We start from the raw sequence: 1,153,433 nt of genomic DNA on the forward strand, positions 1-1,153,433 counted from the left end.
AGATTCATCAGTACCATTTTTCTATATTTCACATATACACATTGATATCTTGGCTTTATTTTTAAAAATGAACTATGCATCAAAGATTATGAGCCTTAATTTTATATAATTTAACATTAATAATTAACCTTGACTTTTTGTTTGTGTGAAATTATTTGATGTTTCAGACAATGTATTTCTCACTGTTGAACTGTATGTATTGGCTTCATCAGTGTTGATGTAGGCACTAAAATTGTCCCATATTCACAGTACCTCACTTTAAAAGGGAACTATTTAGACAGCAATTCTCCAACTATTGACAGATCTCAACAGACATAAAATAGTTGGATATTTTAGAGGAATGTAGGATAATATAATACTTAGGGCCATAGTAGAACATTTCATATCTAATATATGTGTGTTTGTGTAGGAAGTATTATGTAGGCATGCAAATTTCAAAAATATTGAAGGAGAAGTTCTGAGTGAGCCTAAAAAGTTTTACTTTGGTTTTATGATAATTAACTTGACTACATAAATACTAGGAAAATAATTAGAATCACAGATTATGTTCAATGCCTAAAGATATATGTTTGACAACTTTTAATTTTCTTTCTTTCCACACACCACTTCCTCGTTTGTTTCTGGCACACCAGATGTGTCTCAACATAGTGGCTGATCCGGTAGAGTTGTATGAAAACCCGTTATTGTGGCATAACAAATTTTCTCATTTTGGTTACATTAATGAAATTTTAAGTAGAAGAGGATTATTTTGCAGATATTGTTATACAGATATAAGGGGTAGCCTGCCTTTTATCCAAATCTCTGCATCAGTGTTCCTTTTTTAAAGCTAATGTTAAAGTTTGTGTCCACGTGGTGAATATACACAAAAGCTGATTGTAATCTTGTTTTTCTTAGACACCAAAGGGCTACTTTGAGGCACAGGAATGAAGAGGGACGATTGGTGGGGAAAAGTGGGGGGAAAAAAACAACAAAGCTAGTCACAAGGAAAGGTTTCTAAATAATATTCTTTTTTCTGTTTTCCAGTTTTTTTGAATAAGCCAATTAACTTACCGTTTTTTAGCTTAAAATTAGCTTTAATTTTTGATCTCCATGGAGAAAATAGTTTCCATTATTTAATGTACTAATTTCCATATTATTCTTAGCCTTTTCTCAATTTAAATACCTGGATAAGTACTACATCCCAGAAACTGTAATTTCTTTCAAAAGAATTAATTTTGTTTTTCGCTTTGGCCTCATATGTGGTCCTTCTGTATATCCCTAATTGTGAAAATCTACTAATAATTTATTTAATAACTTTTCTCTCAGTTTTTAATTATAGAATAAAAAATACTACAATTAGAAACTGTGCCTTAACATACTAACTTGTTTATTTTGTCTGTTTTCTTTTAGTTTCAGATCTTATTCTGTTTCAGTTTATATTGCCCTTTACATGTATTATACTCTTTAATGAGTGATTTTTCAAGAGCAGTTGTTTAATCATTTAGTTTACTTAATCATTCCCCTGATGTTAAAGATTTAGACTTACAACATTTGCTACTATAAATTACATCACCACAAAAATCTTTTTGAAAATGTCCTTCTTTCCTTCCTTCCTCCTTCCCTCCCTCTCTTCCTTCCTTCCTTTTTGGAGTTATTTACTCATTTTAAGCTTTCTGGCCTGGTATTGTTAGGTTAAAGATTTTGAATTTTTTATGGATCAAAGAATGTGATTATTAAAATACGGCTTTTGAAGTGCTTTGTCAAATGGCTTTCTAGTGTAAATTGCCAACAGTAATGTATGGGTTTATCTGTTTTACTTGTCTAAGAACCTGACAATATTGGAGATTATTTCTTAGAGTTTTTGTATTTATTAGTTAAATGAAAAGTAGCACTTCAGTGTTGGTTTAATTTGCATTTCTTTGATAAATAAAATGCTTGAATGTTCTTTTTTTGTTAAGTGTGCTTATTAATTTGATTTCCCTTTGTACATGTTTGTGTTATTGACTTGTTTTTCTTCTGGATTTTATGTTTCTCTGTCACATTGTTCACCGTGCCCCCACCCTGGCCTTTGTAACATAAACAACAACCTTTTATCTCTTGTACTTGTTAAACATATTTCTGCAATATGTTGTTTTCCTTTTACCATGACTACTGCTTGGTTAGTATTAAAGATTAAACAGCTACACAAACTTAACATATTTTTTCTTTTATTGACTCAAAGTTTAGAAAGCTATCATACTTTCAAAAATATTCAATTCTGTTTCATGCTAATATTTTATGAACTACATTATATATAATATATAGATATAACTGTATACAAGTACATATATATAGAGAGACAGAATGAGAACAGATTAGTTTTATAATTATACTGTATAGTATAAATTTTGACTCATTTTCTTCTCAAAACAATGATCTCAATGTCATTTATTAAATAGCTTTCTTCTCCTACCCCCATTGTTTTTAATTTCCTTTTTTGTCATACTATTATATTCTTACATATAGATACTTTCCTGGACTTTCTATTCATGTTTGTTGGACTATTTAAAGTTTGATGTCAAAACCACATTTAAATTATTATTGCTTTATAATATGTCTTAAAATATAATAGAATCAGCTCTTCTTTTAAAATATCTTTGAGCTTCTCCTGTGTTTCAAAGGAAGTATGGACATTGAATTTAAAATTGTCCAATTTCCCTACCCCTGATAATCAGATTTTCCATGTAAAAGGCATTTGTACTATAATGTGATCAAAACTAAAAGAAGGTGAATGCAGGACTGTGGGATTAATAGCACTGAAAATAGTATATTTTCATGTGTTTATATTTTTTAGTTCTAGTGGCAGTTTTATTTTAATTATAATTGCTGCTTTATTATGTTTACAAAATGACTTTTACTTTTTTAAATTTTGTAATCTCCTTACTCAGAATTAATATCTGTGTTATTTATTTCCCAGTTAAGTTCTGTAGTTTAATATGAAATTTTTGTTAGAGAAGTTTTAAGTTAAATATGTACATGTTATTAATATTGTTTATGACAATCTCTCAGCAATTATTTTATTTACTTCTTTTAAAAAAGCCTTTATTTTGGATTTAACACACAGAAAATTGGAACACATACTTCTTCATCTCTTGTTGTTTTTATTGGGAAGTGTTCCCACATTCACTGAAAATACTTATGGGATTTGGTGGGGTTTAGCATATACATATGATACAAGCATAGAAGTGTCATTGATATTTACTAAATAGTTAAGTTTTGAAGCCAGCAATAGGCCAATGAGAAATTCTTGTGCCAAGAAAGCCGTATTCTTAGGAAAATAAGAATGAAATTGTAGGAAACAATGTGTATTCTATAGCCATGGAACCTTCAGATTAATCATTTTTGGCATATGAATTATAGTTTCTGTCATTGCAGCTGTTAATTGGTGACAAGGAGGGGATAAAGGTGTTAAGAAGTTTTGGAAAATAAATGTACGTAAAATGGTAATCGTTTCTGGAATTCTGCTTATATTGGTTATTTAAACCCTACTATTCAGATACGGAGTAAAGTTTACTTCATTATTTTAGTTTTCTAAACTGGGCTTTACTTAGAAATATTTTCATATTTTCAAATTAGGTCAGAAATAAGTAGGACCTCAGTGATGTAAGTAAACAAATCCCAGTGGAAGCCTGTCTTTGGACTTTCTTTCTGGGTAATTCTTTTTGTATACAAGAACACTTCTCTTGGCCAGGATCCCATTATAAAAAAGAAAAGAAAGGTGGTGACGTAGGGGGATAAATATTCCCAGAGAGACTCTTGGGAATCTCAGCCTTTCAATTACTTGAGTATTCTTGTGGCTGTGGAAGATGAAAGAATATGGAGAAGTTAATTTCCTATATGAATCACACAAAACAGTTTTGGTATACACAGGGCCATTGACTTGAATAAATCTATGGCCTTTAAGCAGTTCTCTTTTGCAGGAGCACAAATTAGGAGGGAATTTGGTAAAATTATTTCAGTGGTTTAAATACTATGACTTCAGAGGAAGTTCAAGTGCAGGGAGTGGAGTGTCAGGCATTTGATAATACATTTAAGTCCAAGTGTTTATTTTATTTAATATAAGCATTGCTTCATTCAAAAAAATCATTTAAGACCTTATATAAGAACATATTCAACTTAATAAAGGAGAAAAGTAAAGAGAAGAAAGGATTCATTATTAGGAAAATATAAATAAGTAGGAAGCTGTAATAAAAAATAGTAAAACATTTTTTAAATTTTAAAAATATTTTTTCATGTCTCAGCATACACACACACATACATTTATTTATTATAATTGTTTGTTTTAAGTATATTAAATCTATATATTTGTGGATTTTTTAAAAAGCAAATTGCATTCATTCATGAATGAAGCAAATTACATTCATTGCATTCATTCAGGAAAAACTCTGTAATGTAAATCTCTAATTTCTAGAAGATATTCTAAACGATATTCCTTTATAAAGTGTGTGCCAAGTGATATGCTTAGTAATAAAAGTTCCATTTAGAATAACTGATTTTCCTGTGAATGATTTCAGATCAACCTTTTTGGTAACTAATTTAAGTGTGGAGAAAACATAAATGTTTGGGAGAGAAGAGTAGACATGATAAATGTGATGTAGAAAAGTTACTGAATCTTCTTTGGAGAGACAGTTTCCAATGTTTCTTATTAGTTACCCAGATCACAACCTTTCACATTTTCTATCTCAACATCTAGCTCCCTCTTCTACCCTAACATTAGCTGCAGCACACAAAACAAAAATAACTCCCCCAATCTGAAACCGTTTTTAACTTGTGGGTTGGGCTTAGTCACTTGCATCCAAAGGGTCCTGCTGTCCATTCTAAATTACAACAAAGTTGTCCTTGGTAGCATAGAGTACAGGAAGAAAATTTAGCAACAACAAAACAATGCATCTAGCTGTCAGTGAGAAAGGAAAGAAAGCTGAACAATAAAAATTAAACAAGCATGAAGAAATGAAAAACAATGAGAGACTGGAAGATGCTATATCAATTATGTGGCATGTAAATCCTGAGAAGTAGTTTTGAAATGATATTTGAGTCAGAAAAGGACCCCTGCCTTACTCAGGTGTGCTTCTTTGCATTTGGTTTTTATTATATACCACTTAATACCCCTTGGTTAAATTCTAATCCACTGAATAAACAAAGCTAACTGCCAACATACCTTATTTAGCAGCTCTCCTTTTCCTTAAATCTTACTTTCTTTATTTATTATGTCATTATTTTTAAGCTCTTTTAGTACTTTTGGTCTGTTACCACCCATATACTGTTGCAGGTATGGATATTTTAATGGAAAGAGCTAGTAATTTTTCTGGTTTTGTGCCCTTTTACATTCTGATTAAACAAAACTTTATTGATCAACTACTTATATGAGAGCACAATGATAGGAGCTTTTTCATATCTTATTGTACGTTACTTCTCCTGATAGCTCCATGAGGTAAGAATCTTATGGTCCTCATTTAATATGGGAGACTGGTAATTTTGGGAAAGATTGGCTCAAGATCACATTACTAATAAGTGCTGAATTTTGGCTTAAACCCAAGTCTTTGACCTTGAAATTCCACAGGTATGTTTCTTGCTAAGCACTTACGACTTTTACTTAAGATACACTTTGCTCTGTATTAATTATGTTTGTGTTAAATATAATCAGTTAAGTAAATTGAATCTAAGGCTGCTGTTATCTTCTGGGTCAGATTGTTTAATTGAAACACTGAGGTGCAGATTTGATTGTTGATGACAGTACAACCATCAGAAGAGTGAGATTAGATTTTCCTTGGTTGAAATCAGAGTAGTTGGAGCTTAAGGAAAAAGAGTATGTAATTTTTTGACAATGATATTGGAGCTCTTCTTGGCTATTAAGGGCCCCTAGTACAAACAATGTATACCATAAACTTGTTATCCAATATGATGAGGAAACCGAGACACATAATAGGAATTTTTTCACATTTAGTCGTGTTCATCAGAAATTTATTGAACACCTAGTATAACCCACCAGGCTTCCCTGGTGGCTCAGACAGTAAAGAATCTGCCTATAATGTGGGAAACAGAGTTTGATCCCTGAGTCAGGAAGATCCCCTGGAGAAGGGAATGGCTACCCACTCTAGTATTCTTGCCTGGAGAATCCCATGGGCAGAGGAGCCTAGAGGGCTGCAGTCTATGGGGTCGCAAAGAGACAGGACTGAGCCACTAATGCTTTCACTTTCATTCACTTTCCACTTTCCAGTATAATCCAGATAGTCTGCTGCATTCAGTGATACAGCCTTAAAAACACTTAGATCTGACTATCAGGACACTTACAGTCTAGTGGAGAAACTTCGAATTAAAAAAAAAAATTCAAATTTAGTAAATTGCTTACTAGAATCATCAGCTTTAGAAGTCTTTATCTAATTGAAGAACCACAAGTTTCAGCTATGGAGAAGGCAATGACACCCCACTTCAGTACTCTTGCCTGGAAAATCCCATGGACGGAGGAGCGTGGTAGGCCACAGTCCATGGGGTCGCGAAGAGTCGGACGTGACTGAGCGACTTCACTTTCACTTTCACTTTCATGCATTGGAGAAGGACATGGGAACCCACTCCAGTGTTCTTGCCTGGAGAATCCCAAGGACGGGGGAGCCTGGTGGGCTGCCGTCTATGGGGTCGCACAGAGTCGGACACGACTGAAGTGACTTAGCAGCAGCAGCAGCAAGTTTTAGCTAGGAGAGTTTCTTATTTTAGACAATGTAAGGTAAATCAGCTTGTACCATGATTTTACACCTTTTTCAAGAAAACTCACATTTTACCTTTAGAACTAAAGGATATTGAAAGCAGTTCATTATATTTTAGTCATTTTGTTGTTATTGTTGTTTAGTTGCTAAGTCCTATCCAGTGATTTTGCAACTCCATGGACTGTAGCCTGCCAGCCTCCTCTGTACATGAAATTTTCCAGGCAAGAATACTGAAGTGGGTTGCCATTTCCTCTTCCAGGGGATCTTCTTGACCCTGGGATCAAGCCCATGTCTTCTGCATTGGCAGGCGGATTCTCTACCACTGAGCCACCAGGGAAGCCCAATTGAGTCACTTACCAGGCCTATTTTAAACCAATGGCTCCCTTTTCTCTCTTTGTACCCTGTGGCATACAGACTACTGGAATCAGGAGGCTATTGTTTTTCTTTTTAAGGAGTTGCTACTTTTATGTGGACCCAAAACTAAGTTAATATGAGTAATGCTCAGCTAATGTTAGTGAATTAAATTTAAATTTTCTTCTTTTCCCCTTCTGAATTGGAGTATGAAATAGTTTCTCTAGTTATCAGTTGACAATTTTTATTTATTCATATTGAAGTAATCCTTTTTACTTATAGCCAGATTCATCATTTTAACACTTAACCCTCCATGACAGCCTAGAGGAGAGGAAACTTGGCAGCCATTCATTATTTTCTGTTTTTATCATCAGAAGGTATTTATTTGTAAGGAGAGCATGGCAATGATGTCAAGAATAGGGATGAAATACTCCCTGACATTTTTATACAGGGCATCCTTTCCTTTGGAGTTGTGAAGGTAAATATGGCCATAATTACTTCAAATGCATGCAGAGTCCCCTGGAAATACAGTAATGTGTAATTATACCTGTGGAAGGAGAATATCTAACAGTGAAAGAAAAAAATGTCAATCTTTGATATGTGATTTGAGACTCCCATCAGTGACCATCTATGAAACTGGTTTCATCTACCTTTTAAAAAGCAGCTTCCAAAGCTCTTGTTGGACTGTGCTTTTGCATCTTTGTGCTTGTGTGAAAATTCACTGATAGAAGCCCACTAACTCACAGTCCCAACACTTAAGTCTAAGGGATTTAAAAAATTTAGAATTCCAGGCCCTGATATAATATCTTAAATACAGATTTAACATTGAGTTTCTGATGTTTTCAGCCTGACAGCACTGTGGTATATTGAGGGAAGTCTAGTATCAGGGACATCTGAAATGATTTGACATTTGCCTTTGCCAGTGAGAATGATGAGCTTCTATGAAAGTGTTCAGATTCTCTTGATTTTTTTTTTCTTATTCAGTCATAGTATTCTGTGGCTGTCATTTGACTTGGTCCTTGAGACAAGTTATGTAGGTGGTATCTCCTAAACTGGTGATGAACAGGAAGAAAGCTCTAATCTGGAGAGAACTAGGGAGACTTGGTATTCTAAATCTGTGCCTGGAAAAAGTGATTTTTGTGGCCATCAATTTAGTAAGCACTGGGGATGAAAAATGTACATTGAAGACCTGGCCCCTGTAATGATGGACATTGCAGTCTAGCTGGGAAAATAAATGTTTAAAGTAATATATAGCATAGGTTTATTAATGTAAATTATGGCCAGTGTGATAATTTTCTATTATGTTGAGTACAGAGTGTTAATAGGGAAAGATTGAGAAATGTTAAGGCAGGCTCGTTGAGATGCAGAGGAGGAGGAGACTTGGAAGGGTGTAAGAAATTATGGAGGGAAGGGAGGAGAGTGGGTGTTTGAGGCACACAATTCCCTTGGGTGAGAACTATTTAGTTACTAAAGAATCAAGCTGTTCACCCAGTTTACTGATTCATTGACTGTTTCCTTGGGCAGAGGTCTATAATAGTCAGTGTGGCCCTGTCTATTAGTACTCTGTGTTTTGCAGGTTTCCATCTAGCTCTTGACTTCATCTTAATTTGATGAGTAGGGTGATGATGAATAGGAAGTAGTACCACTATGGAGATTTAAATTAGAAGAAAAAACTTTATTATTCATCATCTTTATTATTGTAAGATTTAGATATAGAGTGTTCTGTTTCTTACATCAAAATGTTTGATTACTTCTTTGAATGATATTATTAAATTTTATTATGATAAACTGAATTATTAAAGTTCATTATTAACCTTGTCACTGGTAAAAGATCATAATTTTGTGGTTAAGAGCTCAGGCTATAGAGCTAGAGGATAAGGGTGTTTTATCCTTATCCTCTGGTGATGCACTGGGTGCATCATTCACTGCCTTTTCCAGTTGAACATGTTATTTAGCCTCTCCTCACCATTGTTAGCTCGACGGCACAATGGGAGAATAGTTGTTCCAGCCTCCTAGGGTGGATAAAATGATACAGTCAAGTTTCTTGCTCAGCTGTCTTCTTTTATTTCATTAGAGGGTAAGACGAGGCTTTTCTGTGTCCCTCCTTTGGAACACTTGAAACAGAGGGCCAGGTTCTCAAAATTAGGTTTCAGGCTGACCTATTCAGCATGCAGTCCATCTTGTACAGCTGAAGACCAAACCACAGTTTCACAGAAACCTTTTCCTTAAGGAAGGTAGTTGTTCACTTACTAATGTAAACGCCTTGTGCCTTGGATGTGTGAGCCCTAAAAATACACTTCCAGGGATAAAAATAGATCTCTTCAGAGTTCTGAGATGGTGCTTAATCAGAACCAGCTGCAAGCTGTCTAGAAAATGCAAGTTATATGAGCCAGATGGCTTTTGCCCTTTTTGCTTTAGACAGCATGTAATTTGGATAACTGCAGCTACAGTAATACATTTTGCCAGTCACACTGTTTGATAAACATATTTGTTGAGAACAGCCACTTCCAATTAGAGACACAGTAAAATGTTAATTTAGTTTAATAATTTTTCCCTCTAGGGTGGGACAAAGAATACTTTTAACAGGTTACAGAAATATGTTTAGAGGAGAAAGCACTGTTCCATTTACTGTAGGCCAGTGGTTAACTTCTAGGTTTGACATTTAAATTACAATGAGTATTCATTACCTACCCCCTCTGTTTTCCGTCTTAAAATCTAGTTTATTGATGAGAGACCACTGTTTTCCATATTTTATAATTATGTCTGCTTTACCTGTAGAAGGATGGTTTGGCTAGTTTTCAGCTTTCTACACAGATCTAATTGTTATAAATCTGATAATAGTTATCGAATTATTGTTTGTCCACAGACCATTATTTATGTGGTATTTCTGGGGGTTTTGCTTTCATTGCCATTGGTATTTTATTTATTAGCTGTATGTTACCATGACTGATTTTCATCTACTGAAGATGATTGCAGACATGGTTATTGATATTAGCTTTTAAATTTTATCCAGCTCTCAATTGGCTCAGATAAAATAGCAAAGTTAAGTGTTTGTGGTTGTTCACACTCAAGACCTAAGCTTGGATTCAGCATGCTTTGTGAAACTGAAGGGTAATGTTATTACCCTTATAACATTAAGGGTAATAGTTCATCACCCTTACATATGATGAACTATTCTCTACTTTATTTCTTGAGACATCTATCAGGCAGGAAATAATAGATTGCTAAGTACCTCTGACAAAGATACTTTGCCAACAAAGGTCTGTCTAGTCAAAGCTATGGTTTTTCAAGTAGTCATGTATGGATGTGAGAGTTGGACTATAAAGAAAGCTGAGCACTGAAAAATTGATGCTTTTGAGCTGTGGTGTTGGAGAAGATTCTTGAGAGTCTCTTGGACTGCAAGGAGATCAAACCAGTCAATTGTTAAGGAAATCAGTCCTGAATATTCATTTGAAGGACTGATGTTGAAGCTGAAGCTCCAGTACTTTGGCCACCTGATGCGAAGAGCTGACTCATTTGAAAAGACTCTGATGCTGGGAAAGATTGAAGGCAGGAGGAGAAGGGGACGACAGAGGATGAGATGGTTGGATGGCATCACTGACTCAATGGACATGAGTTTGAGCAAGCTTTGGGAGATGGTGATGGACAGAGAAGCATGGCGTTGTGCAGTCCATGGGGTCGCAAAGAGTCAGACACGACTGAACGACTGAACTGAACTGAATGACCTCTGAAAGATCTATTATGTCATAAATTTTCTATAGTTAGTTCCAAGATTTCCAGCATTGTAAGATTAGTTGTCTCTCAGCAGTGTTTTTTTTTTTTTTTTTTTGCTTACCCAGTTTAAAAAGGAGAGGATATTTCATGTACTGGGTTAGTGGTGTTAGAACATAAACTTCACTATAATAATAGCTACAGGTTTATTTACTCTTCCTGTAGTATTAGGAACTCTGTTAATCACTTCATACATTATTGCATCTAAACTCAGAACAATATAACGACATTACAAGACACATATTTTTATCCTGTTTTACAGATAAAGGAGCAGTGGCTCTGCAGTATAATTATTCAACATCATACAGAAAGTGTCAGAGTCAGAATTTGAAGCTTCTGTTGTTTCAGTGGTCTGTCTGACTCAAGATTTTTCATTCTACCCATTAAGCTATGAAAAGTGGCATTTGACTTAGCCAGAGCTTTTAATTTTTCCCCAGAGATAAATACATGCCTCTGCCCAACCTTGTATCACAGTGATACATCTTGCAATTTATTTTAAACTCAGATTAATATGTGAAATGTTCTAATCTCTTTCACTCCACTTCATTAGATATATTATAACTGATGCAACTTAAAATTAAAAGTCATCATTGAGGAAAATCTCATTTTGGTACTTTTCTAGTATGTAGATAAGAATTACACTGATATGTTGTGCTTGGAGAAACTTGTAAGCACTTGTATGACATGAAATAGCATAGGAAGTGAATGTTTGTGACATATACCAAAGTTAAATCCTACTTTTATGACTTTATCTAATAAACTAAATAATAAGATAAGGAAATTCAGTAATGAATGCATCAGGTCATACCTACACACCATGTCACATTCAGCAGGAAATAAAGCATTATTTATAAAAACATTTTAGTTGTGGCTCTGTCTACCCAAAACAAACTGATGGATCATGGAAAAGATTTTATTATTCCTGACCTTTGGGTGAGATTATATTGTTGTGATTATTTACATAAGAAATTATAAAATGCTACTCCTGAAAGGATAATATAAAATAGTAGAAAAGCTTATGCTTAAGTCACTGTGGTTTAGTAATGGGCTTATGCTGTTTCTCAGTGAATATTTGATGTTCTTTGTTGTTTTCTTGAAATGAAATGGATAAATGGATCAAAATATTATTTTCTAAAAAACTTCTTATTTCTCTTCTATTTATTATACAACATTATGTTTAAATGGTTACTTATCTCCCTTTTCATATCTGATACAGTTGTAGTCACGAATTTAAGTATAAACTCTGATATTTGTTTGTGATAAACTCTGACACTTTTTTCCAATTGAAAAAGCATTTCAACATCATTAGATGAAAGACATCATAAAGAACCAGGGGAAAGTCTCAGTTTTTTCTTTATGTAGAGATGTATAACTTGAAATGACCCAACAAGGCTGATTTAGTCAACGTATATCAGTTTTCTGTTAATTTGTGAGGTGCTGTCATTGATGCAATGGAAGGAAAAGGATACATGAAAATCAATTGCTGCCAGCTTTGTCCACATTTATGCTAATGTGTGTGAATTATTCCTTTTTTCACTAGATGAAGATTGGTAGCTTAAGAATTAGTGCACTTTGTTTAAAACTGGAGCCTATTATACAGAGTGAAGTAAGCCTGAAAGAAAAGCACCAATACAGTATACTAACGCATATATATGGAATTTAGAAAGATGGTAATGATAACCCTGTATGTGAGACAGCAAAAGAGACACAGACGTATAGAACAGTCTTTTGGACTCTGGGAGAGGGAGAGGGTGGGATGATTTGGGAGAATGGCATTGAAACATGTATAATATCATATATGAAACGAATCGCCAGTCCAGATTCGATGCATGATACTGGATGCTTGGGGCTGGTGCACTGGGACGACCCAGAGGGATGGTACAGGGAGGGAGGAGGGAGGGGGCTTCAGGATGGGGAACACGTGTATACCTGTGGCGGATGCATGTTGATGTATGGCAAAACCAATACAATATTGTAAAGTAATTAACCTCCAATTAAAATAAATAAATTTATATTAAAAAAGAATTAGTGCACTTTGTTTAAATGACTTAATAAAGAAATATCCAGCATCTAATGAAGTAACTATGTTCTTGTCCTCTAAGAGCTTTTGGCATTGGCAACAAAAGAAAGCCTTGTTCTTACGTGACTTAAAACCTGCTCCCAGAATATTGTGACTTTTGGAGGTTAGTGGTTCCAAAGAAAATAGGCAGATGAAGGGAAACCTTTTTTTTTTTCCATCTTATGGGAGACTTGTTACCTTTGTTTTCCTGAAGAAAAGACAAGTACTGGAATGTATGTTATATACCCTTGGGTTCCTTTAATGTATTCCAAACTGTTATTGTCAATCATGTATATACATATTTAGACAATTTCTGAAACACTTCTTGTTCCTTGAGGAGAAATGTGTCATTCATCTTGGTACATCAGATTAATATATACGATGGCTTTCAGAGTTGTCGTTTCTTCACTATGACTTCTCCTGTCCTGCATTTCTTCCAAAGGCCTACTTCTGCCTTTCTTTTTTCATTAGATTACCATAATTCTGTTTCTAGGTTGTAGCAGTATGATATGTGTGTGTGTGTGTTCGGGGTGGGGGTTGGTGAGTGGGTGGAGGGTGGTGGTCTCTGAGAGAGAAAGAGAGAGGGAAGAGAAGAGGAGAAAGAAAGAAGATCGATTGAATGATTGATTAGTTGTATGTGAATGGGGCTTTTTCCTGAAAACTTTACAACTGTTACTGGTAAGTTGAAAGGGTTACCAAAAATCTCAGTACTTTTAATGGATTTCAGTTAAATCTCCTGTTTTTAAAAGATAAGCAGTAATATTATATGCACATGTAGTCTACCATTCCAGTATTCATAAATCTTAGTTCTTTTTCTGTTGTATTGGTAAGATTGGTAAGATTTTGGTAAAACTGGTAAGGATTTCATCCTAATGCTAGTTAAGGGCATATGTCCGTCTGGGTGTATTGAAAATGACTTTGCTAAATGTTTAATAGGATGCTGACTAAGTTGAAGACAGAGTCTGTATTATATTATTGAACTATTCTGGCTTACTAGTCTATAGACATATATCTGGATGACTACATATATTTTTGAGAAGGTGGTTCTGTTTTCATTGCTCTTGACCTATTGATGTCATCAGTTTATTAGGAGATTTCCCAATAGTCAATCATTCTGAAGTTACTGAAATAAATTCAACTGGACATGTTTTATTATTATTTTAACATACGTCTGAGTTTGATGTGTATTTCATCTAATGTTTTTGTCTCTGTCTTGATAAATAATACTGACCTGTAGTTTTCTGTTTTGTCAGCTTTTTTTTCAAGTTTTAGTGTATGTGTTATTAGACCATCGCTTCTGATCATATAGCTTTCACATTGTCACCTACTATATCATAATTTGTATAGCTATGACAGTTTTCCTGATGAAAGCAGTATAAAGTATCTTGAGGAAGGGACTTTTTCCATATTAACTAGCAGAAGAGTGAGGGTTATTTTAACATCCTAAAATAGATTTTGAAGAGATATTTCCAAAGTTCTCTATTCCTTCAGTGTTTAAAAGAACTAACTTAAAATCATTGTGTTCTAGAAAGTTTATTTGGCAATAGTTGTTTATTTGGCAATAGTTGTTTATTTCAGTTTCTTCAGAACTCTTAGTCTGTTTAGGTATATATTCTACTCTTCTGGAAAAATCTAATTTCATTGAAATTGACATTTTTTTTTACCAACCAGTTATACATAGCATTTAAAAAAATTTTAAAGTCTCTTCAGTGTTAGTGACTTTATCTATTTCTAATTTCCTCATTTTATTTTTTAGTCTTTTTCTAAAATATGGAGGATTGTCTTTTCTTTTCTTCTTTCCTTATCCAAATACCTTTGGCTTTCAGTTCAGTTCAGTCGTGTCCGACTCTTTGCGACTGCATGAATTGCAGCACGCCAGGCCTCCCTATCCATCACCAACTCCCGGAGTTCACTCAGACTCACGTCCATCGAGTCAGTGATGCCATCCAGCCATCTCATCCTCTGTTGTCCCCTTCTCCTCCTGCCCCCAATCCCTCCCAGCATCAGTTTTTTCCAATGAGTCAACTCTTCGCATGAGGTGGCCAAAGTACTGGAGTTTCAGCTTTAGCATCATTCCTTACAAAGAACACTCAGGGCTGATCTCCTTCTGAATGGACTGGTTGGATCTCCTTGCAGTCCAAGGGACTCTCAAGAGTCTTCTCCAACACCACAGTTCAGAAGCATCAGTTCTTCGGTGCTCAGCCTTCTTCACAGTCCAACTCTCACATCCATACATGACCACTGGGAAAACCATAGCCTTGACTAGATGGACCTTAGTTGGCAAAGTAATGTCTATGCTTTTGAATATGCTATCTAGATTGGTCATAACTTTTCTTCCAAGGAGTAAGCATCTTTTAATTTCATGGCTGCAATCACCATCTGCAGTGATTTTGGAGCCCCCCAAAAATAAAGTCTGACACTGTTTCCACTGTTTCCCCATCTATTTCCCATGAAGTGATGGGACCTTTGACTTTATTTACTAGTAAATACATGTTTTACTGTTTTAAAAAATTAGTAATTATTGTTATCTTTAGTAGCTCTTTCTTCCTGCTTTCATTAGATATAGTTTAATCTCTTTTAAAAAAAGACTATTTGAATATATGCATTGAATATTTAGTTAATTTTCTTTCTTATTGGTTGTTCTGGATCTTTATTGAAGCACATGGGCTTTCTCTAGTTGTGGCAAATAGGGTCTTCTCTTCATTGTGGTGCATCCTCATTGAGGTGACTTGCCTTGTTGTAGAGCACAGGTTTTAGGCACAGGGGCTTCATAATTGTGGCACCTGGGTTTGGTAGTTGTGGCTCATGGGCCCTAAAGCATGGGCTCAGTGGTTGTGGCACACAGGCTTTAGTTGCTTTGTGGCATGTGGAATTTTCCCAGACCAGGAATCAAACCCATGTCCCCAGCATTAGCAGGCAGATGCTTATCCACTGCACCACCAGGGAAGTCTTTATTTTTATTCTTTATTTGCAGATGGCCATTCCAGGCACCTTATGGGTTTTCTAATTTAAATGAAGAATTTATTTTATTGCCGACATAGGACCTCTCTGGTCCTTGACTAGCATACGTATGTTGCCTGTGTTAGAATCCTTTGGAAGAATTTAGCTTGAAAAATTGACAGCAGATTTAATTTTAAATGTCTGCATCAGGATTATAGTGACAAGCAATGTTTAGTGTTTTAAAATAATATTTTTTTCTCTCTATAATTTTAAAAGCAGTATGTATTATCCATAGAAACTTGGAATATACAGAGAAAGATACTTTGTAAGTTGTCATGGCTGTGTAACAAATTGCCCTAAAATTAATAACTTAAAAAACCAAACATTTATTTTCCTATACAGTTTCTGAAAGTTAGGATTCTGGGAGTGGCTTTGTTAGGCTCTTCTGGCTCTGTGTCTCATTAAGTTGCATTTAAGCCATTGGCTGGGGTCATCTGAAGGCCTCAGCAGAGTTGGAAGACCTATTTTCCAATGCAGTCCACTCATAGTTATTTGTTGGAAGACTTAGTTCCTCACTGGCTCTTAGCAGAAAGTCTTAGATCCTTGCCATGTGGGCCTCATCACAGGGCTGCTTTCTTCCTCCAGAGTGAGTGATCCAAGAGAGTGAGGTAGAATGTGAGACAGAGAGCATCTTTAATGTACTACACTGAGGAGTGATGTATTATCCCTTCTTCTGTATTCTGTTGATCACACTTACCAAACTTTGATACAGTGTGGGAGGTTATGATACACAAAAGTAAATGCCAGAAAGAGGAGAGCTTTGGGTCACCTTGAAAATTAGTTACCACACATACCTAAGGATATTAAATTACCTTATGGAACTCTTTAGAGAAACTGCAATCATAGACGGTGATGTAGGAGAATCCTGAACTCAACTGCTCCCATGGACACAACACATCTACAACTGCATATGGAAAAATTCTCTTTGAAAACTGGATGAACATAGAGTCTCCACAACAAAGGATAAAAGGACAGCATTGAGACAGGTAAAAGAAACTGATAGGACTGGTCATGGAAAAAACACATCCTAGCTATAGTAATCCACAGTCAGGAAGGATCATGAAGATACATTTTGCCTGCACATTGAGGAGTTTGAGCTCCACATCATGCACCCTGTTTCATAGGTCCTGGAGCAGAGATGAGCCCCCAGAATATCTGACTTTGAAAACCAACAGAGGATATCTCCAGAAAACTACAACTACAGAGAACAGAACATCTATTCTTAAAAGGCTCAAAATGCAGACTCATTAAGCCTGAAAACCACAAAAACATCAGATTGATAAGTGCGTGGGCTTTTGGTAAAGAGGACTCACTAATCCTGAATTGTCTACTGGAGATACAGGAGCCAGTTTGCATGTTCTTTGAGGTCTGAGACACTGGTGGGAGCCATTTTTGTGATCTTAAGCTATCTTGCCAATACCAGCACTGGCAGGCACCATTTTGGAATTCTCTCTTTAACCTGGTAATGCCAGTAGGCACACCTTACTAAGAACCCTGCTCATCCCTGTGCCTTTGCAGGGCCAGCAAGGCCTTAAACCCATCCACTGGTACCTGGCAGCAGCCTCAGACAAGCCCCACAGCCATTTAGGGGCCAGCCCCCAGTACTGGCACTCAATAGTCACCATGACTGGACTCTGCAGTTATTTCTGGGGGCCAGCTTCACCGACGAGAGTCTGGCAGCAGTCATGCCTCACCATAACAGGAGGGCTCACATAGTCCATATAGGGGACAGCCCTTGAATGCCTGGCTCTGGTGGCCAAGTAAGATTGAGCTTTTGAGCTCCGTGGGACATCTACATAAACCATTCCTTCAACATTGGGAGGGGTAGCTGACTACCTAATACATAGACATAAACATAGAGAATAAGGCAGAATGATGAGACAGAGTAATATGTTCCAGCCAAAAGAATAAGACAAAGGATATCATATGTGAAGCTCACAGCAACAAGCTAAAAAGTTCTGATAAATGCACAGAAGAAAATGAGAAAGGAATCTAAACATAACATTGAAGAAAACCACCAAAATGCAAAGGAAGAAAGAGAAGAAAGGAACAGAGAGGAACCACAAAATAGCCAGAAAACTGTGAACAAAATGGCAATAAGTATATACCTATCAATAATGAATTTAAATGACAATTGTTTAAATTCACCAATCAAAAAAGATAAAGTGGCTGAATATATAAAAAATAAGAGCCAACAAACAAAAACCCATGACCAGATGGTTTTACTGGCAAATGCTACAAAACATTCAAAGAAGATTTATTATCTTTTCTCAAACTCTTCCAAAAATTTGAAGAGGAAGGAAATCTTCCAAATGCATTTTACAAAGCCAGCATTACGCTGATACCAGAACCAGACAAGAACATTGCAAAAAAAGAAAATTACAGGCCAATACCCCTGAAGAAAATTGTTGCAAAAATCCTCAACAAAATATTAAGTCAAACCCAAGAATATGAAAAATGATTGTATGTCATGATCAAGTAGGATTTAATCAATGGATGCAAAGATTGTTCAGATCTGCAAATCAATTGTGATATATTGCATTAAGAGAATGAAGGGTAAAAATCATATGATCATTCAATAGATGCATAAAAAGTATTTGGCAAGATTCAACATCCATTTATGATTAAAAACTCTCAACAAAGTATGGAGAGAATGTACCTCAGGATAACAAAGGGTGTATATGATAACTCACAGCTGACATTATACTCAATGGTGAAAAGCTGAAAGCTTTTCCTCTAAGATCAGGAACAAGACAAGGATGCCTTCCCTTACTACTTTTATCCAACATAGTATTAAAAGTTTTAGACATAGCAATTAGGTAAGGGAAAGAAATTAAAAACATCTAAATCAGAAATGAAGACATTAAACTGCCTTATTTGCAAATAATATGACACTGTATGTATAAAACCCTAAAGACTCCACCAAAAAACTATTAGAACTGATAATTGAATTTAACAAAGTTGCAGGTAATAAAATTGGTATATAGAAATCTATTGCATTTCTATACATTCATAATAAACTATCAGAAAGAAATTAAGAAGACAATCTTATTTGCATAAAAAAAAGAAAATACAAAGGAATAAATTTAACAGAGAAGGTAAAGACCTTTACATTGAAAACTCTGGCACTGGTGTAAGAAATTGAAGAAGACAGAAAAAAGTGGAATGATATTTCATGCTCATGAATTGGAAGAATTAATGTTAAACGGTCCATACTAACCAAAAGCCATCTACAGATTCAACGCAGGCCCTATCAAAATGCTGGTGGCATATTTAACACAACTAGAACAAGTCATTCTATAATCTGTATAGAACCACAAAAGAACTTGAATAGCCAAAACAATCTTGAGAACAAACAAAGTTGAAACTTCCCTAGTGGCTCAGACCATAAAGAATCCACCTGCAATGGGGGAGACCTGGGTTTGATCCCTGGGTTGGGAAGATACCCTGGAGGAGGGCATGGCAACCCACTCCAGTATTCTTGCCTAGAGAATCCCCATGGACTGAGAAGCCTGGCGGGTTGTAGTCCGTGGGGTTGTAAAGAGTTGGACATGACTGAGTGACTAAGCACAGCACCATGCTCCCTGATTTCAAATTATACTACAAAGCTGTAGTAATCAAAAATAATACAGCACTGGCACAAAAACACACACATGGATCAGTGGAATATAATTAAGAGCCTAGAAATTAACCCACACACATATGGATACTCTGGACAATTAACCTAGGACAAAGATGCAGAGAACATACAGTAGAGAAAGGACAGGCTTTTCAATAAATAAATTCCTTTACAATAAATGGAATGAAAAACGTTAGAGAGGATGTGGAGAAAAGGGAATTGTTGTAAAATGTTGATGGGACTGTAAATTAGTGTAGCCATTACAGAAAACAGTATGGATATTTCTCAAAAAATTAAGATTACTAGAAATAAAAGCAAAAATAAACAAACGGGACCTAATTAAAATTAAAAGCTTCTGCACAACAAAGGAAACTATAACCAGGTGAAAAGACAGCCTTCGGAATGGGAGAAAATAATAGCAAATGAAGCAACTGACAGACAACTAATCTCAAAAATATACAAGCAACTCCTGCAGCTCAATTCCAGAAAAATAAACGACCCAATCAAAAAATGGGCCAAAGAACTAAATAGACATTTCTCCAAAGAAGACATACAGATGACTAACAAACACATGAAAAGATGCTCAACATCACTCATTATCAGAGAAATGCAAATCAAAACCACAATGAGGTACCATTTCACACCAGTCAGAATGGCTGCGATCCAAAAGTCTACAAGCAATAAATGCTGGAGAGGGTGTGGAGCAAAGGGAACCCTCTTACACTGTTGGTGGAAATGCAAACTAGTACAGCCACTAAGGAGAACAGTGTGGAGATTCCTTAAAAAAGTAGAAATAGAACTGCCTTATGACCCAGCAATCCCACTGCTGGGCATATGCACCGAGAAAACCAGAATTGAAAGAGACACGTGTACCCCAGTGTTCATCGCAGCACTGTTTAAAATAGCCAGGACATGGAAGCAACCTAGATGTCCATCAGCAGATGAATGGATAAGAAAGCTGTGGTACGTATACACAATGGAGTATTATTCAGCCATTAAAAAGAATACATTTGAATCAGTTCTAATGAGGTGGATGAAACTGGAGTCGATTATACAGAGTGAAGTAAGCCTGAAAGAAAAACACCAATACAGTATACTAACGCATATGTATGGAATTTAGAAAGATGGTAACAATAAACCTGTATGTGAGACAGCAAAAGAGACACAGATGTATAGAACAGTCTTTTGGACTCTGTGGGAGAGGGAGAGGGTGGGATGATTTGGGAGAATGGAATTGAAACATGTACAATATCATATATGAAATGAATCCCTAGTCTAGGTTCAATGCAGAATACAGGATGCTTGGGGCTGGTGCATGGGGATGACCCAGAGGGATGGTATGGGGAGGGAGGTAGAAGGGAGGTTCAGGTTTGGGAACACGTGTACACCCGTGGTGGATTCATGTTGATGTATAGCAAAACCAATGCAATATTGTAAAGTAATTAGCTTCCAATTAAAATAAATAAATTTAAATTTAAAAATAATGAAGATTAGAACTACCATATGAGCCAGCTACTCCTTCTGGGTATTTATTCAAAAATGCAAAAGTGCTAATTAGAAAAGAGCTATTCACCTGTATTCATTGCAGCATTATCTAGAATAGACAAGATATGGAAACAACCTAAGTGCCTCAATGGATATATGGATAAAGAAGATGTGGTACACACACACACACACACACACACACACACACACACACACACAGATAGACACACAGAAGAATACTACTAAGTTATAAAAAAGAATGAAACCCTGTCATTTGTACAATATGAATGGACCCTGAGGGAATTAAGCTAAGTGAAATAAGTCAGAAGGAGAAAGACAAATACTGTGTGTCTTTACTCATATATAGAATCTAAAAAAACAAAAGGAAGAAACAAGCAAAATACAACAAAAACAAACTCATAGAAACCAGGAACAGATTAGTGGTTACCAGAGGAGCAGAGGGTTGGGGGTGGGCAAAATTAGTAATGAGGGCCCACTGTGTGATGATGTAAGGAAACTAGACTTGTGGTTGTGATCTCTCAGCAGTGTGTGCAGTTGTTAAACTGCGCTACACTTGAAACTTAATAATAAAGAGTGTCACCTTACGTCCACCATCCACACATAGTGGATCCTTTAGGTTTTCTTCCCCTTCCCAAATGCAGATATGATCTTGAGCATTAAAAAAAAACCTTATAAGGACATATAATCTTTTTTCATAAAACAACAGATCATAAACATTTTTCATGTTATGAAATAGTGTTCTAAAATAGAATCTTCATATGTTTGCTTAGCATTCATTGTGTGGCATGCCATGATTTAGTTTTTACCAATCTACTAATGCTGTTTTATAGTTACCTTTTTTGTATATGACTATTATAAATTGTTTATTAAATGTCTCTGTCTGTAAATCCTTGAACACATCTACCATTTACCTAAAATAAACTCTTAGAAATGTTACTGCTCGGTCAAGGCATATAAATGTTTTAATACTTTTTACACATACTACCAAAATACTCTCTGGAAATTTGTACCAAATCTATTTTCCCAATGATAAAATGAAGAGTACCTGGCTTCTTGTATCATTATCAATACTAGGTATTATATTTGAAAAATAATAACCTGATAGGGTGCATAGTGTCTAATTGCAGTTGTAATTTTTAATTTTGGATTACTAACAAGGTAAGGGAATCATTTTAAGTCTTATTCCTGAGTCTATATCATATTTTTTCTTGATTTTTAAAGCTGTATCTTCTTTATAATTACTTTAAAGGATATAATAGTTCTCTTTGAAAAATGTTGTTTTGTTTTCTTTGAAAATATATATCATTGAATTTTTCCATTTGGGCTACACAATAAGAGTGTTTTTCAGTGAACCTGGAAACGTTGGAAAATAATTGGATAACTGAAGCACCTTTAAAGTTCTCATCAATTAGTTTGATGGTTACTAAAGTTTCCCTAATTTATATTTTGTTGTTAGAACATTTTCTAGAATAATGGTTTAAAAGGGTGGAGATGCTTTTTTGTTGTTTTCATCAGTCTGTCAAAATTTGGTGAGTGTTGAAGAACATTCATCCAGGGTTAACACGTGATTGAGAGTTGCCCACTCAGGGAAAAAAAAAAAAATCACTTTCAGTATTTCCGTGTGATAGAAAAGAAAAATCTCTTTCAGTATTTCCATGTGTGTTAGTGCTTGAAATTTCCTGACCAGTACTTTCATATCACTGGTGCTCCTAGTGTTGTACCAATAAATTATCTTGCTCAACAGTTTTCTGGACCTCAAAAAATGTTAATTTGATATCTTGATGAAAATTGATTTTAAACTTAGATGTCTTTAAGAGGCTTAGGCACCATTAGAACACATTGGCAGACAGGAGGGAGTAGAGCACCGCAGAGGTACCTTGGAATCTGAAGGTCTTTAGTTGACACTCAACTCTTGCTCACTTGCCTTGTTGTTTTGGCTCTTTCTGCCTCTGTTTTCTTACTAGTGAAAAAGGAGTAAAAATGCCTACTTTGCTACATTGTTTTCAAAATTATATAATATACACATAGTGTCTGGCACACACAAGTACACGGTATGTGTATGAAGCAACAAGACTAAATACGGAAATATATATTATTCTTGGAAAGCAATATCTTCACAAGACCTAACGAAAATGAAAAATTCAGTGTTTTGTATGTAAATATTAAATTTATGCCATAATTCTGACCAAGAATTTGTGTGATGAAGGAGGGCATTGAGAAATGTTTATTTTTGTACTAGTGAAGAATTCTGCTGTTGTTATACTTATTATAAAGTTTTTTAAGCTATTCAAAATAGAATCATAGTTGCCATGATCTCTACTCTGAGTTGAGGACGATACCAGTCAAAGCAAACTGAAGGCTATGAGTATGAACATAAAAATGAAACTGCTATATATGATCAATTCTGTGGCACTAACTCTAAGGTATAAATATATCTACATTCATGATTTTGCTGAGGGGAGGGGAGGTCTCAGACTGGATTTGAAGAATAGGTGAACTTGCACAAGAGTAAGGAAGAAGTGTCCTAAATGTGAGGATGGCCTGGACACCCACAGAAACTGATATCCATGTCATGTTCTGCCACGAGTACATTGACCTAACTTAAATAGAGAATCTGTGTTTGGGATTCAGTATGGATAGAGAAGGTGTAATCAGAATACTGAGAATCTTGATCATAAGACAGAAGAGATTAAACAGACATAGATCAGCACTTGAAGCTTCTGTAACAGAAGAAGTAGTGCTGCTAGGGTTTGGCAGACGTGGGGAGAAGTGATGCAGTGTCTTTGACATAATCCAGATACAAAGTTGCATGCTGAAAGCTCAGCAATACAGGGATGCAGTGATCAGTTTCTATACACTGGAACCGTTATTTCTCTTCTGCTCAAGAGGTTTCCCATGGTGTTTCTTGTTATTCCTTTAGGAATATATTGTTTAAAAGGGGGGAAAAAAAGGAAATTAAAATGTGAGACTGTTGGTTAATGGTTACTTACCTTTGGTTGACTGTATTTCTTTTTAAGCACTTTATTTTTCAAGTAGGCCAATAAAAAGTGTGCTTTGACAATTATATAATTATACATTTATAATTAGTGTAGTATTTCACAATCTGCGAATTATCCTGACTGCAGAAAGCTGGAAAGGAAGTAGTATTTTTTTAAGCCCCTCTGTTGTATTGTGCATGTTAGCCTCAGCATGCCATTTAGTCTCCAAATATCCTTATAAAGCTCATAATATTATTCCTGTTTCACTGATGGTGTACAGTAACCTTTCTCAGAATCAGACATCTGGTTGAGTGTTTGTGTGGAATGCTCTGTTTTCTAACATGATGCTTCCTAAGAGAATATGGAGACGCACAACTTTTGGCAGAGAAATGAACCCTAAACTAAGAACCATATTGTTCATTTTTTATGACATAGAGATAAGGAAGTCAGTCTCCCTTGGAGGACTCCAACTTAATTCTTACTGTGGGTATAATATCTGGTCATAGGGCTGTTCCTCTGTTTCCTGAGGAAGTGAAATTTTTCACTAAATTTGGTGGTGGCCTTTCATATTTAAATATAGTAATAGCTTGCTTTAGTAAAATGTTGAAAACTGTGGAAAATGCAAAATATTTGATTTTAAGAAGATTATTCTAGTGCTCATCACTGTTGAAAAAGAAAATCAAGTTTTGTTTCTACTTTATAATCATGAATTTTCCACATAACTATAGTTTCTGAAAAAAAAAATGGATTAATTTATTATTAATGATAAGAAATGATTCTCCTTAAAATTATGATGAAAAGGTAAGCTTTAGGAAATTTCTTAATTTTGAAAGTATAAAATACATTTTAAAAGTTGAATTAAATTGAACATATTTTTGTTACTAAGATTTCTGTAAATCCTCTTCCTGCTATGGGTTATAATTCTTGGTTTCAAATATTAATGGAGATATTACTTGCGTATTAAACTCTGAACTGAGAAACATGCTTGTGAGTTTCTTTTAATTGCAGTTCTTTTTAAAAAGGAAATTAACACTTAAGTATATATTAATTCTTGACAAGGACCTTATTGAACCTAAGTAAAAAGTATTTTTAAAAAGCAGGTAACTGTTAGCGGTATGTGAGAAACTGTAAGTAGGAGAGTAATTATTATATGAAATTCTTAATCTTTTATTTTTTCCAAAATGGAAATGTACAACTTTTATTATTATAAAAGCAATTCTTAAACATTAGAAAGTATTTAGGCAGTACTAAATGGAACAAAGCCTTTGACTGTGTGGATCATAATAAACTGGAAAATTCTGAGAGAGATGAGAATACCAGACCATCTGACCTGCTTCTTGAGAAATCTGTATGCAGGTCAGGAAGCAGCAGTTAGAACTGGACATGGAACAACAGACTGGTTCCAAATTGGGAAAGTAGTAGGTCAAGGCTGTATATTGTCACCCTGCTTATTTAACTTATATGCAGAGTACATCATGAGAAACGCCGGACTGGAAGAAACACAAGCTGGAGTCAAGATTGCCGGGAGAAATATCAATAACCTCAGATATGCAGATGACACCACCCTTATGGCAGAAAGTGAAGAGGAACTAAAAAGCCTCTTGATGAAAGTGAGAGAGGAGAGTGAAAAAGTTGGCTTAAAGCTCAACATTCAGAAAATGAAGATGATGGCATCTGGTCCCATCACTTCATGGGAAATAGATGGAGAAACAGTAGAAACAGTGTCAGACTTTATTTTTGCACTGCAAAAATCACTGCAGATGGTGACTGCAGCCATGAAATTCAAAGATGCTTACTCCTTGGAAGAAAATTTATGACCAACCTAGATAGCGTATTGAAAAGCAGAGACATTACTTTGCCGACTAAGGTCCATCTAGTCAAGGCTATGGTTTTTCCAGTGGTCATGTATGGATGTGAGAGTTGGACTGTGAAGAAGGCTGAGTGCTGAAGAATTGATGCTTTTGAACTGTGGTGTTGGAGAAGACTTTTGAGAGTCCCTTGGACTGCAAGGAGATCCAACCAGTCCATTCTGAAGGAGATCAGCCCTGGGATTTCTTTGGAAGGAATGATGCTAAAGCTGAAACTCCAGTACTTTGGCCACCTCATGTGAGGAGTTGACTCATTGGAAAAGACTCTGATGCTGGGAGGGATTGGGGGCAGGAGGAGAAGGGGACGACAGAGGATGAGATGGCTGGATGGCATCACTGACTTGATGGACGTGAATCCGAGTGAACTCCAGGAGTTGGTGATGGACAGGGAGTCCTGGCGTGCTGCAATTCATGGGGTCACGAAGAGTCGGACACGACTGAGTGACTGAACTGAACTGAACTGAATGGAATAAATTAAAAAGTGAAATCTTTCTAAATTCTTACCCTACTGAGATGACCACTGATTACACTTTAATATATATTTTTTCAGAACTTTTTCTTTGCAAATTATAAACCTATATTGCTATCTACATATTTTAAATAGAATTGATTATACATACTACATATACTTGAAGAAGGAAATGGCAATCACTCCAGTAATCTTGCGTGGAGAATTCCAGGGACAGAGAAGCCTCGCAGGCTAGACTCCATGGGGTTGCAAAGAGTTAGGCATGACTGAGCAACTGTCACTCACTACATATACTATTCTTTAATTTGCTTTTTCTTATTGAATATTGATCTACTTTCTGCTTCAGGAATTACATATTTACCTCTTTGGTTATTGATTTGTTTTGCTGTCTTAACAACAGTGTGAAGAAATACCTGTTTTTGCACATTTGTTTATTTCTCTAGGCTAAATTCATGCCAAAAGGATTGTTAAGGGAAAGGTAATGTATACTTAGATTTCCATATTCCTTCATAAACTGCTCCTCTAAAAGGTTTCACCAATTTATTCTCTCATCAGTATTAAACGAGAAAGTTTTTTTGACTTACTCTTTCATAATAGTGTGAATAATCAATTTTTGCTAATCACAGAAGAAAAAAGAAATATATTCTTTGATTACTAGTGAAATTGAAAAACTGTCATTGTAAGCCTTTAGAGTTCTTTTCAGTTCAGTTCAGGTCAGTCACTCAGTCGTGTCTGACTCTTTGCGACCCCATGGACTGCAGCACACCAGAAATCCCTGTCCATCACCAACTCCCGGAGTTTACTCAGACTTATATCCATTGAGTCAGTGATGCCATCCAGCCATCTCAACCTCTCTCATCCCCTTCTCCTCCTGCCCTCAATCTTTCCCATCATCAGGGTCTTTTCCAATGAGTCAGCTCCTCGCATAATGTGGCCAAAGAATTGGAGTTTCAGCTTCAACATCAGTCTTTCCAGTGAATATTCAGGATTGATTTCCTTTAGGGACTCTCAAGAGTCTTCTCCAACACCACAGTTCAAAAGCATCAATTCTTCGGTGCTCAGCTTTCTTTATAGTCCAGCTCTCCCATCCATACATGACTACTGGAAAAACCATAGCTGTGACTAGATGGACCTTTGTTGGCAACGTAATGTCTCTGCTTTTGAATATGCTGTCTAGTTTGGTCATAGCTTTTCTTCCAAGGAGTAGGCGTCTTTTAATTTCATGGCTGCAGTCACCATCTGCAGTGATTTTGGAGCCCCCCAAAATAAAGATAGCCACTGTTTCCACTGTTTCCCCATCTATCTGCCGGGAAGTGATGGGACCAGATGCTATGATCTTAGTTTTCTGAATGTTGAGCTTTAAGCCAACTTTTTCACTCTCCTCTCTCACTTTGATCAAGAGGCTCTTTAGTTCTTCTTCACTTTCTGCCGTAAGGGTGGTGTTATCTGCATATCTGAGGTTATGAATATTTCTCCCGGCAATCTTGATTCCAGCTTGTGTTTCTTCCAGCCCAGTGTTTCTCATGATGTACTCTGCATATAAGTTAAATAAGCAGGGTGACAATATATAGCCTTGACGTACTCCCTTTCCTATTTGGAACCAGTCTGTTGTTCCATGTCCAGTTCTAACTGTTGCTTCCTGACCTACATACGGGTTTCTCAAGAGGAAGGTCAGGTGGTCTGATATTCCCATCTCTTGAAGATATTCCAGAGTTGGTTGTGGTCCACATAGTCAAAGGCTTTGGCATAGTCAATAAAGCAGAAATAGATATTTTTCTGGAACTCTCTTGCTTTTTTGATGGTCCAGTGGACATTGGCGATTTGACTTCTGGTTCCTCTGCTTTTTCTAAATTTAGCTTGAACCCCTGGAAGTTCACGGTTCATGTATTGCTGAAGCCTGGCTTGGAGAATTTTGAGCATTACTTTACTAGCATGTGAGATGAGTGCAGTTGTGTGGTAGTTAGAGCATTCTTTGGCATTGCCTTTCTTTGGGATTGGAATGAAAACTGACCTTTTCCAGTCCTGTGGCCACTGCTGAGTTTTCCAAATTTGCTGACATATTGAGTGGAGCACTTTCACAGCATGATCTTTTAGGATTTGAAATAGCTCAAGTGGAATTCTGTCACCTCCACTAGCTTTCTTTGTAGTGATGCTTCCTAAGGCCCACTTGAGTTCACCTTCCATGTTGTCTGGCTCTTGGTTGGTGATCACACCGTTGTGATTAACTGGGTTGTGAAGATCTTTTTGTATAGTTCTTATGTGTATTCTTGTCACCTGTTTTTAATATCTTCTGCTTCTGTTAGGTCCATACCATCTCTGTCCTTTATTGTGACCATCTTTGCATTAAATGTTCCCTTGGTATCTCTAATTTCTTGAAGAGATCTCTGGGCTTTCCCATCCTATTGTTTTCCTCTACTTCTTTGCATTGATCACTGAGAAAGGCTGTCATATCTCTCTTTGCTATTCTTTGGAACTGTGCATTCAAATGGATATGTCTTTCCTTTTCTCCTTTGCCTTTTGCTTCTCTTCTTTTCACAGCTATTTGTAATGCCTCCTCAGCCTACCATTTTGCCTTTTTGCATTTCTGTTGCTTGGGGATGGTCTTGATCACTGCCTCCTGTATAGTATCAGGAACCTCCATCCATAGTTTTCAGGCACTTTGTCTATCAGATCTAATCCCTTGACTCTATTTGTCACTTCCACTGTATAATCGTCAGGGGTTTGATTTAGGTCATACCTGAATGGTCTAGTGGTTTTCCCTACTTTGTTCAATTTAAGTCTGAATTTGACAACGGGCAGCTCCTTGGGAATAACTTATGTCATATGTCATACCTTTCCTAACATACTTATTTTTCATATTGATTTAAAGGACTTTTAGTATATCCTGACATGTGCTGTAAATATGATTGTGTCTTGGTATCCACAGTGGCTTGGCTCCAGGAGTCCATGGATACTCAAATCCAGGAATGCTCAAGTTCCTTATGTAAATTGGCCTGGTACCCTGGGCCCTTTGTATCTGCAAAATCTGCATCCATGGATATAGAGGGCTGACTGTGTTTATATACATTTTCCCTCTACTTTTATTGTGATATTTGTTGCAGAAATATATTTTAAAACTTGGCATACACACGTATGTCATTCTTTTTGTTTATGGTTTCTGGATTTTGTTTCCATGCTAAGAATAAAAATCACAGCTAACTTTATTGGGCACCTAAGCATTTCATGTACACATTCTCATTGAATCCTCACAACAACTCTATGAATAGGATCTATTAATTTTCTTTTCATAGATGATGGGTAGGTAACTTGGGTTATTAACTTATTCAAGATTATAGAGTTTTGACTGATAGTGCCACAATTCAAGTACAAGCAGGCATTGCCTCCCTAAACCTCAAGATTAATGAAACAAACCACAAAAGTTCCCTTGTTGTTTCTACTTTTTGTTTATAAAAATTTAAATAATTACAGTGGAGTTAATATTTTCAACACTGTGAGGTAAGAATTTATTTAATTTCATTTTCATCTTATAATAAATACATGTTTAAAGTAAAAGTGTTAGTCACTCAGTTGTGTCCAACTCTTTGTGACCCCCTGCACTGTATGTAGCCTCCCAGGCTCCTCTGTCCATAGAATTCTCCAGGCAAGAATACTGGAGTGGGTTGCCATTCTCTTCTCCAGATTTTCCCAATCCAAAGATCAAACTTGCATTCCAGGCAGAATCTTTACCATCTGAGTCACCAAGGAGCTTCTATATATATATGTAATATATATATATACACATGTGTTTGTAGACTTTTTATTGTAATAATAATAATATTTCCTTGCTAATATTATACTGTTTAAATTACTATAGTTTAAAGTAATTTTCATATGTAAAAGGAAAGTCTCCATTTCTATTTTTCTCTTTAAAATTTTTCTTGACTATTCTTATACACTTTTTTTCCAGAATCAGTACATTAAATTCAGTTTGCAGATTCTCCTTTTAAAATAGTTTATCAGTAAAGCAATTATCCTCCAACTGAAAAATATAAAAGAAATAGTTTGTAATTGCAGTACTTCTAATTGAACAGTCAACATCTTTACAATATTGATCATTCTGCTGATGAAAATAGTATGTCTTTTAATGAACATTTTTAGCAAAGTTGAACAGTTGTCTTCATTTACGTTTTGGACATTTTAAGTGTATTCCTGGGTTAGATCTTGATTGTGCTGGTTCTCTTTCAAATTTATAATTGTGTATCATTGTGACAGGGCTTCCCTGGTGGCTCAGTGGTAAAGAATCTGCCTGCCAATGTAGGAGACTTGTAGAAGATCCTCTGGAAAAGGAAATCGCAACCCACTCCAGTATTCTTGCTTGGGAAATCCCATGAACAGAGAAGCCTGGCAGGTTATAGTCCATGGGGCTGCAAAAATGCTGGACATCACTGAGCGACTAAACAACAGCAGCATTGGGACAAGGGTGCATGTTACTTATCATGAATGTTTATTAATCTGATTTGCGTTTTGTGATTATTATAGTAGTTCATATCCTCTTTTTGTACACTCAGTGTCAGAGAGTGAGAAATAGTTTTGGTATCTTGATAGCCCAGGACTATTTAATGCGGTAGTATCATGTTAAAATCCAGTTTTCTTGTAGCTTGTATGAGTCATTCATATGCTCATGATTATTGGTTGATTTGGGTTCTGGCCATCCATTTATAATTTTATTTGAAACTACAGTGTTTTTCAGGGACATAAATTCTTCAAAATCAAACAGTAAGTCATGTAGGCCTATTCAGGTAGCCAGAACTTCACATTTAAATGGTCAGAACAAGTATTTTTAGTTCTAAGTGAACAGGTTTTACTTTTTTCCCCAATTTTTGCATGCTTTTGCCATATATATAGGTTATTGAAAGAGTTCTGTATTCCCTTGAGATTGAGGAACACAGTAACATCACACCCATTCACATGCAGAAATTCTTTGTTGCTCTTTCCATTGCCGCGGTGTCTCAGAAAACCAAGAGGAGGGAGGCCTTAGTTTACATTTTCTCTACAGAGCATTACCAAAGACTGTAGAATTAGAAGTGAATGGAGAGTGTCTTAGAAATTCAATTTCAAAAAGAAATATGAGGCTGGAAAGTAATTATAGTAGTGAAAGAAGGCCAGAGGGAGCCAGAAAAAGGAGAAAGGATAATGAAGAAGAAATGCAATGGAAAAAGATAAAGGTCTTTGATGTCCACACTGACATCCACAGAATACATGAGAGGAAGTGGAGGCTATAGGGGATAGAAGAGGAAGAAAGGGGCATGACAGCATGAAAAAAATGGAACAAAGTAAAGATGATGAAAATTTAGTAAACTGACTTATCCTTGGAGATATAAGTGGCTTAAAAAAAAAAAAAAACAACTAAACTAAACTAAAAAACAAATCCCCCACCAGTCCTTTCCTTTAAAATGCTTACTATCTAAAAAAGGAAGTTGTTGATTTCTTTTTAGCAGGCTATTTTGGTATTGCATTTTGAAGATTTCTTCATGGAACATTAGGATGTTTTACTACCTGACTGAAAATGAATAAACAGAACTGGAGGATTTCTGCTTTGCACATTTCTGCAGCTTTATTATATCCTTATATAGGTAAAGAGAGAAGTTATACACAGTGTATGCCAAAATGACCACATGCTTCACACTTGCACTACCTCTTTTTATGAAGCTAAATTTGGAGTTTTCAAAACCTCCTGTTTAAAAATACATCCCAAAAGACTTCTGCTTATTGCACATTTTGTTCCTGTCCTGTATGAGTTAGATCTTCATTTACCATTCTTTGTGGAATGTTTTTCCTTTTCAAAAGAAAGATATTGACATATAATCCTTTACTATGTTTTACTCAGTAACACCATAATTCTGAAATTTTGAGAATACATGTATATATTTTCTTCAAGTATAGAGATAAATCTTACAAGAATGTTTAATTATATATTCATGCATATACATGGACTTTTAAATATAATTGAATGAATAAAAATGAAGTTGCCACAAATTAGTTTATGCAGGCATTCTCCACTTAAAAATAACACATACTTTATAAGAAAAAACATTTTCTGACAGATATTTTTATTATATGATTTATATTTTCCTGTTAGAAATCATCATAAAATTATAGGTTTGGTTTTTTAAATTGAAGTATACTTAATTTACAATGTGTTATTTTCAGGTGTGCAACAGTGATTCAGTTATACATATATATGTATAACTGGAGATGTATATATATATGTGTGTGTGTGTTCTTTTCAGAGTTTCCATTATAGATTATTATAAGATATTGAATATAGTTCCCTGTACTATACAGTAGGTCTGGATTTGTTTAATCAAAGGGAAAGTCTGTCCACTGATTTTAAATAAGTCATACTCAGGAATGTATCAGTCTTGTTGAAGGACTTAAAGATAAAATAGTAATTTTATAAATTAATTAGGAAACATATCTAGAATACAAACAGCTGTTCTTGTGCTCAATAAAAAGTTTAAAGTTGAGAATTCCAGAAACTCTCACAATATAATGATTAATCTCTTTTAACTTTAGTCATAATGTAATTCATTAGCATGTTATTCTACTTTCCAAAAAGCTAACTTGCCTCTTTTCATTCCTTAAACTGTACTTAACATTTCTATGGTTTATTGTATGTTCCTGGATAATGCAAATGTAGAATATGTAGAAGTTTAAGGTTGAAGTATTGGTGAAATTGCCCTTTGAACTGTTTTCTAAATGTGTGATTTTTTCTGCAGTCAACTAATGGATGAAAATGAAAATCTTCAAATTAGTGAGTTCTTAATGTGCTAGCTCATTGGCTTCCAATTTGTGGGTTATTTTAAATAGAGTGCTATTATTAGGAATTTTGAAAGTATATCAACTTGATGTCAAGAGTTGAAAATTTATTAGAAAAAGTTGGATAGGGTTTGGAAGTAAAAAGTGTATTAAGAGTAGCTACAACTTAATTGGTGGTAATAGCAGTGCCAGAATAGTGGATAATTTGGAAAGATGGCATCTGTTTATTTCTTTATTCAATAAACAACAATTTATGCAGCACCTACTATTGACCAGGCACTTGCTGGATTGCAAGGAGTATAACAGAAGACCAGACATATAATCCTTGTCTTTCTAGAATGTGTAGACTATCACCAAAGATAGCACATAATTAATTATAATTTGGGGAGCTTGAGTGTTCCCAGTAAAAATGACTCATTGTCCCTGCCTGATTTCTAAATAAAATGAGAAATGAAAGAATAGAGTCTAGAGGATGAGAAACAAAAATATTTCCTTTATACTGAGACAGCTGGTGTTAAGAGTGTTCAGGAGAAGTGGGCTTTCTAACATTAGGAGGTTTACTCATAGTGTTTCTCTAGGGGTGAGCAACAGCAAACTTGTCTACAAAGAGAAGCCCCTGGCCCCTGTAAGACTCATAGCATTGAGAAGCAAAGCACATGTTCCCTGTGGGTAAAATGGCTCCTGGGAAGCAAAAGGAGAGAGACTCTGTGCTGCCCTTTTAAAATTCACCAGCTCAGTCTTTCCTCTTTCTATGAGGGAAGAGTTGTAGTGTTCCCCTCCAGTAATGCTCCTTCCCTGTGAGAGAAACTTCAGGAGTGAAGAAGAAGCATTTCTGCCTCTCTTCCCAACAAAAGAACAGTAATAATGTTTGATAAGTTAGGGTTGTTGAGAAAGGAAGTATGGACTATTGTGGGAACCTAAACTAGTCTGGTACCTCAGTGCAAGTGAGATTTAAGCTGAAGGAATAAGGGGTTGTATTCGGAAAGATTTTTTGGACAAGATGAGAGATATCTAGATACATCTATGGAATTCAATGCGATTTAGCTTGGCTGGTCACAGCCTAAACTGTGGGACAAGGAATGGAATGGGTGTGTAAGCTCTGCCCAAACCTCAAAGTTCATTGTGAGCCAAATACAGGTGAATAAAGGGCAACTGGAAACATTTGGAGAGTTTCAAATAGAGCAAACATAATTCAGGTGGTGTTTAAAGGGAAGTTCATTCTGGCTTGAAGGGAAGTAAAGGTGGAAGGAAAGAGACCTATTAGTGACATACAAGGAAAGGAGGTTCGTGGCAGGAGATGTGCAGGAGATCAGGATAATTTTGTACATTTTGCGTTTGAAGGGCAAGTCATTTAAGTAGAGAGGAGAGACAGTTAGTGGGCTGCATACGTAGAAATTTGTTTTGAATGCTATATTTGAAATATTGATTTGTGAATTTATGTCAAGCTAGTATAGCCATGAATTTAATTAGACTTCTCATCTTCTGATAGAAACGTTCTAATGTTAATACTTTTGAATCTTTTGTTTTCTTTAAAATCCAGTTAATTGAATGAAACTTAAGATAGTTTTTGACGGAACACGTGCCGTTTTGCTGTTTACTGCCACTGTTTACTACAAGGTGCTGTTGATGTTTTGTAAGAGTTCTGATTTATGGGAGAACAAAGGAAAGTTAAGTTTGGTTTTGAGAAAGCACATTTCCATTGAAACTGAACTTGGTAAAAGTGCATAGATTACCTGAAATGTGTAGTCCAGCCAGTTTCTCTTAAATGCTACAAAAATACAGCTATTTAAAGGCTGCTCTATTTTAAAAGATAATAATTTATTATTAGCATTCCTCTTAGGTACAGATAAAGAGCCTAGAACTATATCTGATGAAACTTTCAAATTTAAATGAGAAAGATAATCTTAATGCTACCTGGCTGAAGGTGCCTCAGCATCAGCTAACAGTGCAGCCTGCTGACTGTTGTCATTTTTCCTCTGTGAGAATATTATCATTTTATTATCTTTACAGCTTTTGTATCATGTCATAAAAGCTTCCAAATAATATTTTTCCCTAGTACTTTCGGAAATTTGTGTTCTTGATTTGGAACAGTATGACCTGTTAGTAGTTACCAGATGAATTGTACGCTTTGAGTGTGGCTTTTTCTAAACCATTGTTTTATACCTTTAAAAAATTTATCTCCCCTTTTGTTATAATAATTATATTTAAGTCTCATAGCAGTCTTCTTTAGTCTATATATGATCAAAAGATTTGTGTGTCTGTACAGAATAAAGCAAAATAAATTTTGCTGGACATGACATCTTGTGAATTGAATTTCTGTAGCCTGCAGTTCCAATCACTGTGCTTTACCTGGTGGAAATATTAATGTTTGATGTCAAAAGAATTGCAGACACCTTTAAACTTTTAGTTCCAGGCACTTTCATAAAATAAAAGTGGTTGCTGAATGCTCTAAGAATTTACTATTCCTATTCTAATTTTCATTATTTTTATTGTTGCCAAGTGTTTTTTAATAAAGAAAAATTATGCTTACAAATAACCTCATTGTTATTTATAGCTAACTTTATCAGTAAATAAAACAGATGAGTTTACTGAAAATGAGGATTAAAACAATTTTTGTCATCAGTATGTACTCCTTTGATTAAAAAGCATTTTATAATACCACATCCTGTAAAACACAGTTTCACCCATAAGGCAATCCCTTTGTTCTCTGTCATTGTTATAAAGAAAACCTGTGACATTAGAGGGAAATATTTCTAGAGAAAAATAGGCAAATTATATTTCCTTCCCTCTGAGGAGGTTGCCTTGAAAGCTCAAGCAGACTGTGGGATGGGACCAAGAAGTGAAAAATTCAAGAAAGGAGCTGCAGTCTAATGACTTTTTCTTTCCCTGCACACCTTTTCTCCTTTTACGCTTTCTCTCTCTTTGGTTCTAGGATCAACATGAAAATGCATAAGCCCTCCTGCTCTTATTTTTATGCTTTCAGTAGGAGAAAGGCTGGAATTAGCACTGTGACTTCAAGCTCAAGAAGAGGGTTTAGTCTGAGAAAATTTAGCTGAACAGGAAAATGTTTGCAGCCTTCTGAACTAGTCCTATTATCTTTATGAGTCCATGAGGTAGTAAAGTGGAACTACCATTAGCTTTCAGCTTACAGCCAGGTGAGCCTGTCATTCTGAAGGGACACTGTGGGGAGGTCAAAAGTCAGTATGACCCATGCAGAGGAGGACACAAGGCTTTGTGGATTATGGCTTTTATACAGTTTGGGGGCCCTCTTTAAGAAAAGGATACAAAATTACAAATAAAAAATTAGTGAAAAAGTCTTGGAAGGCACCTATATGCAAGTAAAGGGCCCTGCACTTAAGCTTCATTAATTCACAGTGATTTAACCTCTAGCTTCACACATATTAAGTTCAGTTCTGAATTGATAGTAAAACTTCACCTGTTCAGTTAAACTCTGAGTTGTTAATAAAGCTAAATATTTTAGAATAAGTTAATAATATCACATATTTAGTAATATCACATTAATAATAACCTCTGATTCCTTCCTTTGTAATTCTACTATGTCACATATACACAGTGTAGTAATTATACACTTATTTTTCTCTGTTTCCCATGAGATTCTAAGCCACAGGCAGGCTGAGATGTCTTTCCCAGTGATATATCTCTTGTACATAGTACTGAGTTTGGAAGATTGTAGTTGGTTAAGCTAGGAGGGAAGGATGCCGGGATCATGGTAGCTTCAGGCACCTTTGAACAACAGCTCTGGTGGTGTACTTGATGTGCTAATAGGGGCGTCTAATGCGGAAACAGTTTTCATCAATCATATGGACAGCAACTGCCAAGTTCTGTTTTATCTGATGTGTTATATATGGGAAAGATATCTTTCAGTTATGTGCAAAAATGTATAAAGAACAAAGTAGGAGTCTGTCCCTCTGGTAGGAAGGAGTAATTATAACAGATTTGAAGGCAGAATAAGGTACAAAATGGCCTCTGAGGATATTTTACTTCTCTTCAAATACATTTAAAAATTTATCTCTTAAAACAATCAGTTCAAGGGGAAAACATGGAAGGCGTAATCCAGAGATTGAATTCTTCAGTTTGATGAAGCTGCATTTCATCTAGCTGGGCAACTGATTTTAAATCAGAAGCCTGTTTACAGATTTTATTGCTAAGACATCTAACTATATCTAAAACATTATGATAAATATGTTATTTCTGATGAAAGATGTCTTGAACTTAAATATATGAAGGGAGAAAAATAATGACTTTTCTTCCTTTTTGAAAATAAAAGAATGCTATTGCTTACGTTTAGTATTTACAGGATTTAAGATTGGTGGGTTTGGTGGGGGGATGTTATATATCCATGGTGAATTATTTTTTATAATAAAAATTTGGATGAATTCTGAAAATACTGTACTTTATATTGCCAAAGGAGAAATATCCTTTAGGGGCTGGCATAACAATTAGCTGTATGAAAGGTGACAGGACTGGTCATGTGGTTTGCTGTGCCCAGTATGAAATGAATGTGGGAACCCTTACTAAAAAATATTTAAGAATTTTGAGATGACAGAACAGAGTGTAAACCAAGTTTGGGGCTCTTCTAAAGTCGAGGTGCTGTGTTGGGCAGCTGCACGTGTCTCACAACGCATGAAAACCTGATCGTGCAAGATGCCTTTGAGTGGTTTGTGAAAGCTGCTGTTAAGGTCCTTACTCATTATGTTGCCTGGTCAATTATACAGAAAGGTTCATATGATAAATTCCTCTTTGATCACAGCATCAGAACAGGTTTTGTTATCCTATATGATCTGTGAAGTTCTTTTGAATAAGAGTTCAGCTTTATACTCAAAGGGAGTTCTTCTCTCTGGGTTTTCTGATGTCATTTCTTCTTTATTATTTGACTTTGGTTTTATATTCAGTATTAATGGGTTTTGATCTTTTGTGCTAGAAGCCATCTCAAATCCTCTTGGAAGTAGGTGAAAAGCATAAATAAATAACATTTTAAAAAGTGATTTTAAAACTTGATTTAAAAAGTCTGTCATCATCTAGGTAGGGAGTTTGGGCTCAGCATGTACACATTGCTATATTTAAAATGGATAACCAACAAGGTCCTAATGTATGGCACAGGAAACTCTACTCAGTGTTATGTGGCAGCCTAGATGGGAGGGGAATTTGGAGGAGAATGTATACATGTATATGTATGGCTGAGTCCCTTTGCTGTCTACCTGAAACTATCACAACATTGTTAATCGGCTATACTCCAATATAAAATAAAAGTTTAAAAGGAAAAAAAAAAGTAGTAAAGAAAAAAAGTAAAAAAAAAAAAAGAAAAGAAAAAGCCTGTCATCATCAACATTATTTACTGGCTGCAGTAATAGCTCTATTAATTAAATTAATGTTTTCTAGTACTATAATTGTTTATTAGAGACTTCATAATCTCAGGCAGAAATAATCTGGGAAGCAGAGGATGCATTTCAAATAAGTAAGAGTACACATCGGCAATTTTAAATAGCAATAGAAATATCTTAATTTTAAGTAAAAGCTTAAGCTGTGAAGATTCAAGGAGGTGAAGATTGGGGCTTGGTTTATACATGGAGGAGGCCAATCCACTGGGGACAAGCTTAGAGGAAGGGACTTGCTGGCAGACAGCCCTTTGCTGGGATGATACAGGTTCCCTTCATATGTAATATATGTTCTCTATTCCCTAAAGTTTCTTGTATAGCCTTAGCCAGGATCTCAGGAGAGCAAGGCACCAGTTATAGAGACTGCGCTGTAGACCTTCCTCCCCAAGTCATATCACAAGGATTAAACTGAATTGTCCTTCAAGGGGAAGGGCCACTATGTTCAGTTGTGCAAGTTTTTTCAGTACACAGATCCACTGGGTCATAGGCAAGTGGCGTCTGAATTCCTCCCTGTTTTATGATGATCAAGCTGTATCCCCTCACATGGGGCTATGCCCAATACAGGAATAGACACCTTATGGGCTGGTGTTTAGGATAACCTAAGAATCAGCTTCCCAGGTGGCACTAGTGGTAAAGAACCTGCCTGCCAGTGCAGAAGACACAGGAGATGTGGGTTCTATCTCTGGATCAGGAAATCCCCCGAGGGAAGGCATGGCAATCCACTCCAGTATTCTTGCCTGGAGAATCCCATGGACAGAGGAGCCTGGTGGGCTGCAGTTTATGGGGTTGCAAAGAGTCAGACATAACTGAAGCAACTTAGCTCGCACACAAGAACCAGCTAAGTAGGCTTAATAGAGAGAAGTACTCAGGTGTCCTTTAAAGCGAGAAAATGCCTTTTCTTATTTAGGAAAAAAATTATTTCCAATAGAGAGCTCTAAAAATAAAAATATTTAGAGTTAATTTCAATGTGAATGGGTACTGGTTAAAACAGAATGGTAAGAGTAGTGATTTTTGGTATGTGAAGAGCCAGAGGCTTTATATGAGTTGCAGCCCAGGGTGTAGAATGAAATAGATACAATATTTTTCACCACTTTGGTTTTGACTTAGGTATCATCTTCCAGGGGTGTTCGTTACTCGAAATACTACTTGTAGGGAATTCATGGCAGCCCAGCGGTTAGGATTCCATGCTTTCACTGCCAAGGACCCAGGGTTTGATCCCTGGTCAGCTGGTCAGGGAATTAGGGATCCCACAAGCTGTGTGGTGCAGCCAAAAAAAAAAAAAAAAGAAAGAAATATTACTTGTATATGTTAATTGAAGTACTATTTGATTTAAGAGTAATGTTCTCTAAGCTTTTCTTATCCTTTTGGTATCAAAGAAAATATATTTGTATTTCCTTGTTAAAACTGATGAAAACATGTAAAATCATATATGAACATGTGGAAAATGCACACTGATATATTAGGTAACAGTTTTGTAATAGCAGAATGAGAGCAAGTTAATTTCCACTGAAGTTAAAATGAGTACATTCGTGCTTTGTGTTGCTTGATCATCATAATTATGAGGCATGACATTTAAGCACATATAAAATGAGACATAGCCTGCACTTTCACATTGGCGACACTAGTTATCATCTAGGTAGACTCTCACACTTTCATGGCTGTACTAGCAGTAGTAGTCCTCCTCCTTGATAACTATTGGGCTTGACTGCCTGTCCACCGAATATGTCCAGGGCTTGCTCTGTGCCAAGCACATGCTAGAGGATCGGCAACCAAAAGCCCAGGGTTGCAGTATAATCATTGCATGCTATGATTTAAGCCTCTCCTCATTTTTCTCCCTTTGTTGCTATAGTTCCCAATACTTTCTGAGATGCACCTTTCAACCACTGTTACAAGGCTCCACATCTCAGGAAAATTATGGACTTCTTTCTTTTGCCATCTTCTGTGTAAAATCTTCATCCATTCCACTATTTGGAACTAATCATTTCCTCCCTAATGCTTTCCAAGGCACTTCATATTTTACTTTTTTGTCATAGCTATTTCTTTTCATGTGCTTATTCTCCACTAGATTTCAAGTTGCCTGATGTCATGGATTCAAATGAATCCTTGACTCTCTGTTCCTCATGATGTTAGCAAAGTGCCTTTCTCATAGTTGGTGCTCAAAAATAGTTTAAAGCATGAAGTCAGATTGGATTAAAATAATGTTTTATTTACTGACTGTTCAGGGATGCAGATTGGTCACATGCTGTAGAGCTAAGTTGAATTATTATCAGCATGCTTAATTTGTATTGTGCAGTGGGAAATTTAATGCCCAATCTTCTATTCCTAAACAAATAAATTATTATTATCATTTTCTGTTGCCTTTTCCAATCTGGTATGTTTGTAAACATAATTTCTATGAATCTATGAGCATTAGACTCATAACATATATTCACTTTTGAGTTGCGTATTCTTTCAGATATGTAGGAAACTTAGTTAAACTAAAGAAACAAACCATTCTGATATAAAACTTTTGAGATAGTTTCCCCAAAGCAGCCTTTTAATTCTAAGAGAAGCATATCTAGAGGCTTATCAAGCTTCAGAAAGTACCCCGTTTCAAACATTTCGAATGGCAGTGCCATAAATTATACTCACATTTATCAGGGCATCACCCCAGACTTGGATTTTTCTCCAATGAAACAGCAGTGTCTAATAATTTGAGATGAAATTCTAATTATTTTAATAGGGTTATTTTGCTTCTTGGCATGTCAAGCAATTTGTTTTACTCATTTTCTCATTATTTTTCATTTTTGAAGACTTAAATAGAGAAGACATGACAGAACAGGAGTCCTGTTTCATCTCTTGGACCATTAATTGTGTGATGTCGGTTTCAGTACTGATGAGCCACCGAGACAAATGAATCTTGTTGGGTCTTCCTCCAATAACAGATTTCATTCTTTATACTTCAAACAAGTTTTCTTAGAAAACCATTAATCACTAAACTATGGATTAAATGGTGACAATAATGGAAATATAACCAATAACAAATTGTTCATGGTTGGCTTCTCCAAGGGTTTGACAGTTCATTTATAAAACAAGTTATTTTTATATAGTAAGACTTCTGTGACTAAAGTAAAATTGCTTCAACAAAAATGATCAGCGTTATTCTGTATTCTGTGGGGAAATGCATACATAGACTTTCCTCCTTCTCTCTTGATCCCCTTTTCTTGCCACTTTTTGCAAGATTTCACTTGTTTTTGACTCATTGCCAGCATGTGCCCTTGAAACAGTTACTAAGTTTGCTAGCTTAAAGGCTATGAAACCTATTTTATCTTCTCAACCCAGGGTCCACATTAGCAAGCTCTCAAGCCATACTGTAGGAAACTTGGCAAATAAGTAAATAAAATTCCAAGGATTCTGTTGCAGTTGAGTGATGGTATCTTTTCAATTCAGGACAGGTATACACTGCAGAGCAGTTGGAGATGGGGAGAAGGGATTTTGTGATCAGTTGGTAAAGGACTTAAAAGCCAAATTATGGGTTTTATGTTTCATTATCAGCTCCACATGTCACCTTAAGACCACCAACCAGTTTGGGATACCTCCAGAGCTTGTAAAAATGCCCCTTTAAGATCCTTCCTCAGACTCTTGTTCAGATTCTTAGGGGTAGGACCCTGAAATTTGCATTTTAATCAAGGCCTCCTAGATGATTCTTATCCCACTTTAGGTTGAAAATTACTGCTGAAGGTAGAGAATTTGGTAACATGCCATATTTGTATCTATTTTAATATGTCTTGTTTAGATGATAAAATTTTGTGTGGTATAAAGGAGAGAAAAGTATATTTTTATCACCTTATCAAAAACTAACACTGGAAATACAACTATCAAATCTCAGTTTGTCCTGCAAGCAGCGATATGTGGATAAATGAAATCGAACCCGGGTCTCCTGTATTGCAGGTAGATTCTTTACCATCTGAGCTACCAGGGAAGCCCATTTAAGAACTGGCTCTCTGAAAATAAACAACCCAGTGACACACAAGTCCTGATTTGTAGCATTTGCTGATTTTAAAGCTACCAAATTAATGTCATTAAATGTGGAGTTGGAAAGAATTTCTATTCATGGTTGATTGAATGCACAATTGAAGAGCCCATGGATATGAGGGTGGACTGAAACATTTTATAAGGGACCTGGGCATCTGCAGATTTTGGTATGGGGAGAAGGGTCCTGGTACCAATTCCTTATGGATACGGAGGGATGACTATCCAGCTTTTGTAAAGGTAACTATATAGGCTGATGGGAAGTTATATGCATAGTAACAGATATTTTACCTTAAATGTAACCATTAATTATTTTCAAAGCATATTCTCAGACATTACCTTTGAGTCCTATAAATCTTCTGTGAGATTGCCATGACAGGGGAGATACCAGTTTTATTCTATAGATTAGAAACTGAGAGATGGTAAATGTAAAGAATTTGTCCAACGTTGTGTTTGTTGTTTGGTTGCTAAGTTGTGTCCGACTCTTCGACGCTATGGACTGTAGCCCACCAGGCCCCTCTGTTCATGGGATTCTCTAGGCAAGAATACTGGAATGGGTTGCCATTTCCTTTTCTAGGTCATCTTCCTGACCCAGGGATCTAACCTGTGTCTCCTGCATTGCAGCAGATTCTTTACCATTAAGCCACCAGGGAAGCCCTGACCAAGGTTACGTGGCTATTAAGGTGCAAAGCCTGATTTAGAAGTTTCTGGACTACTGCTCAAATCATTCTTCTTTACTACTTAACAAGCTACAGGATGCATCCAAGGGGAGCTACATGTAAATGCTGAGGGGATGATACTATGGATGTAGTGAAAGTTAAGTGAAAGTGAAGGTTGCTCACTCATGTCCAACTCTTTGCGACCCCATGGACTATACAGTCAATGGAATTCTCTAGGCCAGAATACTGGAGTGGGTAGCCTTTCCCTTCTCCAGTGGATCTTCCCAACTCAGGGATTGAACCCAGTCTCACGCATTACAGGCGGATTCTTTACCAGCTGAGCCACCAGGGATGTAACAGGACGATAATTCTGAGATTAGTTGAAGTACTTCTACAGCCCCAAGTGTTGCCAAGTATAGACAGGTAAAGCATTCATTCCACCCTCACTAGCAGTTATTTTCTAGCCATAGGGAGTGATCAAAAGCTCAAGGAAGACAGTTCAGACAGTGAAAGAAAACTAATGAGGCACTGGACACGACCGAGCGACTTCACTTCACTTCAAAGTCACCTAGAAGAGCTCTAATCGTAGTAGTAGTTTAATCGCTAAGTTGTGTCCTACTCTTGGCGACCCCATGGACTGTAGCCCGCCAGGCTCCTCTGTCCATGGGATTCTCCAGGTAAGAATACTGGAGTGGGTTGCCATTTCCTTCTCCAGGGGATCTTCCCGACCCAGGAAAGAATCGAACCCGGGTCTCTTGCATTGCAGGCAGATTCTTTACTGACTGAGCTATGAGGGAAGCCCAGAAGAGCTCTAACATGGCATTAGCTTTCAAAGTGTGATCCCTAAGACAGCATCACTGGGGAACTTGTTAGAAATGCAAATTCTTGGGCCTCCCACCCCAGACCTGCTGAATCTGAAACTGGTGCTGATATCAGTGATCTTTAATTAACAAGCCCTCCTGATGATTCTGATACTTGCTGAAATTTGACAGGAGCCCTAGATCTTCCCCCTCCCCATACCCAGGAACTGTAGAAAGGTTGGGGGAATCTTAAAGAAGAGAAGACTTGGGTGTCTCATTCTAAGCTGACAGTATTTAAATCAGAAATAACTGAGTAATCACTAATTTGATTGCATTTACTGAGTGACTCAATTAAGTTGTCTGCTATTAGCTGGAATTGGGGATTTAAGGTAGAAATTAAGTTTGGGTTAAGGGAAATTAAGATAGATACACTGCATACACACCTGGGTTTGTGGCTTACAAGATTGAATTTTCTGTGTACACTTTGGATGCGCTTGAAATTTTGTTCTGAAATGAACCAAATGATGAAGTGAACGTATAGACCTTAATACCTCCTGTAGTGTCAGATGGCAGTTTAGTTAACTAAATTGACTCTTTATGCACAGCTGTGGGGTGGGGATGTAGAACATATGAAATAGTAAACTGTGGCAAAATGATCTATGTCACCTTCCCTTAGCCTTTGCATGGTAACCCTGCCCCCGGCTCCATGGCTTTGACCTCACTGACCTGATAGTGCTTTGTGGTTCTCCTTCAGCATGGTGTTTCTCACCAGTCTTAACTAGTGACCAGCTTATCCCAGAGTGTGTGAGATTTTTCTCTGTTTTGAAATGAAAAGTCCCATATTCCTGGAACCTCCGAGTCCTGGGCAAACTGGAACAGTTGATCACCCTAATCTTGACCCATCTAATTTAAGACCACGACTGGGCATTTCCTCTGCTTCTTTCACTGATGTTGATTGATCCCACATCTCTGACAGGGTGGTGATTCCAGGTTTTGATGCACTTGGGGGACTCCAGGGCAACTGGCTACTGAGAATCCCTGAGAAAACTGAGAATCCCTGAGTCACTTCTTGAGCTCATAACAGTGTTTGTAGAGGGCATGAGTTGTAGTTTTAGCAGCGTGTGAAATATATCCTTAGTGATTTGAAAATGCCTAGTCGTATATTACTGACACAGCCAGATTACTAACCACAATATATTAAAACTTAGAATCATCTTTTTGCTGTTGAGTGGCTTCAATTAAGGAAAATCACTAAGATGGAATTTAAAAGCTTGGCCTGGCCCTGGGGTAATGGTTGTTTGGGTAATACCTGAAAGTGGAATTTTAAGAAGATGAATCCTGCTATTTGTGGAAACAATACAGAGGTTCTGAGGTGAAAGAGGCATATAAGGCATATAACATCCCATGTTACTTTATTTTATTATTTTTTTGGCCATGCCACATGGCATGTGGGATTTTAAGTTCCCTAACCAGAAGTTGAACCTGTGCCCTGCAGTGGAAGCCTGGAGTCTTAACCATTAGACTGCCAGGGAAGTCCCCCTTTCATGTTATTTTAGCAGTAGAAATTTTAGTGAAGCAGTTAGCACAGTGAACTTGATTGCACATGCTAACGAAGGTCTTTTTAATTAACTTTTTAATAATAGAAGCATCATCAAGTTCTCAAGAACTATTTATTGCCACAATAATAAGGACATTAGAGTTTGTGAATACCAATAATAGTTTAATCACTTAATTTCTATAGTATTCATAATTGGCAAAGCATTTTACCACTCATTTCATTTATCTCTGACCAAACCGTATTGAGATAGGTGGTTTAATTCCTGATTTACGGGTGAGTAAACTGATGCTCAGAGTGATGGCACTGCGTGCAAAGACATGTGGTGAAATAAACTGCAACCAAGACAAGTCTTATGGTTCCTTGTGCTCAGTTGCTCAGTTGTGTCTGACTCTTTGTGACCCCATGGACTATAGCGTGCCAGTCTCCTCTGGCAGTGGAACTTTCCAGGCAAGAATACTAGAGTGGGTTGCCATATCATACTCCACTTGTGGTTCCTTAGCCAGTGTGCTTTCTACAGTGCCAGACATACGTGCTGTGGATCACAACTACATAACTCTAGTGTAGTGAGTGGTTCCTTCAGTTTTTCACCAGCACAGTGTAGACTTCAGAAGCTTGCAAAAATGTGCTTTCATTAATCACAGAAAGACAGATTCTCTCAGTGTAGAAGTTTTAGATGAGTATTTGTATCTAACATGCCTGTAAGACTTTGGCACCATAATTTTCAGATTCAGTCATCTTCACTGGGAAACCATGAATAAAATCAGGCTGACTGAGGGCCAAAGAAGGCTGAACCAATTAAAGAAAAACCCTGGGAAGCCAGGATTAAGGAGCACAAAGACGCAGATGAGTGAGTTGATGAAATTGCACCCCTCACTGAAAAGCAGTACACTTGCAGTAAAACCATAGAATGTTAAGCAGTGGGAGTTACATAATCTAATAATTAATTGTCTGTAACTTCCAGGCCTATTAGCGAGGAGGGGTGGAAGACTCCAGAGGCAAATCACCAGCTTTTGAGGTGGTCAGGAACATTGCCTTAGGCATTCAGCTTTGTAATGGTAATGCTTACAAGTAGTTTTTCCTGGTAGTTTTTAACCCTAGGTATAATAATGGGTGTTTTAAGTTTATCTTAAAGAATTTTTTGGCGGGGGTGGGGGGGCCGTGGGGGGGTGGGTTTCACACATGGTTGGAAATTGCCTAGTTTACCAAGATACTTTGAAGTGTCAAATTTGGCACCTTTTTTGTATTTTTTTCCCCCCTGAAAGCAAACCCGAAATAAAAGGTGACAGAATATCCCCAGCAAGCTAGAGAAAAATTAGGATCATGTGCAGGCAGAAAGACACATCCCTTTAAAACAGTTTAAACTGTCATGAGAAATAGAAGGAACCCCATTTTATGTGGGTTGCTTTGAATAACCCTATACTCACAAAGGAGGAATATGAATTCTGTCTTGGAAAGGAAGAGGCCCGGCAACCACACAGTGTGAAGGGGAGGTTCCAGAGAGGCTGCCAGCAGATGAAGGCTTTCAGTCACCAGGGGCTGTAGGTTTCATTTTGATGTACATAAAAGCTGACCAAGGACTTTGTGAAAACTTTGAGCTGCCTTTCTGACCACCTTGGTTTCTTTCCTTCACCCATAGATCAGCGTCATTGACAACCCTGTTCTTTTCAAGTGGTGAAAGAAGTTAAAAATAAAGTTCTATTTTAGATGTACCTTTGATATTCTTCAAATACATTTCAGATGATAGGAAAGAGAAACAGAGTGATAAATTTTAGCAGAGACCTGGCAAAGTCTTCCTATAGTTTAATAAAAAATGGGCTCAGATTCAAATATATTAAGTTGCCACAGGAGAATGGGAGTGCCTTTTGGGAACAGTTAATAGTTCCCGGAATTTTAATCTACTTTTATCATAATACAGGGTAAAAGTTCCAAGATAAATAAAGACCAATAACATTTAAAGAAATATTGCATGAGATGTATGAGGCAACACATTTTAAAGGATGTAATCCTTGTACAGCTTGCCTCCTCTGTGACATGTACTGCATATTTTCTCTTGATAATTTGGGCTTCATCCAGGACAGCAGAGTCCAGTGTTCCTTATGTCCATGTGGTCATTCTCATCTCCCTGGCAATGTCAGAAATGATCTTTTAACTTGGAAATTTACAAAGGTAAATACTGCTTAGTATCTAAATGGCTTCCCAGATGGTGCTGGTGGTAAAGAACTGCCTGCCATTGCAGGATACCTAAGAGACTCTCATCCGATCCCTAGGTGGAGAAGATCCTCTGGAAGAGGGCATGGCAACCCACTTTAGTATTCTTGCCAGGAGAGTCCCATGGACAGAGGAGCCTGGTGGGCTATGGTCCATAGGGTCGCAAAGAGCCAGACACGACTGAAACGACTTAACACACACATACTTGCAAACACTATCCTATTAAAACTGCCATGATATTCCTCATGATTCTTCCTACTTGGATATTGATGAAAGCCTTAACCAGAAGTTGTCGGTTGCACTGTTAGATTTCAGCTTTGATTTGGGCCTTTTGTTGTGCTGGACTTGCATTGTCTAATGATTTCCTGTGCTATACTGCCCCTTCCCCTACTGAAAAAGTACCTTTCTTATATGGGAACTTATTTAAAAATTGCACTTATTTGTAATTCACCAGTTATTCAAGTTTCTATTTTTACTGTAAAAATATGAAGAATATTTTATTCTAGTTTCTGAACAGTTGGTGGGAGAATTCCTCTGAGAAAAACTATTTCCTGGACTCTCGAAGTAGCCTAAATTAACTTTCTGCTTCCATCTTCCCCCCATGTGGTTAATTTCTCACACAATAGCCAGAAAGATCTTACCAAAAGTCATATCATGTTACTCCTCTGCTTGTAACTATCCAGTGAATTCTCATCTAGAACAAAATCTAGAATACTCACCTTCTTCCATAGCGCTGTAAGTGATATACACTCCACATATGCCCTTCTGCATTCATCTGCAAACCCTCTCCCTTGCTTGTTTTACTCCACACTGGCCTCTTTGCTGGTTCTTGCTGCTGCTGCTGCTAAGTCACTTCAGTCATGTCCGACTCTGCGCGACCCCATGGACAGCAGCCCACCAGGCTCCCCCGTTCCTGGGATTCTCCAGGCAGGAACACTGGAGTGGGTTGCCATTTCCTTCTCCAATGCATGAAAGTGAAAAGTGAAAGTGAAGTTGCTCAGTCATGTCTGACTCTTAGTGACCCGGTGGACTGCAGACTACCAGGCTCCTCCGCCCGTGAGATTATCCAGGCAACAGTACTGGAGTGGGGTGCTATTGACATACAGCAAATACAGACCTGCTCCAGGGCCTTTGCATTTCCCTTTCCCTCTTTCCCTTAGGTATTTACAATGCTTGCTACTCCTCTTTCCCTTTAATCTTGGCTCATTTGCCATCTTATCATTGAGAACTTCCTTGACTATATGGAATTTAATAGCATCACTACTACCCTAGATATAGTCAGGATTCAAACTATGAAAGCTTTACTATAGAAATTAGGAGATGTCTTTAGGAAATTGAGGGCTTCCCAGGCCCTCAAATTGAAAAGTCCTGTCTAGTGTCAAGGAGACCCTTAGCCAGGACACAAAATGTTAAGTTCAAGGTACCAATACTTTCTTCTCAAGCTTTACTGTTTATCAATTATGCTTCTTTAGCTAATTAGTTTGTTAATTGCTACTTTATGAAACTAAGTGTATACTGAAAATTCAGAGAGCATATCCCTTCTCAAATGAAAATGTAGGGTCTGTTAATGTTCTCTTTGGGAATTCCTTCTGGGAAATGCCCCATTGTTGCCATAGTTGGGTTTATAGTCTTCCTTGATATTAAACAGAGAAAAGGAATCTTCACTTTGCTGGCTTATTTTCTTTTTTTCTTTCCTGCATTATTTCTGTTCTCCTTGACTCTTAGCTGTTTCAGGAACTTTTCATAGATGTTTCTGAGAGTTAGACTGTAGCCTCTTACTTATTGCCTCTTTGTGTTTTCCACTATATGTATGCCAAAGTGTCATAGTAAGACAAACAATAAAGAAAAATTGTTTTCTATTAAATTAATGATTTAAAACGCAACACCATCATTCAATTAAAATTCTAGGCCGACAACACTTTAGTGTAATTTAGCTAGAAGTTTTCTGGTCACTTGGCTCACCCACGGTTACATGCCAAGTTTTGCAATTCCCCAATACTGAATTGCCTGAATATCATAGTGGTTATGACAGGTTAGTGACAGGATGCTGTTGCTAGTTGCAGTGTAAGTCTCAACACACATGACGAATAGAACAGTGGAACTTGCTTCTCGGTCCATGAAATGCAGTTATTGTTGTTCAGCCACTCAGTTGTGTCCGACTCTTTGCAACCCCATGGTCTGCAGCACACCAGGCTTCTCTGTCCTTCACCATCTCCCAGAGCTTGCTCAAACTCATGTCCATTGAGCTGGCGATTCCATCCAACCATCTCATCCTCTGTCGTCCCCTTCTCTTCCTGCCTTCAATCTTTCCCAGCATCAGGGTCTTTTCTAATTTGCTGACTCTTGGCAACAGGTGGCCAGAGTATTGGAGCTTCAACATCAGTCCTTCCAATGAACATTCAGGACTGATTTCCATTATGATTGACTGGTTTGATCTCCTTGCTGTCCAAAGGACTCTAAAGAGTCTTCTCCAACACCACAGTTCAAAAACATCAATTCTTAGGTACTCTAGCTTTTAAATATATGCCATAAGGAGATGCCATGATATGAGCAGGGGATAAGGTGGAGTATGGGTCTATCTGGAAATTGCTATGCTTCTATCATATAACCAACCTCTGTTATATAACACCAACTCAGTTCTGGGACTTCTGCAAAATTTTGAGAACAGTATGAATTGAGCTTTAGTTTATGACCTGTGAAGACCTTGCATTCAACCACTAGGATGCTCTACCTATTTCAGACTCTTCTGAGTCATGTGTTTTTTCTCAGTCCATGATAAGGGATCCATTGGGGTGTCTGTTTGTCTTTTCTCAGTACAATGCTCTGTCACATTCTCTGACTTAAAATTTCGTTATTATTGTTTTCCTTTGAGGGGATCTCTGAATATATAGTCCAGAGTCTAGTATATGTAAGGATTTGATATATCTTGATGAAGAATTGAAATTGTAAGATTTATAATTATTTTTTTCTTATCATAATCCATGCACTATTTTTGAGGAGAGTTTTCTCAGATACTTATAAGCCCTAAGTTATAGGCAGAAGCAGAAGTCTAACTGATTTGTTTTGAGAAAAAAATTGCTGGATAGGAATTTTAGGGATATAAAGTTGAATTTAAATCCCTGGGATGATCTAATTTGATAAGATATTACCATTAATCTATGATATTTTCTCAATTTTCTTGTGTTCTTCCTCATTTTCTTCCTTAGAGAGGAATTTATGGCATATGTTTATACCATTGTCTTGTCTTTAGGAAGGACAATAATTATTTTCTCGTTATTCTGTGTTTCAGAGTGACATGGTGCAGGATGAAGTTTGTGTGCTAATCGTGGCCTTTTACGTTTCTTTTTTGCCTTCTACTTTCCCCCCCATATCTTCACTTCAGATTCTTTCTTCAGATTTTCCTTTAATGTTTCTATTGACTCCAAAGTCTATGTAGTACAGTTCTTATGAATCTCTTCATCTATTATGTACCTTTAGAATATGAGTCTTATTAGAAAAAATAAATTTATCTGTTTCACATTTTGTTGACCAAGAAGACCTTCATGCTCTATTGTTAAACGGAATAAAGGAGCATGGAACAGTATATGTTGGGTGATACAGTTTTTTGGAAAATAAATATTTTGTTTTAACTGCTTATTTATGAAAAGATATGGAATGTTAATATCAAAATATTGACTGTGATTATTTGAGAGTGGTTGGAATTTTAGTGTTTATAATTTTCTCTCTTTTTTTCAGTATTTCATTCATTCACCCTTTATATTTTAATTTTTGAATTTTTTATATTATTAGTGTTAAAAACAAACATTAAGTGGCAAACATAAAAAAAGGAAAGCTCTATGGACATGAATAAATGTGAACTCTGATTATTTTATTTAACTGATGGGGCTATAAAATTCTCTTAACTTTGTTTTTATTGATTGTAAGGACTGGAAATCTATGCCTGCTTCTTTTAAGCTTTGGAGGCATGAATTATGTCTTTTTGATAAAGTTAGAAAGCCACTTTTTTTGTCAAAGTGATCAAAGAAGGAATTTACTTTGGATATCCATTGCGACTTTCCGTGGACCAGGGAAAGACACAATTAAACAGTGATTATTTCCAGCCTCTGAGTAAATCTTAGTAGAATGGCATTTCTTCTTCCAGACTTTACTCAGGGTGGAAATAATTCTGTTGCTAACTGAGTAGTTCCCACTTGGGAGTGTTATGTTGAATCTGTCCTAAATGATATGACAAAAGCCAGAAAAATGAGATTGGGTAGGCTAGGCTAAGATCTAGGCTAGGCTAAGATCAACTCATACTGCTACCCACACTTTTGTTCTGTTTACTTGAATGAAATATGGAGCTATTTTAAATTCCTGTATGACTCAGTGGTATCAATAAGATGCAGCCTAGTTAAAAAATATATTTTATTTTTCCATTTGTGATTGCATTAAGCTTCTGTGAAAATGGAACACACGAGTTTCACAGCAGGAGAGGATAGATATAGCAAGATTAGAAAGGCAAGATGTTCAGGATTAGAAGGATCTGTATGGCTGAAAGTGAGGTAATGATAATGATTATGTGATAATAGTACTGTTGTGCTGTTTTATGAGGCAGTAATCCAGCTCCCAAAGCAGATAAACTGTGGGGGTGAAGGCTGAGTTTATCCCATGGAGGGCAATAGATTGTTGCTGAATAACCCAGCATGACAGGAAGGCTTTTTCTTTTTTGAGGCAAGGGCTTAAAAGTAAGTTTTAAAATAAAATGAGTAACTTCCCAAATATGAGCAAGTGAACAGCCGAGCAACAGTAAAAGAAAAGCAAATTTTGCAGGAGGGCTGGGGCTCAGGGGGTGGAGATGCGATTCTTTTTATGCAACAGAAATTGGAGTTCTAGTAATAAGAGACAAAATTTCCAGGACCCAAAATAAAAACAAAACAAAACCTCACTACCATACTTATTGGCAGCTGAATTGAAGTGGTATTTTTCTAGAAAAGTATTAAACTTCTGCAAAAGGCAAACAGATTCCCATTCATCTTATTTTAAGTCATTGTTCATTCAAGGCTTGACAGTTACTATGTGGAAGGGGCTACATTAGTTACAAAAGCAGTTGCAGACAAATGGCATGTTATCCTCGGTTTCTGCGAGCTCACAGATCAGTACTGCTTAATAAAATGTTGAAAGAGCTCAGTCTTCAGTATTTTCTCTTGTAACCAAAATTGACAATAAGACAAATCTCACTCAGTCTTGATTCCTCCTTCTTCCCACATGTATATAAACATGTTAAGGCTTATTTGATTCTAGAGGGGGGATGGGATTTAATTTTCAAGCTATGTTGGTCATTCCTCCTGGGCTCTTCACTTAGGCATATGGTGTCAGTTCAATTTGTGTGGCTTCACTGGCAGCTGGTTTCACTCTGGGACAGCTGGGAAAATGTTGCTTTAGCTCCCAAAGCTTTAGTGCTTTCCCCATCATAGGCTGCCAGCAGGCGTCCTCTTGCGGTATTGTCCCCTCAGAAGTCGTGCTATCAGATGCGTCTTATATCCTGTAAAATTGTCATCCTTATCTTCTCTAAACATCTGGAAACTATTAGACCACCCCCCACCCCACCTCGCCCCTGCCCACCCCCCGCCCCCTCTGTACCCCCTCAAAGGATAGCCCTATTTCTAACACTGAGCTTTCATTCGCTCCTCCATTTTCACACACAACTCTAGCTCAGTACATTTAGTCTCCCACTGTGAAGGCCCCATTAGGATTTGTCTTTGGGGCACTCAACTATCTGGACCTTCTTTTTTAAGACTAATTCAGAATTACCAACTTCAAGGATGCTGAGCTTGCTTTTAAGGCCATCGTCTACAGGATGTGAAGATGAAAAAAAAATATTCACAGAGTGCATATGTGTAGCAGGCACTATCTGGGCACCTGGAATCCATCACTGAACCCAGCAGACAACGAGTGCCCCCTTGGAGCTTTCGTTTGCGCAAAGGAGACAATAAACGATACATGTATTCAAAAGTAAATTATCAGTGTGTTAGAAAATAAATGGTGTGGAGGGTGGAAAAGGTTGAGTGGGATGAAGGAGATACAGAGTAAGGAGAAGTTTGCTGTATTAAATAGAATGATCAGAGTTAACCTCACTGAGCATGTAGTATTGAACAAACACTTAAAGGTGGAAGAGAGTTAATCAAGTGGGTATTTAAAGCAAGAACACGACTCTGAGCAGAGGAAAACAGTTAGAGCAAAGGTTGGAAGTGTGTTTGGTATTTTAAAAAATTGTGGCAAAATGCAAATGACATAAAGTTCACCATTTTAAGTGTATAATTCAGTGGCATTTAGTACATTCACAATGTGGAAACATCACTATTATCTAATTCAAGAATGATTGCATCACCCGCAAAGGAGACTTCATACACATCAAGCAGTTACCACCCCCCATCCTTCCCTCTGTTCCCCTGTCCCAGTCTCCGCCAACCACTGCTTCTGTCCATGTGTGTGTTAGCATTTTGAGGAAGACCAAGAAGCTACCGTGGGCTAGAGCACAATAAGTGAAAGGAAGCTTACTGGGGAGAAAAGTCAGTGAAGTAACAGAGAGCTGAATCCCTTTTCAGCCGTTTTAAGTACTATGACATTTACTCTGAATGAAAGAAAGAACCATTCCAGAATTTTAAACCAAGGGATTAGAATCTACTGGAAGAGTAGATTGTGGGGAGTGTGTGGGTGCGCGCGCGCATGCGTGCGTGTGTGTGAAGGTAGGAGGAAGAAGATTGACTAAGAAGATGATGGCTGAGGCAAGGTTGGCCATTGTGAAGTACTTAGAAGGGGGTGAATTCTAGAAATATTCTGAAGCTAGGGCCAACAGGACTTTCCAATGATTTGGATTTGGGGTGTGATAGAAAAGTGACATCAAGGATTGCTCCAGGGATTCTGACCTTAGTGATTAGAAGGATGAAGTTGCCATCGACTGAGATGAGCAGGCTGTAGCTGAGGCAGGTTTTAGGGGTCAGGGAGTATCAAGTAAATGGTTTAGTTGGGGTGAGTCTGAGATGTCTGTTCACCCAAATGAAAAAGGTCAAGCAGATGGTTAGATATTTGTGTGTGTAGTTCTGGAAAGTGGCCTGGCCTGGAGTAGAGATAAAAATTGGGGAGTTATTAGCATAGACATGGTATATAATGCCATGAGAGTGGAAAAAGTCTCTAGGGAATGGAATGTGAACAGATAATGAGAAGAGGCCAAGTGTTAATTAAGCACTGGGGTATCTCCTCAGTGATGAGGGGAACAGAAGTACCAGAAGGAAGGAACCAAGGTAGGAGGAAATTCATGACTGCGTCATGTTTTGGGAACCAAGTGAAGAAAGTGAACCATGTGGGAGAGTGTCATCACTTGCATGAAATGCTGTTGAATTGACTGAATCTAGCATTGTATGAGGCAGTTTTGGTTGTGTGATTAGCTTGTAAGTCAGATTGGAATGGGTTTAAGGGAGAATGGGAAAAGTGGAACTGAAACAGTGAGTAGAGGCATATATTTGAAGGATTTTCTTGGAAAAGACGGAGAAGGCAATGGCAGCCCACTCCAGTACTCTTGCCTGGAAAATCCCATGGATGGAGGAGCCTGGTTGGCTGTGGTCCATGTGGTTGCTAAGAGTCAGACACAACTGAGCGACTTCACCTTCACTTTTCACTTTCATGCATTGGAGAAGGAAATGGCAACCCACTCCAGTGTTCTTGCCTGGAGAATCCCAGGGACCAGGGAGCCTGGTGGGCTGCCGTCTATGGGGTCACACAGAGTCGGACACAACTGAAGTGACTTAGCAGCAGCAGCTTGGAAAGGAGATGAAAGAAATGGAGTTGTACCCCCTTCTTCAGCTCCTCTCTTTTACTAGAAATCTTATCATCTCTTATTTTATGATTATAGCATTACATAGTTAATTCATGGGAGTGATACTTTTCTCTGCAAAGTATTGTTTCATTTTATTCCCCACAGATTCTTAGGACATTTAAAAAGAAACATTAGTTTATGAGCAAGATAGTGAGGGGTGAGAAACAAATCTGAGGGAAGAGAAGATTCTCCTTCTGTTGCTGCTTAATCACTCAGCTGTGTCCAACTCTTTGGGACTGCATAGACTGTGACCCACCAGGGTCCTCTGTCCATCGATTCTCCAGGCAAGAGTACTGGAGTGGGTTGTCGTTTCCCTCTCTAGGGGATCTTCTCGACCCAGGGAACAAACCGTATCTCTTGTGTCTCCTGCACTGGCAGACAGATTAATCACTAATAATAAACGTAGTGTTTTACAGAATAAAATGCTTTTAAAAACTATCCAGTAAAGGGTTTGTTTATGTACTTCTTATAGGTTAGTATATAACTATTTCAACTAAGAATATTTGGAAAATCTAAAAGTCATGGTGAGAATCTGAATAGTCTTTCTTCTCAGTCCCGTGGAAAAACAGGACATTATATGCAATGCTTATTTTAAGGCCTTTACTATGCTTATTTAGGTTCATAAAATTGCATTATGTATAACTTAGCTAATAAAGTTTTGTCTGGGATAATTAAAATTTTAAAATACAGAGTTGGAATGTGAAGAAGGCTGAGCGCTGAAGAATTGATGCGTTTGAACTGTGGTGTTGGAGAAGACTCTTGAGAGTCCCTTGCACTGCAAGGAGATCCAACCAGTCCATTCTGAAGGAGATCAGCCCTGGGATTTCTTTGGAAGGAATGATGCTAAAGCTGAAGCTCCAGTACTTTGGCCACCTCATGTGAAGAGTTGACTCATTGGAAAAGACTCTGATGCTGGGAGAGATTGGGGGCAGGAGGAGAAGGGGACGACCGAGGATGAGATGGCTGGATGGCATCACGGACTCAATGGACATGAGTCTGAGTGAACTCTGGGAGATGGTGATGGACAGGGAGGCCTGGCGTGCTGCGATTCATGGGGTTGCAAAGAGTCGGACACAACTGAGCGACTGAACTGAACTGATATTAAGGAAGCAACTGCAAATTTACTAATTGATGTTTCTAATGTTTTTTAATCATAAATAGGGTTCTAAAGTTGGTGAGGTGAAAATAATTTAACTTTTCTTACATGTTCTAATAATTGAAAGGCAGATGAACCCTGGATGACCATTAACAGTAGTAGTATAAAAAACCATACTGTTTGAACTAGTTTTGTGCTCTAATGAAATTCAGAAGCTTCAGCTTTCTAAAAAGTAGCTGTATGATAAAGGGGAGGAAACCCTTACATTCGCTGGACTTGCTGTTTTGACATGTAGCTTGGCTGAATTGGTTTTTCAGCTTTTGAGTTATCACCTCTCACAGTATTTTCTGGTGCACGGTTTCTTGGTGAGCTTGTTCCTTTACCCACTTAAGTGCCCAGTGAGTGTTAATATGATAACAGATAATTTTACGGGTGCCTGGGAACTGAGGATTTCACTGGATTGAGGCATGCTACTCTACTCTTTCATTTGATAATTGCTTTGCAACCTGAATATTTCAAATTAAGATCAGTTTCTTGAATCCACTACATGAGATGCAGGAGGCCACAATATGAGATTCAAGAGAAGTCTTAGATAAATGGTTCTGTAAAAGCTTTCTCACTAGGTCATGGGAAGGAGAGTCCATCTTATTGAATATGTAGTATGTGCCAAGCATTGTATTAAATGTGATGCAAAGATGAGGATTCCTTCATTCAGCCAATGTATATTCAGCATGGTTTATGTTATTCAAACATCTATCTAAAGACAGTCATTCTGCAACATTTCTTGCATTGTAATTTAATCAAATACACAATGCTGTGCTACCAAATTTCACTTTCCTTTCTAGCTTTGAATCTAAGATTCAGACTTACTGCAGCTGAAATCTTAGTGATACAATTGGGGGAAAAGCTGTTGCATCTGTTATCATAACATTCAGCAGAAAAAAAGCAAAAGACAACCCTTAGAATGGGAGAAAATCTTTGCAGACAAAGGAATCAATAAGGGATTAACCTCCAAAATATACAAAAACAGCTCATGTATCTCAATATATACTAAAAAGTAACCCAATCAAAAAATGGGCAGAAGATCTAAACAGACATTTCTCCAAAGAAGACGTGCATATGTGCTCAGTTATGTCCGACTCTTGACAACCCAATGGACTGTTGCATGCCAGGCTCTGGAGTGGGTTGCCATTTCCTCCTCCAGGAGATCTTCCCTACCCAGGAATTGAACCCATGTCTCCTACCTCTCCTGCATTGGCAGGCAGATTCTTTACCACTGAACCACCTGGGAAGCCCAAATAGAGATGGTCAAAAAGCACAAGAAAAGATCCTAAACATTACTGATTATTAGAGAAAAGCAAATCAAAATGCAATGAGGTGTCACCTCACACCAGTCAGAATGGCCATCAACAAAAAATCTACAAATGATAAATGCTGGAGAGGATGTGAAGAGAAGGGACTTCTCCTACACTGTTGGTGGGACTGTAAATTGGTACAGCCACTATGAATAACAATATGGAAATTCCTTAAAAGACTAAATAATAGAGTTACCATATGATTTAACAGTCCTACTTCTGGGCATATACCTGGAGAAAACCATAATTTCAAAAGATACGTGCACCCCAGTGTTCACTGAAGCACTGTTGACAGTAGCCAGGACATGGAAGCAATCTAAATGTCTATCAACAGGGGAATGTATAAAGAAGATGTGGTATATATATGCAGTGGAATATTACTCAGTCATAAAAAGAACAAAATAATGCCATTTGCAGCAACATGTATGACCTAGAGATTTTCATACTGAGTGAAGTAAGTCAAACACAGAAAGATAAATATCATATGATAGTTGATTATAAGTGGAATCTTAAAAAAAGGGTGGTGAATTTATTTACAAAGTAGAAGTAGAGTCATGAATGTGGAAAACGAATGTACAGTTACTAGGGGATAAAGGAGAAGAAGGGATAAATTGGGAGCTTGGGACTGACATATATACACTCATATATATACAATAGATAACTAGTAACTTTCTGTATAGCAAGGGGGACTCTACTGAATACTCTGTAGTGACCTATATGGGAATAGAATCTAAAAAAAGAGTGGATATATGTATATGTATAACTGATTCACTTTGCTGTACACCTGAACCTAATACAACATTGTAAATTAAGTATACTCCAATAAAAATCTTTTAAAAACTCAGAACAATCTTAATTTTTTTTAATATTTCATATTCTTCACACTTCCCTATTTTAGGATGTATTTTTAAAAAATAGGCAAAAACTTAATGGCTTTTAAATAGAAAACAGACTATTTTCATAAAACCTTTCTAATGTATCTTATTTTTTGAGTGGATAGTTGTACATGTGAGGGGTTATTTCTTAAAGTTCCTTCAAGTGGGTAAACATCTTAGTGTTTGCTGTTGCTTACAGCTATCTACCCTCCCACCCCCAAATTGTCCTTATCAATGAATAATCATTCTATTTTTCTGAGAGAAAACATCAATTAAGTAACTCAATAATTAGGTACTAGTGTCATTAAGATTTCTTTTTAGTCAGGCAATCTTCCTTGAAAAAAAAAGGTTATGCTCTCTCTGCAGGTAGAAAACTATAAGAGCTTGTACATATAAGGATTTAATTCATTATTAATAGGCCCACTAATTTTAGGCAAAATTCTCCAAGAATTGATGAAATCCAATGAAAACTAATGTTTTTCCAGCTCTGAAGTAGGTGATAATCTAGTGAGAACATAAAAGCACACATTGTTTAGATAGAATTGTCAGTAAGATCTTAATAATGGGAGCAGTGATGGACTATTGAAATAGCAAGGAACATGCGTTCTGTATTTAGATATGATACTTCTGTAAAGTTGTGAAAATGCTTTTATCTCTTTGAATTATCACATTATTGAAGTTGGGATGTACCTATTTAAGAAAAAGTAGAAAGATTAGAAGAGAAAACAGCACTGAGTTTAGAGGCAGAATCTAGAAGGAAGTAATTATTTGCCTCCAACTAGGATGTTAGTATCAATAAAACAGAATACATTTCCTGGGTAACCAAAAACACACCTTGTTTGTTCTTGGAAGAATGGTCTGAATGGTCTGAATCTTCAGCAAAAGGCAAAGAGGATGCTTCTTAATCAATAGCCTCTCAGCTATTATGTGCCTGAAAACCATCAGTTGCTACTGGTGGTTAACGCTTGTCTTTCCATCATCTCTTTGTTCTCACTCCTAATAATGGGCTTAATGTGCACTTTCTTTGATAATTTATCTCCAATAGGAAGGCAAGATTACTACTCTGTACCTTTAACACATAGCTGAGGGCATGACATATAGTCAGTGCTCAATAAATATTTTTCAGTGAATGAATTACTGCCCAGATATCAAAGCCTTTACTATATTAAGTTCCAGGGTAGAATTTAGGGTATGTAGAGGGCAGAAGGTTCTAAGAGCAAATTTTTGTGATACTAGTGAAAGCAAATGGAAGCTACATTGGCAGTTGGTCCCTCGAACCTTTTAAGATAGGCCTTTACCTGCAGTTAAAAAAAATGATGGACATCTTGTAATGTGTCAAGGTGATGCTGTCACCTTCATTCATAAAATTTCCATTTAATATATAAGCTTTTAAAATTTGAGTGGTAACAGGTGAATGACTTTGTACATGTGTTTGCCTTGCAAATTTAGATATCTACCAATTCTGCAAACTACTATGAAGTTACCATCAGAAACATTTTATTATAAATGCAGTATGAATTAAAGGAAATTATGTACCGTATTGCCTTCCCTAGTAGCTCAGTTGGTAAAGAATCTGCCTCCAATGAAGGAGACCCCGGTTTGATCCATGGGTAGGGAAGATGCCCTGGAAAGGGAAATGGCAACCCACTCCAGTACTCTTGCCTGGAGAATTCCATGGTCAGAGGAGCCTGGTGGGCTACAGTCCATGGGATCACAGAGTCGGACACAACTGTGTGACTAGCTTTTACTTCCACTTTTTTCATGTACCCTATACACATTTATGTCCCTTGCAAGTACAGTTTCCAAAAATGATTCATTAAATTTTTATATCCCTTTAGATTTTCACTTTTATCACTGTCATCTAAGAAAATATCTACACACATTTTTACATGTCAGTAAGTTGGTCTTGAGAACATTCAGCATTTATCAGCACAGAGCAGTACCAACTAAATAAAAGCTAGTCTGCTTTCATGAGGTTGACATTTCAATAAGGAAGTTGGACCAAAAAATTGTGAAATATGTGAGGTCATCAACAAGAGAAATGTGTAACTACAAACAGTTGCAGCGATCCTCAAATCCAGAGTGCTGGTTCGAGGCAGTGCAGTCACTGTTTCTGGAGCTGTCTGGAGAGCCATATATCAGGTGTCTGATAGCTGAGGACTGTGTAAACCTCTCCTGTCTTCATAGATGATAAACACCATTTGCTGTACCATTAACATGTGAACATTATATATCCATATATTAGACTCAGTATAACAATACAAGAGTAGTTTAACTATATGTCCTATAAAATGAACTTACCCTATCCCATGAATCAGTTCAGTTCAGTCGCTCAGTCATGTCTGACTCTTTGTGACCCCATGAATCGCAGCACGCCAGGTCTCCCTGTCCATCACTATCTCCCGGAGTTCACTCAGACTCACGTCCAAAGAGTCCTTGATGCCATCCAGCCATCTCATCCTCTGTCGTCCCCTTCTCCTCCTGCCCCCAATCCCTCCCAGCATCAGAGTCTTTTCCAATGAGTCAACTCTTCGCATGAGGTGGCCAAAGGACTGGAGCTTCAGCTTCAGCATCATTCCTTCCAGAGAAATCCCAGGGCTGATCTCCTTCAGAATGGACTGGTTGGATCTCAAGAGTCTTCTCCAACACCACAGATCAAATGCATCAATTCTTCGGCGCTCAGCCTTCTTCACAGTCCAACTCTCACATCCATACATGACCACAGGAAAAACCATAGCCTTGACTAGATGGACCTTAGTCGGCAAAGTAATGGCTCTGCTTTTGAATATGCTATCTAGGTTGGTCATAACTTTTCTTCCATGGAGTAAGCGTCTTTTAATTTCATGGCTGCAGTCACCATCTGCAGTGATTTTGGAGCCCCCCAAAATAAAGTCTGACACTGTTTCTACTGTTTCCCCATCTATTTCCCATGAAGTGATGGGACCGGATGCCATGATCTTCGTTTTCTGAATGTTGAGCTTTAAGTCAACTTTTTCGCTCTCCTCTTTCACTTTCATCAAGAGCCTTTTTAGCTCCTCTTCACTTTCTGCCATAAGGGTGGTGTCATCTGCATATCTGAGGTTGTTGATATTTCTCCCGGCAATCTTGACTCCAGCTTGTGTTTCTTCCAGTCCAACGTTTCTCATGATGTACTCTGCATAGAAGTTAAATAAGCAGGATGACAATATATAGCCTTGACGTACTCCTTTTCCTATTTGGAACCAGTCGGTTGTTCCATGTCCAGTTCTAACTGTTGCTCCCTGACCTGCATACAGATTTCTCAAGAGGCAGGTCAGGTGGTCTGGTATTCCAATCTCTTTCAGAATTTTCCACAGTTTATTGTGATCCATACAGTCAAAGGCTTTGGCATAGTCCATAAAGCAGAAAAGATGTTTTTCTGGAACTCTCTTGCTTTTTCCATAATCCAGCGGATGTTGGCAATTTGATCTCTGGTTCCTCTGCCTTTTCTAAAACCAGCTTGAACATCAGGGAGTTCATGATTCACATCTTGCTGAAGCCTGGCTTGGAGAATTTTGAGCATTACCTTACTAGCATGTGAGATGAGTGCAATTGTGCAGTAGTTTGAGCATTCTTTGGCATTTCCTTTCTTTGGAATTGGAATGAAAACCGACCTTTTCCAGTCCTGTGGCCACTGCTGAGTTTTCCAAATTTGCTGGCATATTGAGTGCAGCACTTTCACAGCATGATATTTCAGGATTTGAAATAGCTCAACTGGAATTCCATCATCTCCACTAGCTTTGTTCGTAGTGATGCTTTCTAAGGCCCACTTGACTTCACATTCCAGGATGTATGGCTCTAGATGAGTGATCACATCATCATGATTATCTGGGTCGTGAAGATCTTTTTTGTACAGTTCTTCTGTGTATTCTTGCCATCTCTTATTAATATCTTCTGCTTCTGTTAGGTCCATACCATTTCTGTCCTTGATCGAGCCCATCTTTGCATGAAATGTTCCCTTGGTATCTCTAATTTTCTTGAAGAGATCTCTAGTCTTTCCCATTCGGTTGTTTTCTTCTATTTCTTTGCATTGATCACTGAAGAAGGCTTTCTTGTCTTGCTATTCTTTGGAACTCTGCATTCAAATGGGTATATCTTTCCTTTTCTCCTTTGCTTTTCTCCTCTCTTCTTTTCACAGCTATTTGTAAGGCCTCCCCTGACAGCCATTTTGCTTTTTTGCATTTCTTTTCCATGGGGATGGTCTTGATCCCTGTCTCCTGTACAGTGTCACAAACCTCTGTCCATAGTTCATCAGGCACTCTATCTATCAGATCTAGGCCCTTAAATATATTTCTCACTTCCACTGTATAATCATAAGGGATTTGATTTAGGTCATTCACGAATGGTCTAGTGATTTTCCCTATTTTCTTCAATTTGAGTCTGAATTTGGTAATAAGGAGTTCATGATCTGAGCCACAGTCAGCTCCTGGTCTTTTTTTTTGTTGACTGTATAGAGCTTCTCCATCTTTGGCTGCAAAGAATATAATCAATCTGATTTTGGTGTTGACCATCTGGTGATGTCCATGTGTAGAGTCTTCTCTTGTGTTGTTGGGAGAGGGTGTTTGCTATGACCAGTGCATTTGCTTGACAAAACTCTGCCTACACTGCTTTTAGAACTAACACCCCAAAAAGATGTCCTTTTCATTATAGGGGACTGGAATGCAAAAGTAGGAAGTCAAGAAACACCTGGAGTAACAGGCAAATTTGGCCTTGGAATCCCATGTATAGGACATTTATTTATGTGTATATGCAGTGTGTTAAAAAGCAAAAACATCATTTTGCCAACAAAAGTCCATATAGTCAAAGCTATGGTTTTTCCAGTAGTCATGTTCTAATGTGAGAGTTGGACCATAAGGAAGGCTGAGTGCTGAAGAATTGATGCTTTTGAACTGTGGTTCTGGAGAGAAGACTCCTGAGAGTCATTGGACAGCAAGGCGACCCGACCAGTCCATCCTAAAGGAAATCAGTCCTAAATATTCATTGAAAGGACTGATACTGAAGCTGAAACTTCAATGCTTTGGCCACCTGATATGAAGAGCCAACTCACTGGAAAAGACCCTGATGCTGGGAAAGAATGAAGGCAAGAGGAGAAGGGGTGACAGAAGATGAGATGGTTGGATGGCATCACCAATTAAATTGACATGAACTTGGGCAAACTCCAGGAGATGGTGAGGGACAGGGAGACCTGGCATGCCACAGTCTATGGGATCACAAAGAGTTGGACACAACTTGGTGACTGAACAACATTAACAACAAAAATATGTCCTGTATAGGCTTCCCAGATGGCTCATGGGTAAAAAGAATCCACTTGCAGTGCAGGAGAAACAGAAGACCTGGATTTGATCCCTGGATCTGGAAGATCCCCTGGAGAAATGCATGGCAACCCACTCTAGTATTCTTGCCTGGAGAATCCCATGGACAGAGGAACTTGGCAGGTTATAGTCCATAGGGTCCCAAATAATTGGACATGACTGAAGCGACTGAGCACACACATATATCCTGTGGTACATGAAACATAATTAAGAATGACTTTAAAAATACCAAAATTAAGAATATTATTGTCATGTTTGGAAGGCACCATATAGCCCACTATTTAACACTTTAAAACTTATTTCTTTGTTTCCTTAACTAGCCTGCTTAACACCAAAACACACTCATAGAGACACAGATTATGAAAGGCAATTATATATGGGAAATTAGTACCAGAAATCACAAGCTTTGTTTGTAAAACATTTATTAAAAAAGAATCATTCATGTTTAAATTAGGATTTGCGACTGAACTGAACTGAATAAGCCCCAAATCTTGGTCAGTTCAGTTGCTCAGTTGTGTCTGACTCTTTGCGACCCCATGAATTGCAGCACACCAGGCTTCTCTGTCCATCACCAACTCCCAGAGGATGTTCAAACTCCTGTCCATTGAGTCAGTGATACCATCCAACCATCTCATCCTCTGTTGTCCCCTTCTCCTCCTGCCTTCAATCTTTCCCAGCATCAGGGTCTTTTCCAGTGAGTCAGTTCTTCTCATCAGGTGGCCAAAGTATTGGAGTTTCAGTTTCAGCATCAGTCCTTCCAAAGAATATTCAGGGCTGATTTCCTTTAGGATGGACTGGTTTGATCTCCTTGCAATCTAAGGAACTCTCAAGAGTCTTCTCCAACATCACAGTTCAAAAGCATCGATTCTTCGGCACTCGGGTTTCTTTATAGTCCAACTCTCACATCCATACATGACTGCTGGGCAAACCATAGCTTTGAGTAGACGGACCTTTGTCAGCAAAGTAATGTCTCTGCTTTTTATTATACTGTCTAGGTTTGTCATGGGATCGTTTGCCATGATCTTCAGTTTTTGAATGTTGAGTTTTAAGCCAGCTTTTTCACTCTCCTCTTTCACCCTCCTTAAGAGAATCTTCAGTTTCTTTCATTTTCATCAAGGGGCTCTTTAGTTCATTTTTACTTTCTGCCTTAAGGGTGGTGTCACTGCTTTTCTGAGATTATTTATATTTCTCCTGACAATCTTGATTCCAGCTTGTGCTTCATCCAGCCGGGTATTTCTCATGATGTACTCTGCATATAAGTTAAATAAGCAGGGTGACAATATACAGCCTTGACATACTCCTTTCCCAATTTGGAACCAGTCTGTTGTTCCCTGTCTTGTTCTAACTGTTGCTTCTGGTCTGGTATTCCCATCTCTTGAAAAATTTTCCACAGTTTGTTGTGATCCATCCAGTCAGAGACTTTGGCATAATCAATAAAGCAGTAGATGTTTTTCTGGAACTCTCTTGTTTTTTCTAGCTATCAAATTGCCAAAATCAAATCCTTATAGTTTAATATAATAGAGGATTATTTCTCTCCATATCACCATATAATTCAAGTTAGTGTTGGTGGTAGTGGGGCAGGTTTGGGGAGCTTTTGCTGTCCTCAGTCATTTAGGAATCCTGGCTTCTTCCACTGAGTGGCTTTGGTGTCAAGGAAGGCTTGGAGCTCCCAGTGGATCCTTTGCACCTGGCCTGTAAACAAGAGAGGGCAATAAGGAGTACATTAAAGGGTGTTACTGTAATCCAGACCTGGAAATGTTAGCCATCACTTTGACCACCTTTTCTGGCCATAATTTAAGCACATGATTTCACCAAACAATCCTGGGAAATGTAATCTAGTCCTTTGCCCTAGCAGAAAAGGAAACAGGACTCGGAAACACAGCATGGCCTCTGATGCAGTGTTTAAACATTCTGCATTGATTTAAAACTTACTGATCATTTGAAATACTTCAGAGGTTTACAACTTAAAGTCTGTGAAACATATGAAAAATGACCAAAAAGCAACAAGGAGGAAGACATAACAAATTAACTGGCCAATTTGGAAGCAGCTATATTTTTAAAAATGACTATCCAAAGAGTTCAAATGGAAATGAAAAGTGACAAATTCAGAGCTTCAAATCTTAATCTAAATGTGATAGTATAAAGAGGTACATCTACATTTGGGTATCTCCATTCACTTAATTACCCTCAGATTTGATTGCAGCCTCTGAAAAATTAAGATGAGACTAACATTTGTTTGCATCCTTGTTTTGAAGCAAACAAAATAATGTATATGAGAGTTTTAGAAAATATTAATTGCTAAACAAGTTTTATTTCAGGCTACTTGCATTAAGGAAAAATTACCTCCAAGACTGCTCCTGTCATTCACCTATGACTCATGAACTTTCATTTGGCCTAGAGTAGCAGAGAAAAGTCTTTCAAATATTGTAAAATCTAGGTTTATCTGAGGTAACCTTTGCTGCTTGTAGGAAGTATGTGGCTGAGTAATAGTTCAAAAATAGCAAGTTATTTTGAGGAAGAACATATGTTCTTCAACAAATAAAATAAGTGTTCTGGAGAATAATTTTACAGCATATTTAATCACACATCTAGAATAATTTGAATCTTATAGTTCAGAGCACTCTGTACTTTGATACGAATTTTGAAGTGCTTTATTAAGTGCAGTAGTACCAAGTCGAGTACTATTATGTAGAGTTGAATTTTATGAGTAGCTCTTATCAGCCTCTGTGAAGGAGACTATGCCATGAATAATCAAAACTGGAATACACAGACTAAGCAATTTATGCATTTAACATGTGTTTTGCAAACCTTTGAATGTAAGCTGATACACACAGACACATATAAGTGGCAGTTGCGATTAAAAGAGACTGATTTCATAAGTCAAGCAAATAGTCTTTTCTGCTTTATGGTGACCTGCCAATGCACATGTACCAGGAATTCATTGATAGGTTCATTCAATAGACATTTGAAGTTGTAGGGACTAGGTAGGTGTTTTAAGGTATTAATAAAAAGTACTATCATGTAAGAATTGAATCGCTAGTCTATGTCTGACGCAGGATACAGCATGCTTGGGGCTGGTGCATGGGGATGACCCACAGAGATGTTATGGGGAGGGAGGTGGGAGGGGGCGGTTCATGTTTGGGAACACATGTAAGAATTAAAGATTTTAAAATTTAAAAAAAAAAATGAAAAAAAAAAAAGAATATGAACTGGGGGAGGGAGGTGGGAGGGGGGTTCATGTTTGGGAACGCATGTAAGAATTAAAGATTTTAAAATTAAAAAAATAAAAAAATAAAAAATAAAAAAAAATAAAAATAAAAAGTAACTAACTTTCTTCATGAAGTGAATCAGTTGGCAGATAATTTATACAGAAAAAATGTGACCAAAGATTTTCCTTACAAAATCAAGTATTATGTAAGGAGTCAGTAACAGATTATAAGTAGTATGAATGTGACAGAGTGAGATTCCTTTCAGTTTGGAGAACAGGGAAAGACCCTGCCCGGAGGAAGGAACATTTTCATTGAACTTGAAGTATAGCTAGGATTTAGTGTGTGATAGACATGAGTAGTACTTCAGGCAGGGAGGATGGCATGAGCAAGACAAGGGTATGATAGAGGAGCTATTGGCAATGAGTAAAAGGATTGATTTATCTGGAGAATGAGATTCTTAAAAGAATTTGAGAAATCACTCAGCTTGAAAACATATCGTGGCCATGAGCTAGATAGCTTTAAAAGTTAACATATTACAAAAAAGCCAGGCAGCTTTATGGACAGCTTTGATGAGACACTGGTGAGTGTCTACAATGAAGCAAAGCTGTTAAGAGAGCTTTAAAAGCATTATTTAAAAAAATTTTAATTGCCGAGGTTGACTTCTCAATTTTACTTGACTCTTAAGAATCCTTGTCATCTTAGCAAATCAAGGGCTTTTCTTCTCTTAATGACTTAGAGGGCTATTTTTTTTTTTTTTTTTGCCCCAGATTTTTATTTCTTACTACTGTGTTATGTCCAAGATTATTGTGCAATGACCCCTATTTTAAGGTTCCTATATAGAAATAGTCATGAGTTACTTACTAAGCAGAATTCAGTTCAGTTCAGTCGCTCAGTCATGTCCGACTCTTTGTGACCCCATGAATCGCAGCATGACAGGCCTCCCTGTCCATCACCATCTCCCAGAGTTCGCTCAGACTCACATCCATCGAGTCAGTGATGCTATCCAGCCATCTCATCCTCTGTCGTCCCGTTCTCCTCCTGCCCCCAATCCCTCCCAGCATCAGAGTCTTTTCCAATGAGTCAACTCTTCGCATGAGGTGGCCAAAGGACTGAAGCTTCAGCTTCAGCATCATTCCTTCCAGAGAAATCCCAGGGCTGATCTCCTTCAGAATGGACTGGTTGGATCTCCTTGCAGTCCAAGGGACTCTCAAGAGTCTTCTCCAACACCACAGATCAAATGCATCAATTCTTCGGCGCTCAGCCTTCTTCACAGTCCAACTCTCACATCCATACATGACCACAGGAAAAACCATTGCCTTGACTAGATGGACCTTAGTCGGCAAAGTAATGGCTCTGCTTTTGAATATGCTATCTAGGTTGGTCATAACTTTTCTTCCATGGAGTAAGCGTCTTTTAATTTCATGGCTGCAGTCACCATCTGCAGTGATTTTGGAGCCCCCCAAAATAAAGTCTGACACTGTTTCTACTGTTTCCCCATCTATTTCCCATGAAGTGATGGGACCGGATGCCATGATCTTCGTTTTCTGAATGTTGAGCTTTAAGTCAACTTTTTCGCTCTCCTCTTTCACTTTCATCAAGAGCCTTTTTAGCTCCTCTTCACTTTCTGCCATAAGGGTGGTGTCATCTGCATATCTGAGGTTGTTGATATTTCTCCCGGCAATCTTGACTCCAGCTTGTGTTTCTTCCAATCCGGCGTTTCTCATGATGTACTCTGCAAAGAAGTTAAATAAGCAGGATGACAATATATAGCCTTGACGTACTCCTTTTCCTATTTGGAACCAGTCGGTTGTTCCATGTCCAGTTCTAACTGTTGCTTCCTGACCTGCATACAGATTTCTCAAGAGGCAGGTCAGGTGGTCTGGTATTCCCATCTCTTGAAGAATTTTCCACAGTTTATTTTGATCCACACAGTCAAAGGCTTTGGCATAGTCCATAAAGCAGAAAAGATGTTTTTCTGGAACTCTCTTGCTTTTTCCATAATCCAGCGGATGTTGGCAATTTGATCTCTGGTTCCTTTGCCTTTTCTAAAACCAGCTTGAACATCTGGAAGTTCACAGTTCACATCTTGCTGAAGCCTGGCTTGGAGAACTTTGAGCATTACCTTACTAGCATGTGAGATGAGTGCAATTGTGTGGTAGCTTGAGCACTCTTTGGCATTGCCTCTCTTTGGGATTGGAATGAAAACCGACCTTTTCCAGTCCTGTGGCCACTGCTGAGTTTTCCAAATTTGCTGGCATATTGAGTGCAGCACTTTCACAGCATGATATTTCAGGATTTGAAATAGCTCAACTGGAATTCCATCACCTCCACTAGCTTTGTTCGTAGTGATGCTTTCTAAGGCCCACTTGACTTCACATTCCAGGATGTCTGGCTCTAGATGAGTGATCACACCATCGTGATTATCTGGGTCGTGAAGATCTTTTTTATATAGTTCTTCTGTGTATTCTTGCCACCTCTTTTTAATATCTTCTGCTTCTATTAGGTCCATACCATTTCTGTCCTTGATCGAGCCCATCTTTGCATGAAATGTTCCCTTGGTATCTCTAATTTTCTTGAAGAGATCCCTAGTCTTTCCCATTCTGTTGTTTTCCTCTATTTCTTTGCATTGATCACTGAAGAAGGCTTTCTTATCTCTTCTTGCTATTCTTTGGAACTCTGCATTCAGATGCTTACATCTTTCCTTGTCTCCTTTGCTTTTCACCTCTCTTCTTTTCACAGCTATTTGTAAGGCCTCCCCAGACAGCCATTTTGCTTTTTTGCATTTCTTTTCCATGGGGATGGTCTTGATCCCTGTCTCCTGTACAATGTCACGAACCTCATCCCATAGTTCATCAGGCACTCTATCTATCAAATCTAGGCCCTTAAATCTATTTCTCACTTCCACTGTATAATCATAAGGGATTTGATTTAGGTCATACCTGAATGGTCCTGCAGTTTTCCCTACTTTTTTCATTTTGAGTCTGAATTTGGTAATAAGGAGTTCATGATCTGAGCCACAGTCAGCTCTTGATCTTGTAGAAAGTAACATTAATTCTGACTACATGGAAAGTAGGATGCTAGGTAGACTTTACTCAAAAACACAAAAATATAACGTTATAGTAACAACACTGAATAGCATTTGGGAGATAGAAAAAGGTAGTGTAGAAAATAAATTCTGTCAGAGTTCAGAGTTGTGATTAGATTTCAGAGAAAATAGGTGGGAGAATTGCAGGGTCTCTTAACCTCCAGACTGAGTGATGAGATTAACAGCATGTCATCAGAGAATTTCAAGCATTTCAGGTAGCCGGTGACAAGCCATTGCTGTCTCTCCAATCAGTGTTCTGTCTTACTGCTCTAAGATAATCCATTTCCATCAATAATGGAAATGATGGTGATGATATGGAGACCTGATTTTCTTAAAAGTAATTTGAAGTCAACAAATAAAAATGTTAGTCAGTTTTATAGTTTTTATAATAGATAATGGCAGAATGTTTAAGAACTATGATGCATGTGTTTTCTGCTTCTTAAAAGATGTCATTTCCCCCCCTTTATACTTCCATTTCTCTCTTATTTTGTGTTGTTATATTTTAAGTCTGTTTAAAATATATAAATGTAACAACCCAAAGGACAAAATTTAGGGAAATAAATGTCAGTAAAAATAAGGGAAGAAAAGAATGGATAAATTATTGAAGATAAGGTTGTGCATAAGATCCTGGAGGTACTCCTCATTTTCTGTAAATAAAGATTCCACATAACTGTCTCTGAGTTCCCTAGCAGCCACAAAAATAAGGGCAGACTATAGATTTATAAGATTGATATAGTCTGCAGTATAAGATCAAGCCAGTTTTTCAGAAGGAGCACCACTCCTCTAATACCAAGTGCAGGGAGAAATCTCTGTGGCTGATCCTAGGAGAGAAGCCCTACAGCAAACAGTAAATAATGAATATCTTCAAACATATCCTAATAAGTAAATAGGACAAGGTTGGTTTAAGACTTTTAATGATTTTGGCTCATTGTTTAATGCCTAAGTAGTGTCTGGGAAAACACTTCTATGGAAGCCAAAAAATGAACACCAGGCACAAACTATGAGTGATTTTGAGATCAGGCAATGAGAGTGTGATTTGCTAACCAGACATTTCAGCATCACCTGGGCACTTGTTAGATATTTGGACTTTTGGATCCCATCTCAGGTCTACTGAGTCAGAATCTTCAGGGATTATTGAGGAATACTGATGTAAGTATCTCAGATGATGCTTACTGGACATTTAGATAATCTTTAAAAATCAAAGGGTATAAACTTTCACCTATAAGATGAATAAATTCTGGAGATCTTATGAACAACTATGATGGTGACTATAGTAAGTAATAATGTAGTGTGTACTTGAAATTATTTCTCGACACACACATACAAAATGGCAACTCTGGAAGGTGATAGCTATGTTAATTAGTTTGATCGTGGTAATTATTTTACACTGTATATGTATATAAAACAAGCATGCACACTTTAAATAAACACAATTTTTGTCAAAAATAAAAAAATTCCAAAGTATTATTTCTCGTAACTGAGTTATACCTTATATATTGTCTCCCTGGCAAAATATATGAAATAAAAATGTGTTATTTTATTGGTTAAGGGTGAATGTGATGTTTTTTGCATCATCCAAGTAGGAGGAAAGGTTTTAGACATTTGAATAATTAGTTATTGCCTAATATGTCTGAAGTACTATGTTTAAGTACTTGGGTTGTAAAGATGAACAAGACATGGGAGCTGTTTTCTAGAAGCAATGTAGCAGGGAGACTTTATTGTAATCAAGTTGACCTGATGAAATAAGAATTACAAGATATAAACAAGGTGCTGTGATAGTTATTCCTATTATTCAGATTTTTACAGATGAGTAAACTTGGCTCAGAGAGATAATTTGTCTTAGCTCACAATTGAACTGAAGATCTGTGTGATCTTAAATCCAGTTTATACTCTTAAAACATAGCTTCTTAAAAGAAAAAAGGAAGAGAAAGACATTTTAAAAGTGAGAAAGTAGGTCTTAACATCAGTAGGATTCTCCATTCCAATTCCCTATTCTGACAATGTAATAATTTTGATTCACATCTTTGAAAGCAAGTGCTGTTTTTAGTTAATGTAAAGTAGAGTGAATCTTACAGTTTTCCTCAAGAAATACTCAAGTAGGAATTAAAAGTTTGCCAAAATCGAGTGTAATGATTGAAGGAGTTTTTTTGTTTTTTCTAAAATGAACACGATTTTATTGATATAGAACGACAGCCTATTTTCATCCCTGAGTGCTGTATGAGATTTAGTGAAATATTTAGTAGTTTGTAGGTCCTCAATAAATATTGATTGAATAAAAAAATTTAATATTTACTCTTGAAATCTACCTTGGAGCCCAATTTTACCATGCATGTGGAATCAAAGGAATATATTCATAATTTTAAAAATCTTTAGAATTATTTCTTAGCTCAGTAATCCTTTTTACCAGATATCAGCTCCCCACCTTTAAGCACTTTATACTTCAGTTAACATAATTTCCCCCACGTTATACTGATGTATGTATTTGTCCTATGTTTCTGCAGTAATGTAACCTTTAAGAGAAATTGTCTTATTTTTCTTCCCTGCATAGAATCTGGTTAGCACTCAGGAGGCACTCAGTAAATATTTGAATGAACAATGACTGATAATCACTACAGTAATTATAAGTCAAACCTATTCTAGCAACGTATGCCTCTTATCAGTTTAAATGGCTACTGTTTAAACCTGGTCACAGCCTTGCTAATCAAAGGTGTTTTTTAACAATGTTTTTGAGTATTTATGGTAGGGCTGTTGAGAAGGCTGGCATTTATTGGGTGCTTATTCTTTGTCAGGTACTATTTTCAGAGCTTTTTAAAAAAGTTTATGGCATATAGATGATTTACAATATTGTGTTAGTTTTAGGTGCACAGCTACATGATTCAGTTACACATATAAATATTTCATTCTTTTTTTAAGATTCACAGAATTTTTTTTCAAATAGGTTATCATAGACTATTGAGTAGAGTTCCCTGTGATAAACAGTAGGGTCCTTGTTGGTTATCACTTATATATAGTAGTGTGTATGTTAGAATTTTTAAAATGTTATATCTCATTTAGTCGGTGTGACAAATCAGGAGAAATTCCTATTTTCTCTTCTTTGGTGATAACAAAACTGAAATTTATCAGGAACTAACAATTTATGCAAAGTCATGGAGATAATAAGTGGTGGAGTTGGAATTTGGATTAGCTTTTTAAACTCTGTTTAGTGTACAAGAGTAGGAATAAAGGAGTGACTAGGAGGTAATGATGACCATTATATCTACTACTGTGGGCCAGAATCCTTTAGAAGAAATGGAGTAGCCATGATAGTCAACAAAAGTCCGAAATGCAGTACTTCGATGCAATCTCAAAAACAACAGAATGATCTCTGTTCCTTTCCAAGGCAAACCATTCAATATCATAGTAATCCAAGTCTATGCCCTGACCAGTAATGCTGCAGAAGCTGAATTTGAATGGTTCTATGAAGACCTCCAAGACCTTTTAGAACTAACACCCAAAAAAGATGACCTTTTCATTATTATAGGAGGCTGGAATGCAAAAGTAGGAAGTCAAGAAACACCTGGAGTAAGAGGCAAATTTGACCTTGGAGTACAGAATGAAGCCAGGCAAAGGCTAATAGAGTTTTGCCAAGAGAACACACTGGTCATAGCAAACACCCTCTTCCAACACAAGAGAAGACTTCCAGGTGGTGCTAGTGGTAAAGAACCTGGTTGCCTGTACAGGAGACATGAGATGTGGGTTTGATCCCTGGGTTGGGAAGATTTCCTGGAGGAGGGTACAGCAACATACTCCATTGTTCTTGCCTGGAGAATCCCATGTTCAGAGGAGCTTGGCAGGCTACAGTCCATGGCGTTGCAAAGAGTCAGACACGACCAAAGCAACTGAGCACACAGCATAAATGATTATTTCTTTTGAGTCCCTTTAACATAGTGATTTGCTGCTTATTAATACAATCTGATAAAAGCAGATTTGCCTTAGCAAAGATATAAACACACACTCTAATATATTCCCTTTACTAAGGTATTATTTTTGAAACCAAAAAGGATTGTTTAAACATGAAAAATATTACATTCTGTCAGTTGCTTTATTCTTTTCTTTTTAAAATAAAACAAAGCAATTAACTGCAAAGGGCTATATTAACCCAACTCAAAGGTTGCATTTTTAAACATGGGAGAGTAAAAAGTGTAGAAATTAAGTTCTCATAGAAGCATTAACTCCTCTGCATTTCACCTGTGGCACGTTAAAATACACATTTAATAGCCTAATTAACATGTGCTAAGTTTAACACAACTGAATGGTTGTTAACCCAAGGACTTTAACTTTTGCCTATCTTGGTTCTTTTGTGTATAAATTTGCACTATACATTTCATTACTAGATTTTCTCACTTATGAAACTTTTTTCCTTTCCAAAGAGTTAAAAATAGAATAGTATTGTAATGATCCCTTACTAAAACTATGTATCATTTGATAAGTCAGTTTTCTTATTTCAGAAGATTAAACCTGTTGAGGTTTAATAAAATTTAGAAAGACCTGTTGTATCCAACTTTGATCATTAGTAAGCTAAGTTTAAGCCAGCTATTATTTATTAATTAAGAGCTTTCATATTAAAAATATCACACATGGGGTGGGAGGTGGGAGGGGGATTCAGGATTGGGAGCTTGTATACACCCATGGTGGATTCATGTCAATGTATGGCAAAACCAATACAGTATTGTAAAGTAAAATAAAGTAAAATAAATAAATAAATAATAAATAATAAATAAAAATAAAAATATCACACATTAATTTTCAATAGCGTAACATGAAATCCAGTGACTCATCTTAAAAGCAGGTTCTCATTTTATAGGAATTTAGTAAAGTGGAACTTCTGAAATGTGTGAATTGATTTTGATATGTTAAGTTGTGAGCACAATAAGTCTCTTATTTGGCTAGCTCCTTCTTACCTAGCTATATCTGGGGACAAAAAGATGAGGGATTCATCCCAGAAATATCCTTGTTCAGAGTCAGATGACTTTTAGCAAAAGATTTAGATGCGTTTGGTGTACTACTGTGCTCGTTCTCATCCTCATGTGGAATACTCTTAAGGTGGTATCTGAATAAGAAAGTAGCACTGGAAATACTAAACTATTATTTCAGAGGAAGGTCCCTGAAGAAGCCTGTGAAGTCAAAGACCTCGGTAGTCAAGTCCCTTTCTAAATTAGCCATGTGTGCTGTGCATGTGTGAAAACCACAAAACTTCTGGTGAGGGAGCTGACTGTACAAGGAGATGCTGATGTTGGGAGTTTTAGAATTTTAATTTGAAGAACACCAAAAAAAAAAAAAGATGTCATTTTCTTTGTAGGGGACTGGAATGCAAAAGTAGGAAGTCAAGAAACACCCGGAGTAACAGGCAAATTTGGCCTTGGAGTACAGAAAGTAGGGTAAAGGCTAATAGAGTTTTGCCAAGACAACACACTGGTCATAGCAAACACCCTCTTCCAACACAAGAGAAGACTCCAAATGGACATCACCAGATGGTCAACACTGAAATCAGATTGATTATATTCTTTGCAGCCAAAGGTGGAGAAGCTCTGTACAGTCAGCGAAAACAAGACTGGGAAGTGACTGTGACTCAGATCATGAACTGCTTACTGCCAAATTCAGACTTAAATTGAAGAAAGTAGGCAAAATCAGTAGACCATTCAGGTATGATCTAAATCAAATCCATTACGATTATACAGTAGAAGTGACAAATAGATCGAAGGGAATAGATCTGATAGACAGAATGCCTGAAGAGCTATGGAATGAGGTTCATGACATTGTACAGGAGACAGGGATCAAGACCATCCCCAAGGAAAAGAAATGCAAAATGGCAAAATGGCTGTCTAGGAGGCCTTATAAATAGCTGTGAAAAGAGGAGAAGTGAAAAGCAAAGAAGAAAAGGAAAGATATACCCATTTGAATGCAGAGTTCCAAAGAATAGCAAGGAGAGATAAGAAAGCCTTCCTCAGTGATCAGTGCAAAGAAATAGAGGAAAACAATAGAATGGGAAAGACTAGAAATCTCTTCAAGCAAATTAGAGATACCAAAGGAACATTTCATGCAAAGATGGGCCCAATAAAGGACAGAAATGGTATGGACCTAACAGAAGCAGAACATTAAGAAGAGGTGGCAAGAATACACAGAAGAACTGTACAAAAAACATCTTCACAACCCAGATGATCACAATGGTGTGATCACTCACCTAGAGCCATACATCCTGGAATGTGAAGTCAAGTGGGCCTTAGGAAGCATCACTAGAACAAAGCTAGAGGAGCTATTTCAAATCCTAAAAGATGATGCTGTGAAAATGCTGCATTCAATATGTCAGCATATTTGGAAAACTCAGCAGTGGCCACAGGACTGAAAAAGGTCAGTTTTCATTCCAATCCCAAAGAAGGGCAATGCCAAAGAATACTCAAACTACCGCATAATTGCACTCATCTCACATGCCAGTAAAGTGATGCTCAAAATTCTCCAAGCCAGGCTTCAACAATACATGAGCTATGAATGTCCAGATGTTTAAGTCTGATTGAAAAAAAGCACAGGACCCAGAGATCAAATGGCAAACATCCGTTGGATCATCGAAAAAGCAAGAGAGTTCCAGAAAAACATCTATTTCTGCTTTATTGACTATGCCAAAGCATTTGACCGTGTGGATTACAACAGACTGTGGAAAATTCTGAAAGAGATAGGAATACCAGACCACCTGACCTGCCTCTTGAGAAATCTGTATGCAGGTCAGGAAGCAACAATTAGAACTGGACATGGAACAACAGACTGGTTCCAAATGGAAAAGGAGTATGTCAAGGCTGTATATTGTCACCCTGCTTATTTAACTTCTATGCAGAGTACATCATGAGAAATGCTGGGCTGGTTGAAGCACAAACTGGAATCAAGATTGCCAGGTGAAATATCAGTAACCTCAGATATGCAGACGATACCACCCTTATGGCAGAAAGCAAAGAAGAACTAAAGAGCCTCTTGATGAAGATGAAAGAGGAGAGTGAAAAAGTTGGCATAAAACTCAACATTCAGAAAACTAAGGTCATGGCATCTGGTCCCATCAGTTCATGGCAAATAGATGGGGTAAACAGTGAAAACAGACTTTATGTTTTTGGGCTCCAAAATCACTGCAGATGGTGACTGCAGTCATAAAATTAAAAGATGCCTACTCCTTTGAAGAAAAGTTATGACCTACCTAGATAGCATATTAAAAAGCAGAGGCATTACTTTGCCAACAAAGGTCCATCCGGTCAAAGCTGTGGTTTTTCCAGTAGTCAAGTATGGATGTGAGAGTTGGCCTGTGAAGAAAGCTGAGCGCCAAAGAATTAATGCTGTTGAACTGTGGTGTTGGAGAAGACCCTTGAGAGTCCCTTGGACTCCAAGGATATCCAACCAGTCCATCCTAAAGGAAATCATTCCTGAGTGTTCATTGGAAGGACTGATGTTGATGCTGAAATTCCAATACTTTGGCCACCTGTTCCAAAGAACTGACTCATTTGAAAAGACCCTGGGAAAGATTGAAGGCAGGAGGAGAAGTGGACGACTGAGGATGAGATGGTTGGATGGCATCACCGATTTAATGGACATGAGTTTAAGTGAACTCTGGGAATTGGTGATGGACAGGAAGGCCTGATGTGCTGCAGTCCATTGGGTCACAAATAGACACTACTGAGTGACTGAACTGAATTGAACTGAACTGAATTTGAAGAAAGAAGCACTTTGGCATTTTCTGGACACTATTATCCTCAAGGTTTTATTTAATATATAAACTATTTAACCTTCTGACTTTTAATGCTTAGACTGGGTTCTGTATTTTTTTAAAATCATCTATAAAATAGGTAGAGAGAAATTTGTTCTGATGAGTATGGAACCATGATCCTTAGGACTAACCAGAGAAATATTAGCTACTGGAAAAAGGACAGATCCATGATAGATTTAGTTCTATGTTATTAAATAAGAATTTAAGGATACTTCAATGTCTTGCTTTATAATAAAATGGAACTTTTGTTAGCACCTACTTTGCTGATGCTAAGTCGCTTCAGTTGGATCCGATTCTGTGCGACCCCCTAGACGGCAGCCCATCAGGCTCCACCATCCCTGGGATTCTTCAGGCAGGAACACTGGAGCAGGTTGCCATTTCCTTCTCCAATGCATGAAAGTGAAAAGTGAAAGTGAAGTCGCCCAGTCGTGTCCGACTCTTAGCGACCTCATGGACTGCAGCCTACCAGGCTCCTCCGTCCATGGGATTTTCCAGGCAAGAGTACTGGAGTGGGGTGCCATTGCCTTCTCTAAGCACCTACTTTAGGGGAATGTGTAAAGACATACACATGTCCAGGAAAGGCCTAAGAAGGAATTAGTCTCTCACATCTGCCTGACATCAAGCTTCTATACAGGCAAAAACTGAAAGGAAAGCCAAAGTTGTAGACTGTCTGCCAAAGCAGGGAATCTGTGCCCCCAAATGCACACAGAGCTTCTTGGCTAATGCTATGAGACATATTGGTTCAAGTCATTTAAATAAATCTTTGTCTAATCATTAGTTGATCAGAAGTCTAAATAGTGACTTCAGTGACCATACATGACAAAATACAAGCTTTAGAGAATTCAAGAAAGTAACATGGCAAACAACAGCAGAAGTAGCAGCAGCAGTAACAAACAAACAAAACAACAAATCCTGGAGGTGAGAGAAAAATTTGGTTTTCAGAGTTAGCACATTCTATTGTCTAAGATGTCTAGTTCTCAACAAAAAGTATCAGATATGCAAAAACCTAAAAAGTAAATGGAAAATTATGACCAATATAAAGGAGAGAAAAGTCAATGAAAACTGTCTCTGAGGTAGCCCAGACATCAGAGTTGCTAGACAAAGAAATTACATGAAATATTTATAAATATGTTAAAAAAATAATGGAAGCCATGTTTAAAGAATTAAAGAAAGATATGACAATAATGTGTCACCAAACAGGCAATATCAATAAAGAGTTAGACATTATTAAAAAAATAGAAATTCTAGAGTTGGAAAGTATAATAACAGAAATGAAGAATTTACTTAGAGGAGGTTAACATCAGATTGAGCTGGCAGAAGGAAAAAATAGTGAACTTAAAGCTATGTCAATTGAGATTATTCATTCTGAAGAACAGAGAAGTAAAAGAATGAGGAAAAATGAACAGAGCCTCAGAGATCTGTGGGACTCCAATAGCTAAATAACAATATGCGCTTGATGGAAGTTCCAAAAGGATAGGAGAGGAAGGAGCAGAAAGAGTATTTAAAGAAATAATGGCTGAAAATTCCCCTAGATTTGATAACACATGTTAATATGCACATCCAAGAAGCTCAGCAAAACCAAGTAGTACCTACTGGAAGAGAACAATTCTTAAATACCTCATAGTCAAACTGATGAAGCAAAACACAGAATCTTGTAAGGAGGAAAAGATAAGTGACTCATGAAATGAAAGAATTCTTGGTAAAATTGACAAGTAATTTCTCTTCAGAAACCATGAAGACTAGAAGGTTACATATTTAATGTGCTGAAAGACAAATAAGCCAAAAATTTTATATCCAGCAAAACTGTCCTTCAAAAGTGAAGGAGAAATTAAGACATTCCAAGATAAACAAAAATTGACAAAAATTTTTCACTAGCAGACCTGCCCTATAAGAAATACTAAAAAAAAAAAATTTGTTCAGGCTGAAATAAAAACATACTACGCAATTCAAATCCATATGATACAATAAAAGAACACTAATAAAGGTAACTAAGTAAATTATATGAGTTTAAATTTATTTTTGTTCATAACTTTTTTCTCTTGATTTTAAATCAACTGCATAAACTGTAAAACCGTGTTAATGGGCTTATAGTGTATAAAGAAATAATTTCTATGATAAAGAACAGGGGAAGGAACAAAGCTAAAGTAGCAAAAGTTTTGTATGATATTGAAGTGAAGATAATATTAATCTGAATTAGATTGTGAAAGTGAAAGTCACTCAGTTGAGTCTGACTCTTTGTGACCCCATGGACTACACAGTCCATGGAATTCTCCAGGCCAGAATACTGGAGTGATTAGCCTTTCCCTTCTCCAAGGGATCTTCCCAATCCAGGGATTGAACCCAAGTCTCCCACATTGCAGGCGGATCCTTTACCAACTGAGCCACAAGGGAAGCCCAAGAATACTGGATTGGGTAGCCTATCCCTTCTCCAGTGGATCTCCCCTACCCAGGAATCGAACCTAGGTCTCCTGCATTGCAGGTGGATTCTTTACCAACTGAGCTATCAGGGAATTAGATTGTAAAATAAGATAATTTTAATCCCCAGAGATTAAGGAAACGACTAAAAATATATTAAAAGAAACAAGAATGAAATTAAAATGGTACACCATAAAATAACTAACATAAATAAGCCAGTAGTGGAATCAAAGAGGGATAAAACAGACATGACATAGAAAATGAATAGCAAAATAGAAGAGGTAAATCTTATCAGTAATTTATGCAGTGTAAATGGATTACATAATCCAAGCAAAAGGGAGATACTGGTAGAATGGATAATAAAACATCATCTATCTGTAGCCTATATATAAGAAATACGGTAGATACAAAGACAAATTGATTGAAAATGAAAGATGAAAGAGATATACCATGCAAAAAACTAACCAAAAGAGAGTGAGTATAGTGATACTAGTATCAGACACAATAGTTTTTAAAACAAAAATTGTTCCTAGAGATAAAGAAGGATCTTTTGTAATGACAAATGGTCAATCCACGAAGAAGGCATAGTAGTTATAAACATTTATGCACAAAGTAATGAGTCCCAAAATACATGAAGCCAAAACTAACAGAATTAAATGAGGAATAGAAAGTTCAACAATAATAGTTGGAGACTTCATCACTCCATTTTTAATAAAGGATAGAAGAACTAGACAAATGAAAACAGAAGATTTTAATAATATTTCCATAAAACATTCCAACTAAGAGCAGCCGGGTGCACTTTTTTTCAGGTGCACAAGTTGTGTGCACAGGTGTGTTCTCTAGCACATATATGCTAGGCCATAAAACAAGTATCAATAAATTTCAAAAAGACAGAAATGAAAGATGCAGTCTCCAACAACAGTAGAATAAAATTAGAAATCAAAAACAGAAAGAAATTTGGTAAATTCATAAATATGTGGGAATTAACATGCTCCTAAATAACCAGTTGGTAAAAGAAGAAAAGGGAATAAATATACATATGTAAATATTAATAAGTTAATTTTAAAGAAGTTTTAGATGTACTATGGTTTAAAAAAATTTTTTTGTTATTGTACTACCAAAGTGCTTTGTTTACAGGCATGGTAAAATTAGGGATGAGAAATTTTAGTTTGCTAAATTTAGCAAACTAAGTTTAGTTTGCTAATGACTGTATATATACTAACATTTTACATTCATGTAAAAGGGACACGAATGTAGAGGCCAGGAATTCATTTTGAAGGATTAACACATTTCTGTTTTAGAAAAGATGATTTCTGTTGAGACAGTCTTACCCATGTATGCCTGATATGTGACTTAGTTCTTATGGGGAAAGATAATTTACTGTTTTAATGATGCCCCAAAGCCCCTGCTTCAATTTTAGGTTTTAATTAGACAAAATTTTAAAATTAAAAAGTTTTTTTGGTTATGTACCCTTAAAAAATGTTGACTCCCATGGACTGTAGCCTACCAGGCTCCTCCGTCCATGGGATTTTCCAGGCAAAAGTACTGGAGTGGGTTGCCATTTCCTTCTCCAGAATAGTGTTAGTAGATCACATCTTTCACATTTACTTTTTGCCATATACTTTAGTGCCATTAAGGGAAAACTACTTAGTTACTCTAGAGATATTCAGACATTGTGCACAGAAGTATCTATATATGTCCATTACAATGCTTTGTTCAGTTCAGAGGATATGTGTTTAAGTCTTGATGCTTATTGAAGAACAGCAAGAACATTTTATTATAGTGAGTGTGATTTAATTTCAGTCCGTGTTAGGTGGTGAAAAATGTATCTTGCAATTATTACTCTTTAGAACAAGGAGAAATCAACATTGGGTGTTTGAGTTGAATGGTGTTTTACTTTCAGTTATAATAATCTATATGATTATTGAAAGAGGAAGCCAAAGCAAAAATCACACTACACAAAAAAATGTTGTTGGGAGCAATATTTTATGAGCTATCTGCCGATGCTGTTTTCTTTCGAAGAATTAAGTTTGTTTTTTTTTTAATATCTAAATACCGAAAAGGAATATTTTATTCATTTACAAATAGTTTGGTTTTTTTTTTTTTTGATCAAACTATTGTGGTGTGGCTGATGAACACCCAGAAGTTAGAGCCAAGTCAGAAAGGGAGTCTATGCATATTTCTCTAGTCTGAGGACTTGTTTCCCTCATAATACCCAGCATATTTTTATTAAAGGCCCTATTGTCATTTGTTTCCTCAAATGAAAATATTTTGTGCTTCAAAAATACTCTGATTTTACATTGCTATGTCCATGGTAGATCATAAGTATTAGTTGGATGTTGTTGTTTAGTTGCTAAGTCATGTCCAACTCTTTTCCGACTCCATAGACTGTAGCCCTCCAGGCTCTTCTGTCCTTGGGATTCTCCAGGCAAGAATACTCGAGTGGGTTGCCGTTTCCTTCTCCAGGGTATCTTCCCAACCCTGGGATGGAACCTGTGTCTCTTACGTCACCTGCATTTGCAGGAGGGTTCTTCACTGCTGAACCACCGGAGAAGCCCATTAAGTGGATACATATATACTATGAAAATCTCAACCAAAAATATAAACACTATGAAAAATTCAACAAAAATACTCTGAAGTCATTCTAATAGTATATTTCCAATTTTACTGTTCTCTTAGAATTTGATAGAATGCTGAGCACCAAGAATGAACTCAGTCAATTTTAAGTAGCACCAACTAATTTGATGTTGGTGCTACTCACGGCTACTGGAGTAATTGAAAATAGATATTTTTTGATCAATTAATATTTCATGAAAACTTGGATATTTAATAGACCTAATAAAAGCACTAAGCTTGTTAAAATATTCAGAAATCAGAGAACAGTAGAAAAATTTTCAAACATGCTTACAAAATATCAATTATATTGTGTACTTTATAGTTATTTTTCAAGAACTAATCAATTTCCGTGTTTTGTTAACAAGCATAATTGATGTATAAGTTGCTTGGACTAATTTCTTTGACTCTATGTCTCATTTGTCATGTACCTGTAGTATTCAGCATATTGAGTTTTTTCCACAGAAATTTTTTAATACCATGAATTTTTTATCTGCTTTTATGGATGTTTGAGTTTTAAGAACTGTGTTTCTGACCGAGTTGCAGAATTTTCAGATATCAGAGAGGTTGTCAGAACCAAAGTTAATTTTGTTGTTGTTGTTGCTGAAAATCCTTTTTTAGGCTTAGACTTCAATTTTCAAATATGTTTGATTTTAATTAAAGTTTAAAGAGAAAATGAAATCATTGGAAAGATATTAGAAGTAAATAATTCACTTCTGTTGAGTAGGGAGTTTGCACTTTGAGTTAATGATATTCATTACACTGATTAAAAGCAGTGAGCCATTTTGCCCTTGTTTGTTTTCCAAGCCAGTGTTTTCAGTAATGGGAGTGGCTGACATTTGATGTTTTATGTGATGAGGTATTTACTGATGGGCTGCTTTGACTTCTTCCTTAAATTGATAACCATTTGAAAGGAATTTATCAGAAAGAAGGACAACTTCTTTTCTAGAGCTGGACCATTTATTCCAAGGTCAGGCAGTGAGAAGACAATTGAGAAGCTTTTATTTCCTCCAGCTGTGCTATGGTTATTTAAACAGATGGAAGACTAAAGGAATTGTACAATCTCATTGTTTATAGCACTACACAATATCAGGATTTTTTATTTTGCCTAATATATATTGCATTTGTAGTTGAAGAGCTTATAAATATTTAGATTTCCATTGCTGCAAAGAGTTAGTTGTCCTTTGAAAGCTCATATAGATCTATCAAAATTGAGTATTGAATTCAGAGAAGATGCTGCTGTAAATGCGTACATGCTCATTCACTCAGTTGTGTCCAACTCTTTGCAACCCCATGGACTGTACCCTGCCAAGCTCCTCTGTCCATGAGATTCTTCAGGCAAGAATATTGGAGTGGGTTGCCATTCTCTTCTACAGGTGCTGCTGTAGGGTTTGCAGCAAATTAATGATTACTTGTGTTGTAGATGGACATCTGTATCTATAGCTGTATCTGTCCCAGAATACAGAGCTTGAAAAACAAAACAAATTGTCCTAACATACTTTGAAAATGGCATTTCCTCATCAAGGAATTCCAGTGATTAATATCACTTGGCTACTCTAGGGCATTGGAAAAAATGAGAAGTGGGTGTTCAGATGTTTTAAGAGGTAATTTTCCAAGCAATTGAGCAGGTAGTTAAAAATACCTTGTTTTCATTTCCTTGCCTGACAAAATCCTAAAGTTTAAAGGTTTAAAAGAGAGTGGAAGATGTTATACTGAATAGAGCCTGAAGTGTGTGTTCCGCATGTGAAATCCCCACACCTACCAGTCCCCATAGTTCATTGATCAGTATATGGAGTCACTGGCTTCAAAGTCTGAGTACGGAAATCACACCGTTCTGTTAACTTAAAAATGTAGTTTCATGGAGATTATTGGTGTACTCATTGATTTTTTATAACTTACTAAATGTAAATGTTGGGGTGAGAGGACATCGTAAGTTTGATAGAGGCAGGCAGACTCCAGGAAAGGGCTCGATCAGGGTTTCCCAACCTCAGCATGTTTTTATTGGCCTTTTGGACTGGATAATTCTTTGCTGTGGTTGCCCAGCCTGTGCATTATGGATGTTTAACAACATCTCTGCCATCTATGCACTAAATGCTGGTAGTTCCCTCCCTACATGTTGTGACAACCAAAACTGTCTCCAGGCATTGCTAGATGACCCCTGTGGAACAAAGTCATCTTGGTTGAGAACCTCTGTACTAGACAGAGGGCTTCTGGCAAGTGTATTGGTTCCTACTCATCTCTGTATCCTCAGTAGTTAACAAGGTGCCTGGCATAAGACTGGACCTCAATAAATGTTTGCACACATGTTTTCAAAAGGTGACAGAGAAGAAGGTAACTTATTTTACTATCACTTTCTCTGCCACTGACTCCCCATGCTATTAGTAGAATGAAAAGTGAAATTGAAGTCGCTCAGTCATATCTGACTCTTCACGACTCCATGGACTGTAGCCCACCAGGCCCCTCCATCCATGGGATTTTCTAGGCAAGAACACTGGAGTGGGTTGCCATTTCCTTCTCCAAGGGATCTTCCCGACCCAGGGATCGAACCCAAGTCTCCCGCATTGTGGGCAGACGCTTTAGTTTCTGAGCCATTAGTAGAATAGCATAAAATAAAAAAGCTCAATGCTGCATTATTTATAAAGAGGAAAAAATGAGAAAAATACCTGAATGCCTAGTAATGTAGAAAATGACCAAGGTAACATGCTGCATTTATGCTATGAAATATTGCACATTTATAAAATAGGTTATCTAGCAAACCTTTTAAGTGACACTGTTTTTGTAAAAAGTAGGTTATAAGCCAAAAGAATGATTTTTTAATATATGTGTTTCTGTTGTTGTTTAGTCACTAAGTCATGTCCGACTCTTTGTATCTTACTATTACATGAAAAAACAACAACAGGAGGGTAAATGCTAAATTATTAGTCCTGGTTGCTTCTGGCATTATGATTAGATTTTCTGTGCACCTTCTGAATTGTTATTAACAAGATGCCTTCTTTTTCTTTGGTCTTTAGAAAATCCAAATAAAGGATACAGAAAACCAGCTAAATCTGAGTGGATTTTATATAGTCATTTGAAGTGGCATTTTGTTCATTTTTTTAATGAAAAGCCAAGAGTGAATTATAAGCTCTACTTACTACTTTTGAAATTAAGTTACCCAAATGTTTCTATAATTATATTATTTGATTTTTGTTGTAACTTTGTTACCTGGCAAGAACACATGCAGCATTATAATTGATTTGGCATACTATACATAATTGGGGAAAATACCCAGTGTATTTAATAACTATTGTGTAGAAATTCCTTAAAATGTAGAAGAGACCATCTCTACATAGTTTTCTGAATTGCAGACATCCGTATGTAACATTGATCACTTCTTACCATTATTCCTGGTCATTATTTTACAGTAAAATATTCTTTCAGGAACTGTAATTAGGAGAGGAAATACAGATGCTACAAATATACAGTGTGTGATTTTTTTAAAAAAGAATTACACTTTCTCAGTTATCAGAGAGATTCACTTGTGTGGCTATCTAGCTGCATATATGTATGCTGCTGCTAAGTCGCTTCAGTTGTGTCTGACTCTGTGCGACCCAGAGACAACAGCCCACCAGGCTCCCCCATCCCTGGGATTCTCCAGGCAAGAACACTGGAGTGGGTTGCCATCTCCTTCTCCAGCATGTATATATAGATGTGTACATTTAAGTGAGATTTTATTTGAGCTATTTGTGAATTAATCTAAGCTCTTTTGCCTAAGGACATTTTAGGTACTTACATATTTCTTGGAAAGATTCACAGTTTAGAACATTCGGAGTTCCCCTTTCTGCCTCCTCATCATCATGTAGAACCTGAAAGTTCATGTATTTCAGGTTGCCATATGCTTGAGTAAGAAGTCAGAGATCAAACATTTGGCAGTAGTCTCCCTCCTGCTTTCCTCTATCCAACTGCATAGACTAAGTTTAGATCCTAGAGTTACTGTGATCTTGCATTTCATGCACCCCATGACTTTCCCTCAGCCTGAATACTTTTTTGTTCCTAATTCCTAAGTTTACTTCAAGACTTGGTTAGAATGGTACTTCCTCAAGGTGGGCATTCCACAGTGCCTTCTCCATTGGGACCCCAATTGTGGACATAGCATCCTGTACTTCCCTTGCCACAGCACTTTAATACAAAGTGATGTCTCTTTTTTTAATGTCTGTCTTTTCCAGGAGCCTGTAAGCTTCTGTGAAAGCAGAAATCATCTCTAGCATCTAAGAAATGCCCAGCACATAGGTAAAATTTAATAAATGTTTGATGAATCAGTGCATGCTAGAATGAAGAAATCTTAATTCTAGCCTCTTTAAGAATAAGGAGTTATAATAAGATGCATCAGAGGTAATTCTGAAACAATGTTGAGTTGTACAATGTTTGTGCAACAAGGACAAGGCATCTAATGCTGTTTCTCTTTTACTATCAAGAGTTTTGAATTGGATTATATGGAACTTTGGGAATGTGTAGATTTTAGTTGCGCAGTAAATTGTTATGGAAGAGAAATCTCAATTGTTTATTTATTTATTTATTTTTTGTAGGGTGAATGCTCACTATATTAAGAACTGTAGTTTTTGCATTCTGATCATTTTCTGCTAAGAGAAACATTATTTTAAAATCTTAACAATGTTGAATGAGTGCTTTTTCTCATCTGAAAAGTAACGCGTTTTTGAGTCTCCTAATTATATTTTTAGCCATGTAAGCATATTCTTTCTTGACAGGGACCTAGTTAAGATTAAATGCATACATACATACACACACATATATACAAATATACATACATTATGTGTCTTTGAATGTTATAGTAAAACCTTCAAGGAATCAGTAGAATGTAGGAGTAATTTTTTCCCTGATAAATAATACTAGACCCTTTGAGTCTAATTTTTAACACTGTTTAAATTTTTTCTCTTTTGGTTTTAGCTTTCTCTTCTTGATACTGTCTGAAAGGCAGCCATCTGCAACATTTTCTTCTCATTCTTAGACAGCTTGTTTGGAAATCATCTCAAATTTTGGGTCATTCTTGGCTGAAGTTTTTTCAAATGTTAATCTTAGCTCCATTGAAATTAAAACAAAATTATACTCAGTTGTATGTTTATACTCACCATCATTATAGAATTTTACTTTTCATTGAAATGTCACAAGATTTTATAGAAAAAGGGTTTAGTTTGTCATTCATTTATTCATAATCAATATACACATAAGGAGCACTAAATATATAATGAGAAATGGACACTAATATCAGGAAGACATATTTCCATAATCAGAAAATACAATTTAAGCTACATCTAATGTTAGCCACAAAAATAAAAGAAACCTAGGGTTGGGAAGATTTCCTAGAGAAGGAAGTGGCAACCCATTCCAGTATTCTTGGCTGGGAAATCCCAGAGAAGCCTGGTGGGCTATAGTCCATGCAGTTGCATTATAGTAAGAGATGACTTAGTGACTAAACAACAGCAAAAACAGGAATAAATGTGATAAAAGATACCAAATATCTTTATTTACTAAAATTATCTTTAATGAAAATCATTTGAGAAGATTCAGTTAAACAGAAAGAGATGCTGTTCTCATGAATTAGAATACTCAGTGTTATTAAGTTGTTAATTCTTTGCAAATTGAGCTATGGGTTTGGTCAAATTGTAATTAAGACTGTAACAGAAGTTTTACTGGAATTCAACAATTTAATTCTCAAATTTACATGGAAGTGTAAAGGGATAGGAAAGAAAAAATAATATTGAACGAATCATCTTTTAGGATTTGGAATAGCTCAGCTGGGATTCCATCACCTCCATCAGCTTTTTTCGCAGCGAAAGTGAAGTTGCTCAGTCGTGTCCAACTCTTTGCGACCCCATGGACTGTAGCCCATCAGGTTCCTCCATCCATGGAATTCTCCAGGCAAGAATACTGGAGTGGGTTGCCATTTCCTTCTCCAGGGGAATCTTCCTGACCCAGGGATCGAACCCAGGTCTCCTGCATTGCGGGCAGATGCTTTAACCTCTGAGCCACCAGGGAAGCCCACTTGACTTCACATTCCAGATGTCTGACTCTATGTGAATGACCACACCATCATGGTTATCCCGATCATTAACATTTCTTTGTATAGTTTTTTGTGTGTGTATTCTTGCTACCTCTTCTTAATCTCTTATGCTTCTGTTAGGTCCTTATCATTTCTGTCCTTTATTGTGCCCATCTTTACATGAAATATTCCCTTAGTATTCCTGATTTTCTTGAAGATAACTCTAGTATTTCCAATTCTGTTATTTTCTTCTGTTTCTTTGCATTGTTCACCTAAGATTGATTTCTTATCTCTCCTTGCTATTCTTTGGAATTCTGCATTCAGTTGGGTATATCTTTCCATTCTCCTTTGCCTTTTTAAAAATATATACATTTATTTATTTTCACTGGAGGTTAATTACTTTACAATATTGTATTGGTTTTGCCATACATCAACATGAATCCGCCACAGGTATACACGTGTTCCCCATCCTGAACCCCACTCCCTCCTCCCACCCGTACCATCCCTCTGGGTCGTCCCAGTGCACCAGCCCCAAGCATCCAGTATCATGCATCAAACCTGGACTGGTGATTCGTTTTACATATGATATTATACATGTTTCATTGCCATTCTCCCAAGTCATCCCACCCTCTCCCTCTCCCACAGAGTCCAAAAGACTGTTCTATACATCTGTGTCTCTTTTGCTGTTTTGCATACAGGAAACAGCATCTTTCTAAATTCCATATATATGTGTTAGTATCCTGAATTGGTGTTTTTCTTTCAGGCTTACTTCACTCTGTATAATAGGCTCCAGTTTCATCCACCTCATTAGAACTGATTCAAATGTATTCTTCTTAATGGCTGAGTAATACTCCATTGTGTATATGTACCACAGCTTTCTTATCCATTCATCTGCTGATGGACATCTAGGTTGTTTCCATGTCCTGGCTATTATAAGCAGTGCTGTGATGAACGTTGAGGTACGTGTCTCTTCCAATTCTGGTTTCCTCAGTGTGTATGCCCAGCAGTGGGATTGCTGGGTCATAAGGTAGTTGTATTTGCAATTTTTTAAGGAATCTCCACACTGTTCTCCATAGTGGCTGTACTAGTTTGCATTCCCACCAACAGTGTAAGAGGGTTCCTTTTGCTCCACACTCTCTCTAGCATTTATTGCTGGTAGACTTTTGGATCGCAGCCATTCTGACTGGTGTGAAGTGGTACCTCATTGTGGTTTTGATTTGCATTTCTCTGATAATGAGTGATGTTGAGCATCTTTTCATGTGTTTGTTAGCCATCTGTATGTCTTCTTTGGAGAAATGTCTATTTAGTTCTTTGGCCCATTTTTTGATTGGGTCATTTATTTTTCTGGAATTGAGCTGCAGGAGTTGCTTGTATATTTTTGAGAATAGTTGTTTGTCAGTTGCTTCATTTGCTATTATTTTCTCCCATTCCGAAGGCTGTCTTTTCACCTTGCTTATAGTTTCCTTTGTTGTGCAGAAGCTCCTTTGCCTTTTGTTTCTTTTCTCAGATACTTGTAAGGTTTCCTCAGACAACCATTTGCCTTTTTGCATTTCTTTTTATTGACAATGGTTTTGGTCACTGCCTCCTGTAGAATGTTATGAACCTCTGTCCAAAGTTCTTCAGGCCCTCTGTCTTAGGGTACCAAAAAGAAAGGCAAAACCCAGTGGAAAACAGGACAAATAAGAATAGCCAATTCTGATCAAGAGAAGTTCAAATGACCAATAAAATCTAAAATATTGATCACGAAAATGCAAATTAAAAATAAATATTTTTCAATTTCATTCACCCATCAGACTGACAAAATACAAAGTTCTGCAACACCAAGTGTTGCTGAAGATATGGAACAGTATAAACTTTTGTAATACTGGAGAGGATAAGTTAGGTCCACTTAAGAGAGTCATTTATTCATACATACAAAAAAAGTTGTGTATATTCTAATGCCTGGCAATACCATTTTGAAGTATAATCCCCAAAAGATACTTTCTCATTTTGTGTACAAAGAGACATGTACAGGAATGTCTATTTCATCATTGTGTATATTAATGAAGAACTAGAATCAGTCTATATATCCATAAATAGTAAATTGAATAAATACTTTGAGGGTTTTTCATGCAATGGAGTTAGGTGGCTTTAATAATGAATGAACTAGACATGTTATATATGTGCATATATGTATACATAATCACAGATGAATCTGAAAAATAGGTTTGGACTGCTATGTATAGTTAAGGGTAACATACATATAAAATAAAAGGCATAAAAAAAAATCAAAGGCATGCTTAGGAGTTCGATTCAGTTCAGTCACTCAGTTATGTCCAACTCTTTGTGACCCCATGGACTGCAGCACGCTAGGCTTCCCCATCCATCACTGACTCCCAGAGCTTGCTCAAACTCATGACTATCGAGTCAGTGATGCCATCCAACCATCTCGTCATCCGTTGTCCCCTTTCTCCTCCTGCCTTCAATCTTTCCCAGCATTCAGGGTCTTTTCAAATGAGTCAGTTCTTCGCATCAGGTGGCCAAAGTATTGGAGTTACAGCATCAGTCCTTCCAGTGAATATTCAGGACTGATTTCATTTAGGATTAACTCGTTGGATCTCCTTGCAGTCTAAGGAACTCTCAAGAGTCTTCTCCAACACCACAGTTCAAAAACATCAATTCTTCAGTGCTCATCTTTCTTTATAGTCCAACTCTCACATCAGTACATGACTACTGGACAAACTGTAGCTTTGACTAGATGGACCTTTGTCATCAAAGTAATGTCTCTGCTTTTTAATATGCTGTCTTAGTTGGTCATAGCTTTTCCTCCAAGAAGCAAGTGTCTTTTAACTTCGTGGCTGCAGTCACCATCTGCACTGATTCTAGAGCCCCACAAAATAAAGTCTCTCACTGTTTCCATATCTATTTGCCATGAAGTGATGGGACCAAATGACATGATACTAAGTTTTTTGAATGTTGAGTTTTAAGCCAACTTTTTCACTCTCCTTTTTCACTTTCATCAAAAGGCTCTTTAGTTCTTTGCTTTCTGCCATAATGGTGGTGTCATTTGCATATCTGAGGTTATTGAAATTTCTTCTGGCAGTCCTGATTCCAGCTTGTGCTTCATCCAACCCAGCATTTCACATGATGTTCTCTGCATGTAAATTAAATAAGCAGCATGACAATATACAGCTTTGATGTGCTCCTTTCCTAATTTGGAACTAGTTGTTGTTTCATGTTGGTTCTAATTGTTGCTTCTTGATCTGCATACAGATTTCTCAGGAGGCAAGTAGGGTGGTCTGGTATTCCCACCTCTTGAAGAATTTTCCACAGTTTGTTGTGAGCCACACAGTCAAAGGCTTTGGCATAGTCAATAAAGCAGAAGTAGATCCTTTTCTGGAACTCTCTTGCTTTTTTCGATGATCCAGTGAATGTTGGCAATTTGACCTCTGTTTCCTCGACCTTTTCTAAATCCAGCATGAACATATGGAAGTTCTTGGTTCATGGACTGTTGAAGCCTGGCTTGGAGAATTTTGAGCATTACTTTGCTATCATATAAGATGATTGCAATTGTGTGGTAGTTTGAGCATTCTTTGGTATTACCTTTTGAATGAAAACTGACCTTTTCCAGTCCTGTGGTTACTGATGAGTTTTCCAAACTTGCTGGTGTATTGAGTGCAGCACTTTAACAGCATCATCTTTTAAGATTTGAAATAACACAACTGGAATTCCATCAACTCCACTATCTTTGTTCATAGAGTGTTGCCTAAGGCCCACTTAACTTTGTATTCCAGTATGTCTGGCTCTAGGTGATTGTTCATACCATCATGGTTATCTGGATCATGAAGATCTTTTTTATAGTTCTGTGTGTTCTTGCCACCTCTTCTTAATATTTTCTGCTTCTGTTAGGTCCATACCATTTCTGTCCTTTATTGTGCCCATCTTTGCATGAAATGTTCTCTTGGTATCTCTACTTTTCTTGAAGAGATCTCTAGTCTTTTGCATTCTATTGTCTTCCTCTATTTCTTTGCATTGATCACTGAGGAAGGCTTTCTTATCTTTCCTTGCTATTCTTTGGAACTCTGCATTCAGATGGGTATCTTATTCATTTTTTTTCTTTGTGAAACTAGAAATGGAATTAATGATAGGCAAGGAAAAGGTGATGGCATCCCACTCCAGTACTCTTGCCTGGAAAATCCCATGGACGGAGGAGCCTGGTAGGCTGCAGTCCTTGGGGTCACGAAGAGTCAAACAAGACTGAGCGACCTCCCTTTCAGTTTTCACTTTCATGCATTGGAGAAGGAAATGGCAACCCACTCCAGTGTTCTTGCTTGGAGAATCCCAGGGATGGGGGAGCCTGGTGGGCTGCCGTTTATGGGGTCACACAGAGTCAGACACGACTGAAGTGACTTAGCAGCAGTAGCAGCAAGTTATGTGTATCAGTTGGATAGCTCCAAGCAAAGTAGGAAAAGGCAAAGGAGAGCTCACCCAATAGCGATTATGGACCTTGGTGCAGTAATTCCCCTAACAATGCATTTAAAAATTTTGTATGGATCCTTAGCAAAACACAAAATCCACACATGTTCTGCAAATACTCTTGCAGTTCTTGGGTAATGCATTCATCCTGTATCAATTTCTTGATATTATTTTAGCATGTCTTTCTGTAATTGTGTTTTAACTGTGGCACTTTGGTTTTCAGGAATGCTCTGAGTTGTGATTGATCATTGCATTTGCATTTTGAATAGGGACATCTGTCTCTGTAGCATATTATGCTACAGTAGACATAATATGCTACTGACATGCTATTTCTCAGCTTGACAGAGCACCTCTAGAGGGCATAGGTTTTAATAAGGGAGGATACATGATATTTTTCTTCATAGAAAGTGGGTGGTGGTACATTTTATAATGAAATCATAAATAGTTGAAATGACAGCTTATTGAACTTACTTTTTTAAACAAGCCAAATATAAAACTAGAAATAATGCTTATTATTTTAGCTTTTATAATATTCACTTCAAAATAAAATTTAATTGGTGAATATTTTCTCAATAATTAAGTTTGTTTGCAGCCATGGTAAACAGTAACAGGAGTGGCTTCTTTGTTCTTTTCCTAAATTTTTCTTTTTGTATCCCTCCCAGTTTTCTTCATACTCTTAATTTCTTCTTGCATTCGATTATGAGCAAACTTACATTTTGAAACGTCATTTTTGAAAACATGTTATAGTTTTTTATTACTCATTTTAAATTCACTTTGATACCATGACTCCCAATAATTCAGTAATTATAGCACAGTTCTAAAATAATTGGAGGTACAAAGATGAACGAGTGAATCTTCTGTGAATTCTGCTTTAGAGGAGGCCCCAGTGTAGTATGAGAAGTAGACAAAACACTTTCATGATGATAAGATGTGAGTACTCAGGAAGAAGTAGGAATGATGGCCTGTGATGTTGAAGAAACAGTTGCAAGTTCTGCGTGAGTGAGGGACAGTTGGCAGGGGATGGAGAAGATAGCTGTTTCAAAAAGGTGCATGTGAGCTTGCTAGCAAAAAAGGATGGGAGGTAGGGCTGACAAGTGGAACATCAAGTGCAGATCAGTAGAAGATGGGAAGTGTTGGCTAGAAATGAAAAATGCCTGGTACCTGGAATAGTGGTTGTGGGGGATGACTGAAGAAACTGGAGAAGTGGAATTATCATTTATACATAAGATTTATAATCCTCTTTTTTTCCATTTTAATCATTTCTGCCTGCTTCTAATATCTTACCTTACATCACCCCTCACTCCAAACATTTCTCAGACATTTAAACAGACTCACTGATGGTTAATTTTCCTACTTCATTTTCTCCTTTCCTAAGAACTCCTTTCAAATGTCTTGGTCATTTCCAAATATGAAGATTAATTTGAGTTACTGTGTTCAAGAGATTTTATTAAAACATCTTACCTTTGATTAAGCTTGATGTTTAGCCAATTCATACATTGGAGAAGGAAATGGCAGCCCACTCCAGTTTTCTTGCCTGGAGAATCCCAGGGACAGGGGAGCCTGGTGGGCTGCCGTCTATGGGGTCACATAGAGTCGGACACGACTGAAGTGACTTAGCAGTAGCAGCAGTAGCAGTTAGCCAATTTACCAATTACAAGGAAACTTTTTATATAGTTCCACATGTTAAATCAAGTTGATCAATTCAGTTTGCTTGGTTAATTTAACTATTCCAGAGGGAAGTAATAAAGAAAATTTTGTGATGTGTATCTTCATGCAACTAGTTGACTTTAGTCCTATTCCAGGTCTATGTCACTGTGCTGACTTCATCCTACAATCACAAAGGAACATCATCTTGAACTTTCTTTGAAAAGTTCTCCTTTGAGGTATTTTAATTATCAGTTAACCAGCCATTTCCCATTTCTGGAAAGTTTGGTAAATTTTCAGAGCATTCAGAATCCAGATGTCACTTCTTTCAGGAAACGATCCTTTTATTTCAGAATTCTGTGATCTGTGAAATGGGTATTCAGTTACTTAAAATAATTCAAGATATTAGTTTTATGTCCAGAATGTTTGCCTAAAGAGTTCAAAGCTAAGTTTTGTTTGTTCACATTTAGCAACAATTAAAAAAAAAACAACAACTTTGAATGGACTGCTTAATGGAAGAACTTGGTAGAGGAAGAACTCCCAGTGAAGAGGTTAAATAGTATAAATAGCTCTGCTGAGAGTGCAGCAAAGTTCTCTATTGTGCTGTTGCCACAGCAGCACCAATAATTCAAAACAAGGAAATGGAGTCTCATGTTTAATATAATACAGACTTTTCCCTAGAACCTCTGTGGTCTAGGGTTTTTCAGGGATTGGAATGTTTATCTACATATGTCTAAATTTAGATGTGCCTTTAATGTAACGTGGTAAAAGAGAAGTACTTGCATTCTATATGATACAGTTATTTCTTTAGCATATTTAAAAAAATTAACTTTAAAACATCAGAAATTTTCCCTGCTGAAGTAATGCCCTAGGACATTGTGAACATGTGCTTGTATAGAGAGACAAAATCTTTTGTACATTTCACATGCTGTTTTAAAAGGTTACTTTGAAAAGCATGAAAGAAGTGTTTGGTAATTCAAGAAAGAATAATGATTTTTTTTTTTCTGTTGAAATTTAACCACCATAACAAGAACTGCCTCTGCTATGGAAGCAGCTATCCTGTTCTGGAACTGAGAAACATGGATGTGGAAGTTTGGGAGTTTTAAAGTAAACTTTGTCATTTTAGAAATAAATTTGAAAAAATTTGAACTCCAGTCTCAAGCATGTATCAAACTCAATTCACCATTCAATAAAGTGAAACTAAATTGCAAAAATAAAAAAAGAGAAATTGTTAATGTAAAAACAGCACAATTTTTTCCTAAAGGTATTTGATCCAACGTTGTCTAGATAGAGGAGCCCCCCAGGTGGGGCTAGTGGTAAAGAACCGTCCTGCCAGTCCAGGAGATGTAAGAGACATGGGCTTGATCCCTTGGTAGGGGCGATCCCTTGGAGGAGGCATGACAAGCCATCCAGTATTCTTGTCTGGAGCATTGTGTGGACAGAGGAGCCTGGTAGACCACTAGTCCATGGCTCGCAAAGAGTCAGAGGCAACTGAGGCAACTTAGCACAGACAGTCTATATATACTTTCTTTGGAGTTTAAAATTGTGCTCTCCTTTGTTAGTTGTTTTGTCTTACTCTCTTCCTGCCTAGATTTCACACCACCAATTTTACCCATGTTCTTACTAAAAAGTAAGTGTATAGGCAATTCTGATTATTACAATTATAAAATAAATGATTAGGAAAATTTTCATGCTCTGATCTTTTCTACCCAGTGACTTCATGATGAAGTTGATGCCAAACGTATTTCCAGTATGTGTTTATGTTCGCATTTTACCCATTTAATAAGGACAGTTGTTGCCTAGAAACTGGTTTTCTCAAAGGCTTAATTCATGTGCTATGTGTAAATTGGCCAAATATTATTTCTTGCATGAAAATTGTATTAAGGAATTATGACTTCCATTTTTCACTTATCTCTTCTGTTTAGTGTTGAAAGGGGAATTCTGAGTGTTGAAAGGGGAGTTCTCAGAGGTTTAGGAGAATAATTGTGAATCACCCTTAAAAATGATTGAAAGATTAGAAGGGTGATAAAAATAAAATGAAAATGTATTCATCCTTTCAGCAAATATTTGTTAAGGAACTATCTCTATCAGATATGTTTCTATGACCTGAAGATTAAAGTATTAAAAAAGACAGGTGAGCCTCATGAAAATTACTTATAGTAAATATTTAAAGAGGGGATTCAGATAATAAAATAACCTATTGAGATTTTCTAATATCACTAAGACCATTTCTGTTCATTCATTCATTTATGCAGTAATTGCTCATGAGCACATCAAAAATTTTATGTATCCTAGTCTCCCTTTGTTCATCTAATTTTATCTTTTCCAGTTTCTGAAAAGGAGTAACATTTTAAAAATTAAGTGGACTTCACATAACGTTTGACAACAGTGTCAGCATTATCCATTTCAGGGTTTTGTTTTATCCTGCTGTTCCCATCTGGACCTTCTTGATCTTTTACTTTCGGGAAGATATACCTGAGGAAGACCAAATATGAGCTTCTAGATGGAGAAGGAAATGGCAACCCACTCCAGTGTTCTTGCCTGGAGAATCCCAGGGACGGGGAAGCCTGGTGGGCTGCCGTCTATGGGGTCGCACAGAGTCGGACACGACTGAAGCGTTAGCAGCAGCAGCAGCAGATGGAATAGAGCTTTGTCTGTGAGTCTGAGACAGGATCAGGCAATAATATGTGTTTCTTGAAGGATAATAAACTTTTCTGATGGTGACTATGTGTTTTGTGTTATTAGTAAGTATCATAACTATTCGTTGACATCTACTAACAGATTTCTCTTGCGATTAGAAAGATATTTCATGGGCTTTGTAACCATACTTCTTGTTCAGACTTACTCTTTGTGGAGCATGCTTTTATTGGTACTCTATTTGAGAGAGAGGCTGACAAAGACTTCCATGACTTGCAGTTTCATGTGAAGAAAATTGAGAATCTGGTGAAGGACTTCAGGAAACCCTTACTTAATTCACTTTCTTTTCAAGAAAAATGTATTTCAAAGGATAATTTGACTCCAAAGCTTCAGTGGAGATGAGAAATTTTTCTGGCTGAACTGTATAGCTAATGTTCACTTAGCTTCTTCTATTGAACGCTATTGTAAACACCTTCCTTTGTAACCATCACCTTGTGCAAAGTCTATATTTTTAGCCTTAAACAGAGCTCAAGCACTGTATTTAGACATCTGACTTGAAGACTAAAATTTGCTCAGTGAGCAGAACAAATGTTCAGAAGATAACATTTCAAGGTTAGAGTTAGTGTCCTGAATAAAATTCTTTTTCTTCTTTTTCTCCCTATTGAATATAACATAAATAATGTACCCTGACTGGCTTTCAAGATTAAAAACCAGAGAACAGTGAACTTGGAGAGGGAAGAAGGAGTAATTAAAAATTGAAGGGACTTCTCTTGAATAGTTATTTGCCTGAATCTCACTCAGTACATGTTTTATTGCTGATTCAATGGGATTATAGATCCTGAAAGGATTTTAAAAACTCTATAGTAAGGCTCTAGAAGAAGGGCCAAATGAGCCTAGAGTCACCTTAAAAAATATTGAAAGAACATACACATACAATGAAAAGACATTATAACATCCCTCTCAGAATGGGTAGGAGAAAACTATTTAAATATTGTTTTTGTCTAGTTATAGTAATTGCAGGTTTCTACTTTGGCCATTTACAATGTACTAGTCCCTGTATTGATGAAGCCTGCCTTGGAGAATTTTGAGCATTACTTTACTAGCATGTGAGATGAGTGCAATTGTGCGGTATTTGAGCATTCTTTGGCATTGCCTTTCTTTGGGATTAGAATGAAAACTGACCTTTTCCAGTCCTGTGGCCACTGCTGAGTTTTCCAAATTTGCTGGCATATTGAGTGCAGCACTTTCACAGCATCATCTTTCAGGATTTGAAATAGCTCTACTGGAATTCCATCACCTCCACTAGCTTTGTTCGTAGTGATGCTTTCTAAGGCCCACTTGACTTCACATTCCAGGATGTCTGGCTCTAGATGAGTGACCACACCATCGTGATTATCTGGGTCGTGAAGATCCTTTTTGTATAGTTCTTCTGTGTATTCTTGCCACCTCTTCTTAATATCTTCTGCTTCTGTTAGGTCCATACCATTTCTGTCCTTGATCGAGCCCATCTTTGCATGAAATGTTCCCTTGGTATCTCTTAATTTTCTTGAAGAGATCTCTAGTCTTTCCCATTCTGTTGTCTTCCTCTATTTCTTTTCATTGATCGCTGAAGAAGGCTTTCTTATCTCTTCTTGCTATTCTTTGGAACTCTGCCTTCAGATGCTTATATCTTTCCTTTTCTCCCTTGCTTTTTGCTTCTCTCCTTTTCACAGCTATTTGTATGGCCTCCCCAGACAGCCATTTTGCTTTTTTGCATTTCTTTTCCATGGGGATGATCTTGATCCCTGTCTCCTGTACAGTGTCACGAACCTCATTCCATAGTTCATCAGGCACTCTATCAAATCTAGGCCCTTAAATCTATTTCTCACTTCCACTGTATAATCATAAGGGATTTGATTGAAGCAAGAGAGTTCCAGAAAAACATCTATTTCTGCTTTATTGACTATGCCAAAGCCTTTGACTGCGTGGATCACAATAAACTGTGGAAAATTCTGAAAGAGATGGGAATACCAGACCACCTGACATGCCTTTTGAGAAATCTGTATGCAGGCCAGGAAGCAACAGTTAGAACTGGACATGGAACAACAGACTGGCTTCAAATAGGAAAAGGAGTATGTCAAAGCTGTATATTGTCACCCTGCTTATTTAACTTATATGCAGAATACATCATGAGAAATGCTGGACTGGAAGAAACACAGGCTGGACTCAAGATTGCCAGGAGAAATATCAATAACCTCAGATATGCAGATGACACCACCCTTGTGGCAGAAAGTGAAGAGGTGCTAAAAAGCCTCTTGATGAAAGTAAAAGAGGAGAGTGAAAAAGTTGGCTTAAAGCTCAACATTCAGATAACGAAGATCATGGCATCCAGTCCCATCACTTCATGGGAAATAGATGGGGAAACAGTGGAAACAGTGGCAGACTTTATTTTTTGGGGCTCCAAAATCACTGCAGATGGTGATTGCAGCCATGAAATTAAAAGACACTTACTCCATGGAAGAAAAGTTATGACCAACCTAGATAGCATATTCAAAAGCAGAGACAGTACTTTGCTGACTAAGGTCCATCTAATCGAGGCTATGTTTTTTCCTGTGGTCATGTATGTATGTGAGAGTTGGACTGTGAAGAAGGGTGAGTGCTGAAGAATTGATGCTTTTGAACTGTGGTGTTGGAGAAGACTCTTGAGAGTCCCTTGGACTGCAAGGAGATCCAACTAGTCCATTCTAAAGGAGATCAACCCTGGGATTTCTTTGGAAGGAATGATGCTAAAGCTGAAACTCCAGTACTTTGGCCATCTCATGCGAAGAGTTGACTCATTGGAGAAGACTCTGATGCTGGGAGGGATTGGGGGCAGGAGGAGAAGGGGACGACCGAGGATGAGATGGCTGGATAGCATCACTGACTCGATGGATGTGAGTCTGAATGAACTCTGGGAGTTGGTGATGGACAGTGAGTCCTGGAGTGCTGCGATTCATGGGGTCACAAAGAGTTGGACACGACTGAGCGACTGAACTGAACTAAACTGAAGTCCCTGTATGAAAGTGAAAGTGAGGTCTCTCAGTTGTGCCCGACTCTTTGAGACCCCATGGACACCAGGCTCCTCCGTCCATGGGATTTTCTAGGCAAGAGTGCTGGAGTCGGTTGCCTTTTCCTTCTCCAGGGAACTTCCTGACCCAGGAATCGAACCCAGGTCTCCCGCATTGTAGACAGACGCTTTACTGTCTGAGCCACCAGGCCCTGTATGAAGGCTGTTTATATAATTGACCTTACTGAATATTCACAAAAATTGTATGAAATAGGCATTACAAGCCCACTTTATGTAAATGAGAAAATAACGGCAGAGTGTTTAATAACATTTCTAAGACAGTATAGCTAGTGACTCATTGTATGTTATAGATATTTCTCAGGAAAATCCTGAAATGGTGGCCAAGGCTCTTTAATATTGAGAAATGAAAATATTTCACTTCTTAGAGGAATAGATGAGAGTGATACACCATGATTATTCATCTTAAACAAGACATTGCAAGGTCCCAGAACCTCTTCCAAAAAGGGACGTTGTATTTACACTGGGGGAAAGCAATTATCACTTGGTGAAAACTTCAACAGTTCAGTTCACTTGATTGTATGTGAGTTTATGAGGAACTTACGCCTGTATATCCCACAAGGCAAAAGGATTGTAACTGCATTGCAGAGTGAGTCTATAGCTAAATGGACTGTGCATTCCCTCTTCTTTGTTGCCTGGTTGAAGGCCTGTCTTCACGTAGTATAGTCTCCTCGTGAACAGCATTAGCAACGTTTGAATGATAAAATTTTCTCACTGTTGGAATTAAAGTTGAAAGAATTGTTGGAAATTCTGGATAATTTTTAGGCACTACTTTTCAAAAGGAATAAGAGCATGTGAAAACTTTTGACCCTTTTCTGATCCTTGGTATACTAACACTCAAAATACACTTCAAAATGTATAGGGGGACATTTCATAGTAGAGCTTAGTAGAGCTTAGTAATAATATAAGGAGAGAGAGAGAGTAAATCAAAGGTGAGTAAGATTTATTTTTAAAGTTGGTTAAACACCAAGTTTATGAGCAGAAATTGTAACAACTGACCATAATTTGGTGAACTGATTATCATTCCTCTTTGCAGAATGGGTTGTCAGTACACGTGGCCCAAATGGTATCTTAATTCTTTATTTACAGTTCCAAAGGATATTGCTGAATTTTTATGTTAAGTATGTTGTGTTGCTCTAAAACAGAGATTTTTAAGTTCTAAGATATTCCATTTAGTCACTGAGTCATTGACTTTTCCAGAACTTTTGGAAGTTATCATCGTTACTTATTGATGGGAATCTTCAGCCTTAGGAATTAAATGATTTGTTCAAAGGGAAACAGTAGTGAATGTCAGGATCAACCAATTTAATACTTTAAATTTTGGAAAAATATTAAAAACAAATAAAAACAAACCTCCTGTCAGTTCCTGTGTTTGTGAAGTATTCTACCTACCCCTTCACAGCATGGGGCAAAATTAAGAGGTAGAAAAACCATTACTGGGGAGTTAGACAGATAGCTGTTCAAACCCTGCCTCATGTCACTAAGTATACAGTTTGGCCAGTTTACCCAAACTTCATTTTCTGTAGTGCTACTATGATCAGAAAGAAGTCTGGGATGTCGCCACTTAGCAATGGCTTTTCAGTATAAGATTATGATACAGTAGTACTTTTGTCCTCATATATTTTTTATTATTTCATTTTGTGATAAAATACATTTATAAAATAATTAAAACTTCTCCCTTTAAAATCAATGAAAATAATTATGAGTTTTATTTAGTATTTACAAAAATATGCAAGATGTCAGTTTAAACACACATACTTATATGTATCTAGTACTCCTATTTCTTATGTTTAGATCTGTGTCCTAACTTGGTTTGGAGAAGATGTCCTCAGTTACATATTCAAATGTATGCTTTTTCCTATTCTTTGTTAGCTCTTATTTAATCTTTGAGAAAAGTTAGTTTATTTCCCATTTTTAATCTCCTTAAATTCATGATCCTCAAAGATTTTGTTCTTTAAGTTGTCAGTAATTTTAAGACTACCACAGGTATACTATCTAGATTCCAAAAGAAACCTCTCTGTATAGTGCTGGACATTGGTTTTATAGTCAGAATTATCTGTAGTTGGTTCTGGTTCTCCGTTTACAAAATATGAGAACTTAGTCTATTTACTTAGCCTTTGGATAAATTAGTCTCTTCATCTGTAAAATAAATGTAAGAATACTGAACCCTCAGGATGGTTGTGATAATTAAATGAGTTAAAAAAAAACTTTCAAGCATCTGGTATTATGAAGACCAAATAAAGATAAATTCTTTTCTCTTTCACTTGGTTTAAATCTAGTACTCAGTATGGCTTTTGTCCCAGGTAAAATTTTGCCTATTAATTATACAATAAATTGGATGTCAATTTTAGCAGTCTACTTTTAAGAATAAATGGATCTCCTGTGAAGTAACTAAAAAGATGTCTAGCTGACAATCTTTTCTTTGTTAACACGGGGCTGATTTCAGCCTAAATATCCTGGGTTGCCAGGTGGGCTTCACTTTATCAAGGAATAAAATAAAAATCCACAAAGCTAAAGTAATAACAAGACAAAATTGGTTCAAAAATATCAAGTAAAAGACACTGTGATACATAAAATTTTAGCACTCATGAAAAGTACAAATATTTTTGCTAATATTTTTGAATAATCAAATTTTATTTTTGCCCTGGTGTTCAAAGTAGAAAACTTGCTTTTAAAAGAGATAAAAAGAATATAAAATTTATCTATAACCATACCATTCAGAAATAATCCCTCTTCATGTTTTGGACATTTTAAAAAATTCTGTTTTCTATCAAATGTGTGTAATACATTTTGCATGTGAAGTGTGAAGGTGTGAATGGAGTATGTGTTTGTGTTCCAAGATTATGGGATAATAATACATACATATTTTTGTGTCTTTTCTCCTTACTCAGCATTGTGTTATGAATGTTTTTAGTGTCATTAAATATTTTTAATGTCATGACTTATAGAAGTTATATTATAATCTGTCCTATCATTATATCATAGTTTCCTTGATTATTCCCCTTATATTCAGGATATAGATGGTTTAAAGTTGTTTAGATTTTAAAGTAGCAGTGGGATAGACATTTACTTACAGAAATCAAAATCTACATCTTTGATTATCTTTTCTTTAGAAATGATTCCTAGAAATAGAGTCATTCTCAAAAAGTGTGAACTTTAAAAAAAAAATTCTTGATATAAGGTGATATTTTTTTTTTCCAGGAAAGGTGTACTAATTTATACTCCTATCAGTAACATGAGAGACCTTCTCAATCGTCATGTATTAGCATGAATTGATAGGTAAAAATGTTAATCTTTAATAATTTGCATTTATTTGATTACTAGTGAAGTTGAATACTATATGTTAATTTATTGAGGAAGACACACACACAGATGCACAAACAAACCCCAGGATGGTGTCCCTTTCTCTTCAGCAAGTAGTAGATATGTTGTATTCATATGACAGTTGTAAAAATTCTTTGAATATATGTTAATAAGCAAGATCTTGGCCAAAAATAATCACTTTAGAAGCAAGTTTAATCAAATGCTTACAGCATTTTAAAGAGACCACTTTTGGGATACTTTCCTCAGAAAGATGTTTTGGGTGATACTCAGCTTATGAAATAGTTTTTCATGTCTCCTTTTATGCTGGGCAGTTGGTAATTTTGTTTTGTTTACCTTGGATTCCCCAATAATGTCAAACTAGCAGCTTTCAAACCTGCAAATATCTGGTTTTGGCATCAAAATTGAAAGATACAACTGAAAGAAAAGATTTATTTCATAAACTCTATAGTCTTTGGATTCTGCACAATGGAAATGAATAAACTTAAAAAATATTTAAGGATTGAAGCATCAATAAACCTAGAGCTTAAGACTGGAGAAAGAGTGAATTTCTTTTCAAAGTAAGCAGCAGCAAGACTGTACTCCCTAACAAAAAATAAGATAACATCTCCAAAATTATATTATCAGTTCCACACCTTTTACCATGGGGTCGCTGAGAGTTGGACGCGACTCAGTGACTTCACTTTCACTTTTCCCTTTCGTGCATTGGAGAAGGAAATGGCAACCCACTCCAGTGTTCTTGCCTGGAGAATCCCAGGGACGGTGGAGCCTGGTGGGCTGCCGTCTATGGGGTCGCACAGAGTCAGACACGACTGAAGCAACTTAGCAGTAGCAGTAGCAGCAACAATTACTTTATACACAGTCACTGATGCATTTCATAATTTGCAAAAATGCAGTAGTAACTGCAGAATTTTTAGTGTGTATAGAGTACACTTTAAATGGTATGATTATTAGGTATGATTTTTAAAATGACATGAGCATGTTTTTCTGGGATGGCATGCTTGATACCTAGGAGGATCAGCTTTGAAACATTTCTAATTAAATATTTCTAATTTGGGGCAGGGGATAAGTTTTTAAAGGAGTAAAATGTGATCTAGGTCTTCAGCAGACTGAAGGATTAGACTGGCTTATAAAAGGGATTTCATAAAGTGTTTCTTAAGCCTTAGAGGAAATTAATAAAATAATTTTATTGAAATGAAACATGACTCAGCTTCTAATATTAATTTTGTAAATAGGAAAATGTAGTTAAATTGGTAGAGACCTTCTTTTTAAAGGTTACATTTATTATTATTTAGCTCATCAGTTCAGTTCATTTCAGTTGCTCAGCTGTGTCTGACTCTTTGCTGCCCCACGGACTACAGCATACCAGGCCTCCCTGTTCATCACCAACTCCTGGAGCTTGCTCAAACTCATGTCCATTTAGCTCATAGGGAAATTTATTTTTTACCTCTTTTCAAGCCCTGGATTGGCACACAGTTATTTCAATGCTTTCTGTGTTATGCATTCAGTCTTAAATCTTGCCTGTATGAGCTCTGGCTACGTAATAAAGGAGATAAAGTAACGACTTATATATCTGAGACACACAGTAATGAATCTTATTACTTGGGTACATCCCTCTTCTGACTTTCAGACATCTTAATTTTTACTTCTGATCTTTAGCCAATGCTCAAGACAGAGCAGAGTTGAGCATTTGAGAGATTCTTCATTTGTCAATCCATTTCATCTCTGGTCTTTTCTGAGTATCTTCAGAGAGTTTTTCATAGTTACTTTCCTTTGATTTTTTGTAAAAAACTAAATATTTCCTACTATAAAACCTTATGTTCATTTTGGGAAAATTAGAAAATGGTAAATAGAAAATAAAAACCCATATCCATGGAAATGTGAAGTCAGGTGGGCCTTACGAAGCATCACTATGAACAAAGCTAGTGGAGGTGATGGAATTCCAGTTGAGCTATTTCAAATCCTGGAAGATGATGCTGTGAAAGTGCTGCACTCAATATGCCAGCAAATTTGGAAAACTCAGCAGTGGCCACAGGACTGGAAAAGGTCAGTTTTCATTCCAGTCCCAAAGAAGTGCCAAAGTAATGCCAAAGAATGCTCAACTACCACACAGTTGTACTCATCTCACACGCTAGTAAAGTAATCCTCAAAATTCTCCAAGCCAGGCTTGAGCAATACATGAACCATGAACTTCCAGATATTCAAGCTGGTTTTAGAAAAGGCAGAGGAACCAGAGATCAAATTGCCAACATCTGCTGGATCATTGAAAAAACAAGAGTTCCAGAAAAACATCTATTTCTGCTTTATGGACTATGCCAAAGCCTTTGACTGTGTGGATCACTACAAACTGTGGAAAATTCTGAAGGAGAGGGGCATACCAGACCACCTGACCTGCCTCTTAAGAAATCTGTATGCAGGTCAGGAAGCAACAGTTAGAACTGGACATAGAACAACAGACTGGTTCCAAATAGGAAAAGGAGTATGTCAAGGCTGTATATTGTCACCCTCCTTATATAACTTCTATGCAGAGTACATCGTGAGAAACTCTGGGCTGGAGGAAGCACAAGCTGGACTCAAGATTGCTGGGAGAAATATCAATAACCTCAGATTTGTAGATGACACCACCCTTATGGCAGAAAGTGAAGAAGAACTAAAGAGCCTCTTGATGAAAGTGAAAGAAGAGAGTGAGAAAGTTGGCTTAAAGCTCAACATTCAGAAAACTAAGATTATGGCATCCAGTCCCATCACTTCATGGCAAATGGATGGGGAAACAGTGGAAACAGTGGCTGACTTAATTTTTCTGGATTCCAAACCCACTGCAGATGGTGATTGCAGCCATGAAATTAAAAGACGCTTACTCCTTGGAAGGAAAGTTATGACCAACCTAGACGGCATGTTAAAAAGCAGAGACATTATTTTGCCAACAAAGTCCGTCTAGTCAAGGCTATGATTTTTCCAGTAGTCATGTATGGATGTGAGAGTTGGACTATAAAGAAAGCTGAGTGCAGAAGAATTGGTGCTTTTGTACTGCAATGTTGGAGAAGACTCTTGAGAGTCCCTTGGACTGCAAGGAGATCCAACCAGTCCATCCTAAATGAGATCAGTCCTGGGTGTTCATTGGAGGGACTGATGTTCAAGGTGAAGCTGAAACTCCAGTACTTTGGCCACCTGATGCGGAGAGCTGACTCATTTGAAAAGACCCTAATGGTAGGAAAGATTGAGGACAGGAGGAGAAGGGGACGACAGAGAATGAGATGGTTGGATGGCATCACCAACACAATGGACATGGGTTTGGGTGGACTCTGGGCATTGGTGATGGATAGGGAGGCCTGGCTTACTGCAGTTCATGGGGTCGCAAAGAGTTGGATGCAACTGAGTACTGAACTGAGCTGATCCATGGAAAATTCCTGTTAACACATTGGTAGCTACTCCAGAGTCTATTCTATATCATTCATCTATAAATGTGTTTTACCAGGTGAGAGCAAAGTCTTGTCACCTGAACGTTATATTGAATATCGTATCTTTGATATATTATATTTTGTAAATGTCATTACAGTATTTTTTATTGAGCAACTAATACCTAGGGCAGAGATCACGTCAGCCTGCAGACAAATTTTATGTAATCTGAAAGGGTTTTGCCAGTATTTTGATAAAGAAGATTTACATAAAAATCTGGTGATTTATTTTCTCTTGAAAGATGGGAAGCCCTGCAGTGCTCAGTCTGCTTGCCCACAGTTAGTGGGAGCCAGTGATGGCTCTGATGATTCTCGGGTGACAGTGTTTTTATATGTTGCAATCTTCTGAAGTTGGATCAACATATAAAAGTATTTTATTTCATTAAAAATGTCATAAGTCCTGCATTTTCTGCTCACTTATTGCAGATATTTCACCTGGAAAACTGTTTATAGCTTCCTCAGAGTACATTTTATTTTCCCTCATCCATAGGCATATATCTACTGCTTTGTCCTATGCTTTAACTGCTAAACTCCAGAGGAAGAGAATCACCCAGGCCAGGGCCCCACACTGTGAAAGTATCTATATCTGGTAAACTGGCTCCATTCCAGGATAGAATAATTTATGAACAAATGAAACACCAGTTACTTCCCACTTGTCCTCTGATTGCATTAAAATCACTCCCTTTCCCACCCAACTGATGGAGTTTGCATAGATATGCAGCTGACACACATTCTATCTCCACCTCCTCCTCTTCATTTTGTTGAATTGCCGGTTTTTGTAGTCTGTTAGGCTTCTTATTAACTAATGAAATGTTCATTCATTAACTTTCTCATGCCTACAAACTAGATAGAACTAGATACCTTCACTGTCTTTCCCCTGTTTTTATAAAGTCATGCTGTAGCAAGGAAGTAAGCTAGAAAACTGGTTTTGTGTCTGTAGCATCAGGTACTATTTAACCAGTGGGAGGGACTGATAAAATTAGCAAGTTGACTAACCACTTCCCTTCCTTGTGGCTCTTAAATATTATAACCGATACAGAAAAGTTCAGAAGAACTGGGCTAGTTTTTGAAACCACAGTACATTTTGGCAAAGAGGGAATGCACAACAGAACGGGTAAGTTTCTTTCCTTTAATCATGTACGACAGCTGTGAAAAGGATATTGGGGCAGAAGTTTTAAAGTTTTATTATGCAAATAGTCTTCAGTAATTTGTGGACTGTGGAAAGATAAACTTCTTACAAGGAGGGAAGCAAAAGCTTTTCCCATCAGCAACTGTAGCTCTAACAACAGCAAACATCTGAGTGAGCAACTGATTCAATTCTGGGAATGTTTTTATTGTTCTTGATAGACAGACTAAAATATACTGAGGGGAGGATTCTTGTATTCATAAAATTCTTGACAAGTAAGTTCCTGCACTCTCAGTTCTTGAAATCCTGACTTTGAAACTGTCAGCGGAGGCATTGACTTACTGAACTCAAATGTCCTTCTGGATCCTGAAACAGCTTAAGTTTTTAGGTTATCCTCTCTGTGATTGAACTGTTTATTGCTTTTAACATTTAGTATGGTGAATCTCAAACACAAACAAAAGTAGCGTGAACAGTGTATAGATTCCCCGGGCAGCTCTCATGTAGCTTTGAGAGTTATGAAGTCAGAACCCACGGAGTTTCATCCATACTTCTGTGTCACTTTAGTCTGGTTGAATTGCAGTATTTGAAATGTGCCTATTGTGAACGTTAAATGAAAGAGGCCGAGAATCTCCTAAAGGCTCATACCAGCTGAGTAATGTAATTTTTAGAGAAATATTATCATAGAAATTCAGTTATGAATCAGAGAAAGCAAACTAACTTCCCAATGGCTGCTTTACCAGTGAAAGTGGGAGTAGAGGATAATAGTTCAGATCATCGACTGTGGAGCCAGGGTAGGGTCAAATTTTGATTCCATTGCAATTCAGTGTCCTTGTGGAAGTTTCACAGTGTTTCTATGCTTCAGTTTCCTCACTTGACAAATGAAGATAATAGGATAATAGTAGTACTGATTTTTCCAGGTTAGGAGACAATGAGGCAATGCCTATTAAGCTTTGCAAATTGCTGAGAGCAGAGAGTACTCGATGTAGGTTAGTAGCTGTACCCCACAGCTAGTTGCTGAAAAGCTCCAAGAGTTGGTGATGGACAGGGAAGCCTGGCATGCTGCAGTCCATGGGGTGGCAAAGGGTCGGACACAACTGAGTGACTTAACTGAGTAGGAATGAGATTCATTCAAATAGGAAGCAAACATGTTTGAATATACTTGGTTGTCTTCTGACTGTTGTTTTTCTCCTGGTTATTTTGTGATGTGAGTCTAAGAAAAATCTCCACTAAGATCTCTTTCTTGCTCCTGGGTCCAGAAAAACCTTCAATACCAACTCATGAGTTAGTTATCTCCGAAATGAGTGTCAGAGCTGGTCTTGTCCGTCCTCTCACTTTGTAAATGTGGGAGTAGAAATTTGTCTAAGCTCACAGAGCAAGGAGTTGTCCATCTGAGGGAAGAGCCATAGTCTCCTCTACTCCCTGCAAGGGAGTGTGTTGTAGTTGGGTTTAGGCAGCCCTGCTGGGCCTGGGAGGCCACCTCACATCCAGGCTTATGTTCTTTCCTCTCAGTGACCCAGCTCTCCAGGCTTACCTCTGCCTTCTAGGGCCACCAGTTGTCCCGATATTTTTTTCATTAGTAATGAGGATGGAAAAAGTCTAATGGCAACAAATGGGGTGGTGAGGACCTTCCTTACTCTCTTACTTCTCCATAGTATTCATACAGATACTGATGGCTGCTATCTACTGACCATTCACTATGTGCCTGATACTGCGCTGGGTGGTATTTTCAAAGATAACATATATAATATAGATAAGGGACATGAGGCACAGCGGGATTAAGAAATTTACTTTGATTACCCAGGGAATAGGCAACAATCAGGATTTTGTTCAGTTCTGTCTGACTTAACCAAGTCTTAGAGCATTTGTCCATAAGGAATCAGTTTATTTATACATGTGCAGTCAAAATGCATCCACAGTTTGGATTGTAGCTTTCCTGAAGGTGAAAGTCATCAATAATCCTTTAAAACAAATTGAATATAAAAGCTTTTGCATAGCAATAATTTTCTTTTTCCCACAGTGAATTTTCATAATGCCTAATCATAAGCTGGAAATTTGTCAGAAATCTTGACAAATACAGAGGCTAGTGGGGGTGGAGTTACCACTGTAATGAAGTAAATATTGAACTGAGAAGGTAAAAAAGAAATGATCTTTTAGTAAATCAACCATGCCTCAGTGGTGGATTTTGTTTTTAAGGCCATTTGTCTCTCTTGAGTTTTTGTAAACGATGGGTGAAATTCATCTAAGTCAATTTTTGAGAACATGCAGTGCTGTTGTAAAACAAATGATAAACATTGATGCGCTACAGAAATAGAAATTGGCCAAATCTTCTGGGAGGTGCTGTAGAGAACTGGAACACGCACAGTCAGACATTTTAGAAACCTGGAATTAACTTTCAGTGCTTTTTCTTTTAGATTACTGGTACAACTGTAAAAATAGAACCAAACGTGTGAATGAAGGGAGAGGTTAATTTCACAGCTTGGGAGAATATTTTTTCCCTTCAGTGGAGTAATAGTGTTGAAACAAAATTTCCTTCACTGAAAGGGACGCTGTCTGGAATTTCCAACTAAAAAGGAAAACATCAGATATAGAATGATTGGCTTATCAGGCAATTGGATACATTCAGCAATCTTTCATCTTTACTTTTATCTTTCCTTCATTGACTACAGTACTTTTGTCATCTTGATAGAATTAGCAAAGAATTCCTTTAGAAGCTTTGGAAGAGATTTGAAATCTTGCCATCTTTTTGCAGAGAAGTGGGAGGATAAATGGAGTTGAGTCTGCCAGTGGTGGAGGGAGTGAAGTGGGAAGCATCATCGTTATAAAGCATCCTTGGATTCTTAAGCCTTTGAGAAAGCAAAGATATAATTTAGTATGGTGATTGCTAATCATTTTTTCCATTAACTGCTTGTGTACATTTTCCCTGTAATGTCTTTATCTTATCTTATAAGAACACAGGATTTACAGCTAGAAAAGTAAAATTCAGCATTTGAAATTTCCGTATCCATCTATGGTTAAAAACAGGTTCAGAATTGCCATTTAGTTTGATGCACTAATGTAATTTCTTTTTCTTTTGTTTTAAAAATTTATTTTGTATTGGGGTATAGGCTGATTAACAACCAATGTTGTGATAGTTTTAGGTGAACAGCAAAGGAACTCAACCATACATATACATGTATCCATTCTCCCCAAAACTGCCTTCCCATCCAGGCTGCCACATAACATTGAGCAGAGTTCCATGTGCTGTATGGTAGGTCATTGTTGGTTACCCAGTTTAAATATAGCAGTGTACGTGTCCATCCCAAACCCCCTGACTGTGCCTTAGAAAGATACTCACAGACTTAGCGAATGCTTTGATGTAACTTCTGATGGGCTTAGTCACTGCCACCAGGTCACTGACTAGCAATGCTTCCATGCTGCCAGATTCTCCATGTCTATCTTAATATTTAACATTTGTCCTGTTTTTATGTCACCAATGTTTGGGGATTAAATGCTTTATTAAAAGTCTTAAATAACTAAAGCATTACTTTTCCTTGAAATCAGTTCTCTCCTTTTTGTTCTTTTAGTCATTTAGTCACAATTTTTTAGTGTCACTTGCCTTGAAGTTTCAGAAAACAATAATCACAACTCCTACCCTCAGAAGGTTTATAGACCAGTGGGTGAAACACAGTTGTAGGATGTGAGTGAAGCTATAGCTCATAAAATATATTTTGTCTTCCTTGAACCAGCTACATCAGGGAAGGCAGTGTGTGTGTGGATAAGAGAGAAGAAAGTCATGGTTTGAACCCTGTTACTCTCTGATATGGGGGTATCTTGCTGACTTTTGTAAGCCTCAATTTCTTTACCTGCAAAATGATACAAGCTCATAGGAGTGGCCTATAAATCATTTGTTATGATACATGTTAAATACTTATATAACATGTTGTAATATAATTTGGAAGATCATGGGAAGCCTCTCAAAAACAGGTTCACTTTAAGATGAGCCTGAATGACAGATCCTTCTCATCACAGGTGAGCTACATTTGCCAGAGTGGTAAAGAGTTTGGCCTCTCTGAGAAAGAGATTAAAGGCCAGTATGGTTGAAATATGTAAAAAGGGGAAAGTTGCTTGGAAGTGTAACCAGAAGAGTCTAGAACATGCAGGGCCCAATAGATCATGGTAGGGAGGTTGCATATTATTCTAAGTGCGATTAGAAGTGATTGAAAGTTTACACAGGAAGTTACATGATCTGAGGCAATGGCACCCCACTCTGGTACTCTTGCCTGGGAAACCCCATGGACAGAGGAGCCTGGTAGGCTGTAGTCCATGGGGTCGCTAAGAGTAGGACACAACTGAGCGACTTCACTTTCACTTTTCAGTTTCATGCATTGGAGAAGGAAATGGCAACCGCACTCCAGTTTTTGCCTGGAGAATCCCAGGGACGGGGGAGCCTGGTGGGCTGCCGTATGGGGTCGTGCAGTCGGACATGACTGAAGCAACTTAGCAGCAACAGCAGCAGAGAACAGATTCTCAAGAAACAAGATTAGTACACATGAAAAGAAATTAGAAGACCATTAGATTAGCCTAGTCTGGAAATGATGGTAGCCTGGAAGAAGTAGTGCCAGTGGACAGAGTTGAGAGATCCAATATAATCAATAGGATTTGTAAAGGATTGGATTTGAAAGTAGGAGTGAGGAAAATAGCAATCATAATTCTGTGGCATGAGCAGCTGGATCAAGGGAGCTATCATGTATGAAGGTGGGGCAGATTGGAAGAGAGCAGTCTTGGACATCTCAATTGAAATGCTTTTGAAAGATTCGAGGCAGCATGTCAAGTAGGCAGTTGATGGCATGAAGATGGTATGTGATGCCATAGAAATAGATATGATCACCTAAGAAGATGGTAAGAAGTGAGAAAAGCTGAGGGCTCAGAACTTAACCATGGGAAACTCCAAAATTTAAAAGACAGAGGGAAAATAGTAAAGGAGATGAATACATAGTAGTTAGACAAAACAGAAAACCAGAAGGCATAGAATATTCAGGAGGAATGAATTGTTACCCACATGAGTGAAAATTTCTCAATTGTGTTCGACTCTTTGCAACCCCATGGACTGTAGCCTTCCAGGTTCCTCTGTCCATGGAATTCTCAGGCAAGAATACTATAGTAGATAGCCATTCCTTTCTCTCTGGGCTGGCAAGATATCTGGGTTGGGGATCTTCCCAACCTAGGGATTGAACCCAGGTCTCCCCCATTGCAGGCAGATTCTTTACTATCCAAGACACCAGGGAAGCCCCCATATCCAATGCTAATTAAAAGCTAATAAATTATCAAAAAATATCATGGAATTTAGTAATGTCAAGCTGATTGACATACAATACATTGAATATTTAATTTCTTTAAGATGTTATTGCATTTTGACATGTTGGCTAATCAATTTTACTATTGACTAATTCAATAAGTACATAAGATTTAAGATTAAAAGTCATGTTATTTTCCTAAGTGGCAGTAAATAAATTTATTCTTAATTATATTTAACTATTTACGCCAGTCTGAATTTATCTTCCCTAAAGTGTAAATTGCTTGAAGTCTGCACTTTCTTCATATTTTTATTTTCAGTGTCAAGGCGGCTAGGTATTGTTGATGAGGGCATCTCTCATGGGTGTCATTCACAGAGGTGGTTCTCAACTATGGACAATTTTATACTGAGGGAATATCTGGCAATGTCTGGAGACATTTTTGAATGTCACATTTGGGGCAAAATATGCTACTAGCTTCTGGTGGGAAGAGGCCAAGGATACTGCTATCTTCCAACTTACAGGGCACCTCACAAAACAAAGAACTATTTGGCCAAAAATGTCAATAGTGCAGAGGCTGAGAAACCTGACATATTGACTATGATGTAATTGGCAGTGCCCACCCTGAGGGGTTGGCAGTCATAGTTTTTAAGTTTTGGGGGGTTTTTTGCAAACAAGTGGGGATCTCACATTGTGTTTTTCATGGTATACCAGTAAGTTAGTATAGTAAGTGATCTTTGAATTTCATATTGATCCTGAGACTGGGTAGAAAGAAAAGAATCAATAAAAGTAAAGCACATTTGTATGAAATGCCTCTGCAGAATTAATTTCTAACAGAATTTATCTATATGGTTAGAAGTAGAAGACAGTGCTCCACCCAATGGGCGTTAAGACTTTTTACATCAGAGTCTGAACCTTTAAGTAGAGTTAGTTCCTATGTGAAAGTATATATTAGGGAAGTTTTAATGTTAAAAAGTAACCTTGAAAGTTATTAGATATATTTTTAAAAAAAACCTAAAAGGTCTCATCTCTTTCTTTAAAATGAAACATTTTGGCTTTCAGTATATTATATTATAATTCATATATCTAAAATTGTGTTGAAGTATGTTCAAAGAGTCAGACACGACTGAGCGAATGAACTGAACTGAACTGATAAAAAAATATAATAAACTACTAGGTACACATAATCAATTTAGGAAATTGAATATGACCGTTATCAATGAATCCTCCTGTGTGACTCCCCACCCCTTTTACCCACCTGAAAATTAACACAGTTATGAAGTTTTGTTTATTGTTTCTTTAATTTGAATTAAAGTTTGATATCTATGCGTCTAAAATGATATGAAATTAGAGTTTTTTAAATGCTTATGTCTATAAAATTAGACCACTATCTTACAGCAGACTCAAAAATCAACTCAAAATGGATTAAAGACTTAGAGCATAATACCTAAAGCCACAAAGCTCCTAGGAAATAATACAGGGAGAAAGCTCTATATTATTAGCCTTAGCAATGGTTTCTTGGATATGACACCAGAAGCACAGGCAACAAAAGCAAAAATAGACAAGTGGATCCACATCAAACTGAACAGCTTCTGCACAGCAAAGAAAACCGCCAACAGAGTAAAAAGACAGCTTATAGAATGGGAGAAAATATTTGCAAGCTCTGATAAGGAGTTAATAGTCAACAAATATAAGGACCTCCTACAACTCAATAGCAAAAAACAAGTGATCTGATTTTAAAGGACTTAGATATTTCTCCAAAGAAGAAATACAAAGGCTAGTGGGTATACGGAAACATGCTCACTGTTGCTAATTATCAAGAAAACCCAATTTAAAACAATGATACATCACTTCACAACTGTTAGACAGACATTACAAATGAAATAAAATAACAAGGGCTGATGGTGTTGTGGAGAGATTGGAATCCTTATGCATTATTGGTGGGAATGTAAAATGGTTCAGTTCAGTTCAGTTCAGTCGCTCAGTGGTGTCCAACTCTTTGCGACCCCATGAATCACAACACACCAGGCCTCCCTGTCCATCACCAACTCTTGGAGTTCACCCAAACTCATGTCCTTCGAGTTGGTAATGCCATCCAGCCATCTCATCCACTGTTGTCCTCTTCTCCTCCTGCCCCCAATCCCGCCCAGCATCAGAGTCTTTTCTGATGAGTCAATTCTTTGCAAAAGGTGACCAAAGTACTGGAGTTTCAGCTTTAGCATCAATCCTTCCAATGAACACCCAGGACTGATCTCCTTTAGAATGGACTAGTTGGATCTCCTTGCAGTCCAAGGGACTCTCAAGAGTCTTCTCCAACACCACAGTTCAAAAGCATCAATTCTTCAGTGCTCAATTTTCTTCACAGTCCAACTCTCACAGCCATATATGACCACTGGAAAAACCATAGCCTTGACTAGATGGACCTTTGTTGGCAAAGTAATGTCTCTGCTTTTGAATATGCTGTCTTGGTTGGTCATAACTTTTCTTCCAAGGAGTAAGTGTCTTTTAATTTCATGGCTGCAATCACCATCTGCAGTGATTTTGGAGCCCCCCAAAATAAAGTCTGCCACTGTTTCCACTGTTTCCCCAACTATTTCCCATGAAGTGATGGGACCAGATGCCATGATCTTCGTTTTTTGAATGTTGAGCTTTAAGCCAACTTTTCCACTCTCCTCTTTAACTTTCATCAAGAGGATTTTTAGTTCCTCTTTCTGCCATAAGGATGGTGTCCTCTGCATATCTGAGGTTATTGATATTTCTCCCAGCAGTCTTGATTCCAGCTTGTGCTTCTTCCAGCCCAGCGTTTCTCATGATGTATATAAATTAAATAATCAGGGTGACAATATACAGCCTTGACGTACTCCTTTTCCATATAAGTTAAATAAGCAGGGTGACAATATACAGCCTGGATGTACTCCTTTTCCTATTTGGAACCAGTCTGTCATTGCATGTCCAGTTCTAGCTGTTGCTTCCTGACCTGCATATAGGTTTCTCAAGAGGCAGGTCAAGTACTCTGGTATTCCCATCTCTTGAAGAATTTTCCGCAGTTTATTGTGATCCACACAGTCAAAGGCTTTGGCATAGTCAATAAAGCAGAAATAGATGTTTTTCGGAAACTCTCTTGCTTTTTCCATGATCCAGCAGATGTTAGCAATTTGATCTCTGGTTCCTCTGCCTTTTCTAAAACCAGCTTGAACATCAGGAAGTTCACAGTTCACGTATTGCTCAAGCCTGGCCTGGAGAATTTTGAGCATTACTTTACTAGCATGTGAGATGCATGCAATTGTGCGGTATTTGAGCATTCTTTGGCATTGCCTTTCTTTGGGATTGGAATGAAAACTGACCTTTTCCAGTCCTGTGGCCACTGCTGAGTTTTCCAAACTTGCTGGCATATTGAGTGCAGTACTTTCACAGCATCATCTTCCAGGATTTGAAATAGCTCAACTGGAATTCCATCACCTCCACTAGCTTTGTTTGTAGTGATGCTTCCTAAGGCCCACTTGACTTCACCTTCCAGGATGTCTGACACTAGGTGAAAATGGTTCAGAGGTATCTAAAACAATATGGATGTTTCTCAAAAATTAAAAACTAGAACTAATATATGATTCAAGAATCCCATTTCTGAGTAGTTAACCAAAAATTTTGAAATGATAACTCAATGATATATTAGCACTCCTGCGTTCTTTGAATATTCAGTTCACAATAACCAAAAGGTGGAAACAACCTATATGTCCATTAACAGATGAGTGGATAATGTATATAACATATATGTGATTGAATATCATTTAGCCAGAAAAAGAAGAAAATCCTGTTATATGTTACAACATGAATTAGCCATGAGCACATTATGCTTAGTGAAATAAACTAGTCACAGAAGGACAAGTACTGCATGATTCCACTTCTGTGAGTTATCTAAATTAGTCAAACTCACAGTAAAAGAAAGCAAGAAAAGGTGGTGGCCAGGGACTGGGGGAAGGGGAAATGAGAAGTTGCTGTACAATGGATACTGAGTTTCAGTCATATAAGATGAAAAACTTCTAGTGATCTGATGTACAACACTATGCTTATAGTGAACAATACTGTACCGTACTGTTATACTTAAAAAATTAAGAGAGTAGATCTCATGTTATATGTTTTTTTCCACAATTAAAAACATGTCTATGCCTATAGGATGTATTGGCAAGGGAAAGAGTGGAAAGAATAAAACAAAGTGAAGGCCTGAGAAATGTAGGTATATGGCCCTGGGGCCTTGCACCGAGGTTGAGAACAGTGGCCCTGTTAGAAAAGGGTAGACATCGTTTGTGATTTGTCTGCATTCATGGATAAAGGATGAGCCTAAGATCAAAACGACTGTTTTAAACATGGTGGTAGAATGGAGGTTTTATTAACAGAAGCACAGAAAGAGACAGGGGACAAGAAGCATACAGAGTGAGATTGATTTTGTACTCTGTGTCTTCCTTCAAGAAGATCGAAGTACTGTGTTCATTATCTGGACCTCTCTTTGCCATGGCAACAGGACATCTAAGAGTTTGCTCTTTCAGAGCAGTTCCAGATAGGGATGTAGTCTTTGTTGAGATGGCTGAACTGGAGATGAATATTTTAGAGCCTTCAGTGGAAGCCACATGAAATGAAGAAAAGTAGGGACAAAAGAGATTCTATGCTTGGGGAATGCCCATAGGTAATGGTGGGATTAAAAAAATATATATGAACTTTTTCTTTTGCTTTTAGCTTACTTTTGTTTTAAAATCCTTTATCAACTTATTTCTATTCCATATGCTTTTTCTTTCTATCTTTGCAATATGCACTATTGTAGTAGATTAGCACTCAAAGCTAAGTTGGATTCTTGTGACAATACATATGACATCGTTTGATTTGGAATTTTTATATTACATCAAACAAGTTTTTGACCCTGTTTAAAAAGGAGTGTGATTTATTGGAAGAAGTGCCGGGTAAAATTGTGACATCACCAATGTTTGTTTTAAGGCTGGCATTCCCCTTTTTATGAGTTTCTTTGGTCCTAAATGTTCACCTCTTCAAAATAAGAGGTTGATCTAGATGATGAGTAAAATTATTTAAAGACATTTTTCTACCTTTTGGCTTTTCTCTTTTCATAAACCTTCTTTCCTACCTGTTAGGGCCTAGGCCTAAGGGATTTCACTCTGCTCTTTCCTCTCTTACACCAATTTAAATGTTGTCAGTTCTACATTCCCTTTCCTCAGAGGCCTGCTAGTTACTAATGCTGATGTGTCAAGTCTGTATTATTCACAGTAATTCACAATACACTATTATTGGCCTAATGTATTCACTCCCAGATGGCATCTTCACTGGGGGCTTCATGTCTGCACCTAAAGTGGTGCTTACTGTAGGACTGTTCAGGTACTGTGGCAGATGTAAGTCAAACAGGCCTATATTAATATTATTTATTTGTACAAGTACTTTTTTGGTCCATATTTATCTAACCTTTATCTACACAATGATAGAATATTTAAGAAAGACCTAAATTTTTACAACTTTCTTACCTGAGATAATTTTTAGAAGAAAGTTTTACTTTTATAGTGGTTAACTTTCTTTTATCAACTTGCACTTGAATCAATAAGCTTGATTCTTAAATTAATTTTTATATTATCATATTCCTGCATAAGACATGCTTAGGCATATGCTACAGCTTCTGGGTGTCTTAACTATTTCCATATGAGAAGTTATACAGACAGATAGTAAACCTGTTCTTTTAGATTCACCTATGTGAAAACTAAAGGACTTCCGAGGTGGCACAGTGGTAAAGAATCTGCTGGCAACACAGGAGATGAGGGAGACTTCACCTGGTGGGCTACAGTCCATGGGAGTTGCAAGGAGTCGGACATGACTGAACACACACACATATAAGAAAACTAAAATTTTCTTTTTTGTGTTTATTTTTATTTGGAGGATAATTGCTTCACAGTGTGTTGACTTCTGCCATACAACAACATGAATCAGCCACAAGTGTACATATGTCCCTTCCCTCATGAACTTACTCCTCCCACCTGATTCCACCCCTCTAGTTTGTCACAGAGTACTGGATTGAGCTCCCTGTGCCCAAATAGTGGGCACAGAAAACTAAAATTTATTCAACCAGAAAACCAAAATTTTGTTAAAAATATTATAACAAGACTTTTGTGGTTTTGTAACAGCATCATGAATGAAAACCCAGCAGGTAGGAGAAATAGTATTTTATATTTAGTTAAGACTGAATCTGTTCGGTTCAAAATGATGAGATTTGTAAACTTTTTTAGAGCCCTACTTTTCTTAAGTTTCCAAATGAATAAAGATATTTATATAATTAAAATTCAGTTTATTATTAAAAACTGAATTAAGATGACAGTGAAAGATCAGCCTCAGGTATGTGACTCTGCATTTTAAAGTGGTATGTTTAATGTTTATGCAAAAGTAAGACTTAAAAAAAAAGTTATTAGCACCTTGGCTGTACAGCTCCTAAGATTTATTTTTTAACACTGCATAAAATTTGAAGCATTTTTTTGCTTCTAATTTGACCTACTTAGAAAGGTTCTGATAATTCCAGTGTAATATATTCCCTCAGTTTTGTAACAGCCTTTGAGTAATGTATTGGAGAGGCAAATAATCTCATCAAGAAGCGTAATGGACCCTATCACATTTCAAGATATATTTTTTCCTACTACTTCTGCTTCAGATTTAGTTCTGTGTTTAATGATACCACACTCTACTGGCAAGGATACTTTTCCAAGTAGTTTAACTCTGTTTGCATACAAATGGTGTATTTGGTCTGGCTGGCATTGCAGATCTTTTCCTTGAAATGAGGTGACATAATTTGATTTTTTACAATCTGGGAGAAAAAAAGTATTTGTTCATCTTGAGAGGTTAGAGAAAAAAAGATTGTCACTTAATAAAATGCATGGCTTGACACAATTCAGAAATTGGGTTGGTGCCATCTAGAGAAAGCTGGGAGGAATTCTACCTGGTTGAAAAGTACAATTGATCTGATAGTAAAGGAAAATCTCTTCAGGTGGCTCACTGGGAAAGAATTTGCCTGCCAATGCAGGAGACATAAGAGATGCAGGTTCGATCCCTGGGTCGGGAATATCCCCTGGAGGAAGAAATGACAACCCAACCCAGTATTCTTGCCTGGGAAATCCCATGGACAGGGAGTCTGGGGGGCTAGTCCATGGGGTCACAAAGAGTCCAACACAATTGAGCGACTGAACATGCATACAAAGAAAATCTCTAGGATCAGTCATGTGGGGCTTTGTAATGGACAGGGAGGCTTCACAGCGGAAAGGATCCCAGTTCACCTTCACCTTAGCAAACACTTCCCCTTCTGAATTCCAGTGAACTACATGTTTTAGTCATAGATGTTAAAATTTGAAGGCTTCTCCAGAGACTCTCTTGACAAGATATTCTTTAGTATGTAAACTTTTACAGATAAAATACCTCAGGTCCTGGGAGATATTAAGGAACTTTCCCAGGAACTCACATATCACCACCCTAATATTTGATTCTTTTCTTCTTCCTGGTGCTGTCTGTCTCTAGATGCTATGCTGACTTTTCCAAGGAATATAAAGAATAGGATCTGATTTTAATAGGTAGAAGGCATCCTTCTATAAATATCAGGTTTACTTTGACTTATCTATACCTTAGTGAAGAAACACAATGGAATCAAGGATGTTTTAAAAGTAAGTTGAGTAAATCACTACAAAAATATATTGAGTAATATATAAAATATTTTCTGTGCTGAGTAGAAGAAATCAGATTATAAAGCCATACATTATTTATGTGTGAAGGTTTTTTATTTTCAAAATAAAATTAACATATGACAAGAAGAAATTGATTCTGTTTTTAGTTTGAAAACAGAATTACCTTAAGTAATAAATGCACGTATATATCTTAATAAGTATATGTTTTCAAGTTCTTGAACTACATACAACTCAAAACTATTCCAAGTAAACGTTTTTTGTTGTTTAGTCACTAAGTCATGTCTGACTCTTTGTGTAGGCTGTATTAAAGCTAGGCAAAGCCTTTTCTTATTTATATGTGCCCAAAAAATTCCTGAATATTTAGGAAAACAAGCATAATTTCATATATTTAAGTGACAAAAAATTACTTTTAGGAGAAACACAATCATTTTACTAATGGTTACTAGGTTAAAAGTTTAGTTTCTCAGCTGTATCTGACTCTTGTGAACACATGGACTGTAGCCCACCAGGCTCCCCTGTCCATGGGATTCTCCAGGCAAGGATACTGGAGTGGGTTGCCATTTCCTTCTCCAATGGTTACAAAACAGCAGTTTAAAACTCTGAAATCATGGATTCTTTAGTTCAGTTTAGTTTAGTTCAGTCGCTCAGTCATGTCCAACTCTTTGTGACCCCATGAATCGCAGCACGCCAGGCCTCCCTGTCCATCACCAACTCCCGGAGTTCACTCAGAATCACGTCTATCGAGTGAGTGATGCCATCCAGCCATCTCATCCTCTGTCGTCCCCTTCTCCTCCTGCCCCCAATCCCTCCCAGCATCAGAGTCTTCTCCAATGAGTCAACTCTACACATGAGGTGGCCAAAGTACTGGAGCTTCAGCTTGAGCATCATTCCTTCCAAAGAAATCCCAGGGCTTATCTCCTTCAGAATGGACTGGTTGGATCTCCTTGGAGTCCAAGGGACTCTCAAGAGTCTTCTCCAACACCACAGTTCAAAAGCATCAATTCTTCGGCACTCGCCCTTCTTCACAGTCCAACTCTCACATCCATACATGACCACTGGAAAAACCATAGCCTTGACTAGATGGACCTTAGTCAGCAAAGTAACGTCTCTGCTTTTGAATATGCTATCTAGGTTGGTCATAACTTTTCTTCTAAGGAGTAAGCGTCTTTTAATTTCATGGCTGCAGTCACCATGTGCAGTGATTTTGGAGCCCAAAAAAATAAAGTCTGACACTGTTTCCCCAACTATTTGCCATGAAGTGATGGGACCGGATGCATTGATGTTAGTTTTCTGAATATTGAGCTTTAAGTCAACTTTTTCGCTATCCTCATTCACTTTCATCAAGAGACTTTTTAGTTCCTCTTCACTTTCTGCCATAAGGGTGGTGTCATCTGCATATCTGAGGTTATTGATATTTCTCCCAGCAATCTTGATTCTAGCTTGTGTTTCTTCCAGTCCAGCGTTTCTCCTGATGTACTCTGCATATAAGTTAAATAAGCAGGGTGACAATATACAGCCTTGACATACTCCTTTTCCTATTTGGAACCAGTCTGTTGTTCCATGTCCAGTTCTAACTGTTGCTCCCTGACCTGCATACCGATTTCTCAAGAGGCAGGTCAGGTGGTCTGGTATTCCCAACTCTCAGAATTTTCCACAGTTTATTGTGATCCACACAGTCAAAGGCTTTGGCATAGTCCATAAAGCAGAAATAGATATTTTTCTGGAACTCTCTTGCTTTTTCCATGATCCAGCAGATACTGGCAATTTGATCGCTGGTTCCTCTGCCTTTTCTAAAACCAGCTTGAACATCTGGAAGTTCACGGTTTATGTATTGCTGAATCCTGGCTTGGAGAACTTTGAGAATTACTTTACTAGCATGTGAGATGAGTGCAATTGTGCGGTATTTGAGCATTCTTTGGCATTGCCTCTCTTTGGGATTGGAATGAAAACTGACCTTTTCCAGTCCTGTGGCCACTGCTGAGTTTTCCAAACTTGCTGCCATATTGAGTGCAGCACTTTCACAGCATCATCTTCCAGAATTTGAAATAGCTCAACTGGAATTCCATCACCTCCACTAGCTTTGTTTGTAGTGATGCTTCCTAAGGCCCACTTGACTTCACATTCCAGGATGTCTGGCTCTAGATGAGTGATCACACCATCATGATTATCTTGGTCGTGAAGATCTTTTTTGTACAGTTCTTCTGTGTATTCTTGCCACCTCTTCTTAATATCTTCTGCTTCTGTTAGGTCCATACCTTATCTGTCCTTTATCGAGCCCATCTTTGCATGAAATATTCCTTTGATATCTCTAATTTTCTTGAAGAGATCCCTAGTCTTTCCCATTCTGTTCTTTTCCTCTATTTCTTTGCATTGATCACTGAGGAAGGCTTTCTCATCTCTTCTTGCTATTCTTTGGAACTCTGCATTCAGATGCTTATATCTTTCCTTTTCTCCTTTGCTTTTTGCCTCTCTTCACAGCTATTTGTAAGACCTCCCCAGACAGCCATTTTGCTGTTTTGCGTTTCTTTTCCATGGAGATGGTCTTGATCCCTGTCTCCTGTACAGTGTCACAAACCTCATTCCATAGTTCATCAGGCACTCTATCTATCAGATCTAGGCCCTTAAATCTATTTCTCACTTCCACTGTATAATCATAAGTGATTTGATTTAGGTCATACCTGAATGGTCCTGTGGTTTTCCCTACTTTCTTCAATTTGAGTCTGAATTTGGTAATAAGGAGTTCATGATCTGAGCCACAGTCAGCTCCAGGTCTTGTTTTTGTTGTCTGTATAGAGATTCTCCATCTTTGGCTGCAAAGAATATAATCAATCTGATTTTGGTGTTGACCATCTGGTGATGTCCATGTGTAGAGTCTTCTCTTGTGTTGTTGGGAGAGGGTGTTTGCTATGACCAGTGCATGTTCTTGGCAAAACTCTATTAGTCTTTGCCCTGCTTCGTTCCGTATTCCAAGGCCCAATTTGCCTGTTACTCCAGGTGTTTCTTGACTTCCTACTTTTGCATTCCAGTCCCCTATAATGAAAAGGACATCTTTTTTGGGTGTTAGTTCTAAAAGGTCTTGTAAGTCTTCATAGAACCGTTCAATTTCAGCTTCTTCAGCGTTATTGGTTGGGGCATAGACTTGGATTACCGTGATATTGAATGGTTTGCTTTGGAGACGAACAGAGATCATTCTATTGTTATTGAGATTGCATCCAAGTACTGCATTTTGGACTCTTTTGTTGACCATGATGGCTACTCCATTTCTTCTCAGGGCTTCCTGCCCACAGTAGTAGATATAATGTTCATCTGAGTTAACTTCACCCATTCCAGTCCATTTTAGTTCGCTGATTCCTAGAATGTCGACGTTCACTTTTGCCATCTCTTGTTTGACCACTTCGAATTTGTCTTGATTCATCGACCTGACATTCCAGATTCCTATGCAGTATTGCTCTTTACAGCATCGGACCTTGCTTCTATCACCAGTCACATCCACAGCTGGGTATTGTTTTTGCTTTGGCTCCATCCCTTCATTCTTTCTGGAGTTATTTCTCCACTGACCTCCAGTAGCATATTGCGCACCTACTGACCTGGGAAGTTCCTCTTTCAGTATCCTATCATTTTGCCTTTTCATACTGTTCATGGGGTTCTCAAGGCAAGAATACTGAAGTGGTTTGCCATTCCCTTCTTAAGTGGACCACCTTTCTGTCAGACCTCTCCACCATGACCCGCCTGTCTTTGGCTGTCCCGTGGGCATAGCTTAGTTTCATTGAGTTAGGCAAGGCTGTGGTCCTAGTGTGATTAGATTGACTAGTTTTCTGTGAGTATGGTTTCAGTGTATCTGCCCTCTGATGTCCTCTTGCAACATCTACCATCTTGCTTGGGTTTCTCTTACCTTGGGCGTGGGGTATCTTTTCATGGCTGGTCCAGCAAAGCGCAGCCACTGCTCCTTACCTTGGATGAGATGTATCTCCTCACCACCGCCTTTCCTGACCTTCAACATGGGATGGCTCCCAGGAACTGCTTGCAAAATTCTTTTCATGCCATGGTGAGAAAAATACTGTCAAGTAAAGAATTAAGCACAGTTAAATAATTTAATTTGGTCTTTTAGAGCAAGTTAAGAAGTTCAAACATTTTTTTCCTTTAGTTAAAAACACTTTTTCCTGCAATATAGTTTTTAAAAAATGAACTGTTTATTGCATATACATCCAAAGGTCATATCATACTCATTTTGTGTAAAATTGCTTAAAGAAATATTCTCTCACACTAAATGTTCAGATGAAACTTTCTAGATTCTCAACATAAGTATTAGAATAATTTAAGGTCATATTATCATGAACTGTTATCTAAGTGGATAGATATAATGTCTATATATTCAAATGGATCAAGTTAATTTAAGAATGGTAGCCGAAATTGCATTTTCTGATAGAACATGAAATTGTCTTTAAGTTTACAGTGAATATAATTATAGGAAAAAACAATCTAGACACATTAGATTTTTGTGTGTGTGTGTGAAGTGATTTATTGTTCTATTTTATTCCAGAGATTTTAGTTTTCATCTAGTATCCCACTGAGGAAGTAGCTTAATTCTTTCTTTCATGTAACTAAGTATTTAAATGTAGCAAGAGACCAAAGCTTTGACCTCTGGATTTGAATTTATGTATAAGTATATAAATAAGTATACAACAATAAACATGACTATAGAATATACCACCACATTATCTTTATTTGTAACTCATGAAATACAAATTAAATCATAATAAATCTGCCCTCAGTGAGGAGTACCATTCCTTTCTCCTACTTCTCCACCAGGTACTTTTGTTCCATAATGAGTGTAAAAGAATGATGCAATAGAAAAAAGTCTACTTTGTTATTTAAATGTTCTCAGATGATAGGGTCTTAGCACATCTATGTTTTCCTTTTCCTTCTCAACTGCCACAGAATTCAGTACTTGGGAAGATGGATTTTGTACAAATCTCCTTTAGTATTTTTATGCATGTGCATTTGACGAAGTGATTCAGTTTAATGTTTTGATGACTCTGAAGTCATATATGCAGGTCTCTGAAATCTACAATATTCAGATGTTAAGGACAGAGGTGTCACCATCAGTCAACAGTTTCTGTAAGTGGAAATTTCTCTTCTAACTTTAAGAGTCAAGTTGCAATTAAGTAGACAATGTGCATGTGATTAATAATATTCCCTGGCCTGCTTGTTTGTTTACACTCTTGGGTCAGGGCTGCTGATTTTATACACTTAATTGCCACTTGTGACGTATGCCCATGTGCACAGTTCCCTAATAATGGTTCCGATGGGGACTTACTTGGCATATGTAATTTTTATGCATCATTTCAGTCAGCAAATGAGAAAAAGTCCAGATGCAGATGATGATACCAAGTATGTGATTTTTTTTTGGTTAAGTCATTGCTAATGTGTGGTATGGTTGGAGCTGAGGGTCTGGATATCATGGAAAGGGCATTGTTCTTGCAGCCAAGATATCTGGGTTTTAACATCAACAATACCATTGACTAGCTTGGTGACATTTGGAAATGGAGTTTACCTTTCTGAGTCTTCATTTCTTATCTATAATGTCTACTTTATAAAGTAATAATGAAGGTAAAATGAAATACTTTACATAAAACTTTAGCCTAACCTTCCAGAAGACGTAGACAAATTGACTTTATGAGTCTCCGTGTCCTCATCTACACTGTCCACTCTACAGGGTGTTAGTAAAGTTAAAATCAAATAATTATAACTAGAAACTAACCTTCTGAAAGGCAAGACAGTGTCTAGTCTCTGGTACAGTGTTCAGGACATAATGAGTACTCATTAATTCTTTGTTTGAATTAATTAAGGCACTTACAATGGTAGATGTCCAATAAATATTAGTTCCATGCTTTTCTATTTGCAGGCTTCTATATCTTAATTTACTAGATAACAATAGTTAAGGCTTCACTTAGTTAACCTTTTTGGGGTGGGTCCTAATTTCCACATATACAATAATAGTAAGTGTGATTTTGTCAGTTGGTCTTTTCATGGCTTTTCCTAAAAGCATATGATTTCAGCAGATGCAGTAGAAAAATGAGCCACTAAGAGAGTGTTAGTTTTTCACGAAAAGGACAGAACACGAGTTAATTTAATTAAGTGTGTGGTAATCTCATCCCTACTGTAACACAGTCAAGTAACTAGCATAATAAGCTGTTAAGTTTTCAGAAATGGAAGAAGGGTAGCTGTAGAGTGAGACCTAGATTCTTTTTGTTGAAAAGCATAGGCGTTGGAGTCTCTAGCAGAGGCAGCTTTTTAAATCCTTGCTTTTCAAACTCCTTTCCCCTTTGCTCCATGGAAATAAAATTGTAGCTGAGCATATGACTGACCATCTAGGCACTACACTCCTCATTCCCCATATATGTAGATGTGAAAGTGAAAGTAAAGTAGCTCAGTCGTGTCCGACTCTTTGCGACCCCATGGACTGCAGCCCACCAGGCTCCTCCATCCATGGGATTTTCCAGGCAAGAGTACTGGAGTGGGGTGCCATTTCCTTCTCCAGGGGATCTTCCAAACCCAGGGATCGAACTCGGGTCTCCCTTGCTGCAGGCAGACGCTTTACTGTCTGAGCCACCAGGGAAACCTATGTAGGTGTAACCATGTGATAAAATTCTTATGAACAGAATGTGAGTGATGTGTGTCACTTCTGGATCAGTGCTTTAGGATTTTTGTTTGTCACTCTCCATGTTCTTTCTCTCTCTTGCTGGCTGGAACCTCAAATGGTTTTGATCCAGCCTCACTCACGTGTTGACAAAAGTACTCTTACTCTTCCAAACCATGTATTTTTGAAGAACTATATCTAAACTCTAAGCTCAAAAAAGTGTGATTCCCCTTTTATTTTCATAGGTTTTCTGACCTGTAAGCCAACAGAAAGACCTATAAGCCAACGATAGTTATCAACAGCCATTTGAATGACATAAAGCTCTGCTCTATCACATAAAGGGTGAAGAGAAGCAAAGTTGCTGATCTTTAGTTGGGCATTTAACTGATGAGAAGATAAGACATACATATAACACACTATGTGATATAGAACAAATACAAAGCAATGGCAATAATTGTTTTAAAGGTTCAGGAATGGAGGAGCCTGGTGGGCTGCAGTCCATGGGGTCGCAAAGAGCTGGCACAATGGACTGGGATGATTAGGGAGGGTTGAAACTGGGGTGGAGGAAGGTACTTTCTGGGTTTTGAGAGACTGTTAGAGAAAGGAAAGTAATTTGAGCCAAGGTGAGTGGACTGAAAGACCATGATGTGTTTTAGTTTGGATCCACCTCAAGCCTGCTCAGGCCCTGAGGAAAGGAATCAAGTTTAAGCCCTTTATTTGAGAGAAGATTCTAGGAAACCTCCATAAGGGAAATGAATAAGGTAATAGGAAGTAACCCCTAAGATAATATGATATAAAGTAAGTTACTATTGTGAATAACTAAGGCTTAAATCTACCTGGAGAACTGAGGGAGACAGTGCACAGCATTCTCTTGAGAGATACTCCATCCAGAGGGGAGGGAGCAGAGGTATTTATATGCCAACTTGTGAACTTAACCATTGACTTAGGGCTGCTGGACAGAACTTAAAGTGGATGTCGGAGTGTTATGGCCACTGGAAAAGAAATACAGGTACAAGCAGTTGGAAATCAAAGTCTTGCCAATAGATATCTCATGGTAAAGGCAAATAGGCATGGAGGCTTGTCAATAGCATCTGCTACAGCACGTTTTCAGATGCAAATCTGAGTGACGCAGCTTTAGACATGTTCCCAAACTGTGTTTATGTGGTCTGAGGTAGCAGCATTTGTAAGACAATAAAAGATGATAGTGAGACAATGAAGTTGACCAGTAGATTCAGTACTTCCACACGCAGCTTTGGTCTCCATACACCGTTCTGTTCATGCTACTGCTGAATACTTGTCTCAAATGCCTCTGATTGAGGCACTTCTGCTCACAACCCTTGGATGGATACCAATGCTGGTATGATTAAGTCTTACCTCTAGACTTAAATTCGAGACTTTTACAATCTTTTCAACTGTTTTTCTAGCCTCACCAATATTTTTCCGTATAAATTCTTCAATCAGATTATTTACTCACAGTCCTTCTGATATTATGGACATATGAAATACCTCCCACTTACTAGTCTTCATTTTCTCCATATCCACTTTAGCAGTCCTTTTGTTAGCCATCTCTTGTGGTGGTATGAGCCTGGAGTGGCCTCATTCCTTATACCCACTGCACAGTTCACATTGTGACATGTCTTTTATTTAATTTGCATTGTTATTTCTCACCTTTATAATTAAATCTATCATGTGCTAATGTCTTGGCTCATAGCTGGATTGTATACTGTTTGAGGAAGATAGTTCTATCCTTTTTTTAATTTTAATTTTTATTTTTACTTCATTTTACTTTACAATACTGTAATTTTGCTTTGAAACCGTAGTTTCTGAGTTCATATCTGGGTTCCACCATTTATGAGTTTTGTGTCCGTGGGAAAGTAACAGATGCTTCAGTCTGCATGGACGTTTACACTTATCAATCCATGAGAATAAAAAGAACGCACATTAGTGAAATTTCTGCCTGATACATATTAGGAAAGTCTCTTACGGTGAGAATCATCTTGAACATTTTTTAAGAAAATAATGATTACTGTTTAGGACCATTAAAAAAAGCCAAAATCCTTATTGTTATACTGTTATTTTCTCATATTAAGTCCTTAGCCATTCTTAGACTCTAAAAAAATTTGTAATGTTACAACATCATAACACAATCATAGTGATATTTTAAAAACAGTAATCACATATGTAAAAGCAGCTTACTTATATCCTTTATGAGGGCTTCCCTTGTGGTTCAGCTGGTAAAGAATCAGCTGGTAAAGAACCTGGGTTCGATCCCTGGGTTGGGAAGATCCCCTAGAGAAGGGAACGGCTACCCACTCCAGTATTCTGGCCTCAAGAATTCAGTGGACTGTATAGTCCATGGGGTCTCAAAGAGTTGGAGATGACTGAGCAACTTTCACATCACTACATCACTGATGAACACCAAAGATCATTGTGGGAAAAGAATGCATCTAAGATTCTTCATTTCACCAGGTATACTCTCTTGGTAATGAAAATACTTGAAGTCCAGCAAAAAGCAGAAGAGAAATATTTCAGAGACTAGCAAGATACATATATATGAAAATTTTACAAATAAGTTAGATTCTTTGTAAAAGCTTATCTCATGATTTTGAAAAGTGATAAATATTCTTTATGTATGAATTAACAGTTTCTCCAATTTAAATGAAAACTGCAGCACATTTTCTTAGTTTATTTTTACATTCCTGACCAGTTTAACATTTTAACAGTATTGTGAACCAAATTTGATTGTTTAAGACTTCTGATGAACTTGGTTTTGGTCAACTAGATTCCTTAGATAGAGAAATTTGTAAAACCAGGCCTTCATAGAATACTGTAAACATCAAAGATGATGAAAGTCCCTATTTTAGCTCTGTTTCCTTCATATTCATGTGGGTTTGTTTGACCATGTACAAAAAAGGAAAATTTTTCCTGTAAGGAAAACTCTTAAACTCTGATCTGTAATTATTTGACCTGTGGAAAGTTTGCAGTCTTATTGTTGGCCATGAATACAACGTACTTCTCCCTGAAGTGATATTTGATTTGAATTTGGTACATGACAGTAGATTAAAAAGTTTTTGAAGGTATAAAAGTTTTGGTAGCCTATGTAGATGATTGAAGATATACTGCTTTGTGGAGAAAGCATGTTAGGTCTGACCTGGAGAGATGTTCTCTTAATCTTTTGCTTGTGCTATATTATAACAGAAAGAAGTAGAGACTGTATAAAGTGAAAATATATTACATATATTGTCAATATGAAAGATTGCTAGCCATTATTTTCCTTTTATTCATACTGTTTCCCCAAACAGTGTGGGGAGAATGGAAGTGTGTCATTTCTAGGACAATGAAATGTTCAGCCCTTAATGCAGTATTCATTTTCCTCTACCCACTGGACATTTATCCTTGGTTTAAACACCCATTTCCTTCAAGATCTTTCTAATGAGACTTTGCAGATTTTCCAAAAAAATATATTGTGTCGGTGACAGTTTATTCACCTTACTTACCATAGTTCGAGGAACTGCTTGTTTAAATTTAGATACTGTTTCTGATGAAATGTTTTGACAAAGTAATACCAGCTTGATACTATTTAAAATATTTTGACAGATGGGAAAATTGTTTCAGACTGAGTTGAGCAATACTTTATTGCAGTATTTTGCCAGTTAGAAAAAAATGGTAAAGGTAGCCTCACTGTTCCCGAAAATAACATCCTTCCATTCTCCCTGAGAAAGGAAAGGGCTCCATTCAGTCATAGATTACAATATGTGTACCGCGTATGTTAAGAATTCAGGCAGTTAAAACAAGAGGGAACATTTGGGGATTATTTCCAAACAGGGAACATTTATTGTTCTGTAAGCAAACAGAACCTAAAGAACTTTTAGGAACATTTGTTGCTGTAGCACTTTATCAGAGCCTTTTTTTCATGCTCTGGTGAGTGTGCTCTCAGTTAATGTTGCTGAATCATTAGGATTTAAAACTGGTTGGAAAAACATTATCAAATCCAATTACTTTTATATCTTGAATTTTTAGAATGCTAAAATAATAAAAATATTTAAATTTCTCACATAGTTGCAAAGGAATAAAATACAAGTGATCCCTGTGTTTTTGTTATTTTAAGCAAGTGTGTTCAAGAAATATGATAGGGCAGTGGCTCTCAAAATTGTTGGCTCTCCAAAAGTTGCTGGACCAGGAGCATCCATGTCACCTGAAAACTTGTAAGAAATGCACGTTGTTAGGCTTCACACCAGGCCTTTTAAATCAGACACTGGTGGAGTCCAGCCATCTGGGTTCTAAAAGCCTTCCTGATGGTTCTGATGAATACCATCAATTGCGAACTACAGAGACAGAATAGAGACTTTCAAAGTCTGCGATGTGGAAAGAGAAGGAATTGGTGGGGAATGATGAAGGAAATATTCCGGGTTCCTTCCACCCTTGACCTTGACCTGTGTCAACTCAAGAAGTCTTGGTTTTCTATCACAAGGTTTTAGATTGAGTTCTGCCACTGGAGGAGAAGGGGACGACAGAGAATGAGATGGCTGGATGGCATCACTGACTTGATGGACATGAGTTTGGGTGAAGTCCGGGAGTTGGTGATGGACAGGGAGGCCTGGCGTGATGCAATTCATGGGGTCACAAAGAGTTGGACACAAATGAACGACTGAACTGAACTGAACAGTAGTCTTAAAAACCACTGGGATGTGCGTATTTCTTTGGTGGCCAGTGTTTGGTGGCCCAGAAAGCCTTCTCAGGGTGATAATATCTCTTAGTGTGCTCATATTATTCTAGCCATGTGGTCTTGAAACTTGATTTGGCTAGTAATGAAGAAATTGCTCTGTGTCTAAGCAATCGCTTCATGCTCACCAGACTCCTAGGGAACATATGTGCAAATCAGAATGCCAGTTTTATATTTCAAATTCAATGAGGAGCATAAAAATAAAAATTATACAATACTCATGTTTAACTCCTCTAGTTTATTCTTACTGTGCACAAGTTAATATTCAGAGTTGGGGATGTCCTTGTCCAGGGGTTGGTGAATCTCATTCGGTCCCCTGCCATCTGCATATTGCTGCAGGTGAGATGTAGTGTTAATAATGTATTGTTCCCTTGAAAGCGTAGAATCAAAGGCAAGAGAAGTTGATATTTCTTCCAGGTCATCATGAACCTGTATGAATTCCCTTCACACACACACACACACACACACACACACACACTTATTATTTATCAGATTGCTGAGGGTTCCTAAATTCAGTATCTCTCTTACCTGAAATCATGTTGAATAAACTTATTATTTCTATTTTCTGGTTAAGTTTTCCAAGTTACCACTGACAGTTATTTATATAGCTATTTTAATATTGTTATTTAAAGTTTAGTAACATTTGTATCTTAATCTTCATAAGATACAAATAATCACAGAAAACTAGCCAATCTGATCACATGGACCACAGCCTTGTCTAACTCAATGAAACTAAGCAATGCCCTGTGGGGCCACCCAAGATGGACAGGTCATGGTGAAGAGGTCTGATAGAATGTGGTCCACTGGAGAAAGGGATGGCAAACCACTTCAGTATTTTTGCCTTGAGAACCCCATGAACAGTATGAAAAGGCAAAATGATAGGATACTGAAAGAGGAACTCCCCAGGTCAGCAGGTGCGCAATATGCTACTGGAGGTCAGTGGAGAAATAACTCCAGAAAGAATGAAGGGATGGAGCCAAAGCAAAAACAATACCCAGCTGTGGATGTGACTAGTGATAGAAGCAAGGTCCAATGCTGTAAAGAGCAATATTGCATAGGAACATGGAATGTCAGGTCCATGAATCAAGGCAAATTGGAAGTGGTCAAACAAGAGATGGCAAGAGTGAACGTTGACATTCTAGGAATCAGCGAACTAAAATGGACTGGAATGGGTGAATTTAACTCAGATGACCATTATATCTACTACTGTGTGCACGAAACCCTTAGAAGAAATGAAGTGGCCATGATGGTCAACAAGAGTCCGAAATGCAGTACTTGGATGCAATCTCAAAAACAACAGGATGATCTCTGTTCGTCTCCAAAGAAAACCATTCAATATCATGGTAATCCAAGTCTATGCCCCAACCAATAACGCTGAAGAAGCTGAAGTTGAACGGTTCTATGAAGACCTACAAGATCTTTTAGAACTAACGCCCAAAAAAGATGTCCTTTTCATTATAGGGAGCTAGAATGCAAAAGTAGGAAGTCAAGAAACACCTGGAGTAACAGGCAAATTGGGCCTTGGAATGCGGAACGAAGCAGGGCAAAGACTAATAGAGTTTTGCCAAGAAAATGCACTGGTCATAGCAAACACCCTCTTCCAAGAACACAGGAGAAGACTCTACACATGGACATCACCAGATAGTCAACACCGAAATCAGATTGATTATATTCTTTGCAGCCAAAGATGGAGAAGCTCTATACAGTCAGCAAAAACAAGACCAGGAGCTGACTGTGGCTCAGATCATGAATTCCTTATTGCCAAATTCAGACTTAAATTGAAGGAAGTGGGGAAAACCACTAGACCATTCCAGTATGCCCTAAATCAAATCCCTTATGATTATACAGTGGAAGTGAGAAATAGATTTAAGGGACTAGATCTGTTAGACAGAGTGCCTGATGAACTATGGATGGAGGTTGCTGACGTTGTACAGGAGACAGGGATCAAGACCATCCCCATGGAAAAGAAATGCAGAAAGGCAAAATGGCTGTCTGAGGAGACCTTACAAATAGTTGTGAAAAGAAGAGAAGTGAAAAGCAAAGGAGAAAACGAAAGATATAAGCATCTGAATGCAGAGTTCCAAAGAATAGCAAGAAGAGATAAGAAAGCCTTCTTCAGCGATCAATGAAAAGAAATAGAGGAAAACAACAGAACGGGGAAGACTAGAGATCTGTCCAGGAAAATTAGAGATACCAAGGAAGCATTTCATTCAAAGATGGGCTCAATAAAGGATAGAAATGGTATAGACCTAACAGAAGCAGAAGATATTAAGAAGAAGTGGCAAGAATACACAGAATAACTGTATAAAGATCTTCACAACCCAGATAATCATGATGATGTGATCACTCACCTAGAGCCAGACATCCTGTATTGTGAAGTCAAGTGGGCCTTAGGAAGCATCACTATGAACAAAGCTAGTGGAGGTGATGGAATTCCAGTTGAGCTATTTCAAATCCTGGAAGATGGTGCTGTGAAAGTGCTGCACTCAATATGCCAGCAAATTTGGAAAACTCAGCAGTGGCCACAGGACTGGAAAAGGTCAGTTTTCATTCCAATCCCAAGGAAGGCAATGCCAAAGCTCAAACTACCGCACAGTTGCACTCATCTCACACTCTAATAAAGTAATGCTCAAAATTCTCCAAGCCAGGCTTCAGCAATACGTGAACCGTGAATTTCCAGACGTTCAAGCTGGCTTTAGAAAAGGCAGAGGAACCGGAGATCAAAATGCCAACATCCGCTGGATCATCGAAAAAGCAAGAGAGTTCTAGAAAACCATCTATTTCTGCTTTATTGACTATGCCAAAACCTTTGACTGTGTGAATCACAGCAAACAGTGGAAAATTCTTCAAGAGATGGGAATACCAGAGTACCTGACATGCCTCTTGAGAAACCTATATACAGGTCAGGAAGCAACAGTTAGAACTAGACATGGAACAACAGACTAGTTCCAAATAGGAAAAGGAGTACATCAAGGCTGTATATTGTCACCCTGCTTATTTAACTTATATGCAGAGTACATCATGAGAAACACTGGGCTGGAAGAAGCACAAGCTGGAATCAAGATTGCTGGGAGAAATATCAATAACCTCAGATATGCAGATGACACCACCCTTATGGCAGAAAGTGAAGAGGAGCTAAAAAGGCTCTTGATGAAAGTGAATGAGGAGAGTGAAAAAGTTGGCTTAAAGCTCAACATTCAGAAAACGAAGATCATGGCATCCGGTCCCATCACTTCGTGGGAAATAGGTGGGGGAACAGTGGAAACAGGGTCAGACTTTATTTTTTGGGCTCCAAAATCACTGCAGATGGTGACTGCAGCCATGAAATTAAAAGACGCTTACTCCTTGGGTGGAAAGTTAAGACAAACTAGGTAGCATATTCAAAAGCAGAGACATTACTTTGCCAACAAAGGTCTGTCTAGTCAAGGCTGTGGTTTTTCCAGTGGTCATGTATGGATGTGAGAGTTGGACCGTGAAGAAAGCTGAATGCTGAAGAACTGATGCTTTTGAACTGTGGTGTTGGAGAAGACTCTTGAGAGTCCCTTGGACTGCAAGGAGATCCAACTAGTCCATTCTCAAGGAGGTCAGCCCTGGGTGTTCTTTGGAAGGACTCATGCTGAAGCTGAAACTCCAATACTTTGGCCACCTCATGCAAAGAGTTGATTAATTGGAAAAGACCCTGATGCTGGGAGGGATTCGGAGCATGAGGAGAAGGGACAACAGAGGTTGAGATGGCTGGATGGCATCACCAACTCGATGGACATTAGTTTCGGTAAACTCCGGTAGTTGGTGATGGACATGGAGGCCTGGTGTGCTGCAATTCATGCGGTCGGAAGGAGTCGGACACGACTGAGCAGCTGAACTGAACTGAACTGAACTAAAGTTTTGTATAATCTGAATTCTGCAGATGATGGTGATGACAAAGATAAGTCATCATTATTATAACAAAGATCACAGAAGGTAACTGAGTGCTTAAGTGCCAGGAATTGTACTAACTACTTGTATTAATACTTGTATTAATGCTATTTGTATTAATATGAGGACATTTTTCCCTCATAGTCAACCCTCATAAGGAAGAGGCTTTTAATCTTTTGAACATTACCCCCAAAGAGAAATTGAGACTTAATGGTATGTAATCCCTCTGTGTATATATGGTATATGAATAGTAAAATTTATGATACACTTTTACTATGTTTAAAACTCATTTTTCTATATTATTTTGTTTAATTCATTTAAATAAATGCCAGTTGTGAACCAGAAAATTCATTTTATCACTCATCATAATGGGTTGCATCCTGCAGAATCAAAAACTGTGCTATAAGATTAGACAGTATTATTAATCCATATTTTACAGATGAGAGAGACATACAGAGTCCTGTAAGTTGACCAAATTTACAAAGTGGAAAATCCAGAGTTCAGACTTGGGCAGACTCTCCTCAAAGCCCCCTCATACCACATCTATCTTGCCTATTCGAAACCTTTAGATTGTCATACAATCTAGGAGGACTGTACCAAATGGGAAATTTTTCTCTCAAGTGTGGTAACAGTGTACTCTGGCCTTAGACTTTCTAATTAAAAAGACTTAGAGATGAAGGGTAGGGACTGGCTTTGGAGCTGTCTTTCTACTGAAGGCACCTTTTTAAAACTTAGAATATGTGCTTATTTGGGGAAGCTTTTGTAAAGAGGCTGATGGAGATTAATTTGGAAGGGAAGTGACTATTGCCACCAAACCACCTTCTTTGTGCTGCCATGGGAAATTTACTTTAAATAATCCAATAAATAGTTGGTAGAAAAGATGTTTATTCGAAGTTAAAACAGTCTTTAATATGTGGAGTTTCCCAGTGAGTGAAGAGAAGATGAAATGGGAATTATTTGCATCTTGTCCTAACTCTGTGTAGGGCATGCAGTTAAATGCGGAAGACTGCTAGCTTGGCTGAGCATTATTGGACACAGACAATAGTCTTTCCCTAGTGCTACTAGAGGAGAAGGCAATGGCAACTCACTCCAGTACTCTTGCCTGGCAAATCCCACGGATGGAGGAGCCTGGTGGGCTGCAGTCCATGGGGTCGCTAAGAGTCGGATACGACTGAGCGACTTCACTTTCACTTTTCACTTTCATGCATTGGAGAAGGAAATGGCAACCCACTCCAGCGACTTAGCAACAGCAGCAGCAGCAGCAGTGCTACTAGATATGATTCTAAAATATGTATTAGATGTAAAGGTACAAAATTCAAAGATAGAAAAGCCCCAGAGTGAAAAGTCTATATATATCCCCCCTTTTCCTTGGTGTTTTTGTCTCTCCTGAATTAGTCACTGATACCTGTTTCTTATATGGTCCTTCAGAATCTTCTGCAGTGCTGTGTGTGTGTGTGTTAAATATAAACATAACATATTTTCTATGCCTTGCTTTTATTCCCCTGATAGTACTTCACAGAGTTTTTTCCATATGTAGAAATACCAACCTGCCTCCTCCTATTTTCACAGCTACATAGTATTTCCTTGTGTGGATTTTTCTAAAATTTAACAGGCTTTCTATTAGCAGACATTAGGTAATTTCGAATCTTTTGCAAGCTTCATTATTTTAAATGCAATTGCCCTTAGGACTCTGTGTCTTCTGTGTGGTCTTTTACTCTTAGAAGATTCACAGCCCCTTAGATCTTCATGAGGTTCTAATAAAGATCAGTCTGTTGAATAAGGTCAGGTTTGTGCCAGGAAGTTGCTTGGTCTCAATTTTCTTGGCTATCTATTTTTAGCTTCTGAACAGTAATCATGTTAAGAAATCTTCATATCTTACCTTCTTCAGTCTTGTAAGATAAAGTGGTCCCTGTGAAAAGGTTCAAGGAATACAATTTCTAACAGTTTAGTGGGCTGATTAAGGATGTTGAATGTTTATTTCTAAAAGAACAAAATGTTTGTGCACTGAAAGTTCTATCTGCTTTATTCTTCACAACCATTAAAACTTTTTCAGATTTATTTTCTTATTATTCATAGAGATTTGGAAAATTACATGGAAGATGTCTATTTTCTTAAATGCATGATTACCCATTGCTTTATCCTGTTCTTTGAAAACAGTTCTGTTAACTGTTCAAGTTTACAAAGAAAACATAACTTCACTATCTGAGTGTTCTGCCATCCATGCATTTTAAGAATGTTTTAGCCAGTTTCAGACAAAGAATATTCAATATTAGTGATAATTACATGAGAAACAGGCCAGCAGGGCAATCAAGTGGAAAGTTACTAGAAATGTATGGATGAGTGATTTGGTCCATCCTATGTTTTTCTGACTCAGTTATATTCACACTAACTCAGAGATAACAAAACTGGTGCTATGTAGCACATATGCTGAAGAAAACAATGCTGCAGATTCTTTGAGAAGTGATTTCAGAATTTAATATTTTCCTGTCAAGAGATTTATGACCTGACTGAAAATTATTAAGACTCAGATCCAAATAGTAACTTCATTTCCTCTTGCTCAGCATTTAGTAAAGATATGGAATATACTAACCAGATATTGTTTAGCCAAACATAGGATTCAAGATTTGATATCCTTGTCACCATGTGTGAACTTTGGAATATTTAGATTTTAATATATGTAAATGATTTTATAATGTGTTATGTCTTAGGTGAAAAATTATTACACATGCCAACAATTTAATTTAAAATACTACTCCTGAATATTTTACAAATCTCTGGAATAATTAAATACCCTTAATGAGCATTAGAAAGTTTCTGCTTGCTTTGTTTGCAAAATCATGTGGCCTCCACTATGCTTAATACACCTCAGTTTATCCTTTTTGTGCTAGAAACTCATGTTAAAATAGAAAATAGCAATCTAGATTGGACTGCAAACACATTCACGTGCAAAATTTCATTTAGAGATATTTGATACATTTTTGGAGGTGTTTCAGTGGCCTGTATTGGTTAATTTGAATCTATAATTTGGTTGTATATAAAAGTAAAGTTAATCTAAGTGGACGGAATCAATACCCTTCTGAATTTAATTAGATGGCCAACATCCCAGCAAGAGATTATTCTTTTTAGTATCTTCCTATCCTCTCTTCTTACAGAGTGAAATAATTCCTTGGCCAAATTATGTTGGACAGTTCCCTGGTGACAGGTACTATAGAAACTGGTAGCTGTGCTGTTAGTGAGTGAAACAGAGAGGAAGGAAATGTGAGCAGGGAAGCCATTGTACTCTGGAGACAGTGATATGCCTGCCCTGTCTCCACATCACAGCCAAGCAAGGGAACAATGTCCCATTTGCAGTGGATCTGCAGTGACTGTTTCTAAACTAAACTTGTGAAACGTGATGCTGCTTCTCTGAGAGACTGAAGCATTCCAGGACAGAGAGACAGGAGAAGTGGGGAAATAAATCATAAATTAGACTGGACTGTAGTTTGAAGATACTGTTTATAGTTAGGTTTGATAAGGAATGGCTGGAAATATGACAGCAGATTGAAGCTGAGGTTTTGTTTCAGGTAATAGCTTTCTTTTTTATCTCTGTTGGAGCATCAGTACAACAACCTAAAGAAGTTTTAGAGGGCTAGATGGTATAACCTTCATCAGCCTTTATATGCAATGCCATAAACAGGCTTTATGTCCTTGAAAAATAGGTTTTTTACAATGTTTAAAGAAGGTGATTTGTCTCTAGCTCCATGAAACAACTGAGTTGAGTTGTTATGGTTGATACTCTAGAAATTACTTGATGGGTATATGCCTTTTTAGCAATATATTTAATAAATTTAAAATAAGTTTAGTACTACTTAGTTACATTAATATATTTCTAATTTTGTGGCTATCTTTTTAAAAACAAATGAATCACAACTTTTGCATTTTATAATTATTATTTTTGCTGCTCATGTTTGCATCATTACAGATAAATGTGTGTTAAGCAGCTGTTATGAAGATGGCACAGTGGAGGATTCAAGGAAACATAAGAAAGGCCTTTGTCCTCAGTTGTTCTCAGAGATCTGGTTGAAAAAACAAAACCTGACAAAAGTACATGAAGCGAGTGATTAGGTAACAGTAACCACATAAACATTGCAGTCTTGTTGTAGATGTCACTGAGTATCCAAACATGAGGCATTTTTCTTTTTATAAGACCAACAATAAAGAAACCAACATTTTTTTCCTGTTTCATGTATCTTCTTGAAAACGAACATTTATTGAGCCTTTACTAGCCATCAGGCACTGTTCTATGTGTTCTACATGTATGAATTCCCTTAATCTTTGACGTCTTATGAGTACTACTACTATTTTCCCCTTGGAGTAGATAAAGACTGGGCCAAATGATGTTTCGTTAGTTGCTCAAGGTCACAGAGCTTGTAACTGAGGGAGCTGGGTTAGGAAAATGTGCAGCAAGGGTTCACAATCACCTCTATGCTTTATACTGTCTCTCACTGTACTTATTAATTGACACCTCTCTTCTTTAAGCCTAAATAGATGTTTAGTTTGCCCTAGTAAAGTACAGGCCTTAGGCTAGGAACAGATGCTTGAAATTTATTTCTGTAGAAAATGATGATAGTTATTTTGATGCAAATGTTCACAGTGCTACATAATTTAGTGATTAAATTAATCCCATCTAGTGAGGTGTGGGGGGGTTCTAGGAGGATTATAACCTAACTCTAGGAAGTTGAGAGCTGCATATTTATGCAAATATGCATTTTTCTCTGCCTCCACAGTCTCATCTCTTCCTGGGAAGATCTTTATGATTACATATGTCACAGATCACAAGAGATTTAATGACAGCCTTGGGTGTCCACAAACTAAAGAGGGACGTTTAGAGACTGCGTGGGGGTGTATTTGCTTTCAGAGATGGTCTTTGACCAGTGAATCTCCAGCTTCAACATACATCGGAATCGGCTGGAGGTCTTGTAAAATAACACAGATTACTGGTCCTGCCTCCAGAGTTTTGGTTTAGTAGGTATGAAGAGAGACTAGAGAACTGACTTTCTAAGAAGCACCCAGTCAAGGTGTAAATGTTGGTTTGGAGACCACACTTTGTGAACCACCAATTCACCCTAAAATTGTAACTAAAAGGAGTTTAGGTTCCCCCTCTTCTTTTTTCCCTTTACTTTTAAGCCAGTGCTCACTCCTCAGATGCCCAACCTTTTATTTGCAAAGATTTTAAAGCTTGATTAATAGCTTTTGTGGACCCTGGAAAAATTCTGTAAGTCACTTATTAATATAATAATTATTGGTAAGATAATAGCACTTTTAAAATAACTGACTGTAGTTACTGAGTGCTTATTATATTGCCAGGCACTTCACTAGGCCCACTGTCCATGTTATCTTACACAGTAAAGCAACAAACGTAGGAATCAGTACTATTCTTTTCTTCAATTTACATTTGGAAACTAAGATTTAGAAAAACACATGACTTTCTAAAGATTATATATACAACATAAGGTAGAGCTAATATTACAACCCAGATAATACTAATAGATGAATTCCCAAAGCTAAATTTTTTACCACTCTGCTTTTTGAAATCTGTAGTGATGAGCTGAATTTAGTTAGGCTTAGTTTCAGCACAAAGAGTCCTTTGTTTTCATTTCTCCTTTTATTTAAAAGTTCTTAAGCATCCTTAACTCAGCAGGGGGAAAATGCATGATCACAGATTTTTCAAAGGACATATAAAAATGAAAATTGCTGCTTGGAATATGACTTTATCATTTGTAGTGGTCCTCTTCAAATTTCAAGGACTAAGGGATTAATGCGAAGAAAATAAATTTTTGTGGTTTGCTTTTCAATTGTTTGTTTGTTCCTGTGCCTATAAATAAGAATTTCAAGAAGAGAGCATTAAACTTCGGGAGGATATAGACTCCTTTGAAGGTCGGTTGAGAACTCTGAGGCATCTCCTGAAAAATGTGTTCTAAACTTTGCATACTATTCAACATCTATTTGTAGCCTCTGTATAAGATATTCACCCTAAGGGGACAGCACAGCAGAGAAACAAGTTGGACTTTTGTATCTGGTGTCCCTGGGTCTGCATTGGTCCCCTCCTATTTATATGACTTTTGGAAAGTTATTATTGAATCTTATTTCTTCATCCATAAAATGGTAATGATGAAAAGAATAAAATCTAGCTAATGTGAAATACCTAGCTGGATGACTGCTACATTTGTGTTTCTCAAGCTTTAAGGTGTCCGTGAGTCACTTGGGGATCTTGTTAAAATGCAGAGACTGATTGAGTAGATCAGAGATGAACTCTGAGCTTTTGCATTTCTAACAAGCTCTTGGGTGATGCTGCTGCTCCTGGTCTAGGGGCCACATTATGAATATTTTCTCTATAAAATATGCAGAGAAGAGATGTTTCTATTAATAAATACTCTTAAGTGTTGTATTAACAGAATATTTTCAGTGATAATTTGAGCTCAGTTTGGGGTTATTTGCTAAAATATGCACACGTAATAATACTGAGAATTATGACATTTGGAATCTTTTCATTGTGAGGTAGTGCATTGTGTACTGGTATTGTGTTGCACTGCTATTGTTGCTTAAAGTGTGTCCAACTCTTGAGAGCCCATGGACTGTAGCCTGCCAGGCTACTCTGTCCATGGGATTTCCAAGATAAGAATACTGGAGTGGGTTGCCATTTCCTCCTCCAGGGGATCTTCCCAACCCAGGGATTGAACTTGTGTTTCCTGCATAAGCAGGCGGATTCTTTACCACTGAGCCACCAGAGAAGCCCATTGTGCTGCATTGTACCCACCAGAATCAATATGCAGTTCTCTTTAGAATAAGAGTCCCTTTAAAAATTACCCACGTTAAAATATTTCTGTGTGTGTAATAGTGAATTTAAGATGTGGTTGAGGACCTCTCTGTCATGTACTCCTTCTGAGAGCCAGATCTTTTTTGAGTACAGCAGTAATTGGCCATGAATTTCTGATTATTCTAGAAAACAACTTATTATCTTCTCTATTTATTTGGCTTAGTTGCAGCATGATGGATCTTTTAGTTGCAGCCTGCAGGATCTAGTTCCCTAAAAAAGAGATCAAACCCAGGCCCCATGCACTGGGAGGCAGAGTCTTAGCCACTGGACGACTAGGGAAGTCCCTATAATCTTCTCTTGAAGCCATTGCTCTTTATATACTTTGAAGAAGGAACTGCTAACATTGAGTATGCTTGACTTCTGTCTGGTAAACTTGAGTTTTAAAACAGAGTTTTGAAGACATGAAAAGAAAGATTATATATGAATATCTAATTACATTAACAAAAATAGTAGAATTTCTGACTTTCATGTATCTTTTCCAAGCATGGGTTTACTGACTGGTTTCAGTTTATCACTGACGACATGCTACCTTGGTTATGAGTCTGTTTTCTCTGGTGATTACTAAATCAACTACTGTCTAAAAGTAATGCTGAGACAGCTGAAAAGCTTCTGGCAACCTGTGGAAATCTTGTGAAGGCTGGTAGAACTTTTTTTTCCTTTTAATTTTTATTTTGTATTGGAGCATAGTTGATTAACAATGATGTGTTAGTTAAGAGCTTTCTACTTTGGGAAAAATTAATGGTGTAAGGCCCCTCTCTGTATTTCATTTATTTTTATTAAGCACTACTTTTGCGTTACTGAGGTTTCTTCATAAACATCATTGTTCTACCTTGCCCAAATCGTTCAGTGTAAAAATCCTTTATAATGGTTGGTTCTACTGGAAAATTTGCCGGTAAAAGTGGAATTGTAGAGAGGACTGCCCTATTTAACGCTGCTGCTAAGTTGCTTCAGTCGCGTCTGACTCTGTGCAACCCCATAGACGGAAGCCCACGAGGCTCCGTGGGATTCTCCTGGCAAGAACACTGGAGTGGGTTGCCATTTCCTTCTTCAATGTATGAAAGTGAAAAGTGAAAGTGAAGTCGCTCAGTCATGGCCAACTCTTCGCGACCCCATGGACTGCAGCCCACTAGGCTCCTCCATCCATGGGATTTTCCAGGCAAGAGTACTGGAGTGGGGTGCCATTGCCTTCTCCGTATTTAACGCTAGAAAACATGATAATGATCATGAGGAGGGACTGTCACTAATCATATATTTTGTGACCACAAGTGCTTGCCTTCAAAACAGCGTGGAAGTAGACAGGAAAAGAATCCTATCAGAGCCAGCCTCATCCAATGGTTTGGCCTCCTAGGGAGTTTTTAGAATAGAATGGTGGTCTGCATTACAACGCAGATATGCCAGCATGTTTTGGATCAGAGGCTTTCATGAAATAAGGGAGAATTCGAAAGGACTATAGTGCAGGCCTAAGGGTTAATTGAAAGGTTACATTTTGTGTGTCATCCAATATAAAATACTAAATAAACATCTAACCTTTTCTAAAGGTGACGTGTTTTCCCTCAGGCCAGCATACTTGATCTGCATCCATACCATATACTTGCCATTTTTAGTAACAAATGGAATGTAGATGGCATTTATTGCAGTGAGTTTTTTATTCAGATAGAATAATGAATAACTTTAGTGATTCCAAGAGTCACCTGTGGAGATGCAAAGATAGTTAGAATTCTCAATTCCTAGCACATTTATTGAAAAAGAAGTATACTGCAGTGGAACCTAATAGTGAACTTTTAAAACTGCTCTGCCATTGATTTGAATTGATTCATTCAGGATTAGATTGTTGTTTGTAGATAACATTAATTACTAGTAATTAGAAATTCTTTTCTTGAGAAATGAAGGCAGTGAAATATTATAGACCTAGGGCCTTTGACTTCAAAGAGGCAAGAGTTCATATTTTGCTTCTGTCACTTGCTGATTATTTGAAATCTCTCTTTTACTCAGTTTCCTCCACTGATGGGTAGAAATAATGCCACCTGTATCAATTAGGGTGGTTAAGAAAGTTCGGTGTAAAAACATAGGCCTTACATAGTGCTTAGTACATAATAGACTTTGATCCTCAAAGTCTGGCCTTTGAATCAGAAGCAAGAGCATCACACCCATGAGGTGCTGGAAATGCAGAATCTCAGGTCCCTTCCAGACCTTCTCAATTAGGAAGAAGAGGAAGGATTCCTTTGTTCAGTTATGACAAATGCTCATAATCAACGAACATTAAATGTTGTTAGTAATGGTGGTTGTGATTGTTGGGTGCTTTACAGCTCTAGTAACCTTAAGAAAGACTTGATGGTGATTTTATTATTATTATTATTATTTTGATAATCATTCTGTCTCTGTTTCTGTTGCTGGTGAAGATTAAGCTTGGGGTTCAGTAAAACTTTCAAAATTGCATCTCAGATCTTGAAATATCTTTTAGTTATCTCCTTTTTATGTTTGTGCATTTAAACATAAACTCAAAAGCCAAAGAAGCAACTTAAACATAGACATAATGCATTTACAAATAAAAGCTCATTTAGCAACCAATAAAATGGAAGCCTGTGAATGTTTTAAGCAAATTGCTAGGCATATTTTTAAAAATTGGATCAAATAAAATATTTGCAAACTATGATATTTGTTGATGCCCATCAGTTCATTTCAGTTCAGTCGCTCAGTCGTGTCTGACTCTTTGTGACCCCATGAATCGCAGCACACCAGGCCTCCCTGTCCATCACCAACTCCCGGAGTGCACTCAGAATCACGTCCATCGAGTCAGTGATGCCATCCAGCCATCTCATCCTCTGTCTTCCCCTTCTCCTCCTGCCCCCAATCCCTCCCAGCATCAGAGTCTTTTCCAGTGAGTCAACTCTTCACATGAGATGGCCAAAGTATTGGAGTTTCAGCTTTAGCATCATTCCTTCCAAAGAAATCCCAGGGCTTATCTCCTTCAGAATGGACTGGTTGGATCTCCTTGATGCCTATAAATTTAAAAATAAGTCTAACAAATCTGCCATATTTGCACACCTTAAATTTTATGAGCTCCCAATATTATTAGAATGAGAAATCACCATTGTAACTACTGTGTTAAAATTAATTTCTTTATTTGACTTTTACAACTCACTGATATAGTGCTTGCAATTTAGCCCTGGCAAAAATATAGAAAAGGCTAAATTTAAGAGGCACTTCATTATGTTTCTCCAACTATTAGCCATCCAAATTTGAAAAAAAAAAGTAAAGATGTATTTGCAATCCAGAGCTAGGGTTAAAAATTACTGAAACCATTATTGAAGGCTTTTGAAAAGTCTTTGCATTTACTTAAAATAATAGTGTTGCCTTTTAGCATTACCATTAACTGCAGATAGTTGCAACACCCACCCAGTATTTCCTGTGTGTTTTTTTTTTCCCCTTGGAGCACAAACTGAGTGAGAAAAAGTAATTTTCTTTTTCACATATAGAATCTATTTTGGTTAGTGCAGCAGGTTTTTGTTATTGTTGACTGATTTTCAGCTCCAAGTTTTATAACCTTAACAACTCATGATGGTGGGAACAAAAGATTTTCTCTCACTCTACAGCCCAAGTTATCTTAGCACCTGCTGCTCACCATACGCAGCCTGGCTTTTCATAGATTTTTAACAGGCTCATCAGAAAATCTCAGGCAAAAAAGTCTTGAGGACATTCAACCACATTGAGATGCCTACTGATCATCAAGGATGCTTACAGTAATAGCCTCTTGGACTGCATTAGCAAGTTTGAGTCTATTAAAGAGATTTGTGAAAAATTTTCAAGTCAGCTTTCAGCATACTCCCACCCCAACCCTGGCCAATATTATGTGCTTCTGTGAGTAGTTTGGGTTGATCAGATACTTAACTATATTCTTTACAGTTACCATTTATAGTTAAGTATCTATAGTTTTTTGTTCTTCCTCCACTTGCTCCATGGTTGATCTCTCATTAAATTTGCTAATGACGCTCCCGTGAAACTTGGAAATCTGTCTTTACCTCCCAGCTGAAAAGAAGAGCTGTACTGTGAATGGTACGAACTGATTTTTTCAGGACAGTAATAATGGCACTGGTTCTCCTGTCCAACCCTGAAAGAAGTGTCATAGCAGGACCGTAACTCTTTTAAGTATCCCTTATTGTCAATCTCCTTGACTAATCACCAGCAGACTCTTGAATTTGGCAAACTTGGAATTTACTCTAAAAAATGCCACTAACTCATGGAAATTAAGGGAATTGTCATTCTTTCTGCTGACTCACTTTTATTCCCTTGTTCTCTGGTGCATGAGGAAGAAAGGCACTCTATTTTGGTAGATACAATTTTGTCCCTCAGTGAAATCCTGAGTGGCAGCTAAGTGTGACATTTGCTCTTCTTTTCACTTTGTTTCTTCTTTGGACCATCTCACTGTCAAAATGGTGTTATAGAAGGAGGATTGGGCTAGAGGTAAACCCTGACTGCTGACTCCTGCTCCACCTGTGACTAGCAGTGTGATCTCAAGCAGTCCTATAGCATCTTTAGATGAACTTATCAATTGTCCAATTCCTGGCATATTTATCCAAGTCACAGTTGGGAGGAGGAGAGTAAATAGTTAATTAGCATTGACTATAAAAATACTTACCTTCAGCTGAACCATATGCAATGGCCATTTTTGTAGATCAGGCAGTTTCATATGGTTTAAACTATATTTGACCCTTGAGCAAAATGCAGGGTTGAGGGGCACAGTTGAAAATCCACCTGTAAATTTACAGTAGGCCCCTTGTATCTACAGTTCCACATCCTAGGATTCAACCAGGTTAGGATCGTATGGTACTATATAGGATATATTTACTGGAAAAAATCCACATATAAGTGGCCCTGTGCAGTTCAGACCCATGTTGTTCAAGAATCAACTGTAAAAGATTCTACTCTCCACACTTCAAGGCCTAGGGATATATACACAAGTCAGATCTGGCTTGCATCTACATTGTGAACCTGATGAAATTGTTCTTTATATCTACAACTATTTTTTTTTCTGTTTCTTCCATTTCCTGTTATTCTCTTTCCTCCCAGGTTAAATTCAGGCCTTCAGAACCGTCTTGATCTCCTCATTTTATCCATTCATTATCTGTCCATTCGTTTCATTCATGTTCTTACCTGTCTCATGTGTGTTTTCAACATTTATTGTACTCCATGCACTGTGTGAGATACAGCAAAAAGTGCTTGAAACTGATGATATTCTCAATATCTACATAAATAGACTCCTACTTTAACCACAGAACCACTTTATAAGTTTTTAAAGAATATATATATGTGTGATTGTGGAATTACAATAATAAGAAAATTAACTGAAAAGTGGTTGCTTAATTTGGTTCAGAGAGCGCTCTTAAAATTGTAGGTATTGGTGAGTTCCAGAAAGATGAGTCTGTCTGAGAATAACTTCATATCTTGTGTTTTTTTTTTTCCAAGGTTCACATTCCTATCTGATTTTTGGTAGTACACATGAATAATCACCTTCCAAACTTTTCTTTCCTGAACTAAGCCAAGTTCCAATCAAACTGAGTAGTGAGCCTCAGGTGAGGTGCACCCTGATTACAACAGAGCCATAGAAACATTGGTGTCCTTTTTTTTTTTTTAATTGGAGAGCTGTAACCTTTTTGAAGCTCTGAATGTTTCATTTAGAATTTATATCAAAAGTAGGGCAAAAATGTAAGTATTTCTGCATTCTATTATGTATCAGCCTCAATTTCAAAGAGATACTTAACATTTCAAACTAGTTAAATTTATTTCACTCTTATTTTAGGTGAGAATTCCTTTGAGATTTCTAGTGGAAGAAATGTATAGCTTCCACATCACTAAGCCTCCCAAGGTCCTTTCTCTTTCATTTGAAATATCTTCTAACAATGGCATGTAGGGAAAAAAAAAAACTCATCTATAAGTAAATCATCTGTAACATAAAATCATCTCATCCTTTCTGTAGATTTAGCAGCTTTAATCACTGTTCACCTGTAAATTTGTGGCATAATCAGAGAATTATTTTTTTTGTATTCCAGTTCTTCAGGATTTGAATATAAGCATTTTAATTTGGACTACTTAGCTCGTTTCTTTACCATAATCACAGGCTTGGGGTGTAGGAAAAAGTGTTTTTGGATATTGAGGAGATGGTATGGAGTGTAATTTTCATGAACATAAACTATCACAGAGTAGCTAATTTTTGTGGATTACCGCATCAGATACCAGAGAGTCCAATTTCCTTTCAGGAGTATAGTTAAAAACATCTTTGTTTGTCAGGGAAAATAATTTACAGGGTTTACTTAACAGAGCATATCACTTTGGATACACAGCAGCTCTTATCTTCTACTTAACAAGAGATTATATTTTCATATTGAAAAGGTTTAATTCTGCAGATAGAGGCAGAGTGCTTTTTGTTTGTTTGTTTTTATCTTGACAGTATGCTGGTGTGAAGGCTGCTGAATGCTGATTTCACAGGGTGACACTGCTTTTCCAGTTAGGGGCACAAGAAGAGAAAACAGACAGATATGGATAGAGCATACCTTGGAGAGATTGTTGGTTCAGTTCCAGACCACCACTATTAAGCAAATATGGAAAGAAAATGAATCACAGAAATTGTTTTGTTTTCCAGTGCCTATAAAAGTCCTGTTTACATTACACTGTAGTCTATTAAGAGTGCAGTAGCATTATGTCTAATAAACAATGAACATACCTTAAGTTAAATTTACTATATTGCTAAAAAATATGAGCCTTTAGCTAACTGTAATTTTTGCTGGTAGAGAGTCTTGCCTCCTTGTTATTAGCTGCTGACATCTGGGTGGTGGTTGCTGAAAGTTGGGTCGTCTGTGGCAATTTCTTGAAATAAGATGACAGAGGTTTGCTGAATTGATAGACTCTTTCATGAACAATTTCTCTGTAGCATGCAGTGCTGTTTCATAGCAGCTACCCACTGTTGAAGTTCTTTCAAACTTGGAGTCAGTCTTTGGTGCTGCTGCTGCTTTATCAACTAGGTTTATGTAATTTTCTAAATTCTTTTCCGTTATTTCAACAATCTTCATAGCATCTTTCCCAGTGATAGATTCCATTTTAAGGAACCACTTTCCTGGCTCATCCACAGGAAGGAGCTCCTCATCTGTAAAAGTTTTATCATGAGATTGCAGCAATTCAGGAACATCTTCAGGCTCCACTTCTAATTCTAATTTTCTTGCTATTTCCACTATATCTGCAATTATTCCTCCACTGAAGTTTGTACCCTCAAAAGTCATCCATGTGGGTTGGAATCCACATGGATTTCCAATATTCTTGGAGGTGGATTCTGTTAATATTGCTATTTTGACCTATTGCCAGGAGTCACAAATGTTCTTTTTTAAAAAAAATTTATTTATTTTAATTGGAGACTAATTACTTTACAATATTGTATTGGTTTTGCCATACATCAACATGAATCTGCCACGGGTGTACACGTGTTGCCAATCCTGACCCCCCCTCCACCTCCCTCCCCATACCATCCCTCTGGGTCATCCCTGTGCACCAGCCCCAAGCATCCTGTATCATGCATTGAACCTGGACTGGCAATTCGTTTCACATATGATATTATACGTGTTTCAATGCCATCCTTCCAAGTCATCCCACCCTCACCCTCTCCCACAGAGTCCAAAAAACTGTTCTATATGTCTGTGTCTCTTTTGCTGTCTCGCATACAGGGTTATCATTATCATCTTTCTAAATTTCATATATATGCATTAGTATACTGTATTGGTATTTTTCTTTCTGGCTTACTTCAGTCTGTATAATTGGCTCCAGTTTCATCCACCTCATTAGAACTGATTCAAATGTATTCTTTTTAATGGCTGAGTAATACTCCATTGTGTATATGTACCACAGCTTTCTTATCCATTTGTCTGCTGGACATCTAGGTTGCTTCCATCTCCTGGCTATTATAAACAGTGCTGCAGTGAACATTGGGGTACACATGTCTCTTTCAATTCTGGTTTCCTTGGTGTGTATGCCCAGCAGTGGGATTGCTGGGTCATATGGCAGTTCTGTTTCCACTTTTTAAAGGAATCTCCACACTGTTCTCCATAGTGGCTGTACTAGTTTGCATTCCCACCAACAGTGTAAGAGGGTTCCCTTTTCTCCACACCCTCTCCAGCATTTATTGCTGCTAGACTTTTGGATCGCAGCCATTCTGACTGGCGTGAAATGGTACCTCATTGTGATTTTGATTTGCATTTCTCTGATAATGAGTGATGTTGAGCATCTTTTCATGTGTTTGTTAGCCATCTGTATGTCTTCTTTGGAGAAATGTCTATTTAGTTCTTGGGCCCATTTTTTGATTGGGTCATTTATTTTTCTGGAGTTGAGCTACAGGAGTTGCTTGTGTATTTTTGAGATTAATTCTTTGTCAGTTGCTTCATTTGCTATTATTTTCTCCCATTCTGAAGGCTGTCTTTTCACCTTGCTTATAGTTTCCTTTGTTGTGCAGAAGCTTTTAATTTTAATTAGATCCCATTTGTTTATTTTTGCTTTTATTTCCAATATTCTGGGAGGTGGGTCATAGAGGATCCTGCTGTGATTTATGTTGGAGAGTGTTTTGCCTACGTTCTCCTCTAAGAGTTTTATAGTTTCTGGTTTTACATTTAGATCTTTAATCCATTTTGTGTTTGTTTTTGTGTATGGTGTTAGAAAGTGTTCTAGTTTCATTCTTTTACAAGCAGTTGACCAGTTTTTCCAGCACCACTTGTTAAAGAGATTAACTTTTCTCCATTGTATATTCTACTTTCCTTTGTCAAAGATAAGGTGTCCATGGGTGCGTGGATTTTTCTCTGGGCTTTCTGTTTTGTTCCATTGATATATATTTCTGTCTTTGTGCCAGTACCATATTGTCTTGATGACTGTGGCTTTGTAGTAGAGCCTGAAGTTAGGCAGGTTGATTCCTCCAGTTCCATTCTTCTTTCTCAAGATTGCTTTGGCTATTCGAGGTTTTTTGTATTTCCATACAAATTGTGAAATTATTTGTTCTAGCTCTGTGAAAAATATCGCTGGTAGCTTGATAGGGATTGCATTGAATCTATAGATTGCTTTGGGGTAGTATACTCATTTTCACTATATTGATTCTTCCAATCCATGAACATGGTATATTTCTCCATCTATTAGTATCCTCTTTGATTTCTTTCACCAGTGTTTCATAGTTTTCTATATATAGGTCTTTTGTTTCTTTATATATATATATTCCTAAGTATTTTATTCTTTTCATTGCAATGGTGAATGGAATTGTTTCCTTAATTTCTTTTTCTATTTTCTCTTTATTAGTGTGTAGGAATGCAAGGGATTTCTGTGTGTTGATTTTATATCCTGCAACTTTATTGTATTCATTGATTAGCTCTAGTAATTTTCTGGTGAAGTCTTTAGGGTCTTCTATGTAGAGGATCATGTCATCTGCAAACAGTGAGAGTTTTACTTCTTCTTTTGCAATTCGGATTTCTTTTATTTCTCTTTCTGCTCTGATTGCTGTGACCAAAACTTCAAAAACTATGTTGAATAGTAGTGGTTAAAGTGGGCACCCTTGTCTTATTCCTGACTTTAGGGGTAATGCTTTCAATTTTTCACCATTAAGGATAATGTTTGCTGTGGGTTTGTTATATATAACTTTTATTATGTTGAGATATCTTCCTTCTATTCCTGCTTTCTGGAGAGTTTTTATCATAAATGGATGTTGAATTTTGTGAAAGGCTTTCTCTGCATATATGGAGATAATCAAAAGGCTTTTATTTTTCAATTTGTTAATGTGGTGTATTACAAAGATTGATTTGTGGATATTGAAGAATCCTTGCATCCCTGGGATAAAGCCCACTTGGTCATGATGTATGATCTTTTTAAAGTGTTGTTGGATTCTGATTGCTAGAATTTTGTTAAGGATTTTTGCGTCTATGTTCATCAGTGATATTGGCCTGCAGTTTTCTTTTTTTGTGTGGCATCTTTGTCAGGTTTTGGTATTAGGGTGATGGTGGCCTCATAGAATGAGTTTGGAAGTTTACCTTCCTCTGCAGTTTTCTGGAAGAGTTTGAGTAGGATAGGTGTTGGCTCTTCTCTAAATTTTTGGTGGAATTCAGCTGTGAAGCCGTTTGGACCTGGGCTTTTGTCTGCTGGAAGATTTCTGATTATAGTTTCAATTTCTGTGCTTGTGATGGGTCTGTTAAGATTTTCTATTTCTTCCTGGTTCAGTTTTGGAAAGTTGTACTTTTCTAAGAATTTGTCCATTTCTTCCAAGTTGTCCATTTTATTGGCATATAATTGCTGATAGCAGTCTCCTATGATCCTTTGTATTTCTGTGTTGTCTGTTGTGATCTCTCTATTTTCATTCTAATTTTATTGATTTGATTTTTCTCCCTTTGTTTCTTGATGAGTCTGGCTAATGGTTTGTCAATTTTATTTATCCTCTCAAAGAACCAGCTTTTGGCTTTGTTGATTTTTGCTATGGTCTCTTGTTTTTCTTTTGCATTTATTTCTGCCCTAATTTTTAACATTTCTTCCCTTCTACTAGCCCTGGGGTTCTTCATTTCTTCCTTTTCTAGTTGCTTTAGGTGTAGAGATAGGTTATTTATTTGACTGTTTTCTTGTTTCTTGAGGTATGCCTGTATTGCTATGAACTTTCCCCTTAGCAATGCTTTTAAGTGTCCCATAGGTTTTGGGCTGTTGTGTTTTCATTTTCATTTGTTTCTATGCATATTTTGATTTCTTTTTTGATTTCTTCTGTGATTTGTTGGTTATTCAGCAGCGTGTTGTTCAGCCTCCATATGTTGGAATTTTTAATAGTTTGTCTCCTGTAATTGAGATATAATCCTACTGCATTGTGGTCAGAAAAGATGCTTGCAATGATTTCAATTTTTTTTTAATTTACCAAGGCTAGATTTATGGCCCAGGATGTGATCTATCCTGGAGAAGGTTCTGTGTGCACTTGAGAAAAAGGTGAAATTCATTGTTTTGAGGTGAAATGTCCTATAGATATCAATTAAGTCTAACTTAATTAATTAACTCAATTGAGTCTATTGGATCATTTAAATTTTGTGTTTCCTTGTTAATTTTCTATTTAGTTGATCTATCCATAGGTGTGAGTAGGGTATTAAAGTCTCCCACTATTATTGTATTATTGTTAATTTCCCCTTTCATACTTGTTAGCATTTGTCTTACATATTGCGGTGCTCCTATGTTGGGTGCATATATATTTATAATTGTTATATCTTCTTCTTGGAGTGATCCTTTGATCATTATGTAATGTCCTTCTTTGTCTCTTTTCACAGCCTTTGTTTTAAAGTCTATTTTATCTGATATGAGTGTTGCTACTCCTGCTTTCTTTTGGTCTCTATTTGTGTGGAATATCTTTTTCCAGCCCTTCATTTTCAGTCTGTATGTGTCCTTTGTTTTGAGCTGTGTCTATTGTAGACAGCATATACAGGGGTCTTGTTTTTGTATCCATTCAGCCAGTCTTTGTCTTTTGATTGGGGCATTCAACCCATTTACGTTTAAGGTAATTATTGATAAGTATGATCCCATTGCCATTTACTTTATTGTTTTGGGTTCGAGTTTATACACCCTTTTTGTGTTTCATGTCTAGAGAAGATTCTTTAGCATTTGTTGGAGAGCTGGTTTGGTGGTGCTGAATTCCCTCAGCTTTTGCTTGTCTGTAAAGCTTTTGATTTCTCCTTCATATTTGAATGAGATCCTTCCTGGGTACAGTAATCTGGGCTGTAGGTTCTTTTCTTTCATCACTTAAGTATGCCCTGCCATTCCCTCCTGGCCTGAAGAGTTTCTATAGAAAGATCAGCTGTTATCCTTATTGGAATCCCCTTGTGTGTTATTTGTTGTTTTTCCCTTGCTGCTTTAATATTTGTTCTTTGTGTTTGATCTTTGTTAATTTGATTAATATGTGTCTTGGGGTGTTTTGCCTTGGGTTTATCCTGTTTGGGACTCTCTGGGTTTCTTGGACTTGGTTGATTATTCCCTTCCCCATTTTAGGGAAGTTTTCAACTATTATCTCCTCAAGTATTTTCTCATGGTCTTTCTTTTTGTCTTCTTCTTCTGGGACTCCTATGATTCAAATGTTGGGGCATTTAACATTGACCCACAGGTCTCTGAGATTGTGCTTATTTCTTTTAATTCGTTTTTCTTTTTTCCTCTCTGATTCATTTATTTCTACTACTCTATCTTCTGCCTCACTAATTCTGTCTTCTGCCTCCATATTCTACTATTTGTTCCCTCAAGAATGTTTTTTGATCTCATATATTGCATTATTCATTATATATTGACTCGTTTTTATTTCTTATAGGTCATTGTTAAACCTTTCTTGCATCTTCTCAATCCTTGTCTCCAGGCTATTTATCTGTGATTCCATTTTGTTTTCAAGATTTTTGGATCATTTTCACTATCATTATTTGGGATTCTTTATCAGGTAGATTCCCTATCTCTTCCTCTTTTGTTTGGTTTGGTGAGCATCTATCCTGTTCCTTTACCTGCTGGGTATTCCTCTGTCTCTTCATCTTGTTTATATTGCTGTGTTTGGGGTGGTCTTTCTGTATTCTGGCAGTTTGTGGAGTTCTCTTTATTGTGGAGTTTCCTTGCTGTGGGTGAGGTTGTAGGGATGGCTTGTCAAGGTTTCCTCGTTAGGGAAGCTTGTGTCGGTGTTCTGGTGGGTGGATCTGGATTTCTTCTCTCTGGAGTGCAATGAAGTGTCCAGTAATGAGTTATGAGATGTCAATGGATTTGGAGTGACTTGGACAGCCTGTATACTGAAGCTCAGGGCTGTGTTCCTGTGTTGCTGGAGAATTTGTGTGGTATGTCTTGCTCTGAAACTTGTTGGCCCTTGGTTGGTGCTTGGTTTCAGTGTAGATATGGAGGGGTTTGATAAGCTCCTGTTGATTAATGTTCCCTGGAGTCAGGAGTTCTCTGGTGTTCTCAGGATTTGGACTTAAGCCTCCTGCTTCTGATTTTCAGTCTTATTTTTACAGTAGCCTCAAGACTTCTCCATCTATACAGCACCATTGATAAAACATCTAGGTTAAAGATGAAAAATTTATCCACAGTGAGGGACACCCAGAGAGGTTCAGAGTTACATGGAGAAGAGAAGAGGGAGGAGGGAGATAGAGGTGACCCGATGAGGTGGAATCAAAAAAGGAGAGAGCAAGCTAGCCAGTAATCACTTCCTTACGTGCGCTCCACAGTCTGGACCACTCAAAGATGTTGATGGAGTTATACAGAGAAGAGAAGAAGGAGGAAGGAGACAGAGGTGACCGGAAGGATAAAGGGAGGAATCAAAAGGAGAGAGACAGATCCAGCCAGTAATCAGTTCCCTAAGTGTTCTCCACCATCCGGAACACACAAAGAGATTCACAGAGTTGTATAGAGAAGAGAAGGGGGAGGGAGGAGATAGAGGCGACCTGGTGGAAAAAAAGGAGAGTCCAAAGGGGGAGAGTGGTCAAGCCAGTAATCTCGCTCCCATGTGAAATTTGGTACTGAAGATTGGGTTCTTAAAGGTACAAAATTGATAATAAATACCAAAAAGGAAAGATTGAAAATCTAGAGTAGAGGTTGGATTTTCAAAAATACAATATTAAAGAAAAAAAGTCACAAAAATTATAAAATATATATATATAAAGTTTGCTTTAAAAAATAGGGTCCCTTTTTTTGCAAAGTAATAGTAGGTTATAAAAATGAAAATTAAAGGAGTAATAAAGGACTTACAATTTTTTTAATTAAAAAAAATAAAGAATGATAGTAAAAATATACTAAGACTTTCTCTGGTGTTGTGGGCAGTGTGGGGTCAGTTCATTTTCCGATAGTTCCTTGATCGGCTTATATTTCTCAAGATCTATAGGTCCCTTCCTCTGTAGTCGGTATTAACTACAGGGTTTTAATCTATACCACCTGTCACTTCCAAGGAGGTTCCCTCTGTTGTAGCTTCTTCTGTTTGCTGGTCTCTTCAGTGTCTAATTTCTGCCCTGGCCCAAGGGGGCGGTGGTGGACACTTTTTTAGGCTCACTTGTTCAGTCGTGCTGTGGGGAGGGAAGGACGCTGCAAACAAATAACACTGGCATGTGTTTGCAGTGTCTCGGCCACACTGGGTTTGCCCCCGCTCACGGCGTGTGTGCTTTCCCTGTCTACACTGCTTAGGCTCTAGGTTGCTCTGCCGGGAACTGTCTAAGGTTGGCCCTGGGTTGTATGCACTTCCCAGGTCTAAGCTGCTCAGGTTCAGGTACTCGGGTAGTCCTCAGAGGGGCAGACTCAGTTGGGCCTGCGTTTTGTGCCCTTCCCAGATCCGAACAGCTCAGGTGACCAGGCGTTTGGTAAGCGTGGTCGCTGCGACTTATCACCTCCCCCATCCATGCTGCTCAGTTTTCTGGGTGTACAATCGGCGTACCTTCTCAGGCGGATGTTGACCGTCCAGAATCCCAAGAAGTCTTAGTTAGCAAGGAAGCCTGCTTGCAGTTTGGTAGATAATGCCTCTCTGGGGCTGCGACTGCTGCCTTCTGGCTCTAGCTGTCTGTCACTGGAGGGGGTGGTCTGCAGCCGGCTGGCTCTGCCCAGTCGTTTGTTCTGTGAGCGGGCCTGATGGTGTCTTAGGTTAGGGCTTTTCGCGTGCTATCCCACAGTCTGGTTTGCTAGCCCAAGTTAGTTCCTTCAGATTGCCCTCGGGGCATTCAGGCCCGGTTCTTAGTCTAAGCAATGCAGCCCGCGCTTCCCTGCCCAGCCCCCCGTTTGCTAGTGGCAGATGCAGGCATCTGCACTGCTTCTCCACTGGGGGAGTTACCGTTGGGCACATAATCTGTGGGGTTTAATTATTTATTTATTTTTCCTCCCAGTTATGTTGCCCTCTGTGGTTCCAAGGCTCACCACAGACTCGGCAGTGAGAGTGTTTCCTGGTGTTTGGAAACTTCTCTCTTTTTTAAGACTCCCTTCCTGGGACGGAGCTCCATCCCTACCTCTTTTGTCTCTCTTTTTGTCTTTTATATTGTTTTCCTACCTCCTTTTGAAGACAATGGGCTGCTTTTCTAGATACCTGACCTCCTCTGCCAGCATTCAGAAGTTGCTTTGTGGAATTTATTCAGCATTCAAATGTTCTTTTGATGAATTTGTGGGGGAGAAAGTTATCTCCCCGTCCTATTCCTCTGCCATCTTAGGACCACCCCCACAAATGTTCTTAATGACATCTAAAATGGTGAATCATTTCCAGAATATTTTCAATGGACTTTGCCCAGATTCATCAGAGAAATCACTGCCTATGGCAGGTGTTGCCTTATGAAATTTATTTCTAAAAAAAATAAGACTTGAAAGTCATAATTACCCTTTGATTCATGGGTGATGAATGGATGTTGTGTTATTAGATATGAAAAGAATGTTAATCTCATTGTACATTTTTAGCAGAGCTGTTGGGTGACCAGGTACATTATCGATGAGCAGTAATATTTTTAAAGGATTCTTTTCTACTGAGTGGTGGGCTTAAAATATTTAATAAGCTATGTTGTAAACAGATGTGCTGACATTCAGGCTTTGTTTTTCCATTTATAGAGCACAGACAGAGTAGGTGTAGCAAAATTCTTGAGAACACTAGAATTTTCAGAATGGTGAATGTGCAATGGCCTCAATTTAAAGTCACCAACTGCATTAGCCCATAACAGGAGAATAATCCTATCCTTTGAAACTTATAAGCCAAGCATTGACTTCTCCTCTCTAGCTATGAAAATCATAGATGACATCTTCTTCCAATATAAGGCCATTTTGCCTACATTGAAATACTATTACTTGGCATGCATGTGTACATGCTCAGTAGCACTCTTTGTGACCCAATGGACTCTAGCCCATCAGGCTCCTCTGTCATGGGATTTCTCAGGCAAGGATACTGGGTTGCCATTTCCTCCTCCAGGGGATCGTCCCGACTCAGGGATCGAACTCACATCTCCTGTGTCTCCTACATTGGCAGGCAGATTCTTTACCATTCTGAGCCAACTGGGAAACCCATTACTTAGCATAGATAACTGCTTTAATTATCTTAGTTAAGTCTTTTGCTGTTTCACCTTGTGTTTTTATGTTATGGAGATGGCTTCTTTCCTTATATCTTATAAAGCAACTTCTGCTATGTTTGGACTTTTTTTCTGCAGTTTCCTCACCTCTCTCAGCCTTCATAGAATCAAAGAGAGTTAGGGCCTTTCTCTGGAATAGGCTTTGGTTAAGGGAATGTTGTGGCTGGTTTGATCTTCAACCCAGACCACTAAAACATTCTCTATATCAGCAATGAAGCTGTTTTGATTTCTTATCACTTGTGTTCACTGGAGTAGGACTTTTAATTTTCTTCAAGGACTTATTTTTGCATTCACGACCTGGCTAACTCTGGTGCAAGAGGCTTAGCTTTTGGCCCGTCTCACTCAGATTGATTATAGTTTCTAGCTTTTGACTTAAATGGAGAGATGTACAACTCTTCCTTTTGCTTGAATGTTTAGAAGCCATGGTAGAGTTATAAAGTGGCCTAATTTCAATATTGTTGTGTCTCAAGGATTGGGGAGCCAGAGAGGGAGAAAGAGGAACAGACTATAAATGAAGCAGCCAGAACACTCACATTTGGATTTGATGACTTATGAGGGTATGGTTCGTGGTGCCCCAGAGCAAATACAGTAGTCCCCAGAGCAATTACAGTAGTAATATCACAGATCATTGATCACAAGGGCACTGTAACAAATATAATAATGAAAACATTGGAAATACTACAAAAATTACCAAAATGCTGATGCCTAGATTCTAACCCAAACCAGACTAATTTGAGTCCCTGGGAGTGGTACCTGGGCCATGTTTCTTTCAAAAGCGCCCCTGCACCAAGTTTTGGGGTATCAACAATGAGTAAGATCAAGTTTCAACTCTCAAACTTTTGACACCTGGCAGGGAAGACCAGAGGACCCCACCTAGATAGCTGTAATGCTGTCAGGTAAGTGCTGCGCTTATATAGGATAAAAAGTTTCTGGGGAAGCTTAGGGGAAGCCGGGAAATTATGCACAGTGGAAGGAAGTCAAAGAAGTGTCATCTTGCTGGGCCTAGAGGGATGGAAGATTTTCCCTGAGAGAAAAGGGGAGAAAATATGTCCAGGACAACCTTCTTTGTTATGACTCTGAGATGCTATGAGGAATTGTGTTGTTATGATTAAAACACCAAGGCCTTTGAATCAGGCAAAACTATGTTCATTAGTTAGGCATATTACTTCACTTCTTAATGCTGAATTTTGTATCTGTAAAATGGAGATAGTAATAGTATCCACTTCATAAGGATGTGAGAACTACCAACTGTATTTGGTACATTTGGTGCTCAGTAATGTTAAATTTCTACCAAAATTAACCCTTAATTGGTTGATGGTTTGTGTAAGGTGCTGTATGCCCTTGCTACTCACAGGATGGTTTTCAGACCAGGAGGATTAGCATAACCTTGCAGTGGGTCAGAATTGCAAGGCTTCAGGACTCATTCCAGAAATATTGTCTTAAGAGTTTGCATTCTAGTAAGAATCCCAGGTGATTTGTGTGCACCTCAAATCTGAGGAGCATTTTTGTAAAGCATAAAAAGATGAATAAGAAATAGCTCTTGCCCTTATGGAGCTTAGAGGTCCCTAAAACGACTTTAGTATTTACAGAAATAATTATAATGCAGGGTATAATGTGATAAGTGACATGAGACATCCATGCCAAATGCTAAAATACCACAGATTGTTGCAGCTCAAATTGAAAATAGTATAAAGTTCCTTTTCTGACTGATAAAGTCTGAAAGTTCTTAAAGTTACAATGAGCCCTTTTCCTTTTCTGCCATTCTCCAAATGCTATAAACTGCAAAGCTTAGCATAAATGTAAGTAGAAAGCTACATTTTTTTCATGCTTGCTAGGGACAATTGACCTACAAGTTTTATCATTGTCTGAGAGGAAAGGAACAAATACCAAGAGGTAATAAAAATGACCCACTAATGTTAAGTCTCAGAGATGAAATAAACTCTTGTCAAGGTTAAGACAAAGCATGTAAATGAAGAAAATATTACAGTTACCTTAATTTTTGATGCTCAGTGATTTTGAAATAAAACCCTGATTTTTAGGTTTTTAGAGATGACAAAAAACAACAAAAATGGTCTGTTTTTCCCTATTGACATCAAGAAAAAATGGTGATTTTTAATTATTCTCTTTTGATAGTACTGATTTCCTCGTCAAGTTGACTATTGCGAGTTACCAGAACAATTGGAAGTAAAGCAATTTAGTGAAAGAACATGATTAAACTCTGTATAATCACTGCATGTACTTATTATTGAAAGTATTAGCAAAATGAGTTAGATTATTAAAATATAGGAGACAGGCAACTATTTAGTATGTCTGATGCAGAGATGTATATGTGTGGAATTTAAGAAAACTACCATCACTCTTTTACTCTTGTCATCTCTAAAAACCTAAAGAAGAGACAGGTTAAGACAGAAAAAATAATTTCCATCACTTGCAATGATTCAGTCTCTTTCCCTGATGAAATGGAGACTTAGTTTATGCAGAAGCAGGTAGACCTTTGAATATGAAGGATATTTCAATAATATTAAGTAAATTATTACATTTTATTAGAATTATAGTTCATGTATTTTGCTTCTTTAAGTAAGCATATAAAAATTTCAAGTCTGAGTATATTTCACTTCAGTTCGGTTCAGTTCAGTTCAGCTCAGTCACTCAGTCACGTCTGACTCTTCGCGACCCCATGAATCGCAGCACGCCAGGCCTTCCTGTCCATCACCAACTCCTGGAGTTCACTCAGACTCACATCCATCAACTCAGTGATGCCATCCAGCTATCTCATCCTCTGTCGTCCCCTTCTCCTCCTGCCCCCAATCCCTCCCAGCATCAGAGTCTTTTCCAATGAGTCAACTCTTCGCATGAGGTGGCCAAAGTACTGGAGCTTCAGCTTTAGCATCATTCCTTCCAAAGAAATCCCAGGGCTGATCTTCATAATGGACTAGTTGGATCTCCTGCAGTCCAAGGGACTCTCAAGAGTCTTCTCCAGCACCACAGTCCAAAAGCATCAATTCTTCGGCACTCAGCCTTCTTCACAGTCCAACTTTCACATCCATACATGACCACTGGAAAAACCATACCCATGACTAGACAGACCTTTGTTGGCAAAGTTATGTCTCTGCTTTTCGATATGCTGTCTAGGTTGGTCATAACTTTTCTTCCAGAGTAAGCGTCATGTAAAACCACATGAAAGTGAAAGTGATGTCTCTCAGTCGTGTCCGACTCTTTGCGACCCCATGGACTACATGGCCTAGTATAATATAGGCAGAAATAATCCTTTGAAATAACTGTTTAACTTTGTCACTGGCTATGCAGTTGACCCTTGACTCCCCCCTACAGTGGAAAATCTGCACATAATTTACAGTTGGCCCTCAAATAGGTGATTCCGCCCATATCTGCAGTTCTCTGTTGATTGCAGCAAGCATGGATTGTGTGGTACTACTGTACTTACTATCAAAAAAAAAAAAAAAATCTGAGTATAAGTGGACCCATGTAGTTCAAGGTCACTGATGTTCAACAGTCAACTGTAATTAATGGTGTTTGACAAAGTAGATAAATTCAGCTGGGTTTTTTGTTCTCAGTACAAAGATGTTGTAAATAGTGAAAGTAATTTTCAGCTGACACACTGAGCCAGTGGACTTCTGATATAGCAGAAGTGAAATTGTTCATGGTTAATTTATTTAATATTATTTCTTATAGTCAATGTAAAGACCTGTTATTGTCTTATTTCAAATTACATTTTTGTCTGGTAATGGTTTTACTTTCCTGAACGTATTTTAAATTGAAATTTCCTACTTGCATTCTTCAAATAAGGTGTATGTGTAGAAAATTTTCTAAAATAATATATTTGTCTTAGAGCTGACAGCACTCTGAGGATTTTATATTTTTTACAAATTATTTTGGTTAAGGGAGGCTTAAAGGAAGTGTAAATTTGTAATAGACATTTAAAAGTATATTATTTTCTTGGCTATTTTATGCAAATTCAGTGGATGCTTCACTTTCTCTTTAGAAACTGCAGGTTGTCAATTCCTCTTCACCACTTACTTATTTCTGATTTTGTATCAAACAACAAAGCATGCTGTCATGTTTTTGGTACCTGGAACACAGGGTCTGTTTAGGAAGAGGAGCATGTTCACAATGCATGTGGTCCATCTGTCACCAAAATGAATTATATGTTTTGGATTTTTCAGGCCTTTTAAATTGTTCAGAATTTTTAAAAGTTCTGTAAGAAGGGATAATTAAAAATTGTACAAGTGTAGACCATGTTTTTTGATGGAAACATCTTTGCAAGCCATTTCTTTCTAAACATTTGTAGAACATGGACATTTTGTGGAAACTTGAGGTCTTTACCATTGGAATCTAGAGGAGAGCTGATGTTAGGTAGTTAATTGAATGATTAAGTCATACAGGATATTCAGATATACATAGATCTTCCCTTCAGTGTCCTATTTTTCATCATTTCACCATATTCTTATGATTTTGCATACCTCAGTGCATCTGTAAAAACAATTAAGAGTTGAGGAACTTTTCTTCCCTTGTGTTGATGACTCATTCATATTGATATGTCACAGCATATTTATGTTTATTTGAAATCATTTACATCTGACTTGCTATTTACTGGACTGACTTCAGTAAAGAAACATCTGTTTTTCACTTTTGATTAATACATGGAGCTCATATATGATTACAAATAGTTGATTTTAGGAAAATAAACGTATTTCTTAGGATAACAGTTATTTGCTATAAATTAAATGTAGTAACTAAAATCTTGCTATTTTATATATGAGAACTTAGATATACTGGTCAAATATTATGCTATCATAAAATCTCCAATGGAAAACTTTATTTTAAAGTAAATATTAGTTTGCACCATATTAAATGTCTGATATTTGACCATTTTTGACCTACAGAAAAGGGAGTTTCCTATGGTTAAACCTAATACTAAAAGCCAAAACTTGACCTACACATTTTTATGCTTAGAAACACACATTTCTGAGGAACTTGCTGTTTTTATTATCATCATGTAAATGTGAAAAGGCTAATTAAAACTATTAATAAACCAGAAAATTGAAGGTAAAGTTGAAAAGCCTATACCAACAAAAGTTGGATACATATAAAAAATATGTATGAGTTTCTCTCAAATAGATTTTTGTTTTCTAACATCAAACTAACAACTTCCTGATTTTAATTAGTACAGAATAACTTAGTGGTTATTTTAATCTACTTTTGGTAGTTACTTCCTTTTTTTAATTGCTGTGGGATTAGATGAAATAATAACAACAATTTGCTGCTTTGTAAAAGACGAGGTTGTGTTAGAAGAATTCTAAGGTCCCTTTCAGCAATAGGCTGTCATACAAATAGGAAAAAAATCTAACATGGTTTAAGGAATATTTATTTAAGCAGTAATTATGACTGGAAAACATCAGAGTGGAAATGAGGTATGGTTTAGAAGCTGCTTTGCCTTTTTTTTTTTTTTTTGTAGTTCATTAAAATAAAATGAAATTGTAAAAACTTAAAACCATGACTATTTTTCACTTTGAACTTTAGTTCCTGTTGAAATTGGAGAGAAAACCACATAGCAATTTACATGTTCTACTAGGAGGGGTCAGCTACCCTCAAGGGCTTTCACAGTGTGTCACTGACTTTACTCATTCATTTATTAAGTGCTTGTTATGTGTCATGGCTGGTCTCACAGGTTCTAGATGTGAGCTTTTGCAGTGGAGATTGAGACAGTTATTTGGTTAGTGTATTTGGATTAGAGCACTCATGCAAGGACAGGCTTGTATTAACCAAACTCGCAAGATATTAAATGTAAAAACCAAAATGCAGATATATTGGTTTACAACTAGAGTGTTTTTGCTACATATGATCTAGAATGCACATGTGAACCTACTTAGTGCTATCTCAATGGAAGTTACTCTACAGGGAAAATCAACCTATGACCAGAAGGCCACTTGGTGGTAAGGTCTTTAGAAGAAATGGAATGAATTGCATGATTCAGTGTTCATGCACTGAATGAATATTGGTCTCTGGTATTCTGACACCTCCAAGTGTTCACAGCTCAGTGACATTTTTGTGATGCTAGTGAATATGTGTATTTTGTAGAGGTTGGTAGGGAGAATATACATGTGAACTCTAGTAAGTCACTTCAGATTCTTAGTCATTTTTCAGGAACCTGAAACTTACTGTTGATCCTACTTTAATCTTCATTAAATGGGTGTTTCTTTTTTTCTCCTGAAGCTGCTGTCCCATTATTGAAATTAATGGAAGATATCTCACATGCAAATAGAATTGATAATTTTAGTATTATGCCATAATCTCTCAAGGCATGTGTTGGCAGTGTAGACTAATGGGTTGAAAAGGATATCTGCTTCAGAAAAACCCAAGAGAATTAATCTTTCTGAATTCTTCTGAAACCATCAACTTCTGTTTTCTATTTTATATTTCTGTACCTCAAGAAAAGCCAACCAAAAAACTATTTCCCCTCCACTCTCTCCCCACTTTCTAAATATAATTCACTTTGGGTTTGTTAGCCTATAACACATGCCAAAATTCAGCCCAGAGTGAATTTTTATAGCCAACTTAGAATCCCAAAATAGAAACTGCTGACAGTTCCTTAAATACAGTAACATTGGCAGGTGCCTTGGTAATAAATTCACAAGCTTAGAATCCACAAAACAATAAAGTTATGCAAATTGGAGCATGTAGGAAGAATAATCTGAAATAAAAGGGAGAAGAGTTCATTTAGCGCTGTAGCATCCTGTTTTTACTAATGTAGGTGGCAAATTACTCTGATGAGAAACAGGGAAATTTAAAATCAAGAAGGAAGAGACACAGACGTAAGAGGTAAATGAGTACAGTTGCACTGACCAATTAACAATTAATTTTCCTGTTACCACACCATAAAGAGAGATGAGAAACTGATCATAAGGTTTCACATTGCAGGTATAAATAACAAAATGCAAATGGAAAATAAAAAGAAACCTAACCTATTTGAAGTTATCAAAGTTACTTTCTTTTAATTGTTCCTTCAGCATCTTTCCCGTCAGTCATATTCAGATTAGTTACTTAATTTTAATCAGATAATCAATCATGTGATACATTTTGAATCTCATTTATTTTAAATGTCCCTGCTTAATTATCTTTTACTGTTAGTCTCTGGATACTTTTGGCATAAAGGAAAGTTGGGGTTTTTTATAAAATAAAAGACAATATGTTCAGTTAACTTATTTTTAGGAAACACACATTTTCAGTTAAAATTTAAAGTAACTCTAATAACCAGAGACATAAGTGGAGCTGAGGACTATACTTTTTGTTAGGTGTACAGTAAGATATGATCTTTTGGCCATGTACTATGGCTTGTAGGATGTAAATAAACATTTGATTTTCTTCTTTTTCTTTTTATTACTTTTAAGTAATTCCCAAATAAGAACAAAATGGCTATCGTGTAAACAAGAAAAGCACATAAGAATAATTATTCTAAATTAATCAGCCTATTCAAGGTGAAAAAATGATGAACTATTTGCTACAAGTTCATTGGAGATGGTACCATAACTACTCTTTTTCATGCTGTATTCTACTACCTAACTCTGTTGTCTGACACTTGACTGTTAATAAGTAGCACCTGAAATAAAGAACAATATCATTTGCAAATTTAGGTAAACTCACAAAAACTGAGTTTAGTGCCATGGTGAGCATTGTCATTGCAAAGTCTCTCAGGAAAGAGAGGTATAGAAAAACAGCTAAAGTTAGATGTTAATGAAGGTATTAGAACCAGGACTGAAACACACATAACAGAGTTCTGTCAGCCTCAATATACCTTTCATGACCACATTTTCCAGGCATTCAAAAATTTAAGCTTATTTAAAGACAATGTCATTGATTTTCTTTGAAGTTCTCATTAACATTCTTTCTAGGAGAGGAGTAATGGCTTTATACAGATACTAAATAATTTTCCCGATTATTCTCTTACTTAGACATTTTCAAACTAACAACCACAATATTATGGTGAAAACAAAACTGACCAGCAAATATTTTAACATGTTCTGAGTCTTATTTCCAGCTCAAGGATATTTCATTTCTTTCAGAAGTATATGATTTGTAGCTCTGTGTGTGTGTGTGTGATCTTTCTAAAAATACCTCTTCCCAAGTCACTTAAATTTGAATGTTGCTTTTCTTCTGGCATATAATTTTTCTAATCAAATTAATGAAGAATACTTTAAGTTAGTACATTCTATACCTGGGCCAGTTAAATGAGAGAGAATGTTGGAAGGGTAATATGGCAGCAGAATCACACTCGCACACACATAAACCAGTTCCTGGCTCCCTTGCCCCAGATATGAGACAGTAGGAAAATTGTTGAATATATGTAGATATCAATGAATTAATCTGTAAACTGCCTTTTAAACATTTAAGATGGTGGTTGTTTAAGTGGTTGAAAAAATATCACTTCTCATTATGGCTGCTTTTTATGTTGAAGGTAAAGGAAGTTATCCCTTTTCATGCATAGTAGACTGTGAGCTATTAATTTTCTTCAGTTCAGTTCAGTGGCTCACTCGTGCCCAACTCTTTGCGACCCCATGGACTGCAGCATGCCAGGCCTCCCTGTCTATCACCAGCTCTTGGAGTTTACCCAAACTCACGTCTGTTGAGCCGGTGATGCCATCCAACCATCTCATGCTCTGTTGTCCCCTCCTCTTCCTGCCCTCAATCTTTCCCAGCATCAGGGTCTTTTCAAATGAGTCAGCTCTTCGCATCAGGTGGCCAAAGTATTGGAGTTTCAGCTTCAACATAAATCTATCCAATGAACACTCAGGACTAATCTCCTTTAGGATGGACTGGTTGGATCTCCTTGCAGTCCAAGGGACTCTCAAGAATCTTCTCCAACACCACAGTTCGAAAACATCAATTCTTCAGCACTCAGCTTTCTTCACAGTCCAACTCTCACATCCATACATGACTACTGTAAAAATCATAGCCTTGACTAGATGGACCTTTGTTGGCAAAACATTGTCTCTGCTTTTAATATGCTGTCTAGGTTGGTTGTAACTTTCCTTCCAAGGAGTAAGCCTCTTTTAATTTCATGGCTACAGTCACCATCTGCAGTGATTTTGTTATGGGTATAGAAATCAACATGTACCTTATGCCACTGAGAAAATAGAGACCTGCTCTTTATTTTGGAAGTAGAGGCCACTTTATCAAACATCAAATATGAGGAAATAAACTACACAAAGATCCTAATGAAGTATTTACTATAGAGTGAGGAATCTGTTTATCATGTCAAATTTAATTGCTTATATTGTCAGGTATTAAGTTATGTGCCAAAAGATACCACAGTTTTCTCTGATCACAGTGTGATAAAACAAAAAATTATTAACAACAAAATATAACACAGAAATAAACAGTTCCTACGAAGAAATAAGCCATTAAAACCTATTGGGTTAGAGATAATTAAAACTGTAATTGAGAGTGATTTAGAAAATAATACTATTCAGGGGGAAACAACCCTCCTAAAATACAGGAAAACTATACTGACAGGCAAATTTGTAGTGTTAAGTTTCAATTTAAATTATAAAAATAAATATTTTAGGAAATTTTTAAAAAATATGAAATTAAACCAACACAGTATTGTAAAGTAAAATAAAGTAAAAAAAAATAAAATAAAAACTAAAAAAAAATACGAAATTTAACATAGCATGAAATAAAAGGGAATTGGATGAAATTAGAAAACAAAATTTGAGAAAACAATGAAAGGTTGAATTCATATAGCTAATAACTTGTTCTTAAAAATAATCACTTTAAAACCTTTGGAAATAAAACTATGGGAAAATGTGAACCATGGTTATTTTTAAAATGAGTGAAGAAATTGAAATGAAACAGAAATTATAAGCATGTTTCTGTGGAATCTGATAGCAGGAAAAAATTCAGTAGCGGAATACTTATAATTTTGGAGTGAAAAGGAAAATATCTGAAATGGAAGAAAAATTTTAAAACCTTATTTAAGAATTACTCCTCAAAGTGTTTGACCAGTAAGTTTTCAAATTTTAAAGAAGTACACTGTTGTTTGCGTGAATAGAAATTCATGGGAAGTACTCCAGTTAAAAATTTTGAATATCACATAATCCTGATCTTAAAAATGCAACAGAAATTATTACAAGAATATATCTACAGAGCAGTATCTTTGTTTTGAATAAATATATAGTCCAAAAATCTAAGTACAGATTAAATTAGCAATATCCTAAGAGAATAATTCACCTCAACCAGGGGTGGCTTAATGTCAAGAATTCATTAATAATTACAGAAATATATCAAAAGAAAAAAATGCCACTATAGATGGGTAAAAAGCATGGAAAAAGCTAATAATTATTCCTAGGTGAAAATATCAATAAACTGGAAATAAAATAACCATCCTTATGTAAGAAAATGTGTTTAAGTCAGACAGTATCATAGAGGGAAACACCAGAGTCATTCTTGCCTAAATCAGGGTATTTTTATACTTGATGAAATATTAAAGATTATTGGTATAGTTACTTTTTCAAAATATCAAATTGTTTTTTCCAATGTATTAATGAAAATATCTGCTTATCTCCAATATTTCCAGAAACCCAATTCAAGTAACAATAAAAATGTATAAGTATAAACCTACAAGAGAGAGAATGAATAATCATAGCTAGGCCACATCTCAGGGGAAGATAAAATGAGGAGACTGAAGTGTTTATAATACTACTAATAACATTTTATCCTGATACCATGTATGCTATGTGCCATTATTATTTCAGTTGTACAGGTGAGGAAACTGAGGCACAAGAGTTTAAAACACTATCAAAGTCCAATAGTTAGCAAGTTGTGGAGTGAAAATGTCATCCCAGGCATTCTTACTAGAGAAGATAAATACCCAACTTTCCTAAGGAAAGCTTAAATTTGTTGTTTTGAGCTAGATATTTTTAAAATTCTATCATTTATATCATTTGTATGATATCATTCAGTTCAGTTCAGTCGCTCAGTCGTGTCTGACTCTTTGCGACCCCATGAATTGCAGCACGCCAGGCCACCCTGTCCATCACCAACTCCCTGAGTTCACTCAAACTCATGTCCATCGAGTCGGTGATGCCATCCAGCCATCTCATCCTCTGTCGTCCCCTTCTCTTCCTGCCCTCAATCCCTCCAGGCATCAGAGTATTTTCCAATGAGTCAGCTCTTTGCATGAAGTGGCCAAAGTACTGGAGTTTCAGCTTTAGCATCATTCCATCCAGAGAACACCCAGGACCAGTCTCCTTAGGAATGGACTGGTTGGACCTCTTTGCAGTCCAAGGGACTCTCAAGAGTCTTCTCCAACACCACAGTTCAAAAGCATCAATTCTTCAGCACTCAGCTTTCTTCACAGTCCAACTCTCACATCCATACATGACCACTGAAAAAACCATAGCCTTGACTAGACGGACCTTTGTTGGCAAAGTAATGTCTCTGCTTTTGAATATGCTATCTAGGTTGGTCATAACTTTCCTTCCAAGGAGTAGGCGTCTTTTAATTTCATGGCTGCAATCACCATCTGCAGTGATTTTGGAGCTCCGAAAAATAAAGTCTGACACTGTTTCCACTGTTTCCCCATCTATTTCCCATAAAGTGATGGGACCTAGCAATACAATAAAAACTGAAAAATTATAAGCTTTTTGAATTATAGTAATTCATGACTGACTTAAACTTGCCCCTTAACATTTGGATTAAAAATTGAAACTAGAAGACGCTTACTTCTTGGAAGGAAAGTTATGACCAACCTAGACAGCATATTAAAAAGCAGAGATATTTCTTTGCCAACAAAGGTCCATCTAGTCAAGGCTATTATTTTTCCAGTAGTCATGAATGGATGTGAGAGTTGGACTATAAGGAAAGCTGAGCACCGAAGAATTGATGCTTTTGAACTGTGGTGTTGGAGAAGACTCTTGAGAGTCCCTTGGATGGCAAAGAGATCCAACCAGTCCATCCTAAAGAAGATCAGTCCTGAGTATTCATTGGAAGGACTGATGTTGAAGCTGAAACTCCAATACTTTGGCCACCTGATGCGAAGAGCTGACTCATTTGAAAAGACCCTGATGCTGGGAAAGGTTGAAAGCAGGAGGAGAAGGGGATGACAGAGCATGAGATGGTTGGATGGCATCACCGACTCAATGGACATGAGTTTGGGTAAACTCCAAGAGCTGGTAATAGACAGGGAGGCCTGGCATGCTGCAGTCCATGGGGTTGCAAAGAGTCAGACACGTCTGTGTGACTAACTTTCACTTTCCCAAACATAAAACCCCTCTCCCTATCATTGCATCTGCCCTGATACCTTCCCCAACTTCACCACTTCTGCTGATAGATGGGGCACATGGTGAATGGGATCATTCTATATACAGCGTGGCTCATAGTCCAGCCCTTCTTAACCTCCTTTCTTGAGAAGGACGTTCTAAGCATTCATAGAAAGATAAACAGCTCAGCATTTATCCCCACTCCTTACCTGAGAATAAGTCTGCTTTCCCCATTAATCCCTTTTGTAATGTTTTCTCTTCATTTTTGAAATTAGAAATGTTTCATTTTCACCTTTTTCCTCTCCCAGTCTCCAGTAATATCTTAATCTTATGCTAAATATGTCTAAAAAGTCACTCTCCTTGTCGAGGGCGGTATGGATGTAGATGGTAAGGCTGATGATGAATGAAATCTGAAATTTTGCCATGATAATTTCATGTTTCATAAGCTGGCAAACTACTGCCACTATTTATTCCTCATCTATTTTCTTTTGAGAAGCCAACTGAACATTAAGTTCTTATGGATGTATTTCTTTAAAAAGTAGTGGTGCCATACCACGTACTGTCATTATTTAAAAACTGTGACATTCTGACAGTGTGTCGGAAAAGTGGTGGCTGTATGAAATTTACATGCCTCAGTTAGTAACTCAAAACTAATTTGTCAGAGAATATTTTATAATTACCAAATTAAAGAACTGTATAATTAAAGTAAAATGAGCTCTGCATGTGCCCAGAAACATAATCTCTTAATGCTTTTGTTAGTTTCTCTCCAGTGATATTATTTTATAATATATATATTATTTATTGAAGAAATAGTGACAGAATAAGGTTGTTTTCCAGAGATTTGCAGTCATTTGAAGAAATTCATGAACAACTTACTATATTGAATTATTTTTGCATATAATTTAGTGACTTTTAAAAGAGGAACAGCAAATCAACCAACTTCAAATGCCCCTCTCCTTCTCATACTTCTGTATTTTATTTATAGCAGAGGAAAACCTTTCTTCATTTCTTCCTGTCAGCTGTGCACAGGCAGTTTCACTGAAAGTGGGTAAAAGAATATCCAGAACATGTTTTAGCACTTTGAGTTAGTCTCTGCTAAATAAATAAAGATGATTATTTTTCTAGCTGAGTTGATGTGGAACAGCTTATTTTTAAAAAACACTTCTAAATAAAACTTTAAAAATTCCTTCAGTAAAGGAAATTTATTTTAATAGGTTAACTTTGTAGAAATCCAATGAATATTATTTGTATTTTTGATTCTAATGTTATATACTATGAATTCTCAGTTCACTGATCTAGATTTTTCCTCAACATGGGCTCTTGCTCACTGTTTAGCTGGTCTGATGACATAGCAGTATGACTCAGGAATGTGTACATTCTATGATGGATGGACTTTACCACTGAGCAGAAGGCTTAGTAACCATATTGCAAGTGTTTCATTACTGGGTGCATTTGAAGGAGACTATTTAGGAAATTACTGGGCATGTGCAACTACTTTCAAGAAAGGCGGTGTATATTTATGAAACCATCTCTCTTTCTGAAATTTAAAGGAGATGGAAAAATACTATCTGTGTTTGTATAGAAATTATATAGCTCTGAGTGATGGACAAATCATTTAATCTCTCTGGATCTCAGTTTTCTAATCTATAAAATGAAGATTTTGTTACCTTCTTTAGTGAGCTCAGTTTTGCAAATCAGATCTTGATAAAATCAATGTGAAATTCTTTGAAAGGTGTAAAGAACTTTGCAAGTATCATCGATTATGATTTTTCATTATTGTTTTGTTATCTAGAACTACACTAGAGTTAATAATTTTTTTTATTTTGCTAAAGAAGAAGGAGAATAAAAGATTATTGTGTTTAAAGTAGTTCAGGTTTAAAAATTTAGAAATGCAATGTGCACAGGCCTACAGTGAGACAAGGTAAGTTATATATATTCAACTGGATATGCAGCTTCTTATGTGCAAGTCAAAATGGGTCATAGAGTGTCACTGCTATTCAAGGAAAGATCTCCCAACATTGTAAAAGTAATGATAATGATATTGCAGTGATAATGACAACAATAAAGATATAACCAACAATAAAGTTATAAGGGAAAGGTTTTTCCTATTTTTTTCCTGTTGTTTTCTGAGCCAAGAAATAGGTACCTAGTAGGTACTTAATGAATATTTGATGATATTATTGAACGAATAACATTTTACTATTAGATACATCGGAAACTTGTACTTGTTTCCATGTAGCTCATCAAGAATTTATTTAGTATTTTTCTCCTTCTATTGAGATGATCATGGTTATTTTGTCATTTATTCTGTTAATATGTTGTCTTTCGTAATTGATATTCAGATGGTAAACCAGTCTAGCATTACTGGGATAAACTCCACTTGGTCGAGGTATATAATACTTTTTATATATTGATGGATTCTGTCTCAGGAACATTGGTCTGTAATTTTTCTCCTTGTAATGTCAGATTTTGGCATCTGAGTAATGTTGATCTCATGTAATGCATTGAAACGGAGTCACTTGCCTTCAGGTTTCTGAAAGAATTTGCATTATTTTTTTACGTAAATATTCAGTAGACTTTTAAAAAATTTTACTTAAATATTCAGCAGGATTTTCTTTTTCTTAGTACTGAGTAATACTCCAGATATACACACATACTCACAAACACACATTCTCACTCACTCACACACACATGTAACATTTTAGTGATCCTTTCATCGGTTGGCAGACAGGTTGTTTCCATACCTTGACTATTACAAATGATGCTTTAGTGAACATGGGAGTACAGATATCGCTTCATGATAATGGTTTCTTGGATTATATATATCCAGAAAACAGATTGCTGGATCCTGTGCTCGTTCCATTATTTGAAGAGCCTCCATTCTGTTTTTCATAGTAGCTATAACAGTTTACATTCCCACCAACAGTGTATAAAACTTGTGTTTTCTGTATTTCCTTTCCTTTTTTTTTTTTTATAGAATGCGTTTTCTCTTGTCTTTTTGATAGTAGCTATCCTAAGAGATGTGAGGTGATGTCTCATTGTGGTTTTGATTTTAATTTCTCTGATGTTAGTGATGTTGAGCACCTTTTTATCTACCTGTTGGCCATTTGTATGACTTCTTTGGAAAAATGTCTGTTAAAGTTCTTTGCCCATTTTTTTAATTAGGTAGTTTATGTTTGTTTATGTTGCTATTGAGTTGTATGAGTTCCTTATAGATTTTGCATATTAACCCTTTATCACATATGTGGTTTGCAGATTTTTATCTTCCATTTGATAGATTATGTTTTCATTTTCTTAATGATTTCTCTTGCTGAGCAGATGCTTTTCAGTTTGATGTAGTCCCACTGGTTTATTTCTTATTGAAAGAATATTGTGGTCTCCTACTCTTAACTGTGGATTTGTCTATTTCTCCTTGTAATTTTATCACTTTTTGGTTCATGTATTGGAAAGCTCTTTTATTAGGTGTGTAAACCCTTAGGATTGGTATCTCTACTGATAAATTTATCCCTTTATCATTATGAAATGCCAGTCTTTTTCTTTAATAATATTCTTTGCTCTGGAATATATTTTTTCAAGCTTTCTTTCTGTTAGTGTTAGCATGGTATGTAGTTTTCAGTTCTTTTACATCTAACCTATTTGTGTCATTATGTTTATAGTAAGTATATTGAAGGCAGCATATAGTTGAATCTTGCTTTGATATCAAATCTGGCTCTCTTTCCCTTTTAATTGGAGTGTTAAACTTTTTGCATTTATTGTGGCTATTGATGTGGTTAGGGTTAAATCTATTATTTTGCTGTTTATTTTCCTACTTTTCCTATCTGTTCTTTTTCTTCTTTCCTTTTGTGCCTTTTTGATTAATTGATTTTTAAAAAATTATTCCATTTGATATCATTTTGTTAGCTTACCATATACAACTTTTGTTTTGTTATTTTAGTTGCTATGTTAGAGTTTATAGTGTGTGCCAGTGTGCTAAATCACTTTAGTCATGTCCAACTCTTTGAGACCCTGTGGACTATAGCCTGACAGGCTTCTCTGTCCATGGGATTCTCCAGGCAAGAATAATGGAGTGGGTTTATAGTATCCATCTTTAATTTATCATAGTCTGTCTTCAAATGATATTTCAAAGCTTCATTTATATACTATGAGAAGGTTACCAAAAGTAGACTTGCAATTTCACCTTCCTGACCATTGATTGTTATTATCATAGATATTTTTTGCATTAGTTATAGTAAGTCCTACACTGTATTGTGATGAGTTCTGTTTAAACATTAGATTATTTTTAAGAGATTTAAATAATAATGTTTTTCTATTTTTCTACAGAGTTATTTCAGGTACTTTTCATTTTTGTGTGTAGATTCATCAGGTTTTCCCAGCTCATATTATTTTCTTTCTGGATTTTCTTTATCATTTCTTGAAGTACAAATCTGCCGGTGACGAATTCTTCCAGCTTCTCTGTGACTGAAGAAATTATTACTTTCACTTACATTATTGAAATATATTTTGGCTGGGTATAGTATTCCATTATGACTTTTTTTTCTATCAGTACTTTGAGGGTGTTACTCCACTATCTGTTTCTGACATAAAATATGCTGTCATTCTTTTATCTGTGTCTCTTTATCCCTGGGTGGGGAAGATCTCCTGGAGAACAAAATGGCAACCAACTCCAGTATTCTTGCCTGGAAAATCCCATGGATGGAGGAGCCTAGTAGGCTACAGTCCACAGAGTTGAAAAGAGTCGGATACGACTGAGTGACTTCACTTCACTTCACTATACTGAAAGTTTTCTTCCCCCACTCTCTCACCATGGACTGCTTTTAATAGCTGCATCTCCCCTTATTTCTGTTCTGTTCAACTTGTTGGATATGTGAGCATATTCTTTTTATTTGAAATATTGGAGCTATTATTTTTTCAAATATCCCTCACCCTCTTGAGGGTTCAAATATATGTACTTTAGGCCACTTGAAATGGTCCCATATCTTGACAATGCTCTGATTTTTTTTAAAAAATTTCTTTTTTCTCTGTGTGTTTTATTTTGGTAGTTTCTGTTGCTATTTCTTCAAGTCCACTAATCTCTTTTTCTGAAATGTCTAATGGGCTGTTAGTCTCATACTAATGTACTTTTCATCTGACACATTGTAGTTTCTATCTCTAAAACTTTCATTTGGTTTTTAAAAATACTATGTTTCATGTCACTGCTTAACTTTTTGAACATATGTGATACAATTTCATAACTGTTTTACTTTTCCTTCCTTGTTAATTGTAAAGTCTATCAGATTTGAATCTGGTTTGATTGATTGATTTTTCCCCTTAGTTGGGGTTGTATTTTCCTCCTTTGCATGTCTGGTAATTTTTGTTATGTGCCAAACATTGAAAATTTTACTTTCTTGAGTGCTGAATTTTTTTGTTTGTTTGTTTTTCTATATTCTTGAGCTTTTATTCAAGGACACAGTTAAGTTAGTGAAAACAATTTTATTCTTTTGGAAACAGTTTTATTCTAAGCAGTTAGGAAAGACTGGAATAGTGCAACCTAGGACTTATTATTTCTCACTGCTGTGAAGAGTCCCTTCAATTTGCTGTGTCCAGTGTCTCTGATGATTCATGAGGTATACATCTCTGGTTGGTGGAAATAATCAGTGTTTGTAGCCCTTGGAGTCTTCCCTGGTGGCTCAGATGGTAAGGAATCTCCCTGCAATGTGGGAGACCAGGGTTCGATCCCTGGGTTGGGAAGATCCCCTGGAGGAGGGAATGGCAGTCCACTCCTGTATTCTTGCCTGGAGAATCCCCATGGACAGGGGAGCCTGGTGGGGTACAGACCATGGGGTCACAAAGAGTCAGACATGACTGAGCAGCTAAACACAGGTCAGCACAGCCCTTTGACCATGGCATACCATTAGCCCTAACATAATGGTTTCCTTGCATACACCCCGATGAGCACAAGCTGTTTGAGGTAAGCCCTTCTGTATGACTCTGAAGTTCACTCTGTCCCTTGGTGCTGCATTGTTCTCTCTAGCACTCTCTCCCGTGAATACTTTGGAGTTCCCCAGATTTCCAGTTTCTCTCGTCAACTGTGCAAACTGGCTGAGTTATTCCTGGGTTTTCACTCGTTGTACTATCATTAGAAGATCTTTCAAATAAAAGCTAGACCTATTTTTATGCTCACCTTGTATATTTCACATCTCTCAAAGATCGCTGTGCATTGTTGCTTTATGTCCAGTGTCTTAAAACCGTTGCACCAAATACTTTGTCCACTTTTGGTTGTGTCAGATGAGAGAGTAAATCGAGTCCATTATTGTATCTTGACAGGAAATGGAAATTTCTAATCCATAGTCATTTTTATATCATAACAATAATGTTTTAAATTCTTATTTCCCTCTTTTTTACTGACTAGTTTCTTAACTTCTACATGCCTCACTTTCCTCATCTGTGAAATTAGAATTATTTGCTTTTGTCTACCTTCAGGATTATTGAGAAATTTAAATGAGATGGCATTGTAAAACATTTGATAAACACATGGAAAGCCTCCAATAAATTACTTATTTTATTGTTATCAGTATCTGTTACAAATCACATGAAGCAATCGCACACTTTCAAATGCATGTCTACTTAATTTGATTTTTCAACTTCTGTTAAACAAGCTTAATATCTATGTTAGATGCAAGAAAAGGGTTAAATGAGTTTACTGAACAAGAGAGAAGAATCATATGTCAGGAAAGACAGGTAGAAACTGTTAATATAATCAGTTGGGTCATGTTTCATGAGAGAAGTGTTGTCAAGACTACTTAATATGGTGCTCAGATTATTCTTAGGAGAATGAAAGTCTCTAGCCAGACAAAAGGTTCTCAGTAATAATTTACCAAGTCATTTATGTGTGATATGGATCATCTCTGTACCCTGCTTAAATAAAATCTCCGCCTGTGAAGATGTACATTTAATCCTATCTTTCTCAATTAAAGCTAGGCTCTTTAACCACAATAAACTCAGCATCATGGGATTTTGAACATCTCCATGGTATCTTGCTCATCGGTTTTTTTTAAGCTTAGATCACTAAAGTTGCTTCCTTGGTGCCTCTGTGGTAAAGAATCCTCCTGCTCATGCAAGGAGACACAGAAGATGCGGGTTTGATCCCTGGGTTGGGAAGATCTCCTGGGAGAGGAAATGGCAACCCATTCCAATGTTTTTGCCTGGGAAATCCCACAGACAGAGGAGGCTGTGAACTACAGTCCATAGGATTGAAAAGATTTGAACACAATTGAGCAACTCAGCACGTAGGCATGCTATATAATAAAGTTACCCATTGGGAAACATTTCAGCATTCCCAAAGGTGAAATGTAGAAGCTATTTAATAGTACATACTTCATGTCTCATGAAATTTTGGCAAAAGAGGTAATTAGTAAGTTGTTATTTAAAACCTCCAAGGGAATTTATGGTATATAAATTCTTAATAAATAGTTATATTAGACATAATCTAGTGGGAACACTATTAGGCACAGTTAAAATCATTATAGCATTCAGATTATCTACAGAAAAGGTTGTCTTATGTGTATGGTGTGTGCAGCTCAGATGTATCTGTTTGGGAGATATGGAGAGTGAGGAAAAGAGGTATTCCCTATATCAAAATTTAAAAAAATCCAAATTCAATTTTCATATTAAATAAAATATAGCTTAAAAGATAGAAAAATATGAAATGTAAAATATGAATTTCTATCTTGGTCCTAGCTAGAAGACCTTCGTTTTCTTCTCTTTTTTAGATGCAATGATTTTAGCATAGATACTAATCTGTGTTTCCTCAAAACAGTTATTTCCATTTTAGTAAATTCCCCCTTACATATGTATTTATTTACACCAAAAAGAATCATAATATTCTTTTATCAAAAGGTAGGAACATATACTATTTATCACTAACATAATAATTTCATATAATCTCAAAATAGTTTAGGGAAACAGTTTTTTCAGTAGCTTACTTCTATTGGATCCTGACCAAATTATATCTTCTTTTAACTAGAAGTTCTTCTATAGTGGGCAATTCAGTAAGAAGATCCTTCAGCAGGGTCTTCATGAGTAATTGTTTAAGGGGGAAGAAATGGTATATTTGACAGAAAATGCTCACGTGGCTTCCCAGGTGGTAAAGAACCCACCTGCCAGTGCAGGAGAAGTAAGAGATTCAGGTTCAGTCCCTGAGTTGGAAAGATCCCCAGAGGGCATGGCAACCCATTCCAGTGTTCTTGCCTGGAGAATCTCATGGACAGAAGATCCTGGTGGACTACAGTCCTAGGGTTGCAAATAGTAGGATATGACTGAAGCAACAGCGCAAACACATTCAGATTTTTTCTTTTTTTACAGAGTTCTGTCATTAAGACACCATCTAAAATAAGGGCATTTCAGATTATAAGTGAAAACTAGAAACACCTTTTAAAAAATCTTTTTTTTTGACAAACCCATGAATAGTGTCTTGAATCCAGTAGATGCAAATGCCTAATAGGTTATTGAGACATTACTTTGCCAACAAAGATCTGTCTAGTCAAGGCTATGGTTTTTCCTGTGGTCATGTATGGATGTGAGAGTTGGACTGTGAAGAAAGCTGAGTGCTGAAGAATTGATGCTTTTGAACTGTGGTGTTGGAGAAGACTCTTGAGAGTCCCTTGGACTGCAAGGAGATCCAATCAGTCCATTCTGAAGGAGATCAGCCCTGGGTGTTCTTTGGCAGGAATGATGCTAAAGCTGAAACTCCAGTACTTTGGCCACCTCATGCGAAGAGTTGACTCATTGGAAAAGACTCTGATGCTGGGAGGGATTGGGGGCAGGAGGAAAAGGGGATGACAGAGGATGAGATGGCTGGATGGCATCACTGACTCGATGGATGTGAGTTTGAGTGAACTCCGGGAGTTGGTGATGGACAGGGTGGCCTGGCGTGCTACGATTCATGGGGTTGCAGAGTCGGACATGACTGAGCGACTGAACTGAACTGAACTGAACTGAATAGGTTATCAGAGTAGGGGTGTCATTTATCGATTAGGTACCATATGGTAGGAACTAGGTTAGGCACTTTACAATTATTATGTCATTGAGACTCCTCCCAAGAAAACTGTGAAGTATTAGTGTCCCCATTTGACAGATAAAGAAATTGAGGCTGGCAGGTTAAGGATATTGGCTAAATAGCAAAGAATTCTAGTAAAGTTGTCCAGTTTCAAGCCAGATGATGATAGTAACAAGTTTAGGAAAGCTGTGTTCACATGTGACCTCCAGAAATAGTTCAGGTAATTTTAGTACTAAAATAGAAAGTCAAATTAATCTATCATTCTGTTGGTCTTACAAGCATTTTTCTTTGCATCCAAAATTACCATTGTAAAGTTTTCAAGGAAGATAGAATCTGCATATTTTGAGCTTTTGTTTTGGCAGAAAAAAATAGGAGTTAAAAATGTGCAATTTGTTCAAAGTGCAAAGATGCTGTGGCATTTTGGCATTGTTCCAAGGGCACAGATTTAACTTGGAATTTTGGTGGCTGTTACTGGGAATGTACTGTTTATCAAATTCAGTGTTAACTGCACAGTTGACGATTTTCTAGCAAAATTCTTTCTCTTTTTAACTTAAAAAATTCTTTCACCAACTTCTGAGGGTTGATAAGTAAAATCCTTAAAAAGATATGGTATTTGATGAACAAAGTCTTCTATTAGAGGATAATCAGTGAGGTTATTCCACAGAGAATTTGTATAATCAAAGTGTGGATGATCTGGCATCTCTTCTAAAACTGCATGGTCTCACATCTTAACAGAAATAAGAGAGAATGGACTTTATAGCCCTTCACTGCCTTAGTGAATGAAATAACCAGCCAGCAAACACCTGTCAGATGGTAGTAGGTGCTCCTGAGAGGTTTGACAGGTAATATTTTAATCAGATCCACTGGTAATTCTGTGACCTGAAAGGGTTATTGTGTTTCTAAAGGCCAGGACTTTCTTCTCTCTAGATGCTGTTGTGTCCCTATGCATAAAATGACTTCAAATGAAACATTATGAAAAATGGAAAGTATTTTAACCTATTGCTGAAAATTTTCTTCTGGCTTATTTCTTCATAGATTTTAGAAATTTCTCCCTCCTCTGTGCTTCTGGAGTTATTAATTCATACAGATCATGTTAAGCATAATTTTGACTCATGTGCTAGAATGTCTGATTAGAAGATAGGAATCATGCTCCTAGCTGATCACACAGTATAATTCAATACATTGTTAATAAATTATTCTTTAATAAAAGTTCATGAGGACTTCCCTGATGGTCCAGTGGTTAAGAACTTGCCTTTCAATACAAGGGACAAGGGTTCCATCGCTGGTTGGGGGACTGAGATTCCACATGGCAAGGAGGAACTAAGGCCGAGAGCCACTCTTAGAGAAGTCCACGCGCTGCACTGAAGACCCAGTGCAGCCACAAAAAACGCGCATGATAGGTGAACCTAAAACCGCTCTAAATTATTCTTAATTTAAAAAGTATATGGTTGTCCTATAGTAGATTATTATCTTTATTAGTTAACTGAAGGTGAAAAAAAAGGACTATTCTTTATTACTGGACTAATGAAGAAATTCCAGTTAGCTTATTTTCCTCCCCATACTATAAAGTTGAGGTATAAGTCTCTAGGCTAAGGCCCTAAATAACCTGTTTATTATCCTTGCTTGATTGGGTTACTGAGTCTTTCCAGGTTGCTGCTGGCTCCACCTTCGTTCAGCATTTTTTTTTTACCTGTATTTTGGGGATTTCACTCCCCCTGCTGGCCCCTGGCATGCATTAATTTTGAATCTTTTCCATGGAATCTAGCTAAATTGTTTCTGTCTGTTTCTCTTCATGTATAGTAATATTTATGTTCCAAACACAGCAGCAAACATATAAGTTTAAGGGTAGATTTTTTTTTAAGTTCTTAGGCATTGTTTTTACTTAAAAATTTCCCGAGACTGGAGTACATCGGGGCTAATTTAGACAATATAGAAAAGACATTCTGAATTTCCTATTGCAAGATGCAATTGGTTTAATTAAAAGTCTTTTGCTAAAGAAAAGTTATGTTTTTGCTCATAATGAAGAAAGTTTCTTTCTTCTTTTTAAGATAGCAGTAATTGTGCTGCAAAAAAAGTTTGCATTTTAAAAGATTCATAAAACCTTTGCAGTAGATAGCTTTATGTTACAAGTAAATGAAACTAGATGATTTCAAAGTACATTTACTTTGACAATGCTTTGAAACAAGTACTACCCACTGTCATTAAAGCTTTACGACTATTTCTTCATGAGAGAATTTGGATGATTTAAATCTCAAACATCATTAGACACTATTGTAGAGTGTGCATTTTTGTTTTTGTTGGATGCTTCGACCTCCATTACACAACTTACTTTTTTCCTTTTATTTTTGTTGGACTAAAACATGAATATGAATATTTTCTGAGAGCTATTTGTTTTATGTTGAAGAGAAGAACTGCAGTTTTCACGTTGTTCTTTTGTTGTCATTAAAAGAAAAAAATCATCTGAACTCATTTTTTCAGGAAAAATACTCTCTGAATGTTCTTTCCATCTTAAAATCTGTAGGATGTTGCCATTTTTGATAGCTAGTGATCATCAGGATCAGAAGATACTTTTATTTTGTGCATTTGTCATAGACATTCATATGTTTGATTAGTGGTTCTCTTCATTAATAGTCACTGAAATCTCAAAGCAGGAGAAGATGGAAGGGTCCCATTCTCTGCTCAGGAGCCGGAAGATGACAGTTCATATCATTTATCTTGGTCCAGGGAGAATAGAATAGCCATTCTGTCGCTTTACTTTATTTCCTATGTCTGAAGTTTTTCCTAATTTATGGGTAAAGCATTCACAGGAGGGTCTGGTGGCACAAAGATAATATGGTACAGTACATTTTTATGGTACAGTCAATTTTTTTACATCATACAATGGAATGAGAGTTTTAAAAACTTCTCTTGTTTGTTCTCTGCATCATGCCAAATGAATATTTTGTAGCACCTCTTTTTAAAACATGAAACTTTGTGAAAAAATATACTAATTCACCATTTTAATATAATGCCATCCAATCCTGGTTACCAGCACTGCAAAGTACATACCACTCAGCAGTTGCCAGAATATACAGCAATGTGTATTTTTAAAACATATTAAAAACTTTCCAAATGAAGTCTGTTTTCCCACTCTTACCGGAAAGTGGAAAGGAAAATGAGCACTTCATCACCAGCACTCTTAATTATGTTACCAAGAAATGAAACACGAAGAAAAGTTTATAAAAGCTGTGAGACTTTAATCACAGTCCCCTGCAGGGGGTTAGGAGGAAATGCTTTTTATAATGAAGTCTATGTAAAAACTTTCAATATTAGAAAATCCTTCCTTAAACGTTTGCTTGCATTTGTACCTTTTAAAGTGAAAACAAAACTAAAAATAAATCCCACGTACATTGTGTTTAGTGCCATTCAGTTAAAATCAACCATGGAATTTTTGACATGGTTGATATACTGCAGCATTTAAAAAATCTGTATATTAGAGCCATATATTTTTGCAAAGTAAGAAGATAAGTATTGGGTTTTGAAATGGGTAGAGGGTTGAAAGGGGCATACATTCTTTCTTTCTGTTTTTAAAAGAGAGAAGATCAGTATGGAAGGGACTCCACTGAAGAGCCTTTCAATGTAGTAGAAAGGAGCATGGCACAGGATCTATCTAGTGATTCTCAAAATTCTTTAATCATACAAATCCTCTGGATGGCTTGTTTAAAGTATCTGTTTCTGAGAAATTCTTTAATCATACAAATCCTCTGGATGGCTTGTTTAAAGTATCTGTTTCTGAGATCTTCCACACAAGATTCTGAGTCCTACAGTGGGGCACAGGGAAAAAATGCAAGCACCCTGGAGGAATCTTATAATAAGGAGAATTTGGGAAACTTTTATCTAGTTTAATGAATTTTAGAGGCAGTACCAGCAATTTAGACCTGAGATTTGGAGTAAAGATCTATGCATTCACTTAAGGAACATTCATTGAGCACTTACTATGCCTGAATTTGAGTAAACTTTACTAGATGTGTAATTTTTCTAATTCTCACTCGGGTGCAGTAATCAAGACAGAGTCTTACAGCTATGACACTGAAAAAGACAAATTGTTTTAACCCAGATATGTCTGTCTTCAATCCCATGTCCTGGCTACTAAGTGGCATAAACTATTCCTATAAGTTGAGTACAATTATTTTCCCCCAAGACTGGAAAATACATTTCTTAAGTTGGCTTCTCAATGGCTTTCTTCTCGCTCAAAATGAAATTCATCATTCCTATGGAGGCCCACAAAGCACTGAAGGATATGCCATATGTGTTCAAGAACCTCTACACTTCCTGTTTCCTCTCGCCTTCCCAGAGATACCTTCCCAGATCACCTTGGGTAGAGAACTTCCCTTGATATATACACGTAGCTATTGCCTGTCTTTCTTGCTGGCTGATTTTTGCTCTGTAGATCTTCCTAATCCACAGATCAAACCTGCGTCTCCTGCATTGCAGTTGGATTCTTTACTGCTGAACCACCAGGGAAGGCCTACGTAGACTATGTGCTTTAAAATTTAGTTGATATTTTTCCTCAGTTTAAGTCCTCAAGAACGGTGGGTTTATGTTCAGTGCTGTATCCCCAGTGTCTAGCATATAGCAGGGAAATATTTGAATATTGAATGTTTTCTAGATAGAGTATCTAGAATGAAAGAGTTTTCTTATGATACTTCCTACTCTAGTAACTTAGTAGCTCTGCAGTATGAATACTCATTACATTTTCCTTACTGTTTTCTTCAGAACTAGAGCATTTGAATGTATGTGAGGATTAAGCGTTATCGCAGTATTAGACTCTACCTGCTGAGAGAAACTATCTGCTAGCTCTGGTCCTTATTCATTGTTAGTAGTAGTTATGGTATATGAGTGTTAATGCTAATTCAAGGGGTTTCTAGGGTTTGTTTGTTTGTTTTTTTTTAACCTGTCATTATTTTATCTTTTACTCTGAGGTTTGCCATATGACAAACTGGATTTATTAGGTGTCCGGAATTATTGTACATGTATGTAGCTTAGTGATTTAAGGGTAATTAGCCATTTAATCTTTCCTCGGGTTCTAACAGCATCATTTCATTGATATCCCAAGTAGTCTTAATGCTACCTTTTGGACGAGGCAGTAGTTTTGAGTATTTGAATTCCATGGAGCAAACGAAAGAGAATTCAGGAGCTGATTGTGTACCAGGTTCACTGGCATTTTGTGCAAAGCAATGTTGAGCAGCAGTGCAGCATTCATCTGGCTCCCCTTTACCTGGCGTGTCTTCATCAATGCTGCTATTTCTTCTTTCAGGTATCTTTCTGTTTTTCCCTCCTCTCACTCTCCCTTTTCTCCTCACTTTAAGCTAGTTAAAAAAAAAAACAATAATTTAGTGACACTTAAGATGCAAATCACTTTGCAAGTGAGAAAGTGTAAATTTATACATGTGTTGGGTGACAGTCTGTCCCACTGGGGATGGTTAGTGCATTCCATAGCTATAAAGGAAAAATCCAAGTTTCCCAGAAATAAAGGTCAAAAGACATGGAACAACTCTTTTATTATTTGCTTTCAAAACAGAGGGGATATGATTTATGTAGGATATAAGCTTATGTCATAGCCGCGCAGGTGCTGCAGCGAAGCCGTGACCCTGGTCTAATCCCCGTAACGACACTGGGCATTGACCACATTTGCTTTGTTGTTACCGAGCTGCTTTCCCAGAGGCCTTTAAGTTTCTGAACCCAGCTGCTGGGTAGCTGGCCAGCTCGGGCTTGGTGTAAGGACATTGTTTTTAAGTGCAACCTAAAGCTTATTTATAATCCCTGTCTGCATTAAATGACTGTCGGTTTGTGATGTTGCCTCTGTGATTAATTCTAAAGTCTCATATTAATACTCTCTTTAAAAAAATAAATTTAGTATTTTCTTATTTCTGTGTTTTCTTTCTTGTTATAATGCAGAAAATAATCACATTTATTTTGAAAAATAGCAGTTTTATAGGATAAAAAGTATTTTTATATTTTTTTGATGTCAGTGGCTGATCCACTTATATAATTTATTTTTACTCTGAGAAGATAGTATTTTTTCCATAATATTTTTTCAATATTTCCTTCATTTTTTACCTTTTCTCAAAGATTAATGGCTTAGTAAATATTTGAAACTCATCACAAAAAGTGATTTACAATTTCATTCTAACTTCCAGTATTCCATGTACCAGGGTTTTGACATTTTAAAAGCCTTCTATGTGCCTTAAATTTTAAAAAATCTACCTGAAAAGCATTACCTTATTTTAAGACTTATTAATGGTTTTATGATGTGAATGAAAAATCTATATATATGTTACCATTTACATGGGTGCTAAGTAACTTCAGCTGATGGGATTCCCCAGGCAAGAGATCAAACTCGAGTCTCCTATATCTCCTACACTGGCAGGTGGGTTCTTTACCACTATCATCACTTGAAAAGTCCACCTAAGTTGGGTTAAATTCAGGGAGTTAAGACTCAGGACTCTGATAGCAAAGTACTACTTGAGTTTGAATCTCAGCTCCATCACATCTCAGCTCATGATCTTGAACAGTTAGTTAACCTTACTGTGTCTCATTCATGCAAGGTAGGTGGTAATAATAATACCAATCTCATAGTTGTTATGATAACTAAAAAAGTTAGTATTTTCAATGCTCTACATAAATATTTGTTATATAAAGAGATAAGGTTTAAATTTCCCAATTAAATGTTTATGATTTAATACTTTTCATTAATGCATTTTGAGTCATTCATACTGGTTATCACAATTTTATCATGAAATTGTTAGCTTTGTCTTAAATCTTGAAAATTTTGTATTTATAGGGAATAAAGGGAAAGTGACAGTCCACAAAATTGTTCGTTATTTGAGGTGGTATATGGAGCAGAAATAGTTTACATGGCTTCGGAGAAGAAAAGCTCAAGAAGAAAAGAGTTCAGAATAAATTTATATTTTTCTTACAGTAGCTGTGGGTACCTTTCAAATTTTAGTTAAGTGATGACAATATAATTAGACTGTAAAATATTCAGTTAAGCATACTTTTTTCATCTTTGAGGCTTCTCAGTTTTGCTAAAGTTTCCTTAGGCTACGTATTTAGTCTGATTTCTCTGAAAATACATACATGAATAAATAAGCTCTGCTAAACAACAAAAAAATTAATATTTAACATTTAGCAAAAGCTAAGGCAAATAATACTTTGAACAGGACAAATGGAAATGAGTAAGGTGGAAGAGCCAAGAAAATGTAATATTCTTCTTAGGGGAAAACATTAAGTTGATTTTTGGATGTATATTTAATAAGTATTTGAGATAGCAAGAATAAAATTGCAATGAGGATTACCTCAGCATTTGGTCCTCAGCATGAAGGATTAAAAGTATTTGCTGAAGAGTCACCTCTGGAGGGCAGTGCAGTCTTATATTTGTTGCAGGAGCTTCAGGTAGTTTGAAACTTTTCCTGAGGTTCTTTTCAGATTCCTGGCCTTGTAATATGCGAATCGCCCTGTGTTTCAAACACTCACAGGAGACATAAACAGGAAAGTAAAGTTTTTCTGCTAAGTTGGTTAGCCTGTTAGATTGGGGTGGAGGAGTTATCTGAAGAAGGATTTTAAAATCCCATATGAAAATTTGTCAGCATTGTATATACATCCATGAAGCTGGATGTATACATAACAGGCCTGCAGATATTTGTCCTTTTGTCTCCTTGGTTCAAATACCTGTGTACCTCAACTTAATTATTCTTTCTGGGGCTCTTCCTTACTCCAAAATACAAATCTGAACCTTCTATAGTCATCTGTTGGCAGCCTAGAGAGAAGATACTGCTTAACTGTCAAATCTGTTGACACTGTGTAGCATCCTAGAGAAAGTCAGCCCCACAGCCAGCAAAATATTTCCCAGTACCTTAACAAATCAGCAGAATATTTTGAGAAATGCTTTACTTTTATGAACAAAATACCCTGATAGTTATTGGATTTGTCACAGCATCTAAGGTTTCTCTCATAACCATACTGACCTTCACATGCTATTATATTACAAAACCAACTCTTCATGTAATCAAACCAAAGGAAAAATGCTTAATTAGCTATACGTGACCCTATGTTACAATACAGGCAGACAAAAGTTATTTTCTTCAGCACTGTCTAACTGTTGTATAAAGAAGTGTTTTTATACAATAAACCCCGGGCTATTTGAAGTCTCAAGAGTAAAGTAATATCAGGATTTTCCTTTTCCTCTGAAGGCGATTTGAGAGCTTTCAGCAGGGGGATACCACATTTAAAGGTTGCCTAAGATCTCATAATTGCAAGTGTCACAAAAAATGTGTAGATTATGAAAAGCTTTCCTCATGAGCACAACAACTGTGCTTTTCAACCCTAAATCATGACACAGTCTTGTTATACCACGAAGAATTAAAGAATGTTAAGTAAACGACTTTTTTCCCTCCCTCTGTGCCTCTGAGGATAGTTATTAATGTCGAGTCTTGCTGCTGAGTGATCCTGAAGCTACTGTCACAACCTTTTTATTCCCCTAGTGCAAACGAATCCTTTATGAGGTAATTCAAGGAAATTGATGACATTATTTGCTGTATCTTGGGTATCAACAGCATATAAATGAAAAACACAGTTATCACACTGACCAACCCATTTGGATAGAAAGGTTTTGAGTTGTTTCCTGCCTAAGCAGACTTTGCACTTTTGCATTTTATATGAAGTAACAGGTATACAACTTTTAAATTACTAATGCCTAGCATTAGTTTACCATCACCCAATGCAAGGGATAAACTTTTTAGAAACATAGAGACTGGAATTACTCTTTTTATTTTGTTCCTCTTTATTTTACTGTGTTCTTCACATTTGGAACAGTGAACAGTTTCATATTATTTTATTTTGAAAGTTAGTATATGCATATTCTAAACCAATGACAGCTTTAACCTTTAAGTTAAATTTCACCATTTGAGCAAATTCTGGATTGTGTATTTTAAGGGGCAAAGGGAAAGCATTAAAAATAAAATTTTAAGGCATTTTATTAAAATACAAATAGATGAATGATTTAAATAGAAAACCTATATTAAATCAGCATCACTGAATGAGTGACCCTAAAAGAATGCTCATTTACCTAACTAGGGAAAAAAATCATCTTAAATATGGTCTCTAGTTATTTTTCTTCTCAGTTATTGCATTTGCCACTTCATCATGACCTTACCATGACCTTGTAGTTTACGGGCTAAGGGTAACCACTATGCAATAATGAAAATATGCAGACCAAACTTTACCACCTAGAAGAATTATTTTTTTAAATATTTGTTTAAGTTAATACACTTTTCTGTTTATAAAACTCTCCTCCATGGTCCTTGAAGGAGGAGAGAAGCATTAATTGTAATTAATGTGCAACTTTGGGCTTTTAGGAGCTATGTTCAGTGGAGGTGAGTCAGCAGACCTTATTGTATTAATTACAGTGGTTTGCTTCTCCCCTGGTCTTGATTCACAAAGATATCTACTGTTCCTAACTTAATGCTTTAAAATATAAATGCGTCGAAATAAAGGAAACTAAAATCAAACTATTAATTCCCACCTTTGCTTTCTTATTTGGTTTGACTGGTTTTGCTTTTCTCATCTAGACCTGAATTTATATTACTTCTACCTTGCTATGATCCCATAATCTGACCTTCATAAAGTAGGCAATTTACCATTTGGATGAGGCGAGTGAAAAGCTCTTAAGAAGGCAATAAAAAGCAGAGAATACAAAAAGTATTAGAGAAAGTAAGCACATTTTTGACACATTGTCCCTGAAGTGAATGGTTACCTTCTTTGAATTTCTGCTGGTTTGGTCCTCAGTCTTGGAAATATTAATAAACTGAAACCACAGCTTGGCCTTGGAAATCCACAAAGCTTGTGATACAAGTAATTTTAAATTAATCCTTAAAAATCCTCAGTCTTCCTGTTGCCAGCCATATTACCAATCAGAAGTGTTTTCTTTACTCTTAAATAGAAATGATGATAGTTATCGTTGATAAAGGCTTCCCTGATAGCTCACTTGGTAAAGAATCCGCCTGCCATACAGGAGACCCTGGTTCGATTCCTGGGTCAGGAAGATCTGCTGGAGAAGAGATAGGCTACCCACTCCAGTATTTTGGCCTAGAGAATTCCATGGACTGTACGGTCCATGGGGTCACTAAGAGTCGGACATGACTGAGCAACATTCATTTTCACTTCACTATCTTTGATAAAATAACTCAGATAATACTGATTACAGTCACTGGGAACTGTGTTCCAGATGCACATCTCAGCACTTTAACATCTGAAATAAACTCTTATTATTGCCATTGTATGGGTGAGGAAGACTGAGTTTCAGAAAAGTAATTGCCTTTCCCAGTGAAAATTCCAGAGCCAGCATGCCTGCACCAGCTGACAGCCTGGAGCTCTAGGGTCTAATCTCCAGAGAATCTGAGTTCTTGAGAGAATCTTCATTTTAAGCATGGGGTCTGGGTTGCATCTCTAGGATTAAAATGTTCTCGACGAACTCAAAATGGAGGTTTTTTAGTAAAGCCTCCTCTTTAGTGAAGTGAAAGTGAAGTCAGTTATGTCCGACTCTTTGCGATCCCATGGTCTGTAGTCTACCAGGCTTCTCTGTCTATGGGGTTTTCCAGACAAGAGTACTGAAGTGGGTTGCCATTTCCTTCTCCAAGGGATCTTCCTGACCCAAGGATCGAACCCAGGTCTCCTGAATTGCAGGCAGACGCTTTACCCTCTGAGCCACCAGGGAAGCCCTGCCCCACCCCACCCCCCACCCCCAAATCTAAATTATTCCCTATTGATTGCTCTTCCAGTAAGGCAAATCTAAAAAATATTTTGATGTTTTCAATCTCTAAGTCATGTCCGACTCTTTGTGACCCCATGAACTGCACCATGCCAGGCTTCCCTGTCCTTCACTATCTCCTGGAAGTTTGTTCAAACTTATGTCCTTTGGGTCAGTGATGCCCTCCAATTATCCCATCTTCTGTCACCCCCTTCTCTTCTTGCCCTCAATCTTTCCCAGCATCCAAATCTTTTCCAGTGAATCAGCTGTTCACATCAGGTGGCCAAAGTACTGGAGCTTCTGCTTCAGCATAATTCCTTACAATGAATATTCCCGGTTGATTCCCTTTAGGATTGAGTGGTTTGATCTCCTTGCTGTCCAAGGAACTCTCAAGAGTCTTCTATAGCACCACAGTTTGAAAGTATCAGTTCATCAGCACTTAGCCTTCTTTGTGGTACAACTCTTACATCCATGCATGACTACTGGTTAAAACCATAGCTTTAAGTATGTGGACTTCTGTTGGCAAAGTGATGTCTTGCTTTTTAATGCACTGTCTAGGTTTGTCATAGCTTTTCTTCCAAGGAGCAAGCATCTTTTAATTTTGTGGTTGCAGTCACTGTCCGCATTGATTTTGGAGACCAAGAACATGGAATCTGACAGTTTCCACATTTTCCCCGTCTATTTGCTATGAAGTGATGGGACCGCATGCCATGATCTTAGTTTTTTGAATGTTGTGTTTTAAGCCAGCTTTTTCACTTTCCTCTTTCACCTTCGTCAAGAGGCTCTTTAGTACCTCTTTGCTTTCTGCCATTAAAGTTGTATCATCTGCATATCTGAGGTTATTGATATTTCTCCCAGCAATCTTGATTCCAGCTTGTCATTCATCTAGCCCAGCATTTTGCATGATATAGTCTACATATAAGTTAAATAAGCAGTTTGACAATATAAGTTAAATAAGCAGGTTGATAGTATGATAAGGTGAAAAAAAAAAAACTATTAACCCTTTATAAAACTTTGGGATGTGGAACCTTATTTTGAAAGGGACTGTTGACTTGTGTATTAAAGGTATATCCCTGATCAGTTTTTCCATAAGTATTAGATACAGATTTAACATCATTCTGAAAACTGTGGAAGGTTAAGTATACACTGTGTGAGACATTTAAAAGTAGATATTTACTAAGAGATTTAACCCTTTTTGACACTGGTTGAAGCAGGAGGGCTTAAAGGAAAAGCATTACAAAAAGGAAGACTTGTCTTGATAACTATGTTATGGAGTATTTAATTCCAGACTTTCATATTTCAAAAATGAAATAAAAAGCAAATTGATAGAGATACAAATTTGATTAGTGGTTTCCAAGAACTGGGTAGGGAACGGGTATTAGCTGTTAACTGACAGGAAGGATACTACTGGGGATGATGGAAATGTTTTGAGACTGAATTACAGTGATAGTTGCACAAATTGGTTTAAATTTACTGAAAAAGAATCATTGAATTGTACTCTTAAAATGGGTAAATTTATCGTATATTACCTTGATAAAATCCTTTAAAAATGAATGCAGAAATCTAAGAAAGAAGATCCAGAATTGTTTCCAGTAAGTACTATTATTTGCACCAGATTTCGAATTTTCTCCATAATATTAATTTACTTATAAATTTGAAATCTGACACTAAATTTAATACATCAAGTTAAAGGAAAAAAAAACAGTAAAAATAAACATCAGTGCCTTCTGCCTTCTTTTACTTTGTCCGTTTTGATATTTTCAAGATGAATCATTTTTTTTGTAGCCTCTAGAGGGCAGAACATGTTTTTATTTGAAAGAACAGCGTCCTCTCAGAAGTCTTAACTTCCTCAAAGAAACTACAGTAACTTGCAAGAAATAGGAGAGCCAGACTGCTTTAGAGGAACCTTCTGATTCCAGAAGTTTATCCTGAGGATCTGGACAGTTGAGTGTCTTCCTTCAGAGTCTTGTTGGAATGAGTCATTCCTTCCTCCTTGTCAGCTGTCTTTCCATGTCTCTGTATTTACGCCCCAGAAAATCTTTTGGTCCAATCTACTGGGGCATGTCAGAGTGAGTTCACTTGAGACTTTCACAACATTCTTCCATTGGAACACTTAGTTTCTAAGTAAAGAAAAGAGTCAAAGGACAGAATCAGTATTTGAACGTAGGGGGAATAGGAGGATTCAGGAAATTGTGATAAAAATCCTTGAACCTCATAAATTTATAAAGTTACATTGGAGGAATGGGCTATAACAAAAGGCAAAAAGAATGCCAGTATTTTCATCAACATATGAATGGTTGGGAATGAAGGACTTAAACAACTGTAAGACATTTTTGAATTGTGAGACATAAGCATTCTGGGTTTATTCCCTATTCTTTTTATTTAACAACTATTAGTCTTAAGTACAGTAGAAACCGTGCTTCCCTGGTGGCTCAGGCGGTAAAGTGTCTGTCTACAATGCGGGAGACCTGGGTTCGATCCCTGGGTTGGGAAGATCCCCTGGAGAAGGAAATGGCAACCCACCCCAGTACTAGTGCCTGGAAATTCCTATGGACAGAGGAGCCTGGTAGGCTACAGTCCATGGGGTCACAAAGAGTCGGACACGACTGAGTCACTTCACTTCACAGTAGAAACCAGCAAATATGATTGAAAGGTTAAATTAATTAGCATTAAGTTATAAACTTCAGATCATTTTAAGAAATAATTGGGCTTGTCTTTTGCCCCTTGATGACATTTTCTCTATGGTCATCTAATTTAAAAAATATCTACAGAGTTATACCATTCTAGGGTCCCATCAACACACAGGATTTATAGGCATTGATTTTGGTGTAGGGATTTCAAACAGTTTTAGGCTCCCCTCACTTCATTGCTAGTGGTAAAGAACACACCTGCCAATGCAGGAGACATAAGAGAAGCAGATTTGATCCCCGGGTTGGGAAGATCCCCTGGAGGAGGGCATGGCAACCCACTCCAGTATTCTTGCCTGGAGAATCCCATGGACAGAGGAGCCTGGTGGGCTACAGTCCACAAGGTTGCAAAGAGACACAACTGAAGTGACCAGTACATGTGCGGTGTCTTTACTTTGGTTCTGAAATTCTTCTTATGTATCCAACCCAGTTTATATGTGGAAAAATAGAGAAAAAAAATAAGAGATAACTTGAGAGTTGTCTGAACAGACATTCACATTGTCTGAATAGACCTCACGGGCTCAGTTGCTAGGTCGTGCCAACTCTTTGCCAACCCATGGACTATAACCCATCAGGTTCTTCGGTCCATGGGATTTCCCAGACAGGAATATTGGAGCAGGTTGCCATCTCCTTCTCCAAGACCTCACACTCTGTTATAAAAAACTCAATTATTGTGAAGCTAGTGTTTAAATTAATCTTTTCTTCTTCCATTCCTCCTTTTCTGTTTCCTTTTTTCCTCTCCCTCCTCCTATCTTTATTTCTCTCAGTAAAGTTTGATTGCATGCTAATTGTGTGCTTCTGTTAGGCCCTATGTGCTAACTATGGCTTTCTGTTAGATTCCCCGGTACAATGGAGAAAGCACAAGCATAGTTCCTGCCTTTATGGAATTATAGCCAGTGGAAAAGGCAGACAAAAGAATGTACAAACAAAAAGTAAAGGCATCATTATGGATTGAAATCAGTTTTGAGAAGGAAAAGTAATAGTGAGAGTAAGTCTTGGGATCAACTTTAGGATAAGTAGTCAGGAGGGAAAGCTGTGTCTGAGGAAATGAGTCTAGATATCCCAGCTACATGGGAATTGGGAGAAGGGTTGTTCAGGAAGGTGATCAGAGGATGAGAGGCCTTGAGTCAGGAAAGAACTCGGCTTGTTACAGGAACTGAATGGGTGTCTAGGTATCTCACTGTGAACAAAGAACACAGCTGAGATGCTGCTGGAGGGGTGATGGGTCAGGTCAGAAAGATCTCTGTGAAGAGCTTGCATTTGTTTCTAGGTGCAGTGATAATTTTTAAAGGGTGATAGAAAAAAACCAGTGGCACCATCATCTTATTGAGCCTTTGAAAGACTTATTCTGGCTGCTCGGTGGAGAAAGGTTTGGAGAGGGTCTCAAGTGAATGTGGGAGAGGTTAGTAGGCAGTTGCAGAAATTTAGACAAAAATGATTTTGTAGTTGGCTTTCACTTGCATATTGGAGTAGAGGAGAAAGTTCTTTTTTGTTCCTTTAAAGGTGTAAATAGTATTCAGCTTGTTAAGCATGGCTGCATTGAGGAGGAAATGATTAGTGGGACATTTAAATGTACTCTTTTAAAAGGCAATATCTTGTGTTCTAGTTTTATGCAAAATGACATTGATTGTAAAAAGCCAAGGCAATCCAAACACCCTCAAATGAGTGTTTCTCTCTGAGGGCTAGAATTTTTAAAAATTGCTGATGAAATATGGGAGCAGATGAGAACACTAAGAACTTGATAAGTATGTTTACATACCCCTTCTTATTATTTTGTCAGGAACTTCTCTTTTAATCAAATATAGAAATAGATGGCTGAGACTTAACATGTCAAAATAAAACACACAAAAAATCCTGTGGATAATATTAAAACCTCCAAGAAGGCTTTGTGCATGTGTATCCATAGATATGTATATACTTACATTCTTGAATGCCTAAAGCACATTTGTGAATAGTGCTTTGCTGTTGTTTAAATACATAGTGGTGATCTTGGTATGAACATAAATGATACAGGAAACAACATTTGGGATGTTTTCTACTTGCCACATAAGATTACTTTCCCCTGTGGTGGTTAATGTGATGTGTAATGCTAAAACTAAAAGTATCAGCTATCTCCACTGCAGCACCTCTGAGGACCAGAGGACAGACGGACTGCATCCATCATCACCTGCCACCGCCCCTGTTCAAAATCGGGAATATGGCGCTAACAGAGCTGAAGGTCTTAGATTCTGGAGGTGGGGTGCTTAGGTCTAAGTCCTGCCTCTGAAGCATACTAGTTTTGTGACCTTGAGCAAGTTATTTAACCTGTGTCTCAGTTTTCTGCCCTGTTCAATGGGAATAATAAATTCACATATCTCATATAGTCCTTGGGATGATGAAAAGCTTTTTTAAAAGCACTTAGAACAGTATTTGGCACATATTAAGCACCATATGTTGGTATATATTAGTATATAGTATTTGATATTTAGTAGTAGTGGTTCTGTAAGCTTGTTGTTGTTGTTCAGTTGCTAAGTCACGTCCAACTCTTTGTTACCCCATGGGCTGCAGCACACCAGGCTTCCCCGTCCTTCACCATCTCCCGGAGTTTGCTCAAACTCATGTCCATTGGGTAGGTGATGCTATCTTACCATCTCATCCTATATACTGATAGTATTCCCAGTAGCATTACTCAGAGCTATTTGTTAAGCTGATTATTACCCAAAATGTGTCAGTAGGTGCTACTGGATATTTCTTAGGGAACATATGATTTACTGTTTCAGGCACCATCCTTGGACATGTCCTTTTGTGGACATCTTTTTCATTTGCCACAAACTGCAAGTATTGAGTAGTATTGCTTTGTTAGTGACTACTAGAGTAAAAGTGGACCTTTGCCTGGTCATGCTGAGGTTGTGATGTAGTCCTAAGAACTTGCATATTGCTTACTGTATACACTAGTTTTGAACACACTGAATTTGTTGTCAGAGTGAAAAATCCTCATTTCCATACCCTTTTGAAAAATTTAAGATCTGTATACAAACCACTGTATATAAAATAGATAAACAAGGTTCTACTGTATAGCACAGAAAACTACAGTCAGTATTATGTAATGGAAAAGAATCTGAAAAGGAATATGTGTACATATACATAACATAATCACTTTGCTGTATGCCAGAAACTAAAACAGCATTGTAAATCAACTATACTTCAATTAAAAAACAAAAATAAAAAAAATTGAAGATCTGTAAATATGGACCCATTTTTCCACATGGTTACATTGACTGGTGCTGAGCAGTGACTATGCCTCAGATACTACCTCATAGTTGGAGTGAGCTCTCCAGCCTCCTCTACTGACATGTTAACTACCTGGCTCTTGCAGGCACGTGTCTTCAACTGTGGGACTACTGTGGGTTTAGTGCATGTTAATAAAGCCATAGATGCCAACATCTGGAAGGTGCTCACCTCTTAGGTGTGGTACTGATGCTCAAGAACCCAACACAGAGCACCGTGTTGTACATTCTACTCTCAGTTGTTCCCTCTCTGGATTATTTAGTAGCTTAAAACCCAGCCTCTAGGACCAACAGAGCCAGGTTTGCTAGCTATTATTCTACTTCTCTTCTTTCACTTTCATTTCCTTGACTCTTATTCACATTTTCTAAAACTTAAATTACCAACAAGTAGAGGATAGTGCAATGACCCTCCATGTAGCCATAACAACCACTACCTGCCTTCTATTTTAGTGGTTTACCTAGGTAGATTTGGTGGTTTCCTAGCCAGAACAAGAGCATGTTCTGAATCTCATTTTCTTCTCCAGTTAGAGAGTCTTTCCCTCATCACTGTTATTACCCTGTCACCTGCCTCAGTCGTCAGATCCTCTTCTGTCAACTCCTTGTTTACTTTGTCTCTCTGCTCTTCTTTTCTAGATTTTTCTAAGGAAGTTCTACTTTCTTGGACTCAACTGTAGATGGGGCTACTCTTTTAGATGGGGACTAAAAGACTACTCTTTTCTCCCGTCCTGCCCTCTGTTGCTGAATGTATTCCTACATTCTCAATTACTTTTAAATATTTCTGAACAAACTCACCAACTCTTAGCACCTCGTGGACTTCCTTTGTGTTATTATTGTCCGCATTTTATGCATGTGAAAGTTTTGAGTTCTTTCTCTTTGCTTTCTTATTCCATCAGTCATCCAGCTCCAGTCTTTATTGGTAACAGTTCTTAGCATCTTTTCGATATTTCTTTCCCTGCTCTAGAAACATCATGGCATCTCGTCCCATCACTTCATGTCAAATAGATGGGGAAACAGTGCAAACAGTGACAGACTTTATTTTCTTGGGCTCCAAAATCACTGCAGATGGTGACTGCAACCATGAAATTAAAAGACGCTTGCTCCTTGGAAGAAAAGTTAGACCAACCTGGACAGCATATTAAAAAGCAGAGATATTGCTTTACCAACAAAGTCCATCTAGTCAAGGCTATGGTTTTTCCAGTGGTCATGCATGGATGTCAGAGTTGGACTGTGAAGAAAGCTGAGTGCTGAAGAATTGATGCTTTTGAACTGTGGTGTTGGAGAAGAATCTTGAGAGTCCCTTGGACTACAAGGAGATCCAACCAGTCCATCCTAAAGGAGATCAGTCCTGAATATTCATTGGAAGGACTGATGTTGAAGCTGAAACTCCAGTACTTTGGCTACCTGATACAAAGAACTGACTCATTTGAAAAGACCCTGATACTGGGAAAGATTGAAGGCAGGAGGAGAAGGGGATGACAGGGGATGAGATGGTTGGATGGCATCACCGACTCAACGGACATGAGTTTGGGTAAACTTTGGGAGTTGACGATGGACAGGGAGGCCTGGCATGATGCAGTCCATGAGGTTGCAAAGAGTTGGACACAACTGAGCAACTGAACGGAGCTGAACTGAACTAGAAACATGTATGACCCTCATGACCAGACTGTTAAGCTATTGCATTTCTATCAAATCCCTGTTTGTTAGCCTTACTTTAATCATTTTCCCTACAATTCCTAAAGCATCTTGTTAGCCAGAAGTTACCAGAACCTCTCCATTTGCTTTGGAAAAAGGAAAACTATCAGAATCACCATTTCCTTCTCTGTGCCCTCTGTCCAGTGCCCTTCTTCTCATCCTCACTGCAATGTGCTAGATTCTGCACTTCTTCCAAGGTCCACTTTAATCTCATCTCCTTCTTGAAGATTTCCATGTTCTTCTCTCAGAGAATACTTCTTGGTCCAACTCATTTCAAAGTTATTACACACTACATTTTTTATTTATTTGTCTTGTTTTACCAATGAAAGCATATAGTTTCCAAGGCCAGGATGATTGCTTTCTACTTGCTTGTTTACTTTCACAATGTCTAGCACATTTCTTTGTACATAATTCTTGATTGATTGATTGACTGTCATACCTGGAACATGGCCCATGTGAATTTGTCTTATATCAGTTTTGTAACATGCCATGGTTTCAAGCAATTGCTCAGTTCTTTATTTTAGGCTTATTCTCAAACAACGTGATTGCTAGGACTAGAGTGATGTTTCTTCTCTTCTGAGAGTTATAAGAAAGTGTCTTAGTTAGTAAAGTTGTTCTGTTGCTGCTGCTGCTAAGTTGCTTCAGTCGTGTCTGACTCTGTGCGACCCCACAGACAGCAGCCCACCAAGCTCCTCCATCCATGGGATTTTCCAGGCAAGAGTACTGGAGTGGGGTGTCATTGCCTTTTCTGCAAAGTTGTGTCTACCCACAGCTGATTCTTTATCTCTGTATCTTCCAACTATTAACAGTAGTGTAATTTATAGATAATACTAATGTTTCTAAAAGCTGGAGAGATTCATTCTTTTCTCTGGTCAAGAGAAACAAGGAGAGAACCAGGTTTACTTCTCCTAAAGTATTAAATTACTAAAATTATAAGTGCTCTTGAAAATCTCAAACAGTGCATAGGCAAGTGAAAGTAGACAATGGTTGATCTCCTTTACCCTATCTACGCCTCTCTCCTGAAGTTATTCAGACCAGGGCTTTCTATCCCTTAAAAACATCTAGTCTATTGCATGCTGATTTCTTGTTTTCCCCCCAAGAAAGACTTAAACCTTTAAATTAAATTTCAATTTAAACATTTTCATTCTGTATACTTGCTAAATAATTACATTCAGTTATATTACACCAGGGAAACCAAAAGAAACATTCATTTCTCTATTTTGGAAACACTTTAACTGCCTCAATAGGCATTAAATTTTACTGAGGGTTAGATTTCTGTTGAATATATAGTTCATACTACTTCTGCTTTAAGGAAAAGAGCTGAACTTTAATTCATAGAGCAATACTGCTGCAAATGTGTAATTTTCCAAATTGTCCATAGTCTACAAAACACTTTAACGTACTGTTTCCTTTATTGCAGAGAGAGGGAGAGAGAACAACATTTTGGCAGAAAGCCAGTTTATTACTGATACACTCAGGAGACCCATTGTCAGTACATGAGATGCTCTTTTCCTCCAAGTCCTCCTTATTTCTTCACTACTCTGCCTGCCAGCTCCCCACCTCCTGGAATTTCTTGGTTCAAGGACAAGTGCTGACTCAGCATGGGCCACCGTATTGAACTCAGTGCTTTGTGCTGCTCCTGAGGCATCGCTTTGCAGGGAGCAGATGGAGCGCCAGCAAATTCCCCAATTCTCTTAGGAGTCGTAGCTCTCTTCACTGATTATGAATTGTTTCTGGGAGAGCAAAATGAGCTGTTAGGCTGCAAATGATCTAACCTTTAATACTTGGCCATGTGGACTCTCAGTATTTATGATGTTCAGACCCCCTTTCCAAATTTCACTACAGAATTGCAGAAATTAGATTCTGTTGTCACAGAATAGAAATCTGTGATGCTTATGTGTTGAACCCTAGTTTCTCTGTATATCTATGTTAGAGGCAAGTGGAATGTGTTTACACTATGTATAGACAAGAACCTTGGTTTTTAAAAATATGAATCTTTAGTAACTTAGGAACAATATATCCTAGTCATCAAAATCATGATATAGATTCCAAACTGATGAATTTGGAGATATATATATATGCATATGACTTGAAATTACTGAGTACAATTATTAGCTGTAAAAGCAAGGATATTTCTTCATAAATGAGTAAAAATAACCAATGAATGGTGAAATTTGTGTTCACAACTCTCTTTCACTTCATACGTTAACTTATGCTCATTTTAAATTTCATATACTCTTTTGATGCTGCATTTATCTCTTAGGAAAAATTATTTATGAGTCTCATATCTGAAAGTAGAGCAATCCTAAATGGTGAGAGCTCTGGCTTATTTTTTAAATGTCAGAAAATATGCATTGTTATGTTTAGTTTATATCTTTCTTTTAGTAAAAATTTATGCCTGATGATTATTAAAAGTGTTGAATTTATGGGGAAAGAATGTATCCTATATTGATTAAAGTACCTAAAACTGCCAGTTTTAGACATGTGTTGATAGTGTATTAAAATAGTTAGCTCACTAATAAGCATTTTTGCATTTTGGATTGATTAAAGAATGTTTATGTCAAGAAAAGCACATTATGAAAGTAATTACAACTATTAATTATACTAATTCTATTTATCTTTCTTAAGGAAGGATAGGATTTAATAAGGTGGTTTTTCATAAAGCCTTTAATCCATGGCTTTTATTTTAGCCACAGTGGATTTTCATATAATTTCCTTAGTTTTTCTTAATGTCAAATGAGGTACATATATCTTTTGTAACTTCCTTGTGTCTGATCTCAGATACTTCTAAAGCTAATTGTAAGGATTAATGGGCAAGACTTCTGTCTAGTAATTTTGTGTTTTAGAAGAAGCATATTAATCCTAGAGAAAGAATTAGTATATTTTTCCTGTTTTGCTGGTTTTGGTCTAGATTAGTGAGAAAAAGGGAATTTTTGGAGACTCCTGGTTGTTCAGTATCTTAAGAAAGAAAGCACTATTTTCTGTTTTTGTTTTTTAAAGTTTACATTTGGTGCTATGCTATGTAGATAAATCAGTGGAATCTAAGTTAGGCTTGATTTTGAAGTTCTGTTATTGATTCACTAAGTACCACTAAGTCACTGCATCTGCTTTCTATTTACAAAATGGAGATGTTTTCTGCTTCTAATTTGCCCCTCAGAAGTGCAGTGTTATGAGGATTAATTAGAGAAGGCCAGTAGACTGAGCATTGAGGAAGGGATAAATACAAAGGCCACATCCCCAGGTGTCTCCTCTTTTTTTGTACATGGTTGATCTCAATTTTGAGAGTCTTGCTCTTGCATTTTTATATAAAGGACATCACATTGTGTCAGTAAGTTCAACAATTTGCCTTGTAAGGATATGAACTGCCTGAGTATATTCGATTTTCATGGTGAAATGCTTTATTGTTCTTTTGTTCAGAGTCCTACTTTTCCTAAAGATTCTGAAGGTTCAGAAATTTAATTCAGAGTGGATGGGCTCTATCAGATTACTCTGCAGTAGCAATCTGTTCAACCTCTTGTGTTGTTCTATCAGATTTCCTGCAAGAGTATATAATCCCTCTTTTGGGCAGCCTTTTTCTCTTCTTTATCACACCTTTCAGTCACTTATTTTCAAGATGCAAGACTGGCTTGCTCATGGCCTGTTGAACAACACTGGTGTGAGGCAGGATTGCCAAAGTGAAGATCCCAGGCTTTCAAGTTAAATTGCTTGGAGTGAATTCCTGTTCCAAGCTGGCTGTACGGTGTTGGTGATGGTTCTTCAATTTACCATCTTTAAATGGAAAAAATCTCTCATTGATTCTTCTGAGGATTAAGATAATTAGTAAGGTTTGTCACATAATAAGTGATACATAATAAATCCTCAAAATAATATTACTATTTGTATAGATATTAGATTTTAAAAATTGGTCACAAGGAAGAATAAAAAAGTCATTAAGAGGACAGAAAGAGTAATCGGAAAATGGAGAGACCCAACCTGGAGTGTGTCTTGAAAGTTAAAAAAAAAGAAAAAATGACCCCAAAATGAGAGAGTTGTGTATGGTCTTGCCACTCAGTGTGTGGTCCATGGACCAGCAACATTGACTTTGCCTGGAAGCTTGCTAGAAATTCAGAATTTCAAGACCTAGCAAGGCCCATGGAATCTAAATTTGCATTTTAACAAGATTACCCAGAGAACTCTTGAAAAACAGCATTTGGGTTTGAGCAGGATGAAGGCTAAACAAACTAATGAATTTGTCTGCTAGACCTTAAGTGGAAAAGAGTAAGGAATGAATAGGTAGCAAATAAAAGAGAATTATTGATAATTATTTCAAGTTTAAAAATTAAGCAGGATTGGTAAAAAGTTAAATGAAACTTTTAAAATGCAGCAGAGTTGAGGGGAAATTTATTTTTATGAACAAGAAAAGGTCAATCAGTGTTTACAATGGTAATAGAGTATCATGTGGGTGAAAGGTTTGAAAAGAATGAATGAATAAAGGCAAGGATGTCTAAGAGCTGGGACAAGGAGGGTAAACATCGTTGGCTGGTAAATTTGAGAAAAATACCTCTTCCTGGGTACATGAAAAGATGGAGAGTGTTTGAGGTCAAGAAGAGGAAAGATATATGTGTTCTAATGAGGTATCATCTGGGCTGCAAGACTGTTTGGTAAGATTAAGTAGGGCAGGAATATGATTGTTAGATCTGAAACCATTGTGGTCAGTGAGATAGGACTAGAGTGTTACATAAATTTTAGATTCAGTGCTAACTCTGATTGATTGGTAGTAGCAGCTTGGAATATCGTGTTGAGAAGTATTCTAAAGCCAAACAGTACAAAGAGTTAAGAAAGCAGTGCTTGCTGAGTGGTTCTGTTGCAGGAAGGGGGACCCCTTCCAGGGTCCGAAACTGGGCTGTTGTCTAACACTCGGAAATGAATTGTCCGAGGAGACATATGTGCTGACAAAGCAAGAGATTTTATTAGGAATGGGCACCCGGGTGGAGAGCAGTAGGGTAAGGGAACCCAGAAGAACTGCTCTGTCAAATGGCTTGCAGTCTCTGGTTTTATGGTGATGAGATTAGCTTCTGGGTTGTCCTTAGCCAATCATTCTGACTCAGAGTCCTTTCTGGTGGTGCACGCCTTGTTCAGCCAAGATGGATGCCAGAGAGAAGGATTCTGGGAGGTGGTCGTACAGGTGGTGTCTCCTTTTGACCTTTCCTGAGCTCTTCTGGTTGGTGGAGGCTTATTAGTTCCCTGTTCCTTACCAGGACCTCCTGTCCTAAAACAACTCATGCAAATGGTTACTATGGAGCCTGGCCAAGGTGGGCAGTTTCAATCAGTGTGCTTCCCCTAACAGTTCCTGACATTGGTAATCAGGGGGAAGTAAGTAGCAGTGCATGCTCCACACATTTGGCAGCCTTGGTATAGAGGATATCCTGGCATTGTATGAAAATTATTAGGTAGAGATGAAGAAATAATTTTAACATGAATTTATGGTAAATCATTTGTGCCATATTATTTGATCTTTCTCCAATAATACTTAGCTTAGAAATAGGAAATGCAGTCAAAGGAATAAAGCAATAATGAGTTTATTTTTGAAATACCTGACTGTGAGTTCCATATTTCATGCAGAGGCAAGTAAAGTCTGAATTTGCACAATTCCATACTCAAGAAAGCATGGCCTAATGGGAAAAGCACATATTATGGGATTTGACCACCAGATCTACTACTTCTTAGCTGTGTCATTGGGTAAATTATAGTTAACCAATTGCTAAAATGAAAACCAGAGTTTCCTCAATTTTAGCATAGGAATAATAATATTAATTTTCACAAAGAGTTCAAGAGAAGTCAAATGAATGTAATATAATGCCTGATGCATTAACTCATGTTTGTTCTTTTTCCTCTTTTGTGTCTTCAATTGTTTGTTTTTTTCTGTCAGTTTCTCCTCCATTTCTTCTGATTTTCCATGAGCATCCCAAGCAACCAAGAATCATAAATTAGGATTGAATAACAAAATGGTAGACTGGCTTCCCATGATAATTCCTCATTACTGTAATTTAAATTTTAATCTCCTTAACTTTCATTGCTTCATGTGTTATATGAAGATAAATTGGATGAAAATTGATCATGGGTGACATTGCTTTGCAGAATAGTTGTGAGCAAGGCTCCTTCAGAAACAGACAAATTCTTTCCTAAGTAACTCTTGGAGGTAGAGGTTCCATCACAGAACACTGGGTAGATTTCTTCTTAATGTTGAAAAGAAAATAATGGCTGACACAGCCTCTGACCTTGAGAATAAAGTGTTCTAGATCATGGCAGCTGGCTTGGATGTAAAATCTTGAATTTGCTCCAGTTGAAAGTCTCACAACTGAGCGACTTCACTTTCACTTTTCACTTTCATGCATTGGAGAAGGAAATGGCAACCCACTCCAGTGTTCTTGCCTGGAGAATCCCAGGGACGGGGGAGCCTCATGGGCTGCCGTCTATGGGGTTGCACAGAGTCGGGCACGACTGAAGCGACTTAGCAGCAGCCCACAGATAACTTGCTACAGTGCCAATCAAGACTTGTATTAGTACTTACTCTTCCATGGGCTCTGATCTTTCAGTGATGCTTGGCCAAGGACCTCCTTGGCTGATGAACTTTCACATGAATACACTTCAAAAAAGCAGGGCCAAGAGCTAAAGGGTAAGATGCGTAAATTCCACAACCACCTTTTTCTTTTTATTCTTCAAGAAAATTTAAGAACATATGAAACTGACAGATGATGACATTTTTTGGCAGGGCTGTTAGGCCCTTTCTACAAGGCAGCTTTCCATCTTAGCAGTACCGAAGTTATAACTTGGTTTCCAAAAGAAATGCTCATAGCTATTCACCTAGCTCATACACCATTCTTGGTTTGAAATTCCAATGAATTGACTCTCCTATTTTTATGTAAAGGTAATACTTTTACATTAAAAGACGCTTAATCCTTGGAAAGAAAGTTATGACCAACCTAGATAGCATATTTAAAAGCAGAGACGTTACTTTGCCAACAAAGGTCAGTCTAGTCAAGGCTATGGTTTTTCCAGTGGTCATGTATGGATGTGAGAGTTGGACTGTGAAGAAAGCTGAGCACCAAAGAATTGATGCTTTTGAACTGTGGTGTTGGAGAAGACTCTTGAGAGTCCCTTGGACTACAAGGAGATCCAACCAGTCCATCCTAAAGGAGACCAGTCCTGGGTGTTCACTGCAAGGACTGCTGTTGAAGCTGAAACTCCAATACTTTGGCCACCTCATGCGAAAAGTTGACTCATAGGAAAAGACCCTAATGCTGGGAAGGATTGAAGGCAGGAGGAGAAGGGGACAACAGAGGATGAGATGGCTGGATGGCATCACCAACTCGATGGACATGGGTTTGGGTAGACTCTGGGAGTTGGTGATGGACAGGGAGGCCTGGCATGCTGTGATTCACGGGGTCACAAAGAGTCGGACACAACTGAGCGACTGAACTGAACTGAACTGAATGCTTTTACATATGTGTATCTTCTTTTGCACTCTTTTACAATGTATATCTTCTATACATTGTTTACTTAGTTTAAGAAGAAAAAACTATAGAAAATGTTTTGGATTAAAGATATTTATTAGAATATCATACGCTTGGCTAGTTTTATTAACATACAATTCTTAATATGTAGCATTGACTAACTTTTCTAGACAACTTGTTTCACATTCTCTTCCTATCGTATGAGATTCCTTCATTTTTCTCTTGGAATATCCATCCAAATAATGGCTTGTGTTTCATTTTCATAAGTAAGAAGTATTTACTGCAGACAAATAAAAAGCACAAATAAGCAAAGAGAAGTAAAACCACACTTAATCTCATCATTTTGAGAGAGCTATTGTTAACTATCATGCATTCTAAGGGATTGCAAACATAGATACTTGGGCCAGGATGATAACAAAGGAATGAATCAAGCTGGATAGGGACCCCGGTTCTAGATGGGGTAGTTTTTGTTTATAGCTCCATTGCTTTTGCAGCATATGGGAACATGGGCCTAGGGTAACCAGTTCTTCCCATGTTTTGAGAGAAGAGTACTAGATTTTTTAAAATAATATTTCTCATTTTGAAGTTTGAATGACAAAAAAATTAGTAAAGATAGTATATAAACCAGATAGAACAGGTGTGCAGACATTTTTTATTCTTTGTTATGTATGTATAAAATCGAATGTTAGAAATTGGCAGTTGTGTTTTTCGTTTTTAGTGTAAGGTTTTACGTATCTTATAAATGACTGTACAACATGTAATTTATAATATGAATACCACCACCCAACTTAAGAACATTATCAATGCATGCACTACTCTTGTGTCGTACACCAATCCAATTTCATGTTAACCGCTAACCACCATTCTAATTTCTCATTTTCATTTAATTTTTGTATAAAGGTACTATATCTGCATATATGCCAGGACAATCTTTAGGTTTTTCTGAAAGCTTTGTAAACATAACATAATAATGAATGCAGTCTTCTGTAACTTGCTATTTTCACTGAATATTATGTTTTAAAATTCATTCTAAGATTATTAGCTATTAGCTGGAATTTATTCAATTTGTACTGTATTTTAAGTTTTTGTTACTTGAATACACCACATTTGCTTATATATTCCTCTTAATAAGCATCTATATTATTGTAGGCTTTTGCAAGTATAATCAGTACTTTTCTATACATGCTGCCAATGCATGTTTTCTGGTACACATGTAGCTTTTTTTAGGGTATATCCAGAAGTGCAATTGCTGAGTCATTTGATGGGTATGTCAGGTTTTTATAATATGATTCCAAATTATTTTTGAAAATGGTTAGAACCAGTTTATACACTCATCATTAGTGATGGAGAGTTCCTATTCATACCTTCACCAACACTTATATATTCAGATTTCTTAACTTTTGTCATCTGGAGTATATTAATGTGATTTTAATTTACACCTTCCTGATTAGTATGGTATTGAACATCTTTGTATATGTTTATGTATCATAATATTGCATTTCATGAAAACTGCCTCTTTTGTCTACTTTTCTTTTGGGTTGTTTCCATCTCTCATTGACTTATTGAAGATTTTACAACAGTCGGATATTAATCCTTTGTCAGTTTTATGCTACCAGTACCTCTTCCCAGATGGTAAATTGTCTTTTCCTTTTATTAATCATTTCCTTTGATAAACAGAAGCTTTCAATTGTTATGGATTCAAACAGAACTGTTTATTTAATAGTTGATACTCTTTTATGTATTCTTTAAATATTATTTAATTTGAGTGCTCTTGAAGATATCTTCCTGTAGTTTACTCTAAAATTTAAGTTACCTTTGGTGGCTCAGACGATAAAGCGTCTGCCTACAATGCAGGAGAACCGGGTTTGATCCCTGGGTCGGGAAGATCCCCTGGAGAAGGAAATGGCAACCCACTCCAGTACTCTTGCCTGGAAAATCCCATGGACAGAAGAGCATGGTAGGATACAGTCCATGGGGTAGCAAAGAATTGGACACGACTGAGCGACTTCACTGTATCATATTGCACCTTTAAATCCACCTGAGATTTTTTTGTTTAGTATGAAGTAGAGATCCCATTTCATTTTTATGTTTCATATGGTTACTTGAGCATCTCAGGCTAGTTACCTGCAGTGTTACCATTGCCATATATCAGATTTGTCACCTATCAATCATCCTGTTCTATTTATGAGCTCCGTTTGGTTTCATTGATGAGCTTTCCTTATAAAGCATAAATGAGCTCTTTTGTTAAAGTGTGCTTTATTGTCTGAAAAAAATTTTTTTAATTAATTTTAGGGAAAAAAGGCCTTCAGTTTAATTTCATGCCTGTTCTCTTCTACCCACTTTGTGTTGGTTATAAGGACTCACTGTTTCCACTGTTTGAGCTTCATGATGATACACTTGAGTTCTGTTGAGAAGAAAGAGCATATTCAGGTTTCAGGCATGTATTCAAGGCAAGAAAGTTGAATATGGAAGCCCTTACATAATCAGTGCCCACGGCCCGGAGAGACATACCTGTCTATGGTGCCCGTGAGCAGGAACAGGGCTTCCAATTGTTGAATTCACTCTCCAGGCACATCCTTATGTTGAATATTGCTGACACAAATCCTTATAAATACCGGGACACAGTGACTATAACTTATCTTCTTTTCCATCTCCTTTGAGTTAAAAATCTACTAGACCCATTTTTCAGCTACTGAAAATCTACCACTTGGCTAAGTGTTTTCATTACTTATACGGGGGATATTTAGAGTTTTCTTTATTTTTTTGCTTTGTTCTACTTTAGTATCCTTTATGTGTTCAAAATGAAAAGTACTCTAATATTTATTCTCAGTTCAGTTCAGTTCAGTTGCTCACGAACTGAGCGAACTGAACTCTTTGCAACCCCACTGGACAACAGCACGCTAGACCTCCCTGTCCATCACCAATCCCCGGAGTTTACTCAAACTCATGTCCGTTGAGTCCGTGATGCCATCCAACCATCTCATCCCCTGTCATCCCCTTCTCCTCCTGCTTTCAATCTTTCCCAGCATCAGGGTTTTTTTAAATGAGTCAGCTCTTTGCACGAGGAGGCCAAAATATTGGAATTTCAGCCTTAGCATCAGTGCTTCCAATGAACACTCAGGACTAATCTCCTCTAGGATGGACTGGTTGGATCTCCTTGCAGTCCAGGGACCTCTCAAGAGTCTTCTCTAACACCGCAGTTCAAAACCATCAATTCTTCAGCACTCAGCTTTCTTCACAGTCCAACTCTCACATCCATACATGACCACTGGAAAAACCATACCCTTGACTAGATGGACCTTTGTTGGCAAAGTAATATCTCTGCTTTTTAATATACTGTCCAGGTTGGTCATAACTTTTCTTTCAAGGAGCAAGTGTCTTTTAATTTCATGGCTGCAGTCACCATCTGCAATTATTTTGGAGCCCCCAAAAATAAAGTCTGACACTGTTTCCACTGTTCCCCCATCTATTTGCCATGAAGCGATGGGACTGAATGCCATGATTTTAGTTTTCTGAATGTTGAGTTTTAAGCTAGCTTTTTCACTCTCCTATTTCACTTTCATCAAGAGGCTCTTTAGTTCTTCTTCACTTTCTTCCATAAGGGTGGTGTCATCTGCATACCTGAGGTTATTGATATTTCTCCCAGCAATCTTGATTCCAGCTTGTGTTTCTTCCAGCCCAGCGTTTCTCATGATGTACTCTGCATATAAGTTAAATAAGCAGGGTGACAATATACAGCCTTGATGTGTTCCTTTCCGTACTAGGAACCAATCTGTTGTTCCATGTCCAGTTCTAACTGTTGCTTCCTGACTTGCATACAGATTTCTCAGGAGGCAGGTCAGGTGGTCTCATATTCCTGTCTCTTGAAGAATTTTCCACAGTTTATTGTGATCCACATAGTCAAAGGCTTTGGCATAGTCAATAAAGCAGAAGTAGATGTTTTTCTGGAATTCTCTTGGTTCTCGATAATCCAGCAGATGTCAGCAATTTGATCTCTGGTTCCTCTGCCTTTTCTAAAACCAGCTTGAACATCAGGGAGTTCACGGTTCACATATTGCTGAAGCCTGGCTTGGAGAATTTTGAGCATTACTTTACTAGTGTGTGAGATGAGTGCAATTGTATGGTAGTTTGACATTCTTTGGCATTGCCTTTCTTTGGGATTCGAATGAAAACTGACCTTTTCCAGTCCTGTGGCCACTGCTGAGTTTTCCAAATTTGCTGGCATATTGAGTGCAGCACTTTCACAGCATGATATTTCAGGATTTGAAATAGCTCAACTGGAATTCCATCACCTCCACTAGCTTTGTTTGTAGTGATGTTTCCTAAGGCCTACTTAACTTTGTATTCCAGGATGTTTGGCTCTAGGTGAGTGATCATATCATGGTGATTATCTGGGTCATGAAAATCTTTTTTGTACAGTTCTTCTGTGTATTCTTGCCACCTCTTAATATCTTCTGCTTCTGTTAGGTCCATACCATTTCTGTCCTTATTGAGCCCATCTTTGCATGAAATGTTCCCTTGGTAGCTCTAATTTTCTTGAAGAGATCTCTAATCTTTCCCATTTTGTTGTTCTCCTCTGTTTCTTTGCACTGATCACTGAGGAAGAAGGCTTTTTTATTTCTCCTTGCTATTCTTTGGAACTCTGCATTCAAATGGGTATATCTTTCCTTTTCTCCTTTGCTTTTCACTTCTCTTGTTTTCACAGCTATTTGTAAGGCCTCTTCAGACAGCTATTTTGCTTCTTTCATTTCTTTTCCATGGGGATGGTCTTGATCCCTGTCTTCTGTACAATGTCACGAACCTCCGTCCATAGTTCATCAGCTTCCTGCCTAGCTCAGTCGGGAAAGCCTCTGCCTGAAATGCAGGGAACCTAGGTTCACCTGGGTTGGGAAGTTCCCCTGAAGAAGGAAATGGCAACCCACTCCAGTATTCTTGCTTGGAGAATCCCATGGACAGAGGAGCCTGGTGGGCTCCAGTCCATGAGTCACAAGATTCGGACACGACTTATTGCTATTTTTCCCATATCTCAGACTATAAAAATTTGACTAGATTATGATACATGTCCTCTACTTTCTGAATGAAAAAAGAAGTAAAATCCTGGATTGTTGTTAATAAATTATTTAAAGAGTTTGTTTTGTCTCATTGAGCAGTAGAATATTAAGACGCTTACATAAACTATTTTTTGCCCTTTAAAAATTTACCTTTTAAGAGCTTGAATTCAGGAAAAGAATACTTAAGAACCTATGACATTTCATCCTGTCAATACAATATTATTTAGACTTTTGTAATGATATGCTTATCATGTTATTTGAAAATTGGCCAAGAGGGTTTGTTTATAGACCTAGTCTCTCTCGTTCCTTTCCCTTTTCTCTTTACTTTCTATTTTTATTTTTAAAATATCTTTGAGTTTGTGTCCTTGCCTTGAATCTTGAGAATACTTTATCTTGAGTTTCCTATATAGTCTTTATTGGTTTAATGACTCCTTCAGTGGAATTTCTAATTATGTGTGGAATAAATATCCTCTAAATGCTGTGGACATTGCTCTAGAGGAAGCTGTACACTATACTGATTAACTCAAGATAGCTAGTATTATTTTTCTAAAGAATTTTTTTTTAATAGTACAGAACAGGTCTTGAGAAGTGTTTCATGTTTGATCAAGGAGAGATTCAAAGAGATGGCTGAGGAAGTTGCCTCTTGCTGAGTCTGTCCCTCCATCTTCCCAAAATGAAATTGTTTACATCACCATAACTGCTGCTCTGAGGGGAGAAAAAAATTTATAGAGAATCTTTAAATCATTCTAGGGTAGGAAGGAATTATAAGGTCAACTTTCCTACCACCTGCCAATGCAATAATTTTTTTTTTGTAGGCTCAAAGCATATTCAAGAGAAGTTTTTTCTTTTTTTTTTTTAAGATCAAGACTTGCTTTATCAGTTCCCTTTTTTGTATTGACAATATAATATGTCCACAGAAATAATGATATTGAAATAGGAAAAAAGCATAAATTTTAGTAGACTGGAGCACAAGCTATTAAGGAAATAATTTAGTCCTGCAAATCATTGTAGATATAGTCCTATAGGTTCTTCAGGCGTCAAGTGGGTTACCTTCATGCTGGACTCAATAGCAAGCCAGTCAGTGTGGTTCTAGTTAGAATCCCATAAATCTGCAATATAATTAATTACATATCCTTTCAAGCTAGCAGTGAAAGGAGTAACATTGGCCAGGATTTTGATGTGTTGCCATATTCTGAAACCAGCATGGTGGTATACGACACTGCTGAAAACATTAATTTAGAGGGTGGCTAGAAATTGCTGAAAATACTGAACTCCAGCTAGTGAACCCAAACATTCTCCTCTTTTTCTCTTCCTAGATCAGAGAAGTCTATGTAGTTAAAACTTCACTCCTAATTTAATTCTCTATTTCAGGTATATATGCATTAAACCATATTTTTGTTTAGCAAGCTCAACGCTGTTTTTTATAAGTCTGTAAATCATAAGTGTGAGGAAGTTGGATCATTGTGATCTATAAGAAGCATATTCCTCAATAGTTGGTTTATTTTATTTGACTTTTCTCTAGCCCTTGCTGGCAATATACTAAATTTTGTGTGATGCATTTTGCATAAGGGTTCTGTTTGGTCCATAATGGTTGGTGTAATGAACTATTTGTCCTCTTCTAGATGACATCCAGTTGCTTAAAACCTATAATGAGTTGTCAGGTGAATTGCACTGATTGGCATTGATAGATGAGCTTGTTGAAATATTGCAGGGTTTCCTGTAGGGGCATAGAGGAAAATTGCTGTTTAGAGCTTTGGGTCTTCTAAGCGTTGAAACTGTAATCACATAAACAGAGCCACTTCTCCAGGTCCAAGGTGTCACCGTGAATTTTCTGGTTAATCCATCCATACATCTCAATGGTCCAGAACTTGCGCTTCATGTCACTCTTTGCCTTTGTTCTGCACTTTGATCTTTCAAAATGTCTGTCAGAAGAAAAGTGTTTATATTGAATTATGTGTGGAAAGGGGTAGGGTGCATACTTCAGAAGCTTGGCATGAAATTTGCTAAATAAACCTTGCCAGTTGTTCTGCAGCAATAATCGAGGCATGGATTTCAGTTTAACAATATGAAGGTATACATTTTTAACCTTCAAATACAACTTTAATGTGGATGCTCAGGTGCAGAAGATTTTGTTTTATTTATTTATTCTGTAGAACATATCTAGCACCTTTATTAACTGGTAAAGTTAGTGTTAAGAAGGAAGATTAATGAATTTTTTAAATATAATTTTTTTCCTAAAATTCTGATGAAAGGAGTTATCTTTTTGCATATACAGTTTATTTCATTGACTCCAGTTTTCTAATATAAGATAGTAAGTATATTTTAGTATCTATTTATGTCTATTATAATAAATGTGTTAAAACACACTAGGAATTCTACACCAGAATCACAGACAAAATTAGGAACTAATTACATTGACTACAGGCACAAAAGCAGAATAAATGGGTGAATTATTAGTTGCTATACTTTCACAGTGATCCTTACTCTCTTCTCTCATAAATTTTTAATAATATTGGAATAAAAGGTTTTTTTCCTCTTTATTGTATATCAGTTGATTTAAAGACTCTCAATCAGTTCCTACTGAAATGATGCTAAGGTCAAGAAACTAAGTATTGGTTCCATTTCCCAGAATAACTTACATTGTGATGAGCAAAACAATTCAGAGATCTTTTGACAGTGGTCATTTGTCTTTGTTTAATTTGGACACTGAAGTATTGGTGCTATTGTTATGAGATCCTTGAAGCAGGAGCAGAACTTATGTCAACTTTGGGAAACTTTTGAATTGAATCAGACCTTCCAGTGACACTGATCTCCTTGAATCTATTTTCTCATGGCAGATAAAGCATTCTTAGAATCTGAATGAGCTCAGCCAGCCCAAATGAACACCCCTCTAACAAACTCAGGTTTGGTCCTCATTGAGGCTCAAACAGTACTTCTGAAAGCTCTCCTGGTGATTCCAATATTCAGAAATATCTGAGAAACACTGGGCTAGGGAGATTCAACATAGTGGTTCCAACTGTGGGAAATCAGACTGTCCAGGAAGAATGAATTACATGTACAGCAGTGAGTCACACAGAGCCCTAGCTTGCCTTGCTGATCTTAAAAGAGAGCTTTTCAATCCTGAGAACCAGGACAGGCATGACATAGCAGTGGCTTAACCTACAGCAGGTTAGCTTATGAGGCAAGAATAATTTTTTACTATTTGCCTGGTCTGGATTTTGATTTAGCTCAAAATCACTTCAAAGGTTAAATAATCATTTTGATCTGTTTAAGAGTTTGATTAGTATAGACACCCTTTCCTACTGTTAGGGTCTTTCTTGATTGGTTGAAAACATTTTTATAGACGAGTAAGAGGGACAGAGCTATAATTATTTCCTGCAGAATTTTAAAGATGAGACCAACCTGATCAGACCAGACCTAGTCTAACCCATGACTTACCAGCACTAGTAGAAAGCTTTTTCTGGAAGATTTTTCTTTCTTTTTTTTCTGAACAGCTTCTGGCAGACTTGGTTTTGTTGGATGATATTGGTAGTTATATTGGAAATTCTATCATAGTGGCTAAATATTATGGATTATAAGACAGACAACACATTTTGTACAAGTAGCCATATAACTAATCCAAAACAGTGGATTTTAACAAACTAGAGATTTTATGTCTACATAGTTGTTTGTTTACTTTCCATTCAAAGCATAAATAAACTGGAGCCAAAAGACTTAAGTTTTTGTTTTTTTAATCTGCAGTTGTAGCTGAACTCTATTGAGTATTTTTTTTTATAGTGAGAGGAGGTGGGTATGTTTGTTTACTTATTTAAAGTTATCATTTATGCAAAGTCCATCTTATTTCAGAAAATTTTAATAAGGACCTATAGTGAATTTTTTCTAACATGAGAAAGATAATAAAAGCATCACTTAAGTGTGTCTCCTCAGTTTATTCTTCTCACTTCTAAAATGGAAATAAGAACAGTTGTGAGGTTATTATGATACATGAATATGTATATTTGGAAAGTCATAATGTTGATATTAACAACTATTTGGTTGAGTTTAGAATTCAAGTAATTCAGAAATTCTGATGCACTTTCCCTTCGTCGAAGATATTTTTCTACTTTAATGGTATTCCATAGTTGGTTAGGGATTCCATGCAGGAAATGAGGTGTAAGTGCAACGTTTGCAGTGCTGCTTTCCTTGAAATCCAGGTGAAACTGATGTGGCTTTGAAAGGAACACACCAAAACCTGAACTCTTGAGGTAACCCTTCTTTAGTAATCATTGACATGTTCAGCTCTGCCTTGAAATTTCATTTGTTTTGGGAAAAAATTTATAATGTATTTTTTCTGGCATTTAAGACATGCTAAATATTAAAGAGAATAGAAGATTCATACTTGTGACCTTTTGAATTACTTTTATGTGGCTGATACTTGATATTTTTAGAAATATGAAAAGCACTCTATAATTAGGTATTTGACCTGAGTACTTCTAAAAATAATGGCAAGTATTAAATTATTGGTGCTGTAAAAATTTTTAGAAAATAAACATTATTGAAGTCATAAAATAGAGTCAGATTGTGATTAATTCTGTTAGATATGTTTCTTTTAGTTTGAATGAATGTTTATTCAGTAATCTATACTCTATCTACCTCTACCCATCTATATATATATTACATATATATATAATATACTAAATCACTATATATATATGTAAAACTTGCCCCTGTGGCATATGTAGTAGGAGGGAGCAGTGTTCCAAAGAAAGAGGATGACCATCAAAGTTAAATGGTCTGGTTTATCTGGTTTTGAGTTTTACTTTTCACTTAACCATTTTGAGTGTATTTTCCTCCTCTGTAAAATGAGTATGATAATACCTACCATGTAAGGTTGTTTGTGAGAATAAAGTAGACAATTTATATAACACACTTGTTATATGGTAGTCTCTTTTTCCCCGTTAGTTGAGCCACCACACAGGTGGTACAGACAGAACCCTGCAACTTGGCACCTGACCAAGGGGTGAGTGGATGGTAAAATCTAGCCTGTCCTCCTTTTAATCAGCCTCAAACCCTGTGTGAAACTATGTTCACACCAGCATGGGCTGGGGGCCTGCCCCTTAGAGCCTTGAGATCAGCTTCTGATGTCCAGATGTGAATCCTGCTTGGTTCTAACCAAACAGATGGCCCTGGTCATGTCACTTCAAAACTTTGTATTCATTTCTTCAATATACAGAGAAGGCGTTAGTATCTGTCCTCTAATGCTAATCCTGATGTCATTTTTTGAAGATGAAATAGCATAATTTCTATGAAAAAGTTACAAAGCAATGTTTTATGTGAATTCCTGTGTAGCACAGATTATTTTGTTTTTATGGAGAATAGGCAAGATCATATAAATGCTTTGATTGTTGACATGGAGAACTATTCTTTAGTTAGGTGGGTAGTTTTTAAAAAGACTCTTCTAGGCCAGAACTGCTGTCTGTGAAGATTAACTCAGGATTGGGAACGAACCTAAGGAGGAGGTGGTCTGAGAAGTTAAGCACTGGAGGGAGAGAGAAACATGAGAGGTCAATATGAGAGACGATGTTTAGGGCATGTAACACTGATGTTGCTTGGGCCAAAATCACTGTGAAGGAAGAGGTCCTCTGCTCAATTACAAGCTTTATCAATATATAATATATTTAGTCTAGAAGTAGAATTGGTTTCTCTTCTAAATATGATGTCAAATGTATACATTTGTAATAATTCTGTATCTGAGACATAAATATAAAAAATAAGACTAAACTTGCTTTCATGCTATGATGTTGATTCTCTGAATAAATGCATATTTTCCCTCATCCTTCACATGAAGAATGCTTTGCTTCATCATCTTTGCCATATTGCACACTCCGTCCCCCTAAATTGACACATATTTCCATTTTTACCATTAAATTATCAAACAAATTATTGTATGTTTCTATTGCTGTGGGATCCTGGAAATCATGAAATAACTCTGGCACCACTGACAGTAGCTTCTGGCATTAACTGTAATGCTAATGTGACTGGTGATAGAAGCAAGGTCTGATGCTGTAAAGAGCAATATTGCATAGGAACCTGGAATGTTAGGTCCATAAATCAAGGCAAATTGGACGTGGTCAAACAGGAGATGGTAAGAGTGAACATCGACATTCTGGGGATCAGTGAACTAAAATGGACTGGAATGGGTGAATTTAACTCAGATGACCATTACATCTACTACTGTAGGCAAGAATCCCATAGAAGAAATGGAGTAGCCATCATGGTCAACAAAAGAGTCCAAAATGCGGTACTTGGATGCAATCTCAAAAACAGAATGATCAATGTTTGTTTCCAAGGCAAAGCATTCAATATCACAGTAATCCAAGACTATGTCCCGACCAGCAATGCTAAAGAAGCTGAAGTTGAATGGTTCTATGAAGACTACAAGATCTCCTAGAGCTAACACCCAAAAAAGATGTCCTTTCATTATAGGGGACTGGAATGCAAAAGTAGGAAGTCAAGAAACACCTGGAGTAACAGGCAAATTGGGCCTTGTCTACAGAATGAAGCAGGGCAAAGGCTAGTAGAGTTTTGCCAAGAGAATGCACTGGTCAGAGCAAATACCTTTTCCAACAACACAAGAGAAGACTCTACACATGGACATCACCAGATGGCCAACACTGAAATCAGACTGATTATATTCTTTGCAACCAAAGATTGAGAAGGTCTATACAGTCAGCAAAAACAAGACTGGAAGCTGACTGTGGCTCAGATCATGAACTGCTTACTGCCAAATTCAGACTTAAATTTAGGAAAGGAGGGAAAACCACTAGACCATTCAAGTATGCCCTAAATCAAATCCCTTATAATTATACTGGGAGTGAGAAATAGATTCAAGGGAATAGATATGATACACAAGTGCCTGAAGAACTATGGAATGAGGTTCGTGACATTGTACAGGAGACAAGGATTAAGACCATCCCCAGGAAAAAGAAATGCAAAAAAGCAAAATGGCTGTCTGAGGAGGCATTACAAATAGCTGTGAAAAGAAGAGACGCTAAAAGCAAAGGAGAAAAGGAAAGATATACCCATTTGAATGCAGAGTTCCAAAGAATAGCAAGGAGAGATAAAAAAAGCCTTCCTCAGTGATCAGTGCAAAGAAATAGAGGTAAACAATAGGATGGGAAAAACCAGAGATCTCTTCAAGAAGATTAGAGATACCAAGGGAATATTTCATGGAAAGATGTGCTCAATACGGACAGAAATGGTATGGACCTAACCAAAGCAGAAGATATTAAGAAGAGGTGGCAAGAATGCACAGAAGAACTATACAAAAAAGATCTTCATGACCCAGATAATCACGATGGTGTGATCACTCACCTAGAGCCAGACATCTTGGAATGTGAAGTCAAGTGGGCATTAGGAAGTGTCACTACGAACAAAGCTAGTGGAGGTGATGGAATTCTAGTTGAGCTATTTCAAATCTTAAAAGATGATGCTGTGAAAATGCTGTATTCAATATGCCAGCAAATTTGGAAAACCCAGCAGTGGCCACAGGACTGGAAAAGATCAGTTTTCATTCCAATCCCAAAGAAAGGCAATGAATGCCAAACAATGCTCAAACTACCGCACAATTGCACTCATCACACACTAGTAAAGTAATGCTCAAACTTCTCCGAGCCAGGCTTCAGCAATACATGAACCTTGAAATTCCAGCTGTTCAAGCTGGTTATAGAAAAGGCAGAGGCACCAGAGATCAAATTGCCAACATCTGCTGGATCATCGAAAAAGCAAGAGAATTCCAGAAAAACATCTATTTCTGCTTTATTTACTGTGCCAAAGCCTTTGACTGTGTGGATCACAATAAACTGTGGAAAATTCTGAAAGAGATGGGAATAGCAGACCACCTGACCTGCCTCTTGAGAAACTTGTATGCAGGTCAGGAAGCAACATTAGAACTGGACATGGACCAACAGACTGATTCCAAATAGGTAAAGAAGTACCTCAAGCCTGTATATTGTGACCATGCAAAGTACATCATAGAAATGCTGGGCTGGATGAATTATAGGCTGGAATCAAGATTGCTGTTAGAAATATCAATAACCTCAGATATGCAGATGACACCACCCTTATGGCAGAAAGTGAAGATGAACTAAAGAGGTTCTTGATGAAAGTGAAAGAGGAGAGTGACAAAGTTGGCTTAAACCTCAGCATTCAGAAAACGAAGATCATGGTATGTGGTCCCATCACTTCATGGCAAATAGATGGGGAAATACTGGAAACAGTGGCTGATTTTTATTTTTTTAGGCTCCAAAATCACTGCAGATATGGTGACTGCAGCCATGAAATTAAAAGACGCTTACTCCTTTGAAGGAAAGTTACGATCAACCTAGACAGCATATTAAAAAGCAGAGACATTACTTTGCCAACAAGGGTCCATTAGTCAAGGCTATGGTTTTTCCAGTAGTCATGTATGGACGTGAGAGTTGGTCTATAAAGAAGGCTGAGCGCCGAAGAATTGATGCTTTTGAACTGTGGTGTTGGAGAAGACTCTTGAGAGGCCCTTGGACTGCAAGGAGATCCAACCAGTCCATCCTAAGGGAAATCAGTCCTGGGTGTTCATTGGAAAGACTGATGTTGAAGCTGAAATTCCAATACTTTGGCCACCTCGTGCGAAGAGCTGACTCATTTGAAAAGACCATGATGCTGGGAAAGTTTGAGGGCAGCCAGAGAAGGGCTGACAGAGGATGAAATGGTTGGATGGCATCACTGCTCAATGGACATGAGTTTGAGTAAACTCTCGGAATTGGTGATGGACAGGGAAGCCTGGTGTGCTGGAGTCCATGGGGTCGCAAAGAGTCGGACATGACTCAGCGACTAAATTGAATTGAATGTAATGTTCCCTTTCCTTTGCTTGAATTAAGAGCTATCAGAGATGCTGAGGCTAAGATTTAATCAATAGCCTTGAAACTTATTATGGGCCAACACTTTGGTTATCTTTAGCCTAGAACACCTACTTTTTAGGCCCTCTAATTCATCAATAATGCTTTCCCTCTTTAAAACATTGATATCTTGGTTTGCGGGAGGTTTTCTTTACAGTGAAATAGTTTTTACTTACAAAATGCTGCAGTTGTTTTACTTGTCTGTAATATTTATTAATTATATTAATTCTTTATTTACTTAGGAAAATTTCTTTTTTTTCCTTTAAGAATGGAAAATATGCTCCTTGTCTAGTCCAAAAATGCACATGATAATTGTTGATGCTTAAGTATAGTAAAGATAATTTCTTATCTTAAATCAGAGTGAATGTGGTTAAGGTGTTTGATTTGGAATTTAAATATTATCCTCCAGATTTCAGGCATATTATATTTCAGTAAATCAGACAGGCGTGGTTATATATTTGAACAGCTATTCTGATCAATCTTTTATGCTTCATCTTCCACGGATGATAATAATGTAATAATGGTTCATTGTTAAAGATGTGATTACATTTAAGCATTTTAAAATCTACAGTTATTCACATAAAGATAAGGATTTTGTTTTCTATCATTTCTCCTCTTGTTCTTCATATTTAAAGTAGAAACTTCATACTTTAAATAGACATGGAAGTCATTTAATTTTATGCATTGAAAAATAATTAGCTTTCATTCCAGAAGAGTGAAAGGAGATCTCAGATTCCTCAGGACGTAGAACACACTAGTAAGTCTAGAGACTTGAAAAATCAGAGGGACATAATAGATAAATTAGGTGCCACTTTTCGTCTACTGAGCCCATTCTGATAGTTCTTCGGGACTGGCAAATATGACTGGATGATTTAATACAGGTTTAGGAAAATATAAAAGGGATTATTAAGGTAGCTAGCAGGTGACAATCAAAGGAGTTTCAACTGTATGAATGTCAAATCATATATAAATACCCTTTTTAGTTTAAACAAATGCCAGAGCCAAATTTCTGAGAGTAAATCATTTAGTGTGTAAATAGATATATATTTATATATTTGTATATACATATTCTGTATTTATATTATATAATCATTTTACATATGTTTAGAAAATTTACTTTATTTCATTGTTCCTCATATTACAGTATTTTTATAATAATGTTTTCATAATAATGCCAGATAAAAATATATAGGAATGGATTATATTGATAATAATAATAATTAGGGAGGAAAGGAGACAAATCATAAATAGTCAAATTTTAATTTTTTCCCTGTGGATGTTTACTGGAATAAAGTGAATTTTATATGTATATATATATATATATATATATATATATAATATATCTCCATATGTAATGTAGATGTATATTTATTTATGCACATGTGTTTAGATACATATATAATATGTTTATGTCAGTGTATAGTCTGTTGTGGAGTAAGCATAAATTTTATAAAAGCAGAACGCATATGAAAACAAAACGAAATACTTTCACTTCAATATGTCTGAGCAATTGAAGCAATAAAGCAGATAGCAAAGAGGGCTTGTTTTTATTAAATGACATCTGTATTGTTTTTAGTAGAACTAAATATGAATCAGTTCAGTTCAGTTCAGTTCAGTTCAGTCGCTCAGTCATGTCCGATATTTGCAACCCCATGAATCACAGCACACCAGGCCTCCCTGTCCATCACCAACTCCCGGAGTTCACCCAGATTCACGTCCATTGAGTCCGTGATGCCATCCAGCCATCTCATCCTCGGTCGTCCCCTTCTCCTCCTGCCCCCAATCCCTCCCAGCATCAGAGTCTTTTCCAATGAGTTAACTCTTCGCATCAAGTGACTAAAGTACTGGAGTTTCAGCTTTAGCATCATTCCTTCCAAAGAAATCCCAGGGCTGATCTCCTTTAGAATGGACTGGTTGGATCTCCTTGCAGTCCAAGGGACTCTCAAGAGTCTTCTCCAACACCACAGTTCAAAAGAATAAATTCTTCAGCGCTCAGCCTTCTTCACAATCCAACTCTCACATCCATACATGACCACAGGAAAAACCATAGCCTTGACTAGATGGACCTTAGTTGGCAAAGTAATGTCTCTGCTTTTGAATATGCTGTCTAGGTTGGTCATAACTTTTCTTCCAAGGAGAATAACTTTCTCTTAATTCAATTTTATCTAAAGTTATAATTGGTTATTTGAACTATGGGCACATTAGTTTTATTCAAATACCAAAGTAAAACCAAAGATTTTTTTGAAAAATTTACATCAAAAATCATTATTCTTACCACACATAGGGATCTATGTTTTTATTTGAGGTAGAGTTATTGAAATTTATAATTTCATAACTTATAAATGACTTCTCTTTTTCATATTTTTGAAAATCACCACTCAGAAATTTAACTCTCTTAGTAATAGAAGATGCACTTTAAGGGAAAGAATATAAGAGCTATGTTGTTTTTAGTAGGTCATCAATCAGTTTATATTGATTCTTAGATAAGTATAGATTGAAATTGTCACTATATTATCTTCTGTTAGTAGTTGGTATTTGTTTCATAATATTACTTAAAGTTAAGGAAACATTTACATTTGCCAATATAGTTAGACGGTCCCAAAGTCACATACTGGAGAAATAACTGTTCTGCCTTGCAACAAGAGACCTGTTTATTTTGTAAAAATCTTCTTAGGGAAATCAGTACTAGCTTTTCATGGATCCTTGAACAAATGGCACTCTCCTAGCCTTCTGTTCTGTATCAGAAATTGAACCAAATTAGGTAGGGAATTGAATACCCCAGCAGTTATGTTTTGTTGGAACTCTCTCATTCTCTCTCCCTCTCTCTCTCTCACACACACGTAACACATACATACACACACATCTAACTTCACAATCAATTAAAAAATTTTAAGATTAACCTGAAGTATGCATCCGTTTTTTGTTTTGAGTTTCAGGATCTGCCAAAAGGTTACTGATTCTTTTTCAATAATTATTCTCTTAATTTCTGGGAAGATTGTTGCATTTTCTGCTTTGTCTTAGTAGTTGTTTTGACTTTGAGGCTCATAGTGCATTCAGTTCAGTTCAGTTGCTCAGTCGTGTCCGACTCTTTGCAACCCCATGAATCCCAGCACGCCAGGGCTCGCTGTCCATCACCAGCTCCGGAGTTCATTCAGACTCACATCCATCGAGTCAGTGATGCCATCCAGCTATCTCATCCTCTGTCGTCCCCTTCTCCTCCTGCCCCCAGTCCCTCCCAGCATTCAGAGTCTTTTCCAATGAGTCAACTCTTCGCATGAGGTGGCCAAAGTACTGGAGTTTCAGCTTTAGCATCATTCCTTCCAAAGAAATCCCAGGGCTGATCTCCTTCAGAATGGACTGGTTGGATCTCCTTGCAGTCCAAGGGACTCTCAAGAGTCTTCTCCAACACCACAGTTCAAAAGCATCAATTCTTCGGCGCTCAGCCTTCTTCACAGTCCAACTCTCACATCCATACATGACTACTCTAAAAACCAGAGCCTTGACTAGACGGACCTTAGTTGGCAAAGTAATGTCTCTGCTTTTGAATATACTATCTAGGTTGGTCATAACTTTCCTTCCAAGGAGTAAGCGTCTTTTAATTTCATGGCTGCAGTCACCATCTGCAGTGATTTTGGAGCCCCAAAAAATAAAGTCTGACACTGCTTCCACTGTTTCTCCATCTATTTGCCATGAAGTAATGGGACCAGATGCCATGATCTTCGTTTTCTGAATGTTGAGCTTTAAGCCAACTTTTTCACTCTCCACTTTCACTTTCATCACGAGGCTTTTGAGTTCCTCTTCACTTTCTGCCATAAGGGTGGTGTCATCGGCATATCTGAGGTTATTGATATTTCTCCCGGCAGTCTTGATTCCAGCTTGTGTTTCTTCCAGTCCAACGTTTCTCATGATGTACTCTGCATAGAAGTTAAATAAGCAGGGTAACAATATACAGCCTTGACGTACTCCTTTTCCTATTTGGAACCAGTCTGTTGTTCCATGTCCAGTTCTAACTGTTGCTTCCTGACCTGCATACAGATTTCTCAAGAGGCAGGTCAGGTGGTCTGGTATTCCCATCTCTTTCAGAATTTTGCACATTTTATTGTGATCTACACAGTCAAAAGCAGAAATAGATGTTTTTCTGGACCGTTTTTGCTTTATCCATGATCCAGGGGATGTTGGCAATTTGATCTCTGGTTCCTCTGCCTTTTCTAAAACCAGCTTGAACATCAGGGAGTTCACGGTTCACATATTGTTGAAGCCTGGCTTGGAGAATTTTGAGCATTACTTTACTAGCATGTGAGATGAGTGCAATTGTGCGGTAGTTTGAGCATTCTTTGGCATTGCCTTTCTTAGGATTGGAATGAAAACTGACCTTTTCCAGTCCTGAGGCCACTGCTGAGTTTACCAAATTTGCTGGCATATTGAGTGCAGCACTTTAACAGCATCATCTGTCAGGATTTGAAGTAGCTCAACTGGAATTCCATCACCTCCACTAGCTTTGTTCGTAATGATGCTTTCTAAGACCCACTTGACTTCACATTCCAGGATGTCTGGCTCTAGATGAGTGATCACACCTTCGTGATTATCTGGGTCGTGAAGATCTTTTTTGTACAGATCTTCTGTGTTTTCTTGCCACCTCTTCTTAATATCTTCTGCTCCTGTTAGGTCCATACCATTTCTGTCCTTTTTTGAGCCCATCTTTGCATGAAATGTTCCCTTGGTGTCTCTAATTTTCTTGAAGAGATCTCTAGTCTTTCCCATTCTGTTCTTTTCCTCTATTTCTTTGCATTGATCACTGAAGAAGGCTTTCTTTTCTCTTCTTGCTATTCTTTGGAACTCTGCATTCAGATGCTTATATTTTTCCTTTTCATCTTTGCTTTTCACTTCTCTCCTTTTCACAGCTATTTGTAAGGCCTCCCCAGACAGCCATTTTGCTCTGTTGCATTTCTTTTCCGTGGGGATGGTCTTGATCCTGTCTCCTGTACAATGTCACGAACCTCATTCCATAGTTCATCAGACACTCTATCTATCAGATCTAGGCCCTTAAATCTATTTCTCACTTCCACTGTATAATCATAAGGGATTTGATTTAGATCATAGCTGAATGGTCTAGCGGTTTTCCCTACTTTCTTCAATTTGAGTCTGAATTTGGTAATAAGGAGTTCATGATCTGAGCCACAGTCAGCTCCTGGTCTTGTTTTTGCTGACTGTATAGAGCTTCTCCGTCTTTGACTGCAAAGAATATAATCAGTCTGATTTTGGTGTTCACCATCTGGTGATGTCCATGTGTAGAGTCTTCTCTTGCGTTGTTGGAAGAGGGTGTTTGCTATGACCAGTGCATTTTCTTGGCAAAACTCTAATAGTCTTTGCCCTGCTTCATTCCGCATTCCAAGGCCAAATTTGCCTGTTACTCCAGGTGTTTCTTGACTTCCTACTTTTGCATTCCAGTCCCCTATAATGAAAACCACATCTTTTTTGGGTGTTAGTTCTAAAAGATCTTATAGGTCTTCATAGAACCATTCAACTTCAGATTCTTCAGCGTTATTGGTTGGGGCATAGACTTGGATTACCGTGATATTGAATGGTTTGGCTTGGAAACGAACAGAGATCATTCTGTTGTTTTTGAGATTGCATCCAAGTACTGTATTTCAGACTCTTTTGTTGACCATGATGGCTACTCCATTTCTTCTGAGGGATTCCTGCCCACAGTAGTAGATATAATGGTCATCTGAGTTAACTTCACCCATTCCAGTCCATTTTAGTTCGCTGGTTCCTAGAATGTCAACGTTCACTTTTGCCATCTCTTGTTTGACCACTTCCAATTTGCCTTGATTCATGGACCTGACATTCCATGTTCCTATGCAATATTACTCTTTACAGCATCAGACCTTGCTTCTATCACCAGTCACATCCAAAGCTGGGTATTGTTTTTGCTTTGGCTCCATCCCTTCATTCTTTCTGGAGTTATTTCTCCTCTGATCTCCAGTAGCGTGTTGGGCACCTACTGACCTGGGGATTTCCTCTTTCAGTATCCTATCATTTTGCCTTTTCATACTGTTCATGGGGTTCTCAAGGCAAGAATACTGAAATGGTTTGCCATTCCCTTCTCCAGTGGACCACCTTCTGTCAGACCGCTCCACCATGACCCGCCCGTCTTGGGTTGCCCCACAGGCATGGCTTAGTTTCACTGAGTTAGACAAGGCTGTGGTCCTAGTGTGATTAGATTGACTAGTTTTCTGTGAGTATGGTTTCAGTGTGTCTGCCGTCTGATGCCCTCTTGCAACACCTACCATCTTACTTGGGTTTTTCTTACCTTGGGCGTGGGGTATCTCTTCACGGCTGCTCCAGCAAAACGCATTATTGATAAACAATTAGAGTATCTCTGTTTCCTCTCACCTGTGGCTTTTTGGACAGATCTAAGGGATCTACCTCTATTCCATATAGACTCTGGATAATAGAGAGGACTGGTTTGAACTACCTGGACACCCTTGGGTTTGTATCTTGTGACTAACTCTCGTGCTGTGCTGTGCTGTGCTTAGTTGCTCAGTCATACCTGACTCTTTGTGACTCAGTGGACTGTAGCCAACCAATCTCCTTTGTCCATATGATTCTCCAGGCAAGAATAGTGGAGTGGCTTTCCATTCTCTTCTCCAGAACTCTTCTCCAAGAAAGTCACCAAAAAGTAGGAGTGATATCTTTCATGCTTTTCGCTACTTGGCGTGAAATGAGTGAAGTAACTCATTTTTATTGTTCTCAAACCAGTTGAGTTCCTAAAATAAAATATTTTATCCCCAGGTAAAATGAGACATATAATTATGCCAATTAATATAAATGCATCAATTTTCACTTAAAAAGACAAAGAGGCTCTCTCAGATTAGGTTTTAAAATAGCTTGTTTCCTAAAGGCCTAAATAAAATAACACAACAAGTTTAAAATCAAATAATAGGTTAAAATATGTAAGCTAAGTGTAAATTGGAAAAATGATATAATAAGTCATAGAATATAACCCAAAAGCGTTAAATAAGAAAAAATGAACTTGTTTTGCATAATTTAAAGAAATATCCACAGTGAAAACATAATTGTGACACTTTATAAACTACAAATACAAAGAGCAACAAATTGAATTGCACTGATTAAGTTGCAGTGTTACAATTTGAGGATTTAGAAAGGCTAGGTAGAGACCAAAATGCTGGTTAAGTTTGCTAAGGGTTCCTGATTAAACAGAAGAGAGTTGGCTGAACAGAGAGGAGGGATGCAACAAATTACTACCTGGTTTCTCCTTTGCTCCAGATGCTGTCGTCCTTGCGTCTCCTGGAGTAGATACAGTTCTTGCAGAGACCATGGGGAGGCTGAATTCTTGCTATGCTGGACTCTGTTTAGGGTTTCCCTGATAGCTCAAATGGTGAAGAATCTGCCTGCAATGCAGGAGACACCGGTTCAAGTCCTAGGTAGGGAACATCTGCTGGAGAAGGGATAGGCTACCCACTCCAGTATTTGGCCTGGCGAATTCCATGGATTGTATAGTCCATGGGGTTACAAAAGGTCGGACATGACTGAGTGACTTTCACTTTCACTTTGGACTCTGCATATGGGCTTACATCAATGTTCCAGAAGAACACACACTAACACTCTGTAAGCGTCTCTTATAGGAACTTTTGGTTTTTTAAAAAGGGCATTGTTTGCAAAGCTGCATGCTCATCTGGGGAGGGGGGAAAAACACATAGTTTCCTGGGGTCCCCCTAAGTATCTTTAATTTTAGCTCTCTGGAATTCTAAAAAACTCTCTCTTCATATTTACAAAGTTAAAACTTTTGAAAAAGAGTATCAATTGTGTTGGAAACACAATGATTTTGGGTTTCCGACAAATGGTTTAGGGAGAAGCTTCAAAGATGAAATTAATGTGATTGAATAAATATTTTAAGCGAGAAAGAGCACAGTTTACATTATCTTAACACAAAGCAATAAAGTAGAAATTAAAATGAAGGCTTAAATAAAAATTAAAAATACTGGACACATGAAAAGAAAACTTCTAAATTTTGATCCATTTTTTGGATCAAAAGGGAAATCAGAAGTGTACTTACTGGCAATGAAGAAAATTGATGAGGTCATATGTCAAAATGTTGGGATGGGATAAAACTACAATTAATAGGCACATTTCAGACCTGTGCTTAACAAGTAAGAAAGACTTATAGTACACACTAAGTACTAAAATTTAGATAAATAATGCTATGAGAAGAATGTGAAGGAAATTATTTTCAAAATAAAATGTTGATTAGAGACAAATATGATAGACAAGTTGGAGAGTGCATTTTAGGAAAAATTCATCCTAATATTAGGTATCTCATTTCAGGATTTGGGTATATTTAATACTAGAAAATATTTTCATGTTTTTGTGCTTTTAGGTTGCTTGTTTCATTGTTTTGACTCTGGTATGTGGACTCTAGTATAGTTTGTGAAAATATTTAATGCTTTTTTGTTAAAAGACATTAAACTTATTTTTATACAAATTTTATACAGACTTGTGGATCACTGAGGTTAAATACAAATTTGTGTGTGAGTGATGTTCTTCTGGGTAGAATCAATATTAACATCTCAAGGTGATCTGGAAATCCCTTCGCCCCCCAGATTGTTTTCACTGAAACAGTAAATCATCTTGGTAGTCCAAAGGAGAAAATTTACATGGTAATCTTTCAGGAAATCTCTGAAATGGAGTCCATGTTAATCCTTTATTCAAACAAACAAACAAACAAACTAGAAACAATTTAGTTAGTTATGGAAAGATGCTTTGTTAACAGTAACAAGTTATTCCTAAGCCAATATTTAAGCATCAGTCCTACATAATAGAGAACTACCGCTGAAATTCTTAGTAAAGAAAAATAAAATATCTCCCTCCAACATGGTATTCATAAGGTTCTAGTCTCTGTCCTAAATCAGGAATCAAAAATTTCAGATATAACTCTTAGAAATATGAAGGAGAATTTGCTGTTATTTTTGAAAGATTATTTTATTTCAAGTGACAGAGTCATTCACCAGATATTTATTGAACCTTTACTCTGTGGCAAGTACCGTTCTAGGCACTGAAGAGCAAGCTGTGCCCAGAACATGCCGGGTCCCCTCCAATGGAGAGAATAGAGTGGGTAAGTGGAGGGATGGTGGTAAAAGGAAACAAGTGAATATGACGTTCATCTGTAATAATAAATCTTAAAGACCAGCCACAAATAGTTTGATTAAGAAGGGGCATAAAAGGGCACCTGGGCTACAAGATATTAAAATATATCATAAAACCACAGGGGAATTCAGCTGGAAAATGCAGAAACCAATTAACTAGTTCAAGGATGGCACATTTGTGACACTGTTACCATCTCCTCCCATCTTCCTCCATGGTAATCATTCATGTGAGTTACCTGGGCACCTTCCCTGCTGGGTTGTAGCCTTTGTCTCAAAATACTCCAGGCAGGCAGTTAGGTTATCAAAGTTGATACATAGGTTAAAACATATCTGCACCCTGTATAGGTATGTGACCAAGATGGCATTTAAATTAGTAAACAAGGGAAGGATTATTTCAAAAATAATCCTGGAAAAACTGGCTAAGTCTTTGGAAAGAATATTTAGGACTTTACCTCATATTATAAATTAAAGATGGATCAAAGGATTGGATGTTAAAAAAGAAAGCAGCAAAGAGGTTGACTGTATTTATCTAACATCAAAGTAATGTAGATCTTCTTAGCATGAAAGCGAAGAAATCAATAAAATAAAGGATGGATAGATGAAAGTAATCCAAAAGTTTCATTTCTATAAGTCTTAAAAGTACCGTTTACAAAACATACTTGGAATATTTTACCATATTTTGTAAAATACTTTGAAAATCAGTGTATATACTCAAACCACATACATCCTGAAGAGATTAGATTGAAACATGCCAAAATATTTTCAGCCGTTCATTTAGGGTAACAAAATTATGGATAGTTTTATTTTTAAAAATTTCTACAGAAAGTTATGTTATCCTAGAAAAAAAGTATCAAATTTTTGAAGGGAAATGTAGGAAATTATTACTTTAAGGTATCTAATATTCAAAAATTTTACATACATCATTTCTGAATTCCCTTAACAACCTCTGTAAGTATGAAATAACATTCCACTTTTAAGACTCAGGGACTTGAGGTTCAGTGAGATTAAATGCCCCAAGGTAACTCAGGTAGAAAGAGACATAATTACAGTCTGAAGCAAATTTGTATCTGATCCCATAAGCCATTACCCAGCGTCAGTTATGGATCTTTGTTCTGCTTGGTTTCAAAATTAGAAGGAAAAAAAGATTAAGTTGAAATTCAGATGCAGTCTTTTTCAACTGCAGAAAGGTGATTATTTTATCCTGTTTTCAGTGCCTGTTCCTGATTCCTTACGCACACCTCCGTTTAGTCCTGCAAGGGGATGTAAAGTAGATGCTTGTCTTTTATAGAGTATCTTAGACTTTTGAAAATGAAATATCACAGTTGGGTAAAATGTGAGCTCTTCCTATTCTTGCCTACTATTTACAGATAAAAGTCTATGCTTAAAGATGGGGCTTCTCTGGTGGCTCAGATGGTAAAGAATCCACCTGCAATGCTGGTGACCTGGGTTTGACCCATGGGCTGGGAAGATCCCTTCAGAGAAGGGCAGTGCAACCCACTCCAGTATTCTTGCCTGGAGAATTCCATGGACAGAGGAGCCTGGAGGGCTACAGTCCATGGAGTCGCAAAGAGCCAGACAGGACTGAACGACTTTCACTTTCATTCTTGAAGATGATCCTTCAATTCTTTTTCTGTCTCATGATCTTGTATTTGAGTGCTTGTGGTTGCAAGAGTGTTAATACTGAAAAAGAAAAAGTTTACTTCCTTATTACAGATATCCTGGAGTGTATTTCTTTGTTATGGGCACCTTGCTGTGAAAAGCAGCAAAGGGATGGAATCAAATGTATGTATGGTTTACAGCTCCAAGAGAGAAATAAGGACTTTCAAATGCAGAAATATTATATATAGTTAATTTTATTAGACAGGTGTTTCTTCAGTAAACCTTTCTTCTCTCAGCATTTGTACTTCTCAAAACCCATCATTTTCTTTTTTGGAAAATAAATAAGTGAACATATTTATCTTATGCTAGTGAATGTAGCCAGTTTACAACTTGAGTCTAGGATATGTGTTAGTCTACTAACATAATTTTGCATAGATTTTGGAATATATGCAAAATAATTTTGTGTATGTCATGATTGATATGTTTTATTTTTTTCTAACCTGAGTTTGGGGCCTTTTCTCTGCTTCTTCTGTTGATGGGAACATTATTTGAAAAACATCTAACCAGATATTACAAATTTCAGATTGATTTAAAAAAAGATCATGGTTATATTTAAGATACTGTTTTTCTAGAACTATTGCTAATGGTAGTTTTCTTCTAAACTGGCTTTAGAAAACATTTCTAAACAACATGATTGGGACCACTGTGTTTTGCTGCCTCCCAGCCTTCACAAACAAGCCAAATGCACTGAAGCTTCTGATCCTTTTATTTTTCATTCCAGTTTATAACATTGCAGCCATTATTGACATTCTTGAAGAGCTGCAGGAAAGAATTTCCCAGCATAGAGCCTTTTGCTAAGCTGTTATGTCCTTCCAAATTTTTAGCTTCTCCACTGCTTTTCAAAAAAGGTCACAGTCCTTGTAGCCTAAGACTACCTTTCAAGCCATTTTTATTATTTAATGTGCCCTTTGTTCCAGCAAAATTGTAATGTTCAATATTCAGCTGATGAGATGTACTCATTTTCTAGTGCCTTTGGTTGTCATGATTTTGATTTGCTGGTGTATTTTCTTTCTCCATTTCTCTTTGGTGAAATCCTACCTGCCTTTATGGTCCAGCTTAAGCTCATTACGAACCTTCCTCTCATCCCCAGTTCTCGATTCTCATGCGTGGCTTATTTGTACCTCTGATACCATATGCAACGTGCACCCTCTTTGTAAAGTTCTCTTTCTGGCCCATGTAAGCTTGTAGCAGCCTGATGTGCTGCACCCTGGGCACCTGCATCGAATATCTGCAGTTATCTCACTTCTTTCTCTTTTTCATTTCATAAGATAATTCCTCCTTCCTTACCTTATTTGGTTTCTATTTTCCATTCACAGCGGTTTTATATCTTTAAGTGGGGTCTTATATTCATTGGAAATATCATTTTGTAAATTTTTATTTTGAAATGTCCTCTCCAGGACAAGTTATGGCCCTGTGCATGACACTTATCCCTTTTGAGCCCAGAAGGACCTTGAGACCAAACTGTAAGTTGAGACCCAGGTAGCTCTCACCTTGAATCTGCCCAGCACTTTAAACACCTACAGGAATACCCCACGTAGCACTGCAATGTTTGAGGCAGTTACCAGGTCCCTTTTGTGGAGCTTCATGAGGATAAATGGAAAGTGCCCCATCCTAATAAAGTCCTAGATGAAAGGGAGAGTGTTCAGTCTCTTTAGCTTCAAGCAATCTGTTCCCACTCCTGCTCAGTCCCTAGGGTGAAGAATCTCTAGACTTCCTTCTTTAGCCTTTTAGCTCCTTTACTGAGTTCTACTCCTGGAATTTAGTTCTGGTCTCTTGAGACACACCATGTGGTCAAATCCATTCTCTGCTTTTGGCAGAGATATCCCTCTTGGGTCCTCTTCATTTAGGTCTCTCTCTCTCCATTGCCTCCCTTCCCCCAACCCAGCAGCCTTCAGTCTTTTTATGTCTCTGTACCCTTCTTGTGTCTGGTCTTTTATGGAGATTGCTAGTCTCAGATCTGTCTCTGCAGAGAGATAAGGAGTGATGACCTTCAGCTTCTGAGGATAGAAAGAGACCTTAAGAGGAAGAGTATCTCCGGTTCAAGAGTGCCTGTCTCCTCCCTTTTTTTTCTTTTTTTTTTTTTTTTGAAAAAAGCTCCCTTTTTGTAACCTTAACCTTTTCTATGTTTCAGCATGGGTGAGGGGCTCAAGGGGAAACCTGCCTTGTCACGATGTTTCTGTTCATAACTAATCTTGCTGTATTCATGTTTATATTGCCAGCTGGTACCCAGTGAAAAGTCTTGTACATAGAAGGTGCTCAATTAAATGCTGGATTCATAATCTTGTCCTTTTTTTTTTTTTTCATTCCCACGTCTTATTCTTTCCTTCTATTATAGAATCTGACTATAATTAAACTCCTCGCAAAAGTGTCTGTGTTGTATTTCTCAGTCAGAAGCTTACAGAGAATATTTTAAACAGTTGTCTTGTGGGCTTTTCCTGAAATGCCATGTCACTCCAAAAGTGATACTCTGCTATTTTGACTAATCATAGAAAATGAGGAAGGAGGTAGGCTGAACAGAGAGAAATTCCAACTGAGATTAGCACTTCTAGCCAAATCAGTGATATAGGAACATTGCTTCTCTTCAGAATTTTAGAAATAACTAAGGCAGTATGCAATGGCACCCCACTCCAGTACTCTTGCCTGGAAAATCCTATGGACGGAGGAGCCTGGTGGGCTACAGTCCATGGGGTCGCTAAGAGTCGGACATGACTGAGCGACTTCCCTTTCACTTTTCACTTTTATGCACTGGAGAAGGAAATGGCAACCCACTCCAGTGTTCTTGCCTGGAGAATCCCAGGGACGGAGGAGCCTGGTGGGCTGCCGTCTATGGGGTCGCACAGAGTTGGACACGATTGAAGCAGCTTAGCAGCAGCAAAGCAGTATGAATTTTTAAAAATGTTTTCTATCAATGGCAAAAGTGATGAAATGATATTAATGGTAGTCAGTATAGTGACAAATTATTGATAAAAAGCATCTCTTGTCTTGGCAATTTTCGATACTAATTCCAATAATGTTATGTAGTTACATGGTTTGTTGGGGATTTTGTGTATATGAGTAAAATAAATTATATCAAGTCATTATTTGAAAAAATAGTTTGTGTGTTTGAAATTAGGTTACAGGGGAAAAAGAAAAAAAAAAAGCTTTCCATTCACATTTGGATCGCAGTAACTCAGTGATTTCCTGTACTTTAAAAGGTTACTGAAATTTTAGTTAAATTCTGGTAATAATATTTTAAATTATACCTGTGATGTCTGGGAGTTCATCTTGTCCAAAAGAGAAGAATCTATTTCTCTTAATCAGCTTAACCAGGTGGGATTGTTTTATGAAAACAGTATAAATGTTCTGACAAAAAACACCCTGGTATGTTTGTCTATGTGGCTAAGATAATCAAATGATATAACAGCCCAAACTGTCCCCAGCACATTTTACTTATCTTCTTGGAAGCCCCTGCCACAATCATCTGGAAAGTTCTCCCTGTTCATGAGCCTCCATGAACACATCTAAAGTGGGTAGTGGGACACCTCCTCAGTGTCAGGGCTGCATAATTTTACCAGCCCACTTCCCATTATTGTAAGGCCAGAGTTCCAGCATTGTTTGTTTCATACAGCTTCTGAGGATAGAAGACAAATGAAGGAAGAAAAGTAGTTGTTGACTAGTTTCAGGATGCCTTGTAGAAATTCAGATAGCTGCTTCATTTACCAGAGGCTCCTAGTTTTATTTAACAGTTACCTCAGAAATGTAGTCAACTTCTGATATATTGCTTCCAGTCCATTTCATGGCTACTCTCAACATTTTTCTAAACATAGTTCTTCGCTCTGCTTTTTGTTCTTTCCTTCCATCTTCAGTCCTTCTTTCTCGATTCGATAACGGCCATCCCGAATCCACCTGAAACATAGGCTGGGGGAAGTGGCAGGAGTGACAGTTCAGTTGAGTTCAGTCACTCAGTCGTGTCCGACACTTTGCAACCCCGTGAATCGCAGCACGCCAGGCCTCCCTGTCCATCACCAACTCCCGGAGTTCACTCAAACTCATGTTCATTGAGTGATGCCATCCAGCCATCTCATTCTCTGCTGTCCCCTTCTCCTCCCACCTTCAATCTTTCCCAGCATCAGGGTCTTTTCAAATGAGTCAGTTCTTTGCATTACTAGCTACAGTCTTATTTTTGGTCGCAGAGTTAAGTATCTTTGTCTAATTGAAATTTTTTAATGGATTTTTTTGTTTAAAGCCTTTTATGAAAGTGAAAGTGAGAAGTGAAAGTGAAGTCACTCAGTCGTGTACGACTCTTTGTGACCCCGTGGACTGTAACCTATCAGGCTCCTCCGTCCATGGGATTTTCCAGGCAAGAATACTGGAGTGGGTTGTCATTTCCTTCTCCAGGGGATCTTCCCGACCCAGGGACTGAACCCGAGTCTCCCGCCTTGCAGGCAAACACTTTAACCTCTGAGCCACCATATATTTATTTTTTGCTCTTTGGGGATGAGAAGCAGTCTTATTTTTCAGTCCTATAAAGTCCTAAATTTCTGAACTCTTTACTTACTTTCATTTCTATTCCCAGACTTAAGTTTTGGCTCTGCTTATCTCTTTCTTGTCATACCTTGCATTAAGCAGTGGTGAGCAATAGTACACACTGATGTCATGGCCTTTTGCAGCTTCTTCCCTTAGAGTGGCAAGTTCACTAGGTACTTGGATTGCCTTTTGAGAAAATTGTAGGCTTCAGTCTTACTAAATGTTTTCTGGGTGGCATGAATCACCAGTTTTCCAGTTATATCTGTTTTCCTGCTACTTGATTCTGACCACTAAGTCAATCTTAAATTTTGGGCCTCTGTTGTAGTCCCATTCCATTTCAAATGGTCAATTTCTCTCTCAAGCTAGACTGGGTGTGGTAACAGAGAGACCCCAAAATGTCAGTGATTTTTTGCAACATGATTTTATTTCTTCTTTATTACATCAGAGTCCTTGTAGTTTTAGGGTTATGTATCAGTACATCTTTCCTCTCGTATGGACCCATAGAGATGGTAGTTTTGAAATCTTCCACACCTAGCTTTCAGTGTTGTGCAGGCACTGGGAGCAAGACAGCATCTGGAGGATGCTGGATTTGGAGTGGCACAGGTCACTTCTGTTCACATGCCGTTAGAGAGAACGTTGTTCATGTTCATATAACTGTGCAGGAGTCTAGGGATGTGTATTTTAGAAAGAGAGAGGCTTTAAGCAATTAGCTGGTAGTCTCCGCCACAAGATTGTGGGGAAAATTTTAAATGTGTCAAGGATATGTGTAAGAAAAAAGAATATGACTACCTGAATGGCAGTCAGACTTATGACTAGATGATAAAGGACCAAATGGTAAAAAGGAACTGTGAACTAATGACTACTATCATGTGATATTCTGAAAGATATAAATAGTCTCACTTTTTTTAATCTGGCAAAGAAGAGTGTGGTTAATAAAAGTTAGTCTCTACAGCTGTATGTGTTAAAGAGTGTGTGACTTCCTGAGGATATATTTTATTTATTTTGACATTTTGTAAATATGAATAACGTGTTCTCTACACACATCAATTAGTGCACTTGTTTTGAAAAAATAAGATATTTTTAGATCTCAATTGTGCTTGCCCCTGGAGAAGGAGACAGCACTACACACACACACACACACACACACACACACACACATACACATGATTGAGAAGGGAGTTGGGGGGTGAGGCAAGCATGAGAATAAAAAAATTTGTTCAGAAGTTTAAGCGTGACTTTCTTGACTTTTTGGGAGGAAAGAATATAGCTATATTTAAAAGTAATTCTTAAATAATGATGAGATGATGTTCATGCGGCTCTTGGCAGCTGACTACTTCCTGGAATAAGCTGATAGAACTGGAGAGGATGTTTCGGTGCCAGCCCTTAGGTTTTTGTAGAATTTTATCTTTGATCCTAGTGGGTCAGCAAGTTCTGTTTCTCACATGAACCACCAGTTCATAGAAACTCTGTAGGGTTACTTTGTTCTTGAATGTTTGATTTTATTCTTGCTTTCTGCTCTTTCTTTCTGTCACCTCCTAGAGTAGGCAACTTGGTATGTCATTTCTGAATTCCTGTAGTAGTTTTGTACTAGCAGTTAATGTGTCTCTGCTTCAGTATATTCTGTACCCTATTTTTTCCCACTCATAAAAGCTAAAATTACTATACATTTTCCACAGGTTACATTTCAATATTTTTGACTGTTTGTGCCTAGACAAGGCCTGGCCTGGCAACCACGGCTCAGTTGTGACTTCAGGTTCATGGCGATCAGCTGCATGATCATGGAGAAGTCACTTGAGAGACTCTTAAGTGTCACCAGCTGCTCTGTGAAGCAATGACTGTCTTTTAGTCAAAGAAATTAGAAAAACATTGTGTACCATCTTTTTCTTAGCAATATGAGATTAGATGCTACTCTTTTTTTAAGGGTTCTAAGTTCTGCCACAAAGTGACCTGTTTACCTGGATTTAACCCTGCACACTCCTCACTGTTTGACCATCAGATGCATTCCCCAACAGACATTGTAGTGAACTAGACTTGATGGTGTTAAGGACCTTCCAAAAATTGCTCCACTTTGTAAAATGAGGGGACCAGTAAAATGAGGGGACCAGTAGTTTTCAGAGTTATGAGTTTATCCCAAGTTATGAGTTTAATTTTCAGAGCCAAGCCCAGAATGAAGTAAAACGCTTGTAAATGTTGCCTATTATTTATTATTGGTCACTGTCTTCTCCATGTAACTTTTCCTTTCCCATACTTTTAGCTTTACTTACATATTTTCCCTTACATTAAATGATTTTCTCATACCTATCCTGGATGAGAGATAAAATGTAGAATCGGTGAATATTAGAATTAGGAGAAAAAAGAGTTTTGAAGAAGAGATCTTTTTGATAGGAAATGATTAGAGATGTTTCCATAAGATGGATTAGATTTCCTGGATGGTAAATAAGAAGGGAGGATAAAGAGATTTGAGTCAAATAGGGCAAAAATTAACCTGTTTTAAATCAGGAATTTTGCTCATATCATTTTTGTTACTTTTCTGGATATTTGAAATATTTCTAAGTTGAAGCTTTTAAATGAATGGATGAAGTGAGGTGAGAATCAGAAGCAGAACATTTCATCTGGAGTAAATTTTTTAGAGAGGAAAAGGAGAGTAAGTTAAAATTAAAGCCACCGACTGAATCTTTGAATATTGTGTGAGCCTTCCATTTCCCATTCCTGCTACTCTGACAGAGCTGCTTTCAATACCCTAGATCTGAAAGCTTGCAAAGTTTTTTTTTTTAAGTGAAATCATTTTGGCCTTCCTTTCCTTGGTTATGGGAAATTGTTTCAGTGAAAATTTCCTACAGGCTGCTTAAAAGCAATGCATGGAACAATGGGCCTTGTGGCAAGTGAAATGCGTGTGGGGAAGTACTTAGAATTTAATGTGAGTTATTTTTATTTCCATTCATAGACATGTCTCAGTGAAGTTCAAATTATCCCTTGGACAGTAGAAGGCAGTCTGTTAATTTAAAGCTAGACTTTTTTGGTTCCATAAAGCCAAATTTAGGATAGATTTCAAAAGCTAAATAAACAACAGTCTACCTCCCCATTAAAAATGAGTGTGTCAGGTTTCTGTGTACTTAAGTCTTTAAATAATCTCCACTTAGCTTGCAAGGGGCCTTAAATATTTAGGAAGAGGCTATCCTTTACAATCATACCTTGTTTGTGAAAGAGATGTCTTAATTTTATTACTAAAATTATGCAGGTGTCTTGTTGATTTTAACAAATTAAAATGAAAGCGGTGCGTATTGGATGTGGTGTGATTGTGAAATGCTGAGAGGTGGCAAATGCTGAAATCCTGAAAGATACTGCAAATTTTCTGTAATGCCATAAAATTTTATTTTGGTAAGTTGTCAGAGGAAATTATTGTCATAATAATTGTTTCGCATCCTTGATTCATAATCAGAATCCTCTGTGAAGGTCTTAAAAATATGTATATTGGGGGTGTGTTTTGGCAATTCCAATTTGCTGATTTAAGGGAATAGAGCCTGGGTGTGTGTGTGTGTCTATCTGTGTCTGTGTGTGGAAAGTTACACAACTTATTCTGAAATAGATCCAAGGATCAAAAGCTTGCCAATATACTAAAATCCTTCTCTGTGAAAATTCGCTGTTTCAGAGCTACACTCTGTAGATTTCATCTCTGCCAAGTTATAGCAGGACCACTACTTATGAGATTGAAAAGTAGGGATTTAGCATAACTGTTGAATGTATAAGTGTGTTGTTTCTTATATTAAAGGAAGCTTTACAAATCAATAAATGACATTTATATATTTTTAAATACTTATATGCTTTAGTTTTTAAAATTTTATTTACCATAATTTAACAAAATTTAAAAAAATCTTTACTGAGTTAAATATACAAATATCAGAACATTTAATAATGTTTTTATTAACATGAGAAGTTGATATATAATTTACAAGACAATTTCCATAAAAATGATATTAATATTACAATGTGGATTTCAATGGATGATTGCACTATGTATGATGTCCTAACAAAAGAGGATTATTTTTGTTAAACTACTGTGGTGAATAGAGGCAGTTAAACTAGATAGATATGATAGTTGAAATAAGTTCAGGCTTTGAATCATGGCTCTACCACTAGCTCTTGTGAGCTTCAAGTAATTTAACCTCCTAATAGGGCTAATTTTATCAACTTTACAAAGTTATTTTAAAGATTAAATAAGATAATGTATGAAATGCTAGATAAAAATAAAGCAGCATTAATTATTTGTATTGACACTCATTTGCATGTTTTCTGTATTGGAAAACGATGTACCTATGTAATGGGTATATTATGTATGTTCAGTTCAGTTCAGTCGCTCAGTCATGTCTGACTCTTTGCTACTCCATGAACTGCAGCATGCCAGGCCTCCCATGTATGTACATTGTGGAATTGCAAAATAGATGAATTACATTAGACATTTTCACATTTACATTTTTAGCAACCTAAGCCTTCCAAAAGGGGATTGATGTAAATATCTCTGTACTCCTTTGGGAAGGAGAGCATTCTTTCTTAGAGTGTTCTCAGGAGTGGTTGTTCTCTCAGAGATTGTATTTCTTTGATATTACTTATGATTGCATAAGAGATATGTTTTTTGTTTTGGGAAACTTGACATTACAAACACATATCAGACTTTTAAACATGAAATTTTCAACCACTGCTTACCCAAGGCAATGACAATATTTCAGAAAATCCTGAAGCTTTTAATTTTGCTTCAGAATTCTAGAGTTGTAGAATTTTGTGTTGACACCATAATATTTAATTTAAAAAAAATTTAGTGAGAAAACCTTGGGAGAAACGTTCTTTTGAAAATTTGTATTTTGGTTTAGTAGTTGATTCTACCTTTAGATTATGTTTTTTCACATGATGAATTACAATATTTGGAATTATGCCTTTTCCTAAAACAGTAAATAAAGTGAACAATCCATCTGCCAAAACTATACCTAGAGAATAATTTCTATTTAGAAAGGATGTAGGGAAAAGGTAATCTTTTAATACTATTGCTAGTTAAGTAGATTGTCCTGACAATGACTGTCAAATTGTCATTTCCTCCAAACTCCCTCTCATTCTCCTCCCTCCTTTCCTTCCAAAAATATTTTTTGAGGGACATTATATTTCAGGCACTGTACTAAGAGTAGATACAAACAAAAACGTAAAGTTCCTGCTCATATAGAACTTACAATTTTCAGGAGGGAGAAAAACAATAGATAGGTTAAAAAATATAGTTAAGATGATTGCAGAAATGGTCAGGACTAGGCAGGAACTAACAGGTGCTGTTGTAGAGGGAACAGGAATATTGTAGGTGAGCTCATGTCATTGCATGAATCACAAGATATGCACATAGGTTATCAATATCCCCAACAGTTTAGAAACAAAAAGGATTCAATATTCCCCTGTCTCATACCCTCCTGCTACATTCTCCTATGTAGTTTTATTTACACATTTAGACTTTCCTTGCCTTTCTTTTGAACTTCATTCTAAAAATAGGAAGTCAAGAAACACCTGGAGTAACAGGCAAATTTGGCCTTGGAGTACAGAATGAAGTAAGGCAAAGGCTAATAGAGTTTTGCCAAGAGAATGCACTTCTCATAGCAAACACCCTCTTCCAACAACACAAGAGAAGACTACACATGAACGTCACCAGATGGTCAACACAAAAATCAGATTGATTATATTCTTTGCAGTCAAAGACGGAGAAGCTAGATACAGTCAGCAAAAGCAAGACCAGGAGCTGACTGTGGCTCAGATTATGAACTGCTTATTGCCAAATTCAGACTTAAATTGAAGAGAGTAGGGATAACCACTAGACCATTCAGGTATGACTTAAATCAGATCCCTCACAATTATACAGTGGAAGTGAGAAATAGATTTAAGGGGTTAGATATGAGATCAGTCCTGGGTGTTCTTTGGAAGGAATGATGCTAAAGCTGAAACTCCAGTACTTTGGCCACCTCATGCGAAGAGTTGACTCATTGGAAAAGACTCTGATGCTGGGAGGGATTGGGGTCAGGAGGAGAAGAGGACGACAAAGGATGAGATGGCTGCATGACATCACCAACTCGATGGATGTGAGTTTGAGTGAACTCTGGGAGTTGGTGATGGACAGGGAGGCCTGGCGTGCTGCAATTCATGCAGTAGCAAAGAGTCGGACACAACTGAGTGACTGAACTGAACTGAACTGAACTGATGATAGACAGAGTGCCTGATGAACTATGAACTGTGATGTTGTACAGGAGACAGGAATCATGACTATCCCCAAGAAAAAGAAATGCAAAAAAGCAAAATGGCTGTCTGAGGAGGCCTTACAAATAACTGTGAGAAAAAGAGATGTGAAAAGCAAAGGAGAAAAGGAAAGATATACCCAGTTGAATGCAGAGTTCCAAAGAATTGCAAGGAGGGATAAAAAAAGGCTTTCTCAGTTATCAGTGCAAAGAAATAGAGGTAAACAATAGAATGGGAAAGACTAGAGATCTCTTCAAGAAAATTAGAGATACCAAGGGAACATTTCATGCAAAGATGGGCACAATAAAGAACCAAAACGGTATGGGCCTAAGAGAAGCAGAAGATATTAAGATGAGGTGGCAGGAATACACAGAAAACTGTACAAAAAAGATCTTCACGACCCAGATGATCACAGTGGTGTGATCACTCACTTAGAGCTAGACATCCTGGAATGCAAAATCAAGTGGGCCTTAGGAAGCATCACTACAAACAAAGTTAGTGGAGGCGATGGAACTCCAGTTGAGCTATTTCAAATCCTGGAAGATGATGTTGTGAAAGTGCTGCACTCAATATGCCAGCAAATTTGGAAAATTCAGTAGTGGCCACAGGAGTGGAAAAGGTCAGTTTTCATTCCAATCCCTAAGAAAGGCAATGCCAAAGAATACTCAGACTACCGCACAATTGCACTCATCTCACACACTAGTAAAGAAATGCTCAAAATTCTCCAACCCAGGCTTCAACAGTATGTGAACTGTGAACGTCCAGCTGTTCAAGCTGGTTTTAGAAAAGGAGAAGAACCAGAGATCAAATTGCCAACATCCACTAGATCATCTAAAAAGCAAGAGTTCCAGAAAAACATCTATTTCTGCTTTATTGACTATGCCAAAGCCTTTGACTGTGTGGATCACAGGAAACTGTGGAAAATTCTGAAAGAGACGGGAATACCAGACCACCTGACCTGCCTCTTGAGAAATCTCTATGCAGATCAGCAAGCAATAGTTAGAAATCGACATGGAATAATAGACTGGTTACAAATAGGGAAAGGAGTACGTCAAGGCTATATATTGACACTGTGCTTATTTAATTTATATGCAGAAATGCTGCATATAAGAGAGAGAGAAATTTCTCCCATCATGAGAAATGCTGGGCTGGATGAAGCACAAGCTGAAATCAAGATTGCTGGGAGAAATATGAATAACCTCAGATATGCAGATGACACCACCCTTATGGCAGAAAGTGAAGAAGATCTAAGAAGCCTCTTGATGAAATTGAAAGAGGAGAGTGACAAAGTTGGCTTAAAGCTCAACATTCAGAAAACTAAGATCATGGCATCCGGTCCCATCACTTTATGGGAAATAGATGGGGAAACAGTGGAAACAGTGTCAGACTTTATTTTTTGGGCTCCAAAATCACTGCAGATGGTGACTGCAGCCATGAAATTAAAAGACACTTATTTTTTGCAGGAAAGTTATGTCCAACCCAGATAGCATATTAAAAAGCAGAGACATTACTTTGCCAACAATGGTCTGTCTAGTCAAGGCTATGGTTTTTCAGTAGTCATGTATGGATGTGAGAGGTGGACTATAAAGAAAGCTGAGCACTGAAGAATTGATACTTTTGAACTGGGTGCTGGAGAGAAGACCTGAGAGTCCCTTGGACTGCAAGGAGATTCCAACCAGTCCATCCTAAAGAAAATCAGTCCTTGAATATTCATTGGAAGGACTGATGTTGAAGCTGAAACTCCAATACTTGGCCACCTGATAAGAACTGGCTAATTAGAAAAGACCCTGATTTGGGGAAAGATTGAAGGTGAGAGAAGAAGGGGATGACAGAGGATGTGATGGTTGGATGGCATCACCGTCTCAATGGACATAAGTTTGGGTAAACTCCAGGAGTTGAGGATGGACAGGGAGACCTGGCATTCTGCGGTCCATGGAGTTACAAAGAGTCAGACACGACTGAGCGACTGAACTGAACTCTACTATCCCTGTAAGTAATTTCAATGGATGGAGGTCAAAGTGTTAATATTTACCCTCAACTGGCACTGTTAAAAGAATCATCATTCTTTTAACTTTCACACTCCTTTTTGGAAATCGGGCTTAAAAATTTCAGATGTCTGATTTATGGTTTTAATTGTGTTCAACTAATGCAGGAAAGACAGCTAAATACTGGATTTTACTTGGGAAAAATTCTTCAGTTAGCATGTTCTCTTTGGAAATACAAGCTCTCCTGATTCGTTTGTTCTCAACTTTGATGGTAGAATTAATGTGGGCTGATGGATTGTCATCTTGTCCTAAAACAAGTTCCTTTGGTTTATTTATTTTTTTCTTTTTTTGACCTATGATGTAATGCTTTCCCTCCCTCTCTGGCCTATTCCCTTTTTAAGGACAGAAGTCTATGTTATGTTGGGAACGAAAGCATTTTTTGTTTCCTATCTTTGGGCAGAACCAAGAAGGGAACGGAGGGAATAGATCTGGAATGCAGGAAAACAGGCAATAAAGGGAGATAATGGATAAGAATTGAAATAGAAGCATCCAGATATATATGGTTAAAGGTGTTTTCAAGAAAATAAGGGTGGAAAGGGTGGTCATTTTATGTTAGTGTTCATATAGTTTTCATTTCTCAAGAAAGGAAACTGATATTGACAAATTAGCACTTAAGCTGATTGAGAAATTTGGTGTTAAAATACCAGTGCATTTTCAACTCAGTGCACTGAGAGGCAAGCAAATGCTTGTTTATTACAGACAGAAAAACATGTCACGGAATCTGGAAGTGGCAGTCTGAAATCAGTGAAGCTCCTCACTAAGTATGATCAACATAAAAATTATTCCCTGGGTGGGGTTTTGGCCAGTGGAATCGTTTGGAATCGTTTGGATCGTTGATTTTATTTACTGTTTTAGGAAAATTTAAATACCATCCCCTCCTGAAAATACATCCAGTTTCCCCTCTTCACTATGTTAATAGACACCTTTGAGAATGCAAGATTCTTTCAGTTTAACCTAATCCAGGCCTTGTTAGGAAATGCATTAGTCTTTTAAAAATTCATGTAATACATGGAAAAATTAAAATAGAAGTGATTTTAAACATTCTGCTGTATAGACATGCAGTTCTCTATGACATTCCCCCTTTATTGCTTGGTGACAAAACATTGAGGTTTACATAGGAAAAAAAGAGACAAAAAAAAATTCCGTGTGCCCAATTATTATTGATTCGATTTATAGTCCTAAATCAATCAGGAGGGCCAGAAAGGGAGCTTCTTGGGTTGTAAGAAGGGAGCTTCTTGGGTTGTATTTAAAAGTCATAATATAACAAGCCTCCATACCAGGTATAGTATAAAATGCTTCATCAGGGCTAAGGGAATTGGAAGGGATTCTGGTAATAATGAATCTAGCTCTATCATCTTATAGGTGAGGAATCTGAAACCTACTGAGGATTAAGTGATTGTCCAAGGCTACAATACAGAAGCTTAAATCCCAAGTTTACTACAAAGTGAATTTATGTTTCTAAACCCTAATAACTAGAAGATATACCTTGTGACTTCAATTTATGACTGTTCTTCACAACTGCTTCAAAGTACCGCCCCTCTTCAACTAACAGTATTTTAAAATAAACAAAACTATTCATAACACTATTCAAAAAAGACATATCACAGATGAGCATTGTTTATTAAAGAACTCATCAGTTTTTTGATTGAGTCAGTATTTTCACATATTTTAATTAATGCCTTCTAATTGTCCCTGTATAAAAGAAGGTATTTTCAATTCAAAATTTGATGAAACAAAACAGGACTTTGTTCTTAGAAAATGCCTACTTTCAACCTAAGAAAGTGAAACACTGCTTTAGAGTTAAATTTATTTTTCTTATTTTTTTCTTTTGTCTGTTAGCAACTTAAAATATTTGCCAGATTCCCTGCTTAGAAGCACTGTGGTGGACTTTATGTATCCTTACATTTGACAAGTGGAAAGACATAAGATTGAGGCTGTGATCCTTTGCTCAACTTAAGAGTTGAGCCCACTGGATTCTTTGGGATATATTTCAGTCATAATTTAATCATTTAAGTGTGACTACACTGATTAGCCAATTCTGATACATTTTTTAAAAATAATGTGCTTCTGAGTTAAGACTCTATATGCCATATTTCAGCCTCAAGCAGATTTTTATGACAAAGTAATGAACCCCTAGAAACAGGTTTATAATGGAAAATGCAACTTGACTTTAACTAGAGGAGCTCAAGTGCACCTTACAATAGCACATTTTTGAAACAACAAAATCCTTTTCTCCCAAGGGTGGTGTCATAGGAGGAAGGTGTATAATAATACTTGTATTTACCATAAATGCCTAACATATTTTATGATGATTTGATTCTATTAAAAAATTTCACCTTATAGATTTTAATAAAGCCACCTATAGGCAAAGTAATTGCAGTTGGATTTCTTTTCCTTTGCCTACTGGTCTCAGTGGAAAGAATCAAGAAACCCTTATAAAAGGCTTTAGTTTTTAGTACCTGGTTAATAAAAAATAATTTCCTCTCCTTTGGACTTGTTCATGAAGCTGAAAAATGACTCTGCAGGTCAGTGGTGTGTGGCAAAGCTAATTTCTATAAGCTTTTTATCAGGTGGCACTGAGTAAAACAATATGGGAAAACTGAAAAAACCCACCCCTCTGCACTAAATTTACAAGGGTGAGAGTTATTCCCAAGTGTCACAAAAAGGGGAAAAAAATGATACTCTTTTCTTCCAGATTTCTACTACAACAACAACAAAATTCTGAGATATAAAATCAAGTACAGAAGGAAAAACTAAAGTGTATGGAAATTTTCAGTTAAATACAGATTTTTAAAATCTGACACATGGCATTCATTGTTTGAGACACAGTAAAGCTCAGCTTTCACTTGTTTTGTTGACAAGGGAACTTCATAGTAGTAAACGTTGAGTGAGTAATCCAGAAAGTGATTGCCATTCAAGTCACAACTCTGCAAGGCTCCTTCTCCCCAAGCATCACATTGTCTCGGAGGAGCATCAGGAGAACATTCTAATCAACAAAAGTTGGGCTTCTTCCCTTGAGATTCAGCAGAGTGTTTGCTGTGTGTCTTGCAGAGTATGACAACGAGGTACCTCACACTCCTTCTGTCTCTCCAGAATATTCACAGGCCACTTTTCAGGAAAGAACCTCAGAACAGGGCTGTGTAACACACCCAGGGACCTGTGTAGCAGGCAGCTCTGACCCCAGTAAGTTTGAAGTCATGTCTCTACTCTGCTTCTTCAGGCTGGAGAGTCATAAAAATGTGCAGCAGCAGTGTAGCTTAGAGCACAATGGGTCCCCTTTTTACCATCCTCATGTAAAAGCACCCAGGGCATCCTTGCACTGGCTTGTTCCCCTCAGAACCCAAAGGAAGACTCACAGACTGCAGAGATTTGGAGTGGTTGTGGGTGAGTCTGTGTTGGATTATTTTATTTCAGTGGCTACTCTGGATATTTGGAGGTTGACAGTATTAGATAGAAGAAGTTGCATGCTACTTTGGAGCCATGTCTTCAGTGAAAATGAAAAAAACAAAAAGAGTTATAAGGCCTTTGGTGGAATGTGACCAAAGAACTGATTTCCCTTTTTAAAATTCAATTTTACAACAAAAAAGAAGGCATTTAGTGTGTAATTGTGAGAGAAACTTTTGGATCATCATGTTAGAAATGTACATTTCTGATACACTGGTGTGTCACAGCTATAGAATTGATTGGGATAGCGATTGGCAGGGTGAAGGACACGTTTGCCTACTGACACGTGAGATGAGTGTAAAGGATAGGTGTGGAGTCAGACAAGTGTTTTGTTGTCAGAGCCCAAGGCTAGTAGTGTTCTCTCCCATCAGATGACTTCTCAATTTCTCTGTGAAGTGGACATGTGTCTGTTCACTGAGAGGCTGTCCAAGAGGTGTGAATGAGAGCTTGAAGCGAGTGGATGAGTTTAATGGGCAGTATCCGCCAAGAAGGAGGATGCTGACCAATGAGACATAGAAAAATTGAGAGCTGTGTGTCAGTGTATACATGGAATGATGTGAGCCAGGTACAAGAGGATGGAGATGAATTAGGGCTCTGCTGGATAGGAGAGGCAGCAGAAGGAGAACTTAGAAATGTGAAGGCCTGGTGAAGGAAAATAATCATCAAAGATCATCTCTTCCAAGGACTGGAGATTGTGTCATGTAAATCAAGGCTGCATTTTGCAAGAATAACTTTCCCCTTAGGTTTTCTTTCCCTAATGGAGTGGGGCCTGAGTGTTTAGTTTAAACAATCAGTTGTTAAATAAACACAGCAGTCCAATTTGTGCAAGCTAGACTGGGAAACCTTAGTTGTGGTATGAAAATGATTGGAAATGCTTAAATCTAAGCTTCATTTTTAGGCTATTTGTGGCTGTTCTGGAGGAAGTAAGTTTTCCTGTATTTTGCCCAACTTTTGTTACTTTTATCCTTTCAGTTGTGGCATGTTGAATATTTGCTGTTTGAAAACTACTTGGGGTTGGAATTTTTATGAAATACTGTACACTTAGTCAGAGTGTGACACAGTTCTGATCTCATGGGCTAATAGGAAATGACCTGATGATCTCTTTAGGGGTGAATCTCTGAAGGGATTTGTACTCATAGAAAGGGCAGCTCCTCCCTGATCTACTGGGCATGGCTTTTTACCTTTGCATAGTTGCTTTGCAGGATTCTATAGCTGTTTGGCTCAGATGGTAAAGAGTCTGCGTGTAGTGTGGGAGATCTGGGTTCAATCCCTGGTCAGGAAGATATCCTGGAGAAAGAAATGTCAACCCACTGCAGTATTCTTGCCTAGAAAATCCCATGGATGGAGGAGCCTGATGGGCTGCAGCCCATAGGGTTGCAAAGAGTCAGACACAACTGAGTCACACACACACACACACACACACACACACACACACACACATACACACTGCTGTTTACCTCGACTGAAGATGTAGGTGGAGAGGAGAAGTGGGAGCAGATTGCTGGGGGTTTGGATGGCCTTTTTCTCCTGTAAAAGACCCAGCTCTTCTGGACCTTCTCTAACCTGGAATCTTTGGGCTTTGCATAATAATACTTAGTGTTTCCCATTTGGGCTTCCCTAGTGGCTGAGTGGTAAAGAATCTGCATGCAATGCAGGAGACCCAGATTGGATCCCTGGGTCAGGAAGATCCCCTGGAAAAGAGAATGGAAACCCACTCTAGTAATCTTGCCTGGAGAATTCCATATTTAAAGTGACAGAGCTGAAGTGGTGGTGATGGTGACCGGAAATAGCTCTAATGCCTCAGCAGCGTGACATAGGCATGAACAATGTTCTATTGTCTTGTCAAAACTTTGCTCAACAATCTGCAGTGGTTTTTGCCTTATTTGTGTCTAAGAAACTAAACTCATTAAACACATGAGCATTCAAAGAACCTTGTTTCTCTAACCTATCCTATCCTCACACTATCCAGCTCCCTGTACTTCTCTTGGCCAGAGTTACTCCTCAGAGTTCACAATCTGTCATTACCTGCTTCTGGGACTTATTTATACAGGTGTTTCCTCTGACTCTCTTTCCATTTTGCATCCTGTCAAGATTTTACCCAATTCACATAGAACTTTTGTGTAGGAAGACTTCCTTGATGATTGTCTCAATCAGTTTCTTCTTTCAACTCTTATCAATCTTTACACATACACTCCTTTGTGGCACTTCTCATATTTATTTCCCCATTCATGAGTGTTTATGTATAATACGTGTTTGATTCCTCTCCTGCCAATCTATTATGTAAATTCTTAAGTATCTTTTTGAGAAAGTAATGACTAATATTTATGAAACACCAATTTTGTGTTAAACACTGTGGTTGCTGGAAAATAACTTGAGTTGGAAGATACAAAACAAGGACATGTTTTCCTGTTCTTGAGTTCTCAAGGATCTTGTAGGCTAGCCAGAAATATGATAGGTAAGCAGATCATATCAGTATAATATAATAAATATAACAACATAGATGTCTCAAATTGTCATGAGAAACTAAGTCACCTAACCTGAGGTGGTAAACTCAGAAAAGGCCTCCTAGAGTGAAGAATTCTTGAAGTAAATCTTAAAGGCTAAGTAGTGATACCAGTCAGGACAGGAGCCAGCTCTGTGCTGAGGAAAGAGCATTAGACATGAGACATTATAGTGTGTAAGAGCTACCATGAACTTTTCAGGATCAGCAGAGTATAAAATGCAAGATTGGGTGAAGTGTGGGATAAACCTGAGTGGAAGACAGGGTCCAGTTCATGGAGGCTTTTGTTTGCTAAGCCAAGGAACTTGAAGTTTATCCTGAATGTGTTGGAGGACCATCAGAAGGTTTAAGACAGATGAGAGGCATGATAAGGCTGTTGGTTTAGAGAACTCTTGCAGCAGTGTAGAAATGGATCTGGAAATTGAGAGACTGGTTAGTATTTGGGATTGTTGACAATCAGAATGCATTTTGTAGGTATAACAGCTTCTAATAGAGCTGAATGGAAACTCGTTTTCCTCCTCTTCTTTATTGGTTAGGCATCTCTTTCAAGAAAAAAACTCAATAAAGCACCATATACATTATGTTACCCTTCAGAGAGAAAATTTAGGATGGCATAGCAAGTCTAAAAATCCACAGGAAATTTGATGTTCTAAACAGAGTGATTATATAAAACGCTGGCTGTGGCTTAAGCAAACGCAATCATAGAATTGCACAGCTATGAGTCAGAGTCAGCTTGGTCCTTAAAGTCCTTGCTTGATAGCAAATTAGTGGCTTAGAGAAATATGTTTATATTTCATTTCTTATTGTACATCTGATTGCATGTTTTGAGAATTGGATACAAAATTTCTTTATTTACAGATTTGGAGTAGGGAATTACATTGACTGTGTGTGCATACAGACTTAAGTTTCCTGGTTAAGTATATAAATTCTGTGAGGTATATTCTTACATGGTAAGATATTGCTAATTTGCCATTTAATTTCAGTAGAAACACATACGAAATACAATAACAAAATTTAGTCACTCTTATGGTTAAATTCACTCTTATGGTTAAATTATTATTACTATAGAATGGCATATTAGGTCTTATGATTGATTGGTAATCATTTATTGGTGGGAGGAATAGACAACTATTTTTAACTACTTCTTTTTATAAGTTCCCATGTTTCTTTCTGTAATAAAGCTTAAGCACCTTATTGCGTGTATTATTTTCCTGTATCTTTCATCTGGATTGTGTGTATTTGTTAAAGCAAGTTCTGCTGTGTATTTGCTTGTAACCCTAGAGTTTAGCACAATGTCTTATCAAGTAATTTCTCTGTATATACTTACTAGAATTGAATGGCAGAATTAATTGATTAAATGCATATAAATAAATGAATGAATTGAACAAATAAATGAATTGTTGATGAGTTGGCCACCCTCATAAACATTTTTTGAGTATCTACTATGTCTCAGTCTCTGAGTTGATAACGCCAGTGGTTGTTACCTTTAGAGTTTTCGCTTTCATGAGCAAAACATGATAATCAAATAATTATATAAGAAAATATGTAATTAAGGCATCCCATAAGTGTTGTGAAGGAAAAGAAGAACTTGTTATGAGAGTATTCAACAGAGATTTGACCCACCTTCAGGAGGTCAGGTAAGCTTCTGTTAAGAATAGCCTTCAAGCTAAAACCTGAAAAATGAGTCAGTGTTGTTGGTTAATGAAGAAGGGAGAGACCTTGCAGGTGCAGGAAAACTTTTTTGAAGGTTGAGGATTGTAGGCAAGAAGCATATTAGGGATATGGAAAACTAGATTTAAAAAACCAAAAGGGAATGTTGTTTGATCAGAAAATAAAAAATAACAAGAATGAGCAAAATATGTAGTTAAACTTTTCTTTGCCTCTCACTCATTCTATCTCAGCCTCTTTCTCTGGCTATTAGAAATCATACAGCAAGAATGACTATCTTCATATACACAAGTATGAATTGTTTCAAATTATTCAACAGGATAAGCTCCCAGAAATAATACATAAATCTTCTTCAGTTCAGTTCAGTTCAGTCGCTCAGTCATTTCCGACTCTTTGTGACCCCATGAATCGCAGCACGCCAGGCCTCCCTGTCCATCACCAACTCCCGGACTTCACTCAGATTCACGTCCATCAAGTCAGTGATGCCATCCAGCCATCTCAACCTCTGTCGTCCCCTTCTCCTCCTGCCCCCAATCCCTCCCAGCATCAGAGTTTTTTCCAATGAGTCAACTCTTCACATGAGGTGGCCAAAGTACTGGAGTTTCAGCTTGAGCATCATTCCTTCCAAAGGAATCCCAGGGCTGATCTCCTTCAGAATGGACTGGTTGGATCTCCTTGCAGTCCAAGGGACTCTCAAGAGTCTTCTCCAGCACCACAGTTCAAAAGCATCAATTCTTCAGCACTCAGCTTTCTTCACAGTCCAACTCTCACATCCATACATGACTACTGGAAAAACCATAGCCTTGACTAGACGGACCTTAGTTGGCAAAGTAATGTCTGTGCTTTTCAATATGCTATCTAGGTTGGTCATAACTTTTCTTCCAAGGAGGAAGCGTCTTTTAATTTCATGGCTGCAATCACCATCTGCAGTGATTTTAGAGCCCCCCAAAATAAAGTCTGACCCTGTTTCCACTGTTTCCCCATCTATTTCCCATGAAGTGATGGGACCGGATGCCACGATCTTCGTTTTCTGAATGTTGAGCTTTAAGCCAACTTTTTCACTGTCCTCTTTCACTTTCATCAAGAGGCTTTTTAGTTCCTCTTCACTTTCTGCCATAAGGGTGGTGTCATCTGCATATCTGAGGTTATTGATATTTTTCCCATCAATCTTGATTCCAGCTTGTGTTTCTTCCAGTCCGGCATTTCTCCTGATGTACTCTGCATATAAGTTAAATAAGCAGGGTGACAATATACAGCCTTGACACACTCCTTTTCCTATTTGGAACCAGTCTGTTGTTCCATGTCCAGTTCTAACTTTTTGCTTCCTGACCTGCATACAGATTTCTCAAGAGGCAGGTCAGGTGGTCTGGTATTCCCATCTCTTGAAGAATTTTCCACAGTTTATTGTGATCCACACAGTCAAAGGCTTTGGCATAGTCAATGAAGCAGAAATAGATGTTTTTCTGGAACTCTCTTGCTTTTTCCATGATCCAGAGGATGTTGGCAATTTGATCTCTGGTTCCTCTGCCTTTTCTAAAACCAGCTTGAACATCAGGAATTTCAAGGTTCACGTATTGCTGAAGCCTGGCTAGGAGAATTTTGAGCGTTACTTTACTAGCATGTGAGATGCGTGCAATTGTGCGGTAGTTTGAGCATTCTTTCGCATTGCCTTGAATTGTTTCAAATTATTCAACAGGATAAGCTCCCAGAAATAATTCATAAATCTTCTTAGGTGAATCAAAAGAAATAGCTTGATTACATGCCTTGAAAATAGTTATGCAACTATATAAGCTATATGTCTGTAATGAATTAAAGGTATATCACTAAGTATAGGACCTACCTTAGGTAATCTCCTATTGAAATCTCTGATCACTGTATATATTTATGTTTAAATATACCAGATTCCAAGATGTGATTTTTTAAAAATTTTACTATAGATCTCACTTTCATCTCAATCTGTTAGAGAAGACCCAGCTTTCCTAATCTTCAGATTTTATTGACCTATATATTGAGTTTCTTTGCTCTATGTCTAGAATAACCTCTGAGTTTCACTTAATCATCTCTTCTATGTGACTGAAGAATTTCTTCTCTGCAGAAGGAAAGTGTGTTTTGTATGTCCCCTGCAGAAGGTCTTCCTTGTTTACAGAGACAAATAACATTATATGTTAAAATTTTGTTTTTCTGTTGATTCCATTCTGAGGTGTTACGGTACTGTACCAAATCTCAAAGGGTGACATACATTGAGGCAAACAAAAAAAAAAAGCAAAAATATGTGAACAATCAAACATGAACAGGAGATGCAAAGTCAGTGCCCAGCCTTCTATATCTGGTCAGTTCAAGGAACAAGAGCTCTGATCCAAAAACCAGCCCCACTGCCCACACAGCACCTAGCACAGTGTGTCTAGGCAATTAGGCAATTACATGGGGTTCAATTTCTTGAGACACAATGAAGTGGTTTTGAGTTAAATGTAAAAACATCAGGGATGCATCAATTCCATAGAACAATAGTAAAACTGGTGAAGTGTTTTTTTAGATTTCACTTGGGACTGTGCTCTGGAGATAGTTAAGAAAGAGGATATTACTGTCCTCAGTCATTAAAGGAAATCTGATTGTGTTTCCTTTTGTTTACATATATAAATTCTGCAGAAGATTTCTGTATTTCGTAGACTGAGATCCTCTAAGATTAGAGTCTAAAATATTTTTCAGACAGAGATAGTGAAGTAATAAGAACAAATGCTCAGGAGTCAGATGTAGAGTTGAATTCTGCCATATTTAGTTGTGTATCAATGGTCAAGTTACTTAACTTCGTAATTACCTAGTATTTGCAATATGAAATTAATGGGAGAATTAAATGAATATAATATATTTATATTTGTGTGTGTGCTGTGCTGTGCTTAGTCTCTCAGTCATGTCTGACTCTTTGCAACCCCATGGACTGTAGCCCAGCAGGCTCCTCTGTCCATGGAATTCTTCTGGCAAGAATACTGGAGTGGGTTGTAATGCCCTCCTCCAGGGGATCTTCCCAACCCAGGGATCAAACTCATGTCTACCACATTGCAGGTGGATTCTTTACCATCTGAACTACCAGGGAATATATTCACATACAGAATGTGCTTGCCATTATACTGCCACAAAGTTGGTACTCAATAAGTATTATTATTTCATGTGTGTGTTTGTGAATTTGATGCTAGGAAGAAATGAATCCTGTTAAAATCAGTAAATGTTGAAGAACCAGCCTAATGGTTTGTCCTCACTAGACTATCAGTTATGTGAGGGCAGAGTCTTGTCTTTTTTATTGTTGTACCTACAGTACCTCGGAGAAGGCAATGGCACCCCACTCCCGCACTCTTGCCTGGAAAATCCCATGGATGGAGGAGCCTGGTGGGCCGCAGTCCAAGGGGTCGCTAAGAGTCGGACACGACTGAGTGACTTCACTTTCGCTTTTTACTTTCATGCATTGGTTAAGGAAATGGCAACCCACTCCAGTGTTCTTGCCTGAAGAATCCCAGGGACGGCGGAAACTGGTGGGCTGCCGTCTATGGGGTCGCACAGAGTCGGACAGGACTGAAGCGACTTAGCAGCAGCAGCAGCACAGTACCTAGTTCTTGAGTTATAGAAGGCACTCGATAAAGTAAGAGTGAATGAATGAGCTACTACCTAACTTGGATCTGTCTGTTGACTTTCACATAAGCAGATATTCTCTCAGCCGTAGAAAAATCAGACATCATCTAATACCTCCTGTAGATTTCTGGCATAAATATTTTAATTACCCTCTTAGGAGGCTAGTTCACATAAATAAAACATCAGGAAAAGAAAATGGCTCTGCCTGGTATTGTAAGTTCAGAAAAATAACCAATCTCTTAATATGGTAGTAATTGCTAGTACAACTAACTGGGCTGGGACTGAGACCAAGGGCCTTGACACTAATGGGCCCTATATAAAACTTACATAGCCTGAAGTCATCTCATCGGAATGTCGTTAGTAGCCATCACCATTGTTACAGGCAAGAATTGGGAGACTTTTTCTTTCCTGCAACCCTTTCTTTAAATTTCTGTGATTTGTGGGCCCCACATTTGAGATCATGTTTTGGATATTTATATAAGAACAAACAGCCCTAATAAATATATATCTATTTATATTACAGCCTCTAGGTAAAGAGAATGAGACAAGGCACAGACCTATATTGCAACAACACTGGGAAAGGTTCAGATTGAATCTGAAACAAGAGTGACCTAATCCAAGTAAAATTCTCCTGGTAGCAGATTTTCAGAGATAATCACATCTGTTTTCAGACCTCTACATTTTCACTAACTTTTTCACTTTCCTAAGGACATGATTTTATATATATATATATGTACACACACACACACACACACACACACACACACATATATATATATATATGTATATATAGTATGCTTTTACTTCTTAATGACCTGGGTAAGGAATCGAGCCTGGAACATAGTTGCCTTGGAAAACAATCCAAAAGAATACTTTCTTGGTCATGCCGATTATGCATGGAAGCAAACGAATTATGGTACAGGGCTGGAACTTTACCTACTTGTTAATTAGCAGGTTAAACTTTTATGAGTTTCTGGTACCCTGTTGATACATGACTATTAAAATTTGCAGGTGGTTCAAGGGGAGAGAGATGTAAGTTCCTGTGCTAGTAATATATCATAAAAGTGTGTATTTCATGTGCCTGTTGTGAAAATGGAGACCTTAATACTCTTTCACAATATAAGCTGATTAAGGAATCTTTATGGTTCTCATTAACTTTGGGTCTTTTTTCACAGAAGAGTGAAAAGTATAATGCTTATCTACAGAAGCATAGAAAATAATTAGCCACAGTGGTACCTCTTTGAGACTTAACCAAAGGCTTAGTGACACCCTCTGCATTCACCTCTCAACCCTTGGAAACTGCCCTTTTTTCTGAAGTTACTTCTACTACATGAAATGCTGTAAATCTCATGTTTTGAGTTTTCCATTCAGAAGACGGTGTTAGCTTAATTACACTTGTGTTATATTTAAATGTTAGCCTACTTCCTATTTTGACTCCACCTTTTCATCAGGAGCTGTGGTGAGCGACATGATTCCATACAGTAAACTAAATTTTGGAAGAGGTAATGTGACTGTAGTTTTTTGAAAGCGGTACTGTCTTATGTTTTACATGTGGTTTTAGAGGAAAAGCCTTCAAATATTTGCTAAATTAACCATTTCCCCCCAATAGTTCTTTGTAATTAGGATTATAGCTTGCTTTAGCATGGGGAAATAGTGAAATGAATTAATTTTAATTAAGAAAAGGGTAGAAAATAAACAATAAAATGTATTTGTTTAATTTTTAATTTGATATTTGTCTTTATCCATTGTGGCAGAGGGCAGATTATATTTGTTTCTTGTAGGGTTAAATTATCATCTAAAAATAGTTCTTTTGGAACTTTAGATAATGATTGAGTTTTTTTTGTTCTACTGGTGAATGTAAGTGTTTTAGTTTGAAGGCACTGCATCCATTTGTATGTGTTGCTGAGAAAGAAAAATAGACCCTTTCTTCAAATTCATTTTTTTGGAAAATGATTATTTCTAATTTGGTTTACCTGTGGTCAGAGTATTGGCAAGGACAGTAGACCTGGGCAGGGGTAGGGGATGAAGATGCTATAAGACAGGGTGGGCATGCCATGGGGACGCAAAGACCAGGGCTGCTTAGGGCAATGGGCAGTATTAATGATGAAAGAAAATTTTGCTGGATGGACACTCCTCTTGGGACTTTTAGTTCTGGTATCAGTCATAAGAACTTTCTTTACAAAACTCTGTGCCAAAGCTTTAGAAGTTTGTTTTGACAAAGAATGCTTTCGGATTATGGCAGTTATAGACATACACAGAGGCACACACACCTAACATTGTAAAGATAATATATTTTTATAAGGACTTGAAAATCAATTTTATGGATTTCTTTAGTCTTTAAAATCTCATTTTTAAATGTGTGACAATAGAGTATACAATAATACTGAAAGGAATATAACTTTTAAATACTTGCTCCTCTCACTTGACTTACTTTTATTTTCATATAAGTATGTTTTGCTTCAAGAAGGAAGAATTACAAGTTCTTTTGACCTGTTGAATTGCAAGAGAATGAGAATAGGAATGCATTTCAGGACTTCTGTCTAAAAATTTTTTTAATGAAAAAGTACTCCAAATATTCTTATCAAGCAGATAATCTTGCTAACAGTGAAATATAAGCTTTACAAAAAGTGCCCTATTTTGGTGAGAGGTACAGGAAGCAAACTCCATTTTGTGGCAAAGATTTTAAAAAAAGTCAGGTTTAGGGAATTATAATTTAGTCAAGGACGTATTTGTGAATGAAAGCCTAGTTTTGGAAATCCATCTCTTGCCAAGTGAAAAGGTGCTAAGCTGCTCAACTAGAAACAGTTTGCAGCGGAGGCTTGTCTGTCAGTGTTTGGGAAGTGCTAATAAGCCAATAAACCAAGAGTTCCAGCTCAGGGTATTTGGTGTATCCAGAGTACTGGTGGGTTATCTCACCTTCAGGAAAGATCCAGGTCAGTCCACAAAAGTTACTGAGGACCTCCTTTCAATATATGTGTGTTTTTCAATTGGTGCTTGTCTTGGAGGAAAATTTATTTTAAAATAGCTGATAGGGATATGTCTCTACTTACATTATATATTCTTTATTTCCTAGCTAGGAAAACTAACAAACAAAAATAGCTCAATGGGAAAACTGCAGTAAATATAAAAGAAATGCAGGTGGCGTACACTAGTAAGAGGGGGAGGCTGAGGTAAGGGCTTCAGTGAAAGATGGCTGCCCCAGGGCTGTAAAGGATAGTGGTGGCAATTGCCTGCAGTTTCGTTGGCAGGCTTTATGCTTTGTGCCTTATAACTGCTTATTTTCATCACTCAGTCTTATAGGAAACCTATGATGGGGAAATGCTTGTCCTGTTGGATGAGGACCCTGAAGTTCATATGAGTGAAGTAACTTGCTGGGCATTATATCCTTAAGAGACTCATTCTCATGGCTGACTTACTCCAGGGCCTGAACTCTTTACTATGTGGCAGAAAGCAAAGATAATATTAGGCAAAATAAAAACTGTATGCCACATATGATAGGGACACATATTCCATGTTTTCACAGCTCAACTATGAGATTAAAATTACATATAAATTATACGAAATGGCAGATAAAAAAGACTTCATTTAATGAAAACTTAACAAAGCAATAGAGTGATATGGATAATTTTTCTTTTTATTTGAAATAGTATTGATTTGGAAAACTTTAGAAACTAAAGCATAGTATGAAACAGTTTAAACCACATCAGTAACAAATGTCACCTGAAGATTTTAGAACATTGTTGTTCTAAAATTGTTGTTGTCCCTTTGCTACGTCGTGTCCGCCTCCTTGTGACCCCATGGACTAGCCCACAAGACTCCTTGATCCTTCACTATCTCCCAGAGTTTGCTCAAATTCACGTCTGTTGAGTCCATGATGCTATCTAAGCATCTTATCCTCTGCTGATCCTTTTTTCCCCTGCCCTCAATATTGCCCTGTATCAGGGTCTTTTCCAGTAAGTCAGCTCTTTGTATCAGGTGGCCAAAGTACTGGAGCTTCACCTTCAGCAACAGTCCTTATCTAGTTCCAAATAGGACTTAGCTTAAGAAGCAAATTGTAAAATTTATGAATCAATAATATATATCTACTACTGTATCTATTTGAAAGCATTTATTAGGTTTAACTGTCAACTAAATAGGTGCTTCCCAGGTGGCGCAGTGATAAAGAATCTGCTTGCCAATGCAGGAAACTCAGGGGACATTGGTTTGATCCATGGAGCAGAAAGATCCCCTGGAGTAGAAAATGGCAAGTCACTCTAGTATTCTTGCCTGGGAAATCTTATGGACAGAGGAGCCTGGCGGGCTACAGTCCATGGGGTCTCAAAGAGTAGGACATGACTAAGCATGCATGCCTCCTTTCATCAACTAATAAGGAAAGTATCACCATAATTTGAAGGACATGCAAAATAATAATACCTGATTTTCTACAAAGATTTTTCAATATGAATTGATATTTCGTGCAGTGATATCATAATAGGAGAGTGGAGCAGGAGAAAGTATAAGCAAATCAAACTTAACTTGAAGAAAAAGCATGTGATAAGTACAATATACTACTAGTTTTCTAGATTTAATTTAAAAAACTATAAGAAAAAAAGGGCAGAATTCCTGAAACTAATGATTGCTACCTGGAGTCCATCTCTGGATTCCTAAGGATCTACCAACTTAAGATTTGTGTGTTCTTATTAACACTTAAAAGTCCTAACATTAATTGTGTTTCTCCAGTAAGGGCTACAGAGGACTTAACCAGTTGAGCTTTTTCACTCTTTATTACATTGACAGACCATGGCAGCCTCTCTCATATATGGTAAATGATCTGATTGACTGTTACATGTGTCTTTATTTATAAAAGATATGAAACTATATTATTTCTTACTCTACAAAATCTGACTGCCGGGCAAAATCTTCAAAATAAATGTATGCACAGAACAGGTGATACTAAAGGGCATATTGAAAAGGTTGGGGAATTGCTGTTCTGTACACTTAGACTTTAGATGAGAAAAACAACATCTCATATCTCTGTAGAACTGAGGCTGCTGCTTCTGCAGCTTCAAAGTCCAGATATTTAGCATTTGAGTTATCAGTTAATAATGATTAACTCTGTGGTAGATGCTGTGTCTTAGCATTAAGCTAAGCATACTTTAATATTCCACACTTTTTCTTGAATATTGTATAAGCCAGTTGTGATGAGATTTTTAAGCGACAGTGTTAAAAAACTCACCTCAGACTAAGACCACACATGAGAAATTTCAGCTCAAATGAAATTAGAAGCCCAGAGGGAAGAAATTATAAGTAAATTAGTGATGTTTTAAAACAGAGGTACCATAACTAGAATGCTGCTAAGATATTAAAATACTTAGGCATTTTAAAAACAGTTATTTGCCTTTATTTTTTAAATGTATTGAAATGAAAACTTTGAAAATATTGGAACTAAGCAGAGCTGTCATATTTCCTAATTTGTTAAAGAAATTTAATTTCATTGCATTTTTGTAAAGATGAAGCAAAGATATATACCATTGATGTCCCTTGTGTAATACTCACAGGATAAACTCTAAAATTTAGGATGGGAGGATTTGTTCTATTCAAGGAACTTTTTAAAAAGGAAAGAAAGAAATAACTTTTGATTTTTTTATCACATAATGGGAAATATGTATTCTTCTCCACACTCCATATTTTTGTATTGGCCAAAAATGGATTGTGTAAATTACTTAAGACTTGATTGTTTAAGCTACCTAAAGTATCTTTTATATGTGTGTAAGGAATAAATTGTAAGTAAATAAATGATCTTGGAGGTATCACAGTATTTTGCATCTTTTTCCCACTGAGTTAAATAGTTTAGTCGTAATGAGTAAACCAGTTATATGGACAGTCTAGTAACAATATCAACTTTTGTTTTTATATATAGAAAAACATTATTACAGTGGCTACAAACATTTCTTAGAAGAAATCAAGAAAAATATAACAAATGAGGAAGAAAGACTTTTTTTCTTAATTTCTGGAGACCATCTTGTTTGAATTTATACTTAATGGAGACATAGAGGATAATTGATGTTAATGTTTTTATCTAAACTTGTTTGCTGTATCATTTTATAGAATAATCTTATTTGAATCCTTTTATATTTTATTCTAAACCTATGTTTTTCATGTCCTTCTACCTTGTCTCTTCATTCTGTGACCTTTGTGCCTTTCTTTACTCCTTACTTTGTAGTTTCCCATCCTTCTCTTTGTTTTCTCAACTCTTTCCTCTTATTTAACAGATGAGAAAACTGATGCTTAGAGGCATTAAGTAGCTTGACAAAGTTTACACAGCTGCTAATTGGTCCAAGATGGGGCAAGAACTCTGATCTCTTGTCTCCTGGTACTGCTCTTCCTGACTTTCTAATAGAGTTATTTCTTAGATCACAAGATGATGCTGATAGATTGCTTAATGTGTATGAGTTTTCCTGTCCACACTAGAATTCCACAGAGCTAATTTCAGCTAGTTCACATGAGCATAGTTGTACCAGTTGTTAAAATATTGAAATATTTTCACACTGGCTAATCAGTAGCTGCTGCTAGTAGACTTTTGACTTACCTCCTTTTGCTTCAGCAGCCCTAGCATATCCTTTAGGAACCATTCCGCAGTCTGTGAGACCCTCATATTTTGGCCCAGTAGCAGTCAAAGTGAGGCATTAAGTTGCTGACAGTTAAAATGATTAGTAAGGCACTTCAGGTACACAGAGCTACAGTCACTAATATATTTGTCATTTCGGTTTGTTTCATTCTTAAAATGATGAGAGGAAAAATTGAATCTGCTAAGAAACTGTTTTGCTTGTTTTGATTCCTCTTCCTCCTCCTCCTCCTCCTTTTTTTTGTGGTGAGAAATGTGAAAGCAGTGTCCACAGATTTATCATGCTAGATATTTCTAGCAGCTATATCTACTTAGTTTTGCAATTGTGTTCCCTTCAAAGATCATTTAAATATTTTGATTCCGAAGTAACTCTGAAGTAAAGTGTATGTATATATGCAAATGTATATGATTCTCAGTATCTAATATAGAGATATTGTTGTGTCTTTAATGTGTTATTAAATGTGGATTTTTTTTGCTTTGTTTTTATTTAGTTTGTTAGCATGGGGAATTATATTGATTGGTTAACAAATATTAAACCACCCTTGCACTTTAATATAAACTTGACTTAGCCAGTATTCTTGCCTGGAGAATCCTGTGGACAGAGGAGCCTGGTGGGCTGCTGTCCATGGGGTCACACAGAGTTGGACACGACTGAAGCGACTTAGCATGCATGCATGCATAGTCATGATATATTATTCTTTTTATATATTGTTTAATTCAATTTGTAAAGTATTATTTAGAATATTTTCCCTTAAATTCATAAGGGATATTAATCTATACTTTTCTTGTAGCGTCCTACTAAGCTTTAGTATCAAAGGAATGCTGGCTTCATAAAAGGAATTGGAATGTATTATCTCTTCTTCAATTTTCTGGAGGAGTTGTATAGAATTGGTATTACATTTTCTTTAAATGATTGATAGAATTCACAAGTGAAGCCCTTTACACCTGGAGTTTTCTTTCTGGTAATGTTTTAAACTAAATATTCAATTTCTGTAATAGACATAGGTTACTCATTTCTTTTTGAGTGACTTTTGTTAGTGTTTCAAGGAATTTGTCTTTTTTTTTAAGGTGTCTAATTTATTTGAAAAAGGCTGCTCAAAATATTGCCTTCCTGTCTTTGTAATAGTTATCGAATCTATAGTGATGCCACCTTTGTGTCTTCTCTTTTTCCAAATTTAAACAAGGTGTTTCAATATCTTCTTGTTCGTATTGTTTCCAATGAGCTATCTGCTTTCATTCCTATCCTAGTTACTCTGTACATTGCATATCTTTTCCTCTGGACTTAGAAAATATTTTCTCTTTAAAACTGATTTTGAGTAATTTGAATATGATGTACCAAAGTGTAATTTCCTTTGTGCTTCTTGTACTTGAAGCTCACCGAGCTTGGCTCTGTGGGCTTACAGAGTTTATCCAATTTGGATCATTTCCTTCACATATTTTTCTCTTCCTCTCCCATTTCTTTGGGGATTACAATTACATATATATTAGACTGCTTAAAGTTGTCCCATTGATAATTGATGCTTTATTATTATTATTTTATTTCTTTTCTCTCTGTGTTTCCTTTTGGATAATTTCAATTGCTGTGCCTTTACATTTATGAATCTTTTCTTTTGTACTGTTTGCCGTTTATTTCATCCAGTGTATTTTTCATCTTACACACTGTAATTTTCACCTTCAGGTTCAGTTTTTATCTTTATAATATCTTCCATATTTCCACTTATTTTTTTTTTAACACGTACATTAGTTTTAGTGACTGTCTAAGTCACTAGTCTGCCTTTTTAAACATCTGGTTCTATGCTTGGGTTAGTTTCAATTGATTAGGTTTTCTCCTCATTATAGATCAAATTTTTCTGCCTTTTTTTTTTGAATGCCTGAAATTTTTTTATTGGAAGACAGTCATTGTGAATTTTAACTTGTTGGATTTTGAATATTTTTGTATTCCTGTAAGTCTTGCTTTGTGCTAGGATACAAGAAACTGTTATACATAAATATTTTATACTTTCAAATCTTAATTACATTTAAGAACTTTTTGATAGAAATAGATCAGTATTTAGTTTTGGATTAATTACTTCCCAATACAGGGGCTTCCCAGGTGGCCCAGTGGTAGAGAACCCACCTACCAATGCAGGAGATGCAAGAGACATGAGTTCGATCCCTAGGTTGGGAAGATCCCTGGGTTGGGAAGATCCCTGGAGAAGGAAATGGCAATTCTCTTCCATATTCTTACCTAGAAAATTCTATGGACAGAAGACCGTGGTGGGCTATGGTCCATGGGGTCGCAAAAGAGTCAGACATGACTTAGCAGAACGCATGCACTGATACGCACCGTTTTGAGTACTCTTCCCAATGCTTTTTATATTATAAGGTTGTTTGGCCTGGATGATGGAAGCAGGTACTAGTCCTGGCCTGTGTGTGCTAGTCAGTCTTTTCTCTAGATTTTTCATGTGTTCTTTCCCGCTCAAGTGGTTTCTCCACGCATGTGTAATAATTGGTACTCTGCTAAATAATTAATAGAAACCCTTTGTTGATTTTTAGAGTTCCATCTCTGTGCAGCTCTCCTTCTCCCTCCAGTACTCTGTAATGAAAAATCTAGCTGCCTTATTCTCTGTGGAATCTCCAATCTGTCTTCTCATGTCTGGTAGTCCATCAGGCTCCTCCGGGACTTTCCTTCTCTGTTCTGTTGCCTAGAAACTCTCTGAAGGCAACAAATGTGGACAAATTGTAGGGCTCACCTCATCTGTTTTTCATCTCTTAGGATTAGTAGTCTTCGTTGCCATGAGCTCAGGATCTTGAAAGCCGTTTTTTCAGGTTTTGGTTTTGCTTCAGGGTTTTAGTTGTTTTAGGCAAAAGGGTAAATTGAGTTATGTTACTTCATCCAAGTTGAAAGCAAAAGTTCCTTGACGCTTGGCTACAGAGTGAAGTGGGAAAACTTTGAGATTGGATACCAAAGTTTCAGCTTCAGAAAGTAAAACTAAGGAGAATAAATCCTAGTAGTTTGGCTGCTGAATTGTCTCTGTACTTATTTTTTTCAGAAAACAAAAAGCTGTTCATTAAAACTATAAAAACATATAAACCAAAAACTATATCCACACAAACTTCTAAATTTTTCTTCAATAAATTAATGAAATAAAATGATTGTGGACAATCTCAAAAATGATGTAGGTGGTTCACAAAGTTATATCCATAGATGAGTCCTTATCTTTTAGGATTTTTAGGATGTTTGTACCAGAATGCAGAAGAATAAGAAAAAAAAAGTTTTTCATAAAACTGAACTTATTCCATTAAAAAACCTACTTTTGACTAGTCTTTTCTACCTTTTTAATGATAAAGCTCCATGCTTTATTGAATTCATTAAGATAGCAGATGGATGGTAAGGTGTTATGTTTTATTTTTAAAGTAAATACTTGGCAAAAGTACAAGTGGGTCATCCTATGTTCATTCCCCATAAAATTTTCATTTTACTGCTCTGGGTACTCCAGTAGTCTAGAAACACCTCTTTGGCTATGTTCAAATACTTTAGTTCTACTCATTTTTATATGAATAGTGATTACCATAAAACATTATTCAGGAAAGCTGGTTAAGTTTCTCTTTTGGAGCATCATTTTACTTGAAGATAGTATGCTTTGCTATTACAGCTCATAGAATCTTTATGGACAAGGTGATGTATTTGACTGATCAACCTGGGTCATCTTTGTAGTTCCTTTTTATTCTTTATTCCATAATGACTATGCAACTCAATTTTTACCTCAGTACTTATAAGCAGTATTTAGAGACTGATGATTGATTTTTATTGTTTCCCAATATTGTTTATCTTTACTGTATGACAAGAAACCAGGAACTAACTTGGTCTCTTCCCTCTCTGTCATGAACATATGGCCAGTATATTAGAAAAATAGGCTATTTGTAGTATGAGCCTGGGTTTGAAGGCCTGAGAAACAGGATGTCTGAAGGCAGCAAATGGATGCACTAGATGAAGCTTAAAAGAAAAAATTTACCTGTTCTTTACCTTTTTGCTCTAGTTAAGCTCTCAACAAATTGAATTATATCCACTAGTACTTTATTCAGTCTACTGATTAAAATGCTAATTTCTTCCTGAAATAGCCTCATAGGCACACCCAGAAATAATGTTTTACCAGTTATCTGGACATCCCTTAGCCCAGTGGAGTTGACACATAAAATTAAGCATCACAGCCAGGGAGAAAAATGTCCTTTCAATGACAACTTTAACAATAATAGTTCAATGATGATACAATATAATAAAATAACTTTGTGACATATTCATCATTATTCTTACTTTAAACATAAAGAAATTAAGGAAAGTAACTGCCCAAGGTGCCACAGCTAAGGTAAAGTATAGATAAGACTGTAGCTCTGTGTCAGGGAAACACCCAGTGCCCCACTGCCTCCTAAAGAGAAGATGAGCTTCAGTGTTTTCCAAATTGTGGCAGTATGTTCCTCTCCAGACACTATTCAGAATCTCCGAAGGGGAGCAAATGACTCTATTCTATGCACTATTTATTGCTCCTATTATTATACAGAGTTTTTTTATTTAAAGAAGAGAATGTTGCTAATGATAAATTATACTGTTATTGAAATAAGCGTATTAGAACTTTGAAAAGTCTTGAAAAGCAAAGGACACAGATATTCCAGAAGAAGCATGACCATGACCTATTTTTGTTTTTAAATAAATCTTTTCTTTTGCTAAGATCTCCTAAAATTATTTCCAGTTTTATAAAAGCTCTCTGGCTTCTTTGTGAAAATAGCTGCAAGAACATGTCACTGAGTAGGTTCATTAGAAATTACAAGCATTCACCGTTATTGTGAAAAGTTCCTGCAGCCTGCTTCCTGCGCTCAGGGAAGGGTACAGCTCTCAGTGGTGGCTGTCCATGAATCTCTGAGGCCTGCACCTGCAGATTCCAGCCACAGGCACAGCCAGGCACTGTGAGTGGAAAGGAAAAGCTCTGCTGTTTTCCAGAAATGTTTAGAACAGAGAAGCGGACTTCAATGAGATAAACAAAATTCATAAACCACTGAGATTAGATAAATTGCTGGAGTTGTTTAGAAGGCCAGGCAGGAACAAACATTCTCTTCCTAAATGTAGTTTCCCCGCACTTGGGACAAGCATAGTATCTAATTATGCAGGATGATTTGTTTATCTTTCTAGACTGTTGACATGAAGTCTGAATTCAGGCCCAGGAATAGGTGTACTCTCTGAGGTTATTTTGTTTGCAGAAATCACTGACTTCTCTCCTGTTACTTTTTGTGATTGCCAGAGCTAACAGTATCGAAGTTTACTGTGCTCACATCATCTGTAACAGTGGAATGTTAGTAAATCACTCTGGATTTGAAGTTTAGGTCATGGCATAATAATCTGCAATAAACAGAGTTCCCGCTTTATTTATGGTTTTGTCTACAGCCTTGTATCAGTGATACTTCAGTTTCTTATCAATATAGATTTTTCATTCTTATAACTTGTAAAATTTATGCCGCAGAATAAGTAAACTCTTTGGAGTACTCATTCATTTATTTGTTTATTCTTTGCCTCCACAAATTTTTGTAATATATCTAATCTCTCTCAGACATTTTTATGGATCATGGGGGCTCAGAGGGAAAAAGAAAGAGTTCTGCTCTTATAGAGCTCATGTTTTAATTGAGGGGTAGAGTGAGGGGAATAAAATGATTGCAGAAAATACCAGGTAGGAATGTTGCTCAGGAGAAATTATAGTGAAGAAGTCAATCAAGTGTACCTGGACACCTACTTTCAATCAGGCAATCAAGGATGGCTTCTCCAAGGAGGTGGCATTTAAATTGATATCTGAATAAGAAAAAGGCTGATGTGCAAAGATCTGATGAAGGAGCATCCTAGGCAGATGTAACAGGGAATGTAAACGTACGGTTGTATTGTGGACATGGCGAGACGCACACCGTGACACCTTGACTTCTTGCCTTGATTTGCTTTCACTCTAAGTTTTAAATATTCCTTTTGTACTGTGTCCCTTCCCTCTCCCCTTCAAATTTGTGTATTCTTAGTAAAAACTATACTATTAGAGGACTAGAAAAAATACTGCTTTAGCTGATTGATTCTGTAGTGTTTTCAAGAAAGTATTCCATATTTAGAATAATTTTACAAAATAATTTAAAAGTGACTACATAAGAAACAAGTAAATTTCAAAACAATTCCCCCCAAATCTTGATCTTCAAACTTGCAGTAAAATTGGTAAATGTAATGTCTCTTAAAAACACAAAGAAACATAGAAAAAAAAATACAGTGCTTTTTCTGTCTGGAAAGATACAGGAACTTTTCCCCAAATGAGTTAACTTGGAAGCTCAGAGACAGATTCACACATTCATAACATGAAACTTCCAGGGCATAATTTCCTAAATTATTTCTTTCACTGCCCTCTTGGTAGCTCAGTGTCACGGATGAGTGAGTTTACCTCACAAGTAAGCAGTTAGCTCCCCAAGAACAGACTCTTAACCTTAGCTCGCCACGTGATTAGACTCAAAGTGAATGCAAAAGATTAATGAGGGCCCTGAGTGAAAACAGTCTCTTGTAAGGACGGCACTAAATCTTAAAAGTCTGGTTGTTATTGTTTGTGGAGGCTAAGCCCTGGACCGACCCCAGAAGGGATCACTGTGGTGGAGACTCCTGGTTTGGGTATATCTTTAATGCCTTGACCTTGTTTTCCTGTGGCTGGCATAATGTAATTTTCTTCTTTGCAATCTATTTTTAGGATTCTATATTCTTGCATTTTTTCACTGTGTCTAAATGTAGATCTTATCATTCTACTTTTACTCCACTTATTTCCCCAGATGATAGAAAGAGGACACATTCTCACATCTGGAAATGTATGCTTTAGTTCAGGTTTATTCTCCCTACAAGTACACTAAAGACTTTTTCTTCCCTAGTGTCCATCTTCTAATGGACAATAAGTGGTGAGAAAAGAGTCTGTGAACTCTTCCCATTCTCCTTACTTTCCCCCTATCTTGTTGCTTTTTTCAATCCTGTGTATTTTAGTAAAGAAAATGTGCAGAGTAATTGTTGTGGAGAAAGGATCATAAGGAGAAGACATTGGCAATTAACAAGCAACCAGGCAATCACAACAGGAGATTTAATATTGGCAGGTAAGAGAGCCTGGTTGGAGAATGCATATGCAAAGTGTAAATAGATTATAAACCAATGCTCATACGCATGAGGAAAATCTGAATCTACTCCACTTCACCCAGTTTCCATCCATTGACTACTAATGGTGGTCTCCAAAGAGCATTCTAATTGGCAAGAGTGAGGCACTGATTTTGTAAAACAAAATCTTCAAAGCGGAGGGAAACCAAGCCTGTGGGGAAGGAAAGCAGAAGTCTGGCAAGAGGTCATGGGAAAGGAAGGAATCACCATGGGGTTTGGAAGGAGTAGCAGCAGGCCACAACCCAACCTGTCATTAGCACACACACACACACACAAAAATAACCCCAAACTGCCACTAACCTTGGAATGGACTGAGTTGAAGGTTATTTTTTCCCCTCTCTAGACTCATTTCCTATTGGAGTTTACGTTAATAATTTCACTGCTTCTCTACAGTCCTGAGTTTGAGGAGGGAGAGGCTAGGTTTTAAAACTTCCAATCTAATGGTGCTGTATATGCCCCAAAGTGTAATTGGAAAGATCTCTACTGAGCTAAAAGCTACGATTACATCAGTTTTCTAACAAAGTTACTCTATAGCAGACTGCTCTTGGGTTACTGAGACACATTATATCTAACATTATAACAGGTTTAAAATAGTGGATTTTATTAATACTTGTTTTTTACAATCCAATTACCCAGAACACTATAGTTTAGTCAGAAAATGTAACTTTTTATTTAAAAAAAGTGTTGATTATTTTTATGAATGTTTAAAATTTAATGCCTTCGTAGGGTTTTGCTGAGTGAAAATTTCAACAGTGTTTTTTCTTTTTTTTTTTTCTTTTTTGGGTATTTGTGTTGTGCTTAGTTGCTCAGTCATGTCCAACTCTGTACAATCCCATGGACTGTAGCCCGCCAGGCTCCTCTGTCTATGGGGATTCTCCAGGCAAGAATACTGGAGTGGGTTGCCATGCCTGACTCCAGGGGGTCTTCCCAACCCAGGGATCAAACCCAGGTCTCCCACATTGCAGGCAGATTCTTTACCATCTGAGCCACCAGGGAAGCCCTTTTGGGTATTTTCTGTGCTTCATTTGAAATATTTTATTCTATGTATTTCTCTCTATATATTTATATAGTCCTCTATATATTCTATATATTTTTATATACTCTATTATTTATATATAAATATCTATGTATGTATTTATATTTATCTCTATATCAAGAGTTTTAGAAAATCAATAATCTTAATTTATTTCATTTCTGACAGTACTGAGAGAGTTTACTTTCTAGGTACTAGATGTCCCATTAGGAGAGGGACATTTCATATTCATGAAATATTACCAGATGCTTAAAGCAGCTCCTTAAAAGAACAGACCTCATTGACCACTATCTTCATTCTCGTATTACTGGGACACTGTGCTGGGATATGGTAGGATTTCCCTTTCCTTACTTTCCTTCAAGGTCATAATTAAATTTCACATGTGAAAAATTTTTTTTGATATTTTGGAGAAGTAGAGTCTTCCTCCATTTTGGATTTGGTCTCTCTAGTTATATTTTATAAGGCACACAAGTAATAATTTTTCTTTAAATATTTTCTTTTTTCTCATTTATAAATGTATTTATTTTTATTAAAGTTTTCATTTTATTTACAATATTAGTTTAAGGTGTACAGCAGAATGATTCAGTTTTTTTATAGACTATACTCCCTTAAAAGTTATTAAAAAACAATCTCTATAATTTCTTGTGCTGTACAATATATCCTTATTCTTATCTATTTTATATATAATAGTTTATATCTCTTAATCTTATTTTGCTCCTCCCTCTCCTCCCTCCCCACTGATAACTTGTTTGTTTTCTATATCTGTGAGTCTGTTTATGTTTTCCTCAATAGTTGGAAAACAAAATAAGTAGGGAAAATGTAAAGTTTGCTATAAATGCTAGAGATTTTGGTTTTTTATGCTGCCTGATAGATAGTGTTTATATGGTTTAATTTTTGGTAATTATGGTTTATGTGGTTTAATTTTTCAGAATTCTTTTTTTTTAATTCCTTTATAATGACAACATCCCTCAGAAGAGGAAGACATTTAGCATTATTTCTGTTTTACCTTTATAGACGTTATATGATTATATGACTTTTACAGAAAGATCATCAAAAAATTAAATTTCTAATTTCCCTCCCATTAGCCATTAATAGTTGAATGAAACAATAGCAATGATAGTAAACTGTGATGTGATTTTCCAGTTAAGAATGTTTTATTCTTCATTCAGAATGCTCATATGTCTTGTGACAAAGTTATCTGCAGTTTACTTAGGAAAAGCTTATGAAAATATTATTATAAACTTTAGTTTCTAAGGATAGCAAACCCACTCTTTTCTTGTCATATATAGCTTTCAGAAAGTTGAACCTTTTTGGTTTAAATAAAATTAATTGAGCAGGAATTTGTAGACAGCCTGCAGGATTGTGTCCAGATAGATTTAAAAATTTTAGAAACAGGCAAAATCAAAATTATTATTTTAAAAATTATTTTTGCAGAAAATTTTGTTCAAGCAGATATAGAATTGGTTGTAAAATGGCAGTTTGCATCTGAGACATATCACACAAACTCTATTTTGAAATTGGATAGGAGCTAAGATTACCCAGCAAGTCCTCATCTCATCATGAAAGAGAAAAATGCTGAGTTGAAGGTGGCATGACACACTTCCCATTCACAGCTGAGTGGGCAGGTTACATGTGTTAGAGCTTTCTGATTTTCCTCTGCTAAAGCTTATCAACTAAATTGGATTTTAAATTTTGAAAATATCAAAGTGGATGACCTCTTTGGCACATTTTAACATCTAAGTAAGTCCTACACATGGCTCAAGAAGAGGCTCTTCCTTTTCCAGTTAATATTAAAATATCAGTGCTTTGGTAGGAAGAATAAAGTGCTATGCAGATTGTGATTCTGAAGAGTTAACAGTTGAATACTCATTATGCATTATATTTATAAAAAACATTGAGAGGAAGTTTCTTCCTGGCAAGCTCCATCCAAGGTTTGGGCTCTTTCAAGAATCCAACTGCAAAAATCTTTAACACCATCCTTGTGATCTATGTATGTAGGTTGAATCATCATATGTCTTGTGATGGTCCTTTTTATACATTAGTAATCATACCCATTGAAATGAATTGATGTTAACTTGCCTTCTACAAGCCAGTAGATATTTTTCAATTTTGGGAAGAGATAGCAGAAGAGATACTTTATCACTTTGAACATGACTGCATAGTTGCTGCCTCTCAGTGGATAATAGACTCTGTATTGTAGCACGGTGATATGTGGATACACAGGCTTTCCAGGTGACTCAGTAGGTAAAGAATCTGCCTGCAGTGCAGGAGACATGGGTTCAACCCCTGGGTTCAGAAGATCCCCTTGAGGAGGGCATGGCAACCCATTACCCATCTTGCCTGGAGAATCCTATGAACAGAGGAGCACAGTCCATAGCGTCGCAAAGAATAGGACACAATTGAAGAAGAGAAGGTGGGAGGAGAAGGGGACGTCAGAGGATGAGATGGTTGGATGGCATCACTGACTCAGTGGACATGAGTTTGAATAAATTCTGGGAGTTGGTGATGGACAGGGCGTGCTGCAGTCTGTGGGATCACAGAGAGTCGGACATGACTGAGCAACTGAACTGAACTGAACTGAAGCAACTTAGCATGCATGCATGTGGATATACAACTGCTGACATACAGACTCAGTTTTTGCATTTTATTTTTGGTATTAAAACGTGTAATATTTCTTCTGAATAAGTCAGGCATAATTAAGAACCTCATGCAACTGTTTCAGGTAGGGTGAGTCCAGAGAATTGATTGGCATATACATCAAGAGTTTTAGAAAAGAATTGTCAGTGGTTTATATTTATTATCTTTTGTTCATGGGAACGTCTGAAGGCAGCTCGTGTGCCAAAGGCATTTGTCATTTTTGCTAAGCGCCAATTTGCCAAGTGAGTTTCCATATCAGGGGCAGCATTTACACAAATTCTAATACAGTTTCTATAATCTTAGTGAGAAGTATAGAATCTGAATATTTTACTAAAGTACAATGACAATGGTGCTTGATATCAAGCAACAGCTTTTATCCAAGGATACCTATGTAATTTACAATTGAATTGGCCCAAATTATTTATAAACATTAGGGGCATTGGGTTACCATATTTAGACCATAATTTATTTGACATCTGAACACCCTGAAAGGAAATGTGAATTTTTCATTCTATATCTTCAAAGAGTATAAAATGCCTACCTCAGGCCTATAATAGCCAAACAGTTTAGTCACACTCATATACACAATCTTGGAATTACTTTTATTTACCACTCTCATCTTTATTTCAAGTCTAGTTGTATACTTTATGAATCCACAAATGATTGCCTTTATTGAAAGGCTTGTGTTACTCAAGATGACTTGTAAAGTTTACTCAATCTTCCCTAGCAAGGGAAACAGGAAATTCCAGAGAACACTAGACTCAGCAAACCTATAAAATCTGAGAAAGCAGACCATTATTTTTGGAGACATTTCACATAACACTTTGTGAAGCAATGACTAATTAGTTTTTGGTTTTAACAATAGCACTTTCAGGGACTTTCCCTCCCCCTTTTATAGCTTTCATATTAGAAAAAGAAGAAAAGTAGCTCTGAAAGATGAAATATTGGCAGTGTATGCACTTGCTTCTCTGTAGGAGCCCAACTCTTTGATCCTTAGTACAATTACCTTCATTGCCTGGCTGGTATTAGCTGGCTGGAGAGTAACAACCAATTGTTGCAGGCACCACAATATCCTAACATGCTTTCCCTTTAGTCACTGACTGATTATTTCAAATTGAAGACTCTGTTCTATTTGTAAATTCCTGTTGTAGTGGGTCAGACTTTTAAAGCAATAGAGGTCCTGTTCTTGCCTGGAGTCTCATCTTTTCCTAGACACCTTGGAAAAGGTACCTGCCCACAACTGCCAGTGAGTACTCAGTCAGCAGGGGTAGGATTTATTCTGAGTTCTCTCAATGTAAATATTTTCAGGCTAAATCTTTCTTCTTCTTGCCTTTCTTATCTACTTAATCATTTACTCATTCATTCCTTCATTTTAGAATTTTACTTTCCTATATCTACCTTAACTGGGACAGTCTTCCCATTCCACAACCCATCTGTCTTGGAATCCTGTTGGCTCCCCTTCTGCTGTAATCCTGACCTTGATCCTGGTCTCCACCCTGTCTCTCACATTACTGCACCACTCTAAGTGATCTCTTTGCTTCTACTCTAAATTCCTCAGCCTTCCACTTTGCCCTTGTTTAATTCTAAATCTAGCAGCCCAAGTGATACCATGTGTGTCCTCTGCTCAGAACCCTCTAGTAGCTTCTCACCTCTCTCAGAGTGAAAAGCAGAAGTGTACCCCAGAGCATGTAAGAGTCTGTGCTTCCCCTCATTCTGATTCATCTCCTGCCAGTCTTTCTTACCACACTGGTTTCCTTGCCTTATGGTCAACATGCCAAGCATATCCCAGTTTGGTGCCTTTGTACACGCTGTTCCTACTAGCCAGATAGATAGACTTCATATTGCAGATCTCTATATGGCTCTCTGCATGAATCTTAGAGCTTTTAGAGCTATGTTCAATTGTCACCTTCTTAGACTTGTCCTGACCACCCCGTATACAATAGCAGTGCTGCCCCTCTGCAGGCTATCCTACCCCACACTCCCTTTCCCCAGACCCTGGTTTCTCCCCAGTGCTATGCTTATCACCAAGCAGCAGGATGTGTGTTTATTTGGTTGTTTATAGTCTATCACCCTGAGTAGAACATAAACTTCATAGAGGCAGAGACTTTGTTTTGGAACTACTGTATCACCTATGCCTAGGAAGACATCTGCCATCAAAAATAAATAATAAATTAATAAGAATTAATTTGTCTACTTTCTTCTCATGATCTTTCCTTATCTTACACCTCCCACCACCACCTTCCTTAGTTCAGCCAAGTGCTCATGTCTCAAGAAAGTGGTATTTGGTTTCTCTTTGGTTACAAATGTGTAACCCGTCCTTCCACATCTGTAGAAAGATACTTTTCATTGGATACTGGTATTTCTTTTCATGTTCTCAATTACACATGGCCAGTCGGAGAAGGCAATGGCAACCCGCTCCAGTACTCTTGCCTGGAAAATCCCATGGACGGGGGAGCCTGATAGGCTACAGTCCATGGGGTCGCTGAGAGTTGGATGCGACTGAACGACTTCACTTTCACTTTTCACTTTCATGCATTGGAGATGCACATGGCAACCCACTCCAGTGTTCTTGCCTGAAGAATCCCACGGATGGGTGAGCCTTGTGGGCTGCCGTCTATGGGGTCACACAGAGTCGGACATGACTGAAGCAACTTAGCAGCAGCAGCAGCAGCAGTAGAAGTTTAAGTATGTGTGTGTTTTAAACCTGACTTTACACTTGTGTTTGTAATAAAAACAAAGACAAATATAGATTATATGTCTTTGATATAACTTCCCCATACTGTTGCAAATAATGCAAGAATAAATGTAAGACATGTAATTTAAACTTGGAGAGGCAAAAATTCAAAAAATTTTTAAAACAAATAATGGAATTCCTTGCTGTTTAGATACATTTCCAATTGAGTCTGACAGCTGACATCAAATATAAACTCTCTTCAATACAGTAGATTCTTCTTTATATTATGTTTTTCAGTATTTAAGTAAAATATTTGAAGAACTCATTTAAGTTGTATTCATGTAAAATTTCCTAAGAGATTATACTGTAAAATAATATTGATAATTTATGACTGCTTCTGGGGTGTTAGGAATTCTTATAGGCATTTCACACATTAGTTCATTTAAATTTTAAAAGTTATAACAGTTATATAATGTAAAGAATATCATCTTTGTTTCACATTAGGAAACTGAAGCTTCTGAGCAGTCAGTTTGTCAAAGTCCAAGAGGCAGAAATGCAAAAACTGAAAGTTGCCTGAGTCTGAATTTAAAGCTTATTCTCCTAAACTCATGTTTTTCAAACTTGTGACTACAACAAATAGTAATAAAGGAATTTTAAAATATGTTTGTTTATATTCGTACATCTAACTGAGGGAGCTCCCCTGGTGGCTCAGACAGTAAAGAACTGCCTGCAATGTAGGAGACCAGGGTTCTGTCCCTGGGTCAGAAAGATCCTCTGGAGAAGGAAATGGCAACCCACTCCAGTATTCTTGCCTGGAGAATTCTATGGACAGAGAAGCCTGGTTGTCTACAGTCCATGGAGTGGCAAAGAGTTGGACATGACTGAGTGACTAACACTTCATATAACTACTACTTCATATAACTGAAGTGTAGATTTCATTAATGCAATTAATATAATACCGTCACCGTATGTGATGAACTCTGAGATTTTCTATTCTAGCCTTGCCTGACCTTGCCTCCCCAAGCCATGCCATGTCTTGCCTCTCCTTCTCTCTCCTCTCCTCTTCCCATCCCTTGCCTCTCCTCCCTCTTCCTTTCCTACCATACCTTCTCACCATATCCCACCCCATTTCATCTTGTCCCACATCCGACTGTATTGGCATTATGATGTACACACTAGAAACTGCTTCTGTAACCGTGTGGATTCAAAATGCAACAATGAAACCTTAAGGAACCTCTAAGAGAATGGAAGGAAGTTAATGGTTAGATATTAGTGATCATATAAAATAATATATTAAATTTCAAAGGCCTTTGACCATTTTACTTCTCTGATCATAAAAAGTGAGAGAGATTCATTGGATTTCTCCTCTCATATTTTTAATGTTACAGCCTGATAAAGTCAGGAGAGTTGAGACAATGACTCCCGTAATATGGTCATACCATGGCTGTGCAGCTTTGCCATTTATTGCTTCCTAGTCCATGACAGTCATTTTGATACCTAATCAAAAGTTGTTATCTTCAATTTTGTGGGTATTTTTAATACCTGTTCATTATACTTCCAATAACACTGTGAACTCCAAAACAAGAAAGAACCAAATGAGATACTAGTTGCGAATGGACTTTGAAAAAAAGACTAAATATATGTAATGAAGCCTTGCTAATATATACTTATTGCTGCTATTATTATTATTATTCTTTTACTCCTATGATGTCTTAAAAGTAAACCTTAAATCACTTCTTGCTGTATTATGAATGAGGGAATTATATACTGATTTCAATACTGTATGATACATTTGATGGTGCGTATGCTGTGAATTACATATAAATTTTTCCATATTCAACATTAATTTCTTTATCTATTGCAAGAAAATCATTCAGTTTATTCAGTAAGGATTTACTGAGAAATTGGTATGTATAGAAATAACCCTGTGCTGAATACGATCTCCATTGCCTACATCGTAAAATCAGAATTCCTCAGTGTGTCTTTTCCACATCTTCAGTCTTATCTCCTGTGCATTTCTCCCCACTTTTCCCCTGGACAAGTGCTATTTGAAGGGTTCTGAATAAAACATGCATCCAGGCTTTTGTGCCTTAGCCCAAATGTTTAGCCCTATCTGTCTGACAAATCTAATTCTGTCTTTTAATATCTGTATCTATCCATTGTTGCTTTCCTTCTCCAAGGGAAAGTCCAGCTTCATCCATCTATCCAGCCAGCCACTTAACAAAGGCTTATTGATCACCTACTAGACTCTAGTCTAGACTAGAGCTTCTCAGCTCAAACAGTAAAGAATCTGCCTGCAATGCAGGAGACCTGGGTTCAATCTCTGGGTCGGGAAGACCTCCTGGAGAAGGGCAAGGCAATCCACTCCAGTACTCTTGCCCGGAGAATCCCGTGGAGTGAGGAGGCTGGGGGCTACAGTCCATAGTTTCTCAAAGAGTCGACACAACTGAATGACTAACATTTTCAAGACTTTTGCTAGACTCCAACTCTAAGCTAGGCAGTATAGCAGGGACTGCAGCAGATTATCTACCCTTGGGAAGCCTCCCTTTGCTCTGTGTTCTCACTGCCAGCTCCCTTTTTCATTCCTCTGTTGAGCACGTTGTTTTGTAACCATTATGCTTATCTGTTTGTTCTGATACATAATGAACTCTCATAAGGACATAAACTTATTTTGGGGGAGGGACTTCCAGTGCCTAGTAAGGGGTCTTGCTCATGATCGACAACCAATAAATCCTAAATTAATGAATGGAAAAGCATTTGCAGAAATTGGCGTAAATTTCTTACAAAAAACCTGGTGATGCATGCTATTCCCAACCTCTCAGATTTGGGGCTTTTGTTGAAGAATTCTGCTGTACTTCTGTTTGTATCTTCACCTGGAGTTGAGAATAATGCTTGCTACTTTTCACATTCTGAACTGTATATTACGTTGGAAATGTGAATGTTCATTGTTTGTGCTTAAACCATCTAGAAAGTGTTCAGCACAGGAAGATCAAAGTCTGGTTATATGGACTATGTCAAGATTGAAATAAATAACACTTGTGCTTTACTCATAGTACTACAACTAATAAATAAATACTTATTTTGATGGTTGTTACCTATTTTCTTTGAATATATTGAAGTAGTATGTGAGAAAAAGTACATTTAAAAAAATCTGTTACTGCTAAAGTCCATATCACTTACAATATGATTGAAATATTTTAGGAGGCTTCTACTCCAAATAAAATTGCGCAAAGGTTATTTTTGGGTCACCTATCACAAATGTTCAGGTAGTAATTTTAATGATAAAAGTCTGCAGTTGTTGAAAGTTGGTGTAAATCTATCAGAAACTCTTGTGAATAATGGTACAGCAAATTGGAAAATATTCCTCAATTCCATTCATTTTTCATTAAAAAATTCAAATGTACCTGTTTTGTTTTTATACTAATTTCAAGGTAGACTGATCTTTAGAAATCCATCTGTCTTAATTTTAAGTTGTGGAATTATCATGAGGGACTGTTTGATGTTTCACATATGCAATAAATATTTCATTTAACTTCTTTGCAAAGAAAAGGGTATAAAACATTTAACATCTGTTACAAATGGTTGTACCTTGTAAATCGTAAATTCGATACATTATGTTTTCATAAAAATTCACATTGCTAAATGAGGCTTTATTTTTATATACAATTTATAGTTCCAGCTCATCCATGTGTTGGCAGTAGCCAGATAATGAAATGTAGATGGTGGTTTTGCATTGTTTATTCATTGAGAGAAGTAGATGGATAAGGAATCGATTTGATGTGATGGAAATAATAGGATTGAGGGTCCTGAAATCCAGACTCTGTGCTTATCATTTACTGATGAATAAATCTAGCTATACTAATATCACTTACATACATACTATTAACTGATGATTCTCTTTAAGATAGGCTAATGTGAGCAAGAGAGATTTCTAAGGCTCTCTTCCAAAAGGACCGAAAGTTTTATTTACTAGTTAAAACTCTAAATCTCTTTCTTAGCACTGACAATTCAGTCTCAGGTTTTTTGAGCTGATTTTAATTAAAGTGGATTTTAAGCTCAATTTCACTTCATCTGAAGCTGAAATGGTCTGTGGAAAGTAGTCTTTTATGTATGAGGGTGAAAGAATTTTAAAATAGTACGTGGGTGTGTGTGTGTGTGGTATGTGTGCATGTTTATATATGTATAATATATTCAAGAACACTAAGATAAAGCCTGCCAAAAATATCATACAGCTTTTTTGTTTCTGTAATTTGTGTGAGCTCCAGCCAGAGGAACTCCAGCCAACTGAAGTCAGACCCTCTGACTCACCAGTGTATACCTGTGTGACTATGGGCAAATCACTTAAACCCTTGAGTTCCTATGTGCTCATCTGTAGTCTGTTTTGCTTTTTTTTAAATTCCTACCATCAAGATATATACTTCAGAAGCCAAATAGAAAAAGATTACAGATTTGACATGTTGTAGACTAAGAGAAAATGTATGTTACATATATGTCGGATGGGGTGAATATGTGAGTATATACCATAAATCTATATATAATATGTCGTGGCATTCTGTGCTAAGTAGCTTCAGTTGTGTCCGACTTTTTGCAACCCTGTGGACTGTACCCCACCCGGCTCCTCTGTTCATGTGATTCTCCAGGCAAGAATACTGGAGTGGGTTGCAGTACCCTTCTCCAGGGATTGAACCTGGGTCTCTTATGTGTCTCCTGCTTTGGCAGCAGGGATCTTAATTGTGAGTGCCACCTGGGAAGCCCTTAATATATAATGTTACATATATGTTAGATGCTGAGTAAATATATACCATAAATCTATAAGTAATATAGAGTGTTCCTACAGATCACTAGACAAACTCAGTACAAACATGCAGAAAGGATACGCAAACAAAATACACCAAAAGAGATATACAAATGACCATGCGACATATGCTTAAGAAGAAAACATTACTATGAGATATCTTTCTTCACCCTGAACATTTTCAAAAGCTTTTCAAAAGATTAGCATTGCCCAGTGTTGGTAATGGTATGGGGAAACTGGACAGTCTGATATATTATTGGAAACATTTTGCAGGTCAATTTGTCATTTAAATTTTTTAATATAGTACTTGGCAAGCAGTTTGACCTTTTATATTCTACTTATGACTTCCCTGGTGGCTCAGACGGTAAAGCATCTGCCTACAATGTGGAAGACCCAGGTTCAATCCCTGGGTTGGGAAAATCTCCTGGAGAAGGAAATGGCAACTGACTCGAGTATGCTTGCCTGGAAAAACCCATGCACAGAGAAGCCTGGTAGACTATAGACCATGGGGTAGCAAAGAGTCGGACACGACTGAGCTACTTCACTTTTATATTCTACTTATATATCTGCATATCATATATATACATTCATGCAATATCATGCACATAGGCTTCTTGTTTACAATCACAAGATGATTGGAGAAAGGTTGAATTATGATATTTCTGTAAATTAGGATGGGATAGAGACATGTATCTAAACATGGAACGGTCCAAGACATTACAGAAGTGAATAGAAATTATGCTATGTCTAAGATATCTATCTGTCTATCATCTACCTAGCATGTGTGGATGCACTTGAATACCTAGTAGAAATGCTTCATAAAAAAGGGCGTCTAGAAGAATACACAGCACACTTAATAGTTGTTAATTGTAGGAGAGGGGTAATTTTTCTTTATATTCTCTAAACTTCTCAATTGTTTTAACATTATAGGGCTAAACTTTTAATACTATTTTTAAAATCAATAGAAGTTCTGAATTATCCCGGCCTATATTGTGGTGCTGTTAACCTCTAATGAATTAGTAAATGTAAAAATTATTTTTGAACACTGCAGACACCAAATAGTAGATAAAAACTGTATGCATGTCATGATATGACATCATCTTTAGTGTCTGGGTTAAATATGCATCATGTAACTGAATTAACTTGTATAGCCCCTACTTGACAAGCACTTTATACTGCATATCTCTTTCATTTTACACTGCATAGCTCATTACTTACTGGATCTACTGGTTTTGAATACTGCTAAATATTTCTCTTCTAGTAATCCCAGAGAATTAAAATTGGAAGATCGCCACATGTAGGTTTCAGTCAGTGTATCTGTGTTTTTAATTCTCTCTCTGTCCCACTTTTTCTGTAACTCTGGGAACTCTCCATTCTGCTTCTTTGTCTCTTTTCTCATTCTCTTAAATTCTAAGAATAGTTTTATATAAATCCTTGAAGAAAATTGTAATTCTGACTTCCTAATAGTAATGTTAAACCTGTGTTTAAAATTGGTTAAAGCAAGGCAACAAATTAAACCCTGACTGGCTGTCAATGTTACCATAGTCACTCACTTATGTAAAGACTCAAATCTTTGCCCATCTCGTTTCTACTTCATCAGGTTCCTGATAGCCTCTGCACTGAAGAAGCTAAAATGCCCACTATCACTGTTACCTCTTCAGTCCTCTAAGAAACCCCGGTCTTTTCTTGCTCCAACAACCTTAGTGGTCTGGGCTTCATTACAATTGTCTCCTCAGTGATGAGGTGACTATTAGTAGTTTGAGAAATCAATTTAGCAGGTTGAGACGATCATTTTTTAAACATTTTTTTGATGTGAGCCATTTTTAAAGTCTTCACTAAAGGTATCACAGTATTGCTTCTATTTTTGTGCTTTATTTTTTTGGCCACAAGGCATGTGGCATCTTGGCTCCCTGACCAGGGATTGAACACGCAGCCCCTTCATTGGAAAGCGAAGTCTTTTTTTTTTTTTAATTATTTATTTATTTTAACTGCAGGATAATTACTTTACAATATTGTGGTGGCTTTTCCATACGTAAACATGAATCGGTCATATGTATACATGTGTCGCCCCATCCTGAACCCTCGCCCACCTCCCTCCTCACCCCCTCCCTCCAGGTTGTCACACAGCACCAGTCTTGGGTGGGAAGGCGAAGTCTTCACCACTGGACTGCCAAGGAAGTTCCCTGAGACCATGATTTTTAAACACCAGATCAAAAATATTTGAGTGCACACAACATGTAGTAAGGGAAGTATTATCTATAAAGCTTTAGTTTTCCTCCCACTCTCTCTCCAATGCTGATGATTCTCAAAAGCCATAACAACTCTTGATAAGTTTGCCACAATAAACAGATGTGATAACAAATGTAAAGCTAGAATCTACTTGATTATTTTTCTTACTCATATGTATCTTTTATGAGGCCTGATACTCATATTTAAATTAAGTACTATCTTTTCTGAAAACTACTTAACCTTTGGGCATATTTATGAATGTTTTGGAAGCCAGTTCCATAATAAAAGTTAATGATAAAGGTAGTGCCTTAGAAGAAAGATCTGACTTCTAGTTCCAACTTTACCTCTTTTTGCTCTTGGAAACTTTGACAATACAGTGAACTTTTCTGGACCTTGTCCTTCATATGCATAGAGTGATATCAAAGTTCATAAAAGCTGAAGGAATAACCCAGATCATGACTCAAAAGCCCTTTCTAGGTCTAACATTCGTATATCTAAGACCACATCATTCTCTGACAACATCATAAGCAGTGCTATATAGACATTTGGCTAGTTTTCTTAAAGTATTACATCAGATCACTTCACACATATCATCTGTCACCTCTTATGTCAGTATTTTACTTGGACATTGGTCATTTTTATTTCTCTCCATCTTGAATTTACTCTTATCTTTTGTGAGTTTTTAAAAAATAATTTAGCACTTGTGTGGCAATGAAAAATGTTAAATTCTTAAATAATTATATTTAGAAGAGTTTAAAATATATATAAGTATATACACATATGCACATATACAGTCTATTTTTAAACACAGATATATGGCACTTGCTCAGAAATAATATGCTATGATTTATTTCAGCTTTTACTTTCACACATGCTTAGTATAGGTTATCTTACATTCCAAAGGCAGTTTTCATTATTCACCTGTTTTAAGATGAGGCCCTCAGGAAACTTACATTTCAGAAATCTAAAACAATGCAAACAAACTGTATAACAGCCTCCCTCTTTTATCCATCTTCTATCCAAAGAGGCATTTACAAGTTTGAAAGGGCTTCAGAGTTATCCAGGAAAAGTTAATTTTCACACAAGCTTTCGATTCCCAAAGCAAGGACTCTTCAAAGTGAGAACAAATTAAAGATAACAGATGACTGATGACTGTGCTCATGTACATTGATATTATGTACAGGATTTCTTTCATATCAACATTTAGCATTTTCTACCTTTGTATTAGTTGTGATCGGGTGAAAAGAACTATTTCTTTTTCTCTAGCATACTCATTTCCCTTACAGGATACATTGTTTCATTCAGATTAAGATTCACATTGATGCTTAGAAGTAAGAAATGTGAAACAATGGAAAAGGCAAGATATACCCCCATACACACACGTACACACATATACACATCCCTCACCAATTGCTAGACTCACTTTCCTGCAAAGCTGAGACTTGTACTCAAGGAATCATGGTGCATCTTCCTCTCTGTCCTCCCCCCAACTTCCACTAATATATTCCTTTATCTTCATTAGGAGAACCACAATCAGTTGAATACCTTGGATTGTCAGTGGATTTGTAACAGCCTGAATTATCTGAAATATTGTAATTCTCAGAGTAATAGAACTAAAAACTGTGTCTATAATAGGCTTTATCCATTTGAGTGGAAGCTTACACCATACTGCTACTTTGAAATATCTGTCATTTTTTTATGCTGTAACACCATGGGAAATCTGTATTTTTCCTTCTCTCTGGGGTTTTCAGTGGTCGGATAGAGCCTGGTTAATTAGCAGCTGGTTTGTCCACATCCCAAGAGGGCTCATTCAGCCCCAGCCCAGATACAAATGTACAGCTTCAAACCAGGGACAGTAACTTTGATGAGGGCTGATAAAATTCTCAAGGGAGCATATTTGAGGATTCAGCTACAGAGTATGCCCCAGGCTCCCAAGCTGATGGCTGATTGACTCCTAATATCTGAATTATTCTCCTGAAGCAGTATAACTCAGTAGGAGACCCTGATTTGCTAAAGTACCACAGATAATAGAATTCACAATAGTCCCTGACCTGATGCAAACTTATCACTGACTAACCAGAGATGATAAAGCCCTGTTTCACGTAAGGTGGTTTGTTGACTTGAGGGTTTTTTTGAAGGAAACTCTCTCATTGCTTTTGATTATAATTTCCACAAGGATAAGATGTTATACTTTAGCATTAATTTTGTGTACTATGATATCAGGGGAAGTTACTTAGTAATTTAATGTAACTGTATTTTCTCTAATAGAAATTTAAAATAAAGAAGACCAATGGGTAGATAGTTTCATTTTTTTCATAAAGCCAGGTTGGAAACTGATAGGGAGCACAAATATATATCTCACAGAAGGAAATAGAGAGAGTTAAATAAACAGGAAATAAGCACTAGCTATACCACTGAGGATGCCTTTTTGTTTTGGTTTGGTTTTTTAGTCTTGGTTTTTCAGATGTTAATTATGGTCCATTCTAAAAAATGTGTTATGCTTTACTAATAATATTAACCCTGAGTTAAATATTACCAAAACACTCAAGATGTATAGGTGTATATATATGTATGTATGTATGTATGTATTTGTATACACACACACACACACACACATATACACACACATACATGGGCTTCCCAGGTGGTGCTACTGGTTAAGAACCCACCTGCCAGTGCAGAAGACTTATAAAAGACTTGGTTCAGTCCCTGGGTCGGGAAGATTCCCTGGAGGAAGGCATGGCAACCTACTCCAATATTCTTGCCTGGAGAATCTCATGGACAGAGGAGCCTGGCAGGCTTTAGTCCATGGGATCACAAAGAATCAGACATGACTGAAGCATGTATACACCCCCACACACATATATATGCAAATGTATGTGTGTATGTATGTGTATATGTATGTATCTAGCAGGAGAAGAAAAGCTTCTTTCTGGCTACAGCAGTCACTAATGAAGGGATGTACTATCAACATCAATAAAGAAATAGGTCTCTGAATAGACATCTCAGTATATATTTTCCACATACTAAGTTGCACATCTTGTAAATAAAAGGGGGAAACTAGATCACTGTGTTTCTATCCTTCAAGCACTGTATATCCCATTCTTATTTTAGTATTTAAACTGCTATTTCCAAGTATATTTATTTTTTAAGCATATGGGATGAGATGATGGTATCCTAGATACAACAGAATCTAGTTATTTGACTTTGCCAGAACTTTTTTCCCTTGCATGTTAATAGTTCTTCATTCTATGCCATACCCAAAGGAAGCACTAGTGAATAAATAAAATAGTGCCAACTGTGATTTTAAGATAAATGTTTGGTTCCAAAATATAAGTTGTGAATGACACCACAATTCTACTGTCATTGTTCAGAAAGTGGGGTTTTGCTAACCCCTCCTGTTGCTCATTAACATCAAGTACTTTTTATAATCTTTGTCATAATAACACTTTCATCCATTTAAATTTGTATGTACTAAAAATAGAACATATTATCTTTTTCCATCTCTTTCATTTAATGACTAAATTTCCCTAGAATATACAATGAATGTAAGATTCAGGACTGGAAATGTTAGTTAAAAGTGAGCTTCTCAAATTATCAAGAGGCTAAATCCTTATATAACTTAAGAAGGTTATGTCCCCATTGCCGATACAATACCCGACTTTTCAGAATTTCACTTTATTCCACTTCGCTTTTTCAAAAAAACTTACATCAGTTCCTGTTTTCACTAACCAAAAGAAATCTGAAGAGGATTTTCACGTTTATGAAAAAAAGAGAAAAAGTATCCAGCATTTGTTTTGTAGTGAGCCTAAATAGTGCGGGAGCAGTGAGAGTGGCGCCCCCAAGTGCTTTCCCTGGGAACTACACCCAGTGTCTCAGCATTAATCCATTATAGCTTTGAACTGTGTCTGTAAGCATGGTCTCTTGTGTGTGTTAGTTAGCAAGATGTATTCTAAGGAGATTGCTTTTTCGCTTTACACCATTACAGCTTAATAAATATTTCGTAGAAATGTTCCACTTTCAGGTAGTTGGGAAAAGCTGTATTTGTATTATAGAAAATCAGGGGGTTGCATTAGTCATATCAACCATATAAGAATTAACAGCTGCAGAAAAATGAATTATGCATTTTCTTAAGACAATAATCATATCATGGCAACAGATTACATACTTAACCAACTATAAATCAGCTTTCACCAATCTTGGAAGGTAAAATTAATTCTATTAATTCAAGTCACAACTTTCTTTAAGTAGTTATATAAATCAAATTACACTGAGTTGCTTTAACTTTTTTTGGTGATTATCCATTGTTATGACCAACCTAGACAGCATATTAAAAAGCAGAGACATCACTTTTCCAACAAAGGTCCGTCTAGTTAAGGCTATGGTTTTTCCAGTGGTCATGTATGGATGTGAGAGTTGGACTATAAAGAAAGCTGAGCGCCGAAGAATTGATGCTTTTGATCTATGGTGTTGGAGAAGACTCTTGAGAGTCCCTTGGACTGCAAGGAGATTCAACCAGTCCATCCTAAAGGAGATCAGTCCTGGGTGTTCATTGGAAGGACTGATGTTGATGCTGAAACTCCAATACTTTGGCCACCTGATGCAAAGAGCTGACTCATTTGAAAAGACCCTGATGCTGGGAAAACTGAGGGCAGGAGGAGAAGGGGACGACAGAGGATGAGATGGTTAGATGGCATCACCAACTCGATGGACATGGGTTTGGGTGAACTCTGGGAGTTGGTGATGGACAGGGAGGTCTGGCATGCTGTGGTTCATGGGGTTGCAAAGACACGGACACGACTGAGCGACTGAACTGACTAACTGACTGACATTGTTTTCATTGCAAGCTATTTTGAATGAGTTATGTAATTTGCTTATATATTGCATTATGTTCTATATGATGGTGTTAATCAGCTTTACATTTTTGACATTTTCTGCTCACTAAATGATTCCCTGACTATGTTATTATGGTTATTTGTTGCTGTTATTGTTTGAGTCACTAAGCTGTGTCTGACTCTTTTGTGACCCCATGGACTGTAGCCATCAGGCTCCTCTGTCCTTGAGATTCTCCAAGTAAGAAGACTGGAATGGGTTGCTGTTTCCTTCTCCAGGGCATCTTCCCGATCCAGGGATCTAATTCGTGTCTTCTGCATTGGTGGAGGAATTCTTAACCACTGAGCCTCTAGGCAAGCCCTGTTATGAATATAATTAATGCTAACATATATGATGCTGGGTGGTCTCTATAATTGTGTTGAGATTGAGTATTAACATTATTAAAAAAAAAAAGAAGTACCTGTGATAATGAGTTGGTGTTCACAGAGTCTTTTTCTAATGAAAATTTAAACTCAGCACTGTTCCTCAGTGCCAGCAATTGTTTGTGTGTGTGTGTGTGTGTTCTAGCCAGGCCTATCTCTTTCCAAATGCCTGGAGGCAGAGCTGTTTATAGAGAGTTAGAAGTAAAGGCATTGTTATGAAACATCAGCTTTCCTGAGTCAAATACTCCTTTTATGCATGGATAGTTAAATGGGTAAAAACTAGTTGACAGCAATATATGGAAATACCCGGAAAGTGATTTGACCTTTTCACTAGGTGCTGGAAATAAATGGAGAGCATAAAAAGAAGACTTTTATTTAACCTTTTGAACAAAAACCTGCTTCTAAGTCAGACACATCTTGACTTTATGCATGAGCTACTGATGGCATAAAGGCTCATTTGCCCTTAAAGAACAAAATTTGAGCACAAGGAAAGAGAACCTTTCCTGGTACAAGAAAGCTCTATTTAAAAAGCTTAGCTCTCTGTTTAAAGAGTAGGACTGGCAAGGGCCTGTCATCAGGCCAGCCAAGAGGATAATATGCAGAGACATTGAAATTCAGTGGGACAAACACCACCCTTTGTTGGCTTCCGCACTCCGACACATACACAGAGCTTCCACTAAAGTTAGAGAACTCTATCTAATTTGGAATTCAGAAGATGGCCAAAAATAGTTCATTGTTATATTCAGATTTAATCATGGCTTTCTAGGTTGGTGTAGATAACGTCACTGCTCTAAAGCCAGCCATTCATCAACATCGGTCACTATTCTATCACATGCCAAGGTGTGTGTGTTTGGGGGGGTGTTAATAAACAGATTTTAAAAATGTGTTTAACACAGATTTTACAGGGCTTGAAAAAGCAAAAAGTTTAGGGATACATTTTGGAGTCGGATCTTCTCCTTTAATCCTGCTCTTCGTGTTCATTATTTCAATATTTTGGTTTTTTAAATTACAAAAATAATAGATGTTTATTATAAAAATCATGTTAAGAGTAAAAATTTAAACTGAAGCTTTGTTTCTGTCTGTACTACTTCCTTGAGGAAGGCACTGTTAATATGTTGCTTTCAAACTTTTTGCTATCCATTTACAAATACACAGATGTGCTTTTCCGTGTGTGCATGTATGTTTTCCTGCAAGATACTTTTTTTAAAACTCGGTTAAATATCGAACAACTGTATATGTTAGAAGCCATAAATACTCTCAATTTATTTAAACAGTTAGATGCACGTTATAAATGTGATTCTTTTTCCTAATCTTGGGTATTTAGTTTGTCTCCAATTTTTCTCTATTACAAAAAAAATTTTTTCTCAATGAATATCAATGAGTGAATGCTTATGACCATGTGAGTTTTATATTAAAATATAGTTCCAAACAGTTGAATAAATGTTAAATTCCCATGTTGATAGATTCTTTCTTGCAACCTTAAAAATAACAGGGGATTATTGATGTATTTAAAATAATGAAAAATGTTTATTGACAGTGTATCTGTGGCATTGTTGACCTTTTAACAATCCAAATCTAGATATGAGTCAGTGGTATAAATAAAAATAGGAAAGAGTTTAAAAAGATTTATGGTGAAATATATTGACACCTAAAATAACCTTATGTGAAGAAATACTTCCATCATGCTGATTTATTTCAATATTATTCTTATATTTCACAGAAACATTTATATACTTCTTGCCAAATCATCTTCTGTAATATTACCCTATTTTTTGAATGAGATTTTTGCTTTGGGAAGTAAAAATAAATATTGATAAATTTATGATCTTTGTAAAACAGAAGAGAATAATATGTATTGAACTTAAAAATTGTAGAACCATTTGTGTTATTAGTCCATTTGAGGGAAAAGCAAATGTGGCAGGGTCCATCAGTCCTTTTATTCATGTATAACATATAATTTGAAATATATTAAAGCAAACATCAAAGTAATAACTTTATCAACCTTGCAAATTTAAACTATAAAGTTCAAATTATTTTCATAAATAGGAGAAATGTTTACATTTGCAGTGAGTATAAACTATATTTTATAATCCAGACAATATTGTAGCAAGAATTTTTTTGTTAATCACCATATACATCTAAAAAGACTACCACAAGCTTTACTAAATCTGTAAGTTTGGTTGTTTAAAAGTCTGCATTGGCTTCTGTTATGTGCACATTTCAATTACAATATGTAATTGGAAAAACCCAGCCAGAGTATGTCCGAAGGAGAGTAGTTAAATTGCAAAGGACCCTGAAACTTTCATAGGAATAACCATAGAATGATGTGGAGATATTTATCCTATGAAGATGAAACAGCCATAACTGTTATAAACTATTTCAAGAGCTCTCATGTGGAAAATAAGCTAAATTTATTCTGTGTGGCTGCATAAAGCAGAAAAAAAGACCAATGAGTAGATGTTGCCAAAGAAGCAAATTTTACTTTTGGTCTAATCATTATGGATATTTTCCACTTTTAAAAATAAATTGTATTTATTATACAAAATGAAAGGAAGTACTAAAATAGTTATCACTTTTGATCCCACCATCAAGAAATAGTTTGGTATATCTTTTCTTTCAAGATTTTATGTAAGTACAATATTCAAATTAAGTGGTCATTATTAGACTTTTAACAGTTACTTGGTTGCAAACAGAACAAGAGGAAACGATTTCTTGAAGAATTAAATATTTGTAACATTTATTTCTACTAAAAAATTCCTATTTATCATCACTTTTTTAAAACTCACCCATTCAGTTTCCTTCATAGTGTCCTGCTGATTTTTGGATACAAGTTAGAAAGGACTCTTTTAAAAAATATAATGCAAATTAGATGCAAAGACAATTTTTTAAAAAAATTAAGAATTTTATTAACTTGCTGAGAATGTTAGAAAACAGTTTGAACATCAAAGCTTCTGAAATTCTTGTTGAAATTGATAGACTATTCTGTTGATTAACCAGTAAGAGGACACCTGCAATATTTGTGGCATGCTAGATGCTTACGAAGAAAAATGAAGGATGGGGGGAATAATTTGCATGTAAGAGGAGTAAGAAAACTCTTGGGAAAGTTGATAGAGCTCTAGAATATTTTGACAAAACTGACGACTCTTTTTATAAAACTCACTTTAAAAAAAAATTCCGTTGAGCTCAAAACTGTTTAAACTAAATCTGAATATGTGCATACCTTCTGATCCAGCATTACACATTTAGCTGCATTCCCATTAGAATTGTGTGCACCAAGATGTGTTTATGGAAACTGTATGTACAGAATATTTATATTACTTATAATTAATTATATTACTAATAGCCAAGAAACAGAAACAAACCAATGCTCCTCAAAATTAGAATGGGTAAATTGTGACATTCATGCAGTAGTGAAATATCATACATTAGTGACAATGAATGAGCTGTTATTATATTTAATAATATTTGACAACCTCACAAAGATAACGTTAAAGAAAGAAGTAAAACACAAAAGTGCCTAGTGTAGGATTTAATTTTTACCGTGTTAAAAAGCAGTCAAACACAATCTATGGTGTTAAAAGTCCAGCTAGTAGTTACTTAGAGTTAGCAAAAGAGAGGGCCATGAGGAGGGCTACCGTGATTTTCAGACTGTTTTATTTCTTGATTTGGGTGGTTTCTTGGGTGTATTTACTTTGTGTCAAATCACTGAAATATACAGCTCTGGTTTTCTGACTTTTCTGTATGTATGTAGCATTAAAATAAATGAGTTTATATTTAAAAAGCATCACTGCATGCCCCCCAAAACTGTAACATTTAATCACTTTTTGGTCCTTATAATATAGTGTCCAGAGTTGTATTACTGAATTTTACTAACCATATAATAAAATCAACTTATTTGTATATTTGTTTAATTTTGAGAAAATGTCCTTACCCCTTCACCCTTTCACTAATGACCTCTGGTATCTCAGATAATTAAAATCTTCAGTTTATTCTGCCAATATAATAAATACCACACCTTTGTATGTAAGTTTTACCAATCATCCTGTTCTTGCCATTTTCCATGATGTTACATATTTTCAGTTGGAAATATTTTATTGGTTTGAAGTACCAAAAACTATTTACCATTTCCTTATTTTGGAAACAAACTTTCCAATTGAGGAAATACTTTTTAACAAAGATGTTAATAAATGAAACAAGTATCTCAAAGAGTGTGGTCTATTTATTAGAGACATTCAAGCTGAAGCTAGTGGCCACTTACTAGAGAAGTAAAGGGAATCAGACTGACACTCCAGTCCCCAACAGATACGAAGTTTTACAAAAATGTCTGTGGAATGAATTAATGTTTTTGGAAGTCCTTCAAACTCTGGTCACCTAGGTTATGTGAGCAGGCAAAATCAACAAAAATATTGTGAAATATTCACTAATGGAGAGTAATTGGAGTATGTTGGTGCCTGATTCTAATTATGACATCCACATCTTTGATTTCTGATTCAACTCCAGGGCTTTGATATTTATTCTTCAACCTTGCCTTTGTTTTAGAGACAGAAGATCAGCACCATTAATACTGCTGGAAGCCTTTACTTCTGGCAAATGGTAGATAAGTTGTCTCCAAAAATAGCTTTATCTTAGTAGCAAAGTGTTTAACAGAGGTTGCACACTTTATTTTTATTCTCTGTCAGTTCTGCATAACTAGTTATAAGGTAGATACTTTTAGTAACATTCCTTGTATGACCTAAGTATTTTTTAAGAGTAACCCATGATTCTATCCTTATTGTTATTCTTTAGTTAGCCATGCATTAATAAATTTGAGACTTTAAGAAGTGCTTATTTCAAGACTGCTTTTTTCTTCTGTTTTACTGAACATGGAGGTCCAACATTGAACTGTGCTTTCATTGTTTGTTCATATCTACAACTAATATTATTTAATATAGAATGTTTAATTCTATGCTTCTTATCTTTATGTTTTTGAGAAGAGGCAAAGCTTCTTCCTCTTCTATAACCCAGAGACTATATTCCAACTGGTCATAAAGAAAGGAGGATTTTGCTTATATATCCCTTTTAGTGAAGTGCAATGAGACATACACAATTAAGGGGAAAATATCAAGAAAAAGAAAGAAAGCAGTAGAGGTTAAATTTAGTATGTGATTCCCTGTTGTTCAGTCGCTAAGTCATGTCCAGCCTTTTGCAACCCCATGGCTTGCAACACTCCAGGCTTCTCTGTCCTTCACTGTCTCCTGGAATTTGCTAAACCTCATGTCCATTGAGTCGGTGATGCCACCCAACCATCTCATCCTGTCACCTCCTTCTCCTTCTGTCTTCAATCCTTCCCACCATCAGGGTCTTTTCCAATGAGTCAATTCTTCACATCAAGTATTGGTGCTTCAGTTTCAGCCTCAGCCTTTCAAATGAATATTCAAGGTTGATTTCCTTTAGGATAGACTGGTTTGATCTCCTTGCCATCCAAGGAACTCTCAAGAGTCTTCTACAGCACCACAATTAGAAAGCATCAATTCTTCGGCACTCAGCCTTCTTTATGGTCCAGCTCTCACATCCATACATGACTATTGGGAAAACCATAGCTTTGACTATTTGGACCTTTGTCAGTATAGTAATGTCTCTGCTTTTTAAACTCTGTCTAGGTTTGTCATAGCTTTTCTTCCAAGCAGCAAGCATCTGTTAATTTCATGACTAAAGTCACTGTCTGCAGTGATTTTGGAGTCCATGAAAAATCTGCCACTGTCTCCATTTTTTCCCCATCTATTTGCCATGAAGTGATGGGACTGGATGCCATGATCTTAGTTTGTTGAATGTTGAGGTTAAAGCCAACTTTTTCACTCTCCTGTTTCTCCTTCATCAAGAGACTCTTTACTTCTTGCTTTCTGCCATAAGGGTGATATCACCTGCATATCTGAGGTTATTGATATTTCTTCCGGCAATCTTGATTCCAGCTTCATCATACCTGCATTTTGCATGATATATTCTGCGTAAAAGTTAAATAAGCAGGGTGACAATATGCAGTCTCAATGTACTCCATTCCCAATTTTGAACCAGTCTGTTGTTCCATGTTCTGTTCTAACTGTTACTTCTTGACCTGCATACAGGTTTCTCAGGAAGCAGGTGAGGTGGTCTGGTATTCCCATCTCTTCGAGAATTTTCCAGTTTGTTGTGATCCACACAGTCAAAGGCTTTAGCATAGTCAGTGAAGCAGAAGTAGATGTTTTTCTGGAACTCTCTTGCTTTTTCTGTGATCCAACAGATGCTGGCAGTTTGGTCTTTGTTTCCTCTGCTTTTTCTAAGACTAGCTTGTACATCTGGAAGTTCTCAGTTCATGTACTGCTTAAACCTAGCTTGAAGGATTTTGAACATTATTTTGCTAGCATGTGAAATGAGTGCAACCTGGATAACCACGTTGGTGTGGTCACTCATCTACAGCCATATGGAGTGTGAGGTCGAGTGGGCCTTAGGAAGCATTACTGCAAACCAGGTTAGTGGAGGTGATGGGATTTCAGCTAAGCTATTTAAAATCCTAAAAGATGATGCTGTTAAAGTGCTGCACTAAGTATGCCAGCAAATTTTTCCCTGTGCATTTATGTTGATATATAGGTTAGGTATACATATATATGTATAAATAATAGGGAATTTCAGCTGACCAGGAGTAGAGATTGTACACATCGCATATACGGAATTCCCAGGCAGAACACATTGGCTCTTTCCACGTTCTCTGTAACCACTGATTTATCTGGACATGAGATACTTCTTAGGAATAAAAGCATGTCTGCCATTCAGCCCTGGTGACATATTTGGGGAACTGTGTGATATGGGGTGGCTTGGAGAACATATGGCAAATTTTATGATGGACTTTGTGGCCTTAAGAAAGACTTTATCCAGAAGAAGAAATCCGGATCAGTAACCTTGGCTCAGGAGGGAGCTGGGCAGCCGCAAGGATGTTTGGAAACAGTGTGGTGGTTTTACTGATTCTGGCCCAGTCCAGCAATCCTTATTATTGATGCATATCCGAAGATAATGTCTGTGTGGAACCTGAAAGTAACAAGCATGAAAGTAGCATGTCTCAGGTAGTTTGTCTGTGGGATCCACCTGCAGTATGGAGGCATCATCTGCTGTAGCAAACAGCAGACTTGAGATGATGGTTAGGGTGGTGTGGGTGGCTTGGGAGCAGCTCATCAAATTACAGGAGACAGGCCAGCAGCAAAGTGAGGAGTGGGGTGGCCAGGGCATCGAGCAGTGATTTGAGTCTTGACCAAGCCATGGTAGGAACACGATTATTGACTGAGCATCATGCAGCAGTGTTTCAGGAACAGGAAGAACAGGCTGAAATGAACAGTAAAAGTATGGATGGCCTAAGTATAAAGTAGAAGTGCCAGTAGAAACACTGGCCAGGTTAGATGTATAGAAAAAAGGATACTCTTAGAAAACAACCAGAAGTAACAGAACTGAATCTCAGAAGCTGAGGCTGGGGCCCATGTGATACAGTTGCAGCTAATAATCTATGTAGAATCTGGACCTGATTTGTCAAGGGAACTTTGTTTGAAGCCACATGTGGGTACTACACATATAGAGAGAGCATGTGAGTAGCCATGAGACTTATAAGCTGCATCAGTATAAAATCTAAATTTGGACATACATAATGTAAACTTTGCCACTCCAGCAGAGAAAGCCAGTAAGAGGTTATCTGAGTGTCTTAGTGCAAGTTAACATGATTTTACATTTTTTCTTGCTACTATGATTTTTCTTCACAAAATTAATTATTAATTATTAAAAATATTAATACTCTGAGTAATTTATATCTTCTCATCAGAATTTTCTTTAGGAATATCTCTGTTCTTCAGGTCAGGGTAAAAATTGCTTTTTATTTAACTACTGTTTCAAAAGACTGAAATCTGAAATTTACCATTTTACTTATTCAGGATAGTCATCTAGGTCTTATTTGTTGTGCCTTTTTCACGCTGTATTATTTCTAATACTGTTAACCCATTTCTAGACAAAACCATGATAAAGTCAGCATCTGCCTTGCTATAAATAGGAATGCGTATTCATTCTGGAGGTAAAAATTCATTTGGTTAAACAGATCAAGAGCATACCTAACAGGTTGTTATTAATACAAGCACAAAATGATTTATTAATACAAGCACAAAATAGGTAAGTATTTTTCTCCTTGATTGTCAAATGCACAGACTTGGTAGCAGTTGCCTGGAATAAGGCTTCCCAGGTAGCACTAATATTAAAGAATCCACCTGCCAATGAGGAGGCATAAGAGATGCGGGTTTGATTCCTGGGTGGGGAAGATCGCCTGGAGGAGGAAATGGTAACCCCCTCTAGTGTTCTTGCTGGAGAATCCCATGGACAGAGGAGCCTGGAGAGCTACAGTCCATAGGGTTGTAAAGAGTTGGACACAACTGAAGCAACTTAGCAAGCACAAACATACCTGAAGTGATATGTTCTGCAAGAGACTGAGGCTTGGTGGAAAGAAATTGGTAATGCTTATGTTGGAGTTCTAAACTAGTGGCTGTGAGGTTGTGAAGGTCTAAATATTTAGACTAGATATTTGCCATCCTGGTCTAAAATCTTTCCTTAACTGATTGTTTTAACTGCTTCACTATCAGCCTGTAGAGTAATTATTATATGTTTTATTTTCTGTAATTTTTTCTACAGATATGTTGAGTAAATGTCAGTTATTGTGTGCAGCTATCAGGGAGTAAACTATCAACATTTATGAATAAGATCTAGTTCAAACTATATAGTTGCCCAAGCAACCTATAGATGAGAAACAAAGTCCCATTTAGACTTTCTTGTAAACAAAAGGTAAGGGACACATAAACCTGGAATACATGGGGAAATTGTTACTTTTTACTTCAGGTCCAGAAATACTGACTTAACCCACACATAAGGTATCCTCAGAATTAGATTATGCTGAGAATATCATAATCTAATATTAAAATAGATATATTATTAAAAAATTATAATTGCTTAAATTAATAATTGTAGAATTGCTAAATTTTTATGAAGTGTTAAAGACTTATTAAAAGCAGTTTAGATATAGCAAAAAAATCTAGAACTTCTCTGATGTATTTATTAATTTTTTGAATATGCCAGAGATTTACAAAATAAGGGATTAAAATTACATTTTGAGCTGGAAGAAACCTTTGAATTAGTAATTTGATGAAATGCAGTTTTTTCTTGGGCAATGTAATTACCCTCCTAGTTTAGGAAGGTCACTGTAATTTTGAGATTAATGCTTTTGAAAATTTTATAATAACATTATTCTATATTTGCATAGTGTTATGTTTTCAGATCTTTTACTTGGTAAATAATGTAAATAGGTCAAGTGCAGTCTCCACTTTGCATTTTAGGCAACTGTGACTCAGAAAGTTTAAATCATTTAGTCAAGTTCATAATGCTGGTAGAGCTGGAAGTCAGATCCAAATATATGCACTTTTAGTTTAAAATTCTTTATATTAAGTCCAACATAATAGATTCTTGAAAACAGTTAAATATATACACCTTGGATAGCAGGAAACTTGCTTAATTTCCTAATTAAGCAAAATTGTCATCCATCTTATTATGCAAATATTATTTTCAACATTTATCCTAAAAAGTGCCATTTAAGAACTGATTATACAAGTTTTATTCAATAATTCTGTTGATTTCATTACCAGGTTAAATATAGTTATTTTTCTTTAACTGTATGAGGTAGAACACTTTAAGTTAGTTTTCCTTGTGGAGCTTGGTTCTTGCTGACAACAAATATTCAAAATAAAATTTTTCTTTAACCTATAGATGGCAGAGGATGGCATCATAATTTACTTTTCTTTGTAACTAAGTGCTAATTAGTTGTCCCTGAGCACACAGGTTATGCATAATTCACGGCCTTTTGTTGTCTGAGGTTTTCCTCTTTTTTTTCTTGTAAATCTGAGTGTCTGTTTCTTTCAGAGCCCAATATTTGGATAATAATATGGATTCAGGGATGTGAAAGTGAGTGTAGGATAAGGATCAATACTTTGTTGTAAAAAAATAATATTCTGTAGCTCAAGTATAGTCTTGTAAAGAAAATAAAGACAAAATAACTCCTGCTTTTTCATTTTAAGTTCAAGTTAATATTTAAAATATTTTTTAAAATATTAAATCTAACTCAATGAGTCCACCAAATCTTGAACTAGAAATACTTATGACTGTGATGTCCTGGGTTCTTTTTCCCTTTTAGTGTGAAATTTTAGCCAGGTCATTGATTTCGTTGCACAATCAAAAAGTCTTGGTCTATTAAAACATGTAAATGAAAAAAAATTTCGGATTGGTGTTTATCTCTTCTTCTCTAAACTCTGAAGGAAAAATCCTCACAATGAGAATCTGCCAGCCAGCTCTGTGCTTTGGCAATAATCTGAATAAAAAATATACTGTAAATATTTTCATTTTCTCTTTTTCCAAGGGATGGATCTGAGCACAGAATCTATGCAGACTCAAAAGAGAGTGAAAAAAGAAAGGGCCAGGTTGGGGATGTAGCCAGCCGCCTAATTACACTAATAGGTTCACAGCACAGTTGGGTCACAAATTGTGTTTCTAAACTTAGGAGATGAATCTCCACCATAAATTATTGAAAAGCACTCTGTGGTGCTCCGCTCTCCATTTCCCACAAATTAGATTATGGAGAGCTACAAAGCATCTTTAGAAAGTGTTTTCCTTGGTGTTTTAAAATTTTCCTTTATCATCAATCAGTGTCAACTTTGAAAACATTGGCTATAACCAGAAAGCATGAAACCAAAATATAAAATAAAGAAACTATTTCTTTAAGGAAATTATTCCTAAAAGAAGCAAAAGCATATATTTTTACCTGCTAGTGAGATTTAACTTATTAATGAAATATTTGTGTTCCTATATACCAAACTTTCTTAGGATAGAAATGTAATAACATATAAATATAGTTCCCACATTTCACCTCTACATTGAAATCTATTGTGAAATAAACATAGTTGAACTAGAATAAGTTTTGAAAAGATAATTAATTCTATAACATAAATTAACCTACTTGCTTTATCAGTCCATATTTAGCTTTTGAGCTAACATATACTCACCACTTTTACTAATAATGTTCATGAAACTGAAATGGAGTTGGTAGAATATATTAGAAAATAAGGTTATGAATGATACTACACTAAGCTTAAAAAGATTTGTCTACTCTGCTTAGCTTTTGATTTTCTTCATGTGCATGTATATTGGAAATAACAACCCCTTTTTGCTACTTACTTTAAATGAGATCTTCAATATGCTGAAATCAGTCAAAATTGTTTTTCAGATTCTAAATTGAGTATAGAGCAATGTGCCATTTAAAGTCTCTTTTACTGCAAGTTTTTAAATGTCCAGTGATGTACTGGGCTCATGAATTGGAACAATTAATATTGTTAAAATGACCATACTACACAAGGCAAGCTATATATTCTGTGCAATCTCTATCAAAAAACTAATGGGATTTTCCACAGAACTAGAACAAAAATTCTAAAATTTGTACGGAAATAAAAGACTCTGAGTAGCCAAAACAATCTTGAGAAAGAAGAACAAAACTGGAAGTATTAAGATCCCTGATTTCAAACTATGCAACAGTGCTACAGCCATCAGTATGGTCTAATGCTGACACAAATAAACACATTGCTTTTAATGTATGTACATGCTCAGTCATGTCTAACTCTTTGCAACCCTATGGACTGTAGCCCACCAGGCTCCTCTGTCCATGGGGTTTTTGGAATAGAAATAAGCATATACAGTTAATTAATCTATGATAAAAGAGATAAGAATATGAAATGGGGAAAAATAGTTAATAGTTTCTTTAATAAATGGTGTTGGGAAAACTAGACAGCTACTTTTTGGGATTTGATTCTAGTCCAGAATCAAACTGGACTACTTTCTCACTCCATATACAAAAATCAATTCAAAATGGATTAAAGACTTAAGACCTGAAACCATCCATAAAATTTCTAAAAGAAAACATAGGCAATATGCTCTTTGATATTGATCTTAGCAATATTTTTTCAAATCTGTCTCCTCAGGAAAGGGAAACAAAAGCAAAACTAAACAAGTAGGAAAACTAACTAGAAACTACATCAAACTAAGAAGCTTTTATACAGCAAAGAAAAACATTAACAAAATGAAAATTAGCCTGCTAAATGGGAGAACCTATTTGTAAACTTTATATCTGATAAAGGCTAATACCCAAAATATACAAAAAAATCATACAACTCAACAACAAAATACAAAGTCTTGCCATTTGTGACAATATGAATGGACCTAAAGAGTATTATGCTAGGTGAAACATGTCAGAAGGGGAAAGACAATACCACATGTTTTCATTTATATGTGGGATCTAGAAAGCAAACAAAAATGAAAACAAAAGCAGACTCAGAGAGAGAGCAAACTGGTGCTTGCCAGAGGGGCAGGAGAAAGAGGGATGAGTGAAATAGGTAGGGGAGATTAAAGTACAAATTTCCAGCTATAAAATAAATAAGTCACAAGGATGTCATGTACAGCATAGGAAATATAGTCAATAATACTGTAATGATTTTATCTGGTGACAGATGGTACCTAGACTTCGTTTTGTAACTTGCAAAATATTGAGTACTATGCTATATACATCAAACTAATATAATAAGTCAATTATATTTTGATTTAAAATAAGAAAAAACAAGAAGTGTCCAAATCAAACTGGCTGAAGTTAAAAGGATATTTATTGGGTCACATGACTGAAAGCCCGGGACATGGAACCTGCTTCACATATAGCTATATCCAAGGGTCACAAAATGGTTGTTTCCATGCTCAGTTTTGCTACCTGTGGTGCTGGCTTCACATTCAAGTTTTATGTTTTAGTGAGGAGGCAATACAGCTCAAGTGCCTACACTTTCTGAGATCTAAGCTAGTAGGAATAGTAAGAATCCCTTTCCCAGTATTCCTTGCAGATGCTCCTTGAGGCTCAGTGTTTCTGATCAATTCACATGTCCATTCCTCAACCTTTTTTAATGAGCAAGAAAAAAATAGTTGTTTTTTTCAGATCTTGGAAAATGTGTGTGAAGTTCTGCATTCATTTTTTTCATACTGTTTTGAGTGAATTGTTTAATGTTCATCCCATCAATTTCTGCCTTACTGTTTTAATTTAGAGTAAAATAACAAGAATTGTCCCTGAATGACAGAGAAATGGCTTCTCAGAGAATGTATGAGTTAAGAAATGAAATTTATGAGACATTAGAAAGGCATTTGCCTTTTAATTGTTAGCTTAACTTTTCAAATTATTTGTGAAGGATGGTTTTAAAAAGAATAATCTCACTTTTCTTTGGCTTTTAATTGTTTCTTTCTTATTAGTTACTACCTGCCTCTGGGTGGGTGACCTATCATATTTATGAACTGGTTGACTTTTACATTTGGACCTTAACGGTCTCATAAGAGACTGTAAGATAAAATCTCATTTATGGGATAAAAATCTGCTCTAATTAATTTTCATTTTTTAAAAAAACTTTATACCAACTGAATTTGATATCCTTGTTAAGACATTAATGAGGTCTAAATAATATTAAATTTTCAAAGAAAACCATTTTGTATGATTGGTCAAGAGTTTTATTAGACTGACTTCACTGTGTTTGATCTCACAAATTATAAGGTGATAAGAATATTTAAATTGTTTTTCTCCTTGCCCCTGGATGGGTCTTATTCTGCCACATAGGAGCTAGATCTCTGCTATTGAAAGAGATCCTGCATGTGCTGCTAAACAGAACACACATGCGTATGCAGGTACTAACTCTGAGGAATAAGTACATGTGTTCTATGTTTTGCTTCGAGGTTGTGTACGGGCTTGTATGTCTCAAATTGAGTTGGGTTTTATAAAAATGTTAAGGATGAATCACATTTGTTTTGTTGTGACATTTGCTGCCTCGCCTTCAAAGAGTAGGTGCAGTTGCACTGATGACTCCTTGGCATTTTGCCCCAGGTACAAAATGTTACATTATCAAAAGTGTTACGTTATCAAAAGAAGCAGTGCCAGTGTGCTGGTAATTAAAATGTGGACATTTGACCATGATTTGCAGGAGAAAATGATCAAAAGAATACACCCAAGTGAAAACCTTAACTAGGCAGAGTTATCTCTAATGAACAAGTGAATAGCTTTTTTAGGCTTGGTAACTTAAATGAACATATGTGAATTATGGCTAATGTTTCTGAAAGAAAATGGTTACTAGGAAACTATGAAAAACCCCCTAATTATATGATCTCCAAGCTATACCAATAAATAGAGAATTCAGATCACTTTGCACTAAAACCAGTACTAACTGACCTGCTAATATTCTTAATACCCTTAAGGTTTGTTTCCAGAGTGAGTGAGATTTACTGTCCTTTAACAATTAGATATCAATTTGAAAAAACTGAATTTAATTCAAAGTTCATCACCAGTGTTACTGACTGAGTTTTGGTTTCCTATCGCAATCTTCTGAACATAACTAAAGACTATCTTGACATAAAAATACACGTTCATTGTTTAGTTGCCCAAGACTTTGAATTAATATATGTTAAGCTCTTAACCTCTCTATTTGAAGCAGTAACAAAGAAAGAACTAAAGATGTTGGCTCTGGGCTGCCACTCCCATGGAAGGATTTCCTTATTAAACCTGACTGTCCTACCCCAGCAAACCGCAAATCATTGAAAAAAATTGAACCCATAATTTAAAATCTTTCCACAAAGAAAATTCCAGGCTTCATTGGTAACCTTACCATAACTTTAAGGAAGAAATAACATTGTATTATTCTAGGATCTAGTTCCTATCTAGCAGAGTAAGACTCCTTCAGTGGAAAGAAAAATCAACTTAAAAATTCTTATCACCTGAAAATCTGTGAGTTCAAATATAGTGAAGCCAGTTTGAGAGAATTTTTGATCCATTTTGATGGCACCATTAAAGTGGTATTCTAGTATGAAGATTCATTAAACTATAAATAAATCTGCCATATGACCCAGCAATTCCACTACTGGGCATATACCCTGAGAAAGCCACAATTTTAAAAGACACATTTTTGCACCCCGATGTTCATTGCAGCATTATTTACAATAGCCAGGACATGAAAGCAACTTAGATGTCCATCTACAGATGAATAAAGATGTGGTTACATATAGACAATGGAATATTCAGTGCAGTTCAGTTCAGTCGCTCAGTTGTGTCCGACTCTTTGCGACCCCATGAATCACAGCACGCCAGGTCTCCCTTTCCATCACCAACTCCCAGAGTTCACTCAGACTCACATCCATCAAATCAGTGATGCCATCCAGCCATCTCATCCTCTGTCGTCCCCTTCTCCTCCCACCCCCAATCCCTCCCAGCATCAGAGTCTTTTCCAGTGAGTCAACACTTCACATGAGGTGGCCAAAGTATTGGAGTTTCAGCTTCAGCATCATTCCCTCCAAAGAACACCCAGGGCTGATCTCCTTCAGAATGGACTGATTGGATCTCCTTGCAGTCCAAGGGACTCTCAAGAGTCTTCTCCAACACCACAGTTTAAAAGCATCAATTCTTCGGTGCTCAGCTTTCTTCACAGTCCAACTCTCACATCCATACATGACCACTGGAAAAACCAGAGCCTTGACTAGACGGACCTTAGTTGGCCAAGTAATGTCTCTGTTTTTGAATATACTATCTAGGTTGGTCATAACTTTTCTTCCAAGGAGTAAGCGTCTTCTAATTTCATGGCTGCAGTCACCATCTGCAGTGATTTTGGAGCCCCCAAAAATAAAGTCTGACACTGTTTCCACTGTTTCCCCATCTATTTGCCATGAAGTGGTGGGTCCACTCAGCCATAAAAAAAGAACAAAATTGAGTCAGCTCTAGTGAGGTCTATAAACCTAAATACAGCCTGTTATACAAAGTGAAATGTCATAAAGAGAGAAACAAATATGATATATTAACACATATATATGGCATCTAGAAAAATGGTACTGATGAACTCATATGCAAGGAAGGAATGGAGACACAGATACAGAGGATAGACGGTGGACCCAGTGAGGGAGGGAGAGAGTGGGGTGAATGGAGAAAGTAGCATTGGCATATATACACTATCGTGTGTAAAATAAATAGCTAGTGAGAAGTTGCTATATAACACAGGGAGCGCAACCTGGTTCCCCAGAAGAGTGGAATGGGTGGAGGGGCGGGAGACCCAACAGGGAGAGAATATATGTATAATTATGACTGATTTGCATTGTTGTACAGCAGAAACCAACACAATATTGTAAAGCAGTTTTCCTCCACTTAAAAGTTTTTTTAATGTGTTCTACGTAAACTTAAAAAGAAAAAGAAAAAACACTTACTATCTGTTCTCTTCTCTTTCCTGTGATATCTTTCCTGGTAGATGCAGACCTTACCCTCTTTCATTGGTTTGTTTGGATTTGAACTGAGCATGAGTGGATGATTTTATTTCCCAGGCTATTGGTCAAAACTGTGGTCAGTACCAGATTTGGCCAAGACATGCCTGACCCTATTCTGCCATGGGTAAATGACAAAGGGATCACTGTTGGAAATTGCATGAGTCCGAGAAGCAGGTTATCAGCAGGGTTACAGGGTTCTCAGCAGGGAACCAACCTGAGGCTCAAACTCTCAGGTTGGTTAGGTGTATTTTGGGTTTTTCCATCTCTTTCCTCCTTTACCTCTTAGATTCCCTCTTCCCCTTAGTCTTAAGTGCCTGAAATCTGTTACTTCCTACTAAATTTTAACAAGTCAGTCAAACAAAGGTTAAAATGCTAAGAATTAACTCTTCTCTCAGATTTTAAAAAGATGCTGTAGAAGAGTAGAAATTGGTTAGGAAAGTAAAAAGTTACATTAAAAGAGTAAGAGTGAGATCAATTTTCTAGGAAAATGATAAATAAAAATTACCTTTTGGTGATACACTGTTCAAATGTTTGAGCTCAAATATTTCTTTTTTTTTTTAATGGGCCTGTTCTGTGGAGAGGCAGTTATTTAATAGGTAAAATAACCTTCTTTACTGACTATAATCAGCTAATGGTAACCATAGAAAATGGCCCTTGGTCTCCAACTTTTGCTCCCTTGCCAGTGAATCAGTCTGCCTCGGGTGATGATTTAATTTTCATGGTGTTCAAATTACAAATTAATATTTGCAAGTGTAGATTTGGGGGATTGTGCTGAAGCCTAATAAAGTTGTCTGAGAATGCTGTGCCCCATTGCATTACATCTTATAACTTCCTTATTAAAGTGAAAGGAAATGGCCTTTTGGTTTTCCTACAGCGTATCAAGTTCTCATATTTGAGAAAGGCATCTATCTAACTTCTAGAATCTTCAAACTTCATAGATTTTCCTGTATCAAAATATTTCAGATCTTCAGTTTGCACAATGCTTATGGATGATGTTAAAATGATTGAAAAAGGGGTTTGTTTGCCTCTGATAATTGCAGTTGTTTGTGAGTACAATGTATCAACCTAGCCCATCGCCATAGAGATGATACTTTATAGTAATACTTGCACTTGTGCTTATAGTTTAAATTTTAATAAATGTTAAAAAACAGAAAGAAAAAAAAAACTTTTGGCAGTGTCCAGACTTGGTTTCAGGGGAGAATTAGCAATTATTTCTTCTATTACATAAACTTTTGTGGAATTATGTTATATAACAACTATTCTTGGAGGGTAAAATTCATTGGTTTCTCTATTATGGTTTTCAACTATGATATAAAGAGTGGATTTTCCTGAACCTTAACAGAAAATAGAGAGAAACACTACTATCTTTTCCGATAATGGAGATTCAGCAGAAAATTTATAAAAACAGCCCAATGCTCTACTGTGACTAACATTTGCAACTCAAAATGTTTAATAGACCTTGGAAAATAAACAATGGTTTCTAGAGAAGAATGGAAAAAGCCAAAAAGTAAATCTAATTAGTGGCACTCTGTCTGTCGGTAACCCTATTAACTGTGGAAAAGAATAACAAAATCAGACAAAGTCTAGCAAAAATTCTTGTGTGTGTGTATGTCAGTGTGTGTGTGTGTGTGTGTGTGTGTGTGTGTGTGTGTGTACATATACATGCAGGCTTCTCTCAGACATACGTAGACTTTGAAGTCAGAATAAATTGGAGTCCTAAGTATTTGGTTAATTGCTGGAAACTAATATCAAATTGATTTCTAGTATGTAAATTAACTTTTTTTTGGACACAGATTGATCCTATAAAAATATTATAAAATTCAAGTAGTTGAAAAATAAAAATGTGCTATGCAATGCTGAAGTGGATATTCATAATTTTAGACAAGTTTAAGTAATAAAAAGACACCTTTGAAAATGTTTCTTGTAAAATTGAAGGAATTAAAAAGTGTTCTGTTTATAAGTTTTTATAAAGACCAAAAAAGTCAAAAAGTTTTAAATTTGATATTTCCTAATGTGTTTACAAAATTGCAACCTAGTAATATAACATTTGCACATGGTTTTGTTAACAATAGTCTTATGTTTTATTTGTTTTTTAGTCACTAAGTTGTGTCCAACTCTTTATGACCCCCTGGACTGTAGCCCACCAGGCCCCTCTGTCCATGGGATTTCCAGGCAAGAATAATGGAGTGGGTTGCCATTTCCTTCTCCAGATCTTCCCGACATTGGGATCAAACCCTCCTCTTTTCATTAACAGGTGGGTTCTTTACCGTTAAGCCAAAGGAAGCCCAATATTATGCTGCTGCTGCTAAGTCGCTTCAGTCGTGTCCGACTCTGTGCGACCCCATAGACGGCAGCCCACCAGGCTCCACCGTCCCTGGGATTCTCCAGGCAAGAACACTGGAGTGGGTTGCCATTTCCTTCTCCAATGCATGAAAGTGAAAAGTGAGAGTGTAGTCGCTCAGTCATGTCCGACTCTTCACGACCCCATGGACTGCAGCCCACCAGGCTCCTCCATCCGTGGGATTTGCCAGGCAAGAGTACTGGAGTGGGGGCCATTGCCAGGATACTTTTAATAGAACAAGTTTTCTATATGATAATCTGACACTTATTCAAAAGTAGACACTGTCTAGAATTTTACATCATTAACTGTTGGATTCTTCACAATAATTACTGGGGTGGGGTGCCATTGCCTTCTCCAACATCTAATAATAGGAGTCCTATTTTTTTATTGGGCTTTCCTGGTGGCTCAGGGGAAAAAAGAAATGCTGGAGATGTGGATTCGATCCCTGGGTTGGGAAGATCCCCTGGAGACTGAAACAGTCCACTCCAGTATTCTTGCCTGGGAAATCCCACAGAAAGAGGAGCCTGGTGGCCTACAGTCCATGGGGTCACAAAAGAGTTGGACATGAATTAGTGACTAAACAACAACACAACAATTTTTTTATTATATAAAAATAACACAGTAATTAGTACTAAGCAAAGCAGTTGCTTTTTCTATTGCTTTATTTTTTTATTAGCAGATTTGTAATGAAGTTTTTTTGTCACTTTGTATCTTCAGGGCAGCATCTGAAGAACTCTCCCAATTATTTTAATATCAGTTTCACTGCATTACTGTTAAGATTTTTTTCATACACTTTTAGAAGAAATATATTTTCTTATTTGATTTTTGTTCTCCAATCAAGTCAAAGTCAAGTCCTCTGTGATTTTGTTTTTGTATTATTTGGGGGAGCTTATCAGTACTGTCTAACCATAGAATTAAGTGGAATATCAGCAATTTTATCAAGAGCAGTTCTTTTGGGGGGAAAACGGGTCCTCCTTACCTATTTATTATTTATAAAGTGTATATGGCTGGGTGAAGGGTTTATGCACCTGTGGCTAGGATGCAGAGGACGTTTTTGTTTTGTGTAAGAAACAAAATAATAAATTATGAATACATTAAGTTGTTTGGTTAAAAATATTTGATACTAAAATATGTTTAAAATGACCTTAGCCAGTTTTATATGATGATGGTGATGATGGCTCACAATGTTATGCTTATTATATGCCAGGCATTATGCTAACATCTTACATAGATTATCTCACTTATTCCTCACAAGTGTTATTAATATTATATTGGGATGAGAAAACTGAGGCCTGGAGAAGTTGAGTAATGTGCTTACAGTCACTGTATTAGCACGTGGTCATGCTTGACTAAATACTTATTATCATTTGATACTATCTCTCTCCTGTTACTGAATCAGAAACCTCAGAATTTGAGACCTCTAGTCTTAACATTAAAGAAAAGAATGAGATGGAAATTATAAACCTGTCATGTAAAGATATATCTTAACCTTTGAAGTAATGGTGTTATAGAAATGCCATTTGCACAGTCGTCCTGCAGTATTTAATCTCTGATATCTTCTTTCTTATATCTAGACTTCCTGTTCTCATCCACTGCTTAATAATAGTATCCTGATATAGTAGTCTCCCTTTATCTACCATTTTGCCTTCCACAGTTTCAGTTACCTGTAGTCAACCCTAGTCCAAAAATATTAAATGGAAAATTACATAAATGAACAATTTATAAGTCTTAAATTGCAAATCTTTCTGAGTAGCCTGATGAAATCTCTCCCCTACCTAATTTGTCCCACTCTGGAAATAAATTGTCCCTTTGGCCTATCCATGGAGTTGGTTCCAAGACCCCCATCAGATGCCAAAATCTGTAGATGCTTGTATCTTTTTATTTATGTTTAGATTTTACTTCTTATTATTTATAGTGTTTTTGCTATTATGTTCATGAATGAGGTTAGTTTATAATTTTCTTGTCTTGAAAGCCTCTTGTTAGATTTAGTGTCAGGATATATCTGCATAATGAGTTGGTCAGTATTTCCAAAATGTTCTATTTCTGGAAGAGTTTAATGTTATTTCTTCCTTAATATTTTGGTACAGTAAATTGGTGAAGCCTGGAATTTTCTCTGTGGGAAGATTTTAAATTGCAGGTTCATTTTTTTTTAGGTAGTTATATGACTGTTTAGATTTTCTTAGTTATTCATGTGTCAGTTTTCAGTGTTTTGCTTTTCAAGTAATTTGCCCATTTTATTTAAGTATTCCATTTTTTCCCTTTTACCAGAAAATCCTTTTGCAATTGTTTGAATATTTAGGTGTGTCTTCTTTCTCATTCCTATTTTATCCTTTGTGTTAAACCCAATACTACATTACTTATTTTCTTGTTGAAATTATTATAGCTTTAGACATTGGGAAGTGTAAATTTTTAACTATCTCTTCCTGGTTTGAAATGTAAACTTGATGAGGATAGATATGATGTTTGTTTTATCTGAAAGGTTACCAAAGAGCCTGGCACCTAGAAAAAGTTGGTATTTATTTCTTACAAATCAGTTCATGACTAATGAATGAATGGAACCTATAAAAATGAGATAATTTCAATAAACTTATTCAGTATTCAGTGATTTCTGAGTTATCTTCATTTTCTAAGTGCTTGATTATTTTTCAGTTCCTCTGAGCTTCCAGAGGTATAGGGGAAAATGAGACGATATGAAATTTAAAACACAAGTAAATCTGTATTGTCAGACTATACATGTTTAGAAGAATAAGATCATTATCTTGGGTATCTGTCTCATTCTGACTTTTATATGTGTTTTTATTTGTCTTGTTATTCCTGCAGGTTTTATAATGGACCCAAGTGTAATTGTGGTGGCCTCAGTGTTCTTCTGTAGTTGGTTTGGTAACTTTTAGTTTTACTTAATTGGCCTGTGTGACTAAATTGGTCACTTCATTGGCTGGTGACTTTGAGAAGAAGCTGAGAAGATATTTCTTTGTGGGGCTATATATATACATAGCTGGCTATGTGTTGACAGAGGAATAGTCTTAGCTTATTTATAATGTTCTGCCACTTTCCCTTTGGGGAAGAGCAGTACATTTTCATGTTCAAATTTGGAAAACTTCTCACTATTATTCACCATCAAGTGCAGATCACATAAATCAAAGAGCAGTTTTAAATGTCATATTTGTATATGCTATTTCTGGGAAACACCAGATAGAGTGTTATTTTGGGAAACTGTGGGTTGACCTTGCAAAACTCAAATTAACAAGGAAATAAGCACGTTTTCAACAGTGACACATCTAACAGTGAGCTTAAAAGAGCAAGAGAAAGTGTGTAGGTGTTCAATAGTAACAACCTAATGGTAATACATTGTATTTCATGAATGAGAGCAATTCTCAAAGTTCTCAGAAGTAGGACCTAATTCAGGAACATAGCTGTCTAGTAGCTTTCTTTCTCAAATTCATTCTACCGACATTTTACGAGTCCCTACTAAGTACCAGGTAGGATCCTGTTTGCTGTGAAGAGAAAAATGAGTATGGTACAATCCCTTCCTGCATGAGGCTGAGTTTAATGGGGACGACTCAGCTCTTATAGGTGTATCACTCATATATATTTTAAAACTACTGAACTGTAGGTAAGATCAACTTTGAGAATAAAGTCATGTCCCCTAGATAATGTGTCTTCTTGCATTTAATAAACCAATTACCAAGAGGATTGTAAGGAGACATGTCAAAAGTTTAGTAGAGCTAATCTTGTGTCTTGCTAATTAGTAGTGACTTTATAAATGTTTTATGATTTCTAGAAGAAGTGTATATTTCTCTCAATTTGAGAAATAAAAAGTGCAAGTCACTTATCTTAAGCTACTATTTTGCAAGGATATCCTTATGTTTTCCTGAATTTACTTTCACTGTTCTTAGACAATTATGGCATTTTCTGTTTTTTAGTATTACATTTAAATTAATGTTTTTTGAAAAAACCATTGAAGTGCAGAGGTAAAAGAAACTTTTACAACAGACATTAGATAGCCTGCATTAGAATCTCTTGACAGAGGAGTTGACCAGCTTTTTCTATAAAGGGCCAGAGAGAGCATATTTCAGCCTCTGATTGTACAGTCTCGGTCACAACTATTTAACTCTGCTTTTTAGCAGTAAAACAACTCCCAATATGTAAATGAATTAGTGTAATTGTGTTTCAATAACACTTTTACTTAGAAAAACTGGCAGAGGGGATAGTGAGCCATATTTTCCTATTCCCTGACTTACAACATTTGTTAAAAATGCAAAGACTTAGTTCTCATACCTCCCTGAATCAGAATCCAGGGACATAAGCCCTTGGAATCTGTGTGTTTAGCCAGTTGCCAATATTATTGGTTGATTCATGGCCCTAACATTCCAGGTTCCTTTACAATATTGCTCTTTACAGCATCGGACTTTGCTTCTATCACCAGTCACATCCACAACTGAGTGTTGTTTTTGCTTTGGCTCCATCTCTTCATTCTTTCTGGAGTTATTTCTTCACTGATCTCCAGTAGCATATTGGGCACCTACTGACCTGGGGAGTTCATCTTTCAGTGTCCTATCTTTTTGCTTTTTCATACTGTTCATGGGGTTCTCAAGGCAAGAATACTGAAGTGGTTTGCCATTCCCTTCTCCAGTGGACCACATTCTGTCAGACCTCTCCACCACGACCCGTCTGTGTTGGGTGGCCCTACAAGGCATGGCTCATAGTTTCATTGAGTTGGACAAGGCTGTGGTCCATGTGATCAGAGTGGTTAGTTTTCTGTGACTGTGGTTTTCATTCTGTCTGCCCTCTGATGGAGAAGGACAAGAGGCTTATGGAAGCTTCCTGATGGGAGAGACTGATTCAGGGGGAAACTGGATCTTGTTCTGATGGGCAGGGCCATGCTCAGTAAATCTTTAATCCAATTTTCTGTTGATGAGTGGAGCTGGGTTCCCTCCCTGCTATTTACCCGTATTGAATATTGTCATTTGTTATGCTTATAAGGTCAGTAATGATGGTAACATAAAGGTATGTTTTAATATTTAAGTTATTCTGTTTTGGGAATATAAGCTATATGTGCAGTTTACCAATATTACCAGTTTATTGTATAAACAAGAGATTTGGCATGACATGTTCTGTATATTTCAGAAAAAAAAATCTTTAATGTTTTTTTCTAGAACTAATTTAATATAGTGATTCCCATGCTGGATTTTCAGAGAAGGCGATGGCACCCCACTCAGTACTCTTGCCTGACAAATCCCATGGACGGAGGAGCCTGGTAGGCTACAGTCCATGGGGTCACGAAGAGTCAGACAGGACTGAGCGACTTCCCCTTCCCTTTCCCAAACTATGGTGGAGGTAGTGAAGAGAATGGTGACCTCCTTCAAAAGATCCCATGGGCGTACTGCTACATTTAGTGCCCCCAACCCTGCAGTAGGCCACCACCAACCCACACCTCCACTGGAGATTCCTGGATGCTCCTGGGCAAGTCTGGGTCAGTCTCTCGTGGGGTCACTGCTCCTTTCTCCTGGGTCCTAGTGCACACAGTGTTCTGTTTGTGCCCTCCAAGAGTCTATTTCCCAATCCTGTGTAAGTTCTTGGAGCTCTATGGTGGGGTTAATGGCGACCTCCTTTAAGAGGGCTTATGCCCTACCCAAGCCAGCTGCACCCAGAGCCCCTGTCCCTGTGGCAGTCCACTGCTGACCTGTACCTCCACAGGAGATGCTCAAACACAGTTCTGTCTCAGTTTCTGTGGGATCTCTGGGTCCTGTGCACACAAGGTTTGTTTGAGCCCTCTGAGCCTCTCTGGCAGGAATGGGGTTAGATTCTAAAGACAAATTCGCCCCTCCTACCATCTTGCTGGGGTTTCTCCTTTGCCCTTCGGCATGGGGTATCACCTCACAGCCGCTCCAGCTCCAGCACCTGCCGTCTCGCTGGGGTTTCTCTGACCTTGGACATGGAGTACCTCCTCACAGCTGCTCCAGTGAAGCGCAGCGGCAGCTCTTGAGTTGAACATGGGGTATCTCTCACTGCCACTCCAGCGTGCCGAGCACCCGACGCTCCAAGCCTCACAGACACTGCTCCATTTCTCCATGGATCAAGGCAAATAAGAAGACGTCAGACAGGAGATGGCAAGAGAGAACAGCGACATGTTAGGAATCAGCAAACTAAAATGGACTGGAATGGGCGAATTTAACTCAGATGACCATTATATCTACTACTGTAGGCAAGAATCCCTTAGAAGAAATGGAGTAGCCATCACAGTCAACAAAAGAATCCAAAATGCAGTACTCAGATGCAGTCTCAAAAACAACAGAATGAACTCTGTTCATTTCCAAGGCAAACCGTTCAATATCACGGTAATCCAAGTCTATGCCCTGACCAGTAATGCTGAAGGAGCTGAAGTTAAATGGTTCTGTGAAGACCTACAAGACCTTCTAGACTAACGCCCAAAAAGATATCCTTTTTATTATAGGGGACTGGAATGCAAAAATAGGAGGTCAAGAAACACCTGGAGTAACAGGCAAATTTGACCTTGGAATGCGGAATGAAGCAGGGCAAAGGCTAATAGAGATTTGCCAAGAGAACAGACTGGTCATAACAAACACCCTCTTCCAACAACACAAGAGAAGACTCTACATATGGACATCACCAGATGGTCAATACCAAAATCAGATAGATATATTCTTTGCAGCCAAAGATGGAGAAGCTCTATACAGTCAGCAAAAACAAGATGGGGAGCTGACTGTGGCTCAGATTATGAACTCCTTATTGCCAAATTCAGACTTAAATTGAAGAAAGTAGGGAAAACCACTAGACCATTCAGCTATGACTAAATCAAATCCCTTACAATTATACAGTCGATGTGAGATATAGATTCAAGGAATTGGATCTGATAAAGTGCCTGATGAAGTATGGGACGGAGGTTCCTGACATTGTACAGGAGATAGGGATCAAGACCATCTCCATGGAAAAGAAATGCAAAAAAGCAAAATGGCTGTTTGAGGAGACCTTACAAATAGCTGTGAAAAGGAGAGAAGCGAAAAGCAAAGAAGAAAAGGAAAGATTTACTCATTTGAATACAGAGTTCCAAAGAATAGTGAGGAGAGATAAAAAAGCCTTCCTCAGTGATCAGTGCAAAGAAATAAAGGAAAATAACAGAATGGGAAAGACTAGAAATCTCTTCAAGAAAATTAAGAGATACCAAGGGAACATTTCATGCAAAGATGGGCTCAATAAAGGACAGAAATGGTATGGACCTAACAGAAGCAGAAGATATTGAGAACAGGTGTCAAGATAACACAGAAGAGCTATACAAAAAAGATCTTCATGACCAAGATAATCAAGATGGTGTGATCACTCATCTAGAGCCAGACATCCTGGAATGTGAAGTCAAGTGGGCCTTAGGAAGCATCACTACGAACAAAGCTAGTGGAGGTGATGGAATTCCAGTTGAGCTATTTCAAATCCTGAAAGATGATGCTGTGAAAGTGCTGCACTCAATATGCCAACAAATTTGGAAAACTCAGCAGTGGCCACAGGACTGGAAAAGGTCAGTTTTCATTCCAATCCCAAAGAAAAGCAATGCCAAAGAGTGCTCAAACTACTGCACAATTGCACTCATCTTACACGCTAGTAAAGTAATGCTCAAAATTCTCCAAGCTAGGCTTCAACCGTACGTGAACTGTGAACTTCCAGATGTTCAAGCTGGTTTTAGAAAAGGCAGAGGAACCAGAGATCAAATTGCCAACATCTGTTGGATCATTCAAAAAGCGAGAGAGTTCCAGAAAAACATCTATTTTTGCTTTATTGATTATGCCAAAGCCTTTGACTGTTTGGATTACAATAAACTATGGAAAATTCTGAAAGAGATGGGGATACCAGACAACCTGACCTGCCTCTTAAGAAATCTGTATGCAGGTAAAGCAGCAACAGTTAGAACTGGACATGGAACAACAAACTGGTTCCAAATCGGGAAAGGAGTACATCAAGGCTTATATTGTCACCCTGCTTATTTAACTTATATGCGGAGTACATCACGAAAAATGCTGGGCTGGATGAAGCACAGGTGGGAATCAAGACTGCCAAGAGAAATATCAATAACCTCAGATATGCAGATGACACCACCCTTATGGCAGAAAGCAAAGAAGACCTAAAGAGCCTCTTGATGAAAGTGAAAGAGGAGAGTGACAAAGTTGGCTTAAAGCTCAACATTCAGAAAATGAAGATCATGGCATCTGGTCCCATCACTTCATGGCAAATAGATGGTGAAAAAGTGGAAACAGTGGCTGACTTTATTTTTCTGGGCTCCAAAATCTCTGCAGATGGTTGACGGCAGCCATGAACTTAAAAGACGATTACTCCTTGGCAGGAAAGTTATGACCAACCTAGACAGCATATTAAAAAGGAGAGACATTACTTTGCCAACAGAGGTCCATCTAGTCAAAGGTATTGTTTTTCCAGTAGTCGTGTATGGATGTGAGAGTTGGACTATAAAGAAAGCTGATCACCGAAGAATTGATGCTTTTGAACTGTGGTGTTGGAGAAGACTCTTGAGAGTCCCTTGGACTGCAAGGAGATCCAACCAATCCATCCAAAAGGAAATCAGTCCTGAATTTTCTTTGGAAGGACTGATGCTGAAGCTGAAACTCCAATACTTTGGCCACCTGATGTGAAAAACTGACTAATTGGAAAAGACCCTGATGCTGTGAAGGATTGAAGGCAGAGGAGAAGGGGAACGACAGAGGGATGAGATGGTTGAATGGCATCCCTGACTCAATGGACATGAATTTGAGTAAACTCTGGGAGTTGGTGATGGATAGGGAGGCTTGGCGTGCTACAATCCATGGGATTGCAAAGAGCTGGAGACAACTGAGCCACTGAACTGAACTGAACTGAATATTAATGTTCTTTCCTGAAGTTTGAGAACTTTCATCTCCTTTATCCCCCTGGATTCCTGAGGCATCACTGTATCTCTACAGTATCCCTGAAGGACTTCCATTCAGTTTGACTACTTGAAGTTTGTGGATAATACATTTATCATATATAAACTCTGTTTTAAATAATTAGCAGAGAAAATATGAAGGGAAAGCTTTCACTTGCGTTAAAGCCCCAAAATGGAAACTAAGAGAATAAGGATCTCCCATTTTCCTGCTAAAGGGTTCGTGCCCGGTGTAGGGTGTATGTTGGTAAATATTTGTAGATTGAACTGAATACATTTTCCCATTGCTTCACTCTCAGCACACAGTAATGCCCTCCATACAAGTTACTTGACTGTCCTTGTGTTTTATATCCAGGCAATCAAATTCTAACCACACCTTTCCTGCTTTTTAACACCATACTTTTAGTTCTTATCCAGTGTCTCATCTCTTTTGGATAATTTGGGGGTTATGAATCCAGCCTTCAAATATATTGTTTCTCAAACATTCATGGTTCCAAAGCAGGTTACATTTATAAGCAGTAATAATTATATTAGTTAAAGATCTTTTGGCTTTGTCAACAGAAATCAGTATGGCCAACTTAAACAAAAACACATCTATTAGGAACATGAGTTCGGTGAGATCTCAGCAACAGAAGTCTGTGAACCTTCTCTGTGGAATGTCACCAACATTAATTTAGCTCCCAACTTTTTCCCACCTCTGGGTCTTTGCACACACTGTGCTCTAAGCCAGTTTTAAATTCCTGGAGAGAGGTCAGGATTGACCCAGCCAAGATCAGGTACCTATTATTTAGTATAATTACTCAGTCACTAATTCAGGGATACCATTAAGTAACCACCTCTGTGGAGAGAAAATCAGAGACTGTTACCAGAAGGATGTGGGCGTGGGATAAAGGGTTGCTAGGAAGACTCGGCTGGTTTAGACAGGCTAATTTTGGTGCCGTTTTAGAAAAAACTAAATGACTATCTGGACTCCGGTTTTCTAAAGCCTATTCCTGTGTTTTAAATTCTGTTGCTAGCACAAACCAGGTTCAATCCCTGGGTCGGGAAGATCCCTGAGAAGGAAATGGCAAGCCACTGCAGTATTCTTGCCTGAGAAATCCCATGGACAGAGGAGCCTGGTGGGCTATGTAGTCCATGTGGTCATGGAAGAGTCGGACACAATCTACCGACTAACCCACAACAACTAACACGCACGAGGCAGCAGACAGCCCTCTTGGAGGCCCATGCCGATATTCTCTGTATACTGCTGTTTTGTCATGGATTTTGTTGTTCTGTAATTGCTATGGACTTCCTCTAGACCTGAAGGTTTGATTTGGAGCCCTGCTTTAGCTGCCTTTAGCTGGAAAATTTAATTATCAGTCCTGTTTTTGCTTTTAGATTAGAATTTATTTACATCTATCCCTTTCTACTTAACAGCAACAACAACAACAAAAGATTATTACTGGCAGATCTCAAATCAAATTCCGTGGTAAGAAATGGCTCAGATAAATATTCACTGCTCCCTCTGTTCTATTCACCTCAGGTTCTGTCCCTGACTAACTGCCGCCAAGACAGGCACCGTTCCATCATGGTACTGGACTTCTCTGTGGCATGAGAGCTCTTAGAATGAAGTTCTTTCTTTCTTTATAGTCCCTCTGCTCCATACCCAACCTTTTAACTCTCTCTATTGCATCGTTGCAACCTGCAAGGATTAATGGATTCTGACTGCTCTCCCCCTCCAGAAGTGTTTTCTTTACCTCTCCCAACTCCTTTCTGTGCTGCAGTTCCCCTGGCCTGCTTTCTGTTGCAGACACATAGATACCTGTCCCCTCTGCCTGGAAAGTGTCTTTCTTGCATATTTATAAGGCTGGCTCCTTCACGTTTTTCTCATCTCGGCTCACGTGTCACCTACTTAGAGAGAGAGAGATGCCTTCTCTACCATCCTTTCTGAACAGTCCATGTCTCTGTCTTCCAGCTATTTTATTCCAGTGTTTCAGTGATCACTATCTGGAAACCCACTTCTTTGTGAACATGTTCATTGTTTGCTTTCCCCACTACAATATATGCCCCATGAGAGTATGGATTTCATCTCTAGTCTATGTCAGGTATTTAGAACAGTGCCGGGTATATAGTAAGTGGGCATTAAGCAAATAATTTAAGGCCAATTTGCAATTTCCAAATAATCTTTGATACAAAATCATCCATATGCACAGTAATCCAGACAGGCTCACCCATATGGAGTATATTAAAGCCAGGAAGAGCAAAATTAAGCAAGCAGCACCTGGTAGATTGTGGGGAGCTGAGATCACTGGACTGACTGAATCTCTGATTTCAAAAACAAACACCCATTCAAAGAAAGATGTTTTGCAGCTTTTATACCTATGGTCTTGGATTGTCTTTCTCATCATTTGAGCCACTCTGTGCTTGTAGAGCTCACCAAAGAATTTTACCAGGCTGAGAAAAATTAAGATGTGGTCGATGTGATGGAAACTTAGCCCAGGACACACTTCTGATGAACTCAGAGCACTTATTTTCGATGCCTCCTTTCATAAGACCCAGTCACTTCTATTTTCTGCCCAGTTGACAGTACCTGTATACACATCAGCCTCACGACTCTCTATGGGACAGTTCTAATGCACATGTGTATGTACACAGAGACCAGGAACTGCATCTGTTGCACAAACCAAGCCATGATTTAAGCCTCTAAAATGATCTCTGATCTTAAAAAGGGGGATTCTTTTAGAGAATTTTGAACTAAAGGTAAAGACAAAAGATATGTTGACTTTTCTTTAGCAACTGTGATTTTCCTCCCCCAAGAGCTATTCTTGGACAACATGCTTGATTATTCATATCTATTTTGATGTATAATTCGTTTACTTCTCACTGACTGGAGCCTTGTTAAAATGTTTTCCTTAGAGCGTGTTGATGGATCAACCTGTTGGTGAAAGTATTTTAAATAGCTTTAAATGATCTTAAAACACTTCAGAAATCAAACTCTTTGATCTCTTTGGATAGAGTGTAAGAGACCTTATGCTGTACTAGCTGCACAGTAAGTGATGTAGAGTAAATAATAAGGCTCCTCTATGAGTTTATGGTCTTCCATTCTAATCACTTAAAATGCAGGTATAAACCAACTCAGCCTTAACTTGCCAGGCCCTAGTGATTCTCAGCTTCTTATCCTGTGTTATTTTAGACCTTCTGATGGCATCCCAGTATTTGCCCTAAGAAGACCATTTCTATCTTTTTAGCCTAACACTATATGAGGCTTGGTTATATCTCACGTTTTTGTGTATGTTGTTGTTGCTAACTCAGGTCTAATTCTTTGCAACCCCATGGATGGCAGCACACCAGGCTTCCCTATTCTTCACTATCTCCTGGAGTTTGCTCAAACTCATGTCTATTGAGTCAGTGATGCCATCCAACCATCTCGTCCTCTGTCTCCCTCTTTTCCTCCTGCCCTCAATCTTTCCCTGATGCTGCTTGTGTGGAAATAGTCTAGGTAAGCTGAAATAAATGAAAAAAAAAAAAACCAGCAAAAAACGCGGCACCATGTTAAAAAGTGGTGTATCTTCATATAAGATATATGAAGTTTTTTGCACCTTTTCTATAAGTTTTAAATGATCTAAATTAGATGTCACACAAAATGCCAGCAATCTTCAGGACAGTCAAGGTTGAGCTTTCCCATCTCAGGTATCCACCGGTAGCACCCCCCACAGCACTTGTTTTCCCTTGGAGGATTCCAGCCACAATAATATGTAGGGAAGGTTTTGCTAGGCTGATGAAATCAGAGACCTGAGGAAATGAAATTTGAAGAAATAAAAGTTTATATTCTAATTTTTAGAATGCATCAAAATGACACAGAGGAGGTAAAAATTTATAATAAGAATTTTAATATATTCTTCTATTTGTATACATTTTATTATCTTTGACCCACAATTTTTCTTTGGGGAGAGGTAGACAGATTTATTACCAAATTCTAATAAGCATTTACCTTCTCAAATAATTTAAAAGCAAGTTTAAAATAGGTAATGATTTTTTATGTTTATCTTGAGCTGAAATTTCTATTTTCTAGTTTCAGGATATTAGAAAACTACTTCTTAATAAAGGCAGCACTGGAAACCTGAAAGTCAGAGATACAGTAATAATGAGATATGAAATGATCCATAACAAGAATCTGAAATATCCAAAGGAAGACAAGTGAATGAGAACACTGATGGAAGGAAAGGAGGAGGGAGAGAGGAGAGGGGAAGTATGGAGATAGGAGGGGAAGAGAGGGCAGGAAGGAAGCGAGGAGAGTGGGAGGGAGGGAAAAGGGAAAAACGGAAGTGACCACAAGAAACAGAAATCCACAAAGACACATTGTACAAATATTATTATCTTCACTTAGTAGGAAGTATATAATGTAATTGAAATGCAATCAAAAAAGTGTTAATCAAATTTTTAAATAATGTTCCTCATGTGATACGAATTAACCCTGCAGGTTTTTTGGAAACTGAGGCTGCTAGCAAAGCCAGGGGCAGTATCAGGATCAGTTAGAGCCCTTTGCCTAACCAAGCTTGGAAGGTTGTACTATGGTTAATAGCCAGACCTTGATCTTCCCACTCAAGCAAGCTGCTACCTTAGTAACAAATATCTGAAAATGGACTAAGAGCCCTTTCCTCTTCTAGAAGTACCCCTGAACCCCCACGAAGTATCATGTCACCAAATTTCTGCTTTTAGAACTAGTGTAGAGCAGTTCCGTCTTTGGATTGAGGGAGTTAAATTATCTTAGTCATATTTTTAATGGAGAAGTAAGAGTTAATTTTGGGCTTCCCTGGTGGCTCAGAGGTTAAAACATCTGCCTGCAATGTGGGGGACCTTGGTTTGATCCCTAGGTCAGGAAGATCCCCTGGAGAAGGAAATGGCAACCCACTCCAGTATTCTTGCCTGGAGAATCCCATGGATGGAGGAGCCTGGTGGGCTACAGTCCATGGGGTCGCAAAGAGTCGGACATGACTGAGCAACTTCACTTTCACTTTCAAGAGTTAATTTTACAGAAGGTACCATGCTTCTTAGAAGGAAGGCTCTGGATAAATATTTTTAACTTCTATCCCCTCTGTCCCTGAAGATGTCTCCTATCCTTATAAGAAACTTTTTGGATTATTTTAGAAAGAGCTCTGTTTTGTACCTCCACACAAGGCAAAGGTGGCAATTGGACATTAAATCAAGCCTTAGCTGTCAGCATGGGGATGCATTTTTTTTCCTAATCTTTACTAACACTCTTGCCAGTCACCATGCCTCCCCAGTCCATGCAGCTGCATAATTATACATCAAATCTTCAAAATGAATTAGTTTATTTTTAAAACAGCTAATTGCCTTAGTGGAGTCATGTTTTACCAGCAGCACAAAAGGGCTTTGTTCAGTGCAGGGAAATTTTCTTCTGGGATAACTGTGTTATGCTCTAGTGTCTGTGAATGTCAGTCATAAACAGCAAAATATCAGCAAAATCCATAAGATCACTAATATTCCAGAGCATCTCATTGTGATTTCAGTCCTATTTACTCTACATATGGCTCTGTGTGACCTTAAAATGGAAATATGCTACTTAAGAATGTTTTAGTACAATGACATGCAACAGAGCCCTGTTACATGAGTGTTTTCTGTAGCGCAGTATAGTTCTTATCTCTTGAAACTCAACTATGTATTTATAAGGCAAACTCTGATTGATTGTTTGGTCCTGATGAATGGATTGATAGGTAAATTCTTTGAAATCAAGAATTCTCTCTATTGTAGTCCCAAGATTAACCTTTAAAAAATTTAATTTTGAATGCTGTTTCATTTAAATAAAGCAGGTACATTTAAATTATGTCACTCTGTAGAGATAATGTTTTTAGAAAACACTGATTAAAGATTGCTTGCTATGGTAGCACTATCAACTACAAGTGTCTGCTGCAGTGTCCCCACAGAGTATCATAACCTTGGCAGATTAACATCAGCATTGCCCTTCAAGACAGATAGATTCAAGCAGAATTTCAAATAAATAATCCCAGTATAAAGTATTACACTGGGAAACAGTACCCTCATGACCTCTGACTAGCAAATTCTGGGAAACCAGATTATAATTAGACAGATGATGGAAGAATTTTGACTGAAACCCATGCCTGTTAGTTATATGGTTTGAATGTTAAATAGCATGAGGCTAAAATGATGGAATGGATTTACCCTCTGCAGAACCCAGATGTGGCAAGACCACCACAGGGAGCCTCAGGTCTGGCCCCAAACCCAGTGTGACTGTTTCCAGACTTCCCTGCGTTCCCCAAAAGGCATATTAAACTTCTTCTTAAAGTACTAGCGAGTTTTTTAAACTACTGCAGAGTGTGAGAGAAGAGCCTAAATGAATACCACCACACAATAAAACTTCATTTTAAAAAACTTATTAAATATCTTGTTTTTTCTCCCTAATATCCTTCCCTAATATTAGCAGATAATACCTTATCTCTTTTTTTGTGTGGGTCTTTTTCTTTTTTTCTTTCATTCTCTGTCTGTACACTGCCCCTGGAATATATTGTATTGTCCTAAGCACCTAAGCTCTGGATCCAGTTTTGTATTCCTATCAGAAAAGCAAAGCCTGCACTATCCTAAACCCTCCTTTTGTTTTCAAAGTTTTACTGTTTAAGTTTGCCACCTGGAGAGCTCATCTTCCATACAAAATAGGATTTCAAAATAGTCACCTAATAATTCCTAGGAAAACATTCTACTGCTAAGAAATGGCTTCCTATTCCTAACTATAGGGATTTACCAACCTCTGGGACTGAACACCCCTCCCTGTAGCTGAGTTTAGGCAGGCCCTGACCATGTTTACCTCTGTGTTCCATGTATTTTTCTGACTCCAAAGATAACTTCCCATCTAATGGATCTTTCATTCAATAGATTGAAGTAATTAATTGTATTGCAATCAGCTCTTACTAACCTGAATGAATATACTATGTATTATCATACTTGAGTTAGCACCTTAATAACTTGAATATCATTTCAGTTCAGTCACTCAGTCATGTCCAACTCTTTGTGAGCCCATGGACTGCAGCACGCCAGGCTTCCCTGTCCATCACCAACTCCTGGAGCCTACTCAAAGTCATGTCCATCGTGTCGGTGATGCCATCCAACAGTCTCATCCTCTGTCGTCCCCTTCTCCTTCTGCCTTCAATCTTTCACAGCATCAGGGTCTTTTCCAATGAGTCAGTTCTTTGCATCAGGTGGCCAAAGTATTGGAGTTTCAGCTTCAGCATCAGTCCTTGCAATGAATATTCAGGACTGATTTCCTTTAGGATGGACTGGTTGGATCTCCTTGCAGTCCAAGGGACTCTCAAGAGTCTTTCTTACACCACAGTTCAAAAGCATCAGTTCTTTGACTCTCAGCTTTCTTTATAGTCCAACTCTCACATTCATACATGACTACTGGAAAAACTATAACTTTGACTAGATGGACCTTTGTTGGTGAAGTAACTTGGATATAAGAGAGATAATAGCAGCCTCAGAGAACTTGGCTCTCATGACTTGAGAGTTTAACAATGGACACTAGGTCCAAGGAAGCCTATATTCAATGTCAAAATTTCTAAATCAAGTCTGGCAGAGTAGTTAATTAGTTCTCTATGCATATAAATAAGCAAACAAACACATACACATTTATATCAGGAACCAGATGATTATATTTTCAAATAGAGTTGAAATAGAGTTTTAATTAAGGCCAAACTGTGTACATATGGAGAAAATACTTTTTTACTAGTAAAATACATTTTAATAACTTAAAAGCTTTTAGATGGTCTCAAAATTCTTTTCTGGTTACACTTTCTAACAGTCATGAATCTTAGAGAACTGGTGAAGAGCTTATCATTTAACAGATTACAGAAGTGAGATTTCCAGAATTTCATGTAATGTTGATTCTTAATGTTTGCCATTATTTTCTAATTGTTTATCTCAGACGTGTGAAAATCAAGGACTTTAGAATAATTATAAAAATTATTTGATCCATTAATAACCTTTTACAGCATGTGGCTACCTTCTGATCTTTCTGCCAGTGGTATGTTTATTCAGATATTTTAAATATTAGTTCCTGTTGTTTTTATTTCATTAAGTTAAAATGTGTTTGCCTATTGCGATTATATCTGCATTTAACAATTCTTGCTTTTACACTAGAGACAAAGATCAGTCAATACTTTAATTGCCATAGGGCTATCAACAGACATGAAGTTTTCCTTAAAGTAGTAATCATCTTTGGAAAAGAAATTGCACTTTTAAGTGAAATTTATGCATTTACTGATTCCGTGATATACTCGCAAGATGATGGGCTGCACATTAGCTCTTTCCTTTTATGTTACATTATTTAATATGTGAATCAACTTTCATTTCAGGTGCCATAGTAATTTCTCATTGTTGATAGAATTACAATAAGAAAATCTTGCAAGGAACACAGTTAGTTTAAATTAAAAAAGAAAAGAGAAAGGGAGGTTTAGACAGGATTCAATTTAGGATTTTACCCAGAATATTTAGTTGCCTTAGAAAATGCATAGTTTTGCCATTTTGAAAGGAAATTTCTTTGAAAAATCTAGCCTCCATTAAATGAAATGTTTGTAACAAATATAAACTTTGCTTTCAGTGTTTCAAAGTTCTTATTATTCAGCATTCTTACCAATACTTGGTATTCTTAGACTTATTTTTTTTACCTGTCTGCCAGATTTATGATTCTATCACATTGTGGATTAATTCATTATTTGGTTATTAGTAATCTTGAATGCATTTCATATTTAGATTGGGCATCAGAGTTTCCTTTTCAGTGAATGCATCTTTATATATTATGCCTACTTTATTATTGGTTGTGTGTTGTAAGTGTTATATTATGAATACTAATCACTGATTGCTTTAACGCACTGTAAATGCTTTCTCCCAATTTTTTTCTTTTTTAGTAGTGTGTTTGCATAACAATTATATTCTTGCGTCATATTTATCAATCTTTTGTGATTTGTGTTTTCCTGATTCTTTTTCAACAAGTGTATTCCTAATCTGAGGATGTGAGCTTACTCTTTGTATTTTTTCTTCTAAACCTTTTAAAGTTTGCTCTTTGTACATAGATTTTTGATCTTCTTGGAGTTGATTTTGTGAGCGTGTATGCGTGTGTGTGTAGTTTAATGTAAGGTTCTAATTTTGAGGGATCTGATAGTTTTAACATAGAGACCAAGTTATCTAGGCACTATTTATTGAGGTCTTCACTTATCTATGGTACTAGCACTGACCCATGTAAAGTTATCATATATGTGCAGGCCTGATCTTTGTTGGTTTGTTCTTTTCTCTTACCTATTTGTATTTGAAGCAATAATATAGTCTTTTTATCATAACTTAACAGATAAGTCTTGAATGGTGATAAGGCACATGTTCTCATTTTGATCTCCTTCAAAATTTTCATAACTCTCCTGGGAGCTTTGCTATTTCATGTAAATTTTAGAACTAGCTTGTTGAGTTAAGGATGAGATTAATATTAAATATTATTTTTGTCTATTCTTGGACATACTCTATCTCAGTTAATTTTTTTTCTTGTCTTTCATCCACAACTTAATAAATTAATTGCATTTTATTTAATTTAACCATAAGTAAGGAGTACTTATTAACATTATATTAATATTTTACTGTTATATCATATGCTACTGATTTATTATATAACATAATCTTGAGTTGGGTGAGTAGGCCTGTATATGTGCCAACACTCAGTTATACTGAGTTGCATGGCTTAGAAAAGTTTTAAATCTTCTGGTTATAAGTCTCCATTATATTTTTAAGATATTTCTTATCCTATGTTTTATGAATTTATGTCTTGACTTTTTAAAATTGGAAATTATCTGTTTCCAGCAGCACCCTTTTCCTCTTTTTTTTCTTTTGATCTTTCCAATCAACTTGTTAGCATTTTGTCTTAAATTGATTATTTTTTTTTACATGTATCCATTCTCCCCGAAACTAAATTGATTTTAGTAAGCATTTAGGACATAATTATTAATCAGTTACTATTTATTGATTATTATGTACCAGTGTTTGTGTTGGCCATTTCATATGTCATCACAGCAACACTCCTACTAGGGATATATGGTAATAGCCAGTATGTAGATAAAACTGGGAACAACTTGCCCCAGGTCACAAAGTCAGAATGCCCTGTAATCAGGATTGAAGCGGTGTCTTTGCTTTCTCCCTATGCCATCCTGTCTCTAATACATAACAAGGTGTTGAAGTTAGATCAGAGACAGTTGTGATGAAATATTTCTAACACCAGACAAGCTGCTCCTGAGGAGAGATCAGTACCTTCCCCTGTCCTGTGACCATGAAGTTCCTGTTTCGCGGATAGTTTGTGAGAAGAGTGGTGAGTAGGGCTGGAGCTGTAGGAGTATTTCACAGGTGGTTGCAGCAGGCTGGGGACAGCACCCTGTCGGAGTAGCGGACTGAGGGACAGAAAATAGCGGGAGTTTTCAAGACGCTCAGTCTGTTCTGCTGCAACTCATATTCCTGTAAAAAAAATTAAATCAAATGTGATTGGTAAATAGGGGATAATAAGAATATAAAGTGGATGTTGGTTCATATGTGATTCTTTTCTAGACCTGGGGAACTAGAAGAATAGAAATATAATAATAACTTTCACTATGAAAAGGAGAGGAAAAAGCTACTGATTGGGCTGCTGTGTTGCCTAAAGGAGCCATCAGGATTGTATTTAAGAAACTAAAAACTAGTGCTTGCATCCATTGCATCCTTCACCATAGATGCACGTGCTCAGATTCGTTCAGCTGACAGACCCTGGTGGGACACACTTCCCCAGGCCCCCCCCTTGAAATGCAGTCCCTGCCTTGTGCTGTGCTGCCCTCAGCGCTGGCTCAGCTCCCACCACCCCTCCGTGCACGTCCTGTCTGTTGTTTTGTGCACTTGTCCACACTGTGGCAGGTTCTGACCAAGCCGAGCTGTGGTTTTTGTTTTTTTTAAGGGGTGGGGTGAGAGGGCTATCGGGGGTGCCTGTTTAACAGAATATGAATTTTCTCTGGAATGTGAATTATGTTATAGCTGATGTGTGCATTGTTATGGGTCTATTGTTTCCATCATGGTGTTAAAAAATTATAAATACAAGGCTTGGTTTACTTGGATATTGTTGTTTAGTTGCTAAGTCGTGTCTGACTGTGACCCCATGGACTGAAGAACTCCAAGCTCCTCTGTCCTCTACTATCTCCCGGAGCTTGCTCAAATTCATGTCCGTCGACTCAGTGATGCTATAACCATCTTTTCCTCTGCCACCCTCTTCTCCTTTTGCTGTCAGTCTTTCCCATCATCAGGGCTTTTCCAATGAGTCAGCTCTTCGCATCAGGTGGCCAAAGTATTGGAGTTTCAGCTTCAGCATCAGTCCTTCCAATGAATATTCAGGGTTGATATCCTTGCAGTCCAAGGGACTCTCAAGATATTACTCTAGGATTAATCAGATGCCTTGTTGTTGTTACTTGCTGATTTGTGTCTGATTCTTCATGACCCCATGGACCCCATGGCAGCCTGCTAGGCTCCTCTGTCCATGGAATTTCCTAGGCAAGAATACTGGACTGTGTTATCATTTCCTTCTCCAAATCAAATGCATATCCTTAAGCAAACATGGCTGTAAACTACTAAACTCTATGAACAGTTTCATAAGGTTTGTACTTGGTTCTGTTTACTTTGAGTATCAGAGTTGTCTCAAGTAATCAGGTTTTACTCCCAGCATCCATTACAAAACATAGAAAATCTCTTTTTAATTCAAGGCTTTAGAAAGATCATAAAATTCCTGAATGTGAGTTGATAAATTGCCTAGCAATTTACTTTACTGCACAGAGTAAGCAAAATCATATAGGACAAATGATGATTCCTGAAAGGAATCTTCAGTTCCTATCTCACCTGTACCTGGTAGTGCCAAATTGAGGCTAGATTTCTTGCCTGGCATAGTCTGAAGGTTGGAGTTTCTCGTCTGGGTGGGCCACATTATGACATGATGATTTTTGTCTGGTTGTTGCTTCCCTACGTCAAGACCCTTGCTATTATTTGCAGAAAATTATTATTCTCTTTGTCTGTAATCGCTTGTGGCTCACTATAAGTACCAACTCTCCACCACTAGTTTTCTAAAAGGGTTTTGTTTTCCTCTAATATGTTCATCAAATGCCTGATTGCATGTTGGGTATTCCTGAGTCATGATCACACAGCCAGGAGCGTGTCTAGTTCTGATTGCACTCTGCATTTTCTCTGTTAAGTTGAGGCAGTGAAAAAGATCAGATTCTCTCACTTCTGATGAGAAGACAAAGGGTCTGAACTGAAAACAGAGGCAGAACCGTGGCCCCTGATCTTCTGTAACAAATGTCAGCATGCCCAATCACACTGTTAAAGGGTCTCCCTGGCTGACACTTTTCAGGGGTATATTTTCAACTATGGCCCCTCTGCATGGATATTGCTTGTATTTTTATATTGATCTTAGTTATCTTCCAGCACTAAATATTTAAGATGTTACTCTAGTATTCAAATTTTGAAAGTTAATGTGATAAGATAAAAATATTATTAGGGGATTAAAAATATGAATTATGAAGGAATACTCTTCCTTCATAATTATGAAGGAATACTCTTCCTCTATAGTTATGAAGGGATTCTCTTCCTTCATAGTTAGGAAGGGATACTGTGAAGGAATAGTATCCTTTCATAATTCATATTGAACCCTTATTTATTTTATCTTATTTTTTCTGGGGCTACATGACACATTTGTTAGGACATAGTTTGAGGATCCAGAGGACATGATTTCTGTTCCCCCCGGAACACAAGATCAGAGCAGTCCAGAGGGAACACTGACACCAAGGCCTGCTTGGCTCTACAGCTCATGCACTTTCCCTGTGCTCAGTTGTGGCCACTCTCACTTCACTTGAACACCTAAGGGCCTTCTTCCCAGAAGCCACTGAAAGAATGACTATTTGTCAAAGGGAAAAATTTGTTGTATAAATATGGTGAAAGTGAAGTTGCTCAGTCATGTCCAACTCTTTGCGACCTCATGGACTGTAGCCTACTATGTTCTACCGTCCATGGGATTTTCCAGGTAAGAATACCGGAGTGGGTTGCCATTTCCTTCTCCAGGGGATATTCCCAACCCCGGGATTGAACCCGAGTCTCCTGCATTGTAGGCAGACGCTTTACCGTCTGAGTCACCAGGGAAGTCCCTGTATAAATATAGGAAACTCTTAAAATTAAAAACAGAACACAGCCTAATATATTTTCCAAGTATTGATCAGAACTGTTACTTTTGCTGCTGCTGCAGTTTTCCAAGTAAGAAAATTATCCAAAGAAAAAGAAACTGAATTATGTGTTTGATATATGCTACAAAGAAAGAAGGGGGAAAGTGTATGGATGCTAATGGGTAAGAAATAGGTGCTTAGGTTTGAAGCAAGGAAAAAAAAATTGACTTCTGATTTCTGTGTGGGAAAACAAAGGCATCAAAGGGTGGTGTGTGAATGAATGTCTCAGAAAGCAGGCCATGATTCCTAAAGTGAGGCAGAGATCATTTCATGTAACTAGAAAGTACATTATAAGAAGCATTGATATAATCACTCTTGGGATACAGGGGTTTTGAAAAAAATAATGAAAAATGAGGCAAGTTTAAAAAAAAACAGGAAAGTGAATGTTAAAAGGATATCTATTTGATAGTGTGTTCTGATTTATGAAATGTGTCAGTAGACATCATCATTGTCATGATCGTAGGAAGATACTGGGAAGCATGTGCTTAGAGGGAAGTGTGGCCACATTATCTAATGTGTCATTCAACTTACCCCCATGTTAAGAAGCTTTATTCTGGAAAACAAGAACTGCTTCTGGATGTATATAGTGGCTTCTGGGAGATTTTATTTTTATGGAAATAAAATTTAAAATTTTTACAAATCAAGTACTTTGTCTTTTCCATCAGATATTCTAAGATTGACACTACATTACTAACTCTGTTAAAATTCAATGTTAATAGATTTTATTATTAGAAAAGATGATATCATGGCTGCCTATACATTAAACTCAAGGTCACAGATTCAAATTTTTGAATATCATCTTAATCTTGCTCTTTCTTTTCAGTTGATTTGATCATATACATATGGATGTCTGAAAGCCAATATACTCTTCTATTTATTGATTCTACTAGTTAAACATTTCTGAGATGTATGATAATACATAATTCAGTTAAAATAACAAAAAGACTACTTGAGATTTATCGTACTGGATATTAAAATATGTGATGATAGGTGTTGCCCCATAAGATACAAAGGCAGCCATATTAGCATAGTTTCTGAGAGTAATTGTGAGTTCTCATGCCTTGTACTGGTTTAAGTTTTCTTTTCTTTTTTTCTTTTTTAATGTAACATGCTCTGTATGGTTGATCCTGTTTTGCGTAAGGTACATGTTTTAAGTGAAATGCCTGAGGTTCTTAAATGATATTTCCTGCTAATGTTTTCTCCTAGCTTATAAAGGGAAACACTAAATTATGTTTGAGAGTTGTCTGCCATTTATTCCTCAGAACACTATTGTTCTTAGACTTTAGTTTACTTTAACTATAGGAAGACTTGCATCTACCTTGGGAAGAGTAGGAATCTTGATAGACTGGGTTCTATCAAGATAATACTTATTTATTAATAATTCAAATAATCAAAAAGTTATAAATTTCAATCTAAGTAAGGTGTTGACTTTAAAATATGTGAATTTGACTTCCAAATGGTCCCTTCTGCTTACCGGAAGTTCTATTGAAAGTTTCCTTCAGAAAAATGCCAAAATAAAAAGACAGCAGTCCCCATTTCATTATAAAAAACAGGTTGCTATAGCTTCAAGTTAAATTACTAATATTAGCTTATTGGTTTTTAAATAGACACTCACAGCCATCTGGAATGAAAACATTAGCTGGTGGGGGTAGGGGAATGCACTGTGGTTTGAAGATGTTCCTAGGTTTTGATTAAATGACAAACAAAAAAGTAGCTCTGTGTATCCAGTGAAGTTTTTGTGTTTCATGTGAGTGTCATTATTAATCTCTCTTCCTTATATTAAAATATCTAAATTGGTCTTACAAAGTATACATAGAAAATAGCCTGGAATATATCAATCACCCTCTTGTTCATTATTTACATTTCTTATTTTGCAGTTATCAATGAGTTTTCTAATACACATGGTTTATCTATCACTCTGAAGAGTTATATATTAATATGAAAAGAATTCATTCTAATTTTTATCTAGCTTATATAACACTCAATTTTTCTCCTTTATGAAACAGCATAAATTAATAATCTTTATATTTTTTTTCTTTAACTTTTTATTTTGTATTGATGTATAGTCAGTTAACAATTCTGTGGTAGTTTCACATGGACAGGAAAGGGACTCAGCCATACATATGTATGCATGTATCCATTCCTCCCAAACTTATCTGCCATCCAGCTTGCCACATAACATTGAGCAGAGTTCCCTGTGCTATACAGTAGGTCCTTGTTGGTTATCCATTTTAAATACAGCAGTGTGTACCTGTCCATCCCAACTCCCTATCTATCCCTACTATCCATCCTTTTCCCCCAGCAACCATAAGTTCATTCTCAAAGTCTGTGAGTTTACTTCTGTTTTGTAAATAAGTTCACTTGTATCGTGCCTTTTTAGATTCCACATAAAAGGATATCATATGATGTTTCTGTTTCTCTGTCTGACTTCCTACACTCAGGATGCCAGTCTTTGGGTCCATCCATGTTGCAGCAAATGGCATTATTTCACTTTTGATGGCCGAGTAATATTCCATTGTATATATGTGCCACATTGTCTCTATCCATTCCTCTGTTGATGGACATTTAACTTGCGTCTGTGTCTTGGCTCTTGAAAACAGTGCTTCAGTGAACATTGGGGTGCATGTATCCTTTCGGGTTATGTTTTCCTCCAGATGTGTGCCAGGAGTGGGATTGCAGGGTCATATGGTATCTCTGTATTTAGATTTTTAAGGAACCTCCATGCTGTTTTCCATAGTGGCTGTACGAGTTTACATTCCCACCAACAATGTAGGAGGGTTCCCTTCTCTTCACATCCTCTCCAGCATTTATTGTCTTAATGATCTTTATATTCTGATTTATAGTGTTATAGCTCATCCTGAGAAATAGGAATTATCTTAGATCAGAAAATAGAAGTCTAAGTAGGCCTCCAATTATGTATTTATTGATTTATATATTAATAATGTGCTCTAATAATAATAAATACAGTATACTGGGTACATATTATATTCTTGGCATAATGATATGAATTTTATATTCATATTTCTAAATATTAAGGCAATATTGCAAGGCCAATGTTAATATTCCCAGTTTTAAGTTGAGGGGATTTGAATATGCATAGTTTGTCTAAAAAATTACATTAATATGATAAGAATTCATTGAAATATTTTTATCTAGCTTATATATACATTAATTTACATGTGATTCAGGAAAGTTAAGTAACTTATCCAAACTATACAGCTTATGAGTACCAAATAACTGACAGCTAAAAGTCAAGTCAAATTCTGTTTGAATGTAGAGCTTCTTCTCCATCCAACAAGTTAGATGATTTAGAATGTTATGTAGTTGCCCTTCATGTAAAAGTGATTCTGTGGTTCTCATGAATCAAATAGAAATTATTATCTGAAGCGTGTTTCTAGTTCACATAATATATCTCTCTTTTCTTTAGAAAATATGTAAACATAACGTCCCCTCCTTCTGAAGATTTTAACCACGTAGGATCTCTTTAAAACTGAAAAGGAACTCTTTGGGTCAATGAGAATGTAAAGTGGAACTTATTTTGACTGGAGCTTTGATGTTTTAGAAGAGTCCTTTCACTATATCCTGTGCAGTTGTTGCAACAGGAGCCAGGCTGGCCCTTAGAGCCAAGGAGAACCTTAAGAGCGTAGGCAAAATCTGGAAATTTCCTGAGTTTCATTCTGCATTTATCCATTTAAGCAACTCACATAGAGTGCTTATCATTTGGCTCCGCAGTGGCTTGGGCACGAGGATGAATGACATCTCTGTTCTTGACTTGCTGAGGTCTAGTGTGGGGAATAGATGTGTAAGCAGTGTTAAAATATCCAATGATTTATGTTATGGTAGAAGGAAGGACAAAATTCAGTTCAGTTCAGTTGCTCAGTCGTGTCTGACTCTGCGACCACATGGACAGCAGCACTCCAGGCTTCCCTGTACATCACCAATTCCTGTAGCTTATTACTTAAACTCATGTCCATTGAGTCGCTGATGCCATCCAACCATCTCATCCTCTGTCATCCCCTTTTACTCACACCTTCAATCTTTCCCAGCATCAGGGTCTTTTTCAATGAGTCAGTTCTTCCCATCAGATGGCCAAAGTATTGGAGCTTCAGCTTTAGCATCAGCCCTTCCAATGAACATTTCCTTTAGAATTGACTGGTTTGTTCTCCCTGCGTTCTAAGGGACACTCAAGAGTCTTCTCCAACACCACATTTCAAAAGCATCAGTTCTTCAGTGCTTAGCTTTCTTTATGGTCCAACTCTCACATCCATACATGACTACTGGAAAAACCATAGCTTTGACTAGACAGACCTTTGTAGGCCAAGTAATGTCTCTGCTTTTTAATATGCTGTCTAGGTTGGTCATAGCTTTTCTTCCAAGGAGCAAGTGTCTTTTCATTTCATGGCTTCAGTCACCATCTGCAGTGATTTGGGAGTCCAAGAAAATAAAGTCTGTCACTGTTTGCACTGTTTCCCCATCTATTTGACATGAAGTGATGGGACCGGATGCCATGATCTTCGTTTTCTGAATGTTGAGTTTTAAACCAGCATTTTCACTCTCCTGTGTCACTTTCATCAAGAGGCCCTTCAGTTCCTCTTAACTTTCTGCCATAAGGGTGGTGTCATCTGCATATCTGAGGTTATCGATATTTCTTCCGGCAATCTTGATTCCCACTTGTGCTTCATCCAGCCTGGCATTTTGTATGATGTACTCTGCATATAAGTTAAACGGAGGGACAGTATACAGCCTTGACGTACTCCTTTCCCAATTTGCAACCAGTCCGTTGTTCCATGTCCAGTTCTAACTGTTGCTTCTTGACCTGCATACAGATTTCTTAGAAAGCAGGTAAGGTGGTCTGGTATTAGGATCTCTTGAAGAATTTTCCACAGTTTGTGGTGATCCACACAGGCAAAGACTTTGGGGTAGTCAATAAAACGAAGTAGATGGGTTTTATTTATTTTTTTTTTTGGAACAGCCTTGCCTTTTCAATGATCCAATGGATGTTGGCAATTTGATCTCTGATTCCTCTGCCTTTTCTAAATCCACCTTGAACATCTGAAAGTTCTCAGTTCACCCACTGTTGAAACCTCACTTTGAGAATTTTGAGCATTCCTGTGCTAGTGTGTGAGATGAGTGCAGTTGTGCAGTAGTTTGAGCATTCTTTGTCATTGCCTTTCTTTGGGATTGGAATGAAAACTGACCTTTTCCAGTCCTGTGGCCACTGCTGAGTTTTCCAAATTTTCTGATATATTGAGTGCAGCACTTAACAGCATCATCTTTTAGACATAGCTCACCTCCACTAGCTTTGTTTGTAATTAGGTCCTTTCATTCACAGCAGTTCAGGTCAGGGAAGGCTTTTCTGGGGAGATAAGCTTTGGGCAGAGTTCTGAAGGGTACTTTTTTGCTCTTGATAAATGGTGAACCAGCAAGAGCCACTATCTCCCTTCCATGAACTTAGCAAATATGAGACTTTTTTATGAGGTGAGTGGGAAAAAATCCAGAAATATGCTATCTGTAAAAGCCATACTTAAAAGGAAACAAAGGGTATTACTAAGGGAATAGGTCACTGTCTATCAGAGTAGTTGAGGAGATTAATAAGGGAATCAGGAAGAATCAGACAATTAGAACAGATTGATCACTGGTAGTGAAAGTGAATTTGTAATTTAAAAAACTCCAAACAGACAAAACTCTAGGATTGGACAGCTTCACAGGTGAATTCTAACAAACATATAAAGACAACCTAATATTGTTCCTTCTCAAACTATTTCAAAAAATTGAAAAAGACAAAACATTCCCAATTTAATTCTATAAGACCACTAAAATCTGATATCAAAACCAAAGACACTTCTAAACATAACTATAGGAAAATATATTTGATGAATATAGATGCAAAAATCCTCAACAAATATTATCAAACTGAATCTAACAATACATAAAAACAGTCCTATACGTTTTTATCAAAGTACAGGATGATCAAGTTGGATTTATCTCAAGAGACTCAAAGATGGTTTAATATTTTCGAACCAATAAGTGTGATACATCATATTAACAAAAGGAAGGATATAAATCACATGATCATTCCAATACACACGGAAAAAGCATTTGACAAAATTCAACATCCATTAATGATAAAAATTTTCATTCTATAAGAAATTGCTGTAGAGGGAACATATCTCAATATAATAAAGAATATTATGGAAAACCCACAGATAGCATCATGCTCTACAGTGAAAAATTGGAAGCTTTTACTCTAAAATTAGGAACAAGACAGGGATCCTCCCTTTACTACTTCAACTTAAATGCAGTATTGGAACTCCCAGACAATCAGACAAGAAAAGAAAGTCATCCAAATAGGAAGGGAGGAAGTAAAGCAGTCACTATTTGCAGGTGACATGATACTGTACATAGAAAACCCTAAAGTCTCCACAAAAGAATAATAGCAAAATAAGAAATAATAGCAAAACTAAACAAAGATAGTGACATCTGGTCCCGTCACTTCATGGCAGATGGAAAAACAGTGGAAACAGTGACAGACGTTATTTTCTTGGGCTCCAAAATCACTGCAGATGGTGACTGCAGCCATGAAATTAAAAGGCACTTGCTCCTTGGAAGAAAAGCTATGACAAGCCTAGACTGAGTATTAAAAAGCAGAGACATTACTATGCCAACAAAGGTCCATCTAGTCAAAGGTATTCAGTTTTTCCAGTAGTCGTATGGATGTGAGAGTTGGACCATAAAGAAGGCTTAGCACCGAAAAATTTATGTTTTTGAACTGTGGTGCTGGAGAAGACGCTTGAGAGTCCCTTGCTCTGCAAGGAGGTCAAAACAACTCAATCCTAAAGGAAATAAATTCTGAATATTCATTGGAAGGACTGATGTTGAAGCTGAAGCTCCAATACTTTGGCCACCAGATGGGAAGGACTGACTCACTGGAAAAGACCCTGATGCTGGGAAAAATTGAAGGTAGGAAGAGAAGGGGGTAACTGAGGACGAGATGGTTGGATGGCATCACTGACTCAATGGACATGAGTTTGAGTAAGCTCCAGAGATAGTGATGGACTGGGAAACCTGGTGTGCTGCAGTCCATGGGGTCGCAAAGAGTTGGACACGATTGAGCAACCCAGCACATAGCCCTCAACTATAGTATCTATCCAGATCATAATTATGAATATTAATTTTTGGCAATCAGAATCACATCTATTTCCAAGAGGATAAATATTAAAGGTGCTGCTACATAAGAATGAAACACAGTTTGTAGTATAATATAAAATTAAAAATTTGAAGTTTACCAAATAGCAAAGTTTAGAATACTGATTTTACTTAATTGGACTTCTCCCTAAATTTTTATTTTCATAGACTTATAGCCAAAAATAGCATTTTTTTCTTGCAACTAAGATTTCTACTAAAAGTTTCTATTGTTATAAATACCTTGTATATGCATAGTTTGGTAAACATAGTATAGGTTAGCCAAGGATATACAATTTGAAATACAAAATCAGTATTAAATGGTCTTCTTCAGTCTATTATCAAGTTTATTTTCATTTTGAAAAACTGTACTGTAATAATAATGCTTAATTTGAAATTAGACCCAAAATAGATAATTTATTCTTATCTTTAGCCATCTAATCATTACTTTGGAAAGGATGATCTTATCTGCAGCGGCTGCTGCTGCTGTCGCTTCAGTCATGTCTGACTCTGTGTGACCCCATAGACGGCAGCCCACCAGGCTCCCCCATCCCTGGGATTCTCCAGGCAAGACCACTGGAGTGGGTTGCCATTTCCTTCTCAAACTTCATTGTGCATCAGAATCACTGGAAGGGCTTTTATAATTCAGATTTCCCCCACAGATTTTCATTTAATAGTTCTGACCTAATAAATTGTATTTCTAACAAGTTCCTGGATGATCCTGATGCTCTATAATCCTCTAAAAATAGAATAAATCATGGATCAATCCATCCAGTTTGAAGGGAAGAGATAGAGAAGAAATGATTTTCAGTCAAAACAAAGCCAACAATTCTAGGGTTTTTATGGAAGTTGTTTTGTTTTCATTTGGAACAGTCTCCCTGGAATTTCACTGCTCATGTGTTTTTGCAGACCCTTTGCATCCAGGGAATTTTTCCTTATCTGAAGATCATCTGGTAATCAATTAGGTTGTTATAGAGGAATGACCTGTAAATTGATTATCTACTGTTTAGTAAGAGGGCTTCCCTGGTGGCTTAGTGTAAAGGAGCTGCCTGCCAGGGCAGAAGACACGAGTTCGATCCCTAGGTCAGGAAAATTTCTTGGAACAGGAAAGGGCGACCACTTCAGTATTCTTGCCTGGGAAATCCCATGAACAGAGGAGCCTAGCAGGCTACAGTCCATAGGGTTGCAAAAGAGTCAGACATGACTTAGCAACTAAACAACAGCAACAAATTTAATAAGAATTTTTCATGTTTTTCCAAGAGACAGAAATTTCAGAAAAATAAGCTACTTAGTTCAAAATAAAAATTAGTACATTGTACTCTCCCTCTCCTTGCTGACAATACTTTGAGAAATGTGAGGATGGGAGAAGCAGCAAGATGAGTGAGTAAGAGTACATGGAGGAGTTAAAGCTCTGGATAAGTAATTTATAGCTTCTTATAAAGCACTATTTACTATTTCAGGCAAATGAGTTTTAAATCTTATTGCATCTAGATTCTAAAACCATAGGATTTGATAGTACATGAAAAGTCTCTGCTTGATTATAGATGAACAGAGGATGTATTATGGTGGAGGAATAGATCAGATTATAGCACCTTCTTTGCTTTTTTTCCAGTGGAGTTTTCTGTATTCATTTTATTTGTGGAAATATTTTGATGCCCTGTAGAGTTTTTAAGCTATAATTTAAAATTTTAAGTAAAATTGAATTTAAATGTTTAATTAAATTTTTTCATCTTCCTATATATCCTTAAAAAGAATTGGAATTACCATAATTACTTTTGAATAATGGTTTGCATTAGGATTCAATGCCTATTTTAAATATTTTGCCCTATTCTTTTTTACTTATTAAGTAAATGTAATATTTAGATCAGTTTCAAAATGTTTATTAAATTGAATTGAAATTCATTATATTAAAATTGTAAAACTACCCATCTATTCTAGCCTCACATTTGTATTAACTTGTTATGGTTCTTATAAAATGAAAGGTAGTATCTTTTTTTCCTAGTCAGTAAAATTGGTTTTGCAAATACCCAGAAGGAAACTTAGTCACATTTCTTTACAGACTTCATTGAGAGGGTGTGAGAAGAATTACTTCAATATTCTTGATATTTAAGTTCTTAGATAATAGAGGTAATCAATATACTTGGTAATTTTAATGATGCTGTTTTCCCCCCAGAAACAAGTGGCATCTATTTTATGTAAGTATCTTGTGTCTTTTTGCTGTAAACTAAGTTTTCACTATCAAGAGTTGAAAGACAAGTCTGCTAATGACAAAATGGGCTGAAAGAATGCACGGATGAAATATAAATAAACCTGAAATTATATAACTTGATCAGAGTGAAGAAAATCCATTATTCGTACCATTCTATGTGGATTGCCCTATCTGGGGACCTCTGAGAATGGATAATTACTCTTTTGAGTTTCACTTTATTTTATTTTGTATGACTATAAAAGCTTGGTGAATATTTTTATAAATTGTAGTTTGAGGGGAAAATGTAAATGTAAAATGACAAGAGATTTATATTATGTCAATACAGATGGTCCCCAATGTCAGTGGTTCAGTTACCGAACCAGGTTCATCCTGCTGACACACAGCAAGCCAAAACGCTGAACCTCTGGATATTTTCAGCAGAGAGAGGCCTTATTGGAAAGGTAGCCCGGTGAGAAGACAAAAGAACAAATCTCACAGACCAAGGGCTAGGGGTATTGATGGGATAAATAATAAGAAAAGCAGGGGCATCTGAAGCATGGGGAGTTTTGGAAGCCTGGGGAAAGGTGATTGGAAAAAGTGCAATAATTATCTTTAGGTGCAGGTGCAGCTAAGCTACAGGCTCCTACACGTTCAAAAGGTCACTTTGTGAACACTGGGCATGACCATTTGACGAGTCTGTGATCCTATCCGGTCTTAACCAACTCAGCTCAAATTATATGCAGCTGACTCCAGGTTTTTGGAAAACTTCTTGGGGAAGCATTTTACTGTTTAGGCCATGTGCTCTTGGAGGACATGCAAATATTAAAACAACCTTGATTAGTCCAGGCAGGTGAAATAGATTTGACTAATCACTATGCATGGTTTCAGTTCCATTTACCAGTTTTCAACTTTACCACAGTGTGAAAAAGATAAGCATTTAGTAGAAACCATAGTTTGCGTTTTGATCTTTTCTGTGCTAGCGATAGGCCTTTTGATATTTTCTGAAGATGCTGGGCAGCAGCCATGAGCCACAGTTCCTAGTCAGCCACAGTGACCACTGGGTAAATAACCAATATGCTTAAAAACATTTAGTTTTCACTTTCAGCATAGTATTCAGTCAGTTACACGAGATATTCAATACTCCATGTAAGATACGCTTTGTATTAGATGCTTTTGACCAACTGTAGATTTCCATAAGTGTTCTGAGCCTGTTTAAAGTAGGCTAGGATAAGCTATGATGTTTGGTGGGTTAAGTGTACATTAAACACATTTTGACTTAATGATATTTTTCATGAAGGGGTTTATTGGGAAGTAACCACAACTTTAGTCAGGGAAATTCTGTACTAGAATTTTTTTTTAAAGAGAAAGTATGTGTTTTTTAAAGATATATATTTTTATTTATTTATTTGGCTGCACCAGGTCTTAGTTGCGGCATGTGGGATCTAGTTCCCTGACCAAGGGTTAAACCCAGGTCCTCTACATTGGGAGTGCGGATTCTTAACCACTGGGCTTCCAGGGAAGTCCCTGTACTGGAATTTTTGTCATCTCTCTTATATGTTTATGACTAGTTTTATGTATTCTGTTTAAAATCACTGACACAATTGAATGATTCTATTTTTCAAAAGGAGATAATATCAAAGTTTATTCTGAATGTCTCAGATACTTATTTGCATTATAAGGGATGAAATGGTAGGCTTGAGAACATGAATGCTGATTCTGCTAGGCTTGACTACCTGTTAGAAACTAAGCAAGTCTCTTTTGTTAGAACTCCATTAATGAATGCTTTTTGCATCCTTCATAACCCTAAAATGTTTCTTTACTTTCTTCTTGTGTATATTAGGGAGACCATTTGTATTAGATCAATTTTTTTTCCTTCCAGTTTTACTGAGATATAATTGACATACAGCACTGTATGTTTAAGGCGTAGGACATAATGTCTTGACTTACATACAGCGTTAATGATTACCACAAGAAGTTTAGTAAGTATTCATCTGATACATCATCATCTACTATAGATACAAGATAAAATGAAAAACATTTTTTTCTTGTGATGAGAACTCTTGGAATTTACTCTCTTCACAACTTTTTAAAATAATAGAAAACAGTGTTAATTATATTAATCGTATATTAATTAACTAATTATGTTTTATATAATGATTATGTTGTACATTACATCCATATTCTTTCTCTTATAACTAGAAGTTCATACCTTTGACCACCTTCATCCAATTCCTTTTCCCTTACCCTGGTAATTACTCTGGTAATCACAAATCTGATTTTTTTTTTAATGAGTTTATCTTCAAAGTATGATTGATCAACAACACTGTGTTAGTTCCTGGTGCACAGCATAATGTTTTGAGATATTTCCATACATTACAGAATGATAGTGATGATAAGTCTAGTTATCAGCTGTCACCATACACCATACTTTTTTCCTTAATTTTTGTTTTAACACAAGAAGTCATTATTCAAAAGATATCATTATTCAAAGTAAGCAGATGAAAATTAGGCTGCTCTGGTTCAGGGAAGAACCTCTTCTGGTACCCTGGCATCCTGTGGGAGAGAGAGTTTGGACATCATTATAGATGTCCTCCCAGATCTAAAATGCTGTGATTGGTTATATAATCTCTAAGTTGCCAGATCCACAGAATTTCCACTTCTGGAATTTTAAACACCAATTTCTTAATAGAGTGAAGGTTTACTTATAATAGCAGATGAAATTAGTTTTTCCCATTGACAGGAGCATAAGGTTTTCTTGTTTTGCTTAAGTCAAATGTAATTTGGAATAACTCTTTTTAAAAAACTTGTAATTTATCTGTTCAATGTGTGTGTGCTAAGTCGCTTCAGCCATGTCCGACTCCTTGCGACCCCATGAACTGTAGCCCACCAGGCTCCTCTGTCAATGGGATTCTCCAGATAAGAATATTGGAGTGGGTTACCATGCTCTCCTCCAGGGGATCTTCATGACCCAGAGATCAGACCCAGGTCTCTTAAGTCTCCTGGACTGGCAGGTGGGTTCTTTACCTCTGTCGCCACCTGGGAATTGTGCAATAAATAGAAGTTAATATATGAGGGAAGGAAAATTTAGTGCCATTTTTTAACAGTGCCTATTTAACCTGCCTATTGACTTAACATGCTTCCTCCTTTTCACCAAAACACTGTCTCCTTGTTCTTTTTCTTCTGCCTCACACTCTGGTTGATGAACATTCCTGCTTCATCTGATTGTCCTGGAAACCTTGAAACACTCTGCTGTTTCCCTTTCTTTGTGTGTTAGCAGTGCCTTAGGGATTTTATTTTTCTTTTCCTTTAGAAAAAGGAGACAATCTCCTAGACCATTGGATTTTCACTTTGGGATTTGCCCTTGGAATTTGCTGGAAGCTAGCAAGTCAATTTATGATGTAGAATTTATTCCTCACATATAAAAGATGTTGTAAGGATATACCAGAAACTATAGAATTTTTAATACTAAATTCTGTAGCTTATTTACTTTATAGGTGAGTTCCACAATATGTGTTGGTCTGGGTATATATCAACTATTATAAATACTATTTCTACAGAAAAGTGAGGTCTGTATTTCAGGCAATTAGTGTAGAGATGAATACTGAACATTTAGAGCTGGGGACTGACTGTATATATTTATTGAACCACAGGTGCTTACATGCAGTAGTTCTGCACTATCCGTAAGAAAAGTACCAACATAAGTACCAACATGTTCTTTTCCTTTTGCAGGTGAATTGAATTTAGCCTGAAAGGCTGAAATGGAACATTTTTAGGTCTAAGTTGTGTATATATGTGTGTGTGTGTACGCACACACATATATATTCATATGTACACACATTAAAAAATTTAGATACATTAGAAACTGAATAGGATATAATAGATAGGTGGTACTAAGATTGCATTAAGATTTGTGAAGCGGACAGTTGCCTTACATGAAACAGCAAGTAAAAAAATCAAGCCAGTCCTTCATAAACATTTTGTTCTGGGATGTGCTTGTTTTCTGAAACTACCTCTACTAAATCTCCTGTCAGTCTTGAAACTAGAAGGCAGAAAAGCTTCTAGTGCTACAGCCAACTGCAGTGTAGCCAGAGAAACAGGCAACAAAAATAGAACACCAGGATTGCTGTGCGTGGGTGAGGCAGAAACCACATTATGAGCAAAAGCTTCCAGTATTATTTTAGAACCAATACAGAGCTCTGCACTTCTCTCCTCTCTCTTCCAAAAACACATACTACAAAAATAAAATGAAATGAAATGTATGTGCATTTGCCCTCTTAGAATTATGATTCTTGATTCTCTCCGCGCCCCCCCCCCCCCCCTTCCTTTCTTTGGAAGCAAATCGCCTGTATGGAAACAGTGTGTAAAACAAGGTTGAAGGGAGGAAAGAGTTAATGGCTTTTAAGGCCCTGCAATAGAGAATTATGGTTTGAAAGATAGAGGCTGGACAGCTGGGTTTGCTGGGGTATTTTTAAATGCATTAATGCAGGCTCCAATCACTCGGCCATGCTTGACCTATTTTTGGCTCAGGCCGACCATTGTTCTATTTCTGTGCCTTTGGGCCATGCTGTTGTTGATTCATATGCAAATGGATTATCACTAGCTTTAGCCAACTTGAGCTGAGAGAGACCAGAGAGGAGGAAGAGACACACACACACAGATAGCAGAAGGGCACCGGCTGAAGCCACTGGCAGGACTGACTGACGCTTCCTACAAGGAAACTCTAGCAGCCTGAGGAACTATAAGCCAGGTTTAATTGGTTTCTTTTTCTTGTGGGTAGAGTTAATATTTTTCTACTTACTCTGACAAAGCAATAACCCTGAAGCACACTCCTAGTTCCCACCTGCTTTTAGTTTCCGGGATAGCCTAAACTCCAGAGAGCCCTAGCATCCACCGGGTCCTTTCTGCTTTGTACACAGGTTGGTAACATAGGAAGGTGCCCAGGTCTTCTGAAAAGTGCGTGTCCCCTGAATAGAAAGGAAAGCATTGTTGAAGTTGATCCTCTGCTGCTTTTCCTTGGGGAGGAGGGAGGACCAGCCAGGGTAGCTCCTGGGGCCCGTGCACTGAGCAGCGATGAATCTTTCGTGTAGCTGAAGTAAGAGTGATTGGAATATGCTGCAGACAATTTACGAGACTGACTCGTGTTTTTCTTCAGATGGGGTGGCTGGACGAGAGCAGCTCTTGGCTCAGCAGAGAATGCACAGTATGATCAGCTCAGGTAAGATCTTTCTTCATCACTGAGCCGTTGTCTGTGTGAAAAGGGGGCTGACTTGGGAAATGCAGCTCAAGAAAGCGCCTCTCTTAAGGGTTTGCTGCTTTTTGGTGTTGATGTTGCTATTTTCTTGTGCATCTGGAAGGTTTAACTTAGATCCCTTCCATTGCTGTTTCCGTGCATATTCAGTGTGCTCAGGGACAGGCTGCTTCTGAATGAAATCGCCAAGCTTCTGATGAAGGATGGGACTGAGATAAGTAAAATATAGTTGGGGGTGTTTTGCAACTGACTGACCGTGCAACTAGAAAGAGGAGATGTGTACTGACTGTATGTGTGTTCTAGTGGGACTTTAAAAATCAGGTAAGTTCATATTGGGGCTGCAGTTTCCCTTGCAGCCGTCTCTAGCCAGATGATTTTGTATTTACAGTGTGCCTACAGAATCACATCTATTTATAGACCTACCTTTTGAAATGTGTTTGCTACAAGAGTTGCGAAGGTAGTTTTAATTTGGCTTTTTTTTCCTCCCGCAGCCCAAAATGAAACTTCTTAAGGATGAAATAAAATTAGTATTAGTAGATGGTTATTTTAATCATCTTCAAAGCTTTTGGGGAGTCTAGCATTGTCAGGCAGATGCAATGGCATAACACACATATAAAGGTGTTATATGCAGGTGCAACATTTTAAAGAATAACAGAAACAGACTCCAATTTCTAATTTCTCTATTGTATATGCTTGTGCCTTCAAGAAGCTGAGCTGATGGGAGATCAAGCTTGTCAGCTTTATCAGTTTCTGTTTGTTAAAAGCGCAGACTCTCAGGTCAATAGCACAGTACTTGGGTACTTGTAATTGTTGCTTTTCATATTTATCTCTTAACAGCTAGTTCCTAAAGCTTGAGGGACTTTTTGTCTTGGTTCTCTTCCGAATGCTTCAGTCTAAATTGGCTTTAAGTTCTCCCTCACATCTTCTGTGTTTCTGTGTGGGTTTAATCATAATTATAGATCACCACCTAGATTTCCATATTAAGAATGTGGCATAAAGCAGCATTTACTTGGTAGAGCTAGATGGGAAAGAAAGATTCCACAGGTTGGCTTGATATCTGTTTTAGCATTGAATGCCTTCTCATCTCTGTATCTGTGTTTGAAGCAAGTTCTCTTTGAAGCTCAGTTATTTGGAATGATTTTAGGATCCTTCTGTTCCAGAGTGAAATATCAGTTTTGGGTCATTTTGGTATGTTCACACTTAAGTGACAGGACTTACATTAATTTGTAGTGCCTGCTTATTGAAAGCAAACATACCAGGATTTCAGTATAGTTTATCACCTTTGCGGCTGCAAAGCTTACAGAAGCATGAGGAGGGGTCAGCCTGTATGTCTCTGATGGAACTGGGCACTTAGCATTTTATTTGTAAATATCTACCAGCTCTATTTAAATTACTATTTTGGATGTCTGTTCAGTACTACACTTTGTCCTTTTAGTCCTTATCTCTGTGTTGCAAGTTTACTGTTTCTTTCATATGGTAGAAAACAAGCTGTGCCTTTCAAGCAGAGACTCTCTGCTAGCACTGTACCTTGCTACAGGTGTTTGCAAGCTTCACTTTTTCTTAGTATCTGATAATTATACACAAATTTACTCCAATTTCAGTTGAGATTGTCATTTTCCTGACATTTCGTGATTTTTTTTTTTATACAAAGCAACAATATTTTCCAGCAGGGACCCGCTTGAGACTGTGTGCTGTTGTCAGTTTTACAGGAAGAAACATGTAAGCACCAATAAATGAAACGTGATGTCAATTGACATCCACTCCCAAACCTGTCTGGTAGAAATAAGGAAACTCCAAGTTCTATTTATTTTTAAATTTGAAACATAAAAACATTTGCGTTCTTCCTACCATGTCCTGTAACTTTTGGTTTTGTTTATTAGCATATTATTATATGCCCTTAAATTTAATTCTCCCAGTCTTGTATACTGCTGAGGCAGTGACTCTCAAAGGCGGTGTCACTAAGAGTCTTTTACAAAATGCTGGTGTCTGGGGTCCACCTTTACTGTTTCTATTTAAATGGTATGAGAAACAGCCTGGACACTGGGGTTTTTAAAATCCTGAGTAATTCTAATATGCAGCAAACTTTGGTTATCACTGATATAGGGGAAAGGGGAAGTGATAGTGATGCTGGTGACCCATATTGGTAGGGTTTGCCTTTTAACTGCTAAATTAAGGGTATTTTGTTTATATTTAGCTACAAATCTTGTTCACTTCCTCTTTGGACCAGTGGCATAGTGGTGACTGAAAGGGTTAGAAATTGATGGAGTTTTTGGATCTGAAAGAGAAAAAAACACTGTAGCAGTGCAAGGTGGAGGGAATACTATTCTAGGAGCTGAGAGCTCTGTGTTCTAGCCAGAGCTCTGCTGCTAAGTTGTGAAACTGGTTTACTCACTTGTAAACTAAAGAATAAAGATGTACTCCTGCTTACCTCTTGGCATTCCTGTGGAGGTCAAAGGTAACATGTTATTAATGTGTATTCTCACTATTTTTCATTAATACTTTTAGCGAATGAACTTGGGTTTCTGGTTCTTCAGTACCAAGATCTATCTCGCTGAATGAGCCAGATAAGCTATAGATTGTACATCACATGGGCAAATGACTTTTTATTTTGATAAATTTTCCTTAGTTACCTTGTAAATCAGGGTTTGGCTTTGTTTTCCTGGTCTGATAAGAATTAAATTCTCTCCTGGAGCAAATGGTGACTTTTAATCAGAGTAGCGCGTGCGTGTGTGTGTGTAAGCTATGAAATGTTTTATTACATAATATTCAAAGGCAAAGAAGTTGCAGAATTAACAGTGAAATCCCAGCAGATTTCTTGAGATTAGTTGTTTGAAAAGCTATGTTTTCTTGTTAGTTGTTGCTTTACAGTTCCTATTTGTTTTTCTAGTTATATTGGATACTGTGCATTAATATCGATGACTTTACTTCAGAGCTGTTTATACATTATTGAATTACAAGTGCTTTTTATGGTTCCGTTTTTTCCTAATTCTGACCCAGCCACGCTAAACGTCTAAGGTAGAATTAGGTTCTACAATGTAGTCTGCTAGTGTTTCTTTCTTTTCTTTTCTTTTAGTAAAAATGCTTTATAGTATTGAATCTTGAGTTCGGCATGAGTGACACATCTTGCCAGGTCAGTCTCCACTTTTGTGGCCGTGTGGGCCAGTATAAGCGGTAAGCAGCAGAAGCTGAAGCATGTACAAGCACTGACTCAGGTCACTCCGCAGTGGCTGGCAGAATACGGGGTGTTCTCCTGTTGCCAGGCTTGTTGCTTAATATGTTGGACAGCAGAACCATCCAGATGATATTGGAATGATTATTATGAAAGAATTCCTAGAGTTTATACGGCATCATTGTAAAACACTTTTACAATAAGGAAAACCCCTGTTTTCACTATGTATTCTTATTTTAGGGTATAAAAGAAAAACATTGAAATCTTAATTCTTAATTTCTTTTAAGGACAATATCTCTTCCCCCTTTCAGAATCCTTTTATCTCCTTGGTGTGTATTATCAAGGGAAAATGAACATTTTAGATTCAGTAGTCATTTATGTCTACTTGGAAAGCAGAATCTAATTATGAAAATGTAAGTCTGTGAAATGCCCCTGTCATGTCAAGAATCACTTCTGGCATTCCCCATAATGACTATTTTTGCCATTCTCTAACTCAGGTTATCTTTACTTACAAGGGTGTTATCAATTGAAATATTTGATAAGTAGCAATCAAAAAGCTGGTTATGAGTAGGCCCATTGAGAATGGGGACAAGAATGAGTATTTTATTTTTCTGTGGGGAACACAGGTGGCGTAATTGTTGTTATGTCCTTTAAGTAAGGAAATTCAATAAATCCCTCAGAAGACTATAATAAGCCCAAACTCTGAATTTAAAAAGGTGATTTTTGAGATGAGAAATTTGAAAATGTACTATATTATGTCTCACCACTGATCAATAATGAAGTAATCCTAAAATAGTATAAACTGTCTACCCGCCCCACCCCGCCCCCAACCCCCCATACGCGACACTTAGCATTAACTGGGCAAAGAAAATGATTTGACCTAATGCAACATATCTCAGAAACTGGCAGTCAAAGGAAAAATGGAAGCAGGGATCTTTGATCAGAACTGAGAGACTTAACAGGACCTGAATTCTCTTCCTCTTTAGAATTTTACTGACAAGTTGATAACTTCCTGAAAATTCTCACTAACATTCCCATAACTGGAGAGAAGCAAACCGAGTGGATATCCTCAGCTTTTGGTGGTGGTGGTGTTTTTTTCTTTCGACTGAGGAATAGTATATAAAGGATTCTGGAAGAGAAACTGGTGAGATGGAGGAAGGTGAACAAATGCTCCCTCCAGAGAAATGAAGACTTCAGAGCAACACTGTCAATTGGAAACAAAAAGACCCATAGCTTTTTGCAGTGAAATATTCTTCCCCGATAACTAATATGATAGATCCCACTAAGAAAAAAACATCGACTTCACTGAGACCATGAAATTGTGTAATAATTTATTCCTGCAAGTAGAGCACCTTAGTAAGAACATAAATTCCATAAAGCAGAAGCTCAAAGATAAGATGCTAAACCAATAATATGGGATGAAAAAGGATATTTTAAGTCTAGGAAAACAAATTTGAATGAAAAAAAGCATGATAATTATAGAACAAAAATATTCATTAGAAATAGCAGGAAACATAATAGATACCAGTGAAAATTTTTACCAACAAAGAGGAAAGGCTGGAGACAGTCAGAGGGACTGAAAAAGGAAAATGGATTAAAGCAATTGGAGAGAAGTCAGTAATAAGACAGAGAAAGACAGTGTACCACAAGGGTTATTATGTCCCTGCAGTTGATATTCCAAAACATTGAAACAGAAGATTATTTTGTAAAAATAAAGAAAGATTATTTCACTGACAAGGGGAAAAAAAAAGAAATCTGCATATTGAAAGAATTCTCCTCTTTTAGGAAAATTTGCTGCAAGTGCTCAGCACAGAGTCATATCCTAACTGGGCTATTGAATTTCAAATGCTAAATAATTCTTCAGGGGTTCAGGAAAGTAAAGCAAAGATCTGCAATGGGAGCGAGTGGGGGTGGGGAGAGAATGTGTGAAACTCAAGAAGGCTTATGAAACTTACCCAGCTCTCCATGCCAGAAGATAATGGAGGAAAAGCTCAGAAGCTGTAAAAGAAGTGCAACCTAATGTTCCACTCCAGGGAGATGTTATTAAAATATAGAGAAAATATGTAGGCAAGTTAGACATTCTCAACCACAACCCAGACGGCTTGACAGGGAAGCCCACACAATGGGGAAAAACAAAAATGAAAGAACTTTAAACAAAAGCAAAAAGTGAAATGTAGTCAGAGGAGGAGGAGAAAGCATAGTTAGGTTAATGGGGCAAAAATTGAATCCTTTTAAACAAATGTGAGACTGTGGTTGTAGGACAAAAAGCAAATTTTATGAAGTAGGGCAATGTAAAAATATTCCTAAAGCTCTCATCAATGTGAGGCATTGGGGAGAGGTGAGATGTGGGGATGTGTGAAAGCACTAATATTGGCTTCTTTCTGAGCAGGGACAGACTCCCTGCTGTTTAAAATAGAAACACATGGTTTAAAAAAGAGACTCCAAACACTGATTTCTTTTAAATAGTATTTTCATTTAATCTTAGACATATCTTTTTGGAAATAGTACCTCATATACAAAGGAAGCATTTAGTATGTTTATTGTCTTTTCAAATGAGTTTTTCATTATTAAATTCATTTGAGTTTATTTTTTAAAAATAAAAATAACCTTGGTGATATCTCATTTTATAAAAGTTTATTTTATCTATCTATCTCCCAGAATAATTCATATATAAATAGAAGAAAATCAGGAAGAAATTGTGCATAGTGGTGGTAGGGGGACTTTTGTTTTCATTGTCATGATTTTTGCCGTGTATGAATTTTTATAAAATGCCCATATTTTCTAAAGTGTTTTTTACACACCCACACGTGAAGCTACTATGCCGAAATACTAACCCTGATTAACTGTAAGTATTAGATATGGAAGCTTGGTTAGTCTCCCACTGTAAGTAACAGAAAATCCTATTTGAAGTAACAGTGACAAGATAATTTATCATTTAGTAAAATAGCGTGGTAGCCATATCAATGGCAGTCAGGTTCTTCATAGTTCTACCGGTACTGCTGGTCTTAGAGTTGGTATCATCATAAGTCTCTTTCCTCAGTAGTCTAAAGTTGATTGTAGCAATTCCAGACATTGTCTACATACACAATAAATTCCAGAGACATAGATGAGAAAACTTTGCTTCCTTAGATGTTTTCTTAAGGAAGGAAGTTTTTCAGAGAAGTTCTCTAGCAAGTTTTCTTTAATAACTCATTGACCAAAAGAGCATCACCTGCCCATATAGCAGTAAGTCATTGAAAAGAAGAATGAGACCACTATGATAGCTCCTTCAGACCATGACTGAGCCGGGGAAGGTGGAGCCTACAACTAATACTCTGGCTTCCAGAAGAAAGAAGAAAGGGTAAGCAGAATGGATGATGTTAGCTGGACTCCACAGTGTTTGCTGCTACAGTGTTGGTTGGTGGTTGGAATTTTCTCCTTTGTAATTTTCTTTAGTTTGTAATTTCTCAAAATACAAATAAGTGAAGGAAGTGGAGTGTGTAATTTCTCTTTCAGTTGAATTGTGTTACTTCATTTTCATGAAGATATATATCCATTTAAACATTGATTTTTTTTTTCACTATTATAGAATAGAAATACTTTCTTAGTACTCTCTGTTGTTAGGAGTCCCTAATACTAAAGAGACTGAAGTAATTGTGGAAGAAGACTGGATCCCTGTAAGCTGCAAGTTGTCATTTTTTCTTTTTTAGGAAGGAGGAAATCAACATTATGGACTGATGCATTAAAGCTTTCATTGGAAATTTGAGTAAAAAACTCATTTATTGTTGGCTTTGAGAGATACAGAAAGTATTGCAAGAAATTTTTAAAGAATGTGTAAACTTTTTCAGTACATTAAGGGAGGATTTTCTTTAAAATATTCAGAAAGCAATTTCTTTGCCAGTATGTTGCTATAGTCATTACATTTTCAGAGTAATGAACAATTTTAACAATCTGGGATGGTAACTTCGTTTTAACATTTTTTTTTCCTGAATTAGAATACTTTGAAAACAATTTAATTGCAGTAAAAGTCCATGGAATGACTTTTAAAACAAGCCTTCTTTAGATGAAATTCAAAGATATTTTGGCATGTGTTTCAAAACAGTGTGTCAGTACTGTGGTCTATCCAGTTCTTAAAAGGAAGTTGCAGTACTAGTGGTTATTAGGTTGGGATGTGAAATGCCCTTACAATGGGCAGTTCTGATCTTGGGAGACCGACAATTGGGATATGAAAGGACAAGAAAATACCTTGTTCCCACTAATTCCATTCTTCTTCCACTAAGTTGCACAAAACAAATGTAATTAAAACAATTTGTTTTTAACAATACTAAACAATTTGTACTTTTAAATGTTATCAGAGAACTTTATGTTCAGTGCTTGATGAATACAAAACTAAGTCAGTCTTAACGTTTTATAAAAGTATCAATTCCATTCATTATATCCATGATAAATTTTCTGTAGTAAAAATAAGTGATGGGCCTTTTATATATGATGTTTTAAAAATATCCAATAATTAAATCCAAGCAAACTACATTTAAGGAAGAAGGAAATTTACCAAACCACAAAGTGTAATTAGTCATTTACTTATGATTAAGCTCTTTGCATGTTGATAAGTCTGGAAATACCCCAGAGCTTCACTTTCTTGTGCCTTCCCCTCATGTCTTCCCCTTCTTCCTCTATCACTTGTATTTGAAATGTTCAATTTGTAATTTATATTCAGCATTGACACAGCTGTAGCCATGTGAATGTCATTTTCAATTATTCAATGTAAGTTTTGGTAGGTATCTAAGGCATGGCATTTCCAAGCTCAGTTAAAATATGATACTGTCATGTATTTTTTTTTTTTGAAATTTGGAATTAAAAACAAACCAAACAACAACAACAGAAAAAAAAAAAAAAAAAAAACCCTGAGAAAATTTCTCTGCATTTTCATTAAATTACCCTGTGGGCTGGGAGTTCTTGCTATTGTAGAAGTATGTTTACTCAGAAAGTTTTCAGGGAACCCCACATAGGGTGAGCTAGAAAAGTTATTCATGAATTGAACTTGATTTAAGTTGTATTTGTGATGTTGGTTTATGAATCTGCTTATGGAGAGAATTCAAGTATGTATTTTGAGTCTGTGATTTTACATCAGGAGCTACTCATTTTTTATTCGTAATAAATATTATCACTGTCAGCATCTTTATTGTTTCTTTCTGCCCCATTCTACTCGAATGTAGTTGTTTAGTCTCAGATTAGAAGGTCAGTGATTGGACCTATATATGCTCATCTTTTTTTTTTTTTTAAATCACTGTCATCCTTATTATTGATATAAGAAGCTAATGTTTCAGAGATTTTCTATACCAGGTGTTATTTTACCATTTAATCCTCTCCACAGCTTGAGGAGGGATACAATAGTTGCAGCATATTTTACTGATGAGAACATTATTTCAGTGAAATTTACTGATGGTCATCATGGCTAGGGGCTGACATAGTCAGCTATGAACTTGTTCTTGTTTACCATGTCCCTGTCACTTTTTCTCAAAGAGGAAAGCATTTAGCATGGTAGAATGGTTTTCATATCATTTTGGTGCTAAAGATGTGGAATCAGCTATACTTGTAAACACACATCTAGATACTCCTTTTGGTCCTGAGAAGTTTAGAGCACACATATGCAACTTTGTTGAAATACTTTCTGGAAGAGCCTTACTTTACAACCCCAGAGCTTGATAATTAAATTGGAGTAAATTAATAAGATCTCAGAGAAGGAAGTGGCACCCCACTCCAGTACTCTTGCCTGGAAAATCCCATGGGCGGAGGAGCCTGGTAGGCTGCAGCCCATGGGGTCGCTAAGAGTTGGACACGACTGGACGACTTCACTTTCGCTTTTCATTTTCATGCATTGGAGAAGGAAATGGCAACCCACTCCAGTGTTCTTGCCTGGAGAATCCCAGGGACGGGGGAGCCCGGTGGGCTGCCGTCTATGGGGTCACACAGAGTCGGACATGACTGAAGTGACTTAGCAGCAGCAGCAGCAACAACAAGATCTAGGGTTGAGACCAACTTAAGGCAACCCCCAGTATTCCTTGAGATTGATGATACATGGAGTAATGAGCAGACACCATGGACAGAACCAGTTATCCCAGTGTACTTGGCTTATGATTTCCAATGCTGATAGTAACAGTGACATCTCACAAACCTTAAATGTTAAGGGTTATACCACTTCAAAAGAACACGATTATTAATGCATTTTAGCTGGAGAAAGGTTTTTTTTTCCCAAATGTTCACACCATGGGGCTCAAGTTTCTTTCAGCCAAAGTATTTGAATTATACCCATCCTGGTCTTTACCTAGAAATAGAGGCAAGGAGAGGTTAATAAAGTTTGCATCTCCACTCAAGCCCTGATGCAGTGTCAGATGTTTGAGCCAAGGGATGATCTAACTAACAGAATTAGATTCTGCCTGTTTTGAATATATATTGGTTCAATTTGGGTCCAGTTTGGGCATTTTGGGTGAAAATTATATTTTTTCTTATCTTGACTCAAATTTTATTTCACTGTGTGAATATTGTATGTTCTATAGATAGCTTATTCATAAAATTCACCAATTAAATGCTAATCCAGTTATTCAAGACTCAACTCTTGGGTTTCCATCCACTGAATTTTATAATTCTATTCACTCTGAGAATCTCAAGCCATTTTTAGGAATCACTACATTGTAAAAGAATTATTGATTTTCATGTTATTAACCGACATAATTTATTGCCTTTGTGGGAGAAAGAAGCTTTCAGAAGATCATTAAATGCATTAAAATCTGCAGATGCCCACATGTCTGTGGCTCTGTTTAGCAGGCTGACTCCTTTGGGTCAGTTATTCTTAGCTTCCGTATTTCTATCTTATGGCATTGCAGTCTAAGATTAGCTTGTTAGGCGTTATCATGCCATCTGAGTTACCTCCTAATATAACTCTACACTGGAATGATTATTTATAGAAAGAGCATTCTGTCATTTTTGGGTTATTTCTAGTAGTTTAAATAAAGAAGAATAACATTCAAGTGAAACCACAGATTCCTTCCTGCTGCCAAAACAACATGATAACTGTCTGCTTAAGGGGCAATAATGTTTAAATGTGTGTTTAGGGTGATTGAGGAATTCTTTTTATCTCTCCTACTCTGACAGAAAAGGGAGGCCTTTGGATGGTGATGTATAATGCTTATGGAAAGGCAAACAGGCAGCCTTGATGCTTTTTGTCACAGAGCACAGAAGACTCTGGTTGATGATGACAACATGAGACACACAGGGTTTATTTTTAGAAACAGACATTGCTAAGCTCTCTGGTGTTAATATGGCTCATAAACAGGGCTTCTCGCTGTTGACCCTTACAGTGAAAGTGGCATTTTATGCATATACGTAAACAAACTTTTTTCTTTTTTCACTTGCAAGAATGACTCTGTTATTAAGAAAACTGTTACAACCTTTTAAAGCTAATAAGTCTAAATTCTATTAGATTTCACCAGTAGATACTGGAGATAGATTATTTTTAAAATCCCATGAAGATTGGGTTTAGAAATGGTTTCTGAAAGACAACTGAATGTTATAAGTACAGTGGATATACAGGTTGCTTATAAGGTGTGGAAAAATAGGTGAATATACATCATAAATGATTTTTAATAATATGTTACTATGCCTTTAAAATAGATCTTCTGTGCTTTTGGCTTTATTGCAGCAGTATATAAAATATTGCTACAATATAATAGGGTTTGATGTGTTAATATAAGTTGCTGATTTTAAACAGATGAGATAAAATTCTTAGTATATTAAAAATGTAGATACACGTCTCTGCTAGTTGTTTTGGTATAACTAACTCTTGATGAACCAAGCAAATTTCATGTATAATAAAACATGCAATTTCACATTTGAGAACTGTTCACTTAGCTTATTTAAATTGTGTACTTAATTCAGAACTTAGCAATCAATATTTTGCTTTAAAATTAGAATTGTGATTATAATCTGTTAAATTTATTTTTTGTATTTCCTCACTATTAACTCATTGTTAGATGATGAAAATGTGGAGGTGGTATGTTAATACATTTCCTATTGCACCTTAGTCAAAATGCTTTGGAATGGATAACTTAGAGCTCAATCAGAATATTCATAATTTTGTTATTATTTACTGAAAAAACATATTATCTTTTTAAAAGATAAATATTTTTGTGCTTGTACTCAATGTAAGGAATCCACTGACCCCTAAGAATTTGCAGAATGATGGACAAAAACAGGAAACACACAGAAATTCAACTGTATTCTCAAAGAAGCCAAGATGTAATAAATAAATTCAGAGGGTGTAAGTAGAAGCAATTATAGGAACCGGTTACATCCTAACCAGTCTTAATTAGCAGGTTGAAGGTTTGGGGATGGTGATGTAATTGCCTGAAGCTTTCAAAGCTGAGGTGAAATAGTCATTCATCTGCTCATCTTTTCACTCAAAAATATTTGAGAGTCATCCACAAAGCCAGGTATTGTTCTAGGGCTAGAGGATCTAACTCTGAAACAGGACAAGGAAACACATGTGGACTTGATTGTTCAGCTGAAGGATGGATGGATGATAAGGCTACTTTATATAGTAGTAAGAACTAAGGGAAAACAAAATGGAAAATGGGATGGAAAGTGACTGGTACCAGGGGCCATATTAACTATGGTTATCAAATAAAGCCTTTTGAGAATGCTAAAATATGAAGAAAATCTTCTCAATGAGAGTAGGTTTTCCATCAACATTGCATTTGGGCTAAGTCAAATAAAATAAAAACAAAAAAGAGCAGAAAATGTTACAGAGCTATTTTAGTTTCCACTTAACCTCTGCCTCGTATGAGGAATGAGGAAACTTTTATCAGCATGTGGATGGGAAAGCCCAGGGAAGACTGTTGACTATGACTGTCTCTATTTTCCAAAGAGAGACGGTAGAATCAGCTGAGCTCTTCCTAGGATTAATGCTGTTGTCTAGAAATTAAGGACCTTGTAGAGCTCCTTACCTTTGCTTTTTCCTGAAGATTTTTCTTTGTCCCTATTCAAACTCTTGGCTCAACTGTGCTGAAACATCTTACTCTAGCAATGGGAACCTAGAGAAGTGAATGCTTTCTCTTTCCTGGGGGCCAAAATGAAGGGAACAGTATGTGCCCATAGGCTGAAGAAGAGAAGTCTGAGAAGGTTTTCTCATGAACACAATATTGCACACTTTTTAAAGGGGGTATAAATTATGATATAAACCACAGTGTTTATTGAGCATCTACAGTGTGCTAGGTACTTAATTCAGGGAAATCATGGGTCAAATCTTGTTAGGTGTTGGCTGTAGAACTGTAACTTCCAAACAAAATGTTTAGGATACATAATCTTCCTCATGTTGACCAGTGAATAGATTTGTGACAAGTTATTGCACTAGTTGAGCAAGGAAGTACTTCATGGAGGTAATAGATCTATTTAAAAAAAAGAGAAGAAACAGCAATGTGCTAGGAGCTGTTTTCTCCTCATGTTCTGCTCTCTCATGAATAGGGAACAGTGATGGATACACATAGTAGAATGCACAAACATTTTTGAGGGACTGACACATTATCTCACATGCTTGATGCCTCATGGGGTTTTCCCTCAACATTCCAATTGGTCTAAGTCAAATGGAATGAAAGCACAATTAGAATAGAGCAGGAAGTGTTCTGAGGCTATTTTAAACTCCACTGACTTATGCCTTGTGGAAGGGATGGGGAAGCCTTTATTAGTTAGTAGGTTAGGAGCCAGGGGAAGACTGTCAGCTACAGTTTTTCCCCTAGCCTCAAGAAGACTGGGACTGAGCCAGACTTCTGGCCAAGATGTTTTGTGGGATTCACAGTGTAGCTTGAGAAAAGTAGTTAACAGTTACCTTCTTTTTTGCCCGCCCTCCCAAGGATTGTCTTATTCAATCAGTATTTACTGAGTACTCGATAGCTGTATTTTAAAGCTAGATTTATTTATGTTATTATTTATATATTTAATGAGCTCTTTCCTTTTTCTGAAATACACTTCTACTTTACTTCAACAAGTAATCACTAGAGAAATTCTAATTCTTACAAAATACAGTTCAAATGTCTCCATATCTCTTAAATTTTCCCCAGTCTCCTGAAGTACCTCCTCAGTCATGATATTAACCTCTCTCCCATCTTCTCTCTTCTCTCCATCCTCAATAATCCTTTATTGTACTCCCTTATAACATTCCCATTTTCTGTCTTATACTGTGGTTATTTATGTACATATGTCCCCATCCCCCCAATTATTTATATGCTCCAAGAGGAAAAGGATCATGTTTTATTTCTATTTTTATTCCCTGCAGTGCCTAGCATATAATTGATTCCTGAAACTATTTTTAAATGAATGAATGAGTGATTAAAGAGTACAGTGATATCGTACACATTTATTTTTAGATTTTTTAGAAATCTTTCCTTTTATATAGAAAATCTACAGTCATTTGTTAATTTGAAAAATACAGACTTTTGAGGATGTTAGAACCTATGACTCAAACATTTAGACTATTTGTTGTAGAATGTAAGTCAAGAGTGATGTCCAGTGCTTTGTAATATGTATATGAACCTTTAAATGTTTCAGTTATCCTTAACAAAGTGAATTTTGGAGTGTTTTTATTTGGAGTTGGTCTTTCAATGAGTAATCAATAGAAATTTTGTAAGATATAGGTCTGCATTCAAAATGTTGTGTGAAATAGCTAATTTAAGACGGCCTGAATATAAATACACATTTTTTTTTCCTAAGGATAAGAATAAATGTGGTCATACAAATGATTACCGGTGTACTTTTATATTATTCAAATACCACTTCACATTTAATTCTGTTTTTCTCTTTGTGATGCTTCTTATATAGATAGTTTTCTTAGATAAAGGACAAAAATGAATGGATTTTTTTGGTTAACAATAATATTGATTGAAACAGTTCTGTACCTTGGAGCCACTTAGAACTCATCTTCATTTCTTCAGGCGTTATTTAATTGGCTATATTCTTTGAGAAGGTGGCAATGAAAGATTTTTCTTTTGGTAGACATTTTATTGATCAGATTTTGAATACCAGAGGTACAGTAGTTTAAAAAATTATCTGAAGTAAAATGTCAGAACAGGGAATTCACAGAGTGAGATATTAAGGAAAAACAGATGGAAGGAATGAATCAATCTTTGTACAGAGCTATTCAAGGAAAAGAATGAAATATATATATATATATATATATATATATATATATATCTAAGTGGGAGAGAAATGATGAAGAGAATAGATTTAACATATGTAGGGAAAAGACACATAATTTTTTCTGGTAGTCTTTTTCCTCTGGTTTAGACTTAAACTCAGCACAAGTTAGGATAAATTAAAGGCATTAAGGCTTGGAAAATTAATTGAGTTAGTTAAAAATATAAGTATGAGCCAAAAAGGAATTGGATAATAAAACAAAATTTTAACGTAGCTGTTGGACTTAGCTGAGTAGATCACAGAGAATAAATGGATATCTGTGTTCTTTCAGTTATTTTGCAAATGCTACCTATTATGTTTTCTCATCTTTATGAATCCAAGTTAAGTGTGTAAGTTTTGTAATAATCATGTTGAGATAGAACAAATCAAGGTTAGTTGACATTAGATTTAGAAGTTTCCCATTATTATATTAACCATTGTCAAAAAATAAGGATTAGTTCAAGCAAATTTCCAAAGGAATATGATTTTAGAGCTATAAACACAATTAATTGAAAACACTTATTGGTTTTCTGAAGATGAACAAAATTTAAAAAAATTATATTGGTATGAACTTAACCCAACTTTTATATTTAAAGGAAAATAATGTAAACAGTCTCAGGCAACTGATGATTAAACATAATAAAAACAATGCCCCAAGTTTAAAATCACTTCCTTCAGATTTTAATCAAGAGTCAACTCTCACTATTCATTATCCCAATAATTAAATGGAAATTACCCCACATCATTAACCTGGAAACAATAATGATTCTTTTTTAAAAATTTTTTAGCAAGATAGTCCTAAATCTGAATAAAAATATAATTCTAGAAAACCTTGTATGAGTTCATTTTGAGATGACTATAAAATATATATAGGGCTTCCCTGGTGGCTCAGAGGGTAAAGAGTCTGCCTGTAATGCAGGAAACCTGGGTTCAGTTCCTGGGACAGGCAGATCCCTTGGAGAAGGAAATGGCAACCCACTCCAATATTCTTGCCTGGAGAATTCCAGGGGCAGAGAAGCCTGGTGGGCTACAGTCCATGGGGTTGCAGAGTCGGTCGCGACCAAGCCACTAACGCTATCACTTTCACAAAATATATTAAATTGCTTTGTAGACAAGTGAGAGGACATCTTTCTGTTTCATTATTTACTCTGGTCATGTTCCTTGGGTACTGAACCAAAATGTGGTAGAGATTATCTTTATGCTTCATTAATCATATATGTGAGAACCATTTTTCCCACATGCCTGCCATCACTGAATATTGTCAGATTTTAGATATTTATGCCAAACTGAGAGATGAAAAATGGCACATTACTTTTTTTGTGAATTTCACTTATTTCTGGTGGACCTGAATGGTTTTCATATGTTTTAGTTATTTGAATATTCTTTTATGAAGAAATAATTTCACCAGAATGTTTAAAGGATAAAAAAATCTATTAGTGAATGTGACCTGTTAACAGACTAAAGGAAAAACTAATATGATCATTTCACTAGATGAAAAAAAACAAAAAAATCAATAAAAGTCAGTACCTTTTCGGGATAGAAACTCTTAAACTAAGAACAGAAAGAAAAAACAAGTATTATAAACCAAAACCCTACCTGAGACTTTGTATTTAATGGTAAAATTAAAACACATTCTCTTTGATTTTAGGAACCTTGTCTTTGGAGGTCCTAGTTGATGTGGTAAAACATAAGCATTCAACAAGAGATGCAGATTTTTAAAGGAAAAGAAACTAATTGAACTAATAAACAGCTCAGTTTAGATTGCTCAGTACAACAGAGAAAATTGAAAATATTGCTTTACCAGAAATAACCAAGTACAAATGTAGTAAAATGATAGCATTTATAAGTACCAGCTGAACCTTTTATGGAGAAATTGATAAAATTATTGAGGGCATACAAGAAAACCAGAAAAAAAATTGAATCATTCTGTGCCATGAATAGGAAGACTACTTTTAAAAATTACTTATTCCAAAATTCATGTATAAATCTATTTTTAAAACAGCTAACTTTCTTTTAAAAGTAGACCATCTCTAATTCAAAAAGTCAAATGTACTTAATGGTATTATATAGTAAGTAAACTGCATGTTATTTTGTAGTTAGTAACAGTCGCCATTTCATAGTCTTCATTTCCAGCACCCATTAGTACCCTGCTTCTGATAGCCTGATATCAATTGGTTCTGTTTTTTGAATGTTAGTATACACATTCAGATAAAATCCCAACAGGATCTATCAGAAAACTTGACATACTAAGTTCTACAATTAGAATACTGAACTATTTTTTAATATCTTGGTGTATGGCAGAGTTTGCATCACAGATCAGTGTCATAGGACAAACAATTAATTAAATGGCTTGGGAACAATTAATATACTAACTAAAAATTATTGTCATATTATATTCAGTTGTCTATTTTTATAATACTGTTGTTATCCTGTTTTACTGAACAGGTTACTACTTAAACTTTTGTAAAGCCAGTGTATGCTATAATGTGTATTGTTGTTCAGTTGCTAAGTCCCATTCCACTCTTTGCAACCCTACAGACTTATAGCATGCCGGGCTCCCCTGTCTTTCACTATCTCCAGGTGTTTGCTCTGATTCATGTCCATAAGTTGGTGATGCTATCTAACCATCTCATCCTCTGCTGCCCCCTTCTTCTTTTGCTTCAGTCTTTCCCAGCATCAGGGGTCTTGCATTTTATGGAGAGAGGAAAAGTAATTTTGGTCTTCCCAGGTGGCTTGGTGGATAAAGAATTTGCGCACAATGCAGGTGACTCAGGAGACGCAGCTTTGATCCCTGAGTCTGGAAGATCCCTTGAAGCATGGCAACTCACTCTAGTATTCTTGTCTGAAGGATCCCATGGACAGAGGAGCCTGGGCTACAGTCAGTAGGGTCACAAAGAGTCGGATATGACTGAAGCGACTGAGAACTCACATGCAAGAAGTAATTTTATGAAGATATGGGAAGAATTTTAGTTAATTTAAGTAAGTTAGATGAGAGTAGTAGTCAATGTTTATATAGCTCACCAATTTTCATAAGATAATTAAGATTAAATTAAAAATTCAGATTTAAGAGTACCATTGAGTGAAATAGAAAGATGATAATGCAGTCAAGGAAGAAAGATAACAACACTGTCCTGAGGTCTCATCAAATAGTAGCTGCTGAGTAGTGACTAAGAAGATCAATGAGGAAATTATTTTTTCCTAGTCTTATTGAGAAATAATTGATATACATCACTGTATAAGTTTAAGGCATATAGCAGGACAGTTTGATTTTACATATGTTGTGACATGGCTACCAAGGTAGTTTCAGCTAATATTCATCTTCTCATATAGATACCAGAAAAGAAAAAAGAACAAAAGAAACCATATTTTTCTCACTGTGATGAGGACCCTCAGGGTTTACTCTCTTCAGAACATTCTTGTGTATAAAATAGCAGTGGTAGCTGAAGTTATCTTGTTGAACATTACACCCCTAATACTTACCTATAACTGAAATTTGTACCTTTTAACTACCTTCCTGCATTTCCCTCCTCCCCTGCCAGAACATTCCCTACCTCCTCACCACCCCCAACCCCCCTGTTGCCACCACCATCTCTGGTAATGTCAGGTCTGATCTCTTTTTCTATGAGTTTTTACAAATTCCACATAAAAGTACTGCCATCAAGATCTTGCAAATTGTAGAGTTGTCTTGTTTTTTAATAGCTGGACAATATTTTATTGTGTATGTATATACATGGAGAAGGCAATGGCACCCCACTCCAGTACTCTTGCCTGGAAAATCCCATGGATGGAGGAGCCTGGTAGGCTGCAGTCCATGGGATCACAAAGAGTCAGACACGACTGAGCGACTTTACTTTCACTTTTCACTTTCATGCATTGGAGAAGGAAATGGCAACCCACTCCAGTGTTCTTGCCTGGAGAATACGGGGGAGCCTGGTGGGCTGCTGTCTCTGGGGTCGCACAGAGTCGGACATGACTGAAGCGATTTAGTAGCAGCAGCAGCAGCAGCATGTATATACAACTTATTTGTCTGTTCATCGTCTGTGGACACTTAGGTTGTTTTCATGTCTTGTCCATTGTAAATAATGCTGTTCTGAATATGAGGGTGCTCATACATTTTTGAGTTAGTGTTTTCATTACCTTTGACTGTATTCCCAGAAGTGGAATTGTTGGACATGTGGTTGTTCTATTTATAATTTTTTGAAGCTGTTCTACACTGTATTCTGTAATTTGTAACACAACAACGGCACAGGAGGGCTTTCTTTTCTCCACATCCTCACTGGCATTTATTATTGCCTGCCTTTTGACAATAACTATCCAGGTGTGAGGTGATATGCCATGGTGGTTTTAATTTGCATTTCCTAATGACTAGTGATGTTGGATATCTTTTCATGTACCTTTTGTGTTTTCATATATTTCTTTTGGAGAAATGTCTGTTCATGTTCTTTGCCCGTTTTTTCTATTGTTATTTGTGTTATATGCTGTTGAGTTGAGTTGTTTTTATGTTTTTAGTACTAACCCCTTATCAGATACATAGTTTGCAAACATATTTTCTCCTTTTTTAGGTGTCTTTTCTCTTTTATGATGGTTTCTTTCATTGTGCAGAAGCTTTTTAGTTTTATGTAGTCTGACTAGTCTATTTTGTTGCCTATGCTTTAGGTATCGTATCCAAAAACTTATTACTAAAACCCATATCAAGGAACTTTGTTTCTATGTTTTCTTCCAGGAGTTTCATGGATTCAGGTCTTACATTTAAGTCTTTAATTCATTTCAAGTTAATTTTTGTGAATGATATACGATACAGGTACATTTTCATTCTTTTCATATGAATATCCAGTTATACCAGCACCATTTATTGGAGAGACTTTTCATCATCAAGTATATTCTTTGCCTCTGTGTCACATGTTAGTTGACTGTGGCGTTTATTTCTGGCCTCTGAATTCTGTTCCATTGGCTTATTTGTCTTTTTGTTTTTTAGTGCTGGTACCGTACCTTTAGTAGTCTTAGATTACAGCTTGAAATCAGAAGTGTGATACCTCCTGTTGTTCTTTCTCAAGATTTCCTTGGCTAGTTTGGGCTTTTCATGGTTCCATATAAAGTTTAAAACTTTTTTTCTACTTCTGTAAAAATAATGCCATTGGCATCTTTATAAAGATTTCATTGAATCTGTATATGGTTTTCAGTAGTATTGCCATTTTAAAAATACTAATTTCAGACCATAAACATGGGATGCCTTTCAATTTATTTGTGTCTTTTACAGTTTCTTTCATCAGTGTCTTGTAGTTTCAGCACGAACATCTTTTACCTCCTTAGTTAAATGTATTCCTAAGTATTTTATTGTTTTTGATGCAATTTCTTTATATTCTTTAAAAAAATTTTGTTAGTATTTAGAAATGATAGTGATTTTTGTATATTAATTTTATATCCAGGAACTTTACTGAATTCAATGATCTAACAGTTTTTTAGTTGAGTTTAAGTTTATATAAGGGGGCTTCCCTGGTGGGTCAGAGGTTAAAGCGTCCGCCTGCAATGCGGGAGACCTGGGTTCCATCCCTGGGTTGGGAAGATTACCTGGAGAAGGAAATGGCAACCCACTCCAGTATTCTTGCCTGGAGAATCCCATGGACGGAGGAGCCTGGTGGACTATATATAGTCCATGGGGTCACAAGGAGTCGGACACGACTTCACTTTCACTTTGAAGTTTACATAAAATCATTTGATCTGCAAATAGAGACAGTTATATTTCTTTCTTTCCAATCAATTCTTATACCTTTTATTTTTCTTGCCTGATTGTTTTAGTAGGACTTCCAGTACTGTGTTGAATGGAAGTTATGAGTGGGCACCCTTTTCTTGTTTCTGATATTGAGGAAAAGCATTTAATCTTTCATCATCTGAGTATGATGTTACCTGTGGGTTTGTCATATATGGCCTTTATTATGTTGGGTATGTTCCTTCTATGCCTGATTTAAGTGTTTTTATGATCCAAATGGATGTTGGATTTTATTGAGTGATTTCTTGCATTTATTGAGCTGATCACAATACTTTCTCTATTCAGTCAGTGTGATACATCAGCATTGCATATGTTAACCTATCTTTGCATTCCAGAGACAGAGCCCATTTAATCATGGGGAATGATCCTTTTAATGTGCTGCTGGATTCAGTTTGCTAGTATTTTACTGAGAATATTTGCATCTGTATTCATAAGAAGATTGGCCTGTAGTTTTAATTTTTGGTAGTATACTTTTCTGGTTTTGGTGTCAAGATAGTCCTGGCCTCTAAAAATGAATTTGGGAATATTGCCTTCTGATTCTTTGTCTGACTGATCTTTCCATTGTTTGGGGTCAGGTATTAAAGTCCCCAGCTATTATTGTCTTGCTGTGTATTTCTCCTTTTATGTCTGTTTTCACTCTATATTTGTAGATGCTCAGATGTTGGGCACATAAATATTTATGATTGGTTTATCTTCTTGATGTACTGATTCCTTTGTCATTAAAATAATGACCTTTTTCTCTTTTTATCATGTTTGGCTTGAAGTCTATTTTTTTCTGATAATGTGTGTGGCTACCTCTGAATTTTTTTGGTTAGCATTGCCAACAAAGGTCCGTCTAATCAAAGGTTTGGTTTTTCCAGTGGTCATGTATAGATGTGAGAGTTAGACTATAAAGGAAACTGAGTGCCAAAGAATTGATGCTTTTGAAGTGTGGTGTTGGAGAAGACTCTTGAGAGTCCCTTGGACTGCAAGGAGATCCAACCAGTCCATCCTAAAGGAAATCAGTCCTGAATATTCACTGGAAGGACTGATGCTGAAGCTGAAACTCTGATACTTTAGCTACCTGATGCGAAGAACTGACTCATTTGAAAAGACCCTGATGCTGGGAAGGATTGAAGGCGGGAGAAGGGAACGATAGAGAATGAGATGGTTGGACATCATCACCGCCTCAATGGACATGACTTTGAGTAGTCTCCGGGAGTTGGTGATAGACAGGGAGACCTGGTGTGCTGCAGTCCATGGGATCACAGAGTCAGACACAACTGAGTAACTGAACTGAACTGAACCTCTGAATTTTTTTGGTTAGCGTTTGATTGAAATATCTTTTTGCATGTTTTCACACTCAGTCTATATGTGCCTTCAAAGCTAAATTAAATCTCTTATGGACAGCATATTCTTGGATCATGTGGTTTTATCTGTTCAGCCATTTTCTGTCTTTTGATTGAATAATTTAATCTTTTACCTTTGAAGTAATTATTTATAGACAAAAGCTTATCATTTCTGTTTTATTGTTTTCTCATTGTTTGTTTTATAGATCTGTTGTTCCATTTTTCTCATCCTGCTGTCATTTTTGTGTTTTGATGTCTTTTGGTGTCAGTATGCTTGGCTTTTTTATTATGTTTTTTTGTGTGTAATTACTACCATATTTTCGCTTGTGTTCACCGTGAGGCTTACATTAAACACCTTAAATGTTAGCACGTACTTTTAAGCTTATAACTTTTAAGCTTAACTTTAATATAATTCATATGCTTTATACTTTTACTTAATCTTTTCCTCACATTTTATGTTATGGCTCTTAAAATTTACATGCTTTTATTGTCTAAATATAGCCTATTGGGTTTATGGTTATTTTTGTAACATTCTTTTTTAAACTTTTAAACTAGAGTTGTGAGTTATGCACCATTTTTACCACATTACAAATTTAACTATGACTATATTTACCATTACCAGTAAAATTTAGTCTATCCTTTTTTTGGTATCATGTTAATTAACATTCTTTTACTTCTTCTCAAAGAACTCCCTTAAACATTCATATAAGCAAGCTCTGGTGTTAATGAACTCCCTCAGCTTTTGTTTGTTCAAGAAAATGTATCCCTCATTTGTTACTGAAAGGCACCTTTGCTGGGTATAGAATTCCTATATGAGAGTTATTTTCTTTCAATATTTTTAATATGTCATTCTATTCTCTCCTGGCCTGAAAAGATTCTGTTGAGAAATCTTATGATAGTCCTATGGGGATTTTCTTGTATTTATCTTCTTTTCTTCTCTGCTGTTCTTAAAATTCTTTCTTTGTCATAGAGTTTCAAAATTTTAGTTAAAATATGGCTTGGTATAGCCCTATTCAGGTTCAGTTTATTTGGGGTACTTTGGGACTCATGGATCTGTATGTCCATTTTGCTCCCCAGGTTCAGGAAATTTTCAGCCATTATTGTTTTATATGTGATGTGAATATTGTTTCTTTTCATTGTGTTGCATAATTCCTATAAACTTTCTTTATTCTTTTTCATTCTTTTTGCTTCTCTGACTGGGTAATTTCCAATGTCCTGTTCTCCAGGTCGCTGATTCTTCTGAGTGGTCAAATCTACTTTTAAAACTATTCAGTTCTTTAGTTATTGTATTTTTCACCTCCAGGATTCCTGGAGGATTTGTTTTTTCTAAATCAAACTACTCACTTTGTTCATGCATTATTTTCATAATTTCATTTAGTTGTTGACTTGTGCTTTCTGATAGGTCAGAAAACTTAAGAGAATTATTTTGATTTCTTTGTCTGACAGTTCATAGATCTGCATTTCTTTTATTCAGTTTTTGGAGCTTTATTAGTTTCCTTTGGTGGTGTCATATTACCTGAGTTCTTATAATCCTTGATTCCTTGTGTTGTTACCTGCACCTTTGAGTAATAGGGCTCATCCTCCAGATTTTATGAGTTTGCTTTTTCAGTCAGTTTTTCACCAGTCAGCTCAGTTTGGATTCTAGGTATGTCTTCCGGTGGTGTCTTTGGGCAGATGGGGCCTACTATTAACCAGACATCAAATTGCCAACATCTGCTGGATCATGGAAAAAGCAAGAGAGTTCCAGAAAAACATCTATTTATGCTTTATTGACTATGCCAAAGCCTTTGACTGTGTGGATCACTATAAACTGTGGAAAATTCTGAAAGAGATGGGAATACCAGACTATCTGACCTGCCTCTTGAGAAATCTGTATGCAGGCCAGGAAGCAGCAGTTAGAACTGGACTTGGAACAACAGACTGGTTCCAAATAGGAAAAGGAGTACGTCAAGGCTGTATATTGTCACTCTGCTTATTTAACTTCTATGCAGAGTACATCATGAGAAACGCTGGGCTGGAAGAAACACAAGCTGGAATCAAGATTGCCGGGAGAAATATCAATAACCTCAGATATGCAGATGATACCACCCTTATGGCAGAAAGTGAAGAGGAACTAAAAAGCCTCTTGATGAAAGTGAAAGTGAAGAGTGAAAAAGTTGGCTTAAAGCTCAACATTCAGAAAATGAAGATCAATGCATCCGGTCCCATCACTTCATGGCAAACAGATGGGGAAACAGTGGAAACAGTGTCAGACTTTATTTTTTGGGGCTCCAAAATCACTGCAGATGGTGATTGCAGCCATGAAATTAAAAGACACTTACTCCTTGGAAGAAAAGTTATGACCAACCTAGACAGTGTATTCAAAAGTAGAGACATTACTTTGCCGACTAAGGTCCGTCTAGTCAAGGCTCTGGTTTTTCCTGTGGTCATGTATGGATGTGAGAGTTGGACTGTGAAGAAGGCTGAGCACTGAAGAATTGATGCTTTTGAACTGCAGTGTTGGAGAAGACTCTTGAGAGTCCCTTGGACTGCAAGGAGATCCAACCAGTCCATTTTGAAGGAGATCAGCCCTGAGATTTCTTTGGAAGTAATGATGCTAAAGCTGAAACTCCAGTACTTTGGCCACCTCATGCGGAGAGTTGACTCATTGGAAAAGACTCTGATGCTGGGAGGGATTGGGGGCAGGAGGAGAAGGGGACGACAGAGGATGAGATAGCTGGATGGCATCACTGACTCGATGGATGTGAGTCTGAGTGAACTCCGGGAGTTGGTGATGGACAGGGAGGCCTGGCGTGCTGCGATTCATGGGGTCGCAAAGAGTCGGACACGACTGAGTGACTGAACTGACCTGATTATGGTCAGGGGCAATTAATTGTTCCCTCTCTGAAGATGGGGCTGGGACTGAGAACAGTTTGATAGGACTACTGACTTGGATTCCTAACCAGTTAAGTTTGTAGGGTGAGCTACAAGGTGGCATGGATTCTCATCATGCTTGCTAGATGTTTGAGTTTGAATTCTATATTCAGTAGTAGATGGGACTATGAATTAGCTTTCCTTTCCTATAGGACACAGTCCAGGGTCTAAGGGCTGTACAGCTTGTTGTTTGAGGGGCCTGTATCATACTGTTCAAGTGAGACCACTAGTTTGGCTCTGCCACAGACCAGGCTGTCTGTTCAAGTGCCACTGTATGTAGGGCTCTTGGATGGACTAGGAAGTTTCCCAGGTGATTTTATTGGATATACTGAAGGATATATTCAGCAATACATAGCTATGCATTAGAATAGATGCATGAATTAGAATTTCCACCTGGGTACAGTGGCAGAAGCAGCTCTAACACCAGGAAAGCTGTTTGCAAGTTGACCATCATCCCAAGTTCCCTTGCTCAATAGATCCACTGGCTTTGCTATGCGGACTGTCTTCTTTATGCATCTTCCTCTTGGTTTGAGTGCCACTGGACTGCACAGCTTTCAGATGTTTTCACCAGCTTTTCTGATCAGATGGAGTCAGAAGACTGACTTACCAGCAGGTAGGGCTGTGTCTCAGTCCACTTGCCTCTCTTGGGGTGGGAGGGGTACACTCCTGGCTACTTTCAGGTTCCCGAATGGGCTCTCCAGTTGAGAGAATCTAGGAGCTATGCTCAGCCTTGGTGTGGACTACTCTCCCTGCCTGTGCTTAGCACACAGGAACCCTCCACCCCTAGTATTGCCTTTTCTCTGGCGGCAATCAACTCTGCTTGCCTGCCTCTTGACTGGAGCACCACTGGAGCCTAAACAGTGGTTGTTACCAGCCTTCTGCTCAGATGGAGCCGGAAGACACTCTCCACAGTAGGTGGAACAGTGACTTAGCACCTTACCTGGAGGTTGGCAAACCAAGCTCTAGGGCTCACAAATCTCCTTGTTTAAGGACCTGAATCAGGCAGATCTGAACCCTACCAAATACCCTGGTCAGACTACACCCTTGAGTTGGTTTTGCAGATGAACTGCTGGTTGAGATTACCATTAGGGCACTGCAGGTATGAACTCTTCACCATCACATTGAGATTCCCAGTGGTTGAGCCCCATATCCCCTGTAGTCATCATGGCATGAGACCAGAGTAGGGGCTCCTACAAAGTGACCCATAGTGTTAGGGGAGACTCATCCCCTGAGCTCTCTTTTTCCACTGGAGGCCGGGGAAGACGCCTCTGAGTGGTGCCTTGCTGGCCTAAGGGAGGGGCAATGCGGTTAATGTGTAGCTGCTTCTCTTACTGTCTTGTGCAGTCTGTCTTGGTGTCTGAGGTGCAGAGGGTGTTTCAGCTTCACACCTGGGCTCTAGGAGTCTCTCAGTGCTGTCTTCTTCTTGAATAGGTGTTTAGGTTTTTTCTTCTGATGGGGAGAAAGTCAGGAATGACCTATGACACCATCTTGGTGACTGTCACTCTCCTCAAGAAGTGACTTTTAAGGTTAGGCATGGCAACCCACTCCAGTACTGTTGCCTGGAAAACCCCATCGACAGAGGCGCCTGGAAGGTTACAGTCCTTAGGGTTGCAGAGAGCTGGACACAACTGAAGCAAATTAGCATAGCATAGCATGAGTAACTAGAAGAGCCCAACCATACAAAGATCTAAGAAAAGACATTCCAAGCAGAAGGAAAGCAATGCAAAGGGCCCGAGTTTAAAATATGTATTTGGCTCTTTTCAGAATAAAGTCTACCATAGTCACTGCCTTTTCAACAAAACAGAGAGGAAAGGTAAATGGTTAGACAGGGACTCCTTGAATAGTCCATCCAGACTGTCTTTTGCAATAGCCATAAAATGATCTATTTTTCATATTTTTAACTTAGAGTTTCATAAGCGCTTCAGTGTCCTACACCAATATCTGATAGTTTGTCTTTAGAAAGCACCATTTGTATGCTGAAAGAACAGACGGTTCTTTCTCTTTTTATTTTTCCATGCATACTAGAAATGTACTGAATCTAATTCTAATGCCAGTGCTTGCAGAAACAATTTAAGTATTGCATGACATAGTAGATATGAAATCAGGAAAATTGGTTGATCTGTTCATTCATATTTTTAATGAACCCAATCAACATACTGAAAGATTTCCAGAATATTAAAATTGATGAAGAAACACCAGTATCTGGTCTATTGGAGCTTATTCTTATTTTAAGCTCAGGGTCTGCCAGTGTTTGTGTGAAGGTAGGTAGTTTAATTGACCACTCTTGGCATCTATAAACCATGAGGTAAGTTGCTTAGATAGAGAAGGAAATGGCAACCCACTCCAGTACTCTTGCCTGGAAAATCCCATGGATGGAGGAGCCTGGTAGGCTACAGTCCATGGGGTCGCCAAGAGTTGGACACGACTGAGCGACTTCACTTTCACTTTTCACTTTCATACATTGGAGGAGCAACACACTCCAGTGTTCTTGCCTGGAGAATCCCAGGGACAGCGGAGCCTGGTGGGCTGCCTTCTGTGGGGTCTCACAGAGTCGGACACAACTGGAGTGACTTAGCAGCAGCAGCAGCAGCAAGTTGCTTAGATAACTCTTAGGGTCTCCACTAGCTCTAAAAATTTCAGAGATTTGCCTTTTTAATTCCCTAAATAGATCAGATCATAGTACTCTGTCTTTCTTGTATACCAAAAGTAATTTTAATTCAGCAGGCAATTTGCCAAAGTAACGTGTTGGTCTGATACTGTTGATTTATACTTTATATTTTAGGTTTAGAAGCTCATTCTGTTCTAGCTTATTTTAAAGTGAAAGTTGCTCAATCGTGTCCAACTCTTTGTGACCCTATGGACAGTAGCCTGTCAGGCTCCTCCGTCCATGGAATTCTCCAGGCCAGAATCCTGGAGTGGTTAGCCCTTCCCTTCTCCAGGAGATCTTCCCAACCCAGGGATCGAATCCAGGTCTCCCGCATTGCAGGTCTGAGCCACCAGGGAAGCTTATTTTAACTTTATCCTAAATCTTGTGCTGTGTCTGACAGGTTTTGAATACATTACCTTGTCACAAAAGCATTATGATCCTATTTACAAAGAGTTATCCAGTAATTGTTATGATTTATCTAGCTTAATTTGATACTTTTAAATGTTTAAATTATTTATCTTCCTTTAGAGAGAGCCATGGGGCTTCCCTAATGGCTTAGACAGTAAAGCATCTGCCCGCAATGTGGGTGACCCAGCTTTGATCCCTGGGTTGGGAACATCCCCTGGAGAAGGAAATGACAACCCACTCCACTATTCTTGCCTGGAGAATCCCATGAAAGAGGAGCCTGATGGGCTATAATCCATAGGGTCTGTGAAGAGCTGGACACAACTGTGTGACTAACACTTTCAGTGACAGTCAAACAGAAGAGAAGGAAGATATGACTCTGTACTAAACTCTTTGTAGCTTAGAACCAGTTATTTACTTAGTAATAAAGATTATCACTTTACTGTTAGTGAGAAATACAAGGTTTTATCATCAGTATTGTTTCTTCTTTCTATATCCACCCAGTGACTACATTTGAATTTTCTAGATCTCATTTAGAATTGGATTTCACTTTTCAAAATTAGATCATACTTTGGCATAATAAATAGAGCAGAAACTTCACTTTAAATAGCACTGTAACAAAACTTACTATAAATAAGCAGAAAATTTGTCAAATATCTCAATTCATATTACCAATTAATATAATAAACTGCTGCACATCAGCTGCTAAATAGATAAGGAATCATTTCCAGCTATCTTCTTTTTGCACAATTTAAATAAATCCAAACAATTTTATTAGTAAAAAGTATTTTGGAATAAGTGCTCCAGAGTCCTTAGGAATTGTTTTAGATTTTAGAATTTTTTTCTAATCCCAGTTTATAGTGGTTAGAACTTAAAAAAAGATTAGATTTGTTATTGGTTCTAAAGTCATATTTTATTGAGTTTTACACCTACTCTGTGTGATATTTGAATGATGCCAAAGCTACATGTTGCATTCGAGATAACAACAGTATTTTTTCCTTCTTTCTCATTCCAATCTTTTGAAATGTAATGCATGGAATTTTTTTCATATGTTAAGTGTATCTCATTGCTGAATATAGTGTGCCTCACTGAAGTATTCACTTCTTTGCCAAAAACATATCAGTCATTCACAAATATTCAGTACTCTGAGAATGAAATTTTTTTTAGCTACTTGTGTAGTTGGTGAAAGCGTTTGCAAAGATTTCTAACTCCACAGTGTTAGATATATTATGTGGAATCTAGGACTAAGTATTAGCACCCAGCATCTGAGGTAGCATTTTAGATATGTTAGATCTTTTAGGCTATGATATTCTAGACCAAAATTTGTAACTAGTTAATAAAAGGATGCTAATTGGTCTTCTGTTTTGTGGATGAGATAAAAATTCATTATAATTTTGGAGAACAAAATCGGTTTCAACCCTGGACACATTCATTAACATTTAAATAAAATATCTATAAAATAAAAAGAAAATCCCTGAGTTAAGATATGGAAATTCAAATAAAATCTAAAACCTAGAAGAATGGCTCGTGAATAAAATTTACTCAGTGAATGTTTGTGGAATGAGTAAATGAATGAATGAATAGAAAACTGTCCATTTACAGCAGCTGATATTTAAAGTGCACACATAATTTTACTTTATATGTTTCTCGGTCCATTATGCTGAGTTAGCTAAGTATAAAGATCTACAATGATTATTTTTTAAGAGTCAGCTTTTAATTTAAGTGAAGTAAGGAAGAGCGTCTCTTCTTTTTCCATGATCTTTTCGTAGTATGTGTGCTCAGTTGCTCAGCATGTCCAACTTTTTGCGACCCCATGCAGCCTGCCAGGCTCCTCTGTGGGATTTCCTAGGCAAGAATACTGGAGTGGGTTGCCATTTCCTCCTCCGGAGGATGTTCCCAACCCAGGGACTGAAAAAGTGGCATTCTTTGCTGTGCTTTAAAATCTTCATCCTCCTGCCCATCAACTGGTGGGCCACATTATATTATCCTAGTTTACTATTTGTAGTATATTTAGTGAATTAAAAATCAGATGATCAAACTTGTTGCTTTAGCTTATAAAGTATGTGTTAAAAGATCCTTTGAAAGAATTTCTTTTGTGTGAGATATATTTAGTCAAGTTCATATCCATGGAGCCCCTGCTGGCTCAGATGGTAAAGAGTCTGCCTACAGTGCAGGAGACCCAGGATCTATCCCTGTGTTGGGAAGATCCCCTGGAAAACGAAATGGCAACCCACTCCAGTATTCTTGCCTAGAGAACCCCATGGACGAAGTAGCCTAGCAGGCTACAGTCCATGGAGTTGCAAAAAGTCGGACACGACTGAACAACTTCACTTTCATTTTACACTATATCCATAGAAAATATAGTTTTACTTGTAAGAGGCCGAATGATTGAGTCTTTAGAATGTTCTAGGTAGCTGAAGTTATTCAAGTAGTATCTTTCCAGAAAAGAAAACATTACCTCACAATCCTACTCAGTAACCTACTTACCTGAAAACACTAACAGGAAAAGCCCAACCCATCCTTCCTCTACCCTCTTCAGAAAAGAACCCTAGAAAGTGTTTTGTGTGCCAAGTTCAAATTCTAGGAGAATAGTAAATTGAGCCTCTGATCTGGCATAGCTGAAAAATCAAACATCTTTTGGCGTAAGAGTAAAAAATTATATAGAAAGATTATTTTAAAAGACCAACATCAGATTTTAGGCTTCTTTCTCTGAAAAAAATTCAGCCAGCATTCTCTGTAATTTTGATTTCTCTTTAAATAAACACGAATATATAGTTTGATTCCTAATTTCTTGGCTCAAAATTGATGACTTCACACATCCAAAATTTTACTTTCTAGTGTTTAAAGACAAACATTTGGAAAGGTTATGATGTACCAAGAGTACCAAGTGCTTGTGAGCATTGATAAGCTTTGCCTTCATGACTCCCTCATTTCACTGCTTTCTGACTTTCTTCCTTCCTTCTGCCCACCCTCTCTTTCTTTCCTTTGTCCTTCTTTCCTCCTCCTTCCTTCCTTCCCTTCATTTCCCCTCCCTTCCCTCGCCTCCCCTCCCTCTTTATTCTTCCCTCCCCTCCTCCCTTCCTTTTTCCTTCCTTCCATCTACTGTATCTATTTACTATCCTTTAGGTCGGAAGTCTAAGCACAGGTTAGCTGCATCCTCAAGGCTCCCAAGGCTGAAATCAGCATGTTGGCTGGGGCTGCATTATCACCTGGAGTTTGAGACCCTCTTCAAGCTCATTCAGGCTCCTTTCACTCAATTTCAGCTAACAGCTTTATGCTCACAACTCTCAAACCTCTAGCTCAAACACCAGCCTCACTCTTTAGCCTTTAGAGTTTGTCGACCACTCGCACTATCCATTTGGTGGCCCCACATATACAGTATTTTAAAGACTGGAAAAAGAGTCACCTGCCTTTGTTTCTATGAATGATAACAATTCAAATAATGCATTTTGATAATGAGTTCTGGGAATTTTTATTTCCTTGTTTACTCTCTACTTATAGGTTCATGGAAAAACATGATCACTTGAATTTGGTAGTAACCCAGAACTTTGGAAATGAATGAAACGTTCAGCTCTGTAGATTCAGAGACTGCTTTGAGAGATTTCTTCCCCTCCATCCCTCCTCTCTGCCACTTGCAGAGTCTAGCCCAACTGCTCTCAGTTTTTCTGGACATTTGTTCTAAAGAATTAGCTGTTATCCATTAGGCATCATATCCTGCCTTTGGTGTTCTCCTGTTGTCAACCAGGCTTTTCTCACTGCTAATTTAATCATTTGTCAGTCTTTAGGGATAAGATTTTGCAGGTTGAGGAGTATGGGTAAAGCCAGGGCTAATTAAAGAAAAGGCCCTGTATTCTTCTTTTCTTCCATTTCCACCCATCTGTTTCCTGCCAGGATTATGACAGCAGGGTGGAAAGTGGGCTTTTAACGCCGATTTGACAAGAAGCAGGGCAGTAAGGACAAGAATTTTCTTTCGTATGCTAAGGAACTCCTGACTATACTTCTGAAGTAGTCATTGAAATGATAGCTTTTCTGGCTGAAGTGCAATTTTTTATTTTAAAACTACAAATAATTCTTTCTATTTTCTTTTCTCAGTCCTCACATTTACAGTGTTATACAGTTTATTTTCCATTATGTTATACATATATTTTCTATCATTTTCCCTTTTGAAATAACATGAGAAAATTTCACCATAGACAAATAGTCACATAATTTTCAAATTTTAACTGAGCATTTAAAAGGGCACTATTCATTGTAATTTCAGATAATCTCTCTTTTATTGGAATCTGTCTCTTCTAATTCACTCTGACTTTTATTAATGACTCAATTATTTGGTAACTTTTCTATCTGAACCAAAATCAGGGGTTTGAGGTGAATCTAAAAAGGACCTGGAGAGCCCAAGTTCCATGAATGGGCTTTAGACAGTTCCTGAATCCTATGAAGTTGTACACACAATAATATATTTGTGTGTGTGAATTTTTCTTGGAGACTGTCAATTCTGTGTCTAATTCTCAAAGAAACTTGTGACCCCAGTAAATGCTGTTGGTGTTGTTCAGTTGTTAAGTCATGTCTGACTCTCTGCGACCCCATGGACTGCAGCATGCCACGCTTCCTTGTCCTTCACTATCTCCTGGAGTTTGCTCAAACTCATGTCCATTGAGTCCGTGATGTAAGTAATCATTTTTAGAAGGGATGATAATAAATTTGGCTATTTGGATTCTCAAACCCGAGATCAGAAGATACAGATTAAAGGCAGAGGAGCGTACTAGAGCCAGGGGACTTATCACAGCTACAACGCACAGTTGCAAGCAAGAAGGACCTGCCCCACCCCAAGTAGTGAGAAGGCAGAGGTAGAACTAAAGCCTAATTCCGTGAGGGCCGACCATCACGCCTTACGTCCCTAACGCAGCCAACGCGTCACAGCACCGTAACCTCTGGTCTCACAGACGGCCCTGTGTCCTCCAAACTATGGGCAACTTCAACAGGAATATTTCTAGTCTGTCTTGAAAAGAGTCCCTTAAAACTGGAAAATGGAATTTTGAAAAATATTTTGAGAGAAGCTTTCACGCCATCTGGAATGTTATTGCTATTTGAATTGAGATAGGTATGTGAGGTTGAGGAATGTGTCACCTGCCACCTGATGGAAGCCCAGCCCCTGGTTTGTAAGTTTTGTGCACATCTGTGGGCTCTGTTGAGCGACTGAGAAACACTTTGTGTGGAATGAACCTCAAGCTTAGATTTGAGGCCCTAACTCACAGATCAAAATGAAAAAGGCGTTAACAGAAACTATAGTTTAGATATTATGCTTTGGAGAAAATATTTCTGCTTATATTAATGAGCTTATGAGTGAGGTTATCACAGCTTATTTTAGGAAATATATCTGTCAGTGTAATCCTGTCTAAAGAGAGTTAAAAAAAAGAGTGATGTTTGACTTGGCATTAAGTTAGGAACAAATTATGTTAGAAATGATGCCACTGTTTTTCACTAAATAACAGACAGATGGAAAACAGTTATCATGTATCTAAAACTCAAGACATTAAATTTGTAAGGTACAAATATTAAGTATAAATAAACTTAAAAATGTCAGTAGCTCAGTGGAAAGATGGTCAAATATGTGAAGAACACATTCACAGAAAAAGAATAAAAGATGGCCAAAAATAATGAGTAGATGATTAATCTAAGTCTTGATTAATAAATCAGTGAAGTGCTAGTGAAAATGAAAAGACTCATAATATCCAGTATTAATTAGGGTTTAGAGGAAAAGGGCACCCTTATATATTAGTGGAAGAGCATACTGGTGAAATTTTGAAGGTGCATAAATTATAGTACTGTCAACCTAAAAAATGTACATACTCTGCAATGCAATAATTCCACTTAAGTACTGTACTGAAATACTTGTCCAAGTGTACAAAAATTTGTGTACTGGGATATTTATGTACAGTGTTATTTATAGTAATGAAAAATTGAAGGTGGTTTAAGTATTGGGCAATACAAAAATCAATTGCTATAATCCATACTCTGAAATGTTATGCAAGTCATTATAGTTAATAAGTAGTGTCTGAATATATTAAGAATGGAAGAGTTGGAAGACTGAACTACATATATTGCTGAGTGGGAGAAATTCCAAAATGTACGACTACATACATATAGGACTGTAAACTCAACTAATCTATGTTGTTGTTGTAACAGTAGAAGAGTAGTCAGAATATTTTAATCTGAATAAAAAATACTAGAATAAAAATAACAGTAGAAGAGAAATTTGTTAAATCCATGATATTTAAATTTAAAATAAGAAAGTATTTTTATGTCAGTATATTAATTTAGAATTGAAATTATTAATAAATGTACCTCAGTAAAAAGATTTATACTATGAGAGCCCTTTTGACATACATCAAAATACTAAATAATGATACTATGTTTTAATTTTCATTCTGCAGACCACCTCTCACAGATTTTTACTTATACTTTATTATATTATACTATCTTATTCTTCCTTCTTTTCTTTGTGTAGCACTCACAGTTATAGAAGTGGGTTACCTGTTACTTGCAGAAATGTCACTCACTATTAATATCACTTTGCAGCACAGAAAAAATTCTAGCATAATTAGAGGCAACCAGCCTGCTTAAATAGAGTCAGTTAATTAAGTTATAAAATTCTAAGGGATTATGATGAACTAAGTAGACATATGTAGTTAGAGCTTTCTGTTCTGCTTTTTGATCAAATGTTTCTGGCACCTGGGTTTTCTCAACTGTCCTGTTGAATATGGTTTGTAAAACTGATGCTAGGAAGAGTAAGTAGTACTCTTATGGACAAGTAAGATCTTTATTTGTAGAGTGATAATATGTAAACACACATTTTCCAAAATAACAGTCCTACTACCCTCAATGTCTTGGAAAGTGTTACTTGATACCCAGAGAGTAGAGTTCAACTAGCCTAGAGCTTTGGTCGGACACCAAGCACTAGGGGGTTTATGAAAGAAGATAGCCCGGATAGCTGGAGCCCTGCTCTGCTGTGTTGACATGTCTAGAGCTCAGAATAAAATTGAGTTTCCTGCTTTAGCCATAGCTGGGTCTTAAAATAACCTTAAGAAATTATAGTTCTGATTACATAGAAAGTGAAGGACTTAGAACATTCTCCTAATAAAGCCATGAGAATGACACAAAGCTTAGTCATCGGCAGTCCTTCTCTAACAGGCATTTTGGAGAGAAAAATAGAGCTTTGAAATTGGATAATTTGATTTGAAATCTTGCCTAATTATTTTAAGAATGCAGAAAACCTTTCATTTTGGCCAAAAAAATAATGATCTGGAATCCAAGTATGAGAGAACAGGCTTGTAAAATGTTTGATATCTCCAGTAATGAAAAAAAATCATATATTTAAAATTACATTCTGCTAGAAATCTCATTCTTGGATGTCTTGCTTTTTGCATTTTGAATGGAGGAATTTAATGTAATTTCCTTTTGGAAACATGGCATTAGATGGAAACATGGAAAAGTTAGATGGGGTGTTTGATTCCGTGTTGGATCCTATCTGCTGGGGCACAGATTTTAGGAGCAAAACACTTCTTGTTTCATTTTAATTCTCAAAGGGAGATATCTGACTTAACCAGAAGCCTTGAGATTTGTCGCAACATAAGATTTTTTTATATGGATTCAGTGCCCAGTCAGTCATCCATCTATTTGATTAGCATACCATGAATAAAATAATGAAAGTGGATAAAGCCTTCCCAGGTTTTTAAAAAAGTATTACTGTTACTTTTCACTCTTCAGTTTCTGTCTCTAGTGGTATTTATCACCACACTGCCTCACCATGTATATTTGTATGCTGTTGCTTTCTCAGGGTACTTTTGATTCACGTAGTGTTTGAGTTGTAGCTATATCAATAATATGAATGACCATGAACATATTCTATGATTTCCAATTTTTAAAAAAGGACAATAAAACAATCTTTAAAAGTACATATTAAAATATTTTTTCTTAATAAATTAAAAGAAAAACATTAGATTAATAAAATTTTTTGATTAATGTTTTGAAATGCTTCCCATTATTTTTACTACAAAGTTAGCTGGACCACCAGAGAATTTTTCTGTTTTGCACAAGATTTAGATTCAGCTAAGCCTTAGCAAAGTGCCTTGAAACAGGAGGTTGAATAAACATTTGTTGAAAGGAAAAAATCAGTTATTGAAATATTGTGTCTTCTGTTATCATTCTTGAGAAATGGTGGTGCGACAACTTAGTAGAAGTGACTAACAACTACATATATACAGAAGACAGGATGTAAGTCTCCAAGGTAATCAAGACCATCAGGAGGATTTTAGACCAAAATTAACACCGAGAGAAATGTGTTATGCATATATTACAGCCCACGTGTGGAAATCTGTTCGTTTATAGAGAGACTGCTTCTCTGTGAATGGCTAAGTTGGCTCCTCCAAACGCAATGAAACACTTAGGGCCATTCAGAAGTAACAGCCACACACTTACAGATTTTAAAACATTGAGTATCTGACCAGTTAAATCCATCTTTAAATACAGAGAGGGAAATTTTAGCAAAGAAATGGGAGGAAGGTAAAAAACTTCAGGGGTAAAACTCTAGGCTGAGAAATTCTGAGGAACCAGAACCTTCTAACAATACATTCAGAGCTCACTCCCAGCCGTCTGGCCACATTTTCATTTCTTCTCTTGATCCTGAGGACTCATTACCTGCTCCTAGTGAGATTCTTCCCAGACCTACAGCAGGATAGGACATAGTATCTTAGTTTTCATTCAGACAGATCATCAACTTTGTTTGCTCATACTGAAAGAAGAAATGGACAGGTTACATACAAATAAAAAAAACATGTCTCTTATTTGTTTCCCCATCTAGTTTTTATTTAGACCTTCTAGGTGAAGCAGTTGAAATGAGGGCAAGGACGTGTGTTAAAAAGTAACAATAACATTCCATGACTATCATTAAGTGCTTTGAACTTTAAATATGTGGTATTTCTTTTGTTTTCTCCCTAGTATCCTTTTTGTAAGTGGTTAAAAAAAAAGTGAGAAAACTTAAGTTCATACAGGATGAACAACTTAAATTAAGAATGGATTTATCAGGTTAGGGGATGCAGGGAATTGGAGGAATATAGTTAAAGGGTAGAAATTTCCCTTTATAAGATAAATAAGTACTATAGATGTGATGTATATAACATGGTGACTGTATTTAACACAGATGCGTGGTATATGGGAAAGCTGTTAAGAGAGACTAGATCCCGAGAGTTCTCATTACAAGGATAAAATTTTTCCTTTTCTTTTGTTGTATTTATATGAGATGATGGATATTAACTAAATCTATTGTGGTAATCATTTCACGATATATGTAGATTAAGCCATCATGCTATACACCTTGAACTTATGTATGTTAATTATTTCTTAACTAAACCATAAGAAGAAAGAAAGAACTTATGGATGCTCACTGAATTTATTAAAAGTGAGTGACGTAATGTTGTGCTTCTGGAGTACACTGTCTACAATGGAGAAAAAAGGCAAAGTAAACAGAATGCAGTAGGTGCCCAAACTAGAATATTCAAGGTTGAAGCAGGCCTACAAAACCTTACAAATATCACTGAAGGGAAGTTCTCTATGTTTGAGAATGGCTGGAGGTTTTGATGTATGTTGTTGCTGTGGTAGGAGATGAAGTTGTAAAACAAGCAGGAAAAAGATAAGGACTTTTGCATGTGTGTGTGCTAAGTTGCTTCAGTCCTGTCCAACTCTTTGTGACCCTATGGACTATAGCCAGTCAGGTTCCTCTGTTCATAGGATTCTCCAGCCAAGAATACTGAAGTGGTAGCAATTGCCTTCTCCAGGGGATCTTCCTCACCCAGGAATTGAACCCAAGTCTCCTGCATTACAGAAAGATTCTTTACCATCTGAGCCACTAGGGAAGCCCCAATTCAGTTCAGTTCAGTCACTCAGTCGTGTCTGACTCTTTGCGACCTCATGGACTGCAGCACGCCAGGCTTCCCTGTCCATCACCAACTCCCCTCATGTCCCTTGAAGTCGGAGATGCCATCCAACCATCTCATCCTCTGTCTTCCCCTTCTCCTCCTGCCTTCAATCTTTCTCAGCCTCAGGGCTTTTCCAATGAGTCAATTCTTCATGTCAGGTCAATCTTTCTCAGCCTCAGGGCTTTTCCAATGAGTCAATTCTTCACGTCAGGTGGCCAAAGTATTGGAGTCTCAGCTTCAGCATCAGTCCTTCCAATGAATATTCAGGACTTACTTCCTTTAGGATGGACTGGTTTGATCTCCTTGCAGTCCAAGGGACTCTCAGAGTCTTCTCCAATGCCATAGTTCAAAAGCATCAATTCTACGGTACTCAGCTTTCTTTAGTCCAACTCCCTGATTAAGGACCTTTAATTCCATGCAAAGATGGTAACAGAATCTCTGAAGTATTTAAGCAGTAGAGCTGCATGATCAGAAATGCTTCCTAGAAATGTGACTTTGGCTGCAATATATAAAGTGTAGGACATCCTTTAGAATGGGTTGTGTGGCTTTTATTCAGCCTGTGAACTAATAACAATAAGTGTCTGGGCAGAAATAAAGAATTAATAATAAAAGGGAACTGGAAGCAACAGAAATCAAGAAACTGGGAATTGAGGCAAAGGGTCAGGGAACAAATCTAAGAATGACTCTTAGATTTCTAACATGTATGACTGGGTGGAGGTGAAGCCGTTATTCATTTATTTGATGAGTATTTTTTGAGTGCCTCTTACATGCCAGACATTGCTTTGGTGCCTGAGGTAGATTAGGGAGCAAAACAGATTTGTAGTACACTTGCCCCCATGGAACTTGAAATTTGTGGTGTGTGTGTGTTTATATATGTTTCTTCTTGTTGCTTGTCTCGCAACCCGTCTGGACTGACAGATGACAGTGGAGGCTCGTGGGGAACACTGACCAGTTTTCACTGAATGAAAGCTGGGAAAGAATGAGAACAGAAAAATCTTAAGCAGCGAGCATAGAGGGGAAAGGAGTCCTGTGGAAACTACAGCATATGGCTGGGTTTAGCTGTTCTCAGAGTAATCAAGTATGAAAGCTGTGTGGAAATCAGGCTTTGGCATACACACATACATCTACCTGTGTACATATATTTACATGTGTTGTGAATATGAGAAGGATAATATGTGTATAATTAACTGCTGTATCTCTTTGAGGACTGAAAGTTAACTTTTTTTACTTGGAGAAAACTAACTATAGTCTTAGAACTGCACGGATTTCTAACTCAGAGTTATCAGTCAGTTGTAAATTTCAGATGCAGTCTATTGCTTTTCTCATTTGAAGGAATTCAAATTGCTTCAGTCATTCATCTACTTTATGATGGGGCCTGCTATCAGACCTGTAGTTGAGCTCATTCTCTGCTATAATTAGTATTTTGTCTGAGTTAAGGTAGGTACACAACTTGTACAAGGTTGGATTTAAGACAGCAGTGTATTGTGTTTTGTGACTTCAAGGTAGATCGGTCTCAAGCTAAAAGGACACAATTTTTTTTTTAAGTATTAATACAATTGAAGATAAAGCTTGGGGGAGGAGGAAGAGAGTAGGCATCTGTATTCTCTCTGAGTGTCTCTAGAGATTGAGAGAGACAGCAGGAGAGATTTAGAGAGTGAATTGGAGGGAGTAGACATGAATTACAGCACTGCTTCAATGGCAGTCCACTAGCGCTACCAGAATATAGGGCTTCCCAGGTGATGAAGAACTGACCTGCCAATGCAGGAAACACGAGATGCACATTTCATCCCTGAGTTAGGAAGATCCCCTGGAGAAGGCAACCCACCCAAGTGTTCTTGCCTGGAGAATCTCATGGACAGAGAAACCTGGTGGGCTACAGTCCATAGAGTTGCAAAGAGTCAGACATGACTGAAGTGACTTAACACAAGGCATGCACAATAGAATTTTATCACCTCAACACTTGGCTTCAAGTAGGCATGAAGAGTTCTCATAAAAGATTTTGAATAAAAGGAGATTGTGATAAAATAAAGGTTTAAATATATATGTAATAAAGATAGAAAATATGTATACAGAAGGAAGGTTGCTTTTTAAAATATTATGGAAAGCTTTTAATATGTTACCCAAGAAATCTTAGTTACTCCAAATCATCTTGAGATTTAATGATAGTGACACATATATGTTTTAATATGTCATACATTACAAACTAGAAAAGCTTAATAAATCAGCCTGAATCAATAAAGACTCATAGGTTTGCATGCCATAGTATACTTCCTCAATTTTTCTTACAGCACAAAAATTGCTAATTATTTGAGAAGTTTATACCCATAGCAAAGGTGTTGACAGCTGAAAGGACATGTAATGACTTGAACCGAGACTAAATGTAACACTATAGCAGATAATATTGGGACTTAAAAAGCAGTGATGAAAAAAATGTCATTGAAGTAGGCATTTTAAAAGGACAAAAATACTAAAGACTTTGTTTCTTCAGTCCTTCCCCTACTTGAAGTTTCTTAATCACTTTGGTGATCAGAGAAGATTAATCTTTTAAATTACTGACTTAAAGCCTTTAGAAAATAAATCTATTTCTGTCCAAAAAACTATTTCCTTTAATTCATCTGCAGTCTTTGGTAAAATAACTTCTCTCAGTTCAGAGTTCAGTTCAGTCACTCAGTCATGTCTGACTCTTTGCAACCCCATGGACTGCAGCACGCCAGGCTTCCCTGTCCATCACCAACTCCCAGAGCTTACGCAAACTCATGTCCATTGAGTTGGTGATGCCATACAACCATCTCATCCTCTGTAGTCCACTTCTCCCGCCTCAATCTTGCCCAGCATCAGGGTCTTTTCCAATGAGTCAGTTCTTTGTATCAGGTGGCCAAAGTATTGGAGCTTCAGCATCAGTCCTGCCAATGAATATTCAGGACTGATCTCCTTTAGGATGGACTGGTTGGATCTCCTTGCACTCCAAGGGACTCTCAAGAGTCTTCTCCAACACCATAGTTCAAAAGCATCAGTTCTTTGGAGCTCAGCTTTCTTTGTAGTCCAATTCTCTCATCCACACATAATTACTGGAAAAACAATAGCTTTGACTAGATGGACCTTTGTAGGCCAAGTAATGTCTCTGCTCTTTAATATGCTGTCTAGGATGGTCATAGCTTTTCTTCCAAGGAGCAAGTGTCTTTTAATTGCATGGCTGAAGTCACCATCTGCAGTGATTTTGGAGCCCAAGAAAATAAAGTCTGTCACTGTTTCCATTGTTTCCCCATCTATTTGCCATGAAGTGATGGGACCAGATGCCATCGTCTTCGTTTTTTTGAATGTTGAGTTTTAAGCCAACATTTTCACTCTCCTCTTTCACTTTCATCAAGAGGCTATTTAGTTCTTCTTCTCTTTCTGCCATAAGGGTGGTATCATCTGCATATCTTGAGGTTATTAATATTTCTCCCTGCAAATTTGATTCCAGCTTGTGCTTCATCCAGCCTGGCATTTTGCATGATGTGCTCTGCATGTAACTTAAATAAGCAGAGTGACAATATACAGCCTTGACATACTCCTTTCCCAATTTGGAATCAGTCTGTTGTTCCATGTCCAGTTCTAACTGTTGCTTCTTGACCTGCATACAGATTTCTCAGGAGGCAGGTAAGGTCGTCTGGTATTCCCATCTCTTGAAGAATTTCCTGCAGTTTGTTGTGATCCACACAGTCAAAGGCTTGAAATAATGGATATGAAATAATATTCTGTCTAAGCCATTTTGCTCAGTTGATATTTTTGTGAACACTGATCATTTTGCAGAATATATTAATGACTTGATGAAAATAGGATTGCTCTTTGAATAGAGGACTTCCCCCCCCCCCCCCCCATAAACAGAGTCTGGCCTTAGAGAGCAGAGTTGGATGCCAACTGCTCATTCTCTACAGTGTGGATTTTTTGGTCTTGGTTCCATATCATTTTGAGAAGGCATAGCTCTTGGACTGTTTTTCAGCAGGTATCTTCCAAATATGATACCTGCAGCTCACTTGACTATCAAGTCCTAACTGGCAGTCCTGCCTCTCCTGTAGTTGTTCATTTTCCCTTGCCACCTAAGACTTAATGTTCATTGGTTGCTCCATTTTGTCTCTTTGTGTATCACTCAAAATTGTTCTGTACCAGATGAAACTCATTTTTAGCACCATTCAAAAGGCACATGAAGAATCACTTCCCTCAAGAAGCCTGCAGCCTTCATGGGAAAGGGTCACAAAGTATTAAATGGATTATTATATGAACTTTGTGATATATAAAATTTTGTTGAATTTATATAGCAATATTTTAAAATCACTATTCAGGAATTATTATGTCCTGAATCATCTTTCTCCTAAAAGATGCATATTGTGAACACTGCAAAGTGAATAAACTATTAGAGTTCATTGACCATCACATAAGGTAATGAAATATTAAAAAGATTGGATTTTATGAACAGTGTAACATTGTGTCATAGAAATGTCAACTGACACTGTCTTTATGACTTCTCTGTGTCTACATCCAAAGACTAGACTCTAGTAGTTGTAATACAGCAGGTGTAAAAGGTGGGGGAAAGCCAATTCTTGTCAGTGTGTCACCAAACATATTATCAAAGCCAGTCTCTTAAGGTTGTCAGAGAAATTAAAGTTGCCTTTGGCTCCATGTTTTAAGAACTGACTGAAATTTCAAACTACCTTCAGTAGCTGACTACATACAGCAACAGGAAGCCTTCAATTAACTGCAACAGTTCTATTTGTAGTACAAAGGATCTGTGACTTAGGATAGCCTACATAACTTTAAAAGAAAAAAAACCTCTACTAGATCTTAACAGTATCCCTGAAAGTACAGCCTGAGAAAAAAAGATATAGGGGGTCAGACAGGAGCATGGATATAGTAACTGATTCAAAGGCAAACGGGTCTTAGGTGGAGCTTTAAAAATGTTCTATCTAGTCAATAGAAAATTCAGTGAACATTTCTTTGAAAAAAGATAAGCCAGAATGTAGAGTAGCATTTTCCATTTTAGAGAATATAATCATAAAAGTCAGCAATATCAATATATGATGATTTAAGAGAGAAAAAGATGAGCTTTTAGAACAATGGGGAGTAGAAGAATTCTTGAAGTTATCCATAGAAATTCACGTGGATTTGCTATTGAGAGATCATTTGCTTATAATTCTGAGTCTGACTGTTTCTAGGACTACAACTTTAAAAATGGAGGAACATTAAGAGGAAGAATTAGCATATGGTAGTGGTTCTGATTTTTTTTTTTACTCTTTGAAACTATAGCTTACACTAATTTTTCAGAAAAATTTGCTGGAGACTTGCCTGTCTTTTGCATAATTTTAGTTAAAGCTGAATGATCTAAGTTTTGTCACTTTTTTCTTCCGTTTTTCTTTCCTCTACTGCTTTACAGACTGTAAATTAAGTAAATTAACATTTTTGAAAAAAATTATATGCATTGAGAAAATTTGGGGGCATCTCTGGGTAGTGTCATAAGATTAGATTTAAAAGTCACTGAAAAATATTGTGGCTCAATAAAGGAAGTTGTTAGGTTTATGATAATACTGAAATAAATCTCTATTTCAGTTTTCTCTTAGGGTTCACAATACAAAAGTCATTCTGAGAATTATAATTGGTATTTAAAAGTCTGATATTTTGCACAGAATTTGGTAATTATTTTTGGTAAATTTTTACAGAAAATGTTTCATCAATTTAAAATAAAAATCATTAGCAAGCCAATCTATGGTTTTCTGTATTAATATATTTAGGTAGTATTTAAATGGTAAAAATGTATTATGATACCATTTTTTATGAGTTCTGAACTTCCTGGGATATTTATCTTATATATGTCTCTATGTAGAAGATAATAAAAATAATTTTGATTTAAAAAGATAACCTGATAATACTTCATGGAAACTGTCTTCTATACAGATTATAGCTTTAATGACAATCTCTAAATTTTAGGTCAAAATTAATTCTTTACAGAAAGTAAATTTTTTGATCAGATAAGTAAAAATGATAAATACTAGCATAGCAGATTAGAAGAAGCATAGTGTAGCATATTAGTATAGCATCTTATATGTAAGTGGAAACAAAAATAATTAAGGTAGACCAATATATTCATAAACCTAATGATAACTTATATGCAGAGTACATCAGGAGAAATGCTGGGCTGGAAGAAGCACAAGCTGGAATCAAGATTGCTGGGAGAAATATCAATAACCTTAGATATGCAGATGACCCCACCTTTATGGCAGAAAGTGAAGAGGAACTAAAAAGCCTCCTGATGAAAGTGAAAGAGGAGAGTGAAAAAGTTGACTTAAAGCTCAACATTCAGAAAACGAAGATCATGGCATCTGGTCCCATCACTTTATGGGAAATCGATGGGGAAACAGTGGAAACAGTGTCAGACTTTATTTTGGGGGACTCCAAAATCACTGCAGATGTTGATTGCAGCCATGAAATTAAAAGACACTTACTTCTTGGAAGGAAAGTTATGACCAACCTAGATAGCATGTTGAAAAACAGAGACATTTCTTTGCCAACAAAGGTCCGTCTAGTCAAGGCTCTGGTTTTTCCAGTGGTCATGTATGGATGTGAGAGTTGGACTGTGAAGAAGGCTGAGTGCTGAAGAATTGATGCTTTTGAACTATGGTGTTGGAGAAGACTCTTGAGAGTCCCTTGGACTGCAAGGAGATCCAACCAGTCCATTCTGAAGGAGATCAGCCCTTGGATTTCTTTGGAAGGACTGATGCTGTAGCTGAATCTCCGATACTTTGGCCACCTGATGCGAAGAGTTGACTCGTTGGAAAAGACTCTGATGCTGGGAGGGATTGGGGGCAGGAGGAGAAGGGGACGACAGAGGATGAGATAGCTGGATGGCATCACGGACTCGATGGACATGAGTTTGAGTGAACTCCGGGAGTTGGTGATGGACAGGGAGGCCTGGCATGCTGTAATCATGGGGTCACAAAGAGTCGGACACGACTGAGTGACTGAACTGAACTGAATGATGGAAATAGAATAAATTCTCTTCTGGGTCTTCAGACTATATGGAAATTGTGGTTTTTACTTAAAATTCTGAGACATGACCTGTAAGGTTAACATATATTCTTCTTTGGCCCTTTACTTTTCAATAGTTTCTAACTGAACATTATAGATGACTTATCAAACTCATAATTATACACTGAGAACATTCTCTTTGGTAGTTGTTCTAGGAAGTCACCTTTAAAAGTGGTATAGGTTGCCAATATATAAGTAATTTTTCACTAATAATATTAATATAACAGTAAATTTTATAGTAGTGATAGATACAGACGCTATGGACTGTAGCCCACCAGTCTCCTCTGTCCTTAGGATTCTCTAGTCAGGAATACTGGAGTGGGTTGCCATTTCCTTCTCCATGGGATCTTCCCCACCCAGGGATTGAACCCACGTCCCCTGTGTCACTTCTATTGCAGGAGGATTCTTTACCAGATGAACCATCAGGGAAGCTCAATAATAATAATAATAAAAGTAAAAATTTTTTGGTAGTGATAGATACACAATAAGATAGGAAGCAGTTTATTCGGGGATTTATATGGAATACTGCTTATCATCTTTCAGCATATGAAGCATTAGAAGGGAATATTTTTCCATCTCCTCTGCTCTTCCCTCAATTTCAATTTTCTGCTCAGTCTAGAGCATGTATGTTTGGAATGATAGATACTGTCAGAGGAACCATATAAGTAAAAAACCTAAGGTAAAGTAGCTACTTCAGCCATCAGAGTTTTTCTAGGGTACTTGTATTACTTTTCAGTTTTCTTGTTTGATGTCTTTTGTTCTTCTGTTCTCTGAATCTCTTGAATCCCAAACATTTGTCTAGCTGTAAAACCTTTTTCCTTATATGACTCAATATAAGAGGGTGTTAAACAGCTAAACAAAATGACAATGACTGGAAAATGTCTGTAGCCAAGAAGAACATTAATAATAGGAGACAGTAAACAGAGAGGGAAAAATAACATTTAAGTAGTGGTGAAATGTCTTTGAGATAACCTTGCAGGCAGAGATACCTCTCACCTCCTGCCTTGCCTTTACTTTCATCACTCTTCAAAGGCTGGTGTAGGACATAAAAGCAAAGTAGAAGGTGGTAGGAAATCAGCCAGTAAAGAAGGGGAAGGAGGGTACAGATCAGAATGAAAACAGAGATACTACTTTAGCTGATTCTGAGCTTAGTTTTCATCGAATACTTAGTTTAGAGAAATTGGTGGTTAACATGTAAATGCTCCTCTAGATTTCAAATATAAAAACCAAAGCAGATTGAGAAATTTAGTGGACTAGGATTTGTTAAAGGGATTCGAGGATCTTCCATTGATGCCTTTAACTTAACAAAAAAGGAACTGATGATTGTATATTTTTGCTCATACCCATCACGTAGTTTCTTTCATAAATAGGCCTTTTTTTCTCAGATATTTTTAAGTTGTTTTTAGAATTAGGAAGCCTATTCATATATTTTTTGAGAAAAGGGACATATGACTTGCCATGACATCTGTCCTTTAATATGAATTACAAATTCAGCATTTTGCTAAATTGATCACATTACATATCCATAAATTTCAATCTAACTCCTAATTACTTTTTAAAATATATCTACTTAGTGCTTTGAGTGAATGAGTGAGTGAAGTCGCTCAGTCGTGTCTGACTCTTTATGACCCCATGGACTGTAGCCTACCAGGTTCCTCCATCCATCGGATTTTCCAGGCAAGAATACTGGAGTGGGTTGCCATTCCCTTCTCCAGGAGATCTTCCCCACCCAGGGATTGAACCTGGGTCTCCCGCATTGTAGAGAGATGATTTACCATCTGAACAACCAGGGGACAACTCTCGAATAATATACATATTCTACCTGAAAACAACGTTGCTAAATTAACATCCTATGGAAGCTGCTCCTGGAATTGAGAGAGAGTGACTGCAGTCATGAAATGCAAAGACGGTTGCTCCTTGGAAGTAAAGGTATGACAAACAAGACAGCATATTAAAAAGCAGAGACATTCCTTTGCCAACAAAGGTCCATCTAGTCAAAGCTATAGTTTTTCCAGTAGTCATGTAAGGGTGTGAGAGTTGCACCGTAAAGAAAGCTGAGCACCAAAGAATCAATGCTTTTGACCTGTGGTGTTGGAGAAGACTCTTGAGAGTCCCTTGGACTGCACAGAGATCAAACCAGTCAATCCTAAAGGAAATCAGTCCTGAATATTCACTGGAAGGACTGATGCTGAAGCTTAAGCTCCAATACTTTGACAACATGAGGCAAGAGCCAACTCATTGGAAAAGACCTTAATTCTGGGAAAGATTGAAGGCAGGGGGAGAAGGGGACAACAGAGGATGAGATGGTAGGATGGCATCATTGACTAATGGACATGAGTTTTAGCAACTCCAGGAGATAGTGAAGGACAAAGAAGCCTGGCATGTTTCAGTCCATGGGGTCACAAAGGGTTAGACACGACTTAGTCACTGAACAACAACAGCACATGTGAAGGTAGCCAACACCATGACTGGTTTAGAACATAAATAACATTTTACATACTAGTAGTGTTGAACAAAAAGTGATAACCCTACCAAAAAACTATGTCTATTGCTGTGTGGCTACAACAAATGATTTATACATTAAGTGAGATGCAGAGATTTTTTTTTTCAGGTAATGCAAAATTTTGAAAAAAAAAGAGAAACTTTTGTTGAGAAGACACTGAAAGGGTGTGTAGTTTCTTATTTTACTTTCAACTTTTTATTTTATTCAAAGTTCAGAAATAGGCCATCGGTCATGCATTATAAAGTCACCATCTGGATTCACCCAGCTTTCTGAGGGATTTTCCCTAAAGTCACAGACTTCTGAAAAAGTATTTCATATTTGTGAAAGTATTGGGTGCTTAATTAAATATATGTGTATACATACATATAATGTGCATTTTTGTGTGGGTATGTGTATGTAAAATAAATATGTATATAATACTTGCATAAACATTGAGAGTTTAAGATGGCTTAAAGCTCAACATTCGGAAAACTAAGATCATGACATCTGGTCCCATCACTTCATGGGAAATAGATGGAGAAACAGTGGAAACAGTGTCAGACTTTATTTTGGGAGGCTCCAAAATCACTGCAGTTGGTGTGTGCACCCATGAAATTAAAAGACGCTTACTCCTTGGAAGAAAGTTATGACCAACCTAGGTAGCATATTCAAAAGCAGAGACATTACTTTGCCAACAAAGGTCCACCTAGTCAAGGCTACAGTTTTTCCAGTAGTCTCGTATGGATATGAGAGTTGGACTGTAAAGAAAGCTGAGTGCTGAAGAATTGATGCTTTTGAACTGTGGTGTTGGAGAAGACTCTTGAGAGTTCCTTGGACTGCAAGGAGATCCAACGAATCCATCCTAAAGGAGATCAGTTCTGGGTGTTCATTGGAAGGAATGATGCTGAAGCTGAAACTCCAATACTTTGGCCACCTCATGCGAAGAGTTGACTCATCGGAAAAGACCCTGATACTGGGAAGGATTGGGGGCAGGAGGAGAAAGGGACGACAGAGGATGAGATGGCTGGATGGCATCACCAACTCGATGGACATGAGTTTGGGTAAACTCCGAGAGTTGGTGGTGGACAGGGAGGCCTGGCGTGCTGCAATTCATGGGGTTGCAAAGAGTTGGACACGACTGAGCGACTGAACTGAAGATGAATATATGTGTGTGTGTGTGTGTATATATATGTTATATATATGTATATGTATGTTTATACACAGTTTTAAGAAATAAATCAATCAGTGTTGAAAGGCTTATAATGAAAAGAAACTGTTCTCTGTCCAGTTTCACCTTGCTCCTAGTCCGTATTAGCCAATTTCAACAATTTTTGACTCTTATGCTGTGCGTGACTGGTATATTCTTAAATAATCTACTTGATGTATTTACTTTAAAGGGGGAGGGAGGAGGGTGGGGTGTTCAGGATGGGGAACACATATATACCTGTGGTGGATTCATGTTGATGTATGGCAAAACCAATACAATATTGTAAAGTAAAAATAAAAAACAAACAAACAAACATGTCAGTTAACTTATTGTTGAGAATCATAAGAGAATAACTCACTCATTTTCCACTTCCCTCCCCTATTTTGTAACATAGTTGTATCAGTGTTCTTAGTTTTAACACTTACTGTTTAAAGTTTTTAATTGCTGCTCAGTAAACCTCCTGGTTCTTCTCAGGCCTTCAGTTGGTTGAAGTATATACATAATTAATGATTTGGAATGTAAGAAGACTGCAGTGTGGTAGACTAGCAAACTGTAAACACCATATAAATGTACTTTTTCTTAAGGAATGTGGTTTCACTCAAATTTACCATTTTAGTTAAGAAAATAAGAATTTAAGCCACTTAACATAAACTGGAAGAAATTATTAAATAATTAATCTAACTTTCTTCAAATGCGTTTCTCTGATGTGCATATAATTAATAACCAAATGATAAATGGACTATTTAAAAACAAACTTTAAAAACTTAAAAGAAAGTAAAGTTTTTTCTATGGTTGAAAAAAAAAGACACCTCAAAAGTTAATGCATGGTCAGTGTGTTGCTTTTTGACAGTCTTTAGTAGCCAAATTGATGTGTTTCTCTTAAATAAGAAAATGGGAAGGAGAATAATATAATCTTTTGTTCCCTTCATACTTTTCTTCCTGATTCATCAACTATACAAATGTAATTCTGTCTTTATGTGCCTGTGTAAGCAAAACTCAATGTCTTTAATCTCCTAGAAACACAGTTTTGCTCTCTGAATTATATTGAACTCAATTTCAATATAAACAAATAAAGGAAATATTTAAAGAAGTTGATTCATGATGAAGAATGAACTCTCTGGTTTGTCAAAATGTTGAAAATGGGTTTCTTTTGGTTCAAAGCATTTTGTTTGCTGTTGTGTTTTTATATTTGAAGAGTTAAGGTACTTCCATGCTAAATCACCATATTTCAGCTACTGTATCAGAAATTGTCTACAGTGATATCACGAGTTCTTCTAAATATTTATTTCTAAAGCTAGATTAACTTTTTTCTTTTTATTATTTCAGAATACAAGGATGGGAAGAGAAATTGTTTAATTATATAAACTACACTAATTCTCAAAATTAATTTGTATTTTTAAGTTAAACAATACAGTTTTCATGGAATATCATAAGCATTCATTTTATCCCTTCTTTCTCTAATCTCTGATTTTAACCATAGTGAGATCTGTCCAGGCCTTAAACACTCTCTTGAATTTCAACTTCTCCATGAATTGAGTAAAATTATTAAAATGCAATATATGAATTCTATATATATAGTTTTTAAAAATCAAAATAAGGCATGCATTTAGTTTAAAAGAAAAAAAAACCTCTTATGATGAAAATAGCTGTCCTCTTCTCTGCCTCTCTTCAATTTCTTTTTCCAGTTTACAGAGCTAATTACCTTCAGCAGTCATTCCGTCTTCTAGTCCTTTACCTTAAAATTTCTAAATAACATGCTCACATAGAAAATTCTTAGTGTATAAATTGTGAGCATTGTGTATTGCTTCCTTGCTTAGGCAAATGAGAAAATTCTTCCCAATGACCCATTTATATATATACCCACGAGTATCTCTATGCCATGTGTACATGCACATATGCACACACACGTGCACACACAGGTACATTTCTTCTTCACCCTTCCCCGCAGTTGTATCAGAGTGTTAAATAAAATCAAGCAGTATTTCAATGGCTAGTCAAAAGTTGCTTATTGCTGAGCCAACGGTAACCCTTTTCTTCTTCAGTTGTACCTTTTTTCTGGAGTTCACTGTAAATTTACCCCCTATTTGTCTGATTTTCTGTGCTTGAATATCTCTGGTATGTGCTTGTGAAAGATATGTGCTATCCCTGCAACATTTCCACTTTATCTCTTCCTGGAGCTTCCTTCATTCTGTAACTGTTGTGAATTATTTGTTCTCTAGCAGCCTCACCTATCCTGGGTCTTTTCCTTTGCTGTTCTCTTTAGTGGATCTTGATGACTTCTTTATTAGTTTTCCTATTGCTTTTATTTTCTGAAGAACATCTGAAGATATATTTATTGAATTCTTATTTGTCTGAAAATGTCATTTTTATCTCCTTACCAATGATAGATTTGTGTGGCTGAGCAGAGAATACTGGTTGAAAATCACTGTGAATTCTGATCTTAATTTGATTCTGTTTCCTTTATATGTGGCTTTTTCATCCCCTTCAGAGGCGTTTTACAATCTTCTCCTTATCTTTATTCTAAAACTGCACATTTATGTGCCTTAGTCTCATATTATTCATTTTGCTGGGTAATTCTGTGGACTCTTTCAATTAGGATGCTCATTTTCTTCAGAGTTCTTTATTTTTTAGAATCATCCTTTTTCAAAGTGTACTGTTCTTCTTTTAATGCATTAATAACTTCCTTTATTAGATAGAAGGTATTTTAGACAATCAAATTTTTGTTTTTCTACCTGTACTTGGTGCTTTTTCTCTGATCCCCCACACTCCCCCATACCCAACTTCACATTTGCTTTGACCGCTCCTGCATACTAGGAACTTCATACTTATGAGGGAGCATGTGTTTACTGGAAACTCATGATTTGTGTGACATTTGTAAACTAGAAAGCTTTCCGTATAGGAGGCCTGAGTGGTGAGTAGTCCTTAGGGTGTATGTGTGTTTGCATGTATACACTTAGGGGGAATATTTGGAACAGCATCTTTAGTTTTCTTCTCCTGAATTGTTCAAAGTCCCCAGGAAGGAGTCTTCCCACCTTCTACTTCAAGGGGAATATGCTTGGCTGCCAGAGCTCAGAAAGAAGACTGGCAGGTAGGCTAGGCAGGCTTGCACGCAGTCTGTAGCTTTTCAGCTCTGCATATGTCCCTTGTTTTCTGCTAGGACTCTGGGGCCCCAGCTCGGTTCATTTCATCCAGAGAACTCTCTAGTTGTGAAGCAGTAATGGTCCTGGTGCATGTCAGAGGTGAAAGGGTCATGAAGAGGAGACGTCTCCTGACTGCGAGAGAGGACATGGCAGTTTAAGTGTCCTGTAATCTGAGGAGAAGGGGGCAACAGAGGATGGGATGGTTGGATAGCATTACCGATTCAATAGATTTGAGTTTGAGCAAAACCCCAGGAGATGGTGAAGATCAGGGAAGCCTGGCGTGCTGCAGTTCATGGGATCACAAAGAGTTGGACATAACTGAGTGACTGAACAACAACAACAAATCAGACCTTAAACCAGTCCCTCTGTTTTTGACCTTGCACCTGACCACTCAGCTTCCTTGGTGCCTGTGCCTGGAAGTGCTGAGCCTCTTGGAAATTGTCTGACCTGGCGGCTCCCTTATTGCACTTCCAGCAGAGGTGCTGTCTCCATTGAACAGAGCTCTTTATCGCTATTCAATTCACTTTCCCTTTGAACATTTCATTGAACTTGCTTGCTCATTTTTGTTATTGCTATCATTTTCTTTTCCTTTATAGGTTTGTAGAATTTTTATTCTGTTACTGCCATTTTGTGGCATTTCTGAAAGGAACAGAAATAAATGTATTTGGTCAATCTGTCACTTTTATTCAGAAGCCATGTAGTTTTAAATCATCCAGAGTTAACTTTATCAATGTTATATAGTTGATGTTCTTCCTCTTATGATTATTTGAGACATTTTAAGATAATAATACTGGAATATTCCCAGGAAATCTTCTAAAATAGACTACTGAAGAAGCCTGTGATTGCCATGGACTTGTCAATATCTATAATTTTAATGAGAATGCCATAAGATTAAAATTTGTGATGAACATCAGTGATCTCTGTCAGCGGTATATTCATATCTCCATACATTAATTTTGTTATAAAAGTCATCCACCCAGAACTTAGCTGTCCAGCAATTTCGTTTTATTAATAGCAAATGCCAGAGCAAAGAAAGTATTAGAAATGGGTTTTGAATAACACAATTTTGCATTTGAGTCTGCACTTGTTCTTCTAGTGCTTTCCAGGTGGTGCTGGTGGTAAAGAACCTGCCTGTCAGTGCAGGAGGTATAAGAGATAGGGCTTCATTCCCTGGGTTGGAAAGATCCCCTGGAGGAGGACATGGCAACCCAATCCAGTATTCTTGCCTGGAGAATTCCATGGACAGAGGAGCCTGGTGGTCTACAGTCTAGCGTCACAGAAAGGTGGACACAACTGAAGTGACTTAGCACGCATACCCGCATGTTCCTCTAGAGCTAGTCTGTAAGGGCCTTAAGCAAAAAAGCATTTACTTCTATTTCATAACCAATTATAATAGCTTTTGAAATGTACACTCCAAATATGCAGAAGTTAGAAAACAAAATATAAGAAAATAGGAGGAAAACATTTAGAATTCAAGAAATAATGTATGAAATGCCCAACCACAAAGAACTAGAAGTGGTAAAGAGATGAACCCAAATTCTTGTTCAGTTCAGGTCAGTCACTCAGTTGTGTCCAACTCTTTGCAACTCCGTGAATCGCAGCAGCTATTTAACTTACATGCAGAGTACATCATAAGAAACGCTGGGCTGGAAAGAGCACAAGCTGGAATCAAGACTGCCGGAAGAAATATCAATAACCTCAGGTATGCAGATGACACCACCCTTATGGCAGAAAATGAAGAGGAACTAAAAAGCCTCTTGATGAAAGTGAAAGAGGAGAGTGAAAAAGTTGGCTTAAAGCTCAACATTCAGAAAACGAAGATCATGGCATCTGGTCCCATCACTTCATGGGAAATAGATGGGGAAACAGTGGAAACAGTGTCAGACTTTATTTTTTGGGGCTCCAAGATCACTGCAGATGGTGACTGCAGCCATGAAATTAAAAGACGCTTACTCCTGGAAGGAAAGTTATGACCAACCTAGATAGCATATTCAAAAGCAGAGATATTACTTTGCCAACGAAGGTCCATCTACTCAAGGCTGTGGTTTTTCCCGTGGTCATGTATGGATGTGAGAGTTGGACTGTGAAGAAGGCTGAGCACCGAAGAATTGATGCGTTTGAACTACGGTGTTGGAGAAGACTCTTGAGAGTCCCTTCGACTGCAAGGAGATCCAACCATTCCATCCTGAAGGAAATCAGTTCTGGGTGTTCATTGGAGGGACTGATGCTAAAGCTGAAACTCCATATTTGGCCACCTCATGTGAAGAGTTGACTCATTGGAAAAGACCCTGATGCTGGGAGGGATTGAGGGCAGGAGGAGAAGGGCATGACAGAGGATGAGATGGCTGGATGGCATCATCGTCTCGGTGGACATGAGTTTGGGTAAACTCTGACAGTTGGTGATGGACAGGGAGGCCTGGGTTAGGAGCTGGTAATTGAAACTGTCAGTGCCCCATTGAAATCTCCCAGGGCTTTACCGTTTTTGTTCCCTGGTGAGGCTCTTGCTAGCATCTCTAGCTCCACTTGAGGTCTTTCTCTGTTACTCAGGCCTGCATCAGATGTCTATTACAGATGCATGACAGGACAAAAGTGAGACAATTAATGCCACCAGGAACTAGCTCACAAACAATAACTGACAGGAGTTAATGTGTAAATATCCTGGCTTCATTGCCCCTTGTTTGAAATAGTCAAAAGAATGTGTTGTGCTACCAGAGGCCCCCAGAGAGGTGAAGTACCAGTTCTCCAATATGGTGATTTACTTATTTCTTGACTGCCTGCTTTTGCTGTCTCAATCCTCTACTCTTCTACTGGTGTTTTGTGGATTCATCTCCCAAATAAACTACTTGCACTACAAATTTTACCTTAGTTTCAGTTCAGTTAAGTTCAGTTACTCAGTCATAACCAACTCTTTGCTACACCATGAACTGCAGCATGCCAAGGCTCCCTGTCCATCACCAACTCCCGGAGTTTATACAAACTCGTGTCCATTAAGTCAGTGATGCCATCCAACCATCTCATCCTTTGTCATCCCCTTCTCCTCCTGCCTTCAATCTTTCCCAGCATCAGGGTTTTTTCAAATGAAGTCAGCTCTTTGCATCAGGTGGCCAAAGTATTGGAGTTTCAGCTTCAACATCAGTCCTTCGATGAACACTCAGGACTGATCTCCTTTTGGATGGACTGATTTATCTCCTTGCAGTCCAAGGAACTCTCAAGAGTCTTCTCCAACAGCACAGTTCAAAAACATCAATTCTTCGGTGCTCAGCTTTCTTTATAATCCAACTCTGACATCCATGCATGACTACTGGAAAAACCATAGCCTTGACTAGATGGACCTTTGTTGGCAAGGTAATGTCTCTGCTTTTCAATATACTATCTAGGTCGGTCATAACTTTCCTTCCAAGGAGTAAGCATCTTTTAATTTCATGGCTGCAGTCACCATCTGCAGTGATTTTAGAGCCCCCCAAAATAAATTCAGCCACTGTTGCCAGTGTTTCCCCATCTGTTTGCCATGAAGTGATGGGACTGAATGCCGTGATCTTCATTATCTGAAAGTTGAGCTTTAAGCCAACATTTTCACTCTCCTCTTTCACTTTCATCAAGAGGCTTTTTAGTTCTTCCTCACTTTCTGCCGTAAGAGTGGTGTCATCTGCATATCTGAGGTTATTGATATTTCTCCCAGCAATCTTGATTCCAGCTTGTGCTTCCTCCAGCCCAGCATTTTGCATGATGTACTCTGCATATAAGTTAAATAAGCAGGGTGACAGTATACAGCTTTGATGTACTCCTTTTCCTATTTAGAACCAGTCTGTTGTTCCATGTCCAGTTCTAACTGTTGCTTCCTGACCTGCATACAGAGTTCTCAAGAGGCAGGTCAGGTGGTCTGGTATTCCCATCTCTTTCAGAATTTTCCACTGTTTATTGTGATCCACACAGTCAAAGGCTTTGGCATAGTCAATAAAGCATAAATAGATGTTTTTCTGGAACTCTCTTGCTTTTTCCATGATCCAGCGGATGTTGGCAATTTGATCTCTGGTTCCTCCTCCTTTTCTAAAACCAGCTTGAACATCTGGAAGTTCACGGTTCACGTATTGCTGAAGCCTGGCTTGGAGAAATTTGATCTAGTCCCTTAAATCTATTTCTCACTTCCACTGTATAATTGTAAGGGATTTGATTTAGGTCATACCTGAATGGTATAGTGGTTTTCCCTGCTTTCTTCAGTTTAAGTCTGAATTTGGCAATAAGGAGTCCATGATCTGAGCCACAGTCAGCTCCCGGTCTTGTTTTTGCTCACTGTATAGAGCTTCTCCATCTTTGGCTGCAAGGAATATGATCAATCTGATTTCGGTGTTGGCCATCTGGTGATGTCCATGTGTAGAGTTAAATCAGATTGATTATATTCTTTGCAGCCAAAGATGGAGACGCTCTATACAGTCAATAAAAACAAGACCGGAAGCTGACTGTGGCTCAGGTCATAGACTCCTTATTGCCAAATTCAAACTTAAATTGAAGAAAGTAGGGAAAACTGCTAGACCATTCAGGTATGACCTAGATCAAATCCCTTACAATTATATAGTGGAAGTGAAAAATAGATTTAAGGGACTGATAGACAGAGTGCCTGATGAGCTATGGATGAAGGTTCGTGAGATAGTACAGGAGACAGGGATTAAGACCATCCCCAAGAAAAAGAAATGCAAAATAGCAAAATGGGTGTCTGAGGAAGCCTTACAAATAGCTGTGAAAAGAAGAGACGTGAAAAGCAAAGGAGAAAAGGAAAGATATAAGCATCTGAATGCAGGGTTCCAAAGAATAGCAAGAAGAGATAAGAAAGCCTTCTTCAGTGATCAATGCAAAGAAATAGAGGAAAAGAACAGAATGGGAAAGACTAGAGATCTCTTCAAGAAAATTAGAGATACCAAGGGAACATTTTATGCAAAGATGGGCTCGATAAGGAACAGAAATGGTATGGACCTAACAGAAGCAGAAGATATTAAGAAGAGGTGGCAAGAATACACAGAAGAACTATACAAAAAAGATCTTCATGACCCAGATAATCATGATGGTATGATCACCAAGCTAGAGCCAGACATCCTGGAATGTGAAGTCAAGTGGGCCTTAAGAAGCATCACTACGAACAAAGCTAGTGAAGGTGATGGAATTCCAGTTGAGCTGTTTCAAATCCTAAAAGATGATGCTGTGAAAGTGCTGCACTCAATATGACAACAAATCTGGAAAACTCAGCAGTGGCCACAGGATTGGAAAAGGTCAGTTTTCATTCTAATCCCAAAGAAAGGCAATGCCAAAGAATGCTCAAACTACTGCACAATTGCACTCATCTGACACACTAGTATATTAATGCCTTAGTTTAGGAGAACCCAAACTAAGTAAGGACCATTTAGATTTTGGGGAGCAATGTTATTCCTCATTAATACATTGTGATATGTATGAAAAGTATTTAATTTTCAGATGACGCACAGTCACTGAGAGAATAGTTATACTGAATATATTTTAAGAACATGTGAATTATGTGTATATTTAAAAATGATTTCCCATTTAAAATAACTAATCTATTTCAGTTCCAGTGTTTGACCTTTATCTATACAGAAATTTAAATCATCCTGAATGATTCATTTGATTAGAATTCTAGATATACAAGATGTTATTGTGCTAACTAATACATGTGTGAATGTTAAAGTATTTTAAGAAAATGGGGATTGTTAACTTAATAGTGCTCAATAAGAAGCCTACCTGAGCCTCCTTATATTCACAGAAATATGCATGTGAAAGTATTAAGGAAGTTCATCATATAGTTGCTGCTTTCTGTTTAAGCTTCAAAAAATTTTTTTAAAAGTTGTACACATATTATGAAATAAATGCTGGCATGTAATACTGTGAATGTATCTGTGTACACTCTTTATCAGCTTCTCCTGGAAATTAGTATCCTAAAATATTATTGCTAACATGTTTCAACATTCTCCTAACCATCCCAGGATTATCTGAAACAGGACAAAACATACTTTCACTCAACCACAAAAACTTAATTAACAGGAAAAAAGTTTTACAGCAGACATTTCAAGTATAAACTGAATAAATTTGCCTCTGTGTTCCTTTTCCTGACAGCTGATCTTCAAACTGAAAGAGGTCAGAAGAGATTGAGGGTTAGACTTGTGGGACAAGTATAGGAGAGAGCCGAGTCTCTCTGCCAAGAGATTGGAGGACTTTTATTTGTTGTTGTTTCTATTTGAATGGAGCTGAATGAAAAGGAGTGAAACAGACAGAGAAGGTATGGAGAAGTAATGAGAGAGTGAAGCCAGTGACCTAAAAATAGACTTGTTGCATATTCATATTTTACAGTGTTTTTGCTTCACTCTTTATCCCCAACTCTACAATAAAATCAGATGCCCACAAAAAGGCCTCAAATGAGTGGGTTTATTTTTAAAGGGATCGAAAGGATAAATAGTTTTTTAAAAATTTATGTTAATGACAGGATCAATGCCAAGGCATGGGTAAAAGTGAAAAATGCATCAGAAAACAGTAATTTAGTGGCGACAGGATGTAGAAGCCACAAGTAGCCTTAATATTGTAAGGCCCTGGGAATCCTTTAAGTATGAGGAGTGTCATTGGACTTTGCATTTAGTGGAGAATACATGTCTAATCTAGTCCGAATTAAACGTTAAAGGGGGAAAGCTTAAGGGTTTGGGAGATGTGGCTAATATCTTAGTGTTTAACCGTTCATTGCCCACAGACTTTGCAAGTCTTGAAAATGCCTAAATCCTGAATTTGAGCATTTCACTTTTAGCCATAGGTTGAAGAGGTGGGCTGTCATCCTTCCTAAGGCCTCAGTTGAGTGAGCGACACCGCTGGTCCCTCTGTAATTCTCAGGCTATGCTTTCAGTGCCTGGAATGATCTCTGCTCTATTCTGTGTTTTGCAAGTTGCCAGTCTGCTCATTTCCCTCTGACCCTGAGAAGAGAAGAAAGCTATAGTAACGTTTCGCCTGACAATTCTCTGCCATTATTTGCTGTGCTTCTCTGGCATTCACACTCTGAATTTCTTTTCTGTTCTTCCATTCATTCATTTCATTCTCATCTGGGATCTCGCTTTCCCTGTAGTCCTTGTCTTTCCAGGCTTAGGTGATGTTTATCTTTGTTGTTTCGTATCCCCAGTGATGACAGATCCTATCAGTTTGCTAATCACCACACAGCTCAGCCACAGCCTTATGAAATAAACACACTCGTTCAAGTGTGTTGGTATGTTGAGTTGGAAAGGAAAAATATGAGTGGCATACTCAATTAAAAGAATGAATTGCTTCACTTTTGTTGATGCTTATTTTGGGGATAGATGGAAGGAAAGTCTGGTAAGAACCAAGCATTTGTTTTGGAATCAGATATTCATGGACTTGAATTTTACTTCTGCCTTTTACTAAATAGTAGCTCTATTTAATTCCCACAAGCTTCAGTTCTCTTATAAAATATGGATGATAGTACTTATCTCATGTATGTGGTGAAGCGTAAGTGGAAAGCACCTTTCATGTGACAGGGCTGTGGATGAATTAGACTTGCAATAGTTACTCATAATAAGAATTTTAAATTAGTGACTCAATGACTGACTCAATGAATGAGTACAGAAAGGGGAAAAGAGTAATGTTACAGTGGAGAAACCACACAGAAACATCCTTAACCAAGTGATCAAGGTGAACCTCATCAATGATAAGGGTCATGTATACTTAGGTGGGTGTGGTTAAAAAGGGTATTTCCCTTCTTTGTGTTCTTCCCCCAAATTCATATCTTCAGTCTAATGATGCAAAAAAACAAAAAACGATGAGGCAAACACAATTTGAGGAACAGTCTACAGAATGTTTGAGAAGTGATCTTTAAAAAGCATGAAAGTCACAAAAAAACAGGGGAGACTGGACACTATCACATATCAGGGGAGATTAAGGAGACCCAGCATTAAATATAATTTGGGACCTAAAATGAATCCTAGAATAGTTAAAAGGATGCTAGGGAGAAACTGATGAAATTCAAGTAAACTCTGCAGTTAAGTTCATAGTATTTTGGTAAAGTTAATTTCTCAGTTTTGACAAATGTCCTGTGGTTATGTAAGATGTTAACATTGGGGTAAGTTGAGTGAGGCATACACGGAAACTCAGTGTATTGACAGCTTTCCTGCACACCTGAAATTATTCCAAAAATTTTTTTTAAATTTTTTTGTTTAACATTAAAAAGTAGAACTTACAGTGACAGAGAATGTATCAATTATTACCTGTGGTTGGGGTAAGTGGAACATACGGCATTTTGCGGGGAGGTATAATGGACCTATTTTGTATCCTGATTGTGATTATAGTTATAATAATCTATACATTTGTTAAAATATGTAGAACTGTATATTTTACTGCATGTCAATTTAAAAAATAAAACAGAAGGAAATAAAAGAAAAATAAATGAGGATAATATAAATTACAAGAAACAAATTATAAAGCTAGAGCCTTGTTTTTTATCATATATAACACTATCATCATCAAATTGACATCTTATTAAATATTTTTGTTCTTTTGTTTGACAAATATTCACTGAATCCCATTGATGTGATAGATGGACACTGTGCTGATGCTTGGAGGTACATAAGAACTGGACATGTTCTAGACGTTAAAACAAGTTCTTATTTCAAGATAGGCCAACACATATGATTTTTAAAAAATATCTTGTAAGGAATCAGGGCATACACATATGAGGAAATAAATGGCATAGATATACATAGAGTATTTCATAATAATATCAGCACTATATTAAACAAAATATGTTATCATGACATAAGTTCAGAGGAGATACAAGCATCCTTAGATGGATAGGGAATTTTTGACAAAGGAAATACATAGCACTTGAAAAGAGATTCCTTTTCTTTCTGTGACTTCAGACTGTTTAGGAAAGGAAGGTTTAAACACCATAACATTTCTTTTGTTTCAAATATTTGTACTACATATTTTTGTTTCCCTAAATTCATATGTTGAAGGCCTAAAAACCCCTAAAGTAATTTTACTAGGAGGTGGAGCTTTGTGAGGTAATTAGGTTTAGAAGAGGTCAGTAGGGGTGGGTCCTTATGAAAGGATTAGTGCCCTTGTAAAAGGAGAGGGGAAAATGTGCTTTCTCTCTCTAGACTTCCCTGGTAGCCCAGAAGGTAAAGCGTCTGCCTGCAATGTGGGAGACCTGGGTTCAATCCCTGGGTCAGGAAGATCCCCTGGAGAAGGAAATGGCAACCCACTCCAGTACTCTTGCCTGGAAAATTCCATAGACAGAGGAGCCTTGCAGGCTATAGTCCATGCGGTCGCAAAGAGTCAGACATGACTGAGTGACTTTGCTTCACTTCACTTCACCATGTGAGGGTAAAACTAGAAGGCAGCCATCTGCAAGCTAGTTAGAGAGCTCTCACTAGACACCAGGACCCTGATCTTGGAATTCTCAGTTTTGAGAACTATGAGAAATAAATGTTTGTTGTTACAGCAGTCCACGCAGACTAAAGCAAAAATTATATTAAAATAACCAATATTAATAAGCATTTAGCATAGTGAAACTCTAAATAAGGATTTTACATGTGTTAACCAGCATGTCCTTATAAGAACTGTAGGAGAAATTCCCCTTGTTCTAGAGAGGAAAAAACTGAGTTGTCAAACAGTGAAATAACATGCCTGATAATACAACTGGTAAGTGGCAGGACCAGGATTCAAATTCAAATGTCTCACTCCAGAACACACACACTCCACCACAGTAAAACACGTGGTGTTGATAGTCATGCTATTTTTTAAAAAAAGCTGGAAATGAGCATGAAAGGGTTCAGGTATCCAAGAAACCCTGATTTTTCTGAAAAATCTACTAGTTATCTACTATTTTTCTGAAAAATACAACTAGTTATATAACACACTTTTTTTTTGCTAAAAGCAAATAGCCCTTGCCATGCTCTCCAGTTGGAACTCTGCCCCTTGCTAACCTGCCTGGATGAGAGCCTATTACTTTGCCTCCTGCCAGCAGATTGTGACCTTGGCAGCCTGGCATGCCAGCTAAGATTCCACAAAGCGAAAGTAACAGTTACATTCCTGAAGAAACTCCTTGAACCACCAAGTATGTCTTGCCATGTCCATATACAGGACCATAGTCCTTTTGCGAGGTGGCTCATTAACTAGTGGTTCTAGTTAAGTTCAGTTCAGTCGCTCAGTCGTGTCTGACTCTTTGCGACCCCATGAATTGCAGCACGCCAGGCCTCCCTATCCATCACCAACTCCCGGAGTTCACTCAGACTCACGTCCATTGAGTCCGTGATGCCATCCAGCTATCTCATCCTCTGTCGTCCCCTTCTCCTCCTGCCCCCAATCCCTCCCAGCATCAGAGTCTTTTCCAATGAGTCAACTCTCTGCATGAGGTGGCCAAAGTACTGGAGTTTCAGCTTTAGCATCATTCCTTCCAAAGAAATCCCAGGACTGATCTTCAGCATGAACTGGTTGGATCTCCTTGCAGTCCAAGAGTCTCTCAAGAGTCTTCTCCAACACCATAGTTCAAAAGCATCAATTCTTCAGCACTCAGCCTTCTTCACAGTCCAACTCTCACATCCATACATGACCACAGGAAAAACCAGAGCCTTGACTAGACGGACCTTAGTTGGCAAAGTAATGTCTCTGCTTTTGAATATGCTGTCTAGGTTGGTCATAACTTTTCTTCCAAGGAGCAAGTGTCTTTTAATTTCATGGCTGCAATCACCATCTGCAGTGATTTTGGAGCCAAGAAAATAAAGTCTGACACTGTTTCCACTGTTTCCCCATCTATTTCCCATGAAGTGATGGGACTGGATGCCATAATCTTTGTTTTCTGAATGTTGAGCTTTAAGCCAACTTTTTCACTCTCCACTTTCACTTTCATGAAGAGGCTTTTTAGTTCCTCTTCACTTTCTGCCATAAGGGTGGTGTCATCTGCATATCTGAAGTTATTGATATTTCTCCCGGCAATCTTGATTCCAGCTTGTGCTTCTTCCAGCCCAGCGTTTCTCATGATGTACTCTGCATAGAAGTTAAATAAGCAGGGTGACAATATACAGCCTTGACTTACTCCTTTTCCTATTTGGAACCAGTCTGTTGTTCCATGTCCAGTTCTAACTGTTGCTTCCTGACCTGCATACAGATTTCTCAAGAGGCAGGTCAGGTGGTCTGGTATTCCCATCTCTTTCAGAATTTTCCACAGTTTATTGTGATCCACACAGTCAAAGGCTTTGGCATAGTCCATAAAGCATAAATAGATGTTTTTCTGGAACTCTCTTGCTTTTTCCATGATCCAGTGGATGTTGGCAATTTGATCTCTGGTTCCTCTGCCTTTTCTAAAACCAGCTTGAACATCAGGAATTTCATGGTTCACGTATTCCTGAAGCCTGGCTTGGAGAATTTTGAGAATTACTTTACTAGCATGTGAGACGAGTGCAATTGTGCGGTAGTTTGAGCACTCTTTGGCATTGCCTCTCTTTGGGATTGGAATGAAAACTGACCTTTTCCAGTCCTGTAGCCACTGCTGAGTTTTCCAAATTTGCTGGCATATTGAGTGCAGCACTTTCACAGCATCATCTTTCAGGATTTGAAATAGCTCAACTGGAATTCCATCACCTCTACTAGCTTTGTTCGTAGTGATACTTTCTAAGGCCCACTTGACTTCACATTCCAGGATGTCTGGCTCTAGATGAGTGATCACACCATCGTGATTATCTGGGTTGTGAAGATCTTTTTTGTACAGTTTTTCTGTGTATTCTTGCCACCTCTTCTTAATATCTTCTGCTTCTGTTAGGTCCATACCATTTCTGTCCTTGATCGAGCCCATCTTTGCATGAAATGTTCCCTTGGTATCTCTCATTTTCTTGAAGAGATCTCTAGTCTTTCCCATTCTTTTCTTTTCCTCTATTTCTTTGCATTGATTGCTGAAGAAGGCTTTCTTATGTCTTCTTGCTATTCTTTGGAACTCTGCATTCAGATGCTTGTATCTTTCCTTTTCTCCTTTGCTTTTTGCCTCTCTTCTTTTCGCAGCTATTTGTAAGGCCTCTTCAGACAGCCATTTTTCTTTTTTGCATTTCTTTTCCATGGGGATCGTCTTGATCCCTGTCTCCTGCACAATGTCATGAACCTCATTCCATAATTCATCAGGCACTCTATCTATCAGATCTAGGCCCTTAAATCTATTTCTCACTTTCACTATATAATCAGAAGGGATTTGATTTAGATCATACCTGAATGGCCTAGTGGTTTTCCCTAGTTTTTTCAATGTAAGTCTGAGTTTGGTAATAAGGAGTTCATGATCTGAGCCACAGTCACCTCCTGGTCTTGTTTTTGTTGACTGTATAGAGCTTCTCCATCTTTGGCTGCAAAGAATATATCAGTCTGATTTCGGTGTTGACCATCTGGTGATGTCCATGTGTAGAGTATTCTCTTGTGTTGTTGGAAGAGAGTGTTTGCTATGACCAGTGCATTTTCTTGTCAAAACTCTATTAGTCCTTACCCTGCTTCATTCCGCATTCCAAGGCCAAATTTGCCTGTTACTCCAGGTGTTTCTTGACTTCCTACTTTTGCATTCCAGTCCCCTATAATGAAAAGGACATCTTTTTTGGGTGTTAGTTCTAAAAGGTCTTGTAGGTCTTCATAGAACCGTTCAACTTCAGCTTCTTCAGCATTACTGGTTGGGGCATAGACTTGGATTACTGAGATATTGAATGGTTTGCCTTGGAAACGAACAGAGATCATTCTGTCATTTTTGAGATTGCATCCAAGTACTGCATTTTGGACTCTTTTGTTGACCATGATGGCTATTCCTTTTCTTCTGAGGGATTCCTGCCCGCAGTAGTAGATATAATGGTCATCTGAGTTAACTTCACCCATTCCAGTCCATTTTAGTTCGCTGATTCCTAGAATGTCGACATGCACTCTTGCCATCTCTTGTTTGACCACTTCCAATTTGCCTTGATTCATGGACCTGACATTCCAGGTTCCTATGCAATGTTACTCTTTATAGCATCGGACCTTGCTTCTATCACCAGTCTATCCACAGTTGGATGTTGTGTTTGCTTTGGCTCCATCCCTTCATTCTTTTTGGAGTTATTTCTCCACTGATCTCCAGGCATATTGGGCACCTACTGACCTGGGGAGTTCCTCTTTCATTATCCTATCATTTTGCCTTTTCATACTGTTCATAGGGTTCTCAAGGCAAGAATACTGAAGTGGCTTGCCATTCCCTTCTCCAGTGGACCACATGCTGTCAGACCTCTCCAGCACAACCTGTTTGTCTGGGGTTGCCCCACGGGCATGGCTTAGTTTCATTGAGTTAGACAAGGCTGTGGTCCTAGTGTGATTAGATTGACTAGTTTTCTGTGAGTATGGTTTCAGGGTGTCTGTCCTCTGAAGCCCTCTTGCAACACCTACCATCTTACTTGGGTTCCTCTTACCTTGGGCGTGGGATATCTCTTCATGGCTGGTCCAGCAAAGCGCAGCCGCTGCTCCTTACCTTGGACCAGGGGTATTTCCTCACTACCCCTGTTCCTGACCTTCAGCTTGGGATAGCTCCTCTAGGCCTTCCTGTGCCCGCACAGCCACTGCTCCTTGGACGTGGGGTTGTGGCTTAGTTGTCTCTTCCTTGCTCACGGTGTGCTTATAATTCTCATATATTATTTCCTTTATTTTGTGTCTCTTATTGCTGGAGTTGCCTAATTTGTATACAGTAATTCCATTTTGTGTTACTCAGCAATGACCCATTTACTTGCAGTCATTTTGGTGACATTCATAACAATTATATGGCATTTTGTTTTGCGTTATTTTTGTTGGAACAAAAACAGGAGTTCTATTTTCTCTGTACAATTACTAAAAAACAAGGGTGGCTCTATAAATGAGTTATTTGTGGCCAAATGTTCAATTTTTGTAGTCTATTTAATTCCAAAAACTTAAATAATACATTTGATGCAAGCTGCCAGTGAGCAGAGATGTAGATAACAGTATATGTTCAGTGATCCATGAAAATATAGTCCTTTTATGATGTGCCTCTATGTTGTTCATACCAAACCTTTCTCTGACCTAGACCGCTTTTCTGAATTTCAGCTTCGTATTAAATACACCCGTTTCGTTGGAGGTTCCCAGCCTCAGTACTGTTGATGTGTTGGTTTGGCCAGTGTTTGCTGCCAGGGATGTCCTCCACATGGTAGGATGCTTAACAGCATCCCTAGCCTCTCAAGTATCAACCACCCCCTCCTCAACTGTGAGCGTCAAAAATGTCTCCAGAAATGGTCAAATGTCTCTAGGGAACAATATTATCCTCAGTTGAGAACCACTAACTTAAATATTCTATAGATTTATGGAAGTCAACATGTACGAAATCAAACTCATTTCCCCCCTCAAATCTTCTCCTTCAGAAAAGTTAATAGCATGTGTGAGGCAAATCTTAGCTCTCTCCTTTAAAACTTGTGTTAACTTGATCAAGTTACTCACTTCTCTATCTCTTAATGTCTTTCATCTGTAAATATATTCCTAAAACCTCCTTCATATTACTGTTGTGATGATTAAATGAACTAATATGTATAAAACATTTAGAATGCTTCCTGACACATGGTATGCTCAAGTTAATGTGTTTGCAATAATGAATACTGGTTAATGTAGGCAGATTTGTTCAATATGGGAAACTTATAAGATTCTTCTTTTCAAAGGATATGTGCAGACAATTTTAAAAGAGAGATATTCAGATGATAGTAAATATATGAAATAATGTTTGACATCATTAGTAATCAAGAAAAAATTTAAGAGGTATCATAATGTACTATTTAAATCTATTAAATTTGGAAAGATTTTAAAACTACTCTTTATTGATAACACTGTGGTGAAAAGACACTGATACACTGTTGGGAGAGTGTGTGGTTATATCCTTCCTGGAGGATCACTTTGCAGCATATATTAGAACTTTAAAATATTTAAAGCCTTTAACAGTACATCTCTAGAAATTTACCCTAAGGGAGTAATATGCTCAAAAATTAGAAGGAAGTATGTTGATTATTCTGTTACTTAAGATGGCAAAAATTATAAGCAACTTTAGAAACTCAATAATAGGGAAATGATGAAATAACTCATGGTGTATTTGTCATGTATTATGTAGGTATCACATTTTCAAATAGTATTTATAAAATTGAAGAAATGCTCTATTGCAATTCTTGGTTCAAAATCCCTCTCTCATTTTCCAGATAATATGAAGAATCTTTGATGTGCAGTAGCACGCATACATTAGACTCTCATCTTTTGGCAACCCCTCTGCCTGTTTATCTAGCCGTTTATTCTTCCTGGGTTTCCTTCCCTGTTTCCTGATATCCACATGTTATGAGATCCTGTCATATCGTAAATAGCGGGGCATCGTCTATACTTGAGAACCACAGGGAAGATTTTCTGCTGGACGTATGAACGGTGGATTTGCATGAGTGGAGACACAAAGGGGCTGAGGACTGCTGCCCAGTACCCCAGCTCTGCTGGCCTGCTTAGATTTCCTGAGCAAACCTTGCTGCTTCATTCACCCTTCTGAGCTTTGACGCACTCACCCATTTTCTTAGAGTGTAGTGGAGGCAAACCTTGACATTTTTAAAAAGTTTTCAGCTTTAGCAAAGAGACAAGTTAGCAAGAGAAAAGCAGTTTATTAGTGCATGCAGTACACATTATGCACGAGAAACCTTTACGAAGAGTAACTCAGAGCAGAGTAGAGTTCCACCTACATAAGATTTCCAACAAAGATCAGTAAATGTGTAGAGAGATGACAGGACAAAGTAAAATAGTTTTAGGCTTCCAAGGGTAGCAAACTGTGGGAAGGTAAATGTATGGGAGTAAACCAGTGGAGAAAGGTTTGTTTGCAGATTTCTCTTGTGCTATCTCAGGGCAGTTAAGAGTAAAAGGAGAATTTATACCATGCCTTTTTCCAGAAAAGGCAGGATGCAGAGATTTTCCTGCATTTGCTTCAGGTCAAAATAATGTTTATATTAAAGAGGCATTTTCGTGTTTTTCGGATTTCCTATGAATATTCTGGTTTCCTTCACAAGCAACAAAAATATCAATGAAAAAGCATTCTGGGTTTAGGGAGCCACACGTGTAAAAGCCCTGGGCTTGTTTAGTATAATTCAGAGACAAAAAATGGGTCTATGAGTCTTGGGCAGAGAGAAGATAAGCAAGAAATGAGATCAGAGGAGCATCCAGATGTCAGATCCACAGTATCCTCAAGCCATAGTAAGCTCTTTGGATTTTATTCTAAGTGAGACTTTAAATGTAGGAATAACATGATCTTATTTAAGTTTTAAAGAACCATCTTGCTGCTGTATCAACAAGAGCTTGCTAGAAGTAAAGGGGGAAGTAGGGCAGTCAGTTGTCGTGGTTGAGTCAATAAATGATGATGCCTTGGACCTAGGTGACAGTAGTAAAAAGGGGTAGAAATGATCAGATTTTAAAGTAGAGTTGACAAGATTCATTGAACTTGATATAGAGTGAAGAGAAAGAGAAGCCTCAGCTCTATAACTCTTGAGATGTTTGGCTTGAGTAATTGGATGGATTTGGGTGGTATTTACTGATCTGGTAAACCCTAGGTGAAGGATATGTTTAGGCTGTTTTGGGTTTTGGCTGTTAGGTGTTAAATGCCAATGTGACACCAACTTGGAGATGTAGAGGGAGCAGCTGGACAGGGGTGTTTAGAAAGGCTGACAGAGACATGATTTGGGGCATCATAGATTATACTTAAAGCGATAATACTGATAAGTCTCCAGTTATGGCCATGAGTGTAGACTATGGAGAAACAAGGTCTGAGGTCTAAGCTCCGAGCCACTCCACCAGTTAAAGAGCAGAAAGAGGATCTAACAAAAAGATTGAGAAGGAGTAGGTAGTGAGATAAAAGAAAAACAAGAAAGTGTAAAATATTAGAAACTCAGGGAAAGAAAATATTTTAAGAAAGGGGAGGATAATCATCTAAGCTAAGAATTTACCACCTGAATTTGCATTATGGAGGTCATTTCCCCACGATTACCTCTACTATTGCAGTTATGCTATCTCTTGGCAAATGTTGATTAACTTATTTATTGTTGTTCGGTAGTTCAGTGGTGTCAGACTCTTTGCAACCCCATGGACTGCAGCACACCAGGCTTGCTTGTCCTTCACCATCTCCTGGAATTTGCACAAACCCATGTCCGTTGAGTTGATGATGCCATCCAACCATCTCATTCTCTGTTGCCCTCTTCTCCTCCTGCCTTCACTCTTTCTCAGCATCAGGGTCTTTCCAAATGAGTCAGTTCTTCACATCAGGTGGCCAGAGTATTGGAGTTTCAGCTTCAGCATCAGTCCTTCCAATGAACACCCAGGACTGATCTCCTTTAGGATGGACTGGTTGGATCTCAAGTTGAAGTCAAGTTCAAGGGACTCTCAAGAGTCTTCTCCAACACCGTAGTTCAAACGCGTCAATTCTTCATTGCTCAGCTCTCTTTACAGTGCAACTCTCACATCCATACACGACCACTGGAAAAACCATAGCCTTGACTAGACGGGCCTTTGTTGGCAAAGTAATGTCTCTGCTTTTTAATATGTTGTCTGCTGCTGCATCTGCTAAGTCGATTCAGTTGTGTCCGACTCTGTGCGACCCCATAGACGGCAGCCCACCAGGCTCTCCCGTCCCTGGATTTTTCCAGGCAAGAACACTGGAGTGGGTTGCCATTTACTTCTCCAAAGCATGAAAGTAAAAAGTGAAAGTGAAGTTGCTCAGTCGTGTCCGACTCCTAGTGACCCCATGGAGTGCAGCCTACCAGGCTCCTCAGTCCATGGGATTTGCCAGGCAAGAGTACTGGAGTAGGGTGCCATTGCCTTCTCTGCTGTCTAGGTTGGTCATAACTTTCCTTCCAAGGAGTAAGCATCTTTTAATTTCATGGCTGCAATCACTACCTGCTGTGATTTGGGAGTCCAGAAAAATAAAGTCAGCCACTGTTTCCACTGTTTCCCCATCTATTTGCCATGAAGTGACTGGACCGGATACCATGATCTTCATTTTCTGAATGTTGAGCTTTAAGCCAACTTTTTCACTCTTCACTTTCACTTTCATCAAGAGGCTTTTTAGTTCCTCTTCACTTTCTGCCATAAGGGTAGTGTCATCTGCATATCTGAAGTTATTGATATTTCTCCCGGCAATCTTGATTCCAGCTTGTGCTTCCTCCAGCCCAGCGTTTCTCATGATGTACTCTGCATAGAAGTTAAATAAGCAGGGTGACAATATACAGCCTTGATGCACTCCTTTTCCTGTTTGGAACCAGTCTGTTGTTCCATGTCCAGTTCTAACTGTTGCTTCCTGACCTGCGTACAGGTTTCTCAAGAGGCAGGTCAGGTGGTCTGGTATTCCCATCTCTTTCAGAATTTTCCACTGTTTATTGTGATCCACACAGTCAAAGGCTTTGGCATAGTCCATAAAGCAGAAATAGATGTTTTTCTAGAACTCTGTTGCTTTTTCCATGATCCAGCAGATGTTGGCAATTTGATCTCTGGTTCCTCTGCCTTTTCTAAAACCAGCTTGAACATCTGCAAATTCATGGTTCATGTATTGCTGAAGACTTGCTTGGAGAATTTTAAGCATGTTTGAATATTAAGTGTCTTTATTCTTTTTAATACCATCATATGTTTCAAAATTTTGGATTTTTGATACTGCCCATGATAAAAAAGAAACTACTACTTTCTGAGAATACTCTGGAACAAAAAGTAATAGTGATGTTTTCTAATCTGATTATAAGGTTTGAGATGTTATGCAATGCCCAAAAAGTGTTAGGTTCTTAGGACATAAATAGTTATTAGTTGTTTGGACCTGGAAACTTAGTAAACTCAATTGATAGGCTTAGGAGTATAGTAAAAATAAAAAGTTATTGGGATGATTAAGAACATCATGAAGGAGAAAGTTGGGAACGGCTGTGCAAGACTGAAAGTTCCTCAGGGAGATAACATACATTAGTACTTTATAGTCCTAGGATGTAGCGTGGTCATTGTTCAGGTATGAGTTATGAGATGCCATATTGACATCACCTGGAGATTGTGGAAAATTTAATAAATGTAAATTCGTGGGCAAGGAATAAATGAATAAATGGGGGCATGTTTAGACAATGTAATGTCGAGGTAATGATATGGTCTTTAGTAAAATTCTACCTACTGGTTCACTGTATGCTAAGATATAGATATCTAAATATCCTTTATTTGTATTTGCTTAAAAACATACAGGGGGAAAAAAGCTTGGCTTACTTACTGTTTGGCCTGTGAATCTCTAGATTATAATTTCTTGACTTTAGTACACCCATTTCCTTCCTCAGATTACATTGAATTTTTTTTTTTTTACCACTACAGATTTCTATTCTCACTTTCATTATGCATATTGACACAACTGTGATCTTATTCTGTAGGAATATGTAAGAGGGAACAATTTGAATATCTCTTAAATTTTTGGCTGCTTTTCTTCCTGTCCCTTTTTGCCAAGCACTACATGCCCTTGTCTAGTGATTACACAGATGCTGGAAAAAGATGTTCTCCTTAGAATTAGTAATTTTATTTTGTTTCAAGGAAATACAAATCTTTTAGTATAAGTAAATGATTAAGGAATATAAAATTACAGAAACATCCTTGGTATATCAGATAGAAGTTGACCTTTGGAATGGGGTATCAACAGTCTTCTGCATCTCACCCTCACTGTGGGGCACCTAAAGATGCTCAGCCTCTTTGGTTCATGGTTTTGTCATCTGTAAACTTGGAACAAACATTCTGACCTCTCAAAGTTGTTGTGAAGATTAAATGAGTTAGCCAGTGGCAAGTACCCAACCCCAAGTCTTGACAGTGGAGGCGAAACCGAGTAGACAGTAACTTCTCTTTCTCCTTCATCCTGACCCATCCTGGCACCTTCCTTCTCCATTCTTTTGTTTCACTTAAACAATTTAAGATGGAGCCATTAGAACACGTTACCATGTTAAAATGGACAGGATTTTCGTTTTTTCTGTATTTGGTGGTGTTTGATGGTATGTTTCCCCTTAACAGAGTGTAATGGTAGTGCTTTGGAAAATATAAACACATCCACACAAAGTCCTCCAGCAGGAGCCAAGTTGGAGAATTGATGTATCGACCAGGGACCCATTCCAGTTTTCCCCACTGGAGAGCGTTTGCAGTAAAACTGCTGCCTATTTGTGTGTTCCTTGATCTTGCTCAGTTATAGCTAGTCTAAAAGAATTTGAGATCAGAGACCCCATGGATAATCATACTCCAAGATCATCTGGAAAACTAAATTCATAGTTATTCTAACTTCTACCAGATCGTTTTACAGAGTTGCTACAATTCAGGCTGAGTGTGATATCTGGCTTACTTAACTTCTTCTGCAGTTTACCATGTATTCGCCCTGGTGACAGTTCTATTGCCCTTCCCTTGCTCTGCTGGTCTACACTGGGCTGATGTTGACAAACATCACCTCCCAGGCTCTTTTGCCACCTGTTTCCTTCTTAGGTTCATCCAGTAGGAAGCACTGGGTGGAGATGAGGGACAGATGAAAGAGCTCCCACAACTTGCCTCCTTCTCTTGTGCCCCCATCTCTTCAAGAAACTCTTCCCTCCACGACTCTATATCTGTCCAAATGGCTGCATTTTCTCCATGGTCCCAGATCTAATCCCACATCTCTGACCTTGTCTCCTCTGAGGGTGGCACCTTAGTGGCTATCTGGGTTTCTGGTTCCCTCATGCCAAACCCAGTTCCTGGGCTCTAGCATAATACAAAGATGATGATGATGTTTCTGTATCTCCTTATAACGTGAAGTATAATAGGAAAATCAGAAGACCTAACATTTAAAAGACATTTAAGGGAAACACAGAGACTGGAACCTCACTCATAAACACAGGTTTAGCTTGCTAAAATAGACAGGTTTTAATTTTGTGACATAGGATCCATGTAAATAAGAAGCTTTTAAATTGTCGGAATGTGAGTTGTTTGTCACAGTGAGAGAGTAATTTTGATCTTCTGTAAAATAGAAACTACTGTTAAAACTTGTACAGAGAACCCGTTTATCAATGTTCTGCTGCTGCTGCTAAGTCACTTCAGTCGTGTCTGACTCTGTGTGACTCCATAGATGGCAGCCCACCAGGCTCCCCCGTCCCTGGGATTCTCCAGGCAACAACACTGGAGTGGGTTGCCATTTCCTTCTCCAATGCATGAAAGTGAAAAGTGAAAGTGAAGTCGCTCAGTCGTGTCCGACTCTTCGCAACCCCATGGACTGCAGCCCACCAGGCTCCTCCGTCCATGGGATTTTCCAGGCAAGAGTACTGGAGGGGGGTGCCATTGCCTTCTCCGTGTCAATGTTCTACCAAAGGACAAAAGGAGGTTTGCCCCTAAAATTTTTGTTCCTTGAATCTAAAAGTGGAGAATTATGTCTGGGGTATGTGTGTGTGTGGTTTAGGGGTGGGTATGTATTATTTTATATTAATATGTACTACATGCATCTACAGAGTAAATGTGCATGAATGAAAGTAGGGTGTACATTTATGTATATATTTTATTAAAAAATTTTTTACTTAAATGTTTTTCTGACAAAGCAGAGAAAAGTTAAAGATAACATAAATGCATGATAAACTAAAGGCAAAACAACAAAAAGAGGAATTTGTATTAGTCATTTCAGTATAGTTGTATCTGTTGTGTAGTGAGATTTTGGGTTTATTGTATTAATAAACATATAATTTGAGAGTGTGGGTGAAACCCTGACGATATAAATGGCAACATTTTTGCAGCTACACGTATGACAAAAGAGTCTAGATAGAATGTATAAGTAATTCTCAAAACTCTACACTGAAAAAAAAGAGTTTAATTAGAAAATGGGCAAAAGACGTGATGGCACATTTCACTGAGGAGGATATACAAATAGCAAATAAGCATATGAAAAGATGCTAAACATTAGCCGTTGGCACAATTATATTGAAACCACAATGAAATACGGATATACACTTATTTCAGAGGTATCTCATTATTCTTTTGATCCTCATATGGGTTTTTTTGTTTGTTTTCTCACAGGTTACAAACAAAAGCAGAGTCAGTGATATTAACTGGAATAGGTAGCAAAACAGAATAGCTAATTGCCAAAACAGCCTATTCTGTTTCATTCCATTCTCTGATCTCCAAGCCTATGCTATTCCATTCATCCTATCCTATAAATGTTTATTCAGTATCTAGTATGTGCCGGGTGTTATTCTCAGTGGCTTGGCATGCAGCAGTGAACAAAGTGGACGAAAAAATATTGCTTTCGTACATCTTATATCCTAAAAGGAGTCAGAAATAAAATACACATAGTGCATAAATAAATTTTTTAATGTGTTATAAGTTAGTAGGTGGTATGGAGGAAAAAAGCTAAGCAGATGGGAGGTATGGTGTCGGGATGTAGAGAAAGTTATAATTTTCAAACAAGATAAAGTGTGAAAAACTGTGAGAGGTAAAGGATTTAGCCATAAATTGATCTGAGGAAAAAGTTTTCTGGTAACTCGGGTGGAAAGTGTCTGGAATGTTTATGGAGCAGCAGGGAGGCGGTTGTGTCTAAAGCAGAGTGAGAGGCAATAAGTTGGAGGTGGAGTCAGTAAGGGAAAGTAAGGTGTGATCCCATAGGGCTTGTGAGAGTCATGACTTTTACTCCAAACAAAATGGCCAGCCAATGTAGAGTTTTCAGCAGAGGATCATGTGATCTGGAGTTTAGGACCATGGTAATCTCATTGAGAAAGACATTGGCTTATACTCTGCTGCTAGCAGTGGAAGTTACAGAAGTGGTCATATTATTGATACCCTCACCCACCCCCATTAAAAAATCCCGGTATTTTGAAGATGGAGCCAATAGAATTGCCATATGAATGTGATGTAGAGAGTGTGAAAAAAATGTAAAGAAGGAACTAATCTTTCTTTCATCTGGTCTGAGGGGACTATCAGGAGTTCACTTATAAATATGGTAACTTTGTTGTTGTTCAGTTGTGCCCAACTCTTTGCCACCTCATGGACTGCAGCACGCCAGACTTCCTTGTCCTTTGCTGTCTCCTGGAGTTTGTTCAAAGTCATGTCTTTGAGTCACTGATGCCATCCAACCATCTCATCCTCTGTCATCCCCTTTTCCTCTGGTCTTCAAACTTTCCAGGCATCAGGGTCTTTTCCAGTGAGTCAACTGTTTGCATCAGGTGGCCAAAAGCACTGGAGATTCCCTTCAGTATCAGTCCTTCCAATGAATATTCAAGTTTGATTTCTTTTAGGATTGACTGCTATGATCTCTTTGCAGTTCAAGGGACTCTCAAAAGTCTTCTCCAGCAACACGGTTCTAAGGCATCAATTGTTTGGTGTTCAGCCTTCTTTATGGTCCAGCTGTCACATCCATACATGACTACTGGAAAAACCATAGCTTTGACAAGACATACCTTTGTTGTCAAGGTAATGTCTCTGCTTTTTAATACTCTGTCTAGGCTTGTCATAGCTTTTCTTCCAAGGAGCAAGTGCCTTTAATTTCATGGCTGCAGTCACCATCTGCAGTGATTTTGGAGCCCAAGAAAATAAAGTCTGTCACCGTTTCCACTGTTTCCCCATCTATTTGCTATGAGGTGATGGGACTGGATGCCATGATCTTTGTTTTTATTTTTTGTTTTTTTAAAATTAATGAAATAATTTATTTTACTTTACAATTGTGTTGGTTTTGCCATACATTGACTTGAATCCGCTGTGGGTGTACATGTGTTCCCCATCCTGAACCCCCCTTCCACCTCCCTCCCCATACTATCCCTCTGGGTCATCCCAGTGCACCAGCCCCGAGCACCCTGTTTCGTGCATTGAACCTGGACTGGTGATTTGTTTCACATATGATAATTTACATGTTTCAATGCCAATCTCCCATATCATCCCACCCTCGCCCTCTTCCACAGAGTCCAAAAGACTGTTCAATACATCTGTGTCTCTTTTGCTGTCTGTCATACAGGGTTATCGTTACCTTCTTTCTAAATTCCATATATATGCGTTAGTATACTGTATTGGTGTTTTTCTTTCTAGCTTACTTCACTCTGTATAATCAGCTCCAGTTTCATCCACCTCATTAGAACTGATTCAAAAGTATTCTTTTTAATGGCTGAGTATTATCAATAACCTCAGATATGCAGATGACACCACCCTTATGGCAGAAAGTGAAGAGGCGCTAAAAAGCCTCTTGATGAAAGTGAAAGAGGAGAGTGAAAAAGTTGGCTTAAAGCTCAACATTCAGAAAACGAAGATCATAGCATCTGGTCCCGTCACTTCATGGGAAATTGATGGGGAAACAGTAGAAACAGTGTCAGACTTTATGTTTTGGGGCTCCAAAATCACTGCAGATGGTGACTGCAGCCATGAAATTAAAAGACGGTTACTCCTTGGAAGGAAAGTTATGACCAACCTAGATAGCATTTTCAAAAGCAGAGACATTACTTGGCTGACTAAGGTCCATCTAGTCAAGGCTATGGTTTTTCCTGTGGTCATGTATGGATGTGAAAGTTGGACTGTGAAGAAGGCTGATCAGGGAAGAATTGATACTTTTGAACTGTGGTGTTGGAGAAGACTCTTGAGAGTCCCTTGGACTGCAAGGAGATCCAACCAGTCCATTCTGAAGGAGATCAACCCTGGGATTTCTTTGGAAGGAATGATGCTAAAGCTGAAGCTCCAGTACTTTGGCCACCTCATGCGAAGAGTGGACTCATTGGAAAAGACTCTGAGGCTGGGAGGGATTGGGGGCAGGAGGAGAAGGGGATGACAGAGGATGAGATGGCTGGATGGCATCACTGACTCGATGGATGTGAGTCTGAGTGAACTCCGGGAGATGGTGATGGACAGGGAGGCCTGGCGTGCTGCGATTCATGGGGTCGCAAAGAGTTGGACACGACTGAGCGACTGAAATGAAACGAATGAAATGAATACTCCATTGTGTATATGTACCACAGCTTTCTTATCCATTCATCTGCTGATGGACATCTAGATTGCTTCCATGTCCTGGCTATTATAAACAGTGCTGCGATGAACATTGGGGTACACGTGTCTCTTTCAATTCTGGTTTCGTCAGTGTGTATGGCCAGCAGTGGAATTGCTGTGTCATATGGCAGTTCTATTTCCAGTTTTTTAAGGAATCTACCCACTGTTCTTCATAATGGCTGTACTATTTTGCATTCTCACCAACAGTGTAAGAGGGTTCCCTTTTCTCCAGCATTTATTGCTTGTAGACTTTTTGGATAGCAGCCATTCTGACTGACATGAAATGGTACCTCATTGTGGTTTTGATTTGCATTTCTCTGATAATGAGTGATGTTGAGCATCTTTTCATGTGTTTGTTAACCATCTGTATGTGTTGTTTGAAGAAATGTCTGTTTAGCTCTTTGGTCCACTTTTTGATTGGGTCTATTATTTTTCTGGAATTGAGCTACAGGAGTTGCTTGTATATTTTTGAGATTAATTCTTTGTCTGTTGCTTTGTTTGCTGTTATTTTCTCCCATTCTGAAGGCTGTCTTTTCACCTTGCTTAGAGTTTCCTTTGTTGTGCAGAAGCTTTTAATTTTAATTAGGTCCCATTTGTTTATTTTTGCTTTTATTTCCAATATTCTGGGAGGTGGAAGCATTTCCCCTAAAGTCAGGAACAAGACAAGGGTGCCCACTCTCGTCACTACTATTCAACATAGTTTTGGAAGTTTTGGTCACAGCAATCAGAGAAGAAAAAGAAATAAAAGGAATCCAGATTGGAAAAGAAGAAGTAAAACTCTCACTGTTTGCAGATGACATGATCCTCTACATAGAAATCCCTAAAGACTCCACCAGAAAATTACTAGAGCTAATCAGTGAATATAGTAAAGTTGCAGGATATAAAATTAACACAAAGAAATCCCTTGCATTCCTATACACTAACAATGAGAAAGCAGAAAGAGAAATTAAGGAAACAATTCCATTCACCATTACAACAAAAAGAATAAAATACTTAGGAATATATCTACCTAAAGAAACAAAAGACCTATATATAGAAAACTATAAAACACTTATGAAAGAAATCAAAGAGGACACAAATAGATGGAGAAATATACCGTGTTCATGGATCAGAAGAATCAATATAGTGAAAATGAGTATACTGCCCAAAGCAATCTATAGATTTAATGCAATCCCTATCAAGCTACCAACGGTATTTTTCAGAGAACTAGAACAAATAATTTCACAATTCATATGGAAATACAAAAAACCTCGAATAGCCAAAGCAATCTTGAGAAAGAAGAATGGAACTGTAGGAATCAACCTGCCTGACTTCAGGCTCTACTACAAAGCCACAGTCATCAAGACAGTATGGTACTGGCACAAAGACAGAAATATAGATCAATGGAACAAAATAGACAGCCTAGAGATAAATCCACACACCTATGGACACCTCTTTAACAAGTGGTGCTGGGAAAACTGGTCAACCACTTGTAAAAGAATGAAACTAGAACACTTTCTGACACCATACACAAAAATAAACTCAAAATGGATTAAAGATCTAAACATAAGACCAGAAACTATTAAACTCCCAGAGGAAAACATAGGCAAAACACTCTCTGACATAAACCACAGCAGGATCCTCTGTGATCTTCATTTTTTGAATGTTGAGTTTTAAGCTAGCTTTTTTACTCTCCTCTTTCACCTTCATCAAGAGGCTCTTTAGTTCCTCTTCTCTTTCTGCCATAAGGATAGTGTTATCTGCATATCTGAGATTATTGATATTTTTCCTGCCAATTTTGATTCCAGCTTGGGTTTCATCCAGCCTGGCATTTCTCATGATGTACTCTACATATAAGTTAAGAAGCAGGGCGATGATACACAGACTTTACATACTTCTTTTGCAAGTTTGAACCAGTCCGTTGTTCTATATCCGGTGCTAACTGTTGCTTCTTGACCTGCATACAGGTTTCTCTGGAGGCAGGTAAGGTGGTCTGCTATTCCCATCTTTTTCAGAATTTTCCACAGTTTATTGTGATCCATACAGTCAAAGGCTTCAGTTGTAGTCAATGAAGCAGAAGTAGATACTTACGGTAAATGATAGAGGTGATGTTTTGATAAGAAGCCTACTATACTTATTTTAGGAGGCTAAATTGAAATATACTTTTTGTGTAATATTTGAGGAGAAACGAAGCTTCTTATCTTTATTAGGGTCATTTTGTTATTGTCAGTATCTTTTATAAATAATACCTTTTTGTGTTTCATTTTGTCTTGTGTGTGTGTACATGTTAAAAGATTCATTATTTGACCTGGAATTATCGAATAATACTTTGTAATAACTGTGATTTAAAATTATACAGGAATTTATTTCAAGCAGTGACTAATGCATGGAAGTTTGCATCCTACTTATTGGATTTCCCATATATTTTATTCAAGAATATCAAGTATTTATATACCAAGTGCATGAAGGATGATAGGTGAAAATAGAAATTATCAGTAATGCAATTTTGCTCTCTAGGAAAACAGCTAGATTTTCAGGTTTAAAAAAATTTTTTAAGCCGGCAGAATATTTTAAAATTAATTTGCATGTATTTTGTGTATATTTATGTTGCCTTTGGCGTCTAGTCTGCAGTGCAGGCTTCTGAGTTGCCACCTCATGAGTAGGCTTTACACACCCCACAGATTACTGTAACAAAGTTAATTTAAAAAAAAAAATCCTACAAACCTAATGAACCGGACTGCTGAGTAGAACAGAGCTGAGTAAACACAAGCTTCCCTTTTCGCTGTGACTGTTCCAAACTAAGCAGAAGCTGCTTCTTTATTTCAGGGAAGGAAAAATAATGACCTGGTTTTCTTTATTTTTCTGGTGAGCAATTTAACTGCTACCTCCATTTGGCATGTTCTCCTACTTCTTTTATTGGAATGTGGCTGTAACTGTAGGTATGGCACTCTTTCCCACAGTGTGTATTTTCTTTACCACAGTATATATTCTAAGCCATATTTACCGATGCAAGATATTTAACTTTTCTCTGAGATGTAATCTTGAAGCAAGTGTTCACAGAGAAATTTGACACTAAAGCTGAAGGTACAACCATTTCCAGGCATGTAAGTGTGTGTGTGTGTGTGTGTGTGTGTGTATGTGTTAGTAGAATTATCATCAAGGAGAGAAGATTATTCTCCCAGATGGCATTACCTTAATAGAAACTGCTAATATGCACATGCTTGAAAACCATTTCTCATCCAAATGTACTGGCAGCATATTATTTTCAGACATAGTTGAATTAACTGTTTGAACCTTTTGTTTTATTGTCTTCTACTTTTGAACTGGGCTTTTGGAAGGATAATAGCTATCCCAAACAAGTTATTCTTTGAGTATTGTATATGTGTGTGTCCCTTTGTGTGTATTTGTGTTGTGTGTAGACCCTTGTGTATTTTGGCATGTCCCAAGTCAGCAGGAAGGCTCTGGGGTTGAGGCTGCTTTCATCCTATGTTACACCCTCACAACCTTCCTGTTTTACGATAATTCTGAAACCTAATGCTCCTGCCACTTTTAACTCAGAACTGTGTTTATTTGCCTGTGGCTTGTTTTATTGTAAAATAAAAATCTTAAGAACCCTATGTTTTAGGGTGTTTTTCTCAAGAACAGTATGGTTGTCTTAAAGGGTAAATGACTGTTTTAATGGTGTGTAAAGATTCAGTAAAAAATAAATCATGGCAATTTTGTTTTAAGAAACTTTTAAAGGTCATACATGCTGCAGACTTCAAAAAGTCCAATAAAACAATTAAGAACAAACTGTACTTGTGTGAACATATTGTTTTATTCTGCACTTTCCATAATGCGTTAAGTCTTAAGCTTCAGAAGATTATGCTTCAATTTCAGGTGACCATTGGTAGAGGATTAGAGCCACAATTATTTCAAAATAAGTTTTCACAGATCTTGAATGTCTCTAAAGAATTTTCCCCCTGTGGCACATGATAGAATTATACCTGATTTGCTTTCTCTGCCAATGTAAACAGTTAGGTGGCTGCCATTGATTTTTTCACAGACTGGCAGCTTACAGACTCATCATTGGTAACGCCTCTCATGGTGGTGCATGATAAGTAATAAATTATGAGATAGTTGGTGAAGTATTTTGACCATTTTAATTATTTTTGAAATGTTGCTGTTTTTGATGTTAATCTATGAAAAAGTATTTACATTGCTTACATATCTAGCATCCATGTGTTCTAGGTGTGATGAAGGTAAAGTATGTAAAATACTATTTTTGTTCTCAAGGAACTTCAGGTCTGGCTCAGCATGTCTTAAGAAAGGAGGGTTTTTCCATTTTAGGTGGAACAATGCTTTCTCATATGGGACTGTCCCTCACAAGTTAAACTTCCCTGTCTCCCAACAAGTGAACATCAGTGGTTCCATTATTTATGATATGTTTATCAAATGCCCCCTAATAACTGCTTCCTCCTGAGAACAGTTGGAGGCACTAAAGTATACCCTATGTGGATAGAACGTGATTATAGAACTCCCTTGTTGAAACTGTGTTAAAAGATACATACAATAAAACTTTACAAAAGACAGGAGAAAATGCTGGAGCTGTCACACCTATTTATACCAATTTATTTCCAGGCAAGAGTACTGGAGTGGGGTGCCATCGCCTTCTCCAATATTATAAATTACTCTTAAAAAGTCCATGATGATCCTTCTGCTGTGACTATCCTCATTTTTTTCAGGGGGGGTCCCTACTTTTTATTCTCCTGGCTAATTCCTACTTAATCATCATGATAAACTACATTGTTATGGCTTCCAAGAAGCTTTTGGTAACTTGCTCTTTTCTCAGATGGGGTTGGGTGAGTCCTATCTTGATTATTACAAATCCTTGGGCATATCTCTACCATTGTCTTTGTTATCATCTTGACATCATCTCCTATGGATCAGTTCTGGAGGCTCATTAGCTTATATGCTTATTGTTGTCAGGAATTATGCTATCCATACTTCCTACTGAGTTAAATTCTGAGGTGAGTACATGTTTAATGAGCTGACTTGAACTTAACAGGTAAATGATGGAAGCACATAAAGTTGAATAGTTTCATTGTTTCTTGACATCAAATTTAAATCATGTTTCAATGTCTCCTTAATGTTTAACTACACTCATTTTAAGAAAATTTTCTTGCCTTGCTGTTGGAAATGTAATTTGGTACAATGCTTTTGGAAAGTCATTTGGCAGTAGGTATCATGAGATTTACAAGTTCATGGCATTTGATTTATTAATTCCATTTCTGGGAACCTCTCCTAAGGAAACAACTCTAATTATAGAAAAAGCCTATGCACAAAAGTCTCCATTTCAGCACTGTTACTAATAGCAAGAAGTCTTCAGCAAGTCTGGGTAGTAAAAAAGGGACTTTGCTAATTTTCAAAAGACCAGTTCTAATGGACAGTTTGGAGGAATTATGTGTGAATATGATCTGGCTTTTAGATGAGATGAAATTATTCTGAAAATGAAAAATGGAGATTGTTAACCCAGAAAAATAATATAGCTACAAAATAATATGCAATCTCATTATAGTATACATATACATACACAAATAGATACACACAGATATGTATATACATAAAAGATTTAATAGGATATATTAAAACCTAAAACAATAGTAACCTCTGGTTGTTAGGAATTGATGTTTATATTTTCTGATTTTTCTTTGTGTTTCCTAATTTTTTACTATACCCATTTCTCACATATAGTAATAAAAGGATACTTTTAAGAAACAAAGAACTGAAAACAAATAATAGTGCAGTAACTTCACAATGGTTAAATTATTTATTATATCTCTGCATTTTGGATTATTTCATTACATTTTCAGACAGCATTTATGACTGTATTGATATAAAAATAACAATTAATGCTATAACTATATTTAGAAGGAAATATTATTGGGTTGGCCAGAAAGTTCATTCAGGTTTTTCTCTAACCTTTTATGAACGAACTTTTGGGCCAATCTGATGTCTTTTATAAGAATAGGGTAAGAATCTACAAACTTCTTATAGGCAAAGATGGTTACAAAGATTTGTATATAAGTTCAGCATAAAGGTAGGTTCCTTAGTATTACCTTTAATTAAGTCATTCATTGACTCATTCATCCAACAATTATTCATAGAACATGGACTTTAGTGCTAAGAATTCAGAAGGAAGAAATGTAAGAGGAGACTTAAAATTGACTATTGTCTTACCTTTTGCCACAAGACTGAAAGGCTAAATTTTCTTAGGACAGCAATATTGTATGTGATCAAAAGTGTAAAGCCTCATTATTATCTAAGTAATATTTACTGAATTTCCAGATGTTCTCCTAGCTCTTTAATTAGGTTCCCTTATTTCTGTCTCATTCTAGTGTTGAAGTCAGCAGCCAAATGCCACATATGGAAAAATGTTCCTCTGAAAATAAATTGAATGTTTCAAATTTACTGTCACTTATCTTAATATTTAACTCAATAAAACTTCTGTTTCTCAGTGTTTCTCCACACATTTTCATGTGTCTGTTAAATTGTTGGTAATGCTACATAATTCAGCAGAAAACTAAATGGATTCTACCTCATTTAGAATAGTATTAAGGGTAATGCTATAGATCATTCTTTGAAATAATTAAATAAATCTAATAAGTATCATTTGTTTTTTTAATTGGTTTAACCACCTTTATTTACATTCTATATGGTAAATTCAGAAAGCTATTAATATTACTATTTATTCAGAGGGCTTCTAAATATCTTTTAATGAGGAAAAAAAATATATCTAGTAATAGTAGAAAACTATGGAATCCAAAAGATTCAGGAGGAATTTTTAATGGATCTCATTAACATTTGAGTTTAGTTGAGAGAATGTTCTGTGCTCACATTCCCAGCTACTTTAGGAATAGTATGATTATGGTTATTTTTAAACCCTGAAGAAACCCTATTTTAGAGTCCTTGTTAGTTCAACATTCTAGATCTATTCTCCATGTGATATTGACTTAAAATTTAAAAAGCAGATGTAGGTCAAAGGAGATTCTGCAAACACTTTCAGTGTTTTATCCTGGGCCTTTGATGACTTTAAAGCAGTGGCACGATGGTGAGTTGTTTTTTTTTTTAATATCTAACTTACATACTCCTGGTAAAATTTTAAGTCATCTCTCTGTAAATTTTCTGTATTAACAAGTGAAATAATAGATATATTTATTATGCTTGTTTTTTATTCCAGCAATGGTATCTGTTTTGTCCATAATACATAGAGAATGAAATTTAACATTTCATGAAACATAGACAGACCTTATGAAGAACAGACGAGAAACTGCTAATGGGGATTTCTTCTAGCAGTGGGAGCGGGAGGTAAGGAGTGAGAAGGAGGAATTGGATCTTCTACTTTTTCTCTGTACTGTTGATGTAGTTTGACAGGAATATACTATTAATTTTATAATTTAAAACAAGAAGACAAAATTTATTTAAAACAAATGATAAGTTTATGTTTAACTTTTGGCACATTATGATCTTCATAAGTATTTAATTAAATTTCAGCATTTACTTGCTTTTATTTTTATTTTTACAAGTGTGCCTACCACCTGCTATACTTGAAAGGATCCAGTGTTAAGATTTTTTAACAATGTATGAGACCTGGAATAAATAAGCACAAACACTTTAGACATTTAAAAAAGCTTTTTGAAGAATACTCTTATATTTGTTCAACTTTGGCCCCCAGATACAGAAGGCATTTCTTTTCATAATAAACCAAAATTACTGGATATAATTTTGCCATGTAGAATTTCATATAATCAGTCGTTATAAGACTGATCAGTTTCTGACCAAGAAAACTGGGTCAGATCAGTTTTTTGACCCAGTCATTAATGGTTATTCTTCTCATGTTTTATGTATTTTATTTTCAGAATCCTCAGAAAACATACTTATTTTCCTACTACTAAAAATTAACAGACATAACAGTTTATTCCTAAGTATAGTGTATTTCCAGTTATTGGTATTTCTTTCCACAAGCCTTGGCAAGTAAAGGAACTGGAGAGATAGATAATAGATGACAAGAATTTTGCCAGTGGCACCTAAAAGCTATCATGGCTCATTTCAAGACTGTATTTCAGGATCAGTCCTCTGAATTTATACGCCATACTCTACAGACGTGGAAACTGAGGTTTGTGTTTTACCTAACACACTGCTGCTGCTGCTAAGTCGCTTCAGTCGTGTCTGACTCTGTGCGACCCCATAGACGGCAGCCCACCAGGCTACCCCGTCTCTGGAATTCTCCAGGCAAGAACACTGGAGTGGGTTGCCATTTCCTTCTCCAATGCATGAAAGTGAAAAGTGAAAGTGAAGTTGTTCAGTCATGTCCGACTCTTAGTGACCCCATGGACTGGAGCCCACCAGGCTCCTCCGTCCATGGGATTTTCCAGGCAGGAGTACTGGAGTGGGGTGCCGTTGCCTTCTTCAATAGCCTTGACTAGACGGACCTTTTTTGGCAAAGTAACGTCTCTGCTTTTTAATACAATGTCTAGGTTGGTCATAGCTTTTCTTCAAAGGAGTAAGTCTTTTAATTTCATGGCTGCAGTCACCATCTGCAGTGATTTTGCAGCTAAGTCGCTTCAGTCGTGTCCGACTCTGTGCTACCCCATGGACAGCAGCCCACCAGGTTCCACCGTCCCTGGGATTCTCCAAGCAAGAACACTGGAGTGGGTTGCCATTTCTTTCTCCAATGCGTGAAAGTGAAAGGTGAAAGTGAAGTCGCTCAGTCACAACCTCATGGACTGCAGCCCACCAGGCTCCTCCGTCCATGGGATTTTCCAGGCAAGAGTACTGGAGTGGGGTGCCATTGCCTTCTCTACCTAACACACTAGTACTATCTAATAATGCTAAGATCACATGTAGATTCAGTCTCTGTTTGGGCTAATGTTTTTTTTTCTCACAACTATTTTAACTCTTACATTAAATGCGTGAGATTTGTAGGGTACCAGCAGAAAAACAACTTAAATTTCTTCTCCTTCTGCCCATTCAAACTAGAACTGGAGGAGTAGTCTGACCCAATACTGAGTATGAACTATGGGCCCTGTGACTTTTCTGGTCATTTTCAGAATATTAAATGTACTCAAGGCATTTTGTGTGCATGCCAAGTCGCTTCAGTTGTGTTGGACTCTTTGCGACCCTATGGACGATAGTTCCTCTGTCCTTGGAATTCTCCAGGCATGAATACTGGAGTGGGTTGCCATTTCCTCCTTGTTTCAGTTCAGTAAGTATCAATGTATGATAACAATCAAGCTTTATTCACAGTAAAAGTTTCTCACCTCAGCTTAGGTCAGCTGCATGGATAAACCTGAAATAAAAAAGAAAGTCATGGTCACCTTCCCTGTTTTCTTCAGCTTGTGGCCTTTATCCTGCATCTGTCAGCTTGATATGGGAAGCTGCAGGGAAAGGCAAAGAGGCAGGAATGATCTTCCGTGTTGGATTATCCTGTGCGCTGAAATCTCTACTTCAGACAAATGATTAAAACTGACTCTTTCCCTTATGGGTGCTTATTAGGGCTCACTCATCCACAATTTCCTGAACTTAGTGGAACAACCCCAGTTGGCTGATTACATGTGCCCTCATACTGTGGGTACCAGCCTGAACACCTCTGGAGTATTCCTGCTGAAGTCACCTCAAGCAATAAGGTGTCCTTCATGGACAGATTCTAAGACAGTCCCAGGCCAGTCTGTCATTGTCTTTCTCTCCTGGCTTACATCTACTTGATATGATATACCAGTACCTTAGACATGCTCATCAGGTATGCCTTCTTTCCCCAAGTTGTCTGTTACCATCTTATTCTTTCGATTTCACAGTCTTGAGTCAGAATCCAGTTCACCCTGTCTCCAAATCTTCAGCAAACTTATTAAGTTCTCAAAGTGTGTTCTTTGAAGCCCTTCTCATTAATCTTAAGATGGGGGACAGACAAGCCCTGCATCACTAAAAAGTAAGGGATGGGATGGGGATACATACCTTGACACTCTCACTCAAGAAATTCTCCATCTCTTTTCTCCGACATCTTGAACAGTTTTGCGGCAGCTCTTTTATACCTTTGAGTATTGAGGAGCCGAGTGTTTCCACACTGGTTAAAGTTGATATCCTTGCCTTCCTGCATGGATGATGTAGATGTCAGAGTCGTTGATACCTATTTTTCTGGAATCTCAGCCAAAGTAGAGACAACTGTTTAGTAACAGCTTTGGGAATATAACTTTTAAAATCTTTAATGCAGTCTTTGAGATACCTTTTCATTGAAACTGCACATTGTAAAGGCTGTTTGTTTTGTATGTGCTTGTTAGAGTCAGTAATGCTGGCTGACCTATTTAAATATAAGCTTGGATACAAAAGATCAACAGAGATGATACAAATTGTATTGACCTATTTTTATTTTGATTGATTTGTTCATTCTCTTGAGTAGATAATACATAACATGTCAAATCTGAAATATGCAGAATATATAATGACGAGATAATTTTCCTTGTGCTTGAGTATCCCAATCACTCTGCCTTACTGAGTCAAATATTTATTAGTTACTTATAAGTTAGTTTGCCTAACATTTCTAGAAATCTTAAAGTTCATGTGGATAGTTTATAGAAAATAATGCCCTTATTGTGCTCAGACTGATTTGACTTAGCTTTCCTTGTATATTAGCTCTCAGCTGAGAAATGTTGAGTATGGAACAGAACTGTGCTAAGCTTTGACATTCCATCTGTGAAGTGAAAATCATAATACTAAAGCCCTTACCGAGTTGTGAGAATTAACTGAGCAAGATAGATTTAAAGGCAGTAGTACAGTTTCTGTAACAGAATATTCATTCAATAAATACTAACTTTTGAGTCTCAAAGTCTTTTTCATGTAACACTAGCTTCCACTTCCTCCCCTCAGCACTTGCCACTCTGCCATCTACCTGCTTTCTGTGCCTCTGTGACAGTACTTACTGGAAGTTTCCTGCGTGTACCCAGCTCCAAAACTTTGTCATGTAAAGAATGTCCACGGTGCCACATGCATGTCTTTGACATATCACTTCCTCACTGTAGTGTAATTGAATACTGTTTATTTTTCTCCACAACCTAGTGCTTTGTTCAACAGTTTGTCACTCAGTGCAATGATTGGCACTTAATAAATATAGTGTATTTGTGGAATGAATGGATGCACAAAGTAAGCAACCTCACTGAAGGCCAGTTCTGTTTTGATGGTAGAGAAGTGAACAAAGGTGAAATACGTTGTTGGCATGAGTATTGTGGGGACCATGGGACTTAAACTTCCCTAGTATCACAGAGGAAACATCAAGTGGGTAGGAAGAAAGGGGTTGTTAAAGAGAAGGCAGGGGTAAGGGGGAAGGTCATGGAAGTCTGATTTTACATTTAGAGGTTTTGCTTAGACCTTAACCTTCGTTGATCCTCTTATCCAGGTATTAGAAAGAAAGTGGCTTTTCAGTTAAGAAATTGGAGCCTTGAAGCAGATCACATATGTTCCTTCATACGTTATCGGTTAGCTTCAGAAAGCCTAAAGTGTCAAGAAACTGAATCTTTTTTTTTTTTTTTTTTTGGATGACTTAAAAGGTCTGATGCGTTGATTAAAAGGATGGAATCAGTATTGTGATGGCATTTTAAGTCCATGTTTTCATGCATTCTTCTCCAAAGAAGCTGGTGATAGTATGTACTGAATTAAAAATATAATCTTAATAGCTAAAGGGAAAATATTAATAAGGCATTGGAAGCTTTCACTTTGCATAGTTAAAAATGTCTGTAGGAAATACAACAGTTCCCAAGTGATTGTCTTTTATATTTCTGAAATTTCTGAAATGTACTAACTTGTTGTTATTCCTAGATCTCAGTAAATTTAAGCAATTTTATTTGACTATTTTAGCAGCATAATTGAGACAGATCATAAAATTCATTCACTCAGCATGTATAATACAGTGTTTTTTAGTATATTCACAGGGTTATATAACCCTAACCACAGTCTAATTTTGAATACTTTGTCCACCCTAAAGAACTCATACCCACTAGCAATCATTTCTGATTCCCACTTTCCTTGTTCCAGGTGTAAACAATCATTAATCTATTTTTTTTCTCTGTAAATTTGCCTATTCTGGACATGTGGTCCAGAATAGAATCATACAATGTCTAGTTGTCTGTGACTGGCTTACTTTGTTTAGCATAATTTGTTAAGGTTCATCTACATTGGTATGTATCAGTACTTCACTTATTTCTGCTGTTTAATATTGCTGAATAATATTCTCTTGTACAGATATGCCACAATTTATCAGTTCATCAGTTAGTCGACGTTTGGGTTCTGTCTTTTGGTTATTATGAATAATATTGCTGTGAACATTTCTGTAGAAGTTTTTCTGTTGGATGTGTTTTTCACTTCTCTTGTTGTATTAACATATACCTAGGAGTGCTTTGTGGCTCGGATGGTAAAGAATCTGCCTGCAATGTGGGAGACCCAGGTTCTATCTCTGGGTCAGGAAGAGCCCATGGAAAAAGTCATGGCAATCCATGCCAGTATTTTGCCTAGAGAATTCTACGGCCAGAGGAACCTGGCAGGCTACAGTCCATGGGGTCACAAAGACTCGGACATGACTGAGCGACTACGCTTTTACTTTCAGGAATGAAATAGCTGGGTCATAAGTGTTTATCAATACTTGGTATAATCTGTCTTTTTTATTACAGCCATTCTAGTGGGTGTGAAGTAGTATCTCATTGTGATTTTGATTTGCATTGCCCTGGTGACTAATGATGTTGAGAATCTTTTCAAGTGCTTATTGGTCATTTGTGTATCTTTGAAGAAATATCTTTTCAAGTTCTTTGCCCATTTTTAAATCAGGTTGTGTGTATTTCTGTCATTCAGTTTAACTCTTACAAATTTATTTTATTTATTCTGGATACTAGGTCCTTATCAGATTTATAATTTGTAAATATTTTCATCCATTCTTTACACAGATGTTATCTTTATTTTTTCCATCACTTGTGCTTTTGATTTTGTTATTTAAGAAACCATTGCCAAGATCCAAGGCCACAAAGATTTATTCCTGTGTTGTCTCTCCTAAGAATTTTGTAGTTTTAGCTCTACATTTAGATCACTGGTCAGGGGCTTCCCTGATAGCTCAGTTGGTAAAGAATCTGCCTGCAATGTAGGAGACCCCAGTTCAATTCCTGGGTTGGGAAGATCCACTGGAAAAGGGATAAGCTACCCACTCCAGTATTCTTGGGCTTCCCTTGTGGCTCAGCTGGTAAAGAATCCACCTGCAATGGAAAACCTGGGTGTGATCCCTGGGTTGAGAAGATCCCCTGGAGAAGGGAAGGCTACCCCCTCCAGTATTCTGACCTAGAGAAGTCCATGGAGTATACAGTCCATGGGATTGCAAAGAGTCAGACATTACTGAGTGACCATCACTTTCGATTTTGTGTAAATTTTTTATGTGTGGTGGGAGGCAGGATTCCAGCTTCGCTTTTCTGCTTCTCAAAATCTAGGTGCCCCAGCATCATTTGTTGAAAATGCTATTCTTTTTCCATTGAATTATCTTAACACTCTTGTCAAAAACAGTTAACCATAAATGTAAGGCTTTGTTTTTAGACTTAGTTATGTTTCACTGATGTATACATCTGTTCTATATCAGTACTACACAGTCTTTATTATTACAGTTCTGTAGTAAGTTTTGATACCAGTAAGTGTGTCCTCCATATTATTTTTCCTTTTCAAAATAGTTTGGTGATTCTTTGTCCCTTCTATTTTCATATGAACTTTTAAAATCAGCTTGTCAATGTCTACAAACAAACTAAGCAAATTTAAGTGTCTGATAGGGAATCTGTGAATAAATTTGGAGAATATTGCTATCTTAGTAATATTTATTATCTGATCTATGAACATGGAATGTATTTCCATTTGTTTAGATCTCATTTAATTTCTTTTCAAAATGACTTATAATTTCACTGTACAAATGTTGCAGTTATTTTGTTTAATTATGCCTGAAATTTTTATTCTTTCTTGATATGTAGGTCATTTTTACTTAGTTTGATTTTATTTACTGAAAAAGATGTCCCAGAATGTCTAAATATATTATAATATGGTTTTTTATAGTTAGAAAACTTATTGATGTCTAAAAATTAGTTTATTCCATTTATGTGCACCCCACTTTTGCCATCAAAAATTTTTGCCTCTTTAAGAAAATAAAATTATATGTTCTTTTGCCCTATACTTTAAAAAAGTTAATAAAAAATAATTATTGCCATAACAGTGCTACTATAATCTGAATATTTCAGTGATTTTTTTTTTTTTTAAAGAATTCCTACTTGTTTCATCCATTTGGTGTTCCAGTCTTGCTGACTATACCTTGAAGATGTATCTTTAATTCATCTCTTTCTATTTTGTTTGTTCGGTACCCAAGTTGCTTAATGGTTATCTTCTTCTTGTCTGCTTTTGTTGTTGCTGTCAGCTTTTTGTTATTTCTTTATCAACAACCATCCTCTTAACAGCTTGTACTCAGAATGACCCCTGTAGAAATAATTGTTTCTATCACTGTGATTTCATAACTTATTTAAGGTGGTTAGCAAAGTACCTTTCATAGAGAAAACTCTCAAAAACTTGCACCTATCAACATCTCTAATTATCTATTCAGATTGTTCAGTGTAGCCTTTATCATATTCTGTATCTTTTGTATGTTTTCTCACCATCTTCCGTCAGATACCCACCTCATTTAGATTTTAAATATTTTGGTAACAACAACTAATTATTACTCTTCACCTTTCTATTTTCAGGACCTTTTTATTTTTAGAGATAAGAATACTGAGTTAAGTTTTAAGAGTAAAACTGAAAAAAAATTGTCCATGATTATAAATTAGTTAATCTGTCTTGCTTTCATATGTATCAAATAATAGATAGTATTAACCTGGTGAGAGCTGTGGTGATAAATAAAGGAGATATTAAATTTTTCTTAAGTTTGTGGTGGTTCCTTTTTTGAGTTGCTTATTCGTCTTAGGGTTCCAAATATATATGTATTTTTAGAGAAGAATTATATTTTTGACTTTATTTTACAGTTTAGTTTTATCTGTTCTATTTGCATAATGAGAGGAAGCTGGCGCACATAGCTATCTAAGCTAAGTGAAAAATAAGTGCTCGATTCTCATGTACAAAAACAGAATCTGAGATGCCAGTATTTAAAAATACTTTTTCATTCTGAATAACAATTATGTGCACTACAATATTTGTATTCCTTCCAATTATTTTATACCACATGCTTATGATGTTCATTGGGTCCCTATTCTTAAATCTTTCAGTTTAAGGCACTAGCTTGGTACTGATATTTTACTAATATAATATTAAAATGCAATTCACAGTACTCATGATTTCAATTTTATACCTGTTTGTCTGCAGGACATGAAAGTGCCATTCTCTAGAAAGTTATTTTTAAACCCATCTTTGGACTCTACTGTTGCCTGTGCTTTCCCTCATCCTTTTAAACTATAAAATCTGTGAATATACGAATCATGTTTTAGTTTTCTATTTTTTCTTAAATGCCTAGGCCAGCACTGAATGAATGTATTTTCAAAGTATCCCATGGTTTGTTTATCATATAATTTGAAATTGAGAATCCAAATATTTTTCAAAGGGAGGAGAATTTCTGAAAGTAGTTTTTTTTCTTAGCATCTTAACATCCAAACTCTGCTTGCTCACAAGATGACTTAATCAGCACCATATCAGAGACAGCTTGCTGTGTTTACCATTGTTAGTTGGGCCAGCATATGTCCAAAACAGTTGGAATGAGAAAAACAGCATTGACTTGAAGCCAAATTAGAGAGAAGAAGGAAAAAAAAAGAGTTCTTTAGCTATTGAACAGAACCAAATGCTTTGGATAGTTAGGGTACTTCTGTACAGGAAGAAAAACAAAAGCAAAGCGTGACTATTCTTTTAGACAAAAAAAAAAAGATAAAAAAAACACAGGACTTAGTTCATATCTAAATACCCTGAAATAATAAAAATTAGTAGATTGATGATGTGGCTGTAATTTTACTTGTATAGGTCTTTGCAAGTTATGTTATTTTTATACATTAACCAAAAAGAAAAAAAAAAGGCATTTCCTCTGAGAAACTTACATGCAGATCAGGAAGCAACAGTTGGAACTGGACATGGAACAACAGACTGGTTCCAAATAGGAAAAGGAGTACGTCAAGGCTGTATATTGTCAACCTGCTTATTTAACTTATATGCAGGGTCTATCATGAGAAACACTGGGATGGAAGAAGCACAACCTGGAATCAAGATGCTGGCAGAAATATCAATAACCTCATTTATGGAGATGATATCACCCTTATGGCAGAAAGTGAAGAAGAACTAAAAAAACCTCTTGATGAAAGTGAAAGAGGAGAGCGAAAAAGTTGGCTTAAAGCTCAACATTCAGAAAATGAAGATCATGACATCTGGTCCCATCACTTCATGGGAAATAGATGGGGAAACAGTGGAAACAGTGTCAGACTTTATTTTGAGGGGCTCCAAAATCACTGCAGATGGTGACTGCAGCCAGGAAATTAAAAGACACTTACTCCTTGGAAGGAAAGTTATGACCAACCTAGATAGCATATTCAAAAGCAGAGACATTACTTTGCCAACAAAGGTCCATCTAGTCAAGGCTATGGTTTTTCCAGTGGTCATGTATGGATGTGAGTTGGACTGTGAAGAAAGCTGAGTGCTGAAGAATTGATGCTCTTGAACTATGGTGTTGGAGAAGACTCTTGAGAGTCCCTTGGACTGCAGGAGATCCAACCAGTCCATTCTAAAGGAAATCAGTCCTGGGTGTTCTTTGGAAGGACTGATGTTAAAGCTGAAACTCCAATACTTTGGCCACCTCATGCAAAGAGTTGACTCATTGGAAAAGACTCTGATGCTGGGAGGGATTGAGGGCAGGAGGAGAAGGGGACAACAGAGGATGAGATGTCTGGATGGCATCACCGACTCGATGGACATGAGTTTGAGTGAACTCCGGGAGTTGGTGATGGACAGGGAGGCCTGGCGTGCTGTGATTCATGGGGTGGCAAAGAGTTGGACACAACTGAGCAACTGAACTGAACTGAACTGAAATTGTGGGTAATTTTTTTTCAGTTTTACTTTTCAACTTTAGTTGATTTTGTTCTTCCTAATTACTGGCAATTTTCTATTACCTTGTTAAGCAAAGTCAGTGCTTTTGACTATCCATTACATTTCATGGGATCAGAATAATATTTCTTATTTTTGTCAAATTGAGTATTGTGTTGCTCTGTGGTAGCACTTTGTGAGGAAAATGTTTATTCTTATTTTCATAAGAAATTAATAACAATGTAAATGCTTGTGTTCACTATATATACCTCAGTGAAGAAAAACACATAGAAAAATTAAATATGTTCTTTGAAATGGAAAATGGACTATGTGCTTTGCTGTTTATAATGGAAGGTTTGAGAAAAATTTTTCATACACCACAATCAGGGAATAGACTAATAGTTGAGTTTTCTGTCTCAGACAAAGCCTGCCCTAGGATAATTTTTAATTAGATAAACCTTATCTAAAAGACTTCCTGCTTTCCATTCTCTGTCATTCTCTTCTGTTTGGTAGGTATTCCTCTCTTTCCTCCTAGGTCCCCTGGCTTTCTCTATGGTCAGAGCCTGCCCTGCTGCTTATTGATTTTTCCAAAAAGATCAATGAAGGCATCCAGAATTGTCTTTCTCATGAGATGGACTTTCTAATGGAGACTAATATATATCATATATATATATATATATATATATATCCAGCATCAGAGTCTTTTCCAGTGAGTCAACTCTTCGCATGAGGTGGCCAAAGTCCTGGAGCTTCAGCTTTAGCATCATTACTTCCAAAGAAATCCTAGGGCTGATCTCCTTCAGAATGGACTGGTTGGATCTCCTTGCAGTCCAAGGGACTCTCAAGAGTCTTCTCCAACACCACACTTCCAAAGCATCAATTCTTCGGCACTCAGCCTTCTTCACAGTCCAACTGTCACATCCATATATGACCACTGGAAAAACCATAGCCTTGACTAGACAGACCTTAGTCGGCAAAGTAATGTCTCTGCTTTTGAATATACTATCTAGGTTGGTCATAACTTTCCTTCCAAGGAGTAAGCGTCTTTTAATTTCATGGCTGCAATCACCATCTGCAGTGATTTTGGAGCCCCCAAAAATAAAGTCTGACACTGTTTCCACTGTTTCCCCATCTGTTTCCCATGAAGTGATGGGACCAGATGCCATGATCCTTGTTTTCTGAATGTTGAGTTTTAAGCCAACTTTTTCGCTCTCCTCTTTCACTTTCATCAAGAGGCTTTTTAGCGCCTCTTCACTTTCTGCCATAAGGGTCGTGTCATCTGCATATCTGAGGTTATTGATATTTCTCCCGGCAGTCTTGATTCCAGCTTGTGCTTCTTCCAGTCCGGCGTTTCTCCTGATGTATTCTGCATAGAAGTTAAATAAGCAGGGTGACAATATACAGCCTTGACGTACTCCTTTTCCTATTTGGAACCAGTCTGTTGTTCCACGTCCAGTTCTAACTGTTGCTTCCTGACCTGCATACAGATTTCTCAAGAGACTGAGCAATTGAACTGAACTGAACTGAGATATATATGTATATATATAGTGGGGTTGGGAGAATATAGCCCTGACACTAAAACAAGCCTTGAGAATCATTACTTAGGCTTCATACATGAACCCAAGGCCCATGGAAGTGGAGTGAAGATTTGAACCAGGCACTCAGTGTTCTTTCTGCCATGTTCTACTTCTCTCCTTTGGCAAGATCTTGTGTGTTAGCCAGTGATTGAAAGAAGATGGACTGATAGATTGATTCATTTATTTATTCTCTGCAACAACTGTGTCCCATGATTGTGAGACTCAAGTAAGACCAAGACTTGATTTTATAAATTTGATGTTCCTGATGAGTTTGGTGAAAGCATTATCAGAGCAGCATAGAAGAAGGTAACTAGGTTTGTACCCTGAGACTTGGAGGTGAGAGTGGACAGCAGAGGGATGCACCTTGTGTTGAGAATCAGAATCCCTCAGGCCCGAGACTTGGTTATCAGGTCAAGTGTGTCAGGCCTGGCTTCCTCTTTGCTGAAAATGAGATTTTCTTAGGAGGTACCTTAGTCATTTATGCAAATGGACACCTGTTGTGCCAGCCCCACCTGTTTTCCAGACATGCCTAGAAATTTCTAAACCTTGGCTTGACTAAATCTTGCATCCTGCCAAATTTACCTTGAGAGGAATAAACCCAACTGAATGGCCTACAGAAATCTTAGAGAGGTGTACTTAACATGGCAGGTTGAATTTCCTCACTGACCTAAGGCCTCACAGGAGGTTCTGTCTCCTTTTCTCTCGCTCTTTCCCAGCAGGTAGAGGAAACCTGAGTAACTTCTATAAAAGTGCTTTTCTCTTAGGATAAAGAAAATTTTCTTCTGTTTTTTTTGTTCTCTCTTGTTTCTTTTTGCTTAACCAAGGTAATATTTAGTTTTGTTTTTAATTTGAAGGATTACAGATACCAAATCATTGACTTACAGAATCTAAAAAAAAAGTAGAACTTAAAATTTTGTATAATAAATGAGTTGTCAAGCTGCTGAATCTAAGCAGCTCATTTGATCTAAGTGATATTATGAATCCTGTGGAAAATAAAATTGAAACCATTGGATTTAGAATGGCTTTGCAAAACTCTATAATTAGCAGTGTATTTCCTATACTCTTGTGTTAGATTAATTTAAAATTACATTAATATCTGGAAGGACATTTGGATAACTTTTTCCATAAGTTATTTTTTTTCTTACAATGCCCAACTACTGGGTCTATTTTGTTTGAGGCACCAAATTTCTTTAGTGGTTTGGCTAAAGATCTATCACTAGGATATTATAGCCAACCTTGTAGTAGTATTATCATAGCTTGGAGGTACGTGTGATGTTCCTTTAAAACCTCAAGGTTTTAAAATATTCAATACAAGTTAAATCAACCCACACATTATTAACAAAAATTTAAATGTCAAATAAACACAATATCCTATAATTTCTAAACACTCTTTTCCTAAACTCATTCAAATGTTCACATGTTGATTTCTGTAAGATGTACTGGCCGTGTGTGTGTGTGTGTGATATGAGGAGTCACATATCAGCTGCTACACAGATGGAAGCAGTCTGTGTCCTTTTCTTAGTTTAGTAAAAGTAATTTCAATTGAGCAAATATTTGTTCTAGATTTGCCTTCTAACATGCAGAATATGTTACCTCTGCTCATGGGAAAGCGGTAAGTTACAAAGAGAAACCATCTAAATCATTAATATGGAATATGATAAAATGACTCATTTAGCATCATTCAAAGTTAATATTTACCATGATTTTAAGTAAGTTAGAGTTTTCATTTTCACCTCTCTCGTGTTCATTATCCTCGCCTGTAAAGTGGGGATAATAAGGCTGCTGTTTTAAATTTTTAAATCCATCCAAAAATTATAGCTAGTGCTCAGCATCTATTCCTGACTTTAAAATGCCATTGTTCTTATTTATATTTTTGTTCTCTAGATTACTTTTTAATGCAAAGAGCAAGCAACAAAGCCTGAAACTAATATATTAGTCCAATAAAAATACTTAAAGCTACTTTTACGTGGAATGTTCCTTGTCAGTATCATCTGCTTCCTAATTATGTTTTATTTTAGATAAACTGCACTTCCCTGGTGGCTCAGATGGTAAAGAATCTGCCCACAATGCAGGATACCTGGGATTAATCCCTGGGTTGGGAAGATCCCCTGGAGAAGGAAATGGCAACCCACTCCGATATTCTTGCCTGGAAAATCCCATGGGTGGAGGAGCCTTGTGGGCTACAGTCCAGGGGGTCACAAAAATCGGACATGACTGAGTGACTGACACTTAGATAAACTAAATTATGGTTATTTCTAACCTTATACGTTAGACCAGTAGAGTAGAGAGAAGAGATGGCTTAGGCATTTGATTGTTGATGGGAGAGATCACTGTATATGAATAAAAAATAGAAAATAGATGTAGATTCTTTGCCATGAGGTTTGGCAGACTTTTTCAATCAGGGCAGATAGTAATTATTTGAGGCTTCACATCCTGTACTGCCTCTGTTACACTCTGCTCTGCCTTTGTGGTGTGAAAGTAGCCACAGACAATACATAAATGAATGGAAGTGACAGTGTTCCAATAAAACTTTGTGAAAACTGAAATTGAAATTTCATGTAATTTTCACGTCATGAAATGTTTTTCCTTTTTAAAAAACATTTAAGAATGTGAAAATCACTCATATGTAATAAATAGCAAGCAAAAGACAGGAGGCAGGCTGGATTTGGTCCATGGGCCAAGGTTTGCAGACCCCAGCTCTATAGGGTTCTGTTCCTTTTTAATGCTTTAAATTATTTCTTATACTTTTGTTTGTGTAAATTATTCTACTTTAAATTGTAGACTGTGCTTAAAATATTGAGAAGTATTCTGTAATACTGACAGTTCTCTGAATACAGCCTATTTCTATAAACAGATACTATGAGTTCTACCAGAAATAGAAATTTTAATGACAGTCTAATTAAACAGAAGAGAAAAATTATTACATTTTCTTATGCCAAATTACGAATGTCTTTAATTAAGGCACATATACTGTCACATTGATTTCTCTTTATATATGCTTAAGAAATTAGATTATTCTGACAACTTGAGGCCCTTCTCTGAGGTAGTAGACACTTTCACTTACCTAATAAATTGTGCCTTAATGGCTAGTGACCATATTTTACAATTCACAGGGAATCATGAACCAGAAAAGCTCTGAAATAAGGAAAAATAAACCACCACAGTCTATCCTGTCAAATCTTTTCTCATACTGTCAAAAAACAGCTGCCTCTTCCTTTTTGTTACTACTTTCCTTCTTCAATTAAAAAAGTAATCTAAAAATTTATGAATAGTACATTCAAGTCTCATTAACAGTTTACAGTTACTATGATTCACTATCTCTTCATGAAACAATCCAATGGGATTTAGCTAATCAAGTACTCATGATAACTTCCTTATTAGGCAGTCTTTACCTGTGAGTTAGTAGATTTCAGATTCGAGAATAAGATGAATTTTTAAAAACTGTTTTAACTCAAAAGAAATTTCTATAGATAAAAGGGCGAAATACTAAATTTGAAGTTCCTAAATACAGAATCGTTTTGAAAGAGAGCATTGAAACACCTAAGAATTAACCAGTGTGTCAAAATAGGTGGAAATGTGTTTCATAGCACATCTCTCTGTGGTATATGTTGGCAGTTACAAGCAAGTGCTTTCCTTTTACCTCAGAGAAATATGTTATATTATTTTAACAAAAACTTTTCATTCTTATTTACATCAAGGCACACTTCAAGGTGAACTGTGTAGAAATTAAGTTGGATACCCATTTTGTAGAACTCAAGAAGAATAATAGTGGAGTGGCTAAGGCCATAGACTCCACAGCTAGATGGTGTATGTTCTAATTCCTGTTACACCACCAAGTAGCCTTGTGACCTTGGCCAATTTCCTTGGTGGCCTACATTTTCCTCATCTGTGAAATGAGGCTCATAATTATGTCTACCCTTAGGTTACCAGGTAGCACAACCTCATAGTGTAAAGGAGGATAGATGAATTCACATTTCTTTAAAAGCAATCAGATCAATGAAGGCACACAGTAAGTGTTATATTGATATTGGCTCCATAATTTAAATTAGAACAACTCTGCAGACCAATCAATGGTATGTACTAATCTTTGTTCTTACCCAAGTTTAGAAAACCAAATTTGGAATCAGCATAGGGAAGTCACGTGTTTTTAAAATGCTCAAGCCCAGAGAACTTTGCATAGTTGCAAGTTTGGATAATTATTTAAAAACTCATATCCAAAGCACTTCCTGACAAAGAATAGTGGGTATTTCTACTTATGAGCAAAAGTGGTGCCACCATGTGGCAATAACATATACACAGGTGCCAATGCATTTGCCTGGCTAGGGTTGAAATTGTGCAACATAAGATGAATTTTTATTTTTTAGTATTGACTTTTACCCCCAAATTGTATGTATAAAGTGAAAGTTTATTATTTCCAAATCATACTTTCCAGATTCTCATAGTACCATGAAACAGTAATGCATTTTTCTTTGAAAGAGAACTAATGTAATTTGGCTCTGATTTGAGTTTAGCAAGTACAGAAATAATGCCATTAGAACAGTGTTTTCCAAACTGAATTTCGTGGAGTCTGGATTCCCAGGGAAAGGGACTGAGGAGGAAGTGAGTGGGTGGGACACGGGTTCTTCCTTAACAGTTGCACTAGTTTTATACGTTAGGACTATTCATAAGTTTTTATTTGAAGAAAGTGTTCAGCTGTTTAAAGAAATGTTTCCATATTTTAAAAGTGAGTGCAATCCTATATTAGAAGGGTTTAATGGGACTTTAAGACTTTGGATTTGCAATAAAGATTTCACAAGAACTTAGGAAACAACTGAGATCTGAAAAAGATGGGGCGGGGTGGTGGGGGTGGTGCAGAAAGTGCGTTGGTTGAAGTTCTAGTCCCATTATGCAAGATCAAAAATTAGACAGTAGAAAAGGAAAAGACATGATTTAAATCAAAGAGGAAAATGAGAAGCATCACGCATGGCACTTCTGCTCTTTTTCTCTTCACATTTTCCTGCATTGTTTAATATATGCTGTTGTCTTAAATATATTAAGCATTGAAACCTTCAGAAAATATTGGAGTTTTTATTTTTAGGTTAAAGGCAAATTGTTTCTTGTTGGCAGGACACAAGGACCAGTGAAAGCTCTATTTTTCTTTTGGAACAGAACACGGTTACATACTTCTGCAAACAATAGTTCCTGATAGAAGGAAGGGAACATATTATTTGAAAAAAGTTTATTTGCTGAATAAACAAATGTACTTTGTTCAAAAAGGGCGTTTGAGAGGGGTTAGAGAGGGGTATCTGCTGAGAGAATCATTTATGCAACTACTATTTATTAAGCTTGTATTACATGTCAGATGATGAACTGACTTCTGGAGTTAGAGGGTAATGCCCTACCTCAAATATTAAGCTCTCATACTGAGAAGGAAGTTGTGTTAGCCATTTGCAAATAATAATAATTTAGTACTTGTCTCTAACCTAGAAGAAAATGCAAGTTGTAGAAAAAAATATGGAGGAGACCGTTTATCTCACCTTCATTGTAGTTCTTAAAGAAATCAGTTCGCTGTACATCCCAGGTGATGAGTGGTATGAATGTGTGTGTGTGTGTGTCAAGTCACTTCAGTCATGTTCAACTCTTTGTGACCCCATGGACTGTTGCCTGCCTGGCTCCTCTGTCTATGGGATTTTCCAGGCAGTAATACTGGAGTGGGTTGCTATGCCCTCCTCCAGGGGGTCTTTCCTACCCAGGGATAGACCCTATGTCTCTTATGTCTCCTGCATTGACAGGAGGGTTCATTATCACTTCACCTGGAAAGCCCATATGGCTGAATAAGTAACACTTTTTAGTTCAATACCTGTATAACCTATTTTAAAACACTAAGATTTCTCATCTACTGAAAGTCTTATTTACAGGTATCACTAATCTTTTATCTCAATAACATGGATTAGGCTCTTAGCTCCTATTACCTTGAAGTCATATAAATTGGTTTGATTTTGTTTCCATACTTCAAGAAGCTCAATGAACCTTTTACTTGGTTCTCAAATAGTGAAGAACTAGCAAACACTGTTGATACTTTAGAATTAAGTGGGTATTACAAATGAGTTGGCAATTCATGTTGGTGTTATGGTTTGTTATGACTGCTTAATTCAAAGGCATATTTGCAGAGAGGGAATTTGAATTAAGTAAATCAAAATAGTAAGGCTTTGATTAAAAAATTTGCTTTCTTTAGCTTAAATGTTGATATTTCAAGGCCTACTGATATTTTAGTCATTTGTGGTTATTTTTGTTTCCTCTTCAGACCCTTGGGAAATAAGAGAATAGTAAATCAAAGCTCAGATTACTTCTTGCATTTATTTTCTTTTCATTTATGCCATGTATTAGTGCACCTTAAAGAAACTGTAGACATGTGTAACTTGAATAGAATCACTATGAGGGAGAATTATATTTCTGGTCTAATCAATTTAAATAATTCATGTTATAAAAATTATTTTTTTCAAATTTGATTACTAATTCTAGTCATTTGTTATGATGTAGTCATAAATATCACCAGTGGAAAATAAACTAAGAATATTTATTTTATCACTAAAGTGAAATTTAGGAAAAATTGTCATCAACTGAAGTTGTATTACTTGTTTTCTCATTTCCCATTTTTTATGTTAGCCACTTTCAAATTTATTAATTTATTTTTTTTTTCAGAAAAGTAATATTCTTTCCAAGACAGAAATGATTCTATACATATCAATAGTTTATCAGTTCCGGTATAATTTTCTCATAACATGGGATGATCATTCATGAATTAGGCATTACTGTTTAGATAATTCAAGATTGTAGCCTACTGATGCTAACAGCATGAACGGGTGAGTTTTATTTTACTCAGTGCTTCCTTAGCCCACTTGGGTGGTTCTAATCTGTCAGCACACTGAATGTTAAGAGATACTTTGGGGTCTGAGAAATGTGAAATGACACCTTAGGTGGAAACTGTTTTGAGACTGATTTTTTCAAATACTTAATCACTTTTGCCAGAAACACATTCACTTGTCAATAATTTAAGCAGTCAATATTTATCAGAATTCAGATAGTCAAGAAGACCTAATAAATAATTGCTCTAGGATTTTAATTGGATACATGTATATGTGTATGTGCGTGTGTATTTCTAATTTTGTCACCATATGATTCATCACCATCACTCATTCGTTTATTCCTTGATTCATTTCAGGTATGCACTGAGGCATTACCATGCTTTTATGCAATACCAGGCACTGAAACTTTAGTTCCTCTTCTTATGGAACTTAGAATAATGGTGAAGGGAGTCAAACAAATGTTATGAAATGAGTTGCAAAATTTAATGAGAAAATGCAATAAGATGCAGAAAGAGATCCTACATCAAATCATTTTTAGCTACGATATGAAGGATAAGTAAGGATCTGTGTAGAAAAATGGGATGGGGTGGGACTGGAATTCAGAAAGAGGTAATGTTTGTATGAGAAATCTCTGAGACATCAGAGAGCCTGATGTCTTTAAGGACTGAAAGAATATTGTTGTGACTCAGATGAAGGGAGGAAAGCATATCATAGACATCATGTTAAAGATTCGGGTTACACTGATAGGTATTATCCAGGAAAGTGACAGAAGACTGCTTTCATAAGATAGGCAGTGATAGTAAAGAGCACTTGATGAAAAAAAAATATTTAAGAGTAGAAAAAATTATTTATGTTGATTGTGTATGGATAATCTGAAGGGAAAAGAGGAGTCAGATATCACTTTTGTGTTTTCTGGGTGCACAAACTGAGACCAGAGTTACTGGAGAAAAAACAGCCTGAGACAGCTAAATGGAGTAATACTTCTGCCTTATTGACTACACCAAAGCCTTTGACTGTCTGGATCACCACAAACTGTGGAAAATTCTTCAAGAGATGGTAATACCAGACCATCTCCTGAGAAATCTGTATGCATGTCAAGAAGCAACAGTTAGAACTGAACATGGAGCACCAGACTGATTCCAAATCGGGAAAGGAATACGTCAGGACTGTATATTGTCACCTTGCTTATTTAACTTATATGCAGAGTACATCATGTGAAATGCTGGGCTGAATGAAGCACGAGCTGGAATCAAGATTGCCGTGAGAAATATCAATAACCTCAGAAACACAGATGATGCCACCCTTATGGCAGAAAGCAAAGAAGAACTAAAGAGCCTCTTGATAAAAGTGAGAGAGGAGAGTGAAAAAGTTGACTTAAAACTCAACATACAGAAAACTAAGATTATGGCATCCATTCCCATCACTTCATGGCAAACAGATGGGGAAACAATGGAAACAGTGGTAGACTTTATTTTGGGGGGCTCCAAAATCACTGCAGATGATTGACTGCAGCCATGAATTTAAAAGACACCTCCTCCGTGGAAGAAAAGCTATGACAAACCTAGACAGCATATTAAAAAGCAGAGAGACACTTTGCCAACAAGGTCCATCAATCAAAGCTATGGTTTTTCCAGTAGTCATGTATGGATGTGAGAGTTGGACTATAAAGAAAGCTGAGCGCCAAAGAATTGATGCTTTTGAACTGTGACATACATATATCAGTGGCAATTTTAAAATAGATGTTAGGCTGGAGACAAAATGTCACCATATAGGAAGCAAATAAAGCCCTGAAAAGGAAAATATTAATATCTCCATTGAGAGTCCTGGAGAGAAAATAGAAGAGGGTCCAGGTGGGATTCTGGAGCATCAATATCATTGCACTTAATGCATCATGTTTTCTACATTGGTTTATGGGTTGATGTGCATAAGCACATGAGTTCTTGAAAGGCAGTCCCTTCTCTTGTTGATTAAAATCTGTTTTGGCATTTCATATTGCTTTACAAATATTCACTGAATAAAGGTATAAATGAAAAGTCATATGTCAACCTGATAATACTGTAAGAATAGTGATTTTAATGTTATTTTAGATACATATAGCCCTAAACAGTCTGATACTCTCTTTAGATAGTATTAACTACATTATACTTAAGAATTTATGCTGGAATATAATTATTTAGGCAAAGAACTAGAGGAACAAGATATAAACAGGCATCAGGCTTGGACCAGCTCTCTTGGACCTGCTATGATATAATCAAGCCCTTCGTGGATCACAGTCTTGTTGTTGCAAAGGGGCTTGCATAACTCAGTGAAGTTATGAGCCATGCTGTGCAGGGCCACCCAAGACAGATGGATCATAGTGAAGAGTTCTGACAAAATGTGGTCCATTGAGCAGGGGATGGCAAACTCCTTCAACATTCTTGCCACAAGAATCCATGAACAGTATGAAAGGAAAAAGATATGGCACTGAAAGATGAGCGCCCCCAGGTCGGAAAGTGTCAGTTCGAAAAAGTGGAGGGTAATTACTGATAAGTGCAGGAAGAATGAAGAGGCTGGGCAGCCAAAGCAGGAATGATGCTCAGCTGTGGATGTGTCTGGTGGTGAAAGTAAAGTCCGATGCTGTAAAGAACAATATTACATAGAACCCTGGAATATTAGGTCCATTTATCTAGGTAACCTGGAGATGGCCCAGTAGGAGATGTCAAGAGTAAACATTGACATCTTAGGAACTAGTGAACTAAAATGACAAAAATGGGCAAATTTAATTCAGATGACCATTATATCTACTACTATGGGCAGGAATCCCTTAAAAGAAAGGGAGCAGCCCTCATAGTCAACAAAAAAATCCGAAATGCAGTACTTCGGTGAAGTCTCAAAATGATAGAATGGTCTCAGCTCATTTCCAAGAAAAATCTTTCAACATCACAGTAATCCAAGCCTATGATATGCCCCAACCACTGATGTTGAAGAAGCTGAAGCTGACTGGTTTTATGAAGACCTACAAGACCTTCTAGACAACTCCAAAAAAAGATGTCAGCAAATTTAAAAAACTCAGTAGTGGCACAGGACTGGAAAAAGTCAGTTTTCATTCTAGTCCCAAAGGACAATGCCAAAGAATGTACAAACTACCTTACGATTATGCTACCATAGGTTATGCTACCAAGGTTATGCTCAAAATCCTTCAAACTGGGCTTTAGCACTACATGAACTGAGAACTTCCAGATGTACAAGCTGGATTTCAAAGAGGCAGAGGAACCAGAAATCAAATTGCCAACATTTTTTGGATCATGGAGAAAGAAAGGGAGTTCCAGAAAAACATCTATTGTAGTCTTTGACAATGTGGATCAAAACAAACTGTGGAAAATTCTTAAAGAGACAGAAGTACCAGACCACCTTACCTGTCTCCTGAGAAATGGGTATGCAGGTTAAGAACAATAGTTAGAGCCAGACATGGAACAACTGACTGATTCAAATTGGGAAAGGAGTATGATAAGGTTGTGTATTGTCACCTTGCTTATTTAACTTCTATCCAGAGTACATCATGTGAAATGCCAGGATGGAGTCACAAGCTGGAATCAAGATTGCCACGAGAAATATCAGCAACCTCAGATATGCAGATGATACCACTCTAATGGCAGAAAGTGGAGAAGAACTAAGAGCCTCTCATTGAAGGTGAAAAAGCTGGCTTCAAACTCAACATTCAAAAAACAGCCCATGGCATTTGGTCACATCATTTCATGGCATATAGATGGGGGAAAAGTGGAAGCAGTTGCAGATTTTCTTTTCTTGGGCTCCAAAGTCTCTGTGACTGGTGACTACAGCCATGAAATTAAAAGATGCTTGCTCCTTCAAAGAAAAGTTATTACAAACCTAGACAGTGTATTAAAAAGCAGAGACATCACTGCCAACAAAGGTCCATATAGTCAAATCTGTGGATTTTCCAGTAGTCATGTATAGATGTGAGTGTTGGACCATGAAACAAGTTGAGTACTGAAGAATTGATGCCTTCAAATTGTGGTGCTGGAGAAGATTTTTGAGAGTCCTTTGGACTGCAAGGAGATCAAACCAGTCAATACTAAAGGAAATCAGTCCTGGGTGTTCATTGGAAGGACTGATGTTGAAGCTGAAGCTCCCAGTACTTTGGCCACCTAATGCGAAGAGCTGACTCACTGGAAAAGACCTTGATGCTGGGAAAAACTGAAGGCCAAAAGAGAAGGGAGTGATAGAGAATGAACAACAATAGCAAAAATAACTAACAATATATAAAGCATAAAATGGTTCATAAAATTACAAAGTTGAATTGCTTTGGTTCCAAATCAGTGTTAAAAGAAATGGGTTATGAAGGGTTAGTGGGATTTCTGAAAGGGAAATATCAAGGTGGTTTTGTTGCTGTTGTTCAGTCGCTCAGTCATGTCTGACTCTGCGACCCTATGGATTGCAGCACGCCAGGCTTCCGACTCTGAAGAGTCTTCTCCGACACCACAGTTCAAAAACATCAGTTCTTCAGCACTCAGTCTTCTTTAAGGTTCAGGGTGGTTTAAATGAATTTAAATCAGCTTTATGAAGTCGAAGGAAGGAAAAATTTAAGTTCTTCTATTTGTTTCCCAAAGCCCATGGATTCTACCAGAAAAACTGTCTTTGGTGATCAATGTAACCAATAATGAGAAAGGGGCAGTGAAGCTAGAGTCACAAAAGCCAGGTATCCCCCATTGCTGTGCCAGAGCAAAGTTTAACATTCTTCAGGGTGGGATTGACATCCTACATATCCTACATGTGAAGTTGCATAAATATGACAAAGACTGTAAGTGCTACTTACAGACCTTCTTCCATCCATTTTCCAAGACCTCTCAGATTTCTTTTCAAGAACACTCACGGTGAAAATTGTATTTTAATTCTTGAGTTAGCTGACCAAGTGATCTATAGAATTGTATATGTGCATACAAAGAGTTTAAGACACAGTAAACCAGATAAGTTCCTAATCGGCAGTGGGTGTCAGTGTTATTCCTTATTAATTTTGGTTTGGCCAGACAGGACAGAAATGGCAGGTCATGGCAGTACATACTGTACAGAAAGTGAAAATGAAGTCACTCAGTTGTGTCCAACTCTTTGCGACCCCGTGGACCGTAGCCCACCAGTCTCCTCCGTCCATGGGATTCTCCAGGCAGGAATACTGGAGTGGGTTGCCATTTCCTTCTCTAGGGGATCTTCCCGATCACGGATCGAACCCAGGTCTCCCGCATTGCAGGCAGATGCTTTAACCTCTGAGCCACCAGGGAAGCCTGACATACTGTACAGAGCAAGTAGCAATCTTTCTGGCACTACCTGACAAACGAGCGTCAGTGAACGTCTTGGTATTGAGCAGTTTCATAAATGACCTGGTATCATCAGGATACATGTAGACATATGTTAATAGGACCATCCTTCCTTAGTGAAGCCTGCAAAAAAGAAGCAAATAGGAAAATATTAGTGAAAGATATCTATTCCTAATGAAGTTTCATATAATTCCTGCAGAGTTTCCCATATAATTAAACTGTTATTATAGGCTGTACTTTGGAAAGAGCCAGGTCACACATATCTGAGAGAGCTATTCCACATTCTTTTTTGAACCCTGAGCTACTAAGAACCCGACATATTTGACTGGATGATTTTAAAGCACAAAATGGTACAGCCGGCAGCCTTTTCCCATGGGTGGAGTCTGCAGGCCCAAACTCTCACAGATTTCTGTGCAGGAAAGAAGGAACAAAAGAAGCTGAACAGATGATCAAAGCAACATTTGTTTCCCCAGATCTGGCAATTGTTGTTCATATGTTCACCTGCGAGTGGTTTTGGTCAACCATTTCTTGGTATGAGAACTTAATTTCCACATAAACTGTCTCTGGGTAGCAGTGGAATGGGGTTGTCCTGAATATTAGCATAGCTGCTGTAACTGTGAGTATTAACTGAGGTATGTAGATAAACATGGTTCCATTTTTGTCGCAGTTTTTCAAGTCTCAACTTTTAACTAAATTGACACATATGAATTGGTGGGAGATTGTCCCTATGCCATTTTCTTTTTGTGAAAGCCTGTGCTTTGCACTACACTGCTTCGAAATCTCATTCAGAGGAACAGCAGGAACAGGCTTCAACCATTGTTGTGATAGTTGTAAATGGTCAAAATTTGCATTCTTATAATTTTTCCATTCGTGAGGTTTGCAAGTTATTCACTTAAAACATTCTTAAAATGGATGGCTTCTTGTTTGTAAGCCAGATGATAAAGAAGCAACCAGAGAGTCCTGTTATTGAACATAAGAAGATTCTTCCTATTTACCAGTGCCATAAGTAATATAATCTAAAGTGAAGATTCAAGCAACATGCCAAAGTACTGAGTTTTCTCAGTACTTTGATTGAACTCTTTAATGGTCTTGGTATTTAAAAAAAAAGTATTTGTTAAAGAAATTTAATTACCACTGAACAGGAATATGTATTGCTTAAATAAATACAGTTATCGTACACATTTATATGAGCTGGGATTTATATTTTGAAATGGAAGCTTTTCTGTGTCCATGTTTCTTAATAAACTAAAAACTATTTCTAAAAACTTCATGGGTTGATAAATGCTAAACACGAGAAGGAATAACTGTCAAAGAATAATTGAGAAAGACACTGAGGAAAGAATGAGTAGAACTTTGTAAAGTGATAATGCTGCTGCTACTGCTAAGTCGCTTCAGTCGTGTCCGACTCTGTGCAACCCCATAGATGGCAGCCCACCAGGCTCCCCTGTCCCTGGGATTCTCCAGGCAAGAATACTGGAGTGGGTTGCCATTTCCTTCTCCAATGTGTGAAAGTGATAATAAGACTGGTTAATTTAGATGTGGAAAAGTTCAGACTGGGCATTTGGTATTAGAATAATAATGATTGTGTGTGTGTGTGTGTGTGTGTGTGTGTGTGTGTATCTTGGCATGTATTTGAAATCTCAGACAAATAGTGGGTGAGTCCAAGTAAAGTTATATCTGTTAAGAAAATAGGATTTGATGGGACTTGCCTGGCAGTCCAGTGGTTAATAAGACTGTACTTCCAATGCAGGAGATGAGGGAGTTTGATACCTGGTCAGGAAACTAAGATACCACATGCTCCATGGCACAGCCAAAAAAAAAAAAAAAAAATTGGATTTGTTCCCCTGGTGGCTCAGTTGGTAAAGAATCTGCCTGCAATGCGGCAGACCTGGGTTTGATCCCTGGGTCAGGAATATCCCCTGGAGAAGGGAATGGCAACCTACTCCAGTATTCTTGCCTAGAAAATCCCATGGACAGAGGAGCCTGGCAGGCTACGGTTCATGACACACTCACTCATAAGTAATGCTAACAGTCAAAGAGTCGGACACGACTGAGCAACAACAAATGCTAATGCTACTATTTGTTATCATCAACTTCCTTCTAACTTATGTATTCCTGGCCACCTGTTCTAAGTAATCTGTAAGGACTTTGAATGTTCCTAGACAAGAAATGTTGTGAACAGTGATGATTCCATTTCCTCATTGTTAAAGCTGGCTGTTATTTTTTCCTTGTAAGTTGATTATTTCTAATTATGATAATATAACAGCTGTTGACAGTGACCTTTCTTTCACATTTTGTGATATGTAGGTGACTGTAACTTGTTGAAACTCAGCCCTGGTATTGTGTTACTATTATTGTTCCTGGGGAGGCTTATTAGCCTGTCACCGAAGATGTAAGAAAAATCCATCTTCCCTTTTGGAATATGATGAGCCTTTGTCACCCTCAATGCAATTAATGTTAAAAATAGAAAGAATGGTTATGATATGATTATGATTAGACAGAGATGAGCTATTGTCCAAGTAACAGGAACTGATCCAGCAGGCCAGAGATGACCTACACAGAACCATCAGTTTGCTGATTGCCATTTCTCTCTGAGTTTGATGAAATATTCATGTCTTTGCTCTCCTCTCTGCAAGCACTATTGATTTCTTGTATAAACGCTGCTATATTTAGTCTAGACAAATGGAATGTGGATTGCTGCTGAATAAATTGGATGAAAGACTGGGATCTTGCCTGCCGCTTTCTCTCAGTCTTGGGCAATTATTTATAATCAAGGGCAGTTTTTGTAAGTTGAGGGTGATTTTTCACAATTTAGTGATTAGTCTCTGAACAAAGGCAAGCAGTTAGACACAATCATTTCTGTTGGGATAGCAGGTTAAGAAGTCAAATTACCCTTTGAGTCTTAGACTAGCTGTATCAGAGAGTTCTGGGACTGTTTTCTCCTTATCATTTTGTTTTCTTTTGGTGGGGGGGAGTGGAAATTGATGATTATAGTTTACAGATAATAAGAATGCCAGCAAGAAGAGATCCCAGGTCTCTTGAAATTTTACATTTTGCGTTCATAGGGTTAATATGTTTATTGAGATGTCCATGTAAATACTGAGGCTTTATTTTGGCCTTTTCAGTGTAGAAATGAAGTATATCATTAACAGCCATTGCTTTTGATTGGAATAATGCCACCTCCATAAATTAATACTCAAAATCTCATGTTACTCCAGAGCCTTAATTGACAGTTCTACCTTGGACAGTGTAACCAAAGATCTTACAGGCCCTCATTCTCACTTAGTTTCAAACTTGTCAAAGTTAATATTTTTTCTTCTGCACATATCATGTTTTAGAAGATATTGTCCACCAAACTATGGTTTATTAATAAATCATTTTTCCATTTTCATTAAAATGACATGTCAGTACCATTACTGCAAACTCTTCTGATCTGTACGTTGAAAAATCACCAGTGTTGTCAACCAAGATTGATATAGGTTGCCCATGTACCAGTGCACAGTCATGCCTCTTTACGCAAACCTCTATGTACACACAATTCACATGGTAAGCAAGATATTAATATTTCATTTAGTGTTTGAATTCTTAATTTCTACAAACAATTTCTGTTAGCCTTTCTTGACTTGCTGAAAATAGCTCTTAAATTCACATGGAATATTAACTTCATAGTTTCCAACTGGCAATCTGCAAATTTAAGTTACTCAGGGTAGGAGCCAGGGCATTAGATGCAATTGTAAAAATATGAAAAAATAGAAAGGGGGAAATTGCTCATGTTTCCACCTAAAATACAACTTTCTTTTGTTCTCTATCTCACCAGTCTTAGCTAGTAGAATTCAGAGATTAATACCATTAAATCTCCAGTAGAATATATGCTCAATGAAAGCTAGAGTTTTTATGTCTTTTTGTTTTAGGGAATTTAAGGTTCTCAGTAAATGTATATTGACTAAGTTAAATTACAGTTAAAGAGTTATCATAGGGTATATGTCACTTTTATTATTGTTCTTTCACTTAATATTGTAACAGCATTTTTCCTGTTTCCATAAACATTATTTTCAATGATTACGTATTTTCCATGAAATAGATGTGACATATTTTACTAGACATCTCCTTGTAGTTGTTGATTTCAGTTAAAATAATAATACTTTAGTTAACAATATGACATTGAACTGTTTCTTCCTGTGTTAATTTTATTTCCTTAAGATATATTCCAAGAGTTGGCAAACCTGAATCGAATGGTAGAAATATTTAATTCCTCTTGCTACCTATCACCAAATTGTGATATCGCATATTACTTTTTCAGTAGTTTTAAACTGATTGGCAGTGCCACTTGCAATATACAGTTGTCTGCTTGGTCGTATGTTTACACATGTATGCATATATGTGAATCACATATATGTTCCCTTGTCTATGGAATTCTCCAGGCAAGAATACTGGAGTGAGTAGCCATTCCCTTCTCCAGGGGAATATGATACTTAATAATTAGAAAATGGTGCCTTATTTTTATTTAAAATTTGCATTTCTTTACTTTAGTGAAGGTGGATTTTTTATTTGTTTAGCTATATTTGTTTTCTTGCCTTAGATATTTTCTAGAAGTTTTAGTGTTTTTATTCTCTAATATTTAATAGAAGTCATACACAACTTTATTTTCATATTTACTCCTCATATTTTTGTTTGGTTATTCTCACAGTGTTCATGATTTATTCTAATACACAGTAAATTCCACTTTTACATAATTTAAAAGAGCATTTATTGAGAGGTATGCTGTATGTTGTCAGTCTTTGAATTATCTTATTTAATCCTTTTAACAACTCTGTGTTGTTACTGTTAATGGTAATTATCTCCATTTTAAATGTGAGGAAACTGAGACCCAGAGAACTTAAACAACACACTCAGGATAACACAGTTACCCAGAAGGTAGCACATCCTTTTATATGTTATGGGAACAGGCATTTAGATTTAAAGCAGAGTTTGAAAATTGGCAACCTGTATGTCAAGGTCCATTTACAGAAGCATGTTTTTCCAATTCCCATAATTTAAAAAAATATTCCAATTATTTAACTGAAAATTAGGTGACTTCTGTCTATAGTGGGTCTGTATTTGCTTTCTACTCACCATTTCCCACATTTTAGTAAGCAGATTTGTACTTTTTCTTTGCTATTTTGTAGTTTTGCTAATTTGTAGTTCCATAGCCCTACAAATACATTATTTTATAAGCTTTACTTCTTAAGGAATGTATCTTTTGATTACAAAAATGTTTGTAAGTGTACAAATTTGTTTGTGTTAGAAGTTTTCTAATATCACATGACATCTTTTCTTCAATAAATGATGCATTTTTTATCTTAAGTCAACTTGAATTTGACCAGTGGTCCAGTAGAATAAGTGTTAAAAATGAACAACTTTTATACCTGTGAATCTTTGGAGTCATCTCTTTGAAAAAGGGGAATGTGAAAGATTTCATGGCAAAGTACAAAGTGCTAGCTGAAAATCAGCATTTTATCAAATCTAATATACAGAAGACCTTTTTATTATCTTTGTAAAAAAACAGAACTAAATTTATTGGTGCATTGAAAGAAATCTAGTAGGGTATAATGTCTTTCACTTCTAATTTGTTTCCAAATCAATGTGCTAATCTTCTGTCCTCTGTCACCCTTCCTTTTTTTTGGTTTCTCCAGTCGATGTGAAGTCAGAGGTTCCTGTGGGCCTGGAGCCCATCTCGCCTTTAGACCTAAGGACAGACCTCAGGATGATGATGCCCGTGGTGGACCCTGTTGTCCGTGAGAAGCAACTGCAGCAGGAGTTACTCCTCATCCAGCAACAGCAGCAGATCCAGAAGCAGCTTTTGATCGCGGAGTTTCAGAAGCAGCATGAGAACTTGACACGGCAGCACCAGGCTCAGCTTCAGGAGCACATCAAGGTAGCAAGCGTTTCTTTGTCTCTGACTGTTGACTCTGGGAGTCGCGCCATAACTGGGCATAAGAGGGAGCAAAGGGGGGATGTTTCATTCTGAAAAGATATGGATTCATGGCTGGGAGGAAACTGGGGTTGTGCTAGTGAAAACCTAGAGTAAGTAAAAAGAATCCTGGCAAAAATCCTGCTTTGCTCCTTGAAGAGGAACCTCTACAACTCCTTTATCTGTTAGTTTGTAGCATCAATATCTGGGAATAGTAACTTCTTACCCTTTTTAAGATTCTCTTCTACGTGGTTTTGTCCATTTGCCACATCTGCTCTCCATCAAGAAGAACCATGAACCTGAGGAGACACATTTTATGTGTCTAAAGAATCTACATATACTATTTACCAGAGAGGAGAAATTAATCACTTTATGTGAAGAGAGAGCCTTTACTTTTTATTTTTTTTAATTTTGTCTTTGATCTATAAGTAGATGTCCTGGATATGCCCTAATCTTCTTTATGGAAAAAACTTCATAATGTATACATTCAAAATAATAACATAATGAAAAGCTGGATAGAATTATATATGTGTGTGTGTTTGTGTGTGTGTGTATAAAGAAACTGATACAGATATTTTCAGTGTTTTTATTTAAGTCTAATAGATTAGATAATAATTTATTGAAAGAATTTTTGGAGCAGTTGATAATTTGAGACCCAAGTCGTTTAATTAAGTTATTCTAGGAGAATTATGTCCATATCCCAGGATTTTTTGTGATTTACTATTTTAAGATCATTCTAGATGTGTTTGTATCTATTTAGTCTCTTGTATCGTCCGATATAAGTATTACTTCAGTTTTATTTGTAAATGTCTTTCAACTTCTTGACAAAGATATTTAAAACAAAGCTATTTTGGTCTGACTTAGTATATGCTTACTTTGAATTTGTTGTAACAGTAATATAAGCAGCAAATATTTATAATAAAGATTTTTATGTCCAACTACTTCAAAAAATGACTTAACTATGTTAATTATTATTATAATAAGGTAATGTGGTATTATTTCATATTTTATTATATTACATTATAGGCACTTGATCTTTTACTCACTTCCATATCAAGTACAAACACATTTACATGGTGTTATAATAGATAATTAATCTACATTAGTATTATAAACTTTTACCATACTGATTATTATAGTGTCTGAGAAGGTTAAGATGCTTTTTCCTCCCTGTGTTCCTTGTTTCATAACTCCTTAGCCAGCAGGCCTTTTTATCTTATTTTTCAAAAAAAGCTCTTTGATATCGGATATGAAGGGTAATATTTTATTTCCTTTAACTAAAAGAACTCTTCCAGTTATTGATCTGTAAGATGCCCTAAAAATAAGAATGAGAATTTTAAGTCCCATATGGAATCATGGCTATATTTTACAGTGTAGGAAACATTCATTTAGTTTATAGACCTTTTTTTTTAATGATTCTTAAACATTATTTCAGTTTGACCTTTGAAACAGTAATAGTAACAGTGATGTCTAGATTCCTTTCTTCAATCATTCTAGACATCTTAAGATGGCAGTGATGAATGAGTAAAATTTATATTCTTCACCATACTTTAAGATTTACATAACTATCTGGTTCATTTTGCCATGTTACGCAAGCCATGTTGCCCTGAATATTGGACAGTACTAATAAGTTACAGCTTCATATGCATCTTTTCATTTATGTTTGATGCCTTTTATAGTTGTAAAGATCAATATTAAAAATTTAAAGTAATTTGATTTTACTCAAAAGTTAATAGTAGCAAGTAGGTAATTGTTACTTTGCCCCCAACAAAGTAGTATATAGCAGGTTTATTGACATCTGGAAAATATTGGAAAATGGGGGAGAAAAATGACTCTGAGATAGCTAAATGGAAAATTTAGTTTTGGGAATGATTTTCTAGAGTAATAAGCTGCTTTTTCAGAAACTAAAGATATCCTTAAAATTTCCTTTTAAGTTTAAAAAGTGTTTTTGCTTTATTTTTAACTTTATTGTTTTGTATTATATATTATAAGGCTAAAAGTTGATGCTTTTAACATTCATTTAGTTTCTTTTTTTTAAATAAGAAAGACACAGCATGGTGCTTTACTTATTTATATTAGTGTTTTGAATCTTTGGCTTTTATGATCAACATCTGTTGGATTAGATGCTATTGTCCCATTTTTCCACCTAGTAATCTGAGGCTCAGAGAAATACTGTAATTTGCCCAGGGTCACATAGCCAGTAAAGATTTGTAATCTTGCCTTGTCTGCCTCCAAAGCTGCTACTTTATTCTGCCTCTGTGTTGGACTAGAACATCTGAAATTGGAGGAGTGAATTTTTTTTAAACCTCATTCCTGCAATCCTCAGCAATGAATAGTAACTGTGGAAATTAAATTCTGGGCTTTTTCTAGATGCCTAAGAGAGATTAATATTAATTTCCTTTTGGGCTTTGGGTGGCACACTAAATCAATTTGACCAACCCCAGTATCTGTATGAAACTAACATTTAAGGCAAAGTTTAAGCAGAATTATGAAATTTTTTGTTAGAAAAGAGAATTATTATTATTAAGAGACTAGGCAATGGCACCCCACTCCAGTACTCTTGCCTGGAAAATCCCATGGACAGAGGAGCCTGGTGGGCTGCAGTCCATGGGGTCGCTAAGAGTCGGACACAACTGAGTGACTTCACTTTCCCTTTTCACTTTCATGCATTGGAGAAGGAAATGGCAACCCACTCCAGTGTTCTTGCCTGGAGAATCCCAGGGACGGGGAAGCCTGGTGGGCTGCCATCTATGGGGTTGCACAGAGTCGGACACGACTGAAGCGACTTAGCAGCAGAAGAGCACATCCAGAATGCCAGAGATTGTAATATGGGAGGAAACCAGAAATGCTTCTAACCACGTCCTGGGACAAGAGAAGCTATCATGTTTGATGTGCAGAGTTGGCTTCCTGATGCTCCACAATAATTCTTATGCCATTCCACATAATTTTTTCTCTGTTACTTTTCAATGTAAATTTCAGAGTCTTAGGCACCTATCTCATATAAACAGCAAATTATACTAACTTCATTAGTATCAAAGCAAAATTAATATTGTTCAAACCTGCAACCTAAATTTCATGTGCATTTTGAACATAATGCATGAGGGAGATTATTTCTCTTTCTTATATCTGAGGAACCCATGCTCTGAGTAGCTTAGTAAGTTGTCTAGATATTGTATCTAGCAATGTCAGAGCCTATTAGAACTCAGTCTTGAGTTATTCCTCAGTGGGCATATTTACGATTATTCCTCGATGTCTGTTTCACAGTCTGAGAAAATTGACAACTCAAATGGTTTTTAAGAATGCTTTATATTCATGTTGTACATTATTTAGAAGTGACTTCAAAGGATTCAAACAGCCAAACAGTAGTGCATCAAAGTGTAGTCTTCTGGAAGTGATTTCTTCTTGACCAGTCTGTAACTGAGGAGTTTTGTGTGCTGAGTGAACTAATTAATTAGACTTTGCTATTTTGAGAAAATAGCTTGTGGTAGATTTAGGGATTGTCTTCATCTATTGAAAACCTTCTCTGTAAGGTTTTGAAACTTTTAGCCTTCATTTTATTTCAGATGTATTTTTCCCAAATTAATTCATATCTCACTATTCTGCTCAGTTTAATTATGTTCATACTGTTTCTTAGGATAAGAAGTTAAGATTTCAGTTGTTTATGTTGTGAGGGACTTGGTAAAACAGACTTCTGGGAAATTCCTGGTTTTCTTTGCTGTATCATATATTTCAGATGCACAAAGAAAAGTCACTCAAGGAACTGAAGATCTGTGTGAATTTGGTAATATTCTGATAGGACGGCATAGGTAATGAAGCTACCTAAAAACTTGCTTGTTAATGACAGTGAAACAATTAATGGTGTTAGTTGCTTGTCTTTAGATTTCAATAATATACAAAAAAAGGGTAAAATGTAAAGTAAATAGAAGTAAGTTCCAAAAGCTCATAACATTTCGATTTTGGTCATTGATGACTATGAAGCCTAAAGAAATTGCACACTCTCATGTCTTTCTCTTCTCGCAAGTTGCAACAGGAACTTCTAGCCATAAAACAGCAGCAAGAACTGCTAGAAAAGGAGCAGAAACTGGAGCAGCAGAGGCAAGAACAGGAAGTAGAGAGGCATCGCAGAGAACAGCAGCTTCCTCCTCTCAGAGGCAAAGATAGAGGACGAGAAAGTAAGAGGCACCAGGGTAAAAGATGGGTCTCTTCCCTCATCTTTAGCTGATTGTCATTCAGAAAGGAGCCTGATAAAGAGTGGAATTAAACTTGCCAAATTTGTCTGTGTTTAAGTAAAAGAATAAATTATGGGCCCAAATGTAAAGCTTTGACATTCAGATGTCAGCTCTCTGCATTCAGTCTACATGCATCTTTGGAAGTAAATTTAACCTTACTTGGCAAAGATGATAATATCTTGTATTTTGCACCTTAAAAATAACGTTATGCTAAGACAATATGGCTATGCCATTGTGTTTCATAATAAACTTACTTCCACATTACTCTACCTTCTTCCCATTCAAGTAGTGATTGCTGTTTAATAAGTCAAGCCTTGTCTTATTTACTTTTTAAGTACCCAGACTTTGGAAAGATTTAAGGTAGAACTGGTGTTTAAAAAAAAAAAAACACGAAAACTATCCACAAGAGGGAGACAGATCCAAATAATTCCCCTGCATGAGGTCAGTTCAAAATCAGGTCGTAGCAAGGTTTAAAATGTGATGACTTGAACTGAAATTGTCAGCATTATTTATTTGTTTAACGCTCAAAAGTTTTCTTTTTTTTAAGTTGGTTTTTGAAAACTAGAAATTCAGAAGAGCTCATTTAAATGTGTTTAATCACTTATCATCCCCCAAGATTCCTGACTAAAAAACAGTGCTTCGTTCCTCAGCAGTATTTTTTAAAGCTTAGGAAAAAACTACTATTAATTCTGGGAATCCCCGTTCTGTAAAAGCAATTAAATCATCGGAGGTCTTTTGAAAATTGGCAGTTGAAGCAGTAGTTATGAAACATTACTATGTCATTTTCTAAAGCCTGTTTAGACTCTCGTTTTTTCTTTTAATAGGAAAACTCATATGCTGTGACCAGTAATATTCCAGAGGCAGGAAAAGACAGAACCCCAAATCACCATCTGTTTCTGTGTGTGTGTGTGTTTCAGGGGCAGTGGCAAGTACAGAAGTAAAGCAGAAGCTTCAAGAATTCCTGTTGAGTAAATCAGCAACAAAAGACACTCCAACTAATGGAAAAAATCATTCCGTGAGCCGCCATCCCAAGCTCTGGTACACGTATGTTCAACGTTTGGCTTTCTTCATCCCCAGGGGTAAAGATCACAGGTTCTCAATTCAGCTGACCTGGGCACAGATCCCTGGCCTGCCAAGTTCTGAGCTATATGGCCGAGGGCAAGTTCCTTGAATTCTCTAATGCTTGGAATATTTCTCTGTAAAAAAGAGGATTTCTGGAAAGGTCCTGTAAAATAATGTGCTAAAATGTGTAACAGAGATTAGCTCTTAAATAAGTGTTAGCAAGTACCACCTTGAGGGCTAGAAAGTATTATGCATGTTCTTTGCCAGATGAATAACTGATAAATGTAAGGTGGGGCATAGAAATTAATTCATATTTTGCATTTTTCTATTCTCAGATGGTACATCTGTTATCTTTACAATAATTTCTGAAGATTTGGCTAGTTGAGATTTTATTTTACTTGGCTTTATATAAGATGGATATCTGAGTTATTTTTTTAAAGTCCAGAAGATTTTTGACATAATTAAAAAAATGAAAAGGAAGACAAAGGAAGGAAGAGAAGGGAAGACAAGAAAAGTAGCTGACTGATACATCTAAGTTTTAGTGACCAGTTTAGCCCTGCCCACCCTGAAAAATGAGAGTATATTGGTTTTTAACATATAAATTGTTACATAATACACTGTGGTATTATGGTTTTTTTATGCAACCTTGTTTCTCCAAGTCCAGTGAAGAGATACTGTGCAACACACAGTTTTTTCTGTAAAGTATGAGGGAAGTGGTATTTTTAAAAATCAGGAGAAAAACTGATAGGCAAAGCATATTTCAATATAGACTAATAGATTATACTTTCATCTCTCTCATATCTCTTCCCTGATGGCTCAGATGGTAAAAGCATCTGCCTACAATGCAGGAGACCAGGGTTCAATCCCTGGGTTGGGAAAATCCCCTGGAGAAGGATGTGGCAGCCCACTCTAGTACTCTTGCCTGGAAAATCCCATGGATGAAGAAGCCTGGTAGCCTACAATCCATGGGGTCATAAAGAGTCAGACACAACCGAGTGACTTCGCTTTCACCTCTCATATTTATAAAATATGTTTAGGATTTTATACTTACATATTTTTAATTACTCACATCATAAGGATAAGGGAGTAAATGCTTGATTATTGGAATTATTTGATATTCTGTTATCTTGACATTTCAAGTATGCCAGGAGTTCTGTTTAAAGAGTTATTGTTTTTCTAATTCTGTCCTATAAGTATCTTCCCATTTCTGCATCCAAAAACAAAAAGGTAAATAAGGCAGATTCCAGAATGCTATATAAATAATTTTTAATAATTTACATAATTTTTATCATGCATGTCAATTGACTTGAAAAACCAATCCCTGAAGAAAATTTCCACATGTTCAATCAACATCAAAAATATTGAAAAAGAAATTTTGTTTTATTACCTAAAATTACATATATAATTTATAACTAATTCATATCCCTTCTAAGTTAAAGCCTCTTTTAAGAAAAGATAATTCCTTTTTTTAAAAGTGGGAAGCAGCTACATGCAAACAACTTGTCAGCTGAAAATTCTTTAGCTGTTCCCTTGGGTATATTCGACATGGCTCTCCAATGTTACTTAGCAATCTTTTTTTTTTTTTTGTACTGAACAGTAGGATCCAACTCCTGGATAGCTAGCCATAAGTCATTAATTTATGAAATCTGAACTTAATACTTTTTTTTGCCAATCGTGATCAGATGAAATATCCTCACACTAGTTATCTTGAGATTGTTGATTCAAAGAAATAATACTAGTATCATCATGGTGTTGATACTATGTCCTATCTAATGTTTTCTTCATATATAATGATTATAAATGTTTATATTGGCTAGGTAGTCTATGTTCAGTCCTGAACTATTCTCCACTGACACAGCTGTATCTCTTTCACTTGTGTTAATGCAGGGAAAGATAACAAATTTTGAGAGTTCAGTTTCATACAAAGAAGAATGTGTCTTCAGTCTTTTCCTTGAAACTGCTGTTGAAGTCAGGAAACCTGGGTCTCTTGGCATAGTACTCTCTCTCCCTGTACTTTCATGGACTACCTAGCAATTTCTAAAAACTGAAGTCCTTCTCTATGTTTACTTTTACCTTGGTTGTTCTGCATAGTTGACCAAAAAGGATTCAGATGATGACTTTTCCATTAATATGGCTCTTAAGAAAACACACATAGTAATCTCAGATACCAAAACTCAAGCTCTTTGGAAATTCTGTCTTTTAATGAAGAAAACTTTTCTATGTGGCCCCATGACCAAATACACAGTGGGCATTCTTGGGCATCCTCCATCATTCTATAACATACTTCTAAAATGAACTTGGTTACATGAGGCTGTGGTTGGTACACACTAAAAAGGAAGAGCATAAACACAGCTGAGATACATGTTGCAGCACATGCAACTGATTATTGCTGACTAGTGTGCAGTAAAACCTCCAGGACAAATGGTGAGCCCTCTTTTTCTTTTTAGGGCTGCCCACCACACGTCATTGGATCAAAGCTCTCCACCCCTGAGTGGAACACCTCCATCCTACAAATACACATTACCCGGAGCACAAGATGCAAAGGATGATTTCCCCCTTCGAAAAACTGGTAAGTCAGTTTCACAAGAAGACTTCACTTGCTGTTCCATTGCATTCCTGTAGTTTTATTTTGCCATATGTCTAGAGGAATGTCAAAGGATTTGTAATCATAGCTATTAGACTCTCCGACCTCTGCCCTCAGCAGAAGCAAATATGTACGCACGCATACACACACACTCCTATTTCTGTTAATATATCAATTCCTTTGATATATAATCAAAGTAACTGTTTGATTAATCACATTTAGATTTTAGACAAATTATTTTCTTATTAGCAGTGAAGAGGAGAATCAAATAAAATAGAAGCTTGATTTCTCAGAAAATTTAAATCTTCTCCATTAATGAGGACCTCTGTAGTTTCCTCCATTATCTGGATTTATATTGAGCCTTACTCATTTACCAGAAAAATGGAAATAATATTCTTATTTTGCTTCACACTTTTAAAAACCTTAAACTGTAATTGTTTACTAAAACAGACAAGGCCAAGGCTTACCTTCTGAGTAAGTGTCTTGCCGAACGTCTCACAGATTATAGGAAAAGTCATCGTGAAGCTTTGTAGCTAATAATCTCATGTGATTGTATTAAAATTTGCTTAGGGAAACTGGGATGATGAGTCTGGAATAAATTTGGAATGTAGTCAACAACTCTATGGCTTTAGGGCCTGTATTTGTTTTCCCATATTCCTTTTTCGCCCTCTGACATGTGCATATCTAATATGTTATATGCTCTGTTCCTCTATAATGTATTTAAACTTTAGCTAGGCATAAGCATAAATAGCATTTGTATACATGATGTCGTATAGCTTTTGATATTTTCTAAATATAGTTCTTTAGAGAAAGTTTTAAATTAAAAAATGTAACCAAAATTCATGTGAAAGATATTCAAAGCAGATAGTTTGGTTCATTGTATTTTACTCAGATCTACTTGAATAAGTATAGGTCGGTGTAATTTGTATATAAAATACATAGAACAAAAATGGTTTTCAATAATTATATTCATTTTCCCAAGCAATTTTGAATAATTGAAGTGAAAATAGATTGTAAAAACACATGTTGAAGTTGTTTTCTGTCATATAATTTACTTCCAGCATAATGAATATTTAAAAATAAAATCAATCATTAGTAAGAATTTGCTCTATCATCTAGCCCATATTGTACCAGGCACTGGGGAAAGATGGCCAAGTATTGCAAAGCATTTCATGCCTTTTTATTTTAATGGACCAAAGGATTTTGTCTTTCTACTTTAAGATACTAGATAGAGTAAAATACTTCAATAAAAGGAAATACAAAGGAAAGAATGTTTTATGTAATGCATGAGAATTTCACACTCTTATCTACCAATCAGATCACTTTTCATATAAATAAACTTCTCTGGGATAAAAGGAATAAAGCAAATAGTGAGCCTCCACATATTTCTAAAACATGGCATATAGTTTATGAAAATTGATCCATAAAGGACATGGGTTTTAGAATGTGGGGACTTTGATCTGCAGCCTTGACATTTAGTTGCACCAATGGCATGTGTAGGAACTATTGACAGAGATTATGTGAATATTGCCCCAGGTCTCAGGGCAGTGACTGGCATTCAAGAGCCTGAGGAGTCACTAAAGGGAAAGAAAACACAAGTCCCCTTATGGCAGGAGGTTACTGATGAGTGATACAGTTACATTCAGAGGGAAAGACGTCTACCCCGCTGTGCACATAGCCTTTGAATTTATTCTTACCACTGGGAGATTGAAAACTGACTGCAGAACTGACACTGACTTTGAAAAGTAGTGGCATTTGGAGCCAGTAAGTATCCAGAAAGCACATTTGATCTTTGTCAATACCTAAAGACGAGTACTAAAAACCCATTCCTTGTGTCCCACTGTTCCCATGAGAACAATTTAGTATTTTTCTTCTGAAGATGGAGTAGGAATTTATTCTTGTAGAATTTCTCAACCCACAACAAAATTCAAAGAGAAATCCTGCTTATATGTTACAAAATGTTATTCCACTCATCTTCTGTATCTCTTTATGTGATATCTAATAATAGTGGGAAGTTACAGCCCCCATCTTTTCTAGTGATGTATTTTCTGTATTTTCCCAGTATTTTAAGTTTCTTCCCTTTATATGGAATATCTGTTATTTACAAAGTGTCAAGGCTGCTGACCTACAAAACCAAACATTTCCAACATTATATCAATAAAGTTCTTGAAAAGCCATTAATACATTTACATCTCTACAGGAGTTTCAAAATATTCCTTAGTTCAATTCCCATTGTCTGAGAAAAGTATAATATAATTAAATACAGATGTTTTCTACAGATTCTCTAAAATACTTAGAGATACCATTCATTAATTACAAATAGGCGGAAGTCTTCCAACTTTTGTAAGTATAATCTATTTGGTATATTTCCAGTTCACTGTGAGAAAGTTTAGATGTATATTTCCACTAAATAGAAAAGCACTGAAGTACTGTAAAATAACAGTTTTTACTTCAGCATTTGTTGTATTTCAATGACTCAACAGTTATTACAAAAAAGTAAGCAATAAAATATCATAATTAAACATATGTGGTGATTGAGGAAACTGTTTGGGATAATTTTCACATAAAGCTACATCATATTAAATGAAATCTGGAGAAGTGTCATTGATCATATAGTATAAATACCAGGACAGCTGTAATAGTCTCACTTTTCTGTGGATGCCTGGTTATCACTCTCTGAGGTCTACTTGATTTAAAAGAAGTTGGTAAGAGGATTCTGTCTTTTTGATCTGCATATAATACTAAATGCTTTCATTTTCTTTTTAACCTACATTGGTGCTGAATTGCTAGTATACACTAGGAAGATTTTAAGGAACTAAAGCTGGAACCGGAGTAAGGAAAGTCTTAATGACCTTAAAATGAATCAAGTGGCCCCAGGGGTGTTCCCAAAGCAGTGAGCTAAATTCAGAACCTCTCCTGACCTCTTAGGACTCAGCCAGACAGGGGGAGCCTAGGAACAGTCAACTACAGAAGTCTCATTTGCCTGCAGAAATCTGACCTTTGTCATGCAAAGTGGACCTTTACTTCCTTCCCCTAAGGAGAAGCACAGTTGCTCTTACCTTTTGGGTTTTTTGGAAACCTCAGAATTCTGTGAATGTTAGCTCTACTCAGTTCCTATTTCAGTTTTCTTTGAAATACAGGAATTGAGAGTCTTTAACTCTTTTCCTAACAATGAATGTCAAAGGCTTTCAAATGAAGTTGAGAATAAAATAATTGTTTTTAATTTTTATGTTTATTGCCCACACTTAAATAAGTGTTCCCTCTTAGAATTACCCTCTGATGGCCTGTGTTTAACATAAGAATTAGTTGATTCTGAAATTTGTATTATTTTGCTGAACTTTAGGTTTTTTTGGCTGCAAATTATATCATATGGTAGTAGGTGGGTTTTTTTGTTGTTTTGTTTTGTTTTGTTTTGTTTTTGCCAGTATAATACACTGCTGGACTGATAACAAACTGTAAAATAGGGAAAGGAAGCTTCTGGGTCCAGCTACTTCTAAAATAGAACATATTTCCCACAGAGATACTACATATGCAGTGACTTTGAACTGACCTTCAAAACCATTTGAACTGGATTCTTTTCCAATGACTGTGTGCATATGTTTCATAAAATATTATGATAAAAAATTCTAGAGGTTTTATGCTCCATTATATTATTGGGGTCTGACCCAGTGAACTTTGCCTCACTTTGAATGTTACAGTCTTTCCATTTAATACTTCTGAACAAAGTGAGCTGGCTGGCTAGATTAAACCTCTTAAAGAGCACAAGCCATATAAAGCTAAAGCTTGGCTTGGGCTAGTAAGGCTGTTCCAGCCCCACTGAAATATTCTTTTAATGGTCAGCAACAGTAGAATAAGACTCAAAGATGGAAGGGGTCCAAACATAAGTTAAGGTTTTGGAAGGCCAGTGTCATTTTCCACACTGAGTAATTGGAAAGAAGGCAGAGATGAGACATATAACTTTATAAATCTCCCTCAGTATAGCAGTTAGAAGTTATGTAGTGGTACCTTGGTGACCTTTTCAAGTTATTGTAATCCAGAATTAGTGCAAGGAGATTTTTAAACAATGTTTTAAAATCTCTCTTGCTCTGTTTTTCTCTCTTCCTTTTTCTAGTTCTATGTTTTTCTCATAATACACAAACACACGTGCATGTGCACCCATGGACATGCACACACATTTCTGCACAGATTTCACTAAGATAGCACTTATGTTCATACAGATATTCACTCAGAATCTTATTCTAGATTGACTAAGACTGGGTATTTTTATATATTTTAGTACTCTAGCTTAGTTCTATTGTAGTGGCTCTTGCTTACAGTGATTGAAATATTCTCTTTCTGATCAGTCTTATAACAGTTTCTCCAGAATTGAGAAGCACTGGGGCTTCCCAGGTGGCGCTAGTGGTAAAGAACCCATCTGCCAATACCTTAGACTTAAGAGACATGGGTTTGATCTCTGGGTCAGGGAAATCCCCTGGAGGAGGGCATGACAACCCACTCCAGTATTCTTGCCTGGAGAACCCCATGGACAGAGGAGCCTGGCAGTCGGACACAACTGAAGTGACTTAGCACACGTGCACGTGGCACAGTAACACAGGCTTTGAATCCACTGCTGCTAAGTCACTTCAGTCGTGTCCGACTCTGTGCGACCCCATAGACGGCAGCCCACCGGGCTCCCCCATCTCTGGGATTCTCCAGGCAAGAATACTACTGGATTGAAATACAGATTCTCAATCTTGGGAAATTTTTAATCTCTTTAGGTCATCTTTCTGTCACCCGTAAGATAGGTATAATTATTGCTGTTGGTTCATACAGTTATTTTGAGGATTCAATTAAGTAATACATGTCGTGCACTTAGAATCATACCTAAGATTAAGGAAATGCTTAGATGGATGGAACGTTCTTTACTACTGTTTCTAGTTGATAAAAGACTGAATTTCATTTATTTTCATCAGTGAAAACTGAATTGCTTATTGTTGTGTAAAGTCTTTTTAAAGACTTGTATTCTGCCACCTTATTGATAAAATGAGAAAACTGAGGAGAAAGAGAGAAAAGTATTCACTGTAAGCTCTCTGCCTCTTGCAATGCTAAATGTCAAGATGGGAATAAAGGTTTTCGTTAACTTTGCACATTATCTGGCATTTGGGAGCCTAGTATGGTGTACAAAAATAGCAGTGGACTTGTTTCTTTCCTTCACCATAGGAAGAGCTCTTACTGATGCTCTGTACTCATTAGGGTCACAAAGAGTTTTAATTTCTGCCATTGACTTCATTTTAAAATCAATACACTTTTAATTTTTGGAACAGTTTTAGATTTACAGAAAAATTGATCCATAGTACAGACGATTCCCATATTACTTTCTCCACTGTCCCATTGTCTCCTCTCTTGTTAACATCTTGCGAACTGTGGTATTTTTGGTGCAATTAATGAATGCCTATCAGTACATTATTGTTAATGTTCCCCATAATTTATATTAAGGTTTGCTCTGTGCTTCCCTGGTGGTTATTTTGACAAATGCAAAATGTCATGCCATGTATCCACTATTACAATATAATGCAAACTAGTTTCACTACCCTAAAAGTCCTCTGCTCTCCACATATTTACCTCTCCATCCTCCAACCCCCGATAACCACTTATATTTTCACTGTCTCTATGGATTTGCAACCTGTAGAATGTCATATATTTGAAATCATAGAGTCTGTAGCCATTTCAGACAAACTTCTTTCACTTGGCAATGTGTATTTATGATCCCTCCATGTTTTGTGGCTTGAAAGCCCTTTTTAGTACTGAATAATAATGCATTACATGGGAGGAGCCACATCTTGTTTAACCATTTACCTGTTGAAAGGTGTTCTGGTTCCTTCCAAGTTTTAGCAATTATGAATCAGGTGGCCCTAAACATTCACACGTAGGTTTTTCTGTGGATGTATATTTTCAGCTAGTTAAATGAAAGCCTAAGCATGCAATAGGTGGATTTTATAGTAAGACTATGTGTAGTTTTGTAAGACACTGTCAAATTGTATTCTGAAGGGGCTGTACTGTTTTGAATTCTGACCAGCAATGGATCAGATCTACCAGTAGTGGATCAGAGTTTGCCAGCACTTGGTATTTTCAATTTAGTGTTTTGAATTTTAACCATTCTAATAGGTATATATTGCCAACATCCGCTGGATCATGGAAAAAGCAAGAGAGTTCCAGAAAAATATGTATTTCTGCTTTATTGACTATGCCAAAGCCTTTGACTAGGCAGATCACAATAAACTGTGGAAAATTCTTCAAGAGATGGGAATACCAGACCACCTGACTGGCCTGTTCAGAAACCTGTATGCAGGTCAGGAAGCAACAGTTAGAACTGGACATGGAACAACAGACTGCTTCCAAATAGGAAAAGGAGTACATCAAGGCTGTATATTGTCACCCTGTTTATTTAACTTCTATGCAGAGTACATCATGAGAAATGCTGGGCTGGAGGAAGCACAAGCTGGAACCAAGATTGCCAGGAGAAGTATCAATAACCTTAGATATGCAGATGACACCACTCTTATGGCAGAAAGTAAAGAGGAACTAAAAAGCCTCTTGATGAAAGTGAAAGAAGAGAGTGAAAAAGTTGGCTTAAAGCTCAACGTTCAGAAAACGAAGATCATGGCATCTGGTCCCGTCACTTCATGGGAAATAGATAGGGAAACAGTGGAAACAGTGTCAGAGTTCATTTTGGGGGGCTCCAAAATCACTGCAGATGGTGATTGCAGTCATGAAATTAAAAGACGCTTAGTCCTTGAAAGGAAAGTTATGACCAACCTAGATAGCATATTGAAAAGCAGAAACATTACTTTGCCAACAAAGGTCCATGTAGTCAAGGTTTTTCCAGGAGTCGTGTATGGATGTGAGAGTTGGACTGTGAAGAAAGCTGAGCACCAAAGAATTGATGCTTTTGAACTGTGATGTTAGAGAAGACTCTTGAGAGTCCCTTGAACTGCAAGGAGATCCAACCAGTCCATTCTAAAGGAGATCAGTCCTGGGTGTTCGTTGTAAGGACTGATGTTAAAGCTAAAACTCCAATACACTGGCCACCTCATGTGAAGAGTTGACTCATTGGAAAAGACTCTGATGCTGGGAGGGATTGGGGGCAGGAGGAGAAGGGGACAACAGAGGATGAGATGCCTGGATGGCGTCACTGACTCGATGGACATGAGTTTGAATGAACTTGGGGAGCTGGTGATGGACAGGGAGGTCTGGTGTGCTGAAATTCATGTGGTCACAGTCGGACACAATGAGCGACTGAACTGGATAGGTATATAATGGTTTTTCATTGTGGTTTTATTTCCTAGTTTTAGTGTGGTATAATCTTTCTCATCCGTTTACTATTAATCTCTCTGTGTCTCACTTTTTAAAATGGTTTTCTGATAGTATATGCTGGTGGTTTAGTCACTAAGACCTGTCCAACTCTTGTGACACTATGGACTGTAGCCCGCCAGGCTCCGCTATCCATGGGGATTTTCTAGGCAGAAGTACTGGAGTGGTTTGCCATTTTCTTCTCCAATATACAGTGTATAGTAGGGTCTTTTTTTTTCCCTTAATCCACTCTGAAAGTCTCCTTTAATTAGTATGTTAGATCAGTCCCATTTAAAGTGCTTATAGATATTATTGGATCAATACCTGCCCTGTTTATAACTGTATTCTAATCATTATAGTTAATCATTTTTTTTAAATCTTCCCCTCTTTATTCTCTGGTTTTAACTGAGCATGGTATATGATTCCATGTTCTCTACTGTCTTAGCATATCAATTGTACCTCTTTTAAATTTTTTCTTTGATGGTTTCCTTAGAGTTTGAAGTACACATTTGTAGCAAATCTATAGCGATTTTCAAATAACACTATACTTGTTCTGTGGCTATAGGTACCTTAAAACAGAGTATTCCCAATTCCTCTCTCCCATCTTCTATAATTTTGCTGTCATTAATTTCACTTTCACAGGTCACTGAATACATTGTTGGTATTATTATTTTGAATAGTCAGATCAATTAAAAATAAGAAGACTAGAGGCAGGTTCAAAAGGGAAGGAATATATGTCTAGTTACTGTTAGTCACTCAGTCGTGTCCAGATCTTTGTGACCCCATAGACTGTACCCACCAGGCTCCTCTGTCCATGGAATTCTCCAGGCAAGAATACTGGAGTGGGTAGCCATTTCCTTTTCCGGGGAATCTTCCCTTCCCAGGGATGGAGCACAGGTTTCCTGCATTGAAGGCAAATTCTTTACCTTCGGAGCCACCAGAGAAGCCCAAACATATATATACCTATGTCTGATTCATGTTGATGTATGGCAGGAACCAAGACAATATGAAAGCAATTATCCTCCAATTTAAAAGAATTTTTTTAAATGAGAAAAAGAAACATTTTGTTTTATCTTCATTTATTTTTTCCTTTATATAGCTTTGTGTTTCTGACTTATATCCTTTTCTTTCTTGCTAAAGTACTTTTAATCTTTCTTGCAAGTCAGCTCTACTGCTAACAAATTTCCTTAATTCTTGTTTGTCTAAGAAAGTTTTTATTTCTCCTTTATATTTAACAGATAATTGCACTGAATGCAGAATTCTTGGTTGCTGATTATTTTTTCCTTGCAATACTGTAAATGCTTCACTCTCTTCTTGCTTGCATGGTTTCTGACCAGAAATTTGATTCAGTTCTTATTGTTGTTGATCCAGAGGCAAGATGCTTTCTAACATCCTCTGGTTTAATGGAAGATATTCTTTGTTTTTGGTTTTCTACTGTTTGAATATGATGTGCCCAGGAGTCTGATGTTTGGTATTTATACTGTTTCATGTTCCCTGAGACTCCTAGCTTGAGAGCTTGTCTGTGTATTCCAGCTATTGCTCAAACAGTCTTCTGCTTTTTTCTTTAATGTTATCGGTTCCCCATTATGCATGTGTTATGTCTTTTGCAATTGTCCCAGACTGGCAAGTATTTTGTTCATTCTTTTTTTTTTTTTTTTTTTTTGCCCATCGACTTCAGAAGTTTCTATTGACATGTCTTTAAGGTCGTTGATTCTTTTCTCAGTTGTGTCCAGTTTCTTGTTGAGCCTTATTAAAAGGCATTCTTCATTCTATACTTTTGATCTCAGGCATTTATTTCCTTTTGGTACTTTCTTAGTGTTTCTACCTCTCTGCTTACAGTTACTAATATATTCTTATGGATTGTCAACCTTTTCTATTAGAGCCCTTAACATATTACTCACAGATATTTTAAGTTCTCTGTTTGATAATTCCAAAATCTTTGTCATAACTGAGGCTGGTGTGATGCTTGCCTTATCTCTTCAGACTGTTTTCTCTTCATTTTTAGCATGTTTTCCAACTTTTTGTTGAAAGCTGGACATGATATATTAGAAATTGACTAGTTAGGCTTTCTGTGTGAGATTTTATGTTAATATGGCTACATTTAATGTTTGCAGTGGATGTAGGTGCCATGGCTTGGGTTTCTTCTAGTTTCCTTGGTGGCAGTTTGTTTGTTGTTTTTGTTTTTTTTTCTTTCTCCATTTTGGGGTTTCCCTAAGAACTCTTTCATAAATAGAATGTGTCTTGGTGCTCTCTCATTGGCAGTCCACTGTTGTTATACTGGAACCCTGTTAATGTGACGATAGACATTGGAGGCTACCCAGATGGCTCAAGGGTAAAGCATCCGTCTGCCATTGTAGGAGACATAGGAGACGCTGGTTCGATTCCTGGGTTGAGAATATCCCGTGGAGGAGGAAATGACAACGTACTACAGTATTCTTGCCAGGAGAATCCCATGGACAGAGGAGCTTAGCAGGCTACAGTTCATGGGGTCACAAAGAGTTGGACATGACGGAGCAATTACACACAATCACAACCAAGGCATTGGGGAAGGACAGTGTTCTGTAATTTTATAATTAAATCTCAGTTTTTTAGTGGTCCCTGAGTTTGTGGTCTTTGAACTCTAGAGCTGTTTCTTAGCTTTTTAAAAAGTCTTCCATGTAAGTGAGATAGGAAAGCTAGAAGAGGCTAGAGTTGCCTAATTGCCTTTCTCTTTTCTGGGGCTCCAAAATCACTGCAGATGGTGACTGCAGCCATGAAATCAAAAGACGCTTACTCCTTGGAAGAAAAGTTATGACCAACCTAGATAGTATATTCAAAAGCAGAGACATTTCTTTGCCGACTAAGGTCCGTCTAGTCAAGGCTATGGTTTTTCCAGTGGTCATGTATGGATGTGAGAGTTGGACTGTGAAGAAGGCTGAGCGCCGAAGAATTGATGCTTTTGAACTGTGGTGTTGGAGAAAACTCTTGAGAGTCCCTTGGACTGCAAGGAGATCCAACCAATCCATTCTGAAGGAGATCAACCCTGGGATTTCTTTGGAAGGAATGATGCTAAAGCTGAAGCTCCAGTACTTTGGCCACCTCATGTGAAGAGTTGACTCATTGGAAAAGACTCTGATGCTGGGAGGGATTGGGGGCAGGAGGAGAAGGGGATGACAGAGGATGAGATGGCTGGATGGCATCACTGACTCGATGGACGTGAGTCTGAGTGAACTCTGGGAGTTGGTGATGGACAGGGAGGCCTGGCGTGCTGTGATTCATGGGGTCGCAAAGAGTCAGACATGACTGAGCAACTGAACTGAACTGAACTGAAGGTCAAATATGGAGAAGGCAATGGCAACCCACTCCAGTACTCTTGCCTAGAAAATCCCATGGATGGAGGAGCCTGGCGGCTGCAGATCATGAGATCACAAAGAGTCAGACACAACTGAGCAACTTCACTTTCACTTTTCACTTTCATGCATTGGAGCAGGAAATGGCAACCCATTCCAATGTTCTTGCCTGGAGAATCCCGGGGATGGGGGAGCCTGGTGGGCTGCCGTCTATGGGGTCACACAGAGTCGGACACAACTGAAGCGACTTAGCAGCAGCAGCAGCGAGGTCAAATAAAGTTCTAGTAAATAGTTTCCCTTGGAGGGCAGGTTTTGTTATGTAGAATACTCTGGGTATATTTTATATCTGTACTTTTTTACTGGACATATTTCAAAATGGCTGCTTTTCTTTCCCCCTTCACCTCTGTTCCCTATAATCACATAGACAAGAGGGGATTCTTCACTATCTTCACTTAGAGAACATGGTTGGGTTCTTGTAAATAAAACCTCTGAATATGTACTCTTCCCTGCTGAGACTGGGCCCCTGGGATTTTTAACTCTCAAGCTAGTCCACACTCACCCTCCAGTAACTCATCAAAATTAACATCTGGGTGTTCCTACCAGTTCCTGGCTCTGGTAGCTTCTCTTCTCCATTAACTGATCTCAGCTATGATTTTTGTTATTTTTCAGTCTCTCCTGATTTTGAAATGACAGTTTGCTCTGAGACCAAGTTCTCTGATGAATCTAAGAAAATTGCTTTGGTTTTAATCTGCTCAGCTTTCTTCTTGTGGTGAGGATGGCAGTGAAGGTTTCCAAGCTTTTGACATGTTGTAGTTGATACCAAAAGGCAGCCACCCATTCACTATTAAAAAAAAAAACAAAACTTCATTCCAGCATAACTATACTTACAGAAATACACTCATATTGGTTAATAGAATACAATTTAACTTATCCTACAAAATTTGAACCAGAAACTTGGTACATGGTTTGCTTTAAAAAGAAAGAAAAAGGATTTGTAATCTGGTTTATTTTTATCTGTTACAAATGTATATAAAAGATTCTCCATAACTTTTAAATCAGTAAAGCATTTTCAAAAAATTTTAAAAATACAACTTTGCAGTTTTTAAGGTGACAGATTCATATTTAAACAATATATTTTTTACCAATTAATTATAATAATTTTTTTATAAGATTATAAGTTATCAGTGTTTGACTCCCCTTCTCAGTGTGGTCATGACTAACAAATCCATGTACTGAAAAAACTGACAAAGAGAATAGACTAAAATAATTTTTAAATCACATTTTGAAAGGAAGGTTGTACTTTATGCTAAAATCTTTGCCCAGTGTTTAATTCTATTGTATTTTATTCTGTACCCTCTTCTATATGTCATCTTTCTCTTCTCCTTAATAGGAATCAAACACTCCATTGGTTTTTACTACTTTGAGAATGAATTTGATGAAATATTGTAATGGAACAGAGCATAAGCTACTCTGTGAGCAAGACTTGAGAATAATAAGGACTTTTCCCCCTGTGTTTTTCTTACCTTTCTTTTCATATCAAATGCTAGAGGTTTGAGAAGGTAAGACAAACCAATTTTTGGCCCTCCAAAAATTAGAAAAATCAATTCTTTCTAAAAATAGGATTTATTTTTTTACATAGCAATATTATATTTTAAAAGGACCCTTTTTGATAGATTTGATCCTTTAGATTATGAAAAGTTAGCAATTTGCAGCTACTATATTTCTTTGATATGCACTCTTTCTTCCAGTTTTGTTAAAATGTAACTCACAGCACTGTGTAAATTTGAAGTGTTCAGTTGAGTTCAGTTTAGTCGCTCAACTGTGTCTGACTCTTTGCGACCCCATGAATCGCAGCACGCCAGGCCTCCCTGTCCATCACCAACTCCCGGAGTTCACTCAGACTCACGTCCATCGAGTCAGTGATGCCATCCAGCCATCTCATCCTCTGTCGTCCCCTTCTCCTCCTGCCCTCAAACCCTCCCAGCATAAGAGTCTTTTCCAGTGAGTCAACTCTTCACATGAGGTGGCCGAAGTATTGGAGTTTCAGCTTTAGCATCATACCTTCCAAAGAAATCCCAGGGTTGATCTCCTTCAGAATGGATTGGTTGGATCTCCTTGCAGTCCAAGGGACTCTCAAGAGTCTTCTCCAACACTGCAGTTCAAAAGCATCAATTCTTCGGCACTCAGCTTTCTTCACAGTCCAAATCTCACATCCATACATGACCACAGGAAAAACCATAGCCTTGACTACATGGACCTTAATCGGCAAAGTAATGGCTCTGCTTTTGAATATGCTGTCTAGGTTGGTCATAACTTTCTTTTCAAGGAGTAAGCGTGTTTTAATTTCATGGCTGCAGTAACCATCTGCAGTGATTTTGGAGCCCAGAAAAATGAACTCTGACACTGTTTCCACTGTTTCCCCATCTATTTCCCATGAAGTGATGGGACGAGATGTCATGATCTTCATTTTCTGAACGTTGAGCTTTAAGCCAACTTTTTCACTCTCCTCTTTCACTTTCAAGAGGCTTTTTAGTTCCTTTTTACTTTCTGCCATAAGAGTGGTGTCATCTGCATATCTGAGGTTATTTTGATATTTCTTCTGTCAATCTTGATTCCAGGTTGTGCTTCTTCCAGCCCAGCGTTCCTCATGATATACTCTGCATAAAAGTTAAATAAGCAGGGTGACAATATACAGCCTTGACGTACTCCTTTTCCTATTTGGAAGCAGTCTGTTGTTCCATGTCCAGTTCTAACTGTTGCTTCCTGACTTGCATACAGGTTTCTCAAGAGGCAGGTCAGGTGGTCTGGTATTCCCATCTCTTTCAGAATTTTCCACTGTTTATTGTGGTCCACACAGTGAAAGGCTTTGGCATAGTCCATAAAGCAGAAATAGATGCTTTTCTGGAACTCTCTTTCTTTTTTATGATCCAGCGGATGTTGGCAACTTGATCTCTGGTTCCTCTGCCTTTTCTAAAACCAGCTTGAACATCTGGAAGTTCACGGTTCATGTACTGCTAAAGCCTGGCTTAGAGAATTTTGAACATTACTTTACTAGCGTAAAGTAATAGAGTTTTGCCAAGAGAACGCACTGGTCATAGCAGACACTCTATTGCAACAACACAAGAGAAGACTCTACACATGGACATCACCAGATGGTCAACACCGAAATCAGATTGATTATATTCTTTGCGGCCAAAGATGGAGAAGCTCTATACAGTCAATAAAAACAAGACCAGGAGCTGACTGTGGCTCAGATCATGAACTCCTTATTGCCAAATTCAGACTCAAATTGAAGAAAGTAGGGAAAACCACTAAACCATTCAGGTATGACCGAAATCAAATCCCTTATGATTATACAGTAGAAGTAAGAAATAGATTTAAGGGACTAGAACTGATAGATAGAGTGCCTGATGAACTGTGGATGGAGGTTTGTGACATTGTACAGGAGACAGGGATCAAGACCTTCCCCATGGAAAAGAAATGCAAAAAAGAAAAATGGCTGTGTGCAGAGGCCTTACAAATAGTTGTGAAAAGAAGAGAAGTGAAAAGCAAAGGAGAAAAGAAAGATATAAGCATCTGAATGCAGAGTTCCAAAGAATAGCAAGAAGAGATAAGAAAGCCTTCCTCAGCGATCAATGCAAAGAAATAGAGGAAAACAGCAGAATGGGAAAGACTAGAGATCTCTTCAAGAAAATTAAAGACACCAAGGGAACATTTCATGCAAAGATGGGCTTGATCAAGGACAGAAATGGTATGGACCTAACAGAAGCAGAAGATATTAAGAAGAGGTGGCAAGAATACACAGAAGAACTGTACAAAAAAGATCTTCACGACCAAGATAATCACGATGGTGTGATCACTCAACTAGAGACAGACATCCTGGAATGTAAAGTCAAGTGGGCCTTAGAAATCATCACTACAAACAAAGCTAGTGGAGGTACTGGAATTCCAGTTGAGCTATTTCAAATCCTGAAAGATGATGCTGTGAAAGTGCTGCACTCAATATGCCAACAAATTTGGAAAACTCAGCAGTGGCTACAGGACTGGAAAAGGTCAGTTTTCATTCCAATCGCAAAGAAAGGCAATGCCAAAGAGTGCTCAAACTACTGCACAATTGCACCCATCTCACATGCTAGCAAAGTAATGTTCACAATATTAGTAATGCTTCAAAATTTGAAGTGTACAGCATAATAATTTGACTTGTTTGCTCATTTTTTAAGCAAACATATCTGAATGGATCTAACAGATAATATTTTATAGTTTAACCAGCAATATTTTTTTACTTTTGCATTTTTTTTCCTTAGTGGTGTACAAGGTGATCTGTTACACAGGATAAAGTGCTATAGTGTTTACCCAAGAATAAAATGGTGTAGAGTAGTAAGAATCTTTTAATATAAAAAGAGTACAAATTTATAACATGTGGTTTTTCACTGAAAAGCATAATAGAAATTAATGTCCCTAAGAATTTTTTATTAAAAAGTTAAATGTATGGTTATGTTAAAACAAAAGACAAGTAGTTTAAGTTTCACAATTCAATACATGGAAAACTAGTCTCACAGATTGATTGTGCTTGTGGTATGTATGATAACTAGTTGGAGGTAAGACCAAGTGTCAATTGAAAATTGTTTGATAATTAATCCGCTTAGTGGGAACTTTGAACATCTATCTAAAATTATTTGCCATTAGAAACTAGTGTGGTTGCTAGGGGTGGGGGGAACTAGTGTGAAAAAGCTAATATAGCTTAGAAATACAGAGCTTGGAAAATAATCTCACGGTTTGGAGTTAGAAATATTTGGCTTAGAATTCTAGAATGGCACTACCAGCTAGAGCTGTGTGACTACAGGCAAGTCACAGGACTTCTCTGAGCCTCAATTTTTAAAGTGTCAGGAATGGAAAATATTTGGCTTTCAGGATTATGATAAGCAAAAACATATTTCGTGAAGGTGCCCAGCACAGTGCCTGACATATAACAGAGTCTCTGTACGTATTGCCTGTTTGAGTTATTGGGAATAATGGTGTGACATTAGTAATAGGAATTATTAGTAGCAGCTGCATACTAAAGAGCCTCTTAATGAAAGGAAAAGAGGAGAGTGAAAAAGTTGGCTTATAACTCAACATTTGGAAAACTAAGATCATGATATCTGGTCCCATCACTTCATGGCAAATAGATGGAGAAACAATGGAAACAGTGACAGACTTTATTATTTTGGGGCTCCAAAATCACTGCAGATGGTGACTGCAGCCATGATACTAAAAGACGCTTACTCCTTGGAAGGAAAGTTATGACCAATCTAGACAGCATATTAAAAAGCAGAGACATTACTTTGCTGACAAAGGTCTATCTAGTCAAAGCTATAGTTTTTCCAGAAGTCATGTATGGATGTGAGAGTTGGATAATAAAGAAAGCTGAGTGCCGAAGAATTGATGCTTTTGACCTGTGGTGTTGGAGGAGACTCTTGAGAGTCCCTTGGGCTGCAAGGAGATCCAACCAGTCCATCCGAAAGGAAATCAGTCCTGAATATTCATTGGAAGGACTGATGCTGAAGCTGAAACTCCAGTACTTCAGCTGTCTGATGTGAAGAGTTGACTCATTTGAAAAGACCCTGATGCTGGGAAAGATTGAAGGCAGGAGGAGAAGGGGACAACAGAGATGGTTGGATGGCATCACCAACTTGATGGACATGAGTCTGAGCAAGCTCTGGAAGTTGGTGATAGACAGAGAAGCCTGGCATGCTGCAGTCCAAGGGGTCACAAAGAGTTGGACATGACTGAACTGAGCATAGTATAAGTGTAAAATAATTGGAATGGCAAAAACAGTCTAGAGTTGTGATCTTAACCCTCTCACTAATGTATGACCTTGAACATATATTACATCATGATTTTGTAGCTCAGATTTCTCGGATAAATGACGAATTTGGACCAACTGATTCTTAATATTGTATACTATTTTAAACAGGAACCATATCATAATGTTTCATGAAGATTAAGATAAGAAAATGTTAATGAAGAACATATAAATAAGAAATAAATGATGGTGCTTTTGCAGAATTATATCTCAAATTTGTTGTAATTAACTGTAGCAAAGTCTAATGACATATTTTTCACTCCCCATAAAATGCTCATTTAGAAACATGCAGGATGTTTTAGATAAGATTGGAATGAGAAATTGGCAAAAAATAATAATTAAGACTTTAAAAGCATTTAGCCATCTGTTGTATAATCATGAGAATGATTGAAAAGTGACTCCTAATCTGTAATATTCACAGTTATATAACTTGAAGTACTGGGAAAATATTCCATACAAATATATGAATTTATGTATCTTTAGACATATCTAATGAAATAAATTAAAAGATGAAAAAATAAATTATGAAATATTGGTAAGTTTAGCCACCTACTGAGTTTCTTTGGAATAGAAGTATTCCTTGATGGCAAAGAAATCTGCCGGAAACCATTATCTGTTTGCTCAAAACTCTTATTAGTATTTAAGGTAGCACAAAATAATAGTTTTTCCCTGGCATGCTAGATTTTACATTGAGTGACCTTAATTTACCAATCTCTTATTTTATAAAATTATTAACATTTGATTTTGAACATTTATCATTATTTTAATACTTATACTGATTCCCTCCATTCTTTACTACCTACCCATATACAAGATAAATATTTTTCATAAGCTATAAATTCTGACATTATCTTTACCTCTTCCATTTTCAGTTTAATTTTTGCTGTAAAAACTAACAATCATATGTCAGTTATTAGGTATCATATTTCATACTCCCATTCTTATCTTGTTCTTCCCAATTGGATGGTAAAAAATGTTCCTGAAGAGTGTTTGTCACATCTTCATTCCTTATCTGACAAACCACACTTTGTGCTGGCCCTTTGGGTGTATATAAATAAATTAATATGAGTAACAAAGGATTTTTTGCCATTAAGAAGCTCACAGTCCTCATAGTGAGACCCATGTTGATTGACAATTCATTTAATTTATATTTTTGAACCACCTTACTTCTTGCGAAACTACTGTTTCATATTTACACATTCTAAACATTCTTAGTGAGATGGTTGGATGGCATCACTGACTCAATAGACGTGAGTTTCAGTAAGCTCCAGGAGTTTGTGATGGGCAGGGAAGCCTGGCATGCTGCAGTCCATGGCATCACAAAGGATTGGACACAACTGAGCAACTGAATTGAAGTGAGTGAAAGCAAAGATCCAGACCATCTGAAGAATGTAGATAAGAGAAGACATTGATATATTAATTATTTTTTAGTTAAGCTTTCAGTGTATTTAATTGAAATTTTCTATATTAATTTTATTATATTTGTTTTGAAGTAGGTAACACAAAAGAAATTCTCAGAAATAATTTATTAGCCTGCTATCTGGAGATGGTGGAGGACAGAGGAGCCTGGTGTGCTGCAGTCCATGGGGTCTCAAAAAGTTGGACATGACTTCAGCGGCAGATGTGCATATGTGGTTTTTAAAAAATAGTTTAGACTAGTCCTGCTAAAAATATTTTTCTATAATACTGGGAAAAGTTCTGTGTCTGCACTGTGCAATTCAGTAACCACTAAGCAAATGTAGCCACCTGAAGTTGAACATACGATATAGCTGGTGTGGCTGAGGAGATGAATATTCATTGACAAATTTTAAATTTAGATTAAATATTCACATGCAGCTAGCTAGTAACTATCGTATAGGACAGCACAAGTATAGACCACAGTGGACACACATGTGGCCTGAACGGCACTACAAATTCCCTTCATTGCCCAGGTCAGACATCACAGTCACAGCAAACTCTTCCCTTGGAGTTTGGACATAGAAGCATTCTAAATCAAATCACCCAAAGGAAATACAATGTCTGAGCAGAACTGTATTTTCAGGACTCTTAATTTTTAAGAAACAAGTACCAAGAAGCTTAGTTTTTGAAAAAAAGAGGATTTGGAGGTTTCATTTATCTGAATTTTTTTAATGTCTAGGTGCTTACATGATGTTAATTCAGTGTGTTCACATGTTGTTAATAAAAGTGCGAGTTTCTAGCCTGGTTCTGCTGGACTTTACATACAGTAATGCTCCCTTGTAATAATGACAGGGATAGCTCAGTATAACCCTAGCCTTAACCTCTTATCTGCTTAAAAAGAACAGTGAAAAGAAACACTTTCCCCTCAAGTAATTCCTGTTTTTTTTTTTAATTTATGTTATTGAAGTATAGTTGATTTACAATGTTGTGTTCATTTCTACTATACAACAAGGTGGTTCAGTTATACATATATATGTGTATATATATATATGTACATCCTTTTCATCTTTTTCATTATGGTTTATCAAATATAGTTCTTTGTGCTATACAGTAGGACCATATTGTTTATCATTCTGTATAGAATAGTTTGCACCTGCTAATTCCAAACTCCCAATCCATCCCTTTCCCAGCCCCTCTCCCACTTGGCAAATCACACTCTGTTCTTATGTCTGTGAGTCTGTTTTTGTTTCATGGATAAGTTCATTTGTGTCATATTTTAGATTCCACATATAAGTACTGTCATATGGTATTGCTCTTTCTGACTTAGTATGTTGATCTCTAGGTCCCTCCATGTTGCTATATATGGTGTTATTTCATTCTTTTTAATGGCTGACTACTATTCCATTGTATGTGTGTTTATACACTACATGTTCTTTTTCCATTTATTTATCTATGGACATTTAGGTTGTTTCCATGTCTTGGCTATTGTGAATAGTGCTGCTATGAACATTTTCCCCCAAGTAATTCTGATAATTCCCGTTACTGACTCACCTGAACAGCTTGGGTCTTGTACCAACCCTGAATCAGTCACTCTGAGAGAGAGATAAATTGTGCCAGGGAGCGCAGGTGGGGATCCTGCCTCACTTGTCCACCCTGGAAGTTGGGATGGAGTTTATAGAAGCTCTCAGAGGACCTGCACTGAGAATGAAACTCTAACCAGTGTTCATCCTAAAGCACAGCTCTGAGCCTATCGACTCTTCTCGAGAAGCATTTGTGAATTTTCACACATGCCCTAGGCCATTCCTCAGTGTGATCTTCAGATCTGAATTACCTACCCATTCTTAAAAAGTGATTTTAAACACTGCAGTTTATAGGAAGTTTTTGCAAATCCTCTGCTTTTTCTGGTCTGAAACCCCAATGCTGAACTCTTTCACAGTTCATCTCTCTTAAAATGTCCTTGCTACTTATGTCATACAAACACTGCCCTTCTGGAATATTTTATAATTAAATTTATATGGTAGTAAGCTGGGCTGGAAGAAGCACAAGCTGGAATCAAGATTGCTGGGAGAAATATCAATAACCTCAGATATGCAGATGACACCATCCTTATGGCAGGAAGTGAAGAGGAACTAAAAAGCCTCTTGGTGAAAGTGAAAGTGGAGAGTGAAAAAGCTGGCTTAAAGCTCAACATTCAGAAAACGAAGATCATGACATCTGTTCCCACTTCATGGGAAATAGATGGGGAAACAGTAGAAACAGTGTCAGACTTTATTTTGAGGGGCTCCAAAAGCACTGCAGATGGTGACTGTAGCCATGAAATTAAAAGATGCTTACTCCTTGGAAGAAAAGTTATGACCAACCTAGATAGCATATTTAAAAGCAGAGACATTGCTTTGCCAACAAAGGTCTATCTAGTCAAGGCTATGGTTTTTCCAGTGGTCATGTAGGGATGTGAGAGTTGGACTGTGAAGAAAGCTGAGTGCCGAAGAATTGATGCTTTTGAACTGTGGTGTTGGAGAAGACTTTTGAGAGTCCCTTGGACTCCAAGGAGATCCAACTAGTCCATTCTGAAGGAGATCAGCCTTGGGATTTCTTTGGAAGGAATGATGCTGAAGTTGAAACTCCAGTACTTTGGCTACCTCACGCGAAGAGTTGACTCACTGGAAAAAACTCTGATGCTGGGAGGGATTGGGGGCAGGAGGAGAAGGGGACGATAGAGAATGAGATGGCTGGATGGCATCACTGACTCGATGCTTGTGAGTCTGAGTGAACTCCGGGAGTTGGTGATGGACAGGGTGGCCTGGCGTGCTGCGATTCATGGGGTCGCAAGGAGTCGGACACGACTGAGTGATTGAACTGAACTGAACTGAATAGTAACATTGGTTACATGTGCTAGATAACATTTTAAGTGTCTTATCTATATATCACTTGTTTCCATACAATAACTCTTGGAATACATCTTGCTATTTGTCACTAGTTTTTATAGACAAGGAAACAGTCACAGAGCATTTAATAATTTTCTTCAGTTATCATTTTACTAATATGAACAGTAAGTGTAATGCAAGGCTTGAAGACAAAAAGTCTTATTTCAGAACCTGGTCTTTCAGCCTCTGTGATTTGTACATAAGTAAGTGGTAAGTGGTATTAGTATCACTGAAAAAGGCAGTTTTGCTGAAGTTTAAGCACCATGATAATTCATCAAATATAAGTAGTGAATTATAACAGTTTATGGTGTACCATTTGTAATTTAACTGCGGTCCAATGATGCTGCTCCTCCTGCTAAGTTGCTTCAGTTGTGGGTGAATCTGTGCGACCCCATAGATGGCAGCCCACCAGGCTCCTCCGTCCACAGGATTTTCCAGGCAAGAGTGCTGGAGTGGGTTGCCATTGCCTTCTCTGAGTCCAATGATAAATAATGTTCAAAATATTTTAGGAATAATATTTTGATTATCCTTCATAATTTCAACTACTACAGACATTTTTCATTGAAAGCAAATTATTTAAAGCCACAAATTGATGTATTCTTTGTGCATCTAAATATTTAAACATTTGTAAAAGTTAAACTACTCATGAAGTTAAATATCAGTTTTAAGTTAGATCTTCCAGTTGTTTTTGCCATAAATAAAAGAGCTAATTAATTGATCAGTGACAGAATTCTGAGAAGCTGGAAATATAAAGTTAACCAAAGTATACTTTGTAGTCACAATGCAAGAAAATATTTTTCAAATCTCCTAGATGTCTTTAGGAGAATCAATAAGCTTGTGGCTACAGAACTAATAAAAATACTTTATATGTTTAAATATAACACATAGTAGAAACTTTTCTTATTAAATTTGTCATGCTATTTATTTATACTATAGTTATAAGAAAGCACATATGAAACTATTTCTCCACCTTTTAGAATGCTTCTCAGTGGTAAAGAATCTCCCTGCAATGCAAGAGAGGCAGGAGATGTCGGTTCTATCCGTGGGTCAGAAAGATCCGCTGGAGTAGGAAATGGCAACCTACTCCATTATTCTTTCCTAGAAAAACGCCATGGACAGAGGAGCCTAGTGGGCTACACAGAACTTAGTGACTGAACAACAGTAAAACACATCCATTATGTTTTCCATTTCTATTCAGTTCAGTTCATTCGCTCATTCCTGTCTGACTCTTTGCGACCCATGGACTGCAGCATGCCAGGTCTCCCTGTCCATCACCAACCCCCAGAGTTGACTCAAACTCACATCCATCGAGTCGGTGATGCCATCCAACCATGTCTGTTGTCGCCTTCTCCTCCTGCCTTCAATCTTTCCCAGCGTCAGGGTCTTTTCCAGTGAGTCAGTTCTTCTCATCAGGTGGCCAAGGTATTGGAGTTTCAGCTTCAGCATCAGTCCTTCCGATGAATATTCAGGACTGATTTCCTTTCAGATGGACTGGTTGGATCTCCTAGCAGTCCAAGGGACTCTCAAGAGTCTCCTCCAACACCGCAGTTAAAAAGCATCAATTCTTCGGCACTCAGCTTTCTTTATAATCCAACACTCACATCCATACATGACTACTGGAAAAACCATAGCTTTGACTAGATGGACCTTTGTCAGCAAAGTAATGTTTCTGCTTTTGAATATGCTGTCTAGGTTGGTCATAGCTTTTCTTTCAAGGAGCAAGCATCTTTTAATTTCATGGCTGCAGTCACCATCTGCAGTGATTTTGGAGCCCCCCAAAATAAAGTCTGTCACTGTTTCCATTGTTTCCCCATCTATTTGCCATGAAGTGATGGGACCAGTTGCCATGATCTTCGTTTTTTGAATGCAGAGTTTTAAGCCAGCTTTTTCACTCTCCTCTTTCACTTTCATCAAGAGGCTCTTTAGTCTTTGTCACTTTTTGCCATAAGGGTGGTGTCATTTGTGTATCTGAGGTTATTGATATTTATCCCAGCAATCTTGATTCCAGCTTGTGCTTCATCCAGCCCAGTATTTTGCATGATGTATTTTGCATATAAGTTAAATAAGCAGGGTGACAATAGATAGCCTTGACATACTCCTTTCCTGATTTGGAAGCAATCTGTTGTTCCATATCCAGTTCTAACTGCTGCTTCTTGACCTGCATAAAATTTCTTGGGAAGTGGGTAATGTGGTCTGGTATTCCCATCTCTTGAAGAATTTTCCACAGTTTGTGGTGATTCACACAGTCAAAGGCTTTGGCATAGTCAATAAAGCAGAAGTAGATGTTTTTCTGGAACTCTCTTGCTTTTTTGATGACCCAGCAGATGTTGGCAATTTGATCTCTGGTTCCTCTGCATTTCCTAAAACCAGGTTGAACATCTGGAAGTTCCCTGTTCGCATATTGTTGAAGCCTGGTTTGGAGAATTTTGAGCATTACTTTGCTAGCGTGTGAGAGGAGTGCAATTGTGCGGTAGTTTGAGCATTCTTTGGCATTGCCTTTTTTTGGGATTGGGATAAAAACTGACCTTTTCCAGTCCTGTGGCCACTGCTGAGTTTTCCAAATTTGCTGGCATATTCAGTGCAGCACTTGGACAGCACTGTCTTTTAGGATTTGAAATATCTCAACTGGAATTCTATTGCCTCCACTAGATTTGTTCGTAGTGATGCTTCCTAAGGCCCACTTAACTTTGCCTTCTAGGATGTTTGGCTCAAGGTGAATGATCACACCATCATGATGATCTGGGTCATGGTCATTTTTGTACAGTTCTGTGTATTCTTGCCACCTCTTCTTAATATCTTTTGCTTCTGTTAGGTCCATACCATTTCTGTCCTTTATTGTGCCCTTCTTTGCATGAAATGTTCCCTTGGTGTCTCTAATTTTCTTGAAGAGGTCTCTAGTCTTTCCAATTCTATTGTTTCCTCTATTTTTTGGATTGATCACTGAGGAAGGCTTTCTTATCTCTCCTTGCTATTCTTTGGAACTCTTCATTCAAATGGGTGTATCTTTCCTTTTCTCCTTTGTCTTTAGCGTCTCTTCTTTTCTCAGCTATTTGTAAGGCCTTCTCAGACAGCCATTTTGCATTTCTTTTTCTTGGTGATTGTCTTGATCACTACCACCTGTACAATGTCACAAACCTCCATCCATAGTTCTTCAGGTACTCTGTCTATCAGATATAATCCCTTCAATCTATTTCTCACTTCCACTGTATAATCATAAGGGATTTGATTTAGGTCATACCTGAATGGTCTAGTGGTTTTCCCTACGTATACATATATGTGTAAATGACATCCATTATGTTTTCCATTACCATTGCATGTACATCTATGTGCGTAATAACTTTCTTTTGGGTCTTTTACCAGGATCATGTGTGTCTTTCTTGAAGAATTAATGTACTTACTGCAACTATACAATTCTTTGTATTTCTCCTTTTTCTCTATCAGAAACTAAGCTATTCAGTTTGTTCAGTTGAAGTTGCTATGCTTAGCCTATGCAGAGATTTCCCCTACCTGTGTATTTATAATATATAAATATTATAATATACACTTATATGCTTATTATAATATACACTTTACTTTATATTACAAAGAACTCTATATTAATTGTAGAAATATAATACAAATCAACAAAATAGAAGCACCTGTAATTTCTATGTTGGTACCATAACATTCCTTTTGATGTCTTTTAATTTCAAGAAGAGATAAGAAAGCCTTCTTCAGCAATCAATGCAAAGGAATAGAGGAAAAGAACAGAATGGGAAAGACTAGAGATCTCTTCAAGAAAATTGGAGATACCAAGGGAACATTTCATGCAAAGATGGGCTTGATAAAGGACAGAAATGGTATGGACCTAACAGAAGCAGAAGATATTAAGAAGAGGTGGCAAGAATACACAGAAGAATGTACAAAAAAGATCTTCATGACCCAGATAATCATGATGGTGTGATCATTCATCTAGAGCCAGACATCCTGGAAAGTGAAGTCAAGTGGGCCTTAGAAAACATCACTACAAACAAAGCTAGTGGAGGTAATGGAATTCTAGTTGAGCTATTTCAAATCCTGAAAGATGATGCTGTGAAAGTGCTGCACTCAATATGCCAGCAAATTTGGAAAACTCAGCAGTGGCTACAGGACTGGAAAAGGTCAGTTTTCATTCCAATCCCAAAGAGAGGCAATGCCAAAGAGTGCTCAAACTACCGCACAATTGCACTCGTCTCACATGCTAGTAAAGTAATTCTCAAAATTCTCCAAGCCAGGCTTCAGGAATACGTGAACCATGAAATTCCTGATGTTCAAGCTGGTTTTAGAAAAGGCAGAGGAACCAGAGATCAAATTGCCAACATCCACTGGATCATGGAAAAAGCAAGAGAGTTCCAGAAAAACATCTATTTATGCTTTATGGACTATGCCAAAGCCTTTGACTGTGTGGATCACAATAAACTGTGGAAACTTCTGAAAGAGATGGGAATACCAGACCACCTGACCTGCCTCTTGAGAACTCTGTATGCAGGTCAGGAAGCAACAGTTAGAACTGGACATGGAACAACAGACTGGTTTCAAATAGGAAAAGGAGTCCGTCAAGGCTGTATATTGTCACCCTGCTTACTTAACTTATATGCAGAGTATATCATGAGAAACGCTGGGCTGGAAGAAACACACACTGGAATCAAGATTGCTGGGAGAAATAGCAATAACCCCAGATATGCAGATGACATCACTCTTATGGCAGAAAGTGAAGAGGAACTAAAAAGCCTCTTGATGAAAGTGAAAGTGGAGAGTAAAAAAGCTGGCTTAAAGCTCAACATCCAGAAAACGAAGATCGTGGCAGCCAGTCCCATCACTTCATGGCAAATAGATGGGGAAACAGTGTCAGACTTTATTTTCTTGGCTCCAAAATCACTGCAGATGGTGATTGCAGTCATGAAATTAAAAGACACTTACTCCTTGGAAGAAAAGTTACGACCAACCTGGATAGCATATCAAAAGCAGAGACATTACTTTGCCGACTAAGGTCCATCTAGTCAAGGCTATGGTTTTTCCAGTGGTCATGTATGAATGTGAGAGTTGGACTGTGAAGAAGGCTGAGCGCTGGAGAATTGATGCTTTTGAACTGTGGTGTTGGAGAGGACTTTTGAGAGTCCCTTGGACTGCAAGGAGATCCAACCAGTCCATTCTGAAGGAGATCAGCCCTGGGATTTCTTTGGAAGGAATGATGCTAAAGCTGAAACTCCAGTACTTTGGACACCTCATGCGAAGAGTGGACTCATTGGAAAAGACTCTGTTGCTGGGAGGGATTGGGGGCAGGAGGAGAAGGAGGCGACAGAGGATGAGATGGCTGGATGGCATCACTGACTCAATGGATGTGAGTCTGAGTGAACTCCGGGAGTTGGTGATGGACAGGGAGGCCTGGAGTGCTGCGATTCATGGAGTCGCAAAGAGTGGGACACGACTGAGCGACTGAACTGAACTGAACTGAACTGAAAATTTATACTTAAAAAACTCCAGAAATGTTTTCTCCATTTCCTTTATAGCTCATTATTATGCTTCTTTTGATTCAGCTGATAAGTTATACTGTTTTCTGCCTTTAAGATAACTGGACTATTTGTGAAAACACATAGGATAATTACAAATGGAAGGCATTTTTTTAATGTATTTGTTTTATAATCATTAGCAATTTTCTTCTCCAAATTATTTCATTATACTGAATATTATATCATTAAGATCATGATGTGTTTAATGTTATAAAATTATTTATCGAGTTTTAGAAGCAGATATGGAAATATTAGTGCAGAGATGGTTCCACAATATAACCTCAACAATGTTTAGGTGGAGAGTTAGGGAAGAACAGAGAAGGCATAGTGCTGAGGAGTGAGCATCTTATGGTGAAGGATCTATTTTAGACAGCTCAAAGAGAGACTTCTAATCATGTCGTGCCAGATCCTGGAAGCCCATGTGAGACACAGTTTGCAGTAATTCACTGTCCCTTGAAGCCCAGGGGAAGAAGAGGAGCCAAAAAGTCAGTGCAGTGCATTTTTATGTATGAGATTAACATGAAACAATAAAACCTTTAGAGAGAGAGATGAGCTGGCTATTGTGTGCTGATCTGAATAAAAGGAGAGAATAAAAGCACAGAGGTTAACCAACTAACTTTTGTAAAAAATACAACTCAGCTTATAAATGTATCCAGGTTCACAGAGCAAGGAAACAACAAAGGTAGAATTCTAATTCCAGTCTTTCTGACACCAAAATATGTAGGTATTAGCAAGCACTGTAGATTTCACTAGAGATGGAAAGGATGATAAAGACAATCAGTATAAAGATGTTGCGGAAGGTCATTCCTTCTGGCTTGAGAAGAAAGTTGATGATTTTTTTTATTATATTGATGAAAGGTTGGAATATAACATATGAAATGAAATTAAAGTTCACTGATTGAAAATTGGAGTTTTCTTGGATCACTTACTAGAAAACTTAGTAAGATTTTGAAGTTTGGACTCCTTTAGAAGAAAAAGGTTTGTGTGTGTGTGTTTGACAGAGAGAGGGAAGCAGAGAAGAAGCAGAGAGGGAGGGAGGATATGACTATGAATGTTCAGCGAATTGGGGGGAAGCCTCAGGGAGAGCTGCAGGGTAGGAAAAAGTTAAGGAGGTAGGGAATTCAAAGATGAAGAGCTCTGCTAAGAAGGTAAGAAGAGCAATGACATTTTGGTTATTGCAGTGATAGGTATTGGAAACATCATCTTACCTTTCATTTGGTTAGAAACAAGGTATTAAGTGAATTATACAATTCAGACTCAGTAGGGTTAATCCTAGTGTTGAATGACGTGCGAACGCAGGAAAATACTCCATCAGAGAAAGGAAAGGAGATATTGCCACATAAGGCAAGACCATGGTTATTAAGGTTTCCTCTCTGTTAAGGAAAATTTAAAAAATAAAAAATCAGGAAATTTATGATTACAGTGAACTTTTGAATTTAAAAAAATTTCAGTATTAAAGGTTGAAATTTTAGGTTGATAAGAAGGAAGTCATTTTGAAACGTGTTGGTAGAAATTATATTAAATATATAGTTTAAAAGGTTACTGTATGCTAAATGTATCATTAGAAGGAAATTAAAGATGGGTAGAGTTGAATAGGAATTTAGTGATTGAGGTGGATGGTCAAGGAGACATCTTCCTCTGACACTGAATATAGTCTGCTTTTCTGCTACATCACAGAAAGAAGATTGCATAGGATGCAGAATACTGGGAAGATCAGTTCTTAAATTTTGTCATTCTCAGTTTCAGTAGCAATCTTCTAGTTTATATATTCCAAAGAAAAGATAGTTTTTAAAGACGTCCCTTTCAGTTTTTCTGAATGAGATGGGAGAGGAGAGCAGACTTTTATTCAGCACTAATTCTGGGCCAAAAACTGTGCTCACTCTGATTATGAGACTGTGGTTGCTTTCAAGGAGCCAAGAGACTTAGTGATTATCCCCCTAAGGCAAGCAACTTCTGTCTTCTGATTAACAAGCCCCTTCTATAATGTTCCAACACTCAAATCAATCCTTTGTCTAAAAAAGTAAAAATTTAAATAAATTATTCTTGTTTTTTCCATCCTTCTTTTGTTGTCAAAATTTGAACTTATTTCATCATCATCTATGTATATGAGGTCAGAATAATGATATTATTAGTTATTCTTTTAGGTTATGATGTTATAGAAATGAATACATCATCTGATTCAGCTCTATTTCTCATCTGTATCAGGCTTCCCTTGTGGCTCAGCTGGTAAAGAATCCCCCTGCAATGTGGGTAGACCTGGGTTCAGTCCCTGGGTTGGGAAGATTCCCTGAAGAAAGGAAAGGCTACCCACTCCAGTATAAGAGTTCGATGTGTCTGAGTGATTTTCACTTTCACTTCACTTTCACTTCTGTATCAGTATTCTTAAACACCAATGATTACAAATCTCCAAGTCAATGGATTTTTCTCAGGTTTCCTTTTTATTTTTGTGACTTTAAGCCTCATTGACCAACTGTTCCTCCTTTAAATGTTAATTTTATATGCTGTACTTCCGTTCATCGACACTCTCTCTATTTTCATGACTATATCCTTCATACCTTAATGCCAGAAACCTTGGAATTTCTATAGTCTAGTTGTCTCTTCTCTGCATGTTGTTCCATTGTTTTAATTTCCCCATGCTTTAATTATCATCACTCCCCTAAAGGCTTTAATTCTAGTTCTCATTCATTCTAATCAATAGGTATCTCCAAGAGTAGAGCTTACCCCACCTTTCTCATTCCTACAGTAAACAGACTGATCAGAGCCATCTTGACATTTTTTTGCTTAAGTTCTTTATTTGTGATCTAAACCCACATCTGTAACTCTGAACCCTTTAGTGGATTCCAGGCTGACATTTCCAAGATGTGCTGCAGTTAGTTTAACCTACCAGGCAAAGAGTCGGGCATGACTGAGCGACTGAACTGAACTGAACTGAACCGAACCAGGTTTAAAAGTTGACCTCCCATCTTCCACATATAATCAAAACTATGTTTTTTCCAGTAGTCATATATGGATGTGAGAGTTGAACCTTAAAGAAGGTTTAGCAACAAAGAATGGATTCTTTCCAACTGTAGTGCTGAAGAAGACTCTGTTGAGAGTCCCTTGGACAGCGAGGAGATAAAACCAGTCAATCCTAAAGGAAATCAACTCTGAATATTCATTGGAAGAAGTGATGCTGAAGCTGAAGCTCCAATACTTTGGCCATCTGATGCGAAGAGTTGACTCAGTTTCCCTGGTGCTGGGAAACATTGAGGGCAGGAGGAGAAGGGGGCAACGGAGGATGAGATGGTTGGATGGCATCATCAACTCAATGGACATGAGTTTGAGCAATCTCTGGGAGATAGTGAAGGACACAGAAGCCTGGCCTGCTGCAGTCCATGAGATCCCAAAGAATTAAACACAACTGAGCGACTGAACAACATCCTCCACCTCAAAACATGCTCATCATGATTTTTCTCAGTTCTGCTAATACCTCTCCCCTAATTATGCAGGTTTGACTTTTGTTTTCCTCTTTGGCTCCATCATCTTCTCTCTCCTCTTGTCCAATATATCCCTGAGTTAAAAGCTTTCCCCCACCAGTTCTTTCTCTTTTTTAGTGTAGGAATCATCTTTTCTGATATGTATTCTTTCTTTTCATAGTATCTAGCATATACAGCCTTGCACACAGCAAATGCTGAAGACATTTTTGTTAGAATGAGCATCTCATTCTCTTTCTTGTGTATCTGTTGTTAGTACTTGTTCAGAAATGTTGAATCATAATTAAAGTCAATAAAATGAGAATCAGAGCAATATTCTCTTTTTTTCCACCCGTAGCTCAAGTACAACATTTAAATGACCTGAATTCGAATCTGCTGGTTAGAAAAACAGTGCTGTTCTTTGAGTCCTTATAGAACATAAATTCAGTGAAAATCTGCTCAAACCACAACTCTAATTAAAGGTTTTAGCTGCCAAATAATATATTCTGGTTAAAGCCAAGTTAGTATTAAGGAGTGTTTCATGAATAACAGCACAAGCTTTATACTTTGCTTTTGATTTTCTCATGGGAAACTCATGTAAAGGAGAATGATACCTCCCTGTTGACTTTAACTTTTAGAAATGCAAAGCATGCTGAAATTGTACATAATTCTCTTCTAAAGAAAAGGAAATAGCATTTCAATGGTTTTCCTCAGTGTCTTATTGAGTTATGGTAGGGCACAATTATGTCTGTTAAATTGATTTACCAGATGGAAGGTTACATTTTATATTTAGCTGATTAAGTTGTAGGAGAATAGAATTGTATCTCATACCATAAAGATCATATATAAAGGTAAAAAATATTTTAATTAAGTACATTTTGAAAGTGGCTAATTGGAGATTTAAACTGTTTTTCCCCCCTTCTATTACTTACATTGCAGCAAAAAGGGGAAATTGTTCTTAGCAATAGGCTTTATACAGTTGTTATTGGGCTTAATAACTTAATATCTCAAAAGGAATCTGCTTTGAAAAAATAAAATGTTCCCACTTGAATGAGTTTTAGCTTCGTTTGAAGCTATTTAGAATGTACAAAGTACTCAGCATTTGGGGGTTAAAATAAATGATCCTTAACTTACACCCTTACAGAACATTAACAGAAAAATTTTAAAGAAATAAGCTACATTTTTGTCTTTTACTTTCTTTGTTGGATTATTTTACAAATAAGTAAATATACTAATTAAAATCTTACCTTTGTATAAAAATGATATCTGATATAGTATTAAATATTAATTTTAAGCAAATTATTGTCTTGGTATTTCTGCTAAATGATGGCCATGTATCATTAATAGTTTTCTTTAATATTCTACTTTCTTACCTGAAACAAACAAACTATGTACATGTATATATAGCACAGTGAAATCTGATCTAGTCAGAACCAGTATTTCGGACTATTCAGACTTCCAAAGCAGTGCCAGGTTTGGGATCCTTTAGACTGCTCTGTTGACTTCTTATGGCTCCTGTAATAAATTCACACAAACTTAGTTACTTAAAACAACACATATTTATTGTCTTACTGTACTTGGAGCAGGAGAAGGCAATGGCGACCCACTCCAGTACTCTTGCCTGGAAAATCCCATGGGTGGAGGAGCCTGATAGGCTGCAGTCCATGGGGTCGCTAAGAGTCGGACACGACTGAGCAACTTCACTTTCACTCTTCACTTTCATGCATTGGAGAAGGACATGGCAACCCACTGCAGTGTTCTTGCCTGGAGAATCCCAGGGACAGAGGAGCCTGGTGGGCTGCCGTCTATGGGGTCGCACAGAGTCGGACACGACTGAAGCGACTTAGCAGTAGCAGCAGCAGTACTTGAAGCAAGTCTGTCTCCTTACTTTTTCCAGTTTCTGGAGGTTGCCCACGCTCTCTGGCTTCCGGCCCCCTCTCCATCTTCAAACCCATCTATGACTAATTGGTCTTTGGTCTTTGTTGCGCTGTATCACTCTGATACTTCTGCCTTTTCCATATTTTCAAAGAACCCTTGTGATTATATTAGCCCACCTGAATAATCCAGGATAATCTCCTCATCTTTAAACCTGCTGATTAGCAATCTTAAATCCATTTGCAACCTTAATATCTTTTTACCTTCTAATGTGACAGTCACAAGTTCTGGGGAATAGGACATAGACTTCTTTGCCCTGGGAACATTATTCTGCCTAACACAACTCCAGCATTTATTGTTTGTAAATTTTCTGATGATGGCCATTTTGACTGGTATAAGGTGTTATCTCTTGGCAGTTCTGATTTGCATTTCTCTAATAATTAGCAGTGTTGGGCATCTTTTCATAGGCCTGTCAGCCATCTGTATGTCTTCTTTGGAGAAATGTCTATTTAGGTCTTCTGCCCAGTTTTTGATTGGGCTATTTGTTTTTATGATATTGAGCTACATGAGCTGCTTGTTGGTTGCATCATTTGCAAATATTTTCTCCTGTTCTGTGGGTTGTCTTTTTTGTTTGTTTGTTTTACTTTTGGTTTCCTTTGCTATGCAAAAGCTTTTGAGTTTAATTAGGTCTCCTTGGTTTATTTTTGTTTTTATTTCTATTACTCTGGGAGATCGATTGACAAAGATGCTGTTGTGATTTATTTTCAGAGAGTGTTCTGCTTGTGTTTTACTCTAAGAATTTGATGATATCCAGTCTTATGTTTCGGAGAAGGCAATGGCAACCCACTCCCGTACTCTTGCCTGGAAAATCCCATGGATGGAGAAGCCTGGCAGGCTGCAGTCCATGGGGTCGTGAAGAGTCAGACATGACTGAGCGACTTCACTTTCACTTTTCACTTTAATGCATTGGAGAAGGAAATGGCAGCCCACTCCAGTGTTCTTGCCTGGAGAATCCCAGGGATGGCGGAGCCTGGTGGGGTGTTGTCAATGGGGTCTCACAGAGTCAGACACAGCTGAAGCAACTTAGCAGCAGCAGCATCAGTCTTACGTTTAGGTCTTAATCCATTTTGATTTTATTTTTGTGTATGATGTTAAACAGTGTTCTAAATTCATTTTTTACGTGTTTACACATCCAGTTTTCCCAGCACCATTTTTTGAAACGATTGTGTTTCCTCCATTGTATAGTCTTGCCTTGTTTGTCATAGATTAATTCACCATAGGTGTGTGACTTTATTTCTGGACTTTCTATCCTATTTCATTGATCTATATTTCTATTTTTTTTCTAGTACCATACTAGTTTCATGACTGGAACTTTGTAGTATAGCATGAAATTAGGGAGCCTGATTCCTCCAGTTCTGCTTTCTTTCTCAAAATTACTTTGGCTGTTCGGGGTCTTTTGTGTCACTGTGCAAATTTTAAGATTTTCTTATTCTAGTTCTGTGAAAAATGCCATGAGTAATTTGGTAGGAATTGTGTTGAGTCTGTAGATTGCTTTGGTTAATATAGTCATTTTCATAGTATTGATTCTTCCAATGCAAGAACATCATATATCTTTCCATTAGTGTTGTCTCCAATTTCTTTCATTACTGTCTTAGAGTTTTCAAAGTACAGGTCTTTTGGGTGATTGCTTTTACATGGTTATAACTGGACAAGTCAGAAGAAAATGAAGTAAGCGAATGAAATAAAAGCTAGAGAATGATGTTACAGTTTTATGGGAGTGAGCTAAAAATTTTCAGATAAACATCAGAGATGAAAATTTCAAAGTAATATATTTGAAGAAAGTACGTTGTACAGCGTCTAAAATTTGATGGTGATTTACTCTGATTACTGTTCTAATCAATACTCTTGAACTCTTTAAAGTCAGAAGAATGGATATTATTGTCCATATTTTCAAGCAGGAAAATTAAGGCACAGAGACATTGGATAATAATAAAACTTGACACAAGTCACATAGTTATTATCACAGTCAAGACTGGAAAATAGCTCCAGACTCTTATGAGTACAAACAAGGTAAGTTCGTGCTGATAGCACAAATGTGCACAATAAAGTTTAGATTTATGGTGATACTCAAGTAGTTATCAGAAGATTGGTATTAGTTTTCCAGCCATACCATCCTGACTCTCAGGTTTTCTGGAAAGAATTATGTGCTGTTCTACCATGTGCCCCCACCAAATATAGGGTCACCCCAGTGCAGATCTATAGGAGATAAATAAAACCATGAAATATGCATGAAAAATTACACTGCATGCTTCATAGTTTTATTTATCTCCTATACTAGATGTATTATTTTTTAATTATGTGTTTATTTATTTAGGGCAGTGCTGGGTCTTCTATTGTTTATTTATTTATTTATTTGGGGTTGTACTGTGTGAGCTTTCCTCTAGTTGTGACAAGCTTCTAATTAAACTAATTAGTTTATTACTGAAAGAAGATTAATAGCATAAGTAATTAATTTTGAATTTTATTTTTAAGTATGAAATTTTAGAACTCAAGGACTTTTAGAAAGATGCCCCTAGTCTAGTTTGTTTTATTGAAGTGATAATTCAAAATTTTGCTTTATTTTCAGAATACAGATTTTCAAAATTTATTTCTGCTTTTATGTAAATAAAATACCTTACATTTGAAAAAAATAAAGCATATAAGGGAATTAACATAGAAAGGTATTTTGTATGTGATGTGGATTTCCTCGACTCCAAACATGGTATTTTTGATGTTTGCCAGACAAATGAAATTCTTCTGGCATTCCACAGCTGATCTATAAGGCCTCTTGCCATGAAGTTCAACATCAAGAAATTCTTACAAATTAGAAAAGCTGAAGTTCAGCTAGTTCTCTTCTTAACAACATTTGAAACTCAATCTTTTACTCTAAGTTTCCTTTTATGCTTGAATATATGAGAACATTTTTTTTTCATTCAATAGCTCTAAAGACACACCATGAGTCTATGTCGTTAAGTGCTGAGAAAAGACACAAAATTAATTAATGCATTTGCTGCCCCAAGTGATATGTGTGGTAGAGTAGTTTCAGTGAAACAATGAGAGTTAGAGCCGTATTGCAGTGGCTTGAAGTTAGAAAATGGCGGTGGCAAGTGTAAGGCTACTTAAAAAAAAACAAAAACTTTACTGTGAATTAAAGTATAAATGCAGAGAGTAGCTAATAATATCTGTATCTCAAGGGGGCTTATTTTTATTTGAATAGGAAAGATCTTAGCATGTCTACATGCCAAGAAGAAAGCCAACATAAGGAGTGTAAAGACACAGATTGAATAACCTCTGTTAGCATATTGAGTTATATTGGTATAATTGCCTAATTTAGCTAAATTTTGCTTGACATTTATTTTTGAAGCCTTATCTTCATTTAGTATTGCTTCCTCCTCCCCTCCCCCGCAACCAGGCTAGTGTATTTAATCTCCATCCCTTGAATTTGCCAATATCTTCCTCTGGACAGGGTTGCTTCCTCTGCCTGGAACTGAGCTTCCCTCCCACCCCTACCTGTCAGAATCTCTCTCAGTCCCCAGGACTTACCCTCTAGTGAAAGGAATCTCTACCTCCCAGCTCCAAGGCTCCTCTTATACCTGTCATGTGGCAGTGATCACATTTAGTGTGTTATTTGTTCTTGCTAGGCCATGAAGGCCCAGGAGGAAAAATCTCTCTAGTCTATCTTTTGAGAAGTTGCCTCAGCACTTCATCACACTGCTTTTCCCATTCATTGATTCATTCATTTAGTAAATAACTAATGAATTTGACCTATGTAGTAGGCACTGTATAAGTGCTGAGTAAACAATGGAAACATAGCTAGATATGTACCCACTCCTCACAGAACTTTATAACTTTGGTTCTCTGTATTATTTAATAACTCTTAACTAAATAAACAATGAAACCAACTGAACAGAATGTTGAATTTAACTATAAAAGTGATGAATTATCTCATCACTTATTATTATTTGTTTCTATTCAGAACCACAGTATTTGATTAAAATATTTTATCTGTTAAAAATGGTAATTTGTGCTTTAAGTGTCATAAAATTTTTTGAAATAATTATTTGTTCTTCTGTCCTAGTATTAAGCACAAAAACAAACCCCAGCATTGAGTAAGCAGTTTGTGTATTCCATCACTCAGTAGAGTTTTTCAGGGTGCTGCCTAAGCCAGCTGAGCATCAGGCACTGGAGAAAACACTGCGAGGAAAAGAAAACAGGGTTCAACACAAAGTGCTGCTCTTGGATTGAGGAAGCCCAGGGCTCTGTCATGGGCTTTCAGCTTTGGAGGTGCCTGCTCTGAGGAGTTGAAGCATTCATAGATGCTACGGGAAATACCACCAAGAGCTAATAACCCTTCTGTTCTAGGCTGAGCTTCTGTTTCCCAGAAAAAGTGAAAAGTGAAAGTGTTAGTTTCTCAGTTGTGTCTGACTCTTTGCGACCCCATGGACTGTAGCCCACAAGCCTCCTCAGTCCATGGAATTCTCCAGGCAGGAATACTGGAGTTGGGAGCCATTCTCTTCTGCAGGAGATCTTCTTGACCCAGGGATTCAACCTGGTTCCCCTGCATCATGGGCAGATTCTTTACCATCTGAGCCACCAGGGAAGCTCAGCCTCCATATTGTTCTCACATACTTCTCTGAGGCCTGCTTCCCGGGTCTCTGTAATACTCCTTGCCCTTTATGGTGATTGATTTTTTTCCCCCTAATCATAAGAAATTGTCATTGTTGTTTTCATATGTGAGGAACCAAAGAATATTTCCATTGATGGGAGGAAATACTCAGAAATATACACATGGCTTCACAGTGATGTGTCCCACTGTTCTGTCTTTGAAAGTAAAACATTGTAGATCACCTAAGTGACCAATGTTATCAAAGGCTTAAATAAAATGGTGTATACTCACATGTATAGGTGACTAAGTAATACATGGCATATCCTCATAATGTATTTTTAGAAGAGTATATAATTGGAAAAGATTCATAATAAAATTTTAAATGAAAGCAGAATAAATAATCATTTTAAAGACTATATAATTACTGGAGAAAAACTCATAATGCATTAAGTGAAGAAACAGGATCTCATTTTCAAATACTTTTATATATACAACGCAAAAGAAACATTATAGTAGGGTATACTCATTTCCCATTTCCAAAATGCATCCCATTTCCAAAAATTTCAAACATGTATGAAATTTTGAGGTGTATGTATGATTCACATAAGTAGAAGAAAGCAGTAAATGTCATTATAAAATAAATATACTATAAATTGATTAATATTTACCAGTGTGCTTTTTGAAAAAGAATAATTCTCTTTGAACAAATAGTGTCATAATTGATATGTTGTCACTAAGAGGATGGATGATATCTACATTAGTATTTCTGAATACTATTATAGTTTTTCCAGGAAATTGCATTTATATATTGCCATAAATGTGGCTAGCTATTAAAAGCTAAAATTTCCCAATAAATGAATTTTTAAAAAACTTTTACATATGAAATACATATCATTAACTGGTTGTAATTAAAAAGAGACTAGAAATTTTGTCCCTTGATATCAAAATGCATAAAATCTGATTCATAACATTAAATATTCATGTTATCCAAGCCCCTCAAAAAGTATAAGTTGTGTTAGATATACTCTTTTCTTCTGAATGCTAATTTTAAAAATCCATAGGTTTGGTCTAATTATAAAATTTTTAAATTAAAGTAACCTATATTTTTAGATCAACTTTAGAGAATTTACACATGTCCCCAGAGTGTCAGTTCATAATTGTAACGACTGTTTGGTTGAACAGTTCACATGTGGCTAGGCATGCTACAGTGTTAGCATAAAATAGAGAAATGACTTGGGCAGGAACTATTCCAGGAAAGCTAATCTTCAGAAAGGATATTCCAAATAGAGTGAATGAGTGATAGATGATGCCTGCTTGGTTCCAAGTGACAGAATGTATTAATACAGAAATGCCAAGATAGGCCTCTGGGTGGGAAACAGCAGGTGAAATCTGGGTAGAGGAGGGGCTAGGTGGATAAACTGACAGATATCTATGTAGTCCTGCAAAGAAGAATAGACAATGTCAGAGAAGGAATGTGACACTCACAATGAAGCCCCAAATGTCACTTATGATTGTGGTGCTAAATGTGCAGGTGAAATAGTTGAATATCCCCAATATTCATAAAGATGCATTTCTTAATCTAGTACTTAATCTTGATAAATCATTAGTAATTTTAATTAATAATATCATTATCCATTACTCAATGATAAGTCTTTTCTCCTGTGATCACCTCTTCTATGAGAATTAAGAACTTCTTTATACCATGATATGTGGTTATTGAATTTTTGTCTAAACTGTTGGTGTAAAGAATATTCACAAATTAGGATTAAAAATGAACAAAGACAAGATGCACAAAGTAGGTAATCATTCTTAGTAAATGGTAGTATATTTAAGACACACAGTCAATTGAGTAGAAATTATAAACAGGGAAATAAAAAAAGTGAGGAAAATGTGAAAAGTCAATCAGTAAACATAAAGTATTTTAAATATACTGAGTGAAAGATCAGAAAAGGACCACTGTTACTTTTGTTGTTATTATAGATAATACTGCCCTAGGCAAAAGGAATAAACCACTTGTAGCCTTCTGTCTTTGTGTGTGCATGCTAAGCTGCTTACCTTTTAATTTTATTCATTCTTCGTCTTATATATGGACATAATTATACATTCATTTATTCAACATCTATCTATTGACCAACTTTTTTGTGATGGCCAGTCAGTTGAACTAGGAACTTCATTCAACCCCTTTAATCTTCCACCATAGTGTATCTATATATATCATCTCCAATAGATGACAAAATAGCTCATGGAAATCCCAAAACTCACCCAGGATTGCCGGTGTTAGTACATGAAATAGTTAGCACTGAAATCTGAGTCTACCGTCTGTCTGTGCCAGAGACCTGTTTGCCTCTACAAAAGATAGCTTCTGTGTTTGTATGTTTGTACATATGCAAAGTGACACTCCCACACTCACATATGCACTCCACACATCAGTCTCTTGGTGAAATGACAAGTCTGGACCTTATGACTTACTGTGCTTTAGAATCTTAATTTTTTAACCTTTGTGTCTGCTACCTAACTTTACTGCTCTTCTCATTGTTTATTTTCACACCGTTTGACACCCAAGTTCATTTTGAACTAGGGAGATTCGTATGAGAAGAAAAGATTTCAAATACATTTAACTCGTGAGGCAGTTTTCACATGTTTTCTGTTTCCTTTGTTCACTTGTTTTTTAAGCAAAAAGAGAAAAAAGTTTTAGTTCTCTCATCTTTAATATTTTTTTCATTTAAATAATGATAATCAATTTTTCATGCAGTGTTTTCATCTCAGCAAACAAATACATTCAGTGGGCACACACACTAAAAGTTTGCCTTCTGTTTTTGTGATTGATTGAGATGTAGAGAGTGATGGGTGTGGGGTAAAAATAGAAAGGCAATTAGTGCAACTAGGCATGAATTACATTCAAATATAAGCAAAATGTCTCCCCAGTTAGTGATCTCTTTCTGGGCTCTTGAGGATTTTCATCCCATTAGTAAGTCACTGGAATAGAAATCTTCAGTCTTTGGGGAGACCAGAGCATTGAAAATGGAATTAACTCTTAACTGCAAACTGAGTCAGCACAATAGGTTATTAATTCTACTGCCTGGGTATATGTCATGCTGAGTTCGATGTGTGGGCTTCTGAAATGTTAGGAGTGAGTTTATAAAGCCTTATGAGGACTAAATGATGGTTATTTATCATTCCAACCTTGGCCTTCACCACCAAGATACTAATACTTCTGGTGACTCAAAATCAGAAATGAAGTACAGGCGAAAGTTTTTGCTTAAACCAATAGACTTAGCCTTTTACTTAGAAAAGTTGTGATTTTTTCATAGCCAATGGAAGTTGACTAGGTTTGATCTGAATGTTTTAAAATAAAATTCTAAACTTAAAATATATTGAAATATTTACTATTTTAAGCTACCTGTAGCACTCCCTGGTTTCTGATAATCTTTTTTTTCTTCTGATACTCTTCTACATCCTCTTTGAGAATCCCCAAGATATCATTATCCCCTTTATTTCTCTCTGTGTAGAACAATTAGTAACATCTTCCATTTCCTGATTACTTACCCCAGAGTTTTCACACTTGGCCATACCATTTGGGTCCAGATAATTCTTTGTTGTGTGGCTGTCCTGTGCATAGTAGGATGTTTAGCAACATCCCTGGGCTCTACCCACTACATTCCAGTAGCAACTCCCCATACTGACAATCAGAGTATCTCCAGACGTTCCCAGATGTCCCTGGTGTCAAAAATCTTTGCCAACTGAGAACCACTGGTTTATCTTCTACTAGATATTATTTTGTTTGACTGCATGATAACTTTGCAAAACATGTACAACTGTGTTAATCAGAGCTTTGGCAAGTAACAGAACCCACATAATGTGGGTCATAGGCTTTTATGAAGGGACTGCTTACAACAGCTTGGGAATGTTGAGGTATCCAGAAAATAGCTACAGCAGGAAACCATTCCCACCCCTAGTGCTGAAGAAGCACAGAGAAGAAATAAGGTTGCTAGAGTGCTGGGAAAGCTGGAACCATGGAACGGAGCCTTCAAGAGGGAGATGAAATCAGGAAGAGACAAAGCTATACCTCACAATGCAGCGCTATAGCAGAGAGAGCATAGGATACCTGACCTCGAGCTCCTTAATTCTTCGATCCCTGGCCAGTCTTACCAATAAATAGGCTGAGTCCAAACAAGACCCAACCAGCAAAGGAATGGGGTGATGCAACCCCAGGATTTGGTCTTGTGATCTCAGAGGAAGAAGGAAAATGCAGTCTATTGGGACATATGGAGGAAAAAAATGGAAAAACAAACTATCTCCATTTTAACATGAGAAACTGAGATTTAAAGATATAAAGTAATTCATCCAAAGCCAAATACTGAATGCATAAACAGGCACTGAAAGCACATCTATTTCACTCCATAAACTACAACAGTATCTTCATAGCCGACTTTCATGAATGAGCAGACTGATAGTAGATGATAGATGTGAAAACAAAATCCCGTTGTCATACCTACTCTGATGTCCACTTTTTTTTTAATGTTGACTATAGAAAGCTACTTAAAAGATGAATATCTAGCTCATTCTCAAATAGATATGTAGGAACAAAAGCTTTCTGCTGACCTGTGAAGTCATTTTCTGAAAAGCTTATGGAGTTCTAGGTTTCCTGTAGAATGTTTAAGTGGCACATGATGATTTTCCAAGCTGTTGTCACATTTTCATCTTTACTGCAGATATTTTGCCCTGGCTAGTGCAATGTGTGAGGAGAAGGAGGACTAGACTGGGTATCAGGGGATTTGGGGCTCAGTCCCAGCTCTGTCATTCCTAGCATAACCTGGCAGTAGCAGCAATAATAAAAATTACCTAAACCAAAATCACTGCAGATGGTGACTGCAGCCATGAGATTAAAAGACGCTTGCTCCTTGGAAAAGAAGCTATGACCTACCTAGATGGCATATTAAAAAGCAGAGGCAATACTTTGCCAACAAAGGTCCATCTAGTCAAGGCTATGGTTTTTCCAGTAGTCATGTATGGATGCGAGAATTGGACTGTAAAGAAAGCTGAGCGCCAAAGAATTGATGCTTTTGAACTGTGGTGTTGGAAAAGACTTTTGAGAGTCTCTTGGACTGCAAGGAGATCCAACCAGTCCATCCTAAAGGAAATCAGTCTTGAATATTCATTGAAAGGACTGATGCTAAAGCTGAAACTCCAGTACTTTGGCTACCTGATGCGAAGAACTGACTCATTGGAAAAGACCCTGATGCTGGGAAAGATTGAAGGCAGGTGGAGAAGGGGACGACAGAGGATGAGATGATTGGATGGCATCATCGACTCGATGGACATGAGTTTGAGCAAGCTCTGGGAGTTGGTGATGGACAGGGCAGCCTGGCGTGCTGCAGTCCATGGGGTCGCAAAGAATTGGACACGACTGAGCTACTGAATTGAACCAAAACCTTTTTCTTCCCTTTTGCATTCACCCAGATCTTCATAGTTATTCTTAGTTATCTAGTCCTGTGGCCAAAGTTCTGTGAAATAAGGAAGATGTTAAGAGTTTCATATTTGAATTCACAAATGTAGAGCCAGACTCAGAAAGCAATAAAATCGCACTGAAAATCTCATGGGTGGGATGTGTGGTACCAATTCCACATATTCCTGCTGAAACATGGTGCCTTTTCTACTGCATCTTTCAAGTGATGGATCAATTGGTTTACTCCCTCTGGAGAGCCAGTCTGTAACATCTGAATCCATTAGAATTCATCCTAAAGTCTTGTCTAGATCAAGATCTAAAAATCTGTGATTTTTATCCTAGGCTTATAAGCAAGACGACAGCAGATGCCAATATATTAATAGTTAGCATATAGGGATTCATTTTTTAAATTTGAAATGGAATATATTTATTAACCTACAACTTATCAGACACAAAGTTGGTGTTTTTAAAGGCATTTAAAAATAAATATATGGGGATGGGTGTGTGTATGTTAGTCACTCAATCGTGTCTGACTCTTTGCGACCTCATGGTCTGTAGCCTGCCCGGCTCCTCTGTCCATGCCAGGCAAGGATACTGGAGTGGGTAGCCATTCCCTACTCCGGGGGAATCTTCCCAACCTAGGAATCAAACCTGGGTCTCCTGTGTTGCAGGCAGATTCTTTTCCATCTGAGCCACCAGGGAAGCCCATGTATGGGGGGTGAGGGTGGGGATCTAAGTGAAATAGTATATAGTTCCATCTTTTCCCCTTTATTCGCAGGTATGTTGGATGCTAGTAGTTCAGATTCAGTCTTCTCTGCTAAAATCAAGTGGGTTAAGGAAAATCTGCACTCCTGCAAAGTCTGGCAAGAACTTTAATCCTTCCCCCAAACTATTACCCTTCTTTGCTTCAAAGTGGAAGGCCCAGGAAGTAAGACCTTTGTGGTCTCTAGTCACTGGGCTTCTTGTACTCATTTCTGGTTTCTACCCTTATCTCCTGCCCATTTTCTACTTTTACAATATTTCCAGGTCCCCCCCCCCTTTTTTTTTACATTTTTAGTGTTTGGGGGCATAAAATCAGCTGTAAACCCGCCCCCCCCCCCATCACAATTTAACTTTTTAATTTTCTCTGGCCAGTTCCAAGAAAATCTAGGATTCTCAGTCCAAGGTAGATCTAAAATAAGAGGTGAGTGAGAGAAGAACAAAGAGGAAACTAAAGTATTTTATATCAAAAATAAATAAATGAGTAATAGAAGATTGTAAATTTTACTTCTGATATCCTCTGTAGTTGGGCAGAACTATAAAATTCCTTCAAAGAAATCATTTTATCTGCTCGAGAATTCTAGCTACATGATAACATTGTATCTGATATATGTGATTAGTAATGCTTTGGAAAAGCAGTTCTAAATTTGTTCTGCTGTTCCTACATAAAGAAAGGTTGAAGAGCAGTATTTTCAGTGTTAGAATATTAGATGTGAGCTAGGTTATCTGGGTACAGATGCTGGCTTCATCATCCCTTTTTACTTTGATGACTTTGGGCAAGTTACTTACATCTCCGTGTTTTGGTTTCCTCACTGATACAATCAAAGTGTAAGTAGACTCTGTCCCATTAGATTTTCTGTGGTTAGAGAAGTTAATATTGACAAAGATTTCAGGACAGTAGTGGAACATAGTGATCACTGTATAAATGTTAATTGTCTTCAGAAGCATTGTTTTCCTAATTATCATCATCACCACCGCCTCCATCATCATTGATTTCTACGGCAGAATCAATCCAATGTTTCCATTCTTCTAAAGTACAGTCACTTCAAAACTTAATGCATGAAGATAAATTATAGAGCATCACTCTTTAGAATAGTGTAACCAAAGTAACACATATGTATGAATAATATGCTTTTGTATTTTGGAATATATAACCTAACTCAGAACTTTACCTATAAGATTTGGCCACCCTTCCTTTCTAATTGACTGTGTATTCGCTGTATACAAAGCTTTACTCATAGTGATTCTGCTTGGTTTGTGTTATTATACCAAGTGTATTTTCCCAGGATTTCAGGTTAGAAACTACTGACATTTAAATATTTCAGGAGTCAGAATTAGATATAAATTATTTTCTGCAGAGGTGTCTTCCTATTACCAGAAGTCGGCCAAGAGTCTCTAAAATCACATTAGGGTACCGTTTTTAGTGGTTCTTGAGTTTCACCCTTGAGAGAATTAAAAGAACTGACAGTAAAGTATAATAAATCTTATTCTGACCCAAACACTCTCAGTCATTTAACTTCCTGTTAACAATCCCAATTCTACTAGATAAAATAGGTAGAAAGCATATTTTTTACTCTCTTTTCACTTTACATTTAGAGATGTAGCATAATATTTCATGTTTCATAAAAATAATTATGACATTTATCTGTTTAATTAATTTATAATAATGCCTTATTTACATGCTTGGGTTTTAATTTGACATGAGAAAGGACCAAGAAAAGGGTGAGCCTTTATTATTAGTAGTATTATTACACAGGAGCAATTGGCTCTCCATTTTTTAATTTTTATCTATTTTCTTTGTCTCAATTCCCAGCCTCTGAGCCCAACTTGAAGGTGCGGTCCAGGTTAAAACAGAAAGTGGCAGAGAGGAGAAGCAGCCCCTTACTCAGGCGGAAGGATGGAAATGTTGTCACTTCATTCAAGAAGCGAATGTTTGAGGTGACAGGTAATTGAGGACTGGGTAGATACACACTGGAGGAAAAAAAAAAAAACTGCTGCCAGTAGGAATGAAACAAAATTAGCTTAGAATAAATGTACCTGCTGTATATTAAAATTTATTTTGAAGAGAAACATTTCTTGAAAGGAAGTTATATTGAAAACTCACAAGTAGTTCAGTAAACCTTGCCATGCATTCACCAGCTATGTTAAACAGGAAATGAATGAAAAACAGAACTATATGTCAATAGGCATAACTAGGGAATGCCAGAGCGCACCTTAATCTTTTCAGAAACAAGCAGTCCATTTTGGGAATGCCAAGCCGGAGAATATAACTTTTAATGAAATTTGATCAGAAATGAGCAGAGGGAGGTTCAAGAAGAATACTTCCCCCATACTCAGACGTTAATGTACAGAATACATCTGGGAAAATTAAACTATGTGAAACAGCAAAACCTTGACTTTTCAACAAATTTACAGAACTCATAAATGACATTATGTGTTTACTAGTGAACTGGGACTTGTGGCAGGAGGGGGATATATTGCCTGTTATGAAGGGAAAGAAACTGTCATTTTCACTAGTCTCAAATGGAAGAGTTCTTAGTATTTTAGCTGCCTGGTTAGTAGTGGGGTGAACAGGTTAGGAAATTCAGCCTGATGTCTTACAAAGCCTTCTAGTCCCATTTGTACCTGGTCTGAGAAGACATAGGGATAGAAGAAGCAAAAAGGCTAGCCAAAATAACAAAACCAACTATTGTTTATTGAGTAACTACTTAGAGCTATGCATTGTATGTGACCATTTCCTTTGGTTGCATCAATACAGAAATGGAAATCTAGAGCCATGTTTGTCCTTTCCCAAGGAAAATTGTGCTTCTATCAAAGTAGTCAGTTGGCATTATTTCTCTAGGATCGAATCTTATTCTTAGAAAGTTTTTTTAAAAATTGTTTCTTTTCTTTCTCTACTTTCGTCATGGTAATGTCTAGTTTAGGAAGACAATATAAAGATTGTGGCGGCAGAGGTAGAAAAGTGTAGACTACTGATGAGGCAGTATTTTGACAAATCACTAGGGAGAAGAAAAATGTTTAGTCTCCTATTCAGTCCTGACAGATTAATATGTTTATCTGAGGAAAAGTATTGGTGAATTTTTTTTTTCTTAAGGGATAAGTATTAAATAAGTAATTATTTTACTAGAGTTTATTTTCCAGAATCAGATATAATCACTAGTTTAGACCAATTCAGTAATGACTTTAGAGTTGCAGACTTTTTCCCCCAATAAACCTATTTGTATTTCATTAAGTGAAAATCTTAAGTTTTCATAATAGAAGTCCTTGATGGGGGTGGGGATGAATCTGTAGAGTGAATCTGTATTAATGAAAGTAAAGAATAATGAACGTATCAATTGTCTAATGTAATGACCTATAGGTCATTTTTCTGATGGGAGATAGTAGGTTCTCTCATAACAGAAAAACTTAAAGAAAATAGAAACACATGTATATTTCTTTTTTTGTTTCTTTAAAATCTTATTAAGGTTTTATTTATTTATTTATTATTATTTTTTTAACTTTTTATTTTTACTTTACTTTACTTTATAACACTGTATTGGTTTTGCTATACATTGACATGAATCCACCACGGGTGTACATGCAATCCCAAACATGAACCCCCCTCCCACCTCCCTCCCCACAACATCCCTCTGGGTCATCCCCGTGCACCAGCCCCAAGCATGCTGTATCCTGCATCGGACATAGACTGGTGATTCGATTCTTACATGATAGTATGCATGTTTCAATGCCATTCTCCCAAATCATCCCACCCTCTCCCTCTCCCTCTGAGTCCAAAAGTCCGCTATACACATCTGTGTCTTTTTTGCTGTCTTGCATACAGGGTCATCATTGCCATCTTTCTAAATTCCATATATATGTGTTAGTATACTGTATTGGTGTTTTTCTTTCTGGCTTACTTCACTCTGTATAATCGGCTCCAGTTTCATCCATCTCATCAGAACTGATTCAAATGTATTCTTTTTAATGGCTGAGTAATACTCCATTGTGTATATGTACCACAGCTTTCTTACCCATTCATCTGCTGATGGACATCTAGGTTGTTTCCATGTCCTGGCTATTATAAACAGTGCTGTGATGAACATTGGGGTACATGTGTCTCTTCCAATTCTGGTTTCCTCAGTGTGTATGCCCAGCAGTGGGATTGCTGGGTCATATTGCAATGTCCTTTTCTATTTTCCTATTAGTCTTTTTCATGATTATAACTTTTCCCCACATGGTCACGTTTTCTTTCTTACCAAATTTCAGTGGAATTTAGCTCAGTACTTAATTGAGTAATAATTAACTCTCATTTATAGGGGTTATGATTTGCTAGAGTTCTACTCAGGTTCTTTACTTATGAAATATCATAATTTTCTCTCATTTTGTGAGATAATAACTCTCCTTTTCAACTGAGGGAAAAAAACTTGTATTTGAAGAGACTAGACACTTATTTCTGATCAGTGAGATGAGACTTATGGATGCTTTGGTTGATATTTTTAACTGTATGTAAAACTAGTATGTTTTAATTGATATTTTAACTTTATGTTGCAGTTAATCTAAATGTTTTTGGAGAATTTGAGCTACTTGACACACAGTTTTCTGCACCTCTGCATCTTCTTTCTGTGTCAGCGTTCATGTGATTAGGATGAGCTCTGTTTGTATCTTAATACTAATTATTTTTGCTGTCCAGTCAGAGACCACCATAGCATCATAGCAGTTGAATTGCCACTGCTGTTATGTCTCACCTCTATCCTCTCTCTTCCCTGTTTCATAGGTTCAACTGTTTTCTTTTTTCCAAACCCATGCCACCTGTCTCCTCCCAGTAGTTAACATGAGAGCCACATGTCATCATTCCCTTTTTCAGATTCAAGGGTCTTCTGCTCTTCCCTCTACAAAGCCATGCTATTTAAAAATTCTAGGTCCTGGCACATTCCTGTGCCTATAATGTCTTCTCCTCTGCTCTCCCTTTCTCCACTGCCACCTTTTCATGAGTTTCTCATCTTCAAGCCCCAGTTGTGACATTACTTCTACTTAGAGATTTTTTTCAGTGTTCCCAAAAAATCAGTTGCTACCTCTTCTCCCAGACCATGTCCAGTGTGATCTTGTAGAATCCTGTGGTAGAGTCTATCGTCTTACATTCTAGTGTCTGCCATAGTGATTTCTATTCAATATATAAGGCAACACTTCTGTATGAATATCACATAAAATAATATAAATAATATACTTTTAAATTGACAAGACATTTTAAAATAGTTTTCTTTTTCTTTTTTTTTTAATTAAAGACAGGATGCAGAATGGGACTTTAATGAGAAATCAGTGTGTAGTCATACAAGAAAGACAGGGGAAACAAATTCCTGATGGATTTTTTTAATGTTCATTTTCTTTCTTAAAAGAAAAATAAACAAGAAAGAGGCACATATAAAAAGTAGATTAATCAAAATGTAAGCAAGATATATAGACTGAAAGACAGTGAGCGAAATATATTTAGGAACTTTATGATACCAGTGACTTGAAATCCCATAGTAAGTAGGTGGCATGATCAGAATTCTGTCACCAGTCTCACATTCTTTCCATTGGTGATACACTTCTGAGTAGAGAAATATTTATAATAGAAAGTTGAAAGTTGTAAGGGTTCCAAGGGAGGGCAAGCAGCTATAGCCTGCAACTTGGGCACTCCCATTTACAGGGAACAGATGGTATATGAGCCAGGCTTTGAACATAGAGGTGGGATTGACCCTGTGATGAAGGAGGTGGAGAAATAAGAGCATAAAAAAGCCTGAAATGGGAAAGTGGCACATACGGGAAGTAGGCAATTTAAATTTGACTGAGTGCAGAGTTCAGAAAGGGCAATAGTAGGAAATAATGTCAGGCTCCATTTTGGGGCAGAGGAATATAGTGAAAGTTGTCTCACTCTGATCCATCTGGCAGCAGTTTAAGGAAAGTTTGGAAGGACTACTATAGCAACTCAGAAATGTTAGGAGATATTTTCTATAGTCCATGAGAGGATAATGAGGGCTGAGAGATGAAACTGAAATCTTTGTAGTCAGAAGAAGATGAAAAATAATGGAAAGAACAAAACAAACTGACCTAGTAATTGATTAGATTTGGCATAAGGAAGGGAATGAGAATGACTCTCAGTCAGTTCAGTTCAGTCGCGTCCAACTCTTTGCAACCCCATGAATCGCAGCATGCCAGGCCTCCCTGTCCATCACCAACTCCCAGAGTTCACTCAGACTCGCGTCCATCGAGTCAGTGATGCCATCTAGCCATCTCATCCTCTGTCGTCCCCTTTTCCTCCTGCCCCCAATCCCTCCCAGCATCAGAGTCTTTTCCAATGAGTCAACTCTTCGCATGAGGTGGCCAAAGTACTGGAGTTTCAGCTTTAGCATCAGTCCTTCCAAAGAACACCCAAAGCTGATCTCCTTTAGAATGGACTGGTTGGATCTCCTTGCAGTCCAAGGGACTCTCAAGAGTCTTCTCCAACACCACACTTCAAAAGCATCAATTCTTCGGCACTCAGCCTTCTTCATAGTCCAACTCTCACATCCATACATGACCACAGGAAAAACCATAGCCTTGGCTAAACGGACGTTTGTTGGCAAAGTAATGCCTCTGCTTTTCAATATGCTTCTAGGTTGGTCATAACTTTTCTTCCAAGGAGTAAGCATCTTTTAATTTCATGGCTGCAGTCACCATCTACAGTGATTTTGCAGCCCCAAAAAATAAAGTCTGACACTGTTTCCACTGTTTCCCCATCTATTTCCCATGATGTGATGGAACCAGATGCCATGATCTTCGTTTTCTGAATGTTGAGCTTTAAGCCAACTTTTTCACTCTCCTCTTTCACTTTCATCAAGAGGCTTTTTCGTTCCTCTTCACTTTCTGCCATAAGGGTGGTGTCATCTGCATATCTGAGGTTATTGATATTTCTCCCAGCAATCTTGATTCCAGCTTGTGCTTCTTCCAGCCCAGCGTTTCTCATGATGTACTCTGCATAGAAGTGAAATCTAAAGATGCCTATAAACAGAGTTAAGCAGGGCATGTTTAATATTAAAATACACTGAATTCAATATACATTAAAGAGAGATAAACAATGTCCAACATTCCAAAGGGATTCAGACTGGAGATTCTGAGAGGAAACCACAAGAAATGCAGCTTTTATGGGAGGAAATATTGAGGGCAGAAGGAGACGACAGAGGATGAGATGTTTGGATGGCATCACCAACTCAATGGACATGAATTTGGGTAAACTCCGGGGGTTGCTGATGGGCAGGGAAGCAGTGATGGGCAGAGAGGCCTGGTGTGCTGCGGTCCATGGGGTCACAAAGAGTCAGACATGGCTGAGCGACTGAACTGAACTGAATGCAAAGGTTCTGCCTAAAAATGATACTTGGTGTCATCACTTTGAATTGTTTTGACAAGGAAAAGAGAAATAGGATAAGGCTACAAACTTCGGTGAATACCTACATTTAGGAATTGATTGAAGGAGGAAAAGCCAGAGAGAAGGAAAAACAAATCTGGAGGTAAAGAATTTTATTGTAGAAGGGATGAGGAGAATGAGAACTGCTTTGTCAAAACTTTTCAAATTTTGTATTTTGAGAGAACAATTCCCGTCCACAATGAGTAAGCTAGATGGCCAGCTCTTAAAGGAATGAGCGCATCACTTCTTACAAGTTACTAGCATGCTTTCAGACTAGATGTACAATTCCAGTGGAAAAGGACAACATGAAGGTTCAAAATAATTGATGGAGCAAAATCTTAAAGCAGATGTTCAGGGGTGGGGCCATGGGTGAAAGTGTATGTGACAGTATTGGAGCAGGGAGCAGAAGAGAAATGTTTTCACTTTGATGTGGGCAAGGAGAGTGTATATAACAAAATCATGAGGTAGAAAGAAAAATTACTGATGGAAATCATTTAGAAGTTGTCAGTCTCCAAGAAGCGTGAATCAAGATCATTTGTGCAGAGCTGAGTAGACAAAGGATGAGACACCTAGAAAAATGTTGAAATGAAAGAACTATGGAAAGTAATAGGGAATTGATTAGAGCTCAACAGATTACTTGCCAAAGCTTGATAAGGTGGCCTCTCTTAGCTATATTTCTAGTATCTGGAAGTTTATATTTCATTAATTAGATATTTTAGTAAGTGAACTACCTCTGTCATAAATTGAAATGCATTTGAACTTTATGTCTGAAATTGACAGAGATGATCTGTATTGTTTTTATTTAACTTTTGGTAAATGAATTTCTTGTTATATTGGTCTTTAAAATTGAACATATTAAATTTAGACATCTTATCTTCTGGAAAATAAGTTGGGTAGAGTTAAGATTAAACAATGTTGTACTAGGCGATCAGTGTAACACTGAGATTTTATCTTCCACTGTATTTTCTCCACATAACTTTGACTAAGATGCTCTGTAATAAGGTATAGCCTTAGTATATTAAATAAAGAGCTATTTATAACATAGAATATAAGCAGTTTTTCCACATACCATGGAAATGGTTCCAGGCCTCATGTGCTGATGGCATGGTTTTATGAACTATGCAAGTCTATTACACTTATTTTTTTTTATGATAGCCCAAGAGGAAGTAATAGAAGATTACTTGCTTTATTTTTTTCCTGATCAAAAGCTTCTATAATCCTCTCCAACTGAATATCTTTAAAATTATTGAATACTATGTTGTATTTTTAGCAGTTAAAAGAAGGGGAGAAAAGTGATACGAAAATTCAGAAATGTTCCAAGTTTTTTTAGGGTTCTTTTTATTTAGTGACATGGTGCTTGTCATTCATGCTGGGGGGAGAAACAGTGTCTGTTGCTGTATATTACTTAGAGTATAACTACAGTTCATCTCTGTATGTTTTTCATGAGTGTATTTGTACTTCCCATTGTTTTTCAGAATCTTCAGTCAGTAGCAGTTCCCCAGGATCTGGTCCCAGTTCACCAAACAATGGTCCAACTGGAAATATTACTGAAAATGAGACTTCAGTTTTGCCACCTACTCCTCATGCTGAGGTACGGCTCTTATTATTTTGGTTGTTTTGAAAGTTAAATCTTTGATTAGCCCCCTAAAACTCAGTGATATTTCTGAACTGAAGTTTAAAGCCACCTGACCTTAGTTACTTTTCTGATAGGTTTATAATGTGTGGAACTGAGTAAATGTGATTTTATATACAAAGTTTGGATGATAATCACAAGTTTGAAAATGCTGAAATGTAATCTTCCAAAAAAAAAAAACAAAACCCACACACTCTTATTTATGCTGAGTATACACTCACTGCCCAGTAGCTGTACAACCCTGAAGTCCTTCTTCATGGCTCTTGGTTATTCTGCTGTGAGTAGACACATCAGTAAGTGAGAACAACTTCATGCACACCTTTCGGAACAGTTGCCCAGCAAAGTAGGTTTTATCTGTTTGACCTGAAGAGTAATGAAAAATAGTTGTAGTATCATAATTGAGGAACACAGTTCCACTAAGCAGTGTGTTGAGGACCTTCTATATGCTATTCATTTTGCCTGGCAATGAGGATAGCCAGACAAATGACATATGAACTCTGTCCTTGAAAAACAAAAGATTCAAGAAAATGGGTCTGAAATAACACATGATTTTTTGAAGCCAGTGATACAAGAATATAAAACAGTAAATTTGGGAGTCAACAAGAAATTGTGTGTATAGACAGTAGAATGGGAAAGACTAGAGATCTCTTCAATAAAATTGGAGATACCAAGGGAACATTTCATGCAAAGATGGGCACAATAAAGGACAGAAAGGACAGAAATGGCAAGAATCTAACAGAAGCAGAAGAGATTAAGAAGAGGTAGCAAGAATACACAGAAGAACAAAACAAAAAGGTCTTAATGATCCAGACAACCACGATAGTGGGGTCACTCACCTAGCACCAGACATCCTGGAGTGGGAAGTCAAGTGAGCCTTAGGAAGCATTACGACAAATAAAGCTAGTGGAGATGATGGAATTCCAGCTGAGCTATTTCAAATCTTTAATAATGATGCTGTTAAAGTGCTGCACTCAATGTGCCAGCAAATTTGAAAAACTCGGCAGTGTCCACAGGACCAGAAAAGGTCAGTTTTCATTCCAGTCCCAGAGAAGGGTGATGACAAAGAATGTTCAAACTACCATACTATAGCACTCATTTCAAATGCTAGCAAGGTAATGCTCAAAATCCTTCAAGCTAGACTTCAACAGTATGTGAACTGAGAACTTCCAGATGTACAATCTGGCTTTAGAAAAGGCAGAGGAACCAGAGCTCTAATTGTCAGCACCCGTTGTATCATAGAAAAAAGCAAAGGAATACCAGAAAAGCATCTGCTTCATTGACTATGCTAAAGCCTTTGATTGTGTGGATCACAATAAACTATGGAAAATTCTTCGAGAGATAGAAATACCAGACCACCTTACCCGCCTCCTGAGAAACCTGTATGCAGGACAAGAAGCAACAGTTAGAATTGGACATGGAACAGGCTGTTTCCAAATCGGGAAAGGAGAACGTCAAGACTATCTATATATTATCACCCTGCTTATTTAACTTATATGCAGAGTACATCATGCAAAGTGCCATTTTGGATGAATCCCAAGCAGGAATCAAGACTGCCAGGAGAAATATCAACAACCTCAGATGTGCAGATGCTACCACTCTGATAGCAAAAAGCCAAGAGAGGGTAAAGAGCCTCTTGAGGTAAAAGAGGAGGGTAAAAAGCTAGCTTAAAACTCAACATTCAGAAAACTAGGATCATGGCAACTGGTGCAATCACTTCATGGCAGATAGAAAGGGGGAAAGTGGAAACAGTGACAAATTTTATTTTCTGGGCTCCGAAATCACTGCGAACAGTGACCGCAGCCATGAAATTAAAAGACGCTTACTCCTTGGAAGAACAGCTATGGGAAACCTAGACAGTGTATTAAAAAGCAGAGACATCACTTTGCCAACAAAGGTCCATCTAGTCAAAGCTATAGTTTTTCCAGGAGTCATGTACGAATGTGACAGTTGAACCACAAAGGAGGCTGAGCACCGAAAAATTGGTGCTTTCAAACTCTGGTGTTGGAAAAGACTCTTGAGAGTCCCTTGGAGAGCAAGGAGACCAAACCAGTCAATCCTAAAGGAAATTCATCCTGAATATTCATTGAAAGGACTGATGCTGAAGCTGAAACTCCAATAGTTTGGCCGGCTGATGCGAAGAGCTGACTCGTTGGAAGAGACCCTGATGCTGGGAAAGATTGAAGGCAAAAGGTGAAGAGGGCGGCAGAGGATGAGATGGTTAGATAGCATCACCAACTCAATGGACATGAGTTTGAGCAGAGATAGTGGAGGATAGAGGAGCTTGTCCATGGGGTCGCAAAGAGTTGGACACATCTTAGCGACTGAACAACCCAATAGACTATGTATATAGTTCCTGTATCAAGCTAAGCAAAGGCAACAGCCACTCCTATGGAATCAGCTGTTTTCAAGTCACCATCATTGACTGAAATTTTGAGTTTTCCTTCTCTGTCATTATAATGCCTCCTTATCAGGCATTGCTCGCTACAGGAAAAAGCTGGTGTAATAACTTCTCATGTATAACTGTGACATGCTTCTTCCATTGTATTGTATAGAGTCATGATGGTTTGGAGCTGAAAGAGATTGATCGAATCTCTGATTCTTGAATCATCTGCTTTTCTGATATGTGATTATCAGATTTCCACTGGGGCACTCTTATTCAAAGGGAACTCACTTCACTGTTTCTTCACGCAATCTAGTTGATTTTGGACAGTCAGCTTGACTGATAAAAAGTATCTTCTGTATGTTATGCCAAAATATATGTCTATAATTTCATACATACTAACATAAATGTATAATAAATTATTTATAAGTCATAAATTATCTGGCTAATTGAAAGCAGACACCCAGAGGTTATCCGTGATAGGGAAAGAACTGGAATCAGTGAAGTCACTTCTTCTGTGAGGACATTTGTATACTTGAGTCTTGAGTTTTGGTTTTCAGAAGAGAGAAGGCCAAGCCCTGTGCTGACCAAAGAAGGTGATCTAACAGGAGACCATCCAACCCATGACACATATTTATGCTACATCGGTGGGTCCCTCATCCCCACCCCCAGAGATATCTTGATGTAGACCAGGGCAGGGGCACACTCTCTCCTTGAGGAGTTATAACCAGAATATATAAAGCTGTAGCCCAGATTTTTATAACTTCAAATGGTTAATTTAATTTAAAGTGCCCCAGATTTTTAGTTCCCTCAGTTCAGTTCAGCCACTCAGTCATGTCCGACTGTTTGCGACCCCATGAATCGCAGCATGCCAGGCCTCCCTGTCCATCACCAACTCCCGGAGTTCACTCAAACTCATGTCCATCAAATTGGTGATGCAATCCAGCCATCTCATCCTCTGTCGTCCCCTTCTCCTCCTGCCCCCAATCCCTCCCAGCATCAGAGTCTTTTCCAATGAGGCAACTCTTCCCATGAGGTGGCCAAAGTACTGGAGTTTCAGCTTTAGCATCATTCCCTCCAAAGAAATCCCAGGGCTGATCTCCTTCAGAATGGACTGGTTGGATCTCCTTGCAGTCCAAGGGACTCTCAAGAGTCTTCTCCAGCACCACAGTTCAAAAGCATCAATTCTTTGGCGCTCAGCTTTCTTCATAGTCCAACTCTCACATCCATACTTCTGGAAAAAACAAATGTAAATCCTTTCTAGATGAATACACATTCATTTTATTTTACTTATTTTTTAAAGATTTATTTATTTGTTATTTCTTTTATTTTTGGCTAAGGTGGGTCTTCATTGCTGCACGTGGGCTTTCTCTAGTTGTGGCGAATAGAGGCTACTCTCTAGTTGTTACGTGTGGGCTTCTCCTTGTGGTGGCCTCTCCTGTTGTGGAGCATAGGCTCTAGGTGCGCCGACTTCAGTAATTGCAGCACATGGGCTCAGTAGTTATGTCTCGTGGGCTCTTGAGCACAAGCTCAGTAGTTCTAACACACAGGCTTAGTTGCTCCGAGGCATGTGAGATCTTCCTGGGCCAGGTATCAAACTGGTGTCTCTTGCATTGCAAGGTGGATTCCTAACCACTGGACAACCAGGGAAACCTCTCACATTCATTTTAGACTTTAAAATTTTCTCTCAGTTTTCCAAGGGAAATGAGCAGCATAGATAGGAAACCCTCTTACTTGTGACCATCTTTCAGGCATGTGAAGAATACAATTCAAGCCACTACATTTTTCTCCAGTCCTCCATTTATTGTTTCTTACCATCCATTGTCCCTTTGCTTTTCATTTTTCTTTCTAAACATGACACCAGAGGAAATAAATATTTCACATATATTTGTGACCATTGATGCAAGATTCTTAAGACTATTGGTTATAGGTATTGTATTTCTATTAGTGCAATTATAAATTATATCTCAACATCAGTCAGTTTTCTGCAACCCTTTAATGAATTTTCAGAGAAGGTACAAGTTGGTCACAAATATTTCTAAAAAACTTTAGATTTCCATTTCCTCTCAGCTTAAAGAATGATTCCATAGCACGGACACTAAAGGATCTGGATTCTAAAATGTTTATGGATGAATTCTATGTTCTTAGGAAATGAAAACACACTAAACTACATTCATTCAACAGCATTTATGATTTTTCAAAATGCATTGTTAAAAGGTACAGAAGACCACTTATAGCTTGATGGTATTTTGTGAAGATTAGAAACAGCAGTTCAAAGTTTTGTTCAGGAAAACATAGGTAGGTAACAGTATATTTTTTTAAAAATCAAAAGAATGTAAAAAATCAAAGGGATAATGAATGCAAAATTTAGCATGATGGTTACCTCTCAAGAAGGAGAAAGACAGTGGAGGGGACATGGTAAGCTACAAAAAATGAAGATACATATATACCTTCATTATAAATACAAATATATGCATGCAGTACTTAGTATAACAAAGAAATACATATTCATAAGACTCAAAATAAATGGAAAAGATGAGATTTTCTCTTTACTTCAAGATTTTTAAAACCTGTTAAGTAGCTCACATTGTGTGACCCTATAATTAAATTTCAAAAATATGTACCATGGAGACTGTAAATTAAAGGAATTAGCTTGTATTATTTTAATCGGTTTTATACTTCTAAAACCTTTACTGATACATAAACACAAATACCTATTTAGATGCCCAACAATTAGCTAATTGTTGAACATATTCTTTCCTTCTACCTCCACCAGTTTAAAAAAAAAAAAACAGAAGGAAATGTGATTTAATGGAGTTTGAAAGAGTAGAGGTATTTCTTCAGGTCAGTGACAGGACATTCACCTCCAAAGCTGGGAAGACTAGTTCAAAAGCAAGCAGTGACTCACTTCATAATGAATTAATTGTGTGCCTGAACTATGATCCAAAAGGCCAGGTGGGCAGACCTTTATTCACTGATGGGTAGCCTCTCCATGGCCCAGAACAAAAAATTCAACCCTGATGACTAACATGTGCTTTTCCACTGCATTGCATTTACAGAGGTCTGTAGCATAATTCATACTGGGGAGGTGAGAAGACAGCAGAATTCAGACTGAAACTGTCAGCAAATTAATATCCTAGCTTTGTATCACCAAATCCTGCCACCTAAACTAAAGTGGAAAAAAAAATGTTTTTCAACCAGTTTTTGATTAATGATCTTTTTGAATTGTGTGATATTTATAGACACCCTCTAAGATTAATAATAGCATATAACTTCATATCAAAAGAAATATTTGGGGGTATGAAAAAATTACATCATTACAACTTCAAAAATTATATTAGTTGCATACTTTACCATTTATAAAATAGACTTATTCTACCATCTTTGCTTAAGTAGCAAAGTTTTGCAAAACAGGTGAGTTTTCATTTTTAAAATAGTATAACAGTGTACATTTGAGTCAACTCTCTATTCTGTGACCTGAAATTAGAAAAGCAAATCACATAATTCTTTCAGAACCCATGTAGATGAATGGGATTCTACTCCCTTTTTGCTGTTTAGGAAATAGGAAAGTAAAACTGTATTTGAGGCTGTTCTTAAGGCTTAGGTGAAAAGAAAGTTTTCTCTCTTATAATTCATCTGTTCTGTATAATTTAGATGAAAGTTAAGACAGAAGCAAGAGGAGAATTTACTTTTTAAGTCCAGGCCAAAGAAAAAGTACCATGATTTCAGGTATTCTAGTCTTGCATTCAGAGGGCTACCAAGTAACATGGCTGCAAAACCAACTACTTGGTTGCCATTGGTTAAGTTACTAAACTTGTCCTGGATCTTAGATTATTTATCTAATAACGATAGTATTAATAATACCTACCCCAGCAGCTTTGTTGTAGAGAATCAGTATTTGGAAGGCAGGTGGTAAATTGTGGAACAAGTTTATTTTTTGTTGTTATTAATACTGACTCCTGGTAGGGAAAACTCATTAGTACATTTGTCTGCAAGCCAGCAAATCTCATGTGAGAATGAGCTTCCATATGCTCTGGCCACTTCTGTTCTATTTCTCTAGTTCCTTACACATGCCCTGTCCCAAACTCAGCATCCCTGAAGCTACTTGGTTTCCCCATTTGTAAACTTGGTTGGGATGCTGAAACCTCAGGAGTTTCTATTTCCAACTCTAGTCAGAGATGTCTTTACCTATCTAGTTACTTTATTGTTAATACTGTAGGCCTGTGGGTTCAAATATGTTTCCATGAATATCAGCACCATTATTTTAGGCTCAGTAGATTTATTTGATAGCTATTTTAACAGTAGCCAAGCAGCTGGTTTATTTCTAGTTGAACATTAGTGGCTGGCTCTACTCTGCGATTTTTAAAATAATTTTTTCCAGCAGATACAAACGATTTTAAAAATGGATTCTAATAACAAGGTTAAGTACTCTAAAATCATTTGAACTGTCACTTGTTTTGCCTCAATCTCACATGACTCATCTGCCGATTGTTTCATAATAGTTGTTGTGACATTTGCTGTAAATGTTATGCTCCCTTCTGAGTGGGTGTAGAGCTTCGGTTTTAGATGACTGCAAATAAGGCACTCCTCATCCAATCCCCCATGGGAAAAGAGGTTGCTATGACAAAAGACTCATTTACTAGGAATAACATGAGTCAATATTGTAAACCAAGACTTTTAACAAAACATCAGTGACTTTTAAATACAAAGGAAGCCCCTGTCAAGTAATTTTTTTGTCTCCAAAACATTTTATAGTAATACATTCTTGAAAACCAAGTGAAAGTGAGTGTTAGTTGCTCAGTTGCCTCCAATTCGTTGAGACCCTATAGACTGTAACCCACCAGGCTCCACTCTCCTTGGGATTCTTCGGGCAAGAATACTGGAGTGGGTTACCATTCCCTTGAGTGTCCAGTAAAAATGAAAACTTAGAGGTTTTTACTGCCTAAAAAAATGTGTCACATGGCGATTTTAATTTTCTATCCACTATCTGAAATGAGGAGAGAAAATAAATACCATCTTGAAAAATACCACGAAAGCCATAGGCAAACATTAAATGATTAAGAACTTTAAAATTTTTTCATTGTTTACTTGTTTGTTTTTTAATGTGGCTCTTCTTTTTATTTAGCTAGACTAGATTTAGGGATTTGGAACCTTTTATTAAAGACAAAACAGTTTGAGGCTTTACAAGCGTGTCTTCCCAGATGCCACTCTAAGAGAACAGACATTACCTGGTAGATCTAGTCAGCTGCTCCCATCTTAGGAGCTGCCCTGAGTCATAAGCCACGGAGCAGTGGAGCTTGAGCGTAGGATACTTCGACCACGCTGTTTTACACCAGTCCAGACTGCTGCTCACCAAAGCCTTGTATTTATATTCCTTTTGTAAGGCTTATGCATATTGTATATAATTTTGAACATGCAGCAACTTAAAATTTTTGCATCCACTTTTTCTATGAGCTTCTTAAAAAGTAGGTGATGACATAATTAGTGTTCTGTCAAGGGTCATCTGTTGACTTCTTTGTCTTAAGAGTTAGAAAAGTAGTCCCTTCCCTCCCTCTCTCCCACCCTTCCTTTCTACTCCCTCCCTTCCTCCCTTCCTCCCTCCCTCCTTACCTCCTATCCCTACTTCCATTTTCCTTGCCCCTATAGGAAGTCATTTTCTCCTGTTTTCTTGTTTGTTTGTATGGCTTCTTACATGAAACATGTATCTTTTGCTTTTTGCTCATGAATTTTAATGGGTATAAATGGTTTGGTGTCATCAGTCTCTTTTCATTTCTTATTTTTATGACTAAGCATGTCTTGTTACACTCAGTCGTATAATGGATACATATACCTAATAGTTTGCTTTTAATCACTGTAGTAATCCTTGGCAAGCACTGCTCCATTTTACCTACCTATTCTCCAATTGGATGACCCAGTGACCTCCAATTCTCATACCACCAAAAAATGCTCCAGTGTGTATGTATACGCATCACCTTGTAACTAAATGAGAATTTCTTGAAGAGCAGAAGAATCTCTGGGTCATAGTGTACAGTGCTGAAATGTTCTCCAGAATAGCTATGCCAGTCCACAGTCTCACGAGTAATGTGTGATGGTTTTTACTTTCTTAGATCCCTTGAACATTTAACATTGTCTACTTTTCTAATTTTTGCCAGTGTCCATTTCATAAGAGAAGTTGAATCTTTTGATTGAAACCGATGTCTTCTTGATTTCATTGGCTAAATAAATAGATCTAGTGAGATACATGTAATTTTTCAGTATATGGTATTTTATTATTAATAAAATATTAATTTTATTTTAATATTATCCATAAGATAGTGTTCCAGTTGCCATGATGTTGAGAAAAGTAATTAAAACTTGAAGGTCATTATTAAAATATGGATAGGCCTCCCCTGCCCCAACACCCGGTTCTGTCATACCCCTCTTTCCAATATCATGCTCTTTCTGGTGAAATGCTAGTTATCCATCAGAGCCTAGTTTAAAACTGACAACCTGTGGTAATTACTACAGGTCATTAGAGCCAGTTCTCTACTTTCCTTTGCACTTGTGTGGTCTAGGGCATCTTTGTACCCTTCCCACCCTATACCACCCTGTTGTGTTGTTTGTGTTGCTCAGTAGTGTCCGACTCTTTGTGACCCCATGGACTGTAGCCCGCTAGGCTCCTCTGTCCATAGGATCTCCAGGCAAGAATACTGGAGTGGGTTGCCATGCCCTTCTCCAACACTACCCTGTTAATCTAACTTAATTGTAATTCATTTTTTTGTGCATGTTAGGCGATAGCTGTTGTACATTAAATATTTCCATTTTATCTGACCACAGCAATAGTTTCTGACTCTGAAAAATTTTTAGATTAAAACCATCTTCCCTGTGTTCTAAGATGTGAAATGTTGGTATCTTAGCATAGCCCTGTTTGAAGGGCTGGATCAGTTTTGAAACTACTTCCTGGAATGCTGGTCAGGATCCTTCACTGACTCAGTGAAATGGCTCCTCTCACCATCTGTTCCCCTGACTTTCAAGTGTGTCTGCGCCCTTTTAGCAGTATACCATACTGCTCCAGTTTCCTGTTAAGAAATATTAACCTGAAACAGATATGCTTCTATCAAAAAGTCAAATCAAGGAAAGGTATTAAAGAAAATAATTTGAGAAAAACATTATTTCAGTTCTGTTGAATCATTTGTGGTTTTATCCACTGGAAGTTTATGTACATGCTGTGCTTGTTTCTTGTCAGTAAATTGAAGGAAACAAATTATGTCCAAGTCTCTGAAGTTCCATGATGTGATATATACCAGTTAATCTCTGTGAGAAGAGCCAACTCTACCTAGTGAATTTAGGGACTTTGGACTTTATTTATTCCTCAGGAATTGTCTCCATGACTTGGAAATCCTTACATCTATCAAGTCACCAGGGCTTCTGCTTTCTTCTCACATGAGGCTCACTGCCTCCCAGTTGGACACTTTTATTCTTTACCATAAGCCCCAAGACTAACTGTGCTTCCTCTTTTTTCTCTCAAGCTTCCTCCTCCATACTGTTTTGTGGTTCCCTTGTCTGGCAATAATGGCTCCAGAGCAGTGCATATCTTCTTGAGCAGTACCTGACAACAAATCACCCAGCCTTGATCACTTTAAAAGTATTATTGCTGATCCCACTGGGAACCAGAATTAGGGCAATCACTCAGTTCATTCATCCATAACGAGAATATAAGGTGTGCTGGAGAGTGAATGTGAGGACTATGGTCGATGCCCTAGAACTCCCTGGCATAGGCCTTGAAACATGGTAGGTGCTGTCCTAGGAAATAGCATGAAATCACAGGGGTCTGAAATTTCACAGTATGGACATTTCCCTAGTCCCTTCACTTTAGTCAAAAGCTCCTGTGAGCAGCCAATGTGCTACTGCAGTTATTACACGTGAGAAGAAACCTTTCTCTCACTTTAGTATAGATTTGCTTCCTATGATGACGTGGGAAGATGTCACACAAATTCTGTCTGGGAAACAAAGATAACTTGTTTTGTGAGGTTGTGGTAACTTTTGGTGTCATTCCCATAGTGCATGTCAAGTCTCTGCTGTGGCACACAGATATAACATTGAATGAGTATTGTACATGATTTAAAGTAGTTGTTTTCCCACATTTATTTCTCTTCCATGAATACAGATAGGAGATGAAATACCCTTTTATTATAAATGACTGCTTGCTGCCAATAAGTTTGTTAAAGTATTTTTGCTTCCTCATATACTTTTTTATTTGCATTCAGGTATATATTCTATACTTTAAATTCATGGTAAAAGCATATAGTATAAGCAAAATCAGACTTATGAATCTTGGCTTTTTAAATTAGAGCAAATATACAACCATTGTTTGTATCTCCTTAAAATTGCAATATCATACATTGTAATGATAAAATCTTTTCCAACAATCTTCATGGGTTTTCAACAACGTTAATTTTGTAAAGGCTTGCGTATAAACTCAAAGTAATGTTAAAAGCTTCAGTGCATTTCTTGCTTTTCATGAGCAAATATCTGACTTGTTCTTTTAAGAAAAAACAAACTCTGCGTTAGTTTGGAATTCCAAGTTGCAATGAGAAGAGTCCACCTTTAGCCTTCTGCTCTTATTATGTTAAGACTACGACTCATCTCCAAACAAACGTATGATTGAGGTGATGTTTTGGAATAACATCCTGTGTTTTGGTGGTGCATCACTCTTCAGTGACATTCTGAGGTTGCATTGTATTAGCACATGATATTTTCCCCAGTTAATTGATATCCCAGGTTTGTCCAGGGGAAAATCTACAGCTCCCCCAAACATACTTGACAAGTTATTATATTTACTTTAGTCAAAGCCCGTGTGTGCAATATCCCTCTTGGAGGTGGTCTCTTATTGGAGTCCCATATGCTTTTTGTTTGGGAAGAAAGCAGTCACTGTGTCATACTGTTACATGGAGTATTCTTTTTCAAGGATGTTGTTCCCTTGGGGACCATATCAGGCCAGAGTTCCTTAGTCGAATAAGACCTTTGTAACTCTTATTGTATAAAAGTTCTGGGAGGGAAGCAAGAGTTAAACAGAAAATGTAATTCAAGCAACCATATTAGGCCACATGTGGGAAAACATGACTCTTGGTATTGGATTAAAAAAAAAAAGGTTATTTGTTGTAAAAAGGACCATGATGCCAAAATGTTCAAGGTATTCCAGTGTAAATGAAGACTAGTGAGGCCCAGGGAACTCATAACATTTTCACATTTACTTTAGTTTCTGAATGTGACTGAATTAAAAGACAGCACAGAGTTGTCTATTCACAAATGACAATGATTTTAAACAATGATTAGTTAGTATAGAAGTCCTATAAGGCAATATTTAATCTAAGATTTTCTTCTGTGTGTTTTCCTATCAGTAAAATGATATTTAATCCATATGAGAATAATGATTATAATGGCATTACATACATATTCATCACTCAGGAACACAAAAATCTATTTATACTCATAAAGATTACTCAATTTAATTGTTGTATATTACCAATTGATGACAAACATACTGATTATATTCCATGAAAGCAGAAATTTTAAAATTAATTTTTTTCAAAATGAAATGGAAAGTCTTCTTCAGATATTACAATTATATCTGATGAAGAAATTTTTAATTTAATTATTGCATTTAACTTTTTTGGATACAGAAGTCATAAAATACTTGTGAATTCTTCATTAAAATACTTAAATGTTTTGACAGATTATAATTAAAACCTATTTTCTGAAATGTGAACATTACAGTAAACTTTGTGATATAATATTGTGGGACTCCCCTTTCACTTTTTTTTTTTTTTAATAGAAAATGGTTTCACAGCAGCGCATTCTAATTCACGAAGATTCCATGAACCTGCTCAGTCTTTATACCTCTCCGTCTTTGCCCAACATCACCCTGGGTCTTCCAGCAGTGTCAACCCAGCTCAGTGTAAGTCATTACCCTGCATTGGCCTAAACCAGCCCGAGGACTGTTTTCCTAGGGGACCTCTCATTCTTTACTTGTATATTTAGACTTCAGGGAACCTTGGTAGTCTACTTCTTCACTATTTACTGAGTTGTTGAAAGATACTCAGTTTGACCTCACATTAAAGAATCATATTGATTCACAATAATATATAAAAATAATAACTAATATTAGTATAATACTTTCTAGTTTTTAAAAAAGAAAGCAGTCTCCAGCTTTATTATTTTGCTAGCTCCACACAACCATCCCATGACACAGATTACAGACCACGTTTTAACAGAAGAAGCAGCCCGAGACTTGGATCCAGGATCACAAGCCCAGCAACTAGCAGACCTGGACCTCAACTCAGGCCAGTGCTGTGAGGGCAGTGTCTGAAGCACAGCAGCATGTTTAAAGTGTTTATTTTGTGAATGACTTTATTCTGAGAATTTAGGTCCCTGACTCTCTGGTACTGAAGAATATATATCTGGAAAACCTCTGTAAGAACAATATTAAACTCTTCCTTGGAAATTCAGAGTGAATCAATTACTTTGAAAGTCTCAACAACTGAAATAGGATTTTTTGGAAGTAATTGTCCAGCTAGCAGAAGACAGCAATAATTATATTTCACACATATACTCTAAAATAATATAAATGTTAGTCATAGTAAAAGATTTTTAAACTTGAATAATTTATCTGTGAAAGATTATTAAATTAGGTAGAGGTCATATGATACATTCAGTTTAAAGAGAAATCTGTTCCAACCCTTGGCACCAATTTTACCAATTTTTAAATGGCTTCAAGAGTTTGGCAAGTCTTCCACTGAGTCCATCTTGTCAAATTAATATCTTTTACAATATGCCCACATCAGGAAATTATAAAGAGTTGACCATTTTGTGACTGTTTGCAGAATATGAACCCTATCTTATGGTATGCTAGTTTATGCACGATCATGCTTATGGTGACATTTTTAAATGGTAAATTTTATGACTATGTTCAATACATATTACAAATATATCTATAAGATAACTTATTATATTTGATCTTTGTAATAGAGTAGAATGTTATCTTAGGTGATACAGTAATCTTATGCCAGTGAGGAAAAAGCAAAGTTTGGATGTTGTTTTATATCTGGGGATTAAAGAAGACAGACAAAAAAAACTCAGCTATGCCCTTGAAATTATACATGAAGCATTTGTAAACAACTGACTAGTGAAAAAGAAAAAGAAATTAGGGATTAAATAAAACAAATATTTATGGATGATATTTTCTAATCTTATTAAAAATTATTTTCAAAAAACATTATATTCTTCTGTTCCTATATTTTCTGTTTCTTCTGGTGATGAGCAAATACTAACACAAAAACTTACAACACAGAAGTTTTCTACTTTTTTTTGCATGTTCTAAGTCACTCCTACCAGCTAACACAAACGCACTACTTTTAATGTGGTCAGGGAGAATTTTTCCCCAAAGGACCAAATACTAAAAGCCAGACTATTAAATGTTTCAATGATAATACCATTTGGTACCATTGGATGAGTAAACCAGTGTGGTTTGGATTGAAGTTTCATTTTTCTTTGCTTCTATTTTGCTGTGTATGAAGCTATCATAATTAATTTTTCAAGCTTGGCATTGCTTTGGCAAAGGGATCTCTAATATTCTATTTCCCCATTGAGTAGTAGGAAATTTTAAGGAGAAGAAGCCAGGAGAAGGAATCACTTCTAGATTAAACATTGCATCGACTTGTTGTGTGACTAAGACAAACCATTTACCTCTTTGTCCTTCAATTTCCCCGTCACTGAAAATTGCTTTGCTTCCCTGGCGCACAGCAATTTTGAAAGATGAAACATGAGTTTTGAAAAGAAACATGCCACATAATTTTGAGGTATTAAGCCTCTGCTTTTGTAATACCAAAATGACCACCATTCATTAAGTTCTTTGACTAGGAGAATTCATTATTACTATTGATGATATAATTATTATTGCCTTATTACTATGTTATCATATATTTCAAGTTCCTAACAGCAATTTTAGGTGATATCTAATTTCACTTGTAGTTTATTTTATTAAACAAAAGTATCTGGAGTGTCATTTTCAATATTTAGAGATTTGAGACTCTGTTATAAATTAATATAAAATATACATTTAAATAAAATTTCTTCATATTTTATATAATCTTTCATTGACTTATCTCAGTAATTTTATTTTAAAAATTAAATATTGGACACCCACAGCTCTATGAATGTATTAGAGGACATATAAAGAGTGAATTGTTTATTCTGCTTGAAACTCCCAAATTACAGACCATTTTATATCCAGCTTCTAATCACTATTGTATAGTCATGAGTTTAGCAATCTGAATAAATTTTACTTTTATAATATACCTTTTACTTAAGCAATATGTTAAAATATTTTAGAAATAAACTTCCCAGTTATTAAGCCTAAAATAAACATAATTTTTTTAATGTTTTAGGAAAAGTTTCATTTGGGCTTCAGTACAATGATACGCAATACTAAACTGTCTCCAGTGCACCAGCTTTGTGTTTTTTTCTCCTATGTTCATTCACTTAGTTCAAAAGACATACTGTTGTCCATTTTCCCTACTCAGCCATTGGGTAAGATAAGGCTTTTTGGTGGCAGGGGAAATTATGGAATGAGAAACCAGTCTAATGACTTACAGACCTAATGACCCATATGGATGAAAGTGGATTAACATCTTTATTATTTCTTGACACAGGCTTCAAATTCACTCAAGGAAAAACAGAAGTGTGAGACCCAGACACTCAGGCAAGGTGTTCCTCTGCCTGGGCAATACGGGGGCAGCCTCCCGGCGTCTTCAAGCCATCCCCACGTTACTTTGGAGGGAAAGCCCAATAGCAGCCACCAAGCTCTCCTGCAGCATCTACTATTGAAAGAACAAATGCGACAGCAAAAACTTCTTGTGGCTGGTAATTTATAATGGCGTCTTTTGTAGGTTGTGTTAGGGCTTTTGTTTTTATCAGCAAGCCAACGTGATGTCTCTTTGCCTCAAGACCTAGTAAAAATTCACATTGTCGTGCAGAGGTTTCCCTGATACCTAGTACTGTGGAAAAGACTCTTACCCGTATTTATTCCTCTAAATCTGTGGAGAAAAACTCACCTTATTTAACCTTCAGATATACCAGAGTGGACTATAGATGAGTCATTGATCAGATGTGTATCTGCCCAATGCATTGGCATTTTTGCCTCCACCCTACCCAATCTGGGCATCCCTAGTGGCTCAGATGGTAAAGAGACTGCCTGCCATGCAGGAAACCCAGGTTCGATCCCTGGGTCTGGAAGATCCCCTGGAGAAAGGCATGGCAACCCACTCCAGTATTCTTGTCTAGAGAATCCCATGGACAGAGGAGGCTGGTTGGCTACATTCCATGCGGTCGCAGAGTCGGACAAGACTGAGTGACGAACACACCCAACCTAGCCTTTTTCTGATATATGCCCAATAGTATACTGCTTTTCATAAAACTTATCCCATAGCTATCTTCTATAGTTTCTTGTCTTTTCTTAAATTGTGTATGTGTCTCTGTAAGTACCTATGTATATATATATATTTTTTTTCAGGTGGAGTTCCCTTACATCCTCAGTCTCCCTTGGCAACAAAAGAGAGAATTTCACCCGGCATTAGAGGTACCCACAAATTACCCCGACACAGACCCCTGAATCGAACCCAGTCTGCACCTTTGCCACAGAGCACCTTGGCTCAGCTGGTCATTCAGCAGCAGCACCAGCAGTTCTTGGAGAAGCAGAAGCAATACCAGCAGCAGATCCACATGAACAAGGTAAGTTCCCAAGCCATGTCAACACAGCAAAGCCACCTGTGTGGAATCTGGGGTTCTCGTCACTGATATGGGCATACAAGAGAGAATGTTGGTGTCCATCACAATGACCTGGATACTGCCCTCCTGGCCTTGCTGTCAGGGCTCAAGGACACCATCACAATACCACTGTCTTCTCCATCACTGCATGCATAGGACATTTGTAGCAAAATTGAGGTCCTAGCTTGGAAAGTGTTTTCTGACTGAGGACATATCTGAATGCAGCAGCACATACAGAAAAGTGTGTGCAGAGCCCAGGGTTTTGTTACTGCAGTAAAGGTCTGAGGCAGAGTTGAAGTTTGCACAGGTGTTGGCAGCTATGGCAAGGTTAGCCAGTTAGGCGTTTCTCTGCAACTTGTATGTAAACATGTTACATTTGTTTTTTAATATGTCCAACTCTTAGTCCAGTCAGTGCTGAAGCAGTTTCTCGGCAGTTTGTGGTAGTCTCTCTGTGTCAGAAATGGACAGCAGAGGCCTGAGTCACAGCACATCCTCCGGAGCTCTCCTGCTGAGGCAGCCACAGACAGTCATTCTAATATAATGTGTCACACAGGCCAGGAGAGCATTTTCAATGAATCTGTAAGCAAAACTGGTCCGTACAGTGTTTAAACATTGCTCTCTGCCATGGTAGCCTTACAAAGGAAAATCCTTTCATTCCTGGAAAATGAAAGGTCCTGAATATCAAAATTCTGTCCTTTCTCCTTTGTTTCTATATTACTTACAAATATCTGATAGAGGCATTATACTGAGAAACAGTGTCCTGTTTACTGATAAATGGATAGCTAAAAATTGGCTTAGTATGTAAGTGTGCTATCATATTATGCCATAAACAAAACAGGGCTTCCCGGGTGGTACTAGTGGTAAAGAACCCGCTTGCCATTGCAGGAGACACAAGAGATGCGAGTTTGATCCCTGGGTCAGGAAGATCCCCTGGAGGATGAGATGACAACCCACTCCAGTATTCTTGCCTGGAGAATCCCATGGACAGAGGAGCCTGGTGGGCTACAATCCCTGGGGTTGCAAAAAGTCAGACACAACTGAAGCGACTGAGCATAAATGAAACAAAACCTCATGGGCAAAAGTCTAATCATCTTTCTGATAGTAAGAGAAAGGGGATCTTTATCATGTGCTCACCTTATTGCAGGTGGGATTAGAGATGTTTTCTCATCTTTGGCCTCCATCTTAACAAGGCAGATACATGAAGGTAGCATGACTGAAGAGCACAATACTGAACACAAATTCCCCCAGCCCAACCCTTTGCAGTGTTCACAAATGACGTGTATGTGTGTATATTGGGGTGGGAGTGGCTGGGAGTGCCAGCTGCCTCTCCAGTCATCATTTGCTGCACTGCAGATTGTATTCCACTATATTTCAGACTCTTTCTATTAGTATATCATCAGGTTAATGCCTATCTTATTGCTTCAGTATTTCTCTAAATTTATCTAATTATCTTAGATAAAATCAGTCTTGTCAGCGGAGAACTGATTTTTCTCCTTGTATAATGGCATATTACTCCTTGTCCTCAATGTCATTCTGTACATTTACTGTGTTATGGTAGAGTTATGTTGATTTGTTTCTTTTGTGGTATATTAGCACAGCTTAAAATTACCAGGTATTCTTGAAATATTATCCAGTATGAAAGGAATGGCTGGGAATTCTTACATTTCACCTCACAATATTTTGATCTGGAATTAGATTCATTTAGAAAAGTAGTAGTTGTTGTTATTTAATTGCTAAGTCATGTCTGATTCTTTTGCAACCTCACAGATTCTTTTGCAACCTCGCAGACTATAGCCTGCCAGGCTTCTCTGTCCCTGGGAAGAAAAGTAACATCTGATTGTGAATACACTTTCTGCTACTAGGTTCTATTTCCTAGAACTATATGGAGGTGTATTCTCTTACAGGTATATGAGGTAAATTGATCCCTTTGAAATCACCATCTACAGATGATTTCTATGAATACCTTTAAGAATATTTTGGAATGCATTTTTTTATGATCTAGAGTTCCCACTGCTTCAAACTCAAGTGGTATGTTAATATTGGATGGTATTATTGTATTTTAGTATCACACTTGAGATTTTGACAGACAGATGCTAAGCTCAGTCACATGAAAGAAACTAAGATGGAAAGCAGGCATTTGCATTTCAGAAATGAGAAAAGCAAATCTTATCAGAGACCTTCTTCCATGTGGAGCTGATTCTTTGGACTCTGTTAAGAATTCCTTCCAAAATTAGAAACAAACCTGTACTACATGTTTGTACAGTGGTTTGATTATTAAATCTTGTCTTAATTAGGCAAAATGAAGCCCAGAAAACTTCAAAGTACAAAGCTGATCTTTATATATTAACCTCTCTCAACTTGGGTGTTTAGATTACTCAAGCAGGTCTCTCCTTGGCTTTTCTCCTTGTATGTATTCCATATGTTTAATCAAGAATCAAGATGGCATATGCACACTGGGTATTCTCCAGATTTTGAAAATATTTCACCTGTCCTCAATTGTCTAAGGGAATAGAGAGGAATTTTCTTAAATAAATATTGAACTCCATCCCATTCTATGGTATTCACAAATAGAACCACTAATGAGTGAATCGCTACTGTTCACCTTTTCCATGAGGTAATGAAAACATTTATTTCATGTCAGGAGAAGGCAAACTTAGATGCCGGAAGAAAACAGGTTTCTGCATAATAATATATTTATGAGTATCATGTAGAATAACCATTAATGAGAAATAACCACAGAAACTTTAATTTATATCTTTTCTCCCTTCTGTTATCATGGACAAATCTTCAGTGACTCATCAAACAGCCAAATAGTTGGCATCATAAACACATAGTCCTTACTCTCTTGTGATATTTATTACAGCAGGAAATACTGGCACATATGCATATATAAGTGTATAGATGATGTATTTTATGTCTTTTCCTTTTATTCCCTCTAACTGGCTTTATGGTTCTTTTTGAGGAATTTAGGGACTTTGAGGAAAAATGGAGTGAGAAGAAAGAAAAAATAAGCAGATTTATCTCTAAATTTGCATCATATTAAATATGATTAGCCTTCCTGGTATGAAAATTTTAATGACTGATTTGAATTGCTAATAATCTTTAGGAGAATTAGAAGCAAAAGTATACTTTTTCAGAGCAGTTTGTACATTGACCGACTGACTAAATTTTAAAGACTTTCTCATATCTTGCTGTTATTTGAATGCATTTATGAAAGCAGTCAGTCATATTTGTTATTTCCATACAATGTAAATGTTATTAAGTATACTAAACAATTTGCCTACCTGCTACCTACTACTTAAATGACATTTACATGGGAAATTTGTGTGTCATAAGATGCTAAAGCTCATGTAAGTATGTTTTAAGTGCTTAACAGCTTAGCAGAAATATCCCTAGAATGGGTTTGTGTAGTATTTGTATTGCTATATCTACCGGAAAAGAATGAGACAAACTTAAAAAAAAGATGTGTGGAAAATGTCAGATTGTTTTATCTTTGCTTATAAGTTTGCATATTTTGTTTTCACTGAAAGCATTTTGAGAAGCTTAATCATAAGAAAATCATGGCTTACAACATTTGTTCTCTTGGGTTTTTTTTTTTTTGAAACATTTGAAAAATTCAGAAATGCATCTAAACAATTTTATCACTAATATATAGTACCTTCATGTTTAAAAAAATGTTATTAAAGAAAGGTTTTCAATATGAGGATCAAAGAAGACTGTTACTTTTGCCAGTATCTTTTAATGTTTTTTATTGGAAAAAAGTGGTTTTCTAAAATAAAATTTTCCTTATAAATACAAAATAGCAAACAAAAATATAGGAGAGTACTGATAGTTTTCTTCTGAACCCTTTTCAAGTTTAAATATTGCCACAGATTTTCTGGTAAAAACTGTGACTGATGAAAACAAAATACCACAGTTGCTTGGGAATTTTTATGATTTTTGAAGGAGTACTGTGACCACTGCCTGATTAATAGTAGGGCAAATGTCAAGTCACATCACTCTCTGACACACGGAAATTTTCCAAAGTATATTCAGGCATCTTTATTGTGAGAAAATTTGACAATAGATCTCTGTCCCCATTCCAAATGACAACATTGTTCTTTGAATTATTTCTTAGTTATAGTATTAATAGCACTGATTGCTGCCTAATTGTTTCTATTTTAACTAAAATTTTATATCTTTTCTAATACCTATGTTTTTCATATTCATTTTGTCAAACCTGTATGAGAAGAAATTTTAAGAAAATTATTTCTTATTTCAATACTTATTTGAATGACATAATCTATGCAAGGGGCTTCCCTGGTAGCTCAGCTGGTAAAGAATCTGCCTGAAATGCAGGAGACCCCGGTTTGATTCCTGGGTCTGGAAGATGCCCTAGAGAAGAAATAGGCTACCCACTCCAGTATTCATGGACTTCCCTAGTGGCTCAGATGGTAAAGAGTCCTCCTGCAATGTGGGAGGCCTGGGTTCTATCTCTGGGTTGGGACGATGCCCTCTAGGAGTGAATGGCAACCCACTCCGGTATTCTTGCCTGGAGAATTCCCATGGACAGAGGAGCCTGGTGGGCTATAGTCCGTGGGGTCACAAAGAGCCTGACACGACTGCACAACTAAGCACAACACGAATCTTTGTAAGTATCCACTTAGCAAATCATTACTGGATTCTTACTTGATTAGTACCAGACACTATTTTAGGCAGTCAGAAAACAGCATTCAGCATCCTCATGGAACTTAACATATGGGCAGCAGGGGACTGAAATATTCCAGTAAATAGCAATACAATATATTAAGTATTGGGATAGAGGACTGAGGAAGGAAACTGTTTTCTTTGAGGAAACAAGTTTCAGACTTGTTTAGTTTCTCTCAGGATTATTGTGTACTGTTTATATATTTTCCTCTCCGTTCTCTCTGTCTCTGTCTCTCTTTCTGTCTCTTTCTCTCTGTCTTTCCCTCGCTGTCTCTTTCATTCCCTCCCTTACTCCCTCTCTCTTTCTTTCTTTGTAAAATGCTCTGTGATAAATATCTTATGCATTCCTATGACTGGATATCAGCCAACACTTAAAAAAAAAGCTCACACAAATCATGAGATGATATCTTATACATGTCAAGGTTCACTCTAGATATAAGTATTTATTATATATTTGTTACTATGATACTTAGGCATTTTGACATGAGTGCTATTTTATCATAATAAAAATATATCTAAGACAAGAGCAGTAAAGGGGAGGCTGAGCAGATGTCCTGCGTTGCCCTTATTAAAACAGGTAGATTTTATGTCTGACATGCGAGGCATGAATATAATTAAGCTCAAATGCTGGTACAGAGCTAATGGGGAGCATTCATCAGGTTTGGAAGAGAATTTGACCCTTTATTTGAGTAGTATCTATTGTATTCCTTTTCTTGACATAATTTTCTAGCATAAATGTTACATTTTCTCCTTAACTCCTCATGATTCATACTCATTTCTTGTCCCCAGTAATCTATCCAGAACAGCCGAGAGGAGAATATTCTTTCATGCCTGTAGTCACATACAGACATAGCATGGTTTTATGTGTGTGCATATATTTCTTCTTATAAAGTGTCCCTAAAGCCATGTCTAAATTTTGAGCAAAGTGTATATTTTCCCAAGGAGATTAATTTGGACAACAATTACATACACATTTATAATCCCAAAAGTTTACGTATTTTGAAGTCACACTTCATATTAGTTTATTTTAATAAGGTGAATTCTATCCATGCCTTACTTGTAAGATGAAAATTTTGCAAATAATTACATAAGGCCTATGTACCAATTTTTGCTTTTTTGCTACATCTGTTTCTCCTAGTGTGTCTTTTCCTCCCAATCTTTTACACAACTTGCATCTCTCTAGAATGTTTCCCAAAGGAACCTTAGGGATAGGTTCCTTTAAGTAGTGCCAGCTCTCTTCTCTGTATAGGCTCTTCCATGAGCTGGAACACCATGCCAGCGTTCTTATGTGTATCATCTCCTCAAACTGTAATACACTTTTTTTTTTATGATGAAGAAAGTTAATTTTCTTCTTAGTTCTTTTGTAACTAAGTTGACCAAGATGACCAGGTTAGTAGTGGACAGAGCTGGGATGCCAGCATAGGTTGTCTGACAAAAAATCCTGTCCTTAACCTAAACTTGGGCCAGTGATTTTCAGTGTTGTTTATTATCACCAAGGAGACAAGATTTTCCTAATTTTATTTTTGCCCAAAGTAGGAAACTTACAATGAAAAGCACGGCAAACAAACCAACAAAAAAGGAAGGTCATCTTATTTTTTAGGTATTGGTTTGGATTTGCCAGGATGAAGAAATCTCATTTCCTGACCTTAATTCCTAGTTCTCTACGCATTGCCTCCATCCAGTTTCTCCCTTGGAAGTGTCTTTATATGGACCCAGTGGTGGTACTTCCAGATACTCTCTTGGCTTTCCAGTGGTGGGGTGTCAATGCAGTAGAGAACCAGCTACAGTAGAGAAATACTACAGCCAGGCATGCTTCACTCCTTTCTCCTGTGTTGTAACATTGCTATGTTTTTTAGATTGGGCAGACATTTTCTGACAGGAGTTCTGAGCAAGCCTAAAGCTGAAAATCAACTGACTTCATCAGGTTCAACTGAAATGCAAATGTTGGCATCTCATCTATGAGTGGTTGGAAAATGCCTTTTTTTAAGTTTTGAAAAATGGATGAGTAGAAACTTGAACTGGGCTTTCATTTAGGAAAGTCAGCATTACTGTTGTCAGGTTTAATTTCTCTCTATCCACATGACAGCTTGTTTTTATGCAGAGTCTTTAATCACCAATTTAGGATTACATTTTGCCCATTAGATGGATAGTATGTCCAAAAACTTTAGCAGGCACTGAAAAGCAGTCTTAATTTTATAACTATAAAAAGCCTCCTAGATTATTTATCTATCTATAGAGGTTTATAAAAGAAACTTTGACTTTACCCTCAAATAGATGCTATTTCGACATGATTAGCCCAATGTAAATAGATCCTTGTAGGTATGTATTGAGCTTCAAAAAAACCCACTTATGCTGCAGTACCAGCTTACATCATCACAGAGAATTCATATAGAAGCTTTTCGTATAATTACAAGTCTATGGTTTAAAATATACAGAAAATGGCTTGTTGCTTTATTATTAGATGTGATGAAATCCTGTGTTTGGAAAAGAAACTAAATGACCATTTCAGTGGATTAATGTGTAACATTCATAAATGTTCCCAGTATTGCTTTCATAACTTGAAGACCAAGGGAAGGACCTCGACCTTTCCTTTTCACTCTGCACTGTTAATCTAGTCAGAGATGCTTTTATTGAGGGAGAAAAACAATAGTTGGACATAACTATGAGGTAAGAAAATAGGGGAAAGAAAACTACCTGGGGAATTGGACCTTGTGAGTGCTTTGACTGATGCTGATTCCAGGAGTTCAAAAGGAGAGGGAAACTAAATAATTTGGTTGTTTCCCAACCTTGACAAATAGTTTCATTTGACAGAATGAAATAATTAAGTCTTACTAAGGAATTTTTAATATAACTAAGTGATTTGTGGACGTGAAAACCACGAATGTGTAGCAGTCTCTTTGTTACAGATTTTGGATGCCTGTAAGTTCTTGATTTTAGGGTTTTTTTCCCCTCCGTATCTTTTTTCTCTTTCTTTAAATATTTATGAAAACTAAGGGATTATAGTGACCCTGAAATGTCATACCGTCTGGAGTGTTCCCATCCTTCAGGCAGAATTGACTCCAGGGTTATGCTCTCATATCCTAAATATACCACTGCTCTCTTGCTATCAGCTTAGTTATATCAACCAGCAATAAAAACTCACTTCTAAAAAATAATTTCCTGGCATGGAATAATTGATGTTCCAAAAAGATTTATTAGCAACCATTATGCTGCATCCTAGAAATGAAAATAAAGGCTGTTTTTCCCCTTGAATGGCAAGTAGATAATTCTAATCAAAGATAGGTTTACAGAATACATAGTTCCTAAGAAGTGCAAAATCTAGAATTCTGGGTAGCCTTTTCAACAGGAGTTTCTGATGCCCTGCACAATTATTTGTTTGTTTTGCCATTATGGCCAAACTGTAACCTCTTCGTCCTCCAATGCTCTGATCTATACATTTTAGAGGTTTTTAGTGAGAATTACATGAGAGGATGTTCTGAAAGTTCTTTGTAAACATAGTAAGAAATCCTTATATTTAATGCAGTATTTATATTCTTATATAGCACCAGTTTCTATTTTCCTCATTCTGTTAATGAAAATAGCTGTCTGGAAGTGGTAGAATATTTCTAAGACACGCATTTTTCACTTCCCTCAGTATTACATCAAGCTACTTTGTTGTAAACCAGTTCACTAAATTTTGTTCCAGCTATCTCTTGTATCTTTGTATTCATCATGAAGCTGACCTTGTTTTTCTCTTTGGAACAATATTATGTTACTTATTGAATTTTTAAAATTTATTTTAATTAGAGGCTAATTACTTTACAATATTGTGGTGGTTTTTGCCGTACAGCCATGGGTGTACATGTGTTCCCCATCCTGAACTTCCCTCCCACCTCCCTCCCCATCCCATCCCTCAAGGTTGTCCCAGTGCACCAGTCCTGAGCACCCTGTATCCTGCATCACACCTGGACTGGCGATCTATTTCACATATGATAATATACATGTTTCAGTGCTGTTCTCTCAAATCATCCCACCCTTGCTTTCTCCCACAGAGTCCAAAAGTCTGTTCTTTACATCTGTATTATTGAATTTTTTATTGAGGTATAATTCACACACTGTAATTTATTTTCCTTTTGCTGTGCAATTGAATGATTTTCGACAAATGCATATCATCACATAATCACCATGATCAAGATATAGAACTATTCCCTCAACTTCCAAAATTGCCCTGTGTTCTCCTTTGTAGTCAGTCCATACTCTTACTTCCAACCCCTGGCAAAGTAAAATTTTTGACCATTTAAGGAACGTAAAGCAAATCACAAGTATGAAGGATGGTGTATTGTTTTTTCTTTGTTATACCTTAATTTTTTTTTTTATTGGAGGATAATTGCTTTACAATGTTGTATTGGTTTCTGCCATACCTCAACTTGAATCAGCCACAGGAATATGTATGTCCCCTCCCTCTTGAACACCCCTCCCATCTCCCTCCTCACCCCACCCCTCTGTCTGGGTTTTCACACAGCACTGGGTTGAGCTCCGTATGTCACACAGCAAATGTCCAATATATGCAAGCAGCTCATACAGCTCAATACTAGAAAAAAAACAACCCAATCAAAAAATGGGCCAAAGACCTAAACAGACATTTCTCCAAAGAATTTGTAAAGACATACAGATGGCCAACAAATACACATAAACGTGCTAAACATCACTCATTATTAGAGAAATGCAAATCAAAACTACAATGAGGTATCACCTCACACAGGTCAGAATGGCCGTCATTAAAAAAATCTACAAACAATAAATGCTGGAAAGGATATGGAGAAGGGAACCCTCTTGCACTGTTGGTGGGAATGCAAGTTAATACAGCTCCTATGGAGAACAGTATGTAGATTCTTTAAAAAACTAGGAATAGAATTATGACCCAACCATCCCACTACTGGGCATATACCCTGAGAAAACCATAGTCAAAAGATGCGTGTGCCTCAGTGTTTGCTGCAGCACTGTTTACAACAGCTAGGACATGGAAGCAACCTAGATGCCCATTGACTGATGAATGAATACAGAAATTGTGGTACATATACACAATGGAATATTGCTCAGATTAAACACACACACACATATTTGAGTAGTCCTAACCTCATGCGAAGAGTTGACTCATTGGAAAAGACTCTGATGCTGGGAGGGATTGGGGGCAGGAGGAGAAGGGGACAACAGAAGATGAGATGGCTGGATGGCATCACCGACTCAATGCACATGAGTTTGGGTGAACTCCAGGAGTTAGTGATGGACAGGGAGGCCTGGCATGCTGCGGTTCATGGGGTCGCAAAGAGTCGGACACGACTGAGCGACTGAACTGAACTGAATGAAGTGGATAAACCTAGAGCCTAATATACGGAGTGAAGTAAGTTAGAAAGAGAAAGGATGGTGTACTTTAAGAGCATGTAGACATCAGCCCTAAATGATCTAAACCATAGAATGTTCAAGCAAGAGGAGACGTAAGTGATTCTTTGCTGAGGTCAGAAGCTGACTTGGATCCATTCCATTCCATTGAACTGATGTCTTTGGGCTGCCTAGTGTCTTAAAAAGCACTCAATCTTTAAAGACAGAAAGATTTCAAATACAAATCTAGATTTCTGGCATTGTCTGAAAAATTGAAAAGTCTGGCTGCACTGAGCCCATGGCGTTTTTCACATGGCATTTATTGTCTGGGTTTCTTCTTGGTTGTCCTTTTTAAAGAGGACTTGTACTGTTTTCCAGTTTACCAGAGCGAGGGACAGATGAATAGGGAGACAGTGAGCTGTTTACTAGTCAAGTGATCAGAAGCTCCCTGGCTCTGAGACTTTGTCTATTCTGAGACACAGTCCAAAAACACTAATCAAAGGGTGAGCGAAGGAACCTAACATGCCTCTCCTCACTGTGCCACTATTCATTACCCTTAAAGAAGGGAAAAGAGAAAAGAAAACTTTCAAAGTGTACTGTCAAGATCAGGAAGGAGGTTATCAGGGGAAAAATCCTATTATGTAATACAAAAGGGCATAAAGTTATCCAGTGATGTAACAAAAGGAAAAATAGCTCATCTGTGTTGTAGTTATGAAATGCCCCCAGTAGTCTGGCTGGGGATTTTATGTTCTCAAAAGTCAGTCTTCCTGTTTCCACTTTTGCCCACCTAAATCCAACATTAGGTAGCTTCCAGAGCAATCCTTTACAAATGCAAATCACGTTGTGTCAAGCACTTGCTTAAAAGTCTCCAGTTTTGTTCCTTATAGTTTGTAGGATAAAATCCAGATATCTTTGCAGGGGCCCACAAGGCTCTTTCCCCCTCCTTGACCTTATCTCCCAACTCCCTTCCTGTACCCGCTGAGCTCCCACCGTACATTGGCCTCCTGTCTGGTGTGTGGGCAGTCAGTCTCCTTCCATCTCATGAAATGAACTGCTAGTCACAGTTCTGGTGGAATGTTCAACCTCCAGGTATTCTTAATACTCAGCTCCAACCTCACCTCTTCAGAAGGTCCTTCCTTGCTCATGCAGATTAGGCAAACTCACTCCTTCCCCACTGTTCACTGTCACATTAAGTTCCACTCTTCAGTTGTTTATTTTTATTTCTCCTTAAGACAGTTCAGTTCAGTTCAGTCACTCAGCCATGTCCAACTCTTTGTGACCCCATGAACCGCAGCATGCCAGACCTCCCTGTCCATCACCTACTCCTGGAGTTGATGATGCCATCCAACCTAATCATCCTCTGTCGTCCCCTTCTCCTCCTGCCTTTAATCTTTCCCAGCATCAGGGTCTTTTCCAATGAGTCAGCTCTTCGCTTCAGGTGGCCAAAGTATTGGATTTTCAGCCTCAGCATCAGTCCTTCCAGTGAACACCCAGGACTGATCTCCTTTAGGATGGACTGGTTGGATTTCCTTGCAGTCCAAGGTACTCTCAAGAGTCTTCTTCAAGGCTACAGTTCAAAAGCATCAACTGTTCTACGCTCAGCTTTCTTTATAGTCCAACTCTTACATCCATACATGACCACTGGAAAAACCACAGCCTTGACTAGATGGACCTTTGTTGACAAAGTAACGTCTCTGCTTTTTAATATGCTGCCTATGTTGGTCATAACTTTCCCTCCAAGGAGTAAGCGTCTTCTAATGTCATTGCTGCAATCGCCATCTGCAATGATTTTGGAGCCCAGAAAAATAAAGTCAGCCACTGTTTCCACTGTTTCCTCATCTATCTCCCATGAAGTGATGGGACTGGATGCCATGATCTTAGTTTTCTGAATGTTGAGCTTTAAGCCAACTTTTTCACTCTCTTCTTTCACTTTCATCAAGAGACTCTTTAGTTCTTCTTCACTTAAACCTGTATGCAGGCCAGGAACAACAGTTAGAACTGGACGTGAAACAACAGATTGGTTCCAAATAGGAAAAGGAGTACATCAAGGCTGTATATTGTCACCCTGCTTATTTAACTTATATGCAGAGTACATCATGAGAAACTTTGGGCTGGAGGAGGCACAAGCTGGAATCAAGATTGCTGGGAGAAATATCAATAACCTCAGATATGCAATGGCAACCCACTCCAGTACACTTGCCTGGAAAATCCCATGGATGGAGGAGCCTGGTAGGCTGCAGTCCATGGGGTCACTAAGAGTCGGGCACGACTGAGCGACTTCACTTTCACTTTCAGATATGCAGATGACACTACCGTTATGGCAGAAAGTGAAGAAGAACTAAAGAGCCTCCTTGAGACAGGATCTTGCCTACCTGACCACTCTCTTCCCAGGTCCTGGCATATATAGCAAGTGCTCAATAAAGATTTGTTGAAAGAGTAAATAAATGGGTAACTTTAACTAGCTGGGAGGAGGAAATTTTTTAGTCTCCTTTCCGGAAGTGAACACTTCAGTTATTGGAATATTAGGATGTTTTAGGAGCCAAAGAAAAGGTATTTTAATTGCAGGCATTGTTTTGGACAGTCATTTAGAGTTATAAAAATGAACACACTTTCATTAAGAATTCATTTGGACCCTAGATTAATTTTATATCTCTTCGGTATTGGCAAGAAAGGATGTTTTTCAGTTTAGACTTTTAATTAATGTGAATAATGGACCAGAACTTAGAAAGTTTTTCTCTCTTGTTATTTAACTTTGGTTCTTCTGATTTCTTCCCTAAAGTGCACAGAATGACATGGAGTATGTTGTCTTAAGTCAGAGTTCTTCTCTAAGTAGACCTCTCGATTTGAAACCCCTCCAAACTCTGCATGTTGTTTCTGAGAACAGTTGGTACATACCTAATCTATTTGTGAGTTGAGACAGAATTTTATCATTATTTTTAAATCTAGTTTCCTTGGAGCTTAAGGGAAAAGTTTTATTTTCCAAGAGAAGTATTTTACATGTATTTAAAAGAAAAAAAAAATGCTTGTCCTTTTGCCATTCCCCAAGAAAATCTGTCTTAAAATCTGAGGCAAAATAAGAAAGTGATGAGTAGGGTCAAAGGTCATTTTGCATAGTTTAATTCAAACACTTGTGCTGAATGATTTGTTGACAATTTCAGAAAATCAGATGTCTATCCGAAACAGATTTACTCCTTATATACTTCTGTGCTTAGTTTGATATTCATTTCTGAAAATATTTGTGGGGACATGTGGGATTTCTGTGGCTAAAGTTAAAAATATAAAATTTTTAAAGATATTTTATTCAAAAGCGCTGTGCTTATGTTAGCTTCTAGACTTATATCAAACAATGTAACTTACACGTTGAATTAATGGGTTAAGGTGTAAAGATTAGCTGCTGCTGCTAAGTCGCTTCAGTCGTGTCCGACTCTGTGCGACCCCATAGACGGCAGCCCACCAGGCTCCCTCGTCCCTAGGATTCTCCAGGCAAGAACACTAGAGTGGGTTGCCATTTCCTCCTCCAATGCATGAAAGTGAAAAGTGAAAGTGAAGTTGTTCAGTCGTGTCCGACTCATAGCGACCCCATGGACTGTAGCCTACCAGGCTCCTCTGTCCATGGGATTTTCCAGGCAAGAGTACTGGAGTGGGGCACAATTTTTTTATTTAACGAATTTTACACCATTTGCTAATAGAATATATAGTGTTCAACATGAAATATAAAATATTGAAATTATGGACTTGCTATACTTATTACCCTGGCAGGGATTGATAGGAATTGAAGAGTCGAGTTGTAATACTAGAAGACATTAGAGATCTGGATAAATGATCGTGCTATCTGGTCTGTAAAATCTCCAGTGTGAGCCTGTATGTGAGTACTATAATGAGGAATGGTCATGGACCGTCTGCAGCCTTCTTAGTGTTCAGTACACTTGCTATACTGAAATGACTCATTTGAAAAGACCCTGATGCTGGGAAAGATTGAAGGCGGGAGGAGAAGGGGATGACAGAGGATGAGATGGTTGGATGGCATCATCAACTCGATGGACATGAGTTTGAGTAAACTCCAGGAGTTGGTGATGGACAGGGAGGCCTGGCGTGCTGCAGTCCATGGGGTCGCAAAGAGTCAGACACACCTAGCGACTGAACTGAACTGACACTGCTGTATAGTAGCATGGAAGATCCGCTAGAGGAGGGCATGACAGCCCACTCCAGTATTCTTGCCTGGAGAATCCCATGGAAAGAGGAGCCTGACAGGCTACAGTCCATAGTGTTGTAAAGAGCTGGACACAACTGAAGCGACTGAGCACACACACACAGCGTGGAGAACACAGAGCCACACTGACAGATGGGAATGAGCAAAGATAAAAGGGGCAGAAGCAGCAGCTCAGCCATCGTCTTCTTCATCTCAGCTGGGCTCCCCACCAGAGTAACTCACCTGGCGTCAGACGAATGACACAGGGTGTGTTTTACAGATGGAGCCTCAGCCGAGATTACACAGGCGTACACATTTATCTGTCACACAGATGTTTCTTCTTGTGTTTTCTAGCCAGCAAGGCAACAGCCGGCTTTGCTGGGGGATCACCTCCAGATGTTCAACCAAAAAGAGACCCTGCTACCCCACTGAGAGTCAGCAGACAGCTCCTCTCTGTAGCTGGGGCCCCTGAGCGACAGTACAAATTAGAGAAGGGTTAACCCATACCTTCTTGGTAATGGTCATAGTTGTAGTTCAAAAACACATAGAGCACAGCATAGTCCAAACACTGGATTAAATCGTAAATAGTCAGAAACTTGCAAATCATACCAAGTTAACTCTTTATTTTTAAAATCCAAAATAAGTCAAACCTGGCAGGTGGATCTTCTGAGACTTTTGTTTGCATATTTTCTTGATGTTAATTGCTAATTTTCCACTCCAACAAATTTGACTGTTTAAGCAAAATCAGCTTGAGTCAGATACCTCAAATAAGAAGTTTAGATTAACTCCCTCTATGCGTTTATAGTTTGCAAAATTGTCTCCAGGAGATCCCATTTATTTCTTTTGTATTTTTAGAAACGTCACAAAGAGCACATTTTATTGCAGAAATAGTGAAAAAGACATAGTTATTATTCATGTGGATGTTGGCATTCACTTTATAACCTGGCGGGGGGAAACATGTCAAAGCTTTATTGCTAAGTACAAACTAAGTTTTCAGATATTTATGAAAAGAAGTGAGAGTGAAACAAGGATAAATTCCAGATTTTTGGTTTGTGCAACCGGGGTATGTTGTTTACTCAGAGAAAGAAAATTAGGTGATCAATACATTTGGGTACAAATGGAATAAAGGTTATCTTTGAGCTACTTAAAGTTTTTGATACCTATTGGAGATTCTAGATCTAAGGGATAACATTAGGCAAGCAGCTGAATTATGTAAGTTTGGAGTTGAGGGGAGACATTGGAATTGTTTATATGAATTCAGTTGTTGTTGGAATATAGCTGTTTCAGAATGGAAGGTATAAAACGTTCTAGGTGTCTTTTCTGGAGATGATTTGGCTTTTGGAGGGCATGAAATCCCTTCTGTATAAAATAAGAATTTGAAGAATGTTGTTAGAAAATTTTCAACTCCAACATTTTATATCTATATGATCTCCACTCATAAGTCACTGTTTTGTATCAAGAAATGTTTCTTTTACAAACCAGTAAGGAATTCTGCCCTTAGAAGATAATTGTTTTGCCATCTGGCCTTCTCATCCAGTTATCACAGCATTATCCATTCTGGCACTTATTTCTCTCATATTTCAAGTCCAGCAGAAGTGTAGATGAAGCCAGAGGCACGGGAACAAACAGCACTGTTTCTGCATTGCACACTGGAAATCGTTATACACACTTTCGTGTGTGCCTCTATGTCAACGAGGTGGTAAATACTGATCAAATTTGATCCATGGGCTACATGATGCGATTTCTAGGTATTCCAGTGACTTCAGGAGTACATTAACAGACCAGAGTTTCTGTTAAAGGTTTTCGGTTTAAATGAACATATGAAATATCCTGTGAACACTCAGCATTTTGTCAGTATTAAAGATTTTTTTTGACATATTTTCTATCAATGGGAAATTATATTTCAGTAAATTCACATATATCTTGTCTATTCTTTGGCTGCACTACCATTAGTAATATAAATCTCTTACTTTCAAAGATGCTTTGATTTTGTCATGTTTTCTTTCCAAAAATGCTTCATCCTGACTGCTCCTGTTAATATCTGATTTCAAGTGCCACTGGATTTGGTATTTATGCAGTCATTACTCTGGTGGCTCAGACAGTAAAATGTCTGCCTGCAATGCAGGAGACCCAGGTTCAATCCCTGGGTTGGGAAGATCCCCTGGAGAAGGAAATGGCAACCCACTCCAGTACTCTTGCCTGGAAAATTCCATGGACCGAGGAGCTTGGTAGGCTACAATCCATGGGGTCGCAAAGAGTTGGACATGACTGACCAACTTCACTTTCACTTACTGACTTTAACAAGAGAGATTTCAGTCAATTAGGGTTTCCCCAGTGGCTCAGCAGTAAAAAATCTGCCTGTAATGCAGGAATCACAGGCAACACAGATTCGATCCCTGGGTTGGGAAGATCCCCTGGAGGAGGGCATGACAACCACTCCAGTATTCTTGCCTGGAGAATCCCGTGGACAGAGGAGCCTGTCAGGCCACAGTCCATAGGGTCGCAAAGAGTCAGGCATGACTGAAACAGCACACATGCAGTGTGGGTAAAAGCCTAGTTTGAGTGAATTCTAAAGAGACTGTGAGAAGAAAAAATGAAGACAATGAAGAGAAATAACTCAGGGAAATTTACTGTGAAGGAAGGTACATAATGTTTTTGTTTTTTGTTTTTTTTCTGAGAGGGTGAGGGTGGGACCCAGGGAGGTTACATTTAAGACAGATAGTAAGACTGAAGGTGACCAAGTGGAAGCACTCCAGCAGAGATGGGATATGAGTGATGGAGAGCAGGGTGGAAAATTGTAGGGACGGACAGGACCCAGAGCATTAAGCTGAGGGCTGGACTAAGATAGGGATGCAGACCTTTCTTCCACTGTTGTGTGAGTAAGGGTGAGTGGGACAGCTTGGTAGCAGAATGTTGAATTTCTCTATTTTTAAATGTCTGTTTTCTCACTGAAATAAGCAAAAATAGCAGGAGTGAGGAAAAGGTCTAGATAGTAGGAGTTTGTGGAGAAAGGAGGTACTTTGAAGTTGTCATTGAGAGTGAGAGAAAATTAGCTAGAGAAGTGTAGTTATTTCCCGTCAGCACTGAGGGTCCATTTGAGGGTTATGATCACGGATATGAAGCAAAACACTCAGCATGATTGTAATTTGTTTATTTGTTTCCTAGCTTATTCAGCTGCTTGGGTTTGGCAGAGATTTAATATTAACCAAGGTTGGAAGTCTTACTCATACAGGAAAATCCATATTGAAAAGGCAAGGGAGTTGACGATAGTAATAAGGGAGTGATTTTTAATGATGGAGAATGGAACCTAGTCCAGCAAGGAGGGAAGCTGAGGAACAAGGGTGGTGGAGGTGACAGGCAGGGAAAATGTAGGTTCAATAGCTTGGAGAACCCTCCAGAGGTGAGGAGTGGTCTGGGTCAAAATATTCTGAGGATGAACCCGAGGAAACAAATGTCTGAAACTGAGGTTTCAGAGCATGTACAGCCACCAACAAAGGCCAGGTCACTGGGAGCTGAAGTAGAATGGAGGATAAGACCATTGGCGGTTATGAGGTCAGGACCCTGAGAGGCCATGCTGGAACTGAAGCTGAGGAGAGAAATAGCAACAGAAAAGTCTTTTTACTTAGCGGGTGGTATCTGTGACTTCCTCTTGGTTATTAAATACTCCCTGTGGTCAGACATCCAGAAGCTAGACAAGATGCAGAGTCACCCCTAGGAAGCAGGAACTTTTGACGTGGCATTTCCTGGACACTGGTCACACGTGCTCCCTGGCTGACCTTCATGAATGGCCCCTAGTTCCTGTCCTATTGCCACACACCCATAGAGTTTTGCTGTTTTTATCCTCTTGCCCTCACAGAGGCTCTTACGGGGAGAATCTTTTGACCACCTTGTGAAGGCATCTGTTTGACCCACCAGTATCGTTGGCTCATCAGCCCTGATGCACTAGCTCCCGTGAACTTTTCCAGCTAAACTTGGGTGTCGAGAGGGGGAATTTCCACAGCTCAGCAAGCATACATCCAGAAGACGAATTGCAACAATCTGGAAGATAGTGTCTCGAAGGGACTCTTGCAGTCTCCTTCACCTGACTGATATGTTTTCTAATTTAATGTCTTCTCCCTAAAAAATCCTCTAACCTGCTCTTATATGTTGTCTTAGGTGAGTGATGAGGTTAAGGTAGCAAGCCTGGCTGGTGATCTCTTTCTCTGTAACTGTCCACCTCTCTCTTGAAGAACGAGTGGATGTTTGTCACCGAACGTTCTTATCCCTGGTGTTCCAGCTAAACCTGGAGCTTTTCAATTAAAACCCTGCTTCTTTTCTATGGTGTTACATGTTCTTTTTCTAGCCAATTAAGTGGAGTTTTACAATTGTATAGTCAGACTTCAGGAATAATATATTGTCTCTTTTCTCCAAAATCTGTGTCTTATGTATGCTTTATCCTAAGTTATATTTTATTTCTCTAGAATCTTATTCACAACTCAAATATATTATAAACTGGGTCACTCTTTCCAGAATCATCTTCCAGCATTCTCTCCCTGTCTTCCTGTGCTCAAACTGCACTGACCTTTCAGTTGCTCAGACACACTGGGCTCTCCTCCAGTCACACACTGTGCCTTCTGCCAGAAGTGCTCCCTCCCCTGATTTCCACTCCTCACACACATCCACATCCTCCTGTCCATCCTTCATCTCTGATGTCTCAGCCTCCTCAGTGAAACTTTCCTAAATCGCCTCTCTCCTGTTTCAGCTAGTGTGTATTCTTATAACATGCTGTATTGCTCCCTGTATCATTTACCATACTTGAAAATAAGAATAAATTTGTGCATCTGTTTGGTGCCTTTCTAACACTCGAAACTGAAAGCTCCCTGAGGGCAGGACAATGGCTGTTTCCCCAGTGCCTAGCAGAGTGTCTGAAACATAGTTGGCACTCAGTAAATACTCGCTGAATGAATGAATGAAAACTCCCAGTATAATTCTTACTACAGTGAAATTGAAGGGCTTTGTCAGCATACGCAAGGCCATTTGAGGTTGTGAGCACTGGAGAAAAGTCTGAGGTTAAGACACCCTTCAAAATTTGAGTCCTTATATATTCTAAACTGCAGGATGTGTCTAGTTTTGCAAAACATAGGTGTGAGTGGGAGATAAATTTGAATTTTTTCATAGAAAAGTCTGTATTCATGATTTTTGTGTTGGTATTCTAACCGTGCTGCTCATCACAATAGTTGGTATGTTGCGTAAATGGGCACTGACTCAGCAGGAAATTCTAACCACTCTTTGAAACACAGTTCAGGATCTGCAGATAACCAGTCAGTAGGCTCCTTGTCAAATGAACCAAAAGGCCTATGTGAGATGAAATCATCTTGAGAATTTTTCCCCATATAACAAGTTTTTATACCATGGCATTTTGCTATTGTTCAATTTAGGTGTATTGCCAATTATCTTTTTAAATTATAATTCATATACTTCGAGAGATTAAATATGATTTAATTTACAAAATAAAAGGTCTAAATAATTTTCAAATTCAAAATTGATTCCTTGTTATGTTCCTATTCTTTAATTTATATTTGGATATTAATAAAAAATTTGTGCTATCACTAAATTCTGCATCTTTTTGAAGTTCAAGATTTCAAAGTCAATATTTCCATTTTTCAGAAGTATACATAGGTCTTTTATCATTTGACCATTTAGGTATAGGAAAATTAACAGACAAGAAACACTCTTAGAATTTGTGCTACTGTCTTATACTGTGGTTGCCATTTATTGGAAAATGAGATTGGGGAAGTTTTTCATTACCTCTCTATTAATATTATTTCTGTTATACTTTATTCTTTTAGGGAAAAAAATTCTCAGGTTTGCCTGGATTAAATTGATTCATTACAACCTGTCCTTTGTGACAGTTTCATGGTTTCCAAAGGAAAAGTTCATTATTTGCCCTTTTCCCACCATTTTTTAAGTCGGTTAAACAGTGAACCATTTTTTTAAAAAAGACATTAAAAGACCTCATTCCCTGCCTAGGACACCAATACAGTATGGAATTGGTGGGACTGCTTCAGATTTAGTATTACTGAAGAATTTCACTGCATACAAATTCATTCAGAAAATGATCCTCAGAGATTAGAAATCAGGGTGTACTGAGGTAGAATTATAGGAAATCCAGGGATATATTACTGCTCTGTTACCGCCAAGAACCACTGAATATTGAACCCCTGAACACTCTCTTCTAGCTGCTTTCGAAATCTATTGAACAACTGAAGCAACCAGGCAGTCACCTCGAGGAAGCAGAGGAAGAGCTTCAGGGGGACCAAGCGATGCAGGAAGACAGAGCGCCCTCTAGTGGCAACAGCACTAGGCGTGACAGCAGTGCTTGTGTGGATGACACATTGGGACAAGCTGGTGCTGTGAAGGTCAAGGAGGAACCCGTGGACAGTGATGAAGATGCTCAGATCCAGGAAATGGAATCTGGGGAGCAGGCTGCTTTTATGCAACAGGTAATAGGCAAAGATTTAGCTCCAGGATTTGTAATTAAAGTCATTATCTGAATATGAAATGCATTGCTGGTTTTGGTAAATGGATATTATTTCCTATCCATTTATATCTCTGAATGATTTGACTTTAGTGTTTAAGGATTCTGATTAATGCAGATATATCTATATATAGATCTTTCTATATACTGATCTCTATATGGATAGCAAGGTTTCTTGAAACTCTACTGTTAAGGAAATACCTGTTACACTAAAATTATACTACATCAGTATCCAAGTGATTAATAGGCTTTTAATTCATCCCAAAGCCTGACCCACCAATTACTTCTAAGGAAAACGAACTCACTGTTGGTTTTAGTTTATCTGTTGAGGTCAGTGACTGCTGGATAGTTTTCCAGTCTGATCAATGAAACATTTTATTAGTTATTGATTTTTTTTGATATGTAGAATTCAATTTTCACATTGTTGTACATAATGTATCATACTACAGTCTTGAACCCTATTAAAGTTAGTCAGCCCCTTCCTTCCTCTCTCTTTTTTTGTTAAGTGAAATGTTCTGGTTACTATGCCAGTAGTCCTAGGTTATTGTATAGATTGCAGTTGAAAATATTAGGAATAGAGGTGGTTCTAAATATATAGATGCGAAGTATTTTAAATATCACACTATGTCTCACCGAGTACTGCTCATTTCATTTTTATCCTGTGTTATTTGATGACATTGTTTATTGGAAAAGATCAAATGAAGCAGATGCAAATGTTGGCAAGAACTAACGTGCCGCTTTATGGTCCAATCAGATACAATATTGTATCTCCAGCTGTGGAAAAAATAGTAACAGTATGATTATTATCTGATCTGAAGTCAAAAATCATGTTTAAAAGAAGAAGATGTGTCACGTTTGATAATCATTATCACTAGGATCTCTTCAGTATAATTCCATAATGACACAATGTGTACCATACTATTTTGGCAAATAAAAAATTAGGAAAGTTAGGTTTAACAAAAGAATCCACTTGTACATAATGCACCTTCAGAAGGACTATGTCCTTTGATGCTATGAAATGCAAACAACTTTGAAGGCAACAGAAGACTGTTTATTTAAGTCAGTTCTTTGTCAGGTTCCTGCTGTTCTACAGAAAACTGTTTCTATGAGGCTGAACAGGAAATGCCTTGTGGAAACAGGAAGTCCAAGTGATTCATGTACTGAGGAATGTAGGGAAAAAAAACGGAGGATAGTGTTTTACTCTGTCTGTTTTTAAAGGGCACTCTATGAATTGATTTATTGTCTAAGAAAATAACACCGCGAGTAGGGAAATTATTAAGGAAGCTTTTCACTGGAACATTTCCTTCATACTCTCTTTTGATATGTTTACCTTGTTTTATAGGTTTACTTTTGTTAAGCTAGTTAAAGATTCGTTGTATTAAGACCCCTTTAATATGGATAATCCAAATTGACCTAGAATCTTTGTGAGGTTTTTTTCTATTAAAATATTTATATTTCTAAATCCGAGGTATTTTAAGGTGTAGTATCTTGTTTCAAAGGAGATATAGCAGTTTTGCCAAATGTAGACCTTGTATAACTGTATGTTACTGGCACGTGTTGTTTACATTTTGCTGTGACATTTAAAAATATTTCTTAAAAAAGGTTACTGCTAAAGATACATTATCCTTTTTTAAAAAGTCTCCATTCAAAGTAAAGTAACATAACTAGAAGTTAGAATGTTTAAAACTTTTCCATATAATGAAAGTCCTTCGATAATTTGACAAATAGTTATAATAGGCAACACTTCCTACTACCAACATATTTTGGTTAATATATTCCTTCAGATTAAAATGACTTTTTGTCAGTTGTTTTGCATTAAAAATATGGCATTCCTAAGATAAAATTTTATATTTTTTCCATCTCATAAATATACATTTTATTTAAAATCTTTTTGCAATCTCATAAAAAAGGGATAGTGCATCTTTTAAAATACATTTTATTTGGGGAGGAACATGTGGCTGAGCAGGCTTTTGTATAATATTACTGCAAAGATATGTAATCACAAACAAAAAAAAACTATTTTTTATAGTGTCATTTGAGAGAGCTTCATCAGTACAGTTGGTGGACATTAATTGTTTGAATTTGATAGTCTTTGAATTTAATCAAGAAACTACCTGGAACCAGTAAAAAGGAAAGCTGGACTTAAATAATCTTAGAACTAATTGGTAATTGTCTCTTTTAAAATCTACTGTATTTATTATAATTAACACCCTTGAAGGTGATCTCTTGTTTTGTGTTGTAAATATATTGTTTGTATGTTTCTCTTCTTGCCTTCTGTTATAAGTCTCTTCCTTTCTCAAATAAAGTTTTTTTTAAAAGATCCCCTTTCATACATATGGCTTTGTGTAAACTTGATATATTTAATTGAATTTGAAACTCATGCACTAGGTCTCATATACCAAAATATATTGCCATTCTTTGTTGAAACAAGAAAATAAAGATACTTTGAGCAGTTACTTCTAATGCCGTTAAAAATAATAAATCCAACAATAGTCACTTTAACCAATTTACAGCAGCCATTATCAGATAACAGACACATGTAAAATTTGTTGCAGTTTTATTTTCCCTGTGTGGCCTATTTCATATGTTATCATCTTTGATGTCAACTTCTAAATATAAAATTTTATATAAATAGATATCAGTCACTTTAAAAATTCTTTTTAAAAAGGTTAATATAATCCCTTGATATAACAAACACTCAATAAATATTAAAATGAATAATTTTCTGTATCATAATAGTTATATCTATTACTATAAGAACCTGACCTACAAGTACAAAGCGACAGTATATAAAGAAAAGAGTAATTAAATGACCTCCCTTTATATGGAAACAATTATTATAATAGTAATATGAAGCCTGAGCCTGAGCCTGAGTCAGGTGAAGGGGCCTGGACCATACAGGAGCCATGCTCATTGCTCGTTTTCTGCTCAGTTGCAAGCAAAACATTACTTCATAATCTGTTATTATGTGTATTTGGTTCACTAAGTTAAAAATATTTGTCTTATATTCTTCAGTTCCCTTAATCTAAACTTCAGTAGTGTCACATGAGTTAAAACTACTCTAATTCTGTAGCTAATATCATTTACTATTACAAAATGGATTATCATTCTGTAAGCCTGTAAATTTGATAATTTGGTCAGACTTGTGGGAAATATCACTGATGCTAGTCATAATTTCCTGAAAACTGCCTTTGGACTATAAAATTGTAAGATTACTTGCTTCTAGAGATCCTTAAAAAGCTGGAGAAATCAATTAGATAATGATTTTATACTATACATTTGATTTCACAAGTGTAAAGGGACTGTTTCAGTACGTATCAATGTTAGAAGCTCTTCTATTTTCTGAAGAAAATAGTTTTTGCCAACAATGAATAACCATTTACGCTTCTTCCTCTATTCGTCAAGGCCTGCCTGCTTGGTGAAGGGGGCTGCTGAAATGGAGACTGCTACTTTATATAGTTTTAAGAAAGACAGCTTTAAAAAAAAAATTGTTTCTTCATACTTATTTTTTTTCTAAAATATGTCAAAAAGGAATTAAGATACTAAACATTTTTTTGAAACCAACTCTTCAACAGATATATAGGTGGACAAGAGTATTTTTTTTTAATTTGGCATTCCTTTGTGACTTTTTCCACTAACAGAAATATACAATTGTGCATATATAATGATGGGTTAACAATGATAAATAATCCAGGTTTACAAATTATAACCGATTATATTATAACCAATTAGAATTTCATACACACACACACACACACACACACACACAAGATAAAGAGTTTGAGAGGTAGATTACCATTCCCTTTATTATTTATCATTCCTCCAACTGGGTTTTAAAGGGAAAGTATGGGTGGGGGGCAATCAAAGAACTCAGACAAATGAAACAGGATATGAGAAATGTGACTCTTCAGAATTTATTTATGTTTTAAAAGTTGTCTATTCTCACTTTATAATAATTTCTTTAAGGCTTGTAGATGGTAGGCTTTAGACAATGCAACTTTGGAAGACCATTTGATTTACAAGAAGACTTTTATTTTTAACTGTTGCAAATATATTATGTACTCGGTATTGTTATAAACACTTTACATCTGTTAACACATTAGTCCTCACAACAGCCTTACAGGGTCAGTATTATTGTCCCATTGTAGAGATGAGGGCCTTGGGACACAGAATAAGTCAAATCAAATCAAGGTCACCCAGTCAGTGGCAGTCTGGCTCCAGTTTGAACCTCGGCAATCCCATACCAGTCCTTGTTCTCAGCCTCTACCACTGAGCTGTATTTGTGCAACAACTCTCCTTTCATGTCCAAGTTCATGAAATCGTTAGCGCTTTCTTCTCTCTCTCTTTGCCCATCAGCATTTCCAAACTGTTTTGAATCAGTTTCCTCTTTCGGTCACTGCTGTAAGTAAAGAGATTGTTGTTGTTTAGTTGCTAAGTCATGTCTGGCTCTTTTTGTGACCCCATGGACTGTAGACCACCAGGCTTTTCTGTCTTTGGGATTTTCCAGGCAAGAATACTGGAGTGGGTTACCATTTACGTCACCAGGGGATCTTTCCAACCCAGGGATCAAACAAGCATCTCCTGTATTGGCAGGTGGATTCTTTACTGCTGAGCCACCAGGGAAGCCCACAGAAGTCAATATAGATGTTGTAAAAAGGAAAAACAAGGATGTTTGTCTTGAGTTGTAGACCTCCTAAGTGGTTTTCCTATTGAAAGATGCATAGAGATTGTCTTGAGGGAATCTGTTGACAGTTGGTATTCTGACCGCACCCCACAGAGGTTCTGGTCTTGTCCTAAGAGTGCAGGAATCTATGTTTTTCAAGCCCTTTGTGCTCTGGAGGCTGCCAGGGCCCTAAACCACTTCCTAAAATGTGTCTTGATTTTTCATAGCTTTTACCTATAATCCTTGGATTTCCCGATTCATTGTTTTCATAGTCGACTGTCTTGTATTTCTTGTATATTGTTCTGTTTCACCTGCATGTTAACTCAACTATAGGCTGAGTATAGTTGTAGTATAACTATAGGTTTCTGTATTTACTGCAGTTACTTCTTCGATTTTTGTCCTTTTAGTTTCTCTCTTCTGATTGAATAATTTCTTTGCCTGTTGTGTGTGTGCGTGCTGCGTTGTTTCAGTTGTGTCCAACTCTGCAACCCTATGGACTGCAGCTTGCCAGGCTCCTCTGTCCATGGGATTCTCCAGGCAGGAATACTTGAGTAGGTTGCAATGCTCTCCTCCAGGGGATCTTCCTGACCAAGGGTCTCTTATTATCTCCTGCATTGGCAGGAAGGTTCTTTACCACTAGCGCCACCAGGGAACCCCTCTTAACCTATTATAGAGTATTAATTCACCAAGACTTTGCAAATTATTTTTCCTCAGAATTTCTGAGCTATTTGTGGTATGTTCTTTGTGTGTGTGTGTGTGTGTGTGTGTGTGTGTGTGTTTTATTGAGATGAAATTCATATAACATAAAATGCACCCTCTTAACCATTTTAAAGTGTAGAATTCAGTGGTTTTTAGTATATTTGTGGGCTTCCCTGGTGGCTTAGATGGTAAAGAATCTGCCTGCAATGAAGGAGACCCAGGTTCGATCTCTTGGTCAGGAAGATCCCCTGGAGAATGGAATCCACTCCAGTATTCTTGCCTGGGGAATCCTATAGACAGAGGAGCTTGGCAGGCTCTAGTCTATGGGGTCTCAGAGTCAGACACAACTGAGTGACTAAGCAAAAAAATAATAATAATATATGCACGATGATATACAGTGATCACTACTTACTAATTCCAGAACCTTTTCATCACCTCAAAGAAATGCTGTACAGTTAAGTGATCGCTCTTCATACGCTCTCTTCCAACTCCTAGGAATCACTCATCTAACTTATGTGCCTATAGATTTGCCTTTTGTGGACATTTCATATAAATGAAATCATATACTGTGTGGCTTTTTGTGAGTCTATGTCTAGCTTCTTTCACTTTTCATATCATTTTCAGGTTCATCCATGTTGCATCAGGTATCAGCACTTTATTTTTCTTACGTTTGAATAATAGTCGGTTGTATGAATACACTACATTTTGCTTACCTCTTCATCAGTTGATGGATATTTGGATTGCTTTCATTTTTTGGCTTTTATGAGTAATGCTGCTGTGAACATTTGTGTACAAATTTTTGTTCTAACATGTTTTCAGGGTTTGATGGTATGTAGACCTAAGTGTGAAATTACTGGGTCATCTGGTAACTCTGTTTAAGTTTTAAGGAACTGCTGAATTGTTTTCCACCGTGGCTAAACTATTTTATATTCCCACTAGCAATGCATGGGGAGTTCCAATTTCTCCACATCCTCTCTAACATTTGTTATTTTCTTTTTTTCTTTTTTTTTATTGTTATCACCCTAGTGGAGGTGAAATGTTTGTTCATTGTTGTTTTGATTTCTATTTCACTAATGACTAATGAAGTTGAACATTTTTTTCGTTTAGTTACTATTTGCTTATCTTCTTTGGAGAAATGCCTAGTTAGGTCTTTTGCCCATTTTTTTTTTTAAACATTTAAACCTCTCTCAGCATCTTTATTACAATCTCACCACGTGAACTAGGGCAGGCAGAAAAGCCTTTCTGGCATTATGATTTTTTAACATTTATTTTTAATTGGAGGACAGTTGCTTTACAATATTGTGTTGACTTCTGCCGTACAACAACGTGAATCAGCCGTAAGTATACATGTGTCCCCTCCCTGTTGAACCTCCCCTGCAACTCCGCCTCCCCCCCCATCCTCCCCCCGCCAGGTTGTCAGAGAGCACTGAGCTGAGCTCCTCCTGTTGTACAGCAACTTCCCATTAGCTATCTATTGTACATAGTGTAATATATGTTTTAAAGCTACTCTCTCGGTTTGTCCCATGCTCTCCTTCCCCTGCTTTTGCCCACTTTTTAATTGCCCTGTCTTTTTACTGTTGAGTCATAAGAGATTTTAAATATATTCTGGTTGTGCATGCTAAGTTGCTTCAGTTGTGTCTGACTCTTTGTAACCTGGGGACTGTAGCCTGCCAGGCTCCTCTGTCCATGGGATTCTCCAGGCAAGAATACTGGAGTGGGTTGCCAGGCCCTCCCTCCTCCAGGGAATCTTCCCTACACAGGGACGGAACCCACTCTCTTCTGTCTCCTGTGTTGGCAGGCAGGTTTTTACCACTAGTGCCACCTGGATGCTAGACCATTATCATGTATATGAGTTGCAAATATTTTCTCCCATTCCGTGGGTTGTCCTCTCATCTTCCTGATAGTGTCTTTTGATGCACAAACATTTTTAACTTTATTGAAGTCTATTCATCTATTTTTTTATCTTGTTATGAATATGTTGCTTAATGTGGCAAAGATTTGTACCTACGTTTCCTTCTAAGCATTGTATAATTTTATAACTTACTTTTAGGTATTTGATCTTTTTTGAGTTATATACATTGTTTTTATTTCTCCCTGCTTTGTGTATTTTTTTTTAAGAGATGAGAATTTACTGATTGTTGAGCTCCACTTGCTCTTGCATCATCTCCATTTACCTCATTTCTGGTTGATCTGGTCTTGCTTTTCCACTATCCTGGTGTTCCCTGTTGCTTCCAAGATTTCCATGGTACTTCCTTTTTTTTTTTTTCTTGTCAATTAAATGCTATAATCTTGATGTTTATTACATCTAATATAAACTGGAAAATGTTCTATATTTTTCCTTTAAGAAATGTTTTTTTCCTTGTGATCTTTAGAAACTAAATCAAATTTATTGTTCTTCATTTATATAACTTGAAAATTCTATCTTGGTGTTATCATTTTTACTTATGTCTGCATTGCATTTAAATTTTGTGATGAAGTTATTATGTTCAAGTCTTTGCCTTTTGTTCTCCTGTTGAAGGAAGTTCTGCAAAGAATCCTGTATTTGTATTTCCAAACTGGTAGCCACGTGTAGCTATGAAAATTTAAAATGTGACTGATATGAATTGAGATATGATTTAATAAAACATCAGATTTCAAAGACATAGTATAAAAATATATTTATTAATACCTAAGTAATGATGTCATACTGCCTTCCCTGGTGGCTCAGTGGTAAAGAACCACCTGACAATGCAGGAAACCTGTGTTCAGCCTCTGGGTCAGGAAGATCCCCTGGAGAAGGAAATGACAACCCACTCCAGTACTCTTGCCTAGAGAATCCCATGGACAGAGGAGCCGAGTGGGCTACAATCCCTGGGGTCACAAAAGAGTCAGACTAAAACAACAACACCGAAAACATATATTGGTTCCACATAAAAAATAGTATTGTTAATGTATTAGGTTATATAACATTATTAAAATTTATGTCTCTTGCCTTATTTTCCTCCTTTAATGTGGCTGTTAGAGTATTTAAGATTGTATATGTAGCTTGCATTTGTGATCTGCATTCTGTTAGTATACAACACTGCTTTTAGATCATCTTCCTCTCATGTTAATAGATGGATCTCACTACCTCATTTTGGAACTAGTTGGATATGAAATCTGAACAAATGAATATTTGCTCTTGCCAATATCTTTCTATTGCTGTTATTTAGTCTAATAAATAGGTATAAAATGTGTTAATGAGATCTGTGGCACCTTAAGGGTTTAAGGATCTCTTTACTGTTTGCCTTAAAGACAACTCAAAGTCTATCAATGTGTTGTATTAATACTGTCAGTCTTAAAGACAGTTCACTCACTACTCTACTCATCTCAGCTGATAAGTTTATCTTCTGAAAGTGCACTGCTGCCTCTCACTCTTCCATTTCTGTCTCTCAAACCACCATTGAGACACAAAGGTGGGATCAAGCCACCTTTGATCATCTCCTTTATCTCTTTATTTTTTTCTGAAAATATATATTATATTGAAGTATAGTTGACTTACAGTGTTTCAGGTACATAGCAAGGTGATTCCGTTTTATGTATACACAAATTATTCTTGAGATTATTTTCCATTATAGATTATTACAAGATATTGACTATAGTTCCCTGTGCTAACAGCTAACCTTCTTTATCTCTTATAAGCAGTTGGCACTCCTATTTCTGCTTTCCTTGCCATCATATTTCTTTACTCTGTCTTTGGCTCTGTTTTTCCCAGTCACTACCATCATTAATACTAAAATTCCTTTCTAAAAACAAATCATTGCAAGAGCTTCCTTTCATTATCAGTATCCTCTTTTACTAATTCAGTTAACTTACTGTCAAGTTACAATGCCGCTTTTCCATTCTCTAAGGCATAACCTACAGTAATGTCTTCCTAATCTCTTTATCGAAAGGCTATCATCCAGTTTCAGTCCTCATAATTCAACCTTTATATTCTGAGTGGTAACTTATCCTTTCCAAAAATCACTTTCCATGCGAAGCAAATTTCCAATTTGGAGTTCCAATTGCGTGAGTTTCAGCAAACTTTTTCACTCCCCAAAAAGTCCTTAACTTCCTTTTTCAAAATTTTCTTTCTCTGATTTCTCTAACCCACCCATACTATTCTGTCAACTTAGAATCAATTCCATAGGACTTACCACATAGTTTTTTCTTTTATTATTACCTTTCTGTCATCATACCATTTTGCCTTTTAAAGCAAGGGAAAATACACAGTGCTCCTGGAACCACAGAAGGAATTTCTGAAGTACTCAATTAAATCCTGTTTGAATGATTTTTGTTTTACATTTCTCTTATTCAGATTTCTTAATGGTTAAAGGATATTTTCTTCCATGTCATGATTACAGGTTCACTTTTGTTTTCTAATGTGAAATGTAGATTCAGTTTTCACTTGTTGGACTACTTATTGTGTTGAATGTCTGCATTAGTAACATTTTCCTTAAGCTGGCTCTAGTAATAATAGTTACTGTTTCATTTTCAGCTAGGTGTAAATGATGAAAATTTTTTCTTGATGAATTTGTTATTTGCTACTGCCCAGAACTTACGAGTTTATTTTCTTAATTTGTGTTCTGTATTAATCATTATTCAATTATAGTATCTGATGGAAATTTTTAGATAAAAATACAATATCTTAATTTTCATAGCCTGTTTATAGTACAGGTATCTCAGAAATATTGTGAATTTAGTTCCAGAGCACTGCTATAAAGTGAGTCACACTAACTTTTTAGCTTCCCAGTGCATGTAAAAGTTATGTTTACACTATAGTCTATTAAGTGTGCAATAGCAGTATGTCAAAAAATGTACACATATCTTAATTTGAAAATAAAGCTGTTGGGAAAATGGCACCGATAGATACTTGAGGCAGGTTTGCCAAAAACTTTCAATTTGTAAAAAAACGTAATATCTTCAAAGTGCAGTAAAGTGAAGCACAATAAAATGAGGTATGTCTGAATTAATTTTTCTATGTCCATATAGTCTATATAATTTTTGGAACTTGGGGCTTGGAAAGAAGACAAAATTATTAATACTAAGAGAATGAATCAACCTTACTTTTATGCATATTTAATTAAGGAAAACTATTTCTGAACCTAGAAATTATGTGTTGTTTTGACTGTGTATACCACAAACTTGAACAGTGGCACTGTCCTTGAGATTCATGTGTGGAACTGTGTTATAGGTGTAGCTGCCTAGTGATGACAATGCTAATTCTTTAGTTGGACTGAAGTTCCAACTCTTAACTTTGTCTGCCAGCAACTCTACCTCCAAATTACTTATTTCTGCTGAGCCTCAGTTTGCTGGCTTATAAAATGTGATTAACAATTTTTATCTTTATTGGGGATTTATAAAACATAAATGGATTTATTTGAGTAATACCAGTGCATGCTAGCAAAATTGATGCTGAGTAAAAATTTTCAAATGTTATTAATATTATTAGGAACTTCTTGAAACTTTAGTAACTTTCTTTTTTCTTCTTGGCTGGAGCCTAGCTCACACTCAGTTTCACTTTATAATAATGAATAACTTTCTCTTCAGTAACTAAAGAAACCTTAGAACAGTGCTTCCCCATCTTTTCGATGTTCCAGCTCACTCAGAAAATGGCAGTAGATACACAGCATGGGTCCCTGCAGGAGGCAGCTTCGGCTCTTCCTCCCTGTCCCAAGGACTGCGAGTGGGCAGTCTAGAATCAATTGAACTGCAGCCCTTTCGTGACTCGAGGGGCAGTACCCTAGTTGGATTGTTCTCTGGGAGACCCTGTGAGTACCTGTCTCCTCTCTTCCTCTCATTCCCTTTCTATCTGTCTCCTTTCACCTCCCATAAAAAGAACCCCAGATTTATTTCATCATTTTTCAACCAAGGATTCACCAAATTTAAGTCAACTCTAGGTATAAATGATGCACATGATCTTAGTTCCAAAGAGTAGATTAGGAAAATAATTGATTTTAGGGGGGTCTTCATATAAGCTGTTGATACTCAGTTCTTCCCACCCTATTACAGGATCAAGAAGCAAAACTCTGAAAATCTGCCTTGCCTAGGAGCCTGCGTGACAGATTTTCTTCTCATATTTGCATTGGGCTCTTTTTCAAAACAGAGTGAAATAAATGAGTACTGAAATTTCTATCTTTGTTTCTTTAGAAAATGCTCTGAGGGGTATTCATCTGGGATGGTGTGCAAAGTGGGGGCTCTGTTATCTCTGGTTTGGTTTGCTAAGTCTTTCCATCTTGAAACAAGAAATCTTGCAATGATTTCTTGATCTTAAGTGAATTGCTTCCTAAGTTTGAATAGTCATCAGTCTTCTCTATTGCTTTCACTTAACGTGATAAAGAAACTTATTTCACACTGTATTTTTAGTATTTTAAATATGTCCTGGTCATGGTATAGTGGTGCTATCAAATTCCTTTTTCTGCTTTATACTTTATGAATTAAATTTAGCACTTAGTTTTCTGGTATACATTTTAAATGATTTGATTTTTACTTCATTGCTTGAATTACCTGACAAACTTGTGAAAATATCCAACTTTATTCTTTTATTTTTTTATCTTCCTTACCTGATACATATTTTAAGTATTTCTATATATCCTATAGCTTTATGTATGTGCAATAGTTAGTTGTACCTCAACATAATTAAATAGAGAAGCAGATTTAAAAAGCTGGGATATTTTTCCCTAGAAAATGTTCAATTTTTAAAGTTCTGGATTTTTTTTTCCCCATCATAATTAGGATTAAATTTTTGAAATGAGATTTTACTTTGGTTACTTTAACAGCCTAAACCATATTGGTTTTTTAATCTACTTTTTTAAAAGTATAATTTACATACAAAAATCTGCTTATATCTATGTATACTTGGTGAATTTTGACAAATATATACATCACAATCTAGATGTGGAATGTTTACATACTGTAAAGAGTTCTCTCCTGCTCCTTTTTAATCAATCCCCCACCCCCAGTCTCTACTGGGCCACTGGCAAACCATCTGTTTCCTGTCACTGCACATTAATTTTGATTTTTCTAGAATTTCATATAAATAAATCACATAAAAAGTCTGTGATATTTTCAGTCTTTTCTTTTAGTCAAAAATGCTTCTGACATCCATCCATGTGCATACCAGTAAAATGGTCTTTTTTAAATTGCCAAATAGTATTCCATTATATCAGTATGCCACGATTTGCTTGTGCATTCATCCATTGATGGGCATGTAAATTGTTTCCAAGTATGGACAGTTGTGAATAAATCTGCAGTGAATATTGTATTCAAGTATTAGTAGACAATTGCCTGTATTTCTTTGAGTAAATACCTAGGGTTAGTAGTACTGATTTGTATGTTAAGTGTATATTTAGCTTTATTTTAAAAAGCTGCCAAAATATTTGTGGTTGGATATTTTACACTGTCATCAGCTATGTATAAGAATTTCTATTGCCAGCACTTGGTATTTTCAGATTTTTTTTTTTACTTTATATATTCTAGTGGATGTGTAGTGGATTCTCGTGGCTTTGTGTTTCCCTGGCGTCTTATGATTTGACTTACTTTTCTTGTGCTTATTGGCCATTTGTAGATCTTCTTTGGTAAACTGTCAATTCAGCTATATTGCATGATTTTTTATTGAAACATTTGTCTTTATTATTGGGTATAGGAATAACATATATTCAGGACACAGTTCATTTCTAGATGTATGTATACATTGCAAATATTTTCACCTAAACCTATAGCTTGTCTTTTATTTTGAAGAGTAGAATGTTTGAATTTTAGTATGTCCCAATCTGTCACTTTTTTCTTCTAAGATTAGTGCTTTAGTGTCCTGTCCAAGAAAGATTTGCTTTTATATTCTCTCCTTTTAGTTTATTTTTTAAGTTTAAGGCAAAGAGCCATTTTGAGTCATATAATTTTGTGTATGAAGGAAGGCTGAAGATCATTTTCTTACCTAGGGTAGCCAAAGTTTTCAGCACCAGTTTTTGTAAGAATTGTACTTGTTCCTTTGAAATATCCTGGTGTTGTTGTTAGGAATCAATTGAACTTATGTGTGTGAGTAAATTTATGAACTCTTTCCTTTATTCCATTGATCTATATGTCTACATGTGTGCATGCTAAGTCACTTCAGTCGTGTCCAACTCTTTGCGAACTATGGACTGTGGCCCTCTAGGTTCCTCTGTCCATGGGATTCTCCAGGCAAGAATACTGGAGTGGGTTTCCAATGCCCACCTCCAGGGGATCTTCCTGACCCAGGGATCTAATCCGAGTTTCCTTACATCACTTGCATTAGCAGGCGAGTTCTTGACCACTAGCACCACCTGGGAAGCACATCTACACCAAAGCCACAGAATCTGGATTAACATTGCTTTATAGCAAGTCTTGAAATCAGATAATGTATTTTTATTCTGCTTGTTTTTAAGCCTTTACACATACAACTTGATTCGAATTTACCTCTATGCCATTTTCTTTGTTTGCATTCTGCTTTTGTTTACTGAGCTTCTTGTATCTGTGGCTTTGCACTTTTTAAAATTTGGGGAAATGTCAAGCATTGTTCATTCTAATATTTTCACTTTCTTTCTTTGGAGACTCCAGTTACACCTAGTATCAGACCGCTTGATACTGTCTCACAAGTCTGTAAGTCTCTGGGCATTTTTTATTACACTTAATTCTATTTCAGTTTGTGTAGTTTATATTACTGTACTCATCTTTTCTTCCTAGTGAAAACTTTTAGTCACACCCATCGAATTGTTCATTTTAAGGTGTTATATTTTTCAGATCTACAAGTTCCATTTGGTTCTTATATATAATTTCCATTTATGTCTTCATTATATTCATATTTTCCTTTAAATCCTTGAGCATATTTATATTTAAGTCTATTTCTGCTTTTGTATTCTCTGCCATTTTTGTGTCGGCTACTACTGCTTAATTTTTCTCTTAGATATTGTTCTTGTCTTACTACTCCTTTCACTGTGTAGTAAATTTTCATTAGATGTCAGATAATTTAAATCAATTGTCTTTCTTTAAAGAATATTGATCACTTTAGCTTTTTCGAGACTTGTCTTTAAATTTTGTTAGAGCAAGTCTATAGAATTATTGACTCTAACTCTGGTTTTTCTCTCTCACCAAGTGGTGAACTCTCTGGGCCTCTACTGAACAGCCTGAGATGATCCTAAGGAGTTAACAATCTTAACCTTGCGCCCTGGGACAGGGTTGAGGATGGAAACCGGAAGATGGGATTCAGTAAAGTATAAAGAGACAAATACAATATTTTGGGGAGGAGAAAGGAGCTGGTTTAGCTCACTGTTAGGCCTGGCTTCACTTTCAAAGCTGATCACTAACAGGCTTCTACCAAGTCAGTTCTTCCTTATGGCTTGACTATTTTCTCCTAGGCTTTAAATTTCTTGGAATTTTAGTTATCTTTACATTCAGCTTCCCTGGTGGCTCAGATGGTAAAGAATCTGCCTGCAATGCAGGAGACCAGGGTTTGATTCCAGGGTCAGGAAGATCCCCTGGAGACAGAAAAAGCAACCCACTCCAGTACTCTTGCCTGGAGAAGTCCATGGACAGAGGAGCCTGGTGGGCTACAGTCCATAGAGTCGCAAAGAGTCGGACACAGTTGAAGCCACCTAGCACACTCATGCATTAATTCTGAAGGCATACGTGAAGGGAACAAAGGTTAATAGTTTCTTATCGATTTCTGGTGTGTACACACATAGCCTGAATGGGCATCGCTAACCTGTCTGTATTAGATGACCTTTTGGCATCCTACAATTATATAGAATAAACTAAGTTAAAAACAGCAATGCCAGCAAATTTTCAAAAACATTTCAAACCAATTTGAAGAGTTAGATTCCACCACTCTCTCCCTCTCTGATTTCCTCCCTCCCTCCTTCCTTTCTTTCTTTCTCTGTCCTTCCCTCTCCCCAGCTAATCCCCCCCTTTTATTTTCTGAGTAATATTGAATCCCAGTAAATTGAGCATGTTTTTGTAGTTAAAGATTATACCATAATCTTATTAGATTATTGTTCATCAATTCAGTAAACTCTTTCATATATTTATAGTAAAAAATCATAAATCTAATGAAAATTCTTAAGTTCAAGTATGAAAAGCATAAATAATGAAATACTTAGAACATCTGAATACTGGCTACCATAAAAGAAAATTTTACCAAAAAAATACTGAGTACCACTTACTTTTGTATATTATGCTGCTGCTGCTAAGTCGCTTCAGTCGTGTCCGACTCTGTGTGACCTCATAGATGGCAGCCCACCAGGCTCCCCATCCCTGGGATTCTCCAGGCAAGAACACTGGAGTGGGTTGCCATTTCCTCCTCCAATGCATGAAAGTGAAAAGTGAAAGTGAAGTCGCTCAGTCGTGTCTGACTCTTCGCAACCCCATGGACTGCAGCCCACCAGGCTCCTCCATCCATGGGATTTTCTAGGCAAAAGTACTGGAGTGGAGTGCCATTGCCTTCTCCATATATTATACCACGTATTTAATATTTCTGTTTAAACAGAGACATGATCTTCACTGATTGTTAATTTTCTGTGTCTTTAAGTTAAAATTATCTTACCATCTTCTAATTTAGGATTCCTATGAAGCAGTTTTCTTGCCTCTAGTTTTCCATCACCATACTTCTTTATGTAAGACACAATTACTTCTTTATGTAAGACACAATTACTATTTCATAGTTTGTGTTCTTTGCATTAGAAATCAATGCTAATAAAAATCATGATTGAGAAAAAAGGATAACACCTACCAGAAAAATTCTTCTAGAAAGTTGAAAGTATAGATATGTTTAAAATCATGGTGTCTTAATCAAAAGCCTAGAACTTATTGGCTGACTTAGAGAAGATTATGTAATTGGATGAGAATTAGAGAGAGCATGGAAGAAGAATTTTCTCAAGAGATTCCATAAGCTCTATTCCTTTTTTCAATAGATCTCTATATTTTCAATCGATTATGGGGAGGGAGGATGTAAAATTGATGGTAAATGAGCAATAGATTTAATTTTAACTCTGTTTCAGAAGTATTGAGGTTTTGATTTAATTTTGTGTAGAAATAAATCCTTAAAACAGAATTTTGGCTTAAGTTAAAGTGTTGATAAACCTTAGGGGAGTTTCTTTTTCATTCTGTTTAATTATCATGGGCTTTTCAGTAGCTCCTAAAGTGAATTAGGAAGTTTTTAGGCAGTTAAAGTCCAAGCCCAGGGAGTTTAGGTGGATATGCAACTTATGATTCTTGGATGGTGTGTTGCTACTGTATATTGTTTAATGGTTACATTTTCCTTGACTAGTATAAAAGATTTACTGTTACAGTTTGTGTGTGGCCAGGCAGTCGCATATGGAAAAGCTGTTTCCTGCTATTTAATTTAATTAGCCAAATCACGTGCCAGCCTTCGGGCATGTCACTCTGGACCTCTGAGGCTCTTTGTCTATCAAAGAGATGGACAATATCTTGGCTTTGTTTGGTTGCTCTGCATGCTGCAGATAAAAATACTGAAATTCTGACTGTTTGTTTAACCAAATCTTCGCATTTTTATCATTTGGCTTTGATTTTCTTAAAAAACAAATGATGACATTTTGGCCTTAGGAAGAAGAAAAAGAAATGTAGAGGCTATGAAGAAGAGCTGCTGTTCTTCATGGTTTAATATTGGGTTGAAAATGTTATCATTTTCTGATCAGAAAATTTTAGTTACTACTTTGTTAGTAGAAACTCAAAACAGTTATTATTGAGTTATTTTAATCCTAACTTAGGTGACAAACTGTCATTTTAAATCAAGCCTTTTTTTCTTTTTTGTTCATGAATGTGTTTAATGTGATTTTCTTCATCTTGCCAAATCACTAAATCTTACAATGTGAATTTATTGCCAAAGAAGAAAATATTTCACTTGATACTGTGTACAAGAATATTTTAGTTTACTTTTGGTTTCACAGGAAGTACAATGGTTAAAACATTCAATCACTTCAAGACTTGTTCCCAATATTTTAGCCTTTCTTTCAGTGTCAAAGATATTTTTTAGATTTTTAAATTAATGTGTTCAAATTTTAACAATTGTCTTTAATTATACTTTAGTCTCAATTATATTCCTAATTTCTTCAAACTTTAAAGTTAGTGAAGAATACTTGAAAAAACAGAAGATTTAAAATTATATTCTGAAACTGATTTGCAATGAGGACTTTTGCCTAAGTTTCCAGCTAAATTAAGCAACTTCCAAGAGTCAAAATGACTTGCCCAAGGTAATAAACACATCTGAATATCCACATTTTAAAATTAGGTGTCCAAGATTTGAGTCTTAATTAATTTAGATACATTCACAATTCAGTTAAACCACATGGAGCACCTACTCAGGGTGTACTCCTATCCCAGATACTACAGCCCCCACCTTCTGACATCACTTGGCCTTTGGAGCAAAGCAAAGGACCTGTATTAAATACATGACCATCAGTCTCAAAGGAAATACCTTTGTTCTAAAGCTAATAATAAGTCTATTTCATTTGAGTAGACTGGGAATTTTTGACAAAATTTTTTGCAGATTTTATTTTGATAGAATTTGCAAACAAGATCCTTATCTTTAAATCATTTTTTAATTAAAATACAAGTGGTAAAGAAAAGAGAATTAAAACCTAAATATGTAAATCCTCTTAACCAATTCAGTTCTTACAATGTACATTTATAATACAGATTTGTATGATGGCCTGATTGTTAATATGGGTCCCACCACTCATGCAAGGTGGTAGGGACCTTTGAGCTACAAGGATTTTGAGTTTTGTTTAAGAGCAAGCAAACTTCCACAGTAAAATGAAAGCTGCATGTTTTTTTTATCTCTTGTAGCTTTTCATAAGCAGTTCTTCAGTGTAATTGTACTTAAATATTCAAAATTGTGTCTGTTTTCAGATTCATTATTGTATTCTATTGTTCTTTATAATGGCTAATTTTTCACCTAATTTTTTTTTTTTTAATCTATGTTTGTGTGTGCTAACTCATTTCAGTCATGTCCGACTCTGTGCAGCCCTATGCACTGTATGGCCTGCCAGGCTCCTTTGTCCTTGGGGATTCTCCAGGCAAGAATACTGGAGTGGATTGCCATGCCCTCTTTCCAGACCCAGGGATCAAACCTGCATCTCTTAAATCTCCTGCGTTGGTAAGCAGGTTCTTTACCACTGCTGCTGCTGCTGCTGCTAGGTCGCTTCAGTCATGTCCGACTCTGTGCGACCCCATAGATGGCAGCCCACCAGGCTCCCCCGTCCTTGGGATTCTCTAGGCAAGAACACTTTACCACTAGCACCACCTAAATATGATTTTCTGAGGGCACACACATACCACCACACACTGATTGGAGAATGAAGCAATATCCATTCAAGAGAATTCACATTGTTGGTAACTTTTTAACAATGAATATATTTTTATTATTGAGAAACACTCATATTCTCTACAGAAAAATACACTTAGGACAGAAATACAGTTATTCTTCATGAAGCTCTGTTTTTCAATATTGATGTTTTTTAAAAAAACTGTTATTGAGTAAAACATGACTGAGGTTTGAAATGAAATTAGCAAGGAAGTGACAGTTAACTCAGATATATAGATCTGTTTAATATTTTCTAAGGAAACTGTATTTGTTATTAACTTAAACAAAGACTTGAATATAGGTACAATCTGTACAAGTTGGTTTCATCTAGAAAATGTAACCCATGAAAAATTCTAATATTTTTTTTTTAATGAATAACCATGGTGAGGGTAATTATGCAATTTCATATAGATATTTATGAAAAAATCAAGCTGTGTCAGAGGTTTTTAATTAAACTTATGAGTTAATTGCACTTGTAGCAAACATTAATCCAAATTTTCTTTGCACATCAGCCTAAAGTTTTATTTCATGCACACTTTCAAGTGTGTGATATGTGTAAATTGCCTAATGTCCTTCATCTCTTTTTTTATTTTTAAATTGCCGTTCAGCCTAATAAGGGCTTCCCTGGTGGCTCAGATGGTAAAGCATCTGCCTGCAATGCAGGAGACCCGGGTTCGATCCCTGGATCGGGAAGATCCCTTGGAGAAGGAAATGGCAACCCACTCCAGTACTCTTGCCTGGAAAATTTCATGGACAGAGGAGCCTCGTAGGCTACAGTCCATGGGATCGCAAAGAGTCGGAGACGACTGAGCAACTTCACTTCACTTCAGCCTTATAAACTGTAGTAGTTCAGACCAATTCAGTAAATGTGTACTGGGACTTGAGCCAGGTTCTGAGAAGATGAGTATAGAATATCAAGATAGGTACCCATAAAGACTTCTAAATTTACCATTCCATAGAGAAATGGACAGATAAACAAATAAGTTACATTGTCATTTGTGCCACCATTGTAAAAATAGAGATAAAGTACAAAATCTGCATATGTGCTCAATCATGTCCAACTCTTTGAGACTCCATGGACTGTAGCCTGCCAGGCTCTTCTTCCCATGGGATTTCCCAGTCAAGAATACTGGAGTGGGTTGCCATTTCCTTCTCCAGAGGATCTTCTCTACCCAGGGATCAAACCCACATCTCCTGCATTGGCAGGTGGGTTCTTTACTGCTGAGCCACCAGGGAAGCCCCAAAATTCCTTATAGGTCTTGACGAAAGTCTTATACCTCTAACTTGCTGAACTATGACCAAAATCCACATCAACTGTTCTTGTTCTTTCCAACAACCATTGCTACCTGTGAATAGAACTCAGAGCTCAGCAAAGGGTTTGGCATCTTGTCCCTTGGACATCCTTAAGACCATAGGGAGAAGCTTGAGGTTCCCATGCTATTCTGTACACCGAATTACTCCAAAAAATAGCTTCCACTGATAATTATGAGTTGATACTTTTGTTTGTTATATGACAGTGGAGAAGATTTATCAAAGAGATTACCTATTTCCTTTAAGATTGAGGGGACTTTTGTATTTTTTCACTGGTTCATTAAAATAAGAGAATATTTCAGGCAGAAATTACATTTTTAACAGTTATATTTCAACTCTACTTGTTACAAGCTATAGTTATCAAAATCTGAGCCAATATATGGGGGTTGAGTTTTCTAAGTGCAATTAAGTATGAGCATATGTAAGTATGCTTCCATTTATGGAACATTTTTATTGTCAAAAAAACATAAAATTTAACCTGTTAACCATTTTTGAGTGTGCAGTACAGTAGTGTTAATGATATGCACATTGTTATACAACAACTCTCTAGAGTTATTTTATGCTTCAGAATCGAAACTCTATACCCACTGAAGAACTCTTCAATTCCCCATATCCTCCAGTCCCTGATAACCACACTCTACTTTGTTTCTGTGATCTTGACTACTGTTTCACATACTGCATATATGTATTTATCTCTTGTGACTAGTTAATTCCACTTAGCATCATGCCATCAAGGTTCATCCACCCTGACAGGATTTCCATCCGTATGGCAGGATTTCATTTCCATCTTTTTTCGAGTTGGATAATATTACATCACATTTTTCTTTATCCATTCATTCATTGATGGGTATTTAGCTTGCTCCCACCCCTTGGCTATTATGAACAATGCTTCAGTGATCATGGGTGTACAGTTATATCTTTGAGATTCTATTTCCAATGTTTTGGGATGTATACTAAGAAGTAGAATTGCTGGATCATGTCATAATTCTTTTTTTTTTCTTTTGAGGAAGCTTCATATTATTTTCCATAGTGGATGTGCCATTTTACACTCATCCTTATAGTGCACAAGAGTTCCAATTTCTCCATATCTTTGCCAGAATTTGTTACTTTATGTTTGTTTGTTTGTTTGATTTTATAGTAGCCATTTTGTTGGGTATGATGTGATGTCTCATGTGGCTTTGATCTGCATTTCCCTAATAATAAATAATGTGAACATCTTTTCGTATGCTTTCTGGCCATATTTCTTGGGAGATATGTCTAGTCAAGTCATTTGCCAATGTTTTAATCAGGTTGTTTTATTATTGTTGAGTTATAAGAATTCTTCATATATTTATATGTTAAGTCTCTTGTTGGATGTATGATTTGCAAATATTTTCCCCCACAGATTGCCTTTTCACCCTGTTGATTATTTCCTTTTCTGCATAGAAGTTTTTAAGTTTGATGTAGTCCAGTATGAGTATTTTTTACATCTATTGCCTGCAATTGTAGAACTTAAAAAAAAAAAACTTTTCAAGTTTTGTTTACTCTAAAATAGGAGAGTAAGCAGTATTCTCTTGCGAAGATCAAAAAATCAATTTTGATAAATTTTAGTGCCAACCAAGAACTTTTATGAAAGCTACAATGAGTTATTGAAATCACCTTGATTAACTCAGCAGTTGATACTTTTTAGGTGATTTAAAGGCATCTTTTGAACTATGTACTAGTAATTGTGCTTTTCATTTGATTAAGTTATCCAGTTTTTAAATAATGTCATTCTTAAGGTCCTAAAAGTGATTGGATTGGTTATTCTTCATTGGTCTTTGGAATCTTATTTCCTTCCCAGAGGACAGTTGGTGTATAAAATAATCTGATACATAAACACATATATTTGTACACTTTAACATAGTTATGTATGTCTGTGTGTCTATATATATATGTGTGTATATATGTAACCCAGTCTGACAAATAAAGATGAAAAATACTTACATGTTTATTGACAACTATCAGGCAGGTAGACCATATTGAATGTCCATTATATATATATATTTTTAGATATTTTCTGTCTCTTTTTTTTTCTTTTTTAAAAGTACATTTATTTTATTGAAGTATAGTTGACTTACCATGTTTCAGGTACACAGCATGGCAATTCACTTCATTATATGTGTTTTAAATATCTTTTCTTTTTCTCTTTTACTTCATATTATTTCCTTTTCTTCTTTTTTCTAAAAGCTTGTTGAATATTTTAAAGAAAAGGCAAATGAATTCTGATTTACTGTTTTTGAACCAGAATTGACAAATAGACTAAAGGAGAGACAATGGAAGAAGCACCTTCTATGCTGACAGAGTTTTTATATTCCTCATGAATGAAAATAGCCCAAATTAGTCCTAAAATGCATGCAAAAATAGTATATGCCAGTATTTAAAGTTTTATAGAAAGCAATATAAAATACTTATATTTTATATAATATAATATATATACAGAATAATAAAATATTGGCAAGGATGTTAGATAATGAAAGTAACAGCAATGAAAGGTAGTATGTTTGAGAATTAATTAAATGCCTGTCACCTGGCCTAGCAGTTTACATATATCATTTAATCATCATCTCTTATTTATAGATGATGAAATGTAGGCTTCAGAGCAGTGAAATAGTTGCCTAAACTCGTACATCTAGAAAATGATAGAGCTCAGATTTCAACCCCAGTCCAAATCCAGGGAGGTTGAGTGATGGTATAATGTCTCACAGCTACTTTGTGGTAACTTAACAGAGACTGAGATCTGATTCACAGATCATTGAATAAATTCAACCCATAATTTCTTCATCTGCATAATCAGAAAGCTAGTTACTACTACACTGAATTTTCAGCCAAGTGTTTCTAATTGCTCCCAGTCATTTTAATGAGAATATGCTAGCACTTGTAGAAAGAAAAGTTGAAGGTGAAAAATGGAAATTAATTATAGTCAGGATGTCATTGTATGAGTGGCTTCACAGTTGTAGCCCCGCTTTTCTTCTTCATGGTTAATACATTGCTTATTATCTTATCATTTTTCTATTAATATTGAACTCTACTTCATAAGTCCTAGTAGTCATGGCTTAGAAGACACTGCAAAATGTCATTCTGGGAATTCTGAAATCTTTAGTGCTTACTTTTCATACTCAGTGTGAGATTCACATTACTTACTAATTTGTTTTTGATTCACCATATATGTTTAGCCCTTTGCCTCTTAATATAAATACAAAAGAAAAACTTAAATACTTAACTTGGCATAAGTTATTCGTAGTTGGCTCAAATATCCTTAACCTGTCCAGGAGATTATGCAGTTCAACTCTGCCTGCCAATATTTATACAAAATCATTCCCTCTCTCTTGTTTATAATTTTGAAACGTTAGGTTTAAAGGAAAAGTTGGATCTTCTCTCTTTTACACGTAAAAATGCCCATAAAACAATGTTAACTAAGCTAGTTTAAATCTTCATTCCTTTATTTGTTAATTCCTGATCATGCATCCATTATGTGTAGGACATTGTTTTAAGCGTTGTATATGATCCTCCCTGGCTCCAATAAGCTTATAATCTGGTTGGAGGCAGATACATGTCATACACAAATATTATTAGATGAAAGGAGTTGGGTGTAGACGGTAGGTACAGATATGGTAGAACTCTGGGAGTTCATCTGTTTATAATGTAACTGTTAGAGACTGACTTTTCCAAATGCCCTCTAATTTAATATAAATATTTAACATACGTTTATGCTTTCCAGTCCCATCAAAATTCTTAATTTAGCTCTGTCAGTGTTGTTTGTATGTGTACGCATTTCCTAGGTCAACACACTTTCTAGCACAGGCAGTAAGCTCTTCAGTGTTGGAGCTAGTAAGTAGTCTTAGCTTAATTGCTTTAAGTAGGTATAATTTACATAAACCTATAAACCTTCCAAACTCAAGTCACCAGTCATGCTAGTTCCCTTAGTGTATTCAGAGCCGCAAACTAGTTTAAGATTCTTGAAACAACAGATATTCAAAGATGTAAGAATTAATTATGACAGTATTTTTAAGGCATAATTGACACTATCTAGATAGTGTTCTCCCCATTGATGAGAAAGAAATTTCTATATTGAGGTAAATATACCTGTGCTATTCAAAATTACTTTAATGAATTGTGTGTTTTTTAATTTTTACAGCTCAAGGCATTTTAGCAGACGTAATAAATCATTATTTTGGCAGCCTAGACCATATTTCAGGTATCTTTAATATTCACTGAGAAATAAAACTTTTCAGTATATATAGAATGGATCCAAAGAGGTGACCTCAAGGGCCCAAGGTTAATTAGTGGCTTAAGATAGCCTGACTCAAAATAAAAAGGAATTCAAAAAGGGAGGAAGAGGGGAAGCTGTGTATTTCTTCAGGGTTTCACAGCTAGTTAGATGGATGTATTTTATTATGTTTTCTCACAAGGGAGACATTTTGCTCCATGGCATGTTGAGGTGTGGTCTCTTGTAATAAACATCATTTTAGTTTTTACCCAATAAATTTCCCCTGTTATCTACTATAAAATCTGTCTAGATACTCTTGACTTTATAGAGTTTTTCCATAATGTAATGTGTGAAGGAGTGAGGTAGTTATCAGATTTCCCTTTAAGCTAACCACAGCCAGGGAAACTCCACAAACAGCCTAATATAACCTGAAAATTGAATAAAAATGACTATGTATACAACATCCATATGCACACACATTATCTGTAGATATGTGTGTGTACTATTTAGAATAATTTTCTTTTTCTAATCCCTGCTTTGATATTACTTTATTATTATTTCCTTAAGTTTGTTATCAAAAAGGGGAATAAATGGTAGAATTTCAAAAGCAATACCAAAGGGTATCATATCCTCAGAGAGCAAAAAATGATTGAGGGAAAATGCTATTGTATAAAGCTACCAGTGACACAGGAAATGCTATCCTGTGACCTTCTAAATAATAAATGCCCCATTTCTAGTGTATTTACAGACAGATTGTGTGAATACAATGTGAGTGCACAAAAGATGATTTGCTTAACTCCAATTCCAGTCACACATTTAAATCATTTTAGAAATATTATCACACACCTACATATACTGATGATAAAAGCTAAGCCCTGAAAGATTTCTAGTTTATTATCTCTTATGGTTTTCCTTTTTTCTTATTTTGGTATTGGATTTGGGCTCACTTCTTAGACTTGGCACATCCTATTTTTTCCTGTTTACTTCATTCTTAATTTTCTTCTCCCAATACACAGATACACACCCCACAAATCTTTTCAAATAGGAGGTGATTGGTTAAGACAACTGGATCCAACTGCTTCCACCAAAAAACTAGAAGTGCACACCCAGGGGAAAATGTCTTTTCGTTTATCTTTAAATTGGAGTGGGGCAGAGGTCACTAGCTGAAAGGAAGTCAAATGACAAGGACCCTAACAGTTGCAAGGAAAAGTTAAGACAAGAAAATATCTTTCCATGAGACACTTGGACTTTTGTTAGCTACCTGGCACGTACCATTTTCCATTGAAACAAATTAAAACATCTTCAACTTACAAAAAATTAGGGGAAGGTAGTTTAAGGGACGTCTCAATTACAGACTACTTTAAAAGTGATTTCATTTTATTGCTTCTAAATCTGCATTCTCTCTCATATTTTAAAACTAATATGTAGGAACAGCTAAATAAAAAGTAGGGTTTAATGCAAACTATGTTTTACACTGAGAAATAACTTACGTACATAAATACCATTAATGCATAAACATTTGTTGCTAGAGCCTGCTTGACCATCAAGGAAGGAATCCTTAATTTTGATTTGGGGAATTTTCTAACACTGTAGCAAGTTCCCATTAAACATATTTTCCTCTTTCACTCTGGAATAAATAATGAGGTGAACTAAGATATGGTGGTGGGGGCAGCTGAGAGATTCCAGAGACCATGGCCTCATCACTGTGTTCAAAATCCCCAAATTTTGAGGTCGCGAGTAGGCTTTTTTCTAATAGGGTATGACTGAAAAGGTGTTTCACAAGGGTCAGTGGTAATTGTTGCAGAAAATCTAAATGGTCAGGGTAGAATGATTGAAATTTAGAAAGGAAGAAAAACAAGAGTTGACGAATCCCATCAGAAGTGTTTTAGAAATGTATTGAAAATGTTTAACCAGGCAATAATGCCTGATATTCTTGGAGAGGTTTTCACACTGAGAGTAAAGCTTTTGTTGGTTTATGGGTTTACTGCAGTGATGGTTCTAGCCAATTGTGTGCAACCATGGCAGCAGTAAAGACTGGTGCTTAGCATGATGGATTTATGGTCAGTATTTTGTTTATGGTCGTTAGAATCATGAGCAGCCTAGTTTCCTTTGATTTAAACAGGATATCGCTGGTTTGGTGAGTGGTGTGTTTTTCTGTGGCTATGGCTGACTTCGAATAAGCATTTTTCACATACTTGCCAACTATATCTAGGGAGAGGGAATAATCCAAATTGTGCAAATGTTATTAAGAAAAGGAATTACATTCTTGCATATATTGCAGAAAGGAGGATGCAAATTCCATCATGATGTGTTTAAGGCATTCTTCCGTGGGTCATTTTATCACCTTAAATCAAGATTTATTGACATCAAACAGTAGTATTTTATCAAACAGCCTGAACATCCTTGAGAAAAGCATAGAGGCAGTAACTGGAATGAGGCACCACTTGACAAGGAATCCTGTCAGTTCGTTTCCAGAGCCTGGCTGTTTCTCATCTCCTTCTGCAAGAGCCTCCTTATCTGATGGTAAAGGAGGAATTTTTATTCATACTTCATATTCAGGGTGGCTAGATGTGAACTGAAGTGCATTTTAGCTTTTGGGTAAATGTAGCACAGAGAGAGACATCACTAAAAATAATACGCCAAGATGCACTGGCTTCAGTTTGCAATTTTATGAAACTCAGACATTTGCAAATCATATCCCGCAACTGCTCCTAGATTGTACAATGGGACTACCAGGACCTTTTCTTTTCACTTTGAAGGCTATGTCCTTGCGCTCTTTCTCACTCAGAGGTCATTATGGGGTGTTGCTGCTATTCGGAAAGCAAGGAGCCCTCTTTCTGTTTTCACCAGAATCAAATCACTGAAGTATCAGTTATGCAAAAAAAAAAATGTTGCTATAATATATATTATGCATTAATTTCATCCTGGAGAAAAGACAGTTGTAATTATTCAGAGAGAAATTGGCCTTTTAAGTTGCACAAAGGTTGGGGTAATACAAATAATTTTGCAGATAAGACCTAGTGTATGCAACGAGACTATTTTGACATCTTTTCCTAGTAAAAGATATATCAGCTTTGATAATAAAGTTGTTTAATGTCCTTTAGGAAATTTGCATGTTCTCACTCACAAAAAAGGGCGTATTTCTACACTATTTGGTACTATGTGATTATAGTTTTCCACTAAGGAATTATAGGGGATATTTTAAAAATTAATTATATTACCAGAATTTGTTTAATCCATATTTATTTATGAATGACACAAAATTCTCCTGTTGGAGAATCTTGAAAAAATATGCTAATTTTATTTGGTTTACAATACCTACACAAGTGTAGAAAGTCTTTTCTTATCTGTGAGTAGGACCTACATAATAAATGGTGGAGAATAAGTGACTAAGTAGAATTTGAGAAATGGCAAACTGTTCAGATCAATTTGTAGACTCAAACTCATTTTCTGTATATGAGGGTTATCGTTTATGTCCTTGTAGGAAAAAAAAATATCTGCAACATAAGAATTTGACATGTCCCCAAACTTTCCTGAGGGGTTTGTTAATCACTTTGTATTGTTCTTTCTGATTTTATATCCATTTTAGCATCAAAGAGTAGAGACATGAACAGACATGAACAGAAACTAAATTATACGTTGATTTCTCCACGAGATATTAATATGTTGTTACTTTGACAAAGAATGAGTTACTTGGTGGTCTCTCGCTTGGTAGTATTTCATTTGTAGGTAAAGGAGAGGAAAACATCAACCACCGCTGACATGAATGCTAACTTCCAACTGCTCTCTAACACAAATTTATTTTAGTTATTTCTGAAGTTCTCTTTGATGGGTATTTTGACATGTATGCATTCTACATCTTAGTCTGTGGAAATTATACATTGCAGTCTTTGAGAAAGTTGGAAGTAAAATTATTATCACATATGCTAATGTTTCCATGCTGGAGAGGATTCAAGTTAGCACAGTCTGAGGTGGTAAAAGATCAAACCATTAGAATAGCCAATGCAGAGGAAACCATCTCCATCATAATGAGGTTACACGACTTAACCTCACCGGAGAAGCCACTGAAGAGTTTCCCCCAAAGCGAACAGTTTTTGCAACTGTTAAAGGAAGTGTAAAGGAAGGAGGGAAACCTTTGCAGTGAGCATATCTTGTGTGTGAGTCCTGGCCTTATCACTCCATTGTCCTCAGAACTAGTAAACTTTCCATGAGAGTTCCTCCTCTCTGAGATGGAGTTGATAGCATCTATTCCCTATAAGCTTTAGATGAGATAGCATATTTCAGGCTCATTCACAAAATATGAACTCAGGTTACCACACTTACCTCAACTTACCACACAGATTTATCACACTGGTGCTCAGGTAGTAAAGTCCAGTTTGGAAATAAATGAAGTATCACATTCCTTAAGAGCGCATGGAAGTGGGAAGGCTGGATGACTTCAGAGATAATTTTCCAAACTGTGTTTTTTGAAATATCAGTCCAAGGAGAATTTTTGAAACTCTGCATTTGATGTAAGTTTTTTGGAGACACTCAATATACTTCAGAAAATTAATGCCTCTGATAAGTCCTGCAACAAAGCAGTTTATTCATGTATTTTAATCTGACATTGATAACTATGACCATGATATTTTTCGAAGTTACTGTTCAACTGAAAATACTTTTTGAAACACTGACCTGGGGCATTAGCTCCTCCCATCCCAGTTTTTAGGTAACCTATTACTGAAGTGAAGTGTAACCTCTAAGAAAACACCTCTCTTAACTTTCTAGTGGCATGTGGGAAAAATATCTGGATCTGAGTCCATTTATCTTGGGGCTTCCCAGGTGATGGTAGTGATAAAGAACTCCCCTGCCAATGCAGGAGACATAAGACATGCAGGTTCGATCCCTAGGTCAAGAGATCCCCTGGAGGAGGGCATGGCAACCCACTCCAGTATTCTCGCCTGGAGAATCCCATGGCCAGAGGAGCCTGGCAGGCTACAATCTATATTGTCGGAAACAGTCAGACAAGACTGAGGTGACTTAGCATGCATGCACACCATTTATCTTAGACCACTTTTGGCATTCTTTTTTAATCTCTTTAAAGAGACTTTGTGGGACACAAGAAAACAAATGGAGATCTGGTTACTATATAATACTTTCTCAGCAGGGTGTGACTAAGTTTGGTTGTTTGCTGATTCTCTTTATAAAAAGGGCACTTAAAGCATCCAGAGCTGACACTCTGGTATCTTTTGCAAGCGGTTTATAAACGTACCTATTTATATTTTATCTTTAAAAAGGAAGTGCCTCATTTGAGTACTCATGTTAGTTACCCAGTCCTGTCCGACTCTGTGCAACCCCATGGACTGTAGCCCGCCAGGCTTCTCTATCCATGGAATTCCCCAGACAAGAATACTAGAGTGGGTTGCCATTCCCTTCTCCAGGGAAACTTCCCAACCCAGCCATCATTTGAGTACTAGTACATAATTATTTTTGTCCTACCATGTTATGGAGGAAAAAATTTCTATTTTATAGTTAACTGTTTACAGTGAAAGAAAATAGCTATGTTCACTAGCTGGTGATAAATATATATTCAGTGTGATATCTTGTCTGCTAATTTTTTTGGCTTTTTAATTTGTTATTGTGGCAAAATATATAAAGTAATTTATTTTTAAATGGTGGAAGGTAAACTAGATCAACTTAGGTATTATTTAAGCCTTGGAATCTACAAGAAACAATAAATTGTTATAAAGGTCATATCTAAGACTTATCTGTTGAAAGGAGAGACAACCAGACAACCAAATTAGACAAAAATATCTTTATTTTTCGATTTACTCCATTGCAGCATTTTCCTAATGTTATTAGAATTCCGAGCTGCCTGTATAAAAACCTACCACATTCCTTGATTATTGTGTACAGAAAATACCCTTGAGCAGGAGAATAGATTTAAGACTTTTAATTGAACTATTAGGTAAATATGATACTATTTATATCAAGAAGGTCAACATGTTTTCATAGGATTATGTGATGCATTTGTCTAAATTTCTAATTAGAAAAGAAGGTGACATAATTTATTTTCAAAGGGAAAAGTGAAAAAATGCCTCTCCCTCACCCCCACTGGAAGGAGAGAGGGGGACAGAAAGGGGAAAGAATAGATGCTCTTAGCCTCGCAGCAGCTCAAATCGATCCATTGTCCAGCAGGGGCTGCTCACAGAGCAGGAAGGCTGATGCTTCTGGCTACATGCTTCAGGGCTTCAGGGAGGATGGGATTTCAAGGCCATGCCAATGTCTGTATTTGAAATAACCTCTTCACATACTCCTGCAGTGACCCTCTGATAACTGCTCAAATGAAATAGTATGTGTAAAATTAGAGAGTCATTAAATAAGCCACTTGCATCTTGTCATCTGCCCTAAAATGTCATTTTACACACCACGTTTAAAATGTCGTTGTGCGTTAGTGAGGAAACTCATGACTGCATTTCCAAAAAGAATCAGAGTGTTGTTAAATTGTTTTTAAACAGATTTAGAGTATGAAATGGAGGGTAGTAAACCAGTAGCCAATGAAAGCAAAACAGGCTGGAATGTTGGTAACCGATTGTGGACGTGGGTTCCAAGCAAAACATCTTGAATTGCTAGAACCATAATAAATTACAGTTTTCACATTTGTATTTTGCAAGTGAAAACAGCACTAAGTCAAACTTGTGAAATAAAGACCCCGCAATGACATTTTAAATTCCTCCACAACTATGACGAGTGGGGAGACCTGAGGTATCATGGAATCAATTGGATAAACAAGGAGGAGTAAAGAAAAGGGCAAGGGACAGACCCTTCATGGCCAAAATGCAACTATAAGTGAAAGGAAATGGCTGAGGTGTGCAAAGGGTTAATTGTCACATATGATCTAATCAATGTGATGAGTTCTCCTCCTCACCAGAAAACCCAAACCACTTCACTTAATACCCAAGGGACTGTTATCTCACTTTCTTCGGACTTAATTTTCTCTCTTTAACATAGTGAGATAAAAGGCCAAACAGGGTTAGTGTCCAGAGGGCAAGAAGTGGTCAAGAACTGGTTTATCTCCAAAGTTCATTAGTCCGTTAGATAACCAATGCAGGGGACCCAATTAACGAGAGGAATGGGAGACTTCTAAGGGACAAGGGTCAGTCCTCACAATAATGGAACTTGGCCTCCTGCTTCTGAAAGGAGATTGGCAAATCCCCTTGGAGGAGAGGGACTCTCCTGGTGGAGAGGATGGGCTGATTTATTTCTCCCTGGTGTCCTGGAGTGTATCTGCCCTGATGACTCCCTTGATCTTGACATCAGTCACTTTGGAGTCAAGATAATGAAAACTGCATTAAAGAGGCCCATCCAGTTTATGCAAATGGAACTTTATCTTCAAAGAGGCCATACCTTTGGGAGAGTCTCTTTGCTATTTAAGAGTATTAATAAAATGTGTTTGATATTTCCTCCCTTCTTGTACTCCTTGTTTTCACTAATTTACATAGGCATGGGGGTGACATTTTGCTTTTATTTTTCTTTTAAATCCAAAGTTTTCTTGATGTTTTATCTAAGATAGTCAAATTGTATTTAGATTGAAGATTGCTATATTGGATTAGCTTATGGGGTTTCCTTGTTGGCTCAGACAGTAAAAATCTCCCTGCAATGTGGATAGACCTGGGTTCCATCACTGGCTTGGGAAGATTCCCTGGAGAAGGGAGTGGCTACCCACTTCCAGTATTCTTGCATGGAGAATTTCATGGACAGAGAAGCCTGGCAAGCTACAGTCCATGAGGTAGCAGAGGCGGACACACTGAGTGGCTAACACTTTAACTTTCCAAATGAGGCGTAAGGATTATTCTAAACGAAAGAATTCACACGCTTTAGTGTCATGAGTCTGGGTCTCTTAAACCAAGATGACTGGAGGAAATTTAGTTTTGCAGCCTAACAAGTGTTCTTAGGGTGAGAGAGAAAAAATGATGGCAGCATCAGCAACGACATCTGCAGATATACCTTGGGCCACCACTCTAGGCAGAAATGAATTATGTCTGTACACGGACTCCTTGGGGAAGGAACATAAGGTAATAGACAAGGAGGAAATATTGGAATCATGGGGGAGGTTTGTATTTCCATATCTTTTCTGCCATGCCATTTCCCAAATAATATCAACATAAAAATTTCAATAGATGAGGATTGTGTTTGCATGACTCCGTCTGTGTTTACTCGACGTTTTAGCAGATTGATTTTGAAAGAGTGTATGTTTCCCTTGAGATGCACAGAAAGAGCTTGTTACACAGTCCAGTGACACTTTCAATAACCAGAATGGGACTTTGAGAGCAATGGCGAAAGAATGAATAGTGTTTGCTCGATACTCTGGTGTTTTCAATATGTTGCCAACCTCAGAGATACAGGATTTATTTTTACCTTGATGTCAGATCCCTGTTCCTTAGTGTTCTGAATTTGGAATGAATGGGTGGTTTATGACTGTGTAAAAGAAGCTTGTCCTCACCTGAACTTTGACAACAACCAAAAGCAAAAGAAAACAAAAAACCACCCCACAACCTTAAGAATTGTTCCTTTTCTTGAGAAAAATAGCTTTATCTAAAAAATAACATCTCAGTTTTCTCTCACATTTGTATCTATTTTCTGGCTAGTGTTTCACATATGTTGTACCTAGGTGTGAAATGTTTCTGTGAATATTTCAGATGACTATTTTGCTGAGTGGACTCAAACTGTTACTTTATTTTTGAAAGTTAGAATCTTTAATCTCTTTTCTCCCAACACGACACTGCTTTGAAAGTGTTATGTGCTCAGTCATGTCCCACTCTTTGCTACCCCGTGGACTGTAGCCCACCAGGCTTCTCAGTCCATGGGGATTCTCCTCCAGGCAAGAATACTGGAGTGGGTTGCCTTTTCTTTCTCCAGGGGATCTTCCTGATCCAGGGATCAAACCCAGATCCTCTGCATTGTAGGCAGATTCTTTACCGCCTGAGCCACCAGGAAAGCCCACATACTGCTTTAAAAAATAACGTAGTTAAATTGTAACAAGATGCTTTCGCTTTTACATCACTTTTGTCTGTTCAACCAGGTAGTGACCATTCCTTGGATGTATTTACACAATATTCCAAAATGATAACTTCTTTCAGGCAAACAGACTTTTATTTCAAAGTAATCATTGAAATAGATTGGCTATGGAATTATAATTTAATTATTTTAAACCATCCCGAAATATAGCACTGTATAATAGTTGTGTATTTATATAACTATATTATGATTATGCATTGTAATTATTACATAGCAGAATAAAACATATTATATGTTATGTAGTTATTTTATAATTATATAACCACTATGATGATTAACCTGAGGTCTTTCTTATTACTATCCGAATGAGGGTTGTATAATTCTAGGTGGTATTCACAACACTTAACAACCGTTTGTCATGGGCGGTGATCAAACCAAATGGATAGGAGCAGTAATTGCACACGTTCACTGAACATCTCCAGTCTTGGGCAGATATGACTACAAAATATTGCTGGAGTTGTTATTCTTCCCACAAACAAACAAAAACAACTTTTTGGAAGTTGGGAGAGTTCTTTTGCTAATAAAGACACAAATGCAAGATCTTTGGGCTTCCCAGATGGCACTAGTGGTAAAAAAAAAACAAAAAACAAAAACCCACCTGTCAATGCAGGAGAAGGTAAGAGATGCAGATTTAATCCCTGGTTTGGGGACATACTCTGGAGGAGGGCACTGCAACCAACTCCAGTGTGCTTGCCTGGAGAATCCCATGGACAGAGGAGCCTGGTGGGCTACAGTCCATGGGGTCACAAAGGGTCAAACATGACTGAAGCAACTTAATGCGCATGCAGAGACGTACTAAAAGACTGCCTGAGGTAGGTGTTCATTCAAATCCCAAATACTGAACATGGAACAATATCCTTCTCAGAATGGCCTGGCAATCTGACTTCAGCAGCCAGAAAGTCCTGAAGCAACTTCTCTGAGATTATGTCAAGTACATCAAGGCCAAGTGTAGCCTAAGAGAGATTGGATCACTGGCAGGCCTTTTACATTAAAAGGGCCTATGTGCTTTACTAATCAATTGTGTATTTTCCTCCTCTTTCATTTCTTTATTCAGAAGGAGCACATAGTCTTTGCAAAAAAATTGGCAAAAACAGGCAAGTATAAAAAGCAGGTGAAAAATCACCTCTAATCCCGCTATTCAGAGGCAGGCAACTTTAATATTTGTTCGTGTGTCTCTCTCTTTCTCTCTCTGTTTACCTCATTGTTTGGCAAAGATGGCATATATTTATTTCTTTGGGTCACATCCAGGGTTTTAGGTAAAAAATATTGTACCTTTCTGGAGCTTCCCAGGTGGTGCTAATCTTAAAGAACCCGCCTGCCAGTGCAGGAGACGTGATGTGAGTTTGATCCCTGAGTCAGGAAGATCCCTTGAAGGAGGACATGGCAACCCACTCTAGTATTCTTGCCTGAAGAATCCCATGGACAGAAGAGCCTGGCGGGCTATGGTCCATAGGGTTACAAAGAGTCTGACATGACTGAAGCAACTCAGCACACATGCGTGCATTGTCCCCTTCTAACCCTTTTCATTTGCAATGTCACCCACGGTGAGACTGTTTATAAAGTGGCTTTTAGACACTGATATCCCTAAAATGTTCAGTTGTCTGTTTTCTGTCCCTGAGTCAGAATTACAGAAGTTTTGCTCAATCTTCATAAGACCTGTGAGGAAATTCCTCTTGGGGATCTTGGCATAAGCCAAGGTTCAGAGTTTAAGCATTCCTTTCTCTGGTTCAAGATGGAAGTAAACAGATTTTTGGTATATGCTCATCACTGCCAACGTTTTCATTTTATGATTGGATAGCACATGGCGAGTGTGGCTGGTATTAAAGCTTTGTCTTAAAAAAAGAAAGAATCTTAATGGTAGTCATGGAAATGGATGAACCCTAAACACCTTGTGAGCCTCATGAATAATGCTAAAATTAGAGTCACTAGGAAAAGACACAAAATTTTTGTGATAATTAAATCATGGAAGCAAGAGAGAAGCTCATCCATTTTCATAAATACAGGTTATAACCCTGGGAACATTTCAGTAAATACATCAAAAGTATTTTTTGATCAGAAGTTAATATATGCTCAATGGGTTGATAATGTAAGCCCTATGTTCCCCCTCTTCCCCTCCAGTGAATGCCTAAATAAACTTTATTTTGCAAGTTGAAAGGACCTTCTAAAATTCCTCATTCTTAATGCTCTAAAGCGCCCGGGTTCAGAAAATTAAATTACGCCATTTTTATCTGTTGGAGATCAGCTCTGTTTCCTCCTTTGCTTTGTGTTTACTTTCCTGCAGTAGCTGACATCAAAATGTTTTCTGGAATGCTGGGACTAAATAAGTTATGCTTAACTCAATATCTAATACAAATAGCCCTGGGGAGCTTCAGCGACACAATCATAAAAGCTATAGTTTCTTTTAATAGCTTGCCACACTTTGCTGATATAGTATTTCTCTAATCACCAATCTTTACGTGCCTTCCTGACCTTGGAGCTCTCAGACCAAATGGCTTGGCGGTATCAAAGGCCTATGTCATTGCAAGAGTGAATGGCTTTCATTTTTCCCCTTGAAACTTCCGGTTCCTGGCATCTGTAAAGAATTACTCTGAGTGGTGTTTTGCTGCCTTGCGGCCACTGCCCTGCCCAATGGAAGTTACTTTTCCCAGAAAGGTCACAGTGGTCAGTAATAGGTGGATATTGCATTTAAGGAGGAGGCCACTCTGACTTCTCTGTTTTTTGTGTTACAGTATTCATTATTCTTGTATCACTTTAGTTGTTAAAAATCCAAGTCACTTTTCATTTGCAAAATATTTCAGCAAGAAAATGTCTACCCTGTCATGTAGTGAGGCTGAAAAGATTAGCAACAGGTCTCATAAAGTCATCCGAGCTGTTGGCAAAAAGTAAACTTCCCATTTGCACCTTTGGGGAAGGTTACTTTTTGATAATGCATGTGAATTCATCTTAAAATCTGTACTCTACGGAATCTAAGAAGCATACAAAAATGCGTCGTATTGAGAAATTGAGGAATCACAAACCTGCAGATTCTGTCAGGTAACTGTGTGAACTGGGGAAGCCATTGAAACCCAGGACTTCTGATTCATGCCCTATCTTAAAACTGTGTTTCTCAACATCATTATGTTTTGTCTTTTGTGTCTATCGGCACTGGGGCACTGCATTAATGTATTTCTAGGGTACTGGCTTAGACTGGAAGCCTGGGAAATGGATAACATTTCCAAACATTCCAATAATTGAGTGAGTTATTCTCAAATAATTTCTTACCTTTTATGTACATGATAATCTTGAGAGAGAAATGCGGTAGGAGAGGGATAGAAATAGTACAGGATACTAATAACTATGAAGGGGTTTGACAGGCTTCCAGTATGGAATTCTTAACACAAGAAAGAAATGTGTATCTTTTAAAAATGTATAGAAGAACATGATTACAAAGTACTAATTACAAATTTAGACATACTTATATGGCATGCAATTTCATCTACAAGTCTATTTTTTATACAAAACCTGCACGTGCTTTGACTACTATAATGAACATCAACTCATCCCTTGAAATATCCATGATCTAGAATTTGATTTAAATTTCTCAATTTTTTTTCCCACTAAATGGTCCTTAGAAGATTTATTTTGTACATATGGATAGCCCCTCATTGATTTCCACTTTATGCTAATTTACTTTCTATTTTATATATTTTTTAATATTACTGAGGATTAAAACTAGAAAAAAATAACCTATAATTCCATGAAGTCCTTTACTATCTGGTTGTATTTTCTTTAAAATCTTTTTTTTTCTTATTTTATATATTTAAAAAAATCTATATATAATGTATAATTAAATTCATATTAAATGTACAATCTTATAAAGTGGGTTTTTTTCTGTATCCACTTTTGTATTGTTTCATGTTACTAAATATTCTTCAAAATAGTGTTTTTCTGGAATACCTGTTTAAGAAAATATTTATAAGTCTCACAGATAATGGTGATAGAGTGAAAGCAAGCTTGTCTTGGCATTAGAAGCTACAAGAGAAGCAAAAGTGCCTCCTTTTTGAAGAAGTAACAGTTCTGAACATTTGAGACCTTGCAGCAATTAGGGGATTTGGATTTCCTTTACTCGCACAGCCATGTGTGTATGTGAGAGAGAGACGGATAACAGGCAGGAGACAGACATACACAGAGAGTATTTGTAAAGTCTTTGGGTTTGTGTGAAACACGCAGTATCTTATGAATGAACTGCCTTATCCTTATTGTTTTAACTTGACACACTCTGAAGCCTCTCCCTGTCCCCTGTAGCCTTTGGTGACAGTAGGATGGTCTTTCTAGAATTTCGTTTCCTGAAATGAACTGAGATAGCTAATCTGTTCATCAAGATGAGGAGTGAGGCTGTCTCTTAACTCTGTGACTTAGGAACAGTTTTCAATCACACCAGCACTATCTCCCTAAAAACTGAAATTCATTTCAATTAGACAAATAGGGACCTAATTTTAAATTATTAATATTTGTTACATTTATGTTTCTGCAAAGTCACATTAGGGTCAATATGCTTGAATATATAGCAACTTGTTTTTGAAAAAGGAGATAAATGACATGGTGTTTTTTCTCTTTAAGCAAAAACAAAGCAAAGCGAAACAAAACAAAAAACCTGACCCTGTGAGAGAATTAGACTTTCTCCTAGGTTTGCCCTGTCATTCGAGTCATTTGAGATATTTAGGAGAATAATAAATGCCTGTGTTTTAACACAACTGTGATCTGGCATAGCAGGAAGACATTTTTACATCTCTTAAATAAACAGAAATTTATCCTGTTATGCCATCTGTTTAAAAAATAAAGATTTACTATACGCTACTACTATGAAACTCCACTGATTAGTATTTACATAGTTTTAGATGAAGGCAGTTTCTTAAGGATAACTTATTTTATTACCATCTCACATTGTGTGTGTGTATGTGTGTGAGAGAGAGAGAATGAGAGAGAGAGCGCGCCTGTGTATGTTTGCTAATAGAAAATGCGGTGCTCTTTCAAAATTATAATTTTTCTTTATTAGAATCAATTACAAACAATCTCCTCATCTTGGGAAGACAGTGTGTATGTGTGTAGTCTAAGACTCTTTGCCATAGAGTGGTAGCCCACCAGGCTTCTCTGTCCATGGCATTCTCTAGGCAGGAATACTGGAGTGAATTGCCATTCCCTTCTCCAGGGGATCTTCCTGACCCAGGGATGGAGCCTAGGTCTCCTGCATTGCAGGCAGATTCTTTACCATCTGAGCCACCAGGGAAGACAGAACCCTGGGTAGTTTGTAGATAAAGGCATCTTTCAATAACATGCCTAGTTCATATATGCAATCGGTAGGGAACATCCATTAGATGTCCAGAAACATTCTAGATCCCCACAGATCTGTGATAGCCTGTTGATACAATTTCCCTGCACCCACGTGGAAAGAGTGCAGAAGAAGGAGCATGTGTACTGGCAAGAGATTTGAGTTAGAATTCTGGCTCTGTTAGTTACCGCTCTAACCTTGAGCAAAATCTTTTAATTTTCTGTGTTTCCACTGGGATGATGTGGAGTTAAATAGGTGGCAATTCAAAGGGTTCATAGAAATATTCAATGTTAGTTGCCTTTCTCCCTCCTTTTTTTCACCTTTTCTTTCTTTTTACTGTTCATTGACTCCAACTACTGAAAACAGCTGAAACCTTCCTGTTGAGCTGCATGTTAGGCTTTTGGGGAGCAAAGGAGGATACTAGGAGCATGATTCTGTGTTAGTCTGAATCATTCTGGCCTGAGTCAAGGGATGGGCTGTCCACACCAGGGCCAGACCCATCTTTCCATGGCTGCTTCCTCCTCCTTCTACTTTTCCCATGTCTGCTTTTTCAGGGATCTGCTAAAATTTGTTGCATACTGATAACCGGCTAGCTCTGCCTGCCCTAGTGCTATTATTGCTGCAGGAAGAGGCACTCTGGGGCTAAAATGAAAACTGAAAACACATCAGCCAAAGACTTAAGGGAGTTAATGGATACAGGGGTACTGGCCACACCTCCAGAAAGTGGACTGGGCTGGGGAGGGCGGGGGAAGGAGGGGGTGGTGAACAGGATGAGAGTCAGTGACAGTCTGAGATGCTGCCTGCAAGGCTTTACCATTTCTGGGACTTAAATTTGTGTTTTCGCTAAACATTGGATGGCTTAATTTGTCAGTGGGTCAGAATCAAAAACACTCAGGAAAACCATAGTGCTACCCTGAGAGAACCCAGGGACAAGCTAATTAGGAATAAAGAGGTGAGATGGAGAAGGGGGTGTATCTGGGGAACTTCAGGAGGTGAAATTCCTGCCTGGGCAGTGGCAGCTCGGAAATCTGCGTCCTAACAGACCTGTCACAGATCAAGGACAGCTCTGCATAACAATCAGAATTAACATTTCACTCTGACATTTATCGAAAAGCTCTGCCCGCATTTTGCTCTTTGCAACAACAAACGTGGTTTTGTCCAGGCATTTAGTAAACTGTTGCCTAACTTTAAAGGTCGATTTGTAAGATATGCACTTCCTACTTCAAGAGTAAAGTTACATCCTTTGAAATCCTCACCTCCCGTTTGAATCCCAAAATAATTCCATTTGAATGACAATCCCATATTTTGAAATCCACACATCCTATATGAATCCTGCACTTATCCCATTTGAATCACAAATGCTTTAAGAATTCAAGAAATCACTACATGTTTTATGGTAGATAACATCTGTTTCAATAACCTCTTCTTCAAAACCTTTTAAATTTTTTCTTAAAACTCTCTAAACTAAATCAAAGAAAACCATATACCCTGAATATATTAGATTTTTTTCCTTAATTAAAACACCACAATTCTGATTTTCTAGTGTTCACTCACCATAAAACAAACTTGAGATTATTTTGTGGGAACAGAAGCTCCAAGAGAACCAACAATTAAAGGAATTATGATATTTTGTAAGCTTTAATGTAATAACATCCCTGACTTCCTGTTTGCATCACATTGCTATGGGTATTCATATATCAGGATGCACAGCTTCCCCAAGTAATTAATTTTGAAATTAAATAAAATACATCAACAGTTACAATAAGGGTAAAAGAACATTGTTAGTTGTCCAGCTGTGCAAATTAATTAATAAGAGCTTTTTAAGAAGACAAAAAAATATGGTAGACCAAGTCTATGCTGCCGTTTATTTGTCTGAATTTCTTGCCCACTTCTCTACATAGCGGCACACACTGGTATGTGCCGAATTCCATCTTTTTAGTATTATCCATTTTTTTCAAGTCACACTGAGCTAATGCATGAAATGTGCTTGCCAAGTCGCTTCAGTTGTGTCCAACTCTTTGCGACTCCATAGACTATAGCCCGCCAGGCTCCTCTGTTCATGGGAATCTTCCAGGCAAGGGTACTGGAGTTGGTTGCCATTTCCTTCTCCAGGGCATCTTCCCGACCCAGGGATCAAACCCACATCTCTTGTGTCGCCTGCACTGGCAGATGGGTTCTTCACCACTAGCGCCACCTGGGAAACCCAATGTATGAAATACTTTAGTACATTTACAAAGGATTCCGGAGTGGAAGAGTTGAAGAGAAAACAACGCAATGAGATTAGTAGACCATTCTGAAAACAAAACACGGGAACACAGTGATGTCCACCCCCTACCCACTTCCCCTCCCCTTGGGCAGAGTTATATTCCTACTTCTTCTTCCACTCAGAACAATTTAGATGTGACTGGGGTTGCACCTCCACTGTCTCCCCTTTCTCCACAACATAGGCACTCATTCAATCCATTACTAATTTTAGCCACTTACAGACTCCACCAAGCAGACCCCAGGCCATGCCCTGACAAATGTGGCAAACCTTCTACTCCTGGGCTAGGGGAGGAGGGGTGGGCCCGTATCAACAACAGCCCTTTAAACCTAGAAGCATACCATGTTACCATGCACCTATCACCAGTTACATCTTCTCCAGGGCCAGAGGTGTTCTTGCTTCAACTAGACCCGTGGCTCCTGGGAGCTCTGCTTAGCCTGCCTGCAAACACTGCCTTAGCAAGACTGAACTCACCACACATAGCCAAAGAGAGTCTTAGGTGCACAAAGGCATGCTCTTATGCTGCCCCTACTTTGCTCATACTCTCTTCCACCATGACTTGTTGACTTTGGAAGATTTGGGACTTCCTCTGTTTAAAAATACTAGGAGTCACAACTTTACCTTTTGTGACTTTAAAGATTTAGCATTTTCCCATCTACTATATGCAAGCCTTATTGCAGTCTATTTTTGATCCAAAAATTTTAAGAAGACAGTCTAACTACTTAATTCTGTTTGTAGGTCCAGATTCTCCTTGAATGACTGACACATTCTCAATGACAGCCACATCCTTGGGTGACAGTTGGACAGTCTCAAATGACTTTCCCATCTGCTTCGACCATGGTATTCTATTCCTTCTAGCTACTCAAAAATAATACCAAAAATCAGAATTTGGAACAGATAGAAAGTTAAAAATTTGCTTAAAGTCTAAACATCTCAGTGATTTGAATAGCTGCTGAAACACTCTGACTTTATATATCTCAGCAATGGGAAGCATTTTCTCTTGCATATATAAGACTAGATAATAATTTTTAATACTACATACACCTACCTATGACTGGCAGTTAATGGCACTAGTGGTAAAGAACCTGCCTGCCAGTGCAGAAGACATAAGAGACAGAGGTTCAATCCCCAGGTCGAGAAGATCCCCTAGAAGAAGGCACAGCAACACACTCCAGTATTCTTGCCTGAAGAATCTCTTGGATAGAGGAGCCTGGCAGGCTATAGTCCATGGGGTCACAAAAAGTCAGACATGACTGAAACAACTTAGCATACATACCTACCTATGACTAGCAATTAATTACTAAATACAGTGTAAAAAGATAAAGGGCTAGAAAGAAGCAAAATATCAATTTCCATTGGTGTAAAAAGGCTTTCAACATTTTATAGATAATGGAATGCTTTTTAATTAATATGAAGAAATGGACATACCAGTCCCATGCAATAGAAATATAATGGAAGCCACAAATGTGATTTTATATTTTCTAGTAGTCACAGTAAAAAGAAAAAGGTAAAATTATTTTTAAGAATGTATATGTATTTTACGCCTGCAATGCAGGAGACTTGGGTTTGATCCCTGGGTTGGGAAGATCCCTTGGAGAAGGGAAAGGCTACCCACTCCAGTATTCTGGCCTGGAGAATTCCAAAGACTGTATAGTTCTTGGGGTCGCAGAGTTGGACATGACTGAGTGACTTTCACTTTCAGTGTATTTTACCCAGTATATTTAATATACTGTCCAATTTCGTGATAGAATAACTTAGTGTGATCCTGTGTTTCAGACATAAATCAATATTTACTGTTTACCTATTGATCCATCTACCTACCTACCTACCTCCCTTCCTACCTGTCTGTCTGTTTATTTATCTAACTGCAGGAGTCCAGGAATCCAGTTCCTTTAACATGCTGATTGGTGTAGTGGATCCATAAGTATAGGGTAGAACAGAGATTCACAACCTAAGCACTACTGATATTCCAAAATGTCAATCCAGTAATTCTTTGTTGTGGGGAGCTCTCCTATGCATTATAGTATTTTAGCAGTATCTCTCACTTCTACCAACTGGATGCCAGAAGCACCTCTTCCTTATCCCCTCACCAGCCAGGACAGCCAAAATTATTTCTAGACATTGTTAAATGTTCTTTGGGTTGCAAAATTCACTCCCCTGTCACAAACAACTGAACTATGTGGTGTATGATTCTTCTCATTTGCTCACATCTGCTTGTCTAAATAGGTCTGCTGCTTGTAGTCCAATGATTAACTGAACATACATATCCACACTTAGTAACTGAATTAATTTAAAGGATTTTAGACCTCTAGGCATTATAATGTATTTCACTGGAGCACAATGTGAGCCCACACTCATTACTTAAAATGAATGCTGCAATTGAAAGGAACAATCTCATTAATGTCTGGGCAGCCTTGTATCTTTGAGGACCTCATTCCTAATCCCTCTGTTGAAACCATTCCCCAGTCTTTCCCATATGATTGGAAATGACCCCATCCCTCTTGCCTTTGTGCCAACCAGGTCTTTTGTTCACATGTGGTAAAAGGTCTAGCTCCTCTGAAAGTTTTCCCTTCTTCTCCCTGTGTTTCAGTTTTCCTTTCCTCTCCCTAAGTAGCTTCAGTTGTGTCTGGCTCTTTGTGACCCCATGGACTATAGCCCACCAGGCTCCTCTGTCCATGGGATTCTCCAGGCAAGATTACTGGAGTGGGTCGCCATTCCCTCCTCCAAGGGATTTTCCCAGCACAAGGCTATAATCCATGTGTAATAAAAATCTCCAAATCACCACAGCAAACCTAAGCATTTTATTTGTATAGTTTCATTTCCATATACATGCTGATTGCATGTTAGACTTATTTGTTTCCTCCAAAATTATAAGCTTCTTGAGGTTAAGGACTCCATGAACTAAGGAAACTGTTAATAACATAATTTCAGCTTGATAGGTGAATAAAAAATTGAATCATTTCTATGCTGGACACTGGCCTGAGGGATGACAAAAATGATGAATACACAGGTTCTACCCTTGCAAAACTCACAGTCTAACAATGGTTCTCAACCTGAGGGCATTATATACCAGGGTAATTCAGACAATTTTCATTTTCACAACAGGGGGTAGGTGGCTACTGACATCGAAGTGAGAGAGGTGAAGGACCCAGGACAGAGGCCCATGACAGAGGATAATTTGGCCCTAAAATGTCAGTAGTGCTGAGGGAGAGAAACGCTGAAAAGAAAAGGGCAAGTTACCAACAGTTTACAAGTGATGTATGCCGTGCTCCAGTTAGGTGTGGGATGCTGTAAGAGCCTGGAAGAGGAAACCAGTGCAGAGTGCGTGGCTGAGACATAGAAGGGCTTCTCAGAGCAGACGAGCAAGGCTGGATGTGAGCAACATACAGGAGCCAAGGGTGACACACTGGTTACCCCCAGGAAGAAAGTGTGGTGGTAGAGTCAAGACGTAGGGGTGGAGCTCCAAGGAAGCAAACTTTCAAAGGCAAGGCCAGGAAGAAACACATGCAAAGGGGAGGGACAGAGGAGCTAGGAGGGTGGAAAGCAAAGAAGGTGGTTTCCTTCCAAGAGAAATGAAAGCCAGATAGAAGATGGTTTTGAGAAGAGAACCACTGACAATGTCAAGTACCTCAGAGTGGCTGAGTGAGATAAACCAGAAAAGTCTCTTTAACATTGGTAAAAAGTCATTGGTAAGTTTAATGAGCAAAATCTCAAGGGAAGGAAGTAGAAGACAGATTATCTTAGGCAGAGAAGTGAATGGGAGGAGAGTAAGTATGGATTTGTCTCAGGAAGCATGTTTATGATTATTTAAAGAAGAGAAGAATTGAAACCAGTCTAACAGTCCGATAAAGAAGGCATTTAAATTGCTACAAATATAATGCAATAATATACAGCCACAAACAGACACATTGGTGAGGCGTATTTAGGACTATGGAAAAATGGTCACAGGAGTGAAAAATAAAAAAAAGGTGCAAACCTTTCTGCAGTATGATGCCCATTTTATTTTTATAGGCAGGGAAAAATGAAACTAAAGAAACAACAGTATTAACAGTTGTCATCCCTGGGTGGTGAATATTATGGGTAATTATTATTTTCTTTGAAAATCTTTATTTTCCAAATATTCTAAAATGAGTGTGATTCCTTTTCAAATCAGAGGAAGACATTTTTTAAGAAGCTTGGCTGAGAAAGAAGAGAAAGTCTTGACAGAAACTTGAAGAGCGTACCGGGAGTGTGAAGGAGTGTGTGTGCGTGTGTGTGTGTTTGAGTTGGAAGCAAGAGTGTTTTTGTCTGTTGAGGGGAGAGAGGCAGCGCACCTCGAGAGGCTGAAGATCCAGGAGCATGGATGATTGATGGAGCGCGTCCCTGAGGGAGCAGGAGGGGATAGAAGCCAGATCACAGGTGGTGGGATTAGTCTTTGCTAGGAGGAGAGACATCGCCTCAACTGAAAAATGAGGAAAAGAGGTAAGGATGGATGTGGGTGCTGATAAGAATGTAGAGGAGGGGGGCAGGAAGTTGAGGGAGTTGCTGTCTGTTGGCTTCTATTTCCTTTGTGAAGGAGAAGGTGAGGTCATTTGCTGAGTGGGGTCAAGGGTTTATGGAGAATGATGGGGATTTGGAAGGGCTGCTTGGTGTGGGGGGAACAAGAGGGAGGCAAGGGACTTGGGACACACGGACAGATTGACTTGAAAGACCAGCTGAGGCTGAGGCTGAGTTTGGAATGAAGGATGCCTATTTCTGTAACCATATGGCATTCTCCAGCCGCGCTCGGCAACATTCATCTAAAAATTAAGAAAACAAATAGTGAGGCTGATCAGATGGTTGTAGATGTAAGGGGAGGCCCTGCAGAAACACCATTATTTTGAGTGCTTGGCAGAATAAACAATAGAATTTATGCTGGAAATATAGAGACAGAAATCAAGTCAGAAGAGAGCTGTAGGGAATGGAGGTCACAATGAAGCCTATAAATGAAAGAAGGGGAGACAGAGAGTGAGAGAACTTCAATAATAGGAGGTTGGGCTATGAATGGGATGTCAGGAGATTTTCGGGATGAAAGATTACTAAGTGGAGGTGAGAGTGAAGGTCGACTGGTGTCTCTATGGACTCTCCCAGCTACAATGCTTACTGGACAGTAACAACTTCTGGTCATATGTGAACTACAGAAATGCATACACAATCAAACAAAAACTTCATGTAGATTAAAATTCTCTCTCTCCTTTCTCTCTCGGCCCATCTCTCTACACATACACACAGGCACACACATGTGTGCATATAATTTGAAATATTATTGAGAAAATAGCACAGATGTTAAAACAGAACTACACACCACGCAAAAAGAATACCGGATCTTGTTTCAGTTCTACATGCTTAATTGCTCTATATCATAACAAGTCAATTTCACATTAGAAAACAATTCTCTCATTGGTAAAATGGGTTAAGGTGGGTTAGATCTATTCAACAAGTTTTGTTTTGTTTTTTTAAGAATTAGGTAAACATTTTTAAATATACCTCAGTTTTGGAAATTCCAAATACTATGGTTTAATTCACATTATACTTCTTGAGCACTACAATATGTTTATATCTGTGATTGGAGAATCTATGAGGGAGCGAAACAGATGGGCTCTTTTCTCCCTCGCAGGTTTAGAAGCAAATGGGGGAATTTAAGGGTTTATCATACACATAACAGGGCACCTGCCTTGTTCTGTGATTCTGTTCCTTACCACGTCCCAAGACTTATGTCAGGGTCCCGCCAGGGCCTTGCTAGACGCAGATGTCTCCTCAGAACTATTAGGGATAAAGGATTTTGGATGTTTGTGATCACAGTTTCTTAATGTTACCTCTTATTTTACTTGTATATATTTGATCATTTGAAATCTTGAATGCAAGTTTATAATCTCACTTCTAATCTGCTGTTTTCACAAGTCTATACAAACAGGCATGTGCAAAAACATATACAAACAAACATATCAACATGTATATGTGTACACACATACACATATACACATACATGCATATTCTTGGAGGAAAAGCTTCATGTATAATTGAAACCTAAAAGAGGTTAGATATTCAGAATACTAACCCATCAGTAGTCAGCATATTGGGTTTCCCTGGTGGTTCAGTGGTAAAGAATCCTCCGCAATGCAGGACACGCAGGTTTAATCTCTAGGTCAGGAAGATCCCCTGGAAAAGTAAATGGCAACTCACTCCAGTATTGTTGCCTGGGAAATCCCATGGACAGAGGAGCCTGGTGGGCTACAGTCCGTGGGGTCACAAAAGTCAGACATGACTTAGCGACTAAACCGCCACCACCATCAGTCAGCATGTTAGAGAGATTGTCTAAATACATTTATTCATCTGACAGGTGACTAGATTCATACCTAGGAGTTGGAAGTACATCAAATGCTCTTTGATGAGCTAAGTAAAGTGAAAAATTATAAGGCATGCCTCTAACAAGGAAAGCCACTGAGTTTAATCAGCAACAAAAAGAACAGAGAAAAAAGTCCGTGTAGCACATTTTATTGCTGAACTATTCAGCGGTAAATTAGCCAGTTATACATATGTAAGTACATGTGTTATATATATATTTATTCATACAAATAAATAGGAATTTTAAACTAACACTTGTAAATAACATTGTTGTTGTTCAGTCACTCAGTCATGTCTGACTGTTTATGATCCCATGGACGCGAGGCTTCCCTGTCCTTCTCCATCTCCCAGAGTTTGCTCAAACTCATGTCCATTGAATCAGTGATGCCATCCAACCATCTCATCCTCTGTCATTCTCTTCTCCTCCTGCCTCAGTCTTTCCAGGCATCAAGGTCTTTAATGAGTCAGATCTTCGCATCAAAACGTACATTTCACATTTGTATACACATAAACTTCCTGAAATGAACAGTTTTATTTACTTGTAATTTGATTCATCTCAAAGATACAGTAATAGTTGCTAGTATGTTCTGAGTGCCCAGAATGTGCCAAGCACTGTGCTGAATATTTTTAGTGGATCATTCATTTTACTGTGACAAACATCTCTATGAAGTAGCTACTGTTATTATTCAAAATTTACAAGTTCAGAAAATGAGATAATTGAGGTTTCAAAAATGTTAGTAAGTTACCTAACATCACACATCTGGTGAGTGATAAACCCAAAGCAGTCTCATTTCAGAGCTCATGCTCTTCATCCCTGCTCCCTATCACCCACCCTCCGCCAAGTAGGGATCATCTTCCCAATTTATCAAGTTAAGTGGATTCTGTCATCTGAATATTTCATGTGTCTGTCATCTTCTTTTCAACTGAGTGCTGCAATCCTGGCTCTGACCACATTCAAAAAGATGACAGCCTATCTCTGGTAGTCTGATTCCTTGGGTTCATTTGTAACCCATGTGGCTGCCAGTGGTTACAAATTAGGTCGTGTTAGCATCAATTACCCACCTTCTGCAGGCTTCCCAGGTGGTAAAGAATCCTCATGCCAATGGAGCCGCAGGAGACGTGGGTTCAATCCCTGGGTAGGGAAGATCCCCTGGCGAAGGGACTGGATACCCACTCGAGTATTTTTGCATGAAAAATTCCATGGACAGAAGAGCCTGGCCCACTACAGTCCATGGGATTGCAAAGAGTCAGACAGGACTAAGCAAATGAGTACACATGCACACAGCTTCTGCTTTCATGATAGTTCCTAGCACTGTAATTCTGGGAAGAGCCCGACTCATTGCTTCTCAAGCACTTCTGGGTATTCTTTGAGTTAAGTCTCACATTGTTCGGGAATGAGTCTTTGCTCACTTGAGAACCACTAACGTCTGCCATGCTTACCACTGTCGCCCACACATTGGTTGCTACCTCTCAGGTCCTCCTTGGTGGCTCAGACGATAAGGAATCTGCCTGCAATGCAGGAGACCACGGTTCTGGTCTGGGGAACATGCCCTGGAGAAGGGAATGGCAACCTGCTCCAGTATTCTTGCCTGGAGAATCCCATGGATAGAGGAGCCTGGCACGCTACTGTCCATGGGGTTGCAAAGAGTCAGACATGACTGAGGGATGGACACTTTCACTCTTCTTTTTCACTTTCTCAGCTCCTCAAAGCTTTATAATCCTCAGAGTGCAAAATTGCTCTTCCTTGCCATTAGCCCTCAATGATATCTTTGGTCAGGAAAGAGGACAATGCCCTTCTTCTTGACCCGCTTTGCCACAGAAAGCCCCAAAGAATAACGTTTGTGCCCTAAATATCATAGAGAAACAGCACATTCAGTTTTACCTGAAAGCCTGACCTGGAGCTGTAGTAACCACCCACTAGGGCCAGACACCAGAGAAGGCAATGGCACCCCACTCCAGTACTCTTGCTTGGAAAATCCCATGGACAGAGGAGCCTGGTAGGCTGCAGTCCATGGGTTGCAAAGAGTTGGACACGACTGAGCGACTTCACTTTCACTTTTCACTTTCATGCATTGGAGAAGGAAATGGCAACCCACTCCAGTGTTGTTGCCTGGAAAATCCCAGGGACGGGGGAGCCTGGTGGGCTGCCGTCTATGGGGTCACACAGAGTCGGACACGACTGAAGCGACTTAGCAGCAGCAGCAGCAGCAGCAGCAGCAGCAGCAGCAGCAGGGCCAGACACAGAGCAGACTGGTTTGCGTCTCTTTGTTCCTAAACTTTTCCCATCTTTTCTCTCAGATCTCACCAGAATTCCTCACCAAACAAACACAAAGCAACCCCATATCAACTAGGGCCAACGTCCAATGAGTACATGGGACAATGGTAGGTGGAGGCCATGTGGTTTACCCAGTGACCCACTGGTCATGGCTCATCAGTTCAGCCAATGGCCAGTTTTTGAATCCCCATTCAACTAAACAGAAACATTCAGTTCAGTTCAGTTCAGTCGCTCAGTCGTGTCCGACTCTGCGACCCCATGGATTGCAGCACGCCAGGCCTCCCTGTCCATCACCAACTCCCGGAGTTCACTCAGACTCGTGTCCATCGAGTCATTGATGCATCCAGCCATCTCATCCTCGATCTTCCCCTTCTCCTCCTGTCCCCAATCCCTCCCAGCATCAAAGTCTTTTCCAATGAGTCAACTCTTCGCATGAGGTGGCCAAAGTACTGGAGTTTCAGCTTTAGCATCATTCCCTCCAAAGAACACCCAGGGCTGATCTCCTTCAGAATGGACTGGTTGGATCTCCTTGCAGTCCCAGGGACTCTCAAGAGTCTTCTCCAACAGAAACATTAAGTTCTCCTTAGATGCAGGTATTATGCTCTTCTGCTGATTAAAATATATCAGTGAATGATTATTGTCTTCAGAATGAAGTTAAAGTTCCTTAAAATGGCTAGCAGTGTTTTTCATTAACCAGACACTTTCAGTATTCTTCTTCTCCCTCAGCTGTTGCAACCTCCTAGAACAACCTTACTTCAAAACCCATGTTCTAGAGAAAGACTGGATTATGGCAGGGGGAATCATTTCAGAAAAGGGTAATAGTCCATGAAGCTATTGCAGAATGCCATATTTACCTATTCTGCAAATTTAAAATGATGCCTCTTTCTTTGTCCATTTAAAAATAGATACTATTATATTTACTAAAAGCAGGATTTTAAACCTTCAGGTACAACTAATAATAAATTTACCATCTAATAATAATGAAAACTGTTTTAACTTTGTGAACAAATAGTAATATTATTAATTTTTTGGCTGAAGAATCAAGCTGATGAAAAATAACACTGGTAAACATTGGGTATTGCAGGTTAATTGACATAAATCAAGTATAATAAATTTGGTGATAATTAACTATAACTGCATTTAATATCTCACATTTATTGCATATTTTAAAGTTTATAATATAAATACAGTTTTTAAGTAGCAATTACCATACTTTGAATATATGTGTATAAATACATGTTAGTCCTCTAATCATGTCCAACTCTTTGTGACCCGAAGGACTGTATCCCACCTGGCCCCTCCATCCATGGAATTCTCCAGGCAAGAATACTGGAGTGGGTTGCCATTCCCTTCTCCAGGGGAAGTTCCCCACCCAGGGATCGAACCCTGGTCTCCTGCATTGCAGGCAGATTCTTTACCATCTGAGCCACCAGGGACAACCTGTATAAATGTGAATAATCATAATATAATTTTATTTTTTCAGAAAGCTAAAATAACTTTTAAATCAAAGAGTTTATTCATGTAAGCCAAGAATGTATATTAATGCAGTATGCTTTGCCTCTGCTCATTCTATGTAGAACTGATTCCGTTAAACTAAAGCCAAATTAACAGGCAAGATTTTAAACTAAATTGTTAACCATTGTCTAATGTTATAGTATCCACTTGTTCTTTGTAGGTGTTTTAAGGTTCTTTTGCTCATAGTTATAGCTGTATCCCCTTTTGAATTTTAAAATGGAATCTATTGTTCTGTATTCATAGAAGTAGGAATGGATAAATGCAGATCAATTAGCATTTAAAATGTAGTAAAGAGAGACAAATGAAAAAAAAACTCAGGGAACAGAGAATCACTGAAGATCTAGCGTAAAAAGAAAACTGGGAAAACTTTTTGGAATTTAGAAGCATTATCATTTTGCTTTTAAATTTTATGAAAATCATCATTCTCATATAAACAAAAAAAAAATCCTTAAAAAAAATTTTTTTAAATGGAGGATAATTGCCTAACAATGTACAATGTTGTGTTGGTTTCTATCATATGTCAACCTAAATCAGCCATAGGTATACATACGTCCCCTCCCTCTTGAACCTCCCTCCCACCTCCCACTCCATCCCACTCCTCTAGGTTGTCACAGAGCTCCAGGTTGAGCTCCTTGTGTTATACAGCAACTTCCCGTTACTGCTTTGCATTTGGTAGTGTATATATTTCACGACTACTCTCTCAGTTCACCCCACCCTCTCCTTCCCCAACTGTGTCCACGAGTCTATTTTCTGTGTCTGAGTCCTATATTCCTGCCCTGCAAATAAGTTCTTCAGTGCCAATTTTTCTAGATTTCATGTACATGTGTTAATATATGATATTTGTCATATAAACAGAAAATTCTTACACAGGCAATGAGAACATTGTACCCAAGTACTAATTTGTTATTTCTTATATATAAGAAGGTAGGTCTTCTTATATACCATTAGAATGTTATTTAACAAGCACTGCCCTACTTATTAATTTTACATTATAAGGTTCAAGAATTAATCCCGAATAATATCTGATACTGCTGATATGCTCTGGTGAAACTGATTAAACCATGTTAATGTAAGCTACAGCTAACACTGGGGCTTCCCGGATGGCTCGGATGGTAAAGAATCTGCTTGCAACACAGGAGACCAGGTTAATCCCTGGTTGGGAAGATTCCCCTGGAGAAGGGAATGGCAGCCCACTCTAGTATTCTTTCTTGGAGAAACCATTGGACAGAGGAGCCTGGTGGGCTTCAGTCCCTGGGGTCACAAATGGTCATACATGACTGACCAACTTACATACACACATACACACACACACACACAAACACACACCCCTAACGTTATAGAGTGTTCAGTATATGCTGGACACCGTTATAAAATCTGTACATTTACTCTGAATCCCAGGCTCTTTTTATGAACTTTACTTTGCTAAGGAAGGTGCTTAAAAATTATCTATCCTGAATAAAATACAGGTAATTATTCTGCTAGAATTATCATTCCAAAATATGATTCTCTTCTTAGCAACTATCTCCACTAAGTGCCCAGTCTCCAGGCCTAAATCCTTGGGAGCTTATAACTATTCATTGGCTTGCTATTGCTCTTAGGATTAAGATTCAGCCTTTTTAGATAAAAGGCATTTTCTGCAAGGTCTCGCCCTACGGACTCCTTCCACTTCAGCAGCCTCTAATTACTAATAACCACGTGCTTGTGTGTTTAGTTGCTCAATTATGTCTGACTCTTTGCGACCCCAAGGACTGTAGCCCATGAGTCTCCTCTGTCCATGGGGATTCTCCAGACAAGAATATTGGAGGGGGTTGCCATGCCCTCCTCCAGGGGATCCCCCCGACCCTGGGATCAGATCCAGGTATCCTGCATTTTAGGCAGATTCTTTACTGTCTGAGCCACCAGGGAAGCCCACTAATAGCCATGCTGCCCTGTATCTATTCCATAGTATTTACCAGGTACCCGCCCTCCAGGACCACTCTGAACAGGGTGTCCCCTCCATATGGAGAACATTCTTCTTCCTCTCTTTGCCCACTTAAAGCCTTCTCACCCTTCCTCTTTTGGCACAAATACTCCTGCCTTGGCACTTTTCTTAACTCTTAAATTAGGACCCTATACTGTATTTTATTGGAGAAGGAAATGGCAACCCACTCCAGTATTCTTGCCTGGAGAATACCATAGACAGAGGAGCCTGGCAAGCTACAGTCCATGGGGTCTCAAAGAGCCAGACATCACTAAGGGACTAAGACTTTCCCTTTCAATCACTACATTTTATGGGTTTCCCTGGTGGCTCAGTGGTAAAGATTTCACTAGCCAAGCAGGAGGCGCAGTTTCGATCCCTAGGTTGGGAAGATCCCCTAGAGAAGGAAATGATGACCTACTCCAGTATTCTTGCCTGGGAAATCCCATGGACAGAGGAGCCTGGTGGGCTACAGTCCATGGGGTTGGAAGAGTCAGATAGGACTTGGCAACTAAACAACAACCACCATCTTTCATAGGCCTCACCTTGTTGCTCTTTTGATTTCTTTGTGCAGAACTTGGATGACTATTTGTCTCCCTGACTAGACTATAAACTCCACAGGGGAGTGACTGTATCTGCTTTGTTCACCATTGTATCTTCTAATATCTGGCACAGTGCCTAACAGTCTATTGGTGGTAGACTTCTATTATAGTGGATGAATGAATTAATTAATTCATTAAAGTGAAGTGAAGTGAAGTGAAGTTGCTCAGTCGTGTCCGACTCTTTGCGACCCTAAATTCCACCAAAATCAAGAAATGGTTAAAGAATTTTGTTTTTAATTCCAATGCCCTTTTTGTGATATTTGTTTTTAGGTTTGAGGAAATATTTCCAAAGGCATTCCTTTCAAAAATTAGACATCAAATTTGGAGGTATACTGTGTTTTATTCATCTTAGAAAATTTACCCTATGATTGTTGTTAAATGTGTGGCTGTGAAAGAAACAGCAATTTTCAACTGTAGCCTACAGTGACAAGTATTTATTCTATTTGAGAGGCTTTTTTTACATGCGGGCTGAGCTGTGTGCTTCCCTCAACATTTGTCTATTTTAAGCAGAAAATTGTCTGCTTTAAGAGGATGTATGTAGTTAAATGCCAAAAGGAATACACACTAAAGAGTATTCCTTCTCCTTCTCTTTTCGTTAGCCAAATGTTAGCCAACCATTTTAGCAGGGAACTGCCACTAACTGGCTTCTAGTTCAGTGACTTGAGATTGGAATACCTTGCCTTTGACCCATGCTTGCTTTGGGAGAAAGATTGAAATGTACATAAAGCTACACGATTTCTGGGATTTGACACGTTTGGTAATTTGCACACAAGTAACTGAATCTCGAGACTGGTGGTGAAATAGGGTGATTCTCTTAATGTTGAGTTCAGTAAGATGCTTTCTTGGGCTGAGAGGTGAGGAAATAAAACTTGATTCTGCCTGCCCTACTCACTTGAATCAACTTGAATCCAAGGGTTTAAAAAAAATCCATTCAGAACATAGTGTTGAAACTGGTTTATTAATAGAGACACCTAAAAGTTGTAATTAGTAAGATATTATTTTGGCACTTACTGTATTTTTTTTCTTAGAGCTGTGATTCGCTACTTTTTTTTTTTTTTAAATTAAGAACCTCTTTGATGAAAGCTATGGCCATGTCTCCAGAAAATTCACACATGCACATACTCATACAGCTTTGCACACAATTTCAGGGGTTTATTTCTGCTAAAATTCTTCCAGAGATTCTAGACTAAGAACACCTATTCAAGATAAATCCGTCTAATTCATGTGTCTTAAGTAGCTATATTTATACTGCTTGTCAGCTCTCCTTAAGATTTGTTTTATATCTGGACTCTAAGTATAAAAGGGGGGGAATAAAGGAAATTCTCAAGAGATTCATCGTGGTCAAAAGAAACCTCCCTCTGCCTTTTCTTTATCTTCAGGCTATTATTTCTAGAGCAGAGCTCTATTGTTCATGCTGTCCGATTCACTGGCTGCCAACCAGACAGAGGATACTAGTCTAGGTCATTGCACAATTTCATCTTCCTCTGGGCTGTTATGTAATTAAAATAATTTCAACCTACTCTCTTGAGCATTTTTTTTTACAGGCAATTGTAAAAATATAAAAGCTGGAAAGCAATATAAGAAAAATATAACTTGTTTACTTTTTTATTGTGAAAGATTACTCATTATGAACTAGTTACTTATTTAATTTCAAAATTCAAATGTGGTTTCTTTTGTATTCTGTAGTGGAGTAAAACCCCCACTGATTTGCAATGGCTACTTTCCAAGATTGCTCCAAAGTGGCTGGGTCTTAAACATATCTAAAGCAACCACCCTTCCACAGATATGAATGCATATGCAACCGAATTAGCAATTTATTTTCTGGTGAAATTCTTCTACCTGAGGATATCTATAGATGCATCTGAAGCTGTTTATATACTCTGTACACAGGTAGTCACTTTTACCAACATTCTACGCAGGTGATAAAAAGTGTTAAATAGGTTCGACTTCACAACAGGTCAATGGCAGTATTTGAATAAACCTTTAAGCCCCGATCCAGAATCACGGTTAACTACACACCACACACACTCCTACTGTGCCTGTATATAAAGTGTGGTTACACTTGAAATCCCCTCCCTGGTTCTGCTGCTGATGCATTAGCTGAAAGCTTTGTAGCAGTACTTAGCTACCCTCAGCCCTGCCTTGTGAATCATATTGTTATCTATCAACTCAAGTTTGAAAATGAGGATATTATTTAACATGTAAAATTTTACCTTTCCTTCGTGATTTTTTGTATCATTGTTTGCTGGCGTGGAATACATACTAGACAAAGACTCTTGTTTGGACAAAGAACCTCAGAAGAAGGGAGTGGGATTGGTCTGACTTCAGTGGAAGAAACCAGTGAGTACATGGGAACAGTGATTCATCTACTTCGAGCCTGACCTCTGCTACAGGGGCCACCACTTAGCACTGGAAGCAAGGTTGGTAGAGATATACTGAGCAGTAACCTATTAATCCGGGAGAAGGCAATGGCACTCCACTCCAGTACTCTTGCCTGGAAAATCCCATGGATGGAGGAGCCTGGTGCGCTGCAGTCCATGGGGTTGCTAGGAGTTGGACACAACTGAGCGACTTCACTTTCACTTTTCACTTTCATGCACTGGAGAAGGACATGGCAACCCACTTCAGTGTTCTTGCCTGGAGAATCCCAGGGATGGGGGAGCCTGGTGGGCTGCCGTCTATGGGGTCACACAGAGTCGGACACGACTCACGCGACCTAGCAGCAGCAGCAACCTATTAATCCAGCTTCTCCTGGACTGTGTGCCACTCCTGCCTACCAGATTTCAGAAATACTGCCCATTGTCACAGGAGAGGGGCAATAATAAAAGGTCTCATGTATTTTTTTAAAGGCTTCCTATATCTCATCAAATTTTTCAGTACAAAAAAGGAACTCTTTACCTTCCAACCTGTATGTATAGGTCTATAAACATTTTTATCATGAGTGATTAAAAATATTTTAGCATGTACTTATAATTATATACATACACAAATGAATACAGAATATTAATGAATTATACATATATATATATACCACTACATCACTGTATTATATATTACAAGGCATACACAAAAATAGAAATTAAAAAAGTGTAATTAAAAATTAAATAAACATGATTTGTAAATACATGTCATTTTATGAGGTAAGGTTTTATACTATGATGAAAAAAGTGTTATTTTTAACAACTTTATTGAGATAACTCACAGACTACATGGTTGACTCATTTCACACAATTGTGCAACCATCAGTACAGTTAATTTTAGAACAGTTTCATCATCCCCCCACCACGCCTCACCCCGCAAAGATACTCTGTGCCCATTAGCAATAATTTGCCACTGGCCCCTGCCTCAACTCTAGGGACCCAGAAATCTACTCTCTCCATAAATTTGTCTATTCTGGGCACTTACACAAGTGGAATTGTATAATACGCAGTCTTCTGTGACTGTCTTCTTTCACTTAGCGTAATGTTTTCAAGGTGCATCCATGCTGCAGCATACATCAGTGCAGTTCAGTTCAGTCGCTCAGTCATGTCCGACTCTTTGCGACCCCATGGATCACAGCACGCCAGGCCTCCCTGTCCATCACCAACTCCCGGAGTTCACCTAAACTCATGTGCATTGAATTGGTGATGCCATCCAGCCATCTCATCCTCTGTCATCCCCTTCTCCTCCTTCCCCCAATCCCTCCTAGCATCAGGGTCTTTTCCAGTGAGTCAACTCTTCGCATGAGGTGGCCAAAGTATTGGAGTTTCAGCCTCAGCCTCAGTCCTTCCAGAACACCCAGGACTGATCTCCGTTAGGATGGACTGGTTGGATCTCCTTGCAGTCCAAGGGACTCTCAAGACTCTTCTCCAACACCACAGTTCAAAAGCATCAATTCTTCGGCACTCAGCTTTCTTCACAGTCCAACTCTCACATCCATACATGACCACTGGAAAAACCACAGCCTTGACTAGACGGACCTTTGTTGGCAAAGTAATGTCTCTGCTTTTGAATATGCTATCTAGGTTGGTCATAACTTTCCTTCCCAGGAGTAAGCGTCTTTTAATTTCATGGCTGCAATCACCATCTGCAGTGATTTTGGAGCCCAAAACAATAAAGTCTGACACTGTTTCCACTGTTTCCCCATCTACTTGCCATGGAGTGATGGGACCGGATGCCATGATCTTCATTTTCTGGATGCTGAGCTTTAAGCCAACTTTTTCACTCTCCACTTTCACTTCCATCAAGAGGCTCTTTAGTTCCTCTTCTTTTTCTGCCATAAGGGTGGTGTCATCTGCATATCTGAGGTTATTGATGTTTCTCCTGGCAATCTTGATTCCAGCTTGTGCTTCTTCCAGTCCAGCGTTTCTCATGATGTACTCTGCATAGAAGTTAAATAAGCAGGGTGACAATATACAGCCTTGACGGACTCCTTTTCCTATTTGGAACCAGTCTGTTGTTCCATGTCCAGTTCTAACTGTTGCTTCATGACCTGCATATAGGTTTCTCAAGAGGCAGGTCAGGTGGTCTGGTATTCCCATCTCTTTCAGAATTTTCCACAGTTTATTGTGATCCACACAGTCAAAGGCTTTGGCATAGTCCATAAAGCATAAATAGATGTTTTTCTGGAACTCTCTTGCTTTTTTGATGATCCAGAGGATGTTGGCAATATGATCTCTGGATTCATCTGCCTTTCCTAAAACCAGCTTGAACATCTGGAAGTTCACAGTTCACGTATTGCTGAAGCCTGGCTTGGAGGATTTTGAGCATTACTTTGCTAGCCTGTGAGATGGGTGCAATTGTGCAGTAGTGTGAGCGTTCTTTGGCATTGCCTTTCTTTGGGATTGGAATGAAAACTGACTTTTTCCATTCCTGTAGCCACTGCTGAGTTTTCCAAATTTGCTGGCATATTGAGTGCAGCACTTTCACAGCATCATCTTTCAGGATTTGAAATAGCTCAACTGGAATTCCATCACCTCCACTAGCTTTGTTCGTAGTGATGCTTTCTAAGGCCCACTTGACTTCACTTTCCAGGATGTCTGGCTCTAGGTGAGTGATCACAGTACTTTTTTCTTTTTTTCCTTCATTAGGCAATACAGTATCATTAACTGTAGTCACCATGCCATATAGTAATTATATCCCCAGGACTTATTTATATTATACCTGGAAGCTTATGCCTTTTGACCACTTTTGCCTCCCCGTTGCCAACCACCAACGTGTATTGGTGGCTGGGCAGAGCTCGCTAGTAAGAGGATCCTGAAGGAAAATTACTCCCAGCTGCCGCGCAGGCTGGGAAAGGCCTACTGGGAGCCCAGGTCGGGGGATGTGCGCAGTCACAGCAGCACCGGCTCCGGTTTTATCCCACCGTCCGGCAGCCCATCCATATCAGCAGGCACATTACTTCCGTGCCATCCAGCATAAGGTCGACGGAGCCTGCAGTTCTTCCTGTACCTTTCGTACAAGGACTCAGACAAGGATACATCTGGAGAGGGGGGCGGTGCCTGCTTAATCCAAAGCGAGTGCACCTGTTTGGGGCGCCTCTGAACAAATCTGAGACGCCGAAAGCTGGTCATTAACAAAGGCCTAGCAGAAGAAGGAGAGAAGGAAATGGCTCCCCACTCCAGTATTCTTGCCTGGAGGATCTGTCTGTTACAAGGGGTTACAAGGGTCGGACATGACTTAGCGACTAAACCAGCAGCAGCAGCAGCAGCAGAAGGATAGGAAGGACGGGGAATTTAACCTCACTAGTGAAACCTTCAATTGAACAAAGTCAGGGAACAAGGCGGCAAAAGGTCACAGGTGCGGTGCGATGCGTCCTGCGCACTTTAGCGGCGGCGAAGGGGCGCTCTGGCAGGTGGCGTCCGCTAGGTGAGAGGGCTGGAAGGTGGGGCAACAAGGGGCATGGAGACCAGGCCGAGTTTTTGCATGCTTCGGAACTGTATGACAGACTCTCCGGAGAGAAACGCAGGATTTTGGAAGAAGGGCTCCAAAGATGGAAGCAGCGCAGAGCTAACAGCCAGAGAAGTATTGTATGTTTTAGCAAGATGCAGCGAACCACCATGTCAGGAAGCTTGGCCACGGGAAGAAGCCAGCATTTGATGATTAAGCTAGAGACCCAGGTGTGAGTCCTTTCCTGCCTCTGAAAAGCAGGTGAAGCTGCGGGACCAGCCGCCCGAGGCCGCATACGTCTGGCCTGCGGGCGGGGCGTCCGCGTGGGGGCCTCCGCTTAGCTTTTCGCAGCGAAGCCCGGCCCGAAGCTCGTTCAGGGACTACGTCTGGGTGCTGCTTACACACTGCCCCGCAGCCTGGGTCACCCTGGGAGGCAGTGGCCGCATCCCCCTGCCCCTGGCCCAGGGTCCCGGTCGGCGGCCAGGCTCCCCAGTTTCTCTCCAGGCGGCTCCTCTCTGCGGCGGCCTCCGCCTTTCTACTCCGGGCTTCTGCTCTGAGGTCTGGCCTCCTTCACAACCAGCCTCCTCCACCCCAGGCTTGCAGCAAGAGTCAAGGCTTCTCAATTTGTATTTTCCAGGCAGGAGACGTTTGTATTCTTCTTTCCCAGTGTCCATAGATCACCCAATGTTTTAACTTTTTAGAAAAGTTCACAAGTGTGCTCCCTTTTGGAAAGACCTGTTACATCCTGGAAAGGGAGGCAGAAGTTTGGCGGCATCTCTCCTGCCCCTCGGGCTCCTGTGCCTCTCTCCAGCCTCTGATGGAAGTCTAGGCCTGCTGCCTGGCTTTTGGACTCCTTGAAAAACTTGTGTCCGCATGCTTCCAGAACAGACTGCCTACCTGGTCGTATGGCCTGGCCGGGATGAGGGGCTCTTCTCTTCTTCCTGATCGCCCCAGTGGCCTGCAGGTCGGTTAGAGGTTCTTGCCCAACTCATTTCAAATGCTTCTGGAGACTTGTGTCCGCGCCCTCTTTTCTCTACTGATTCACCAAGTTCTCCAGACCAAGGACTCACATCCGCTTCTCCCTAAGGTCTGTTGTATGTTAAGGGTTTGGCTTTAACATTTTATAACAGGCTTTTCTATAGGACACATTTTAACCACCAGCAGACCAGTTATTCTCAGTGGAGCTCCTGGAGGACAGTGGCCTGCTTTGGCCTTGAGGTGTTCTCTGTGGGGAGCTGCTGGCCACTTTGCCCTTGTTTGATCTACGACTCCACCGTAATACATAGGCTTGTCTTTTTTTTTTTTAAAGATTTAATTTAAAAAATGTATTCCGGGAGAATATCCTTTTTAAGGTATTTGTATTTTATGAGCTTGCATTTAATACAGTTTGCCCTTAAAAATAGCAAATATGATTGTGAATTTGTGAATGAGAGAAAAAAGAAAACAAAAGCCTTTTTTTATGGCTGGATAGAATTTCATTGCATAGATATGCCACATTTTATTTATCCATTCTTCACTTGATTGGTGTTTGGGTTATTTCTTTGGGCTGTTGTGAATGGTGCTGATATCAACATGTATAAATTTTTGTTGGACAACTCGTGTCCGTTGAAGCACAACAGTTTTTACTTATGAATATATCTGTTTTGGGGAGGATCACTTCTTATATCTAAGAAGATTTACTTCTGTATTTCCTCTAATAATTTTATAGTTTAAGCTCTTATATCCTGTGAACCATTTGGACATTCTGTGTTTGGTGTGAGGAAGGGATTCAGATGCATTCTTTTACTAGTAGATTCATAGTTGTCCCAGCCCCATTTGTTGAAAGATTCTACTTTCCCTTTTGAATTTTCTTGGCACCCTTGGTGAAAATCAGTTGACCATAAATATAAGAGTTTATTTCAGGATTTTCAATTCAATTCCAATTCTAGATGTCTATCCCTATGCATACGACTTTGATTACTATAACTGTGTATTAAAGTTTGAAATTAGACTCTCCTCCCTGCCTTTGGATATCTGAGACAGTTTGTGCTATATGATCCTTGATGCAGGGACTAGGTGTAAATGCTACAGTCTATCCATTCATCCAGTATTATTATATCTAATTTGCTTTCTTGTGTTTTTATTTAAAAATTAAATATGAGTAAAAGCTTCTTCACTCGCTGGATTCATGTTTACTCCAAACTTTGGAGATTACTGCTCTCAGGTAACATATTTGGGTTCTGTTCTGCAGTATACCAGTTTTTAGCCAAATGTCATCAGCCAGTAGCTCACCCCTACTTCAAGCCCCAAGGTAATATTGAATTATTTGTACATACTCAATAACATCTCCAGTAGAGTAGATTTTCTCTGAAACTTCATCTCAATCACCCTGTTCTAACTATGATTCTGATAGGATATTTTACTAGTGGGTTAAAAACAAAACACTTGAGAAAAATCTTAGTGACCTAGAGTTCTTGATGGATTTGGGTTTGCTGCTAAGTCACTTCAGTCGTGTCCGACTCTGTGTAACCCCATAGACGGCAGCCCATCAGGCTCCACCGTCCCTGGGATTCTCCAGGCAAGAACACTGGAGTGGGTGGCCATTTCCTTCTCCAGTGCACGAGAGTGAAAAGTGAAAGTGAAGTCGCTCAGTTGTGTCTTGACTTTTAGCGACTCCATGGACTGCAGCCTAGGCTCCTCCATCCATGGGATTTCCCAGGCAAGAGTACTGGAGTGGGGTGCCATTGCCTTCTCTGGGATTTGGGTTTACCAAAGTGTATTCTGATCCAATGTGAAGAAGAAAGAAAAATTACATTGAAAAAAAAAAAGATTTGGATGGCATCACCAACTCGATGGACGTGAGTTTGGGTAAACTCCGGGAGTTGGTGATGGACAGGGAGGCCTGGCGTGCTGCAGTTCATGGGATCGCAAAGAATCAGACACGACTGAGTGATTAAACTGATCTATCTGCTCAGTCAAATGACTTAGAGAGTCAGATTTTCCTTCTAATCTTAGACTAGAAGCGGTTATATGATACATATATTCTCAACATTTAATGAGCCCTGTGTGCTGGGCTCTAGGGTTTGGGACTAAGAGTGTGAAAGTGCAGGCAGGTTTCTGCTCACAGGTAGCTTGCTTGGATTTTTTTCCAAACCCAAATTAATATCCTTTCTTATCCCTGTAGCATATTTAACCACTTAAAATGTTGATATCAAAGTAAAGCATAGCATTTCAAAATAACTTTAAAAATAAAGATAAAAATTTGGAAAATACCAGTTAGCCCAAATAAGAAAATAACAGTAAATCAATTGTATTATCAGTAGTTAGAAATAATTGTTTCTAAGTGTCTTTATGTTTCTTTAGTTTCTTTGTTTGCCTATTTAAGTTTGTTTCTTCTTCTGTTCCAGAATTGTCATCTCGTTTCCAGTTTACATTATTTTGCGTGTAAAAGGACTAATTTCTCAGCCCTTTCAGTGTCATTGTTTTCTCATTGAGGTGAATTTAATGATAATATGTTGAAATTCTAAAGACAAAATATACTTAAAATGTACACATTTTATATTAATATTGTCAGTGCACTATAGTACAGATTGATAGCTTATAAATATATGATCTTGAAGTAAATTAGTGTACTTAGTAAAAAACATATTTTTCATATTTATTTTCTCATCTAGTTTTACTTTTTATTTCTTTTTTTCTCACTTTTTTGTATTTTCCAATAAATCTTTGTTCTTTCCCTAAAACATCTTAGTCTTTCCAATAAAAACCAATTTTATGTTATAATAATATTGTTGTTTTATATGTGCCCATTTATTAAGCATTTTAAGTTTATTTTTGATATATTATTAATACAGGGAAAATAATGAAGATTATAATAACACCCAGTTTCAGAGATAAGTAAAAATAATATATGTATAAAGTTCTATCTCCTCCCTGTTTCATCCTCCTCCCATTTCTTTTCTGAATTTGCTTTTTGTTTTTCCTGTGCATTTCTTTATATTTTTATTACACTTACATGTATTTAAACAATATATATTAATTTGTATGTTTTTAAATTTACATAATTGACTTCATATACATTTTTTGCTTTTTCACTCACCAATTTATACTGTAGGTTTGTGGTCCATCTTCAGTGTTACTGAATATTAGCCCATTGTTCTTTAAGGTGTTTATAACAATTTATTTGTCTACAAGCAGTCTGTGAGTTTTCTCTTGCTCTGTATTTTCACTGATGTTTGGTTATCATCAGAGTTTTAAATTTCTGATCAGTCTGATGAGCATAAAATGGTTATTGTTGTATACATAATATAGATGTTAAACATTGCTTTATTCTATGTTTTGCAAAGATTTTTATCCAATTTTTGGCTTGTGTTTTTCTGGCTCATGAAAAACAGAGGTATTTGAATTTCTTTCCTCCTATAAGTTTAGAATGGTATTCTCCATCTTTTTTCAAAAAACTTTAAAAATTGGGCATCTTGCATTTCAATTTTTAATCCACTTTTAGTTCTTTGCATGTAGTGTTAGGTAATTATCTAAATTCATTGTTCCATTAATGGGTAACCTGTGTCCCCAACATCATTTATTGATTGACATTCTTTGTTTGCCTGCTACTCTGTAGATCATCTCTGTTGTATATCATGAGTTTCTATGTACTCATGGGTCTGCTTATAGGCTCTCTGTTCTGTTCCATTAATCTGTTCTTGTGCAAAAGTCTTAATAATTTAGCTTTTAGTATGTATAGACACCTGGCTAAGTCTGTCTCCCCAACTTATTCTTTATTTTCAAAATTTGCTGGCTTTTCTCTGCCTTTATTCTTGTATGCAAAATTTAGGATCATCCGAAACATACCAGAAATTATAAATTCATTTGGGAAGAACTGTTATGTTTATGATAATGATTTTATCACAGAACATAGTGTATCTTTTCATCTACCTAGTTTACATCTCTGACTAATACGGTCAACATATATGATCTGAATAATATTAATTCCTTTTTTCAGTAAAATATAATAAATTACTCACATTTAATCATTTTTTAGTGTAAGATTCAGTGGCATCAAGTAAGTTCACATGGTTGTTCAGCCATCATCACCAGCCACCTCTAGAATCCTAGAATGTTTTCATCTTCCCAAATTGAAACTGTACCCATTAAATAGTAACTCTCTTCTTCCAAGCTCCTGGCAGCAACTATCCTGCTTTCTGTCTGTATGGATTTAATTACTCTAGTGTATTGTATAAGTGAAACTGAAAGTGTATTTGTCCTATGTAACTGGCTTATTTCCCTTTGCATGGTATATTCAAGGTTTATCCATGTAATAGTATATGTCAGAATTTCTTTCCTCTAAAAGCTGAATATTATTCCATTGTAAATATTAATACTTTTAAGTTTGTTGACACCTGCTTTATTGTATTGGTCAATTTTGCATGTGTGCTTGAAAGAATGTATGTTTACTGGCTTCAGATTTCAACATTTCACAATTCAGTATTTCACCATTTCAGCAAGGAAACCCCACTCATTTTGCTACATGTTTGCTATAATCTTCCATGATGTTGATTTTTCTTTACACTTTTGCCAATTTATACTTTTTATGTTTGGATCCATGTTACTAGTTTAGAATTATTTTTTGGTTAATTGACCTTTTGTATTATTTTTTACACCCTATGTGATCTCTAGTATTTTCCCCATAAAAATCTATTTTGTCTGGTTCTAACATGGTGGCTCAAGGCTTTTACTACTTTTTGTTGTTATTGTTATTATTTTCTCATGTCTTCGTGACTCCATGGACCAGTCCATGGAATTCTCCAGGCCAGAATACTTGAGTGGGTAGCCTTTCCCTTCTCCAGGGGATCTTCCCCACCTAGGGATCGAACCCAGGTCCGCCACATTGCAGGCAAATTCTTTACCAGCTGAACCACCAGGGAAGCCCAAGAATACTGAGTGGGTAGCCTATCTTTTCACCAGCGGATCTTCCCGACCCAGGAATCAAACCCGGGTCTCCTGCATTGCAGGCGGATTCTTTACCAACTGAACTACTAGGGAAGCCCCTATGACTTCATAGAATCTTTTAATTTGATCTTGGTCTGCCAGAGAATTTAGCCTTTCCATTTTTGGAATCCAGTTTGGCTGTCTTCATGTTTTATTAATAATTGGTAAATTGAGTATTCACATCAACTGCATTTAGTGATGTGTGGAAATTTATTTCTAGCATCTTATATTGTGAATTATATTTGTACAGCCTTTTCAATGCTTCATTTTTTCCTCCACTTGTTTTTAGACTGATTACTTCTTGGTTTTGTCCCTTGCTCAAAAATGTTTGTCTACTTTAAAGTTATGCATATTATTTCTATTTATTTAATAGCTACTTTAAAATTATTAACATGCATGTTTAGTTTTTAAAAGTCTAAAGTTAACCAGTATTTCTACACCCATACTGAATAATACAAAGAGTTTAGAACATGTAAATTCCCACTTGCCCTTGCCATCTTACAAGATAAGCTCTAGGGATATTTATGATTCTAATTTTCTGTAAAAGCAAGACTTCTTAAATTCAAAGCACTGAAAACCAAAAAGAAAATTGAATTTTCTCGTCATGCCAAACAAGGAATAACATATAGGCTTTAAAGAAAATTCTTTAGAACAGAATTTTAATGTTTTTTAAAATTATTTTCCCATGATCTTTTTCTTTTGTTTTTAGGTCATATCTTTTATTAAACCAACTCAAATAATTTTGATCATTTCAAAGATTAAACACTGTAATATATGATTTTTGTATTTGCTTTTCTAAAATGGCATGATGATATTGATTATAGCAAACAAAGAGCAGTATGTCTGGAAGCAAATGTAACCATCCAGAACAAAGTGAAAACCCAGAAGCCATAAAATAGGTCCCTGAGTGGTGGCAGCAAGAAAGCAAAATAAACCAAACAGAAACAAAATTTAAAAATCACTGCTGTTACCAAAAATTAGAGCCTTGAATCTCCTCAACCCAGGGCTTTATCACCTCATAATCTCCATTAGCAAGCCACTCCCAGAGACTCAGCTCTAAGCAAGAACAGCGTGCTTGCCATACAGACTTCTATACAGGTACCCTCTTTCCAAATAGATCGCCATGTTTATTTACCACAGCTTACAAAGGCCTAGGCCCTAATGACATTGATGTCTTGCTACATCACTGAAGAATTTATAAAACAGGCACGTAATAACTCTTCTGTGAAATTGGAAGCCTTTATCAGTGATGGGAGACAGGTGATGCTCACGTAAAGTGGCCTTACATACTTCATAGAGGAAAGATTGTGTAACACATCTCGGTAGCCTGAGAGAATGTCCCTGAATAACAGTTTGGCAAAGTAACCAATCAAAACAAAGCTCATAGTTAAATCATCTGAAAGAACAAAAGTCTGTGTATGCATAAGAAACAGTCTGAAAATAATACGTGTATTTAAAAAATATTTTAAAGAAGAATGCTTTTTAGGTGGATGAGAGCGTATTTATTATTCACTCATTGAGCATGACACATTTTCCAGGGGCACTCAATAGATGAAAGATTGATTTCAATATCAATGGAATTTTTAGTGGCACTCTGTTTTAAACTGTTAGACATTTTATTTTTCTGATGATGCAAGAGAAAAACGTGCATTTTTATCCTTACTTGGAAGTATGGAAAATAACCATGAACAAAATTATCTCTCATTAAAAAATGTTTAATGAAATACTTCAATTTTAGCTATGAAAATGCTATCTCAGTTTTCGGTCTCATGGAGAAGGGAAGTTTTCTCTGGGTGAGAAGTAACACGCATCTGAAATCAAAGCGCCTACTGTTTTGTGATGCTTTGGTCACTAATATGTACCGTAGTAATCTGTACCTTGTCAAAATTCGTCCTGTACATTAAAAGCTATACTTTATTTGTAAGGGCATATAATTATAGTCCACTGTTTTGAAAATGAATTAATGTTTCTGTTTTATAGTCCTTTTTTGACAGACGGTTCAAAAATACTTGACCAAGGTCTGCTCTTAGAACCAGTGATTATGAATCTGTCCTAATGAAGTGTTTGACTGGCTCAGCTATTTATTTTAAATTAACATTTGCCATTTTTCTTAATTAAAGTTTTAATATAGGTGATAGGCATAACGTTTGGAAACCATATGAAAGTTCAGAGAAAAAAAATAATTCTCAAATCAGTCCCTTCCCACAGCTCTTGGCTCCATTGCTGAGTAACTTCAGAGAATTGTACCTTTTTGTCTGTTCTCTATTTTCTTATGTTTCCATTAACGACTCTGGCTTTTTATATTATGATTGCTTATAATATGCTTTCTTGTTTGATCCTTGTGGTGAGATTTTAAGGATAGCTATGTATCTCCTTTCTATTCACGTGTTTATTCAACATATATTTATTAACACCTATTATATATGTGTGGTATTGGAGAAGGAAATGGCAACCCACTCCAGTGTTCTTGCCTGGAAAATCCCAGGGACGGTGGAGCCTGATGGGCTGCCATCCATGGGGTTGCACAGAGTCGGACACGACTGAAGCGACTTAGCAGCAGCAGGAATAATTTAGGAGAAGGCAGTGGCACCCCATTCCAGTAACTCTTGCCTGGAAAATCCCATGGACAGAGGAGCCTGGTGGGCTGCAATCCATGGGGTCGCTAAGAATCTGACATGACTGAGCGACTTCACTTTCACTTTTCACTTTCATGCATTGGAGAAGGAGATGGCAATCCATTCCAGTGTTTTTGCCTGGAGAATCCCAGGGGTGGGGGAGCCTGGTGGCTACCGTCTATGGGGTCTCACAGAGTCGGACACGACTGAAGCGACTTAGCAGTAGCAGTAGCAGCATATACGTGGAAATACGTGAGTCAGTGGGTGAAACTCACATCCTTATGATATATTAATCATGGATAAAGTACTTGAATTTGGGATGTCAGCCCATAAGATGAGCCATGTTTAATTCACTTTCCTGACTATTCACCCCTATTGGGATCTGTTTCCCATCTGCATGCGTAATAGATATTGGATGAACTCTTATATGTGATGAATACTATTGAACAAGTTTGTTTCTTACTTATGTTGCCATTTGCCTAATAGTAGAGGTTGGATAACTAGGATTTTGCTTGCCTGGTTGTGAAGTTCTATACTGAGATGTAACATTTGTATCATGGTTATGAGTTATCAAATTATTATTCCATTATCTCAAAGGTTCCTGTGAAGTCCAAGTAAAGCAATGAATATGCTTTATGAAGAAAGAAACAAAGAAGGTGGTGGTATTTACATGAACTCTTAGAGTATTGAGCTATTCTTTAAGAGATAAAATATTTAGTAACTCCAGTGATCTAAAACATGGTTATGTTATTGAAAAAATAGCACAGCCTCTAACTGCCAAGTTTGTGTTACTATTTTTAATGCACAAATACATATTTAGCATTCTAAATAGAAGAAATATAAGAAAAGACATAAAATGGAGCAGAAAATAAGTTCACAGATGGATTAGATCCAATCTCTGGTTGATTTCTTTTCCCCCTCCCCCGCAAAACACATCTAGATCCTTGGCCCCATTCATCTGGCCAATTCAGTTTATCCTTTACATCTCAAATTAAATGTGACTTGCTTAAAGTTCCCTCAACCTCTAAATCATATTCTTCTTTAAAATGTTCATGGTACTCTTTTTTTCCCATATAGCGTTCATATTTATAATTACATTATACTTAGAAACATTTAGTATCTGTCTCCTCACTAGATGATAAACATTAAAAAGGCTCAACACACCAGCAACGTGTCTGGCTCAGGGTATGAGCTCAATATCTAGTTACTGCGTGCAGTAACCCTAAAACATAAAAGATGATGGCAGGGAAATAGAGAAATAGAGTGAAGAGGAAAAGTGTGTATAACATGTGAGTTTAAAAGGTTTGCTCTAAGATTTGACATGGACTTTAGAGGATGTGAATGGTTGCTGAATGTGAAGCCTCATGGATACACCCAGAGCAGGTGACCCAGAAAAGACTGGAAGCACGGATGATCGGGGCCAATATGTCCGTTAGACACAGCAGACACTGTGCCCAGAACCCATGATACTCTAAGGGGCCCACAAAATATTTTAAATGTTAGTTTTTAATCAGAAGACAAAATAGATATTATAATAATGATTCCAATGTATGCTCATCTTAGCATAAAAGGTAATGTTCAGTATTTTTTTATAGAGGAAAGAGCCCATGAAAGAATACAACCCTGGGGACGGTATTGTTTTACGGAAGATAGGAATTTGAGCTAGAACTTAAAGAAGGAATAGAAGAGCTAACATTGAAATTCAGACTGGTTTCAGGTCAGGGAGAACCTGGGCTTCCCAGGGGGCGGAGGCATAAGAGACACGGGTTCGACCCCTGGGTCAGAAAGATCCCCTAGAGGAGGACATGGCAACTCACTCCAGTATTCTTGCCTGGGGAATCCCATGGTCAGAGGAGCCTGCGGGCTATGGTCTGTGGGATCATAAAGAGTCAGATAAGACTGAAGTGAGTGAACACATACATGCAGCGAGAACCCAGATGACAGCCTGGGGAGGCTCTTCAAACTTTGCTTTACCTTCTGAGACTTTCTGTCACCTTTTTGCTTATTAGTAGAGCTTTAGGAAGAGAGTTCTTGCAGGAAAGAATAGGATGGGTTGCTTTTTGAATTAGGATAGTTAATCAAGCGCCTTTTGCATTAGTTTGAATTGTACAGTAATAGAAGGGATGGACATTACAAACATCTAGGTGTACATTTACCCAGGCACTTTAGATCCTATGTGGAAGAGCTCATTTTCCCACAGAAAACTCCCAAAGTCCGAATTGCACATTTGCATTTCCTCCGTAAGTTCCATGAGAGGAGAGACTGTGCCAACCCTAACTGCTGTTTCCTTAGGGAATTGCACATGGAGATACTCAAGAAAGCAAGAGACTTAGATGCTTGTAGAAGTGTTATGACTATTGTTAACTAGGACTAGATCTTGGCCAAATCATTCTAGACATCAAAGCAAACGCCCAGGGCTTGATGATGTGACAGATTCCTTCCAGCTGATTGATGCTTCAGTTATTTTTCAGAGCAAAACAGAAATAGCACCATATATACGTCATTACTTAGAACTTATTTTAAAGTTAGTTCTTAATGATTCTTTTTTCCAAATTGGGAAATCTGTCTCTGGTCTATAACTAAATTATATATTCATATTTATAACTCACATGTATCTACAGCATTAACTCATACAGAGAAAATCACAATGACATAAAGCTATGTAACATGCATTGAATACAGTTGTACTGTTGTTAGACTTGTTAGCATTCTCATTAAATGAATACTCTGCATTCAAAGGATGTGCCTTGTACTAGGAGGAGCAACCATCCTAAGGTTAGGCTGGGGCTTGACTAAGGAGAGGTGACGTTTGCTTCCAGTCTTGAAACCGTACATGCTTGAAGAAGCAGAAGAGCCCGTAGATTTTTAAAATGCTAGAAATTGGTCTTGTGTTTAGAAGGCTTTGTTAACCTTTTGGAGCATTAGTTTCCTTATCCGTGGCATGAGAGGTGAACATCTTTTGTATCACTGTTGAGCTGCTTTTCATGTTTATTTGGAATATAGAAAAGGCAGGAAACATAAAAATCAATACAAAGGTTATGAATTCCCTGATGCTGCAGGGAGAGGACCTATTCAGGGTGTACTATTGATAGTTAAACTGTAGTTTAATTTAGTTAAGTTAAACAGAGATAGTGCCTGTCTCTGTTTTAGAGATTGTCTCTTTTTTGGAGACAGAGGAATAGGTCAGGTGAATCTTTCAGGAGCTTCCAATTCTGGCTCTTTGATAAGCTGAGACATATGAAGTATGATAATATCATTACATACTGAGCTTGTATTTAATGTTGTTTAAGGAAACAGTTTTTTATAGTATTGGGATTGTATCATCAGCATATGAAAAAGCCATCATTCTGTACGATTATACGAAGACTGTGTGTGTGTGTTAGCCGCTCGATCCTGTCCAACTCTTTGTGACCCCATGGAATGCAGCTCACCAGCATCCCCTGTCCATGGGATTTCCTAGGCGAGAAGACTGGAGCGGGTCCCCATTCCATTCTCCAGGAGATCTTCCCAACCCTGTGATTGAACTCCGGTCTTCTGCCTCGAGGGCAGATTCTTTACCATCTGCGCCGCTGGGGAAGCCGGTCTGAAGACTGAAAGTGGTCAAATCTAGGCATTTAATTGGCAACATTTAGGCTCCTGTAAATTTCACTGACAATATTACTTGAAGTGAATTCAGGATAGGGTGAATTGAATTTTGAATTTTGAATTTTGAAGTGAATTCAAAATTGAGTCTTGGTGGTGGTTTGAAAACAGTTGACTAGTTCTACCACTTTGCCATTGTAACAGTTCCAGGGCTGTATTCAAAACATTGGTATCAAGGTAGGAAATGAGTCTACGTTGATGTTCCTCTTGAGGTTAGAGGTCTGTTTCTTTCAATCAGTTCAAACTGACAGGCCTCCTGCCATCACCTCCTCCTCAGCCAGGCAGGCAGGCCCTGGCCGTCAGTGTGAAAACATCTGTTGAATGGATTTATTGACTAGATCGTGTTTTTTTTTCTCCCTTTCTCTATTTTTTTTCCTTCACACCGTTTATTATGTCTCTGACCTGATGAACTTAATTTGTTGACATGTCGCTCTCAGTGTCTCCCTGCGTGCTGGCCTCATGTTTCTCTCTCTGTGCTCTTTTCTTGGCAGCAGTCCTTCCTGGAGCCCCAGCACACACGTGCAGTCTCCGTGCGCCAGGCTCAGCTGGCTGCTGTGGGCATGGAGGGATTAGAGAAAGAGCGGCTGCTCTCCAAGACCCACTCCTCCCCCGCAGCCTCCACGTTACCTCACCCAGCAATGGACCGCCCCCTCCGGCCGGGCTCTGCAACTGGTGAGAATCCCAAAAGACTCTCCCTAATAGGCAGGCTGAATGCACCGTTCTTGCAGGATTAAGCGATTTAAATGCTCAGAATAACTCCAAGGGCAGAACGCTCCGTTTTAACCCAATGCAACCCAAATTTTATGAGGTTGTTTTGGCCACAAGACAAAGCAGCACATCGGATAAATCTTGGGCTTAGTATTAATAGCCTCATAAACTGTTATCATTCAGGGGCCTGGGAAACACAGCAACAGGTGCATGGGTCCCTTTTGGAACCAAAAATCCCTTCAACATTCTTTACCATCTCTTCCTTCTAGTGGTTGTGGCCCCTAGGAAATTTACGATATTGACTTCATTCAACTCAAAAGGGTGCCCCCTTCCAGTTTGTTTTTCTTGCTGTTGTGTTTGTTTCACTGTTTTGTTCTGGCTTTTCATACAAATGACTCATAGGAGACAGTGGTGCCAAGGCAAACCTTGTTTAATTCTACATACATCAGTTCCAATTCCATTTATTATGGCACCGATGGGTGGGCTATCTGACCACCCTCTTCCTTTGCCTACAGCTGTGTTTGATATTTCAGAACCTGGCTACAGAAGAAAACAAACCAGATAATTCCAAGGCCAAAGGAAGGTCAAGTCTGGAACACACACAGAAAAGGGCACTATTCTCTCACAAAGGAGCTGTACCCTAAATATGCATGTGGATAAATATTCCTTTATGTCTGCTGAGCCCCATTCTTGTTCTATGCTCTCAACTGTGGCCCATGAAATGAAAGATCTTCTAACCCTAAGGGCTCATAACATGGATGCCTCAAGGGGAGAATTCACATGTACCTTCTGCTAGAGTCTCTCACAGGTTATCTGATTTATTTTTGATTCAATTTTTAGGATTCAGGGTTTGTTTTTGTGGCTTCTGTGACCTCAAGCAACCCTTTGTACTTGGAAAAGTTAAAATGCTTTTTCTGAAATCACATTCCCAAGCCTTGATATCATCTTTTATTTAAAAGTCAATGAACGGAACAACCAGGTTATTTAACTTTGACAGACATCTTTGATAAGTATGTTTAGAAGCTACATTTTATAATGTGTTACACCACGAGCCAGCATTCCATACTAGGAGCTACAGACTGGATATATCTGGATATATTTCTCTCACCACATTAGCCACTGTTTCTGATCCCTCTATTTCTTGGACAAACAGACCTGTCCTGGTATCCCAGGCAACCCAGAACTGCAGCCAGGGTCAGCGGAAGCTGCTTGGATCAGTCATGCCTCGTTCAATCCCTGGTCTTAAGAGAATTTTTGCTCATAGTCAGATACATGATGTAAAGAAATACTTTTTGTAGGTAGTCAGAGCAGTAGCCTTTAAGAATTCGTTATTTCTCAGTTCTTTTTACTGAGAGTGTTTTGTATTCAGCCATAAGCTGTCAGAGACACAGACATCCTATTCAAATGCCAGTTACATTCACTCCAAATCATTTCCTTACTTTAAAAGCAAGCTTGATTATCAAGTTTTGTGATGCTGTTTCCATGTGCATGGCTGTCTACTATTGTAACCCTACTGATAATTTCTTTCCTTGGTTAAGAGAGGTGACCTTTCCCTGACATGTTGTGGTTTCCTCTACTTTTATATGTTCCCTCCATATGAATGAAACAAGTTCTCTGAATATTAGAATGATCCTACCAGTTTGAGAAAAACATGTTTTTGCAAATGAACAGGATTTGTAGGTCTTAAAGGGATCAGGCCAGGGACTTCCCTAGCAGTCCAGTGGTAAAGACACTGTGCCTCCACTTCTGGGGGGATCGATTCAGTTTCTGGTTAGGGAACTAATATCCCACTGCCATGCAGCACAGACAAAAATTAGGGAAAAAAAATCAGGTGAAAGAGTGGATTGCAAACTAAGTATGCAAGCATGACATAAACATAATCAAATCCTTCAAACTGGAAACTGGGTCATTTCACATGTTTAGCTTCTTTGCCATAATGTCAACACCCTAGTATTTATCAGAAGTTATATTCCAAGCACAAATAGGGGAATCAAGGTGAGTTTATTTTCATGTTTAATGTATGTGATGAGACACGTGCATGTGCAGGCATGCTCAGTAGTGTCCCAGTCTTTGTGACTTCAAGGATGGTAGCCCGCTCCTTGAAGGAGGCTCCTCTGTCTGTGGGATTCTCCAGGCAAAATACTGGAGTGGGTTGCCATGCCCTGCTCCAGGGGATCTTGCAGACACAGGGATCAAACCCACATCTCCTGCATCTCTGGGACTGGCAGTTGGGTTCCTTACCACTGAGCTACCTGTTGAGGCACATTTCTGGCCTAAATGAGAGTTTATGTAAACTTACATTTTTAAAAACACAGAATTTTATGCTTAGTAATTTTTCAATAAATCTTAGTTGAATTGACAAATATTAATTTGTAGTATATATACATAATGTGGAGAAGGCAATGGCAACCTACTCCAGTATTCTTGCCTAGAGAATTCCACGAACAGAGGAGCCTGGTGGGCTACAGTCCATGGGGTCACAAAGAGTTGGATACGACTTTGCCTGTGTGTACTGAACTGTGACTTCCTCCAATTTTAAAGGAAAACTGGAGAAGGAAATGGCAACCCACTCCAGTGTTCTTGCCTGGAGAATCCCAGGACAGGGGAGCCTGGTGGGCTGCCGTCTATGGGGTCGCACAGAGTCGGACACGACTGAAGCGACTTAGTAGTAGTAGTAGTAGTAGTAGTAGTAGTAGTAGTATACATAATGTGTACATGTAACTCATAAACACTTATGAATTTACCAGGTCAAATTTGAAAATACTGAAAGTGAAATTTACTTTGCAATTATTGCTCTGTAAGGATTGACTAAGTGATTCCAAAGTTACATACTTCAGTAGGAAAACACCTTATTGTCTTATTTACCTTAAGGATGTTGCATCCTGACACTTCAATTCTCAAGATAAAAATACTAAATATTCTTTTAAAAATGTGCAAAGTATGTAATTTATGTGTCTGTTAATAGCTCCTCCACTGTCACTGGGACTAAAAATATATATTTGGTTAGTGACTTTCATTTAGTGCTTTTCCAAATCCAAAGGAAATGAAATGCACTATCTTCACTCTGCTCTTCCAAATATTATTCTGGCTTTAATACAAACTGAAATTTCCCCTGTAACATGCATACTCTTACAGTCCACATGATCTCAAAATTCATCTTTGTATTTCTAATGATCTCTTTAGAGGAGAACTCTTAAGGCTTTCACTTGTGATATGTTTGAAAACAGTTTTTTATGTTTTAAGGGCCTTTCTTTTGGCTTTTTAATATTGATTTGTTGTAGATACATCAAAAAATAAAAATAAAATGTAACATTTAAGTCACTTTGAAGTCACATGTTCTTTGAGAATGTTTAGCTTTTGTTTCCCAAAGAAAGTTATAAATCTTTACTCAGTGGTTGTTCCACTAGAAAGTAAGGGAGAGAGAGTAGGTTATACAGTTAGGCAAGTTTGCTTAAATTCCTTCTGTAACGGCTATACATTTTGAAACAACTATGAAGTTATTCTGTACTAAACTCACGCAATTTTTAAGGCACACCATTCAAACCTTTACCTTCCATGTAATCCTCAACAGCCAAAGGGATAGTCATACCACCCTAATATTTCTAAAGAACAAAGCAGTGGTCCAAGGGGGAAATGTCTAAGCTCAGACAGTTGTTGAAAGATGAAGTCTCTAGTCTGCTTCCTGTGAGAACTTGAATGGACCAAGAAACAGACTAAGAAGGCGCCCCTCCGTGCTGGCCCTCCGGAGACCCTGGCTGAGGATATTTCTGGATGGCCAGGGAGGTCACTTAGCTTCTGTAGTGCCAAGGAAGAATGTGTGTCGTAGAGCCAGGTGACCACATATTCACATGCATTTTGTCATTTTGGAATATAAGTAATAACGCATGCATGCTCAGTCACTTCGGTTGTGTTCGACTCTGCGACCCCATGGACTGTAGTCCACCAGGCTCCACTGTCATGGGGATTCTCCAGGCAAGATCTGGAGTGGGTTGCCATGCCCTCTTCCAGGGGATCTTCCTGGCCCAGGGATAGAACCCATGTGTCTCATGTCTCCTGCATTGGCAGGCAGGTTCTATACCACTAGCGCCACCTTGGAAGCCCCATAAGTAATAATATTCAATGTTTATTATATACTGAATTTAAGGAGTACTTTTTTCATTCTGTCTAAGGCCAGGGCATGGTGTTTGTATGAATTGTGATGGCTAAGGAAAGGGCAATGCCTGTCATTTTCTCTGCCATAGTCTTCCTTTCTGTTCAGCTGTTCCTGAGAGAAATGAGGCTTGGCCACCGCTCCCAACAGGATTTTGAGGGTAGATGATACAATTGTGCTCTGTGTGTGTGTGTACGCATGCCCAGTTGTGTCTGACTCTTTGCGATGCATGAACTGCAGCCCACCAGGCTCCTCTGTCCATGGGATTCTCCAGGCAAGACTACCAGAGTGGGTTGCCATTCATTCCCTCTCCAGGGGATCTTCCTGACCCAGGGATCGAACTTATATCTGTTTTGTCTCCTGCACTGACAGGTGGATTCTTTGCCAACTGTGCCACTTTGCTAGTTTATGCCACGTGGAATTCGATGATACTGAATTTAATAGCAGATACATTTGGTTGACTTTTATCTTCCCCATCACCCAGTACCATTTAAGCTCTTCTTTCTCCCAGCACTAGGTTCCTTTACATAATCTGTGAAAATTCTTTCTTTATGCCATCAGGTTTTTTTAGTCAGTGTCTAATGAGAAGTAGAATTGTAGTGCTCGAACTAAAGCAGTGTTTGTGAAAGCCATTACTAATAGTTAAAAGAATTTTTAAATGGACATTTAGAGGGTGGCGCATCACAACGGAAAGTGAAATGCATTTGAATGTTTAAGTGTGAGAATAGCAGAAGTGGCCTTTCCCCTGTCTTTTTGTTTGTGTGTTTCTGCTTTTAATGAAGCTATGTTCCCAAGTTAGGCAAACTCTTGTTAATCCTTCAGGTTTTAGTTTACAGCTTACTTCCTTCAGGAAGCCTTGTTTGGCCAGCTAAATCCAAATTAAATCAATTATGGTCCCTCATAACTGGATTTTTTTTTCCCTCAAAGGTTGTAATTGATTTATTTTGGGGATTGTGTTAAAATGGGCTGTCCGTGTGGGAAGAGATTTTGTTTCCTCTTCTCTCTGACCCTAGCACTGTGGTACCTGACTAGCCCAAGGAGGGTGCTCGGTGTATATGCTTACTGTATAATAAATGAATATGCAAGTGAGATGAGAGTAAAGACACATGAATTACATGCAACTATACAAAAAACGATTAATTGTATGTTAGATGAAATTTGGAGGTGACATTTATATTTTTTAAGTAAAAAATGTTCGTTGGAAGCAATTTCGTAAGTCTGGAAAACTGTAAGGGGAGAATCACCTGTTACTCTATCACCAGAGAAAACTATAAGTAAAATATGCATTTATTTCCAGTATTTTTCCTCTTCTGTGCCTCTCTCTGACAGTGAAGGAAAGTTAAATGTTTGTGTTCATGTCTGCATGTGTGTGTACATCTGTAAATACATATGTGTGTTTGTGTGTGCGTGTGTTTGTGTGTGCATGTGTTTGTGTGTACGTGTGTTTGTGTGTGTTTTAAGACGTCTCAGAGTAGCTAATGTTACCACCTGTATTAGAATGCAGAGATTAATTTCATTTGGGTAGATAAAAGTTACTGTCCTCATATATGTGCTTGAAATTTCTCTTGAAAAGTTACCCCAATGTTTGCCTATCTAATTCTCACTGAAGATGATAAGATAGCTATCTTTTTTTAATTTAGGAGACTAAATCAACTTGGTCACATATATATTGTATTATAAATTATTTCTTATATAATAACATTTTAAAATATATATTAATATATGTTATGCATAAATGTATATATCTTTTTTGAAGAAAAAAATTTTTTGGCTTTTTCATACCCGAGAAAGTCATGCTACAACCTTCACATATACTTGGACACAGATTTACTGGGACACATTTTTTTGTCTGAAAAATCTGGAAATGTGGTTAAATGCTCAAGCATTTAATATTCAAAAGGAGAGGTCTAAGTTTAGCAATGAAGAGAAGTCTGGACCACCTTAGTATGTGTTCCTCTGTGGGCCGCCTGTTCATTCTTTTCTGGTGCCTCATGGTATATTTTCTTCATCCTACTAATCCAAAATAAATCTAAAATAAAATCATTCTTATGAGCATTTGCAGTTACATACTCATGTACATGTCTCTTTCGATTATGGATAAATTTTTCAGTTATTCCAGTTATTCTATTAATCTGATCTGCTCCTTGAGAACAGTCACTGTCTATTCTTTGATCTCCATAGTTTCTGAACATATCTAAATTTTTATTTAATGGCATTGATCTGGTTTTTTATGAAATTTGAATTCTTCTTTTGTTGCCTCCAAAGTAGACTTTAATTTTGCCACTGTTTTTATTTCTCTTGCCATCCTCATTTACCTTATGCATCTTTTTACTCGTTAATTTACCTTGGTCTCTCCTTTCAGCTCTTGGCTCCTATTTTATTTATTTATTTATTTTTGGCTCCTATTTTATAGGACCAATGTCTTCTGACATTTGAGGATTCCCCCAGATTTCTAAAATCTTATTTTGCTTCCTATAGTGAATCAAGTTCACTGAGCTTAGTAGTAGGAATTATGTTTCCTTTATATTTCTGTAGCATATTCTCACAGGCCCAGTTTTTTGTTTTTTTCCTGCTCACTCAAACTTTACGAAAGAGTTTTTTGAAGTATAGTTGATTTACAGTATTATGTTAGTTTATGGTGTAGAGCCAAGTGACTCAGTTATATGTTTTCTGACTTGTTTGTTAGAGTTTATTGTAAGATATGGAATTTTAGTTTTCTCTACTGTACAGTAGGACTTCATCTGTTTTAAAGATAGTAATTTGTATCCGATAATCCCAGACTCCTAATTTATCCCTCCTCCTGTCTTTCCCCTTTGGTAATGATAAATTTGGTTTCTATTTCTGTGACTATGTCTGTTTTGTAAATAAGTTCATTTGTATCATTTTTTAGATTCCACATATAAGTGACACATATGATACTTGTCTTTGTCTGACTTCAGTTAGTATGACAGTCTCTCAGTTCATCCATGTTGCTACAAACGGCATTATCTCCTTCCCCTTTTTTATGGCTGGGCAATAATTCCATGGTGTATATATACACTGTCTCTGTGTGTGAGCTCTGTTGTGTCCCCGACTCTTTGTAGTCCATGGGCTGGCAGCCTGCCAGGCTTCTCTGTCCATGGAATTTCCCAGGCAAAAATTCTGGAGTTGGTTGCCATTTCCTACTCCAGGGGATCTTCCTGACCCAGGGATTGAACCTGCATCTCTTGCATTTCCTGCATAGGTAGGTCGATTCTTTACCACTGGGCCACCTGGTAAGTCTCTATATACAGTACATCTTCTTTATCCATTTGTCTCTTGATGAACATCTAGATTGCTTCTGTGTCTTGGCGATTGTAAATAGCATGGCTATGAACATTGGAGTGCATGCATGCTCAGTCACTCAGTTGTGCCCAACTCTTTGAAACCCCATGGACTGTAGCCCACCAGGCTCCTCTGTCCATGGGATTTCCCCGAGCAAGAATACTGGAGTGGGTTGCCATTTCCTTTTCCATTTGGGGTGCATGTATCTTTTCAAAGTAAAGTTTTATCCAGATACATGCCTAGGACTGGAATTACTGGATCCTATGGTGACTCTTTTTGTTTTTCTAAGGAACCTCCATACTGTTTTTTCATAGTAGCTGCAACAACTTACCTCCTCGTTAATAGTATAGTAAGATTCGCTTTTCTCTCCACCCTCTCCAGGATCTATTGTTTGTAGGGTTTTGATGATGGCCATTCTGAACGATAGAAGGTAATACCTCTCTGTAGTTTTGGTTTGCTTTTTTTGTTAGTTAGTGGTGTTGAGAATCTTTTCATATGCCTTTTGGCCATCTGGATGTCTCCTTTATAGAAATGTCTGTTTAGGGGTTTAGCCCATTTTTTATTGTTTTTGTTGTTATTGAGCTGTATGTATATTTTGGAAATTATTCCCTTGTTGGTTGTATGGTTTGTAAATATTTTCTGCTAGTCTGTAGGTTTTTTTTTTTTTTTATGGTTTCCCTTGTGTTCACTCATTCTTGAAAGCTTGAATATAGAAACATCTTTCCAGATATTTACCAGCAAATATGTAGTGAATTGTGTTTGACTACACTTTTTGCCAACTTGCATACCACCTGAACCTTCTTCTCTGTTATATAGTGAATGGCAACACCTAATTTAATTCCCAGGTTCTAATAGACTTTCATATAGTGTAGTTAGAAGCCCTAGGGTGAAATTTCTTCCACCCCCTTCCTTTTCTTAGCTGCTGGTGAAATGATTTACATCAACAAACAAATCTCTAAGTCTAGAAATGCTCCTTGTGTACTCAGAGGTACAATTTAGCAAGTTTTAAACAATTATTTTTGTATACTTCATTTGCTTGCTGAACAAATCAAGTTTTACGCATAATTAAAAATGTAGTATCTGGCACTTTCAGTGTTCCTGTTAAAAGATATTATAACAAATAATTCAGGTGTTATAATATAAAGAGTATAGTTACAGGTAAAAATTAGGCAAGATAAACCTATAAATAGAATAGAACTATAAACCTTATGGAGAGATTTCTCTTATAGATGGAAAGTATAATAGCTGTTCTGGACGTGATTTAGAGGTTATTAGAAATGACTCCTGCTTCAAGGTAACTCCTTCTATCCATTTTAGTAATCCTACCAGTTGCAATCCATTTTTTAAAGTTTTGTTTTTTTTTAAATTCTCAAGAGGTCATCTTTGACTTCTCAGCCCCATATTTTTTTTTATTTCCTTACCTACCATGCAGGGTTTTAAACATACATGTCATATAACTGTCTTTGTGAATGCCTTACCTTTACTGCTAGGTCATAAGTTAAATGTAATAAATTAAAGTTTCTGATACCTGGATCATTGAGAGCATTCAGTGACTGTTTACTGAACCTGCATCCTTTAGGAAAGTTATTATATATATATATGTGTGTGTGTGTGTGTGTGTGTGTATATTTACTGTGCTTTAGTTCTTGGTTCAGTCCTTTGGCCCTGCAAGATGTTTAGTATGTGTCATTGAGCAAATCCTTGGAAAGGTGTGGAACCTCAGGCATTAACCAGAAAAGCAATATGAAGTTGAATTTTAAGAAGCTGGGATCAGGAGTTTTAGGTTGAAGGATTCTGAACTCAGCTTTCCTAATAGACCAATGTGGACTCAGCCCCACAGTCATTTAGACTGAGCATAAACCTAAAGAAATGAATGCTTTCTATAACTAAAGAAACTATATGCAATGATTAAGGAAAGGCAAAGATGCTACACTGTGTACTTTACATACTTACCTCATTTAATAAAACGGAAAGCCATAGAAAGCACAAAGTCCAAGCTTATAAAAAAAATCAAAAAATTTTAAGAGATTTTTTTTTTTTTAGCAGAAAATAAACAACTAGGGTTTAAAATTCAGGTAAAGGTTTATGTTAAGACTCCTTTGTGTATTTTATTTATTTTCTCAAAACCTAGCTTTAACTCTTGTCCCATTGATTAAGGGACAGGTTGATCTCTGTCTTTAGACAAACTAAAGGGTCAAAGAAAAGTGGAATTCTATGTGAATCCCAAAGAGAAGAGCAGACTTGTTTCTCACCCTAGAAGTTTCTGTTTCTGAGGGGAAAAAAAGATGAAAGAAATGGAGATGAAGGATGAGGTTAAGTCTCACCTTGCAGTCTACCTGTTAACACTTCATTGCTACATCATTAAGATGAGTAGGTGGAGGTTTTGGGTTCCAGACTTTATTTATTTTTTCTTCAATTTGAATGTCTTTCCAAGAGCTCCTGGACTTTGTATTATAATCTCCAGATACTTGGCAATAATTTTCAGCTACCATAACCTGTTTCATATATATATATATATATATATATATATATATATATATATATATATATATTTTGGCAGTGGCTGATGGAGACATTGTTGCTGTAAGAGAAATGATTACTATGGAGATGAAGTCAGATATGTCAAGAGATGAAATAGTGAAAAAAATAAGCAACCTAATGATTAGAATCTCTATTCTTAAAGAATATGTTTTCAAAATGAGGGAAATGCTGTATTTTATGTTTCCATGTTAATCATTAATATATCTTCTAGGCAGTACAAAACTGGTAGAAAATATGTCCAGCAGTTCCTGTTATGTAATAGCAACTCATAAATACTTGATATATCTGAGTTGTGCAGACTTGTCTAATGTATCATCATATTGTGAATGTTGCTTTTTATGCCTGCTTACTTTTTTTTCCCCTGCCTTCCTCTTTTCTCTCTTTTGGCTTTATTTAAACATATTTATTCATCTCTTTTTAGTGTAAAATTCCATGTATAAATATAATGAGCATAATAAATGCTTGTGTTAGAGGCACCTACTGGTAGGAAGATAAGATAAGATGTCCTTGTGGCTCAGATGGTAAAGAATTTGCCTGCAATGCAGGAGGTCCAGGTTTGATCCCTGGGTGGAGAAGATCCCCTAGAGAAGGCATGGGCAACCCACTCCAGTATTCTTGCGTGGAGAATTCCATGGACAGAGGAGCATGGCGGGCTACAGTCCATGGGGTCACAAAGAATAGGACACAACTGAGTGGCTAACACTTTCACTTCATTTTCACCAGGAGGAAGATGAGGCATGTAGTACAAAGAAATCAGTCTATAAAAACTTAAGTAGTCCAATGAGGTCCACCAAGTAGGTTCATCAAGAAAGGTTTTTTATAATGGATGGAGATATCTGACCTAGTTATTCCATCAATTCATTTGTTCATGTTTTTCACTCATTTATTAAAATTATACTTGAGAATCTACTGTTTTCCCAACATATTTATAGACACTAAGAGTTCAGAGGTAAACAATGTAACTCTAGTCTGTGTTGTACAGATAGTAAAGAAAATATCCAATTAACAAGATTATACACCAATTATAGAACTGTACTAAATGTTACAAAGAAGATGCTATGAGAACATATAGTTGGAGATGTAATTTAGAGATCACAAGTCATGTGAAGAGTTGACTCATTGGAAAAGACCCTGATGCTGGGAGGGATTGAGGGCAGGAGGAGAAGGGGATGACAGAGGATGAGATGGCTGGATGGCATCACCAACTCGATGGATGTGAGTTTGGGTAGACTCCAGGAGTTGGTGGTGGACAGGGAGGGCTCGCGTGCTGTGATTCATGGGGTCACAAAGAGTCCGACATGACTGAGTGACTGAACTGAACTGAGGAATGCTTTATTGAGGAAGTGACATTGAAACAGTCTTGAAGAATGAGTAGGTATTAGCTGAGTTAAGAGGGCCAGAAAACAGAATTTTTGGCATTGATGGAACAGCATGTATGAAGATCCCAAGGCACATGTGATTTTGAGTCTTTTGAAAACTAGAAGGTAAAGTAAACCTTTGTGGGAGAAATAAAGATCAAGGCAGGGAAGTATGAGATGAAGCTGGAGAGGTGGAGACAGGCGTGTCTGCGCTGCCTTGAGAAATTTAACCTCATCTTTGAAGTCACCAAAGGACTGAAGCAAAGGTAGCAACTCTCGTAAGTGGCAAATAGAGTAGAATGAAAGTCAGATAGCCATTACAGGGCTATCTCGAGTTCAGATTAAAGATAAGAGTACCCTGGATTGTATGGTTTCAGCATTGGAGATAAGAGAGTGAGTTTGCATCTTCCAGGGGAAAATAGACCTTACTTATTGGTTTATTGGAGAGGGAGTGTCAAGAGGACAGTAAAATTTCTTACATGAGCAGTGGTGGTGATATCTTTCACTGAAATGAGAAATGGTATGTGAAGCTTAAGATTATGAGCTCAAATATGATATTCCTATTTTATGAAAACTAGGAGACATCCAAATGGAGATTTTAGATTGGCAATTTAGATGAGTGTTCAAGAGATCGGCCCTGAAGATGAAAATGCGAGAGTTGGGGGCATGTGGAGGGATTCTGAAGCCATTTGTGTCTTGAGAATCACTATTAAACATCTACAGGGCATCATGAGTCAGACAAAGATAAATACTGTATAAACTAAAGTCTGTATAGCCAGATCTGGAATCTAAGAAACAAAACAAAACTAAGTGACAGCATACTCAATTGTGTAGTTGCCAGAGGGAAGGGGGTTGGAGAGCTGGGCCAAATCAGTGAAGGGGATTAAGAGATACAGACCTCCAGTTATAAAATAAATAAACCATGGCGACGTAATAATAAGGTACAAGGGATATAGTAAAATAATTGTAATAGAGACTTCCTTGGCGGTCCAGTGGTTAGGACTATGCTTGCCCTCTGCGGGGCACAGGTTTGATCCCTGATTGGAGAAGTAGGGTCCCACATGCCGTGTGGTTTGGTCAAACAAAAAAAATTGTAATAGCTTTGTATGGGCACAGATATTTACTAGACTTATTGTGGTGATCATTTTGCAGTATATGAAAATGTCAAATCACTATGTAGTACACCTGGAATTAATGTAATATTGTATATGTCAGCTATATTTCAATTAATAGGAAGAAGTGGATGTTATTTGGACCAGCGAAATAGTTTTTTCTTAGACATAATTTTTGCCACATGGTTTCAAAATACACATGTCATTCTGCATGATTTTAATACACTCAGGGACACATTTTCCCCTCTTGAATAACATCCCTCTAACACAATAATGTAAGGGAGAATAAAATGCATTAATTGAACCTACTTTATAACACTAATTGCTTGTACTTATCTGTTCTTGAATAGATATTTAGAAAGTTATTATAATGGACTCTTCTGCATTCTGTGCCCCCAGAGAATGTATTTTGATGGTAATTTATTGGAATATTTCATTGATTAAATAATTTCTTACATCAGGCAATTTTGTAAATAACATATTTTCCCCCCAAGGAATTGGGTTAAGGATGGAAATTTTTTTATAATAATTATCATCTAATTTGTTGCTTTAAAGAGCCCTACTTTGTATATGCCTAACAGTTCATTTCATCAAATGTGTATGAAATCTTTCACATCAAAGACTCTGAAACATGAAATGTGTTAACTCATGATAAACACAGAATTTGTTGTGTCTGTGTGATTTCTACTAAAGATATTGCTACTGACTTATTTTTTTAAAGAAACATTTCAAATGTTCCACAATATTATAAAAACTATCGGTTCAGTTCAGTCTCTCAGTCGTGTCCAACTCTTTGCAACCCCATGAATTGCAGCACACCAGGCCTCCCTGTCTATCCGGAGTTCACTCAAACTCATGTCCATCGAGTCAGTGATGCCATCCAGCCATCTCATCCTCTGTCGTCCCCTTCTCCTCCTGCCCCCAATCCCTCCCAGCATCAGAGTCTTTTCCAATGAGTCAACTCTTGGCAATGAGGTGGCCAAAGTACTGGAGTTTCAGCTTTAGCATCATTAAAAACTATAATATCTGTATTACTTACAGATTGACATAAATTGTGAAGAAACACAGTAAGCAGAAAAGAAACTCTGCACAACTTTGAAGGAATTAATAAGCATATGAATAGGCAAGTAGTTGGAAACTTTCAGTTTGTTACAGATGTAACATGACCTAAACTATGGAGAGACTTACTCGTGAAATAAAGTCACACTTTAAAGAGCTCATTTTGTGGATTCACTGATAAAATTGAGACCTCTGCTGAATTGAATTATCTGTCTAAAAATACTCCATAGTAATTTAAGATACTGGTAAAATTGCAGTTTTGGTTTTTTTTTAACCTGCAGTTTCTCAAATATCATCACCTTTTTTACTTTACAGATTTACTTAGTAAGCCTAGGGTCTGATACTAATTCATGAGTTGAGTATTTTTTGCATATATATCCAGACCCATAGAACTAAATAGTTCTTATGTGCTTTCAGGAAATTTGTGGATATGTATTATTTCTCTATTTGTATTATTTCTCCATTATTTCTAAATTTATTTGGAAAAGAATACCTTTTTTGAGTGATCTTATTGTCATGTATCTTGTGCCATTACTCATCTTCTGTTGTGTTTTCTTTGTCCTAAAGGAATTGCCTATGATCCTTTGATGCTGAAACACCAGTGCATTTGTGGCAATTCCACCACCCACCCTGAGCATGCTGGACGAATACAGAGCATCTGGTCACGGCTGCAAGAAACTGGGCTGCTAAATAAATGTGAGGTAATCCTGAATTGGCCACACTCTTTTACTTACTTAAATAAATCATGTAAAGAGGCCAGTATTCATTTGGGTAGTTGTAGAAAAATGTTAACTCTGTAGCACAAACACCATGATTGATGAACCGTCATGGACACCAGTAACATATAACCTGACCCTGGGCTGGGCACACAGTGGGGACTCAGTCTGTGCTGACGGGCTGAGCAGCTGCCTGATGTGTGTGCCATTACTGTAGGGTGTTTTTTTTCTTTTTGGGTACACACGGAACTATTCTTGTTTCCAGTAGGTATCGTTTATTGAGTTAATTTTCTGAGAAGCTCTTCACAAATGGTTAGGGGCTACATAGTTGTTATTTCTTACTGTAAGCAATTCTCTGAACTCACATATATGCCAATTTCGCCTCATGGAAATGGAATAGTTTTAAAAGATTAACTGTCTCTTAAAAGTTTTAAAAGATTACCAGAAAGAATCACTTCTTTTTATTGGTATTTAGATTCATTTCTATAGATTCTTGTATTATTTTTTATTTAGAAAATTCTGGCTTATTGAGGCTTTTAAAAGTTAAAAGTAAAAATGATATCAGGTCAGAAAGGCTCCCTTTGTCAAATTTGTAAAATATGTAACAACAGCAGTTGGTTGATTTAGCTGCTATAAATGTCCGTTGTTGCTTAAGATCTAGTAACAGTCTATATTTGAGTCTAAACTTTTTTAAAAGAAAAGTATCCTCTATATGTTATTTTACATTACCTTAGCATTTATTGATCAAAAGCACTTTTTCCTGCATGTATATTACGTTCCAGATGTGTTCGAGGGACTAGAATCATGGAATTTCACTAGACAAACATGGTCCCTATTCTTGTAGTCTGAACAGTTGACATATTACTATTTGGTTCCTAGCTATTATTATTTGGTTCCCTTGCCCTTCTCTATAAGAGCAATGAAGGAACTCTAGTTCTCACCAATTTGGGAAACATGTAAGTGGATAATATTTTGACCATAGGTATGTCATGAGGAAACTAATAACATTGAAACCATGTTAAATCCACTATTCTTAAAATAGTGAATAGTGATAAAGACAGTCTCTTGTGACTACTTTTGAATTAATTGATTTTAATACCCGAAAATGTGGTCAAGAAAATTCTATTCAAAGCCAATTTACTTTAAAGTGAACCTGTAAAAAATTTCAGTGGAAATAAAGATGTCAAAGTCAAGTACACTTGACTCTACTTGATAATGAGTGTTAGTTCTGTCTGATCTTTTTTCTCTTCAGAGTGGCAAAAATAACTAACTTTGAAAGATGCAAAGTCATTCATTCATTCAATGTGTTTGCTTCTAAGAATAAATTCTTTTCTTTATTGATTTTTTCTCTTTTGGAGATGAACTATGTATCTTCTCTTACAGGGAAATTAAATGGTCATTTTCTTTACATCAACACAGATAATGTTGATGGGTCATTAAGCAGTCTCGATATTGTGAATGAATACGCCAGAGAAGTGTATACAGATTTAGTTTCACAACTTTTATTATATGTTGGTAACAGAATTATCAAATACCCTTCATATTTAGAGTTCTGCTTTTGAGTAAGTGTATCCTTTACCTAGAAACTCAGACGTGAAATAATTTCAGCTAGATTTATTTCTATGGTTCTTTCTTTTTTTTTTTTTTCATATAATTTTATTTTATTTTTTTTGATGTTTTATTTATTTATTTTTTTATGTCAATATTCTTTATTTTTTTTTTAATTTTAAAATCTTTAATTCTTACATGTGTTCCCAAACATGAACCCCCCTCCCACCTCCCTCCCCATAACATCTCTGTGGGTCATCCCCATGCACCAGCCCCAAGCATGCTGTATCCTGCGTCAGACATAGATTAGCGATTCAATTCTTACATGATAGTATACATGATAATGACGACCCTGTATGCAAGACAGGAAAAAAGACGCAGCTGTCTATAACGGACTTTTGGACTCAGAGGGAGAGGGAGAGGGTGGGATGATATGGGAGAATGGCTTTCTATGGTTCTTTCTTGAGTGAAAGTCTATTATTCATATTTTGCCAGTAGCACCCATGTTATGTGGCAGAAAGCTTCATATTCTTTGGTAAATTTTAGAGTTATATCATTGTTTTTGATAATGCAGGTTGGAAGCCAGATCACTCTATTAGAGTCTGCACACTCCGATATGAAGCCGGTGAAGTAAACCATCAAGGAGACTCCTTTGTAGTAGATTGGCCTTAACGGATATTTATTCATGAGAGCGTTCCTGTCTCACCTTTGCATCTCTTGCAGATGTCTTCTAGCTTGGCAGTCTCTCTGTGCTTTTGTAAGCTGAGGCATTGCTGTCATTTTGTCACTTTCCAGTCTTTGTTATATCCTGAAGCCTAGCCTCAACCACTCCAAATGAGTGGTGCCTAATCACAGCTTCAGTGTACTGTTAGGCTGTGGCGTTCCTTCAATCTTTTACCTGAAGGAACACTGTTTATAAAAGCAGCAAAGTACAGAAGTAAATGGGATGTAATATGATTCATACTGGTCTTAAAATTTTAGAAGTTTGTTATCTGTTTCTGATGAGTCTTTCTTTTTTTTTTTTTTTTTCCAGTTCCTGGTATATCACATTCTTTTGGTCTTGTGTTATTTGAAACCATGAAGTTCAACTTATACAGCAGCACTAACTGATATGTGTCAGACCCAAGATGAAATATTAGAAGGACTGTGACTCTTTGTGACCCCATGGACTGTACAGTCCATGGAATTCTCCAGGCCAGAATACTGGAGTGGGTAGCCTTGCCCTTCTCCAAGTAATCTTCCCAACCCAGGGATCAAACCTAGGTCTCCCACATTGCAGGGAGATTCTTTACCAGCTGAGCTATAAGGGAAGTCCAGAGACTGTATGGTTGACAAAAATGAGTGGGTCTATTCCAGTTCAGTCAGCTAAATAAGTGTCTCTCTAGCAAATAATCAATGGCTTTCCTGGGGGCTCAGTGGTAAAGAATCTGCCTGCCAATACAGGACGCAGGTTCAGTCCCTGAGTTCAATCCCTTTCTGGGTCGAGAAGACCCCCTGGAAGTTGCCTAGGAAATCCTGTGGACAGAGGAGACTGGCAGGCTACAGTCCATGCTGTCCCAAGGAGTCAGATACTCCAAGCATGCGGGCACACAGCATACTAGCAAACAATCATGCAATAAACAAATAATGTACTTGAAAGCCCAGATCAGCAGACTGGCTTTTCATGAAGACCAAGCACAAAAGTCGGATCCAAAACTTCAATAATGCAAACAGAAGCCCCTTTTCCTAACATAGCTGAAGAGCAGTTTGTCAGGTGTTCGCTTTCTGAAGTGATGCAGTTGTTGCCCATGTGTGTTTATTTGCTCCTGTGTTATGAAAATATCTATGACTTGAACTGATCCAAACCAAAATGTGCAGTGGAATTTCTAAAGCCATTAAAAACCCATTACTAGCTTTAAGACACCTAGGAATTTAATATTCCTTTGGCTTGTGTGAATAACAAGAAGTATTCAAAGTGGAATTTTAAAAACGATTATTAAGTAAAATAATGTAGCCTTTCTCTAGAGACTTTCCTGTATAGCAGTAACAAAAGGGATAATACATACAACCAAAAGAAACGTGACTTATTTTTTCTTCCTCATTGTTTCTATCAGAAGTTGGGGGGAGGAAAAAGGGAACATACAGAGGTTGTTCTAGGCTATTTTAGCTCACCTGGAAATAGTAGAATCTATTTCCTTAGGCAGTACTCTCCCTAGTAAACGCAGCTGACATGATTGATGCATGTTTGTTGTGGATTTTCTTTTGAAAATTTTGATTTGACAAGTCGATTATAATATACACATTTTTAAATATATTACTTGCAAAGATGCTAGCCTTTCCCTCTAAATTATTTTGAAAATGTCAATGCTGTGTGCTGGGCAACCCCAAGCAGACATACAACAAACCTTTTAGCGATTCAGCAAAACTTAGTACACTCGGTTTCTGAAAAACCAAGAGAAAAGCACACTGTAATTGGCAAGTGCTTGCATCCATGTGCGCATGCTAAGTCGCTTCAGTCATGTCTGACTCTTTGCAACCCCATGGACTGTGGCCTGCCAGATTCCTCTGTCCCTGGGATTCTCTAGGCAGGAATACTGGAGTGGGTTGCCATTTCCTCCTCCAGGGGATCTTCATGACTTAGGGATCGAACCCATGTCTCTTACGTCTCCTTCATTGGTAGGCCAGTTTTTTTTACCACTTGCGCCACCCCGGAAGCCTGGTTGGATCTGTTGTGGGTACAGTATCTGGTTGAAGAGGCAGGAAGTTTCCTATATTAACAAGCTTCCTAGTTTGTGTTTATGAGGCTTCTAAAGCGATCAAGGCCAATGACAATGTCTTTCTTTTTTAACATATGTTTGTTTATTTGTCTGCACTGACTCTTAATTGCAGTATGTAGGATCTTTAGTTGTGGCACGTGGAATCTAGTTCTCTGACTAGGGATTAAACCTGGGACCCTTGCATTGAGTGTGTGGCATCTTAGCCACTAAGCTACCAGGGAAGTCCCAACAATTAGAAGTGTCTTCTAATTAGACGTTACTTATTAACTCCAATAAATTAACCGTAAAACCTGACATTGTGAGCCATGTGGCAGAGCAGTTCTCCTGGGTTCCCTTACCCTACTGCTCTCCACTCAGGTGCCCTTTCCCAATAAAATCTCTTGCTTTGTCAGCACATGTGTCTCCTCAGACAATTCACTTCCGAGTGTTAGACAAGAGCCCAGTTTCGGGTCCTGGAAAGGGTCCCCCTTCCGGCAACAAATGGCGACTCTGATGGGACTCTTCTTCGCTGAGACTGACATCCTGACCACTCGGGGTACTCAGGGGCCAGCTTGCCTGCCAATGGACCAGACCCAGCGGCCGCAACTGGGACCCTTTTGTTCCCGGTCTCCTCCTGACACAGACAATTGGCCAGAGTGCCCCGACTGGTAAGGAACAAGAGACTTTATTGACCCCTCTCCTCTTCCCTCTCTTTCCTTTCCTTAACCATTCCTATCCTTCCCTGTTTTTCTAGTCCCCGGTCCTGGATGCAGGAATCTGGTCGAAGGGCTCTTAGCCTGAGCTGAGGATTGGAGACTGATCACCTCCTCTTGGCAGAGAACTCAAATTCTGGTTCTGGTCTGATCTGATTTCTGGTAGGGCCGAGTTCCAGTCCTCCCTTCTCTGGAGGCCCAGGTGGGCCGGAGACGTCTGTAAGGCCACCCCTTTCACGCCCCCCTCTCCCGCCTCCTCCCCCTTCTTCTTTCAACCTGGCTTCCTTTCCTCCCCTGAAATATTTGATGTTAGTACTTCAATCTGAAGTTCTGTGTCTCTATAGGAGGTTTTCTGAGAGACTGTATTATTCTATTTAAGGGCTTCCCTGGTGGCACAGAGGTTAAAGCGTCTGCCTCCAATGTGGGAGACCTGGGTTCGATCTCTGGGTCGGGAAGATCCCCTGGAGAAGTAAATGGCAACCCACTCCAGTATTCTTGCCTGGAGAATCCCATGGAAGGAGGAGCTTGGTGGGCTACAGTCCACAGGTCGCAAAGAGTCGGACCCAACTAAGAGACTTCACTTTCACTTATTAACTCCAAGAGAAGTTAGGTTCTATCTTGAGTGTTAACGAATATTTATAGCCCAAGGACATAAGGAGAATCAGGCCTTTCTAAGTTGTTTAAGTAGGACTAAGAGGAATTTAAAATCCGGATCTATTCCTTGGTTGTGTCTAAACTGTGCATTCCTGAGAGAGAAAACTGTTGTGTCCGGGATGCCAGGGGTTTGAGAACTGGCCCTGATGTGTAGGTCACTGCTCTCTCCATAGCAGTGTGGACAAACTCATCTCTTAGTAGTAAAAAACAAGAACTTAGTTGTCTCAAAAGAGAGAAAGTGTCTTAGATTTTATAGAAAAAGATACAGTAGAATAGAAATATAACACACTAGCTGGGTCAGTATATTGTTTCTCAGTATCCTGATAGCAGTTTGCCATCTTTCAGCATTTTCCTGCCAGGTTTGTGTAGCCACCCATAGTTATTGGGTGAAATTGACAGAGCTCTGGGGACATAGAGCTGAGCATGAGGAGAATCCTGTGGCTAGGTAAGTGGCATTTGTTGATTGATTTTAGGGATGCTTAAATGTTAGCTTATATCAGAATCACCTGAGAGAATGTTGAGATACGGACTGTTGGGCTCCAGCCCCAGAGTTTCAGAATCAGCAGGAGTGAGGTGCTACTGGAGTGGGCAGTCCAGAATTTGTATTTCTTCAGTGTGTCTGTGCAATCCTGATATTGCTGATCTGGGTACCACACTTTGAGAACAGTGATCTATCCCTTCAGCCATCTTTATCAAGAATTTTTATTTCCCAGTCTCCTGTGTTTGGATCTGGAGATAGAATACTGAGTAAATATAACCCATGTCTCAAGGCTGTTACAGTCTGGTGAGATCATCAGACGATAATCAAATGATCACACAAATAAATATGTCACTGCACACTCTCAAGGGGTTTTGAGTCACTAGTTGTATGCTACAGTGATTTTAAAGACTCGTCAATTGAGCTTTGGGAAGGAATAAAAGGAGAAAGGCTGTGGTCAGCTGTCTCTATGACCCTGACAACATCAGAGAGGCCCTTTGAGCGAGAGATAGAGGAGGAAACGTTATATATTAGAGAACAAAGGAGCAAGTCTATCAGACCTTAAGATGAGCTTGCCCTCCATCAAACTGTATTCAAGTTCCTTTGTCAACTAGGGTTAAAATTTCACTGGGGCAGAAGGTAGGGAGTCTCAATTGCTCTGACGTACAGAGCAAACACCCTTTCCCAAGCCAATGAAGTAGTCAATTTTGCAATTAAACAGTGTACATGATAGAATAGTTGGCAATCTGAAAACGTTAAAAGAGCTTCTGTATTTTTAAGTGATAGTCTGATCCACAAATCAAACTTATGTATTGTTTCATTTATCAAGGTAAAAAATTAATCAGAATGGATTCCTTCAAAGCTATTGTTCAGCATTAGAGTTGACCTTAGTCCTGCCATTAATTATGTGTACTTTTGTCAAATCAGTTAACCTTAGTGGTCTTTGGTTTTCCCATGTGTAAGATGAGGATGTTAGGCAGGATATTAGCTAGGATCTCTTCCAGTCCTAATAACACTTGAAACTAGATGGCTGAGAAATTAATTTGGAACATAGTACTTTCTTTGGTTGAGGGTAGAAAAAAATTTTAGTAAACTTTTTGCTTTTAGTTTGTAAGCTATCATGTAAATTGACTGTGCTTACAGTACTGATTGGCAGCCAGAGAAAACATGAGTCCTCATTATATTAGATTGCAGTGGTTACATGGGTTTACTTCTTTTGGCATGACGTGGCACTGTTTTTTAAAAATTGAGGTAGTGAGTAGTCCCTCATACCAATACCATTTAATTTATTTCCCCTGTTGAATCATTCATACTGAGTTTAGTGATTCTGTTGGAAGTGAAAATCCAAACCAGCAGCTTTCTTGTCACCATAAGAAACATATCTGGAGGGGTCATTTGGTATCTTCTTTGGGTTTAAGCTCTTTGACTAGGTAGCCAGCTCTCTGGAGCATGTGTGCCCCTGAAGAAAAGGATGCTCTCTGTGCTGAAGAAATTGCAGGAGTTGATCCATCATCTGTTGGAAATGCACTTGCAGTTGTTTTTCCAGAAGTGCTCATGACTCTCAGCCCCACCAAGCCACCCACAGACATTTGCTTGCTCTCACATTTGTTCTGAGAATAATAACATTTTATAATGCTTTTGTTGGATTGCACATTATGTGGAATTTGCATTGCCTCTTTGTGATTCCTATTGAATAACTCTGTTTTGCTTAATTCATAAGTAAAAACCATAAGCAACATACTGTGCTGAAATGTTTAACTCCTTTATTCAAGTGCCAACACAAAGTAATTACAAAACAATTCTGGGACACAGAACCACGCTACTGTTGCCCCTTCTGGGACTTCTCAGCAGTTCTAATGAGAAAAGTGGAGAGCAGGTTTAGTGTAAAATCTTAATATGCCAAGGAGCTCAGGGATAAAGTCTCCAGCACATTTTCCTGCACACAGAAGTGATTTTTTAAATACCTTTTGTAAATCACAATGAAGAAATTGAATACTCTTTTGAGAAACAATTTTGAAATGTGCATATTTTCTGACTTCAAGGTTACAAAGCACTAAACCCTGCAAGTTAATGGAAATTCAATTAAACATTTGTTTTATAGAGTAATCTAACTAGATGGCAGCATATAACAGCTTACTGTTTTGTTTAGTTTGCAAAAAAAAAAAAAAAAAGTGTGTATTTGTGTCTTAGAATCTAACCACAAAGCAATAAGAAACTCAAACAGGGAATCTTGTGAATAGTCTCTAAAGGATATGGTGGTTATGGAAAGAAGTACATGTGATTTAGATGTGGTAAGTAAACCAAGGTGTCATGACTCAGAAATATTTACAGAACCCAGTAGAGTATAGACCCTGGCAGATAAATAACATTAAAAAATACTTGTGCAAACCATAATCAGAATAAAGATGATTTGGAATTTTGATTCTGCAAAAAATGGGGAAGAATTAGTGTGGAAAACAACCAATAAAAAGAAGTAAGACAGGCTGCCTTCTGAGTCCATTTGGAAAGTGATAAGGATTTTTTTAAAACCAGGAGCATTAAAATTTATTAGCAAAAACTGACTAGTTAGTTACATGGTTTTGAACCATCTAAAAATTGGAGTACTAAAGTAACAAAATATTTATGGTGACAGATTTAGTTCATACATAATTATTGTTTAAAAAAATCAATGCTTTAACATAATAAAATGTTCAGTGTTTGAAAAATAATTACAACATAGATTCAATTGCATAAAAATTGTGAAAATTGAGCCAGTTACACTGAGGCATAATGTTCTTTCTTATTTTCTAATGAAAATAAGTGGACATATTTCATAATAATAAAATGAGTGGTCATAAAACTGAAAAAAAATACATAGTACATATGCTTTTTACCACCCAGACATTTGTTATTGAATAGGCTTGCTGTTTTCTAAAGTATGTTTGAAATTGTTCTATGCCATGGAATAATTTTAAATAGATTGTAAAGAGTGAATCAAGCAGTATTACATGGAAGTAGATGGCACTTGTCATTTTGAAGGTCATGTTAACTTTTTTTTAACTTCCCAATCTTCTCTCTGCCAACCATTAATTTTAACTACTCTATAGTCCCAAATGTTGGTTAGTATAGGGTCAGTATCTTGAATTTGCTTATAAGCAGGAAGAATGGACAGCTCCCTCTAACATGAGATTCTTGACTTAGGTTGCCCATTAAAATCCCCTGGGTGGTTCTAAGTTCCTAAATGCCTAGGTTGTAACCTGACAAGAGTTAACCAGGAACTCTGAAGGTATGATCCCAGACATTCAGTTCAATTCAGTTCAGTTCAGTTGCTCAGTCGTGTCTGACATTTTACAACCCCATGAATCGCAGCACACCAGGCCTCCCTGTCCATCACCAACTCCCGGAGTTCACTCAGACTCGCATCCATCGAGTCAGTGATGCCATCTCATCCTCTATCGTCCCCTTCTTCTCCTGCCCCCAATCCCTCCCAGCATCAAAGTCTTTTCCAGTGAGTCAACTCTTCGCATGAGGTGGCCAAAGTACTGGAGTTTCAGCTTTAGCATCAGTCCTTCCAAAGAACACCCAGGACTGATCTCCTTTAGGATGGACTGGTTGGATCTCCTTGCAGTCCAAGGGACTCTCAAGAGTCTTCTCCAACACCACAATTCAAAAGCATCAGTTCTTCGGCACTCAGCTTTCTTCACATTTCAACTCTCACATCCATACATGACCACAGGAAAAGCCATAGCCTTGACTAAACGGACCTTTGTTGGCAATGTTAACAAATGTCTCTGCTTTTTAATATGCTATCTAGGTTGGTCATAACTTTTCTTCCAAGGAGTAAGCGTCTTTTAATTTCATGGCTGCAATCACCATCTGCAGTGATTTTGGAGCCCCCAAAAATAAAGTCTGACACTGTTTCCACTGTTTCTGCATCTATTTGCCATGAAATGATGGGACCAGATGCCATGATCTTCGTTTTCTGGATGTTGAGCTTTAAGCCAGCTTTTTCACTCTCCACTTTCATTTTCATCAAGAGGCTTTTTAGTTCCTCTTCACTTTCTGCCATAAGGGTGGTGTCATCTGCATATCTGAGGTTATTGATATTTCTCCTGGCAATCTTGATTCCAGCTTGTGCTTCTTCCAGCCCAGCGTTTCTCATGATGTACTCTGCATAGAAGTTAAATAAGCAGGGTGACAATATACAGCCTTGACGGACTCCTTTCCCTATTTGGAACCAGTCTGTTGTTCCATGTCCAGTTCTAACTGTTGCTTCCTGATCTGCATATAGGTTTCTCAAGGGGCAGGTCAGGTGGTCTGGTATTCCCATCTCTTTCAGAATTTTCCACGGTTTATTGTGATCCACACATTAATCACCTTTAAATTTATACAGCCAATTTCCAAGGTTCAACCCATATTAGAAAACAATTTAACATAAGCTTAATGAGGTAGAGACAGAGAAGTGAACAGAGTCCTATATTTGGAGGTGAGAGAGTAACAAAAGTAAACATTTACCTGAGAAACAAAGGTGGCATTAATCAAAAGCATTATGAACAAAATGAAATTTTTAATTGGGAAAAATGTCCATTATTTTGATGTTACCATGGGGTAGGAATATGAGTTCTAAAAAAAAACTCTTATTTTTCAAATATAAGCATTTTTAAAAATGGACTTCAAGGAATACATGTAGCATCTTTTTGAAAACCTTCATAATGAGATCTCCTCTCTTGCTTCAACCATGGTAATTTATCACTTCAGTTATTATATTTGCTTGCCTGAGGCAAAGCTATACATCAAAATAAAGGATGTTTATTGAATTTTTGTTGTTTATGAGGTAATTCACATAGCCATTTTAGGGCTTACCATTTTTACTCACAGTCTTAGGGCTAAACATAATTTGGTTAAATCTCCGTATGTTTATGAATGAGAAAACAAAGCTCCAGAAACGTAGCTGATAGCAGACTATGGGCATGTTAAGGACACCAGGTTCATGTTAGAACCCAGAACTTATGGCTTCTAACTTGAAATTCACTCTATTTTCAAATGACTGACAGGACCAAGAGCCTGTTGGGCTTCCTGCTTGCTTATTAGTAGCCTCCTTCCTACTTCTCATTCTTTCACTCTTCTTCCTTCCTTCCCTTGCCTTCCCCCTCCCCCCAATTCTTTCTTCACTTCTTGGTTTGTGGGATCTTAGTTCTCCAACCAGGGGCTGAACCCATGCCCTTAATAGTGGAAGTTGCAGAGTCCTAACCACGGGACCTTTTCACACTTTTCATGGGGTTCTCAAGGCAAGAATACTGAAGTGGTTTGCCATCTCCTTCTCCAATGGACCACATTCTGTCAGACCTCTCCACCATGACCCATCCATCTTGGGTGGCCCCACATGGCATGGCTTAGTTTCATTGAGTTAGACAAGGCTGTGGTCCATGTGATTAGATTGGCTAGTTTTCTGTGATTATGGTTTCAGTGTGTCTGCCCTCTGATTCCCTCTCGCAACACCTACCATCTTACTTGAGTTTCTCTTAGCTTGGACGTTGGGTATCTCTTCACAGATGCTTCAGCAAAATGCAGCCACTCCTCCTTACCTGGACGAGGTCGCCCCTCTTGACCTTGAACGTGGAATAGCTACTCTCTGCCCTCCTGTGCCTGGGCAACTGCCGCTCCTTGGACGTGGGGTTGCTCCTCTTAGCTGCCTCCCCTGAGGCGTGGGACATGGAACAACAGACTGGTTCCAAATAGGAAAAGGAGTCCGTCAAGGCTGTATATTGTCACCCTGCTTATTTAACTTCTATGCAGAGTACATCATGAGAAACGCTGGGCTAGAAGAAGCACAGGCTGGAATCAAGATTGCCAGGAGAAATATCAATAACCTCAGATATGCAGATGACACCACCCTTATGGCAGAAAGTGAAGAGGAACTAAAAAGCCTCTTGATGAGAGTGAAAGAGGAGAGGGAAAAAGTTGGCTTAAAGCTCAACATTCAGAAAACAAAGATCATGGCATCTGGTCCCATCACTTCATGGGAAATAGATGGGGAAACAGTGGAAACAGTGTCAGATTTTATTTTTTGGGGCTCCAAAATCACTGCAGATGGTGACTGCAGCCATGAAATTAAAAGACGCTTACTCCTTGGAAGGACAGTTATGAGCAACCTAGACAGCATATTAAAAAGTAGAGACATTACTTTGCCAACAAAGGTCCGTTTAGTCAAGGCTATGGTTTTTCCAGTGGTCACGTGTGGATGTGAGAGCTGGACTGTGAAGAAAGCTGAGTACTGAAGAATTGATGCTTTTGAACTGTGGTGTTGGAGAAGACTCTTGCGAGTCCCTTGGACTGCAAGGAGATCTAACCAGTCCATTCTAAAGAAGACCAGCCCTGGGTGTTCATTGGAAGGACTGATGCTGAAGCTGAAACTCCAATACTTTGGCCACCTCATGCAAAGAGTTGACTCACTGGAAAAGACTTTGATGCTGGGAGGGATTGGGGGCAGGAGGAGAAGGGGACAACGGAGAATGAGATGGCTGGATGGCATCACCAGCTCGTTGCAGATGAGTTTGGGTAAACTCCAGGAGTTGGTGATGGACAGGGAGGCCTGGCGTGTTGAAATTCATGGGGTTGCAAAGAGTCGGACACGACTGAGAGACTAAACTGAACTGAACTGAACCATGGGACCACTAGGGAATTCCCTAACTCTTCTTTCCCTACTCCTTTTCTTTCTGGATAAGAAAAATTCGAGGAGAACAGGTTATTAGATGATGAGGGAGCTATGGAAGGAGATAATATAGGGGGGGAGGGCATATAAACTCTTTTTTGGTAACATTTAAAGAAGCAGTTGGTTGTAGCATGTGAAAACTGCATTGCTAAGCTTGGCATGAGCAGTGAGATCAGATTTTTTGCTTTGCTTAAGAGAGAAGTATATACACAATAATGAATAGGTGTGAACTGATTCATTAAATATGAAGTATAGGCTTTGTAACAGAAGGTAACTTTTCCAATCATAAGTCATTTATTATTCTTTAAGTCTGCAGCCCTACAGATCTTTGTAGAAAAAAATAAGAATGCATCCCTATATTTAGGGACAGTGGATAAAATATTTTCAGAAAATGAGATATATCAATGAAAATTCTTGCCTAATATGTCACCGCTTTGAAAATGATGAAAGAAAATGGGGTCTCCCCCAGCAGAGGCAGGTACTTTGACTTGTCAAATTTAAGTTAGACATTTTCTCTTAGTTTGGAACTGCCACAAAATGAGCCCTTTCATGTCCTCAGTAATACCAAACCAATGCAATCCATCTGTTCTGCTAAATTATTTCTAGTTCCCTAACCAAAGGCACTGCTTTTTCATGCATTTTATCATGATTTTATGCCCTTTATTATATTTTACAAAAGGTTCTGATTCCTCCAGGGCCAATGAGAACTGATTAGGACACTGGCCTCAATCCAGGCTTTGAACACAGGAGGGGAAGGAATAGAACTGTTTCCTTTTCTCCCTGCTCCTTGGCAAAAAAAAAAAAAAAAGAATCTATACCGTGTGTGTGCTCTGTGTGTGGGTGGGTATGGGTAGGCTGCGTTTTATCCTGTTGCAGTATGACTTTGTAGGTCATGTTCAGAACATTCCTTCTATAATCAGGTTGCATTAACAGGCTTTAATTCAGAAAGACCACTTCTTTAGGAGCAAGCCATGGTGTGTTGTGAGACTCAATGATACGGTCATTTTGAACAACGTTCATCAGACTTCAAACCTGAATGTACACTGTTTGGGGTGCTGATCTAATGAAGAAGACCTTAGTCCTCAGGTGCTTAGCACAGAATAGACACTTAGCACAGGAGTTCCTTTCCTACTCTATAGGAAGAAACTACTTGAGTGCAGGTCACAGAGAGTGGAAATAGAGTAATGATATCCTACATCCTATATCGCAGGGTGTCTTTACTAGGAAATAGAAGGGAGAGCTGTAAGTTTCCTTTCTTAGACACATACTGGCAAGATATTTAAGATGTACGTTAGGCTCTCTAGTGAGAAATACCTGGATGGATACCTGTGCCATCCCGTATATGCATTGAGTGTCCATATACTCAGAATTCTCAAAAATTCTTTTGGTCAGAATCATAGATGACTTTAGGTAGACGTACTGCCAGCTAAATATCTCTGAGAACGGAAATCAGTATCTCCCTACATTACGATGATCAGAGCACTTTATCCTATTTTGTGACTCATTATACTCTTGACCTTTGGCTCAAGAGCACATCATGAGAGAGAGCTGAAGGAATAAAGGGTACACAGGAAATTGAAAATATGGGAAGGGATTAAACGGGACAGTCTATATTTAAGCATAAACATGTCACTTAATAAATTTCTGATGATGATACCAGAAAATGAAAACCGTTGGAGACTTCAGTTTGAGAGGAAAAGTAGAATGTGATGAATTTAAGATATCTGATGATAGTGAGGCAAAACGAACTACTCCAAGAGATACTCAGTGTTAAGGAAAGGGGAGAGCTGTTGCTATTTCAGCATTTTTAGCTTAGTCATTCACGGAGTTCCCATAGCAGTGCCTCTTAGAGATATACATCTTAGAACGCGTTTTCTCCAGATACTTTCTCCAGGTAGAAGCCGTTTTTCATATTGAAATGGTTTCCACTGCTCTCTTTCTGTAGAAACATGTACACCTTGTTTGTGGGTCTGATTCTCCAGTGGGCATAGAAGCAGAAAGGATTGTAAAGAATTAGTGCTTATATCTTGGGACTTCCCTGGTGGTCCACTGGTTAAAATTCCATGCTTCCACTGAAAGGGGCATGAATTCGATCCTTGTTGGGGAACTAAGATCCCACATGCCACAGGAGGAAAAAAAAATCTAGAACAATCAACAACAACAAAAAAGAATTGCTATTTATATATAGTGTAAGGATTTTTTTTTAAACACATTCTGTAGTAATAAAATGAGCGAATGTAAGATATTTCCCAGGAGTCAAAAAGAAGTGTGGAGAGGCAGGAGAAAGAAATCAAAGGGCAAACTTGTGCCCTTTGTTACATTTTAGTGATGAAGGGGAGACTAGGGTATAAACCAGGGAGGAATACTCTTAGAGTAAGTGGACTGCCAGGAGATCCAACCAGTCTATCCTAAAGGAAATCAGTCCTGAATATTCATTGGAAGGACTGATGCTCAATCTGAAACGCTAATACTTTGGCCAACTGATGCGAAGAACCGACTCATTGGAAAAGATCCCGATGCTGGGGAAGATTGAAGGTGGGAGTAGAAGGGGACGACAGAGGATGAGATGGTTGGATGGCATCACCAGTGCGATGGACATGAGATTAAGTAGGCTCTGAGAGTTGGTGCTGGACAGAGAAGCCTGGCGTGCTGCAGTCCTTGGGGTCACAAAGAGTCGGACATGACTGAACTGACTGACTGACTGATGTGGGCTGGGCCAGATGCTCTGCCCTTACTGTTAGTTAACTGATATTCCACAAGGGAATGACTGAGGTGCAGCAGGTGTCCTCTTAAGATTTATCAGCACTTGAGCTACTGTCAATAATTGAATCTTGTTAGCAGATTATTTTTCAAGTGTGTGATTGAGCGTTCAGCCTAGTGAGGTTGTGGGAGAATGAGAAGGGAGTTGGGAGATGCATGGAATGTATGGTATGTGAATACATATGACTAGTTTGTGAAAACATAGAGCTGTACTTATTGCTCATGGTATTTAACATTATACCAGAAGCAAACATTCATTGTAGAGTAGAAAAATGTCCTTATGGGAAAGGGGATGGAGCTTTATGATAGTAGTCCAAATGTGGGTCTGATTGTTAGCTAGAGCTGGCTTTGTTTAAGATATGGATGTCTGACCGTATCAGTGTGTAGATGTTAGTGGCTATGGGTTTCATAGATTCATAGAAATGAGAGCGGGAAGCCCTGATATTTCATGGTGTTCATTATTCTGCCAGACTGGGACTGGTTGCCACAGTCTGGTTTTCAGCATGCTGCTCGTTCTAATTTCAGATGACTCAGACGGTGGAGTTACCACTGCTTATCTTGGGGGATTTTCCACCCGCTGAAATCTCACATTTAAAATGTTTCCCTTTAATAGAGACTTTGAACTTTCCTTTTCTCATTACTTGTCATTTTGTTTCTTTGATCGTTCTGGTCTTCCAGAAACATTTCCAAATGTATTTTACCAGCGAGCCATCTAGGTCAGTAACGTGTTTGTTTATTGATGAGAGCAGTGGCTGACCAGATGGCCATCATAACTTTGCCCTAGTCTTCAGCATTACCTGCCTGGTTTAATTTCAGCATTTAAACCTCCCCAGGAATAATTTCTCTAGAGCATATTTTTTTTTATTTTTCTAGAAATGTAAATGGGGTGTCAAACATAGGGAACTTCAGTGCTTTGGCAATGAAAATGCCATAAGCATTTGTTTATTTATTCAGCACATAATGGCACAGTGTCAAGAAGTTTCTGTTTTACATCATTCCTGTTACCTTCCTGTTAGCCCTCAAGTCCCCTGCTATTCCTCTCGCACTGAGAAATGATTTATTTTCAGTGACAAGCACCACTAGCCAATAAACTTCTAGGAAGTATCAGTGTATCAAGGTTCTTTTCCCTGAACCTTTCGCCCCCTTGGAGAATCAGACAGCAGCAGCATCACCTGAAACTAGGGAGACTGAGTGTGGAATTTTCTTGGTCCTGAGAGCAGTTGTTGTCACCTGATGATTGTAGGTCAACTGGTAATTCATGGTCAGGAACATGAGAAGTCAGCATTCCCTGAACAGACTGTCTTCGAATTTTACTGTAGTTCTCTGCTAATATATTGCCTTACAAGTGTCTTGTTGTGATACATATTTTAAATAAAATATAAACTCTATCTGGGTAATTTTAGGAAGTATAGCAAGTTAAAAAATAAGGCTAATTAACTTCATACACCAGCACAGTGTTTACTGGTTCAAAAGATTCGTCAACTGAGAGATGTGACCAAGAAGAACACTTTGTCCATTGCCTGAGACTTAACTTATGTGCAGTTTTGTCTGTGTCGAAGAATCATTCTTTGTTAGCTAAGACGCAAGTTTCTGCCTAACATGGATGTAGAAATATTGAATATAGAGTATCTCAAATTATCTCTGATTAAATAAGAGTTATTGTTTTTGTTCAATTTCCATTCTGTCACAGACTAATGCTTCTATAAAATACATTCAAAATGAGATACTACAATAATGAAATAAAAATTGAAGACATGCATGATTGTATCTGATTCAACAGACATTTAAAATACTCTGTCAGGGGTTGCCATAAAAGTTTCTCCATATTTACTCTCAAGTCTATGTAGACCTCATCACAGACCATTCTGTTCCTGAACTGTGATCAATTCCCATGTTACATATTTTGAATGACATTGATCTAGATGAACACGACTGTGAGGTGACACACATGACATGATCAGCATATGGGGAATCATCAAATATATTAATGTATTGGGATTTATGTTCTTTTAAGAAACAGTAAGGAATCTGTTTCAACAGCTTCTTTGGGTGAGTGTAAAGTAAGAGTTTAATGAATTTACTTCTCAGCTAAGCAGTAGTTCCTGTTTTTAACTACATGCTTTTACAAAGGAGTTAACTATTAATTATTACCAAATTTTTATTAGTTATTAACTTTCTATAGATATCTTTTTATGCCAAAGAATATGTTTTATGTCAATTGCCCATTTAGGCTTAAGCAATCCATTGGATCTGAACTTTGTATACACTCATTTTTCATGTATTATTATGGTCCTTTGTTATGCAAATCAATGCCACATTACTCCATGATGAAACTCAGCCCATTATTAATCATCTTAAATGTGACTTAGGGTCTTATTTTCTCCTAAATGTTGTCAGTGAAGTACGGTAGACTTCTGCTGTTTTCTTTCAGCGAATTCAAGGTCGAAAAGCCAGCCTGGAGGAAATACAGCTTGTTCATTCCGAACATCACTCACTGTTGTATGGCACCAACCCCCTGGACGGACAGAAGCTGGACCCCAGAACACTCCTAGGTCTGTATGGGCCTCCATTCTACTGAGAAAGCACATTCCAGCACTGTCATTAGTCAGTACTGCTGTCAGTTCAGAGTACTTGGCCAGCAGTGTGATAAAGAGCTCTTCCAACAGCAGTGCTCTGTGGAATGAGTGGTTTACAATCTAGCCAATGTAGATTAAGAAAATCCTACTTTAGGAAAAATGGCAGTGCAGGTTTTATGATGTTGACTTTTATTTGAATAGCATTTGTGTCACCGTGTTGCAGCTGATGGGAGTAAATGCATTGTGAAGTTTGTTTACATTTTTAATCTAAATTTTTTTCACATTTTTATGTGAATTTATCTTCACCTTTCAAATTTATTTTGTGTCTTTCAGTTCTTTTCTTATATGATCTCAACACACAAGGGCACAAAATAACTCATTTTAAGTGAAAAACTCCTTATTACTATACCTAAAACCCTGTATTTTATAGTAAGATTGCATTTTAAATCTTAATAGACTCTATGTAGTACATGTTTTAGTTATGGAATCAAATAGTAGTTGGCAGAAGTAGAAAACTAATAAACCTAACCTTTAAAGTATGATTTTTCCAAACTTTATTATCAGATTTTGAAGTAAAATTTATGTTTCACTGCTTTATATAAACTTTGTATGAATGATAGAATCAACAGTATTGAAGAAAGTTCATGACAGAAACATTTTAGTTGAAACGATTCTGTTAATTAAGTTTATTAGTAATCTTTTATAATAGAATAATAATGCATGACATGGTGATGTATGCCCAAAAGATTATGTTTTAACTAAAAATGCATTTTAGGGCTTTTTCTTGAAAGTCACTTTCTTTCCAGTAAGCCTGTTATGTCAGTTCCAAATTATTGGACTCTTTCACCCAATTCAGTATTACTTCAAGATGATTTTATGTTAACTGGTCTTAAACAATTTGAAAGCAAGCGGATGACATGTAGTAGACAGGCATCTTAGAAAGCAGTTATGAGGGGAAATTAACAGTCACCAATTTTAACATTAAAAATCTACCCTTTTAAAACAAGTGGCAGGCATCCCTAAATTTATGAAGTAAGTGTATATAGGTGTGTGTGTGTGTGTGTGTGTGTGTGTGTGTGTGTGTGTATTTATGTGCATGCCGGGTGGGGAGAAATTGACATAAAAGAGAACACAGGAAGATTACTCAGGTTTTAGAAAACATTATGAAAATTTGATGAAAGACAATCTGTGTAGTAGAATTAAACTTATATATTAACATAAAGCAAGTGAGTCCATCTAGATATTTACACTCTGTGTGTTATTTTTCTTTTTTCTGTTGCTGGAGTCAGTCTCTGCACATGGAGATTTTTACATAAAGCAATTTTTGCTTTGTATATTGTGCAATAAATTTCCTTATTTTAGCATGAATTAATAATTCCACCCAGTTTACCAAAATGGTGAAGTAAATCAGACAATAACTTGCACAGTCTTCTGTGGTCGAAATACTCATGCATTTTAAGGATAGGAAACTATGTTCATTTTTATTGTTTGTTAATTTAGTTAGGAGAAAACAAGTAGAAAACTTTCCCCATTTCTTTTTTTTTTTTAACTAGATCTCAAACTTTGGATTTAATTAAGATAAATTTACATGTAGGTGTTTCAGAGATGTTCCACGATAACCATATTCCACATATTAAGAGAAAGGCTATATTTGTAAAAGTTTCAACTTTGGCAGCTTTGAACTGTTTGGAAGTTTCGACTTTGGCAGCTTTGAACTGTTCTACTTATAAAACATGGCAATACCACTTTTTAATTTTTTTAATGAAATTTGACACTTTTGAGAAAAGCTGACTTTCTCAAAACATGAATATCATTTAAAGATTTGAATATTTTAAAATTATAATTAATTATATATTTATATATTATATTTATAATTAATTATATATTCATATATTTATAATTAATTATATATTTATAATAATTATAGTTAATTATATATTTATAATTTATAATTTAGAACTTGGATAATAGTCCTTTTCAAATATATATGCGATAAAAGCACCAACAATCAATTATTTATTTTTTTACAATTTTGTACAAATAATTTGGCCATTTATCTCATTAGTTTTGAATATTCATTGTGAAATAAAATTCATACAGTGGATGATTTCAGAGTTAACTGTAGATACACATGTGGAGTTCTATAGGCATCTCTCAGGGATCAGTGCAACAATGTCAGCCTTATGTGCAGGCTACAGGGGTAAAAGGAAACAAGGATATTGTATTGCTTGGTCTTGATGTCTAGCACTAAATTCAGATTTGATGATGCTTCTGAACTACATCACATTCTCCCATCAATTCAGAAACAACTTCTTCAATTCAGGGTCTAAATTTAAAATCTTGTTCTTTTAAAAGTTTAACTTCTCATATTTTTTTGTTCTTTATGAAATTTGAATTCTTGGGGCTTGTTTTTTTAATTTAAATCTCGAAAGCCAGATTGAAGCTGCGATGAATGTGTAGAAATTCACAGTCATCAAGATATTTTCTCTTTATCCCTTTCTTTTACTCCCACACTTCCTCTTCTTCCTCTAATCCCTCCCGCCACAGATGGTGCGGGAGGGTTTGTCAGTGTACACACGCAGAGTTTAATTGATATTACTACTTTCAACAATTATGTTCTGGTGTTAGGAGAAAGGATTTACATAAAAATTCACTATGACCAGATTCATCAGTCTTTGTATCATGAAAGACATCAATAAAGTATAAAATAATTAGATTTGAAAATGGGCACCATTTATCTCTTTAAATACTCTAGACCCTGTAAGATGACACTTTTAAAACATTCTCTCCAATCATTTCTGGTGAGAGGTTTTCCTTAGCATTAATTTTCCTGTCATTCTCACTACCAGTTTTCATTATCTTGTGGCTAACTGGAGCTCAGTCCATGGATAAGGTGATGTAACATTATTAAAAAATAAGTCAACTCAATGAAATAAGCTTTTCTTACACACTACTAAGTTTAAACTATTGATTAATTTGGTTGTTTAGTATTATTTAAATGGTGCTGAAGTAGATTCTCAAGTATTATTTGTCTTCTGTATTTACTTAGAGTTTAATCATTTTTTTCAAATTACTTTAAAAATTACTTTATTCCATTGTAATATTACCTTTAGCCCTTTTCACTGACTATGGAAGAAGGAGTTCAGACATTAAAATATACATAATTTTTATTTTAATTTCACATAGGAATACATCCTTGCAAAATATTCACTGACACAGAATTATCTTTGTTATAAGGAACAACTTAAGAAAACTTTTTATTATGCCCCAAGCTATCCATAAAAATGCTTATGTATCTTTTACTGATATCAGTATTCCAATTTTAATATTTTTTCATGATTTTTTTTCTGTTGACTTTTCGTCTTTTTTCCATTCGAAGTCCTTATATATATATATATAAAATGAGATATCTTACTTTTTCATTTGCACTTAGACATTTCTTTATAGTTTTCCATCTTAGCAATTGCATTTGAAAACTCAACTTATACAGTTTATTGTTGTCAAAATAAACTTTCTTCTGTGACAGAAGAATCTATTTAGACTTTTACTGACATGACACATAAGATTCATCACAAGCCTGTTTTCAATTTTTATTATTTATTTCATTGATTATCAACAGTTAGGATAAGTGAAGTGGAGATTTGTACCTGGTTCTACCACTGATCTCCTCAGTGACCCATATGAATCACTTCAGAGATAGTTAACTATGATATAGAAATGCCCACTTGCCTTTCCTTTAGTTACTTTGTAAGACAAGTCTTGGAGCTTTAGGAGTGTTAATTCTGGTTTTCTCCATACATGCAGTAGATAATATAGAAAAATGAAGTGCTTGTAAACAAAAATGATTAAAACTTCCATGAAATCTCAATTTCAACAGATAGTCATAAGTAAGATTTTGACATTTACTTCAGAGCATCTGCCTGCAATGCGGGAGACCCGGGTTCGATTCCTGGGTCGGGAAGATCCCCTGGAGAAGGAAATGGCAATCCACTCCAGCACTCTTGCCTGGAAAATCCCATGGACGGAGGAGCCTGATAGGCTACAGTCCATGGGGTTGCAAAGAGTCTGACATGACTGAGCGACTTTACTTTAGATCCCGAAAAGGTTATCCTTTTTGTGGTTTTGTGACTTATTTGTTTAAAATACTGTGAATAATGGAGAGGCTTATCATATACTTGGCCTCAGCTATATCTGAAATGTTTAGAATTTAGGGATAAGTCTGTATACTTAGATAAAAATTTTCATATTTGGAGCATGTGAAAATTGAGAGTGTATTTCATAAACCTTGTGGCTCAGAGCATCACATTAGAGGGATACACTTAAGGAACGGCTGAGTGATATACGATAAGGTATAAATAGAAAGGATATTATGATATATTATAAATAGTGTAGGGCAGTTGACAAAAAATCTTGAGAATTAAATTCATAGGTATGTGTTTGTTCATGTGGGGCAATAAACTCTACAGGTAATAATATATGTGTATATATGTGTATCAATTTGCTTTGAGTTCTTAACAATATAAAGTTTGATCAGTTTCCCTCTGAGTCAAATGATAAATACCATGTGACATAATATTATATATTAATAAAACCCTAGATTTTAAAAACTATAATTATATTCAAATTTATATGTTTTTCATGTCTTTTTACTATGTAGGTGACTCCTCTCAAAAGTTTTTTTCTTCATTACCATGTGGTGGACTTGGGGTAAGTATCAGTTGACTGGTTTAAAAAAATGTTTTTATTAGAGTATAGTTGATACACAATGTTGTGTTACTTTCAGGTGTACAGTAAAGTAAATCAGTTACACATATACATACAGCCTCTTTTCTTAGACTTTTTTTTCCCATATAGGTCATTACAAAATATTGAGTAGAGTTCCCTATGCTATATAGTAGGTTCTTGTTAGTTATCTGTTTTATATATAGTAGTATGTATATGTCAATGCTCATATCTCAATTTATTACCTTCCTTTCCTTTGTTTCCTTTCCATAAGTTTGTTTTCTACATCGGTGACTTTCTGTTTTATAAATAAGCTTATTTGTACCTTTTTGTTTTTTAGAGTCCATGTATAAATGATATCATATGATAGATGGCTTTGTCTGGCTCACTTCACTCAGTACAACAATCTGTAGGTCCATTCATGTTGCTGCAAAAGACATTACTTCATTGTGAGGCTTCCCTGGTTGCTCAGTAGTAAAGAATCCACCTACCAATGCAGGAGACATGGGTTTGATCCCTGGGTCAGGAAGATCCCCTGTAGAAGGAAATGGCAACCCACTCCAATATTCTTGCCTGGAAAATCCCATGGACAGAGGAGCCTAGCTAGCTACAGTCCATGGGGTTGCAAGAGTCAGACAAGACTTGGCTACTAAACAACAACAATAGTCCATTGTATATATGTACTATACTTTTTAAAATCCATTCCTCTCTTGATGGACATCTAAGTTGCTTCCATGTCTGGGATATGGTAAATAGTGCTGCAGTGAACATTAGGGTGCATGTATCTTTAAGAATAATGGTTGTACCAATTTACATTCCCACCAGTGGTACACTTGGTTCCCTTTTCTCCGCTCCTCTCCAGCATTTATTGTTTGTAGATCTTTTTGATGATAGCCATTCTGACCGGTGTAAGGGAATACCTCATTGTAGTTTTGATTTGCATTTCTCTAATAATTAGCGATGTTGAGCATCTTTCCATGTGCTTTTTGGCCGTCGGTATGTCTTTGGAGAAATGTCTATTTAGGTGTTCTGCCCATTTTTTGATTGGGTTGTTTTTTTTTTTTAAATATTGATCTGCATGAGCTATTTTGGAAATTAATCCCTGTTGCTTTTGCTTTGTTTGCTATTATTTTGTGCCATTTTAGGGCTGTTTGTTTTGTTTATGGTATCCTTTGCTGTGCAAAAGCTTTTAAATTTAATTAGATACCATTTGTTTAATTTTGTTTGTATTTTCATTTCTTTAGGAGGTGGATCAAAAAACATGTGTTGTAGTTTATGTCAGAAAGTATTCTACCTCTGTTTTCCTCTAAGACTTTTATAGTATCCAGCCTTACATTTAGGTCTTCAATCCACTTTGAGTTTATTTTTGTGTTTGGTGGTACCTGCTGCTGCTGCTGCTGCTGCTAAGTCGCTTCAGTCGTGTCCGACTCTGTGCGACCCCATAGACGGCAGCCCACCAGGCTCCCCCGTCCCTGGGATTCTCCAGGCAAGAACACTGGAGTGGGTTGCCATTTCCTTCTCCAGTGCATGAAAGTGAAAAGTGAAAGTGAGGTCGCTCAGTCCTGTCCGACTCCTAGCAACCCCATGGACTGCAGCGCACCAGGCCCCTCCATCCATGGGATTTTCCAGGCAAGAGTGCTAGAGTGGTTTGCCATTGCCTTCTCTGGTTTGGTGTTAGGGGATGTTCTAATTTCATTCTTTTACATGTAGCTGTCCAGTGTTTCCAGCACCACTTACTGCAGAGACAGTCTTTTCTCCATTTTATGTTCTTGCCTTTGTCAAAGACTAGGTGACCATAGGTGCCTGGGTTTATCTCTGGACTTTGTGTACTGTTCTGTTGATATTTATTTCTTTTTTCCTGTCAGTACTTAACTGCTTTGCTACTGTAGCTTTGTGGTATAGTCAGAAATCAGGGAGCCTGATTCCTCCAGCTCCATTTTTCTTTCTCAGGATTGCTTTGGCTATTTGTGGTCTTTTGTGCAAATTTTTTCTATAGTTTTTTAGATCTAATTCTGTGAAAAATAGCTTTGATAATTTAATAGATATTGCATTGAATCTGTAGGTTGCTTTGGGTTGTACAGTCATTTTCACAATGTTGATCACTCCAGTGTAAGAACATGGTCTAATCTCTCCATCTGTGTCATCTTGTTTCTTTCCAAATACTCATCTTGTGAGTATAGGTCCTTCACCTCCTTTGCTCGGTTTATTCCTAGATATTTTATTCTTTTTGATGCAGTGGTAAATGGGATTGTTTCTGTTGACTGCTTTTAAATAACATAAATTTCAGAAATATATTCTTTGATTTATTTGGTCAGTTGTGCTTAAGCCTGTTTCTCAGTATAAAAGTTATTCTGGACTTCAGGATTGGCCAGATGATTTGTAGGGCTCAGTGCCACGTGAAAATACAAATACCCATGTCCAGGAATTATTAAGAGTCTCAAGATTGTGAAAATACCTAAGTAATCCAAATGTCGGACCCTGAGCACTGCAGGTCCTTGTGTGAAGCTGATTTGCTAGACATTTATATTGCTGGAGAAAAGGTAATACAAGAAGGTTTAACTTAGTGTTATAGCAGATTTCAGTTTTCAATAGTTACTCTGAGTATGCAGATACATTATATTCCTGGAGAAAACGGTATAAACTTCACAAAGCACTTTGCATTGTGGGATATTTTGTTTGTGAACCTCCTGAGGTCTTTTTGTCTTCAGTAATTAATGAAGCCTTTTTGATCCAGGATATTTATACCATATTTCAAAGACAAATTTGTTCAAATCCAACAGTGTATGAGGAAAAATGTCGATATTTTTGTGGGTCATTAAAACATATCCTATAACTTATAGTCTACTTAAAGTTAACCCTTACCAGTAACAAGCCATAATCCTATAGAAAGTGAAAAGGAAAAGTCGTTCATTTGTGTCTGACTCTTTGTGACCCTGTGGACTGTATAGTCCATGGAATTCTCCAGGCCAGAGTATTGGAGTGGGTTACAGTTCCCTTCTCCAAGAGATCTTCCCAACCCAGGGATCAAACCCAGGTCTCCTGCGTTGCAGGCGGATTCTTTAATGTTTGAGCCACCGGGAAAGCCCTCATCCTATAGAACTGAGTGCTAAATCAAGATAGAACAAAATAATTCTAGATCAGGTTTCCAAGGACTTAGGAATTTAAGTCTGTTAAGTTTCTTAGGTAATTGAAGGAAAAAAGAACACAGCTAGTCCTGTGTATATATTAGGCAATTATTTTTCTATAACTAAATTTTACGCAGGGAAATCCCCTATCTTTTTAGCTAATTCTATCATTTCAGTGATGTTCAATAAAGCAAGGATAATCTTGCTATTCCTTCATCTGGGACCCTGCCTTGTAGAAGTAAGAACGGCAGCTACAGCCAATGTCCATTTGGACATTACAGTTTGCTGGCATACAGCTGGGGTTTATAACAACTTTATAAAACAGTCATTAATACCGTTTTGCAGATAAGAACCTGAAAGCTCAAAGAAGTAGTTTCTCCTTTGATAAATAGAATAATAAAGATAAATTTATTATTTAAAACTTAATATATAAAGAAGTTATTTTCCTGAAGTCACCTGTAAAAAGGCTTGCAGTATGAGGTTAACATGCAGCTTAGGTCCTTTCAAAGCTTTCATCTTCAGCAGACCAGCCGTGGTCCCTGGAGCCCAGCAGCACAGCTATGCGGCTAATGCAGTGTGGTCCCCTTTGTGGCAGCTCACCATGAGCTTCACACTTTGACTCCCAGCACAGGACAGTCACCATCCCACAGTAATCCTTGCTCATTTTTCTCAACCCTCCTGTGGAGCCAGGAGCTTGCAAAGCCATTCTAGAAAGCAGAGAATTAGCTGACTTTTTGAATGGGTCTCATTGGCTTTTATTGTTGTTGCTTTTCTTTTTCTTTTTTAATTTAAAGTTATTTATTTTAATTGGAGGCTAATTACTTTACAGTATTGTATTGGTTATGCCACACGTCAACATGAATCCGCCACAGGTGTACACGTGTTCCCCATCCTGAACCCCCCTCCCACCTCCCTCCCTGTACCATCCTTCTAGGTCGTCCCAGTACACCAGCTCCAAGCATCCTGTATCCTGCACTGAACCTGCACTGGTGATTCGTTTATTATATGATATTATACACGTTTCAATGCCATTCTCCCAAATCATTCCACCCTCTCCCTCTCCCACAGAGTCCAAAAGACTTTATACATCTGTGTCTCTTTTGCTGTCTCGCATACAGGGTTATCGTTACCTTCTTTCTAAATTCCATATATGTGCATTAATATACTGTATTGGTGTTTTTCTTTCTGGCTTACTTCACTCTGTATAATCGGCTCCAGTTTCATCCACCTCATTAGAACTGATTCAAATGTATTCTTTTTAATGGCTGAGTAATATTCCATTGTGTATATGTACCACAGCTTACTTATCCATTCATCTGCTGATGGACATCTAGGTTGTTTCCATGTCCTGGCTATTATAAACAGTGCTGCGATGAACATTGGGGTACACGTGTCTCTTTCAATTCTGGTTTCCTCGGTGTGTATGCCCAGCAGTGGGATTATTGGGTCATAATGCACTTCTATTTCCAGTTTTTTAAGGAATCTCCACACTGTTCTCCATAGTGGCTGTACTAGTTTGCATTCCCACCAACAGTGTAAGGGGGTTCCCATTTCTCCACACCCTCTCCAGCATTTATTGTTGGTAGACTTTTGGATCGCACCCATTCTGACTGGCATGAAATGGTACCTCATTGTGGTTTTGATTTGCATTTCTCTGATAATGAGTGATGTTGAGCATCTTTTCATGTGTTTGTTAGCCATCCGTATGTCTTCTTTGGAGAAATGCCTATTTAGTTCTTTGGCCCATTTTTTGATTGGCTTTTGCACTTATTTTCTGACATCCCAAGTGGCTGTTTGAGGAGAATGGCTGATTATCTGCAAACAAGGCAGAGAGTGAAACAAAGCTAATGACTGCTCTGTGGATTTGGTGATCGGGAGGAAAGCAAAGCTGTTAGAGAGTGGTGGTCATCAAACCCCGACTCATTTACAAGTACATTTAATTCATGACCCAGAGTTGAAATGAGGATAGCTCTCTAGGACCCACATCCCAAGCTTGTCCTCTGCTGTGCCTGCGGCTCACTGTCCCTTGAACACAAAGTACATCTACTCAGCTATGCTAAACCCATGCCACCGACACTTCTTATTCTTTAGCAAGAACTGCTCTAGTAAACTCTTAAGGTGCCCAAGGAATGAACAGAGACTGCTGCTTTGGCACAGTGGGTGTCATAGATTAGCACTGATGTAATCAGTATAGTGGCAGTGAGGGTGGTAGAGAAACCTAGCTTGGACAAGCAGAAGCAGGAAAAGTAAGCGTCGATTAGTTTGACTCCATTGTTACTGGAAAGGGCTTGAGAGAAGCACCTCTTTTTATAAAGTTGGCCTATAGGTCTTCTGGTGGTATTTATGTAGGTCTAAGTGAGTGTGCATACGTGTATGTGTTGTGTTGTGTATATCTACACTTGTTGATGCTAGAGAACTAGCTTGATTCAGTGTTTTTGTTTCTTTTAGGAACCTTATTGTCTTCTTAGAACATCTTAGACTCTTGAGATCTTTGGTTTTGATAGAAGTCCTAAGAGAAACTGGGTCCTATGGATTTGTATTAATTTTTACCTCCAGGACGGTCCGAGACATCTTAAGTATACAAAAGATATCCAGTATGAACTTGGAGTGGGCCAGCTTGGCAGCAACATGGGGGCACCCTAGCACTGAAATTGCTTTTGTCTTAAGGCACCCTTCTGGTTCATATTATCTAAGATGAACCCATTGATTTAAATCCTAAAACACTTTATACTCCCCAATTGTTATGATAAACTGCAGTTACCTAGAAAATATACTTTCCTACTAGATGGGTTTTATTTGTACCTACTGAATGCTGATGGATTAATTGGCTTTTGAGTGGTCTACCTGGGGCATTATGAAGTTAAAAAATCTCTACTACTTATTTGATTTTCCTATAAAATGGCATGTGATTATTTGCTCGGGTAGCTCAATGCATGAGTGGTATCTAAGGCGCTTTAAAGTGTACTCTCCAGAATGGTGTTTTGAACAACGATCTCAAGGTCTCAGAATTCCTTTGTGTTTGGTTCTCATTTTGTTTCGTTACTACAGCATGACTCACTTCTGATTACTGTGTGATTGCACTACAGGAAAATGTACCAATTGAAAAGAGCATTTTACCAAACCCCAGGCCTTGGTCATCATACAGTGAAACAGATAATTAAGGGACTCTGGAAACAAAAGCCAGTGCTGAACCACTTTAGTTCTCACTCCTCAGGGTATATCACTAAAAATAGTGATCATTTTCCTGGCCATCTGACCTGCTGCTGTGTGAAGAAATCTTGAAGTCATTTCTCAGCCTTATTTTTCCCTCTTCACTTGATAGGCCAAAAAAAAAAAAAAACCACAAAAGCAAGGACGAGCAGGCTTTTATGATAATGTCGTCATCAGCTCCCAGCTTCAAACACTTCTGCGGCTTTTGAGTTGTCATTTATAACTTGGAACTGAATCGACCCGTAATTCCCCTGATACACTTAGAGAAATTGATAACAGACTCGGCACTTCTTTTATGGCTCGGAGGAGGCAACTCCAATCACATCACTATTGGCAGGCAATATTATTTTTTGACATGGTTGTAAAAGTATAAAGGGGCTTATGGCATTTGTTTAGATGAGGAATGGGCTCTCAAGCTGTGCTGGGGTTTATAGGACTAGATTAGTGAGAAGCAAAGGGAATATGATGTTTGCAAACAGGATATGATTTTATATATAAGTTTGGGTTTCATGCTCTGCTCCCTGGGGAAAGCCCTGCAGACAGCAGAGAATTCCACTTTTATCCTACAGCAGACCAGCTCCTAGTGCCAAAAGCCAGAAAAATAAACGTGGTCAATGGGCAGTGTCAGACCCTTGATGGGAGGAGGAGGAGCCAGGGAAGAGGCAGAACAATTCCCCTGGAGGAATGAGGAATTGCAGAGCACGGGGCCTGCCTAACTGGTCAAAGATGTGCCCGAGGGTTCTGGGAGGTTTCATCTAAGCACCTTCTCCAGCGCAGCTCAGTTAGTCCTCGAATGCAACGCTGGCTTTTTATTACAAACTTTTTCCATCCATATTCTATTTGATTACACCTAGATCTGACACCTTGTGAGGTTTATGGATGTCAATATTTTCGTGATTTGGGGAGGAGGACATAGGGAGAAGGATTAGGTGATGGTGTGGAGGTAATTTTAGGCTCCTTTCAGTTGCTCAGGTTTTCAGCAGACGTGTTAGTTATATACTAACTATGTTCCCTGTAGAGGAAGCAAGTTTGGATGAATCGTGTCAGATTTTCTTTCACTCTCTCAGATTAAAAATGTAAGCGATCCCCTCTGATATATAAAACTTGCATGTATGAAAATAATATATATGCGCACATATTTTAAGAAGAAAATTCTTTTATTTTTACCACATTCATAACTTCATATTATTTCCCCGTTTATTATACCTCATTGCTTCTCCACATTTATCCACCTAATGACAATAAAAAAAATTACAGTGGCACATCTTTCAAAGACAGCAATGACTTTCTTTGTTGTATTATAATATCAAAGGATGATTTATTTTATGAGCAAATCTGTGGACGTATAGTTAAATTCAGTGTAGTAGAAAGACATGTTGATTTTTCTCCTGCTGTTTACAGTTGTCTTCTTTGAAACAAACCAACAAGAGAAAAACAGTATTTTAAAAGGCACGAAGTGTGCCATCATGAGAGAAGTGAAGGGCAGGAAAAATAAGATAAGGCTCGCAATCAGTGATTAGACAAGGAGCAGGAATGCAGACTAAGAAGACAAGACTGCTTTTCCCATTGCTCTTAGCCTTTCCATTGGACTGGTTTGGATAAATGTGCTGTGGGAACACAGAGGAGGGAACTTTCAGAACTGAAAAGAAAGAAGAGGGGTGTGGGGGGTCACTCGAGCAGTTGTAAGACAAACATTCAAGAGCAGTGAGGAATGAACATGTTTTGGGTGAGTCTGTGTGTCTGTTGGGGTGGGTTATGAGTGTGGAGCTTGGAGAGGCATCCAGGCCTTACCTGTTGAGGCTCTCCTAACACATCATATTTTTGACAAATGCACTAAGTAGTTGTTGATTAGTAAGGAATTTTTTTCTTCAGGGAAAAAAAAAAAAACTAATGCTGATGCCAAAATTTGGATATTCCTGGAATTTTGATAATGATGCAGGAGCCCCCTTCCTCTTAAACTTGCACATCATGTGTTATTCCCACCTAGGTGTCCCCAGCATGTACCGTGCCTTTTGTTACATTTGCAGAAAGAGGCAAGAATAGCATCTGTTTCTCACATGCAATAATCAGGATAATGTTGATTTTCCTCATATTAATGGTCAGGTCTACCCTGGCTTGCAATCAGTGTTTCATTTCCTCCTCTGCTGCTATCAAAGATGCATCACAATCCTCTTCCCTCCAGCACCAGGAGAGGATCCACCCTGATTCGAAATCTCTCTTTCCCCATCTCTCTTTCTAATTGTATTTGGATTTTCATTAGTTTTAAACTTGATGCAAATGATACTAGCAGGAACACCCCAAGGCACCTGGGAAAAGTAAAACAGATAAGAGGCCTTCATGAAATTGTTTTGAGAATTTTGTTTCATGTTGTGGATTCCACAAAGAGATCATGTTGCCCTAGACTTGGAAAATATAGTCCAAGATGTTATGCAAGCCAAGGAATTCTTTGTAAATAATAAAGAAAGTTTGCAGTATTGCATAGATCATGCTAATTATGTATACCCAAGGACAGTTGCAAGGAAGTAGACAACAACCCCTTCCCCGCCAGATAGATATATACATTACTCTCTGTTGACTGCAAACTGTAAAATTCTATAGGATCTTTAATTGCCTGATGTCCATTGCAGGGAAGAGGAAAATTGGAAATGAAAACCTTAACTTCCTCCTTAATTCACTTAACTGTAGCATTCCCTCTGTGATTAAATTCTTTTGATTGCTTTGACATTATGAAATGCATTTTGAAATTTCATTTTCATTTTCTTTTTTAAAGTAAAAATGACTGTAACAAAACTATTAAAGTTCTTCTGTTGTCAAAATGAGAGTTAAAAAATGCTATCATCAAAGCTTTACACGTGTGTTTTTTACCCTTGAAACTACACCACCTGTGTGTGGGGGGTGTGTGTGTGTATATCTATATATATATGTGCAACTGTGTCAACCAAAGTTGTATCAGTAGTGGGGAAGAAGAAAACACACTCATTTCTGGAATTTCTTTTCCTTTCATTTTCTCTGTTCATTTTCTTGCCTGTGGTTCTTGATTATCAACATTCACACAAGAAAAATTGCTCCTTAGGTTCTGTAGTTGCTGAAGGTAAATGAATTTGATGAACTTCAAGCTTCAACCTAACAGGAAATCTATGATTCTAAGAAACAAAAATTCAGAAATTAAAAAATTCAGAAATTCCAACTCACTATAGTGAGTTTGAATATACATCACTGATTGTCACTGATTGTCAAGAAAACATAAACCCTTAAGTCCAGCAAAAACTTAGTTGGCAAAGGAAATAAGACTACCTAGAAAAAAGCACCTTTGGGACAGTTTCTACGTTGTACAGCCTGAAATGCAGATAGATCCAGGCCCACTTCAACCTTTCTTTTTGATGTCAAAAAACTCATATTTCCCCTTTGCCATATTTTTCACCCTGGTCAGTTCCAGATCAAGATATGCATCCAGTAACAAACCAATATCCAATACATAGTATTGACATGTCATTATTGAATTTGCCTTTGTGAAGTATTTTGCCAGAAAGTTTAGTAAAAAAGTGTTTGTTAAGATTCTCAAATAATACATAGTTTTTCTTTCAGAATTCGAAACTAAAATAAATTATCTTACTGAATGCTTAAGCCATAGTAGGCAGTTCACAGCAGAGTCCTTAGGACTTAATCATTCTAACCCCCCAAGTAGAATCCATAGCTCCTAACTCCTAGGCCAGCAGCATCATTATCACTGTGTCATGGTTTATTTTAAAATATAAAATAATAAGTAAAATAAAGTTCTTAAAATGCAAAGTGACGACTCACCTCAGCAATGAAGCAAACATTGCATCACCATTTTTATCAATGCTAATAAGGCTATTGAAAGACTAATACGTTTGTGAATGATACGCATACAAAAATCATTTGGTTTATGTATAATGTTATCCCTCTGTATGACAGTCTGTAGGTCCATCCACATTTCTACAAGTGACCCACTTCACTCCGTTTTATGACTGAGTGATATCCCTCTGTGCATACGCACCACATCTTCTTCATCCAGCCCTCTGCTGATGGATGTTTAGGTTGTCTCCATGTCCTGGTAACTGTAAATAGTGCTGCAGGGAACCTTGGGTGCATGTGTCGTCTTGAATTATGTTTTTTTCTGGGTGTATGTCTAGTAGTGGGATCGCTGGGTCACACGGTAGTTCTGTTTTTAGTTTTTTAAGGCACCTCCATACTATTCTCAATAGTATCTCTCACAATTTACATTCCCACTGCCAGTGTAAGAGGATTCCCTTTTCTCCACACCCTCTCCAAAATTTATTCTTTGTGGATTCTGGGCTAATGACCACCCTTACCAGTATGAGGTGATATCTCATTGTAGTTCTGATTTGCATTTCTTTAGTAATTAGTAACATTAAGCATCCTTTCATGTGCTGGTCTGTATGTCATCCGTTCATCTCTATGTCTCCTTGGAGAAATGTCTGTTTAGATCTTCTGCTCATTGTTTTAATTGTTTTGTTTTCTTGATATTGAGCTGTATGATCTATTTGTATATTTTAGAGATTATTCCTTTGTCAGTTGCTTCATTTGAAAGTATTTTCTCCCATCCTGACAGTTGTCTTTTCATTTTGCATGTGATTTCCTTTGCTGTGCAAAACCTTTTAAGTTTAATTAGGGTTAGCTAAATAATACGATTTTTATGGTCTCTAATTAATATTTACTGTGGATACATTGTTATCTTTTATAATAATCTGTAAACACTTCTCAGAGTGATTCTATACCATTCTGAAGTGTGATCCTTCAGCCTCAGGAGACTTAATACTGTGTACCTGCGGCATTTTTGTATTCTATAGAGAAGGAAACCGAAGCCCAGAGAGGGGGGGTAACCTTTTCAGGTCACGCTGTTAGTAGGTGGTAAAGTACAAATCTCCTGATTCCAAGCTCTTAACCACAGTTCTGTGTGCACACACCTCACCGTAATTCCAAACTCCTATGATTGTCAACACTCCTTTCCCAAATGAGAATATCCCTAACCATAAGAAAAGCAAAATTGTTTCTTTTGCCAAGAACATTCTATTTCTTATTGAAGCTCCTATAAAGTATTAAACCCATGAACTCAAACGTCATTAATTTGGGGTAAAAAGTTATGTAGCTGTATACAGCATTTCACCCCTAACTAGAACACTGGAGAATCTCTGCAGTCGGAGCAGACTGCTGTGGAGCAGTTTAGAGAGAATCTCATTTTACATACTGGTCTGAGTCAGGGTTCGTTTTATGAAGTTGCTTACATTCATTGTTTGGTGAAAAAAAGGCCAGCTGATTATTTAATACCCTTTACACATATGTACATCAGATTAAATGAAAGGCAGTAGGAAAATACAGAAATGATGTTATTCAACTCTCAGTCTTGGTAGGACTGACCAGCAGGTTGCTGAAATTGTGCATAGCAACAATGGGAACTCTCACATTCCTTCACTGACCACATAACCCACAGAAATCCATATATTATTTATCACATCCTTTAGTCCATCAGTATCTTAACTGAAGATCCTGAGTCTCAAGATGTAGCACTTTGCCACAACAAACATGTTACCCTGCTTATTATGGGCATGTAAATAGCAAAGAGAGATTTTTTTTCTGATGATAAAGAGTGACTAAAAATTGCACCTCTAAGGTCATTAGAGCTGTCAGAAAGCAGTTGTTATGTTGGGAGGGGGTTTGTAGCAGAGCATTAATGTTCACAGCCTGCCCCGGGATCTCCTTCAGCTGCTGCATTGATAGTTCACGCCTTCTTTCCATATGGAATGTTGGTCACAGTATTCATTCATCATATCCATGGTTTTCCTTGGAATCTGAAGGTCCTCCCCATAGCTGTTCTATTTCTTTTTCATCTCACCATGACTAAAGAAGCTACGGTGTGGGCATTATAATCTATAAGGGATCCCAAGGGAATGGGCTGTCATTCATGTGTTCCTCCCAGTGTTGAACAAAAGATATAAAGCATGTGGGGTCAACCACCCACTGTTATCATAAATCCATCTCAGCTCCATTTCAAAGGTCTCAAGGTTTCAGCAGAACATGTAACAAGAAATTAATATGTACATTTGAAGAGCTGGCATGTTGTATCACATAGGAGAAGGGAAAACACCCATTACTACAGGCTGCAGAGCCAAATGAGGAAGAATCCAATAAAGAATGTGGTTGTTCTTTAACCCGGAAATATGTCCCTTGTCATGATCCTATAGGAGGAAAAAAGCAGTGGTCACCAAAATTTATCATGGACTTTTAAGAGGTTCTGAAATGTTGCTATCTAAGTGACTGTAGAACTATCCCTGAGAGGGTGTATGATTTTAAGGAATGTGTCCTTATGCCCAGTCCTAGAGTCAGAGAAACCAACAATAGAAGTCTCTGCTAATAATTACTTCATTCATGTGAGTCTCGGTTTGTTCATCTGTAAAATAGGAATAACGAAGCCTCTCTCATCGTGTTATTGAAAGGATGAAATATAATAGTGAAGATTATCAGTGACAGCTGTGACTAGAGGGTGGCCACTTCCCCGCTTTGACGGGGAATTATTTGACAGCCCTAATTAGTTCTAGTTTTGCAGGGAATAAATAGGCTATTGGCTGTGTCAAGGGTGTGATATAAATGCTTCTTCAAAGCTCTGAAACCCTGACGTCTCATAGGATACACCTACCCGACTGATGGTCTACCATTAGATTCCTGGCTCTGTAGGAAGACTAGTAAGGGAGGGGAGGCCATTGTTTGTTTGTTTTTAATTAATTTATTTTAATTGGAGGTGAATTACTTTATAATATTGTGCTGGTTTATGCCATACATTGACATGAATCCATTGTCTTTTAGGAGCCCCTCTGACAAAGCACATAGGCAGATAACCTTGGTGTAGAAATTGGAATTTTTGGATTCAAATCTCCACACCATCCCAACTTGAAAGTGTTTCTCTGACTCTGAGATATAGATTCTGGTTCAGCAGAACTGAATGTAGCCGAGATTCTGCATCTTTCACAAACACCCAGGTGATGTCAATACTGCTGACCCATGGACCACAGTTTAAGTGATAAGATCCATGACTGGATGAATCATTTTATTTTTCTGTGCTTCAGTTTATTTACTTTTTTTTTAAGTAGAGGCAGTTAATGAAGTTTGCTTTATCTTTTTCCTTGGGGACAAATATGGCATACTTGGCGATTGGCTTCAAGAAGCAGTGTGTCTCCTTGGGGCTTCCCAGGTGGCTCAGTGGTAAATAATCTGCGTCCCAGTGCAGAAGGCACAAGAGATGCGGGTTTAGTCCCTGTTTGGGGAAGATCCCCTGGAGGAGGAAATGGCAATGCACTCTAGTATTCTTACTGGGGAAATCCCATGGACAGAGGAGCCTGATGGGTTATGTTCCATGGGGTCTCAAAGAATTGGATACAACTTAGCGACCAAATAGCAACAAGCCCTGTATTAATGGCACTTAATACTAGCTTTTCTGGTGTATCCTTAAGAGAGCTACAGGAGAGACAATAAAGACAATCTTTTGGAGTTTATATCAGTCCACTGGGGAATAAACTGAGTTATGTTGTAAAATGTTTAACAAGGTGCCCAACACTTACCTGGTGCCTCTACTGCCCCATGTGTCTTTCTTTAGATGCTGACCAAAGATACTTATTTTTTGCTTTCTTTGAAGAATAAATTTAATTTTACTATGTCTTGCACCGAATCTACTATGAAATTAGTTTTTTCTCTCTCTGAATCTTTCCTTCTCCCACCCCTGCTATCAGTATTCCCAGAAACAAAATATCTACTGAAATTTTCAGTTCTAGTTATAAGTGTGGAGGCTTAATGATGGAAAAATGGGAAATTTTTCAAATATCTCTTCGATAAAACTAATTATTCTATTCCCAAAATGAATAAATAAGAAATTTAGCTTGCAGATGCTATTGTATGTTAGGTAGAGTTTTAAACTCATTAAACTATGTATTAAAAGATAAAGCTAAAATGTCTTGAAAACTAAATCATGCCTGAAAACAATTTCAGTGACTTTAAAATATTTGATAATTTCTAACTTTCCAAGGTGCTATAAGCAGAACTGTCTGGTTCCACAATAGATTCATTTAAAAAGTTCACTTTACCTGATGTGGTGCAAAAGTTGGATGGATGTTTAATTTCTTTTACAGTTAAGCTCTAATACGACATGCCTAAAGTGGCACAGAATGAGTACGGTGATGAAAATAATCCCAGTTTCTTTGTTGAGTCTGGTGTCTGTCAGGAGGTTTCTAGGGGCATCTGATCATTATTTAAGTTAAACTCAATTATTCAGAAATGCCCTGTGGCCTAGCAGCAGCATAGCATAGCAGCAAGCGCTTACTAAACTGCTTAGTATTGTCTGAGGAGCTTTGATTTCCAACTTGCAAGGGGAAGTATTCAAGGCATCCACGGAGGAACCATGCACCACATTAACTATGCACAGTGCATATGAAACCCGTTGTTAATGGGCACAAAGGTATTACATTTAACTCTGGAAATATTTCCGAAAGGAATCAGCAGGCTGCATTTAGATTATATACAGGAGACTGTTTCTAAATTCCTCTTCTTCTAGGTTATTCTCTTTCCCTTTTAAATACTTTCACATCCACTTTCAGTACAGGTAGCTTAATTTCTGTCATGTGCAGCTTTTCAGAGCCTGAGCTTTGTTTCGGTTGCCAGTGACTGAACTATGCTGAATGTGCTTGGATAAGACCCACATTCATTCAGGAAACTCAAGTTGAACCAGATCCATATGTAGCTATATATATATATATATATATATATATATATATATATGTATGTATATAGTTTTTGATGTGCTGCAGAATAGAAAGTAATTTTGGAACAAAACTCTGGATTTTTTTTTCTTTGTTAATATTTCCTAAGAGCTTACTGCTTTCATTAGTGTGTTGCACTGTGGTAAGCACTTTACATGCATTGGTAAAATTAATGCTAATAAAGGTGGAAGGTGGTATTATAACCATTTTTCTTAAGGTTTGGAATGGTTAAGGAAGTTGCCTGGGTTTGAATAACTTGTAAGTGGAAATGATGGTTTTCAACATCTCTAACTTTAAAGTCAACAAAAATAGATGAAGTGTTATTGTACTAAACATTGATGACACCTAAGCCAAAGCTACCACCTAAAAAAAAAAAAAGGAACATAAGGTAGATCAGCTTTGTCCAAAACCTGGTTCCTTGGAGTCTCTGTTAAAAGGCTTATCAGAAGTTCTGACAATTTTCCAAATCCTGAGGTTGTGGAAACCTCTAGGTACAAGCTACGGTGTAATGCTTAGACAATTATTGGTAGTCATTCTCTCTTAAGACAACTTCTCTTGATATGGCTAATTTATAAATAAAACCTCTAAACATTCCTCATTTCACGTCCAGCTTCACCTTTTCTTTCTTCCTCTCTTACCCAGATAGCACTCCTTCTTTGTACAGTTTGGAAGGAAAAGTCCTTTCTCTTTGAAATCAGTGCTTCTCAAATTGCCATATGGTGAGGAAAGATTTTGTTTGCTTATGCTTTGTAGAATGCATTATAAAAGAATTACTAAAATTGAGACACAAAAAATATGCAAAATAAAAAATTATTTTTTATTAGATTGCCACAAAAGTTTCTAAATGTTTGCTTGTGTTTATCTTGTGGACTGTGAACACTCTGTGGACCACCGTGGTTCCATGGGCCATACTTTCAGTAGCAATATTCTAGACCAGTGGTTCTTGATATTGTTGAATTTACATCTACTATCTTGTTAGTTGTTTTATATTTGTCCCGTCTTGGTTTTTTAAAATTCTTTGTTCACGTTTGGCTGCACCGGGTCTCCATTACCGCGTGGTCTTTCCTCTTTGTTGGGGTGCACAGATTTCTCACTGAGGTGGCTTCTCCTATGGAGCACTGGCTCCAGGGCACCTGGGCGTCAGCAGTTGCAGCCCTCAGGCTCTCGAGCACAGGCTCAGCAGCTGCGCAGAGGCTCAGCTACCCCACAGATGGTGGGACCTCTGAGGGGTGCTCATTTGCTCAGCCGCTCCCGACTCTTTGCAACCTCGTAGACTGTAGTCCTCCAGCTTCCTCTGTCCCTGGGATTTCCCAGGCAAGGATAGTGGAGTGGGTTGCCAATTCCTTCTGCAGGAGATCTTCCTGATCCAGGAATCCAACGTGCATCTACTGCGTCTCTTGCATTGGCAGGTGGACTCTTTACCACTGAGCCACCAGGGAAGCCCCCACCTTGGTTTTAGTTCTTTGTTTTCGGAAGTTTTTTTATTTTTATTTTTTTTTTCATTTTCTTTTTCTGCCTTCTTTTGTTGTTGGTCAGTCACTCAGTCATGTCTGACTCTTCATGACCCCACAGACTGCAGCACGCCAGGCCTCCCCGTCCATCACCAGCTCCTGGAGTTTACTCAAACTCATGTCCATTGTGTCAGTGATGTCATCGACGCATGAGATGCCAACCATTTCATCCTCTGTTGTCCCTTTCTCCTTCTGCCTTCAGTCTTTCCCAGCATCAGGGTCTTTTCCAATGAGTCAGTGCTTTGCATCAGGTGGCCGAAGTACTGGAGTTTCAACTTCAGCATCAGTCCTTCCAGTGAATGTTCAGGACTGGTTTCCTTTAGGATGGACTGGTTGGATCTCCTTGCAGTCCATGGGACTCTCAAGAATCTTCTCCAACACAACAGTTCAAAAGCATCAATTCTTCTTCTGCTTTGACATTTTTTTTCTTTGAAGTCTTTGATGCCATTCCATTGTTTTCTATCTAAAATACTTTCTGCTAAGAAATCTATTTTAATTTATACCTTTGTTCAATTTTATATAATGTGTTTATTTTCTCTGGCTGCAATTAAGAATTCTTTTGTTGAGTTTTTAACAGTTTGACTGTGTTGTGTCTAGGTATGGATTTTTCATTTGTTTGTGTAATTGATTTTATTTTTTTCTAGTTATGCTTTGAATTTTTTTGATCTGTAGTTTCATTATTTGAGAATTTCTCAGTCATAATCTCTTCAGTATTTCTTCTGTCTTGTTTTCTGCCTCTTTCCTCCTTCCAAGAATCCAGTTACACCTGTATTAGACACCTGCAGTTACTTCTTTTGTGACCTCAGCTCTCAGATACCCCCCAAATTAATATTTATCAGCATTTTTCTTCTCCTCAGGTTGAGTGCATCATTTTTGCCACTCTATTCTAAATGATATATTAAATGTAGGTCAGCTGTTCTTGTGTTCAGAACTGCTGGATGGCCATGAGTTATTCATTACAAGAAGGCTGTGAGTTTATATGTACACATAATATTGTCCATCGACAGAATAAATATTAGGTGTCAAAAATATGAGAATACATTTTCAAATGTATGTAGGCGTTACTGCAATTAATATGCCTCAAATTATCTTAAAATCACTGCTGAATTATTTATATCTTTCACCACGAAATATTTACTCAACAGAAGCTTAACAGTGCAATAAAACATTCTGTACTGCTGTGAATATTTTGAATGTGTACTTCAAATGTTAACCTGAGCATCTTTGCTCTAGTCTTTGTCTCAAGCAGAAGTAAGATTCCTTTATAAACACACCTGGTGTAGTTATCCTCTCCCAGTGCCCCACCCTAAGAAATAGCCTTGAGTTACAGCATGATCACTGCACAGAAGGAATCAATCCAGCAAGTTCCCTGGAAATACATTTTTGACTTTTCTGCCTTAGAAATTTAAAACTATGTAAAATGTAAGTCACTCTGGATAGCAGGAGTTATGCACTGGCAGCCCAGTAGCCAAGTTCAGCACACAAATAGGTGTTTTTTTGGGGGGGTGGGGCGGGGGTCTGGGTGTGAATTTTTTTAAGTGAGCTCTTATTAGTATTTAAGATTGAGAAATTGTTCATAACTTCCCCCTTTCCCCACTTACCTTACATTAGGTTTTATGTACATTACCAGTCTGGAGTCATTAGAACATAGGGGTACTGGTTTAGTCCGACTCTGTATCACTTTTATATACAAGTTTATTGGGGCTCATTTCTGGCGCTTTGTCCCTATTCTTGGACTTTGTCTGTCTCTAGTGGTCATCAATCCCATTAATACCGAGAAAAGCATTTTAGGGAAAAGAGTGGTATTGTTATTGCTGTTTTTTAAATCATAGATTACATGACAGTGTATATTATCCAATGACAGACCTATCTGTGGACAGTCCTTTACCTGGGACTCGCATTATTTGGTGCACCATGTGTCACTTTTCTTATGTCCATTTTTATATGGCCATTCTCAGAGCAAACAGTAAAAATGAAAAAAAGAAGACGAAAACACTGAAGGCCACTAGGTGCTTACCAAAAGATTTGCAGAAGCCCAGCAATTGCTCAGTAAGGCATTGAGGAAACATCTTCATGCAAAATCTTGACCATGGATTTTTGGTCATTTTAACTCATGTTTCTAATTAATAGCGAAATAAGCTGTGAAAACAGTGTTTTTGAAAACAGTGGTTATACCCAGTTCCCAGATGTCAGAAGCTATTCCAAAGGAAGTGAACATTTGGAAGGGTGGGTATACTCAAAACAGCACTTCGTAGGTGTACTCAACAAAATGAATCCTGGCCTCTCAGAGGCCTCAGGCTTTCCGTGTACTCCCAGCCTGCCGTATGTACGGGGACATATGAGCATCCTCATGGATCTGGCTTACGACAGGTCAAAATTGTCTGTTTTTTCTTCTTTTAAAAGTTTTCGTATAGATGCCAATAATCATATACTGTCCCTTGATCTTTTATTTTGCCACTGATACTGCATAATTATTTGTTTTTCAAAATCCTTAAAAGAAATTGTGGTCCCTTTCTTTGATATATTAAGGAAAGATAAGTTGAAATGAAAACACAAGAATGGGAAGAACTGTGAAAAGTTTTTCTTGGCTCTGTCACTAACATTCGTGAAACTTAAGAAACTAAGAAGAGCAGAACAGTCCTTAAAAATAAGTTTATATTAGTGTTGATTCTGTTTGGTGGACAGAGTTATTTGGATAAATTCAGGAAAAGAATAACATTGATAAAAATTACTCTTGGTTGTAGTCCAAATAAAAAAGCCACAGACAAAGAACAGCTTTACCAGAGGAAAAATGAAAATATAAAGTGTTTACCTCCCTGTTCCCTCTCTCACCTCTCCTACACTGTCTCAGAGCTCTGTTGCTGCTTTCTCATTTTGCCTGTCCTTCTTGCTTTCTCAAAGCCAAATGTGTGGTCCTTCTCCAGTAAAAGCAGTAGATACTAGATACTAAAGCACACACTTTATATGGCTAACCTCATTCCTAGTTCATTGTATTTTCAGTTTGAATGATTACCATACCTACTTTGAAACACACACACAGAGTTCATATTTGTTTGCTTTAAAAGCTGCTTCAAATCCTTGGGTTGGGAAGATCCCCTGGAGAAGGGGAAGGCTACCCACTCCACTGTTCTGGGCCCAGAGAATTCCTAGGACTGTGTATAGTCCACGAGGTCACAACGAGTCAGACATGACTGAATTACTTTTGGGCTTCCCTGATAGATCAATTGGTAAAGTCCGCCTGCGATGCAGGAGACCTGCTTTGATTCCTGGGTCGGGAAGATCCGCTGGAGAAGGGATAGGCTACCCACTCCAGTATTCTTGAGCTTTCCTTGTGGCTCAGCTGTAAAGAATCCACCTGCAATGCGGGAGACCTGGGTTCAATCCCTGGATTAGGAAGATGCCCTGGAGAAGGTCTGGCCTGGAACTATACAGTCCATGGGGTTGCAAAGAATCAGACAGGACTCAGCTACTTTCCCTTTCCCTTTCAAATCCTTTGGCTTTGGGATTTCTAGAAGCCATATAAAGAAAACAGCCCTGTGATTTATAAGGTTCTCAATGTTTCTAGGACTTCTCAACCTTGACAGTATTGATGTTTTGGCAGATAATTTTTGTTGTACTGTCCTGTTGAACTATAAGACATCTGGCAGAATTCCTGACTTCTACCCAACAGACACCAGACGTACACCTGTCCCCTCAGTCTTTTATTTCTAATTGAAAGATACTTGCTTGATGGTATTGTGTTGGTTTCTGCCAAACATAAACATGGAGCAGCCAAAAGTATACTTATGCCCCCTCCCTCTTAAACCTCCATCCCACCTCCCTCCCCATCCCACCCCTCTAGGTTGTTACAGAGCCCCAGTTTGAGTTCCCTGAGTCATAGAGCAAATTCCATTGGCTATCTGTTTTACATATGGTAATGTATGTTTCCATGTTACTCTCTGCATACATCCCGCCCTCTCCTTCCTCCTCCAACTCCATATCCATAGGTCTGTTCTCTATGTGTCTCCACTGCTCCCCTGCAAATAATTTTATCAGTACCATCTTTTAGATTCCATGTATATGGCAAAGGCACCCCCACTGGGGAACCACTTCTTCAGAATGTGCTCAGTCACATCTGACTCTTTGCCACCCCATGGACTTCAGCCTGCCAGGCTACGCTGCTATGGGATTTTCCAGAACCCGTGTCTCTGGTGTCTCCTGCATTGGCAGGCGAAGTCTTGACCATTGCACCACCTGGGAGGCCCCTGTTAATGGCAGGGAAATTACAACACTCAAGAAAGCCTCAGCTACTCCAGATGCAACTTGGGGTATTTGAATTTCTCGAATATTTTAGCAACTTTATATGATAGAAGTTATACCTTTAAAGATAAAACATTCATGTAGGTCTTAGCTGATTTAGTTCATTAGGAAAAATCTTTGATTCTGTAAATATGATAGCTGCTTTCTTTAAAAAAAATAACAATTTAGTTTTTAGATTTTGATGTGACTGGCATAAACATTAGTGTGAGTTAAGAGCTCATACTCTTTTTTTTGTTTGTTTTCTTTCTGGCTTCTCATTCCAGTTCCACTAATGGCTCACCGTATAACCTCTCTGAATTTCATATACAACACTGCTTAATAATAGCATCTATGTCAGTGGTTGTTGTAAGGCTAGTATGAGTTAATATAGGCAAAGAGCTTTGCACAGTGGCCAGTTCTTAATAACTATTCTATAGTCATGTGATGACAACTCTTACTGTTGTTGTCATTATTATTTGTAAACAATAAAGACTAGAACTTTATAGATGGGCTTCCCTGGTGGCTCAGAGGCTAAAGCGTCTGCCTGCAAGGCGGGAGACCTGGGTTCGATCCCTGGGTCGGGAAGATCCCCTGGAGAAGGAAATGGCAACCCACTCCAGTACTCTTGCCTGGAGAATCCCATGGACGGAGGAGCCTGGTGGGCTACAGTTCACGGGGTCGCAAAGAGTTGGACACGACTGAGTGACTTATAGAGTAAGGGAATAAATAATAATAGTAAAACTAAAAACCTGAAATGTCTGTATTAGCTTTGTGTTACTATCTGTATGTTTCCTGAATTTTATTCTAGTTTGACTTGAAGTGAATGAGATCATATTCCTACCATTCATGTTCTGTAAGTCATGTCTGAGGCAGTAGTTCCTATTATCCCTCATTCTTTTTCACTACTAATGAGAGAGATTGCAACATGATGCTCTTCTTTCAGATCTGGATACTATTATCTTGTGGCTACATTTTTATAAGTAGGTGTGTATCTAGTGCTCATGTCTCCTTAGAGGGACCACCTTCCTAATTATTTTAGAAGTCTCAAAAATGACTAATAGAAATAATTGTTATCTGCTTCTGAATTGCTGGATTTCCCCACCATGTGCTGTTTTTTTCTTTCTTTTTTTTTAAATCAGTGAGGTCTGTTGGCCTCTGCTGATTTTTCTGAGGTTTTCACTATCCTGGTTGTTTTGGATTTTCTGAGATCTATAATTAAGTGGAGAATGTATGCGTTACCTCCTTTGAACATTATGATTTTTCAAGTTAATACCAGAGTGTTTACTTCAATCTCACTTTTTTTTTTAAACAGAATATAAAATGCATTTCCTATTTCTGTTTTTCCTTATAGCTTTCTCTACCACTTTACCCCTTTTTACTCTGTTAAATAGTTGTGAGTCCCTGGGAGTAAGAGGTAGGAGGATCTCAGGGCTGTGCTGTCTTCAGAACTGTGCTTCCTCCTCCAAAAACCGAATCTTCCTAAGGGCCAGGCTAGTAGTGTTCTCTCCCCTAAAGCATGTGTCCATCCTGCCTCACCACATTTGCTCAGCTTCTCACACAGAAAAACATTTTGTGGGTCAGCCTCACCTAACATTTCTGAATCTCAGTTTTGCCTGCTGGTTAAGTCCAGACCCTCCTACATATTTATAAAGTGATTTGACCTTTTGGGAGACTATTTCCAGATTGGAAGAGTTTAATTCTGGCAGTCAAACAAGACCTCTGTGGACAGATACTCAGCAGACTACTACAGCTGCCTTCATGTTTTGTACATTAGTTACACGGTCAGAAATATAAGTTGAAAGCATATTACTGCCTTTTAGAATAGAAAGTAAGCAAGTCTTGTTGCACATTCTTGGTAACTTCTGAGGCGGGGACAGGAGGTTGCACATTGCCACGTTAATTCTGAAATACTGTGATAGCCACTTGCCATGCAAGCAGCGTATCCATGGAGAATTCCGCCAGGATCCTGGCTAGACTCTTCCCAGTCATCTAGCAAAATAAATTCCTGACCTTGAAAACTGGACACAGAATTAGCCATGCTCACTTGTTTATGTGGTAAATAGACTCTTTTTTCTCCTAATTATGCTGATCTTCTCCATCATTGATAATATGTCAATCTCTTTGAGTTTGAACAGCCTCCTTTCAGTTTTAAAATTCTGTCTCTTCATGATCAACTTCTTGGTGGATTCAGTCTCTTTAGTAATTGCTCTATCAGCTGCCTCCCACAGTGGCATTTGGGTGCATGAGGGAGAGAGAGGGACTTGATGGGGTCCTTGGATACTCACTGTCCTCTGAATAGTCAGGTTTCCATGACAATCTCCCTAGTCTACCTGGTGGTTCCTGGTTTCCCAGCATTTGAAACTGAGGTCAGAAGCCAAATTCCTCCTGGTTTCTGATTTCAGTGCAAAATGGAACGTGGTAGGGTTTGCAGGCACCATCAGCTTCGCCTCGGCTCTCCTTGTGCAGGCATCTTCTTGAGCTTCTGCTGTGGACTTCATTTCACCCCAACCATGCTTAACTCCATTTCAGGGCCTCTCCTGTAGCACGCCCCTGGAGGATTGTGTGTGTGGAGAATTCCACCCAAGACCCAAGCACATCTTAGGAATGCTGCATTATGAACTTGCATTTACTTTTCACACGTCTCCATAGAATTTTTAATGTGGTGCCCACAGTTTGGTGTAGACGTGGACTGACTGCAAAAGTCCTAAGTGTGAGTGATAACAAAGACATGCTTGCAATTTGCCTAACACACTTGCCTCTCTCTCGAGATGGGCTCACTCACCATTCCTTATCTCCCTGCTCTGATATACCTCTTCAGTTGGTGTTTCTCCAGCTTCTCATGATGGCTTCTGGATATTTCTTTCTGTCACCATATTCTAACTATAACTAGCTCAGCAAGCCGTATGCCTGGATGTCTTAGAAAGAAAGAGTCTCTTCTCTGAACTCTCATCTAGAGAAGCAATGATAGCATTGTCTTGATGCTATCACTCATTTCAGTTAGTTCAGTTGCTCAGTCGTGTCCAACTCTTTTCAACATCATGGACTACAGTGCGCCAGGCTTCCTTGTCCATCACCAACTCCCAGAGCTTGCTCAAACTCATGTCCATCGAGTCAGTGATGCCATCCAACCGTCTCATCCTCTGTTGTCCCCTTCTCCTCCTGCCTTAAATCTTTCCCAGCATCAGGGTCTTTTCCAGTGAGTCAGGTCTTTACATCAGGTGGCCAAAGTATTAGAGTCTCAGCCTCAGCATCAGTCCTTCCAATGAATATTCAGGACTGATTGCCTTTAGGATGGACTGGTTGGATCTCCTTGCAGTCCAAGGGACTGTCAAGAGTCTCCTCCAACACCACAGTTCAAAAGAATCAATTCTACGGGATTCAGCTTTCCTTATATTCCAACTCTCATAGCCATACATGACTGCTGGAAAAACCATACCTTTGACTAGATGGAACTTTGTTGGCAAAGTAATGTCTGTGTATTTTAATATGCTCTCTAGGTTCATCATAACTTTTCTTCCAAGGAGCAAGTGTCTTTTAATTTCATGGCTGCAGTCACCATCTGTAGTGATTTTGGAGCCCCCCAAAACAAAGTCTCTCATCATTTCCACTGTATCCCCATCTATTTGCCATGAAATGATGGGATCGGATGCCATGATCTTAGTTTTCTGAATGTTGAGTTTTAAGCCAACTTTTTCACTCTCCTCTTTTACTTTCATCAAGAGGCTCTTTCGTTCTTCACTTTCTGCCATAAGGGTGGTGTCATCTGCATATTTGAGGTGATTGATATTTCTCCTGGTAATCTTGATTCCAGGAGAGTCAAGTTCTCTGTGCTTCATCCAGTCCAGCGTTTCTCCTGATGTACTCTACATATAAGTTAAATAAGCAGGGTGACAATACACAGCCTTGACGTACTCCTTTCCTGATTTGGAACCAGTGTTTTGTTCCATGTTGCTTCTTGACCTGCATACAGATTTCTAGAGAGGCAGATCAGGTGGTCTGGGATTCCCGTCTCTTGAAGAATTTTCCACAGTTTGTGGTGATCCACACAGTCAAAGGCTTTGGCATAGTCAGTAAAGCAGAAGTAGATGTCTTTCTGGAACTCTCTTGGTTTTTTGATGATCCAACAGATGTTGGCAATTTGATCTCTGGTTTCTCTGCCTTTTCTAAAACCAGCTTGACCAACTGGAAGTTCATGGTTCACATACTGTTGAAGTCTGGCTTGGAGAATTTTGAGAATTACTTTGCTAGCGTGGGAGATGAGTGCACTTGTGCAGTAGTTTGAACATCCTTGGATTTGCCTTTCTTTGATGTTGGAATGAAAACTGACCTTTTCCAGTCCTCTGGCCACTGCTGAGTTTTCCAATTTTGCTGGCATATTGGGTGCAGCACTTTCACAGCATCATCTTTTAGGATTTGAAGTAGCTCAACTGAAATTCCATCACCTCCACTAGCTTTGTTCTTAGTGATACTTCCTAAGGCCACTTGTCTTCACATTCCAGGATGTCTGGCTCTAGCTGAGTGAATCCACCTTCGTGGTTATCTGGGTCGTGAAGATCTTTTTTGTATAGTTCTTTTGTGTATTCTTGCCACCTCTCCTTAATATCTTCTGCTTCTGTTAGGTCCATACCATTTCTGTCCTTTATTGAGCCCATCTTTGCATAAAATGTTGCCTTGGTATCTCTAATTTTCTTGAAGAGATCTCTAGTCTTTCCCATTCTATTGTTTTTTCTGTTTCTTTGCATTGATCACTGAGGAAGGCTTTCTTATCTCTCCTTGCTATTGTTTGGAACTCTGCATTCAAATAGGTGTATGAACAGTATGCTTTCACTAACATAGGATTATAATCTGAGACCACCATGATTAGTTTTTTAAATTTTTCTCTAAGTTTTAGCACTATAGAATTCTGTTACTTTTGTGTTGTCCAATCATGATATAATGGTATTGTTACATAATCACAATAGTAAAAGATGTTTATCAGTTTTCACAATCAGTAGCCAGACAAAAAATAAAAGATAATTACAATTGCAAGACATAATGGGAACAGGACTAACCTAACATATAAAATAATTACATACAATTTAGGGGGTCAAACACAGTGTTGTGGTGAGTGGAAGTGCATACATGCACATGTTTTCATGTGCCCGACCAGTCTATGTCTTTTGGTTGGTGCATTTAGTCCATTTACGTTTAAGGTAATTATTGATATGGAGGATCCTATTACCATTTTCTTAATTGTTCTGGGTTTATTTTCGGTAGGTCTTTTCCTTCTCTTCTGTTTCCTGCCTAGAGAAGTTCCTTTAGCATTTGTTGTGAAGCTAGTTTGATGATGCTAAATTCTCTTCACTTTTACTTGTCTGGAAAGTGTGTGATTTCTCCATCAGATCTGAAGGAGAGTCTTGCTGGGTAGAGTATTCTTCGTTGTAGTGTCTTCCTTTTCATCACTTTTAATATATCATGCCATTCCCTTCTGGCTTGTAGTGTTTCTGTTGAAGAAATAAGCTGATAACCTGATGGGAGTTCCCTTGTATTTGTCATTCTTCCCTTCTTGCTTTTAATAGTTTATCTCTGGCTTTAATTTTTGTCAGTTTGATTACTATGTGTCTTGGTGTGTTCCTCCCTGGGTTTATCCTGCCTGGGACTCTCTATGCTTCCTGGACTTGGTTGACTATTTCCTTTCCCATGCTAGGGAAATTTTCAGCCAAATTTCTTCATATATTTTCTCAGGTGTCTTCTCTCTTTCTTCTCCTTCTGGGCCCCCTGTAATGCAAATGTTGGTGCGTTTAATGTCCCAGAGGTCTCTTAGGCTGTCTTCATTTCTCTTCATTCTTTTTTTCTGTATTCTGTTCTGCAGCAGTGATTTCCACCTTTCTGTCCTCCAGGTCATAGCCTCATTATTCTGCTGTTGATTCCTTTCAGTGTATTATTCATCTCTGTTTGTTCTTTAGTTCTTGTAGGTCTCTGGTAAACATTTCTTGCATGTTGCCCATTGTTTTTCCTGAGCTCCTGGATCATCTTCACTATCATTATTCTGAATTCTTTTTCTGGAACGTTGCTTATCTCCACTTCATTTAGTTGTCTTTCTGGGGGTTTATCTTGTCCCTTCATCTGGGATGTAACTTTCTGCTTTTTCATCCTAATTAACTTTCTGTAATGTGGTTTTGTTCTGGCCTCTGTGGGACAGTGGTTCTTCTTGGTGCTTCTGTGTGCCCTCTGATGGAGGAGGCTAAGAGGCTTGTTTAATCTTCCTGATGAAAGGGACTAGTGGTGGGAAAAACTGGATCTTGCTCTGGTGGGCAAGGCCCTGCTCAGTAAAGCTTTACTCCAATTATCTGCTGTTGGATGGGGTTGTGCTCCCTCCCTGGTAGTTCGGCCTGAAGTGACCCAGCCTGGGGTCTACTGGACCTATGGTAGGGTTAATGGTGACCTCCAAGAGGGCTTACACCAAGGGGGCCTGGACTTCCCAGACAGCTGCTGCCAGTGCCCACGTCCCTGTGGGGAGCCCCTGCCAACCCGCCCCTCCACAGGAGACCCTCCAGCACTTGCAGGTCGTTTTAGTTCAGTCTCCTGTGGGATCACTGCTCCTTTCCTCTGAGTCTTGGTGCACTCAAGAATTTGTTTGTGCCCTCCAAGACTGTGGAAGTCTTGTAATCAAATCCCACTGGTCTTCAAGGTCAGATTCCCTGGGGATTCCTAGTCCCTTTGTCAGATCCCCAGGCTGGAAAGCCTGACGCGGGGCTCAGAACTTTCACAACAGTGGGAGAAGTTCTTTTGTTTTATTGTTCTTCAGTTTGTGGGTCACGCACACAGCATGTATGGAATTTGATTTTATTGTGATAGCCCCTCCTACCGTCTCACTGCAGCTTCTTCTTCATCTTGGGATGTAGAGTATCTCTTTTTGGTGCCTTCCAGCATCTTCCTGCCTATGGTTGTTCAACAGTTGCAGCTTTGCTGCTCTCACAGGAGAAGATGAGTACACATTCTTCTTCTCTGCCATCCTGAACTGGAAGCACTTATCTTTTAATATGTAAAAGAACTTGGGAAAAAATCCTCTTTTGCCACAAAAATCTGAATTTTTATATGTGTTTCTGCAAAATCTTACTTTGAGTGTCAGCTTCTTTGCATTTCTTTTACATCAGTCCTAATCTCCCTTTGGGCTCATGTGCCGCCACCTCATAATGATGCACATGTACGTGTGTGTGTCTGTGTGTGTGTGTACAGATACTTCAGGCAGGACAGTGAATTGGGGGGCAGACCAAGGGGAAGTAGTGAATGTGGTACATGGAAAAAACAAAGATAAAAGCACATTGATTTTTTTCAAATTATGATACTTCTGGTTTTAAGAATTTGCCTTGCATCCCGTAAGAATTTTAGCAAGATCATAATAACCAGCTAGTGTGGTCAGCAGAGTTGCTCTCTCCTCCACTGATATTGATTTCCCTTTTCCTGTGCTAATCTATTATAATTTACATGATTTACATATCCAGAGCCAACGCTATCCCACTTTGCTAATAGCTCTACCTTCAGCTTCCAAATCCTAGAGCATCTGTCTTCCTACAGTTCCTTCTCTGGTCGCTACTTCTACTATTATTGTATCACCATCTCTGCTCCTTTATCCTGTTGATGTATATCCACCTGAGGTGAATTTTTCTTGTTCTTTTCCTTCACTTTCCAGCCCCTCAGTATCCCATTCCATGCCAAGTGTCCCATTCCTTGTTAAGAACCACAAGCAATGGATGGAATCAACCATCCTTTCTTACCTAGAGTTTTTCATACTGTCAGGAAGTCTTGTCCAGTTGATAGCAGCTCTCTTATGAAGGTGACCTTCTTAACACAGTCACAAATATAGGGAATGGTTTTTGGCAATTTCTCCAACCAATAAGAGGGACATAGGGGGAAAAGAAATGCTTTTTGCCATTGAGAATGGCAGGAAGTGGATTTGGGCATCTGTTCTAATGACAGGGATTATAGTAGGGAGAATTCATGGGCCAGGTATCCTTTTTACCATTGGAAATTTTATTAAACTGTCATATGCCAAATACATGTGGCTAGATTTGGGTAGCTAATTTTAGCAGCTGATGGCCCTGAACCACTGTTTGGAACACAGTGTCTTATAAATTGTCTTATAAACAAACTTTTGGGATCTGTCCTTGCTAAGAACCGAATTGTGATCTCCCTGAGTTAATATGTTAAATCCCTAACCCCCAGTGTGATTGAATTTGATGGCCCTTTTAGGAGGCGAGTAAGGTTAAATGAGGTCATAAATGTGGGGTTCTAATTTAATAGGGTGGGTGGTCTTATAAGAAGAGGAAGAGAGTGATCTGTCTCTTTCTATGTGCACTCACTAAGGAAAGGCTATCTCAGGACATAGAGAGAAGGCCACCGTCTGCAAGCTGGGAAGAGAAACCAGAAATTGGACTTGCTGGCACCACGATCTTGGATTTTTAGTCAACAGAACTATAAGAAATAAGTTTCTGTTGTTTAAGTCACCCAGTCTGTATATTCTGTTGTGGCAGCTCAAGCTAACACAAATCTGTTCATGCATTCACAAATATAATTACTCATTTATGAATAGGTTATAGCTATAAAACTTACCATTATTATCACTAAATTATAAATTAAATGTACATAAAACAAAGATTGAAGGAGTATTTAGAGAAATGTTTCAGTTCAGTTCAGTCACTCAGTTGTGTCCGACTCTGCGACCCCATGAATCGCAGCATGCTAGGCCTCCCTGTCCATCATGAACTCCTGGAGTTCATCCAAACTCATGTGCATCGAGTTGATGATGCCATCCAGCCATTTCATCCTCTGTCATCTCCTTCTCCTCCTGCCTTCAATCTTTCCCAGCCTCAGAGTCTTTTCCAAGGAGTCAGTTCGCATCAGATGACCAAAGTATTGGAGCTTCAGCATCAGTCCTCCCAATTAATATTTAGGACTGATTTCCTTTCAGATGGACTGGATGGATCATCTTGCAATCCAGGGGTTCTCAAGAGTCTTCTCCAACACCACAGTTCAAAAGCATCAATTCTTTAGTGTTTAGCTTTCGTCCAAATTTCACATTCATACATGACTACTGGAAAACCATAGCTTTCTCAGCAAACTAATGTCTCTGCTTTTTAATATGCTGTCTAGGTTCGTCATAGCTTTTCTTCAAAGGACCAAGTGTCTTTTAATTTCATGGCTGCAGTCACCATCTGTAGTGATTTTGGGGGCCCCCAAAATAAAGTCTGTCACTGTTTTAATTGTTTCCCCATCTATTTGCCATGAAGTGATGGGACCAGATGCCATGATCTTCATTTTTTGAATGCTGAGTTTTAAGCCAGCTTTTTCACTCTCCTCTTTCACTTTCACCAAGAAGCTCTTTGTTCCTCTTCCCTTTCTGCCATAAGGGTGGTGTCATCTGCATATTTGAGGTGATTGATATTTCTCCTGGCAGTCTTGATGCCAGCTTTTCTTTCATCCAGCCTGGAATTTTGCATAATATCCTCTATATATAAGGTAAAGTTCAGGCTGACAATATACAGCCTTGATGTCCTCCTTTTGCAATTTGGAACCAGTCTGTTCCATGTCCAGTTGTGACTGTTGCTTCTTGACCTGAGTACAGACTTCTCAGAAGTCAGGTAAAGTGGTCTGGTATTCTCATCTGTTTAAGAATTTTCCATAGTTTGTCGTGATGCACACAGTCAAAGGCTTTGGCGTAGTCAATAAAGCAGAAGTAAATGTTTTTCTGAAACTCTTTTGCTCTTTGGATGATCCAACAGATGTTGCCAATTTGATCTCTGGTTCCTCTGCCTTTTCTAAATCCAGCTTGAATGTCTGGAAGCTTTTGGTTCATGTACTGTTAAAGCTTTGCTTAAGAATTTTGAGCATTACTTTGCTAGCATGTGAGATGAGTGTAATTGTGCAGTAATTTGAACATTCCTTGGCATTACCTTTCTTTGGGATTGGGATGAAAACTGACCTTTTCCAGTCCTGTGGCCACTGCTGAGTTTTCCAATTTTGCTGGCATATGGAGTGCAGCACTTTCACAGCATCATCTTTTAGGATTTGAAATAGCTCAACTGGAATTCCATCACCTTCACTAGCTTTGTTTCCAGTGATGCTTCCTAGGACCCACTTGACTTCATATTCCAGGATGTCTGGCTCTAGCTGAGTGAATCCACCATTGTGGTTATCTGGGTCATGAAGATCTTTTTTGTATAGTTTTCTGTATATCCTTTGCTGGTGGCTCAGACGGTAAAGCGTCTGTCTACAATGTGAGAGACCTGGGGTCGATCCCTGGGTTGGGAAGATTCCCTGGAGAAGGAAATGGCAACCCACTCCAGTACTCTTGCCTTGAAAGTCCCATGGACGGAGGAGCTTGGTGCAGGCTACTATCCATGGGGTCGCAAAGAGTCGGGCACGACTGAGTGAATTTTTGTATTCTTGCCACCTCTTCTTAATGTCTTCTGCTTCTGTTAGGTCCATACCGTTTCTGTCCTTTATTGTGCCCATCTTTGCATGAAATATTCCCTTGGTATCTCTAATTTTCTTGAAGAGATCTCTAGTCTTTCCCATTCTATTATTTTCCTCTGTTTCTTTGCCTTGATCACTTAGGAAGGCTTTCTTGTCTCTTCTTGCTATTCTTTGGAACTCTGCATTCAGATGGGTATATCTTTCCTTTGCTCCTTTGCCTTCAACTTCTCTTCTTTTCTCAGCTATTTGTAAGGCCTCCTCAGACAACCATTTTTTGTCTTTTTGCATCCCTTTTTCTTGGGGATGGTCTTGATCCCTGCCTGCTGTACAATGTCACAAACCTCTGTCCATAGTTCTTCAGGCACTCTGTCGATCAGATTGAATCCTTTGAATATATTTGCCACTTCTACTGTATAATCATAAGGGATTTGATTTAGGTCATACTTGCATGGTCTAGTGGTTTTCCCTACTTTTGTCGATTTAAGTCTAAATTTTGCAATAAGGAGTTCATGATCTGAGCCAGTGTCCGTTTCCAGTCTTGCTTTTGTGGACTGTATAGAGCTTCACCGTATCTTGATTAGTAGCGATTTATACATCAAAATTAATAGCATAGACACAGAGTGTTCACTCTAGAGAAGAATCTTTTTAGGGAGATAAAAATATATAGATAAGAAAGTGTATACCAGACAAAGTTATTTGTGCTTATCTAATGCTCCTTAGTAATATGGTGAAATAGACTTTGTTATATTTCACCAGATGTTTGAATATTTTTCTAATCAAGTTGAATATTTATAGCTGTTTAGAAGAAAATGTTCTACTGTTGTTTATTAATTAAAAATCTTTCTTACACTTTCAGAAAACTTATAGTAATTTCCAAACGCAAATAAAAGGATATAGGGAACTACATATGGCTCTGAGTCACCTGTTAAAGTCTTTGGGGATTTTTTTAACATTGGAGTAGAGTTGATTTACAGTGTTGTGCTAGTTTCAGCTGTGCAGCAGAGTGGATCACCTATACATACAGATGTGAGAGTGAAGTCACTCAGTCGTGCCCGACTCTGTGCGACCCCATGGACTGTAGCGAACCAGGCTCCTCCCTCCATGGGATTCTCCAAGCAAGAGTACTGGAGTGGGTTGCCATTTCCTTCTCCAAGGGATCTTCCCAACCCAGGGATCGAACCCGGGTCTCCCACATTCCAGGCAGATGCTTTAACCTCTGAGCCACTAGGGAAGCCCACATATAGATACATCCACTCTTTTTTAGATTCTTTTCCCATATGAGGCATTACAGAGTATTGAGTAGAGTTCCCTGTGAGGTACAGTAGGTCCTTACTAGTTATCTATGTATTTTACACATAGTGGCTATGCTATGCTAAGTTGCTTCAGTCGTGTCCGACTCTGTTCGACCCCATAGACGGCAGCCCATTAGGCTCCTCTGTCCCTGGGATTCTCCAGGCAAGAATATTGGAGTGGGTTGCCACTTCCTTCTCCAATGCATGAAAGTGAAAAGTGAAAGTGAAGTCACTCAGTTGTGCCTGACTCCTAGTGACCCCATGGACTGCAGCCTATCAGGCTCCTCTATCCATGGGATTTTCCTGGCAAGAGTACTGGAGTGGGGTGCCATTGCTTTCTCTGTACACATAGTGGTGTATATGTCAATACCAATCTCCCAATTTATCCCTACCACCCCTTCCCCCACAGTAACCAAAAGTTTTTTTTTTAATATATGTGACTGTATTTGTTTTGTAAATAAGCTCATTTGTACCAGTTTTTAGATTCCTATATATGCAATATCATATGATATTTATATTTTCTGTCTGAGTTATTTCACTCAGTATGACAGTCTCTAGGTCCATTCATGTCCCTACAAATGGCATTATTTTGTTGCTTATGGCTGATAATATTCCATTGTGTGTTTCCCTGCTGGCTCAGTGGTAAAGAACCCACCTGCCAATGCAGGAGATGTGAGTTCAATCCTGGGTCCTGAAGATCCGTTGGAGAAGGAAATGGCAACCCACTCCAGTATTCTTGCCTGGAGAAATCCAGGGAGAGAAGGAGGCTAGTGGGAGTCCATGGGGTTGCAAAAGAGTCAGACGTGACTTAGCAACTAAACGGCAACAGCGATATGCTGTTGTGTATGGGTACCACATCTTCTTTATCTGTTCATCTGTGAGTGGATATTTAGGTTGCCTCCAAGGCTTGGCTGTTGTAAATAATGCTGCAGTGAACACTGGGGTGCATATATCTTGTTGAATTCAGGTTTTCTCCAGGTATATGCCTAGGAGTGAGATTACTGGGTCATATTACAGTTCTATGTTTACCTTTTTAAGGACCCTCCATACTGTTCTCCTTAGTGGCTATATCATTTTACATTCCATTCCAGCAGTCCAAGAGGGTGCCCTTTTCTCCACACCCTGTCCAGCATTTATTGTTTGTACATTTTTTTATAACGGCCATCTGACAGGTATGAGGGGGTATCTCACTGTAGTCTTGATTTGCATTTCTCTCATAATTAGTAATGTTGAGTGTCTTTTCATATGCTCTTTGGCCCTCTGTATGTCTCTTCTTTGGAGAAATACCTATTTAGGTCTTCTATGCATTTGTTAATTGGGTTTTTTAAAAATTTTATATCTATTAGATACATAAGCTGTTTGTATGTTTTGGAGATTAATCCTTTCTCTGTCACTTCATTTGCAAATATTTTCTTTAAGTCTGAGGACTGTCCTTTTGTTTATAGTTTCCTTTGCTGTGCAAAAGCTTTTAATTTTAATTAGATCCCGTTTGTTTATTTTTATTTTATCACTGTAAAAGGTGGATCAGAAAAGATACATTGCAATTTATGTCACAGATTGCTCTGCTTATGTTTTCCTCTGAAGGGTTTCATAATATCTGATCTCACATTTAGGTCTTTAATCCATTTTGAGTTTATCTTTGTGTGTAGTGTTAGGGTATTATATCCTGCAACTTTACTTTATTCATTGATGAACTCTAATAGTTTTCTGGTGGCATCTTTAGGATTATCTTTATATAGTATCATCTCATCTGCAAGCAGTGAGAGTTTTACTTCTTTCCCAGTTTGGATTCCTTTTATCTCTTCTCCAGGTCATGGCTAGGCCTTCCAAAACTGTGTTGAATGATAGTGGTGATAGTGGGCATGCTGCTTGTGTTCCTGATCTTAGAGGAAATGCTTTAAGTTTTTCATCATTGAGCGTGATGTTTGCTATGGGCTTGTTGTATATGACTTCTATTATGTTGTGGTAGGTTCCCACTAAGCCCAATCTCTGGAGGTTTTTTTTTTTTAACCAAAAATGAGTATTGAATTTTGTCAGAAGCTTTTTTTGCATGTATTGAGATAACTATGGTTTTTATTTTTCAGTTTGTTAATATGGTGTATCACACTGATTGAATTGTGAATGTTGAAGAATCCTTGTATCCCTGGGATAAATCACACTTGATTGTGTTATATAATCCTTTTAATGTGTTTTTAGATTCAGTTTGCTAGTATTTTGTTGAAGATTTTTACATCTGTGTTCATCAGTGTTATTGGCTTTTAGTTTTCTTTTTCTTTTTCTTTCTTTTTTTTTTTTGCGTGTGATGTCTTTGTGTGGTTTTGGTATCCAGGTGATAGTGGCCTTGTAGAATGGCCTGGGAGTATTCCTTCCTCTGCAGTTTTCAGAAGAGTTTCAGAAGGATAGATGTTAAGTGTTTGATAGAATTCACCTGTGAAGCCATCTGGTCCTGGATTTTTGTTTGTTGGAAGTTTTTAGATGACAGTTTCCATTTTAGTAGTTGTGATTCGCTTTTTCCTTTTTTAAAATATTTCTTCCTGTTTCTGTCTTGGAAGGGTGTACCCTTCTAAGAATTTGTCCATTTTTTCTAGGTTGTCCATTTTGTAAGTGGTTAGTTGCTTGTAGTAGCCTCTTATTTATGGTGAGTGTCAGTTTCACTTCTTTTTCATTTCTAATTTGATTGATTTGAATCTTCCTACTTTTCTTCTTGATTCTGGGTAAAAATTTATCAATTTTGTTTGTCTTCTCAAAGAACCAGCTTCTAGTTTTCTTTGAGGATTTATTAATTTATGTTTTCCCAGTAATTTTAAGTCTGATTAATGAGGACTGTCTATGGCACCTATAGCTATGTAATGGTTGAAAATTGGTTTAAAAGTATCCAACACAATGTGAATGTTGGTTTTTATTTTTTAGCTTAAGCAACCATTTTCCTCAAGGCTATATCTTCATGAAGCTCAAATAACTACTTATAGTGGTTTAATAAAAGAAGTAAATAAATAAAGCTCTCAGTCAGTTTAGCTGGTAAATGATTAGGTTGCAGGGTTCATTTGGTGGCTTCTCTACTTTTCAGTTGATAGTGTTGAGATGATGGTGCTGACTGTGACATGGGCTGAACATTCTTAAGAAAACAAGTTTTATTTAAGGAGTAAGGTAGAAAGGCATGTGTTTTCTGGCTTAGAATTCTCTAAGGGTTCTCAGATCTGCTGAGTAGCCGCTCTAAGCCATAGTGTCTTAGGCCTCAACTAAGTGATATTTATTAAAAAAAAAAAATGAGTTTAACAGCAGCCAAAATAGTCATAGCTAACAGTTGCCTATCACTTATTCATTTAATCCCCTCCATCGTCATATTCAGATGGCAATTTAAAAATCTGCTGTTTCATTGGTAAGTGAGTCACAGAACAGAGATGTTAATTAATTGGTGGCCTATGTCATTCACCTTTTAGTGGTGAAGTTGTAATTTCATCTGGACAGTTTGATTCCAGAATCTTCTCTCTTTACCACTTTGCTGTTCTTGAGAGGATCTTAATAGTCTATTTATTTATTGTTCTAATATATATATGCTCATTGTTCCTGACAGAATTTAAATTGTTACGGGTTTCATGAGGAAAAGCATGTGAAAATGCTTAGGAAACTTAGTGCATTGTGAATGTGTGTTATCCTTTATTGTGTTTGCTCCCTGTCATTAGGCCTCTTTAATTTAGCTCTTCTTAAAAAAAAAATTGTTATTTTGTGTCAAATTTCCTTCTTTGAACCATTTAAGAAGTCTTGATATTTGCATAGTCACAATTTTTTTTTGCATTTCTAAGAGCTCCCGGTGTGTTAAAATTAAGACTTCTACCATCCGATATTATTTTTAATGTTATAAAATATTATATACATGGCTTCCTTGGTGGCTCATTCAGTGAAGTATCTGCCTGCAGTGCAGGAGACCCAGCTTTGATCCCTGGGTCGGGAAGATCCCTTGGAGAAGGACTTGGCAACCCACTCCAGTATTCTTGCCTGGAGAATCCCATGGGCAGAGAAGCCTGGCAGGCTACAGTCCATGGGGTCACAAGAGTCAGGTACAACTTAGTGACGAAGTCACTACCATTATATACATAAAAATATGTAACATATACCACTATATTGCACTTTTCTTGTGCTTTTTGTATAAATTCTCAATGAACGCACAAAAAAAGAGTAAATAGCATTTTATAAAAGTAAATCCAAAATACTGCTTCATGCTTTATTTTGATAATAATGTTCTCTAGCAACGGAGCAACCATATATTTTAATGACCTGTCTAGTTTTAATAATACCAGTTTGCACTAAGACTAACTGCCAAACTGTACTGTCAGAAATTTGAAGCTTCTACTTTGGAAGTCAAAGCACTCCATGCAGTTGAGTGTTGTGAATCTTGTAAGTGTGAGGACCACACACTCCTTCCGTTTAGTTGGAGAACCTGAACTGTGGTCGCTACTTCCTACTCACTGACGGCTACTGCTGCCTGCCTAATAATTGTTTTTGGCTCCCTGTAAACCTGCAGCCAGGAAGGTATTTGAATTCTCCCCCTCTAGCACTTGCAAATCCGATTTTTATGTATAGCTAAGTGCTCTTAGCTTTTACTCTATCTACTACTGGGGCCTGGTTTCTAGCAAGCCTGTAACTACGCCAGATCCGGCCTATGTAATACCGTTTGTAATGAGAAATCTAAACAAGGAATGGCAGTGAGGCATGGCAGGAATGTGTTTCCATTGGAGAAGTCAGTGTAGAGAAAAAGTATAAGCAAAGCCGTGTCCAGAAGGCCCATTCAGCTGGCCAAGACGGAAGACTGATGTTATTGTACATAGGCTGTTACTGTGCCAGCCCTCCCTCACGAATCTGCTTGCTCTCTCGCTCCCCTCTCCTGAACTCCCCTCCTCCCCTCTTGCCTCTACTCCTTCTCCTCCTCTCCCTCTCTTCCGAGGGCTCTGCTGACTGTTTGCTCAGGTGGACAGTGACACCATTTGGAATGAGCTGCACTCGTCCGGCGCTGCACGCATGGCTGTTGGCTGTGTCATCGAGCTGGCTTCCAGAGTGGCCTCCGGAGAGCTGAAGGTGAGGTCTGGGTTGCATTAAGTGTGGGAAATCCAGGGAAGACGCTGAAACAGAGATGTTGTTGTTTGGGAATTGTGGGGAGTGTGGTGCGGTAATAAAAGGCAAGGGGCGGAGGGAAGGGGCAGAGGGATGGCCACTGAGGTGTGATAATAACTGGTCTGTAGGTAGCTGGTAGCTGATCCGGCTCTCAGGGCCTTCCTCTCTTTGGGGGCACTCTGTGGTTAGGGCACTCTGGTGTATTTTTAAGAACACAGAAATGGTAAGTAAAGCTATGGTCCAGGTCAAAAACACCCAGTCTATACATTTCTGTCATGCCCTCCTGGGATTTTCTTTTGAAGCAACATAAAAGAAAAATCTGACTACTGAGTACTGTGTATAAGCTCAGAATACCACCCAGAGAGAAGAGTGGTGGGGGCAGGGAGAAAGGTAAATATCAGAGGGGAAGGATTGAGAGGAAGAAGGAAATTGTTGATTAGAAGGGTAATGATCCAGAGTGTGTTTTGCCATGAAAGAACTTCAAAAATGAACTACGCTTTATTGTTCTTTTCTTTTTACGGTCTCTTCTCTTCTCCATCATGTGAAAAGAACAATGTCCAAACCCCAGCGTTTCCCAGTCTAAACAATTTATAAAAGCCAGAGACCTGACAGACGTTGACCTTTTATTTGATATTTTCACAGTGCTATTTAAAGGTATGCCATGTGCGTCTCGAACGCAGTTGCCCCAATAAACTTTGTTGGTGCTAACATAGCTTTTTAATGCACTAGTTCACACACTTCATAATGAAATCTGGCCGGTGATGGATTTGGTGTTTTTAGCGATTGTGGGGCTTAAGGGAAATATATTGTAACCAACAATACTGGCACTGTGAGTTTTGTTAATCTAAAATAAAATCTAATTAGGATTATGTTTCTTTATGCCTAATGGATTTTTATTCAATTACACCTGACTGTTTCAGTAGTGATTAAAAATACAGGATAGGAATGTGCACTTTACCGTGAATTGTCCGTCCCAGAAGTCTTTGTTCTAGCCCTTTAAGTCAGAACCTTCAGAAATAGCATTTTGATAAGAGAGTCTATAGTAAATATATGTGTGTGTGTGTGTACACACATTCATGTATATATGTCTGATGTTAAGTTGACATGACCTGATCAGCTTTAGGACATTAGTCACTCATCTCAGGAGATCTACGAGGCCATTAATGTGGTGCTTAGTAGTCACTCTTTCTCTTTGGTAAGGAGCTGTTGAAGAGAAGGAAGGAATCAGCCTTATGGAGAAGTTTTGGCTCTCTCCCAGTAGCACTTGAGAAATAATTCTTCCTGTTCGAGTTATGTTACTTGTAGCTCTAAAATAAATGGACACTTTAAAAGAAATCTTTAAGAGTCTTACTTTCAAAAGAATTCAGATCACAGGAATATATTGTCTGGCCACAATATTAGAGTTTTTAAAAGATTATGCTGGTACAGACCCACTTGATAACAAAAAAAAAATGATTAAGGTAGCATTTCACAGTTTCTAATTGTGTTTGATTTTGTTGAACTTTAATCAGTGATTCAGAAACCTTCCCAAGTAGAGTACCTACATAGTACACTCAAAAAATCATCATTGTTATGAACCACATGGAGTGCAGAATTGCCAAATGTCTGTATGAGGCGTGTTGAACAAAAACCTAATTCTGTTTTTTAGGAGGTAGTCATTTAACCTATCAGTTACAAACAAAGTGTCAACAATATATAGTATGGACATGCTGACCACCAGCTGTACTAACTAACATTGGTTGTTTATGTTAAGAACAAGGATTCAAACAAATACTTTTTCTTCCCTTGGTTGAGAAATCAGCAGGTATGGTTAAAAAAGGAAAGAGAATAATAGAGAGAGAGCCAGCATAAAAATCAAGGAACATTGATCCAGGCTCTGCCACTTAAATGCTGTGTCACTTGTAGCAAATCACGTAATTACTTTGGACCTCAGTTTCCTGTTCTGCAAAATCAGCAGGGTAGAACTGATAACGCTGAAGGTTGTACATGGTCTTGACGTCCTGATCTACTTGCAGACGAAAAGTGGATCTGATTCTCAATTATATACACTGTGACATACAAAGAGTAAATATTCCAAAACTAATTTCAGCTTACTTTGGGAAATATTGTAGGCCTTCTAGCTGGTTTCTTTTTCTGATTGTTAGGCCCAAAGTGAAGTCCAAGACAGCAGTACCGTAACACACACACTAGTGCTGACAGACTAAGAGAATGAATCCTTTTGTTGCTAATAAGTTGGAGAGGCCTATGGAAATGCCACTGTAGACGGCCAAGAACTGTGGTAGATAGCTGTGTTCAGGGACTCCATTTAACCAACAGTGTTCCCTCAGTGTCTCTGTGCATGCTAAGTTGCTTCAGCTGTGTCTGACTTTGTGCGACCTTGTGGGCTGTAGCCTACCAGGTTCCTCTATCCGTGGCATTTTCCAGGCAAGAACACTGGAGTGGGTTGCCCTTTCCGTCTCCAGGGGATCTTCCCAACCCAGGTATTGAACCTGCATCTCTTAATGTCCCCTGCATTTGAAGGTGGGTTCTTTACCACTAGCACCACCTGGGAAGTCCTCAGTGTCTACCTGTTTCAGATTGACTGTAACTAGGCAAGTACACCTGCTGGCCAGGAGCATTAACACTCATGACTGTGGAGTCACTTCATTCAGATCTAGAAGGAAAACAGAGACTCTTATCTGAGGACCCTGGTAAGTTATCCTTTGATAAGAGATGTGAAAAAAACACTTTAGTTTTGTTTCTTTCATTTTCTGCATCTACATTCAGTTCTCATATGTTCTACCCCATCCTCCCAGTATATCTGTAACTTAAGGAAACCACATTGGCATAAAGACTGTGTTTTGTGAAGACTGCACTCATTTTGCTTGGAAATCAGAAAAGAATTAAGAACTCTGGGCTTCCCTAATAGCTCAGGTGGTAAAGAATCGCCTGCAATGCAGGAGACCCTGGTTCGATTCCTGGGTTGGGAAAATCGCCTGGAGAAGGGAAAGGCTACCCACTCCAGTATTCTGGCCTGGAGAATTCCATGGACTGTTTAGTCCACGGGGTTACAAAGAGTAGGACACGACTGAGTGACTTTCACTTTACGAGCTCTGTTTCAAATAGGGTGGGCTGGATGGGGTGCTGAACTGAGAATTTGGAGACAGCTGGAGGGAGGTCACCAGACTTGTAGGGGACAGGGACCTAGGAGATAAATGCACCCAGAGAAGGAAAACGCCAAAAACAGATTTTGTTACCTGGCATTTCTGTTTCATGTTGAGCTTGATCATGATCGCTGTCCTACAGAGTCTGTCTTACCTTCGTCTAGGGCTACTGATGGGTTAAAAGAATTAGAAATATAATCCAGGCACCGGGAGTAGGTCTCATGTGGATGCTTAAACTGATCATGTGCAGCAAACTGCAGCAGTAAATGTGTATATTCTTGGCACAGCATGGGCAGACTCAGTGGAGTGGAGTGGAAATTACGGGGACTTTCAAATTTTCCAGGTTTTTAATAGGATATGGAAAAAAAAACACACAAGAAGAAAGTTTTCAAGTTTACAAATAAATTGACTATTTCTCAGATTCTGAAACTGATGAACATAAATACTCTGAAATGCTAAAATATTTGTTGTATTAGAAAGTATAATTGGAAGAATAGTTATCTCAAAATGGTTTTATTGTTCTAAAAATCATTTAAGGAAGTATGTCTAAAAATAGAAATATCTCTAAAAGATTATTTTTTTCAAATTACAAATAGTTCAATACTTGATTCAAAAATGGTGTCAAATATGTTGTATACCTTAAAATATACAATTTTTAAAATCAGTTATGCTTCAATATAGGTTGAAAAAAATGATTCAACCCATATCAAGGTTTGCTATAAGAATTCCCTGTAATGATATTTTGGCAATGCTACAATTTCATCATAAGAAAGTAAAAATTGCCTTAGTTGTCTCAAAATTTTTGTCAAGAAAATTCCCACCTGATTATCCAAATAGTGGATGGACTTCTTTAATAGTTTGAATGAATATTATGATATCATATTGCTAATCATTCCTGCCATTTGTTGCCTATCTACTATAGACTCAGCAGTTTACATGTAATTTGCCATTATTCTCAAAATGACCACCACAAGTGGATACCACTAGTAGGATACAAACTCAGACACATCAAGTAACTTTTAAAGATACTGCACACAGTTTAATAAATGGCACAGCTTACAATTCTCACAGTCCTCTCTTATCTCTCAACTACTTTATAAGGCATTTCTTGTTGAGGTAGCACAAATATAAAGGAAAAAAAGGAGTTAAATCTGTCTTTTTCATGTAGTCTAGTAAAATCAAATAGTCTAGATTCTCTCCTTTTTATTACTATGTAACATTTCAAACATACCAAAAGATAAGAATTTGCATTAATAACTTACAAAGCATAATAATATGGTTGCATGTGAGCTCTTTATCCAACTAAAGAAATAGGACTTCTGACACTATTGAAGTTCTCTCAGTACTTATCTCATTCCTATCTTTTGACCCAAGAGTAATCATTATTTATCTATTGTATTTTTTAAATAGCATTAACTGTATGTTGTAGATCTTTATAAAAATGGAATCTTACGAGTGTTATTACTCAAATTCTCTCCCTCAACTTAAAATGTTTGAAGATTTATGTATATGGATTATGTAGCCTTGATTTATTTGTTTTCCCTCTATATCATAATTTGTTTATTGATTATTGGACAGTTTACTTATTTCTAGGTTTGTGCTCTTTTGATCAGTGCTACTTTGAACACTTGAACTATGATATAACTAGCAGTAAAATGGTAGGCTCCTAGGATAGAAACATAATCCATTTCAGTAAGTAATGCAAAGTAGAATTCCAAAGTCATTTTGCTCAATGACATCAGCAAAAATGGCAGTTTAAACATCTGAATTTTTTTCTCTCCATAAAATCAGTGGCTAAACTGGAAAAATTTATCAGGATGAGTTTTTTAAAAACCTGGGAAATTAACCAAAAGCTTGTAACAACTCAGAAAGCATGTATTCCAAACAAAACTGGCTAAACCTTCAGGAGAACAGTGAGCTTTTGTGGTATTTGAATTCATCCTATTCTTATCTAAGCCTTTTGAGTTTCCCAGTAGCCTTGGCAGTCTCCAGACAGGGCAAAATGGGACTGCAGTTTCTTCAAAGGCTCATTCCCAGAGAATTTTCACTATTGGACCTGCATGGTGCTTCAATACAAGTCTCTACTTGCAAAGTTGTCTTAATTTTGACTGGACTTAGAGTGAAAAGCCGTTTTCTCAAAAGACCCTGATGCTGGGAAATATTGAGGGCAGGAGGAGAAGGGGACAACAGAGGATGAGATGACTGAATGGCATCACCGACTTGATGGACATGAGTTTGGGTAGACTCCGGGAGGCCTGGCGTGCTGCAGTTTATGGGGTCGCAGAGTCGGACATGACTGAGCGACTGAACTGAACAGAAGCATCTTTTGAAAAAAATTAAAGGTGATTGATTAACTTCATGGCTGCCAGAAGTAGTGGACAACAGTAGAGAAAAGAATAAACTAACCTAGTGATTCCAGGAAAAACTGGGGAATGAGATGTGCCTATGGGCCATGAAAAGGCCCTTTGGATTCCTAGGTATCTAGAAGGTCACACGCGTGGTAGGGTTGTGTGCATCCTCAGGGCTGTGTTGACACTCAGGAAATACCTGAAAGGCCCTAAGCTGTCATCTCAAACTGTGAGGCTGTGCTCAGACAGGGAGTGAAGGCCAAAGTGGAGCTGTCAGTATTGAAAGTGCATCCGACACAATGTGCAGGGCCCCGTGTAGACGCTGAAGACTGTTGGTTTAGGCAGTTACGGAAATCTTTGTGCAGTCATTTAACTGACCAGCTGCTAAATTAACCAAGCAGAGAGTTCAGTGCCACACTCAACGTAGAATACAGTCTTCACAGAATTAGTTCAGAAGAAGCAGTAAGTGAACAAAACAAGGATGACTAAGGAGCAGTGAAAATCTGATTTCCAGAATGGCCTTGTTATATTGCTTAAAATGCCCGGTTTGCAGCATAAAATTACGAGACATGCAAGGAAACATAAATTCACATGAAGAAATAACGAGTAAAAGAAACTACATAAATAATATGATAGTATAATTGTATTTTTGCAACTTTATTCTCAGATTTAAAAGACAATTGCATTAAAAAGAACCATAAATCATGTATAAAGATATAGTTTGTGTAACAGCAGCAGCATGAAGGAGTGCTCTGGGAATGGAGCTATATAACAGCAAAACAAAGCTTTTGGTTACTATTGAAATGTGGTTCCCATCTGACCTAGAGTGTTAAAAGTTAAGATGCTAATTATAATCCACTGGGCAACAGGCAAGAAAATAACCCAAAATACATTAAAAGAAATGACAGGAAAATTAAAGTGGTACACTAGAGAATATCTGTTTAATGAAGACAGTGTAATACAGGAGTTGAGAAACAAAATAAGGTGACATATAGACAATGAATACCTAAGTCATTGTGCTAATTTAAAAGCAACACACAAGAATTTCCAGGGCTCTCCCATATGTTTATATTTGGCATTTTCAGATTTTTAAATGTTTGTAGATCTTACATGAGAAGATGCTGAATATTACAAATCTTCAGGAAAATGCAAATTAAAACCACAATGAGATGTCACCTCAGACCTGTCAGAATGGCAACAAATAATGTCGGTGAGGATATGGAGAAACAGGAACCCTTGTATACTATTGTGTACAGTTTACATTGTACAATGTAAATTGGTACATTCACATGGCAAACAGTATGAAGGTTTCTCAAAAGAATTGAAAACAGAACTACCATAGAATCCAGAAATTCTATTCCTGGGTATATTTTGAAAATCAAAACACTAAATTGAAAAGATACATGGACCCCTATATTCATAGCAACATTGTTGACAATAGCCAAGATACAGAGATAATCTAAGTGTCCAACCTAGTTATGACCAACCTAGATAGCATATTCAAAAGCAGAGACATTACTTTGCTGACTAAGGTCCATCTAATCAGGCTATGGTTTTTCCTGTGGTCATGTATGGATGTGAGAGTTGGACTGTGAAGAAGGCTGAGTGCCGAAGAATTGATGCTTTTGAACGGTGGTGTTGGAGAAGACTCTTGAGAGTCTCTTGGACTGCAAGGAGATCCAACCAATCCATTCTGAAGAAGATCAGCCCTGGGATTTCTTTGGAGGGAATGATGCTGAAGCTGAAACTCCAGTACTTTGGCCACCTCATGCGAAGAGTTGACTCATTGGAAAAGACTCTGATGCTGGGAGGGATTGGGGGCAGGAGGAGAAGGGATAACAGAGGATAAGATGGCTGGATGGCATCACTGACTCGATGGACAAGAGTCTGAGTGAACTCCAGGAGTTGGTGATGGACAGGGAGGCCTGGCGTCCTTCGATTCATGGGGTCGCAAAGAGTTGGACACGACTGAGCGACTGAACTGACTGAATTGAAGTGTCCATCAACAGATAAATGGATAAAGATGTGGTATATATACACAATGGAATATTCAGTTCAGTTCAGTTCAGTCGCTCAGTCGTGTCTGACTCTTTGCGACCCCATGAATCGCAGCACGCCAGGCCTCCCTGTTCATCACCAACTCCCAGAGTTCACTCAGACTCACGTCCATCAAGTCAGTGATGACTCAGCTGTAAAAAGGAATGAAAATTTTCTGTTTGCAACAACATGGATTGGCCTGGAGGGTATCATGCTGAGCAAAGTAAGTCAGAGAAGATAAATGCTGTATATTTTCATTTATATGTGAAATCTAAAAAATAAACAGGTAAATATAACTAAACAGAAATGGTCTCACAGATACAGAAAATAAACAAGTAGAGGGACAGAAATGAGATAGGGGAATGAGGTTAAGAGGTATAAAATCATTGGTATAAAATAAGTATAAAGTACAGCATAGGGCTTATAGCCATTAATTTATGATAACATTAAAGAGAATATCTATAAAATATTGAACCACTGTGTTGTATACCTGAAATTGATATAATATTGTGAATCAAATATACTTCAAAAATAAAGTATTTTAAATATTTTATATAATTATAAATTCAAAATACATTATTAATATAATTCAGATAATAAGTATTTTGAAATAAATATTTGCCAATCTTGTGGCTATAAAATGTCATCTTATAATGAAGCTCTGTTATTAGATATGGCCAATATAAAATTGTTATATCCTTCTTAAACCTTTTATTAATATTGAATGCTTATTGCAATAATAGCCTATTGTCCTCAGTTATATTTTGTATTATATTGATATAGCATTATTAGGTTTTCTTTCTTTCCTAGTAGTTTCTAGTCTATTATTTACCATCCCATTACTTGTGGAGTGTCTCTTTGCTGTATACTAACTGTATCTCATGTAAAAGCTTAAGGCTGGGTTTTGCTTTCTGATCTGATTATGTATTTTAACTGAGGAGTTGAATTTGATATTGTTCATTATGAGCAATAGTATACATAAATGTATTTCTATCATTGTTTCTCTTTGTTTTACTATTGTGTTCACCCTATCTTTCATTCATCCCTTGCTTTGTTTTTAATTGAAATGTTATCTCATTCTGTGTTTACTTCAGTTCAGTTCAGTTGCTCAGTCATGTCCGACTCTTTGCGACCCCATGAATTGCAGCACGCCAGGCCTCCTTGTCCATCACCAACTCCCGGAGTTCACTCAGACTCATGTCCATCGAGTCGGTGATGCCATCCAGCCATCTCATCCTCAGTCGTCCCCTTCTTCTGCCCCCAATCCCTCCCAGCATCAGAGTCTGTTCCAATGAGTCAACTCTTCACATGAGGTGGCCAAAGTATTGGAGTTTCAGCTTCAGCATCATTCCTTCCAAAGAAATCCCAGGGCTGATCTCCTTCAGAATGGACTGGTTGGATCTCTTTGCAGTCCAAGGGACTCGCAAGAGTCTCCTCCAACACCACAGTTCAAAAGCATCAATTCTTCGACACTTAACTTTCTTCACAGTCCAACTCTCACATTCATACATAACCACTGGAAAAACCATAGCCTTGACTAGACAGACCTTTGTTGGCAAAGTAATGTATCTGCTTTTTAATATGCTGTCTAGGTTCGTCATAACTTTTCTTCCAAGGAGTAAGCTTCTTTTAATTTCATGGCTGCAGTCATCATCTGCAGTGATTTTGGAGTCCCCAAAAATAAAGTCTGCCACTGTTTCCACTGTTTCCCCATCTATTTGCCATGAAGTGATGGGACCAGATGCCATGATCTTCATTTTCTGAATGTTGAGTTTTAAGCCAATGTTTTCACTCTCCTCTTTCACTTTCATCAAGAGGCTTTTAGTTCCTCTTCACTTTCTGCCATAAAGGTGGTGTCATCTCTGTATCTGAGGTTATTGATACTTCTCCCGGCAATCTTGATTCTAGCTTGTGCTTCTTCCAGCCCAGCATTTCTCATGATGGACTCTACATATAAATTAAATAAGCAGGCTGAAATATACAGCCTTGATGTACTCCTTTTCCTATTTGAAACCAGTCTTTTGTTCTATGTCCAGTTCTAACTGTTGCTTCCTGACCTGCATATAGGTTTCTCAAGAGACAGTGTTACCTCTCATTTAAAAAAATACACAAGTTATTTCTATTTGTGAACGCATAGATGGCAGCCCACCAGGCTCCCCCATCCCTGGGATTCTCCAGGCAAGAACACTTGAGTGGGTTGCTATTTCCTTCTCCAAAGCATGAAAGTGAAAAGTCAAGTGAAGTTGCTCATTCGTGTCTGACTCTTTGCAACTCCAGGGACTGTTGCCTACCAGGCTCTTCCATCCATGGGATCTTTCAGGCAAGAGTACTAGAGTGGGGTGCCATTGCCTTCTCCGATTATTTTATTCAATATCAGTTTAAAATGTAACCATTTAATAAATCTTAAACATAATTGCTTTCTTTATCTTGCTGTAACAACACAAGAACTTTAGAATGTTTTGAAGGCAATTATCCTATCCTGATTTTGTGCTACTATGATATAGTACTTTGGTTTTATCTCTTTTGTAAAAATAGTATCACCAGTGAGACATTATTGTACTTTGAAATATCATGAATGTTCCTTTATATTTTCCCACATATTTACCATTTTCCTTATTCACTATTCATCTTTGTATCTGAAACTTCCATTTCTTGTTTTCTTTCTTCCAGCACATTTTTTGAAGTTTCTTTAGTGATGGTTTTTCAATTTTTTTTTACATCTATGATGTCTTTTTGCCCACATTCTTGAAAAATAGTTCTGTTAAGTACACTAAGTTGACAATTTCTCTCAGCACAGTGAAGATCCTCCAGCCTATTCTGGCTTCCTATTTGTGTAAAATAGCAGTTGCCAATCCAACCATCATTTCTTATAGATAATATGTCTTTGTTCTCTAGTTGTTTCTAATTTCTTCTTTTGAATTTTATATTTGTACCATGCTTTCCATGTGTCTAGCAGTGGATTTTATTGATTCAAAATTGTTTAAAATAAATATCAGCAAAACTTAAGTTTAATATAAGCCTGTGATGACACTTTGTGATGTCACCTGCATCAGACTGTAAATAACCTTGCTGATTTCAATGATTAATATTCCATTTATAAAACAAATATATAGAGAGCCTATTTTCAGGTAAAAGTGGATACTATGGGGAAGGAACAAAGTATAAAAGAATTAGAGTGAGACTGAGGGGGAAGGCTGGCTCTATTAGCTTTCATTGTCTGGAAGGCTTTACAGATTAATAAGGAGAGATTTGGGCTGAATGAAGTAATAGAATAATCACATAGAGAAGTGAGGAAATAGCACAGACAAGGAAAAGCCAAACATAGAATCTCTCTTGTAAGTTGGAGTAAATAAGTCTTGGCGTGTTTAAGGGACTGCAAGGAGACCTGTGTGTCTGGAGTTATCTGTAGAGTGGCTAGCAAGAGATGATGTTAGAGCCAGACAATGGAATGCACACACACAAACACATACACAGTTATTTAGCATACATATGTATGTGCATAGAAAGTAAAGTTGCTCAGTCGTGTCCAACTCTTTGCAACCCCATGGACTGTAGCATACCAGGCTCCTCTGCCCATGGGATTTTCCAGGTAAGAGTACTGGAGTGGGTTGCCATTTCTTTCTCCAATATATGTGCATAGAGGTACCATTTTAAATTAAGATTATATTTCTGATAGTTTAGAGAATAAGAATGTGCTGTGCTAAGTCATTTCAGTCATGTCCAACTCTTTGTGACCCCACAGACTGTAACCCACCAGTCTCCTCTGTCCATGGGATTCTCCACTCAAGAATACTGGAGTGGGTTGCCATTTCCTTCATACCAATTACATTTTAAAACTACTGCTTACAGATAAAGGTGAATTGATATTTCAAATACATTTTGCCATCAGTTTGGCCCATCTTAAAATCTTTTAGGCTGTTTTCCAGTCTAATGGTGCATCAAATAAAGATGACATGGAATATTTGTGTTGACTCCTATTTTGACAAAAGTCCCAAGCTGAGGACAATGGATATTAATTATGTATGATCAGTTCAGTGAGTTCAGTCGCTCAGTCATGTCCAACTCTTTGCGACCCCATGAATCACAGCATGCCAGGCCTCCCTGTCCATCACCAACTCCCGGAGTTCACTCAGACTCTCATCCATCGAGTCAGTGATGCCATCCAGCCATCTCATCCTCGGTCGTCCCCTTCTCCTCCTGCCCCTAATCCCTCCCAGCATCAGAGTCTTTTCCAGTGAGTCAACTGTTCGCATGAGGTGGCCAAAGTACTGGAGTTTCAGCTTCAGCATCATTCCCTCCAAAGAAATCCCAGGGCTGATCTCCTTCAGAATGGACTGGTTGGATCTCCTTGCAGTCCAAGGGACTCGCAAGAGTCTTCTCCAACACCACAGCTCAAAAGCATCAATTATTTGGCGCTCAGCTTCCTTCACAGTCCAACTCTCACATCCACACATGACCACTGGAAAAGCCATAGTCTTGACTAGATGGACCTTTGTTGGCAAAGTAATGTCTTTGCTTTTTAATATGCTACCTAGGTTGGTCATAACTTTCCTTCTGGTTCAGTTCAGTTCAGTCGCTCAGTCGTGTCCGATTCTTTGCGACCCCATGAATTGCAGCACGCCAGTCCTCCCTGTTCATCACCAACTCCCGGAGTTCACTCAGACTCATGTCCATCGAGTCCGTGATGCCATCCAGCCATCTCATCCTCTGTCGTCCCCTTCTCCTCCTGCCCCCAATCCCTCCCAGCATCAGAGTCTTTTCCAGTGAGTCAACTCTTCGCATGAGGTGGCCAAAGTACTGGAGTTTCAGCTTTAGCATCATTCCTTCCAAAGAAATCCCAGGGCTGATCTCCTTCAGAATGGGCTGGTTGGATGGATCTCCTTGCAGTCCAAGGGACTCGCAAGAGTCTTCTCCAACACCACAGTTCAAAAGCATGAATTCTTCGGCGCTCAGCCTTCTTCACAGTCCAACTCTCAAATCCATACATGACTACAGGAAAAACCATAGCCTTGACTAGAAGGACCGTAGTCGGCAAAAAGCATATTTTGATTTCATGGCTGCAGACACCTTTTAAATGGATTCAGTAAAAGATAGTCAAATAGGCCTGCAATTATCTTACTTAATCCAGTTTATATACTGGAAACCAGACAAGAGAGATGTGATTGATGGAACATTCTATAAAAGGAATTTCAGTGTTTTGGCCATTTTGCTCTGTTTCTTTCTTTACTTTCCCTATCATAAGCCAAATGTGTAAGAGATGGGGAAGGGTTCAAGGAAATTGCTTATGTCTGAAAGTGGGAAGAACAGCTTTTTAGTCCTTAGCTCAATGAACGTTGAGTTACAGAAATTTGTAGGATCATTCTAGTCTGCTACCAGGCTAGGACATGAAAGAGTTCACTAAGGGGCCTGACATATGTATAGAAGGCGGCCCAGGCTTGTCACATCTAGAGGACAGAGTGGAGAGCTGGCTGAAACTGCCATGTGGGCAGGTTGAGACAGCAGGTGAGCAGCTGAAGTGGAACTGACACTGTGGACAGGACAAGGATTTTTTTTTCTCTTATGGGCCAGTGGACACTTTGGATGGAAGCCAGATGTGGTTCATCCTGGAAGTATCTCTCCAAACAGATCTACCTTTCAAGACAAAAGCCTCTCAGGAGGCTATGACTGGAGATGTTTGAAAAAGCTGATGAGGGCTTATGAAGTCAGCCAGTGAGTGCATTGCCCATAACAGTGATACCTTTGCAAACTGAAAGTCATTGACAGTGTCTCTGAAGAACTTGTGAGTGTTCCCATTTGAAGAGGGACAAAGTTTGGATCTGCCATCACAGAGGGCATTTGAATAATCCAAAGAGATCTCCAGATTGCATTGCTAATCCAAAACCTTCATCCTTTTTTATTCTTCCCACCCAAAGCTGGAAGATCCATAAGTGTTGCATGAAGGTAGTGGAGCAAGAAAGAAAGAAAGAAAACAAAACAAAACAAAAAGCGTGTAAATTAGGGAGCTTCTCAGGTGGCTCAGTGGTAAAGAATCTGCGTGCCAATGCAGAAGACACAGGTTTGATCCCTGGGTTGGGAAGATCCCCTGGAGAAGGAAATGACAACCCACTCCAGTATTCTTGCCTGGGAAATCCTATGGATAGAGGAGACTGGTGGGCTATAGTCCATGGGGTCACAAAGAGTCAGCACACATAGCTTTTCACCCATTATTGGTCCCTGATTCACAAGGTCAGTGGGGAAACACTCTAATTTAGGTGTGACATTAAAGAGTTTACCTGTATCAAACTGGACTTTTTAATATCTAAAGATGAGACTGTTCATATAGCTGAAAGTGATCTGAAAAGCTGTGGAATATATCAGATAAACACTAAAGGAAGGTTAGTGCTGGGAGAGAAATAATGCTGTTTCCTTTTTATCCGTTCCTAATTCAACCCTAATATATGGGTTAATTAATTTTTTATTGCTTATGTAACAAATTGCCACACATTTATTGGATAGAGACCAAGTTAATTTATTATTTTCAGTTCTAGAAGTCAGAAGAACTACACAGGTCTTATTGCAGCCCTGCTGACACCTTGATTTTAACCCAGTGAGGCTTGTACAGTTCTCCAGCTTAATTAGGTTTTGGCAGAATTCATTTGAATATGATCGTGGAGACCATCTGGTCCCTATTTTCTGACTAGCTATCAGCTGTGGGGCTGCTAGCAGCCTTTGGAGGCCTCCCTCTGTTCCTTGCACAGCATAGAAGAGATGCCCTCCATCTCAAAGCTAGCAAGAGGGCCTAGATATCTTCTCAGGCTGGCATTTTTGTGAAATTTTTCCATCATTGCAACTCACTCAGACCTTTTAAGAATGCATATAACTTGAGGGACTTCCCTGATAGTCCAGTGGTTGAGACTCCGCAATGCCACTGCAGTGGGTGTGAGTTCTCTCTAATCAGGTAACTAAGTTTCTACACGCAGGGCACCGTGGCCCAGAAAAAGAAAATGCATATAATTTGAACAGGACCGCCTTTATAAGGCTATGGTTTTTCCAGTGGTCAGGTATGGATGTGAGAGTTGGACTGTGAAGAAAGCTGAGTGCCAAAGAACTGATGCTTTTGAACTGTGGTGTTGGAGAAGACTCTTGAGAGTCCCTTGGACTGCAAGGAGATCCATCCAACCAGTCCATTCTGAAGGAGATCAGCCCTGGGATTTCTTTGGAAGGAATGATGCTAAAGCTGAAACTCCAGTACTTTGGCCACCTCATGTGAAGAGTTGACTCATTGGAAAAGACTTTGATGCTGGGAGGGGTTGGGGGCAGGAGGAGAAGGGGACGACAGAGGATGAGATGGCTGGATGGCATCACGGACTCGATGGACGTGAGTCTGAGTGAACTCCGGGAGTTGGTGATGGACAGGGAGGCCTGGCGTGCTGCGATTCATGGGGTCGCAAAGAGTCGGACACGACTGAGCGACTGAACTGAACCTATATAATGCTGAATACCTTTTCCATCTCAAGGTCTGTCATAGTAATCATATCTGCTATCATATCTTTTGTCACTGAAGGCAATATTCATAGATTCTAGTAATTAGTAAATTGACATTTTGGGGAGACTTACACTAAATTATGGTTTTTCTAGTAGTCATGTATGGATCTAAGAGTTGGACTATAAAGAAAGCTGAGTGCCAAAGAATTGATGCTTTTGAACTGTGGTGTTGAAGACTCGAGACTCCCTTGGACTGCAGGGAGATCCAACCAGTCAATCCTGGGGGAAATCAGTCCTGAATATTCATTGGAAGGACTGATGCTGAAACTGAAGGTTCAATACTTTGGCCACCTGATGGGAAGAACTGACTCACTGGAAAAGACCCTGATACCAGGAAAGACTGAAGACAGGAGGAGAAGGGGACGACAGAGGATGAGTTGGTTGGAATGGCATCACCGACTCAATGGACATGAGTTTGAGTAAGCTTTGGGAACTGGTGATGGACGTGCTGCAGTCCATGGGGTTGCAAAGAGTCAGACATGACTGAGTGACTGAACTGAACTGAACACCTTCCATTACTAATCAGTCAAAATTCAAAGTAGATTCCTTCTTAATATTCTTACTGTGTATGGCTGTAAGCTATTTAGCAATCACTTGAGATTTTTCAAAACTAGATAATATAATTTATTTTTTGATCAAGGTATAGTTTATGTTGAATGTTCACATTTTTAAGGATGAAGTCATTTGACAAATATCTGTAACCTGACTACCACAAGTTACTTGGTGTATAAATTATCCCCCATACCCTTTGGTAGTCACTTTCCAGTCACTGTTCATCAATAATTTTCCTGATAGTCACCTAATTTTTCCTATAATGGAATTTTATATCTTTATAAGTTTATATGATGGTACATGATATAAAGAAAATTTTCTGAGGCTTCTTTCACTTAATATAATGTTTTTGAGATAATTCTGTTCTATTTATCTTCTCCTTACCTCTACATTATTTTATCATATATTTTTCATAAATTAGCTCTCCATAGTAAAGTAGCATTACTGTTGCTTTAGTAGTGGACAGTTTTTAAACAGATTTAAAGAGTTTATGTGTCTTTATGTGTGTGTGAGAGAGAGAGAGATTATGTGTATACATATATAATATAAAGATGATTTATAAAAGGTCTTTTATGTTTGCGCACATATTTCGTATTTCTGGTGTTCTGTATTCATTTGGGCAGATCCAGGCTTCCATCTGGTATCATTTCCTTTCAGGCTGAAGAATTTCCTTCAGCATTCCTCGTATTTCGATTCTACTGGCAGCTAAATCTCTCATCTTTTGTTTATAAGAAAATGTTTTTCTTTTCCTTTAATCTTGGGGTGATATTACCATTTGATATAAAGTTCATGTTGACAATTATGTCACACTTTAAAGATATCTTTCTAGTATTTTTTCCCTTTTCTGATGATGAGAAATGTCATTCTTGTCATTGACCTCAACAATGTAATGATTTAATGCATATTTTTCCTCTGTGTTTTCACAACCTTTATTTACTTTTGTTTTTTAGTAGTTTGGTGATTAGATATAGATTTATCTGTCTTTATCCTTGATGGAATTGATTGAGCTTCCTGTATTAGTGGCTTGTTGTTTTTGATAAAATTTGGAAAACTTTTAGTTAATATTTCTTAAAATATTCTATTCTACCCCATTCTCTATATCCTCTGTTTCCTAGAGTTCTGTTATATGTTTACTCGATGACACCATCCCACTAGATATTGAGGCTATTCATTTGCTTCAGTCTTTTTTTTTCTTCTCTGTATATCTATCTGGATAATTTTTCTTGAACTATTTCAAAGTCCTTGTCTTCTGATGTGTCTGAGCTGCCATTAATCTCATTCAAATACTTTTTCATTTTCCATTTAGTTCTTTTTCACAGCTTCTAGATGTCTTGAAATGCTCTTCACCATTGTGTCCCTCTTCATCATCTACCTCTGTAGATTCTTTAATATATCTGTCATAATTATTTTAAAATGTTTTTCAAGTAGTTCTAATTTATGAGTCACTTTTGAGTATGTTTCTATTACCCTATTTTTCACTTGATTATAAATCTTGTTTGTTTGCATCTTTGTCTTGTAATGTTTGATTATATGCTAGACATTGTGTTTAAAATTCCAGTATAGGCTGCAAAAGCCTTGTTTCACTGACATTTGATTCTTTTAAAAACTTATTTGTGCCCAAAGCTCTTCAGTGATTTAAAGAAAAGTTTATGTTTTTGTTTATTTGGTGATTTACTTTTACTTTTGCTGGACTGAAGTTTTGTGCATCATTTTCCTTCTAATCAGATGTGGATCTCCAAAACAAATATATTTTTGAGAGGATGTTGAAGTTCTTTCCTGTTGCAAGAAAATCCTTTTCTCTCACACTTATAAGGGGTAAATGCAAATAGTTAGGATGAGGCTGTATTGATTTCTTTCTCTATTTGATGTTTCAGTGTTAATGAAGGACAAATATGTTACTAATATACTCTTGTGCATAGACTGTGGATGGAATCTAAACATCAGAGGAAGGGAGAAACCTTGGTAGTTATTTGTTTACTATTGACCTTTTCACTTCTTGTTATAACAAGTGCTCCCACTTTTTCTGAAAGTTCTTAAATTATCCAGCTTTGGGCTTACTTACACCTCTGAATCTGGAGTAAGAAGTGGCAACCCACTCTATATTCTTTCCTGGAAAATTCCATAGATAGAGGAGCCTGGTGGGCTGCAGTCCATGGGGTCACAAAGAGTTGGACATGACTGATCATGCAGGCCCACATGCCATACCTCTGAATATGGACAAATGTGTGTGTGTTAGTCGCTCAGTCATGCCCAACTCTTTGCGACCCCATGGACTGCAGTCCACCAGGTTCCTCTGCCCATGAGATTTTCTAGGCAAGGATACTGGAGTGGGTTGCCATTTCCTTCTCCAGGGGATCTTCCCAACCCAGGGATCGAACCTGGGTCTCCTGCACTGCAGGCAAATTCTTTACCTACTGAGCTACAAGGGAAGCCCATGGACAAACATACAAATACTTAAAAGCTCTTGGATTAAGTGAAAGGTGAGCCTACTTATTACTAATATTCTTTGCTCAGGAATCAAGACTTCTGCCTAGTTGGCCTGCCTGTGGTGTTCCCACTGCACAATTTGCTTCTTTTTAGGCTTTCATGCTGTCCATCTGCCTTTCTGATGGATAATATTTCAATTTCTAGTTTGTAGTTTTAATTGCCTGCCCCAGGGTAATTGAATCTGCCTATTTCCAGTCTTTCCATCTGGTTCTTGGTTTTGGATTGTCCAGACTCCATTACTTGTATGTGATTTAGCTCATACTGACTAAAATTGCTACATATTCCTTCAGACTTTGTCTACAACTCTCTCTCCTCTAAACCACGCTGAACTCTTCGTCCCTGATACTACTATATACTTTTAGTCAAAGTCCTGATGATATTTTAAAAATAACTTAGAAAGAATGCTTCCTGAAACAAATTCCAGTCTCAAATGTAGCATTTACTTGTAAAGTGTTTTATTGCTGTATAATCACCTCAATATTTAAAGTATAGAACAAATGATATGTAATGGAAATAAATCTTCCTACTAATTTATGTTTGTTTTTTATCTTTTGATAGTACTAAATTTGATACCTGCTGATTTACATGTAATGCAGATGTTTCTTTTGTTTCAATTTCTGCAAAAGACATTGTTTTGCTTTTTGAAAGCAATGTTCAAGTCACACATATCATACATACTTGGAGAACGTAAGTATTTTACACCTCCATAATTTTATATAGCAGTAAATTTCATACACACACACATACATACACAAACTCATGAAGTGAGAAGTCCAGGCAGTTGAGCTGGTGTTCTTTCTACGTAATACTATATAATTTAATTTCTGTGCTTGAAGTTTTGATTCATTTGCCTAGTTTTGACTGACTTGACCAGTTTAATTGTTGGTAGCTATTCTTGTTAGAGTGTATGGCCATGGAGAATTAGAATTTAATATAAAAATAAAATTTACAATTAAAAGAATAATATGGTCAAAGTTAAAAATCATCTATGTGAAGAACCTAGGCATTTTAATAATAGTTATTATATGTACATTGCTACTCCTAAGTTTTTGAAACTTCATATACATAATTGAATAAATGTATGTATACACCAAAAGATACTGGGACTATTAGATTCACTATTGACTGAATGAGAATCTGCTGTAGTAAGATATGAGCATAATGACAAAAGTGGTATTATCATGGGGCATTTGTTGATAACAATCTTTTTCTTCCAGTATTATCTATGCTCAGGTCTTGGTCACTACTATTATCTCACTGTTACTATAATATCATACTGTTTAAGTTACTATTATTATAATCTCATACTATTATTTTGTGCTAGTATCTTAGAATGGGCTTCCCAGATGGCTCAGTGGTAAAGAATTTGCCTGCCAGTACAGGAGATGCGGGTTCAATCCCTGGATCAGGAAGATCCCCTGGAGGAGGAAATGGCAACCCACTCTAGTATTCGAGCCTGGGAAATCCCATGGACAGAGGAGCCTGGCAGGCTACAGTCCATGGAGTCACAAAAGAGTTGGACATGACTTGATGACTAAACAACAAAAATCTTCTTTGAAGGCTCTAATCATTTGTCTTAAAAAGTTTTTTTTATTTTTTTATTCTTAACCTATTGGCAGGACAGCAGTGGAGATGCAGACGTTGAGAACACACTTGTGGACACGGGGCAGGAAGGAGAGGGTGGGATGAATGGAGAGAGTAGCATGGAAACATATACATTACCAAATGTAAAATAGATTGCCAGTGGGAATTTGCTGTGTGACTCAGGGAGCTCAAACCAGTGCTCTGTGACAACCTAGAGGAGTGGTCTGGGGTGAGAGATGGGAGGGAGGTTCAAGAGGAAGGGAACGTAAGTGCACCTATGGCTGATTCATGTTGATGCACAGCCAAAACCAATACAATATTGTAAAGCAATTATCTTTCAATTAAAAATAAATTTTTTAAATGGGTTTTTGTTAAGGTTCTTAAAACAGCAACAAGCTTTCTTTTGCCCTGATTCTTTTTTTTTTTCCCCCCAGAAAATTTTCAAACTGAGATTCTATTTACATGATGAAAAAAATACCTGATTTTTTTTTTTTTTTTGGTCACTATGGTCCAAAAACCAGTCATGTTTCAAAGAGTGCAGAGAATTGAATTGTTGGGCCTTGTATCAACTGAAACTGCTGATTGATAAACAAATTGCTTTCGGTAGGTTATTAGTGCCTTACCAAACCCACATCTTGATGATTCCTATCCCCATACCCCAACAAAAATTTCTTCATAGTGGATCCATTGTTGTTATTTTCATACAGGGCTCAACTTAAATTATGTGTAATATAAGTACCATCAAGTGCTCCGTCTCCTTTCCACCAGGAGACTGTTTTTTTCATGACTGTGTTTATTCCTATCTATAGCCACATCTTTGCCAGGCTCATGGCTGTGGGCAGTATGGGCCACAGATGCCAGACTTCCTGTGAACTGGTTTCCAGTGCTGTCATCAAGCTCTTCCCCTCTGGATTCTTCAGGGAGCAGTGGCTGGCAGCTGTGCATATGCTTTGGGGTCTACCAGTCAGTTAAATTGCTCATGCTGGACTCCTGTTTTCCTGGCTCCCTTGAGTTCACTCAAAGAAACAAAATGGTATTCCCATATGTCCCTTGTTGTTTTTTTGGCAAATCTCCCTACCTCCTTTAACCTCTCAGATTCTAGAATGTAAGAGACAAACTTTCTTTGTGAAGCTGCCTTCCCTCAGAGGCTGTAGACGAATAGCACTGATTTTAAAGCAAACTCATTTTAGAATGTCTTTTCTGAGGCTTAAGTTGACTAGTTCTAAGGACTATAATAGTGTATTCCAAAATATGCATCCCAGTAAACTGAAGTTAAAGGCAACCTGAAATGATTTACTAATTTGAATGTCAAATTTTAGAATTAGTTCTGGGGGATCAGTGGGTAAAGTGTCTGCCTGCTGTGAGCATAGGCCTGGGTTTGATCCCCAGGTTGGAAAGTTTCCCTGGCGAATGAAACCCATTCCAGTACTCTTGCCTGGAAAATTCCATGGATGGAGGAGCCTGGTAAACTACAGTCCATGGGATTGTAAAGAGTCACAAATGACTGAGTACCTTTACTTCTCAGTTATTATAGAAGCGACCCGTTAATGAGTTCAGGCATTCTGCAGTATAGTGTTTTATCCTCATGTTCCTGTTAATTCCTTCTTGTCAAAAAGAATCAGAAAACTGGATTTTGAATTTTTATCTAGAAAATTAACAGTAAAGCTGTTATATAGTACTTATTAGAGATTTGTGAGATTAAGTGGAAGTGGATAAAGTCTAGCATTTGTTAATAATACATTCCTACTGCAGCCATGAAATTAAAAGATGCTTACTCCTTGGAAGAAAAGTTATGACCAACCTAGATAGTATATTCAAAAGCAGAGACGTTACTTTGCCAACTAAGGTCCATCTAGTCAAGGCTATGGTTTTTCCTGTGGTCATGTATGGATGTGAGAGTTGGACTGTGAAGAAGACAGAGTGCTGAAGAATTGATGCCTTTGAACTGTGGTGTTGGAGAAGACTCTTGAGAGTCCCTTGGACTGCAAGGAGATCCAACCAGTCCATTCTGAAGGAGATCAACCCTGGGATTTCTTTGGAAGGAATGATGCTAAAGCTGAAACTCCAGTACTTTGGCCACCTCATGAGAAGAGTTGACTCATTGGAAAAATCTCTGATGCTGGGAGGGATTGGGGGCAGGAGGAGAAGGGGATGACCAAGGATGAGATGGCTGGATGGCATCATGGACTCGATGGACGTGTCTGAGTGAACTCCGGGAGTTGGTGATGGACAGCGAGACCTGGCGTGCTGCGATTCGTGGGGTCGCAAAGAGTCGGACATGACTGAGTGACTGAAGTGAACTGAACTGAAGATGATATAATTTGATGCCCTCTCTCTTTCTGATAAAGACAGAATAGGGAAAACTAATTATTTATGACATTTAGTAAACATGATGCATTTCTTTTTACTTCTAATAAGATTATATTCCAAAAATTTAAAGCCATGCTACAATTCATGTGGAACTGTTTCATTGCAGATACTAGTGTAGCTGAAGGAAAGGACCTCAGAATACACCAAAGATAGGTGACTCACAAGGTGATAGAGAATTCTGGTGGACGCTTTTGCATTATTCAGCTCTACCTTACAGAATTCGGAGATGTCTTTGGGGAAATCCTTATAGATGAAATGCTTAACAAGATGAGCAGTATTATTTATATTTTAAATCCTGTTACAACAAATATGATTACCCAGCTCCCCCTGCCAAAACAACAACAACAACAAAAACCCAACCAGATATAACAGACAACCCAATTAATTCAAGTAATGATTTTTAGAAACAATTTTAGTATAAAGGAGAATATTAGGATCTTCTATCCAATTAAATCTTTTAAAAACATATGTCTTTACCATGTTTTCTGATTTCCTGATCCTTCTACAACTTAATATATAGAACCAGAAGTTTACTACTATATATAATTTTTAAATGTGTGAAGCCAACTAATACATACTTATTTTCATTACTCTTTTGATCTATCATCAGGTAAAAAGACTTACATTTGGCAGGCACATTTACTGAGATGTTAGAACAGGCACTTATAAGCAAAGAGATTTGTTGGGAGATAAATTATGCTATCCTAGTAATGTCATGCAAATTACAGGCTCTGGCTGCTTTTAGCTCTTCTTTTTTTACTAGAGCCAAATAGCTTATACACTGATATATTTAATAATTAATGTTATTATTAGATATCAAAGTAGGTTAAAATATTTCCAATTATTAAAAAAATCAGCCTACATATAAGAAATGTTTCTTAAAGTTAGATTTAAAATGGATAATGCATCAATACAACTCTGACATATCTGGGATTTTGCCTTCAAATGAAGTATTTCAGGCACATAAATCACTGCATATGAGTTTCCAGTTCAGCAAATGTATTGGAGTAATAATTCAACCATCACATCTTTATTTGGAATTTCATGCTATTGAGTTTTTCCATGCTGTGCTTGGTTTTGATACATATTATTTCACTAAGGATTGATACTTCAGTACATTTAGGAATACTTTAGTGGTAATACTTAGTCATTGGGAGGTAATTACTGAGCTCTGAATTAGCAGTGCTCTTAAAGAGAAATTTTAGAAACAGAATTGCAATCAACTGGTCTGACATACTCAGTTAGTCTTTGGAGAGTAGGCAGTTACATTATACATTAAACGTTTTTCTCAGATGGACAGATTTCTTTGAGTTTGGTCTTGTAACTTCCTAAAAGAGTTATATTTGAAATATTAAGTAAAAATATAATATTTGTTTTATATATCATAAAAAGAAACACAATCTAATTTTTGGTCACTTTATAAATATCATATAGACTTTCTGTACTCTGTTTTGCACTTACACTTAAAATAATTTATTTTAATTGGAGGTGAATTACTTTACAATATTGTGGTGGTTTTTGCCATACAGTGACATGAATTAGCCACGAGTGTACACATGTCCCCACCTTGAACCCCCCTCCCACCTTCTTCCTGATCCCGTCCCTCTGGGTTGTCCCAGTGCACTGACTTTAAGTGCCCTGCTTCATGCATGAAACTTGGACTGGTCATCTGTTTCACATATGGTAACATGCATGTTTCAATGCTATTCTCTCAAATCATCCCACCTCGACTTCTCCCACAGAGTCCAAAAGTCTGTTCTGTATATCTGTGTCTTTTTTGCTGTCTCGCATATAGGGTTGTCATTACCATCTTTCTAAATTCCATATATATGTGTTAATATACTGTATTGGTATTTTTCTTTTTGACTTACTTCACTCTGTATAGGCTCCAGTTTCATCCACCTCATTAGAATTGATTCAAATGCATTCTTTTTAAAAGCTGAATAATATTCCATTGGGTATATGTACCACAACTTTCTTATCCATTTGGCTGCTGATGGACATCCAGGTTGCTTCCATGTCCTGCCTATTGTAAACAGTGCTGTGATGAACACTGGGGTATACGTGTCTCTTTCAATTCTGGTTTCTTCAGTGTGTATGCCCAGCAGTGGGATTGCTGGGTCGTATGGCAGTTCTAGTTCCAATTGTTTAAGGAACCTCCACACTGTTTTCCATAGTGGCTGTACTACTTTGCATTCCCACCAACAGTGTAAGAGGGTTCCCTTTTCTCCACACCCTCTCCAGCATTTATTTTTTGTAGACTTTTTGATGGTAGTCATTTTGACTGGCGTGAGATGATACCTCATTGTGGTTTTGATTTGCATTTCTCTGATAATGAGTGATGTTGAGCATCTTTTCATGTGTTTGTTAGCCATCTGTGTGTCTTCTTTGAAGAAATGTCTCTTTAGTTCTTGGGTCCATTTTTTTATTGGGTCATTTATCTTTCTGGACTTGAGCTGCAGGAGTTGCTTGTATATTTTTGAGATTAATTCCTTGTCAGCTGCTTCATTTGCTATTATTTTCTCCCATTCTGAAGGCTGTCTTTTCACCTTGCTTATAGTTTCCTTCCTTGTGCAAAAGCTTTTAAGTTTAATTACATTCCATTTGTTTATTTTTGCTTCTATTTCCATTACTCTGGAAGGTGAGTCATAGAGGATCTTGCTGTGATTTATGTCAGAGAGTGTTTTGCTTATGTTCTCCTCTAGGAGATTTATAGTTTCTGCTCTTATATTTAGATCTCTAATCCATTTTTAGTTTATTTTTGTGTATGGTATTAGAAAGTGTTCTGGTTTCATTATTTTACAGGTGGTGGACCCGTTTTCCCAGCATCACTTATTAGAGAGATTGTCTTTTCTCCATTGTATATTTTTGCCTCCTTTGTCAAACATAAGGTATCCATAGGTGTGTGGATTTATCTCTGGACTTTCTATTTTGTTCCGCTGATCTTATTTCTGTCTTTGGCCAATACCATACTGTTTTAATGACTGTAGCTTTGTAGTATAGCCTAAAGTCAGGCAGGTTGATTCCTCCAGTTCCAATCTTTTTTCTCAAGATTGCTTTGGCTATTTGAGGTTTTTGTATTTCCATACAAATTGTGAAATTATTTGTTCTAGTTCTGTGGGAAATACCATTGATAGCTTGATAGGGATTGCATTCAATCTGTAGATTGCTTTGGGTAGTATACTCATTTTTATTATATTTATTCTTCCAATCCATGAACATGGTGTATTTCTCTATCTATTAGTGTCCTCTTTGATTTCTTTCACCAGTGTTTTATTGTTTTCTATATATAGCTCTTTTGTTTCTTTAGGTAGATATATTCCTAAGTATTTTATGCTTTTCATTGCAGTGGTGAATGGGATTGTTTCCTAAATTTCTCTTTATGTATTCTCATTGTTAGTATATAGGAATGCAAGGGGTTTCTGGGTATTAATTTTATATACTTTGCTATATTCATTGATTAGCTCTAGTAATTTTCTGACAGTCAAAATTAGTAAGTGGTTAAAGGGACTATTGCTATTAGACATAGTATTCATTTAAGCACTGGTTCATTGCTTATCTTTTGAAGTATATAAGTTATCTTTGCTTCTCTTTTGGATTTGTTAACTCCACTAAACGTTTTTTGTTTTTGTTTTTGTTTTACAATATGTTCTTACCTTTCTAGTTCGTTCTTATCAGTGGTGATTAGCTCTTATTTTCCATGATTTCTGAAACCTAAATTACTTTATATTCATTGAAATTAGTAATGGTTGTTACTATCCATTGAATACCTACTAGACATGGGGATGTTAGAGAGATAAAATATAAATTTCTGCTCTCTGTTCATCTGAACAAATGCAGCAGGTAAAATGGTCAGATTATTTTGTAGTTTGCAAAGTTTCAGTTCCTGTCAGTTCCATGACAATCAGCTGAGCTATGTGGAAAAATTTGAACTTTAGTCATGCTGATTAAAAAAAAATGAATCTTTAAAATTATTCTAGTGATTTGCTTGCTACTTTCTCTTAACTTGCCTGTGGAGAGTTTTACTCTGCATATAAGGAATACACAAATCAGTTTGACATTTGATAAATTTAACCAGAAAATGCAAATTCCTCTATTATGAAAATAATAAAAAATGATTTAATGCCTTTGCATCTCATTCAGATTCACTTTACATATTGATAGTGTCATCGATTCCTTTTCTTGAATGTAACATGGCTATCTGTGGTAGCAAATAGTCTCCAGCATATCCTTGTAGGATTACACCAGAGAACATTCTTTTTCTCTTTAACAAAACAGAAGCATCAATAACTCATGTAAACAACTGCACAATAGGGATGTGAGCACAGATTATTTGAAATGTTGTTCATGTTAATGATGTTCAAATACTGCCAAAGCTCTATGATTAGTCATGTTCGTGACTGAAGAGAATGTAAAACTTCAAAAAACCTTTGAAAAATTAGATTCTTAAAATGAAAATTACATCACCATAAAATTGTTATTAATCTACAGAAACGATCTTTGGTATGTGTTCTCTCAGATTAACTGCTTGGTCCGCGTAACTTTGAATAAATAGAGCAAAGAATTTTTTCACAGAGTAAACAGAAATTCACAATTGCGTGGAATAATGTGACATCTGTAGGTTTTACTTCTATACTCTGAGTTGCTAATAAAATATAAGAGATTAAGAATATCATACAAACTCCAGATTTTGAGAGAACAAAATATTTCTTCACAAAATGAAAACGGCTATCTGTATTAGTGTTAGTCACACTGGATGAGAAAATAATAAACCAAGCCTCTGAATACTTTATTGCATACACTATATTTTTTCATAGTTACATGTTTGTGAGACTAGTAGATTATTGAGGTCTTTGAAAATACAAAGCTCACTGAAAATACTGAAAAATACTCACTGAAGATATATGTTCATTTTTATTGAAATATACTTGATTTGTAATGTTGTTTTAATTTCAGGTGTACAGCAAAGTTAATCAGTTATACATATTTCTACATTTTTTAAAGATTCTTTTCCTGTATAGGTCATTACAGAGTATTAAGTAGAGTTCCCTGTTCTGTAAGTAGGTCCTCATTAGTCTATTTATATACATTAGGCATCTGGTCCCATCACTTCATGGCAAATAGATGGGGAAACAGTGGAAACAGTGTCAGACTTTATTTTTTTGGGCTCTAAAATCACTGCAGATGGTGATTGCAGCCATGAAATTAAAAGACGCTTACTCCTTGGAAGGAAAGTTATGACCAACCTAGATAGCATATTCAAAAGCAGAGATATTACTTTACCAACAAAGGTCTGTCTAGTCAAGGCTATGGTTTTCCCAGTGGTCATGTATGGATGTGAAAGTTGGACTGTGAAGAAAGCTGAGCACCGAAGAATTGATGCTTTTGAACTGTGGTGCTGGAGAAGATTCTTGAGAGTCCCTTGGACTGCAAGGAGATCCAACCACTCCATTCTAAAGGAGATCTGTTCTGGGTGTTCATTGGAAGGACTGCTGCTAAAGCTGAAACTCCAATACTTTGGCCACCTCATGTGAAGCGTTGACTCACTGGAAAAGACTTTGATTCTGGGAGGAATTGGGGGCAGGAGGAGAAGGGGACGACAGAAGATGAGATGGCTGGATGGCATCACCGACTTGATGGACATGAGTTTGAGTGAACTCCGGGAGTTTGCGATGGACAGGGAGGCCTAGGGTGCTGCAATTCATGGGGTCACAAAGAGTCAGACATGACTGAGTGACTCAACTGAACTGAACTGAGTGTCTGTATGTCAATCCCAGTCTCCTAATTTATCCCCCTCCCTTGCTCCACTGGTAACAACAAGTTTGTTTTCTACATTTGTGACTCTGTTTCTATTAATAAGCCCATTTGCATCATTTTTATTTAGATTCCACATGTGAATGATACTGTATGATATCTGTTTCTCTCTGTCTGACTTCACTCAGTATGAAGATCTCTAGGTCTATCCATTTGCTGCAAATGATATTATTTTGTTCTTTTTTATGGTTGAGTAATACTCCATTCTATATGTGTACCACATCTTCTTTATCCATTCCTCTCATGATGGACATTTAGGTGTTTTCCATGTCATGACTATTGTAAATAGTTCTGCAACACTGGGGTATATGTATCTTTTGGAATTAGCATTTTCTTAAGGCTATGAGTGGGATTATTAGGTTATGTGGTAATTCTATTTTTAGTTTAGTTTTTTAAGGAACCTCCATACTGTTCTTCATAGTTGTTGTACCAATTTATGTTCCCACCAAGAGTGAGGGTGGGTTCCCTTTTCTCCACATCCTCTCCAGCATTTAATATTTGTAGATTTTTTTTATGTGTCCATTCTGACCAGTGTAGGATGATATCTCATTGCAGTTTTGATGTGCATTTCTCTAATTATTTACAATGTTGGATATATTTTCTCATGTGCCTCTTGGCCATCTGTTTGTCTTCTTTGGAGAAATGGCTATTTAGATCTTCTGTGCATTTTTAAATTTGGTATTTTTTTTCTTTCTTTGATAATGAGCTGCATGAGCTGTTTGTATATTTTGGAGACTAATCTTTTTTTGGTTGCTTCATTTGCAAATATTTTCTCCCATTCTGAAGGTTTTCTTTTTGCTTTGTTTCCTTTGCTGTGGAAAAACTTTTAAGTTTAATTAGGTCCCATTTTTGTTTTTATTTTCACTACTCTAGGAGGTGTATCCTAAAAGATATTGCTGTAATGTATGTCAAGGAGTCTCCTGCTTATGTTTTCCTCTGAGAGCTTTATATTATCCAGTTTTATATTTAGATCTTTAATCCATTTTGGGTTTATTTTTTGTATATTATTAGAGTGTTCTATTAACAATTTCATTATTTTAGAGTAGCTTTCCAGTTTTCCCAGCAATACTTACTAAAGCAGCCTTTTCTTCATTGTATATTCTTGCCTTCTTTGTCATAGATCAGGTGATCATAGGTGGTGTGGTTTTATCTGTGGGTTTTCTATCCTGTTCCATTGATCTGTATTTCTGTTTTTGTGTGAGTATCATACTGTTTTGATGACTGTCGTGTTGTAGTATAGCCTGAAGTCAGGGAACCTAATTCTTTCAGTCCTGTCTTTCTTTTTCAAGATTGCTTTGGCTACATGGGATCTTTTGTGTTTCCATACAAATTGTGAATTTTTTTTTTGTTCTAATTATGTCAAAAATTCCATTGGTAATTTGATAGGCATTGCTTTGAATGTGTAAATTGTTTTGGGTAATATAGTGGCTTCACAGTATTTATTCTTCCTATCTAAAACATGGTATAGCTCTCCATATGGTTGTGTGGTCTTTGATTTTTTTCACTGGCATCTTACAGTTTTCAAAGTATTTGGTCTCCTTCAGTTCAGTTTAGTCACTCAGTCGTGTCCAACTCTTTGCGACGCCATGAATTACAGCACGCCAGGCCTCCCTGTCCATCACCAACTCCCGGAGTTTACTCAAACTCATGTGCATCAATTCAGTGATGGCATCCAGCCATCTCATCCTCTGTCGTCCCGTTTTCTGCCTGACCCCAATCCCTCCCAGCATCAGAGTTTTTTCCAGTGAGTAAACTTCATATGAGGTGGCCAAAGTATTGGAGTTTCAGCCTCAGTATCATTCCTTCCAAAGAAATCCCAGGACTATTCTCCTTTAGGATGGACTAGTTGGATCTCCTTGCAGTCCAAGGGACTCGCAAGAGTCTTCTCCAACAGTACAGTTCAAAAGCATCAATTCTTCGGCACTCAGCATTCTTCACAGTCCAACTCTCACATCCATACATGACTACTGGAAAAACCATAGCCTCGACTAGACGGACCTTAGTCGGCAAAGTAATGTCTCTGCTTTTCAATATGCTATCTAGGTTGGTCATAACTTTCCTTCCAAGAAGTAAGCGTCTTTTAATTTCATGGCTGCGATCACCATCTGCAGTGATTTTGGAGCCCCCCCAAATACAGTCTGACACTGTTTCCAATGTTTCCTCATCTATTTCACATGAAGTGATGGGACCAGATGCCATGATCTTTGTTTTCTGAATGTTGAGCTTTAAGCCAACTTTTTCAGTCTCCTCTTTCACTTTCATCAAGAGGCTTTTTAGTTCCTCTTCACTTTCTGCCATAAGAGTGGTGTCATCTGCATATCTGAGGTTATTAATATTTCTCCTGGCAATCCTGATTCCAGCTTGTACTTCTTCCAGCCCAGTGTTTCTCACGATGTACTCTGCATATAAGTTAAATAAGCAGGGTGACAATATACAGCCTTGACGTACTCCTTTTCCTATTTGGAACCAGTCTGTGGTTCCATGTCCAGTTCTAACTGTTGCTTCCTGACCTGCATACAGATTTCTCAAGAGGTAGGTTAGGTGGTCTGGTATTCCCATCTCTTTCAGAATTTTCCACAGTTTATTGTGATCCACACAGTCAAAGTCTTTGGCATAGTCAATAAAGCAGAAATAATTGTTTTTCTGGAACTCTCTTGCTTTTTCGATGATCCAGCAGATGTTGGCAGTTTGATCTCTGGTTCCTCTGCATTTTCTAACACCAGCTTGAACATCAGGAAGTTCACGGTTCATGTATTGCTGAAGCCTGGCTTGGAGAATTTTGAGCATTACTTTACTAGCATGTGAGACGAGAAATCTGTATGCAGGTCAGGAAGCAACAGTTAGAACTGAACATGGAACCACAGACTGGTTCCAAATAGGAAAAGGAGTACGTCAAGGCTGTATATTGTCACCCTGCTTATTTAACTTCTATGCAGAGTACATCATGAGAAACGCTGGGCTGGAAGAAACACAAGCTGGAATCAAGATTGCCGGGAGAAATATCAATAACCTCAGATATGCAGATGACACCACCCTTACGACAGAAAATGAAGAGGAGCTAAAAAACCTCTTGATGAAAGTGAAAGAGGCGAGCAGAAAAGTTGGCCTAAAGCTCAACATTCAGAAAACGAAGATCATGGCATCCGGTCCCATCACTTCATGGGAAATAGATGGGGAAACAGTGGAAATGGTGTCAGACTTTACTTTTTGGGGCTCCAGAATCACTGCAGATGGTGACTGCAGCCAGGAAATTAAAAGACGCTTACTCCTTGGAAGAAAAGTTATGACCAACCTAGATAGCATATTGAAAAGCAGAGACATTACTTTGCCGACTAAGGTCCGTCTAGTCAAGGCTATGGTTTTTCCTGTGGTCATGTATGGATGTGAGAGTTGGACTGTGAAGAAGGCTGGGCACCGAAATATTGATGCTTTTGAAGTGTGGTGTTGGAGAAGACTCTTGAGAGTCCCTTGAACTGCAAGGAGATCCAACCAGTCCATTCTGAAGGAGATCAGCCCTGGGATTTCTTTGGAAGGAATGATGCTAAAGCTGAAACTCCAGTACTTTGGGCACCTCATGAGAAGAGTTGACTCATTGGAAAAAACTCTGATGCTGGGAGGGATTGGGGGCAGGAGGAGAAAGGGACGACAGAGGATGAGATGGCTGGATGGCATCACGGACTCTATGGATGTGAGTCTGAGTGAACTCTGGGTGATGGTGATGGACAGGGAGGACTGGCGTGCTGCGATTCTTCGGGTCGCAAAGAGTCGGACACGACTGAGCGACTAAACTGAACTGAGATGAGTGCAATTGTGCAGTAGTTTGCACATTCTTTTGCATTGCCTTTTTTTGGGATTGGAATGAAAACTGACCTTTTCCAGTCCTGTGTCCACTGCTGAGTTTTCCAAATTTGCTGGCATATTGAGTGTAGCACTTTCACAGCATCGTCTTTCTTAGGTAGATTTATTCCTAGGTATTTTCTTCTTTTTGATGTCATGGTAAATGGAATTGTTTTCTCAATTTCTCTTTCTGATTTTCTGTTATTAGTGTATAGAAATGTAAGAGATTTCTGTGTATTAATTTTATATCCTTCAAATTTACCAAATACATGAATGAGCTCCAGAAATTTTCTGGTGGCATTTTCAGGATTGTCTGTGTATAGACAAACTGTGAGAATCGTATTTCTTCTTTTCCAATTTTGATTCCCCATGTTTCCTTTTTGTCTCTGATTGCTGTGGCTAGAACTTCAATAAAAAACAAAACTGTGTTTAATGAAAGTGGCGAGAGTGGGTGTCCTTGATGTTTCCTCATCTCAGAGGAAATGCTTTCAGTTTTTCACCATTGAGAATGATGTTTGCTGTGGGTTTGTCGTATTTGGCTTTTATTGTATTGTGGTAGGTTCCCTCTGTGCCTGCTTTCTGGTGAGTTTTTATCATAAATGGTTGTTGAACTTTGTCAAAAGCTTTTTCTGATCTGTTGAGATGATCATATGGTTTTTATTCTTCAGTTTGTTAATGTGGTGTATCACATTGATTGAATTGCATATATTGAAGGATCCCTGCATTTCTGGGATAATTCCCACTTGATCGTGGTATGTGACCCTTTTAATGTGTTGTTGAATTTGGTTTGCTAGTATTTTGTTGAGGATTTTTGCACTTAAATTCATCAATAATATTGACCTATAATTTTCTTTTTTGTGGTATATTTGTCTGGTTTTGGTATCAGGATAATGGTGACTTCATAGAAAGAGCTTCATAGAAAGAGCTCCTTCCTCTGCAGTTTTTTGAAGAGTTTCAGAAGAACAGGTTTTAATCTCTCTCTAAATGTTTGATATAATTCACTGTGAAGCCATCTGGTCCTAGACTTTTCATTTGTTGAAAGTTTTTAATCACAATTTCAGTTTTAGGACATGTAATTGATGTATTCATGTTTTCTTTTTCTCCTTTGTGATATTTGTTCTTAAGCTAAGGAAAAACCTGGCCCAGGCAGTGTCATGGACAACAAATGTTTATGCCAGACAATAAGGCAAAACGAATGCAAAGAAAATGCAAAAAAATACAAAACAAATTTATTATGAAGAGACGCAGAATCCAGTGTGAAAATCAGATATTTCTCTAAGGATAAAAAAAGTCATTTTTAAGCACTTTCCACAATAGTTCATCAAATGAAAGATTCCATTAATTTTAAGGAGCAAAATATCTTATGTGTTTCTCAGAAGATGCTACTAAGTCTAATAGGCAGCCACCTACAAAAAGCTGGTATGCCAAAGCTGTAATCTTGAGAGACGAAGAATTTGTAGCTGAGGTGAAAGCAAAGGATCAGAGGGAATAAAACCAGGATAGTATATTCATAAGTTGTTTTATCATTCCTTGTGGATTGCTAGTCACTATGTAAGTCTACAGTCAGTGTATACATCTAGAAAATAAAAAGGTGAACCAAGCCATAAGGTAATGACCCCACTGTGAGGAGCTGGGGTGTGGGACACTAAAGATATAAATCACAATAATCAAAAATAATAAATCAATCATACTAATTATTTTCAAAAAAGGTTCAGCAGACCTCTAAGGGTACTTTATAGAGGAAACTGTTCATGACCTATAGAGACTCAGGCATGGTTTCTCTGGGAAGCAATGTTGGAGCCAAAATGTGCAGACCAGGAGATATTATCCTGGTAGAAGAGAGGGATAGGTAAGAGGAGGACATTTCACGCAGAACTAGGAGCATGTGCAAAGGCTTATGTTTAGGGAAATAAGGCTTATGTAGCTGAAGTGAAGAAAGCGAAGTGGATGGTAGTACAAGAAGTTGAAAGGTGGACAGAGCCCAGGTCATGTATGCAGTATTGTTGCTGTTGTTCGGTCGCTTCAGTTCTGTCCAGCTCTTTGCAATCCCATGCACTGCAGCCAACCAGTCTCCTCTGTCCATGGAATTCTCCAGTCAGGAATTCTGGGGTGGGTTGCTGTTTCCTTCTCCAGGAAATCTTCCCACATGAGGAATGGAATCTATATCTCCTGAATTGCAGGCAGATTCTTTTCCATATGGTATTGGTCACTAGTAAATGGGTAGATTTTATAATGGAAGGATGAGGAAATTTTGTTCTAATGGCTTTGGTATACTAAGTTCAGTGGGAAGCAAAGTCTTCACAAGGTTACAGGGTGAGTAAGGGTTAATGAAGATTTGAAGAAAGAGAAGAAGGTAGAAATACCATATGAGAGACTTGGAGAGTTAATCAACTAAGGAATATAATATAATTCCTGGGCATCATGAAGAACCTACTGAAGTTTTAAATCATCAGTTTAAAGGAAGACCAGTTGTGTGGCTTTTATGTATATTTTGGTGCAGGAAGGGAATGGCTACCCACTCTAGTGCTCTTGCCTGGGAAATCCCATGGACAGAGGAGCCTGGCGGGCTAGGGGTTGCAAAGGCTCCAACATGACTGAGTAGCTAACACTTTCACTTTAGGTGCAGGAACAGAGCAGATGCAAGTTGTATTTAATCAGTTATAATTTTAACAGGAGAGCATGTTAAAGGAAGAAAAGGACAAAGCAACTAAAACTATGGTATGGACTGAGTGTTTGTGTTCCCGAAATGTAATGTTGAAGCCGTAACTCCCCATGTGACTGTATTTGTAAAAAGGGTCTGTGAGAATATGTTAAAGGTTGCATAATTTCATGAGAGTGGGACCTTAATGCAGTAGGGTTGGTGCTCTTCTAAGAAATGGAGGAGGCGCCAGAGTTTTCTCTGTGCTTGTAATCATGTGCTTAGAGAATGGCCTTATGTGAGGACTCCAGGGGAAAAGGAGACAGATCCACAAGCCAGGAAGAAAGCTCTCAACAGAAACCAAAGCATGCCAGACCTAAATCTCAACTTCCAGCCCCCAGAACTATGAGGAGTAAACTTACGTTGTGCAAAGCAGGCAGACTGTGGTATTTTATTTTGGGAACCTGAGCAGACCAACATACTGGGGGAGTTATGTTGGAGGGGAAAAGGGACAAGTTGTTTAAATTCACATGCAGAGAAGTAAATATAATGATGGGCTCTAAAGTCTCACCATATTAGGAGGGAAGTAATAAACATGGTGGTGGGGATCGGATGACGTATATTATATGTCAGAAGTTTAATAAGGCCAAATAATTGGAAATCCCAGTGTAGTCGAAGCTTCAACTGGAAAACAGGAGAGCAGGGTATTTGACATTGAGATTTTGGAAGAGATGTTATTATTTATTGGCAATGGAAAGATCTAGGAGTATGGCTGTAAACAGAAGACAGATTTATGTAAGGCAAGGAATCAGAGAATTACGAAATCAGGATACTGAATGGATTGTCCATGTGGTTATTGAAATCACAGATTAACAGAGGAGTGATGGAGACAAAGGCAGAAATTCAGAAGGTAAAATATGTAAGGAATGTATATACATATAAGTACAGAGATCTGAATGATATTTAAAAGCAAAATCAACAGGAATCAGTCATGAATTAAAATGAGATAGAAGGAGAATTGGCTTCTCAGGTAGCTCAGCTGTTAAAGAATCTGCCTGCAATGAGGGAGCCGTAGGAGAAGTGGGTTTGATCCCTGGGTTGGGAAGATCCCCTGGAGAAGGGTATGGCAACCCACTCCAGTATTCTTGCCTGGAGAATCCCAGGGACAGAGGAGCCTGGTGGGCTACAGTCCATGGGGTTGGAAAGAGTCGGACTTGACTGAGCACTAAGCACAGAACATCTCAGAGGATGAGTAGGGAGGGGGAGCCATTAAGAACACTCATTGGTGCATGACTTGAACTACACGATGAATCATGGTGTCACTGGTAAGTTAGAAAAGGCTGGGAGAAGATCAGGAGTTTGACCCTGGATGTTCTAAACTGGAAGTGCTCTTGGGATATCCCAGTGAATATATCAAGTAAGTAACCTGGTATTTTGGTCTGATGCTTAGAGCAGGGTTCATCCTGGAAATGAAAATTGGTGAAATATTGGATGATGGGTAGTAAGTAATTGAGTTCCATGAGAGTTGTGTCATTTTTACAAAGTATATATATAGAGAGGAGGAGCCTAAAACTGGGGCCTGAGTAACTTCAGTATTTAATGAGCAGGTTGAGAAGTATGAGTCTTAAGGGACACTGATTCAGAAGTAGAGAGATAAGGAAACCAGGAGGAAATGCAGTCACGGAAGACAAAGGAAAGAGACTGTTTTAAAAAGGAAAAGACAGTGAATAGTGTTGAAAGCCAATGAGAGACCAAGCAGGCTGAAAGCATAAAAGTGTCATTATTTAGTGACATAGAGGCTATTAGTGACCTTAGTAAGAGCTTCTTTAGTGAGCTAATGGAGGTGCAAGATACATTTGAGATAGGTGACTGAAGCAGAGGTGAAGAAAAGACAAAAAGAGAAAGCAGGATAGACCACCTTTTCAAGATGTTTAGTGTTAAAAGGGGAAGAAAAGAAGTGTGACAGTAAGAATTAATGGAAGTAAGGATGGAGATACATATTATGTGTGTGTATATTTGTATTGTTTAAGTTAACATATATGTATATAATTTTATTTTCAAGATGGCATGAGCTTGAGCCTATATAAATTTTGATGAATACAATTGGGAATTTTAATACAAATTTAATATGTTATTGGGGAAAACACTAAATGATAGTGGAAAAGTAGGAGGGGATGTTATTCTAAGCACAGTTTTAGAGAGAGATTCTAAGAGAACTAGCAGTCTTGGTGCAACAGGAGGGAAAGAGAGCTGGATTGCCCCAGGACTCAGGCATCCTCTTTTGTTCCGTTTGCTCTCTTTCTGGGTAATGTAGTCCTTTTTTCTATAAGAGTGTTGTTGGGGGTTGGTTCAGTGGGCTTCATGTTCCCAAAGCAGCCACGAGAAAGAACACAAAGCTCCATCTGGTGCTGCAGGCAGGTTGGTGAGATGTGAGAGAGAAAATAGCTGCCACCTGACCAGATTATGGGAGAAGCAGCCTTTCCAACTTAATTGAATCGCCAGTCTATGTCTGACGCAGGATACAGCATGCTTGGGGCTGGTGCATGGGGATGACCCACAGAGATGTTATGGGGAGGGCGGTGGGAGGGGGGTTCATGTTTGGGAACACATGTAAGAATTAAAGATTTTAAAATTTAAAAATAAATAAATTTATATTAAAAAAGAAAAAAAAAAGAAAGTAATTATGAAATATCCTTAAAATGTACTATGTTAAAACTTTCAACAGTCATGTTATTGAATATTTAAAGATAAAAAAAAAAAAAAAAGAAAATGCAGGGGCAGGCCCTCAGAAAAGACTGGGAAAATGTAGGGGACGTCTCCGTTCCTGAGAACACATTAGAAAGTGTGGGTACATCATGATGAGTAAGGAAATATTTGTTATTGGAAAGAAGATAATTTCAGTCTAAAACCAAGCAGTTCAGTGAAGTGGTAGAGGTTACTGAAGAAAACTATATAGTGAAAGGCAGACCTTTTGTTCAAATTTGGCTGTAAGAGAAAAGAGGAAGATGGAAATAAATTCTATTTATTAATTATATTAATAAATTTTATTTGTATTCTGTAATCTAGCTAGTTACCTGTACAATTTCAATTCCATTTTATTCCTTAATGTGAACCCTATTCAGGTTATCTGTACATGTTTTTGAAAATCCTTTTTCTGAACTATTTTTCATTGATGCTTTCCCCCTACCCCGAGTATCAGTTAAGTCCTTTTTCACCTTTGTGAACACGACTCTACTTGTGAGACCCTTTAAAATTTACCTTTCAACCTTCTCTTTGTTTTTTGTCTTCTCACTCTGGAATAATTGATGTTTGTTGTAAAATCATTTGGAAAATACTTGAAATGTTTAAGTAAATGTAACCCACATAATACCATCACACAGATAGATCATACTATATATGTTTAACACTAATACTTCTAATATTGCTGTCTTTTCTGTTCTGCTGAATATTTGTAACAACAAAATTGTAATGACTGTCTTAATATTCTGTTGTATAGATGGACCATATTTAATTTAACCATTTTCCTAATATCAATTAACTTAGATAATTTTCATTTTACGTATTTTACATAAAACATTATCTTTTACACAAACATTTGTCTACACAATAAAACCTTTAGGGCAAAAATCCTTTAAGTAGTAATAGATTACTAATTCAAAGGGTAAATGTTTTGTAAAGGCTCTAAATGTATAGAGGCTGATTATCTTCCAGAAAGGCTATAATACGTTATCTTCCTGCAAACAACATTTATGAATATGTAGGTACCACCCCGTGGAGTAGTTTTAAAAGTTTTAATTTCCTAAGTGGAAAAATGGCTTCCTATTGGGATTTTCACCTGCTTTTATTTGAGTGCTAATTAAGGTGAATATTTTTTCTTATAGTTATTGATTGTGGGATGTCTTCTTTCTACTGTCTAGTCATGCCCTTCACCCATAAAACGTAATATTTTAATTTAATGATAAAAGACCATTAGTATTAATTATAAAATTTTGTTATATGCTAGCTATACTACCTTGTATTATATTTGTTGTTGTTCTCACACTACTGTTTTCCCAATAAAGTATATTGCACATGATCTAATTCTTCATTCTCAGAAGTCCTGTAGCACTCTAGAGTCTCACTCTACAATCTTAAAAATCACTCCCTATTGTCTTGTGTTGTTCACTAATAGTGTCTTTTTTGCTAATCTTTTTAGCCGCAGGAATAGTGAGTTGCTTAAAAATAAGAACATAGAATATGTTTATCATTATTCCTAGGTTTGTAATTGGTATTGTGTTACTGACATCTAATTTGTTTCTGGGATTATCATTATGTAGGGGCTTCCCTGGTGGCTCAGGCGGTAAAGAATCTGCCTGTAATTCAGGAGACCCAGGTTCAATCTCTGAGTCGGGAAGATCCCCTGGAAAAGGAAATAGTTACCCACGCCAGTATTCTTGCCTGGAGAATTCCATGGACAGAGAAGCCTGGCAGGCTATAGTCCATGGGGTCACAAAGAGTCAGACACAACCGAGCAACTAATACAACAATAGACCCATTAAAATACGTAGCGAATTAACTCATTGTATGTCAGTTACCATTATGTTCTAGAAAAATGTGTGTATATTTAAAGCTCATGGGACTAGATTCTTTTTCTCGGGAATATTTTTATGCTTGTAGAAAGATTTGGAAACAAATATCCCTGGGGTGTATTAAAATTATTTGAAATTTTTAGGATTGTATATTAAAGAAATATTCTGTTGTGAGCATATTACTTGTGTCACAGTTAAGTGAAAGGTGGTGTGAACCATCTGATAAATGATTTCTTTTTTCGCGTCAAGTAACCCAACTTTTCTGAGCATGCTGGCTTTGCAAGGATTTATAGTTGCCTGCCTTCATGCTGGAGTTACTTCAGCTTTCCGTGATGCATTCCAACTAATCTGGAGGTTAAGGCATTGCTTGATCATGGATAGATCTGATTGCTACTCAGCCCTGGAATTCTTTATAAAATTCCAGAATGTGGGCTAGAAATTGACTTAGGGAATCCAATAAAGTTGCAAGTCTTGGCAGTCATCCAAGCTAAATTTATAGACTGGAAGAAATATGGGCTTTCCATTGTTCTTTTTCACCTTTCTGGGGTTTCTTTTGTGTATATGTGAGTGTGCGAGTGTAAATTTATCATTTTGCTGACATTGGAGTGGAAATAACCATTGAGGGCGTCCAGCTAAAGAATTTTCGCTTTGGATCTTCCCTAGTCTTTCCAAACTTTGACCCAAACCTGTACCAAGAATGAACTTGTTCTCCTTCTCTAGGATGCTGGTGTCATTAAATAAGAATTGGCCCTTGAAAATGAATCACACTAGGATAATAGCTGATATGCCATTTGTCTGCTTGGTACAACTCCCAAACCCCTGTTCTTCCCCTGGGTCTGTGGGAGCCTGCTATCTGAGACACGATCTGAGAAAACACAATCTATATATTGTTTCTGTTCATTCTGCGAAATGGTACTGGGGGCACGAAAACCTTTTCTGAAGCCTCTTATAGATTCCACTCTTTTTGTGTGTGCCTGATGCTCTAGGTACATGGAGATCTAAGCAGTCCTCTCCTATCTGATCACTGAAAATCTGTCTTGTTCCTACAGAATGGATTTGCTGTGGTGAGGCCCCCAGGCCATCATGCTGAGGAATCCACAGCCATGTAAGTAACCAAGGACTGCTGGCCACTCCCAGCGCCACGGTTCCTGGCGGTCACCTGCCCCATGCATGTCTCTGAAGCCTCTAATTGTTAGCAGATGGACTGAGAAACCTTGCGAGGTACTCCCAGAAGCAGATTTATGGCTTCAGAGATCATATAGCATTTTAAAGAATGCTCTGAACATTATTTATAATGGTTTTCCTGGCTGATTTGCTTTCTTATTTCTCTGTTCTCTATTCCGCAGGGGGTTCTGCTTTTTTAATTCAGTTGCAATTACCGCCAAATACTTGAGAGACCAACTAAATATAAGCAAGATATTGATTGTAGATTTGGTATGTATTCCTGGCCAGAGCTGCATTTTCAGTGATTCTAGATAAAAGGGACTGAATTTGTATTTCTCTGTTAGGTTGCCTTGTTTTTAGCACTTGCAAACAACTGAAGGGTGTGTTTCCTTTGAATGTGGAAACTCATTAAATTCAGGATTGCAGTTCTGAAACCATAAACATTCACGTTTCACTTTCATGGTGTTAACTGCAATTTAATGAGAAGAAGGCGCAGATCGGGGCAACTTTTATGATCCTTAAATGAATTGATACTTCCACAGTTAAAATAACCCAACAGAACCTGAATTTACTTTTCCCTGCAGAATATAGACTTTAAATAGTCAGATGTGCTGGAAAGAATGTTGTTGCTTTGGTAACCAATTGGCCACTTCCCCTGGTTAGCAATCATGTTGCTTGTTGTGCAACAGTGGTATTATTAAAACAAGTCAGCGTGTCTTTTTTTTTTTTTTTTTTCTGAAAAGATCTCAGATCACGTATGCCAGTTTGGGATAACTGCCGGCAGGAACCCTGCGTGATTAAGAGTCAGAGGCATTCGATTAGTCTTGCCTTTTAACATGATGCACTCTTACACAATAGAGTTATAATTTGTTTAACAAATGGTTTGTTTAAATGCAGATGACACTTGGCATGTTGTCTATAGTAGATTCACGAATAATGAACTGGAGATCTGCCCCATACAAAAGGACCAGCCCAGGAAAGGGCGAAAGAAAACTGACTGGTGATTTATGAGCCCCGTTTTCGGTTTGCCTCCAGTTCACGAGGAGGTGTAATAGGTTGTCTGACAAAGCATAGACAGGAAATGAACCCTGGCATCCAAAGCGAACCTGCTGCATCTGCACTTAATTAATTTTTGCAGGTGATAAAAGATTTAAAGGCAAAATATGTTAGAAGTTTTTTTGAAGTGCAAGGCTTAATAGTCTAAATCTTGTTCATATCTGCACTCATAATTAAATCTTATTGGGAAGCCGTGGCCTTACCGCCTGGTCTTCTGATTCAGTTAGGCAGGCCTGCCAGAGGGTGGGGAGAGAGCAAACAAAGCCCTGTGAAGAAACACTTAGTCAAGTTAAAGTAAAGAAAAAAGAAATAAAAGGCTGATAACCATTTCTAGCGTTCCAGAGGAGTGGATGTTTTCCCCCATACTGTATTGTAGCCTTCCTACAAGTTCTTTGGTGCTGAGAGTATTGAAACCCAGCTTTCCATCTGTTTTCCAAACAAGCTGAAGTTTCAGTGTAGGTCATAGTTCAACATTAAAGAAACGTGTTGAAGGCCTAGATATACTACAGCAGTGAGGTCTTAAAGTTTTACAAAAACGAGGACATCAGTTCCTATTTTCCCATGTATATACAAAATGACATTTTAAAGAATGAATAATTATTGGCTTGCATGATTTATAAGATAGTAAATCTTTAAAATATTTTTAGTATGCTTCTAAAACACTTAAGTTCTGCTAGAAAGATAAGCTAAAAACTTGAAGAAAGGGCAGCAGATGAAGACCAAGGATTGTGAGGAAAATCTTTCTACACATTCTAAATTTGTCAAAATTATGCAGGAAAGAGATTGGTAAACTGTCACCCTGTCTTTCAGAATTTCTTCGTGTTATTTTCTGAGGACTCTCCACTACTAGGAAGATAATAACTGTTAAGAGCCTCTTTGAAAGCACACGTGTGACATCCAGACTCTAGAGCAATGGACTGTACAATAGACATGAAAGCTAAAATGCCTGGATGGTGATGGATGGATATCTTGTGCCTCAGAGGATTTGTGTGTAAAGCTTTGTTTTTGTACATTCATATAAGAATAACAAGATTTGCGGGATGTAATTTGCTATGATTTATAAAGTAAGTTGCTTGGTAGCTACCAGGAGTGTCCTGTAAGCTTACTGGCCTTTGATTATGAATTTGCTCCCTTATCCCACATAAAGGACGCTGATTTCCCAGCAGGCTGCAGTAGAAGAGAAGGTTTTGTTTCATGTTCTCTAAACATACGAGGTTCTTTCCAAAGGGTTGCCTCTGAGATCACCACCAGCCCGCATATTCTTGCTTTCAAGTCTTCCAGATTCTGCAGCTGCAGGAACACTTTGAGGAAATCCCCCTGTTTCTTCCAGCTGCTGAGAAGGAAGTTTTAAAGTGCCACGTGGCGCTGAGACATCCGTTCTCCCTGGCTGACAGGTCTGTTCTGCAAGTGAGCAGAGGAAAAGTAAAGGTGCTTCAGTGACAAAAGATCTTCATTCCTGCATATCCAAACTCACTGACTTTAGCTAACTGGTAGGAGCCACAGCTCCACCAGTTCTTGGGCCACCAGAAGCCAGCGCCACTCCATTGTTCCAGCAGCTAGATTCATCATTTTTAGATGCCTACTAACTAGAGAGCCAGAGCTCGAATTCACCCTCTGTTTGAGCCTGTAGCCAAATTCAGAGGCGTTGAATATTTTAGGCAGGGATGACTTCTGGTTTATCTGGGGAGCTTCTTCCTTCTAGTTTTCCTTCTGGGGAAGATTCCAAAGACCTTCAGATTGGTGAGGAGAGGGAGCAGGCACACTCGCTTTTCAGCTTGTAGGAGATTGGCCGTTGTGTTCAGAGCATGAACCTGTCTTAGGATGTGCCTGCATGACTCAGGTAGCTTTTATGTAACGTGACTTTCAGTTGAAAATAATACGTTTTAGGCTATTTTCGCTTTTAAAAAGGATGCTTCGAATGTCCTTAGATTTTGGGGAATTCAATTTTCAGTCAAGCACCAAACTTGACCCAAGAATTGCCAGTACTAAATAATTGTAAGTAATAACATTAGTTGATAGAATAGAATTTATTCAGAGCTATTTTAACATTGTAGTGAAAACATGTTGGCTCTAAATCCTTACATAGAATACATTTTCACAGCATATCTTTAACTAGTAAGCTAGTGATTTTTTTTAGTATCCCACTCCAGTACTCTTGCCTGGAAAATCCATGGACGGAGGAGCCTGGTAGGCTGCAGTCCATGGGGTCACTAAGAGTCGGACACGACTGAATGATTTCACTTTCACTTTTCACCTTCATGCAATGGAGAAAGAAATGGCAACCCACTCCAGTGTTCTTGCCTGGAGAATCCCAGGGACGGGGGAGCCTGGTGGGCTGCCATCTATGGGGTTGCACAGAGTTGGACACGACTGAAGTGACTTAGCAGCAGCAGCAGCAAATCTTAGATGCAAGATCTGTTTTGAGGCTGTGTTATTTGGTTCATTTTCTTACTATAGCAAGTCCTCATCATCATGAATGGTTGTCTTATGTTGTTGCTATGGAGAAAAAGTCCTTAGATCATACCTGACCAGTAGACACTTCATATTTTCAGACAAAGCTGAAAAAATACTTTCAAGAATATAAGTTGTTGCCCAAAACAAGAGGCACATTTGCATTTACCTGTATCTCTAAATGCTTTGTGAATATAAATATGGAGTAAAGAATTATCCATGTATTTTTAGAATGAATTTGTAAATTTTAATGAATAGTATCTGTTGAAGCCTTATTGTGCTGTGGGCAAGACTGTAGTTCTTATTTTGAAATTTATGTGGTGATAAGTACCCAACCTGTTTTACAAAACAAATGATTTTATATCTAAGACAAACTATCTTTTATATGACTGTCTTAAATAAATCTTTACAACATCAAGACAATATTTTACTGGTTTTCAAACTGTTGATATGTCTAGGCCAAGAGCACAATTTTTCTTAAAACCTGACTGAGAAATTCTATCTTGTAATAGAAACAAAGTTTTCTATCAGTGTTATTTTTCAAAGTATTTTGTTTGCCCATCCTCTAAATATCCATTAGCAAATTCGAGACTCTTGTGGGTTAAATTATTTCATTTCTGTTCTCATAAAGGAGAAGTTTTACTATCTCCTCTTTCCTGTCCTTTGAACATCCTGAAATCCAAGATTTAATATTTTTCTCTATGCTGAAAAGATTTTCCCCTGATATGTGTATGCCTTTAGCCAAGACAAGTTTCTGGAAGGATGCCTATCTTCCCCAATATTCTATGATTCCTTAATTGGATATGTGTACTGTATGAAAGAGGGAAGGTATATTAGTGTATGTCTGCACTGTGGATGGCAAGATCACCTCAGGCTTTCATAAATCACCAAATGGAGGTTTTGATGGTGTCCAGTGAGGGAGTTCTGGGCTGGAGGTTGAAGTGGAGACAACTTATATAAACCTCAATAAGGGGCAGTAATGACCACCAGTCTCACTTCATAGTTTTACCAAGAGAATTGAAGAGATAATGAATGTAATTGTAAATTAACATCATAATGGTTATGAGTTTGGCCTTCGGAGTAAGAAGTGGATTCAAGACCTTGTCTTGAAAAATTACTGAAACTCTCTAAGTCTCAGTCTGCTTACCTTTTAAATTAGGGATAATACCATATACCTCATATAAATGTTAAATAAGCTATGTGAGATGTTTAATATGGTACCTGACTCAAAATTTTTAGGAATCATTGTTGAAAATAGTGTGATTCATACTGATACAAAATAAAGTACAGTGTAAGTAGGTAGTTAACAAGTAACCAAAAATTTTTTTATAACAGAACCTGAAACTATATATGTTACACATGTAGCAGTAATACTATATTAAATACAAATATGTAGGTTATTTGCTTTTACGAGTCATTTATTTTATTTTGTTCAGAAGCTATTTAGGAACCATGTTAATTGAGACTCTTAATGCTTGAGGTCTTTTAGTAAGGACATTTAAAAAATGCTATTAGTTTTATTTTTCCTGTATCTTGTATCAGTTCCAGCATGTCTGTATCATAAAACAATTAGCAAAAAGAGCTATTAAGTTTTGTATCATTATTGAATATGAATGCCATAAGAATTTTTTTCATTCATTTTGATGAAACTGACTTTTTTGTGGGAAAAAGGAATGGTGTAGGGAAAGAAAAAAGAGGAGGAAGGAGGCTGGGAAGAGAGCCATAATATATTAAATATATAATATTAAAATTAGGCAGATTGGACAAGATCGCATAAAGGCCCATGCAGTCGTTCTGCTTTGGCCCAAATGATTTAATAGCTAATGAGCTCATGCTCCTGTGTCTTCGACTCTTGCCGTCACAATTTTACCAAAATAAAGTATGAAGTCCTTTTTGCATCTGGCATCTCTTTTGAAGTCATTCTAACTGCTGAGGGACTGCTAACTGAACTGAACGCTTCAAGAAAGCCAATTTACTCAGCTGGTTGCAAAGCCTTTGACCTTAATGGTGGGACTTGGCAAATCAATGCATACACGTATGTTTAGTGTTCTGTCAAGAATTGTGAAAATGCTCTGTAAGCCATAGATCCTTCTGCAGAATACTGGTTTGTAGTTTAAACATTAGTCTTTCTTCAGAGGCCAATGAGGCTAGTTAATTAAGCCTGAGGGGTTATGAACTGTTGGCAGTTAATAAGTCATAAAATTCCTCCATAAAACAGGATGCAAGATTCCATCACTGAAGCAAAGAGTACAAAGGGCCGGTGTATAAATATCTAATTGTACCAAAGGACTGGGCTTTCTCAATGACTGCTCATCTGGAGTCTCCAGGGCATGTTCTCTGTGGTTTCCTGATTTTTAGAAGCCAGTTTAAAAAATGAGTGCATTAAAGGGTAATTTGCCTGAAAGTTCAGGAAGTAAAGGGGGGTGGTGTGGAAGCAAGCTGAACACGGGAAAGAAAGAGGGATACAGAAGACAGAAAATGAGAAGGAGGGTGGGGTAGAAAGACAGGGAACTAGACATCAGGAAAGTTGTTTCCACACAGAGTTAGACGTGACTGTATTTGTCATCTGTTTTCTTTTCCCTGTAGGATGTTCACCATGGAAATGGTACACAGCAAGCCTTTTATGCTGACCCCAACATCCTGTATATTTCACTCCATCGCTATGATGAAGGGAACTTTTTCCCTGGCAGTGGAGCCCCAAATGAGGTTCGGTTTATTTCTTTAGAGCCCCACTTTTATTTGTATCTTTCAGGTAATTGCATTGCATGATTACCCCTAATTTTCTTGTCCTTTGCTGGTGTTTTAAATTACACGAGATTACTGAATTGTCCCACGGGACCAAGAACCAGTGCAGAACAAGTGCATAACCCAGAGCACTGGTTGTCAAGCAAGGCTGGACTGATTTGACATGTTGTTTGATGTTTATTTCAAGAGCACACATGTGTTTGTTTTCCTGTCTTCTTGCTTCTTCCCTGTGTTCTCCTCTACCCACTGTGGCGTGGTTTTTCTCTTCCTAGGTTGGAACAGGCCTTGGAGAAGGATACAATATAAATATTGCCTGGACAGGTGGCCTTGATCCCCCCATGGGAGATATTGAGTACCTTGAAGCATTCAGGTTTGTACTTCTTTCTCTGAAAGTGAAAAAATTAGAAAACAAATGTCCATTGAAACAACATGAAATTCAACAGAGAAATGTAAATTTCTGACCACAGCAGAGTGGTTAATGGCGCCATTGTATCAGAGGTCCAAAAAAATATTTGGTTTGGGGGACCTGAATATTGCTACAAAGACAAGGAATATGAGTATCCAAAAAAGTTACATCAAGACCTAGGTGTAGTTACACAGGTATGTTCACCACTGGCCAGACATGTTCTCTCTTTATGCCAAAAAAAAAAAAAAAGGGAAAAAAATTGTATTGAGGAATTCTGGAAAACTCTGCCTATGATAACATATGATGTGATTTAAAATGGACATTAGCATATTGACTGCTCTGGGAGGCCCTTCACTACCTATTTCACTTTTTTGTACAGGCATTTCCCAAACTTCATTGGGCTATAGAATTTTTTGCACGTATTTTTGCACATGGCAACTCTTGGCTTTCTTAGTTCCAAGGAACATTGGCTTAGGCAGTCTTATTACATGCTCAAGTATTCCATTTTCTTTATACTATGTGTGTTTTCCCTCTCACATTAAAACGCCAGTAGATTAATTGGTTGTTTCCAGTTTCTTTAGAAAATCTAGGTCGTAATTGAAGTGTTTATTGATATATACATTTTGCATTCTACTTTTTTTTTCCCAAACAACTTTAAAAAGTAGCTGAAACAAGAAATACAACAAATTAAAAGTTTTTGTTTTGGATATAGTTTTTAAGTCTTTTATTCTCTGGTATTAAATTTTTTTTCAGTCTTCAGTAAGGTCTCTTTTAAGGGAAAATATCAGATTATGTTAATATATCCCTCACTTGCAAGATTTTGGATTTTAACTTGTTGGTACTATAGGATTTGAGGTGTTTTGTTTGTTTGTAAGCAATAGCAAACAAGTGCATGATAAGAAATTTTTGACCCATTCTTTTTTTCCTAATTTAACATTTATATATATAAATTCCCAAGGGAAAAATCCTGTTGATAATGTATCCTAAATACGTAGGAAAAGTTTTTAATCAGTGAAGTTTCGATGGGTTTCTGTATATTGTTGCAGAAGTATAACAATACACAGAAGTTGGCCTGTGTATCATGCATACTTCAATTTTTCATTTGAGAGTCACTTTTAATTTAAAAATAGCCTCAAGAAAAATGATAGGAAATTGCTATCTTTAAGAATATTCATTAAAATAAATATATTTGTGTTGATATTTGAGGAAAATTCTACTTCAGATTTGCACTCTGCAAAAATATACACTCATACATCTCTGCTCTTTATAGAAAAATAGGTGAGATAAGTTTATTTATTTGACTTGGATTGTCTGTGACGATATCTCGTGTTCAGTTCAGTTCAGTTGCTCAGTCGAGTCCGACTCTTTGCGACCCCATGAATCACAGCATGCCAGGCCTCCCTGTCCATCACCAACTCCCGGAGTTCACTCAAATTCATGTCCATAGAGTCAGTGATGCCATCCAGCCATCTCATCCTCTGTTGTCCCCTTCTCCTGCCCCCAGTCCCTCCCAGCATCAGGGTCTTTTCCAGTGAGTCAACCCTTCGCATGAGGTGGCCAAAGTACTGGAGTTTCAGCTTCAGCATCAGTCATTCCAATGTTAATTAGTAGTAAAACTAAAAACATACATTAAAAAACTATAGGGGCTTCAGTATTATGAATTATTTTTGCCTATATTTGCAACTTAAACACTGTTAATATTTTAAAGATATTTTAATGGGATAACAGATTTTATACTACCTTATGTATGAATTTGTATGTTTATCAAGTTGACTTGGTAACTTATACGATACATACATTAAGTTCTCAACTTTAGTATCTGATTATATTCATTGGTCTGTAACACAGAGCTATTAGTTTTTTATTATCATAATACTATCATAATAATATTTGATATTATTTAATATTATCATAATAATATTTGTGGTACTGTACCTTTACCTAAGAATAGATCAAGTATTTACAGCATGAAGGGAAAATTGCTATTTTCTACTTATTCTCCCATGGCAAAGTTAACAGTAGATGAGTTAATTTTTTTAAAGCCCCTTTGAACACAATTTCATTAAATAATGTGAAAATAGATATTAAGTGGTATTGTTCAGTTGCTAAGTCATCTCCAACTCTTTATGACCCCATGGACTGCAGCACGCCAGGCTTCCCTGTCCTTCACTATGTCCTGGAGTTTGCTCAAACTCATGTCCATTGAATTGATGTTGCCATCCAACGATCTCATTCTCTGTCACCCCATTTTCCTCTTACCCTCAGTCTTGTTCAGCCTCAGGATCTTTTCCAGTGAGTTGACTCTTTGCATCAGGTGGCCAAAGTATTGAGCGTCAGCTTCAGCATCAGTCCTTCCAATGGATAAATAGAGTTGATTTCCTTTAGGATTGACTGGTTTGATATTAAGTATACATTTTTGATTTTTGATTGAAATGGTGATTGAATCAAGTGCTTCTAAAAGCATTTGAATGTCCTGAAGACAGCACCTTCTATTGCCTGGAAAGAGCGAAGAGCACTTTATTTTAGCAAACTTCTCTGAACTTCCCAGTGTGGTCACCATATCCAGGCTTAATTAGAGGAGAGGCTACATTATTTAGCTCTGCTACAGAAATGTAAAATTGTGACTTTGATGTTTATAGTTATTTAAGAACCAGATTTAATCCATAATAATTAATCCATTTAATCCAAATTCTATTAATTTTGAACTATACAATTTCTGCTTGCTGCTCAATTTATATAACTAGAAATACTTGTAAACTGTCCTTGGAGGACTCAAGAAAGTAAGTCCTTAATTCAAAAAATATTAATTGAATGCACAGTATATGCCAGGGACAGTGATGAGCACTTGGAAGTTACAGCTGATATGCTCTTAGGGAACATAATAAAAGTGGTACTTACTGTTCTAGAGAATAGATATCCTTAGACATAGAGAGGATAAAATGATGAATTCTTTCTGAAAGATTCTGGGAAGCTTTCATCAAGTATTATTCCACTTGCATTTTCAAAATGAGTGGTAGTTTTCAAGGGGTAAAAGAATTGGACTAAGAGGAAGTTCTGTATATAGTCATTCCATTCAGCTCAGTTCAGTCACTCAGTCGAGTCCGACTCTTTGCGACCCCATGAATCACAGCACGCCAGGACTCCCTGTCCATCACCAACTCCCGGAGTTCACCCAAACTCATGTCCATCAAGTCAGTGATGTCATCCAACCATCTCATCCTCTGCCGTCTCCTCCTCCTCCTGTCCCCAGTCCCTCCCAGCATCAGAGTCTTTTCCAATGAGTCAACTCTTCACATGAGTTGGTGGCCAAAGTATTGGAGTTTCAGCTTCAGCATCAGTCCTTCCAAAGAACACCCAGGACAGATCTTTAGAATGGACCGGTTGGATCTCCTTGCAGTCCAAGGAACTCTCAAGAGTCTTCTCCAACACCACAGTTCAAAAGCATCAATTCTTCAGCGCTTAGCTTTCTTCACAGTCCAACTCTCACATCCATACATGACCACTGGAAAAACCATAGCCTTGACTAGACGGACCTTTGTTGGCAAAGTAATGTCTCTGCTTTTGAATATGCTATCTAGTTTGGTCATAACTTTCCTTCCAAGGAGTAAGCATCTTTTAATTTCATGGCTGCAATCACTTCCTACCTCTAAATTGCCCCCCTTCCCTCTGTCTCCTGGTAACCACTAGTTTGTTCTCTGTGAGTTTGCTTCTTTTTGGTTATATTCACTAGTTTATTGTGTTTTTAGATTCCACATATAAGTGATATCATACAATATTTTGCTTTCTCTGTCAGACATATTTCACCTAGCATGATGTTCTCCAGGTCCATCCATGTTGCTGCAAATCACAAAACTTTATTCTTTTCTAACTCCTGTTCCATTGCATATGTATACCACATCTTCTTTATTCTTTCATCCATTGATGGGCACTTCCATTGCTTCCATATCTTGGCAGTGTAAATTATGCTGCTGTGAACACTGGGGTGCCTATATCTTTTTGAATTAGTGTTTGGGGATTTTTTGGCTATATACCTGCGAGTGAAATTTCTACATCATATGGTTTAGGTATGTATGTGTGCATGCTCAGTCATTTTTGACCCTTTGCAATCATGAGGCTCCTCTGTCCATGGCATTTTCTTGGCACGAATTATGGAGTAGCTTGCCATTTCCTTCTCCAGGATAACTCCCTGACCCAGGGATAAAACCCATATCTCCTGCATTTCAGGAAGATTCTTTACTGCTGAGCCACCAGGGAAACCTGGGTCATAAGATAGTTATAGTTTTAATTTTTTGAGAAACTTTCATAATGTTTTCCACAGTGGATGAACCAACTTATATTCCCACCAGCAGTGCAGGAGCATTCCCTTTACTCCACATTCTTGCCAACATTTGTTATTTGTGTTCTTTCAAGTGATAGCCATTCTGACAAGTGTGAGGTGATACCTAATTGTAGTTTTGATTTGCATTTCTCTGATGATTAGCAATGTTGAGCATCTTTCCATGCTTATGGTCTGTTGGCCATCTTTATTCCTCTTTGGAAAATATCTACTTCTTCTGCCCATTTTTTAATCAGGTTATTTGGGTTTTTGATGTTGAATTGTATGAACTATATATATATATGTGTGTATATATATATATATATGATATTAACCCCTTATTTGTCATATCATTTGCAAATATTTTCTCCCATTCAGTTAGTTTTCATTTTGTGAGAGGTTTCCTTTTCTGTGCAAAAGTATCTAAGTTTAATTAGGTCCCTTTTTCTTATTTTGCTTTTATTTCCTTTGCTTTAGGAGATATATCTAAAAAATTGTTATGATTTATGTCTTAGCATATTATGCTTATGTTTTCGTCTGGGAGTTTTATGGTTTCTCATCTTCCATTTAGGTCTGTAATTTGAATGTATTTTTGTAAATGGTGTTAGAGGGTGTTCTGATCTTATTCTTTTATATGTAGTTGTCTAGTCTTCCCAACACTACTTATTGAAGAGACTGTCTTTTCTCCTTTGTATGTTCTTGCCTCCTTTGTCATGTTATAGATAAATAGACTGTAAGTGTGTGAGACAGCCCAGAGGCTGTCTGTTCTGCTCCGTTATCTGTCTTATTGTGCCAATGCCATACTGTTTTGATTACTGTAGCTTTTAGTATAGTCTGAAGTCAGGGAGAGTGATTCTTTCAGTTCTGTTCTTCTGTTGCAAGTTTTTTTTTTTTTTTGTTAAATGTTCAGGTTCTTTTGTATTTCCACACAAATTTAATTTTTTTTTCCCTGTTCTATGAGAAATGCCAGTGGTATTTTGATAGAAATTGCATTGACTTTGTTGATTACCTAACATAGTATGATAATTTTAACACTATTAGTAGTTTGTGCATAGTGGGCAAGAGATAATATGTATCTCATGCTTCTAATTGAATCTAGTGAGAAGACATCTACACGTGTTTAAAAAATTGAGTAGTAATTTCTGATGGTAGAAGAAAAAGTCCTTCAAATTATGTATGTTTTACTGGATATTGGATAGATAAGTAAATGAATGAATGAATACATAGATGATGGTTTCCATGGATTTTTAATTGCAAAAAATAAGAACAGGCCCTTTACATTTAGAAGGTATTGATGAAATAGCAAATGTCTCATTTGGCACCCACTGAAGACAAGCTAAGAGAGTAACTTAGATCTATTGATTTGGGTTCCTTAGATGCAAACTTAAAAAGTTGTGATTTTTAAAAAATCACAAATCTCCAAGCCAATGTGTTTATACTCTGTAGCTACCATAATTAATATTTGTTAATGGTAAGAATTTCCAAATACAAAAGGTGTATAAACATCAGGTTTTCAGGCATATTCACCTTTATGTGAATATGCTACCCAGGGTGATTCTGCTTCACCAGATTGTCAGAATGGCAACTGAAAATGAGGTAATGAGCAAGTTACCTAATCTAGAAAAGATATATTGAGTATGTGTTGTTATTTTTATTGTAAAGTTCAGTTCAGTCATTCAGTCTTGTCCCGCTCTTTTTGACCCCATGGAGTGTAGCACTCCAGGGTTCCCTGTCCATCACCAACTCCCAGAGTTTGCTCAGACACATCACATGTCCATTGAATCAGTGATGCCATCCAACCATCTCATCCTCTGTTGTCCCCTTCACCTCCTGCTTTCAATCTTTCCCAGCATCAGGGACTCTTCCAATGAGTCAGTTCTTCGCATCAGGTGGCCATAGTATTGGAGTTTCAGCTGCAACGTCAGTCCTTCCAATGAACATTCAGTACTGGTCTCCATCAAAATGCACTGATTGGATCTCCTTGCAGTCCAAGGGACTCTCAAGAGTCTTCTCCATCACCACAGTTCAAAAGCATCAATTCTTCGACACTCAGCTTTCTTTATAGTCCAACTCTCACATCCATACATGACTACTGGAAAAACCACAGTTTGACTAGATGGACCTTTGTCTGCAAAGTAACGTCTCTGCTTTTTAATATGCTGTCTAGGTTGGTCATAACTTTTCTTCCAAGGAGCAAGCGTCGTTTAATTTCATGGCTGCAGTCACCATCTGCAGTGATTTTGGAGCCCAAGTAAATAAAGTCTGTCAGTGTTTCCATTGTTTCCCCATCTGTTTGCCATGAAGTGATGGGACTGGATGCCATGATCTTAGTTTTCTGAATGTTGAGTTTTAAGCCAACTTCTTCACTCTGCTCTTTCACTTTCATCAAGAGGCTCTTCTTTACTTTTTTCCATAAGGGTGGTGTCATCTGCATATCTGGGTTATTGATATTTCTCCCCGCAGTCCTGATTCCAGCTTGTGCTTCATCGAGCCTGGCATTTCACATGATGTATTCTTCATATCTTTTCATTGGCTTATGAAGTGTCTCTACTTAGTCAAAATATTTTTGTGTTGCAAATATAGCCTTTGTTAAAATACTTTGACCAAATAACCAATTGTTGCTGTTGCTAAGTCACTTCAGTCGTATCCAACTCTGTTTGACCCCATAGACGGCAGCCCACTAGGCTTCTCCATCCCTGGGATTCTCCAGGCAAGAACACTGGAGTGAGTTGCCATTTCCTTCTCCAATGCATGAAAGTCAAAAGTGAAAGGGAAGTCGCTCAGTCGTGTCTGACTCTTCGCGACCCCATGGACTGCAGCCCACCAGGCTCCTCTGTCCGTGAGATTTTCCAGGCAAGAGTACTAGAGTGCAGTGCCATCGCCTTCTCTGAAAATAACCAATAGAATGTTTAAAAAATAGCATATTTGTTACGCAGTCAAAGCCACTGAACCCGTTGAGCATATACGAAGAGTCAAAACAGCCTGTATCTCTTTCTGTTGTCTTTGGTTTGCACCAGTTTGCTTTAGTGATATAAGCAAATTTAAAATTCATTAATACAAAACTGTGATTTGAAACTTGACTAGATAACATAGCTGTTCTCAGTTCATGAGTCACATTGTCAATTCTGTTCTAGATGCAGCGTCTTTAAAACAGAGCTTACTATGATTTCTTCCTCTTTTTGTGGCAAAAATAGAACAATATGCATTTAACTTGAGGGCAGATAATGGAGCCGTTAGTTGTCATATTCACAGAGCAGCTATTCCTCAGACGACTAGTTAGCACAACTAGTGGTTGAATTTACCATGGAATGATAGTAGATAATTTTGCACAGGGCATATAAATAAGTACAATATTTTATTTTCCCTTATTTTATCAAACACAACATTACTGCTCTAACTAATTTTAGAGCTACTGCTGCTGCTGCTGCTAAGTCACTTCAGTTGTGTCTGACTCTGTGTGACCCCATAGACGGCAGCCCACCAGGCTCCCCCGTCCTGGGATTCTCCAGGCAAGAATACTGGAGTGGGTTGCCATCTCCTTCTCCAGTGCATGAAAGTGAAAAGTGAAAGTGAAGTCACTCAGTTGTGTCTGACCCTCAGCGACCCCATGGACTGCAGCCTTCCAGGCTCCTCTGTCCATGGGATTTTCCAGGCAAGAGTACTGGAGTGGGGTGCCATTGCCTTCTCCGAATTTTAGAGCACTGACTTCTAAATGGTCTTGTCATATACAGAGACTAAAAGTTAGAATTTGCTTAATTCTGAGAAATGAGAGAGTATCTTAGTAAATACTTCTGTCCTCTCTTGTTGGTAATGACAACTGTACATATTTTATGGCTATTGTTCTTATTTTTATCATATTTTCACGAAGTTTCTTGCTGAGAGAATGAAAAATAAAACTATTATAAGATAACATAATGATAATAACAAAGTAACATAGAACGTTCATTGAGGACTTAATATTTGTTAGTTGCTCATTTCTTTTCATCTTTACAAGTTGTTGAATTAAGTGCTGCCAGTTTCCAGATGGGGACACCAAATCCCCTTTGACTTTTGGTAGGTTTCCTGATGTCACATAGCTGGTTAATGGTGATCAGGGATTGGGTGTCAAAAAGTGTGAGTATAGAAATAGTACTTCTTGGCCCTAAGTTAAAAACTATTAATTCCTCTGTCAAACTTCCCTGATAGCTCAGTTGGTAAAGAATCTGCCTGCAGTGCAGGAGACCCGGGTTTGATTCCTGAATTGGGAAGATCTCCTGGAGAAGGGAAAGGCTATGCACTCCAGTATTCTGGCCTAGAGAATTCCAGGAACTATATGGTCTGTGGGGTTGCAAAGAGTCAGACATAACTAAGCAACTTTCACTTTCACTTCCTCTGTTAAGAGTAGGGGTTACAGAACAATAATAAAGGGAGAAATTCTTTGCCAATGCATTTTAGTCTATCCAGCATTTATCTTTCACATTTAAATTGGTAATACTATTTTAGAATTGAAAATAATTCCTAGATTCTCACTATTCTGTGTCATATAGTAATTCCAAGCCACTTCTCTTTGTGCCTTTCCTCATGTCCACACTAAGAGCCTATCAAATAAAACTCATTTAATTTTTCTTCTTTTTGATAACCAGACTGTTTACAATGGAGAATGTATTTTTTCCTTTTTTATTAAAATTTTTTTCATTATTTACATATTTAGACATTTTTGAAATGGGTATGTGATTGAACTTGAGAAAACCCAAATTAAATTTTAATAGATGGATAAATGAACACTTAGATCCAACTTTGAAATAAAAAATGATTTGTTGTCATCTAAAAATCATACTCAATACTGCAGAATTGATTTGGGGTCTTATTTTGTCTATAAGAACTGTGGTTGATGCTTCCCAGTCTTCAAATGGATTTTCAATTGCTAATGACAACCAAATATATTATGCTCATGATAGTATGTATTTTCCCAAGGATGTTGAAGACATTTTGGGAAAGAGGGTGGAATTTCTTGAAACAATTTGCCAATATGAAATACTGTACATATCAAATTGGCCCTACTACCATCTTTCCCAGACCATTTATCATAGCTCACAAATCAAGCCCACATTTTCTTTTTCTGAAAGACTTGGCTAATAAAGAAGATGTGGACTTCAAACCTGAACTTGTCAGTCAATCTTGGGAACAAAGCAGTAATGATTTTCATCTATTGATATTTTATTTCAGTGAAGAGCAATATGTACGAAATTCCTGTTAGAGTGACCTACAGTTTTATTCATTGTCCAGATTCTGTTCTTTATATTCTGCATGTAGAGATGTTTCAAGAAGTTTCATCAGAACAGGTCAGAAGAAAAAGATCCATAGGAATAAATTTTAGAAAGCTGTCAGCTCTATCTGCTCTTTAGTTTCAGCAGTAAGTATAGTTTAAGAACATTTTTCCGCTTTCATCTGTGCAACATATTGTACCAATTTTCATCAAAAAATTACAATTTCTATAGGTGTGTGTCTCTAGATACCCTTAGAATTTTGCTCTTTGACCTTGGGAGTAAATTGATCTTATGCACACCTGTCTTCCTTGGGAAACTTGCAAACTTCATTTTTGAGTTGAGCATCAAAGAGAGATGATATTATTAGACAGTATAGAACTCAGGTAAAAAAAAAAGTCCAGGAAGTATCTTGAAGTTTTGAAATGTGAATTATATTCTCTTTTGTGAAGAACTATTTAAAATAGTTCAAATGCAAAATAGTTTTTATTATTATTTTGAAAGATCAGCTGTAAAAATTTTAAGATGACATTTTCCCTTCTGACTTAGAACAGTCTTAAATCCAGAAATTTCCAAGAATTTGTGTAGCAATTAATACAGTTTTCTAACTAATAAGGACTAATTAAGAGAGTAGCTATATTCTATTAACTTTATTCTAGCACTTCTCTCTAAGAAAGTAATTTGCGTGACTGGAAACAATTTGTTTTTATTTTCAAGATGGAACAGTGGATTACAAAATCCTTGCCTTGCACAAAATCCTCCCAACATATGTGTAATACTCAGAGATATCAGGAAATGAAAGCTTTCCATGAAATATTATTGTGAAGCTTTTTAGGCCAGAAATAGCGGATCTTTTGTACTGTCAAGCAGCTCAAATCAATTCATCTGTTTAAATCATCTCATCTAGTAATAATGGACTTGGTATGCAGTTAATTACAATATGACATAGCCAGAATGGAGGGTAAATATAATTAATGAACTGTGAAGTCACACTTTTTATTTTCACAGTTTTAGTGAATATTTTAAGATTATGCTTCATTTACTGGTAAGATAAAGCGAAATAAAAGTTACTTATCCTATATTTCAATGAACTGGACTTATTTTATTTATTGAACTATATTTTATTAACTAAATTTCAATGCCTTTTGTTCTTCATGTGTTTTCTTGAAAGTGAATAATTTGCCTTCATTTCCATGGTTTTACACCTAAAGTTTACTAAAGCTAAATTTATTGAGAGGACAAATGATGTGAGAAAAGAAATAGAACTTTTGTTTTACTGTACCATAAATATGAATTTTTAGTCCCTTTTTTGAACTAGATAGGTATAATGTTTACTAATAGAAATTTACTATGTAACTTTTCCAAGAAGAAGTGTCCATCTTCAGAAACGTCTGTTCATTAGAAAGTCTGTGTGGATATTACCCCTGAGGTGCAGGACTGAAGTTTACATAATTTTCTTGTAGGCATGACTCTCAGATAGTAGTCCAGATCTTTGTATGACATTGGATATCTGAATGATTGATAGATAGTTTTCCATATTTCATCCCAGTGATTTGATGTCATGTAGATGAAGCTTATAAATCAACCTTCGTTCCTACAAGTATGGACATTTAAACTCCTCTGGCAGCTCTATAAAAGGTTGAGGATGTGCCCTTGTATATTTCACAAATATGTCCATCTTTCTTAAGGGCACTACGGTCCTGGATACTTGTTGTCTTAACATGTCTACTCCGAAGAGCAGTATTGTTGTTGTGAAGCCAGATGGAGAGCAGCAGACTTCTAACTGAGTAAATTCTGATGGGAAAGGCTCAGCAAAGAAACATTCTTGGCACTATTGTTCACATTTTGTAATCTGAAAAGTGACTGGGAGAGGAATTCCCTGGCCATCCAGTGGTTAGGCCTGTGCGCTTCCACTGCAGGGGGCACAGGTTTGATCCTTAATCAAGAAACTAAGATCTTGCGAGCCATGCAGTGTGGCCAAAAAAAAAAAAAAAAAAAAAAAGTGAGGGGCATGGAGGAGGAAAGATGAATGACTAAGTCACTTTCCAGTTTTAGCAGAATTTTAAATCCATCTGTCTGTCAAATTGGACATATTTTGCATACCAAAACAAGTGCAGAAATAGCCCTCAAGAAAATAACCTCTTATGTATTAAACATATATAATATTATAGTTGAAAACAGAATATTGATTCATCCAGGATGTGTATTTATTGTTGATTCCTAACTCCTTGAAATTAAAGCAATATTGGAGTTACTGAATTTCAGAAACAAATGAGCATTTTTATTCAAACAGTAGTCAGAGGCAATGATATGAAGAGGAGTTTATTTACAGTCCAGAGCAAGAATGAAGCTGGCACAGATTTATAATTTAAAAGTTTTATAGCCCAAAGAAAGCTTGATGACTTGATCCTCTGTGCTTTCAGTTTCAGAAAAAGTCTCTTCAAGTTACTGCATTAAGCCTCTGACTTTGCTTTGTGTACCTGAGTCTTCTCCCTTTTACAAGTTTCTGAACTTCCAGAAACTTCTAAATTATATTCCAGAACTTCTAAATTGAAAATACATTTGCAGAAATTATTCAGTGATGCCTTTCTCTCCAGTAAATATAATTATTTCAAGTATGACTCAGCAGGTGAAAGAGGCAGGGACAGAATTAAAATCTGGGACATATCATGTTTTAATTGACTTAGTTTAAAGTTATTTGATTAAATTGTAAATTACTCAGAAAACTGAAGTCTGTCAGAAGCTTAATATATTCCCTTTAGTTTAGTTATTTGAGGATATGACAGTTGATACAAATCAAACGTAGGATCCAAATGGAAAATATTTAATTATGAAAGAAGTATCAGTCACCTGTTATTATGGTTTGCTGTTGTTGTTGATTAGTTGCTAAGTCATGTCCTACTCTTTCATGATCCCATGGACTGTAGTCCACAAGGCTCCTCTGCCCATGGGATTTCCCAGGCAAGAATACAGGAATGAGTTGCCATTTTCCTCTCCAGGGGATCTTCCTGACCCAGGGATCGAACCCACATTTCCTGCATTGGCAGGCCGATTCTTTACTACTGAACCACCAGGGAAGTTTACTAGTTAGTTACTAGTTAGTTTACTAGTAAACACCAGTGTTGGAGAAGACTCTTGAGAGTCCCTTGGACTGCAAGGAGATCCAACCAGTCCATCCTAAAGGAGATCAGTCCTGGGTGTTCTTTGGAAGAAATGATGCTGAAGCTGAAACTCCAGTACTTTGGCCACCTCATGCAAAGAGTTGACTCATTGGAAAAGGCTCTGATGCTGGGAGGGGTTGGGGGCAGGAGGAGAAGGGGATGACAGAGGATGAGATGGCTGGATGGCATCACTGACTCGATGGACGTGAGTTTGAGTGAACTCTGGGAGTTGGTGATGGATAGGGAGGCCTGGCGTGCTGCAATTCATGGGGTCGTAAAGAGTCGGACATGACTGAGCGACTGAACTGAACTGAAACAGCTGTTAGTTTACTAGTGTCAGTTTTTTGAAAGTAAGCAAATTAGCATATTGTGTGTCTTCTAAAAAAAAGCAGTGATATGTCTAATATAGATATATAGGCATAATGTTTGACATAGTTCTCTAAACATGCTTTTGAAAAAATTGGGATGTAAACAGATCATCCCACTGTCAGAGCCACACACAAAATCCTCTACCAAGTTTGAAGGGCTTATTAGGCCCACTTTAAAATTTTGTTGTTTTATAATAACTTTGGAAAAGTGTATTGTTCCTTGTAAACTACCCACATGTTCTCCTTTGGAATGGCTCCAGACTATAACTGAACCACGAGGTTGCCCCCTGTTGCTTTATGTATTGTTTAATTGTCTGCCTTTGGTGGATGTTTTTATTAAAAGCCTATTATTTAGGATAAGACCAAAGTGTCATTTCAAAAACAGCAGAAGCAGAATTGCTCCATCCCATAGTTCATTTTCATAGGTGTGTTAGTGAACACTGGATGCAGCTAATGAGCCGGCCATTTATATTTTTCTTGTAATACTTCAAAAAGAGCAACAACAACAACAGACAAAACCCCAGATTTTTTATTTTCCTCCCATAAAACATGACTGCACTGCCCAGAAGAGCTGTGAGTTTGCATGGCTGTGCCCAGGCCAGTAGGGACGAGAGGAGACTGTCTGCTCTGCCTGTGTGTTGGTCCAGGAGGAGCTAGGCTAGAGTTGCATGCACTGAGGTGCACAGGGCCAGGTCCTGCCCGAGGAGCTTGGGGGGCAGGGTGGGCTTCCTGGGGTGTTCACCAAACCCATGTGTGCTATAGTGTGTGTTACAGCTCTAAAGTAAGTTCTCAAAGTCCTCTCCCTTCCCACAATCCAGTTGCAAAATAAGTATCATTCTGAAGTTCTCAGATCACTCTGCGTATAAATTAGGTCTGGAAAAAATGTTTAACTTAATGATCCTAATTCCAAATGTTCTCCCTGAATATTTTCTTCTCTGAAGTGGCATCATCATATCACTCACTCACTTCTCAGAAGTGGGCTCTGGAAAGAATTCAGTGTTCTCTAGCAGGTCCTTGCCACAAAGAACAAGCAAGAATTCGATTAGTCTTCTTCCCAAGCCAGTCTTCATGACTGTGACCCACCCTTAGGCAAAAAAAAAAAAAAAAAAATGGAGACACAGTACCTTGATACCATTTCTAGGACTTAAATGATCTCATTAAATTCCAATGCTAGATATCATGTTGACATTTGAGGAAATATGATTATTGACAAGATGTAAGCCTGTTATACACTATATCACTTCAAAAGGAGAAGGGCCATTAGGCCATAATTACATCAGAAACAGTATACACATTTGGCTGGTTTATAAACTGTCACTTTCAGAAGTACCAAGACATATAAAAGTCTCCAAAGGTTCCATTATGGCCCTATTTCCAACAGTATTCTCTGACAAACTAAATAAATTACTGCATGTATTGGACCTTTGAGGCTTGGGGCAAAGAATGGAAAAATTATTTACAAAAGCTTGAAAATATTTAATCACTAAGGCAGGGGGGCAACGGTGTTTTAATTAGCAGGTCCTCGGGCCATTGGCTGACTGGAGGCTTTCTCAAACAACCACACAAATGCACTGAATAGCTGTTTGCCAGCCTTAGGGTCAGGCCTGAGATGAAACAGATAAGATAATTGGCTCTAATGAAATCCAGAAGGCCTTGGCTTTCTTGTTTGAGCTTGGATTTGAAAAGTGCGTGTGGAAGTGAGGCTTAATTCAAACCAGAACTGAGCTAGGCCCGTTTCTCAGTGACTTTGATATTGTTTGAAGTTCTAAAAGTGTTCGCCACACCACTAGCCTGCTGGGCTGGGCCTCCCTGGTACCCTTAATTACTAAGCTTTATTGCTGACTTTACTACACAGGAAAGGGGCCATTATATGTTCCATCAACATCAGCTCTTCTCAGATTGGAGGAAAGGGCAGGGTTAAAGGCCACTGTAGGAAGGCAGAAACTTCACTTTGAGGTAGTCAGATCGTTTACCAGTGTTGGGTTTCACCGTTATGCACATACATTCCTTACAACACAGAAGCCCGATTTCCATTTTTTAAACAAGTGATTACTTTTCAAAACATTTTTGTTTGTGCCTGTGTTTTGCAGAGAGAACATTTATTTTTAGGGGCTGATATGGTTGCACCTGATATATTGGAGGGGGGAAAAAAAAAAACAGCCACAGTCCCCAATTAATCATCCCACCAGAAAAGTCTGAGTGGATTCTGTAATAATGAGGATTATTATTAATGCCCCTTTGAAGTGGAAATAAGTGAGGAACCCTCCTATGGTGTGAAAGTTGTTTTGACACCCTGAGGAATAAAGACCCCTCAGGAGACTCTACAAAATTAAACCCCAGCTTCTAGAGTCTCTCACAGAGGGGTGAGACAAAAGTGCTCTCAACCTAGTTTGAAGCCAAGAAGCAGAAATTAGGAGGTCTCCCTCTTAGGGGTTGGCTGCAGAGTCCCCAAGTCTTCTGTCCTCTCCAGGCTTGCTGCTGCTCTGTAGCTTTTTGTCTATTTGGTAAAGATGTATTTTGCATCTTAACAAACTAAGAATTGTTCAACCCTTAACCCTCTGTGATAGGGGGAATCTAGTCATGCTAGAAAGCCAAAGGACATGGAGTTCAGGCCTGCTTCCTGTCTTGCTTATCACCTCTTGGGTAGGAAAGGCATGAGTGATACCATCTGAGTTGGCTCTTTTTTAAATAAAAACTTAACTGTTTTTCCATTATTTATGTTAGTTTGACATGAATGAGTTCTGATCTCATGCATGATGCTGGGGACCATTCAGCCGGTGCTCCTGTCTAAGTGTTCTTATACACAGGCTGAACTGGACACACTCTCCGTACGGGTAATGTGTCTGGGCCTCCGTAACCATATGGAGAGCCCAGGGAATCAGTATTGAGAAGACAGGACTGTGAGCCTTCACTTCCTAACCTCCTAAGAGAAATGAAGGAGACCTTGACAGACTTTTCTTGTCAGTGATGAACATTATGTCAACTCAGATCAAAGAGAGGAGAGTCGTAGGGTATTCAGTTAATTCAAAATGTATGTTTTTATTAAGCAGTGTTATTGACTGAATGCCTTTGTCCTCCCCACTCCCCAAATTCATGTTGATGCTCTATGCCCCACCCCCTTGTGATGGTATTTAGAGATAGGCCCGTTGGGGAAGTAATTAGGGTTTAAATGAGGTCACCAGACCAGGGCCCTGGTCTGATGAGATTAGTGTCTTTATAAGAAGGGACACCATAGGATTTTCTGTCTCTCTCCCCCTGGATGCACCACCAAGGAAAGGTGCTTCCTGGGAGCACTTGGCGAGATGGTGGCCCTGTGCAAGCCAGAAAGAGAACTCTGAACAGAATGCAACAGAGACGGCACCCTGACCTCAGACTTTCAGGCTCCAGAATTGTGAGAAGATACGTTTTTGCTGTTTAAACCACTCAGTCGATGGTGTTTTGTTATGGTGGCCAAGGTAGAGTACCCCAGGCGCCACAAGAATCTGGGGAAACAGACAGTCCAATTATGGCTCTGAATTTGAGGCATCAGCAAAAGTATTTTCCACACTACTTTCTGCTAAAACGATGCACAGAGGACATTAATAAGCACTGCTCACCAATAAGTAATGTCATTTGGTAAAATATCTCCTCTTGATAATTTGAAAAAGCATATTAAAGACTTTTGGAATTACAGTAGTAAGGAAATCTTAGATTATTTAGCACATTGTTTCTTCAAATTACTTGAACATGAAATTCTCCACTCCCCCAGTTTCTTTTCCCCCAAATAACTGTCAATATTATAGAAACTAGCATTCCACAGAACATAGTTTGAGAAATCCTGATATACAGGGAGCAAATTTAGCTGGCATGTTAGACAGTTCATTGTTAGTTAAATAAACGTGAGAATAAAAAAGTAAGTATATCAATGCTTTAGATTCAAGCAATCTAATAAAAATAACTGCAACATGTTGCATAATATACAATAAAATATTTTATTTGAGCACTTGGGTGAGCCATATTCTACAGACTGTCTTCTCCATTTCCTACTGGTTGCTTCCAGATGGTTCTTAGAGAACACATGGTTATAAAGACAAAGAAGGAAGTAGAAACAGAAGATCAACAAGAGAGGAAAAAGGGGAAAGAGGGTCAGTTTCCTTTGATATCATTGTTAAATCATCCAGTGAATTTTCTTAGGGTAACGTTACTGCCATTCAAAATTATAGCAAATTGGTGATATTTTACAGTCATTGTGTATATCTTGTTTCACTGTAACTATGTGCGCATATTTCCCAAACTTATTAGATGAGATGTGACACATTAAAAGCATGGATTTGTGTTTTTTTAAACTCTTACAATTGGCAACTAATTGCAGGGTGAACATCTAATTGGTTTTATGGGTAAATCCATTTATGGACTTAGAGAATAGTAAAACCCTCATTTGTTATTCATGGCTACATTCTGCTGAGGAGGAAAAGGGGGAAATTAGTTTGTCTTTATTTCAATAAGGGGAGAATTTCAATTAAGTAAATACCCTTCATGATAAGAAAGCACACCCTGAAATAACACAGTACGAGTTAACTGCATTAGTTCTCCTGGTTAAAAAAGAAACTGGCTCTGGGGATCCTACAGTATCATGATGTGGTAATGTCATCTTGTTTCCAAAGATAATATTACTAGATGTACATATGTCCTGAACTTTAGCAAACCACTGCTCTGGTTATCACATATTTATTCAGATGATAATTACAGTTATCAGAGCAATAAATCAGCAAAGTCCTTCGTCATTTTCTTAAAATGTTCTTTTGTTTTACTGCATGTTTAAGTGTTCAATCAGTGTCTTTAGGTTGTCCACATAGGTTGAATTATATAAGTGAAAGAAAACCTGAATAAAAGTACAAGCATAAGCCAAAAAATTATTTGTATCAAAGCATTCAGAAGTCATGAATAGCATTATGACATACAAGCCTTCATGACATTTAACAGATTCAAAAGAAAAAAAAAAGGAGAAAATACTTTTCTTGAATAACAGAAGAATGTAGCTTTCCTTGGCTGAACTGACCTTGATTCCAATATGCCAAGAATGGGATGAGCTTGGGGAAATGTGGTGTGGCTAGAAGGCACAGTGATATAGGCTCTTGTGCTGGAAGAGGTAGAAGTGTGACATCTCTCATCCCAAAATGACTGTTGAGGGAAGTTTTCCTTAGAATAAACCTGCAGAATACTTTCCTCCATGAATCATCAATAGCTACTTCCTGGGCCTAACATTAAAGAAGGGTCTTTCTTCCCAAGGCTCAAAAGCCCTGTTTCTATTTTGTTTGTCTTCTAAACATCCATATGAATTGGACAAGATACTTAGAAAGGTCACACAGGAAGTTAGAGTCAGGGCTAGAACAAAAGGTTGGGTGTCCCTCACCATTAATTCTGGAGAAGGAAATGGCAACCCCCGCCAGCGTTCTTGCCTGGAGAATCCCATGGACAGAAGAGCCTGCCAGGCTACATGGAGTCACAAGAGTTGGACACGACTTAGCAACCAAACCACTACCATCACCATTAATTCAGAATGGGAATCCAAGTATATTCCCAAGACGAACATGAATGGACTTAGACATGTACGGGGAAGAAAGCAGTTCTTGTGGTCACAGGAGCTTCATTTTGCCCAGCAGTGGCTCACCTCTGCTCTCACCAGATTTCCACTGATAGGACCTGGGCTGCGTGTCTGCCCACTGTTTTTCTAGTGCTTGGCTTTATTATCTATTAGTAATGACCATCCTTTATTTGCTTTCTCATGAAACGCATTTTTAATTTTCAAAGGGTACACGTGAAAGATTAAGGTCTAATATGTAATTTTCTGAAATGTTAGTTTGTGTGCTGGCTTATATTACATTGCCCAATCAACCTTTTAAAATTTCATTAACATCAAATGTTGGTAATTAGTTCTGTCTTTTAAAATGTATTTATGAAAGCAAACCATTTTCCATTTTCTTCCTTTTACAAAAACATCAGCTCAGAGTTGGTTTCCTGCATGCTCAGATTCATTAGACTTTCTGCCTCTTTTATAATACAGCACCAACCACTCACCAGCGCTTCTTCCCTTCTGGTGGGCAGGTATATGCCTGTGGGGGAAATACCGTAGAAACTGAGGTTTATTGGAAACTTATTCCCAGATAAAACTCTCCCAACCTGACTGCTGAGGGGTACAAAAATGGCACAGCTCTGTTCTTAATTCCCAATCAGTTTATTAGTTCAGGCTTTGGTGCTTGAGGATCTGCCATGGGTATGGATGTGCAGAAAGTTGCCTTACAAGTAACTGACCTACTACTCTGGGCTCAACTCTGGGCTACTCTGCAGAAGTAGTCAGTGTTTTCCTTGGAGAAGTATACAGTTCTAATTGTGAGTGAAAATCCCCATGAGACAGAGAATCAACAAAGCATAAAATATGAACCATGTAGTAGGAGAACCCAGATAAGGGAGAGAGATGCTATGCCAAGTAGCACCTACTTCTGAAGTGTTCAAGGAAGGACAGTTTCATACAGTGCAGGCATGCTCTCATTTCTACTCAGAATCAGACCCCAGTTCATGGGTCTCGCTCAATCTTGTACAATTATGAGTACTTTCTTTCAGAGAAAGAATACCAAGGGGGGAAAAATGTGAAAATAGGTATAAGGCCTTGGAAAGCATTATTGTGAATGAGGGACTCAAAATTAATCTCCGTAGTTTGATGATAAATATAGTTTGGTTTATTTAACCCTAACACCTTGTATTGCCTTTATTTAGAATGAAACAGTGTACAACATTATCATGTAATGAGTCTCAGGTAAAGTTAGTGGCTAATCTAGCTAGGGGTGGGAAGCAGAGAAACTCTGCAAAGGTGGAGGATTTCTTAGAGAAACGGCACTGACAGAGGATGGTCCTGACATAAAAATTCAAATGGCATTCATTTTTCATCCTAGGACACATGCCAAGGAGATCAAGGTAAAGGATTGTTTTCCTCGTTCTTTCCAGTGTAAAAAGGCAGATATTTTTTTCTAAATAAAAAGAAAGGATCCATCAAGGGAAAATAATGAAGTCAATTCAAACAAAACAAATCAAAGGGTGAGCAGGCAGTGTTTACATGGGAAGCAAACAATTTTCTGTTGGTTTTGGTGTGAAGGGTCTGCACCTGTTTGTGAACATGTTCAAAACCCGGACTGAGGCAAGTCCCTGAGCTGGCCTGGCTCCGACTTTGCTCCTAAGGGGTAGGTTACTTTAATGCAGTTCATGTGTAGGGTGTTTCATCTCAACCAGAGTGATTTATGTTAATGAAATGAAACAGAGAAAATACCCTGGACATCCTAGTCTCCTTTTAAAAATATTAAATAAATATGTCCAGTACTTTTGTATAATTATATTTATTAAAACAAAAGGAAGACTTCAATATGTTGCAGAATAAATTTGTAGGTGACCCTGGGTAGGGTTAAGTCCATTAGAAAAAAAAAACATGAGTTTGAGGTTCCTTACCAATTCTGAAAATTCTAAACAGCCATTAAGATCAGACAATGAGCACTAGTTCTAAGGCAATTTATTCTGTAACTTTGAACATTCTTTTATCTGGATTCTGAAAAGTTAGTCTCCAAATCCTGACTCTTGAAACATATTCAGAGCATCTTTATAAAATCTGATATGAAACCTCCTTAATATCTCTTTGGAAATTAAGTATATGTCATATTTACTTTTAAAGTATCTCTTTGAACATGTTACAGTTAAGAGTTTACTTTCTAGTGTTTAAATGCTCTTCCTAATATAGAGCTGCTCATTTTAACTGAACTTTCAAAGCAGCAGAAAGACTCTCCAGCTCTCAGATATCAGTAGTGTACATTTACCTATCCTATATAACGTTGCTATGTAATTAATTCCATGGAAATCAATTAGTCAAATGAATAGAACTTAAAAAAAAAATCAGTCAATTAAAATTTTTCTCAGAAGTTACCTAACTGAAAAAGCATTAAAGAATAATTTATATGTCTGGTTGTCTTAACCGCAGATTGAATTGTAATTTATCTGGCCAATGTTGATATTTAGAAAAATCAGAATTAGCCAAGGGAAAAGCTTATTTGCTATGAACATGTTGACGTAGTTTTAATTCCACTAGTATGAGTAAATAGTTATCTTTGGAAGACTTCTTAAAGTAAAGATAAAACCCAATAAAATTTGTGTTTTAAAATATCTTTTGTCTACTGGTGTGGGCAGATATATACCAGAAATTTGCCTACTGTGATGTATCTGTGGGTACGTGGATAGCAGTTACCTACCAATAGCTTCCCAGGTGGCTCAGATGGTAAAGAATACGACTGCCAATGCAGGAGAGGTAGATTCGATCCCTGGGTTGGGAAGATCCCCTGGAGGAGGAAATGGCAACCCACTTCAGTATTCTTGCCTGGAAAATCACGTGGACAGAGGAGCCCGGCGGGCTCCAGTCCACAGTGTCTCAAAGGGTCAAACACAAGTTAGCAACTAAACAACACCACCACCAATAGGCAGGACAAGAGTATAAAATGAAAAGGAGCATTCACAGTCCGTTTCTGAGAACTGCTTAGCTCTCTCTGCTGGTTGATGTGTCAGCCCACTGCCATACATTAGCAACTTAAATATTTTTTTCTGTTTGATGTCTTGGATATTAAGTGAATGATGTTCTTGTGAGACTCCTAGTAGTGACTGTGATTGTGATGATGTTGCTGATGACCATTTAATGAGTCCTGAAACTGTTCCTGTATCTTACAGCATAGAAAATAAGCCTGTGACATTTAAAGAACAGTATTGATAGGAGAGAAGAGGACATCAGAAGAAGGGTCAGTAGATAGGTAAAGAAAGGATAGAAATGGCCAAGTGAAGGCCAAGAAAAGGAACCGAGGACAGCATGCAAATCCTCAGGTTTGAAATGCTAAAATAAAAACTAGTGGAGGAAAATGTAAAAGCCTAAAAGAGGAAAAAATAATCGAATCAAGAGTAATTTTTAAAAATGAAAAGGCAAAGAAAAAGCAAAAATAGTAAATACCCTTATTTTCAGTTATTACTGCTTTAATTAATAAAAATGGGGCTTTATCATGATCATTGACATTACAGCTTTTATGGTTTGTATATTTTGTCAATGCACTTAAAGCCTCCAGAGAAGGCAGTGTGGTCAGTGTCTGTACAAATTAGTCAAGTCTTGTTGTGATTGTTAAATATTTTGAATATCACCAGTGTTTAAAAATAATGCTTTTATAAAATAATGAGAAAACAGGTGGAATTGGTTGTTAAAGTGATCGATGGCAGATTTCAGAGGTGGATGAGATTAGCTAGAAGAGATCCTTATATTCTACTGCATTCTACTCTCCAGAGTCTAAAACTAGGAAAGGAGAGTACATGCCTCCATCACACAACCAGTGAATGGCAGAGCCGGGTTTCAAACACGGATTGTTTGTCTTAAACACTGTGCTCTCTAAACCAGATTGCATATGGCGCATTTTTCTAAAATATGCATCCCCCAAAGATCTGTGGTGCCCCAGTATTGTTATTGTAGACACGGAAGTTTGAGAGCTTGGCTGATTGATTAGTGGCTGTCTCCTGTGAACCTGACATCAATATACATTTTCTCTACTTAGAGAAAAAAGTTGCAGTAATGTATCTTTTTCAATCTGGCCATTGTCCATAGCCCTAGTCTCCTTATTCCTATCATTTGGAGACTGCTGTGCTTTAGCTTTGTCGTGAGCACTCTGGTCCTGCTTGTCCTGTGCAGTTACTGTCCCTAGTGCACTGCACCCACTGTGTTTAGAAACGGTGGCTGTGCTGAACTTGAGCACTCCTTTTCAGCTGCCTGTGGTTTCACTGCTTCTTAATATGTTAAATTTAATTAGGCTGTGGTTGCTAGCCCCTTGCTTTTTTGCTTGCCATTCTGTTGGTTAATGTTTCCCTTGTATAGGTCAGAAGGCATGGGGGGGAGGGCGACAATGAGGGGTTGTGGATCCTTAGCCAAATACAGGTCAAGCTGTCCAACCGAACGGTAGCAGATTCTACTACTGGCTCTGTTTCCGAGCCTCTGTCATACCAAGAGACCTTTGTAGTAATGGAAATATTTCTTCTTTTGCACGCCGTCTTCCTTGACTTCATGCAGAGAAACATGAGGGGCGAAATAATTGTAAGCATCACAGCTTTTCACTCTAATGACCTTGACTCTGCACTGGGATAAATGTCTAATTATGAGAATCCAACACAGACCACATTAGCAAGGCTGATGTTTGCTTTGCACACAGACCAACATCTGTTGTATCTTTGGAGTGGGGCTATTGGTTAGGGTAGCTGAATCCTGCTGTTCTCTTGAAATGCGCATTTTAAAAGGAAGGTGCTCTTGTAACATTTTGGTCTTGAGAGATATTGCATCATTGGTTCAGGCTAAATTAGACTTGCAGCCCTCAAGAAACTGTTAAGAAACTGGTTAGATTTTGAATTGAACCCATAAACAGACCCTAAAAATCAGAGTGTTTTTTGCTGTTTTGGACATTACGAAGAGCAGTTCAGAGCTGAGGACAGGGCAGTCTCCTCGCCACTCATGGCCACTACATAGAAACAGCCTCCAGAGGGTGTCAATATAATTGATTTTAGGAACTACGTAGGTACAACCTCTATTTTTTTTTTTTCTCCTGAACTTCAAGCGGGTAAAAACAAGCTTTCTCCAAAGTATTAGTTTAGTGTCTTCCCTTAATTTCAGTTTGTTAATTTGTAAAATAAATGGTAGCAAACAAAGAATTTCATGTGCCTTTTCCTTTGGAAATACAGCAGTGATTTAATCAGTTGTTTCCCATTAACATTTTAATGTGAGCAATGTAATCAAGTGTAATGTCAGTTTGGGTTCAGACTATTTCTGTTTGGGAACCATTTGCTAGTTGGCCATGGTATTGTAGAACATCTTACCTGCTTACCTTGATTGTTGAGCTCCTGAGCCCAGGAACCAGACTATTTAGTATCAAACCTCAGCTCCTTTACGGAACTGCCTGTCCAACCCTAGGCTAGTTAGTTAAGCCATCTGTGCCTCAATTTTTCACATCTGAAAAAATAAAAGAATTAATAGAAATACCTTCCAAATTCCATATGAAATAGCTGAATCTAAGTGAAGCGTTCATAAATAGGACCTGACACACAAACTAAGTGCCATTTGCTATTCTTATTACTATTTTGAAATAGACTTCCTAAAGTGGGAAGGCCACTCTAATTACAATAAATACCTATAGAAGAATTTAGATTAATTTTCAGCTGTTATATCACTTCTCATTTTTAACAGTAAATATCAACATACGACTGAGTGACTGAACTGAACTGAACTGATCAACATACATTTAAGGATCTAGTCAACTAAGTGCTTTGCATCTTAAAAGTATATGAGAAGTGTGGTTTATTTTTATCGGGCACTAGCAAAATACAGATTTTGTGCTCTTTACCTGCCTGTTAATTTGTTTTGTCTTTGGAAACGATTCTAAAGAGCTTTTTTTTTCCTTCAAGAAATTAGATGCTAACTGACTAAGGGCTTGATCTCCAACAAGGTTAATGGAACTCACCACAAATAAAGTTTTAAAGCTGTATCTGGATCTTATACTATGCAATACAGTATATTCTAAGAATTATACATCACATTAGGGCGTCACTCCTCAGTCACATAAAGTGTAAATCTTCCTGGAAATTAGGTGAAAAATACACTGAGAGAGTCAAAAGGCTCAGAAAAGACTGCTTGAAAGGAACTATAACCAGAGATTTCTCCAGGACATCTTCTCTCTGCTCCATCATACCTTACAATGGGCTTCTCGGGCTTTAGAAGCCGTGACGATGCAGATGGAGATATATTAATACGTAATATACATGCATCATTGGCTATGAATAGGCTATAAATGCATGTTGTTGTGGAATTGTTTTAGGCCAAAGTCTGTAATGAAAATAGCTCCCTATGTCTAGTTATTCAGATATTATCATCATTCATTCAAATTGCTTCCTTTCAATATGAAAACTGTTCTTTAGGATAGCACCTGTTTATCAAGTCCAAAGTACCAGTGACTTTTTAAGCTTATTATCATCTTTCTCAAGCTCATAGTAACTTGGTATCCTTCTTGAAATACGTATCCCTCCTGCTTCTTATAACACTGGTCTCCTGGATCTCTTCTTGTAATTTTAAAGGCTTATTCTCTTTTGTCTGTTCTTATCTGACTTCCTTCTCCTCACAAGGTAAAGTGCCCAACATTTTGTTTCAAGTTCCCTGTATTTCTAGGATTTACCTAAATAATAGAAGGACTTATATTCATAATTTGGGTTGGTAACAGAAAATAGAATTATGTTAGAAAAAAGTTGGAAAATGGAAATATCAAAGAATCATCACCCATAATCCTTTTCACAAAAGATAGTGTAATGATTTTAGAATGACTATGACAATTAACAACGTAATATTTTTGAGTAAATATTAAATCTTAATTTAAATTATGTTCCTTTTGAGGAAGTTGAATTGAAATCCTTGTAAGATTTCTAGAATTTTGACTTTGATTCTGGTTGCAAATGCCCATTGGAGAAATTCTTTGTTTTCTGGAAGCCATCTTGGTAATGGTAATCTAATATCTTAGCTAATTAAATGTAATAGTAGAAAAATACATGAAAGTGAAGAGCGTTAGTCACTCAGTCGTGTCTGACTCTTTGCTACCCCATGAACTGTGGCCCACCAGGCTCCTCTGTCCATGGAATTCTCCAGTCAAGAATACTGGAGCAGGTTGCCATTTCCTTCTCCAGAAGATCTTCCTGACCCAGGGATCAAACCTGGTTCTCCTGTATTGCAAGTGGATTCTTTACCATCTGAGCCACCAGTGACGCTCAGAAAGAAAAAAAAAGTAACATTTTTACAGAAATGTATAGGACTTTTAAAATAGCATTTTCTCTTATATAAATGTAATCATATATCACATTTAACCTCCCAGATTTTGGTAGGTAGTATTCTTTTCATCCTCAACTAATGAAAAAGAAAGTAGAATAAAAAATCTCTGCTTATTAATAAATCTTATATAAAGTAATTTTAATTTTTAATTACTAATGATAGTGACCAAGCTATTATACTGATTATAAAATTAATACTTGTTCATTATGGAAAACATGGAAAATATAGAAAAGTATAAAGAGTAAAATAGAAAATATTTCTTAGAATTCCAGTATATAGGTGTAATCTAATAATTTTGCAAATTTTCATTATCTTTCACATGTATTTTGACTGTTGCATTTTAACATCAGCAATACCAGCATTTTCCTCATGTCATTCATTATTCTTAAAACACAGTTAAACTCAAATTATGAATATAAACCCTTCTATTATTTAAGTCAAATACCAACAAAATTTCTAAGAGCTGTGTAATATTATTTAATCACTTCCCGAATGATGGACATTTAGCAGATTCTCAGCATTTTAACTATAGGTCAGACTTAAATTTGTCCTCATTTAAGTGTGATTTTTTTCTTTAAAGAAAAAGTTATAGAAGCTAAACTATCAGTTAGCAGATATGATAATTTTTTTAAGTTTTTTTTAATACAAACTGCCTAATTGATTTCCAAGAAGGACCTTAAACATTTATAACCCTACCAGGAACATATGTGAGTCCCAATTTCAATTCACCTTTACCAATATAAAATATTAATGTTTTAAAAAGTTACTTTAGGATAAGCAGGAAATGGCATATTTTTGTTAATTTACATTTCTCTGATTACTAATAAGGTAGATTTTTACAAAAATATTTAATGGCTATTCATATTGATTTCTTACATGTCAATTCTGAATAGTAATTTTAAAGATCTGTTTGAAGATTTATGAATATTTAGTTGGATACATAAATTATAAATGGTTGCTTTTAATTTTTCAAATGAGAACAATATAGTTTATTTTATATTTCATCTTAACTATTTCTTTATCTTTGGGGGTTATCCTACACTCTTGTTACATTAGATATGGATCAAATTACAACTCCTAGATCTTGAACTGGTCTCCTAATAGAGGAGATGATGACTTGCACTTCAGAGCTGCATTTGGTGCCCAAGTTCTTCCTTCCTTCTCAGCCTCTTTCTGGCTATGCCTCAGGGAAGTGAATTACTAAATGAGCTTGCCTTTTGTCTTGTTCATCTCGTATTGTTACGCAATTAAAAGAAAAAAATCTTGATGCTGCTGCTTCCCTCAGAAAGGCCACATCAAAAGATAGACTTCACCAAAAATAATACACACTTTTTCCGAAGACACAAACAGTTCCTTGAAAAGGATGTCATGCTGTAATTTGTTTTGTGAATTCTATAAACCACAGAACATTTACTTACAGTAAAGTTTGACCTTTCTTTTTCCTTTTTATGCCTACAAAGCTCTATCTTCTCTTCTTTGAGAAGAAATATAAAGGCTAAAATTCTCTTTAAAGTGTTTGTGTGTGTGTGTGTGTGTGTGTGTGTGTGTGTGTGTGTGTATTCTCAATTGGATTTTATTAGAATACTGAATTCAATTTCTAGCCAGGGTGCTTTGACTTTATGCAATAATATTTTATGGAATGCAATCACTTGTGCAAAGACCAAAGAGAGGTCCATTTACAACTTTACAGAAAGAATATTCTGTGCTCATAGCATGATGGGAAATGCAATATGTATACTAAGCTCCTCATTGCACCCCACTGAAAGCAGAGAAATCCCTATGACTGATTTGATGGTAGTAAAATCTCTTTAGGGATTTTTTTTGCATAAAGAAAGTAATAACAAGAAATGGGCACATAATTAAGTTTCCAAAGTGCATGTGTCACAGCCATGTCATTGTCCCTCTGGAGGGGAAATTTACTATTGACTTAGGTAGACATTTTTCCTGCTATGAGCCCATTTTTAAAAAATCGGCATTTCCGAATTCTCTAAACAATTCTCTGCTGTTTTAATATAAGAACATTTTACTATCATTTGTGTTCTGTTTTCCACTTATTATGACCATATTTTACAACCACTAGGTTGCCATGGAGCTGAAAATAAACAAATGTTTGGAAAGATGCATGTTGCAGAGACTTGTTCTGCCTGGCTGTCTTGCCTGTGTATGTGGACTGTATTATCTCTCAATGGATTTTCTTCTTCAGTTATCTAATTGATTTTCACCTAAGGCACACAGGTGAAAAAATTGTGTTCCAGTTTGTATCAAATTTTCCCTAGATTCTTCTTAAATTATTATCATGACTTTTAAGAATAAATTGGTCTTTAGAAAAAAAGGAAATTTTGAAAAAATAAAGGAGAGTAAAGGAAGAGAAGAAAGGAGGATGGAGAAAGAAAGGAAGAGAGAGAGGAAGGAGTAGTAAGGTAGACAGGCATGAGAGTCAGAGTGGAAGGCTGCTGTGGAGCTAGTATCTTGGTAGGTGTCCACCTACCAAAGAGAAGTAGCCACCTGCTTGCATAGACACAGGCAGTTTTGAAAAGATTCCTGGAAGGAATCGGTGGTTCTGGTGCATTATCTGGTGAAGATCCTAGTCCTTTGGATACCTGCAACTGGGTACTTTGTTAACTGGATAGTAGCAGAGCAACTGTTCCTTTCCAGCCATAGCTTTTAGGAAGAACTGATTTAGCAACACTTAAGAAACTAATGGGGCTTCCCAGGTGGTGCTAGTGGTAAAGAACCCATCTGCCAATGCAGGAGGCATAAGGCACTCAGGTTCAATCCCTGGGTGGGGATTGCGCTTGGAGGAGGGAATGACAACCCACTCCAGTATTCTTACCTGGAGAATCCCATGGACAGAGAAGCCTGGCAGGCTACAGTTCATGGGGTCGCAAAGAGTCATACATGACTGAAGTGACTTAGCATGCACACACACATTAAACTAAAGACATAAGATCATCTGCAAGTTACTGGACCCACATTTGGAATCATAATAAAATATTTCTTGAAGACCGCTGTTGCAAAATTATAGCCACATTTTGACATATTAAAATGTATGGTATTGATATCCTTTCATAAAATAATGATTGGAAAGGGACATATATAAACATATATACATTTCTTTCTGTATTTCAAAGCAAAAGGTTCATTTTAATAAAATTTAAATATTCTTAAATTACTTCTAAAAACACCAAAATTATAGAATATATAATTATTCTAATTCTGATTTGTTAATTTTTCTAAACCAAATTTAAATATAGAGTTCAACAAAAGCAAATATCTTGATTCAATTATCACTGTAGTTTATATGGTAATTAATGAGTCACTTTATCCATTTTGAGACTAGCAATCTTACAATTTTTCTCAGCTTGCTATACTTGAGTTTAGGATTTTGCCTAGGAAGCTAGCATTGCTCTATGTTCAGAAAAACACCAAATATAATCATATAACATGACAGTCAGTGACAACGTCTCAAACCAGGAAGAGCTACTATTGAGGATTTTTCTCTCAACTCTCAGCTCAGAGAAAGATTGAGTAATATCTCTGAATTAGTCAGAACTATTACTGGTTATATGACACATCTTAAGCAAGGAAAGTCCCTTAGTCGCTTAAAATATTCTTTTTTTAAAACAGAATTCTAAAATTAGCATTGACATTTTAATGTACTAAAGTGATATAAACTTACTAAATGTCACATTTAAAACTGTAATTAAAAGAATTAACTGTATGGGCTAGGAACATTATATATATATGAAATTAGATATATAAGCCCCATATATATACACACTCATATATTTAGTAAGATTATATATACATGTATTTTCCTAGTTAGAATACTTTGTGTGGTATTATGATACACATTTAAATGAAGCAATGTAACAAGATTTAGAGCTATTATTATGCAAACTTTAAAAATGTACTATTTGTGCATAGTTTCTTTATTCTCATCAAGGATTTAATCTTTTAAAAACAGTATACTGTGCTTAACATCTTAATGTAGCAAAATAATATAAACTCATTAGATGTCATATTTAGACTTCTAATCTTCTTAGAAGTACTACTTTTAAAAAATCTAAAGAATTCAATTTAAGAATTTAGTGGAAATACTTTATACTTGCTGTGAATTAGTTTTCTCTCGACTACAGTGTCCAGAGTCAGCAAAGGAAAAACACACTTCAGAATTGACCTGAAAAGATAAGGGCAAATCGGTTCATGCTTTACAAAGATGTTGATCAAAAAGGATGTTGAGTTCAGAAAATCGTTTTTCTTTTCTCTCTTTTTTTTCCCCAGTTTTATTGGTATAACTGCCATGCAGCATTGTATGTTTAAGGTGTATAACATAACATTTTGGTACATACATATATATTGCAAAATGATAACCACAATAAGATTAATTCACATCCATCATCTCACATAGTTACAATTTTTTCCTCCTGTGATGAGAATCTTTGGGATCTACTCTTGAAAGTGTTAGTCACTTGAGTCATGTCAGACTCTCTGCAACCTCATAGGCTGTAGCTCGCCAGACTCCTCTTTCCATGAAATTCTCCAGGTAAGAATACTGGAGTGGGTAGCCATTCCCTTCTCCAGGGGATCTTCCCAACCCAGGGATTGAACCTGGGTCTCCCACAGGCAGATTCTTTACCATCTGAGCCACCAGGGAAGCCGGAGATCTACTGTTACTAACTCAAATATTCAGTACAAGAACAGTCACCACACTATACATAATATCCTCAGAACTTAGTCATTTTATAACTGGAACATTATACCTTTGGGCCACCTTCAGGCAAATACATCACTCCTCCTCTCCCAATCTGGGCAGTGTTTTTTCTTATCAAAAAAAATTGCAAGAGAACAAGAATAAGATGGAGGGGAAAGTATCCCTTTGATGTATTAGGTCTGAGACATGACAAATGTGAGAACTGCATATGACTTGAGAGACCATTTAAGTGAATCTCCTCTCCCTGCCCACCCTTCCCCCTACCACGGCCAGGTTATAGTTGAGGAAAGATAATTTACTGAGGTCACACAATTAAGAACAGTGCCAAGAATAGCAACTGGATGTCTTGAGTTGGAATCTTTCTACTCCTCTACAATTGTAATTGAAGCCAAATAATTCAATTAGATGGCAGGCAGTGGAAAACACTGCAGAATCTGGTACCCTTTGAAGGAGAGGCATCATTTATTTCATTTCAGTATTGATTTGTGAAATGTAGAGAAGCTTGAGAAAGAATGAAAGACCAAGAAACATGAGCTGAAAGCATGAAAAACTGTAGGAACTATTATTCGACATTCCATTCAACAGCTATTTATTGAGTGTCTGCCAAGTGTGAATCTGCCTACAATGCAGGAGACCCTGGTTCTATTCCTGGGTAGGGACAATCCTTTGGAAAAGGGATAGGCTACCCACTCCAGTATTCTTGGGCTTCCCTGGTGGCTCAGCTGATAAAAGAATCCACCTGCAATGTGGGAGACCTGGGTTCGCTCTCTGGGTTGGGAAGATCCCCTGGATAGGAGAACAGCTACCCAGTCCAGTAGTCTGGCCTGGAGAATTCCATGGACTACATAGTCCCTGGGGTAGCAAAGAGTCAGACATGGCTGAGTGACTTTCACTTTGACTTTTGGGCTTCCCTGGTGGCTCAGCTGGTAAAGAATCCTCCTGTAATGAGAGACCTGTGTTTGATCACTGGATTGGGAAGATCCCCTGGAGAAGGGAATGGCTACCCACTCCAGTAGTCTGGTTTAGAGCATTCCATGGACTGTATAGTCCATGGGGTCACAAAGAGTCGGACATGACTGAGTGACTTTCACTTTCACTTGGAAGATTAGTGATTTGGGGGGAAAAAGCAGAATAAAAGAGTTATGGGTGAGAGAGTTGGGGAGTAGATGTGAGAACAGGTGTTAGAGAAATGTCTTTATGAGAAAATAATATTTGAGCAAATATTGGAGTGAGGGTGGGGAGTTAGTCATCTAAGGAAGGAGCACTCCAGGCAGCGGGAAGAGCTGTATTCAAACCCCAATGGCCGGAGTGTGTCTGGCATGTTTGTGAAGAGAGTTCTGGCAGAGAGTAGTAAGAGATGGGCTCGGAGATGCTGGACAGCCTCACTGTGTGGAGACATGGGTCATAAAAGCCCTTTATTTTTACCCTGAGAAATATGATGGAGACTTCATTAAGTATATCAACCTGGCTGCTGTTTTGAGAGAATGTGTTCCAGAGGGTAGTGAAGAGAGATAATAGGGGTACTTCTCTGGAGGCTGCAGGTGTAATCCAGGGTGAGAATGTAGACACAGGCCAGGGCAGTGACAATGGAGGTGTTTAGATGTGGTAAGTTTCTGAATAGTTTGAAAGTCTAGACAACAGGGTGCCCTGATGGACTGGACATGGGTCTGAGAGAGAGAAAGGGGGATGCCAGAGATGGAAAATCACATCAGTAAAGAAAAAGGAGGATGATGAAAAAGAGAAAGGAACAGTGTGTGTGTGTGTGTGTGTGTGTGTGTGTGTGTGTGTGTGTGTATGCGTGTGTGTTGCTTTGTGGCTTTGTGAAGAAATGGAGGGTAAAGGTTCAGGAAGAAGAGCAGCCTTGCTCTGGCTGGTGTTGGTGGAGAACACCAGTTATACTTGGTGTGTTTGGAGCTCCCAGCACTGACCCTCTTCGCAAATACCCATGGTAATCCCTTCCTTTGGTGCCCTCCCAGAAGGGCACTGGTCCAGTGGTGAGCGAGGTGCTGGGGGCCATCCTGAAGCCCAGCCACCACAACCACTGCCCGGAGTCTGGTTAGCAGCTGTTCTTTGATGTGCTGCCTTGACCGCGTCTCCAAGCATGAACTCTTCATGAGGTGTTTTGTTGGGAGCATTCTTCTCCTGAACTGTGTGCAAAAACATGTACAGATGGATGAAAAAGCGTGCATGCTCTAATGTGCATTTTAATTTTGTAAGGAAAACCTAAAAATAAGTCCCTATACCATTTGAAAATGTTTAATTTTATAATCTGATGCTTTTAAGCAGTGACTTACAATTAAACTAGAAAGAAAAATGTAGGCTTAGATTTTCACCTATAACTCACATTTACATTGTTTAAATAAAGTAATTTATTTAATGTGCATTGAATAAGGAAATTTATAATGTCATTATAAATTATACAGGGAATCAGAAGCTGCTGCCTCAAGTGTCAAAAGGACCTCATCATTCTCAAGCACATTTTTAAGTACTTTGCTTCATTGATGAGGTCAGAAATTATATAAATCACATCATACCACTGCCCTGCTCAAAACTTTTCAGTTTCCCTTGTTCAAAATGAAATCCAAAGTCATGATATCCTAGAAGGCCCCTCACTGACTTCATGCCACCTTTCTGGCCCCACTTCCAACCATCTTTCCGTGCAGTATGCCCTTTGCACTAGCCACAGTGACCTCATGGGCTGACCTGAAGACACTAGAGATGCTCCCACTCCAGGTCCCGCGCACTCACTGTTCCCTCAGGCTGCACTTCCTCCTCACTCCTCACGGCGCAGTTCTCTGTTCAGGGTCACCACTGCCAAGCAGCCTTCTCTGAACACCCATGTCTAAATGTGCACCACCTCCTGTGACTTTGTCTATGTTATTTCCCGCCTTAGTCCTTACTACACACTTGCTTATTTGTGACACACTGTCTTTCTCCTCCATTGGCGTGCAAACTCCATGAAGGCAAGAGAGAGGAGATTCTGTCTACTCTTAACCCTGGCCTTCCAGCAGTGCATGGCACATCACAGGTGGTTGGGTCAGATGTGCTGAGTGAGGAAAGTGAATGGGGTGAGCTTTGTGATGCTTTTATACTGTGGTCTACTCCAGTTCTTGAAACACTTGACACCCTCAGCCCCTGGTTTCCTCAGCATCAAGCTCTCCTGTTTCAGATGGGTATGGCCTGGGATCTGCTGGTTTTCACAGACCCCCTCTGCTATGTACATCATATGCTCCAGTCATTCTGGATGATTTTCACAAGGCTCCATGTCCTTTCAGATGTCCATGCCTTTGTACTTGCTAATCCATCTGCCTAAACTGACCTCGCGAATTTTACTTCCTAGCAATCTCTTACACTGATTTCCGAATTCCCTTTTCATGGCCGTTCTTCAGGTGAACTTCCTTCATACCACCTTCCTCCCTGTTGTCTACCCATACACTTCTGTCTCTTGGTACATTATTTGTGCCTGAATTCCTACCATACTGTACTACAAAGACACATTTCCTAGCTACTTCAGCTTATTCATATCTTTGAATCTGGGGACAGTCCCAGTGCCTCTCATGTAATAAGGGCTCAATAAATGACTGCTAAATGAATATAAAAATATTGAGTAACTGAATTTTTGAAATATTGATTTGGCTGGACTGGGTCTTCATTGCTGCATGCAGGATCATTGATCTTTGTGGTGAGGTATGGAATCTTTAGTTGCGGCATGTGGGATCTAGTTCCTTGACCAGGGATTGAACCTGGCCCCCTGCATTGGCAGCATGGAATCTTTGCCACTGGACCACCAGGGAAATCCCTCTAGAATTTAAAATGTTCTGAAATGCTTTAAATTTTGAGTTGAAGGCTGAGGAAGCAGGCTTTTCTTTTCCATAAAGCCAGAGCAGAGCATGCTCCCCTGCACAGGGCTTGCCGAAGGAATGACTAGCATAGCATGCTGTTGACTTGACAGAGGTTGAAGTGAATCATGGGAAATCACTAGCGGTGTTCAGTTAGGCCCAGGACATGACTCAGCATCAGTGCAGGCAGTTCTTTGGCCATTGGCTAGAGCTGAAATAAAACCAGAAATCTGATTCTAGCTGCGGAGATTTCACATTAAAATCCTAAGGAATCTACAAAAAAAAAAAAAATACTAGCTCTATTATAATAAGTAAGGTAAGCAAAATCACAGGATACAGGTTAATCTACAAACACCCATTTTATTTCAATATTTTATTAGTACACATTTGGAAACTATGTATTTGTCAATTTTTAAGGTTTGCAATTTATTTTTTCCTTTTAAATAAATATTCACTGTTGCACTTTAAAAAAAATCACATTTTTATAGAAAGGGACTTCGCTGGTAACTCAGTAGGTAAAGAATCTGCCTGCAGTGCAGGAGACCCAGGTTTGACCCCTGGATCAGGAAGATCCCCTGGAGCAGGAAATGGCAAACCACTCAAGTATCCTTGCCTGAAAAATCCCATGGACAGAGGAGCCTGGTGGGCTGCAGTCCATGGGGTCACAAAGAGTTGGGCACGACTGAGCAACTAACAGTATCAGTATTTCATAGGAAGAAATCTAGAATGGGATTCTTTTCTCCTTACTGTGTTTAGTGTCTAAACACCTAATCTGTGTCTCCCTTCAGTGTTAGTAGTAGAAGTAGTAGTAATACTAATAGTAATATTTATTTAATTTTTAATCAGAAGATGATTGCTTTACAACATTGTGTTGGTCTCTGCCTTACATCAACATGAATCAAAATGGGTATACATATGTCTCTTCCCTCTTGAATCTCTCTCCAACCTCCCACCCCACCCCATCCCTCTCAGTTCAGTTCAGTCGCTCAGTCGTATTCGACTCTTTGCGACCCCATGAATCGCAGCACACCAGCCCTCCCTGTCCATCACAGACTCCTGGAGCTCACTCAGACTCACGTCCATCGAGTCAGTGATGCCATCCAGCCATCTCATCCTTGGTCGTCCCCTTCTCCTCCTGCCCCCAATCCCTCCCAGCTCACGGTCTTTTCCAATGAGTCAACTCTTTGCATGAGGTGGCCAAAGGACTGGAGTTTCAGCTTTAGCATCATACCTTCCAAATAAATCCCAGGGCTGATCTCCTTCAGAATAGACTGGTTGGATCTCCTTGCAGTCCAAGGGACTCTCAAGAGTCTTCTTCAACACCACAGTTCAAAAGCATCAATTCTTCAGCACTCAGCTTTCTTCACAGTCCAACTCTCATATCCATACATGACCACAGGAAAAACCATAGCCTTGACTAGATGGACATTAGATGGCAAAATAATATCTCTGCTTTTGAATATGCTCTCTAGGTTGGTCATAACTTCTCTTCCAAGGAGTAAGCGTCTTTTAATTTCATGGCTGCAATCACCATCTGCTGTGATTTTGGAGCCCCCCAAAATAAAGTCTGACACTGTTTCCACTGTTTCCCCATCTATTTCCCTCTAGGTTTTTATCCCATCCCTCTAGGTTGACCTAAAGCACCAAGTTTGAGCTCGCTCCCTGCATCATCACAGCAAATTCCCACATATGTGTTTCCAAGCTGCTCTCTCAGTTTGTCCCTCGTCCCTCCCCCCACTGTGTCCACAAGTCTGTTCCCTGTTTATAAGCTTGATGTACTTACTCTCTCTAGCATGAGCCTTGCTTGGGAAGAAAACATACAGGAATGGAAGAGGAGGACTGCTTCTTAAGAAGAGCACGACAGAGTCTCCAGTGGTCAGGAGAAGATGGAAAAGCATAGATACCATTATTATTGCTTCAGTCATTTGTTATCCAGCAAAGAAATTTGTGTACAAATCGTCAGCGGGCCCTCTTCATCATTCTCCTGTGTTACATACACTACTACTTCAGTCCTATGCCTGTGTTTCTTTGATTTACTTCCTTCCTTTGTAGAACTACGTTCTCAAGTATGTTATTTAGAAAGAGGCTTTGGAATTATGCTTTTGAGACCTTACATGTCTTAAAGTATTTTTAAGTATTAATAACATACTTGAGGGCTTCCTTGGTGGCTCAGCGGTGAAGAAGTTACCTACCAAGGCGGGAGACACGAGTTTGATCCCTGGTCCAGGAAGATCCCACATACCATGGAGCAGCTAAGGCCCTGTGTGCCACAACTACTGAGCCCGTGCTCTTGAGCCCAGGAGCTGGGAGCTGCAAGCACTGGGCCTACGTGCCAGAATTACTGAAGCCTGCTCATTCTAGAACCCATGCTCTGCAACAGGGAAAGCCACTGCAATGAGAGGCCCACATACTGCTCCTAGAGAGTAGCCCCCACTTGCTGCAACTAGAGAAATGACCATGTAGCATGAAGATCCAGCCTTGCCAAAAATAATTTTTTTTTTTTAAGTATCATACTTGAATCTCAGTGCATAATGGCTGGAAGTGAATTAAAGTTTAAAAATAATTTTCCCTCAGAATATTAGGACAGTCAGTGTTGCTGGTTAGGATTTTGATGTCACTCTCATCCTTCATCTCTTTTGAGGGTGACTTTTTTTTTTTAAGGAACTCTAGGGATTTGAAATTTCCTGAGAATATGTATAAGTGTGTATTTGTTGTTATAGATAGAGCTTGGCACTGGTTGAACTTATCAAATCTGTAGACTTTGGTCATTTTTCAGCTCCTAAAATTATCTTCTACTATTACTTGAAAAATTCCTCCTCAGCATTCTCACGGATCCTGTTATTCAAATACAAGGCTTCTATATTGATCATTCATGTCTATTTTTGCACTTATTATTATATATTTTATCTATTTGCTTCCTTTTATAGGGGACTATTTCAATTTTACTTCTTCAGATCCCTTACTAATTTATACAACTGTAGTTTTTATCTTTAAGTTCTTTCCTTGTTCTTCAGTTGTTCTTTTTCATAACAGCATATCTGCGTTTTAAAGATAAAATGATTTCTTGAATCTCCTTGAGATTATTACTTCTGTTCCTGACCTATCTCTGTTTTGTCCAGTGTTGTTAATATTTACATTTATTTTAAACTTTTTTTCTTCATTCTGCTGAGTCTCCTTATGTTGGGAAATTCCTACTTTGCCATTGACATTTATGAAAATAGTAACTGGTGTCAGTTTTTCCCATGCTTGTGTAAATCAGTCGGGTGTTCTGTGTCAGCCAGTATGGATTAGAGTGTATAGATGGCCAAATCACACTTAGGATTCGCATTCTAGAAGATGGCTTGTGGTCTAAGTATCTTCCTGTGCTTGCTCAGTCAGCTGTGCCCGACACTTTGTGACCCCATGGACTGTAAGCCACCAGGCTCCTCTGTCCATGGGATTCTCCAGGCAAGAATACTGGAGTGGGTTGTTATTTCCTCTTCCAGGGGATCTTTCTGACCCAGGGATCAAATCTGTGTCTCCTGCACTGCAGGTGGATTCTTTACCCACTGAGTCACCTGTATCTTCCTAAATGACTGCATCTTGGGGGACAGTATCCCCATAAAAAGACTTGGCTTTCTCTAGACATCCTTTTCTTAAGAAAGAATCATGTGAATGCTTTGCTTGGGGTTAAATACTGGTTGTTGGCATAGAGGAAAGGTAATTAAGGTGTTGAGCTTTAGTCCTGCTCCTCTTAACCAGCTAACATTTTAAAACTTTATTATTTCCAGACCTGCCTCTTTTTCTTTCACCATCCCTGTTTCTTCAGTGGGGTTCCATTGAGTATATCTCATCTCTTCTATGGTAACCTTTTTTGTTTCATTCTTTTCCTATGCACTTGGTCAGTTCCCCTTTTCTGGAGATTTATTTAAAATATCTATTTGTTGCCAACTCTCCTATCCTCAGTTTTTGTTACACATATATTATTTTTTTGGGGGTGGGTGATTCTGATACTTGGTCGTATTTTGTTTTAAAGTACTGCTGCACTTATGGAAAAGTTACAGGAATATCACAGAGCTCCTACATGCCCTACACCCAGCTTTCCATAATCTTAGAAACTTATAAAACCACAGTACAGTTTTCAAAATTAAGAAATGAATATCTGGGTACTACTCTTAGCTAAGCTGCAGTCTCTATATGGGACTGCACTTTCCCCTTTTCTATTCAGGGTCCAGTCCAGAGCCTCACGTTGCACTCAGCTGTCATGTCTCCTTGGTCTCCTCCCATCTGTGGCGAGTTCTCAGATGTCCCTGACCGTGACTTTTAAAGTGTACTGGTCATTGTATTTTGTCAAGCGTCTCTCAATTTGGGTTTGTCTGATATTTTCTAATGATTAGATTTGAGGCTGTATGTTTTTAGCAAGAATGCTACAGAATTGATCCTCCTGTCTCAGAGAGTAGTGATGTTGATATGTCTTATCACAGGAGACTGGAGATACTAATCTCGATTACTTGATTGTAGTAATAGTTTATTCAAATAGTTATTTTCTATTTACCTCAATTCTTCTGTACTTATTAGCTGAAATTTTTCTGTAAGGCAGAGGTATTTTTCTTCTTTTCTGTGTTTCTCCTATTATTTTTTAATTTCTGTGAGAACTCTTGGACTTGATTCTATGGGTTATAATCCAATAATGTCATTATTTGTTTTGTTCATCAGATTGTCTCACCTTCGGCCATTGGGAGCTCTGTTACCTTGACTTTTATGCCCTACTAACATGCCCATCTCTTTCTGAGCATTTTATTATTTTTTGTCACCTGATGTTCCAGAAATATCTTGTATTTTCCCTGCTGTAGTCCTGGATTCAGCCACTTCTCCAAGGATCCCTGAACCTTTTTTTTTTTTTTTTTTGAAGACTGATGCTAACTGTACTCTTTGCCACTGCACTGTCATTGCTTTTAGGAAATACATAATAACCCATGTCTACACACATATCTAAAGGTTTTTCTGTATCTATCTACCTGATTTATATTTAAAACTATGAGTTCATTTGTATATTTTTATAATTTTCTTTCAGTGGGATATTGGGATAAGATGAGGGACTAACACATATGCATTGTTCCCTGTCTTTTACCAGAAAACCCAGTTATTCAGATAAAATTTTAAATGAATGCTTTTGAATATTTAAGATTTGCTTAAGAAAAATCTGCTTAAAAGAGATCTGTGGTGCCTTAGTTTCATCAGTTTAAAAGAGAACAGAACACGAAAGAGTTTAATACTAATAATAGAAAAATAAATAAGATTTAGTTCAAAATTTAGGACATCTTTAAGCCAAACAACATAGTAGGCACTCAGTAAGCATGGTGTCATACAACTCTTATAATCATGCATCACTAACTTATTCAACAAACAACTACCACTCGAACGCAACTCTAAACATATATATTTTAAAACGGAAGGCATTTAAAGTGATGTTGTTGTTCAGTCTCTCAGTTGGGTCTGGCTCTTTGCAACCCCATGGACTGTAGCATGCCAGGCTTCCCTGTCCTTCACTGTGTCCCAGAGTTTGCACAAACTCTTGTCCATTACGTTAGTAAGGCCATTCAGCCATCTCATCCTCTGTTGTCCCCTTCTCCTCCTACCTTCAATCTTTCCCAGCATCAGGGTCTTTTCTAATGAGTTGGCTCTTTGCATCAGATGGTCAAAAGTATTGAAAGTATTGAAACTTCAGCTTCAGCATCAGTCCTTCCAACAAATATTCAGGGTTGATTTCATTTAAGATGGACTGGTTTAATCTCCTTGCTCTCCAAGGGACTTTAAGACTTCAAGAATCTTCTCCAGCACCACAGTTTGAAGGCATCAGTTTTTCAGCACTCAGCCTTTTTTATTGTCCAGCTCTCACATCCATACATGACTACTGGAAAAACCATAGCTTTGACTATATGAACCTTTTTAGGCAAAGTAATGTCTCTGCTTTTTAATATGCTGTCTAGACTTGTCCTTGCTTCTCTTCCAAGGAGCAAGTGTCTTTTAATTTCATGGCTGCAGTTATAGTCTACAGTGATTTTAGAGCCCAAGAAAATAAAGTCTCTCACTGTTTCCACTGTTTCCCTGTCTATTTGCCATGAAGTGATGGGACTGGATGCCATGATCTTCAAGTTTTGAATGTTGAGTTTTAAGCCAACTTTTTCACTCTCCTCTTTGACCTTTATCAAGAGGCTCTTTAATTCCTCTTCACTTTCTGCCATAAGGGTGGTGTCATCTGCATATCTGAGTTTATTGATATTTTTCCCAGCAGTCTTGTTTCCAGCTTGTGACTCAACCAGCCCAACGTTTCGCATAATGTACCCTGCATGTAAGTTAAATAAGCAGGTTAACAATATACAACCTTGATGTTCTCCATTTTGAACCTCTTTTTTCCAAATTTTCTTTTTTTTTCATATTTTTGGAGCGAGTTCAAATATACAGGATTAATCCTGTGAAATAAACATTTTGAAAGCCTGTGTGAATTTGCAGGCCAAATTTTTACTCTTTTCTTCTAAGGTTAGAATAATTTTTTTTTTTTTTTGAGGCAGAATTGAACATTTATAAAAATGTTTTGTTGGATGGAACGGTTTGTATCTCATTCTCTTTTTCAGTTTATACCTTCATTTTGATGGGGGCATTCACTACCTTCTTTTGTATTTGTGGGAGATATTTTCTTTTTGTTTTGATATTTTGAATGTCTGAAATTATTATGTGCTCTCAGTTTTGCATCTTGGATGTACACGAGATTATAAGTTTTTAAATTTTTTCTGTAGATTTTTCCTTCATATGTTGATTTTCTAAATGGGTCCTTCAAGTTTCTTGCCATTTTTTCACATCTCTGTTTCATGCTATACTGTCTGAGAGAATTTATCAAATTTATCTTCTAAGTCTATTACACATTTTGTTTGCTATTTCTTTTTTTTAAATAACACCTTCTTTTCATTATGTACCATCTTATGTCTTTGAGAGTAATCCAAATTTCTGTAATTATACTCTCTTCCCTGCATTCTCTCTCATTTGCTGAGTTCCCTTTCTTTTATTCATCTGTTGGCATGTTACTTTTGTTGTCATTTATGCTAGAGACTTTCTTCACAGAGTCCATCATATCTGAGAAAGGGGCACCAAAAAGATAGTTGAGAACTCTGTGTGACTGAGAGGGGCTTTTGACTGGTGAGTCTACTGAGGGAAGATAGGGGGAAAAATATCTGACTGTTGGTCTGAGTGACTCATAGATGTCAGGCTCTCTGGGTATTTTCTCTTTGGCCAGTTTGTTTCGATAGTCATCTTGCTTTTTGTGGCTCCCTCTTTATAGATTTGCACTTAACTTCAAGTTATCCCCTCCATAGATCAACTCTAAGTTTCCCATATTATGTTGGTAGCCCTTGTCTCCTATCTTATCTTTTTCTTTCAAAAATATGTACGTATATATTTTATATCCAGATATTGAGAGAAGCCTTTATGAAGAAGGTAGTAAGTGAGCTGTGCCTTGAAGGATGTTTATCCTCCAGTCAATCTTACAAGTATAAATTGATTGGGGAGAGAAAAGAGAAGTGGAAGTGAGAAGGAAAGGAGGTGGAAAAATCTAATGCATGGTTATTGTAATGCATATGGTTGAGTGGACAACATTGCTTGATCATCTACCTCCATATTTTCCTAAGAGTAGTGTTTGTTAATTCTTCAAGAGATGGAAGAGATGGAATACCAAACCACCTGACCTGCCTCTTGAGAAATCTGTATGCAGGTGCGGAAGAAACAGTTAAAGCTGGACCTGGAACAACAGACTGGTTTCAAATGGGGAAGGAGTGTATCGAGGCTGTATATTGTTACCCTGCTTATTTAATTTATATGCAGAGTACATCATGAAAATGCTGTGCTGGAAGAAGCAAAAGCTGAAATCAGTATTGCCAGGAGAAATGTCAATAAATAACCTCAGATATGCAGATAACACCACCCTTATAGCAGAAAGTGAAGAAAAACTAAAAAGCCTCTTGATGAAAGTGAAAGAGCATGATTTGGGAGAACGGCATTGAAACATGTTTAATATCATATAAAAAAACGAATCGCCAGTCCAGGTTCGATGCAGGATACAGGATGCTTGGGGCTGGTGCACTGGGATGACCCAGAGGGATGGTACCGGGAGGGAGGTGGGAGGGGGGTTCAGGATGGGGAACACGTGTATACCTGTGGCGGGTTCATGTTGATGTATGGCAAAACCAATACAATATTGTAAAGTAATTGGCCTACAATTAAAATAAATAAATTTAAATTAAAAAAAAAAGAAGGAGAGAGCTACAGTTCTAAAAAACAGTACCCCCCACCCCAATAGTCACAATATTCTGTGTTTTCCTTGTTGAAATTTGGCTTTGGTAAAAGTACATAAAATAGAATTATAATGAGAATATATGTAAGAGTCAGGGCTCACAGGAGTGAAAGTCTTCCTTTGACTGAGATGCAATCATGTAATAGATAAAGTTGTTCAGAGGCATTTCACGTGTATCTCAAATGTTGGATTCAATTGAATGTCCAGCCAACTCTGAATGCATCTTTATTAAAATCTGCAATTCCTGGCTCACACACAAAAAAAGAATCCTTGCCAAACAGCTTGGGCTTTTAAAACACAGCACAGGTGACATTTCTTGTCAGAAGGATACCAACAAAGTAACCTTCCAGCATAGCCTAACTCTTCTTCTCTGGTTAAAGTATTTATCTCAAATTCTGGTCTCACAAATTGACTCTAGTTGTGAAATAATTATTGAGCATTCTGTGTACTTTATTTGAAAGTATTTTCTGTTTTTTTTTTTAGTTGAAATAAAACTGATGTACAATTTTAAAAAAAAAGTGAGAGCAGAGTGAAAAAGTTGGCTTAAAACTCAACATTCGGGAAACTAAGATCATGGCATCTGGTCCCATCACTTCATGGCAAATAAAGGGGGAGACAGTGAGAGACTTTATTTTGGGGGGCTCCAAAATCACTACAAATGGTGACTGCAGCCATGAAATTGAAAGATGCTTGGTCCTTGGAAGAAAAGTTATGACCAACCTAGACAGCATATTAAAAAGCAGAGACATTACTTTGCCAACAAAGGTCCGTCTAGTCAAACTATGGTTTTTCCAGTAGTTGTGTATGGATGTGAGAGGTGGATGATAAAGAAAGCTGAGTGCCGAAGAATTGATACTTTTGAACTGTGGTGTTGGAGAAGACTCTTGAGAGTCCCTTGGACTGCAAGGAGATCCAACCTGTCCATCCTAAAGGAGATCAGTCCTAGGTGTTCACTGGAAAGACTGATGTTGAAGCTGAAACTCCAGTACTTTGGCCACCTGATGTGAAGAACTCACTCATTGGAAAAGACCCTGATGCTGGGAAAGATTGAAGGTGGGAGGAGAAGGGGACAACAGAGGATGAGATGGTTGGATGGCATCACCAGTGCGATGGACATGAGTTATAGTAGGCTCCAAGAGTTGGTAATGGACATAGAGGCCTGGCATGCTGCAGTCCATGAGTAGGTCACAACTGAGCAACTGAACTGAACTGAGTGTTTGTTATCTAAGGCAGTACATTGGATTAATCAAACTAAATAGATGGAGTACCTTGAGAAAACACTCTTAATTCTTTGAGACAGTTTGTTGCAACATCTAATATTCCAACATCATATATCACATTGTTATTTCATGCATATGAAAAGTAGTTAATTCCTAACATGTGACACTTTTATGAAGATTATTGGTATTATTAGGAAGGAAAAGAACTGAATATCTCTCCTAATGTAGCTATATTAGAGATTCTTAATTTTATTGAAGAATAAAATAATAAACATATGCATGATAAACAAAGTTAGATATTCACTTAGTTACACTGATGGATAGTTCAGATATGAGGCTTTCCAAATGTCAGCAAGACTACTGTGGAAGTCACTTGTACATTTATGATATTGAAGACTTGAACTTTTATACTTTTATGACAATTGTAGAGTTATTAAAGACATTTAATTCCTTTTTATCTCTATGTAGGTATGTTTCAAATAAGCATTTTTTTAAAATTTTATAACTTGAACAACTTCTTGTCTACATGAAAAAGATTTAAGTATAAAACTAATATGTAGTTATTATAAAAAAAATCTGGAAATTTGCACATTTGAAAAAGATGAAAAGAACATAATTGTGTCACTATTCAAGGATAGCTATTTTAATATTTGGTTTAGTTATTTCTCCCAAACATACAAAAGAGAACTTACTGCTTTTAATTCAGTATAGGGTGAACTAGTCCCATTTCATTTCATTAAATAGTCTTTGAACATTTGGATTTAAATGATGGCACACTTGTTGTGAAGCCTGCATTAAAGAACTATTGGGTTTTATAAAGCCCAGTAGGATGCACTAGTCACTTGCTCTCAAATCCAGCTCTGAGGAGGAAGGAGTGAGTGAGGCTGCGAAGGTAAGGAGGTGAGTGCTCAAGTGTCCAAGTGAGGCCAGCAGGGGTGGCAGTCAGGGATGAGGCAGCTGCATTCCTTGTGTCTCTGACCTTGGACTGGCTTAACATTATAATCTGGATCCTATTAAAGGAATTTTGTGTTTTTCCTTTGTGAGAGTCACCCCCTACCACGACAAATATTTAAAAATGTTTCTTAAAAAAAGTTGGAAAAGCAACTTTTTCCCCAAAGAAATTTATAGTTCAAATTTACACCAAGTTCTTACTAACTGGAGCAAGCCAGGTTTTCACTAAAGCTTTGCCTTTCCTCTGTAAAACATTAGTCACTCCCTTGGAAGAATCAGTTTTTTTATAGGCAGTGGGATAAAACAGCCACAGATGTTCATGTAATATGACGGGCTTTAGAATGTACCTGCAAGCATTTTTTTTTTTTTTTTGAGAAAAAGATGAAAGAAAAAAGACTGAATTGGGACGCAAAAATAACAGTGATTGATTCAGTATTAAGGAAATGATAAGTTTTTGATTCTCTCAAATAGTGTTTTCTTTTCCCCTTTTCTTTATTCTTGGGAAGTTCTTGAGATTGTGCCAAATCATTTTCACTGCACAATTTTTGAAGGTATTTGCCATTCCCATGTGTAACTGGTTGCCTTTTTACTGTGCAGAACTGTAGTGAAGCCTGTGGCCACAGAGTTTGATCCAGACATGGTCCTGGTTTCGGCTGGATTTGACGCATTAGAAGGCCACGCCCCTCCTCTGGGGGGGTACAAAGTGACAGCAAAATGTAAGTAATATGCAGGATTTTTTTTTTTTAACATGTGAAGAGTAAACTTAGGTGAGACATTCAAATGATTTTAAATGATGTTTACGGCTCTGTCAGATTCATCCCTCTGTAGAAATTGGCCTTTAAGAAAACAGTTAAATCATTCCCTTTGGTGGACTTGAAGGGACATTTCAGAACCTTTAGTTTTTCAGGAATCGTGCTTTGCTATTTAAAGACAGAAGTGATAGGGTTTCTGTTTAAAATATGTTAAATGACATAAGAGGTCTAGAAAAGATACAGGGCTTTAGCAAGTAGACTGGAAATCACTGTTTAGTTCATTGCATTTTGGGTAGAAATAGCTATTTCCCAGGGTTTCCTCTTCTAGCTTTGAATACAAAAGTGAGGCTCTGTACTAGCCTATGGATAGCACTCAGGGTCTCTACTGGTCTTCTCCTGTTGCAAAGATTAACTTTTTGGATGTGTCCCCTAGCAACTAGACACCACATGAACAAATGAATTTTGTGTCATATTGCATTTGAATAACATGACCTAGTGGAATCTGGCTAGAGATTCCACTCTTTTAGAATGATTTCTGTGCTCTCCAAGTATGAAAACAGGGCATATGTATAGTCCACACATGCAAATATATTTAAAAAAAGATGAAGGAATCATGTAAAATAAGTAAAATTACACCAAGAATAGTACCCACTATTGTGTATTTTAGTGGGAGTTGAAAAGAAATCAAAAACAACCCAAGCAGTTTTAAGTGAGAGAGATGAGTTTGGAAAAAATGCATTTTATTAATTTGAAAAGAACCAAAGAAGCAGTATTATGCCAGCCTTTGTTTTAAGTTGGCGTCTCATATGATGATGGAGTTTCTGCACTTTAATTCTTCCAGTAACATTGTTAGGTAGTAGCTATTTTTAACATCTGTTATTTACTCAGTGTTCTTGGTGCTTTGTTGTCTACTGAAAATATATTAGAAGAGGCAACTCTGCAAACACAAAGGAAGCATAATTCATAATTGTGGTAACACTGAATAAGGGAGGTGTTTGTTCACATCAGATATCTTTATTATCCTTGTTCTTTGTGAAGTTCCACTCCCAGGGAGTTTAGTCTTTTCACTGCAGATAAACCTCATTTGGGTCAAGACTGGTGACTAGTTTAGTCTAAATAAAAGGGGGAAATGCTTGTACCCTAGACTGAGATAAACCCAAACAATAGAAAACACACGGAGCCAAGACAGAAATCTAGAAAAGGTATCCTTTGCTGTTAAATCCAAGAGTCTCCCTCAGAACAAGGAATGTCTGTTCTTGGGTCTTTCTTCCTGCCAACAGGAAAAGTTGTAACAAGCTCAAAGTAGCTGGAAGGAACTAATCTTTTTGTTTGCTTATTTGTTCATTTTTTGCTGAGTCAGATTCGAACTCAAGTCTCATGTTATCTTGGAAGTTTCTACCTCTTGTTAGCTTCAGTGCAGCGCACCAGGACCTTCATTTTATAACGCTTCTTTGTCACTTGGGGGGGAAGCTCTTTGTTGTTCTCTATCCCAGAAGATGATCTGTAATTTCTCCAGTCCCTTCGCTCCCACCCCTTCTTATCTATTTCTTCTCTTCTTTATCTTTTCTACTCAACAGACCATTACTTCATTACTAGGTGACTTGTTTCCTAGGAAATACAGACAGACACTAATTTTAAATGTTTAAATAATTGACCTTTTGTTGAGTATTCACAGTTTAACAAGGAAAAGATAAAAAGTTAGGGAAGGAAATCTCAGAACCCAAAGAGGCTATCTAGAACAACTTACATATTTCGTAGATGAGAAAACAAACTTACTTTAACATCTGAAATAATTGGGGCTAAAACCCTGAATTTGTAGTTAGATGAAATTATATAAGCTTTTACTGGACATTGTCAGAAAAGGAAAAATGTTTCATAAAATACATAGAGGATAGAGAATTTGGGTGAACACTACAGAGGACGTTTTGGTGCTTAAGACCCTTAACTTCACAATCAGTCAGTGACTGACAATGACAGTCCCATGCTACCTAAAGGAAAAATAGCAGAACATCATAAGCAACTGTCTGTATAGATCAGCTCATGCAGGCCTGAGTATGCCAACTATATTTTCTAGAGAAGCTGCCATACTGACTGGGTACAGGTTAGAGTTACCAGACCACTGTATTGTTATTCCCCGAGTAGTTCACCCGTAGTCATTTTTTCTTTCTAACCACCCAGCAGATGCATTTATGTTGTCAATTTGTTGTTATTTATACAACAATTAATATTGGCCCTTCACTCTCCTATACTGTAAGTCATTCTCTGTTTGAGGAGAGCCCCCAAATGAGGCTAGAAATGGGACTAAAACCTAAAGTATAAAAGTAGAATTTAAAGAAGCAAGTTTCCTTCCTGATGTTTTTCCCATTCCTGCAAAACTCACCCTCGCCCATAGTAGAATGTTTAAGGATCTTAAGAATGTAGTTTGGAGGATACTGGCTTGTCAGAGATGCTTAATTTTATTGTCTTAGCACACTGGATAAATCCTCTAAAACTTTTACTTGTTAACTCTCATATGAAAAGATAAGTCAAAATAGCAAGTACTTTTGTTTCTTCTAAAAATCTAATTAAAGTTGATTCTTGGCTAGTACTGTTCTTCTTCCTTCCTGTTTTCTCCTCTCGTCTCTTTATGTATTAAGTATTCTTTGTTGTGAGACTACAATACAGATATTCAGATTTGTTTGTGCTAAAGTCTTAAATGAATTATCTGAATTAGTTATTTGAAATCTGTGCTATTCTTTCAGTTAACCACCAGGTTTAAGGTCCAAGCTGAATGGAATAATTTTTGTATCCTGCCCTAAAGGTTACACCAAATTTTACCTTACAGTTATCAGTTTATCTTTATAAATACTCTCATTTGGATCTTTTTGTCTTCAGTTTATAGTTTACGAAGGTTAGTATGCCAACTGGATGCCATGTTAAACTGAATAAAATAATTGGTTCACCATATTGCAGCACCCCCTGGCTGTTTAACAGTTTGTGTGTGCATGCTAAGTGGTTTCAATCTTGTCTGACTGTTTGGAACCACATGGACTGTAGCCCACGAGGCTCCTCTGTCCAGGAGATTCTCCAGGCAAGAATACTGGAGTGGGTTACCATGCTCTTCTCCAAGGGAATCTTCCCAACCCAGGGATCAAATCCACATCTCTTTATGTCGCCTGCATTTGCAGATGAGTTATTTACCACTCGTGCCACCTGGGAAACCCAGCTTAACAGTGTTGTCACCATTAAAAAAAATGGTTCTTTAGTTCAAACTCACTTTACAACAAGACAGATTTTTCTTTGTTTTCAATGCGTCTGTGTATTATCTGTTTTCCATGGCTTCAGGTAGTCAACTGATAGGAACAATTTGCTTTTATCATGTAGTAAGAACTTTCCCTTTGGAATAATGCAAAAAACATTGTGAGTTGATAGCCATATATGATTTTTTTTTTTAAAAAAAGCTTCTTTGGTAAACATTGAATAGTTTTATAGTCCTTGAGATAGAAACCACTCCCTTAGAAAATATACATGTGTTATTTTGGACAACTAAAGAATAGGTAATAGTAACATATCTTAAAGTTTTGAATTACCGTCTTCTCCTTGATAGACAGTTTCACCTTTCTAGTGATCCTCTTACTCCTTTTTTTAATTTTTTCCTGTATGAGGGTCTTTCATGGTGGTACACTGTTGTGGGTCAGATGCCTGTCTAAATGGATTGGTAATAAATGTATAATAAGGTCTTCATTCCCTGCCGTTTTCTTCTTTTCTCTGTCTTGATAGAATTATCTATAAACTGGAGGAGCTGTTTCAGAAATTATGTTACCATATCATTGACCATTTATTGCCAGTCAGTCCATTGCTTAATATTCTTTCCCTGTGAATACAAAGAATTGGTTCTTATTCAATATTTCCTTTAATACGATTATTATCAAAAATGATGCAATATTAAATGGAAAAATAATGGTTTTCTTAATATTGTACCTTGGGCAGGCTCACTTGAATATTAATACCTACTGGAATCTAAATAGTAAGAAAACTCATTTCATCTCTCCTCAGAAAAATAGGACAGTGGGAGAATGAATCCTTTAAATAATAAACCTGAAATAAGTGTGAAAAACTATGGGAGAATGCAGGAGAGTTTGTTGAGGGGTCAGAGGACCTATGTTTAAATCTCAGCTTTGTTCCTCACTAATTTGTAAGCAAGTTAGTTTCTTAATCAGCAAAAAAAGTGGAAGAATAGGGAGATAAGTAATAATTATGCCTACAATATAAAGAATAAATGATTAAAGCTTATAAGGTAATGGTTTTTTGAATTTTATTGCTCATATCATTTCAACAATTCTAAACATTCAACAGAAGTCTGAGATTTTAGATGATGTATTTGAACACAAAATACATAACACAAATACAAGAAGAATTTTATACTCTTATTTGAACAAAATGGTCAGAATGGTCAGAGGTCCTCGGAAGCTATGCAGGATTCTAGAGGACTAAAAAGTGTATGTTCCTTCAATGAAAAGTCAAGTTAGGAAGAGAAATGCCTCCATCACACATTTCCATGTCCATATGCATTCTCACATGGGAATAAGTTGGAAGCAATTCGGATGAATTACAGTGTTTTGTTTTTTTAAAAAAATCACAGCAGGATCCTCTATGATCCACCTCCCAGAATTCTGGAAATAAAAGCAAAAATAAACAAATGGGATCTAATTAAAATTAAAAGCTTCTGCACAACAAAGGAAAATATAAGCAAGGTGAAAAGACAGCCTTCTGAATAGGAGAAAATAATAGCAAATGAAACAACTGACAAACAACTAATCTCAAAAATATACAAGCAACTTATGCAATTCAATTCCAGAAAAATAAACGACCCAATCAAAAAATGGGCCAAAGAACTAAATAGACATTTCTCCAAAGAAGACATACGGATGGCTAACAAACACATGAAAAGATGCTCAACATCACTCATTATTAGAGAAATGCAAATCAAAACCACAATGAGGTACCACTTCACACCAGTCAGAATGTCTGCGATCCAAAAATCTGCAAGCAATAAATGCTGGAGAGGGTGTGGAGAAAAGGGAACCCTCCTACACTGTTGGTGGGAATGCAAACTAGTGCAACCACTATGGAAAACAGTGTGGAGATTCCTTAAAAAATTGCAAATAGAACTGCCATATGACCCAGCAATCCCACTGCTGGGCATACACACCAAGGAAATTGAATTGAAAGAGACACATGTACCCCAATGTTCATCGCAGCACTGTTTATAATAGCCAGGACATGGAAACAACCTAGATGTCCATCAGCAGATGAATGGATAAGAAAGCTGTGGTACATATACACAATGGAGCATTACTCAGCCATTAAAAAGAATACATTTGAATCAGTTCTGTTGAGATGGATGAAACTGGAGCCTATTATACAGAGTGAAGTAAGCCAGAAAGAAAAACATCAATACAGTATACTAACACATATATATGGAATTTAGAACAATGGCAATGACGACCCTGTATGCAAGACAGCAAAAAAGACACAGATGTGTATAGAGGACTTTTGGACTCAGAGGGAGAGGGAGAGGGTGGGATAATTTGGGAGAATGGCATTGAAACATGTATACTATCATGTAAGAATCGAATCACCAGTCTATGTCTGATGCAGGATACAGCATGCTTGGGGCTGGTGCACGGGGATGACCCAGAGGGATGTTGTGGGGAGGGAGGTGGGAGGGAGGGGGGTTCATGTTTGGGAACGCATGTACACCTGTGGTGGATTCATGTCAATGTATGGCAAAACCAATACAGTATTGTAAAGTAAAATAAAGTAAAAATAAAAATTAAAAAAAAAATGAGGCATCATTATTTTGTGATGAAGATTCCTCAGGTCCTGCCTTCCTAGAAATTGTGTAGTTTGTCTTGGTATGTTGAGGTATGCTTGGATTTTGACATTATTGGTATGCTGATATGGAATAAATAATCCAGTGGAGCCTTTTTAGCAATTAAACTATCTGAAACACAATTAAAAATCAGAAAATAAACAGAAGAACTTCTGAAAATCAAAAATAAATGCAGAAGTTCCACTTATAAATGCTTTCTCAACCTGCTTTCTTACCCTTAGTGAAATTCTGTTTAATTCTTTGCATATATAACCAGAATCTCATCCTCTGCCAAACTCTTCTTTTGCTTCAGTCTTTTCCAGCATCAGGGTCTAGGATAAGATGATTGGATAGCATCACTGAATCAATGGACATGAGTTTGAGCAAACTCTGGGAGATAGTGAAGGATAAGGAAGCCTGGCATGCTGCAGTCATGGGGTCACAAAGAGTCGGACACGACTTAGCAAAAGAACAAAAACAAATTAATTAGTATACTTGATTCATTTTCCAACTGCAGCAGATTTAAGCAATAGTTTGGAAGTGGAGGTAGATGAATGGGTGATGGGCATGTTTCTGTCTCAGAGGATATTATTTCTTAAATTTGAGTCTGCAAGCCTGCCAGGAATCCATGGATAGAATTCATGGTGCTCATGAACTTGGGTGGAAAGAAAATTACATGATTTTTAGTAATCTTGTCCGTTATTATCAATGGCTGTATATATTTAGGAATGTATTTTCTCCCACTGTAAATGTAGGCACAAACCATAGCTATATCATTAAAATGGGTGCCCTTGTCACCAACAGAAATGATAGCTATTTTCATATCACTTTACTGTCGTGTGTGGATTACTCTCATCATTATGGAAGAGATGATATGGAAGTAGATGTATCGTACCATGGCTATCCTCCGTATTTTGGTAGCTCTTTTCTATAGTACTTTATTTTGTTATCTTTGTATTTACTGTATACATGTTAAAACATTCTGAGAAGGGGTTAAAAGGATTCACTTCAAATACACTTTCCTTCTCTCTCCCTCTCAAGCAAAGAGAATAGTTTGTCTCTTTCTATTTGCTGATTTGCTTCTCACATTATACCTGACATAATTATTTCGTTGTATATTACTGAACTTTGAAGCAAACAATAAAAAAATGAATGTTCAGTTTTTCCAAAGATTTCTTATCTGTAAAACAAACCTCAGCTATGTCTTGCAGTGCAAGCTAATCTTCATGTCTTGTAACTGGAAGTTACACCAACACTGTGGACAATTAATAAACTTCACATCAAGTATTCATACATTGCTGTGTCATCATTTTACAATAAACTAGTGTAATCTGAGAAATCAGAAATTTTGGTTAAAATCATGCAATCATTCTTTCTTTTTTATTTAGGGTGACTTAAAAGATGAATAATACAGAGAAGTATATAACAAACTTTGTTACTTCCACTATTTAGAATTGTCAGCAACTAAATATTTTCATTATATTTGCTCCAAGTCTTTTGTTTATAAAAGAAATAAAAATTACAGAGGAGTGCAGATTCCCCTTTAATCACTGAGTCACTGTCTCTAAGACTTATTTCCATTCCCTTCTTAACCACTGTCCTAATATGTGTACTTCCCAGTATATACACACATGCAAACACACACACTATACAGTATTATTTTAGTGAGTATGATTTTTAATGTACCGTATATAGCAAAAGGGAAGTATTAACGAATTCTGTATGTATAGTTCAAGGACATAGCTTTCTTCCGCTTTTAATACTTTGTTTTGAGAGATGTTCATGAATATTCATATGTCCTTCTAATTTTTCCATCCTGGGCCATTATGGACATATCCCATAGTGTACATTCTCTGTCCTCCTATCAGCAGACCTTTACGTTGTTTCCAGGTTTTCACTGTTGTGAACAGTGTTGAAGTGAACATCTTTCCACAAGGCTCTTGCTGCCTAGATGCCCCAGACTTTTTTAGTTAGTGTGCACTCTTGTCTCTTTTTCATTATGATGCACTGAAAAGCATGGAGCTGAAGATGGAAAGGACGCCTTCTACTTTCCATGACTGTTCCTCAAACCGCAGTCCACATTCTGGTTTCTCACGCAAACGCATTCACCCACACAGCTCACCTTTCGTTTTCTCTGGTCTGTTTTATTCTCTGTATATACACACCATTAGAGGATATTGTTTGGTACTAAAATTCGTCAAGTATCATCCAGACTGTAAGGAAAAAAAGGCTAGAAATGATGTGATAGATAAAAAATATTATTTTAAGGTGTTTCCAAAGCAGTGCTTTGGGAATTAAATTTATATCAAAAAGATGATTTTTCTCCTCAAACTCCCATCACACTAGCTATGCTGTGGGTGACTGTGCAGGGCACCGTGCCTCTGAGGCTGAAAGCACAGGCTGGGCATCCAGTAGACCAGTCATAATTTTGGAATGGGCAATTAGAAAGACCACAGGAATGTCATTTCAACTTCTTGAAGATTGTTTCCTTAACTGGAAAGGAAACATTAATTTCAGTCTGGCAGTGTTGTTGTTATTGATGATAGAATAATGTATCTACTAGAAATCATTGGGTGTTTACTCTGTGCTAGGCACTGTTTTTAATACTTCCCTGCATTTTCTCTTTTCATTTTTATGATTAAGTGAGATAATATATATGAAGCACTTTTTTGTGCCCTGAAATCACTAAAGAGGATAACAGCCATGTAAACTTCCAAGTTAAAAAAAAAAAAAGGTGACAGAAAAATTAAGTGACTTGTTCAAAGTCACGGAGCTGAGGAGTAACAAAACCACAGCTTGATCTCATGTATTTTAACTTCCAACTCAACATATTTTCCACTTGGCTCAATGGGTTATTTAAAATATCCCAGATAAATAAGTGGAGTTTTTAATTAGTGTAGAACCTTATTCTGAATTGTGAAAATACTGAAAAAATAAAAGAAACTTCACCCAGAAAAACATTCCTTACTTAAATAAAATTGTCCAAGTCAAAAAAGTAAGCAGAGGTGTTCTAACATGTGAGAGCTTACCATTTTGCAGACCATGTGTACTATTTTTTCAGGAAACTTTCCATGCAAGTCAGGAACTTATTTTTGTCTTCAGCTCAGAATTTCTGCATACCAGTACATCTCTTTGTTGTGTTCTTAAGCAAGTACATTGCCCCTTGCAAAGACAGAGGGAAGCGGATTTACAGAACATTTATATTCAGAAATGTCTTCTGCAATAGTTTCCTTATATGTATCTAACAATCAGTGTAAAGAAGCAACATTACTAATTAACAAGGGGAAATGTCAGCATTAAAAAATTATAAAACTTAGATTTGGGAACGATTTCATTTCTAAATGACAAGCAAAAATTTTTCAGTGAAGGCTCCATGTTTTACTGCTTCCCTGACTTCATTTTCTCACTCAATTGCCTGTTTCCTTACACTGCATGACAACTCAGATACCAAATTGTAGAAGAATATTTTCCATCTGCATTGCTTAGTTATTGATGTCATGAAACAGTCCTTAGGCTAGGATGACTACTGCTTAACTTTGAAGAACAAAATTACTATAACTGTACCATAACTGGGGCTGGATCAACCTTGCCTTTGAAAATAAAATACATACATCCTGAAGACAGATGTCAGCTGCAACTGTAAAATAAAATGCATACTATATTTCACTGATACCTTTTCATACTTTAACATATCTCAATTGGAAGGCCTCTTACATTTGTTGGCATTTCATTGTTGGATTGGCAGTGTTTTTTTTCTAATTTAATAGTGGTTGTAAAAACATACCCATAATTATTTGATGTAATTGATGACATTTTAGATTAAATGAAATGCTAATATATAGTGTTTTACTTTTTGAGATATTGTTTTAAAAACAGCCAAAGGCCACATTAAAATTATAGCTTAGATTTCCATTTTGCATTTCCTTTACAAATTTCCAATGATAGGATAGAATCTTGGGAAAGTAAAAAATAAAATAATAATATAAAACAAACAACCAAATGTATTATCAAGGAGAAATTTTAGGCAGTGAATTTTCTTCATGTGTTTACTTTTAATTGAAACAAAAAATTACACTTCCTTGGGCCGAAATCAATTTGACGATGTGATGATCACTCAAAGTAAAATTGGTTTCCAATTCATTTTACAAATCAAATCAATGCAAAGAAGAGTTAGGTAGTCAAAACAATTTATTAAGTAATGTCACAGTTCAGAGCCCAGTAGTATAAAGTGTATGGCAGCTATATGACTGATAATCATCCACTGGAATGTGTGAGGCTGATGAAATTATCAAGGCAGTTACGGGGCATGAATGTGTACTTTCCTCCTGCAGGAAGTTCTCCTCACATCACTCTCGTGGGCTGGAGAATCCTTACCATCCAGTACCATAGGTTATGAACTAGCAGGCACCAACATACCTGGGGGACTTACGCGTGCTTGGCCCCACTCCTAGAATTTTGGATTTATTAGGTCTGGTGTAGGGGCCTGCAGTTTGCATTTCCTAGAGGATCTGATGTGCTGATACTCCTGGTCCCTAGGGATCACACTTGAGAGCCACTGGGCTAGTTATACAAAGACAAGACTTGGAATTTGTTGATCTGTAGTTTGGGTCTAATTGGCAACCAGATCACTTTCTTATGATTTAGTATTCTTGTCTTTCAAACAGAAATAGTACAGTTACATTTGTTTTGGCTAAACATGATACTGTGAATCAAATGAGGTAATGAATTTGAAAAGGTGCTTTACAATATATAATACTCTAAATATGACAAGTTATCAGTAATATCATGCCCATTAAATGTGAGGATACTATTGTTTTCATACAAGTAAGCATATATCGTCACTTACCTTTTCTTCTCCCTGACTCTTTTTCAACAGAACTTCCAAGCTTTCCCTGGGTGGTACTAGGGTGTATGGCCTCAGATAAGTCACCAGAAATTGTGGCAACTGTTTTAACACAAGATCTTATGGTTGTGTTATGGTTAATTAGCCTCCTCTGCCCAGTATTTCCTTCAAGTAGTTTCAGACCCAGAGTTATTTCTGTGGCTAAGTTTGCTAAGTTTCTTCAGTCGTGTCCGACTCTGTGCGACCCCATAGATGGCAGCCCACCAGGCTCCACCGTCCCTGGGATTCTCCAAGCAAGAACACTGGAGTGGGTTGCCATTTCCTTCTCCAATGCATGAAAGTGAAAAGTGAAAGTGAAGTCACTGAGTCATGTCCAACTCTCAGGGACCCCATGGACTGCAGCCTACCAGGCTCTTCCATCCATAGGATTTTCCAGGGAAGAGTACTGGAGTGGGGTGCCATCGCCTTCTCTGAGTTCTGAGTCTTGAAGAAAAGTTATGTTACACTCATTATAACTGTAAGTATTTTTCTTGTGTGCTTCCTGGTCTGGTACCAGTTCTGAGGGATGTATAACAGCACTCTCTTGTTTATGAGAATTGCCTTTACAAACACTATGAGTTCTCTGAGGTGGTAAACCTGAGGTGCTACTGTTGATATTCACCACAACCTGACTACATTCAGAAATTGTCCCTTCAGATTCAAGTATCTGCAACTGATGGTAAAAGCTTGATCCATGCCTTTCAACAGGCTTATTTCCTGTGTCACTTCTACTATCATGATCTCTTCTATCGGTGAGATTTTTGTTATGGGATATAGAGGTTTCTCTGTCATTTCTTTCATCATATGTCCACAGAGACTCCAAATCATGCATATTTTTCTGTATCTTTCTGAGGAAATAATCTTCAATTTCATGGCTTTCGGCTCTTCCAAACACCACTCTTTGAAAAATTTCTTTTTTACCACTGTCTCCTTTTGCCTGTAATTTCTTGGTCATACGTATTTGAGACACATCAAGTCTCGGCTTCAGGAATTGCTGTAAACTCTCGTCCTTCAAGTGGGGACACCAGAGACTCCCAAGCGTTAGGTTCCCTTATTTCTTCACCTAAATAACCTACTTGTTACTCAGTAGAGTACTCTGGTAGAAAGAATAGTCTAGAAATAAGCCTTCTCTTGATCTCAGAATTTTATGAACTTTCAATCAAACAACATGAAATGTAATGAGATAGAGGTGTAAAATTTCATTCAAGTGTTTTTAAAACCTCCCTACTTGTTTTAAAGAAGTTTCTTCATCCCTTCCCCAACCTATCTCTGAATCTTAGTACCAGCTTGTTCCATAAGAAATTGTGTGGATGTAACTAGAAATCACTGAAGATGGTGATTGCAGCCATGAAATTAAAAGACACTTACTCCTTGGAAGGAAATTTATGACCAACCTAGCATATTAATAAGCAGAGACATTACTTTGTCAACAAAGGTCTGTCTAGTCAAGGCTATGGTTTTTCCAGTAGTCATGTATGGATGTGAGAGTTGGACTGTGGGGAAGGCTGAGCACCAAAGAATTGATGCTTTGAACTGTGGTGTTGGAGAAGACTCTTGAGAGTCCCTTGGACTGCCAGGAGATCCAACCAGTCCATTCTAAAGGAGATCAGCCCTGGGATTTCTTTGGAAGGAATGATGCTGAAGCTGAAACTCCAGTACTTTGCCTACCTCATGCGAAGAGTTGACTCACTGGAAAAAAACTCTGATGCTGGGAGGGACTGGGGGCAGGAGGAGAAGGGGACGACAGAGGATGAGATGGCTGGATGGCATCACCAACTCGATGAACGTGAGTTTGAGTGAACTCCGGGAGTTGGTGATGGACAGGGAGGCCTGGCGTGCTGTGGTTCATGGGGTCGCAAAGAGTCAGACACGACTGAGCAACTGAACTAGATTGTAAGCTCTTATTTACCTCTTCCTATCATTTCTTCAGATTTTTAATGTGTAGAATTTTCAATCTAAGTGAATCACTTGTATAAAATAATTAGATGCTGTTTTCATGTTGGAAGTGAAAGAGAAATGCCCCGGGTTGTGAACATTGGTTTGTAAATCTCTGTTTCAACTCCTGTGTGTTTCTTTAATGCTCAATCTCTATTCAGAAATGATAGGTGGAGTCAGCTATAAATGTATAATAAGGTCTTCATTCCCTGCTGTTTTCTTCTTTTCTCTGTCTTGATAGAATTATCTATAAACTGGAGGAGCTGTTTCAGAAATTATGTTACCATATCATTGACCATTTATTGCCAGTCACTCCATTGCTTAATATTCTTTCCCTGTGAATACAACTTGCACTTTTTATCGTTTGACCTCTTTCCACTCTCTTTGTCACCCTTATCCTCCTTGGTCCTCCCCTTTGTTCATTATGCTCCAGTCTTGCAGATCTTTCCGTCTGTCTCTAACTGGCCAGACTTAGATCAGGTCCATGTGTAGGCTATCCCTTCTGTCTGGAGCCCTCCCTCCTTTCGTATTCTTGGCTGTTTTCTCAATTCAGATATTACTCTCTCAGAGAGTTCTTCCCTGACCACTGTATTCACTCCTGCCAGCCCCTTTCATCCTCTATCACTTGCCCCAATCAGTTTGCTAAAACTGTGCAATTTGAGGCTGTTTTGTGTTGGTAACTGCTGTGTGTCCCCAGGCCTAAAACATCACCTTACTCATTGTCCAAACTCAAGAAATATTTATTGACTTACATTTATTAGATGATTTTCTGTTAAAAAAATTAAAAGACCTAATTAAAAAATAAATTTAAATTCTGCAAAGTCAATCTGTAATTTTTTTGAAAAGTTTGGTGCATGAGTATATATTCAATATCTTTTTATAAGCATACATGTTGTACAATGTTTGTTACTATTTTTTTTTAAAAGGAAGAAAATAAACAATATCCAGCCTACCAGGCAGTATTAGATAAGTGGTTCAAAAAGCAGTATTAGATAGTGGCTCAAAAAATCAGGCTCTGAAGTGTGACATTCTAGGATAAATACTTGGTTCTGCCACTTTTCTAATTGTGTGACTTTGGGCAACTTGTTTTACCCTTAGTGACATTCAGTTTTCTCATCTGTAAATGGCATTGTTTCATAGGTTTGTGGAGATTAAATGAGATAGCCAAGTTTCAATTTAAAAATTAACATTCAGTGGGCCCTCAACAAATCTTAGCCAATATTATACAGTCTTAAAATTTTCATGTGCCTCAAAAGTGCTTGGAATATAAGTTTATTGTACATGTAGCACATTACTCTTGTTGGAGTTGAACAGTTCTGGATGTGTGTCTTGACAACAAAATATCACTCTCTGGCTTTTTAATATAATACTTCAGACTAATTAATTTACAGATGAAAACAGCAACAGTTAGCAATCGCTAACAAAATACGTGAGTCCATAGATTTGGGGGATCCCATGTGTTGGTGGAACAAATCTCTCAGACATCTATCAGCCCATAATAAAGAGTCAGTCTAGCTAGCCACTCTCATATAGGTAGTACAAGCTAGTGATATCTGGGATGAACAGCAGACTTCATTCAGTGAGAATTTTCATAAATATCTAAAAGATATTTTATGTGCAAAAATAAAAAGGACATCATGTTGCTTAAGCAAAAAACAAAGGCTAAAACTGGGGAACATTTCTAGTGATGATTGGAATTATATCACATCCATTGAGACTAATTACCTTTAAAGCAGATTTTCTTTGTTAAGTAAGAAAATTTGCTACAGTGTAACACAAGAGAAAATACATATTTTTGAACAATACTATTGAAATTTATCTTTGATTGTACTATGATACCAATTTTAGAACAAGACAGAAAATCGATAAAAAGGATAGATGGAACTAGTGATGAGAAGACAAAGGTAAGCCTAGAGAGACCAGACTTTATTTAGTAGTGCACTCAGTATACAGTGTAGGATAATTCAGCCAGTCTGTCTGATCTGGATTTCATAGTATGCATTTGAGCACTTAGATAAAACCCAGTCATCTCACTTAGAGTTACTGATCTCAAATTCTAAACGTGTTGCCAGCTTGGTTCATTTATTTGCAGTTTTCTGTATCTAAACTGTCTCCTCAGATGTTTTTATTTCTTTCAAAGACTTCTCCTCACAGCACTGTCCTTATGCACAGCATTTCCTTCCTGTTTTAGGGTAATCATCTAAATAAGGTGCACGTAAGAGTTCCTAAAACCACTTTATTGACCAGCAGAAGGAAACATGTATTAAATGTAGCTAATTTCAGTAACTGACAGGCTCCTGAAGTACCTAAAGAACACAGAGGAGGGTCAGGCTACTTGGGATGGTTCCAGGAAAGTCATCTTGTTTAAGAGCTCATTTTATTAAGGATTGTGAGGGTTATTGGAACTTTTCCTGTTGTTTTACTCCATAGTCTCGGGGGGCTGTTTGGCACTAGGGTGCAAAATAGCATCTCAGCAGAGGAACAGATACCCCTGCTGGCTCTTTAGAAGTAAATCCTCAAGTACCTGACTTAATGACTGCTAAGCGCCCTGCCACAGGAATCGCCCAAGTTTGTTCTCAAGTCCCTTTTCTCATTCTTTCCAGCGTGCTTGCTGCTGTAGTTCTTTGTATGACTGCCTCCAGAGATGGTGTTCAAGTATTTGGTGAGAGCAAAGTCCATTACAGTCACTCAGTTCCAATGAAATAGATCACCCAAAGGTTTAGAAGTTTTATTATCTCCACTTTGCCTCATCTGTCTGTCAGGTGGCAGCCCAGAGCCACTTTCCACACAGCACAGAGATATTGGTGTTATAGCAGCCTGGCAGCTCTCTCTGTGAATGCATCTTTTCCCTCTCGAGGTAAGAGGTAGAGAACATCCCGCTATTGTGGTTTGATTTTGAGACTCCCAAGTCAGAGAAGAAAAATCTTGAGCAGAATGTTAAGTAACTTGCAACCAAAGCCACCATTTCCACCTCCAGTTTTCCTAGGTGTGATTACTCCTTTCACTTCCAAGTAACAGTCAAGAAAAAGAAGTAAAGAATTCAGGGGACACAGAGTATATTAGAGTGGTGTATGGGAAAGAACACTAACCAGGAAGTTAGGAGACCTGTCATACACAGACACTAAATACCTATTTAAAGAATCAATGTCTCCAGTCTTCACCTGTAAGATGAAGTATTTGAACCAGCTAATAGAATGATTTAAATTTCTCTATCAGTAACAAAAGCTACAAGGATTTACCAAGCACTTTCAATCTATAATAAGTGTATTGCATTTACTTTTTTTAATGTTTATAACAACACTGTAAGATAAGCAATATTGCTATGAGGTCATTTTTATAAATGAGGACACTTCAGCACATACAAAAAAGATGAAATGCCAAATTTGTGAAGCAGCTACAGCCGGGATTCACAGGTCTGTGGCCTCAGAGCTGGTCAAATCTGTTTTCCTGTCTATGTTTTCAAGGTCAGCTTCTGATAAAACAAGGAAAGGCAGGGCCAGGACATGTTTAGGACTTGCATAACCATATGGACTCAAGTTTATTAAGTTCACCCTTTTGGCCACATTTCTCTCTTCTCTTCCTCTCTCTCCTTTTTCTTTCTTTTCTGGAAAATCATTTTGAGTATTAAAAACATAAAATTCCCCAACATTGAAGGAACAGAAAAGGTAAACCTGGGTCCCTGTGTATCTCTTCTTTCATGATGCTTTATTAAAAGATAAGTAGAGGAGCAATACAAAGTAGGGAAAAGATATTGATTGCAAAGAAACAAATTCAGAGAGCTAGGGAAAGTGTATTTGATTTTCTCCCAGACATATAATAATGTTAAAATTTTTCCCATGTAAGATTGATGAAGCTTCTTTCTTGGTAGAGAGATGAAATTTACATTCTAAGGATAAGTACTATTGAGTTTAAGGAGATTAAATTTATGTCTGATCTTTCTTTTTTTTTTTTCTCCTAACCTGTTACCTGATGCTTCTCAGATACAGCCTTTCTCAACTTATTGAGAGTTGAGACTCTCTCTCACCTGAGTATTGAGAACCTACACAGGATTTCAATTAGGTGAAAATGTTGAGAGATAAGAAGTAACTCTAAGTTCCTTTGTCATGAGAGCAGTGACAATAGGAAGAGATGGGCATATATAGGGCTCTCGCACTGTGTCCTTCCCCTTCTTTTCACATTGGTAGTGATAGTGGTGTCACAAGAGAGAGAGAAAGCTACAGACTCTAAACAACAGGTGTTCATCTGCAAAACCAAGTCACTCAGCATGACCACCCATTGTTATACAGTTTATGCTTTGTACAGAAGGTTACAGTGGGAGCTAAACTGTATAACCTGCGTCCCCTTCATCAAATACAATGACCAGGGTAATTGTTTAACCAGGAAAATGAAACCAAAAGGAAAAAAAAAATTGCTTAATTCATTCAACAGATGCATGTTGGACATTGACTATGTCCTGGGATTGTATAGCTCATACAGGTTATACATCCAAGCTGCGCTGTCTAAGAGAGTCCCCACTGGATGCATGTGATAATTTAACCAAACTATGCATTTTAGTGTCCAGTAGTCACACATAGCTGGCAGCTGCCACACTGGACAGCATTAATATAGAACATTTGTATCATCATGGAAAGTTCTTTTGGAGAGCATTTACTAAAGACTAAGCAAAATAAATATGTAAAGATATAATACATTAGGAGTTGATATGCTATTAATAGAATTTAAGTAGGGGAAGGATCAGATTATCCTGGGAGATTGGAGTTTTAAAGAGGATGATCAGAGATGGCCTCATTCATAAATGACATTTGCATGAAAACCCAAAGGAAATGGGGGAGCAAGCTATGAGAGCATTCTAGGCCTAAGGCCAGACAGGGCAAAGGCTCTGAGGCAGAAGTTCGTTGGAGTTCTCACAGAGCAAGGAAGCAGAGGGACTGAGGTAAAGTGATCAAGGAAGAAGGAAGGTGGCAGTGGGGAGCAATGGTTATACCCTGACTTATTTTAAAAGTAAGTGAACGGAATTTGCTGATAGAGTAAGTGAGAGGGGAGGGTAGGGGAGTTAGCATAGCTCCAAGGTCTCAGGTGTGGACAGCAGATAGAAAGGAATTGATGTTAAATGAGGAAGGTCATTGAAGCAGGTTTGAACCAGTGACCAGGTGTTCAGCTCTGCACACATTAGATCTGAAATGTTTCTTAGACATCTGAGTGGAGCTGTCTGCGAGGCAAAGGGATGTATGTGCTTTGAGTTCAGGATAGAAGTCAGAACTAAAGATATAAATGTGGTTGCTATCAGCTTGTTGATAGTATATGAGCCCAGATGAGATCACCTAGGTGGCAAGTGTAGGGAGGTTGAGAAGGTATCTAAAGGTTGAGACTTGGAATGCTCCAGCATACGACATCAGAGTCATTAGGAGGAGCCAGATGAGATCGATTGATTTTCATTAGCAGAGTGTGGTGTCCTGGAACCCAAGTGAATTAAGTGGTTCTAAGAGGAAAGCATAATCAGCTCTGTGAAATGTTGCCGATGGGGCAGGCAAAATAAGAACTGGTCCCTAAACTCTGTGATAGAGAGGATACCGCTGACCTTGTCAATAAGGGGTTTAATGAGTTAAAAGCCTATTTAGAGAAAAATTGGAGGAGTTGAAGACTGCGTGTATAGACTCCCCAGGCTTCCAGGTGGTGCTAGTGGTAAAGAATCTGCCTGCCAATGCTGGAAATGCAGGAGATCTGGGTTCAGTCCCTGGGTTGGAAAGATCATGGAGTAAGAAATGGCACCCCACTCCAGTATGTTTGCCTGGAGAATTCCATGGACAGAAGAACCTGGTGGGCTACAGTCCACGGGGTTGCAGAGTTGGTTGTGACTGAGCAACTCCCTCCCCACAGACTCCTCATCTTTTGAGGAATTTTGCCCTGAAGGGGATCAGAATAATGGAGCAGTAGGTGGAGAGAGGAGATAAATGAGCCTTTAAAGATATAATATTAGTAAAATAACAGCATATTTATGTGATCAGCTAGGATTGAACTAGTACAAGTTGAAACATTGATACTGTTATAGAAAAGGGAGTGAATTAATTTCTGGGGAGATTCCCTTGAAGTTAAGAAGGGAGAGAGATCTTAGATATATGGACAGCTTGCCCACAGTAATAGTTGGAAAAGCAGAGCATATGGGTCCAGATGTTGGCAGGTGCCTGGATGTAGTGGTAGATTTATGAAGTGTTCTCCTGTTTGACTTCTTCCTCAATGAAATAGGAACCAAGGTCATCTCTGAGAATGAGAGTGGGGGGAGGGGTGAGAATTTTGGAGGTTTAAAAACTGGAGAGAAGATAAGACATAAGTAGCTAGGAAAGTAAAAAAGAAATCTACTAGCAGAAGATGACATGGAGCAACTCTAAGGGCCCACACAATTTTCACAGACATTGCTTCAAAGTGAGATAGTTCAGCATAACTGTCTTTTTCGCCAGCTACGTTGAGCAGTAGAGTTTAACCAAAGCTGAATTAGAGTGAAAGAGGCAAGGAAGTGATTATCTTATGTACTGTGAATTTTAAACCAGTTAAAGGAGGGAAATGAGTATAAGAGAAATGAGAAATTGACAGGATCAGTGAATAGTAAATCTCAAAATTATTGCAGTTGTTGTAATAGTGTGAGTAATCTGAAAAGACAGATAATGATAACAAGAAAAGAGAATGCTTAGAATTGATATTATAGAAGGATTCTAATTATTGGTGAATCAAGGACCTGGGCATGATCATGACTGATTCACTAAATCCTATTCTAAAGATCAGGTCTCACAGGGAGTTACTTTAAATTTTTATTAAGTCAGTGTATATTTTGTCTAAATTAAAGTATTAATCTTTTTAGGAAACAGGAAAATTTTGATAAATTACATCAGTTGATGCTTAAGTTTAAAAATCTAAAATAAGAAGGTGATATGTTTCCCTCAGATAGCATCAGATGGATCTCTGGCCTATTCTTTTGTGAAGAAGGACAGTGAAGTGTTGGTGTTGCATATGATCAGAATAAGTTAGGTTTCCCAGGTGGCTCAGTGATAAAGAATCCACATGCCGATGCAGGAGATGCAGGTTTGATCCCTGGGTTGAAAAGATTCCCTGGAGTAGGAAATGGCAACCCACTCTAGTATTCTTGCCTGGGAAATCCCATGGATAGAGGAGCCTGGCAGGCTACAGTCCATGGGCTCACAGAAGAGTTAGACATGACCTAGTGACTAAACAAGAACAACAGAATAAGCTTCTCGTTCCACTCAAGTTTCTGAGTCTTCTGAACAGGAACTTCAGATATAAGCCAAATAATAATAAGCATAATTTATTTTTAGCCATCTTCTTTATGAATATATTTCTGAAAGAGGAATGGCAGTGTCCTAGGTGTAGATTCTGTACCTCTTGACTACACAGTCATAAAGACTCTTTATCAGGGAAACCTCAAAAAAGAACAGGTTGTTGTTCAGTCTCTCAGTTGTGTCCAACTATTTGTGACCCCATGGACTGCAACATGCCAGTCTTCCCTGTCCTTAACCATCTCCTGGAGCTTGCTTAAACTCATGTCCATTGAGTTAGTGATGCCATCCAACCACCTCATCCTCTGTCATCCCCTTCTCCTCTTGCCTTCTATCTTTCCCATCATCAGGGTCTTTTCCAGTGAATCAGTTCTTCGCATCAGGTGGCCAGAGTATTGGAGCTTCAACTTCAGCATCAGTCCCTCCAATGAATATTCAGGATTTATTTCCTTTAGGATTGACTGGTTTGATCTCCTTGCAGAGATTGCAGTCATTAATGCAATAGGGGAAAATAAAAAAGACACTTTTCCTAATATGTAGGAAGTTCTAAGTGTTATTTATAAAAGAAGGAAAACATAATGAGATACAACAGTTGATGTTTACATTTAAATTTTATTTTCCATTAGAGTCTTATTTACATGTCTAAAATAAGTGAACAAATATTTACATTTATTATTGAGACATAAATGTGGACATATTTCTGACTATTAATTTGAAGTTTTTTGTGTTTTTTTTTTTTTTTTTCAGTGAGGGGAAAAAAAAACCTGGGCAATTGCTTTAAGACCTAATAAAAATGTGTACATTTTCTCCAGCTTTGCAAAAAGACTTTGATAAAACACTCAGTTTGGCCAGGCAGGATTCATCCACCATTGCATTTAAAAGTATGAGGTAGAAACTTATCTTCATTAAGTGCCACTGAAAGTCTGGCACCACATAACTAACTAGAGAATTCAGTAGCTTAGGGTCCATGGGATGCCTCAAGTTCAAAGGGAATAGAGACATCCTGTTTGGGGTTGTATTTCACTCATGCTGTTAAAACTGCCCAGACCTCCTTAAGTGTTTCCCTTTTCAGTCTTGAGCATGATCTTCTTTGTTCCTCACGAATAATCTAAAGCATAGTAAAACCCAACGTCAGACCGTATAATTTTCACAATGTGTCACAAGATTTTGATTTTTAGTATAAAGGATATTCCTTTTGTACAAAAAGTCATTTGGTTACTGATGGTGAAAATGGGTCACATACCACTCATGAGGACCTGTGACTTGTTAGAGAAGAAAGAACATTGCTTCAGAGTTAGCAATTCTGGTCCAGTACATTGGAAGTGCAAATTCTATTACTGAAACCTGTAGTACACAGGATGTCTACTGAGAAGCAATGAAGGTAGATCCATTAAGGTCTAACGTGTCCACTGAATAAAATGCATTCTCAATTCCTGAGACCATAAACATGAAAAAGAAAAAGTAATTTAAACTACCTCTGCATTCAATGACATTCAAAACAATTTAGCTACACATGTTCATTCAGTGCAAAAAATGCAGATGCTGATTTTTTCAGTATAAAATCATGACCTGTGACATCCTTGAGTAGTACCTCAAAGCTTGTCTTCATTAACATTTCCTATTTTTAAAATTTAAATCATGGAAAAAAATGCTGGCTGAACAAAACATGGTCGGACTGAATTTTTCAGAAGTGGCTTTAGTGATTTTTCTTCATGTTTATAACAGAGGGTGATAAATAAGTAAGAGAATATATAATTCCTGCATATTAGAAGTATATTGAAACTTCATTGCCATTTGGAGAGAAATTAATATCTTTTAAATGATCGCTTACTGAGTGATTTCTGAAACCTAAACAGTGTTCAAAGACTTGGGAGAATTCATGGTTTATCAAAACTCTAGGTCTTTACACATTTTCTCTTTGCTTTCTTAGGCTATACCTATAAGGGAATAAATAATATCACATGACTCTTACAGTCCACTGTTAGAGTTTACCACAAATTGTTTCAAGGGTGCTGTATGAGGGCTTCTGCCACCTGCAGAATATCAGATGATCTAAGTGGTAGGTCACAAGCAATTTGACCATGTTCTACTGAACAAGGTCTGGTTTAGCTTCTTGATTTGGCAACCAAAAAGGATGAATGATGGCCTATAATTCTCTGCATAATATTTTTGCATTATTTTACATTAAACTTTTATTTGCAATTTGTTACATATGTTAAATGGATATAATTAAACTTTAGAAGCATTAAGATGAATGTTATCTTTCCCCACTCAAATATCCTTTTAAAATTTTAGGGTTTTTATATACCATGTTCATGGATTGGAAGAATCAATATAGTGAAAATGAGTATACTACCCAAAGCTATCTATAGATTCAGTGCAATCCCAATCAAGCTACCAATGGTCTTTTTCACAGAACTAGAACAAATAATTTCACAATTTGTATAGAAATACAAAAAACCTTGAATAGCCAAAGCAATCTTGAGAAAGAAGAATGGAACTGGAGGAATCAACCTGCCTGACTTCAGGCTCCACTACAAAGCCACAGTCATCAAGACAGTATGGTACTGGCACAAAGACAGAAATATAGATCAATGGAACAAAATAGAAAGCCCAGAGATAAATCCACGCACCTATGGACACCTTATCTTTGACAAAGGAGGCAAGAATATACAATGTAATGAAAACAGTCTCTTTAACAAGTGGTGCTGAGAAAACTGGTCAACCACTTGTAAAAGAATGAAACTAGAACACTTTCTAACACCATATGCAAAAATAAATTCAAAATGGATTAAAGATCTAAATGGAAGACCAGAAACTGTAAAACTCCTAGAGGAAAACATAGACAAAATACTCTGACATAAATCACAGCAGGATCTTCTATGACCCACCTCCCAGAATATTGGAAATAAAAGCAAAAATAAACAAATGGGACATAAATAAACTTAAAGCTTTTGCACAGTGAAGGAAACTATAAGCAAGGTGAAAAGACAGCCTTCAGAATGGGAGAAAATTATAGGAAATGAGGCAGCTGACAAAGAATTAATCTCAAAAATATACAAGCAACTCCTGCAGCTCAATTCCAGAAAGATAAATGACCCAATCAAAAAAATGGGCCCAAGAACTAAAGAGACATTTCTGCAAAGAAGACATACAGATGGCTAACAAACACTTGAAAAGATGCTCAACATCACTCATTATCAGAGAAATACAAATCAATACCACAATGAAGTACCATCTCACGCCAGTCAGAATGGCTGCTATCCAAAAGTCTACAAACAATAAATGCTGGAGAGGGTGTGGAGAAAAGGGAAACCTCTTACACTGCTGGTGGGAATGCAAACTAGTACAGCCACTATGGAGAACAGTGTGGAGATTCCTTAAAAAACTGGAAATAGAGCTGCCATATGACCCAGCAATCCCACTGCTGGACATACACACTGAGGAAACCAGAATTGAAAGAGACACATGTACCCCAATGTTCATCGCAGCACTGTTTATAATAGCCAGGACATGGAAGCAACCTAGATGTCCATCAGCAGATGAATGGATAAGAAAGCTGTGGTGCATAAACACAATGGAGTATTACTCAGCCATTAAATAGAATACATTGAATCAGTTCTAATGAGGTGGATGAAACTGGAGCCTATTATACAGAGTGAAGTAAGTCAGAAAGAAAAATGCCAATACAGTGTACTAATGCATATATATGGAATTTAGAAAGATGGTAGCGATAACCTTATATGTAAGACAGCAAAAGAGACACAGATGTATAGAACAGTCTGTTGGACTCTATGGGAGAAGGCGAGTGTGGGATGATTTGAGAGAATAGCATTGAAACATGTATATTATCATATGTGAAACAGATTGCCAGTCCAGGTTCGATACATGAGACAGGGTGCTCAGGGCTGGTGTACTGGGATGACCCAGAGGGATGGGATAGGGAGGGAGGTGGGAGGGGGGTTCAGGATGGGGAACACATGTACACCCATGGCGGATTCATGTCAATGTATGGCAAAAACCACTACAATCTTGTAAAGTAATTAGCCTCCAATTAAAATAAATTTTTAAAAAATTGGGGGGGGGGGTGTTTCTTTCTTTCTTTCTTTCTTTTTTTATTTTTTTATTACAAAACATTGTCTCCCTATTCCAGCGAAGTCTTTGCTACTGTTGCTACAAGCAAACAATAGCGTGGAGCTAAAGCTATTAAAAGATTATGTTCATGTGTCTGTGTATGTTCTTCCTAAATGGCTGTTTTTTACTTCTGTTCTTAAAATGCCTCCTCTGAATGAATCTCTTTGGGAATAAAGAAGGAGGACACTAACATGCACATTTTTGTATGTGTAGGAATTAGCAAAGCATATTTTGGAGCATGAACTCATACAAGACTATTGTTCTTACAAAGCACTATTGTAGACACTTCTTGGTGGAACTGCTTCTTAATTATTGAATCATTTCTTTGTTCTTTTGTTTCCTTTGAAAATATTTATTGTCTTTAAAATATAATGAGTACCCAGGGTTTATTAAGAGAGATTGTATGAAACTGTGGCAATATAGATGTAAAACATGTACAGTAATCTAGAGGGGACAGATGAGGTAGTAGATTAGTTCACCTGTTTGAGGGAAGACCTTGCTGACAAGGTAGCTTAAGTATGGCTTGAAATGTGAGGGGTACTTGGCCAAATGGGAAACAGCTAAAGAAAATCCACATAAATGAAAAAAAATCTAATATTTTCATGGAAATAATAAGTGGCTTCACAGAGATAATGTCTGGAGTATGTGAACAAGACTGATTAAGAAAATGCATTATCTCTAAGGGAATTTTTTGTGAATACAATATAAAGTGAGTTTTGAAAAGCAATAATTAGGGAAGCAATCGATCACCTTATTTAGGGTACAGACTCACAAAAAGACTTTCTGTCTCTGTGTACATGTGTATGTGTGAACATATATATGTATGTGTGTACCTACCTATCTTATCTGCTGCTGCTGCTGCTTCTGCTAAGTTGCTTCAGTCGTGTCCGACTCTGTGCGACCCCATAGACGGCAGCCCATCAGGCTCCACCATCCCTGGGATTCTCCAGGCAAGAACACTGGAGTGGGTTGCCATTTCCTTCTCCAATGCATGAAAGTGAAAAATGAAAGTGAAGTCGCTCAGTCGGACACGACTCTTAGCAACCCCATGGACTGCAGCCTACCAGGATCCTCCATCCATGGGATTTTCCAGGCAAGAGTACTGGAGTGGGGTGCCATTGCCTTCTCCGACCTGTCTTATCTATTTATCCAACAATCTGTCATCATTCTACCTGTGATGGAATTCACTTCCACAATATTTGAATTGAAAAGGGAAACTTTCTCCTGGGGAAAAAGTGACTGATTTACTTGATTGATGTGACAAAGAGGACTGGTACTGCTAATTCTGTTGTATGGTGGACAGTTCATTTTTTTCCATAAATTGTATAAGCTGGATCAAGAAGTCTTATACTGAAGACATGTCTTTAAACTGCTCATACAATATGCTTAAAATACATTCTTAAAATTACTAGCTCATAAAAATATTATCTCCTCTTAAAAATACAGAGTTTTTCAAATTCCGTTAAGGTTATGCTACCAAGTATATAAAGATTGCTGAGTTAGAAGTTTATTGCATGGGGAAAGTTTCCAAAGTATGGACTCAGGTTTTGCAGTCTCCATGAAACAAACTGTTATTAATTAGACATCATGTTTAATCTGAGGATGTATATTTGCTGTGGTTTCTCTGATTAGAAATATAACTTTGAGTTGAGCTATCTAGACTGTTCTCTCTCAGAATCAAAATGCTAATTCATTGTCCCATCAACAGAGGGCACTTTCTTTATTGTGTTTAGATTTGACCTGAACCCTAGTAAACAGCCATCAGTATGAATGAGTTCACTCAGTGCTCTAGTGTTAGCACTGGCATCACTTACTCTGAAAGTTACTCAGTCTTTTATACCTGAACATGAACTTGATTTCTTCTTTTCCCTTATCTTTTACTGAGATTCATGAAGAATCTGACAGACTAGGCTAGTTGTGTTAAAGATATTAATAAAGGGAGACTGTCATCCACTAGTAGCAAATTTCAGCTGACCTTGTATTTATGAAATAAATCCTACTTTTAAAATCTTATAGCCCACTAAAGATAGAAATTTTAGTTATTTGTTTTGGTCCAAAATTAAAATTGGTAGTGTTTTAATATCTCCTTGAGAAGATATAGTGTCTAATTACAAAGTAATGAATATGAATACAATGGGTTAAAAATATTGCAAGTCTTTGTATAGGCCTTAAATTATCCAGTATAATTTGTCATCTACCAAGTAGTATGGGGGCTTCCCTTATGGCTCAGCTGGTAAAGAATCCACCTGCAATGCGGGAGACATGGCTTTGATCCCTGGTTTGGGAAGATCCCCTGGAGAAGGGAACAGCTACCCGCTCCAGCATTCTGGCCTGGAGAATTCCATGGACTATATAGTCCATCGGGTTGCAAAGAGTCAGGAGGAGAACGGGACGACAGAGGATGAGATGGTTGGATGGCATCACTGACTCAACAGACATGAGTTTGAGCAGGCTTCGGGAGTTGGTGACGGACAGGGAAGCCTGGTGTGCTGCAGTCCATGGGGTTGCAAAGAGTTGGACATGATTGAACTGAAGTAGTATGGATAAAGACATATCCACAATTAACCACATTCAATATTTAATAAACTATACATTTATATAAAAACAATTTTATAGAGTTTGAAATGTTAAGAAAAACTTAAGTTTCTATTTCTTATTTCCAGATTCCTAAAACTGAGAGTTTTGTGTGTTTTTCTGGAATGAAATATTCTTTCAAATGTTTATGGCACACACAACTACTTGAAAGATGACAGAGGAGGGATTTATCTACATATAGGTCTCAAACAGGGAGTTTCTCCAAAAGAAAGAAAAAGTCACATAGTACCCTCAAAAGAAAGTGAAGAATTTCAGCAACACAGCATTCTATGGCATTTTCCCTGCCCAAAGGATATATGAGTTTTATGAATACAACTTGAATTTTGTTTTAATTGTTATAGTGTTACTTTTAAGTCTACAAAGAACAACTCAAATCCCCCAAACACACATACACCAACACCTGCACATACTTACATCTATATAGGTACTATCATTTAGAGCATTAAGGTAAATTATGTAAACTGTGTGTCATTAGGGTTGAGAAAGCTCTGCAGTGCCGTCACCAATAAGCTTGAAATGTACTTGATCCTGGGATGGTGTGAAAATGATGACTTAGCAGATTCAAAAACAGATGGCCCCTATTCACCCCATGTGGCTAAGCACACAAATGCCAACCTCAGAGACGCCTTACCTTTTTGCCCTGTCTGTCCCTTCTCGGCTGGTTCTGTTATATTAGGGGTTATTGCCTTCTTGGCCCTCCCTGCAATCAGCTTTTGAAGTCCATGGCCAAGAAGGCAGCGTGAGACCCCATTATGAGAGGGTGTTTGCTTAAAGATAGTCTGAACAGGATCCCATGGACCCCTTGATAATCTAGCAGGGAACCACAAACTCCAGCCAATATCTTCTAATCCCCTGAGGATTCAGAACTGCCCACCATAAAGACATAATGGGCTGTTTATCCGAGCAGCCAGAAGATAACATCTTAAAGTTACAATCTGGGTTACAGACCGGTGACATAAAGCAGTAAGAAATTCAGATACCTCCCTTTCCCTGGGAAAAACAAAATGCCGACAACCCCGTGTATAGATACCATTGGGCGCGCCTTTCTCACATTAATGAGAGTCACAGTTTTCCCTCCATTTTTCTGTTAAATAAATTAAATGTACTTGGGAAGAAATGGATGGACCCTGCCCCATCCTCCATTTGCATGCTTTAAACTATTTTTGAAGTTAGGGACTATGTCAGGAAATATTCCCACTGGCACAATCAAGTGAATTTTTGTGGCACATTTTGACTTCTTTTCAAAGATTGCTTAAATTCTGTGACATTAATCATGATTGTCTAATAAAATGCTACAGAGATTCTCAACAAGATGTTCTATTCCCAGGGTTCCCATACTGCAACAGATCACAGATGATCATTGCTATATATGTGTTATGTATCTGTGTGTGTGCCTGTGTGCATGTGAATAATATATTTTCTTCTCTGATTTGTTCATTTTGTACTGGGGCAGAATTAAAATACCTCAAAGTTTAAAAATTCTTCTGTAAAGGCCTGTTATTTGTCAGCATTGCTGACAATAGGAAAAAGAAAAGCTAGACTTGATACCTAAACTATGTCTACTGAACACATAATATAGTGGAGATTTTACAACTGTTTGTTTCTGCTGAGCCTGTTTGTTATTATCAGTCAACTGGGAGTCTCCTATGCCTGTATGGAATTTTCCTTTCCCCTCAAATAAATGAATCTCTGTGATTATGGATAGGGACCAAATTAACCACTTAGCTGCCAGACTTCTTCTCACTGGATACTATGAGTATCTTAGCATATGTAAAGATGACCATTGCTTAACTATGTTTCCACCAACTGTGTTCATTTTAACCATTTCCTGATTATTCAATAGGATTGCTTTTATAACCAAGCCTATTTAATTATAAAAATAGACTCCATGGGCCAGTCTAACATGGATAATCTAATCTTAATCTTAGCCTGCACATATGTATATGTATGTGTGTGTGTGTATATATATAGTATTGAACAAGTAACTTTCCTGTTCATTTCTCCCTGGGGTAAATCACATGATATTACATCAGACTCAACTTAATTACAAGCTTTGCCTGTTCTTACCTACTCTATTTTCTTCTACATTTTCAATAAGAACATAAAACTGCTCTGAAAAGTATAGGAAAAAAAAAGTAGCTTGTCACAACTATGTTGTGCTGTCCAATGAAGCTACCCTCATAAGAGACTGTTCCTTGAGGCTGAAGCCTCTGGAAGTGATCTCAAAGAGAATCCACTTCATCCCAAACCATATTCCTTAAGGATGACTGAGAGCTGAAAGATCTGCTCTCCTTGGGCATGCACACTCTGCTGCTTTCTCTTGCAACTTGAAAACATTTTATTAACTTTAAGAATTTGTATAATCAAATCCTCGTGAAGGTCCTTCTCACCCCTGGGGCTATTTAGTAAAATATGGATTAGGCAGAGCCTCTAAGGCGTCCTTAGGAGAGTCGTCACGGGGAGAGCCACCGAAGGGTCGGCAGGGAGTGTGGGGCAGGGGGTGCGGGGAAAGGGGAGGAAAGGCTTCAGAAAACAGCTTGTAGCCAAAAAGGAGGAGAAAAATGAGGCTTTGGCAGGAAACACTACTCGTGTTTGAACCAAAACTATGAAAGAAAAGTATGTCAGTAAAAAAGATTTCCCCAGAGTTTCATTTGGAATAGAATTTTCAATATAATGAAGATAAAGCACTTTTTGAGAACCCCCTCTAATAATATTTCATTCCTAATAGAATTGCCTGTGAGCAACTGAAACAATTGACAAGGGCAGGGAAAAATATTTATTGAATAAATTGCACCACTGAAGTAAATTAAAATAGACTTACCTCCAGTTAGACATCATGTTGGATTCCAGAATATAATAATTTTTCTGAGTAATCAAATTAGCACACAACAAAAGAGGAACACTTGATTGCACTGCCCAAGGAATAGGAAATGTTGGGAGAAAGAAGTTTCACGCTGAAAGTGAACCATTTCTCTACTTTGAATGTGTCGAGAATCCAGGAGTCTCACTGATCTCATTCCTTGGTGTGATTTCTAACAAGAATAAACATCTGCAGTGAGAGCAATTTCTTACCTATGGTACTGTGCCAAGGGCTAGGCGAAATAGGTTGAGCAGAGCTACCCTCTGCTTGGAGGAAAGGTCAGTCTGAGATAATAAAGCATGATACAGAGTTCTTCAGGGGGAAATGAACAAATATGTTCAGCAATTTGCTCTCATGAGCTGTTTGCAATCAATTTGCATGTTCAAGGCAGAGAATACGTTGATTGATCACAACAGGAGAAAAGGAACACTTTGAGAATTGATGGCTTTTCAGCCTAGTAGTTATTTACCACAAGGGCTGTGGAACTGGGCAAAGCTGGATTTGGGTCCTGACTCAGCCTTGTTCGAGCTCCAGGATAGCTGTTAACCCCTCTAAACTTCAGCTTCCTCATTTATTAGACAGAAATAATCCTGTACTCATGGTTCATGTAAAATACTTGCATGGGGCCTAAGCAATGGTAAGATTGACCAGAATTAATTGGTAATAATCCTCTCAAGCTTTAATTCATTTTCACCTTTCTTAACTTGAGTATATGATCTTTCTCTTGCCACTCTTAGAAATAGACCTCCAGTGGAACGTCCTCTCCTATGCCTCTGAAGACAGCCATAGAGTTTGTTTCTAACTTTCTTAATTTCCTTTTTTACCCCTATCTCACCGAGTTCCAGTATTTGTCCCTGAAAAGGATGAGTTTTCATATCCTTGCAGGAAACATGAACAGCTTTTTTGTCCTTCTTGCCAACCGTTTACTCTCATGTCTTCAGTCATGTTTCTTTCTATCCAAATACTCCCGTAAGTCTTAGCTACGTCTTAAACTGAAATGAAGCTTTTATTCATTCCTCAGGTCTCTTCTCCCTTTCATTGTCAGTCACTGTTAGTCAAGAATGTACCAATTGGCTCACTCGGGTTTGCAGTCTTTGTAGTCCAACACGCTCTTCCCGCTCTCTATTTTATCAATCTGGAGTCACTTTAATGTTTCAAGTGGAATTAGAGCCAGATACCTCATACTCTGCTCACCTCCACATGACCTTTATGCAACTGGCAGAGGATCTAGACTCAGAGTAATGCTGGCTACAATTGGGAACAGAGATTCTGCTGAATGTTTGAGACTAAAATACTCATAATTACAATAGGCACGATTCCTGTCTTTTTTTAAAAACACCAACAATTGGAATGTGTACAAGCTTTAGAATACCTTGAATAATTGTAAATCAACTATACTTCAGTAGAAAAGAAAAAATAGAATCCTACCAATTAAAACTAAAATACCTTCAATAAAAATATTGTTTTTTCTCTTTTTTAAAAAAGATAAAGGTGATTTTCTACTTCAGCAAGAATTAAAAATGGAAATAGGTTTATCTTCTATTTCCTATGTGCATACCATGGAAGTGGAAGATACTTATGAAAGACATACTGTTCTTAACACTCCCAATATATCAGAAATGGAGAATGAGCTCGTACAACTAACAAGTAAGAGATTGTTCAATATAGCTGTGGTGGTCCGGGCACCATGCTGCCACTGTGATGATAAAGTGTAATTAACATAAAGTTTGGTCTTAGTCCTTACATTATGCTAGGACTGCTGTAACAAAATACCACAAGCTTAAACAACAAACACTTACTTTTTTCTAGTTCTGGGCTCTAGTAGAAGTCCAAGATCGAGGTTCAGCAGGTATGATTCCTCCTGACAGGTCTCTCTTTGGCTTATGGGTGTCTCCCTCCTTTAACAGGACACCAGTCATACTAGATTGAGGCCCCACCTAATGGCATCATTTCAACTTAATCACATTCTGAAGATACTGTCTTCAAACATGGTTACATTTTGAGGTTCTGGGATTTGGGGGATTTCAACATATGAATTTTATGGGGACATGATTCAGCACATAAGATCCTCATGGAGATGAATATTTATTTGGAAGAATAAGACCGGTATGGCAGGAATGGATTTGCTATAAACCCTTGAATTTATAAAATACTGTGCTGGTTTATTGTTCTGAATCAAATTGGATCTGTCCTTGAGTTTCTCACTTGCTGTATCCTTGGCAGAGATTCATGGGGATCCCTCTAAACAAACCCCAAAGTCATGCTGAGACCTGAGGGAGACGGTGAGGGGGGGTTCTGTAGTTAAAACTTGTCAGAAAGGGCTGTAGCCTTCAGACCATCACGGTTGCTATTGTCCACTGGCCAGTCATATATCTGTCATATTGTAGACCATATGATCTATCTGTAGGCATGTATTTTCTTTTTTTTTAAAACTTTTTATTTTATATTGGAGTATAGCTGATTAACAATGTTATGATGGTTTCAGGTGAACAGCAGAGGGACTCCGCCATTCATATACATGTGTCCATTCTCTCCCAAACTCCCCTCCCATGCTGGGTGCCACATCACGTTGAGTAGAGTTCCCCGTGCTATACAGTAGGTCCTTGTTGCTTATCCATGATAAATGTTGCAGTGTGTACGTGTCCATTACAAAATCCCTAACTATCCCTTCCCCTCATGTGAAGGCATATATTATCACTCACACTTTGCCAGGCAAGGGCACAGAAATGTGTTTTGTTCTCCTCTGGCCCCTAATTTCAGAAGCTCTTGGAGAGCTGTTGCTGTCAATATATGCATGCTGCCCATCAGCACTCCTGCTACTTTCCAAAAACCTGTCAAAGGAAGGTAACCTTCCCTGTCATGTCCAGAACCTAGCCTTTGCTTTAGGGAATTTTAAATGTGTGTATTGTTTTTTGTTTGTCCCTTGCTTCAACTCTCCAACCTGCTCTGTGCCCACAGAGATCAACCTTTAAAGACTGTAGCACCAGGCTCCTTTAATTCTAGCCTCTTGTGGCCCATGAGGGTACCAGCAGAAGCTCAGAGGGCAAGAGGAGAGGGGGACCAGAGAGTCTATTTCCCAGTGGCTCCTCCTGCTTCCACGTGGCCTTGGGCAAAGGCAGCATCCATCTACCTCGGATCACAGCTTCTCTCTGGTGGCCCTTTCCCCACAGCTCTGGACCGTCTCACTCTTTCTCCTTGCCAGCTAGGCCTAAATATTGCAGTGCTTGCCCACTCTTGAAACCATCATTCTCGCCTCAGTGAAACATCTCTTTGTTAAGCTCTCTTCTCATACGCTTTGAGGTGCCATCTACCTCCTGCTGGAACCCAGGCAAAGTTGCTGAGGATGCAGTGGTGAGAATGGAAAAGATCAATTCACTGTCCTCATGGAACCTACTTCCTGAGAGTAATGAGGGTGTGGGAATGAGACAGTTAGCAAACAGAAAATTAAACAAACATGGATAATGTTAGTAGCAGCAAGAGTTAAACGAAAATTAAGATCACATGACAGTGACATGAGGCTACTTTAGATTTAGGATGCTTCCTTCCATCTCTGTGAACACCTTGGGCCAGTTTCTCTCCTTTCATCCTCTCAGTGATATCTATATCAAATTATCTTAAGAAGGCTAGACTTCTAAACAAAAATCTGGTAGAGATTGTCTTCTGGCACCTAGCAGCTTCTCATTTCCTCTGAACCATAAAAATCATAAAAGAGGCTTTTGCTGCTGAAAACCAAAGAACCTAGCACTCAGAACCCAGAGTCTTGGGGTTTCTCTGTGAACAGAAGTGGATACGTATGTGTGGGTGTATGATGCAGGGATGGGATGTATGGGAAGTGTTAGAAAACGTTTTTACTGTCTCAAAGGAAGAAAAGGCATTAATAAACATCTTAATAGATTGCTTTTCCCATAAACATATGCAAGAAATTTTAAACTAATAGTAGACAGGAGAACTAAACCTTACTCTTATTTTATCATATATATCTGGATTTATCCCAGTGCTAAAATCCTATGAATATTTGGTTTTTGTATGATAAGTGAGTGACAAAAATAAATGCTCTGGGCTTTCAGAAGATCTCTTCAAGTTGAGATGGTCAGAGAGAGCGCAGGTTTTATGAAGAAATGACGTTCAAGAGACTCTGGGTGCTGTCGTAGACTCCCCTTACTGTGATGTATAAAGTTCTCCTTTTGTTTAGCATAACAGCCCCAAATACTCAGCCTTTTCTTTCTCTCTAACGCGCCCAGTGTAGTCTTTGCCCTTCCCTGTCACGCTGGCCAAATTGTCTGATCCTTGAGCTTTAGCAGAAGTGTCCTTGCCTCCTTGAAGAGCCTCCTGATTTATCAGCCGGAAGCACGCACTAGTGATAACTACTCATGACCCTGCTGGCATCTCCTCTTGCTCATCCCCGTCTCTGTGCTGCTGTGATCTATGACCCTGCCTTATGTCTCTTATTGGTCCGCAAGCACTTGGGAATTTAATATAGCGTCCTAGAGTAAGTAAAATGTGTACCAAGGCTCCTTTGTCCCTCACAAGGTAGATGAGATGTATTCAAACCTCCTTTCTATAGACTTTGGAAAGCCCATTTCTCTCCCCAAGATTATGAAGTGTCTAGGGTTGTACTGGTGAGGATAGTGGAATATTTATAGTTTCATTGATGTCTTAAAGGGTTTAAGCTCTGGAAAGCTCACATTTGCATCAGTGAATACCAGAACTCTTGTGCTAGAGATGGGAGATTTTAGGTGTAAACCTGTGGAATGAGAGAATGTGGGATGAAAGGAGGGTTTCTGTTTAGTCTTTACATTAGGAGCATCCTTCCCCAAAAGAAGAAATCAATTCCAAGTGCATCTAAGGGATTAGATACTAGATGAAAACAGGCTCCAATAAAAAACCAAATGATCCCATGAGTGAGGAATCATCCTGTATGATATAGTTCTTTTCAAAAGCTAGAAAAGGTGGAGAAGGAAGGTGTTCTCGCACAAATCACTAGAACACTCTGGTTTGTGAAATGTTTCCCAGGTAAAATAGACAATGCACAGATTAACTGTCTGCTAAAAACGTTTGTCACTAAGTGAGGCAGAATAGGAAGTTTGAAGCAGTTAACTCTAAAGAAGTTTTGTTGAAAAAGATTTTTAAAGAGGGATGTATCATAAAATGCTAAGATGCATAGCAAGACTACATCACCCATGTCATTCCCAGATACTCTACTGGTATAAGAATTCAACCACAGATTGTGTGGTGTCGTACTATTTGACAGCCAAATTCGATTATACCACATTATACCACAACCTTAAAAAGCACAGTGGAATCCAGCAATGATGTCATTGGTGTCAATCCTGTGAGAAGAGCCATAGACCTCTGGAGCCATAACTAGATTATTCTTGGAGAAGGGTCGATCCGTGATCCTCTGTCACGCGACCCAGTGCTGTGAAACCAGATGATCCTGGGAAGAAAACAAAATGCCCCAAAGGGCCGCACACATGGTATATGAGGCCTTCTTGACTGTTGGTAGAATAGTGATATCCTGATAGTAGCAATAAGAATTTAAGGTCATTTTCAGCATCACCCAGATGCAAAAGAAGTTTGACAATAAAGGTTAAAGGTGACTTCAGTAGAATTGGTTCTGATCAAACCTATTTGCACCTGTTGTGTATGTCATAGTCCTAGTGTATTTTACTTGGGCTTCCCTTGTGGCTCAGACAGTAAAGAATCCGCCTGCAATGTGGAAGACCTGGATTCAGTCCCTGGGTTGGGAAGATCCCCTGCAGGAGACCTTGGCAACCCGCTCTAGTGTTCTTGCCTGGAGAATCTCCCTGGACAGAGGAGCCTGGTGGGCTGCAGTCCATGGGGTCAAAGAGTTGGACACGACTGAGCGACCGAGCACAGCACGGCATTTCTATTGGCTTCCCAGATGGCATTAGTGGTAAAGAACCCGCCTGCCAATCCAGGAGACACAAGTGACTCAAGGTTCCATCCCTGGGTCAGGAAGACCCTCTGGAGGAGGAAACGGCAACCCATTCCAGTATTCTTGTCTGGAGAGTCCCATGGACAGAGGAGCCTGGCAGGCTACAGTCCATGGGGTCACACAGAGTCAGACATGACTGAAGCGAGTTAGCGTGCATGCATGCATACATATATACATGTCTAGTATATTTTAGATATTTTTACAATATTTTTCCATGATAGTTGATTTTATTTTAAAGAAAAAGACATAATTTCTTATAACGCATCTTAACATATGGAAGAAAAATGTCCTTATGGAACTGTTGGTACTATACAGATGTATATATGTTTTTAAAATGATTGATATTCTAGAAGAAGCATACTGTAGATGCTACGAGCCACACCAACACCAATTACACTATTTAGTCATTGCTTGATAATTTTTTGTTGACTATATAGATATAAACTTGAGAATATATTTGGATCTAGCATGATAGCTGAGCAATCTTTGAGAAGGTATTTCTCTGTTTTCATTATTATCTATGAAAATTATCATAAAGACCCATATTCTTAGATTGTTATGAGAATTAAATGAGATAATGTTTTCAAGTTTTCTAAAAGCTACAAAAGTAGGGCTTCCCTGGTGGCCCAGTGGTAAAAATCCACTTGCCAGTGCAGAAGATGGGTTTGATCCCTGATTTGGGACGATCCCACATGACTCAAAACAACCAAGCCTTTGTGCTGTGCTATGCTTAGTCGCTTAGTCACTCAGCCATGTTCGCTTCTTTGCAACCTACCTGGACTGATAGCCAGCCAAGCTTCTCTGTGCATGGGATTTCCCAGGCAAGAATACTGGAGTGGCTTTCATTTCCTTCTCCAGGAGATCTTCCTGGCCCAGGGATTGAACCCCTGGGGTCTCCTACATTGGCAGGCAGATTCCTTACCCCTGCACCACCTGGGAAGCCCTACACCAAAGCTTAGGTTGTATGTTTAGAATGATCGCATCCCTGTACGACAAATAATACTAGTCTTAAATATTAGAAAACTACCTTGAGGAGTTTTCAGTGAAAAGTTTATGTTTGATTGTAGCACATACAAATGAAATTTTCTCTGCTTAATTTTTTTCTATTTCTCTTTTGGACGTTGAGGGGAATCCTGCATTCTTGAGATCTAGACCAAAGGCTATGTGAGTGTATATAAATAGCGCAGGCTTGTCAGCACAGGGCTAATTTCCATGGCCAAACTTTCTCCAGTTCTTACCCAAATCTCTTCCACATCCCTTCTGGAGAGAGAGAGCTTAATTTTCTGTCTAAAATCTGTTTGTATTCAAGACAGTCATTCATATCAGAATAATAGAATTTAAACTACTTGACATAGAAATGTTTTTCATTTGTAGAAGGAGACTGCTGTCAAAATAGAATGGGAGGAAGTTTGGCAAACCATCTGATGATTCTTTAATACTTAAGGGATTAGGCTACTTGACATACTTGGTACCTCCCTTCCAGACACTTATAGTCCAAGATTCTAAGGTAATGACATAACAAGAGACACTTTACTCCCCTCTCCTAAGGAAAAAAAAAAAAAATATATATATATATATATATATATATATATGTACAGTTTTCTTTCTGTTTCATTTGGACCACATGTGTCTATCCTGTGCCAGAAAATAAGAGGACTCTTATACCAACCTTCCTAATTACTGTTGACATCACAGAGTATGTAAGTTTTCATTAAAACCTTGAGAGGTGGTTCAATAGATGTGAAAATGCTGTTTTTTCCTAGGCAGAAGAGAAGTTAAAACCCTGGAAGGAAATCAGTACATTGAATAACAGTGAAGGGATTAAAAAATAGCCTGCAGTTAAGGAGGTATGAGGGGTTTCAGGCTGTAGGTACGTAGAAGTAATTACACATATTCTCCTTCTTCCCTTCAATGTTCCCCCCAAAAGGAAGACTGACAACAATAAATTCCAGCTTCCAATTCTTACTTGAATTTGCCCAAGATAATCCATCAAGTGATCACTGTAAATTGCAAGTTAGATATTTTAAATAATATAGGTACAGAGGCCCATTATCGGCCCAGATAAATGTTTGAAACACAGCTCTCCAAAACAGACAGACAAACAGCTCTGTGATATAATATTTCTCCCTGGTCAGTTGCAGCCACCAGTGTGGAGTTAGGAACCCAAGTTGAGAAGAGATAGGCAATAGCAAACCATTATATAGTATTTCCACCAGATGAACACAATAGATATGGATAACTCCAATAGCAGCTGCAGTAAAATAATTAGGAAACGGTGACAGTTGAGTATGTAATACCTTTGGTTTTAATTCAAGTTTTGTAAGTTTGTATAATACTAAATAATGGCTGTGCTTGCAAAGTCTCTGAAAATGTAGCTGTCAGTTCTCACAAGTGAATACCAGCTGACTAGTGATGGGGATAGTTCTTTCAGCTTCACATTTCACTTTGCTATGTGGAGCTGGAACTTGATATAAAAGATGGAAGGTCAGGACTTTGGATGAAATCATGGTTTTGGAAATTTTGACCATTAATAATATAACAGAGAAGAAACCCTGCAGTAAAAAGTTTCACTATAAAAATCAAGAAAGGTAGATAGAGTATAGCAGTATTTGGAAAGAATATAAACATTAGAACACATAAAATCAGTAAGAGATTTGTAGAAAAAATATAGGAGGAGGAAAGTGACTTGGGGGACTAGCCAATTCATATCTGCATGTAGGTTTTAAAGGGGTTTTTGGATTACAGAATTCTTATGCACCTTGTTCAGGTAAATATGTATGACCTCTGAATGACCACAAGAAATCAGTTTATGTGGTGTGTGTTTGTGTGTCTGTGTATGTGTGTGAGAGAGTGTGTATGTTTTCAAATGTGGCATCTACCAGACCAAATCTGAAATGCAGTTTTTATTAAGAATCCTTGAAATCTTTAGTAACAATCTTTTGTAATTAGACCATGAAAACGAAGTAGACATTTTCTTTAGACTGCCTGAAAATTTAAGGTATGTTTTTGTCTTTATGCCAAGAGAATTGGGCACTCTAAGAGCTAAACTCTATATTGCTATGACTTTTATCAAAAATATTCCATTTAATGTAGTAGTAATACTCAGGATTTTCCAGTTTCTTTCTTGTCTTTAGAAAACCACAATAAACTATTTTTTAGTTGATTGAAATAAAAGTAGAATGCTTCATCTTAGAGGGGAAAAGAATAGCTGACGATTGAGCTTAAGGGGAAAAAAATTATAAAAAAAAAAAAAGTATGTGCCACAATGAAGCTTTGAAAATAAAACCCTAAAAAAAAAATAATAAAATGACTATTTGTAAATCAGGAGTCCAGAAGTTCTGTTTCATGATTATGTTGCAGTTTAATTTCTTTATATCTTTCTGCCATTGTTAGAAAAAAAAAAAAAAAACGGCAGCCAGAACTTCAAAGAGACTCTGCATGTGTTCCGAATCAGGGCTTCAGAGCTGATGTCTGACAGCCCAGAAATTAAAAGGAAATAAATGTGCTGTTTAAACTCCCATTTTTTCCAAGAACAACAACAACAAAATCACTTTTTCTGTATTAAGAGTTTTTTTTTTTTTCTTTGCTAACTTTAAAGTTCTGTCCCCTTGAATATTTCCTCATTTGTCAATTATGGGCCTTGGTCTATGGAGTGCAGTGTTCTCATGGACTTCAGAGGGAATTTTCAGACAACCAGAGGGGATATCAAGACTTTGGGATTAGCGTTTTGTGACTTTTTCTATACACTAAAACAGATTCCCTCCTGAAAAAGAAAAAAAAAAAAAAAGAAGACAAAGAACCGTAGTTGTTAGGCCGTGCCCAAACACCTGTGTTTGACTGTTCCTGCATTTCCTTGGGATGACGGAAACAGACATCTCCAAAGAACAAAGAAAGGCTCGGGATGGTTTGTGTTTGAAAGCGCGCTAGCATGGATATGAAACGTCCGTCAGCAGCCAGAAACTTGGCAGCCATTTCTCGGAGGGCCGAAGAGAGTAATTAGAGTTTGACCTGGAGATCTCTGTTACGTGGGGGTAAAGATGGATCTTTCACTCAGGAAGAATCATGGATATAAAGGAACTAGGTTTTATGAGTGAGAAAGTGAGGATCCTGTATCCCAGAGTGGTAACATGATTTGCTCAAGGTGGCCGCAGAAAAGTGATATCAAACTTGGGTGGATTCTATCATATGGCTAATGGAGTGGATATTCGATTTTAGAGAGAAGGAGACACATGACCGTTTTGGGTTTAGGTGGTGCTTACTATCTGCCTATCAGAGCCGTTATTCTCAATCCTTCCCCTGCCTTCCTCTCTTAATAAGTATTAGCAAACAGCCAGGAAATGTGGGCCAACGGGCAGCCAGGAGCAAAGGGCTTCCCCACCACATTTTTGCAAAAGAAAAGTAAACCACCCTGGGAATATGCTAGATTTAATGGGCTTGGGTTCTTTCTCTCCTCTCCCACATGCCATCTCATAGTCGGCACATCTGGCCTGCAGAGTATCTCAGAATGTTTATTTCCGGACCGTGAGAGGCTTTCCTGAGCGTTGCTTTGGTAGAGTCCACATTTTGTTCATGTTAAGTTGCATCTTCAGAGTATACAGTGCCAGAGGAAGGAGAGGACCCACTTCAGGTTCTGCGTTACCTTTCAAGTGCTGTGAGCACACATGCTGGAGAGAAAAAGTCAGTAAAGGTGAGCTGAAATGCTTTCAGTGTTCGCAAATACAAAACCTTCTGTCGTTCCTTGGGAGAAAGCAGAGACAATGCCAAAGCACTCATCTCCCTGGTTCAGCTGTCAGTTTGTAGTCAGATCCAAGCACAGGCACTGCTCAATCTAAATGTCCCTTTGGACATATGCGTAAGGAACACTGGCTTTTTATTTATTTCGTAAATACTACTGTTTGGACTTGTCGTATGACATGTCAAAGCTTGGGATGTTGAATAACTCTTTCAGAATTTCACAATTAAATTGAAAATAAAAAAGACATGCAAGAAAAGACAGTATCTGATAAAGTGAATTCTGCAGGGAAAATACGTAGAGATCAGGGAAATTTCTCTAAGAGTAATGACAGGGGGCAGCAGAGCTGGCTCTTGAATGATGAATTAGACATTAATAAGAGGAGAAGGAAAAGCAGATGGAAAGAAAGACGTGAGTAAACACATCACATTTGCTCTCCAGCAAACCATTTGTTGCACTTTGCTGCATTCTCACATTGTGCTTAAGCAGAAGAAATGTGCATTCTTCCGTGTTTTTACCATAATCTCAAGTGTTACTACTCCCAGTTCACGGAAGAAGAGATGGAGACCCAGGAAAATTAAAGAACATGCCTGAGATGACAGTGGTGACAGAGAAATGGAATTCCAACTCCCAAATCTGTACCCTTAGCCAATGCAGCCTCCAGAAAGAAAGCCTCTTCAGGAACGTCAATTTGACAGTACGGTTACTGGGGCCTGGATTACCAAGGCAAATAGTCTGAACATTTCACTGGCAGACGTTAAGGGGATTTTAGAAGGAAGAGCTGTAGAAGATGGGTCATGGTTAATACTTAGACATGTTTAGCTAGAGTCACATGTAGATGCATGAAAAAATGCCCTGCAGGGCACTTCGCAGATGAAAATTAGATCTAGCAAAGGGGGTTAAAGAGAGATGGAGATGTCAGCCTTTGACCTAGTGATTATGGATGTAACTGATGTGCAAGTGAAAGGATTCACTGATGGACAGTGTTTGCAGAGGAGTGGAGTAATGAGGGCAGGAAGTGGAGAGCGCCCACACTTTTCAGGTAGAAGGAGGTGGAGGAGGCAGCAGGAAAGGAGGGAGAAAATGTGAGAGTAAGATGGTGCAAGGCCAGGTGAGAAGAGTGTTTCACTTTCAGACAACCTCACTTTAAGAAATACTGACTGAATCCAGCCCCCTTATTTGAGCCATAGAGAAATTAAAATCTGAAGATGGGGAAAACGAAGAAAAACACCTAGAGCTCTATCCGGCAGGTCATCGTAGAACTTGAAGTAGAATTTAGTTATAGTATCCTTTTTAATTATTAATTAATGTCACCCAAAGTCAGAATCAGTGGTGCCACTGGCTCTGTCACTGATGTTTCACAAGATGGACTAGATCATCTTTTCTAGAAACAAACATTCCTTACTAAGAATCAACAGATGTCTGGGAGGATTTAAGGAGCTGGCAGAGAACATCTGGATATCTCTCAAGAGAAGTCATTTCTCCTTAATGAATTTGAGGTTGAAAGTTTTTATGATGAGTTACACAACTCTTTTGAGATGTAATAGTTATGATAAAAGGCACATCCCTTTAACAGTCATTTTAAATTTCTTTTGTCATCTATTATTAATTAAGTGATTTTTGTTCACGCAGGTCCTTTTTTCCCTGAAGCTGTAACACTTTTGACTGGGATAAGAAAGAATGCCAGTGGTCACACCTTAATAAAATTCCCACATTTTCCAGTAGTGGGTCTGTCTGTTAATATCCAGATACTGCAATTTTAACTATTTTTTGATAAATCTGTACTGACATTTTCAGGGAAGAACAATAGACTAGATGGTTGCATATCCCAAGGGTATTCCAGCCTGACTCCCAGCCTAGTGTATCTGTTATTATCTTTGGTTTGAAAATCCATTGCCTAATCTCATTACAGACTCTTGTTGAAAGATGTCCATGACCTCCCAGTTCTAGTGATTCTGGAATTACCAGCAGATTATTCTCCTTCATTTATTCTGATACATACCTGGCTAGTCCCCAAAGTCCTGAAAACTCCTCTTCATCTTTGATCTACCCATTCTGACGCTGGCCTGTGCTTAGTTCACTTGCTCGACACTCAATTCTACAGTCTTGTCATCTTTCAGATCTCTTAAGTCCCTTGTAGTGGAAGCCACCACCCTCCCTGAAATGCTTTGTTTTGCCAGGTTGAAGGGTTTAGAGTATCTTATGTAAGTTGGATATTGAGCCTCATTCAGAAAGAAATCGTGCCTTAAGATGCCAGACTTTTAGCATGATCTCGAGAAGCCTCTTTTTTCATGTTCCACATCCCCAACTTAGGAAAGCAGGAACAAGAAAGCAGGATGAAAATCACAATGCAGGGTCCTCAGGGGTATTTCATTTCTCCCTCCACAATGACAGTTATACTCAAGTGTCTGTCTGATGGAGATGAGGGAGTTCCTATTTTTATCCATCTATAATTCTTTCCATTTTTTTTAATTGCAGATGGGAGGAACCTATGACAGACCAAAACTACTTTGATAAAAAATATTTAAAATAAAACTCTTTTTGGTTTCATATTGGCAAGTTGAATCATACCATTTGTAAAGATTGTGTAGGATTCTGGCCACAATTTCGCTACGAGTTTTCTACCACAATTTTGGAGAATGGGCTACTTTTTAAAGAGCTGCCCTACTGGGCTTATTAGATTCTCATGGGTCCTGCTAAGTACTATACTTTCCTTTGTAAATGTTCTTTAAGTATTTCAATTAAATGGTGATTTATTTTAAAAATCAGCAATAACAAATGTGTAATAGAAGCCAAGTATTACAGAAGGTTTAATCTTTAACAAATACATGCAGAGCCATTTCATATTTATTTAACATACAATTGCTGTCTAATTTAATCTAAATTAAATGGTTGCTTGAAACCTATAATTTAGAGGCTTCCTGGACCTCCTTTTATGGCAAGAAAAATAAGAAATCATCAGTTTTTCCCAGAGGGTAGATACTTATCTTTTAAAATCAGGTATTTTTGTCTTGAAATTAAAAACCTAGGTCATTTGGGAAATGGGATTCCAAGGAATGTTTTTGGCAATGAGACGTATGTCCTCTTTCTCCTTAGAAGAGAATTTTTTTATACCTTTCAAGAAACATTTAAAATTTTGCTGATACTTACCTGGCATTTTGACGAATTATCTATTGATATTATCTGTTTCTACAGGCATCTTTTTGTGAGGAACGTGTACATTAAGACTCAGTAGTGGGGTTTTTGTTGTTTGATTGTTTTTAAAGAAAAGACCAGAAAACTTTGGGTTCTATGCATCAAACACTACATATATTTTAAAAAGCAGTTAGTCATAAAGTTACCACAAGGACGAGTGGACAAACTTTTTGGCAGTGGTCACTGCAAGTGTTGCTGTGACCATCACTATCTGAGCTGGATTTGGGGAATGTAGTCATGAATTAATGCTATACCAACGTTGAAAAGCAAGTTTATTAATAGTTCCAAAGGTTAATTTGAAAAGGAATTAGGGGTTTGGGTGGTGGTGGTAATCTATTTATTTTCAAAGTGATAGGATCAGAAAGTCGAAGTAGGTATTTCTTTTCCTGAAAATTGGTTTTTAAGTTAAATATAAGTTAATATAAGTGAATATAAGTTAAAGCTTGAGTAAGAAGAATGGGTAACAGTCATTAACATTTGATGGGTATTATTCAGGAACAGTTGGTAGCGTTAATGACTGTAGCATTAATAGTTAAACTAGTACTTCAGCGTTATTTGGATTCAAATGCAGCTGACAGGTGTGAAGTCCAGTTGCTAAACTCAGCAAACAACCTTGTTGTTATGGCTTTGCCATTGACTGTATTGCTTGGGCAAGTTCATTCTCCCGCCTGGGCAGCTGTGTGGTGATTATATGAGATAGTGTATTTCACACACATAGCATGGTACCTGGTGATGGTGGCTCTCACTAACGTTAATTTCTAAGTGATGTAAGGATAGGGACTGTCTTTGTTATGTGCAAAACTATTCCTCATTGGCCAGCACAGTTTCTGTTACATAGTAGATTCTCAACAAACCTCTTCAGTGAATGGATCAGCCACGATTATTTTGTATCCTCTTGAAGACATGGTATTCTACTTTTATTCTGTAAATTAATGACATTTCTTATAAGTTCCATAGAATTGTGTAAGAAACAGTCTGTGACAGGGACTTGAGTTTTCTCTTTGGCCTGTTGTATTTCTCTGGACCTAAACTTTTTTCCTGGATGCTCCCTTTAACCAATCTTTGAGAAAGATTTTTTTTACTTGTATTGGCTACAGTTTAAAAAAAAATTAAGAAAGGGAAGTATTTATTCTACAGTAGGTATATTATAGAATCATAAAATTTTTCAGGGCTTTGCTTTTCTTTACTTTTCTTCAAAAATAGCTCCTGAGTATCACCATGGGCCCTGAATCCAAAAACTTAGGTATTGTAATTTATGAATGTGGACTCCAGAGTCAGAAAGTTTAAATCCTACCTCTGTTCTTTTACCTTGGACAACGCACTTAACCTTTCTCTGTTTATTTTCCATTTCTCATTTAAGAATAATGGCAGTACCTCGTGTGTGTGTGTATGTGTGTGTTAACTGTGTTGAGCATTAAAGAAGTTGTAAAGAGCTTACCGTGCAGTAAGTTCCATATATAGTTTAGGTGTTAACACACATTGATCCAGGTCTATAAAGTCAGCTTGAGGTCTCTGTACTATTTAGACATCAGCATTCAATTAACATACTGAGAATGCCAAGTACTGTACTAGGCACTGAATATACGAAGCCAGGCAAGATACAGACACTGTTGGCCAGCAGGTTACAACCTCGAAGGATGAACTCACAAATTAAGGATTAGAGAGAGAAATCAGCATGAAGAGGACACATAAGAACAACTCTGCATTGCCCAGGGGGCTCAGGATTTTGATTACACTAAATTTAAAAGATGAGTAGGGGTTAGCTGGATGTGGACAAGACATTACATCAGTGGATACTCAGAAATGTAGACTCTGGTTGCTGTGTTCATCAGACTGTATAAAGAGTTATATTTAACTTAAGAGAAGATAAACGTGGGGTGTGACAGAAGATGAGGCTGGAAAGAGAGAATGTGTCCTGAAAGCTTTGAATTTAACCCTAAAAAATGTGAGAGGCCAGTGACAGGTGGGTGGGTGGCTGCTATATTGATAAGCTCACTGCTCTCTGCAAGTGAGCCTAGTGTTCTTCTGGCATGTCTGCTCATCTCCAGGTGCAGGGTCTTCTCCCAACTTGTACACTCTTTCAGCCATCTAACACTTCCCATAATTCTTTCAGCACTCGATACATTATTTAGAGAAGTCTTTCCGTGTCCAGTCAGACATGGCCAGTGATCATACAGAGCCCTTGACTCTTTAGAAGAGTTCACAGTTCTAGAAATCTCTCTGCCTGGAAAAGGTCACCTAATGGGTGGAGGATAGTGAGGACAGGTGGATCCTTTGGACACATGGTGACGTGCACTGGTGACTTCATCTTATTCATAGAGAAAACGAAACATGCTTTATGTGTGTAGAGTTTTTGAAAAATTATTTTAAACAGTAGGGTCAGTGGTTAAGGTTTCAGAGTCTAAAGCCTGAGTTGAGTCCTGATATTACTATATATTACTCTATTCCCAGCATGACTTTGGGAAAGTTGCTCAACTTCCCTTTGTCTGCCCCTCTGGAAAGCTGGATACTCTCCATAGCTGCCTCATAAGGTGGTGTGAGGATTCCATGAAACATCTATATGAACCCCAGGACCTGGCACAGGATAAATATTTTAGAATTGTTCGTTGTTGTAGTTACCATTACTATTCCAACTTCCCTTACACTATCAATTTTACCTCATGAACTGTTATTCTGCTGTTGATTTATCGTGGGCCTCTAGTATATTCAGGGATATGTGAATTTATTGACACCTAACACCATCCGATTATTACCTCACAGTTCTGGTAGGTCACAAGTCTGCACCGACCCAACTGGGTTCCCTGCTTCCAGTCTCGCAAAGCTGATACCAAGGTATCAGCCAGGCTGGCTCTTTATTCTAGACATTCTAAGGAACAATCCTCTTTGGAGTTTATTTAATCTCTTGCAGTTGTAGAACTGAAGTCCTCATTTCCTTGCTGGCTAGAAGCTACAGCATTTCTCCTCTCGTGGTCCCTTAACGTTTTCAAACCATCAGTGGTGTGTCAGGTCCTTCTTGTGCTTCAAATCTCACTTCCTCTTAATACCAACCGGAGAAAACTCCGCTTTTAAAGGGCTTCTGTGATTAGATTATCGGAGCCACCAGGACCCACCAGCCCAGTTTCCCCTGACACTGCCTGAAATCTTTTGATTTACACAAAGTCAACTGAAACTTGTTTTTTGCCATTCCACAGGAATACACATTACATGCACAGATTCTGTCCACACTCAAGAGAGAGAGTTCTGTTCAAGAGCAAGAGTTCTTGGAGGTCCTGTGAATTCTACCTACCATACTAATGTAATTGAAATGGAATTAAGTAAAGTTGATAGAGTATACTCATTCCATACTCACTAATTCCTTCGACAGCATGTACTGAGCACCTACTGTGTGCCAAGCTGTATGCTAGATTCCAAGGTATCAATCAATTCTTGGCGGTTTATTTTTTGAAAAAATTTTAAAGACGATTATCTCAAAATATGAATTCTTTTTCCCCACACTTACTCTTCCCTTCCCCATTTTGCTGTCTGGAACTGCAATATATATGATTCTGTGTGAGCATAATTGAGTGACTCTAGAACTAAGTTTAGTAACAGAAAAACCAAATGAATGAAAAGAATAATGCCATTTAGAATAATTGCCAATTTATCTAAGAGAGCTTTTGAATCATGAAGAGGCTGATAGGCTGGTGAGGAAGTAATAGTTATTGATACTGTCTGAGTGTCAAGTGCTGGGTACATACATTTTACATATATTATTTCACTGAAACCGACAAGACTGTTCCTATATCAGAAGTGGGAAGCTGAGGCAAAGATATACAAATGCATAACACTGCAGATGTTTGACTATGTCCTCTATTATCTTCTGAGTTCCCTCTAAACAGATAGATGTCTTCCATCTATTAAGCTTTATAAAAATGTGTTTGTTTTATAACAGTTGTCTTTCTCCATGTCAAATTGTATTTATCTGTGTATATGCCTCTTGTATGTAATTTAGTTCTTTGGAAGCAAGAATGATCTCTTATTCAACCATGTAGTTCCCTAGCTGTTGCTAATTGTGTGTGCTTAGTAAATACTGGCTGAATTTGAATAATGCAGAGTACTGTAATGGGATCATCATTGCTTAGCATGAGTCTTTCCTGCTCTTGTTCCATCCCACTTGGCCAATTATGCCTGAGCATCGATGAGAGAATAGATCCCATGTGTTTAATGCCTTATTGAAAACAGCAGTACAAGCTAGAGATTGGCAAATCAAATTGCAGTTGGGGTTTGGCAAAAACAATTTTGTTGAGGGGTGGGAAGGAATGGTCCTACGATACCCAAAAGCATTTTCTAGGGATTTTTTTTCTCCTCAATGGTTTTATATTTGTGTTTGTTAAGGGAAATTTAATTCACATGCTTCTGGTTTACTTACACTTAGCACACCAAAGCAATGATTTGTAAAAGCCATTTGGTGTCTAGGAATTCTCTTTAAAGTTCTTTTTGAACTGGAAATCATTTCTGAAAAAAAGAAGAGCAGTCCTAATATCTACTGAGTGGGCTGAATGGTGGAAAATGCAGAAAGTTCTCATCCCAACTCTGTAGTTAACTGTCTGCCTTGATAATTGATCTTTATGGGTCTTAGTTTCCTCAACCTTAAAGAAGGGGTTGGAGTATTTAAGCTTAAAATTCATTTCTAGATCTTAAATTCTATGATTAAATTCTTTCATTCAAAAATATAAAAACTGAATACCTACTATGTGCTAGGTTCTGTTCATACATATATGCTGCTACTGCTAAGTCGCTTCAGTCGTGTCTGGCTCTGTGTGACCCCATAGATGGCAGCCCACCAGTCTCCCCCATCCCTGGGATTCTCCAGGCAAGAACACTGGAGTGGGTTGCCATTTCCTTCTCAAATGCATGAAAGTGAAAAGTGAAAGTGAAAGTGAAGTCGTGTCCAACCCTCAGTGACCCCATGGACTGCAGCTTTCCAGGCTCCTCCGTCCATGGGATTTTCCAAGCCAGAGTACTGGAGTGGAGTGCCATTGCCTTCTCTGTCATACATATATATATATATATGCATATATTGAGGGCTTTTTATGATTAGATATTTATTTCACATCTGTGAGGCAGAATAGTCATTAGTTGTATTTACAGCTGAAAAAACTGAGGTTCATGTGTTTTAACATTTATATATAAAACTGTGGCACATAGTAGGCATTTAGTAAATAACTTGTTGCTTTTTAGATAGATAAATCATAGACGGATGGATGGATGGTCAAAATGCCAGTCAACTTCTCTTGCCATTTTATTCTCAGGAATTCCTGAAGATAATTTTTTTTTATTTCATTTTTCTGAAATACTGCTTTGGAGTATTTTGCTGTCTCAGACATTTTAAAATACAAACCAACTATTCATTTGTTTACAAAAGGTGCTGAGAATATAAAGTTACCTTCTGGAGCATCACTGACAAGAACAGTAAAACGATTTTTACTTTACTTGAAAGTGCCTTCTTTAAAACATATGCAATATTTATAGGGCTGCTTGGAATAAGCCAACTGAAAGATTTAATGATAATAATCTCCATATTTCTTCTAAAAGTGATTTCCGGTTTCAGTGACCTTGAAAAGAGTCCTAGGACATCAAATAAATAAAGATCTTAAAGTGAAATGAATCTTCAAAATATGTTCATAAATTTACATTTTAAACATGACCAGAAAACATATACCTTCCCCATTATTAGGGTGATTCTTTAATGAAAATTTTTCATTTGCATGAAATAAACCTTTTTTGGCTATAGATGAAAGGACTTTATGGTAGCAACACTGGTTTTGTGAGTTAAATGATCCCAACATCATCAGGAACGAATCACAAGTGCCTACCATATGAATTACAACATCATGAGTCTTAAAAAGGTATTTCTGTGAAAAGCATTCTTCCCATCTGCAACAATCAGCTTCTGCTTTGAAGTCCTGCTTGAGAGCCTCAGAGTACATGAGACAGCCACATGCTACCCAAACTTCTCTCTCAATTTGAGTTTGACTGCATCTTCCTAAAGAGAAGCATGGTTAACTTAATGACTAAGGGGTTTAGAGAGGAAAATGGCTCCAGTTTTTGTAATTATACTTCACTGTATGTGCATTCTTCAGTTGATCTTTTCTGAATGTAACTAGGGAAAATTTGCCAGTGGATATGCAAAATTAAATTGCAAATCAAAACAGAACAAAAGTGTTTGACTCCAGGGATCCCTACTATACCAGATTTGCAGTGAAGTCTTCACAGCTATTTCAGGATCAAATGAAACTAACCTGTTTAAAAATGAGTAAAATTGTTATTGAAGGTTTTTAACATGTCAGAAAGAGTTACGAAAATTACATAAATCAGTAACATATTAGATGTCAAAAAAGAACCCTCCTGCAATGCAGGAGATGCAGGTTTGATCCCTGGGTCAGGAATATCCCTTGGAGGAGGAAATGGCCACTCCAGTATTCTTGCCTGGGAAATCCCATGGACAGAGGAGCCTGGTGGATTCAGTCCACAGGGGTGCAAAGAGTCAGACAAGATTTAGTGACTGAACACACACATATATTTCTGAAGAGACTGTCACTGCTGCTGATTCTCATTCTACTACCTCTGCGAAATGGCACTATGGGGATGGGGATTGTCTCTATCACTGTTTTTGCTGTTGTTGTTGTTGTTGTTGTTGTTGTTGTTGTTTTTAATTTGAACCTTTCCTGGCAGACAGGCAGCCATTGGAAATAATAGAGAAGTACTTGTAGTGAATGGGATGCTGACATCAGCAAAATTAGATTTACAAGTAGGAGTGATTTCTAATTAATCATTTTGTATCACTATTATTTTCATTAATCAAGTGAATCATGAGCCAGTACCTTTCTTGAGCATTGGTTGCTGATTCTAGAGTCTGACTTTTATAGAATGGCAAAACAACGATGGTAACTACACTGTAAGTTAGGGAGAAGTCCCTCTTCAAGCCACAGAAGAAGCCCTCAGTGTCAGCCTCCTTAAAGAGTGCTGATACACTCCATGTTTTCAATTTCATAATAAAAGCAGACTTTCTAGGAGTATCTCATTTCTCTGAGCTTCTATAAGAATGTTTCAGTTATCTGTTGCTGAACACACACAAATGAAGTTTATAAAGTTAAGGAACTTCATTTCCATCTTGCCTTCTTGTGCCTTACAGTATATGTTCTATCTCATACTCCGGAATAAAAGAGGAAAGTTAACAGTCAAAAGAGCAAGCCTCTTTTCATCCAATAATAATAGATAATAACACTAGAATCAGATAAGTGACTGCTTCACCATATCAATTCAGTTCAGTCGCTTAGTTGTGTCTGACTCTCTGCAACCCCATGAATCACAGCACACCAGGCCTCCCTGTCCATCACCAACTCCGGAGTTCACTCAGACTCATGTCCATCGAGTCAGTGATGCCATCCAGCCATCTCATCCTCTGTCGTCCCCTTCTCCTCCTGCCCCCAATCCCTCCCAGCATCAGAGTCTTTTCCAGTGAGTCAACTCTTCGCATGAGGTGGCCAAAGTACTGGAGTTTCAGCTTCAGCATCATTCCTTCCAAAGAAATCCCAGGGCTGATCGCCTTCAGAATGGACTGGTATAGGAGGATATTATTTACAACCTTATATATAAAGCTGAAAACTAGTAAGTTAATGTCTAAAAACAGAGAAGTAGTATGTTAAAAGGATATTGTAGAGTATACAAAACATGTTTTCTACTATATTTATATTTATAAATATAAATTTTAAAAGTACAGTGTGATCCTGTTTTATTTTTTAAATGCACAAAAAACAATAAGCATGAAATTTCACAAAAGTGGGATTGGCTATCTCTGGTTTAGAGGACTGGGTTTATTATTATGTAAATTATAATAATTTTATTTATATTTAATTTTTGAATAATAATATAGAAACATATATTTGTTATATATTCCATAATTTTATTTGACTATTTTCTATTAATTTTCCACATTTTTAACAATGAACATATGTTCATTTTTGTTTTGAAAATAGTTGTTTTCAAATGGAAATTAAGGGTTGTGTTTTTGCACTACCAATATCCTGGGAACTATTTGGGAAACATGGAGAAGCATTTGACACATGCCATTTTAAAGGGTGAATCCTTTTATGTTCTATGGGTTAATTATTAATCTAAAGTTTAATCTTGGAGCTTTCCTAGAGCAACTTCTCATTTCAAACAGTTTCCCAAACTTAGAAAAAAAATGCTGACACAATTTTGACTTCTTAAGCAGAAATACACCCCCACAGAATTTCAGGAAATCAAAGTGAAACTGATCATTTGAATCACTACCATATTTGCAGCTTATTTAATATTACTTTCAGAAGCAACAAAAGTAAGTTTGCTTCCAGTGAATCCGTGGAACTGAGCAGAAGATTTCTAACTGAAGTTGTCCTTCCAGTTCTCTTCCTCAGTGGCGTCTCAGACTTGTTAGTTACCAGTTCCATGATTTGTTTAGTCATCGAAAACAAGAGAGTTCTTTTTTTTACAATGTACCTTCCTTCTAATGCCTATAATGATGCTTATCTGCTTATATTAATTTACTTTAATGCTTTTTGGAGCAGGCAGGCTATATATAGTATAGCGTAGTGGCAGTAATACCGTAGTAGTAGTATTACGTTAGCACCCCATTCTAGATTTCCTCAAAAGAGCTTAAGTTAACAATGTTCACTTTTTTTTTTTTTTTAGTTTTTTATTTTTTTAATTTTAAAATCTTTAATTCTTACATGCGTTCATGTTTGGGAATAATGTTCACTTTAAAAAATATTTCTTATGATATTTTGTCATAGTCAGTGCACATGGTTGGGACAACTTCTGAGGCTGATTTTCAGTAATAAATAAACAAACAGTTGCTCAGTCGTGTCCTACTCTTTGCAACCCCATGGACTGCAGCATGCCGGACTTCCCTGTCTGTCTCTATCTCCTGGGACTGGCTCAAACTCATGTCCAAAGAGTCAGTGATACCATCCAACCATCTCATTCCCCGTCATCCCTTTCTCCTCCTGCCTCTCCCAGCATCACAGTCTTTTCTAATGAGCCCGATCTTCACATCAGGTGGCCAAAGTATTGGAGCTTCAGTATCAGTCCTTCCAATGAATATTCAGGATTGATTTCCTTTAGGATTGAGTGGTTTGATCTCCTTGCAGTCCAAGGGACTCTCAAGAGTCTTCTCCAACACCGCATTTCAAAAACATCAATTCTTAGGTGCTCAGCCTTCTTTATGGTCCAACTCTAGCATCCATACATGATTACTGGACAAAACCATAGCTTTTACTATACAGGCCTTGGTTGGAAAAGTAATGTCTCTGCTTTTTAATATGCTGTCTCAGTTTATCATAGCTTTTCTTCCAGAGAGAAAACATCTTTCAATTTCATGGTGGCAGTCACCACCTGCAGTGATTTTGGAGCCCAAGAAAATAAAGTTTATCACTGTTTTCATTGTTTCTCTATTTGCCATGAAATGATTCTTTGGAAGGAATGATGCTAAAGCTGAAACTCCAGTACTTTGGCCACCTCAGGCGAAGAGTTGACTCAGTGGAAAAGACTCTGATGCTGGGAAGGATTGGGGGCAGGAGAAGAAGGGGACGACAGAGGATGAGATGGCTGGATGGCATCACTGACTTGATGGACGTGAGTCTGAGTGAACTCCGGGAGTTGGTGATGGACAGGAAGGCCTGGCATGCTGCGATTCATGTGGTCACAGAGCCGGACATGACTGAGCGACTGAAATGAACTGAACTGAACTGAACTGAACTGAGCTGATGGAACCGGATGCCATAATCTTAGTTTTTTGAATGTTGAGTTTTAAGCCAGCTTTTTCACTCTCCTCATTTACTTCAAGAGACTCTCTAGTTCCTCTTCACTTTCTGCCATAAGGGTGGTGTCATCTGCATATCTGAGGTTATTGATATTTCTCCCAGCAATCTTGATTCCAGCTTGTGCTTCTTCCAGCCCCATGTTTCTCATGATGTACTCTGCATATAACTTAAATAAGCAGGGTGACAATATACTGCCTTGATGTACTCCTTTCCCAATTTGGAGCCGTTCTGTTTTCCATGTCTGGTTCTAACTGTTGCTTCTTGACCTGTATTCAGGTTTGTCAGGAGGCAGGTAAGGTGGTCTGATATTCCCATCTCGAAGAATTTTCCACAGTTTGTTGTGATGCACACAGTCAAAGGCTTTAGCATAGTCAATAAAGCAGAAGTAGATGTTTTTCTGGAATTCTCTTGCTTTTTCTATGATCCAATGGATGTTGGCAATTTGATCTCTGATTCCTCTGCCTTTTCTAAATCTAGTTTAAACATCTGGGAGTTCACTGTTGAAGCCTAGCTTGGTGAATTTTTTGTCAGTATTACTTTGCTAGCATGTGAAATGAGTGTAATAGTGCAGTAGTTTCAGTAATGAGTGCAGTAGTTTGAGCATTCTTTGCCTTTCTTTGGGACTGGAATGAAAACTGAACTTTTCCAGTCCTGTGGCCACTGCTGAGTTTTCCAAATTTGCTGGCATATTGAGTGCAGCAATTTAACAGTATCATCTCTTAGGATTTTTCATTAACTGCATATCAATTCTAGAACTGACCTGACCCCATCCGTCTTGCTACCCTAGCCTCCTCCCTGAGTGCCTAGTTCCATCCCCATATCATATCTGTGGCTGCTTCAGCTCAGCACACATTATACAGACTGACTTTCTTGCTTAATTGCTTCTTTCCCATGAGCCCTCACACTCAGGACACTCAAACCTCCTTGAGGACAACCTTCCTGGCACTGTGCTCAGCTGTAATTTTTCAGCTGTGCGAATTCAGTTTGCTGTGACCAGTAGGATGAGTTTTTGTGCCCTAGAAGTAAAAGCTATCAAATGTAACTTGTAATTATGCCCATTAAAATTATGTTCTGTAACTCTCTAATCACATAACCACACACACCATTGAATCTTCTTTTTCACATATCTGGAAGAGTAATACCTTGACACTGGTAGCCACACTTAGCTTTTCAGATCCCTCTACAATGGACACAGTAGAACTCAGATTAACAGAAGTAAAACATTGTTCTTAAATTCCTTGCTTTGATGAGAAGAGAGAGCGTAGGACTCAGAAATTTTATTTCTATACTCCACTTGAATGTTTTGTGCAAGGATAACTCAAAGTTCAGCTGCCTCAATCTATGGCTCCAGAGATCACATGGGCAACATGTGAATGGAAATAAAGCCTGTAGGTAAAAGAAAGAGGAATTTGGATAGAGATCAAAGATTAACTTCATTCCATTCTTTCCTTCCACTTTTTACTATCCCATCTAAATTTGGTATTTTATGGGACTTTTTTTTATTCTCAAAGGAAAAGAGTGAACTTAAATCAGATTTGAGATTTTTCTCCCTCTCTCTCCCCCTTTCCTTTTTAAAATCCATGTGATTTGATCTGCTCAGCAGTGACTTTAGATAATTGAATTCTCAATTGTTAGGAACCTTCAGTGTGAAAGATTTGGCATACCTGCTTGATTTATTATTATATCTTCTAAAGTTATCACTGTGGCCGTGGCTTATATTACAGGAAAAGCTGTTCAGAATATTTAACAATATGGTTAGCAGAAATATTTGTCTGTGAGTTTTATGAATATTTCTTCCAGAATGGAATTATTTACTGTGTCTTGCTTGACTTAGACCAAGAATATTTCTAAGCATTAAGGATCGGAACTTTGCATTACACATTTTCTGTAAGCTTACTGCTCTTTTCATAGCAGTTGGATAAAAAGGTGGAGTTTAATGTGGTCAGCCTCATTCTTAAATGGCCTGTGGAAAAGATTTTTCTTGGTATCATTGTGAGACCCATAGGTGTGGAAAATAATGCTTGGAAACAATTTTCATCTACTTTTAAATATTTTTAGAATTGTTTTGCCAAGTATTTAGAAACAGACAATCATTATAAAGTGGATATTTTGACTTCTATCATAATAGATTTGTCTTATTCATGCTTAACCTCAAGTGCTATACCCAAGCTGAAATTCTGGACAGCTCTAGTTTATGGAGTGAATATTTTGGTGCATTTCCAAGGATTAAGAAGCTATTATTTCATTATTCCAAAATGGAAGCAACTTAGTTTGGTTTTGGGGTCTTATTGCTTGACAGTTTTATAGACTTTGATTTGGTTCTGCCAACTGTATTCTGAAAACTTACTTTCTTTTCACACAAAAAACCATAATATTTAAGAGAGGATTGGTCAGGCTTGAAAACAGCCTAGGCAGGCTTGAAGACCATGCATTTCATATTCAAGGTAATTGATTTAAGTTTTCATGAATATAGAAATATTGATATTATATATAAGTATTAAATGAGGGAGAGTGAAATATAGTCTTGTACTTTAGAATGGTTAATAAAAGAAACTAATAATTTTAATTAGTGTAAACATTGAAAAAATGAGTAGCAAAACTGCAGAAACAAGAAAGATAAGGGGTTGTTGCAGGGCAGAGAGGAGGTATGATAGGTGGAACACAGGAGATCTATAGGGCCTTGAAGCATTCTGTATGATGTTGTAATGGTGGATACATGACATTATGCATCTGTCAGAGCCCCTAGAGTTATACAAAAAGAGAAAAGCCTGGTCATAAACTTTTGCAAAACTATTGGCTCATCAACTGTAGCAAATGCACCACACTAATGCAGAATGTTGTTAATAGGGGAAACCACAGCAAGGTGGGGTGGTGTGCTTCTGCTTAAATTTTCTGTAAACACAAAACTGCCCCCCAAAGTAAGTGTATAGCATAATAAATTGTCTTATATAAATCATGAAATGATTATCACAGTAAGTTTAGTGAACACCCATCATCAACAGGTACAGAATTAAAGAAATAGAAAAAGTATTTTCCTTCTGATGAGAACTCTTAGGATTTACTCTCTTAGCAACTTTCATATGTGACACACAGCACTGTTGATCAGATTTATGGTGCTGTACATTATTTCCATGGTACTTATTTATCTTGTACCTGGAAGTATGCACCTTTTGACTGCTTTCATGTAATTCCCCTTCCCCCCAAATCCCACCTCCGATAACCACAAATGATATATTTTTCTATATTTATCTGTTGAGTGCATTGAGTTTTCATGTGTCTTTTAAAGGCAAACAGCTATCTTTAGAATTATGTTTGAGTTCTTTCTCTCTTCTGTGTGTATATCTATTTTAGATTTTTGCTTTGTGGTTACCATGAGGTTTATATATAGTGATTTAAATGTAAATATGGGGGCTTTCCCAGGTGGCTCAGTGGTAAATAATCTGTCTGCCAATGCAGGACATGCAGGAGACAGTGGGTTCAGTCCCTGCATCAGGAAGATCCCCTAGAGCAGGAAATGGCAACCCACTCCAGTATTCTTTCCTGGAAAAACCAGTGGACAGAGGAGCCTGGTAGGCTGCAGTCCATAGGTTTGCAAAGAGGCAGACAGGACCGAGCAACTGAGCACACAGACATACAGAAATATGATTAAGTTGCTGCTCTCTTATGAATTTTAACTTCATTTCCCACATTTACAGTCTTTGACATAGCATTTTACATCTTTTTGTTTTGTGTGTCCCTTAACTACTTACTGTAGATAAGTAGTACTTATGTGGATTTTACTTCCTTGATCGTTAAACCTTCCTACTAGCTTTATATGTGGCTAATTCACTACCTTTTGTATATATGTTCCTTTACCAATGAAATATTTCCTTTTGTAATTTTCGTATTTCTAGTTATGGCCTTTTCTTTTTCACATAGAGAAGTTCTTTTAACATTTCTTATAAAGCTTTTTTGGTTTTGCTGAACTCTTTTAGCTTATGCTTGTCTGTAAAGCTTTTGATCTCTCCATCAAATCTGAATGAAAGATTTGCTGGGGAGAGTATTCTTGTTTGTAGAGCTTTTTCCATTACTCTAGGATCAGAAGGTAGGTCTGACATAGGCTCCTTTCAAATTGTGACTCCTGCCCTGGGTCCTGAATTATGTAAGATTTTGTGTATGCCTTAAGACTGGGGTCTATTTCCCATTGCCCTTTGACCCTCCCAAAAGTAAGCCCCACTGGCCTTCAAAGCCAAACTTCTAGGATCTTGGCTTCCCAGTGTAGGACACCCAGACTGTGGAGCTTGTAATAGGCCTCCGACCCCTCATTCCTTGGGGAGAAACTCTGTAATTGTGATTATCCTCGTGTTTGTGGTCCCCACCCTGGAATACAGCTCTTGACTATACCACACCTTTACCCTTCCTACCCATGTCATTGCAGTTCCTTCATTATGTCTTTAGTTGTAGAAGATCTCTGATAGCCTTCTAGTCTTTCTCCTCAATAGGTGCTCTGTAATAGTTGTAATTCCAGTGTGCCCAGGGGACAAGGTGAGTTCAGGGTCTTCCTACTCTGAAATGTTGGCCACTTGTTTTCAACAAGTTGATTCAGGAACTTGTGAGCCACTGAGCATTTGAGGATCTGTGAGCGGAGCCCAGATGTTACCCTGTAGCAAAACATCCATTAATTACTTAAAAAATATAATAATTGATTTAAAAACTAAATATATGTTCCCTGGAAGTTCATAAATTAAACAATGGTGTGTTTTTTATTTATTCTTTTTTTCAATTGTTCCTAAAATTGGGCACGTTGATGAATTGTTATAATTTTTAAGACACTGAACAAGAGATTTACATTTGGCAACATGAGAGACTATATATTCTGAAATACTCCTACATGTAAATATGAAAACTACTCTTTTAAATTTGTGGAGGACTTCCAAAAAGAGGAAGAAAAGCAAACAAATACTGTAGCTATTGGCCACTGTGGGCCATCCTAAAGTATGTAGTTGGCAAAAGTTTGAGCATTAAAGGACTCCTGCATTCTCCAAAAGGGAGTCAAAGCCTTCGGTCTCCAAAGGGAAGGGTTTTGATTGGAGAGCAGAATAAAGAAAGGAACGTCAAAGAGCCAACTCTAAAGAAAAGGATAAATAGGAGAAAAGGAGACACTGCTGAACAAAACAACAAATTGATCTTAGCTATAACTGTCAATACGGAATTTCAAAGGGAATGAAAAGGGAAAAAAAATGTCTTTTCTGTGACAATTTGTAATCAAGTTTTGGGATCCATATTTACATTATCTGTACATTTTGAAAAACAACCCTTTGGTCAGGATTTAAAATTTATCCCGCTTGGCAATATTTCAGCCATCCAGCAGAAGTAAACAAAATCCCACTCATCTTGGGTTCCAGAGGTAAATATATTCAAATCTGTTTTCCAAGCTTTCTCATATACAAAGTTCTGATGAATATGAACTCAAAAAAAAAAAAAAAGCAAAGGAAAATTAAGACATTATGAGGCTGAATCAGCAGAAACAAAAATAGTAAAACTAAACCATAAAGACGTCAAATAGCAGATATAGAATATAAAATAATTATGTCTAAAGAAATAAAAACTTGAAAGATTAAAGTGACTAAGAAGTTATGAAATATAACCAAAAGAACACCTAGGATTGAACAACAGAATCACTGAAATGAAAATATTGATGAAAGTATAAATAGCAGACCAGATACATCTGGAGTGAAAAAGCCTGGAAGGTAAATCTGCAACAAAAATACACATAATGTCGGACAGAAAGAGACAGAAAATAAATAAAAGAAAACTTCAGAGATGTTGAGACTGTACTAACAATGACTACATCTCATTGGGGTTCCAAAATCTGATGATAAGGTAATAAACAACTTTATTGAATAAATTTGAACACAAAAGATACAAATTTTGGGGAAAATGTAACTTGGGAAGATACTGAAAGCAAGAATAGTCCCCTAATCCCTAAGAAAATTCTCAATAGGTAAATGTCTTCCTCAAACAAAACGGAAAAGTCAAATGGTTTACAGAAGATTTCTACCCAACATTCTAGGGTCAAATAATAGAAAAAGAAGGTCCAGCCATAATAAAATTCAACATAGTCAGTAAAATAATAGAAATTTATTGATTAACCTCTTTCATCAACATAGTGAAAAAATCCTAAACAAAGCATTGGTCAAATAAATTCAGTGTGTATGAAAATGATATTATATCCTAACCAAACTTACTTTATTCCATACATTCAATGATGGCTAAATATTTGAAATATTAATGCAACTCACAATACTATGAAATTGTAGGAGAAAAACCATCTCATTTGGTGTAGTAAAATAATTAAATTCAACATCTGTTTATAATAAAAACTCAATTCAGAGTAGAAATAGAAAGGTTTCTCCTTATTCTGAATGAAACCACAGTAAGATGCCATTCTTTGCCACCCACATGAATGGCCCATCACACCAAATGTTGGCAAGGATGAAACTAAACTGGGACTCTGATACACACTGCTTCTCACAGTGGGGATTGATCACAGTCCTTTGGAAATGATCTGGTTTTATTTAGCAGGTTGTAAGTCACAGCAGTTTTACTCCACTCTTGCATGTGTGCACCAGAAGGCTGGTATAAGAATGTTCTTATTGGGTTTTTTTTGGTCGCTTGTGGGATCCTTGTTCCTCTAATCAGGGATCCAACAGAGGCCCGTGGTGGAGAAATCACAGAGTCCTAACCACTGGACCACCAGGAAAGTCCCATAGGGGCATTTTTTTTTTTTTTAATAACAGAAAAACATAAATATTTGTCAACAGGAGAGTGGGTAAATAAACTATTTTATATTCATTAAATGGCCTACTAGAGAGCATAAAACTGTTGTTACATGTATCGACAGAAATGAACTAACCCAAAGTGTGAAAAGAGCATGTTGGAAAAGTATAAAACCATTTTTATAAAATTCCAGAATAAGCAGGTTAAACAGTGAAAAGCAAAGGAGTCATAAACTCAGGGTCCTGATTACCCACAATGAGGGGGAGTTATGTTATTAGAGAGTTGCATGCAGGGGGCTTCAAAAATATTTTCCTTAAATTGGGAGGTGAGTGACCACTTGTTTGTTATGTCATACATAGATATTAATTTTTGTATTCATCAGCTATTTCATAGTAAAAAGAATGCCTATAAAATCTAATGTGATAGCTATGTAATTTGAGGTGATACATGGAAAACTTCTTCCTTTTATAATAAAGGCAAATGATGGAAAGAAGAAACATATTAAGGAAATGGAATTGCATACTTTATTAATATCAGCCGAACACTTTCCACCCAGGTGTACACAGAATGTACTGTAAAAGGCACAATGTGCACAGTGAAGACTGCACATGTGACTGGTGCAAATGTTAATTGTGAGACTTCTTAGCTGCAGGATCTTGGATTTTGTGATCCAAGATCTTTTATCAAATTATCAAAATCTGATAAAAATTTAATCAAATTATTGTGAGTATTGAATGAGTTAGCACGTGGGAAGCACTGAGAAAGGACATACACACAATAAATGCTCAGTCAGTATTAGCTTCTAGTGGTCAGTCGACTTTTAATTTATACTTTGAAATGTTCTGTTTGCATTGCGGTAGGCTTTGGTCATTTGACGAAGCAGCTGATGACACTGGCTGATGGGCATGTGGTGTTGGCTCTAGAAGGAGGACATGATCTCACAGCCATCTGCGATGCATCGGAAGCCTGCGTAAATGCCCTTCTAGGAAATGAGGTAAAAAACTAAAAGTACAAAAGAGCAGGGGTTAAAGGACCAGGAATGTATGCATGCATATGTTTTATCTTTCTTAACGTTGTACATACTCAGAAAACACAATGTTGCTCTTAAAATTTACAGGAAGAACGCAAGCTGTAGATAAGAAAAGTTTACATGTCCTCCTGTTTTATGCTGTAACTTTTGCCCAGTTATAGAATCCATACAGTACACCCCTCAATCAGCTTATTGGTAGAGCTCAGTAAACATGTAAAAATAACACATAGGAGGAATTGGTCTGTATATTGACTCAGCTAATGAGCACTGAAACACTGAGAAAGAACTAACAAAGAAAAGTTCTCAATATTTTCTGTAGGATTATGTTAGTTCAGGGAGGGAAACTTTTTAGAAATATTTTTTCAGCTTTTAAAAGTATAATTGGAATACAATATTATAATTCATATATCTAACATATATAGGTGTAATTATTTGACAATGTAATTATTTAACAATGTACAGACATCGTTAAATGATTTTCCTCCTTGAGTTAATTTAACACATTCATCACCCCACATAGTTACTTTTTTTGGATGAAAATACTTAAGTTCTACTCTCTTAGAAATTTTGATTATACAATAGAGTATTAGCAGTTATATTCACGGTTGTATACATTAGATCTTCAAGCATTATTCATCTTATTACTAAAAGTTTAAAAACTTTTACCAAATTTTCCCTATTCCATCCCAACCCCCAGCTTCTGGCAACCACCATTCTACCCTATGATTCTATGAGTTCAATTATTTTATTTGTTTGTTTTTGGTTCTAGGTAAATTTTATTTTCTTTCTTGTCTAGCTCATTTCATTTAGCATAATACCTTCTGTGTTCATCCATAATGTCACAAAAGACAGGATTTCCTTTAAGATTGTATAATCCATTGTGTGTGTGTGTGTGTATTGGTGTGTCTGTGTATTACATTTTCTTTATCCATTCATCTGTAAGGGAGAGATGCTTGCACTGTTTCCAAACCTTGACTGTTGTGAATAGTTATGCAGTAAATTTGGGAGTTCAGATGTCTCTTTGAGATAATGAAATAGTGATTTCATTTATTTTGAATATTTACCCAGAAGTGAGATTCCTGAGTTATGTGATGCGTCAGTTTTTCGTTTCTTGAGGGACCTCCTACTGTTTTCCTTAGTGACTGTACTAGTTTACTTTCCTACCAAGAATGCACAAGGGTCTCCTTTTCCCAGCGTCCTCACCCAGCATTTCTCTCTTCTCTTTTTGATACTACACATCCTAGCAGTATGTGAGGTGATATCTCATTATGGTTTGATTTTGTATTTTCCTGATGATTCCTGATGTTGAACACCTTTTCATGTATATATTGGCCATCTGTTTGTCTTTAGAAAATACATATTCAGGTCCTTTGCCCAATTTGAATTGTGGCATTTGGTTTTGTGTGTTTTGCTAGTGAGTTGTATGAATCCCTTGCATATTTTGGATACTAATTGATTATTGGGTATATGATTTGTTAATATTTATTCCCATTCCATGAGTTGCCTTTTCATTTTATTGATGATTATCTTTATTATGCAGAAGCTTTTTAGTTTCATATAGTCCGACCTGTTTTTAATTTTGTTTTCACTTTTGTTCTCAATCCAAATAACCATTGCCAATAGCAATGTCAAGGAGCTTACCCCCTGTGTTTTATTCCAAGAGTTTTATGATTCCAAGTCTTGCATTTAAATATTTAATCAATTTTGAATTGATTTTTATGTTTAAGATAGGGATGCAGGTTCATTCTTCTACATATGGCTATCCAGTTTGACCATTACCATTTATTGAAGAGATTATTCTCCATTGAGTATGTCTGGGTCCTTTGCTGAAAACTAATTGTGTATGCATGAGTTTATTTCTGGGATCTCTCTTCTGTCTGTTAACTTGTATGTCTGCTTTTAATGCCAATACCATGACTTGTGTTGATTGCTTGTAATATAACTTGAAATTAGGAAGTGTGATAACTCTGATATTATTCTTCTGTCTCAAGATTACATTGGCTATTTGGCCTTCTTTTGTGGTTTCATTTCAATTTTAATATTTTTTTTCTGTTGCTGTAAAAAATGCCCTTTGATAGGTATTACATTGAATCTATATCTCACTTGGATGTTATGGACATTTTAATTATATTAATCATTCTGATCCATGAACCTAGGATATCTTTCCATTTATTTGTGTCTTCAGTTTCTTTTATCAGTGTCTTAAAAGATATTTGTGTATAGGTCTCTCACTTCTTTGGATACTTTTATTCCTAAGTAGATTGTTTTGGGGGAGAAGCCAATGGCAACCCACTCCAGTACTCTTGCCTGGAAAATCCCATGGACGGAGGAGCCTGGTAGGCTGCAGTCCATGGGGTTGCTAAGAGTCGGACACGACTGAATGACTTCACTTTCACTTTTCACTTTCATGCATTGGAGAAGGAAATGGCAACCTACTCCAGTGTTCTTGCCTGGAGAATCCCAGGGACGGGGGCGCCTGGTGGGCTGCCGTCTATGGGGTCGCACAGAGTCGGACACAACTGAAGTGACTTAGCAGCAGCAGCAGATTGTTTTTGATGCTATTGTATATGGGATTTTGTTTTATTTTTTTCAGATAGTTAATTGTTAGTGTGTAGAATCATAACTGATTTTTCTATGTAGATTTTGTATCCTACAACTTTGTTGAACTCATTTAACAATTTTTTTGTGGCATATATAGGGTTTTCTATATATATCATGTCATCTGCAAATAGTAACAGTTCTTTTCTGACTTGGATGCCTCATTCTTTTTCTTGTCTAATTTCTTTAGACAGTACTCATAATACTATGGTGAAGAACATTTTGGCAATATTGGGTATCCTAGTCTTGTTTCTGGAAAAAGGAAAAGTTTCTGAAAACAGGAAAAGTTTTCAGCTTTCCAACATTGAGTGCAATGTTAGCTGTGAGTTTCTCATGAAAGTGAAAGTGTTGGTCACTCAGTGGTATCTGATTCTTTGTGAGTCCATGGACTATAAGCTGGCTAGGCTCCTCTGTCATGGAATTCTTCAAGCAAGAATACTGGAGTGGGTTGCCATGCCCTTCTCCTGGGGATCTTCCCAAACCCAGGCCTCTCGCATCATGGGCAGATTCTGTACCATTTGAGGTGCCCAGGAAGCCTATACGTTCTCTTGTATGGGACTTGATTATGTTAGTATGCTTTCCTTCACAGAGGTAAAGAATCTGCCTGCAATGTAAGAAATGTGGGTTTGATCCGTGGGTCAGGAAGATCCCCTGGAGAAGAAAATGACAACACACTCCAGTATTCTTGCCTAGGAAGCTCCATAGACAGAGGAGCCTGGCAGGCTATAGTCCATGGGGTCACAAAAAGAGTCTGATATGACTTAGTGACCAAACGACAACAAACCTTCTATCCCAAATTTATTGGAGGTTTTTCTCATGAAAAGATATTGAATTTTGTCATATTCTTTGTCTGCATCCATTAAGATGATTGTGTAATCTTTATCCTTCATTTTGTTCATGTGGCTTATTGCATTTTTTCATTTGCAGATGTTGAACTACCTTTGCATCTGTGGAATATATTCCACATAATCATGGCATAACTCCTTTTAATGTACTGTTGAATTCAGTTTGCTTATATTTTTTGAGGATTTTGCATTTTGAACCTTGATGTTCATCAAGGGTATTGGCCTGTAATTTCTTTTCTTTAGTGTTCTTTACTGATTTTGGTATCAGGAAAATTCAGTTTGGTTCAATAGTTCAGTTGTGTCTGACATTTTGCGACCCTATGGACTGCAGCACACTAGGCTTCCCTGTCCATCACCAATTCCTGGAGATTGCTCAAACTCATGTCCATCGAGTCAGGGATACCATCCAACCATCTCATCCTATGTCATCCCCTTCTCCTGCCTTCAGTCTTTCCCAGCATCAGGGTCTTTTCCCATGAGTCAATTCTTCACATCAGGTGGCCAAAGTGTTGGAGTTTCAGCTTCAGCATCAGTCCTTTGAGTGAATTCATTGTAACTCATTGGATTCCTTCCAATGAATAATCAGGACTGATTTCTTTTAGGATTGACTGGTTTGATCCCCTTGCAGTCTAAGGGACTTTCAAGAGTCTTTTCCAACACCACAGTTCAGGAAAATGCTGACCTCCAGAAATGAGTATGGACAGCTTCCCTCCTCTTCAATTTTTTGGATGAATTTGACAAAGATTGGTATTACTTCCTCTCTGATACAGTTCACCAGTGAAGCCATCTAATTCTGAACTTTTCTTTGTTGGGAGGTTTTGATTATAGATTCAGTCTCCTTACTGGTAATTTGTTAAGATTTCTCTGTGTCTTCATTATCTTGAGGTGTTTTTTGTTTCTAGAAAGTTATGTTTTTTTCTAAGCAATTTAACTTGGTATATAATTGTTTATAATAGTATCTTATGTTCCTTTGTACTTGTATATTTTGAGTTGTAATGTCTCCTTATTCATTTCTGATTGTATTAATTGAGGCTTTTCTCTTTTTTACTTAGTCTAGTTAAAAGTTTGTCAATTTTGTTTATGTTTTCATAAATCCAGCTTAGTTTTATTGATTTTTTTCTATTGCCTTTTTAATCTCTATTTTATTATTTTCTACTTTCATCTTTTTTATTTCCTTCTTTCTACTAGTTTGGCCTTAGTTCACTCTTTACTTGTTAGTTTTCTAAGTTAAATTTAGGTTGTTTAGTTGAGACCATTCTTTTTTCTTTTTTTGAGTGGCTGTAAAACTGTTTTGTTTTTTTTAACTTTATTTTACTTTACAATACTGTATTGGTTTTGCCATACATTGACTTGAATCCTAATGTAAGCATTTGTCACCATAAACTCCTCTCTTAGAACTGCTTTTGCTGCATGTCATAAGTTTTGGTATTTTGTGTTACCATTCTCATTTATTTCAAGGTATTTTTTTCTAAATTTCTTTTGATTTATTCTTTGATGTATTGATTATTCAGCAGCATGTGGTTAAATAACCATATATTTTAGAATTTTACAGTTTTCTTATAATTGATTTCTAGTTTTTGCCTGCTCTCTCTGCACTGACCCCTGAGGGGATAGCTATAGAGTTAAGTGCTCACATACTTAACAACTGCTTCTTTGTTTGCTATAGTCCTGTGGGACTCGAGAACCCAAGCCCTGTTAGCTTTCAGAGCTAGGTGTTTTGGGAGCCATTCTTATGGTGGGGGCCTTAAGCGTTGGGGTGCTGGATTTGTAATACAAACCCTTTCACTCCTCAAGAAGAGGCTGGGAGTTGAGGTTTCCTGGTAAAAGTATACCTAGCCTTTTCCCACTCATTTTGACGTGGGTATTTTCTCATGGTCTCAATATGTAGGAGTCACTCAGCTTGTTTCTTTCAAGGAAATTGCTCTGTTTGTAGCTACACATTCAGCAGTGCATCCACGGAAGGAGGAAAATTCAGGAATCTCCTATGTTACCCTCTTGATCTGGAGTCTTAAAAATATTTACAAATTCTTTTTTTTTCTGTCACCATTTGTAAATTATCTAGGCTGAGAGATATATTCAGCCTAGATACTGAACATATACTGAACAGCCTTTTCATACTGTTCATGAGGTTCTCAAGGCAAGAATACTGAGGTGGTTTGCAATTCCTTTTCCAGTGGACCATGTTTTGTCAGAGCTCTCCACCATGACGCATCCATCTAGGGTGGCCCTACATGGAACGGCTCATAGTTTCATTGAGTTAGATAAGGCTGTGGTCCATGTGATCAGATTAGTTAGTTTTCTGTGATTGTGGTTTCCATTCTGTCTGCCCTCTGATGGAGAAGAATAAGAAGCATAGGGAAGCTTCCTGCTGGGAGAGATTGAGGGGGAAACTGGGTCTTGTTCTGATGGGCGAGGCCATGCTCAGTAAATCTTTAATCAAACTTTTCAGTTGATGGGTGGAACTGTGTTCCCTCCCGGCTATTTACCTGAGACCAAACTATGGTGGAGGCAATGAAGATAATGGAGACCCCCTTCAAAGGTCCCATGCACACACCACTGCATTCAGTGCCCCCAACCCTGCAGCAGGACACCACCAACCGATGCCTCCAGTCACATCCACAGCTGGGTGTTGTTTTTGCTTTGGCTCCATCTCTTCATTTTTTCTGGAGTTATTTCTCCACTGATCTCCAGCAGCACATTGGGCACCTACTGACCTGGGGAGTTCATTGACATTTTAAGAATCAGTGAACTAAAATGGACTATAATGGGTGAATTTAACTCCGATGACCAAGGCTATGGTTTCTCCAGTAGTCATGTATGGATGTGAGAGTTGGACTGTGAAGAAGGCTGAGCACCGAAGAATTGATGCTTTTGAACTTTGGTGTTGGAGAAGACTCTTGAGAGTCCCTTGGACTGCAAGGAGATCCAACCAGTCCATTCTGAAGGAGATCAGCCCTGGGATTTCTTTGGAAGGACTGATGCTGAAGCTGAAGCTCCAGTACTTTGGCCACCTCATGCGAAGAGCTGACTTATTGGAAAAGACTCTAATGCTGGGAGGGATTGGGGGCAGGAGAAGAAGGGGATGACCAAGGATGAGATGGCTGGATGGCATCACGGACTCAGTGGACATGAATCTGAGTGAACTCTGGGAGATGGTGATGGACAGGGAGGCCTGGCGTGCTGCGATTCATGGGGTCGCAAAGAGTTGGACACGACTGAGCGACTGAACTAAACTGAACTGACCATTATATCTACTACTGTGGGCAAGAATACCTTAGAAGAAATGGAGTAGCCATCATAGTCAACCAAAGAGTCTGAAATGCAGTACTTGGATGCAGTCTCAAAAATGACAAAATGATCTCCGTTCGTTTCCAAGCCAAACCATTCAATATCACAGTAATCCAAGTCCATGCCACTACCAGTAATACTGAAGAAGCTGAAGTTGAATGGTTTTATGAAGACATATAGGACCTTCTAGTGAAGTGAAGTGAAAGTCGCTCAGTAGTGTCTGACTCTTTGCGACCCCATGAACTATACAGTCCATAGAATTCTCCAGGCCAGAATACTGGAGTGGGTAGCCTTGCCCTTCTCCAGGGGATCTTCTCAACCCAGGGATCGAACCCAGGTCTCCGGCATTGCAAACGGATTGTTTACCAGCTGAGCCAAAGGGACCTTCTGGATCTAACACCGAAAAAAGATGTCCTTTTCATTATAGGGGACTGGAATGCAAAAGTAGGAAGTCGAGAAATACCTGGAGTAACAGGCAAATGTGGCCTTGGAGGACAAAACGAAGCAGGTCCAAGGCTAACAGAGTATGGCCAAGAGAATGCACTGGTCATAGCAAACACCCTCTTCCAACAACACAAGATTCTACACATGGACATCACGAGATCAATACTGAAATCAGATTGATTATATTCTTCATAGCCAAAGATGAAGAAGCTCTATAGTCAGCAAAAACAAGACTGGGAGCTGACTGGCTCAGATCATGAACTCCTTATTGCCAAATTCAGACTTAAATTGAAGAAAGTAGGCAAAACCACTAGACCATTCGTGTATGACCTAAATCAAAACCCTTATGATTATACAGTGGAAGTGAGAAATAGATTTAAGGGATTAGATTTGATAGATGGAGTGCCTGAAGAACTATGGACAGAGGTTTGTGACATTGTACAGAAGGCAGGGATCAAGACCAACCCCCCCAAAAAGAAAGGCAACATGGTTGTCTGAGGAAGCCTTACAAATAGCTGAGAAAGGACACAAAAGGCAAAGGAGAAATGGAAAGATATACCCATTTGAATGCAGAGTTCCAAAGAATAGCAAGGAGAGATAAGAAATCCTTCCTCAGCTGTCAATGCAAAGAAATAGAGGAAAACAATAGAATGGGAAAGACTAGAGATCTCTTCAAGGTAATTAGAGATACCAAGGGAATATTTCTTGCAAAGATGTACACAATAAAGGACAGAAATGGCATGGACCTAACAGAATTAGAAGATATTAAGAAGAGGTGGCAAGAATACACAGAAGAACTATACAAAAAAGACCTTCATGATCTAGATAACCACAATGGTGTGATCACTTACCTAGAGCCAGACATCCTGGAATGTGAAGTAAACTGGGCCTTAGGAGGCATCACTATGAACAAAGCTAGTGGAGGTGATGGAATTCCAGTTGAGCTATTTCAAATCCTAAAATATGATGCTGTGAAAGTGCTGCACTCAATATGCCAGCAAATTTGGAAAACTCAGCAGTGGCCATAGGACTTGAAAAGGTTTATTTTCATTCCAGTCCCAAAGAAAGGCAATGCCAAAGAATGCTTAAACTACCTCACAACTGCACTCATCTCACATGCTAGCAAAGTAATGCTCAAAATTCTCCCAGCCAGGCTGTAACAGTGCAGGTTTCAACTTCCAGAAGTTCAAGCTGGATTTTTTTTTTTTTTTTGGCAAAAGAGATTTTTTTAAATTAATTTATTTATTATTATTATTTTTTAATTTTTATTTTTACTTTATTTTACTTTACAATACTGTATTGGTTTTGCCGTACATTGACATGAATCCACCATGGGTGTACATGAGTTCCCAAACATGAACTCCCCTCCCACCTCCCACCCCATATCATCTCTCTGGATCATCCCCATGCCCCAGCCCCAAGCATCCTGTATCCTGCATAGGAACCAGAGATCAAATTGCCAACATGAGTTGGATCATTGAAAAAGCAAGAGAGTTCCAGAAAAAACAGCTATTTCTGCTTTATTAACTATGCCAAAGCCTTTGACTGTGTGGATCACAACAAACTATGGAAAATTCTGAAAGAGATGGGAATACCAGACCACCTGACCTGCCTCTTGAGAAATCTGTATGCAGATCAAGAAGTCACAGTTAGAACTGGACATGGAACAACAGACTAGTTCCAAATCAGGAAAGGAGTATGTCAAGGCTGTATATTGTCACTCTGCTTATTGAACTTATGTGCAGAATACATCATGAGAAGTGCTGGGCTGGATGAAGCAAAAGCTGAAATCAAGATTTCTGGGAGAAATATCAATAACCTCAGATATGCAGATGAAACCACCCTTATGGCAGAAAGTGAAGAAGAATTAAAGAGCCAGTTGATAAAAGTGAAAGACGAGAGTGAAAAATTTGGCTTAAAACTCAACATTCAGAAAACTAAGATCATGGCATCCAGTCCCATCACTTCATGGCAATTAGATGGGGAAACAATATAAACATGAGAGACTTTATGTTGGGGGCTCCAAAATCACTGCAGATGGTGACTGCAGCCATGAAACTAAAAGACACTTGGACCTTGGAATTAAAGCTAGGACCAACCTAAGCAGCATATTAAAAAGCAGAGATATTACTTTGCCAACGAAAGTCCATCTAGTCAAGCTATGGTTTTTCCAGTAGTCATGTATGGATGTGAGAGGTGGACTGTAAAGAAAGCTGAATGCCAAAGAATGGATGCTTTTGAACTTTGGTGTTGGAGAAGACTCTTGAGAGTCCCTTGGACTGCAAGGAGATCCAACCAGTCACTCCTAAAGGAAATCAACACTGAATATTCATTGGAAGGACTGATGCTGTAGCTGAGACTCCAGTACTTTGGCCACCTAATGCAAAAAACTGACTCATTGGAAAACCCTGATGCTGGGAAAGATTGAAGGCAGGAGAAGGGGACGGCAGAGGATGAGGTGATTGGATGGCATCACCGACTCGATGGACATGAGTTTGAGCAAGCTCCAGGAGTTGGTGATGGACAGGAAAGTCTGGTGTGCTGCAGTCCATGCATTCGCAAAGAGCTGGACATGACTGAGCTACTTAACTGAACTGAGAGATATATATTATTTATGTCTTGTGGGTGGTGATAATGTATCTCAAAGAGATTTGAGAAATTCATTCAAAGTCATGCAGCCAGAACTCAATAGATCCAAGATTTGAACTTGGAATTGCCAAAGGTCATTCTTTTTTTTTTTTTTTCCACATCACATAACTGAATTACAACATATTTTCTCACTACTCTGCAGACTTCAGATCAAATTACCATTAGATTCACTTCCAGACCATGGAAATCCTTTGGACAAAGTGATTACAATTCAACAAATATTTCAAAGTTTATGTGCATCCATTATTTTTATGTCAATTCATTTCTTAATGGGCTTCCTTGAGAGCTCAGTTGCTAAAGAATCTGCCTGCAATGAAGGAGACCCTGGTTTGATTCCTGGATCTGGAAGACCCCCTGGAGAAGGGGTTGGCTACCCACTCCAGTAGTCTTGAGCTTCCCCTATGGCTCAGCTGGTAAAGAATCCACCTGCAATGCGGGAGACCTGGGTTCAATCCCTGCGTAGAGTAGATGCCCTAGAGAAGGGAAAGGCTCCCCACTCCAATATTCTGGCCTTGAGAATTCCATGGACTATACAGTCAATGGAGTTGCAAGAGTCAGACACACTGATCAACTTGAACTTTCCTTTATTAATAGTGAATATACAGAATGCTATAACTACTTTATATATTTTGCCTTTTTTATTAACTTGAAATATTACTTTGCTTATAAAATAAACATATAAATATCCTGGCTGATTCATGTTGAGTTTTGACAGAAAACAATAAAATTCTGTTAAGCACTTATCCTTCAATAAAAATAAAATTTTTTAATCATTTTAACAATGTCTCATTCATATTGTCTTCAACTCATGTTTTCACCTGTAGTGTTTTTGAAGGGAAAACATACCTTTTATTTTGCACACCAAATGCATATATTTTATTGTCATCATTATCTTTCAAGCATATGATGCTTCAGTATTACTATTGTGCAATATTTAAGTAAATATGAACATTTTTAATTTGAAGGAAAATATGAGAATGTAAAGGCTGCTGAGTTTGTCTTTACGCTTTAAAAGAGTAGACTTGAGCAGTGCTCTGTTGTGTAATATTAGCAGCGCAGTAACTCAAAGGATGTAACTATGTGGTGATAAATGTATTTGATGGACTGCTATTTCATAGCACACATAGTTCATGGTGCCTAAGATATTCTAAATATTTGAATATTTCTGAGGTTGCTATGAACAAATAATATCAATGTTGAGGTTTTTAATTTTTTTTGTATTCTTTGTTGTTGATGTTGAAATAAAGGAGTGCAAAAAAGAAATACTACTTTTATTATAATACCTTATCAGTTAATGTTGGGCTAGTCTATTTGCCTACTAGATAACATATTTTGCATATCCACCTGTATTCTAAAATTACTTATTTCATTTTAGATATAGAAACATTTTAAGGAAGTAGACTGGTTTTAATATTTGCATGTAAAGGCTTACACCAGATGTGCAGAAAATCACAGTATGTTGTGGATTGTGGCTCCATGGATGATTGACCTGCCCAAAAAGAAATGTTATCCAGTTGCAAAAGCCAGCAACTTTTCCAACTATGTGAAAGGATGTTATGGATTTCACTGGCTTTGTTTGAGCTAATTTATTCAAATAAGATTCAATCTCTGTGCTCTTGTAATCTTTGCACTTGGCCCACTCCCACCTTCCATAGGAGGATTTGCAATGAGGATGGAATAATTTTTCCTGTGGTCTCCACTTTAAAAGATGATGTATTTCAGAACAGATGCAAGTCAGTTGTATGGAATTACTGTTTTTCTTAATTTATTTGAATTTACTGAAAAATCAAAATGGATGTGTTTTTGTACCTTCCTTCCCTGGTATGCTAATTTGACTGGGAGGCCTTTGATCAGTTTGTTATATGAGTTCTATACCTTGAGGTCAAAGATACTGTTTTCATAGAGCCATTGCTGACACTAGAGGGTTGTCACCTAATTTAAAGTTTGAAACTTATTCCTTTGCTCTACATTTTTACAAAGACCAGGTGTGAAATAGAGGAAGGGAAAAAAGTATCATTGGCCAATGTTATCATGCCCATGTGGGTGTATAAATACTAAAAGTTCCAGAAAGTGATAAACTAAATGATTATATTTGGCCACATTGACTATTTAACCAGTTTCAGTTTTCTGGATGTCTTATGGTAAATGTTTTTTTTTAGTTATTATAATACCCTAAATACTGCCTGTTCCTTCTGTTGGATGTCTTCAACTACATCAGCATGATCTAAAATTTTTTCATTTTGAACTCAATCAAAGAGATTTAAGTAATCTATGTCTTTCTGTATTTTTAAATTGAGAAATCTGAGGGATATAAGCAGAAATATAGATTTTGGTAACAGATGGGTTTGGTGTATTAAACTCTGAAAAGTAAATTTTGATGTGTCAAATCTATCAATATACAAAGGAGACAATGCTAAGAGAAAGACAGATTTTTTAAATGACAAATGAAAGAAAAATACATATGTGTTGTGCATTAGAAGTCATTTGAAAAAAGGAAATGAAAACGTAATACTTGAAACAACTTAGGAAACAAAAAGTTCTTCTCACTTTCATTGACAATATAATTTATAATCCACGGTCTGGATTTCTGTATTTTTTTCCAGTTCAGAGGTCATCATGACTAACAGCATGACTACATTGAAGTTTTAAGTTTCATTCCTTTAGAAAAACTAACCTATAAGGCATACTGCATGCACCTCACCACTGGAAAAAATGCATATGTGTTGTTTTCATAGTAGTTTTACGTGGTAGGCTCTAGGTAAGAAAATAAAAAAGGATGTCTTTCAGGATACCAATTATTGCAATTTCAAATCCCATTTTCCTCCAGACTCCCTTTTCAGGTGATTAATAGGGTAATTATAACTTATTATCTGGGATTTCACTTTTACAAGTAACAAAATATAGTAAAGCTTGAGCTTGAAACGTTGGCAGAACCTACTCTGGCTTCTCAACACTGAACATGCAATTGAACTCAAATTAAGAAGGTCAAGAAGGGCTTTTTTGAGAGACTCTGTACTTTGTCAGATGTATTTATTCATGTGCAGAGGATTAGAATTCATAAACATTTTGCCAGTTTTTTTTTTTAAATGCTGTTTCTTTTCCTTGTTGTTCTTGGCTAGGCCATGTCAATACAGCAAAATGCTGCTTCATATGACTTATTATCAGCAGAATAATATGTATTACATAACCCAAAGGGATTGTAAAATCAGCAAGAACTCTTGGCTCTGCATCTCAGTGTAGATACATAAATGGGTACCACAAACAATTTTTTAAAATTAGCTGAGTGTCACACCCCAAATAGGCATTTGTTCTTTTTAAATATGTTTTATCATGAAAGTGATCTAATTAGCAAAACATCTCTTGACTATTCTTTTGAGAAATATGCACAAGGTCAGTCAAAATAATATAATATTGGATTAAAACTAATTTGAGCATGGTACAGGAAATTCCTTGAAGCAAGTGATTTTTGAAGACATACCAGAAGTCTTTTTTTTTCTCTTGGCAAAGTTCAGAACTTAGATTTATCAGTCCAATCACTGTATGATGATTATTTTTGAACTTCTCTAATGAAGCACTTAGAAACTGAGCAGTAAGACGTGAAAGTGACTGTCTAAATGTGAAGAATCAGGTTGTTTGGAATAGCATCAGAGATACTTGTGTGAATAGTCGTGTGGTTTTTTCGTGATAATAATAGAAACATCTGTGAAGTTCTCAGAGAAACTGACTTTGGTGATTGGCATTTGTGCTAGCTGGCCAACAATGTCACAGTTGCTTTAAAGCCATATTTGCCTAGTGTCAGGCAAAGCCAATTAGCAGCACCCTAGGTTTCTGCTGCTGAAAGAAATTTTCTTAAGAGGTGAGAAAAGCTTAAGCAGTTGGCATTCCTATGGAATTTAAAATGAAAACACTGAAGAAATTAGGTAAAAAGAAGAGAGGACAAAGAGAGAACATGGCTATTAAAAGACCACCTGTCAAAACAGAATAAAGGACAGTTGTAAGCTTGTGAGGAAAAAGAGAAAACAAATTGCCATAGACATGGAAGCTGTCGAGATGATGCGACAGCTCCGGTCCTGGAGGTTCCACACTTAGCATTTGAGTCTATATAACCTGTCTTTTCTTAATCTCCCTCACTCTTGTTCAGGTTTGGCTTCTAGGCCTTTCTCCCTTCCCTCTCTTGCACTGTCCCTGCTGTGTCCTGTTGCCTAGGCTCAGCTGCTTGGATTTCAGCAGCAGTGGCTACATTTAGAGACTGTGTATGTTGATAATCCTCCAAGATGACTTTTTTGCTCCAAAGGTGCTGAAAAAGTCTCTTGAATTGACTTAAAAGTGTTGACAACCCCCACTGAGGTGAACTCTTGAGGTGTTGTCTGAATTGCTCATCAGGGGTGTGTTTGTATTAGATTGTGAACGGAGAAGTGATTTTACCATATTTTTCATCCTCCAGATTGTATATGGCTGACTCCATTGGGGAACTGGTGTGAATCTGGGAAAGCTTACAAGCTCCTAAGTAGTTGCAAGTTATGAGTAGAGAAAGGGAGAAGTGAGTACAGGGAAAATAATCCAGAACAATCTTTTCCATGGTCTTCTCTTAGACTTTGAAACCTGTCCACACTCTGAAAGAGAGTGTATGGATAATCTAAAGCATTAAAATGTTTTAGAAAATATTATTTGGACTCAGAGGGAGAGGGAGAGGGTGGGATGATTTGGGAGAATGGCATTCTATCATGTATGCTATCATGTAAGAATTGAATCGCCAGTCTATGTCTGACGCAGGATACAGCATGCTTGGGGCTGGTGCATGGGGACGACCCACAGAGATGTCATGGGGAGGGAGGTGGGAGGGGGGGTTCATGTTTGGGAACACATGTAAGAATTAAAGATTTTAAAATTAAAAAATAAAATAAAATAACATTTCAGAGCATTAAAATAAAAAAAAAGAAAATATTATTTCAAGATACTCTCTATTGTAGATGTAGAATGTGGATTTGTATTTCTTACAAGCTTATGAAAAGTAGAGCCAAAGTAATTGTGGAGTTTTCTGCTTATTTAGTTGAGCAAATGCCAATTAAAGTAGAAGTTATCTGGATAATTCAAACCTCCATCATGCAGATCTTCTGTACTGTTTGTCTTTAGGCTTTTCAGAAGGTGTTAAGGGGAATGTAGACGGGGAACCTGGACACTTCATAGGGGTCTGGTTACCAATAAAACAAAGAAAGTATTTCTTTTCAGTGGTGAAGCAAATATGTTATGACATTCATTTATCCATCTATTCATTAAATAGTCTTTTATTGGACTTAAATTTTATACCCGTAAGTTCTAATACAATGAAAGTAAAAGAAATATAAACAAAGTATTTGGGGAATGTAATGTCAGACTCTTTATTTTTAACTGTGTAAGGACAGAAGAATATTTTAATAGAGGAAGTAACTTTTAACTTTGGTCTTGAATAAAAATTATAATCTGACAAGCTAAAGTCTAAGCAAAGGAGTTCTCTCTTATAGTAGAGATACCTAGATAAAGATGTTACGATTTCTTGGAATTGTGAATGGCTCTTTTTTGAGTTTGTTTTGATTTTGTCAGAGGAGAGACTACTTTGAGTGGAATAACAGTTTATAATGAGGGTGGATCAGTAGAGTGGAATCCTGTAAGGAATTAGAATTCCTGTGGACAGTGTGGAAGACTTGAACAAATGAGTTCCATTCTTGGGGGTAAAAAAACAAACAGTGTATGATTTTTGAATAAGGCAGTCTTATACCAAAAAAGAAAAAAGTTTATTGAGGAAGTAGGTTTGATTCCTGTGTAGGGAAGATGCCCTAGAGAGGAAGGCATCACAATACATTCCAGTATTCTTGCCTGGAGAATCCCCTGGACAGAGGAGTCTGGTGGGCTACAGTCCATAGCGTCGCAAAAGGTCAGATACGATTAAAGCTACTTAACATGCAGTCATGCATTGAGGGAAATAATCATTAGGAACAATTTCCCTCAATTATCAACTAACAAAATGACAGTCTATCAGTGCAATGTTAGGGCTGGTCTATCAGTGCAATGTTAGGGCTGGCTTTTTAAAAATTAATTAATTTTAATTGGAGGATAATTTCTTGACAATACTGTGGTGGTTTTTGGCACACATTGACATGAATCAGCCATGGGTGTACATGTGTCTCCCTGTCCTGAACCCCTCTCCTACTTCCCTCCCCACTCCATCCCTCTGGGTTGTCCCACAGCCTGGGCTTTGAGTGCCCTGCTTCATGCATCGAACTTGCACTGGTTATCTATTTTACATATGTTTCAATGCTATATAGAGCTGTGTCTCTCTACTTAAATCTGAGTTCAGTGATATCACATTGTTAGCTTGAAATAAGCCCTGGTGGGAGTATTTACACCATGGCAATCAGCAAATGCTATTAATACAAATTACAGCTATTTTTGAGTCAGCTGTTAAACATTTAGCACTGTACCACTGCTACACGATATGAAATGGGTCTTCTTAGCAGAAAAGTCAACATTTCAAAAACAGTATAGTAAAAATACTGTTCTACTTAACAAAAAGTTAAGACAAACACACGCAAATCATCAGACTAAAGAAGAGAAATAAAAAAGCGAGTGAGGATAAGACAAATAAGAATCACAGACAATGAAAATGAAGACTTACAAAATGTAACTATCAGATTTAAACTTATTTTGTAAAACAGGGACTTGGAAACAAGATTTTTTGCTTATAAAACGAATTAAGCTTTTTTTTTTTTTAAATCAACTATGGATGTCTAGATTATGGACATTATGTTAGGAAACTAAACATAAAGCACTGACCACACATCCCTTAAATGTTACTGAAACTTCAGTTTAACATGCACCTTTTAATATATGTAGTATTTTCCTAACTCAGCTGTGCATTTTGAAATGTTTTCTCATTATATTGCAAAGTCGCAGTCTAACCTCAATGTTTAAACAAAATATCAATAGTCTGAATTATGCAACTATTTGATGCATATTTATGCATCAATTATATATAATATAATATTTGATGCATAGACACTTAAATATGCCACTATGTCCAAACTTTCCAGTTAAGTATCATGGAAACTGTGGTATACTATTTGGATATGATAGCAAACAGAGGCACTTCCTTATGGTCTTCCTCCTTCCATTCACTGGCTGATATATTGTGTAAGCTACATGTCTCTGAGCTGCAATAGCTTTGGGTAGAACTCAACTAATAGAGTGATAACCACTGTAATAATCTGTTAGGCTAGCCCACTTGTTCCTGTTATTTTTTAAGGGAATCCTTCAGTATCTCCTGTGAATTGAATGGCTATGAAAGTGCCTTGTGCCTCTTGGTCCTCCTGATATTCTCATAAGATATGTTAGGTTTATATCACGTCCCTTGGCCGGAGATGTTTCTTTATTGCTGTGTGATGTCACCATTGTCTGTATGAAGGTAGGTTGCAGGCAGATTCAGTCTGAATAATCTCAGTAGTCTGTCAGTATAGTAACTTGATGATCTGTAGAATCTGTTCTGATTTACTTTCCCCCTCATCTGTTAGTCAAGGATTTTAATGACTCCAAATGAGTAAAAGGAGTTATTTGGAGAATGACTCATGAATCGCAATATGGATAAAATTGTATCCAGATTTACTTAAGCAATCAAATTAAACATATACAACTAATTGCAGGCATCTCTAAGATAATTATTTAAATGATAGCTGGGTTTTAACCACCAATCCCTCCTCACTAGGGAACTGAAAACAGTTCATCAGCCTGGAGGGTCAGGTCTATATGACAGTCTGCTGCCCTTATCCTTTTGGTCTTGATCATCATATTCTTCCAAAATTCCGCAATATCTTTGCTCCTGACAATTGAGTGCTTTCTGTGTTTCTTTTCTGAGTTGCTTTGCATGTTATAGGGGACTTTCAGTTCCCTTTGTAAGTGAATTTGTGGCCTGTATTTTAAGAATATAACTTGTTCTTGCTGCAAAATCTATAATCTCACTTTTTTCCCTTAGATGTGCCATAACATAGGAGAAAAAGCATGGAGTCAAGAAGTAGAAGTAGATTTAGTCCACCTATTCCCTTATGCAGAAATCATTCTCTTTTTAAACTGCTTTTAATTATTCAATATAATATTTATCCAGAAAACTGGTTTAGGCATGAATGTACAATTCAGAAATATCACAAATACAACACATATATAACCATCAAGGGGACAATAATTTCAGTACCTCAATAGCTCACATACACACTTTCCCAATCATACTTCATTTCTCTTTTCTGTGAGTAACCAGGTTTTTAGTTCTTAACATAAGATTTCAATCTGGTTTTAAAAAAGGCAGAGGAACCAGAGATCAAATTGCGAACATATGCTGGATCATGGAAAAAGCAAGAGAGTTCCAGAAAAACATCTATTTCTGCTTGATTGACTATGCCAAAGCCTTTGACTGTGTGGATCACAATAAACTGTGGAAAATTCTGAAAGAGATGGGAATAGCTTCCACCTGACCTGCCTCTTGAGAAATCTGTATACAGGTCAGGAAGCAACAGTTAGAACTGGACAAGGAACAACAGACTGGTTTTAAATAGGAAAAAGAGTACATCAAGGCTGTATATTGTCACCCTGCTTATTTAACTTCTATGCAGCGTACATCATGAGAAACGCTGGACTGGAAGAAACACAAGCTGGAATCAAGATTGCTGGTAGAAATATCAGTAACCTCAGATATGCAGATGACACCACCCTTACAGCAGAAAGTGAAGAGGAACTCAAAAGCCTCTTGATGAAAGTGAAAGTGGAGAGTGAAAAAGTTGACTTAAAGTTCAACATTCAGAAAACGAAGATCATGGCATCTGGTCCCATCACTTCATGGGAAATAGATGGAGAAACAGTGTCAGACTTTATTTTCTTGGGCTCCAAAATCACTGCAGATGGTGACTGCAACCATGAAATTAAAAGACGCTTACTCCTTGGAAGAAGAGTTATGACCAACCTAGATAGCATATTTAAGGTCCGTCTAGTCAAGGCTATGGTTTTTCCTGTGGTCATGTATGGATGTGAGAGTCGGACTGTGAAGAAAGCTGAGCGCCAAAAAATTGATGCTTTTGAACTGTGGTATTGGAGAAGATTCTTGGGAGTCCCTTGGACTGCAAGGAGATCCAACCAGTCCATTCTGAAGGAGATCAACCCTGAGATTTCTTTGGAAGGAATGATGCTAAAGCTGAAACTCTAGTACTTTGGCCACCTCATGCGAAGAGTTGACTCATTGGAAAAGACTCTGATGCTGGGAGGGATTGGGGGCAGGAGGAGAAGGGGACGACAGAGGATGAGATGGCTGGATGGCATCACCAACTTGATGCACATGAGTTTGGGTGTACTCTGGGAGTTGGTGATGGACAGGGAGGCCTGGCGTGCTGCGATTCATGGGGTCGCAAAAAGTTGGGCACGACTAAGCGACTGAACTGAACTGAACTGATAGTTTCTTCATTTTCATTACTAGATTCTATAAAAAGAATTTCCAGGACAATGTCATGATTTATTTATCTATTCTACTTTTAATGAATATAGGGAATATTGTTTAGTTTAGGGACCATTAGTAACAGTGCTTAGATAGACATTTTGTATATCTTTTTGGTACATTTGAATACACATTTTTGTTTAGTATATATCTAAACATAGAATTATTGCTGGGTTATGAAGTATGCATATATTTATTTTGTTGTAGAAAATACCAAACTGCTTTCCATGGGGGTTATCACAATTCATACTCTATCAGTAGGATAATACCTATTTCCATTATTCTATATCCCACCATATCTTGGCATCAGCAGACTTCTTAAATTTTAGACATTTTTATTGGGTGTATAGTAGTATATAATCTTGGCCTTGCTTTTCCAGAATACTAATGAACTTAAACAGCTCTTCTGTTTATTATTTGTACATCCCTAGTGGCTCAGATGGTAAAGAATCTTCCTGCAATTTGGGAGACCTAGGTTTGATCCCTGGGTTGAGAAGATCCCCTGGAGAAGGGAATAGCTTTCCACTCCAGTATTCTTGCCTGGAGAATTCCAAGGACAGAGGAGCCTAGCAGGCTGTAGTCCATGCGGTTCCAAAGAGTCAGACACAACTGAGTGACTAACACTTTCACTTTTTCACCTATTGAAGAACCTATTCATGATTTTTGTTTACTTTCAGGCTATCTTTTTTCTTTCTTTCTTTCTTTTTTTTTTTTTTTACTGATTTAAGCAGCTCTTTGTAGAGTCTGTTGTTGGTTTCATATGTTGAAATATTTTGTCTGTCTTTTCACCTTCTTAATCGTGTACATTGGTAAATAGTACTACATTGAAAATTACTTTTATTTATCAATCATTTCCTTTAGGATTAATTCTTTTTGTATTCTTTCCATATCCAAATCCTGAACGTATTCTATAACCTCTTCTTAAGTATTTTGCTTGAACATTTAGGTGCACAGTTCTTCAGGAATTGAATATGTATATAGCATAACATAGAAGTTAAGTTTTTTTAAAACTTTTTTTTGTGGTATAGTTGATTTACAGTGTTGTGTTAATTTCAGGTGTATAGCCAAGTGAATCAGTTATACATGTATTCACTTTTTTTAAAATTATTTTTTATTGAAGGATAATTGCTTTTCTGCCATTACAGACTATTGAGTAGAGTTCCCTGTGCTACACAGCAGGTTCTTATTGGTTATCTGTTTTACATACAGCAGTGTGTGTGTGTGCTTGTCTCAGTCTCCCAGTTTTTCCCTCCTCCCCCATCCCCTGGTAACCATAAGTTTGTTTTCTACATCTGTGATTCTACTTATGTTTTATAAGTAATTTCATTTGTACCCTTTTTTTGGATTTCACATATAAGTGATAAATGATACTTGTCTTTCTCTTACTTCACTCAGTATAGCAGTCTCTTCAAGTGCATCCATGTTGGTGCAAATGGCATTATTTTGTTCTTTTTTTTATTGCTGAGTAATATGCCATTGTACCAGCTTCCTAGATGGCTCCGTGGTAATGAATCTGCCTTCTAATGCAGGAGAAGCAGGTTCGATCCCTGAGTCAGGAAGATCCCCTGGAAAAGAACCACTCTAGTATTCTTGCTTGGGAAATCCCATGGACAGAGGAAACTGACAGGCTCAAGTCCATGGGGTCACAAAAGAGCTGGACGTGACTTAGTGACTAAACAACAACCATGTGCCATTGTATATATGCACCATATCTTCTTTATGCATTCCTCTGTTGACAGACATTTAGTTTGCTTCCATGTCCTGACTATTGTGAATCGTGCTGCAATGAACATTGGGCTACATAAGGTGTTTTAATGTGACCGTATAGTTAATCTAGGACCATGTATTGAAAAGACCATTCGTTTCTTACGGGTCAGCAGTGGTGTCTTTCTACACATATGCATGGAGACTCTAAACTTCTCCACAGGTCTCATTCTCTATCCCTGTGACATTGTCAAACTGTCTTTACTTCATAGTGGTATAGGAAATCTTGATATGTGGTAGAAGAAATCTCCCAGTTTGTTTTTCTTCAAGGCAGTCTTGGTTACATTTGTCCCCTCTGTGTTTTTGTATGCAATTTTAGAATAACCTTGTGCAATTTCATATACAAGTGTTAATCGCTCAGTTGTGTCCAACTCTTTGCAACCCTGTGGACTGTAGCTCACCAGTCACTTGTCCATGGCATTTTCCAGGCAAGAATACTGAAATGGGTAGCCATTCCCTTCTCCAGGAGATCCTCCCAATCCAGGGATTGAACCTGGGTCTCCTGCATTGCAGGCAGATTCTTTACTGTCTGAGCCACATAAATATATGGATTTAGTTCACCATTAAAGGCAGAGGTTATCACATAGTAATAAAAATGCTGTTAAAAGGCACACTTTCTGTGATATAATGGCAAAGAAAGTTGGAATATAAAAAGTGAAGAAAAAGTTAAACTACAGAAATACACAAAGGAAAACTTACATGGCTATACCAGTATCAGTTAAGTGAACTTTAAGACAAAGAAAAAACAACTAGAGATAAACAGTTCACAGCTCAAGTATTCTATTAACTGGTAAGATAAAAAACTCAAAGTTATAATTTAATAACAGAGCTTTAAAACATACCAAGAAAACACTGAATGAAACAAATGGAAGGAATAATTAATACCACAATCATAGTGATAGACTTTAAGATACCTCTTTCAGTAGCTGATAAAGAAGACAGTAAAAAGGGGAGTATGTATAAGATTTAAGCACCTCACTAAACATGCCTTAATTGAAATATATAATCAGCTATACCCAGTAACTGCAGAATATCATTCTTTTCATGGACACTTGTAAAGTTTTCAAAAATAGATTGTATTTGTGGATGTAATGCAAGTTTCATTAAATTTCAATTAATTGATTTCATGCAGAGTATAATATCATAGTGAAACTAAATTAGAATGTATATTATATAACATAAACACATAGAAAGATATCTCACATTCATGGATTCGAAGACTTTATATTATAAAAATGCCCATACTGTCCAAAGTGAGCTAGAGAGTGGATTACAATTCCTATCAAAGTCCCAATAGCATTTTTTTACAGAAATAGAAAAAAAATTCTAAAGTTCATATGTAATCACAAAAGACCACAAATAAAAAAGCGATCTTGAGAAAGAGGAGCAAAATTGGAAGCTTAATGTATCCTGATTTCAAAAAAAATTACAAAGCTACAGTAATCAAAATAGAAATAAATCCTCACATATATGTCAACTGATCTTCAAAAGAGTCCCAGGAATGCAAAATGGAGAAAGCATAGTCTCTTGAACAATGATATTGGGGAAGCTAGATATATCCACTTATAAAAGAAGGAAACTGAACCTTTATCTTGCTCCATACACAAAAATAAACTGATAAGAGTTAAATACTTTAACATAAGACCTCAAACTATACAAATCCTAAAAAGAAAATAAGGGTTAACTTTCATGACTTTGCTCTTAGCAGTGATTTCATGGATATGATGCCAAAAGCATTGACAACAAAACAGAACAAGCCAGTGGGACTGCATCAAACTAGAAAGCCTGTGTACAACAAAAAAAAGAGAATTAACAGAGAAAAAAGACAGCCTGTAGATGGGAGAAAATATTTGCACACTGTATATCTGATAAGGTGTTTGTATCCAAATTATATAAGGAACACTTTTTGTATCCAAATTACATAAGGAACACTTAACAGCTTAGTACTAAAATATAATAAACCTGATTTTTAAATGGGCTAAGGAGTGCAAGGAGATCCAACCAGTCCATTCTGAAGGAGATCAACCCTGAGATTTCTTTGGAAGGAATGATGCTAAAGCTGAAACTCTAGTACTTTGGCCACCTCATGCGGAGAGTTGACTCATTGGAAAAGACTCTGATGCTGGGAGGGATTGGGGGTAGGAGGAGAAGAGGACGACAGAGGATGAGATGGCTGGATGGCATCACTGACTCGATGGACGTGAGTCTAAGTGAACTCCAGGAGATGGTGATGAATAGGGAGGCCTGGCTGCAATTCATGGGGTCGCAAAGAGTCAGACATGACTGAGCGACTGAACTGAACTGAAGGACTGAACAGACATTTCTCCCAAAAAGATATGTTAATACAAATCACCACCAGTTATATGAAAAATGCTTAGCATCACTAATCAGGGAAAAGTATGTCAAAACCACAATGAGATATCACTTCCATGTGTCATAATATCAGGATGACTATTATAAAAAATGAAAACAGTGACAGACTTTATTTTCTGGGGCTCCAAAATCACTGCAGCTGGTAACTGCTGCCATGAAATTAAAAGACACTTGCTAATTGGAAGAAAATCTGTGACAACCCTAGACAGCATACTAAAAAGAGAGACATTACTTTGACAACAAAGGTCTGTATAGTCAAAGCTACAGTTTTTCCAGTAGTCATGTATGGATGTGAAATCTGGACCACAAAGAAGGATGAATGCCAAAGAATTGATGCTTTTGAACTGTGGCACTAGAGAAGACTCTGGAGAGCCCCTTGGACTGCAAGGAGTTCCAACCAGTCAATCCTAAAGAAATCAACCCTTAATATTCACTAGAAGGACTGATGATGAAGCTCCAGTACTTTGGCCACCTGATACGAAGAACCAACTCACTGGAAAAGATGCTGATGCTGGGAAAGACTGAAGGCAGGAGGAGAAGGGCATGACAGAGCATGAGATGGTTGGATGGCATCACTGACTCAATGAACATGCGTTTGAGCACACTCTGGAGATAGTGAAGGACAGGGAAGCCTGGCACGCTGCAGTCCATAGGGTGGCAAAGAGTTGGACACACCTGAGCAACTGAACAACACTATTAAAGAAAAAAAAAAAAAAGACAACAATACATGGAGAAAGTAGAACTTTTGCACTCTGTCAATGAAGATAAAAAATGGTACAACTGCTATGGGAAAGAGTAGAGAAGACCCTCAAAAAGTTAAATGGAGTACTACCATGTGATCCAGCAATCCCACTTTTGGATATTTATTGAAAAGAATCAAAATCAGGATCTCAAAGAGATACTAGCACTATGAATATTGCAGTGCTATCCACCATAGCCAAGATATAGCACAGCTAAATGTCCATTGACAGATGACTGAGTAAGTGAATGTAATAGATACATACAATGGAATACTAGTCAGTGTTTAAAAGGAAGGAAATTCTGCACTATGCAACAACATGGATAAACCTTGAAGACATTATGTCAAGTGAAATAATCCATTTGCAAAAAGACACACATTGCATGATTCCACTTATATGGTATATAAAATAATTAAATCCATAAAATCAAAGAGTGGAATGGTGGTATCAGGGGATGAGGAGAAGGGCAATTGGGGAGTTATTAATCCATGGGCATAAGATTCCATCAAGCAAGACGAATAAGCTCTAGAGTTGTCCTCTACAACATGGTACATATAGTAAGTAATAATGTATTGCATACTTAAAAAATGTGTTAAGTAGTTAGATCTCATCTTAAGTTTTCTTACAATACAATTAAAATACTGTGATACAAAATAAAAAGATGAAGTATAAAATAAGACTAAAAATTAAAGTGGTTGTATAATTTGAAATAATAAGACAAATAGAAAATCTCCTATATTTGGAGATTTCAAAATACAGTCTCTCATGTGTCAAAAAAAATCATGGTAAAAATAAGTATTTTGAGCTGAATGATTATGGAACTATAACCTGAATTTATAGACAAATGTAAGCTTTAAATGCATAAATTGAAAGAAAGCTTAAAATTACAGACAGAAACACAGAACTCAAGAAATTAGAAAAAGCACAGACATGAAGTGAGTGAATGAAATATAAAGAAACAAAATAAAAACAAGCATACAATATATAAGATTAAAAATGTCAAATTTTAGTTCTTTGAAATAGTTCTCAACATTGATAGAACTCTGAAAAGATTGGTTGAAAGAGAAATCCTACATTACCAGCTCTCTGAATGCAAAAGGGAACTTTACGAGAGATTTTAATGTATTAAAAGGATTATAAGAGAATTGTTTTTAAAAAACCTCATGTAAAAGAAAATTGAAATTCTATTTGAAATAGAAAAATCCTTGTAAGAATATAAGCTTGCAAAAACTGAATCAAAAAGACAGAAAACTTGAACACTACTATAATTAACACAACTGAATCTTTAATACTTAATATACCTACAGAAAACACCAGACCCATATGGCTTCATCAGTGCATTCTGCTAGTAATTTATATTGTTTTAGACTAAAGGGAAAGATGGGAAAAGAATATTTCACAACGGTTTTTTAAAAAACTAGTATAATATAGATACCCAAACTGAAAAGAACTTTATAAGAAAAGAATATGACAGGAAAATTGTGCTCATAAATATAGTAATTAAACCCCTATACAAAATATTAGTGGTTCCTCATTATCTTAAAAACCCATAATTGTGTTTAGGCCACAAATGTAACATATTAATGTTCCAAAATTAGTTGTTATAATTCACCACATTAAGGGGATGAAGAAGAAATGTGACCATTTCAATAGATGTTTACAAAGTAGTTGAAAAACTAAACACTAAATTATGAACTACTTTTGGCAAACTGGGAATAAAAGGAAAATTTATTAACTTGATAAAGGATATCTACAAATACGCCGATATGCATCAAATTTAAAGGTGAAATCAGAGAATTTTTCTTTGAAATAAAAAATATGACAAAGGTGCCTACTCTTACTGGTTCATTTTACCATTACATTTGTGGTCCCAGACACTGCAATAGGGTAAGAAAAAGAAATTTTAAAATAGTAAGATTGGAGTGTCATAAATAAATCATTATTCATAGGATATGACTGTATATTTAGAAATCCTGTACAAAATCATTTATACATTATTAGAATTAATAAGTTTAACGAAATTGGTTAATTTAAAAATCAGTTAAAACATCAATTAAAATCAATTATTTTGATTTAAAAATGAATTCTTTGTTGATTTTCCTGCTCTTTTACTCTAAAAACATGCCCTGATTATGGCAGGCAACTAAGAGGAAGAATCTGCTCCATTTATGTCAGTTGATTTTGGAGAGCTGCCTAAAAGCTATCTCCCCATGTTTTGAGGGTACCTGGTGGGTCAGATGTTAAAGAATCTGCCTTCAATGCAGAAGACCTGAGTTCGGTCCCTGGGTCGCAAAAATCCCCTGGAGAAGGAGATGGGAATCCACTCCAGTATTCTTGCCTGGAGAATTCCATGGACAGAGAAGCCTGGAAGACTGCAGTCCATGGGGTTGCAAACAGTCGGATACGACTGAGTGACTAACACTTTAACTTGTTTTCTTTTTCCCCATGTTTTCTTTCAATTAATCCTTTCTCCATTCATTCAACTTTTTTTTTTAATGTCTGTATGTACTAGGCCCTATCTTTGCCTTTACATTGGTTACAACAAAATAGAGTATGACACACATGGCTGATTACAATACTGTGTGTTGAGTAAACCAGAGTATTTGTGTGCAAAGGAGACAAAGAGGTGGAAGCAATTTGCTCTATCAGAGGATTTTAGAAAAGAGTTCAGAGCAGGCAGTATTTGTGTTAGTCCTTGAATGCTTTAGTAAGGCTTCAGTTCAAAGAAGGAAGGGGAAAATAAAATTCAGATGGAACAGAATAAATAAAGGTGTAAGAGTGTAAAAATACTTGGCATATTTGAAAAAAGTAATATAAAAGCTAAGATTAGTTAGTAGATTGTTTGCTTGGTTGATGTGTGCATCTATCCTCATGTACCTGTTATATTTTGTAAAATCTGATTAGCTTTTTTTTCTGTTCTTTGCTGAATCATGAAAATAATAGAGATGATTTCCTTGTCTTCTAAGTACAAATAAGTTTAGAGCTTCTCCAAGGATACCCTTGCCTATTTCCATTAGTGCCAGCAAAAATTATTTTTTATATTTTAAATGATCTGGTTCTAAAGAATCTGAAAATTATTTATTCACAACATTATAATGGCCACAACTTTTATGATGCATTAAAATAGCTGTAGTACTTAGAAATTACATGGTATGTGCAACTTAACAAACGTCTTAATTGTATTAATACAGTATTGTAACTTTCTGTAAAAGATACAGAAAAATAAATATCCCTGTATTGAGATGTATTGAGATGTATCCCTGTATTCAGATGTATTGAGTCTGAAAATCTATATAAAGAATTGCTGTAATGATTGCACTTAAACTTTAGATATAGGAAATCTAGACGAGAGCTTCAGATGTTAAGAAGTTGTGTTAAAATCATCTAGTGTATCTTACAACTATTATTACTCGATGGAATTGTGCAACAAAGATGGCAGGATAGGTGTGTGATTTCCTACATCTGCATCTGTTTTATCTAGTATAAAACATGAAGAAGTTCTTGGGTTTGCATAAATTATTGCAATACTTCCTTATTTATCTTTTAATAGTTCTTACTAACATTGAGTAGCCTCATTGCCAGTATTTTTGCTACATATTATCAGCCAAACTAAATACATAATAAAGCTTTACTGTATATTCTTTTTTCTCCAAATTTATAAAATATGACTATTTGATATTTTATTAAAGCTAGTTATTAGATTTTACTAATAATGACCAATACTCATAAATATTTATAAAATAGATGCTTTAGTCACATGTTTTAGTGCTTATAATTGTGAATTATTAAATCAGCAAACTCTTCTAGAGAAGATAACTCAATTCTGTGGTCCTCTAGACAAGGTTTTAATTTTATGAAAACAGAATCTAAGTGTTGCTTGCCTTCTTGCCAACTGAGAGTATTACCCATTGCCTTCTCGGCAGAGCGGCTAGAGAAAAAATAAAGAACCTACATTGAGAACTCTGTGAACTCAACTCTGTCTATGTGTATACATTCAAAATGAAACAAATTGGGCAATTTACTGAAGGTTAAATCCTCTAAATGACATTCACCTAAAACATGCAGGAAAACAGTTTGGGAGGCTTAAATTATCAATGTAATTGCCTTAATTCTCTAGGTTACTTTCATAAATAGACACAACTTTATCGTATCTAACTGACGATTCCAAATTGGAGGTTTAGGATTGTTTGTATTTTTATTCTTAACACCCTGAATTACCTTTATTTTCTACATAACCTAAGTCCTAAAAATAGCCCACAGACCTAATGTGAGAGCATTCCAGAAATGAGGTTTTCACATTAATGCTCTGCCTGCAGCTCTCGTTCCAGTAGCTAGCGCCTTTCAGTTTGTCAGCATTTTCACCCTGAAGTTGCAGGAAAGCTTTTTTAAGAACCAAATATGCTGATAAAACATTGTGCCTTTGTTCTTAAATATTCGAACACAGAATGATATTTCAGAACAATTTTATTAGGAAAGTCTACCTGCTTTCTATTAAAAATTTTTCTCTAAGCCCCGAGACAGTGAAAGGAAAGATTATTTATGAGCAAAGTAGCTCAGCCCTGTCTAATTCTTGAGTGAGAGTTTTCTAAGTAACCTTCCGTTTATGATTCAGTTCCTCTGAGTTAAGAGGGTGTTACTAGGGTAACATATTTTTTAAAGATACTATCTGAAATACCAAAGTTTTTAAAAATGATTTTTAACCAATTTTAAGTGGTTAAAACTGCAGAACGTTTCACTGACTTTTTTTTTCCCTTTCCCTTCTTGCCAAACTATATTGCAAGTAAACCTTTTGATGTTTTAAAAGTTTTTCTTAGGCAGCTAAGAAAAACACCCTGGAAAGTTATATTTAGTGAATCTACCCATGTATAAATATCCCTGAGCTAGTCTGCTATCCTATGGCATCTGGAAGAAAGGTGCTATTGTTGTAGATTCCATGACTGAAGTATAGAATAATCAATTCAGAGAGACCCTGGGGGGAAGATTCACTCGCATATGCTGTGGAAACTTGGAATCCCAGAGTTTTTTATATTCTTTTTTTTTTTCCTACAGATGCAGGGATATAGATGAATTCATGGTTTAGCACAATGTCTAATGACATCATTTCCCATTCTTGCCTTATAATAGTTTGGTATATTTGAGACTACTAGCTTTAAATTTACCAACAAAGCTTTTTTGTGGTTGTCAGTCCCTTTTTTACTATTACTTTCCTTGCTTTCTGGGTCACAATAGCTAGACAGCTATTTTGTTTGCAAGCACTCTGGCTATGTAGTTCGTCCTGCTCCACACCAAGCCATATCACCAAGGTATTCCCCAGGGATGCATCATGAGATTTAGTCCTGCCAGAACACTCCATAAATTACTTAAAGCTCTTCTTCATTTCTTCGAAACAATGTTTGCTGAGCTTACCCATGAAAAATCAGTGTTGTTCCAGAAGATCAGGATAGCTTCTCAAGACAGGAATTCGTCCTGTGCTTCCACAGCGGTATCTGTATAAATGTGAATTCAGTGGGAGCCTAATGAAAGTGTACAGTTACTTTATCTTTGGTAAAATATTTGAAATTTTTCTCTACTATGTATTCAGTAGCAAATGAACAAGAGCAGCTATGTCTTGTGGCTTTCTGCTGTGACATATCCAAACATATAAGGTAGTTAGATGCAAAAACACTGCGAAAGTATGGATAATAAACTTCCCGCCTTCTGTCTACTTCAGCTTCCCTGAGGTTTTGTCTGCAGGGCCCAGCTGCATGTACACACATGATGGAATTAGTTCTGTGAGGAACCTACAAAAATTACACAAGTAACTCGGATTTTTAAATACAACTAATATACAGACACGCACCTGCTTCAGGGACTTCATAGATTAGTTTTGTGACCAACAGAAAAGCCCCTTGGAATTTAATTACGTTGCTGCAAAACAGAAAATAAAACTGGCTACACTTTTGGAACTGATATCAGCAAAATGTTAATTAGCTCTTGGAGCAAGCCTTTCTTTTTGTTTTAAGGTTGTTTCAGTTTGGTTTGCTTCTGTCAAACTTACAAAGTCATAATGTCCTGCTCATGTTATCATTTGCTGTTCTTACAGCTGGAGCCACTTGCAGAAGATGTTCTCCACCAAACTCCAAATATGAATGCCGTTATTTCTCTACAGAAGATCATTGAAATTCAAAGTATGTCTTCAAATTTTTTTAATATTTCTAATAAGGTACTCATTAAACATATATTGAGAATTGAGCACATGAAAAATATATTTGAGTTTTTCAAATATAAGAATATATATGAAGTAATTATAATTTTCAGCTACTATGTATTCATACCTAAATGTGTTCTTGCCTTGTTTTTCACTGTGGCAGTCTTGCACTGATAACAAAGTAGGAAGATTCTAGATTTAGAACCTTGCTTTTCTCATATTTTCCAAGAGTGTTTGGATTTTTTTCCATTACTGCCACTAAGCATTTACACAGAACAATGAAATTAACATAGAAATTGTGATTATATTGTCCAATGTTAACTGACTTAAGTTATCTCCTAGTGATGTTGGAATTCACCAATAATTTACTGGTTTTAAAGAAAAAGTTCACGAGAAAGCCTATTACAAAATCCAACTGAACAAAAAGGGAGAGTTAGAGACTTTTTTTAAACTATCCAGTTCCTTTCACATCAGTGTTAATTTATCAGCAATTTTTTTTTTTAGAAGATAACATGCACGAGCTTGCTCACACACATGCGTGTACACATACACACACTGAAAGCAGGCACAAATTAATATAAAAGTTAGCATGAATGGGAAAACAAAATGGAAAATTAAATGTGAAGGAGGATTGGAAAATCCTTAGTTTTGCCACTGTTTTGTTGTTATTCGGTCCTTCAGTCATTTCCAACTCTTCGCGACTCCATGGACTGCGAGACCCCAGGCTTCACTGTCCTTCACCGTCTCTTGGAGTTTGCTCAGACTCGTGTCCATTGAGTTGGTGATCCCATTCAACAATCTTGTCCTCTTTGTCCCCTTTTACCCCTGCCTTCAATCTCTCCCAGCATCAGGGTCTTTTACAGTGAGTCAACTCTTCATATCAAATGGCCAAACTATCAGAGTTTCAGCTTCAGTATCAGTCCTTTCAATGAATATTTAGGGTTGATTTCCTTTAGGATTGAGCGGTTGGATCTCCATGCTGTCCAGGGGACTCTCAAGAGTCTTCTCCAACACCACAGTTCAAAAGCATCAAATCTTCAACTCTTTTGTTGAAGTGTTTTTTTAAACACAGGTGGAGAAGCCACCTTCCATCTATGTCTCTGAGTCTTTGTCTTTGCTTAAGGTAAGGTAAGGTAAAGTCGCTCCGTCATGTCCGACTCTTTGTGACCCTGTGGACTGTAACCTACTAGGCTTCTCCGTCCATGGGATTCTCCAGGCAAGAATACTGGAGTGGATTGCCATTTCCTTCTCCAGGTCAGGATCTTCCCAACCCAGGGATCGAACCTGGGTCTCCCACATTGGAGGCAGACACTTTAACCTCTGAGCCACCAGGGAAGCCCTGTCTTTGCTTGCTCAGTAGTAATTTGGAGATATGGTTGTGACTGGCATGTTGTGTAATCCATTCATCTTGTGTTTATTCAGTCTATTCTAACACCTCCCTAAGTTCATCAGTAGTAGAAAAATTATCTACTTTTTACACATAGATTCTTGTTTTCTGAGTATCTTTTTTTGCTGCCATTATACACACAGATTATTAAAAATCATTGTCCCTGTATGTGTTATGTTCACATCACTTTCAACTGGCATTCTTAAGTACTTATTACATGTTGATACATGATAACTGGAGCACTTATCAAGGCAAAGGACAGAATAGCAGAAGAATTTTTAATATTAGGAAGTGTGCATTCCAGTGAGTGAGAGGCACTAAAATAGATCATTTAAATAGAAGTCACAGCGTGCACTGAAATCATGGACAAGAAACAGTCCTTAAGCCCCTTTCAGCCAGAAGGAGAAGTACTGGAAAGTGAGGAAGGCTCAAGGAAGGTTAGAGGAAGACTCCTCGGCAGTGATAGGGCCTGAGCTTAGTCTTAAAGCCTGAACAGGATTTTGGCCAGATGAAGAAACAGGGAATGTTCTGAAGGAAATAACAGAAGCAGAGGACTCAGTTTCACATAGGTATAAAAACTCATGGTTTATATATATCTTTAGAAACTGTACTGTTGGCTTTTGCATTGGATCTAACTTCCCAGTAATGACTTTGCACTGTGTGATGTTTTTCCTTTCACCACTGACGTTTTTGTGTGACCTGTGCAGCCTGCTTTAGCCAAACAAACCTGTTTGACTCTTGAAAAGAATTTACTGTACTGTCAGAATTTCTGTGTAAGAATTCTGCCCCTGTGGATTCTGAATCTGTGTCTTCTGCTCAAAAATGCATTGCAAATATCCAACCCTGACCACTTCCCCCATAAAAATCTCTTTCCTCCTAAACTCATATTGAGTATTCCACCAAGTTCAGTTTAGTCGCTCAGTCGTGTCCGACTCTTTGCCACCCCATGAACCGCAGCACACCAGGCCTCCCTGTCCATCACCAACTGTCGGAGTCCACCCAAACCCATGTCCATTGAGTTGGTGACGCCATCTACCATCTTATCCTCTGTCGTCCCCTTCTCCTCCTGCCCCCAATCCCTCCCAGCATCAGGGTCTTTTCAAATGAGTCAGCTCTTTGCATCAGGTGGCCAAAGTATTAGAGTTTCAGCTTCAACATCAGTCCTTCCAATGAACACCCAGGACTGATCTCCTTTAGGATGGACCGGTTGGATCTCCTTGCAGTCCAAGGGACTCTCAAGAGTCTTCTCCAACACCACAGTTCAAAAGCATCAATTCTTCAGTGCTCAGCTTTCTTTATAGTCCAACTCTCACATCCCTACATGACCACTGGAAAACCATAGCCTTGACTAGATGGAGACCTTGTTAATCTGATACTTCTGGACACTCCTCACACTAACATGGAGATTTTAATGAGTGGTATTTTTAAAATTTTTCTATTGTTTGAGTTTTTGTGTGTTTTATGGTCTTTCAGTCATGGTTCCTTAATTATAGGATAATCACCAGGAAAATGGAATCTGTCTTCTCAACCCTGCTTGTACTTGCAGGCAGGGTTGGTACCAGGGACAAGGATTGAAGTACAAATACAAGGATTGAAGTACCAACCTGCAGGCAGGGTTGGTACCGGGGATGAGGACTGAAGTACAAGGGAATTGGGAGTTGGCAAATTCAAGAAAGATAGACTTGAATAACCCGTCAAGGCCCTAGGGAACCAAGACTTGCATCAAAGAGGGCTTCTAAAGACAGATTCCTCCTTCTGAGTCATGGATTCATTATGGTATCATGGATGCTGTTATTGGCTACTCAGTAATTATGTGTTCCTCATGTCTATTCAAAAAAAGCCTTGTTTTACCCATGAATCCTTGCAATCAGATACCATACAACTCTGGGGAAGATGAACTTATGCCCAGCTCCAGGGGGCTGTTCTTAGTCTAAGGCTCAACCCACTTATCAGTGATTGGCTAAGAGTGGGTGTGGGCCCCAGTTATGGCCAGAGAGAATCAAGGCTGGCTTCATGGGCTTTCAACCAGTGTAGTCATATGGGCCCCATGTTTAGAAGGCCCCTGCGCAAGGTTTAATACTGTTATTCTTGCTGCCTTGAAATTCTCACAAACTTTTCAGACAAGGAGCCCACATTTCAGTTTGCACTGTGCCTGAAAATTGTGTAGCCTGTCCTGATGAAAATCAAGGTGCTGGTGATGTTAAAAAAAAAAAAAAAAAAAATATATATATATATATATATATATATATACACACACACACACACACATATAATTTACCAAAACATGATTTGAGAGTAGCATCATCACCATAAGCAGAACTCAAATTGTGGCTGAGAAGGCACTGAATGGTGGGTTGAGGTGGTGAAAGGAAAGATACACACACGAGGATAGTGATATCTCACTAGTTGGGACACAAGGTGAGAATTTGTACCGAGAAAACTGTTCAGTCCTGTGGCTTTGACCACCGTGTGGTACATTTTTGTGTGTTTCTTTGAATTGTCTGTATTTGGGGCTACTCTTCCAGGCTAAAGAAACAGAAAGGGACTGTGTAAAGTCTATAATGCAGTAAAAGAAAGTGATATTTCAGTGGTAACAAACTGAAACAAACTTAGAAAATCAAAATTGTGGGTACCTGACTTAACAAACAATGCTATATTTCCTTAAAAACTATAAAGTTGTAGTCAATTTTATTTTTCTCTGTTTTATAACACACTTCCATGTCATATGTTTTATAACACACTTCCATGTCATATGTTTTATAACACACTTTCATGTCACATTCCTATAGAGCTCCAAGCCCTTGATTAGACACCCCATTTTACCTTTGGTGAGGAAAGTTATCAGGACTCACAAAAACTTTGTCGATCCCAGTGCAAAATGAAGATATGTGAATGATTCCTTGTTCCAAAATATTAGTAATTTCCAGAAAATTCCAGCAGAGCTTTGAACCAAGAATGAGAGCCCTTCTGACTATGGGGTCCTTTGCAGCTGCCCAGGCTGCCGGTGTAGGAAGCTTGCTTGAAGGTAGCCTTTGTTAAACAGGGCAGCGGCCTCTTCACTTGTCTCTGAGTGTCAAACAGGGGACTCCTTTTAACTTTAAGAGATGTTCGAATTTCCACTCACTTCCTATCCCAGATTCAGAAGATTCTTCTGTGCTGGGGTTTGGGACTACAGTATCAGGAAAGCACGTAAATGTGAAGAAGCAGGCCTTGTAGCATGTGGGAAGCATTCAGGCAAGTTCCTCGATTGCCTCGTCCCAAGGCAGACAGCAAGGTGCTGACAGGCGTTATGTGGTTTTCTCTTTGAGAACTGAGCCCCCCAGCTGAGGGTATGCAGGTGCTGGAGGCTGTGATTAGCGTTGGCCCTTTGCCTGGCCACATGGATGTGAGTATTTTGCAGCAAAGTCATCCCTATTGCCCTGTCCTTGTTTATACTACTTACTTAACTGGGAAGAAAAAGCCTCACATGGCAACAGCAGAGCAACTATTTCTCCTAACAGGTAAAGAACCACCCCTCAACCCCCACTCCCGCCCCTGACAGATAAGGGTTGGTTTCAGCTTAAGATGGTGGGTGTATACAAAGATCAGCCACCTCTGATGAGAGGGAGGTATGGTCAAGCAGTTTCATGTTTGCACATGTTCTTCACTCTGCTCACCAAGTCTTCCGCCTCATCCCTATTAAGTTTCCAAGACTTAGCTCAAATATTATGTCTTTGGGACACCATCTTGAATCACCATTCATCCCTGTTCTAGATTAGGCATAGTTCCTGGGTGCTTCTCATGGCAGAGATTGTTTTTGCTGATGTTCTTTGTTTTCAATTGCTGTATCCTCTGCTGTGCAGTGTCTGAAATGTAATAGATGTTTTGCAAACATTTGTTGAATGGATGAGTCAGCTAATATGTCCATATTTGCCACACCTTTTTTCCCTTAGCCCAGACTGACTTTTTAACTAAGGTTATACTCCTTGATTAGCTCAAGCAGAACAAAGGATTAGGATATGCAGGCAAAACATCCATGAGAGCGCACTTCTTCACTCTCTTTCACAACCCACAGTGATGAGTCACTTCTAAATTAGAAAGAACATGAATTACTTGTGAGCTAACCATTTCCATTGCTAAGCTTGGAGATGGCAGTTCTAAGAGTTGACTGGCCATCTATAATCACCAACAAGCAATGCCAGGTAAAAGTCAGCCCAGGGAAGGAGAAAGGACTGTACATTTATAGCCTTTCCTGAAATCCATCCTAACAACTCCCAGCCCATTGAACTCTTACCTTCGTCTAAATAATAAGGTGAGAAGCAAGATTCCCAGATATCATGTTTACAGCAGTCCTGGCCCTTGATAACACTTTCACTGATGGTGAAAGGAAGAACCATGAAGTGAGTTTTCCATAAAACTAAATTTATATAGTTTGAAAGACTGTAATTTTAAGTTTGAGAAACATATAATGAATGATGTTGATATTGATCTGTGAAACCTCAAAATACGGAAACCACAAGTATACAGTCATGGTTTCCTTTTATTTATTTAAATATTTGAGAAAGGAGAGTATTCCTTTTAAGTGTCAACCAACTTTGCAGACCTCCTGTATGATCATAGTGGTAATCACAGTATCTTTTGATTTGTGGACCAAGAAAATATATATGTACACAAGGATTTGAGGATTCTTTGAAAATTTTGCTGCAGCCCTCCAGTGGTTTGCAGCTGACAAGTTGAAAATCACTAACATAGGGGATTTAAAAATAATACGAATATCAGTATAATCCTCACCAGACATGTGACAAAGAGTTTGCCACTTAACTTTCCTACGGAATTTCCAGAGAAATCACTTGACGTGTCACCACACTGCTTTTCTAAGGTGCTGCAAGGTGTCCAAAAAATGTCAAACCAGAAGCAGAGTCATAGAAGAATGCTAGGAAGTTTTCCCCTTTTCCCCCACTTTCATCTCTCTCTCACTCTAGGAATTCTTCCCTTGTTTAGTGGATTGGAGTCTTAGAATTCCTTATTATGCCAGCCACAGCAAACTGATGACATAGGTCAGAATGAGGAAGGAACATTATTTGCAATGTCACCATATGATCTTGTCAGACTTGTTGTATATCAGTGGAGAAACAACATCCATGTCTCTTGCACGTGAAATTTGTCAGTATGGCTAAATTTATCTGTAGTTTTTGAACTCATACACAGGACACACAGGATTGTTTAGGGCAATGAGATTTGCATTTATGGTCTTCTGAATTTATCCAACTTTTGAGACAAACATGAAAAGGGATATGATTTTCCCATTGTAGGACAATATACTATGTAACTGTGTAATTGACTACAAGGTAGTTGGTATCCACATTGTTCGGGCAGCTGCAATGGGCAGAGCACACCCTGTTACCCATTCTAGAGAAATAAAAATGGAATAAAATTTTCTCTGGGAGATCAGAGGCAGGCATAGTTGACACTGTCTCCTTGTCAGAACTCTACTTAATTTACATTTTTATATGTTATTGAGTGAGTCGCTTCCTCCTCCTCCTTGTCCTGTCTGTGGTTCTTCTTTCCTTTTCCTTCTCCTCTTCCTCAACACATTCTTTCTCTTCTCCCCCTCTTCCTTAATTTGCTCCTCTTATATTATATTATCATATCCTCTGTTCAGAAATTACCCTTAACAATAACAAATGATTTTGGAAACAAATGGAGGGATATTAATTTTGTTGACTTCATTTTAACTCTATTTCCATTGGAGATAACCCCTGGTAATACAAACACTGTTGGTGTTATATTCGAGTGGGTAATCAGAGAAGGTGCTATCCAATTATCTTGGTGATTAAGATATCTGAATAGTACTTAATGAAAAAAAGACTGTTAAAGGTAAAACTTGCTCTAGAGATGACAGCATCTATCCTTAAATGTGAAATACCATTTTCAGTCATCTCCTCCCATTATTTTAATACGCTCTACCTACCCCCTTCCCAAGGAGAAAAAGTATATTTATGTAAATACCTTTTACATCAGATGATCCGGGAGAAAATCAGATTGTTTCTAAGTTGAAAGGAGTTTGTATACATCTTGTGTTGTGAGGAAATTGTCCAAGATTTTGACCTCCTGGGTCTATGCACATAGATTAAAGGGTTGTTTCCTCGGATTGCAACAAGCACTGCATAAATCATTTCAGAGCCTTCTAGCTTCTTGACTCCACACCCAACAGCTAACCCACACTCAGTTTTTCTTCTCTTTTTGTTCCTTTTTCTTTTGATTTTCTGCCTTTTTTCCCCCTTATCTCTCTGTCTTTCCCTCTCTCCTCCATCTCCATCCTGTTGAGACCCAGGGGAAAATAAGAGATACACCCAATGTTGAAAATGGATTTTTAACTCAGAAGGATTTGTTGATTTATGTCAAGCAGAGAAGGAGCATGATAAAACCTACATTTCAAAAGATCACTCTGCCTCTCATTAAGGATGAGAGATAGCAGGACTTACTGTCAGATGTAAGCAATTTAATTCAGAAGTAACATTGGCTTGATATAGTATTTAATAGGCATGGAGAGGATGAATGACTTCTAAGTTTCGGGTTGGACAACAGAGTGGGTAGTGGTTTCATTGCCTGTGGTGGGGAACGGTAGGGGGAAAATGTTCAAAAGCAAAGCTGAATAATAAGAAAAAGGAACTGCTGATCTGAAGGCTTGAGATTTGGGGGACCCATCTTTAATATCAGTTTTCTTCACAGAGAAGTTATGGAGGGATATTGGATGAAATTATTTACACAATGCAAACCCTGTAAGCTGATAGCAAATGAATTACAATTACTGAGTGTTTTCAGTGTGCCAGGCACCATTCTTTAAGTATTAAGTATTAATGTGTTAATTCATTTAATCTACTTAACAACCCTAAGAGATAGTTACTGTTTTCATTCCTCTTTTGCAGTCAAGTAAACTGAGGCACATCTAGATAAAATACTTTGCAAGATCACACAGTTACTAAATGGGCGAAAGCAAGCTCATAAATCAAGCATTCTAGCTCCAAAGTCAGTGGTCTTTGCTATTATATTACTCTAGCTCAGAAAGATACTCATTCCTTTTGCTATTCTGGTATACACGTTTCCTCATTTCATCCAAACGTGACGGTTTTAGAGGGAAAATCAATTAAACTGAAATTTTGGAGTTTTGGACATTCTGGTTAGTTGAGGTTTAGCCAGAGTCAGTTCTAGAAGGGCAATGCCAAATTGCGAGGAGCCATGGAGCTATGAATCCACTTTGGAGCCCCTTGTAAACTTGCAAATTACATCTAATCACCAAAAAATGCAAGGATTGGCAGAATTTCAAATCCCTGCCCTGTTGAGTTTAAAGCCCTGACTGTTGTCAGGTGTGAGCTGCTATTTGTCATAGATTTTTTTGGCTTTAGACAGAGGCCTTGACGTTGCAGCCGTGGGCCAGGCCGACCTTCACTGAAGAAAAGCAGCGTTAGACGTTTTGCCACTATTAACCCCACCAGCCTTGCTTGTCTCAGAGCCAGATCAGACTTGTGCACATGGCTTTTTGAAAGTTGATTTTCAATTTCTTATTAACCATTCTCCTGAAATGTTGAGAGTTGGATTATTGTTTGGTGGAGCACTAATATTAGAATATACCAGAATTAAAGGAAAACCTGCCATCTGCTTAGAGACTTAACTTGTCTGGAAATTTTTTTTTAATTCCAACTGCATCTGTAATTATGAGTTTTCTTTCACTCACGTTTCTACTAAGGCAAAACTAGTCAAACCAAGAATCTAAATAAAACTATGCATCTTTCTCGGATTGCAAACTCTTTAAGGACAGAAATGCTTTCTGATTATTTTCTCAGCTGTTAGCACCCTGATGCACTTCACACACACCTGTGATACCATTCATTGAGATAGGGTGTGCTCAAAGGTCAAGTTTGGTGAAGACCATTTGTTAGGTATTTACATATACATTATACACACACACAAGCACAAACATACGTTTCATATGACCTCTAGTTCTCATACAACACTGCAGTGCATAATTAGTTTCCTCATCTGGTTCATGAATAAACTGAGGCTTAACAAGTTTAGGTCGCTTGTTGAAAGTCTCAACTAGCAGCGCTAAAACCAACATTTGAACCCTGGTCTGGTTATGCTTTCAGAGCCCACTTTCTTTCTGTTAAAGCATATGACCTTCCTGGTCCCACCTCATTTCACAGATAAGAACAGAGTTCCACCAGACTTCCTATTCCCAAGTATCCCAGAATAGACACTAGAATAGACCTATTCCAAAATGTAATATCTTCTGCATACGTTAAAACAGACCATTTTAATCCATTAATGGGCTTGCTAGAATATAAGGGATTATGAAGGATAAAGAAAACATAAGCTGAAATTTAATAGGGAGGAGTAAACAATTGTTGTTGTTCAGTCAGTCAGTAAGCAGTAAGTAACACAAAAAGGGAGAGCATTCCTGGGGCAAATGATGATGGCAGTGCTATAACTGCACAAAAAAAGCCTAAGTGTGTGTATGAATCAGTAATATGAATTTGATGGACAGTAAAGAGGTTTTACCTTCCTCCTTGGTTCTGGAGGAAGCAAATGCAAATGCAAATGCAATTCCTTTCTGGGGATTAAGTCTCCTTAATTTAGGCCCTAATTGTATGCAGAGATTATCTTCAACAAAATTTGACCTCAAATAAATACATACATGCCTATTTAAATAAATGAATAAAATCAAACTCACAAGAACACAAGCCACTAGGCAAAGTTCTCAGAAAAGAACAAGAGAACAGTAAACCTTATTTGTGGGGTTAAAATGGAGGAGGGGCTCTAATTTCAAGTAATAATTATAATAGATTTAAAATGCTCATTTCTTTCACTCCTCTATAAAACTATAAACTCCACTAAAAATTAAGAGGATTTTAAGACATACACTCATAGGGATAAATAATGCAAAAGGAAATAATATGAACCTGGAGGACAGATAAACATCTGTTACTGTCTGGTTTTTGTTCAGTCGCTAAGTCATGTCCAACTCTTTGCGACCCCATGAACTGCAACATGCCAGGCTTCCCTGTCCTTGACTGTCTCCTGGAGTTTGCTCAGATTCACATCCAGTGAGTCAGTGATGCCATTCAACCATCTCATCCTCTGTTGCCCCTTCTCCTCTTGCCCTTAGTCTTTTCAGCATCAGGGTCTTTTCCAATGAGTCAGTACTGTCTTAGTAGACCTGAAAAAATCAAATTGTAAACCAGTACTGCAGGCATATCTCTTCCAGAGAAGGATACACCAGATCCATAGAATTGTTGACTCACACACATAAAACTTTGTACTTTGTTTCACTTATATTTTTTTTGATTTTTCCTAATTCATTATCCCTTTCCTTTATTCATTTCTATGGCCAACTTAAAAACAATAACATTTAAATTAATATGAGACACAGGTTCAATTCCTGGGTCGGGAAAATCCTCTGGAGAAGGAAATGACAATCCACTCCAGCACTCTTGCCTGGAAAATCCCATGGACGGAGGAGTCTGATAGGCTACAGTCCATGGGGTCGCAAAGAGTGGGACAGGACTGAGTGACTTCACTTTCATTTTCACTTTCACCTTTAATCTGCCTTAAAAATCTTACCCTTTGACCTTACCAATCTAAGGAAATCTCAACCCTGAATATAGTCTTCAAGGGACTCTCTCTAACATTGGACCTAAATGAACAGGTCTGCTTAAGATTGTCATGAATCAGCAATTTGACCTCGTGTACATTTCTGATCACCAAACTCAAGTGGCCCATTATGACCCTGTTGTGTTTCTCAGGTCAGTTTTCACCACCTCTCTCAAACTACCTTTTCAAGCCTCACTCTCCTCAAACCTCCATCCATCTCACCTTTGCCCTCAATCTCAGCAACAAACTTTATTAGAATAAAATGCAGCTACCTAACTGCTTTCTTTGAACTGTTCATTCTCATCAATAATTAAACACCTTAAAATCCCTCCTCTTAAAAACAGATGCCAACAACCTCACTTCTTACCATCCCATGGCTCTCAAACCCTCCAGGAGCAAATTCTTGAGAAAGGTTTCTTTCAAATTATCTCCATTTTAGCAGCTACAAATCCCTGTTGGAACCACTGTATTCTCTTTGCAGTCTTGTTCTGGTCACCAGTGGCATTTCTACTGCTCACTTTAAAAAGGGATTTTATCAAACTGTTTATTTTGAAATAACTAAGTTTACAGAAGAGTTCCAAATATAATACAGAATTCTCTTATAAGCTTCCCCTGGCTTCCCCTAAATTAACATCTTGCATAACCATAGCACTATTACATAAACTAAGAGATTAACAGTCATGTAATACTGTTAACTAAACTATAGACTTTCTTTGGATTCAACCAGTTTTTTTTCAATGATTTTCTTAGTCTGTTCCAGGATAATAAACATGTTGCATTTAGTTGCCATGCCTCAGTCTCCTCTTATCTATAAGTTCCTCGGTCTTCTGTACCGTTTTTGGCCTTGACACTTCTAAAGAGTACTGGTCAGTTGTTTTGAAAAATGTCTCTCATTATGGGTTTTTCTACGGTTTCTTCATGATTAGGTTGAGGATATGCATTTTTGGTAAGATTGCCAGAGCAGTGATGTGGTAGCATTCTTAATGCATCAGATCTGCAGTGCATAATATCAGTTTGTTTTATTATTGGCAAAGTTAACCTGGATCATTTGATTAAGGAGATCTTCAGTGTAAAGTTAGAATATCTTCGTTTAGAATTAATAAATATACTGGAAAGATACTTTAAGGTTATGCAGATACACTCTTTCTCCTCAAACGTTTGCACATTAATTTTAGCAGCCATCAGTGGCTGTCACCTGCAAAACGGATTCTTCTGTTCCAATTTTCTATTTCCTTTACTCTGTCTTCATTAATCACTTGGAAATTATCTATAATGAAGAGCTCTCTTTTCTCTTTCATTTACTAATTTATTCATTATATATTTATATCAGAATGGATCTCAGATATTTATAATATGTGTTATCATCCAGTACCATCATTATTAATTTTTTTTATTCCAGTTGTTCAAGCTCTGGCTATTCAGAGATCTCTTAGACTGGCTGCTATGTCCCTTTGACTTGGCTTCAGACAAATACACTCTAACATTCCAATCTCCCAAAGTCTTTGAATCCCTTCCTTTTCATTAAATGAAGGCAGGTTTGACATTTCTAAATCACTTCCTGCGGGCCACTTTTTGGTCCATGTTGTAGCCAGCCAACCAAACGAGCTGTTGGAAACCTTCAGAACTCCTCTAGCTGCCACATTAAATACAGAATCTCTGCTGAGCGAGCCCACCATCCTTACCTAAATGCTTTTCACACTCCATATGCTTTTCTTGAGCATGTAATATGGAAAAGTTATTTTAACCCTCTTTACTTCAGTTTTCTCAATTGTAAAATAAGGAAAATGAAATTATCTTACATGATGGTTTTGAAATGATTACATATGGAGCACATTTTCATAGGCATATCCATAGGCACTTAGTAAATATTTCTTATCATTTTACTTATTGTTATTTTCCTTCCAGACCATAGCTTCATCGTCATCTCTATATGAATAGTTAAAAATTTTAAATCTTCTGCTCACACCTGAGTTCCAGATGTCTCCTAAACTTCTAGCTCAGCATCAACCCCTTGATACCACAAAGGCACATCTAGTCAACATGCCCAAAGCCATTGTCACTATTCTTCCCCCAAAGCTCAGCCTCTCCCAGGTTTATTAGTCCAGCAGACAGCACCAGTATCCTTCTAGTTTTTCTAGACAGGAATCTAGGAGTTATATTCCTCTTGTTCTTTCCGTTTCTGTTCTATGTCCAATCCATTACCCCATCCTGCTTGCTGTACTCCTTAAACATTTCATCTACCCAACCAGTTATTTCTATTCCAGTGGCTACCATCCCAAATCAGGCCTTTCTTCTGTACTGTTTCTAGATCCTACAAAGTGGTTTACCCAAAGCCACTCTTGCTTTCTCCATTTTTGCTTCTCTTAAGTGATGCAACAGTGATCGTTTACAAAATAAGGCACATTCATCTCTATACCTCCTTGCTTTAAATCAGAGTTCAGCAAATTCTTTTCTGTACAATGCTGGACAGTAACTACATAAGGCCTTGTGTTTGAACTGCCTAACTCTTCCATCATAGCAAGTCATAGCCAATGTGTAATGAGCATGGCTGTGTTTCAGTGAATCTTTATTTACAAAAAAGAAAAACAGGCGTGGGGCCAATTTGGTTTCTGAAAAAGGAAAAATCTGAACCAAGTAGTATCTGGAATGGAATATTAAAATAACAGACATCAACCAAAACACCAGTTGTAAAGGACACCTAGATTTCTGATTTAGGAGATGCAGGGAGAAATATTCATCATTTCTGTCACCCGATGCACCAGACAAGTGTGCTGTAGCCACAGCTTCAGACATGCCTTGAAGCCACCAAGTTGTCAGAAGGTGGGATTGGGGTGAATGTGGGGAATCAAGGGTTAAGTATGGATAAAATGTGTTCAAGAAATACCAGAATTTAGTACTCAGTTATTATTTCCCAGGAAAGTTGATAAGGAAGATGTAACTTGCACAAAATGTTTAGTATTGATCATTCATCATGGAGACGTGTAATATCATGAGTGACATGAACACTGAAGACACAGTGTTACTGAATCAGGAGCAGTAAAATGTAGTCATCATTAAAAACAGAACAAAACATGGGACTTCCTGGCAGTCTAATGGTTAAAACTCCATACTTCCAGTGCAGAGGGTATAGATTTGATACCTCATTGGGGAACTAAAATCCCACATGCTGCGTGGTACCACCAAAAAATAAAAATTAATTCTTAATGTTTTAAAAAGAAGTAGGCCACAGACAACCAAACAAAGAATAAAAGATGAATTAGATTGCTGAGAGAAATATCAATAACCTCAGATATGCAGATGACACCACCCTTATGGCAGAAAGTGAAGAAGAACTAAAGAACCTCTTGATGAAAGTCAAAGAGGAGAGTGAAAAAGTTGGCTTAGAGCTCAACATTCAGAAAACAAAGATCATGGCATCCGGTCCCATCACTTCATGGCAAACAGATGGGGAAACAGTGGAAACAATGGCTGACTTTATTTTGGGGGGCTCCAAAATCACTGCAGATGGTGATTGCAGCCATGAAATTAAAAGACGCTTACTCCTTGGAAGGAAAGTTATGACCAACCTAGACAGTATATTCAAAAGCAGAGACATTACTTTGTCGACAAAGGTCCATCTAGTCAAGGCTATGGTTTTTCCAGTACTCATGTATGGATGTGAGATGTGGACTGTAAAGAAAGCTGAGCACTGAAGAATTGATGCTTTTGAACTGTGGTGTTGGAGAAGACTCTTGAGAGTCCCTTGGACTGCAAAGAGATCCAACCAGTCCATTCTAAAGGAGATCAGTCCTGGGTGTTCATTGGAAGGACTGATGTTGAAGCTGAGACTCCAGTACTTTGGACACCTGATGCAAAGAGCTGACTGATTTGAAAAGACCCTGATGCTGGGAAAGATTGAGGGCAGGAGGAGAAGGTGACGACAGAGGATGAGATGGCTGGATGGCATCACCGACTCAGTGGACATGAGTTTGGGTGAACTCCGGGAGTTGGTGGTGGATAGGGAGGCCTGGAATACTGTGGTTCATTGGGTTGCAAAGTGTCGAACACGACTGAGCGACTGAACTGAAGACCACAGGGAACAATTTAACAAGTGCAGTTGCAGAAGGTGCATTTAACTATTACTCGTGAAGAATGAATTTTTATTTAGAAAAAATGACTGTGCTTTTGTTTTTAATGTCATTTTTTCAATTTTTCCAATTTGTAGTTGTTTTTTTTCAAGCTCCAAAGTGAGATAATATTTATTTGTTGATGTGGCTAGAAGAATATCTTGGTTGAAGATGCAGTGTCCTTAGGATACTTTAAGCAAAAAAAAAATTAGTTAATTTTAATAATGGTTTGAAATTTTTCATTCAGTTCACAGAATTAAGGTTTTTGGAGATAAATCTACCAAAAATAAAACTTAGGACATTAATATAGGTGCTGTTATAAATTACAGTGAAAAATCTAACACTGACAATACAATCTTTGATTTCATATTAATACACATATTTAAATTTTTCTAGAGCATAGCTTATTTTTAAAGAACAGAAATGCATTTTAGCATTAATTACATAGTACCAAATTCCTTCAATTTTATTAAAAACTTAATATAATTATAAGTATATAAAAATATATTGATGATAGTCTATCAGTGAAAGATTATGGTATTTTTCTCAAAATTTAAAATAACTCTATGTAAACATAGGGTGAAATGCAATTAAATGAAATACACAGATTTTAAAATACAACTGATATTGATGATAAAGAAACATTTTCAGCATAGCAGTACAAAATTTCTCTCTTTGTTGCCCATTATCAATCATGCTTTAGAAATGTTTGAGAGGACTATTCTATAATAATATTGAACATTTTATAAATGAGCTTTCTGAATTTTGATTACATTTTCTTATCAGAATTCACTAGTCAAAATATTCAATAAATGGACCTCTAACCCCACAGATGAAGAAATAACTACATATGTAAGAATTGCCTGTTGATCAGAAATAAAAGGAAACTAAGAAAAAATATACAAATACTTTTTAAAAAATTTATTTTACTGATGCATAGTTTATTTACAGTGTTGTGTTAATTTCTACTGTATACAGCAAAGTGACTCAGTTACACATACTTTTTTTCATATCATTTTCTATTATGGTTTATCACAGGATATTGAATAGGGTTCCCTGTTCTATGCAGTAGGACCTTGTAGCTTATCCATTCTATATAGAATACTTTGCATCTGCTAATCCCAAACTCCTAATCCATTTCTCTCTAACCACCCTCCCCCCTTGACAGCCAAAAGTCTTTTAGATTATATCTGAGTCTGTTTCTGTTTTGTAGATAAATTCAGTTGTGTCATATTTTAGATTCCACATGTCAGTGATATATGGTATTTGTCTTTCTCTTTCTGATTTAACCTCAATTAGTATTATCATTGCTAGGTCCATCCAGGTTCCGGCAGAGAGCAGGCATTATTTCATCCTTCTGTATGGCTGAGTAGTATTCTGTTATATCCATGTACCACATCTTTATCCAGTCACCTGTCGATGGGCATTTAGGTTGTTTCCATGTTTTGGCTATTGTGAATAGCACCGCTATGAACATAAGGATGCGTGTTTCTCTTTTAATTATAGCTTTGTCAGGATGTATGCCCAGGAGTGGGACTGCTGGATCGTATGGCCAGTCCAGTGTTTTGAGGAACCTTCATACTATTTTCCATAGTGGCTGCACCAATTTGCATACCCGCCAACAATGTGGAAACAGTGTGGAAGGCTGTTTGTGGGCACTGAGCAGCAGACAATGAAGGCCGGTGATCCTAGCAGGAAACAGGAAAAACAAAATTTTTCCAATTGCGTGGACTTTAATAAGTGGCAAGTTCCAGGTGGAGCATAGGGAGAGAGACTTCAAATAGTAAGTCCAGCAGTTTTTCTGAGTTGAAGATAAAGTGATCAGAGTTTGGGGAAATTGAAGTGACTGGAATTTTTGAGGCAGAATATTTGGGATGAAGTTGCTACACAAAGAAAGAGCTCTGTGTATCTATAAGTTTCCTGAAACAGTTGACTTATTTACCTTTCCATACATGAGGTAAAACTCCACAAGGTTGGGGAACTAACCAGTGGAAAACTGTCGGTTAAACAATTCAAGGACTTCAAACAGAACTGGGAATAGTTTTCATTCCCACTAGCTAGAGTAGAACGATCTTGTAATATACAAGGCATCATGTAGAGATATCAAATGATTTCATCTTAGTTATAGGGAAAGCCTGCCCTGGAATTGGTCTAACAGAGTACAAGTACCCTCAAAAAGTTCATTCTGATTTCAAGTAATTTAACTGCAAGCTCAAACAAAGCCCAGTGCTTTCAAAGAACACAACAAAATTCGACCAAAAATGTTCAAATTAACATCAAGCATCCAAATGCAAAGTATGATGAAATTAGCAGACGAGAAAGTTACTTGCAGTGTAAAGAGGAAAGTGCAAACAGTGCAGAGAAAACTGAAAAATGCCAAAAAATAAAAAAAGGAAGTTTTATAGACAATTTTTTTAAAATTTGAAATTTAAAAATTCTGCAACCTAGAAGGATTATTGGTAGATTATATGTTATAGAAGACGAAAGAAAAAAAGTGGGGGTGGGGAGGGAGGGTTGGAAACAGTGAAGTTGAAGAACAGAAAGTATCCAAAGTGAAGAATAGAGAGAAAAATACTGAAAAAGTATATTAGTGGTATATGGAACAATATGACTCATTTTAATATACCTATAATTGGAGTCCCACAAAAGGTAGCATTGGGGAAAATATTTGAAGAAATAATGGGAAAACATTTCATAAATCTGCTGAAAATTACACATCCACAAATCCAAGAAATTTGATCAGTCACTGGCAGAATAAATATGAATAAAATCACACTGAGGAACATCTAAGAAACCAGGCAGAAGAAAAAGCATACACTTACATTTAAAGAAACCAAGACAAAGATGATATAGAAATTTTGGGGGCCGGGGAGCAGTCTACGCAGCAAGAGATCTTAGTTCCCCAAACAGGGATCAAACCCATGCCCCCTGCAGGGTAAGCAGGAGTCCTAACCACTGGGCCACCAGGGGATTCCAATGAAGAAATCTTTTGACTCTCCAAAATATTATGTTAAGTGAAAGACGTTAAAGACTACATAGTATATGCTTCCATTCCTATGAAATTCTAGAAAAGGCAGTAGTACAAGGCAGAATTTTAGTGATTGTTAGGGACCAAGAAGAAGAGTAAGAAATTAACTCCAAAGAGCCAAAAAGGAACTTTTGAGGTTGAAGAGAATATTATATGCTTTAATTGTTGCATTTACCAGAATGCATCATAACCTGCCCTTAAAGCTAGTAAGTTTGATTGACTATATAAAACTATACCTCAATGAAGCTGATAAGAAATAGTCATAAAATGAAACAAAAATATAACCTTTGGAACTTTTAAAGAATTACAATTACAGGAAACACTGTTTGCAAAAGGAAAATATTTAAATTGATCCCTAAAAAAGCAAAGGAATCAATGAACCTACTAAAGAATAAGCACTCAAATTATGTATAAGATTTGACTTTGAAAATCTGTAACTAGGTTTTCAAAGATGTATATTTGTTGATAGAATCATTGATATAATTATTCTTAGCGGGATAAATTTATTTTCTGTCCTGTAATGTAATGAAATTTGACAAGTCAAATGATTTTGCAGTATCTAAATTTGGTGACTAAAATTTGAAGTTACCAATGGAGAAAACTTTTTTGATAAGTTTGGCTTACATAAAATATTTGCCAAAGGTACTCTGAAAGGAGGAAAGGGGCAGTTGTTATGAAATATTTGGCTTGAAATACTTCAGTATTTTAAAAACTGGAAGTGAAAATATTCCACATTTAGCAGATACTGCTCTGAGCTTGACAGATAACCCTGCACTTGTAGAGACAGTATTTGTCTACCAGAAATATTACAGTCTCTCAAGAAGAGTAAAGATGCCACCATTTAAAATTCTTTGACTGTAAAATTCTCCTTTGAAGAAAATTTCAGGCAATTTTATGAATCTAAAACGTTTAGACCATTTTGAAACAAAAAATACCACTGATAACTGTATCAGTAAGATATATGACCACAAAACTGATAACATATGTGAACATTTATCAAAAGTCATAATTCGATTTGTTGTTTTCTAATGTTTAGATAATGTTTTAAGAGTTGGTTGTATGCTTTGGCATATATGAATTGTGCTATTTTTATTTTTTAGAAAAAATAACTAATAGTTGTGCAAATAATTTTTGAATAGGATTTTTTTATAGGTCCACAGATTAAAGATAAATTGTTGGCTAATAAGTATTTCTGCAACATATAGTTTTTATTTTTAGCCCCATTTTAAACCTCAGAATTGCCCCAACATGGATGAAGAATTACCTGATCACTCTATTTATACACCAACTTCCAATACATCTCTGTTTTTGCATATATACAGTGCACTGGATCCCAGAAAGTCCATTTAGCTAAAAAAAAATATATCTTCCTGAACCTGAAAGACAGAGATCACAGTGTGGAACTCCTGGGCTGCCAGTGGGGGCATTTACTCTTCTCTAAGGATTTAGTATTCTAAAACGGGAGCAAAGTTATCAGACGTGTTTTATAAGGACTCTCATAGCAGTGTGGGTGATAAATTGAATGACAATAGAAGGAAGAATACAGAAATGAATTTCAAAAGCATTAACAAGCTCTGAGCTCTGGAGAATCCCTGAACCTAGCCCCTTGTAAATTCTAAAGGAAATCAACCCTGGACATTCATTGAAAGGACTGATGCTGAAGCTGAAGCTCCAGTACTTTGGCCACCTGATGGGAAGAGGTGACACACTGGGAAAAAACCCTCATGCTGGGAAAGATTGAAGGCAAAAGGAGAAGAAGGTGGCAGAAGATGAGATGGTTAGATAGCGTCACTGACTCAATGGACGTGAATTTGAGCAAATTCCAGGAGGTAGTGAGGACAGGCAAGCCTGGTGTGCTGCGGACCGTGGGGTCACAGTGGGACACGACTTAGCAATTGAACAACAACAATAAACCCCTTGTAAGTTTCAGGTGTTAATCTCTAAGGTTGAAGGAGCTGGAAGAACTTTATGTCAGTGCCAGCTTCTTTTCCTATGGTAATATGGTATGTAATGACAAAAGAGGTCATCATTTAAGTGGCAAGAACATATTGGAGAAGTGAGTCTAAGGCTCCCAGTGGTGATGGAAGGGTGAGATTGTGGTATCAAGAGCTTTTCAGAATCTCACAAGGCTTTGGTTGGGAAAACATCTGGTGGATGTGTTATTTCTAACACCGACCACAGACCTTCATGTGTCAACAAGTACCTATTTTTCCAAACTGATCATTATCAAAAGCCTGGTTTATGCTGAAGTCTGAGAAACAGCCCCTGCCTGAAGTCCTCTCATGGCTCCTGTCTGACCCACTGACACTCCATCTGGGTCCCCCGCCTCTAATTCTTCACTGTCTGCATTCTGTTATCTAGTTTTTACCTTTTAGGTTCATTCTTTGCTTTACCTTTTACCAAATAATGAGACCAAATAACTACCCCCTCAAAAAGTGCTGAACAGTGGGAAGATTAATAGAGTAGGAAAAATGAATAAGGATAGAATATATGATCAAAGAGGGATTGTCTATGTCCAGTTTTAATGGAAAGCCTCTCTCTTTTGCCAGTGTTATTTCCTTAGGAGAACAACACAGTGGTGGCTGGTTACTAATATTCTACTTGATGAACAGCAGCTCCTGAAAAAGCAGTAAATCTTGCCTCATTTCTCTTATGTGCTAATGGGGCTGTTATTCCCATGCCAACAGATAGGACTTTTCTAGCACATATGTTTCTGTAGGTGAAAACAAAAAAAAACTACCCATCATGTGAAAATATAACCCATAAATTGTGTGGTTTGAATTGACTACATATTGCACAGTCTTCCTATACATACCTCCATTTTAATTATTATTTATAAAGAAAGAGTCACTTATAAGTGTATTATTAATGTAGAATATTTCCCTTGTTTTTATAGGCATTGCTAAAGGCTTTATTTAATTTAAAGTCTGGGATTATTTCTGAGTGAAGAACTTTGTACATTTGGATAAAAGCCAAGCTTTGAATGTTTAATCTTAACTTAGCAGGATATTTAATACATGATAAATTTTATTGAAAAGGTCTCAGCTATTTAAGATCTGTCTCAGTACTCATATACATAAAGACTAAACTTTGAAGGATAACTGTCATTTCTGCTGAATGATTTTATTTAAATTGCCCTTCTGTCCTGATTGCATTTGGGGAGTAAAGATGTCTCTTACTGAGGGAGAAATACAATGCTTGAAAATGAAAACTCTGGGTTATTCTGATGTGCCATATTATCTAAAACAATTTGCTGACCTCTTCAGGGGTTCATAGGCTCACAGAAATGTGAGGTTTTCTGCTGTAACAAATTTATTCTGATAATATCCAAGAGTGATACGTAATATGAAATCAGAAGAATCACAACCATTTATAATTAGAGCAGGAAGAGATCTTTCACCATCATCAGTCCCACCACCATCATTTTATAATGTGGACATTGTTCCCAGATGACTTACTTGGGCTAGTATGGGGTCTTCAATCTATAAATCTTGACTTTCAGTGCTCCCTTTAGAGCCCGAAATACTCAAAAGAAAAATTTCACACAATTAGCTTAGTCAATAGACCTTCCAGTGACACTAGGCAACTCTTGGTTGAAATTGCATGAAACAGACCTCTGATTCTCTTCTCAGTTAGGTACCCGGTTTGAAGAAAGCTACCCACATGGACCGTGGGAACTCTAGCAATACAGTTCTGCGGCAGACAACCCTACAGGCCTCAGAAACTTGGGGTAGGCTCCACAGGTTCAAGGAGGACTGTGCCTGACAGTGCCTTCAGCCAAGTGGTAGGAAACCCATGACTTTAAAAAGGGATACTCTTCTGTGAGCACTTGTCTCCAGTTTCATGACAGCTTCATCAGTGAAGCGACCAGGCGTTTTCAGTAGACGGAGAAATTTAGCTAATGAGAAATGACTAGTCTCTACATGGTTGTCTCACAAGGTGTGATAAACCCATGCCATAAAGTCAGAGAAAGGAGGATCAACGGAGTCACATATCTAAGGGAGAAAGGTAATCTGTTATTACCAAAGATCATTTCTTTGATATAATATATAAAACTGTTTGCCATGTGCCTAATTCTTTTCAGATTTCATATATTGAGTCTATTTGTATATTTTTGTGGATGGTGTGGATGTGACTGGTGATAGAAGCAAGGTCCGATGCTATAAAGAGCAATATTGCATAGGAACCTGGAATGTTAGGTCCATGAATCAAGGCAAATGGGAAGTGGTCAAACAGGAGATGGCAAGAGTGAACGTCAACATTCTAGGAATCAGTGAACTAAAATGGACTGAAATGGGTGAATTTAACTCAGATGACCATTATATCTACTACTGTGGGCAGGAATCCCTTAGAAGAAATGGAGTAGCCATCATGGTCAACAAAAGAGTCTGAAATGCAGTACTTGGATGCAATCTCAAAAACAACAGAATGATCTCTGTTCATTTCCACAGCAAACCATTCAATATCACAGTGATCCAAGCCTATGCCCCAACCAGTAACGCTGAGGAACCTGAAGTTGAACAGTTCTATGAGGACCTACAAGACCTTTTAGAACTAACACCCCCAAAAGATGTCCTTTTCATTATAGGGGACTGGAATGCAAAAGTAGGAAGTCAAGAAACACCTGGAGTAACAGGCAAATTTGGCCTTGGAGTACAGAATGAAGCAGGGCAAAGGCTAATAGAGTTTTGCCAAGAGAACGCACTGGTCATAGCAAACACCCTCTTCCAACAACACAAGAGAAGACTCTACACATGGACATCAGATGGTCAACACCCAGAATCAAATTGATTATATTCTTTGCAGCCAAAGATGGAGAAGCTCTATACATTCAGCAAAAACAAGACTGGGAGCTGACTGTGGCTCAGATCATGAACTCCTTATTGCCATTCAGAATTAAATTGAGGAAAGCAGGGAAAACCACTAGACCATTCAGGTATGACCTAAATCAAATCCCTTATGATTATACACTGGAAGTGAGAAATAGATTTAAGGGACTAGATCTGATAGATAGAGTGCCTGATGAACTATGGACGGAGGTTCGTGACATTGTACAGGAGACAAGGATCAAGACCATCCTCATGGAAAAGAAACGTAGAAAAGTAAAATGACTGTCTGAGAAGGACTTACAAGCAGCTGTGAAAAGAAGAGAAGCAAAAAGCAAAGGAGAAAAGGAAAGATATTCCCATCTGAAATACAGAGTTCCAAAGAATAGCAAGGAGAGATAAAAAAGTCTTCCTCAGCGATCAGTGCAAAGAAATAGAGGAAAACAACAGAATGGGAAAGACTAGAGATCTCTTCAAGAAAAAGATACCAAGGGAACATTTCATGCAAAGATGAGGTCGATAAAGGACAGAAACAGTATGGACCCAATAGAAGTAGAAGATATTACAAAGAGGTGGCAAGAATACACAGAAGAACTGTACAAAAAAGATATTTACAACCCAGATTATCACCAGGGTGTGATCACACACCTAGAGCCAGACATCCTGGAATGTAAAGTCAAGTGGGCCTTAGAAAGCATCACTATGAGCAAAGCTAGTGGAGGTGATGGAATTCCAGTAGAGCTATTTCAAATGCTGAAAGATGATTCTGTGAAAGTGCTGCACTCAATGTGCCAGCACATTTGGAAAACTCAGCAGTGGCCACAGGACTGGAAAAGGTCAGTTCTCATTCCAATTCCAAAGAAAGGCAATGCCAAAGAATGCTCAAACTACCACACAATTGCACTCATCTCACACGCTAGTAAAGTAATGCTCAAAATTCTCCAAGCCAGGCTTCAGCAATACGTGAACTGTGAATGTCCAGATGTTCAAGCTGGTTTTAGAAAAGGCAGAGGAACCAGAGATTAAACTGCCAACATCCGCTGGATCATCAAAAAAGCAAGAGAGTTCCAGAAAAACATCTATTTCTGCTTTATTGACTATGCCAAAGCCTTTGACTGTGTGGATCACAATAAACTGTGGAAAATTCTGAAAGAGATGGGAATACCAGACCACCTGACCTGCCTCTGGAGAAATCTGTATGCAGGTCAGGAAGCAACAGTTAGAACTGGACATGGAACCGCAGACTGGTTCCAAATAGGAAAAGGAGTGTGTCAAGGCTGTATATTGTCACCCTGCTTATTTAACTTATATGCAGAGTACATCATGAGAAATGCTGGGCTGGAAGAAGCACAAGCTGGAATCAAGATTGCCAGGAGAAATATCAATAACCTCAGATATGCAGATGACACCACCTTTATGGCAGAAAGTGAAGAGGAACTAAAAAGCCTCTTGAAAGTGAAAGTGGAGTGAAAAAGTTGGCTTAAAGCTCAACATTCAGAAAACTAAGATCATTGTATCTGGTCCCATCACTTCATGGGAAATAGAAGGGGAAACAGTGGAAACAATGTCAGACTTTATTCTGGGGGGCTCCAAAATCACTGCAGATGGTGATTACAGCCATGAAATTAAAAGACGCTTACTCCTTGGAAGGAAAGTTATGACCACCCTAGATAGCATATTCAAAAGCAGAGACATTACTTTGCCAATAAGATCCGCCTAGTCAAGGCTATGGTTTTTCCTGTGGTCATGTATGGATGTGAGAGTTGCACTGTGAAGAAAGCTGAGCACTGAAGAATTGATGCTTTTGAACTGTGGTGTTGGAGAAGACGTTTGAGAGTCCCTTGGACTGCAAGGAGGTCCAACCAGTCCATTCTAAAGGAGACCAGTCCTGGGTGTTCATTGGAAGGACTAATGCTGAGGCTGAAACTCTAATACTTTGGTCACCTGATGTGAAGAATTGACTCACTGGAAAGACCCAGATGCTGGGAGGGATTAGGGGCAGGAGAATAAGGGGACGACAGAGGATGAGATGGCTGGATGGCATCACCGACTTGATGCACATGAGTTTGGGTGTACTCTGGGAGTTGGTGATGGACAGGGAGGCCTGGTGTGCTGCGATTCATGGGGTTGCAAAGAGTCGGACATGACTGAGCGACTGAAATGAACTGAACTGAAATAAGGGAGATGATAGAACAGGACCAAATATAGGAGGACAGCAGGTCACAGAGGGAGAAACATTCTGGACTCAGGCAGACGTGGGTGAGGATTTCCACTCCTCTGCCTGTCAGCCGTGTGTTCTTAGAGAAAAAATTATCTAACATTGCATATTTGTCATGCGGGTTAAACTAAATTATACATGTGACAATACCTAGCACAGTCCTTGGCACATACTGTGAGCTCAATAACACTAGTTTCCTATTATCTATAATATAATTTAACCTCTAAAATCACCAGTTGTTTATTTGTGAGAGGTCTCACAGTTGTCACTCCAGAGAAAAAGGAAGTGATGATTTCCAGAATCACCTGCTCTTTGTGAATATCATGTGCTACCATAATGACTAATAATAATATTTTGTGAAAGCACTTACAGATGGAATTTGACATTTCCAACTTGGGTGACATGATAATGACATTGTGATGTAGAGAAATTAGGTTCTAGGATTGGAACTGTCAATTCAGGATTATCTTTCAGTTGAGAGAGGTAGGAAGCTATTAAAGACAAGATACATTTCCATTGCTCACCTCCTAAGCCTCTCTTTAGTCCATCTCTTTATTTTTGTTCCGTCCCTTATTTTTAGTTTAGACATCATTATTTCCTGCCTGTATTTTTGCCAAGATGTGAAATTGGTTTTCCTGCCACCACTCTCATCATCTGCTGATCCGTGGTCCATAATCTCTCCAGAAGGGTTTTTGAGAAATTTAAACCTGATGCTCTGCCTCTTCTGTTTAACACGGCCCCTCATCACCTACAAGTTGATGGCCAAAATCACATGTTCTTTGAGATTGTGTGTTTAATTAGCCCTTGCCTACCACAGCAATCTCTCTCATTGTGTTCCATCCTGCCTACATTCCATTTGTGCCTGGCAGTGGACTTGTTACCCTGGTAAAAAAGAGAGACTTGGGTCTCTGCACATTTCTATATACTATTTCCTCTTCTAGGAATACTTCACCACCACCATCTTCCTCTGAGCTTGACTAACTTCTGATGGTCTTTCAAATACTTGGTCAAGTGTTATTTTTTCTGGCAAGTTTTTGCTCGTCTTCCTGGCCTCAAAAGTATACATTCTTCTTATTCACTTGGGCCTTTTCCACATAGAATTGTCATGACTCATTAACTCAAAGGGCTTTCTCAACTAGACCATGAATTCCTTGCTGTTAGGGAAGCATCTTTGTGTCCTTCAACATCTGGCACAACCTTGGGTTTCAAAAAATGTTACTTCGTGAATGCGTTCATTTAGAATATCTATCATTTGGTCCAAATTAAAAACCTTCTGGCTTTGGTCAGACAAGGTGATCCCAACAATAAAGTTGTAGCAGTGTTCTGTTGACATGGGGGTAGATGGGGAGACTGGGTCTCCCCCACTCAGATGAAATGACATCCACTCCTTTGTGAAGCAGTAAGATAAGGAAAGGCCAACCATGAAAAGTTAGGTATAGCTGGAAAGAATCTGAGGTTTTCCCGCTGTTTTTGAGAAGCAGGAATGAAGTGCCAAAGGGCCCTGCCAGCATGTTAGGATGGTTAGAAGCAGAACTGGGGCAAGAACCCAGTATCTTACCCCCCCAATCCAGTAGTCACCCACTTGTGTTTTCTACTCTAGTCTGACTTCTGTTTATTTATTTTGTTTTGGGATATAAGCTATTTACCATGCCAACTTCCCATTTAATTGGTCAGGCTGCCGAGATTGTTCTTACCTGGGGAGGTAAGTCATGTCAGCACCTAGAGAGATTCTCCTGCTTTGTTTTGGGGCTGTGGAACATTTCACAAAGAAAAGAAAAATAGCGTAGGGGCTGCAAAAAGGCTGTTGACTCTATTCTTTCATATATATCCCACTGGCATGTTCTCATGAAATTGCCTCCTATTTTCCTCTCATTTTCCTTTCCCTGCCTTCCTTAAAAAAAAGAAACATCCGTATAGCTTATGGAAGGGCGCCAACATCAGCCAATGCATATATTAAAGTTTTAAATCAGTTATTGTTCTAGTACACACCCTGGGGTTGAGAAAGAAAGAACATCCAGGACTAACAAACCTGATTGTTCTGGCAAAGTTGCCATTCAATTCCTGCTGGCATTTCTGGGCTTTTCTTTTCCTTTAATATTCCAACCTCATTAAAAAAAAAAAAAGTTAATGGCTCAAGTAGCAGTTTTTCACATTACTACTTCATTCAGTTTCTCTGTAAGAGTTCTACCTTCCAGTCTCGTGAGGCTTACCCAGAGGGCACAATCCCCAGAGTTTGCTTACTTAGATGCAGATAGAGCTGTCAGTCTGATGGCGAGTTCATTAGACCATGGACTATTCCTCACTTTATTAACTTCTGAGCAAGGGAGAGACTCAGGCTTGGGAATATGAACCCTTCACAACTTGGCATTCTAGGCTGAGAAAAACACTTAATCATAAAGTTAAGAAATCAAATTACAACTGCCTATAACTTTGTGAATTTTTAAAAAATTTTTATAACACTCCGAATTTTAACTTAACAACTACTCTGAGTTGAACCTATACAAGTATTCTGATTAATACTGTTTGAACGAAAATTTCTATACAGTATGACATTTTTTTTTTTTTTTTAGGCAAATACTGGAAGTCGGTAAGGATGATGGCAATGCCAAGGGGCTGTGCTCTGGCTGGGGCTCAGCTGCAAGAGGAGACGGAGACTGTTTCTGCCCTGGCCTCCCTGACAGTGGATGTGGAACAGCCCTTTGCTCAAGAAGACAACAGGTATGAATCCAACATGGAGACGGGGGATCACTGATTTCGGTTACATCCAGGCTCATCATTAGCACTCGTGAACCTCTCCTTAGCCTCTTCTTCACCTGACTCCTCCACTTCCACCACCTGTCTTCTCGGAAGCCATGGAGGCCACAGCGCATGCTGTCGGCTATTGGGAATTGAGGTGTTTCATTCTCCGTGAGAAGCACAGAGCTGGAGCATGTGGTTGCAGTTCACAGAGATTAGAGGGATGAGATAGATGATGAGAAAAATCACGCCTTGGTGGATAATTTTGTGCAGATCATTATGGAAAAAAGCTTCCTGTGGACTTCTTTCCTTAGTTATCTCTGTTTTTCAAGATACTGTTTTTCTTTCTCACATCATTCTGAGATTACTAACAAAGGGGGAAAAGGGAAGCAGAATCTGGAGGTATGGCTTGTCAGTTCGGTAACCTTTTATGACTGTCCATGACATACAACTACTGGATGAAGAGAAAAGTTACCTCCCAAGGAGATAGGAATGTGTGTAAAGGAATGTGTGGACGTGGGTCTGATATTACCTTATGATAGGAAGGAGTTGATTTTAATATGCCTTCATATGAATAGCTTTCAGGGAAAAAAATGATGACCTAAGATTGCTTCTCCTTTTAAGAAATGTGTGTACATTTTGGTGTTCAACAGACCATGCTACATTCAGGATTTCTTTTACATGTACGAAGACCAAAACCCCCCACACATAAACAAAAAGTAACGGTGCTGTCTGTGGATGATTTCAGAGTCAATTTCTTCAGTTTAAAGATGACTAGGTGAGGCTTTACTAAAGCTCTGCCAGCTTGCACTTCTAAATTGCTTCTGAGGGTGAAATTGAACTCCCTCTGTCAATAACATCACCGTTAATTAACACAGATCCTGCTACTAGTACATAGGTTGGCAGTTTTCCCAAGAATGCACAAATTCGAACAGTTTTAGCTTTCTTGCTTTTACTGGGTATTCAGAGTTTAATGGATTTAACATCTTGCTTTGTCCATAAAGAGCAGGAGATACATTGAATAATAGATTTCATTTTTGTGCAATTGTTTTTTCTTACTACAACCACTTAAAAAGGCATCTTCATATGGGTGCATAAGGGAAAACTTATTTTACATCTGATAATATGAACTAACCCCCTGCTGTTCCCAGCTAAGAACCAAACCAAGTTCATAATTCAGAGGTGTTGTAGTTATTCCCAAGGCCAAATACAGTTAGCTGTCTGTCATTTGAGGGCTGTAAAACTTAGGAAACTAACATCTGTTAGTGTTGGATGTAAAAGGAGCATAGCTATTCTTTAGAATCCATTTAATATGGAGAAGCAAAGCTAAGTTCTAGCCTGAGTGAAGTGAATTGTAAGTGTAACTGTAATTTCTCCTGTTATATTGCAGAGCTTAGAATAGTTAAGAATAGTAAGTCCTGTTGTGAGACCCATGTAATATAAAAATCTCAGTACTTTGGAGGAATTGCTCTATAAGCATGTTTGTTTATCCTCAAGTACATAGTGTGCTTGACTCCTGATAAACTACAGGGACTTGACCCTGACTTCAGTTCACAGTGATTTTTAAGCTTCATTTGATGGCAGAAAAAGAATAGGGGAATGTGAATGTTTTAATGTACGGGGGAACAAAGTTGAAGTTTGTGGCTTGAATTCATGTTTCTTTATCAGCTTTAAACAGATTGTATCTATTTTGATTAATTTTTCTTATGGGAAGGAAAATGGTTTTGCTTGAAATATTTTCTGTGGCTTTGAACTCACTTTTTCAGCAGTGAAAAAGAAAAATTCTTCTAGAACTGGCTTTTGCATTTCTGTTGAACCATGCATGAATTTCATCACAGAGAGTCAGACAGGGAAAACCCTTGAAAGCCACAGAGCGTTTATTCTTTTCACAGGAATGCTATCAGAATTGTCCTCCTACTCGATATAGGAAAAAATGGCTTTCACAATGAGGTAAAGAGGTAGAAGTGTTCTTGGGCCTTTGTTATGAATGCAATGTTATAAGTACACAGGAAATTGAAAAATTAGAAAAATCAGAGAGCTAAATGGATGGAAAAGGGTGAAGGCAAGATTCTTTTTATAGGAAATTCTTGCCAGTTATTTTGGAGAATATATTGGTGTTTGGAGTGAGATGACTCATTTTGCACTAAGATTTTGGGTAAAGCAGCTCTTTTCCTGGCCAACTCATATCTGACTCATTTACCACTAGTGAATAAAGGATAAAATGCTCCTGGCTAGGAACCATTGTAAGTATTTTTTGTTCTTTTTTTTTTTTTTTGCGGGGGGGAGGGCAGGGGGAGGTGGGGGAGATGACAACACAGTGCAAAGTCATTTCATTTTTATAACTCACTGATGGATCATGAATAATAAATTATTAGGGAAAGGATGGGCATTCATTTTGGGGACGGTTGACTGAAGTATAGTTTTCAAAACATAATTTTCAGGTGACAAAGGACTTGAGCAGGAAGGAAATGACTGGTGGTGGGTCAGCAAAAAACAAAAGTACAAGACAAAGCTAAGTGGGACCAATGTGTATGTTCAAAGGATGTGAACTAGGGCTGGTCACCCAGAGCATGTCGTTTGGAAGAGAAGACCGTCATCTTAGCTTTTCTCACGTTTGTCAGGAGGTTGCACCTTTAAAAAATGGTGGTTTGTATTGGTCGGATATGTCTCAGATGCTTCTGCTGTGAAAGGCCAGTGTGGTGCTGAGGTTTATTCTTGGGTACCAGTTCAGGCCCTGCTGAAAATCAAGAACAATTTCTCTCTGGCAACCAGGAGTTCAGAATGATCAACCCCTAAGTTATAGGGAGCGTATATACACTCTGGATTTTCTGACTGTTTTTTAATCAAAACAAAGTTAGGTTTTCAAATGTCAGTTTATTGATTATAGTGTCAGTCACGCAGCTGAGCTACCAGGGAAGCCCATTCAGTCACACTGGCACTTCATCATTTCATCTTCAACTTCTGTCAATTTTTCTCATGAAAGAGATGATCTCATTACATTATACATAAGCATGGAAAAATGTGTCATTTTGAATCTTGTCATTCCGTTTTTTGAATAACTATCTCATCTACATATATTTTTTAAAAGTATAATAAGCTAGAAACTTCTAAGTTATCTGCTTTGGCTTTCAGTAGCTTATCAGTAGTGGCAAGGACTTGATAACCCCATTTTCCTGTATCTAGAGATTTATATAAAAATAGACACCTATTATATACACATTTATGTCTAATAGAAATACAACTTGGTTTTCCATGTTTGGGGATTGTCTCTTATGGGTTTCTGGAAGCTAAATGTTGCGGCAATTATTCAGGTTTCTGATTTTTCTCTATGATACCATTATTTTGAGCACTTGATTTATCTAGCCAGGCAAACATTCCAGTATTCATTTTATTCTTAATTTTCATCCAGTGTCAACAATTCATTAGTTGAAAAGTGGGCTGAGATTAGGAAGCTCCTAGTAAGGGAAAGGACAGTATGCCCCTTCTTACCTTCCTGTCCTCCTCCTGGCCCCATCATTTTTCTCTGTGTTCAGTGCCTAAAGTGTGTTCTTGGGATGTGTGTGAACTCTTAGGGAATAAACCCAGTGTGTTTGTTTACAAATAAGTGTTTAATTTGAAAAAAAGTAACAGTATACTTCTTCACTGTTACCTTCCTACCACACAGAGGAAGAGTAGAGTGTGACTCTGGAATCAGCTATGTGTGTGCTCAGTGACCTTAGCTGTGTCTGACTTTGCAACCCCATGGACTCTCGCTTGCCAGGCTCCTCTGTCCATGTGGTTCTTGAGGCAAGAATACTGGAGTTGGTCGCCATGCCCTCCTCCAGGGGATCTTCCCTAGGTTCAAATCCCATCTCCAAATTAAGCAGCATGTGCCTGATCAACAGTTATTATCTCTGGCTTTACTTTCCTTGTTTTTAAAATGAAGGGAAAATTTCATAGGGTTTTGAGGATAAAATGAGATAATTCATCTTAAGAACTTAACACTTGACAACATGGTAAGTTCTCGATATTAAGGGTGGCTTTTATTATTTTTCTATCATTTTCCTACTGCTTCAGTTTGCTTTATTGTTTTCCCTCCCTTAATACATTGTTCATCATCTAGTGACCTACAATATTAGAAATAGATTGTACCTGGGCATCTGGATGTTTAACATTTAATATGTTCATAGGTTAAAGCAGTAGTGTAGTCATTAAAAATAAGAGATTGATAATCACTAAGCAATAAATTGATTCAATTAACTAATCTTGTGATTGGCTGACGAGAACAGTTACAATGCCCAATACATTGTAGGTAATAAATACTTCGTAATGAGTTCAAGACAGATGACAAAATATTGTTAAGATGGTAATGACAATTCGTAGTACTATGTGAGCTTTGTCTTACTGTCTCTATTTACTATTTTCTGGGGGAATCAATGTTTTTATCTTTCTATAAGTTTTCAAAATGTGTGTTTTATGTTTTTCTTCCATAGTACCATTGACAGTATCCATTTTTCAGATATGTTGGCTGACCAGAATCCATAGTACTCATACCATAGAAATGGATTAACTGAGGAAACATGATAGAGACAGGAAGGGAAAGCAAAGCGTCTGAATGGAGAAAGGGACTGTCTTGGGTCTGATGCTGACAGATGCCAGGATTATTCTGTGACCTGCAGTAAGAGGAGGGAGAACATCTGGTCCATTTAAACATTTTCTGATTATTTTCTACATGCCAGACAAGAGTTCTGGGACTGAGGGTCACAGAGTTTCCATGGAGTCTTCAAAATTTTCCCATATTCAGAGATTGTATTCATTTTCTCTTACTCTCTTAAAATATTACTATAGACCTAGTGGCTCAAAATGACAAATAGGTCAGAAGAGTGACAAGTTTCTAGGTTACAGTATAGAGGTTGGCCAAGTCTTGTTCCATGCTAGAGGCTCTAAGGGAAGAGACTGTTTCCTTGCCTTTCCCACTTTGTAGATGCTCCCCCTTCCTCTGTCTTCAAAGCCAGCAACTTCACATCTCTGACCTTTCTGCAGTCATCATCATCATCTCTCTCTCTGACTGAAAGAGGAAAAAAGCTGGCTCAAAAACAGGGAAGTCTCTCTGCTTCTAAGATCCTAGAGTGGACCCACCAGGATCATCTCTCTGTCTTGAGGTCCTTAATCTTATCATATTTACTAAGTCAGTGTTGCTATGCAAGGAAACATATCCACAATTTCCAGGGACTAGGACATCTTGGGGGCTATCATTCTTTCTACCACAGGATCAAACATAAATAACCAACTACAGTAAATGATGAGTCATTTGATAGACTGAGCTACAGGATAAAAAAGAAGACTTAACATAGGCCAAGAACTGGGGAACAAACCACAGAGGCAGGACAACTGAGCAAGGTAGAGAAATGGAGGATTTCACCTAGTAAATAAGAACAGAGGCATCCAAGATAGAAACAATAGCTTGAGCAAGCCATCTAGTTTTTTAAATTTTTATTTTATATTGAACTATGGTTGACTCACAGTGTTGTGTTAATTTCAGGTGCACAGCAGAATATGCATGTATCTATTCAAGTTCTTTTCTCATTTAGGTTATTACAGACTGTGAGTTCCCTATGGTACACAGTAGGTTCTTATTGGTTATCTATTTTAAGAATAGCAGTGTATACATGTCAATCCCACAGAATTTTACAGTACTTGGTCTTACAGTTAGGTCTTTAATCCATTTAGTGTTTATTTTGTATATGGTGTTATGGAGTACTTTAATTTCATTCTTTTACATGTACCTGTCTAGTTTTCCCAGCACCACTTATTGAAGAGACTGTCTTTCCTCCATTGTGTGATCTTGCCAACTTTGAAACAGATTAATACCTGGTTTTGATTTGCATCTCCCTGATGATTAGTGATGTTGAACATCTTTTCATTTACCTGTTGGTCATCTATTAAATATATATCTTCTTTGGAAAAATCTCTCTTCAGATCTTCTGCCAATTAGGGACTGTTGTGAATAAAGCTGCTGTGAAGTTGTTTTGTTAATATGGAAAAAACACATAACATTTACTATATGAACCACTTTAAGTATACAGTACAGTAGTATTAACTGTATGCTCATATCTCTAGAACTTTTCTCCTGCGAAACTAAAACTCTATACCTATTAAACAACTTTCCTTTCCCCCTTAGCCTAGCTCCTGGTAACCCCCATTCTAAAAATCTGACAACTTCAGATATATCATATATGCGAATCACGCAGTATTTGCCTTTTCGTGACTGGCTTACTTAGGATAAAGTTGTCAAGGTTTATTATCCCTGTTGTAGCACATGACACAATTTCTACCTTTTTTATGGCTGAGTAGTAACTCACTGCAGGCACATACCACATTTCCTTTATCTCTTCATCTGACAATGGGCATGTAGGTTGCTTCCACCTCAGGCTATTATAAATAATTCTTCAATGAATATAAGTATATAGTCATCTCTTCAAGATCTGATTTTGAAATATTTTTTACTATATACCCAGAAGTAGAATTCCTGGATCATATGCTAATTGTTTTTAATTCTTTGAGAAATCCAAGTCTTTATGAAACTTTTGTACAGGTTTTTACTTTGTGCTATTTTTCTTTCCCACCAGCAATGAAAGACAGTTACATTTGTCTTATATCCTCACCTGCACTTGTATAATGGGTCCTTATTATTTTAGCCTGTCTGGTGGGTATGTAGTGAAAGCACAATACACTATCACATTTTCTCACAAAAGCTATATTCATGTCCATCTCAGGCCTTCTTGGCACACACCCTCTCTTTTGACTGGAATACTCAGCTTGTCTTCTCACTGACCCCTCACTGGCTTTCACACTGTCTTCCAGCTTACCTTTTAGAGCTCAGATCAAATATCACTTCCTCTTCTTGGAGAATTGTCACTGTCTGTCAGTACAAATCAGATCAGGTCCTTCTGTTCTATCAGTACTGTGTCTCCCCTATACCTCTTGTACACAGAACAGAGCCAGGGGTGTATCATAGATACTCAATATCATTATTTCTTTAATCACTGAAAATTTCAGTAGTCTGAGGAGTGTGCCAGCATTGGAGATATGAGGCTTTGCAGCTCTCACAGTAAACTATGGCAGCATTCTGGAAAGCAGTTTACTACCAGTTTTAGTCAACACAAAGCAAATAACCTGATAATCTTGCTCCTAGAAATGTATACTGAAGACATTCCCATCCAGGGTAATTACAGTACATGTACTAAGAAGCTCACTACAGCTTCTTCATGATAGGTAAGAAGGGAATCATTAAACCCAGTGTCCGTTATTATAATAACGAAGGTCAAAATGTGAAGGTCACACCATCAAAGAGATGCCATGTATTACTTGGCTGTTGCAGACTAGATAATGATAACTGCATACAGTGATGTTTATATAATAAATGTAGTACTCAGTGAGAAAATTATACAACAGAAATGATAAAATTTACATAAAATGAAAATATATGTCCATAAAACAACAATATATAACTTTAAGGAATCCTATGAACAGAACGATGTACATAACAAGAATTAGACTGCTTACCTTGGAGGAGGAGGAGGAAAGTACAGGGATTAAATCAATAAACCAACAGGAAATGTGTCTTAAAAATAACTAACATAAATTAACAAATGCTGCTTTAAAAATCATAGGAAACTAAATACCCCTTTAAGGAAAAATACAAGAATTTAATTGTATGCTATATCTTGTCTCAAATTCTTTCTGCTTTTTATTTTTGTAAATTAACCATTATGATTGCTGGACTAAACTGATCCTTCACTTAATGTATGAAATCTTTGGCCTTCATCAATAGAGGACTGTGTTCACTTCTGTTGGAGAAGTTTATGTCCTTCAGCCAGCTGAACTATTATACAAAAAGTTATCTTTGAAGGCTTTAGTTTACAGTTATCCGTGACTTTCCTCTATCTCCACCTCACCTAATTGCAAATGGAATTAAATCCATATACTGAAGATTCATCTCTCCCTTTCCCCCATCTCTTACCACAAGTGTGTTTCTGTTAATCAAGGTAAACTTGGTATCTGTCCATAGAAGATTAAAGTGGAGAGCCCCCACATTTCCAGAGTACCAAAAACAGACATTTAAGGGTCATCTCTAACCAGTTCACTTTCTAAGTGTTTAATGAAGATGATTTGTTAACTTAAAAGAATATGTAGACCTGTAACAGGGATTAAGTAACGATAATACGGTGTCCACTGAGAGCTATGGCTATGAGAACACCCAGAGAGCAGATCAGATTATTATTTCAGTTTTAAAGAGACCATGACTTACAGGTAAATTTTAGAAAATGGCAGAGCTGGGACCTCAACACATGGCATCTGCCTTGAAATCCAGGATATTTTCCAACTACTGTGTTTCAAGACACAGAGATTTGGCTGGTTGTGTGTATTCATTTCATTAGAATGTAAATTAACTATTTTCCCAAAAGTGGTTAATATAAAATGACTTTGAAGAGAGGACAGTGAAGAGAAGTATCTTGATGGCAAGCTTTTCATATTGTACCTCAAACCCTTCATGTTTTAACAGAAGCAGCTTCATTCTGCAGTGAATGGTTTGTGCTGAAACACTTTGCTTACCTCCTCAGAGTCTAGGCTAAATGCCTAGAGAACTCACAGATCTTCCACCCAAGGCAGATATGCGCTCTTTACTTCTTAGACCCCTGAGACATTCTCTACTCACCACAGTCTCTGAAACTCCTGCTACAATTAAGTGCTAGATGCAGGGGAATGATCATGTTGGTGTGGCTTTGGGTTAGAAGTAGGACAATTCAGATGGAGGGAGTATTGTCACTAAGATGACAGAAAAACTGAGCCTCTGTTCTGTACCCCCCCCCCCCCACACACACACCAGAGATCCATAATTAGACTGCTCTCCATGAACAGAAATAGCCCTGGGACAGCTTAGGTGTCCACCTTAGAAAACACCTGCAACAGAGCAGAACAAAATCCCTGAGAATAATTGGACAAAAGAGCTTAGTTTCCCTCACCAACAAAGGGAGAACAGCATGACTGGCTTCCCGAGCTTTCTGGGACACTGCAGGAAAGACGCACTTCAGTCTCACTTCACCCAGAGATCAGCAAAGCTGAGGCGTGTGAGACGACTAGGAGCAGGGAAGGAGGCAGCGGGACCACATATCAGTCCTGCAGTGGGAGCGACCATGTTCCCAGGGCCTTGCTCTACAAGGAGCCCAGCTGCTTGCACCATGGAAGAAACCAGTGCCCAGCACGGCCACTTTCAGCTCCCTGCAGATTTCTCCACTGAGGTTTGCCCCTCACTGGTTTTCACCCCCATGGTCATCAATTGCCTGAGTTTCTCCTTGCTCCCTCCCCACCACACACATAGCCTGGGACCCTTACCAGTGGCCAGCCCCAGCCTCTCTGGCTGCGCAAGTGCAGGGTGCCAACCTGTGCATATCCACGCTGTCAGCCCCATTACGAGCCTTCACTGCTGCGTGTGCATCTAGCGAGACCTGCAATCAAGGACGTCCGTGCTGACAGCCAAGGTCCCCGCAAATGCCTCCGGGCTTTCAGCAGTCAGCCCTGTCTCTTGTTACTGGCCTGAATCTCAACTTCTGCTCGCTCCTCCAGCTGTGTACCTGCACACCCCCAGCCTGGCTTGCATCACAAACCTCTACTGCCATGCTCACCCCTGTGGTGAGACCCTTCATCCATGGGAGTGAGTGGGATGATGTATCCAAAGTGCTGAAAGAAAAAAAAACAAAAACTGCCAACCAGAAGACTTTACCTGCCAAAGCTGTCCGTAGAAATTAAGGGGAGATAGACTTTCCCGAACAAAAAGAAAGCTGAGATAGTTCATCACCACAAGACTTTTCTTTCAAGAAGTGCTGAAAAAGAGTTCTTCACACTGAAAAGATAGTACAATAATTACTAACATGAAAACATATGAAAATATACAACACACTGGTTAAGCTAAGTATATAGTCAGATGCAAAATACTCTAATTCTATAATATGGTGATGTGTTAAACACAACTGTGTTTAAAGGCTAAAGTAGAAAAATATTTTAAATAGCTATAGTAATTTATTAATGGATACACAATATCAAACAAGTACAAATCATGACATCAAAAACAAACTAGAGAGAAAGCATATGTTTATATGCAATCAAAGTTATTAACAGTTTAAAATTAGACTGTTATTATCTATAAAAAGTTTCAAGTAAGCCTCAGGTTGACTGCAAAGCAAGAACCTATAGTAGATAAAGAGAAAGGAATTAAAGCATACCGCTATGGAAAAATCATCAATTTTAAAGGAAGGCATCAAGAGAGGAAAAAAAGTACAAAACAGCAAGAAAACTATATGGTGGTAGTAAGTTATTAGCTAGGAAAGAAAGAAAGCCTTCCTCAATGATCAATGCAAAGAAATAGAGGAAAACAATAGAATGGGAAAGACTAGAGATCTCTTCAAGAAAATTAGAGATACCAAGGGAACATTTCATCCAAAGATGGGAACGATAAAGAGGACAAATGGTATGGACATAACAGAAGCAGAAGATATTAAGAGGTGGCAAGAATACATAGAAGAACTGTACAAAAAGATCTTCATGACCCAGATAATCACGATGGTGTGATCACTCACCGAGAGCCAGACATCCTGGAATGTGAAGTAAAGTACGCCTTAGAAAGCATCATTACGAGCAAAGCTAGCGGAAGTGATGGAATTCCAGTTGAGCTGTTTCAAATTCTGGAAGATGATGCTGTGAAAGTGCTGCACTCAATATGCCAGCAAATTTGGAAAACTCAGCAGTGGCCATAGGACTGAAAAAGTTCAGTTTTCATTCCAATTCCAAAGAAAGGCAATAGCAACTGATGCTCAAACAACCACACAATTGCACTCATCTCACACGCTAGTAAAGTAATGCTCAAAATTCTCCAAGCCAGGCTTCAGCAATACATGAACCGTGAATGTCCAGATGTTCAAGCTGGTTTTAGAAAAGGCAGAGGAACCAGAGATCAAATTGCCAACATACGCTGGATCATCAAAAGAGCAAGAGTTCCAGAAAAACATCTATTTCTGCTTTATTCACTATGCCAAAGCCTTTGACTGTGTGGATCACAATAAACTGTGGAAAATTCTGAAAGAGATGGGAATACCAGACCACCTGACCTGCCTCTTGAGAAACCTATATGTAGGTCAGGAAGCAACAGTTAGAACTGGACATGGAACAACAGACTGGTTCCAAATAGGAAAAGGAGTACGTCAAGGCTGTATATTGTCACCCTGCTTATTTAACTTATATGCAGAATACTTCATGATAAACCCTGGGCTGCAAGAAACACAAGCTGGAATCAAGATTGCCAGGAGAAATATCAATAACCTTAGATATACAGATGATACCACCCTTATGGCAGAAAGTAAAGAGCAACTAAAAAGCCTCTTGATGAAAGTGAAAGAGGAGAGTGAAAAAGTGGGCTTAAAGCTCAACAATCAGAAAACAAAGATCATGGCATCTGGTCCCATCACTTCATGGGAAATAGATGGGGAAACAGTGGAAACAGTGTCAGACTTTATTTTGGGGGGCTCCAAAATCACTGCAGATGGTGATTGCAGCCACGAAATTAAAAGACGCTTACTCCTTGGAAGAAAAGTTGTGACCAACCTAGACAGCAAATTCAAAAGCAGAGACATTACTTTGTTGACAAAGGTCCATCTAGTCAAGGCTATGGTTTTTCGAGTAGTCATGTATCGATGTGAAAGCTGGACTGTGAAGAAGGCAGAGCGCCGAAGAATTGATGCCTTTGAACTGTGGTGTTGGAGAAGACTCTTGAGAGTCCCTTGGACTGCAAGGAGATCCAACCAGTCCATTCTGAAGGAGATCTGCCCTGGGTGTTCTTTGGAAGGACTGATGCTAAAGCTGAAACTCCAATAGTTTGGCCACCTGATGTGAAGATTTAACTCATTGGAAAAGACCGTGATGCTGGGAGGGATTGGGGAAAGGAGAAGGGGACAACAGAGGATGAGATGGCTGGATGGCATCACCTACTCGACGGACAAGCGTTTGGGTGAACTCCGAGGGCTGGTGATGGACAGGGAGGCCTGGAGTGCTGCAATTCATGGGGTCGCAGAGTCGGTCACGACTGAGTGACTGAACTGAAGTTATTAACTATGAATAATTATTTTAAATGTAAATGGCTCAAAGTGAAAGGACTGCTGTGCTCTAATGTTCACTGAAGGGTTATTTAAAATAGCCAAGATAAGAAAATGTGGTGTATACATAAAATAGAATATTATTCAGCCATAAAAAATGGTTCAACATGGGTGAAACTTGATAGCATTATGCTAAGTGATATAAGACAGAGAAAAATAAATGCTGTATGATCTCACTTATATATGAAATAAAAAATAAACATTGAACTCTGTATGAGGTGATGGATATTACCTTAACTACTGTGGTAATAATTTCACTATATATGTCAATCAAACGATCGTGCTGTACACCTTAAACTTACATAGTAAGGTATGTCAAGTACTTTTCAGTAAAACTAGAAGAAAATGTTAAACTCACAGAAATAGTAGACTGAAAGTTACCAAGGGCTGGCAGATAAGGGAAATGGGACAATGCTGGTCAGAATGTGGAAGCTTCCAGTTATAAGATGTCTAACTGCTGGGGATCTGATATACAGCATGCTGACTTATAGCTAACAATGCTATGTTGTACACTCACAATTTGCTATAAGAATCTTCTTAAATGTTATCATAGCAACAAAAATGGTAATTATAGGAGGTGAAGGCTGTATTATTATGGTAAACCTTTCATAATATGTATTTGTATCAAATCATCACATTGCCTTTAACTTATAATCAACAAACTGTGTATCTCAATAAAGCCTGGAAATAATACAAAAGTTCAGTCTCTATTGGAGTATCTGATTTGAGGATTATATACCTATATAATCCATGTATTCTCAAATATAAATATGTTCACATGTTTATGAATAAATTAGCTTACTTACTTAACTGTCTTCCTTTTCTTCTGGGAATGCTACTAATTTTACTTTGGAAAGATTTTCCTATAGGATGACTTATGACTCATTTAAAAACCCTTTACATATAGCAACTCTAAACACTTTCTCACAACCTCCTTATCCAGTACACTCTGGGACAGGCTATAACTTCTCTAAGAATTTTTCTAAGTATTCCACATAGACTCATTTGGAATCCTTTTTAAATAATAATGAATACCTAACATTTCTCATCCTTTTGTGTATACATTAAAATCTTTTACTGTTCCATGGATAAAATCTTTCAATATTTTAAATTTATTTTAAAAATGCTAAATTAAAATGGCAGCTACTTTATTGATACATATAGAAATCTTTTTTCTTTATATGTATAAAACAACACACCTATATTGTTCATTTGCCTTCATTAACATTCTAATATGAAAGTAATGCATTACAGAATATTGGCAATTAGATAAACAGTATGAAAAAGAAAATTAAAACCACCTACCTGTTCTTCCACCATTGAGAGAGAACTGTCATCCAATTATTGTGTTTCCTTGAGGTTAAAACATCTGCCTGGAATGCAGAAGACTCAGGTTTGATCCCTGGGTCAGGAAGATCCCCTGGAGAAGGAAATGGCAACCCACTCCAGTACTCTTGCCTGGAAAATTCCATGGATGGAGGAGCCTGGTAGGCTACAGTCCATGGGGTCGCAAAGAGTCGGACACGACTGAGCGACTTCACTTCACTTCACTATGGTAGCATTAGGCATAACTCTATACCATTCAACACAGTTTTACCCTTATGTAAGATGATGAAGGGACAAATCCAAAGTATTAAGTAACTACTGTCTCAGAGTGTATATTGTTTAGAAGTCAATTTTACTTCATTTTTTAACCTTCACTAATTTTGTAAGAACATCTTTTTTTTTCTCAGCATTTTAAACATGAAACCACGGCCTCACAGAAGTATAGTTACAATGTTAGCAGTTGCAGTATTAGCAAATTGCAGAGCCTCAGACTCATACTTGGTTCTCCCGACATCTCAAACCCCAACATTCTTCCCCCAGCAAACCAGTTTCCTCGTGTATTTGGATTCTGGCTACAGTTTGTCCTTTTGACTAAATTAAAAATCATTATAAAAGTTTGCCTTGAAACACCCTCAGAGTGTTAGTAAATTAAGGCTAAATCTCAAGTATAAATTTTCAAGCAATTAGTTTTGGTTTTGCCGGAGCAGAACACCCCACAGATGATGCCGAATAAAAACCATTTACACACGACGATAGTGCATTTCTTGTAAAAACGTTGGGTCTGTAGCAGCGATTTGCTAATCAAATTCAGAATTTGATTTGAAATGCCTCCGGCAGGCAGCCAATCCAGTTATGAAAGAACAGAAGCAAAAACCAGAACCCTGGTGAGTCTCCCTCAGAAGCTAGCTAGGTCCTTTGCTCTCGTTAGCAAACTGGTTCCATAGGAAATCACTGCAATTGCTCCTAAAATAAAATATCGTTAATTTTTTCAATAAATTATTGGACTGTACGAGACACAAAACATGTACATTTTGGAATCTAGAGTTATAAAATATTCTGACATGTTTTAATATAAACAGGAACATTTCCAATGATTGCTTGGATCGAAAATGTTTTTCCACTTGACATTTGTTTATACTTCCTAGGAAAGAAACTCTATTTATGGATAACTGAATAACACAAATAAACATCAGAGAGAGCTGAAAAATCAGCTTTGATTATGCATGAAAATCTACAATGTCATTGTGTACTCTTATGCTGTATTCTGATTGCCTGTTTATTTTTACAGAACTGCTGGTGAGCCTATGGAAGAGGAGCCAGCCTTGTGAAGTGCCAAGTCCTCCCCAGCCCCCCACCCCCGATATTTCCTGTGTGTGACATCATTGTGTATCCCCCCACCACCCAGCACCTTCAGACATGTCTTGTCTGCTGCCTGGGTGGCACAGATTCGATGGAACATAAACACTGGGCACAAAATTCTGAACAGCAGCTTCACTTGTTCTTTGGATGGACTTGAAAGGGCATTAAAGATTCCTTAAAAGTAACCGCTGTGATTCTAAAGTTACAGTAAACCACGATTGGAAGAAACTGCTTCCAGCATGCTTTTAATATGCTGGGTAACCCACTCCCAGGCCCAAAGGATGAACTAGAAACATGCAACACAGCATTAGATACTGTTAATTATAGATGCTACGACAGCCAGTGAAATTTTGGGCAAAACCTGAGAAATACTCATTCCTGACATTCTGATCAGTTTTTTGGGGGGTAACTTTTTGTCAGACAGTCTTAAATTGTTTACAGGATTTGCTTTCAGCTATGAACGGATAGCAATTCCCGACAGATCACGGGGTTTGTTTTGTTTTGTTCTGTTTGTTTTTGGCCTTTGTTTTAACACATGGTTCAACTCTTGCTAGTAAGAGTCCAACATGGAGGAACTGAGATGAGGCTTTTTTTTCAGGGGAATAAAACATGCAGTATCTCAAAGTCCAGTGGCAAAGGAACGTCACATATTATATGTAATTTTTTGAGAAGTCATGCCGCTTCCCTAACATCCCTCCCTCTCTGTGTTCTGACACAGGAACTCTGCAGTTCATGTGGGATGATGGCTCCCTCCACCCATCCCCCTTCCCCCCTCCCCCCACTGTACATCTCTTGCTCTGAGGACAGTAGCTCTGAGCATATGTTCCATGGAGTATTTTAACTGTCTTTGAAAAAGTGTGTCTTTTCCAAGGCCATCTTAATCTGTTCCAAATCTATCAAGAACTTCTCTTACTTTTATTTTAGTCTTCCATTACTTCCTTTCTTCTTGCCTTTCATCCTTCCTTCCAATTAAAAAAAAAAAAAGGTGAGGATTACCCACAATCTCCCCAATTACTCAGGAGCTTTGTGAACTTTGTTTTTTTTTTTAATTTCCCAGGTTAACACAGTTGCTTAGTCTGATGTATTCTTTTAGCAGTAAAACCACTGAGGGTAAATATGGTTTAAGCAATGTTACTGAATTTTCCAGATCTTTGAAATGTGTTAATGAAGGCATTGCCTATTTGTAGTCACCTAGAACTGAGTTAACCTTGAAATTGTGCCTTCATGTGAAAACAACACAACACAAACTTAACCTTTACACATGTTGCCTTAGTGTCAAAGGCAAAAAATAAAGGACATTTATTTCTGAGATTAAAAGCAACTTATTAAATATAAGTAGGTTATCCCCCTACCTCCCATTATTCTATTTCAATGTATAACTCAAACACCTAAAGACATTGATGTAGAATACCTCACAGTATTTAATATCTGACGATGCTTTCAAAAGAATTGATGTTGCTTTTTATATATTTTCCTAACTCAAAGGATATATTAAAGCCATAAGTGAAGATTGTCATGCTTTTATTCAAAAATCTGAAAGAAACCTTAATTAAAACAAGGTTTTAGGGAAGGCCATGATATGAAAGATATGGAACAATATGGTTTTAGTTAAAGAGGACTCCAACCTGTAAATCAAAGATGAAAGATTTCACTCACGTAGAATTATATAACTCCCTTTTGTTATACAGTCAGACCATATTTTTCATGCATTTGGTTTTCTTAGGATTACCATTTTAATTTTAAAGACTTTTATTACATATACAAAAATGGCTCAATACTTGGTTTAACATCTTAGAAATTTGAGACACTCTTTGAAATAGGAAATCTGAAATGGAATGTAACTCAGTATTAAAAATTACTTTCATTGCATAAGGGTAAGGTCAACCTAGATTCACAATAGTAATGAATTTTTTTTCATGATATTTTTAGAGAAATTGATGCCAATCATACTTGCTAGCTCTTGCTATTTTTGCTGTAATTACTTAAGGAGATTTACTTAAAGAAACCAAAGGCTTAAAAAAAAAAAAAATTCCCCCTCCCTTTAAAAAGGAAAGCTCTATCATATTGTAATTGGAAACATAATTGTGACTTTTTAAAATCAACTTTGTAATTACAAATCTCTATTCTTCCTCTCAGTCCCGCCAGATATTTTTTTTAGACTTTGAATAAGAAAATGAAACAGTATAATGCAAACATACTAATTTACTGAAGTTTCCTACAATAATTTTACCTTAAACATTACGCATAGTCATCAGTCTGATAAAGCCAAATCACTAGCACATCGCCATGGTTTTTAAGATTTAAAACCTTAAACATTAATGAGTTAATCACACATCCTTCCACGTGATACAGGACCCAGTTGGTTGCAGTTAGAGCCTTTAGGATACACAGAGAGGCAGATAAACTATGGAGAGGATTAATCACAGCTGAATGTAGTTGTAAGAACCAAATGCCAGTGCTTTTTGATTGTACCGTTACAAGATGGCGTGTAGCCCTCAGGAACAGAATGGAGGCTTTTGGAGAATATCAGTACTTTTGAAATAGAACAGAATTTTTTAAAACAGGTAGTTTCACTTGGTATAGTTTCCTTAACTTACACATTTTATTTTTATTGCTCACAAGAATTCCCAGTAAGAGGCTGTTAGAAAAACTCTTCTGTAAGCATTATCAATAATATGTCTCTTTCTATTCCCTGCTTCGAAGGGTAATTACATAGACTTTCTCACAATCTTATAACAACTCATATATGAGGGATAAAAATAAATGTTTTTGTGAAATCTACTAGTAAACAATACAAGGAGTGATAATAGGTACAAAATGAAAATGTAAGAAAATCTTCTCAATTGTATAATCTGGGGTTATATATTAAATTGAAATCCAGTTTTATTAAGTGATAAGTGAAATGGAACTCAAATGATAATAGAGGCTATTTAATCATTGCTTAGTAGGTGAAAACATTTTGAGATGAAATATTTTTAAATATTTTAACAAATTTACAACATCAATACTTTGGACACCTGATGTGAAGAACTGACCCATTGGAAAAGACCCTGTTGCTGAGAAAGCCTGACAGCTGGAGAAAGGACAACAGCATGAGATGCTTGGATGGGATCACTGGATCAATGGATGTCAGTTTGAGCAAACTCTGGGAGACAGGGAAGGACAGGGAAGCCTGGCGTGTTGCAGTCCATGGGATTACAAAGAGTCAGACATGACATAGCGACTGAACAACAATGACATCAATAGTGGAGACAAAAGTCAGCTTTTGGAGAAAAGATACTTATGAACAAACTAAGTCATATTTCTGTGATCAATTGTAGAAATTGAAATCATACCTTCGGTTTTAACTATAAACCTTTGCAAAATTCTCCCACACCTCTCACTGGCAACATGGTAGATTTGAAAGCAGGACAGCTCCTCACAGAAAGATTTCAGAAACTAAGACTGGTCTTCCCCAACAATTCAGTACCATTTTATTTCAGAAGGATTTCCCCAAAGCTTTGTGGATTTACTAGGATTCTTTGAAGATTCCATATGGCTATAAAATGATCATGTGGAAGTTCTCCTGGGAGAAAATTTCTCTCCAATCAGCATTTTCAAACCTATTTTCTATCCTAGCATTTATGTTTAGGACAATTTAAATATTTTTTTTTTTACTATTTATCTTTAGAACGTTTACTCTGTCTCAGTGGAAGTATTACATGCCTAATAGCCACAAAACAAATAAGCCAAAGGTTCCTGTCTTAAAAGTGATTTATTCCAAGCTTGAAATAATCACTGTTATGAGTTTGACATTGTCATTTCTAGCAGTATCTATCTTCCTGATTCAGGAATGAAACCACTTCACTTACTGAGTAAATTTTTTTTAAAAAAAGTAGTAGTAGGAAACAACACACCTTGAGCCATTCCATAGGAGGGCATTTTCATCTCCAAAAGAAATGAAAAGCAGATGGTGTACGCTAAGAAATGAAGGCATTTTGTCGTCGTCAAAATTGATCATCAGCATCGTCATGATCATCATCAAATATGTCCTGTGTTCCCAAAGGACACAATTATATTTTGGTTTCCAGCACTATTTTGTGCTGTCTATTGCCTTTTGAATGAAGTATTATGAGTACTAGATCACTTTCATCACACCCTCACTAAAATACATAAGTGCCTGCATGTGGCTTCTTTTCCTGGTCATATTTACATTGAAAATCTTACCTTTTGCCTCCTAATAGCTTGTTTTTACTCCATCAAATGCTTTGTGAAGCACAGCATGATTGTCTTGTGACCAGAGCATAAAGTTTTTAGATGAACATGGTATACTCACAAAGGCCTACAGAACTTGATTTCTCCAAATGAACTGTAGTTTGTTTTTCCTGTGGTACACCTGGCAGGTTTTATATAATGGTTTATGCAACAACTGAGTCAAAGTTATTGATATTCTGGAAATAGCTGGGTCAGACAAGTGAACCTTACACTTTTGATCTGGGGCTGCTTCTGCTTGACCTCAATGATAGGGTAACAGGGTTGTAATAATTTCTCAAACCATCTTAATTCTCAAACTGGAACATTTAGAAAATATGTGGTAAATTCACCATACAGTGCCAATCTTTCTAACCAATAATTTCCTTTCCACCCCTCCCCTCCTTCCCTTGTCCAACTGCCAATACCAAATTGCCATATCGAAACTATCAGAATAATTTCTTAAATCTGTTTCCTCAGTAGAAGCAACCTTGGCAACTTACTTCCTATGACATCACTAGGTACTGCCATTTTATAATATATAAACACTCTGGTACACACTCTTTTTCATCTTTCAAGAACCACTTGACTTATTGCTATTCTCAATAGATAAATCAAGTTATTGTGTTTTAATCTACAGCTTTGGACCTGTCATTTGTTTCATTAACACAGAATTTTTCTTTTTGTCTCAAATGCAGTTTTCCACCGTTCTTGGTACTGCCTAATTGTGTTTTGCTAGTTATCACATAGAGAAGATTGTATATAGACTTTTCTTGTCTTTTAGATGGTTTATGAGTCAAACCCACAAGCATAAACTCCAACCTGAAGAAAAAAAATGGCAAAGGAGAAATTTTAAATCAATATAATTTGGAAGTAAGATATTTACAGACTATTCCAAGAAATCCAGAGTTCTTTTATTTCTGTTTGGGCCTTAGGCATGTTAGAAGCAAATGTTGCAACATCAAGTGAGGAGGGTCAAATGTTTTGTGGGACATTGTAGTCATGCCCTTTAGGCTTCAACGTGGTGCCCTTTTTTGGAGTCGGCATTTTATGACATTTGGTTAGAGAATTTGCAACAATTTTTGGCTACTGCTTTTATTAAAACTAAGTAGAATAGTTTTTTTGTTGTTTGTGTGGTTTTTTTAATATATGAATTAAGAACTCTTAAAATCTGAGGAGGAATGGCACTTCCTTGAGTATGCAAAGACCGTTTTTAGATTAAAAATCTTCATATGCTCTTCCTAAACTGTAAGATTCCTAAACTCTTTCTGGGTAAGCAGTGTCAATGTCTAGCTCCACAGTTGGGTGATATGTAATTGTCTTTTCAGTGGCGACTGGGCATAAACAGACATGCTGTTAACAGTGAGTGGTCATTCTGTAGATTATAGCTTCGGCAGTTTGTGTCATTGAAAGCAAATATCCTGGTATTTTAAAATAAGGTAGGCAGAGCAGGCAGGAAGTCAATACTTGTCACTCTCATGACTAAACACGGACCAGGCTTGTTGATGTGTATGCCAATCAATCTGGAGTTTCTGGCTTGGTGTAAAATTAAAATGTCTTTTATATTGTGGTCTGCTATCTGTTTCTGTAATAAGATCAGTTTGTTGTCTTCTGTGCACCAGTGGTTTTGCCCTTAATTTTTTTGGCTAGCATTCACTAAAATCTGTCATCCAGAACTGCTGAGAAAAATACATGTTGCCAAACTTTTCTTAAAATTTTGCTGCCAGTGATGTTTTCCCAGATGTGAAAAATAATTATCTAATAAAGGATTAATACCTAATAACAATACCATTGTTGAATATGCTCATGGACTATTCACCTTCTGATTCCTTTGCTTTTGTATTTGAAAATACTGAATGGAAAAGCCAATGGTGTGTTCCGGATTATTGTTGATGATGTTAACGTCATGATTCTCCTTCAAAGAATATGAAAGCTCTCCTTTTGTCTTGTGTTTTCTACTGAACTAGACCTTCCTCTAGTTGTAGAGTGAATAAAACCTATTTGAAATAAAAGTGTTCTTATTTTTCTACCTCTATAGTGCCTACAATTAAACTCTGAATACTAGCTGTTTAACAAATATTTGTTGAATAAATATTACTAATTATAAATTACTGTGCCATATAGCTGCTCCACTTTCAAAAAGCTAAAATGGTATTTGCAAGTAAATTCCCTTTATAATAATGTGAGAATTCACCAAAGAAAAAGTAAATTAAAATGGAGTTGCTGTTTGAATGTAAGTTTCTGGTCAGGATAAATAATAATAGTGATAGCTAACAGTGATTAAGCACCAACAATGTGCCTGCTGGCTTCCCCAACGGCTCAGTCATTAAAGAATCCCCCTACAACACAGGAGACCACCTGTAATAGAGGAATCGTGGGTTCAATCCCTGGGTCAGGAAGATCCCCTGGAGAAGGAAATGGCAACCCACTCCAGTATTCTTGCCTGGGAAATCCCATGGACAGAGGAGCCTGGCGGGCTACAGTCCATGGGGTCACAAGCGTTGGGCCCAGCTTAGCAACTAAACTACTACTACTACGTGCCTGTTACTCTACTGAGCACTGTACCAAAATTATATCATCCATCACATGACCTCTACATCATGTATTACTCCCATTTACAGATGAAAGCATGGAGCAAGGAAAAGGCTACTTGTTTACTTGTCCATTGACAATAAGAAGATTAAATCCTTACCTGTGTCTGTTTAGCTCTAAAGCCTGTCCTCCCTCCAAACAACAAACATGGGATGTCAAAGATGGCATACTGAAGGCATTCTTTAAGTATAAAGCTATGAGTAACCTTCAGAATAGACTGTTCATTCTCTGCTAACCTTATGATTTTATTAAATTATCATTTTAAATGGATCTAGTAATTGCAACTAGGTAAGTGCAAGTTACAAAACATTTTTTTCCCCTCCCTATTACAACATCTTTCTTTAATCTGGTCAAGAACCCTAAGATGTCTTTGGAATACATGTTCCAAAAACTCTTCAAATCCATTCCAACACCAATACTTATTTTTGTATTTTATAACCCCCTGCAATGTTTAACAGCCTAAAACATAACTGTTTCCAGTGGACAATGGTTTGGGTTCCTTCTGGGAAAAGACAGTAATATTTTGTCTAACAGAAAGTAAACTTGAGATGGAGTGGGTGGGTAGAGTCAGTTTCAATAATAAACACCTTTGGTTTAATCAGATTTGTCAAATGGCAAATGTTACTTCATGGTTCTTTGCTTTAAGTTTTTGCAGTGAAATGATAGCAATTGAAAAAATGGAGTATAAGTAAAAAATAAGAATGAATGTTATAGTTTTTTAAAAGTGATTTATAAATAAAACTAGAAGTCTAAAAATTTCTTCTCCTACCTAACACTTTTAGAGTTAGGTCAAAATACTTCCAAATATTATAGTTACTGTTTAGCTTTGTATATTAATGTTAATATCAATTTCTGTGACTCTCCCAGGTGACCACAAATGGATGATTCACCACATATCCTAATAAGTACTTCAGAGAAAATGGATAGCTCTTCTTTCAGATGTCCTAAAAATAGGGAAACAAGAGTCAGGGAAGGAGATGAATGAATTCCCTTTTTAAAATCTTTTTAAAAAACTGGAAAAAAGTCTTGCATTTATGTTAGATCAACTCAAATTTAAAGTTCTTAATATATCTAGAAAAGCCACTATTAATTCTGTATTCAAAACATATATAGTACATTTAAATTTTTATATAGTCCCACATATATTCTTTGTTTTTCCTCCAAAAGATTTAAAAATTTAAAATGTGATAGTGTATATCAATTTAATGAGTAGCAAAAAGTTTTAATTATATATTTATGAATATTTATTCTTAATTATATATGAAGACTTTATATCCATGTTAAATGTGGTTGTTTCTTTCAAGAATGTATATTTTTATTACATTATTTTTTCTCTTTGCTAAACATTTATCTTAGTTGTTTCATTTATTCTTAAAGAAATAATATCTATTAAAAACTTACCCTGTGTTCCTATTTAAATCTCAAAACATTCTTGTGAGGGGAGTAAATTAATAGATGAGGAAACTGAGAATCACATGCCAGAAAAAAGCCCATTTACTTTACTGCTACCCAAACTGTTTTATCCAGTGTAATCAACAATCACTGAATGCTTCCTGTGTCACATATATGCAGCGTTCTTCTTGTAATACCACTGAGAAGAGCAAGAAAATTGGTGATACAACTATATAAAAGAAATGAAAATTTCATTAAATCTCCCTCCCATATAACTGCAAAAGCAATTTTACCAGAGGTTTGAGTTTAGAATTGTATGACATGAAGGCTTTAAAAAGTGTGCCCTATTTTGTTTTCTTTTTTCCTCCATAGAATTGTAACACAGAGGCAGACATAGAACACATACAAGAAGTATTTGTTGTCTAATTTACATATAATTATATTCACAGGAAGATTTGGACAAAAATCTATCAAGAAAGTAGATATAATTTCAGGTGATTGTTATTGTCCCTTTCATCACTAATGTCTACTATCCTTAATGTCAACATTCAGTTAAAAGTATCTAATGTTGAGAATTACAAAGTAGATTAAATTTTTAGACATCTTAAAAATCCCCTTAGAAATTGCTTTCTGAACTGCAGGCATTTGCATTTCTCCCATTATTTTTTTTTTAAATCAGTTAATTATAATTTCTGGTACATCAAGTCCCAGATAATCAAGTTCTTCAATAACCATTTCTGCTTTATTTCATTTGCCCTTTAATGAAACATAATTTTCAACCTCTTTTACTTTCAAAGCACTGATCTTAAGCAGTAGTTTCAGTTCTTTCATCAGAACCCAAACTCTGATAGACTATAACATCCTCATCAGACAGAATGCATTTATAAGGGGTTTCTGTGCCATTAAAATTATTCTGCCATTTTGAAGTTATAATTTCCCCAGTTTAAAAATCGGCCCATGCTTAACTAAATGCATTCTAACTTCTTTTTATGATTATACATATGTTCATCTCTTCCAAGAAACTATTAGATTAAACCCAGCAGTTCCACACAGCCATACACACTGCTTTGCAATTGGTGAATATTTATAAAAAAGTTGCTAGATGCTATGAGATAGTTCCTTCTTGTCACTACTCTTTTTTAAGCACAATGGAAAGTGAATGGAAAAGTATATGGAACTCTATACTATAATCTGTGTTGCAAAATCATTGTCCTCTCTGTTGAGATCAAGTTGAGTAAGGTGTTCAGAGCTTTAAGAAACAGACCTTTAAAAGCAGGCAAATATATAAATCTTGTTTACAGAAATTCAAACTGGGTTGATGTATTTCCAGAGTATTCCCAGAGAAGATAATGGAAATGTTTCTAAGTTTAACATTATACTTCTGTTCTTTTAGGAAAGCTATGCATAATGTTTCTATTATTTAGTGATTACTCACATTATTGACTTGACTTAAACTGAATTATCTTAGTCATACATCTCTCTTTTCCCTTTTCAGAATGAGTCTTAAATTACATTGATTCTTATATACTTTACGTCTCATTATTGTCTAGTATTTAGTTTCACCTTGTTTTAAACATTACATTTAAAACAATTGTTATATACCAGTGATTACTATTTTCCATTTACAACAGTAAGAGTCAGTAGTGTTTCATCATGTTGGCCAACTTCTTTGCACAATAATTTTGCTTGCACCCAATTTCTTCTGTCAGGTGTGCAATGGTTAACGTCCACTCTCCCTGTTTAAAATGTTTTCTTTTGGCTTCACTCTTAAATGATATGTTGGCTAGATACAGTATTCTATGTTGCATGGTGACAGCATCATTTTATTCTATTCCTGCCTCTACTTTCACTATCAGTATGTCTTGAATTGCCCAATTATCATTCCTTTGAAAGGAAACTATTTTTTCTCTCTCTCTAGATCTTTTAAAATCTTCTCTATGAGTAGGTATGATTTTTGTGTTTATGCTACAAAGGTACTTATGATGTTTTTTAAATCTGAAAATAAAAATCTTTCATCTATTTGGGGTATTCTAAGTTATTTATAACTGGTAGCAGCTCTCCCTATCTTCTATTGCCTTCTTCATTCTTGTTTAATGTAACTCTTAATAGATATATTGATAGGCCTCACTCTATACTTTTTGTCCATGAACCTGCCTTTTACGTTTTCCATTGCATTTTCTTTTTATTCTCCCTTCTGCATAATTTGCTCAAATCTTCTCAGGTCTAATTTAATGCATTTCTATACTATGAATTTTAACTTTCAAAGACCTCACTACTCATTTTCTAAAATGTATTCACTTCTTTTTCAATATTCCTCTATTGGTATCTTATTGCTTTATGCTTCTTGTTTTACATTTTAATCATCTTCTACACATTTAGTTTATGTTGTTTCTCAGAGTTCTCTATGGGCTTGAGTACTCAAGCATTGCTTATATAGTTTATTTACTCTTATAAAAAAATCATGTGAATTCATTTTTGGTAGACTTTTACCTGTGGAAATTCCATATTATCTGAATTGAGGACATACCAATCTTGAGCATTATTTTATTTTCTTCTGGCAGGGATCCCATAAGTTTTACTACTTAGGACTATTTTGCTGCTAATTTTGCTACTTATGGGTTCTTTGACCATCTAACTGATGTCACCTGAAATCACAAATCTACGTGCAGGCTTACCACTTCTCAGGATAAATTTTCTTTCCCATCCAGTATCCACAAAAGGTTACCAGCTTCCTTGTCATTCTGTTGTCAATGGGCAGATTTTTCTTTTTATTATTTCAGTCTTCCCTGCCACTTGGGGGTAGTCTTTCAAGGGTCTTAGATTAATTGTAAACATGGTGTACAGGATAGGTTTCATAGTTCCAACTCTCTAACTCAGGAAGTTCCAAATATTCATCTCCTATCTCTACATAGGTATTAAAACACAAACCTTTGGGTTCCCTGTTCTGGCAACTCCTCACAACAAGCAAAAGGCAGCATTCAACTCTCCCACCTTTATGAGAGATGTGTGGCAGCCTAACCGGGCCTTCACACTGACAGCATTAGACGTGGTGTCAGGCTCATGCTATGAAATGAGAGCATCAGATATCTAATCTGTGTGGTTCCCATTAGCTCTGATATTCTGTGAATTATTCATATGCCTGAAATTTATACTTTAGTTTGTGAAACTGTTGGTCATTCCACTGCTTAAGAGAACTCTTCACTCTGGGTAATGAATAGCTATTACCGTAAGAGTTTTTCACAAACCAAAATCATGAACGGGTTTGCCAGCTGCTTCAAGAAAGGAAAGAAAGAAGCATATAGGCCATTGGCAGAGATGTGACTACTCTTAGTCATGTGATGTTTCTTGTATCCTCTGAAAACTACCTCTGACAATGCAGTGCTGGTAGTTCTTTCTTAGGGCATGTATGCTTAATCTCACTGTAGCCAACAAGTGAAAAGAGGAAGAAAGCGTAGTGAGTTCCACTTGTTTAAACCTTAGAAATGAGGATAGGGTTACATGGGCATTATTTTCTTCTCTCTTCAAACATGACAGGGAAACAGATACCCATCAAATGTCAGCGACTGAAGGATTTGGGCTAATGCTTGGCAGGAACATACATAGCTGAGGTTTCATTTCTTTGCTCTCTAGTATGTACTGTGGCCATGTTAAAGTTCAGGCTTCACATTCCTTTCTGGTGAAAAAGAGATTTAATGAATATGCTACATGTTCTTCTAGATGCTAAATGGCATGCATCTTCCTCTCGTTCCCTTTTTTGAATACCTTGGGTATCCTATCCATGGGTATCTTTCCAACTAAAAACTACTTACTGAGAATGAAGAGAAATCACTGCTGTGGGACAAAAACATTTTCCCTCAAAAAAGAATGTACAAGCACACAAAAAAGATGTGGGATTTTTATGAATCATATCCTGTAATTTTTCACTTTTTTCCAGCTACCTCCTTCTTAGAACAGAATCCAAGAAAACCAAAGAAAACTATTTGTGCTGTGAGCAAAAATTTTGCCAAATTGAATTACATAATTCATCCAGCAGATTTGATGAGTTCCTGGATGCAATTTGCAAATTTGCATTTTGGGCACAAGGAAATAATGTATTTGTTATATATTAAAAAACATACTTGGTATAATACTATACTTTGTAACTGCTCAAGAATGTTTCTGTATATAGGTACAGTATATATACTTAAGCATGAAATGGCTATTTATCATATATACTTCAGGATATTTGACAGTGAACATAGTGAACTATGGAATCAAGTTCATGAATTTAGAGTTTTAATCAAATTATGATATTAAAATATTAAATATATTCATTAAATATTGATCAACTTTCAAAACACCCAGGTAAACCAATATACTCACTTTGACATATTGTACTTGGATTCACTATACATTATCCCTTATGTTTCAAAATAAACATTCTCTATAAAGATGTAATGGAGAAGGCAATGGCACCCCACTCAAGAGGAGCCTGAGGCTGCAGTCCATGTGGTCGTTAAGAGTCGGACATGACTGAGCAACTTCACTTTCACTTTTCACTTTCATGCTTTGGAGAAGGAAATGGCAACCCACTCCAGTGTCCTTGCCTGGAGAATCCCAGTGATGAGGGGCCTGGTGGGCTGCCATCTATGGGGTCGCACAGAGTCGGACACGACTGAAGCGACTTAGCAGCAGCAGCAGCCAGTATTCTTGCCTAGAGAATCCCATGGACAGAGGAGCCTGTCAGGAAGCTGAACACAACTGAGTGACTAAGAATAGCATGCAGCACATAAAGATGTAAGGGCTAGGAAGCTTCAGGCTCTCATTTCCCTACAGAATTTCCAAATAAATAATCACACACTGATTAAGATAACTTTGCAGGAGCTTTGGAAACTGGCTAAGAATCTATAGCTGCCAAGAAAAATCCACATTCAAGATGGTAGGAAATTTCCTGGGGCTTTTTCTCACCTTTGCCCTATTCTCTCCATGTCCTTGCACCAAGGACAGAAGGAAGTGACTTGTCTTTGTTTGCTCAGGCTTCTAAATAAGAAAAGAATACCATGGACTACTTGACTTAGAAAACCAGACATTTATTTTTCACAGATCTGGAGGCTGGGACCTCTGATATGTCAGGTTACCAGCATGGTTGGGTTTTGGTAATAGCCATCTTTCTGACTTGAAGATGGCTGCTGTAGTCTCACATGGTGGATAAAGGAAGTACTGATGTCTCTTCCTTGTTTTATAATGCAATTTATGCTATTATGGGCACCCACCATATGATATCATGTAAACTTAACTATATCCCAAAGGGCCTACCCTCTAATGCCATCACAGTAGGGGATTAGGATTTCAACATTTGAATTGAGTGGAAGGGAAGCCTACACAAGATCCTGGACCAACCTCACCCACCAGGGGCAGACATAGAAGCAAAAGGAACTGCTCCCCTAAAGCATGCAGAAAAGAGACCACAAACACAGTAATTTAGACAAAATGAGGTGACAAGAGAAATATGTTGCAGATAAAGGACCAAGGTAAAAACCCACAAGGTCAAATAAATGAGGAAATAGACAATCTACCTGAAAAAGAATTCAGAGTTATGATAGTAAAGATGATCCAAGATCTCAGAAACACAATGTAAGCACAGATTGACAAAATATAAGAAGTGCTTAACAAAGACCTAAAAGAATTAAAGAATAAACTGTGATGAACAAAATAACTGAAATTAAGAATACACTGGAAGAAAATCAATAGCAAAACCTAAGGCAGAAGAACAGGTAAGTAGACGGGAAGATAGAATGTTAGAAATGAGGACAGTCTCAGAGACTTTTGGGACAACATTAAGTGCACCAACATTCAAATTATAGGGGTCCAGAAAAAGAGAAAGAGAAAGGGTCTGAGAAAATATTTGAAGTGATTATAGTTTAAAAAGTTTCCTAATATGGGAAAGGAAGTAATCACCCAAATCCAGGAAGCACAGGAAATCCCATATAGGATAAACTCAAGGATAAACACACCAAGACACACACTAATCAAACTAACAAAAATTAAACACAAAGAAAAAATGAAAGCAGCAAGGGAAAAGCAAAAAATAACATACAAGGGAATCTTCATTAGGTTATAGCTGATCTTTTTTAGCAGAAACTCTACAGGCCTGAAGGGAACGGTAAGATATATTTAAAGTAATGAAAGGGGAAAACATACAAACAAAAGCACTCTACCCAATAAGAATCTCATTCAGATCCTATAAAGAAATCAAAAGTTTTACAGACAAGCCAGAACTAAGATAATTCAGCACCATCAAACTAGCTTTACAACAAATGCTAAAGGAACTCCTCTAATCAGACCAAAAAAAAAAAAAAAAGACCTACAAAAACAAACCCAAAACAATTTTTAAATGGCAATAGAAATGTACATATTAATAACTACCTTAGATGTAAATGGATTAAATGCTCCTACCAAAGGACATGGATTAGATGAATAGATTAAAAAAAAAATAACAACAAACCCAAGATCCATATATATGCGTGAGATCCACTTCAGACCTAGGAACAAACCCAGACTGAAAGTGAGGGGATGGAAAAAGATCTTCCATGCAAATAGAAATCAAAAGAAAGCTGGAGTAGCAACAGTCATAAAATAGAATCAAATTTAAAATAAAGACTATTACAAGATATAAGGAAATATACTACATAATACTCAAGGAATAAATCTAAGAAAAAGACATAACAATTGTAAATACTTAAGCACCCAACATAGCTGCACCTCAATATATATGACTAATGCTAACAGCAATAAATGGGGAAATAGTAACATGATAACAGTGGGGGGATGTTAACAACGCCCTTTATACCAATGGATAGATCATCCAGACAGAAAATTAATAAGGAAAGTGAAAGTGAAGTCACTCAGTCGTGTCCGACTCTTTGCGACCCCATGGACTGTAGCCCACCAGGCTCCTCTGTCCATGGGATTTTCCAGGCAATAGTACTGGAGTGGATTGCTATTTCCCTCTCCAGCAGATCTTCCCGACCTAGGGATTGAACCCAGGTCACCCACATTGTAGACAGATGTTTACTGTCTGAGCCAAGGAAAGCCAAGCTTTAAATGACACATTAGACCAGGTAAACTTAATTGATATTTATCAGATATTTCATCCAAAAGCAGTAGAATACAATGCAATCCCTATTACATAAGAGCATTTTTTACAGAATTAGAACAAAAAATTTTTGTTTTCAATTTCTATCGAAGCATTAAAGACCATGAATAGCTAAAGCAATCTGGAGAAAGAAAAATGGAGCTTCAGAAATCAGGCGCCCTGAAAGAATGCTCAAACTACCGCACAATTGCACTCATCTCACATGCTAGTAAAGTAATGCTCAAAATTCTCCAAGCCAGGCTTCAGCAATACATGAACTGTGATCTTCCAGATGCTGAAGCCAGTTTTAGGAAAGGCAGAAGAACCAGAGATAAAATTGCCAACAACCACCAGATCATCAAAAAAGCAAGAGAGTTCCAGAAAAACATTTGTTTCTGCTTTATTGACTATGCCAAAGCCTTTGACTGTGTGGATCACAATAAACTGTGGAGAATTCTGAAAGAGATGGGAATACCAGAACACCTGACCTGCCTCTTGAGAAACCTGTATGCAGGTCAGGAAGCAACAGTTAGAACTGGACATGGAACAACAGACTGGTTCCAAATAGGAAAAGGAGTAGGTCAAGGCTGTATACTGTCATCCTGCTTATTTAACTTCTATGCAGAGTCCATTATGAGAAACACTGGGCTGGAAGAAGCACAAGCTGGAATCAAGATTGCTGGGAGAAATATCAATAACCTCAGATATGCAGATGACACCACGCTTATGGCAGAAAGTGAGGAGGAGCTAAAAAGCCTCTTGATGAAAGTGAGAGGAGAGTGAAAAAGTCGGCTTAAAGCTCAACATTCAGAAAACTAAGATCATGGCATCCGGTCCCAGCACTTCATGGGAAATAGATGGGGAAACAGTGGAAACAGTGTCAGACTATTGTTTTGGGCTCCAAAATCACTGCAGATGGTGACTGCAGCCATGAAATTAAAAGATGCTTACTCCTTGGAAGGAAAGTTATGACCAACCTAGATAGCATATTAAAAACCAGAGATATTACTTTGCCACCAAAGGTCCATCTAGTCAAGGCTATGGTTTTTCCAGTGGTCATGTATGGATGTGAGCATTGGACTGTGAAGAAAGCTGAGCACCAAAGAATTGATGCTTTTGAACTGTGGTGTTGGAGAAGACTCTTGAGAGTCCCTTGGACTGCAAGGAGATCCAACCAGTCCATCCTAAAGGAGACCACTCATGGTTGTTCATTGGAAGGACTGATGCTGAGGCTGAAACTCCAATACTTTGGCCACCTCATGCGAAGAGTTGACTCGGAAAAGCCCCTGATGCTGGGAGGGACTGGGGGCAGAAGGAGAAGGGGATGACAGAGATGAGATGGCTGGATGGCATCACCGACTCGAGGCACATGAGTTTGAGTGAACTCACGGAGTTGATGGACAGGGAGGCCTGGAGTCTGCGATTCATGGGGTCGCAGAGTCGGACATGACTGAGCGACTGAACTGAACTGAACTGACTTCAGACTATAATATAAAGCTACAGTCATCAAAACAGTGTCATACTGGCATAAAAACAGCAGTATAGATCAATGAAACAGGGAGAAAGCCCAGAGATGAGCCCACACAACTATCATCACCTATTCTATGACAAAGAAGGCAAGAATATACAATGGAAAAAAACACAGATTCTCCAGTAAGTGGTGCTGGGAACACTGAATAGCCACATGTAAAAGAATGAAATTAGTAGACTCCATTACACAACACAAAAATAAACTCAAAATTGACTAAAGTCCTAAATGTAAGGCCAGACACTATAAAACTTTGAGGAAAACAGGAAAATACCCTTTGAAATGAATCACAGCAAGATCTTTTTTGATCCACCTCCTAGAATAAGGAAAATAAAAACAAACAAATGAGATCTAATTAAGTTTAAAAGCTTTTGTGCACCAAAGGAAACCATAAACAAGATAAAAAGAAAACTCTCAAAATGGGAGAAAATATCTGTAAACAAAGCTATTGACAAAAGATTAATTTCAAAAATACACAAAAAACTCATGCAGCTCAATATCAAAACAAACAACCCAATCAAAAAATAAGCAGATCTAAATAGACATTTCTCTAAAGAAGACGCACAAATTGCCAAGAGCTACAGGAAATGATGCTCAATATCACAATTATTAGAAAAATGCAAATCAAACTCTAATGCAGTATCCCCTCACACTAGTCAGAATGGCCATCATCAAAAAAATCTACAAACAATAAATGCTGGAAAGATAGTGGAGGAAAGGGAACCCTCCTGAACTTCTGGATGGAAATTAAAATGATACAGCCACTAAGGACAACAGTGTGGTGGGTCCTTAAAAACCTAAAATAGATCTATGATATGACTCAGCTACCACCCTTATGGCAGAAAGTGAAGAGGAACTAAAAAGCCTCATGATGAAAGTGAAAGAGGAGAGTGAAAAAGTTGGCTTAAAGCTCAACATTCAGAAAACGAATATCATGGCATCTGGTCCCATCACTTCATGGGAAACAGATGGGGAAACAGTGGAAACAATGTCAGACTTTATTTTTTTGGGCTCCAAAATCACTGCAGATGGTGACTGCAGCCATGAAATTAAAAGACACTCACTCCTTGGAAGAAAAGTTATGACTAACCTAGATAATATATTCAAAAGCAGAGACATTAATTTGCCGACTAAGCTCTGTCTAGTCAAGGCTATGGTTTTCCCAGTGGTCATGTATGGATGTGAAAGTTGGACTGTGAAGAAGGCTGAGCCCCAAAGAATTGATGCTTTCGAACTGTGGTGCTGGAGAAGACTCTTGAGAGTCCCTTGGACTGCAAGGAGATCCAACCAGTCCATTCTGAAGGAGATCAACCCTGGGATTTCTTTGGAAGGAATGATGCTAAAGCTGAAACTCCAGTACTTTGGCCACCTCATGCGAAGAGTTGACTCATTGGAAAAGACTCTGATGCTGGGAGGGATTGGGGGCAGGAGGAGAAGGGGACAACAGAGGATGAGATGGCTGGATGGCATCACGGACTCAATGGACGTGAGTCTGAGTGAACTCCGGGAGTTGGTGATGGACAGGGAGGCCTGGCGTGCTGCGATTCATGGGGTCACAAAGAGTCGGACATGACTGAGCTACTGAACTGAACTGAACTGATCTCACTCCTAGGCATATACATGGAAAAAAACATAACTCAAAAAGATACACGTAACCTACATTCACGGCAGCACTATTTATGATAGCCAGATGATGGAAAAAATCTAAATGTCCACTGACAGATGAATGGAAAAAGACATGGTACATATATATAATAGAATATTTCTCATCCATATAAAAGAACAAAATAATGCTATTTACAGTAATACATATGGACCTAGAAGTTGTCATATTGAGTGAAGAAAGTCAGAGAAAGACAAATATCATATGATATTGTTTATATATCAATATATATCTACAAGACCCTCTAGAACTAACACCAAAAGAGATATCCCTTTCATCATAGATGACTGGAATGCAAAAGTAGGGAATCAAGAGGTAACTGGAGTAATAGGCAAGTCTGGCCTTGGAGTACAAAATGAAGCAGGACAAAGGCTAACAGCGTCGTGCCAAGAGAATGCATTGGTCATAGCAAACATCCTCTTCCAAGAAAACAAAAGATGATTCTACATGTGGACATCATCAGAGAGTCAATACTGAAATCAGATTGGTTATATTCTTTGGAGTCTAAGATGGAGAAGCTCTATACAGTCAGCAAAAACAAGACCTGGAGCTGACCGTGGCTCAGATCATGAACTCCTAATTGCAAAATACAGACTTGAATTGAAGAAAGTAGGGAAAACCACTAGGCCATTCCGGTATGACCTAAATCAAATTCCTTATACAGTGGAAGTAACAAATAGATTCAATAGGTTAGATCTGATAGACAATGCTTGAAGAACTATGGATAGAGGTTCAAAACACTGAACAGAGGCAACGATCGAAACATACCCAAGAAAAAGAAATGCAACAAGGCAAAATGGTTGGCTGAAGAGGCCTTACAAGTAGCTGAGAAAAGAAAAGTGAAAGGCAAAAGAGAGAAGGAAAGATTCACCCATCTGAATGAAGAGTTCCAGAGAATAGCAAGGAAAGATAAGAAAGTCTTCTAAAGTGAATAATGCAAAGAAATAGAGGAAAACAATAGAATGGAAAAGACTGAGATCTTTTCAAGAAAATTAGAGATACTAAGGGAACATTTCATGCAAATATGGGCCCAAAAAAGGACAGAAATGGAATGGACCTAAGAGAAGCAGAAGATACTAAGAAAAGGTGGCAAGAATACACAGAAGAACTGTACATAAAGGTCTTAATGACCTGGACAACCATGATGGTGTAGTCACTCACCTAGAGCCAGACATCCTGGAGTGCAAAGTCAAGAGGGCCTTTAGAAGCATTACTACAAACAAAGCTAGCTGAGGTGATGGAATTGAGGCTGAGATGATGCTGTTAAAGTGCTGCACTCAACATACCAGCAAATTTGGAAAACTCAGCAGTGGACACAGGACTGGAAAAGATCAGTTTTCATTCCAGTCCCAAAGAAGGGCAATGTCAAATAATGTTCAAACTACTACACAACTGCACTCATTTCACATGCTAACAAAGTAATGCTCAAATTCCTTCAAGCTAGGCTTTAACAGTACATGAACTGAGAACTTCTATTTGTTCAAGCTGGATTTAGAAAGGCAGAGGAACCACAGAGAAAATTGCCAACATTTGTTGGATCAAAGAAAAAGCAAGAGAATTCCAGAAAAACTTCTACTTCTGCTTCACTGATTATACTAAAGCCTTTGACTGTGTGAATCACAAGAAACTCTGGAAAATACTTCGAGAGATGGAAATACCAGACCACTTTACCTGCCTCCTGAGAAACCTGTATGCAGATCAAGAAGCAACAGTTAGAACTGGACATGGAAAAACAGATTGGTTCCAAGTTGGGAAAGGAATATGTCAAGGGTTTATATTGTCAGCCTGCTTATTTAACTTATAATCAGAGCACATCATGTGAAATACTGGGCTGGATGAACTAGAAGCTGTAATCAAGATTGCTGGGAGAAATATCAATAACCTCAGGTATGCAGATGACACCACCCTAATGACAGAAAGCAAAGAGGAACTAAAGAGCCTCTTGATGAAGGTAAAAGAGGAGAGTGAAAAGGCTGGTTTAAAACTGAACATTCAAAAAACTAAGATCATGGCATCTGGTCTCATCAGTTCAGTTCAGTTCAGTCGCTCAGTCACTCAGTCGTGTCCGACTCTTTGCGACCCCATGAATCGCAGCACGCCAGGCCTCCCTGTCCATCACCAACTCCTGGAGTTCATTCAGACTCACGTCCATCGAGTCCGTGATGCCATCCAGCCATCTCATCCTCTGTTGTTCCCTTCTCCTCCTGCCTTCAGTCTTTCCCAGCATCAGAGTCTTTTCCAATGAGTCAACTCTTCGCATGAGGTGGCCAAAGTACTGGGGTTTCAGCTTTAGCATCATTCCTTCCAAAGAAATCCCAGGACTGATCTCCTTCAGAATGGACTGGTTGGATCTCCTTGCAGTCCAAGGGACTCTCAAGAGTCTTCTCCAACACCACAGTTCAAAAGCATCAATTCTTCAGCACTCTGTCTTCTTCACAGTCCAACTCTCACATCCATACATGACCACTGGGAAAACCATAGCCTTGACTAGACAGACCTTAGTCGGCAAAGTAACGTCTCTGCTTTTGAATATACTATGTAGGTTGGTCATAACTTTTCTTCCAAGGCAAATAGATGGGGGAAAAAATGGAAACACTGACAAACTTTATTTTTTTGTTTTCCAAAATCACTGTGGATGGTGACTCTGGTTATGAAATTAAAAGACGCTTGCTCCTTGGAAGAAAAGCTATAACAAACCTAGAGAGTATTAAAAAGCAGAGACATCATTTTGTACACAACGGTCCATCTAGTCAAATCTATGGTTTTTCTTGTAGTCATGTACAGATGTGAAAGTTGAACCATAAAGAAAGCTGAGCACCGAAAAATTAATGCTTTTGAATTGTAGTGCTGGGAGAAGACTCTTCAGACAGCAAGGAGATCAAACCAGTCAATCACAAAGGAAATCAACCCTGACTATTCATTGGAAGTACTGATGCTGAACCTCTAATACTTTGGCCACCTGAAAGGAAGAGCCAACTCATTGAAAAAGATCCTGATGCTGCGAAAGATCGAAGGCAGGGGAGAAGGGGAAGACAGTGGATGAGATGGTTAGATAGCATCACCATCTCAATGGACATGAGTTTGACCAAATTCAGGGGGATCGTGAAGGACAGAGAAGCCTGGAGTGCTGCAGTTCATGGGGTTGCAAAGGGTTGGACATGACTGAGCGACTGAACAACAACACTGCTTATATGGGAATCTAAAGAAATAGTACAAATGTACTTATTTACAAAGGAGAAATAGAGCCACAGGTGTAGAAAATATTCTTATGGTTACAAGGAGCCAGCATGGGGCCTGGGGGGAGCTGGGAGGGTGAAGAGAGGAGGGATAACTTGAGAGATTGGAATTGACACATACATACTACTATATATAAAATAATTAATGAGAACCTACTGTATAGCACAGGGAAGTCTACTCAATGCTGTGTAATGCCCTGTATGGGAAAAGAATATAAAAAAGAGTAGATTTATATGCATAGTTGATTTACCTTGTCATAAACCTAGAACATTATAAATCAACTATACTCCAATAATTTTTTTAAAAATCCTAAACGAATTAACAGGGGACTCAGAACCATATATAATTCCAAAGTGCCTTTTCCCTGATTTTGGAGATCACTGTAAGTTTTCAAAAGGATATTAAATGTTTCTTTTTTAAATAATAGTAGGACATTTCCTTCCAAAAAGTAATACTGAACTTGATAGAAAAATATTCCAACATCTGAAAACAGTGTCTCTTTAACCATATTACTGAGAGGCATTAGATAATCACAAATAACTTTGTCCAATATACACTTTCCTGTCTATATATTTCTATCTTCCTAAAAGGATACTTCTCTAGAGAATATTCTGTGTCTGTGCCATTAATTTTGATATAAAACAAAGTTGATCAGTCATATCTGACTCTTTGCAACCCCATGGAATTCTCCAGGCCAGAATACTGCAGTGGGTAGCTGTTCCCTTCTCCAGGGGATCTTTCTAACCCAGGGATCGAACCCAGGTCTCCTGCATTGCAGGCAGATTCTTTACCAGCTGAGCCACCAGGGAAGACCAAGAATACTGGAGTGGGTAGCCTATTCCTTCTCCAGCAGATCTTCCTGACCCAGGAATCCAGCTGGGGTCTCCTGTAGGGCAGGCAGATTCTTTACCAGCTGAATTTTGATGTTTATACCTCTACTAATCAAAACAATAATATATAAATGCAGCTAACATTTACTGGATACCTACTATGTACTGAGAGCTAAGAATTACAATATGGAGACTGCTTTTACAGTTAGGATTCAATTATTGATTTAAAGAGTGCTGGGCACATAGATGTTCAATGGATACCTAAAGCTTTGCATCCTTAGGCGTATCACTGAACAGGTTCTATTTAAGAATCTATGGGATTTGTCATTTATTTATTTGTTTGTATTTAAACAAAAATTTTATCTAAATACCAATTCAACCTATGTTTTATATACATTTAATTTATAACTAAATGGTACACACAATCTATTCATAAATGGTAACTATATTTAATTGTGAACTATGAACAGGCTTGTCTTAGCTTGAGCTGCCACAACAGAATACATAGATTGGGTGGCTTATTTAACAGAAATTTATTTCCTGTAGTTCTGTTGAGTAGAAATTCAAGGTCAAGGTGCCAACCAATCCAATTTCTGGTTTATTTCTTTTCCCAGCTTGCAGATGATGGCCTTCTATGTCCTGATATAGCCTTTCCTTAGTGAGTGCACATGGAGAGAGACAGGTCTCTCTTGCTCTTCTTATAAGGCCACCAACCCTGCTAAATTAGAACCCCATCCTTATAACCTTGTTTAACCTTAATTGCCTCCTAAAAGCCCTATAAAATTCAATCACATCAGCGGTTAAGGTTCTAACAAACTAACTTGAAAAGTGAAAGTATTAGTTGCTCAGTCATGTCTGACTCTGCAACCTCATGGACTGTAGATCACCAGGTTCCTCTATCCATCCTCTCTTCTATCATTGCTTCTCTAGATGACAGTTCAGAGAAGAGACTTTCTACCTACAACATCCAGGCATTAGGGCTTGCTGACCTAGGCTGTTCACAGATATGATGACAGGAAGAAAAAGCCAGAAGCCATCCTTTGTGATCATGAGATACTGGAGGAAGGCAACTTGAAGAGGTGTGACAGAAGCACAAGGCTAGAACGGCATCAGACAAAAGAGATTTTAAGTCAAAAACTCTCACAGGACAAAGAAGGCCACTATCTAATAAAACAGTCAATTGACCTGGAAGTTATAGCAGTTATAAATACATATGCATGGAACACCAGAGTACCTAAATATATAAAGCAGTGCAACATATGGAAACCATCGGATACACTGAAAGCAGGGCCAAGGGGGAAATTTACATCTTCAATAGTTACATTAAAAAGTGAGAAAGATCTCAAATCAATAATCTAACTATATCTTGAGAAACAATAATTAAAAGAATGTATTAAATCCAAAGCTATCAGAGGAAGGAAATAATGCAGATAAGAGGAGGGATAAATAAAACGGAATATAAAAGAAACAGAGAACATCTACATAACCAAGAGTTGATTCTTTGAAAAGGTCAACAAAATTGATAATCCTTTAGAGAGACTGACAAAGGGATAAAAGAGAGAATACCCAAGTAACTAAAATCAGAAATGAAAGAGGGTATAATACGATAGATTTTATAGAAATAAAAAGGAGTATAATAGGGTATTGTGAACAATTGTACTCCAACAAACTGGATAATCTGAATGTAATATATTAGGTTTCAAAAACACATGGAGAAATAGAAAATCTCAACAGGCCAATAATTAGTTCAGTTCAGTCCCTCAGTCATGTCCGACTCTTTGCAACCCCATGGACTGCAGCATACCAGGCTTCCCTGTCCAACACCAACTCCCAGAGCTTGCTCAAACTCATGTCTATCGAGTCAGTGATGCCATTTAACTATCTCATCCTCTGTTGTCCCCTTCTCCTCCTGCCTTCAATCTTTCCCAGTATCAAGGTCTTTTCCAGTGAATCAGTTCTTCGCACCAGGTGGCCAAAGTATTGGAGTTTCAGCTTCAATGTCAGTTCTTCCAATGAATATTCAGGACTGATTTCCTTTAGGATGGACTGGTTGGATCTGCTTGCTACCCAAGGGACTCTCAAGAGTCTTATCCAACAATCACAGTTCAAAAGCATCAATTCTTCAGCACTCAGCTTTCTTTATAGTTCAACTCTCACATCCATATATGACTACTAGAAAAACCATAGCTTTGACTAGATGGATATTTGTTGGCAAAGTAATGTCTCTGCTTTTTAATATGCTGTCTAGGTTGATCACAGCTTTTCTTCCAAGGAACAAGCGTCTTTTAATTTCATGGCTGCAGTCACCATCTGCAGTGATTTTGGAGCCAAGGAAAATAAAATCTCTCACCGTTTCCATTGTTTCCCCATCTATTTGCCATGAAGTGATGAGACCAGATTCCATAATCCTAGTTTTGGAATGCTGAATTTTAAGTCAGTTTTTTCACTCTCCTCTTTCACTTTGATCAAAAGGTTCTTTCAGTTCCTCCTCACCTTCTGTCATAAGGGTAGTGTCATCTGCATTTCTAAGGCTATTGATATTTCTCCCAGCAATCTTGATTCCAGTTTGTGCTTCATCCAGCCTTGCATTTTGAATAATATAATCTGCATATAAGTTAAATAAGCAGTGTGACAATATACAGCCTTGACATTCTCCTTTCCCAATTTAGAACCAGTCTGTTGTTTCATGTGCAGTTCTAACTGTTGCTTCTTGATCTGCATACAGATTTCTCAGGAGGCAGGATAGGTGGGCTGGTAACCATTCCCATCTCTCGAAGAATTTTCCATATTTTGTTATGATCTACACAGTTAAAGGCTTTGCTGTAATCAATAAAGCAGAAGTAGATGTTTTTCTGGAATTCTCTTGCTTTTTCTGTGATCCCCTGGATGTTGGCAATTTGATCTCTGGTTCCTCTGCATTTTCTAAATCCAGCTTGAACATCTGGAAGTTCACAGTTCATGTACTGTTGAAGCCTGGCATGGAGAATTTTGAGCATTACTTTGCTAGTGTGTGAGATGAGTGCAGTTGTGAGGTAGTTTGAACATTCTTTGGCATTGCCCTTCTTTGGGATTGGAATGAAAACTTTATATAATTCTGACCTTTATATAATTCTGTTAGTTATAACTGGTAGGGAGAGTAAACAATCAAAGACCTTTTAACATAAATGTTTTCTATCAAAGAACAAATGCTATACTCATGAATTTGACCAAATATTTATAAAGAATACTTATCCTACCCCGTCTCTTCTAAAAAAAAAAATCCAAAGGTGAGGGAGCACTTCTTAACTCATTCTAGAGGCCAGCATTACCCTGCCATTAAAACCAAAGATGCTAAAAAAAAAGCAAATACAGGCAAATATCCTCTCTGGTTTGTTATTGTTTAGTTGCAAAGTCATGTCTGACTCTGTGACCCCATGGACTATAACCCACCAGGCTCCTCTGTCCATGGGATTTTTCAGGCAAGAATACTAGAGAGGGTTGCCATTTCCTTCTCCAGGGGATCTTCCTGACCCAGGGATCAAACCCATGTCTCATGCATTAGCAAGCAGATTATTTTACTGCTGAGCCACCAGAGAAGCCCTCCTTTGAACAGTGGTGTAAATATTTCAACAAAATATTAGCAAACAGAATTCAAATTAACATAAAAAGAATTATACACCATGATCAAATAGGATTTATTCCTATAAAACAAGAATGGTTCAACATACAAAAATGAAACAGTGTAACATACTACATTAGCACAATGATGAGAAAAACCCTGCATGACCATCTCCATTAATACAGAAAAAGTCACAGTAGGGGGAGGAGGGTGTGGGACGAATTGAGAGAGTAGCACTAAAATTATACACTACCATGTGTAAAATAGTAGAAGCTGCTGTATAACACAGGGTGCTTAACCCAGTGCTCTGTGACAACCCAGAGATGTGGGATGGTGAGGTGAGGGAGGTTCCGAGGGAGGAGATATATGTATATTTATGGCTGATTCACACAGTTGTATGGTAGAAACCAACACAACATTGTAAAGCAATTATCCTTCAATTTAAAAAAGAGAGATCTTGAAATATGAATAATATAGACTGATCTGAAACACAATTTACCTTTTACCTTAACCACAGCATATATAACAAGCTGCCAATCATATATATAGAGAGAGAGACAGACGCTGAGAGAGAAAAAGCAGTTTACAAAATCCAACACACTTCATGATAGAATTTTAACAAACTAGGAATAGAAGGAAAATACCTCTGTATAATAAAGGCTGTATATGAAAATCCACAGCCAACACCATACTTGCTCTATTCAGGGTTCTTCAGAGAAATGGACCCAAAAGGACATATATGTATGTATTAGGTAGTTAGAATAGGAAAAATGAGTCCAGATTGGAGGTGGCTAAAAGACAAAGCAGGGGAAAGCCCATGAAAATAGAACAAAGGAAGGTCTGAGGACCAGAGTGAGGACCTCAGGTAAAACAAAGAGCCCTCCTGGCTAGCCCAATTTACATAGGGCAGGCCCAGGGGGAGGAGAAGAGGAGCCAAAACTGAGGGAGGGGGGCTTCTCTTCTCTCTGTGTCTTTTGGGTCGACCCCCCACCCCCACAACTCGAGGATGTATTTTCCTTTGTTTTCTAAATAAAACTGAGCTGTAACACGGAGCTGTAACACTGGTCCGTCCATCACTTCAAATTTTTGCTGTGGTGAGACAGAACCGAGGAAATCACACACTACCCTGATGAATATGGTGCCGTGACTCGGATTTAACCTCACTGAAACAATCTCAGCTGGGCCCCGGTGAGGCAAAAGCCAACCACAGCAGAAGCCCAACTCAGCGAAAGCTTCCATGATGGATGCTGAACGCAAAGAAAACCCAGTGCAGGGGAAGCGACAAGAAGGCCAGCATGCTGGAAACCGGGACAGGAAAAACAAACTCAGCAGAAAGCTCACATGGCTCAGTCTCAGATTCCAGAAGACCTCCAGTTAAGGTAGGAGGTCCTCACTCTTATGACTGGAAGGACATATGGCTAACAACATCTTAATTCCTTTGCAATCTCTTGTTTCTTATTTCCTCAAACCCCCCATGAACAGGCGAGAGGCAGTGGGTGCAACTGAGGGACTCTGTTGGGGCTACTTAGTAGCTGTTGCCCAAGCAGGTGGGGCTTTTTCTGTCCTTAATCTTCTTTGTGCCAAGGATCAGGCCAACGAAAGCTGAGCACAGGTCAGGTATTTAGCAGATCTTCCGGCAGGTTATGAAGGGGATTCCTCAGCACATTTTCCCCACTGCTTTCTCCTCCCATCCTTCAGCTCCTCTCTCCTGGGACTTGAGCCCACCCAAAACCCATGGTGCCTGACTTCAGGACCTAATGAAGCTCAGGCTCTTGATGTCTCATTGCAAAAATTCAGTGAGAGAGAGAGAGATAGGTAAGAGGTGGATTTGTTCAGATTCAGAGAGAAGCACACTCCAATAGTGTGGGCCATCACAGAGGGGAGTGGCCATGGAATGTGATGTGGTTAGTTTTCACAGGGCTGGGTGATTTAATATGCTAATAAGTGGGAGGACATTCCAACAATTGGGGAACCACCCACTCCTCAGTCTCTTGACAGTGACTTGGAACTGTCCTGGCACCTCTGGGTGTGTCATTTGGTTTGCAGATTGAGGATCAAGGTTTAGTTGAATTTGACTTGTCCTCTTGGATCCATCTGATTTTAATCAGTTTATGTTATGCCCTTGAGCTATGTCATATTTTTTTTTTCCTCAAAAATTGTGTCCTGCCCCCTTCCCTCCTGTTTCATGTTCTTTTCCTGAGCCCCATTTTGGGCTCCACAATGTTGCCTCTACAATCTTCTGGAGGGACAACCAGAAAATAGCTGGCCTTTGGGAGAAAAATGCTGTATAAGAGCCAATCTCTCTAGATATTCAGGCCTTCATCTTCCACGTTTCCTACAACACGTGAAACAACAGCATCTCTCAGTGTACCCGCTAGGCTGAGTGACAGACACACAATGCCTGCTAGAAGTTCATCTGTTGGTGGCATCCCTTAAAGGGCAACTGGGCTCCCAGGGATAATGCTTGCCACTTTGGGAGTTAGCCTGTCAGGCTGTTTGGGCCCAAACCCTTACCACCCTTCTCCTAAAATTACAAACATACCCCTGGATCAAATCTCCACTCCACTTTTATGGAACATCTGGTCTGTTGCCTCTTATCAATTTGTTCTTAAGCCACTTATTAACTCCTACAACCAGGACCCTGCTCCCTTGTAGGCAACATCGCTCCACCCTGCTTATTGTTATTATTAAAATACTCCTAACACCCCTAACAGGACCAGATAACTCACTCCTTTGTCATTACTTCTGTTATTACCTAATGTGAGTCTATGACAATGAGATGTTTACCACTGGAAACAGCCTGAGCTGTTCTTATGAAGGACTACAGGAGGAAATCGATGACTTAAATTTCCTGAGAACAATAAGAGGATAAGCCTTATGGCTGTTCCCTGGCTCAGGGCACAGGCTTGGACTGCTTTACATCATGATGTCTATTCCCATCCACAGTAGACAAACCAGCAATGAGTTACAAGCCCTTAATCCTACCCAGCACTGGTCACGCTGGAGACCTTGGGGATGTCCAACTCCAGTTTGGGGGTCCCAGGGGGTTGGCCTGCTTCAACCTGCCTAGAAATCTGGTCCTCAAAAGGTTGTCATACCTCAACCTGCTCAGGGATCCTCCCAGTCCAGGGGTCCCAGGAAGTCGACATGCCTCAGCCTGCCTGGGGACCCAATTCTTGGGAGGCCTACCTACCTCGACCTGCCTGGGGACTCGATCTCCAGGAGGCTGTCATGCCTCACCCTGCCTGGGGATCTGCACCCTGACCTAGGGACACCTGGCTCTCAGGTTGCAACAGTACTGGATGGGATAAACGTCAAAAAGACTCACCCCTAAGGAAGTCCCACCATGGAAATAGAAGGAGGCCTATTAGTTTTTTTTTTTCTTTTCCTCCCTGTCATCACTTTCTTTCAGATGGGAAATAACCAATCCACTTCCCAACAGACGCCTTTGAAATGCATCCTTGATAAGTGGAAGCTGTTGGATCCTCTGACTCTAAGGAGAAGCCACTTAAGATTCTTTTGCGCCACTGCGTGACCACGGTATCCTCTGGGAGACAAGGAACACTGGCCTGAGGATGGGAGTCTACATTACAATACGATCCTGCAGCTAGACTTATTCTGCAAAAGACAAGGCAAATGGACAGAGACCCCCTATGTCCAGATTTTCTTCTGACTAAGGGATATGAAGGAACTCTGTCTTAAGCATGGGATTGTTGTATGCCGTAAAAGTGAGCCTACTAGGAAAATGGTGTTAGGCACAGACAACCAAGAGAAGGAAGCCCCCATGAAGGCTCACCTCCCATGGCTCCAGAGTTGCCTGGTGCTCCTTCCTCATATCCAAACATGCTCCCTTATCAGGGAACACCCCACCCACAAAAGCCAACTTGTGGAGGAGAATTCGGACCAACCTGGGTCCATAACCCCTTCTCCCTCTTAGAACTAAAATCAAACAAAACCTGGGAAGCTACACAGATGAACCAGGCAAATATATAGATACATTCCAACACATTACCTTAGCCTTTGACTTGACGTGGAAGGACATTATGGTCATATTTAGTCAAACTTTATCTGACCCTGAGCATGCTAGGGTCTTAAAGGAAGCCCGAAGGTATGCTACAGGACTTCACATGACAAGCAATAAATACCCAGTAGGGGAAACTGCGGTCCCCTCCTCAGATCCTAATTGGAATTATAATGACCCTGAGCAAACCTGGGAAAGGGATCATTTTCTGATCTGTGTAAAGACAGGACTGAAAGCAGCTCAGCAAAAAGTAATCAGCTACGCCCGGGTCTCAGCAATAACTCAGGAGCCCAACCAGAACCCCATTTCCTTTCTGGAAAGGCTAAAAGAGGCCCTCCAAAAGTCTACCAATCTGGACTTAGACTCTTACAAGGGACAGGTGATTTAAAGGACAAATTCCTGCCCTCATGTGCATCAGACATCAGGATAAAGTTACAACAGCTACAGCAACAGGACCCTGCTGCCTCTTTAGATGAGATGGTCCAGACAGCCACCAATACCTTTTATAACAAAGAACAGGAGAGGGAGGCCAAGGCCCAGGAAAGGGAGAAAAGGAAAGAGACAAGGAATGCCCAGATGCTGGACGCCCTGCAGGGAAGCCCTATTGCGAACCCAGAGTCCTCGAAGGACAAAGCATGAGGCAAATGCCTAATCAGCAGACAGGCAGGACATTGGGCCAAAGACTGTCCAAACCATGACAAGTCTCCAAAACAGCTTGCTACAAATGCCATCAATTGGGACATTGGGTGGCACTCTACCCTGGGGACCCGAGAGCCTCAAGGTCAAGTGCCAAGCCTTCCCTCACGATGGTTCAACAGGACTGAAGCGGCCCGCTCCAGCCAGCCCGCCTGTCACAGATAACCATCACGGGGCTGGAGCCAAGGGTGCAACTGGATGTGGCAGGCAGGTCCGAGAATTTCTTGGTTGACACAGGGGCTACCTACTCTGTCCTGACCTCCTACTCTGGAAACCTCTCCTCCCAAACCTATACCATTTGAGGTGCTACAGGAAAAGCAACTACTAAAAGATTCATTCGAGCACTTCTTTGTTGCTGGGATGGACAAGTATTTTCCCACCAGTTTCTGGTGATCCCTGAGTATCTTACTCCCTTACTGGGAAGAGATATACTCACTACACTGGGGACCACCCTTGTGACGGGAAGCTTTTCAGCCCCTAGAGCCCTACAGCTCCCAGTTACTACTGAGGAACCCATGGCACCCTCTCCAATGGGGGGACCAAAATCTATGGGAGGACAAAATTAACCTCCAGCTGTGGGACCAGAGGACGCCTGGACGAGCCCACCAAGCTGAACTGGTTGTCACTGTCCTCCGAGATCCCACTTGGTTTCCAAACTGGAAACGATACCCCCTCAGAAGAGAAGCTCGGGTAGGACTACAGCCTCTAATAAATAAATTCCTTGCCTGTGGGCTATTGGTCCCCTCAATTCACCATATAACACACTGATCTTCTCTGTAAAGAAAAAGGACAGGACCTGGTAAATGGTTCAAGATCTCCAGATCATAAATAAAACTGCAGTCCCCCTACATCCCACAGTACCCAATTCCTATGTAATCTTGGGAGAAATCCCACCCAGTGCCAAGTGGTTTATAGTCTTGGATCTCAAAGATGCATATATTTGCATACCACTGGCTAAAGAATCCCAGTATCATTTTGCCTTCAAGTGGGAGTCTTCAGGAGAAAAATACCAACAGATGACTTGGACAGTATTACCTCAGGGGTTCAGAGATAGCCCCCACCTGTTTGGGCAGGCTCTTAGCCGGGATCTCCTAGATCTGGACCTGGGACCTAATGGGAAAATATTACAATACATAGATGACCTACTAATTGCCTCTCCAGATGAGAAAAATGCCCCAAAACATGCAATTCAGGTTCTAAACTTTTTGGCAGAGAGAAGATATAAAATCTCCCATGCTAAGGCACAGATGGTTGAGACAAAGGTCACTTACCTAGGAGTTCAGATTACACATGGGTCCAGGAGGCTGTCCTCTGATCGGGTACAAGGAATCCTCCAGTTGCCCTCCCCCATGACTCAAAAACAACTGTGAGCTTTCCTGGGGCTGACTGGGTATTGTGGAATCTGGATACACAACGATGGTCTAATTGCCCAGTCTTTATATGAAAGCTTGAAGGGATAGGATGATTTAATCTCATTGATGTGGGGAACTCCCCAAAAGAAGGCAGAGGCTACACTAAAACCAGCCTTAACTCAAGAACCTGCCTTGAGGTTGCCAGACCCAGGAAAAGCATTCCAAATTTATGTCCACGAAAAAGAAGTAATAGCCTTGGGAGTGTTAACTCAAAGGTTGGGATCTGAGCCCCAGCCTGTAGCTTACTTATCCAAGAGGCTTGACCCAATTGCCCGAGGCTAGCCTCCTTGCCTTTGAAATCTTGCAGCTATTGCAATCCTGATAGAAGATGCTTTAAAACTCTCTTTTGGGGGCAAATTAACTATATTTTTACTAGCCATGAAGTAAAATAACTCCTAAATGGGAGAAGCCATTTATGGATGTCTGATCAAAGAATCCTCAGATATCAAGTAATGCTAATGGAAAATCCAAGCCTTACTATACCCCCTTGTGAGGTTCTTAACCCTGCCATCCTCCTGTCTACCCCCAAGGGCTCTCTCCCTTTTCATGCTTGGCTAGAAACTTTGGGCCACTGAACAAAATCTCAAGAGGGATTCTCAGAAGATCCTCTGACCAATCCTAAGGAAATCTGGTACACTGATGGAAGCAGCTTTGTCTTGGATGGAAAAAGAAGAGCTGGCTATGCAGTAGTCTCCAATTTTGAGACCACAGAGGCTAAACCTTTGCCACCAGGTATTTCATCCCAATTAGCTGAGCTCATAGCCCTGACTTGAGCTTTAGAGCTGGGAAAAAGAAAGAGTGGCCATTTGCACTGACTCCAAGTATGCCTTTCGGGTGCTACATGCATACGCAGCTATTTGGAAAGAAAGAGGCCACTTGACCACCCAAGGGTACCCAATCAAATATGGTGATCAGATTCTTAGACTCTTGGAGGCAGTCCATCTGCCCACCGAGGTTTCAGTCTCCCACTGTAAAGGACACAAAAAGGGAGCACAGAAGTGGCACGAGGGAACCAAGCTAAGAGAGCAGCATTACAGAACAATGACCTCATAGGGGTTGCCACCTTAGTTCCACAGACTAATTTGCCAGAAACTCCTTCATATACTGAAGGTGAGACTCTTAAAGCTAAGAGTGAGGGCTTTCAAGAAGATTACATTGGGTGGTTCCAAAAGGAGGGACTCCTTTTTCTGCCTAGGAACCTCCAGTGGAAGTTTGTTAACTCCTGACATGCCACCACTCATTTAGGGGAGATGGCCCTCCAAAGATTACTAGAAAGGTCCTTCAGAGGAACAGGCCTCCAAATGACTATAAGGCAAGTAGTCCCCTCTTGTCCCACTCGCCAATTAAAAAACCCCCAAGGAACTCAAAGACCCCAGCTGGCCCAGCCCATCCAACAACATGGCCAGGAGAGGACTGGCAGGTAGACTTCACCCAGATGCCAGTTTCTCAAGGGCATACGTAACTATTAGTCATGACAGATACATTCACAGGATGGATTGAAGGCTTTCCCATCCGGACTGAGAAGGCTGAGGAGGTAGTTAAAAACACCTGCTCCACAAAATCATTCCCAGATTTGGTCTTCCCAGGTCAATACAAAGTGACAATGGGACATCATTTACTTCTAAGGTCACCCAAGTGATCTCTAAAGCACTGGGCATTACTTATTATCTCCTTTGTGCCTGGAGGCCTCAGTCTTCAGGAAAAGTAGAAAGAGCCAATCAACTCTTGAAATCAGCAATAAAAAAGATAACCCAGGAGACCTCCCTGAGACGGAAGGAGGCTTTACCAATAGTTCTCCTCTGTACCCGCATTGCCCCTAAGGAACAGGCTGGTCTTGGTCCTTATGAGATATTGTATGGGAGACCTTTTGTTTATGCCAATGACTTCTTCCTCGATCCAGAGGCTCAGTCCCTCTGGTCTTGTACCACGGCCACTGGGCAATTCCAACAGAATCTACGCTTGTGGGGTGTCAACCAGGACCCAAAAGATTCTAAAGAGCCACCACTATATGCTCCAGGGACTCAAGTCCTAATTAAAGTCTGGAAAGATGGGTCCCCAAAGGTTCAACTCCAGCCCACGTGGAAGGGCCCCTACCCTATAATACTTTCTATGCCCACAGCCATCAAGGTACCAGGACATACTCCTGGATTTACTACTCACAAGTCAAGCCATGAAAGAAAACAGAAGAGGACACTCGATACACCTGTGAGCCCCTGGGAGATCTCAGACACCTATTCAGAACTGCAAATGAGTGCCATACTAATGAACACCCCCAAAATTAATTTGCTGGGGATACGATGTCTCAGGATAGCATTAAAGAGCCAACACAGCTTGGCAGGAGTTGTACTCCAAAACAGACAGGAGATAGAGCTCCTGATCCCTGAACAAGGATGGACTTGAGCCATCTTAAATGAGACGTGTTGTTTCTGGGTAAGTATCTCCTGCTAAGTTCAGTTCAGTTCAGTTGCTCAGTCGTGTCCGACTCTTCGCGACCCTATGAACTGGAGCACACCAGACCTCCCTGTTAGTTAAAGAAAGCCTAAAAACATTCAGATCCTACAGGATCTCAAAGAATGATCTGGAGAGTCCTCAGGGTGGCTACAACATCTTTTGGGGGGAATCCTTCTCCTGGTGAGAGGGAATTTGGAGTTGGCTAATGCCCCTACTAATCCCTGTTATCACCATATTGATGCTGCTTATGATTGCTCCAGGTATTATCTATCGTCTAACCCATTTTGTCTCTGCCCGGGTTAACAAGCTACAACATGCAGTGCCAGTTCAACAAGGATATATAAAACTACTGCTGACCACGGAAAACATCACTCACCCTTAGATGGACACCGCTATAAGGACCCTGAGGCTGGAGACTAGCAAGAGGGGGAGGCCCAATGCCTCTCACCATCCCAGTTTAGCAGGAAGTAGCCAGAGAGACCTCGACGTCCCTATTCCCAAAGAATTGGGCCTCCCATCTCTTGAGGGAGGAATGTTAGTAGTTAGATTAGGAAAAAGGAGTCCAGAATGGTGGTGGCTAAAGATGAAGATGGGAAAAGCCCAAGAAAATAGAACAAATGAAGGTCCAAAGACCAGAATGAGGACCTCAGGTAAAACAAACAGCCCTCCTGTCTAGCCCAGTTTACAAAGAGCAGGCCCAGGGGGAGGAGGAAAAAACATATAAAAAGAGGAGCCAAAATTGAGCATGGAGAGGGAGGGCAGGCCGCTCTCCTCTCTTCCAGTCTTTTGTCTTTTCGGTCATACCCTCATGCCTCCAGGATGTGTTTTCCTTTGCTTTCTAAATAAAACTAAGCTGTAACACAGAGCTGTAACACTGGCCCATCCATCGCTTCAAATTTTTGCTGTGGTGAGAAGATCCAAGGAACTTACACACACCCCCAACATATGGATGTGTATTATTATTATTATTACTTGGAATTGAGTAAAATGATTACGGAAGGTGACAAATCTCCAGATCTGTGGTTGGTAAAGTGGAGTCCTAGTAGAAATGAGGGTGTAGTTCCAGCCTGAAGGGTAGTAGGCTCAAGACTTGGAAAAAGCCATTGCTTCAGCTCAAGTTCTTTAGAGACTGGGGGAAAAAAAAAATGATACCCCAACTCAAAAGCACTCAGACAGAAGAAATGCCCCTTACTCATGGGTGGGTCAGCCTTTCTGTTCTATTCATTCCTTCAGCTAATTTGATGATGTCCACTCACAACAGAAAGGGCAAACAGCTCTCCTCAGTCTACCGACTTGTGTGTAATCTCATCCAGAAATAGACCCATAACCACACCCAGAATGACTGACCAAATGTCTGGGTACCTCAGAGCCCAGTCAAGTTGACATATAAAGTAATAATCAGAATGTCCAATGGTTAAAGACTGAAAGCTCTTACACTAAAGTCAGGAATAAGGTTGTCCACTTCCATCACTTCTATTCAACATAGTAGTGAAAGTTCTAGTGAGAGCAATTAGGCAAGAGAAAGAAATAAAAGAGAAAAATAAAAGAGATCCAAATTGAAAAGGAAACAAAGTTATCTCTGGTCACTGATGACACCATCTTATATGTAGAAAACTAAAGATTCCACAAAATCTGCTAGACCTAATGAATGAATTGGGCAGAGTTGCAGGATACAAATAAACACACAAAAGTTAGTTGTATCCTATGTATCAATACTAACAATGAACAATGCAAGAGGAAATTAAGGAAACTATTTCACTTAGTAAGAGCATTAAAAATAATAAGATACATATGAAAGCCTTGTACACTGGAAATTATCCTTTTTGAAAGAAATTAATACACACACACACACACACACACACACACACACACACAAAAGGAAAACGATCCAATGGACTGGAAAACTTAATGTTGAGAAGAGGTCGGTAATACCTAAAGTATGTCTACAGATTCAATGCAATTTATATGAAAAACCCAAAGGTTATTTTTCTTTTTAAAGCAAAGGAAAATCTATTATAAAATTATTATAAAATTTCAAGGGATCTTGACTAGCCAAAAACAAACCTTGAAAAGGAAAAAAGTTAGAGGTCTCACACTTCCTTATTTTAAAACCTAAGGTAATCAAAGAAGTGTGGTAATCAAAGCAGCATAATACAGACATCTAGATCAATGGAAAAGATTAGACTGCCTAGAAATAAATTCTCACAAAAGTTGGATGATTGATTTTCTACAAGGGTAAGAAACCATTCAATGGGGCATGGACAATCATTCCAAGAAATGGTGTTAGGAAAATTGGATATCCACAAGCAAAAACTTAAAATTAAAAATAACTGAAGTTGGACCCTTAATTTACATCATATGTGAAAAAGAACTCAAAATGGATAAAAATGTAAACTTAAAAGCTTAGACTACCAAAGCCTCAGAAAGAAACAAGGGAGAAAAACAAAAAAAACTTCAGGACATTGAATTTGGCAATGATTTTCTTGGATATGGTATTTAAAGTACAGGCAATGCAGGAAAAACAGGTAAGTTAAATTTCACCAAAATTAAAAACTTGTGCACATCAAACGCCACCATCAACATCAAAAGAGTGAAAATGCAAACAATGGAATGAGAGAAAGTATTCACAAATCATCTATTTGATACGGAATCGATACTCAGAATATATAAAGAATCCTAAAACTCAACAGCAACAAAGAAATGATTTAATAGTGGGCAAGAGACCTGAACATGTATTTCTCCAAAGATATACAAATGGTGAATAAGCAAATGGAAAGATGTTCAACATCACTAGTCATCAGAGAAGTGTAAATCAAAACTACAATGACACCATTTCATACAAATTAGGATGGCTATTACTAAAAACAAAACAAAAAACAGAAAATAAGTGTTGGCAACAATGAGGAGAAACTGGAATTCCTATGCATTGCTACTGGGGATATAAAATGATGCAACCACTGTGGAAGACTATGGTGATTCCTCAAAGAATTAAACACAGAATCACCACATATAATTACCAGTAATTCCACTTCTGGATATATACTCAAAAGGATTCAAGAAGGGTCTCAAAGAGATATTGGTACACTCACGTTCATAGCAGCATTATTCACAATAGCCAAAATGTGGAAGAAACTCATTGACAGATAAATGGATAAGCAAAATGTTTTGTAGACATACAGTGGACTCTAGCCTTTAAAATAAATGAAATTTTTACATACGCTAAAATATGGATGAAACTCGAAGACATTATGCTAAGAGAAATAAGCCACTCACCAAAAGACAAATGTATGACCCCATTTATATGAAGTTTCTAGAGTAGTCAAAATCTTAAGAGACAGAAAGCAGAATGGTAATTCCCAGGGGCTGGAGGAAGGGAGAAGATATCACTTAATGGGTTACGGGTTTCATTTGGAGATGGACAGCAGTGATGGCTGCAAACAATACGAGCAGACGTAATATCACAGAACTGTACACTTAACGTGTGTGAAAGTGGTAAATTTCATATTGTGTATTTTTACCCCAATTTTTAAAAACTCTCAATTTTTCCTAAAACCCTTGGAAAATGTTCAGAGTTAGAGAACTCTTAAGGTGAACGAGGAACTAGGTGAGCAGACTGGAAAGGACACTGGCAGAGTGTCCTCACTGATATAGCACTCATTTAACTTCCGGCGTCAGCCTTCCAGTGAATTTAATGTCCAAACACAGATGCTGGACTAAGAGTTCTGAAGGTAATAGTACAAATTATTGTTTCCAATATTCACACAATTTCTAATATTTTAATATAAATATTGTTTATTGCACTGTTATTTTGATATATATATATAACAAAGACCTTTATAAATAATGGATAAGAATAAATACAACAACTATTCTTGTAGTACAAACACTTGACATTAAGCTTTTTGGTTGTAATCAGTGCCTGACTTGATCTTTTAATTGCTGAGGCATCCATTTCAAAAGATATCCATCATAAATAAACACATTGCCAGCTGTATAATACAGCCACTAACAAAACAGTCAAATAAAGAATGAAGCCATCCCACCCATACAGTTCCATCTTTTAGAAAGCTCAGCATCACCTAGACCATTTGAAAGAGCCCACTTCTCCTTCTGTGCACTGTAATTCCTGCCCTGATGTCTTAAATTAGCCAATAAAGAAGAAACCTGCAAAACCCAAGCCATCCCAACCTTGGACCCTAATAAAGGTCTGTTCACTCTACCCATGACTTCTCTGTGTGCCCTCAGGCATGCAGTGCACCCTCCAGGACCTGTGAGTAATGAATCGTTTTCCTCAAAGCTCCGGATGGTTTTTGCTGAAGTGCATCCTGTAATCACAGTAAGAACCACAACAGCCAGTTCAGCCACACCTTAGGAGAAATGTCTGTGGGGGCTTGCCACAGGTAATAGCGGTCAGCTGTAGTGTCCCAGGCATTCCAAGCTGAAAGCATCTTTATTAATAGTCTAGGACCCACACAAGAATCCTTATCAGAGTCATTTGCATACCTGGTTGGAAGGACTAAGATTTATTTTCTATTCTCAAATACAGCACTACGTTTTTTTTTTTTTCAGGATTTTTTTTGAAAATTTTTATTTTTACTTAATTTTACTTTACAATACTGTATTGGTTTTGCCATACATTGACATGAATTCACCATGGGTGTACATGAGTTCCCAATCCTGAACCCCCCCTCCCACCCCTCACCCCATATCATCTCTCTGGATCATCCCCGTGCACCAGCCCCAAGCATCCTGTATCCTATATCGAACATAGACTGGTGGTTCGTTTCTTACATGATAGTACACACGTTTCAGCGCCATTCTCCCAAATCATCCCACCCTCTCCCTCTCCCTCAGAGTCCAAAAGTCCGTTCTATACATTTGTGTCTCTTTTGCTGTCTCACATACAGGGTTATCATTAGCATCTTTCTAAATTCCATATATACGTGTTAGTATACTGTATTGGTGTTTTTCTTTCTGGCTTACTTCACTCTGTACAATTGGCTCCAGTTTCATCCATCTCATTAGAACTGATTCAAATATATTCTTTTTAATGGCTGAGTAATACTCCATTGTGTATATGTACCACAGCTTTCTTATCCATTCATCTGCTGATGGACATCTAGGTTGTTTCCATGTCCTGGCTATTATAAACAGTGCTGCAATGAACATTGGGGTACACGTGTCTCTTTCAATTCTGGTTTCCCTGGTGTGTATGCCCAGCAGTGGGATTGCTGGGTGATATGGCAGTTCTATTTGCAATTTTTTAAGGAATCTCCACACTGTTCTCCATAGTGGCTGTACTAGTTTGCAAAAACACTCTCCGACATAAATCACAGCAGGATCCCCTATGATCCACCTCCCAGAATACTAGAAATAAAAGCAAAAATAAACAAATGGGATCTAATTAAACTTAAAAGCTTCTGCACAACAAAGGAAACTATAAGCAAGGCAAAAAGACAGCCTTCTGAATGGGAGAAAATAATAGTAAATGAAGCAACTGACAAACAACTAATCTCAAAAATATACAAGCAACTTATGCAGCTCAATTCCAGAAAAATAAATGACCCAATCAAAAAATGGGCCAAAGAACTAAATAGACATTTCTCCAAAGAAGACATACAGATGGCTAACAAACACATGAAAAGATGTTCAACATCACTCATTATCAGAGAAATGCAAATCAAGACCACAATAAGGTACCATTTCACACCAGTCAGAATGGCTGTGATCCAAAAGATTGCAAGCAATAAATGCTGGAGAGGGTGTGGAGAAAAGGGAACCCTCTTACACTGTTGGTGGGAATGCAAACTAGCACTACATTTTAAAACTTTTTGCTTTGCTTCAGTATTTCTCTGAACCAAATTTCCACATGAGAGGCTATTGTGAGAATCTCCTGGGCAAGTCTGATAAATTTTTACATAGGACTCCATGACAAAGCAATTTCTAAACCACATCATCAGAGCCATTCAGTCCTCTTCCCTGAATGATCACCTTCCCATTCGTAAAGCAGACATGCAGTTAAACCTGAGGAAAATTATTATTAACTTCATAAGGAATAGCACTAATACCATTAGGGAAAACCATGTATTAAATTTTAAACTCTTTTATCTATAGGGTAGTGTTTTCAAGCAGGACTAAGAAGGTAGAGATACCTTAAAATATTTGAAGGAAAAGAAATATGAGAGCAGCAGTTTTAGAAAACAGAAACGAAGAACAAACTTCTACTTTAAACCACCACTGCAAAAACATCTTTAAAATGGGAGTTGTATAGTACCCTGTGGTGCTGGAGAAGACTCGAGGGTCCCTTGGACAGCAAGGAGGTCAGTCAGTCAAGAAAATCAACCCTGAATATTCACTGGAAGGAATGATGCTGAAGCTCCAAAACTTTGGCCACCTGATGGGAAGAGCTGACTCATTGGCAAAGACTGTGATGCTGGGAAAGATTGAAGGCAGGAGGAGAAGGGGACAACAGAGGATGAGAAGGCTGGATGGCATCATTGACTCAATAGACACGAGTTTGAGCAAACTCTGGGAGACAGTGAAGGACAGGGAGGCCTGGTGTACTGCAGTCCATGGGGTTGCAAAGTGTCAGACATGACCTAGTAACTGAACAACACAACACTGTAGTACCCTTTTGATGTGATTAATAATTTTTCTTTTAGTAAAAAACAAATCCCTATCCTTCCTGCTCATCTGTACTCAATCAAGAATTTTCAGTAGAAAAAAATTCCTTGTATCCATTTATTCACATAGAGAAAAAAAGTCTATGGTCTATCGAATGATTTAATTTGAAACCAATCACATTGAAAAGAAACAGTCTTGCTTCTCAAGGCTCTAAGAAGTTGTGAAGCTTGTGCAGATTAATATATGATAGATACAACACCGCTGCATATATTAGCTGGGTATAACAAAGACCTTCTCTCCTTGGCAGTTGATACAGTGGGGTTTTCCTGACATTAGAAGGAAGTACTGTCCGGAATGTTAATTCAATAACTATGATAGTTGCAAGCCAAATCATATCAACGGGTAGTTTAACTGGGCAGCTGCTTTGGAAGCCAACTATAAAATGTACTAAAATATCACTGTGGAAAAAAATAGTAATATGATGCCAGCTAACACAGATTTCCACATGGGACTTCTTACATGACTGGCAAGAGGTCAATTGGCCCTGATTTCCCTGAAACAGATAGCATCCAGAGTGGAAATAACAAACACTCATCACCCTCACTGGCCTGTCTCTATTGAAAATCTTTGCCACACTTATGTGCAGGCTATGCAGTGCCACTCTAGGTCTTAATTCTGAGGATGAACAATGCCATAGTTTTCCAGCAGTTGGCAGCCTCAGGGCAGGTGACCAGGAACAAGTGATTCAAATTTTCATTAAAAAATGGAAACCATTTAATTGTCTCCAAAGAATATATTTAGTTCAGAAAAATCATTTAAAAAAAAGCAAAGGAGAAAAAATCAGAAATACCTTGCCTGTGCAGAAGCTGAAAGTAGAGCAGATACTGGGAAAGAAAATACAAACTTTATCTTTAGTGAGTATGAGTGACTGATGCTATATGATAATGAGCAATGACAAGTTTGTGAAACAAAAATAATCCCAAATAATCTGAAATGATATGTTGTATTCTGTTCAAGTAATATATTCCTAATTATGAAGATAAAAAGTATTCATAGAAAACTGATTTACTTCTAACTCTAATAAAGAAATGTTTTAAAATATTTAAATACAGCAATAAACCTACCTGAAATAAACCTACCTAAGACACAAAAGACCTACAGGCAGAAAAGTATAAGACACTGATGAAAGAAATCAAACTGGAGAAACAAACAGATGGAGCAATATACCATCCTCCTGTATTGAGAGAATAAATATCGTTAAAATGACTAGACTACCCAAAATAATCTACAGATTCAGTGCAATCCCTATCAAATTACCAATGGCATTTTTCACAGAACTAGAACAAAAGAAAATTCACACTTTGTATGGAAACACAAAAGACCCCCTATAGCCAAAGCAATCTTGAGAAAGAAAAGTGAAGCTGGAGCAATTGGCTCCCTGACTTAGGTTATACTACAAAGCTCCAGTAATCAAACAGTGTGATACCAGCACAAAAGTTAAAACATAGATCAAAAGAACAGGATAGAAAGCCCAGAGATAAACCAGAGACTACAGCCACCTAATCTTTGACAAAGGAGGCAAGAATATACAATGGCGAAAAAACAGTCTCTTCAATAAGTGATTCTAGGAAAACTGGACAGCTACATGTAAAAGAATGAAATTAAGACACTTCCTAACACCATGCACAACAATAAACTCAATATGGATTAAACACATGAATGTAAGGTCAGACACTGTAAAACTCTTAGAGGAAAACGTAGGCAGAACATGCTTTGATATAAATCACAGCAAGATCTTTTTTGAGCCACCTCCTCCTATAATGAAAATAAAAACAAAAATTAACAAATGGGCCCTTATTAAACTTAGCTTTTCCACAGCAAAGTATAAACAAGACAAAAAGATAAACCAGAATGGGAGAAAATATTTGCAAGTGAAGCAACTGACAAAAGAGTAATCTCCAAAATATACAAAAGCTTACACAGCTCAACATCAGAAAAATAAGTCAATCAAAAAATGGGTGGGGGGCTCTCCTGGTGGCTCAGTGGTAGAGTGCACCTGCCAATGCAGGAGACACGAGTTTGATCCCTGATCCAGGAAGACCCCACATGCCACAACATGACTAAACCTGCGTGCCACAACTACTGAGACTGTGCTCCAGACCCGGGTGCAACTACTGAGCCCATGTGCCCCAACTACTAAAGAATGCTTGCTCTAAAGCCTGTGCTCCACCACAAGAGAAAATACTGCAAGGAGAAGCCTGCACACTGCAACTACAGAATAGTCCCCACTCACTGCAGCTAGGGGAAAGCCTGCATAGCAATGATGACCCAGCAAAGCCAAAACTAAATAATTTTTTAAATGGGCAGAAGACTTAAATAGACATTTCTCCAAAGACATACAGATGGCCAATAAACCTATCAAAAGATGCTCAACATTGCTCATTATTAGAGAAATGCAAATCAAAACTAAAATGAGGCATCATCCCACACCAGTCAGAATGGCCATCATCAAAAAAGCTACAAGCAGTAAATGCTGGAGATGGTGTCAAAAAAAAGAAACATTCTTGCAGTGTTGGTGACAAAGTAAACCTATCCAAGCACTATTGAGAAAAGTATGGAGGTTACCGAAAAAAACTAAAAATAGAACTAGAGTATGACCCAGCAATCCCATTACTGGGCATATACCTGGAGAAAACCATAATTCAAAAAGACACAGGCACCCCAGCGTTCACTGTAGCACTATTTACAATAGCCAGGATGTGGAAGCCACCTAAATGTTCACTGACAGATAGATGGATAAAGAAGATATGGTACATATATGCAATGGGATATTACTCAGCCGTAAGAGAAAGAAATTTGGGTCATTTGTAGTGATGTGGATGGACCTAGAGTCTGTCATAGAGTGAAGTCAGAGAAAACAAATATCGTATATTAATTCATATGTACAGAATCTAGGAAAATTTTATAGATGAGCCTGTTTGCAGGGCAGGGATAGAGACGCAGACATAAAGAACAGACATATGGACAGAGCGGGAAGGGGTGCCTGAGACACATGGGAGAACAGAAACAGCACATATACTCTACCATGTGCACAACAGACAGCTAGTGGGAAGCTCCTGTGGAGCACAGGGGGCCCCGTGTGGCACACCGTGAGGACCTAGAGGGGCGAGAAGTGGGAGGGAGGTTCAGGAGGGAGGGGATATATGTTTACATACAGCTGAATCACTTCGTTGTTCAGCAGCAGTTAACACAACATTGTGAAGCGATTATATTTAAATAAAAATTAAAATTAAAATATCTATTTAAATAAAACATACAAAATTAAATAAATCATATAAAATATTTGAATAAAATATTGAAACATTTTAAATCATTTTGAAGTGACCCTCAATAATTCTTCTAGGACACCCACAATGTCAGTCTACCCCTAGTTGTGAGAATTGATGTTACAAAACACCATTATTAAATGGATGTTAATGCAAAAATAGCTGAATCTATTAAAATATAAGTAAGAAACAGCTAAATAATCCATACTCTTCTTGAATATTGACTTTGCTGTTCTAGAGATTTTTGAGATGGGATTGTAAGTTTTGGCCACCAAAGTCACTTACCCTACTCCCATTTCAAAATTGAGTATTTTCCTAAGCATCCAGCACATAAATAATTCATGTTTCAGCAATGGCCAATCAATAAAAGGAAAGTGAAAACAAATTAAATAAACCTCATATATGAAAAATGAGAAAAAATAAGCTACAGTTTATGACCTTGTCAATAAGAATTCAGCAAATTATGTGCTACTTAATAAGATATAAGTACTTCCTCATAGGGAGTTACTCCCCAGGTTGGATGATAAGGGCAAAGACAGAGTCTCTATACAACCACTGTAAATATCTTTTGGGTTAGCTCAGACAAAAAAAAAAAAAAAAACACAAACTTATGCTGCTATGGGAAGCCTTCTCTAATATGTTCCCATTAGACCTTCAGGCTTTGAGTTCCTTAGTATTAAAGATAGATTTTTAAGGTACTGGTTGTTATTACTCATCAGGGGGAAAAAAAAAAAAAGATGTTGTGGTATGATTATAGAAAGGGGAGGAAAGAAAGCAGGATGGTGGACAGGCATGGGTGGCAAGAATTGGTTGGTTATTCAGGGTGCTGTGTGGAGAAGGCAGTAACTGTTAGATATGGAAGGGTTTAGAAGACCAACTTTTTTGACTAGAGTAAGCCCAAATTGTCATCACTCTTTACATCAAAAGGATTCACAAACTGTGGGTTTAGAGAGGCCAACCTGGAAGGATGACACTATCACAGAAAGTAATAAATTTTCTTGACATAATAAACACTAGTAAAACTAAACAAATAACTGGATTCTGAACTGGAGAACTCTTCATCCAGAATGATGGGACAAGTTGGAAGATTTTCATACTAGGGACACAGATATCACATCGACATTAGGGAAAACAATCAAAATGATCCAATTTTATAAGAAACTTTGTCTAAGTAATGGATATAGAGAAGTCTTCTCATAGTCCTACATGTCTTTTCCCATATGTAGTAATTAGATTTTTCATTTTAGAATCACAGCAAGCTATTTTTCACCCCTCAAAATGTTCATTGGCTTCACATGTTTTCCTGTTTTAATCCCTTGGAAAAATCATATGTATTAAGCTATAACACATTTTACATTTTAGCATCAAAAAGAGAATGTAATTACTTAGAAGTTTAAAGCACTAACTTTAAAAAAACGACCAAAAATAAAACTTACCCTCCACAACCTTTGCCTAGTGTCTTATATATAATGTTAATAGATGTTCAAAAAAGCTTGTGGAATAAACAGTCTCTTGGCTGTCTTAGCTCTTCACTGAATAATGTTTCGTGGCATGGAGTGAAACCCCTGTGGCGTGGCATGTTTAGTCAGAGAGCTATTTTAACATAAAATCGGGCTAAGAGAAACTGACACAGCCATATGTAGGCTTGCACCTCCCCAGGTCACTCATTTTAAATGACTACAATTCTTTCTGAATCTCTGTGCTTCATATGTCTTTTTGCTCTTTGAAGAATTTTATTTTTCTTTTTATCTCATACCTGTGGTCAGTTTATGTGATTTGATCTTATAAAGGATGAACAGTCCTAATTTCTGCAGCGCTAAACTTAGAAATGAAACTATCAGTTTACTTATTTTAATGGGCTGAGGGTGGGGTCTGCTCTGTATTTGACAGGACAGCTTTTAAAATATCATTAAAATGGAATCTGTCTTTGTTGTAGCCACTATGGAAAACAGTAATGGAGGTTCCTTAAAAAACTAGAGTTACCATATGATCTAGCAATCCTACTCCTGGGCATATATCCACAAAAGATGAAAATCTTAATTTGAAAATATACATGTACCCCAATTTTCACAGAAGCAATATACAGAATAGCCAATACATGAAAGCAACCTCAGTGTCCATGAACAGATTAATGAAAAAGAAAATGTGGTAAATATAAACAGCAGAATAATACTTGGTCATAAAAAACAGTGAAATAATGGCATGGACCTTGAGATTATCATACTGAGTGAAATAAGCCAGAGAAGGACAAATATTATATGATATTACTTATATGTGCAATTTAAAAAGGAATAAAATGCACTGATTTACAAAGAAGAAACAGACTCAGACAAGGAAATAAATTTATGTTTACCAAAGAAAAGCTGGGGGGAGGGATTCAAGCACAGGGTTAACAATTATACACCACCATATGAAAAATGGGTAAGCCACAAGGATTTTCTTTATAGCACTCAGGACTATATTCAATATCTTATACTATAATGGAAAAGAGTCAGGGCCAAGACAGCAGCAGGTTACCTCTGGTAGCCCTGGACCAGGAGCCCCCATCCCCAGCAGCAGAAGGATGGTGCTGAAGTGGACCCAGGAGAAATTAACTGGCTTGCAGAGGGACCCTCCTGCCCACTGCTCTGCAGGACCTGTGGGAGATGATTTGTTCCACTGGCAGGCCACCTTCATGGGCCTGAAGGACAGTCCCTACCAAGGAGGCATTTTCTTCCTGACCATCCACTTGCCTGCAGATTATCCTTTCAAGCCCTCAAACGCTGCTTTCACAACCAATGTTTAACACCCCAACATCAACAGCAGCAGCAGCATCTGCCTTGATACCCTGTCGTCCCAATGGTCTCTAGCACTGAGACTGTCAAAAGTTTTCTTTTTCATCTGTTCCCTGCTCTGTGACCCAACCCTGATGAGCCTCTGGTGCCAGAGACAGCCCACACCTACAAGGCTGACAGAAAGATTATAACACACTAGCGAGAGAATGGGCACAGAAATATGCTATGCAAGTAACTCAGAGGTTTTATGGGAAACATTGTCCAAGAGAGGCTGAGCTGAGCTATTAGCTGAGCCACTCAGAGCATCATCTCTTCTGCAAACAAATGCTGGTTGCCCACTTTCTCCAACCACAACATATTGGTACCACTCTCAGCCGTCGTGGTTTTGACACAGTCATGTTACTGATGCCAGATCAGTAGCCACTGTTTTTGATCTGCAGCCTTCCTGACTACACTGGAATCGGTCCCTCCACCCTGATCACTGCTCACCTCTTAAGGGAACCTGTGAGCCCCGCTGCCTGGCCTCACTCAGGCAGCATCGCTCGCAAAGGCACCTCAGCCTGGCCCCTTACCTCATGCTCTTTGCCTTTAAAACTCAGTGCCAGCCTGGAGGTCCAGGACAGAGCGGGCAGGCTTTCCTCACATGCTATCTGCCACAAACCACATCCTGCAAAGTCTCAACTCATCTCAGGAGTTCCTGGTAATAGTGTCACTGGGAAGTGGAGGCCTTGCCCCACAGATCCCACCAGTCTTCCTTGCCGGTACCACATGCTGGCACTCTCCCCTCACACCGAGAAGCAGTAAATAGATGTCAGGAATTCTATTTAGTATAATCTTTTTTTAAAAAAAATAATAAAACATCATGCGATAACTGTCCTTTTAGGAGACCAAAATTATGAAACCTGGGGTGAATTGGGTTATGTTTTTCTATCTGATGAGGTGTTTCACGACCCTCAACCTCCTCCTATTCAGAGCCTACATGAAGTCCAAGTGTGAGCCATTCACTTTCCAGAACACAGCAGGGAGGGGACTGCTAAATGTAAATAAAAATATAATTCATTTATAATCCTTAAAAAATCAGAAAACGTGTGTGTGTATATGTGTGTGTGTACATGTGTGTGCGTGCTAAGTCACTTCAGTCATATCTGACTCTGTGTGACCCTATGGACTATAGCCCGCCAGGCTCTTCTGTCTGTAGGATTCTCCAGGCAAGAATACTGGAGTGGGTTGCCATGCCCTCCTCCAGGGGATCTTCCGGAGCCTCACATCTCCTGCATTGTCAGGCAGGTTCTTTACCACTAGCGCCACCTGGGAAGCCTCCTATAATACACACACACATATGTATATATGTATAACTGAATCGTTCTACTGTACAGCTGAAACACAATATTGTAAATCAGCTATATACATCAATTATAAAAAAATTCTGTCTTTGTAGACAATAGCTCAGAATTTGTTGGTTGCTTATTTGTCTGTAGGAGTTTGGTTTTATACTAGGTTTTAAAATGCAGCTACATTGCAATTCCTTTGATGGAGTATCCAAAAAAAAATCCCACTTCTGTCTAGTCTTCCAAAAACTCCTGGAGCAGCCTTGATTCCTATGAGATTCCTAGGGAATATGTTGGGAATATGAGTTTATTTAATACTAACTTTTTAGTATTTATTTAGTATGATAGTAACTAAATTTATTTATGTTCACCTAACTAAAGTGAGGCCAGAATTTCTCAATGTATTACAGCTTGTGTCCCTCTCTCCCACTTTTTATACTACTCAATGAATAGTAAATTGAGGTCACTTTTAATAATTCAATAAGTCATGGATATAGGAATAGTAATAAGTGCACAATCTCAATTGCAAACATTTATAGGTAACTTTGTAATTGAGATTGCGCAAACATTTGAGATTGCAAACATTTATAGGTAACTTTGGAGAAGGCAATGGCAACCCACTCCAGTACTCTTGCCTGGAGAATCCCATGGACGGAGGAGCCTGGTAGGCTGCAGTCCACGGGGTCGCTAGGACTCAGACACGACTGAGCGATTTCACTTTCACGTTTCACTTTCGTACATTGGAGAGGGAAGTGGCAACACACTCCAGTGTTCTTGCCTTGAGAATTCCAGGGACCTGGGAGCCTGGTGGGCTGCCGTCTATGGGGTCACACAGAGTTGGACACGACTGAAGTGACTTGGCAGCAGCAGTAGCAGCAGTAGTCTTTATCTTGGAGAATAAAGTGGCAACCCACTCCAGTATTCTTGCCTGGAGAATCCTGTGGACAGAGGAGCCTGGTGGGCTGCCATCCATGGCATCAGACAGAGTTGGACATGACTGAAGCGACTTAGCAGTAGCAGCAGCAGCATAGGTAACTTACAGAATGCCACAAAAGTGTTAGTTGATCAGTCGTGTCTGACTCTTTGCAACCCTATGGACTACAGTCTGCCAGGCTCCTCTGTCCAAGGGATTCTCCAGGCAAGAAAACTGGAGTGTGTAGCTATTACCTTCTCCAGGGGATCTTCCCAACCCAGGTGGCGCTAGTGGTAAAGAACCTACCTGCCAATGCAGGAGACATAAGTGATGTGGGTTCGATTCCTGGGTTGGGAAGATCCCCTGGAGAAACAAATGGCAACCCATACCAGTATTCTTGTCTGGAAAATCCCATGGACAGAAGAGCCTGGTGGCCCACAGTCCACAGGGTCACAAAGAGCCAGACATGACTGAAGCAACTTAGCACACATTACAGAATGCCATAATCTGTGCTGAGAATTTAACCCTTACAACCACATTATAGCATATGTCCCCAAAATAAATGATAGCATTCTGTTTTACGAATGAGAACATTGAGATTTAATTAACATACCTCAAAGGGCCCTAAATACCAGAATCTAAATTAAGTTCTTGAGTATTATAATTTATTTATACCATGGGTCTGAAGCACATTAATAAATCAAGTTATTAATAGGAAGTCTGAATGTCATTTAGAACCCTTCATACCTAAAACCTAGGTAGCACATGAAAATGGAGGCCAAAACATGTTCTCAATCAACTACTGCTATATTTTATACTTTTGTTTCATGCGCTATTTACTAATACTAGTGATTTAATTTTAAGAAGAGTGAGATACACTGTGGATATGAAAGCACCTTTCCATTGTTTGTACAATGTCCAATAATCTTTCCTTACTGACAGAGGGAAAGTTTAGATTGTTCAGATGGTGCCTGTGGTACCTTGATCTCAGAGACTTTTGATCCTTACCACAGCCCAAGGAGTAAATCTCCCTTAGTCTAAACAACTGTAGTTATCTGATCCTCTTGGATCAGTTCTTAGTTTGGAAGTAGTCATGTGAGCTTACTTCTAGCCAATAAAATATAAGAGGAAGTCTACTGAGCTGAGCTTCTAGAAAGCCTTGTTCTTCCTCAATAAAAAAGGAATACAGTGGGGACTTTCAAGATAGCAGAAGAATAAGACATGGAGATCCTCCTCCTCCCCACAAATACATCAAAAAATACATCTACATATGGAACAACTCCTACAGAACACCTGAGTGCTGTCATAAGATCCCAGACATCCAGAAAGGCAAGCTAAATTCCATATAACAGGGTTGGGCAAAATATATAAGAAAAAAATGAACTTGGATGGGACCTGCACCTCTAGGAGGGAACTGTGAAAGAGGAAAAGTGTCAAATCCCCTTAAGATTGGGGACAGGGGAGAGCTTTGAAACCTCAGAGGGGAGTGCAATGACAGGTGTGTGAAAGGCAAAGTGGAGAGAATTCACCACAGAGATCAGTGCCAACTAGAACTTACCAGTCTGAAATCCTTGTTTCCATGCCCACTGTGTCAAGTGAGGGCTGGGTAACAAGGCTCAGGCTTCAGACACCAGGGAAAGGACAGGGGTTGACTGCCCTGAGAGATACTCTGAGGGGACTAATATGCAGAGGGAGGAAAACTCCCAAACTTATTTAAGAGACCAACATCCCCCTGATACCAAAACCAGACAAAGATACCAGAAAAAAACAATTACAGACCAATATCACCAATGAACAGAGATGCGAGAAAAAAAAAAAAATTCTAGCAAACCCCAACAACACGTTAAAAAGATCATACACCATGATCAATTGGGGTTTATCCAAGGGATGCAAGGATTCTTCAATATACACAAATCAATGTGATTTTGTATTGACAAAATGAATTAAAAAAAAAAACAACCATACGATCATCTCAATAGATGCAGGGAAAACTTTTTTTTTTTTAATTTTTACCATATATAAACACCCATTTATGATAAAAGTTCTCCAGAAAATCAGCATAGAAGGGACTTATCTCAACTTAATACAGGTCATACACAACAAACCCACAGAAAATATTATCTTCAACGGTGTAAAACTGAAAGCACTTCCTGTAAAATCAAGAGCAAGACAAGGGTGCCCACGCTTGTCACTATTCTTAAACATAATTTTGGAAATCCTAGGCACAGCAATCAAAGAAAAAGAAATAAAAGGAATCCAGATAGGAAAAGAAGAAGTAAAATTCTGTTTGCAGGTGACATGATACTATACATAGAAAACCCTAAAGATTCCACCAGAAAATCACTACAGCTAATCAATGAACTTAGTAAAGCCCCAGGATATAAAATTAATACAGAAAAATCCCTTGCATTCCTATACACTAGCAAAGAGAAATCAAAAAGGAACTAAGGAAATAATCCCACTCACCAATGAAACAAAAAGAATAAAATACCTAGGAATAAACCTGCCTGAAAGACAAATGATCTGTATACTGAAAACTTATACAGTTTGAAACAAAAGACAGTGATGAATAAAATCAAAGATCACACAAACTGACGGAGAGACATACCATGTTCTGGGACTGGAAAAATCAATATTGTGAAAATGATTATACTTCCCCAAAGCAATCTGCAGATTCAGTGCAATCCCTATCAAACTACCAATGGTATTTTACACAGAACTAGGAAAAAACTCACAACTTGTATGGAAACACGAAAGACTTTGAATAGTCACAGCAATTTTGAGAAAGAAAAATGGAAATGGAGGAATGAATCTTCCTGACTTCAGACTATACTACAAAGATACAGTCATCAAGATAGCATGTTACTGGCCCCAAAACAGACATATAGACCAATGGAAAAATATAGAAAGCCCAGAGATAGATCCACACACTTCTGGGCACCTTATCTTTGACAAAGGAGGCAAGAGTATATAATGGGACAAAGAGTCTCTTCAATAAGTGGAGTAGGAAAACTAGACAGCTACATGGGAAAGGCTGAAATTAGAACATTCCCTAACACCATACACAAAAACAAATTCAAAATGGATTAAAGACTTAAATATAAGGTCATAAACAATAAAACTCTTAGAGGAAACATAGACTGTACACCCTATGACATAAATCAGAGGAAGATCCGCTTTGACACATTTCTTAGAGTAACGGACATAAAAATAAAAATAATTATGACTGATTTGAGTTGTTGTAGAGCAGAAACCAACAGAATATTATAAAGCAATTATCCCCCAATTAAAAATAAATAAAAATACAAGTGGTGCTACAGCAAGTATCATCTCAAAATAGCACAAAGAGCATATGGCTCATCCAAAGCAGAAAGCCCTTGGCAAAGGCCTAGCAGGGTGTACAGGCCCCCTAGACTCTTTCCATCACATGGTCCTGTGGACAGGTTTTATTGTGACTCAAGATTCCTACCTCCAAGTACTCACGTGCTAGTATTCTCACCGCCCCTTCTGTGTCTGTGGGATCCGTGACTTGCTTCCAATCAACAGAATACGGTAGGGGAATGAGAATGTCACTCCCATGGTTATGCTACATCACAGGAGACTTTGCCTTACTAGCAGACTCTCTCCTCCCTTGCAGCTATGTAAAGCAAGCGGCCACGAATACTACAGACACAAGGACCTGAATGCTGCAGACAACCCATAAGCTGGGAAGCACATTCTTCCTACTTGAGCCCTCAGATGAGAACTCCTTCCTGGCCAACACCTTGACTACAGCCTCGTGAGATTCTAAGTACAAGGTCCAGCTAAACTGTCCACAGACTTCATACTCACAGAAACTGAGATTGTAAATGTGTGTTGCTTTAAGCTAAGTTTTGGGCTATTATTTAGGCAGCAACAGAAAACTAATACACATGGAAAGCAAGCTTGGACTGGGGGTGGCTGGGCACACACTGGCTTGTAATTTAGGGCCAGTGCCTCCTCAAATATTTGAAAAGGTATAAGGAAGAGTCAGGAATTGCTCAAGTAAGCTGGAAGACCCTTGGCTGAGCATTCAAAGTTATAGTCATACTGTCATGACATAGCTCTTGCTCTATAAAGTCAGCAAAAACAAGACGTAGAACTCACTGTGACTTAGATCATGAGCTCCATATTTCAAAATTCAGACTTATATTGAAGAAAGCAGGGAAAACCACTGTGTCATTCAGCTATGACCTAAATCAAATCCCTTATGCTTATACACTGGGAAAGGTCAGTCTTCATTCCAATCCCAAAGAAAGGCAATGCCAAAGAATGTTCAAACTACTGCACAATTGCACTCATCTCACACACTAGCAAAGTAATGCTCAAAATTCTTCAAGCTAGACTTTAACAGTATGTGAACCAACAATTTCCAAATGTTCAAGCTGGATTTAGAAAAGGCAGAGGAATCAACGATCAAATGGCCAACATCCATTGGATCATAGAAAAATCAAGAGAGTTCCATAAAAACATAGACTTCTGCCTTATTGATGACACCAAAGCCTTTGACTGTGTGGATCCCAACAAACTGTGGAAAATTCTTCAATAGATGGGATTACCAGACCACCTCACCTGCCTCCTGAGAACTCTGTATGCAGGTCAAGAAGCAACAGTTAGAAACAGACATGGAACAATAGACTGGTTCCAAATTTGGAAAAGATATGTCAAGGCTGTGTACTGTCACCCTGGTTATTTAACTTACATGATGTTAAAGCGCATCATACGAAATACCAGGCTGGATGAACACAAGCTGAAATCAAGACTGTTGGAGAAACAACCTCAGACATGCAGATGACACCACCCTTATGGCAGAAAGTGAGGAGGTACTAAGGAGCCTCTTGATGAAAGCGAAACAGGAGAGTGAAAAAGCTGGCTTAAAACTCAACATTCAGAAACTAACATCATGGCATCTGCTCCCATCACTTCATGGCAAATAGATGGGGAAGTGGTGAAAACTGTGACAGATTTTATTTTCTTGGGCTGAATATTCATTGCAAGTCCTGAATATTCATTGGAAGGACTGATGCTGAAGCTCCAATCCTTTGGCCACCTGATATGAAGAACTGATTCACTGGAAAAGACCTTGATGCTGGGAAAGATTGAAGGCAGGAGCAGAAGGGGACAACAGAGGATGAGATGGTTGGATGGCATCACTGACTCGATGGACAAGAGTTTGAGCAAGCTGCAGGAGTTGGTGATGGACAGGGAAGCCTGGCGTGCTACAGTCCATGGGGACACAAAGAGTTTGACTCAACTGAGCGACTGAACTGAACTGTGATTATACAGTGGAAGTGACAAATAGATTCAAGGGATAAGATCTTATAGACTGAATGCCTAAAGAACTATGGACAGAGGTTTGTAACATGTACAGGAGGTGGTGATCAAAACCATCCCAAAAGAAAAAGAAATGCAAAAAGGCAATATGGTTGTCTGAGGAGGCCTTACAAATAGCAAAGTAAAGAAGTGAAAGGCAAAGGAGAAAAGGAAAGATATACCCATCTGAATGCAGAGTTCCAAAAACTAACAATGAGAGATAAGAAGGCTTTCTAAGTAAACAATGTGAAGAAATAGAGGAAAACAATAGAAAAGGAAAGACGAGACTTCTCTTCAAGAAAATTAGAGATGCCAGGAGAACAGATCATGTAAAAATGGGCACAATAAAGAACAGAAATGGTATCAACCTAATAGAAGCAGAAGATATTAAGAAGAGGTGGCAAGAATACACAGAAGAACTGTACAAAAAAGGTCTCAATGACACAGACAACCACGATGGTGTGGTCACTCACTTAGAGCCACCCATCCTGGAGTGTGAAGTCAAGAAAGCCTTTGGAAGCCTCACTACAAACAAACCTAGTGGAGGTGATGGAATTCCAGCTGAGCTATTTCAAATCCTAAAAGATGATACAGCTAAAGTGCTGCAGTCAGTATGCCAGCAAATTTGGAAAACTCAGCAGTGGCCACAGGACTCAAACAGGTCCATTTTCATTCCAATCCCAATGAAGGGCAATGTTAAAGAATGTTGAAACTACCTCAGAATTGCATTCATCTCACATGCTAGCAAGGTAAAACTCAAAATCCTTCAAGCTAGACTTCAACAGTACATGAACCAAGAACTTCCAGATATACAAGCTGGGTTTAGAAAAGGCAGAGGAATCAGAGATCAAATTGTCAACATACATTGGATCACAGAAAAAGCAAGGGAATTCCAGAAAAACATCTACTTCTGTTTCACTGACTATGCTAAAGCCTTTGATGGGGTAGATCACGACAAACCGTGGACAATTCTTCAAGGGACAGGAGTACCAGACCACCTTACCTGCCTCCTGAGAAATCTGTATGCAAGTCAAGAAGCAACAGTTAGCACTGGACATGGAACAATGGACTGGTTCCAAACTGGAAAAAGAGTACGTCAAGGCTGTATATTGTCACCCTGCTTATTTAACTTACATGCAGAGTTCAGTTCTGTTCAGCTGCTCAGCCGTGTTCAGCTCTTTGCCACCCCATGGACTGCTGCACGCCAGGCTTCCCTGTCCATCGCCAACTTCCAGAGCCTGTTCAAACTTATGTGCATTGAGTCGGTGATGCCATCCAACAAGCTCTTCCTCTGTCATCCCCTTCTCCTCCTGCTTTCAATCTTTTCTAGCATCAGGGTCTTTTCCAATGAGTTAGTTCCTCACATCAGGTGGCCATAGTACTGGAGTTTCAGCTTCAGCACCAGTCCTTCCAATGAATATTCCAGTGAATATTCAGTACTGATTTCCTTTAGGATTGACTAGTTTGATCTTCTTCCTGTCCAATGGACTCTCAAGAGTCTTTTCCAATACCACAGTTCAAAAGCATCAATTATTCAGCACTCAGATTTCTTTATAGTCCAAATCTTACATCCATACATGACTACTGGAAAAATCATAGCTTTGACTAGATGGACTTTTGTTGGCAAAGTAACATCTCTGCTTTTTAATAAGCTGTCCACGTTGGTCATAACTTTTCTCCCAAGGAGCAAGTGTCTTTTAATTTCATGGCTGCAGTCACCATCTGCAGTGATTTTGGAGCCCCCCAAAATGAAGTCTTTCACTGTTTCCATTGTTTCCTCATCTATTTCCCATGAAGTGATGGGACCAGATGCCATGATCTTAGCTTTCTGAATGTTGAGCTTTAAGCCAACTTTTTCACTCTCCTCTTTCACTTTCATCAACGGGCTCTTTAGCTCCTCTTCACTTTCTGTCATAAGAGTAGTATCATCTGCATATCTGAGGTTATTGATATTTCTCCCAGCGATCTTGATCCCAGCTTGTGCTTCATCCAGCCCAGCATTTTGCAGGATGTACTCTGTATATAAGTTAAATAAGCAGGATGACAATTTACAGACTTGACGAACTCCTTTCCCAATTTGTAACCAGTCTGTTGCTCCATGTCCGATTCTAACTGGTGCTTCTTGACCTGCATACATACATGTAGAGTGCATCATGCAAGATGCTGGGCTTGATGAAGTTCAAGCTGGAATCAAGATGGCTGGGAGAAATATCAACAACTCAGATTCGCAGATGTCACCATCCTAATGGCAGAAAGTGAAGAGAAACTAAAGAGCCTCTTGATGAAGGTGAAAGAAGAGAGTGAAAATGTTGCCTTAAAACTGAACATTCAAAAAACTAAGATCATGGCATCCAGTCCTGTCATACTATGGCAAATAGAAGGGGAAAAAAGTGGAAATAGTGACAAACTTTATTTTTTGGGCTCCAAAATCACTGCAGGTGGTGCCTGCAGCCATGAAATTAAATGATGCTTGCTCCTTGGAAGAAAAGCTATGACAAACCTAAACAATGTATTAAAAAACAGAGACATCACTTTGCCAACCAAGTTCCATATAGCCAAAGCTCTTCCAGTAGTCATGTATGGATGTGAGAGCTGGACCATAAAGAAAGCTGAGCACTAAAGAATTGATGCTTTCCAACTGTCATGCTGGAGAAGACTCTTGAGAATCCCTTGGAAAGCAAGAAGATCAAACTGGTAAATCCTAAATGAAATCAATCCTGAATATTCATTGGAATAACTGATTTTGATCCTGAAGCTCCAATATTTGGTCACCTGATGTGAAGAGATGACTCACTGAAAAAGACCCTGATGCTAGGAATGATTGCGTGCAGAAGAAGGGGCAACAGAGGATGAGATGGCTGGATGGCATCACTGACTCAACGGACATGAATTTGAGCAAACTCCAGGAGATAGTGTAGGACAGGGGAGCCTGGTGTGCTGAAGTCTACAGACTCACAAGGAGTCAGACACAACTGAGCAACTGAACAACAAAGCCTCAGTTGATAGCTGCTTGGAAAATTCCCTATTGGCATTAGTTTCAGCCGGGTATTTTGAAGTCCTTGCTGTGGGACCACCTTAAGGAATACCACCACAGTCATCTGATGCACCAACTGCTATGTCTCTCCACCTTATTTTCACATTCATTTCTTTGTACACATATGGAATTATGTAAACAGTATAAATTCTTGGTAAAAATTCTGGGTCATGACATATCCATATTTAAAATTTGTAGACATTGGCTAATTGTCCTATCAAAAAATTGTACAAGTTGATATTATTAGTACTATAAACAATGTGTGCGAGTACTGCTTGTCACACCCTTCCTCTTTTTTTAAACTTTTTGATATTTGTCAGTGTGAAAGTTAAAGAATGGTATATGAGTAGATGTTAATTCTTTTATTCTGGAAAAGATTGATTTCTTTTCACATAGTAAAGCACTATTTATATTTCATTTATAAGGTATCTATAGCATGTGTTCACTGAGTTAGACAAGGCTGTGGTCCATGTGCTTAGACTGGTTAGTCTTCTGTGATTGTGGTTTCAGTCCGTCTGCCCTCTGATGCCCTCTCTTAAATAGATGGGGAAACAGTGGAAACAGTGCCAGACTGTTCTTGGGGACTCCAGAATCACTGCAAATGGTTACTGCAGCAATAAAATTAAAAGATGCTTTCTCCTTGGAAGGAAAGAGAGACATTACCTTGCTAACAAAGGTCCATCTAGTCAAGGCTTTGTTTTTTTCAGTAGTCATTATGGATGGGAGAGTTGGACTATAAAGAAAGCTGAGCACATAAGAATTTATGCTTTTGAACTGTGGTGTTGGAGAAGACTCTTGAGAGTCCCTTGGACTGCAAGGAGATCCAACCAGTCCATCCTAAAGGAGATCAGTCCTGAGTGTTCATTGGAAGGACTGATGTTGAAGTTGAAACTCCAACACTTTGGCCACCTGATGCGCAGAGCTGACTCATTTCAAAAGACCCTGATGCTAGGAAAGACTGAGGGCAGGAGGAGAGGGGGACTAGAGAGGATGAGATGGTTGGATGGCATCACCAACTCAATGGAGATGAGTTTGAGTAAACTCCAGGAGTTGGTGATGGACAGGGAAGCCTGGCATGCTGCAGTCCACGGGGTCAATAAGAATCAGACATGACTGAGCGACTGAACTGAACTGATAGCACGTGTTCATTTTCCTCTTACTTTGATGTTTTTCTTTAGTCATTAAAGTTTATCTGTAAAGAGCTTTTTACCTATTACTTATCTTCATTTATATTGCAAATATTTCCCAAGCTTTCTTTTGTCAATTTATTGTTTTTCATATAATTTCTTTAACGTAAAAGAAAAATAAAGGAACAGACATGGCTGGCACAGATTTTTGGTCTTTTCCTTTCCCCTAGCCTGGACTGTGGACAAGCTTGTTGGCACATAGGTTGTGTTGTGAACAGGAAATGACAAGCATGAGGGCAAAGACAACATGCTAGGCACAGCAATGCACAAAGAATGAAGGAAGAGCCTAGATCCCTGACACTTGCTATTGAGTGTCTGCATCGACCTTGAGCAGCTTACCATTGACATTCATGTTATAAGGAAGGAAAATACCTCTAGTTCTTTAAGCTGTCATAGGTATATTTTCAGTTATCTATAACAGAATATATTGTGAACTGATGAAAAAAAAGACTGCAAACATGACCCCCACAACATGTAACAGGCAGGCAGCTCTTGTTGTTATATTTATCAAACTTAAAATCCTAACCTCCCAAATTTTGCTGATCCTACCCCTGCTGCTACTGCTAAGGCGCTTCAGTCATGTCTGACTCTGTGCGACCCCATAGATGGCAGCCCACCAGGCTCCCCCGTCCCTGGGATTCTCCAGACAAGAACACTGGAGTGGGTTGCCATTTCCTTCTCCTGGGTACTAGCAAACTCTTTCCCATCCTGAGCTAGACTGGGTGCCTTTAGATTCAGAGGAAAGAGGGGCTACAGAGGGCCTGTAGTAATCCCGGGGTATTCAATTAAGTCAAGAAATATCACAGACTTCAGACTAGCAGGTTCCTTTAAGATTTTGTGATGGACTTTAGAACAATGAATACTTAGAATTTTGAAAATGGTCCATATTAATGCTGGCAGAAGTGACTGGGTAATCTGCAAAAGAACCTAAGAGTGACAGAGTACTGTGAGCATGAGCCTGTTTGAATAGAGGCCAGTTACTGATTACCAGTTGTCAATGTCAGATTCATGGGGAGAGTTCACTGCTCTAGTATCTTCATCACAAAACATTTCAACTGTACTTCTGACATGCGATCTGATTTGCATGAATCCCCTCCTACCCTAAAGTTTACTCTATTAATCAGTAGTATTTCCCCACAGACATTGTAATAAGCAAAATAAACAATTTGGGGAGCTTCTGTACTTTTAGAAAAGTTAAACACTTTCTGAGAAACATATTCAAGATTATTGAAAAGCATGTTAGGTACTGAATTTCAAAGTGCCTGGAAACAAGAGTAAGGTATATTTATTGAGATACATCTTTTTGGTTTGATATATTTTTGTATAGAACTCCTAGTTTATAGAAACCATTATTTTTTAAATATATGAATATAATGCTTAATATATACAAAAATCATTTATTTTTCTGACCTTGAAGACACTTATTATTATCTCAACACAAAGCATATTAACTTGATATGATTATTTTACCATTTTATTATTTGTAGCTAGATAAATGTAATTATTTAAGTAGGTATAATTCTATACACACACATACATATGTACATATATACACATATGTGTACACATATACATATACACATATGTATATATATACACATATACGTGTGTGTGTGTGTGTGTGTGTGTGTGTGTGTATAATAAGGGGATTCCCAGATGGCACAATGGTAAAGAACTTGCTGCTAATGCAGGAGACACAACTATGAGGGTTTGATCCCTGGGTCAGGAAGATCACCTAGAGAAGGAAATGGCAACCCACGGCATTATTCTTGCCTTGAAAATTCCATGGACAGAGGAGCCTGGCAGGCTACAGTCCATGGGGTTGCACAGAGTTGAACATGACTGAGGACCTGAGCATGCATGCACATATAAAATATGATGCATAGACATACATGGAAGATATTAAGTGGCATGTGCCATTAGAAAGAGAAAGAGAAAAAGTAGAGTGGGATAAGGCAAGTAAAGATTTAAAGAAGAAGAATATAAAAATTTAAAATTTAAAAAGGGTGATCAAGTTAGGCCTTATTTCCACAGGATAAATACTCCCACTATGGTCAATTTCAAGCTACTAGCTTGTAAAATTTCTGAATATTTAATAATTGGCTCTCATGAACTGGTAAAAGCTGGCTCTAGAAGAAAATTTGTGTAAAGATGTGAAGACATTGCAGGTGCCAGCCACGCTTACATCTGGGGAAAGAGCCAAGCCTACATTGTGGGGAGCAGCTAGGGTTAGGCATAACCTAGGGGACTTAAGCAATATCAAGTAGGTGTGTATGACGGAGCACAGGAAAGAAGTGACCAGCGGGAGGGATCAGATTCTGCAGGGCCTTGTAAGCTTCCCAAGGACTTTGATTTTCAGCCTGTGTGAAAAGAGAATCCACGGCAGGGGGCTAAGGAGAAGAGTGACATGATCTTTCCGAAGGATCATTTTAACTTCTTTGTTGAGAACAGATTTTAGGAGAACAATGAGGAGCAGGGAGGTCAGTCTGGGCAGCTAAGCCATCGATCCAGATGGTGATGAATATTTTGAGACAGAACTAATTGACTTTACCAATGGAAATCATGTAGGGTACTGGAAAAACAAAAAGTCTAGGATGACTCCAAAGTTTGGCATCTGAGAGCTAGAAAGACGGAGATGTTCATGAATTAGATGGAGAAAGCTGAAGGTGGAGGAGACTCTATAGAAAAGACCAGGAAATCAGTTTTTAACATCTTTCCTTTGAGATGTCCTTTGAGCAAGCAAACAATGATACCAGGTAGAGAGCTTCAAACATAAATCTGGACTCTGGGTTATGGGCAATAAAATTTAAAGTCACCAAAATACACATTCTATTTAAAGCAATTCTAAAGGAAATCAACCATGAATATCCATTGTAAGGACTGATCCTGAAGCTGAAGCTCCAATACTTTGACCACCCGATGCAAAGTGCTAACTCACTGGAAAAATAGAAGGCTAGAGGAGAAGGGGGCAAAAGATGATGAGATGGTTGGATGGCATCATGACTCAATGGACATGAGGATGAACAATCTCCAGGAGACGGTGAAGGACAAGGAAGCATGGCATGCTGCAGTCCTTGAGGTAGCAAAAAGTCAGACACAACCTAGTGACCGAACAACAACATTTAGAAGAAAAACATTAAGAGGGAATATATACATAAGAATCAAGGAATAAACCTACAACCAAGATGACTTTATCCAGCAAAGATCTCATTCAGATTCAACGAAGCAATCAAAAGCTTTACAGACAAGTAAAGGCTAAGAGAATTCAGCACCATCATACCAGCTTTGTAACAATTGCCAAGGAAAATTTTCTAGGTGGAAAAAACAAGAGAAGAAAGAAGACTTACAAAAAAAAAAGCACCACAAAACAATTAATAAAATGATAACAGGAACATACATATCAATAATTACCTTAAATTAAATGAATTAAATTATCCAACCAAAAGACAGACTGCCTGAATGGATACAAAAACAAGACCCATATATATGCTGTCTACAAGAGACCCATTTGAGATCTAGGATACATGGAGACTGAAAGGGGGCGGGGGGTGACAGAAAAAGATATTCCATGCAAATGGAAATCAAAACAAAGATGAAGTAGAAATACTAATATCAGATAAAACAGGCTTTAAAATAAACACTGTTAAAAAGAGACAAGGAAGGACACTACATAATGATCAAGGGATCAATCCAAGGAGATAAAACATTATATTTATTCACCCAATGTAGGAGCACCTCAATACATACGGCTAATGCAAACAGCCATAGAAGTAGAAATGTGGGGACTTTTTTCACCAAAAAACCATTCAGACAGAAAATTAATAAGGAAACACAAGCCAGAAATTACACATTAGACCAGACAAATTTAACAGCTACTTATAGGACATTCCATTCAAAAGCAGAACATACTTTCTTCAAGTGTACATGGAACATTCTTTAGGGTAAACCACGTCTTGGGTCAAAACTCAAGCCTTGGTAAATTTAAGAAAACTGAAATCAAATCAAGCATCTTTGCCAACAAAAATGTTATGAGATTAGAAATCAATTACAGGAGGAAAACCCTTGGAGGCTAAACAAAATGTTACTAAATAGTCAATGGGTCACTGAAGAAATCGAAGAGGATATCAAAAAACAAATAACAATGAAAACACAGTGACCCAAAGCCTATGGGATGCAGCAAAAGCAGATCTAAGAGGGAAGTCTGGAACAAGACAATCCACCTCAAGAAACAAGAAAAAGCTCACATATCAATTTAACCTTACACTTAAAGCAACTGTAGAAAGAACAGAAATCTCAAAGTTATTAGAAGAAAATAAATCATAAAGGTCACATCAGATTAAACGAAATACAGATGAAGAAAATAATTGCAAAAATTAACAAAAATAAATGTTGGTTCTTTGAAGAGATAAACGAAATTGATAAACTTTTAGCTAGACTCATCAAGAAAATACGAGAGAAGTTTGAAAACAAAACGAGAAATGAAAAAATGAGAAGTTACAACTGACATCACAGAAATATAAAGGATCATAAGAGACTACCACAAGCATATAAATACCAATAAAATGGACAACCTGGAAACACTGGACAAATTTGTAGGAAAGTACACTTCAAGACTGAACCAGGAAGAAATAAAAAACATAAACACACCAATCACAAGCAATGAAATTGAAATTATGATCAAAAATCTTCCAACAGAGAGAACAAGATGGTGGAGGAGTAGGTGGACGTTGAGTACATCTCTCTCCACTGATACATCAGGAATACACCTTCAGACACAGAAGTGCATGCACAACACCAGCTGAGAGTGGACAGGAGGACCTGAGCAGCAGAAAAGACGTATAGAACCATGCAAAACTCAGTAGGATGAAGGAACTAGGGGGAAAAACAGCAGTGTTACTAGGACTGGACCTGCCCTCAGAGGTGGGGGAACTGAAGCAGATGTCTGATCCCCACAATGGGGCAATTTTCTGAGTCAGAGGAGAAACATTTAAGGCTGAGAGTGAAACAGCTGATCTGTGGCAGCCTAAATGGAATGAGAATCAGACAGCCCTTGCCACAGCCATACCAACCCCCAAGTAGGGATGCAGGTCCCGTTGAAGGTCCAGCAGCTGGGAGCTGGAGCTTAGGGATTGTGCAGCAATCCCAGGGTGAGGGCTGCTGTTGTCTGTGGAGAGACGGACCTAGGGGATGTGAGAGAGAAGACTGTGGTGGGAAATGCCTGTGGAGGAAAGCCAGGCAGCCATGGAAGTAAGGCAATACTGCTGAGTCACACATAGGGGTGGGGCCATCACCACAGCCTCTCTCTCCCGACACGGCTAGCATCCTTAGCTCAACAATACGGAAGTTGGCCCATCAAGCGCCTGATGCACGAAACTACAGAGCAGGACCCCACCCAGGGTGCCCCTTTAAGTTTCTGATGCACCAACCTACAGAATAGGACCCCAGCCAGGGAGGCCCCTCTATGTGCCTTATGTGCCAAACAACAGTGAATGACCCAGGTAAGGGAGCCCTTTAAGTGCCTGAACTGGTGGAGCTACAGAGAAAGACTATCCAAAGAGGCCTTCTGATCGCCAGCTACCAGAGGCTTACAGAAAAAAAAAAAAAGACTCTGATAGGGCAATAACTCCTGCAGCAGAGGTAGTCCATGTCTCTGCACACTTGGGGTCACCAGGGTGCCCGCAACCCAAACAGCTGTGCCACCTTTGCGTTCAACCCTCACTAGGGCAGAGCTGCCACAGGGCAAAAAAAAAAAAAGTCTTGCATCTATGCATGCAGGGTCACTTCCATTGCGTCCAACTCTGCAACCCTGTGGATTGTGGCCTACCAGGCTTCTCGGTCAGGCGGGTTCTCCGGGCAAGAATACTGGAGTGTATTGGCCAATACTGGTTGCCGTACCCTTCTAGAACACTATATTTCCTGCAGCCCTGGCCGCCAATTTCCCTGAGTACCTGGTGCTCCCAGAAACCCTGCGATCCAAGCAGCTGCACCACCTCCACACCTGGCTCTCACTGGGGCAGACCCAAGTCCTCCAGGGCATCCTCAGGAGCAAACCCCAGCGGATGACCCACATGGAGAGGTGGAAATGAAACCATAATTGAAACCCAGGAGCAGTGCGGCTAAGCTAGAAGACCCAAAACCTTCCCACCAACTGAACAAGCTGCAAATTAAATCCATACAATCAACTGGGCAGACTCTGTCTTCAGAATATATGAAAGGACACTGAGAGCTCCCACACAAGAAAATGCACTAGTTCTGATAGCTGTGGACATAGGAGGCAAGAACATACAGTAGTAGCACCAGATTAGAATCTGAGCTGCCCCCACAGCAGGTCCAGAGACCAACACAGTGTTGCAGGGCATCCTAAAGAGGTGAGGTGGACTGTGAATGCCAGCAAGGGAAAGGATCCTGACAGAAGTGACTCAAGAAAAACTTTTATTATTCTTGTTTTGACTTGTTCTGTAGTTGGATTTGTTTTTCTTTTACTTTTTTTCCTTTTCTTTTCTTTTCTCCTTCCCCCTACCCCCTGTTGTAGTTGTCAATTTTATTGGCGCTATGAAATCTATTTAAGCTTTTGTGTTTTTTTTTTATCACATTTTTTATTGTTATAAAACTCTGCCTCTACATTGGGCTTTTGAATTTCTGTGGAGTTTTCCTTTTCTTTTTCTTTCATCTCCCTTTTTTTTCTTTTTTTAAATTTTAATTTGTTTAAATTATTGCTTATTTTTCTACATTTATTCCTTTGTTTGCCTTTCCCACTGTTCTTTTCTCCTTGCAGTTAATTTTTAATGTAAATAAAGCTTCTTCATCTACCTCTATTTAACTTTGTATATCTACTCTTTCTTTCTTTTCTTTCTTTCCTTTCCTATCAACGTATTTGTTAGTTAGATCCCTATCAAATTACCAATGGCATTTTTCACAGAACTAGAACAAAAAATTTCACAGTTCAGATGGAAACACAAAAGATTCTGTATAGCCAAAGCCATCTTGAGAAAGAAGAATGGAGCTGAAAGAATCAACCTTCCTGACTTCAGATTATACTACAAAGCTACAGTCATCAAGACAGCATGGTACTGGCACAAAAACAGAAATATAGACCAATGTAACAAGACAGAAAGCCCAAAAATAAACCCACGCACCTATGGCTAACTTATTTTTCACAAAGCAGGTAAGAATGTACAATGGGACAAAGACAGCCTCTTCAATTTATTGAAGAGGTGCTGGGAAAACTGGACAGCTACATGTAAAGAAAGAAATTAGACCACTTCCTAACACCATACACAAAGATAAACTCAAAATGGATTAAAAAACCAGAAATGATAAAACTCTTAGAGGAAAACAGAGGCAGGACACTCAACGAAATCAAAGCAAGATCCTCTATGACCCAGCTCCTAGAGTAATGGAAATAAAAACAAATGTAAACAAGTGGGACCTGATTAAACTCAAAAGCTTTTGTACAGCAAACAAACTATAAGGAAGGTGAAAAGACAACTCTCGGAATGGGAGAACATAATAGCAGATGAAACAACTGACAAAGGATTAATTTCCAAAATATACGAGTAGCTCATACAACTCAATACCAGACAACCCAATCAGAAAGTGGGAAAAAGACCTAAACAGACACTTCTCCAAAGAAGACATACAGATGGCTAACAAACACATGAGAAGATGCTCAACATCACTCATTGTTAGAGAATTGCAAATCAAACCTACAATGAGATATCATCTCACACCAGTCAGAATGGTCATCAGCAAAAAGTCTACAAACAATAAATGCTAGAGAGGGTGTGGAAAAAGGGAATGCTCCTGCACTGTTGGTGGGAATGTTAATTGATACAGCCACTATGGAAGATGGTATGGAGATTCCTTAAAAAACTAGGAATAAAACCACCATATGACCCAGCAGTCCCACTCCTAGGCATATACCCTGAGGAAACCTAAATTGAAAAAGACACATGTATCCCATTGTCCACTGCAGCACTATTTACAATAGCTAGAACATGGAAGCAACCTAGATGTCCACTGACAGATGAATGGATAAAGAAGTTATGGTAAATACACACAATGTAATATTACTCAGCCATAAAAAGGAACACCTTTGAGTCAGTTCTAATGAGGTAGATGAACTTAGAACCTATATACAGACTGTGGTAGGTCAGAAAGAGAAAGATAAATATTGTATCCTAATGTACATATACAGACTCTAGGAAAATGGTACTGAAGAATTTACTTACAGGGCTGCAGTGGAGAAACAGACAGAGAATAGACTTATGGAAATGGGGAGGGGGGAAGAGAGGGTGAGATGTATGGAAAGAGTAACATGGAAACATATATTACCATATATAAAATAAATAGCTAAGGGCAATTTGCTTTATGGCTCAGGAAACTCCAACAGGGGCTCTGTATCACCTAGAGGGGTGGGATGGGGAGGGAGATGGGAGGGAGGTTAAAAAGGGAGGGGATATATGAATACCTATAGCTGAGGTTTGACAGAAAATAACAAAATTCTGTAAAGCAATTATCCTTCAATTAAAAAATACATTAAAAATTTTTAAAGGTATAGGAAAGGCCAAAAGAAAAAAAAAAATCTTCCAACAAACAAAAGTTCAGGACAAGATGGTTTCATAGGCTAATTCTATCAATCACTTAGAAAAAAGCTAATACCTATCTATCTCAAACTCTTCCAAAAAATAGCAGAGGAAGGAACACCCCCTGACTTATTCTATATTCTAGCACTCTGCTAACAAAACCAAAGATATCACACACACACACACAAAATAAAATTATGGGCCAATATCACTGATGGATTTTGATGTAAAAATCTTCATCAAAATTCTAGCAAACCAAATCCAACAACACATTAAAAGCATCATACACCATGAACACGTGGGATTTATACCAGTGATGCAAGGGTTCTTCAATATACACAAATCAACATGACAATACCATATTAACAAACTCTTCAAACTCCATGATCATCTCAACAGATGAGAAAAAAAGCATTTGACAAAATTCAACACCCATTTATGATTAAAAAAAAACTTTTCAAAAAGTGGTCACTGAGTAAAAATACCTTTTTAGTAAAGTCCAAGTATGACCAACCCACATCCTCAATGTGGAAATATATTCTAAATGGTGGAAAATTGAAAGCATTTCCTCTAAGACTGGGAACAAGACAAGGGTCTTCACTCTCACCACTTTTATTCAACATTGCTTTGGAAGTCTTAGCCATGTATAGTATCATTTCATCAGAGACGAAAAAGGAGTAAAAGGAATCCAAGCTGGAAAAGAAATAAAAGATGAAATATAAAAGAAATAAAAGATGAAAAAGGAGTAAAATGAATCCAAGTTGGAAAGAAATAAAAAAATAAAATCTCACTGCTTGCAAATGAAATGATACTATACATAAAAATTTCTGAAGATGCCACCAGAAAACACTAGAGCTAACTGATGAATTTAATAAAGCCACAGGATACAAAATTAAGGCAACAATCCATTTTCTTCCTACAACAAAAATAATCAAGTACCTAGGAATAAACCTAACCAAAGGTAAATGATCTCAGTTCTTTATCTTTGAATGAGCAGTGAAGAGAGTTTCCATATATCCCCTCTTCCTGGAACAGTCTTCCCTGTTATTCACATCTTGCATTCACTTCAGTTCAGTTCAGTCGCTCAGTCATGTCCAACTCTTTGCAACCCCTTGAACTGCAGCACGCCAGGCCTCCCTGTCCATCACCAACTCCCAGAGTGCACCCAAACCCATGTCCATCGAGTCGGTGATGCCATCCAGCCATCTCATCCTCTGTCGTCCCCTTTTCCTCCTGCCCTCAGTCCCTCCCAGCATCCGAGTCTCTTCCAATGAGTCAACTCTTCGCATGAGGTGGCCAAAGTACTGGAGTTTATATGTAAATAAATAAATAAGACTGATTAAGGAAATCAAAGATGACACAAGAAGATGGAAAGATATACCATGTTTGTGGATTAGAAGAACCAACATTGTGAAAATGACTGTTCTACCCAAAGCACTTGGCAGATTTAATGCAACGCCTACCAAATTACCCATGGTATTTCTCAGAGAACTCAGAAAAATTTTACAATTAGTGTGGAAACACCAATGACCCGACTAGCCAAAGGAATAGTGAGAAGGAAATATGGAACTGGAGGAATCAGGCTCACGGACTTCAGACGATTCTACAAAGATACAGTAAGACCCATATGGTACTGGCCCCAAAACAAATACAAACCAATGGAACAGGATAGAAAGCTCAGAGATAAGCACACACACCTATGGTTACTTAACCAATGACAAAGGTAGCAAGAATACACAGTGGAGAAATGACAGCCTTTTCAATAAGCGGTGCTGGGAAAACTGGACAGCTATATGTAAAAGAATGAAATTAGAACACTCCCTAACGTCATACACAAAAATGAACTTAAAATTGATTAAAGACCTGAATGTAAGGCCAAACACTATAAAACTCTTAGAAGAAAACAGAGGCAAAACAGTCTTTGACATAAATCACAGCAGGGTCTTATTTGAACTACCTCCTACAGTAATAAAAAGAAAAAGAAAAATTAACACATGGGAGCTAATTAGATTTAAATATTTTTGCACAGCAAAAGAAACTGTAAACAAGATAAAAAGACAACCCTCAGAATAGAAGAAAATACTTGCAAATGAAGCAACTAACCAAGGGTCAACAGCCAAAATATATAAAGAGCTCATGCAACTCAGTATTAAGAAAAAACAATCAAAAAATGGCTAGAAGACCTAAATAGACATTTCTTCAAAGAAGACATACAGATGGCCAAAAGGCACATGAAAAGATGGTCAACATTACTAATTATTAGAGAAATGCAAATGAAAATTTTAATGAGGTATCACATCACACCAGTCAAAATAGCCATTATCAAAAAATTTACAGGCAATAAATTCTGGAGAGGATTTCGAGAAAAGAGAACCCACCTGCACTGTTGGTGGAACTGTAAATTGATACAGCCACTATTGACAGCAGTATGGAGGTTACTTAAAAAACTAAAAATAGAACTATCATATGACTCAGAAATGCCATTATTGCGCATTTACCCAGAGAATACCATCATTCAAAACAATGCAGGCTCCAGTGTTCACTGGAGCACTGTGTACAATAGCCAGGACATGGAAACAGCCTAAATGTCTGCCCACAGAGGAGCAGATAAAGAAGACATGGAACATAAATACAATGGAATAGTACTTAGCAAAAAAGGGAAAAAGTTGAGTCCTTTCCAGTGAGGTGGATGAACCTAGACGTTGTTATATACAGTGAAGTCAGAAAGAGAAAAACAAATATGTTAATGCATATATGTGGAATCTAGAAAAATAGTATAGATGATTTTATTTACAAAAGAAAAACAGGGGCAAAGATGTAGAGGACAAGAAGGGGAGCAGTGGGATGAATTGACATTACACTTGACATATACACAATACCGGTATTATATATAAAATAGATAACTAATGAGAACCTACTGTATAGCTCATGGAACTCTAATCAGTGCTCTTTGGTGACCGAAACTGGAAGGAAATCCAAAAAAGAGGGGATATATGTATAAGTATAGCTAACTCATTTTGCTGTTCAGTAGAAACTAACACTGTAAAGCAACTATACTCCAATAAAAGTTAATTAAAGAAAAAACAACAGCACAAAGAACCAAGGACTGAATCACGGAGCATTTCAACCAATTCTCTCAGGTTGAGGAGAACAGAAGAGATCATAAAGAGAATGTGAAGAAGAGTAAAAATGTGGACAGATACTATGGGAGTGTAGTAACCTTGAATCCAAGTGAAGAAAATGGATCAAACAGAGATTCATTATCTTTTTCTATTGAGGTGCATTTTGTTAGAATGATGTTTTTGCCCACCATCAATATGCGGCATCTAGGATTTAAAACTTTAGAATATTCTAATTAAATGATGTTTAGATGGAGTTATGCAGAGTTTCAAAGAATAGCAAGGTGAGATTAAAAAAGCCTTCGTAAGTGAACAATGCAAAGAAGAATAGAGGAAGATAACGTAGAATGGGAAAGACTAGAGATCTCTTTAAGAAAATTAGGTACCAAGATCATATTTCATGCAAAAGATGGGCACAATAAAGGACAGAAATGATACGTACCTAACAAAAGCAGAAGATATTAAGAAGAGGTGGCAAGAATACACAGAAGAACTATACAAACAAAGATCTCAATGACCCAGATAACCACAAAGGTGTAATCACTCACCTAGAGCCAGACATCCTGGAGTGTGAAGTCAAGTGGGCCTTAGGAAGCATCACTATGAACAAAGCTAGTGGAGGTGATGGAATTTCAACTGAGCTATTTCGAGTTTTAAAAGGTGATGCTGTTAAAGTACTGTACTCCATATGCCAGCATATTTGGAAAACTCAGTAGTGGCCACAGGACTGGAAGAGGTAAGTTTTATTCCAATCCCAAAGACAGGGAATGCCAAAGAATGTCCAAACTACTGCACAGTAACACTTATCTCACAGGCTAGCAAGGTAATACTCAAAATCCTTCAAGCTAGGCTTCAGCAGTATGTGAACTGAGAACTGGATTTAGAAAAGGCAGAGGAACCAGAGATCAAACTGCCAACATCTGGATCAAAGAAAAAGCAAGGAAGTTCCAGAAAACTCCCTTGTTCCAGAAAACTTCTGCTTCATTGACTATGCTAAAGCCTTTGTGTAGATTACAACAAACTGGAAAATTCTTAAAGAGGTGGGAATGCCAGGCCACCTTACCCGCATCCTGAGAAACCTGCATGCAGGTCAAGAAGCAACAGTTACCACTGGACATGGAACAACGGACTGGTTCCAAATTGGGAAAGGAGTATGTTAAGGGTGTTTATGTCACCCTGCTTATTTAATTATAATCAGAGCACATCATGTGAAATGCTGGGCTGGATTTAGCTCAAGCTGGAATCAAGATTGCCAGGAGAAATATCAACAACCTCAGATATGCAGATGACACCACCTCAATGGCAGAAAGCAAAGAGGAACTAAAGAGCCTCTTGAAGGTGAGAGAGGAGAGTGAAAAAGCTGGCTTAAAACTCAACATTCAAAAAACAAAGATCATGGCATCCAGTTGCATCACTTTATGGCAAATAGATCTGGAAACAATAGAAACAGTGACAGACTTCATTTTCTCAGGCTTCAAAATTAATGTGGATGGTAACTGCAACCATGAAATTAAAAGACGTTTTTTCCTTGGAAAGAAAGCTGACAAATCTAGACAATGTAGTAAAATGAAGAGACATTACTTTGCCGACAAAGGTCCATATCGTCAAAGCTCTGTTTTTTCCAGTAGTTACATATGGGTGTGAGAGTTGGACCATAAAGAAAGCTGAGCGCTGAAGAACTGATGCTTTCAAACTGTGGTGTTGGAAAAGACTTTCGAGAGTCCCTTGAAAAGCAAGGAGATCAAACCAGTCAATCCTAAAGGAAATAATTCCTGAATATTCATTGCAAGGACTGATGCTGAACCTGCACTCTAATGCTCTGGCCACCTGATGGGAAGAGCTGACTCATGGGAAAGACTCTGATGCTGGGAAAGATTGAGGGCAGGGGGATAATGGGGTGACAGACGATGAGATGGTTGGATAGCATCACTGACTCAATGGGCATGAGTTTGAGCTAACTCTGGGAGATAGTGAAAGACAGGGAAGCCTGGCATCCTGCAGTCCATGGGCTTGCAAAGAGCTGGACACAACTGAGCAACTGAACAACAACTACAAGATGGAGGTAACACTCACTTACTACAATAATGATAAAAAATAGTATCTATTTTAGAGATTTTCATTTGATTTGAATTTAGTTCCAAAAGGACTGTGAGATGTTACTAGGAATTCCACTATTAAGTCAGAATTTTATTTTCATTTTTGTATGTTTGGGGTTATGCAAATTTGAACCAATCATAATCCTTCAGTGTGTGCTTAATTGCTCAGTCATGTCCGACTCTTGCAGCCCCATAGACTGTAGTCTGCCAGGCTCCTCTGTCCATGGGATTCTCCAGGCAAGAATACAGGAGTAGGTTGCCATTTCCTTCTCCAGGGGATCTTCCCAACCCAGGAATTGAACCCGGGTCTCCTGCATTGCAGATAGACTCTTTACTGACTGAGCTACAAGGGAAGCCCCATCATAAAAGTTCATAACCAACTTTTAGCACTGCATGGTCTGCTTTCCTTTATATAGTTATTTATACATTTGTATTTATCATTCATAACCCCCAACCTAAAATTCAGCAAACAAAAGTCAGGACTTTGAAAATTACTTAAATCTGGCAATACTGCTTGCCTCCATTCCATTCTTTTGACTTTTCCCCAAGATAGCCATTCTCTTGAATTTTATGTTTACCATCCTTCCCATGCATTACTTTTTCACAGATTTAATACCTATGTAAGTATTCTTTTGAAAGTATATCTTATTTTAGCTCTTTTCAATTTATCAAAAGAATAAAATGTTTACTATTTTTAGGCTTTTTCATATAAAATCATGTTGCTGCAATGCATACATATTGTTTTATATTTATGCAGTTTATTTTGACTGCTGTATAGTATTCCATTGTGTCAATGAATTTCATTTATCCATTACTGATAGATGAACCCTTGCACTGTTTCTAGATTTTTGCTAGTGTGAAAAATACTCTTATGGGTATTTTTGTACATTTCTCCTGTTGTATATAAATCTGTTCCATTGGTCTCTTTCTGCTGCTAATGCTACTACTAAGTTGCTTCAGCCATGTCCAGCTCTTTGTGACTCTATGGACTGCAGCCTACTAGGCTCCTCTGTCCAGGGGACTCTCCAGGAAAGAATACTAGAATGGGTTGCCATGCCCTCCTCCAAGGGATTTTCCTGACCCAGGGATTGAGCCCATGTTTCTTTACATCTCCTGCATTGGCAGGTGGGTTCTTAACCACTAGCACCACCTTGGAAGCCTGGTTTCTTTCTAGCCCTGTACAAATATTATACCACCTTAATTACTAGAACTTGACGATAACTTTAAGTATCTTAGGAAGCAAGTTGTACCAAGTTGCCTTTCAGCTGTCCTAGCATTTCTTAGTCATTTGTTTTTTCATGTAAATTTCACTAACAACTCATTGAGTTTTACAAAAAATTTTTTGACATTTTTATTAATGAAGTCTAAATTAGGTGGGAATAACAATTGGTTCAGTCACTTATGGGGGCTGGCAAGTCTAAAATATGCAGTTGATGCCCCAGTTCAAGTCTGAGTCTGAAGGCTGACAGATTGCTGTATAAGCAGGAAAAGTCTATGTCTCAGTTTGAAGGCCACCAGGCAGGCAATTCTTATCAGAGGAAAGCCAGTCTTTTGTCTTTCATGCCTTCAACATATTTGATGAAGCCCACAGAATTATGAAGAACAATTCTCTTTATTTAGCCTACTGATTAAATGTTAATTCCTTACAAAAACACCCAGAATAATGTTTGATCAAATATCTGGACACTCCATGGCCCAGTCAAGTTAGCATGTAAAATAACCATTACATTCATCTACTGAGGTGATCCCATGAGTTTCTCTGGTCATGTATTAATATGATGACCAGTAATTAATTTCCTAATGAGTTCTATTTCATGAGTTTTTATATACATGACTTGAGGGGTTTTTAACTATCATTTTATCAAATTTTTGTATTCATCTAAGTGAGATTTACCTATTATTTCCTTTCTTGTACTCTTATCTACATTTGAAAATATAGTTATTTAAGCCACCTAAGATAAATAGGGAGTGTTTTCTATTTTTCTCCTCTCTGGAGTAATTTGTATAGTATCAACTTCTTTTTGTTTCTTAGGTGTTATAAGAACTCGCCTGTGAAAGCAAATTGGACCTAATGTTTTCTAGTTGGGAAAATGCAACTCAGTACCAGAAAAACAAACAACCCAATCAGACAGTGGGCAGAAGACCTAAACAGACATTTCTCCAAAGAAGACATACAGATGGCTAAAAAACACATGAAAAATTCTCAACACTGCTCATTGTTAGAGAAAGACAAGTCAAAACTACAATGAGATATCACCTCACACCACTCAGAATGGCCATCAGCAAAAGGTCTACAAACAAAAAATGCTGGAGAGGGTGTGGAGAAAAAGGAACCCTCTTGCAATGTTGGTGGGAATGTAAATTGACACAGCCACTATGGAGGACAGTAAAGAGATTCCTTAAAAACTAGGAAACCACCATATGACCCAACAATCCCACTACTGGGCATATACTCTGAGAAAACCATAACTGAAAAAGACGTATGTACTCCAATGTTCATTGCAGCACTATTTACAATGGCTTGGACATGGAAGTGACCTAGATGTCCATCACGAGATGAGTGGATAAAGAAGCAGTGACATACATACAATGAAATATTCCTCAGCCATAAAAAGGAACACATTTGAGTCAACTCTAATGAGGTGGATGAACCTAAAGCCTATTACACAGAGTGAAGTCAGAAAGAGAAAATCAAATATCATATATTAACGCACATATATATAATCTACAAAGATGGTACAGATGAATCTCATAGAGAACACACTTATGGACATGGGTGGTGGAGGTGGAAAGGAGAGGGTGGGACAAATGCAGAGAATAGTATGGAAACATTAATATACTTACCATATGTAAAATAGATAGCCAGTGGGAATTTGCTGTATGACTCAGGCAGTTCAAATTAGTGATCTGTGACAACCTATAGAAGTGGGATGGTGCTGGAGGTGGGAGGGAAGTTCAAGAGGAAGGGGATATATGTATACCTATGGTTGATTCATCTTCATGTATGAAAGGAACCAACACAATATTGTAAAACAATTATCCTCCAATTAAAAATGCATTTAAAAATGTTTAACTACTAATTTAGTTACTTTTATATGGTTATCAAGATAATTCATACGTCCTACATTTTAGTAATTTTAGTTATAGCTTCCTAGGAATTTGACCACTGCTGCCAAGTTTTCAAATGTAATGATATACATTTCTTTATAATTTTCTCTTACTATGTTAGATTATGCCCCTTTTATTATTTCTAATAATGATTATTTATCCCTTCTGTTATTTTCGTAGTCTCACCAAAATTTTGTCTATTTATAAGTCTTTCCTGAGATTAAACTTTTATGTTTTCATTTCTCTGAATCGGTTGTTTTCTCTTTCTGTCAAGGCCATATAGTAAGTATTTTTAACTGTGTTTTATAGAGATCATATGGCTACCATAACAGCTACTCAACCCGTACATTGTGGCATGAAAGCGGCATGGTCAATACTGAATGAACTGACATAAATGTGTTTTAATAAAACTTTATTTACAAAATAGCCAACAGGGCTAAAGGCTACAGTTTGCTGACCTCTGCTCTATTTCATTAATTTTTGCTCTTATTTAATTATTTATTGTTTCTATAGGACCTTTGTTATTTCCCTAGGTCATCCAGCTGAATGCTTAACTCGTTAATTTTTGACTCTCTTTGGTACATAAAAATTTACCCCTTAAATAAGTGCAGTTAAGTCCCTCTCTTTAAAAAGTGGGTTAAGTAACTCTGTGGATAACGTTTTCATCAGTAGCAAATACACACAGATCCTACTGCATGCGGTTTTTGATAATAGCTCGGTAAAACCAGAGAATGCCTGGCCTTAGACACAGGGTTTACTAGATGATTCAAAGAGAAGGACAGGTATCTTCAGGCAAAACAGACCCTGAGAATAAAGGTATTATCTAACAGAAGCCATCAGACACAAAAGGAACAATCAATCAAAGAAAAGGAGCAAACAGAGATACGGAAACCCAGAAAGGCAACAAGTTTGTATTGTGCTTATTGCAGGTTAGGGTCTCTGGGAGCAGAGGCTGAGACGAAGTTTTCAGGAATGAATACCACTGGAAGGGAAAGAGGCGAAGTAGAAAGGGCCAGAGGGAATTCAGCTTGGGAATGCAAACCCTACAAAGCCTCTGCCAACACCACAAGGAGGTCTGGAATTAGAATAGCTCTTCAGAGATATCTAGCACTGAGCTGAAATGGTCAAGGTTTTATGTCACCCTGCAGCTAGTCACTGGATATGACTTGCTTCTGGAAAATTGTGCCTAGGGCCCAGACAATGCTCTGTAGCTGAGGAAACCCTGAAGTGGCTGACAACGCAAGTCTGCCTGCTGACAGTCAGGATTAAACATCATCCCATGAAATGAGGTCTGGGCCCACAAGCCCTTGTCCACCAGAAAGCTCCATCTTTATTTCTGACATCATGTTAGCTCTATGAAAGGTGCCCTAAGCCATTCGAGGAAGATGGACACATAAGTTTTGGTTCAATTTTTAATATCCCTAAAGCTTCCACTATAATACATCACCTTGATTGTCATGATTCAGCCTTATCTAGAGAATGAAATCCTCAATTCCTTGGAAACTGGACCTCTCTTATTGACAAATTTTGCAGGGTTGTTCATGATTTAGGTTCTTCTTATCAAGTGTGTGTGTGTATGTGTGTGTGTGTGTGTGTGTATTCTGCCAAAGAAAGAATGATAATAAAGAATCACCATCACCTTGTCAATTGGAAAAGGTTCAGTTTTCAAATGAGAAAAAACAGATTTTCTCAACTCTGAAAAATGACATCTGCTTTCTAAGAAAATTCCATAAAACATATGAAAATTTATCACAAGCATTTTAAGGATTCATTCATTTCCCAGCCCATGCAGCCGCAGCACTGGAAAAGGAAATGACAACCCTCTCCAGTATTCTTGCCTGGAAAATCCCATGGACAGAGAAGCCAGGCAGATCTCTCACAGTCCATATGGTCACAAGAGTAGGACATGACTTGGCAACAAAACCACCATAAACAAAGCCAAGTAGTAGACTGAGCTTGTTAGAGATAAGGAGGATTGTTAAGAATACCATTGTTACATGTAATTTGAGTATACTCCTTTTAATAATGTAAAACCTAGGTTTATGAGTACATAATAAATGAATGACTTTTTAAAAACTTTTGCACTATTTTCTACTCCTGGCTCTGTGCTGATATTTAAAAGACGCAAATATCCTGTGATTTTCTAGACTACTTGGCAAAATTACATTAATACTGTTCTTGGGAAATGTTCTCCCCTTATATTTTTCTGTTGTATATGGTGTGTGTGCCCTGAAGAGCAAGATGTATTTGCCTTCTGTGACTTCTTCCCAGACAAGAAATAGCTTGAGGTAGTATAAGTGGAATGAAATATCAGGTCTTAGATTCATCCAAAGTGTTTAGCTTACACATTTGTAATCTATAAATTTTGTAAACAAAACCACAGGATTCCAGTGACTTAAGAATCACTAGTATGTACAAAAATTAGTGGCACAGTAGTAGCCAAGGAGTGTTGAACAACCTCTATGCGACAGCCAAATTTTTCAATGTCTTGATGCCACAGGGCAAAATATTTTCTGCTGCATATAGTGTGATTATCTGTGAATGCACCATTCTTCTAAAAACTGTACTTCTTTGTAGCTAGTTCATAACCTCAGCATTTATTATTGTGTTCCATCTTGTCTATTTAAAATCACAAATGTTATAAATTACATCAAACCTGAATAATAATAATAATATGGTGGATAATCTCACAACTGTCAGATTTTGACTCTAAGAGTTTTGTTGATATTTCTCTATGCATTATTTTGTCTCAAAATGTTTATCATACTGTAGCTCAGAATGCAGTTGTCTTCATGTTTTGCAGCCAGACTGACAAAAACCATGATGGTCATGGCAAATTTTCCCATTTCCACTTATGGAGTGTTAACTGAGAACCATAATTTGGACCTTTTAAAGACTGGGACTTAGGTATTTTTCCCAAACCACACTATCTGAGGGAAAGGAAGCAATTCCTATTAACCTATAGGACACTTAATTGGGAGGACTGTCTAACCGAGACATCTTCCAGATACTCCATTTAAACATAATGATGTATAATGGCAGTAACTGCCACTTAATTAGGAGAGCAATTCTGCTACATCTGAAAGTAACCAAACCATTGAAGAGTGTTGCTTTCCTATTAAAACTTTTCCTATTGGCTCAGAAATTGTATTTTTACTTTTCTAAACTCCCAATTCCTGATATTAAGGCTGTTTCCCAGTTACTTTAGCCCCACTGCCATTCTTAATTTCCAATGATTATGGGACAATGAATTTAAAACAATTTTACTTGGAATATTATCTTGGGAAATGTAAGGGAAGAAAATGAAAATTATAAAATGTCTATGTTATGTCAGGGGCCATATTACATATTTAAACATAAAATAGCTCCTTTGATATTCACAAGATATTACTACTCATGTCTTAAAACTGGAGATCCTGAAGCTCAAAGAAGTTAACTGTTCTGAGATTACAACACCCGTCCCCCCCAAAAAAGGCCAAGTGACTTGCAAACTTCAATCTATTTTATCCTTCTTTGTAGATATGGGTTCTTTGGATTTTAACAAGTCTTAATATGATTTTATTATGACTGTTAATGTAATTTAAGTTTTATCAAGAATCCACATTTTTTGAACACCCATGAAGAATAAAGAAGAATAACAAGTTTGTAAGCTATTCCAATAGTCTTTTATTTGTCAGTTCAAAGTCTATTTAGTGATTCATTTATTTGCAGAAACAGTTCACATTTTCTCACATTCAACTGAATTCTGATAGGTGAAAATGAAGCTTGAAGAATATGATGATTAGGTTGAGAATTATACTGCTGCCACCACTAGAAGTTTATTTTCTAAGAAAGACGGGCTAGAGTAAAAAATATTATATACCTGAAGGCACAATCCTAACCTAGGATGTATTTTTAGGTTTTACTGAAGCCAGCAATCTTTCTCCTTGCCTAGTTTTCTGAACACAAGAAACAATACCCTAGAAGATCTTTATGTTGGCTGGAGAACTTACACACAGACACACACACAGACACACACACACACACACACACACACCACTCTCTACACTCCATTCTCCCAAAGCAATCAGTTCAGTTCAGTCGCTCAGTCGTGTCTGACTCTGCGACACCATGAATTGCAGCACACCAGGCCTCCCTGTCCATCACCAACTCCCGGAGTTCACTCAGACTCGCATCCATCAAGTCCGTGAGGCCATCCAGCCATCTCATCCTCTGTCGTCCCCTTCTCCTCCTGCCCCCAATCCCTCCCAGCATCAGAGCCTTTTCCAATGAGTCAACTCTTCGCATGAGGTGGCCAAAGTACTGGAGTTTCAGCTTTAGCATCATTCCCTCCAAAGAAATCCCAGGGTTGATCTCCTTCAGAATGGACTGGTTGGATCTCCTTGTAGTCCAAGGGACTCTCAAGAGTCTTTTCCAACACCACAGTTCAAACGCATCAATTCTTCAGCGCTCAGCCTACTTCACAGTCCAACTCCCACATCCATACATGACTACTGGAAAAACCATAGCCTTGACTAGACGGACCTTAGTCAGCAAAGTAATGTCTCTGCTTTTGAATATGCTGTCTAGGTTGGTCATAACTTTCCTTCCAAGGAGTAAGCGTCTTTTAATTTCATGGCTGCAATCACCATCTGCAGTGATTTTGGAGCCCCCCAAAATAAAGTCTGACACTGTTTCCCCTGTTTCTCCATCTATTTCCCATGGAGTGGTGGGACTGGATGCCATGATCTTCATTTTCTGAATGTTGAGCTTTAAGCTAACTTTTTCACTCTCCTCTTTTACTTTCATCAAGAGGCTTTTTAGTTCCTCTTCACTTTCTGCCATAAGGGTGGTGTCATCTGCATATCTGAGGTTATTGATATTTCTCCTGGCAATCTTGATTCCAGCTTGTGTTTCTTCCAGCCCAGCGTTAGTGGCTGTTAAACATTCATGATCGTCCATCTATCAGAATTAGATAAAAAGAGTGGAGGCAGTTTTCCAAATTGTACCTCCAAATCTTCTGCTTAGGAAAACAAAAATCGGTTTCCCTGTCTGCACTGATGAAATACCCTTGTTAACTGCTTAAGTGCTTACTTAGTTCTGTGTTTTGCTATACCTGTACAGACATATCTAGGATAAAGCCAATAACAGTATGTTTATAAAAATTCTGAAACTAAGTCAGTGTAGTTTTTATAAATTTAAATCAAAGAAAGGACACAAATTGGTTCCATTATTATATTTTTCCATTATCCCAACTCATGAGTATTGGAATATTTTAGCTTGTTTCTCATTACCAAGTGATCATTTCTTCTGATATTTCTTTTTTGATTAAAAAAAAAATGAAATAGGGCTTCCCTGGTGGTTCAGTGGTATAGAGTCTGCCTGCCGGTATGAGGGACACAGGTTTGGTCCCTAGTCCAGGGGATTCCTCATCCTGTGGAGCAGCTAAGCCCCTCCTTTGCCCCACTATTGAGCCTGTGCTCTGGAGCCCACGAGGTGCAACTACTGAGCCCAGTGCCCCAAGCCTGTGTTCTTCAACAAGAGGAGCCAGCGCCAAAGGGAAGCCGGCACACCCACCACTAGAGAGCAGCCCCTGCTCGCCCCAGCTAGAGAAACGCCTGGGCAGCAACAAGCATCCAGCACAGCCAGAAGTAAACTAGTAAAACTATAAGATGAAATAATAAAAATTTAAAATAATATGAAATAAACCCTGAGATTTTGCTAGAGTTATGAGACTTAAATGATAGGAAGTAAACTTCTATAATGCTGAACATGAATATGTCATGGTCATTCTTGAGGCTTATTTATTTCTATAATGGAGAACTTTTAATATAGTATAAATTATCATTAAAGTAGTATTATAAGGCTAAATCTATTTATCCAAAATTAGAAAACCTTTCAATAGAAGGCATTAGAATTTCTCTTGATCTTCCCTGGATTTTTTTTTTTTTTTACTGACTATATTTGACACATAACATTGTGTAAATTTAGGGGGTACAATGTGTTAATTTGATACATTTGTGCATTGCAATATGATTGCTGTTGTCATGGTATCTCACAGCTCTATTGTCTCACATAATTACCTTTCTTTCTAGTGGTTGGGGTAATTTTTAGTCTCAGAAAACTTGAGATGTATTAAGAATTTAAGCAAATGCAAGCTCTTACAGGAAACAGATTTTTCTTATCAATTTAACTCCCTTAAATAAATGTTGCCTAAAAACAATAATATGTATACAAAACAGACACACCTATATCCATTAAGGTACATTAAGCAGATGACAGGTGACTTTCAGAATTGGACACTCTAGCATCGGGGGAAAGGACAACTGACTAACTTGATCTGGTGTATCAGTGATATCACAATACTACACAGTATTTATTAAAAACTATATATTGAGTATTTGTTTTGTGACAACCTCTGTGTAAGATAATTGGCATAAGAACACTCTTTCTTGCTGATGAGTATCCTGAGTAAGAAAGGAGATAGAAAAGGCAATTGGGGTCTATTTTTTACTTGACAGAATGACTGCCAGACAAACTGGCTCTTTGGCCTTGGATATTTAGTAGATATTTTCCTCAAAGTTTACCAAAATGGGCTTGTCACTCTAAAATAATTTTTCAATTTCACATTTGTTGCCAATGATAAAATTCAATCTTCCAAATAAATTTTTTCCATTTTGGAAAACTTGCATTAACCATTCTGAATCTGACAGCTTCCCAATACTTTAACATTTCTGGATGAGATTGGTGATATTAATGAATGTGATCAATATACAATGTTACACGATTATATATTAATGAATGATCAATATATAATGTTACAAAATCACACTGTGGTAAAAGATCTATTCAAAGTACAAGGTAGACTAACAGATTTTAATGTAACAGAGATGAAAAGTGCACTGATGTGGTCTCAAATCCCAAATTTAAACTAATCTTTAAGTTACCACTATTGTTGAGTTTTGGTATAGTATCAAAGAATAATGTTAATTATCTACAAAGGCTAGTAGATAGCCTTTGCCCCACTACATATCTTTGCGAAGCCAGATTTTTACCACATATGCCAATTAAAACACACTGTAGCAGACTGAATGTAGAAGCAATATCTAGCTGTTTTTCCTTAAATCAGACCCCAAGAGATTTGCAAAACTTGTAACATCATGTCACTCTTTTCACTAAACTTCTTACTCTTAGAAAATACAGTATTCTTTAGGAAATTATGTTCTAAGTTTTCATATCTAATAAAGTAAATATTAATGCATATAACCCGGATAAACAAAAACTCTTTGGGAAGCTCGATAATTTCTAAGGAGGGTTCCTGAGACTAAGAGTTTAAGAACTCTTTTCAAGAATGTTTCTAGTTTTCAGGAGAGATTCTGACTATCCAGTAAAGACCATAAAGGGAATCTGACTTTCCACTGGTGAATATGTGAAATAGATTGCCAATCCAGGTTCAATGTGTGAGACGCGGCACTCAAGGCTGGTGCGCTGGGATGACCCTGAGGGATGGGATGGGGAGGGAGGTGAAAGGGAGGTTCAGAATGGGGAACACATGTATACCCTTGGCTGATTCATGTGAATGTATAGCAAAAACCACCACAATATTGTAATTAGCCTCCAATTAAAATAAATTACAAAAAAGAAGAAGAAATGATGGAAGTCAATGTGGATCATTCATGAGATAGTTCCCTCTTCAATTGTTAAAATTCTGTCATACTTATTTTCAGTCCCAATGTTTCAGAGGCAGAAGTGGCTGAAAATGAACCCCTTACCTTTGTAGTGTTTCAGGGAGGAAAGCAAAGTAGTTATATTATGATTTGCTGAGACAGAGTAAGAGCAAACACTAATAGTGGAAGGCAGAAAAGAGAAAAGAAGTCTAAAGGAAAAGAAATGAGGTCCCGTATTGCCCCAAGTAGGGGCTTCCCTGGTAGCTCAGTTGGTAAAGAATCCACCTGCAATGGAGAAATGAAGTCACTCAGTTGTGTCCAACTCTTTGCGACCCCATGGATTGTAGCCCACCAGGCTCCCCCATCCATGGAATTTTCTAGGCAAGAGTACTGGAGTGGGTTGCCATTTCCTTCTCCAGAGTATCTTCCAAACCCAAGGATCGAACCCGGGTCTCCTGCATTGCAGGCAGACACTTTACCATCTGAGCCACCAGGGAATCCCTTGCAATGCAGGAGACCCCAGTTCAATTCCTGGGTCAGCAAGATCCACCGGTGAACAGAGAGGCTACCCATCCAGTATTCATGGACTCCCCGGGTGGCTCAGACAGCAAGATTCTATGAGCAATGTGGGAGACCTGGGTTTGATCCCTGGGTTGGGAAGATCCCCTGGAGAAGGGCATGGCAACCCACTCCAGTATTCTTACCTGGAGAATCGCCATGGACAGAGAAGCCTGGCAGGCTACAGTCCATGGGGTCACAAGAGTCAGACATGACCGACCGACTAAGCACAGCACGTTGCTCCAAGTGAAGCCCTCAATAAACACGGATAATAAAACTGAAGCTGGGGTGGAGTGAACTCAAGGAGGAAATAAATCCCATTCAGAGGAATATAAAGGATGGCTCTGAAATTTCTGGCTTAATATCTGAGTGCATTGTTTAAGTATCATTGATTTAAAAAAAAAAATCCTATATTACCATTAAGCTCCAGCTTTCTGCTTTCGTGTGATTCTCAAGATTTCTACCAAGAGGTCCTTGATGTTCTGTGATTAAAACACAGGACAGCAAAAATATCAAAAAAACATCTGCTTGAGTAAACTTTTTTAATACAGATGAAGAAACCAAAATCTTGAGTGGTGAAATTATGTTTCTACATTGAAGCAAAGCTAAACTAGGATCTATGTTTTCTCACTTTTGAATCTTTAGTGTTTATGAATATTAAGAAAAGCTGCACCTTGAACATTTTTATCCCAAAGAGATTCACTTCATCCTAAATTATCGAAATAACTTTGACCAATGTAAATATTCTGCAATCTAGATTTGAAGTCACTGGGTATGTCAAAGCTATATTAACCAGAACAGACCGGGCTTTCCATATGAGACGTTTTAGAGAGGAATGTCAAACATCGTCTACATGTGCAGCCTAAATCTTATTCCATTAATTCCATCTGCAGGCACTTTTGATTGGTCCTATGTGGTGCAAGTCACTTTTTCTCCCTTCCATGTGCTGCGCACACCCATGTGTACCATGTGGCAGCACTCTCTCTCTCCCATACGATTATGCTAGTCCCTTCCCATGCCCCAATCAATACATCACAATAATGGCACAACACGTAAGCCAGAAAACACCAGATTCTCCACATCAAAAGACAGAAACAGGGGGTGGGTAATTCACAATGCTGACTAATCCAAAAGATATTTACATTTTTAATATGCCTTGTGCGACCGTTAAATGTGGACACCATTATACTTTGAAAATTCTCTTCAAACAAATGAAGTCACTCTCTAAATGTCTTCCTTTTCCTGGTTTTTGCTGTTTAATTATCCATACTTTATCTCATATCCTTCCTTTCGTATACTTTATGATAGTTATGTCTAAAATCCTGAAAAGAATCCTTCTTTTAAAAATAGGAAGAACCTGATGCATTACATAGTTGAGATACAGCAAGTATTTACTTCAAATGTAGCTATTTTCTTATCTGTAATGCTTTTTGTAGCATCCTTTTCTGTCAAGTCTCACATTTTTAGATTTGAGTTAATTGAGTTACCTCAGTTAACAGGAGCTATATGAGTGTGTGTAACATAACTGCTACATGTTAAAACTATAGTAAGATTTGATTTTTAAAATTTAGAGTAAGGATAATTAGTTAACCTATATTGTTGTTTATTTTAAATTATTCTTAATTTGCCCATGCTTTCATATTTTCACACATTATAAAAATTAATCTGTTGCAAATAATTTTTCATTTATGTAATATATTTTAATATTAAAAGACTTCAAAGATGTTTAAAACCCAGACTCAATTATCACTCCCACATATATATCTATCTGAACTATACTATTGGATGTAGCAAAAGCTGGCTAACTGGTCATCAAATCTGTTTCCTCTTTCTCCAGAGCACCCAGCTAAGTCAGTGCTACTCAACGTGCTGGTTCATGACTAGAAGTTTATACCAGAATGTAAATCAATACATGGCTTTCTTCATCAAGATTAGTTGTAACTATACTCAACAGTGTCCTTAGTGACATATATAGTTAATTTACATCCAAAGCAAGTTTCTGATCTTACCAAAGGTCAGTAACAAATAATTTTATAGACAGGCAGCCAGTGCCTGGACCACAAATTGAATACCACTGACCTACACTGTAGTCTCCCTGATAGGAAGTTCTAACCACTGGAATGTGGTTGGAAATATGGTCCATCATTTCCAAGGCTGCAGACTTAAATCTCTCATGTTCTTCTCCATTATCCAGTGACTTCTGGAAGCTATGTGGTTGAAGATGATACACTTAGGCAAAGAGTCTGCATGTGTGCTTACTCACTCAGTTGTGTCTGACTCTTCGCCACCTCCTGGACTGTAGCCTGTCAGGCTCCTCTGTGCATGGGATTCTTCAGGCAAGCATACTGGAGTGCGTTGTCATTCCCTTCTCCAGGGGATCTTCCCAACTCGGGGATCAAACTCGGGTCTCCTGCATTGCAGGTAGATTCTTTACCATCTGAGCCACCAGGGAAGCCCCAGGCAAAAAGCCTAGATCCCTCAAATAACTGACATGGACACTTATATTGAACTTTCTGTGTGCAAAATATAAATTACTACTATGTTAAATTATGGGCTTCTCTGGTAGCTCAGCTGGTAAAGAATCCACCTGCAATGTAGGAGACTCCAGTTCAATTCCTGGATCAGGAAGATCCACTGGAGAAGGGATAGGCTACCCACTCCAGTATTCTTGGACTTCCATGGTGGCTCAGCTGGTAAGGAATACCCCTGCAATATGGGAGACCTGGGTTCAATCCCTGGGTTGGGAAGATTCCCTTGAGAAGGGAACTGCTACCCACTCCAGTATTCTGGCCTGTAGAATTGCATGGACTATATATAGTCCATGGGTCACAGAGTCAGACACAACTGTCACCTTCACTATGTTAAATTACTGCAATTGAGCAGATTTTCTATCATAACAACTTGTATGGGGTCACCTATTGAAATGCACAATATACCATGTTTAGATGTCAAGATTTTCAATCAGAAACAATTCACTTCACAAATGGATTGTCCTTATATTTGTTAATGAGTATCTCATTTTCAAAAAATTAATTCAAGGTTTAGTCAATGAAGTTTAAATTTTAAACATGTTCTTATTCATGGATGCCACATTTTACTTCATTGTTTTTAAGCCCTAAAGTAAGGTTTTCATTTTTCCCAAGCAGGTCTCTCCTGTCACTTTGAACTGAGAATAAGCCAATAAAAATGGCCTGATTTAGGTATATGCCCACATTACTTTTCTTCAGTGTAAAGAGACTGAATCTATCTCTACCACCTAGAATAGACTAGGCTCTGGATAACAATTTGTTGACTGAACAATGAAATTAATGCTGTCATTTTTCATATACACATTATCAGCACACCCTTCCATACTGAGAAAATTGTCTTTTAATTGTAAGATACATATTTTTACTTTTTATGATTAGAACTGCATTTGCATGTGTGCCTCTTTGCTCATATAATGCATTTACATCTTTTCTTAATGTTGAGAACTCCACTCAGAGCAGATGAAGGCTCTCTTTATTCCATAAATAATACCTATTCCTCATAGTATACACAATAATAATAGCTCAGATTTATTGTGTCAGATGGGTGCTTTCAAAATAGTGTCACTATTTCTCATAATAACTCTTCAACAGGCATTATGAGGCCATGCTACAATGAAAAGTTAAAGATTGCTGAGAGTACCTTCTTCAAACAATGAGTTTTAAAGACCAACTGTGATTTATTTTCCAAAGGCCATTATTTTTCTACCATTTCATTCCATGAAGCATATTGACTGACATAATTTGTACACATCTACATGGCCTTAAAGTGATTTTGCTGCACATATTATTTGTGATCAACACCACTTCATTCCACTATTCAACAGCCAGTGGGACAGCTAGTATCAGGAGGTTTTCTGATGAATACTTCCTGTTCTGCCTGAGAACTCTGTTCTAAGACCTCACTATGCTGCTGCTGCTGCTGCTAAGTCACTATAGGGATCCTATTTACCAGTTGGAATATGATACTAGAAAACTTACTGGATGAACCAGTGATTCTGTTTGTGCTAAGTCCAACCTCTGACAAAAAATAGCAAAGCACTGGGTGGTTCTAGGCTTTCAGCCTGCTTCCCAATCTCTTAACACAGTTTGGTAATTCAGAGTGTGGGCTCTGAGGCCAGGCAGAGTCAGATTCCAGACTCAGATATTCCATTTACCAGCCATATGACCTAACACTAGTTTCATAACCTCTGTGGTCATCAGTTTCTTCAACAGTCTGTTTCATGAAAATGGTTTAAGATTAAATAAATGAATCCATATAAACCAGTTAACACACTGACAATCAAGTGTAACTGTTTAAATAAATAAATACCAATTAAATAAATACCAATTTTTACTGGTCTAGATTTCTTATTTACCAATTTCTAGTTTTGCATGTTTGACTCTCTCACTGGAAACGTTCCTGTTCCACAGGAAGAGGATCATGGTAGTATTTTTCCTGTTTGAGTAAATTTACATGGGACACAGAACTAAAATCCAATAATCAAAAAAATGAGGGGAGAAACCTAGTTAGAGAAAAATATTGAAGAAATGTGATAGGGATCCCATAGAGTGACTTAAGTAGCATGTTAATTGACATACATATCTTAAATATCTACCATTTCTAGTGAATATGAAAAGGTATGCATATTGATAATTAGTTTTTTTTAATGTTTTATATATGAATGACAGTATTTATGGGCCTTTGACACAGAAGTAGCTCAAAGGAAAGAGGATCCATCATATAACATGGTATCTTTCAAACTCCCTACTTTTTGAAAAAGTTATATTTTTATTTGTCTTTTACAACAATACCTAAAGATGTGATGAAACTAATATTTTAATCCTTTTTGTCAGTTATCCTGAATGTTTTCAGAAGTTAGAAAATTTAGTATTATTTAAAGTCACTCTTGCTAGGGACATTTTAGGGAATGCTCTCAACCTGCTGCAACTCCATGAAAACTCAAGAGAAACTATTATTCCAACTGATTATGCAATGATAAAACAAACAGAAGAAATAAAGCACTGTCAAAAACTGACAATTGGTAAGCTGTCAGCATTTAACTAGTATCCACCTAAGGAATATTTTATTAAAAAAATAATTTTAAACAATAAACTCTGTCATCTTGAGAAGATAATTCCAGAGTTTCCCATCTCCTCCACATTTTAGGACTTTGTGTTCTTCAGTGTAGGAGGAAAGAGCCAAACAGGAATTTGTTTTTATAATGTTAAGTACATCTAAATACAAACCAAATTTTTTTTTAAGTAGCATTAAAAATTACTGGAGTTCTTCAACTAACCAGGTATTTAATATATTCATGAAATTCATCCTTTTTATAAGCCTCAAATGGAGCAAATTATGCAAATCATCTAAAATATTTTTATAATATACTAACTCAAGATTTGATGGTCATTGTAAAATAATTTTATATACAGCATATTTTACATTGCTATAAAAATAATGTATTGTAATACAAGGAAATATTGTTGTAAGAAAAAATTATAAAAAAATAATACCCATAATCATGCCCATATTTTTAGCCTTTTTGTATGAATACTTTAAAAGTCAGAATTAAGAATACATATAATATTTTGCACAGGAAAGGAAACCATGAACAAGATGAAAAGATAACCCTCAGAATGGGAGAAAATAGATGCAAATGAGGCAAGTGACAAAGGATTAGTCTCCAAAACACACAAGCAATTCATGCAGCTCAATATCAGAAAAACAAAGGATCAAAAAATGGGAAGAAGACCTAAATAGACATTTCTCCAAAGAAGACATACAGATGGCCAACAAGCACATGAAAAGATGCTCAACAGCACACATTATTAGCAAAATGCAAATCACAATTACAATGAGGTATCACCTCATGCCAGTCAGAATGTTCATCAACAAAAACTCTACAAATAAATGCTGGAGAGGGTGTGGAGAAAACGGAAACAACTCACACTGTTAGTGGGAATGTAAATTGATACAGCCACTAAGAAGAACAGTATGGAGGTTCCTTAAAAAACTAAAAATAGAAGACCATATGACTCAACAATCCTACCACTGGCATACTCTTGGCGAAAATCATCATTCAAAACGACATACACACCCCAACGTTAATTATAGCACCATCTACAATAGCCAGGACGTAGAAACAACCTAAGCGTTCATCAACAAATGAATGGATAAAGAAGATGGGGTACATATATACAATGGAATATTACTCAGCCACAAAAAGGAATGAAATTGGGTCCTTTATAGAGATGTGAATGGACCTAGAGACTGTCATACAGAGTGAAGTAAATCAAAAAGTGAAAAACAAATATAATACATTAATGCATATATGTATTCAGTTCAGTCGCTCAGTCATGTCCAGCTCTTTGCCACCCCATGAATCACAGCATGCCAGGCCTCCCTGTCCATCACTAACTCCCAGAGTTCACTCAAACTCATGTCCAACGAGTCAGTGATGCCATTCAGCCATCTCATCCTCTGTTGTCCCCTTCTCCTCCTGCCCCCAATCCCTCCCAGCATCAGAGTCTTTTCCAATGAGTCAACTCTCCACATGAGGTGGCCAAAGTATTGGAGTTTCAGCTTCAACATCAGTCCTTCCAAAGAATACCCAGGACCGATCTCCTTCCAAGGAGTAAGCGACTTTTAATTTATTGGCTGCAATCACCATCTGCAGTGATTTTGGAGCCCCCCAAAATAAAGTCTGACACTGTTCCCACTGTTTCCCCATCTATTTCCCATGAAGTGATGGGACCAGATGCCATGATCTTCGTTTTCTGAATGTTGAGCTTTAAGCCAACTTTTTCACTCTCCTCTTTCACTTTCATCAAGAGGCTTTTTAGTTCCTCTTCCCTTTCTGCCATAAGGGTAGTGTCATTTGCATATCTGAGGTTATTGATATTTCTCCTGGCAGTCTTGATTCCAGCTTGTGCTTCTTCCAGCCCAGCGTTTCCCATGATGTACTCTGAATGTAATTTAAATAAGCAGGGTGACAATATACAGCCTTGAAGTACTCCTTTTCCTATTTGGAACCAGTCTGTTGTTCCATGTCCAGTTTTAACTGTTTCTTCCTGACCTGCATACAGGTTTCTCAAGAGGCAGGTCAGGTAGTCTGGTATTCCCATCTCTTTCAGAATTTTCCACAGTTTATTGTGATCCATGCAGTCAAAGGCTTTGGCATAGTCAAGAAAGCAGAAATAGATGTTTTCCTGGAACTCTCTTGCTTTTTTGATGATCCAGCGGATGTTGGCAATTTGATCTCTGGTTCCTCTGCCTTTTCTAAAACCAGCTTGAACATCTGTACATTCACGGTTCACATGCTGCTGAAGCCTGGCTTGGAGAATTTTGTACATTAATTTGCTAATGTGTGAGATGAGTGCAATTGTGTGGTAGTTTGGGCTTCCCTGGCTGTTCAGATGGTAAAGTGTCTGCCTACAATGTGGGAGACCCAGGTTCGATCCCTGGGTCAGGAAGATCCCCTGGAGAAAGAAATGGCAACCCACGCCAGTACTCTTCCCTGGAAAATCCCATGGACTGAGGAGCCTGGTAGGCTACAGTCCTTGGGGTCACAAAGAGTAGGACACAACTGAGCGACTTCACTTCTTCACTTCACTTTGAGCATTCTTTGGCATTGCCTTTCTTTGGGATTGGAATGAAAACTGACCTTTTCCAGTCCTGTGGCCACTGCTGAGTTTTCCAAATGTGCTGGCATATTGAGTGCAGCACTTTCACAGCATCATCTTCCAGGATTTTAAATAGCTCAACTGGAATTCCATCACCTCCTCTAGCTTTGTTCGTAGTGATGCTTTCTAAGGCCCATTTGAGTTCACATTCCAGGATGTCTGGCTCTAGGTGAGTGGTTGCCCTCAAAAAGTCTACAAACAATAAATGCTGGAGACAGTGTGGAGAAAAGGGAACACTTTTATACTGTTGGTAGGAATGCAAACTAGTACAGCTACTATGGAGAATAATGTGAAGATTCCTTAAAAAAACTGGAAATAGAACTGCCATATGACCCAACAATCCCACTGCTGGGCATACACACTGCGGAAACCAGACCTGAAAGAGATACATGTACCCCAATGTTCATTGCAGCACTGTTTACAATAGCTAGGACATGGAAGCAACCTAGATGTCCATTGGCAGATGAAAGCTTAAGGAAGTTGTGGTACATATACACAATGGAATATTACTCAGCTATAAAAGAAGAGCACATTTGAGTCAGTTCTAACGAGTTGGATGAAACTGGAGCCTATTATAAAGGGTGAAGTAAGCCAGAAAGAGAAATACTAATGCAGTATATTAAAGTATATATATGGTATTCAGAAAGACGGTAAAGATGACCCTATGTGCAAGACAGCAAAAGAGACACAGATGTAAAGAACAGATTTTTGGACTCTGTGGGAGAAGCAAAGGTTAGACAATATGAGAGATTAGCATTAAAACATGTATATTACCATATGTAAAATAGATGACCAGTGCAAATTTGATGCATGAAGCAGGGCACTCAAAGCTGGTGCTCTGGGACAACCCAGAGGGATAGGTTGTTGTGGTCCAGAGTCAACGATAAGAAAGCAAAAGAGAGAAAGAGGCTAGTATTTCCTGGGTTAAACAGAGAACCAATAAAGCCCTAGGACAGGGCTTGTACAGCTCACGGAGGCACAGGGTGTTCTCTCGAAGAGGTCTTGAAAGCCCGGGGGGGAAAGTGAGCTCGGCATGTTTCTATGCTCCAGAGAATTAGCCAGAGAGAAAGAGAAAGAGAAAGACAGACACGGGGACCCAAGTCTCTAGTGAAACAAGGGTATTTTATTAGCAGAAATGCAGGCTTATGTATTTTAGTAAAATGATTACTCAGCCATTACAAAAGATGTTGAGTCACTCGCTCAGTTATGTCCAACTGTTTGCGACCCCATGGACTGTAGCCCACCAGGCTCCTCCGTCCATGGGATTCTCCAGGCAAGAACACTGGAGTGGGTTGTCATTTCCTTCTCCAGGGGATCTTCCCAACCCAGGGATCGAACACAGGTCTCCCACATTGCAGGCAGACGTTTTAACCTCTGAGCCACAAAGGATGAAATCCCATCAATTGCAACAAAATGGACAGTCTAATACATACAAGGTCACTGATGCTGAAAAGAGTCATTGAAGGGAGCCACTGAGAGGAATCCAGGCAGGTACCCTTTCTCATGATCTCAGTCCTGAGAACTGCGTGCAGCTCTACTCTTTCCTTGAGTAGGAACCAATAAGGAACACAGAATTCTTGAGGAATGGCACACAAAGGAAGAAAAGTGCAACATATTGGAGTCCTTAAAGCTGAACGTCCCCTGACAATGGGTTGGGATCTATGTTCAGGATGGTGGGACCTATGTACACCCATGACTGATTTATGTTGATGTATGGCAAAAACCACCACAGTATTGTAATGTAATTAGCCTCCAATTAAACAAATTAAAAAACAAAACAAAACCAAAGAGTTATAAAGACAGCTTGAAAAGTTGTAGAAGAATAATTTTTGAGGCAAAAAATAACATATAGTAAGACCCTCAAGACTATGTCATATTTGCTAAAGATATTTCCCAAATTTTGTTTCCTAATGTTACTTTTATTTCAGACATATGTTTTATATAATTATGTTCATGATATTTTCCTTTGTAATTACTTTCATTAAGAAACTCTTTAGAAATCAGATATTCATATTCCTTTACTTCTTTTTATCATTTATTTTCTTAATCTTTAAAATAAACTTTTGGCTATGGTATGAGTTAAGGAACTAACTTTTTCAAGTATATGTTCATTTTTTCTGATATTAGATGAACAATAAATCCATTAGTAGCTTTTAGTTGTACCTTTTTATATTAAACTCTTATATACATATATATATGTCAATACCAATAAGAGGAGATAAAAATATTTGTTATAATTTTCCATTCCACATCTATTTTTTTCCCATGAAATCACACTGCTTTAATAATTATAGCTTTATGGTATATTTTAATACCATCCTTTTGCCCTCCTCCCTTTTCTCAGAATTTTCTTAGACATTGTTACAGTTTATTTTTGCCAAATGAATGATAACAGTATTTACATATCCTAGTAATGTTATGAATAGATATGTGCAAAGCTTAAGTTTTTGCTAGTTTGTCCATCTTTATAACACTTACTTTTACCATCCCAGAAAATGGTTTCTTAATCTACTCATTTAAGTCTCTTCATTTGAATAATCATTTATACATTCACCTAAATGTTCTATTAATATGGATCATCTCAGTGTATTCACAAAAATCCATAAAATTAATATGTATCCTCTGTATTTTTCCATTTTAATCCTTAGAAAACTGAGGCTGAAAAAGTGCATTATTAATGATTACTATGTAGTTAGCATGTGACACAGACATGATTTTTCACCTACATATGGATCTACCTTCTTTCTATATAAACAATTCCTCTGAGTTCTGAAAGTTCTCATATAGGTTCCACCATTTTGTTGTTGATGATTTTGTGTATATATATTTTTTGCATCAATGTATCATTAATCTTCAATCTGACATCCTTCCACACTTAATATAAAGTGTACATTGTTGCATACTGTTACATATTCTCATGGAAATTTAAGGAAATAATATACAACTATCCCAAAACTGAATCCCTTATAATTGGAAATCTGGGTATTTGTGTTATTTCAGTTTTTATTCCTTCTGTAAGCATTGGTTATATATTCTTGGAAAGAATTAATTGCATATACACCAAATTAACTTTGCATATACATTCCCAGAGATTATGATCCTGAATTAATTTATACATACTTTAAAGGGATTTTATTGTAGTAATATCAAAAAGAATATAATAATTTATATTTTTAGCAATTGTGCATGAAAGTAACTCCCTACATTCTTGTAAAAAAAAAAAATCTAATATTAACAATAGCTTATTTCTTCCCAAACTCTATTCTAAGCATCATAGTAAATCTACACATTTAGTTTTCTCAGTAACTCAAGAGGTACTACTATGTGACCTATTTGCTGAAGTAGAAAAAGAGGGACAGAGAGATGAAGTAATTTGCCTAAATTAATCTAACTAGTAAGTACTTTCACGATTTAAATTCAAGGACTTTGAGTCATACTATTTTTCTAGGTTTTATCTCTTCACACATATACACACATTCAATTGCCTTTATAATTTGCAAGACTGAACACTTTTCATTTGTTTATGTATCATTTTCAGGGAGCACTTGTCCGACGTGCTCCAGGAAGTCTCATTATATGAATTATATTTTCTAACTTCTTCGTGTGTGTGGCATTATCAGTCTCAACACCTGAACTCAATTTTGTATGAGCAGTCCACCTTCTTGATGAAAATTTCTAAGATAGGTTTCTTTGGCAGGAGGTTGTTTTGAATAAAGTTGCTATTAAAATTTACATTTAAAACTTTGGGTTTATATCTGCTTTGACATTCTCAGGAAAAAAATAATACAGAAATAAAATTGATGGATCATAATAGGAGAATAGTGAACTCTAAAAGAACATCTAAAATGTTTTCTGAAGTATAATAGTTGTGCTCTCAATTACAGTTTATGAGATTTCTAGTTGTGCCATATTTTTACCAACACTTTGCACTGCCATTCTTTTTAGTTTTAGCATTCTAGTGAGTAAACAGGGTGTCTTATTGGAGTTTTAATGTGCATTTCCTTGATAACGAGTCAAGTTCAGTATCTTTATGTTTCTCATTTGTAATTTTTTGCAAAGTACTCATTTAAATCTTTTGCTCATTTTTTTCAGGTTGGTTTTTTTATTATTATTGATTTGTATAAGTTTTTTTAACATATGCCAAATACACAGTGCTTTGTGGGTTATACGTAAAGTGAATGTTCTCTCTCAGTCTGTGACTTGCTTTTTAATTTTCTTGGTGGTGTTTATTCTAATTGGTATGTTTTTCTTTATTTTTCTTGCTTTGCCGAAATATCTAAGACATCCAGTATAACATTAAACAGAATTGGTGAGAACAGAAATTCTTCTCTAATTTCTGATCTTAAGGGGGAAAGTATTAAGTCACTGAATAGCAAGTATGGCATTAGCTATAGCTTTGTAAAAGATGTCCTTTATTAGAATTAAGAAGCTCCTGACCAGTTCTAGTTTTCTAAAGTTTTGGTGGTGTTGAATTTTTTTCAAATGAATTTTTTACATATTTTGAGACAATCATTCTTTTTCTTATTGTTACATTTGTAATACAGTGAGTTACATTGATTAATTTTTCAAATGTTGTTTTCCCTGTATATTGTATTTTCTATATACTGCTTTCCTAAATTTCCCAAATTGTTTAGGATTTTATAAAAGATTTTTGCATCTATGCTCAAAAGGAATATTATCTGTAGTTTTCTTTTCCTAGAATACCTTTGTGTGTTTCTGGTCTTAAGGTATTGGGTGGTGCTAGTAATAAAGAATCCACCTGCCATGCAGGAGAGGAAACACAAAAGAAGCTGGTTCAGTCCCTGGGTTGGGAAGATCCCCTGGAGGAGGGTATGGTAACCACTCCAGTATTCTTGCCTAGAGAATCCCATGGACAGAGAAGCCTGGCAGGCTATTGCCTATATGCAAACAGTTGGACATGACTGAAGCAACTTAGCACCCATTAAGGTATTACAGGTCTCAAAAATGTTATGTTTGTTTGTTTTTAGGAATGTAATAAATACACTTTTCCTCACACCAAGAACCATTTATTAAAAGCCTGGATGTTATATATAAAACATAAGAAGGTGGAGAGAAGGCAGACCAACTGATGATGTCAGGACCACAAGGAATGGCCAGAGTGGTGTTAGCTGAGATCCACTGGGCAATCCCTTACCACTGTATATTGGTATCAGTGGAATTTGGACTTTCACTGCCATCTGGTAGTAATGATGTGGCATCCTTCATCACTCAGTAGAGTGGTGTCAGGGAAGCTCTGCTAACATGCCAGATTTAAACAAGGTGCAGTATAATATAGCACCCAAAATGTCCAGATTTCAATCAAAACTCTTGTCATGTAAAGAATCAGAAACATCTCAAATTGAATGAGCAAAGAATTCAACAGAAGCCAACACCAGATGACACAAATGCTGGAATTATCTGACAAGAATTTTCAAGCAGCCATCATTAAAATGTTTAATGAGCAATTACAAATACACCTGAAATAAATGAAATACAGACAGTCTCAAAAGTATAATATATATATATAAAGAAGAACCAAATGGAAATTTTAGAGATTAAAAATGAAAATAACCAAAACAAAAACAAAAACAAAAACGCTCAGTGGATGGATTTGGTTTCATATCCAAAATGTAATTAGTCTGGAAGTCATCACTCCCACCCTTAAAAAAAGAAAAAATAAACAAATTGAAAACCAATGACTTTTCTTGGACTCTGAGAAATGAGTTCTCAAAATAAATCACCACCCTGAATCTGAAGAGAATCAGTAAGTCCAGAACAATACAGCTAAGATCTACTTACCTGAAGCAAAACCAGGTAGAGCCATTATCTGGTGGTAACACTGATTGACAATTTTGGTGAATTGTTAGAGGCTGAGTGAGGAGGACTAGTGTGAGAATGAGAAACTGTTGGGGACTTCAGTCTTTGGGGGAGATCTCTCATACTTCTATGAGCTTACGTCCAAGAACCCCACAAAGTTCTCATGGTGAAGAGCAGAGAAAGATACCTTTGTGGCACTGGCAGAGAAGGTGAAAGATAATCATTGTGAAATATACTCTCAGTGTTCTCTGTAACAAAGGTCTGCTGGCCCTACTCTTCAAGGGAACAAGACTTTACCAGAACCAGATCTCACCTGAGTGAAGAGCATTTCTCCCACTTTAGCCCCCTCTAGACTTGTCTATGGAGAAGGCAATGGCACCCCACTCCAGTACTCTTGCCTGGAAAATCCATGGATGGAGGAGCCTGGTAGGCTGCAGTCCATGGGGTCGCTAAGTGTCCGGCACGACTGAGCGACTTCACTTTCACTTTTCTCTTTCATGCATTGGAGAAGGAAATGGCAACCCGCTCCAGTATTCTTGCCTGGAGAATCCCAGGGACAGGGGGGCCTGGTGGGCTGCCGTCTATGGGGTTGCACAGAGTCGGACAGAACTGAAGCGACTTAGCAGCCGCAGACTTGTCTAACCTAAGGGAGAGGGGAGCAGCTAAGAAATGCTTGTGAAGATAATAACGCTTACTGTCACAGGCCCACTAACAGATGGATTTAATCAATTATAGAACATTTTCCCTCCTATCTACACCTTGCCACCATAAAACAGGGCTTCAGTATGATAGCAGATTACAATTGAACAAGCAGCAAAACAGACTACCTGAGGAGGAGTACTTCAGGACACCCAAAATCAACAAGGAAGAAAAAAGGACAATGCCTAGTTGGGCTGTGTTTATTGTTTAATGTTAACATGAAACCTCACGCTGAAAGCCTATTTACCTTAGTTCCTATTACCGGGTATATCATATTCAGGTTCCAGCAACAACAACAGCAAAACACAGGGCATGCTAAAAGGCTAAAAATCCAGTCTGAAGAGACAAATCAAGCATCAGAACCCAACTCAGATATGACATGGAGTTTGAATTATAAAACAGCACAGATAATTTAAGACAGTATCAAAGAAAATACTAAAAATCAAAAACCCTATGCATTTTTAGCTCATTGATTTCCTCCATATTGTTAACACCTGTTCTTTCCTAGTTTTTTTCTTAATTTGGAGTTAGTCTACATTTCTTTGTCTTCTTTAGATGAATGCTTGGACCATGAACTTTAGTCCTTGCTTCTTCATTAAAGTAAGGATTTAAAAATAAAATTTCCCTCTATACAGTACTTAAACACAAATTTTACATGTGTTTCCATTGTTATTCAATTCATAGTATATTTCTAATTTCTCTAGTCATCTATTCTTTGACCCATGGAGTTATTTAGAAGAGGGCTATTTAATTTTCAGATATTTAGGTATTTTAAAATAACGTTCTGTTATTCATTTCCAATTTAGTTCCATTGTGGTAGGAATTAAATATACAATCTATATGATCTCAGTTCCCTTACATTTTTTAGACCTGTTTTATGGCTAGGAATAAGGTTTATCTTGGTGAATGCCCCATATCCTGGAACAGAATGTATATTCTGCTGTTGCTAGGTTTTTCAATCATCAGTTAGTTGATAGTGCTTTTCAAGTTTTCTATATCCTTACTGATTTCCTGTGTTGTTTACTCTTTATAACTGACATTTTCAACTATAACTGGATTTGTGTGTTTCCCTTTGGCATTTGATCAGTACTTGAAGTTGTGATTTTAGATGCAAACATTCTGAATTTTTATGTTTTATTTATGTTTAACCCTTTTGTTATTATGAAAGAGCAACTCTTTATTCCTAACATTATTTGTCATTAACTCTACATTGTTAAATATACACAATCATTAGTTTGTAATTGCACTACCTTTTCCCATTTCTTTTAACATCTAATGTATAGTATATACAGTAATATTAATACATATATTTAATTTTCATGTATTATAAGACATCTCTTAAGGACTGCATTATAGTTGGGTTTATATATTTAATTCATTCTTACAATCTCTGCCTTTTAATTGGAATGGTTAGGAGACTGGTCAAGATGGCAGAGTAAAGAGAACTTGAGCTCACTTCTTCTCATGAGCACACCACAGTCACTATCTGCAGAACAGCCATCCATGAAAAAAACCCAAGCCTACCAGAAAAGATCTTCCACTGCCAAAAACAAAGGAGTAACCACGTCAAGGCTGTATATTATTACCCTGTTTATTTAACTTATATGCAAAGTACATCATGTGAAATGCCAGGCTGGGTAAAGCACAAGCTGGAATCAAGATTTCCAGGAGAAATATCAATAACCTCAGATATGCAGATAACACCACTCTTATGGCAGAAAGCAAAGAAGAACTAAAGAGCCTCTTGATGAAACTGAAAGAGGCAAGTGAAAAAGTTGGCTTAAAACTCAGCATTCAGAAAACTATCATCATGGCATCTGGTCCCATCACCTCATGGCAAATAGATGGGGAAACAATGGAAACAGTGACAGACTTTATTTTTGGCTCCAAAGTCACTGCAGATAATGACTGCAGCCATGAAATTAAAAGACGCTTGCTCCTTGGAAGAAAAGCTATGACCAACGTAGACAGCATATTAAAAACCAGAGACATTACTTTGCCGACAAAGCTCCATCTAGTCAAAGTTATGGTTTTTCCAGTAGTCATGTATGGATGTGAGAAAGACTATAAAGAAAGCTCAGCGCCAAAGAATCGATGCTTTTGAACTGCGGCCTTGGAGAAGACTCTTGAGAGTCCCTTGGACTGCAAGGAGACCAAATCAGTCCATCCTAAAGGAAATCAGTCCTGAATATTCATTGCATGGACTGATGCTGAAGCCCCAATACTTTGGCCACCTGATGTGAATAACTGACTCATTGGAAAAGACCCCTATGCTGGGAAAGATTGAAGGCAGGAGAAGTGGACCATAGAGGATGAGATCATTGGATGGCATCATTGACTGGATGGACATGAGTTCAAGTAAGCTCCGGGAGTTGGTGATGGACAGGGAAGCCTGGCATGCTGCAGTCCATGGGGTTGCAAAGAGTTGGACACGACTGAGCGACTGGACTGAACTGAACCACAACAAGACAACCGAGAGGGGCAAATTAATGATATAATCAACCCCCATACCCTCCTTTGTGCTATGCACAAACTGGAGAATAATTATAGCGCGAGTTTCTCCCAGGAGTGAGAATTCTGAGGCCTGTTTCAGGCTCCTCGGCCAGGGGAAATGCATCGGGAAGAGTGCTCGGCTTTGAAGATCCCCGGGGTTAGCACCACATGCCTGTGGGCGATAGAGACTTCCTCACACAAACTCACCCGCAGGACCCAAAGAATAAAACAGAAGTTCGACAGGCACCTAGGAAAGGCCTACCTGCTGGTCTTGGAGACTCTCCAGAAGAGGATGGGGTGGGCAGCTCGGAACGCAGACGCTGAGAGAAGCCATGTTTGGTAGCTGAATCCACATGCATGCGTGGAAGCCGGAGGCCGTACTGGCAGCATCAGGTGGGCCCTCCCTCTCTCTTGTTAGCGCCAAGACCTGGTCCTGCTCAATAGCCTATAGACCCTGGTGCTGGTACACCCCAGGCCAAACAATTAACAAGGCAGGAAGAGAGCCTAACCCAGCAGCAAACAGGTTGCACAAGGTCTTCTTGAGCTCACAGCTGCCTCTCCACAGGGCCCCGCTCAGCACAAGGCAAACACCCAGCTACTTCCATCCACAAGTGGGCAGACAACAGCCCTGCCCTCCAGGAAGCCTGTATTAGCATCTAGTCTAGTCTCCATCCACCAGGAGCAAACACCAGACCAAGGAAAACCACAACCCAACAGCCTGAGAACCCAGTCTGCACACCAGCAGGCCAGATCCTACCCTGGGACCAGCTGGGTCCCATCCCTGCCCACTAGTAGGCTGACACAAGCCCCAGGACATCTCAGACTGAGTCAGGACCTGCCCTCCAACCTGCCAGCAATCTGACACCAGCTCTGGGATCCCTGGGCCCTGTAGCCAGGCTCTAGGACCCAGCTTGGCCTGTCAGTTAGTTCTAACCCCAGAACCTGGATTCACCCACCAGTGTGGGGGCAAAGGCCCCAGAGTCTTCTGGGACCCCGACTATGCCCCCCAGTGGGCTAGCACCAGGCTCAGGCTTCCCTGGGGGTCTGCATCAGCCACCTCATGACCAGGCCCTGCTAATCAGCACCAGGAGCATCTGCACAAGGCAAGGCCTGGGAACCAACTGGGCTGGGGGCCAACCAAACCTATCAGATCACCCACGTACTCAGCCTGCCACAGCAGAAGGACCCACACAGTTCTCTTAGGGGGAACCCCGAGAGCATATAACTTGGGTGATGTGAGGGGAGTGCACTGCAGGGACAGACAGGACTTTTCCTACAGAGGGCTACTTCTATAAGGCGGAGAAACATAACCAACCTACCACGTAGGTAAAATTACACATAGCAATTTAGACAAAGAGAGGAGGCAGAGGAACATGCTTCAGATGAAGGAACAAGATAGAACCCCATGAAAGATAGGCAATCTGCCCAAGAAAGCAGTTGTAAAGATGATGAAAGAACTCAGGAGAGAAGGATGGATGCACAGAGTAAGTAGTTAGAAACTTTGAAACAAAGAGTCAGAAAATGCAAAGAACAACCAAATAGAAAAGCAGAATACAATGCCTGAAATGAAAAACATTAGAAGAAATCAACAGTACACTAAATGATACAGAGGAAAGGATCAGCAAGCTGGAAGATAGAGGAGTGGAAATCACTGCTGCTAAATAAAAAGAAATGAAGATAAATGAGGACAGTTTAAAAGACTTCTGAGATAACGTCAATCACAGTCCTATTCCTATTATAGGAGTTCCACAAGAGATTGGAAAAAAACAAGTGGGCTGAAAACGTATTTGAAAACTTCCCTAATCTGAGAAAGGAAACAGTCACCCAAGTCCAGGAAGCATAAAGAATCCAACACGGAGTGAACCAAAAAGGAACACACCAAGATATACTGTAATTGAAATGACAACAGTTAAAGAGAGAAATTTAAAGCAGCAAAGAAAAAGCCACAAACAACATTCAAGTTAGCTCCCATAAGGCTATCAGCTGATTTTTCAGCAGAAACTCTGCAGGCCAGAAAGGAGAGACCAGATACCTAAATGTGATGAAAAGGAGAGCCTACAACCAAGAATCTTCTACCTAGCAAGGCTCTTGTAGGTGATATCTTATAGTTTTCAAAATAATATTTTTATTTTTTGTTTGGGGGTTTGTTTTTGCTTAAATCTGATGCCAATGTTTTTGTTTTACTTGGATGTTTTTTAATGGTTGCTCAACAGTTTACAATATGCATCTTTAACATATTTCAGTCTATCATCAAGTAACATTATACCACATCAAGTAAAAAAGTAAAAGCTTTGCCGCTTTGCGCTTCTACTATGCCGTCTCATTGTAAATATCATGTTGTTGATTGAATTTTGTGTCTTTTTTTTAAAGAGTATTGAACTTCATTTTGTTTGGGACTTAAATTATTTGCAGGTCAGCTTGATTATTTCAAAGCTTAGTTTTAGGTTATATTAGGGCAGGTCTAGAGTACCCTTTGGGGCCTCCCTGGTAGCTCAGCTGGTAAGGAATCTACCTGCTTCGCAGGAGACCCCAGTTCAGTTCCTGGGTTGGGAAGATCCCCTGGTGAAGGGATAGGCTATCAACTCCTATATTCTCAGGCTTCCCTGGTGCCTCAGACAGTAAAGAATCTGCCTGCAATGTGGGAAACCTGGGTTTGATCCCCAGGTTGGGAAGATCCCCTGGAGGAGGGCATGAAAATCCATTCCATTATTCTTGTCTGGAGAATCCCCATGGACAGAGGAGCCTGGCAGGCTATGGGGTCACAAAGAGTTAAGGGACTAAGCACAGCACAGTCCCGGGTATCCTTTACTCTGCATCTAGCTTAGCTTTACTATTAAGTCAGTGTATTTTAATATCTTCTGATGTCTCAGGTGTTCAACAAGGTCTCTGGCTAGTTGGAACTCAAATATCCCCCATTCCCATGTGAGTTCTAGGGATGTTCAGCTTAGAGCTCCCAGTCGTTTTGAGCATGACCTCATGAAGTTTCATCCTATACGTGCATGGTTTAGTAATCAGTCACAGACTCCAGACACCTCGATGCAGACTGTTATGTGCCTTTTGGATTTAGCCGCAGCCTCTCTGCTATTTTTGTATTCTCAGTTGCCTTGGTGCCGCAGAACTCTGATTCTTATTCCTCCACTAAGCAAGACTTCCCCGGGGTTTCTCCTTCCTTCCAGGAAATTTTTTCAGGTAGGAAGATGGTACTGTCTAAGGTTCATTTTGTTTCCCTTCTCTTAAAGATCACGGTCTTGTAGTGTCTGCCGTCCAACACCTGAGGTTTCATATATTTTGTCCAGTTTTCTAGTTATTTATAGCAGTAAGGCACAACTGGGGCTGATTACTTTTTCATGGGAAAAACTGAAGTCCCTGAATTTCCCATTTTCTGTCATCCACAGTGTAACACAGTGGTGTAAATCCGAGTATTTTACTACTGCCTAGCTATGTGACTTTGACCACTTCATTTAAATTCATTGAACTTCCTTTCCTTATCTGAAAAAATGGACAGGAAAATACCAAAACTACCAGTTCCTTATGCTTGTTAAGTTAAATATGTTAACAAACATATCTGGAAGAGGCACCTAAATGTCCATTTTCATTCTCCTTCCAACAAAACTGAATACGGAACAAGACCATTTCATTATGCATCAGAAATATAAAAAGAAAAATGTCATGCCTGTAATGTAAAATGTTCCTTTATGCTACTGTGTCTTCAAAACACATGCCACATGCTGATTAAAACCTGGATCCTGAACTCATACTTCTTTCTGTTCCCTGGAGAGGTAGACACTTTATGAACAGACCAAGGCAGGTGCTCGGTTCTCCCAGGTATGAACTTCACCTCCTATTATTCACAGCTGTACCCATCGTCACCATTGTCATCTCACTCTTCATACTTTTAGTTACTGGCCATTCTATCTGGTTATCTTCCCTGACTACAGAACCCCAGGGCACTTTCCTCCTTTGACCATTCTCCCTACCTAGTAATTCACCTGTTACATTATTTCCATCTAAAGTGAAACCTGAGCAGGCAGCTCCATAGGCTTATGCTTAAGCAGAATCAGTTTTGTGGTGGCACACTTGGCTTCTTTATTATAATAATCATCGTACGAGTGAAAGTAACAGGAGATGTGAAATAAAAGCACTGTATTTGCACTTTCTCAAAAAAGATCATCCTTGGCATCAAGTTAAAGAATGCACAAAACTCTTAAGGGGAAACAGAGCCACATCTTTAACAATCAATTTAAAATACTTACAATATTCCACACAGAGTTTCTGAGGATCTACTATATGCTAGTGGTTATTAGGTTCTAGAGGAACCAAGATATACAAGATACAATCCCTCAAGATTAGGAAAGGTCAAAACAATAATACATGGAAAGTGTCATAACTTGTATAGATAATTAAGAGGGAAAAAGATAAAATCAGAAAACAGAACATACACTGTTACCCTCTTATACTATTTCATAAAGGCACAACATAGATTTATTTCATACTTTGCATGATATCCTTTCCCATTCAAATTTTAAAATATAGACAAAAATTCAAGGCTCCCTCTGACATTTCAATTTCTATTATATATTTTTTATCCACAAAAAAGATACTGGTAGAGGGACTGAGTTACCTTTCATTATTAGGTACACAATAGATTTGAATCCATCATTATTTTAGGATGCTTTTAAACAGCTTAAGTTGTTCTTGCCATCTAGTCTTATTATTGCAAGTCACACAGTATGAGATACGAAGCAATTAAATGGTAGCAACATTGAGGCAACCATAGCAGTGCTACTCAAAGGATAAAACAGCACCCTGCAAATCATCACCAAAGTTCAACAGCACAGTAAGAGTCATCTCTAAAGAGGCTTTAAAACCCTTGTTAAGACAGTATCACATTTTAATTCTTCTTTTAAAAAGGCTTCTTCAGTCATATGATTATATCAAGCATTACTTAAAACAATATATTATTCAATTTGTAACATTTATACATGTAATGGCTAGGGTAGTAATATCACAAAAAGGGGAAATAAGAATAGAGTGCTATAGGAGTAATGTTTCCATATCTCAGCAAAATTTAGTATAAGTCTGATTTTGAGGAGATGTACAAAGTAAGCCTTATGCAACCATTCAGAAAATAATAACTTAAAATGTAATGAAAAGATTTAATTAAATTGGTACATTAGAAAATAATGCAAAAGAAAGCAGTGAAGGAAGAATAGAACAAAAGAGACATGAGAAACAGAAACAAAAAGTAAATTGACAGATATAAATCCAACTATATTAATAATAGCATTACATGTGACTGGATTAAGCGACTCAACCAAAAGACAGGAATTGTCAGAGTAGATTGTTAAAAATTCCCAACCTAAGTACATACTATCTACAGGATACACAAATAAATTGAAAGTGAAATACTGGGAAAGGATATATTATGCAAACAGTAACCATGGGAGAACTGAAGTGGTTATATGTGAGGCACAATAAACTTTAAGACAAAAGATGTTATTCGAGATAAAAGAGAAATTTTATAATCACAAGAGGGTAAAATCACTAGGAAAGTGAAACAGTTATAAGCAAATACGCACCTGGTAAGATTGTACCAAAATACATAAATAAGACTTGGCAGAAATGAAGGGAGAAATAGAAAACTCAACAATAACAGAGACTTCAACATTCCCCCCATGTTAATAATGGATAGAACAACTAGGCAGAACAAGACAAAAAAAGACTTGAACAAAAACTATAACCAAATTATCACTGAATCTACATACCCTTGGATTCTGCGTCATGGATTAAACCAACTGTGGATCCAAAATACATTTTTTTAATTCCATAAAGTTCCAAAATGCAAAATTTGGATTTTCCATGCACTGGCAACAAATTACATAGTATTTACACCACAATTAAAACTATTTACATAACATTCACATTGTACTAGGTAACATAAGTACTCTAGAGATAATTTAAAATATATGGGAGGGTTTCCTTTTCTCCACATCCTCTCCAGTATTTACTGTTTGTAGATTTTTTGATGATGGTGACCCAAATATCATATATTAATGCATTTATGTGAAATCTAGAAAAATGGTACAGATGAATCTATTTCAGAGGTAGGAACAGAGGTACAGATGTGGAGAATGGAGGTGTGAACATGAAGTAAGGGGAGAAGGGGAGGGTGAGGCAGACTGGGAGATATGATGGACATAGATACACTGCCATGGGCAAAAGAGCTAGTGGGAAGCTGCTGTATAACGTAGGGGAACTCAGCCCGGTGCTGGGTGCTGACCTAGAGGGGTGGGATGAGGGAGTGGGAGGGAGGTCCAAGAAGGCAATCTGTGAGGCTATTTTTTATCCTGATATGAAAAATCAGATAATGAGAAAACTGTAGGCCAATATTTCTTATGGATATGTATACAAAGTCCTCAACAAGATACTGGCCATCTAGCAACATAAAAAAGAAATATACACCATAACAACATGGGGTTTATACCAGAAATGCAAAATTAGTTTAGTATCTGAAAATCAATTCATGTAATATACCATGTCAACAGAATCGAAAACAAAAACCACATTATCATCTCAATAGTCTCAGAAGAAGTATTTTACAAAATCCAACGCCCTTTCATGATAAAATCACTCAGAGACTCTTCTGAACCTGATAAAAGGCATCTACAAAAAAGTCCACGGTTAATGGTAAAAAGACAGGTTGCTTTCCCTCTAAGATCAGGGATAGAACAATGATATCAACACTCACCACTTCTATTCAAAATTATACTGAAGGCTCCAGGAAAACTAGGTACCATAAATAAATAAAAGGCATCCAGATCTTATCTATAGAAAATTCTAAGGAGTTTAAAACAACAAACATACAGACAAAAAACTAATACATGAGTTCAGCAAGGTTTCAGGGTAAATATACAAAAATCAATAGTGTTTCTATTACACTCGCACTGAACAATCTGAAAGTGGAATGGAGAAAAATTCAATTTACAGAAGCATCAAAAATAATAAAATGGGACCTCCCTGGTAGTCCAGTGGTTAAAAAAAAAAAAAAAATCCACCTGCCAATGCAGGGGACATAGGTTCCATCCTGGCCCAGGAAGATTCCACCTGCCTCAAAGCAACTAAGCCCTGCACCACTGAGCCCATGGCCTAGGGCCTGGGATTCACAACTACTGAAGTCTGCATGCCCTGGAGCACATGCTCTGCAACAGGAGGAACAATTGCAATGGGAAGCCCACACACCACAATTAGGGTGTTGGCATTGCTCACCACAACTAGAGGAAAGCCTTTGCAGCAACAAAGACTCAGTGCAGCCAGAAATCCGTAAGTAAATAAAAATTATAAAACTTTTTTTTAAATAATAATTAGGGATGGGCTACAAGGGCTTCCCTTGTAGCTCAGTCAGTAAAGAGTCTGCCTGCAATGCAGGAGACTTGGGTTCGACCCCTGGGTCAGGAAGATCCCCTGGAGAAGGAAATGGCTAACCCACTCCAGTATTCTTCCTTGGAGAATCCCATGGATGGAGGAGCCTGGCAGGCTATGGTCCATGGGGTTGCAAAGAGTTGGACACGATTGAGAGACTTTCACTTCACTTCAAAATAACTAGGAATAAATTAAATAAAAGAAGTCAAAACTTATTCTGAAAACTAGGAAACTGTTGAAAGAAATTTAAAATATTTACATAAATGTGGGGTTGTCCATGTTCATGTATTGGATGACTTAATAGTTAACATGACAATAGTCCCTGAGTTGATATATAGATTCTATGCCCTCCCTATTAGAAATGGACAAGTTGATTCTAAAATTTAAATGGAAATTCAAGGGATTCAGACTAGATAAAACTATCTTGGAAAAAAAATCAAAGTAGGAGGATTCACATTTCTCAATTTCAAAACTTACTACAAGTAACATTAATCAAGGCAGTGTGGTACTGTCATAAGGATAGACATAGATCAAATTAATAGAACTGAGAGTCCAGAAATAAATCCATGTGTCTAAGGTCAACTGATTTTTAGCATGGATGCTAAGACCATTTAGAGGGGAAATAATGATTGTTTTGACAAACAGTACTATGACAACTTGATAGCCACAAGTAAAACAATGAGATTGGGCCCTTAAATCATGACATATGTAAAATTTAACTCAAAAGAGGTCAAAAATTAACTAAAAGCTGACCAACCGAGATAGCATATTCAAAAGCAGAGACATTACTTTGCCAACAAAGGTTTGTCTAGTCAAGCCTATGGTTTTTCCAGTGGTCATGTATAGATGTGAGCGTTGGACTGTGAAGAAAGCTGAGCACCAAAGAATTGATGCTTTTGAACTGTGGTGTTGGAGAAGACTCTTGAGAGTCACTTGGACTGCAAGGAGATCCAACCAGTCCATTCTGAAGGAGATCAGTCCTGGGTGTTCTTTGGAAGGAATGATGCTAAAGCTAAAACTCCAGTACTTTGGCCACCTCATGTGAAGGGTTGACTCATTGGAAAAGACTGTGATGCTGGGAGGGATTGGGGGTAGGAGGAGAAAGGGACGACAGAGAGATGGCTGGATGGCATCAGTGACTCGATGGATGTGAGTCTGAGTGAACTCCGGGAGTTGGTGATGGACAGGGAGGCCTGGTGTGCTGCGATTCATGGGGTTGCAAAGAGTCGGACACGACTGAGTGACTGAACTGAACTGAACTGAAAAATATCAATCCCTTAGAAGAAAACACAGGAATAAATCTTCATGATCTGGAATTTAGCAATGAATTCTTACATATGATGCTAAAAACTTGAGCAACAAAAGGAAAAAGAGATAAATTGGACTTCATCAAAATTCAAAATTCTTGAGCCTCAAGGACACTAGCAAGAAAGGAAAAGATAACCAACAGAATGGGAGAAGGTATCTACAAAACATATATGTGACTTGTGTCTACAATATACAAAGAACCCATACAACTCAATAACAGAAAAACAAATCACCTAATTTTAAAACAGGCAAAAAATAAAATGGGCAAAGGATCTAAATATACAGTTCTCCAAAGAAGATATACTTCAGTGGCCAGTAACCACATAAAAAGATATATGACATCATTTGCCATCAGGGAAATGCAAATCAAAACCATGAGATTCCTCTTTATGCCCACTAGAATGGCTGGAATCATAAAGTCATATAAAAACAAGTATTGTCAAGAATGTGGGAAAATTGGAACCCTCATGAACTGCAGATGGGAATGTAAAATGGTGAGACTATTTTGGAAAACAAGACCAGTTCTTCAAATAATTAAACATAGAGTTATTTATAACTCATCAATCCTACTCCTAGTAACATCCCCAAAAGAAATGAACACACACATACACATATTTACAAACCAAGACTTGTATGTGAATCTTTATAGCAGCATCACTTAAAATAGCTACAAAGTGGAAAGAACCCAAACATCTGTCAGCAATAAGTGGATAAATACAATGTGGCATATCCATACAATGAGATGTTATTTGACCATAAAAATGAGTGAAATACTATTATGTGCTACATTGATGAACATTGGTAACATTGAGAGACCCTGAAAAGGTTATGTTAAATGAAAGAAGCTAATCACAGAAAAATACCTACGACATGGTTCCACTTACACGAAATGTCCAGCCAGATTGTTAGTTGCTTAGGGCTGATAAACATAGAGGGATAAGACAATGGTATTTAAATGATAGTTTATTTTTGAAATGATGAAAATATTCTAAAATTGACTATGATAGTCCTTGCATATATATGTATGAATATATTAAAACTCTTTGATGTGTGCACCTTAGATGTTGAACTGTATGGTATATGAACTATAGCTGAAAAAAAGCTGTAAAAATTCTACTTTCCAACATACTGGTTGTAGAATTGAAGAACATTTAGAAAATGTGAAAGAACCTATGGCCAAATATTTTTCCCTTTGAAGCCTTGAGTGAATAATACCTCTGTTCTGATTTATTTACATGTAATTCATTAACATGGTTACTAAGGAGGCATTCAATGTCTGGGGGGACTGAAGAACTTTTCAGTTGGTGAACCTTGGTTGGATGCTTTTCTTTTTTCCCTCTGAACCATGATGTTGTGCTTGACGACATTAGTTTTAACTTAGTTCTGGAAAGGTTCACTTCCAGTTTCAAACTCAGATCTCAGGAATTGTGAGGGAGTCCTACATTTTGTAAAAATGCGGAACATGTTATTTCCTCTGATTGGAATGATGAAGCAAGATTACATGTGACACTGATGAGTAAGATAGCGAGTTCAAATGCCTGGAGTTTTTAGCCGTATGTTAAGTAATACACGGAGAAGGCAATGGCTCCCCACTCCAGTACTCTTGCCTGGCAAATCCCATGGACGGAGGAGCCTGGCGGGCTGCAGTCCATGGGGTCGCTAAGAGTCAAACATGACTGAGGGACTTCACTTTCACTTTTCACTTTCATGCATTGGAGAAGGACATGGCAACCCACTCCGGTGTCCTTGCCCGGAGAATTCCAGGGACAGGGGAGCCTGGTGGGCTGCCGTCTATGGGGTCGCATAGAGTCGGACACAACTGAGGTGACTTAGCAGCAGCGGCAAAGTGATACACAGTGCCCAAAACCTGTTTTGCACTAGTTCTCTTTGTTGTGGTTGGGGCAGTGACAGAAAGTGAGAAGGGCTGCCACATGGGTATGTCCTAGAAGAGGCAAGAGGGACAGTTACAGCGTGTGCTTCTGCTGGCTTACCCTTGCTCAGGGACTCTCTGCTGCCCCCTTATATGCCTTTTGTCTGGGGGAGAGTAATAAAATGCATTACGGAGAAGAGAGTGATTTTGGTACTCCATGGGAAAGAGAAAAAATATGACATGTTATAAATCTCAGGTTTAATTGCAGAACCAAAGTGAAGCAGAGACACTGACTCCAGGGTGTTTAGGAGCTCCCGGAGGCCACAGATCCACAGGACTGACAGCACTTGGTCATGTAAGATGGAATAACTCCTCGATGCTCCTCCAGACATTTCTTGGAGTAACAAGCACGGTATGACCCTGAAGACATCAACTGATACACTACTTGCCCTCAACCTGAAAAGTTCACTAGGTTTTTCTTCTTGCTGATTGTGTTTGAATGCATATAGGAGGTAGGGGTATTGTCAAAAGAAGTAGTATGGCTGTGTAAAGGAGAAGAGGGTGGCAGAGGATAAGATGATTGGATGACATCACCGACTCAGTGAACCTGAACCTGGGCAAACTCTGGGAGATGGTGAGAGATAGGGAAGCCTGGCATGCTGCAGTCCATGGGGTTGCAGAGTTGGACACAACTTTGTCACTGAACAACAACAACAACAACAATATGGCTTATATATATTTCATATCCTTCGATTTTTCTATAACCCTGTGTCTATACTCAATGGCAACAGTTTCAAAACTCTTTGCAAAAACTTGCCTCAGTGTTTCATTTTTAAATCAAATCAGGAGCCGACTTGTTAGTGGCTGTGTGGTCAGTAACCAACAAAATAGGGGGGTTATTCTGTTAGCCTTAAAACCTAAAGTAGTCAGCAGGTGGGTTTTTTTGTTTGTTATTTCTGTTGTTTTTGTTTTAAATATTGGAAAATAACCAACCACATAAAAAACTTGTAGTATAATGCTTGGTCCTAGATGTCAGGTTGGTGACCTAGCCTAGCTCCTCCATGGACCCACAGACCCATAGATCCTCTGACCCATAGCATAGCTCCTCCTCTGACCCATTGTATTTTACAGTACAGTCTTTCTCATTGCAGAGAGGTAGTCATCCTTTCCTCCCCTGCTCCTGAGTGACAGTAAGTAAATCGGATTTACTGAGGGAAGGTGAAGAGGTTAGGGAGAGAACCACTCATCCCAGTGACCTAGTGCTATTCAATATTTAGGAGTGGAGGTCCAGCCTGTCTTCCTCACTGCATGTGTGTGTTAGTTGCTCCATCATGTACAACTCTTTCAACCCCATGGATTATAGCCTGCTAGCCTCTTCGGTCCATGGGATTTCCCAAACATGAATACTGGAGTGCATTGCCAACTCTCTTCTCTAGGGGATCTTCCCTACCCAGGGATCGAACCTGGGTCTCCTGTACTGCAGGCAGATTCTTTACCATCTGAGCCGCACACACATACAATCTTGTATGTACTTTTGTGTCTGTGAGCATGGCTGAGAAAGGATTTGAAGTGTGGCAAAAGCTAATAACAAATTCAGATTTGGGGTAGCAAGTTTGTACTATTAACCTTGCTGCAGCCATGCTGGCAGTACAAATCTCAGTGATTCTCAGCTTCAAATATGCACAGAACTGGAAGGAGAAAAGTTCAGAGACATGGTTTTTCTCCTTTCCTCAAAAGCTAAGAGTATCTTTTTTATGTTTTCTATGATGATAATAATAGCCACAATAATAACAAGATGGAATAGTGATTAGGCAGTATGATGTCACAGACACCGGTTCAAGTCCTTTACATGGATTTTCCTATTCAACTTGCACACTTCCTGAGACACATACCAGTATTACCCACATAAAAAAACATGAAAACTGAATGTGGAGCTTGAGTACCTTGCAAAATGTCATCTTGTGGAGCAGCCTCTAGGGAGATTTGAATCAAAGGAACAGACTTCGGAGGTCTCACCAATAAGTGACAGAGAACAGGGGATCAGAGGCAAATGAACAAGACATATGGCTGCATATTAGTTCCAATCAGCAATCACTTACTGAAAGCCTCCTGATACATAATAATTATATACATGCACCCTGAACATACTTGTTCTACCCCATATTAAACTCCAGTCACTAGAATTGCAGACTGGAATTGCAGATAGATAGAAATGATATTAAAATGACTAGCAGGTTGTATATAAAGTTACAAAAAGACAAGTCTCCCTGCTGAAGTATTGGCATAGTAGAGTTGCTGCCCCGAATTAGATAAATCATATGATTTAAACAGTTCCTCTATAGAATGGGAAGGGGACATGAAGAAACAGAAATATTTAAAATACTAAATAAAAACAATTCTAGAGACGAGAATAGACGCAGCTTTAACAACGTGGGCACCAAGCCCAAAGCTGCCAAATTGCCTTTGGGGATAGAGACATTTAACTACAACCGTGGATGGATCACAAAGCAGACTGTTTTCTTCTTCCTCTACTTCCTCTGTAATAAACTGTCCAAGATGCATCGTGTGAAAAGACTGTATTTGGGTTTTGAGGCCATTTGCTGGCACTGAGAATCTGAAATGGACTGACTCATGAGCCTTGTGAATTTTTCTTCATTGTTCTGATTAATAAGTTTAGCTGAAGTCAAGTTATGAGAAAATCAGTTGAGAAAAGATGGATGATTTTTTTCTCTTCAGAGGATACCACCCAGCTTTTAATTACACATGCTGCATTTATAACAACAGGCCAATATTTTGTTGGACTTTAATGAAAAGGAAAGTAGAATTTTGGCAAATTTTTCATCCTTTTCCAAAAAACAAGATATTTTAAAGTATGATTGGGCTGTAATTAGCCATGAGTCCCCAGCTCCATTAGAATGACTATTCTGACTAGAGACAAAGTTGGGTGGAGGTGAGGTCATGGGGCTTTGAATCTGTCAAACTTAAATTCAAATCCTGGTTCGGTCAGTTAATGGCTGTGAAATCCTGGGTAAGCTACTCAACTTCTCTGAACTTTATAACCTCATTTATAAAATAGAGTTTTATATATATATCACACTGCGAATTACTCTAAGGATTAACGTAAACATGCCTGGTATATGCTCTAACTCATGTTATCAACGACCGATCAGTTGTCTGATGAACTGACTGACTCACACGTCTGTCTGCTAATCAAGGTGATCTTTGACCTGACTGAGACTGGTAGCTACCAGAGTTTTTGAAGTCCTTCATAAAGAACTGCTTTAGCTAAACTCTGGACTTCTGGGAGACCCAGATATTTTGTGTTGCTCCTGCAATATACAAAACATGAGACGCAATAGAGAGTAACTTGGACCCCTAAATTCCTAGCCCCTATCATCTCACAACAACCTTGCTACATATTTATGGAATATTTACTTAGCTTGCATTCTATAGCTAACACTAGGATTACACAGTGAACCAAAACATACAATGCTTTATCCACATAAAATTTACATATGGGGATTTAGTGGGGATGAGAGGGTCAGAGCCACCAAGCTGGAGAGGCAAGAAACAAAAGCTATAAGGAAATATAAGGCAAAGCTATAGAAGAGGCTATGGATTGATTATTTGTGTGGATTTATGTAAGAAAGAACAGATGTTTGATGTAGCTCTCCTAATATACAATGAAGATTTTTTTTAGATTATTTCAATTTTATCATGTCTTTAGTGGTCACTTCTGATTTTACTTCAGTGTTTGCTTGGTTTATATAATCCCAAAGTCCTGCCAATATATCTCCTAGGAATCCCCACCTGCAATTGTCAGCATTGCAAATTTAATACATTTTAAGTTTTCTGCAATTTGGGTTGGAGTTAATGGAAGATATTTCTTCAAGGTATCTGAGGCAGAATTTTTCAATAGCCTTCAAAAAAGGGGGGGCTCTGTGATGGGCTGATTTGTATCCTCCCAAAATTTACATGTTGAAGCCCTAACCCCTAGTACCTCAATATGTGACTCCATTTGTATACCGAATTTTTACAAGTTAAATGAAATCATTAGGGTGGACCTTAATCCAATATAACCAGTGTCCTTATAAGAAGGGAAGACTAGAAATAAGCTAAGTGTCCACTGATGTATGAATGAATAAAGTAAATGTGATATGTATAAATACAGAGTGCCAGGTTGGTATGTAGGTAGATATATACTAGAAAATTTTTCAGCCATAAAGAAGAATGGAATCTTGCTATTTGAAAACAACATGGATAAACTCCAAAGCCATTATATTAAGTGAAGTAAATCAGAGAGAGAAAGAAAATATGCATTCCATCTATTCATGGAATTATTTAAAAGAAACCCATACCCAAAACCAAGTCCATAAATACAAATACCAGACTGGTGGTCGCCAAAGATGGGAGATGGCAGGTGGGAGAAATCAGTGAAGGGGGTCAAAAGGTATAAAGTTCCAGTTATAAAATAAATGTCATTAGGATATAATATACAGGATGGTGACTGTTGTTTATAAAACTGTATGCCATATTTGAAAGTTGCTACAAATATATCTTGAAAAGTCATCATCACAAGAAAAATTACTTATAACTATGTAGGCTAAAGGATGTTAACTATACATGGCATGGTGTTCATTTGCTGTGTATACAAATATACAAACATTGTGTTGTATACTTAAAACAAATATAATGTTAATGCCAATTATACCTCAAATATAAATGAGTAAATAAATAGGAAGAGGAGATTAGGACATAGAAACACACCGAAGAGAGCCTATGTGAAGACACGGGGAGGATGGCCATTGACATGGCAACGAGAGATGCCTCAAAAGAAACCAACTCTACCCCAACTGGATCTTGTACTTCTATCCTCCAGGGTTGTGAGAAGATAAGTTTTTGTTGTTAACCCCACCCTGTGGTCCTTGTTATGGAAGCCTTAGGTAAGTAATATAAGCTTTGAAATAATATGAAAGCCAATGAGTCCATTTGGCTTGTCAGTCATTTACTTTTCAGGCCATTTGACTTTAGCTCATAATAAGGATATAGAATTATAAATGTTGCTTAAAATTTATGAAAAGTCTCAGTCATCACTCTCTAGGACAAATCATGTGCTTTCCTACTCCAATCCCCACCCCCTATTTTCCCCCCATTTGGTAGAAAGGTTAGGTATCAGACTAGGAGTAGGCCCCTACATTTCTTCTTTACAAAAGAGGAAAATATCCAGAAAAAAATGACATTTATGATTTTTGAGGTCTTACTGGAATGCAATATAAAAATTACATTCTGTTTTGGGGAGGAAGAGATAAATCTGAACTGTAAAAACTATCCTAGTGGAAACTGGTCGGGGGGGGGGGAAATCTATGTGCAGTAATTATTTCTTAATTCTCATTTCTCTCTTCTGTACTATTCACAAGTTCAGTCCCTCAGTCGTGTCCGACTCTTTGCGACCCCATGAATCGCAGCACACCAAGCCTCCCTGTCCATCACCAACTCCCGGAGTTCACTCAGACTCAGACTCACGTCCATCGAGTCAGTGATGCCATCCAGCCATCTCATCCTCGGTCGTCCCCTTCTTCTCCTGCCCCCAATCCCTCCCAGCATCACAGTCTTTTCCAATGAGTCAGCTCTTCGCATGAGGTGGCCAAAGTACTGGAGCTTCAGCTTTAGCATCATTCCTTCCAAAGAATACCCAGGACTGATCTCCTTGCAGTCCAAGCAACTCTCAAGAGTCTTCTCCAACACCACACTTCAAAAGCATTAATTCTTCGGCGCTCAGCCTTCTTCACAGTCCAACTCTCACATCCATACATGACCACTGGAAAAACCATAGCCTTGACTAGACGGACCTTAGTCGGCAAAGTAATGTCTCTGCTTTTGAATATGCTATCTAGGTTGGTCATAACTTTTCTTCCAAGGAGTAAGCGCCTTTTAATTTCATGGCTGCAATCACCATCTACAGTGATTTTGGAGCCCCAAAATACAAAGTCTGACACTATTTCCACTGTTTCTCCATCTATTTCCCATGGAGTGATGGGACCGGATGCCATGATCTTTGTTTTCTGAATGTTGAGCTTTAAGCCAACTTTTTCACTCTCCTCTTTTACTTTCATAAACAAACAAAAACAGGCAGCGAGGGTACCTGGTTACTAAACAAAATCTGTCAGCAGGAAGTGACTAGCGACGGTATTGGCTAGTTCTTTTTCATTGATACCTCAGAGTTTAACAGAAAGTTGAGAAAGCTGGACCAGTAGAGCAGAAAATGCCTTACAAGCCCGCATTTCCAGCGTCCTCTGCCTCAGTAAATCCACAGACCAAAGTTCAATGGTATCCCCAATTCATCTGTCAGCCAGCCATTCCCTGCTAGTGACCCTGTATTCTTTGGAAGATGAAAGATCTGCAAGTCCTTTTTGCCAAAAAGATTAATCCTGTCAAAATGATTGCAAAGAAGTGATGAGAATGAAACGCCATTCATACACAGTCTGTGCCACACACATCCACGCAGTTCTCAGAACGGCACATGTGTAAAGTGCTTTATATATCTAACTGTTTCTTAACCATAAACTCATATCAGCCTCAAGACAACTGTTTCGGTAAGTTACTGTCCAGGTCTTGCTGATTTCTGAGAGGGTATGAGAGAGGGGGAGACTAACGGTAGAGATGTCAACTGACTCAACAAGAGTACTCAGAATTCAGGTATCCTGTTCCCCATCTATTGCATTCAACTACGTTAAAAAGTACAGAAGAGCTATGCTTATGCACACACGTTTGACCTTCTTGGACAATGTGAATGTATTGGAAATTTAAAAAAAATTGGATAGTTTGAAACTACTGATCAATCGAGTGGAAAGAATTACTGTGGATATAGATGTAAGCATTGCCTTGGGGTCTGTGGTATCTGGGACACAGGTGTGCTTTGTTATGTCAGGGGGATTCAGGGCAATTAATGCTTTCTTTCTCCCATCGCCTATTTAGCACACAGCAAGGCTGGCCTGTGCCAGAATCCTCATGTGATCCTTGATTGCATTACAAAATATGATCAAAAGACTCCACCTCAATGGGCATGATTGTGCTGCTTGCTAAACTCAATGGCAATTTATTTAAATATGATACTCTGCAGGAGAACTCCTTCAAAGAAAAGGCACAACAGGCAGTTTATCATTTCCATGCGAGGCATTTCGAGTTATTGCCTCTTGAAAGCATTGGGGAAACAAGGGTAATGCTGGTGGAAGAGTTAAAATGTGATATGATCATAAGCCCTACTCTCTATGAACAATGCTAGTTATGTCCTAGAGTTAATAGCTTGGTGGTCCCTTCTTAACACAAATCAGCCTTCCAAACAGAGGAAAGAGATGGGTGTGGGTGGTAAGGAAATTAGGAGCATAGATTCTAGACAATAATGCATCTGAGATAATCGAGTGATGCAAGCACATTGCTATCCAGTGTGTGGCAGAGTGCCTCTAATTCACTAAAAAGCTAAGTCAGGCAAATATAAATTAAAGCATGTGCAGGGCTGGATTGTAAAAAATAAGAGCAATTAGCATTGCAGTATGTGCACATCTGCAATAATCCTGTTTGATGCATCTTCTATTAATTAACTTTATTGGAAGAAAAAAAATCAGGTCAACAGAAGGAAATGCACAGCTTTTGGCCACTACAAAGCATTTCCAAACATTGACTGAGTTTGCCATGTAAACGTGTCAAATGTCCTCCTTTAAATCTAGAATAGAAAGGCAAAATGCCTCTCATTTGTAAAGCTGTGATTTTTTTTTAAGCCTACAAAGTTTAATTTTCAGATTTATTCATGTACTCATTTTCCTCCCTGGTGATGTGCTTCCTGTGTTTATGAGGGAAATTATGTTTAAAAAGTAGTTTGAATAACTTCATTTATTTACATATGAACTCCAATCCAATGAAGTCTAAGATCTGGAATATGTAATATGAAAAATTATAATTATGTTCATGAATCTGGAAATGCTTTATTGCATAATCAATTCAACAATGCTTTAAAGATTTCTATATTCAAATATAGAAAATAAGATTTTAGATCTAAACCAATATATAAAGATTTAATAAACATATTTTTAAGGATGTAACAATTCTTTCCCAAGTATAAAAATCATTTAATTCCTGGTTTTATAGGCTGTTAAATATTTCTTAATAAATATTTGCAATTTTACCAGCATTCTCTGAAATTACTAGGAAAGAAAACCAAATTACATTTTCAGTAAATGGAACTGTTTTCTTAAACATATCACTGATTATATCTCACTCTTATAGTCAATCTGTTTTTAAAACAGGTCACTCTCTAAAATAAAAATTCTACTTGGGAGGGAATGTTTATATCAAAAACCCAAAATTCTCTTCCTTAAGTAAAACTGGAAGTATTCTATGATTTTTAATTTATGTAAGTTCGTCTTTGTTTTTCTGATTCCAAATGGGCGTGCTTATAATAACTGATAACATTTGGTTTTTACTACCTTTCTTTTTCATTCAAATAAAGCAAATAACATGGCTATATATGAACAAATATACTAATTAATTATCATTGTTTAATTCTTTTGACAAAACTCCAGTTCAAAGAAATACTTTTAAAAGTGTACTGTTACCATTCTATGACTATGTACTTGAGTAATGTCATCAAGGTTATATCTATAATTCAAGAACTTCCAGTCTTTCTATATTTGTAGATTTAAAAAATTTGCACCATTGTACTTAATCCAGTAAGACATTTTGCTCTAGATTAAGGTTAATTGTAATAATAAATTTTGCATTTAATCATTTCTTTTAAAATAAACCACTTTATTGATATCCTTATTAAAAATTCAAAATGTTTCCTGCATTAAAAAAGAGTTTTATAATGGAAACAAGCATTTGAGGAAAAGTGTTATGCAATTTAATTAAATGTAATACAATAGAATAACAAAGCAGATGAAATGTGTCATCAGTAGAAATTTGCTCTCTTGACTGATTTATGAATTTCAGTTTTTAAATGATTATTGTGAGATAATGTTAGAAAAAACTATAAAAATATATCCACTACAATCACTGAACTTTTGCCTTCTGTGTTATGTACATAAAGGAGATATTTTTTTCCCTGAGACTAATGGGTATGAATATCCTGAATCTCTGGCCTCTGAAGTGAGAGATCAGAAAGACAGATGGCCTTCAAAGTATTGCTGCCCCATACACCATAAGCAAATGAATATTGCTTCTAGAAACTGAGAATGTCATTTTTGTCAAGTACATATGGTTGAATGAATCTATACCACAGATTGGAATCTATACTGTCATTTTACAATTTGTGACTTTTGTCTATGTATTAAGGTTAGACAAGAACTGATGTTTACAAAGACTCTTATTTCGTATTTAAGGAAATGGGATTAGTGTCTCAGAATTGTACTAACCATGTGTGCCCTCTACAATATCATCTTGCCAATATTTTCTTTGTAAAATTCTTATACAAATGTGGACTGGGTACTACCTGCCACTCTTCAGAGGGAGGTCCTGGAGCCCCTTGGACACAGAGCCAGATCAGAGCTTCTGCATTAACTCTCCATTCCCTGGCTCCTTCTGGGTTCCAGCACACTCATAATGTTTCTTTAACATTGGGGTTTTTTGTGGTTTAATATTTCTAAAAGCAGTAAATTATTTCCAGTGTACGTAAAAAAAGACAAATTTCTCTGTGGTTCATGACCACAAAACAAAACAAGAAACAGAAATACTTCAGAACATGAATCCTAAGAAAAGTTTCAAGTTTTAAACTCTTACTTTGATGCCATATGTGAAAAAGGAAATTTCGATAAAGAACTATGAATTAGAATGTTAAAGAAGCCTTGAAACCAATATACATTCCTGTATCTATCATTTTCATTACCAGTAATGCTAATTGTTAGGTAAACACACACACTCATTGTTCTTTATAGGCATATAGTGTAGCTATGAGCTGTTGAATATGATTAATATTGACTAGTAAAGATATCTTATGATTTAAGATAGACTCAATCTTCTCAATTTAAAAGATTTATAACAAATACTTTTTGAAACAAGTAAGTAGCAAAGTAAAACTAGTGGCAAATATCTTTTTATTTTTTTAATTTTATTTATTTTTTTTTGCAAATATCTTTTTAAAGCAATGATTTGTTACTCATTTATCACTGCTTTTATACTGGCTTCCAGAGCTCATTATTATTTCTCTTTTTAATTATAGTTGTTTGAATTTGAGAAAGAGTTTTAGGATTTTAAAATAATGCTTCACTTCACAATTTTTAAATTATAGTTTTAGAAAATATATTTTACTTGATCTTACAGGATTTAAAATTTGGCATCTGACAGAAAAGTTCTTGACAACCTAATTGACAATGGTAATTTAAAATTATATTTTATTGAAGCATCATTAGAGATATTATTATAGATCATTGAATGACAGAATGATAATGCTTGTGATAGTATTATGCTCCCAAATTTTAGAGAATCATACACTCAGGAAAATTCAGTTAATTGGCAAAACAGCACAGCTAATAACTGGTGGAGCTTAGATTTAGACTTGTTCTTTTTTTCTATTTATATTCTAAACTAATTTAACAAGTGGAACTTTTATTTGGGGCAAAATTAATAATGCAAGAAGTTTTCATAACCTTAAAACAAAGATACATATGCCAATGAAAAGGACAGCACTAAGTATTTCATTACCCTATATAAGAAAGAGGAGAGCAAAACTCATGCTTAGATTATATGACAAAGCAGGAAAATTTTAAGCATCTTGCATTGTTTCATATTGCTAAACCTTCACTTTCTTTCTCAGATTTGGCCTCATTCATAGGAGAGCACTAAGCAATAGAGACTGTGTGGAAGAGAGAGATCAATAATGAAAAAACACAGTTCATAGACTCTCAAACTCAGGCCAAGTAAGATAATCAAGTTTGTTATTTTTTTTCCATCATTTCTCCTGATTGTTTTTGCATATTTCTTCTGGTACAGATCAAAACTAAGCTGAGAACCTAGATGGTATGTACAGATAAAGAAAATGGGCATATCACTTAGAGATTTTTACCCCTGATATGGTAAAATCAATGTCATATATGGAACAGCTTTTACCAAACTTTTTAAATTACATATTTAGATCTGAGAATTTCTTAGCTTAGAAAGATAGGAAGACACAGACCCACGATTGTTTTAATATATATAACTAACTACCAGTAAGCTGGACTAATGACAGATTATAGAATATTGGATACTAGAATTGCTCTAGAACTTCACTTGGGCTTTTTTGTGACAATCCTTTACTATTAAAAATAGTTTTCATTTTAGAAACTCAAATTGAGTATTAAATAAAGAAAAAAATAATTTTGTTTAATAAATATATAATTTATTAAATGTTTTGTTTCAAATGTATAATTATTCTCAGATGAAGAGTACAGTCTCATTTATTATGAAGTCCTCTCTTAAAATATATATTTATTCCTTCCATTAGCTCTCCTTACTGGAATAAAACAGAAGTTACTTTACTTGCAAAAGCAGAGCTGAATTCCCTGCCCCAAACCTGACAATGAGTTTTTAAATTAAAAGTAAATTATGATATGGTGTCCCAAGAGGATATTCAAACATTAATGTTAAGTAGAATGTCACAGTTAGAATAGTCAAACACTGAGTTAACAGTAAATCATACAGCGATGCCAAAGAGTAATAACCCAGACTTCAGGACTCTTCAGACTAATAACTATGATGTTGAGACAAATGACTATGTTTGGAGATAATGAGGCAAAAGGAAAATTCAGGAAAGAAAAGAAAATTAGTTATAAATAAGATATAAATGAAAAATGCTTTGAAGTTTTAAAATGTACACATGGCTTAGTTTAAAAATATATATCTATGTATATTCATTCTTATATATATATTTATTTATAATACATAAAACATTATACCTATACTTCCTGGCTGAGATCAACATATGGTCTCTTACTTAAAAGGAATGGAACTTAAAGATCAAGCTTCCACCTTCTATGTGCAGGGATATTCCTCTTTTCTTTCATTTTTTTTAACTCACTAATTTGACTATAAGTTGAGTGACTTTTCTGGGGAAGACCGGCCTACACACTTCTTTGTCTTCAACATTTCCAAAGCTGCTACTCTATTCTCCTTTCTTGCACTGGAGTTTTTTCTAAGAAGCAGAAGGGTGCCTTTTCTTAGAGATGTTTATGCTGAAAGGAGAAGGAGCAGATAGGTGGGATGTCAAAGAAACACAGCCATGCTATTGGTCTGGTAGATGTTACTACTGTTTCCAGCAGTAACAAAGACTCCACTGTGTGCCCTCACGTAGGTCACATAACCTGCTGTGTCACAATTGCTCCACCTGCAAATTAGATAATCACCTTTGCCACCCATCTTCCTCTCAGGGCTGTTTTGAGAATGTCGTAACTGGTCATTTGTTTGATCTATCCAAGAAACACTCAGTGCCCTTGGACCTCTGAATATGCATACCTAAGTGCAAGCTCAGATATGAAACTACATCCAACAGGAATGTTTCCTTACTGAAAGAGACAAAGGGCAGGCAACTGAAGAATGCCAGACCCAAATGACATCTTGAAGGTCTTTGAGATTCTCAGATGAAAGGCTTTATATAAAAATAAAGTATTGTTATTACCTAGGCAGAGAAAAATGCTTGCATTTTTCTATTAGCATTCAAGAGCCAAAATATAGTGGTGCCCTTTGCTCCCCTTTGATATTTCCTTTGCATTTAGTTTGATGACAGTATAGATAAATCCTCTATTTGGTGCCATTGGACCTGGGTTACATTTCAGTATGTGGAAAATGACGAAATGAAAGAGAGAAGCCTTTGAAAGAAAGTGAAAATAAATGCAATAGCCAAAAGCCAAATAATAGTCAAAGTATATTTAAAGTCTATTAAAGAGCAGCAGTCAGGGTATCAAATGCACTCTCTCTCATCCTCTGTGGTCAGCCTACTATGTGGACCACCTGCCTTAAATTACACAAATTCACCACATCCCTGGAGTGAAGTGGGGAAGGCAGGAGAAAAATGGGGGTGGAGAAGCAGCTTTCTTCATTCATACTCATCATAGCAAATTTGAAATATTTTTAGAATGCCTCTTTTCAATTCACAGTCAATTATATTTCAGTCTCTAAACTGTCACTCTTGGGTTTGGAATATGTGTGCAGATATTGCATATATGCAATAAGTAGGTAACTTGGACTTTCAGTTTTTCAGTAGATACTGATTGACATGTATTATTTAGTTATCAGTGATTATGCTGTTTTAGGAGGCAACAGGGCACAGGAATATGGGGAAATGGAACCCCAGTTGGCAGGAGCAGGAGAAGATACCCTTCTGGGTGGACTGTCCCAGTTTGGTTAAGAAGCACACGTGGAGAGTCTGAGTTGGGAATCTTTCAGAGAAATCAAGTGGAATCAGTTTCACAGACATGAAAACACACTGATAACAAGCCAACCAGATTCCTTATTAAATTTGACAATGGCTGCTTTGGGGGTGCTAAGACTGCTACACATAGTTGTGAGGGGTGTTCACTGAACAAAGGCATTAGGTCCCCGGGGTCACGGAATCTGAAATCAGTGCAGCTCTGACTGATTTTCCAGGCAAGCCAGATGCCCTGTACTCATTCACACAAATCATATAGGCAAATAACATCTGTGGGCTCCATACAAAAAGACACTCTAAAACACCTGAGTTGAATGTCTGACTACCAGTGTTTCAACAAATGTCTTATTTTGTGCTTACATGGGTTTTCATTCTAAACATAAACCTGAGAGACAAGTACGTGAATTCCTCTGCTCTAACAATATGGGACTGTCATATTGTCATTTTTTTCTTTTAGATTTGAATTTTGCCTCTCTACCTCAGTTTCCCTCTTAGTATTGATATAATGGTGATGTCAGTTCGAATCAACAGAAATGCCATGTGACAGGTGCTAAACAAGGTGCTGGGATTATAGTAGCGAGCTGGATAGGCATGTGTCTGCATGAAGCTTAAAGTCTAAGAAGCAACTATTAATCTATAGGTGGTGGTGGCTTAGTCACTAAGTCATGTCTCACTCTTGCAACCCCATGGATTGTAGCCTACCAGGCCCCTTTGTCCACGAGATTCTCCAGGCAAGAAAGCCATTTCCTTCTCCAGGGGATCTTCCCAACCCAGGGATTGAATCCAGGTCTCCTGCATCGCAGGCAGATTCTTTACTGACTTAGCTACGAGGGAAGCTCTGAAAGCTACAGGATTTTGCTACAAACTGATAAATGTGCATTCAAAAGAAATAAAAATAGCAAAGGCAAAAAAAGGTGTTCTTGGACTCACTTCTGTTGGGTTTCCATTCTTAGAATGCTAACCTCGCCACTCATATGCTTCCACAGTTAGGGAGTTCTAATTTTCTGTACTATTCTAAAATAGCAGAGAAAAACTGGGGTGAAATAACCACTGTAAGGGCCACTGTGCACATGCAGCAAATATCCCCCAGATGAGACCAGCCTTCTGTGATTAGAGGTGACTTTGTTATGACGGGCATGATGCAGTCACTTCCACATAGCCTTCAGACCTTAGAGAGACCCTCAAGAAATGTTGTTGACTGAATAATCATGCCTCTGTTTAATGCAAGGCAGTGTCACAGTGGCCACCCACACGGTCTGTCATTTGGGGAAAAGCGTTTTGGGAAGAGTGAACAATTCGAAATTGCTTCTGCAAATCTACATGATATGTAACTCTTCCTGTACAATTAGACAGCTGAGTAGATATTTCACAGGAGTAAATGAGAGTCACTTGTGGCTATACATTTGAATAAATTCACACACTCTTTACCCTGGTTGTTATTTTTCAGAATTGTGCTGCCTATAGTGTGATTTCAAGTTGTTATTTGCATCAGTAACTCTGGAAAACAAAAACCCACTAGGAAAGCATGTCAGACAAGAATAGATCACAAATTCAAAATGCCTCTGGGATCCTTTGTAAAGAGTAGGAAAACTCACTTATGATCACTCTCCTTTGGTTCTGCCTCATTCCATAATCCCTCCATGGGGTAAACTCTACTCCTGGTTTGTCTACCCCACCAACAGTTTCTGCACATGCTAGTTAAATTATCTTTCTTTTTCCATCAGTTCTGAATTCATAAGAGTATTCTTAGTGGTAATTATCCTTATAAACAGCAAAAATAATGGTCTCAGGGCATTTTTCCACAAACAAGGCTTTGTATCAGTAATTGTAAAAATCAAAATAAAATAAAAAGTCCTCCTAAAGGTGCACATATTCATAATACTACTATTGGAATTTTTAGTATAAAGACATACTCATTTTCAGTCTTAGGAAACGAAAAGATAAAACAGCAAAATAGGATTCTGGCCTTTACAGTTTACCAGGCGTTATGTGTATGCAGGGTAGTGTACAGCCTCACTTATTAAGAGACAGTTGTAGTCTTATATATTTTGTTTATGCAAAACTTTGTAGTAAAAGAGAAAGTTAATGAGCCTTGGGGAACAGTTGCTCAGTTGGAAGAAAATGGGTAGTTCTAGTATTCAGGCCAATTCTGGAGTTTACTAACCTGTGAAAATCTTAAAATCGTGCCTCCCAGTAAAGAAAAAAAGCACCGAACTAAGCCCAATTAGTCTTGGGCAAATATCCTAAACACTGTGGACCTCAGAGTCCTTTGCCGTAAATTAAATGGCTGAATTCAATGAATCTAAACCTTGAGAGAAATGGAGACTTCATAGCTATGATAGAGAGCCTACTGGTAACCAACCAAGGAAGATACGTAAATCAGCATCCAGCTAAAATTGACAATGAGAACCTCTTGACTCAGGAAGCAGATAAGCAGTGTCCAGCAACTCTTGAAGGCATTGTGAAGTGAGTCACAGGGAAAATTGGAAATAATGACAAACAAACATCAAACCAACTACCACTATCAGGATTTATCAAAGGACTTAGCCAACCAGGAGATTAACCTGCAATTCAGCAGTAAAAGTCTGATGTTATTTCCTAGAACTCAGAAGTCCTATGCAAGCTTTGAGTGGAAAAGAAGCTGCTGCTCATTAAGTGGAAAAAGAGATCATTCCAAGTCACACACAAATGTTGCTCATCACAGCTAACTACACAAATAACACCACCTGTGCCGCCTTCTAGTGTAAAGGGCCGTCTCTCAATATGGCAGAATTCTAGGTTGAAAAGAGTATTTGGATGAAACATTTCAGAGGACAATTTGTGTTACTTACTAAAAATGGCCACATAAGTGTACACTTCTCCCCCTCCACCACTGAAATAACATTTGCTATGGTTACATCACAGACAGTCTTCTACAGAACATAAATGCCAAACACACAGTTCAACACTAATTTCTCCTTACATAGAATACAGATGACCCCTTTGACCACCAACCTGTCTTTCATGCTAGTTTTAGAAACTCTGTCAGGAAAAAATAAAAATTTCTGTGGCTTGTGGAACTTTAGGCAGGGGGTATAAGGTCTTGACCAGCAAATATGAAAATATATTGTTTGGTTTCCTCTCAATATCAATACTTAGTATCACATTTTAGGTCTTGTAAGTGCTCCCATATGTTTCAGAAATAATTAAATTTTTATTGACATTTTGGCCTGCCTCCTAAAGAGGAATATCCTTCAGCTGTTAAACATTTGATAGGTTTGAAGTTGGGAAAGTTTTTTATTTAATATTTTTATGCTCTTGGATATATACATACAAAAAAAGACAAGAGGTGACCTAAGTCTTTTGATGTAGGGATGGGAACTCTAGGAAAAAGGCAACAACTTTCAAAACCTCTCTAGCTCCCCTTGGAGAGAGAGGAGGCGGTGGGTGATCAGTGTGTGTCATGTGATGAAGCTTATCAAATCAGGATCCATTCTACATAAACCAATCAACTCTGGTCTAGTTCTTTGTTTTGTAACGTTATGAAGAACGAAGACTGCTTATACATTGGGAAATAAGGTTTTCAAAAAGGCCCTCAAGTGAATCCGTTCTCTTTCACCCAGGAAATCAGCTTGATGTTCCACTGGGAAAACAAACCGCTGACCTTCAAGCTACTAACGTCGAAGGGATACAGAAGGCTAGAGGATGAAGGTTCATCCAAAAAAAAAAAAATAGAGTGAAATGGTCAGACACGGTTCCCCAAATAGATTCCCAGCCTTGTGGGATTCTAAGCAAATAACCAGAATATCACTCGGGGCCAACCCTTCATCTGTAAGCAGACATTTGCCAGCGGTGCCCTGGCCTCGACCCCTCCTCACCGCTGGTTTTCAAGCCTCCCTGGCTAATGGCTAATTCCCTCCTTAATTTGCCTTCACCTTGGGAAAGAAGAAAGAAAACAAAGTTTTTCCTCTCCAGTTCCCAGTCGGTTACAATTCGGAAGGAGAAGGAATAGCTGGAAAACCTCCCTCGTGGAAAAAGCGTCCGCTGGAGGCTACGGTGGGTCGGTCCCACCTTTGCCTTCAGGTTGACAGATGTGTTTCGCGCGTTCTCAGTGCCGCGGGCCTGGGGTCCCCTAAACTCGCGCTAGCGTTCGCCGGGTCTGAGCTGCCCGCTGCTCACCCCCTCCCATCCCCGCAGCGGTGCATATTTCAACTTTTCAGCTTCCCGGTGGAACTCACAGTAATTGAGTCGGCAGGGTTATTTTTCCTGGCCTCGTCTCGCGGCCCAGAGACTGCAGGGAGCTTTCGAGAAGACATCGCCTCCTACCCCGCGACGCCCCGGCAGCTTCTGAGCGCCGCCCGGGCCTCCGCCCCGCGGGAACCAGGAGAGCGATTCTCTCAGCCTCGGCCAGAAGGCTGAGGCCGGAGGGTGAAACCACCAGGGGTCCCAACGGAGGGCTTATTCCCTCCCCGCTTCACATGTGGGGTCAAATCGCATTAACACCAAACCACCAACGGGGCAGTAGCAGGTGGTTAATTGCAAAAAACAGTTAACAGCAAGAGACTAACTTTACAGGAGGGGTGACTTGGTTTCCCTCCGTAGGTTTGTCATCATAAAAAAGAAGATCCCTCCTTCCTCCTTAGTTGGAAGGCGGGGAAAGGTTATCTGCGGGTCCGGGAGAAGGCTGGTGCACACAGTCGGTTTAGGGTGACCGGCAGCCAGGCACGGTAGGCGCGCGGGCTTCCATCCGCGCGGCTATTGGAAGCAGATTTCGCTTACCCCTGTCTGGAAGGTAAGAGCTTTGGCATCTGGAAGCGTCAGAAAGGAGCCTTTTGCCATAAATCATCCTGAAAAGCATTCAAATCAGACAAGCGTCTAGAGACCCCTTAGACACTCCGCCCCCCAAATCCTAGATCAAAGTGCAATTCCTGGAACCATAAACACCTATTATAAGCAAAATCCTGCTTATCTGGAGGATGCTAAAACTGAGGAGAAAAGACGGGGTAAGAGGGCATTTGTCGCTGTAAATCCCCTGCACAAAATTCACGAAGTCTATCTTTTAACATCGTCAACTGCTTTCTTGGAGGCAGCCAACCACAGCGCTTCTAAACTCGCCCAATGCGCGTTTCTGGAGTCCTCCGAACAGCTGGCGGGAGCGTTTAGCACCCGGGACTGGACATTCGTTTTCGCTTGTTTTTTCAACCAGCAGAAGCAGGTGCGAGAGAGTCCGGGGTTTGGGAGGTGGGAGGCAGAGAAAGAAAATCCACTTGGTGCTAGTTCAGAGGACTGCAACCTCTCCTTACATAACACTAGGGCGGCAAACCTAGGAGTACGAAACGTAACAAAACGAGCAGAAATCACACGCGCCCAGACAATTTCTGCTCTCGCTGAACTCTCAGGGTAGCTGCGTTACATTTGCACAGTAACGCTTAGCAAATTTCTGAGATCTCTAAAGGGGGATCGTCAGAGGGACGAGAACACTAAGAGGGGACCTGGAAGGGAGATGTCTTCGATTCTGAGACAGCAGTTTTCTCGCCTCGGAAATGAAAAGACCCTAACTTCCTCACGACTTCCCTGATCAATCCAGAGTCAAGCGAGCGTAATGACATCTGTAGTCTGGACGGAGCATGGATGGCCCGGCAGGCGTGTAGGGCGGAAGCTAGGGGTGGGGGTGGGGTAGGGGGTGCGGGGAGGACCGTACTGCAGGAGAGACCTCCCCCCACATACATTCCCTCCTGGGAGATGCGCTGAGCGCGCGGATACCGGGAGATGGGGCATCGTGAACCTCGCTGGCTGCGAGCGGACTCCGGGGCTGAGATTATTCGACACGTGTCTTTTACCCCTCACAATCCATTTCCTATGCGTGATTTACTAACGGACCACTTTGATCAGGCTCGGTTTCATCTGTCCACTACTTACAGATGACAGACGCGGCTGCTAAAAATGCCTTCTCCTCGCTATCTAAAAGTTTGCCGCCCCCCTCTTCCCAAATACTGTGGATTTTTCTCTGGCGATTCCCCACCCCCTGCCCCTTCTCTCCCCTGCCCTACCCCCAGCCCCATTTGCGCTATTAGTTGCAGTCCCTCCGGGTGTTTTAAATCAACAACAACAAAAAAAGCTCCGGGCAGGGTCAGCTGGGAGCCAAAACAGGCATATTTGGGGCACACTATCTCCTTGGTACCACAAGTATGGGGGTCCTAAGAAGGCTTCCAGTCAGGGACCTGGAGAACTCGCTCCCTGAGTGCGGGGGGCGGAGGAGCCCGCCTTCGGAAGAGAGTGGGCAAAAACCCCCGCAGTCCAGTCCCGGGACCCGGTTCTGCCAAGAGAAGGGACCAGAAACTTGGATGCAGAGGGCACTGTCAGCCAACGGTTGTTTGCAGGCCTGGACTCAGAAGAACAACCACTTTGGCTTAATTGGGGAGGAAAGGAGGCGGTGGGAGAAGGGGGAGAAGGGATCACGTTACGGAGCCTCTTGGTCCCTAATAGGTAAAGGAAAAGCGGAGTCTCAGAAGCGGTTATTAATAGTAGATTGTGTGTGTGGTAGTAGTATTTCATTAAAATCATATCCTGGGACAGCGAGTTGCTTCTTTCATGTTTCTTTGCTTTGTTATTACTCTGACAGAAGTTCCAAAAACAGGATTTTCCAAATCAAAGAATCCCTGGAGTCTTCTCCCCTTCCCAGCCCCCTTACTCCTTCACCAGACTGCTCCTGGTATCATTATCCCTGTAAGGATCCTTATACTCTTGATTTAGCTGGAGGACATTTAATAGCTGACTGAATTAAATATTGCAGACTCCAGCCTGGGCCATTTGAAAATCCGGGTCGTGGACTATGCCTAACTTCAGAGAAGGAAAACCGATCTATGGGATGTGTTTTAAATTTCACTCGGTCGGGGCCTGGAGAAAAGGAAGAGGAAGAAGGATTCTCTGCCCCAGGTCTATTTTACACATTTACGAGTTAGAAGTTTTAAAAGGTGTGTGTTGATAGGGGGTAGCAAGAGGAGTCAGGGAGGAATGAGGCCAAAGGCAACCTTAACAAGAGGCTAACTGAAATGTCCTTCTTCCATGCGGTGAAACGGTCTTATTAAGAACATTTTCAAGAATGCTGATCTCGAAGGAAGGGTTCTGCCCTGGGAATGGAACCCCAGAATTTAGGGGTGCATCAGCAGACCTCTGGGAAGGATTCATTGTCATTGCTAAAGTTGCAACACTGAGAAGTTCTGTGTTCGTTCACTGCATGTTGGTGTTCAACAATGCTAACAGTTCTTTGGTGTAAAGTTTCAGGAACAAAAGAGGAAAAGAAATGTGGACTGTTTTGTCCAGTACTATGTTTAGAAATGGAGGTCTGGAAGCCTCAGAGGAGAGCTTTACATAGCAGAGTCAGCGAGTCAGGGTCCAACCCAACATTCATCAAGGCTGGGCAAATGCAGAGGGGGAGGATCTGAGATTTTAGTCCAAGGCCCTTCGGGATCATCAACCAGATATGTTCTGCACCCAAAGGTGACAAAGCAAGGTTAAGTTCCTCCAGGGATGGCTAGATGGGTGTTTAGATTCCATGCTGTGGAGAAAAGAGGTATGTCTGTTCATCTGGTCTTGTGCATTAAAAAAAAAAAGAAAATGATTAACCCTTAAAGCTAATGTGATCACTTCGAATATATTTCAATTCTGATCACACCTTTGGAAATCCAGAAAGGACTCAGAAAAATTCTGACAGTACATTTCAATTTAATATTGTGTAAAAAATACTCCAACTTTGAAGTTCTGTTTAAAGAAGAAAGCTGAACTGGTGGCTAAAGAATAACTGTAAGCCAGGTGCAATGTCAGTTTAACAAAGACTTGGGAATAGTGTTGCATTTGAAGGAAGAGTCACAGCACAGGTCACTTAATATACAACCTTAGAGTTATTGTCGACAAATATTTAAAACCTTAACATGGACAGAGAACCAAGCCTGTGCCACATGGTAGGTAACATTCACAATAACCCCCATGAACCTCTCTCTGAAATACAGAGAAAGGAATTAGACTTCCACAACTGGGCAACTGCTAATTCATTTTAATTTTGTTTATAAAGCGAACTTCCTTCTTACATGTGGGGGGGGCGGGGAAGTCCTATCTGTACAAGTCATTAAAAAAAGAAAAAACAAACCTTTCAACCAAACCAATGATTTAACTTGGTAAAGTCCCTACCCCATGGGCGGCTGGGATCCCCAGCGCTCTGGATCCTCCCCAGGAGGGAGGGATAACCCGCTTGTCTTTCAGCTCATTCAAGCATCTTGAAGGTTTCGGGTCTGTCAGGCCTGGCATTCCTTCGCTCTTCTTATCACTCTCTACCCCTTCAAAAAGGCAATTGATTAGTTTCAGCTTTTCCAAACCGAGATTTGATATGTTTCTCAGGATCAAACGTCTTTGAGAGGCTGAGACTAACGTGGGGGATGGGGAATGTGAAGAAAGAAAACACGGGCAGGAAAGAAATGCGCCCTCCACCTAAACCACCCACACCCAAGCCACCTAGATGAAGGGGTGGGGCGGGGGGGATGAGGAAGGGATGGGGTAGGGTGGCGCTGGCCAGAGGATTGGACTGTGACCCCTTCTGGAAGACGCACTTAAGATGTGTCTTCCCTTTCCGGAAGCAAATATTTAAAGGAGAGAATAGATATCTAGCGGAGGAGGCTGATGATTTATGCCTGGGTTTTCCTTCCAAGCATTTGCTTCCCTTATATTTCCAGGCGTGGCCCCATTTGCAAGTTGTACATCTGTTCTCTTCACGTGACATTTCATAAAAGCCCTAACATCTGGGCAAGATAAACTTCCTTCAGGTACCTGCTTAACTTTTCACTTGTCACGCTCGCCTCACGCCAGGCGCGTCCCTTTCCCCTCTCTGCCTGCCTCAGTGGTGGGGTCTGTGGCGCGTTTTGTTCTAGCCAGTTTCGCTGGGAAACCTCTGCCCCCCCAGCCACAGGTGACCCAACTTCACCCCCTTCCTAGCGCCAACCTTTGCCAAGGCCAGTTTCTTCCGCAGAAACCGGTTCCTTACGTCTGCTGCCTCTGGTCCCACTGTCCAGGTAAGTGACGGCACCATCTTGAACCCAAGGAGAAAAGTCATATTTTCTCGGATTCCGGCGTTAGACCAAAAACAAAACAAAAAGCAAAGAAACCTGCTTAAGCAGCAGCAAACTCGCGCCTAAATTCGACCGTCTCTTACACATCCATATACCTCAGCGCAGTGAGGGACAAGGAGCAGCTAGTTTTGATTACTGCCTTTGCATTGAGCATTCGCTGTCTCTGGTAGAGAGCACGCTTTACAGAAACTTCATGTCATTTGCTCACAATCTCCCCTCCCCCCGTCCCCCCAAAGGCTGCCTTCTGGGATGAATGCTTTTAGAATTGCTTTCTTCTTTTCCTAATCTGGAATTTTGTTCCTCTGGCTCCAGCCTAAATGGCCCGCATAAGCACGAAGACACATCCACAAACTGGGGCGGGGGCGGGGGGGGGGGCGGGGTGCGGAAATAGAAGGAAAAGAAAATAGTCCACGTAAACAAGAAAGGCTGCAGGGGGATCCAGGCCCTAGCTGCAGCAAACCCCAAACGATCTCATTGCAGGGCGCCCACGAAATCCCGGCTATAATTGAGTGTTTTCTTTGAGGTTTTCTGACCATGTGCTTTTTACCATGGTTACTGTGACTCTGATAGGAGAAGCTGGATATTTATTATGACCCGTCCCATCCTTTCCCAAAGGCTTATCTCCGCGGCCATAAAGGAGAATAGAAAAGGAGAACTTTCCTGCCAGTGAGTTTAACCTGCCCCACCTTCCAGTGACCTGCCACATGCTCCCTCTTACTTTATAGACATCTGGGAATTCCATACATGCCTTAAACTCCAATTACACACCTTCTTCAAAGGACACGTGCTTTGATTTGCTAAGAGAATATTAGGAGGGCTCACGTTCTGGGGCCTTGGGACGAAAGCAAATGGAAAATGTATCCCATGGCCTGTTTACTGGGTCCATCTTTCGCTGTTCAGTAAGCAAGTATTATTAATAATCCCGTTTGCGTTTTCGAGGGCTTCGGTTGCTAGGTGCCTGCGAATCAGTGGGGTGATCGGCTTTCAGAAATTATGAGGAAACCTATTTCTCTTTCCGCTTTGCCCGTACACTTTCCTTCCACTTTTGCTGGTGCTGGGGGTGGGGCACGCTTTACGGCAAACCAGGAGAAAAATCTGGAAAAGTGGCCCCCGGGGAACCCCTCTCCCGACCCTTGTTTGTGGCTGATGCGAGCCTGTCTCTGGAAATACGAAGTTGGGCCTTTGCCTGAATCTCTTGCTGCTGCTCCCCTTGCTACCGCTGACACTTGGAGCCGCCTCCTCCGCGCGCAGCGGCCCCACGGGGGGCCAGGGGCTGTCCACGCGGTCCCCGGAGGCCTCGGACACTGTCGCCCTCCCCACGGTGCGGCCCGCCCGCCACCCACGCCGGGGAGTCCGGGCCCACCCCCGCCCGCGCTAGCCGCAGGTGAGACTCCCGCTCCCCACGGAGTTCTGTTTGGGTTTCCGTGGCGTTTGTTCCCCGCAGGTTTGTTTGTTTTTCTTCAAATTACAGATGCAGGGAAAACCGCCTGACATCATGAGAGTGGGACAAACGCTCACTTTGAAGGATTCCTGGGCAGGACTTCAAGTGAAATCATATGCCTGAGAAGAACTTGATACCGGTCTAGAGAAAATAACCAGTTCTGAGTTTGCCAAACCGTGGAATGTGCAAAATGCTCGACTTTTTTGCAAGAGGCCAAATGTCCCTTAAAAAGCTCCATTATGAATATGAGCCTGAGGACCGAAGGAGCAAGAAGCTTGTGTCCTTGCTGAGTGTGGGGGAAAAGTACACAGGTTGTAAGAGTTTCTGCTCTTTAACGTTTATTAAAATGTTCCACTTTGGGGAGGGTACCTGCAACTGTGCATGAATTATCATTTGTGCATGTGTTTGTTAGCAAGTGTGTGCATAAAGAGGGGAAATGTGTGTCATGGGAACATAAATGTACTGCTTTCTTATGACTGAAGCCTATCAATCCAAGGAAATTAAAACCATGATTAAAAGATCATGTGCACAGCAGAGGAAACGTTCTTAGTCAGTTATTTAGAATTCATCCAAGACAATCTAATAGAATACTTTGCCTTCACTGAATATCTTCTGGCTAAAGGGTAAAGACTCCTGGGTCCAGACACCACATTAAATTCTCACTTCTAAAACAGGTAATTCATCCTAAATGCCCTTTAAATAAGAATAGGTAATAAAAATGAAATGAGATGAAAATAGGAAACATGGATAGAAACACAGGTGCTTCATTTCTGTTATGAAGTAGAATTGGCATTGTGGTGTGTAAGGGATGGGGAAAGATGGCTATACAGAAATAGTCTGGCAAGCTGAAAACTGGATTCTTATAGTTAATATTTTCCACTGTGAATCCTTCTCACTCAAAGCAAAACTATTCACCACATTTCTTTCATTCATTTATCTGAAAATCTCAAGAAAAACATTAGCTTGTTTAGTATTTAGTATTACTCAATATAAATGTGACATTTGCTTTTCTCCCAAGTTGAGAACTCTCTCTCTCTCACACACACACAAGAAAAAAAGAAAAAAGGAAAATGGAAGGCTACCTTTTTTTGAAACTTTTAGTTTCTATATCATCAGAGATAAGATCGGAATTACCTTCTCAGCCGGATGGTCAGCTCCATTCTGATGTACGTCAAGAAATCTGAAATATCAAATAGTCAGACCAAGCTAGTAACAAGATTCCTCCATGAACAATTTAGAAAATGGAGGTAGTTCGATGACACAAAAGAGAAAATCACCTTCTAGATGCCCTCCCTCATTTTCTAGGGCATCCTCTTTACATTTCTGTTTTACAAACACACACACACACACACACACGCACGCACTCCACAAATAATCAGTTTCTGTCCTGTTATTTTGTAAAGAACTATAAAAATGTAAAAAAGCATTTCCTGAAGCTTTCACCAATCTTTTGGTATAAGTAAATTCTACAGGCTCCTTATTGCAAAACATGGTCTAAAATACTTACAATAATAAATTTACAATATTGTTATGTCAGCATTCTATGATGATGTGTGAAAAAGAGGGGAAACCTTCAGGTAATATAATAACCTCAACCAGAGCTGAGCAAACACTGTTTCGAGTCATACATTTTATTTGCCATAGTCATTATTTGAATTAGGCAGCAAAATTATTTTCCAGTTCGAATACATCCCTAATTATACTTGAAGGCAATAAGCTGGATATGACTTAAGAACTTAGTGATACAAACTCACTATTTCTAATGGTATTCATTATAAAAGCTAGTATTTTTCTGGCCCAGAAATAACTAGAATGAAATAAAAAGTCAAGTACCATTTGTCCACGTTAACTCTTTTACTTAACTGAATCAGATTTTGTATACATGTAAGTAACCAGGGAAAAATTCTGTGGATAAATTTTACAAAATATAGTTGCTAGTGAACTGACTAGAAAATGAACAGCTATAGCATTTAAAATTGTAACTGTTCCAATAATTAGTGAAGATACTGAAAATTCAGCTTCTTTAATTGTTTTCTGTGTGGTTGTATAGAGCAGCTTATAAGGAGCTTGCTTTCCAAATGGAGATTAATATGGGAAAATATTAACTTTGACTTTTTGTTTTAGCAAACAACATTAAATGTCACTCTTGTTCGTGAGAGAAAGTTAAGCAAAGTGGAATTCTCTTTCATGTGGAATTAAACTTTATTTTCTATACATTTGTAGTCATTTACATGTGTGTATACACATCTATCTATAGATAGGTAATTCTGATAACACTTTATGCATACTTTCACTGAAATAAACCTATTACTTAAAAATCCTCATAAAGTGTGGAGAGTATGACAAAAACACACAGTAACAAGAGAAAATAGTGCTGACTTCTACTGCTTATTTGCTTAACTGTTTTACAACTGCATTCTCAAAATATAAGCAAGAGAGGTGAATAACTATTAAGTTTTTGCTGTCTGGGGACCTGATAAGAGATGAAGGAGAGATGCTAAGTTCACTGAACACCAAATGGGAATAATGATAAAGCTGTCTTTCTACATAACATGCCCCTACCTGTCAATAACTAGTTTGAGTTTTTCACTGCTTTGTTTATATTAATGCCCTCTCACCCTCCTGGGTGTCTCCGGAGTTAAACAAGCAGGTATTTACTGCCAACTTAGTCCTTTAAAAATATAGACCAAACTTTAAGGTTCTTACAATTTTCAATCATATTTATTTATTGCAGAAAAATAATGTACAAAGATATTTACAAAACAATCATAAAAATATGAATGCATTTAGACACCGGATCTATTTGCATTTTACCGTGGGTCATCAATAAATAAATAGAATGTTGTTTTTTGTTATTTTAAGGTTTTTTTTTCCCTCAGAGGAAGAATGAAAAAAGGAATTAACTGACTGTGATTTTGTGAGTCAGTTTGATTCCAGTATTTTTATTTCTAAAGGTGTTCTTAAAATTCCTCTGATCGTTACCATTTTAAAATGGAGAAAGTCCATAATGATGCCTTTCCTTTCAGTGGCTGATTGGCACGACCTCTTGAGAATGCATGCATGAAAAAATAAAAAAAACATTCTTCGTCAAAAAAAAAAAAAAAAAAAAGGAGGAGGAACACAAACAACTGTTCAAACTTCTATCAGAATGTAGAGGTGTGAGGATGGTGCCGCTGCCCGTCTGGAAATCACTGTCCACGGGCCTGTCTCGCTTTCTCTTTTAAAAGTGCGCCCCACGCCCTGTTTCTTTGAATTTGGGTTCTGCTCTTCTAATTTCCAAGAAAATGTTTGGCAAATATATTTATTTTTAGTTATCCAGCTCCAGAGTCTCTAGACTGTCCATTTTCTCCTTCTCTGGAAACAATGACATCTGCAAAAACCCAGAGGGGGGGAAAGTTGGTTATTGTTTAGGTCTCTGTGGCTGTTTTGTAAAACTAGTGAGCACTGTTCTTATCACCACCACGGAGAAATTGCGCTGAACAACCTGGAAGGATTTCAGCCCAAGGGCAAGAGGAAGTGGGTGGGCGGAAAGACGGAGGAGGTGGAATTTGGAAACATTTGTTTCAAGGAGAACGAAAACTTAAAAGCCAAAAGAAAGAGAGGCGCTGGCAAGGCTGTCCTTACCCGTGACCCTCGAATCTTTTTCAGTCTTCCCTCCTGTCACGCACACTCACGCACACGCACACCCCTCACCAGGGCGCATCCTCCTCTCCCTAGCGGGGGCTGAGCTCCCTTCCAGGAACGCGCGTGGGGATGAGGTGGCGGTGCCAGGTTGGGTGTGAAAGGGGAGTGGGAGACGGGGAGGAAGGCCAGGTGGACCGGGGGCCGCACCCCAGCCTTCAATCTGTCTGCCACCTGAGCGGCGACGGGGCGCAGAGGCGCCGGGTCCTTACCTAGGTCTCCGGCCCTGCCGAGGGGGTGGGGAGCTCCGCCTGCTAGTGGGACGCGGACATGGACCAGGCCCCCTCCATCCTCCAGACCGAGAAGGCGTAGCTGAGCCGCTCGTGGGCCACATAGCTGCAGCTTGCCATCTTGGAGTCCAGCTCGTCGCTCTGTAGGACCTGGTAGAGGAAGTCGATGTACCTGGCCGCCAACTTGAGGGTCTGGATCTTGCTCAGCTTGTCAGAGGGCAGCGTGGGGATGATCTTCCGCAGCGCGGCGAACGCCTCGTTCAGTGACTGCGTGCGCTGGCGCTCCCGCACATTGGCCATGACCCGCTGCGTCTGCAGCTCCTCGTAGGACTGCGGACTCCCGCCGCCGCTGCTGCTGCCGCCGCCGCCCGCGCCGCCGCCGCCGCAGCCGGCAGACTTCTTGCCACGCTTGCCTTGGGCCGGGCTGCCAGGCTCCTCGCCGCCTCCGACGCCCCCGCCCGCGGCCCCGCCGGGCCCCGCGCCGCCCCCCGCGCTGCGCCGGCTGCTGCGCCGCTTGCGCCCCCCGCGCTTGCCGCTCGGGGGCTGCTGCCGGTCCGGCTCCTCCTCGCTGTTGCTCAGGCTGTCGTCGGCCGGCGAGACTGGCGAGCTGGACACGTCCTGCATCATCTCTTGGGCGGCGACGTGCGGCCTCGCGGGCCCGGGGCAGAAGGGCGGCCCGGGGAAGAGGAGGAGAGCGGGGCGCCTCAGCCCGCCAGCTTCCCCCGCGCGCGGCGCCGGCCCGGGCGGTGCGGCCCGCGGAGGAGGGAGCGGGAGGAGGGACAGGGAGGATCTCCGCGGGGAGGGCGCGCGGGGGAGGCGGGGAGGAAGGCGGGAGGGGGAGGGGACGGTGTGGATGGCCCCGAGGTCCAAAAAGAAGGCGCCCAACGGCCGCACGCACACCCCGCTCGGCCTCCTGGAAACGATGCCGGTGTCGGCGAGCCCGCGAGGTGTCTGGGAGCTGGGAGAAAGCTGCAGGCTTGGAGGCTCTTATACCTCCCGTGCAAGCGGAAAGTTTGGGGGCAGCAGTGTCATTGGCCTGACGTGGGGAGGAGGGACTTTTCGAAGTTTTATAGGAAAGTTTCCGCTTTCCAGCCCCCCTTTCTCCGTCCCCACCCCCCTTCCTCGGGGTCTAACAATTCGTCCTCCCAAACCATTCAAAAACGACCTGGCCCAGGCGGCCGGCCCCTCTGCCCGCCTCCTTGCTGCCCTCCCCCTTTCTTCCCCGCCGCCCTCCGCCCGCGGGCGCGGGGCGATTTCCTTCCGCGCCGGAGCGCGCGGGCCGCACCCCCGCACCCGGGCGCAGCCCGGGGAAGCGACCGGAGGGGACGGTACCCGCCGCCTTGTCGGTCCCTCCTGGAGCGGCTGTGACAGCAGCGGCGACACCAGTTTCTACACAGTGGGTGGAAGTCTCAGCTCGCCCCAGTACGCTTTAGGTCCGTGGCGCGGTTTGGGATTGCTGGGGCGGGGGTACTGGCAAGAATACCTGCGACGGCTGAGCGCACCCGATGGTCAGGTAAACGAGGCCCTGGAGTCCCAAGGGCCAAAACACCGTGGCTGGTCCTGAGGTCGTGGGCGTTTCTGAAGACGTGGCCGCGCCAGGGACTGTAGATCTGCTCCTCGGCCTGTTCTCTCATCCTTCCTCGAGAAGCAGCTGGGCCTTTCTTTTCCCTCCACAGTGACCCAATCTGACGTTTCCCAACACCCAAAGGACTACACCTCCGAAGGTGCTAGAAAAATGCAGAAGTTCATTCCCCCGAAGAAGGCAGTCCTGTTCTTGGAGAAGGCAGCAGGGCAGGAGGTGGCAGCGCAGTGTCTTCGCCGCGGCCCTGATTGCCTGTGCTGCTAGCCCAAGGTGGAGTGCCTGTGGCCACTTCAGCCTTATCCCCTTCCCAGATAAGGCCCTGCGTTATGACTGTAAATGTCGGCTCTGGGAGAGTGAGATGGGAACTCAACATTGCCTGGACACGCGAGGCTGAGGGCTGCGAGGGCCACCTTCCCCACCCTCATTCTCCACTCCTAGGAGATTCAGTAAGCAATTCTGTTCCGCGTGCCACAAACGCACCGCAATTATTTGGACACTTTAACATTTTAAGCGTTTCTGTTTAATAAGTCACAATGAAGAGGCCCAGAAGAAGGTGTTAATGTAGATTCTGCCAAGTCGGAAGCAACAAAAGTTGGTGAGCTGGAAAGGAAAGGATGCTGCTGTGAAAGAGAAGCCCATTTTTGCAATGCTAGGCTTTTTTTTTTTTTTTTTTTTAACGAGTCGGGAGAGAATAACTGTTCCATGTACATTTCTTTAAGTTGCAAAGCAAACCAGAAGTCAAAAGCAGTAGTTGGTTTTCGGGGCACATTTGAGGGTGCGGAAGTTGCGTGCCCCTGTGTTCTGGTACCCTGCGCAGGCCGAGGTCTGCTCACCCTCTCCATCGTCTGGACTCTAAGCAGCGAATTAACTCAGAGAAGCTTCCTTTTCTGGGCCAGACGGAGAGTCTCGGCCCACAGTGTCCGGAGGAGCAGGCGGGAGCCCAGGCGAGGCGCGGGCAGGCCACGTGGCTGTGCCCCGCTGAGGCTCGCGGCTGCAGTCCGGTCCTAGAAACCCTGGGGTCTGGAGCGCCGGGGACCGGTTGAAGGGTTCAGCCTTCTAGGGAAGTGAGGACAAGAAGGAACCATTCCGCGGAGGGCGAAGGAGGCTAAACTTTCGTGGGAGGGGCGACCTGTAGGGTTCATCTATCACTATTTTTTACAAATATTCATAGACAATGACCACAGCGTGCCAACATGCCCGCTTCTCGGGTCGCTGACATATTTTTAAATGAATGCCTGTCTGAAAATCAGATTCTGCTTGACCTCCACTTAATAGTTTACAGCCGGGTCTTCTTAAAACAAAGCACATTCAGATAAGTCACTCCTGTGAGTGCATCTTCTGCCTGCAGGATATGATTTCTTGGAGCAGTTAGAGAACAGGCAGAAATTGTTTTCTTGACTTTTGATCTCTGAGTATTCCGCAGTTCTTATTTGAACATCACCTATGTCTGTGGGTGGTGGTGGTGGTTGTTTTAAGATCAATCTCAAGTGTTATTTTCTCCCCCTTTCAGCAGAATACTCGAAAATAAAGAGATCAAATAATTGGACTCTTTCGTTTGTGGCTATGGGTAAGCAAGACAGGCAAGTGTGGGCAAGGTAAAGGAAACCTTACCTGCCCAAGGGGAGTTGGCTGGGTGGGTTGGGTACTGGGATGAAAATAGGGGGAGAGAAGCCGAAGGAGAAACCAAGTCCACAACAGCGCAGCATTAGCTGGCCTGATTTGCAAAATCATCAATCTCTAAGACTAGTTCCGTTTAAAATGAGCCCAGCCCTTCTCTGGGCACTCAACTTCAGGAGATAAAGAGCTCCTAGCCACTGCCTACAGGGATCCCCGGGAGTGAGGCCATGCTATGGATGCCAGAATGCTTAAAATAGGGTTTAACATGAATGAACTAAACCAGAACTATCCCAGGCACGGAGTCTTCTTGACCAAGTCACACTGAATGACTTGAGTTCTGGGGGGAAAAAAAGAAACAAAAAACATTCTCTCCTACTCTTCAAAGGAATGAAAAATGAGGATAAAAGTTCTTGAGTGTTTAAAAGTTAGTTTTTAAACAGAAGGTTGTAGCTTGACTAACGAGTTACCTCTCAAAAGGTCCGAGGCTTGATGCTCCTACTTTGCAAACTGGAACCTTTCCTGGCCCATTGTCCCATCTGTATTCTACTTAACATTTATGTAACAAATTTCTTACCGACACTTGCTGGGGAAAGAATAAAGGCAAACTCTCTTTTTATGTCCTTAAGAGTTGAATATAATTCTGGATATTTTGTATATGCAACAATAATGATGACTTCCACAATATTTGGTTTACCATATGAAAACTTATGTAGTTCTAAAATCCCAATTTCAGGCTCTTTAAAAAGGGTCTTAGGAATTTCCCTTTGGGGCTGAACTCAGTCTGACTTCAAGGATGTCTGTGGAAGACTACCTTCTTTGGGAATTCTGAATGCATTGGAATTAAATCATTTAATCTACTTCTAAAATAAATGCCCTAAAAAATTAACTGAAAACAAAAAGTTTTTCTTTTGCAATTGGATAATTCAAAACGAGCTTTGTTTTCAAACTGCAGACTTGGCATGTTCACAGTCCTTCCTGAGGAATGTGTACTGTGTTAAAATGTGAAAAAAAGAATACTGTTAGAAGTAATAGAGTTACGAATCTCATACTCAGCATCTGCAAAAAATATGTATGTATCTATATTCTTAAAGTTTGAATCTGCACTGGCATTCTCCTAGCAACCTTTATAAATACTTTCAGAGAAGGAAAAGAAACATACATATACTATAACATTAGCAAGATGGTACAGTTTGGAGTTGGGATTTGCACAAAAGGTGAGCACTTGAGTATGGTCCTACTCTTTCCCCTCAGGTTTTGGATGACCTACCTACCACCTGTTTGTTGGCTTAAGAGTTCTGTGAAATAATTTCTCTGGATTGCATGAATGAAGCACAGAAACATTCACACAGAAGGGGGCGCAGATTGGAAAAGGCTGCATTTGAGTACATCCCAGATGAGAATGTACACGTTAGATTTCATCTTGTTTTGAATACTTCACAGGGATTGGGATTGCCTACTTCACTATTTAAGTGAGGAAATTTTAAGTGGAATATAAGGGTCTGTGTCAGCACAAGTGACCTAAATAGTTGTGTGAAAGCAGATTCTTTTTCAGTGACACTGGTAGTTTTCAGGATGTTTTACCTTCTCCTAAAGAGGTCATTCTCTTTCTCCTTTAATGACAGTTTAATTCATAAATTTGACTGATTCTACCTCTTTCTCGATCTTCTTTAAGAATAGAAAAATTATGAAATTTGAAGCTTCCAATTCAGAAATAAAATGGAAAAGTATAAAGCGCAAGAAATTGAGTTGCCAACAGCACCTCAAATGAGCAAATCAAATTTTCAGTAAACATTAATCTTTCAAATATCCGACATTCTGCACTGAAAATTAGGATGGGATTCAGAGACATAATACAACAGACTTGTAGGGGAGAAGGATCAGTGCAGAAACGTATAGAATCTTGAGGAGTCTCCCCTCATCCCTTTTATCCCCTTATTGGGTTTGCATGCTAGAAAGTTTATGTCCCAGCTTTGCTGCTACTTAAACTGGTTGAAATATGCTCTCACTTATTTCAGAGTTGCTGGGATGACTGAAGAAATAATGTAAGAAATACACAGTTATCCATAGCGGCTTTTATCATGGCCACAATTTTCCTACATAGTAATCATTTTTATCTCTTCTTTTTAATCATCTGATGATCAAATAATTTAAATATAAGTTGAATGATTTACATTCTGTGTTTTTCCTGCTAAAGTTCCCTTTCTGATTACTCACAACTTTCATCTCTCTCTTCACTTCAAGGGATTTCCTTTTTTCACAAGTGGCTTTTCCTGGAGCCTTAAATCCTATTTCCATTGTTTGGATTAATTCTTCCTGCAAAAACATGTTGTTTTTGCCAGTGACCACAAGAGGACACAATTTCCCAGAGAACTTTGTTGAAAAGGAAACTTACAAAAGAGGAAAGCTATCAAAATACTAAAAATATTACACATCAAAGAATGTCATTTGTGGAATGTCTATTTGATTTATGTTACTTTTATTAATTTTTAAAAGCATAAAAATGAGTTGGCATTCAGCTTTTAGATTTTGGAGGAAGATTTTATCTTTTTTTCTTTATTGGAGAACATACAAGAAAAGCATACATTTAAGAAAATACACTATAACCCTATCATTCTAAGGGAAAATACTTTACTACAGCAAAATTTTTTATGAAACAATTTTGTTCAAAGGTAAAATTATTTTTATATTAGCAAATTTTGTACAAAACTCTCAGTGACCTGAAATTCTACTTTTTAAAGTTTCACAGCCATGTTTGACAGTGCAAAACAATTGTTTAAATATATTGCTATTCCAAAATGCCTTTGAAAGTCTGAATTTTCTGCCTGGGCACTTGGGATGTCTTTACAAGGAAAATTAATGGAAATTGTTTTATGGTTTGTCAGTTATACTTTAATGCACATGTAGCTTAAGACTGAAAATTATTTTTCCAAGGTATGGCAAAACAGGATATCTAAATGTATTGACTTATAACACTTGCACAGGATTATGCTATATAACGTTTGATGTAATTTAAAATCACCTTGCTCTTTCTTACTACTTTTTAATCAAAACAAGTTTTCAGAGTATTTGATTACTTGCTAAGTTAAGGTAAATTCAAATAAGTTATGTTCTGATATTTTTCTGGATGAATTTTGTATCTGGTGAAGTGCCATGACAACCAGGTGGATAAATCCCTGCTTCGGTTAGAACTCAGTGCTTTTGCTTTTCATTCGTGTCTTTTGGTAGATAATTCCCAGTCACATTCTCTGAGATCCCAGTGGAGGGACTGAGGAATGGACCAAAAGACCTGGAAAAGTAAGAAGAAGGAAACACAAGAGAGAAGGAACAGAGTGAAAATAAGGAGATCAAGAGAGACAGAGCAGAGTGTGGAGAGAGGTGAAAGAGGCACTGGGCCATGTGAATAAGAACGAGAGAGAAAACGAGAGAACCAGGAGCAGCGTATGGGGGGACTAACAGGCATACAAGACAAGAGAAAGAAAGAAATTAGTGCCCTTCCCGGGAGACAGAAAAGCACTGGGATTATTTGCCTTGGTTTCTGCTCAAAGAGACTGTTGCAGGTGGTTGCCTGTCCCTTTGTATAGGCATTTTGTTTTAAAAATCTCTGTCATTTTCAACCCACTAAGGACAAAAAGTAAGAAATAGGGTGGAGGGCATGACACTTTTAATTAAAGTTGTTGTTCATCTGATAGGTGAATGCTCACCTATTTAAAATGACAATAAAGATAGTAACATCCTGTGACCATGAATCTCAAGATGGTGGCAGGAAGGTATTTGGGGGAATACTGGAGCTGTTACTCCTTGAAACATGCCATGAACCTTGACAGGATTTCAGAAATCTTACATGCTTGCTAAGGTTCCTAGCTCTTTAGTTATTTTTCCATTTGACCTTCCACAATGAATATCAAACTGGGTGTTTTCCCCTGTGGTTATCCAGGATCAATGCCTTTGCCCTCCCCACCTCAGATAGCTTAGGGAAAGATATAGCTCTAAGTGATGAAGTCTTATTTTCACTCACCACCACTCAAGACTTTGAGAAATTGTAAGGTTCTGGTTCTGCCTAATAATCCGTTTGGGACACTTGAATTCTGGTTTCAACTGACCCTAATTAATTGCAACACATTTATTGATTCTTTCATAATTTAACCAAAATGCATCAGAGGCTCTATTTTAGGTGTGCTGAATAAGAAAATTTTAGTCCTTGACATCAAACATGTTCACAGTCTAATGAGACATAAAATAGGGGTAAATATTGGACATCACCAAATGGAGCCTATTTAAGACCTGAGAGCTTCATGACAATCTGATGCTTAAATAGTCTTTCTGTCCCTTCCTACATCCTTTAGTGATGTCTAAGAAGTCTCTTGGGTTACTTAATTCCATACTTAATATTATCAGTTCTCCTTGTTTCTGTTATTCTTTTTAGCAGAATTGGGTATTCATAAATAATACAGCAAGCATATATTACACTTTTCCTGAAATGCACTTTATTTTAGCTTTAGTCTTGAAGGATGACGGGGCAATCCAAGGGAGTAGAACGGGTAGGAGGAAAGACGCACTGGCATGGGCAAAGCCTGTAGGCATGGGCATGCATGGCCCTCTCAGGGACGCGGAAAGAACTGTGTGTGGTTGGAGGCAGGATACTTGTGGAAGCAGTCAGACATGACACAAAGTTGAGATCACAGCAACATTGTGTGCCATGCTAAGGAATTTGGATTTTATTCTAAATGCAACCCGGAAAACTGAAGAATGTTAAGCAGCGAGAGGGTATGATCATATGTATATTTTAAGTATCAGTCTGTAGACAATGCAGGGAATGAAATAAACAGCCATGTTATTAGATTTAGAAAGTTCCTGCATCAACTCACAACATACCTAATGTAAATACATTATTTTATTATGAGAACTTACACCATTGTAGTACCTGGGAGGATGTGGACGGGGTATTGAGAGAAAATGACTGGATTTGGGGAGATTTGGAGGCATCAGTTTCCTCATCTGTAAAATGAAGTAACTGGATAGATAATTTGAAAAAGTTGAAAAATATGTAAAGGATATTAGAAATTAGTCTGACTAGTCAGTATCACAGATGAGAAAGTTTTCTCTGTGACTGCTTATAACTCTACTATTCAACAGTATCTGGAACTTGAAAGCATTTTCCTAAGTGATGAGAAGGAATTTCCTTCTAGTTCTGGAAACCGCTTGTGGCCAACTGTGGGCCTAAATTTTTGTGCCAAAAATGAGTAAAATAGGCAGTGAAGTGGTCTGTAGGGGGCCAGAAGGAGCGCCCTCCAAAAACTACCTTCTGTTTCCCATAGTCATGCTTTAAATCTATCACTGGTAACTCATTAAATTGGGGCCTGGCATTGTCCTCTCCAGGCTCCTCTTTTAATTGGCAAAGTCCCCAAAGTGAGGTAACTCATTAGATCACTAACACTTTCGAGTGAATTATATTGTATGATGTTTTTCTCAAGAAGGGCGAGGTTCAGGGTAGCAGAAGGACACTGGACATACTGGACAGGACAGAATGAAACAAGAAAATTGTGAAAAAAGGAAAGTTGTGGCACTAAGGCTTTTGCGATTTTTCCGAGTGTGGGCCTTGGCCTGACACCATGGACTTGCCCTAGCATTCCATGCCTGTTATTCAGTGTGACTGAAGCTATCCACCTCTGTCTTTTGGATTCTACTCCATCTAACTAACTAGAGTACAATGAGATAGTGGGGAAACCAGAGCCTAAAGGCTTTGACTCATCACCTCCTTTTCTGTCCAGGTCTTGTGTCTATTAAAGGTTTCAGCGCCTTGAACTCTTCTACTTCACTGTCAAATATGTGTTAAGAGCAAACAGTAATCCATGATCTATTTGTTTTAATTACAGATAATCAGTCCATTTAAATATGGTTGTATTCAAGAGGAGAAACATTTCCAGGGAATAGGAAATGTATGTAATGACTGAGAAAACAAAAAAATCTAGTAATGGTTAGCAGCAACCTTAATGACAATGTTAATTTCACAGACTAGTGTTTAGGTCTGAGAAGAAACAATTGTCCATAACACACTGAAAAGGACTTCCCTGGTGGTCCAGTGGCTGGGAGTCTGCCTTCCAGTAATACAGGGGACAGGTTCCATCTCTGGTAGGGGAAATAAGATCCTACATGCCCTGGGGCACCTACAGAGAACTCCTGGCATCAAAACAAAAGATCCCACAATTCAGACCCACTTCAGTCAAAAATTAATTAAATAAATAAATATTAAAAACAATGTTTTAAAATGCACAGAAGAGAAAGACAAAGATGTTTACACTGAAGCATATCAGCAGGCTTGGACCATCTGAAGAGCAAATGAATTTGATTTAATTTATTTTTAAGTGAATAATTTTTCAAAATAGACTATAGTCTGATATAATTATTAGGAAAAATAAACTGTACTTCTAGATTTATATAACATTTATATTCATTATATTGATTCTTATATGAAAACTTATTTTCATAATATTGAGATATTTTACATAAGTTCATTAAAATATTTTACAGTATTTTTTTTAAAATTTAAATGGGAGAGTGAGAGAGAATTTCATCACAAGCTTCAGTAAAACTTCTATGGTGGCTCAGATGGTAAAAGCATCTGCTCTACTTGCAATGCGGGCAATCCAGGTTTGATCCCTGGGTGGGGAAGATCCCCTGGAGACGGAAATGGCAACCCACTCCAGTATTCTTGCCTGGAAAATTCCATGGATGGAGGAGCCTCTTAGGCTACAGTCCATGGGGTTGCAAAGAGTCGGACACGACTGAGTGACTTCACTTTCTTTTCATTTCAGTAAAACAGAATGACTACTGGATTTATCATGTGAATACATCAATGACCGAAACTGAATCACAATGACAAAAGCTAAATCATTCCATTTAGCTTTTGTTATTTCTGTGAGTTAATAGGTACGGCAGAGGATCATGTCAATAGAAATAAGTGGAGTAATTTCATAGAATGAAAGTAGAATAAAAATAGAAATCTAGGTAATTTTCCTAGATTAAATTAGTTGATTTTACTTAAATTTATTATAAAATTCTTAAAACAGTACAGCTGCAGAAGCAGAGAAATGGTTTCTAAAAAATAATAATAACTTCAATAAAAATCATAGACCACTAGGGCTAAATGAAGTTTTAGAAGTCCAGAGCACTTCTTCCTTTTCTGAAAAGATAGAGTGGCCAAAGAGACCAGGAGAGTGAATGATGGCCCAGATTCTGGAGCCAGTCAGCCTAGGCTCCAATATGACTCAACTTCTCAATACCTATGTTCCTTCGATGTGTTACTTATCCCTCTGTATTTCTTGTGCAAGGGAGATGCATATTACTAGGTTACTGTGATGATAAAGCCATAAGTCCTAACCATTTTAAGTGGTGCCTTGCACTTGATATGTATTTGATATGATTGTTAACACCATACACAAAAAATCAACTCAAAATGCATTAGAGATCTACATGTGAGACTAGAAATTATAAAACTTAGAGGAAAACATAGGCAGAACATTCTTTGACATAAATCACAGCAAGATTCTCTATGATCCACCTCCTGGAGTAATGGAAATAAGAACAAAACGAACGCTGCTAAGTCACTTCAGTCATGTCCGACTCTGTGCGACCCCAGAGACGGCAGCCCACCAGGCTCCCCCGTCCCTGGGATTCTCCAGGCAAGAACACCGGAGTGGGTTGCCATTTCCTTCTCCAATGCATGAAACTGAGAAGTGAAAGCTTTTGCACAATGAAGGAAAGTGTAAGGTGAAAAGACATTCCTATGAATGGAAGAAAATAATAGCAAATGTAGGGTTAATCTCCAAATTATACACACAGCTCATTCAGCTCAATACCAGGAAAAAAAACAATACAATCAAAAAGTAGGCAGAATATCTAAATAGATAATTTGTCCAAAGAAGAAATACAGATGGCTAACAAACACATAAAGAGATGCTCAACATTGCCCATTATTAGAGAAATGTAAATCAAAACTACAATGAGGTATCATCACACACGAGTCCGAAGACTCATTCTGAAGTCTGTTTTATATGTATTTAGTATTTTCTTCCCAAGTGGTCTAACTGCCATAAGAAGCCAACCTTTCCTCATATTCCTCATGGCCTCCTTAGTGTACAAGATAGGCACTTCATAAATGTTTATCGATATTCTTTTAAAAATGTATAAAAAGTACAAGTACTATCATAGGTCAAATCTTGCTCAATTTACCTCAGTTCAGTTCAGTTGCTCAGTCGTGTCAGACTCTTTAAAGCCCCACAGACTGCAGCATGCCAGGTTTCCCTGTCCATCACCAACTCCCAAATCTTGTTCAAACTCATGTCCATCAAGTTGGCAATGCCATTGAACCAACTCAACCTCAGTCGTCCTCTTCTCCTCTTGCCTTCAATCTTTCCAGCATCAGGGTCTTTTCCAGTGAGTTAATTCTTCCCATTAGGTGGCCAAAGTATTGGAGCTTCAGCTTCAGTATCCGTCCTTCCAGTGAATATTCAGGACTGATTTCCTTTAGGATTGACTGCTTTGATCTCTTTGCTGTCCAAGGGACTCTCAAGAGCCTTCTCCAACACCACAGTTCAAAGCATCAATTCTTCAGTGCTCAGCTTTCTTTAGTGTCCAACTCCCACATCTATACATGACCACTAGAAAAACCACAGCTTTGACTATATGGTCCTTTGTCAGTAAAGTAATGTCTCTGCTTTTTAATATGCTGTCTAGGTTGGTCATAGCTTTTCTTCCAAGGAGCAAGTGTCTTTTAATTGCATGACTGCAGTCACCATCTGTAGTGATTTTGGATCCCAAGAAAATAAAGTCTGTCACTGTTTCTTTTGTTTCCCCATCTATTTGCCATGAAGTGATGGGACCAGATGCCATGATTTTAGTTTCTTGAATGTTGAGTTTTAAACCAGTGTTTTCACTCTCCTCTTTCACTTTCATCAAGAGGCTCTTTAGTTCCTCTTCACTTTCTGCCATTAGGGTGGGGACATCTGCATATCTGAGGTTATTGATATTTTTCCCGGCAGTCTTGATTCCAGCTTGTGCTTCATCCAGTCGGGCATTTTGCATGATGTACTCTGCATATAGGTTAAATAAGCAAGGTGACAATATACAGTCTTGATGTACTCCATTCCCAATTTGGAATCAGTACATTGTTCCATGTCTGGCTCTAACTGTTGCTTTTTTACCTGCATACAGATTTCTCAGAAGGCAAGTAAGATGGTCTGGTATTCTCATCTCTTGAAGAATTTTCCACAGTTTGCTCTGACCCACACAGTCAAAGGCTTTGGTGTAGTCAATAAAGCCGAAGTAGATGTTTTTCTGGAACTTTCTTTCTTTTTATCTGATCCAATGAGAAATGGATGCTGGCAATTTGATCTCTGGTTCCTCTGCCTTTTATAAATCCAGCTTAAACATCTGGAAGTGCTCGGTTCACATACTGTTGAAGCTTCACTTGCAGAGTTTTGAGCATTACTTTCCTAGTGTGTGAGATGAGTGCAATTGTGTGGTAGTTTGAACACCCTTTGGCATTGCCTTTCTTTGGGATTGGAATGCAAATTGACCTTTTTCAGTCCTGTGGAAATTTATCAATCCTCAGTGTTATACTAACTGTACATTTTCATGAATATATTTGAATGACAGTGAAATGGAGTCATATGTATTATTTAAAATTCAAGAGATTAAAAACACTTTAAAAATATTAATTTGGAGACTGTTTCCTCCCACAAATATTCAATCAAATATCACTACTAACTTGACTCTAAAATGATTAAATAAACATATCTGGTCCTGCTCACCCAAATGCTGTAGCTAATAGTTAGGACAACGTTTCATTTTGTAAAGGAGCACCAGCAAGACATGTACAAATATTGGTTTGGAGGGGAAAAAGAAACTATAATAAAGCAAAAATTGTCTGTAAATTCTCCATTTTGTTTTCTTGAAGAAACTGAAGCAGTTGACCCTGAGCTGAAAGAGAAGGAATGCCTTACAGCGATATAATTTCAAAGAGCCAGGGGTACGTGTACATGGGAGGAAGTACTAAGGAAAGTACCCAGTCTGAGGCTGTGACAGTTAGAATAGGAAGGGTTGTTAGTTCTCTGACTACTGAATTGTCAACCCTGTCCTTTTCTTGATTTTGTAGGATGGCCCAACCACTTCAGGAGTGATCCATTCTGGTTATGAAATGAAAATGTGACTCCACCATATGCGTCAGAACTCAAAAGTATTCACTTGACAGCACCTCCGTGTAGCAAAAATAGTGCTGGCCCAGTAATGTGGCAAGGCCAATGGCATATGGACTTCTCTTCGGGGGAATAGAGACTAGTAAAGAGGCTATTATAAAAATCTAGTGAGAGATGACTGTGACCTAACCTGGGGTGGTAGCCATGGAAGTTAAAGTGGGAAAATAAAAGTGGTCACATTATAGATACATTTAGAAGGGAGAGCTAACAGGATTCACTTAAGATATGAGGTATGTGAGAGAGAAATCAAGAATGAGTCTAAGGCTTTTCATTTGAGCAAAAGGAATGGAGAGTAGGCAATCACTGAGATGGAGAAGGCTGTGGTGGAGCATATTTCCAGGGAGATATAGAGTTCAATTTCAGACATGTTGAATTTGAGATGTCTGTTAGAAATTCAAGTGGAACTACTGGGCAGGCATTTGGACAATGTGAGTCTGCAGCTTTTGAGAGAGGTCTGTGATGGAGACAAATGTATCAGCATATAGGTAGCCTTTAAAAGTATGTAACTGAAGGAGATCACTATGAAAGTAAGTGTGTGTGAGGAAGAGGTGAAGACTGAAAGCAAAGTGGAGGCATGGGGGAGATGGTGATCACTGGGAGATGGTGATCACTGTGCCAGAGGAAAAAAATAAATCAGAGAAGGGGTATAGAAATTGATGGGAAGGGTATAATATTTGTGAAATTAGAGATAATTTATTCTCCTAAGAAGGTGCTATGACAAATTGAGAAGAAGTAATAGTCAATAATAAAACACATAGGGATTTCTCTGGTGTATAGTGGCTAAGACTCTGCACTCCCAATGCAGGGGGCCTGGGTTCAATCCCTGGTCAGGGATCTAGATCCCAGATGCCTCCACTAAGAGTTTGCATGCCACAACTAAGACCCGGCACAGTCAAATAAATAAATAGATAGTTTAAAAATAATAAAAGATGTAAAGAAAATAGTTCTCTAGAGTAGGAAAACAAATTAACAGAATTCATAGACTGGAATGGCAAACTGTATTCCAGGCAAAGTGAATGAAAGTGGGTTCATACCCAAAAATGTTCATAGACAAATTTTAAATATTGAAGATACAGAAATTATCCTGTAGGCATCCAGGAAGGGAACATGGATTACTTATATAGGAGTAAAAATTGGACTACTTAGGTGTTCTCCATAAGAACACATGCCACTTTTCCTGTGGGAGCCGCCGGGGTGAGAGGAGCCTGGCCTTCTCCTCTCCCCGCCATGGCGTGTGCTCGTCCACTGATATCAGTGTACTCCGAAAAGGGGGAGTCATCTGGCAAAAATGTCACTTTGCCTGCTGTGTTCAAGGCTCCCATTCGACCCGATATTGTTAACTTTGTTCACACCAACTTGCGCAAAAACAACAGACAGCCCTATGCTGTCAGTGAATTAGCAGGTCATCAAACCAGTGCTGAGTCTTGGGGTACCGGCAGAGCTGTGGCTCGAATTCCCAGGGTTCGAGATGGCGGGACTCACATTTCCGGTCAGGGTGCTTTTGGAAATATGTGTCGTGGGGGCCGCATGTTTGCACCAACCAAGACCTGGCGACGTTGGCACCGCAGAGTGAATACAACGCAGAAGCGATACGCCATCTGCTCTGCACTGGCTGCCTCAGCCTTACCGGCGCTGGTCATGTCTAAAGGTCATCGTATAGAGGAAGTTCCTGAACTTCCTTTGGTGGTGGAAGATAAAGTTGAAGGCTACAAGAAGACCAAGGAGGCTGTTTTGCTTCTGAAGAAACTTAAGGCCTGGAATGATATCAAAAAGGTCTACGCCTCTCAGCGAATGAGAGCCGGCAAAGGCAAAATGAGAAACCGGCGCCGCATCCAGCGCAGGGGACCCTGCATCATCTATAATGAGGACAATGGGATCATCAAGGCCTTCAGAAACATCCCTGGAATTACTCTGCTTAACGTAAGCAAGCTGAACATTTTGAAACTTGCTCCTGGTGGTCACGTGGGACGTTTCTGCATTTGGACTGAAAGTGCTTTCCGAAAGTTAGATGAGCTATATGGCACTTGGCGTAAAGCAGCCTCCCTCAAGAGTAACTACAACCTCCCCATGCACAAGATGCTCAATACAGACCTTAGCAGAATCTTGAAAAGCCCAGAAATCCAAAGAGCACTCCGAGCACCACGCAAGAAGATTCATCGCAGAGTCCTGAAGAAGAATCCACTGAAAAACCTGAGAATCATGTTGAAGCTTCACCCGTACGCAAAGACCATGCGTCGGAACACCATTCTTCGGCAGGCCAAAGAAAAATCCGCATGGATAAGGCAGCAGCAGCAGTGGAAGCCAAATCAGATCAGAAGGGGGTTCAGGGCAAGAAGCCTGTGGTGGGAAACAAAGAAAAGAAGGCTGTTGGTGATAAGAAGCTGAAGAAGCCTGTGGTGGGAAGAAAGGCTGCAGGGACCAAGAAACCAGCAGCTGAAAAGAAGCCCGTTGAAAAGAAACCCACCTCAGAGGAAAAGAAGGCTGCTGCATAAACTTAAATTTGTTTATTCCATAAATGCCAAATCATTTTGGACAGCTAATTTTGAATAAAGACCTGAACAAAGAGGCAATGAGAAAAAAAAAAAAAAAAAGAACACATGCCAAAATATATTGTAGTCCAAGAAATTCATACTTGGTCAAAGTCACATTTACACACAAAAACACATATAGAAGCACTCGGAAAATAGCATTTTGTCTTCTTAAAAACAACCAAAAGCCAAGTATACTCTTAGCTTACTGAGAATGACACAAGAACTGTGGTGAACGGTGATATAAGGAAACCCAGCAATTTGAGCATAATCAATTGTTATAAAAAAGACAACAAAAGTAAACAAAAATTTCTTAAAGGAGAACTTCTAATAAAACATATTATATACTTATAAATATACAATTAATTCCGGAAAAATATTTGAGGTAAGTGACATATTAAAAAAAACAGCAAGATGAAATATGTTAAAAATAAGATAAATGAATCAAAGGGAAAAAAAAAGAAAACAAGATATATAAAGGAAAACTTAGTTAAGTTAGCAGCAGAATGTATATTTCATATCCTATTCTTTTTTTTTTTGGAACATTTATAGCTTATATTTAAGAGGCCTGGGACTCGAGGAAGCTAGCTATCTTTCTGTTCTATGGTATTTTTAATGGTGGGTTAGACAGTTGGCTCTAAGATTAGTATACAATGTGACCAGGTATCACAAACAATTGTAGGTCTACAGGGTCCATGAGGAAACACAGACACACACACACACAGAGTCCAGAAGTCCAACTATTCCTGGTACTGTGACCTAAAAGGTGTTTTTTCCACTTAAATTCACTGGAGAAGAAAGTATTTGGTATCATAAAGGACAATATCCTTGACAACATCTGTATATGAAACTCAACAAATTTCATAGAACTGTTCTTTCTTTTTTTTTTTTAAATATCATTTCAAATAGGTTTTATGATGTTATGGTGGCAAAAGTGATTTACTAAAAGTAATTTTTGCAAAGGCAAATGATATCTTTCTGACTGTATGGTTTAAACCTTTTACTAATTTTAGGGACCTTAAATACTACATATACTTCTGGCTATCTTCAGTAAATATTGTCTTTTTAGCCAATATATTGAAAGTTATTGAGAAATGATTTTGAGATTGTGCTCCCTGAAATTTGGTACTAAAATGTGGTAATACAGCTTACCAGTGAAGTAATATTTTCTCAAGAAAACCATTGAGCCAAACAAATCTTAAGTGAAAGATATTCACTTAATCTGAAAGCTTTTTTACCCCTAGTAGGAGGCAACAGAATAGCAATTAAAAATGATAAATTTTGTGCTTTGGTGCTGTTAGCCTTATATTGTCAAAGAGAAAGTTATAGCAGCGGATGAACTAAAAATATGCTAAATTTCTTATAATTAAAAATTTTGAATTTAGATTAGATATATTTGAACTGTTTTTTGAAAACTATTATTGCATTCAAATTTACATTGTTTATACTGTCATAGAATGAAAATAACTTTGAGTTCTGTTTTATAATATATACAGCTGATTTTTATTTTATCACATTTCACGTTCTCTTTCATTTTGTATAGTTAGACTGTTTTATCCCCTGAAGGGCTTCCCAGGTGACTCAGTGGTAAAGAATCTGGCTGCCAATGCAGGAGACACAGTGAGTTTGATCCCTGGGTTAGGCAGATTCCCTGGAAAAGGAAATGGCAAACCACTCCAGCACTCTTGCCTGGGAAATCCCATAGACAGAGGAGCCAGGTCGGCTCCCATGGGGTTGCAAATAGTTGGGACACGACTGAGCGACTAAGCACACACGCCTTCTGAAATATTAGAATTGTACCTTGTGAGATGAGGCTAGAGTATGCAAAATTGAAGTATGTTTTAAACTGGGATGGGGAAAAGGCATAGTTTGCAGCTCGTCCTCCCTCATGTCAAACTAATATGCTCACAACAATTTCAGTTTGGCCTCTGCCTATCTACTCTGGCTTTAGGTTTAAATACCTTCTGTGCAATCTAAGGTCATTCTGTCCCTTCGTGGTAGTCCACAATATTAATAAGATCTTATTATGTATCAGGAACTGTCCCAATGCAGCTGGGAGGAGGAGATATATTAAATGGGATATGGCACTATAATCAAGTGATCAGAAAGACAGTAGATTAAATAAGGCAGTTTGTTTTATAACGGTTTTGGACAGATGTTACAGGTGTGGCTCAGAACCTCAGCCAAACTGGAGATTTAATTTCTTACTTTACTATCCTCAAAATGTGACTTTTCATTTCATGGACCAAAGAGTTACTCCAGGTCTTGTTTCCATTGTGCATTCCAGTCAATGGAAAAGGAGAAAAGCAAGGGGAAGACATATTCCTCTTTTAATGGCCCCATCTCAAAATTATTTGTGACTTCTACTAATGTTTCATTCCTAGATCTTAGTCACATAGCCATAACTAACTGCAAGTGAAACTGTGAAGTGTAGTCAGGGCTTCCTGGGTACTACTGTTAAAGGAAGGATGGGAGCATGGATATTGTTAGATAACTAGGTCCTTTATCAAGCAGTGACCCGAACAGTCATGATCTTTGGCTTCAACCTGGCTCTGAGCTTAGAATTTCTTCCTTTGGATCTAGACGTAGTCATAGTCTGCATGCTAGGTAAAGGGCTATTTCACACATTATGCCAACACTGTTTTTTTTCCAGGGGCCTCAACTCAAGACCATTTATATACAGAATAACATGGAACTTACAATATATTAACTATATTTCTTCTAATTCATCCCAATAGCTACTATTTCGAATGCCTCCACATATCTGATCCAGAATGGGATGCACAGTTTGGTAAAGGGCATGTCCCTCATTTCTTCTGTGAACTCTTCATAGGCAAGATATCTTAAACAAGAAAATTATGTTGAGAACAGAGCCAAGTCCATGGTAAGCATCCAATAAATATTTGATAGATTTCTGTTGAATTGGTAATGAAAGTTAGCATGAGAACTGGATGCTGATCGGAGAAAGAAAACTCAATCTGATCCAGCTCAATTTAAATGTAAACTGAGCTTACATTATCGCTACTTTTCACTCTCTCCGCACTATGACATTTATATGCTTGTTCTGTTTAGGGCTACACATAAGAATAATCATGAACATTTGACTCGGGAAAGGGAGTCAGGAAATTGTTCACCATCTTGATCATCTTGTCAACCCCTCTTTCCCTAAGGAGATATTTAGGTAGCCCAAAAACTTCACTAAACTGTAATAAAATATATCTTCTTGTTTTCTTTCTCTGTAATTTCTGTAGAAAACATATAATTTGCATGCATTTTACAAAAGGATCTTAAAAAGAAACTTTTATATGCTACTGTATAAAATATAGTCAATTAATCCAACAGACAGTGACAGCATTAATGGAAAAAAAAGACAGGAGCAAAAGAGAGGGGAAAGGAAGCAGGAGAGATCTGTAATAATTATTATGCTGATGACTTTGTTATATAAAGCCACTTATCCTGTGACATGAATGATAAATGAGCAACTAGGATAACTGTAATACAGTACAATACATTGGAATCCAATTGCTAATGATACATGAGCATTAAAAGGCAACTACAACTAAATCATAGAAAATCAGAGTATGAAGGAAAAACATTAGATTTATGAAAGACTGAAGTAGTCTAAAGAACATCCACCAAATCAGAGACATAATAATAGCATTATACTTTAAGCTGATGAAGAAAATGTTATAAATCATATCTCTGACTTGGAAATTCCCCCAATGGTTGGAATATTATTTCAAGAGGACCTTTATTTCTGAATTAAATGCCATAAATCTGAGAATTGTATTCACTTTTGTCACTTGATCCATTTGGTATTAAATTTATGGTAAGCCTCCATGAAAAGTTTCCAGCCGCCTTCAGATTCATAGCTAAGGTTAGTCTGAGTAGCACTCTTTTCTCGTAAAAGATGGTTTCCTTGAAGTTTGTCTACATTTTTCCTTTTGAAGCTAAGACTCATAGCACGTCTGATCTCAGTGCTGCTTTTGACATTGTTTTGGGTTCTTTGGCTGTGACATTATAACTGTATTATTTCCTCTACTAGCATTGCTCCAACCAGTTGGGTCCAAAAGTTGTGCTGTGTTTTTTTTTTTTTTTTTTTTTTTTTTGAGATAATAAAATAAACATCTTTAGAAACAAATTTTTCTCTGTTTTAATGTTAACGTTTCACATTTAGAAGTTCATCTCAATTTAATTTTAATTTTGTTAAAGAGCAGGAAAATAAAGTGAGTAAAAAGAAAAAAAAAAAAAGAAACCCTGAGAGTAACTTTCACCAGTAGCCCAAGTATAGTTATATCCCATTTGACTAGTAGGATGGACTTGGACAAAACACAGGATAGATATATCTAATAGTTATATATTTTTCTCACCTCCCCACTTTTACTTTGCTGATTCAGGCATCATAAATATGGTAAATATCATATAGGGTCTTTAGCTGACAGAATACATTATGATTAATTATAAAACAGAGACTCTAATGAAATGCATTGCCTGACAGACATACCAAAGATTACATGGTTTCTTGAGGTGGTATCCTTTTTATTATAGCATCTGGCAGTAGGAAGCTATAATGTATGTCTCTCTCTCTCTTACACACACACACACATACACACACACACACACACACTGAGACATGTATTTCTGAATCATTTAGAAAATAGCCCAATTTAGATGCAAGGAATTATTTCTTTCACATGCTATGAACATAAAGTAATAATATAGAAAGTGACAGTATCAGAACATATCCAGATGGCATGAAATAAAAATCATCCCAGTAGCAACAAGTATATTGTTTTAAAGATGGTATAAATCAAAACCGTAGAAACTAATAGAAACTCTTATAGGAGTCCTTTGGTTTATGCTTTAAAAAGTGCCTTACTGAGATGAACACCTAAACAATGTTGGGCTGTCTTTGCAAGGAACATATGCAAGCCTCCAACTAATTGACAAACGCATGGAGCTACATTATGGCAACATTTGTCACCCTTAACTGTATTGAAGGAGGCAGCTGGTTCTGTATCTGGCTACATTGTTAAATTTAAGCTTGGACAAGATATTTTAACTAATTTGAACCTGTTTGCTAATTTGTAAAGTGTATATATAAATATTCATTGTAGTATTTTGTAAGGACTGGATGACACAGCTTATGTGAACAGCTAGTGCGTAGTAGTTGTTCAGTTAACTAACTCCTGTCTTGGTGGGCCTTGTGGTTCCTCACTTAGCACTGGCTGCAGTGGAGTGGGAGTAGGGTCAGAATTTAGTTGAGCAGGACATAGGAAAGAAGGTGTTCATGAAAGCTGAGGCAAAAAAAATAGCCAAACAAATCAATTTGGATTTATCACTCATTTTCAGTTTTCTCTGTGTGTTCCTTTTGACTCAGTTCAGTTCAGTTCAGTCGCTCAGGCGTGTCCGACTCTTTGCGACCCCATGAATTGCAGCACGCCAGGACTCCCTGTCCATCACCAACTCCCGGAGTTCACTCAAACTCACATCCATTGAGTCCGTGATGCCGTCCAGCCATCTCATCCTCTGTCGTCCCCTTCTCCTCCTGCCCTCAATCCCTCCCTGCATCAGAGTCTTTTCCAATGAGTCAACTGTTCGCCTGAGGTGGCCAAAGTACTGCAGTGGTGAAGATAATGGAGATGGGAAAGAGTAAGTAAACAGGGCCATTTTGGGTGGTCTTTTCTCTTTAAAATTCACCCAAATTTTCAGTCTTGATGACTGATTAATTTTTGACAGTTAAATGAGAAGAAGAATTGTATCAATAAATGCTATGTAACATGCATGAATCAATGGACTGGGTTTTATTTTGTATGAGTTGGCTCTCTAGAGGCTAATAGGGTCATATTCCAGGTATTAATTAGCTTAAGTAGCTCCCACCAAAACTGTTTTGGTTTCTATGGAGACTTTTTCTCTGGTTTACTGGTATATAACTGTTTCCTCACCTTTTCATTTCCTGAAATAGCACCAAGTACAGTATCTAAATTTTGACTAATATAAATCAAAGCACATGCTTTCCTTTCACTAAAGTCCTCTATTTCAACACATGTGCAGGATTTTCCTTTTTAATGCATTATACATCTGTTATTGCTAATGGGGATAAAATGTCACATGTTAAAAACAATAAAAGTTATTAAAAGCAGTGCAGGTTTTAAATATTTTGAAATTATGTTAGAAGTGTAGTTTTTTTCTTTAGTTATATGATAGAGTTTTCAAACCATTAGTATAAAAAGCATGTGAAAATGAATATGTGTATGAACATGCAAATATGATAATATAAAGCTTTTATAGATCACATTTTCAGGTTATAATGTACCCTTTTAAAAATAAATATTAAGTGTTACACAATCTCCATGTACATTTTACACACGTGAGCACATGCACATTCATGCACACAAATAAACACACATTGTGTTCCCATGGGCTAAACTGAAGCAAAGCTGTGATGTGCATGCATGCATGCTCAGTCGCTTCAGTCATGTCCGACTCTTTGCAACCCTATCGACTGTAGCCTGCCAGCCTCCTCTGTCCATGGGATTCTCCAGGCAAGGATACTGAAGTGGGTTGCTATGCCCTCCTCCAGGGGATCTTTCCAACACAGGGATGGAACCAACATCTCTTGCCTCTCCTGCATGGCAGGCAGACTCTTTACTGCTCAGCCACCAGGGAAGCCTCCAAAGCTATGATACTAATTGTTTAAAAGTCAGCAATTTCATTAGATATTTGAAGTGTATTCCTGACTAATCAAAAATGTCTTAGAATTAGCATAGATTATTATAGCTGTTTTAATTGGATGTGTCTATGTGTGCACATGTAATTATGATAGAACTCAACTGTGTTTAAGAAGGAATACCTCAACATTTTGACTGAATTTTCCATGTCAGTGTCAATGAAATTAAAGTTCATACTTTAACTTTGTATTTAATTAATTTCAACTTCTCTTTTGAGGAGCCTTTGGGAATACTTGGTCTATTGAAAAAATATTTATAAGTGAAAATCAATAATTTCTCAAGACCCAGTGATTTTATTTACATAAAATAATACAAAAATGAGGAAGCAAATTGAAGTTGTTTGAGGTCAAGATCTGGTTTCCTTGCAGGAAGAGAAGAGCAATAACTGGAAGGAATCATGAGAGGGACCCTAATATGCTGCTGATACTTTGTTCTCTAGTATCTAAAGAAAACTATTACAGAATTTTACTCCTAAGCATGTCAGGTACCTAGTTTAAATGTTTGAAGTTTAGAAAGGCAAGAATTCTCATGTAAGTAACAGCATTCTGTCCTTCAAATAAAAGTAGAATTCACAAATTGTATTGTTGTGTGGCTATTTTTAACTAAAAATAATTGTATTATTTTTCTCCTTCATTTCTTTGTGGTGATAACATTCTATGGGATTAGAAAGATCCCATAATCTTTCTACGGGATTACCAGCTGGTGCTTGTGGTAAAGAATCCACCTGCCAAGACAGGAGACTCAAGAGATACGGGTTTGATTCCTGGGTTAGGGAGATCCCCTGGAGTAGGAAATGGAAACCCACTATAGTATTCTTGCCTGGAAAATTCCATGGACAGAGGAGCCTGGCAGGCTACTGTCCACGGGGTTACAAAGAGTCAGATACACCTGAACACACACACACACACACATACACAGCAACTTTCTGATACATACAACAGTATTGTAAACTATAGTCATCATGCTATATATTTGATCCTCAGAACTTACCCATCTCATAAATGGAAGTTTGTATTCTTTGATCTACAGTTCTTCATTTCCTCACCCCACAGCCTCTGGCAACCACCATTCCACTCTGTTTCTATGAGTTTGGCTTTTTTTGGTTCCACACGTAAGTGAAAGCATATGTTTGTCTTTCTTTGTCTGACTTATTTTACTTAGCATGTTGCCCTCAAAGTCCATCCGTCTTGTTACAAAAGGCAGGACTTTCTTCTTTTTATGGCTGAATAATATTCTATTTTATGTATATTCCTCATCTCCTTCATCCATTCATCTGTGGATGGAAATTTGTTTGTTTCCATCTTGGCTACTGTGAATAATGCTGCAATGAACATGGGGGATGCAGATATCTGTTCCAAATAATGATTTAATTTCCTTCAGATATATACCCAGAAGTGGGATTAGTGGGTCATACTGTAATATTATTTTAATGTTTTTTGGAGGAAGCTTCATACTGTTTTCCACAGTGGCTGCACCTATGTACATTCTTGCCAACAGTGCGTAGGGTTCTCTTCTTCACACCCTTGCCAACACTTGCCATTGTAACAGGTGGAATATTATAACTCATTGCGGTTTTGATTTGCAACTACCTGATGATTAATGACATTGAACATCTTTCCATGTACCTGTTGGCTATCCACTTGTCTTCTTGCGAAAAAAATGTTTATTCAGGTCTTTTGCCCATTTAAAAATTGGATTATTTGTATTTTTGCTATCTACTTGTATGAGTTCCTTATGTATTTTGGATATTAACCGTTTGTTGGTTAGACAGTTCACAAATATTTTCTCCCATTCCATAGGTTGCCTTTTCATTTTCTTAGTTTCTTTTGCCATGAAGAAGTTTTTTAGTTTTATGTATTCATACTTGTCTTAAAATAATTTTATTGTTTTTATTCTGTCTAAAAAATAATAATAGAAACTGCAAAAATACAAACAAGTATAAAAATGACCAGTTCTTTTACAGTATATATATAAAAAATTTATACTTATATATGGAGAAGACAATGGCAGCCCACTCCAGTATTCTTGCCTGGAAAATCCCATGGATGGAGGAGCCTGGTAGGCTGCAGTCCATAGGGTCGCTAGGAGTCAGACATGACTGAGCAACTTCACTTTCACTTTTCACTTTCATGCATTGGAGAAGGAAATGGCAACCCACTCCAGTGTTCTTGCCTGGAGAATCCCAGGGACGGGGGAGCCTGGATGACTGCTGTCTATGGGGTTGCACAGGGTCGGATATGACTGAAGCGACTTAGCAGCAGCAGCATAATTATATATATAAAAGCATCCATACACACACATATATTTACACAAATTTCCATATAAAAATCATGCGTCAAGTATTACTTTCTTTATAAAATACTTTAAAAAAATTTATTCCAGAATTTTAATCATCTTTCCAGAGCACAAACTATTTTGTATATCATCCTTTCAATCACTGCAATAATTTAAGTACTCACATTTTTAGACATCTAGGCTAGTTTCTGTATTCTGATACTAAAAACAATGTTGAGATGCATATTTTGTAGTCTAGTCTTTGTACATAGTGAGTGAAAGTTGCTCAGTTATGTCCAACTGTTTGTGACCCTGTAGACTATACAGTCCATGGAACTCTCCAGGCCAGAATACTGGAGTGGGTAGCCTTTCCCTTCTCCAGGGGATCTTCCCAACCCAGGGTTCGAACCCATGTCTTCTGCATTGCAGGTGGATTCTTTACCAGCTGAGTCACAAGGGAAGCCTATTTGTACATAGTTTCTGATTCCTTCCTGATGAAATTTCTGTAAGCAAGTCACAAGAATCCACGAAATGGCCTAATATTGTAAAATATGGCTTAGATCTTCCTAACCAGTGCCAAGGTTCAGAGAGTATTCTTGAATCGTTCTTAACCCCTTTCTTGATATGGTAAATTGCCTGAACTTCAGGTACTCTTGAATCATTCCAAGAGGAAGTGGCTCTGCTCCCAGGGAAAATTCTGTTTTTCTCATTGAGTCAATGACCCTCATCTAATCAATGAATGGTCTGTAGGTTTCCTGAATGGCAATTCCAGACACTTCGTTTTCTACAATTGGCTGGCAGCTGGTCTTAGTAATTATATTCAGGTCTGATAGTCTTATGTGGGGGCCAATGCTCAGTCAAAATCTGGAGTAATTCCTGGGCTTGTTTTCAATATATGCAAAGATACTGATACTCATTTAAATACATGTTTTAGTGATAAGTGATGGAAACATTAAACAATCATTAATGTTATAACACATGAAGTATTCAAGAAAGATGCTGATTAATAAAAAAAATGTTAAACGATGGAAGTACAGAGGAAAAGAAAAACTTTTAGAAATTTGAGCTAAGAGTAAAAAAATTTTACATGTGTACCATCCATTCTAAAATACATATGAAGGTATTCTGATAAAAATAATTTTCATGTATGCCTGTTTTTATGTATGTGAGTCATACAATGGAAGGAGGAGTTATCGGTATGGAAGTAGAAATTGTGAGGTGTCCAGGCTAAGGTCCATGAGGTATGCTATATATTTTCATGTGGATGTAATTTTGGAAGATTTTTGTTGTGTTTTCTTGTGTCATGCTTTGAGTTCTGGTCATTTTTCAGCCTGTTTCATGTTAATTTTAGTAGTATAGTTTACTGAATTTAATGAAATATAGTACACTACAGTTTAATTTATGGTTGTGTCATCTTGAAAGAAAGTGGCACCCAATATATATATTTTAAATGAGCTCATCTGCTTTAATTTTAATGGGCTTCAGTGAGATTAGACAAATGAATAGTGATGAAAGAAATGGTGTGGCATGTTCAATAAGATCTACAATTAACAAAACCACTACTTGTCAAATGCTTGTAAACTATAGTCACCACATACTTTAGGTCAAAAATATGACCCCATGGTGAGATTATTTGAAACTGGGTATGTTTCCCAAGTTGGAAAAAGTTTAGTAAAGTTCAGGAGGCCCCCCAAATAAGGCTTTTGAAGTTGAATCAAAGCTTTTAAAAGAAACAAGATATTTAATAATTATTGTGTTAACTTTGTATGCAAGGAGGAACTTTTTCATATAAAATAGATATTAAAGAGTTACTATTTTTAAATGTTGAGAAAATATGTGTAAGTTAAGGCCAACTTTATCTTTTCAAAAACTGATGTTTAAATTAGAAATAAATCTAGGCCAAAGAATACAAAATTTTTCAGTTTTTTTTTATAAATCTACTAGTGTCAGAGTTAAAAGGAACCTATGTGAATAAAAAGGAGAAGTCCAGGCACCACATTTTCAAAGACTTTAAATGGCAGAAATAACACAGGAGGTTCAAGGATGCACTTTGGAACCTGATGTTCCTCTTCACTGCTCCAAAGAGGGATATTTTTTCTTCCAAATTCCTTTCTGTGGCAGATGGTAGCCATTTAACATCCTGGGACTCCTATGTCCCTCAGAAAACCTAAGACAAAGCATGGCCATGCCATCTCATTCTGGTTGGCTACCCTGAGCAAGTCTCAGGATTTCAGATTTCACATCAGCCAACATCAGGCATGTATAAATGCTCAATACTTGAGACAGTCCTCCTTCTCAATTACTTTCACCAATACAGCAGCTTTCAAGATGAATTTGCTCAAAAATAAATTACCAGAGGATTTACCAACTGAGCTATTGCTTTTTCACATAAAAGCTTTTTATACAAATTTTAGAAATTATTTTAGGAATGTAAGTTTTACAGTGACCTTCCTGGCAGACTAAAAATTATGATTACATATATCATGAACCAGCAGCCTTATCCTTAAATTGTTATGTTTTTAAAACAAAACTAAACAAAAACACTTTATTACAGCAGCAATTTAAATTGGGCATAAAATTGCCACACCACTTAAAAGACTCTGATTCACATGGAGAGGTTGTTATTGTTCTGTGACTCAGTGGTGTCCCACTCTTTGCGACCCCACAGACTGCAGCACACCAGGCTTCCCTGTCCTTCACTGTCTCCTGGAGTCTGCTCAAACTCATGTCCATTGAGTCTGGGATGCCATCCAGCCATCTCCTCTGTCACCCCTTTCTCCTCCTGCCCTCAATCTTTCCCAGCATCAGGGTCTTTTCCAATGAGTTGGGCAACTGTTTAACACTGCTTTTATAGGTGTTCTCATGAGTCCTTCTAAAAGGCTAAATTGTCATTTTGCTCTGCATACACATTCAACATTGAAAGGACATAAACAACAATTACAATATTGGCTAAATATCTGTTGTACATGAGGCATTTTACTAAGCACTTTACAGGATCTGTTATATGACAATTTTTCATAACTTTGTGTTACTTATTTCTACTTTACAGATCAAAATAAGAAATTCTAAGTGAATTATCTAATTTAGTAAGTAGCACAATTAAAATGTGAAGCTCCTCATAACTATAAATCCATACTTGAGAATGTTATTGGGCCAAGAATGTCAACATGGACCAAGGACATAGAATCAAATATGTACTCAGTTCTTGATGATGTCCTTTAGGAATACAGTACTGATTTTTATTCCAGGACCCACAGAGTACCATGCACAGACTTGATTTCACTTTATGAAACACTTGAAGAAAAATTGTAAAACATGATGTGAATGAAGTGAATGTGAATATCTCCTTATATTATTGATAATTTACATTTATAAGGTGCTTTATATATGAAAACAACATCAATTTTTTTTTCACTTTATTTGAAATACGTACTTATAGACTCGCAGGCCATTACAAAGATGGCACAGAGGTTCTGTGTACCCTTCACTCACTTTCCTCCGTTAGTTAGATCTTATATAACTACAGTGGAATATCAAAACCAGGAAGCTGACACTATATGAACTGCTATGGTTCTATGTCATTCTATCACATGTGTGTACTAATGTAACCACCACTGCAGTTAAGACACAGAAGTAGTCCACCAGGAACCAGCTAATTTGAATAAATTCACACTGATTTGAAGAGCAATATTTACTATAATGTCTTGGATGCTGATAAAATAGAACTTTTGTCAATAAATGTAGATCTTTTATTTTTTGTCAAATTTAAAGTTATTTGCTTGCTAAGTTGCTCAGTCGTGTCCGACTCTTTGTGACTCTATGGACTGTGGTCGGCCAGGCTTCTCTGTCCATGAGATTCTCCAGGCAAGAATACAGGAATGGGTTGCCTTACCCTCTTTTAGGGGGTTTTCCCAATGCAAGGATAGAACTCACAGCTATTACATCGTCTCCTGCATTGGCAGGCGGGTTCTTTACCACTAGTGCTACCAGGGAAGCCTTAAAGTCACTTACCTACTCTTTTAAAAAATATATGTTCTATTACAGTAGTAGATTACTTTTGGAGTTTTGGGGGTATATTTGGGATATACTGCTCCACTTGGAAAATGTGTAGTCTAGGGCTAAATGCTGACATTCAAATATTCTAGGAATAAGAAATTTGGGAGGATTTAAAAACAATTATTTTATTTTTTCAGCCTATAAAGCATTACATAATGAGTCCTGCTCTTCATGTATTATATGCTTTCACATTAAAACATGGGTGGTGAAGTTGATGCCTTATTCATTGTGTTTTCATTGCCATAGAATTGGAAGGGATATAATAATATATAATATAGTGTAATAATTATAGTGATGATGACATGCATTTTAATAGTAGTTACCACCTACTGAGTGCTCACTCTGCACCATTTACTCTGCATACATATTTCAATCAGCTCTCATAAGAGCCCTATGAGATGATTGTTATTAATCTTTACTTTAAACATGAAGAAACTGAGGTTCAACAAGGTTAAGTTATACTAGATTTTGCAGCATTATGCTAGGTACTTGTGATTCAAACCCAGCTCTGTCACATTCCAAACCTTGTGTTTATAACCATTATTTTCATCAAAAGAGTTTATTTTCTCCATTTTTGGCAAGATTGCACTAAAGCCACGTGAGGAAAGTTGTAGCTTTAAAATATCCATAGAAGATTAGTTCAGGACCTCTTCCAAAATTTCTACCAGTAGTCCACCTTCCCTATTCCATTGCAGAGACTAAATCCCTGTGCATAAATATGTCCATGATATGCCCATGCTTACATTTCTGATCATCAGTAACAATGAAGAATACTTTCTGATTTTTACCACATTGCATGCATGCTAAGTTGTTTCGGTCCTGTCCCACTCTTTGTGACCCTATAGACTGTAGCCCATCAGTCTCCTCTGTCCGTGGGATTCTCCAGGCAAGAATACTGGAGTGAGTTGCCATGCCCTCCTCCAGGGTATCTTCCCAACCTAGGGATTGAACCCATGTCTCTGATGTCTCCTGCATTGGTAGGCGGGTTCTTTACTACCACCTGGGAAGTGGCACCTAGCACCACCTGGGAAGCCTTTTTGCCACATTATTTCTACTTAAATAGAATGATTATATTCACAAATAAACTCACATCTTGAGAGTTCAGCCTCTGAAATCCTTGACTGAATGTAAATCTTGGCATTACTCATTGTTAGCTGATTAAGTCTGGGCAAGTTATTTAACTTCTTTATTCCAAAGTGTCTTCATCCCTAAGAGAGTAATAATAGTGTCGATAGCCTAAAATTATTATGAGAACTTTAATAGTAATCAACATGTGCTGTCATATAAGTAAGCAACATAGTAATGAAAGACATTACTAGTTATTACAGACATTATTACTTCATTCAGATCTAAGAATCCAATTATTCTCTTGTTCTCCTTTAGACCATTTCCAGTTTCTCCAACATTTCACTAAACTATGAGATTAGATGTAACAAACACTTAACTAAACTCTAAGACTAAAGATAGTCAACCAGTTTCAGATCTGATCAGTCGTAAATATAGCTTGTGAAATTTTGAAGAAGTGACAGAATTATCTGCAGTAAAATAACTGTGTAATCATATTCCTTAATTCAGATACATTTATATGACATTATTGTCTTCCATTGTTCACCAACTGTGTGTTCTATTTCCATATTCTTATGGATGTTTTCCTCACTTTTGAAGACTGGAAATCATAAAAAGTTGTCCATAACAGCTGCTTTGAGGTCACCTACATTTGCTGGCTGCAGGTGGAAATCTCTTTCCCAGAGCCCCAGATAGAGGGCTGTAAAATTTGGCCTTTGAGGGAGTCAGACAGCACCAGCCTTTTGTATAATTTATCATCCACAGAGTGTGTTAAGGTGCTTTTGATCTTGAAAGCAATATCTTTCAAAGAAATGTGTTGCTTATATGTGACCATTGATGCTTTATAGGAATCTCAGTATCATGCCGATTTCAATGAGTGAATGAATTTTTAAGATGGTAAACTGATGACAGTTTAATTGAGAGACTCTAGATCTTGTTTAAATCCAGAGGATCAAATGAGAGAAAGTATGTCAAGAGTGTATTCACATAAGAAGTATGTGAATACAATAATGCACTAAGTAAGCATTTTATTATAATAATAGTAACATTTTATTGTGATAATTCACAGCATTATTTGTCAAACTCTTGGCTTCACTGAATGTCAAGTGCTTTTTGCCTTCTGTAAAACTGAGTGGAATTCTATGAAATATTAGCCACAAAGAATATTTAAAAATACATGCATAATGTTCTTTGCAATTACTTACATTTCTTTATGGAATGTGTTTTAGGCACAGAACTGAAATTTGGTATCATAGAGAAAGTTGTGGAAATTTATAGGCTTTGGTTTATGGAGACTTGAGGAAGTTTTTCCATCTTTCTGGTATTTCATCCCTGTCAGTTTGCATTGCTTCTTTCCTTTCCTTCTCCTCCTTCGCCAGGTTTGGTTTTGAGCATTGGATTCAAAGAAACCCCAAAGTCAAAACAAAATGGTCAGAACTGCTGACTCTTGTTTTGTAACCTTTTTTAGTCCAGCATTCACAAGGAAGAGAGGGTACTGACCAGAAAAAAACTGGGCCTAACTTCCCCCAAAATGCTGGCAAACTTCAGGAGCCTGTGACTGAACTTGGGCCAAGACACAGATATATCATTTAAACTGTAAGTTAATCAAGTAATACCCAATAAGAAGTAGATTTAGTACTTAAAATTCAGTATTAATCTGCCAATTATTTTTTAACTTGCCTCTGTTGGCTGGAATTTAATTATTAAAAGTTAAATCTGTGCTAAGATATGCCAATATGTATCACAAACAAAATAGAAAGCAATGCTACATGATTGGGTTGGGATTCTATACTCAGGGCTGAAAAGCAAGGTCTCATCAATTGCACAGGGATGTCTACTCCATGGGTATAGATACAGTTGCTGGCAAGCTAACAGGAGAGGAGAGGTGCAGAGAATGTTCAAAGCAAAATCTGCCAGCTATTTTTGATAAAAATATATAAAAATAAAAATGGTGGTGGTTTCGTCCCTAAGTCATGTTCGACTCTTTCGACCCCGTAGATTAGGGCTTGCCAGGCTCCTCTGTCCATGAGATTTCCCAGGCAAGGACACTGGAGTGGGTCAAACCTGTGACTCCTGCATTGCAAATGGTTTCTTTACCACTGAGCCACCAGAGAAGCAAAATAAAAATAATTTTATATTTTGTATTAAGTAGAATCTCTTGTAAAGTTGCAGGTACATTTGAGAAACTCACACATGAAGTGTACTTAAATGTCTTCATTAACTTTGGAATTTTCTTTGAAGATTTAAAATTATAAAAAAGTTACACTGAACTGTGCTTTATCAAGTTTCATTTCAGAATTTTGGTAGTTGTTATAAACATTCCACAATAGTGTTTTTATAATGGAAATACTGACAAATGCAATAATAAACACGAAAATCCTAGGGTCTTAATTATATGTTCGTGCAGGAATTACACATACAAGCATAATATCTGGTTCATTTTCCAGTGCTAATTTTGTCAAAATCTGTTTTCATATTGGGCAACTGTAAAAGATGATAGGCCTGAATGACTGCCTGTAGATGGAAAAGGCTTTTGATTATTTTTACTTTCCCTGGAGAGCCTGATTATGTCTTTCAAATATGATTTCATTTAGATCTTTTCTTGGTTTACATGTCTGAATTCTAATAGTAACCTGATAGTGATGGGGAACTTAGTTTGAGACCAAAAGGCAGTTTTCTGTCAGTAAAGAGTGTGTAAATAAATCGCCGCCAAGCAACGTCTAAACTAGTATTAATATTCCAAATGCCCAAATAACTTTAAGATTTCAAAAACTGATCATTACAATTTTCCAGAAGTACTTGATTTATTTAGCATCTTTTTTTTTTTTTTTTTTACTGTTGGAAGGTATTGAAAAACCAATATTGACTGATATTACTATCAATGTTGGTTTATAAGATAATCAAGAATAAGACAATTTTAACACAGGATGTGATAATACTAAAAAACCAAAAATACTTGCATTAAAAGCACACTGGATTTACAGATCTAACATGGGAAAACTAAAACTATCACGTTGCTTAGAAAAATTGAGTGGCGAGATATGGAAGTACCTGGATTAATGTTTGAAATACAGACAATTTGGTCTTATCTCTATGGATGATTTGATACAAAGAATAAGTCAATCTATTTCTCTGTATTTCTGATCCTTATTTGGCTTCATATTATTCTATGAGTACAATGATTAAGAAGAAGCCTTAAGACACTTCACATTAGAATAGCTTCTAGACATAGAAAAACTTACAGAGAAAGCATTTATAAACTTAAAAGTTTTAATAATTGTTGAATAATTCTAATAATAATTGGAAAAACCTTTTGTATTTAGAGTTTCTTTGGCTGTTATTTACTTCAGAGGAAATATTCACCTGTAGGATATCATCAGATTACTAAGAATATCACAGAGTGGTTCAGAATATGAGGGAGAGTACTAAGGATGATAGATGGTTGTATTTATGCTACAGGACCTGAGGATTTTTAGGAACTTTGTCTACACAGTTTCTTTTTTAATTTCTTATTTTCAAAATCTGTTCTTTCAGCAAAATATTAATGATTCCTAAAGTTGACTCTTTTTAGAAAAATTTGTTTATCACTTGCAGATTTTTTTAAAAAATGATGTTTAGTTGTCAGGAGAACTTTAGGTGGGAGAAGGAACACAGCCTCTGTAAGCCCTTTCGATTTTGAACACATTCACCCTATATGTAAAATGTCAACACACTTTGTAAATTGAATAAATAAATAACTGGATAAATGAGGGCTTGATGGAGCCACTAGCACTACATAAGAAGTTGGGAAGCTGAGTACAGTCTGATGATGAGTTGAGATACAGTTACATTTGACATACTGAATTGAGCAATTTTAAATTTATCTTTTAAAATACAGGTATGCTAGTTTTAGTAGCCAAAAAGTTATCTAGAAAAAGAGAAAGTGAGTAATTTTATTTTATAAAAGTGATATAGGAGTCACTGTCCAAATTTCAGTTTATTTAAGTAAAAGTGCTAGAGGGGAAAAAAAAAAACAAAACAAAAAACCACTCCCTGGCTTTGTTCTTGTTTGGTTTAGTTGGTTACGTTTTTTCCGTTACGTATTTATCCTAATGTTCTTATGGTAGAGGTAGAAACAATACTCAAAAAAAGAAGTCATCTGTGGGAAAGTGGTCATTTCAGAACTAATTCAGTTCCCATAGATAAGAGAACTAGGAACACTTTTAAATGAAGGCACAAGACATGCAAATCCCTATAATGCTGGTGGGAGGGTATGTGAACTGGCAGATCTGCTTGGAAGGCAATCTGGCCCTTAGTTACAAAGGTAAACGTTCACTTGGTGCAGAAATTTCACTTCTAGTTACTTAGCGTCAGGAAACTATCATAGGCAGAGAAGATATTTATAAGAGCACTCTTGCATCATCATTTATTTTTTAAAAGAGAAAATAGCCATCCACTTGTAAAGGACTGGAGTGAAGTTGTGATACATGGATATAATAATAAAATACAGTGATCAAAATTACGTTTGAGTAATAGTTAAAGTCAAGGAAAGAGTGCTCATTCTATAATGCTGAGTGGACAAATTCCAAAAGTATCCCAAATTTGTTTAACACATTGAATTTATATCTGTATAAAAAGACTAAAGGAAACAGATAAAAACGCTATGTGGTAACATGAATTGATTTAAATTTATTCTTAAATTTTAATTTTCTAAACTTTTTAGGATGAGTATATATTACTTCTTAATAAAATGAAACACATTTCTAAAAGGCTAATAGGGAGACCTGTGTGTGTCTGCACATCCGCCCAAGGATTTGCGAGGTGAGAGCAAAATATAGTGTTGGAACAATAGGATTTATTCACTTTACAGTAGATGGGGATTACTCATTCTGATTCCTCTCCTCATTTACCTACTGCTGTCTTAAGAACCCCATTTCAGCTGTTGGCAGAAGTTCTTCCCGAGCACAAAAGGAAGAACTGTGGAAAGGCAGACCGTCCAAACTGGAGGGAGCCCCTCAGCACAATCTTGCTTCAAACTCATCTCCATCGCACACTTTCTAGCAAAGTGGAAGAATGAATTTCCTCCTCTCACGTTTTCTCTCCCTTATCCCAAGATGCAACTAGAATGAAAACTATCTTTCCCTGCTGCTGCTGTTAAGTCGCTTCAGTCGTGTCCGACTCTGTGCGACCCCACAGACGGCAGCCCACCAGGCTCCCCCGTCCCTGGGATTCTCCAGGCAAGAACACTGGAGTGGGTTGCCATTGCCTTCTCCAATGCATGAAAGTGAAAAGTGAAAGTGAAGTCCCTCGGTCGTGTCCGACCCTCAGCGACCCCATGGACTGCAGCCCACCAGGCTCCTCCGTCCATGGGTTTTGCCAGGCGAGAGTCCTGGAGTGGGGTGCCATTGGCTTCTCCATCTTTCCCTACCTACAGCTAAAACTTTGAAAGTGCGCGCTCTGGAGGGGCTGCCCCTGGGAAGACCCGGCCATTTTCCCCCGTAGGCGACCAGGGAAAACAACTGCGGGTGGTAAAGCTCCGGGGGCTCGAGGCGCCTTGTAAGCCCAGCTGCACCCCCAGCGCGTAAACTGAAGCTGTCCCCAGTTCCCTCCCGGTTCAAGCATCCTACTCCGGGAGGGGCCACCGCAGGGTTGCCGTTTAGCGCCTAAGCGGAGGGGAAGGTAAGGGGAGGGAGAGGAGGCGAGGGGAGGAGAATAATGTCTCCTGCTTTCTCATCTCCTTCGTTCTGCCTCTCGACAAGACCAAGAGGACCGCCGGAGCGCCCTCGGCCTCTCAGAAGACCCAGTAACCCTCACTCCTCGCCGGACTAGGACCACCCTCTCCGCCCCTCTCCCTTCCCCCCGCCCCAAGAGCACGGGTCGGAGCGGAGCGCCTGCCAGGGGTGCCTTAGCGCCGATTCTAGAGGCAAAAAAAAGAAAAAGCAGGCATATCTCCTTATAGTTATATTAAGAAAGAAAGAAAAGTTAAAAGCTAGGACTGCACAGACGCTCCCGAAGTCTCCAGTCTGCGGGGAGGGTTAGCTTCCCGCCCGCCCGACAGACGCTGCTTTGGGACGTGGGCCTCGCCTGCCGCGACTCGGTTTTGACTCGTCCTCACTCGCCCCTCCCGTCCTGCCCCATTCTCCATCGACAGCGACCGCATGCATATTAACTCGACGGCTCCCACGCCTCTCGAGGCCTGGGGACGTTTTATAATCCAGACCCGAGCTCCTGCGAAGGCCAGACGTTCTGTCTGGGAGGGCCCCTCCTGGCCCTTCAGTCGCTCCCACTGCTGGGTCTTCGAACACCTCAAACCCGCGCGCGCCCGGGCAAGGAGTGGGCAGACACTTCCACCCCACCCTGGCTCAGTCGGTTTCCTTCTCCAAGCTCTCCAAGAGCTCAGTCATGAAGGAGATGTACACAATGGCCAGGCGTAGAGTCTCGATCCGGGAGAGCCTCTTCTCGTAAGCAAAAGTGGGCACCTTCCTCCGCAGCTGGTCGAAGGCCTCGTTGAGGTTGAACATCCGCTTCCTCTCGCGGATGTTGGCTGCTTGGCGCTGGGCGTAGGTGATCACCCTTTTCCTCTTGGGGCGGCCCAGCAGGGAGGCGCCCCTCCCGTGCTCCTCTTCGTCCTCGTTTTCCCCGTCTTCCCCTTCCCCTTCCTCTGGATCCTCGTCCTCAGACCGCGCCAGACTCCTGGGTCTTCCATCTCGGAGCACAAGGTCCTGGTGGTTCCCATAGGGGACCCTAGGTGTCAAGTCGCAGAGGAGAGGGTGCCCGGGGGAGGCTAGGGATAGGTCTGCGACGAAGTCCAGGACGGTGGCGCCCACGCAGCTCTCGGGAAAGGCTGCCATCGCGTCTGCTGGGCCCTGCGTCTCATCGGTTTCTCGAAGGGAGGGGCACGCCCGCCACGGCCTTCCTAGCAGCCCTGAATCTGACGGGTCACCATCACCGAAGGGTCGGGGACATTAGCATGTATAACCAAGCCGATAACAGGATTAGCTGCACCGATAGGGAAGGCTCTGACAATGTCCCTCCTCTCGAAACTGATGGAAGAAGACAAGCTTGAGAACGCCGGGAAGACTCAAAGGAATAGGCCTCCGCTTCTGCGATCCTTTCCGCCCTGCCACCTGGGACAGTTCCTTCTTGGCAACAACTTCCAGCTCTTACCTGCTGTGCTTTTTGTGTGTCTCCACACTCCCGCAGCCAACTAATATTCTTCAAGCGCCTTGTCTCCTGTAGTTCTGTAATTTAGCTTTGGGTTTTCAAAGCAAGGATGTTTTCCACCGCTCTGGCTTCTCCCTGGCTTCAGGGTGGGAGTTCCGAATCTTGCCACTCTCTGCTGCCAGTGGGTGTGAAACAAGTGCATGTGCTTTTAATGATGTCCAGAAGAGGGGCCCTGTCTGCCAAGGGTCGAGGGGAGCTGTTTGTCTGGTATCCCAGTGCAGCGGCTACTGAAAGGCAAGATCTTCCATTAGCTTAAGTAAGCATCGTTAGGAGGGGCGAGGGGGCATTCCCCAGAGTCGCTCTTGGAATCCTCTTTCTCTTTCCACTGCAAGGTAAACAGCTCTCCTGCAGCTTTACGAACCCTGGCTTCTAAAATCTGTTTCGCTATATTCAATCTAACAATTGAGATACTTGACTTTCCTTTCCTAACCTTTATCTCTCACCCACGTAAAAGATTTTACTTAGAGGGCAAAAAGTGATGATGGCAATAACATGAAAAAGAGAAGCTCAGAGTGTTTCTCCCAGCGTGCTTTACTGTATAATCCCCGTGTGGGAGGAAAGCAAACCCTCCCCCCAAACAAAACAACTGCAGTCTCCTTTCAAAATTTCGATTCACCTTTTGATAAACTAATTGGTCGATCAGCTCACCCTCCGCGGAGAATTCTTTCAAACTTTAAATTGCTGATTGGTATTGCTGAACAAAGAATAATCTTGACACTTCTATCTGGTTACATTTCTTCATTACCGCACTACAAGATTTAAGCCTAGAAACTATACTGCATTGTAAGAGGGTTTTTTTTTTTGAGGTGAAAAAAGATGATAAATTTGGTATAACAAAAATAAAATTTTACTGATTTCAAATATATCTCATGTATGTATTTTTTTTTTTAACATAGAAGAGTTCAGTTTTCTTTTTTGCCGATAGCTATATTTAATTATTCAATGTAAAGATTTTTAAGAGACAGGGTGGGGCAAAACAACACCTAAGAAAATCATTTTGAAGATGTATTAAAAGAAAGCTTAAAAAGATGAGTGCAGAGACGCCTTGGTTCAAGGGAGAAAAGGAAGACATCAATTCCTATTGAGGTAAGTAGTGACTGGGATGCTTAAGTTAGTACATTGGACAGCTCCCAGAAACTGCCTGCTTCTAACAGGTAAGCATAATTTTTTTTCTTTTCCGAGCCTGCCATTCTGTGAGTACTCCCAGATCCCAGATCGTAAAGCAATATAATCTTGGAGTCTTCTTTTGGCTTTCTACTATTTTTCTTTTATTAGAAAAAATTTGTGTCTGGGTTCTCTCCCTTGCTCTTTTGTCCTTAATTAGTTTTCTTTTCCCCTGCTTGTGTTTACTTTTCACTCTCCAATTTACATTGTGATAACTCAAGTAGAAAAGAATAAAAAATTAATGTCCCTGAAAGATGAAATGAGAATATCTCCGACTGTGATTACCTATTTGGCTTTTACTAAACTTCTCTCAAAGACTGAAAAATAAAAAAGAATTGGAATTTCAACCGTGGCTAAAGAATAAGTACACCAGAGGATTAATTTTTGTTTTGACAAGCAGTAACATGCCTTCTAACTCCTGTTTAACTGAATGCATTATTAATCATTTGGATAAATTTTATAGTTTATTTTTAGCTACTGAATGTTTCACATGATTTATTCTTTCCCTTTTAAACACATGCATGAGTGGAATGAATATCTCACTTAGTGAGAATCTAGTTCTACATCAAACATACATTGGGACATTTAATGAAGGGAAACATGATAGAAATTTAAATTTTAAATTTACTGAAATGAATGTCAGAAACTATCCTGAGACTCTAAAAGACACTTTCCTTAGATTAAGTACTTCCCCAAAATCAGATAAGATTGGATGGTATGTCTGTAGACAGACTAAAATTCTTTGATTTTATCCAAGGGAATGAATATTTCAACCATCACATCACAAAAAAATGTGTAGAAAAATGAAAGGAATCAATGCACAGTATTGGTTGAAATATTAAAATACTACTGAATTTTTTTAAATGTCTTACTAAAAATAAAATAAAATAAAATAAAATGTCTTACTATGTATACCTGTAACATTTGTGATATTCTGTTTGTCCACAATAATTTCTTTATCTTACAGGGTTCTAATCATGGTGACATAGAGAAAAATGTTAAAATCTAAGTTATCATGATTAACTCTTTTTTTTTGTTTGTAAATGAAATTAATTATAGAACAGTAATAAATGAAATCACCTTCTCTGCTTATTTTGAAACATCCACTTTATTTTAAAAAATGGTTTTGTGGCTATCTGGTTCCACAACAAACAAACAGTAAATGTATTAAATTTGTAGAGTACTATGTGGTTTAAAACAGATCATCTTGTTGGAAAGAAACATTATTTTCATCTCTAGATTTGAAAGTTAAGAGAGAAACATTTTTAAAAACCCCAACTGAGGCTTAAAGGAAGTTCAATTCAAACTTGATTCCTTTGGGTTCTAGGCCTATAGACAGCTTATAAATTATTCAGTGATCTACATGGAGGCTTTTGGAAAGAGTTTGATAAGCCCTCAACAAACTCTGCTCATGACCATTTCAGGAAATGGTTATGAAATGACAGTCAGTTCTGCTTAGTTTATTACCTACTTTACACCTATTGGCCATCATTAAACATTTTGTGTATACAGATGGTCCCTGATTTACTATGGTTCGACTTAAATGAGTTTTTGACTACTATGGTGCAAAAGCAATATACATTTAGTAGGAACTATACTTTAGATTTTGAATTTTGATCTTTTCTCTGGCTAGTGAGATGCAGTAAGACATGGCTTTTGTAATGCTGGGCAGTGGATGCAAGCTATGGCTCCCAATCATCTGTGCTATGGTTAGGGCATACAATCCACTCATTTAAAAACCACTCTGTACCCATACAATCATTCTGTTTTTCACACTCAGTACAGAATTAAATAAATTACACAAAATATTCAACACTTTATTATAAAGTGAGTTTTGTGTTGGATGATTTTGCTCAACTCTGAGCACATTTAAAGCAGGCTAGGCTAAACTAGCCTAACCTATAATTTGATTTTCAATATCTGGATATTATCTAGATGTAACCCCATCACAAGCTGAAGAAGAGCTGTACTCTTACATTGTATTTAGAATCAAAGCAAGAAAAACCAATGACCAAGAATAACTTGAGCAATAATTGCCAAGGGTGCTTGAGTGTGGGATTAAGGGTGTTAAGGAGAGAAAAGTAGATAAAAAAGTGTCCAGGGAGTAAAGGCAAAACCCTTAACTCTCCAAAATGTATTAAAACTCTTCCTTTTCTTCCCTTTTTCATGCCCCTTCTCTCATTATTACAGATTCATTAAGCAATTTTAGGGGAAATGATAAAATAGAACAAAAACCGATGTTTGTCATGATTGAAGGGAGGAAAGTCTAACAAACACTCCTTAGCTGACCTAGAGAAGGGGCCTGCATTCTCTTCTGACTCCATTCAAATTATGCATGGTTTACGGCCTTCACTGATTTGAGAGTTAGAAGAATGTATATGCATCTATTTAATTTTCTATCTTAGGTAAACTTTTTTTGAAGTTTAATACATATACTTAAAAATTCACAAGCTGTATATGTGCAGCTTAATGAATTTTCACAAAGTAAGCATACTTGTGAAACCAGTGCCCGAATTGAGAACTATCAATAGAATGTATCACTGAAATTAGAGATTATGTAAAAACAGGAAGTATGTGACTTGACACTATTTCAACCACTCCTACAATGTCCTAACTATATCCAGTCACAGAACATTCTCCAAAGTATTACTCTTGACTTCTAAGATTAATGTTGCTAATTTTGAGTATATAAAAATAAACTGTATGTACTCTTTTGTGTCTTTCACTCAACATTTTAAAATGAGATTCATGTACATTATTTTTGTTGCTGAATAGTAATCCGTTGTGTGCATATATCTTCTACTGACTATAAACATTTTGGTAATTTCTAGTTTTTACCTGTTACAAACAGCCATGCTATAGATATTTTTGTACATAACTTTGATGAGAATATTTATGCCTTTCTATTTGGTATCCCTGATAGCTCCGTTGGTAAAGAATCCGCTGCAATGCAGGAGACCCTAGTTTGATTCCTGGGTTGGGAAGATTCACTGCAGAAGAGATAGGCTACCCACTCCAGTGGGAAGTCCACTTCTTGGGCTTCCCTGTGGCTCAGTTGGTAAAGAATCTGCCTGCAATGTGGGAGACCTGGATTCAATCCTTGGGTTGGGAAGATCTCCTGGAGAAGGGAAAGGCTACCCACTTCAGTATTCTGGCCTGGAGAATTCCATGGACTGTATAGTCCATGGGGTCACAAAGAGTCGGACACGACTGAGCAACTTTCACTTTTTCAGACACCAAAGTAGAATAAGCTGTATTTTCAGCTTTAGTAGTTAACGATAAATTGTTTTCCAAAATGGTTGTAACAATTTATGCTGTCATCAGTGATGTATTAGAATTTCAATTCCTTCACATCCTTGTCAACTGTTGGTATTTTCAAGCTACTGAAGATGTGCCTGCATGTCATATTGTGGGTTTGATTTGCATTTCCCTGATGACAAATGATATTGAAAATCATTTTGTTTTGGCTAGTTGGGTACTGCTCCTTAGTAAAGTACTCACTTTAACTGGTTTTGCTAATTTTTATAATCTATGTATAATTATATATGTAAATTATACATACATATTTAATTTATATAATTTATTGTGTATCTATTCAGCTATGAGCCCTATGTCAATATATGTAATACAAGTATTTTCTCCCTACTCTGTGGCTTTCTTTTTCACTTGCTTAATGATTGTCTTTTGATGAAAGTAAGTTTTACTTTATTTTTGTTAAGACAAATTTTTTTAGAGCATTTAAGGATTATAGCAAAATTGAAGAAAAGGTACAAAGATTTCCCATATACATCCTGCTCCTACACATGAATAGCCTTCCTCATTATCAATACCTCTGACCAGGGTGGTACTTTTGTTACAACTGATGAATCTATACTGACATATCGTTACCAAAGTCCACAGTTCTATCTGGGGATTCACTCTTGGTGTACATTTTATGAGTTTGAATAAATGTGTAATGATCTATATCCATCATTATAATACAGAGTATTTTCACTGCCCTAGAGCTTCTCTATGTTCTGCATATTTAACCTGCAGCAATCACTGATCTCTTCATTGACTCCACAGTTTTGTCCTTTCAAAATGTTATACAGATGGAATCATACAGTATGTAACTGTTTCAGATTGGTTTCTTTCACTTAATAGTATGTGTTTAAGTTTCCTCCATTTGTTTTCATGGCTTTATAGCTCATTTCTTTTTAGCACTGAAAAATATTTCCTCGTTTAGATATTTATTTATCCATTCACCTACTGAAGGACATTTTGGCTGCTTCCAAGTGTAGGCAATTGTGAATATAGCTGTCATAAATATTCATGTGCAGGTTTTGTGTAGAGCTAAAACTTCTTTCAGCTTCTTTGGATAAATATCAAAGAGCATGACGGTTGTACTGTATGCCAAAAGTATATTTAGCTTTATAGAAAGTGAAAGTGAAGTCGCTCAGTCGTGTCCGACTCTTTGCCACCCCATGGACTGTAGCCTATCAGGCTTCTCTGTCCATGGGATTTTCCAGGCAAGAGTGCTGGAGTGAATTGCCATCTCCTTCTCCAGGGGATCTTCTCGACACAGGAATTGAAACCCGGGTCTCCCGCATTGCAGGCAGATGCTTTACAGTCTGAGCCACCAGGGAAGCCCTATATTTAGCTTTATATGTAACCACTAAATTGTCTTCTAGAGTGACTGTACCACTTTGCATTCCCATCAACAATGAATGAAAGTTCCTATTCTCCATATCCTCACCAGCACTCGGTATTACCACTGCTTGGATTTGTCAGAAGTTTCTAGCTTTAATATAGTCCAGTAAATTATCATTTTTTTTCCTTCATAGTACTCTTTATGTCATGTTTAAGAAGTCTTAATATATTCCAAATGAAGAAAACATTCTTTTTTGTTTTCATCATCTCACATTTAGAACTCTAATCAACCTAGAAGTGATTTTTGTATGTTGTGAGTAACAGAGGTGGGGCCCAAGATTTATTTGGTTTCCTTCTGGATATCTAATTAATACAGCAACATTATGGAAAAGTCTGCCCTTTCCACATCAAACTTATTCTTTATATGAAAATATTTCCAAATAAAGTGAATACCTTTTCTGTCTTCTCAGGAAAGTTCAAGGAAAAAATTCAAGAAATGTAAAAGAAAATCAGTTCTATAGTTTGGACATATTTAGAGATAAGAAAGTCTTGTTTACGCTCAAATGAACACCTTGCTATTCTAATTAAAATCCTGAGTTCAAATGAAAGTAAAGATACTCAGAATGCTGTAGTTTAGGAATTAGCAAACTTTCTCATTTATGGAAAGATAACAAATAATTTCGGATTTTAATAGATCACACAGTCTCTGTTAAACTAGTCAATTTTACCTTAATAGCATAAAAGTAGTCATAGACAATATGCGAATGAATATAAATAACCATGTTCTCTAAAACTTTCAGTTCAGTTCAGTTCAGTTCAGTCACTCAGTCGTATCCAACTCTTCTTGACCCCATGAGCTGCAGCACACCAGGCCTCCCTGTCGATCACCAACTCCCAGAGCCTTCCCAAACTCATGTCCATTGAGTTGGTGATGCCATCCAACCATCTCATCCTCGGTCGTCCCCTTTTCCTCCTGCCCTCAATCTTTCCTAGCACCAGGGTCTTTTCAAATGAGTCAACTCTTCTCATCAAGTGGCCAAAGTATTGGAGTTTCAGCTTCAACATCAATCCTTCCAATGAACACTCAGGACTCTTCTCCTGTAGGATGGACTGGATGGGTCTCCTTACAGTCCAAGGGACTCTCAAGAGTCTTCTCCAACAGCACAGTTCAAAAGCATCAATTCTTCAGTGCACAGTTTTCTTTATAGTCCAAATCTCACATCCATATGTGACTACTGGAAAAACCATAGCTGTGACTAGATGGACTTTTGTTGGCAAAGTAATGTCTCTGCTTTTTAATATGTTGTCTAGATTGGTCATAACTTTCCTTCCAAAGAGTAAGCATCGTTTAATTTCATGGTTGCAGTCACCATCTGCACTGATTTTGGAGCCCCCGAAAATAAAGTCAGCCACTGTTTCCACTGTTTCCCCATCTATTTGCCATGGAGTGATGGGACCAGATGCCATCATCTTAGTTTTCTGAATGTTGACCTTTAAGCCAACTTTTTCACTCTCCTCTTTCACTTTCATCAAGAGGCTCTTTAGTTTTTCTTCACTTTCTGCCATAAGGGTGGTGTCATCTGCATATCTGAGGTTATTGATATTTCTCCTGGCAATCTTAATTCCACCTTGTGCTTCCTCCAGCCCAGCGTTTCTCATGATGTACTCTGCACAAAAGTTAAATAAGTAGGGTGACAATATACAGCCTTGACGTAATCCTTTTTCTATTTGGAACCAGTCGTTGTTCCATGTCCAGTTTTAACTGTTTCTTCCTGACCTGCATACAGGTTTCTCAAGAGGCAGGTCAGGTGGTCTGGTATTCCCATCTCTTTCAGAATTTTCCACAGTTTATTGTGATCCACACAGTCAAAGGCTTTGGCATAGTCAATAAAGCAGAAATAGATGTTTTTCTGGAACTCTCTTGCTTTTTTGATGATCCAGTGGATGTTGGCAATTTGATCTCTGGTTCCTCTGCCTTTTCTAAAACCAACTCGAACATCTGGAAGTTCACGGTTAATGTATTGTTCAAGCCTGGTTTGGAGAATTTTGAGCATTACTTTACTAGTGTGTGAGATGAGTGCAATTGTGTGGTAGTTTGAGCATTCTTTGGCATTGCTTTTCTTTGGGATTGGAATGAAAATTGACCTTTTCCAGTCCTGTGGCCAATGCTGAGTTTTCCTAATTTGCTGACATATTGGGTGCAGCACTTTCACAGCATCATCTTTCAGGATTTGAAATAGCTCAACTGGAATTTCATCACCTCCAGTAGCTTTGTTTGTAGTGATGCTTCCTAAGGCCCACTTGACTTCACGTTCCAGGATCTCTGGCTCTAGGTGAGTGATCACACCATCATGATTAACGGTCATGAAGATCCTTTCTGTACAGTTCTTCTGTGTATTCTTGCCACCTCTTCTTAATATCTTCTGCTTCTGTCAGATCCATACCATTTCTGTCCTTTATTATGCCCATCTTTGCATGAAATGTTCCCTTGGTATCTCTAATTTTCTTGAAAATATCTCTAGTCTTTCCCATTCTATCATTTTCCTCTATTTTTTTGCATTGATATCTGAGAAAGGCTTTCTTATCTCTCGTTGCTATCCTTTGGAACTCTGCATTCAAATGGATATATCTTTCCTTTTCTCCTTTGCTTTTCACTTCTCTTCTTTTCACAGCTATTTGTAAGGCCTCCTCAGATAGCCATTTTGCTTTTCTACATTTCTTTTTCCTGGGGATGGTCTTGATCCCTGTCCACTGTATAATGTCCCAAACCTCTATTCATAGTTTCTTAGGCACTCTGTCTATCAGAGCTAGTCCCTTAAATCTATTTCTCACTTCCACTGTATAATCATAAGGGATTTGATTTAGGTCATACATGAATGGTTTAGTGGTTTCCCCACTTTCTTCAATTTAAGTTTGAATTTGGTGATAAGGAGTTCATGATCTGAGCCACAGTCAGCTCCCAGTCTTGTTTTTGCTGACTATATAGAGCTTCTCCATTTTGGCTGCAAAGAATATAATCTATCTGATTTCACTATTGGCCATCTGATGATGTCCATGTGTAGAGTCTTCTGTGTTGTTGGAAGAGGGTGTTTGCTATGACCAGTGCGTTCTCTTGGCAAAACTCTATTAGCCTTTGCCCTGCTTCATTCTGTATTCCAAGGCCAAATTTGCCTGTTACTCCAGGTGTTTCCTGACTTCCTACTTTTGCATTCCAGTCCTCTATATTGAAAAGGACATCTTTTTGGGGTGTTAGTTCTAAAAGGTCTTGTAGGTCTTCATAGAACCGTTCAACTTCAGCTTCTTCAGCTTTACTGGTCGGGGCATAGATTTGGATTACCATGTTATTGAATGGTTTGCCTTGGAAACGAACAAAGATCATTCTGTCTTTTTTGAGATTGCATCCAAGTACTGCCTTTTGGACTGTTTTGTTGACTATGATGACTACTCCATTTCTTCTAAGGGGTTCCTGCCTGCAGTAGTAGATTAAATGGTCATCTGAGTTAAATTCACCCATTCCAGTCCAATTTAGTTCGCTGATTCCCAGAATGTCGATGTTCACTCTTGCCATTTTCTGTTTGACCACTTCCAGTTTGCCTTGATTCATGGATCTAATATGAAAACTTTATGTACAATATTTGGCAGTGCACTGGATTTATCCCGTGGACTTCGATTTGCTGATCCTCATTCTATTTAATAAGTCTATTTCCATATTCCCTCAGGCTCCTAATATGGAGACTTGCTATGATAAGGCATTCAGAAATATAAGTGACTCTAAGATTTTTGAGCACATACCTTGCTTATGTGTGCATATGTGTGCTGAGTAAAAATACTCCCAAAGCAATGGAATTTGTAGCTACTGTCTTGGAAATTATACTGAAGTGCTATAGAGTAACCAGAATAGGCTGAAAGGGAAGCATCCATACCACATTAAAGTCACCACCACAGTGACTAAGGGCTTATCTCTAGTCACTGAAAACAAATGCTCTGCTGATGAACTGCTTTTTAAAATATTAGTATTACTAGGCTCTGGGAGAATTACATTTAACCAGCAATAAGTAAGGAGGAGTCAAATTTCCCAGACAGAGCTGGCTTCTATTTTGTGAATTGTTTCTCATTGTAAAAATTCATTCATTCAGTGAAGAGTGCAGCTGTTTTAAGAGGCTTATTCTCTCCATCCTTATTTCTACCTGCAAACCCTCTTTTTGCCATAGATTGCTGTGGCAGAAACTACTCACTGTTCTCCAGTATCTTTGTAACCTTTTTCCTTTTAGTAAAAGACCCATCCACACATATTTCAGCTGAGCTCCACTAAATTTATGCCAACAGGATACATGAGAAGTGATATGTCCAAGTTCAAATTGGTCTCTCGAAACCTTTGCCTACTACTTGGCCCTTTGCCTTCTTCCCACAGCCTAGAATGGGGTGCTTTGATCATGAACTATTGTTGGCCATACAGACGAGAACATCACCCTATGACAGAGGTTGGGAAACTTTTTCTCTAGAAGGCCAGATAGTACATATTTTAGGCTTTGCTGATCTCTGTCATACTACTCAACTCTACCATTATAGGGTGAAAACAACCATAGATAACATGTAAATGAATGGGGGTAGCTGAGGTCCAGTAGAATTTTATTTACAAAAGTAGGTGCCAGGCAGAATTTGATTCTCAGGCTGTAGTTTGCTGACTCCTGCCCTAGAGGATGGCAAAGCAACAGGAAACTGGGACTTCAAAAGATTCAGTGAAGTAGAGCTAAACCTCTCAAATATGGATTGATAGGTGAGAAAAAAGTACACTTTCAGTGTATCTCAGATCTCTTTACTATAGTAGCATGCTTTATTAAATGATAGATATCTCTATTTTAAAAATATATATAAAGACTGCTTAAAATCAGTTATTATTTTTCCCTCAGGTTGTTCCACTTCTTAGGAAGCAATTCCATTTCAGTTAGTCATTGGAATAAATCTATTTTCCAGATTTTTGATTATATTAGTTCTTACATTGGTTGTTGTTTGAACCCTCTCCAACTTCTTCACTTCTTTTTGAGAAACATGTGGAAAATTAGAGAGGTGTGAAGGCAAAAATATCCCTCAGGATGTTATAAAATACTACCCCCAAATAATTTCCTTTTTCCCCCATTTCCTATACTGTATTTTTACACATTACTTTTAATAGTGACTTTCCTTTGTAAGAAATGTTAGGAGTTTGACACTCATCCTTAAGTCCATAAGTTCTGTAATTTGGAGATTAACACTGTATGGTTAGCTTTGCAATTTTAATACGTTTTCAGTTTTTTCCACTATACTATTCATTTATGATACAAGGAAATATTAGCATTAAGTTGAAACATATGTAACTGACAAAAGTCAAACAATTTTTAACTTACCTAAAAATGTGGGCAATTTAAGTTGGTTCAATGTGATATATTCAAAGACACTCATACTTACTAAGAAAATGAAATTAAATATATTAATACATACAAATGTACTAATTGAATCAGTGCATACAAATTATAACCTGTTAACTTATTGGGTACTAAACCTTACTGTACACTAAATTTATATACAATGTTTTCCAAAACAAATTTTTTGAAAGCCTGAGATGTACCTGATCCTTGTGGTACTGATCTAAGGATCTGGAATACATAAGTGAACAAGATAGGAAACAAAAAAATGTTCTTTATTGTGTTGAAGGCGGCAAGTACCATGGAACAAACTGCTTAGTATAAGTGGGATCAGGAGTGCCGAAAACCAGAGGGAGATTGCTCTTTTAAATATAGTTATCATGTAAAAGTCTGGCTGGAAGGTGATATTTGAATAAATATTTGAAGGTACTAGGGAGGTACTTAAGTGCATATCAAGTGAGAGAACTGACATTTCAGACAATAAGGTAGAAGGGTGCCTAGGGTATTGGAGGAACATCCCAGAGGCCACTAGACAGAATCAAGAGAAGGAAGAAAAGTAGGAGATGAGGTCAGTGTGGTAGTATGAGGAAGGGCTGTATTATGTAGGACCTTTTTAACTATTTAAGGACCTTGGCTTCTACTTTGAGTAAGATGGGTATCTGATAGAGCCTTTCAAGATTTCCTTACTGTTTAAAAGAATAGCCCTTTGGATAATTTGTTGAGGATAAATTCTACAGAGAACAAGAAGGAAACAGGGAGACCTGATCAGAGAGTCTTATAATAGCCCAGGTTAGTAGTGGCCACTGTAATGTGCAGTAGCTATATTCAGGATATATTTTGAATAAAATTCAACAAGATTTGCTGATGGACTGTATGTGGAATATGAAGGAAAGAAGAGAATCAGGGTGAACCCAAGGTTTTAGCTGGAACAACTAAAAGTGATGTGATAACTGAAATGAAAAAGACTCCAGGAAAAGTAGATCTGGGGGAGGGCGAAGATCAGGAGATGAGCTTTGAACATCTTAAATTTAATGTATTTATTAGCCAGTCAAATGGAGACACTGAGTAAATTTCTGTCTCTTGCAGGGTAAAAGTCATCACTGTGTCTTAAAAGGCATTGTTTTACATGATATACTGTCGTCTCACCCCAACACGTATAAGAACCCATCTTTCGTTACTTCCTCTTCCCTCGCAGTTAGCTATACCAGTCTCACTGCTGCTCCTCAAACGTCCAGGCACACAATCTGCCTCAGTGCCTTTGGATTTCTGTTGCCTCTGACTGCAAAACTCTTCTCTCAGACATCTGCACAGCTCACCCCATCTCTTCATTCAGGTCACTGGGTAATGCCAGCTTATCAAGAAGCCTGCCCTGACCACCCTATATAAACTAGTACCCCCCGCCCCACGTGTTGTACTCCCTAACCTTCTCACCTTGCTTCACCCATCTCCATGTATACAAAGTGTCTGATACAGTACTTTGTCACTTGTTTTATTTCAGTTTCCCTCATTAGTTAGTAGTGGTCGCTGTAATGTGCAGTAGCTATATTCAGGATATATTTAGTTTCCGTTTCAGTTATATATATAATTAGTTTCAGTTGCCCTTGTCTTCTTTGTCACTTGTTTTATTTTCAATTTCCCTCATTAGAATATGAGCCCCAAGTGGTAACCAGAGAAACGAACTGCTTAGATTTCTCTTTCAACAGTTAAAAGTTAGTTGAAAGTTAAGGGGTTGCAATTAGCCAACATTATCCAAAAGCAATGCCTTACGGATCCACTGTAGCATTCGAGCTGAGGCTATACTCTTTCTGCCCTGCCTCAGCATATAAAGAGTACTAGGGCTTGGCCATTTCCGCCCAATGAGGGATGTCTTCAATAGACAACTATTTGTCCCAGAACTCCCTATTGTGTTTGCTGAGCTTTTGTCAGCCCTACACCATAGTTTGAAGTTCTTCTTGTACAGCCCTCATTCCTCTTCTTTTTTCCATAGATGTCAGATCAGTGGGCTTCCCAGGCAGCGCTCATGGCAAAGAACCCACCTGCCAATGCAAGAGATGTAGAGACGCAGGTTTGATCCCTGGGTTGGGAAGATACCTTGGAGAAGGGCATGGCAACCCACTCCAGTACTCTTGTCTGGAGAATTCCATGGACAGAGCAGCCTGGCAGTGTACAGGCCATGGGGCTCCACACAGAGTCAGACACAACCGAAGTGACTTAGCACACACACATGCACAGATCAGTATTATGGTCTTAAGCTTTTCTCAGAACTATTTTTATTTTCCCCCTTTATATTTTACAGGAGTTACGACCCTCCTCCTCCAAAACCCAACAACAACAACAACCACCCTCTTGCACTTCGAACTCAATTTCAGTATCGCCTTTCTAGAGGATCTAAACTGGCAGGTGCTAAGAGTGTCCTGAACACCTGGTAAGTGGGACTGGAATCTGAGGAGTGGATTGGTTGCCATCCCGAGTAGTATGTGAGACACAGTTCCTGTAAAAAGTGGTGCTTAAACTCCCTGGTGGAGAGTAGGAAGGATATTCTACTCGAAGGGATTACCCTGGGTAGGATAATGATGCAAACTTTTGATAAATATGAAGGATGGAACACATTGAAGGACAATGAAATTGACTGGCTATTATTAAGTTGCAAAGATGTTGCAGTGAAAAAAGAATAATAAAAAATTCAAGCAGGTTACACATGACATAAAATGGAATGTAAAGGCAAGAACTTCTTATCTCCATCAGTGGGAGAGCAGGAAAATTTGGAAACCAAAATTAGCACTCAATACTTAGAGTTGTTGCACTTCAAAGACAGCAAAGGTCTTACTGAACTGCAAGCTTTGGTGCCATGTGGACCTCTGGAGTGCTCAGGGATCAACAGATAGGAAGAGGAGTCACTGTCCTTTGAGGAGCAGGAGGAAAATATATGGAATCAAGGTGACAGCCTTTGGTACCTCTTGGCAAACCCTTATGATTTTGAGTGAGGAGGATGAGATTACCAGACTCAGACTGCTAAAAAAAAGAGAGTTTGAGTTATGTCACTAGATAAACCTCCAAGACTAGCAGAGATGATAGCTGAGGATGGGAGGAATTTATAACAGAGAGTAGTAAAGTAAGGAAAAGAGTGACAGTTGCAACCACAAGAACTGCAGTGATGGAATTATCGTTGGTTCTACTAATCTCTCTCTTCCAAATTTATGCTCAAAAAGAGATCAACTAGGGACTTCCCTGGTGATCCAGTGGGTAAGACTCTATGCATCCAATGCAGGGGTCCAATGCTCACATCAAGGGTTCAACTGCTGGTCAGGGAACTAGATCCCATACAATCTAGTTTGGGATACAAGCAATGAAGAGCTCACATGCTGTAACTGAGACCCAGCACAACCAAATAACTACCTATTTAAAACAGAAAAGAAAAACTGGCACTCTGGAGGAGCCACCGCCCAACACGTGTAAGGAGAGGTGAATCCATGTGGCCCAGAGTGAAATGTGGTATCCGAGGAGATGCACCGCTCAGACGGAACACATTCAGCTCTGAGGGGTGCAGTCAGCTCACCATCTCCCTTTGCACTGCAGCTCCCACCTATTGACTGAGACACTGTCACACGCGCATCACAGGCTATGCCCTCTCCACCCAGTTCTGCTTCCTCACCTCTCTCCTTTCACCAGTGTCACACACACAGTCTGAAAGCTTTCTTGACAGTTCTGCCTCCTCTGTCCTTTGATTTCACAGGCATTACATCACACTTCTTACACCTGCACATACACACATTAACCTCTTTCATTCTCAGTTGGGCCTCAGGGCATCTGTTCCTGAAGGGTCCAAACCAACTTATTCCATGAGGACAGGATCTTACCTTTTTTTAATTCTCAGCTGAATTCCCCAGTGCCTTGATTAGTATCTTTCAAGTTGTAGGCATTAAATAAGCAGGATTTTGAAAGCTGTCATCTGAATTACACACGATAATTATCTCTCTTCTCATTAGACTGTGGACTTCTTCAAGACAACAACAACAACAACAACAACAATAAAATGTTGAGACTTCCCTGGTAGACCAGTGGCTAAAACTCAGCACTTCTAATGCAGAGGCCTGCGTTCTATTCCTGTTCAGGGAACTAGATCCCACATGCTGCAACTAAGTGTTCGCATGACACAACTGAAGATTCAGAATTTTGCAACTAAAGATCCTGCATGCCACGATGAAGATGGAAAAGCATGCGTGCTGCAACTAAGATGTAATACAGACAAATAAATACATAACAAACAATAAATTTATTGAATACTCTGTGTGAAGTGCTCTGCAGGTATTATTTCATTTAATACCATGACCTTATGCAGAAGATTCTCTCAATTTTTCCATTTTCCAAATGTCTTAAAAATTATTGAGATCACAAATGTGTGAATGCTTATATCAACATCAAACACAGGTCAGAGCCCAAGGGTTTGATTATCAACTTACAGTACTTCCCATTAACTCATGTTGCAATCTTTCTGATATCAACACCTTGCAGAGTCCAACTTAATATTTCTTCAACAATTTTCAGAGTCTTTCTATGAAATATACACCTTTAATTTTATTTGCATTTTGTTTGAAAGCTTTTTATCACTTTTTTCTTCAATGAAGATCAGTGTATTGAGCTCACTAGATATTTTCATTAAATAAATTTCTTAAAGTAAAGATACAAAGAGTATCATTTAGATTTATTTCTGTCCTATATTATCTCTTCTAAATTTAAGTGATTTAGTTAAGCTTAAAAATGCTGGCTGTATCCGAACCAACAACTTTGAAGTGAAAGGCTCCCTAATCATTTTCCTGCTTCTTGACTCACCAACCATCCTCGGGCAGAGTTTTCTGGTTATCCTACCACTGTCTTTAACCTCTTTGTGGCTTCTTATGGCTATCATTTGAGGATTATGGAATCTCCATATTGGTTAGTGTCATGAATGGAGAAAACCATCATCTTGGTGGAAGCCATTACTGTCATTATCTCTGTGGGTACTGAAAGATGATGACCCTCCAGAGCACTCTCACAAGTGTTGGTCCATGCCACGACGAAATTCTAATTTTCAAAACAAGTTTCCCCTCATCCCATCCAAGTGGCAATTATATCAGACATTTTATCTGGGAAAGTTGTTTGTTACACACTTTTGCTCTTCTCTTCTTAGACTTTTAAAAATACATTTCCTCAGGATATCACATACTTTTCCCGTCAAAATGTGAGCCTATCCTGTTTCCCTCTTTTAGAGCCGTGTTGGCTCACCCACATGCATTAACTTAGAGGATCTTTAAATGTAAGTTGCCACACCCACCAACCGCTACCTCAAGAGAACTATTCTTAAGTCTCCCTACATTTTTTTCCCATAAAAGTACTATCTCATTTTATTTCTCTATCTCTGCAGGTTTCAAAATGTAGTATCTGTAATACCTACCTGGATTTATGATAATGTTCTGTGGATATGATATTATTCTTCTCCATGGTCCTTTGAGGTGGCTCTTGGGACCACCATCTCCAGATCCATTATCTTCAGTCAAAATTCCAGATTCATTATCTTCAGAACATGGGAAATTTCTTTCAGTTCATTACAAGGTATAGTTACAATATGGTAGACACATTGAAGATAGCAGAAATGACTGGATACTATACTTATAGTTTTAAGATTCTAGAGAAGAAGAAATGGTCAAATGGTCTTTAAAGTTTGTCTTTATTGTTCTGAATTTATTATTAAATTAAACTTACCATGAATTTATCTGCATTTTATAGTTAAAACAAGGCTTGTAGGATTTCTTTTGTCCTAAAACTAGCTCACCGGCTTCTTTGGCGACTCAGCACTAAAGAATTCGCCTGCAATGCAGGAGCTGCAAGAGACACAGGTTCTTTCTCTGGGTTGGGAAGATCCCCTGGAGGAGGGGATGGCAACCCACTCCATTCTTGCCTGGAGAATCCCATGCAAAGAGGAGCCTGGTGGGCCAGAGTCCATAGGGTTGCAAAGAGTCGGACACGACTGAAGTGACTTAACATGCAGGCTCGCAACACTAGCTCAGAATCTGGTGACTCTGACCTTGTTTGGATATCAGGTTTGGAGCTGGCATGCTATGGAAACCAAAAACTGTGTTTTGGGGAAACAGCTCACAGGGAAACTGTGAGCTGGTTCAGTGCTGCCCTCGGAATTACTATAGTGAACCTCATTTAAAGCAATGCAGTACTACCATTGTTAGCCATTGTCAATTTGCTTTCTCTTATCTAAGTATAAACATCCCAAACACAAACAATATAATAATAGAGTGGGCCTCTGGGGCTTAGCCTTTTTCAGAGTTCCACACTGGGCCTTTTCTCTTGCTTATTTTGTTTTCATCTTCTTGCCATAGTTTATTCATTGACCCTCAGATCTCATAATAATCTCCTTTTCAAAAAGCCATGGCTCTATCCTAACTGTTGCTATAATATTAAGCTTTAAAGGGGGCCACTTGGAGATTACAGCCCACAACTGCTTGCGGGCCGGCAGCAAGTTCGGCCGCACTGCGCATGCTTTCTTCCTGGAGCTCCTCTAGCCCTTGATAAGAGCGGCGCTCTCGCCCACACCCATGATCCCGCGTGAAGAGCTCCTCTTCCGCCGGTGCAGAGCTCTCGCGGTACAGGTAGGCAAGTGGCTGCAGGTACCGGGCGGGAGGCGGGTCGAATGCCGGCCCACCTGGCTGGCTGTAGGTTGACCCGGAAGGTCTCCAGTGGCCTTCTTGGGGATTAAGGAGTTTCTAAACAGGGCCATCGGACGCTCCTCATCACCTGGCTCGCTCTGGGCGCTGAGTGGCTGACTGGGTCAGCCCCGCCGGTTTGCCCCTTGGTTTTGGCCTCAGTCTCCGGAGTGGCTTTGGGGTTGGTAGTGCTGGGATTCAGGCAGGCCCGGAAGGCCTTTCCTTATGGTACAACTCTCACATCTATACATGACTCCTGGAAAAACCATAGCTTTGACTAGACGGACCTTTGTTGGCAAAGAAATGTCTCTGCTTTTAGTGTGCTGCCTAGGTTGGTCATAGCTTTTCTTCCAAAGAGCAAGCGTCTTTTAATTTCATGGCTGCAGTCACCATCTGCTGAGCCCCAAAGAACTGATGCTTTTGAATTGTGGTGTTGGAGAAGCCTCTTTTTTTTAATTTTAATTTTTAAATATAAATTTATTTATTTTAATCGGAGGTTAATTACTGATGCTTGGGGCTGGTGCACTGAGACGACCCAGAGGGATGGAGAAGCCTCTTGAGAGTCCCTTGGACTGCAAGGGAATCCAACCAGTCTATCCTAAAGGAGATCAGTCCTGAGTGTTCATTGGAAGGACTAATTTTGAAGCTGAAACTCCAATACTTTGGCCACCTGATGCGAAGAGCTGACTCATTTGAAAAGAGCCTGATGCTGGGAAAGATTGGAGGCGGAAGAAGAAGGGGATGACAGAGGATGAGATGGTTGGATGGTATCACCGACTCAATAGACATGAGTGTGGGTAAACTTGGGGAATGGGTGATGAACAGGGAGCCTGACATGCTGCAGTCCATGGGGTTGCAGAGAGTAGGACACGAGTGAGGACTGGACTGAACTGAACAGGAAGGCCTAGGCCTTCCATTAGTGGGGCCTGTCGGTGGGGCGGTGTGATTGGCAACATTTTGAGGGCCACCGTATGCACATGCTGGGTGGAGTGGGCAGCAGGAGCACGTGGTGGGACTTGTGGAGGTTGTCCACCGGTCGTGACGAGGGACCCCAAAGCCCTGCATGTTCTCTGCTGGGGGTCCGTGGTGCTGGGAGCGGCAGGCACTCACAGGATCTGAGTCAGGTGGAGTGGCTGCAGTATTACCTCTTTGCTGTCTGTTCTACACACAGGCATCTACTTCAGACCAAATATTTCTTTTAGTATGTCTCGGGCCAGACCAAGACATTTTGTTGCATTGAAACAACCAGTTTTACTTCTTATCATGAATACCCAGAAGGAGTCACTCCTTTGTCCAATAGGATGTGGTTATGGTTAATATCTGACTAAAGCAGTGGTTTACTTGTATTATCTCAGTAAAATATTGGCCTGGAATGTTTCATTTCACAGTTTTCTAAGGAGAGCAGGTTGATTTTGATGAATGTTGTAATCACTGTGGGATGAAGTTTTACATTTTACATCCTAAAATATGTCACCTTTAGGATTTTAATTTAAATTTATGAAGAATTAAAGTTCATGGCTTGCTACTACAGTTCTGAAGAAATCAACTGAGATTTTATTTTTTCAGTTACAATAATTACACTGGCCTTTAGAGGTACACAGGGCCTCTCTTCAGTCCTCCTCTTATTTCATACCCTATGAGAAGTAATTTCTGGTGCAACGGTTCTAGGACATTTTATTGGATTACAGTCCCAGTGGGTAAAACTTGCACAGGTGGATCTTCTGCTCATCTGGGTATCTTCTTTTCTTATTTCTCTTCGTTAGGTTATATGAAAGTTATGAAAGTGCTGGAGTCCTCCCATGTCAACCACTCTCTGATCTCCCTCTCCTTCCTGACTCTCTCTTTTTACCCCTCTGGTACTGGAGTGGGGGAATGGTGTACTTTAGATAAGCCTTGATAAACAGAGATTGGAAAAAATGCAAAGCTTGGTCTTAAATTTAGGACAACCATGCTCATTTGACCTGTAAAACACCTATCTCAGAATGACCTCTTGGCTAAAAGGTAGATTCTTAGACCATTCCTAGAATTATGGAATCAGAATATCTGCGGGTAGTAGACTAAGGGTACCCTATCCAGGATACTGTGTATGCTAAATATTTTGATTCATGGTTTAAGTCTGGCTGTGTATTAGAATTATCTGTGAGTTGAAAAACTCTTGATAGTGGTATAATAGTACAAAAAAACTAAATCAGCATTTAAGTTGAATTTGTCAAGTGACTCTAGTGTGCAATTACAGTAGAAACTTATTAATTAGGAGAGTAATATTGCCTAAATAGTAAACTTTTACTTTGATTTTCCTTTCTTTCTAACCTTATAGTATGTGGTTTAAACAAAGTTAGATTCCATAGAATCAAAGATGAAAGATGTGTTACTCTATTAGCCTGTGAAACTTTGTTTTATATAAATTATAAAAATAAAAACATGGTGATATTGAAGTTGGATAAATTTTATACTAGAAAATGGAATAGATTTTTAAACATATTTCACCAAAGATTGCTCCCTGAGTTTTGAAAGATAATGATTAAAGTATCACTTTCATTGAAAAGAAAAATCTTTTCCATCCATCTTCTCTATATTGTGGAAATTCATATTGTGGCAAGTGATGGAAATCTGATGTGTACAGGTCTGATTACTGCAGCTGATGTTGAATGTTTTCTTAGCACCCTGATATTGTCAGGATATAGTCAATGCTGAGAACTGTGTTCTAAGTTTGTGTATAAGTGATCTCCTAAATGACTCCTGAGGTTCTGAGATATGGTGCTATCATTTATTTTTTTTTATTCTTTTTTTTTTAAATTAGAGGATAATTACTTTACAATATTATCATGCTTTCCACCATACATCATCTTGAATTGGCCACAGGTATACATATGTCTCATCCCTCCTGAACCCTCCTCCCACCTCTCTCCCCACTCCACCCCTCTAGGTTGTCACAGACCACTGGCTTTGGGTTCCCTGTATCGTACAGCAAACTCTCACTGGTTATCTGTTTTATATATGGTAATATGTATGTTTCAGTGCTTTTCTCTCAAATCATTCCACCCTCTCCTTCCCCCACGGTGTCTAAAAATCTGTTCTTTATGTCCGTATCTCCTTTGCTGCCCTGCAAGTAGGATCATCGGTACTATCTTTCTAGATTCCATACATACATATATATATATATATATATATATACACCTTAATATAAATGTTTGTCTTTCTTATTCTGACTTACTTCCCTCTGTATAATAGGCTCTAGGTTCATCCATATCATTAGAACTGACTCAAATGCATTTCTCTTTATAGCTGAGTAATATTCCATTGGGCTTCCCTGGTGGCTCAAATGGTAAAGAATCTGCCAGCAATGTAGGAGTCCTGGGTTCAATCCCTGGGTCAGAAAGAAATGGAGAAGGAAATATCTACCCATTCCAGCATTCTTGCCTGGAAAATTCCATGGACAGAGGAGCCTGGCGGGCCACAGTCCATGGGGTCGCAGAGTCAGTCATGACTGAGCGATAAACACTTTCATTTCACTTTCACTTTTAATATTCCATTATTTAAATGTACCAAAAGTTCCTTATCCATTCACCTGTCAATGGACAGGTCACTTCCACGTCCTAGCTGTTGTAAATAGTGCTGCAATGAACACTGGGGTGCACTGTCTTTTTCAGTTATGGTTTCCTCAGTGTATTGGTGCATTATTTCTTAATGGATTCTAGCTGCAGTCGTCTCTCACACATATATGCACATTCACACACATCCACACGCACTGTGCTGAAGAATGTATTAATATATTTACTTATACAGTTACTGAATCGTCTTTTATGAATTTTAAGTCTATGATGATAATTTCATTGAACCAGAGTATTCATTTCATTGAACCTGAGTATTCATTTCATTGATGTGTTTTAGCTTTTTGGTTTTGAAAACAATGATGATAATTTAGACAGTTTAGAGGGAAAATTGATAGTCATTTCTATAATACAGTTTTTTGAACAAGTGGCTAAAACCAAATCTGAAATTATAGCACATATATTTTCTTCATTTCAGAGCTTAATTTCCTAAGAATGTTTTCTATAAATGGAAGGGGAAATGTACATACATCACTCTTATCATCCTGCCTTTATTGATAAATAATGATAGTCATGAAAATGTTAATTTGACTACTAATCTTTTTATTGCCATTAATCTATTAAATACTTAAACAGGCTAGGATAGAAATCAATAGATAGGTATGGTTTTTATCATCAAAATGCTAAACTTAATTAAAATTATATGGGCTGAAATAATGCTAAATGTAGTCAGAAATGATTTGCATAATACAGAAAATATTACAAATGCTACTAAAAATTTAGTAACTCTGGAAAAGGTCTTCATATCATAATTTTAAATCATTATTCTAATGGATTACATATACTGAGCATGCCTTTAGAAATGTCTTGGTTACATTTATCTTCAGTATATAACCTAATGCAATTCTTATTCTGCACTTTGATGAAATTTAATGTTGATTCTATTATTTTTAAAGCTTGGAAAACATCTCTATGTGGTGAGCAATGAAGTGTAGGAACAGTGGTTTTAGTAAATAGACTAAAAAATATGAAAACCACATAACCGAAGTAGTTACATAATACTAAATAAACTTTCTGAAATGTATTTTTTCAGGCTATATTCAGTCCCCAAAGCATGGAATCAGCAGTTTTCTCATGGATTATTTTTTGATGGTTTAATATCCTGGTCCTTACGTGACAGAAATTATAGTTGGAGTTTGTTGAAATTGACATTTCTGTGAAAGTCCTTTCCTTTTCTAGTCAATGAGTATTGTTTTTGATTAATATGATGGTCTTTAATCTATCTGCATGTTAGGGAGATCATTATTATTGATGTGGAAAAATCAAAATAATTGCATTTTTAGACACATAGAAGAAAATTAATTAGTATTTTTTGACAGTGATATCATTGTTTCCCATAAAACATGAAATCAATGTTATTATAACATTAATCATTTAGGCAGTGTTAGATATTGTCTTAACAATAATGAGGTGTTCTTTGTAGAGAATGAAAGTATGGATACCAGTGGAAAGGGGAGGTTGGAAAGAATTGAGAGATTGGGATTAACACATATGTACTGCTGATACTATGTTTAAACTAGAGAATTCATGAGAACCTACTGTATAGCACAAGGAACTCTAGTCAGTGCTCTGTGGTGACCAAAATGGGGAGGAAGTCCAAAAAGAAGGGATGTGTGTGTATCTGATTCACTTTTCTGTACAGCAGAAACTAACTACTATGTAGCACAGGGAACTCTACTCAGTATTCTGTACTAACCTATGTGGGAAGAGAATCTGAAAAGGAATGAATATATGTATAACCAAACCATTTAGCTGTGCACCTAAAGCTAATGCAGCATTGTCAATCAGCTATACTCCAAAATAAAATAAAAATTAAATTAAAAAAATGAGATTCTTTCTAACTTTTAATTATTTGGTGGGGGTCATTCTTGATAGGCTATAATGATTAGTTCTTTTTCTAAGGAGTATAATAGATTTCTAAGCAGTGCATTTTTTTATCTGAAGGTTTAGGTTGCTTACCTAAATTCACATTATAAAGTTAAAATATGGTTTTATTTTATGGTTTAACTTGTGCTCATTTATGCTACTTGAATCCATGACTAGCAGTTTGTAAGGAGTAAACAAATAAACCATTTTCCCATCCAAATATTCGTATTTGAGCATAACTGCTTACTTGTACTGGAGAAGGCAATGGCACCCCACTCCAGTACTCTTGCCTGGAAAATCCCATGGACAGAGGAGCCTGGAAGGCTGCAGTCCATGGGGTCGCTGAGGGTCAGACATGACTGAGCGACTTCACTTTCACGCATTGGAGAAGGAAATGGCAACCCACTCCAGTGTTCTTGCCTGGAGAATCCCAGGGATGGGGGAGCCTGGTGGGCTGCCATCTCTGGGGTCGCACAGAGTCGGACACGACTGAAGTGACGTAGCAGCAGCAGCAGCTTACTTGTACAAATTGGTATAATTTTCAGTATTACATTGGCCTTTTCAAGCATGTTTGTTTTGGATAAAGACTAACTTGTCAGTTTTACTCTCAATTTTTTTGGGGGGCATATCTACCTCTTTATCTTCATTCTTCTCTTTAGTTGAGGTGTAGAAATTAAATCACCTTTCAGTGGAATAAATACTATAATCAATCTAGTAAGACTTCCCAGAATTTTCCAACAAAAATTTTGGATCTTAGTAAGTAAATCATATTTCATTATCATCCGGAGTTTCCAGTTTAAGCATTTCATCTTTAAACTTGAAATTGCTTTCAGTTCTTAATTTTATTTAAAGTTTAATAATTGTTTTCAGGATTTTTATACTACTTGCTCTCTCCTTGTCTTTGCTAGTTGTATGCTCTGCTGCTGCTAAGTCACTTCAGTCGTGTCCGACTCTGTGCGACCCCATAGACGGCAGCCTACCAGGCTCGGCGTCCCTGGGATTCTCCAGGCAAGAACACTGGAGTGGGTTGCCATTTCCTTCTCCAATGCATGAAAGTGAAAAGTGAAAGTGAAGTCGCTCAGGTCTCTGACTCTTAGCGACCGCATGGACTGCAGCCTACCAGGCTCCTCCGTCCATGGGATTTTCCAGGCGAGAGTACTGGAGTGGGGTGCCATAAAATCAATGTAATGCAAGCCATATTTGTACCTATAACAGTTTGAGTCCAAACAGGAGATAAAAATCACATAGTGATATAAACAGGGAAAATTTAATATAAATAATTGTCAAGCTAAGAAAGGAGAGTAAATATGAAGGTATAAAGAACTTTAAAAGGTATCCTAGAGCTGAGAGAGTACTCAAGGAAGGATAACTTTGGAAGGGGAGCCCTATTCCAAGAGTGAGTTTCAGACTCCTCTGGAGCTGTGTGGTTTCAGCCACTGGATGGCCCAGAAGTTTCCTGGGTTGCCTGGATCAGAGATGGTCCAGTGTTCCTGAGCAGCAAGAAACAATCCTTGGAAGTGTGATGGAGCCACGGTTGGTAGGCAGATACTCAGGAAAGGTTGAGGCGCTCTTAACAGTTGTGAGACCGGAAGTGTGCAGTGTCTCTATCCGAAAGGAGGGGCTTCCTCCCATGGTTCAGCGGTAAAGAATCCACCTGCAATGCAGGAGACCCGGGTTCATACCTGGATGGGGAAGATCCCCTGGAGGAGAGCAGGGACAACCCACTCCAGTCTTCTTACCTGGAGAATCCCAAGGACAGAGAAGCCTGGTGGGCTGAGTCCATAGGGTCTCAAAGAGTCAGACACGGCTGAAGCGGCTTAGCACCCGCGCACGCACACAGTATCTGAAGGGAAGATGATTGCTTGGCCGGGGGTGGGGCTGTGAGTTTGTTCAGGGACTGTGCTCTGAATATCTGGCTAGAGCAGAGTGCCACCAGATGTCCTCAAACATCCACTTTGCTGATGACTGTTCATGGACTTTAGCCCTCCAGGCTCTTCTGTCTGTGAGTTCTCCAGGCAAGAGTACTAGAGTGAGTTGTATTCCCTTCTGCAGAGGATGTTGGCAACCCAAGGATGGAACCTGGGTCTCCTGCAGCCCTTTACTGTTCTGCGAGAGCAAGATGAAAACCAAAATCTCAGCAATCAGAATCAAGAGGCAGTTCCCTTCATCCTGCAGTGTCCAACACCCTCAACTTAAAAGTATGTGGACAGGAAAGACAAAATGCTCTAAAAGTTCAGTCCAGTATCACAGAGCAAGTACTGAGAGTGAATTTGGAGCTCAGAAACATTAAGCTGATAACTGACACCTAGCCACATATAGAAAGAAAGGTGAAATTAGTTTAAATAATGTATTGAATGTGATATATCAAAATATTACCATTTTAACAGTTAATATAAAAATTAATGAACTTTTATATTACTTTAATGCTAAGTATTCAAAATCCAATGTATATTTTGCACTCACAGGGCATCTCAATTTGGGTACTAAATTTTCACTGAATGAATTTGATCCATATCTAACTTTCATAAAATCTATAGTTGAAAAAGAATTCATATAACCAAATTGTTCCAGATATACTTATGTTTTCAAAAAAGCTTGAGAACCCCAAATCATTTTCCTTTAACATTCACATTTGTGAAACTCATCTGTTTTAGAGAAATTGATAGGAACACACACAGGTTTCAAACCCATGTCTAAGTTAAGTTCACTAATTGTTGTGTTAACTCAGAATTATCAATATTGAATTCAAAGGAGTATTACAAAATTGAAAATTATCTCTAAATTTATCACTATCAACAAAATGTTCTTCAAATTTTCTTATAGATATGCAGCCAATTTACATAATACTGTCAAAATGATTTAAAATTTTCTGCATTTAGAAAACTGTATAAAAGCATTGTTAGTGATTGAATTATTCAGTTTTCAAATATTCTCATACTTGTCTAGTTAGATCATGAATAAGGTTTTCCTTTCCTTGGTAATTCAACTCTCATTCATTCATATACAGTGTGATATGGATTGTAATTTTATAAGAAAGAAACCCACTAGAATTTTAAAGATACTGTACTAACTTGAATTTAAGAAACAGTTATCTTGTAGTGAAAGGAGTTCTCTGGGTCTTCAGCCTTCTGTAGACTTCAATCAGACAGAAAGTTCTTCAGCTCTAAACACAAGCCAGAAGGCGGAGCCAATGGTCACAGTAAATCACTCTCAGTCAACTGGTCTCACTTTTATCAAGGAATTGGAAATATGCTATATTATTAGCTGTATTTTAGAATTGTAATAGATCTGGGACTTCCATGAGCTTTTCTTTCCCCCTTCTCCCTTTCTTTCCTCAATTTTTTTTTATTGTGATGCAATGCACATAACATAAAAATTACCATCTTAACCACTTAAAATATACAGTCCCGTGCTATGTTCCCATTTTTGTGCACCCATCACCAGTACCTCCAGAAGTCTTTGCATGTTGCAGAATAAAGCTCTATACCTGTTAAACAATGATTCCTTATTCCATTCCACCAACAAGCTCATGGTAACTACTATTATACTTTATGTCTTTAGGATTTTGACTACTCAAAGTACTTCATATAAGTGGAACTATATAGCGTTTGTCTTTTGTGACTGGTTTTGACACCACTCTTATGGCAGAAAGTGAAGAGGAGCTAAAAAAACCTCTTGATGAAGGTGAAAGAGGAGAGCGAAAAAGTTGGCTTAAAGCTCAACATTCAGAAAACGAAGATCATGACATCCGGTCCCATCACTTCATGAGAAATAGATGGGGAAACAGTGGAAACAGTGTCAGACTTTATTTTTTGGGGCTCCAAAATCACTGCAGATGGTGATTGCAGCCATGAAATTAAAAGACACTTACTCCTTGGAAGAAAAGTTGTGACCAACCTAGATAGTATATTCAAAAGCAGAGACATTACTTTGCCGACTAAGATCCGTCTAGTCAAGGCTATGGTTTTTCCAGTGGTCATGTATGGATGTGAGAGTTGGACTGTGAAGAAGGCTGAGTGCTGAAGAATTGATGCTTTTGAACTGTGGTGTTGGAGAAGACTCTTGAGAGTCCCTTGGACTGCAAGGAGATCCAACCAGTTCATTCTGAAGGAGATCAGCCCTGGGAATTCTTTTGAAGGACTGATGCTAAAGCTGAAACTCCAGTACTTTGGCCACCTGATGCGAAGAGTTGCCTCATTGGAAAAGACTCTGATGCTGGGAGGGATTGGGGGCAGGAGGAGAAGGGGACGACCGAGGATGAGATGGCTGGATGGCATCATGGACTCGATGGACATGAGTCTGAGTGAACTCCGGGAAATGGTGATGAACAGGGAGGCCTGGCGTGCTGCAATTCATGGGGTCGCAAAGAGTCGGACATGACTGAGCGACTGAACTGAACTGACTATTTCACTTCACTTGATGTTCTCAAGGTCCACCCATATTTTAGCATATATAAGAATTTTCTTCCCATATAGGAAGGCTGAATAATATTCCATTGTATGTATGTACCACATTTTATTTACTCATTGGCCTACCAATGAATACTTGGGTTGTTTCCATATTTAAGCTATTGTGCATAATGCTGCTATGAACATGCATGTATGGCTATCTCCTCAATTTCTTGCTTTCAGTTCTTTTGAGTACATGCACAGAAGTGGAATGGCTGAATCAAAGGGTAATTCAACTTTTATTTTTTGAGGAACCGCCATATGGTTTTCTGCAGCTATTCTATTTTATATTCCCACCAGCTGTGTATAGGAATTCCAATTTTTCTACATCCTTAACAATACTTGTTATCTTCTGTATTTATGATAATAGCCATCCTAACACATATGAGGGGACATCTCATTGTAGTTTTGATTTGTATTTTCCTAATCATTAGTGATGTTCAGTATCTTAAATGTGCTTATTCACCATTTGTATATCTTTAGTGACATGTCTGTTGAACTCCTTTGTCCATCTTCAAATTGACCTTTTTGTTTGTGTTTTGAGTTTTAGGACTTCTCTGTATATATTTTGGGTGTTAATAAATTATCAGATATGTAATTTTCAAATATTTTATCCTATTCTGTGAATTTCATTTTTAATCTGCTGATAGTTTCTTTTGGTGTGCACTATTTTAAAATTTTCACTAAGTCCAGTTGGCCCATTTTCCCTTTTGCTCTCTGTGCCTTTGGTGTCAAATCCAAAAAGTCATTGCCTAATCCAATGCCATGAAGCTTGCACTGTTTCTTCGAAGAGTTTTGTAGGTCCGGGGCATGCAATAATGGGCAGAAACACTACAAAATGACCACCCACCTCTTTGCGTCTCTTAGATTAGAAGCAGTAATCAGTGATCAGAGCACAGATCCCCAATATTTGCAGGAAAAGGTCCTTTTTTACCCACTGTGGTTCCTGCGAACTGTGTCCAAGCTGCTTCTGGAAAGTCTGCATGGCTGTTGGCTATGGAGCTCAGGAGTAGGATTGGGTAAGCACGGGTAGCTGCTATTATGCTAAGAGCTGAAACCAATAAAAATTAACTACAATTTACCCTCCAGCCCTTCTCCTAGGAGTTACAAACCCTCATTAGACTTTGGAGTTTCAGAATAGTTATGTCAGACAGATTCTACTAGTGCAATTGTTGCCTAGATAAGGAGACAGATTTCTTATGCTTCCTACCCACCATCTTTTCTAAGTTAATATGACTTCTTGATCAATCTCTTGAAGTGGTCATTTGGACTTAGGTCTATATTTAAAATATGTTTTAAAGCATCCATTAACTTGAGCTGGAGAGGTGAATAAATCATGGAAGACTAGCAGGTGCTTTTGATTCCCTATTAGAAACAATTACTCTGATACAGCTAGTTTTATGTACAAGGATCTAATAGTTTCATTTGCCCAACATGACATTTAATCAATAGCTAGTTGTCTATATCAGTGTCTATAGTGGAATCTGTAAGATCTAGTTGTGTTTAATTTTATAATTGACAGTAATTGGATGACATTTTATTTCATGAAGAGAGCCAAGTCAAACATAACTAGTCAGTTTATGACAAATCATTGACATTGGTCTGTGCAAAGTTTCTCTACTTATGAAAATTACTCCATTTTATCTGCAGTTTCCCTCTTGTGTCTTCACCTTTATGGGCAGCCTTAGAGCGTGTTTGAGGTGTATCCTTCTGTTTGTAATTATTCTTGTAAAAACTATATTGTTGTATGGTTTGTTGGTTTACATGTTATATTATTATATAAATCTAATTTAGTTTCTTGTTTTTTTTCTATTCAGCATTTTTGAAAAGATCAATGTTACTCTTTTTATATCTATTCAGAATTTTCCTGTTGCCACGCAGTAGTTTATAGTATGCATTTACGCACTTTATCCTCTTTCCCAGTGGTGAGCTAACAGATCTCCTATTTATCACAAACATTCCTCATGCTATTACCCTTATGGACTGGGACATAGATTTATTCAGCATAAAACAGCACTGTTAATGCTACATTTGAGATAGTCTTCATTCATGTATTTAAAGACTCATATCCTATGTTTCTCCCTGGGAATTTAAATTAAAGGCCAGAGGAAGAAACCTTTTAATCCCAAATTAAGGGGCCACTGATTTTCCCACAGACTTGTTAATGAAGTGAATCAAACCATTATAGTGTGGTCTAAATTTTGTGTGAATATTGAGTATTGTTTAAATAGTCATTAAAAAATACTTATGGAAAGAAAAATTCTCCCATGGAAGTATATGAAAATTGTTGCTATCATTATAAAGTCATTTGAAAGGAGCATTTTTTCCTTGCTATCATAGAATCTTACTTTAAAGAATAATTTTAGTACTGTGGAAAGACTGACATTTTCTTCTCTATAGTCTTGAACCCTGGTATCATTGCCAATTCATCTGGACCAAGTTGAAGTTATGATCCATAAATAAAACCATCCATCAGATTTTCATACTACCGGCTAACATAAATAAGGACCACTGGTCACCATTATGTACTCTAGGGTCTTCCCTGGTAGCTCAGTTGGTAAAGAATCTGCCTGCAGTGCAGGAGACCCTGGTTCAATTCCTTGGTTGGGATGATCCACTGGAGAAGGAATAGGTTACCCACTCCAGTATTCTTGGGCTTCCTTGGTGGCTCAGCTGGTAAAGAATCCACCTGCAGTGAGGGAGACCTGGGCTTGATCTTGATATCTTTGCCAATTCATCTGGACTGAGTTGAATTTATGATCCATAAATAACCACTATCAGATTTTCATACTAGAGGCTACCATAAAAAATGACCACTAGTCAATATTATGTACTCTAATTAAATTCAATTAAAATTTGAATTTCTAATGGAAAATAAATTTCTTCCTGTGAACATGATTGGGTGAGTGAGTGAGTGAAAGTCACTCAGTTGTGTCCGACTCTTTGCTACCCCATAGACTATACAGTCCATGGAATTCTCCAGGCCAGAAAACTCGAGTGGGTGGCCTTTCCCTTCTCCAGGGGATCTTCTCAACCCAGGGATTGAACCCAGGTCTCCTGCATTGCAGGCAGATTCTTTACCAGCTGAGCCACAGGGAAGCCCATGAACATGATTAAGCATATTGAATTTCGCTGCCTTTAAACTTTTCTTCTTTTAGAAATTTGGAAATTAATTAAAAAAAAAATAAAGTTCAAGATTAAGGATTTATTTCCAGCCAGGAGCTCACAGGTTATTTGACCTTTCTCCTATTGAAAGGTAAGATCTTTTCCCCACCTCTGTGACTTCTTTGATTAATGCAATATGACAGTGTGACCTTGTGTCTGTTTCCAAGCCTAGCTTTTAAGTAACTGGCTGTTTCCAATGATAATTTCTTGGAATGTTCATTGTGAGGGGAGCCAGCTTCCATGTAAAAAGAAAACCAAGTGTGTTGTGAGCCTTGCTTAGAAGCCTAGGTGACCACATGGAGAGCGCAGTGAATGTTTAGTTCACCCGGAGCTGTTCCAGCTACATTAACACAGGCATCAGGAACATGGTGAAGAAGTCTTCAGATGCTCTGACTGTAATCCAGTGTGTGTGTGTGTGTTTATGTATGTATATGTATGTGTGTTCAGTTGCTCAGTTTTATCCGACTCGGTGTGACCCTATGCACTGTAGCCCACCAGGCTCCTCTGTCTGTGGGATTCTCCAGGAAAGAACACTGGAGTGGGTTGCCATGCCCTCCTCCAGGGAATCTTCCTCATTCAGAGATTGACCCCTCGTCTCTTATGTCTGCTGTGTTGGCAGGTGGATTTTTACCACTAGTGCCACCTGGGAAGCCACAAATTGTGTCAAATAAAAAAATATTTTAGGCATTACATTTTTGAGCTGATTGATATGCAGCATTAGACAATCAGAATACTTTCTGATTGTTTCTCAGGCTTGTGGGATGTTATGGCAATTGTGTGAAAATCAAATGTTCAAGGGGATCGTGTGTGCCCTCTCTTTATATGATTTATAAATCTTAAATGATTTATAAATATCTGTGATAATTAGGATAAGAAGCAGGAAATAATGAATAGTTTCTGAATAGTAAGGACTGGACAAAGCTTGAAACTTATTATTGCAGTGATCTGTTGGTCAAAAAAGACCTGAAAGAAAAGGAGCCAAATGTGTTTGCAGTTGCAGATAAATTTGATGAACCTGAAAATGATTTAATTCTTATAATGTTAAAGAGTGTATTTCCCAGAAATTCTTTCATCACCCTCCAGAGCATGTTGAGCATTTCTCTGTGGGACTCTAGAGTAAAGTTTTTATTTTGTGAGACATATTTTTATTCCTTTCTCTTTTGGGGACTATGTATATGTTGTTAGAATATGAGAAATTTTAACCCAGCCTGTTTGTATATTTTCAAATGATTGAATTTATTTTTGCAGTAATTGTGGTATTGATTTCCATTGCAAAACATGGATGTTCCCTTAACACACATTAAGGCCATGTCACACTCTGTGGTATTCCAAAAAGGAAGGTGAACTGTTTTCAAAGGTAATAAATAGCTTTAACCACAAAGGATGTAAACACCTCATGAAACAAAAAGTCTCTAGTCATGTGAATAACTTGTGGCTAAATATTTCAATAGGATCAGCCTTTGTTTCTTTGATCTTTATGTTTTTACTTTTGAATGTCCACACCTGGCATCTGCAGTAAAATACACAGCATCTGGATTGCAGAATGCAAATAACATCCACTCAGGCAAACCTTCAAGACTAGCTGCTGTGGTATCTGCCTGAGAAATTGATTTGGACTGGAGTGGACACATTATGATTTGGGGGGTCAACATCCAACAATTTTTGGATGGACCCATTATGTCTCCCCTCTTGGTATTGAATAAAATGTTTTACTCTTCTGAATATCAATTTAGCACTAAATAATATTAATCTAATGTATTTAGTAAGACTTACTAGTTTTGCTTAAATTTCTGGGTATATTTTCTGCTTTAAACAGATTTCTAAAACTCGAGAGCATCGTTCATTGGCAAGCTTCTTAAACATTTCCCTTATTTATTGTTTGCAAGTTTTAGGTACCTTGGAAAAATGTAAAAATTTGAAACAAGCCAACAGATTTTTTTTCCCAACTGTATACAATTATGACTATTTCCCCCAAAGTTTAATGAGTAGGGTTAGAAAAGGGCAGGGACTGGCAAAAAAAAAAAAAAAGAGGAAAGCTAATATTAATTGTTGTGCATAATTGAGCAGTATGTCTCAGAGGTAAAATGTTACTGGACAGGTTTTATGTTAAATAGACAACACTGTGACTTAGTGCTTCTGGAAAACTTTTAGATCATGTTCTCTTTAAATGGATTGTTAAGCTTGTTTTTATACATAATAAAAGTGATTTTAGGTTACTCAAGCAATTTATAGCAATAACTCTAAGGTCTTTTTTACTAAAAAACTATTTGGTTATTATGCCTTAACATATGACTGATACAGTTGGGTTATGAATTTTTATTTCTATTCTAACCTGGCCATTGTTTAAAGAAGGTATGTTAAGGAAGTATTGTATTCAAAGTGAATAATATGATATACAATTAAAAACTATTCATTCAGATAGTGCTTTAGGTCTTGTTAGCTTTCCCCCATCCCTATTCATCTAAATATCCAGATGTTTGATGTTACATGTGATTGTATGAAAGCTCTGATCTGAAATCCTATGGCTTACTGGATTACCCTTTACCCACATGGTTTAAATTAATAATAAAAAAATGAACCAGGGCAATCTTGCAACAAAAGAACAAGACTTTATTGTATAACGGAATTGCAGATGTGGAAAGGTGCTCATAATAAAGACAGAATATTTCTGTTTCATAGAGCATCTGGAATGCTACAGGATCTCGAAGTTATCAGGAGCTAATGTTAGACAGCCTTGGTTTGTGATTAATTTAATATTCAGAGAAACTTTTTTAAAGCTTTGTGCCATTCATCATCATAATGTCATTTTTGCAATCCTAAAATGATTTACAAAGTCAACTCCCCCCCCTAATTTCTAAAACAATATTAAGACATCAAAAAGTTTCAGATACAAACTTCAAAGAGCAGCCAAATCGGAGATTTCTGCCTAAGACAGTTTAGATCATTTAATATCCTCTGGTTTTCCTAGGATTAAATTACAGCCTATAGAATTCTTGGAATCTGGCTAAGGAAGTATTATATAATATAGCATGGCAATTTTGGGGAGGCTGGTGAAGGAGTACGCAGAGAAGAAGATGCTATCTTTTCAATTTATCAACCTTTCAGCAAATGCTTGTGAAATGTTAGGGGTAAGTGAAGTTATCCAGTGTGAATAGCAAGCTCTGATAACTGGAGAAATGTTTGTGTGTAAGCTCAAGCTGACCTTCATTTGGAGACTCTTAATTTTCTGCTTTACAGTCATCACGTTACAAGGAAGTTTAGGTTCAAGGAGTGAAGTTAAGGCTCATGAATGAGTATCTGTGGCAGGAACCAACAACAGGAACTCATTCTGGCACAGACACAAAGGCAGTGCTTCCAAAACCTGTGGTTTTCTAGGGACAACAGTGAGTGCTGTTAGCTTGTGGAGTTGCAGTGACGTGGCATGTTAGAGAATCACACCACACATCATTCTGGCTGCAGGAACAGTCTCATATGTGACCACTAGGTCTCTCTGAGGAAATTTAGCATCTTCTAAAAGAGAAATATTCAGCTTGAAATTGAGCTGGTAAAAGAAAATTTCTGTAAAAGAAATGTTAATGTTCTTAACAAAAATACAAGTGATTGTTATGGGAAATAACCTGTGTGTTACAATGAACTTTCTGCCCCAAACACTTGCCTCCAGAAGAATGAGCATGGTACAGGTTGTGAGGTGCATAAAAGCAAACTGGATCACTTTTAGGATGATACATTATATTATAAACAGTATTTTGGTGACTTCAGACTACACCTTTGGTCTAATAATCAGGTTTGCTTCTATGCCTTATTGCCAATGAATTGTACAAACCAAATGCACTGAAGTTTAAATGATTTAGATAGAGAAACTAATGACAAAAATGGTAGAAAATTATAGGAAAATATAACAGAAAATTTATTCTTCCCAATTATAAAATGATTTAAAATGTAAAGGTATATATATATATAACTCCTGGCTTCAGTGTTTTGTGCATGTGCACAAGAGCATCAGTACCCTTAAGCCACAAAAGCATGATTTAAAGTGATTAAAGTGTGAGATCTGCTTAAATGTTCAGTGCATCTAAACCACAGTTTTAGAAAACCAGAGTTCACTTTGTAGATACATTTCAATTTGGCATAACTAAATAGATCCAAACCCTTATTAGTTCAAGCTGCAGTTTATACTGTTCCCAACATGTGTTGATCCTCCCAGTTTATTTTATTTGCACTTCATATTTAGATACGTGTTCCATCAGAATCTGGTTACTCTCTGTTTACTTTAGCATGAAGTCTTGCGTAAATTGCTCTATGTCGTATTTTGGGGTTCCTTTTTTCCCCTTGCATCCTCCCATGTAGTTACTTACAATTTCTTTGTGTGTGAAATGTCTAAAATAAAGGAAACCATAATGGCACATTCAAAATTGCAATAGTAGCCAACATTACATCAGCATCACTTTTCACATTCTTTCTTGAGTAATTCTTTGTCTATGTTCATTGTAAAGATAAATGAACTCTTATAAAGAGGGAGTAGGTAGAGAATGAAAGCACACATAGATTAGAAAGCAAGATAGAGGGGTTAAAGGACCCAGTAGAGGAGGTGGCTACTGACCTGTGGTTGGAGCTATGCCATACAATTCCCCTAAACACATTAAAGTGATAACAGTGGGTAAAGAAGAAGCAGGCATAAGGAATTAGATGTGGCTTGCGAGAGTTCATCAATAGTAAAATGTTACACTATTGCCTTTAGGTCACACCCCCTCACCAGTTTCTTATATATCTGCTGGAATCCAGATTATTTTATTAAAAAGTTAGTTTTCCTCTCTGTTGAGGTCATACACTGAAGCAGACCAAGCAGGTAGAGCAAAAGATAAATGTAAGTAAATTTGTAATTACATATTTTAAAGCAAGATTTTTGAGATCTTGGATTTGGAAAGTACTTGTTCTTTCTAAAAGGTGCAGCTGTGCCTCAGCTCTCTCTGTCGTTGTGAGGGACTGTGAGGTCTGTGTAGCTGAAGCTAACTTCTTACATGTGAATACGAAAACAAAGAGTTATTTTCTTGATACTAAAAAGTACAGTAGAAAATTCAAGAGCATATACCTATAAATATTTAGTATTATGGAGTTTATGTGAGATATCTTCAAATCAAGGGAAAGTCTATTTAAATCATATGGTAACGTCACAATTTTCTGCCTGCATTTAGAGACTGTCTGTGGAGTCCTTTTTCTGGAAAAAAAAAAACAAAAACCAAAACTGGAGGATGTGGAACCAAATAAAATTCTAGATTCTAGAGGGAGAGAAATAAGACTTCATTTTCTTGATTCTGTCTGTTCTCATTTTGTTAACTCTCTTCAGGCTTGGCTCTCACACGCAACTGAGGGACATTGACACACAGCTTTTAAATGAGTCATTGTTCTCCACTTCCTGATTTTGTAAAAATCTCATATATGCTACTGAAGCAAAATGATATTAATCCCCATGATTGCATTAAGGTGCTTTCTAAGGCATTGCTGTAAGTCCTCTGAATTTACACAGATTCCCTCATAAACATATGTCCTCAGGTATCAATTCTATTTATATATTGTTCCTTGGAACTGAACATTCATTTACAAGGATGTGTGTGCCAAATGCAAATATTTGATTTAAAGTTAGGATTTAGCAAGATTTTCTCTATCTGTTATACAGCAGATTATTTGTGAGATGGTTTGGGAACATGAGGTGGAGGTGGGAAGGTTCAAGAGGGAGGGGACATATCTGTATATACAGCTGATTCCTGTTATTACATGACAGAAGCCAACACAATACTGTAAAGCAGTTATCCTCCAATTAAAAGAAAGGCAAAAAAAAAAAAAATCAACTAGGAGCCCCTTGATAAAGAACCTCGGTGATGTAGTCTGTTTGTCAGATGTTCAGCTGGTTTGTGGATATGCTGGAAATTACATGGACCAAATGAATTACACAAGCTTCTAATATAGCGAATCTCGATTTTAGGTTGGACTATTTTTTTTTACAAAGAGAATTGAACCATTTTTTCAAAGCAATAGAAGTATTTTATGACAAGAAAAAATGATGGTGACAGATGAAAAGTGGAAAGACCATGGCACAGAGTTACCTTTCAGACTAGATATGTCTCTTTATAATTCTTCATCAAATACTAATTTTGAATAGAGACCCATATAAAGTAAATTTATGGCTCTAACCAAATGGTTTTAGGTATTTCAAGTGACAGGAATGAATTTTTTGTACCTATGTGCCTTTTTGATTAAACATAAATATATATATGTATTAATACAAATGACTCAGATGCCAATAAATCTCTCTTTAATTAAAATGAATAAATCTAAAGAGGCTACATGACTTAAGGTTTGCTTAGATCCTTCAGTCACTTTTCACAGGAGAAAACAGAGATATTGGTATATTAATTCTCTCTGATGACGCAGGTTATCCCAGAAGACCTAACGCTGAAGATCCTTTCTTTATAGGTAGTTGCTGATGTCTAGGTTTGTCTCTTGGTGTTGGGCAAATGCAGAGGCTGGTCTGAACCCTGTGTGTGTTTGTAGGGAAGTGCTAAAGAACACTGCACTGTGCTCTGTTTTTCTGAACAGCATTGAAATTCAATTTCAAAATTTCATTTTAATAATATATGGGAGGCTGAAGAAAGGTACCATCCATGTAGCTGATTTGAATCCGATTACCTTAGGCATGTGCACACTGATGGAGTTGTCTTCTTGACACAGTCTCACTGATGCCCCTCTTTTGGAGCTCTCAGTTAGCTTCCACTTACAACCAAATCCTTTACTTTTTAAGAGTGATTGTCTTCCTCCTTTTTCAGGTGGCTTAGTGGTCAGTGATTACTTGAAGAGAGCACCAGGGGTATCTGTACCAGTAAAATCTAGAAAAAGCTGTAAGGATTTCATGAATCATAACAGTGGGGTTTTGACTTTAATCTTGGACAAAATGAAGAGTTTCTGTGTGTAATTTCATTTTCTTTAAAGGGTATATGTTCCAGCCTTCAAAATCCCTAGTGTACACTGCCAGTTACTTTTGAGAAACAAATTTCTATTTTAATTAAATTCTTGCTTGGAAAAATTAGAATTTTCGTTTTATGTTAATGTCCTTAAACAATATTATAATTATTCTCCTTCTACTTTGCTTAACTGAATGTGTGTGTGTGTAAATGTTTTTATATATTACAGTAAGTATGACATCAAGACATTATTTTCCTTTAGACGACTCGACAGTCTTAGGATCTACTAGACAGTGCTTCTAATAGGTTCTTTGCTGCTGCTGCTAAGTCGCTTCAGTTGTGTACGACCCTGTATGACCCCATAGACGGCAGCCCACCAGGCTCCCCCGTCCCTGGGATTCTCTAGGCAAGAACACTGGAGTGGGTTGCCATGTCCTTCTCCAATGCATGAAAGTGAAAAGTGAAAGTGAAGTCGCTCAGTTGTGTCCAACTCTTAGCGACCCCATGGACTGCAGCCCACCAGGCTCCTCCATCCATAGGATTTTCCAGGCAAGAGTACTGGAGGGGGTGCCATTGCTTTCTCCAAATAGGTTCTTTAGGCCTTTGATAAAGTTGAAAAGTAGCATTCAGTTAAATAGTGATAATAGTGCTAAGCTATTTTCCATGAGTATTTCTTATAAGGAGAGGAAATGGAAACGGAACCTTCTGGAGAAAAGAACATCTCCGTGGTAGGCAAATAAATGTTCAGTGGATGACAAAGTGTCCCTGAGGAAGAAATGTGAAATAGGATAGAAGGATAGAAGGAGGATGACAAGGATCCACATTTATCCTTATGGACAGATACTTCTACAGCTCTCTTAATTTATTTACAATATTAAGTGTTTCCTGTGTGTTAGGCATGGTGCTCTCTGGTCAGGAACGATCACTGTCCCAGTTCTTTCTTCATATACGTGATTTTTTTGTTTGGTTCTCCTCCTCCTTATTTTGTTAACTTTGATTCACTACTGCTTTTGTTGCTTTGCTCAACATGCTGCATAGTGGTCATTAAGAAGTTATGTAGAAACTGTGTGCAGTGGTGGGAGAGCAAGTACTTACGTCCCTCTCCAAGCATTCTGGAGGTTAGGAAACTTGCCTTCCAGGTAGATCTGAGGACTAGCGATCTATATGGACTAAACATGTCCATATAATCAATGTGTAGAGTTTCAGATAAAGTGGCGAATGAGATACAGTGACTTAGAAATAAAGATTCCTGAGCCATATAGATTTGGATATTACTGCTGTGTGGTCTTGAAAAAGTCTTATATTTTCTAGCCTCACTTTCATCCTCTGTAAAATGGAAAGGTTTAGTTAAATGGTTTCATTAGAGTCCCTTCCATTGTAAAATTTATTCTATTATTTTAGAATACCACATTAGTCAGGGAGTTGAACATCTGTTCACTAACCTATTTGGTGGATTAGGAATCTACTTAAATCAGTTTATAAAATGTGCGTTAATAGTATCAGACAGGACTCCCTAAGGATATCTGTTTTATTAATTTTTAAGAATACTAGAATTGCCATGCAGTGTGAGTACCAAAAATTCCAGGATTCATTAATAGAATGGATATTTTGAAACATCATTGTGAATAGTATGTAACCATTCTCAGTATCTATAAGAAGCAAACTTTCCTGAAGCCATTTAAACTTGGTTTCTTGTTCTGAATTTCTCAGAAGATAAGGAGAGTTACATGTCAGTTTCTCTTATATAACAACCATCTGTTATTATTGATAGCCCCCTCACATTATATGAATTCACACCACTGGCTCTCTCTTCTCTATAATAAATAATCTTTTAAAATTTTACTTGCCAATTTAAGGGATTTTCAGTGAAGCTAAATGATCTAAAATGAATGTTTTGAGTAATTGTTACTTGGTGAACTTTGTTATATCACAGGGCATAAAACAGAAATATGATCTCCTTAATTTTGATTCTATTTTCTACATGTTCCATAACTTCCTCCATCAATACAACCAAAGCAGCTGAAAGTTAGAAAACTGGGGTACTTGTCTTCAAATCCCTTTGCACTTAGGTAGTGGGTGTGAAAACAGAAATGTAAGAAACAGAACATGTGTGATATATGAATCAAAGTATAGAGGCTATTTGGTGTGAAACAATGTGATCCTTGTAGCTCCTGCTAATGCATCATTCAGCAAATGCTTGAAGAAGACAGAGCTTTCAATGGCAAAAACAGTCTCCTGGAAATAAGCCCTTCATTCATTCCCTGGCATGAAACTTTATTGGATGAAAACAAAGGAATATCTTTATCTTATGGACTTCATATAGGTGTCTGTAATTGGATACATAACAAATACCTGGAAATGAATGTATTCACTATTATGACTCGTTTTGATGCAAAACTAGCTGCTCTCCATTTCAGTTAAAATTCTTAACAAATCAGGGTGTCACATGTATCACATGGAAACAAATAAATGTGGCTAGGTTATATTTTTAAAGGATGTGACTTAACTGGTTTTGCTGACCTTGGGCTCCAAAATATGATTATAGTAATAAGGTACAAGTCACACAGCCCCAAACATCTGAACATAAATACTTGGAAGTGTTCTCTAATCCAGAACTTACGAAGTTGATGTGCTTAATTGTTCAGAATGATGACTTGTCATAATGTAAATGAGATAGATTTCTATTCAGTTAACCTAAATATTACTATGTAAAAACTTACAGAGGAAACATGTCCTTTAACTGGTGAAAATGAATGTAAGAAAAAGTAGGGATAAAGTAATTGTTTAGTTTGGGTCTTTCACAGGTATTGATCTTTTTCTGTGTGTTCCCAACTTGCTTATCTTATGTTCTGTGTGCCTGGTCATGTTTTTTGTTTGTTGTTTCAACGATGCTGTTTCTATCTGCAGAAGATTCTTTATACTACTGTAATTGCTCTGAGATCTTAAATGCTGATTAACACCATTAATGTGGAAGTTTTTTTCCTTCCCTCAGTAAACCCTGCAGAATATTACTCATCATTGACTTTGCTCTGCTTGTTCAGTACTGTCAGCTTTCTAACCAGGGCATTAATGTTCTCTGGTTAACACCTCTGGTGATTGAAAAGGGCCCAGGGTGAGAATGTTCTGTATCTCCTGACTGGGGCCAGAGGAAAAACTACATCCCCATTTGGATGGCCTCATTGTACAAACTATGTAATTCAGTTCAACAAGCCCAAAGTCTCCATCCTTCAATATCATCCTTATCTTCTACGTAAAGAATATCAGAAATGTTACTATATCACAGTTTCACCTCTTCTGGTCCCCCTCATTTCCAACCACCTTTCCCATTGCCAGAGCTGTGAACTACGAAGTTCAGACCTGCTTACCTCACTTTTGCATTTATTGTTTTACTTTCTTTTTGTGGGAATGTTTTGCTTGTATTTCACCTATATCCCCTCTGTTCTTTCAGAGAGCCTTTTCAGTTTCTCCTCCATTGCTCTTTGTATCCACAGGCTGCTAGCAGGAGTGGACAAGTAGTGGGAGATCTGTTAGAATGCTTTTTTCTTTATTTTGTTTATGGATAATTTTCTTGGAGCCTTGTCTATCTAATGCTGAAGCAGTAGGTCTTGTGTGGGTTGATTCTTATTCTTGTTGATTTTATTGTTTTGGAAGAGTGAGGAGGAGATTCAGAAATGGTCACCATTGTTCTCCAAACCTCCAACGATTATACTTTTAATTACAATATCATATGGACTTGTCAGTAGTTAAGCAAGTACATGATATCATGGATGTACAGATTCAAGCACTCCATCTAGAATATAGGTGCTCATCAGGTGAACGAATGGCTGTTTTCTTCTATCTTGCACAGGACTTCTGGAGGACAATTTGAGGTAATGTATGGGAGATGTTTTGTAAGCTATATGGACTTCATAATTGGCATTTGTCCTTATTACCCATTGGGCTTCCCTGTTGGCTCAGATGGTAGAGTCTGCCTGGAATGCTGGAGACCTGGGTTCAATCCCTGAGTCAGGAAGATCCCCTAGAGAAGAAAATGGCAACCCACTCTGGTATTCTTGCCTAGAAAATTCCATGGACAGAGGCTGCTGACGGGCTTTAGTCCATGGGGTCACAAAGAGTCAGACATGACTGAGCAACTAACTTTATGTGCTTACTTCTTCCATGTCTAGAATTCTGCTTCACACTTCTGGCCAAGTTTAAGCCCTGATTCTGTTTTATAGAGTGAGATGCTGTTCCACTAGGATTTCCAAAACTGGTATTAAAAAAAAAAAAAAAAAAGACAGAGTAGCACTTTTAGAAATTGCAAATGACTGGGACATGCTACATCTTTTTATAAGCATGAGAAGAGTCCTTGGTGCTTAGAATTTTGATCTCTCAGCTTCACCTTTGAACAGCTATTCATGTTGGAGAGTATATGTTTTTGTAAGCTTTCCTGGATTATTTTTCAGAACAATATTGTGTGTAACATTAGCAAAGGAACAACAACAAGAAAAAAACCACAGCGGTTTCTTTTGTCATTTTAAGTGGGGATTTATACTAACTGGTGACAAATCTACAAACTTTCTGAAAACTTAAAAAAAAAATCCTAGGTTAAAAGAGAAAGTAAGCAGGTTTCTTTTACAACAGGATTTCTCCGGGTCCTTGATTAGCTCGTGTGTGTTGTAAATTCCCACAAAGGAATTATAGTATGAGTGATTGCATTCATTTATTCATTCAAGAAATATGTTTAGTGTCTTCAGTGTGGGAGACAGTGTTCCATTTATTCAGACTTAAGCAGAGAAAATGGAGAAGGCAATGGCACCCCACTCCAGTATTCTTGCCTGGAAAATCCCATGGACAAAGGAGCCTGTTAGCCTGCAGTCCATGGGGTCGTGAAGTGTTGGACACGACTGAGCGACTTCACTTTGACTTTTCACTTTCGTGCATTGGAGAAGGAAATGGCAACTCACTCCAGTGTTCTTGCCTGGAGAATCCCAGGGACGTCGGAGCCTGGTGGGCTGCCGTCCATGGGGTTGCACAGGATTGGACACGATTGGAGCGACTTAGCAGCAGCAGCAGCAAGCAGAGAAGAAGAGGCAGGTTCTGTTCTCTATGCATTCTCTTATATATGGAGTTCTTCAATGACACTATAATTTTTCTAAGGAATATCTCCTGAGAGTAACTATCATTCTGCCATAGTTATTTCTTAAGTTAATATCATATGTTTTATATATTTCTCCCTTGCTTTGTTTCTGTTTTCACCTTGCTTATAGATACACAAACTCCCAATCATTATCATAAATGTACCACTCTGCAACCCCATGGACTGTAGCCCGCCAGGCTCCGCTCACTGTCCATGGGATTTCCCGGGCAGGAATACAGGAGTCAGTTGCTATTTCCTCCTCCAGGTGATCTTCCTAACCCAGAGATCAAACCCAAGTCTCCCGCATTGGCAGGTAGATTCTTTACCAAGTCTGAGCAACCAGGGAAACCCATTCATAAAGGCTAACAGCAATTATTTATTGAATGTCTATATACTAGTTATTATAAGTAAATGTTGAGTTCAAAAACAAAAATGACAAGGCAAAATGGTACAGCCCTATTATCTCTGTCATTACTATTTTCCCAATTCAGTTTTCCATTATTTATCATTGTGTTTCTAAACTTACACTAAGCTTAACAGTTACACATTGGATTGTTTCCTTAGGTTTGTATTTTCTCTTTAAGTTTCTAGTCACTGACGAGTTACAAGAATGCTAGACAATTAAGGGTTTGATTTTTTGGTGTCTGATCACCTTAAGAGATGATTTTTTGTTCTAAAACCAAGAGTAGAGAATGATAGGAGAAGGCAATGGCATCCCACTCCAGTGCTCTTGCCTGGAAAATCCCATGGACGGAGGAGCCTGGTGGGCTGCAGACCATGGGGTCGCTAAGAGTTGGACACAACTGAAAGACTTCACTTTCACATTTTACTTTAATGCATTGGAGAAGGAAATGGCAACCCACTTCAGTGTTCTTGCCTGGAAAATCCCAGGAACAGGGGAGCCTGGTGGGCTGCTGTCTATGGGGTTGCACAGAGTTGGACACGGCTGAAGCGACTTAGTAGCAGCAGCAGCAGCAGCAGAAAATGATAGGATGGCTTGTTTGAAATCTTGAAAAGTCCCACAAAGAAACTATTGCTTGAAAATAATGTGAAACTGAGAGTAGAGGCACTGGACCAAGAAGATGTTTCATCACCAGAGAGAGAAACAGGTTCCAAACAGTGGCAGTCCAAGGAGAGTTGTTGATGGTCATTGTGTCAAAGTTCTCATTCTAACTTCTCATTGACAGGAAGCTGGCATGCATCTTGACTGTGTCAGGAAATGTGTTTTTGACATTTGAGAGGTGAGAAGAGAGCCAGGAAGGAGACTTTGGGACCTTTTAAATGATTACACAACTTAAGCCAGATTTTTATTCTATAGAAATAGTCATACTGAGTTATAAATAAGAAAATCTGGCTCCACTATTTTATATTCTCTGAAGAGCTTAACGTTTCTTCTTATTTTATCCAGTGACAGTAATGTACTTCACTTGCATTTAGTGTTATAAAGTAGATATTTAATGGGATTAAGTAACTGGGAGCTTCATGCTCTGATGCAGCCTTTAATAATTACTTACTATTATTTTGGAATTCTTTTACTCTCTTATCAGCAGTATTTAGCTAGTTAAAAGACAAACCGTGCCTCTATCCTTTTATTTTTAGATTCAGCACAGTGTTGTAGATTAAAAAAGCATTGAGTTAAAGCTCTGTTGAGGTCAGGTGCTATTTCACATTTAGTTTACGAGGACTTTAGAAATTAAAACTGCTTCAGAATTAGGTCAAGTGATTGTGCATTTCTTTTTTGTGCAGTAACCTCTGCTTCTCAGTAACAGGTTATGGGGTTAGTAGGTAATCCTTCCTGCTCTCTCATCATGCGCTATGTTCAGGATATAAACAAGCAGGCTGTGCCGGTTCAAGGAAACCATTTTTGTGAAAAGGGCTGCTGCCTGCTCTGCCCCATCCGTGTGGGCCTAGCAAGATAGCAGCCCCAGTTTTGGCCGGTTACAACGGACTGGGGAACTCTTCTCCCTAACAAGACACAGAGGCGACACGTGAAAGTGGGCTTTGTAAATTGAACAAAAAGACTCATTTAAGATGAACTGAGTTCAAACAAAACAGCCAAACAGTCTGGTGTTACCTCCTCACTCACTGGAATATTTGTGGAGCACAGGGTCCCACACCCGCCTCCAGTCACCAGCCTGGTTTGGGTCTTCACTTCCCATATCTGTGCTGGCCCACACAGTGTACAGACCTGTATCCTACTGATCACTTCCTTGAACCCGAGCCCATATCCTCATTTCAGAGAGCTTTGTTTATGTCTGCAGTTGCTCAGATGCCGTCTGTGAAGCATCGAGCTGTTGTGCTTGTATTTCTACTGGCTCCAGTTATTTCTCTTCCTATTTTCTATGGCACAGATATGTGTAATTTGGGGGAAACAGGGTTTTTTTTTTTTTCCAGTGTGAATTATTTTGCTCACACTTAGCGAAAACTTCAACTTGCTACCAAAGGTCTTCTGCACTACGGGAAAATGGAATTTTATTGACCTCCCTCCAATTAGGCAGAGAAAAGTTAGGTTCTTATACTTGTACGTTACCTGGATGACAATTTTCTTTCTGATGTTCCTTGCAAGTTTTTGTCTCCTGGAATGTCTCCTACCTCTCCTTACCAAATCCACCAGGCTTCAGCAGGGGAGATTAAAATTGTTTCACTTGCTTTCTATGTGATAGTTTTGCTAGGAGGTTGAAACTTTGTGTATCTGCCAGGAAGCTGTATATTACAAACTGCTCAGTTTTCTAAAGATTATTGTTGTTACCTAAAGGGTAACAGTGGGATAAATATTGGTACCCTGGAGATTTTTGTACCCTGGAGATAGTTTCGGGACTATGTGGGGGCAGTAAGTTTCAGGCTACAATGTTAACTCCTGAAGCTTTTTAGGTGTGGAAAGTATCTCTCAAAGTAACAAAATGGTAGCGGACAGAATCTGTGTCTGCTTTAGATGGTAACAATAACCCTGTATGCCAGACAGCAAAAGAGACACAGATGTATAGAACAGTCTTTTGGACTCTGTGGGAGAGGGAGAGGGTGGGATGATTTGGGAGAATGGCATTGAAACATGTATAATATCATATAAGAAACGAATCGCCAGTCTAGGTTCGATGCAGATACAGGATGCTTGGGGCTGGTGCACTGGGATGACCCAGAGAGATGGTATGGGGAGGAGGTGGGAGGGGGGTTCAGGATTGGGAACACGTGTACACCCGTGGTAGATTCATGTTGATGTATGACAAAGCCAATACAGTATTGTAAAGTAAAATAAAAAAAGAAGGTCATATTTCAAGTAGGTATAACAGATAAAGGAACAATGGCACAAACAGGCTGACATGAAGATTTTATTTGAGTCAGTTGGCAGCCTGAAAGTTTTGTTAGCGACACAGCTAATATAGGTACGAATTCAGAATCTGACAATCTAAGATCAAAACTAGTAGCTAGATCTGCTACTAACCTGAGCTTTATGCCAGTCACTTAACCTTTATTCCTTCTCCCTAAAGAAGAATATTGCTAAGCTAAACCAAGAAGGGACAGAGGAAAGTCGAGAGATAAGGATTTTGAGTGTCAAGATACTCGGAAAATGTTTTCTTTATTCCCACCCCCACCCCCCATAGTATTTGAAAGAATGTTATTTCCCCCCTTGTTTTACAAAGTTCTGGATTGTGTTCTAGTAGACCCCATCAATTATGATGCCCTTAAAAAAAAGTCAAAATGAATATTATGAGGTGACAAGGTAATAAAAGCAGGTAGAGACTTATCGTTAAGAATTTTTTAAAAAAAACTTCATTTTGCTTTTAGAGTTTATGATGCCCATTAAGGTTATACATAGAGTCATAAATAACTGATATTTATGTGTCATTTTATTATTTTGCAAATGCTGGTACATGCTATCTCACTTAAACATCACAAAAATTTCGTGTGAAATTTCTTGAGGAATTTGAAGTGGTATGATTAAGTGTCTCGCTGAAGTTTACAAAGCTGGTAAGAGGTAGATCAGAATAGTCCAGTTCCCAATCTAGTGCCCTTTCTAAAATCCATCAAAACTTCATCAAAAGACAAAAAGACAAGATCCCTGAAATTTCTGTCTGATGAGCCTTGTAATCAACATATATTATACTAAGACAAAAGCTACATAGTGAGATGAATAGTAAAATCATGGTTTGATTTCCAAACAATCTTCCCAAACCACCTCTACCTCCAGTTCCCTAAACTTTCTTTTTCTCTTTAGTAGGCAAACACCCTTCTTAATTTACTTGAACATTTTTTTTGCTCATGCAATTGAATTTGTGGATTTTATTTTTAACTCCATCTAGAATTGGTACTTTTTTACATGGCGTTCTCATATATAACTACAAATTCTCAAACACGTTTTGGCAAAGGAGTGGAGGAGTGATTTGAATTATAATGCAGCTGGCAAAACTGAAGGCATCATTGGTAATTAAGTCTGATTTGACATGTTTATCATTTCATGCAAGCAGTGTTATCGGATCCAGTTCCCTTAGCTCTTGCTGTTTTTCTGTGCTTCACCTCTTCATTCTGTTTGTTGGTATTGATTATTAAACTCTTAGCTCTTTAAATTAGGGGAAATTCTATTTAGCTATCTCATTACTTTCAAATGTTTGCCTATAAATTAACACATATGTTGTTTGTAAGTGTTCTGTTAAGAGAAATAATTGAAATGGCTGCTGTGAAGTCATGTTTGCTCTGTGTTTGGCCCTTATTCTATTTTCTTTATCTGTCTTCAGTCTTTTAAATTATAAAAGTGCCATGATAACATTAACTGACTTTTAAGAAAACACGTAAATTTCAGTCCTGCCACCCTTCATGCAATGGGTTTTCTTTTCTAGTTTGACTTTGTCTTTGTACACTTATGAGTGGACAGGGAGTTCTGGCTTAGCCTTTATTAGAATACCAGTTACACTGCATTATAATTGGTTATTTGCTTATTAGTCTCTCCTTCTAGACTGCAAGCTCTTGCAGGAAGAAGGCTTTATTTTGTTGGATTTTTACCCCTAGCTCATAGAACGATGTCATTTAAGTTAATTATTAAATGTGAATAAATGAATGACTATCAGATCAAGTGAATGGTGATAGTATTCTTCCATTCCCTGGCTGTTATCCTTTGGCGTGATGGTCTGTATCCATCTACAAAATTGAAGCAATGATATTATTTTCAAAGACTACCAAGAGTTCATTAGACCAGCTGTTGAAAGTTTTTATATTGCCAAGTACTCTTCAAAAGATGATTGTTTGTTATTATAACTTTGTATCTGTGTTTTACTTTTCATGAGGATACCATAAATACTTTCTGCTTTAGTTCAGGTCTGTGTTATTGCAATAGCAGCATAACAAGCCTCTATGCACCTCAAATCCTGCTCTTTATCCCACACTGTATCTAGACTAACCGATTGAAGACCTCAGGCAGGACTGTCAGTTCTTCCTCACACCCTTCAGTTGAGGCTTGTCTATCTTGCCCATATCCCCACCCTCCCAGGCAGATGCCTGATATTAGTATCTGTGCTTGTAAGTCTTTGGTAGTTGTGTATCCAGAATCTGGAGGCCTCTGAAGAAGGGCATAAAAAACTTCCATCACATGCTTCTTGTGTATGTCTCCAAACTCACGCTGGCAAGACTTGGACACATATCCAGGAGTACAGTAATAAAGAACAATGAGGAATTTCCCAAATGGCCAGAGTGTCTTCACACCTCAGTACCTTTGCGTATGCTTTCCTTGTCTTC

General features: G+C 37.8%; 3 protein-coding genes and 1 pseudogene across 3 annotated transcripts; 2 read left to right on the forward strand and 2 right to left on the reverse strand.

Annotated features, from left to right (window-relative positions):
• Positions 1-343,755: 343,755 nt before the first annotated feature.
• HDAC9 (histone deacetylase 9) lies at positions 343,756-927,972 on the forward strand. The gene is made up of 25 exons (XM_052639177.1): positions 343,756-343,868; positions 344,274-344,336; positions 457,153-457,394; positions 461,452-461,602; positions 462,577-462,703; positions 465,169-465,290; positions 509,649-509,780; positions 516,710-516,825; positions 529,062-529,184; positions 531,937-532,147; positions 532,797-533,014; positions 553,502-553,765; positions 625,952-626,132; positions 640,259-640,392; positions 658,418-658,538; positions 663,220-663,269; positions 741,002-741,057; positions 741,299-741,386; positions 747,210-747,329; positions 747,641-747,738; positions 793,404-793,522; positions 854,452-854,585; positions 884,910-884,994; positions 912,780-912,927; positions 927,745-927,972. The coding sequence occupies exons 2-25, from the start codon at positions 344,315-344,317 to the stop codon at positions 927,782-927,784; spliced, it is 3,102 nt and encodes a 1,033-aa protein (XP_052495137.1). The 5' UTR covers positions 343,756-343,868; positions 344,274-344,314; the 3' UTR covers positions 927,785-927,972.
• A 138,295-nt stretch (positions 927,973-1,066,267) lies between these two features.
• On the reverse strand, positions 1,066,268-1,067,975 carry TWIST1 (twist family bHLH transcription factor 1). The gene is made up of 2 exons (XM_052638969.1): positions 1,067,331-1,067,975; positions 1,066,268-1,066,807 (listed from the first exon to the last, which is right to left on the reverse strand). Exon 1 carries the CDS (start codon positions 1,067,973-1,067,975, stop codon positions 1,067,373-1,067,375), a length of 603 nt encoding a protein of 200 aa, XP_052494929.1. The 3' UTR covers positions 1,066,268-1,066,807; positions 1,067,331-1,067,372.
• Positions 1,067,976-1,081,985: 14,010 nt separating this feature from the next.
• Positions 1,081,986-1,083,355, forward strand: LOC128046399 (60S ribosomal protein L4-like; annotated as a pseudogene).
• Positions 1,083,356-1,103,795: 20,440 nt separating this feature from the next.
• FERD3L (Fer3 like bHLH transcription factor) lies at positions 1,103,796-1,104,284 on the reverse strand. The gene has a single exon (XM_052639259.1). It carries the CDS (start codon positions 1,104,282-1,104,284, stop codon positions 1,103,796-1,103,798), a length of 489 nt encoding a protein of 162 aa, XP_052495219.1.
• Between the last annotated feature and the right edge of the window lie 49,149 nt (positions 1,104,285-1,153,433).

Source organism: Budorcas taxicolor, chromosome 4 (assembly GCF_023091745.1).
Source record: "Budorcas taxicolor isolate Tak-1 chromosome 4, Takin1.1, whole genome shotgun sequence".
In the NCBI taxonomy this organism is placed as follows: domain Eukaryota; kingdom Metazoa; phylum Chordata; class Mammalia; order Artiodactyla; family Bovidae; genus Budorcas; species Budorcas taxicolor.

Bases quoted from the DNA above. Each gene is read 5' to 3' on its own strand.
- FERD3L (XM_052639259.1), bottom strand. From the start codon at position 1,104,284: ATGGCAGCCTTTCCCGAGAGCTGCGTGGGCGCCACCGTCCTGGACTTC.
- HDAC9 (XM_052639177.1), top strand. From the start codon at position 344,315: ATGCACAGTATGATCAGCTCAG. The intron at 533,015-553,501 runs GTAAGTTCCCAA...ACTCTCTTCTAG, and splicing joins AGCAGATCCACATGAACAAG to CTGCTTTCGAAATCTATTGA. The intron at 884,995-912,779 runs GTATGTCTTCAA...TTTTTTTTTTAG, and splicing joins GAAGATCATTGAAATTCAAA to GCAAATACTGGAAGTCGGTA.
- TWIST1 (XM_052638969.1), bottom strand. From the start codon at position 1,067,975: ATGATGCAGGACGTGTCCAGCTCGCCAGTCTCGCCGGCCGACGACAGC.